This window comes from Pelobates fuscus, chromosome 4 (assembly GCF_036172605.1).
Source record: "Pelobates fuscus isolate aPelFus1 chromosome 4, aPelFus1.pri, whole genome shotgun sequence".
Classification (NCBI taxonomy): Eukaryota; Metazoa; Chordata; class Amphibia; order Anura; family Pelobatidae; genus Pelobates; species Pelobates fuscus.
This window is the reverse complement of record NC_086320.1, coordinates 326,858,938-328,012,370: the sequence shown is the minus strand read 5'-3', so window position 1 is coordinate 328,012,370 and position 1,153,433 is coordinate 326,858,938. Positions and strand designations below refer to the sequence as shown.

At 40.8% G+C, this 1,153,433-nt stretch overlaps 2 protein-coding genes across 3 annotated transcripts; one reads left to right on the top strand and one right to left on the bottom strand.

Annotated features, from left to right (window-relative positions):
- Nucleotides 1-49,336: 49,336 nt before the first annotated feature.
- On the bottom strand, nt 49,337-181,389 carry SNX13 (sorting nexin 13). 2 transcript variants are annotated; one of them, XM_063452396.1, is made up of 26 exons: nt 181,179-181,389; nt 139,119-139,231; nt 119,640-119,742; nt 117,028-117,117; nt 114,968-115,089; nt 114,585-114,706; nt 109,684-109,785; nt 108,681-108,769; nt 102,843-102,926; nt 101,145-101,283; nt 99,686-99,774; nt 96,968-97,067; nt 94,723-94,916; nt 90,996-91,100; nt 90,366-90,498; nt 87,554-87,591; nt 75,448-75,517; nt 68,924-69,066; nt 64,265-64,372; nt 63,549-63,659; nt 61,928-62,089; nt 59,237-59,305; nt 55,587-55,732; nt 54,917-54,985; nt 53,228-53,340; nt 49,337-52,493 (listed from the first exon to the last, which is right to left on the bottom strand). In XM_063452396.1, the coding sequence occupies exons 1-26, from the start codon at nt 181,206-181,208 to the stop codon at nt 52,246-52,248; spliced, it is 2,892 nt and encodes a 963-aa protein (XP_063308466.1). In that variant the 5' UTR covers nt 181,209-181,389; the 3' UTR covers nt 49,337-52,245. The 2 variants fall into 2 exon arrangements, with proteins under 2 accessions (XP_063308466.1, XP_063308465.1); XM_063452395.1 differs by lacking the exon at nt 181,179-181,389 and adding an exon at nt 164,571-164,665.
- A 124,429-nt stretch (nt 181,390-305,818) lies between these two features.
- HDAC9 (histone deacetylase 9) lies at nt 305,819-887,527 on the top strand. Its single transcript, XM_063452394.1, has 14 exons — nt 305,819-306,038; nt 352,450-352,521; nt 416,215-416,253; nt 690,717-690,955; nt 699,527-699,686; nt 702,435-702,561; nt 710,873-710,994; nt 740,687-740,821; nt 746,709-746,824; nt 765,469-765,597; nt 767,212-767,413; nt 769,262-769,479; nt 787,763-788,011; nt 886,979-887,527. The coding sequence occupies exons 2-14, from the start codon at nt 352,509-352,511 to the stop codon at nt 887,168-887,170; spliced, it is 1,941 nt and encodes a 646-aa protein (XP_063308464.1). The 5' UTR covers nt 305,819-306,038; nt 352,450-352,508; the 3' UTR covers nt 887,171-887,527.
- Nucleotides 887,528-1,153,433: the final 265,906 nt, after the last annotated feature.

Sequence of the window (1,153,433 nt, the reverse complement as noted above, 5' to 3'; positions counted from 1 at the left end):
TGACTACCCTACCTCACCCCCCACACTCTCGGCCCACCCCCAACCTCACCTTACCCCCCCAAACCCCCAAATGGGAACGATAAGAACCCAAAGTCAACACCACTCACCAATCAAACGAAAAAGCCAATAACCACCAGACAACACACACCCTGAGCCTACCCGCAACCAATACATCAGAACAGACACACACCTCCACGCAAACACTTGGGAAATAGCACGCTCACAAACAACTAAGCAGATCATTGAACTATAAAAGATTATACCACCTGCCTCTAAATGCCTCAGTTTAATATGCAAAATTGTATTCAAACTATGTTCCCACCTACCCCCCCTACATCAGTACCCCCACACTAACAACACTAAAATAACCTAGAACATAAGATGGAAAGAAACTGTTATATGAACAGGACAATGCAAGAACAACACTAAGAAAATAGCAATGTTATCACAGCATTGGACAACTGTCATAATTTTACTTGCTGGACCAACAACTACATTTAAGGTGAATGACTGTTATAACAGGAAATGTATGTTGTGTTATGTAACCACTGTACCACAAACTATCTTCCAATCTTCTTTTCTGTACCCCCACCCCAAAAAACAAAAACGTTCCAAAATAAAGAATTTATAAAAAAAAAGAATGATCTGTGAAACAAGTAATCTGTGCATAGAGTTTTCTTGTTGCCTCCTCACAACTCAACTCTGTTCCACCTTTGTGACTATGGTAAGCCACTCACAGCTAGGTATATGTCACCCTCACGTCCTTTGTGTCCCTCTTCTGTCTCTTGTATGTCATTTCTTTTTATACACCTACGTACGTCTTCTTTCACTCCTTTATGTTAGTTTGTTCACCCTGTGCATCATTATTATCTTCCTTTAGATCAGTGTTCCCCAACCCCCGGGCCGCGGACCGGTACCGGTCCGTGGATCAAACGGTACCGGGCCGCCCAGGGGTGTGCGAGCCTGCCGGCTAGTGCAGGGCTGGCATTGCCCAAGTGCCAGCCCTGCAATGTGCCTGCGGACCGGAGGGGAGATCAGAGATCTCCCTCCCCGGTCTGCAGGCACTGTGCTGACAGCCGGCAGGGGAGGGAGTGAGAGAGGACCCGGGAGCTCTTACCTGCAGCTCCTCCGGGTCCTCCTCTCGCGAGATTTGGAGCGTTGCCGCGGTAACCACGGCAACACTCCAAATCTCGCGAGAGTGAACTCTAGCCCTGTAACTGGGCTAGAGTTCATCTCACCACCGCTGGGACCACCAGGGATTCCCCACCGGACCACCAGGGACTAAGAAATGCCCCCCCTCCTCCCAGTAAAGGTAAGAAGGGAGGGGGGACATCAATATATTATATTTAATTAAATAAAAAATATATAAAAAAGCCTCCCTACCCTCCTTACCCCCCATACACACACTACACACATTGCCCCACAAACACTGCCCCCATGCACACACTACACACACTGCCCCATACACACACTACACACACTGCCCCACAAACACTGCCCCCATGCACACACTACACACACTGCCCCACAAACACTGCCCCCATGCACACACTACACACACTGCCCCACAAACACTGCCCCATGCACACACTACACACATTGCCCCACAAACACTGCCCCCATGCACACACTACACACACTGCCCCATACACACACTACACACACTGCCCCACAAACACTGCCCCCATGCACACACTACACACACTGCCCCACAAACACTGCCCCATGTACACACTACACACATTGCCCCACAAACACTGCCCCCATACACACTACACACACTGCCCCACAAACACTGCCCCCTCATACACACCTGCCCCACAAACACTGCCCCCATAAACACACTACACACCTGCCCCACAAACACTGCCCCCATGCACACACTACTGGCGCCATAACAGAGGGCAGAGGAGACTTGTGATCGGGCACCAGAGAGAAGGGGCACTGCATGGAAGCAGAGGCAGCTTGGGACAAGGTAGGTAGGAGACTGAAATACAGCCTTGAGTTCCCAGCCACAGAAACTCCCCCAGTCTGTGACTGGGAAAGAAGCTGCTGAGTATAGGTGGTGTTACATCAGCATTAGTCTGCTGGTGTAACACTACCTACCTATCCTGTCTGTCACATACCCTCATATGTACCCCATTTTTATTAACTCTCACATGAACATGCTATATACATTCAGTCTGAGTATGTGTGGGACCCTGAACCAACAATTTTGAGTCTATGTCTTTATGTGACTGTGTTTGTAATTTTCTCACTATGTATGTGTCTGTGTGTTTTTTTTAATATATGTGCTCTTTTTTTTTTTGTCTTATTAAATCAAAACAAGCGGGCCACGGAAAAATTATCAAACGTTTACCGGTCCGCGGCGATAAAAAGGTTGGGGAGCACTGCTTTAGATCATTCCTTGCTCTGTGTATCAGGCCTGGTTAAAGGAAGTTCTGTTGAAAGAGAAGAGAGACACTGTGTACTTTGTCAGCATATAGGTATTTTCTATTGTGAGGGAAATATGGGTTAAGTGGGAAAGATTTAAAAAGAGGGGTTCCTTCACAATTAATAACTGAAATAAAATATTGACTATATTATAATAATACATAAATGTTAAAGTGAAATGTAGATATCAGTTTTAAAACAGAGGAAACAGAAATAAATAAAAATGAAGAAGAAAAGTTTAACACCACAATGGATACTGATGTGAAAACGGAAAATACATTTTTTTAGTATTTGTGGAAGGGTAAGTATATTCATAAACGATTACATAACAAAATGGACCAATTGTGGAAGAAAAAAAATAAAAATCTACAGTATCTACAGTTTCCTAATACTCTATGTCTTAAATAAATACAGACTATAGAGATAAAAAGCGCACTGTATACAAATGGCGTTGTCGACATACACTTCCCCAATCACTGCTAAATTGTCATCCAACCTAATATGCATGCTGTACGCTAAAATGTACATAACTTAATGGTAGTGAAATCATAAAGCTGAAATAATGGTATACAGTGTAAGACAGTGCTAAGATGCTGCAACTGGACATTGTGAATCTTGCGTTTAGCATATTACACGACATACACACTGATATGCAACACCAATTTAAACTCATTATGCCACTATCAAATCGTTTGTAGGAAGCCAACAAATGGCATCAAACTATCAAAAAATAGAACTTAGGGGGCGGGGCCAGACAGCAAACCGGAGCAGACGCAAGTTGCAGCAGCTCCTGCATCTTCACGATAATTCTACCGAATTTTCATAGAGCAGAGTCTGCAAACCGGCACAATATGAGCTACTCACGAACGGGACTTTCTGCACTCCAAGCTGATACCACACATGTGGACTTCCTTGTTGGCTCCGAGCAGATGAATCTTGCGGCTTAGCAGCATGGTCGACCCGCTCTCCCACCACCACAAGTCGCTGCAGACTCCAGATTGCTCTCCTGTCCCTCCCCCCCCCCTCCCGCATGGACCGGCGGGGGTTATACTGTGATTGGGCAGCCACAAAAAAATGGGAGGGGTTAGAAGGGGAGAGCTTGCAAAGGCTGCAGACAAGACATCTGTAGGTTTAGCAAGCTGTCTCTAGATATACCCCCAATGACAAAATGCATAATTAAAGGTATTAATGCTTTCAGTATAGGTATATCTACTATATAGTGATTTTTATTTATTTTGTATTTAGGTAGTGGAGTATTCCTTGAACATGGAGATTCGCAGAAATTTCCACCTTCTTCGTACTGCGTTGTACTTACAGATTTAAAGAAAGGTGAAGTAACAGAGAGTTACAGCCCCAAATCCATAACTTATACAAGAACCCAGCCAAGTGACCAGAGAGCTGGGACACAAAACAGCTTAGTCAATGTTATCAGTGAATATGGATTGGGTCACCTGGGGATAGACTTCATGAGCCAACAAAGTCAGGCGAAAAAAAAATAATAATTTAATTTTCAGTATCCTGCCTATAGAGTAAAGTCACTCTCTTTAAAGGTTTAAGTACATTCTCACTGAATCACTATATCTGGAAGCAGGACCAACTATTACTGTATTAAATGACTATTTAATTATACCTGCTTTTAGCATTCACAATTTTGTTTTTAGTTGCTATCAAAAATCCGTCATCAATTGAACAAAAATAAATCTTCAAATAAGAATTTGGTGTATTAGTTACATATAAGGACCTCTGGAAATAAAGAACACGGTTAATGAGTTAATGCAAAGTGTGTTCTTGAGCTGTAACCAACACTTTATCTTTGGCGCGTTGTTTTACATATAAATACGTAATTGAAATATGACCATATTAACTGGCACAATTCCTTTTACTGCAGCCTGAGTGATCAGCCAATGCCTAAAGTATACATTATTTGCAGTCCTTTTTCAGATATGTAATGATGTGTCAACAAATATTAAAAGCCCAAATAAATCCCAAAGATTAAAGTTTTGTTTTTTGGGAAGGAGATATTTTCCTTTCTATTTGTTTTTTTCTTTCTTTCTTTTTTTTTTTTTTTTTTTTAGATCACCTGATTGTGACTTGCAACAGCTGGAGATCCGAGTGCAGGGGGAAAACGACTGGCTTTTGTTTAGGAAAAAAATGTAAGGTTTGGCAGAGCACATAAAAAAAATGATAATCTAAAATTACAACCTGACAAAAATAGGTTTAACTTGGCCGATTTACCCTGCCAAGTCCTTTGTTTTACCATTGTCAACCTCTCCTTTCAGCAGTAAAGTTAATCTACAGCAAAACTATGGATTCATCCAAAATCCCAGAATATGTCTGCATGCAATAACAAATATGATAAATTCGCTCGAGTTTTTATGGAACTCAAAACCATTAACCCTACTGCAACTTTATAAAATAAATTAAATGTTAAAGCCTCTTAGCAAATGCTGGTTTACTGTTGTAAAGTGTTATAAGGGGACAGGAACGCAATTCCATTAACCGTCCAAAAATATTGAGAAAAAAAGGCAAATCTCGTTGCACTCAAGGTAAAGGTGTATACATTGTGCTCTGAAAATCACATAAATTACTTAAAAAAATAAATATTCAACAATATCAAGCAGCAAGTGTTAAAATAGAATACACATACTTATTCAGCAATATTTGATTTTTATCTTTGAAGGATGCTGGAATTGACCCCCCTTTTTTAAAAAAAAATATATAGATAATGCACTTAAAAGATATGTTAAAAAAATAAATAAAAAAAATGTATAAAAATATTCCCTTTCAAAGTTCTTGCTGTTTCAGTCAATACAATGCAAGCAGAAGTAGCTGACAGACTCCTCCCAAACCAGCATTAGAATAGACTCCACCTTCAGAAGCATCTCGTTCTTACCTGTGGGAGTACTTACTTATACTATAAACTCTTACTCAGTAAAGTGTATTTAATTGTACATTAGGGTTTGGAATACTGTGCGTGCTACTTTTTAAAATTATTTTTGTTTCTATATCAGGGCTGAGAACCACACAGGAGTAGTGGGAGTATGATAGCAGGCCTAATATATATGGAGTGTGTACCTGGAGGTGGGCTAGTAGCTTCAATTTGTTTTTGTTTTTAAATCACTGCAATTATAATCTCCTCCGGGTAGAAAGTCACAGTGCAAAGTTACTTAAAATGACCTGGAAAAATGGACTCTTAATTTCACCATTGTCAACAAAAAAATTGGGTACATGAAGCATAACATATGTGTTAATTTGTTAAAATTATACTTGGATTTTATAAATGCATAATGCTATCTCTATTCCCCCACAAATCTACAATACAGGTAATAAACAAATAAGAGAGATTTTAAATCATATAACATGAACTAAAATGAGAAGTGAAGTTGACTTGGAGAGGTAAATTGCCACAATTACGTTGTGTTACTATAATAATAAAGAACATCATCATCAGTATAAACGTTTACATGGTACCAGCAAAGTATGTTGGGAGAGGCCTTCTGTATTATATGAAGATATTGACTAAGCACGGAACAAAATAGTGGAACTGCAAATTGTATGCCAAAATATTGGTGTAGTTCAGATATGTTGTCCTCAAATTGTCCACAAATTCTGATTTAGTAAAAAATACACATTAATATAATATTTTTTAGGACATAACTACTAAGCCCTCAAAATTTCACAAATGAGACTCCTCCGTTTACAGGATCGTTATCGAAATTGTGTGGTCCAAATATGAAATTTGCTTTATTATGAATCCATAAAGTTACAATAATAATAATTGTACCTCAGGCTGGCAAACAGCCCGTCACCTCCTCACTTGTATCTTGTGGAGTATCCACACTTAATCGTAGGAAACCCAGTAAGGAAACAACATACTTGTTTAAAGATGCGTAGCCTTGCTTCCATTCTGTGAAATAATAATCCTAATTAAAGTGGAAAAAAACACTAAACACTGCATTCCATTCTAAAGCAATGTTTTTTTTTGTCTAGTAGGCAAGAACTAAGCCATGTTCTGTAAAATAAATATTTCAGATTGGCATCTGTAGAACAATCACTTAAAAATCTTGACCATCTAAAGCATGGGTCGTCAACCTGGTCCCTACCGCCCACTTGTGGGCGTTTCAGGATTCCAGGTGGGTGGTAGGGATTTCGGCGGCTAAATCCTCTTTTTGAGAGAATTTTTCTTTTTAGAGTGGGCGGGCGTGAGTGGCTTGGGGGCGCAAGATTTCAGTGACCGGCAGAAGGGAAGCGCTCCCTCCTGCCAGGCCACCTTCTGGACCCCTCGGAGCGGCAGAGTTCTAATCCGAGGCGGCGAGGGAGCTCTAACCTCTCTGCTCTGCTTCCTCGCGCGATGTTTGCTGATGCCGGGGGAGCCGGAATATGATGTCATATTCCTGCTCCTGGCATCAGTAGACAGCCCGCGAGGGAGCAGAGCAGAGAGGTTAGAGCCCCCTAGCCGCCTCGGATTAGAACTCTGCCGCCTGCCGAAGTAAAGCCCCACTGGACCCCAGGTACAGATCCACACCAGCTCTCCAGGTAGGGAGGCTGGGTGGACATTTAATATTAATAATTTGTGTGTCTGTAAGTGTATGTGTGAGTGTGTATGTAAGTATATGTGTGTGTGTCTGTAAGTGTATGTGTGAGTGTGTGTGTGTGTGTGTATGTTTGTCTGTGTGTATGTGTTTCTCTGTGAGTGTGTGTGTCTGTAAGTGTATGTGTAAGTGTGTTTGTCTGTGAGTGTGTGTGTCTGTGAGTGTATGTGTGAGTGTGTTTGTCTGTGAGTGTGTGTGTCTGTAAGTGTATGTGTGGGTGTTTGTCTGTGAGTGGGTGTGTCTGTAAGTGTATGTGTGAGTGTGTGTATGTGTTTGTCTGTGAGCAGAGTACTTGTAGAATAGAAGAAAGAAGGAACAGAGTATTTGTAGAATAGGAGAAAGAAAGAGCAGAGTACTTGTAAAAAGGAGAAAGAAGGAGCAGAGTACTTGTAGAATACGAGAAAGAAGGAGCAGAGTACTTGTAAAAAGGAGAAAGAAAGAGTAGAGTACTTGTAAAAAAGGAGAAAGAAGGAAAAGGAAAAGGAGAGAATTGTTGTTGGCTAATAATAATTAGTCGGCTACCTAGCTCAGCCTTCCTACTGGGCATTGCTAGAAGGAAGGTAAAAAATAGAAAAAAGGGTGAAAAAAAGGTGAGGAGGGGAATTGAGGAGGGAGAGGAGGGGAGCTGATGAACAGATGAGAAATCATATTATGCACAAACAGAGAAGTCGTCTGAATATCACCGAAAGAGGATACCTTAGTTTGTTCCTTATGAAAATCGAACCAGATATCAAATATTTAGTCTTGCAGCATTAACCTCAAGGATCTCATTAATCACCAGTAAAGGTAATTTCAATTTACTTTATTGTTTTCTCATTAAACTTCATAAAGTTAAAAACATTATAAACATGCATTAATTAGAAATAAAAAGATAAATGTACGTACATTTATTTTTTTTAAAATACCCTCCTTTCTAAAATATATTCTGCACTTGCGCGACAACTGGTGGGCGGTAAGGAAATTTTTCCATCAAGAAAGATGCATTGAAATGTCAATAGTAAAATGACTTCATTGGTCTGTTGGCATATTTAACCCCTTAAGGACACATGACATGTCATGATTCCCTTTTATTCCAGAAGTTTGGTCCTTAAACACTGCATAAGGGTAATTTCCTCTTAAAACTTGGAGTTATGACTGTACACATTGCTTGCCACATACTCAGCTGACATATGACCTAGTGATGCCACAATATTTAAAAACTCATGATTATGATAAGTAGTGAAAAATACAAAAAAATGTTTTGTATTGTCTGTTGTTTTTTTTTGTCCTACACAACCTATAGTATTGGTTGATACTTTATCCTATTTTTAATAAGGGTTAAATAAGAACGTCAAGCAGCAAAACCACAGAAGTTGCCCTATTGATTATGTTGCCATTGCCGTGGCATCCCTTTAGAATAAGTAAAATAAAGCCACCTTCCCTGTTGTTATTGCATGGAGCTTCCAGATAAGCTCCACAGAGTTAAACGGACACTATAGTCACCAGAACAACTACAGCTTAATGTAGTTGTTCTGGTGAGTATAATCATTGTCTTCATGCATTTTCATGTAAACACTGCCATTTCAGAGAAAAAGCAGTGTTTACATGCCTCTAGAGACACCTCCAAGAGGCCACTCCTCACATGGCCACTGGAGGTGCTTCCTGGATCAGTGCTGCACAGTAGGCAGCACTGCCATTCAGCGTCTCCATGCTCTGCATGGGGACACTGAATTTTCCTCATTGAGATGCATCTCTATGAGGAGGTACTGACTGGCCAAAACAGTGTTTGGCCCCGCCCCCTTGCTGATTTTATCTAATCTAATGCGTTCCCCATGGGAAAGCATTGGATTGGCTAAAAAGCGGCAATTCTGATGATGGGGACGGAGCCAGCACCGGAAGACCCACACGGCGCTGGAAATAAGGAGAGTTTTAATTCCTTTTAAGGGGGCTGAGGAGTGCAGGGGGGAAGGTGGAGCCACCTAAATGGTGGGTTTTGCACTATAGGGTCAGGAATACATGGTTGTGTTCCTGACCGTATAGTGTTCCTTTAAACCTGAGTGCCTGGGGCCCACACATTGGCTGAGAGTGTTAGCAAGCTTTCTTGGTCAATGAGAACGCCTCTGCACCGCCATGCTTAGTTCAGCAGCAGGGGCTTTCTGCAGCAAGAAAGGTGACTATGATTGGTGCCCAATAGGACCCTTTTGTCAAAACGTTTTTTAAATGGCTTGACTACTTACTATGGGAGGACATCAAGGCACTCCTGGCATCAAAACCACTACAGTGGGCTGAAATAGTTAAGGTGCTGGTAGTGTTTCTGTACCATGGTCCTTCCATGACCTTTTTCATGGAAAAGCTTATCTCTGGAGTCATCAGCTCTCCATTGTAAAAGGATTTCACAACTTGCACTGCAGGCATCAGTCACTGTGGTGGAGAGGAGAATATAATTGAGTTCTTAGATACATTTTTCAATAAAAAAAATAATCTAATTTTAGTTTTAAGCTCAATGCCATGTTGAAAGTAATGTATAGTTGAGTTTTTGGGTTATATCAAAAGAAGTCCAAGGTGTTGAATGACAAAGGACTGCGTCTACTTTGTGAAGTTGTCGTTAAGATTCTATAACATTTCTTTGTCAGAATTTATATAACTGCACTTCCCTTGACATACAGTACTTGAATTGAAGTTCAAAGGATATCCTGCTTAGTGTTCTCAGCTATAACCAGGGACTGTTCCGTGAAATAGAAAGCAAAACGGTTCTTTAGAGGGTGACGGAATGAAATGGAACCGAAGTGACAAAGAACTGGCAGAACAGCTGTGCAGTGTAATGGTCCTAACACTTAGCTCATTCCTGCGATCCACTCCAAGTTCTAGTGTGGTCCATGAACATAAAACTGTTTGGAATGATCGCAATATAAACATATGCAGGTTTACAGGAATCTGTTGCAGTGCAGTCTATTTTACCCAAAGAATGAAAAGGTCAGAATGTCATGAACCGGGCAAGCGAAGGTGACATCTGTGAGACACAGTGGACCATCTGAATTTAAAGCAGCATTCAGAAAAATAGCTATCAAAATTTTTTTATTGTGTTTATTCCATAAATGACAAAAAAGGCATTAAACAGACATGAAGACTCATATAAAGGAGTTAACCTTTTGACTGCTAGAGGGATAACAAAATACGCACCCATTCTTGATATATACTGACCCAATCTATAGTGATACATTGTTACTATTTGCAGAGGTGTATCTAGTGCAGGGGTGCCCAAAAGGTAGATCCCCAGATGGTGTAGAACTACAACTCCCATGATTCTTTGCCTGCCTTTAGAATGCCTTTAGAATTACAAAGCATCATGGAAGCTATAGTTTTAAAACATCTGGGGATCTGCCTTTTTGGCACCCCTGATCTAGAGTATTTGTAAGGTAGGTTTGTAAGTTAGCAAATATTAAAAACGTGACCACTTTATAATTTGACACTACCGTTACCTTAGCCAGTGGTGTATTTTGGATTTGTGCTGCCCTTGGCAGGACAAAACTCAGGCACCCCTCCTAATTAAAATTCCTGTCACCCCTTCCTGTCAAGGCCGCACACACTTTGAATGACACACACCCGTGAAAGATGCAGTCATTGGCACGCACACTCAGGGCCGGCCTTAGGCATTTGGCCGCCCTGTGCGAAAAATCTTCACAGCGCCCCCCCTTCCTGTCCCCCACTCCTTCCCCCTTCCCACACACCCTGTCACACACAGGCAGACAGCCATACACACACACACACACAAACACACGCAGGCAGTCATACACCGACAGCCACACACAAACACACACACACAGACATAGAATGTGACGGCAGATAAGAACCATCTAGTCTGCCCAGACAGTCAAACATAGACAGTCACACACACACACACACACAGAGGCAGACAGCCACACACACACACACAAACACACACAGGCAGAAAGCCACACACAGGCAGGCAGTCACACACACACAGACAGCCACACACAAACACACAGGCAGACAGTCAAACACACAGAGGCAAACAGCCACACACACACACAGTCACACACACACACACACAGACAGTCACACACACAGACAGACAGTCAAACACACACTGGCAGACAGCCACACACACACAGGCAGACAGCCACACACAGTCACACACACACACACACACACGCAGACAGTCACACCCACACACAAACACACACACATAGGCAAAAAGTCACACACACACAGGCAGACAGCCACACACAGACAGTCACACACACACAGGCAGACAGCCACACACACAGGCAGGCAGCCACACACACACAGTCACACACACAGACAGTCACACACACACGCAGGCAGACAGTCACACACACACACACACACAGGCAGACAGTCACACACACACACAGTCACACACACATACAGTCAAATACACACCCAGTCACACACACACAGACAGTCACACACACAGGCAGACAGTCACACACACGCACACACACACACAGGCAGACAGTCACACACACAGAGTCAAACACACAGTCACACACACAGACACACACACAGTCACATACACAGACACACAGTCACACACACAAGCAGACAATCACATAGTTACCTCTGTTCCTTGTGGAGGCAGTGCAGGTCCTGGATTCTGGTTGTTGGGGGAAGCAGGGACTCCTTCCTGCTTCCCCTGCAGCAGTTACACTGCATTTTAGCTCCGCCCCCGCCGCACAGTAAGCCCCGCCCCGCCGCACGGTAAGCCCCGCCGCAATTATTATTATTTTTTTTTTAAATCCCGGCCGGCCCGTGTGAGCTGTGCGCCCGCAGGGCGCCCCCTGCTCCATGGCGCCCTGTGCAGCCGCACAGCTCGCACACCCCTAAGGCCGGCCCTGCACACACTGTTTAACTAACACACACTTTCACTGACAGAAACACACTGACACACGCACACTCACTGACAGGCACTCATTCTCAGATACACTGACAAAATTACATACACACACTCACTGATTTGACACACTCTGACAGACATACATTTTTACTCAGATACAACACTGACAGACATACGCACCCACACATTATCTGACAGACACACACTCATACACATTTCCCCCAACACTCACAAATTATTTTAAATTCTCCCAGTCTCCCTGGGAGAGCAGGAGTGGACTCCTTACCTGGGGTCCAGTGGGGCTGCTTGGCTGGCTGTTGGGGCTGCTGGGGAGTTGTGCGAGCAGACAGGGGGCGGACAGGCAAAGTAGGCGGCGAGGGAGCTCTGATCTTCCTGCTCAGCTCACTCGCGTGGTGCTTAGTGATACCGGGAGCCGGACTGACTTCATATACCTGCTCCTCGCATCACTAAATGGCGTGAGCAGGAAGAACTCAATATCAGCGCTCCCTCGCCGCATGCCGGCAATACCAGCAGCCGCCTGCCTCGGTGGCCAACTGGCTAGCTCTTGAACCCCCAGGACTACAAGGCATCCACCGGGCGTTTGGGGGAGGCGGCTTTTTTTTGTCGCCCTCTGCAAAGTGCCCCCCAAGGCAAATGCCTTGTTAGCCTTGCAGTACATACATCACTAACCTTAGCTCTAAAGAGTTTTGTAATAGTGAAGGTGCAAGAAGTCTAAGGGTGATGTCCCTCTAGTTTCACTAGCACCCACACCCAAGCCTATTGGTGTGTGAAGGCAGGGGTGTGTGTGTGTGTATTCTGAGACTGTGTGTGTGTGTGAACTCAGGGGTGTATATGAGCAGTGTATAAGTGTGTGTGTGATTGTAGCAGTCTGCCCCCTCTTTGCATATCCCTGACTATTTATAAGAAGACTCAATTACATGAAGCAATATATGGACAAAAGCTAATTCTTGGCTTCAAATGAGCAATCAGAGTTGCACTTGAAAACAGTTATGGATAACAGCAATATCAAGCTATCAATAATGTACAGTTGCAATCTCACTGTACAATTAATAATGTACAATTGGAATGTACAATAAAACAATGTAAATAAAATAGAATCTTTATTTTAGTACTAAACTGGAATTGCAACGAAATGTCAATGCAATCAGAAGATATATAATAATAGGAAGTGAAAATACTTTGCCTCATATACAACCTAATTGTTGGTGAATGTGACAATTTATACAATGCAAAGGTTATATAAAAAAAAAAGTCTGTTTTCTTCAGTATTGTTCTCACAAGCGTCATCAAAAATTTGGGCCCATCAAAATATACTCTTCTGTTTATTCTTGTGATCCAACCTGTAATCAGAAAACACAGTAATAGTAAATAGTGTTTAAATACCACGGAAAATAATTGTATTAGCAAGTAAAACAAGCCAGTCAGCAATGGTGTTATCATCAATGGTGATATCAGCGATGGTGGTATCAGCAATGGTGGTATCATCAATGGTGGTATCAGCAATGATGGTATCAGTTATGGTGGTATCAGCAATGGTGGTATCATCAATGGTGGTATGATCAATGGTGGTATCAGCAATCATGGTATCAGCGATGGTGGTATCAGCAATGGTGGTATGATCAATGGTGGTATCATCAATGGTGGTATCAGCGATGGTGGTATCATCAATGGTGGTATGATCAATGGTGGTATCATCAATGGTGGTATCATCAATGGTGGTATCAGCAATGGTGGTATCATCAATGGTGGTATGATCAATAGTGGTATCAGCAATCATGGTATCAGCGATGGTGGTATCATCAATGGTGGTATGATCAATGGTGGTATGATCAATGGTGGTATCAGCAATGGTGGTATCATCAATGGTGGTATGATCAATAGTGGTATCAGCAATCATGGTATCAGCAATGGTGGTATCATCAATGGTGGTATCAGCAATGATGGTATCAGTTATGGTGGTATCAGCAATGGTGGTATCATCAATGGTGGTATGATCAATGGTGGTATCAGCAATCATGGTATCAGCGATGGTGGTATCAGCAATGGTGGTATGATCAATGGTGGTATGATCAATGGTGGTATCAGCGATGGTGGTATCATCAATGGTGGTATGATCAATGGTGGTATCATCAATGGTGGTATCATCAATGGTGGTATCAGCAATGGTGGTATCAGCGATGGTGGTATGATCAATGGTGGTATCAGCAATGGTGGTATCAGCAATGGTGGTATCAGCAATGGTGGTATCAGCAATGGAATCCTCATGTTTAGTTGAATCTCATAAAACAACTTCTCCAGCACTCCACTAAAACAGGACACTTGCCTTGTGTTTGACAAATATTAATAAAAGTTTTTTGAAAAAATGATAATTGTATCTATCCAAAAGTCTTGAATAGAGAGGTATACTCTGACAATTTGGAGATTGTACTTTGACGGCCAATGAGGTATCATTGTTGTGTTTTGCATTTGTAAGATGCTGCAATAGTCTTAGCTTCTGCAGCTGCACAATAGAAAGAAGGGCTCCAATAACTGCCCAGTACCAGGGGGAGGAGATCATGCAAGCCCCTCTTTAATTCCAACACCCAATGTGTGGCGGATTTAATAAAGAAGCAAATACCCCATAAACATATGAAACACAATGAACAGGAAATAAATGAGACAAATGTGATTTGCAGTAACAAATAGCTAGAGGGGAACAAAAATCTGCCGCTAGGCTGAATTAAACCAAATTTTAAGTCTGTTTGCTTCACATCAATTTAGTGAGTAGACCCTAAAATATCAAAAATATAATAACAGATATAGAGCAGTATGTGCTGTGTCATACAGAAATAACACAACTTAAAGTATAAAACTAAAGCCTGGTATAAGGATAAAATATGTTACCATCATTAGTGGAAAGAGCTCCCTGTTACGATTACACTGATTATTTTAACTTAGTGCAATAAACTTGGGGTTTTTCAGCATTTTCTACCTTGGCAGTCGTGATTTGGATAGCATGCACTTTGTATATATTTGCAGATTTTACAGACTGACAAACCCAAGGAGGAAAGAGAATGACACAAACCCTGCTAACTATGGCAAAACGTTTAATAAAGATAACAAGAACGAAGAAAAGCAGAAGATACATTGTTTTTATGAGCCAAAATTGTATGGTAATCATGTGTAAAACAAGTGGAGAGAAGAGCTCAGCTAGCTGGAAATGTGTCATTGAAATCCTGTGCAAAACTTAAAGGGACACTATAGGCACCCAGACAACTTCAGCTCATTGAATTGGTCTGGGTGCAGTGTCCCTTTTGCATTTAGTGCTGCAATGTAAAACGTTTACATTGCAGCACTAAGTCAGCCTCTAGTGAGTGCCTACCAGACAGCCACTAGAGGGCTTCCTGAATCGAAACAGACCTTTGGCCCGGTATCTGACGCTGGATGTCCTCACACTCTGCATGAGGACACCCAGCGTCAGATTTTTCACCATAGGAAAGCATTGATTCAATGTTTTGCTACGGGGAGGTCTATTGCGTGCGTGACAATTGCTGAGCATGCACATTAGCGCCCACTCATCGCAGGATATCGGAGGGGGCAGGATATCGGAGGGGGCGGGGATATGGTAAGTAAAGGGTTTTTAACCCTCTTTTTTACTGGGCAGGAGGGGGCACCAGGGAAGAGGGAGGCAGGGGGAGGGATAGTGCCAGGAATACAGCTTTGTATTCCTGGCACTATGGTATCCCTTTCAGAGTAATACTTACCCTCATCATTATTAATCATTAGTGATGTCCCGAACGGTTCGCTGGTGAATAGTTCCTGGCGAACATCACATGTTCGCGTTAACCACGGACGGCGAACATATGCGATGTTCGGTCCGCCCCTATTCGTCATCATTGAGTAAACTTTGACCCTGTACCTCACAGTCAGCATACACATTCCATCCAATCAGCAGCAGACCCTCCCTGCCAGACCCTCCGACCTCCAAGACAGCATACAATTTAGATTAATTCTGAAGCTGCATTATTTTTTTGTTTTGTTTTCTTGTTTATTATACATTATCCTCCATAGCCAGTAACCTGTGTTTATTATACATTATCCCCCATAGCCAGTAACCTGTGTTTATTATACATTATCCCCCCATAGCCAGTAACCTGTGTTTATTATACATTATCCCCCCGTAGCCAGTAACCTGTGTTTATTATACATTATCCCCCCGTAGCCAGTAACCTGTGTTTATTATACATTATCCCCCCGTAGCCAGTAACCTGTGTTTATTATACATTATCCCCCCGTAGCCAGTAACCTGTGTTTATTATACATTATCCCCCCATAGCCAGTAACCTGTGTTTATTATACATTATCCTCCCATAGCCAGTAACCTGTGTTTATTATACATTATCCTCCCCATAGCCAATAACCTGTGTTTATTATACATTATCCTCCCGCAACCAGTAACCTGTGTTTATTATTCATTATCCCCCCACAACCAGTAACCTGCGTTTATTATACATTATCCCCCCCACAGCCAGTAAACTGTGTTTATTATACATTATCCTCCCATAGCCAGTAACCTGTGTTTATTATACATTATTCCTCCATAGCCAGTAACCTGTGTTTATTATACATTATCCCCCCATAGCCAGTAACCTGTGTTTATTATACATTATCCTCCCATAGCCAGTAACCTGTGTGTATTATACATTATCCCTCCATAGCCAGTAACCTGTGTTTATTATACATTATCCCCCCACAACCAGTAACCTGTGTTTATTATACATTATCCCCCCACAACCAGTAACCTGTGTTTATTATACATTATCCCCCATAGCCAGTAACCTGTGTTTATTATACATTATCCCTCCATAGCCAGTAACCTGTCTTTATTATACATTATCCCCCCACAACCAGTAACCTGTGTTTATTATACATTATCCCCCCCACAACCAGTAACCTGTGTTTATTATACATTATCCTCCCCATAGCCAGTAACCTGTGTTTATTATACATTATCCTCCCATAGCCAGTAACCTGTGTTTATTATACATTATCCCTCCATAGCCAGTAACCTGTGTTTATTATACATTATCCTCCCATAGCCAGTAACCTGTGTTTATTATACATTATCCCTCCCATAGCCAGTAACCTGTGTTTATTATACATTATCCCTCCCATAGCCAGTAACCTGTGCTTATTATACATTACCCCCCCCCCCCCTCCATAGCCAGTAACCTGTGTTTATTATAAATTATCTGGTGTAACAGTAGTGTACATTTAAAAAGAAAAAAATACAGGGGGCTTGTTTCCCTTTCGGGGACCCTTGGTGTTGTACGTGGCTGGGTGGAGGAAGAGACCTTCAATGACATCAGTGAGGACAAGGAACGGGACATGGCTAGCTTGGTATCCAACCTTGTGCAAATGGGGAGTTTACAGTTGTGCAAATGGACTGTTTGCGGTTGTTTGCGGTGCGTTAAACGGGGAGTTTGGTCTGCCACTGTGAAGCGGGCGTAACCCTTACACTATCTGATCGATACAACATCAAACCTGATGTTTTAAAGCACGTTATTCCAAACAATTTAGGAATGTTAGGTGATTTATGCCCTTTATGGATTAAAACCAGACTCTGCATCAACTATGTAATTTTCCATGGGAGTCTTGCCATGGATCCCCCTCCGGCATGCCACAGTCCAGGTGTTAGTCCCCTTGAAACAACTTTTCCATCACTATTGTAGCCAGAAAGAGTCCCTGTGGGTTTTAAAATTCGCCTGCCTATTGAAGTCTGTGGTGGTTCGCCCGTTTGCGAACATTTGTGGAAGTTTTCGTTCGCCGTTCGCGAACGGAAAATTTCATGTTCGCGACATCACTATTAATCATCATTACTTAGCATTTAATATAGCTTGTCTATGTTTGCCCTACCCCATTTTGCAGTTCTTGGTTCTTTTTGTTTACCCCCAGTGTGGTTCTTTATGCTACCCATATGTCTGGCTCGTTTTGCACATCTTATTTGGCTGTTAATGTGCCCCAACCTTTGTATAGACTATATTTTTTGGACTAATAAGTGTATTTTTTAACTATTGTGTTTTTTATATTATATATATATTTTTTTTAATTCTTTATTTTTGTAGTGCTTTGCAAAACTTACAGGTTTACAGAGACATTGCAATTGGCATCAGAAAAGATTATCCAGCAGCATATATTACATGTCAGATGTACAGCACTCTTTTTTGTTTTTATAAAGGTTATAGTTTAACATTAGAATAACATCAGAATGATCATGCTGGTAGGGCGTATGGTCATGTTAGGTAAGATTAATCGAGGAATGACAAAGTGGTGCAACATGGCAGATGTAAACATTATATGACCAAAGCTGTGTGATTAAGTACACGTTAAACTGCTTAGCAATGTGGTGAAACATACACTAGGCATAGTGTATGTGATTGCATGTTGTGCTAAACTTACTCTAGATAGTTAGTAGCTGGGAGGCAAAGGTAATAAAACAGAGGAAACATTAGCATTTAAGATTTCCCTGTTGCTTTTCCACCCTAAGTGGAGTCCATGTCGGTGAGGTGATGTTCAACGGTTGCATATTTAGAGACCCTTCTTTGGACGTGAGGGAGTTTTAAATTTGGCAAGGGGTCTGGAGGCTGTTATGTTGATTCTAGTCCCATTAAGTGTCAATGTAGTATGGTGGTAGTCCTTTTATGGTTGACCTGTGGTCTAGTCGGGTGCCTGTCTTAGGCGGGAGACCAGTCCTAGTAGCCGTGCCTTTCGTTGGATTTGCAGTATGTCGGCTGTTTGTTGCAGATCCTTGTGTTTCTGCCCCCATGTGGTGATCTGGGTGGTATGGCAGGTAAGGCCAGAGCGCTGTGGCAGTATCCCACTCCGTGGTTTGCGGCTTTGGGTTTGCTCGATTTAGCTCCAGCTTTGCTTGGCTTGTGGGATTATGGCTTGAACGTGCTTGTTTACTTTCAGCCCACATCTGTAGTGCGCCCATGTAAAGTCAGGAGAGGTGGGTGTTCCATTCAGCCCTCGATTGTGGATAGCTTGGCATACAGGCTCCGCCATTTTGGATGTGGCCTCTGTGCACTGTGTCCGTTTTGCTGGTGCTTTGAGTGCTGGTGTTGCGGCACTCCGATGGGCTTTGGGGTGGGGGCTGGGATCACCCCCGCTGGTCCAAAGGGGGGGATACGGGGCCAGGTCAGCCTAGCCTCGTGCTTCTGCCTTGCCGCTGGTGGGCCGGATAGCTGGGCAGCGGCCATCCGCCCTCTCACCGACTGAGCAGTCCCCATGTGGATGGCAGGGATCGCCCCTCCGGGGGACTAAAACCTTTCAGCAAGCCTCATCTCGGGACCAGTGTGGCTTCATGCACCGGACCAAAGCTGCGAGTCGTCGGGTGAGTGTGAAAGTAGCTTTTAATCGTCAAAACTGTTGAGTATCTCGGGAGCTACTCCATTGTGTGTCCGTTGAGCATGGCGGTCGGCCTCGCCCCCTATAATATATGTTTTTTAAGAGTCAGAAAGTATATACTTTTCATACACTTATGGCACTATTTTTTCCTGCTATTATAAAGAAGGAATGTAGTTCTTAACCACATATGTGACTTGATTTGAGCCTATTGGAAGGCTCTGGGTTTGTGAGTACCAAATTGCACTTTACTATTACCCATATATAAATCAACAATATCACACTCTATATGTTTTCTTTATGCCAATCACCTAGGACAGAATCCTAAGAATATTTGGACGAAAAGGAGGGATAGGGTCGCTTTAACAGACCCTAAAGTGCAAGAACTTGAGTTAAGTTTTTTAACTCAGAAAATTGTGAGTTGTTACTTGGCCCTATACCTCACATTTAAATAGTATTGTACAGTTTGCACTATGATTTGTATCTTTATGTTTTCTATTTAAAGGGACTATACAGAAATATTGACATCTCTTAAACGAGAAAACTATTTTACAGGTATATCCTTTTATCCTGGGCAATTTGCAATATCACCAGCATGTAGAACTGTGTAACACAGGAGACTAATAGGTAACGTATACCGGGCCTTAGAATGGCTTGACTAACGTACCAAAGAATAGTCAGGAATAGCCGAGGTCAGGGGACACAGAAAGGGACACAATGATAAGGAAAATCCAGGGGTCAGGGATATCAGAAAACAGGGAAGTCAATAACAATGTCAAAGTCAAATAACCAGAATAACCAGAATACGGAACGCGCTCTTGGACAACCACTAGGGAAACCACAACAGGGCAAAGAGGGAAGGTATTCTATGGCTTAAATACCTGCTTTACTATTCCGATCGGCTAAAATTGCTCTTTGCCCCCAAAACGTGTGTGCGCGGCGCGTGCGTGACGTCACATGCATGCCGACATCGTCAATCATGTGAGCGGACGTGGGGATATATTTTGCCGTGGATCCGCAGTGGCCGGCATCCATTAACATGCCGCTAGTGTCAGTCATGCAGACGCATGGCCGCTGGGTGCAGAGACTGCAAGGTTAGGAAGAATATGTTACAATATTGGGAGATCAGGGCATCACAATGTCAAGCAGTAGAGTGCATGCAGTATGGATTTTTATATACGTAGTCATGTAACAACGATAAGTACCAAAACATTGGTAAAGTTAGTGATCCCTATATGGGCATGTAGTTAGGTTCTAGCTTGTACTTACAGTGGGACTGTGCCCATCAAGGGAGTCACCCCCCACCAGGAGACAAAGGATTGTCAGCTATTCTTCAGACAGAAAACTGTCAAAAAGGGGGGGGGGAAGATGGTTGATGTCTGAGTGGTATAGGTGTGCAGTGTGAAGTATTGTAAATTCAGTGAGTGGCTGTGCAGTTACAGTAATTAGTAGCATTAGGAGTGTGTTGCAGTGTTAGTGTGCACACAAGAGTTGGTAACAGACAAAAAGACAAAAATAAAAAATCGAACATAAAGAAAATAAAAACATTGGTGGATAGGCAAACTTCTATTAATATCTAGATGTATTCACTATGGTGGAATGCGGGGTCCCCTTAGAAGGACCGGCTACTTTTTTCAGGGCACAGTCCCTCAGGTCGTTATTCTAGCAGACCCGGCACACTGGAACGCTTGGGGAGTGAACTCTGGGCCGAAGGGTCTAGCCGTGACATACCCGCACTCTCCATTGTTTGGGAATCCAGGAGATTCAGGGTGTGCAGGTGTGTTTCCAGCTCTTGTGAGCTTCATGCTGTAAACATGGACCCATTGTGGGTGGAGCGGAGTACCCGTGGAGTCCCCCATTTAAAGGGAATGGTCTTGGTGCAGACAGGGTTTGCAGTAGTGGTTGTATGGTTCTTCTCCAAGTGAGAGTACCGTGTGTTGATTCCCTTTATGTATAGAAACATAGAATGTGACGGCAGATAAGAACCATTCGGCCCATCTAGTCTGCCCAGTTTTCTAAATACTTTCATTAGTCCCTGGCATTATCTTATAGTTAGGATAGCCTTATGCCTATCCCACGCATGCTTAAACTCCTTTACTGTGTTAACCTCTACCACTTCAGCTGGAAGGCTATTCCATGCATCCACTACCCTCTCAGTAAAGTAATACTTCCTGATATTATTTTTAAACCTTTGTCCCTCTAATTTTAGACTATGTCCTCTGGTTGTGGTAGTTTTTCTTCTTTTAAATATAGTCTCCTCCTTTACTGTGTCTCCTCCTTTACTTCTTCTTTGTGAGATCTGGGAATATCATTATTGTGTGTGCCTTCAAATACTAACAGGGCCTTTTCCTGAAGGGACTGGTATCGGAGAATTAAGTCCGCAGTTGCTGATTATACTGGAGCATTTGCCGGTTTTGTTAAGCGAAACATACCATCCAATCTTATAGCTTTCACCTGTTTCGGTGGTAGCAGGGCAGCAAACAGGCGGCGGATGAAGTGGGGTAAGTCGGTGCGACCCACTGACTCAGGAATACCCCTCACTTTTAGATTATACCTCCGGCGCTGATCCTCGATGGCATCAATTCTCTCTGTGGTAGCGACTTGTTGGCATTGCAGGTGTGACGAAAGCACCTTCGTCACTGGGATTTGGAGAGGCCTGCTTGCCAGCCTCTTGCCCCAGGATTATGGGCCCTGCAAAAACACATGTTAAAAAGTGTCTTCCATGGAATAACCACTGAACCGATCTGGGTGATTTTTGGATATGTTGGTCAACCGGATCCGAGGATGTGACTCTTGTGGGGTTTCCAAGGATCTTGGGGGTACTTTTGGGGTGTTTGTAAATTGTGTGTTTTTCTGTACCTGGAGATAATTGAGTTTGTACAGTTTCTGACTCAATTATCTCTCAGAGTGTATTGCTTATCTGTGCCTCTTCCCCTCCCTCTTTTTCCTGTCCTATTGTTTCCCCAGCAGGGGGATGTCCCAGGGACACTGCCAGAAGACAGCGAGACCCCAATCAAGCTGCGGCAGTTCGTGGGGTCTGCGGTGGTTATGGCATCTAGTGTAGTGCTTGGAGCCCTCGGGAAGCACTAGGAGCATCCGTCAATGGAGGTACCCAGTCGGGGTGCCAGGCGATCCGTTACAGCAGGTCAACCACCTTTGTTCAACAGCTGTTATCCTGGCGTTGTGGGTGCTAGAGGAGGCCTCAAGCAGAGTAATCTTGGTTGTGGCACCTTCGATGGCTGTTTTATAATAGGCCATACAGCAGCTATGTTCTTTCGCAGGTCTTCCAGCATGCTCTGAAGCAGATCCGCTGTGACCGGGTCCACGGTATTTGAGGGTTTGGAGTTGCGCTCTCGTGGTAGGGCAAACGATGCTCCTTCGGCCAGTTCAGTAAAAGCTTCCTCCAAGGAGTAAGAAGACATTTCATCTCCCATTGCCATCTTGGCCTATGCGGCCTGTTGAGAGCTCCGTATCAGGTCACCAATATATATGCTTGTCTGTGCCTCTTCCCCTCCCTCTTTTTCCTGTCCTATTGTTTCCCCAGCAGGGGGATGTCCCAGGGACACTGCCAGACCAGTTTAAACTAGCTGCTTTGTCACTCCTCAATCTCCCATCAGCCCTTGCTATTGTCTGACCCCACCCTTCCTGGTACTATAGTAATCTATGTAACCTATTGTATGTAAATTAGGCTACTGGGGGTTCAAATGTATATATAACTTGTAAGTGCTGGCTTGCATTCAAAATACTTGTTCTACCCTTCATGAAGTCTTGGTTCATGTTTGGGGGATTGGAGAACTACCGCCACTCTGGGGATTGCTATAATCACCATACTCCCCAGAGTACAATCACTAAGCTCTTGTAAGAGCTTGTTTCTGTTCCTGCTCTCTGGATTAAGAGAGGTCTACCTACTGGAAGCTGGATCCTGGTCTTGGGTCCAGAGTGGGTGGAAGACAGCGAGACCCCAATCAAGCTGCGGCAGTTCGTGGGGTCTGCGGTGGTTATGGCATCTAGTGGAGTGCTTGGAGCCCTCGGGAAGCACTAGGAGCATCCGTCAATGGAGGTACCCAGTCGGGGTGCCAGGCGATCCGTTACAGCAGGTCAACCACCTTTTGTTCAACAGCTGTTATCCTGGCGTTGTGGGTGCTAGAGGAGGCCTCAAGCAGAGTAATCTTGGTTGTGGCACCTTCGATGGCTGTTTTATAATAGGCCATACAGCAGCTATGTTCTTTCGCAGGTCTTCCAGCATGCTCTGAAGCAGATCGACCGGGTCACCGGTATTTGAGTGTTCTGAGTTTTGCTCTTATGGTAGGTCAAACGATGCTCCTTCGGCCAGTTCAGTAAAAGCTTCCTCCGAGGAGTAAGAAGACATTTCATCTCCCATTGCCATCTTGGCCCATGCGGCCTGTTGAGAGCTCCGTATCAGGTCACCAATATCTATGCTTGTAGGGCCTGTATCGCCTCAGTTTTTTTAATTTTTTGTCCCTTTATTCACTCCTGTATCGGTTGCAAGTTGTGGTAACATTTTTGGCCGGGAATCGACCGGTATTTCACATTCTGTGCCTATTTGGTCTCAGAGCTCGGTGCAGTGCGTCCACTCTGTTCCCTTGCGAGCTTCGCCCCCCGCCCCTTCGATTTGTCCCAGGGTTGCTGTTTACTCCCAGTCCATCCTCAAGCTTTTGCATATTTGTTTAAGTAAGTTCATTAGAACTAGTGTATTACATAAGAATAAGACATTCTGAAAAATTGTATTCATAAAATCTCATGTCTGTTAACCTCTTCCTTCCTATCGTACTCACTCATAAGGAATGCAATGCAAACCTAAATTTAGACCACAAGGCCAAAATTATCTTCCTTTTTGCTCTAGGGATAGAGAGGAATACATTTATTTTCCATGATTCCATTTGGTGCTTAGCATCTTAGCTGAGGGACTGAATAGGAGCTCTATCCTCTTATTGGGAAACATCGTTTGTAAGTCAAACTTGATGGCTGCATCATAACAGACAGGCAGGCATACCCACTACACATTAGCAATTTAGTGAATGTTTCAGTAGCAGCCTACCTTGATTTATATGGTGCTGGTGGTATATGATATAACTGTACATTTTGTATGTGGGCCTTTATTTTACATTCTACTAACATTTTTTCCTTTATTCTACTACCTTGGGAATCTGGTGTTTGATTCCGGTAAAGTTAAAGCACCCTGGCTCAGACTGATGGGAGTGAGTGCAGTTCCCTACACACTCTACAAGGATTTATTATTTTTTAAGACATCAGAAAATCAGTACTAAAAAAATGTTTCCTAAAAGTATAGGATTTTAAAAAAAAAATGTAAATGCCCAGATGACATTTAACCCCTTCAGGACGGAGTCAATAGTGCACGTTCTGATCAAAACAAAACGTAAACAAAAACTAGAATTTGCGCTATATGTCTGTTCCCCCGTAGTTCCCCTCTTTCAAATTATATGCACCCACACTTATTATGTATCATTTTGTTCAGGAGAAACAGGGCTTTAATTTATCATTAACTATTTATATATGGAACATAATTTATTATGAATAAAATGTTTTAAAAAATGTGAGAAAATAAGATTTTTTTTAAATTTGCATTTCCGTCTGACATTTTAACTGTGAATGTCATAATACTGTTAGGTTTTACTGCAAAAAAATGCACATATTTGTAATCAGCGATGTGTCAAGAGTACAACAGTACCCCCCATTAACAGGTTTTATGTTGTTTTGGAAAGTTACAGGGTCAAATATAGAACATTCAATTTTCAAATTTAAATTTTCCAGATTAGTAATGTTACCTTTGAGACGGTGTGGTAGCCAGGAATGAGAATCACCCCCATAATGGCATAGCATTTGAAAAAGTAGACAAGCCAAGGTATTGAAAGTGGGGTATGTTTAGTCTTTTTTAGTAGCCACTTAGTCACAAACACTGGCCAAAGTTAGCGTTCGTATTTGTTTTTGTGTGAAAAAAGCAAAAAACGAATATTTGGCCAGTGTTTGTGACTAAGTGGCTACTAAGAAAGACTGGACATACCCCACTTGCAATACCTCGGGTTGTCTACTTTTGCAAATGGTATGCCATCATGGGGGTAATTCTCATTCCTGGGCTACCATACGCTCTCAAAGGCAACATAACCAATCTGGCAAATTTCAATGTGAAAAAAATGAAATGCAAGCCTTATATGTGACTCTCTAACTTTCCAAAACACAATAAAACCTGTACATGGGGGGTACTATTATTCTCGGGAGACTTCACTAAACACAAATATTAGTGTTTTAAAACAGTAAAACATATTACAACAATAATATAGACCATAAAAGTGCCGTTCGCTTGTAAAAAATGCGAAAAACTTCACTTTTACTTAAAATATCATTGTTGTAATATAATTTACCAGTTTGAAACACAGTTTGAAACCCCGGGGGCCTCATTTGCCGGAGGGGGCCTGCCTGGGCTCTCAGGCAGCCCCCCAGAAGAGGATCGCGGCGGAGGTGAGTACACCTCTCCTCCTGGGTGCTTAAGCCGTTACGACGTACCATGCCGCCGCAACGTCTTTAAAGCCCTTTTAATGCGGGACGGCATGGTACATCGTAACGGCGTTAAGGGGTTAACCAGGATCCAGGAAAACAAGGTGCAAAATCAGTTTGCATTCCATTCATCAGAAAGCTTTTAAATGAGCCTATCTATTGACTATTAAGCCACTTGTAATCCAAAAACAACATGGTTAGAACAAGCAGAACTTTTTGGCAGTGTTCAAAGTATGAGGAGGTTGTTCTGAACCACAGAATCAGGTTACGTTCACAAAGTGAGTTCAGGCAGTGATAGCTCTGAGACAACAGCCGTATACATGACCTTTGTAATTCTTTTGGCTCAAAAGGCTAGGCAGGCCCTAAGCCCTTGATAACACCAGCTGGAAAGCCTGCTCTCTGGCACTAGACAGCTGGGGGAGGAGGGGAGGTAAGGAACGGTGACAAATTAAATTAAAAGGTGTAAAATGCAGTGAGAAGAAAAACAAATTGTGGTGGCGAAAACAGGTGCCAAATGACTTTGCTGCGTCCTTGGTCACACTTCCTTTTTATTATTATTATTTTTTTTTTAATATGTGATTAGCAGTTCAGCTGAATTAGGGCACATTTCATGCTTCTGTGACCTCTTGGATTCTTTGAAGAGAAGAACAGGAAAACACCTGCAGCTGGAATGTTTCCCAAAGGGACACGCTTGCCTTGCCGTTGGAGAAGAAATTTGATACAGTCTAAATCTGCCCAATAAACAAAAACTCTTTAAAATAGTTGTCTTCCAAAACGATCTCCAATCATTTAAGGTCATGCATGCTCGGTCACACTAATCCATATTATAGGGACAGTCCAGGCTTGTAAACTGAAACTATTGATGTAACTGTAGGCAAGATTCCGCAAGAACCTTCGGCCTGGCCAGAAGCTCTGCATCTCTTTCAGTCCCTCTGTTAGACTAATTTGTTTGCCCTCAGCAGCGTAGACCTCTTTTCCTCATCTACCCTACAAAAACAGTAGATGTTCCTTTCATGCTAGGTAGATGTTATGACGTGATATCCCTGTGCCTTTGTCTGGGGCATGCATCACACATGGAGCAATCAAAAAGTTTCTACCAAACAGGCTAGCGAGTAAAGTACTCCCATCCTTTCACTGATGACTGAGAGTAGACAGGAAAAGCAGAAAAACTGCACGTTAACAGCAAAATTAGGGAATGGTTTATAATAGAGTCACATTACATTTAATTAGATCCAGGCAAAAATGCACACCTACTCTTATTTTATTTTATTTGCACCTTCAGTAGCAGCGTATACATATTCAAATGACTTGACGTCTTACAGGAGAGGTTTGCATACTTCTACCCAAATTGACTTCTTAGTAAAAATCAATTTCCAGAAGGAAAACAAACTTTCAATGCACCTTTAAAAACAAACAAACAAACAAACATTTTAATGCACAATGCATAGGGACTGCAGTCAGCCTATTAGAGCCTTGAAATCAATGGGTTTGTAGCACACTTTGAGATGTGTTAAAAACTGATGTCTCACAGCAATATTCAATACCCCTGATTTATTTGCATAGGTAAGTCCAAGAAGAGTATCAGGAGTGCCCAGGTGCAGGGCTAGTGCAAGGATTTTTGGCTACACAGATGCATTTTGCTGGCCTTCACCCTATCAACAAAATGCATCTACGCGTGTTCCTTGTCCCCGCCTTTTGAATTTCTTAACCGATTTTAAAATAGTGTTTCTTACACCCCATCTAGTGTATTTTATCCCCTGTTTTGTGTGCCTGGATTAACATAGGGGCTGATGGAGCTCGAGCTCCAGGACCCGGTCCATGAAATAGGCCCATATTTTTTTTTTTTTTTTTTTTACTACCCTTCACATGCTCTTGCTTAAGTATGGAAACTTGAGAGGGATGTAGGGGAACAAAACATGTGTGGACTGGCTGACTATAATTAGTTACGGTAAATCTGACTTTGGGCGAGTGCTAGGGGAGAGTCCTTAGAAAGCGTGGAGCGAGCGCATCATTAGATGTATTTATGCCAAGCTCAGGGTGCTGTCTGCATAGTATGTCCTTTGTTGGTCAGCCTGTATGATTGACAGGCAGCCTGACATGCATTAAATCCAGGCTGATCCAGGTCCCCTTTTTGGGCATGTTTAGCGGTTCTGGTTACGTGATTCATGTTAGTGGAGTGGCCCAACCTTTAACCCTGCCCACCGACATCCTGCTTCACCGGACAGGTTATGCAGGGGTTATGGATTTACTTGAGAGATGAAAGTGAGAGATTAACATAGGATATGTTTTTTTATAGCTATATCCTATGAGTTCCCTACCAGCACTACCTCCACCAGATACATGACGCTTGGAAGGTATAACTATTTTAGTGTTTTCTGTACATAAGATTCTGTAATTAGGCCCATCATAATTGTCAGCACCAGGCCCAATGGGCTCTTAATCTGACCCTGCATACAGCATGCAGTTCTGCGTTCCAATGCAGTAGCCCAGGCCCAAGCCCCATCACTAGGTGCCAGCTGCATGGTGTGCTACACAGGGAGCAAGGATGACATGTTTCATACCCCTCTACCTCTCCACACCACATATGGTGTGCACAGATCCGAAGGCTAGATTTGACAAAGGTGTGCACCAAAATAGAATGAGCTCTACACACATATGTTTGATTGTCCGTGATGTAATTTTTATGGTATTTAAAAATTATTTAATAAGTCATAATATATGTGAAAGGTTTCTAAAGGGAGAGATATATAAAGGGGTAAAGACATTTTAAAAGAGTTTTGCAAAGATTGCAAAGGTCTTTACGTGGATAAAACATTGAACCCTCCAGTCTGGGGGCCTCTATTATGGGCAGTACAGGTACATGCACATGCATTTTCTAGTCTGCCCAAGAATAGTGGAAGTTACATTTCCAAGACACATAAAGTGTCAGCTGAACAGCTGACACACGCATTTCCAGCTTCCACTAATCTTGGGCAGCACTGAGACTTGTTTGTCCCAGTGCTGCCTTTACCATAAAATCATCCCCATTAACCCCCACACTACCTTAACGCTTGTACACACACTAACTCTAATCTGGGCTCTTAAGGTGAATTCCGATTTATGAGCTAGAGTCTTGGAGGAACTGACTTAACCAAGCCTGCACTGGTTTTTCCCCACACTGAACAATGGTCAGTGATTGCTGAACGCTGGACGTGTTGGGAAGCCATTTTTCTTGTCAGAGTGAATGGGTAAGAGGGTTGTTAGTTGACAACATTTAAATATGTTTTTCAAAAAAGTAGTTACATGGATATTACTTTTAGAAATTAAATCTTCCAAGCTTTTATACCATTTCCCTCTGAATTGCCTTACATTCAGAGTAAAACCTACAATGTAGTATAACAAAAAGGACAGGGTTAGAAATGGAGGGGAGTTGGTATCAATAAGAGATACATAGGCATAGGACAGAAGACAGGAGTATTTCTCTCGGTGAGATCTTTGTCCTGCACAAATCCCATGTCTGTGACCTTGTTCATAATCTACTATCTAGTATCTGCTATCTTCCCAGGGCTGCCATATTTTGTTAAATAATTTGTCGCACCTGAACAGTAAGTTTGCCCATTAAATAAGAGTCTTTCATTTTATCTATTACCATTTTCACGGGTGCAGCTTTCTCCTTCCTCCAATGTTGAGCTAATGCTCGTCTAGCTGCTAAAGTTAAAGGGAATCTCCAGTGCCAGGAAAACAATCAGTTTTCCTGGTACTGGAGGTACCCTCTCCCTCCCACCCCCCAATCCCCGGTTACTGAAGGGGTGAAAACCCCTTCAGTCACTTACCTGAGGCAGCGACGATGTCCTTCGTTGCTGTCTCCTCCTCCACGCCGCTCCTCCTACTGTCTCCGTTGGCCGGTGGGCGAGACTGATCCCGCCCACCGGCCGAGGAGACCTAATGTGCATACGCGGCAATCTGACGTACTTCAGATATTACATCTCAAACTTGTTCCCAGTATGATTTCAGCCTAGGACACATCTACCACATATGTAAGTACAACCCCTTTTCCCCACAACCTCAGTCATAAGTGATATGTAGCCCTTCCTATGCGGAACAATTTAGTTGGAGTTATGTACCATGTAAACATGGCTTTATAGACCTGCTCTTGGAGAGTCACGTTTTGAAACTTTGGGTGCACCCTCCCAGATTTGCTCCCACTCACCTTCCTCCGGTTCTTGGTGTATGTTCCTCTCCCATTGCTCCGTATATTTTAGGACCTCCCTAGGTGTTTAAGTTATCATAAATGCGGTTATAGAGGTTTGAAATAAGACCTTTGTGAGCAACCTCCCCCTATCAGATGAGTTTAAGCTGCTTTAACCCCTTAAGGACACATGACATGTGTGACATGTCATGATTCCCTTTTATTCCAGAAGTTTGGTCCTTAAGGGGTTAAGGACCTATTTCCTGTCTGCATATCTGCATCACTCAGGCACCTGGGAAGGTCATGTTTTTAAGGGGTTGCCGTTTCACTGCAACTGAGTTCTTCATCAAACAAACTAACTGGTGTGTTGTCACAGGCAGAGACCCTATCATTGCTCCCAGTTCATTCCAGTATTGGGGGTCAGGATGGTTAGGAACGTAGACACTAACCTAGTGAAATACGTTAGTTCTCAGTAAGCTCATAGTACAAACTTGCCCTCCTCATTTGTAGCTGCTACTTGTAGATTGCATATTTTATGAATTAAAATGTATACACCATTACACTTGTTGAGTCTCTGGAGGAGTAGGAGCTGTTCAATATGTGATCAGTTACTTTAATTTTGAACATCATGGGGAGGTGGGTTTCTTGAATGAATGCAATGTCAGTATTTTTCTCGTTTAGTTCCCATAGCCCCACCCCCTTCTATTATTGGGAGTATTTAACCTATTAAGATATATGATTTTTAAACCCAGGATAACCTGTCATGATGACCGAATTTTAGTGTGTCACCCATAATGGTCAAGCTTGGACCCCGTGTTCTTCCAGAGCACTCAATTCCAATGATAGAGATAGGAGGGAGGTGGGGGAGAGAGAGAGGGAGGGGGATAACAACAAAACATGTTAACCAAACAGAAATGTCTAGACTTATAAAATACAGATCTGTGGGTTGGAGGTATTTCCACATGTAGCAAAAATTACCATCCGCAGTCAGGGAACAGGCCCCAGAACTTCCACCTCTTGAGCCACCTCCATTAAGTTGTGTAGAGTTAACATAAAATAGCATACATGTGCATCCGTGTCTTTTGTCTGTTCAAAACTTGCGTAGTTCCCAAGCAATTATGGATGTTAAGCAATGCCTATCTCACTATTACTTGTATATCTTGAGAGCTAGTATCTAACCATGTAGTTTTAGTGTGATTGTGTAAACGTGTGATATCCTAAATGGATCCATATGCCTTTATTGTTTGTGGTATGTCATGCTTTTAAAATAGTAGTCTAGGGCTGAACTTTATGTTCTTTTCTGGTTTTTATTTTTGAGTTTGTATCTATCTTTTTTTTTTTTTACTTTTAAAACAAAATATTTGATTGGTATTTTTGTTATCAGGTGTTGCTGTCCCGTAATGTTCCCAGACTCAGGCACACCCTGGTATATTTGTCCTGAAACTTTCTAACACCCCACACTCGCAATATTATTTGTGTTTTGGTAGAGTATGTTACTCTGAGCAAAGTGTGAAAAGATTATAAAATTTAAACATAACTTAAAGGGACACTGTAGGCACCCAGACCACTTCTGCCCATTGGAGTGGTCTGGGTGCCGACTCCCACTACCCTTAACCCTGCAAGTGTAATTATTGCAGTTTTTTATAAACTGCAATAATTACCTTGCAGGGTTAAGTCCTCCCCTAGTGGCTGTCTATTAGACAGCCACTAGAGGGAGCTTCCTGCTCTATAGCACAGGTTTTCTGTGCTAGAGCGTCGCTGGACGTCCTCACGCTGTGTGAGGACCTCCAGCGTTGCTCAATTCCCCATAGGAAAACATTGTAAATCATGCGCTAATGCGCATCACATTAGGTCTCCTCGGCCGGTGGGCGGGATCAGTCTCGCCCACCAGCCGACGTAGGCAGAAGGTGGAGCGGCGGGGGAGGAGCAGGCAGCGACGTGGGACATGTCGCTGCCTCAGGTAAGTCACTGAAAGGGTTTTCACCCCTTCAGCAACTGGGGATTGGGGGGTGGGAGGGAGAGGAATCCTGCAGTGCCAGGAAAACTGATTGTTTTCCTGGCACTGGAGATTCCCTTTAATATACACACAACGTAATGAAAAATTATATATGAATAAAAAGCAGTGAACTTGGCTCTCGCAAAGGATATGTCTCTGAGGATGTAGGGATGCTGCTGCACCTTTCAATGAAGGTGAGCCTTTTGTTAAAGGTGGGGAGTCCCTCTGTATATTGCCTCAGGTCCCCTCCTCTATAGCCACATGTAACTCCTTAGGAATCAGCTCCAGGGGTCAAAGAGATCTTTGGGCTGCCCGAAAGTCTCTATTCCTAGGCTCCTCAGGAACTCTGTTGAGCTAACTCCTTGCGTGAACACCATAATTTTTCCTACCTTAAAGATAAGGACTTTTAAGCAGATCTGTTATCTGCCTCCAGTCCTTCTTTACAAGCATTTGGAGATCTTCTCCTTGATTTTGAAAAGGATCTGCTCTCCTGCTCTTAAGGATATCTTCCTCTGTTTGGTAGAATTAAAATTTTAATATTATCTTCCTGGGTTATGCTAGGTTTGTGCTTCAGACTCATGGTTCCATGCACCCTTTCCACATACCACTGCTGCTCCGAGAGGTCAATTTGCCTGGGTTAGAAGATGCCCCGTAGGAAGTCAATCAGGAATTCCCCTTCAGCGCCCTCTAAAGTGAAGGTTTTGGCATCTACACTGATTTGAGAGATCCTCCACTGTCTCCTCCAACTACTACACTCTGTGTAATATATGATTAGTGTGCATAATGGTACCATTATGTGGCCACCTGTTCCAGGCATTCCTCTAGGGTGGTAGTTCTGTTACCAGTGCCTGAATTTCGGCCTTCACTATGAGTGCGGTCAGACTTCAGCTCAGTTCTAGTGGTGTTGAGTCTATTCTCCAGTAATTGTTTGCTTTTGATTCCCAGGTCAACAGCAGAGCTAAAGCATCCATCTTGCTCCAATGTCAAGCCAAACCCTAAGCGACAACATTTATGGATAAATAAATAAATACATTTTCAAGTCCCCAAAAAATGCCTGAAATTGCACAGCCATTAGGTCAGGAAATATTGTAGCTATTTTTGCAGTCACCTTTTTACTTTCTAAATTACTTTCTCAGTATCTTTTTTACCTAGCCAAATAGTGTCAAATTAAATTCTGGCTGATTTTTTATTTTTTTTTGCCCTGTCTAGCCTAAAAAACAAAAACAAAAAAAACATAAAAATCAAGTTATTGAAAAGATATTTAAAGGCAAACTTTGTTTTGGGAAAAATAATGACATCTCAAGGTTCTAAAGACATTTATATGTTTTACATTTTCCTGGGTCTTAAAATAATAAAAAAGAAAATAAAATTGCAAGCCCTGAAACTAATCTAAACAAAGATGCAATATATACTTATACTGAGACTTGATACATAAACAGTAGCATTTATTAGGAGAGAATACAGCCCTCCTAGAATTTTAAATATTTTCGGAAACTTTCAGAACCCCGAGATTACCATTATACCTTCTATCTATCCCGCTCTAAATCACATATTATGGTAAAATAGTGCTGGGATATAACAAACCAAAAATCTGATATGTATCTTAATGATAAAAAAATTATTAGTGCTAGCATAACTGTACTGCTATGGTTAGGTCAGGTGTTAGGACTAGGATTCTGTAAACAATAGCAGTTATAATGTGTTTTATTCCCTAACTCCTATAGACTCTAAACTCGTAAAACGCTGCGGAATCTGTTGGCGCTGTATAAATGGCAATAATAATAATGAATATCTCACAATTTTTTACCAATAAGCTTACTTGAACGTCTGCTTTGGCACACCTCCATCAACTTACATCACCATCTGTGCCATGGCCTATGTCCCTGACCACATATATACATACATACACAAAACCGCAGTCTTGCTTCTTATACTTCCCTCATTCAGATTTTAAAAATAGGTTTGTGCGGCCCAGTAAAGGTTTTTATTTATTGGGTGCATTTGAACGCCTCTCTCCCACTGTATATAATGCTTTGGTATTATCTATATGTTAATTCTGTGTCAGGGTGGTAGTCCGGTGCCCGGAACCCAGACACAGTGTCCAGGTGGCGGGGCATGGACCGGGACCCATAATGCCTGATGAAGTGGGAGTCTTCAGCGTGGAGGTGGATTAGCAGGGTCTGGTGCAGGGTAACCGCACGCCCCCTGGTGTTGAGCACCAGCGTTTGTGCAGCCACAACCAGAACCCTGATTCAGCTTTTGCGGATCCAAGGAACTAGGAGCTAGGAAATAAGCAGACTTCCCAGGAGCTGTATAGGGAGGCTCTGCAGCAAGGGTGTATCCAGTACTAGAAACAAGACAAAGCTAGAACAGGCACCAAACATGAAAACAAGACATAACTAGTATAACCCAGAACCAGAGAAGGATAGGAAGCTAAACCCAGAACATGACACAATACATAAGGGAACATTAACTAAACATGGGCATGACGGGACAGGGCTGAACATGGACAGGTATATACAAACTAAGACACGACAAGATAACATAGGCAAAACAAGAGGAGAAATAACTAAGTACTACATATGGAAATCATGGGGGTTTAGTCACACTATATGATCATACATTGCATAAGCCTGCCAACAACGCCAATGTACCCCATATCTGGCAGGTCCTACACTGCCTAATGTATGCTAAAACAACCACAGATTAAGAACACATATATAGCACTTACCTGCAAGAAAGGACAGAAGCTTTGAGCCGCTGCCTGCAGGAACTCCAACACATAATGAAAGCTGGAAACATAAGGGTGTGGCACATAAAACAAACATTTAAAGGAAACCTGGAGACTGGGAAATCCAGGGACGAACTATAGGAATGAACCCAGAAATCCCAGCATAAAGAAAACCAGACACAGAATAGAAAACCAAAAACCAAGAAATATTAAACAAGAATAGCAAAAGGAGTACTGGATACCAGAAGCCATTACCAGAATGATCCGCAACCAGGAACAGAACGTGACATTCTGCCATTATTGAGACGGTTTCATATTTACCAATATTCTCTTTTCCTGATCATTAACCATGACAACATTCCATTCCCACCCATCTCTGAGAGTTGTGAAGCTAATTACAAAGTCTGCCTGATGGGGAGGAGGAGGATCAATTTATACCAATTTCAGATTTCTATTACCTGTTCTTTCTGCTGTGAGGGGCGGAGGTAACCCATGGGCTAATGCAGGGATAGGCAACCTTCGGCTCTGCAGATGTTTTGGACTACACCTCCCATGATGCTTTGCCAGCATTATGTGTGTAAGAGCATTATGGGGGATGTAGTCCACAACATCTGGAGAGCCGAAGGTTGCCTATCCCTGGGCTAATGCTACCATACTTAATAATCAGGAAAAGAACAATTTTGTTAAATATATGTAGCAATTCCATAGTTATTTATAAACAAAAAGCACGCTATCACGTTAGATCCACAATGACCTAAAACATAACTTTTAGAAGAATTACATCTTTGATTGTATATACTGCTCTAAAGACTATTTATTTTTACTGATGTGACTTCAAGCAGGGATTTGCCAAGGACAATCACTCAATAACCCGTATTACTAGGCAACATGCCAAATTTTAATTATGCATATAAAAAAAATAAGGCACAGTTGTGTAAATTGCCAGCAGTTTTTCTTACAATCACTAAAAATAATGATTTGTGCTGATACTGGCAAAGCAGTTAACAAGCTATAGTAATTGGAAGAAAATGGAAAATTGCCTTCTATAAATAATACAGAGCGTATATATATATATATATATATATATATATATATATATATATATATAGGACCTCAACTTAAAACACTTCAGCAAATCACTTTTTTAATTAATATTAAACCAAAAAAAAAAACTGATTTGGGCTGCCATGTGTTATAATGAAAGATCCCGAATTATGGTCTTCAGTACAATTTTTAGAATATCTATGACTGGTGGGTCCTTTTAACACTTCATAACTTCATATATATTAAATATAATGAGTCACAGGCAGTAAGGGTGTTTTATAAGGTTTCCCTGTTTGAAATGCGACCAAAGGCTCTCTAATATGGAGATAGCGTAGCACACTTAGCTTCAAAAGGCATCTGATCTGAGCGCACATCATTAGCATTCACCACAATTAAACAGAAACCAACAACTAAACAGGTATAAATTCAAGCTTCCTTTGAACCGTGAATTTATGAAGTGTAAAGTTGTATTCTATTTCATATGTGTTCATTTATGGCATTTACGTCTGCTGAATCCTTGAATACAGATCTCCAGATTGGTGAATTAAAAGTTATATTGTAAGCACGTACAGGGTTATTCACGAAGATCCAAATGTTAGCGAATTAAATATTGACATCATAACAGTGAAAAATAGCCAAGGTGTAGCTATGACTGTTGGAAGATTTTTCCGACTAGCTACTTTTGCCTTGGTCTTTCCTTCCAGATTTAATTCATAAAAGTTCAGAGTTTAGACAAAGCAAGCAATTAAGTAATAATCAACTTCTGCATTTACAAAGAAGAAAAAAAAAAAAAAAAAACACACACAAACCCAAAATTTGGAAGTCTGGTGTAGGTGCTTGTGCGCTACCGGTAAAACCACACTGATGTCAATAAGATCTACATATCAGCGGGGAAGAGTAAACAAGACTGCTGAATTTTCTCTAATTTTTGGTTATTTCAAATTTAAGGCCAGAGTAGCCACATAGAAATCCGAGCTGACTTAGAGAAATTTTTTTAGTACAGCTATTTTGACCTTGAATTTAAAACGCACTTCTAATTCTCCCTTTAGTAAATAAATAGCCCTGTGTACGTTTAAATTTGAGGTTATAAATGGAGGCATTCACGGGAATTCCCTAGCTCAGCTGATGACTTGACTGTTGGACTGATTTCCCTCAATCTTTTTCTATTTCCTTGTTGGTCAAATCTTTTTCATTATCTTGGTCTTTATCTTTTAGTAGAATAGTATGCCGGTGTGGTCCTTGGTCTTTTTTTTTTTTTAGCTCTGTTTTTGTTGCAGCTTATATATTTTTTATTTATTTTTAAGAGGAAAACAACTCGTTTTAGAGGAAAAATATACATTTTAAAAAATGGATCAGTTAGGAAATCTGAAATGAGCATTTTAAGCACCATAACTACTACAGCATGCTGTACTGGTTTGGTGCCAACAGTCCGCTCCCCACCTTTTAAGTAGTCAAACCATTTTAGAGCATTTTGACTTTTTTGTTGGGCCACTGTGCTCTGCTCCATACTGCCAAGACTTAGCTACTATTACTAGCCTGGTGGTGGAGGGCTTAGCTCATTGGTCCAAGAGCGATTATATGACGCTCTGAGGAAATGACGTGGGCTTTCTTGACAGAGCTTAGCTCAGGAGAACTAATGAAAGCTCCTGCTTAGAAGCTTCCAGCTCTTCGACTTGGGTAGTGGAGATAAGGACTCTTGGTAAGAAGTCAAACAATTCTAAAATGGTTTAACTGCTTACAATGAAGGGGGAACAGTGGCACCACTAGCACCATAGCCACTACAATGCACTGTAGTGGTTAAGGTGTTTGGATTGTTCCCTTAAAGCTGTGGATGCTGTCATCTGAGTTGCACGCACTATGGCTTAAGGAAACCGTATTGGTTTGATCAGCAGTCCTGACTCCAGGAAGGAAAAAAAAATGAATAAATCAGTCCGCTCACAAACCACCATTTGCCTTGATAAACTGGGATTTTGAGTAACAATGTTTAACAAAATCATGTCAAACAATTTTATAAGAAATGGTTAGGTAGACGACAGAAACAGCTGCATTGAAAATAAATCCAGGGAAATTATAAATAAGAATGAATGTTCTAATCCAGGGACTAAAGGTGACCAAACTAGAGAAAAGGCTGCAATATGTGTTCCTATTGTTCATTTATTTACTGCAGGTGCAAAAATAAACTATGGAGGTTTATTTATATAAAAAATGAATTAAAAAAAATACACATTGCAAAACAACTTCTCCAAAGGGAATTCAAGCAGCAGAGATTCTGCAAAATGTGTTCGACTGATACCAATATTTTAAAATAATACAATTCCTATTAGCTAGAGTGAATGCACATTCTATGACTGGTGGTCACTATAACAGGGCTTGACACATTTGCTTAGAATCTAGGAGCCAGAGAAATCAAGCCACAATACAATTCTTAAAGGGACACTATAGGCACCAAAAACACTACAGCTTAATGTAGTTGTTCTGAAGTCTGTATCCTGTTCCTGAAAGCTTTTGTCCGAAAAGTCAATGCTTACATTGCTGTCTGGTTACACCTCTAGCGATAGTCACCCAGACGGCCTTTAGAGGTGCTTCCTAGGTCAGTGCTTTACACTGTGCAGCACCTACATTAATGTTCCCTACACGGATGCATTGATTCAATGCATCTTCATGAGAAGTTAAATTGACACAGTGGCATTTTGCCGTGCATACGCAATAGTCTCCCAATGCTTTCCTATAGGAAAGCATTGGATTGGCTCAGATCGTCAAGATTGACACCTTTCCCATGTGATTGGAGGGAACTCAAACTCACTGACCGACACACACACTCACAAATAATTACTTTTTAAAATGTAATTTAAATCTACCCAACCCCCTTACCTTTGGAGAGCTGGAGTGGATAGGCTTTCTCTGGGGTCCAGTGAGGCTGCTGTCATCTCCCTGCTCAGCTCCCTCTCGCGCACAGTTTAGTGAGCCAGGCGCCGGAGCGATGTCATATTCTGGTCCCTGGCATCACTGCAAGGCGAGCGAAGGAGCAGAGCAGGGAGAAAACAGCTCCCTCGCCGCGGCACTGTCAGTTGCCCGACTCCCTCAGCTCTCCATGAGCCGGCCCAGCCCCCTGCCACAGCTCTCCATGAGCCAGCCTACCCCCTCTCTCAGCTCTCCATGGGCCGTCCTCCAGCAATAAATGAGCCGGCCGCCCCTGCTCAGCCACCTGCCTGCCTCATCCCTTAGTGATCCGGCTGCCTGCCTCTGCTATCACCTCAGCTGGTCAATTCAGGGGCTGAATAGGCTCACAAATCCCAGGACAAATTCCCTGGTCGCCATGGCGACCTGGCATCTGATTTGTCGAGCACTGCACTAGAATATAAGTTCAGGGACTTCTGACAACAATTCTATACACAACTCAGTAGACTTGAAGGGACACTTACTTCAGGTAACTAAACTATTCGGTGCAATGGAAAAGTTTGGTTACATTTAGTGAGATTGAAAAATGTATTAAAAAAACAAAACAAAAAAAACTTTTTTATTGTTAATAATAATCAGTTTTCCCCCAAAAGCTCACCTATCCTGCCTGGTTGATGAAACGGTCAATGTGAATTCTTAACCCCTTAAGGACCGGACTTTTTTTGCGATGTTGTACATTTGCGACCAGGCATCTTTTTGACACTTTTGTGGTGTTTGTGTTTAGCTGTAATTTTCCGCTCTCATTTACTGTTCCCATACAAATTATATATTGTTTTTTTCAGGACAAAAGGGGCTTTCTTTACATACCATTATTTATATAATCTCATGTAATTTTTTAAATTCTTTATTTTTCTGTGCAAATTAAATACAGATATATGCGAAGTGCCACAAAAGCACGCATAGAGTAATCAACAAACATTCAATTTGGCACTTGGAATCTGCACATTTTTCATTTTCCTCCTGTTGGATCAAGCTAGATACAATTTTTAGGTATATAGCAAGGAAATGATACGTTTTTTTTTTTTTTTTTGTAAATATATTTTTATTGTCATTTTTATGTTCAATGTGAGACTCGCAGGTCTCAATCGCTGTAAACAACATACAAATCGAGACTCGCAGGTCTCCTTAAGATTGGCAAAAACAGAGCACAACATGTGCTAGAAAATGTAGGTAGGAAGTGGAGCACGCAGGCCCCCCAACAGTGGTGGACACGCAGGTCCTAATAAAGGTGAACCTTGGTTAAGTTTCTGTTAAAACATTCGTGCGTCCCTCTGGGTTTAACTTCATATGAGGTTGCCACTGGTAATTGTCATGGTGTTTAGATACAAAATGGATGTGGCTGCGGTTCATCGGATAAGGGGGTTGGGTAACCAAGTGTTCCAGACATCTCTAAGTCACCGTAGGTGAGCATTGTGTGTCTACGTGGTCGCCTGGGCCTTCGTGCAGTAATCATACGTGTCTCCATGCTGTCGGGGTATTTGCCTACGGCCTTAATGGGGGATGTGGGAAATATTAGTGGGGGGGGGGAATGAGGGGGTGAGGGGGGATTCTGAAGATGGAGGGGGTAGGAGCTCTGAGGTAGGTTGGGTAGGTGGGGTGGTGGGGTCAGTTCGTCGCGTCGTGTGAGTCTCCCGTCTCCAAGTGAGTGGTGAAGTCTGTCTGTATGGTGGATACTATCCAATGTGTCCAGGTCTCCATATATTTCACAGTGGTATTGGTGGCTCCTGAGTGGAGTTCTTCTATAGCCCTGAGGTCCTCCATTTGGTTGAACCAGGCTCTTAGGGGAGGGGGTCTGTCCTGTCTCCAATATTGAGGGATGATCTGCTTTGCTACGTTGAGGATCCTGATTGTCAGGGATTTTTTATATCTAGATCTGGGTGTTGTCGTGTGGTGTAACAGCATCGCCGCTGGGTCCAGCGGTGGTGGTGCATCTGACAGCCGCGACAAGATATCGTGGATAGACTTCCAGAAAGGTGTTATCTTGCGACAGTCCCACCATAGATGTAGTGTGGTGCCTGTAGCCTCTCCACATCTCCAACACAGGTCGGAGTGTGAGGGGTCTATGGCATGCAGTCTGTGTGGGGTGCGGTACCAGTGGCTCAGTAGTTTAAATGCCGTCTCTTGCGTCTTTGAAAAGGTGGAGCAGTGGTGTGTTAGATAGCAAATTTTGTCCCATTCTGTCTCTGTAAATGTTCTCCCCAGGATCGTTTCCCATGTTCCCTTAAAGGCCGGGGTCTCTGTGGGGGTCTCCCTCTGTAGCAGTGAGTACAGGAAAATGCTGTGGGGAAGGGGGTCTGGTTGGATACAGTAGTCCTCGAAGGTGGTCGGTTCCCTAGCGTAGTTCTGTCCTCCGGGCAGTGAGTCAATGTAGTTCGAAAGTTGTTTGTATTTGAAAGTTTGCATGAATGTGGGGTGTGTACATTCCGTCAGTTGTGTGAGTGTTTTCCGTCCGTTATGTGTGTGTATGTGGTGTAGTCTAGGGATGGGGTGGTGTATGAGGTCTCTGAAAGCCTTTGGATCCAGCCCGGGTGGGAAGTCTCGGTCATAGATGAGTGGTAGTAAGGGTGAGGCCATGTACCCGGGACGCTCTGTGCCATACCCGTAGGGTGTGTTGTGCCAGAGAGGAGCATCCCCGGCCCAGGCCCCCTCCGGAGCACCATGGTAGGGTCGACACCGGCCCTGCTGTCTCCGTCTCTTCCACCGTTTTCCATTGTTTGTGGACATTTGTCTTGGTCCAATCTAGGACCCTCCGTAGGTGTCCTGCTGTGTAATATAGATAGAAGTCGGGGATGGCCAACCCCCCCCTCTCCTTAGGTACAGTGAGGGTCTGGTACTTGAGACGTGGTCTTTTCCCGTTCCATATATATGTGCTAGTCAGCGTGCGTAAGGCAGTGAAGAATCTTTTAGGGATTGTTATAGGGAGTGTCTGGAATAAGTAGAGTAATCGTGGGAGAAGGTTCATTTTAATTACCTGAACCCTTCCCACGATATATGTGGGTGGGACCATTCGGCTAGTTCCCTTTTGAAAGTGTTCAGCATAGGGGAGAAGTTTTCTCTGTATATGTCTTCTTTCTGTCTAGTTAGCCATGTACCTAGGTACCGTATTTTATGTTCTGCCCATTGGAATGGGAAGCTAGGGCGGATGGGGGTAGTCCTGTTGTCAGGTAAGTCCACGTTCAGTATGTGGGATTTGGAGTAATTTATTTTAAGGTTGGAGATGTGTCCGAATGTCTTGAAGGTTTGCAGAATGTTGGGGAGAGAGATCTCTGGTTTCGTGACGTAAAAGAGGAGGTCATCCGCGTATGCGGCCACCTTGTGGTGTGTGTCTCTTGTGCGTATGCCCGTTATGTCGTGGTGCTCCCTGATGGCTATCATAAAGGGTTCAAGGGCAAGGACGAAGAGCAGCGGGGAAAGTGGGCAACCCTGACGGGTGCCGTTGTGTATCGGAAATTCGTCCGTCAGAGCCCCGTTTACTATGACGTGAGCCGTGGGCCCATCATACATGGCCGTGATCCAGCCCTGCATGTGGGGTCCCAGTCCTATTTGACCCAGGATCTGGAATAGGTACTCCCATCCCACTCTGTCGAATGCCTTCTCCGCGTCCGTGGACAGAAGGAGAAGGCCTCCGGCATCACAGGTCTTGTTGTGCATAAGGGCAAGGGTTCTGATGGTATTGTCTCGCGCTTCACGGTCTGTGACAAATCCAACTTGGTCGGGGTGCACCAGTGCGGGAATGCGTGGTTGCAGGCGACCGGCAAGCATCTTCGCCATCAACTTAATGTCGCAGTTGATGAGGGAGATGGGCCTGTAGTTCCCGCAGTGCTCTGCGTCCTTGCCCTCCTTTGGAATGATAGTAATGTGTGCTGTCAACGCCTGTTTGGGGAAACGGTGACCTTCTCTAATCGCGTTAAAGGAGGCCAGCATAGGTTGGTACAATTTATCCGCGAAGTGCTTGTAGTAGCAGAGAGGCAGGCCGTCGGGGCCCGGACTCTTGCCAGGTTTAGTTCCTTTAATCGCCCTCGACAGCTCCTCAATTGAGAAGGGTTCATCAAGCTGGTCAGCCACCTGTTGATCTAGTGTGGGTAGTTTATGGGTCAGCAAATATTGTCGGATGGAGTCTTTTAAGTGGGCGGCCGCTATCTCCGACTTCGGTCGGGGAAGCGAGTAGAGTTCTGAGTAGTAGGTTCTTATCGTTTGCATGATTTCGGACGGTAGGCGGCGCGTCACTCCCTGTTTGTCTCATATTTTATCGATGTATGTCATTTGGCGTCGTTTCGCCAGCATCCTGGCTAAGAGCTTGCCGCTCTTATTGCCGTGTAGGGAAAAAAAGGCCCTATGTCTAAGGGCTTCTCTATGATGTTTGGACTGGATCAGGGAGGTCAGGTCTCGTCGCAGTTGTTGGAGTTGTGTGTGATGGGTTGGGGATTGTTTTTGTTTGTGAAGCGTGTCATGTTTGTCACCTTTGTGTATGTCAGTTATGAGTTCTGTGATTCGGGCTTCCCGTTGTTTCTTGAGTTCTGCACCCTTTTGTATGAAGTGTCCCCGTATGACGCTTTTGTGTGCTTCCCATCTGATTGTCGGTGAGGTGTCCTCTGGTGCGTTGTCCTGGAAGTATTCGGTCAAAACTCTGTCAAAGTGTGTGGTCATGTCTTGGCGTGACAGCAGGTATTCGTTCAGTCTCCATTTGGCTATTGCGGGTCTAAGAAGCGGGGATCGGAGGGTGATAAGGACTGGGGCGTGGTCCGACCAAGTCGCTACTCCTATCTTTGCGTCTCGTATTAAGGAGAGGTGATAGTGTGTGGTGAGAAAGTAGTCTATGCGAGTGTATGTCCGGTGGGGATGGGAGTAGAATGTGTAATCCCGTTCGTCTGGGTGATGTGCCCTCCAGCAGTCAATTAGTCTGTGTCTATTCAGTAAGGAGGTTATTGCTCTAAGGTGTTGTCTGGGAAGGTGGGAGGTGCCCGTGGAGCTGTCCCAGGTTGGGTCCATGGCAACGTTTAAGTCGCCCCCTATTATGAGGACCCCCTCAGTGAAAGCGTGAAGTTTCCGCAGAGTGCTATTAAGGTAGCGGTGGTGTTTGTAGTTCGGTGCGTACAAAGTAGCAAAGGTGTAAAGGTGGTCGGATATTGTGCCTTTTACAAAGATCTCCCTTCCCTGTCGGTCATGCTTGCCTTCTCCACAAACGGTATTTTCTTGCTAAACAGTATCGCCACCCCCCTGGATTTCCCCTCGTGGAAGTCACTGTAGTACCCTGTTGGGAAGTGATGGTTGGTCAGCTTGGGCCTGTCCCCATCTCTAAAGTGGGTCTCCTGTATCATTACTACGGATGCTTTCTGCGAGTGAAAGTCTCTCAGTGCTCCTGACCTTTTCTCCGGTTTGTTAAGCCCTTTGGCATTTATGGAGAGGACAGTGAGGTCGTATGGTAGTAGTGAGCCGTCGGTCATCGCGGGGCGTGTGCACTTGTCTGTGTCGGGTCCGGTCCGTGCGTGTCGTGGGTCGGTCGGGTCGTCCGGTAGAGGAGGGAAAGGAGGGAGGGGGAAAGGGGGGGGGGGAGGACAGGTCGGGGCAGGAAGGGGAAGGGAAACTAGGAGGGGAACTATGTACAGTGAACCAAGCAGCCACTCGGTGGTGGCTGATTAAAGGTCGAGCGTCAGGGGACAAGGAGTGGTGGGGTCCAAGTCCCGTCCACCTATCTGTGGGCGCTCTATTCCTATTGGGGAAAGCGGAGGAGGTCGAGGGTCTCCGTGCGAGTCCCGCCCGGGATTCCCGGGGTTGTGTGGCCTCCCGTGCCCTCACACCCCTGGCTCTCGTGTGTCGGGTCTCGCCTGGAACCTCCAACTCCCCTGCGGCTTCAAATGTGGGTGGTGGTTGAGTGATTGTTTGTTTCATCCTCGTCCTAAACTCGTGTCGGCCTGAGGCTCTTAGTGGGTAGGGTTTGTTTCGTTGGGCGTTTGGTTTTGGTATGGCGTGTGGCCCGGTGGGCAATTTGGTGTGCATCAACAAATAATAACAGGTGAAATGAACACATTAAGCAAGTATAACAGTTTAAATGAACATATTAAACAGGCATATTGAGCATTTGTCTACCTTAGAAAAAGTCCCGCTTCCCCATTCCTCAGGATTGGTTTCGGCTTTTCCATGCTACTCTACGGTTATAAGTTCTATTCTGTTCCCTGATTTTGTGTGGAGGTTAGGACAGTATGCGACTCTCATGGTGTGGGTGGGGGGGGTACCCCGTCCGTGATTTTAGCGGTTGCCGGGGGTGGGTTCAGATTTCAAGTTTGCATTCCTTAGTGTCTTGCACCCATCCCTAGGTCGAGGTAGGCCCTATACTCGTCCTCCGTTCTCTGGATTTAGTGTCGGATTAACTCCCCTATTGCTATCAAACAGGGGGGTCGTGCCCCGGGTGAACCGCACCAGCATCGGCCCCCGCTTCTGCTCCCCCACCGGTTCCTCACAGGGCGGTATCACCTCCGCGGTACGGTCCAGCCAGGGACGCCCCCCTCGCCCCTCCGCCAGGGGGGGGTTCGCTAAAGTCGACTTAGGTCTTGTGTCTGGACTAGGGGGTAGTGATGGTGGGCCGGGTAGGATGTGCTCGGATGTGAGCTACCTGTCTCTCACGGTGTTGTACCTCTAGCGGGGTCCCAGGCTGCCTCAGGGCATGTAGCTTCCCTCCCCCCATCCCCCCCCGCCCCTGGGTCTCAGGGCCCTGTGTGCCCGCACGAATTCGATGTGCGTGGTTTCAGGCCGTCCGAGGAGCCTGTTAAATAGTCCCGTGAGTGTTACGCGGATCGGAGTGGTCTGATCCAATTCTTCCGGAATCCCCCTAATCCGGATATTTTGTCTGCGTCCCCTATTGTCCAGGTCTTCGAGGTGCAAGGCCATCTGGCGTAGTTGTGCCTCATGTACCTTCAGGGTATTTGTAGTGGCGTTTTGTGTGGCAGTCAGATGGTCACTGTCCGCTTCCAGCTGGGATACCTTTTGGTGCAGGCCCTGCAGTTCTTCTCGGAGGGAGTGGAGCTCTGCCGTGATGGAGTTTCGGAGCTCAGAGTTCGCCTCCTTGAGGTCTGCCTTGGTGGGTAGTGCCCGGATTAAGGTCACCCAGTCCGGTGTGGGCTCTGGGTGGGGGTTGAAGTCGGGGGTTTCCGTGCATGGTTCTGTGTTTGGGGAATGAGGGCGCGAGGCCCACGAGGTCCCGGAATCCGTCGAGGCCTGTGAAGCCAGGTCCGCCGGGGTTTTCAGGTATTTGTGTAATGTGGACGCCGGGGTGCCCTTGCTTGTGTCTGCGGGCTTACCAGCTTGTGATGAGCGGTGTGTTTTGCCCATTTTGTAGTTGTAGGGAGTGGATGGACGAGGATTCTAGATAAGCCTGCGGGGAGCTCTCAGGTTAAGCTGCCATTCCTCTCGGCCTCCAAGCCACGCCCCGGAAATGATCAATCTCATGTAATTTAATTTTTAAAAAAATGAAAAAATATGATGAAAAATTGAAAAAAATACATGTTTTTTGAATTTTATGTGAAAAATCTTTTACTCATCTACAAAAGCGAATGAAAAAAACTGCTAAATAGATTCAAAATGTTGTCCTGAGTTCAAAAATACCCAGTGTTTACATGCTTTTTGCTATTTTTTTGCATGTTATAGGGCTATAAGTACAAGTAGGATATTGCGGTTTCAAAACATACATTTTTAAAATGTATCAATAGTGACATTGTAACACTATTATCTGTCATAAATTGCTAAATAACACCCCACATGTACATATTTTTTTTAAAAGTAGACAACCCAGGGTATTCAATATGGGGTATTGTCCAGACTTTTTTAGTAGCCACTTAGTCGCAAACACTGGCCAAAGTTAGCGTTCATATTTGTTTGTGTGTGAAAAAAGTAAAAAACTAAATTGAACGCTAATTTTGGCCAGTGTTTGTGACTAAGTGGTTACTAAAAAAGACTGGACATACCCCATTTGCAATACCTTGGGTTGTCTTCTTTTGCAAATGGTATGCCATCATGGGGGTAATTCTCATTCCTGGGCTACCATACGCTCTCAAAGGCAACGTAACCAACCTGGCCATTTTCAATGTAAAAATATTTGACCCTGTAACTTTCAAAAACGCTATAAAACCTGTACATGGGGGGTCCTGTTCTACTCAGGAGACTTTGCTGAACACAAATATTAGTGTTTCAAAACTGGAAAATGTATCACAACAATTATATCATCAGTAAAAGTGCTGTTTGTGTGTGAAAAATGCAAAAAAAGTCACTTTCACTGACAATATCATCGCTGTGATATGTTTTACTGTTTTGAATCATATTTGTGTTCAGCGAAGTCTCCAGAGTAAAACAGTACCCCCCATGTACAGGTTTTAGGGTGTCGTAGAACGTTACAGGGTAAAATACAGTGATAGCAAATTAAATTCTCTGTACTTTCGGCCTGGGTTGGCAGGCAGGTCCCTTAAATTGCAATCAATAAAATAACTTAATTATGTAAAAATATTACATAAATACGCACGTAGAATTTAAATATATATGCATATTTATATATTTGAAGTCTACGTGTATATTTATATAATTATGTAATTTTGTATATGGACATATGAATAGTTTGCATTCTTTTTATTTATTTATATATACATAGATATATATACAATTTCATTCTAAGTGTATTTTGATATAAATATATATATATTAATATCAAAATACAGTTAGAATAAAATTTCGTATAGATATATAATTTTTTTTTAATTTTTTTAATTTAATTTAAATTATTTATTATTCGTATTTTATAATAATATATATATACAATATATATAGTTATTATATATATTATATATATATACACGTGTGTAAATTAATTATAAGTGTAATTTTATATTAATATATGTACATATTAATATAAAAATACACTTAGCATGACATTATATATGATATATAGACATATTATATAGGTATAATATATGTCTATATATCATATATAATAATATTTTTTTTTATTAACTATAACTTTACATTTTTTTTTGATTTTACACTGATTTTACAGTTGCAGGGAGACTGCCTGTCAGCACAGACAGTCCCCCTGCAGGCAGAGACTAGGACACCTATTGTGACCATGTGGTCGCCCTGTTGGCGATCACATGGCCACAGGGGTCCTAAACCGCCATGGGGAGACTATCTGGGCTGCAGGCAGTCTCCCCACACCGGGAGCACCGCCGAGGGAACGACGGCGATCGGGTAAGTACATTGGACGGTTAGGACGGTTCAGGACCGTCACCGGTCGGCAACGCAAAAATGCCGATAACGGTCCTGAACCGTCCTCCGTCCGTAAGGGGTTAATAGTAGTGGATTGAACAAATATTTAGATCCAGCTTCATTTTCATTTGTAGTGCAATATACCCTAAATATAAGCAACAGAATTGACACAGCTGATCATTACACTAACAGGAACTTTTATGGCATTGCGATTTTGGAGTGTTTCTGTGGGAAATTTTGCCCATTCACCCAGTAGAGAAATTGTGAGGTGCACTGAGGCACAGTCCTGCTGGAATAGAGAATAGCCTTCACTAAACTGATCCCACAAAGTTAGCACAATGCAGTCAGATTGGTATTGTTCTCCTGGCATATGTCAAACCCAGACTAGATACACAAAGCCAATGTACTCACAAGAGCAGGCATTAGGCTGCTAGGGTAGGACCAACCCAAAATTCATTGACGTTGTGGCAGGCTTAAGCAATGTATAATCATATACAGTACTGTAACTAAATCTCCATTATATATATATATATATATATAAATATATATATATATATATATATATATATATATAATTTTTTTTAAAGATACCTATTACATTCTGTGAGCTTTGGAACTGCTGTTTACTGAATGAGTGAATGTTCTGGACTGTGTATGTTTTATGTTCAGTGGTTTTATATAGTCCACAATATCATGTATTGTTGCTTTTTTATATTGATCAGCCTAGCATGGTTACTTAATCTACTAAAATATGTAGTGGACAAATAAACAGTACATTTGTTTGTTAATACTTTATTAGTGTAATCATTATTCCAGCTTTTCAGTTGGAGAAAACATATTGCAAACAGTAAATAAAAATGTTCTTCTCAACCCATAAAATGCATTGTAACATTCAAATTTGTTCTTGGTTTGAAAGAAAAAAATATATATTGACAGGTGGAAACAGCACTGATAGAAGAGTTAGGCACATATAGCTACGGTATTATGAACTGTACAATGATATGTATGCACCATTTTGGCTATACTCATAGGATATTTAAATAGTTTGGGAGACACTCAAATGATTCTCTTTCAATGCAAAACAATTAGGAATATGGAGTGACAAACAAGACTTTTAAAACAAGTCTTTAAATAAAGAGGTGCATCAAAAAAGGAATGTTAGATGTTGAAGACAGAACATAATTCAATCTCTATTTCCACCCTTTGAAATATAAAAAACCCAAACAAAAAAAAAACATTTTACAGTCATTGTAATACCCATGCATTAAAGCAGCAGTTTGACTTCTGGGTAACTTTTAGTTATGTTGCAGATAGAGTGAGATTTCCTGTGCACATGACACAGTAGAAAACACATCACAATATATACAAAACCGGAAGGTAAATTTTTTTTCTGCAAAACTTCTTAAATTTCAGCGTACATAACTAAAAGTTTGTGGTGAAGGGCAACTGCGGATATGAATGAAATATTACACACAGATTTAAACTTTTGGCCAGTAAAAGTCTTGTATTTTAGTTTAAAAGTGTACACACGTTTCATAAATGCCAGCAGCGCAAGCTTGGAAATTAGCTGACCAAACATTTAATCCTTTCTACATTATTTTATTTTTTTAACTTTTATTTTGGGAACGATTAAGGTTAAAACAAGTGCTTTTAGTCTGGACAATGGTAGAAGAATTTTCAGCAACACAACAAAGCACCTGTATGCCGACTGATACTGCCGTACATGCCAGTGCCGTTAAAAGATCTGATTCAATCACATTGTACAGTGGTTTGTTGGCAGGGATACCAACAATTTCACAGTCTGGAACATCACCGGCTGCACTGAGCCAGATTTAGTTAATAAGGAAGGTTTTAGTTAAATATGATAAAATTATTTTTTATTAAAATGAGTTTACATGATCTCCACTTTGTGACAATTTGTTTAAGCCTGAATACACTCACAGAGGGGGGGGGGGGGGGGGGGGGTAATGAGAATATAACAAAATGCCATAGTCACACATACAACAAAATATGGCTATTATGATTACCGTATACTATGTATGTAAAGTTGAAGTATGACAAAAAAAAAGCCAATAGAGCAGAGCAGACAACTTGCCACCATCTTGGTTTTGCTATACTGCAATTACTATTTCAATCCTAAATATACCATCTACTGAGAAAAATGGCAGCATAGAATGAAAACACGGGTCTGCCCATAATCCTCTCTGCTTGCAACAGGATGTAGGAAAATGCAGTTGAACAACAAGATCTCTTGGACTACATCACTGTAAATGTTGGAGTGTAGCAAGTCAAAGATCAGCGCTGCACTCAAAAAAAACAAACAAACAAACAAACAAACAAAAACTTAAAAACCTGAGGCAAGAAAATTAAGTGATCATGAATATTTCTATCACACAATTTCCTAGTAAGATTGTAATTCACGTGGGATGATACAGCACTGAGAACTATGTAGATGTAGACTTTCCTTTAGGACAATAATCTCTGATCTACAACTATCCAAATACCTCAAATACATCTCAAATCTCTTCAACTAAAAATGGAGCCTCTGAAATCAAGTACAATCATACAATAGAATGAATGTGGGTGTCAAAAGACAAGTAATATCCAAGCATATGGGCTTATATATTGAATCATGATTTGTGGGGAATTAAAAATTGTATTGCACAGTTTTTTGGCCACGATACAAGAGTTGGAAATAGTTTTTTTTTTTTTTACAACATTATTTTGCCTATAATTTAAATTTAATGTTTAGCAAATCAATTCCTTTAAACAATGCATGTAAGTGTAAACTAAACCAAAGTAGCAGCCATCTATACAGTTTAAACCTGGGTTGCAAAGCCATGATTTCATAGAATACAGACATACTTATCCAGAATCCAAGTAAAGAATTATTAAACTACTGTCCAATAACTACATGAATGTTATACCACCTACCCGGTACATTACTTTTGAAGTAGAATATTAAAAAATGACTGCAAATTGTTCTCTCCATAATTTTCAATTACAGTGGAATCATTTCAAGATTAACAAGTATTTTTGCAAGTGCAAGTCTGCCAAAGATTTCTTTACTTAGTAAAGACAAACAACACCACAGTGCTCACAAAGCTTCCCAATTGCCAGTTCAAAAATCATATTGCGGTGTTTTAAAAGTATATTTAAAAAAAATCTAGACAATATGTATAACCACATTAAATAGCTCAAAACTCATTTTAAAAGGTTATTTAGCTCATCCAGACAACGCTCGCTAAGGATTAAGGTGGAATCAGAATACAAAGTCGTACAGGCCAAAAAGTCACAGTTTTTTTTTTTGTTGTGTCCTGCGAGCACCAATAAACTTAATTATTGAGCACCTACATTGTGTAGCCCATGGATTGTATTCTGATTCTATTGTGGGGGACCACAGATTTTACAGAGCTCCCCCAGGGGTGCTGGAGATCCGAGATCAGCTATTACCAAGAGTGTCACACCACCTATTTTATTAGGATTAAGGTGGTCTCTTCTCTGAAATAAAGAAAAAAGAAGATTTAAAAAAGGAGGGGAAAGCAAAAGAGAAAATCCCACCATGAAAGCAAATATACAGAAAACCTACATTATGCTTCAATGTCAAGGATAACAGATGACCCAAAATGAGTCAATTTTGACAGTCATATAAGGTTGTTTTTGAACATAGATGATGGGAAGAAAACGTGAGACTCTGGTTTTGGAGTGTTTTCTCACTACTGAACTCTCTGGAACGTCACTGTGCAAATTCAATTAGTGCACAGGAAAATTGACCCAGACCTACAAGGTCTTTATGTAAGCGCAACAATTATGAGTTGATTACAGTTACATTGCACAATCTCCCAGCATCAACACAATCTAGCTTGATTCTTCAACTTACTACTGCATTTGTGCTTGAATTTTATATAGAAAAATACAATCTGGCATGTCTTCATCACTGGAAACCATAGCTTACTTCCGTCATTCCCATTTGTCAGAAACCGAGAGATCCTGACCATAGATGATTAAAATTACTTGATCAGCTACAGTATCTTCTCAGTGTTGTAAGATGCACCAAAACATTTTAAGATATACAAACCAAGGTGACTGTCTTACAGCAGGTAAGAATGAGAAGAGTTAACACGTTTTATGGATGCGTTAGTAGTATATATGACACTAAATGACTGGTGCAAAAACATCTCTAGGTGTTCTTCGGCTCCAGAAAGAAGTCCAAGCCACTGATGAGGAACTTCTGGATAAAACACTACAAGTCTTTCGAGCACCTCTTGGCTGTCTGGAGTGTCACCTTTTCTGTAAAGAAGGCGCTTGAGAAGATTGTAGTCTCTGTTTATATTTCTGCATTCGTTCTGATCTGGAGTGCAGTTTATTGAATAGCTCGTGGAACTTATATTGTGAAAATAAGGTTTCCAAGAAGCCCTCTAAAAAAACATAGACAAGTCTCCTATTCAGCTGGTTGTGCTGAAACATTTCAAAGACCCTTAGGATCCCTTTTCGGGTTGTTTCTGCGCCAATTATGTGCTTCAGTTCATCTAAGGAACAAAACGTTGCAATCAATATGGTGGTATGGTAGTACAGATAGTCTTATGGCTATAAAATTAAAACAATATAAAATCAGTAAACATTCTAAAACCAAACCTAGCTTGAAGATGGCTGTGAGAAAAGAACCGGCTTATTTTAAAGCTCTGAAACATTCTTCATTGCAATTATTTTTCTGAATGTAAAGCCCTGCTACGTTCTCGAAGGCTTTTCTCCAAGTCTTTAAAAGCAGAATATAACAAATACCTTCCCTAATTTACACATGTCGTTATTAGAGAAGACCATAGGTACTAATTATGTGTATATATATATATATATATATATATATATATATATATATATATATATATATATATATATAACATTCAATTTCAGATCCATATACTGGTGGGCCAACCAAACCTTAGTAAAATTCTGATGCAACATAATAAAATGTAAATGGAACTCTAAGTAGAAGACCTGTATGATTGTAGCGCAAGTCTTGCATTTAAATTAAATCAGTCCAACATTAGGCTGTAGCCTCATTAGGGTTTATTGTATTACATAAGTGTTTAACTAAGCTCCAGTTACTCTTCATAAAAATATTAGAGGCCTATAACCCAACCCCTTTAAAAATTCTGCAGCCTTACCATATTCCTACGACCGGTATAAATAGATTTGTACTTTGAATAAGGCAATGTTATGCTTAAATATTTTTATTTTTTTTTACGGACAAAACCGAAATTACCTGGCATAATTTCCAGCAACTTGGTTTTCCCGGCTACTCTTGTCCGCATACGAATGCTCCTGTCTCTCCGAGGGGTTGTCTCTGCTAATATTCCATTTGGCCAAAATGAATCTCTGTAGAAGAATGAAGTGTTCATTTAATTTATTTATTTTAATTCTTTATTCATGTGACAGGAAAAGACACATCATATTACATATTTGCAACACAAAAAAAATGATGTACAAAAATTCCCGATTTTTAAAATAAGGTAATAACTGAAAAGTGTTAACAAAAGCAAAACAAAAGGGGAAATTGTGCTTTACAACCCAGACAGGCCCTGTTAAGATTTAAAATGTTCTTACACATTTTGAAGTTGGAGGCAGCCTTGCAACAGTAAATCGAAAAATACTGAACGAAAGAAATAGGTGTAAAAGGAGGGGGATGGGTAATCCAGGGATGCCAAATCTGCCCAACCATATTCTCCATCTCCTAACTTATTTTATGGAAGATTCACAAACTCATCCCACTTATCTCAGATTTAATGCAATGTAGCTGCATTGCCCCTCACCATAGCGGTGAGATAATCCATTAGCTTACTGTGTTCTACTATGGACTTAATCAGGAAGAGCCATCTTTTAGAGAGGTTAAGTCAGTTGGACGACAGCAACCACCTGGCAGGTGAAGTGATTTAAAGTTTTTGCCCCGTGCCTGGTCGGACCCTCTTCTACAAAGGAGAAAGGACCAAGGCAACACCTTCTAATGGTCTCTGGAACACTTCGTCTAGTAATTATTTAATTTGTTGCCAAAACCAGCAAAAGTTAGGACATTGCCACTATATATGGACATGGAATCCTTTGTATTCACATCTTCTCCAACCACTTTTCTCTTTACTGTGACAGAGATAAACAGCAGTGTTTTAACATAGCAGGGACAACTGCCTCTTTACACCTCGTTTTAATGGCCTTGTTTATCACTCCTTAACCACAATTAGCTTCACTCTAATGGCCATCTAATTCAGTCAGTAAGCAAGCAAAAAAGGTATATGTAAGGCAGCATGTCTTACCATGTAGGAGAGGAATTTTAAATATTTGCATTCAAAGGGCATGTCTCATCACCACATACTCAGTTTCTCTTTCTATATGTATTTTTGAATGGTATAAAATAAAACCAATTAGGAAAAAAAAGTATGGTTAACCTACACAGCAAAACTGCATATGCTCCAAACATCAACATCCCGTGAAGCAGGTTGCCAGTGGGTGTGGATAAGAGTAGGTAGGCACAGGTCCACCAGAATGAGAGTGTCAGCCTGATATGCCAGTCAAGTAGGCCAGACCACAGAGGGCAGGCCATGCAGGAAGCAAGTACTGTTTACGTGCTCTTTACTGGGTCCTAATGCCCAGAGTGTAGCATGAGGCATTCTAATGATGTGCTCCCACAGTGCTTTTTGGAGACAGTTCAGCACAGGGACAGGACAGAATAAATAAATAAAATCTGGACTGTCCTGACAATATCAGGAGTGCTGGAAGGCCTGTAAATGTAAATGGCCATGTATGTTGAATATATAGCAGGTAGCACATCACAATTAATCTCTTGAGTGTTGACACTACAACATGTGTCAGGCGAGGTTTCTATCCAAATAAATTTCAAAATGGAAGCACCATAATTAATATAAAATTAGACTGGACTCCTAGCAAACTATAACGTTTATACCTGAAATGCTTCACATAATCTGCTACTTGGTCCGGGGATGTCATTGACTCCACATGATCAACAATTTTTCTGAAAGAAAATAAAATATATTTATTTCAACATACAAAAAAACATTATAGCTTTTTTAGGATGTCACTATATTGTTTAAAGACTATTAAGGACACCTATGGTAGGTTACAGATTTATTAAGCAACAAATCATTTATACATTGTTCACCAATTCATGTTACTAATTTAAGAGCATTACAATTTAATACTCAAAGTAGAACTGTCACTTCTTTTGAAAATAAGTTATTGAATAAAACATTTAAAATCAACTAGTGGTAACATTTATATTTTTCATGTGATGCTTTTATTTGATTTAAAATGTGAATTAAAGTTTTCGTCACAATCCAATGAGAGATAAGGGCACATTTTAGAATGATGACTGACAAGACAGAGGCCCCTAGTTTCAGGATACATTTGTGACTGTCTACATTTCAAACCTCACAAAAACAGAACTGCTAAATATAGGGAATAAATAAACAAGGACATTCTGGTGACAGTTCCCCATTAAATAGGGATTCAATGGCACATTTTACATACACAGACAAACAAACAAGAGCACTTATTATAACGGTTTCTTTTACAATACGTTATGTTATTTCCCATAACCTTCACCATCCTTTTACCTATTAATTGTGTCTCCATATGTTGCTCTAATAAGCTGCTGGAGAAGACTTGTAATTTGCCTTCTTAACCATTGATTTCGTTCTTTGAGGTCAAAAACTTCATCCATAAGAAGGAGCATCACTCGAAGAGGAATATTATCATCAACCTAATTAACAAAATAAAACAAAAATAAAAGAGAAAGTAATCTTTTACTTAGTCTTTATATTCTTTATAAAAGTGTTATTCATTTTTAGAAATTATTTTTCTCTCAGTTACTACAGTACTAAACATGTATTTGACAATATTGTTCATTTTTGATGGGATTAAAAAAAAATAGATGCACATTGTTTACACTTTTTACTCTGTTCCAGGCTGCCAAATGTCAATTCTGTGCATATTTTAGGTCGTCCGGCCCAGCTGCCCGCACAGCACACTGGCAACAGCCGTAAAAACATTCTCCTTGCAGCCAAAGCTTTGCCAGGTGCTGGATTAAGGTAAGCTTTTAAAATCTTTTTGCATGGTTTGGGGAGCTAGAAATAACATTAATGCCCTACAGTGCATTGTCAATGTCAAAAATATAGTCTTGAAAAGGGTTTGCAAAACCCTTCAAGGATCATCAGCAGGGATATCCTTACTCATGGTTAAAAATATCAAAAATACTTTAGACACTTGGGTATAAGTAATTTAAGTATTTAAATGAGCAGACTAGGAAAATTATTAAAAGTTATTATGAAAAGAAAGGAGGGTGGATACTAGCAAAAAACATACCTGAGCCCCTTTTTACTTTACAGCCATGACCAATATTTCAAGCTAGTTTAATAAAAAGGCATTTGTCAGTGTGATGGCAAAATGGACTAAGACATACAAAGACCAAACGGAATGCTTTGATGTGACATATAAAAATGTATAGTAGAGGACAGGTGCAGATTTATTACGATGACCAATACGCATATAATCACCAATAATGCTTACGGCTGCAAATGCTTGTTGAAGATAAAAGATTTCCTACTGTCAATATCTCTTTCAACGCACTGGGAAAACACAACTTCTTCTGAAGTCATCAAGAGCATTTCTTAACGGTTTCTAAAATGCATTACTAACATTTATGGATAGTGTTGGAAAAAAATTATCTATTTACATGGTATAACTTTTAAACAAATTAAAAACTTTATTTTCAATCACGACATACCTTCAACAACACATCTTGGTAAAGGGTGGTTCAGAGAGTCCACACAGAATGATTTTATATAGTTTATTTTAACTTTAAACTACTGTACATTATGTTTTATCAATACTGTTACCACAGCCTATTGACTAATGGGCAGTTAGAAAAAAAAATATAGCATTAATCTTTTAAAACAGAAAAATTATTGGAAAAAGCCTTTAATGTTGCAGTCTTACGCCAAATTATTTTATTTATTACTATATTAAGCAACTCTTTTTTTTTGTTTGTTTTTTAAAGGGGGAGGGGGAGTTGCAGCACATGTGCACTAGCCTCCAAATGCTTTCCTATGGGAAAAAATCGGATTGGCTGACATTATCAAGTTCAATGATCTCAGCCAAGGATGCAGGACCGGACACGACAGTGCAGCGAGGGAAACTTATAACCCTTTGTATGAAGGAGGGCCTGGTCACCTACATGGTGACTAGGGCTCTATAGCACTATGAATACACATTTGTATTCCTAAAGCTATAATGTTCTTTTAAATATTAAATTCACTGTGAATTCTCACTTTAGAAAATAACCCCATAAAACTACAAACAAACCTGAATGTAATAACATGTAACAAGAATCTCTTATATTTTTCAAACAATATTACATCCTTAAGATTCCACAGCTATTGTGTGATATATATTTGTTAAACTGTACCACAACATCAGTTTTAGTTGATAAATACCATATTATGTTGAAGCTTTATAAATATTAATAAAAATAAGGAAACATTGTAGCGTTAGGAATACAAACCTTCTTTTTTAAAGGACCACTATAGTGCCAGGAAAACATAATCGTTTTCCTGGCACTACAGTGCCCTGAGGGTGCCCCCAACCTCAGGGACCCCCTCCCGCCGGGCTGGATGGAGAGGAAGGGGTTAAACTTACCTCTTTCTCCAGCGCCGGGCGGGGAGCTCTCCTCCTCCTCTTCGGCCACTAGAGATGAATTTAAAGAAACACTAAATACAAACCTGTATTCCTACCGCTATAGTGTCCCTCTCCTCCCTATCCTCTGTGAGGAGCATGGAATTGGACCATAACAGAGGAGGCCATGCCTCCTCAATGATTTCATGGAAGGTAGTGAGCAGCGCTAAGGGAGCCTTGAAGACACTATGAAAGCATTGCATTCACTGGCTATCAAGGAGACCGCAATTATTGGTGGATTTAAGACTGCAATTTTAACAGTGCAGTTTCTAAAAATAAAAAAATAAAAACAAGAAAAAAACAAAACAAAGTTTTTACACAGAAGGATTACAATGACAGGACAATTGCATCCTGATCAATTTCATTTTAACTCTTCCCCATATATCTTTTCTCCATGTTGACTGCCAAAAACAGAGCTTGCAAAAATGACTGACAGGGAGCCAAGATGGAGGTTTCCAATTGTAGGGCAGACACAGCAGGCCAGAGAGCACAACACACTACAGGCTACTGACACTCAGCAAACACCAACTTACCCTTGAGTCATATCGGGGAGCAGGTCTCCCAAGCAAGGTACCGCACTGTACTCCTGAACTGCCATACAACACCTCACAGCCAGCCCCGACAAGAGCACGACGCATAAAGACAGCCAACCTGGACCACACTAAGCTTAATGAGGACATCGGCAAAGCAGAGACTCGAGCGGAATATTTACCACAATACCACTGACCTCCTACCGGCTCTACGCCCCACAGAGATATAGACTCCACCAAAGCCGTTATGCGGTGTGGGCTGACAGCCTTTACAGGACTCCACGCACATGGGCACAACACAGGTCCCTTATCCCTTGTCTGCTCCGGCACCTCTACTGATGCCATCAGCAGAACACGACCATACATGTTGTTTAGCACATAAAAGTTGTCCAGCATATAAATATTGTCTAGCATACGAGAGACATCCAGCATATAGGTGTTGTTTAGCACATAAACCATTTTTTTAACGTGCTTAATGGCGGGGGCTGCGGGGATCTATAATTAATAATGCTTCATCTTGATCTTGGGCAGTGAAGTGCTATGCCTGCTTGTCTGGGTCCGGGGCTAAATATTTAACTAAATGATTAACTACTGAACCAATCCATACAACTTAACGCAATCTCGCTGCATAGGCTCTGACATACTTACAGATTTACTTATTGTTTGCTAGCCTAGTACAGACAGGAACACTAAATCTGTTTACGTTGATCTATAAAAATAGTGCTGATTTTATCACATGCTGACCAAATGTTAACCTATGTTTGATCATATACTTGTCAATGCTGTTGGGGCATGACGAGCCCACTTGTTACACTTTCATGCACTCCAAAAATAAAGAATTTCAAACAATTGTAGGGTAGAAATGTGGATTTCTGCGTTTCATTTTATATTCACACCCAACAAATATAAATATGTTTAATATAAAGATAAGTAAACATAAAAAATCCTGGCAAGTGACAGTTCTCCTTTAGAATAAACGATGAAAATATAAATCATAAACTTACATTGTCGTCTAATTGTGCAGATACTCGACAGTGTTCGGGATCATCAGGTTTTGGTACAATTATAGGAGCCTAAAAAAAGAAGAAAAAAAATAAGTCCGTGCATTTATTGAAAGGCATATAAACAGCAAACAAAACACCGACAGACACCATATCTCTAAACAAACATAGATAAATATACATACATACTTGTATCTTTTTTGAAATTGTGTTATGCTTTCCTCTCTAAATTTGTGTCTAAAGCTATGTTGAAACAATCTATGTTTACACATGTATCAAGGTTTCTAATTTAAGAGACATCTAAGCACTATAACCACTTAATTCCATTGCAAGGCTCATGGTGATTAGCACACCGTGAGCCCACTCATGCCTAAGAGTTATAGTGGCACTGATCTGTAAAAAACACGGTCTCTATATGATAGCCTCTGGAACACTTAAATTCTGGATTGCCAGCATCAATTTTGTCTCTGTTGTAAATGTAACACACACGATAAGAAACCTCTCTTCTTCCATGGCATTACAACACAGCCTGGGACATTAACAGTGAACTGGGCTATATGCAAAATTGTTAGCAGCCGTGGTACAGCTGCTATACAGTGATTTAGCATTTCCAATCATCATGAGATGATTGGAACAATTCTTTACGGATAAACACCGTATCCCATAATCTTCTGCTAAACAGTTTATCATGGGATAAGATAAGTCACCAGAAATAATAATGCAGATGACTATAGTGTCTCATCATGGCGTGGGAGGGGTATGCAGACCCCCTAAGCAGTGCACCAAGGGACATTTAAAAAGTCATTTTATTTTTTGGCAACATTTTTGTTATTGCATTATCTATATACATATTGCACTACTGGATATACCAATTTTTGTCTTCACATATTCGAGACACAGATAAAGTCTACCACCACTGTAGCTGAAAATATATCCGGTGACGGGGATTGTACCATCTACGTCCTACACAGCAGAGCTCTTTGTAGTTTTATAAATTGTAAATGTGAGTTTTTGCTATAGCACTCTACTTCACTATGTTAAAGACATACTGCACTATTATTGTCTCTCTTTTTCCTTTTTCTTTGAGAAACCATGCACTGTATAACAGCCAAAGACTTCATAGACTTAACAAAAAAGTATGTACATATGATTTATATTTGACTTCATTTTTGTACATTACTGTGTTTTAAGGTGTGGTTATCTATTTTTTGTATTTGTCTTCTGTCTCTATGCCTACAAGGTTTTGGGGAATCCTTATAAGATGTACTGCTGCCTTAACCCCTTAAGGACACATGACATGTGTGACATGTCATGATTCCCTTTTATTCCAGAGGTTTGGTGGTACTTAAGCGGTTAAAGTATATAGTGAGCACCTAATTTTTGTGTTTTTTATAATTGCATTATCTATATCAGGGCTCAAAATCTCCCCTCACCCAGTTGCAAGTTGAAATTCAGTCCTCTATGAGAGATTGTTGGAATTTCACTGAAATCAAAATATATCATAAGAAAGTATTTTTCCTAGGCTGAGATACCACAGTCCAGATTTGTCACTTGTTGCTTTGTCACTAGTGACGGATGAGGGGGAAAAGGCTTGGTCTATGGAGGACCACCGTTTCATGGGATCCTCCATAAACATCAGTTTCATTCTTTCTTCACAACAACCGGCAGTCACCATCGGGGAAGAGGGGGTACTTTGCCAAATATGCATAACGTGTACATTGAGAACAAACACTATCTTAATAGTCTGCCATGTGGATGATTCATCTCCAATGTTACCTTACATATGCCATTAATGGAACTAAATCTATCTACTAAAACGGTGACTAACCACAGGTCAAACTGTTGAGCTTTTGTCAGTTCTTTAGGTTGACAGCTTTTTGATTTTAGCCTAGATCAGAAACATAAAATATAGCCCCTTCTTTATAAATAAATTTAAAAAAAAGTGTAATATTCCTCTTGAATGAAAAAGAAACAAAGCGGGACTGTCAACTCTCCCCTCTGCAAAATAAATATTTCATAAAAGTATAATATTTATGAAATACTCCTATTGATAAGGTTGGAATAGAGTAGGGACTACTTTTTCTCAGTATTTCTTCAACACCTGACACTTCTTGACAGAGAGGAGCTACTGCCATCAAACCTTGTCATTTCTCCCAGCTGTCACCAGTGGTGGCTGCAGGGAAATTAGTGCACTGTATACAGGATCCAGAGGTCTCCATACATACACCTTGCATACACGAGAGTAAAGCGCTAATGTCTGCACCTGGCAGTTAAAGCACCAGCAGTGCTAACAAGGGACAGATTATAATAAGTAAAAAAAAAAACTAATCTTTGCCAGTCCGCACTAGACCCCCAGGGGCAATGTCACCATTGTGGGACTTTGCAAACCTCGCAAAGTCCCCAGACGTCGACAGATCTGGTTTAAATAAGGAGCATCAAGGAAATATGCAAATCACTGTACACAATTAAGTTATAGAACCTGCACATATTCACCAGTTCCTTCACTACACAGGTAGATTTAAAATGCTATCACCATACACACTAATGGCTTACCATTAACATTATTTTACAGTTAATAGGAGAAGCATCTCCATTTTTTAAAACATTAATTCAGATTTGGTTTAGAATGGAATGTCTTGTAAAATAATTCTACAATTTAAGTTTTGTATCGCAATAGTACTTCAAATTCATTACCTTAAATAATGACTGCTTTAAATCTTGTCCAATTTTTTCTGACATTTTACCCACGTTATCAGACATTTTATTCATTCCTTCTGCCAAGCTATCAGGGATTGACTTAACTGCATTGGAAACATTCCTCATAGAGTTGCGTAGGGGGTTTACAAATGTGTCCATCTAAAAGAAAAATAAAACAAATGACATAAGTTCTAAAATGAAGCATATTGCAAGAAAATAAATATGTGCTGCCATTAAATAAAATAGAAGAACTGCACAAATTCTGTGCAACATATGCAAGAAAGTTTGTCAAACAAGCTCACAAAAGAAACATAATTTGAAGTTTAATAAAATGTATATGGTTTAAAAATGTTGCTTTTTTTTTTTTTTACACACAGCTTGAGTTTAATTTAACTTTACTCCCTTTACATTATGGCTGTGCGTACCCCAGAAAAAAAATTCCTTGCAGGATTGTCTTTTTGGTATTCGGACTCTGCTTTTCCTTTTCATACTGTGTCTTCCATTCTCTTACAGGGTTATTCGCTAAAATGAGAATTGTATGGAACTCAAAGTGAACTTAAAATGTAAGGTCAAAATAGGTGAATAAGGTGAATAATACTTTGGCCTTCAATTTAAGATTAACTTTGCATTCCCTGCAATTTTACATTTAATGCATCACATTGTTAGACCACAGCCTGTTCAGAACTATCTCACCAGCTTGTAGCATGACTATTTCTCATTACTGTAAGAACAGTTTCAAGCCGAGCCACCTCAAAGTTTGGTTATACTATACTGTCCTACTTTCCTATTCTCTACTAGAATAGTAAAGGAATTCAAATACTGTTGTTGCGTCACCTCGACTCTTTGACACTTATGTATTTGAATCAATGTGGCCCTATTAGGCACCCCAAATAAACTATTCAAACATAGTATAAAACAATATTTGTATTTGCACACAACATATTTGGAAAATGTACTGCCTCTACATTCACCAGGGATAAATGATCAGTTTGCTATAAATTGTGAGTTAAATGTGATTTTTGATGCAGCTACATGGCTGTATTTTAATTGGTTTTACTTTTAAATTATTTTCAAGCTTTATCTAGACGTATAATTACAGACCTGTCAATTCAGCAACTGTCATTGGGTTCTGTTCTACAGACAAAAGCCACATGTCAGCAAAATAAAATATCTTTATTTTCAAGGATACCTATTTCAGTATGAAAGAGCAACAACAATAGCATAGGTGTCATTTCCAAATGCCAAGAAAATAAAATGTATAATATGAACATTTAAATCAAGTTGAACCCCTGTTGTGCTATATGGCTGGATGTTGTTTGACACTATGAATACCAGGGGACATTTTCATCTGTATAGGAAAGAAATTATGGGCACACACATTTTTGCACCCAATCTACTTTGCACACAGGCTTTTGGGAGCAAAATGAAGACTCCAAGACTCCTAAGAAGATATTAAGGGGTCATCCTTATTATTTAATCAATTAATATTTCTCTTGCTTTCATGACTACAAAGTATTGTGATGACCTTATTTAACAAATGGAGGACAAATGATATATGCAAGATAGGACTCTTGTAATTCAAAAGCAGTACAATTAAATTAAAAGTTTGAAGTAATACCTTGCGTGCAAAGTCTCCTTTTCCTTTGTTATAGGCTTTGTTCTCCAGAAAGTCCATGATGAAATGGGCAAGTGGTGGGCATGCTTTGATAAGTTCAGGATTTAGTAATAACTATAGAAAAAAAAAATACAATAAAAGGCACATGATATGAATTAGACCAAAAACCCAACATTCTTCACTTATTACACATAGAAAAGCATTAGGTATGGCACTAAAAAGAAATCTTTTTAAAACGTAAAACATCTTACAGAGAATCATACAAGACAGAGAATAGAAAATATATAATCAGAATATAAAAAAAAATCATGTGCCAAAAAGCTCAATATTTTTGCTCTTCACTTCCAAAATTTACGAGATGACTATTATAAAATATAAAACCGAATTGTGCTTTTAAGATACATGCGCAGCAGTTTCACACAGATAAATGAGATTTTCTCAAACAGTAGAGATGTGAGCAGTTTTTATTCTCCCCACTTTTGGCAATGGAACAGAATCAATATATTGCTGTATGAATCATCATACGACTCTATTAAGCTAGTCTGAGCAGCCATCTTCCAGAACAGATTTAAGATCAGAACCTGAGAACTTCTGCAAATCTTGAAACATTTTTTTTTTTTTATGCATTATGCAGATGATATGTAAAATGGACTGGCAAAACTCACTACAAAATGTATAATCCTCAGTAAAAACCAATAAGACGTGTGTCGCATTATTACCTGTAAATATGCATTCAGGTCATTTTTCCTCTTTTCCAGAAATTCTTTATCCATATTGTTAAATGTTTTTTTTCCTGGTAGTTTCAAAAGTCCAGCGAGGTTTTCAAACTAAAAAGTTAAAGAAAAAGTTTTAAAAATTTAATTTTGAATGAATCCATAATGATACCAATTGGTAGATATAAGCAAAATGAGGTTATTGAACTGGAATTTCACACAGAAATAGACACAATCTGTATTAAGTAGACTGCGGACACAAAGCAAGGCTGAATTGAGTGGACTATATTTAATGTACTTCTATAAAGTGGTCTTATGTTGTTGAAAACAATATGGTCGGTGCATTTTCTTGGGATATAGTGGCTTGAACGACCAATACAGTAGTAGAACATTCTTAAAATAGAGGCTCAGACCTTGTTCACGATCTGTCAGCAAAACCCATTACCCTTACAGAAATTTACATTATATTTATAGGATCTTTCTCAACTTGGGTTACTGACTGGTAAAAAGTAAGGCTATACTGGTGTGTACAATCAACAATCTCGGGAAATGGAGCTTTAACACACCCATTGTGAAGGTGCACAAAAACAGATGAAGGACTGAAAGGGATCATCAGACCAAATGCTCCACTCCCTGAGCTATCAGTGGTCAGGCACCTATCCCGGTCAAGGCGCTGAAATATTAATAAAAAAAAATCCTTTAGATATCTGTGAAAGACTAGAAATCTAGAAATGAAAATATGGTGAGTAAATTAAATATACAAAATAGTGGTTAGTCATAGCTGAATAACGAATAGTAGGGAAATGGAATCAAATGAATCTCGGTGGGAAATACTGGCACCGATTAGTGTAGGAAGATATTTTATGAAATTCAAAACTGTCGTCTGATTTGTGGCTAGTAGGAATGTGAACATAACAAGTGTATAATTTTATGACCATTTAATTAAAAAGAAAAAGAAACAAAAAAAGGAAAATACAGAAATGAGCATCTTTGCCAAGAGCAATAATTTTACACCTAACCTTTGGGCACCTGAGAATATGATAGCATAACAGGTGAATGTTTATTTAAACACACGTCTGTGAAGCAGCAGAAGCATATTTTAGGTGTTTTTAGTGTATGTTATAGTGCTAGAAAAGACATTGAAGCCAGTGGGTGGGAACTCCGGCTAAGCCTTGGGATCAGGCGTTTATAGACAGCTGGAAGTAGAGTTCACATTGCCTCATCAGCTAGAACAATGGCCTCACACAAGTCATTTTGGGTTCATGTAGAGTCTTTATAAAGTCACTATTTTGTACAATAAAAAATATGAAATTAGAGATCAGCACCAGGGAATCAAAATTAGAACACTGAGCAGATTAGTTCTATGCAACGCCTGGCTTATGTATGCAATACAAAATAATCTAAAGAGAAAATACATTAAAACTAATTGCATCATTGTATTTTAAGAATGTTACATGGTGTAAAATGTAAATGACTTTTCTTGGCTATATTTACAGGCAATATCCTAAGGCAGGGTTTGAAGATCAGGATTCTCTAGACAGCAACTTATTCTACAGACAGGTTTGTTTGCCCACATACTTTGATGAACTAGAGGTATAACCAAGGATAATGAACATCTACATAGGGATTAAATAGCTGCCTGTCTGTATAAAACATCAAGCTTGTCTGTTTTGTTCATAAGATGTACGATTAGAGTGCTGAAGGATACAATAACAACACATGGACACTCACAAATGCTTTAAGTCATAATTTTATTCACTGGATTTAGGAATTCAAGACCTCAGGTTAAAGGACCACTATAGGCACCCAGACCACTTCAGCTTAATGAAGTGGTCTGGGTGCCAGGTCCATCTAGGGTTAACCCTGCCTGCTGTAAACATAGCAGTTTCAGAGAACCCAGCCTCTAGTGGCTGGCTCATTGACAGCCGCTAGAGGCGCTTCTCACTGTGAAAATCACAGTGAGAAGACGCTGGACGTCTATAGGAAAGCATTGAGAATGCTTTCGTATGGACTGACTGAATGCGTGCGGCTCTTGCATTCAGCGGAAGAGGGAGGAGAGTCCCTGGCGCTGGAAAAAGGCAAGATATTAACCCCTTCCTCCCCCTAGAGCCCGGCAGGAGGGGGGCCATGAGTGTGGGGGGACCTATTAATAATATAGTGCCAGGAAAACAAGTTTGTTGTCCTGGCACTATAGTGGTCCTTTAACTGGTCAGAGAACAATTAACACTTTGTTTATCATTACTCGTATACCACTACCATAGACTCTATTCAGAAATCTATTCCATTCATTAAACTTTGGACTCTATATAGCTCAGCAATAATTAACTATGTAGATCAGGGGTTCCCAACTTAGTCCTCAAGTACCAGCACATGATTTAGGGATTACTCTGTCGTGTGTAAAGTGTTTTTTTTCCCTTTTACTAAAAACACCTTAGGCACAACTGAAAACAAAGCCATTTTGCAGCCACTAGAGGTGGTTCTTCGTTTTCGCTCAAATGACTAATTCTATGCATTTATGTGTAAATCGCGTATCCTTTTATTTTCTTCTTCATTTTACAAAAGGTGTGAATTCTATAGAAATTGGCACTTTTATAATTTAACCTTGTTACACCACACAGTCAATCAGACAACGGGTCCTGTTACTTCCTGGTATTTTAGCTCAGTTGAGCTAAACTTAAAAAGCAGACAATTTCCCAAAGCACATATGTGCCTTGCAAATACTTCACATTGAGCTGCATTGGGGAGTATGTGATTGGACAACCACAGAAAGTCTGGGCTGGGGAAGAAGGGGTGGGCTTGCAAAGGCTGCAGACAAAAGCTTTTGCAGGCTATTTTTAGATATACTACCAATGAAAAAAGCATAATTAAATGCATGCATGTTTAAATTGTGGGTATATCCACTAAACAGTAATTTTTTTTGTATTTGAGATAGTGGAGTGTACCTTTAACCCTTCATATACTAAAATAAAAACCAATATGTGCACACACAAATATGGACAAACTGAAATAACTTATAGAAACAACACATATCAAATATTATGGTCCATAAACAAAATAGCTTTGGACTTTAAACACACACATTTATAGCGTCCGCTGTTGGCAGCCATCAGCTAATAACATTTACAATGTGGATACATTTGCTGTTCCCTAAATGGCAGACAATTGACCTGTTAATGTCTTATGTGAGGCTATGCACATGCACTGTTTTTTCCCTTACAAGCTAGAAATATTTCCATTGACTTCATTGCTGCTTGGTTTTACTATGCATTCATACAACGGTCACCAGATTTTAGTTTGTGCAATAGCTGGATGCCTTTGTAAAAAAATCAAAATCCATAAAAACGTTAACTGAAGTTTTAGAGCAAAAAAGGTAGAAATAGGAACGGTCACTTCTCTGTAAGTAAAAGTTCATTGTTTCTTCACAGCAGCAAACACTACTGAACCGGAGGTGAACAATGAAGTCAAAGTAAGGAGAAAAAAAAAAAAACATTTACTTCTGTATTCATGATGACTTTACTACCCAATGATGGTTTCTATAAGGAAATGCAATACAAGTGTATCCACGCTTCAGTGTTTCTTAATCACGGCTGTGCCTGCATGAATGCCGCTGCAGTGGTTGTGGTTAAAGGGACATTCTTCTTCCTAAAGCACTGCATAATCCCTTGACAATTCATAAAAGGGACAATTTAAGGGAAACAGGCAGTTGTACTAATGTATTTAGGAACATTCCCCCAGCAGTCAAGCAGACAGATAGGAGGGTTAGCTATTTGTCTGGTTCCATGAAGCAAAGAGCTTCCTTATGTAAGCATTAGACAATGTGTTCCTGTGAGATGAATTTTAGTGGGTGATCGCCACATATAGTAATATGATTAGCGCATTTGGGGCAATTGCCACAAAAGTGCAAACTGTTTATCGGACAGGAAGGGGAGACTGTCAGTTTTACCAGTGGAGTGACCCTTTAATTCAATTTGCATGAAAAAACTAACTAAACCTACTCGTCCTCTTGGCCCATCCCTCAATATAACTTTACAGACAAAAGTAAGCCTAGTTTGTATGTACAGGAGCAGCAAACACACGTGAAGATGGATTCCTGATACATAACATCTCATTTGATAGATCTGCTTTAACAGAAACCTATGCAGTTATGCAGACTTATTGAGAAATGTCACGTATGCCAGTTTTGGATTAAGTTTGGATTTTAAAGGAACGGAATATAGCAATATATGCAAACCAATAAAAGTTAGATTTCTGGTGGCACAGACATACCGACAGCTGTCTGGAGCTCAGACCTCACAGATCTATAAGCTTTTACCAAAAGCCTATATTCTCAATTCCCAAGCTCAGTTTTTCCTTCCTAAGCTCTGTGACCAATACAACAAATGATCTACGCCACTGTTACACACCCATTATTCTGTTATTCTCAACATTTGTCTACACTCCTGCTCTAATAAACGACCAAAGGACTAATGTTACAAGATAAATATAATTGCACACTGGCACAAAGCTTTATGATATATTATTGCCAAATTCCATAAGTGTTACTTCACAAGAAAAAACATATGAAAATGTATATTTGACATGTTGTGAAATGTTTTTTTAATATGGGAGTACTGGTCGAAAAAATTCCATATTTAATGAAACCACAGTAAAAAAATATGGTATTACCTGATCTGTGATGCGCATGTGAAAATCATGAAAGTCACTGTAGCGTCGATAAGTTTTCCACATGTCCTCCACTGCTTCCAAGGTTCTCCGTTGGACAGTAATGGCATAGAGTGCATAGGTTTTGCCGTGCTCGTTACAAACTCCTGTCAAAATATTGTAGTTACATTAAGAATGGACTAATAAACATTGAACTGAAAAAAAACAATAGTTTATAACAATAGTTATAACAGAAAGGACAAAAAAAAAAAATATATTTTTCATATATACATATATATACACACACATATATATATATACACACACACATATATATATATATAATTAAATGGTTATGATTTCACTATAAAATCGACACAAAAACCAAAAGAGGTTTAGGTAATTTTAAGGGACACTATATGCATTAAAACAACTTTTATCTTAATTAATTGGTTTTCGTGTATATAGAATGCTTCTGCAGTCCAGCTGCTCAATTATCTGCCATTTAGGAGTTTATCACTTCATGCAACCCTAATCACACATCCCCTGCATGTGACCTACATAACATCCCTACACATTTCCAGTAAAGAGATCTAATTTTTAATTATCATTTGCTGTGTAAATAGCTGTGTAAATTGCAATATCACTTTTTTTCTTCTAAGAATTCTGTATCTCCTGCAATAGCCTGCTGTGTGTGATTAAAGTTCAATTTACAGCACAAGAGATAAAAAAAATTCTAAAGTAAACGCACTGTGCTTAGACATCTGATTAAAAATTAAACAATTTTTTTTATGTAGGATGAGAGTCACATCCAGGGGAGGTGTAGCTAGGGCTGGATAAAAGGAAACAAAACTGATTTAACTCCTACGTGGCAGAGAATCAAGCAGTGAGACTGCAGGAGCATGATCCATATACCCACACTGCTTAACCCCTTCAGGACGGAGTCAATAGTGCACGTTCTGATCAAAACAAAACGTAAACAAAAACTGGAATTTGCGCTATGTGTCTGTTCACCCGTAAGTCCCCTCTTTCAAATTATATGCACCCACACTTATTATATATCATTTTGTTCAGGAGAAACAGGGCTTTAATCTATCATTAACTATTCATATATGGAACATCATTTATTATGAATAAAAGTAAAAAAAATGTGAGAAAATAAGATTTTTTTTTAAATTTGCATTTCCGTCTGACATTTTAACTGTGAATGTCATAATACTGTTAGGTTTTACTGCAAAAAAAATGCACATATTTGTAATCAGCGATGTCTCACGAGTACAACAGTACCCCCCATTAACAGGTTTTATGTTGTTTTGGAAAGTTACAGGGTCAAATATAGAACATTACATTTTCAAATTGAAATTTGCCTGATTGGTAATGTTACCTTTGAGACGGTGTGGTAGCCCAGGAATGAGAATTACCCCCATAATGGCATACCATTTGAAAAAGTAGACAAGCCAAGGTATTGAAAGTGGGGTATGTTTAGTCTTTTTTAGTAGCCACTTAGTCACAAACACTGGCCAAAGTTAGCGTTCATATTTGTTTTTGTGTGAAAAAAGCAAAAAACTAATATTTGGCCAGTGTTTGTGACTAAGTGGCTACTAAGAAAGACTGGACATACCCCACTTGCAATACCTCGGGTTGTCTACTTTTGCAAATGGTATGCCATCATGGGGGTAATTCTCATTCCTGGGCTACCATACGCTCTCAAAGGCAACATAACCAATCTGGCAAATTTCAATGTGAAAAAAATGAAATGCAAGCCTTATATGTGACTCTCTAACGTTCCAAAACACCATAAAACCTGTACATGGGGGGTACTGTTATTCTCGGGAGACTTCACTAAACACAAATATTAGTGTTTTAAAACAGTAAAACATATTACAACAATAATATAGACCATAAAAGTGCAGTTCGCTTGTAAAAAATGCAAAAAACGTCACTTTTACTTAAAATATCATCGTTGTAATACAATTTACCAGTTTGAAACACGAATATTTGAGTTCAGCGAAGTCTCCCGGGTAAAACAGTACCCCCTATGTACAGGTTTTATGGTGTCTTGGAGAGTTACAGGGTCAAATATAGTGCTTGCAAATTAAATTCTCTGCACTTTCTCCCTGTGTTGTCATGCATGTCAATCACATTTTAATTAATCAAATCACATAATTACGTTAAAAGATTATTTAAATATACATGTAGAATTTTAATATATATGCATTTATAGGTATTTAAATTCTACGTGTATACTGATGTAATCTTTTATGTAATTATATGTATTTATCTATATATATATATTTGCGGTTATTTGCATTTTATATATAGATAGATATATATAGAATGTCATTCTAAGTGTATTTTGTTACCGATATATATATATTAATAACAAAATACAGTTAGAATGAAATTACATATGCATATATAATTTATATTACATTTTGTTTCAATATTTTATTTATTTATTTTATTATTTAATTTATTTATTATTTTAATTATACGTATTTATATATAATATATATGTACATCTATTATATATATAATATATATACATATTATATATATATATATGTAATGTCATTCTAAGTGTATTTTAATATTAATATATATACTTATATTAATATTAAAATACACTTTGTATGACGTTACATATATATAATATGTATATATATTATATATATAATATATATACATATTATATATATATATATAAAAATGCATTTATTTTATTTTTACACATGTCTAATTATTTTTTTTAATTCTTCCCACCAGCAGGGGGACTGTCTGATATTTCAAACAGTCCCCCTGCTGGCATATCCACAGCCAGCTATAGAGGGCCATGTGATCGCTCTTTGAGAGCGATCACATGGCCCCCGGGGGCCTGATTTGCCGTGGGAGGGCTGCCTGGGCTGTGAGGCAGTCCTCCCGAAGCGGATCGCGGCGGAGGTAAGTACATCTTACCTCCTGGGGCTGCAAGCCGTTACGGCATGCTATGCCGTCATAACGGCGTTAAAGCCCACTTAACCCGTGACGGCATAGCACGCCGTAACGGCGTTAAGGGGTTAATTGAGGAGTTAAATCACTTTGTTTCTGTTTATGCAGCCCTAGCCACACCTCCCCTGGCTATGATTGACAGAGCCTGCATAAAAAAAAAAACTGGTTTCACTTTCAAACAGATGTAATTTACCTTAAATAATTGTATCTCAATCTCTAAATTGAACTTTAATTACATACAGGAGGCTCTTGTATGGTCTAGCAAGCTATTAACATAGCAGGGGATAAGAAAATCTTAATTAAACAGAACTTGCAATAAAGAAAGCCTAAATAGGGCTCTCTATACAGGAAGTGTTTATGGAAGGCTGTGCAAGTCACATGCAGGGAGGTGTGACTAGGGTTCATAAACAAAGGGATTTATCTCCTAAATGGCAGAGGATTGAGCAGTGAGGCTGCAGGGGCATGTTCTATACATCAAAACTGCTTCATTAAGCTGAAGTTGTTCAGGTGACTATAGTGTCCCTTTAACCCCTTAAGGACACATGACGTGTGTGACATGTCATGATTCCCTTTTATTCCAGAAGTTTGGTCCTTAAGGGGTTAAAGGATCCATCTAAATAAAAAAATTTTAAAAATGGTTTACGCATACGAGCAATTCCTATATTTTTTTTTAGAAAGGAATGCTCTTCACCGGCACCTGATTCTCTACTACTGCTACTTTTTGAGGCATATTGTTTAATAGAAAAATACCACAACCACTTTAAATGCATACAAGTCAGGGACTACATACAAAACAAAGGTTCTAACCACAAACAGAAAGCATTTGTTTAGTTCCGCAGTTCCATTCTTTAATTTCTAAAACATCAAGTTAAGGATAATTCTGTTATTTGTTCCATTAAAATGCTGCATTTTTCTACATCCTTTTCTTACGGCAATTCCCACAGTAAGATAATTTACACTATGAGATGAATATATTGATGGATGAGTTCCATTCAAATCAACTCACATTATGACAATTTGACATAAATGATCTTAGTAATTAATTAGTAGGCTGCCATTGTAGCCTAATTTGAGTCAAGTCTAGGATCAATCTGAGGTCAACAAATAATCAGGTTACACATATTGAGTTGGAAGGAGTTAAGCTAATATCCAGATAATTTTTATGTTAAATGGTCACTCTAATCGTTTTAAGTAAATGAAGAGATTCAACTGTATTTTAAAATTTGCGTCAAATAAGACAAAAATAAAAACAACTCTAGTAATATTTTGATACTAAAAAACAAATACGCTTTAAAGTACATTTAGAAGCATTGTATGACAAACATATACACACCCACAGAATTATAAATTATATTTTTTCATAGCATTTCTGAAATATCTATATGTACTGATCTCCAAACAAATTTAGCTCAAGCCCAAGAATGTGTTGGCTTTTGATCTAGTCTGTCACTGAACACATATTTCACGTGGAGCTGTTGGTTTAATCTTTCATATGGTATTTGACTTGCCTATTAAAAGATTTATGGTTCAGGGAAAAACATTTAACACTGTCAGGAAATCATACCATAGCTCGGCTAGTGTGAAGAACATATACATTTATTTCATACAATTTACCGGAATGATACAAATAGATAAACCTGTGTGCACACAATTAAAATCCGCAAACTGAATCTGTATCAAAATAAAGCAAGGGTAAAGACCAAATCTAGCCCAGCGAAGAGTACACACATGTCTGTGATCCAACAAATAATGGGTTAAAGGAAATGTTTCTGCTCTTAGTCCTATTACTGTGTTCGGTGTTTTTCGACTGACATAATAGTCCGGTTTCACAATCTTTTTTGGAGGGGAGTTTTGAAAGTATTATTGTGTCAATTTCACTTTTGCAGTGTTTAAAGTTTAATATTATGGAATATATTCATCCCTTTCTTCCTCTTCTGGGTTATTTTGATCCCTATTGAGCTTTTTTCAATTTTTAGGGGCCCGGCCTATTCAAGGGCTTATACCAGAGGGACATGGAGTAGTTTTTTGCTTTTCTCCTATTTCATTCTCTTCATTGCTTTTTTAAAAGCATCTCTATTTTGGATTTTTCCACATTTAACCCATTACTTGGGGTATGTTGTAACCTCTGCACTAGTCAAAGCTTTTGTCTTTTATGTTAAAACATTTAATTAATGATAAATAAATGACAATGAAAATGTAAGGAATAGGAGCATGCTTTTTTCTCTCCTTATGCTCGTAGGAAAGGTGTATTTTATTTACACTTACCAATAGATTACTTTTATTTATATTTTTACTGCAATCCTATAAGAACCTTTTATTGGCTCGTGCGTGGATAACTGTAAATATCTGAGCATGTTATATTCAGCACCCTTTGCATTGTGACCTGCATAGTAAAGTTAACGGTACACAGTAAGCACCATAACCACTATAGATATTGCAGTGGTTATGTTGCAAGAAAGTGGTGGTGGTTAAAGTGTTTCTATTGTTCTGTGACAAAATGTGGGGCACTCTGGTGGTGATGAAAAGAGTAGGATAACACTTGTCTAAATCAGAGTAATGAAGGGATACTTTAAGCAACATAACAACAGACCATGATCATGCTATCTGTAAGTTAAATAATCTTTGTTTATGGTTTTGTACTCCTTGCCACACCTCCACAGACTGAACCAAACAGTGAACATGAAAACAAGGTTTTAATTTTCATTCACGTTACAGAAAAGCATGTTTAATTTGGACGTTCTACTCTCTTGCTCAGTTAATTGAACTCTAATAAAACTTAGGAAGCTGCAACAGCTCCTGGAAGACCGTTATCTGAGCAGGAGATAAGAAATTCTAAATTAAAGACACTGTGCAAAAAGGGAAGATGAAAATGTAGACTCCTAGCGTGTAGTTCGATTGTGTGAATCTCAGCCAGAGGAAGTGAGGCTGCATAAACAAAGTGATTAAACTCCTAAGTGGCAGGTAATTGAGCAGTGAGACTGCAGAGGCATGATCTATACACAAAACTGCTTCATTGATTAAGCTAAAGATGTTTGGGTGCTTAAAGTGTCTCTTCAATGATATTAATTTTAGTTATTAATGTGTAAAATGTGATATATGAAAGCTTTAGATCACAACACAACCTATGGTCAACAACAGTTCAGCCACTATCTGAAAAGGTTTACCAAAACAGTAGTTAAACAATGTCTAGGTTGATTATTTAACTCTCTGAATGCGGACTATTAGAAGTTACCAAGTCTTAATTTAGTGGGGTAGGTAAAAACTAGAAGAGGCTGAGGTCGCAGATAGCCATGACAAGTGCACTTTAAACCCACTGAGAATTCTAAATCACTATTAGTGTAGAAAACTCTACCGGAGATCTAAATTAACAAATTAAAATACAGAAACAGGTCTCTTGATTAGAGAATGCTTAGGAAATGAGGCTTATATCCATGCATTAGATTAATAGATTAAAGGAAATGCAAATTATGAGAGTACAGTTTATAATACAATGGAAAGTTAATAAAAAACAAAATAACCTATATAGGAACAGAATACAATTAATGCCAACAAAAACTTACCAGTGTCAGATATATAAGCGCCAATTTGCACCAAGTCATCGGAGCTGACAACGGACAGGTCATCAAGAGACTGTAAGGAGATACAAATGAGGACAATGTAACATTTAGATTTATATCACAACATTCATTCAGTTCATGTACACAGGCTAGTAAAAAGTGCAGTTGTCAAAAATATGAAAAGAAAATAAATCACAACAATGTAGCAAATATGAGAACAAAATTAACTAGATTCGTAATTGTATTTTTTTTTAAATATCTACTAGAAAATATGCTTTATGAGTTAAGTTTTGCAGTAATATTCAGAATAATGGATTAATATGCCTTTATATTTCATTGCTGTGTGACAAATTGAGCAATCTACTATTATTGTTTCAAGCACTTGCAAAACATGTAAGAAAGAGCACATGATTTGTGACATTTTTTCAGGGCAGAGATGGCCACAAGCTAGACATCTGCTTTTGCAGACCTATAAGCCCATGGAGCTATGATTGTGATGAAATTAATGTATAACAAATATATAGAACAATAAGCAAACAGATTCTAATCCTCGTGTTTTCAATGTATTCAATAGTTTATGCTCTGTGAGTGCAATCGATGAATCAGTACTCCGTTAACTATTATTTAAACTATAATTATTAAATACAAACTAATTATGTCCTTTTTAAATGGCTAACAGGAAAACTATGGATTTATTAAAATGTACCTTTAAAAAAGAACGTTGCAGTTCCTTTAAATGCGTTGACCTTCAGAATGCCCTTTCCCCCCTATTCATAGGCTGTTCTGTTTATTGTAACTGAGTGACACAGGGGAGCTGTATTATTTGAGTAGGCATTTACTCCAGACATGGATCCAAGCCAGAAACAACTAATCTGCTAGTGTTCAAACACCTGCACAAGCACTGCAGTCCCAGAATAGCACTAAACATTACAAACTAAGGGAAAGTAAAAAGTTCCTTCATATATACACACTATTGTTTCCCAGACCTCATACCAACACCAATGTTTCCTTCACACTCTGTGAAATGATCCTTTTGACTTGTAAGGCACAAAAAGTGCCATTCAAAAGGACAACTTGACACTTTACTTTCCGAGAATATTCTTACAACAAATAGGATCAGAAGGGGTAGATTTTATTGCCTATGCACAGGAGGCCGGTTGGATATAAAAAGAGATGGATTTTAAATAGAAATAGCACTACCTGCTTTAAGCAAGAACTCCTAAAACATAGTTTGCCGTGTTAAGTGCAGAAAAATCAGTATATACCGAATGAAGGCCCAGTGAAGAGGCTTTGAAATCAAAACTAACTTTCAAATGCAATCCTAAACCAGTTTGTTCACAATTCTATTTAAAGAGGTTAACTTGCTGCATTGAAACTGAACCTTTAAATTATTATCCTTATGTACCCATTTACCCCCATTTCATTTCTGTATCCCCCTTGTTCACTCTTTATTGTATCATGTTATACAAAATAAAAAAAAAAATACGAATTATAAAAAAAATATATATTATCCTTGGGTTATATGACCCACTTTGTGAATTGGAAAATGCAGTTCTTTTTGCATCTATTTTGTAAAATAGCATAGTTACACGTGTTAAAATTATCATTTTACTTGAGATTACATGGGCAACAAAACAAACATATTTAGAAATAAAAAAAATGGGCCTACAATTTTATCAAAAGTTACATAACCAGCATTGAGGACTGGCATATAGTACCAACATATATATTTGAATATAAAGTAAAGTAATCAGCCATCACATTGGCATCGTATGAAGGGTGCACATCGTCAATGGTTTTCAGTTTCAGATAAACATACTTAACATAAACAACAATTAAAACTATGCTGCTTGGTATGTCTGTCCCCGTACACTAGGCGGGCCCCCTGACGTGTCATCTGTGTCATATTGTTCCCACAGATGTAGAAGGTTTTAGAGGAGTTGTGGACCATTGAGGTCAGCCTATCCATTAGGCAATTGTCCCTGATATTGTTTTTTGTCACATCTATTTTTATGCTAGGACTCTGCGGGCAGCTAAATAGATCATAAGTCAGGCCGTCCGTGGGTCTGGACAAGAGACAGGCAGGCTCCCGTCTCTAAGATTTTGGTGCTCAATTCTACCACTCCTTTCCAGAACTCGCTGACCCTGGGGCAGTGCCACCACATGTGGATGTGAATTCCTCTGTCTCCACACTGGCGCCAGCATATGTCCGTAGGGCTGAGTTTCATGTGGTATTGTTTTACCGAAGTGGCATACCACCTGAAGAGTGTTTTAAAAGATTATGCGCAAGCCTCCCATATATCTTCCCACTCCACACCTTCCAGCACCTCTCCCAGGTCGGCTTCCCATATGTCTGCATACCTCTGCCCTCTTATATCTGTCCCGGTCGAGTTTAGATGGTGGTACATTGTCGATATTAGCCCCTTTGGAGGCGACTCTTTAAAGCACCTCCTCTCAAAGAAGGTCATGGGGTGTTCGCAGCTGCCCTAATTTTTTTCTTTTGTGCGGAAACCCTGATTTGGTCTGTATATTGTAGCCCGTGCTATTCTGGGTCATCTGTTCTGCCAAATGAACTTGTCTATAGTGTGTTGCAGGCCTGCCAAATTGCCCTGTGTCATCTTCACCGGCAGAGTCTGAAACAAGAAGCACTTTCATTTTTATGGAGTGCAATCTGCCTATCCAAGAGATAGGCTTGTCCATTCAGTGTTCAATGTCATGTGTGAGGGTTCAGATCACTGGAAGATAGTTCTTGTCATACATTTGGGTGTGATCTGAATTTAGGCAGACACCCAGGTATGTTAGGGCTGTGTTAGCTATTTGTAGCTTAAAAGCACTTTGCAGTCATGCAGTGTCCGGGGCAGAGAGGTTAAATTGCATGACCATAGATTTTTGAAGCTTAACTCTGTAACCCGAGAGATTGCCATAGCGGGTTAGCAGCGTTGTTAGGTGTTCCATAGATCTTATGGGATCTGAAAGGGTGAGTAGAACATCTTCGGCGTATGACGCTACTTTATATTGTTTGTCTGCTATCGTTACTCCCTGGATCTGTGGGTGGGCTCTGATGGCACAGAGCAGCGGTTCCAATGTGATTGCAAAGAGTAAAGGGTATAGCGGGCAGCCCTGTCTCATGCCATTCCCCAACGGGAACGGGGATGGTTGTGCCCCAGTAATGATGGTTTGTGTCTGAATGTTTGCTTAAAGGGCCCTTATCGCTGTAATAAATGGTTCAGGAAAACCGATGGTTCAGGAAACTTCGGACCTCCGAAGGTCCGGAGTACCCCGAACAGATACGGTCATTGCACCCTGTCAAAGGCCTTCTCGGCGTCCAAAGAGATCGCCAGAGAAGGTCTCCCAGTCACCGCCAAACGCCAGGTCAACACGGCCCCTCGACGGGTGTTTTCATATAGTTGTCTATCTGGCATGAAGCCTGATTCATCTGATTCAGGTGGACCAGACACATTAGGAGAGGCGTTAGTCTAACCGCCAGTACTTTAGCGAATATCTTCATGTCAGAGTTAATGAGGGAGATGGGCCTGTATTTTGGTGTGTGTGTGTGTGTGTGTGTCATCCCTACCTGGTTTGGGTATGAGGATTATGTTGGCTAGTGCCATGTCCGCGTCGGGAATACCCCTCTGCAGAAAATGGTTGCATAAGTTAGTGAGATGGTGGGGGTGAGTACTTTACGGAATGTTTTGTAATATCTGAAATCGTACCTGTCAGGTCCCGGGGCTTTAATCCCCTTAAGTGCTGTAATAGCCACGTCTACTTCAGTTTGTGTTAAGGGTGCCTTAAGGCCTTCTGCATCTTCCCCAGTCACCCCCGAAAAGATCAAGTTTTTTACGAAGTCATGCACTTCCGTGACATAGTGTACATTGTCGCTATTCAGGTGGGGGGAGTGATTATATTGGACTGTGTAAAATTCCTTAAACACTTTGTTGATATGTTGTGGTGTGTTGGCTAGTTCGCCACACGAGGTGCAAATTTTCGTGATTGGCTTGTAGCCTAAGAGTTCTGGCTAATAGGGTGTCCATTTTATTCGACTTCTCGTAGAACAAACGTTTGGACCATGTGAGGGAGCGAGCAACTCCCTCCAGTGCTAGTTCTTTAATAGAATGTCTCAATGCATTTATTTCAGTGAGTTTTGAGTGTGTGGGATTAGATTTGTGTTCTACATAGAGCAGTTTGTAGATTTGTCAAGAGTTCTGTTTTTCACTTTTTCTGGTTTGTGATAAAGTGCCCTCGCACCACTGTTTTATGGGCTTCCCATACTGTTGGGCTCACCTCTGGTGTGTCATTTAGTGTGAAGTAATCCTTGATAAGTAAGTCAGTCTTGCGGCTAATTTCTTTGTCGTCAAGTAGGATGGTGTTCAGTTTCCACAACCAGTTTGTCAAGTATTTGAGCCCACCGAGAGTGACGGAGATGTCGGCGTGGTCTGACCACGTTATGCTATTAATGTCCGACTGTAGGACATTGGTCATCCCATGCCCATTTAGCAGTAAATGGTCTATCCTGGAGTATGTGTCATGTGGTGCAGAGCAGAATGTATAATCCCGCATGTCCGGGTGCTGGAGCCGCCACGCGTGCAAGTGTATCTTATGCGCCCTTGCCCTGGGATCTGGGTACCCCTCGTTTCGCACTCCTGTCAGCTGCCAGACACAGCACTGTGTTGAAGTCTCCCCCCACCACAACCACTCCCCCTCCTGCATTTTGGGTCAAGGTGGTAAGAGTGTCCCCAGTATGGTGTGTCTGGGTAGTTTAGTGCGTAAACATTTGTTATGTGAATCTTAGTGGTGTATAAGGTGCCTGTCAGGGACACATACCTACCCTCCGGGTCAACCTGTGTGCCGGTTACCTGTAGCGGGCACTGTCTATGGACAAGGATGGCCACCCCTGCTCTCTTTCTCAGTGCACGTGCTTCATAAGTCCTAGTGTATGTCCTGTTTTGTAATCTAACCAGAACCAACCTCAGCTTTGAGCTCCCTCAGCAATAAGCGGCGCTTATTTGGTGTATTACGGCCCTTAACATTCATAGATTTTACCTTCAGAGCAATGGGGTTGTGCCTAAACTTGTTGGTAATGCTTCGTGGGTGTGGACTATGGTGTGTTTGTTATTCAAGGCCCCCCAGTACCGCGGGGACATAGCAATGCATGAACCTAGTAAACAGTACATATACAAAATAACATAACTCAAAACAAATAAAGTCTGGTCTTACACCTTGGCAGAGCAGTCCGGGGGTGCAACCCCCCCTCCCTCAACGAATCCAAGGTCCTCGCCAAGGGAGGTGGCTCCCAGCCCCAGTCCCTGCCTGTGTGTTAAGGTGCAGTACCTATGATCGTCATTCAGTTCACATTCCCGTTACAACCAGGTAGTATAGTAACCCTCCACCCCCCAGCATCAGATCCCCCCGGATTGTGCTATCATGACCTTTGTAAGTGGTCCTCTAACCAGGTTATATGGGGCCCTTCTCTTCACCGGAATACCCTCACCCCATGTCACCTCTGGGGCCGTAGCTAGGGTACCCTATCAGGGCTAGTGCGCTTAGTGTAAAGGTGTGTGTGTTGTCATGGTGGGTGCTAGTGTGGGTTGAGTGGAGCACCCACTCCGTTTAGCTCTGACTTCAGTGAGTCCCATTCTGGGATCATCCTCCCTCAGAACATAAGCTTAAGTTAACTATGTACATATGATATAATAGATAGATAGATCCTGGGATATAGAGATTTCCACATCCTTGTACTGTAATATATTGTCCATGCTATATTTCACAATAGATTCCTTGGCTACGTAGTAGTGAAAGCAGATAATGACGTCTCAGGGAGCGGCTCCTTCAGCTCTCCTGGCCCTTAGCGCTCTGTGGGCCCTATCCATCCACCCCACTTTCATCAGGTATGTCGTGTTTAAAATAGTCCTGCATTGCCTGTGCCAGGGGCTCCTGACTGAGGGTATCGGGGAGGCCTCTCACCCACAGGTTGTTGCGTCTTGAGCAGTTGGATAAATCCTCCATCATTTTGAGGCTGTCTATTTGGCGTGCCATTGCTTCAGAGTGGATCACCACTCCGTTATGCGCCTCCACTGTGGTTCCCACACACTGTTCCAGATCTGCCGTCCGGGCCCCCAAGATTTGTATCTCCGATTTTACCTCTTGGGTATTTCGTGTCATCTCCCCTGCCAGGTAAGTTTTGACTTCAGTGAGTTTCTGGAGGATTTGTGCTGCAACCTCATGCTGCAGATCTGCATCTTATCTCCCTCTGCCACTGATACTGGGGAAAGTGAGCTGCGTGGGCTTGCATGGCGGCCATCTTGCGTGAGACGCGAGGGATGTGCAGCCGCAAACAGCTCCATGACCGACAGCGCTGATTCCCCTCGCTCCCCACGCTTTCTCCCTGGCTGTTTCACTCCTGAGCCCGTACTGGACATTTCTAGGTGTGTCCTGGTGCTGCTGGCAATTGCTATTTTCGTAGCGGATGAGCGGGAGCTCTGAGACTAAGCGGTCATTAAGGTCCACGTCTAAACCATGCCTCCCGACATTCTGTGTTTTTAATTACTATAACTTAAAAGTACGTAGTGTAGCGGGAACTGCAAATTAACCAAGTTATATTAATATTGTTTACTAACTTAACAGTTTACAATCATTATCCAGCCATCCAACCAGAGTTCATCCATAAAAGACTGTTAAAACAAGTTGCTTGAATCAAAATCGTTCAAGTCACCATCAGCAAATCAATGCTCTTCTTAACCTAAGTAGCAAATTTAAGTTGCTACCCTCACTTTACAAAACTTTCATCTGTTACCTTTACTATATGTGCTAAAAACTACTGCAAAGCACTATAAAATACCCATGTACTTTTCCAGCAAAAAACAGTAATTTTACTTACCGTAAATTCCTTTTTTCTTAGTATAGTGGCAGTACTTACAAGTGGGATGTTCCTTAGGATTCTGGACAAGAAGCTCCCCCTTCTTTAGAATTTAAATGCTGTGCTCCGCCTGCTGCCTCCATATAAGCTGTAACTCAGAGACACTCACCAGTAATACAAAAGAACCAAAACGGAGACCGAATGATGCATAGAATTTTATCTATTTGAAAGCGGAGGGAAAGCCAGTACTGCCACTATACTAAGAAAAAAGGAATTTACGGTAAGTAAAATTACTGTTTTTCCCTTCGTATAGTGGCAGTACTTACAAGTGGGATATAGCAAGACCCCTGCAAACAACAAAGGGTGGGAACTCAGCAGGCCACAGCATGTAGCACCTTACGCCCAAAGCAGCTTCAGATGATGAGAATACGTCCAGCCTACAATGCTTGATAAAAGTATGTAAGGAAGACCAAGCAGCAGTTTTGCAGATGTCTTCAGGTGAGGCGGCTGCTCTTTCAGCCCAGGAGGTCGTCATAGCTCTAGAGGCACGAGCCTTGAAAGGGAAACTAAGGGGAATCCCTTTGGATTGATAAGCCAACCTGATTGTATACGTTAGCCATCAGGCCAAAGAGGGTCCTGAGACAGCACAACCCCTGTTAGCGCCATGAAAGAATACACATAGATCTAAGGATCTAATCCCTGAGTCATCTGAAGACAGATTTTCAGGGATCTTCCAACATCTAGGAGATGTCACATTCTTTCCAGATCCGACGTAGGAAAATGATAAAACCCCGGTAGGACAATAGGTTGGTAATTGCAGCACCAGAAGAAACCTTTAGGCAAAAAAGAAGGCTTGGTGTGCAGGACCACCTAGTCGCGATGAAAAAGGTGAATTCCGGAGAGAAAGAGAGAGCTCGGATCACACCTACTCAACCAGCAGAGGCGATAGGCACCCGGAAAACCGTCTTGAAGGTAAGAAACTTGATATGAACCTCCAGTAAATGTTCAAATGGTGGTTCACAAAGGGCTCGAAGCACCAGACAGATCCCAAGTAGGGAAAGGTACTACTTAGGAGGCCTCTTAAGCCTTATGGACTTAAGAAATCTTAGAAAAAGCAGGTTTGAGGCAAAGCCACGAACCAGGAAGTGATTTAGAGCTGAAATCTGGCCTTTGAGCGAAAACTCCCAGGCCGGCTTCAAACCCATCTTGCAAAAAAGAAAGACTTTCCGGGATAGAGGCTTTGGCCGGATCCAACCTCGAAGTGAACACCAGGTTCTGAACTTCATCCAAACTCTGAAATAGATTTACGAAGTGGACCAGCGGACAGAAGACAGCAACACATCACATAAAGGTCAGAGAGACCATGGCCTTGAAGGATCACCCTTGCAGCAACCATGCAGTCAGGTGAAAAATATCCAGAGTTTCCACGGGGAGAGTCACATTCTCCAATATTTGAGAAGAGACTGGAGATGCTAATGTGAGATTGTCAAGTTTTCCACTTCCGAAAACCAACTCCTGTTCGGCCAGAAGGGCAGGACTGCCAATTACTTGCCTTCTTCATCTTACTTATGAACAATCCGTGGTATAAGAGCGACAGGAGGGAAAACATAAGCCATGTCGAAGGTCCAAGGTATCGATAGACCGTCTAGGACAACTGGGTACTCTCCTGAATGGAGAGAAGCAAAACATTGAACTTTCCTGTATCTCCTTGTGGCAAACAGGTCTATCTCCGGCCTGCCGAAGCGTGAACCCAGCGCCCAAAAAATTTAGCTTGACAGTGCCCAGTCTGCCTGAGACCAAAGTCTACGGCTGAGGCCGTCTGAACTAACTTTAGAGACCCTCTGACATGGATAGCTGATATAGCGAGAAGATTCGCTTGAGCCCAAGACATATGAGATAGCAGAGCTCTTGAAGAGCTTTTACCTTCGTGCCACCCTGGCGAAAAAAACCACTGTAGTGGCGTCGTCCGACTGAATCCTCATAGCCTGATTTGTGATGGCTGAACGGAAGGAAACCAGTGCCTTCCAAACAGCATTAAACCCTGAAACTTCAGGAAGCGCCTGACTCCACTCCGTTCCAAGACCCTGACGGAACTGAGAAGCTAGATGGGCGCCCCAACCCATCTGGGAGGCATATGTGGATATCATAAACTATTGTTTCTGAGCAAACGATAGGCCCTTTGAGATTTTGCTTCTGTGTTTCCACCAGTTCAGGAGTCCTTTCACCCTTTTGGATAGGTGGAAGGAGAGTCTAGATCTTCCTGTTTTCGTGTCCATTGGGAAAGGATGTCCCATTGCAATGGTTTTGCTTCTGCCTTTGCCCAGGCCACTGCTGGGATTGCAGAAGCGAGGAGGCCTAGAACCTCATAGCATCTCTGATTGAACTTAGGTTTTATGCAGCTTTGATACGGCTTTAAAAATCCTCATTTGTTTCACTAATGGTAGAAAAAGAGAGAGGGACTGTGAATTTCCTCTAAGACCCAAGAACTCTAGACTTCGTGACGCAGTCAGCTTGGATTTTTCCAGGTTCAGGATCCAACCGTGATCTCTTAAAATCTTCATTGTAATCGTGAGATGAAGATTTAGCAGTTGTCTTTATTGGGCCTTCAGGAACCAAACGTCCAGGTATGGAACAATCGAGATACCTTTCAGACGTAAAACCACTGCTATGGATGCCAGGATTTCCGTAAAAGCTCGAAGAGCTGAGGACAGGCCAAAGGGAAGAGTTTAAATGTAAATGGAGAATCCTTCGCTTTCTTGAAACAAGAATGCTTGGGCACTTCCGGATTTGAACCCGGGACCTCTCGCACCTGAAGCGAGAATCATACCACTAGACCAACAAGCCAGTGTTGCTAGAACCGCAAACCTGAGAACTTCCGGTTAGATTCTGAAACCGGTACATGGAGATAAGCATATTTAAACCAACTCCGCCATGTAATCTCCCTTTGTAAAAATGTGTGTCAAAAGACAAAATACGTTCCATACGGAACTTCTGTCATGTAAGCAGGTGTTTACTAGATTCCATCTGGTATTTGAACCAGAAAAAAAGGCGTGAGTAAACTCCCTGAAATACTCAACGTTTGGGTACCTCTCTACCACATTTCTTAAAGAAGAAGAGAATTTGTTTACTCTTGATGGATAGCTTGACCGTAGGAAGGATGGACGTGGTTTCGATGAAACTTAATTCTGTAACCTTCTGAAATGGTTCTTGTAATTCACCTATGAAGCACTCTTTCCTAGTCTTGGGTGAAGAACCGAAGGCGTCCTCCCATCTTATGGCGTCAAAACTTCCCCTATTGTCATGCCTGTTGATTCCTGTCAAGACCACTGGCTGTTTAATTAAGGTACATAGTTGGACTCCCATACAAGTACTAACCAGGCCCGAGTCTGGATGGCTTCTGAGATCTGACGAGATCAGGGATTTTCAGGCTGGTATGGCCATAGGCCATCATGCTTTTGAAACCTGCAAAACCGCCCTGGTAACGAAAGGACCTCTGACCCTTGTACTGAAAACTTTAATATCCCTGGGTTCTTTAATCCAGAGGCAGGGCTTTCTTCGTATCAGACATCTGTCTAACAATGTCTTCCAAAGGAGTGCCCCAAAAAAATGTTTGTTCCTTTCAAAGGGTAATGCACATAAGGGTGCTTTAGACGCAGAGTCAGCTGTCCATGTTCGTAGCCAAAGAGCTCTTCTGGCTACTGACGACAAACCCATAATCCTCGCTGATAAACAAAGAAAACTCATCTTTCAGTAGGAACAAGAGATGGGAAGGATCTGTATCAGATTTCCCATAATGTAATCTTCCAGGGCTTGTAGCCAAACGCTCTGAGCTCTGAGAACCGCTGAACCTGCAAATTCAGCTCTGCACTGATATCCTGCGGCCTGGAATATTCTACTACACGAAGTTTCGGCCCGTTCGTCCATTGGGTCTTTAAGCCATGAGACTTCGCCAATGGGTATAGTGGTTTTCTTTGATAGCTGGTCAATCTGAACATCCATTTAGGAAGATCTTCCCATTTTTCTCCAGACTGTAGCTTGACTTGAACGTACGTCTTTCAAGATTCTTTCATTCTCTATGATGGAGATCCAAGATTTAAGGAGACATTGGGAAACCTTTAACCTTACCCTTGGTAGGTTCAGTTTCTTGTACCGCCGTCGTCACTTCCTTAATAAATTTCTTCAGCTCTTCTGGTGGAAACCCCTCCTCCACACTTGAAGTCAGGCTGGAAATATCCAAAGGCGAAGAGACGTCAGACACAGAAGGAGATCTATTCCTCCTACGCTGTGTGGGCAGTTTCTCCCGAATAGCTTCAAATGTCTGGGACAAATATTCCTGAAACCAGCCCAGGAAGGATGCCATATCAGTCTGCTCGGCTTTTACTAGCCGATCCGTTGCGCACTGATTGCATGTATTTTTGCGACATCCGTCAGGTAGAGGTAATGCACATTCCAGACAACATAAGTGCTTAGATTTACTTGTGGTGTTTGGAACAGAAGTTGACATCTTGTCTATATCTGTCTTATCTGGAGACATAGGACTTATTCTAGAAGCATGCATAAAAACAAAAGGTGAAAAAAAGGAGAGTTCAATAGTTAAACCTCACCTTAAATCACCTAAGATCCGTGTAGGAGGGCAGGTGACACGGAGAACCAGAACTGTACACCCACCCTTGGGGTCAGGAAGGTCCTGCACAGCCATGTATCCAAATTTTTAATTTGGCGCCAAACACCGTTTCGCGCATGCTCAGTAGCGTGATTCTGTGTTTGGTGGAACGCAAAGCCTCCCGGGCGTGCGTTCCACCGCTGTGCGCATGCGTAATGAGCAATGAAGGAGAACCGCCTGGGAACTCCGTCAGAAAAAAACACAAAAGACAGTACCCGGTCACGTTCCGTAACGCGAACCCGGAAGTACTGTTGCCGCTCAGTTCCCGCCCGGGAAACTATCGGGCACTCACCTCCCGGTCAGCAACCTGTGCTGAACGCACCAAATCTCCACCTGCACTGTGGGGGAACCTGTCCGTCCCGTTGCCGGGACAAGAAGAACTGGGGAGTGTCTCTGAGTTACAGCTTATATGGAGGCAGCAGGCGGAGCACAGCATTTAAATTCTAAAGAAGGGGGAGCTTCTTGTCCAGAATCCTAAGGAACATCCCACTTGTAAGTACTGCCACTATACGAAGGGAAAATATCTATTTAAAATTTACAAATAATGTGTGCGTATATTATATTATATATATATATAAAAATCCTTAACTTACCAGATTTATACTACCGGTTGGTGACCCATTAAACGATTCTAGAGCAAAAAACAAACAAAACAAAAACAGAATTCATTAGATGCTTTAAACAAAAAAAAAAAAAAAAAAAAAAACTATTGAGGTAAATGCTCACTTTACCAAGAATCAAATCACGTCAGTTGAAAACACAACAAACATTTTTTACAAGAATATTTAACAATTTATGGCACACACCCAATATCTGAATCTCTAAATCCCAAAGGTTTACAACCAAAACATCTCAATGAAAATGCATGTGCACCTGCAACAAGCAAAGAACAGAGCATTCATAAAACAGAGAGTGCTTCATGTGTTTAAGACTCCGGTTTCAGATAAGGTTGTCTCATGTTACAATCACAAAGAAAACATACAAGAACTAGTATTACTTCTACTTTGAACAGGGCAATATTTTAAAAAATGTCCAGAAAAATACGAAGAAAACTAATATCACAAGCTATTGCATAAACAAGTTATTATTTGAATGTACATTTAACTGATTAAATTAAAGAATGAAAATATTGTTTACAGAAGTTGTTAAAATTATCACCATACAACAGTGTTTCCTTACTTTTTTTAAACTCATACATACAAGTATAACATTTAAATACTTATATATCCAGTATGGAAATTTTCCAAAACCGGTTTGGTTACAATCTGTGAAAAACAAATCTGCACTATTAAGTGTGCTTTGTTTTTCACAGATTGTAACCAAACCGGTTTTGGAAAATTTTAATATTGGATATATAAGTGTTTAAATTTATACTTGTATGTATACGAGTTTAAAAAAAACAAAAAAAAAAACAACAACATTGCACAAAACTATTGTATGGCACTTAGTTATGGTCACTTTATTTGGGAATTGCGAGTTTTGTAGCACTTTATGTATATTATCTGGTTAAAAAGTAACCCTGTAAAAAACACCAATAAAACGAAATACACACCCCACATTAGAGGTTTTCCTGTGTTCCTTTAATACATTGCAAATATATATATTTAAATATGAAACAAGAATTTAAAAAAAAAACGCAATTAAACTTTTATTTCGGCACAAAGATAGACTCCTCCGACTGATATCCTCTTTTGCTTAAAGGACAACTGTTACTTCAAAACAATTTTTTTAATTCAATATCATTTTAATCAAGTTTTGAAAGGGAATATATTTTGTACATCCCTATCTTTAGCACATGACCGGATCCCTCAGCCATATACATACACCAGTGATATCGGTGACGTTTGTCCAATCAAATGCTTATTACACAAAAATAACACTATTTTCATTTGCAAGGCTGTAGGGATAACATCTATGCCACAAAATCACCTTATTAAGATGCAGTGATTTTTGTGCTGTTTAGACTAGAGTATCTCTTTAAGATAAAAAGCAGACTTTTCCACTAGAGGGCAATAACACACAAGCCAACAGCATGTTCCAGATTGATTTAACGGGTTCCCTGCACATAAATGTAGTAAAACATTTGCAACTCACTTAAATCGACATTTCAGTACTCCCAGAGTCATGTTCTAAGGATTAAGCAATAATCCTTTAGGTTTACCATGCACTCTACGGTGGTTTTATTTGCAGTTGTTGTTGTGACTCCCATTGCTAGATTTCAAATATGTAATGTCATTTATCTAACTAATTTCTTTCATTGAAGCAAATAGCTTACCAACTATACAAATTTAAATAACAGTGAAAAATATCTTAGAAGTATGCATTGGAATACATGTTTTCTTTCCATACTGTAATTAGTGACTCTCATTCGGTTTATTTCTCATTGGTTGATAAATTCTCTCGGGTTCACTTTTTTTCACTATCAACTCAGCTGAAACCACACTGAGCAGAGTGTAACACACCAATCAAAACACACATTATTGCTTTTGAAAATGTAATATTTATAGATACCATACCAGAGTAACCTTATATAAAATAATAATGTATGTCCTGTACAGTACATAGGAAGAAGACAATGGGTAAATAAGACACATTTGTGGACTTTTATTTAAATTATAGCTTTTTACCGATTGAACATAAGAAAAATAACAGAAAAAATTATAGAAATAAGTATTTCTATGAGAACAATCTTTTTTGATGGCTGACGGAGGCACACTAGCCACCTCTGGAAAATGATTGCACATGCCCAGGAAGATCTTGGAAATCTTCTGGAGACATGACATCTGCTTTTGTGTATGCGTGCATGTGTGAGAATGTAACCAACAATAGAGGCTGGCAGGTGCTTTGAGGAGAATATGTATTCCATTTAATTTCGTCAGGGTAAGTATACCAATCATTCAACTATCAGGGTTACTCACTTAAGCGAGAATTCAAAGTAGGCATACTGGAAGTATAGCTGACAGAATTTTAGCAATTAGGCTATTTGGCCTTCAATTTGAAAGCCACTTGGGTGAATTCTCGCTTTAATGAATCACCCTGTCTGTATACAAGATTTTGTCCTGTATTCAAAGTTAGCCGTGTCTATTTTTAAGAATGACAGAACCACTTCTAGCATCCATATTGCTACAAAGTGCATTCTGAGATGCTAGGAGAGAACACAAAATAAGGATCTCTGTATAGAGTTTGGGTTTTAAGGGAGAGGCTGTGCCTTTATCTAATCATTTATTCCCTGCATATGCGGACTTCTTAGAAGAAGCCTTCAGGCATTATGAATGTGAGTAAAAATAGGGTTTTAAAAACTACCAGTTAACCAAATTAATTTTCAATTAATATTACAAATTCTATCAGCACTGTATCTAAGAACATAGGATTTCTCTGCAACATGCAATTTTTTTTAATGATTACCTCCATCTCCATCGTCGGATCCTTTAAAACTAGGTTCCTTTAACATGTCTAACTCCGCGAGCATTCGGATATAAAGAGCATTGTAACGGAAAGAGGGATAAAACCTTTCATCTCGCAGCATCATGTCATATACCTAAATTTAAACAGGAATAATGCACATTAAAATTAGAAAACAACTGTAAATTGTGCTGGAATGTGATTTTAATATAAATAAATCACCGTTTTACTGCAGTAATTGCAAAGTTACAAGAGTTAAGTTGGTCCCATTTCTTTCCAATTAGTGATTTTCTGGAGAATTGTAGAACAATAAAAGCCTAGTTAGGCCACAGTTATTCAGTCCAAATGTGTTTCACTTAAACAAAGGAAAGGGATGCAGAATATTAACATAATCAGGTTTTTTCAATTGCAGAGTCATAGAATTACATTTATACCAGTGAAACTATTCTAGTGATATGGAAGAGGAAAGAGATTCTATAGAAAAGAGATACAAAGCCTTGTCGATTCCCTTGACAAACTTGATATGTCAAGCTCAAATACAATATATTTCAAAATATACATTAACATATTTGGTACAGACACATCTTTGACGTTAAACTTTATTTAAAAAAATAAATAAAAATAAAACTTTACCTTTCTCTGTATATCGTCAAAAATCTCAGGTGTTGGGTCCTCACTGCTCAGAACATTCTCCAGCTTTGTTAGTAAGTAGTCATCAATATGGACTCTGGGTGATGCCTGTCACAGATATCAAGGAGTGGGTAAATATTAATGTGTTTGTTCATAAAAAAATAAGTCTTGCTATGTTAGGGCTAGAGAAATCCTGTCATCCAGTGGCCAGGCATTTAAAATTGGGCCCCTGTTTTAGCACAAACATTTCTTCTTAGCCACATAAGCTACACATCTGCTGCCAAGACTGAACTGCAGGACACTCATTTCTATAGCCAAGGAGTTCACCAGCCAATACCACTCAAGTTATTAAGTGCTACCTGCTAATATGACAAGTTATTAAGGTAAAAGGGACTAAAATTAAGAAGAAGATTCCTCCTGAGCCTCGGGGCCACACAGGGGACCAATTCCTACACTTTAGGGCAAATCCCTTTACACATACTCTGTCAAAGACCTTTGATCTTTTAAATTATACATTCCTAGATAACCATGAATTGGGCATTCCTTGATTGACAGACTTGAACCTTGTATGGTTAAGTTACTGAGCATTGCCTTAAACTACAGCTCTGAGTTGTAGGAAATTGAGTAGGATTGGAAAGTAGTTTTTATAGAAAATTACTGTGAAATATATGCAAATTTTCCAAAGCAATTTGTTTTACTCAAAATCCCCTGAAAATATGCAGAAAATGCTGCTTTAGCATTTCTAACACAAACACAAAAACAGGGTAAGAGTGGCTACATTTTTTTTTGACGTGCTTATTGCTACTAAAAGTAAATTGGCCTGTTAACTTGGGAACTGCATTCTGCAAGAAGTCCAGCTAAGCCATCCCCTTTATGTGTTCTTTTTTTTTACTACTACACTATTGTTATTTAATGCGGTCTTTCCTGTTTAAATTAAACTTAAAGTAAATCACGGTCACAGAACGTATACAGTGCAGCATCATGCAAATTGTGGCTGAATTCTTCATTGTTGCAGATAGCACAACATTGGTTTGCTAATTTAAATAAACTCTCTCACAAACAGTGTGATTACCCATTATTACGTAGAGGGAGATTTTAATTTCAATATTTTCAGGGTTACACAGTAATTATGTCAAACATGCGTCCGACAGTGAATATATTTGCGGCACGCCTGTCCTGGGGTCGCTTTGTGCTGTGGCTGCGACCACAGCCACAAGATGACAGAGTGCTTGTATGTCTGAGAGCAGGCCAGCCACTATCCCTTCCCTCCTGCCCGCAGTGTCAGAGAAGCGTGTGGCCTGCCTGTGCAGAGCTAGAACTGGTGGACGGGTGGCTCATCTGAAGGTAGGGGAAGAGGGGCTTGGGGGATTTTCCTGTGCTGTGTGTTAAATTGGGGAAGGGGCAGTGAATTCATTTGGGGGAGGGAGGGGGGCAGTGAATTCATTTGGGGGAGGGAGGGGGCAGTGTATTCATTTGGGGGAGGAAGGGGGCAGTGTATTCATCTGAGGGAGGGAAGAGGCAGTATATTAATTTGGGGGGGACGGGGAGAGGGGCCAGTGTATAAAATTGGGGGAGGAAGTGGGGCCGTGTATAAGAGTGGTGGTGGTGGGGGGCAATGTATTAATTTGGGGAGGGAGGGAGGGAGGCAGTGTATTAAATTGGGGGAGGGAGTGGGGCAGTGTATTAGAGTGGTGATGGGCGGCAGTGTATTAGAGTGGTGGGAGGGGACAGTGTGTTAAATTGGGGGTAGGGCAGTGTATTAAATTAGAGTGGTGTGAGTGGGGCAGTGTATTCAATTAGAGTGGAGGGAGGAGGGGCAGTGTATTAGATTGGGTGAAGGGGGAAGTGTATTAGAGTGGGAGGCAGGGAGGAGGGGCAGTGTATTGGATTTGTGGGCAGTTTATTAGAATGAGGAAGGGGGCAGTGTATTAGATTGGGTCGGCATGGAGGCGCAGACCGCTCCCCATGGAGATGCTGATTGGCCGTGCAGCTTTTAACACCGTTTTCTTCTCTTCCTTTCTGCATGTGAGTTTGAATAACTATTTCCCAATCAGACATGGCCTATAAACCGAACAGAAGAGGATCAGGATAGTCCTCCTGAGTCAGATAAGCATTGAGATATTCATTGTTCAGTTAGTTTTCCTTATACTATACCAATCCATACTTTGTAAGTTTGTATTTATATGGCTGTTCTGTTTTTTATCATTTCGCAATAAAAACTTTGCTAAGGAAGGGTCTACTTTATGAAATATGGTCCTTCTTTCAATAGATCAGCTAAGGTCAAGAAGGTTTATTAATTGGTTTTCCTGTACAAAATCCTTTATTTCTCACACACTGTATACATTCACTTTTGGGTGTTGTTTACACTAAATCCAGTCATTAAATGAAACGTGGAAAATAAATCAATATTCTAAAACTTTCAATAGGAGAAATGTAAGGTAAACAAACATTTTAATGGCAAAAAAGTGTCTATATTTACATTACTTATTGTAGTTTAAAATTAGACATCTTATGAGCAAAGTATCAATGAAATCATAAACCAAAAACATATTGTAATTCATTTTATGCTAAAAACAAAAACATGGGAGTTGCTTTAAATGAAGAAACTACAGAATTATATGGAAAAAAAAATTATATACAAAATACGAAAAAAATGAAAAAAATTCCAAGGTTATTCACTAGTGAGAATTCAAAGTGAATTTCAAATTTAAAGGGACTCAATAGTCACCAGAACAACTACAGCTTATTGCATTTGTTCTGGTGAGTAGAATAATTATCTTCAGGCTTTTTGCTGGAAAAATTGTCTTTTCAGAGAAAATGCAGTGTTTATATTACAGCCTAGTGATAACTCCACTGGCCACTCCTCAGATGGCTGATAGAGATCCTTCCTGGGTCATGGCTGCCTAAAATGCATCCAAACATTCAGTGTTTCCACCCTCTGCATGCAGCCACTGAACTTCTCATAGAGATTCATTGATTCAATTCATCTCTATGAGGAGATGCTGATTGGCCAGGGCTGTGTTTGAATTGTGCTGGCTCTGCCCCTGATCTGCCTCTTTGTCAGTCTCAGCTAATCCTATGGGGAAGCATTGTGATTGGATCAGGCTACCACTTCTGCTGATGTCAGCAAGCAGTGGGCAGGTCTAAAGGAAACGTGCATGCAGCTGCAGACATGAATACAAGTAAGATTTTACTATTTTTAGGGAGGCATGAGGGGGACAGGGGGTGGTGGTTTTAACCCTATAGGGTCAGGAATACATGTTTGTGTTCCTGACCCTATAGTGCACCTTTAAGGTTAAAACAGCTGAACTGTAAACATTCTCTAGGTCAGCTATGCTTTCAGTTCATCTTTTCTGACCTTATATGGGAAATTCACTCTGAATGGCCACTTTAGTGAATAACTCTGCTTCCCTGCTTAATTACTCAACTGTTATACCTGGGTGTTTTTTTGTTTTTGTTTTAATATCATTGAGGTAAACAGCTTCTATTTATGTATTCATAATGTCTCCACGAACAGGATTGATTTTGATCTGATGAGCAACAAGTACAATATTAAAGTAATTTATAATTTAATTTACTTATGAAAGAAAGTTTTCTACATGTTGTTAAAATTAATTTGAAACTGTAAAAGCAAATTTTAGAAATAGGACATTAAAAAGCACTAGCAATCGTTGTCTGATATAATGAGCATCAACTCCAACTGGATTCACATTTGACATATGTTACATACCTTCTCAGATAAATACTGTTCATATATCCCAACAGCAGCTGCTCTTAAAAGGTCCTTTGTTTGGTTGGTCTGATGCTTCCCATCCCGTTGTCGACTACGCAACACCTCTAGCTGCTGCTGTGCTGTAACCCGGTATCCCTCCACTGTAAGCCAGAAGAAGAGATGTGCTTGCCCACCGGTCTGCTGCATAAAATCTATGGCAACACAAGATATGCATGTCAGACTATATGTAAACTCACTGTGCATGTAGCATTTAAAAGTTGGATTCTGTTTTTCTCTATGTCTGTTAACATGGTTAGTTGATCTGAATAATATCGCATTCATTTGTGATTTCTGGGGCATGGATTTCAGTACAGAATGTGTTGTATTCTTATTGACAGAGTGTGCTATACAAGTGTTCGAAATAGAGATTGTCCCAAGATAGCGCCTGCATTGACTGAATAAATCTCCCCCAAATTTTTGCAGCTTTGCTTTTATAATTCAATTTCGAAGAAATATGTCCCTCTTACATGATGCAAGCATTTCAATAATACAAATAAATGTACCATTTATAAAAACACAGAAGTCCCATTACCAGCACATCTTGTGTTATGCTTTTTTTTTATTAAATGCCAATAAAGTTTTTAAAATTTACTGAAATATTTAGGCCTACTAAAGACTAAACTCAAATTTGTGTTGCTGTCTGGAGATGGACCAATTATGTATGTCCATCCATCATACCTAGTTTTCTGAGTGTTTATATTATTGATGAACATGCATTCAGTAAGGCTGAACTGCAAGGAAAACTGTAAAAAGTTGTGTATATATATATATTTTGCAGATATTTTCACAGAGCTATGCACAATTATCTGAAATGTTCATTTTAAAACAGTAATCTACTTATATCAAGACCTGCCTAGTATGACTGATGTGTGTCATCAACTATTCTGCTCTCTACTGCATCTGTAGCGAGTACCATATCGGCCACAAGAACCACAAGAACTCTTAATGTTGCAAAAGAAAATCTATATTGTATGGATTAAATGACCAGGCCATGAAGACTTTAACATTAAGTCCAGGAGCTTGAATACTCATGCTATAGTAAACATCCATAATATCCTAGGACACTGCACATATACCCAGTGGGTTGTTGTGGTTATGATACTTAGAGCGCCCTTTTAACTAATTTCAGCAAACAGTATATGAGTAAATGGATCAGCCATCAGAGTGGAAATGAGACAGACATGATCTGATCAAGTGTTAGTGTCTATCAGAGAACATCCATCTAAGCTTGCTTATAAAGCACCTACAAATGCCACAGTGCTCTACAGTGTGCAAACATGCATTAAGGTGGTATTTTGAAGGTTACAATAAACAGCAACAAAAGGTGAGGAGACTACCGTTCCAAATAGCTTACACACAGATTGTTAATTAAATGGTTGCTGCAAGTATCATAACCACTACAGCCCGATGTAATGGTTATGATCTCAGGGGTATTCTGGCCCCATTTTGTGGTAATGAGACAAACAGGTTTACATTGGTTTGCCATCTTACCTCTTGGCAGGCGCCGAACGTCCTCCAGTAGCAAGTGATGACATTCGGCATCTGCAGAGCTGCAGAAGCTGTAAGTAGATCCCGCCAGACATTCACTGGCCGATTGAGCCAGCTAAATGCTCTCAGCCAATGAATGCAACTCTGTGCATAGAAATATAAAACTGATCCAGTCCACAGCAAGTAATGATGATTTCAGGATGCTGCTGGGGGTGAAGTTACACCTCCAACAGCAAAGGGGATAAATTCCATATGTGCAGCACTTCAAAGCGAATAAGCTGAATATACACACTGCAAACCCCATAACCACTTCAACACACAAGTGTGCTAGTAGTTTTAAGTATGATCCAAAATATATACAGATTTAACACCTATTTTTTTTCCCCACTGAAAAATGGTGTTTGACAGATTACATTTCAGTCTGAAAAACCTTGCTAAATGGCCAAGAAAATGAAAAAAATAAATCCCAAATCAGGAAACTAAACATACATGTATGGTGAAATGCCATCCAGTTCATGCCACCAGCATGTTCTATAAGTGTTTAAAGACAGACTATGATAAATGAGGATCTAAAATAGGAAATGCCATGTGTGCAAATAGGGGTCCTATCAATAAATAGCTAAGAAGCAGTACTCTAAGTGATGCACTTTATAAAACCTGCACTTAGCAAAATAGTTTCTCTGGGAGATTTATATAGAGATTAGGTTTTACTTACCCATAAAAAACTGCAGTGCAACATTATCTACAAGAATTTTGTCCAAGGGAACTGTGCAAAGTTTTCCAAAGTTTGCAGCCAATTTAACAGCATCAATTTCCTGCAGGAGAAAAAAAAAACACATTAAAATGCTTGTTTTTGCTTAATTTTCACACTTACCTTTTCATTTTCTAGACTAAAAAGGAGCAGTATATCATTTGCATGTAAAAAAATAAATAGGAAAAAAAAAATAAACTAAATATAAAAAATAAAAATAAAAATAAGCTCAAAAGGTAGACTAATGGTATTGCATTAACTAAACTGCAATAAATGCAGTTACAAAAACTACATAAAAACAAAAGCTTATATGAATTATTATCTACAGCTTTCTTTCTTTCATTTTTTTTTTTTTTTTTTTTTTTAACTTGTAGGAAACACTATAACAGTATATATGTATTGCATGGTTTAAATTCAGGTTTAAATGAAGGAAGAAGTCTCAATATCCTACCTGCTTGAAAGACTAATACTGTAGTTAACCCAGTGGTTCTCAAACACTTCAAAGCACCCTTAATATTTCAATATTTTTCCCAAGGCATCCCAAGTCAAAATTTCAAGGTTGCGTATCTGTACATTGCTGCGGCATTTACTGGCGCTATAGTGTAATATAAAGTGTTGGTGTTTGAAGGGGTGCTTGTGTCTGTATGTAATGTTCACTTTTAAATGTGGATGTACATTTGTGTGAAGTATTTGTGTTTGAGTGAAGGCGTGTTTGTATATTTTGTTTGAATGCAGGGGTGTGTATGTAATATTTGAGTTAGATTGCAGGAGTGTGCTTGTATGTTGTGCTGGTGTTTGACTGCTTGGATATATGCACATACACTACCACATACATACATACACACACACACAGATGGATATAAATTCACAGACACATTCATATAGACACCGACACAGACGCCAACATTATATATAAACACATCCCTGCATTCAAACACCAACACTACATACAAACACACCCCTACATTCACTCGCACATACTCCATACAAAAATATGCTTACATTGAAACACACAAACACTGCTCAGTGCTAAATACAACCCTGCAAATGACAGATCTCCAACTGGCAAAGCATTGTGGGAGTTGAGGGCCCAAAAAATCCTTGTACCAGGTTGCTCTCTTTGTTAGTTCAGCCCAGGAGATCTGATAACCAAGCTATCCAGTGCCAAAAAGGGACTACTGTAATAACTTGAACCTGGTCTGTTCTTATCTTCTTCAGTATTCTTGGAATTAGAAAAAATGGAGGAAAAAAACATATGCAAGAAATGCAATAGTATCGAGAAAGCATACTGGATTTTCTAGTCTGCAGAGGGTACGGAAGTATCTTGTTTTCCGATGCCATCAGGTCTATTTCAGGTGTAAAAAACAATTAATTACTTCCTTTAAAATTTCAAATGACAGTGGTTTTAGTTTGAAACTGCTATGGTGTTTTCTATAACTTTGATGAGTATTGCCTGTTTACCTAGACGAAGCTGTTCTGCCCAGGTGATAATTCTGGAACATAGCTTCTGAAAGTAGTCTGACCTTGCTCCCCCTGCTTGTTGATGTAAGTTACTGAGGTTGAATTGTCTGTGAGTATCAGTATGACATGGTTATGCAGATCCTTCTGAACACCCCACTGCAGTTTTGGAGATGTTATAAACCAGTAATCTAGCCACCACTATTTGGCCCTTGGCAAAGTCACTCAGATGTTTTCGCTTGATCATTTTTTATGCTTATAACACATGTAATTCAAGAATTGACTTTTCACTTGTTGCCTAATGTATCATACCCCTCCTTGACAGGAACCATTGTGATGGTATAATCAATGTTATTGACTTCACCTGTCAGTGTTTTTAATGTTGGGGCTGATCCATATACTTATATAAGTATCCCTTACCGAAACATTCGGACGGAAACTCATATGCTTCCAATTTTAAATTGATCCTTAAGTGAAGTTGTCATGGTGCCTGAAGTCTGTATAGGCAGTGGTTTGCTAGGATACCATCACCAGTTTGGGCTTTAAATATTCTTATGGTGGTTTCACTATCACATTGCGTACGTGCGCGCACTCTGAGGTTGTCTTCCGGGTGTGTGTTTCACATTTATAAGCCCTTCTGGCATGCAGTCATACTCCTCCTTTTTCACCACCTGGCAGGCATGTGGAAGACATTGGAAAGGGAACAGTTTTGGCGCCTGACACGCGTTTTATTTTAACTGAGGTTAAAACACTATAAAACTATGTGCTGAATTTAGAAATATAGTATACACGTGTTAAAAAAATAAATAAAAAAACACTGTAGACAACATAACTCTTAAACGGATTGAAGTGTTATGGTGTCTGTACTCTGTGGGCACCAGGTTCTAGATCTCTACTAAACAGTTTACTCACCCCAGATCAAGAGCATCGGGCATATCTGCTAAACACTTTCAGCCAATCACTCCCCAAACTCTGGCATGGTGCGAGGTGGAAGAATACCTCTGACTGCACCATACCGTAATCATTGGCCAGGCTTCGAGCTGAAGGGTGCAGAGAATCCTTACTAAACAGCAAGTATGCAGTTTAGTAGTGATGCAGGACCCAGTGCCAAAGGATGCAAAGTACCATAACCACTTAAATCTGGAGAAGTGATCACAGTGACAACAGTGTTCCTTTAAGCAAATTTAACAATTGAAGCTAGCAAGGTTAAAAGCCATGACTTACTTTTCCAGACTGCAATCTTTGTATTCTTGTTTCACAAACTTTCTTTACAAATAGTAAGCTGTTTATTTGATTTTTTATCATGTTTATATCTGGGGAAACAAAGTAGAAATTATAGGCATTTCTAATACTATTTCTCAGCTACTTCAAATACTTTAAATATTCCAAAATAAATTAATGTTATGTCACTCATTATAAGCTTTATTAATGGCAGGGGCCATAAAGTCAATTTTACTACTTCCAGTGTTCAATGGATTAAGCACAAGCAACAAGAGACGGTCAGCAACAAGTTGCCAAATCCAATTTACAAGTTACAAGTTAAAGCCAATTCAAGCAATTCATAAAATTGCATTTTGTTGCAATTAGAAACTTGGGAATAAAGGGCACAGTGAAATTAGAACCACGTATCTTTTTTAAAATCCACTTTCCATTTAGTAGAGGAAATTACGACATTAAACCAAATGTTGAGCCATTTTAATATTTCTGCTCCACAAAAAGAGTAAAGTTTCTCAATAGTTAGTTTCTCCATATGAGCATCGAATTGAACAGGTCATTTAGTTACTGGCCATTAAAAGATTAGGACAGATCATGACAAAATGTACACCAGCAGCTATAGCTTAATGTTCATATAACCTCCTGAAAGCATATCAACATCACCACAATTCTTATGAAATGGGTAAGTATGCAGAATAAACCTATGATACAACTTAAAGGAACAAACCAAGCACCATAATGATGCCCGGGATGACCTTGTGCTCTTCCAATATAAGCAGTTAAACCATTTAAGAACAATTTACATGGGTTCCTCTAGGAGCCCATGTGGTCACAGACCTACTTTCAGATACACCTTCAAGGTTATTCATGTTTGTTCTACTTCGCTAAACAGGACTATGGAGAGCTTCTCTTACTGGCTGAGAGTCAGTTGATGCACCTTTCAGCTTGTCTGCTAACCTATAACAATGAATCAGTACATCAGCAATAATATGGAGAGACTTACAGTTGATACTCCTGGGAACCTTCACTTTAAAGTCTGTCCCCATCTCTTTGAAGACTGAACACCTAGTTTAATCATCACAGAGACAAGGGACAAGCAAGAGTTTGCAGCCGACCAACAGCTGCATGCTTCTCTCACCCAACTTACTGACAGACCTTTAAAGCGCTTTGTCTGCAGTTTGGCAAATAGGTTAAAACATATAATTGCAGGGTCTGTATTCTGGCAGCCTAACCACTTCAATAAGCTGAAGTGGTTATGGTGCCTACAGCTTCCCTTTGAAAATGGAGCTTAATGTTTAAGGAAAAAGCAGGCTATGTTTTCTGACCTTTTTCTGTCTGTGAGATCAACAAAAATAACAACAACCGTCTCATGTAATTTGGTGAAGGTGAAAGTTTTAGAAATCAAAAGACATTAAGATAAACTATGAATAATACTGAAAATTAACCAATACAATTTTTTTGTGCATACCATCTCCCACAGTGTCCAATGATCGACGATATTGTAATTCTTCTGCAGCTCTGTCTCTCACAGCTTCCAGTTCCCCTATATTGTCACTTAATTTAATAACATTCATGAAGGCCTCATAGTTGCAATTTGAATCATGAATCTGAAAATGCAATTAATATTACAATGATGGAAACCGGATTGTTACTGGGGGAGCAATTGCGGTAAGCACAAAGATTAACCAAACAGAATGACAGACAAACACTAAGGTGTTTATACAATGTGTACAGAATTGTAGTGAACTTTAAACTTAACTGGAAAATGTAGGCAAAAATAGCAGATTTGGAAACAAAAATTCCATCTGCCTATACTTCGGAGGTTTTAACTCACTACAAGTCAATGTTTAGTGAATAAATCCTTAAGTCTTAAAACGTAACCCTCAAAACTGATCCCCCAAAGCTATTGCTTAGATTATACAGCATTTTTCAGGCTCCAGCAAGCGGTCCAAAATAAACAGCTAAAGCATCACAGGCAGCAATACATTATTTACTGTGGCCTCACTGCCTTTATGCAGCTTAGAATCAAGAACAGTGGAGACCAAGACATTTTCTGCTTTAATTTTACTGTGAACATTTTGATACTTTTAGGACCTTCAAGACTTTCAGGTTTGAGCAGATTAAAGGACCACTATAGGCACCCAGACCCTAGTTTTAACCCTGCAGCTGAAAAAATACTGAGGGTTAATCCAGCCTCTAGAGGCTGTCTCCCTGACAGCCACTAGAGGCGCTTTCGCGATTTACACTGAGTAAATCGCACTTATTGGTTTCTGGACTTCCTTGCGGAGTCCAGTGTCAAAAAAGATCCCGATAGGAAAGCATTATTGGCAGGTTTGAATGCGCGCACTCCTCTGGCTGCGCATTCAGCTCCACTCGGGAGCTGACGTCTATGGAGGAGGAGAGGTCAAGGTCAAGGTCAGCAAATAAATGGTTAATTTTATATATTTGTATTTCTAATGCTCTAGTGTTCCTTTATAGGGAAACTACTGCTAAACCAAGAAGGTCTTTGTAGTGTGGCATAAATAATAGCATTGTGTTATGAGTGAGTGCTTGCATTAACATGAAATCCATTTTACATTAATCTCTGGAATATAATTCGGACAGGATTTTTCTAATAAAACTGCAGTTTGATTTCATTCCTATGGAATCCCCTTAAAAATTGTGTAAAGGGATTGTACCATACTTTTAGCAACACAAAGTTTTTTGTTTAGGAGTATGAGAGAAAGGAAAATCTAAAACAGAGCAATGTGTACAAAACCAATTCAAACAATAGATAATTACATGAAATCTGGCATCAATATTGCTTTGGAAATTCTTTGCTGCAAACCTTGACAAATTACGTTGACATTTTATTTACAAAAGGAGTGGAATGTCAAGGTCAGCTGTGGATAACGGATATTATTCGTACAACATTTCAACAGATATGTTTTTTTCAGCTTTACCAATGGTAAAAGCAAAGGCTAAAAATGAGATTTAGCACTACAAATGTATTTATACACTTAATAGTCACTGCCATACAAAATATAGATACAATTTTGCATTACAGATAAAATTATTTTAGCGTGACATGTCCACTTTACATTTAAACAGAATGATACAAATCCCCCTGTCCCATATTCATTTAACAAGCCTTTTTTTTTATCTGATGGACATTTACTTTACTCACCATCCAAATGATATATTGATTAATATAATCAGGATCACTGAGTTGATTTATTAAAGGAAGAAGAATTCCTCGTGAAAGGATTTCCTGTGGAAAATGAAGAAACAGGTATTTTGGAAGATTAAAACTGCTGTCACGGTTTAAACTGGTAATGTGCAGAAAGCAGACCAGTCACATGAAGAATACACTTATTTTCTTCTTTCTCAAAAGGCTCAGAGGTTTTATATATAAAGCAACAGCTTTTCTAATGGGAAAAACATTCTGCTAGGACAATATAAACAGCATATGTTTTTTTTTTCACACTCTGTGTAACAAAGTTCAAATATATGAATTCAATATGAACAAGTATGATTATGCTTACATGACTTAAAGTACAATTTTCTGCAATTTAGGAGTTAAGTCACTTTGTTTATGCAGCCTTAGTCACCTCCCTACATGTGACTTACACAGCCTTCCTAAACAGATCCTGTAAAGAGTCATCTAATGTTTGCACTTCCTTTATTGCAAATTCTGTTTAATGAAGAATTTCTTAACTAGTGCTGTGTTAATAGCTTGCTAGACCCTGCAGGAGATCCTTGTATGTAATGAAAGGTCAATTTACAGAGCAGGATATTTTAAAGTAAGCAAGGTCTGATTGATAATTATATAATTTAGTTTTCATGCAAGCTGTGTCAGGAGAGGTATGACTATTGCTGCATAAACAGAAAGAAATGTGATTTAACTCCTAAATAGCAGTAAATTGTGCAGTAAAACTTCAGAGGCGTGATCTATACAATAAAACTACTTCATTAAGCAGACGTTATTTTGGTGACTATAGTGTCCGTTTAAGTTTTTAGTGTAGGGGATATGAAACATCACAAATGTAATTAGCAATTACAAACTACTGAATCATTTTCAAAGTTTAGTCACTGTATGCAGTTTACTTAAATGTTTTAACAAAACAGAGTGAAGACTACATTCATCTCTAAAGACTTTTTTTTTTAATATTACCGGTTATTTTACATAATATGGCGGCAACATGTCTGAAAAATATAAAAAGTTACCCAGATACCAACCAATCTAAAGTGATAAATTGCAGTATGGACGAAGACTATAAATAAATTATTACTACTAGTAATATTTGGTGAGAAAAAAAAAATATTTAGAAACAAAATTGAGCAACTCCATGAAAATCATAGAAGAGGAAATGCAGGAGAGCTTGGGAAAAATAGAACCACTCATGATTTGCTGAAGTGAGACTGTCCATGTGACATAAAGAAGGGATTGTCACGAACGCACCCTACTTCAAGAGTGTGTGTGACGTAATTGTTGTGGTGAAAGGGTTAAAGTACACTATTTGTCTGCGCTACACCGGAAAAAATGATAAAATACCTCTTAACACCACCCACTCTTAAGCATAATAATATAAATATTACTATTTTATTTCTTCCACCACCAAGACAATTCATAAATGGGGTGCCTTGGTCCTTAACTTCCTAAAAGCAACCTATGCCACACCGATAGGCCACCTACCTACAAACCCTAAGACTGAATCAACAGATCGCAGGTCTAACTATCCGAGGAGAGGAATACAAAGTCTCAGCATACGCTGACGACATACTCGACACTAAAAGTCCGAAGCATCATTTAAGACCTTCATTGAGGTCAGCCACACTTATGTGCAAATTTCGGGCTATCAACTCAATACCTCTAAATCAGAGCTCCTGCCAATTAACCTCCCCTTCAAGACCTTGCCTCATTACGCACCGCATTCCCACTTAAAATTTGTCGCACAGAACATCCCTAGGCATCCGACTCACTAACTACTTGGTAACCCTATATGAAGCGAATTACACAATCCTCTTCCGCAAAGCCCATACAGACTTAAATACAGCAAGGAGACCCTTGAAACAAGGGGATCCCAGAGGAAGTAGCTCTGAACACAGAAAAAGGCACATGTATAGTACCAGATAATAAAAGGAAAAAAGGACGGAAGAGAGAGGGGAGTCACATATAAATGGGTAAACGGGTGGAAAGGGTGGAAGCGAGTGAACACAGAGAAACCCTTTCTCCACCCTATACTTCCCACAGCTTCCTAAATAAAAACTAAATAGGAGCTGATAACCCAAAATAAAAATGTGAAGAATCCCTACTATCATAAGGCAGACTGGAAATCCTGTAGACAAATGGGTTAAGCAGACTCAGAATAAATAGCCCTATATAAGTCCAAAAACACCACACAAAGGACTAACGCTGCCTACCTAAAAATCCTGATCCAGATTGTTAAGGATTTTTAGGTCTTTTCTGTGTTCAGAGCTACTTCCTCTGGGATCCCCTTGTTTCAAGGGTCTCCTTGCTGTATCTATTTTTGTTTGGGTTACACCCTATTTTGTAGCTCTGAGGTAGGCTATTATAAGATAGATTCTACAACTTCACATGTTACTGTGACGTTGTGGCTCTACCTTGTATCTCTTTTTTCACTTTCCATACAGACTTAAATCGCTGGAAACCGCTCAGGTTTAGGCAGGGTATCATCAATAAAAATAAACCTACTCCCCCGGTTCCTGTACATGTTCCAAGCCCTCCCAATCCCTTGCAAACCATCAGATACCCGTACTCTTAACCGCGATCGACACCTTCACATGGAACGACCGCAAACCAAGAATGCGCAGATCCACCCTATATATACCCAAAAGATCCTGTGGGCTGGGACTCCCCAACATTACTCTCTACCAACAAGCATCCCACTTAGCACAGATCCAGCATTGGCACGTCCCTCCAGGGAAAAAGAGATGGGTAGATATAGAACACACTATCTTTGGCTATGACCACCCCTTCCTCTACATATGGCTACCGAGATAGCACAGACCATTGCTTACCCAGACATCCCGCACCATTACATACTCGGTAGACCTGTGGGACAAGCTCCGAGACAAATTCAACCTCTCGACTGGACTATCACCACTCACTCCCATCTTGCGTAACAAACTCTTCCCTACCCAGCCTTACACCTTAACACTATGCAAAATTCTAAACCGTGATATCATTCGCTTGGGCCACCTATGCACAGCCAGCAAACTTATTGAATACTTATCGGAAGCCAAAAAAAACATACAATATTTGATCAATTTAGCTTCATACAGCTGAAAAGCTTTGCCTCCACCCCAGCAATCTGACAAGCAGCTACATCGGCCATGATCCCTTTGAACGAGACTGCTTTAGGGCACCCGCCCGAAAAGGACAAATATCAGACATCTACATAACCCTACATCAAAGCCTGGGAATGAGACCTTGGCCCTTCCGACGAACCCACTGACTGGGCCGACATATGGACCTCCCTAACCTCACTTACAATATGCGTTACACACCAAGAGCAAGCCTATAAAATTATATTTCGCTGGTACTACACTCCACATTGCTTAGCAGCAATGCAAGGAGCCAGCTCCTACTTATGCTGGAAACAATGCGGAAAAGTCAGCACCTTTCTCCACTGCTGATGGTAGTGCCCTACAATACAGCATAGCTGGAACAGCATCATAACCCTCCTCACCCGACTCCTACAAAGTCCATTCCTTAAAGACCCAAGAAAGAAAGAAAAACTCGTAGCTAGAATTGCCCTGGCGACCCGAAGAGCAATGGCAGAGCTATGGGCTACCCCGCACATTCCACACCCCCAGATCATACTAAAAAAAATACAAGAAGGCATCCAGATGGACAGACTCACTTCACAAATACAAGATGACCCCCACATCGTTCCACAAAATATGGGACATATGGATCGAGGGAGACACTTCACTACCAGGGTAACCCCCCCCTCCTTCCTCCTCCTCATCCCCTTCACCAACCTGCCCATGGGTAGATGGGGGGCGGTGAGTGGCCACGGGTGCCCAACTTCCCCCTTCCCTCCAGAAGTGGGGGACCACCCAGGGCCATAACCCAGGGAACAGGACGGACCCGGGGACCACCCTATTCCCCAATACCCCCCCATCAATTAAACGGAAGAGACTTTTATACATAACCTGACCCCGCCATACCAGCCTCACCAAGAACACTCCCAACAGCCTAAAAAAACGTAAGGCACTCACAAAGGTGACCATTAGCCTAGCGCTGAGCTCATGACCCAGACCAGGCCAGGCCTCAAGTCCACGAAGGAGCCTAGGGCTCATGGGACCTATCCCCTCTGAACCGAGGGACAAAGCACTACACTTCACGACCCAATACAGGTGACGGTTGAACTATGGACAAGGGTCATCATACAACTACAATACTAAGGTAAAAACCAAGATACATAATTATTGATGCACTGTCCCCTATTCTTATGGTCCTCTTAATGTTGTTATTGCAATTTTGTTATTGTAAATTTTGTCATTGTAATTTTGTTATTGCATCTGTGAACACTGATGCAAACGTTAAGCAAACTTTAAGAAAATAGTAATGTAAAACTACAAATCAAGAATAAAAAAAAAAAATAAAAAAAAAAGGATGAAGGAGTCAGTCTAAACTTCATCCCTCAATGTACAGTTCTATGAAAGTCTTCCAGGATGCTGATTGACTAAACAAATATCAGCTGGGGAAGATACTCACCCCCAGAATCCACGCCCCTGATTGGATGAAGACGAGCACACGGACCAATTGAAGAAGAGGGAGCCCTTTTTAAGAAAATCAGCAGGCAAGCAGGATACACCGATTGAGAAAGGGTTAAACGCATATCGGAGGAGGAACAAGGACAATTTGTTTGTATTCTTGGCAGCTAGCTTTTTATTTTTGCTACTTTTGTTTTAATTGTTATGTTTATGAAATAATATAGTCCTATAAATCACTCCTGCCTGCTTGCTTGAAAAGGAGGGTGTGCCCCCTCAGAGGCACAGAGCGCTATCAACTTGAGCCAGGCATTAGGGGCTCTGGAATAAGTAAGCAAGATCTTTTTTGTATATCTGTTTTATCATACCTTACATACTACACCAGAATTCTACTGGTTTCCCCACTTCTTTTTCTTTTTATATACCATATTTAAGCAGACAGAAGAGGGGATTGTGTCACCTAGTACACTTCTGCCTATACTACCTGAGTTGGTCCTGGAAGGCTCATTCCCATGTGAGTTGGACCATTGGACACCTACAGTCCACTTATACCCCTGACGTTATTATACTATTAGTCCCTTTTTTCCCCTCCATTTTACAGCTTAATCCCTACGTCCCAACAAAGGGTAGATATATCCTACAGTACACCTTACACGCTCCACTTCTCTGGTTGGTGTATTGTAACACCTTCTGTTTTTGATTGTTGATTCTCTAAACTTAACTCCCTTAATAAAAGATTAGGTAAAGTCCAAAATATTATAATCTCATTAAAACTGTCATTTTCTGCTCACAAATAAATAAAAAATAAATAAAAATATTATGATTTTATATATTTCCTTTTAAAGTGCTGTGGGTGATGGGGATTAGACAATTTTTACAAGGTGAAAAGATCCATTCATTGTCTACATTTACATTTGATAAAAGCTCTCTGTGAGTCTTATCAGACTATCCAAGGTCAATATGAAGCTAATTTAATACAAACAATATGGAAAAAATAAAAAAAAAATGAGGGTTGCAATCTTGCAATTAATAATCACCAACATTTTGGCACATTTTATTTACTGGGCATTTACATGCATAGAGCGGTATAAATCAGTATATTTAATTTTATTTCATTTACAGGACAGCATTCCTGATGATCAAAATGGACGAAACAATTTCACAACAATCTTCCAGCTTGCATGAGAGCTTAAACGGATTTGTGCGTATTACATCACTTTGTGCTTGTCACCAAGAGGAATTGCTGCCCACAATTACTCTGCCAACTTTGAAATAGTCTTACCCTTATAAAGTATCGCATGATCTTATTCTGGAAGTCTCCAGGAGGTAGCAATAGGTACAGTAAAACTTCACACAAATCCTTTAAGAACCCTACAACAAGAAAAATAAATACATTTAAAAATTGTGTAACTTATACACAGGGAAAAAAGTAAACAACCCACAAAAAACTATGAAATAAATACAGTGTATCAAAACACTTTGTAATTTGAAAATGGTGCATTATTAAAGAAGCCCTCCAAGAACCGTAACCAGGATAGGCTGCTGTAGTGGTTATGGTGGCAGGAGTGCAATGACGCCATATCACTGTAAGTAGTACATGTGTTTTACTATGGTTTGACAACTTACCAGGGTCTTGAAAGCACCCCAGGCCATGACTCCTGCTTCCAGCATTTTACTGCAGGAGAATCAAGTTGGTTCTAGAGAATTCAATAGGGTCAGGCTCATTGGCTGATAGAGTTAGCTGAGTGGTCCATGTGACTCATAATGTGGAGTAAACACTTATGAATTATGAATGGAATCACAGAGAAACAATTGGCTGACAGTAGTGTGGTCAGTTTAGCCTATCATTGACATCCTGTAAGAGGAAATTGACATTGAAAAGGTGGACATTTTAATTCCACACAATGAATGTGAATGGGGGGTTAGGGGTGGAGGGAGAGAAGTTGGGGGTTCCCACGTGTGGGTTGTTGTGGTTCTGTGGCATGGAGGGCCCCTTTTTAGTGACATGCAAGCTAGAGTACTTGTGTAGCACAACAGACACTGCACTAACTCCATAGAAATGCAACAATTAGCAAATGATGGTTAAACATGTGACAGAGAAAGTTCTCCCATATGTCAACAGCATTTCTTCCCTTATTTATCCTTTTACAGAAAGAGTGTAATTAATAGGGTTTTTGCTTTTGTTTTTTGAAAATACATTTAAACTATGGACAAACAATACAGGCATGCAAAAAATAAACTAAAACATTTAACTAAATTTAAAAAAAGTTAATTATTTACACAACCTTCTTCATCAATGGAAGAAGTGCAGACAAGGTCCCGGCAGACAAATTTTTCCATTTCAACTTCAACCTCAAAAAACATATCTACCAGGTCATCAGCCACATCTGCACACAAGAAATAATCAGAGGAAAACAAATTAGGAGACAGCAAGGCATAATAGCAATCTATATACTTTACAACACTTATAATTTCAACTCCTACATAATTAGACAGAACTTAAAAGTTGAATTTCTACTCCCTAGGGCTCAGTTTTTACTCGCTAATGGTTAATTTGGAGGCCTGCTTACAATCCCCATTTGCATATTCATTTATTAAATTTGAACTAAGGGTTGCAAGTTTTCAAAGAATCATGGAGATAATGCATATAAAATAAATAACAGTAAACAGATAATTGCCTCTGAATGTTCCAATAAGCATCAGTGATATCTACAAAAAACAAGAAATGGCTGAGACCCCTCAGCCAATACTTGTTCCATACTGGAGTACTACTAAGCAGGAGGATATAGGATACATATACAGCACTAGAAAATAAAAAAGTCACACTAGTCAAATAAGTATAGAAATGTTCATTTTCCTGAACCGACTGAAAGGCTGCTTAACATGAAAATCAAAATAATGAGAACCACTAGTGCAAGTTAAAGAAAGCTTCTTTTTCCTCATACAAATATTTGGTATCCCCATTTTCCTGCACTGTTAAAGGACCAATATAGTGTCAGGAAGACCACCTCGTTTTCCTGGCACTATAGGGTCTTTAAGGTCCCCCCCACCCCCCACCCCCCACCCTCAGGGTCCCACTCCCGCTGGGCTGAAGGGGTTAAACACTTACCTTTCTCCAGCGCCGGGGCACCCTCGGCGTTGGGGAGCTCTCCTCCCTCTGCCGACGTCAGTGCCGAATGCGCAGGCGCAGGCGCAGCAAGAGACACTCACGTATTCAAACGGTCCATAGGAAAGCATTTCTCAATGCTTTTCTATGGACGTCCAGCGTCTTCTTACTGTGATTTTCACAGTAAGAAGTGCGGAAGCGCCTCTAGCGGCTGTCATTGAGACAGCCACTAGAGGCTGGATTAACCCTAGTGTAAACATAGCAGTTTCTCTGAAACTGCTATGTTTTCAGCTGCAGGGTTAACTCTTGATGGACCTGGCACCCAGACAACTTTATTGAGCTGAAGTGGTATGGGTGCCTATAGTGGTCCTTTAAGAATCAGATCATCTTCAAAATGAACAAGTGCATTGCCACTGAAAAACAGGATTGAGCACAGATGGCATAATCAGGTGCCAAACAGAATGCTATAAAAGGAAAAAATAATAGATCTAATCAGGGCCGGCGCGTCCATAAGGCAATCTGCTGGGAAGTCTGGGAGAAGAGCAGTGGAAGTCACGCCCCCTCCTCCTGACATCATCAGGAGAGGCCGGCCGACTTACCTGGCTGCAGGCTTCTGCTCCAGGCTCCTGTCCACCCCTCCCTGGCTTAAAGCCATTTTTTTTGTCTGCCAATGCCATGTTCCCCTTTCTATAGCCCCTGTGTTCCCTTTTACAACCCCTACGGGCCCCTTTTACAGCCCCTGTGCCCCCCCCCACCACAGCCCATGCTTCCTCTCATAGCCCTGTTCCCCTCTCAGCCACCCCCCTACATCCCCTGTGTCCTCCCCCCTCTACAACCCGTGTGTGTGTGTGTGTCCCCCTCTACAACCCGTGTGTGTGTGTGTGTGCCCCCCTCTACAACCCGTGTGTGTGTGTGTGTGTCCCCCTCTACAACCCGTGTGCGTGTGTGTGTCCCCCTCTACAACCCGTGTGCGTGTGTGTGTCCCCCTCTACAACCCGTGTGCGTGTGTGTGTCCCCCTCTACAACCCGTGTGCGTGTGTGTGTCCCCCTCTACAACCCGTGTGTGTGTGTGTGTGTGTGTGTCCCTCTACAACCCGTGTGTGTGTGTGTGTGTCCCTCTACAACCCGTGTGTGTGTGTGTGTGTCCCTCTACAACCCGTGTGTGTGTGTGTGTGTCCCTCTACAACCCGTGTGTGTGTGTGTGTGTCCCCCTCTACAACCCGTGTGTGTGTGTGTGTGTGTGTCCCCCTCTACAACCCGTGTGTGTGTGTGTCCCCCTCTACAACCCGTGTGTGTGTGTCCGTCCCCCTCTACAACCCGTGTGTGTGTGTCCGTCCCCCTCTACAACCCGTGTGTGTGTGTCCGTCCCCTCTACAACCCGTGTGTGTGTGTCCGTCCCCTCTACAACCCGTGTGTGTGTGTGTGTCCGTCCCCTCTACAACCCGTGTGTGTGTGTGTCCGTCCCCTCTACAACCCGTGTGTGTGTGTGTGTCCGTCCCCTCTACAACCCGTGTGTGTGTGTGTGTCCGTCCCCTCTACAACCAGTGTGTGTGTGTGTGTCCGTCCCCTCTACAACCAGTGTGTGTGTGTGTGTCCGTCCCCTCTACAACCCGTGTGTGTGTGTGTGTCCGTCCCCTCTACAACCCGTGTGTGTGTGTCCGTCCCCTCTACAACCCATGTGTGTCCGTCCCCTCTACAACCCATGTGTGTCCCCCCCTCTACAACCCATGTGTGTCCCCCCCTCTACAACCCATGTGTGTCCCCCCCTCTACAACCCATGTGTGTCCCCCCCTCTACAACCCATGTGTGTCCCCCCCTCTACAACCCATGTGTGTCCCCCCCTCTACAACCCATGTGTGTCCCCCCCTCTACAACCCATGTGTGTCCCCCCCTCTACAACCCATGTGTGTCCCCCCCTCTACAACCCATGTGTGTCCCCCCCTCTACAACCCATGTGTGTCCCCCCCTCTACAACCCATGTGTGTCCCCCCCTCTACAACCCATGTGTGTCCCCCCCTCTACAACCCATGTGTGTCCCCCCCTCTACAACCCATGTGTGTCCCCCCCTCTACAACCCATGTGTGTCCCCCCCTCTACAACCCATGTGTGTCCCCCCCTCTACAACCCATGTGTGTCCCCCCCTCTACAACCCATGTGTGTCCCCCCCTCTACAACCCATGTGTGTCCCCCCCTCTACAACCCATGTGTGTCCCCCCCTCTACAACCCATGTGTGCCCCCCTCTACAACCCATGTGTGCCCCCCCTCTACAACCCATGTGTGCCCCCCCTCTACAACCCATGTGTGCCCCCCCCTCTACAACCCATGTGTGCCCCCCCCTCTACAACCCATGTGTGCCCCCCCCTCTACAACCCATGTGTGCCCCCCCTCTACAACCCATGTGTGCCCCCCCTCTACAACCCATGTGTGCCCCCCCCTCTACAACCCATGTGTGCCCCCCCTCTACAACCCATGTGTGCCCCCCCTCTACAACCCATGTGTGTCCCCCCCTCTTCAACCCATGTGTGTGTCCCCCTCTACAACCCATGTGTGTCCCCCCTCTACAACCCGTGTGTGTGTGTCCGTCCCCTCTACAACCCGTGTGTGTGTGTGTCCCCTCTACAACCTGTGTGTGTGTGTGTGTCCCCTCTACAACCCGTGTGTGTGTGTGTGTGTGTGTGTGTGTGTGTGTGTGTGTGTGTCCCCTCTACAACCCGTGTGTGTGTGTGTCCCCTCTACAACCCGTGTGTGTGTGTGTCCCCTCTACAACCCGTGTGTGTGTGTGTGTGTGTGTGTGTGTGTCCCCTCTACAACCCGTGTGTGTGTGTGTGTGTGTGTCCCCTCTACAACCCGTGTGTGTGTGTGTCCCCTCTCTACAACCCGTGTGTGTGTGTGTCCCCTCTACAACCCGTGTGTGTGTGTGTCCCCTCTACAACCCGTGCGTGTGTGTGTCCCCTCTACAACCCGTGTGTGTGTGTGTCCCCTCTACAACCCGTGCGTGTGTGTGTCCCCTCTACAACCCGTGCGTGTGTGTGTCCCCTCTACAACCCGTGTGTGTGTCCCCTCTACAATCCGTGTGTGTGTCCCCTCTACAACCCGTGTGTGTGTCCCCTCTACAACCCGTGTGTGTGTCCCCTCTACAACCCGTGTGTGTGTCCCCTCTACAACCCGTGTGTGTGTCCCCTCTACAACCCGTGTGTGTGTCCCCTCTACAACCCGTGTGTGTGTCCCCTCTACAACCCGTGTGTGTGTCCCCTCTACAACCCGTGTGTGTGTCCCCTCTACAACCCGTGTGTGTGTCCCCTCTACAACCCGTGTGTGTGTCCCCTCTACAACCCGTGTGTGTGTCCCCTCTACAACCCGTGTGTGTGTCCCCTCTACAACCCGTGTGTGTGTCCCCTCTACAACCCGTGTGTGTGTGTGTCCTCTACAACCCGTGTGTGTGTGTGTGTCCTCTACAACCCGTGTGTGTGTGTGTGTCCTCTACAACCCTTGTGTGTGTGTGTGTGTGTCCCCTCTACAACCCGTGTGTGTGTGTGTCCCCTCTACAACCCGTGTGTGTGTGTGTGTGTCCCCTCTACAACCCGTGTGTGTGTGTGTGTGTGTCCCCTCTACAACCCGTGTGTGTGTGTGTGTGTGTGTGTGTGTGTGTGTACCCTCTACAACCCGTGTGTGTGTGTGTGTACCCTCTACAACCCGTGTGTGTGTGTGTCCTCTACAACCCGTGTGTGGTCTCAACCTCTGCGATTTGTTTTTCTTGGAGGGGGAGGAGGGCGGCACAATGCTAGTTTGCCTGAGTAGCTAAAAATCCTTGCTCCGGCCCTGGATCTAATCAGATCTACACACTTAACTAGCCCAAATGGCTGTAAACCTTGAGACACAAATGTATTGTTTATTGAAGTTTCTGTGCATCAGCTAAAAAGTACAAATTAAACTTATGGTTGTACAGAGAGTATAACTATACTCCTTTACTTGGAATACAATCCACAATTTCACAAGAACAAATAATACACTGCAAATAAAGCACAGCTGTAGTAAATACTACCAAGGTTTGGTTGCTAAACATGTACATAGCTGCTTACCTTTCTTCTGCTCTTCCTTTTCGGTTATCCTTTGTTGAGCTTTTCTGAATACTCGAAGATGTGTGGCAAAATCATCCACTAACCGTGTTGTAAAATAAGGCTGCCAGTCTATTTCTTTTGACCTAAAATTTAAATAAAATAGATCGTAAATATTATTTTGACATGCCACATTAGGTAAAGCTACACAAAACCATTAATGCATGGACTAAACAATAAATAAATGTATAAAAATAATTTACAAAAGACAGTTTGTAATAAACAGTAATATCAATAATATTCAATGATGTCTGTCACTATATATTTATTTTGAAAGCACCTACACCAACACCTTAAAAAAAACATTGAACATTTTCTGTAAAAAGCAATACTGTGAATTATCTTACCGTGTGGAAAACTGGACAAGTGCATTTTGAATCATCTGCCTGATTTCCAGGAGAAACGATTCATCCTCACTTAGTGTGTAATACCAGTACTGGACATAGTCTCTCAAGGAGAACTGTATCACCTAGAACCATATGCATAAATATTACTTTTGCAACAATAAACACGTTATTATTATTATTTATAAAGTGCCAAATTCGGCAGCACTGTACAATGGGTGGACTAACTTACACATAATTGTAACGAGACAAGTTGGATGCACAGGATAACTCCACTCGCCACGCCACAGATGGCTGCTAGAGGTGCCTCATGAGCAAGTGGTGCACATTCAGCAGCACTGCCATTCAGTGTCTCCACACTCTGCATGGAGACACTGAACTTTCCTCATAGATATGCATTGATTCAATGCATCTCGATGAGTAGATGCTGATTGGGCAGGGCTGTGTTTGACTTGTGCTGGCTCTGCCCCTGATTTGCCACCTTGACAGTCTCAGCCAATCCTACAGGGAAGCAATGTGATTGGCTCAGACAACCACATCTGACGATGTCAGCATAACAAGCAGTCCAGGGACAGAGGCAGCAGCTGCAGAGTTGAATACAGTTAAGATTTTACTATATTTAGGGAGGCAAGGGGGCTAGATGGTGGTTTCAGCACTATAGGGTCAGGAATGCATGCTTGGGTTCCTGATCCTATAGTCTTCTTTTAACAGTGTAAAATGTCAAAATCAGGAATATAATTTTTATGGATATGTATACTTAATGCTCTATGTAAATTGGAAAAGCTGCAGAGCCAGATTTTAAATGTACCTTAACACATCAGTATATTAAAGCGGCACGGTCATGCCAAACTTATCTTTCACCAATCGATTCTTTTTTTCTCCCTCTGTCAGGATCTGTTCATTTCTTCCTGTCTGCTCTAATTTTCTTTAAAACATAAAAAATGGGTGAGGGCCCTTAATGAAAATGGGGGGCAGGAAACAAATTGTCCTTCCCTCAGCCCCCATCCATGAGCGGCGGGTGGGAGCCCTAAAGTACAATAAGGGGGGGACACCTATTGACCTCCCCATGGCACCCACCCATGAGCGGCGGCCCTAGATGAAAACCTTTTGTTTTCCCCCCCGGACCACACCCATGAGCGGCGGATTTGTCTCCCCCCCCCCCTTTCATTTAGGGCCCCTACCGGCCACTCATGGGTTGGGGGAGGACAATAGGTCCCCCCGCTTTTTGTAGTACTTTAGGGCCCCCACCCACCGCTCATGTGTGGAGGCCGGGGAGGACAATAGGTCCGTCCCCCCATTTTCATTTAGGGCCCCCCCTCCCGCTGCTCATGGCTGGGGGCCGTGGGGAGGACAATAAGTGTCTCTTCCCCCCCCAATTTTCATTTAGGACCCCTACCCGCCGCTCATGTCCCCCCCCTTTTAGTTTATTACTCCCCACTAACGCACTGTTTACTAGACATGCCCCTTCTCACGATTTAGCGAGAAGGGGCAGAATTTGCTAATACTAAGTAATCTTTTACTTAGTATTAGTACATTTGGCTAAAAGACCAGTTTAGGTCTTTCAGCCTTTTGGTAGATGGCTCCCCTAATACCGTGGCAAGATGCTGCCGCGGAACGAATCGGATCGGAATTTCATTAATTTTAATAAAATTCTGATCCGGACAAAGTCCCGAATTTACGAATGGAGAAACTGTTCTCATTCTGTTAGGATGAAATTCTGTAGTTTCGCCAGCGTTCTGTCTAAATGACAGGACATTCGGGAATACTGACCGGAAGCATCGCAAGATCACGGAGGAAAGGTAAGAATTGTGGGAAAATTACTCTGACCTCGAGAAACGGAGCACACTTTGTCCCTACTTTGTCTTATGTTTTAAAGAAAACTAGAGGAGACAGGAAGAAATGAAGAACAGATCCTGATAAAGGGAGAGAAGAGGAACCGATTGGGGAAAGGTAAGTTTGGCATGACAGTGCCGCTTTAATGTTTTAGAACATTTTTGTGAATGTTCACTCAAGACATGACATCAAATCACAAAAAATGTATCTGACAGAACGAAAACACTCACTTGTTGCAGGGGCTCATCAATCATATTAGAACCTGTAACTCTTCGGTCAATTTTAATAGTTCTAGCTTCACGTTTCATTTCCTCTAGACACTGGGGAAAGAAAAAAAAAATCAATATGAAATTTGAGACATTAAAGACCAACATCACATCAAAATGTGATGCTAAAGAAAAAGCAAAAAAAAAAAAGAAAATCAACTACCAATGTTTAGTACTGCCCCAGCTATGTAAAGATAATGCATGCAGAAATAGCAAATAATTAATTCACAATCCTAGCAAACCTCACCTTACTGATCTATTACCCTGATTGCATTACCTCTTACAAGGAATTTCAACAATGTTGGTTCTCAGGATATTCCAACACGAGGAATTAGAAGGCACTAACCAAGATTATGCTTGTGCAATAAAATCCAGAAAACTATTGGGAAGTGATTTAATTGAATAATGAACCACAAATATAGAACACCTACAGAGCACTCTCCCAATCCTGATACAAATTATGGTCTACTAAAGGAACACTATAGTTTCAGGAATAAAAAAAAAAAAAAAAAAAAAAGTGTATTCCAGACACTACAGTGTTAAAGGGCCGCACTCCCCACGCCTGTTAAAAAGGGCAAAAACGTACCTTTATTACAGCGACATGCAGCTGGGTACTTTGCCAAGATTATCAAAACAGACAGACAATCTCAGCCAATCCAAAGCTGTCCCATAGAAAAGCATTGGAAGGCTATTGCGCATCAAAATCAGCATCTGCTCATAGAGATGCACTGAATCAATGCATCTGTATGAGGAACGTTCAGTGTCTCCATGTAGCCTGTGGAGATGCTGAACGTCAAAACTGAACTGACCCAAGAAGCACCTCTAGTGACCATCTGAGTGATGGCCACTGGAGGGGTTACTAGGCAGCAATGTAAACACTGCATTTTCCCTGAAAAGGCAGTGTTGGGACGTACTATACAGACCAGAACAACTACATTGAGGTGAAGTTATTCTCGTGACTATAGTGTCCCTTCAATTAAAAGAACAGATGAGAATTGTGCATTCTAATAGTAGCACAGTATGATATTGTTTTTATTAAATAAATAAAATGGCAACTGCAGTAACTGTAATAGACAACATCAATTTAATATGAAATAAAAATAAAGTAATTTTCACTAAAATAAAAGTAAGGAAATTAAAAAAATATTGCATGTGTAAGAAAAGATCTTAAAACTGAAAGATTAAATTAGGGCTCGACAAACCGTGACTAAGTATTTTGTCTCAGTGTCTGGGTTTTTGTCAACCCATTCAGCACCGACCACATCATGGCCCTTCCGAGGCGTGCGGATGCGAGGTTGTGGTCATCTTCCTGCTCAGCTCCCTCGTGTGCCCTACTATGATGCCGGGAGCCGGTATATGACGTCACTCCGGCCCTTGCATTACTAAACAGCACGCAATGGAGCATATCAAGAAGAGCAGGAAGATAAACGCAGCCACACTGGACCCCAGGGAAAGAATCCAGCTCTCCCAAAGGTAGGGAGGCTGGGTGGATGTAAAGTAAAACAAATAATTTGTGAGTGTGTGAGAGAATGTGTGTCTGTCAGTGTATGTCAAATCAGTAAGTGTGTATGTCATCCATATGTTTAGATTTAAAGGAACACTATAGTGTCAGGAATAAAAATGTGTATTCCTGACACTATAGTGTTAAACTATTTAAGTGACCTGCCTCCCTCTGAATAAATGCCAGTCTCACTGAGGCTGGCCCTGCCTGGCTCCTTCTCCATGGCTCAGATCAATCTTAATGATCTCAGCCAATCCCACGCTTTACAAAAGGGAAATCCCTGGGAGGCTATTGAACATGCACAGCAAAACAGCACGCTTCGCCAATCAGCATTTCCTCATAGCGATGCATTAAATCAATGCATCTCTATTGGGAAGTTCAGCGCCTCCATGTTGTAGGAATAATTTCTCGAAGCCATCTGAGTGACTGCCACCAGAAGTGTTACTATGCAGAAATGTAAACATTGCCTTTCCTTTTAAAAGCCTGCAGGGACAGGCTATAGACACCAGGACCATTACATTGAGCTGTAGTGGTTCTGGCGTTGATAGTCCATTTAAGATCTGTCATTTTTTGTTGTGGTTAGAAATAAAGCTTTGTTAGTTTTTAAAAAAAAAAAAAAAGAAAAAAAAAAAAAGAAAGGTTTCATATCAACACTTCTATGTATTCAACATTTATATATAGACTACAATGAGGCTGGTCAGTGAGATGTGTACGCACCTGTTTGCTTCCATTAAGGCATGTGACTCAATTCCAAGAAGCTATGCATTATGCAGATAGGACTGAGGTAGGATGTGTGTGGGTGAATGTGTGCCCAGCTGTACAAGCTAGTACATCTATAAATTCATCTTTATATTGGAGTGGTTTTTCTAATTACATAGATTACACGGAACTACTATCTGATGTATCACCCACACATCCTTTGCTGAGTCTACATAGTCTGCTACCCAAATGGGTGATAAACAAAGAGAGAGAGAGAGGGGGGGGGGGGGGAAAGGTACCATGTTTTTTAGGAACTAGCAGTGTACCTAAAACTGTAGGAGGTTTGTTATGAACATTTTCCACTTTTCAAACCTACCCTTGGGATCCCTGGAGATGTTGGAGGAAGAAAAGAGTGTTCACAACTCTCCAGGTACCTTTCAGAGTTCGTCTTTCCAAACAGAAAAGCAACTAGAAAACCGCTGTATCAATAAAAAAAACAAAAACATTTTGTTTAGAATTTAATCAGAGCATTCATTCTAAAAGGTACAGATAGCCTTTGCACCACAGATGTAATTGAGCTATATTCTCGACCAGGCAAAAGGCCCAATAACAAGACATTTAAAAAATAAAAAAAATAAAAAAAGATCTGTGATTGGCATATGTCACTGCATGCACACTGGCAATTCTAACATATACATATAGTGTTATAGACATATTCAAATGAAAGCTGTAAATTCACCAATTCCACATTCCCATCACTATGGCAAAGGAGGATTCCCTGGCAAGGCAATGTTACACTGTGTCAGACTACTGAATTTTAATTATTTTAATAGTAAGTTAGAATATTTACAATTTATTGGGCAGTAGTTTACATCAAGATCTGTCTAGGCATTTTTCATGATTAGGTATTAGTTCATTCTTTACCCAATTTCCTCAGTTGTACACTCATGTAGGTAATCGTGAGAATGTAATACAGAGATTGTATGTACGTTTATATCTCAACTCTGTTTCATGTTATGTATCCGTTGAATATTGTTGAAACGGTTTGCTTTTATTATTAATGTTGTTGGACGGGAAGACTGCAGCGCTATCCATCATGTTAGTGGAATAGTGTGTTACCCTTGTGTGACAGCTTTATCTGACCCCCTTCCATGTCATCCAACCGACAGCAGCTGGAGGAAGTGACATTTCCCAGAATGCTATATGTGTTTACATAATTTGTGATTTCAAAGGTAGTTGGAAAAGCATTATCTGCCACTACATCATGCAGAGACATTCAATGCAAAGGGGAGTTCTGCTCACCTCACATCTTGTGTTTATCCACATGTATTGTTGTGTGTGTGTGTGTTATACGTGAGTTACCTGCCTTTTATGTATGTATAGACATACACACATAAATAAAAACCCACTACTTTTTTTTGTATATTTGAGAGTTGGTAGTTTGGTACAGTTATAATCAAAATTATTCAATCAAACAGCTCAACACAATGAATGCTTCAAGTGGTTTCCCCATATTCAAAATGCAACTTCTAATGACTTCTCCAGTCTCAAAAAATATTTAACCACATGAATAGAATCCTTCAGTCTCAAGCACACCTGATGCAACTAAATCAGGGCTTTATTAGCTGCACCAGGTGTGCTTGAGCTGGAACACTTGAAATACCTGAACTGGCTGAGGGTTTGTTGAGTGTCACATTATACTGCATTTTAGAAATATGGCTTGGTCAAAAGAATGGTCCACATCGCTCTTCACAAACAAGGAACAGGATACAAAAAGATAGCAAAGGCACCGAATGTTCCTTGAGACACCGTTGGAAACACAGTTTGCAAGTTCAAAGTTGAAGGAACAGTGGTTACACTACCTGGATGGGGCAGAAAATTAAAGCCATCAATGGCTGCAACCAGATTTCTGAGAAGGCAGGTTGTGAAAAACGATTGAGTGACTGCAAAGGACCTGCAGCAAGACTTGCTGGCAACATGCACCGAGGTTTGAGAGAATACAGAGGAGCGTACTAAACGCAAAAGGTTTCCATTCAGAACTCCAAAATGTGCACCACTACTGACCCAAATGTACAAGAAAAGTCAGCTCCAATATTCTCAAAATCATATAAATAAGCCAAGAACTTTTGATATTTTGTTCTGTGCAGCGATGAAACAAAACTGGAACTTTACGGTCGAATGGATCAGCGGTGAGTCTGGAGGAAGAAGAATAAAGCATACGTTGAAAAGAGCAATCTGTCTACAGTTAAGCATGGTGGCGGCTTGGTGATGCTCAAGACTGCTCTACATCCTCTGGCATTGGAAACCTGTAGGGTGTGGAAGACAAGATGGATTCATTGAAGTATCAGGAAATCCTATGAGAAGTAGTCATGCCGTCTGTGAAGAAGCTGAAGCTTGGGAGTCATTGGACCTTCCAACAAAACAATGATCCCAAGCATACCTCAAATTACACCAAGGCTTGCTTGCAGAAGTAGTCCTTGAAAATGCTACAGTGACCATCACAGTCACGTGACTTGAACTCCATAGAAAATCTCTGGATTTGAAGAAGGCGGTTGCAGAATGCAAACCCAAGAATATTATTGAACTGGAGGCCATTGCTTATGAGCAATGGGCTAAGATTCCTCAGTAACGCTGCCAGAAGCTGATGTCTGGCTATACATATTGTTACCAGCAACAGTAAAAGATCTCTACTAAGCACTAAAGATGCTTGCCAGGAAGTGGTTAAATAATTATGAGACTGGAGAAGTCATTATAAGCTGCATTTTCAGTTGAATTTTGGGAAACCGCTTGAAGCATTCATTGTGTTGAGCTATTCCAATTGTTTTTGTTTAATTTGTTTATTGCAAACAGCTTTGATATTAAACCTGATTTTCAATGGAGTTTGAATAATTTTGATTACAGCTGTATTTGTATGTCTGATATGATACATAAGTGAATTTATTGGGTGTGTGAAAAAGTGAACTGATTGTGTGAAAATATGGCTATTTGTGCATTGCTAATCTAGGTGTGTATCTGGCTAATTAAATTTTTCCAAGTTCCATACTTTTGACCCACGTTCCTAAATTCTACGTACATTTTTCAAGCCTTGTATACCATTTCTATTCTTTATGACACTCTAAAATTAGATAGGGCACTCACTGTTGTGTACACATACCGGGTGTCAATATTTTCGCTTATTAACCCACTGCAGTGAGAGAACGTGGAAGCAAAGACAAGAAAGATATTGCTTTTCTTGCTCCATACCAATGGCAATTGATTCAAACCAAACTAAAATCACGGACCAGGAACATAAAACATATCCACTGGCTCTTTCATTCACAATCTATGCTTTAAAGCACTAGATTTCACAGCTGGGATGAGGCCATGGAAATGACTAAGAAACTAGAACTAGGGTGTGTGCGTTTGATATAGTAACTAATAACTTTTACCAGACTAGATGTAAAATGATACCTGCATTTCATACACAATGCTTGTTAGACTTGTTATTTTATCCCTATGACTTCAGAAACTGTAAAAAAAAAGTTTATTAATATGCCTTACAAAAGAGCTCAAAACACCAAGTAGTATCGTTTTTTTAATCTTAGAAAAACCTAACCAGCAAGGCAGTTTATATATCTGTTACAGCACAGCCGATAAAACCTGTACTGTATTCTACTTTGTGATGTTTTGCCATGTCTTGTTTCAAGAAGTGCAGTATTCATTCATCATTCTCTCAAAAGCAATTATTGATGTAACAAAAGTGCTAGGAGGCACAAAAATATCTGTTCTCATTGTTATTCTTCCCCCTCCCCCCCCCCCCCCCCCCCCCCACTTGTCTATTTATGGGAATACATTTATATATTTTTAGGGATATCTGTTCACAACTGCCTTCAAATAGAAGAGAAAAGCTTCCAAGCACATTAACCTCTACGGTTTGTTCTAGCGCTTGGTGTCCTTTGAAGTTATAGGTCAAGCAGTTTGACATAAAACAGAGGACACCCAAATCACCCCATCAGCTTTTGACATCATCACAATGTGGAAATTTCACTTCTTTTGCACTTGCATTGCAACCACACCAAAAGGGCTGAAATGAATGGCATAGCCAAATAATCCTGGGCTCAATAACTGAAGCTTTCTTTCCCCATTTTACAAAACAGATCTATCACAAACATGTATTCCTGACCCTATAGTGTTAAAACCACCATCTAGCCCTCCTGGCAACCCCTTGACCCCTAAATATAGCAATATCTTAACTTTATTGCAGTCCCTGATCTGCCTGCATGGCTGACATCAGAAGTGGTGTTCTGAGCCAATCACAATGCTTTACATAGAAACAGATTTTACTGCAAAAAGGTCTAAAGGGGATGATTATACTCACCAGAACAAATACAGTACGCTGTAGTTGTTCTGGTTACTCTAGTGTCCCTTTAATATATATGTTATTTTCAATTTTAATTATTATAAAAAAAGATTTCCTCAAACAAAACATTTTCAGTAGTTTGATGATTTTTTTTTAAAGACACTGACTAAATAGAACTGTTAACAGCCCTGTAATAATTGCTTTTAACAGCACAATCTACCAAAAAGATAGATAAAACAGATATAAATCATTGCGCGCACACACACACACAATGTAAATTTTGTATAATCAGGCATATGCTTACAAATATGCGTACTTTGCTATTCAAGAAACGTGCTCTTTTAGATAATGCTAGTTTGCAATGTTATCAAAAGTAAATACGTTCCTGAAAGAACAGAACATTCTGAAAGAAACTAACATAATATTTAAAGTAAGAGATGGTAAGATACACTTTACAAACACATAGCGGAAGTATAGTTTCAAGATATACTTAGGATAAAATGGATTTTGTTTTCAGGGCAAACTACTTTGTAAATAAATAAAATAAATGCAGCATATTTATATATAAAATCTTGGTATCCATTTTCAAATTCCAAAATAGGTCCTTTTTTTTTTTTTTTTTAAATTAAAATAAAGGTGTTTAGATGTTCCTCCAGGGACAGGAGTTTGTAAATACATTAAGGTTTTCTATTCAAATATATGGATTTCTAATTAATACAGAACATATTGTTGTATTTTTTTTTTATGGTTCTTAAATTGAACAACTTACTGTTGACATTTGTTAAAGTTCTTGTTAAAAGATGTTCTGATTTCTACCACTACAATTCCATAAGAAACAATTTGTGTTTCCTATTACCAATGTTAAAAGGTTACTATAGGCACCAAAACAACTTTAGCTTAAAGGAACACAATAGGCAACTAGACCACTTTAGCTCATTGATGTAGTCTGGGTGCAGTGTCCCTGTCAGTTAACCCAGCAATTGTATTCTTGCAGTTATTGAAAACCTGAAATAATTACCTTTCAGGGTTAACTCCACCTCTAGTCAGTGCTATATTTAGCGCAAGGCTGACAAGGCTGACATGCGCTGATAATTGAGGCGGGCAACGAAGGAGCACTCTCCCCTGAGCTCTCCCTGTTAGAGTGTGTGTCTGTCGGTGAGTGTTAGTGAGTGTGTGTGTCTGTCGGTGTGTGTTAGTGAGTGTGTGTGTGTCTGTCAGTGTGAGAGAGTGTGTCTGTGAGTTGTGGGGATATTTATGGGATAATAATAGTCAACAGTTGAGAATTGCCCACTATTTCAATTCTCAGATCCCAAAGATCGTTATCGTGTAAGTGAAATGTATTCCATATAAATAAAATCACAATTTGTTATAAAAATAGATACAATTTAAATAATAATATGTAACATGCGTGATAATAATCAATGAATATTCAGTATAAAATGAGTATGCAATACAAATGGCAATACATTTTCCAATGGTTGACAATGATTTATGATAGTACTTCACAGAGAAACAAAAGTGAAACTTACACACAGACACAGAGCTTGCAGCTTAAGGCCATAAAACTTTAGCTGACAGTTAGAATAACCCTTTCAATGCTGGCTAGACCTCCTAGGTAATTAAGACCTATTCTCATGTGATTTTAAATAAAATAACATTTATACCAGCTCATTGGTCATTTCCTGGAACCATCCAATAAGAGTAATCTACCATGTTCTATAAGCAGAATCTTAACTTGCCTAAACAGATATTTTATCTTATTTTAGGGCAAATCAATACACCTGGATAAATATCACGATATGCTAACATGTGATGTCACATTAATATATATATATATATATATATATAATTATGCCTTTCCATCTGCAGAATAGAATATTATAACTATATATTCTATAGTAACTAAGATTTCTAAATATCGAAATCTGATCGTGATTTATCCAGTCATATATCATGCTATTAGAACATTTTAATTAATTTAGATTAATTAAATGAAACCAGTATAATTACCAGTTGAGTAGATATTTTCATCAGATTAGTAGGTAGTCTCAGGAACTGAATGGATGTGTGATTGGTGTGTAAGAAATTCTGAGTGCCCTGGAGTGGATATCTGTCATGGATTTCTCTGCATTGCCCCCGACTGCTCACCTCTTTGCTTCTTTGCTTCCTTTTGCATCCTCTCTCTTCCCTTTGTCTTAACTTTTTAAAGGGAAAATTCACTAGGTAATAGACCAATAGAAAACTGGAGGTGTGGTTACCTTCCAGATAGCAATTAAAGTATTTGGTCTATAGAGGGCAGTCTCGTCCCACTAAACATACCTATCCAGGAAAGAGTTAACTTTTCCTGGTGGCTATTTTGACGTCATTTAGCTTATCTTTATGGTTATTTATAATGTCAGTTTTCTGTCAGTTCAAAGAGTTCTTTGGGCTTTCTTCAGACTATGTGTCTGGCAAATTCTGTTATAATTTCTAATATCACAGTTATAACCAATTATGACCCCTAAACTTACAATGGGACGTTATACAATATCGAAAATAAAATTAAATTATTTAATCTTCTCTGTCACAAATGTCTGGGTTTAGAATTAATTATATTCCATTAGCATTTAGACAGTCTGTCCATCCCCCGTTCTCATTTCTTATCAATTTGGTTTGTACTAAGCATTCCTTTAGCTCTGGCAAAGTGGTTAGTTTTACAGAAGGGATAGAAATCCTGTGTCTTTTGTTAACTTGAGAATAACAAAATGGAGTCTGCTCTGTTCAGAGTGACTCTGACAATATACATTTTAATTTCTATCATAGCACAAAATGTCTGCCGATATAAATACCCTGACAGAGTGTGCGTCTGTAAGTGAGTGTGTGCGTCTGTAAGTGAGTGTGTGTGTCAGTGAGTGTGTGTGTGTGTCAGTGAGTGTGTGTGTGTGTGTCAGTGAGTGTGTGTGTGTGTGTCAGTGAGTGTGTGTGTGTCAGTGAGTGTGTGTGTGTGTGTGTCAGTGAGTGTGTGTGTGTCAGTGAGTGTGTGTGTGTGTGTGTCAGTGAGTGTGTGTGTGTCAGTGAGTGTGTGTGTGTGTGTGTCAGTGAGTGTGTGTGTGTGTGTGTCAGTGAGTGTGTGTGTGTGTGTGTCAGTGAGTGTGTGTGTGTGTGTGTCAGTGAGTGTGTGTGTGTGTGTCAGTCAGTCAGTCAGTCAGTCAGTGTGTGTGTGTGTGTCAGTCAGTCAGTCAGTCAGTGTGTGTGTGTGTCAGTCAGTCAGTGTGTGTGTGTGTCAGTCAGTCAGTGTGTGTGTGTGTGTGTGTGAGTCAGTCAGTCAGTCAGTCAGTGTGTGTGTGTGTGTCAGTCAGTCAGTGTGTGTGTGTGTGTGTCAGTCAGTCAGTGTGTGTGTGTGTGTCAGTCAGTCAGTCAGTGTGTGTGTGTGTGTCAGTCAGTGTGTGTGTGTGTCAGTCAGTCAGTGTGTGTGTGTGTCAGTCAGTCAGTGTGTGTGTGTGTGTCAGTCAGTCAGTGTGTGTGTGTGTGTCAGTCAGTCAGTGTGTGTGTGTGTCAGTCAGTCAGTGTGTGTGTGTGTGTGTCAGTCAGTCAGTGTGTGTGTGTGTGTGTCAGTCAGTGTGTGTGTGTGTGTGTGTGTGTCAGTCAGTGTGTGTGTGTGTGTGTGTGTGTCAGTCAGTGTGTGTGTGTGTGTGTGTGTGTCAGTCAGTGTGTGTGTGTGTGTGTGTGTGTCAGTCAGTGTGTGTGTGTGTGTGTGTGTGTCAGTCAGTCAGTCAGTGTGTGTGTGTGTCAGTCAGTCAGTGTGTGTGTGTGTCAGTCAGTCAGTGTGTGTGTGTGTGTCAGTCAGTCAGTGTGTGTGTGTCAGTCAGTCAGTGTGTGTGTGTGTGTCAGTCAGTCAGTCAGTGTGTGTGTGTGTCAGTCAGTCAGTCAGTGTGTGTGTGTGTCAGTCAGTCAGTGTGTGTGTGTGTGTGTCAGTCAGTGTGTGTGTGTGTGTGTGTGTGTGTCAGTCAGTGTGTGTGTGTGTGTGTGTGTGTGTCAGTCAGTGTGTGTGTGTGTGTGTGTGTGTCAGTCAGTGTGTGTGTGTGTGTGTGTGTGTCAGTCAGTGTGTGTGTGTGTGTGTGTGTGTGTCAGTCAGTGTGTGTGTGTGTGTGTGTGTGTCAGTCAGTGTGTGTGTGTGTGTGTCAGTCAGTCAGTCAGTGTGTGTGTGTGTGTGTGTGTGTGTGTGTGTGTGTCAGTGTGTGTGTGTCAGTCAGTGTGTGTGTGTCAGTCAGTGTGTGTGTGTCAGTCAGTGTGTGTGTGTCAGTCAGTGTGTGTGTGTCAGTCAGTGTGTGTGTGTCAGTCAGTGTGTGTGTGTCAGTCAGTGTGTGTGTGTCAGTCAGTGTGTCAGTCAGTGTGTCAGTCAGTGTGTCAGTCAGTGTGTCAGTCAGTGTGTCAGTCAGTGTGTCAGTCAGTGTGTCAGTCAGTGTGTCAGTCAGTGTGTCAGTCAGTGTGTCAGTCAGTGTGTCAGTCAGTGTGTCAGTCAGTGTGTCAGTCAGTGTGTCAGTCAGTGTGTCAGTCAGTGTGTCAGTCAGTGTGTCAGTCAGTGTGTCAGTCAGTGTGTCAGTCAGTGTGTCAGTCAGTGTGTCAGTCAGTGTGTCAGTCAGTGTGTCAGTCAGTGTGTCAGTCAGTGTGTCAGTCAGTGTGTCAGTCAGTGTGTCAGTCAGTGTGTCAGTCAGTGTGTCAGTCAGTGTGTCAGTCAGTGTGTCAGTCAGTGTGTCAGTCAGTGTGTCAGTCAGTGTGTCAGTCAGTGTGTCAGTCAGTGTGTCAGTCAGTGTGTCAGTCAGTGTGTCAGTCAGTGTGTCAGTCAGTGTGTCAGTCAGTGTGTCAGTCAGTGTGTCAGTCAGTGTGTCAGTCAGTGTGTCAGTCAGTGTGTCAGTCAGTGTGTCAGTCAGTGTGTCAGTCAGTGTGTCAGTCAGTGTGTCTGTCAGTGTGTCAGTCAGTGTGTCAGTCAGTGTGTCAGTCAGTGTGTCAGTCAGTGTGTCAGTCAGTGTGTCAGTCAGTGTGTCTGTCAGTGTGTCTGTCAGTGTGTCTGTCAGTGTGTCTGTCAGTGTGTCTGTCAGTGTGTCTGTCAGTGTGTCTGTCAGTGTGTCTGTCAGTGTGTCTGTCAGTGTGTCTGTCAGTGTGTCTGTCAGTGTGTCTGTCAGTGTGTCTGTCAGTGTGTCAGTCAGTGTGTCAGTCAGTGTGTCTGTCAGTGTGTCTGTCAGTGTGTCTGTCAGTGTGTCTGTCAGTGTGTCTGTCAGTGTGTCTGTCAGTGTGTCTGTCAGTGTGTCTGTCAGTGTGTCTGTCAGTGTGTCTGTCAGTGTGTCTGTCAGTGTGTCTGTCAGTGTGTCTGTCAGTGTGTCTGTCAGTGTGTCTGTCAGTGTGTCTGTCAGTGTGTCTGTCAGTGTGTCTGTCAGTGTGTCTGTCAGTGTGTCTGTCAGTGTGTCTGTCAGTGTGTCTGTCAGTGTGTCTGTCAGTGTGTCTGTCAGTGTGTCTGTCAGTGTGTCTGTCAGTGTGTGTATGCATGTATGTCACAGAGTATGTTTGTCAGTAAATGTGAGCGTCTGACAGTGTATATATGTGTCAGTGAGTGTGTACGTGTGTATCTGTCATTGAGTATATGTGTGTGACACTAAGTGAGTGTGCATCTGTCAGTGTATATATGTGTGTGTGTAACTGAATGAGTGTGTATGTCTGTGAATGTGTATGTTTCAGTGAAAGTGTGTGTTGGTTAAACAGTGTGTGTGACAATGAATGTATCTGTAAGTGAGTGTTTGTCCGTGCATGCATCAGTGAGGGTGTGTGTCTGTCAGGAAGAGAAATTTGGAGGGGGGGAAGGAGGTACCCGAGGATTCTCATGCCTAGGGCAGCACAAAACCAGAATACACCACTGCCTCTAGTGGCTGTCTATCAGACAGTCACTAGAGGCACTTCCAGGCTGCTAGGCGACTTTTGGCTGCCTAACTGACTTCTTCACGCTCTGCATGAGGATATCAGTTAAAACTCAAAAGAAAGCATTGATTCAATGCTTTCCGATGGGCTTGTCCTCATGCGACTGAGGTGCTCACCACGCACAGGCATTAGGTCCCCGACATTGGCTGAAGAAGGAAGGAGGAGCAGAGGCAAAGCCTGACCCACTGCTGAGGGACATCAGTGCAAGAATCAGGTAAGTGAATTAGGGTTTTTAACCATTTCTGCGCTGCAGAGGGAGGGGAGTGAAGGGACGGGACACTATTGTGCTAGGAATAAAATGTTGTATTGCTAGCACATTAGTTTCCCTTTAACAGCACTACTTTCTCCTGGGAAGTGGAATTTCCGGGAAATAGATGCAAGTTCACATTTGGAAGCAATGCCAACAAAAAACATTTGTTTCAAGGAGAGGACATGCTGTAAATTGCTGTCTGCCAGCAGTGGAGAGATAATAAATCATGTACTATGGTTACTTTCAAACATTCTAAGATCTGCTCACAGCAGAGCATGGAAACCCCCAAATAAAATGCATTAAGTGTTAGTAACAGACATCTGTCCAGTACATGTTGGCTGTATGAGCCCGGACCTTCAATGTGTGGCAGAGATCGTCAACATAGCAACATAGCTCCCCTCAGTGAATGAAGAAGGTTTATTTTAGTATACAGTGATGGACCAAGTAATGTAAATGGATGTAGGGAATTAACACCATCACTACTGGGTAGATAGCAAGTGCGTTATTTTGTGACTAACCATTTCTATGCAGGTATGTAATCCGTGCATGGTACCAACCTGGTCACTGTTGGGTGGATAATCAAAGCATCACTGTGGGACATAAACCCTTTGGTTGCTGGGAGGTTTTTGATGGATAAATGGTGCAAAATACTTTAAATAAGCAGCTAATCTGTGCAGTGCAAAACAATTCCATGGTATTATGTTGCCATGGCGACACAAAAATAGTACCTAGCATTGGTAATTTGGAAGGGAAGATCAAAAGATCTCCACAGATAGGCCCTATATGCTGCAAGTTGTCTCTACATCCTTTAGTGGCAGAGATGGCATGACTGAATTGCTTCCACTTGACATCATGACTTTTAGAGTTTGGAGAAAGTTATACGATGTCTTATCCACTTAACGAAAAACTGTCATTCAACATGTTTTAATAATGATAAATCTTTCGTGAAAAACTGTTGTTTTTTTTTTTCAAAGCATCAGACAATGTTCAACTATTTTAAAACTTATGATAAAATAACTTGCTATTCTGGATACTTGACAAAGGGCTGTGACATGACTCCTGGCAAGCAAAAGTACCAAAGAGTGCAAAGTAAAAATCAACGTAATACCAACAATACGTGGTTCACATTGTAGCAATGCCATTTTGCGGTATTTAAAATCCCAAATGTTCGATCAATCCAGGTGATGACGGAGCGCGACGTGACGTGAGCGTGCGCACCAGGAGGTGGAGCTCAACGGGGGTAACAGAACGGGAGGAAGGTGCAGCCACGAGGGAACGGCGTCTACACGGCATCTACCGCGAACATGGAAATGTCGAGCAGATGAGGCCATGAGGAGATGGGTTATACCCGAATTTAACTTACAAAAGCTCTGTGGATCTATAACTGGATATCCGGCCGACTATCTGACTATCAGCTGGTAAATAACTATATGGATTTTTGTTTGGACAATTTTGATGCGGTGGTTGATACCCCTTAAATATAACTGTTTGAACTGCAAGTATATAGTGCTGAATTTAAACGTCTGATTTTCCTGACCTGTATTACTGGACCCCCTGCAAATAAATGATTATATAAATTTGGATGGGAAGAATAGCAGTAATGTAAAAATGCAATAAGGGGTTTAATACTCCAAAAAGGATATGATCACAAGAATTAATCGTTCAGGAAAGAGAGAGAAGAGGAGAAATTTTAAGGGAGAAGGAGAAAGGAATCAAACTGATAAAAACTGTCTAGATAATTTGAGGAGAAAGAAAAGATAGAAGGAAACAGTTTAATAAAAACAGGCTCCTGAATTCTCTCTATACTGTTTTCTGAGATAACACTAAGTAAAGATGGCTATGCCAAAGATCTCTAAAAAAAAAACAAGGGGATCAAAAAAGACAATAAAAAATTAAAAACCTGTCTCAATCTTTTTCTCACCACATAATAAGCAAAGTGAGGAATTATCTTTTCTAGACGAATCAGCACTGGAAGACAAAAGAGGTTCAATAACTAACTTCCAAGACTTTATAAAGACAAGTCTAGATAACCAAACTGAATTTTTTAAGAAAGAATTGGAAAATAGTACTGCCCAAATGACAAAACTAATGGAAGAAATCAACAGAAAGATAGTTAAAGTTGAAGAAAGTCAAGAACAAATAGCTAATCATTATAATTTAATCACAGAAGAACAAACCAAGATGAAGGTGGAAATAAAAAAATTAGAAGATCGATTAAATATGATGGAAGAAAGAATGAGAGCTAAAAATATAAGGATAAAAAATATTCCAGAAGATATTTCTCACGATAAAATTAAAGACTATTTGAGTGGTCTGTTTGCAGCATTAAAGCTACAATTTCAAGTTTCGGCTGTGTGTATGGAAAACATATACAGAATTAAAAAACCCCAAGGAATCCAGAATGCATTTCCCAGAGATCCGATTGTTACTCTTCATTCCCTGATTGTTAAGCAGCAAATAATTAATGCAATAAGAAACAAAAAATTCTCAGAAGATGATAAATTCAAAGATATTCAAATTTATCAAGACTTATCCAGAGCAGTAAGAATGGAGAGAAAAAACTATTTTGAAAAGTTGAAACCACTGAAAGAAAGAAATATTGGATATCGCTGGGGACCAGGCAAGGCTATCACAATAAATTGGAATGACACAAGAAAAGTATTTTTGAACCCAAAAGAATTAGAAGAATGGACATCTCAGCAACTTAAATAATAAAATATAAGGAGAGAAAATGCAAGAGTTCTAACGAGAAAGGGAAAGAAGAGTAGAGAAAGTGATAGGAAAAAGGAGAAAGAAAAGAAATTATTTTTTTATTTTTTTTTTTTAAAAGGTTTTTTTTTTATTATTTCCTCTCTTCCTTCTTAATGTGAGGATGTAATTGGTTTAATAATTATGCATGGGGGGGGGGATGTTGGTAAAATAACTCTTTATATGAGTGGGATCACTGGTAAAATAATATGATAAATTAATTAATAAGGGAGAAAAAATATATTTTTAATAAGTGAAATGAGAGATGTTATATGTGGTGCACGGAGGATTTTGATAAAGAAAGTAGAAATACACAAGATGTAAAATAAATAAGTAGATTGGATATTAATCTGTGTGCACAAATTGGAAAAGAAAAGGAAGAGGGGGAAGGGGAAGGGGGAAGGGGAAAGAAAAGGAGATGAATTATAAAGTTTATAACATATTTCTATACAATTTTGGTTTATAAGTTATATGGATCGCAGAAAAGTTTTAGACTATGAAATAACAATTCACAATTTTTTTTTTCTCTCTCACATATATCTCCCTCTCTTCCTCCTTAATGTGAGGACTTAGTATGGCTTAAAGATGGTTAATTATGACAATAATACATGAGGGGGTAATGATAATGATGGTAAAATAATTGTTTAAATGGGTCAACAAGAGTTTGAATGTTATATTTGATATGAAATAATTGATAAGTTAAAATGTGATATTTTCTAAATATAAATACACTAGGTGGAGTTTGAAAGGGGATATATAATTGAACACGATATAATAATAATTTGTATGGATAATGTGGAATAGGGGATTAATGGCAAAATAATATGATAACTTAAGTAACAAGGGAGAATACTATAGTTTCACTAATGGATTTGTGAGATATTATAAGTGGTTTATGGAGGATTTTTGATAAAGAAAGTAGATGTACACAAGAGGTAATATAATTAAATAGATTGGATATAATGTTATGTGCACAAATTGGAAAAAAAGGGAAAGGGAAGAAGAGAGAAGGGGAAAAAAAGGAAAAAAAGGAGGGGGGGAGGAAGGGAAAGAAAGGGAGATTGTTTTTATTTGTTTGTTTTATTGTTTCCCCTCTCTCTGTCTGGGTTTAAAGAGAAGGAAGGAAAAAGAATGGCTACATAAATAAACATATAAAATAGCTCTGATTACCCCTAATGAGCTTCCACTTTAAGGTCAGAGACAGACCTTAGCCCTAGACATTATACGAGATATTGCCTAGGCTTACAGGTTGAAGAGATATTTATTATCTCTTATAACAACAAGTAAGAATGAATGTGAATGGGCCTCTCTGTATTATGAGAGCTCAGATGTGTGTGATTGATGTGGGAGGGATGGCAGCAGGAATAGGAGTCACTTGAAAAAGAACAAGGCATGAAGTGTATTTCAGTAAATGTACAGGGGCTAAATACCCCATATAAAAGAGCTATGATGAGAGAATTGCTAAAAAAAAAAAAAAGGAATAGATTTAGCGATGTTGCAAGAGACACATTGGAAAAGTGAAGATAGGATTAGGTGGACCTATGAAGGATATGAGATAATCTCACAAGCCTCCTTGAATAAGAAAAAGAAAAGAGGAGTGGCCATAATCCTTTCGAAAAGAATAAATAGAGAAATCATATATGAAGAAGTAGACATAGAAGGACGGTATCAGATACTAATATGTAAGTTGGAGGAGAAAGTCTATACTTTAGTAAACTTAAACTTCCCAAACGTACTACCAACTTAATATCTCAAAGAGATTATGGAAAAAGTAGATAAAGTCAAAACAGGATTATTAGTAATTTCGGGAGATTTCAACTGTGTGTTAGATATAGATTTAGACAAAAAAAAAACAAAAATAATAACCCCATAACTAAATATTTGACAAACCAAGCTAGGATTTTGAGAAATACACTGCTAGAAAATAACTTACTGGATATATGGAGAGTATTTAGTTCAGAGGAAAGAGAATATACGCATGTTTCAAAAGTACATTCCTCACTTTCCAGAATAGACCTTGTGTTGGGGGAAGCTAATTTAGTAGAACAAAAAAAAGCCATATATATATATATAGAAGAGAATGTTTGGTCAGACCATAGTTATATTATTTTTACTATAAATGATGTAAAAAAATATAGACCTAATACGACCTGGCGTCTAGATGATAGTATTCTGAATAATAATAAAGATCAATTACAAATTAGAGAACTGATCCAATTGTAATTTCAGAAGAACTCCCGATAACCACTATATGGTGTGCATTTAAAGCGGTGGTACGGGGTTATCTGAGTAAACTCAAAAAAAGGATCCAAAGAGATAGAGGTCAGACTAGAGAAACATTATATATAGAATACTATCTGTTGGCCAGAAGAAATAAAAGATTATTAAATAATGAGTCATCTAAACAACTCTCTGAGATTAAAATGAAAATAGAAAAAATGGAGAAAGAACGAATAGAGAAAAATCTAGAAAGGATGAAAATAAATTTCTATTATGATAATAACAAGATTAACAAATGGCTAACCAAAAAACTTAAAAACATAACAAACGGTAAAAATAGGATCAGTAGCATTAGAAATGATTCAATAATAGAAAACCAGAAATTATAGCAAAGGCGTTTCAAATATATTATGAAAAGTTGTATAATTTACCTAATCAATCAAAAGAAGAGGCTATAAATGATTATTTGAGGGAAATTAATTTTCCCAGGATTTCTGAGGATCAAAAAACAATGCTTAATGCCCCTCTACAAATTACGGAATTTATAGGTGCCATTAAAAAACTTGTGAATTATAAGACTCCTGGTCCAGACGGCCTGACCAATAGATTCTATTAAATATATGGAGATATTTTAGCAGAGTATTTGACTAGAACATATAATGAAATCTCTTTGAAAGGTATAGGTCCTAAAGAATTATTACAAGCAAATATAATCCCTATACATAAAAAAAAGATAAGGATCCTCAAGAACTAAAGAACTATCGCCCGATTTCACTTATCAACGTCGACTCCAAATTATTCTCATCTATACTGGCAGATAGGTTGAAAAAAATAATCATGGAAGTGGTAGATAGAGATCAGATAGGGTTTGTCCCTTCTAGACAGGCTAGTACTAACATGAGAAGAATGATTAATGTTCTGGATTGGAGCGATAGAACTCGAATCCCTCTCCTGACCCTGTCATTGGATGCAGAAAGGGCCTTTGACAGGGTCGGGTGGGGATATATGATGGGGGTGCTGAGGGCAATGGGTATAGATGGCTGGATGTTGTCTGCGATAGGCTCTATTTATCAAAACCCAATGGTGAGGGTAGTGGGCATAGATTTATGCTCAGATTGGTTCCCATTGAAAAATGGCACCTGGCAAGGGTGCCCACTTTCACCTATTTTATATATTCTCTCAATGGAACCTTTTGCAATTAGAATAAGAGAAAATCCAGACATCCGGGGAGTGCCAACCCTTGATAGAGAATTAAAAATAAGCATGTATGCTGACGATACTATTTTGACTCTCACAGACCCAATTAAATCAATTGATAACTTGATAAAGGAAATAGAAGTATTTAGTATTATCTCAAACTACAAAATAAATACAGATAAAACAATTTTGTTATTTAAGAACTGCAGCAAAGAGTGGAAAAATGAATTTCTGAAGACATATTGTTTTACGGATGCGAATGGTAGTTTTGAATATTTAGGGGTAACATTATTGGATAAGTTGGATAAAATGGTGGAGATTCATTTTACTAGGCTTCTGAAGTCTACTGGGATGTCGTTACAAAAATGGAATCCCTTGTTTTTTAGTTGGTTGGGAAGGATAAACATAATAAACGCGTATATAGTACCTAGATGGACATACTTCTTTAGAATGGTTCCTCTAAAAATCCCACTGCCATGGTTGGAGATAATACAGAGGCTTATTAAAAACTTTATTTGGAAGGGGAAAAAACCTCGAATTAGCTTAGAACAATTAACGCATACTATAGGGCATGGAGGGGTAAACTTTCCGAATATAATAAGCCATTATGAAGCCTCTATTATATTCCATACCCAATTACTAACTAAAAAAGAAAATTGGGAATGAAGTTAGTAATGTAATTCTAAGACATCGATTGAATGATTGGAACATGATTAGAAAAAAACGAAAAATCTTGGGAAATATTTGTGGGTTCATGAAGATAGAAATATTAGAAGCTCTAATGCCAGATTTAAAAATAGATTCTTGGAAGGATATGAAAACTGAAAATGTGGATGACATAATAATAAGAGACAAAATTAAAGATTTTTTAACTCTGTTTAATGAATTTGGCCTCCCTCAGGCAGAGGCTTTTCGGTATTTAAGAATAAAATCCTTCATAGGCAAATCGCTTGCCAAGAGTAATATAATTAGTAGTATCCTGATAAAACAGATTTTGGGAAATAATAGCTCTAGGAAAAATTGTTATGCCCTGATAAGATCGATCCCCAAAAATATAAGGTCCAAACAAATAAAAAGCTGGGGAAAAGAATGTAATTTAAAAATAGACCCTACAAAATGGGGAAATATGTTGACACAGTTGAAAAGGAATGTTCATAATATCACCTTGTTTGAGACACACTATAAAATTTGCTATCGTTGGTATTTAGTGCCAAACAGATTAAATAGAATTGATCACAATGAATCTAAAGTATGTTGGAGATGTGGAAGTAACTTAGGAAGTTTTATTCATATTTGGTGGAGTTGCAGATTAATTAAGAAATTATGGGATGAGGTCTTCAGAAAACTGTATGTTTGGGACAAAATTCTGATGGAACATTCTCCAATAACGGCCCTCCTACATCTTCAATGGCCTGATCTATCATTATACCAACAATTTTTGGTCTGTCATTCTTTTATGGCAGTAAAGATCTTGATAGCAAGAGGATGGAAAAATTCTAAGGCAATTGAGGGTAAACATTGGGAGAAACAATTAGCAGTTCAGATTAAAAATGAGATAGGGCTTTTTAAGAGGAAGGGTACTGTACAGAAATATGAAATGGGGAAAAATTTATAAAATTCTTAGAAAATAATGAGCAATATCATTAACTAATTTTGATGTATACACTGAAATGTCGAAGAAAAAAATTGGATAGAGATATATATATATATATATATATATATATATATATATATATATATATATATATATATATATATAATTTGTATCCTATGTATGCTGTGGCCTTTTCCCATTCTGTATGATGTTATGAATGAATTATGATAGAATCTATATGGTATAGTTTGAATGGTTTGATGTTATTACTATTGTAGTAACTGTTTTTATTTTTTTTCTATGTATGACTTATGTGTATTGATATTTATTGTTCAAAATCAAACAAAATCAAATAAAATCAAATAAAGATTTAATTGGAAAAAAAAAAAAGAAAAATGCCATTTTGCATAAACTGAAGAGAAAAAAAAAAAAAAAACTACAAAAGTGATAGGTCCATTTGAATACAAACGAATACAAAATCTTTTTTGCACAGCTCTAACTGCCTAGGGTCTGATGTCAATAACCCACTAGCAGTTCTATTAAAAAACAATGACAATATTATAAAAATGCAATAGAAGCTATCAAATTGATTCATATTTTTCATGAAAAGGATACACAGAAACAGATATACATAAATGCTGAGCTGGTTCTCATTAAAAGCAACAAGAGAGTTGCTTTTACATATACATGTTACTAAGGAGTTAAATGTTGTGCACTTATTGTATAGGTTATTAGGTCGGGGGCTTCAGACAGACAAGAGAGACATGGTAAGACATAGCTGTGCTACTATGAATATAATGATAGGAAAGAGAATCAAAGAGCAATAACTTTGGGAGCTACGGTACTTAAAGTGCCTATTTAAACATCTTGAGCTTATTTAATTTTGGAAATACAGCAAGCTAGCCTGGAAAACAGTTTGGAACAGTTACAGAACTCCTGTAATAGAGCTTAAAGGCTTATTCCAATCACCATGACCACTTCCTCTTTTAGAAGTGATCATGGTGGTAGGAGTATATATGTGCAGTGTTGAAACTTTTCACGCTGAAACTTGACCAGGCTTGCTCGCCAAGTCGATAGTACTGCCCACAAGACAGAGGTGAATGGTTTCCGTTTATGGAGATTAGCGGAATATTTTCTGATTGCACACATTTTGCAGAAGCAATAAAAATACCAATAGCAAACTGGTGGAAAAGCTTTATATAATGTTTATTTTATATCCACAGAGTGACTAAAAAAACAGTTATGCGCTTACAAAAAAATGCCAATTGAAAAGCCATTAATAAACAATTTTGGTTAATAGTTTGATTTACCAATCTGAAAAGGATGAAAAAAAAAAAAAAAAAAAAAAAAACATTAGATTACATTTTTAAATAATAAAAAAATACAGGCAATACAAATAAGCATAAATTAACCGTACACAAGAAAAACGAAATATTACAATATTATATATGTAACTTTGTACAATTTACACTTCTGTTTGCCTTTTGTTAACCAAATTGTGTTTTGTTCTTTTAATAAGTTGCAAACACTACATAAAACATAAAAAAACAAAACTTACCCAACCACAAAGCAGAGGACGTAAAATGCATAATAAAATAAATTAAAAGGTCCGATTCCTATCAAAAGCAGCACAACTGAGAGGACTACCCATCCCCATCTGGAACGGCTGACCTGCAAGTATGCAAAGATAAGAGAAATAGACAATGGTTATTCATATGAATTTAGTACACGTACTTAAAAACCGTTACAAAACTGTTACAGAGTAAAAGTTCTATAAATCGATCATTCTACTTTGCCATTGAGATAAGGTGAGAGCAGAAAAATCTCAAGTAGTCCGGACTTATCGAAAAATTGCAATATTAGTAATATAGGAACACTAACTCAACTGGCAAGGTCTCATGTGTCATGCCGCACCCTTCAAGAGTGCTTACGACTTACTTCCACAGGGTAAAAGGGTTAATAATCAATTGTTTTGAACTAGACCAAAAATAATGATAAAAAATACAAAAATCCTGCTTAACAGCATCCACACTTAAAGAGATACTGCACAAATACAAACAATAGAAATCACTGTTTAATAGATATACCCAAAATGAAAACATGTATGCATTTAATTAAGCATTTTTTTTCCTGTCTGAGTTATAAAAAAAAAAAAAAAGCTTGCAAAAACTACAGTTCTCTTGTGTGCTGCCTTTGCAAGCCCTCCTCTTAATTTTGTACAGACTTTATGTGACTGTCCAATCACAGACTCTCAATGCAGCTCAATTAGAAGTCATTGCAAGACAGGTGCTCTGGGCAATTGCTGCATCTTTCATTCAGTGCAATAAAGTAGGGATCGACCGATGTTATCGGCCGATATTCTGTATTTTCATCAATATCGGTATCGACCAATAAAGATACCGATATTGCCGATAATGCAGACCAGGACCGCCGTCAGGGTCCTGGGGGGCCCAGCACACTCTTACTTAGCTTCCCTTCAGCTCCCCTGTCTAACTCTCGTGAGTTCCGCGGCTGTCAGAGCATTGCCACGGGTTACCATGGCAACAGGCCGCAAGAGTCAGACAAGGGAATGTCATATCCCCCCCCTCCCTAGCCAGGTAAGAAGCTGGGAGGGGGGACTAAAACAAAATGTTACAACAATAAATAAAAATAAATTTAAAAAAAAAAGAGTAAAAATAAAAATGCCCCCCCCAACCCCATTTTACACACTTAACATACCTACACAAACACTCGCTGCACAAACACACTCTGCATTCATTATTTACACACACACACACACACACTGCATCCACTATACACACACTGCACTGCGTTCACTAATCAAATACTCTCACTGCATCCACTACACACACATATATTCTGGAAAACATAAAAAAATTCTGACTGGAATGTGTATTTTGTGCATTTACCAAAAAAAAAAAAATGTTCAAAGATTATCGGTATCGGCTCTAAAAAAAATCAACATCGGTCGATCCCTACTTACCACCCACACTTAACCATAATAATATAAAATATTACTATTTTAATGCTGGCACCACCAAGACAATTTATAAATGTGGTGCCTTAGTCCCCCAGATAACTTAATAATAAAAACCCACCAAATTAGTCTCCTCAGGTAACATGATTTTTAACCAGTCTGTAAAGGCACCCCCAGGCATAACAGGGGTTAACAGCCGTTTAGGAGATATTCCCTTCCAGATCTACAGGCAGCTACTGTAGACACCAATCCACCGAACTGGAGAAGCATACGAATGCTCTCAAACATATGATTGCCGTAAACACCCGAACAGGAAAAACCATACAAAAGGTTTACACACCTAGCAGTCGAACTGGAACAGCATACAATAAACCCCCCCTCCCACCCCAAGAACGAGACAAGGCTCCGTGTTGGGGGTCTAACAGGAACAGACAGAGCTGTGGGTTTATTGTTCTTATATACACATTCTTAAACATTAGTACAACCCACAGGGTTTTGTAAAACAACCAATAAACCCGTAATACACAGTAAAACACTCCCATTCATTCTAGCAGAATCCTCCCCTCTGCAGGCAGGAAAATACACAGTTTTACACGATATTCAAAACTTTAAAAGTATACATCACATTCACATAAAACGTACATTTGTAGAATCAGCATACTCCAAATACAAACATACGTCAAGATCATACAAATTGGTCCAGTGGGTCAAAAGTTAGTGGGAAGTCCCTTTGTGACCGACTGCAAGCATGGCTTGGGTGTGGTAAGCCAATTATCTCCAGCATACAGAAAATAGCTCTATTCACAACAACAGTAAAAACACATAAAAATACAGAATTCCTATCATACTGAACAGAACCCCCACATTCAACCTATCCCTAGATGGCTTGGATCTGAGCGCTTAGTATATCCAAACAGCACTCAGATCCCACAAACACAGTCAAATCGCCATGGGGTTTAAGTCTAGCATGGGCTGATGAGAGGGGCCATAGTCATGAGGCAGGAGGCTGGCAATCAGGCTTCTCCATAACCCAGTGGCGAGGTTAGTTTTGCCACACAGTCAAAGTCAGAACTTAATAAAAGAATATTATGAGCAAAAAATAGTCACAGTGCATACAAAAATATAGATGACAATCAAATTAGTTACACCAACTGTATCTTCTCTGTCAAGGAAGATGGTGATTCACTCAAAATTAGATTTTGGCACCAAGCAAGTCTACTACACACTTCAGTAACATTAGATATATAATCTTTAATAATATTATGAAGTGAATAGTGATATCACTTAATAATAAAGTGCATACATAGATTCATAGCATAGTGAATATAAAGTGAATCACAGAAAAATATCTGAAATTGCACTGTGAAATCTAACATAATAAAGTGCACTGTAGAAACAACCACGAGAAAAGTGCAAAAATCAGTGAAAAATAGCTGCTTAAAAACGGTGTCTGTATAAGAACACTATATACATACTCTTATCATCAAGGAGTAATCAAGGTGTAGAGCAGAGAAGCCTGCTCTAGCTGTAAAGGCTCTTCAACATAACCAGAGTAACAACCGTGATGTAGTAAAATACTATATTCAGCTTTATTTAAAAGAACATGCAGGCTGGCAGGTAAGACCTCTTGTTGCGTATAGCTAATCCTCACTGAGCTTGGCCGTGAGAACAGGTCCATTGCTGGCTACTACGGAACTCCGAAAACTGGGTACTGTGTACTCTGCTCTTCCGGCAGGAAGGGCTTCCGACCAGCGTGAATATATGTATGGACTTTATTATTAGGTGATATCACTATTCACTTTGCAATATTTTTAAAGATACAGCACACTTTATTTATATATATATTTTTTGTCTAGTTATGTGTACTTTTACACATTATAAGGTGCAGCTATTCTATTATTTTCTAATTTTATCCAAAGAAATTTTTAGCGCCATACTTTACTTGTTTTTTTCTTTTAATACGAGAGGATAGATTTGGAGGTCCCAAAATGTGCCACAGCTACAAAACAAGACTGCTATATACACGTGATTGTAATGTTTATCCTTAAAAGTCCTTGTGGTCTGTTGTATGTGGAGGACACTACATTAAAAATGAAAGACTGACCAAATCGAAGTCTACCATTAGGACCAAAAACATTGAGCTTCAAATCCCCAACACTTTGTGGTATACAAAAGTAATAAAGCCCAATTGAGGTTCCAATAACTAACCATGTCACCCTTTTAGAACAGGTGGTGACAGAGAAACATTATTAGCTACTATGGATCCACATTTTAGATACATTGTAGATTATATATATATATATATATATATATATCTTATTATGTGTCATACTTCTATCTAGCATAGCTTTACCTCTCTGCTACATGTCTGTATCTGTCTAGCCATATTTTCTCTATGACCTGTAAATGAGATTACTCATTAGGAACCTACTTTTGTTTTAGAACTTTTATGTTCACTATGTTAGTGTTTTGACTGTTAACTATTTATAATGTATATAGTGCACAGTTTCTTCGTGGCTTGTTGGCTCCCAATAGAATTCTCTATTTTACTGAAACACCAGCTTGTGTAGCCTTTTGCTTATTTATGCCAGTGGTCGTGTCACTTTTGTATCCTTGCTCATGCCTCAGAGTAAGAAAAGTGGAGTACTGTGAGATATCTCACAGTTCCAAGTGGGACTGCACACGCACTTACGTATTTTATAAAGCATACGATGACTTTCCCATCTCTATAAACAGGTCATGCAGCATCACTTAAGCACCAACACCCACACTGTTTAATTTAGTAAGCTGCACACTCCTTAGAAAGGTTATCTGGATAAGAAAATTCACATCTTCAAAAGGCTTAGCTCAGACACAGGCCAAAATCAAGACACTATTTGTCTGAAGAAGTAAAGGTGGGGGGGCACCACCACATCTCTCTAAAACAGTTTGACTACTTAAAATAGGGGGAGCCACAGCATGGCTAAAATCATAGTGCCTGGAGTGTTTGCTCCTTTAAGTTGGCATTTCAGAATTTTTAAATAGCATAAAAAACGTGCATACCCTAGGGAAAAGCATGTTTTATATTAGAACAATGTGGTTTTTTTTTTTTACACTAATTATTCAAAAGATGTCATGGCTTCACACACTGACTCATTTTATGCCAAACCACAAAAACCTCCAGAGATTTTAAAAAGAGAAATCAGTACAATTTCTGTTCCTCTATTTAGGCTGATATCTGATAATAGCTCTAGCTTACAATTTAAGAATCTGTAATAGCCTGTTTCTGGAAAACTGGAGTTTATATTTGTGACTTTCTTGGGTACGAATAATTTATAGAAACATAGAAACTTAGAATGTGACGGCAGATAACATTTGGCCCATCCAGTCTGCCCAATTTTCCAAATACTTTCATTAGCCCTTGGCCTTATCTTTTAGCTAGGATAGCCTTATGCCTATCCCACGCCGGCTTAAACCCCTTCAATGTGTTAACATCTACCACTTCAGCTGGAAGGCTTTTCCATGCATCCACTACCCTCTCAGTAAAGTAATACTTCCTGATATTATTTTTAAACCTTTGCCCCTCTAATTTAAGACTATGCCCTCTTGTTGTGATAGTTTTTCTGCTTTTATTTACTCTCCTCCTTGACTGTGCTGATTCCCTTTATGTATTTAAATGTTTCTATCATATCCCCCCTGTCTCGTCTTTCCTCCAAGCTATACATGTTAAGATCCTTTAAGCATTCCTTGTAAGTTTTATCCTGCAATCCATGAACCAGTTTAGTAGCCCTCCTTTGAACTCTCTCTAAGGTATCAATATCCTTCTGGAGATATGGTCTCCTGTACTGCATACAATACTCCAAGTGAGGTTTCACCAGTATTCAGTACAATGGCATGAGCACTTACCTCTTTCTACTACTAATACCTCTCCCTATACAACCAAGCATTCTGCTAGCATGTCCTGCTGCTCTATTACATTGTCTGCCAACTTTAAGTCATCTGAAATAATTACTCCTAAATCCCTTTCTTCAGATGTTGAGGTTAGGACTCTATCCAATATTCTGTACTCTGCCCTTGGGTTTTTACGTCCAAGAGGCATTATCTTGCACTTATCCACATTAAAGGATCACTATAGGGTCAGGAACACAAACATGTATATTCCTGACCCTATAGTGTTAACACCACCATGTAGCCCCCCTGGGCCCCTCATGCCTCAATAAATATAGTAATAATCTTACTGTATTCAAGTCTGAAGCTGTAACTCTGCATGCTGTTAGACTCAGAAAAACAAACAGTTTGCTGACATCATTAGAAGTGGTAGCCTGAAGCGCCCCTGCAGGGAAAAACTTGGCCTCTAGCAGCACCCAAGTTTGTGGCGCCATGATGCAGGCCCCGCACGGAGCCCGGGACAAAAGGGAGACCCAGCCGCCCTTACTCCTCTCCCGCACTCTAAGTACTCCTAAACCACCTAGACCTATGCTGAGACCACATTCCCTCACCGGCAGCGGACACAGACGAACTCAGTCACGCAGAGCAGGGCAAGAGAGCCCGGCTCAGAGACAGCCACGACAGCGGCAAGCCCAGACCGGAAAGCGTACTTCACAGACAGTTTCAAGGGGACCCCACACAGTAACAGTTCGTACCTGCAGATCCTCAGCACATCAGGTCAACCTACGACGCCCAGCCGGGCTATGGGACTCTGTATGCCCGCGGAGAGGAATCGGGTAAGCTCCCCTCAACACGAGGACTTTTCGGCCACCAACCCTACCCGCCGAAATCTGGGGGAATTGGCAAAACAAACACGAAAAAGTGGACACTACCTTACCTCTTACGTTCTATATCATTTCTACAGGTTATTTGATTGACTTTGTTCCAACTGAAACACCGAAGATATATGTTGTACCTGACATTAATATAGCCTAGAGTAACCTGACAAGTTAGCTTAAATGTATGGTATGCTACTGGGTGCAAAGGCAGCTTATATAGTTTACACATGACGAAGCTCCAGGCAGAGTGTGTCTACTTTAGCTGTCAGGCCTGCCTACTGTATTGCCTTGTCCTGCATGACACTTATCACATATTGTTATACATACTTATTTCCAATCGGGATAAACTCTGGCTATGTACTCACCAGGTCTGCTATAAATAATGTCTCTATGCATGCTTTCTATATGGGCACAAGCATCTGTGTTCTCCTAAATCCATACTGTACAGTTGTACTCAGTTTAAGTTAACTACTAGCTAGTTGCGAAGAGACCCGATCTCTAAACTCTGTTTACTTGTGTTGAGCAAATCCTAGGCCTTTGACCGTACTAGATGGAGCCCATGGTTACATGACTACAGACGGAAAGGGAACTAACTCAGACAAACGCAGCATTAACACGTTGCACCCCACAGCGACACCGATCAGCCTGATATCTTCATGACACTCTCTCCTGTTAAGTGTGACACGAGTCCTACGCAAATCGCCATAAGCGAAGAGAATTTACACATGATTGGCAGTTATACGCATACCTGTACCGCTGGTGAGCATACTCTGCTCTTACCTCGAGCACCAGTCGAAAACAAACATGACTAGCTGGACCGTCATAATGTCTACCCATACTCCACCGAATAGCAGGCCATAACACTCTAGCATGTAACCAATTGGACTTTATGCTTCATAGCATGTATTAAAGCTTGATAACACGACGTCTATTACTGTTCACCTGTTCTAACAACTTATTGTCGTTATGCATGTTCATATAATATAAAATGAGGCTGATTCTTCTAGGAGATTTTGTAATTTGTCATGACGCTTCTAAACTGTATAATCCCTGCAAATCTCCCTCTCTTCATTCTGTACCACCATAACCACTTGCCTCATTAAAATAAAGATTGACAAAAAAGAAGTGGTAGCCTCATCCAATCACAATGCTTTCACATAGGATTGGCTCAGACTGCAAAGAGGCAGATCGGGGCAGAGCCAGCATGATTCAAACACCTGGCCAATCAGCATCTCCTCATAGAGATGAATTGAATCAATGAATCTCTATGAGGAAAGTTCAGTGTCTGCATGCAGAGGGTGGAGACCAGGGCCGGACTGGGAAAAAAATTAGGCCCGGGCATTTTTCAATCAGAGCGGCCCCCTAAGAAGGGGGCGGGGCCGGAGAGGGTGTGTTTTGTCATCACTAATGACAAGCACGCCCCCCTCAAAGTGAGCATGTTGGTTCAATGCGCAGAGCAAATTTAATAACATGCTTGCACTGAGTTGGCTTTTAAATTGTCTCTGGTATCTCCACAAGTGGGATACCAGAGGACAAAAGGGCCAGGAAAGTGTATGGTGCATGTGTTTGGAGCCTGCTTGTGGGATTGCGTGTGTGTAGAGTGTGGTGTGGTATTGCGTAAATAGGTCAATTTAATTTGTGTTTGTGGTGTAATATGTGTGGCTAGGGGCTGTACAGAGTGTGTGTATATGGGGCATAGTGTTATAGGGGATGTAGCGAGTGTGTGCATACGGGCTGTAGTGTGTGTGTATAGGTGACAGTGTGTGTAGGGGTTGTAGAGAGGGTGTGTTTAGAGAATGTAGTATGTGTTTGCTGACAAGGAATGTAGTGTGTGTTTAGGTGGTGCAGTGTGTGTGTGTGTAGGAGATTTAGTGTGTAAAGGACCCAAAGTGTGTATAGGAGATTGTGTGTGTGTGTGTGTGTATAGAGGATTAAGAGTGCATATAGGGTAAGGGATCTAGCGTGTATCTGGAGTGTAATGTATGTAGTTGTGCTGTGTGAGGGGTGCTGTAGTGTGTGTGTGTGTGTGTGTGTGTGTGTGTGTATATATATATATATTTATATGGGAGTGTTGTATGTGTGAGGGGCGCAGTGTGTGTGTATGTAAGAGGGGTGCTGTGTGTGAGGGTGTTTTTATCTGCCGTCACATTCTAGGTTTCTAATTTTCTTTTAACTCACTGAGGGTTATTTTATATATATATATATATATATATATATATATATATATATATGTGTGTCTGTGTGTGTGTGCGAGGGTGCTGTCTGTCTGAAGGTGCTGTGTGTGAGTGACTGTGCGCTGTGGGTCTGGGGGCGCTGTGTGGGTCTGGGGGCGCTGTGTGGGTCTGGGGGCGCTGTGTGGGTCTGGGGGCGCTGTGTGGGTCTGGGGGCGCTGTGTGGGTCTGGGGGCGCTGTGTGGGTCTGGGGGCGCTGTGTGGGTCTGGGGGCGCTGTGTGGGTCTGGGGGCGCTGTGTGGGTCTGGGGGCGCTGTGTGGGTCTGGGGGCGCTGTGTGGGTCTGGGGGCGCTGTGTGGGTCTGGGGGCGCTGTGTGGGTCTGGGGGCGCTGTGTGGGTCTGGGGGCGCTGTGTGGGTCTGGGGGCGCTGTGTGGGTCTGGGGGCGCTGTGTGGGTCTGGGGGCGCTGTGTGGGTCTGGGGGCGCTGTGTGGGTCTGGGGGCGCTGTGTGGGTCTGGGGGCGCTGTGTGTGTCTGGGGGCGCTGTGTGTGTCTGGGGGCGCTGTGTGTGTCTGGGGGCGCTGTGTGTGTCTGGGGGCGCTGTGTGTGTCTGGGGGCGCTGTGTGTGTCTGGGGGCGCTGTGTGTTGTGTGTCTGGGGGCGCTGTGTGTTGTGTGTCTGGGGGCGCTGTGTGTGTCTGGGGGCGCTGTGTGTGTCTGAGGGCGCTGTGTGTGTCTGGGGGCGCTGTGTGTGTCTGGGAGCTGCTGGCTAGAGCTCCGCCGGTCCTCTCCTCCCTCCCACGCCGGCGGCCGCATCTTAGTGTCTCTGGGCCGGTGAGGGAGATCTTTGATCTCCCCACCGGCCCCCCATGGAGGCACTATGCACTGATAGACACTGATAGCGCTGGCCCTGCAGGGGCTGGCAGGGGAGATTCTGTGATCTCCCCTGCCGGCCTCGGCCCCACGGCCATCGCGGCCCACCGGGCATTTGCCCGGTATGCCCGATGGCCAGTCCAGGCCTGGTGGAGACACTGAATGTTTGGATGCAATTTAGGCAGCCATGGCCCAGGAAGGATCGCTAACAGCTACCTGAGGAGTGGCCAGTGAAGTTATCACTAAGATGTAATGTAAACACTGCTTTTTCTCTGAAAAGACAGTGTTTACAGCAAAAAAAAAAACCTGAAGATAATGATTCTACTCACCAGAACAAATTCAATACGCTGCAGTTGTTCTGGTGACTATAGTGTCCCTTTAAATGTCAGCTGCCACAACTCACATTTTGCCACATTTTTCTAGTTTACCTAAATCATTTGCCATTTGGCTTATCCCTCCTGGATCATCAACCCTGTTACATATCTTAGTATCATCAGCAAAAATACATACCTTACCATCAAGACCTTCTGCAATATCACTAATAAAAATATTAAAGAAAATGGGTCCAAGTACAGATCCCTGAGGTACCCCACTTGTGACAAGACCATGCTTTGAATATACTCCATTGACTACAACCCTCTATTGCCTGTCACTCAGCCACTGCCTTACCCATTCAACAATATTGGAATTCAAACTTAAATATTGCAGTTTATTGATAAGTCTTCTATGTGCAACAGTGTCAAAATCTTTATTGAAATCTAGGTAATCAATGTCTACTGCACCACCCTGATCTATTATTTTAGTTACCCAATCAAAAATATCAATAAGATTAGTTTGTCATGATCTCCTTGAAGTAAACCCATGCTGTCTCATCTTGAAATCCATGTGTTTTTAAATGTTCAACAATCCTAACCTTTAACATGATTTCCATTACTTTCCCCACTACTGAAGTAAGGCTGCCCTATAGTTGCCCAACTCCTCCCTAGTACCTTTCTTGTGAATAGGCACATTTGCCAACTTCCAATCTTCTGGGACTACTCCTCTTAACAATGATTGGTTAAATAAATCTGTTAATGGTTTTGCTAGTACACCACTAAGCTCTTTTAATAACTTTGGGTGTATTCCATCAGGTCCCATTGATGTATTTGTCTTTACTTTTGACAGTTAAAATAGAACCTCTTCCTCTGTAAACTCACATGTAACAAATGACTCATTTGTCTTTTTTCCTAACTGAGTCCCCTTTCCTTCATTTTCATCTGTAAATACTAAAACAAAAATATTAATTGAGGCAGTCAGACAGAATGTTTAATAATTTTGTTTTATGATAATTTCAGTATTACAAGACAGCACTGCTTGTCTGGTCTCAAAAAACAAACGTGATATTAGTCATGGGATATATGCTTAACGTAAGCAAATTCAAAGGCAATCATAGTCTTGTAAGTCTTTCTTTATTTTAACACATCAACATTTGAAGTACTTTTAAAGCACTATCATAAAGGAACACTATAGTCACATAAATGACTTTAGCTAAATAAAGCAGTTTTAGTGTATAGATCATTCCCCTGCAATTTCACTGCTCAATTCACTGTCATTTAGGAGTTAAATCACTTTGTTTCTGTTTATGCAGCCCTAGCCACACCTCCCCTGGCTATGATTGACAGAGCCTGCATGAAAAAAAAAATTGGTTTCACTTTCAAACAGATGAAATTTACTTTAAATAATTGTATCTCAATCTCTAAACTTTAATCACATACAGGAGGCTCTTGCAGGGTCTAGCAAGCTATTAATATAGCAGGTGATAAGAAAATCTCAATTAAACAGAACTTGCAATAAAGAAAGCCTAAATAGGGCTCTCTTTACAGGAAGTGTTTATGGAAGGCTGTGCAAGTCACATGCAGGGAGGTGTGACTAGGGTTCATAAACAACGGGATTTAACTCCTAAATGGCAGAGGATTGAGCAGTGAGGCTGCAGGGGCATGTTCTATACATCAAAACTGCTTCATTAAGCTAAAGTTGTTCAGGTGACTATAGTGTCCCTTTAAGGCTTCAAAGCTGTAACCAAGTAGATTTGCCAGGTAACTTTATAAATTATATTTATAAAGCAGTGGCTACCTCCATTAAGAGTATCTTGCATTAGCATTAGTTTACATTTTCCTTTTTTTTGGCTGATAGATGGCGCATATGTGTGATGGTACATATTTGTCAAGCCAGTCAGCTGTGTTTACCCAGGAATGATCCGATACCAAAAGTGGTAATTCATCTACTAGTTCTCCTTAAATTTGTGATAAAAAGAATAAATAATGGCTCCAAAGATTACTCAATTGAGTAATGGCCATGATGGTAAGCACTCTAGAATTCTCTCTTTTGAAAAGAAGTTCAAAGTGATACAAAGGATGAGTTGTGTATAAATGAATCCATGGGTCAAGGTCTTATTCAATCACAACCAATTATTGATATTCTTCTCTTATCACTCTAGATAATTCTGTCCCATTGTTCATCAGATCAATTAACATGTTTTTTAAGTCTATTATAATCACTTCCTTTGTTGTTTTGGATATAGAGAATTTTTTTTCATTGGAATTCTACAATTTAAATCTTTGAGTCTGTGTCTAACAGTCCAAACACTTATCTTCAAGCCACATAGATCGATTCACATTATTTTACTTTTTCCTCTGTCACTTAAGCACGTGAAATTCTTTCTAAGTGACCAATCAACTCTGTAAAATGCAGATTTTTGTCATCTTTCTAAGTATCAAGAAATGGAAAAAAATCTATGACCAACAAAACAGTAAACAACAATGAGGTTCCAAAATGGATCCTGCATGGCGTGGGACTTCCAACACACAGCAGCAGCACAGCACCAACGACAGAGCCTGGAGCTGGAGTAATAACCAAAACCCAGTTATCTTGTGTTAGGTGCTGTTCCCTTCTATCCTTACCAAGCTGTCACCTGAACTGGCCGGACGGTTATCCCTGGAATATGTAAACACCAAATCAGTGGGGAAGTTACCATAATACCAGGGAGCAGGGCCCCGCTAGCAGGTTTCTTCTTAGGAGACCTTAAAGAGGGGTATTAGCTGGGTGAGAGGAATTGACTCCAATGCCATGAGGAGCAAGGTGGAATCTGGGGAGGGTGAACTGGCAACATATTTTGGGCAGGGAACAGGATGGGATTTGATTCCATGCTCCTGCTGGTAACATTTTTCCAATCACTGAACCAGGGATTTATTGGCTGGGGATGAGAAGATTGGTTAACGCATTGGGTGGGTAAAGGGAAATAGGTTACAGCTTTGGCACCAATTCTTGAGATAATTCAGTATGAATATAGTTTTTTTTTAAGTATGTGGGCACCCCACAAATGACCCTCCAAAATCAATGTAGACCAAATTTCTGTATCTGCTTATACCCATCACAAGTAATTAGAAGACCAGAGCCCAAGTCAAACAAAAATGGGTTAGTCTGTTAAAGAATTAATGGCCCTTTTCCCCTGTAACCACATCTACATAGGGTTTTCCATCACATGTAGCCTGTTGACCTTAACCTATTTAATTTGTCTACTGAGGAGAGTGTGAGAGAGAAGCTAGTCTCACATTAGGGTGACGGTTGCACCAGGGTGTAGCAGGGAAATGGTTTATGTGCTCACTCACAAGCCTCTTGAGCTACTTCGGTAGGGGAGAGGGGGACAACAACAGAGGACCGGATGTGTGGACTCCTGCTGAATGTACACCATAAGCCTCTGACCATGTAAATATTTATGCAGTTATATCACTTAAAGAAATGCAACAATCAGACTCCTTCACCTCTGCCCTTCTCAGCCATACAGTTATGATCCATAAGAAGCTTTACTTCATATGCAATTCTCAAGCGTGGGCCTCTGACTGGGTTTAATTACATCTCTATGTACCATCCTCCCCAGTAGGCATGCGACCCCAGTTAGAGTGCACCAGGGTAATTCCTCACTTTAAACCACAGACTTTTTTTTTCTTTTGAATGGTTAGGTGCACCTTTTTTGTGCAAACTTCTGTTTTCTCACTTACTGAGACCACCCACTGTACATATTTTTTTAGATTTTTTTCCCCATGTTCTCACTCTTATTTCATTACTTAGCATTATTTAAAACTAGCACTATTGAATTTGTCTCCCACATTGGAATTAGTGTATGATGGCGGTCTTGGCGGCAGCCTAAGGCCTCGTGGCCACCTAAACCGCCTCAGGGCAGACTGTGTCAAGTCCGAGGAACAGACACCAGGGGGGGGCCTGGCGGCTTACAGGATATGCCCCCAGGTGCGAGGCCCCTCCATGCGGTCTGCCCGGGAGGAGAGCGCCCATCGCAGACACCAGTCTGCAGCTCCGCAGTGTGCAGAGCTGCAGACCATGTGTCTCACAAATTCTAACCAGAGTGTTGCCGCGGGTTACCACGGCAACGTTCTGACTGGATCTCGCGAGATACATAGTCTGCAGCTCTGCATACTGCGGAGCTGCAGACCGGCGGCCATGGGCACAGGATACCCAGGGAGCCCACAGGACTACCAGGGAGCCTAAAAAGGTATTTAATTACCCCCTCCCTGCCAGTATTCCCCCCATCCCAGCATTAACGCTCTCCCTCACAGTATCCCCCCCTTTGCATTAACCCTCTCCCTCCCAGTATCCCCACCCTTTGCATTAACCCTCTCCCTCCCAGTATCCCTCCCTTTGCATTAACCCTCTCCCTCCCAGTATTCCCCCCCCTTTGCATTAACCCTCTCCCTCCCAGTATTCCCCCCACAGCATTAACCCTCTCCCTCCCAGTATTCCCCCCCACAGCATTAACCCTCTCCCTCCCAGTATTCCCCCCCCACAGCATTAACCCTCTCCCTCCCAGTATTCCCCCCCCACAGCATTAACCCTCTCCCTCCCAGTATTCCCCCCCACAGCATTAACCCTCTCCCTCCCAGTATCCCCCCCCCACAGCATTAACCCTCTCCCTCCCAGTATCCCCCCCCCCACAGCATTAACCCTCTCCCTCCCAGTATTCCCCCACAGCATCAACCCTCTCCCTCCCAGTATTCCCCCACAGCATTAACCCTCTCCCTCCCAGTATTCCCCCGCAGCATTAACCCTCTCCCTCTCAGTATTCCCCCATATCATTAACCCTCTCCCTTCGAGTATTCCCCCCCACAGCATTAACTCTCTCCCTCCCACTATCCTGCACACAGTATTACCCATTCCCTCACAGTATCTCCCCACAATATTCCCACCTCACAGTATCAACCCACTGTCCACATTAATGCCTCTAATCCGGCCACATAAAATGCAACCCTATAATTTTTTTAAATTTTTTTACTTTTGGTGTTAGTGGGCCCTTATGTTTGAGTTTTGCCTCAGGCCTCATAATGTCTAGAACCGCCTCTGCCCACCGATATTGGGGTACTGTGAAGTAGTGGTGGGCTTAACAGAGTATGGTGATTTTATGTGTGCACTGTTCCTTCATCTGTATTGTGTCTTTTTTCATTATGGTCACCTCTTCACTTCCCCCTTTTTCCCCTCAGAGTATTCAGAGGCACCCCATTTGAGAGGAGGAGCTGGAACAGGCTGCAAAACTCTCTCATAATGGCAAGGCTTCTGGACAAGACGGTTTTCCACTAGGTTAATATAAGTCCTTCGGCAACATGTTATTTCCTTCAGTGGTCAATGCATTTAATTCCATATTACAGCAGGAACAATTGGAAAAAGAATCACTTTCTGCTTGTAACGGAGCTCCCTGTACCCCTGGCTGGGTACCTCTGCCAAGGACCGCTTTCTAACAGGAACAGGGAACAAAACAAAGCACTTGTGCCCACAGTCACCGTGGCTTGACTGGGGTCCTGGAACCGCTGCCTCCTGGAGCTGAATGGGGAACTCGCTCTATCCACCCCCAGTCACTGGACGACACTCAGTGCTGGGAGCTCTACTCCTAACAAGGTCTTTAACCGTTGAATCCTCCACACTGGAACAGTGATTAGCCCTTTCCCCTCCCAGTAACCAGACGACACATAGTTCTGGGAGTACAAACTGGAATACGTTTAATGGCAGCCACAACTGGCCTTATATGCAGGTCCCCATGCAAGGGGCACTCCCCACTGGACCTGAGAGTAGACTACAGTAAAAACATACACACAATTACATTGGCTCTCAGGTCCAGGACACTCCTATAAAAAAAAAAACAAGATAATCCCTCCCCTGTGTCTGGGAGATAATTGAGTCAAGCACTGTATTAAATTCAATTATCACCAAGCACAAAAAACACACATTTCCCAAACACCCCAAATGTACCTTAAAAATACATAAAACCCCATAAAGGTTACATCCCATGATAGCCCCAATCTGGGTGACCAACATATCCAAAAATCCACAAAAATCCAAAAATCCACACTCGTCCAGGAGTCCATGGCAAACGTCTGTGGAAAGCGCCGTTTGTCACATTGCTTATATTACAGTGCTACCAAAGAAGAAAAAGACCCAACACTGTGCAATAGTTACAGAGCAATTTATTTATTGAATTGCAATTTGAAACGTCTCGCAAAAGGTCATTGCCCTTCACATGTGCCGACTCCTGCCAGTGCTGATACAGGTCAATCAGGTTTTGTCCCAGGCAAGAAGCAAGAGACAACACCATTAAGGGGCTTACCATAATACACTTGGCAAAGATCAATAACAGACCCTGTTGCCTTTAACGAATGACGGTGAACAAGCATCTGACAGGATTGGTTGGGGCTTTAAGGTGGCAGTCCAGTGATGAATGGGATTTGGATCTAATTTCCGAAAATCATAGGAGCCATCTACTCCTCCCCTATGGCAAGCATTCAAGTAAATAGGGCATTAACAGCAGCAGTGGCAATAAAAGATGGAACGAAGCAAAGGTGCCCACTGACCCCCTGTATTCAATATGTTTCAATTAACTGAACAAGTCAGGACACATATACCAAATATACTGTGACGCAGCTCGTGTACTGCGACCGAGTACCTCCATCCAATCCTAGCTGTTGGGGAGGGAGCCTGGAACTCTTCAGCCCCAGTTGCCGAAGCTTGACTGGGATCTCTCTGGAGCTTTTCCACCCGACCAGGCTGCAGCTCTCCTTTCAGACTGGTTTTGCCCCCTTCTGTTCCTATTTCGCTACAGCTCTTCTTGCAGGCAGGTATTGTCCTCTCTGCCTATTCCTGTGCATCTTTCATTCCAGGCAGGTCTATTCCACTGCAACCCTTTTTCCAAGCAGGAATCCACCTCTACCTACAATGTGATTTATGTTGCCTTTACAAGGGCACTTATGGCTCTCAGGCCTAGCTTTCTAGATTTATCCCAGGGCTAGAGGGATTGTGCAGCCAACTAACAGGTCCGAAGACTCTGTTACTGGTATCTGTAAAAATCCAAAAGGAACTAACATGCAATCTTTATTTTTTCTTTAAGCCTCTTCAAAAGGCAATGGCATGGGAGTTTCTGTCACTATACAACATAGGGGGTTGAGGGCCCTGTTTAATGAGCTTACATGCTAGAGGGAGTGGGGTATAGTGACACAAAGGGTTAGAAGTAGGGGAATTAAATAGTTTGTTAGAGAAGGTTTTATTGAGTGCTTGGTAGGTCATTTTTGACAGTTGCAGGAAAGGAGTCATGGGGTGGAGGATGAGAAGCCTGCTGACAGTTTAATTGATACGCTTTAATGAAGAAGTGAGTTTTCAAAGATTTTTTGAAGGAGTGGAGGCTGGGTGAAAGTCTGATTGAGGAGGGAAGGGAGTTCCACAGAATAGGTGCAGCCCTAGAGAAGTCTTGAAGGCGAGCGTCAGAGGTGGGGATCCGGGCAGAGGATAGGCGTAGGTCTTGGGATGAGCGCAGGGGTCTCGACGGGACATACTTGTGTATGAGGGAGGATAGGTATGTTGGAGCAGCATTATGTAGGGATTTGTAAGCAAGCGCCAGAATTTTGAATTGTGCCCTATATCTAACTGGAAGCCAATGCAGGGACTGACAGAGCGTGGAGGCGTGGGAGGTGCGACCAGACAGGAAAATAAGCCTCGCAGCCGCATTCATTATAGATTGCAGCGGTGCAAGCTGGGAACATGTTATACCGGTGAGAAGAGGATTGCTAGGACTCTTTGAGGATGATTGTGAAGCATTTTACAGTACCTATACACCGTTGTGTCAATCTTTTACAAATAGAAATCTGCAAATAAAAATATAAAAACAAAGTTATAATTACACCGTGCCAACCATCATTTCTGAATAAGAGTATAAAACAAAATACTAAACACATAGTATACTATTTTGAAGATATATTTTTTTAAAAAGCAGTCACACAGGCACTTGTTAACAGGAATGATTAGCAAGGTAACTTGGGACATAACCCAATGACCTTTTTTAGGCAACTGTGAAAAATAATTACTGTGTGAACCTGATTTACAATGATTAGATAAAAATTATTTAAAAAGATTGGGGGGGGGGGGGGGCGGAACCAAGCTGCAGAAGCAACCGGCTGCATGTTTACTGAGCTCCAAGCCATACAGCCCTTCAAAGCTCATATTTCACCGGAAAACTTACCTTGACTGAATCTGTGGGAACCCATTAGCTATCGCAGACCCAATGGGGCGCAAAACGAAGAAACCTAAGCCGGACAAGCCCCGGTCAGGGCTAACAATCAGGGATTTGTGGCGGCAGGCCCAGGGCGCGCATGGTCCCAAGATTGTGTCCCTCGCAGGAGATTGCTCCAATTTCTCAGATGACCTGTCTTGCGACACTGAAGTGCGCACTATACCTGCTCTAATACCGCACCTGCCAAACCCAGAATTTGCACCAGTGACCACAGCAGTCCTGTGAGAACTCCTGGCAAATCTGCATAAAAAATTATCGTCAGACGTGTCGGCACTGTGCAGAGGCCTGCAAGGCCTAACGGGCAGAATAAGCAAACTGGAGCATACCTCCCACACAGGAACACAGCAGATAACTTCACTCCAGCAGGCAGTGAAAGAACTGCAACAGCAGAACCAAATCCTACGAGCACCGCTTTGCGGCCCAAGAAGATACCAAGCAGCTAAATAAATCAAACTCAGCGGAGTCTCAGAGACCATACAGGAACCCGAACTGCTAAATTTTATTAGGCGGCTACTGGTGGCCCTGCTGACACCGAGGATCGCCAAAATTACAGCACTTGCCGTCATGCTTCGTGTGCCCCGACCCACCAGAGCTCCAGCCACAGCGTCAAGAGACCTGGTTCTCCAATTTCAAAACGTCAAAGACAAAGCAGCGGTAATGTCTGCCGTTAAGGGACAGTCACCCTTTCACTTTGAAGTGATGGACTTAACCTTCTACATAGACCTCTCCGGCAGCACTCTGGCATGGAGATGCTCCTTTCGTCCTCTCACCACCCTCCTGCAACATCACCACATCCGCTATCAGTGGCACCCATCCCGAGCCATAGCAGTCTTCCACAGGGATACAACATACACAATCCAGGACCTCCACGAGAGCAAAACGCTCCTGCAGAGTCTGGGACTACCAGCTGACTTTCTGAGCCAACATGATCAGAATGCAACTCCCAAGCAACGACACCTGTGGAACCTGGCAGGAGCCCCCAAGTTTGTTCCAAGAATGTCCACACCAGACTTTTAGCCACAACCTGAACGATGGCCAGACTTCACAGAGAATAGTTTGCCTTATGTTTTTCACAGTTCCTTAGTTCAGAATTGAAAGTAAAAAGAGAAGTAGACTTCTCTGTACCAGGGCAATAACCCATATACACCCAGACCAGTTGATTCCTAATCACATACCTTCTCCCCCCTTGACACCGGAGGGTGATACAGGTAGGGGTGTGCTACATCCATAGTTTCGAAATGACCCAAGTAAAGGGTACTTATGTAAGCATGCAACATACACACCCCATTAGCTTGCATTAGCCTATCAACGATCAATTTCACTCACTTACTTTATAAGTAAACTCACACATAGGCTTATTAGAGTTCTGTTTTCAGCCTCATGTGCATCCCGTAAGACGTTAGCAACACGCAGGTAGACATATAAGACAACACTACACTTATGCTATATGACATTAAGTATTAAGTTCAACAGTTCTTTTACTATGTGTTTTATAACTTTCTTTTTTTTGTTGCTACCTGCCATTTGACACCACTTCTGACTATACATATTGTCTAGTGCGCCATCACAGTCAGCCAAGCCTTCCCTGTGCCTCTAGAATTGGTGGTATAACAGATTAGAATGCCAGCCTTACCAAGCATATCGTAACATTCATTATATCACACGTCTAACTTTTTTGGGCTCATTATCTCCACTCTGATAACGTTGAGACAGACACGCCAACCTAGCTTGTTTAATCATAAAATGAACATAAAAATGTGCAGTTTTATCCATGCCAAGTCAATATCTGTGTCCCGTAATTGTGTGCTGTTGTGGCACTTCCACTGTGATGGTCATTTCTATTGCACAGAAAAATAAAGAATTTATAATAAAATGAAAAAAAAAACACTGATTGTGTATATATTCACAGAAACTACTTGCTGAGCTTGCAAATTTAATAAAAAGAAACATAAAAAAATAGTGGACTACATTATCCATTACAGACACAGTCTCAACTGTGTGTTAGTGGGAAGGAAGAAGGTGCAAATTCAGACTGTCTAAATTAAGAAAATGGTCTTCTATGCGTCTTTAGAAATCAAGTGACAAACCAGCTTCTAAAAATATCTGATTGCACGGCTTTCTAAACTATACACAAAATCTTGTGAAATGCAAGTAGCTCAACTAAGCTCAGTCGATCATTTAAATGTTTTTCATTGTTTAAAAGTGTTTATAACAATGTTTGACCTTTCAGGTACTAGAAGCATATTAATGGTTTGAGAGGATGAGTATAAGCTAATTACTCTGGCTGTGCCTAATTAATTCTACACATACAAATGAATTTGATACTAGCTTACGGTTTCGGTAATCCAAAGCTAGTTCTGTTTAATGTTTTCTGGGGTCAAATTTCACAGAAACGAACTAATAAACACACATTACAAGTAAGTGAAACGTCTCCACTTTCACCATAAATGGAACACTGTAGCATTCAAAAGTGTAACAATGCACCAGAAATATCACCTTATGATGGGAAATTCACTAATCCCGTTGCAATAAAATAAACACATGCAAGCCAATTGCACCATGCTTGCCTCCCACTTCCAAGAGGTATAGAATAGCAATTACGTAAAGACACACAACTGTAGGCCATTGCCCATTCACTTGAACATATCGTTTCCATTTTTTAAATGCTTTTTAATAAGTTAATAAGATAATAAGTTATGTAGCAGGATATATATATGGCCATCATTCACTTCAATGAGTAATCCTAAACGCAGGTAATGCCTTGCAAGTATGCGTGAGCCAAAAAATAAAGTTTGTAAACTTCTCAGTTTCATCATCTTTGTCAATCTGTTTACTCACATCATCCTGCACCATGCACACCCACAATGTGTATCCTAAGGCAAGGTTAGCCAAACTTTGGCACTCCAGATGTTGTGGGCAACATCCTATCTCATGTTTTGCCAGTATTATGTCTGTAAGAGCATTAAAGGAGTTGGATTTTGGATCGTTTAAGGCTAGATCTTGAATAAAGCTTTGAGAGTAATATTGTCGCCAGCACCACTAATACTTCTACTACTAAACACACACTGCCCCCCAATACATACACACTACTGTCCCTATTCCCCGAGATGGCACCATAACCAATACAGAGAGCTGGATTGTTTCTTTAAATAATCTACCAGTGCCCCTCCCGAGAATAAGTTCTGGATCCGCCCTTGCTCGCCAATAGGGTGCTCAGGTGTCCTGGATCGCCCGGGACAGTCCCACATTTTGAGAGTCTGTCCCGGGTACCCTCATTCCGGGACAATGTAGTGTCCCAGAATGAGCTGAGCTGCACCGCCGCCGTCACCACAGTGGCAGATCTGGGGAGGGGGTGAAAGAAAATAGTGCAGCTCCCATAGGGGAACTACCTCATTAGAAGCAAGGTCGGGTGCTGCAGCCCTTTGGCAGACTGGGCCCCTTTATTGTTGCAGAGAGTGCTGGGAGGAAGTGACTGTTTTTTCCTCCCAGCACACAGACCGTGCGGGCTGACAGGAGACTGAAGAAGCAACAGAGAGGAACAGGATGCAGGAGAGAGCTCTGCAGCTTCTCCTTCAGACTCCCATCATCATCAGCCAGCCCCCGGAATTAACCTACCTACAAACAAAAGGTAGGAGAGCAGAGGATGGTTAACAAATGTAAATTGTAATTTGTGTGTTTGCCCATGTGTATGTTTCGGTATGTGTATATCTGTGTGTGTCAGTGAGTATCTGTGAGTGTATATATGTGTGTATCTGTCTAAGTAGCCAGTTAATGTTAAAAAAAAAACAAAAAAAAAAACAGTTTGTATAATTGAACACTCTGTTCTTTTAAAAGAAAAGATGTTAATCGGACAACTGTATGAGTTGCTTTTTCTAAACTTAAACCTCAGTATTCAGGTTTATTGGTGTGTTGGCACTTTGAGATAAAAAAAAAAAGTTGGTTTGTATTGCGGTTTGGGCACTAGGGCTCAAAAATGTTCAACATCATTGTCATAGGGTGTTCTAACAATACAATAATTTTCCCAATAGATTTTAAGTCTCCTCAGTATTACCAGCTAGAGTGCTCAAAGTACAGACTAGGCCAGGATTTGATTTTGGTGTTTAAGAGCAAACTATGTCTTTACACAAACCTTCTCTATAGGTGTGACTAATTTAGCATGTAAATGCATTTTATTGCTTACAACTATTAAAGATAGCCTTTTTTACTTACCGTATATAAGAATTTGTGCAATACAGCAATGTGATATAAAACACTGCAGTTTTGTAAAATATTTTTACATTGCAGGGTTAAACAAACCTCTTTAAAGGCGCTTCTGCTGCAACAACCAAGTGGAACATGGTCATGTGACCAAAGCTGCTCATAGGAAAGCATTCAATTAAATTATTTCCTATAAGGTGCAGTGGATTGGACATCCATCATAGTAGCCACAACTCCAAAAAGACATCGCATGAGGTGAAGGAAGCAACAGCACCAAGGGAGTCTAGGTGCTAGAGAAAGGGTAAGTTAAAATCTTTTATTCTCTTTTCTATTGTTAACTTTGCAAAAGGGGAAGCCCTAAATCTAAATAGGGACTTAGGCACTATAGTGCTCCTTTAAACCTCTACAGCAGCGTTTCCCAATTGGTGTTCTGTGGAACCCCAGAGACCAATTGGGGTTCCACCAAAAGATAAAAAAAATAAAATGCCCACCGGCGGCGAGAGAGCAGTGAGCTCCTAGCAGAGCTCCCTCGCGCGCGCAAAACAGTGATGCTGGAGCCGGAATATGACGTCACTCCGGCTCCACTAAGAGGCGCGTGAGGGAGCTGAGCAGGGAGATCACTGCTCACTCGCCACCCGCAGGCCACGTGCTCAGCAGCCCCACTGGACCCCAGGGACTCCTAAAGGTAGGGGGGCTGGGTGGAGCAAAATTTAAAAAATAAAAAATAAAAAATTGTATGTGTGTCTTTTAGGGAGTTTGCATGTGTTTGTGTGTCTGTCAAAGAGTACATATGTGTTTGTATGTGTGTGTCAGTGAGAGTGTATGTTACATAGTTGAAAAGAGACTTGCGTCCATCAAGTTCAGCCTTCCTCACATTTGTTTTTTGCTGTTGATCCAAAAGAAGGCAGAAAAAAAAAATTGGAAGCACTTTCAATTTTGCAACAAGCTAGGAAAAAAATTCCTTTGTGACCCCAGAATGGCAGTCAGATTTATCCTTGGATCAAGCAGTTATTACCCTACATTGAAAGATTATATCCTCGAATATTCTGTGTTTGAAAGTATGCATCTAGTAGCTGTTTGAACATCTGTATGGACTCTGATAGAACCACTTCTTCAGGTATGTGTCTGTCAAAGAGTGTATGCGTGTCTGTCAAAGAGTGTATGCGTGTCTGTCAAAGAGTGTATGCGTGTCTGTCAAAGAGTGTATGCGTGTCTGTCAAAGAGTGTATGCGTGTCTGTCAAAGAGTATGCGTGTCTGTCAAAGAGTATGCGTGTCTGTCAAAGAGTATGCGTGTCTGTCAAAGAGTATGCGTGTATGCGTTTCACGATGTTGAAACACTATGTCAAAAGGTTCTACAGAAAAATGTATTGGGTATCCCTGCAGGATTGAACAACTATTACAAATTATGTTTAAAGGGACATTTGGCATCACTTGGCAATTATGTTTTAAAACAGAAAGCAAAAAAACTTTGAAAAGTATGTAATAAACCTTTATAAACCAAGAATAAACTTGGTAAGATTGTATTTTTGGGCATACCTCTCAACTAGGGGAGCTTCGTCTGCTTCCCCCCTATCCCTTTTACAGACCCATCTCAGGTTCAGACCAGTCCATTAATGACAGAAACAGGGCATCTTTGCGCAGCAGTTGGAGAGAGAAACTCAGCACAGGAGCCTGCTCTGCATGACCACACTGATCAAACTCCCTTTCTCCCCACCATGTCCAACTGCGCATGTGTAAATCTGTCAGGAATGCCAATGCACTTTTCTAGCATTCCTAAGGATAGGACACTGATTGGCTAGGTCAGGGTCCCTTCAGGAGTGGGTATGGAAAGCAAAAGAAAGATTCAGAAGGCAAAAAATGAATAAATTGGGGTGGAGCTTGACTACTAGGGGGACAAACTAGGATTAATCCCGGGCCTATCGTGCCATACGACCGCTCACGGCCTACACGAGAACGAGCTGTGGAGAGGTGGACGTTCTTCCAGTTCTCTGGAGCACACAGCGACACTCGCACACAGCTTTCCTTCACACCCCCCTCTGGACCGGTGGGCGCTATCTGGGTCCCCGCTGGCCTAATCACCATCCCTCAGCTGACCTCAGGCAGCTACTCCAATGCTTAACCGAGTGACAGCAGCAGTTCACAAGATGGCAGATAGGCAGCCACATCCAGTACTCAGACCGTCACTCGTGGTACAGCAGAGCAAATGCTGACACGCCTGAATGAGCTTTTTGATAGCTTCTGGGCAAAAATAGAAGCTTGCTCTGCGGCAATGCCAGCACCAGACCAGAATCATGAGAGGAGAAAAGATCAGCGCAGAGTGAGCGGGTGCCCCAAGGACGCAGCCTCCCCACAAGCAACTAAGTCTCAGAAGTCTAGCCCACCTGGGCTGAAGGACGGCAGGGACAAGTTTTCACTGCATCGAACACAGAGGCGGAAGATCCATCACTGCAGGCGGCAAAAGTCTATCAGGAGCTTCAGCCGTCCCTCCATAGGGAAAGATTTGGACTCATTGATGAGGACCCGAGTCTATAGGTCTAGGATGCAGACCTTCGCATCGGCCTGGGGCGGGGGGTCCTCTGCACTCAGCTCCTGCCTCATATCACCTCATACATGCCTCCCTCTACCATGTAAACAAAGCATCGGTTGAGAACAGACTTACCACCACCACCTTGGGCTGTGTGACACGAACCATGCATCTGACTACCTAACGAGCTTCCCAACTGCCTCATGCCCAATAGCCGGTGGCTAGATCACCTTGAGCCTGTTCTGCAGCATTTATATTAAGCCAATGGCAATGTTGTTACCCTGCTCAAGACATATTAACCTGTTTTCTCCTACTATAAAAGTGGCTTCTATACTTACCTTATTTGAATATCCAATATGCTCTTAATTACATTTATATGTCTTCACTGTCACGTTATGATCTATGATGAAAATGTCACGAATGTCCTATCATTATATGTATAATCTATGCCACAATAAAAACAGCAACAGAGATCGACAACAAAAAAATGCCTATGCATATGAAAGTGTTCTTTTTTTGTCCTAATTACACAGAAAGAAAAAAAAAAGAAAAAAAAATAATTGTGCTGACCATACATAACCTAAAGCGGGTGATTTTATGTTAAAGGTTGTCCTTTTGTAACAGAAAGGGGAAATTTAGACATGAATTGACCTTTTTTTTTTTTTTTTTTAAAGAACTGCATGATTTAACATTTTTTTTAAATTAATCAATGCAAAAAAAGTGGAAGTAGTAGTTCAGTTATTAGATTTTTATGAAAGCAGTAATCTTAACTATAGCTTTTAAAATAGATATTCCACACATTGACAAATTAAAGTGAAATTGTCACCGTTTGTTGAGTTTGCATAATAAGCAAAGAACCCCTAAATGTGAAATCGCTGCTTGAGGTCTGGTGGCTGGGGGGGGCAGGCAAAGCAGAGTTTTACTTACCTGAGCCTGTTCCTTGCGGGCGCCCCCATCCCCTTCATGATGCTCTTCTTCTGCTCCTGGCATTGCAGCTGCCAAGAGCCGATGCCACTGCTGTACTCATGCGCGAGAGTACAGCATTAAGGTCTATGGAAGAAAAAGAGAGCTAAATTCCATGCAGTCGTCACGGGTGACAGCTAGGCAAGGCTGAAATGACAAGGCTTGATGGCGGTGGCTCCCCCTAGTGTAAAACTTTGTCAGGCGTAACAAAAACACTTAACGTAGTCCATAGTTTAAGTATATCTTTTGACTGGGTTGGAAATTCAGTGAAATTCCAACACGGTTAATATGGGTATTTCATAAAGATTCCATCTTTATGTAGTAGATAAAAGAAGGATATAAGAAATTCAAAGCTGAATAGACATTTCAATAAAGGAAGTTTAAACATTAGTTCTCTTTTTACATGAAATGTGTAGGGAGAACGTGTAGGTCACCGAGGTGTGACTAGGGCTGTTTAATCAAAGTAATAAATTCCTAAATGATAGGGAATTGAGCAGATAGGTTGCAGGGACCAAAACCACACCATCAAACTAAAGTTAGCATGTGTACTGTAAAATGTACTTTAGTTCTCTTTAGCATGGTAAATGATCACTACTTCACATCACCTGGCAAGTGTACCTTCTTTAAATAGACTTAATCTGCCAGATGCAGATAAGAAAACACTGAAATAGGTTGTCCTAGTTTCCCTGAATAGGATGGAATTTCCTAGCATCACTTCATGGAAAATATCATGTAACAGTTTGCAGAATGTGCATTGTGAACAGTTTTGAGGTTTACTGAAAGCATGGAGCCACACTCTCACAGCAAACCATACAGGAAAGACCATCAGGCATGCACGCTTATCAGATTAAAATCAGTAGATCATATCTCTTGTAAAGATTTTAAAAAATAAAAAAGGGCATGCTACAAACCATGAGAATTAAAAAAAAATTGTTATCAAGCAGATATATCCAGACAGATAAAGATATATATATACACATAGGGCTCCAGTATAAATTCCTCCCAGCCATATTATGGCTCAGAGTGGCCTGGCTTGAACCACATGACGTTAATACAAAGCACAGAACTGCATGCACTACCCAGTAAATAGTCTAGAAATTGCAATGTCCCTGTGGACTAGTCTCTAGCAGCAAAACATTTTCTTAGGGACAGAATCAGGGGACACTGATCCTCGATTCGGACTGCTGTCAGACAACTGGATGCATCGGCTTTGGTGGTCAGACATTTCATTTCATCATGTTCCTCCCTTTATCCATGGGGGCGATAGGGATATAGAACTATTAAGGTCTTCCTGGATTTTCACTCTAACACCGTAAGGCCCAGGGCTTCAATGAAAAGAACCCCCTATATTGTTTGACAGAAGGATATAATATCTAGTGATGGATTTGAAATAAAACCGCATGGTTCCTTTTAGACATCATATATTCTTCCTAGTTATTCAGTAAGCCCATAGTATGCTGCATGCAATAGCTGCATGAATACGAGGTTTGTATACTATGTTGCAATTCCTCACTCTCTGAGATAACTTTTTGTTACATTGTCGCTTCTGAATGTTAACTTCCAACATTTGTAAAGCTGTAGGTTGCTACTACCTGGGTAAATGGGTATCATTGTTTATATTTTTGTTTTAAAAATTGAGTCTGCAGGTTCATTAATTTTCTTAACATATCCACTCTCTCTTATTTTTGCACATCAAGGTGCTACGCTCATCATTTGGTGTTTGTGAGCTTGCATTCACTATCCTCAGCAAGCTAACATTTCACTTCTCAATTTTTACATGTAGCACGAAGCAGTAGGTGTTTATGTACTTATTTAAAGGGGTACTATAGGCACCATAACCACTTCATCTATATGAGGTGGTCTGGGAACCATGTCCATCTTGTTTTAACCCTGCAGTGTAAAAAAAAAAAAAAAAAAATGCCGTTCTGCTGGAATGGCAATGTTTACATTGCAGAGTTAAAATGCCACTAGTTTTTGTCGCACTAACATCCACTAGAGGCACTTCAGACGAACTAGCCAAGTAAAACTCAAATAATTCTATCAGATGGTGAGTAAACTACTTTTCACCTTCAGGAATGGTGTCACCTAAATTGTAATTCCCAACACTATAGTGTTCCTTTAACATCTGTATGCATTCATGATGCCTCTTTCCCATTTTCAATCTCTTTTTTGTTTTTGGGAGGTTATTTATATATGGTAATGGCAAAGCAAAAAACAGATTTTAGAAAACATTGCACATTTATAAAACATATTAAAACTTGAAATAGCACACTGACATAAGCATGTTCTTGCCTTTCAAATGACACTTGAAAACTAGCTCAGATGCATTCCATTTTTCTGGATCATTTTTGAGGTGTTTCTACACTTCGATTGGAGTCCAAATTCAATTGATTGACTTGGAAAGGCACACACCTGTCTATGTAGGGTATCACAGCTGTAAATATATATATCAGAGCAAAAAACAAGTAACAATGTCAAATTAACTGCCTGTCGAACTCACAGACAGGATTACAGAGCTCTGAAGAAGGCAAAAAAAAATGGCTGCATTAAAGGTTCCCAAGTGCACAGTGGACTTCAAAATTCTTAAATGGAATAAGGCTGAAACAACCAGGATTTTTCCTAGAGCTTACTATCAGCCAAACTAAGTAACTGGAGGAAAAATACATTAATAATAGAACTGTCCATGAACCCAGTGGTGACTCTTGGAGAGCTCCAGAGATCATATGTGGAGATAGGTGGAAAAATGGAGGACAACCATTACTGTAACATTCCACAGATCCAGCATTTGTGTCAGACTGGCCAGACAGAGGCTTCTCATCGCTACATGACACACAAAAGCCAACTTGGAATTGGGGGTGCACCTAAAGGACACTGAAACTGTGAAAAACAAGACTCTGTTCTGATAAATCAAAGATTAAACGGTTTTGGAATAAAATGAAAGCATCATGTCGGAAGGAAACAAGGTACCTTTCACAATACCATCCTAATGGTGAAGCATTTTTGTGGAAGCATCAAGTATTGGGGGTGATTTTCAGAGACAGGAACTGGGGGTGGACGGCGAATATACGATTTTACCAGGTGTCCTGCTAGCTTGCTAGTTCTCTGTGTGGCCGCAGCACAGGGAAAAAGTTATTATAGATCACTTCCTCCCGGTACACCTGCGCACAGAAAGCTATTCGGGGATTGAAATAGGAGGAGGAGCAGTGAATGAGCTGACTGATCCCAGGTGCCTGGGCAAAATTCTTAGTCGCCATGGCGACCTAGTGCCTGGGATTTGTCGAGCCCTGATCTACAATGAACCAACTTTTTACTTACCCACTTGCAAGTAATTTGGCGAGTACAATGGTTACATCTTATAATATAATGCATTGAGAAATGGTTCCTAAAGTAGATCTGTCACTTTTGGGGATCTCTGCATCTTACCGATTAGCCTGAACAGTGACACATCAATCATTAAGTGCCAAAGTAATAAGAACTGTATATAGTTTCTCACAAAGGAGAACACTGATACAATTCTAAAAATAATTAATATTACTATGCACACTGAAGTGCTTGCACATATGTTGCACACATGTAGTAAATACCCTTTATTTCACTCCAAGTGCCACACAAGCATGTTTAACTGTATGCCAGTAGAGTAGTAACCAGTTTACAAATAGAGAGGCCACATGTCCTTCCCAAGTGACAACTGAATCCTAGCCTGTGGAAGATTGCATCTTCTGATTTAATGTTTATAAACTTTACAATTTAAAGCATGCATATTAAGTAAGCAAACTGTTAAGTGTTAATATGCATGAAAGTTGGCAGGTGTTTTGAGAGTCCCGTTAATTTGTAAAAGAAAAATTAAAGAAATTAGATAGGTAGATAGATAGATAGATATACATTCATACAAATGATCCTTCACAGAATCCTAAGATAAGAACAAGTCACTTACAGGAGGTAAGAACATCCTGTGTCCACACAGGGGGTATATGTTGGTGGAATAAGGAGCTTATAACTGAATTCTGCAACAGACTGAAGCTATAAGCAATTGTGTACACTCAGGCAGTAGACCTTTTTGTACCATTCAAATACAATAGTTTACAAGGACACATAGCATGTACCTTTAAACAAAAGAACTGTCAATTTAAAAGAAAACATTATATATATGTTAACCCAATATAAATCTGAAAAACTAAAACATTTTCCGTTGGTGACAATATGTATGGAGCTTTTCAAGCACACATAAAAACAATGTTTAAAAGGCGACTCAGCAAAACATCTCTTACAAAAACAAAATGAATAATAAATCATATAGTCTTCAGGGCAAAGTAACAAGTACGATAATAACTCTACACAGTACTCAAGAACATTGTGAGTGTAGGCTATTAGCTTGTATCACTTGATTATTTTGAGCAAAATCGATAAAGCTCTCATGTTATTCCTGGCAGCACACACTGAGGAGGGGAGGGTGGGAGGGCAATAAATACATTTACAATTACATACATCATGCATAAAAGCAGTAACACAAACAATAAACACGCTGGAGAACGACACGGCTTTTCTGAACTCAATAAAAAATATTGGTTTACCCACACAGGAGCAATGACATATCTTGACAATCAAAATAACTAAAAACATTTATCTAGCTCTGGTTTTGAGAAATATTTAAAATAGAAACTAAGCGCCAGAGGCACTAAATGTGAATGTAATGGTTCTCGTGCAAAGAGCCTGTCCCTGTACCCTACTTTTTCTGTGAAAAACAAGTGTTTACATTACTCCCTAAGAATACCTCTAGTGGATGTCATGCAAGTGTTCACAGTTTATAGTCCTGAAATGTTTGCATGCCAAACACCCACAACAAACATTGGCTGGCCACTGACCTAGAGCGTCAGCAGGCCACTTTCAACCTATCAAAGAAGCCACTGCCGGGATGATTTGGTATGGTTAGAAGGAAGTGTGTACCTTCTACCTTACCACATCTCCAGATGCAGGGCCAGATTAACATAGAGGCTGATGGAGCTGCAGCTCCAGGCGCATGCCCATTGAATAGGCCCATTGATTAAAAAAAAAAAAAAGTTTTAAAAAAGAATTTTTATTTTTTACACACTACTCTTAGGGTTGCCACCTGGCCGGTATTTATTTGAGGCTGCCTGGACGGTGCTGATATCGCAGATAATACAAATGCCGGTATTGTTCTCAATATAAACAGAGATTACTCTACACTACCAGCCAGTAAGGGTCCTGTGTGTGTGGAGAGGGGCAGGGATAGGAAGTTACAGTATATACCTGCATATCTCTACTCACTGATCCACAGGGGAGCAGCTACACAGCACAGAGTCCAGACAGCAGCTTCCAGCCTGCAGAGACAGCTCAGGGAAGTCAGGGAAGGCAGCAGGGAGACATGGGGACACAGAGACCTCTAGGGACGCTGAGACACGGGGGGGTGGGGGAACACGTGGATACTGAGACATGGTGACACAGACACACATTCATAAAATATTTTACCAGGAAAGATACATTAAAGGGACACTATAGTCACCAGAACAACTACAGCTTAATGTAGTTTTTCTGCTGAGTATAATAGCTCCCTTCATGCATTTTCATGTAAACACTGCCTTTTCAGAGAAAAGGCAGTGTTTACATTGCCCCTAGGGACACCTCCAAGTGGCCACTCCTCAGATGGCCACTTGAGGAGGGCTTCCTGGCTCAGGGCAGCACAGTAGGCAGCCCTGCCGTTCAGCGTCTGCACGCTCTGAATGGAGATGCAGAATTTTCCTCATAGTGATGCACTGATTCAATGCATCTCTATGAGGAGGTGCTGATTGGTCAAAACAGCCTTTGGCCCAGCCCCCTTGCCGATTTTAGCCAATCCAATTCTTCCCATGGGAAAGCATTGGATTAGCTAAAAAAACAGCAATTTTGAGGATGTCACCAAGGGGGTGGGGCCAGCGCCAGCGGACCTGTGGAGAGCTGGAAATAAGGTAAGTTTTAACCCATTCTGACGGGGCTAAGAGGGAGGCAAGCCACCTAAATGGTGGGTTTTCACTATAGGGTACTATGCATGTTTGTGTTCCTGACCCTATAGTGATCCTTTAAGATTTCTCTAGTTTTCAAGTATGTCCTGGGGACACAGGCAATAGGGACACAATGTGCCCAAGTGTATCCATGTCTCCCAGACAAGTGTCCCTGGTGTCTCAGTCTCCCGGTGTCCCTAGTGTCAGTGTCCTTTAATGACATGGGGACACAGACATATGGGAACGCTGGGCAACATGGGGCACTGTGATACATTGTGATACATAGTCTCAGTGTCCCCCAGTGTCTCACAGTGCCCCATAGTAACATGAGTACACTGACAGACATGGGGACACAGACACTAGGGAACACTGGGTGACATTGGGACACTGGGAGACAAGGAGACACTGGGAGCAATTCATCTATACAGCAGAATCAAACTAAGTCGTTTTTGGTGATTTTAACGAATCTTCTCTTATGTCACTCCTTGTGATTTACATCATGTGATGTCACGCATATATAATTAGTTAAGAAAATTAGTAAGGCTTGTATTTTTTTCCAAGAAAAGTGGCAACCCTAACTACTCTTCACATGCTCTTGCTTAAGTATCGAAACCTAAGAGGGATATATGGAAACAAAACTTGTGTGGACTAGCTGAAATGAAATTAGTTAAGGTACTGCTGACTTTGGTCTCTCTAACACTGTGACATGTTCCCTATCTTCTACACTCACTACATACACATTTTCTCTGTCTCAGACTGTATACCAGGAGCTTCTGCCTGCTAGTAAGAAGGTAAGGAGACAAGTGGACATGTGAGTGCTATGGGACAGTCCTAGCATGAAGCAAACGCATCATTAGACGCATTTATGCCAAGCTAAGGATGCTGTTGGCCAGCATTCATGATTGGCAGGCAGCCCGACATGCATTCATGCCAGGCTAGCCTTCCAATTCTTTAGGCAGACAGGTCTCCTTTTTGGGCATGTTCGTCCCTTTCGGGAGTTCTGGTTACATGATCCGCATCAGTGGCCCACCCTTTCACCCCGCCCATATACTGCTTCACTGGACACTGCTGTTAGGGGGTATGGATTTACTTGAAATATAAAAGCATGAATTAGAGAGAGATTAGCATATTTTAAGAGAATCTGAGTTTTCTCAAGAATATCAACTATCCCCAGAACCCTTTGCTTGAAAAAGCAGTAAAGAGCAGGTTAAACCAAAGATTATAGTGTTATGTCCTTTATATCACTTATCTTTTTTGTAACAGTCATACTTATAGGCATCATTGTAATATGTAATAACAAATAGGCACTCCGTAGTTTACACAGAACTAGTGAAAAATTGCATTCACTGCATGACAAAAATAAAACTAGATTTAAATATGCGCAACGATAAAAAAGTTAAAAACAAACAAAAACAACGAAATTAAAACAGTAACAGCCCCAATATTTGTGCAAACAGAAGTCTTGACTAACAAAGGATTAGCAAACAAAAGTGTCCATGTAAGATTCAGTGTGATAGATTTGAAGTCATGGGGTCGGATGCAATTTTAGGTTTCTGGAGTTGGAGGTACAATAAATTGAGGAATTGGATTCAAAGGTTTTGTGTACCGACTTAACAGCCCTGGTGAAATATCCACTAGAACCAGCACCATTGCGCTTCCCAATCACAGAGATCTGTACCAGCTCTTCCTCATGACATCTCATTAGGAAATGATTTTTTAAGCACCACTCATGAGACTTCTTTCTTTGAATATTAAGGGTTACTACTATCATCATGCCCACTATGCTGATTTGAAGTGGGCATGGTGCTTGGAGTCTGTAAGTGCAGATTTTCAGTTTGAAACATACCACATACAGTGATAAGCCAATCCTCCCAGATACTCCTACCACTGCAATGAGAACTTGACTTTGGGCGTGGGATCACAGGTAAGTTTTTTTACTTTGCTTTCTTAATTTATTCATACTTTTGTAATTGGATAGGGTTGGAGGCGGCACACCAGTAAGGAATACTCAAACCAAATGCAGTGTTAATAAAACACTGTGGAGATTTTTGGTGGTCGGAGTAATTCTTTAAGGTGATTGGCATCTTTATGTGCAATATTTCTTGTTGAAATGCAACCATTACACAGGTATGTTATTTGCTGGGGTATAACTTTTCCAGCAGCTGGAATCAGTTAGCACGGGACCAGAGTTCTAGGCTGGCTGTGCAGAATTTGTGCAAATGTATTATTAATTTAGACTTGCAGACACTGCACTGTGTGTTCCTGCTAGTGAAGGCTGTACAGGCTCAAGCACACATACAACCTAATCCTCCCCCATAGCTGGACTTTAACTCACTCAATTTGACATCCAAAGCTTCTCAAGGATGCCCATGCCTGGCAGGAAAGGGGAGGATCAACTTAGGTGAAGAAATCAGATATGGTGCTATTGCGTAAGGATTCTGCAATTAGAAAAGCCTTCCTTGCCACTACTTAGCTCTCCACCCCCCAGTGATTTAAAAAAGGAGGCATGGCCTCCTTTGTCGATGTCCGATCCATTGCTCCTCAGAGAAGAGCAATGGGACCTAAAACACACGAGCAGTGAGCCCCACGCACACATTCAAAATTCCCCATACATAAGAATTAGTCAACTGACATCCACTAATGGAGAACTTAAACCTGCATATTTTACATTGTTACCATGGTGATTACTCCACTTCCAGTACTTTTTCCCAGAGCAGGTCCTTACTTATAAATATCCATTAGCTTTTAATAGCAGACAGAACCCACCATGTGAGAGTTCTTTAGCATTTATATTCCTAGAACTAATTATGTGATAAGACCACAGCACTGTTTAACACAGCAAGGGAGGGGGTAAGGGGTGTTGAAAAGGTTTATATAACTTATTTCTAAACCTTCAATATATTTTTGCATAGAGCCATGCATCAATATATCTAATGCATTTACATACATAAACAAAAAAGGAACTGCAACTTTATTTCAGTTTCACTTTAAATGCAAAAACGTTTACGCATTTTATAGATTTTGTATTTTAAATGGGGAAAGGAATAGGAACTCAGAGTGTCCTCACCCTTGAAGAGCCGCCTTACCGGCAAAACGCGCGTCGGGGCTCTGCACTATACTCTATCACGATTACTTCAGGACATTTGTTTTTTTCATTAGATCTTAGACATGATGTCCTCTGCAAGAGAGATGGGCAGGGCATTTGCATGACTTTTTTCCCATATTTGTGCTTACCTTAGACTAGCAGACAGATTAGGTGCCCTTGAAGGCACAGTTTAGCAACTCAGAGTATGATCGGTGAACAGGTTTAGGTTTAATCCAGCCTCTAGTGGCTGTCTCATTGACAGCCGGTAGAGGCGCTTCTGACTGTGATTTTCAAAGTGAGAAGATGCCAGCATCCATAGGAAAGCATTGAGAATGCTTTCCTATGGACTGACTGAATGCGCGCAGCTCTTGCTGCGCATGCGCATTCAGCCGATGACATCAGAAGAGGGAGGAGAGTCCCGAGCGCCAAGGGAGCCCGGCGCTGGAGAAAGGTTAGTGTTTAACCCCCTTCCTCTAACTTCAGCCCGGCGGGAGTGGGACCCTGAGGATGGGGGCACCCTCAGGGCACTATAGTGCCAGGAAAACGAGTTTGGTCCTTTAAGTCCTTGAATTTTCAAAAATGTTCTCATTTGGCCTCATCATGCACAATATAGTTATATATATATATACAGTACATTAGTGGAGCACAGCAACTGCCACTTATGCGCCATAGTTCCGCATTTCTTCATGATTGCTGCTATTTGTCTTAAAATTTCTTCTTCTAAAAGAGTGAGCAAAGTTTGAAAAGTCAGTGTGACATACAGTTATCATCAAATCTTCTTCAGAAGCCATGGATTAGACCAGAGAAAATGAACAATGATAGCGAGTAGTGTGTCTGAATGCTGGATTACAGGAGGAAATATATATATATATATATATATTTATTTTATTTTTTTACACACACACAAGGGGGAGTCGGAACGCCATCTAAACTAAATAAAGGAACTACTCTAACTTAAAGGGACACTATAGTCACCAGTACAACTACAGCTCAATGTTATTAGAAGAGTAAGTCCCTTGCAGGTTTTTTGCAGTAAACACTGTTTGTTTCAGAGAAAATGCAGTGTTTATATTACAGCCTAGGTATAACTCCACTGGCCACTCCTCATATGCCTTAAAAGAGGTGCTTCCTGGGGCAGTGCTGCCTAGTGTGCAGCGCTGCCATTCAGTGTCTCCACCCTCTGCATGCAGACACTGAACTTTCCTCATAGAAATGCTTGATTCAAGGAGGAGATGCTTATTTGTGTTGTGTTGAGCTGTGTTTGACTTGTGCTGGCTCTGACCCTGATCTGTCTCTTTGTCAGTCTCAGCCAATCCTATGGAAAAGCACTATGATTGGCTCTCAGAATCAATTCTGATGATGGCAACAGACCGGTCAGAGACAGAGGCCACATCTGCAGACTTGAAGTAAAATGTTACTATATTAAGGGAAGCAAAATGAGGAAAATATGTATGAACAGCGTTTTAAGCAGAGGCGCTGAATATACATATTTCTTCTTCCTTGGCCAATTCAAAAAGCAGAAGTTTTCATTAAGGTTGGAGAAGCCATTTAAGCATGGCAGGTTTGTGTTTTTGTTTTTTACAAAATAACTCTTAATCATGAAAACATAACTGCAAAGATCACTTATGACATTACTTCTAGGAAACATTCTAGAAAAGTATTGTTCTTAGACTAGATGTATAAAGTCTAATATTGTTTTATATGGAGGCAACGTCTGCCCAAGCCCTGCAATTATTAAATTGATGCTCTTCACAGTTGAGGTCATGGTCAAGCACAATTAACATCTATTCACATGTTTTCTTCAATTATCAAATATATATATATATATAAAAATTTAAAAACGGCTTTTGGTTTATCATTATGAAGGAGGGTTGTTTTAACTACTCTGCAGATATCAGTACTTAAAGCAGTTTATGAAACCCGTGACTGAAATTAGACATTTCCCCCCTACAGGTAAACAACTTCAACGTCATGGAACTGGCTCTGCTCCACTAGCAAATCATACGCAAATTGCACAGTCCTTGTTCATTTTCAAAGGAGGAGTGATGAGAAGTGTGCACGCTCATTAATTTGTAATGTAAGTATACAGACAATTGCAGTGTTTTCTTCATCATTTAAATACCTGTTATTCTATTAAACTCCAATTGCTGCAAAATGAATAAAACAAAACAAAAAAAAAAATAGAGTATAAAATAGCTAATCAATAAAAATGATTCACCTCCACTGTAGTCAGAGTTTGGATATGTTTGTCTGCAGGGATTTTTATTTATCTATGGAGTATCCAGCAGTCTTACAAGATCCTCCACCCACCTCAATGCTGCACTCTTGCGTAATTGCGAGAGTATAGCAGTGACGTGTGCATCTTGTGCTTTAGAAGAGGACCAGACGGAAGAAGATGGTGGAGCCTGCAAGGGACAAGTTCAGGTAAGTTAAAGCCACCATTGCCTGCCCCCCCTCCCGGCCTCCAAACTCCAAGTGGCGATATCACCGTCGGGGGTCTTTGCAAATTCTGCAAAGTCCTCAGATGGTGAAAGTCCTGCTTTAGTTTCCTAAATTTCAAAGTTAAGCAAATAGTTGGGTAACTAATACCAGTGCAAATGCCAGATTACAAAAGGACACTATACGCACCCACAACACGTCAATTCAATAAAGTGGTCTGTGTTCCATGTACCTGTCATTTTAACCCTGCAACAAAAAATAATAATTGCCACTTGATTGGTACTGCGCTGCATTTTTCCTTGCATGCTCACTAGCTTGCCAATATTGCCCTATAGGGGAAACATTGGACTGGCTGAGATCCTCTATATGCAGGGCCGCCATTAGAACTTTTGTGGCCCCGAACACAGCTCAATGTCTGGGCCCCCGGGTGCCTTCCTCCAAGCCCCCTCCCACAGACACACACAGAAATGTTTACATTGCTTCCTAGTGACAGTCACTCAGACGGTCATTAGAGGTGCTTCCTGTATCGGTGCTGCACAGAGTGCAGCACCAACATTCAGGGCCTCCATGCATGGGGGGCTGAACACTCCCTATAGAGATACACTGATTCAATGCATCTCTAGGGGGAGATGCTGATTGGTGCAGCGATTTGCTGCTAATCCTATGGCAAAGCATTGGATTGGCTGAGATCAGCAAGTTTGTCGAGGGGAGCCCAGCATGGCGTAAAAAAAAAAAAAAACAACAACTATTTTTAAACACACACACACACACCATGACAGACACACCTTGACATACACAGACACCATGACAAAGACAGACACACACACACCTTATTTTTACCTTGTGCGATCAGCCACGGGGTTGTGCAGGGCAGACAGCTGTCTGTGCTGGCGGCCGCAGGGGGAAGCTCTGACGGCGGCCGCAGGGGGAAGCTGTGCTGTCACTGCTCTGCTCCCCAGCGCGCAGCTTAATGAGACCGGGGCAGGAATATGATGTCATATTCCGGCCCCGGTCTCATTAAGTAGTGCGCAATGGCGGGGGAGCAGAGACAGCACAGCTCCCCCTGCGGCCGCCATCAGAGCTCCCCTTGCGGCCGCCAGCACAGACAGCTGTCTGCCCGGCCCAAGGTGCCGACGACCCACCGGGAAATTTCCCGGATCCCAGTAGGCCAGTCCGGCCCTGCATTTGGGGTATATTTACTAAACAGTGATTTGTATTTATTTTGTATTCTGACAGTGGAGTGTCCCTTTAACAAATAAATCTCTAGCTTTAGTGGTTGCATAAATTCTTCCTTTGCAACAAAAAATATTCAATCTGTCGTACATAACATATATAGCACATAGCTTTCACTTATTTTGTTTTATTTTTGGTCTGAGTAGATCAGTTTGTTCTCCACTCTTCACGTTCACACATTTTTTTCCCCATTTTACAAAGCCATACATTGGTATAGTAAGTGTGAAGTCGAATACAGTCTGATTATAGAGATAACATTCTTGTGAAAAATCATCATATGAATGGGTGAGAAACAGGGGTATTGGTTCAGTAAGCATCATTGATAGTAAGTGATGTACAATGTTGATAGGATGTGCTGACAAGTTTTGACTGAAGTAACCATGAAAACAAAACCAAAATAGACAATGAAAGATGTTAGTAGAGACAGCTGCTAGGAATTAACAGTTTAACGTTGACAGTGGAAGCTCTCTAATTTGTCTTATAATATGCTTTGATTGTGTCCTTAGCAGGTCCTCTTTTTTTTTGTTATTGTTTACTCAGCAGCCACAAGAAAGTAGCTGAACATTTTCCAACCAATCAGTGCTCTCTGTTAGAAATGTACGGAAGCAGCTTTGAACACATGCATGAGTGATCTCATGCTAATTAAACTCATGAACTCAGACGTATTGTGCATCACATTTCAATGCTTTCCTAAGCTGCATTTATAAGAAAGGTGCAGTTAGTGGTACCTAGTAAAAATTTAAAAAAAGAAAGTTTAAGGAATAGTCTGCAAACAACCCAAAAATTCTAAAAAAAAAAAAAAAAGTCCAATAAAGATGTTAGTCTTTTTGGTCATTTTTACTCATTTGTAGCAATCAACTAAAGACATTAGAGAGAAAGATGTGTGTGCATGAATGTATTCCTTTTGCAAACATTTTTGTTTCATTCGTGTTTCACTTCATGAAAAAAGGGCCATATTTTCATACAATACAGCTGTGGCATCAGAAACATCAAAAAGTCTCCCCACTGCATTTTTACTAGTAACTAATAAGCACGATTTAGTTTTATGCATGTAAAAGGCTGCATAGAAGGACAAGGGAATCACGTGCCTCTCAATCCTGTTCTCTGGTAAATGGAAACAGGACATGAACATCATACATCCTCTCATGTGCACTCCGTTCAAGTTAATCCTTTCTTCAGTTAATAAGCACTTGTGAACCAGAAAAAAATAAAGTAAATAATACTACTTTTGCAGACTTTACACCAGCTTCAACAACAAATAAAACTGCGTTTGCCATTATAAAACTAAGAATACAGAATTGATACAGGGTTGCAAACAATAACCCATAAATTCACCCCCTGCAACAGAGCAATCAATAACTTGCTGCCAGGAGATTTGGAAAGATTTACCGTAGTTTTAGAAAAAAACAAAACAAAAAAAGACATTTTACTAGAAATTCACACATAGTAAATTCACTATATTGTTATTGCAGAAAAATTGTAAAATATTTGTTATTACAAATTGTTTAAGTGTTTAGATTTATGTTTAATAGGTACATCAAACAGGTGCTCACAATATACCATAATAGGTTCACCCTTCTTCCCAAGTGTGTATTGCTATATTGATCATACAAAAACCCACACAGCGTCCTAGCGACAATGAGAACTTATTTTACTAAGCACACTAAGATGGCTTAGGTAAAGCAATGAATAAATGACTCTCTGTTCTAAAACACTAGAGGTATTCACAAGCAAGTATGTAATTACTAGATATGGCCAACAGAGCCACTACTGTAATATTTTCCATTATTTCAATTGTGAAAGATAATAGTGCAAATTAGGGCCCTATATTTTTAGCTGGACTACAAATCACCACATTCTCAGCCATTAAGATGTTAACAGGTGAGACTAGTGCAGTTCAATTACAAAGATATTTGAAAACCAGTTCACAATAACAGAGCAGCAGTTGAAAGCAATTGTACCAAATTACATTTGAGAGACAATAGCTATAACTATAGTATAACATACAAAAGATGGCAAAACTAAACAAATGTAATAGAAAAACCAATCCAACAAGAATATTCAGAGAAACATCACAACTATATGACATATCATTAGTTTGACTTTCATTTTGCAAAATCACTAGTTTGTAAATTCAAAGATGTACCTGCTAAAGTTAGTTATTTGTTGATGATACACACACAAAAAAAAACAAAAAAAACAAAAAACGGGAGTATTTACAAATGAAGCAACATATGCAAAATGTCCATAGCATAACATGCAACATTCTAAGATCTGGCATAAATGGCAATTCTTATCCAACACCTGTAACTGAAGAGCTAAAAGGTGCAGTAATAGATGTATAAATAGCATAAAGGGTCCCACTTTTTCCTGAATTGTAAATGGCACATCATTTGTAAATATGCTAAAATAAAATGAATAATAAGAATGTGAGTGTTTTACAAAAGTCAAACATAGTGTAATATGTTTAATGCTGTGCTGCAGTATATGCTATTAATAAAAAGACTACAGCACTCTGTAATTCTGAACATACAAGGAATTAATAGTAAGAAAATTCCCCCATAATTCTAAATAACAAAACAAATCTGCTAATAACATAATAGCATATACTGTGGGTTAAAACAGTGCACACTACACTGCACAAAAGTTATTTGTCTTTTTTTTTTATCTGCAAAATATCATACAAATCAAAACATATATTGTGATAAAAAGAAAAAAAAAAAAAAAAAGGAAAGAAAGAAAGAAAGATAGATCATAAAATAGGTGTGCCGAGTCTGCTGACATAATATCACCTTTCTGACTGGTGACTGTCACCTCCCAGGCCCGCCTGCATCTTCAACTAACCAGAATCACAATGATGGTCATTAGACTTTCACACAGACTTGCACTACTTTCCCATAGTGCTCAATGAGTTCACAGTCAGCCCAGAGCTGCCCTGGAGAGTAAGCTGATTGGCCTTTAAATGTCAGTTCCACCTATAAGCCACCAAGCATCACTCATGCATGTTTTTTGCAGCAAAGCAATACCTACTTAATGTTATTTTAGACCTAAATACCGTTCATTCTCTGACTCTCCAGCCTACTGGTGACAAACCTCTGAACTTCACATCCAATAAAGCTCAGCTAGCTGAATGGCTGCCTGAGCTTCACAGGGACTGGAAACCACATTGACAAAAAAGCTTTGACAGCTGACCTGCTGTGAAGCCAAAGCAGCCAACAGGACTGTCTAAGGGTCATGGGATGTGGCTCACCATTGGGATTCCAGCAGCTGTGGACTTCACAACCCATAATGCTCAGACACCTGAATGACTGCCTGAGCGTCACTTAGCCTGCCCTGAAGCAGCTAAAGGGGTTGGCTGAGGATTATGGGAGCTGGCTTGGCACTGGCATTCCAGCAGCTGTGGGCTCCACACCAGCCAGATGAGTGGCTGAGCATGTTGGGAGCTGGCTCGCCACTGGCATTCCAGCAGATGTGGACTCCACACCAGCCAGATGAGTGGCTGAGCATGTTGGGAGCTGGCTCGCCACTGGCATTCCAGCAGCTGTGGGCTCCACACCAGCCAGATGAGTGGCTAAGCATGTTGGGAGCTGGCTCGCCACTGGCAATCCAGCAGCTGTGGACTCCACACCAGCCAGATGAGTGGCTGAGCATGTTGGGAGCACCAGCCAGATGAGTGGCTGAGCATGTTGGGAGCTGGCTCAGCACTGGAGCTGTGTTCTGCCAGGTCTGCGCTGTGTGTGTGTGTGTGTGTGTGTGTGTGTGTGTGTGTGTGTGGGCAGCTGTCTCCTGTGACGGTCTCTCCCCTGTTATTTCCGTCACCTGTCTCTTCTCCTCTCTCATGTCTGTCATCCCGGTGGCTGACTCTCTGGCTCTCCCTCGGGATCCGATTCTAGCCGCACACCATTATAGAGCCGGGCCAGGGCACGGCTTCTCTTCCCAGCTTGCCGTACTGGTCCGGACCGGGTCTGTTCTCGTATATCCGTGGCCTCCGGTCCCTTCACAGTCTGACCCGCCCCTGCCCTCCGGCCGCCTCCGGAAGAGCCGCCATGTTGGGGGGGACGAGAAGTGTACACACCAGTGACGTTCCGCGCTCGTCCCGATTGGTGGCGTGTGGGCCGTGACGTCACGGTTGGGGCGGGGCCTGTGAGATAGTTTGCCTGTCTCCATAGAGCTATGTGAGGGCGGCTTGTGGTGGCTGTGTGTACTCAGACAGCTGTCACAGTCATATTGTGAATACACTGCTATAACACACTGATATTACTAGGCACTCATAATAAAAGAACACACTGCTATAACACACTGATATTACTAGGCACTCATAATAAAATAACACACTGCTATAACACACTGATATTACTAGGCACTCATAATAAAATAACACACTGCTATAACACACTGATATTACTAGGCACTCATAATAAAATAACACACTGATATTACTAGGCACTCATAAAACAACACACTGATATTACTAGTCACTCATAATAAAATAACACACTGATATTACTAGGCACTCATAATAAAATAACACACTGATATTACTAGGCACTCATAATAAAATAACACACTGATATTACTAGGCACTCATAAAACAACACACTGATATTACTAGGCACTCATAATAAAATAACACTTTATAGCATGCTTTCTTCATGCAACCATTTTACCACCAATCTATGCTAAATGTAAAAAAAAAAAAAAAAATTGGTGATTTTTTGGACACACAGCAATTTAAGAATACATGTTCTGGGGACTGTAAGGGTTTCTGCCAAAGAACACCGCAATATATCCTGAGTACAGTGATACCCCCCATGTATAGGTGCGTCGGGTTCTCTGAGGGCTAAAATACCTTATTTGGAGGGTGCGCATTCCAGTTTTCCAACTTGTAATTTTCACAGCTGGTCATCATGCACCCATGTCCTATTTGGGATATTTTTGAAACCAGCCAATGTAATTTACCCCCCATCAAACTATATATTTTTGAGAAGTAGACACCCTAGGGTATTTCAAATGGTGGTATTCTAACACTTTCCATGCACTAATTCTACCACTAGTCTTTGTCAAACATTTGGGTAGTCATTTTTTTGTGTTATTTTTGTCTGACATTGTACTTTAGGCATGGATTCTCAGTTCCTGTTATGTGTTACTGACAAAGAACACCCCAATATGTGTTCAGCAAAATCTCCTGAGTACAAAGTGCCCCCAATGTACAGGTGTTATGGGTTTTTGCAAAACTTACAGGGGTCAAATGTAGGGCTTTCCCCTTTTCCATGTTTGCACATTGAGATTTGCCAGATTGGTTTGCTGGGCTGATGTTGCCTTTGAGACTGTATAGCAGCCCAGGAATGCCCCTTTATAGCAGCCCAGGGGGGAGACGGCCGCTCTCCTCGCCCCTACACCGGAGGCACTAAACTACTGAATACCTGTCCCCCCCCCCCTCGGGACCAGTGGGGGTGATCCCGGTCCAACCCCCCAAGGCAGCGGAGCTAATTCATTCACTGAAAGGTGAACCTCTCAGACAGCCCTACACTACATGGGCCCACAAAATGTCGGACGCCACATATCCCCATAATAGCCAAACGGAAAGGCAAAACATACACAACCAGCTTGATGCCCTATTCGAAGCCTTTTGGGCGAAACTGGCTAGCAGAGGCAGACAGGCTGAAGAACCAGGGCACTCACCCAACAGAGAACCCGCACACATCCACCAGAACCGCACGGGCCCCCGTCCGACGAGACCCACAAGATGGCGCCGGAGAAGGAGACCTCTCCCGCCTGCATATAAACAAGCAAGACCACACCGCGCAAGGAGGCCTGCCCGAAATAGCCCACAAGCCACCTACAGACCTGGCAGGAGCCAGAGACTCACAACACAATCAGTGACTAGCAAGCACCCCACAGAGCTCAGAATCTGCTTGAAACCACAGAGGGCCCCAGAGTATCATAGGGGAACACCACTCACCTGCGTCACCAGAACAGGCCTTCACTGCAACGAGCAGACAAACCAACAGCTGGAACCAACGACGCTGCACCTTGCTGTGACCAAGTGCGACTCTAACATCTCACCTACAACCTTCCCATTGTTGGGTATCGGCTGATAGTGGACTCACAAGATGGGAACCACAAAGGTACACATCCCAAACCTTTGTTATAACAGATGCTGGACAGACCACATTAAAGCCTCCTAAATAGAGACTCATCAACAATGCAAAACCTTACAGAAATGTTTAATGCTTGACCACTCTAATCCAGCTAGCATCTCACAGTACACCTTACATAGATATATACCGCTGTACTACACACACCAAACATGCTCTCAAGCAGCCTATCACCCAATCACTTAGAGAAGCTGAGCCCGACTGCCTGGTACTCATGGAATACTCTATCTTTACACGCGCAACTTACACGCATGCATCAAATCTACGTTTAACGGCAAAGCATACACACTGTGTCCTAATCATTAATATTTAGAAAGTTACAGGGTCAATATAGGGCTTGTCCAATTTAGTTTGCCAGATTCGTTTGCTGGGTCTGTGTTTCATTTTGAGACCATATGGTAGCCCAGGAATGTGAAATAACCCCATCATGGCATACCATTTTCAAATGTAGGTAGCAGGAGAGAGAGAAAAAAGGACTGAGCTGCTGCTCACACACACATCAGCCTCAAACAGCAGGACCCCAAGCAAGCCACCCTCCTGCAGACATAAGGTATGCTAACTGCAAGGTGGCTGCAAATATAAAAATTATGACATGTATGTATGTGTGTGTGTACATATCAGTGTGTGTGTATATGTGTATATGCAAGTGTGTGTTTCTCAGTGTATGTATGTGTATGTGTCAGTGTGTTTATCTGAGTGTGTCCATGTATATCTGTTTGTCAAGGTGCATGTATTTATCAGTGTGTGCATGTGCCAGTGTGCCAGTGTGTGTATCTGTGTGTGTGTGTGTGTGTATGTTTATCTGTGTGTCAAAGTGTGTATATGTGTCATTGTGTGTAAGTGTACAGTACATACAAATATGCCACTACATGTACACACATACTCTATACAAACATGCTTAGATTCAAAAGCACAAACACTGCTCACAATACAACCCTGCAAGGATGGGCAAATGGTAGATCCCCAGCTGGCATAGCATCGTGGGAGTTGGGGACCTACCTCTTGCGCTAGAGGTGGGCTTAGAAGACATTTTGCACCAGGGCCCTCTCTACACTTGTTCCTCAAATGCTTGAAAGTCCATTTGATGTGTTTAATCTGATTCAGTAGCGCCTTGACTATAGGGGCCCTTGGGACAGTACCTCAATGGTTGCAATAAACAAATACATAGAAAACAAACGCTACTATAAATACCTAACTCATTCAGAAGTAATCACATTTCACAACCACATTCAGAAAAGTGTGTTCGGATCGCAGTGTGGCTCTATAACCAAATGGAAATGATGGCAATAAAATGTTGAACAGAATAGCTTTAGTAATCCAGTACAATGACCTGAGTATAGAAATCTCACACATCCTTTGTAAACATGCCCTAGTGCTGCAGGGCTTCCTCTATATTCTGAGAAATGTGGAGGAAATTCTAGTTAAAGTGAATATAAACTCTTGGCAGTCTAGATTATAGCATATTTTCATGCTTACATTTGGGTAATATGACACAATCATTAAAGGCGACATGTTTAGCGATCTGAGAATAGGCCACAGATATAAGATTAAGGATTACTATATGATTATGCATGTGACCACTTTTTTCTATTAAATATTGGTGAGACTATTAAGTGTATAAAGAGTCATCAATCTAAACACAAAAAAACCTGATTGTCCAGTAACTGAACATTTTGTAACCGATTACCATACTGATTCTCTGTATTATCAGACTATGGGTCAAATTCCTTTGCTAAGGGTGTGTTTCTTTGACTGTCCCAGGTCCCTCCTCCCTCTATTGTTTATGGGACATACTCCAGTAGTTCCTAAAAGCAATTTTACCCCCTCTGACTCACCCATTTATACATCGTTAATGCAGCCCCATGGAGATGCATAGGCGGAGAAGGGCCTTGACAGTTTTTACTGAGCAAGGCAGTAGCTATTGGTAGAGAGGGTGAGGGGGTGGGGCGTTAGGAGGATGTAGGGTATATAGAGGCTGAGGAGTATTACACGGCAGCCATTTAATGGGTAAATCTGTCCATCTATCTCTTTTGATCTGTTCCGCTTATAGTAATCTGTCCAGCTATCTCTGGGTACCTATCTTCTTGATTCCTTTCTGTTTCTCTTCCTCATGATTCCTTTCTGTTTCTCTTCCTCTTGGGCTTTCTTTTGGGTCTCTTTGTTCTCTCTCTCCCCCTTTGTCCTCCCCTTTGTCCTCTCTCCCACCCCCCCCCCCCTTTTCTCTGTAGGTGTTCTTTGTCCCCTCATTGTGTAGCTCTTGTCCTCTCTGCCCCCCCCTTTTTGTCTTGCTTGTAGTGGCCGCATGGAGACAGCGGAGGATCCGGTCGTGGTAAGGCTGTTGGGAGAGAACCACACGGCAAAATGTCGCTGTCTGGGCCAAGCAACACCTTGGGCCCATCATGGCAGAGCTGGGACCGGCGGGAAGGCCAGTGGTGCAGCCGGTGAGGAGGACGAGGCCTCCCAAGAAACTCAGCCTGGAGGATCCAGCGGCCGCAGGCAGCCAGTCTGAAGAGGCAGGGAGCAGAGGAGGCCGGGTGCAGGATCCGGTATGGCTGCTGGAGGTCTTCACAGCTGGGCGGATAGCGAGGTCCCCAATGTCCAAGGCCCACTGAAGGGAGCAGCGCTGGCCACCGGGGTGGAGATCAGGAGGAGAGCCAGCAGGAGGAGTGCGGTCATCCAACCACCGGAGGCAGTGGCGAGCAGCAAGAGTGCTGCGTTCTGGCCACTGGATGCAGCAGGGAGCAGCAGGAGTGCTGGGTTTCAGCCACTGGAGGCAGCAGTGAGCAGGCCTGAAGGGAGAAGTGCCATTGATCCATGATCCGGTTCGGGTGACAGTCTGGGACCTGCGAATAGCACCAGAGTGGCATGGAGGGCAGTGCTGTCTGGAGTATCTGAGGGTGATCAAGTTGGGGACGTCATTGGCGGATCTGGAAGTGAGGCAGCGGAGGCCATGCAGGTGGAGTTCCAGGAGGACAGGAGCGTCAGGAACCCGGAGGCAGATGTTGAAGGCAGTTCACGAGGGGTTTCTTCGTTTGGAGGGGCAGCTGCAACGACTGGCAGTTGCGGCTGGGTGCCGGCAACACCGCGGTCTAAGAGGATTCGACTCACCCAGGCAAAGTTAGGAGGTGAGTACCTGGGGGGGGAGGGGTGGTCCTTGACATGATGTAGTGGTTCCTTCCAGACCAGAGTCCCAGGGCCCTAGGGGTGGTGGGCTTCAGTTTAGGGGTTCCCCAGGGAAGGGTGAGTGTACGGGGATTCAGAGGGGGAGTCTGCATCCAGATTATAGGGGCTCCCTGCAGAGGGATGCAGCATGGGTCTGGCAGGCAGGGGTGAGCTCAGACAGTGGTAGCAGCTCTGGGGGGTTCCTCGGAGGGAGATAGGTTTCAATAGGTCCCAAGCAGGGACCCAGGTGGGGTGTTAAGTAAGCAGTAAGCGCGACAGGCATGAGAGGCAGGGCAGGTGTTCAGAGGCAGTACTCCCCAGATCTATTTCTCCTTCCAGGATATCGGAGCCCTACGGCCAGCAGCAAGGTCAAGGGCACTTGGACATGGCCGCAGTCAAGCTGCCGGTTCATGGCATGCAAGACCCTGGAATGGCAAGTTGGAAGTCTTCAGAAGCAGCCGGTTTGGTGCGTCAAGGTGAACAGGAACCTGGCGTTCCACATCAGGAGTCCCCATCAGATGGAGTCAACAATGGTGAAGGCAACTCTATTCCTGGCACGGCACTCACAGGGAGGAAAGGGCACACTGAAAGGGGGACTGGCTTACTGGCAGGCTACTGGCCTTTTTACAGTCCTGGGGCCACTGGGGCCAAGGACCCACAGACTGTGTTGGGGGCATGGGGGCGCTATGCTAGACACGTGGGGGGGACTGATTCTGCACTGGTGCCTGATGACACAGCTGAGATGGGAGGGCACGGCGAAGAAGTGTTAGAAGAGTTGCCAGACGCAGCTCACCTCAATTTTTATGTCTCTTTCTCTTGCCCCCTAGTGGTCCATTTGAAGGCAGACATCAAGCAGTTCATCTGGAAGGGCGAGTACCTAGAGATGTTCTTGTTGCTTCCTCTGGAAAAATCGGTGGACCTAAAAGAGGACAAGAAAAAAAGAGGATGAGGGCAAGAAGGAGGAAGAGAAGAGGAAGAAAAGATATAGGAAGTTGCCAAAGACCTTTTGGAACTGGCTGGGTTTCTGTATCTTGGCCAGCATAATTGGTGAAAATGCGCAGAACAAGTGTTCATGGGCATTACTCTGTGGCTTAAGCTCATGATGACCCAGAAGGCATTGCCCTTTCCCGGGGGGCCAGAGCGGGTGCAGGCGCCTCCTTGTTGGCCTCAGGGAGGTAGGAATGTTGCTGGCTGTTTAATGACAGCCAGTGTAAGTGGGAAACCTACTGCAGGATCCGGCATGAATGTTCAGGATGCGGGGGTTCCCATAGCCTATCTAAGTGCTTCAAGCGGGAAAGGCAAGCGGGCCAGTGGAGCAGTTGGGGACAAAAGGGGAGAACGCTAATGATCAGTGAAAAGATGCTGCTGTGGTAGGAAGGGTGACGCAGAGTTTCTGGATCAGGGTTTGGGGGGGGCTTAGGATTCCATTAATTCCGCGAGAGTCGGTGGTTTCCTTAAAAAACCTTCAGTCGGTGGCTACATTTCCAGGACAAGTTGAAGAGGGAGGTGATTTTGGGGCACATGGCAGGGCTTTTTGCTAAGAGTTTTGCCGTGGGGGATAGTCCCAAAGAAGGAAAGGGGCAAGTTTCGCCTGATAGGACAACACCTGTCCTACCCCAAGGGTCTTTCAGTTAATACGGACATTGATCGGGAGCTTTGCTCTGTCTTCTACAAGTCTTTTAATAGGGTGGTGGATGTGGTTAGGGAGGCAGGGCCTGGGACACATATTGTGTCAACTTTTCAGTTGCTTCTGGTCTATCCGGAGGGCCACCACCTCCTCGGGTGCTGGTTTGAAGGGGAGTTCTATATTGATCTGTGTTTCCTGATGGGATACTCCATATCCTGCACCTATTTGGAGAAGTTCAGCACTTTTCTGGAATGGGTGGTGAGGGTAGAGTCTGGGTGCAACTCTCTGATACAATACCTGGACAATTTCTTGTGTGTGGAATTTTTTCCCTTAGTGGCTGTGCGCTCACTGTGGGGTCGGGACATGAGGAATCACTGCATGCTCTTCTTTTCAGACAACCTGGTGGTCGTGCACTCAGTCAACAACCTTTCCGCCGCATCATCTGGCGGTGGTGCAGCTGTGGCATTATTTCATCTTATTGTGTATGGAGCTTAACATCTCGTTTCGGGAACTACATGTTCCAGGTTATCTCAATGTAATAGCGGATTCTCTCTCTCGCCTACAGTGGGAGCGGTTTCGTTTGGCAGCACCAGAGGCAGTTGCAGAAGAGTATCCCTGCCCGGAGATTGGGTGGCGGCTTGGGACTGATTGTTACATGGATTGGTGAGGTCATTGATGGCCCCCTCTACCTGGCTAAAGTACACCAAGGGTGGGCAGAATGGGACGGCCTGGTGGAGTGGTCGAGGGAGATGGGAGCAGCGACTCAATGTTTTATTGTGGTTCTTCGTTAGCTTGGCTTCGCGGGGAGCTTCTCCACCTCTGTTAAATAGCAAAATGGCAGCCGTATTGTTTAAATGGCAGGGGGTGACGAATATCACTAAACGATTTAGTACACCAAGCACTAAGGGGCATCCGGCGAGGTTGCACGGTGCCTGATGGGAGGTGCCCTTTGGCCGTGGGGACATCGCAGGCACTGATGGGGGTATTGGACGGCATTTGTTTTTTGGCAAACGAGGCAGCTCTTTTTTTTTTATAAATTCTTTATTTTTAATTTTTCAGTAGTATTGGGGTCCTCTCTGTGGGCACGCGGCCATAGGTTCACCATCAATGCAGAATAGGCACCTGCCTGCCCAAAACGGCAGGCGCCTACTCTGCTTCCGGGTCGGGAGGCAGGGGGAGGGATCTGTGATGCAGCTTCCCTGTCCTCCCGCGCGATGCTGTGTGGAGCGTTGCCGAGCGTTACCATGGCAACGCTCCACACAGCATCGCGGGACGACAGGGGAGCTTATTCACAGATCCCTTCCCCTGCAGTGCTTACCACCACCGGACCACCAGGGATGGCTGTGCCGCCCCCCCACCCCCTACTTCATTAAAGGTAAGAAGGAGGGGGGGGGGGGATACTGACACACAGCACCCGCACCCCTAACCCCCCCAGCAGTACCCCTACCCCCCCAAGCACCCCTATCCCCCGGCAGTACCCCTACCACCCCCAGCAGTACCCCTTCCCCCCCCACAGCAGTACCCCTACTCCCCCCCAGCAGTACCCCTACCCCCCCAGCAGTACCCCTACCCACCAGCAGTACCCCTACCCCCCACACACAGTACCCCTACACCCCTACAGAACCCCTACCCCCCACACACAGTACCCCTACCCCCCACACAGTACCCCTACCCCCCACACAGTACCCCTGCCCCCCACACAGTACCCCTACCACCCCCAGCAGTTCCCCTACCCCCCCCCAGCATAACCCCTACCCCCCCACAGGAGTACCCCTACCCCCCACAGCAGTACCCCAACCCCCCCAGCAGTACCCCTACCACCCCCAGCAGTACCTCTACCCCCCAGCAGTACCCCTACCTCCCCACAGCAGTACCCCTACCCCCCACAGCGGTCCCTGTCCTCCCGCGCGATGCTGTGTGGAGCGTTGCCGAGCGTTACCATGGCAACGCTCCACACAGCATCGCGGGACGACAGGGGAGCTTATTCACAGATCCCTTCCCCTGCAGTGCTTACCACCACCGGACCACCAGGGATGGCTGTGCCGCCCCCCCACCCCCTACTTCATTAAAGGTAAGAAGGAGGGAGGGGGGGGGGGGATACTGACACACAGCACCCGCACCCCTAACCCCCCCAGCAGTACCCCTACCCCCCCAAGCACCCCTATCCCCCGGCAGTACCCCTACCACCCCCAGCAGTACCCCTTCCCCCCCACAGCAGTACCCCTACTCCCCCCCAGCAGTACCCCTACCCCCCCAGCAGTACCCCTACCCACCAGCAGTACCCCTACCCCCACACACAGTACCCCTACACCCCTACAGAACCCCTACCCCCACACACAGTACCCCTACCCCCCACACAGTACCCCTACCCCCCACACAGTACCCCTGCCCCCCACACAGTACCCCTACCACCCCCAGCAGTTCCCCTACCCCCCCCCCCAGCATAACCCCTACCCCCCACAGGAGTACCCCTACCCCCCACAGCAGTACCCCAACCCCCCAGCAGTACCCCTACCACCCCCAGCAGTACCCCTACCCCCAGCAGTACCTCTACCCCCCAGCAGTACCCCTACCTCCCCACAGCAGTACCCCTACCCCCCACAGCGGTACCCCTACCCCCCACAACAGTACCCCTACCACCCCCAGCAGTACCCCTACCACCCCCAGCAGTATCCCTACCCCCCAGCAGTACCCCTACCCCCAGCAGTACCCCTACCCCACACACACAGCACCCCCACCCCCCACACAGTACCCCTACCCCCCACACACTGCACCACTACCCCCCACACACTGCACCCCTATCCCCCCACACAGTACCCCTATCCCCCCAGCAGTACCCCTACCCCCCACAGCACCCCTATCCACCACACAGCACCCCTATCCCCCACACAGCACCCCTGCCCCCACACAGTACCCCTACCACCCCCAGCAGTTCCCCTACCCCCCAGCATAACCCCTACCCCCCACAGCAGTACCCCTACCCCCACAGCAGTACCCCTACCCCCCACAGCAGTACCCCTACCCCCCCAGCAGTACCTCTACCCCCCAGCAGTACCCCTACCCCCCCACAGCAGTACCTCTACCCCCCACAGCAGTACCCCTACCCCCCACAACAGTACCCCTACCACCGCCAGCAGTACCCCTACCCCCCAGCAGTACCCCTACCCCCCCACACAGTACCCCTACCCCCCCCATACTGCACCCCTACCCCCCACACAGTACCCCTATCCCCCCAGCAGTACCCCTACCCCCCAGCAGTACCCCTACCCCCCCACAGCACCCCTACCCCCCACAGCACCCTTACCCCCACCCAGCACCCCTATCCCCCACACAGCACCCCTACCCCCCACACAGCACCCCTCTCACACACACATTACCCCTCATACACACACACATACAGCACCCCTCTCACAAACACACACACACAGCACCCCCCCACACACACACACAGCACCCCCCACACACACACAGCACCCACACACACACAGCACCCCCCCACACACACAGCACCCCCCTCACACTTACACAGCACCCCCCACACACTTACACAGCACCCCTCATACACACACACACACAACACCCCCCCACACACACACACAGCACCCCCACAAACACATGCCCCCCACCACACACACGCAATTGCCGTGTTGGCACTTTAAGGGAAAAAAAGTTGCCATGTATTGCGGTTTGGGCACTCGGGCTCAAAAAGGTTCGCCATCACTGTTTTAGGGGAAGGGTTCTAAAACGTAATTATAGAGGGGGGTAACATTGTTTTGCAAAATATCGGTTTGTAACAACAATAACGAGGTTACTGTTGGTTTGCATGTTGTGTTGTTGTGTTCATAGTGTGTCATTTTTCTTGGTGTTTGGTCGGTGAGTCTCCCTTTGGGGAGAGTTTGGGGTACCAGAAGGGGTGGGAACGGGAAGTAAGGGAATGGGGGGGGGGAGGGGGTAGTCTGGTAGGAGTACTGGTTCTGTTGGAGGCAGCTCTTTTTAAGGCAGCATTTTCCTTGACCTTTTTCAGGTTTCACAGCTAGTTGGCACAAATCGGTTGCAGAAAGGGGGTTTGCAGCTGAGGGACATCACCTGTGAGGTGGGCCGGCTCACTATTTTGTTATGATCATCCAAGACGGACATGTTGGTAAGAGGCGTGCACATCATGCTTTACGGTGTCCCGGGCAACACTACCTCTGGATTTATGGCAGGGCGCCCGGCAGGGGGAGAGTCCCTGCTGGTCCACGAGGATGGTTTGTCTCTCTCCAGGTTTCAGTTCTTGCGGGTGCTCTGAAAAGGTTTGGCTGCATTGGGGTTGGCGACCGCGGAATTCGGTATGCATTCCTTCCGTATTGGGGCCACGGCTGAGGCGGCGTGGCTGGGTCTGGGGGACAGGGTGCTGCAACGCATAGGGGCTGGGAAACCAATAGATTCCAAACATATGTACACCCCCCCCCACGCTTGCTCTGCACGGGCCGGAACACATGGCGGCGGGCACCTGGTCGCAGGGGTTGCAGGGCTGCGACCCCTGCGACCGCGGTATGTATGCCAGTGCATGCACACACACTTAAAGGACCACTACAGACACCCAGATCACATCAGCTCAATGAAGTGGTCTGGGTGCCAGGTCCCTCTAGTTTTAACCCTGCAGCTGAAAAAAGTTTCAGAGAAACTGCTATGTTTTACTGAGGGTTAATCCAGCCTCTAGTGGCTGTCTCATTGACAACCGCTAGAGGAGCTTCCGTGATTCTCACTGTGAAAATCACAGTGAGAAGAAACTGAACGTCCATAGGAAAGCATTGAGTCACTAACAGACATCAAACAGACTCACTAACAAACACACACAAACACACTGTCACGTTCACAGTAAATGATGTGGAACACAACTGCAGATTTCTTAGGACTTTGATCTTTTATTAAGACACTTAGATGGAACTGAAACTTCAGTTCCAGAATTACAGTTACTGTTTCTTTAAATAATAAACGGTTTGTTTCATTTAGCATTGACAAGGTTCAGAATTCATTAGAGTCCGTTATTCTTGTTAACAGTTCAAATTATAAGAGATTATATACATTGGAATTATCAGTAGCAAGAATGGTGCAGCAAAACTTAAATAGTACTTGTTTTGAGGGAGGCTGTAGCAGGCTTGCTGGACAACTTGATAGCAGACTTTAGTATGAAGAAATAAGATTATCTGTAGCAAGACAGGTACAGCTAACTTGAATAATACTTGATGTGAGGAAAGCTGTAGCAGGCTTGCTGGAGAACTTGATAGCAGACTTTAGTATGAAGAAATAAGATTATCTGTAGCAAGACAGGTACAGCTGAACTTGAATAATATTTGATTTGAGGAAAGCTGTAGCAGGCTTGCTGGAGAACTTGATAGCAGACTTTAGTAAGTTGAAATAAAGCTTTAGCATTATTAGCTCTTAACTCAGAGACTGTAAGTTACTTAACTTCTAGAAGTAGAGGGATTGTGTCCCCAGCTCTCCTCCGCGGCGGTTGCTTCAGTGAATGGTTGCCGAGAGTGCTGTTATCTGTCTGTGATGAGGAGAGATGTTGGGGACTTGAATATTCCTCCAGTCCGGTCTAGTAGCGAGTGGTCGTCTCAGCGAGGTATGTGAGCCGGTGAGTTTGGCGCGGTACGTGTTTCAATAATCCAGCGTCTATCAGCTGGTGCGGTCGCATTAAATAACAGACCGCGGCAATGGGGGTGTGGCTAAGCTCCGTCAAACCCGGAAGCATGAGGAGACATCGGGAGGCTTAAGGCCTGACAGTACCCCCACCTTAATGAGCAACCTCAGGGTGCTATCTCAACATGGTTTAGAAGGGTAGCGTCTATGAAAAGCATAAATCAATTTATCAGCATGGATTCCAGAGGAGTTTTCCCAAGTATCTTCATCAATTCCATATCCCTTCCATCTAATGAGGTATTGTAAAGAGCCACGATGAATCCTTGAATCAAGAATTTTCTGAATCTCGTATTCTTCTTCACCCTGGACTAAAACAGGATCAGGAGGAGTAGTTACATCTCTACGGAAGGGGTCAGGATGATGAGGTTTAAGCAAGGACACATGGAAAACAGGATGAATTTTCAAAGTAGATGGAAGCTTCAATTCAACAACATTATAGTTGATTATTGACTTAATTGGAAATGGACCATGAAAAAGGGAACTTAACTTCTTAGATGGCCAATTTATGAAAATGTCCTTTGAGGAAAACCAGACAAGATCCCCAATCCCATAATCGGGGGAAGAGTTTTCTTTAATATCAAATTTTTTTCTTTGAGTGGATGATGCAAATTCTAAAAGTTCATGTAAAAATTTGAATAAGGATGACATGTGAGAGATTTGATTCGAAACAGAAGAGTTAGACGAAAGATTTGTTTGAGCAGGAAACAAGGAGGGATGAAATCCATAGTTGGAGAAAAATGGAGTCATCTTGCTATTAGTATGATAGGAGTTGTTGTATATGAATTCTGCCATGGGCAACCAGGTTATCCAATCATCTTGTAAGTGAGAACAATAACATCGTAGATATTGCTCTAAGCATTGGTTGACTCCTTCAGTTTGTCCATCAGTTTGGGGATGATATGCGGATGTCAGTTTACGTTGGATATGAAGAGAAGCACATAATGCGTTCCAGAATTTGGAGGTAAACTGAGTCCCTCGGTCTGAAATGATTTCGTCAGGCAGTCCATGAAGTTTTACAATATTGTCAAGAAATAATTTTGAAAGTTCAGAGGATGAGGGTAACATCTTTAAAGGGATAAAATGGGACATTTTCGTGAAGCGGTCCACTACCACTAGAATGGTGGTATGCTGTTGAGAAGGGGGAAGATCCACCAAGAAGTGCATAGAAATGGATTGCCAAGGTTTTCCGAGAATCGGTAGGTTCAATAATTGACTACTTAGGTACTGATGTCCTTGTTTGGATCTTTGGCAGATTGAACAAGTTTTAACATATGATTCAACGGTTTTGTCTTGATGAGGCCACCAATAATATCTCTTGGACAATTCAAGGGTCTTTTTTATACCTGGATGATCTGCCAGGTTAGAATCATGAATAAAATTGAGCACTTGATTTCTGAAAGCAGGAGGTACATAAATTCGGTCCTTGAAATAGTAGAGACCGTCTTTCTTCGATAGTTTAACTGATGTAGGAAGATTAAGAGTATCTTTACTGAGTCCTTTTATGTCGTCGAGAAGGGAAGATAAAGTCCCAATGACTGTATGAGGAGGAGGTTCCAGTTCGGTGTCCGAATAACAAGAGGTTATAGCTGGTTCTTTAGTAGGCTGAAGGATTGGAATATGTTGCAAGCATGTTTCCTTGCAATAATCGGAGTTAAAAGTAAGAGAAAAGGGGGACCAAGAGATTTGTGGGTTGTGGTTCCATAACCAGTTGATCCCTAGTATAATAGGAAAAAAAGGTGATGGTATAACAACAATTATAAGATTTTCAGTATGAGTATGATTGGTGGTTACTTTTAGAGGGATGGTTTCATGAAGTATTGGTCCCGATGAGATGAGGGACCCGTCAATCACTCTAACAGGAACAGAAGTTCTTTTACGAATACAAGGAATTTTATTCTTTGTTACAAAGGCTGAGTCGATGAACACTCCATTTGCACCGGAATCGATGACAGCCTTGGTCATAATTCTTTTATTGTCCCACTGTAATATGAGAATGATAGGGGACATTTGAGTATTTGCTGTAGAGGGGAGTGCACTTAGGATGGAAGAGGCATGAATCTGCCTACTGCCCTTTATCCGTTTCAATAAAGGGCAATCAGAGACCAAATGAACTTGAGAGGCACAATACATGCAGAGGTTTAATATACGTCTTCGATTTTTCTCTTCAGAAGTGAGGGGACTTCTTATTATCCCTATTTCCATAGGTTCGGTTGGTAAGGATGAGTTGTCAGAAGGCTTTGGAGGATGAAATGATTTTTTCCCGGTTGAAGTTGAGAGAGCCTTTTCGGCCTTTCTTTCTCTAAGCCTTCTGTCAATGCTGATCGATAGATGAATCAGAGCATTGAAAGTAGTAGGGAGTTCTATTCTAGATAGTTCATCCTTTACAGCTTCAGATAAGCCGATTCGAAATTGGTTGAGCAATGCGATGTCATTCCATTGCGTTTCTACTGCCCATCTTTTAAACTCAGCGATATAATCTTCAACGGGTCTATGTTTTTGCAGCAAGGTTCTAATGGTTAATTCAGCAGTATTTTGTTTGTATGGATCTTCATAGAGAAGAGACATGGCTTTAAAGAATTCCTCCAGTGAATCTAAGATGGGGTCATCATTGTCCAAAAAGGAATGGGCCCAGGACATAGGTTCACCTCTCAGAAATGAGATAACTGAAAAAACCTTAGATCTTTCTGTGGGATAAGATCTAGGTTTTAAAGCAATCAATAATTTGCAGGAATTAAAAAACTCCCTATATTTGGAACGATCACCATAAAATTTTTCAGGGTTACATACAGCAGGATCGCTAATTGAGTGCAGAACAGTATGAGGAGAATGCGTTTGTAAGTCTCTGACATAAGTGAGAATTCTTTCATTTGTAACCTGCAGGTCTTGCACACCTTGGTTAAGTGAATCGACTCGTTGATTCAGCAACAATACTTTAGAATCGAAATCTGCTGGTTCCATTACAAAGGCTGGATTATTCTGTCACGTTCACAGTAAATGATGTGGAACACAACTGCAGATTGCTTAGGACTTTGATCTTTTATTAAGAGACTTAGATGGAACTGCGACTTCAGTTCCAGAATTACAGTTACTGTTTCTTTAAATAATAAACGGTTTGTTTCATTTAGCATTGACAAGGTTCAGAATTCATTAGAGTCCGTTATTCTTGTTAACAGTTCAAATTATAAGAGATTATATACATTGGAATTATCAGTAGCAAGAATGGTGCAGCAAAACTTAAATAGTACTTGTTTTGAGGGAGGCTGTAGCAGGCTTGCTGGACAACTTGATAGCAGACTTTAGTATGAAGAAATAAGATTATCTGTAGCAAGACAGGTACAGCTGAACTTGAATAATACTTGATTTGAGGAAAGCTGTAGCAGGCTTGGTGGACAACTTGATAGCAGACTTTAGTATGAAGAAATAAGATTATCTGTAGCAAGACAGGTACAGCTAACTTGAATAATACTTGATGTGAGGAAAGCTGTAGCAGGCTTGCTGGAGAACTTGATAGCAGACTTTAGTATGAAGAAATAAGATTATCTGTAGCAAGACAGGTGCAGCTGAACTTGAATAATATTTGATTTGAGGAAAGCAGGCTTGCTGGAGAACTTGATAGCAGACTTTAGTAAGTTGAAATAAAGCTTTAGCATTATTAGCTCTTAACTCAGAGACTGTAAGTTACTTAACTTCTAGAAGTAGAGGGATTGTGTCCCCAGCTCTCCTCCGCGGCGGTTGCTTCAGTGAATGGTTGCCGAGAGTGCTGTTATCTGTCTGTGATGAGGAGAGATGTTGGGGACTTGAATATTCCTCCAGTCCGGTCTAGTAGCGAGTGGTCGTCTCAGCGAGGTATGTGAGCCGGTGAGTTTGGCGCGGTACGCGTTTCAATAATCCAGCGTCTATCAGCTGGTGCGGTCGCATTAAATAGCAGACCGCGGCAATGGGGGTGCGGCATCGCCCAATGGAGGGTGACAGGGCCGGCCTCGATGCTGCAGATAAGGTACACTTGTTGGGTCTTTGTTGGGACCTGTTTTCGCTCGGTTTACAGGAATGGGTAGAAAAGGCCTTGTTTTTGAGGGGTTGGGGAGCCTGAACGGAGTAAGGGGTTATCCGCTAGGGCAGTGGCGGTAACTTGCGGATGCTTGATGGCCTCACAATGAGGATTTGGTGATAGCCTAATAGAGGCTTGTTGAAAGGTTGTGAGCCAGATGAGGGGCTCACAACCTAATTGTGGCTGGGCAGGCGGTTCTGTCCCAGCAGTTGAAGCGGTTCCAACATGGGGGATCCCTGGGAGCAAGCTGGGTGCTGGAAAAGGTTAAATTGTTATGTTAATTATGGTATGCAAGTTATTCATGGTTATGTTAACTCTGTGTTTGTCATTGCCTAGGTAATTAAAGGTTCAATTTCTATGTAATGTTATTGGGGCAATGACCACATTTTGCAAAATAAATAAATAAATAAAATGGCTGTGGCCTTCTCTACCCACTATGTCTGTGCCATGTGATTTGATTTATGGTAGATACAGCCTGGTAGTCGAGGCTACAACAGTCAAGCACTGTCAAGGCCAAAACATTGCTGTAAATGTGTACACTTTAAAGGGACACTATAGTCACTAGAACAACTACACCTTAATGTAGTTGTTCTGGTGAGTATATTCAGTCTCTGCAAGCTTTTTCCAGTAAACACTGTCTTTCCAGAGAAAATGCATCGTTTACATTACAGTCTAAGAACACTTCCACTGGCCACTCCTCAGATGGCTACTAGAGGTGCTTCCTGGGGCAGTGCTGCACAGTGGGTAGCACATACCTTCAGTGTCTCCTGATTGGCCAGGGTGGTGTTTGGCTCCCTATCAGCCTCCTTGGTTAAGATCATCTGAATTGACAATCTCAGCCAATCCATTGGTTGAGATCATCACTTCAGATGATATCAGCCATGGAGGCAGATCAGGGGCTACGCCAGCACCAGCAGACTGGAATAAAGGTAAGATTTTATTATATTCAGGAGCAAGAGGGAGCCAGGGGGGCTAGATAGTGTTTTTAACAGAATAGGTTCAGAAATACATGTTTGTGTTCCTGACCCTATAGTGTTCCTTTAATATTTTTGCCATCCGCACCCAGCCTGTTTCTTTGGACATTCTTAGGTATTAAAGGATGACCACCAGTTTCCCTGGGATGTTACTCCTTTGAGAGCGGCTATCTGCAATCTCCCTTGTTTGTGTGTTCTGTATAACTCAACATACTTTTTCTGTGAATAAGGCTGATAGTAAACTGATAGCAGCAGTTGGTCATACTTCATGATGAATGTAATGTCTGCCAAGTTAATTAGGTATCTCCTAAAATACTGCCTACGAGGAGTTTATAGGATATATTTACATTAATTAAAAGTAATGGGAGCAACCTGACTGGCTGGGTCAGTTACTGGTCTGGACTAATCTCAGCACAAGTACTGTAGATTTTTTTAAATTTTGTTTCAAATTATTATCTGTATAAAATACAAAAAATAGGGGTCTGTTTCCAAGTTATTTCCAATTTGAGAAACAACATCTCAGGTGTCATGTAGCTGTTGTGGGAACAACCTACTTTATAACAAGAGGAGTGAAAATTAGAATGCTGTTGGGTACCATTGCATCTCATTGGCCAAGGCACATTTAATGCTCTATAATAAAAATAAATAAATCGCACACTCATTGTCCATTGGAAAAGTTAGAATCTCTCTCTAAATGTTCAGACACACCTTACTAGCGGCAATTCAAGGGAGATCAAAAGGTTCGGAATAGTACAAGACATAACAAAAATAAAACAGCGAACAATTAAGAAAATGAATTAAGAGTCACACCACAGATATTTACATAACTATATAGTGTTATTGTAAAATATGTTATTGGAGTAATAATACTACTAATAATACTACTAATACAATATTAAAATAATATTAACTCCTTCCCACTGAACCCTACACGCACACATGCACATGGATTGAAATTGTTTTTTTCTCCTTTTTTATTTTTCTTTCTCTAGAAAGATGTGCCTATCTATACTGTTAGATTTCTTGTTATGTTTTCATATTTTTAACTGTTTATTTTTTAAAGTGTTCCTGGTGATGTTTGTTTATAAACTTCAATCGCAGGTACTCTCTTGTAAAAATTATCAAGTTTATACATTTGTCATGTATTTCTTTATATCTGTTTATTTTGCTTTCATGTAATAACAAAATGTGAAAACAAAGATGGTAAATAATGATAATAATTATTATACATATAATTTTTGTTTCTTCTCTAACAAAATCTAGAGAATAACTAGCCTTCACTTTTGCTCCAGTGCTACAGCGCTGGCCTTCACCCAGTGCCTACACGCATCTCCCTCGGGCTGTAAGGCTTAAATAATATTGTGGTTCTGATGACCTCCATGCTTTGGAGCTACTGTTCTGCAGTCCCCTATCATCTCCTCACCCTGAACTGACTTTTACCAACCAGGATGTAGTTTTGGGATCTAGATCCTGTTTTTTCCCATCATATATTGGGATGCGAGTTTATTGTATGAAGCTGATGGGTACAATAAGGTTAGGTTTGCAAAGCCAGAGTCTCAACAACATGGCTTGGTGATTTTGTTCTATATGGTTATTGATCATTATGGTAATAGTAATGGAGCTAAATAATAAAAATTCAGTAATTCTAGCATTAAGAAAATTATATAGATATTGCACATTTTTCATTTTTATGAAGGAAGATCTATGGATCAAGACAGTGAGTCCTGGTTAGAACAAAGCCCAATATATAGGTTAATAAGATAAACAAATATCAGACGGGGCTTTGACGCACTTTTAATGATGCTCAGTTTGTCACTGTCCCAGGAGGCTGTCATTAATACCCTTATGGATTTTAGGAGACACTCCTATACACAACAAAAGCTAATGATGTTGAGATTTCGGAACTAATGTAGAGAGGGGCCTGGTGCCAGAACTTTTTTCGAGCACCCTTGTAGCATAAGAGTGGCCAAAAGGTAAATCCCTATCTGTTGTGCAATACCCACAATACTATGCCAGCTGTTTATCTACCATTTGCTTATGTGGGAGGGGTTTATTTGTATGTACCGTTGCCATTGGACTGCAGTGGTGTAATGTTTGCATTTGAATGCAGTGGTGTGTTTTTATGTAGTGTTAGTTTTTAAAGTTTTTAAAATACTTTTGGGTGTAGTATTGGTGTTTGAATGTAGTGGTGTTTTTGTATATAATTTTAAAGTTTGACTGTAGAGGTGTGTTTGTATGTAATATTTGTGTTTGATTTCAAGGATGTGTTTGCATGTTGTGTTGGTGTTTGATTGCTGGGATGTATGCACATATACATATACACTGCCACATACATACATGCTTACACACACTCAGATAAACACTGACACATACTGACAGATACACATACTGAAACACATATAGATACACACACACAGATACACACCCTGACATATACACACACAATCAGGTACACACTGACACACACATTTACACTCATTGATACATACACACACACGGAGAAACACATAGATACACTCACTGACACACAGATACACACACTTGCCATGTAAACAGACACTGACAAATACACACAGACAGACACACACTGACAAACACATTGATAAATACACCTACATGTAATAATGTCTATATTTTTAGCCACCCTACTGTTATCATACTTTTTATGTGGCCTGCTGGCTGAGGCTGATGGTATTGTGGGACTTGCTGGAGCAGGTTCACTCCTTGCTTCTTTCTCCCTTATGTGCCACCTCTCTGCCTCCATGCATTATGCATGTATGTGGGAGGAACTGATCTGATTTCCTCCCGGAAACTGCAGATACTACAGAGGCCAGAACGTGCTATTAAAGGGCCACAATGCTTTACTGTTCACCAAAACCCAAAGTGCATGAACAACAATAGGCCCCCTGAGCGTGCGAGCCCCGGTGCAGCTGGGCGATAGTTCAGGCGCTGGTGACAACCACACGAGTTCTTTACAGAAGAAGGGACCACTTGACAGCTGTAAACCTAATATCTTTCTGGATTGGAAAGTAACCATTATCGCCAGCTTCACTAACACTATCATGTAAATAATTTTTCTGTGGATTTAACACCGTCTAGGACGGTCATAATTGGCAAATACCACTACTTGATACCGGAGTATATTTCTAAATAAATAGTTTGGAAAGACTTGGAAATTGCAGCCTGGTGGGAAGGGTTTTAAACCTTCCTTATACTAATATGGGGGACATATTGACCCCTTATTGACATATTGACCTCCTTTTATATAATTCTCTTTTTAATGACTAATAGATTTAGTTATGGCTTTTATTTTAATGTTACATTTTTTTTTATATATATATATCAAATAGCTGACCTGTTTATTGGGTTTGGCTGCTAAAATTCCAGCTGAAATTTAATCCAGTCAGGATTGGATAATAAAATTTTTGAAGACCGTCGATATGTATCAACTGTTTTCCGATTAAATTATTGAATAGAAGCCATAGACACATATGAACCTATTAAATTCAATCCAACAGCAAAGGTTTTGGGAGTATTTAAAGCTGCAATACCCCATTGCTTATGAAGCTGTTTTTCATTGGAAATTGAAAAAAACATTCTGTTACAAGAACATCCAAAAATTCCAATGCTGTATACCATCCCAAAATTACCACCTTATCCACCAAAAGTCCACCTTGTAGTCCCATTGTATCTGCATAAAGAGGTCTGAAAGAACATAAGTGAATTGATTTTTTTCTTTAAAAAGAAAAAATACACATGGAGTCATTTCTATGGGACATTTGTTCACTTATTGATAAACTTAAACAAATCAAACTACCAGAGGGAGATGTAACCCTGGCCACTATGGATCACGTTTATACACGGTTATTTCCCATGAATTGGGTATTAATGCAACTAGGAAACTATTGGTTCAATATTCTTACTATCATGGCCTCAATATTGAATACTTCCCTGAGATTATACGACTTGCTCACACCTTGAATTATTTCCGATATGAAAATACTTTTTATGTACAGAAGACTGGGACATGAATATCTATGGCACCTTTATACACAAATTAGATCATGTATTATTCTGAACAATCATTTCTAGACAATGTATGACTACATTAAAGTGTATAAGCTCTTCATGGATGACTACGATCTGGTGTGGTTACCACACTTCTTTGCAACCAACAATGGAGGCTACCAACCTCAATTAGAGTGACATATTAATGCTGCTGTGAAAAGTTTAACTTGTCAGATTGGACTTTTATGTGGATAGTTGCTTGGATACATGTGATCTAAAAAGGAAACTATTCTGCATAGGAGAAACTTTCATCAAGCTTATGTATTTAAAGCTATACAATATTATCAGAATGCTCAAAATAAGGGTTAACCTCATGTTGTTCAGTGATTGTGATTGTTCATGATTGAATGCTTAATTGACTCAGGTTGAGATAATGAATTATTGCCTATTTAAATATTGCTCTTGCCTTGTTTAATGGCTTATTGAGTTATTTGGCTTGTCTTGCTGTGTGTAACTTCATTGCCTTGTAGCCTCAGTTCCTGTGAGCCAAAAGTAACCTATCCGGAAGCTCCATTCATCATTGGAATCAGACTTCAAGTTCGTGTTTCTTGACTACTTTCTTAGATGTTCCTGTCCTTTATTGTTGACTCGTGACTCTGACTCTCGTTCTTGACTACTCTCTCAGATGCCTCCTTCCTGCCTGCTGCCTGCCTGGCATCAGACCTTGGCCTCCACAACCTAACTACTCTCTCAGATTATCCTTGAGACTAATTCCAACACCAGTATCAGACACCAGCTCGCGAGACACTAACAAGCTCTTGGATCATCCATTGAACTAAGGATCTTGGTCATGCTCTAGTAATCTCTGGCATTGGCGATTATAATTCTCTCCTTATTGGTCTTCCCAGAAGTTGTACTGGCCTGTTACAATCTGCAATGATTGCTGCCTTCAGACTGATTTTCCTCTCTAGTCACTCCTCTCATACCTCACGCCTATGTCAGTCCTTACATTGGCTTCATGTATCCTATAGGAGTCAATTCATAATACTAACCCTTACCTATAAAGCACTGAACAACTGTAGCCACTGTTATATCACTTCACTGATTCATAGGAATCTCAGCTCTGCAAAGACCTTCTCCTCGCACCCACAAGGTTAATTTGCGCTTGCAGGACTACTCGTGGGTGGCTCCTTTCCTTTGGAACAGCTTGCCTACCCCCATCAGACTCTCACCTAGTCTTCAATTGTTTAAGAAGTTCCTCAAAACACATCTCTTTAGATGTAACCTCTGTCTCACATACCTGTCGCTTGCTCTCTCCTGAAGGGAAGCACTCTACTTTCTCCTCCAGTTCTGCTTCACGCCTACCTTGTTTGACTGCTATTCTCCTGTCCTTTTGTGTTTTATACCCCACCTCCTAAAGACTGTAAGCTCATTTGAGCATGGTCCTCGTCAATCTATTGTTCCTGTAACACTTTGTACTTGTCTCTTTTATTGTTAAATTTCCCAGTCTTATAATATTGTAAAGTGCTACGGAATATAGTCTTATTCATACCTCGACCCCAATTCTCCATCCAACTACTGCCCTATTTTGCTACTGCTGTTTGCCTCCGAGATTCTTGAGAGAGTTGTGTATGCAAGTTTGACAGACTTCCTCGAACACAACTCTTATGCTTGACCCGCTTCAGTCTGGATTCCGTGCTCGTCACTCTTTTGAAACAGCTGTGACTAAAGTATCCAATGATTTAATCGCTCCTAAATCTCGCGGCCATTACTCTATCCTAATTCTCCTTGATCTTTCTGCTGCCTTTGACACTGTTGAACATCAACAGCTTCTTCTCATTCTCCATAATCCCGGTCTACGAGATACTGCTCTCTCCCAGTGCTTTTTCAGTGGTTCTTTCTCTGGATCTGCCTCTTTTCCTCAACCCCTCTCTGTTGGTGTCCCCCAAGGTTCAGTCATTGGTCCCCTACTGTTCTCCATCTATACTGCCTCCCTTGGTAAACTCATCAGCTCCTTTGTCTTCCATTATTATTTATATGCAGATGACATGCAAAACTACCTGTCCTCTCCTGATCTCTCTCCACCCTACTTGACTCGTGTTTCAAATTGGATAGCTGCTCACTTTCTTAAACTCAACCTGTCCAAAACAGAACTCCTGATCTTTCCTCCCTCAAGGGTTGCTACTCCTGTGTCTGTCTCCATCCAAGTCAACGGCGCCACCATTACTTCTACCTTGCATGCTCGCTGCCTAGGTGTTCTATTTGACTCCAACGTCTCCTTCACCCCTCATGTACAGTCGATCGCCAAATCCTGCTGCTTCCATCTCAAAAACATAGCTCGCATCTCCCCCATTTAACACCAGACGCAGCTAAGGTGCTGGTCCATGCCGTTGTTCTTTATCGTCTTGACTACTGCAATCGCCTTCTCAGTGGTCTTACGTGTTCCCAGATTGCACTGCTGCAATCTATTATGAACGCAGCGGCAAGGCTCATTTTCCTGTTCGCCCGCACCTCCCACGCCTCCCCCTCTGTCAGTGCCTACTTTGGCTTCCAGTTAGATATAGGGCTCAATTTAAGATTCTGGTGCTTGCATACAAGTCCCTACATATTGCTGCTCCAACCTACCTATCCTCCCTAATACACAAGTATGTCCCGTCGAGGCCCCTGCGCTCTGCCGAAGACCTACGTCTATCCTCTGTCTGTACTCCCACATCTGATGCTCACCTCCAAGACTTCTCCAGGGCTGCACCTTTACTGTGGTACTCCCTTCCCTTCTCTGTTAGAGTTTCACCCAGTCTCCACTCCTTCAAAAAATCTTTGAAAGTACACTTCTTCTTTAGATAATTTAAACTGTTCGCGGATTTTCATTCCCTCTCCCCCCCATGACTCCTCTCCTGCAACTGTCAAAAATAACCTACTAAGTTCCCAGTGAATACTTTTCTAGCAACCTATTTTATTACCCCTACTTATACACTTTGTGTCACTATACCCCACTCCCTCTAGCATGTAAGCTCATTGAGCAGGGCCCTCAACCCCTCTGTTCCTGTGCATCCATTTGTCTGGTTACAATTAAGTGTCTGTTAGTCCACGCATTGTACAGCACTACAGAATTTTGCTGGCGCTATATAAATAATAAAATAATAATAATAATAATAATATGGACTTTATTTCCAAGTGCTTAACTCAAGGTAAACTTGCAGCTTCATTACTATAATAGTTTAATCCAAAGACACTGTTCTTACTCATGAGCTTTACCTCCATTGTTCTTCCATATTAAACCTCTCAACTACTTTGTTTGCCATTTACCAAAGACTCTCTGCTGACACTATTGTTCCCCGACTGACATTAGCTGCTCAAGTCCGTTTCCATATGACCTTAGATCTATACAAAGTAGGTCTTCTGGCTATCCTAACTAAACAGTTATCTGTTACCAAGCCATGCCAAATCTATATAAGAATATTTGACCTGTTATTGGTTCTGTGCCAAATACTTCAATACTAAAGTAGGTCCTAGATTAAAAATATTATATATATCTGCCATTATTGCTCTGTTATAATCTTTCTATGAAATTGTTCGTTGCGTGTTAACGCCATAGTGTGTGGGTTCAAATGTCACAGTCAACGCCAAGAATGATGAGTAAAGTAATTTAATTTACTGCTTAAACTATTGTCTCCTGCATTTATTGCACAATATTATACCATCAGTACCAGGAATCAGGTATGCACAGTTCCTTTGTGTACTCCGGAACAACTAAAGTACAGCTTTGGCTGAGGTTCAGCTCAAATAAATGTTTAATAGTTTTCTAAACAGAGGTTATACAGTATCTTTGCCGCTAGCACAAATGGAAAACACAAAACAATTATGATACAGACTATAAACCGTTTAAGATAAACAGAACAAGCAGGAGAGTGAAATGAACTTTAAACTTGTTTGTTAAAAGTAAGAAAATCACAGTCTCTAGGTTTGATGCTAATTCCACAAAACAAATTGGAACATTCACTCGACTGACAAAACGCTGCAAGACACTTCCATCCACAAATCTTCCATCGTTCACTTGTTCCCATTGAAAGAGCATAAGGGGCAGCACAGCTATAAAAAAAAAAAAAATTGGTTACAAGGAGCTACTGTGAAAACTGGCTGTTATCAATGTACAGGCTGTATGACCGGCTGTCATATGATTCAAACCAAATATTTTTCTCATTTTCATAAAAGTAAAGAATACAAAACAAATGATCGTATTGCTGTTTTTTCCGAGCTAGTTGTGTATAAGATAACTTGTCCCTGTGGGAAACCGAACTTACAATGAGACCATTTATACTTGGCTATAGATTTGCAGTCAATATGGCCTTTAGAAATGGTGTCACTGCAAAAACAGTGGTTAGACACTTTCTACAGATCGGGCACCTTTTGATGTCCCTAAATTTTGTTGCCATAGATATGGTACCACCTCTGAGAATGGGAGGGGACAGGACTCGCTTACTTATACAGCGAGAAATGGTTTGTATAAATACACTTAACACATTATCACCATATGGTTTGCTTGAAAATGTGTTGTTTTCCCATTTCTTGAATTCTACTAAAGGTTTAGGATATAAATAAATTCAACTATAATTTGTATAATTATGTACATTGCCAGTTAAGTTTATTATTACCTGTGGCTTTTATGCCTAAGGTGAATAATGCTTAATTTGAGAGACATTTGAAATAACTTAAGCATGTAAGCACGGGCTGAACTTCCTACTATTCTCTTTTCCATTCCAGCTCAAAGTTACTTTTTTTCTGAATATACTTTACCTTTTAAAGTATAATGGATATGATGTGTTATTGGTGCTTATTTGCATTATTGCACATGAAGCTTGTTGATTTATATGGTTACACTTATGCTTCTCTCTGTGAACTATTGTACTTTTTAGCAGTTTCTATAGGGACAGTATTAAGGATCACTTCTTTCTTGGTGTTTTTATGTTCTTCTTGTTCTGGTACTTTTGGTATCTGGAGAGTATGGAGGTGTAGAGTAAGTAATGTGATTCATAAATTTGTTTATAATTGATTACATTACATATATTATATATATTGGGGGCAGTATTTATCTTGAGAGAGGACTAAGTGAGATCTGAAACGTAGACATTCCAGCTGTTTGATATGGAATAAACACTTAGGTATCACTGATGTGGGATTATTTAAAAATCCTTATTGTACTCGTATTGAATTATTGCACTAACCCCATTTTAACCTCATACTGTGAATCCTCCATTTTGTCCTCCTAACCTGACTTCTTCATTCCTCCATTTTGTCCTCATAACCTAACTTGTTCATTTTAAAAACTACATTACTTGACAGAATTTCCCAGCACATCTAATACAATAGACAAAGACTGTATTTTCTATAAAGACATGATTAACTCAGGAACTGCTGACTTTCCCTTAACTTGCAACATAGTATAATTTGAAGGCCATGAGAACACAGTAGTAATGAAATGTTCTATTCATAAGAGACCTTGCACCTGGCCACGAGGCCTGAGATCACCGACCGTGTAAAATGACGCTCAAGACCCCCTTGTCCCCACCCGTGTCCAGAACAATCCCACCTCTCGGTGGGTGGGCACGGGACTAACCACTTAGTTTTTGAGCCAATTAATAATATTGATAGGTGGACACTAATCCCGACACTTAACAATTAATCCTATTAATGATGTTTATTTGCTGATATTCTAATAATCAATGATGACGCAAAATGCCTCTTAAAAGGGCCTGCGCGCCCGCTTTTTAATCACTTGCCAATAAATTTTCTCGAAGTTATTTTAACCTGAACCTTGTGTGTCAGACTTAATTACTTCAGCGTATATAAGCAATTCAATTTTATTAATTTGGACAGGAACAGATAGACATTTAACATTTTGGTTTACTGCTCAAAAGTACCATAACAACTTGGCGCCCAACGTGGGGCATCGGGCTATGTCCGGCCGGTGAGCCGTCCTAAGGAAGACAAGGGTGGACGGAGGAATCCAGGGGGAAGGAAAGGAGATTGATCACCTCCAGGTACACGGTAGAGACTTCTGCAGAGCCACCGGTATGTTCCGGCCCCTTTGATTGACCCGTCCACGTGTCTGTGACTGCTTCCCGGGAGGACATCAAAGACAGGTAATATCTTGCCCGGTGTCTCGTTACTCACTTGTTTACCTGCATTTTAGTCTATCTGTTGCCTGGGTGTGTTTGAATTGTTTGCCTGTTTCCCCATTTTGAGATAAAGGGGGGTGGACCTGCAGGGGATTTGCCTGGGGTTCTCTGTTTTGCTTGTTTTCCCCTTTTTGGGATAAAGGGGGGTGGACCTGAGGGGACTTGCCTGGGTCTTCGGTTTGTCTGTCTATCTGTTTGTATTTTACCCCTTTTGGGATAAAGGGGGGTGGACCTGAGGGGATTTGCCTGGGTCTTCTGTTGCCTGTTTCACCCCTTTTAGGAACCACGGTGCTGTGGTTGTAAGGAAAAAGGGGGGTTGACCTGTGGATGTGTTCCTGGGGGTCATCTTTTCCTGTTTAACTCTTTTAGGAGCCTCGTGGCTGGGGCTGTAGGGAAAAAGAGGTGTGATGGATCTGTGGAGATTGTGTAGACTCATAGTTTCCTGGGGATCCTTCTTGTGTCACTTTGATAGCCTAGCTAGCTTCTCTGTGCACGTTACTCTGCTTGCAGAGTGGTGGTACCCTCCAGCTTTGAGCGCTGAGCTGGAGCCATTCCAATTTTTATTTTGTGGTGTGTGAATTCGGGCAGGCATTGCTGTCTTCATCACCACGGAGTAGTGAGACTTATAAAGTGGGTTTTTATAGGGGCACTACAAGAGTGAGGGTAGCGCAGACACTATTAGTGGGCTGCTGTGACGAGGGAGGCATATGGATTTCGGACCGGTGTTAGCTGTTATCCTTGGCCGCTGGTAGTAAGATACTACGGGATTGAGGGAGGTGACTTTGGAGTAAGCACACGAGTAAAGGAAAGGGATCACTGTTGATTTTATTTGAACTGTGATGCATGCACTGTATTTCAACTGTATTGTTGTCTTGTTTGTTTAATAGGAGTCTCATGAACTCCGGTGTCTGTCTCTAAGGATTTTTTTCCTTGCCTTTTCTACACTTTCTATTATTATACTATCCACTCCCATTTCTCTTAAAAGGGAAGTGATTGGTCACACACTTCTCACCTCGCTCCAATCCGTGTCTACCACCCCGGGTAGGCGGATTCAGTGACTAGTCTACGTTTTGGGAAGACGCACCTGAGAAGGTCCCACGGTTCTCAGGTGGCAGTCGAGCATTGTAGACGTTCCTGTTCAGTTTTCCTTCTCTCTCCCTATATCTAGGACGCTGGTATAGGGGAAAAGGGATTATGGGGCAGGATTTAAGCAGGCCCAGTAAGGGCTGGTTAGCATGTGATTTAGTTGAAGACAGAGAGGGTGAGGAAATGGTTAAAGGTGTTGAAAAGATTGCAAAAGTATGTAAAATTGCTGTACCGACATGTGGAAGATTGCAACCAGAAAGTTGGCGTAGGTTACTGACAGAAAAGAAAGGCAAGCTTACAGATAATGGTTTATTAAAGACTGCTGAAGCATGGTACAGAGTAGCGAAGGCTATTCAGCTAGAAGGTTGGGTTGAGATAGAAATAAATCAAAAAGGTGTGAAATTGTTTGTGTATCATAATAATTGTGTTGCTGGGGTTTACCCTCAGCCAGCGCCCCAAAATGGCGCCCAGGGAATGTCTATCCCCAAGGTTCAGTCAGCAATAGGTGATAGCCAGCTGACTATGTTCCCCACTCCCAATCCTCCCGAAACCCATCCCATCACCTCCCCTGTCTGCCCGGTCCTGAATTCTGATGGATCTTTCTTTTCCCCTTCCCCGTCTCTAACATTCCCATCATCCTCATCCATCCCTACGCTACCTGCTGTACCTACTCCTAACATTTCATCTGCCATTCCTTCCCTGCATTCTCTCTCCGTTAATGATCCCCTCCTTTCTTCATCCGCCCAGCTAACCACCTCCTCCACCCTTGCTCCGGCTCCTCCCTCTGCACCCACCTCTAACTATCCCTCCCCGTCCCCTCCCGTAGCTGTCTCCACCCCAGTCCAATACCCTACCTCCTTAAATGTAAATACCCACCCCACTCTCCTGCCCTCCCCGGCCTGGCCCTACCCCTTCCCATATCCCATGGCCCTGCCCTATCCCGGCTACCCACAACCCCTTCCCCAAGCCACTCCCCAGGTTCCGGTCATGCCCAGTCCGGCACAGTCTGCCCCGGATGTGCCCACATCCAACATGGCCGCCACTTCTTCCCTTAATCCTAATGCAGTTCCCTTTCCGGCCACCAATATGGCGGCCCCCAGTACAACCCTGATGCCGGTAATTCCCGGTGACTACCTATCTGGTTATGACCCGCTAACCACCCCTGCATCTGGGACCCCCTCTCATCCCCCGATCCTGTCACCTCACCCGGGCCCTGCACGCAAGAGAGCCCAGATCATAGAAATAGATGAGGAAGAGGAGGATAGGGTATCCCAGGACTCATCGGAGGCTGCAGGAGCCGCTGCAGGAGCCCCAGCTCATCGTTCTATCGATGATCCCTTTGGACACAAGGGTCGGGGAGAACGGGCCCCTCCTAAGTATGTTGCTTTTAACCCCACTCAAGCTAGTGCATTAATGAAATCGCTCCCTGACCCAGAAAAACAGCCTATGCCTTTTTACCGAGGGATAGTTCAAATTCAAAAGACTTATTCCGCTGCATGGCGTGATCTACTGAGCATTTGTGCTATTAAAGCAGGGGATGCATATTGGCCAAGCATGGCCCGTCACCTCAGTACAGATCTGCTTTCCAGTGATGTTGATTACCCCTCCGGGGTAACCTTTTGCAACCAATTAAGAGAATGGGCTAAGGACAAACTTGCAGATCAGGCTGCTGGCCTTACTGATGTTATTCAAGATAAAGGAGAATCAGTGGAAAGGTTTCATGCAAGACTGTATCAAATGTTTACAGATTTGGGGTTTGATCTTACTGACAAGATTCATTCACAAATGCTGTCCGGTGCGTTTGTCCAAGGTGTTAAAGACTCTATACGCAAGGGAATTATTGCTGCCCGCCCTGAATATAAGGTTGTCCCCCTGGATACTTTACTCCTGGTTGCTAGGGGCCTAGAATCTGCCCAGACCCCCAGAAGGCCAAGCTCTGCTCCTCTTATGGTGTCACGCACTACCCCTGTTCCCAAGGGCACCAGACCAGAGGATGGTTTCTGCTTTAATTGCAAGGCTAAAGGGCATTTTAAAAGTGATTGCCCGGAACCCAGGAGAGAGCCAAGAAAGCCATCCAGGCCTGCCCCGGCCTCTAAGGCCGAGAAAGAGGTTCCAATAGTTGAGGAACCCGATGAATAGGAAATTGGCAAGCCTGTGTCTGTAACCCCTGTCATGGCAGTGTCTACAGGGGATAAGGGGGGGCCACTTGCCACAGTGACTTTGCCCATTGAAGGCCACCCTACCACATTTCTTGTTGACACAGGTGCAGCCCGTAGTGTTCTGCGAGAACAAGACCTGCCAGACCCATCTTTCCTGTCAAATATTGATGTCTCTTGTGTTGGAGTGGATGGCCAGCCAAGACATAGCCCTTTAACAACTCCACTACGAGTTGGTTCTAGCCTGCTTGCTCGCTTTGTGGTATCCTCCACATGCCCAATTAACCTGTTAGGTGCTGATGTTCTCTCACGCCTGCAAGCATCCATCACCTTCACCCCAGACGGGCAGGTAGAAATGTCTACACCTCTATCTGAATCAGACACCTCAGCCTTGTGCTCCTTGCCTCTGATGCTGCACCTAGAAAAGCCCTGTGAGGATGCAGCAGAATTAAGGTCCAATTTCCCAGAGATATTAAAAACACAGGTGCCCGCCAAATTATGGTCCTCAGGCCCAGAGGACATAGGTCACCTAAATGTTCCCCCTGTGGTGGTAAAGCTTATTCCAGGAGCTAAGTTACCAAGAAAGCCACAATATCCATTAAAACCAGCACAGGCTGCAGCCATTTCTACCCAAATCAAGGCACTCTTGGAGAAGGGTGCCCTGGTAAAATGTAAATCTGAGTGCAACACCCCATTATTTCCTGTGAAAAAGAAAACTCTAAAAGGTGAGCCAGAGAAGTACAGGATGGTTCAGGATCTCCGTGCTGTCAATGAAGCTACTGTCCTGGACACCCCTCTTGTACCAAATCCCCATACTCTGTCCCGCCATCTGCAAAATTTTTCACGGTCATTGACCTGGCCAATGCCTTTTTCAGTGTCCCACTGGACCCATCCTGTCAATACCTGTTTGCTTTCACCCATGAGATGCAACAGTATACCTGGACTGTCATGCCCCAAGGGGCACAAAATTCTCCGAGTCAATTTGCAAAGGCCATGGGTACCATCCTTGACCCATGGCAAGCTGAGCACCCAGAAGTTGTTTTGCTCCAGTATGTGGATGATTTACTGCTCTGTGGAGATGATATACCCACTACTGAAAAGTGTTCAATTAGTCTTCTCTCCTATTTGGCAGAACAAGGATGCAAAGCTTCACTCATCAAGCTGCAATTCTGCCAATCTTCAGTAATTTTCCTTGGACATTGCCTATCTCAAGGTACCAGACATCTTACTCGGGACCGGGTAAGAGCTGTGCTGGATATTCCACCTCCAAGGACTTCAAAATCTCTTCATGCCTTCCTAGGCCTCATTTCCTACTGCAGAGCATGGATCCCAGAAGCCTCTCTGCTTATGCAACCTCTCTATGATGCACTCAAGTCTGACCCATTCTGTCTGACCAATGAAGCTCTGGACAATTTCAATGCTCTCAAACGAGCCATTGCTTCTGCTCCTGCCTTGGGCCTACCTGACTACACCAAACCTTTCAAATTATTTGTCTCTGAAAGACAAGGCCATGCAACAGGAGTTCTCACCCAAACTAATGACTTAAGAGGCCGCCAGAGGCCTATTGGATATTTCTCATGTCAACTGGACATTGTGGCCAGAGGGACCCCTTCCTGTCTCAGGGCTGTTTTTGCTGCAAGAGAGCTCATAGAAAGAACTTCAGACCTGGTCCTTGGCCACCCCCTGGTTGTTTTGGCCCCTCATGACATTTCTGCCATTATCAACCAAGTCCAGCTCAAGCACGTGTCTCCAGCCAGACACCTGCGCCTACAATGTCACCTTCTTCTGCCTGACAACATTTCCATCCAGAGATGTCAAGTGCTTAACCCATCCACTCTTCTTCCACTCCCTGAGGGGGGTATCTACTATGGATTCATCACGGATGAGACCTACATTTACCTGCTCTGTGGATGTATCAAGAAGACCATGCATCCACAGTTGACATTTCAAGAAGATGAGAATCCTCTCTGTGAAGGCCCGGATTACGCCTTCTGTACCATGTGGTACAAACCAAACATTACTCCTGAACCTTGCTATGAAGATGAGCTTTACCACTGGACTGATGTGAAGCTCACTGCTCAAGATTTCTATTGTGACTCTGAAGGCAATAGCATGGTCTTGGTCCAACTACCTCAACAACTTAACTACCTCTACCGCCATTGGGATACCGCTATCCCACATATTCCTGTTACCAAGTTGAAGACAAGGTCATGGAATGATCTTGGGCCCATGGCAAAGCTATGGGCCACCATGGATGAAGAACAGCTACAGGAAAATGGTATTGCCAAATACCCAACAACTGACCTCCTGGAAGCATGGCCACGCCATTTCCTGGAAAAGGAATTTCAAGATCTGGTCATAAAGAATGATTATGACCCAGAAACACCTCATGACTGTTTCGAACAGATGAAAATGGAAACAGTGCACTTACCAACTGTACATGAGAATCCATTACCAGATCCAGATTTTACCCTGTTTGTGGACGGTTCAAGATATGCTGATGAAGAAGGAAGATACCATACAGGATATGCCGTAACCACAACAGATGAAGTTATCAAATCATCATCTTTACCACCAGCAATGTCTGCGCAAGAAGCTGAATTACAGGCTCTGACTTCAGCATGCAAAATTTCCGAAGGAAAACGTGCCAACATCTATACAGATTCAAGATATGCTCTGGGTGTGGCACATGACTTCGGCCTAATTTGGAAGACAAGAGGGTTTCTTACCACCGCCGGTACACCAGTCAAACACAGCACTGCAATCAAGGAGCTAATGGATGCCCTCCTACTCCCTAAAGAAGTGGCCGTTTTGAAAGTCAAGGCCCATGGGAAATTGGATACAGATGAAGCAAAGGGCAACCATTTAGCTGATCAGGCTGCTAAGCTAGCGGCCAGGGATCTGCAGGAAGTGGATGAAGAAGTGTCCGGACAAGAAGAAGAAGACGTTCCTATTTTTGCTCTGCAAACTCTTCCTACTGATTTGCGAATTTTGCGAGAACAGCAAGCTGCAGTCACTCCTGAAAAAATCCAGAAATGGAAAAGGAAAGGAGCTGTCCAAAAGGACGGAATATATTACAACAACTTCAAGTTTTGTCTTCCCAGAAATTTATATCCAGCAGTTGTCCAATGGGCACATGGGCCTGCACACCTGTCAAAAGAATTGATGGCCGCCCTCATACAGAAGTATTATGAAGCAACTGGAATTACAACCTTGATCAATAGTTTCTGCAAGGCCTGTGTCATTTGTGCAAAATGCAATCCAGGAAAACCAATCAAGGTGCCTGCAAAACACCTGGCAAAGCCCATGTACCCCTTCCAAAGAATTCAAATTGACCACATCCAAATGCCCAAGAGTGGGCCCCATGAATATGCACTAGTCATAGTGGACATGTTCTCAGGATGGCCAGAGGCCTACCCAGTGACCAATATCACTGCAAAAACAACCGCAAGACGCCTACTTACAGAGATAGTATGTAGGTTCGGACTCCCAGAAGTCATTGAAAGTGATCAAGGCCCAGCTTTTACAGCAACAGTGACTAAAGAAATTTGGACTGCTCTAGGGGTGACTCTAGCCTTCCACACCCCTTACCACCCACAAAGTAGTGGTAAAGTAGAGCGCATGAATGGCACTCTAAAAGCCAGAATGTTAAAAATGTCACAAGAAACAAAAATGCCCTGGCCAGAAAGCCTGTCAATAGCTTTATTTAGTGTTAGGCACACACCTAGAGGGAAGCATTCACTGTCCCCATATGAGATTCTATTTGGGACAGCACCCAGACTAGGCTGTTATTATCCGCAGCAGTTACAGCTCCAATCAGATGTTTTAGTAGACTATGTAACTGAACTTGCAAGTGCCTTAAACAAAATACATGCCCAAGTTTTCTCTTCAATTCCAGATCCCGATTTGGATACAGGTACCCATAACCTGCTTCCCGGAGATTGGGTTCTGGTCAAGAAGTTTGTGCGGAAAAATACCCTGGAACCAAGATTTGACGGTCCATTCCAAGTTCTCCTGATTACCGCAACCTCCGTCAAACTGGCCGGTCGGCCAAATTGGATCCACGCTTCCCACTGCAAGAAGTCCCCTGCCCCAGAGGAAGCAGATACCGCACAAGCATGTACCTCTGGTACACCTTCTCCTTAATTAGCCTCATAAAGGCCCAGCAAGTAGCCATCACCAAAGATGTTAGTGGGTACACCTTCTGGTACAATTCATCGTGCACCCATGTGGCTACTTATACCTTTGATTACTGTGATATTGTAGAATGCCCATTTCCCACATCACAAATCCAGAGTATCTATAGAGATATCCCTCACTCAAAAGACCCATATGTTTGTGTAGTTGACAAGCAATGGGGGCACAATTGTGACCATTGGGGGGCGGCGGGATGGAATGCCGGGCCTGCCTGGGGTTACAAACCAAAAAGTGCCTTATCTAAAGTAGATGATCATGGTAGATCCCTTCTCCAGAGAATGACTTTGAGAAAGCCTGGGGGGGGTACACCAATGAAATTAATCCTTAACATTGAGCATCCAAGCCCCACGGATGCAGACCAGTATGTGATGGGAATGTATTGGAAAAAGGGTTCCTACCGTAAATTAGGGCATTTCTACCTCAAAGATATGTGCAACTCTTCTGAGTGGCAAGGGGCCATCCATATGGTCCCTAACCCATTAAAACCTCATATCCAGACCTTTCAAGACATGATGGCCATTGCTAACCCCACCTTTAAAGATACCATGGCCGCTGAAACAGGTTTTAATGATGTTAACCTATGGTTAGAATGGATGAAATACAATGCTAATAAGCATAACAAGACCGCATGCTATGTGTGTGGCGGTGCCCGGCCTCACCTGGGTACTGTGCCTTTAATCCTGCCAGTAGATATAGAAGAATGTGTTTTAAGCCTATTTGCCTATCACTATGATTTGAACAGGTCCATATGTATAGCATGGACAAAGGAGTATCCTCTCCTAACCAAGGATGTCAAACCCCCAGATGGTATTACCGTGTATAAAGGTAATTACACTTGTTATGCTAATTATGATGGAATTGGTAGATTCTTGGGTAACTTCTCTAAGGGGTATTGTGCTACCTACAGAAATGTCTCTATGAACTTGTTGCAATTTCACACCAGGTCATTAGGGGATATTTACTGGTTGTGTGGGGATTTACAGCTAAGATCCAGAATGGACAAAGAGTGGTGGGGGGAGTGTACTCTGGCTAAAGCCATTATGCCTATACATATCATCTCTGACACACACCTCGTCACCCATGAGTCCAGGCACACTAAGGTTAAGCGTGACGCCCCAGTGAAAGGAAGTTTTGATCCTCATGTTTATATTGATGCCATTGGAGTGCCTAGGGGGGTGCCCAATGAGTTTAAAGCAAGAGATGAAGTTGCTGCAGGATTTGAATCACTTTTTGCCATAGTTACCACAAACAAGAATTTAAATTGGATAAATTACATTTATTATAATCAACAACGTTTTGTTAATTATACCAGAGACGCCCTCCAGGGGTTGGCCGAACAGTTGCAGGCCACATCCCAAATGGCTTTCCAGAATAGAATGGCCTTAGATATGATCTTAGCCGAAAAAGGAGGGGTTTGTAAAATTTTGCCCGACACCATGACATGTTGTACCTATATCCCAGAAAACACAGGCCCTAATGGTAAAGTTACATTATCCATAGAAAAATTAAATGACCTGTCTGAAGAGTTAAAAAGGAATTCTGGGATAAAAGATCCCTGGGAAAGATGGTTTGGTTGGATGACAGGATGGCAAAAGGCTTTAATGCATATTGGTATGGCAATACTAATTTTTCTTTTTCTCTTTGCTCTTCTCTTTTGTTGTATCCTCCCATGTCTGAGAAAATCCCTCATGAAGACTGTTGACCAAGCGGCACCCACTTTCACTCATCTCGAAGTTGATGACCAAGATTTACAAGACATCAACTCACCCTGTATACCGCTGCAAACAATCCCTTTTGTTGATAAAGTGCAGGAATTCTAGGAAGGGACCAGCTTAGGGACAGCATCTGTCAGTGAATGGTAAAGGCCCCGTGTGGAGAAGTGGTGGGTTAGCTGCCATGGGACACCCATGGGTGTGAAGTGTTCGAGAGCCATGCTGACGGATGAGTTAGCCTATCAGGGTCAGATCTAGGGACAGTCTTGCACTTTGCATTAACACCTAGCTAGCGGCCACGGGGTTTCTGTGCCTTTGGGTTAACACGTCTTCCTGGTACTAACTCAATAAAGTTTTATCTCTTAGAATCTAACATTTCATAGGGGGGACTGATGTGGGATTATTTAAAAATCCTTATTGTACTCGTATTGAATTATTGCACTAACCCCATTTTAACCTCATACTGTGAATCCTCCATTTTGTCCTCCTAACCTGACTTCTTCATTCCTCCATTTTGTCCTCATAACCTAACTTGTTCATTTTAAAAACTACATTACTTGACAGAATTTCCCAGCACATCTAATACAATAGACAAAGACTGTATTTTCTATAAAGACATGATTAACTCAGGAACTGCTGACTTTCCCTTAACTTGCAACATAGTATAATTTGAAGGCCATGAGAACACAGTAGTAATGAAATGTTCTATTCATAAGAGACCTTGCACCTGGCCACGAGGCCTGAGATCACCGACCGTGTAAAATGACGCTCAAGACCCCCTTGTCCCCACCCGTGTCCAGAACAATCCCACCTCTCGGTGGGTGGGCACGGGACTAACCACTTAGTTTTTGAGCCAATTAATAATATTGATAGGTGGACACTAATCCCGACACTTAACAATTAATCCAATTAATGATGTTTATTTGCTGATATTCTAATAATCAATGATGACGCAAAATGCCTCTTAAAAGGGCCTGCGCGCCCGCTTTTTAATCACTTGCCAATAAATTTTCGCGAAGTTATTTTAACCTGAACCTTGTGTGTCAGACTTAATTACTTCAGCGTATATACGCAATTCAATTTTATTAATTTGGACAGGAACAGATAGACATTTAAACATTTTGGTTTACTGCTCAAAAGTACCATAACATCACAAGGGCCCATACTTCTTCAATATATTGAATTATTTGTGACTTGTGATTTTGAAAGCCTTAATATTTCATAGTTATATTGAAAACTCTCTTCTTCAGGAAAGTATATCAATTAAACTGTTAATAGCATTTCCTCCTCACACCTCGTTCCTCTTCACCAACTTTCATCCCCCCAAAAAACTTTGAGGGATAGAATTAATTGCCATAGATCAGCTATCTCTATAGCAGGGGTCCTCAAACTCCGGCTACCCAGATGTTGCTGAACTACAACTCCCATGATTCTTTGAATTACATAGATAGCCAGAGAATCATGGGAGTTGTAGTTCAGCAACATCTGGGGGGGCGGAGTTTGAGGACCCCTGCTCTATGGCATTCCCAGATGGAAGAACAGAAAAACCAGTGACCAAGCATTTCCTAGCTTATCAAGACCACAGACTCCCTATGTTAAAGTTTATTTCAACTGATCATGTCCCCCCTTTGTGACTATCACAAAGAAAAACATTCTGGAATTAAACTTGGGAACAAAATGTCCCCGAAGAATTAAATGAATATGCTCAATTTACCCCATTTCTATATACATGTAAATTCAGTGGTTTCCATCATTATTATATGGTTACACTTTTTACTTTTCCATTTTACCTTATTTCCTTTCTTCTGTTTCTTCCTATATTTAACCCCTTAAGGACACATGATGGAAACTGAGAAATATTTTTATGCCTCATTTTACACTCACCGTACACACTCCACCTATTTTCTCATTCTTAACACACAGTGTCTCTAACATTCCCTTTTTATTCATACACCTGTTTAGTTTTTCTCTCTCCTTTGTGGGTCCGTAAGTTTAGTATTTATCAGGGAATAGGTTTAATGAATCTCTTTTGTTGCTCTCATATTACTAATTTGTATCTGGTTTTGCTTTATCTGCAGTAACATTTAATTTGATATATCTGAATCTCATTCTGTCACCATGGTAACAACACGCTAGGTCACACATACATGATCATACATGTGATTTCTGAGTTTTCTCACTTGCCACAACACACACAGGTGGTCACACTAATTTGTTTACCTATAAATATTTGTTTTGGAAGTGTTATATTTGATCTTCAGTTTAAATATAACACCATAACCCCGAGATAGAAGGTGGTGGTGTGTGGGGTGGTGGGATATTAGGGCTGTAGTGTACATGTATGTGTGTCGCACCACTTGTATTGCTCCTTCTAGTAAAGCATTGCCATGGTAAGCCATTGTAACACGAGAAAGCAATCCATGTAGACCTCAAGCTCCAAGATCCCCACACATCATAAGAATGGGCTGACCGTTGAGGGAGATCTTTGTGATTGGTGAAGGAGACCATATACTGTCTTCCTAACCGAGGCCTGAGTGGTACTGTGGGAAATCTTGCAATGTATGATAGTACTGCGCCATCAAATTCCGCAGCGCTTTACGATGGGTGGACGAACAAACATGTAGTTGTAACCAGACAAGTTGGACACACAGGAACAGAGGGGTTGAGGGCCCTGCTCACATGAGCTTACATGCTAGAGGGAGTGGGGTAAAGTGACACAAAAGGTAAGGATAGTATTAGACTAACGACAGTTGCAGAAGAGGAATCTATTAACAGTTTAATTGATTCGCTTTTATGAAGAAGTGGGTTTTTAATGATTTATTGAAGGAGTGGAGACTGGGTGAGCATCTAACGGAGGAGGGAAGTGAGTTCCACAGGAACGGTGAATGTTCCTGTGGAACATGAATGTGCAGTAGATGTAGAGGCTATTCTATGGCATATTATTCTAGAGACAACCTGATACTATACCATGGAGTTAATTCTGAAGCAGATTACATTTTTAAAGTTTGGAATAGATTAAGTATATGGGATTTTCAGCATTTCCAGATAAATGCTCTTTGTTTTTAGTGTTTTATAAACGGTTCACTCTAAATTATTTGGCAAGTTTGTCTTTAAATAATTTATTTGAGGGGGAAATGGACTTTATCAACTTGTGAAGAATTGTTTTATGTACTTTAATAGTGGTTATGGTGTGTTTCGATTTCCTTTTAGAATTTTTTTAATTTTGCCCTCCTTTAACACTAGGTGGCAGTTTATGCCAAATAATGTATTAATAAAGAGATTTGTATTAACATTACATTATTAAAGCAGTCACTCCATAATGGTGACAATTTGTTGTCTGTTGTGTTGGCACCTAGCTGATATTGTGCTAGCAAGCTGGTGAAATGTTGCTTAATTACACGTACATAATATTAATTCTGCTGTGCTTTATATTATGAAAGCTGGCAACCTTTTCAGACTATAAACCAGTGGTCCCCAACCCAGTCCTCATGGACCACCAAACAGTCCAGGATTTATGTATTTCCTTTTTTATTTAAATTAAGATACTGACAAAACCTTGGCTATTGGTGGCCCAAAAGGCTTCGGTTGTGGACCACTACTCTAAACTACTTAGGGAACCAGACTCAGAATATGTGACAGGAGTTCATCCTAACACCAAATGTCCCATTACCAAAAATATGTATAGCCATGGACTTCAAACCCTAAGAATAAAAGTGAAATTGTGTTTTGTAAAATCCTGATTGTGACGGACCCTCCATCAATCGATGCTCCTAGTGCTTTCCAAGGACCATCAGCACTGCAGACCCCACGAACCGCCGCAGCTTGGTTGAGGACTCGCCGTCTCCTACCCACCCTGGTCCTACGACAAGGCTCCAGGCTCCAGTGGGGGAACCTCTCTTCCTTCAGAGAGTGAAGCAGGAACAGCTCTTAGAAAAGCTAGTGATTATTCAAGGGAGTATGATGAGCATAGCAAACCCTTGTAGTAGTTTCCCCCAATAAGAGACAGAACTCAGTATTGAGGGTGAAGTAGAACAGAAGGTTTATTAAACACACTGGCCTTTTATACAGTTTTCACAGCAAAGGTGACGCCCAGGTGGACTTAGTTGGGCACCGAATAGAAAACATACAGAGCAAAAACAGAGGTTTACATTCAGACACTCCCCATACAGTGTACACAATCCCTCCCCTCTACCTGTGATACAATTAACGAAGACAATGGGCTAACTCAATTAACGCTGAGCAGAAAAAACATAAATTTTTAAAGTCTGGAAAACACCCCAAAACACCACATATCCCCTGTTAGCACTGATCTGGGTGAACAACATATCCAAAAATCACCCAGATCAGAGCAGGGGTTCAGAAATTTTATGGAAGTCTCTTTTTGACCCACCGTGCACATGGTCCCATGCCCAAAACAGTTCCAGAGAATGAGGGCTAATGGTCGGTCTCTCTGTCTAGAGTACAAAGTACATACTTCACATGAGAACAGAGCCTTTTAAAGTGCATTGGGCAAAGTATATTGCAGGGCCCATAGTCCTGATTCAAGAGGCTGGCCAGCAGGCCCCTCCAAGAACCAGTGGCGAAGTTGCTTTCGTCACAATGATGTTTTCACATATAAATGTATAGTTGTCTACAATAGTTTGTGAACCCTGACCAGGTAACATATTTTGTTTATTTTCTAAGTGAAAAGAAATAAACAACCTCTGCAGTGAAGTAACCTAAATTCAACATACAGTACTTTGAGTGCCTGGTACAAGTATTCAGACCCTTTGAAAAACAATTTTAGGATTTCACATGAGACTCACAAATGCTCAAACTATATTTTATTGCAAACTCCTAAGCTCTAAGAACACATTTTATAGACACAATTAGTTATTGTGGAGTTTATATCAACTTTTACTGACACCTCATCATACAGATAAACAATATATTCAATGCAAAAGGTATTTAACTCTCTATTCAGCACTAGAAAATACAAACTAAAGTTTGTAATAGCTTAAAAAAAATATACACTGCTCAAAAAAATAAAAGGGAACACAAAAATAACACATCGTAGATCTAAATGAATTAAATATTCTTCAAGAAATACTTTGTTATTTACATAGTTGAATGTGCTGACAACAAAATCACACAACATTTTAAAAATGGAAATCAAATTTTTCAACCCATGGAGGTCAAGATTTGGAGTCACACTCAAAATTAAAGTGGAAAAACACACTACAGGCTGATCCAACTTTGATGTAATGTCCTTAGAACAAGTCAAAATGAGGCTCAGTAGTGTGTGTGTGTGGCCTCCACGTGCCTGTATGACCTCCCTGTGCATGCTCCTGATGAGGTGGCGGATGGTCTCCTGAGGGATCTCCTCCCAGACCTGGACTAAAGCATCTGCCAACTCCTGGACAGTCTGTGGTGCAACCTGATGTTGGTGGATGGAGCGAGACATGATGTCCCAGATGTGCTCAATTGGATTCAGGTCTAGGGAACGGGCGGGCCAGTCCATAGAATAAATGCCTTCGTCTTGCAGGAACTGCTGACACACTCAAGCCACATGAGGTCTAGCATTGTCTTGCATTAGGAGGAACCCAGGTCAAACTGCACCAGCATATGGACTCACAAGGGGTCTGAGGATCTCATCTCGGTACCTAATAGCAGTCAGGCTACCTCTGGCGAGCACATGGAGGGCTGTGCGGCCCCCAAAGAAATGCCACCCCACACCATTACTGACCCACTGCCAAACCGGTCATGCTGGAGGATGTTGAAGGCAGCAGTACGTTCTCCACGGCGTCTCCAGACTCGGTCACGTCTGTCACATGTGCTCAGTGTGAACCTGCTTTCATCTGTGAAGAGCACAGGGTGCCAGTGGCGAATTTTCCAATCTTGGTGTCCTCTGGCAAATGCCAAACGTCCTGCACGGTGTTGGGCTGTAAGCACAACCCCCACCTGTGGACATCGGGCCCTCATACCACCCTCATGGAGTCTGTTTCTGACCGTTTGAGCAGACACATGCACATTTGTGGCCTGCTGGAGGTCATTTTGCAGGACTCTGCCAGTGCTCCTCCTGTTCCTCCTTGCACAAAGGCGGAGGTAGTGATCCTGCTGCTGGGTTGTTGCCCTCCTACGGCCTCCTCCCCATCTCCTGATGTACTGGCCTGTCTCATGGTAGCGCCTCCATGCTCTGAACACTACGCTGACAGACACAGCAAAACCTTCTTGCCACAGCTCGCATTGATGTGCCATCCTGGATGAGCTGCACTACCTGAGCCACTTGTGTGGGTTGTAGACTCCGTCTCATGGTACCACTAGAGTGAAAGCACAGCCAGCATTCAAAAGTGACCAAAACATCAGCCAGGAAGTATAGGAACGGAGAAGTGGTCTGTGGTCACACCTGCAGAACCACTTCTTTATTGGAGGTGTCTATCCCATTTGCACAACAGCATGTGAAATTGATTGTCACTCAGTGTTGCTTCCTAAGTGGACAGTTTGATTTTACAGAAGTGTGATTGACTTGGAGTTACATTGTGTTGTTTAAGTGTTCCCTTTATTTTTTTGAGCAGTGTATATAAACGAATGTCATGGATTGTACGACTTGGATACGCTTTATCAAACAAATTTAGTTAATCTTAATAGTCAAAAATGTAGTAGTAACAACACTTCCTAGCACATTAAAATTGTGTCTGCATAGGCAAATGAAAACATCCTGCTGGAGCATTAATTGTGTGCATTCATCGGTTAGGTCATAGTACAAAGCATGAGAGACGTACAGCTCGGTAAAAGCTTCAAAGTATAAACAGAGTGTTAAGTGAAATTATTTAGCAGTGTGAGATACATACGTAAGATGTCATTAGCTCTCTATTCAACACTACAACATGCAAACTACAGCTTGGTAGTAATAGCTAAAAAAAAAAAAAAACCACATATAAACCGTCATGGATTGTATACATTGAATAAGGTTTATCACATAAATTTAGTGAACCTTAATAGTCAAAAATGTAAAGAAGAAAATAAATAAATGAATAAATAAAAAAACTACACCCTTATGGTGTCATAGAAAAACACCAAAAAAAACTGAAAAACCACACAGAAATTCTTAACGTAATTCCCCCTTTTTAACCCCCTAACCCCCTGGAGGCAGCACATCGCAATGGTGCAGGACATGTATGTAATTGCATTAGGGCTGTCCATACAAAATTATTTTAAAAAGCATAAAGCCCCCAGAGGGCGCTGAAACCCCCCGGGCAACCCCAAATCAGTCCCTGCTTTCCATCAGTGCAGTCCATGGCACATAGCACACTTGGAGCCTAACACATTCCACCGTACTCCTCCCAAGAATCCGCAGTTTAGTAAATTACCCTGTGGGACCTGTAGTGACCTGACCAGGGAGGTGGCCTTAATTTAATACACTTTCCAAATGATGCAATACTGTTAGAAACATTTTCCAAACGATTTATCTACAGAATTCTCCATTTAAGTCTATGAGATTTTTTTGTAGCTAAATTATTTTAAAAGTTTTTCTAACAGTTGAAATATTTGGAAAGCTCATTAAATCAAGGCCTTCATTGTGTCTCCCAACCATCCAGATTTTGACAGCACAGCCCCAATTTATTTATTTTTATGTGCTGCCCAACAATCCTGACTGTGTTCCCTGATGTTTTGCTTTTTGGGACACCAGGGAACTGCACCCAACAAACATGCGAGCACACCATGGTGCTATGCTTAGGAACCTACAGAGAGCACTAAAACGTGTTCCTTGCATGGTCTACCATTGGTGGGACGGCCTACTTAATTGCCATGCACACCAGGCTAACCTGTCAATTCTATGGGCAGACGCGTCCCCTTTTTGGATGAAGCCTCTTATAGCCCTCCCACTGGCGTCCTGCTTCAAATGTTGTCAAAGTTGGGAAGTATGCTATATTAGTGTCAGTATATGTTTAATTTACAAATTGTTATGGTATTATTGTGTTTTATTTGTGTTCGTCATGTTATTTTAAAAGTTTATAGAAGATCATAAAAGTTGGGGTGGCATGATAACTTGATTTGGTGTCAAAAAAAGGTAATTAATTTATACATGGCCTCTTAAGTCAAAAGTAATGAGCATAACAAGGAAATGTCAAGAACACCCTTTATAACCCAATGCATCATGCAGATTATTTGATAATTATTTGAATAGTTTGTGCCTCACGGTTCAACTTTATTTTTAATAATTTTAATGTATTATACATAACAACATCTATCTACGCCATAACAAAAGAACAGTAAATTATTCTTCATTGTTCTGCAGCGTGTTCAATGACCACATTAGCAGTGCAATATTTTATCGTAATTGATATTCTGCATCTAAAGAGAGAACTTTCATTTTCAGGGTCATTGATAAAATGATTATGATGTTATTATTGTAAGATGGTAAATTGTTTTAATAAATCAATTCATTAATAAATCAATTTATTAGCAAATGAATGCATAAAAAAAAAATCAAAATAACAAGTGCCTACCTATTTCATGCAGATTTGCAGGAATTCACAGTGAGTTCTGAAATTTAAAATTAGCTGAATTGAAGTTTTTTTTTTTAATTTGCTATTGTGGTTTAAAATTTAAAATTCGCTTAGAATTTACTGTCAATTTCTGACAATTCACACTTAAGTGAACACTACACACAAAACAAAGAATGAGGGCATCGCTGTCAAATGCAAAGTCCATAGTGTGGACTGTAAAAATTGTAAATGGAAGATAAAAACAAATTTCCCACTCACAATAATGAGAGCTAAACGAAAATAGCTAAATTCAAGCGCTTTGAGGGTCCGTGAAGGCGACCCTTTCCCTTCTTTTTTAAGCCTTCACGGACCCTCAAAGTGCTTGAATTGAGCTATTTTCATTTAGCCCTCATTATTGTGAGTGGGAAATTTGTTTTTATCTTTCCATTTACAATTTTTACAGTCCACACTATGTTTTGATCTCTGTCTCTTTTTTGTTTTTAAGGTGTCATACTGATCATAACGATTTTGATAAAAGAAAAATATATAATGTATTATTACCTATCTTCACGGCACTGTATATTTCTATTACTATCCATATTTAATATAGCGCTTCACCTCCACATATTTTCTATACTTTGGTTATAAGATAAGACTTTGGTGATACAACAGCTAATTATCAATTGGGCTAAATTTGCCACTATCCACACGTTTCTCATATTAGCGCTGGTACTTCCCCTTTTTTGTAAGAAGAAAACATTGGCCTACAAGAAGGGAATGCAAACATAACTTACCAGGAATAGAGTGTAGCTTCAATTCCCAACAGGAGTTAGCAAAGTGGTGGCTGGTGAGATTTAAAATAAATCTAATGGGACTCTAGACCATACTTCCCAACACTTCCTTGGGGCGAATCGGGATGGGTAGGTAGGGCCAAGAGGGGGCACCGCCAGCGTCATGACACAGCAAGTATTTCTGGCATGAGGAGTGTGGCTATGGAGTCAGGATTATGGGGTAGCATTCTGCAAAATATATTGCATCCAAAACTGGGACTGGAGTGGGACACCCCACTCTTGTCCCTTGGGGATCCTTTAAAAGAAATAGCAAAACATTGGAATAGAGACCCCAAAAATAAAGTCTACAAGATGACCAAAGGAGATAGGATACTTGCAGGGGTAGACAGAGTAATTGATACAGAGATTGGGACAGAGATGTTGGGGCAGGCTCTATCGATGTTTATGTAAGGGAGTCCACAATTTAGGATTGCTGTTTTCTACTTTTAACACTTAAATAAAAGGAAACTGGCACTTGATGATGTGTTGGATATTTTTTCCATTATTATAAGATTTCTGATGACATCTCTGACTGTTCATGCTACTGGGTTATTCTATGTTTTCCCCTCAATTAATTTGTTTAAGTTTTCTATATCATACTTTATACTTTTTTTCATTTTTTATTTTAATGAAAAGTAATTCATTTAATAAAAATAACTGATAAAAATAATGAAGCACTGGAAAATGATCTTATAACCTTTGTTTGTGCTACTAGGATTTGTTAATAAGTGTTAATTATTTTACTGAAAAAAAAAATGCAGGCACCTGTTGTAATTGTAGAGAATATTTAACTTTGGACTACATTGTACAGGGTTACATTACTGTGACATATAGTATACCGAAATGATTAACTGTACTATGTGAGATACCCCTTACACCATCAGATTAAAATGAAACCACAAGGATCTATTTTGACAGGTAGAGCACATTCCATATTTGTGAGAATTCTGAAATGTTCAGAGTTTCTTGAATTATATTTTTCCTGACAGAAGACTTTTCTGAGCCAACAGTAAAAGTAGTGTAAAAATAATTTAAAATACATATCTCTTTGTAATTACAAATGACATGTTTTGTGGGCCAGAGAAAGATTGCAAGTTTACTAGTACTGGATGGAACTCAGTACTAAAATTGTGCCACACTAATAGAAATGGTTGCAAACTGGAATGGATTGTGGTGTTAATATGGGTTAATGGCCCCAGACTGACAGATGATCTGTATGCAGCGCTCAAAGTGACCGCTGCACACAGTCCTTCAAATCCATTTAAAGTCCTGTGGCTTGAGCAATCACACTCTTCACTGTCCAAGGGAGATCCCCAGTTTTTGAAAATCCCCCCCCTGCCAATTGTGATCAGTGCTGGGCTTTTCCAGCTGCCCAGGACCGATCGCAGTGTGATCGCAGAGGCAGCATGCCAGAGCTTCAGCATTACATGGAGATCCACCTTTCGTGCTAATAAAAATAGCCAGTAGAATCTGGTTACAGACTGCTCTCCACTGTTTTAGCTTGGAATTTCTTCTGCTGATAGTACTGATATTCACAGAGGTAATTGACTAGGCTTAGGGATGGGTTTGGTAAAGTGTAGGATTAGTGTAGTGTTAGGTAAGGGGTACGATAAGGAAAGTATATGGTAAGAGTTAGTGTACGCATAGGGTAAGGCTAGAGTTAGCATACTGTTGGAGGTGAGGAGGTTGGTATTGGGTAAGCGTTAACAGCCAAAATTTAATTTACATCCTAGACATATGAAGTGTTTAACAGTCAGGACTGATATAGTTACATAGTAAACTTGTTTGAAAAAAAAAGACTTAAGTCCATCAATTTCAACCTTTAAAACCAATTCCTTTGTGCTGTTGATCCAAAAGAAAGGAAGTTCCCTTAATTGTAGTGTTTTCCAATTATGCCACAAAAAAAGAGAAACATTTCCTCTTGTCTAGATGACCTTGTCTGTTGTATATTTTCATAATGAACAGGTTAGTACATAGCAGTTTGTTCTAACTATATATATATATATATATATATATATATATATATATATATATATATATATATATATATATATATATATATATATATACACAGAGATAGATATAGATATACATATAGATATAGATATAGAGACAGAGACATGACTTTGCATTGATCTGTATTGAATCGCAATCTACAAACACTGACACATGACATCCAACGTGTACTTCAAGATCATTTATAAAATGATTACATTGGACACAGAACAGTGTTCAGGGGAAGTTAAGGGACACTCCAGACCCCTATAGCACTTTAGCTTGCTGAAAGGCTTTATGTGTAAAGAGTGTGTCCTCTTTTTTTCATTTGACAAAAAGTGCATATTTCAATAGAAATTTACACTTTTATGAATTCACCTGGTTTCACCCTCCTGCTTACACACAATATGTCCTGTTACTTCCTGCTCTGATTAGCTTAGTGGAGCTAGACTCTAGAGGTAGCAATTGCCCAGAGCACCTGCCATGCAAAGACTTCTCATTGAGTTGCATTGGAAAGTCTGTGATTGGACATCCACAGAAAGTCTGGACATGGTTAGAAGGGGATGACTTGCAAAGTCAGCAGACAAAAGATCTGCAGATTTTTGCAAGCTGTTTTTATATATACACCCAATGAAAAATGCATAATTAAATACATACAAGTTTTTAATTGATGTATATCAACCAACCAGTGATTTTTATTTATTTTGTATGTGGGCACTGGAGTGTCCCTTTAAGCTTACATGTCTGTAGGTTGAGCTTTTGAACCTTTTTAAATATAGGTACCACATCTGCTTTTCTCCAATCCTCTGGTACAATTCTTAAAAGAAAATAATCCTGAAAGTGTAAAAAGAGTGGTATGTATATTTCTAAACTAAACTACCTAAGCACTCATGGGTGAATATCATCTGGCCCTAGGGGCTTTGTTTATATTATCTTTATTTAATTGCTGTAGCAGTTTATCATGTGTTACCCAATCATTAGTTTGCTGTAAGACTTTTGTAACAGAGATTTGTACATCTACAGCCATAGATTATTCTTGTTATATTCTTGTTATATACTAAAGAAAGTTTTTTTTTTTCTGCCTTGTTCTTGATTAACACACACATCATAGATTCCAATTAACCAATACTTTCACTCTTAACTCTTTTTTGCATTGATTTAGTTAAAAAAAAATATCTTCCACCATGATTTACAATATATAATCAAGATACCGTATATACTCGAGTATAAGATGAGTTTTTCAGCACATTTATTGTGCTGAAAACCCCCCACTCGTCTTATACTCGAGTGAGTGTCTGTATTATGGCAATTTACATTGCCATAATACAGACCAGGGCCTTCGGGCTCATTACAAGCCCGGCGGTCCTGTTGGGGGCTGGCAGCTGTAACTTACCTTCACAGCAGCTCCTGTCAGCTCCCTTCTCCTCCGCGCCGGTCCGTGCAACTCCTCTGTCAGCTCCACTGTAAGTCTTGCGAGAGCCGCGAGAGACCGCGAGACTTACAGTGGGAGCTGACAGGGGAGCTGACCGGACCGGCGCGGAGGAGAAGAGAGCTGACAGGGGAGCTGCAGGAGAGGTAAGTAAGAGCTTCCTGCCAGCCCCCCTCCTACAGCCCATCCACTGGACCACCAGGGAATGAGAGCCCCCCTCCCTGGCCTAACAAGCAGGGAGGGGGGACGAAAAATACAAATCGAAAGAAAATTTAAATTAAATATTAATAATATAAAAAATAATAATATTAAACTAACAATGATATAAAAAAAAAATAATACAAATGATATAAAAAAAAAAAAAAAAATGCCCACCCCCCACCAAGGCTCTGCATCACACACACAAACACACACTGCATCACACACACAGACTGCATTCATACACACACACACTGCATTCATACACACACACTGCATTCATACACAAACACACTGCATTATATACACACACACACACACACTGCACTCTGTAGCGGAGAGCTGATTTCTCACAGCTTAACTCCACCCGTATATCCAGAGGATGCAGGAACAAGTAATAAATCCAACAAGGTAACCAGCACAATCAGCAATATATTCCAAGGATATTCCATCACCTTTCCCAATCACTGGACGACACACATTATCAGGAGTAGAACTGAGGTTTATTTACACCATGCCTGCTTTTATGAGATTCTCCCATGCAAGGGAGGGACTCACCATAATTAGTACAGTAGCCAATCCCATAGACGTAACCTCCCACACATCTCCTCCCCTTAGATTAACACTTAAGATAATTATACAGTGTACACTTTTCTCCAATTCCTGGATGTACCCCAAATATGTGAGGTACCCCTTTAAATAAAAATCACCCAGATCAGACCAGGGGTTCGGGAGTTATGGGGAGGTAAAGATTTGACCGACCGCATGGGCAAGGTATCCGAAAATAGTTCCATATATTCTGGCCCTGCGGTCGGTCACAGACAAGGGAACAAAACACACAAATTACCCGGGTTATGGAGCCTGGGGAGGATTCGAATGAATCCCCTTGTTCTTGGGGTTATTTCTACCTAACGGCGGGCCATTCGGTAGTTTATACACAAATTGCTGAAAGTCTGGAGGTCTCAGCGGTGTTTGCCTAGTCGAGTGTCCGATTTTAGTTCCAGACACTCGACGGCAAAACACCGCTGTTCAGGAGGTAAAGATGACCGCCGCCACGTGTTTGTTTCCCGAATGGCGGCCACCCAGAGGACAAAACCCACATTACATGAATTGCCAATTACCAGTTTGCAACATTGTTGCAAACGGTAATTGGAGGCACACTTATTCCTGGGTGGTCTGGTTGTTCGGTATTTTCATTCAATATAATGAATGGAGTGATTCTACCGAACAATCAGACGAATGCTGCATACACAGAAACATACATACTATAAAAGACATCCTTACTGTAATCTGCTGCAAAGTCTTAAAGGGGTATTGTTCCCAAAAAGTCACAGAAGGTCCCTGGCTGGTTCTTAAAGGGCCAGTAAGGTCATACACAATCCATTATGTCCAGTCACGGGGTTTAAAGGGTCCCATCTTCCCGGGACCATAATCACTGGGCAGGAGGCGAGTAAGCAGTCCCCTCCAGGAAACTGGGGCAGACTCTGGTACAGGGTCCAGTCCGCTACACACTCATACACACACACACACACAGACACAGACTGCATTCATACACACACACACTGCATTCATACACACACACTGCATTCATACACAAACACACTGCATTATATATACACACACACTGCACTCATACACACACACTCTACATTCATACACACACACAGCAATCATACACACACACACACACACACCGCATTCATACAAACACACTGCATTATACACACACACACACACACTGCATTCATTATATACACACACTGTAAATAAATATTCAATTAATATAATTTGGGGGGGATATAATTTTATTTAGAAATTTACCAGTAGCTGCTACATTTCCCACCCTAGTCCTATACTCGAGTCAATAAGTTTTCCCAGTTTTTTGGGGTAAAATTAGGGGTCTCGACTTATATTCGGGTCGACTTATACTCGAGTATATACGGTAATGGCACATATTTCCTCATACATTACGTTGAGCTAGAACAATATTCTGTTAGAACAAATAAGTATTCTACTAGACTTACATTTACCCAAATAATTGCTACAATATTTTCAAACCCTTTTTGACTATTTATTATGTTGGTCATCTTTTGCATGTTTTTGGGAACAGTTTCCAAATGTTTGCCCATGCCTAATGAAAATGTTCTCTGAGATATACACATTGGGGCATTTTTTCTTAAAAATTCAAATGCCGTTAGTGCCGTTAGAGTTTATTATAAGTGCTAAACTTAAAACATACATTAGATTTTTTTTAGTTGCCTTGGAGACAAAACAAATCTACACTTGCAAGCTTTTAGAATAATTGAGATTGATTGAATTTTTTTTAGTACAAATGCATTTTTACTAATAACAATCCAAGTATTACCGAAAATATGCTACATTCAACTAACATACATAAACAAAATCACTCAAACGTATTGTATTTAAGTCCAATTTTGAGATTGTACATATTTTTATGGACATTATTTTTCCATAATGATTAAACCTGTCTGGTGATTACAGAGATTACAACTTGATTCATGCATGGTCCCCCTCCCAAGGCAATTTTTACTAACCTGAGCTACAGAGCAGTTAGGTAATAGTAACAGTTGTATGTAATAGCATCCCCCACCATTTGGCAACATGTCAGTTTGAATGAAGTAACCCACTGAAGCTGTCATGTGCATTTAATCAAGCGAGGAACTCTCATTGGTTCAGTTTATAATAAATTCAGATGACAATCAGTTTCAGAAGGAAAGTTGGTGATTACCGCTAGATATTATCCACCAACTTGGACTATGAGGTGGAGTGCAATAATATATATGAGAGGCCAAGTGGCCTTTTGCCCCTATCTCACACTTATTTTATTAATTTCCTTATAGTTATGTTTTTTTGGTTTTTTTTGGTGGGCGGAGTAGGTTTTTCTATGAGTAGATGAGGATTCAAAGATTTCTTTTAAGGACAATATGTTACATGGTAAGTACTGGAGGCTTGGGGACTCATAGGTTCCATATTAATATATTTCCACTCCACCCAAAGCCTTGGGTTGGAATTTAAGACTTTACCTATTTTTTTGATTAATCTCCAATGCCTTACAAGGCCTTAGAAAAAAGGGACACAGCTATTTGTTAAGAACCCCTGGCTAATAGAACAAGGCAGTTACCTTTTATTGTGGAATAACCACTACGATAACAGGGCTGACCTGTTTCATTGGGCTGCATTTTCGCATAATAATGCTACTTATGAGTCTTTTGGACATAGTCTTTGTTACATAATATATGTTCGGCATCCTGTTGTTCTCCTGTCTACTTTCCCTTCACGGGGAGTGCCAATTCTGGATAAACACCTGGCTGGTAAACATAGGACTTGGGAGCAGGTTCAGCATCTCTTGGTGGCTTTGTCTTCTTGGCAGGCACTGTCGCACAGCTCCTTCTTATGTGGTGGAGAGCAGGTCTGGCTCTCCACTCATGAGATCCATCTCTGAGTACCCTCTATGAAACTGGCTGACCAACTTTCATTTCTGATACTGTGTAAGATAAATCCTGTAAAGTATGCCTTAGACTGACCTTGGAACATGCATATACCTAATGTTTTTCACACCTTCTAGTTGAAGCATCTTATGTGTAACAAATATACTAGACCTGGTATTCCTCCTTCTTCTATTTCTGTCAAAGGTCAGGAAGAGTATGAGATTGTTGCTATGCTTGATTCCCATCTTTTTTGAGGTCTCTCCAGTTTTTGGTCAATTGGAATAGGGTATGGGCTTGAGGAAGCCCATGGATGTTCATGCTCCTCGTCTTGTGTGTGCATTGTATTCCCAATTTCTTACCAAGCCTGGTCTGCCACAGAAGGCATATCCTCAGGGGGATACTGGGGTACTACTTACCCAGTGATCTGATATTCCCCAATTTAAATCTTACAAATAATGTTTAAAGGAGCAAAATGTTCACCGCGCCACTTCTGGTTTAATGTAGGCCATGTCGCTCCAGTGTCCCCATTCACACACATTTTGGGGTCGCAGGTGTGACATGGACCAATCAAATCAAACCTAACACTATTTATAATTATTTGGCCTATTTACTGTGCCCTATCGTGGTTTCTGGTCTTGGCACCCATTTAGTTTGTTCCTTGTTCCTGTCTGTTATTACTGATATTGACCTTGGCTAGTTCTTGAGAATTCAATAATCTTACCTGGTTAGTTCATATATCTTCCTGTTATTCAGTTTTCCTGACCCCGGCTAGTTTTCAATTATTCTGTCTCTCTGTTATCCTGATCTTGACTTGTATTTGATTACGAATACTCTTTTGTACATTAAGCCCAGCCACTCTAAGAACATGTAATATGCCTGTTCTATTTAGTCAGTGGTTGTTATCCTAAACTCTGCGTGTTAGGGTATAGAATGTGACAGTAAGTAGTTAAACTGTTTTGGAATGGTTTAACTTCACACCTGGGGTCAGCCAGGTGTTGTTCCTAGCCTTTATTATTAAGGCCAAGAGCCAGAAGTTCCTAAACAGGAACTTTAGATAGCTCTGACGAGTTAAGCCTGACAGTGCAGTGCCTAGCTCATTAGCTGACAGTGGTCAGCTGACAAACTATTTATATAGGTTGTTTTTGGTAATCTAAGGTTTGAGAAATGTATTGTAAAGATTGAAATAGCTGTGGTGATGTAATGATCTATTTCGGGATATATATATATATATATATATATATATTGCAAACAAAAAAACAAAGGTGTTTCTATATGGGCACGCTAATTAGACAACCCCACACTCAGAGACAAAATTGACTTAAAACGTAACTTTCATTATATACATATAAAATAGAACAAAGAACAAAACTAAACACAAATACTGTAAAGAAAAGTAAAATGAGGCATTGCCTAAAGTCGTATACATTCTAATCAAATTATGCCTGTTAATCCATGATATAAAGGGAGGGACAATACCAATCAAATCAAGGATTCACACTCAAAGGACCACTATAGTGCCAGGAAAACAAACTTGTTTTCCTGGCACTATAGTGTTAATAGGTGCCCCCCTCCCGCCGGGCTGAAGTGGGAGGAAGGGGTTAATCCTCCTCCTCCTTCTGACGTCATCGGCTGAATGCGCATGCACGGCAAGAGCATTCAGTCAGTCCATAGGAAAGCATTTCTCACTGAAAATCACAGTGAGAAGCGCGAAAGCGCCTCTAGCGGCTGTCAATGAGACAGCCACTAGAGGCTGGATTAACCCATATGTAAACATAACTAAATGTGTATTCTAGCCACTACAGAGGTAAAATGAGGACAAAGGCCACAATCCTTTCAACTAGAATTGGAATAGGAAAAGAGCATATGAAGAAAGTGACTTCCAACAATTAGTTAAAAAGTTGGAGAAAATATACTGTTTTTAAAAACAAGTTAAAAAGTTAATAGGTTGTCTTAAAAAACGTAGAAAAAAATTATATACGTGACAAAATACCATCTTTGTGTAGATACTAGGTGCAGTACACTATCATTTCCAGCAGGTGTCTCCAGATAGAAGAGATAAAACAGTCATTACACATTTTGGGAAAACAAATCTACTTCAGATATTTATACATACCCTTAACTTTACTTACCTGCACCCTTTGCCCTTACTAGACAACTTTAAGTTCTGTAATGAAAAAAGATATCCCAAATTAACATGTGACCATATTTTTGTTATACACTATTAATTTAATGGTTTTGCAATTAGGTTTTCCAATAAACCATTGGAACCATATAGAGATGTCGCGAACATACAATTTTCCGTTCGCGAACGGCGAACGCGAATTTCCATTAATGTTCGCGAACGGGCGAACCGGGCGAACCGCCATAGACTTCAATAGGCAGGCGAAATTTAAAACCCACATGGACTCTTTCGGCCACAATAGTGATGGAAAAGTTGTTTCAAGGGGACTCCCATGGAAAATTACATAGTTGATGCAGACTCTGGTTTTAATCCACAAAGGGCATAAATCACCTAACATTCCTAAATTGTTTGGAATAACGTGCTTTAAAACATCAGGTATGATGTTGTATCGATCAGGTAGTGTAAGGGTTACGCCCGCTTCAGTGACAGACCAAACTCCCCGTTTAACGCACCGCAAACAACCGCAAACAGTCCATTTGCACAACCGCAAACTCCCCATTTGCACAAGGTTGGATACCAAGCTAGCCATGTCCCGTTCCTTGTCCTTACTGATGTCATTGAAGGTCTCTTCCTCCACCCAGCCACGTACAACACCAAGGGTCCCCGAAAGGTGACAACAAGCCCCCTGTATTTTTTTTTTTAAATGTACACTACTGTTACACCAGATATGAGTTGCACTGGTGTGACACTGTGCCCTGGCAGGCCCTGAAACGCACACGTGTGAAGGAAACTGACTGCTATTATATTACAGTCAAAAAAAGTTTTGTTTTTTTTAAATGCAAGTTATTGTGACACCAGATATGAGTGGTGGCACTGGGCAAGTGGGCACAGTATACGTTGTGAGCCTGATACACACGCTGGCAGGCAGGCAACTGCAATTAGATTGCACAGAAAAAAGCAGACTGATGTTCTAGCCCTAAAAAGGGCTTTTTGGGGTGCTGTCCTTACAGCAGAGATCAGATGAGTCCTTCAGGACTGTAGTGGACAATGAATACACTAGCCTAGCTATCGATTTCCCTATTAAAACAGCAGTGGCATCTCCAGCATTCATATTGGGGGGCACATGGGGGGCCAGTGACAAAAGTAGGGGGGCCGTTATAAAATGTGTGTGTGTATATGTATATATATATATATATATATATATATATATATATATATATATATATATATATACATATACATTGACACTTAAATGAACCTTTACCACATGGAATAAAAAATGTATTGGAAAAAATGTATTTCTTGTTTTCATTCTCTTCTTCAGCACCCACATTATTGCATAAATTGGACTTGCTCTTGCACCCACACTGCTCAGACAGGACTTGCACCTGCACACTGCACCATTATTATTTCTGAATAGGAACATTGTATTTTAAACAGAATTGAGAAATACACTGTTCATATCCTGGAAACACATACAAAAAAAAAGACATAGGGCTTGACAGGTGTATAGTCGCCATATGGGCAGTCGTAACCTAGGACAAAAAAACCCACATCCCTAACCCAATAATACGCTGACACTAGGGTATATGGGTAAAATTGTCCACAGCTTTTATTAACCATTATAACCATTTATTTAATAAGTTATCATCAATAATAACACTCATAAATATAATAATAATTTAACATATAAATATGGGTCATTGCCCCCATACTCCGCCCTCGCAACCGCATCCTTCTTTTAATATAACGGGCAATGACCCCCAACATTAAAAAGGTACCAAAAGACAAGTAAAAATGGCGCTAAAATTAATGTGTACAGTACAATATAAAAATAAAGCAGCACTATATATCGTGAAAAAGCTCCTCTCACATAAAATGCAAAAAAACAAAAATAAAGTGCGCTGTGCCTTTAAGACCAATATTAGTGAATAATTCACACAAATATTAAATAACAATAATGACTTTTCAAAGGTTATTTAACGTGCACTGTGCTTAAACACTATAAATCAAATTAAGTGATATGAATATCACATACATATGTGATATCTTAAAAGTGCATTAGTGTCAAAACACATAAGTGCTAATTGAAAAATAAACTCACTTTTAAAAGTTTTGTAGTTGCTTCTGTTGACAATTCAGTGATATACTCAAAGAAAACAGAAAAAAAACAGAAAAAAAAAGAAAAAAAAAAAAAGAAAAAAACTCATAGGGCAATATGCATATTGCCCTATGAGTTTTTTTCTGTTTTCTTTGAGTATATCACTGAATTGTCAACAGAAGCAACTACAAAACTTTTAAAAGTGAGTTTATTTTTCAATTAGCACTCATGTGTTTTGACACTAATGCACTTTTAAGATATCACATATGTATGTGATATTCATATCACTTAATTTGATTTATAGTGTTTAAGCACAGTGCACGTTAAATAACCTTTGAAAAGTCATTATTGTTATTTAATATTTGTGTGAATTATTCACTAATATTGGTCTTAAAGGCACAGCGCACTTTATTTTTTTTTTATTTTTTTTTTTTTAATGACCCCCAACATACCAACACATAAATATATCTTTAACAATTTTCAACCTTATTCCAACATAACCATTTAAGTGCCAACCATAAATAACCACGGTAGGGGTATACCCGGATACCCCTACCCCACCAGGTTCTGAGCCACCTCCAGGACTCGAAACCTACCAACCACCAGTGACCACAATTTCCATGTCCGTGACGTTCCTCATGGGAGCCTATTTCCTCCTCCTCGGCTCCCTAACCCGCCGCTGTGACAAAACGGGAAACCATTAGTGATCTTAAAAACCCAAGGGAGGGTGGGCGGGACAAACTCGGCTAGGTAAGAAATTAAATGTGCTCTGACTAAAATGGCTGCCTATTTAAGTAGACCAGCCCTATTACCCACAACCACCCAGTCCTGGCCGGCTCCTCCTAAGCCCGCCTCCTAACCCCTGTCAAGGCCCTCCTCCGCTAAGCTGCGCTTTGGCTCTTTGGGGCTACATGACAGGTGTATAGTCGCCATATGGGCAGTCGTAACCTAGGACAAAAAACCCCACATCCCTAACCCAATAATACGCTGACACTAGGGTATATGGGTAAAATTGTACACAGCTTTTATTAACCATTATAACCATTTATTTAATAAGTTATCATCAATAATAACACTCATAAATATAATAATAATTTAACATATAAATATGGGTCATTGCCCCCATACTCCGCCCTCGCAACCGCATCCTTCTTTTAATATAACGGGCAATGACCCCCAACATACCAACACATAAATATATCTTTAACAATTTTCAACCTTATTCCAACATAACCATTTAAGTGCCAACCATAAATAACCACGGTAGGGGTATACCCGGATACCCCTACCCCACCAGGTTCTGAGCCACCTCCAGGACTCGAAACCTACCAACCACCAGTGACCACAATTTCCATGTCCGTGATGTTCCTCATGGGAGCCTATTTCCTCCTCCTCGGCTCCCTAACCCGCCACGGGCTCAGACCTTGACCCCTTAAGCTGTCTGAGCTCCCCCACCCGGGAGAAAGAGTGCCCTTTGCATCCCCTCCTCCAGCCCCAGGTTCAGCAGGTCCCAGCCCACAGCTGACAGGTGAACGCCGTCCGGGCGATAGTACCCTGGCAAACCACCTTCCAGTTCCACGTGTCTCACCACTACTCCCCCCAACTTCCTCACGAAGCTAGCCATCAAATTATTAACCTTGCCCCTGCATCTATCCAAAGCCGCGTAGTCCCGGGCGTGCCTCCAGCGCAGCCGCGGGACCATTTCCGACCATACCAACATGACCCCGGGAAGCAGATCAACCAGCCTGTTAAGGTCCTGCTTCATCCACTTTACTAGCCTCCGTTGCGGAATGAGGCCCAAGTCGTCGCCCCCCCGCATGCAGTACCAACATGTCGGGCCTTACCCCGCTTGCCACCTTCCGCAACACCACCCCGCATATATCCCTCCAGCAATATCCCCTGTACCCAAGCCATTGTATTGCCAACTGGTCCTTTGGAAAGCCCAGCTGCTGGCCTTTCGCTCGAGCTGCAGCCCTCCTGGCGGCCCAGAAGACGAAGGAATGGCCCACGATCCATGCAACACGACCTGGGGAAGGAGGAAAAGAACAGAGTATAAATACCCCCCGGGCCCAACAGAGTGCCCCCTCCCCCCACTTGCGCCCTAGCTAGCACTCCAATAAACCCAAACGAATATAAGAGCGAAACCTGACAGACTCCCATCTCCCGATCCTCTTGACCAGTTCGTCCCCCAACCCCAGGCGCGCAGCCTCTGTGGCTGCTCCGATGCGAAATTAGTGGGTGCCGTAGGCGCTCGCACTCAACCCCAGCCGTACTAAGCCCTTCCGGAAAACTTTAGTGAATTGGAAGCGGAATAGCGACGAGCCGTCCACATGCACCAAGAACGACCCGTCCACTATCGACCTCCGCTCCAAGTAGTGCACCACCGCAGCCACTGGACACAAGGTCGAACCCGGCAGGGGGCCCAGGGTCACGTCCCTTCCTGCCCCTTTGACGTCAGCCTTAGACCTGGCCAGGTGCACCACCAACTTTCCTTCAAGTATGCGAACCCCCGATGCCTGTATGCCTCCTGAGGCCGACCGTGCGGCACTCACCAACTCACCAATCCTGAAGGCCCCGAAAAAGGCCAGGAGGAATGCCGCCTTAAACAGAGCCACTTCAAACCCATCGAAGCAGATGTCAGGCAAGGCCCGAATCAGACCCCCCAGCACCCGTACCGACACCGGGCGCCTAGCGTCCGGCACCCTAGTCCCCTCCGGTAGCCCTTAAGAGCCTGCCGTATAACAAAAGTTTTTGTAAGGTCCTCCCCCCGCGGAGCTTGAACCAAAAGGCCATTGCCGCCATGGTCCTGTCCACTACCGCCGGAGACGCACCGCTTGCCAACAAATGGAAGATGAACCACAGGAAGGCGTCCAGCGGTGGCTCCCCTGACGCTCGCCTCCCCAGCCCGTCCCAGGAATGCTCCCATGCACCCCAGACCTTACTGTTGGCGGCCCAGGTGGCCGGTGCGAGCGACGCTTTCACAAGTCCTCCAAGCATGACGCTCCTAACTGCCACATCTCGTCCGGGCACTCCAGGCCCACGTCCAGCGCCTCCGGGGCCACCGTCCGGAACCTGGACCACTGAAAACGAGACAGAGCATCAGCCACCTCGTTCAAGTACCCTGGTAAATGTCGCGCGCGAAAGACCACATTAAGGGACATGCACAGCAAGACAAATCGCCGCAACAACGCCACCACTGGCCGAGATGCTGCGGACAGGTTGTTAACTGCATGCACCACGGACATGTTGTCCGAGAAAAAGACCACTTTTTGGTCCCGCAAGCTATCCCCCCACAAGGCCAATGCCACCACCAACGGGAACAGTTCCAGAAAGGCCAAGTTACGCATGAGGGGGCTCTGCCCCCACGCCACCGGCCACTTTTCTGCGCACCATTGTCCACCGAAGTAGGCCCCAAACCCCACGCTGCCTGACGCGTCAGTGAACAGCTCTAGCTCGGCTGTCGACACGCCTTCCCGTCGGAAGAACACCGTCCCGTTGAAATCCCTCAAGAAGGTGTCCCACACGACCAAGTCAGCCCGCATAGACGAGGATAGTCGTATGAAATGGTGTGGAGACCGGGCCCCAGCCGTAGCCGCTGACAAGCTGCGGCTAAACACCCTACCCATCGGGATCACCCGGCAGGCGAAGTTGAGCATCCCTATGAACGACTGCAGTTGCCGGAGCGTCACCTTACGCGCCTGCCTCACCGCACCCACTTTGGACCGTAGCGCCTCCAATTTGGACAGCGGCAGATGGCATTCCCCAAGCTCAGAATCGATCTCCAAACCCAAGAAGCTAAGGCACCCGGTCGGGCCCTCCGTCTTCTCCGCCGCTAGCGGCACCCCAAATCGGCCTGCCACCCATTCAATGGTCCTCAGCAGGTGCAGGCAAGCCGGGGAGCCAGCTGGCCCCACACAGAAAAAATCATCCAAGTAATGTACCACTGCCCTGTCCCCCGCCTCAACCCGCACCACCCATTCAAGAAAAGAACTAAACTTTTCGAAATAGGAGCAAGAAATGGAGCATCCCATTGGGAGGCACAAATCCACATAGTAGCCCCCTTCGAAAAGACACCCCAGCAGGTGATGACACGCCGGGTGGACAGGGAGCAGCCGAAAAGCCGCTTCAATGTCAACCTTTGCCATAAGAGCCCCACGCCCAGCCTTCTTCACCAGCTCGACCGCCTGGTCGAATGATGCATAAGAGACCGAGCACAGCTCCTTATCAATGTCATCGTTAACCGACCCGCCCTTAGGGTACGACAGGTGGTGAATGAGCCAAAACTTCCCGGGCTCCTTCTTAGGGACCACTCCAAGAGGGGAAACCCGAAGGCCCTCTATCGGCGGTACCGGAAACGGCCCAGCCATCCTACCCAACATAACTTCCTTACCCAGCTTGTCCCGTACCACCCCTGGAATTCCGCCACTGATTTTAGATTACGCGGGTGCCCCATGCTCTCTCTAGCCTGGAACGGGATAAAGAAACCCTGCCCGAACCCGGCCCTGAGGAGCTCGTCGTCCGCCCTATTACCGTAGCGGCTTAGCCAGGGTTCCATCGCGTCTAGCCTCACCGGGGTGAGTCCCCTGGGCAGCGGAAGCCCCTCCACCGCCAACCGCGGACCCGGCTCCCGATCCCCCAGACTTACCTTTCTTGAAGCAGCGCTGTAGCCCATGTGCCCCCCCAGAAGCCGGAGCATTCATGCTTAAATCGGCAGGAAGCACCCCATTTGCATTGGCCTTCATTGAACAGCCAGCAGAGTCCCTTTTGCGAGGCGGCCGACGAGGCGGACTGTCCTTTTGCGCCAGCCGCATGCTGAAAGGGCTGCGCCTTCTGCGCCATCATCAGCTTCATCCAGAGAGGCAGGTCCATCTGGTCCCACCTCATACCGGCATTAGCCGCCAACCGCTGTCGGAACTGCTCGTCATACCGCCACCATGCCAGCCCGCCATAGGTGAGGTATGCCTCCCAAATCCCGTCCAAGTAGCAGAACAAGGAAGAGCAGACGCCCAGTGACTTTTCCCCTATCACGCTGGCCAAGACACAAAACGCCCTCAACCAGTTCCCAAAGGATTTCGGTATCTTGGGATACTTCTTCCGCTTCTCCTCCTCCTCCTTCTTCTCATCTTTTTTATCTTCCTCCTTGAGGTCAATAAATTCCTCCAAGGGAAGGAGGGAGAAGATCTCTAAGTACTCCCCCTTTCAGATCTTGTCTTTCACCTCCTGTTTAAGGTGGACCCCGAGCGGGCCAGCAAACGATACGTATGCGTGTTGCCTTGCCGCATCCGACTACCCCCCAGTCAGTTCCGCCCGCTCGTTCCCGGCATCTCCTGCGCTGGGTGCAGCCCCTGCCTCTACACTGCTTGCCGGCGCCGCCGGGGTCCCCACCCCGGGCCCACTAGCCGCTACCCCCTGCGCCCACACCTGCCCAACGCTCACCCCTGAACCACCCCCCGCCCCCAATGAGTGGATGTCAGGGTACCTGTTGTCTCTACCTCAGAGGAGGTGAGACACTTAGAATTCCGTCCTCTCAGAGGGACTGACTCACTCGTTCCTCGCGGTCCTCTCGGCCGTTTACACGCCGGACGCCTCTGATCCGCCTCCTTTTATGACGCGGCTCTAGTAGCCGACGTCATGACGACTACCCGTTCTGACCTGTCAATCAAGTCCTGAGCACGAATCAAGACTCGTCGGGGGCGTGATCATCTATTTAGAACCAGGGTATATAATAAGGTTTTGTGTATTGGTTCATTGCCCTGTCGTGGTTCTAGCTAGTCTAGTCACTCAGCGCTCTTATTTCTATTTGTCTCTTTGGTTCTGATCCGGCTTGTATTATTCTACTCTGCTTACCTCTATTACCCTTTTGACCCGGCTTGTCTCTCGTTTACCTGCTCTCTCGTTCCCTCGACCTCGGCTTGTCTCTAGACCATTCTTTGCTTACTCCTTACGTTAGTCCGGCCATTCTAAGGTCCGGTATACGTAACTTCTCCTGTTTGTACTCTGCGTGTTGGATCCCTGTCCCGATCCTGACATTACGACAGGGCCAATGGATCCTGCAGGTACAAACACTCAGGTCGGTTCTCCTGACTCTAGATTTGAGGCCATGGATCATAGAATGGACCAGATGGCTCTAGCGTTGCAAGCCTTACTATCTCGTTCTAGTAACCAACCAGAAGAGATGCGTACTGCTTCCATCTCTCCTGTAAGTTCAGGCCTAGAGGTAGCCACAGTAGGTGCTTCATCCCGTATAACTCCCCCTGTACGTTATGGTGGCTCTCCGGATACGTGTCGAGGTTTTTTAAACCAGATAGGTATTCATTTCGAATTACAACCCCGCTCCTATCCTACAGATAGGGCGAAGGTTGGATTCATAATCACACTACTCATTGATAAAGCTTTGAGATGGGCTAATCCTTTGTGGGAGAATGATAATCCGTTAGTCTATAACTATAATGCATTTGTCACTGCTTTCAGAAGGACTTTTGATCCTCCAGGTAGAAAGGTTAATGCTGCTAGACTACTGTTACGTCTTAGACAACATAACCGAACCCTTGTTGATTATGCCTTAGAGTTCAGATCCTTGGCAGCAGAAGTCAAGTGGAATGAACAGGCTTATATGGACGTATTTCTAAACGGACTATCAGACGAAATTCTAGATGAGGTTGCCACAAGAGAGCTTCCTGAAAATTTGGAGGATTTAATTTCTTTTATTTCTCGAATTGATGAACGTTTAAGACAGAGACAGAACACTCGAGATAGAACCCGTAGACCTTCCTTTAGACTAGCTCCCTCATTCCAAAGTCCTGAATCTACAACTTTAGCGCTTCCAGAACCTATGCAGATAGGCAATACTTGTCTCTCAGAAGAGGAGAGACAGTACAGGAGAAGGGAGGGGTTGTGCATGTATTGTGGAGCAAGAGGTCACCTACGCCTAAACTGTCCTAACCGCCCGGGAAACGCTCGCACCTAAGTTCCTCTAGAGGACAGGCCTTGGGTGTTTCTATCTTGTCCTCTATACATGACTATAAAGATCATAGGCTTCTACTACCTGTTTCTTTAGTTTGGGAGAAGGGAGTATTAAATACCATGGCGTTGATAGATTCCGGAGCTGCTGAAAGCTTTATTGACCGAGTCTTCGTCACTAAACACTCTATCCCATCCCAGCTAAGGGACACACCCTTGGCCGTTGAGGCCATAGATGGTAGACCATTATCTGAACCTGTTATTTTTCATGAGACCTTACCTGTTAACTTAACTGTTGGTATCTTCCACGAGGAAGGTATATCTTTTATGCTCATTTCATCTCCTTCTGTTCCAATAGTCTTGGGGTATCCTTGGCTTAAGAAACATAACCCCATTATCGATTGGGAATTGGGTGAAATAATCTCTTGGGGTCAGGGTTGCCAAAGCAGGTGCTTACAGAAGGTCTCACCGGTTTGCGGAGCTGACACACTGGTTAATTCTACCCAATCTACAGACTTACAAATACCACCCCTATACCTGGATTTAAAGGCAGTCTTTGACAAGAAGAATGCTGACACTCTACCTTCACACAGGTCCTTTGACTGCAAGATCAGACTCTTGCCCGGTACCATGCCTCCGAGGGGCACGGTATATCCTTTATCTACTAAGGAGAACCTAGTCTTAGAGGAGTATATTCGTGAGAACCTGGACAAGGGATTCATTAGGAGATCCTCCTCTCCTGCCGGGGCCGGGTTATTTTTTGTAAATAAGAAAGATGGTACTTTAAGGCCTTGTATTGATTATCGGGGATTAAATAAAATAACTATTAGAAATGCCTACCCGATTCCTTTGATTACTGAGCTCTTTGATCGTTTAAAAGGCTCCAAAATTTTCACCAAGTTAGATCTCAGAGGGGCGTATAACTTGGTGAGAATTCAACAGGGAGACGAATGGAAAACAGCTTTTAATACCCGTTACGGGCACTATGAGTACACGGTAATGCCTTTTGGTCTCTGTAATGCACCAGCAGTATTTCAGGACCTGATTAATGAAGTTCTTAGGGAATTTCAACATGATTGCGTTATTGTATATCTGGATGATATACTTATACACTCTAGTGAGATTGAGACTCATCACAGACAAGTCAGAAGGGTATTGCGCAAACTTCTACAACATGGATTGTACTGCAAATTGGAGAAATGTAGTTTTGACCAGTCTCAGATAAACTTCCTTGGGTACGTTATTTCTGGGGACGGGTTTAAGATGGATCCGGTTAAACTCCAGTCTATTTTAGATTGGCCATTGCCCAGGGGACTCAAGGCCATTCAGAGGTTTATTGGATTCTCCAATTATTATAGACGCTTCATTAAAGGATACACGTCTATTATTGCGCCTATTACCAATATGACTAGACAGGGGGCTGACACTAAGACTTGGTCTACTGAAGCTCTCGTTGCTTTCAAAACACTCAAGGATCTTTTTGCTTCAGCACCGATTTTAGTTCATCCTGATACGTCTTTGCCTTTTCTACTCGAGGTAGACGCCTCGGAGACAGGTATAGGTGCTATCTTGTCTCAAAGATTAGGTGTGGATAAACCGTTACATCCATGTGGGTTTTTTTCCAAGAAATTGTCTGGGCCTGAAAGCAGATATGACATTGGTGACAGGGAACTATTAGCGGTTATTATGGCTTTAAAGGAGTGGAGACATTTATTGGAAGGGACCTTGCACCCTGTTACTATTTTGACAGATCACAAGAACTTGTCCTATATTGGGGAAGCCAAGCGCTTGTCCGCCAGGCAAGCTCGTTGGTCCTTATTTCTCACTCATTTCAATTATGTGCTCACTTATAGACCTGGTTCTAAGAACTCTAAGGCCGATGCTTTGTCTCGCCAACATGAACCCTCTACTATATCTGATGCGGTTTTGTCATCTGTAGTTCCCAAGTGCAATATTATCGCCAACACGAATCTCAGGATACACTCTCCGTTGCTTGCCGAGATCATGAAGGTTCAGCATCTGGCTCCCAGACAGGCTCCCGGGGCACGGCACTTCGTTCCTCCTGAACTCCAACTGGAACTGTTGCAGTGCTTTCACAACAGCAAGGTGGCTGGGCATCCTGGCATACGCAAGACGTGTTCCTTGATTTCTAAAGATTTCTGGTGGCCTTCATTACGTAAGGATATTAAGGATTTCGTCGGGGCATGTGAGGTCTGTATGAAGACTAAGCAACCTCATACGCTTCCTTGTGGGCTCTTGCACCCCTTGGAAATTCCCGAGAGACCATGGTCCTGTTTGGCTATGGATTTCATTGTCGATTTACCTATTTCTAAAAAACAGACTGTTATTCTCACGGTGGTTGACAGGTTTACTAAGATGGCTCATTTCGTGCCCTTACCTAAACTTCCGTCTTCTCCCGAATTGGCTGAGATATTCGCGAGAGAAATTTTTCGTTTACATGGTATACCCTCCGAAATTGTCTCTGATAGAGGTTCCCAATTTGTTTCCCGTTTTTGGAAATCCTTTTGTTCTCAATTGGGTATCAAATTGAATTTCTCTACTGCATATCATCCCCAGTCTAACGGAGCTGCTGAACGCACCAACCAAAAGATTGAACAATATTTGCGTTGTTTTGTTTCCGAACACCAGGACGATTGGGTCGGTCTGATTCCTTGGGCGGAGTTTGCACACAACAATCTTGTTTGCGATTCGACTCGTTCTAGCCCCTTTTTCATGAATTATGGCTTTCATCCTCCTATTCTTCCCTCGGTTTCCCCTTCCCAAGGGGTACCGTCGGTTGATGTCCATGTTGCCAATTTGAGGAAGTTGTGGGATCAGACTCGACAAATTCTCCTTCATAATTCCACGTTGTTCAAACAACACGCAGACAAGCGTAGAAGGGCGGCTCCGTTTTTTGTTCCAGGGGATAGGGTATGGTTGAGTACCAGAAACATTCGCTTGAAGGTTCCCTCTATGAAATTTGCGCCTCGTTTCATTGGTCCTTACAAGGTTCTGACTCGAATTAATCCTGTTGCGTATCGCCTTGTCCTTCCACCTGGCTTGCGCATCCCTAACTCCTTTCATGGTTCCTTGTTGAAGCCTCTAGTTTGTAACAGGTTTTCCTCCGCTGCACCCTCCCCTCGCTCTGTTCAGGTTGAGGGTCAGGAGGAGTATGAGATCAACTCCATCCTCGATTCTCGAATTTCTCGGGGGAGGTTACAATATCTTGTGGACTGGAAAGGATATGGTCCTGAGGAGAGGTCTTGGGTGGTCCAGGAGGAGGTGCATGCTCCTCGCCTCCGCAGGGCTTTTCATTCCCGGTTTCCGTCTCGTCCCGGTTCCTTCCGCCCGGTGGGCGTTTCTGAGAGGGGGGGGTACTGTCAGGGTACCTGTTGTCTCTACCTCAGAAGAGGTAAGACACTTAGAATTCCGTCCTCTCAGAGGGACTGACTCACTCGTTCCTCGCGGTCCTCTCGGCCGTTTACACGCCGGACGCCTCTGATCCGCCTCCTTTTATGACGCGGCTCTAGTAGCCGACGTCATGACGACTACCCGTTCCGACCTGTCAATCAAGTCCTGAGCACGAATCAGGACTCGTCGGGGGCGTGATCATCTATTTAGAACCAGGGTATATAATAAGGTTTTGTGTATTGGTTCATTGCCCTGTCGTGGTTCTAGCTAGTCTAGTCACTCAGCGCTCTTATTTCTATTTGTCTCTTTGGTTCTGATCAGGCTTGTATTATTCTACTCTGCTTCCCTCTATTACCCTTTTGACCCGGCTTGTCTCTCGTTTACCTGCTCTCTCGTTCCCTCGACCTCGGCTTGTCTCTAGACCATTCTTTGCTTACTCCTTACGTTAGTCCGGCCATTCTAAGGTCCGGTATACGTAACTTCTCCTGTTTGTACTCTGCGTGTTGGATCCCTGTCCCGATCCTGACAGTGGAGCAGTGATTGTAGTGTTTGTATTAGCGTGTCTGAGTGCAATGATCCGTTGGACTCACCGGCCAAGCCCCCAGAACCGGAAGCGCCCGGGGCTGCGATGGGAACTGCTGTGCCTCCACGAAGGGCAACGTCCACTGAAGTCCCGCCAACCGGGGAGCTCACCCGGTGCCTCCCGAACACTGATGAGGAGCGGCTCCGCGACCTGAAACGAGGAGAAGAAGTCCTGGGCAGGGTGTACTGTTCCCCAGCAGCCCTCCCGTCCCGACCCAGGGAGCGCCTGCCGACCACCAAGGCCTCTCGGCACCCGCTGTCCTGTCGCTGCTTTCCAGGGGCCACACCCCGCGGGCTACGACTCCTACCGACACCACCTAAAACCTGCCCCCGTCGACCATGCCTGGGGGACCCCCCCCTACCTCCCGCGGACCCACTAGATGAAGATCGACGTCGCCGCCTCTCGAAATGCCTACCGGCCCTAGCGCACCTAACTGGGGAGGGACTCCCACTGCTAGACCTAGAACCCGACCTAACACCGGGCCGACCCCGCCTACGCCCCCCCCTCTCAGCCCCCGAACTACTAAGGGCCCCACCCTCCTCACCCCCACTGCGCCCTGAAAAACTGCCCCTACGCTTCCCCCCCCTAACCTCCGCTACCCCCTGCCCAGCCCTCCTCGCCAAACCCCCCTACCTCCCCTTCTCCGGCCTCCTTACCACTGGACCCCTGTGCCACTACAGCCCGACCACCTCCTGCCCCCTTCCGCCCTCGACTAACCGGCCCCCCCTCCCCCACTACCAGTCTCTAAGGGGAAGCCCGACCCCCCCTCCCCCCTACAGCCTGGGCCCTGTCCCTCAAACGAGCACCCTTAGCACTGGACACATCATGGGGGGCCCCTTGAGGATCCCCAGCACTTGCCTGCTGCTTCCGGCTCGCCAGGGGCCCTCTCCGGGCCGTCCTGCCCTGGGCCCGTCCTTCCCGGCCTCCAGTGGAGTGGGTTCCCTCCCGGGCTGCATCCCAGACGGGCCTGGCCCTGTAGAGGGCCGTTTATCAGCCGCACGCCTCCTCACGCCAGGTGCCACCCCACCTGGTCCGGGGTGCGCACCGCCAGCCTCTTCAGCCGCCACCCGCCGGGAAGCACCTCGCCTAGGCCCGGGCCGCGCCGCGGGAGGCGGGGCCTCAACCACGGGGTCCGCGGGCCTGCTAACGTGCCGCTTCCGCCCGCGGCCTCCATTCCGCCGTCACCTCCATCCTCCAGTCACGATCCAGGACTTAGACGCCGCGGAGGCCTCCTGGCCCGTTGTGGCCTCTCTCCGCCGCCATCCCTCTCCGCCGCCGCCGTTAGGATCTGGTCTAGTTGGGCCCGAACCCAGCCCGCGTCCTGTCGCCGCGCCGCCGTCCGGATTCCAGCAAGTAACCTCTCCACTTCGTCCATGGCCCTGCAGAGGAGACAAAAAGGAAAAAACCCTACCCAGCAAAGCAGTGAACACGAAGTGCACACAAACTCTGCTAGGTAAGAAATTAAATGTGCTCTGACTAAAATGGCTGCCTATTTAAGTAGACCAGCCCTATTACCCACAACCACCCAGTCCTGGCCGGCTCCTCCTAAGCCCGCCTCCTAACCCCTGTCAAGGCCCTCCTCCGCTAAGCTGCGCTTTGGCTCCTTGGGGCTACATTATATTTGCTCCTCATGCATAACCTGCCTGCTGTTTGGGGACAGAGAAGGCACCGCCACACCGGCAAGCTGTTTGGGGACATAGATAGCACCGGCAAACTGAGGACAGAGATGACACAGGACTAAAAGTCTCTCAGTTCCATTTGCATTCCCCACATCAATTAGGGTAGTGTGGTCTGCATGGGGGAACACAGTAATGTGAATAAATGACTTGAAGTGTTTAAAAATGGATGACGATGGGCATTTTCAAAACATAAATCTCATCTCCATGTTTTTTTTTTTTTTTAATAATGCTCATCATCCATTTTTTAACTCTCCAAGTCATTCAGTCATACTAGCATTATTCACCCCAACACTTTCAGCCCACACTCACTTCAACAATTGAATTGAGAAATTTTTCGTTTACATGGTATACCCTCCGAAATTGTCTCTGATAGAGGTTCCCAATTTGTTTCCCGTTTTTGGAAATCCTTTTGTTCTCAATTGGGTATCAAATTTAATTTCTCTACTGCATATCATCCCCAGTCTAACGGAGCTGCTGAACGCACCAACCAAAAGATTGAACAATATTTGCGTTGTTTTGTTTCCGAACACCAGGACGATTGGGTCGGTCTGATTCCTTGGGCGGAGTTTGCACACAACAATCTTGTTTGCGATTCGACTCGTTCTAGCCCCTTTTTCATGAATTATGGCTTTCATCCTCCTATTCTTCCCTCGGTTTCCCCTTCCCAAGGGGTACCGTCGGTTGATGTCCATGTTGCCAATTTGAGGAAGTTGTGGGATCAGACTTGACAAATTCTCCTTCATAATTCCACGTTGTTCAAACAACACGCAGACAAGCGTAGAAGGGCGGCTCCGGTTTTTGTTCCAGGGGATAGGGTATGGTTGAGTACCAGAAACATTCGCTTGAAGGTTCCCTCTATGAAATTTGCGCCTCGTTTCATTGGTCCTTACAAGGTTCTGACTCGAATTAATCCTGTTGCGTATCGCCTTGTCCTTCCACCTGGCTTGCGCATCCCTAACTCCTTTCATGTTTCCTTGTTGAAGCCTCTAGTTTGTAACAGGTTTTCCTCCGCTGCACCCTCCCCTCGCTCTGTTCAGGTTGAGGGTCAGGAGGAGTATGAGATCAACTCCATCCTCGATTCTCGAATTTCTCGGGGGAGGTTACAATATCTTGTGGACTGGAAAGGATATGGTCCTGAGGAGAGGTCTTGGGTGGTCCAGGAGGAGGTGCATGCTCCTCGCCTCCGCAGGGCTTTTCATTCCCGGTTTCCGTCTCGTCCCGGTTCCTTCCGCCCGGTGGGCGTTTCTGAGAGGGGGGGGTACTGTCAGGGTACCTGTTGTCTCTACCTCAGAAGAGGTAAGACACTTAGAATTCCGTCCTCTCAGAGGGACTGACTCACTCGTTCCTCGCGGTCCTCTCGGCCGTTTACACGCCGGACGCCTCTGATCCGCCTCCTTTTATGACGCGGCTCTAGTAGCCGACGTCATGACGACTACCCGTTCCGACCTGTCAATCAAGTCCTGAGCACGAATCAGGACTCGTCGGGGGCGTGATCATCTATTTAGAACCAGGGTATATAATAAGGTTTTGTGTATTGGTTCATTGCCCTGTCGTGGTTCTAGCTAGTCTAGTCACTCAGCGCTCTTATTTCTATTTGTCTCTTTGGTTCTGATCCGGCTTGTATTATTCTACTCTGCTTACCTCTATTACCCTTTTGACCCGGCTTGTCTCTCGTTTACCTGCTCTCTCGTTCCCTCGACCTCGGCTTGTCTCTAGACCATTCTTTGCTTACTCCTTACGTTAGTCCGGCCATTCTAAGGTCCGGTATACGTAACTTCTCCTGTTTGTACTCTGCGTGTTGGATCCCTGTCCCGATCCTGACAGTGGAGCAGTGATTGTAGTGTTTGTATTAGCGTGTCTGAGTGCAATGATCCGTTGGACTCACCGGCCAAGCCCCCAGAACCGGAAGCGCCCGGGGCTGCGATGGGAACTGCTGTGCCTCCACGAAGGGCAACGTCCACTGAAGTCCCGCCAACCGGGGAGCTCACCCGGTGCCTCCCGAACACTGATGAGGAGCGGCTCCGCGACCTGAAACGAGGAGAAGAAGTCCTGGGCAGGGTGTACTGTTCCCCAGCAGCCCTCCCGTCCCGACCCAGGGAGCGCCTGCCGACCACCAAGGCCTCTCGGCACCCGCTGTCCTGTCGCTGCTTTCCAGGGGCCACACCCCGCGGGCTACGACTCCTACCGACACCACCTAAAACCTGCCCCCGTCGACCATGCCTGGGGGACCCCCCCCTACCTCCCGCGGACCCACTAGATGAAGATCGACGTCGCCGCCTCTCGAAATGCCTACCGGCCCTAGCGCACCTAACTGGGGAGGGACTCCCACTGCTAGACCTAGAACCCGACCTAACACCGGGCCGACCCTGCCTACGCCCCCCCCTCTCAGCCCCCGAACTACTAAGGGCCCCACCCTCCTCACCCCCACTGCACTCTGAAAAACTGCCCCTATGCTTCCCCCCCCTAACCTCCGCTACCCCCTGCCCAGCCCTCCTCGCCAAACCCCCTGACCTACCAGAGGGAAGAGCCCGCTGCCTGCCCTCCCCCCCTACCTCCCCTTCTCCGGCCTCCTTACCACTGGACCCCTGTGCCACTACAGCCCGACCACCTCCTGCCCCCTTCCGCCCTCGACTAACCGGCCCCCCCTCCCCCACTACCAGTCTCTAAGGGGAAGCCCGACCCCCCCTCCCCCCTACAGCCTGGGCCCTGTCCCTCAAACGAGCACCCTTAGCACTGGACACATCATGGGGGGCCCCTTGAGGATCCCCAGCACTTGCCTGCTGCTTCCGGCTCGCCAGGGGCCCTCTCCGGGCCGTCCTGCCCTGGGCCCCGTCCTTCCCGGCCTCCAGTGGAGTGGGTTCCCTCCCGGGCTGCATCCCAGACGGGCTTGGCCCTGGAGAGGGCCGTTCATCAGCCGCACGCCTCCTCACGCCAGGTGCCACCCCCCTCGGTCCGGGGTGCGCACCGCCAGCCTCTTCAGCTGCCACCCGCCGGGAAGCACCTCGCCTAGGCCAGGGCCGCGCCGCGGGAGGCGGGGCCTCAACCACGGGGTCCGCGGGCCTGCTAACGTGCCGCTTCCGCCCGCGGCCTCCATTCCGCCGTCACCTCCATCCTCCAGTCCCGATCCAGGACTTAGACGCCGCGGAGGCCTCCTGGCCCGTTGTGGCCTCTCTCCGCCGCCATCCCTCTCCGCCGCCGCCGTTAGGATCTGGTCTAGTTGGGCCCGAACCCAGCCCGCGTCCTGTCGCCGCGCCGCCGTCCGGATTCCAGCAAGTAACCTCTCCACTTCGTCCATGGCCCTGCAGAGGAGACAAAAAGGAAAAATCCCTACCCAGCAAAGCAGTGAACACGAAGTGCACACAAACTCTGCTAGGTAAGAAATTAAATGTGCTCTGACTAAAATGGCTGCCTATTTAAGTAGACCAGCCCTATTACCCTCAACCACCCAGTCCTGGCCGGCTCCTCCTAAGCCCGCCTCCTAACCCCTGTCAAGGCCCTCCTCCGCTAAGCTGCGCTTTGGCTCCTTGGGCTACATTATATTTGCTCCTCATGCATAACCTGCCTGCTGTTTGGGGACAGAGAAGGCACCGCCACACCGGCAAGCTGTTTGGGGACATAGATAGCACCGGCAAACTGAGGACAGAGATGACACAGGACTAAAAGTCTCTCAGTTCCATTTGCATTCCCCACATCAATTAGGGTAGTGTGGTCTGCATGGGGGAACACAGTAATGTGAATAAATGACTTGAAGTGTTTAAAAATGGATGACGATGGGCGTTTTCAAAACATAAATCTCATCTCCATGTTTTTTTTTTTTTAATAATGCTCATCATCCATTTTTTAACTCTCCAAGTCATTCAGTCATACTAGCATTATTCACCCCAACACTTTCAGCCCACACTCACTTCAACAATTGAATTGAGAAATTTTTCGTTTACATGGTATACCCTCCGAAATTGTCTCTGATAGAGGTTCCCAATTTGTTTCCCGTTTTTGGAAATCCTTTTGTTCTCAATTGGGTATCAAATTAAATTTCTCTACTGCATATCATCCCCAGTCTAACGGAGCTGCTGAACGCACCAACCAAAAGATTGAACAATATTTGCGTTGTTTTGTTTCCGAACACCAGGACGATTGGGTCGGTCTGATTCCTTGGGCGGAGTTTGCACACAACAATCTTGTTTGCGATTCGACTCGTTCTAGCCCCTTTTTCATGAATTATGGCTTTCATCCTCCTATTCTTCCCTCGGTTTCCCCTTCCCAAGGGGTACCGTCGGTTGATGTCCATGTTGCCAATTTGAGGAAGTTGTGGGATCAGACTCGACAAATTCTCCTTCATAATTCCACGTTGTTCAAACAACACGCAGACAAGCGTAGAAGGGCGGCTCCGGTTTTTGTTCCAGGGGATAGGGTATGGTTGAGTACCAGAAACATTCGCTTGAAGGTTCCCTCTATGAAATTTGCGCCTCGTTTCATTGGTCCTTACAAGGTTCTGACTCGAATTAATCCTGTTGCGTATCGCCTTGTCCTTCCACCTGGCTTGCGCATCCCTAACTCCTTTCATGTTTCCTTGTTGAAGCCTCTAGTTTGTAACAGGTTTTCCTCCGCTGCACCCTCCCCTCGCTCTGTTCAGGTTGAGGGTCAGGAGGAGTATGAGATCAACTCCATCCTCGATTCTCGAATTTCTCGGGGGAGGTTACAATATCTTGTGGACTAGAAAGGATATGGTCCTGAGGAGAGGTCTTGGGTGGTCCAGGAGGAGGTGCATGCTCCTCGCCTCCGCAGGGCTTTTCATTCCCGGTTTCCGTCTCGTCCCGGTTCCTTCCGCCCGGTGGGATTTTCTGAGAGGGGGGGTACTGTCAGGGTACCTGTTGTCTCTACCTCAGAGGAGGTGAGACACTTAGAATTCCGTCCTCTCAGAGGGACTGACTCACTCGTTACTCGCGGTCCTCTCGGCCGTTTACACGCCGGACGCCTCTGATCCGCCTCCTTTTATGACGCGGCTCTAGTAGCCGACGTCATGACGACTACCCGTTCCGACCTGTCAATCAAGTCCTGAGCACGAATCAGGACTCGTCGGGGGCGTGATCATCTATTTAGAACCAGGGTATATAATAAGGTTTTGTGTATTGGTTCATTGCCCTGTCGTGGTTCTAGCTAGTCTAGTCACTCAGCGCTCTTATTTCTATTTGTCTCTTTGGTTCTGATCCGGCTTGTATTATTCTACTTTGCTTACCTCTATTACCCTTTTGACCCGGCTTGTCTCTCGTTTACCTGCTCTCTCGTTCCCTCGACCTCGGCTTGTCTCTAGACCATTCTTTGCTTACTCCTTACGTTAGTCCGGCCATTCTAAGGTCCGGTATACGTAACTTCTCCTGTTTGTACTCTGCGTGTTGGATCCCTGTCCCGATCCTGACAGTGGAGCAGTGATTGTAGTGTTTGTATTAGCGTGTCTGAGTGCAATGATCCGTTGGACTCACCGGCCAAGCCCCCAGAACCGGAAGCGCCCGAGGCTGCGATGGGAACTGCTGTGCCTCCACGAAGGGCAACGTCCACTGAAGTCCCGCCAACCGGGGAGCTCACCCGGTGCCTCCCGAACACTGATGAGGAGCGGCTCCGCGACCTGAAACGAGGAGAAGAAGTCCTGGGCAGGGTGTACTGTTCCCCAGCAGCCCTCCCGTCCCGACCCAGGGAGCGCCTGCCGACCACCAAGGCCTCTCGGCACCCGCTGTCCTGTCGCTGCTTTCCAGGGGCCACACCCCGCGGGCTACGACTCCTACCGACACCACCTAAAACCTGCCCCCGTCGACCATGCCTGGGGGACCCCCCCCTACCTCCCGCGGACCCACTAGATGAAGATCGACGTCGCCGCCTCTCGAAATGCCTACCGGCCCTAGCGCACCTAACTGGGGAGGGACTCCCACTGCTAGACCTAGAACCCGACCTAACACCGGGCCGACCCCGCCTACGCCCCCCCCTCTCAGCCCCCGAACTACTAAGGGCCCCACCCTCCTCACACCCACTGCGCCCTGAAAAACTGCCCCTACGCTTCCCCCCCCTAACCTCCGCTACCCCCTGCCCAGCCCTCCTCGCCAAACCCCCTGACCTACCAGAGGGAAGAGCCCGCTGCCTGCCCTCCCCCCCTACCTCCCCTTCTCCGGCCTCCTTACCACTGGACCCCTGTGCCACTACAGCCCGACCACCTCCTGCCCCCTTCCGCCCTCGACTAACCGGCCCCCCCTCTCCCACTACCAGTCTCTAAGGGGAAGCCCGACCCCCCCTCCCCCCTACAGCCTGGGCCCTGTCCCTCAAACAAGCACCCTTAGCACTGGACACATCATGGGGGCCCCTTGAGGATCCCCAGCACTTGCCTGCTGCTTCCGGCTCGCCAGGGGCCCTCTCCGGGCCGTCCTGCCCTGGGCCCCGTCCTTCCCGGCCTCCAGTGGAGTGGGTGCCCTCCCGGGCTGCATCCCAGACGGGCCTGGCCCTGGAGAGGGCCGTTCATCAGCCGCACGCCTCCTCACGCCAGGTGCCACCCCACCCGGTCCGGGGTGCGCACCGCCAGCCTCTTCAGCCGCCACCCGCCGGGAAGCACCTCGCCTAGGCCCGGGCCGCGCCGCGGGAGGCGGGGCCTCAACCACGGGGTCCGCGGGCCTGCTAACGTGCCGCTTCCGCCCGCGGCCTCCATTCCGCCGTCACCTCCATCCTCCAGTCCCGATCCAGGACTTAGACGCCGCGGAGGCCTCCTGGCCCGTTGTGGCCTCTCTCCGCCGCCATCCCTCTCCGCCGCCGCCGTTAGGATCTGGTCTAGTTGGGCCCGAACCCAGCCCGCGTCCTGTCGCCGCGCCGCCGTCCGGATTCCAGCAAGTAACCTCTCCACTTCGTCCATGGCCCTGCAGAGGAGACAAAAAGGAAAAAACCCTACCCAGCAAAGCAGTGAACACGAAGTGCACACAAACTCTGCTAGGTAAGAAATTAAATGTGCTCTGACTAAAATGGCTGCCTATTTAAGTAGACCAGCCCTATTACCCACAACCACCCAGTCCTGGCCGGCTCCTCCTAAGCCCGCCTCCTAACCCCTGTCAAGGCCCTCCTCCGCTAAGCTGCGCTTTGGCTCCTTGGGGCTACATTATATTTGCTCCTCATGCATAACCTGCCTGCTGTTTGGGGACAGAGAAGGCACCGCCACACCGGCAAGCTGTTTGGGGACATAGATAGCACCGGCAAACTGAGGACAGAGATGACACAGGACTAAAAGTCTCTCAGTCCCATTTGCATTCCCCACATCAATTAGGGTAGTGTGGTCTGCATGGGGGAACACAGTAATGTGAATAAATGACTTGAAGTGTTTAAAAATGGATGACGATGGGCATTTTCAAAACATAAATCTCATCTCCATGTTTTTTGTTTTTTTTTAATAATGCTCATCATCCATTTTTTAACTCTCCAAGTCATTCAGTCATACTAGCATTATTCACCCCAACCCTTTCAGCCCACACTCACTTCAACAATTGAATTGAGAAATTTTTCGTTTACATGGTATACCCTCCGAATTTGTCTCTGATAGAGGTTCCCAATTTGTTTCCCGTTTTTGGAAATCCTTTTGTTCTCAATTGGGTATCAAATTGAATTTCTCTACTGCATATCATCCCCAGTCTAACGGAGCTGCTGAACGCACCAACCAAAAGATTGAACAATATTTGCGTTGTTTTGTTTCCGAACACCAGGACGATTGGGTCGGTCTGATTCCTTGGTCGGAGTTTGCACACAACAATCTTGTTTGCGATTCGACTCGTTCTAGCCCCTTTTTCATGAATTATGGCTTTCATCCTCCTATTCTTCCCTCGGTTTCCCCTTCCCAAGGGGTACCGTCGGTTGATGTCCATGTTGCCAATTTGAGGAAGTTGTGGGATCAGACTCGACAAATTCTCCTTCATAATTCCACGTTGTTCAAACAACACGCAGACAAGCGTAGAAGGGCGGCTCCGGTTTTTGTTCCAGGGGATAGGGTATGGTTGAGTACCAGAAACATTCGCTTGAAGGTTCCCTCTATGAAATTTGCGCCTCGTTTCATTGGTCCTTACAAGGTTCTGACTCGAATTAATCCTGTTGCGTATCGCCTTGTCCTTCCACCTGGCTTGCGCATCCCTAACTCCTTTCATGTTTCCTTGTTGAAGCCTCTAGTTTGTAACAGGTTTTCCTCCGCTGCACCCTCCCCTCGCTCTGTTCAGGTTGAGGGTCAGGAGGAGTATGAGATCAACTCCATCCTCGATTCTCGAATTTCTCGGGGGAGGTTACAATATCTTGTGGACTGGAAAGGATATGGTCCTGAGGAGAGGTCTTGGGTGGTCCAGGAGGAGGTGCATGCTCCTCGCCTCCGCAGGGCTTTTCATTCCCGGTTTCCGTCTCGTCCCGGTTCCTTCCGCCCGGTGGGCGTTTCTGAGAGGGGGGGGGTACTGTCAGGGTACCTGTTGTCTCTACCTCAGAGGAGGTGAGACACTTAGAATTCCGTCCTCTCAGAGGGACTGACTCACTCGTTCCTCGCGGTCCTCTCGGCCGTTTACACGCCGGACGCCTCTGATCCGCCTCCTTTTATGACGCGGCTCTAGTAGCCGACGTCATGACGACTACCCGTTCCGACCTGTCAATCAAGTCCTGAGCACGAATCAGGACTCGTCGGGGGCGTGATCATCTATTTAGAACCAGGGTATATAATAAGGTTTTGTGTATTGGTTCATTGCCCTGTCGTGGTTCTAGCTAGTCTAGTCACTCAGCGCTCTTATTTCTATTTGTCTCTTTGGTTCTGATCCGGCTTGTATTATTCTACTCTGCTTCCGGCTCGCCAGGGGCCCTCTCCGGGCCGTCCTGCCCTGGGCCCCGTCCTTCCCGGCCTCCAGTGGAGTGCGTGCCCTCCCGGGCTGCATCCCAGACGGGCCTGGCCCTGGAGAGGGCCGTTCATCAGCCGCACGCCTCCTCACGCCAGGTGCCACCCCACCCGGTCCGGGGTGCGCACCGCCAGCCTCTTCAGCCGCCACCCGCCGGGAAGCACCTCGCCTAGGCCCGGGCCGCGCCGCGGGAGGCGGGGCCTCAACCACGGGGTCCGCGGGCCTGCTAACGTGCCGCTTCCGCCCGCGGCCTCCATTCCGCCGTCACCTCCATCCTCCAGTCCCGATCCAGGACTTAGACGCCGCGGAGGCCTCCTGGCCCGTTGTGGCCTCTCTCCGCCGCCATCCCTCTCCGCCGCCGCCGTTAGGATCTGGTCTAGTTGGGCCCAAACCCAGCCCGCGTCCTGTCGCCGCGCCGCCGTCCGGATTCCAGCAAGTAACCTCTCCACTTCGTCCATGGCCCTGCAGAGGAGACAAAAAGGAAAAAACCCTACCCAGCAAAGCAGTGAACACGAAGTGCACACAAACTCTGCTAGGTAAGAAATTAAATGTGCTCTGACTAAAATGGCTGCCTATTTAAGTAGACCAGCCCTATTACCCACAACCACCCAGTCCTGGCCGGCTCCTCCTAAGCCCGCCTCCTAACCCCTGTCAAGGCCCTCCTCCGCTAAGCTGCGCTTTGGCTCCTTGGGGCTACATTATATTTGCTCCTCATGCATAACCTGCCTGCTGTTTGGGGACAGAGAAGGCACCGCCACACCGGCAAGCTGTTTGGGGACATAGATAGCACCGGCAAACTGAGGACAGAGATGACACAGGACTAAAAGTCTCTCAGTCCCATTTGCATTCCCCACATCAATTAGGGTAGTGTGGTCTGCATGGGGGCAGAGGCGGCTCTAGACTTTATGAGGCCTTAGGCGAAACGCAAACATGAGGCCCCACTAACAAAAAAGTGTCACATATACACATTGACGCACTGTCTACCTGTGTATGTGCCTGAGAGTGTGTCTGACAGAGAGTATCCTTGTGTGTGCGAATGTATGTCTCTGTGAGCATGTTTGTGTTTTTGTCTGAGACCCTATGTGTATGGGGTAGCTGATGGTGAGAGGGAGCGGGGGGTGTGATGGTGAGAGGGAGTGGACGGTGATGGTGAAAGGGAGCGGGGGGTTGATGGTAATGTGAAAGGGAGCAGGGGGTGATAGTAATGTGAGAGTGAGAGGGGGTAATGTGAGAGTGAGGGGGTTAATGTGAGAGTGAGGGGGTTAATGTGAGAGTGAGAGGGGGTTATGTGAGAGTGAGGGGGGTTAATGTGAGAGTGAGAGGGGGTAATGTGAGAGTGAGAGGGGGTAATGTGAGAGTGAGAGGGGGGTAATGTGAGAGTGAGAGGGGGGTAATGTGAGAGTGAGGTAATGTGAGAGTGAGGTAATGTGAGAGTGAGAGGGGGGTAATGTGAGAGTGAGGTAATGTGAGAGTGAGAGGGGGGTAATGTGAGAGTGAGAGGGGGTAAAGTGAGAGTGAGAGGGGGTAATGTGAGAGTGAGAGGGGGGTAATGTGAGAGTGAGAGGGGGGTAATGTGAGAGTGAGAGGGGGGTAATGTGAGAGTGAGAGGGGGTAATGTGAGAGTGAGAGGGGGTAATGTGAGAGTGAGAGGGGGTAATGTGAGAGTGGGGCGGTAATGTGAGAGTGGGGGGGTAATGTGAGAGTGGGGGGGTAATGTGAGAGTGGGGGGGCTAATGTGAGAGTGAGAGGGGGTAATGTGAGAGTGAGAAGGGGGTGATGTGAGAAGGAGGGGGTGATGGTGAGTGGGGGGAAGCTGAGGGTGGTGACGGAGGGTTATGCTGAGGGTGGTGGGGGTGAGGCTGAGGGTGGTGGGGGTGAGGCTGAGGGTGGGCAGGGGTGAAGCTGAGGGTGGGCAGGGGTGAAGCTGAGGGTGGTGGGGGGTGAAGCTGAGGGTGGTGGGGGGTGATGGTGGTGGGGGGTGATGGTGATGGTGGTGGTGGGTGTAGCTGAGGGTGGTGGGGGTGAGGCTGAGGGTGGTGGGGGTGAGGCTGAGGGTGGTGGGGGTGATGGTGGGGAGGGGTGATGGTGGTGGGGGGTGATGGTGGTGGGGGTTAAGCTGAGGGTGGTGGGGGGTGAGGCTGAGGGTGGTGATGGTGGGTGATGGTGGTGGGGAATGAGGCTGAGGTTGGTGGGGGGTGATGGTGGTGGGGGGGTGAAGCTGATGGTGGTGGTGGGTGTAGCTGAGGGTGGTGGGGGTGAGGCTGAGGGTGGTGGGGGTGTTGGTGGGGAGGGGTGATGGTGAGGGTGGTGGGGGTGATGGAGGTGGGTGGTGAGGCTGAGGGTGGTGGGGGGTGAGGCTGAGGGTGGGGAGATGGTGGTGGGGTGAGGCTGAGGGTGGTGGGGGTGATGGTGGTGGGGGGTGATGGTGGTGGGGGTTAAGCTGAGGGTGGTGGGGGGTGAGGCTGAGGGTGGTGATGGTGGGTGATGGTGGTGGGGAATGAGGCTGAGGTTGGTGGGGGGTGATGGTGACGGTGGTGGGGGGGTGAAGCTGATGGTGGTGGTGGGTGTAGCTGAGGGTGGTGGGGTGATGGTGAGGGTGGTGGGGGTGATGGTGGTGAGGGTGGTGGGGGTGATGGTGGTGAGGGTGGTGGGGGTGATGGTGGTGGGTGGTGAGGCTGAGGGTGGTGGGGGGTGAGGCTGAGGGTGGGGAGATGGTGGTGGGGGTGAGGCTGAGGGTGGGGTGATGGTGGTGGGGTGAGGCTGAGGGTGGTGGGGGTGATGGTGGTGGGGGGTTAAGCTGAGGGTTAAGCTGAGGGTGGTGGGGGGTGAGGCTGAGGGTGGTGATGGTGGGTGATGGTGGTGGGGAATGAGGCTGAGGTTGGTGGGGGGTGATGGTGACGGTGGTGGGGGGGTGAAGCTGATGGTGGTGGTGGGTGTAGCTGAGGGTGGTGGGGGTGAGGCTGAGGGTGGTGGGGGGTGAGGCCGAGGGTGGGGAGATGGTGGTGGGGTGAGGCTGAGGGTGGGGTGATGGTGGTGGGGTGAGGCTGAGGGTGGTGGGGGTGATGGTGGTGGGGGGTGAAGCGGAGGGTGGTGCGGGGTGATGGTGGTGGTGGGGGGTGAGGCTGAGGGTGGTGGGGGTGAGGCTGAGGGTGGTGGGGGTGATGGTGGTGGGTGGTGAAACTGAGGGTGGTGGGGGGTGATGGTGGTGGGGGGTGAGGCTGAGGGTGGTGGGGGGTGATGGTGAGGGTGGGGGGTGAGGCTGAGGGTGGTGGGGGGTGATGGTGAGGGGTGAGGCTGAGGGTGGTGGGGGTGATGGTGAGGGTGGGGGTGAGGCTGAGGGTGGTGGGGTTGATGGTGGTGGGGGGTGTAGCTGAGGGTGGTGGGGGTGATGGTGGTGGGGGTGAGGCTGAGGGTGGTGGGGGTGATGGTGGTGGGGGGTGAAGCTGAGGGTGGTGGGGGGTGATGGTGGTGGGGGTGAGGCTGAGGGTGGTGGGGGGTGATGGTGGTGGGGGTGAGGCTGAGGGTGGTGGGGGTGATGGTGGTGGGGGTTGAAGCTGAGGGTGGTGGGGGTGATGGGGGGTGAAGCTGAGGGTGGTGGGGGGTGATGGTGAGGGTGGGGGGTGAGGCTGAGGGTGGTGGGGTTGATGGTGGTGGGGGGTGACGCTGAGGGTGGTGGGGGTGATGGTGGTGGGGGTGAGGCTGAGGGTGGTGGGGTTGATGGTGGTGGGGGGTGACGCTGAGGGTGGTGGGGGTGATGGTGGAGGGGGTGAGGCTGAGGGTGGTGGGGGGTGATGGTGGTGGGGGGTGAAGCTAAGGGTGGTGGGGGTGAGGCTAAGGGTGGTGGTGGGTGGTGATGGTGGTCGGGGGTGAGCCTGAGTTTGGTGGGGGGTGATGGGGAGGGAGAGCCTACCTTTCCCTGGTAGTCCAGTGGGCTCCCTGGTGGTCCGGTGGCCCCTGCTCCCGGTCAGCAGCTCCACAGAGCTGCAGGCCGTGTAATCTCGCGAGATTCAGAGCGTTGCCGTGGTAACCCGCGGCAACGCTCTGATTGGCCAATTCTCGCGAGTCACATGGTCTGCAGCTCTGCACACTGCGGAGCTGCAGACCAGTGTCTGCGGTGGCCGGCCTGGCAGCAAGGAGGGGCCTCGCACCCGGCGGCATACCGGGCAAGCCGCCGGGCCCCCTCCTGGTGTCAGGTCCCCGGTCACTGACCGAGGACCTGACACACTCTGCCAACAGGCGGTTTAGGCGGCCGCGAGGCCCCAGCCAGCGCGAGGCCTTAGGCGGCCGCCTAAACCGCCTAATTAGAGAGCCGCCTCTGCATGGGGGAACACAGTAATGTGAATAAATGACTTGAAGTGTTTAAAAATGGATGACGATGGGCATTTTCAAAACATAAATCTCATCTCCATGGTCTTTTTTTTAATAATGCTCATCATCCATTTTTTAACTCTCCAAGTCATTCAGTCATACTAGCATTATTCACCCCAACCCTTTCAGCCCACACTCACTTCAACAATTGATGTGGGTGGGGGACAATTTTAATGTGACTGAATGACTTGGAGAGTTAAAAATGGATGATGGTCATTATTATAAAAACCTGTCACTGAACCTGTCAGTTTAAACCTGTCATTATTCAATACCCCAGATATTTTTGGTTTGGAACTGTTCACACCAATAAAGAAAATGGCTACAATCCCATTATCCTAACAAAGTAAATGGCTGCTGGGCAAGCTGCACTAGACTGCCATGACAATGTAAAATACATTATATGCAGTCTACCATGACAATATAAAACTCACCTCTTCGTGGATGAATTAGTTACATTAATAATATGAAGAAATGCGTTTTATATTGTCATAGCAGACTGCATGTTATGAATTTTACATTGTCATGTCATGGATTTCTAATGCAACTTTGCAACATACATTGTGCACAGTAGCCATTTTCTTTATTGACGTGAACCAGGCCCGGACTGGCCATCGGGCACACCGGGCAAATGCCCGGTGGGCCGCGATGGCCGTGGGGCCGAGGCCGGCAGGGAGATCACAGGATCTCCCCTGCCGGTCTATGCAGGGCCGGCACTATCCGAGCGCCGGCCCCGCTGTTTTCAATGATGGGCCGGTGGGAAGATCAAAGATCTCCCTCACCGGCCCACATAGAGAATATTCCGGCCGCCAGCGGGGAGAGAGGGAGGGAGCCAGGAGAGGACCCGGCGGAGCTCTATCTTGCAGCTCCGCCGGGTTCCTCTCGCGAGATCCAGAGCGTTGCCATGGCAACGACCGGATCTCGCGAGAGTGAACTCTAGCCCGCAGGCTAGAGTTCACTCACCCACTGGACCACCAGGGATAGTGCCTGAACCCCCCTCCCAGATACCACCATGCCGGTCCCCCCCCTCCCTCCCAGGCTAAAGGTAAGAAGGGAGGGGGGGACATAATGCCTACTTTTTTTTGTTTTTATCTACCCCCCAAACACACACAATCCCTTCTAACAGGTATACACAGCACTCTCACACACAGCACTCTCACACACACATCACACACAGAACTCTCACACACAGCACTCTCATACACAGCACTCACACATAGGGCACTCTCACACACACATCACACTCACACACACATCACACACAGCACTCTCACACACACATCACACACAGCACTCTCACACAGGGCACTCTCACACACACATCACACTCACACACACATCACACTCACACAGCACTCTCACACACATCACACTCAGCACTCTCACACACACACATCACACACAGCACTCTCTCACACACAGCACTCTCACACAAACAGCACTCACACACATCATACACAGCACTCTAGCACACATCATACACAGCACCCACACACATCATACACAGCACCCACACACACATCACACAGCACCCTCACACAAATCAATCACACACAGCACCCACACACACAGCACCCACCGCACCCTCACACACATCACACCTCACACACACATACTGCACCCCTCACATACACACAGAACCCCCCGGACACACTGCACCACACACATACACAATACTTCCAAACATATTTGTATAATATATATATATATATATATATATATATATATAATATTCACACACACACACTATAGCCTGTATGCACACTTTTGCTACATCCCCTATACACACATTCTCTACAGCCCCTAGCCACATATGCATTACATTACACCACAAACAAAACACGACTAAAACCGACCTTATAACACAATACCCCACCACAATCAGCTCACTCTGCACACACACAATGGCAGGCTCCAAACACATGCACAATACTCTTTCCTGGCATTTTAGTCTCCTGGTATCCATTTATAGAGACACCAGAGACTAGTTGCAAGGAAACACAGTGCAAGCATGTTATTAAATTTGCTTGCGCTGTGCAGAACAAATACAGGGCTTTTTTCTCATGCTAGAGCTCTTCAGCAGAGCTCTGCGCATGGTCTGCCCTGGAAGAGCATTGAACCAACATGCTCACTTTGAGAGGGGGCATGTTTGTCATTAATGATGACAAAACACACTCTCTCTGCCCCGCCCCGCCCCCTTCTTAGTGGGCCGCTGTGATAAAAAAATGCCCGGCCCAAATTTTTTTCCCAGTCCGGCCCTGACGTGAACAGTTTCAAATCAGAAATACCTAGGTTATTAAATAATTAATAATAAAAGCCCCTGGACTTTTTGCCTCCAAGCAACGCCCCAGTAAGAGCTAAAAATCTTTAAAGTAAACAACTATACTATAAAAATGAAACCTCTTTTGAGGCTGTGTGTGTCACGGCAAGGGGTGATGTGGCAAGAGCTGCAAAAACAAAGTGTTTTAACTCCTAAACTGCAGGGGCATGATTTACACACCAGAACTTCTTCAGTAAACTTAAAGGACCACTATAGGCACCCAGACCACTTCAGCTCAATGAAGTGGTCTGAGTGCCAGGTCCCCCTAGTTTTAACCCTGCAGCTGAAAACGTAGCAGTTTCAGAGAATCTGCTATGTTTACACTGAGGGTTAATCCAGCCTTTAGTGGCTGTCTCACTGACAGCCACTAGAGGCCGCTTCTGTGATTTACACAAAGTAAATCATACTTATTTGATGCTGGACGACCTCACTCCAAGAGCCTATAGTGCCAGGGTTTGTTTTCTTGGCACTATAGGATCCCTTAAAATGTGTGCCCTGACCTGCCTATGACCTGTATAAAAGTTGGTGAATCCATTACCAACACAAACTAAAACGACTTGTTTCATTGTTATATGCACAATGAACCACAACGGTCTACAGTCTCCGGTAAGTAAGGCTCCTCTCTGCCTGCTTGCTCTGCTCCCCTCTACTTGCTCTGCTCCCCCTTAATTCAAGTTACTTGCTGTGCTCCCCTCTACTTGCTGTGCTCCCCCGTACTTGCACTGCTCTCCCGTACTTGCACTGCTCCCCCGTACTTGCACTGCTCTCTGCTCTGCCTTACTTGCTCAGCCCCCCCCTTACTTACTATGCTCCGCTTTACTTACTCAGCCCCCCGTTATTTGCTCACCCCCCTTATATACTCAGATGCCCACCCCCTTACTTGCTCACCCCACCCATATTTTCTCAGCCCCCCCATTAAATACTCAGTTGCCCACCCCCCTTATTTGCTTAGCCTCCCCCTTACTTGCTCCCCCCCCCTTATATGCTCAGCCTCAGGCCTCCCTTACTTGCTCAGCATCAGGCGCCACTTACTTGATCAGCCCCCCCCCTCCCTTATATGTTCAGCCTCCTCTACTCCTTAAATGCTTAGACTCCCCCCATCCTTATATGCTCAGCCTCCCCCTCCCTTATATGCTCAGCCTCTCCCCCCTTATATGCTCAGCCTCCCCTTTTATATGCTCAGCCTCCCCCCTTATATGCTCAGCCTCCCCCTCCCTTATATGCTCAGCCTCCCCCTCCCTTATATGTTCAGCCTCCCCCTCACCCTCCCTTATATGCTCAGCCTCCCCCCTCCCTTATATGCTCAGCCTCCCCCTCCCCCTCCCTTATATGCTCAGCCTCCCCCCTCCCTTATATGCTCAGCCTCCCCCTCCCTTATATGCTCAGCCTCTCCCTCCCTTATATGCTCACTCTCCCCCCTTCCTTTATATGCTCAGCCTCCCCCTTTATATGCTCAGCCTCCCCCGTATATGCTCAGCCTCCCCCTCCCTTTTATGCTCAGCCTCCCCCTCCCTTATATGCTCAGCCTCCTCCCCCCCCTTATATGCTCAGCCTCCCCCCTTATATGCTCATCCTCCACCCTCCCTTATATGCTCAGCCCCCCCCCTCCCTTATATGCTCAGCCTCCCCCTCATGCTCAGCCTCCCCCTCCCTTATATGCTCAGCCTCCCCCACCTCCCCCTCCCTTATTTGCTCAGCCCCCCCTTCCTTATATGCTCAGCCTCCCCCTCCCTTATATGCTCAGCCTCACCCCCCTCCCTTATATGCTCAGCCTCCCCCTCCCTTATATGCTCAGCCTCCCCCTCCCTTATATGCTCAACCTCCCCCTCCCTTATATGCTCAGCCTCCCCCCTTATATGCTCAGCCTCCCCCTTATATGCTCAGCCTCCCCTCCCTTATATGCTCAGCCTCCCTCCTTTATATGCTCAACCTCCCCCTCCCTTATATGCTCAGCCTCCCCCACCTCCCCCTCCCTTATTTGCTCAGCCCCCCCTTCCTTATATGCTCAGCCTCCCCCTCCCTTATATGCTCAGCCTCACCCCCTCCCTTATATGCTCAGCCTCCCCCTCCCTTATATGCTCAGCCTCCCCCTCCCTTATATGCTCAACCTCCCCCTCCCTTATATGCTCAGCCTCCCCCCTTATATGCTCAGCCTCCCCCTTATATGCTCAGCCTCCCCTCCCTTATATGCTCAGCCTCCCTCCTTTATATGCTCAACCTCCCCCCTCCCTTATATGCTCAGCCTCCCCCTCCCTTATATGCTCACTCTCCCCCTTCCTTTATATGCTCAGCCTCCCCCTTTATATGCTCAGCCTCCCCCGTATATGCTCAGCCTCCCCCTCCCTTTTATGCTCAGCCTCCCCCTCCCTTATATGCTCAGCCTCCTCCCCTCCCTTATATGATCAGCCTCCCCCCCTTATATGCTCAGCCTCCCCCTCCCTTATATGCTCAGCCCCCCCCTCCCTAATATGCTCAGCCTCCCCCTCATGCTCAACCTCCCCCTCCCTTATATGCTCAGCCTCACCCCCCCTCCCTTATATGCTCAGCCTCCCCCCTTATATGCTCAGCCTCCCCCTCCCTTATATGCTCAGCCTCCTCCCCTCATTTATATGCTCAGCCTCCCCCTTATATGCTCAGCCTCCCCCTTATATGCTCAGCCTCCCCTCCCTTATATGCTCAGCCTCCCCCCTTTATATGCTCAACCTCGCCCCTCCCTTATATGCTCAGCCTCCCCCTTATATGCTCAGCCTCCCCCTCCCTTATATGCTCAGCCTCCCCCTTCCTTATATGCTCAGCCTCCCCCTCCCCCTCCCTGATATGCTCAGCCTCCCCCTCCCCTTCCCTTATATGCTCAGCCTCCACCCTCCCTTATATGCTCAGCCTCCCCCTTCCTTATATGCTCAGCCTCCCCCTTCCTTATATGCTCAGCCTCCCCCTCCCCCTCCCTTATATGCTCAGCCTCCCCCTCCCCCTCCCTTATATGCTCAGCCTCCCCTCCCTTATATGATCAGCCTCCCCCTCCCTTATATGCTCACTCTCCCCCCTTCCTTTATATGCTCAGCCTCCCCCTTTATATGCTCAGCCTCCCCCGTATATGCTCAGCCTCCCCTCCCTTATATGCTCAGCCTCCCCCTCCCTTATATGCTCAGCCTCCTCCCCTCCCTTATATGATCAGCCTCCCCCTTATATGCTCAGCCTCCCCCTCCCTTATATGCTCAGCCCCCCTCCCTTATATGCTCAGCCTCCCCCACCCTTATATGCTCAGCCTCCCCCACCTCCCCCTCCCTTATATGCTCAGCCTCCTCCTTCCTTATATGCTCAGCCTCCCCCTCCCTTATATGCTCAGCCTCACCCCTTATATGCTCAGCCTCACCCCTTATATGCTCAGCCTCACCCCTTATATGCTCAGCCTCCCCCCTCCCTTATATGCTCAGCCTCCTCCCCTCCCTTATATGCTCAGCCTCCCCCCTTATATGCTCAGCCTCCCCCTTATATGCTCAGCCTCCCCTCCCTTATATGCTCAGCCTCCCCCTTTATATGCTCAACCGCCCCCTCCCTTATATGCTCATCCTCCCCCCTTTTATGCTCAGCCTCCCCCTCCCTTATATGCTCAGCCTCCCCCTTCCTTATATGCTCAGCCTCCCCCCTTCCTTATATGCTCAGCCTCCCCCTCCCCCTCCCTTATATGCTCAGCCTCCCCCTCCCCTTCCCTTATATGCTCAGCCTCCACCCTCCCTTATATGCTCAGCCTCCCCCTCCCTTATATGCTCAGCCTCCCCCTTCCTTATATGCTCAGCCTCCCCCATTCCTTATATGCTCAGCCTCCCCCTTCCTTATATGCTCAGCCTCCCCCTCCCCCTCCCTTATATGCTCAGCCTCCACCCTCCCTTATATGCTCAGCCTTCCCCCCTCCCTTATATGCTCAGCCTTCCCCCCTCCCCCTCCCTTACATGCTCAGCCTTCCCCTTCCTTATATGCTCAGCCTCCCCCCTCCCCCTCCCTTATATGCTCAGACTCCCCCCTCCCCTTATATGCTCAGCCTCCCCCCTCCCCCTCCCTTATATGCTCAGACTCCCCCTCCCCCTCCCTTATATGCTCAGCCTCCCCCTCCCCCTCCCTTATATGCTCAGACTCCCCCCTCCTTTATATGCTTAGCCTCCCCCCTTCCCTTATATGCTCAGACTCCCCCTCCCTCTCCCTTATATGCTCAGCCTCCCCCTCCCCCTCCCTCATATGCTCAGCCTCCCCCTCTCTTATATGCTCAGCCTCCCCCCTTCCTTATATGCTCAGCCTCCCCCTCCCTTATATGCTCAGCCTCCCCCCTTATATGCTCAACCTCCCCCTCCCTTATATGCTCAGCTTCCCCCTCCCTTATATGCTCAGCCTCCCCCTTCCTTATATGCTCAGCCTCCCCCCTTTCTTATATGCTCAGCCTCCCCCTCCACCTCCCTTATATGCTCAGCCTCCCCCTCCCCTTCCCTTATATGCTCAGCCTCCACCCTCCCTTATATGCTCAGCCTCCCCCCTCCCTTATATGCTCAGCCTCCCCTTCCTTATATGCTCAGCCTCCCCCATTCCTTATATGCTCAGCCTCCCCCCTTTCTTATATGCTCAGCCTCCCCTCCCCTCCCTTATATGCTCAGCCTCCCCCTCCCCCTCCCTTATATGCTCAGCCTCCACCCTCCCTTATATGCTCAGCCTTCCTCCTCCCCCTCCCTTACATGCTCAGCCTCCCCCTTCCTTATATGCTCAGCCTCCCCCTCCCCCTCCCTTATATGCTCAGACTCCCCCCTCCCCTTATATGCTCAGCCTCCCCCCTCCCCCTCCCTTATATGCTCAGACTCCCCCTCCCTTATATGCTCAGCCTCCCCCTTCCTTATATGCTCAGACTCCCCCCTCCCTTATATGCTTAGCCTCCCCTTCCCTTATATGCTCAGACTCCCCCTCCCTCTCCCTTATATGCTCAGCCTCCCCCTCCCCCTCCCTCATATGCTCAGCCTCCCCCTCTCTTATATGCTCAGCCTCCCCCCTTCCTTATATGCTCAGCCTCCCCCTCCCTTATATGCTCAGCCTCACCCCTCCCTTATATGCTCAGCCTCCCCCTCCCTTATATGCTCAGCCTCCCCCTTCCTTATATGCTCAGCCTCCCCCCCTCCCCCTCCCTTATATGCTCAGACTCCCCCCTCCCTTATATGCTCAGCCTCCCCCTCCCCCTCCCTTATATGCTCAGCCTCCCCCTGCCTCATATGCTCAGCCTCCCCCTCCCCTCCCTTCCTTATATGCTCAGCCTCCCCCTCCCCCTCCCTTATATGCTCAGACTCCCCCCCTCCCTTATATGCTCAGCCTCCCCCATCCCTTATATGCTCAGCCTCCCCCCTCCCTCTCCCTTATATGCTCAGCCTCCCCCTCCCTTATATGCTCAGCCTCCCCCTCCCCCTCTCTTATATGCTCAGCCTCCCCCCCCTTATATGCTCAGCCTCCCCCCTCCCTTACATGCTCAGCCTCCCCCCTCCCCTTCCTTATATGCTCAGCCTCCCCCCTTATATGCTCGGCCTCCCCCCTCCCCCTCCCTTATATGCTCAGCCTCCCCCCCTTATATGCTCAGCCTCCCCCTCTCCCCCTCCCTTATATGCTCAGCCTCCCCCCCCTCCCTCTCTCCCTTATATGCTCAGTCTCCCCCCTCTCCCCCTTCCTTATATGCTCAGCCTCCCTCCCCCTCCCTTATATGCTCAGCCTCAGGCCCTTTCTTACCTGCTGTGCTTTCCTCTCCTCTTCTGCTCTTCTCCTCAGTGCTCACTGCTTCCCTGCTTAGTTCTCTGCTGCTTGCTCTGACTTTCAGCCTTTCAGGGTCTTCTTTTTTCGTCCTTCTCAATCTTCTTGCTCTGCACAGTGCGGCTGCAATGTCTGCTCCTGCGCCGCTACCTCCCTCTCTATGGTTGTTCGCCTAAAGGTCACATGGTGGCGCCAGTCTGGCGGACAGCCGAGCCGCCGGAATTACAGAAACTACATCATCAGTGAAGTTCTGACAGAGAGGTGAGACTCTCCCTCGCGGCTGTCGCGGCCTGGCAATTATTTTATTTCCACTAACTCCACATGATACATAACTTTGATTTAAATTGGGGGGGTAAGAGGGGGGGGGGGGGCACAGCCTGACCTAGGGGGGGCCATGGCGCCCTCTGGCCCCCCCCCCTAGCGACGCCACTGTAAATCAGCAGCAGCTACACTGTCCCTCCTCTCACTAAGAATGCAGCTTCCGGGGGGCGGGGTCTAGCTGTCATGGAGGAAAGACGCACTTCGTGTGAGCTCCCTCAATATCTCACTTTAAGCAGCTATGAACAAGCGAATTTCACCCCAGAAGGGGATGACCCAGCAATGTTGCTCCTACCTGACCGACCCGACATGCTTAATGTAGTGTTTATGCAAACTGCAAACCATTAAATCCCTTGTCCTTACTTGATTTTTAGCTGCATGCAAGCTGATCTCTAATAGGGAAGCAGTGGCATGTATCAAAAAGAGAATTGTAAGTGAGCCTGCTACTTTTTGAATATGCAGCAAACAATGATTGTGGTTTTTATGTAATGCTACATCTGTCAGTGGCATCACTAGAGGTGGGCCAAAGGGGGCCATGTGTGGTTCAGTCACTGTGTGTGAGTCAGTGTGTGTGGGTCAGTCTCTGTGTGTGAGTCAGTGTGTATGGGTCAGTCTCTGTGTATGAGTCAGTGTGTATGGGTCAGTCTCTGTGTGTGTGGGGGAGGTGTCAGTCTGTGTGTGTATGTGTCAGTCTGTGTGTAGGGGTGGTCCATCTGTGTGTGTGTGTGTGTGTGTGTATGGGTCAGTCTGTGTGTGGGGTGGGGGTTCAGTCTGTTTGTGTGGGGGTCAGTCTGTGTATGTGTGGGGGGTCAGTCAATGTGTGTGTTTGTGTATTGGTCAGTCTGTGTGTGTGGGTGGGTCAGTTTGTGTGTGTGTATGGGTTAGTCTGTGTTTGGGGTGGGTCAGTCTGTGTGTTTGTGGGGCTGGTTAGTCTATGTGTGTGGGGGGAGTCAGTTTGTATGTGGGGGGGTCTCCATCTGTGTGTGTGTGTGGGGCTCGGTTGTAGGTGCGAACGTTCAGAATAATTGGTGTGAACATTCTAATGGGGTACCGGGGTGGCCCGTGTTCGGGAGGTGAAGGGCTCCGTTCCCACGAGTGCTCCTGAATGGTCAACAGGGAAAAATACACAACATTCATGCAAATACATGGGGAAACACAGAATGCAAAGGGGGAACCTGAAGAATAAACAGTGGGAACACAAAATACAAGGGGCAAAATATACGAATACTCAGTGGGCATGGTACTTAGTGGTCTAACGCAAATAATGCATTTCACCTGCCAGTGGGTTTCTTTACAGGACATCCAATTGTTTTTTAGGCTTTATATATTACATTTGCCATTTCTATGTGTATGAGTCAGTGTGTATGGGTCAGTCTTTGTGTGTGTGGGGGAGGTGTCAGTCTGTGTGTGTATGTGTCAGTCTGTGTGTAGGGGTGGTCCATCTGTGTGTGTGTGTGTGTGTGTGTATGGGTCAGTCTGTGTGTGGGGTGGGGGTTCAGTCTGTTTGTGTGGGGGTCAGTCTGTGTATGTGTGGGGGGTCAGTCAATGTGTGTGTTTGTGTATTGGTCAGTCTGTGTGTGTGGGTGGGTCAGTTTGTGTGTGTGTATGGGTTAGTCTGTGTTTGGGGTGGGTCAGTCTGTGTGTTTGTGGGGCTGGTTAGTCTATGTGTGTGGGGGGAGTCAGTTTGTATGTGGGGGGGTCTCCATCTGTGTGTGTGTGTGGGGCTCGGTTGTAGGTGCGAACGTTCAGAATAATTGGTGTGAACATTCTAATGGGGTACCGGGGTGGCCCGTGTTCGGGAGGTGAAGGGCTCCGTTCCCACGAGTGCTCCTGAATGGTCAACAGGGAAAAATACACAACATTCATGCAAATACATGGGGAAACACAGAATGCAAAGGGGGAACCTGAAGAATAAACAGTGGGAACACAAAATACAAGGGGCAAAATATACGAATACTCAGTGGGCATGGTACTTAGTGGTCTAACGCAAATAATGCATTTCACCTGCCAGTGGGTTTCTTTACAGGACATCCAATTGTTTTTTAGGCTTTATATATTACATTTGCCATTTCTATGTCTGCATCCTACAGTGAGTATATTAACTGCTTAACAGTTAAAAATAGATTTTCCTACTCAACTTCAAGCTTACACTGGCCATTAATTAGAGTGGTCTTTAGCTATTTACCATTGCTGAGCACATCAGTGCCTTTTAGCAGGAATGTACTTCGCAGGTTTTGCAATGCCTCCCATCATTTCATAAAACATTTCACTCTTACGTTGGCCTGGTGTTTACACATATCTTTCCTCCTAGAGTAGAGATCACCCACAACTTTTGTACTCCTTGTTAAAGTTCTTGTGCCTGAGCTGGTGATAGAATATGACTCATCAGACCAAGTAACACCTAAGCAAAATGATTATGATGCACCAGAAAGGGCATTTCAATCAGGTATTTAAAGTCAGTTGGAAAACGAGTTCTGTTTTAGACTCGGTAGTATCTGTTTTGGTTTGAGAGTTTGCTGTCTCTTTAAATAGACATTAACTGAAATGTTTCTACACATTCAGATGTATATATCACATAGCATAGTAAATTTTATTTACGGCTCCGTTGAACTATATGCAACTTACAAGCAAATTCCCTCTCCTGGCTCCAATTAGGGGAACATTGATTTTCACAAATGGTAAAAGTATTTGAATCACTTGTTATGATTTCTAATATATATAACAACCCCCGTAGCACTTACAAGCTGAGATAATTTGCTTAACACTATTACTCATAATCAGTTATAAATAAATTACACAAAGCAGTTTAAGATGGATTAAAAACAAGGTATTTCATAAATTGTGATTTCTATGACAAAAACAAAGACATTATTGTAAGTAACACACAAAAACCACTACAAATTGAAATTGAATTTCTAGTTTAATTACAGTGGTCACCCACTCATCCAAAATCAACGCTGGCTCTTATTATTGCAAATAAATGCCGTGATACCATGGTTGCAAGTCATTGTATTCCTCTAGAAAAAAACGTATTTAATTTCATTTTAGTTATTTTTTTATTTTTTTTAAACAAACATTTAAATAAAGCATACTTTCTTTAAAAATGCATAACATAAATTAAAAGTATTTTCACGGCAGGAATTGTGACATTCTTTTCCTGGCTAGGAAGGGCAGCATCGCTAAATGGTATAGTTCGCCCTGTGGTAACCAATGTTTGAAGTGGTGGTGGTGGTAGGAGTCTGTGTGTACAGAGTTTCTGCTTGAAATGCTGCACATCCGGAGACATTTGCACTTGTGTGTCGGAAACATAGCTACACCCTTGGCGCACGTGTCTTTGGCAGCCCAGAACTCAACAGATTGCTGGCAACAGACATAATTAGCTTACCCTTTGCAAGCTGATCTCTCCTTCCTCTCTCTCCACCTCTCTCTATAGCTTATATTTCTTACAAATTTTAATTTACATTTTTTTATTAAAAAAACAATAAAAAAATAATCCCGTCCCTCCCCTCACCAATCCTATGAGAAGCCTTTTATAGAACCACGCAAGGCCGTTGGTTAAGTCAGAGAGGAAGTAAAGATCAGCTCCAGGAGTTTTGCCCAGTGCTGGATTACTGGTAAATTTTTAAGTTTTTTTTTTCTTCCAATTATTAAAGGAGGGGGTGGGGGGATACATAGCTAGGATTATGCATTGTACAGGGAGTGCAGAATTATTAGGCAAATTAGTATTTTGACCACATTATCCTCTTTATGCATGTTGTCTTACTCCAAGCTGTATAGGCTCGAAAGCCTACTACCAATTAAGCATATTAGGTGATGTGCATCTCTGTAATGAGAAGGGGTGTGGTCTAATGACATCAACACCCTATATCAGGTGTGCATAATTATTAGGCAACTTCCTTTCCTTTGGCAAAATGGGTCAAAAGAAGGACTTGACAGGCTCAGAAAAGTCAAAAATAGTGAGATATCTTGCAGAGGGATGCAGCACTCTTAAAATTGCAAAGCTTCTGAAGCGTGATCATCGAACAATCAAGCATTTCATTCAAAATAGTCAACAGGGTCGCAAGAAGCGTGTGGAAACACCAAGGCGCAAAATAACTGCCCATGAACTGAGAAAAGTCAAGCGTGCAGCTGCCAAGATGCCACTTGCCACCAGTTTGGCCATATTTCAGAGCTGCAACATCACTGGAGTGCCCAAAAGCACAAGGTGTGCAATACTCAGAGACATGGCCAAGGTAAGAAAGGCTGAAAGACGACCACCACTGAACAAGACACACAAGCTGAAACGTCAAGACTGGGCCAAGAAATATCTCAAGACTGATTTTTCTAAGGTTTTATGGACTGATGAAATGAGAGTGAGTCTTGATGGGCCAGATGGATGGGCCCGTGGCTGGATTGGTAAAGGGCAGAGAGCTCCAGTCCGACTCAGACGCCAGCAAGGTGGAGGTGGAGTACTGGTTTGGGCTGGTATCATCAAAGATGAGCTTGTGGGGCCTTTTCGGGTTGAGGATGGAGTCAAGCTCAACTCCCAGTCCTACTGCCAGTTTCTGGAAGACACCTTCTTCAAGCAGTGGTACAGGAAGAAGTCTGCATCCTTCAAGAAAAACATGATTTTCATGCAGGACAATGCTCCATCACACACGTCCAAGTACTCCACAGCGTGGCTGGCAAGAAAGGGTATAAAAGAAGAAAATCTAATGACATGGCCTCCTTGTTCACCTGATCTGAACCCCTTTGAGAACCTGTGGTCCATCATCAAATGTGAGATTTACAAGGAGGGAAAACAGTACACCTCTCTGAACAGTGTCTGGGAGGCTGTGGTTGCTTCTGCACGCAATGTTGATGGTGAACAGATCAAAACACTGACAGAATCCATGGATGGCAGGCTTTTGAGTGTCCTTGCAAAGAAAGGTGGCTATATTGGTCACTGATTTGTTTTTGTTTTGTTTTTGAATGTCAGAAATGTATATTTGTGAATGTTGAGATGTTATATTGGTTTCACTGGTAAAAATAAATAATTGAAATGGGTATATATTTGTTTTTTGTTAAGTTGCCTAATAATTATGCACAGTAATAGTAACCTGCACACACAGATATCCCCCTAAAATAGCTAAAACTAAAAACAAACTAAAAACTACTTCCAAAAATATTCAGCTTTGATATTAATGAGTTTTTTGGGTTCATTGAGAACATGGTTGTTGTTCAATAATAAAATTAATCCTCAAAAATACAACTTGCCTAATAATTCTGCACTCCCTGTAGATTAAAGAGAGAGGATTTTAAAAGGGTTAAGGTAACCTTTTAAGCGTGATTAAAGCCAATAAAATGACCCGTCCCTGCCTGGTTCTGCAGTATTCTTTTTAGGCAAGGATTTTCTGTGTTTGTAAATTTGACCTTGTCAAATTATTTCTTTGTGCTGTACTGTGTTCCCAATGTGGCTGGTGGAGGATTGCTGTTTGGATAATAGGTCTTTTCTGTGTTAGCCTTCACTTTTGGAGATAGCAAAGACTAATGCATGTGCAGTAACATGCAATCATTTAAGAAGTCAGATTTGTTTAAAGGGACACTATTGTCACCAGAACAACTACAACTTAATGTAGTTGTTCTGGTCAGTAAAATCATTGTCTTTAGGCATTTTTATTTTTAACGTGCTAAGAAATTTCAGAACACTAATCTAATTTTTGTCTGACACAGATATAGATTTTATTGAAATCTTGTCAAAAAACATGACTGTTCCAATATCACCTTGAAGGTTCTTGGAGCTCCACTCTTGAGGTGCGGAAGAGTAATCAAAAGCTAACTTGTGCGGACTCTTGTTCCAAGGTGAACTTCTGTTTGGCAAGGTTCCTGATGAAGGAATACAGAGGACCATAAAGGCAAAAAATACCTTCCTACCACAAGAACAAAGGTGTCAATTTGTATCTTCATGGAAAGATAAGAGATAAAGGCTTGCACCTTTCAAGACCTCAGAATATACAGGATTGGCACATAATTCAAATTAAATAAACTACAGCATTGAGATCAGGGCTATCTTCCTCTAGATCTACCAGAGGTAGAGGATTTAGAAATACCAGCAAATCCTTCTGTATGTGTGCAGACTCCGATAGTAGCAAGTTATTGGATTCCTGGGTTCTGAAAATTCTGAGACATGGTTACAAAATAAAATTGAAAGTGCATTCAAACCTTACCAGATTCAGAAAATTACATGTAGCTATGGAAATAAATAAATGCTGCTCTTGTGTCTCAGCTTACTATTCAAACAAAAGTCATAGAAAATGTTGTATCATCAAACCTCTAAAGAGGATTCTATTTAATAACTTTTTACACTTCAAAACACTTATAGGAAGTGGAGAATCATATTGAATTCAAAGGACATAAACATATAACTCATTGAATTGTCTTCCAAAATGGAATTAGAATAGTATCATACCTTCATTAAGAAGGTGGATTGTCTCACCTCATTGGACCTCAAGGATGCATATTACCAAACCAAATTCCCATCAATCCAGAACATTGGAAACATCTGTAGTTCAGTATCTTGGAACACTTTTTCTAGTTTTGAGGTCTTCCTTTTGGACTGTGGTCCCATGAACATTTCTAAAGATTCTAATAATGCAAGTTTTGCTTTTGATACAGCAGAAACTGTACATCTTAATCTATCTGGACGACTTCTTTATTGTGGCTGTTTCAACCTAGATGGCAAAGTGACACACAAAATAGGTTACAGAGTGTCTCCAGAACCATGAGTGGATGCAAAATCAGAAAAATAGTGTTTTAGAACTGTTACACAAGGCACTTCTTCTCAATGTTCTTGGTACATTTTTAGCTATACTGAGGTGGTTTCTCCCCATAATTCTAACTGTTACTGTGAAATTCATGCATGTTCACACCCTAATGCCACAATCATGCTATTAATGATTTACATTGTATGTCAGACTGTATAACTCAAAGTGAATTCCAAATGAATTTCAAATTTCAGGTGAAGATAGCTGAACTGGAGATAATATCTATGTCAGCCATGCTTTAAGTTCATCTACTCTGGTATTAAATTTGAAATTTATTTTAAATTCTCACTTTTACCCTGCGTGCCTCATCAGTGTGGCGTGTAATTTAAATTAAAATCAAGAAACAACATTTAGCATTTAAAAAATAAATAAAAGCAGTAGTGTCGAACATGACTTACATTTAATTTGCTACTAAATCAAAAACCGTACAAGAGAGTGTGTTTCTAAGCAGTTCTCTTGCATCTCATTATAAAAAAAAAGAAAGAAAGATATTAATAATACTTGCAATGCTCAATCTTCTGAACTATCCCTGGTTGAACGTTATAAGAGGAAGTGAATATATATTTTATTCTTATGTTCTATGACTCACCTTGATTTATAAATAAATGCACCCAATGGTTTGAATATATTTGCATGGGAACCATTTGAAGCATTAGGAGCCGTGTAAAGAATGACTGATGGTGTCTGGATTTTATTATATAAAACTTTAGCTATAATTATACTTAATATTTTGCACTTAAATGCACTTTGTATTGGTTAAACTGATTCTTATATGGTCCTCAAATGAACATCTTAGAATGGTCTATTGTTTATTATTCAGGAAATTGCCATACTCATATTAAATCCCATGCAATATTAATTTGTTTATTGTAATCATGATATTACTGTGATCCTTCAGTTTTCCAGAACAAATGTGTTTGTAGCTAGAAGGTTTTCAGACGTTAAATGTTTTTTGCAAAGTGCTCTGAGTGTACAATTACATTTACTCTCAGAAGTTTAACCATTAAGTTAATTCTTGATCTTATAATCAAACCAAAACGAATGTTAGGTTGCTGTATTTTAAAAAATGTTTTATGCAAGAGTTTTACATGTAGATTCTTTGCTGCTATCTGGAGGAAAAAAAGTCAGCAAGATTTTTTTGTGGGGGTTTTGGTAGGAGTGGTGGGTGGGGGGAGTTGTAAGTCTGCACATTAGTCAGTAGTTTTCTGGCCTTATTAAAGAGTCACTCCAGACCTCTAAAGCATGAGGGTATGCCTAATAAAGAAGTTACCATGTTTTTAGAACATGTTAATGTTTCTTATCCCATTCATAATGTTAGAACATTCTATGCCGTCCTCCACAGAGTTGACTTTAACCCCTTAAGGACACATGACGTGTGACATGTCATGATTCCCTTTTATTCCAGAAGTTTGGTCCTTAAGGGGTTAAAGGACCACTAAAGTGCCAGGAAAACATACTCGTACATACACCCCCTCCCGCCGGGCTCTGGGGAGAGGAAAAGGGTTAAAACTTACCTTTCTCCAGCGCCGGGCGGGGAGCTCTTCTCCTCCTCTCCTCCTCCTCTCCTCCCATTCGGCTGAATGCGCATGCGCGGCAAGAGCTGCGCGCACATTCAGCCGGTCTCATAGGAAAGCATTAATGCTTTCCTATAGACGCTTGCGTGCTCTCACTGTGATTTTCACAGTGAGAATCACGCAAGCGCCTCTAGCGGCTGTCAATGAGACAGCCACTAGAGGATTTGGGGGAAGGCTTAACCCATTAATAAACATAGCAGTTTCTCTGAAACTGCTATGTTTATAAAAAAAATGGGTTAACCCTAGCTGGACTTGGCACCCAGACCACTTCATTAAGCTGAAGTGGTCTGGGTGCCTAGAGTGGTCCTTTAATGCAGTTAGGACAGCATGGAACTCTCCTAACATTTTTGTGTGAGGAGGGTTAAATAAATTTCTGCTCACAAAAGGGGTCACATGTATAAATCTAAAGGGAACTGGAGGCACTTCCAGCACATGAACTTCTCACCATTGCATGTTCTGGGTATGCCCCCTCCAATTCTCTTTTCTCTGTGTATATTTGGAATCCAAGACAGATTTATCTTGAGTTGAGCACACCGGGGGGCGGAGCCAAGCAGCCGAGCTGAACAGTCGCATGTCAAAAGAGCTCCCGCATCTTCGGGCCAAAAATCACCCTTTACATATGATTGCACCCGTTTTGGGCTCCTCTCGAGGTCCAGCGGCGACAACGTAACACGATGGGGCGCAAGAGCAAGAAAATAAAACCTGAAAAACCGAGGCAGGGACCTACGATTGCGGATCTCCTGCAACAGACACACGAGGCCCGTAGGCCCAAGATGGCCGCCTATCCGGAAAACTATTCCGACTTATCTGATGACTTCTCCTCAGGGGAAGATGCAGCAGACTTCACACCCTTGCAGAGACCTAACCCAACCGTCCAAAAGGCGGATACCTCACCGGTAACAACAGAGGTACTGAAGGCGCTTCTCGCAGACCTCCAAGGGAACATCCACGCGGATGTAGCCTCACTCCGCAACGACATACAGGGCCTGACAGGCCGCATGGGAGCATTAGAGACTGCCTCCACTCTCTGCTCGGACCAACTAACCTCTCTACAGCAGGAGGTTATAAGCTTACAGAAAAAGAATGCCGAACATGAACAACGTTTCTCGTCGTTAGAGGATATACGCCGAGCCAACAACATAAAAATACGGGGCATACCGGAGACTACCCCACAGGCCGAACTACCACACCTCCTCAGGCGTTTGCTGGTGGCCCTACTGTCACAACGTCAGGCAAAAGCACTTACCATAGACGGCTTCTTTCGAGCACCGACCTCGGCCCCAGCGGCAGCACCAAGGGACCTGATTGTCCGGTTCCAGCAAAGCTCAGCTAAAACTGCTGTCCTGGCGGCAGCTAGAAATCATTCCCCCTACAAATTTGAATCCATGGAACTATCTATGTACGCAGATCTCACTGGGGGCACCTTGGCCTGGAGAAGGCTGCTCAGACCACTCACGACACTCCTGCAGAACCGTGGATTAAAATATAAATGGCACCAGACCCGCAAATTGATGATACTGCATGGAGATTCCACATACGAAGTACGAGACCTCCAGGAAGCTGCAACGCTACTCCCCACACTGGGACTCCCCCAGGACGCTCTGACTAACACCCTGGCACAAGCCACATCCAAACAGGCACACAGGTGGAATCCTGACAGAGTGACACCCTTCATCCCCCGCGGTCCCACGAATGGCCAGATCGAGACAGTGACTACCTGAGCCGAGATATGCGGGACTTAATTGTTTTATAATTGTTTTATAATTGTTTTATATTTATATGTTTTACAGCCGCAGTTAAGCTAGTAGGCTGCTACAGATATTGGCATGTTAGCCACACTCCTTTTAATAAGAAGGTCTACCGACCACTTTGCCTCCCCCCCCCCACCCGTCTACAGCCCAGTACTCCCATAGATCACGAGTCTGTCATTAACGGGCGTAATTAACACAAGAGATAGACATGATAACCCATACAAGAAATCACTGGTAACATTTCAATGGCGAATAAAAGCCAGTAATACTCGTAGAGATACCCACACCATCCAGGTTGAGGAATCAGATTACCTGTCTATCCCCAGTAGTGCCTTGGAACCTCACCACTTTATTATACCTTGTTATTTTATTTTATGTATATCTTACTCCACCAGGGAAAAGTAAACGCATTTCTGTAATTTGCATACATAAACGTCTGTACCCTTGCGCAATATTGCACGGAATATAGCAGCAAACGTTCCCTATGAGCATGCTAGTGGGACATTTTTCTGACCAATGTATGAGACAAAGCTAGCCTAGACCAGAATAATGTTACTAACTTTCTTTAAAAAAAAAAAATGTGCCTAGCCTCTAATACCACATGTTTACAATCCTTTACTTTATGCTCTGTGTACGACAACCGTTGTGGTTACGCACACATGTTTGTTATACTCATGCACAACTTAAATAAAGAATAAAAAAAAAATAAAAAAAAAATAAAAGAGTTGAGCACACCGCTCCTCCACTACGGGTGCCCCTTTGGAGGTGACCTCAGGAAGCATACATTTGCGGACAGTCACTGGAAGCAAGAAATAGGGGGAAGGGCTGCGCCACAAAACGTCAGTGTATAAATAGTCCAAGTAAAAAAAGGAAAGAAAGTCTTATCTGGAACAGGTCCAATAGGGGACGTAGGGTCTATAGATGTTGGTCCGGAGCGGATATCCTCTTTCTCCTCCTTCTTAGGGATTCACTCAGATATAGGGAAAAATAGAGAAAAAAAAAAGTAGTGCAATACGTCTGATAAAGAGATACAACAGTCTAAAAGCTGGTATAGAACTCACATGTGGAGGAGCTGTAACTCGCTCTAGTATGAAAGGCGTGCAGCTGTACAATCCCCGCTTATGGGATATATGGGAGGTTCCTCCGTCAGTGGTCAAATATATAAAAAAAAGGAGACAACAAATAGTGCTCACTGGGTAAAATCCACGGATAAAAGAGAAATAAAAATAATACTCACAAGAATGGAGCAGACCAACTGCTCCTTGATGATAGCGTTGGTGGTATTATCCCCACCTAGGGATTGCTTGGGGTCCAAAATGATGCCAGGTAACAAACAGGTATAAAACAGTGCTCAGTGTATTAAAAAGATAGATGGTACCAGTAAAAAAAGTGACCAAATAATCTTTAATATAAATAAAATACACAGTAAAATTCCACATACGCGTTTCGCCAATACGGCTTTATCAATATGGAAAAAGAACCTGATACATGGCAAGGTAAAGTTTAAATAGCAATTCAGATAATTAAAATTGGCGCCAAAAATTAGGAATAGCCAATCAAAATTAAAATAATGTGCAGTAATAAAATAACATATTAAAATAAACTGATTGTATACAGCATACATTGCAATAGGCTCTATGAGCCTTATAAAATATCAATATTAGAAAAACGGAGGTTAAATAGAATAAAAGTACATTTTGTAATACGGTCATGTGACCGGCAAGCGGCCGCAAGGGATTCTGGGGCTTGGAGTTTATGGACGTCGGCAAGCACTGCGCAGCTGCCGGCGTCTGTGTAGGGAGGTTGGAATTAGACGTCGGCTCGCATGCAGTTGCGGCCGGCGTCTGACGAATCGAAACACACTATGGTGTGACGACAGCTCGCGTGTAGCTGCGGCCGTCGTCAAGGAGACCTGAATAAATAGTAAAACCGACGGCTGGCACAAAGCTGCAGCCGTCGTCTTGGAAACCAGTAAAACTTCACGATCACAGGGAAATGTGATCGGTAAAACGGGGAGAAGGCTATGTGTCTGATATACTGAAAAGTATCATCAGACATTAGCCCAATATAATTAAACAATAAAATGAATATATAAATAACCACATAACGAAATATAATGAATAAATGCACCACAGAAATGACCAGTTAAATAAACAGTATAAAATATTGGTACAATCATATTGGGAAAATATGGTAAAACCTGCAAAGCTTTATAAGCAGAAATAGTAAAAGGCAGAATAAAAGGCATAAGATTACAAGAAATTATATAAATCGAAATCAACATTTAAACCATGAGGTGTGAGAGTTTGGAGTGTGTACACCCACTCCATTTCGGTTTTTCCTAGGATGTTTTTAATATTCCCACCTCTCCATGGAATAGTAAATTTTTTTATTCCAATACACTTTAATAATCTAGGGTCTCTATTATGTTTAATGAAGTGTTTGGATACTGAATGATTTAATTATCCATTTTTAATGTTTCTGCAATGTTCGCTTAATCGCGTTTTCAGGCACCTTGTGGTCATTCCAACATATTGGAGGCCACAAGGGCACTCGAGCAGATAGATAACATTTTTAGTTGCACAATTAATAAAATCATTAATTTTGTAAACATGATTTGTCATTTTGGAAGTAAATTGGGTGACTTTATTGGGAACTGTGGGGTCCGTGCTTCTACACACTATACACATTTTGCATTTGCAAAAACCTTTGATCTGTGGAAAAAAAGAGGGTGCATGTGTTGCTTCTCTCGTAAAATTCTTAGTTAGTATTGATTTAAAGTTTGGAGCTCCCCTAAAAACTATATTCGGACGTTCTGGTAAAATCTTTTGAAGAGTTTCATCCTGTTTTAAAATATGCCAGTGTTTCTTAATGATTTTTTTTATATTATTACTTTTATTGTTATAATTAAAAATGATAGGCAGGGGCATAGGATTATCTGTATTTTTTAACTTATATTGTAAAAGTTCATTTCTATCTTTATTCTGGATATTTTCAATGGTATCCATAAGCTCTGTTTCAGAATAATTTTTCTCAATGAATTTGTCTTTTAGAAGATTTGCTTGCATATTAAAATCACTTATTTCAGAGCAGTTCCTTCGGAGTCTTAATATTTGGCTCTTGGGGGCACTATCGAGCCAGGGTTGGTAGTGCCAACTGGTTTTGTCTATGGCAGTGTTGACACAGACTTTTTTAAAAAATGTTTTCGTATGTATTTTACCATTTTTTATAAAAATATTCAGATCTAAAAAATTAATATGTTCCCTACTATACTCATAGGTTAAAATAATACCTCTGTTATTAATGTTAAGATTATCCATAAAAGAGTTAAGATCATCCTCAGAACCTTCCCAAATAAAAAAGAGGTCTTTGACAACACAAATACGAATACTGGCATTTTTAACCTCTCACAAAAAATTTTAACTAGTGCACAGATATCAGTTTTAACTAAAGGTTTTAAATTTGCCCCAACCAATTCTTTTAAACCTTTCGAAGCCTTTCTTGACGTTAATAAATTTGTCCGGAAAGCGACTCTTAAAAGATTTTTTATAGAAAAAAATGAAGAGAATTCTATTTTAAATACGACCCCATTCCCTTCCACATCACCACAGCCTAATTCAATAATCAACACACAACTTAGAGAAAAATCCACTTTTTATCCTGCCCATTTTAAATCTGCTCCCCTCACCATGTTTGAGAAATTAGTGGTAAAGGACTTAGAAAAAATTAAGAATAATAAATATGATCCCCAAAATCTCACTCATTCTGAAAAACTGGCAATAAGGGAACTTCAAGAAGATAAAGATATCGTGATCAAGCCAGCTGACAAAGGAGGTGGGATTGTCATATTATCCAGTCAAATGTATATTGAAGAGGCACACAGACAACTAAATGATACTAATGTGTACGAAAAACTTTTGTCAGACCCAACTGCTCAAACACAAATTATTTTAACTCAATTTTTAAACAAAGGCTTAAATTTAGGGATTTTAAATAAACACGAATTTAATTTTTTAAACAAAAAATTCCCGGTAATACCTGTTATATACTTTCTCCCTAAAATTCATAAAAACGAAACCTCCCCACCAGGGAGACCTATTGTGTCCGGCATAGGCTCCCTCCTATGAAATCTGTCACAATATATAGACACCCTTTTACAACCATCCGTTAAACTTATGAGATCGTATCTTCAAGACTCTATGGCTCTTTTAAAGTTCCTAAATAATTTTATATGGAAACCCAGTTTTATACTAGTTACATGTGATGTGCAGTCATTGTATACCATTATACCTCATGAGATAGGTTGTGAAGCCATCAAAGATATCTTAACAAAAGAAGGTAAAATTGCTGGTACACAAATTGATTTTATATTAGAAGGTATTAACATCATTTTAAAAAATAATAATTTCTGGTTTTTAAATTCCTTTTATTTACAAAAAAGAGGGACTACAATGGGTACTAGGTTCGCTCCCAGCTATGCTAACTTATTTATGGCCAACTGGGAGTCTGAAGCTATTTTTAGTGATCATGCCTGGAGAGCGAACCTGGTCTCATTTTTTAGATATATTGATGACCTCTTTTTTATTTGGGAAGGTTCTGAGGATGATCTTAACTCTTTTATGGATAATCTTAACATTAATAACAGAGGTATTATTTTAACCTATGAGTATAGTAGGGAACATATTAATTTTTTAGATCTGAATATTTTTATAAAAAATGGTAAAATACATACGAAAACATTTTTTAAAAAAGTCTGTGTCAACACTGCCATAGACAAAACCAGTTGCCACTACCAACCCTGGCTCGATAGTGCCCCCAAGAGCCAAATATTAAGACTCCGAAGGAACTGCTCTGAAATAAGTGATTTTAATATGCAAGCAAATCTTCTAAAAGACAAATTCATTGAGAAAAATTATTCTGAAACAGAGCTTATGGATACCATTGAAAATATCCAGAATAAAGATAGAAATGAACTTTTACAATATAAGTTAAAAAATACAGATAATCCTATGCCCATGCCTATCATTTTTAATTATAACAATAAAAGTAATAATATAAAAAAAATCATTAAGAAACACTGGCATATTTTAAAACAGGCTGAAACTCTTCAAAAGATTTTACCAGAACGTCCGAATATAGTTTTTAGGGGAGCTCCAAACTTTAAATCAATACTAACTAAGAATTTTACGAGAGAAGCAACACATGAACCCTCTTTTTTTCCACAGATCAAAGGTTTTTGCAAATGCAAAATGTGTATAGTGTGTAGAAGCACGGACCCCACAGTTCCCAATAAATCACCCAATTTACTTCCAAAATGACAAATCATGTTTACTAAATTAATGATTTTATTAATTGTGCAACTAAAAATGTTATCTATCTGCTCGAGTGCCCTTGTGGCCTCCAATATGTTGGAATGACCACAAGGTGCCTGAAAACGCGACTTAAGCGAACATTGCAGAAACATTAAAAATGGATACTTAAATCATTCAGTATCCAAACACTTCATTAAACATAATAGAGACCCTAGATTATTAAAGTGTATTGGAATAAAAAAATGTACTATTCCATGGAGAGGTGGGAATATTAAAAACATGCTAGGAAAAACCGAAATGGAGTGGGTGTACACACTCCAAACTCTCACACCTCATGGTTTAAATGTTGATTTCGATTTATATAATTTCTTGTAATCTTATGCCTTTTATTCTGCCTTTTACTATTTCTGCTTATATAGCTTTGCAGGTTTTACCATATTTTCCCAATATGATTGTACCAATATTTTATACTGTTTATTTAACTGGTCATTTCTGTGGTGCAATTATTCATTATATTTCGTTATGTGGTTATTTATATATTCATTTTATTGTTTAATTATATTGGGCTAATGTCTGATGATACTTTTCAGTATATCAGACACATAGCCTTCTCCCCGTTTTACCGATCACATTTCCCTGTGATCGTGAAGTTTTACTGGTTTCCTAGACGACGGCTGCAGCTTTGTGCCAGCCGTCGGTTTTACTATTTATTCAGGTCTCCTTGACGACGGCCGCAGCTACACGCGAGCCGTCGTCACACCATAGTGTGTTTCGATTCGTCAGACGCCGGCCGCAACTGCATGCGAGCCGACGTCTAATTCCAACCTCCCTACACAGACGCCGGCAGCTGCGCAGTGCTTGCCGACGTCCATAAACTCCAAGCCCCAGAATCACTTGCGGCCGCTTGCCGGTCACATGACCGTATTACAAAATGTACTTTTATTCTATTTAACCTCCGTTTTTCTAATATTGATATTTTATAAGGCTCATAGAGCCTATTGCAATGTATGCTGTATACAATCAGTTTATTTTAATATGTTATTTTATTACTGCACATTATTTTAATTTTGATTGGCTATTCCTAATTTTTGGCGCCAATTTTAATTATCTGAATTGCTATTTAAACTTTACCTTGCCAGGTATCAGGTTCTTTTTCCATATTGATAAAGCCGTATTGGCGAAACGCGTAAGTGGAATTTTACTGTGTATTTTATTATATTAAAGATTATTTGGTCACTTTTTTTACTGGTACCATCTATCTTTTTAATACACTGAGCACTGTTTTATACCTGTTTGTTACCTGGCATCATTTTGGACCCCAAGCAATCCCTAGGTGGGGATAATACCACCAACGCTATCATCAAGGAGCAGTTGGTCTGCTCCATTCTTGTGAGTATTATTTTTATTTCTCTTTTATCCGTGGATTTTACCCAGTGAGCACTATTTGTTGTCTCCTTTTTTTTATATATATTTGACCACTGACGGAGGAACCTCCCATATATCCCATAAGCGGGGATTGTACCGCTGCACGCCTTTCATACTAGAGCGAGTTACAGCTCCTCCACATGTGAGTTCTATACCAGCTTTTAGACTGTTGTATCTCTTTATCAGACGTATTGCACTACTTTTTTTTTTCTCTATTTTTCCCTATATCTGAGTGAATCCCTAAGAAGGAGGAGAAAGAGGATATCCGCTCCGGACCAACATCTATAGACCCTACGTCCCCTATTGGACCTGTTCCAGATAAGACTTTCTTTCCTTTTTTTACTTGGACTATTTATACACTGACGTTTTGTGGCGCAGCCCTTCCCCCTATTTCTTGTATCCGCCATCTGTTTAAGGTTTTTTTTGAGAGATCCCCTTATAGGGTTGCTGCCTTTTGGGTATTTAGCGCTTACTCTTATTTTCTGTAGTCACTGGAAGCAGTTTGAGCAGTAACTATTGCAGTTAGCAAGTTTATCTCTCAAGCTAAAATAAGTGTAGGACTCACCAATATTGGGGTACTGTGACATAGTAGTGGGCTTTAAATGATATGGCCCTATGGCGTAATGGAATCACCATATTTGTTTACAAGTAGTTTTGTAAAAGTAAAAACGGTATTTGTTTGTGTGCACACTGTTCCTTAATCTGTATTTAGGGTTACATGTTGGTTAATGCTGGTTAAGGGCTAATGTTTTAGGTGCAATGGATGTGTAAAAAAAATAATTATAAGCAAAAATGTGAAATTTATTTTTTACCTATTCTTAACATTGTTTTCACACTTATTGTTGTGTCTAGGTATACATATAGGATATCAAAAGAAAGGCATTTCTGTCCTTTAAAAACAATCTATAATGGGGCGGAACTAAACCACAGAGTCGAATGAACGTCATTCACCACGGCTCCCAAAACTTGATGGACGATCCGTAGAAAATCGGAGGTGCATCGACCTGTGAAATAGAGAGCCACGGCAACCGGGCACATAGGGCTACCCACCGATGCCCTTTCTGTACACACAAACAGGTAAAAAAGCATGCCACATATCCCAGGCCTACCTCGACCTCCCTCCCGTACCCCACTTACCAGTGGTGTTCTTTCTGGGTCTTGAAGACTGGTCCTGACAGCCGGCAGACCCACAGCAACCCCATGGCACCAACATGGAGAGACGCTCACAGAAGCCACAGGCTGGTACACCCAGGGATTCCCGAGATATAGGGGCCCTGCTGCACATGCTCGGACCAGCAGTCAGACGGACACAGGGCAGAGCGGAGATCCAAGTCACCCAGCAACCAGCAAGCAGAAGGGGAAGACTCGGCTCCATCCCCAGCCACGAAAAAGGATATCAGGCAATTACTGCAGGAAATTAAGCAGTTGTTTGATGCTGTAATAAACCTGGCAAGAACAGAAACGCAAGCAGTGACAGCATGGGTGCAGGCCTCTGAAAAGGACATTTTAGACCTCATACAAGAAGTGAAAAGCATGGGGGAAACCCTGAGACACTTACAATCTGAAAACACAGTCTTTCAATAAACACTAGATGCCATGGAAGACAGCAGTAGGTGTACGAACATCAGAATTCGTGGAATCCCAGACATAATTGAGCCAACCAAATTGCCACAGTTCCTAAGACGGCTCACAGCCGTACTGCTGCCACACACGCAAGTCAAGAAGCTTGAGTTTGAAAGGCATTTTCGTATAAACTAGGTCAAACGGGCACCCACAACGGCACCAACAGACCTCATAGTCCGCTGACATTCCACGTCTGACAAACGCCGCATTTCAGGCAGCAGTAAGGGGCAAGAAACCATTAGACTTTGAATCATCACAACTCACCTTTTTCCAAGACATCACCCGGAACACTCTACTCTGGAGAAAGTCCTTGGGAGAAGTGACTGCACGACTGAGAGCGAATGTGGAGTACAAATGGCTACTACCAATACCCTTGGCAGTTATCCAAGGAGACAATGTCCTGAAACTCTCCACTGCGTCAGAGGCCTCGACCTTCCTCCAAAAACTTGGACTATCACTGAGCACCCCAACACCGGAGATACCATCAACCTCCCATGGATGGGATTCAGAAATAACTGTTCCATTCATCCCCAGGAGTAGTAGGAGACAGGAGGCAGTGACCTGAAAATGCCACATAATGCATACTATCTGTTTCCATGTTCTTATGTTCTCCTCTCTAAGCTAACCCTGCTGTTCTCTTTACTCCAAGTTTGGCTACTTTTTCCCCTTAACTTGCTGCTAAGTGCTAAGACCTCTTAAATGGGCCATGATGAACCCCCCATGACCACCTTAGGTTAGGGGTCGACAATACAACCTCTGCTAACGCTCTATCAAGGACTCTAGGCCTCAAAAGTGGCATGAAAGCCATCTTCTAACGGGACGACCTACAAAGCCTACCTACCACTCTAAGCCCTCCCCCCCCCCAATCATCAGAGGGGTGTGACACCCAACAACCCACAGGAACACAAAATCAAACACACACTTGCCTTACTCATTACAACCCTAATCCACCCATGGGCACCCATATCACGGGCAGACTCGCCTTGCTTGAAAAAGAAAAAAAGTGCACACACACTCCCCCTGTTTTATCCTCGACTGTAATATTACATGCGGTTTCTTTCTGACATAGAGCATTCATCCTAGCAGCTGGACAATAATACTATGCTTGTTACCGATTACTTATCTCTACGCTTTATTAACATGTACAATGTGTGAACAAGTCATGACATGTGCTACTGTAAATGCCTTTGATCATCCAGACTACTATGTTGTAGCATCCTAAGTTTGCATGTGCCAACCTAAATGTACTGAAAAATAAAGAATTTAATTTAAAAAAACAAAACAATCTATAATATATATGGGTGCACTTAAAGTGAAAAAAAACTAAATTACAGTGGAGCAAGCACAAATATTGTTTTTTTTTTTTTATTCAGAACTTGGATGGTTGATTCCAAACAGAATATTAACTTTTGATATTCATAAGCTTTGAGATGCCAAGTGATTATGAAACCCTTGGTGATATAAGGGGCGATGCTACACTGGAAATATGAAGCTCTGTTGGCAACTTACATACTTTGACTCTGCTTTAGTAATTCCAACTGTTACCAGTGCTTGGTGGCTGTGATAGGCTCAGAGAGTTGAGCTGATGAAGCATAAGACTGACTGGGCGGCAGAGAGGGTCTAGACATATGGATTCCTGTGGATCATTATTCAGTTTTAAAACATTTAATAATGGTTCATTCTGAAGAGCAGGATGGCATTAGTTGACCAGTTTTGTATCATATTGTGTATCAGGCTGAATCATGCATGGTCAGGGCTGGATTTTCCATTCGGCAGAGTAGACACTCTAGTAATGATGATAATTATATAAAGACTTTTTTATGCCTGAAATATGTTTAATATATTCATTAATGTCACTGTAACAGAGAAATAATAATTAGAGTTACATTTACAGTAAGGTTAGGAAATCCATAATTACAAAATGTAGGGTTAGTATTAGAGGTATTGATAAATAGAACTAATTCCATAGATAACTATTAATATAATAAAATAATTTGCATTGTAACTCTAACTCCTATATCTATGGTTGTTTTATGTCAGTCCCTAAGCCTAGTAAAATTAGTATTACTACAATAAATTAATACATATAACATTATTATATTATCTTAATTGTCCCAAGATTACTCTTCCTAAAGCAGCACCACTGTTCTTGGGTTATTGCATTTCACAATATGAGATAAATCATTTGCATCACTGTATGCAAAGCTTAGAATTGTGCTCAATTATGTCTAACTAAAAATATAGTCATCCTATTTTTTGCTGATCTCGGTAATACAAACTATAGTATGTTTGCAATGGAAAACTTGAATAACGTAACATTTTAATGTAAGTCTTTTGAATCTGCTATATGGTTTGTGTCACAGCAGGTGAGGACTGTGGTACGTAAAACTCAAACCCAGATAGGAACAGAAGACAAAACAAACCGTAGAGTGGTCAGGCTCAAGCGGAAGAATACTCAGAATACAAGCCAAAGGGCAGGAGAAGCCAAAATAAACAGAATAATCAACAGGTAACAAGGTTCAACACCCAAAGGTAATGGCAAAAGCGTAACTAGAAATCAATGGGCACCGGTGCGAAAATTGCCCCAGGCCCTCCCCCATGTGTCTCAATCCTTCCCACATGTATCTTTTCACCCCAGCCCTTCCACGTGTCTTATTCCTCCCCTAACCCTTCCATGTGTCTCATTCTCCCCCCCTCCAGCCCCTTAATGTGTCTCATTCTCACCCAAGTCTCAACAATAGTGACACAGCAAAGATCATGCAAACATCTTCAGATTTTAATAATGATGCAGATTAAGGCAACCCAAATTCGTGTTCATACGGGTATAGAGTTCTTCATCAAAATTGACACCGCTCAAAAGGGAGTGATCTGTCCACCTCTCATTATTTAATTATTTTAAAGTCCTTTATCTGATGCCCATGGGAGGGGAATGGGCGGAAGTTCCCCCAGTTTTTTAGCAGGCCCCATGGGATGGGGACTTTCTCGTGACTGCCCAGTCACTAGTTTTTACGCTTACTAGACGTGCCTCCACTTGTCGCATGGCAGGTGGGGGCATAAGGGAGGTCTTCAACCTCCATTATATTATTAATGGTTACAAGCGATGGGAAACTGCCACATGGTTAATGTTGTCAACTCTCTTAACACTAAGGGATATACAATTATTAGCCGCTGGCAGGCCTGGCACAGAGAATAACGGTCGTCTGAAATTCAATGATCTAGCCAAAACAAATAGTCATGTGTGTGAAAGTTGGTCAACATAAAATAAATTTTTTTGATTCGACCACATGACCAAAAACACTAATTTTAACTCTGCATATGTCTATTAATTTTCCTTGCATTGACTAGATAGTCGACATGATGTAGTTGTAGTTTTGTTTGTTTTTTAGTTGGATATTATCACATTTAGTGGACTTGTGGACAATAGGAATTGCTGCAAGGTAAACATCATTTTGTTTTGTTGCACTTTGGGCACTTCAATTACTGTGTAATTGAAACATAATATTGTAATTCTTAAATTAAGTTTCATGTTTGTTGTGGTTAGGATGAGGATATAACATTAACGCTATAACGTTAGCAACGTTTTTATAAAATGCATTTGTAAAAAGCAGCCAGAATCACGAATAAAAAAAAAATAGAGATCAGCGTAGTTCATTCATGAACGTCTAGACAAATATTTCACATCTGTGTAATGAAATATAATACACTTGTTTGTTATTCACTCAGTTTATAATTATTTGGAATTACATACCCATTCGGATTCCCACAGGATTTTACTTAACTTTCATGTATTCAAAAAATTTACAATATTTTTCATTTCATTGACTAACCAGTGAAATAGAAAATCAAAATTGAAAATGAATATCAAGTTATAAGGCTTAGTTCAAAATAACTATTAGAACCATTTATTTTGGCACATGTTCACAATTTGGCTTTGAGGTCACAATTATCACTGTTTAGTACATTTGTTTTGTTGACACATAAATATCCTGTTCAGATGAATATCATTTTTTTTTATGTATAACTAATAATCTTACATGTATAAAATATACTAAATAATGCATATCAAGTAAGAGGTTTCATCACAAAAATCACAATTTAAAAGTGAATAAAAAACTTCTATAAGTATAATGAAAGGTGAGTGTACTCAGTACCCACCGTAAAACCAATAAGATCTAGAAATAAAAGGTCTGTCTGGAAACATATAAAAGGTATCAAATACATAAAAACAAATTAAAAGTTTCAAAGATTTAATCGTTTGCCACTAAAAAAAAATAAGTATCAATCCAGCAGTCCAGTTGGGGCCACTACAGTATTACATAACATGAAGCAGCATATAGTAGCTTCAATCTGGCTGTAATCGGGAAAAAAACAAAGCTTAAATACTAAACATGAAGAACACTACATGCGTAGAATAGACACACATATAGAATTAAAAATGATAGTAAATTAAACAACAAAAGGAAACCAATATAAAAAATGAAAAGTAGCATAAAATAAAAAAAATAATCTTTTAGCAAAAATAAATACAGAGAATGCTGTCCCCAAAGTACCTGACCATGGGGGTGGGGGTGGGGTGGTGGGGCAATATATATATATATATAGGAATGTTATGTATTTATCTAGTCAAACACATGATTTGATGTCTTCCTTTTTGCTTCTGTGGGAATTATTTGGAATTACTGGAGATTTGTATGCCATTAATATGTCCTCTATTGTTCATTTGAGGGTTTTATGCGTAGCTTTCTGTTTTTGTGTTGGCTGTGTCGTTACGTTGGTTGATGTTTTTGTTACAATACTGCAATCTTTGAGGAATCCCCACTGTGTCACTGCACACAAAAGACCCAATAATAGCTTATGGATTCACAATGGATAAAAGGGGGAGGATAAAATATTCATTAAACAATACAAGGAAGCATCAAGTCCTGAAAAGCATCTAACTGGTAATGATTTTTCTAACAAATTTTTAATGACAAGCTGTAACGGACCGTTTCACTTACAAGAGGATAAAACCCAGTTTAGGCGATAATCCCCTTTCCAGATGCACAGGCAGCTACTGCAAACACCATTCTCCCGACTGGAGACACACGAACACTGAATGCGAGAAACCTTTTAAATTCTCCCAAGCATATGAATGCTGTAGACCATTGAATAGGAACCATACGAATAGGCTTGTACTCCTAGCAGTCAACTGGAACAGCATGCAATAAATCCTTCCCCCCAATAATGAGACGACACATCACTTTGAGGGTAAAACAGGAACTCTGGACTGGCTCATCCAGCCTGGCTTTTATTTCCATTTCACACATACAGGCCACACCCAGGGGGAGGCATAAAATAACCAATCCGAGATATGGTACAACCCACACATGCCCTCCCCTTAGCCTGAGAGATAATCCACTTATTATACAGTTTAAAACATAACTTTTACACAATATCTATAACTTCAAAACCATACATCACATTCACATACAAATCACATATTCAGACTCAGCATACTTTAAACATAAACACTTCCAAAATTCAGGCAAATCCCTCCAGTGGATCAAAAGTTACACGGAAGTCCTTTTATGACCGACCGCAAGCACATTTTCTTGCCCAAAACAGTTCCATAGATTTGGGCTGTGCGGTCGGTCAATTCCTGGCATAAAAAAGTCCCATTCGAAGTGTGCCTGTACTTCGACTTTAGTCGAAGTGTCGAAGTGGAGTTGATGTTAAGGGTCGGCAGTGTTCGAAGTTAAAATGGCCGCCACCACGTGGTCCTTTGTCCGATACCGGCCACTTCGACAACTTCGGTAACTTCGACCGCTTCGACAGCTTCGACCGCTTCGACCGCTTCGACAGCTTCGACAGCTTCGACAGCTTCGACAGCTTCGAATGTGTCCAAAGTGCCATATACAAAAGTACCAATCTGTCCCCAAAGTATTTAAAGAGCTAGGGACAGTATAATACAATCCACCTGCCCAAAAGTAGTTCTTAAAGGGTCAGTACATTATGGTAGCAGTCCATAAGCCCCAATTCAGTCCCTTAAAGGGCAATATCTCCCAGGGACCATAATCACTGGGCAGGAGGCTAGCAACCAGGCTTCTCCAGTTCTCAGTGGCGAGGTTGGTTCTGCCACACAAGCCAAAGTGTTTTAATCTATTCTCTCTCACAAGAAGACTTTGTTTAAAATTTATATATGTTCTATGTGTTCAGTGTGTCTAAAAATATATTAGTTATTCTATATGTTGTGTTAAATTGTATAAATTAACTCTAATTGCAGTAATAGACTCCCCGATTTCAGCCTATGTATAAATTCAAGAATTCCCTACAATTTCACAAGAATATGTGACATCTTACTCGTCTCTAGAATTCATGAAATGTGCTGTGAGACCTTGACTTCAGGGCTATAACAGGTTGAATGTAGACTTTAAAATGTGAGTTTTTTAAGATAAGGTTCAGCATTAAAATTTGGATTCCCATGTGACTGTTAATTTGACTAGAGGTCTGCATATTGCTCTAGATCTGATATTTCCAAGCTTCTGATAAAGGTAAAAAAGGAAAAACAAGGTATTCCTCTGATTTTTTTTCTCCCAAAATATCATGAGCAAAAATGTTTGGATCCACTGAGGTTGAGACATTTTAGCTCATAACCAGCGATTTAAATTTTTGATCAGCTTTCAAAAAGACAATCAGATACGCTGTGATTCAACGGAACGCCAACACAGTTTTTTGCAGCTTTTTGTTTTATTTTTCTTTCAGCTCCAGAGAAAACAGACAATTCCATCATGCTGATCTTTACTTTTGCCGTGGTACCAAACTAATAAAGGTGTGCAAGTTAGACTTGGATTTAGTTTTTTCACGATTTGGGTTTCGTCCATATGACATGTTAGTTCTGGAAGACAATCTGGTCCAAAAATGCTCCCATCAGTGTACTGCAAAATATATACATGATATAAATATTATTTTTTTTATTTTTTTTTGCACTACATTTTCACGCTATTTGGATCACAGCTCAAGTGAGAAGAAGTAATCAATAGATAGAAAAAAGTAAACGCAATACAATATATATATTTTCTTGTATTATATATTATATATTATTATTATTTTTAATTATTATTGGTCACTTCTTACTTCAACTATGAATACAATCAACAGCTGTTTGCTGTGCTCTAAGCAGGGATAGTGTAGGGTTAAGAATGATGTAAGTTTAGGTTTAGTGTTAGGGCTTGGGCTGTAGAGGTTATGGGGCTTTGATTATTCCTTTCCTATTTTTAATATTTTATTCAGATTTAATGGTTTGTTGTGCATGCATATAGTTCATCAGAAGAAAGCCCTGTCTATCCTTTGAAAAAAATATATGTAATATGTATTGATACACTTAAACTGAAAGCATTAAATTGTGGTGAAATTTACCAAAACGGCCATTGTCACTAATGCGCAAAACAGTCTTAGTTCTTAAAAGGTTATTATGAGCATAGTAAAATCAAGAAGAGAAAAAAAAAATATACACAAGAAATACAAATGCACCTAACCAACTCAATGGTCGGAATATGCAGAGGTACTTAACTGAGTGTAAGATGGATACAGCTTCCCAAGAGGTTTCCCCCAAACGAACCTCAAATACAGATATGTGAATGAACAAAAATGGGATACAGCTGAATAACTAAAAAACAAAAGAATACATAGCACATAGTGAAGTACAATAACAGTAATTGGATTTAACCCACAATGATTGCACTCACGAAATAGTGTAGAGTAATGCGCCTTTAAGCCCACAAGGGGCTGAAGTAGCGTTCGCCTTCCACGGATAGGTTACTCTGTCTTTCCAAGAAATGGGAGTATGCCAGTTGAAATGTAAAAAAAAAAAATTATTTAAAGGCAATAAAAAGCCTTAATCAAAAATCAATAGATAAAATTTAAAATTAACTGCAATCTAACTAATGTGCTCTATTCTAATGTGCTGAGACCGGACTACATGCCTGATTTAAACGTGTCTACCCTATACTAGTTCAGGATATTTACTAGTCTATTGCGAAATATTTTATTTCGCACCTATATATTTATTTGCAGGTGTCTGAAAACTTCTGAACAGGACCTGTGTATGCTTTAGACTCCGTGGATTGCTGCACTTAGTTTTAGCTAAGCATACCTAGTGAAGGGTTCTGCAAATGTTCCATTAGAAACCTTCCTTACATTATGTATATACCTTAGTTCTTCTTTATTTTTTTTATTTTTTTAGGTATCTGTAAATTTACAACAGAACCCAGTTATTCCTGTATCAATTATTTATTCTTCAATACAGGAAATTTTTCACATATTTTCCTATTTAGATGGACACTTATTAGAGTGTATGTAAAATTTCAATATATTTTTCTTGATTATGGATATTCATATTAGTTTTTATTAATACTATTAAAGGTTCCATTTTATATTCACTTAGGACACTCATCTCTCTTTTCTTTTTGTTAATAAACTGGTTCCAGTTTTAGCAAATATCTAAAAACAAGGTCATCGCTAGAGAGGGAAGGAGAGATTGCATTAAACAATAGAAAAAAGGTTCTTTACAGTAAAGGCAGTAAAAAAAAAAAAAAGATAGTAAAAACATGGAATTTACTGCCTACAGAGGTTGTGTTGGCAGGTTCAGTAAATCCTTTCAGGAAAGCAGGCTATCCAGTTATAACAATTAAAGGACACTCAAAGGTGGATTTGCCGTCCATTTGGAATACATTGTAAATAATTAGATAATGCATTAAAAAGCATAAAAAAAATACTCACCTCTGAATGTCACCTTTTTGCAGCTACTTTCCAACCTCTAATCAGTCTTCAGTTAAATCAACTTCAAAAAGAAAGTAGGTGAGACTTCTCAACTAATTCTGGCCGCGCACACCTATAACCTAAACATATCGCAAAAAAACTAAGATTGCACAAAAGGTGCACTTTTCTCAGAACCACAAATCTTGCAAAAGTAGTGCAAATCCCGCAGTCTCCTACAGGTTTGAATTATAGTGATATTGGAGGACTGTACAGTCTGTCATTGGTGGTCAGTGCCTTCAAAAGTCACACTATTCAGGTTTAATTTAAACTCTTAATTTGTAAGAGAATCCACTTCTCATACCATTCAGTTCAGGGTCACACCTGAGTGTGCCGTGTTTTACAAATGATAGCTAGACATGTTCATTTAACCCCTTAAGGACCAAACTTCTGGAATAAAAGGGAATCATGACATGTCACACATGCCATGTGTCCTTAAGGGGTTAACTGCCTTTAAAAGCTGTTTTATTAAATTTACTCTCCTCCATATTGCAGCTATTCTGAACGTGGATATGTATGCTTGATCTACAAGCTCACATTTTGAGCAAATCTCCCTTAACTTCTGATTCTAGACTGGCCAACGTTAGTAAGTAAAAAAAAAAAAAAATTAACACTGGGGAACCAAGGACTTTACTCTAACAATGACATAGACTGCTGTGAGCACTTACCATTTGATGACTAGTTTAAGGATATTGGTGAGTTAGAACGAGTTAAAATTCTCAACAACTTCATTAGCCCTACCCTCCAAAAAGTAATATTTTAATGAGTAGAAGGCTTGGAAGGGCTTCTTCTAGCCTTTCCTCCAACCACTCTGGGTATAAGAACAGGGACTGTCACTACCTGACTTTCATACCAAGATATTGTGACGTCACATGAACATGCACAGTGTTTATCTATGGCAGAATCATAGATGGATCACGGAGAGTGCCACACATTTGCCTACGGTCCCCAATGATCTTCTATGAGGAGCATTGAACTGTTCCATCATCCTGGAGACACTCCTCCAGGACTGGTGCAAGACTATTTTGCGCACTAGGCAAGGCCAGCTACTTGCACCCCTCTCCCCCCAAAAAACTCACAAAAATAAACAACTTTGTGTGTCTTTTTCTTCTTGCAGCCCCTTTGTGTATCTCTTTCTCTCCCAACCCCTTTTCTGTGTCTTTTTTCCCTTCCTCAGCCCCTCTTTGTGTCTTTATGCCATGCCCAGCTCCTCTGTGTGTCTCTTTGCCCACCATCAGCCTTCTGTGCGACTCTCCCCTCTCAGCCCTCTGTGTGCATCTCTTCCCCGGCCCTTCTGTGAACCTTTTTGCCTCCCCCCTGAGCCCTCTGTGCACCTCTTCCCCCCTCAATCTTCTGTGTCCCCCCCCTCAGCCCTATGTGTCCCTCTATCCTCCCCAGCTCTCTTTGTGCCTCTTCCACCACCTTAGCTCTGCGTGCCTCCCCCCCACTAATCCCTCTGTGTGCATCCCTCCCTTTCATCCCTCTGTATGAATCATCCCCCCTCCCCCACCCCAGGACTGACAGGAAGCAGTTCAGCATTCTCAGTGAGAACCTTCCTCTCAGACCGTGTAGAGGGAATCAAGCTCCTCTACTCTGGTCCAGGTGCAATGACCAACAGGAGTGGAGCGCAGTGGTGGGTGTTCCCCTAATGTCGGACACCTGGATCCTGCGCCCCCAGGCCAGTGTGCCCTAGCGGATGACATCATCCAAGGAGGAGGTCGCAAGAGAGAACCTGAATAATTTAATTTGATTTATTTCACTTTTGTTAACTTTGTAACAAACACAGTGGGAGAAATATGAAGGAGCTTCAAAATAGATATATATTCCTATTGCTACAGTGTTCCTTTAAAGGCTTTTTCGAAACAAAAACAATGTTTAAGTAAAACAATGGTTATGGTTATAACAATGGTTATGGTTGGTATTACCCTTGCTGGAATGGTCCCCCATTTAAAAAAATGGATGCATATGCATCCCTCACCAGGCATACACACAGACAGACACATACACATACAGACAGATACAGACAGACAGACAGACACACACACACACACACACACCCAACAGACACATACATTCATACAGACACACACATACATACACACAGACACACATACAGACAGACAGACACATATAGACAGACACATACACCCCCGACAGGCATACACAGACACACACATACATACACACACATACATACACACACATACAGAGACACAGACACACATACAGATACATACATACAGAGACACACATACATACAGACAGACACACATACACACACCCCCAACAGACATACACACAGACACATACATACAGAGACACAAACACACATACACACACACACACATACAGAGACACAAAACACACACATACAGACTCATATATACAGACACATACATACACACACACATACACACACACACATACACACAGACACATACATACAGAGACACATACACACACACATACATACAGACACATACATACAAATGTTTCCTGTTTCCTACCTTTTGCAGAAGGGTAACTTTCCCTGGGGTCCAGTGGGGGCTCAGCCTGATGGGAGTCAGAGTTTCCACTCTGACTCCCTCCTCCTTCCTCCCGCTGATAGCTAGGAGGAGTGACGGGCAGTCACTCCTCCCACCTCTGTCTGACATTATCACAGGGGGCCCTCTTGCGCTGTTAAAGCACCCAGTGCTGACCGCGCCCCCTGGAAACCCTTACAGCATGGGCCACCCGATGGACCCCTTGAACGGCGGCCCCGGCGGTTTGCCGCATGGGCCGGGCCCGCAAAAAATGGCTGCTGGTCCCCTGTCGCGCCCTGGAGTGATGGGCCCAGTCGCAGCTGCGACCCCTGCGACCGGGGTATGTATGCCAGTGCATGTACATCAGGTCCCTAATGCTTCTTTATGAAGAGCATTGGATTGGGCCACACCGGAGGATGCCATGCCTCCTGCATGACATTGTGGGAAGAGGAGAAATAAACAATGCTGAGGAAAGCCGAGGCACTGGAAAATGTAAGTAAATCTTTCATTTTCTGAAATTTTTACTGCACACGGAGGTGTTGGGGGAACCTGGATATACTTAGGGATATACAGGTGCACTAAAGCATAAGGAATTCAGGTTTGTATTGTTAATGCTTTAATGTACCTTTTACAGTTTTTTTAATATATAAAAATGTGACAAAACAAGGCTACAATTATGACCAAGAGCCAAATACTTTTTAAAGTTTTGTTTAGCAATGTGTTACAACATTTTAGCTATCCAGTTTCTAATGATGATGTTTTGGGTGAGCCAGCATGGTTTTCATATAGGAAAGCCTTGGTTACTTATTCAGAAATCCCTATTGAAATGCATTGAGTCGATGGTGCCACTTTGGTGGCAGTTTTTAATCAAAATTGTGGTTTGGTTCACGCTAAATATTATTGTATGACACAGAGGGGTCCCCAGTGTATGGAAATCAATGCCAACATGGCGAAGATGGATATAGTTTAGATGGCATTGATGTGAAGGTGGCATCTTGATGCCCCCTTTAAGTGACACATGTATTATTTATTTATTTTAGAGGCGGAGGATACTATGTACTACTTTACAGAAACAGGAGTCAATTTGAATGAGCCAATTTAATTTATGTAGCTAATAAGATTGATTATTCTTTTTATTGGTTTTTATTATTTATTATTTCAGAAATGTGTAGAAATATAGCTTGCATATGAATACTGTATTAATCAATTAATAATTATATTGCACAGTTCATAATATTTACATACATTTTGAATTAATAAAAAAGTTGGATGACTAAGAAGCTATCTTCTATCACTGAACAAGAAGCTCACTGAATAAGAAGCTATCTTCAGCCTGCGAATAAGAAGCTGGCCGAAAAAGAAGCTAACTTCAGCCTGCGAATAAGAAGCTGGCCGAATAAGAAGCTAACTTCAGCCTGCGAATAAGAAGCTGGCCGACTAAGAAGCTAACTTCAGCCTGCGAATAAGAAGCTGGCCGAATAAGAAGCTAACTTCAGCCTGCGAATAAGAAGCTCACCGAATAAGAAGCTAACTTCAGCCTGCGAATAAGAAGCTGGCCGAATAAGAAGCTAACTTCAGCCTGCGAATAAGAAGCTGGCCGAATAAGAAGCTAACTTCAGCCTGCGAATAAGAAGCTGGCCGAATAAGAAGCTAACTTCAGCCTGCGAATAAGAAGCTGGCCGAATAAGAAGCTAACTTCAGCCTGCGAATAAGAAGCTGGCCGAATAAGAAGCTAACTTCAGCCTGCGAATAAGAAGCTGGCCGAATAAGAAGCTAACTTCAGCCTGCGAATAAGAAGCTGGCCGAATAAGAAGCTAACTTCAGCCTGCGAATAAGAAGCTCACCGAATAAGAAGCTAACTTAAGCCTGCGAATAAAAAGCTGATTGAATAAGAAGCTAACTTCAACATTGTTTTCTAATGTTACACTAGAAATGAATGCTAACCATAGCATGTTCATATAATCATAAGACTATTTCCATTTAATAATGTAATTTAAAATTTTCTTATTAGAATGCAAATGGCACTGTACCACATGCTGTACTGATACAATAAGTAATAAATAAATAAGTATTTGATAAATGATCAGTTGAAACAGTGTGTGTGTATATGTGTGTATGTGTGTGTGTGTGTTTATGTTTGTGTGTCTGTTGTGCAGGTTTATATAGATATATATCATCTATGTCTTAGCGAACATGTGCCTAGGTAAATAAATACAAATATAACAGTTATATAGAAGAGAGAGAGGCTGAGGGAGAGGCTGAGAGAGAGAGTGAGATACAGCCAGAAAGAGAGATGGGAGAGGTAAGATTTATTCTATAACATTCTTACATGATATAAATAGACACAGAGTGCAATAGGCACACCTACACAGAGCTGGGGTCTATAAAATTATTTTTCTAAGTAAACGCATTAATGATTATTCTAAGCCCCTGTGTGGTGGAAAGCATCAGAGGTGTTGATTAATCTGTAGAGCTGCAGCAAAAAACAAAAACAAAAAAAAAATGAAATTAAAAAATACACGAGAAGAAAGCAATGGGTGCAGGCAGTAAGCCAGGTGCTATGCTGAGTCAAGGCTTCCCTTGGTGTGCCCTGTGCCCACTGTGAGATGCCCAAAGCCTTGACACTCTTGATACTGATAGTGAAAGGGATCCTGGGTTGTTGGCTCAGGCAGCCTCTCCCTCTCTATTGAGATGCTATTTTTAGCAAATCCTACTCGTGTCGCCACGGGCTCTGATCACATCTTTCTCATTGCCTCTCTCTCTCTCCCTCCCTCTCCTGTGCTTTGCCTCTACCTCTGTCTGCAGATTTCAAAACATCCCTGTGACTGCTCTCCATCCCTCCGCTCACTGCCCTGGAAATTGGATCAACAGCAGCAGCACTTATCTCAGGCAGAGCCAAGCAACTTTTTCTTATGCTCCCTTGCTGATCTTTTTCAAGCCCCCTTTTTTTTACCCTCTTTGACAATGGCACATACGGACTAGATTGGAACTTCACAGAACAGCTGGTAAATAATTGAGAGGTAAGTGGCAGTACCCACCAACCAGCTGATGATCCCTTTTGGGGGCAGATCTGTCAGTTTGGGGAAGGAATACCCTGTACAAGCCTTTTTATTACTGCATTGTGATTTATTGGCAGACAGCTAGCATTAGTGCTGCAATCCTGCAATTATTCTATATACGTACAAAAAAAGAAATAAAAAAATAACAATAAAATTAAAGAATGTCCATGGTAATTAAAATACAGCTGATATTGTTTTATCTATACACTCAGTAACGACCCTCATGTCTCATTGTGCTGGCAGTTTGTGTTAATTAAAGATTAATTAAACAGTATTTATTTAGTATTTTACAGATTTTTCTATGTTGTCTCAAAGTAGCATTCTAAGTTACATGGTTAACCCTGCTGTAGTGTTTAGAGGATGGATTGCTAGTTGCAAAGCCAGTGACATTTTTCTAATGCTCTATAGCTTATAGAAAAACAAGTCAATGTTCTGGGAAGGAAAGCAATAAGTGACAAGCTGGTATGTGTAATTAAAGCTTCAATGGGGTGTCACATTGGGACATGCAGGTAGGAAACAGGTGGTTCAGTTTTCCCATTCAAGAAACATTTCTGTTCTGCTCTGTTTTACATAAAGTAATCAGATTCTGGGGAGGTACTGTAGATAGACTTGTGGAATAATGCTAGCAGTTAAAAAAAAAAATTATAAACAATGTATGTTAGAAAATAAATTATTATTAATATGAGTTTCTTACACCTTTCTAATGTCAGAAAATTAAAAAAGATATGTATGTCTAACATAATTCACTATGCTTTTACATTAGGATCAATCAGGTGTAATGCCCATCAATCTCAGCCAGCTGAACTGTCTAAAACAGGCTTCCCCAAACTCTGGCCCTCCAGATGTTGCTGAACTACAACTCCCATGAATCTATGAATGAAATAGATAGGCTGAGAATCATGGGAGTTGTAGTTCGGCAACATCTGGAGGGCCGGAGTTTGGGGAAGCCTGGTCTAAAAGGTTCATGTCTGTGCTGTGTGTATGCTGTATGGGTGTGCAGGTAATGAGTCACACTGCTGGTAATTTTAGAGCTGATAATACAATGTATTAACTGGTAAAGAAAAGATTGTGTTTAGCATTGAGTGTTAAGGCAGAGGTTTTATCAAAGGTATTCTTCCTATTAAAGTAGAATTTGCTGAATATATGTCAGAATGAAGTGTTAGAGTGAGTTCCCTGATTATTGTTAAATATTATTGGGAACATAACTGATATTATTAAATGTATTATTGGTGATTGCGACATACAACTGTAAAAGTAAATTAACCCTTTGATTTATTAATACTATCCAGTGACGCACTTAACTGTGTTCACATAGAAAACATGGGGTTTATTCACTAACAAATTTATTTAGAAAATTTTTAATTGTTGGAAATTAAAAGTGAATTTTAAAATTTGAGGCCAAAATAGCTGGATTAGAAAATTCCCCCAAGTTAGGTAGGCTTTCAGTTTGGTTATTAAGACAGTAAATGTTAATTTGACTTTGAATTCACTTCTTAACAATTCTCACTTCTGTAAATAACCCTGTTAATTCAAATGGCATGATAATTATTCCGAATTAATAGTGAATATGCAAAATATTTTTCCGGTTTAGCTTTTTTTTAACCTAAAATTTTCAATTCTTGTGTTTGTTTACCATGATTCTTATTTTCATAGAAAAAAAAAACCAAAGTGTAGATAATTGCTAAACCAGAGTTGTGGTTTGCTTAACCTTGTCAAGTGTGAAAACATTAATAATGGAATTGCTTATTCATGTTTAATAAAGGTAATCTGTTCATTAAATAGTGAATTGTAACGATGAAAGCAAACTATTAACATTTGTGCTTAAATAGCAGTTGAAAGAAATTAATTTTAGATTTTTTTTTTTTAAACTCGTCTCATTGCTTTAAGAAAACGCAAGTTGATTTTGAAGGCGCTGTTTTATCACTGGACACCATAACAAAGTATAGCATTTGGGTTTGTAACACACCTTACAAAACTGCATATTCCTCTTTTGCTTGTTTTCAGAATATTTAGTGTAGAATTTGTTCACCTGGGGCCTAATAGTTGTTGTAGGAAAGCAATTCCTATTGTTCGCACTTATACAGAGACATTCAGCGCCTGATTGCTTCATACAGAGTGCTTATTACACCTGTTTACTGACTAGGATGTCTTTGAAGAACCTGAAAATCAGAACATTTTAGCTGCTGTTTTACTTTAACTCCCATCTCGGTAATTGGTTTCTGGTAGAGGTCTAACCGATATGCTGCAGCTTGTTATGTTTTACACCCAATTAAGCTAAAATTACATTTTATTTGTCAGAATTGAAACTTGTTTTCCTGTTTGAACTGATTTCATACCACTGCTGCTACAGAATCCAAATAGCAAAATTTAGATTGTTATAAATTGGTTGAGTTTTGTAGATACCAGTATTAAACCAACATTGATGATCAAATCTATTGAGGCAATTTTCAGACTTTTATTTGACATAGCTTCTCAGTTTGACATGCACTTGTTTTGGCATTAAAATAATCTCTACCTAAAAAGAGAGCAGCATCCATTAATCCAGGGGTCCTCAAACTCCGGCCCCCCAGATGTTGCTGAACTACAACTCCCATGATTCTCTGGCTATCTATTTAATTCAAATAATCTTGGGAGTTGTAGTTCAGCAACATCTGGGGGGCCGGAGTTTGAGGACCCCTGCATTAATCCACCCAACCAACAAGCCAACCATCCATCCATACATCAACACAGGAAAGGAGTCAATAAGTCTCCGTATAATGTGGAACCACCTTCCTAATTCAGTGTAGAACAGCAACAACAGTACAACACTGGTTACTTACAAAATTGCAGTTCTGCAACTACTGGTACATTTATTATAAAGTTATATAATAATGGCTGTTAATCGGGTGTGCCCATCTTTCTTTTGTTAATACGCATTATTATAAAGATCGGCAAACAGTGCAAGAAACAAAATAGTTCCATAAAGAGAACAGTATCTGCAAGCAAAGACTGCGTAAAGTTTTTAATGCAACTATATCCCTTACTCATGAGCTTATGAATAAGGGCAATTTAATACAATGCATTAGGCAGTCTTTCCCTTTGATGCTTGCTGATTACTTCAAATAAAGGCGACAGTAGTGGCAATATTGGGTGTAGTCAGTGATCTTTTTGGATTGTTTGAGAATAGACTGTGATGCAGATGTAATATAATACTGTACTGCAGTATCTTGTAATATATATGTATAAATACTCACATATTGCATGAAATGCCATTTCTGGCAAACTAGTGTGTGATCTGCCCAGGCAGATTAAATATTCAGTGCACAGATTGACTGGCACTGTGGAGTCTTGCCTGAGCTTGGTAGCATACGCCGCCCTTAAGACCTCCCACAGTAATGATATTGTGGTAAAGGAGTGAAAGAGATAGAAACACAATGATTGTGGTTGTGTCTCTCCTCTCTTCATATATCATTATAAGGAGAGGGCTTAACTAATGGCAATAACTGTCAGACTACTACAACCACTAACTACAACCAACTTCAAGTATACTGGCTGCCATAAACCAAGATTTACAAAAAGTCATAATAATATAATACAAATTCATGACTTATAATTTCAAGTTCTATGCTACCAGATTGGCCTAAAATATATTCAACACTCAACAATTCTGAACAATTCCATGACACACTCACTAGTGGTAAATTTGTACTCGGCAAGGCTGAATTTTCACTAGTCAATGGCTAGTGGGCAAGTGGTTAGCTTGACCCCTTTAAATATAATATAATATAAAAAATATATAAATGCTGTAATAAAAAAAAATTATATCTTGGGGTTTTGAATGCATACGTAGTCATCTGCTTTAGTATTTAACTTTTTGGTGATATATTGGTTGAACTGTGCATTTATGCGCATTAAGATAATGAAATACATTTGAATTCTGTTCTAACGTGAGTAGACAAAAACTATTTTATTTTTTAGATCTAAACATCAATCTCTCTTTCAGATGTACAGAACACAAACTGTGTTTCTGCGGTAATGGTTTAATAATATAAGATAAGTTTGTATTTTCTAAGCGTGAATTTTTACAACAGTACAAGTTCCAACTTTGATGGTAATATAGAAAATAAGCAATCAGGACAAATGATTTATATTTAGACTATGAGGGTGAAATTAACCCTTTCAATGATGATGGGTGAGAAACATACGTTTCTATATCTACAACCTAATAATACAATGTTATTGGACTGAAGGATTATGGGAAAAATAAATGAAATGCTCAGATTGTACCTTTGCATTAATCAGTTATGATTCTGATGATCCATTGGATGCTGTTTTCTATTCACAAAGAGTCAGCAAAATTATGCACTTTATCACTCGGTGGGGTTTTTGAATACCAATCTCCAGGGCCGGACTGGGAACTAAAAGCAGCCCTGGAAAAAAAATTCTATACCAGCCCCATAATGCATCGCGCCAGCATAGTGTGCAGATAGGAAAGCCGGAGAAAAAAACCTTAAAACTGAAAACTATCACTCAAACGTGAAAGAAAGCAGTCATATGACTTCAAAATAAACATTGCATCAATGCATCTCTATGGGGAGCGTTCAGCGCCTCCATGCAGAGCATAGAGATGCTCAACATAGGTGCTGCATACTGTACAGCACTGGACTAGGAAGCAGCTCTAGTGGCCGTCTGAGTGACTGTCACTAGAGATGTTCCTAGGCAGCAATGTAAACACTGCCTTTTCTCTGAATATATTTCAGACTATAGACACCAGAACCACTACATTAAACTGTAGTAGTTCTAGTGACTATATTGTCTCTTTAATACAAAGTCTTTCTACATTAAACTGTAGTAGTTCTAGTGACTATATTGTCTCTTTAATACGAAGTCTTCCTGTGTGTGTCTCATTCTCCCCTTCCCCAGTCCCTCTGTGTTTCTTTTGTTCATCTTTCTCAGCCGCTCTGTCTCTTTCTTCCCAGGCCCCTCCTGCCGGTTACTGTGTAATTACACTGTGTGACCCACGTGCCGGTGCGCACTGGGTGGTCGCGCACCGGCCCAATAGTATGCCAGCCCACCGAGAAATTTCCCAGTATCCCGGTGGGCCAGTCCGGCCCTGCCCCTTTGTGTCTTTTTTCTCCACAGACTCTCCATGTGTCTTTTTACTCCCCTGCCCCGCAATGTGTCTCATTACCCCCAGCCCCTCCATGTGCCTTATTAGCCCCCCACATGTCTCATTAGCCCCCCAGCCCCTCCATGCATCTCATTAGCCCTCCATTTGTCCCATTAGCTCCCTCCCAGCCTTGTATGTGTCTCATTAGCCCTCCCACGTGTTTTAGTAGCCCCCATGTGTCCCATTAGCCCCCCAGCCCTCCATGTGTCCTATTAGCCCTCCCTCCCAGTCCTCCATGCATCCCATGAGCCCCCTCCCAGCCCTGTATGTCTTATTAGCAGGGCTCGAGTCCTGCAGGAACGCGTGGAAACGGCATTCCTGCACTTTTTTCACAGGAGGAACGCCGTTCCCCCTGCAGGCACTCAGGGGGCGGCAAAAAATGCCGCCCCCAAATGCCCTGTGTTCCCCCTGTCATGGGGGGGGGCACCTGATTGCCCCCCCCCGGCGAGCTGCTCTCTCCCTGTCATGCTCTCTCCCTGTCACACGCAGCGAGGGAGCTGTGTCCTCTCTGCTCCCTCTCGCCGCGCGCCGTTTTCTGATGCAGGGAGCCGGAATATGACGTCATATTCCGGCTCCCTGCATCAGAAGACAACCCACGCGGCGAGAGGGAGCAGAGAGGACACAGCTCCCTCGCCGCGTGTGACAGGGAGAGAGCAGCCCGCCGGGGGGGCAATCAGGTGCCCCCCCCCATGACAGGGAGAGAGCAGCCCGCCTCACTGCAGCCCCACTGGACCCCAGGGACCCATCCATGCCAGCTTTCCTAAAAGGTAGGGAGGCTGGGTGGGTGGGCAATGTTAATTTTAAGAATTTGTATATGTATGTCTGTTAGTGTATGTCTGTTAGTCTATGTATGTGTGTGTATGTCTGTTAGTGTGTGTGTATGTCTGCTAGTGTATGTGTGTGTGTATGTCTGTTAGTGTATGTGTGTATGTCTGTTAGTGTATGTGTGTATGTCTGTTAGTTTATGTCTGTTAGTTTATGTGTGTATGTCTGTTAGTCTATGTATGTGTGTGTATGTTAGTTTATGTCTGTTAGTGTATGTGTGTGTTTGTGTCAGAGTGTGTGTGTATGAGTGTATTTACGTGTTAGCATATGTACGTGTGTGTGTATGAGTGTATGTGCTTCTGGTACTGTATGCATGTTTGCGTGTATGTGCTTCTGTTAGTGTATGCACGTGTGTGTGCGTATGAGTGTATGTGCTTCTGTTAGTGTATGCACATGTTTGCGTGTATGTGCTTCTGTTAGTGTATGTTTGTAAGTGTCTGTCAAATCGGTGAGAGTCTGTTTGTCATTTAGTGTGTGTGTGACTATTAGTGTGTGTCTGTCAGTGTGTTTGTGTGTGTCAATGAATGAGTGTGTGTCAGTGAATGTGTGTGTGTGTCAAATCAGTGACGTCTGTGTGTTTGTCACTGAGTGTGTGTGTTACTGTCAGTGTGTATCTGCCAGTGTGGGTGTCTGTCAGAGAGTGTGCTTAGAGGGACACTATAGGCACCCAGGCAACTTCAGCTCATTGAAGTGGTCTGGGTGCAGTGTCCCAGTCCCCTTAAACCTGCAAGTGTAATTATTGCGGTTTCTCAGAAACTGCAATAATTACCTTGAGGGGTAACTCCACCTCTAGTGGCTGTCTACCAGACAGCCACTTGAGGGACTTTCGGGTGGTTAGGTGACCAAAAGTCGCCTAACTGATGCTGGACGTCCTCAACCTGTGCATGAGGACATCCAGCATCTGCTAAATACCCATAGTATTTTAACCCCATCAGTGTCGAGTGGGGTAGGGGAGGACATGAGGGAGGGGGGGCACTATAGGGAATTATAGTGCCAGGAAAACAGCTTTGTTTTCCTGGCACTATAGTATTTCTTTAAAAGGAGCAGGAAAAGGTGGAGTCTAAAGAGGATGGGGTGGGTTCTTAATCAGGAAGCGGTGTGCCCTTGACAGGAAGGGGTGGTAAATTTAGATTAGGGGGTGCTCAGGTATAGTCATGCTTAGGGCAGCACAAAATTAAAATACACCACTGTGTGAGTATCTGAGTATGTGTGTCTGTGAGTGTCTGAGTGCATGTGTGTGTCTGTGAGTGTATGTGTGTGCACGCGTTTATATATGCATACGAGTGGGGTTTTTTTTTGGCGGGGGGGGAGTTCCCACACTTTTTTCCCCAGGACTTGACCCCTGCTTATTAGCTCTCCAATGTGTCTCAGCAGCATCCCTACATGTGTCCTATGAGCCCTCCCAATGTGTCCCATTAGCACCCAGCCCTCCATGTGTCCTATTAGCCCTCTCTCCCAGCCCTCCACATGTCCCACTAGCCCTCCTCCCAGCCCTTCATGTGTCCCTATACCCCCCTCACAGCCCTTCATGTGTCCCTATACCCCCTCTAGCCCTTCATGTGTCCCTATTGCCCCCCCAGCCCTCCATGTGTCCCTATAACTCCTCCCAGCCCTTCACGTGTCCCTATAGCCTCCTCCCCAGCCCTCATGTGTCCCTATAGCCCCCCCCCAGCCCCATGTGTTCATATAGTACCCCCATGTGTTCCATTATAGCCTCCTCCCCACCCTCCATGTGTTCCTATAGCCCCCACCCCCCATGTGTCCAATTATAGCCCCCTCTCCAGCCCCTATGTGTCCCTATAGCCCCCCAGACTCCATGTGTCCCATTATATCCCCCTCCCCAACCCCCATGTGTCCCATTATAGGCCCCCCTCCCAGACAAAGATAGACAAAAAAGAGGGGTGCATAAAACAGACAATCACTCATACACAAGCTGTAAAATATACCTGTTCCAAGGCCCCCAGTCACCGCTCCAACAGGGAGATAGAGGCAACGGTTTGCTCGTGTACGCCTCTTTATGTTCTGTTACAACGACTTTTCAATGGCGCGACACCTAGCAACCATTCGGCAGTTCTCTCTTAAATTCTCTAAGATTACATCAAACAATTACAGCTAATCATGGACTACATATTTTCCAGTCTTTTTACTTCAAATCACCCTGTTGTGGTTCTTGTATAGCCCATCCTATTATGCGTTATCTTGTTGCTGACCATGGCTTGTTTATCATTTATTTTACTCTCCATGTTCCGGATTTTTAGCTTGTCTACTATTTTCCTGTTTTCTCCTTCCCTTGATTCTGCCATCACTTTTACTTTTCTGTACGTTAAGTTTGGCCACTCTAAGGCCCGGTAATATGGCCTCTATACCTATGTTGTATATTAGGCACTGTGTGCAGGTTCCCTTACACATATCGTGACACAACCTTAGAAACAGCTCCCTCACCCAGTAACACAGGCAGTCCACATCATACAGACAAGTACTACAAGCAACCCACATACCCAGACAAGTACTACAAGCAACCCACATACCCATATTTAACATATAATAGCCAACACATACACATAACACAACAGGCAGACCACATAAACACAAACACTACTACAAACATCTCAGATACACACAACACCAAAAACAGCCTCCACTACACACACAGATAGTAAAATCAACCCACATATACACATTTGACATCATAGACAGCCCACACACATTCATAGCATGAACAGTCCATATGCATACACATATCACCACATATAGCCCCACATACATAAATACCACAAACAATGCATACACATACATAGCACAACAGGCAGCTCATAAAGACACATACAGTACCACAAACGGCTCCCACACACAAACATCCCACACACATGCATGAAATGCTGCAATCCCCTCCATAGACACAACGTCACCATAAACACACATAACACCTGTCACGATTCTAGGAACCAAAACACGCTAACACACACACAGAACAGGTGCAGTACCGGACCTTAGAGTGGCCGGGCTAAGCACACAAAGAATAATCAGGAGACAAGCCGAGTAAGTGGAACCAGAAGACAGAATAACGAGAGACAAGCCGAGGTCAAAGGGTAGGAGAAAGTCACAAGGTCGGATAAACAAGCCAGAGAGTACGTAACCAGAGAGAAACACAAGCAGAACAGCAATACTAGAAAGCAAAGACCACAACAGGGCAGAGAGAGAGACAGGAAAGGTAAGTATTTAAACCCATTGCTTAACTCTGATTGGATAATTTCCAATCAGAGTTAACAATCACACGTGGGAGATATCTATACCTCCCACTGTGATTGAGGCACTGTGCCTTTAACGCCGGGTCAGGTGGCTGACCCCGGCGTTTACAAAACTGGGCGGTCTCCCAGCGTGCAGCGTCATGCATGCTGCCGCTGGGGGACGAAGAGAAAGACGCGAGCGGCATCCGAGGCTGGGAGGATGCCGCTCGCCGAGCGCACGAGGAGAAGGGGACCGCGGACAGCTGGAGGGTGAGTGCCGCGAGCGGACTGCAGCCTCCCCTCGCAGCCGCCCGCAGGGTTCCTGACAACAACACATACATTCCACACACATGCCTAATGCACAAAGACAATGGATACAACACCAGGCACAGCACGCGTATGCACACATAAAACTTTACAAAGCAGCTGCTGCACCCATATATAACACACGCAGAACAAGCATAAATGTTGCCTTTAAAAAATTGGTCTGAAACCTAAAGCTTTACATTGGCATAATGTTTCCTAATGGTTGCCAACCCCTGTAGTTGAGAATCATGGGAAGAATATATGTGTTTGCATGAAGATTTTCTTTATACTTTGTAAAGGCAGAATGTCGTTTTAGAATTGACCAAGAGAGCCATATGGCCATATGTATACAGTACATGTGAGCATTAGTCACTTCTAATGACTGAATTCATAAATAGTCTTATCTCATGCCTAAATGTTCCTCTCTAATTTGTGTTTTCTGTGATCAAAAATATTATTTTAGCTGTATGAGATGTTAGTATATGCGCATTCTAATTAAAGATGTTGATGTGGGAATACATGAAACGTTGGAAAATTAAAATGGGTAGATTTTCATAATATTCTCCATTGTAATCTAGTTAAAGCTATAACAGAAGGCCGTCTCATCATTTTTTACACTCCCTTTCTCTTGCTTTGGAGAGTTTTGTCTGCACAACAATTGTGATGTTGTTTTAGTTTTCCATCTATCAATGTATAATATTATAATATGTTGTAAAGATAATATATCCACAACCCTTTTTTGAATTCAGAGCACTAGACAATTTAAATCCATCTGACACTACATATTATGAAATCCACATTCTCCCCACACTGTTAGTAGGTTTAAATTCCCCTTAATTGATGTTTTTTTTTTTTTTTATAGATCCAATCCAAAGAAATCAACACATTTAAAAAAAAAAAAGAAAAAAACTAAATATTTAACTAGGATAACATTTTGTCAGTCAGCAGAAAATATTTATCAGAGTAAAGAAGAAATACCAATCTCACATACATATTCCAACTTTTTGTTTTTCATATCCTGAACGTTGGTTTCAACATTCGACCTATCTAACCCTTGTTTCCACCTTGCGCCCTTGACATCTGGTACATCTTGCTTTATCAGTATCACAGTCTGTTAGTGGGTATCAATATAAAAAAAAATGAGGGTAATTATTCATGAAGAATAAAACCTGTTTCACAAAGGCGGAAATAGGGGAGATTTTGCATGAAATATACTGTTACATATCCATAGGTACTTACTGGCAATGAAAGTGTTGATGTCCCCTGGACTTGTGAACTTTCTGTGTAATCGACAGTTTGGAAACTGAAGATGATAGAGTCAAAGGTTACAGGACAGCTTGGAAGAGGAATTTTAAATTTACATTTACGTACAATTTATGGAATAGGCTATTTGGATAAATTGAAGATTAACGTGTAGAAGTTGGTACTTTTCAGGGATGATTGAAGCATGTCAATAGTGAGTAGGAGATAAGTGCAAGTTTTTCTGAGCGGATGAGTTTCCAAAGAGTGGAAATTGGAAAACATCTGACAGTAAATTGTTCCAAAGTACAAGTGAAGCATAGGAGCAAATACTGGAGCCTCAAGCCAAAATTACAATAGAAGAGTTGTGTACATTATAGGTGGGATGATGAGTGTGTTTGGGAGGTTATTTGAAAAACAAGGAAGGAAGAGATTAAATATTTTTTTTTAGTTGACAATTTAGTTTTAATCCCTTTATTACTGGCTAACCAGAAAAAAAGATCATTTAGGTTTCATGGTGTAGCGGAAATAAACACTAATTAAATTGATTTAAAGAATTAATGTAATAAAAAAGAGAAAATAAAATCATCTTATATTTCTTGTTTCACATTATTTGTTAATCTCTTAAAAATAATCAAAGAGGTTTAAAAATAGCCCATGTCCACAAATCTTCCAACAAGCTCAGAATAATTAAGATCAAATATACAGTATTGAATATGTCACAATTGTGACTGTAAAAAAAACCAAAAAACAATAAAATGCAGAATTATCCTGCTCACTTGTGTGGAAGATTGAGATTCTAGCATGTGTTGGGCCTAACAAGAGTCATTTAATATAATTTTTTCTTTCCTCTGGTTTTCTCTGTGAATAAACCTTAGCTACAAGTCAATGTTTTGTATAGGTCATTGGGGCATTTTAACAGGTTTCACTTAACACTTAAACTGCCAGTAATTTCAATGACAGCTAAGCAATGGACTAATATAACCAGTTCTTCTCTTCGATGCAATGCATCCAAATCTTTCTTTTTGTAGGTATGTACTTTTCACAACTCATAGAGCCACACATTGCCAACATATGTTAGTTGATAATTAGTCCAATAAGTTTTTGAAGTGTGCTTTATAAACTGGAAAAGAAGACAAAGTAAGACTATGGGTGAAACGCGTCTGCACAACACTTTCCGAACAAGGAGCTAGACAGCACACAGACAGATCATGCAGGGACACATTCTTTTTCATTTGCTTTGAATTTTTTTTTTTTTTTTTTTAAAGATTTAATGCAGGCTATATTCCACCTGCAGTTTACATAGGACATTGTAATTTGTTCTTTGTATTTCAACATTCATTGTTAGTTGAGAAACCCATTTCCCCAACACTGCAGGACCACACGAATTCAATAATGCTAAACCTTATTGGCTCACCACACACATTTAAAACTATAAAATGCTCTTCTATAGTATATATTCCATTATGTGGTTTGAAAAATGATCTGCCATACTGGAATACATGTGGATCATTATTTTCACATTTTACTTGACATTATTTTACATTTTGAATGTTTTATTGCAATCTAAGTCATTGTTACATAGGCAAGATGTGTATCATGTTGCATATTACACAGTAGAAATTTTTGTTAATAGTCACATATCTAAAGCATGTAAAAAGAAAGCACTATGACAAAAACATGGAGAATTCTTAAAAAGCACAATTTGTAAAGGTAACTCAAGTAATCAGTCGAAATTATTAAAATGACCCGAGAATTATATGAAAAATGGCAGTGAAAAATAATAAATTTAAACCAAATAAAAGTGGATGTAAAAAAACTTGTTGAAACCTAAATATTGGAGGAGTGGATTTGCATGACAAGCAAAGCCTTTCTGTTATTATTATTTATAAAGCGCCAACAAATTCAGCAGCGCTGTACAATGTACTGTTAAGCCCAAGGTACTCTAAATAATGCAATTTTCGCCAAGTAGCCCAAGTATTAGAATCCATCCTGTACTTACACTTTCTTTAGGTTTTAAATGGTAGCTGTTTAATTGGTTGACAGTTTCTTTTTCAACATTTAAAATATATACATTTTTATTGTTGATAATTTATAAAAGTTATTATAATTTATAATAAATATATTAATTGAAATAGTGACAAAAGCGCATCACATTTTTAGTCTTATAAATTGAAGGCTAGTTTGGGCAGGTCCTTCTTTACTTCTTGTTTCTATAAATATTCTGTATGTCAATCACATGTCACATATCTCCATTCTATAATTGTAAAGTGCTGCGGTACATGCTGGCACTATAATAATAATAATAATAATAATAATAATAATAATAAATAGTCTCTGCAGCAATAACAGAAACATCTTCATTGGCCTTTCTATGTTACTGTGGCATTCTTTAAACTATTAATGCAATAAAAAACCATTACCGTTAATGTATGGTGATACAGTAACCTGTATAGGATTTGAGATGGCAAGAGGCCAGGACGTGGAGAGATATCCTCTTATCGTTTCCCCCCCCCCCTTTTTCTCCCACCCCCAAGTTGAGTTTTTGTTTTCTTCCCTTTTTTTTTTTTTATAAAACTGTTTTTTAGGCCTCAAACTCACTAGAGTTCAGGTGCATCACCTAATTGAATGCAAGTCTGTGCTTGATATTTAAACTATTTATTTAATCCATGTTTACCTACATGGATCTAGGGTCGGCATTTTCATTTACAATGTCTAGATGACTCTAACACTTTTTAGCTCCTTGAAGTGCTATGTTTAATCAACATGTGTCTCATGTTCCATTGTATGTCAATGCAATTTTATGGATCTTGGAGTTTTATGTAATTATTTATTTTCTGTTTCGTCGTGACCTTGTGTCCCTTACTGCTGTGAGTGTGACTTTGGTCTGCATATCTGGCCCTTTCTTGTAAGATTCAGACCTCTGATAAGTATTACATGCTATGAGTGCTCCCTGAACATCACACTTTGTGAGTTGGGCCTCTGATGGGTGCAAATCACTTTCAGTGCTCCTTCCCAGTTTGGCATTTCTTTTTAAGTCAGATCACTTATTTATACAAATTTTATGTATAAATCAGACAATTTAAAAAGTGCTATTGCAATATTAATCTCTCTGGATTGCTAATATGATGTTAACAGTGAAATGTTAGAACTCATTTACTCTTCCTTCCTTCCTAAATGTAGGAATGGTGTAACCCATTATAACTTACTTTACTGTCTGTAGATTGTCATTTTCAGCACACTTGCAGGTATTAAATGAGTAACTAGCGTTTTCGGGCACAGATATTCATTCCTCTAAAGACCGCTAACCATCCCTTTTGTATGAATGCGGGTGAGTGAAACTTTACAGACTAACCTTTGTTTCAAAAATAAAAAAATCATGAAAAGCAAAAAGGACTTATATGCCTTAAAATGCTCTTGAATAAATTTAGAGCAACATCCGAGGCTGCATTCCTGTAACTCCACTCCTATACGCACATCAACATAAAGAGGTATCAACAGGTAAGGAATAGGTGCTGATGGTGTATGAAATATATTGCCACTTTAGATTAAAATGGGAAGGCTCCGTACAATCTGCATATGAAAACCTTATATTGCTTGGTATCAATACATGCGAGACAAGCAGAATTTTTGTTTTTTTTTTATCTCGCTTAGAACACAGTATTTACTCATTTGATCCTTTTTGTGCTAGTTGTTCAGACTTGTACCTAGAACTGTGTACACTCTCAGTTTGTGGTTAATTGAGTTTAAAACGTGTGATAGCAGTATGGGATGAACTGGTACCCTGCTCGGGATTCTGAAAAGCTATCATCAGGCTCTTAGCTGGCTATTGGGAAAATCTAACAAGTTACAGAGGAAGATTTGATAGATTTTATTTTTTTATTTAGGCCACTGCTTGCCTCTTACTGTTGAACAAGTTTCTTCTTTCCAAAATAAATAGGAAGAGGGCGATGAAGCTTTAAAAGCAAGAAGGGCTTCCTCATGGCTCTCCCCTAACCTTCATCACACACAAAAAGCACCACCCACAGTCCGACAACTCCCATCATGCACATTCAGCTTCTTGGCATATGCACAAAGCTCCCATTACATAAATTTAGTCACACACAGATGTGGAATCTACATTCATTTCTTGCAAACACACACATGTAGTCACACACAAATATGAACACACATTTGCAGCCCTCCAAACATTATCATATAGTCAGCTTTACCAAGATGCAAGAAAAGGACTGAGAGGGAGAGAAATGGTAGGGAGAGAAAAGTCATCTCCAGAGAAGAAGGAGAGGGCCAGCTTCACCCAACACTCTCATCAGCCTCAGCCAGCAACTGGACCCCAAGGAAGCCACCCTCCTGCACACAATAGATATGTTAATAGAATGGTGGTTATAAATATAAGAATTCTGACAATTATATTTATTTATTTATTACTGGTATTTTTAAAGCGCCAACATATTCCGCAGCACTGTACAATTGGGGAAAATGCCAATGCAATAAGAACAGACCGTACAGAACAGACCAGCAGGTAGAGGGCCCTGCTCTTGAGCTTACAATCTAAGGGTGTGTATGCATGTGTTAGTGTATGTGTATCTGTGTGTCAAGATGTGTGAATGTGTTAGTGTGTATGTGTCAGCTTGTGTGTGTCATTGTCAGGGCCGGCGCTACCATAAGGCGGCCCAGGCGGCCGCCTTAGGGCGCACCAGCCCTGGGGGCGCAAAATCAGGCTGATCGGAAGGAGGGAAGCGCACTGCGCTCCCCTCCAACCGACGACCTAATGTAGCGTGGCCGAGCGCCCGGTTCTGCGGGCGCGCGAGGGAGCACTCTCCCATGTGTGCTTCCTCTTCAGCTCCCTCGCGCGCCGCATACTGATACCAGAGCCGGTAGATGACGTCATCTTCCGGCGCCGGCATCCCTACGCGGTGCGCGAGGGAGCTGAAGAGGAAGCACACATGGGAGAGTGCTCCCTCGCTCGCGCGTGCCCGCCAGCCAGCCTGCCTACCCGCCCGCCAGCCTGCCTACCCGCCCGCCTACCCGCCCGCCCAGGAGCCCAGCAGCACCACTGGACCCCAGGGAATCCCTTCAGCACTCCAAAAGGTAAGGAGCATGTGTTAGTGTGAGTGTTAGTGTGTGTGTGTGTCTGCTAGTGTCAGTGTGTGTGTCTGCTAGTGTCATTGTGTGTGTCTGCTAGTGTCAGTGTGTGTGTGTCTGCTAGTGAGTGTCAGTGTGTGTCTGCTAGTATCAGTGAGTGTGTCTGCTAGTGAGTGTCAGTGAGTGTGCCTGCTAGTGTCAGTGTGTGTGTGTCTGCTAGTGAGTGTCAGTGTGTGTCTGCTAGTGTGTCAGTGTGTGTGTCTGCTAGTGAGTGTCAGTGAGTGTGTCTGCTAGTATCAGTGAGTGTGTCTGCTAGTGTCAGTGAGTATGTCTGCTAGTGTCAGTGTGTGTGTGTCTGCTAGTGTGTCAGTGAGTGTGTCTGCTAGTGAGTGTCAGTGAGTGTGTTACTGTGTGTCTCTTACGGAGTGTGTTTGTGTGTGTATTAGTGAGTCTGTTTGATGTCTGTTAGTGAGTATGTGTTTGTCAGTGAGAGTGTATGTTTTGTAAGTGAGTGTGTATGTCTGTCTGTCGCTGAGTGTGTCTGTCAGTAAATGTGTGTGTCTGTTAGCTGGTGTGTATGCATCTGTTCGTGAGAGTGTGTGTGTGTCTTCAGCACTTACCTTTCTCTAGCGCCGGACTCCCTTGGCGCTGGGGATCCCTCCGCCTCTCAGCTCCGAATGCTCTTGCCGCGCACGCATTCAAACCGCCCATAGGAAAGCATTACTCAATGCTTTCCTATGGACGTTCAGTGTTTTAGAATAACAGAAGCTCCTCTAGCGGCTGTCAGTGAGACATCCACTAGAGGCTGGATTAACCCTCCGTGAAACATAGCAGTTTCTCTGAAACTGCTATGTTTTCAGCTGCAGGGTTAAAACTAGAGGGACCTGACACCCAGACCACTTCATTGAGCTGATGTGATCTGGGTGTCTGTAGTGGTCCTTTAAGTGTGTGTGCATCTGCATGCACTGGCGTACATACCGCGGTCGCAGGGATCACAGCCCTGCAACCCCTGTGACCAGGTGCCCGTAGCCATGTGTTGGAGGGGGCGAGGATATGAATGACATCATATCCCTGCTCCCTGTGTACCACACAGCGCAGCTGGCGCCCTGTGATGGGGCTGGGCTGCAGGACAGGACTCCAAGGAGCCAGACAGCATGCATCCAGGGGACAAGAATGAACTGATGTAAGTATGTAATTGTGTATGTCTCTGTATGTATGTATGTATGTCTCTGTATGTATGTATGTATGTATGTAGGTCTCTGTATGCCTGTATGTCTTTGTATGTATGTTTCTGTATGCCTGTATGTCTCTGTATGCCTGTATGTCTCTGTACAAAATGTATGTGTCTGTATGTTTCTGTATGCCTGTATGTCTCTGTATGTACAAATGTATGTGTCTGTATGCCTGTATGTCTCTGTATGTACAAATGTATGTGTCTGTATGCCTCTATATATGTATGTGTCTGTATGACGGTATGTCTCTGTATGAGTGTATGTCTTTGTATGCCTGTATGTATGTATGTGTCTGTATGCCTGGATGTCTCTGTATGTCTATGTATGTATGTATGTATGTGTCTGTATGACGGTATGCCTCTGTATGTATGTCTTTATATGCCTGCATGTCTCTGTATGCATGTATGTCTCTGTCTGTGTCTGTATGTCTCTGTATGATTATTTCTGTGTTTGTATGAACCTTATTTTAAACGAGGGTGGGGGGCACCAAAATGCATCTTCGCCTGTGTAACTAAAAATCCTAGCACCGGTCCTGGTCATGGTGTGCTTATGTGTCAAAGTGTGTGTGTCAGAATGATTGTTAGGGTGTGTGTATGTGTCAGTGTGTCGTGTGTGTGTCTGTCAGACGTTTCCATGTGTCAGAATGTGTGTCTGTGTTAGGGTCTGTATCTGTCTGTCAGTGTGTTTGTATGTGTCATTGTGTGTCATGGTGCATGTATGTGTGTGTGTATCTGAGTTTGTGTGTATGTTTTAGTGTGTGTGTGTATCTGAATGTATGTATGTGTCAGTGTGTTTATATGTGTGTATCTGTGTGTGTGCTAATGTGTATGTAAATCTGTGTAACTATGTATTTATGTATGTGGCAGTGTATGTGTGCATGTGCATAAATTCAAGCAACCAAACACCAACACTACATGTAAACACATCCCAGCAATTAAATGCAACCATTACATACAGACACACCCCTATATTAAAATGTCCAAATTATCTAGAAACACCAACACTACACACAAAAGCACACCTGCATTTAAAAGCCAACATTGCACACAAGAACACCCATGCATTCAAGCACAGACACCACACACATGAAAATCACTGTCAACCAATGGCAACAGCACATGTAAATATACCCTTTCATGCACACGCATACTCCATACAAAAACATACTTACATTCAAGCGCACAAACACTGCTACAAATACAGCCCAGCAAGAATGGGAACATTTTAGACCAAAACTGACATAGCATTGTGGGAGTTATTTGTGTGATTTGGATCTACGTTTTGGCCTTCCTTGTGCTATAAGGTGCCCCTCCTCCATTTTTATTTAACCAGTGCCCTCTCTACAATAGTTCCGCCATGTATCTACTTATTTGTGAGGTTTGACACATAAAATTAAATGTTGAAATCCACTATAAACCTCTATAAAGATCTGTTCTATATATCTGGCAGTCAGCACAGAGAATGCATAAAGGAGAAATTAAATAATATTTATATTTTACCTCATTTGCAATGCTTGTCCTGACTTTGCTTTGCCTGAACTGGTTTGTGATATAATTTTCTAAATATTTCATATAAACTTTAACCAAAAACCTACATCATGAGATAAAGGTGAATCAGGTTATAGGAACTTTTTAATATAAGTGACAGTTCCCCTTTAATATATGCAAACATAATGCAAGTTCACAAGAGTACAGAATAGACACTAGCAAAATAAAATAATGTAAAACTCTTAAAGGAAGTTCATCGATTCAAAGTACACATATACAATCAATAAAGTGTTGTTACTTCTTCTATAACCTTTGTCTCCACAGTGCATCGTTGTGCTGTTTATTTACCAGAAGCGTTTGTTGTATTCATTTGCTTGGAGGAGGGGGGATTATATCAATTATGCTGTTTTGCTTATTTTTTATTTTTTTATTTCTAGAGAGTAAAATCTGATGAATTTTCTCTGCTGATTCATTTTCTACAAAAAATCTCAACTGCATGTATAAGATGGTGATTAAGTTGTTATCGCTAATTATTATGTCACAAGAACTGCTTCAATGTAAAATTCCTTTTGATTCTACAATGTAGCCATATAATTACTCTGTCTAAAATTTGGATATGAATCAATGGGGAATGGTACAAGTAATGAGAACACCAGTTTTGCCTCCTGTGTTAGAGTTCTAACTACTTCGATGTCGATGAGAGGCATAATGTTCTTAAAAAAATATCTACATTTATTTCCTGTACGGGTGAGATGGTTTCTGGGAAAATGTTATAGTATAGGTTTTCAGAGAAGTAAATGCTCATTGACCATCTACATTTGATAATTGATATGTTTTTAAACAAGTAAGAATTTATTTATTAATTTATTTTTGTTATTAATTTATTTATTTCAGAATATGGTAGTTAGAACTCAGCAGAGATTTAAGGATCAACTATATCTATCCATCTTTATTTTGGTAAATTACAGTTTAAAAGAGATATCAAATTAAATTACGCCTTTCAGATATTTACAGTGTTCAATCTAAGCATTATTTTGTGAGCAGCTCAACACAAAACAGTTAAGAAACCAGTCTTTATCATACACCTCAATAACTTAATCAATGAATGTATATATGTTGCATGTTGTTTTAGTTTTGGAGACCCATCTAGTGACTGCTGAAACTCAACATTCCTAAAGGGAATAGTTGTTAGCTGCCTATATACTGAAACAGAATATAATAGATGTGTAGCCCCTTAAGGACGAAGGCAATTGTCCAAGTAATTTTAAGTAATTGTCCAAGTTCTGATCAAAACAAAATATTTATTATGTATCATTTTGTCCAGGAGAAACAGGGCTTTCACTACACATAACAAATTTGATATGAAAAATAATTTAATAGAAATATATTATAAAAAAGTGTGAGAAATAAAGCAATGTTATTTCCTTAGTTCTGCATGGCATTTTACCTGTGAATGTCATAATATTATTAGCTTTTACTTCAATAAAATACACATATTTGTGTTCAGCGATGTCTAACAAGTACAACAGTATCCCCCATGTAGAGGTTTTATGGAGTTTTGGAAAATTACAGATCACATTTTATGACCAATTTGTGCAGAAATCCATATCATTCCAAAGGGTTCACATACTTTTTCTTGCAACTGTATATATATATATATATATATATATATATATATATATATATATATATATATATATATATATATATATATATGGCTGATTCTATCATCCAGTTTAAGACTGCATGGCAACCATAGATTTCGTAGATTAACTCTATATTGAGAGACATCTCTACTGCATTATGGGGGAAGCAAAAAAATCATAGAAAGGTTTTGGACCTCAAGAAGTGGAAGAGAAGGCCCCTGGTGGAGTTGGCAAATTAACTTTAGTTCAGAGGTATTTCTAGAATCCTTGTATGTTTGTAATGGATGCTACTGGACAAGGACCGTAACTATTACCTAAGCAAAATACATACAAGGGCCTCATATAGACCGTAGTGCTACTTTGTGTCCATTTAAACACTTAAGGACCAAACTTCTGGAATAAAAGGGAATCATGACATGTCACACATGTCATGTGTCCTTAAGGGGTTAAGGGGTTAAACACTTCTATTATATGCCTAGGGTTCACTACATTATTTAATGGTTCTATTTATGTTTTTTTCTCAAGATTATACAGGTGATACCCGAAAAATTAGAATATCGTGCAAAAGTTCATTTATTTCAGTAATGCAACGTAAAAGGGGAAACTAATATATGAGATAGACGCATTACATGCAAAGCAAGATAGTTCAAGCCGTGATTTGTCATAAGTGCGATGATTATGGCTTACAGCTCATGAAAACCCCAAATCCACAATCTCAGTAAATTAGAATATTGTGAAATGGTGCAATATTCTAGGCTCACATTGTCCCACTCTAATCAGCTAAGTAAGCCATAACACCTGCAAAGGGTTTAAGATCCTTTAAATGGTCTCTCAGTCTGGTTCAGTAGGGACCACAATCATGGGGAAGACTGCTGACCTGACAGTTGTGCAGAAAACCATCATTGACACCCTCCATAGGGAGGGAAAGCCTCAAAAGGTAATTGTGAAGGAAGTTGGATGCTGTATCAAAGCACATTAATAGAAAGTTATGTGGAAGGGAAAAGTGTGGAAGAAAATGGTGCACAAGCAGCAGGGATGACCACAGCCTGGAGAGGATTGTCAAGAAAAGGCCATTCAAATGTGTTGAGGACCTTCACAAGGAGTGAACTGAGGCTGAAGTCAGTGCATCAAGAGCCACCACACACAGACGGATCCTGGACATGGGCTTCAGATGTCGTATTCCTCTTGTCAAGCCGCTCCTGAACAACAAACAACGTCAGAAGCGTCTTACCTGGGCTAAAGAAAAACAGACCTGGTCTGTTGCTCAGTGGTCCAGAGTCCTCTTTTCTGATGAGAGCAACTTTTGCATCTCATTTGGAAACCAAAGACCCAGAGTCTGTAGGAAGAGTGGAGAGGCACACACTGCAAGATGCTTGAAGTCCAGTGTGAAGTTTCCACAGTCTGTGTTGATTTGGGGAGCCATGTCATCTGCTGGTGTTGGTCCACTGTGCTTCATTAAGTCCAGGGTCAACGCAGCAGTCTACCCGGAGGTTTTGGAGCACTTCATGCTTCCTTCCACAAACGAGCTTTATGGGGATGCTCACTTCATTTTCCAGCAGGACTTGACTCCTGCCAACACTGCCAAAGGCACCGAAGCCTGGTTCAATGACCGTGGGATTACTGTGCTTGATTGGCCAGCAAACCTGCCTGACCTGAAACCCATAGAGAATATATGGGGCATTGCCAAGAGAAAGATTAGAGACATGAAACCGAACAATGCAAAAGAGCTAAAGGCCACTATTGAAGCATGCTGGTCTTCCATAACACCTCAGTAGTGCCACAGGCTGATAGTTTCCATGCCACGCCACATTGAGGCAGTAATTGCTGCAAAAGGGGCCCAAACCAAGTACTGAGTCCATATGCATGCTTATACTTTTCAGAGGTCCGATATTGTTCTATGTACACTCCTTGTTTTATTGATTGCATGTAATATATTATATATAGTATATATTCTAATTTTCCGAGTATCACCTGTATATCGAACAAAAACACTGTAACTTTCGTACTTCACAAAAGTGCTATGTTTATTGGTACATACATGAGGTAAAGTAACAAACATTTTACCAGTGTGCAAAAGAAACATATTTACAGATCAAAACATTAGAAAACAGATTGATTCAAAAGAGATTTAAAGTTATTAAAAAGTCAGAAATATTAAGAAAAAATTGCTTGAACAGAGACCTGAAGACTTTGCGTAAAATATCTCTGTGAAGGACAGTAAGTAAGAAAAGTGATAGTAGTTTAAATCTGGAAAGAACAGCTGTCAAATATCATAGTTTTACATTATCTAATGCAGTCTAACAGATATTACGTGCATTCACAATCTCTGGTTATAAGCAACATCTTCAAATGGTTGGGTCTCAACATATGGTCAACATACATTTCACATTCTGCTGGGTTCCTGTATGCTTTGGCAGTAATGGTGCCCAGATGGGTTTTGCTGAGTTGGAGTAGTGATTATTTTCTCCACTTTATTGGATATCAATCATCTCCTCATTGTCCTGTTTCTGGAACTTGGGTTCTGTACTTAAAACTACTGTTAACAAAAGAAGGTATGTTAATGGCCTTTGAGAAATAGATTTGAAAAATGACAACATAGTACGTCGTGTATAGATAAGAATTTCCTAATATATAACTTTACATTTCCTTTACACCTGATAATTGAAAGCTCTTTTCTATATTATTGTTTACAAAAATAAATACATATTTTTTCTATCCGTGCATTATTTTGTTGCTGTATCGTATACTACCTGCTTGGCATTCTTCTTATATTGGCAAAGACACTGCAAATACCTGTAACCGAGGCTGAGATGCAAAAATATCCAAAACTCTACTAACCTCGTGTAAAAGTCAGTGCTTGGGGGGCAATTAAGCAAAGTCCATCAGCTAACTCATTGTTCACAGAGTTGCTGCAGGATCTGTCAGATAATTCTCATTTGAGTTCCCACCAAAATTAAATGAAGGATTGATTGTCTAGTTGAAAGGAAAGACAATCTGCTCACATGGCTGTCAAACTCTGTGCAGCTGAACCTGGCAGGGTTGTTGGTGTCAAGGGATCTCATTGAATTCAGCTGGCAAGTTGGTGCAAGCTTCAACAGAGTTAAATTTAGTAAACACCTAAGGTAATAATTCTGAGTCAAGTACCTGAGAATTCTCATCTCAGTAGTGCAGCTGAAACAACTTGAGACTAAGTGCATAGAGACCTAGATACAAACTTGGTATCAATGGAGAGGAGTTGGTTTTATTCTGTCATTTATGGTGATTTAATGTAACCATGTTGTAACTGCTAGGCTACAATAGCAGAAATTGAGTTTGCAATTATGGTTCAAAATCTGAAACCAGGTCAGCTTTTCACAAGTCAGTGTTTAGTGCATAAACCAATGCGCTCATACTTAAAGGGACAGTTTAGCACCACAAGGCACCGTAACAACTTAATATAAATGAAGGAGGTCCACAGGTGCACTCTTACTTTTATGGGTTCAACTGTTTTTGAACGGTTTAACCCCAAAGTTGTCTCCAGAGCCGCTTTCAGCTCCCCCAAACTGCATCGTTTTTTTCATGGAGGCTGTGTGAGACACAGCCAGTGGAGGTGTGGCTACCACTGCATGAACAATATGACTTAACTCATAAATTGCAGAGAATTGAGCAGTGAAACTGCAGGGACATGATCTATACACCCAAATTACTAATTTCTGTTGTTGGGGGGTGCTATGCTGTGCGCAAGAGAAGGGCTTTAAAGACATTAGAGCGGCATAGCAAGGGTGACCACATTTCCTAACTGCCATTCAGGGACACTTACTTTCACGAGTGCATTTCATCAAATGTATACTTGTCACGTCACGTGACCCCAGCCGTGAGACGTCTAGTGTTTACGCGGTCACGCTACTCAATGCATCAGGGCAGGGGAGGAGCTACACACAGTGCCATCTTGACAGAAAATGGGCCCCGTGCAAAGCAGTGCACTGGGGCCCTGCCTACACAACAGCTCAGAGGAATAAAATCGTAAATTATCTATAAAATTAAGCTTATATTTATTGGTACCTTCAGCAAATGCAATTCATACATACACACACACACAGACTGTTGAATACATACAGACTGCTGAATACACACACATATACTGCTAAATACACACAGGCTACTGAATAAATTCACACACTGCTGAATACACACACAGACAGACTGCTGAGTAAACACATACAGACTGCTGAATTCAGACACATACACACACACTGCTGAATACACACATACACACACACACACACAGACCACTGAATACACACACAGAGACTGCTAAATAGACACATACTGCTGAATATACCCAGACTGCAGTGAGGGTGCTGTGTATGTGTGTAGGGGTGCTGTGTGTTTGAGGGGTGCTGTGTGTTTGTGAGGGGTGCTGTGTATGTGTGTGAGAGAGGGGTGCTTCTTCTTACCTTTGGGGAAGGTGGGGGGGGACCTGCCAGCCCTGGTGGGCCGGTGGTGAGTAGTAATCTATAGCATGCAGCACCTCTGGCTGCAGGCTGTCTTCACTCTCGTGAGCAGAATGCTGTGTGGAGCGTTGCCGTAGCAACATGCGGCAACGTTACATACAGCATGCTCGCAGGAGGAGCAATCTTCCTCCCAGATCGCTCCCCCTGCCCTCTCTCTCCCACTAACGAAGGACCATTAGGCCGGTGAGAGAGATCTTTGATCTCTCCACCGGCTCGAGAGGGCAAATGGAAAGAAAACGAGGCTGCAGGGGAGATCAAAAGATCTCCCCTGTCGGCGGCGGTGCAGCTCAGCTCATTCCGGGTCACTACATTGGGCGATCAGGGACACGTGGGCACCCTAGGCATAGCATATCCTAAGAATCTGTCCACCTTCTCATCCAGTATGCCAATCGTGGTCTGGGGGTCTGACCGTCCCCCTGCAGCCAATGCCAGCAATTCATGTCATGTGACGTAGTGACAGCCTGTACATTGTACACTATTCTCTGGCTCTCTGTTTCCTCACTTTCTTCTTAAGTGAGAGAGCACTGATCACTGTTACAATGTCCCAAAACTGTTAAAAACAAGTGTTTAAAGAAAAAAATAATACTTTTTTAAGCATTTCAGTGCTGATAACTTAATATCTCACACTTTTTTTGTAATTTTTTTTTTACACATAGTTATTTTAGATTTAGCATGTACAATTATGTATATTGTGATTTGAAGGAATACTCTAAGCACCAAAACAGTTTTAGTTTAACCATGTAAAGACATATGGAAATGTCTAGGTTCTGAACCAAAGCAAAACCTAGATTTTGAGCTATATGTTTGTGCATCTTTTATAATATGCGCACCCACAATTATATCTGAAGCTGAACATAAGCCCCAGAAAATTGTAAGTGAAATATTTCTTATTTTACCTCACCACCTATAGAATATGCTACACTGTATTCTGTTTTCTGTCTTCATATTTTCCATACTGACTCACCACCATAGAAGGTGATGCTTCCCTGTACCCTTTCCCGACCTATACCTAGTTACTGTAAGATAGAAAGGACTGGGGACTTGGGAAGTACCAGCTGCCATACCCGGGTCTAACAAGCGCTAGGAACCTCGCCATCGCACGTATTTGTATGTCATTGTTTGTTTCTGGGCATCAGTGTGTTCTTGTGTACCATGTTGTTAAAATGGCACCTGCCAAGAGGTGGGATATATAAGGAAGCAAGTGAAATTTTTAAATAAAAAACAATTCTCGGTATGTAACACTGAATAAATGAGAATTCGCTGTGAATTCAAAGTGAATTTAGAATGTAGCCGAACTTAAAAGATTATCCAAGTCAGTTATGCTTCCAGTTTGACTATTTTGGTGTAAAATGTCAAATTCACTTTGATTTCACTTTGACTTCCCCACAATTCTCACTTTACTAAATAACCCTGTAAGTCTTAAACGTACATGTGTGCATAACATCACACATGCATAATTACAAGGCTGTAAAGCATTCAGGCATACTCATTCCAGAAAATTTAAATACAAATAGTTTAGAATTTATCTTGCTTTCAGCAGTCAATTTCCTGCTGGGAACTGAGGATGCAGGATGAGCAAATTGCTGTTTTGCCTGTAAATGTATTTTTATTCTGTAAAACCTGGCAATGCAGATAGAGTAGGGTAAGTGGCGTTAACTTGAGATAGTACAAACATACCCAGGGCATGAAGTATCCCTTTAATCTTCCTTTTTTATTTAAAGAAGTATATTTTAAACCGTATCTTTGCTAAACTAAAAGAGAATTTGGATCCAGGTCAAAAACAGCTGTATCTTCCTATCTGACTCATCATATAGGAAGTAGGATGCTGGGACTGCATTACTGTCATTCGAGCAGCTGGTGAATATAATGATAAAATAAACCCTTCCGTGTATCGTCAACAGTGGCATAAAAATTATTATTTTCTATATATTTTGTTTGTGGAAACCCTGGAATATTGAGTAAACTAAACCCAGTTCTATACGTAGCATTTTAAAAGTAGCAGAATTATCTACTGAAGGTCGTTGAAAGCACAATCACAACTTAATTGCAAGGCTACTCTTACATAGAGTCTACTCTCCGCTCTGAAGAATGAGAACTGTCAATCAAGCAGCAAGAAAGCTGGCCTTTTTAGGACTCCACATTCCACCAGGCATCTTCCAAATACCGCTAAGAAGAACACTTGACGTAGCATTTCTACCTAAAGATCCTATAGTGCCAGGAAAACTAGTTTGTTTTCCTGGCTCTATAGTGGTTCTTTAAGGTACAGCGCACACATAAAAATACAATTTTACAATAAGCCCTCCATTGCATCACAATACCCCAAATGTTGGTGGGTTGTACACTAATTTTAGCATGGGAGATAAACATGCTACCTGCAATACTAACTGCTTAGACTGCTTCCAGAGACTGTCCTCACATTTATACTTTCCTATGGTCACCTCCAAAGGGGAACCTATAGTGGAAGGGCAGTTAAACCAAAAAGGAATCTGGTCAGGATTACAAATATATGCCACAGCAGACAGCTATATACCACAGCTTGACAAAGACCTCATAGTGAGGTCAAAATGTTGTGTTCTCACTATGATCCAATAAATACTGATATGTTTGGAACTACTGTGTGCCTGGACATATAGAGCTATCTACTGAAAACAAAAACAGTCAAACTGTCAGTGAAATCATTTGTCTCATGAAAAAGAAGGAAAATAACGAGAAAGCACTATTTTAATCACAGTTCTTTGCCTTCTCGCATTAAACATCATTTGCCAAAATAACACAGATGATATATTTTTATGTTGTTCTATTTCTTATACATTTGTGCCAAACAAAGAAACATAGAAACATAGAATGTGACGGCAGATAAGAACCATTCGGCCCATCTAGTCTGCCCAATTTTCTAAATACTTTCATTAGTCCCGGGCCTTATCTTATAGTTAGGATAGCCTTATGCCTATCCCATGCATGCTTAAAGTCCTTTACTGTATTAACCTCTACCACTTCAGCTGGAAGGCTATTCCATGCATCCACTACCCTCTCAGTAAAGTAGTACTTCCTGGTATTATTTTTAAACCTTTGTCCCTCTAATTTAAGACTATGTCCTCTTGTTGTGGTAGTTTTTCTTCTTTTAAATATAGTCTCCTCCTTTACTGTGTTTATTCCCTTTATGAATTTAAATGTTTCTATCATATCCCCCCTGTCTCGTCTTTCCTCCAAGTTATACATGTTAAGATCCTTTAACCTTTCCTGGTAAGTTTTATCCTGCAATCCATGAACTAGTTTAGTAGCCCTTCTCTGAACTCTCTCTAAGGTATCAATATCCTTCTGAAGATACGGTCTCCAGTACTGCGTACAATACTCCAAGTGAGGTCTCACCAGTGTTCTGTACAATGGCATGAGCACTTCCCTCTTTCTACTGCTAATACCTCTCCCTATACAACCAAGCATTCTGCTAGCATTTCCTGCTGCTCTGTTACATTGTCTGCCTACCTTTAAGTCATCAGAAATAATCACCCCTAAATCCCTTTCCTCAGATGTTGAGGTTAGGACTCTATCAAATATTCTGTACTCTGCCCTTGGGTTTTTACGTCCAAGATGCATTATCTTGCACTTATCCACATTAAATGTCAGTTGCCACAACTCTGACCATTTTTCTAGTTTACCTAAATCATTAGCCATTTGCTTATTCCTCCTGGAACATCAACCCTGTTACATATCTTAGTATCATCAGCAAAAAGACATACCTTACCATCGAGACCTTCTGCAATGTCACTAATAAAAATAATAAAGAGAATGGGTCCAAGTACAGATCCCTGAGGTACCCCACTGGTGACAAGCCCAAGCTTTGAATATACTCCATTGACTACAACCCTCTGTTGCCTGTCACTCAGCCACTGCCTCACCCATTCAACAGTATTGGAATCCAAACTTAAAGATTGCAGTTTATTGATAAGCCTTCTATGTGCAACAGTGTCAAAAGCCTTACTGAAATCTAGGTAAGCAATGTCTACTGCACCACCCTGATCTATAATTTTAGTTACCCAATCAAAAAAATCAATACAATTAGTTTGGCATGATCTCCCTGAAGTAAACCCATGTTGTCTCTGATCTTGAAATCCATGTGTTTTTAGTTGTTCAACAATCCTATCCTTTAACATGGTTTCCATCACTTTCCCCACTACTGAAGTAAGGCTTACTGGCCTATAGTTGCCCGACTCCTCCCTATTACCTTTCTTGTGAATGGGCAAAACATTCGCCAACTTCCAATCTTCTGGGACTACTCCTGTTATCACTGATTGGTTAAATAAATCTGTTAATGGTTTTGCTAGTACACCACTAGGCTCTTTTAATAGCTTTGGGTGTATTCCATCAGGTCCCATTGACTTGTTTGTCTTTACTTTTGACACTTGAAATAGAACCTCTTCCTCTGTAAACTCACGTGTAATAAATAACTCATTTATCCTTTTTCTTAACTGAGGTCCCTCTCCTTCATTTTCATCTGTAAATACCGAACAAAAATATTAATTGAGGCAGTCAGCTAGACCTTTATCCTCTTCTACATACCTTCCTTCTTTTGTTTTTAATCTAACTAATCCTTGTTTTACTTTTCTTTTCTCATTTATGTATCTAAAAAAAGTGTTGTCCCCCTTTTTTACTGACTGTGCTATTTTCTCTTCTGTGTGTGATTTGGAAGCTCTTATAACTTGCTTAGCCTCTTTCTGCCTAATCTTATAGATCATTCTGTCTTCCTCACTCTGTTTTTTTTATAATTGATAAATGCTAACTTTTTGTTTTTTTACTATTTTGGCCACATCTGCGGAGTACCACAGTGGTTTCTTGAATTTTTTGCTTTTACTGACAAGCCTAATGCAATTTTCTGTTGCCTTCAGTAGTGCAACTTTTAAATAATCCCATTTCTCTTGGACGCCATTTAAATTGCTCCAGTCAGTTAATGACTCCTTTACACATATTCTAATTTTAGAAAAGTCTGTTTTTCTAAAGTCTAAAACTTTTGTTTGTGTGTGGTGTGACTCAAGCACTGTTCTTATATTAAACCACACTGACTGATGATCAATGGATCCTAAACTTTCACCTACAGTAATATCGGATACCACATCTCCATTTGTTAACACTAAATCTAGTATGGCCTCTTTACGAGTTGGCTCCTCAACGACTTGTTTTAGAGACAATCCCAGTAGGGAGTTTAGAATATGTGTGCTCCTGGCACAAGCAGCTATTTTTTGTTTTCCAATTAACATCAGGAAGATTAAAGTCACCCATGATGATAACTTCCCCCTTCATTGTCATTTTAGCTATTTCCTCAACTAGTAGATTATCTAACTCTTCAATTTGTCCTGGGGGCCTATAAATCACACCTACACGAATTACAAACTTCCTCATTAAGAACATGTGGTTTCTAACGCTTTCAACCCAGACAGCCATATATTTGCAAGCTACTTTAGTAGGAACTAGAAACTGAATTACTATAGTTTTGTAAGTAATGGAATATAATTGCTGTCTACAAGTCAAATAGAGAGAAGCAGTGATGTGAGCACAAGGGTTTTTGGAACATGAAAAAGTAATGAACCATTGAGAGAGTACAGAAACGTACTCTCTGCAGACTTACAAAAGTATATTACATTATAGCACCAACCATCTGTGCTAAAGTCTTTTGTTTAAAAAAGAACGTCAATAATGGCTTTCCGCAACTAAGAACATTATGATTTATACATTTTTTTTGGAAAGTGACATTATTAGATTCGTAATGAATATTTCATATTCAGAAAGCAAGCAAGACTTCGGAGGAAGTGTTTATTATATGTTTGTAGTAAATAATCTGGAAGTATATAAACGGCTGCATGAAAAAGCTAATGGAACTTATTTACTTTAATGTTACTGAAATAGCTTCGAAGTGTTTTTAGTCAATAGATTTAAGAACTGAAACCCCGAAGGAGGCAAAGAACACCTTTATGCCTCTCGTGTTTTTCGTGTATGTTGTCTTAATTCTACTTCATAATAATTCGCTATTATTATGCATAATTTTTTTTATTCCATTCCGTAAAAAGTGGAAGTTAATGTGTCATGCTGTGCTAAAAGAATGTTTAAGGATCGTTCAGAAATATCTGTATTTTTTCATTATACCGATCTAAAATGTTTCATCTGATCTTTTTTATTAATCTTAAAAATAGATCAAGGGAATCCAATTAAAAAAAAGTCTTCTTTGAAATCAGTGATATTGTATTATATATGTCTCTGTCACAAAAATACGGAGAAAAATGGCTTCAAGCTATTGTTTCTTAAACGTGAACAGTTGTACAGTTTGGTTTGCTTTTGCTTTTGTCCTTTCTTCTTTTGTAATAAGTAGTTTTATTGATATATTTTCCATGTTAACCAGAAAATGGGTTATAATAGGCATATTCTTTACAAACACAAGATTATGCATTTCTACTTAACGTGCTTCAAGACAGGGATATTTTTGGAATCTGATAGAACACAAGATAGCTCAACAAGTGCACTTGAAAAAAGACAGTAAATAAAAACTAATTACAGATATTCTTGCTGAGGGTCCCTCTGTTGCTAAATAACCAGCAGCCATTTATTTGCTACATGTTATAATGCTGTGAACAATTCCAGAATGAGCAGATCCATTTTATCATGTTGATCTAACCCCCACCCCAAAAAGAAATTAAACCCAGCAACATGAATGACTAAGATCCAAAACATTTTGCAAAAGCTGCAGAGCTTCTTGTCTGAATCCTCTTCCTGCCCTCTCCTTCCAACCTCGGACAGACTTTCTGTGGCTGTCCAATCATAGACTTCCCAATGCAGCTCAATGAGAAGTCTTTGCAAGGCAGGTGCGCTGGGCAATTGCTACCTCTTGAGTTTAGCTCCATTGAGCTAACCAAACCAGGATGTAACAGGACCAGTTGTCTGATTGACAATCAGGGGTGTAACAAGCAGTCTTTATAAAAAATATTTTTTAGAGAGCTAAAGTGCTTTAGGGAACTGGAATATCACTACAAATCTTTGTGGAGGATCACCCACTGAAGTAAATAGAACACACTGTTACTTTGTACACTGTATCACTTCTGGTTTCAAATATCCACCTACACTTCAATTTCTTATGATGACAGACACCCAGCACGGTTCACTCAGAAAACATTTGTATTTGTACACAGATGGACCCTCTATAAACCCAATGAATACTTTCTTACCTCTTAATACGAACTGTCTATACAATGGATTATTGGTTCCACATTATTTTATTCAGTGCAAAAACAGAGGTGATATTGCAGTGAGTGTTTTGGGGAATGTTACATGTTTTATTTAGTTTTTGTTTTGCTGTTATTATTTATGCCACTTATAGGGCTTCTTTGGAATCAGTCAGCATGGATACAGCTCCTACTTAATGCTAACACTTCATCCACTTCACACTGATAGAGACAGAAGGTAGAGCTCCCTCCTATATATTAGGAGATACAGAGTGTTCCTCCAGTGTACTATTATCCTTTATTTCACTGCACATAGAGTGTTGGAGAATGGGGAGATTATGTGTAATGACTCCCCACTATTATCTAACACCAATACTAACACCTATTATAAATAATAACATAATAACACCTCATTTGGTGTTTGATAAATCAGTGAGTATTAATGAGTGGACCAGTGATAAGGTTGGACCATACCACTAGCCTCTCCAATTTGAAGGATGCCAGGTGGTAACCCACTGAAATAACTAACATACAATAACAAATAGTATGATCATCATAACACAAATATATTTGCTGTTCACTACAATATTCAGCCGATCTATGTATTTGTCTGACCTCACTAAAGATAGATATGTGTGTAGAACATTGTGAATTGTAGAAATTTCACTATAAAGGATTTTTTTTTAATGTTAAATGACTCCCAGGGGCAAGCTGCAACTTGCAAAACACATATAATGAATTTAGTGCATTGGTATTGATGATAAGTTGCATTTCCTACTGCTGGAAATGAGGGCACATTAGCATAAAAGCTTCCTACTTCATCAAGAATCTTACCCTCCCTACTTCTCAACCATGTCTATAATATCATTCTGTAGATAAAACATTCTATCTGTCTGTCTGTCTATATATCTATCTCTCTTTATCTATCTCTGTCTGTCAAATTTTCTTCCTTGCGATGAGCAATTTTCTCCCTTGCATTGGAAAGGCAAAAGCCAGAAAGAAGCATCCTTTTCAAGCTCAGTCCAATGTTTTTATAGCTGGCCATCTGAATTCCAGGAGTCCAGGAAGACATCCAACATAATCTACCAAAACGGCGATGGCTTTATCGATAAAGAAGATCTACATAACATGGGTGCTTCTCTTGATGCCGAATTAAAGGATCACTATAGGATCAGGAAAACAAACATGTATTGATGACCCTATAGTGCTAAACCCACCATATAGGTGGCTTGCCCCTTCTTATCCCCCCTATAAAAGTTTAAAACTCACCTTATTTCCAGCGCCGCGCAGGTCCGCCCCCTTTGTGAAATCATCAAAATGGCTGCTTTTTAGCCAATCCAATGCTTCACAAAGGGAAAGCATTGGATAAGGAAAGCATTGGATTGGCTAAAATCGGCACAGGGGCGGGGCCAAATGCCATTTTACCCAATCAGGACCTTCTCATAGAGATGCATTGAATCAATGCATCTCTATGAGAAAAATTTGGCGTCTCCATGCAGAGCGTGGGGACGCTGAATGGCATGGCTGCTTACTGTGCAGCCCTGAGCCAGGAAGCACCACCAGTGGCCATCTAAGGAGTGGCCACTTGGAGGTGTCCCTAGGGGCAATGTAAACACTGCCTTTTCTCTGAAATGGCAGTGTTTACATGAAAATGCCTGAAGGGAGCTATTATACTCACCATTAAGCTGTAGTTGTTCTGGTGACTATAGTGTCCCTTTAACTTTACCATGTTCCTTCTCATGACTCATTAGAAACTAAACTGCAGAAATGCAAATTATGTAATCAGTAATGCACTAACATGTTTTGATGAAGAAACAACAAGCTGCATCCAAGAGGAAAAACTGCAAGAACAGCTGACCACTTGGGTAATCAACTCACAGAGGAGGATGCGGACGAGCCATTCATCGAGTTTGCCGCTATCTTGATATGCAGAGCTAAAGACACGGATGAACAGCAGATCTTTCAAGACCCACAAATACATTATCATGCTTTGCTCCATCAATGGATGTCTTCTCCTTGCATGTGTCTCGACATCTTTCTTTTTATTAATAGAATTGTTCCAGGCTATTATGATAAATACCTCTGTAACCAAACTTGAAACAAAAGATGTAACCGTATCATTTTGTGTCATGTTAGATCAACATATTTTGTTTTTGGACCTCCGGGATCGACCGAGACATCGAGACAGGACCTCACATAGAGATCAATAGAGAGAGGCCGCATACAATTCCACAGCTTGAGCGCACTCGGCTCTGACGGCATCTCGCAAAGGAAGACCCCCGACATACTACAGGTAGCCAGAGAGGGGAGCATATCACTCCAGCGCTGCACCAGACTACTCAGAGTTATCCCTGGTACAAGGCAAAAGGATCTATACCCATACCGTTAAAGCGAAAACGGCTGGTGTCTGCATACTTAAACACCAGAAGGTTTTTTCCAAGTAATCCATTGGGCTTTCCACTTACATACCTACAGGAAGACCTAGGATTAATAAGAACAGAGAACAGAGCTCTCCCCTTCATTATCAGGTTGGACTTAAAACTTCATTCTTGGTTTTTATATTTTTCTATATTTTTATTGTCAGTTTTTATTCTACCTTTTTTATACTTGTATTTTTATATTTACATTTTTTCTATATACAATCTCTTTTTTGGTTTTTATTGCTGTACCTGCAATAAGTGTGCACACTAAATCTAGTACTACTAGGTACCATTTCAACACAATTGTATCGCAGCATAGAAATCAGTACATGCAGATTTATTAATATTTTATGTTTAAATAAGACAAATACAATGTTTTATTTTATATGTGAAAAGTTTGTAAGATGTTTGCGCTTCTTTAGACACTTCTACTGGTTTATATTGTATAGAGAAAGCGTAGGGAAACTTTCTATAAAAAGAAGCTGCATCTCTAACATAACCCTTACATATTTTAACAGACATACCCTGGATTAAGTGGATCTTTCCTTCTATCATCAAAATAAACACCTTATACTAAATATTATATCCCATCATTGGGAGTATATTTGTTTGCGCAGTTTATATTATTACTTGAGAAGGTACTCTTCTCTAGTTATTTACTGTATCTTAACTGGATTTTTGTAATGGAGTGATACAGTATGAATAAAGAAAGGTCACTTAAAATATAATAATATAATGTGACAGTGAAGGTGTATTGTGTGTCACCTTAATGGCATTGTAATTGGTCAAAAGTGTCAGCTGAAATAAAACTACTCTAGCCGTTACTGTGAATGTAAAGTTAAAGTATACCAGAGTTCCTGTCAAATGAGTGCACCTGCTAACGGTTAAACTCATGTGGCTGCATGCTGTCTATAAAGTAATTGGTTTCATCTCCTTGAAGTATTTCGTAAGAACGTTACAATCTTATAAAAATGCCTCCTAGCCTGAAGAGACCTAATCATTTCATATCATAATCATATTTTCATATCTAATAGTCTACAATATTTTATAAAATTATCAAAATTATTGTTAATTGTTTTTGTCCTAAAAAATATTTTTGTCATATATTTTTTTTTTTCTACTATATTGTTTCTTAAATGTAGTAAACATTTCTGGAGTTTATTAGGTCCACACTGGGTATATAATGAGTTGAAAGGAAAGTAGCTATTATGGAAGTAGCAACTATATAGAGCAGGCTTCCCCAAACGCTAGCCCTCCAGATGTTGCTGAACTACAACTCCCATGAGTCTCTGCCTATCTGTTTCATTCATAGAATCATGGGAGTTGTAGTTCAGCAACATCTGGAGGGCTGGATTTTGGAGAAGCCTGACATAGTGTGCTTGTAAACTGCACCATCATTGATGGTCATACCAAAACTCCCAGTACCTCCACAATCAGCCACAGTAAGGATATGGTCACTCTTATGTGACTAGCTTTGTTAAGATCCATTTGGCACAAGTTTATAAATGAGTTGTAAGTGCTCCTTTCAGTCCTGTAACTAGCCTTAACTTTAGCTTGCAAGCTATTATCCTCGATTGATAAGTGCAGTGATTGCTGAAAATGCCAGAACATTCAGGCGTTCTTTGTCCTTGCTAGTGGCTTTCTATTTTTACTTTTTGCTTCTGATTTTACTGGATTTGTGTTTCATAAGAAGAGAATATTGAATCTTCGCCTGTATAACATATGAAAGCAATTAATGCAATACGAGTTCTTGAAAGAAATTAAGTTATTTCGGGCAGTATTGAGGCAATAAACTCTGACATCTGCTATGACAATTGTCTGAGGTCACAATATCCTTACTTTCAATAGTAGCAGACAATTAAGATGGTCTTAGGCATGCATAGTTATTGAGATATTGAGACACTGAAATAAAGTGCATGATGTGCATTAATGACAGAAGGTCAAATGGTAAGATAGGAACACTTAGTAACAAACAGATTTTTTTTTACAAACAAAGACAAGACATACAATGGAAACCGGTTATACCCTTAACCTTTAATTGCAGTCTCTATTACTACAGTAATGTGGATGAGCCTATCTTTCCTGGATAGTCAAACACTAATATGTCACAAATAGCAAAAAAGAATCAATTATAGATCTTATGTATTGAATGCAACAGACTAAATAATAAAGTCCAATTTTGGTCTGTGCAAATTTCTTTATCCCAGGTATTCTCTTCGGTAGTAACACTCCACAGTAGAGTTGAATATATGAAAAAAGTATGTAGAGAAAAAAATATAATTAGTAAAACTCTGTATTATTGTAATGCTTAAGAAGTAGTCAGAATTAATTTAAAAATAAAACTTGCTTTATTTAGCTCTTTGCTGAAATCGATATATAAAAGCTCAAGTAAAATAATGACAGAAAAAAACTTCATTGGCATATGTCTATCGGCTGATTTGCAAAGTGCATGTTAGGTGCAGACCTTGTATTGCTCACGGCGTCCCGGATCAGCAGCTTGATGTTACCTTGCTGGATACAATAGGTAAGTGTGCCCTAGATGCTGGCTTGCAGTGATCAGCCCTCAGTCCTTCCAGACGTGTTTCTCCGGCACAGCGGCTTTTTCAATGGATCCATTTTGCATTCAATACATAAGATCTATAATTGATTCTTTTTTGGTATTTGTGACATATGTTTGACTATCCAGGAAAGATAGGCTCATCCACATTACTGTAGTAATAGAGACTGCAGTTAAAGGTTAAGGGTATAACCTGTTTCCATTGTATGTTATATATTTTTCTAATAGGTTGTTAGGTTCCCTATTTGTATACCCTTTCTTTCCAATCAATAATTCAGCGCTCCACTTCAACATTTTGAAAGACAACACATATTTGAGCAAACCCAGATTTATAGACATGACATTGATTATATTTGTACTATATCTTTAGGTCATTGTGGAGATTAATGATTTTTTTTTTACGCCTGTTAAAAAATTGGTTTCATATGGAAGAGAAAAGGGGTCTGCATAATTCATAAACATCTGATAAATTCAGATTTTATCTTTGTGGATGTTGCTAAAAATAACAAAAAAGAACCCAGTGATACTCCCTGAGAGATAAATTACGCATGCTATCCAGAATGCAGGAAAGTATGCTGACCTTGATGATGGGATCAGAAAGAAAATATGGCAATAATATTCATAGACTTCACAGCCTAGAATTATTCAAACAGTGACACTGCCCAGTGAGAATACGGCTATTTATAAGAACACATTTTGAATTCTGACAGCAACTTCTTTAGCAAGAGTAAGTTACTTTATCTTGATATATTTTTAGCTTGCCGTCATAAACCATAAACCTTATTACAGTAAGCGTGAGCTTAGTCCTTTTTACAGATAACCTATAATTCAAAATAACTTTGTAAATTATCTGCTTTTTTTTGTTTTTTTACTTATTTGGAGATATCATTTCCACTGACAAGTGTTTTTCAGAGACAAAAAAACAATATAAACCGCATTTTTTTGGGGGGTACCTAGTGAGCAATGGTAAAGTCCCACCTTATTTTATGCACATAACATAACAGATTTCCAATTTAAAAAGACTCCTGAATGCTTTACTTTGGATAAGAAGCAATATTTAAGTATATAATTGTTATTATGGGGATAGTAGCTTGCTGATACAATGAGAAATTGGATAGCTATTCTGCTATTAAGGTTGTTTTTGTTCAAATTTAGTCCTTCAAATTGGATTTTGTGCCCTCTTTGGATCAATAGCAGAAACAGAAATGTGTGAAAACATGAATCTTTTATCAGTCTTTATTTGTACCTAACTATGTGAAGATCATCAACCATCTCACCTCCGCGCTTGTAGAAATCTGTACAATGTGGATCCTCTCCAGCTCCTCCCACATAATTCTGACATAACCTTCCCTGATTTCGCAACAGCCCATTACAACAAAACTATTTCCTCTGTACTAGACATGATTGCTCATCCACGATTGCGCAAAATCCTACGCCGTCAGTTACAGCCCTGGCACTTCCAACAAACTTGCAAAAATGGACATGAGAAAATCCTGCTCTGATGCTGATTTCATCCACCACATATTGATTTTCCATTCATATTATTCTATCCTCCAAGCCAGACAAAAATACTTCTCTACTCTTTCCTCCAACCCTAAACAGCATTTTACCTACCTACCTTCAGCTCTATCCTCTACTCACCTGCAGCACCTTGATAGTCTGACTTCAGTGCTAAAAACCTTGCAGACTACTTGTAAAAAAGTATGTATATAGGTTTCAGCGCTAAGTAGATAATCCCCTTAGAATTAAAAAAGGTGCATTTGTATGCCAAAATAGGAAAGTCATATAACAAAGTGTCCAAATATATAAAAAATATATGTACAGTTCTGTAACAAAGTCCTGAAAAAAAGGAAGTCCAGATAACATAGTAATATGTAGGAGCTCAGAGAAATGTAGAAATACCATTGAAGAAAAGAAACAGAGAAAGATACATAGCGTAATTCTGTATCGACATTTATTATCCAAGAGACAGGAACAAATAAGGTCCCCCCCCCCAACTTAAAACTCTTACACTAAAAAAATCTTGAACTCATCGTAATAGATGATGCAAGAAAAAATAGCACCCTATCAACGCGTTTCGCCCTTCTGCCGAGGGCTTTTTCCTGATCTTGAAAAAGCCCGCGGCAGAAGGGCGAAACGCGTTGATAGGGTGCTATTTTTTCTTTTACAACATCTATCTGCAGCAGAAGTGCTTAGCAGAAGTCGGACTTACAGCCAGCGTTTTGCCACTAAGATCATCTATTACGATGAGTACAAGATTTTTTTAGTGTAAGAGTTTTAAGTTGGGGGGGACCTTATTTGTTCCTGTCTCTTGGATAATAAATTTTGATACAGAATTACGCTATGTATCTTTCTCAGTTTCTTTTCTTCAAAAGTATTTCTACATTTCTCTGAGCTCCTACATATTACTACGTTATCTGGACTTCCTTTTTTACAGAACTGTACATATATTTTTTATATATTTGGACAATTTGTTATATGACTTTCCTATTTTGGCATACAAATGCACCTTTTTTAATTCTAAGGGGATTATCCACTTAGCGCTGAAACCTATATACATACTTGTTTTTTAGAATTGGGAAAATTCTTTTTCTGTTTTAGCAGCTATTATTGTGTGAGTACCTGCGGACTGCGGTACTACATTTACTGTATTATCTTGATTGTTTATCGACTTTTTACGTCGGTCTTTTATTTTCAACTTGCGCTCTCTTTTCAACTATTTTTTACTTGTAAAAAAAACTATTACTATATGAAGCAACATCTCAACATAAACGTACAATGTTCAGCCTCCTCCCCCACCCACCATCACTGAGACTCAACCAATATGCAGAATATAGCATTGTAAATAAAGTACAGACCAGGGCAATCCAGAAGGTGATGCAGGTCAGGAACAAGGTTAATCCCAGCAGCAAATGTTCAGAGGTGAGTAAACTTAGACAAGGATCAATAATTGGGAAGCACATCTTACACGTAAAACAATCCTCATATGTACCAGCTCAACGGTCTTAGAACAATTGATCTGACAAAAACAGGTATCAGGTAGAAACAATAATTTATTCCAGTATAAAACTACTTTATTGTAAAGGAAGGACCTTATACATGTGTCTGGACCACCACCAACTCTAACGTTTTGAACGCAAGCCCGTACTTAAGTTAGAGTCCTTTAATATTGTGACAAAAGGGAATCTGATATATCACACGGCACAAGAGGCAGAGCCTCTTCCCTCCAGTTGGGACCAAACAGAGTTTGTGATACAGACTGTCATGCTGATATATCTGCTAGGCCGATCTAAATACTTGTTTGTTGTCAGGGTGGATGTGCACAAAGTGGGAACTGTAACAAATAATACAGTTGTATATTGTGTGCTGATTTTTTAAAAACCCTGGTTCCTGTAAAAGAAAGTCAGTTGCTGTTTGCACCAAGAAGAAGCGTGTTTTGTCTCTTTCTTGAGGTGTCACAGGTATATTGCTTTGCATTGTCCTCTATAGAGTAGTTTTTCATAGAGCATTGCCAGAGGACTAGATAGATAGAATATCCTGTAGTAACTGGAGATATCAGGGCAGTGTACCCTGCATTGCCAGTGGATAAAGTGGATAAAGCTCGAGTCATAGCACTTAGTATAGCAATCAGCTGTGCAAGTTAACGCAAGTACCAACAGATGAAATGAACTGTTGCACCTTCGGTAACAGGAACACCAGGGCTTTATTGTCACAAATGTCTCTTACTCATGACTGCCATAGCATGTTAGCACCAGTAGACCTTGTCTTCTATAGCACAAGCCTGCTGCCAGTGCTTTTTCTCAGTGCTGACTATTAGTGGAGCCAATTGATTGAGAGAGAGGATGTAATGTTGCATCTCCTTCTCACTTATGACCAGGCTCTTCATACAAACAGATATGCAAGGAAAGTATAGACTCCAACCAAGTTCCAAGGAAAGAAGGGACTGCTGTTGGCACCATGTTATCATGGATAAAAAAATATCTACTAGGGGAAGAGGGAGACCTAGAAAAATTTAAGCAAGGTTAGATAAAATTGACATAGGTAAAGTGGAAGTGTTAATTTGCATTATCAATGTGGTTGAGATGTTTTTATTTTCTCTATCGTCCAGGAACAACCCCAGTTTAGATCACATTGTTCATAAACACTTGGTGAGCAGAAGGAAAGACTCATCAAATCAGGCAAAGACTGATGACTTCATGGCAGTGTCCACAGGATGATTAGTGTGGACTCCATCACCACCAGTCTATTTAGCAGCCTTTTTATGTTCGCTTAGATTAAACTTCTGCTTAGTGATACCATCAATAGAGGTAGTGAGTCAAAGTACGTTGCCCTACATTGGGCGTTTGAGGGTGATGTCTCAGTACCCTGGCAGTGTTTACATGGACAAAAGTGGTGATGGAATAGGCCAACTGATATGCAAGATTGCCAGACTTTGTTGGCCTACAGTATTTTTTTCTCTCGACGAGTGATATAAGATAATTTTCGGGCCCAGAAAGCTGTCGATTGAGGAGAATTTTTATGGTGGATCATTTAATGTTTGTAGCTGGGTTGCTGATAATTAACATACTTGGAGCTTGATGAACACCCATTTCCAGGTGACATCGTTTGCACAAGCAGACTATGACCCATCATAGCCCTCATTTTATGTTGTCTATGGTGTACCTTCCATAATTGTTTCTCCTAAAGAAATATATTTTAACTAGATCAATCTAGCAGAGTGAAACTATAATCATCCGATCTTCATCTTCTGCATATTATAATAGGAGTCCCATAAAATAAAATTCCCTTGTGATACACATAAAACAGAACTTAAGAAAACTAAAGAAGGAATTCATTTTCTTAGCACAAAGGCTGTATCAGTAATAATATTACCACTTAAATTCCGGAGACATCCCTGCTGCATAGCTGCAAAGCCAATTAGAAAGATTTGCAATATAACAGAACATACGCAAAGGATTTTATGATTGAAGAGCAGCAAGGAATATATAAAAGACAGAGGTTACTATGTAGCACTGTCAATCGGTTCGAGTGTGTAAAGGGGCTCGTCTTTAAATTAAAAGTCAAAATGATTAAATTGTGTTACTTCAATATAGCGTGTGTGCGCAAGCTAAACTTGCTCTGCTGTGAACAGAAATGACGTGCTTTGAATATTGTGTTTCTGTTATTTATAGTAGTCCCAAGAGAACGTAAAGGAAAATGCAGGGATTTTTCTGTTTCACGACTGTCCAGGAAACATATTGAAGAGGGTCTGAGTGATCCAGTCTATGAGTGGGACTCGTGGGAATCAATTTCACCTCAAATGATTCCTCCATTAGAGGCCCCAGCAAATTAAAAATTAAGTTTAAAAGGATATTATTTTCCATATACCATTGCTAAGATGGTTTGCCGGGGATGGAAAAATCCATTGATATTGCTCAAGTTGTAAAGGAAATGTGGCTTGCTTGGAAAATGTCCTAAGTAAAAGAAACATAAATCATATCATTTTAATTCTTTTTTTAAAATAAGGGTTATTCGCTAAATTTGGAATTCTGGAGAATTGCACATTTTAAGCCAAAATAGTAATACTGAAAATGTCTTCAGCAATTTTCTTTTTTTTAACATGGTTAGTTAGCTTGACCTAAAATTGCAATTTACAGCCATTCTTTTTTTTTATTATTTAGCTAAATCAATAATAATAACTTGATATGAAAACATAGATTTAAACATAATGTAATTTTAGTGCACGAATAAAAGATTTGCAAGATTCGTGGGACAATTCTCAAATGTGCTATAGTCTGGCTATTTTAGTCTATTTTTTTCTCCCATTCAGTATAATTTATTGTTAAGTTACCAAACCTTACCAGTGCTCAAAGTATACCGGCTTCAGAATGTGTGATAATTAGGTCAAGCATAGATTTTTTTTTTTTATTACTTCAATATTATTTATAATGTAAATTGAAAAAGAAATGACAAAATATTGTTTGCAAGATATAATGGGCAGTAGAATTAATAAAAGCACGTTTCTGGCAACCACTGGCATGCAGACAGGTATTAGTTCTTCTCATTCATGACCTAATGCAGTCATGGAAGGGAGACAAATCAAAGGGAGGAAAGTGACAGCAGTACTGCCACAATCAATGCAGCTTCCAGCTTCCATTCTGCCCGGGACATATAGGGTGAACTCCTGCAGTTTGTCCTGATACTCACATAGAAGCATTCACCTGGCGCAGAGACTATTATTAGCATTTGTATAGGGACAAAATGTTCTGCAGTGCTTTACAATGATAGGAAACTGATATGAAGGAGAACTTGCTCAAATGAGCTTGCAGTCTCGGAGGAATCGATGTAGGTGTCTTGCCCATGGACACTTACTGGAATTCAAACCTGGGTTTTCCAGTTATAAGACAATACTGTTACCACCAGCATGATACAAACTTTCTACAGTCGACATAGTATGCTACTGCTAAACCCAAGGGAAGTGTGCTCTGAAAATGAGTTTGTATAATTGTGAAATATTGAGATTGAATGTCAGTGTGTCTGCGTGTGTCCTTGTGTTATTGAAAGTGTTAGTGTGCGTTTTATGCAGAGCTCAAAATTTTAACTCGCCCATTAGCTGTTGGCAAGTGAAATATTCACAACTAGAGATAGGTACAGACTTTTTTTGTTGGGAACTATTGCGCATACAGACCTACCAGTTATGGACACATTGCAACTTTGTATTTTTTTGGCTTTAGTCATACAAAGGGAAGTTCTATTTCCTGAATATAGTTGGCAGCATCTGATATTTGGATTTCAATTCAAGGAATTGTTTGTTCCTATCTATACACGCGAAAATATGGTTTTGTAACCATATAACAAAGTCTGGTTGAGGAAGCAACTCGAATTATAAATAAAAAGTAGTGGTAAGGTGAGGGATGAAAGGTCTGAAGAACAGTTATAGAATATGGAACACAGTAAAATTTAAATTCAGAAGTAGTTATTAAAAAATAAACAAACTGGTGGTCTCTCGACACTCTTACTTTTTGGAAAATAAATTTGTAGCATCAGTATGACTTATAAACAAACCGGTGGTCTCTCGACACTCTTACTTTTTGGAAAATAAATTTGTAGCATCAGTATGACTTAACTTTTTTTTTAAATGAAAAATAAGTTGCAAAAATCTTTAGTTAATAATAAAGCCCACTAGCATGGACACACATTGCTGTAACCCAACCTAATGTATCACATGTATAATGACATGTTTTCAGAACTTCAGAAATATGATGTCAATTAAAGGGACATACAGTTCACCTATTATCTCCTAATGGATAGAACAAAAGATGCATTTAAGAATATATACAAAACCCATAAAATATAAAAGTAATAAATATTAAAAAATATACTAACATTTTAAGTGCCTGTCTATTACACTTATAATTAGGGCCTCTGCAAGGAAATATTCCCAGACAAGGAAGTGACTCAGCCAATCATGAGGCTTGCTTAACTCTGTAAACAGTGCTGAGTTTATACCATAAGTCTCAGGACATCAAATATTTTGGAAGTTCAATTGTCACCTTTCTACCATAGAAATTAATTGCTGCAATTAGGGAGTGAAAGACAGAAACACTGTGTTTGTGGAATAAAACTGTATTCAAATGATTATGAAAATGAAACATAGCATAACTAAACCTAATACTTAGTACCTAACATGTAGGTTGCCTGTAGGGTCTCCTTAATTCATATTTAAGGAATTTATCTATTGACTGTTAATGGTACACTGCTTGTATTGTACATGCTTCTCAACGGGAACCAAAACCATTCTCATGCCTGGTGTAACTGAAACAGGAACAGATAAAAAATGTCATAATGTAAAACTGTTTCTGAAAATACATTTCTATGGAAATACAGAATTTCAGTTTAGCTTGTAAAGTGTTTTAAAGATCAGATTTTGAATGACAAGTACATGAAAATTGTTAATATCTCCCAAGTTTATTTGTTTTGTTTGTGCGCAGAGAGTGTATAGCTTTTAATTTCTGTATATGTATCATTATGTGATAAATACAGTCAGTAGTGGACAAAATTGTTTAAATAGCACATACAGGTTATGTAGTGGTTTTCAGAGTACTTCAGCCAATGGAGATACAAAGTACTAGATGGTACTACACTGTGAAGATAGAATTTTTATCATGATGTTTGAAGTGGACAGAAATGTTTTAACTAGGTAGATATGTTTGAATTGGGAAGAGGGTGCTGATATATCCTGTAACATTTTATCTGAATTTGATATATAGAGATCTGTTGGTTTCGGAAACACCGCCACTTCCTAAGCCCCCCCCCCCCCCCCATGTTCTCCCTCACTCTATGGGGTTCAATATGACCCACATATTAGCATAATGGAGATTAAAATCTCCCGAATGCCCTTACTCGCTATACCGCGAGTAGGAGGATGTCTACTAAACAGTGAGCAGCTTGTGGCTGTTCACTTTTCTAAAAAAACAAGCTCCCCACATCCAGAATCAATTAATGTGGGACCTAGTACAGGGGAGAACCTGTACTGGGGGCTAAACAAAGGAAAGGGCCCCCTCCGGGGCCCCCACCCATGAGTGGGGAAGTGAGGGCCGCAATAACAAAAGGGGAGGGGCATACTGCCTCCCCTCAGTCCCCACCTATGAGCGGCGGGTGGGAGCCCTAAGTAACAAAAGGGGGGGGTGAGGGCGTATTATCAAATGTATTCTGCCCTGGGACACCCATTTACCCATCTCTACCATTGCATGTTGATGTATTGGAGTCATATATGGCTCCTTTTATGGGAAAGCTGTGTAGTTGATCTTTCTTTGTCCCTGCCTTGATAGATCTATGTGTCCTCAAGTACAACTTTCACCGTGCTCCTTTCTAAACCTTGCTTTGTTTTTGGTCCTTCTAAACTGCATTCCAACTGGTAAAGTGTTTCTCTTGACCTTTGGCAAGGAGTGTTAGTAGTCTTAGTCTTATACTGTATCTGTGTCAAAAGTGTAGAACTTTTGTTCTACACTTTTGACATGTTTTGATCTTGTTTCCCTGTTTGTCATCAGTATAGTATTATTATACACACTGGACGTTAGCAAATTGATGAGTCACTCAAACTCTGAAGCCAAATTTAAACCACAGGGTTGGCTGATGTTCCATTCAGACACCATGGCTTGACCTTTGGTAGCAGGTACCTCTGCTGCCATTCCACACAATAATTTGTGGTATCTTATTGGATTAAAATACACAGATGTGACACGGTGCAGAATACCAGAGATGCAGCTCTTCGTTAAGGTACCATTTACATTTCCTGGGAATATTTCTCTTTGCATTCCATGACAATCTGTCAGAACTTTTCCAGATTCAAGTTAAGCATTAGCTCTGTCAACAAGATCAGCAGCTGATGAGAGCCATAAATAATGTACATTTTGAATCCAAAATAATGAAGAAAGAGAACATATATACACAAGTAACATTTGATAAGTGACATCTGCATGTGTTAAAAACATAGCTTAAACGTTTCTTCCTCATTTTTAGGTTTGCTCTTGAAACTGATCATTTAAAGATCTCCATACTACAGCAAACTCTGTCATTTGATGTCCATCAAAGGTGAGTAACATGTCTTCTCCAACAATGAGCTCCACTGCACAGCCAGGTTAGCCAATCTTTAATGATTTTTTAGTGTCATAACAGACTTTATCAAGTAGCCTATCTGTCTGTTGATTATTATTATTATTGGTATTTATATAGCGCCAACTGATTTCACAGTGCTTTACAATATTATGAAAGGGGGGGAAATTTACAATAAATGAGACATTTACACATTGACATAGAAATAGGTAAATGAGGACCATGCTCAAATGAGCTTACAGTCTGGAGGAGGTGGGATACAAATACACAACAGGGCAGCAAGGGTGACAGCCACCAAACAAGGTGGAAAAGTATCAGAGCTGGAGGTAAGAGTGGAGTATGGCTCTTTAGGAGGGCAAGAGACAGATTTGGATAAGTATAGATTGTGACAAACTTCCCTTCCCACGTGAGTTTGCCACAAGCTCCTGGAGGAGCCTGCTTGCTAGCTTCCTGCCCACAGACTATGGGCTCTGCAGGGAAACCTGTAAAATACTGTTTAACTGGCTCCACTGACACCCTCCCAGCAGAAGAGCTGGCATCAGGTCAGAGCGCAGCTGGCCTCTGCCCTACCTGTCCATTGGTTCCGGGGCTTGATGAAAAACAGGCCAACCCAGCTGAAACGCTGGCTATGAGCACCACTGGCCTCTGCCCACCAAGCAGGATGGCTCCATAAATGAGGTCCAGGGAGAGGAGATTGTCAGTCCCACTCCCCAGCGGCAGTATAGTTTAAAGGGAGAAAGGACAACAGGTCCCTCTCCCCAGCTGCTGGAGTTACCCCCTAGAGCGGGAATTGCCTACGTCCCCAGCAACAACTTGGTCCACAGGGAGGAAGTGCAGCCGGGTTATTTCCCAGCAGGACCCTGGATTTTCAAATGAGAGCTTGTGGCCGGAGTGTAGCGGTACTTACCTTATCCGGGGGCCGGCCGAGGTCCTCAGTTCCCACCGCCTGCGGGATGCGGTCATGTGTCCCGTCTAGCTCCAAGAGCACGTCTCGGGCACTCTCTTAAAGGGGAAGTGGGAGCCGTAAATTAAAACGGTCTCCCATTGGCCCCTGTCATCCCACATTCCCCATACACTCACATTTTGGGGACGTGGATATGACAGGGGCCAATCAAATTAAATGTTAGGGTATTTATACTTACCTCTCCCTTAACTCCCTGCCCTATCGTGGTTTCTGTTTCAGTTCCCTTTAGCGCTTGTTGTGTTTAGTTGTGATTTTTCGTACTTGACCTTGGCTTTGTATTTGACTCCGTCTATCTCTTTATCCCTGTTTTGTACTGTTTGCCGGCTTGCTGATTACTGTGTACCAGACCTTGGCTAGTTCTTGTTTTTCACTGTCTCTTTGTACCCTTGACCTCAGATCGTTCCTGACTCTGTATTTCTCTCCTCTACGTCTAGTCCGGCCATTCTAAGGTCCGGTAAGACGTATCTCTGCTTTATATTGTCAATTGTTGGACTAAATCTTCCGAGTTGGGGTAAACTACCGTGACATTACGATAGGGCCTTGGAACCCGCAGATTTAGCTCAGCAAATGGCTTCTCATTAGGCTAGATTTGTAGAGCAGGATCACCGTATGGATAGATATCTAGAACTACTCCGGTAACCGTACCAGATCCTTATGCACCAACTTACTGATAAAGCACTTGAGTGGGCAAATCCTATTTGGGAGGCTAATGGACCTATGGTGCATGATTTCAATAGCTTCCTTACGGCTTTTCGTAGAACCTTTGACACAACTAAAAGGTTGAAGAATGCCGCCAGAGCATTAATGAGAATCAAACAGGGATCTAGGTCTGTTGCTGACTATGCTATTCAGTTTCGTACCCTTGCTTCACAGGTAGATTGGACCAACAATGGGCTAACTACTGCATTTACGGAAGGTTTATCTGACACTATATTGGATGAGGTAGCGGCTAGGGATCTTCCTATCCCATTAGAGGACATTATCGACTATCTCATTGATATAGACAATAGGATTCGCGACAGACTCTATACTAAGAATAGGAATAAACGTTTTGTTACTTTAAATACTCCTAGAGTTACTAATCCTGAGAGTTTCAAGGTATCAGAGGAGGAACCCATGCAATTAGGGGTTGCCAAAATCTCTGATGCTGAAATATTTTATAGGAGAAAGGAGGGACTTTGCCTGTATTGTGGTAGGAAGGGCCATATGCTAAAAGAATGTCCTGTGCTTCCGGAAAACTATAGCACCTAAGACCATATAGGGGACTGGCCTTGGGTGTGATATCTAAGTCCCCAAAATTGCCTCTTAACCGATTACTTCTCCCTGTTTCTCTACATATGGAAAATAATTGCATAGCTGGGAACATACTAGCCCTGGTCGATTCAGGGGCAGCTGAGAATTTCATAGATTCTGGTTTTGTTAGGGAGAACAATATACCCATTAGAGAGATGAAGACACCCTTGGCCCTTGAGGCCATAGATGGTAGACCATTATGCTCCCCAATTATTACTCATGAAACTGAACCGTTGCATATGTATACAGGGATTTTACACTTGGAAACCATTCGGTTTCAGGTCATTACCTCTCCTTCCTCTCACATCGTGTTAGGGTATCCATGGTTACGTTCTGACAATCTCATTTTTGACTGGGAGTCAGGACAAATAGTATCTTGGAATGATGCATGCCAAGAGTCTTGTATCGTTAAAATCACCCCTTTAAATTCTATTAATGTTCCTACTACTCCTCCTTTGTCTACTGCTATACCTCCTCAGTACTTATCTCTCAAGACTGTCTTCGATAAAAGGGAGGCTGACAAATTACCGCCTCATAGACCCTACGATTGCGCTATCGATTTATTGCCTGGCACTATACCTCCTAAAGGTAGGGTGTATCCTTTATCTCCTCAAGAAAACCGTTTCATGGAGGAATATATTAAAGAATCTCTACAAAAGGAGTTTATAAGGAGATCCTCTTCTTCGGCTGGGGCTGGGTTCTTCTTTGTGTCGAAAAAGGAGGGCGATTTGAGACCTTGTATCGATTATAGGGGTCTAAATAAAATCACCATAAAAAATGCTTACCCTATACCTTTAATCACAGAATTATTTGACAGGCTCAAACACGCAACTGTGTTTACTAAACTGGACCTTAGAGGTGCATACAATCTAATACGTATAAAGAAGGACCATGAATGGAAAACTGCATTCAATACTAACACTGGTCATTACGAATACACTGTGATGCCATTTGGTCTTTGTAATGCCCCAGCAGTGTTTCAAGAATTTATTAATGACGTCTTAGGGGAGTTTATTCACACATTTGTAATAGTGTAGTTGGACGACATATTAATATATTCAACGGATTTGCATACTCATCATATGCATGTTTAAACAGTTTTGAAATGTATATAGGATATAGAATGCACACCATAACAATCTCAAAAAAATATTTAAATTTTATTATGTACAAAAAAGTACCAGAATGTAAACATATAAGAAAAAATAAATATAAACAAAGTAACAGAAGTAAAGGCAGATACAATAAAATAATAGTAATAAATTACCACAAAAATCCTTACAAGCCTCAGACAGAAACACGAGTCACCAAACCCCCCCAACGTTTCGGCACCAACTGGCTGCCTTTATCAAGGGTACCTGTGATAATCCCAGGTACCCTTGATAAAGGCAGCCAGTTGGTGCCGAAACGTTGGGGGGGTTTGGTGACTCGTGTTTCTGTCTGAGGCTTGTAAGGATTTTTGTGGTAATTTATTACTATTATTTTATTGTATCTGCCTTTACTTCTGTTACTTTGTTTATATTTATTTTTTCTTATATGTTTACATTCTGGTACTTTTTTGTACATAATAAAATTTAAATATTTTTTTGAGATTGTTATGGTGTGCATTCTATATCCTATATACATTTGAATATTTAAAGCACTTGAGGGAGTGCTTATATGGTTTGCACCTGGCTGTTTTTATATTGTTTTGTCTCTCCATGTGCTGTTGATTTGTAAACAGTTTTGAAAACCCTTCTTGTAAACTAGAAAAACCCTTTATTGTAAACTAGAAAAATGCTTATTTGATCAATCCGAAATCCAGTTTTTGGGGTATTTAATTTCTGCTAAGGGTTTTCTTGTGGATCCCCAGAAGCTTTCTGCTGTCATAGAATGGCCTCTACCTCAAGGTTTGAGAGCCATTCAGCGTTTTCTTGGGTCTTCTAACTATTATAGACGCTTTATTAAAGGTTTTTCTTCTTTTGTAGCGCCCATAACCCGTATGACTAAAAAGGATGGTAATACTCGTGTCTGGTCCCCAGAGGCACTTGAGGCTTTTGAATTTCTTAAGACTATGTTCGCCTCTGCTCCTATTTTACAGCATCCTGTCCCTTCTTTGCCTTATATTCTTGAAGTTGATGCTTCTGATATTGAGGTAGGTGCTGTCTTATCTCAAAGAGAATCACCTGAAAAGCCATTACATCCTGGTGGCTTCTTTTCCAAACAGATGTCCAAAGCCGAAAGGAATTATGACATAGGCAATCGAGAACTCCTTGCTATTATTTTAGCACTTAAGGAGTGGAGACATCTATTAGAGGGTACTAAGGATCCCATCCTAATTTTTACGGATCACAAAAACCTTTCCTACCTTAGTGAAGCCAAAACATTGTCTTCTAGGCAGGCCAGGTGGTCACTGTTTTTATCTCATTTCAATTATATCATCACCTACAGACCAGGTGATCATAACACTAAAGCCGACGCTCTGTCCAGGCAATTCGAAACTACCGACAAACAAGAGTTTGATGATACCCCTGTCATTCCCCCGGACAGAATAATAGCTACTACGGTTCTGTCTATTTCTTCTTCACTATTGCAAGTTATACAGGCTAAACAAAACTTGGCACCTAGAGAGAGAACTGCTGATAAACTGTTCGTTGATGTCCCCGAAAGACAGGACAATATGTCATTATATCATGACACCAAAACTGCTGGACAGCCTGGTATTTCTAAAACCTTATCAGCAGTTTCTAGATACTTTTGGTGGGCTTCCTTACGCAAGGACGTCACCAATTACGTACAGGCATGTACTACTTGTGCCAGTATGAAGTCTTCTCATAGAGTTCATTGAGGGCTGTTGCACCCGTTGCCCATACCCGAGAGGCCTTGGTCCAATCTATCCATGGATTTTATTGTTGAATTGCCTCCTTTGAATGGTAAAATAGTCATCCTGATGATAGTGGATCAGTTTTCTAAGATGGCTCATTTTGTGTCTCTTGTCAAATTGCCCTCTTCCGAGGAACTTGCTTCTATCTTCGCCAGGGAGGTGTTTCGGTTGCATGGTATTCCTAAATCGATTGTATCCGATAGGGGTAGCCAATTTATTTCCAGGTTCTGGAAAGCCTTTTGTTCAGAGATTGGTACTTCTCTCTCATTTTCCTCTGCTTAAAACCCCCAGTCTAATGGAGCTGCTGAACGTGCCAACCAATCCCTAGAGCAGTATCTTCATTGTTTCGTATCCCACCATCAGAACAATTGGGCTGACCTTCTTCCTTGGGCTGAGTTTGCTCGTAATGACGCGGCTCATGAATCTTCCAGTAAAAGCCCTTTTTATGTTGTTTATGACCGGCATCCTGATGTTCTTCCGGCTGCATTCTCCTTACAGGGCATGCCAGTTCTATATGAGCATTTGGCTGGTTTACGTACTACTTGGGAGCAGGTTGAGCGTTCTTTGGTGGACTCTGCTGCTCGCCAAAAGGTTCAAGCTGACAAGCATCGCAGGGCGGCTCCATCCTATGTCGTGGGGGAGAGGGTTTGGCTTTCCACTCGCAATATTCGCCTTCGTGTGCCTTCTATGAAGTTGGCTCCTCGTTTTATCGGTCCTTTTCGAATCTTACATAGTTAATCCTGTTTCGTATGCCTTGGATCTTTCTAGGAACCTACGTATTCCGAACGTCTTTCACACCTCCTTGTTGAAACCCCTCCTGTGTAACCGTTATATCCGGCATGTTCCCCCTCCCCCTCCTGTTTCTGTGGAGGATCATGAGGAGTTCAAAGTAGCTGCTGTGCTTGACTCTAGTTTTCTCAGGGGTCGCCTCCAGTACCTGGTGCATTGGAGGGGCTATGGGCCTGAGGAACGCAGTTGGATTTCCGCTGACACTGTTCATGCTCCTCGCCTTGTGTGTTCCTTCCATTCTCATTTTCCTGCCACCGAAGTTGACTGACCGCTAGTCCTGATTTCATGAAACTGTTTTGGGCATAGGACCATGTGTGTGGTCTGTCAAATAATTGACTTTCATGGAAAAGTCGAACCCCTGAACCTATCTGGGTGACTTTTGGACATGTTGGTCACCCAGATAGGGGCTATCAGGGGATGTAACTTTTGTGGGGTTTTCATTTGCTTTGAAGGTACTTTTGGGGTGTTTGTAAATTGTATGTTTTTCTGTGCCTGGAGATAATTGTGTTTGTACAGTTCCTGACTCAATTATCTCCCAGGCACAGGGAAGGGATTACCCTGTTTTGTGTGGGAGATTCATGGACGTATTTTCTGTATCCTTGTACTGCATAAAAGCAGGTCATTGGGCCTGGATTAAACAGATCATTTTACCCCTTTATGCAGTCTAGGCTCGAGTTTGGGGGATTGGGAGCTATTTTCACACTCATAATCACTGTTTCACTTGGGATCTGGGAGAACGACAGCGGATATACTCAGTCGGAGTATAGGGGATCCGGCAGAAGTCCTTTCAGCGCAAGTTAGCAGTAAGGGTGCGAGCAGCGGACAGGAAAAGGTCATGGACAGAGCCAAGAGCCAGAGAAAGGGCATATCTATGAATCAGGGAAGAAAAGTAAGAATGGCTAGAGTTGGTTAGAGGTTTTTAGGTAAGGGTTAGTATTTTGAATTGACACCTATAGGATACAGGAAGCCAGTGTAAGGATTGACAGAGTGGCGAGGTATGGGAGGAGCGACGGGTGAGAAAGATCAGCCTGCCGGCAGCATTCATTACTGATTGTAGCGGGGCAGTTGGCTTTTGGTGAGACCAACTAGGAGAGAATAACATTAATCCATGCGAGAGATTACTAGAGCATGAACAAGCTCTTTGGCAGCATCTTGCGTGAGAAAGGGGCGGATGCGGGCAATGTTTTTAAGGTGGAAACGACAGGTTTTAGCAACATACTGGATATGTGGGGCATACACAGGAAACGTTTGGCTGAAGTTATTGCTGCCAAAGGAGATTCAACCAGTTATTAAATCCAAGGGTTCACATACTTTTTCCACCTGCACTGTGAATGTTTACATGGTGTGTTCAATACAAATATGGCAACATTTCATTTTTTGTGTGTTATTAATTTAAGCAGACTGTGATTGTCTATTGTTGTGACTTAGATGATGATCAGATCACATTTTAAGACCAATTTGTGCAAAAATCCATATCATGCCAAAGGGTTCACATACTTTTTCTTGCAACTGTATGTATAAAACCATAAGTTATAGCCTTCTAAGTTATTATATCAAACAGGACCATTTCTTCTCAACCAAGTAACTGTGTCTAAAACAGAAATCATGTTGCCTTCACCTGTCTCCCAGATGCATGGTCAATCTGTTCTTTCACACTATCAGAATAACACTAGTGGATCCCCTTCCATCTAGTCTTGGAATGCTCATATCACATAGAGGCAATCTAACATACACCTGAATATTATGTCACAAATGTATCCTCTACTAGTCCATGAATTCCTCATTACGCATTCCTACTAGTCCATAAATTCCTCATCTTATAAGGATCTTATATTTTAACAGCCACAGTGTAGCCAGTCCCAATGTATCATTATGAGGTGTTCAGTCCTTTAAATATGCTTGGATTTTTGAATTGCAGCATCACTTTAACTACTAACTACTATTAGATCGAGCCACTTTATTGTTGTATGGGTCTTGACTAGTCTATGCTCTTTAGACCTTAGTCCATGTATACACATGCCAACTTCAGATCCCGATCCTGTATGTACCAATCATGACCATCTTGCATTGTCCTCACTTTGTACTATCAAAGTTTCAGCATTCACAAGAATCTCAAGTCAGAAAACTTCAGTTGACACCAACTTTTAAGGTGAAGACACCATTTACACATCTACGCAGACAGATTTCAGTTCTTTATTACATAATAAATTATTTTCTAGAAGATGACTATATCGGCTCCAATCAAACTAACAGAAAGAGACAATAGCCTTGCTTTCATCCCATCTGTTCTCAATGGATCATAAATTAGACTTACTGACTACTCTGGTCAATAATCTCTTTGCCATTCAGTATTTGACCATGCCTCCTCACTACAGACAAGACCTTGATTAATTGGACTATATGAAAGCCACAATTGATTTAAAAAACATAATCCCTAACCCTTTCCATTTATTCTTACTGAAGTTAGTGTTAGTAATATATCATATTTCCATTAAATTAAAGGCATGTTTTATTCTTTACTTTAGTTAAATAATCAAACTTTTTTTTTTAGCATTCATTTTAGAAATAGCTCACTTTTTTTTACAGGTTCAAGACTTTATTTTTAGAGGAAATGGTCCGTATAACTGTAAATGAAGATATATGTAAACAGAATTATATTATCATATGATTCTCTACATAGAATATCCTTTATTTTCATAGATTTTGCATGTCTTTAGAATGATAAATATATGTTTGTTTCTTTTCGTTGGAGGCATGCAAAACATTTAACTGAAGTATTAAAACAGCAATTTTGCTTTACACAGAAAATAAAACAAGCCTTTAATTAGAGTTTTTTTAGTTGGGTTCCAGCTAATACAGATTTGAATTACCATTCAGCTGGGATTCCTGACTATAATTTGGAATTCAGATCCCCTGCTAAATAAAAAGTGGCATTAACTGTTTTTGTGAATTGATGTAATTAGTCTTGGTTAACAATTTACAAATCAACTATATAGATTTCGGCATTATTTTATAAATGGATATAACTTTACATCATAATATTCTATGTGCATGTATGTTTATATAGCTCCAAACGATTACTGCCGCTCTTTCAGAAGTATAAAATAAAATGTAGGTACAATTTAATCCAGTTATAATAAATTTGACGAGAGGAAATATGTTAACACCAAGCTGATGTTACCATTTTAATGTTTTATTTAATAGGTATTAACTATATCATAAAAAGGATGATGTATCTTCAGAAATGTACTTCATTGTTCCACATCATTAATGCAGTGATGTCATCCCTGTGAATTACAGGGTTTATAAACTTAATTCTGTCAATAACAATGTATACGTTACCAAAGAGCGATGGGACACTACCATTTAACAAACATACTCCTGATACCACTGGTCCAAACACCATGTCCAAATTCCAACAAGAGCGGCCATGAGAGACCAATAGAAGGAGCAGCTCTGTAACTACTGTAAAGTCCTTTTCAATCCTCTTCCACCCGGTCTTTTATCACATGCAAGAAAATAAAGATCCTTAGTGTTGACTGAGCTAGATTCTCCTTTTTATGGAGATGTTGACTTTGGGATGGTTTTGGTGTGCGTATGAGTCTCAATAAGGCAACCAGAAGCAAGAGCCAGCCCCCTCACCCCCCCATCAGAATGCAATGTGAGCCTTTTTGTTTGTTAACATTGTCCATGAATGTCTGTGTTTAATACAACTAAAGGCTGCATGATTGTATAGGAATTGTTGGAATCCTATTGGCATTCTTGCAATTTTAAGGTTTCTAAAATATAGTAGGTTAGAGGTTACTATTGTATGGATGGACGTAAAGCCCAGATTTGATTAGATTTATTTTGGGGCACTGTATGGGCATTGACATTTTCCAATAACAAAATGTTTATTTTTTAGGCAACTTTTCATATGTATGATTGTTTTCCAGAATCCTTTCAATATGATGCCAAATAACGACACTTGCATTATAGGACATCTACCAAACACTTAAGGGATCCTTTCTGTGTTTCTTGTTTTAGTTATAATTTTGTGTTCATTATAGTAATATTACTACTAATAATTGCTATCATTGTAAAGACCAGCAGCTCAACCTGCACAACACATTTGTTTGTAATGATATATTTAGATAAACAGAACCAAAAGGAATTAAGGGTCCTGTTCAAATAAACATGCAGAGAACTGATGGCTAAGCTTTGGACCCCAGATATTTGCTATATACATTTCCCATGATGCCAAGATGTACGTTCAGGAAGAAGATTGATAATATTACTTCTTAAGATACTTTTCCTTTGAAAAGCCAATATTTTTGGATATCCAATTTCAGAAATATTTTTGTTGTCTCCAGCCTCCCATTTTCTGGTCAATAGCCTTCGTACTCCCCCATGTCCATCCCCCACCTACTTTCTATTCTTCCAGAGTTGCTCTCTCTTTTTTCCCAGACCAATACGAGTATTCTTTACAGACCCATTTCCCTTGCTATTGCGTTGGTGGTCTACTTGTTCACTTTCTTCTTTGACCCTTTTATAGCTATTAGAATCAGTTTCTTCGGCCTTTTAATTATGAGTTGTAGAGCTCACCCTAATACACCTATTAAATGACAATAATTTAAGCTAAAGAGTGAATACCATTAATTAACTAGAACAGTTGATCTAATGCCTTATTTTTCAATGCATAATGCTTTTGGGCATTTAATACCAATAGTACTTTCCTTTTTTATATAAGGAGTTTAACATATTGTGACAAGTTAAAATGACACAATGGTTAATTGTCAAGTAAAAATTTAGAAAAAAAAGGATTAAATTGCTAAAATAATAGATGCCGTCTGCCACTGTATTGTTCTTTTAGGTATTATATTAGTATCATAATTATGCTGTTCTGATTGCTGCAAATGTATCATCCTCCATAATATAATGACCTTATAAAAATTAACCTCGATCAGCAGCATAATGCATGTACATTGTCTGCAAGTTAAAACAGCACATGTTGCAGAAGAGAAATGACTGCTATATTTTATAAAAAGCCTTTCAGTTTAAATATTTCTCTACTTTTACTATAGTTGCTGTACTGTGAATTTAGACTATAAAACACATCTTCGACAAGGATGTCTCCCCGCCGTACGTCAACTGCAGAGAGATTGATAGAAGATTTACAGTGATGCATCTATTGCTTTGGGGGAAAAAACTTATCCAAAGGGCATATTTCTTTTTTAGTGCATTTGTGGGTATGAAGTGTAAGAGATGGGGCTCTATATCCAAATTATTCATATAGGTTCTCTAATATTTTATATTCTAAAATAGCTGTACCTGTTTAATCACTGCTGGGCTCTGTGGACCTGTTAACAGAGACTGCAATTTTAGGCTTATAATCCCCTGATGATCATGCCCTAGAGTTTAATGTATTATCAGACCCATACTTTACTGCTTTGCAGGAAATAATGCTTCTGGGTGTCTCAGTTGTTTTTGCATTTTTTTTTCCGGCATATTTTAATTAATTTTATTTTTATTGTGCCACATATACAATGGAATGGCAAGTCAACAAGTCAGCGAAAAGAGAAACAACAATGCGTTTCTGATCATCAGACTACTAATCACATATAGGAAGAGCAGTCAACATAGCATTTTGCTGAGGAAACAAAGCAAGAAATGCAAAATGATTAACAAAGATGGCCAAAAGAGTTCAGAGAGAACGCCAGTTAAATGTTATCAGCAGTGGTGGTTAGACATGGACACTCAAGGCTATCAGGTTTAGAAAACTGATAGGTCAGTCCAGGAAGACAGGCATTGTGCAAAAACAGTTCTTGGAACCATCTCTCTACCACCAAAGCTTAGATTCAGTCAGATCTAGACAAACTAATAATTTAATAGGTCGGCTAAGAATCTCGGTAGAGAGAACCTCAAGAAGGAGTAATGTCCAAGAGAGGAACCTACTGCTCCTTGGTGAAGTGCAGCAGATAGTGTTGTATATGGTCCCATGTGAAACAAGTCATACAGTCTTTATATATAATAGTACTACTGTTGCTGTAGTTAATATGTATAGCTGCCTAACAACCTTGAAAGATTATTTAACACATTGTGTTGCAATTAGTAATGACCCGAACGGTTCGCTGGCGAATAGTTCCTGGCGAACATAGCTTGTTCGCGTTCGCCACAGCGGGCGAACATATGCGATGTTCGGTCCGCCCCCTATTCATCATCATTGAGTAAACTTTGACCCTTTACCTCACAGTCAGCAGACACATTCCAGCAAATCAGCAGCAGATCCTCCCTCCCAGACCCTCCCACCTCCTGGACAGCATCCATTTTAGATTCATTCTGAAGCTTCATTCTTAGTGAGAGGAGGGACAGTGTGCTGCTGCTGATTTAATAGGGAAATTGATAGCTAGGCTAGTGTATTCAGTGTCCACTACAGTCCTGAAGGACTCATCTGATCTCTGCTGTAATAACAGCACCCCAAAAAGCCCTTTTTAGGGCTAGAACATCAGTCTGCTTTTTTTTTTTCCTGTGTAATCTAATTAGTTAGTTGTCTGCAAGCGTGTGTGTCAGGCTCACATATCTGGTGTCACAATAGCTTGCATTTAAAAAACAACACAAAACTTTTTTGACTGTAATATAATAGCAGTCAGTTTCCTTCATACGTGTGCGTTTCAGGGCCTGCCAGGGCACAGTGTCACACCAGTTCAACTCATATCTGGTGTAACAGTAGTGTACAATTAAAAAAAAAAAAAAAGAATAAAATTTTGACTGTAATAGATTGAATAGCAGTTAGTTGTCTGCAAGCATGTGTGTCAGGCTCACAGCGTATACTGTGCCCACTTGCCCAGTGCCACCACTCATATCTAGTGTCACAATAGCTTGCATTTAACAAAAAAAAATTTTTTTGACTGTAATATAATAGCAGTCAGTTTCCTTCACACGTGTGCATTTCAGGGCCTGCCAGGGCACAGTGTCACACCAGTGCAACTCATATCTGGTGTAAAAGTAGTGTACATTTAAAAAAAAAAATACAATTTTGACTGTAATAGATTGAATAGCAGTTAGTTGTCTGCCAGCGTGTGTGTCAGGCTCACAGCGTATACTGTGCCCACTTGCCCAGTGCCACCATTCATATCTGGTGTCACAATAGCTTGCATTTAACAAAAAAAAACTTTTTTGACTGTACTTTAATAGCAGTCAGTTTCCTTCACACGTGTGCGTTTCAGGGCCTGCCAGGGCACAGTGTCACACCAGTGCAACTCATATCTGGTGTAACAGTAGTGTACATTTAAAAAAAGAATACAATTTTACTGTAATAGATTGAATAGCAGTTAGTTGTCTGCAAGCATGTGTGTCAGGCCTACAGCGTCTACTCTGCCAACTTCTGCCAGTGCACAGTGCCACTCATATCTGCTGTCACAGTAGCTTGCACGCATAGTACCACTAATCAAAAAAAAAGGACAGGCAGAGGCAGGCCACCCCACAGGGGCCTTCGTGGTTGTGGTGCTGTGATTCCCTTTGGCCCTAGAATAATGCCCAGTGTTCAGAGGCCATGACCCTGAACTCGAAAAGTTCTGAGGACATAGTTGACTGGCTAACACATGACACCCAATCTTCTACAGCTTCCGCTCGGAACCTTGACGCACCATCCTACTCCAGCTTAGCATCGGGCACCTCTCAAGTTACCACTCGCCCGCCTGCCGCCACCACCAACACTAGCACCACAGCCGCTTAACTTGATATGTCAGAGGAATTATTTACACATTAGTTGGTAGAAATGAGTGATGCGCAAGCATTATTGCCAGAGGATGTAGGTAACAGGGATATGTCTCAGTCAGGCAGCATTACACACATGGACGTACGGTGTGATGATGATGATGTTGTACCCGCTGCTGCTTCCTTTGCTGAGTTGTCAGATACAAGTGAAGCGGTTGATGATGACGATGCGTCCGTGGATGTCACGTGGGTGCCCGCTAGAAGAGAAGAAGAACAGGGGGAAAGTTCAGATTGGGAGACAGAGAGGAGGAGGAGACAAGTTGGAAGCAGGGGAGGTCGTCGCAAGGAGCTAGTGGCACAGTCAGACAGCATGCATCGGCACCCGGGGTCAGCCAGACAGCACGCCAATCAACGCATGCTGTTGCCACCACCAGAATGCCGTTATTGCAGAGCTCAGCAGTGTGGCATTTTTTGTGTGTGTCTGCCTCTGACAACAGCGATGCCATTTGCAACCTGTGCCAAAAGAAACTGACTCGTGGGAAGTCCAACACCCACCTAGGTACAACTGTTTTGCGAAGGCACACGATCGCACATCACAAACGCCTATGGGATCAACACATGAGTACAAGCAGCACACAAACTCAAAGCCGCCATCCTCCTCCTGGTCCAGCATCTTCAGCCACGTCAACCACTGCTGTCCGCCTTGCCCCCTCTCAACCATCCGCCACTCCGTCTCTCGCCTTGAGCAGTTCCTGCTCATCTGCAGAGCTCAGCAGTGTGGCATTTTTTGTGTGTGTCTGCCTCTGACAACAGCGATGCCATTTGCAACCTGTGCCAAAAGAAACTGACTCGTGGGAAGTCCAACACCCACCTAGGTACAACTGTTTTGCGAAGGCACACGATCGCACATCACAAACGCCTATGGGATCAACACATGAGTACAAGCAGCACACAAACTCAAAGCCGCCATCCTCCTCCTGGTCCAGCATCTTCAGCCACGTCAACCACTGCTGTCCGCCTTGCCCCCTCTCAACCATCCGCCACTCCGTCTCTCGCCTTGAGCAGTTCCTGCTCATCTGCCCACAGTCTGGTGTCTGTCAAGGACATGTTTGAGCGTAAGAAGCCAATGTCACCAAGTCACCCCCTTGCCCAGCGTCTGACAGCTGGCTTGTCTGAACTCTTAGCCTGCCAGCTTTTACCATACAAGCTGGTGGAGTCTGAGGCGTTCAAAAAATTCGTAGCTATTGGGACACCGCAGTGGAAGATACGCGGCCAAAATTTCTTTGCACAAAAGGCAATCCCCAACCTGTACTCGATTGTGCAAAAGGAAGTAATGGCATGTCTGGCACACAGTGTTGGGGCAAGGGTCCATCTGACCACTGATACCTGGTCTGCAAAGCATGGTCAGGGCAGGTATATCACCTACACTGCACATTGGGTAAACCTGCTGACGGCTGCCAAGCATGGAATGCGTGGCTCTGCAGAGGAGTTGGTGACACCGCCACGACTTGCAGGCAGGCCTGCTGCCACCTCCTTTACTCTTCCTACTCCATCCTCTTCCATAACCTCCTCGGCTGAGTCCTCTTCTGCTGCTGCGTCTTGCTCCACATCAACGGCATCCCCCCAGCTCCCCAGGTACTATTCCACATCCCGGATACGGCAGTGTCACGCCGTCTTGGGGTTGACTTGCCTGAAAGCAGAGAGTCACACCGGATCAGCACTCATGTCCGCCTTGAACGCACAGGTGGATCAGTGGCTGACTCCGCACCAACTGGAGATCGGCAAAGTGGTTTGTGACAACAGAAGAAATTTGTTGGCGGCATTGAATTTGGGCAAGTTGACACATGTGCCGTGCATGGCACATGTGTGTAATCTGATTGTACAATGCTTTGTGCTTAAGTACCCAGGCTTACAGGACGTCCTGAAGCAGGCCAGGAAGGTGTGTGGCCATTTCAGGCATTCCTACATGGCCATGGTGCACTTTTCAGATATCCAGCGGCGAAACAACATGCAAGTGAGGCGCTTGATTTGCGACAGTCCGACACGTTGGAATTCAACACTCCTAATGTTCGACCGCCTGCTCCAACAAGAAAAAGCCGTTAACGAGTATTTGTATGACCGGGGTGCTAGGGCAGCCTCTGCGGAGCTGGGAATGTTTTTGCCACGTTACTGGACGCTCATGCGCAATGCCTGTAGGCTCATGCGTCCTTTTGAGGAGGTGACAAACCTAGTCAGTCGCACCGAAGGCACCATCAGCGACATCATACCATTTGTTTTCTTCCTGGAGCGTGCCCTGCGAAGAGTGCTGGATAGAATATTTAAACAAGCACACAGTTAAGAAGACTAATTATGTTTATTATGTTTATTACCTGCTGACTGTCTGCTATATTCTGGCACTGAGACCATTCTAATTTGAGGAAGTTCTTGTTTTGTCTTTTGGCCTTTCCCTTAATGCTCTGTATCACAAACACCCAGTTAACTTATAACATAATGGGAGATCTTTGCATGAAGCTAGTGATGATCGTGTTCCCTGATGTTGGGACAGTTTAAGAAGTGTCATACTTGAATGGTATGACGGGGTAAGGGTAAATTAGGTAAGGGTAAAACAAAAATATAACTAAAATTTTCAAAAGCTTGTTCCATGTTGGGTCGACCTTGAGTGTAAACAAGTAAAATATCTAAATCTCCACCACCTAAATGTCCACCAAGACAACCTAAGACTTTACTTATACTGTGCTAATACATTCTGGAACACCTGTACAAGTTCACTCCTGGAATGCAGTCTACTGGGGAATACTCCAGAACAGCTTTCTGGGGAGAATGGAAGTATGTGGAGTGAGTAGAAAGCATATCAATTAAACTGATAGCAGGTTTTTATCCCCCACCCTCCATGACTCCTCTCCTGCTACTGTCAAAAACGATCTACTCACAACCTACTTCGTACCACTACTTTTACCATTCGTGTCACCATACCCCACTCCCTCTAGAATGTAAGTTCATTGAGCAGTGCCCTCCACCCTCTCTGTTCCTGTACGTCCAGTTGTCTGGCTACAATTACATGTCTGTTAGTCCACCCATTGTACAGCGCTATGGAATCTGATGGCGCTATATAAATATTAATATAATAATAATAATAGAACAGAACAAAAAAATTAAATGAAAAAAGGTGTGAACTATAACTGCTTCAGTGCATAGTTGTAGATTTTTTTTGTCATAGGGTATGTGGGAATCTGAAAAGACTGTTTTGTGGTTATGCTTGTTTTGAAGTTCAAGGCAGGTAGCAAAACTGCAACAAATCAAGAGAGAAACAGTCAATAGCAGGGTAAGTAGATAAGAGTAACCAGGTTGTAGGAAGGGTCAAACAAGATATCTTCTTGGATGCTGGTCTTCAGACACTTGGGCTCCAGGTTTCCTATTTTCTGTAGTTTCCCTTTGAAATGTATAAGGTTGATCTTGGATATAATTTAAGCTCCACATTTTAAACAATATTGGGCAATATTACTCTGTTATTAATTTCTACAGGTTACTTGGTGAGCTTGTAGCACTTTGTACATGTGCATTACATTGGTACGGTATTTAAATTCAGGATTGCCCTCATAAATCTGCAAGCAAAATCTCAGCAGCTGAATGAGCCAGTACTGTATAGGTATGTTTCGTCTTTCAGCATTCTATAAATGTATGTTAAATGTTTCCTTAGAATAAATGATGCAAAATGTGGCCCTCCTGTGTAGTTACTTTGTTGTACTTCCAGCAAAACATATTCATTTAAAAACAACGCGTTTCTCCACTGAGAATTGGGTTTGCTAAACGAGTTGGTAATTCCCACAGCAAAATCGTTAATGCAAGTATCACCTAGGGAAAAATGGTAAGGGGCTTTGTTTGGCTCATTATGTCTGTGAGATCATTAAGGAAATGTTTACATCCTGTTAATGTCACATGTTTTGGTATGCAGGGCAAGTGAATATTAGTCATGTTTCAATATTCGTACGATCTTTTTACTTCCAAAGGGAAACCCAATATCATAGCAGCCAAAGAGTTAGCTAAAGAGGAAACGTTACATCAGTGGGAAAGTTGCAATCTAAGAGCTAACTACAAATTCCTAACTTTTGTGTTCGTGTAACACTTTTGTATTGTGCACAATACAAACCTAAAATATCCTGTGATATCATGCATGTAAAGGCACCTGTGGTGTAAGGTAATTATGGAAAAATTACATCTGGCACCGAAACATGCACTGAGCATTCTGGGAACGTACAGCTGCAGAAAGCCCGGAACCTCCACCAGAGATAATTTTTTTTGGCTTGCTTCTGCCGCATGCCTCACTCCAATAAATGGCTTCAAAAGCAATTAGTGAAGAGAGGAAAAAGGGACAGTGAAAGGCAAGTGGTAGGCCCTCTTTATGTGCAAATTTCATAATTTTTTGGTAAATTCTGCTAAATAAACTTGGAAGTTGTGCAAGAAAATTGTCAAAGAAAGTTGAGGCTCAGTTAATATGCAAATGAAAAATGAAATGCAATAGCCGTGCTTGGAAAACTCATATAAGGACTACATAAGATTACAGCTAGTCGATAGCTGTTGCCTTGAAGCAGGGGTTCCCAATAAGTAGATCCCCAGATATTGTAGAACTACATCTCCAACAATGCCTTGAATGCCTCTAGAATTTATTTAGAATGACAAAGCATCATGTAGGTTTAAAACATCTGGCGATCTACTTTTTGGGCACCCCTGCCTTAAAGTATGTCTAAAAGAAGTAGGTTATAATGTGCCATTTGATGACAGAAACCCTTACTTGTATTTACCTATTGTGTGTTATAATATCTGCACAGGAAGTGACTGTAATAGGTCACATAATCGTTTGGAAATACATTATCTCATTTTACTATTTCTGTGTGGTGTCTGGTATACAGTTTTTCTTCTTAAAGTCTGTTTGTATTTGAACGTCTTCCTGCTGAATAATAGATTCAATATTATTTATGATTCTACACGGCAAGTCATTTAGACAGCTGGGTTTGGGCCTTTGATGATATTTGAGATAGACGTGCAATAGTGAGACAGCCTTGTCAAATTTTACATAACTTTAACTTTTTAAATAGATAAAGAAATTGCAATGCCATAACACGCATCAAACCCCAGTTTCCCTTTGTATGTTGGCTTCTAAAATTTGAGGTTACTAGTCCTATTAATTTGCCAAGTACCCATAAATCTCCAGATGGCTTTACTGATATAATTTTTTTTGCTAATAACATAGTTTCCCATATTATTAAATTATTAAACTTTTGCATGTTTAATTAGATTGTTCTAAGGGTAATTTCTATCGGATTTGTTCCATGTCTACATTATTACTATCACTAAGTCAGATAAGGACAATGTAGCATGCTTGGATTGCTATCAAAATCCATAAAACCAGTTTAAAACTGATATTTGGTTACAAGCAGATGTATCTGCTGCAAAACGTAATAACATTTTTATAATTTTGATATTTAATGACTTGGTGGATTTAGGATTGCCACCTTTGTTGGAAAAAAATACCAGATATGTTAGTTTGCATAATGAGTTTATATGTATGACATCACAGGACGCGATGTCACCTGATGCTTTGTAAAATCTCAGGGAGTAACATAAAAGAAAAAAAAAACACTTGGAAAGGGGAAAATTTCCTAAATCACTCATAAACCAATTACAATGTGTGTACTTTGTCTAATTGTGTGTGTAGCGTTGTGCATGTGTAGCAGTGTGTGTAGCAGTGTGTGTATGCTGTCTGAATGAGTGTGTATAGTAGTGTGTAATTTGTGTATAACAGTGTGTGCATACTGCTGTCTGAAATTGTTGCCTGTGTGTGTCATTGTCTGTATACTTTGTCTAAGTGTATGTATAACAGTGCATGCACACTGTGTATGTGTGTCTGTCTCAATGTCTTTGTAAAGTGAGTGTGTGTGGAAGTGTGTGTTTGCTGTGTCTTTGTGTGTTAGTCTGTGTTTATAGCAATGTTTGGACATGACATGTATAACAGAGACAGTTAGTCTGGCTATACTTTAACCACTCTCCCAGAGTCCCTTCAAAGTAAAACACCGGCCTTGGCATTGCTGGTATTTTTGCAATACCGGCATTGGCCATACAGCCTCAAATACCAGCTGTGTGAAAGCTGTGGCTACACTACACTGCTATTACTTTCCCATAATGGATTGGCCCAAGTTAAGGCTTTACCTTTAAGTTGGTTCATCAAGTAACCAATCTTAGCTCTATCCGCCTCAAAGTGGTATTCAGTCTGATTGAGAAATCCCCGGCATTCTTGGATATACCCATCAAAATGTGGGGGAGGAGATAGGGAGATAGTAGGTGCCCTATATACTATAGGTGGAGGTCCAGTAGGCAGAGGTGACATCAGGGTGGAAATGAGCCGTCCGAGTAAAAAGCGTACTGAAGGCCTGAGCAAATTGATCCATATGGTGATCATTCTCCTCTAGCTTTCTCTCGCAAGCTGCTATGTGCTGACACAATTCTGCAGGTTCTAGGGCCCTGTTGTAATGTCAGGATTACTGTTGATCCAGCACCCAGACATAGTATCACACCTAGGACTAAGGATAACGTATAACCAGACCTTAGAATGGCCGGACTTAACGTAACCAAGAATAGTCAAAATACTTGCCGAGGTCAGGGATACAGAGTGAGACACAACGATGAGGGAAAGCCAAAAGTCAAGGATACCAGAAATCAGGGAAGTCAAATGAAGCCAAAGTCATATACCAGAAATACAAAGATCAGGAACACTCTCTCGGATAACCAGCTAAGGAAAACCATGACAGGGCACTGATCAAAAGGTAATTTGGGTTTAAATAACCCTCCTTAAGCTGTAATTGGCTATATGTGACCTACGTGCCTGCATGTCTAGGACGTGATGTCGCACTCATGTAAGCACCATTTTTTATATGGGCAAAGGCTATTTCTTTATTTAAAACGGAATCGCAGTGGCTGGCATCTCTGTTAACGGCGCACATGGAAGGGGAACGGGATGGAAAGAGGTCGGGTTTTGATCTGCCGTGGGTAAGATGAGTATTTGTTATTTCTGTCAGCCGTGACAAAGGTCCCCCGGGTTCCGACAGTAAGGGAGGGGATTGGTGGTGGCGTTGAAGCTACTGGGTTAGGTCTCTATGGTAAGCAAGTCTATTTTACAGGTCCTTATCGGCCCTTGGGCCGTGTTACAGGTTCAGAAGTCTTCCAGTACATGGTGGGGGGGGGGGGGGGGGGGAGAGAATTGCATAGTTCATGCAGTGATCAGCTGCTCTCCAGGAAAGGCGTCCTGTCAGGCAATGTGAGTATTTGCTGCTGCTCCGTCAGACCTCTGGGGCAAATTTTTCTTCTTGGGAGGGCGAGGAGAAAATGGTCTTTATTGAGCTTCTTCTCTGTTTCTCAGGATGGTTGGTATATCTAGTAGTTGTATTCCCACGGAGTCCACGTCACATCTCTAAAGCGCTGGAGAGGATGTGAGTTTGTCAGTTTTTCTTCACGATGAGTTTGAAGGGGAATCCCCACATGTATTTCAGCCCATGTTGGTGAAGGGCTAGCATAAGAGGTTTGAGGTCCCTTCTTTTCTTGAGCGTGGTTGGGGCTAAGTCCTGAAAGAAGGTCAGCGGGAGTCCTGGTAACGCGGTAGGTGATCTCTAGCGAGTGATAGTAGCTTTTCTTTCACATGAAAATAGTGGATGCATATGATCGCGTCTCTTGGGCTCGTGGTGTTGATAGCCGGAGGACGTAGTGCCCTTTGAGCTCTATCCATTTCCATGTCTCTGGTGGAGAGCTCAGGGGCCATAGATTTGAAGATGTCCCTGAGCGTGGGGTTAAGTAACTCAGGAGTAACAGTCTCTGGGAGGCCTCTGATGTGGATATGATTGCGTCTAGATCTGTTATTGAGGTCCTCCAGTTCATCTTCAATCGTGGATAGTCGTCCGTGGAAGTAGGTGATGTCTTGACTCTGGGCAGAGGTGGTATTGGAGAGTTTTCAGATCCGGGCCTCTATTTGGTTTGTGCACAAGGCCAAGGCCTCCAAGTCTTCCTTAAGGCCTGCAATCTGTTTACCCAACTCCGTGGCCACGTGGGCCTTGATATTCGTTGTGGCATCCCGTAACATGCTTCGGAGGACTCCTATGGTGAGGGGAGCCGCTGGGTCAGGCTCAGGGTCGTTCCCTTTTTACTCTGATCCCAAGTCTTCTATGCGTTGAGAGTTGGTAGGCTTCCGCGTGTCTCCCGGAATAGTGAGGCGACTGATGGTGTGTGGTCTTTCCTCTTTTTTCCGCCGCCCATCATTGTGGGGTTTGCAGTGGGCTCTGGGAGGTACGTGGGGTTCGGAATTTGTAGTTAGTAGTCGTAGGTATCGCTGATGGTAGCGGAGTGCGTTAGGGAGATGGAGCCCTGGATTCAAGCGTCCATCTTTCTCGAAGGCTAGGCTCCCCAATTGTACCTCTCTTAACATGTCTCTTGCTAATGTATCCCTGAGCCGGGTGAAATACTTGAAAACATTTCCAAAAGGGGCAGTATTGCTAGCAATACTCAGTGGTAGGGTATAGTAATAATAATGATGATATGCAAAGGGGAAACAAATGATGGTGGCACAAAACTATTATTGACAGTAGTAATAAAAATAGATATTTCTTATAATAAACAAGAGGTCAAAAATTCACCATTACACTGTGTAGCCTGTCCATATGCACTATCTACTCATCACACATACATCTTCTAATACAAAAAAACAAATTGTAGTGAGTGCATTATGGGAATTTACAAATAAAACAAAGTAAAGGACAAAAATCCATGAAGATGGAAAAAGTGAGGAGACCTCAGCTGGCAGTGTAAGCACACTCTCAGCCCACATAGCAGCACTCTTTGTTTTACCATAATACAAAGTGAATTAAACGAAAAGGTTTATCCATTACACTCTAAATCATATCACTGTTTAGTACATTTGTTTGATGAAAGAATAAATATTGAGTTCAGATTGTATTTATTTATTAAACTTATTAATAGTCTTATGTACATAACATTCCCTAAATGCATTAATTCGCAGAACAAAGAATTGTAGTAAAATAAAAACTGTAAAAGCAAATTTAGTTTAGTTATGGTGCTTGAGTGTTCTTTTAACTGTCTTTTATTTTGTTCGTTTCTGGTACGGATTAGGATCAAGGAGAACTTGGGTGAGGCGTTTTGGCTGTTTTATGCTTTTATTTTGGGATTTAAAAAGCAAATTTAGCAATTTTAAATCAGTGAGCAAACTTCCCTAATTATTTTTATTTTGTGATAAATGTTCAAAAATATTATACTTACAGGGCTCTTCACTAAAGTGAGAATTCACAGTGAATTTCATATTAAAAGCCAAGGAGGCCAAACTGAAAGCAGTTCAGCAACTTTGACCTTAAATCTGAAATTCACTTTGAATTCAATTTGAATTCCCTGTAATTCTCACTTTAGTGTATACCCCTGCATACTGTTTGTGTGTATATAAGTAAACTACATTGATAGTTTACATTAAGGCACCAACACACCTAAACTGAGAGGCTACGCAATCATGGCTCCAAGAATGGATGGCTCCAAGAATTTTATTATGAAGATGAGTCTGTCTTCCCTTTACCTGTATTCTTCAAGTGGTTTATACAGCAGTAATTCTGACTGTACCCCGGGAGTTTGTAATTGTAGAGTAGATGGTGTCACAAACTATGCTATATATACAATTACACAAAGCACATCTTATTAGTAACTTATTAAAATTAAGAGACACACACAAAGCACATTACACACACATGGTACACACTATAAATACAAATACATACACAAAGTGAACATAAATTACACTTACATAGTGCGTAATACAAAATACACATGTAACATCCTGTCACATTCTACACATACATAATATTGATACATACATGCATGCAGATACTTACATGTTCAGCAGCATTCATTCCACGTACATGGGCATTCAGATACATTCCACAGGTACATGCTGACAGATGGAAGTTTAGATGAAGGGGGAGCTTTGAATGTAAAATCTGTACAGTAATACACAAATACATTATTGTACATGCAGACTCTGCGTGCTTGTATTCCTTTGTTGCATGCGTGATTTTCTATGCAGACGGAATTAAAAAAACTAACAAATACTTTGAAGCTTTATATTTGGACTTATTATTACTAATTATATTTATAGATGTTTTATAAATAATACATGGAAACAGTCTGATAAATGCAAATAGATTATCCCCCCAAAAATGTTTTTTTTTCATAGTCATACAGGAAACATAATGTAGTTCATTAGTCCAATAACGGCATGTGTTATTGTTACCTGAACTGACTTTGTTCTAGTACTGACTGTTCAATCAAACTGATGTTTTGTGTTTGGCATTTGGATACAGACGTAATAGTCATTTCCTCTAAAATGGATTTACTGAATACATTTATACATAAAGTACTCTTGCCACATGTTCTCTCCAGCCCTGCACAAGAAGGAAATTAAAGTTAAAACAAAAATATATTAATATCATGTGTATGCATGCTGACTTTAACGTTGGAGTAAATTACAATCCAGCATCGGCATTTGATAGATTTTTTTTTTTTTTTTTTATTTGACTGGCATTGCATCAGTGTATTCAAGGTGCTAACAACCCAAACATTTTACAAACTGTTTTTGAAGTTAAAGGGTAGTTAAGTTAAATCTTGACAGTGCCACTCTGAAATTGAGTGGCTCCTGACAAACTACATGGATCCAGAATTGATCTGGCCTGCTTATTTTACCTTCTTCATAGTACATTACTGATGATGATCGTAGGTGAGATATATTGTCATTATACTGTTGTGTTCTAAATCAATAGTGATATGCATGCATCCTTAACCCCTTAAGGACACAACTTCTGGAATAAAAGGGAATCATGATGGAATATTTCCGTCATGTGTCCTTAAGGGGTAAAAGGAACACTACAGCATCAGGAATACAAACATGTATTCCTAACGCTATAGCATTCTACCACGGCTTAGATTTATGGCTCCACTAATCAAATTAAAAACATATTTGGGGGAAAAAAAGGCTTTTATTTGCCCTTTTCTTAGCTGCTACTCATTCTGAACAGCCTGCTCTACTTCCAGTGATGTATTCCTTCAGGCTGTCTCCTGTTTGTCTTCTCGTACAATCCAATGCGTCATATAGAGAAGCTTTGGGGACGAGAAGTACATGCGTGCTGAGTGCCGCATTAGTCCAATCAAATGCTTCTCATAGGGAAGCATTGAATCCAATGCTTTCCTATGATTACCATTTGATGAGGTTTGACATTGAATGTCACATAACCGGGTCACGGTCGGTTATTGCAGAATAAACACACTCTAGTAGCTCTCAGGAAGACAGCCACTAGATATTTGTTCAGCCTTGCAATGTAAACATTGATGTATCTTCAAAACAGCATTGTTTTATATTGTAGGACAACAATTATGGGACTTCTGCACTCAGACCACTTCATTGAAATAAAGTATTCTGAGTACGTTTAGTGGTCCTTCAAGCATATACAAACTGGGCATTTTTCTTATAGAGTACATTTTTATTTGTTGTATTTTCATTCTTACAATGTTTTTTTGCTGTTATGATGCATATTTGTCCTTTGTTTTGTTTGAATAACAAGAAATAGAATTTTCGTGACTTACCTTGCAAATGTCATTAACTCAGGGTAAATGTTTGTAGTTAAATTGTTAGTTGTTAGAAAAGTGTTTTCTCAGGTTTAACAAATCCTATTGGTATTAAATTTGCTAAATGTCTTATGGCTCAATTAATGTGCCAATAACTCTTCTTCAGAAGAAATGTGATCACTAACTGTTTATGCTTACTTATCAACCAATAAAGGTAAACATGTTGTCAAAACGTAACAGAATGGTGTGATTGTGTTCTCTTTAACACAGTTTATGGCTCATCATGATAATTATCAAAAAATAGCTTGCAATGTAGTCCTTAGTGTCTGATGATTAAAGGTCAAAATACAAAGGGTTTTTAACCCACTTTCACAAATCAAGTAAAGCAGCTGCCTTGAGGAAAATTATCCAATATTCTGTATATTCAGTGTTTGTTGCAAATTCACTCAATAAAATTGACTCACAGGTTATCTTAGCCATAGTCATCTTTGCTTAAAAACTATGCCAGCATGGAACTTATAGCAATATAGGTAGTCGTTTACATTGAAGTTGCTGTTGACTTCACCGTTAGGAATAGACATTAAGATTAAATGTGAGTTACTCAAAAATGTCTTACCCATGGCAGTATAGTTGTCAGAGTTAAAAAATATAAATTAAAATATATCATATATTGACAGTCATGATTGTAGATCTTAATTCCTCCCCTACACGTCACATGATGGGTGAATTGAGTTGCAAGTAAAATTCAAAAGGGTCCCCTGAACCCATTATTAATCAGGGGTAACATATCAAATGGCCTCTGATATACAACTGAGAAGGGCCATCTGCTCTTTACCCACCACTTGAGCTTTGGGTGGCTTATTACAATAAAAATCAAAGCTCACCAGACCCATTTTTTATCCAAAGGGGAACTGTGCTCCCTCTTTTTTCCTCATAAGGAGTAGTAAAGTATTAATTTGAGTCCAAAATTGGATGTAGAAGTATACGTTTCACCTGAACTGTGAGAAGATACACTCAGATACTCAGAATTGATCAGTGTGGGTGCTCAATACCCTCACACTGGCCCATATTGTACCCCTCCAATCCCGTAGTAGGATTCACCTTTCTGACCCTGGCACATAATATAAAAATCTACCAAGGTACTTTTAGTCCACTAGTCCGCATTATATTCATATAGCAGGTGGATGTACATTCCCCTAGTTTTCCTCAACAAGCTTTTCTAAATAATAGTGTCAAATCTTCTTTCATCCCTAAATTGTTTAGATGCAAATAAGCACCCTTTGTAGCTTTTACCTATTTAAACAACTCTGTGTAAAATAAAATGTTATGTTTAATTAATCAAGCTTTTTTAACTAATGCCAGGAGTATTTATATTATGTGCATGGTAAGAGTTTCTTGCATTTTAAAATAAACAAACAATTAATGTATAGGTGCAATTTGAAATCCATCAGAAAAACACAGAAAAAAAAAATAACAATCATTTTCAGCATCATTCTTATTGAAGCCAATGTGATTTTGAATGAAGTAGAACAAGGATAGACAAACTTCCGCACTCCAGGTGTTGTGGACTACAACACCCATCATGCTCTTACAGCCATAATGCTGCTAGAGCATCATGGGAGACATAGTCCACAACATCTGCAGTGCCGAAGGTTGCCTGCTTCTGATGTAGTACAATCAACTTAAAGGGTCAGTTAAATCTTTTAGTTAATTAAACATGTTTAAACAATTTATAAAATGCACACTGTGTAATCTAAGCACCAGAACCACTACAGCTATATGTAGTGGTTGTGGTGCAAACATCCTGTCCAATCACTCTCTGTAAAAAGGCAGTGTTCACAATTTGTCCCTATGAGCACCATTAGTGGCTCTCACTTTCATGCTGATTAGTGATTATTGTGCCAGGAGTGGCCTGGTGCGGCACATGTACGTTATTGAAAGATTTTAGAGGTTAAACTGTTTTAGAGTGGGTTGACCACTTCTGACTAGTAAGGGCCAAGGCACTTCTGGCACCATAACTACTATAGCACACTGTTATGGTTATGGTGTTCGGAGTGTTCCTGAAATTTTGTCCACGGTACTATACAGCATATATCCCTTTCAATCACTTATTTCTAAATATCATCAGGTTGACAATCTATGTTCCTTTCTCTTTAATGGTTCTTTACTTAAAGGATACAGTAAGGATATCAAGCTTGTCCATATTCTTATTTATGTGTCATTATTGCCTTATCTCTATACACTTTGCCTCTACTTAGGCTGATTGAACTGACTTTAAATGTCTGCTGATAATATATTTTAAAGATGTCAAATTGAAAATTAAAAATGTTTGTCCATAAATATTCTAATTATTTGCAACTATACTATAATGGCCTCATTTATTGTTCAATTTCCCTCTTGTATAATATTGCAAAGCGCTGTGGAATATGATGGCACAATATATATAACAATAATAATAATAGGGCAAATTAAAAAAATGTTTTTACATAGACAACCCAGATTTGTATGCCTTAAAATGTATTTTATATTGGTTTTATGCTTTTTATAAAAAAATGTAAATAACGTATTTTCAAAGTTATTTGCCATGCAATGACAAAAGAGAGATTCTCGCAAACATTTAGAGCAATGAATGAGAGCTCAGTGGGGACATCAGGGATACAATTTAATAATTTGACATTTATATTACTGTTTAAACAAATTCCAGCACTATCTGCACTTACTATAAAATTGCTAATTTTTGAGACATGTAAAGTTGGAATAGAGAATCTTTTTTACTATTCACAAATAAAATGTTAAAAGGACAGTAAGGGGGCGTGGTCTGCAGCCGAGCGAGCTGGACGTGTCTGGCTAGAGCTCTGCTGTAACCACAGTGCCAACGGCAAACAAAAGCTGAAATTCGATACTACTCGATACTATTTTGACTTACCAGCACGGGGGACCGGGATGGATAAACGGACCCAAAGAAAACAGGTGAAAAAACCCTCAGAATCGGTGACATCGGTCCCCGATATGTTTGCGGCCACACGCGCCGCGAGGCTGTCCACCCAAGATGGCGGTCGGGACGGCATGGGAACGCCTCGCTCTCCTGCGAGCCCTGGAAGTGGTGTCGCTGCAGGGACGTTGGACACGGATGCCAGCCAAATATTGGCCAAGCTGTCAGAGGTACGCACTTACCTGGCCACAGAAATCGTCCGTACTACAACGGAAGTGAAGGCCGAGATCCAGGCCCTGGGTACGAGGACGGCGGCACTCGAACAAAGGATGGAGTCTACGGTGCAGGCCCATAATGAGTCGGCTGCTCAAATAAACACCCTGACATCCCAACTACAGATGGCTGCGGCGGCGATCGATGACCTGGGTAACAGGTCGCGACGGAACAATATCCGTCTCCGTGGCCTTCCGGAGCAGGAGGGGGAAGGGTCCCTGGTGGAGGTGGTCTCGAGGATCTTTAAACCGCTTCTCCCCGACGTGCCGGAACATCTATGGCACATCGAGCGGGCTCACTGTGCGCTTCGAGCCAGGAGGGCGGACGATAAGAGACCGAGAGACGTCATTATTAAGTTCCTGTCCTTCCAGACAAAGGAGGCCTTAATGAAGCGAGGCAGAGAAGGCCCAATTACTTATAAAGGGACTGACCTCGCCTTATATCAGGACTTAACCCCTGCTACCCTACGGAAAAGACGAGAATGGCGTCCTGTAACAGAAATATTACAACAGGAATCCATTAAGTATGCATGGGGTCACCCTTTTCGACTACTGGCCTTCAAAGATGGCCGCACGAAAGTTCTGCATGCTGATGGCGATCCGGCGATTTTCCTGTCGGAGCTCGGGATTCGTATACCGGAGGGCTTCGCAGTCCTGAGGTCGTCGGCGGAGGTCCTTCCTGCCCTGCCTTGTGAGTGGTACGCGGCGGGCGAATGATATCGGACCCTCTAACGCGGCACTGGGTGAGCGGTCGGCAGCCCAGAGCGGTGAGCTTTTCCGGGTGGGCCCTTGTTGATTGGGAGTAGGGATCGCGGGGATTCCTTATCCTCCCCATTTTTGTTTTCACCCGGGTTCCAGGGGTCCCTTTTGGGGTCGCCCCGAAGCGGGTTTTTTCTTTTTCTTCTTTTTGTCGGGGGGGGGCTACTATGTTTGGGGTGGGCTAGGGATTTCCCCCACTCCTATATGTACATTGTCACACCCCCATACCGTTCCTTCTACTTTGGCCCTTAACCTATTTGCGCCTTTGTGACCCCGGGAAGGGGGGTGATCAAAGGTATGGCGGCGGACGGCTCTCCCTGATTAACCCTTGCAAACTTATGGCGGCAATGGGCGTACTCGTTACTTTTGATGGTTAATATTTGTTATGTAATGAACTGTTGTTTTGTACGCGGGGTACCTTGACTCTTGTTCAAGGGGTGGGGGGGGGTCGACTGTTTTAGATTTTGCACTTAAATTTTGCACCGAGTGATAATTATACCGGGACTTCCCTATCGTATGTACCATGTTTATGGCGCTCTGGGGGGTTGGAACCGGGACGCGAAGGGGTATCACGGCCTATCTCTCGGCCTCTTGTTGGCCGACCAATGCAGTAATACAGTCCCTATGGCCGGCACTTCCCTCCCCCCTCCCCCCGTTGTATGTATTGCACCCCGTCCTCCATTTTGGGTTCTCGGCTCTGTGCCCACTTGAATCTGTTCCCACCTGGATATGTACGCGGGGGGCGGTACTCCCTCGGGGTGGCGGGAGGGCTTGAATTTTTTTTTTCTTCTCCTTGGGCTGGTAGACGCCCCAGGCCTACTACCTCATATCATTTTTCATTATAGTATGCTACGTGTTATGCCCTGATTCTGATCCACTAGCAGTTTCGGGACCGGCTCCCCCCCCCTCACCATGCACCCCTCATCCTCGAGATCATCCATCCCGCACCGAGATGCATTTTCTTAACTGTTCCTCCCCCCCCCCAACCCACTGATTAATTTCGGTGGGGGTAATCCCTTCTGGGAACGGGGGAGGGGGGGAACACAGGGTCTTTCACGGAGGTGGGCTGGCGGAACGGGGTTGGGGGCTTCTCTGCCGGACCGGGCTAGTCTTGGCGTGATCGTGATACATTTCGTTTATTGTTGTATCGTTTTTCCTACATAAGTTAATCGTATAGGCACCTTATGGGTGCCCGTTCTTTGTTGGTCTATGTCTTGGCGACTCTGGAGCCTCTTATGGACTTCGGAGGAGCTTCTACATATTCCCCTTTTGACCCTGGCTACGAATAAGACCAGGATTTTGTTATATATGTTGTTCTTTATCTCTGTTTCTGCTTTTCTCTTTCCCTTTCCCTCTCACCCTTTCTACCCTCCCCCCCTTTCCCCACCTTCTTTTCTGGTATTCCCACTGGGAGGGGATGTTGGTACAGTTTGCGGTGGCTCGATGCTTGGCCATGGCACAGGTGGCATGGACAGAGGCTCTAAGGCAATACTCTGTCTATCACCCGTCTATCACCGGTATTTGGTGCAAATGGCTAGTAGGATAAGCCTTTCCCTTGATCACTATCAATGCCCTTGAAACTATTATCCCTGAACGTTAAGGGCCTAAACGCGATCGATGACCTGGGTAACAGGTCGCGACGGAACAATATCCGTCTCCGTGGCCTTCCGGAGCAGGAGGGGGAAGGGTCCCTGGTGGAGGTGGTCTCGAGGATCTTTAAACCGCTTCTCCCCGACGTGCCGGAACATCTATGGCACATCGAGCGGGCTCACCGTGCGCTTCGAGCCAGGAGGGCGGACGATAAGAGACCGAGAGACGTCATTATTAAGTTCCTGTCCTTCCAGACAAAGGAGGCCTTAATGAAGCGAGGCAGAGAAGGCCCAATTACTTATAAAGGGACTGACCTCGCCTTATATCAGGACTTAACCCCTGCTACCCTACGGAAAAGACGAGAATGGCGTCCTGTAACAGAAATATTACAACAGGAATCCATTAAGTATGCATGGGGTCACCCTTTTCGACTACTGGCCTTCAAAGATGGCCGCACGAAAGTTCTGCATGCTGATGGCGATCCGGCGATTTTCCTGTCGGAGCTCGGGATTCGTATACCGGAGGGCTTCGCAGTCCTGAGGTCGTCGGCGGAGGTCCTTCCTGCCCTGCCTTGTGAGTGGTACGCGGCGGGCGAATGATATCGGACCCTCTAACGCGGCACTGGGTGAGCGGTCGGCAGCCCAGAGCGGTGAGCTTTTCCGGGTGGGCCCTTGTTGATTGGGAGTAGGGATCGCGGGGATTCCTTATCCTCCCCATTTTTGTTTTCACCCGGGTTCCAGGGGTCCCTTTTGGGGTCGCCCCGAAGCGGGTTTTTTCTTTTTCTTCTTTTTGTCGGGGGGGGGGCTACTATGTTTGGGGTGGGCTAGGGATTTCCCCCACTCCTATATGTACATTGTCACACCCCCATACCGTTCCTTCTACTTTGGCCCTTAACCTATTTGCGCCTTTGTGACCCCGGGAAGGGGGGTGATCAAAGGTATGGCGGCGGACGGCTCTCCCTGATTAACCCTTGCAAACTTATGGCGGCAATGGGCGTACTCGTTACTTTTGATGGTTAATATTTGTTATGTAATGAACTGTTGTTTTGTACGCGGGGTACCTTGACTCTTGTTCAAGGGGTGGGGGGGGGGTCGACTGTTTTAGATTTTGCACTTAAATTTTGCACCGAGTGATAATTATACCGGGACTTCCCTATCGTATGTACCATGTTTATGGCGCTCTGGGGGGTTGGAACCGGGACGCGAAGGGGTATCACGGCCTATCTCTCGGCCTCTTGTTGGCCGACCAATGCAGTAATACAGTCCCTATGGCCGGCACTTCCCTCCCCCCTCCCCCCGTTGTATGTATTGCACCCCGTCCTCCATTTTGGGTTCTCGGCTCTGTGCCCACTTGAATCTGTTCCCACCTGGATATGTACGCGGGGGGCGGTACTCCCTCGGGGTGGCGGGAGGGCTTGAATTTTTTTTTTCTTCTCCTTGGGCTGGTAGACGCCCCAGGCCTACTACCTCATATCATTTTTCATTATAGTATGCTACGTGTTATGCCCTGATTCTGATCCACTAGCAGTTTCGGGACCGGCTCCCCCCCCCTCACCATGCACCCCTCATCCTCGAGATCATCCATCCCGCACCGAGATGCATTTTCTTAACTGTTCCTCCCCCCCCCCAACCCACTGATTAATTTCGGTGGGGGTAATCCCTTCTGGGAACGGGGGAGGGGGGGAACACAGGGTCTTTCACGGAGGTGGGCTGGCGGAACGGGGTTGGGGGCTTCTCTGCCGGACCGGGCTAGTCTTGGCGTGATCGTGATACATTTCGTTTATTGTTGTATCGTTTTTCCTACATAAGTTAATCGTATAGGCACCTTATGGGTGCCCGTTCTTTGTTGGTCTATGTCTTGGCGACTCTGGAGCCTCTTATGGACTTCGGAGGAGCTTCTACATATTCCCCTTTTGACCTTGGCTACGAATAAGACCAGGATTTTGTTATATATGTTGTTCTTTATCTCTGTTTCTGCTTTTCTCTTTCCCTTTCCCTCTCACCCTTTCTACCCTCCCCCCCTTTCCCCACCTTCTTTTCTGGTATTCCCACTGGGAGGGGATGTTGGTACAGTTTGCGGTGGCTCGATGCTTGGCCATGGCACAGGTGGCATGGACAGAGGCTCTAAGGCAATACTCTGTCTATCACCCGTCTATCACCGGTATTTGGTGCAAATGGCTAGTAGGATAAGCCTTTCCCTTGATCACTATCAATGCCCTTGAAACTATTATCCCTGAACGTTAAGGGCCTAAACGCACCAAATAAACGTCGCCTTATGTTTAGGGAACTTAAACGCTTAAATCCGGACATAGCACTCCTGCAGGAGACACATATACCGAATTCAGCGAAGTTCACTCTCAGGGACCATACTTTTCGGACTACCCACGAAGCAAGGGCATTAAACAAGAGGAATGGGGTGGCGGTGCTTATACCCCATAGATGCCCGCTTCGGGTGGGGACTGTCACAGCGGACCCGAGTGGGCGTTTTATATTAATATCTGGAACTCTGTACTCTCACACCATCCATATTTTGAATATTTACGCCCCTAACGATCCCTCTGTGGACTTCTGGGACAACATGACCCAGGTGGTGAACGGTTTGCCTCACGGCATGGTAATCGTGGGGGGCGACCTTAACGCTACCCCGTGCCCTGCGGCAGACAGGAGCCTACGAGACGGAATCCCGAGGTCACACGGGAGTGGTCGCCAGGACAAATTGCTTCGCACCTTTCTACACCGCACAGGCCTCATAGACATCTGGAGAGCACATCACCCTGACGGTTGAGATTATACCTTTTACTCAACACCTCACAAAACTTACTCTAGGATAGACTCATTCCTGGTTAACTCCTGTTCCGCGTCCAGGGTTTCAGGCACTACGATCGGCTCTATCACATGGTCAGACCACGGGGAGGTCACGCTGACTTTGGATAGGTTGTGTGCGGCCTCCCCGTGGTCTTGGAAATTAAACACTTCTTTACTACAGGACCCGATCGTAGTGGAGACTGTTCGCAAGGAATTGCTCGAATATTTCGCAAGAAACGCGTGTGTTGGCGTTCGACCGGCTACGGTGTGGGCCGCACACAAAGCGGTCATTAGGGGTATATTGATTCGCGAGGCCACTATGAAGAAAAAACGTAAAACACAATTGCTCTCTTCGCAATTGGAGGCATTGGGGAAAGCTGAAGAAAAACATAAGGCTCTCCCGTCACACTGGCGGACGTTCGGAACTTAAGATCCTCGGTCCGCGACACACTCATAGATGATACCGCCAGGGCCGTAACATGGTCCAGAAGGACCTTTTACGAGAAATCCAACAAAATGGATACTCTGTTGGCCAGGTCTCTCCGCCCGAGACAGGGACACTCGCATATCACGAGAATTAAAGACGCCTCGGGTAAATTCTGTACGGACCCCACTGAGATTGCCAGGGTCTTCACGGAGTATTATACCAACTTATACAACCATTCCAACGGAACTGCTTCGGACCCTCGACGAGAAGCGGACGATACCCATACCTTTCTGTCCCGCCTCGCTCTGCCAAAATTGCAGGCCGGCGAATCAGCGGCTCTCGGAGCGTGCATAACCGCTGAAGAGATAGACGTTGCAATTTCAATGCTGAAGGGCAACAAAGCTCCGGGTCCGGACGGTTTCGAGGGCAGTTATTACAAGGCTTTCCGTGAGGAGCTGGTACCTTACTTGGAGTCGTGGTTTAACGACCTCATGAGGGGTGGCGTCCCGGACCGGGACATGTCGTTGGCGGATGTGGTATTACTACCTAAACCGGGCAAGGATGATCTCGTCCCGGGCAATTTTCGCCCGATCTCGCTGATCAACCACGACTCCAAGATCCTGGCGAAGGTCTTGGCTAACCGACTAAACCCCTGATTGACAAAGTTGATACACCCTGATCAGGTGGGTTTTGTACCTGGCCGGCAACTTTTTGAAAATACCCGGCGGAATATTGACCTCGTTTGGAGACAAACGAATAGGAAAATCCCGACATTGTTATTGTCCCTTGACGCTGAGAAGGCCTTTGATAGGGTTAAATGGCCCTATCTTTTCGAAGTCCTTCGACACTTTGGCCTGCCGGACACATTTATAACTGCGGTGCAGGCAATGTATACGGATGTTAAGGCACGGGTTCGTATATCGGGGGCGAAGGTGACACCCTTTGGCCTGGGGAACGGTACCAGACAGGGGTGCCCTTTGTCTCCTTTGCTGTTCATCCTCTCCTTAGAACCTCTTCTGCAGGAGATACGAAACAGCCCGGACATCCATGGGATCTCGGTGGGGGGCCATCGGTACGTTGTGTCGGGTTTCGCCGACGACATATTACTGACCCTGACTGACCCGCTTCCGTCAATGAAGGCGCTAGCGGGTGTCCTAGCTGATTACGGTAGACTGGCGGGATACAAGGTAAACATGCCTAAATCTAGCGCAATGCCTATCTGCATGACTGAACCTGACATAGCCTCCATAGACACCACATATCAGATTCGCATAGCGAGGGATCATGTCAAATACTTAGGGGTGTGGTTAACAGCGGATCCTGCTTGAACATACACACAAAATTATACGCCTCTGATCCGCACCCTAATGACGGATATGGAGAAATGGCTAGATAAACCGATCGCTTGGATCGGCAGAATCCACTCGGTGAAGATGAACATTCTCCCCAGGATTTTGTTCTTGTTCCAGGCCCTCCCAGTTAAAGTGACCAACTGTGATCTAGGCGCACTCCAACAGGCGATAGGGAAATTCATCTGGCAAAACAGAAGACACAGGATCTCTCGAAACGTTCTCTATAGGGCTAAGACGAGAGGAGGCCTGGGCCTCCCTAATCTGTACTTTTACCACCAAGCAGCGCAACTATCACAAATAGCTTTATGGCATTCCCCTCCAGAGGAGAGGCGGTGGGTAGACTTGGAATCGTCCCTCACAGGGCCAGACTTGCCCCAATTTCTGATGTGGGTCCCTAGGGACCATAGACCATCGACACACATCGAATGCCCGGCCATTGCGAACTCTTTGAGAATTTGGGACGCCACCTCAACCAAATATGGTTTGTCACCCCCCCCCTAGCTCCCTTTTTGAGAAACACAGCATTTCCACCGGGACTAAACGCTAGGGATTTTAGGGGTATTGAAGGCACAGGGGTACAACGTCTCTGTCACCTATATGAAGGCAGCTCTGTTATTTCATTCGAAGAACTTAAATCCAGGGCTACCTTGCGCCCCGCTGACTTTTTTCGCTACCTCCAGGTGAGGGACTTCGCTCAGGCCCCTCTGATTAAAACCAGTGCACTGAGGCAGCCAACCTTCTTTGAATCTATGTGCCTCAAAGAACGGTTCCCTAGGAGCCTCATTTCCATCCTGTATACTCACTTGAGTACCCATACGACGGAATGGGGGGACCTCACCTACATATATCAGTGGGAACCTGACCTGGGCGAGGAACTGGAGGGTGTCGACTGGCAGGAAATCTGGGAGGCAGCAGCCACTTCGTCTATATGTGTCTCCATGCAGGAACAAGCATATAAAACCATCTTTCGGTGGTATACCACCCCGGTGAAGTTATATAAAATGCATAAAATGCCCACGGATCTATGCTGGAGAGGCTGTGGTCAGAAGGGGTCTTACATACACATGTGGTGGGAATGTCCTGAAGCACAGAAATTTTGGAAACGGGTGGTGGGACTTTTGAAGGATATCTTCGATAGAGAGCTTAATTTAGACCCCTGGGTGTTCCTCCTGGCCAGACCTCATGATGACTGGCCCAGAGGGGAACAAAACCTACTACACAAAGTGAACTTAGCAGCCAGAAGAGCCCTGGCCCAGGTGTGGCTCCAGAGCGAGACCCCCCAATCGATGTAGTCGTACAAAAGATCAAAGATGCTTTCCTTATGGATAAGCTGACGGCGCGAGTCAGGGGCACCATTAAAAAGTTTGACAGGGTTTGGGCCCCGTGGATAAATAGCGGATTGGGGGACTAGGGGAGGAGAGGAGGGGATCTATCCCGGAGCCCCCACCTGTGATATCATATCATCTCCTTTGCTACACACCACCCTCTCGTTTGGGCCTCCTGCTGGAGCCTCGCAGAGCCCCACTAGGTGGGTTTTGGCTTGAGGCTTGCGCCTGAGGCACCCTGATCTCCACCATGGCCCACTACCTTACTTTATCGAGTTTAGTTCGTGGAACTTACTCATAGTGATCGCGTGTTGCTACAGATTGTACCTACCCCTCCCATCTTTCCCCCCTTTTCCTTCCCCACAGTCTCCCCCTCTTCTCTCTAAGTTCCTTCATCCTATTTTTTCTAACCTCTTTACGTTCATCTCCATGTGCACCAAGATAAGTCATCACTACTTTCCCTACTTGGAAGACGCTGCCCAATGAATGCTCTGGACGGTATACCACATATGTATCGATCCATTGACTTGGGCGGCGCCCACAAATGATACGAAGTCAAAGGTATCACATAAGCTAAATGGTCTTATATACAGAACTGGGGTTAATAGGCTTTTTGGGCGAGAGCCTAAGCCCGATACTCTAATAAGCAAGGGATGTATATAGGCCTAAGAGGTGTGCAGGGGATGTCCGATATTTTCTTTTATTACTAAAATAAAATCCAACAAGGTGTAACTCCATACATTTTCACGCATTTATAGCAACGAAACACTTACGAGTTATGAAATCCATGGACTGATTATTGTTTCCACTCTCCTTAACATAAATGTTTTCAATGCTATTATGTGTTAATGTTTCAAGTGTTCATATATATGATACTGTATTACCGCACTTTGTATTACCTTTTATTATTTTCACATGCTTGTGGTTACACACCTTGTAATAAATAAAGAATTTAAAAAAAAAAAAAAAAAAAAAGGACAGTAAAACATTTTCTAATGTAACTTTATATAACAAAACTAATTAAGAGTGATAGTCTACTTTTCAATTTCTACTTAATATTTTTACACCATTTGTTTCATAGATCAAGTGAAGAAGTGGCCAATTGGGGGGAAAGGAGGCATAGTAAAAAAAAAAAACAATATTTTTATTCATTTGATATATGTTATATTGAATATTTATATTGAATATATAAATATATATATTTTTTCCTCTCTATTGTTCACTTTCCCCTCTATTGGTTACACTTAATCTGTAAATAAAATCAACATTTGGTGGCTGTCCCCAAACCATCAATCCTCTTTTTTTTGGTGAGGGGGGAGGTGGGAGACAGGGAGGGGGAGATCACAGGCAGAGATTCAGAGTCATGAAATTTGGCTGAATCTCCAACTGCCCAAAATTCCGACGAATTGTTATTCATTTGAAAATCAAATACTGAAGTCTAATGATTATGGACTATTGATTTTTTTCTCTCTTTTCTTATGTGTTTTGGTTCAGCCATCCTTTAAACCACATACAACAAGATAGTGGTGATCTTTCAAACCAGTTATGACACACCAGTAATCCACTCCACAATTTATTTCACATTGCAAGTTTAGTAATTGTCATTTGTTTTTGTATATGCTCAATTCACCTTGACAACTAGTCTATGTTTATGCAAGATATAGAATACACAAGGGGTTACCTGTACACATTCACACTGTACAAGCTATAAATCTTTTAAACCTACGTAAAAATACCTTTCTACATTTTGTGGTCACACCTTATGACCATGTCATGTTTAGCCAACTATTTATATTTTAAATATAAGCTCTTTTTGACTGTGTTGGAATTTATTTCAAATTCTAACGTAATCCAAGTATGTACGCAAGACAAAACAAAGACTATTTTGTCAATCTTTTCACAATTTTCTTAATTCTCATTTGAATAGATATAATCGTACACAATGAGTAATCGATGGCTATGGTAACTCATTGAGCATGTGCAAGAATAGCAATGGAAGATCTTGAGAGATCCTTCATACAACCCATTTTGTACTCCCAGGATTACATGTCCAAGAAATGTAATTTCAAGAAGATGGAGGCAACGTTGTTGCTTTATGTCTGTATTTCCTTCTTTCCGTTTGCCTTTTAAAGCTGTATGTTATGTAAGCTTGTAAGGATATACAATTACGTAATTCACAGCACTCACACTTCTAATTAAAGCTTCTCCCTAACACATTAGTATTCATCTGATACCAGGTGCTTTTCCCACATGTTACAAAATGTTCTGCTGCCCTTACAGGTAGGAATCAACTGTGAGACTACCCTGGTATGTAAAGTATACTTATTAACCTAGAACACATTTTTATGCCATTACATTCACATGCTATGAAACAGGAGTAGGCAACCTCCGGCACTCCTGGCTTTGCCAGCATCATGGCAGGAGATGTAGTCCACAATATCCAGAGTGTTGAAGGTTGCCAACTGATGTAATATGGTATACCTGGTAACTTTGTAGGTATTCTTGTACTCGCCCCTCCCATTCTATGGACAAAGGGAAATGGAGGTTGTGGGTGACAATGGATAGAAAATCATAGCACTGCCCAGGGCCGGACTGGGAAGAAAATTCGGCCCGGGCATTTTTTAATTACAGCGGCCCACTAAAAAGGGGGCGGGGCCAGATAGGGTGTGTTTTGTCATCACCAATGACAAGCACGCCCCATCACAAAGTGAGCATGTTGGTTCAATGCTCTTCCAGGGTAGATCATGCGCAGAGCTCTGCTGAAGAGCTCTGGCATGAGAAAAAGACCCTGTATTTGTTCTGCACAGCGCAAGCAAATTTAATAACATGCTTGCACTGTGTTTGTTTGAAATTTGTCTCTGGTGTCTCCATAGTTGGGATACCAGGAGACAAAAATGCTAGGAAAGCATATTGTGCAGTGTGTGTGAGGGTGTGTGTAATGGGTGCAGTGTGTGTGTGAGGGGTGTAGTGTGTGAGTGATGGGTGCTGTGTTTACGTGAGGGTGCTATGTGGGTAAGGGTGCTGTGTGTGTGATGGGTGCAGTGTGTGTGTGCTGTGTGTGAGCAGGTGCTGTGTTTGCATCAGGGTGCTATGTGTGTGTGTGCTGTGTGTGAGCGGGTGCTGTGTTTTCATCAGGGTGCTATGTGTGTGTGTGCTGTGTGTGAGCGGGTGCTGTGTTTTCATCAGGGTGCTGTGTGTGAGGGTGCAGTGTGAGCATGTGAGGGTGCTGTGAGTTTCAGGGGTGCAGTGCGTGTCAGGGGTGCAGTGTGTGTGTGTGCTGTGAGTGTTAGGGGTGCAGTGTGTGTGTGCTGTGAGTGTTAGGGGTGCAGTGTGTGTGTGCTGTGAGTGTGCTGTGAGTGTTAGGGGTGCAGTGTGAGTGTCAGGGATGCTGTGAGTGTGAGGGGTGCAGTGTGAGTGTCAGGGATGCTGTGAGTGTGCTGTGAGTGTTAGGGGTGCTGTGAGGCTGCTGTGATCTGTATGATTATTTCCCCCCTCCCTGCTTACCTTATGCCTGGGAGGGGGGATCCTGCTGCCGCCATCCATCCCTGGTGGTCCAGTGGTGAGTGAACTCTAGCCTGTGGGGCTAGAGTTCACTCTCGCGAGACCCGGAGCATTGCCATGGCAATGCTCCGAATCTCGCGAGAGGAACCGGGCGGAGCTGCAAGTTAGAGCTCCGCCGGGTTCCTCTCCTGGCAAGCTGGCTCCCTCACTCCCCGCCGGCGGACGCAATATCCTGCATGTGGGCCGGTGGGGAGATCTCTGATCTCCCCACCGGCCCGCCATGGACTACTGCAGGGCCGGCGCTCGGATAGTGCCGGCCCTGCATAGACCGGCAGGGGAGATCCTGTGATCTCCCTGCCGGCCTCGACCCATGGCCGCCGCGGCCCACCGGGCATTTGCCCGGTGTGCCCGATGGCCAGTCCGGGCCTGGCACTGCCTACGCAGATCATAGTTAGTGTGGAGTGCTAAAAGAAGTAGAGTTCCACAGGCATCACAATGTAGGGTGAAGGCAATTTTTTTTTTTTTGGAGGTCAAAAAGGACAAAAAAAGATACAATGTTTGGGCCTAGAGGCCTTAGTCATGTAGGCCTCTAGGCCAAAACATTGTATATTTTTGTGTCCTTTTTGATCTCCAATAAATATTTTTTTTGCCTTCACCCTACATTGGGACGCCTGTGAAACTTGTTGTTCCTGGTGGGCTGCGGAACCCCCTCCACAGAGCTCCTACATAAACTTACTTTGACTTTATAGTGTGGCGTGCTGCTATTGACGCTGTTTGGCAGGGAGCAGTTTAATCGAATAGCCATTCTCCATTTACAGTTGGTGTTTCCTGGTCTGCTCTGGAGGCCCAGTAATCAATTGGTCAGATGTCATACCTGACGGCCCTGCGCTAGATCTGGCAAGCTACCAGAAATTACAGTTACCAGCCCAACATGTTTTCCTGTACACATTTCTGTTGGAGAGCATATAAAAGCACTGTCTTGAAGTGTGTCGCTTTTTTTAGCCCAAGGGAATTACAATGATTAATTAAATTGAATTCTCTCAGCAGCATATGAATGCTCCATACCATAGGGCTGCGTACCTGTTGTGCCATCTATTAATATAAAAAAGCAATATGTGTGCAGGAACAGATCATGGGTCCAATAAACCTACCAGGTATGCTCGATTGTTTGATAAACGTATTTGATAAATTCCAGCATGACATTTTTATTAATGTGTTAAACAATTTAGACACAATAAAGATTACATTAACTTTCAAATATATATTTTTAGATGATATCGGGATCTTCCTATCATTTAAGCCGTAATGCAAATAAATTCTACTTACAGAACTGTGCTTTTTCTTTGTTTGTGTTCTTTTGAAATGGTAATACACCATACCATAATTTTTTGCTAATTGGGAATATCTGCTCTCGTCAAAAATGTTTAGCAAACAGTATGACTTGTTAAATACATTTCTGCAGCTGTAGCTTTTATCTAATTTATTTGCCGTTTCAAGAAGGGCAAAAGCCATCTGGATTATATAATTTACAGTTTTCAAGACCGCTACAGCTGGTTCAGATTAAACACAGTCTTAAAACTATCAAAGATCTATTTTATTTTTACTTCTGTGCGTTTATTTTTCAGAAATCACACATTTCAAGCATATTGTATTTACATGAACAAATAAAATATGGTTTACAGCTCAGAGAAGCTTGTGTGATATTAAATGTGTTCTATAATTAAACCTATTTACATTTAAGCACAGTGTAAAAATGGGAGGAAAGATTATACAATCCCATACCTTAACAGTCATCTAGAAATAGATTTTTTCATGTTGGAGAATATAGAATTCTTCATTTTCTTTGACTCTTACATTTCAGTTAAAGGGACACGACAGGCGCCCAGACCTCTTCATCTTTGAAGTAGTCTGGGTGCAATTTCCCTGTCACCCTTAGCACTGCAGTGTAAAACATTACCAGTCTAGAAAACTGGTTTAAAATATAAGAATAAAAAGGTATAAACAATATACCAGCAAGTGGAGCGCTATAATGAATATTAATATAAATAATGAGGGGGTATACTCACCCCTCCAACATAGTGATACAATGTGTCCAAATGTACATACAAAGTAAAACAACAAAAAGAGAGAATATAGTGCAGATGGTTTACAAAAATAAAAAATGAATAATAGTAGCAATTGGTTGAAACCACTCACGTGGGTTGGAGCCTATAAGCTATTGGCTCCGTAAGTGACTCCTTTTTGCTCTTGAGGCAGCAACACACCCCTTTATCCCAAACGATGTTCTCCCGAAGATATGGAACACGCAGAGAGAGAGAACCTCATAGGTGGTATTGTACAGATAGTGTATACAAAATAGTGAGATAGTAATTGTTATGCTCACCTTAGACAGAGCCTTGAATTCCTGGCTCTGAGGTTTGTTGGCAATATGCTAATTTATTGGGATAGCATTCCCCACATAGTGTTCCTGGAGGCTAGAAAGGACTATATGGACTGATATAAAAAAATAACGATTTATTGTAGAGATAAAAAATAATAAAAACAATATTAAGACTTCTCAAAAGCATATAAGCTAAAAGGTAGAAAGTCCAAGTATAAAAGTCCAAAACTCCAGCTAGCTAGCTGGAGTTTTGGACTTTTATACTTGGACTTTCTACCTTTTAGCTTATATGCTTTTGAGAAGTCTTAATATTGTTTTTATTATTTTTTATCTCTACAATAAATCGTTATTTTTTTATATCAGTCCATATAGTCCTTTCTAGCCTCCAGGAACACTATGTGGGGAATGCTATCCCAATAAATTAGCATATTGCCAACAAACCTCAGAGCCAGGAATTCAAGGCTCTGTCTAAGGTGAGCATAACAATTACTATCTCACTATTTTGTATACACTATCTGTACAATACCACCTATGAGGTTCTCTCTCTCTGCGTGTTCCATATCTTCGGGAGAACATCGTTTGGGATAAAGGGGTGTGTTGCTGCCTCAAGAGCAAAAAGGAGTCACTTACGGAGCCAATAGCTTATAGGCTCCAACCCACGTGAGTGGTTTCAACCAATTGCTACTATTATTCATTTTTTATTTTTGTAAACCATCTGCACTATATTCTCTCTTTTTGTTGTTTTACTTTGTATGTACATTTGGACACATTGTATCACTATGTTGGAGGGGTGAGTATACCCCCTCATTATTTATATTAATATTCATTATAGCGCTCCACTTGCTGGTATATTGTTTATACCTTTTTATTCTTATATTTTGCACTTTATTGTGGATTAAGGTATTCCACTTTTTGTGTTGAGCTGCTTTTATTCAGGCACTTTAGTATATCACTCACTATCTCAGTAAGGGATAGTTATTGTTTTCTCTGTAGAAAACTGGTTTACCTTGCCTTTTGTTTCAGAAAATGTGATTAACAATAAGTGTTGAAAACATTGCACTCTAGTAGTTACAAACGTACCAAATGTTAAAATGACAAAAAAAGGGATGTTTTGGTTAAAGGTTTGTGCAATCTGAGAGCAGGTCTGTGTAGACATGTTTTTTTTGTTATATTAAAAAAGGATTGACGGGGCAGAGTCTAGTAACCAAGCGGAGCTGACGCCATTAAGCTCTTGCTCCCGCTCACATTCGACTATTTGTCTGGTTATATGGCTTTTCGGAGGGGCAAACTGTTAACACCATACACAGCACAGCTCCGGAATACTCGGAGCACTTACCCGATGCTGTTACTCTTTCCCTCGATGGGCAAAAGGGTAAAAAGCAAATCCGGGGCTCACTCAGGTCTCAGCTGACCGGTGTGGTACTCTTAGCCACTCATGCCTCTCTGGAAGCATTGAACACAGGTGTGTGGTGACAGCTGGGCAACTGAATGGCACACCATGGGGAGAAGATCCCTGAAACAGCAAGCTGGCACATCTAGAGATAGAGGGACTCTGCTGCAGCACCCTGTGGCCCGCAAGCTGGTTACCCAAACAGAACAAGAGGCCTACTCCTCAGGCTCTGAATTTATTTACTGCTGATGATCAAACCATGGATACACAGATCCAAGTATCCCCTGCAGTTGCACTGGAAAAAGGGGTTGACCTCCCTCTGGACGTGGACGTGCAACAAGAGGTGAAAGGCCTTCGAGGAACCCTGAGCCATATGCAGTCTACTCAATCTGCGTTACAAATGAAACTGGACATCATGGAAGACCATGGCCGTGTAACGATATCAAAATTTGGGGGATCCCAGAAATAATTGACTTGACCAAACTGCCACATTACCTCCATCAACTCCTCACTAAGCTATTGCCACATGCCCAGGCAAAAAATATGTAATTTGACTGCCACTTCTGAATCAATACATTCAAAAAGGCACCCTCCACAGCCCCATGGGACGTGACCGTCTGATGCCATTCTATGCTAAAAAATAAAACAATTTATGGCAGCAGTGAGGGGCAAAGCCCCTTTCTACTTTGAGTCCTCCCAGCATACCATTTTCAAGGACTTGACAAGGAGCACACTGCAATGGAAGAAGTGTCTGGGTTCGGTAACTGACCAGCTGCAAGAAGCTAAAGTGGAGTACAGATTGGTACTGCCACAAGCCTTGGTGGTTCTCCTAGATGGCCCTGTAAGGAAACTTACCTTCTTTGGCTGAGGCACTAATGCACCCTCGAATTCCCACACATGAGACCCAGAAAGATCTGTCATGTTCGTCTTCGAGGTGGAGTGAGAGGGGAAACATTGACCTGAACCACCTCTGAATTCTAGTCATCATCTAATGTTATTTTCTTTTCAAGTTTATTCCTTGTTTTACTCACCTGTCTCACCTGTGTTTATATAGACTAGGCTCCATTTTTCTTGCAACTTGCTTTAGGGCACCCTATCCGGTCCCAAGGGGGCTACGTGCTCTCATTTTCTAATATACACCTCCCCAACCCCACAATCTCATTGGTTAGGGGTTGTAACTCAACTACTATTTTACAAATAAGTTCTTTCATATAAAGTCTCGATCAGGGCCGGCCTTAGGCATTTAGACGCCCTGTGCGAAAAATCTTCACAGCGCCCCCCCCCCCGTCATCCATGTATGCTGTTATGTTTGTGTTGTCTGTGTATGTAATAGTACGTGTGATGACTGTGTGTGATATGTATGCTATGTGTGATATTTGTAATGGGTATATTAACAGTGTGTGATATGCGTGTATTGGTTGTATGTGACACACACACACACAGAGTCAGACGGCCATACACACACAGGAAGACATCCACACACACACAAGCAGACAGTCATACACACACACACAGGCAGACAGTCTCACACACACACACACACACAGACACACACAGGCAGACAGTCACACACACACACAGGCAGACAGTCACACACACACACACAGGCAGACAGTCAGTCATACACACAGACACACACAGACAGTAATACACACAGACACACACAGAGGCAGACAGTTATACACACAGACACACACACAGAGGCAGACAGTCATATACACACAGACACACACACACGCAGACAGTCATACACACACACACACAGACACACACAGGCAGATAGTCATACACACAGAGGCAGACAGTCATACACACAGACACACACACAGAGGCAGACAGTAATACACACAGACACAGTGGCAGACAGTCATATACACACACACACACAGTCACACACACACACACACACACACAGGCAGACAGTCATACATACACACACACACACAGAGACACACACAGGCAGACAGTCATACACAGGCAGACAGTCATACACACAGACACACAGAGGCAGACAGTCATACACACAGACACAAAGAGGCAGACAGTCATACACACAGGCAGAGAGTCACACTCACCTGACAATCACACAGTTACCTGTGGAGTTCATTGTTGAGGCAGTGCAGCTCCTGGTGACTGTTTGGTGGGGAAGCAGGGACTCCTTCCTGCTTCCCCTGCAGCCGTTTTCCGGCGCTTTTAGCTCCGCCCCGCCACACGGTAAGCTCCGCCCCCGCTGCAAATTTAAAAAAAAAAAAAAATTTTTTTTTTTTTTGTTAAATCAGCTGTGCGGCCGCACGGCGCCCCCTGCTCCATGGCGCCCTGTGCGGCCGCACAGCTCGCACACCCCTAAGGCCGGCCCTGGTCTCGATTCATACTTTAGTTGAAGAATGGGATGGGGAACCACCTCTGAATTCTAGTCATCATCTAATGTTATTTTCTTTTCAAGTTTATTCCTTGTTTTACTCACCTGTCTCACCTGTGTTTATATAGACTAGGCTCCATTTTTCTTGCAACTTGCTTTAGGGCACCCTATCCGGTCCCAAGGGGGCTACGTGCTCTCATTTTCTAATATACACCTCCCCAACCCCACAATCTCATTGGTTAGGGGTTGTAACTCAACTACTATTTTACAAATAAGTTCTTTCATATAAAGTCTCGATCAGGGCCGGCCTTAGGCATTTAGACGCCCTGTGCGAAAAATCTTCACAGCGCCCCCCCCCCCCGTCATCCATGTATGCTGTTATGTTTGTGTTGTCTGTGTATGTAATAGTACGTGTGATGACTGTGTGTGATATGTATGCTATGTGTGATATTTGTAATGGGTATATTAACAGTGTGTGATATGCGTGTATTGGTTGTATGTGACACACACACACACAGAGTCAGACGGCCATACACACACAGGAAGACATCCACACACACACAAGCAGACAGTCATACACACACACACAGGCAGACAGTCTCACACACACACACACACACAGACACACACAGGCAGACAGTCACACACACACACACAGGCAGACAGTCCCACACACACACACAGGCAGACAGTCAGTCATACACACAGACACACACAGACAGTAATACACACAGACACACACAGAGGCAGACAGTTATACACACAGACACACACACAGAGGCAGACAGTCATATACACACAGACACACACACACGCAGACAGTCATACACACACACACACAGACACACACAGGCAGATAGTCATACACACAGAGGCAGACAGTCATACACACAGACACACACACAGAGGCAGACAGTAATACACACAGACACAGTGGCAGACAGTCATATACACACACACACACAGTCACACACACACACACACACACACACACAGGCAGACAGTCATACATACACACACACACACACACAGAGACACACACAGGCAGACAGTCATACACAGGCAGACAGTCATACACACAGACACACAGAGGCAGACAGTCATACACACAGACACAAAGAGGCAGACAGTCATACACACAGGCAGAGAGTCACACTCACCTGACAATCACACAGTTACCTGTGGAGTTCATTGTTGAGGCAGTGCAGCTCCTGGTGACTGTTTGGTGGGGAAGCAGGGACTCCTTCCTGCTTCCCCTGCAGCCGTTTTCCGGCGCTTTTAGCTCCGCCCCGCCACACGGTAAGCTCCGCCCCCGCTGCAAATTTAAAAAAAAAAAAAATTTTTTTTTTTTTTGTTAAATCAGCTGTGCGGCCGCACGGCGCCCCCTGCTCCATGGCGCCCTGTGCGGCCGCACAGCTCGCACACCCCTAAGGCCGGCCCTGGTCTCGATTCATACTTTAGTTGAAGAATGGGATGGGGAACCACCTCTGAATTCTAGTCATCATCTAATGTTATTTTCTTTTCAAGTTTATTCCTTGTTTTACTCACCTGTCTCACCTGTGTTTATATAGACTAGGCTCCATTTTTCTTGCAACTTGCTTTAGGGCACCCTATCCGGTCCCAAGGGGGCTACGTGCTCTCATTTTCTAATATACACCTCCCCAACCCCACAATCTCATTGGTTAGGGGTTGTAACTCAACTACTATTTTACAAATAAGTTCTTTCATATAAAGTCTCGATCAGGGCCGGCCTTAGGCATTTAGACGCCCTGTGCGAAAAATCTTCACAGCGCCCCCCCCCCCCGTCATCCATGTATGCTGTTATGTTTGTGTTGTCTGTGTATGTAATAGTACGTGTGATGACTGTGTGTGATATGTATGCTATGTGTGATATTTGTAATGGGTATATTAACAGTGTGTGATATGCGTGTATTGGTTGTATGTGACACACACACACACACACAGAGTCAGACGGCCATACACACACAGGAAGACATCCACACACACACAAGCAGACAGTCATACACACACACACAGGCAGACAGTCTCACACACACACACACACACAGACACACACAGGCAGACAGTCACACACACACACAGGCAGACAGTCACACACACACACAGGCAGACAGTCAGTCATACACACAGACACACACAGACAGTAATACACACAGACACACACAGAGGCAGACAGTAATACACACAGACACACACACAGAGGCAGACAGTCATATACACACAGACACACACACACGCAGACAGTCATACACACACACACACAGACACACACAGGCAGATAGTCATACACACGGAGGCAGACAGTCATACACACAGACACACACACAGAGGCAGACAGTAATACACACAGACACAGTGGCAGACAGTCATATACACACACACACACACACAGTCACACACACACACACACACACACACACACACACACACACACACAGGCAGACAGTCATACATACACACACACACACAGAGACACACACAGGCAGACAGTCATACACAGGCAGACAGTCATACACACACACACACACACACACACACAGAGGCAGACAGTCATACACACAGACACACAGAGGCAGACAGTCATACACACAGACACAAAGAGGCAGACAGTCATACACACAGGCAGAGAGTCACACTCACCTGACAATCACACAGTTACCTGTGGAGTTCATTGTTGAGGCAGTGCAGCTCCTGGTGACTGTTTGGTGGGGAAGCAGGGACTCCTTCCTGCTTCCCCTGCAGCCGTTTTCTGGCGCTTTTAGCTCCGCCCCGCCACACGGTAAGCTCCGCCCCCGCTGCAAATTTAAAAAAAAAAAAAAAATTTTTTTTTTTTTTGTTAAATCGGCTGTGCGGCCGCACGGCGCCCCCTGCTCCATGGCGCCCTGTGCGGCCGCACAGCTCGCACACCCCTAAGGCCGGCCCTGGTCTCGATTCATACTTTAGTTGAAGAATGGGATGTATATATACCGGGCATGTTGCCTTTATTTACAACTGTTTTGGCACAATTAGTCTAACCATCATAAGGCATTCCTGGCTCCTCCTAAGCTTCTCAAGTCTATCTCTCCCTAACCCCCATCATCCCCCCACTTTTTCTATAAGACTTTGTTAAATAAAAATGAGGTATGGAATTATGATCTCTTTTAACATAATCACTCATCCACTTGTTGTGTTTTGTTCTGCCATATACTATGTGTCTTGATATTCAACCTCATTAAAAAAAAAAAAAGAGCAGAAAAAAAAAAGGAAACCCAATGCAGAAACCCGATTGAGATATCTAAAATGAATGGATGACATTTCTTGAAAGTTTGAACACTCCACCCACCTAAATCACTTTAACTTGCTGAGATGATTTGTGTGTGAAGAGTGTGTCCTGTTTTTTCATTTTACAAACCGTGCAAATTTTTATAGAAATTGTCTGTGACGGAGCCCAGTCTGAATACCTCCATCTGTAGTCTCTTTAAGCTGGAGAAAGTTGCTTTTCAGTGATTATAACCCTTCCCAAATACTAGATGACTCATAGTGTAGGGTACAACAACAACAACAGTGTATTGTCACCAGGCAGCCATATTTTATAGGCACAGTAACAACAGGTGGTCTTCAACTGGGACAATAGGTTACACACTGGTGCCTCAGGGGACTAGTTCAATTAAATATTGCTGACTTTATTCGATCCCCAGACTTCAGGGCACTGAAATAATAAAACATACAATATCAAAAGTTAAATATAATGTCTACACACATATTACACCTCCTTGGACATGTCTCTTTCACACAAACAAAGTGTCCAAAAAGCACCCAGATTGGATGTGCCTAGCCCAAGAAATTGTTGAGTGAAGTTTGATTGGGCTGAGGCTACAACAAATCCGGCACAGAGCTCCAGGCTGCCATGGCTAAGTGCCAGTCAGTGAAATTGTCTGCTTTCTGTTTGGAAAAGGGGGTTTCCCCCTGTTTTTGTGAGCAATTCCTGGCAGCCATATTCCCTATCTCCCCTCCAAAATGTTGAATTGTGGGAACAAGAGTGACCGTTAGTTGCACCGGGCAGTCACACTAGACCAAGCTGACTTAGAGCTCCATGAAGTTAGCACCTGGTCCCGCTGGAATGGTTGCGGCTGTCCAGATATCCTAGCACAGTTTTCCAGCCTGGGAATGGGGCACTGAGCACTGCAAGGGTTTGGAGATAATAGGGGAAAGCCAGGGAATGATCTCTTGTAGCTGTTGTAGTTTAGAAGTCCTGCACCAGTTAATTCACAAGCATGGTGCTGGATCCACCACATTGGCACCTTTATAAATTATCCTTTTTACACCCCCTGACTGTCAATCAGACAACTGGCCATGTTACTTCCTGGTTTGAGTAGCTCAGTGGAACTAAACTCAAGAGGCAGCGATTGCCACGAACACCTGACTCGCAAAGACTTCTGAAAGTGGGGAAATTACAACAGAAACCTACGGAACCAGTAGGAATATTTAATCAATGACTAGTTTAAATTTTGAACCACCTTTCAGAATATTTTGATAAATCTTATGCAGCATTTCGGTTTCTTCACCTCCAGTATAAAGCATGCCATGGCTATGCCAGGAATAAACTGGATTGTGATGTCAGATGATAAATAGTTTAAATGATATGAATTTAAAAGAAAACAGAGCATTACGTAAAGGTTAACACATGGTGTTTTTAAATATTTTTTTAGAATGGAGTTTTTCTAGATAAGGGAACATTTCAATTTAATTCAGACAAACATAGATGATGCAAAACAATTGAGGATTATGCTAGCTTTAGTGTACTAATAATCTTAACTTTAATAAGGACAGGAGGCGAGTATTTTGCATTAACTCTCTTTACTAAACTCCATAGCAGTAAAGAAAAACGTAAAGAGTAACAATAAATCAATGGGCAGCATAGTGTATATAAGGGTCATGCTGCCTGTACACTTACTCTTTCTTTAAGCGACATCCAAGTCCTGACTGAACTCGAAAATAACCAGAAACCCAAACGAAACCAATGGAAGCATCCTCCGTGGAGCGCTGAACTTGAGGAGACTCCTGACAGTGAAACCAGGACCAAGAAGCAAACAAAGTCCTCAGCCAATTAAGCGGAGTCGTGAGGGATCCCGAAACGGTATCCAGTGGAGGTCCTGAAGAGGATTACACTGAAAGGAGAGTATAAAATAGGTTAGGTACTGAGCCATAACTGGTCAAGCAGATGAGCCTTTATCAGTATGCTTTCAAGAAGAAATTAATACAGAGTAGATGACAAATATTAGTATACAATAAAACATGCTCCTGAAACTTATAATGTCAGGTCCCTAAGATGAGAGTCAAGTGTTGACCAGAATAGACCACTACATGATAGGTCGGAAACACAGCAACTTTAAACCAGAAATTAATATCCGTCACCTCGAGATCCACAGGGGAGGGAACAAAAGGGAGGGAAAATACTCGCCTCCTGTCCTTATTAAAATTAAGATTATTAGTACACTAAAGCTAGCATAATCTTCAATTTTATTACATGACAGAAGGCTTCCTATTTTGCACTTTTAACGCTGAAGTAGAGATATCCCAGCAGAAGGAGGAGAGCGGAAGTAGAACGTGCGAAAGGTAGATTCCCTAGACCAATCTGCCGCCCGAAGGATATCCGACAAGGACACCCCTGCTAGGAAGGCTGAGGAGGCAGCCGCCCCGCGTACGGAATGAGAACCGAAAGAGGGGTCTATACCGGTGAGAGAGAGGATCCAGCGAATCCATCGAGCTAGCATGGTGGTAGAGACCGGAGCGTGGGGGCCAACGTAGGACACCAAAAGTTGACCCGATGCTGAGTTACAAAGCGGAGAGGTAACCGTGACGTATCTGTGAAGGGTAGATACCACACAAAGCTGCGGGTCGTCTGGAAAAAAAGGGTAAAAAAACGAGGTCGAATCAGACTTGGTACGACGTGAAATACGGAATGTAACCCCATCGGGGGCAACATTGAAAGCATCGACATTGAAGGCTCGTACGTCCGACACTCGACAGAAAGACACCAGGCAAAGCAGGAAGGCGAATTTAGCTGACAATTGTCGGAGGGACAATTGTTCGTTAGGGTGCCAATCCCGGAAAAAACGGCGAACCAGCCCGACGTCCCAGAGGTGAGTGTACTTGGGGGCCACAGGGCGGCGCAGCTGCATACCGCGGAGAAGGGGACAGACCAGAGGGTCTTTGCCAACCGGGAGGTCCCCGATGGGGGTGTGGGCCGCTGAAATCGCCAAATGAACGAGGTTAACGGAGCGGTAAGAGCGACCCATCGAAAACAAAGACGAAAGAAAGTTGAGAATCATGGGAATAGGTGCTGTAAATGGATCGGAGTCCTGTTCCACGCACCAAGTAGACCATGAGGCCCAAGCTGAAAGGTAGCAGCGTCTAGTTCCGGGGGCCCAGGAGTCCCATAAAAGGTCCCTAGTAGCCTGCGATAGTCCGCTGACTTGCCAGGAACCCCTGAAAGAGTCCAAGCCACAAGGGGCAGACGGTCTTCCAAGAGGAGTGGGTGAAGATTCCCTTTGGGATCCGTAAGCAGGTCCGGGAAGGACAGTAGGAGCAGAGGGTCCTTGCATGAGGAGGCCAGGAGATCCGGGAACCAAGGTTGGCTCTGCCACAAGGGCGTTATGAGGGTCAGTGTCACTTGTTGCATCTGGATTTGGTGCAGTGTTCTCGCAATCATGGAGAATGGGGGAAAAGCGTAGGCCCTGGTGGTCAGCCAACGTTGGAGAAATGCGTCCATCGCCTTGCTCTCCGGGTCCGGGAGCCAGCTGAAGAACTCCGGGGTTTGGTGGTTGTTGCGGGAGGCAAACAGGTCCAGGTGAAAAGGACCTCTCCGGGCTGCGATGGCCCGGAATACTCTCGTGCCCAGGTTTCAGTCGCTGAAGTCCCTCCAATGACGGGAGAACCAGTCCGCCGTGAGATTGATCTCTCTGGGGAGGTATTCGGCCTGGAGTGCGATGTTGCGGGGGAGACAAAAGTCGAAGATGTCTTTCGTGATGTCCAACAGAAGGCGGGAGCGTGCACCCCCCAGGCGATTGATATATCGGACTGCGGAGATATTGTCCATGTGAAGGAGGATGCAGCAGTTGGACTTCTCCCGAGCCAGGCTGCGGATCGCGATGGACCCCGCCAGGAGTTCTAGGCAATTTATGTGCATGGAGAGCACCTGTGACGTCCATGTTCCCCCGTGGAAGTGGTCCCACTGGTAGCGCCCCAACCCCACAAGCTGGCGTTGGACTCCAGTAAAAAATCCGGGGAATCTCCGAATATGGCCCTGCCGTTCCAGGCCTGCATGCTGTCCAGCCACCATGATAGTTCTTCGCGAACCTCCGCCGTCACTGGGACGGGTTGATCGTATGTGGGCCTGCGGCGCAGGAATCTTGCTTTGAGGCGTTGCATGGCCCTGTAATGGAGGGGGCCCAGGAATATGGCCTGAATGGAGGCGAAGAGGAGTCCCACGATCCTGGCTAAGTTGCGTAACGGGATGGAGTCGCAACAAAGTACTCTGCGGATTTTCTTGCGAATTGACGAGATCTTTGAGGATGGCAGTCTCAGAGTGCATGATGTGGAGCCGATCTCGAAGCCCAGGAATTGTATCGTCTCAGAGGGAGTCAATTCCGACTTCTGGCGGTTCACCACGAAACCCAGGGAATCCAGCAGTGTCACCGCGAGACGAGTGTGTTGACGTAGCCTGAACTTCTCGGAGCAGAAGAGTAGGATGTCGTCCAAGTAAATGATGCACCGGATGCCCCTGGACCGCAGATGGGCTACCACTGGTTTCAGGAGTTTGGTGAAACACCATGGGGCCGAGCTGAGCCCGAAAGGGAGGCAGGTGAATTGCCAAGGACGGTTGTGCCAAAGGAATCGGATAAGGGGTCGGCAGTCCGGATGTACTGGGACAGACAGGTATGCGTCCTTTAGGTCAAGCCTGGTAAACCAATCGTTGTTCCGCAGGAGATCTCGTAGAAGATGGATGCCCTCCATCTTGAAGTGGCGGTACACCACGTATGCGTTGAGGTCGCGCAGGTTGATGACAGGGCGGAATTCTCCTGTCTTTTTGCGGACCAGAAAGATATTGCTGAAAAAGCCTCCAAAGCCGTGGGCCGGTTGCATGGCTCCCTTGTCCCGCAGTTAGCGCAGTTCCGTATTGACGAGATCGTGGTCGTGAGATGACAGATAGATGGGGTGCGGGGGGCACGCCTGAACGGGAGTTCCTACCAGGTCTATGATGTAGCCCTGTACTGTTTGTAGAATCCACATGTCTGACGACAGGGCGGCCCAGTTCTGGAAAGAAAGGGAAATACGGCCCGCAGTGCGGGTGCATGGTAAGAGAGGAGGAATAAGATTGCCTACCTGTAGCAAATGGAGAACGTCTGCGACCACGTGGTCCACGGCCTCTGTCCGAGCCTCTGGAGTAGGCGGGTGGTTGCCTGTAATCCCTGGTAGGGTAGAACGGTGTCGGCTGGGTGCGGGGGCCTGAAGGCCAGAACCGGCTGGCGGCACGGCCCCGTTGCCGACCAGCCCTTCCAAGAAACCCTCTCATGGGGTTGCCTCTGAAAACTCGGCGCATAGAGGACTGCGCTTTATTAAGTGAAGTAAACACGTTTACGTGTTTGTTGAGTTCTTTGACGAACGGATCGCCAAACAGTTTCCCTTGTGCCTGGGGCCCAATCTCCTTTGTGCCAAGCTCTGCCAATTTACCGTTAATACGGTATAGCGCTGCTTTTCATCTCTTAGAAGAGAGCGTAACATTTGTGTTTCCAATGAAAAAAAAGCATCGTTGTGCCCACTCAAGAATGTCATGTGCCCATTCCCTGACATTGTCGGCAGAAAAGGAATCGGCCTTGGCATAGGCGTCGTCCGCCAAGTACATGATGCAGGAAAGGGGGCCAATGGAATCCAGCAGGTTGTCTTGAGCTCCCCACAGTCCTTTTTCTTGAATAGCTCAAGAAACCCCCAGGGACGCTATATGTAGGCTTCACTATTATGCAGAATTAATGCCCCTTTTTGTACATCACAAAACCTTATTAGAAAGGTATGTGCCATTGGGTAATAAATACAAAAGAAACAAATAAAAAAATGTGGCTTAGTAGAGAAGTAAAACAAGAGATTAAAAATAAGAAAAGGGCATTTAAAGCATTTAAATCAGACAAATCAGATGCATCTTATAAAAGATATAAGGAAGCCAATAATGCATGCAAAAAGGTGATTAGATTTGCTAAACTTCAAAATGAAAAAATGATAGCTAAAGAGCGCAAAATCAACCCCAAAGCATTTTTTAAGTACAAAAAAAATGAAAGTGTAAGTACACTAAAAACTGAAATGGGGATGTTAGTTAATGAAGACTAGGAAAAGGCAGGAATTTTAAATAACTATTTCTCCTCCGTATATATTAAGGAAGAACCCTTGGCAATAGATGTGCAAATGATTGCTACTAAAAACTTGCAGAATAATTGTAATTGGTTAACTCAAGACAAGGTGCTGCAGCAACTAAAGAAAGGGAAAGTTAATATAAACAAAGCTCCAGGGCCTGACGCTATCCATCCACGAGTGCTTAAGGAACTAAGTGTAGAAATAAGTGAACCTCTGTTTGTATTCTTTCAAGATTCTTTTCTTTCAGGAAGTGTTCCGGAGGATTGACGAAGGCATATATGGTTCCTATATTCAAAAAGGATTCAAAATCCTTGCCTGAAAACTATAGACCTGTGAGCTTAACTTCTATGGCTGGGAAAATATTTAAAAAGGTTATTAAGGGATAATATTCAAGAATTCCTTGAGAAGAACATGGTTATCAGCAAAAATCAGCACGGTTTTATGAACACAGGTCATGTCAAACTAACTTGATTGCGTTCTACGAAGAAGTGAGTAGAAGTATAGATCAGAGTGTTGCAGTGGATGTGATCTATTTGGATTTTGTCAAGGCATTTGATACAGTTCCACACAATAGATTAGTGTTCAAACTCAAGGAAATTGGTCTAGATGAAAATGCTTGTTCTTGGGTAGAACATTGGCTTAAAAATAGAGTAGAAAGAGTTGTCATTAATGGTAAATTTTCAAGTTGGACAGAGGTGGCAAGAGGTGTCCCTCAGGGGTCTGTTCTGGTACCCCTTCTATTTAACATGTTTATAAATGATCTTGAAGAAAGCATTGAAAGTCATGTTTCAGTCTTAATACTGTACAAATAATACAAATAATACAATGTGAGCAAGATATTACTTTGCTGCCGAGGGATTTAGATAGACTGGGGGACTGGGCACTCAAATGGCAGATGAAATGTAATGTTGAAAAATGCAAAGTTATGCACTTCAGCGTAAAGAATACACAAGCAACGTATACCCTTAATGGAAGCGAACTAGGGATAACAACACACGCAAAGGACTTGGGAATTGTTATAGACAACAAACTATGCAACAATGTGCAATCAATCAGCAGTGGCCAAGGCCAGTAAGGTATTGTCATGCATGAAAAAGGCCATTCATTTTCGGGACGAGAATATAATTTTGCCTCTTTATAAATCACTGGTAACACCACATATTGAATATGCTGTGAAATGTTGGGCACCTGTTCTAAAGAAGGATATTATGGCACTAGAAAAAGTGCAGAGGCGGGCTACAAAATTAATAAAAGGAATGGAACATATCAGCTATGAAGAAAGATTAACAAATTTAAATTTATTTAGTTTAGAAAAACGTTGCCTGAGAGGCGATATGATAACATTATACAAATATATTCGGGGCCAATACAAACCATTGTGTGGAACAAACCGGACTTTACCAAACCGGACTTTACATAGGACACAAGGTCATGCGTTTAGACTGGAAGAAAGAAGATTTTGTCTAAGGCAAAGGAAAGGTTTTTTTTACTGTAAGAACAATAAGGATGTGGAATTCTCTGCCAGAAGAAGTGGTTTTATCAGACTCCATACAGATGTTCAAACAGCTACTAGATGCATACTTGCAAAAACAGAGTATTCAAGGATATAATCTTTCAATGTCGGGTGATAGCTGCTTGATCCAAGGATAAATCTGACTGCCATTCTGGGGTCAAGAAGGATTTTTTTTCCTAGCTTGTTGCAAAATTGGAAGTGCTTCGGACTGTTTTTTTTCCTTCTTTTGGATCAACGGCAAAAAACGGATGTGGGAAAGGCTGAACTTTATGGACGCAAGTCTCTTTTCATCTATGTAACTATGTAACTGCTGATTGACATTGCACATTGTTGCTTAGTTTGTAGTCTATAACAATTCCCAGGTTGTTTTCATATGTTGTTATCCTTAAATCACTACAGTTTAGAATGATAGTTTTTTGCTTGTGCATTCCTTACCCCGAAGGGCATATCTTTGCATTAAATTTAATCTGACATTTGAGTGCCCAGCCCCCAATCTATCTAAATCCATCTGCACCAAAGTAATATCCTGTTCATGTTGTATTACTTTACATAGTTTTGTGTCATCAAGATAATTTATAAATATGTTAAATAAAATCGGTCCCAGAAAAGAACCCTGAGGAAAACCATTTTTGTTCAGCTTGAATATTTACCATTGGTGACAATTCACTGTACTGTATCTTTAAGCAAATGTTCTACCCAAGAACAAGATTTTTTTCTAAACTAATGTCTTGTAGCTTGAACACTAACCTATTGTTTGGAACCGTATCGAAAGCCTTGGCAAAAAACAAGCAGATCACATCCACTGCAACACCCTGATCTATACTTCTACTTACCTCTTCGTGTGAATGCAATTAAGTTAGTTTGATGTGACCTATGTTTCATAAAACCATGCTGATTTTTGCTAACAATATTCTTCCAATTAATTCTTGAATATTATCCTTTAATAATCCACAAATACTTTCCCAGTCACAGAAGTTAAGCTTACAGGTTTACAGTTCCAAGGCAAATATGTTGTGCCCTTTTTATCTGCCTTCCTCTAATTCTCTAGTACAATTCCTGAAAGAAAAGAATCCTGAAAAATTAAAAACAGAGGTTTACTTATGTAAACACTTAGCTCCTTAAGTACTCATTGGTGAATAACGTAAGGCCCCGGAGCTTTGTTTACATTCACTTTCTTTAGTTCCTGCAGCCTATTGTCTTGAGTAAGACACACTAATATTCATATTTTCTGCCACATAATGTCTGACATAACCCCTTCTGCATACACCTATTCTGTGGGAAGCACAAATTTTATTCGTTCTTGGGTAATTGTCTCCTTTATTGTAACTTATTTATAAATTTATTGTAACTTTCCCCCATCTTTTATAATATTGTCAAGCGCTGTGGAATTAGTTGGCACTAAATAAATATCAATAATAATAATAATAATTCCCAAAACAGGTTAAAAGTCCCATACATTTATGTTGGCTTTATGGGATTTAAATAAAATAAAAATAAAACATGTGTGTGCTTTTTCTTTCCATTCCCAGGTTTCCTGTCCAAAGTTCCTGCAATAAATTATTTTGACTCTTTCTCCGGTTTTGCTTTCCCATTGGCTGAAGGCATGCGGCAGGGACAACTAGAGGAGGGTTTTCCTGATAACATACATGCAAAGCACATCACTCTTTTCTCTGTGCCAGTCGAACACGACTAAATTGACTGACAGGAGAGGCAAAAGGCTGTGTTTTAATATCTGATTTTAAAAATATCAAGACATTCGCTAACAATTCTACTAGCACAATTTACAGTTGAAAAGTGATTATCGATAATTTAAAATCAAACTTTATTTGTTGTGGCAGGTACCATTTCAACATTAAACTATGTCTGTTTTATGAGAGAACAAAAATAAAACTATGAATTTATGATATTTTAAGCCACTTACATTGCTGTTAGATCATTGTTGATGTTACAATTTATGCATGGAATTTATGAAAAGAGTGTAGTTTATTGGTAAATTATAACTGGAAAAGGAACAATTACTTAGCAGTTGTGGTTGAGCACTATGGCAAGATGATAGAAATACCAATACATTGGGTATGTGGAAAGGGACATATAGGGAAGCAGAACCTTCAATAATGTCCTCAAATCCAAAAAAAGTATAGGATGATATGAAATGATAAGAAGACAATAAAATGGAATCTAGTGCAGTATTTTCGTTGCCATTGATATTGAATAAAAAATAAAGACGTACACTTACAATTTTCTGGAGCTCAAAATCAGCTCCAGATATATTCACATGGACGGTACGATCCCCATCTATGGACATGCTAATATAGGTCCTGGTTCTCTGTTGGGAGATATCCTCAGGCTTGTCAGCGGTGGGCAGCAATTACCAGTTGCTGGAGATGTTTTCTTTCAGTGCGTTGTATTTCAGCAGTACGAGTACACCAGCAGAGAAATATAAAAACAGAAAATAGTGTTCTCTATATACATAAATAGGAAATAAAAAGGATAAAAAGGAGATATACTCACAAGTTTTGCTCAATCCTATAAAGCTTAGGTGGTATTTTTCCCACCCAGGAAATTGAAGTATTGTGAAATTGAAGTATTGTATTAAATCGTGTACAAATTGGATTGTCCTGGCTTACATCCACTGACTTTATAGCTGTTATGTTACCTTATGCCAGGGGTAGGAAACCTTCGGCACTTCAGTGGACTACAACTCTCCTAACACTCTTGCAGCCTTCATGCTGGCAAAGCATCAGGGTAATGTAGTTCACAACACCCTGAGTGCCAAAGGTTGCCAATTCCTTCCTTAAGCACAATAATTGTTCAGTTTATATCACATTATCTGTTTCATAATATTCACTATGTTGTACTGCAAATGCTATATTTTATAAATAAAAAATGTTAAAAAAAATTAGATAGACAGACAGACAAATTATACCTTGCATAGAAAAAAAAATACTTTGCAGAGTTATTAAGAAAATGATATATGAAATAAATGCCCGTAACTCACACTTTTATGAATGACAAGATCCCTTTAAATAAAATGATCAACTGTGAACAAACAAGAAAAGTAGAATTTAGCTAATGTTACTTTTTTCATACCCAGATTCTTCAAAGTTTCTGGTAAGATGTGTTGAACGAAGGGAAGGTGTTTGTTGAACAGAGACTGCTTGAGATACACAAGAATAGAAATAGCGTGATATTTGTAAATGAGGTGTGAGAAAGCATTATTTTCACATTTATTAAACATAAAATGAAACTGTTTTTTTTTTTTAACACTTTCATGCATAAGAAACCTATGGTACACTGACAGTAAATTTAAATATTTTCCAAATATTTTTTTAAATTTCCATTTCGTTTTTAAGTCAAAAAAGGGGGGGTTCCAACCACTAAAAGACAGCCAACGGCAAACCTACTAAACAGTGCGCCCTCTATAGACACCAAACCAATAACATAAATACAAATAAGAAGTAGGGATGCACAATAAGAGAAAAGCACTTCTAAGGTGTAAATATAAAAATATATGCATACAACCTTGTTATAACGAAGTGGGCGATATCTATGAGAGAATATATAAATCGCACATAGTGTATTACATAACAATAATATGAGACACGCAGGATGATTATATAGAACTCACAGGATAACAGTGAAAAACAGGCCCATCATCCTCAGCCAGAGGGAGAGAATCTTCAGGATATATGGAACAGGGACTCTTCTTATGAACTTGCGGCGGTCCTCCAGCCGGTGCCCTGCTCGGACAGACAGAGACCCTCTGTGCGGTGCAGACAGGAAGCCCTCCCTGTGCCCAGGCGATTTATATATTCTCTCATAGATATCGCCCACTTCGTTATAACAAGGTTGTATACATATATTTTTATATTTACACCTTAGAAGTGCTTTTCTCTTATTGTGCATCCCTACTTCTTATTTGTATTTATGTCATTTTTAAGTCATACAGCTAAAAAGCAGTAGCTAAAAAGCAGTCTTCAAACAAATTTACATTTTAAAAACCCACTAATTTCTTTATTATTTTAGATTAATCTGTGGCAAAGGGTCTCTTGGTCTTTCCACTGACTATACATACTTATAGCCTTACTGACAGAACAGGTCCTGTAAATAAAGTAGGCAGACTTGCACCGTGTGAACAGTGTGTTACCGTTGTACATGTATTTGAACCACTGAACAGGAAAGTAGCACTTCCTCATATATCATCATTGGATAAAAGGGTAGAGTTTTGGCAGCACAGATTAAAATGAAAATAAAGAACATGACAATATTTTGAAAGGTAAATTTGCTAAATTGTTCAACAATTTTATGGAAATTTGTTTAAATCTTCATATATTGAGTGCGAATGTCTTCTAACTCCTACAGTTTTTATTATTTTTAAAATAGGAAATATTTTTCATTTTCCAATCATGCTTTAGTATTTCTGGGTTTTTTCAACGTCTTGGCTGTAGGTGCTGGGACCACTGTGCTCTTCCCTCAGAGATTCCATGTACAACCACTACTGCTGCTCTGCCAGGATATGATGTCATATGCACACTTCTGGGAGCACAAGGGAGCTGTGCAGGGACACCGCAGTTAGAAAAGACGCCAACTGCGCATTTTAGTTAGTTGCTGCCGCACTGGAGCTCTAGGAGTGGGGGTTGGGGAGGGCATACAGGAGGGCAACGAACAATAGGCGAGTATTCAGCTGACGTTTTCAGTCAGTGACCACAGTCCGGCCAGGCCCTGCTTATCTCTACAGAGATAACCGGATTCTACTGCAGAAAACGAGATGCCACGGACATTAAGCATTGTGGCATCATATGAAGTAGTTATGGTTCATAGGTAATTTTAGGTTGAGGTCAGGTAGCTTGGCAGATTAGCCCTATCTCTAGGCAGTTCTGAGTAATCAAGTACAAGTGTGTGTCTGAGGTAATTAAGAAGTTGATTGGCTGTCACCTGGTTAAGGGTTGATAGTGTCAGGAAGTTGGTGATATAATATTAAATTTTAAACGATGATTGTAGAGAGACGGGAGCGAGCACCTGAATCTTTCCGTGATATGAAACAGTTGTTGTATCAGGTGGAGATACAAGGACGTGACGACTGGCGACCACTTGCAATTTGGTTATTAACGCAGCTTATTCTATGACTATTCCGACCTCTGGAATCCCTGACTATGGCCCAGTTTACGTGTTCTCCCAATTATCTGCACTCTTTGACTTTGGCCTGTCCCTGTTTACTCTTTTCTGCTTGCAGACAGTATTCTTTACTTTTATACGTTAATCCTTGCCACACAAAGGACTAGTATAGGTAGTCTAGAATAGTATAGTATAGACTAGTATAGGTAGTCTAGTATAGTATAGCATAGTCTAGACTAGTATAGACAGTATAGTATAGCATAGTATAGTCTAGACTAGTATAGTTAGTCTAGTATAGTATAGTATAGCATAGTATAGACTAGTATAGATAGTATAGTATAGACTAGTATAGGTAGTATAGTATAGTATAGTATAGACTAGTATAGGTAGTCTAGTATAGTATAGAGTAGAATAGGATAGTATAGTATAGATCATGGGAATTTAAATGCAGCACAGTATGAGGGGGTTAGCTAGTTGGGGGTTGTGTTGTGTCATCACCAATGGTAGGCCTGCCCCCCTCAAAGTGAGCATGACAGTTTGGTGCCTCTTCAGGACCACACGTGTGTAGAGCCCTGTTAAAGAGCTCTTGCAAAGGGATAATGCCCTATGGGAACATGATCACTTTTTGTCCCAATCTGGCCCTTTCTGCTTCCTTTAAACTATATGTTTGAGCAAGGCCTTTATACCTTCTTGTTTACATGTGATGAATGTCCTCTGCTACAGCTACTTTTACATTTAGTTTACCTATCATACAGCGCTGCAGAATATGGTACCACTTTTTAAATAAAAATGATAATAGCCTGTGTGATGCTATTATCTTCTATAAATAGAAGATTTTGTACCATCTGAATAGCTACAATAGTTAATAATAAGAGAAATATAAAGAACAAAGGAATTCTAAGTGACATATTGTGTCGCACAATATGGTGTCATGCCAATGTAATGTAGTAATGTACTATAATTATTATATTTATGTTTTGGTACAATTACCATAATAACTTATAGGTAAAGATTTTTTTGAATTGCGGTGTGTTTTTGCAATGTATTTATTTTGTATTTCATATGGTCTGAAAAGGTCTAGAATGGGGAAAACTTGCCCCGCTTGGTAATGTATTTAGTTTCGAGTTGTTTAGCAACAAATAAATTTACTTATAGTTTAATTGTACTTGATTTTGACTGTTTTAATAAAATAATTTACCAAGATCCGTAAACTGGCTTCCCTGTTGATTTGATTGATTCTATTGTGTATTAATATATTACTTTATTTCTCTTTTGTATCTCTGTAGGAAGCAGATTACGACACACTTCTCTTGACGAAGACCTGGGTAAGTTCCGAAATCCATTGATTCCTATAGCTTTTCTTGACGATATAAACCGTATTAAATCATTTCCATGCTGAGAAACTCATTATTATGTTATTCTGTGATTGGTAATCTCATAAGAAACATGGTGAGTACTCTTCCAGCAGGAATCGACTTCTGTGCGTTTTCATGAATATTGATACTGTGTGATTTCTTGAAATTGTTGCTCATTTCCTTTTTAATATCCAGTTTCCTCTTTAATTACAATAACACTGTGATATATGTACCTAATTAAGCATAGTTTAGCACTTGGCATGTGTAGTTAATACAACATGAACAAAGCATGGAATAAAAGAATTAGGAATTTCTGATGCTTAACTATTTCTTGATATTTTTGCCCAACAATATTGATGTCTATATCAAGATATTAAAAGTGTGCTGGTGTTTGTGTTTACAGGGCATATCCTCTGTGACAAACAGACAGATGTCAGCTATCTATACAGAACAGTGTTGACTTTCTCTGCAGGGGGTCCTCCATGCAAAACAATGCACAGTACAATTGTCCCTCCCCAGCGCCATTCTTTCTAGGGATTTAATTACATTATTTCCAGCTAACTCAATCGGGTTCCTGTATCCTGACAGTACTAGAGGCACAGCACACAAAATGGCTGCCAGAACTCACTTTTCCTGGACGCACCCCCACACAATAATTATTTCTGGAATGCTCGTCCTTTGGAGAGCCCTCGCTGTCCAAACCATGACAAGTTACTGATTGTTAAAAGTTTTATCAGGTCACGGCTATTCTCTGATCCGGTGAGGAGTTCCAGGTGTGTGGTGGCTTAGTCCTGGTTTCCTTTGAGGAGGGGGATCCTCTGTTGACTCCTGCCTCCCTGTACTCCCCTCCAAATAGTGCTCTGTCTGGAGGTTGGGAAACCGAGCGATACCTCTGAAAGATAGACCGGTCCTCGGCACAGTCCTAGTCCGAGGAACAGTTCCAGAGTGTTTCAGGGCATGTCACGATCAGATGCTCGATGTGTAGTAGATAGATAGCTAGATAGATAGATTCCTAACATGATGATTGCAAGTTATAACAAAGTAAAGCCAGTGACTTAACACTCAAAGCTCACACCCAAACAGCCTGATTTAGATATTGTTGTAAAAAGCAACACATTTGCATCTTGTTAATCTTGCATCTCTGTCTGTGTGCAATTTGTGGCCCTTACCTGTGATGTACACTTTGTTGTACTGCATTTATATGCAAAATTGGAATCATTGCAGTGGTACATTTAAGAACGGTGATGGTTTTTAACTTTTGTGACAAAATTGTCGTAATTTTACTCACCTTGGCAAAGTAGCATTGTTGCTATGCTTTGTGGGTTGTGGTTGCTATAGTACATTTGCTTAGCACATTGGGCTATGAGCACACTTGTTGGGCACAGTGGTTATTACGTTCCTGCTATGCCTTCCTGTGCACACTTTATAAGCACATTGGCTTCTTTGGCAAAATAAACAATAACATTATGTGCGCTATAGGATATTGCATCAAGCTTTGTTCTATGTTGTGTGTTTTTTTGCAACAGAAAGACATCTCAGAGGTCATCTATGATTTTCTGAGCAATCTGTATAATTTGTTTTGTAGAAAATCCTTACAAATGTGTTGAATAAATTGCAGTTGCACTTTTTTATCTTATTCTACATCGTAGACTCATAACCAACTGGCTCTGAGTCCCACATATCATGCAATATGTACACAGTCAACATTTGCACACTTTTTGTATACAGAGCTGGCCATGTGCTTTCAGTGATCTGTCCATCCCTCCATATCTGTTTCTTTACATGCCTTGTTTATGCTTTTCATGCCCCTATGTCTGACTTCTTCATGCCTCGGCATAAACTATTTGTGTTTTCTCCTCTCCATGCGATGCTGTAACATGGCCAAGCTGCATGCCGCCAGTCTCAATCTGTCCCATGTTTTACAACCTATAGACATTAAGAAGGATTTGAGACTCATACTAGAGAGGGGAGTGTCACCTGTCCATCAGTGACAGTAGTGCATCTCACTGCTGCACTACCTGTGATCTGGCAGGGCAGTGCTGTAGCTCCGCTCTCTCGATGTGCATCATGCAGTTGCACGTCTCACACTCCTAAGGCCAAGTCTGTTCACGCACTCAGTGATTTTTGAGACAGACTTTAAACTAGGCTGAATGTCATTTTATCTTGGGAGAGTTCTCTTCAGTAGAGCTACAAAAGTTAGTTTGTTATTGATCTACTAAAACCAATCTTAAATCCAATCATCATTATAATCACATGATATTAAGATTGATACTTGTGAGGTTAATGGCAAACAAAATGGAGGCACCTTGGAAAAATCTGACCTGCCTGTTTGACCCTTTTTATAGCACAGTGGTGATGATAATAGGGGACATGTCATTAACCTGTGGTCTAGATAAGGAGTAGGCTACCTTCGCAACTCCAAAGTTATGGACTACATCTCCCGTGTTGCTTTGCCAGCTTTATGGGAGATGTTGTCCATATCTGGAGTTCTAAAGGTTGCCTACCTCTGGTCTAGATCATCATTAAAAAGTGCGTATGCTTCTTTAAGCATGTTTAAATTGAAAGTTGTGAATATAGTGTATGTGTGTTTGTCGTGATATACATGTCGCTGTATTATTTTGCTGTTATGGTGCTTATTTGTCCTATTTGCTTTGACTGATTAAATTAGTTTGTTTGGTGACTTTGGTATCACCAACTCAAGGAAGGTGTATATGCTCTTAGTTCTGCTCATGTGCAAACAGTTTGACAATTTTCAGGGTATTTAATTAATTCTTAGAAACCTGCTGCCAGTGGTCTATTATGTTCCTTTATTTGTGTCTGAAGGGACCATTAATGTGTCAATAGCTCTTTATTGGGGAGATTGTGATCACATAAGCCCAGTTGTTTAAATGTAATATTGATGCTACGTTAACAAAACATTTGAATGAAAATTTATCTACAGGTGAGATCCTGATATATTCTGATGGCGGCAAGTTTCTCAGTGTCGCATTGGCAGCTGTTAACATGTGTAAAGTTTTAAATGATCCTAAATTTTATCCCATTTTAATTCACGGTTAAATAGTCAATTGATCATCAAGCATTTTCCTTTTCCAAAAAATGTCAAAAACAAAAGAAAAGTTAAGTAGAAAAAAAAAAACAATTTGAATTTCAAAAAGTGAGAACAAAACATATTGACTTTATCATTTACATAGCAATATAATCTGAAAAAAAGACTCAAGTCCATCAGCTTCATTTTTTTTCTCATATCTGTATTACTGCCGCTGGTCTGTAAGAAGGCAAATACAAAAACAAAACACACCATTTAAAGAATTTTCTAATCTTTCTTGACTTCTTGAAACTGGCAGTCAGACTTCTGTTTGTACTGGATCTATCTATATTTGTATAATTCTATAATCACTCTGAATTGACTTTTTCTAAAGAAAAAAGAAAACAAAACTTTTTTTATCTTATTTCACAACTATTTACAATTCCTCTAATTAATTGTGTAGCCACTCTTTCTAGTTGTAAAATACTTATTTAAAGCAGGTTCTGAAAAAATGCATATTCAAGGTAAGGGGTCTTACAATTGATTGTTAAAGAGGCAAGTTTATATTTATGTCCTGCCAATAATGCACATTTTTATGTATAACAATACTGGCCTGAGTTTGCACATGGTTGCTTGATGTGTTGTCTATAACTATTCCCTTCTTATTTATTTTTCCTAAGTAACTTTCATTTCATTCACGGTATAAGCTGCTCATGAATTCCTGACCCAAAATGCATAACTTTACATTTATCTTTACTGAATTTTATCTGGCATTTGACTGCCAGTTCTATAATGTGTCTAAAACCCTCAGCAGTGAACTTTGGAAATGAAAAACAATTATCAAAAAGTTACTATTATTTTTATAAATTGTATTTTTTTTTCTTAAAAATGCTCCCAAACTTGTTTCATATTTATCTCTTGAATGCTATGGTGACAGATTGAAATCTGAGTTAATTACTTAGAGTTTGTCACAAACATTTTGAAACATTGCTGTTGCTCAGTTTGAAGTCTTCTTCTGATAAAGTTGCGGGAGCTAATCTGTGTATTTTAAGCAGGCACTTAGACTAGCCCCACCTGAGAAAGGTTACTGGCTGGCGCGTATGTACCCCAGAGACGCAGAATACTGAAGACCCTAGGTTGTCCATTTTGAGACTTTAAGGCTTTCAGGGCATTATTTGTGCTTTGTCTGTGTTATTCTTAGCACTTTTCAAGTTGCTCTCCGACTTATTATTATCATTCTTAATTGAGCCATGAAGCTCTGTTTGTGATAAAAGCTTAATACAACTAAGGTTTAAAACATATATTCCTATGTACATTTACGTTTTCTGTCGTAAATCAGGTGATGATCAACATCTGTAAGGCACTGGTAAATATGCTATTAGTGTATTGTCTTTCCTTGTCTCAAGGGTTCTGAATATCAAGCACCATGCTGGATCAGCCAGTATGTTAGGGGAAAAAAGCAGATTGCTGCATTTTAGAGTACGACTTTAGCAAGAAAAACGTGTTAAAAGGTTGTCTTTTTTGGCATCTCCTTTAAAATAGCTCATTGCTAGTTTTTTTTTTTTTTTTTTTGTGACCTTGTACTCTCCTAAAATCTTCCCTGTATAAAATGTATTGCACAGCAACATTAAAACACAAAATGTGCTGTCTTGGTTTCCTGGAAACAGCATGAATACACCCTGTGAAAATAAATATCATATAAGCTTCTTGGTAGACTGAGAATAACCCAGATAAAAGTTCTGACTGACTTATTCTAACATTAGTCTGTGGCTTCAGTAATTGCTTAAGCTAAAGAGCAAATAGTATTCTTATCTCCTTTTCATGTTCATCTATTTAAAGGAAAACTCTAAGATCCATAACCACTGCAGCTGTAGTGGTTGTGATGCCAGGAGTTCCATGGCCCCTCTCCAGCGTAAGGAATAAGACCATTTAGTAACGGACTGACTTGTTAGCTGGGGTCCACAAATTACCACTTAGCAACTCCTCTCTGCTGGAAGGAGAGCCAGAAACACCTGCTTAGGAGCTTCCATTTGCTTTCCTGGGCTGAGCCCTGCAGTGCATTGGCTGAAATCACTAAGACCTAAGATCAGCACCGCAGAGAGGAGGTGTGGAGTAGCATTTCAGTGGACCACAGACAGGTCAGTCAGATTTTCTACAGTCGCATGTCCTCTAGGTCGGGTCTGTCCTCAGTGCTTATAATGAACCTTTTTGGATTCAAGTGAGCTGTTGGGCAGAGATAATACCATGAGCCTTGGCCAGTTTCTCCTGTGTCCAGTCCTACAGCCGCATGTCCCCTAGATCGGGTATGTTGTCTTTGCCTGTAATGGGTCTTTTTGGAGTTTAAGTGGGCAGAAATAGTACCACAAGCCTTGACCAGCTTTTCCTGTGCTTGATAGCAGTGTTACAGCTTAGAACCCAATTAGAACAATTCTGTTATTGGCAGCATGAGACATGAGATACACTTTGACTAAAGCAGAATATGGCAACTCTTACACAATCTGAGGACAATGCACCATGTCCTTATAATCTGTGCGGACCTTCAGCAAATTTCCCAATCAAGTACAAGATTTGCCAGAAGGCAAATACAGTGCTTCATGTCCTGGGATCTCATTATTTCCTCTCATCTGTCCAGTGTATTCAAGGTACTTTCTTTATTTCTGATTTATGATGATTTATTTTGAGGTTAATATTTAGAATTTTACTTGCCGAAGAAATATATACATTTGAAACTATCAAAAGAACAGTGCCGTGAAAAATGGCATTATCTTTAATTCTGATTGACACCGGTCCACAGAAATAAAAAGTTAAAGATGTTTGGAATTGGTCCCTGCTAAAGGGATCCCCAGTTTGGTGCCCAGTCTAGTGCCATGAATGGGAGACTACATTGTTAAGAACCCAAATAAGAAGGAACAGCTTAAGGTGACAAAAGGCTTCTTATCACCTGTAAAAAATAGCGCATTTGATATGTAAGTGAGAAAGATACATAACATTTTATATATTATGTACTTGCTGTGTTCTATGTACTTTAGCTTTCAGAGTTATATTCTATTTCATTGTTATTGATTAGCTATAACATATCAGCTTTAATTATTTAGGTTAAGCTTTTAGTTAATGATTGACTATTCAAAGGGCACTGCAGTCCTCTCTAATTAATGTTAATAATAATGCTATTAGTGAATTTCTGAGAAACTTGTTGAAAATTCTACAATATTTTTTGAAAATATCCAGTATGGGGTGTTACCAACTCTTTGAACATTTGAACACACCATGTTGAATTTGATTTTTTACATTTTAGTTTAGATATAAATGTCATGTTATTCAAGTGAAAAATAGTTTTTTTCATTTGTTTTGTGAAGAATGTTTTGTGAAGAATGTTGCCACACCATCGCATAATTTTATTTCCTTGAAGGAAAGGAATATTAAGCTATTAACTTTTGAAGGTACAACAATGACTACAATTGTGCTTATACTATAGTGATAGTGCTCACATGGATTGTGAGCTGCACTCAGGGTCGCCATCAGGGCATGACAACCGTGACAATTGTCACGGGCCCGGCGGCCCTGGGGGGCCCGGCCGCCCGGGCCCCACGTGTATTAGCTTAACTGCCGCCGGTGCATCTTCACCGGGGCCCACACGCTGATGGGGCCCATCAGGTGGCCCAAGCATTTAGGGCCACCCAATGGGCCCTATTATCTTCAGGGGCCCGGTCAGCGCTGTAATAGCGCGACCGGGCCCCTTTAAAAAGAAAATGCAGCCGGAAAGCAAGTGCTGCTGGGAGGGAGTGACGTCCGGTCACTTCCCCCTGTTTACTCCGCGCGGGGGAAGGAGAAGAGAAAGGCCGTGAGGAGAGGCAGCCGATGCACATCATCCCCAGCCACCCTCCTGCGAAGAAATGGTAAGGAAGAGAGGAGGGTGGCTGAAAATGAGGTGTGTGTATGTATGCCAGTGTGCCAGTGTATGTATGTATGTATGCCAGTGTGCCAGTGTATGTATGCCAGTGTGCCAGTGTATGTATGTGTGTATGCCAGCGTGTGTATGCCAGTGTGCCAGTGTATGTATGTGTGTATGCCAGTGTATGTATGCCAGTGTGCCAGTGTATGTATGCCAGTGTGCCAGTGTATGTATGTGTGTATGCCAGTGTATGCCAGTGTGCCAGTGTATGTATGTGTGTATGCCAGTGTATGCCAGTGTATGTATGTCAGTGTGCCAGTGTATGTATGTGTGTATGCCAGTGTATGCCAGTGTATGTATGCCAGTGTGCCAGTGTATGTATGTGTGTATGCCAGTGTATGTATGTGTGTATGCCAGTGTATGCCAGTGTATGTATGTATGTATGTATGCCAGTGTACGTATGCCAGTGTATGTATGTATGTATGTATGCCAGTGTACGTATGCCAGTGTATGTATGTATGTATGTATGCCAGTGTATGTATGTGTGTATGCCAGTGTGCCAGTGTATGTATGTGTGTATGCCAGTGTATGTATGTGTGTATGCCAGTGTGCCAGTGTATGTATGTGTGTATGCCAGTGTATGTATGCCAGTGTGTCAGTGTATGTATGTGTGTATGCCAGTGTATGTATGTGTGTATGCCAGTGTGCCAGTGTATGTATGCCAGTGTGCCAGTGTATGTATGTGTGTATGCCAGTGTATGTCAGTGTATGTATGTGTGTATGCCAGTGTGCCAGTGTATGAATGTGTGTATGCCAGTGTATGCCAGTGTGCCAGTGTATGTATGCCAGTGTATGCCAGTGTATGTATGTGTGCCAGTGTATGTATGTATGTATGTATGCCAGTGTTTGTATGTGTGTATGCCAGTGTATGTATGCCTGTGTATGTATGCCAGCGTGTGTATGCCAGTGTGTGTATGTATGCCACAGTGTGTGTGTGTGTGTGTATGCCACAGTGTGTGTGTGTGTGTATGCCACAGTGTGTGTATGTATGCCACAGTGTGTGTGTATGTATGCCAGTGTGTGTGTATGTATGTATATATCAGTATGCCGTATGTGTATGTATATGTATGTCTGTTTCAGTATTTGTATATGTTAGTGTATGTGTATTCCTGTGGGCGGGATTTGGAGGCGGGCCCTGTGCGCGGGCTTGAAGGGGGGCCCAGACCTTGAGCTGTGTTAGGGGCCCCAAAATTTCTGATAGCGGCCCTGGCTGCACTTAGTGTGTTGCTACCGCTACCTGCTTTACTCCATTCCATTGCTGTGATATTGTGGTACGTTGATCATGTTACCTTGGCCAGCCACTGACTACGAGCCTCTGATGCCAGGACTGACCACAGATTAGCCTGACTTTGTCCATTGCATTGGCCTTCAGATTTCACGCTTGGAGTTATTTTATAAAAATAGAAGATGCTAAACGCCTGTTTAAAAGGAGAAAAAAATTCAAAAGGAGAAAAAAATGGGTAAAACTGTCTCCTTAAAGAATGAATATAACGATATACACAATCTATATATTTAAAAAAGTGTTCTAAAAATATATCCAATAATGCAGCTACACACTTAAGTGCTAGTGCCCCCAAAGGTGATTAGCACAAACACGTCCAAACGCAAAACAAGGGTAAAATCCTCTGCATATTGATTTGTTCAAAATCACTCACATATTGAACAAATCAATATGCAGAGAATGTTCGCTAAATTTATACAGAAAATTAGCATATAATACCCAGCAAATAATTATTAGAAGAGAACAAACCAAGAGGGGCATACCTATTCTGCGAATCTTCCACTGGAAGCCTGTAATCTGACTGAGCCATTTGCCTACCAAGGAGTAGGCAATTAAGTTGCTGAACCCTATACCTCCAGACCTACATGGTTACAACACTGGTGGATATCCACCTTCACTTGGCTATTTGCCATCTTGGCTTTTGTGAGTAGCGGTGTCTCTTAAACCGCATATGCTCACTTATTTACATCTTGTAAGCGGCCATTTAGTTGTTGTTTTTATTTATTTTTCTTTTGTATTAATAAACTGTTATAACACTTTTTAATCATTTGTATATTTGTCATCCAGACTACACTATTATTTGTGGTTTGCTCTCTCTTACATATGAATCCACATGCAAACCTGCTTGAGCAATACTACTGTAAGTATCTATATGTATACTTACACCTGTGATGTACATACAGGTGTGGTAGGGGTCGCAGCTGCGACTGGGCCCGTCACTCCAGAGGGCCCGGACATCCTGCAACCCCTGCGACCGGGTGCCCGCCGCCATGTGTTGCAGGTCCGGCCCGCGCAGTAAAACCACACATAACCGCACGTTATGCTGTTAGGGCCACCCAACGGCTATGGATTCCCAGGGGGCCCGTTCAGCGCTACGGCGCTTTAACAGCGCGACCGGGTCCCCTGAGATGACATCAGACGCTGGGAGGAAGTGACTGCCCCAGTCACTCCTCCCAGCTATCAGACAGAGCCACGCAGGAGGAAGAGAGGAGGGAGTCAGAGTGGGGAGTCAGGCTGAGTGAGGCTGAGCCACCACTGGACTACCCTCCTGCATCTAAAAGGTAGGAAACAGGAGGATGACTAAAATATTTTGTATATGTGTGTGTTTGTATGTTTGTGTGTCTGTATATATGTGTTTGTGTGTGTGTATGTATGTGTCTGTATGTATGTGTGCTTGTATGTATGTGTGCTTGTATGTATGTGTGCTTGTATGTATTTGTGCTTGTATGTATGTGTGTGTGTATATGTGTCTCCGTGTGTGTGTGTGTGTATGTATGTGTCTGTTTGTATGTATGCTTGTTTGTATGTATGTGTGTCTCTGTGTGTGTTTGGATGTATGTGTGCGTGTATGTACAGTGGCGCACATACAGGGATCGCAGCTGTGACCAGGCCCATCACTCCAAAGGGCCCGGACGCCCTGCAGACCCCTACAACCTGGTGCCCGTTGCTATTTGTTGCGGCCCGGCCCGCGCGGTGTAATGGATCAGTTTTCGCACCGGGGCCCCATAGATTGTGTGTATGCCACTGACTTACACTGTGTTTGCACAATGGGCTTGTGACTTCTTTTGCACTCCACTTATACCCTTGTTTTGCTTGGAGTTATTTTACTTTTAACCAACCCGCTGGTCATTATCAAACTTTACCTATTTGCTGCAATCACCTGCATATTGAGCCCCATAATACACAAATGTAACATTTAGTGCCCAGTGAACCGCTATCTATAAAATAAATAGACTGCATTATGTTTGCCTGCATGTCGCAGCATAGCTGATCCTATAGTCATTCCCTTTTTAATAACGTCAAGAAAAATTTTAGTAATTAAATGTAATGCCAATGAAAAAGTGAGATATAGTTAATTTAGTTATCAGTTATTATATAAAGTTAAAAATAATCGCAATCCATCTAAAGGCTCTATTGGTCCACCAAAAGGCATGTATCTAAGTTTTCTTAGTGTAACGTGATATCTATATATGTACAGAAGGTAATCTATATAGGGGCCCAGTGCTACATTAAAGTATCCAATGAAAAAGCTCCTTCTGTAAGCATCTGCAAGCAGTTTCTTTTATAAATCTTGGCAAAGTATCCCAGATGGGCTTTGTTTGGAAGTTTGCCTGTAGCCAGAATAACACTTGGGACCCTTATTTCACCTTTTAATAAACATTGCTTTTCCCTTCTGTTGTGTTTTAATACCCTATAATCTACAAGAGATATTTTAAAGATGTTTCTTCACTTGGAGAGTTGAAATAAAATCCCAGTAGATGTCACTCAATATAACCGGTTTGTCCTTAAATGCCTTTCTTGTATGGATGCTTTTGAAATCTTTTTTTTGTGTTTGTGTAAGTTTCCAATAATTTATTGTGGGTTTTCTGCATTGTTTACGTTTTTACTATGTATGATAAGCATTTTTTTAATCAGTGTTTTATCCATGTTTTTTTTCAGAATGTACAGTATGCTTGGGTTCAGCCTCTGCCCTGATTGGTCATTGGGCAAAGACAGAAAAAAAAAAAGGTAGAAAACGGGGAGGAGAAAAATGGGGAGGGGACTGGGAGAAATAGGATAAGACAGAAAAAGGGAATGGGGTGTGGAAAGTGAAAGGACATTATAGCGGAAGAAATATAGCTTGTTGCAGAGTGGAAATAACAGTCTACTTTGTCACCACCGGTGAAATAAGAAATAGTTACTATAAACTCAGGGGTAGTGTTAATCTACTTCCTGACAGCAATGAGAATGTTTTGTACCAATGGTATGGCAAAATTATATACTATACATAATACAAGGGGAAGGGAATACATTTAATCTGACATTAAGAATACATTAAGCGTACTATACATAATAAAAGAGGAAGGGAATACATTTAATCTGACATTAAGAACACTTGGCAACTGATACTCGTCTCTTAAATTCCCATCACTGCATCCCATGCACTCTACATATACCTTTCCAGCCTATCTCTACCAACTCCTCTCAAATCCTCTACATACATAGCCTCCTACTCCCACCTTCACCTACTTTCTATCCTTTTGCTCCTAGCAGCTGGTGATGTCTCTCCAAACCCCGGTCCCATCTCGGAAAACTCACCACATACAAACCCAAGGACCCATACTAATCTCATACCCATCTCATGTTCCTCTAAATCCTCCTTCAATACAGCCCTCTGGAATGCACGCTCTGTTGGCAATATTACAAAATCCACTGCTGTCCATGACTTCTTCATCTCTCGTTCAATAGATTTACTAGCCTTAACAGAAACCTGGCTCTCCCCCTCTGACTCTGCTACCCCTGCATCTTTGTCCTTTGGTGGTCTTCAACTTACCCACAACTCTTTTTAACCTCTACCCACCCCCCTTCCCTCTCTTTCCCATCATTTGAAATACATTCAATTTGCCTTTTCAAACTCTTCTCTGCTAACATTTCCGTTATTTATCATCCCCCATGTTCCCCTCGCCTCTTCCTTGACCACTTTGCCGCCTGGCTACCCTTTTTCCTCTCTTCTAATATTCCATCCCTAATTCTCGGGGACTTCAATATTCCCATTAACCCACCTTTGACCTCAGCAGCCTTCAGACTACTTTCAATTACTTCCTCCCTCGGGCTATCGCAGTGGGTGAATTCTCCCACTCATGTAGCTGGCAATACCCTTGACCAAATCTTCTCTTATGCATGTACAGTATCTAATATCTGCAACACTCCATTTCCTCTCTCTGATCACCACCTCCTATTGTTTGTTTTTGTGTACCCCCTCACCCAACAACCTCAGCCTAATCCCCCTCAACTCAGGAGGAACCTTAATTCTCTTGATCTCTAGCAGCTGTCAACTGATATTGATTCACAACTGCTATCCAGCCCTTCCCTCTCCTGTCCTTCACTGGCCATCTCCGCATATAACACTACCCTCACCTCTGCCTTGAACACTGTAGCACCGCTCCAAACAAGCACCCAACCGTGGCATACTAAATCAACACGCTACCTGCAAAGATGCTCCCGTTGTGCTGAACGCTCCTGGAAGAAGTCTTGCACCCAGCAGACTTTCTCCATTACAGATTTATATTGTGTTCATACTGCGCAGCCCTTGCCCTCGCCAAACAGTCCTACTTGTCCTCTCTCATGATTTCATGCTCCCGCAATCCCAGACGTCTCTTTGACACCTTTAATTCTCTTCTTCGCCCTGCTGTGGCCACCCCCCAAACTAACCTTACTGCCGATAGCTTTGCATGTTACTTTAACGACAAGATTGAACAGCTAAGGAAAGAATTCTCCCCTCCTTGCCATTCTCTTTCTCAACCACACATAGATCATGCCTTTCCTACCCTTCAGATGTTCTCCCCGGCTACTGACCAAGAGGTGGCTGCTCTTTTCTTTCCTCTCGCCCCACCACTTGCCCGCTCGATCCAGTCCCATCTCACCTTATCAGATCTCTCTCCACTTGTCTCGTGCCTACCTTAATGCACATCTTCTACTGCTCTCTCTCTTCTGGCATTGTCCCTGCTGACCTTAAACATGCCACTGTAGTACCTATCCTGAAAAAAACATCTCTTGACCCGTCCTCCCCCTCTAACTATTTTCCTATATCCCTGCTCCCTTTTTCCTCAAAGCTTCTGGATAGACTTGTCTTTACCCGTGTGTCTCATTTCCTCAATTCCAACTCTCTCCTTGACCCTCTTCAATCTGGCTTCCGCCCTCTCCACTCTATTGAGACTGCACTTATCAAAGTTACTAATGACCTAATCACAGCTAAATCCAAAGGCCACTACTCCATACTAATTCTTCTTGACCTCTCTGCTGCCTTTGACACCATTGATCATGCAAGTCACTGGGAGCCACGTGGGGTCGCCAGGGCCCACTGGGGTGACGGATCCCACAGACGGACCCCTCCGAGCAGCAGAATGGTCGGCGTGGAGCCGGCCCTAACCCCTGGATTTGGTGGTGGTCCAGGGAGGCCTACCCCAAACTCTGTGAGCCCTATGGCGTCGGGGTAGGCAGGACCCCCGGCAGACCGGTGGCTGTGGGACAAACACTGGCGACATGCAAAAGGCCGGAGAAAGGTGAGGCCTACCGGGGCTGGAGCTCCAAGGGGGAACTGCAGGGGTTGGGGAGGTGCAGGGGACGGGGGTCTCAGGACTTTTTTTTGGGGGGGGGGGAGTCTGCCGGACTACTGATGTCCCTGAGTGCCCACAGCACTGTGGAACCCTAGACTGGCCGGCCGGAGCAGGCCAGGAGGGGAACAGAGGGGATTGGTTGCACCAGGGGAGCTGGAGAGACCCTGCAATAAACGACCACCCTTGGCATAAGCCTGCAAGAGGCCACGTAGAGGGAAGCCCGCTCAGATACCTCACAGGAGGCCATTAACCTCACGCTGGACATTTCTTCTCACCAGGCATTACAACGCCATCTCCAGTGGAGAGACTCACATATTATTGTTTCACAGATCCAGATCAGGATATACCCTGTTGCTGAAATAATTATTTTTAATATCAATACACTTGATTCATGACATGCCTATTTCACAATTAACTAGACGCTGCTATAATGTTAAAGATATAATGTATCATTGCCACACGATGCTTGACTAATGTACTATTTCTGCCATATATGTGTACCGCACCATTCGTTTAGGCGGTTATTTGAGCTGAACATGTACAGTGCTTAATATCAACGCCTTTGACATATCTAACTTTGTGAAGCCCATGCAAACTTGCTTTCGGTCATTGCGTGATCACTCCGACTGTTACGCCTTTGCGCAGGCAACCATATGTTACTTTGATAATAATTCGTATGACTTCAGATATGATTTTAGTACAACGCACCATTTAAAGCCTCTCATGCCGCATAACTGCGCAGTACAACTATTAGTCATAAGCATTTTAATGCGTTAAACATGTATAATCCTGCAAAATATATGCATAATTACATTGTATTGTTGGGCACTCACTTTGATTTATATGCATCTGCGTAGGCAACCACATGCTATTATATTGCACTGTACTTCATCATCAAAATATTTTTTTTTTTTTTTAAATAAATAAAAAAATAGTTATAGTAGGCGAGTTGTGCGTTAGTTGGTATTCCAGCTGAACCCTGCATGCCCAGTCTAGAGATATAGAGACTCACTATCTGAAGAAAATAGTACGCATCCAGGAGTACTGGCAGAAATTGTATGACACAGACTTTATAATTCCAATGGAGGTTCAATTTATCTTCTGCATTCAGAGCAGGTAACATAAAAAGCAGTGAACATTTCCAGATTATCCGTGACAGTCTGTGGCATTCCAGAATCTATGCTGTTCTCCTGCATTGTCAGTCAAAAAATACAAGTAGCACCTTCTCTCTGCCATACGTTTGAAACAGTTGATAAGGAATAACTAACCGCGCTTTCTGCTTCTACAAAATTTTACCCTTTCTGCCAAGTAAAATGGGAAAATAAATCTAATTTTTAAATCAGTGTATTAAAGAAAATCTAAATTTTGACCCTCTTAGGACTTTATCAAGATCTTAATGAAGACAGAGGAGGGTCAAAACGTAGATTTTATTTAATACACTGCTTTAAAAATCCCAGAGAGTGCTCCGGTATCTTTTTTCCTGTGTATTGGTGCTGGGAAGCACCCGGGTGGTTACTCGTTCATTTTGGATTGATGAATTACGTATTAATGGTGAGTGCCAGAGCTTGGACATATGTGTGTGTGTGTATATAAAATGTATACATATACATACTCACATACATACATTCATTTAATGGTGACTGTAACAAACTCAGAAATAGGAGAGCAAATAAGGCACATCGGGTTGTTCTTAAAGTGGCAGTGTAATCCATTGTATTCTATTGTTCGCTATATAATACTTTCAATGCTATTATTAAGCCCATTATTGATAAATAGGCATTTATTTAAATAGGTAATTTAAGTATTTGAATACTTTAATTTAAAGTGTTTTGTTTCAGTCTATAGTTCATGTATTACTATATGATTTATTTTCTCAAAAACAGTTTATAGTCTACTTAATAAAAGGTTGGGTTACATTGATTTTCAAACAGAGAAGAAGCTGTGATTGTCTTGCACACTTTATGGAATACCAGCAAGACAAAAAGGTGGAATCTCTTAGTACTCCTCTAAACTCCTACTCTCCCCTCCATGTATGTAGGGCTCATGTTGTAAGTTTTGGTATGTTGTTCTTTTTTACAATATGGTTTTCAAAATCTTTGGATAGTGCATTGTGAACAAAGACAAGTAACCCAGTACAAACTTTGAAAAATAGTGATCCTTTATTAAAGGACCACTAAAGGCACCCAGACCACTTCAGCTTAATGAAGTGGTCTGGGTGCCAGGTCCACCCAGGAGTAACCCTTTCTGCTGTTAACATAGCAGTTTCAGAGAAACTGCTATGTTTACTTCAGGGTTAATCCAGCCTCTAGTGGCTGTCTCATTGACAGCCGCTAGAGGTGCTTCCGCACTTCTCACTGTGATTTTCACAGTGAGAAGATGCCAGCGTCCATAGGAAAGCATTGAGAATGCTTTCTTATGAGACTGGCTGAATGCGCGCGAGGCTCTTGCCACGCATGCTCATTCAGCCGATGACGGGGAAAGGAGGAGGAGAGTCTACAGCACCGAGGGAGCCCGGCACTGGAGAAAGGTAAGTGTTTAACCCCTTCCTCTCCATCCAGCCCGGCGGGAGTGGGACCCTGATGGTGGGGGCACTATAGTGGTCATGGCACTATAGTGGTCCTTTAAGGTTCCAACTACATGGGTGACATTTTGACCCCTCAATGTTTTTTTCAAACCTAAGACTCAAGTATAAGTCTGAGAATAAATGTTAACTCTATAGGCGTCACCCTCAATAATAAGATGTGCAAAAATTAAAGTGATATCACATGTGAAAACAGTCAAGTAATGCGAGGGCTGCAATGACTTAAAGTGGTTCTGGGGAAAAAAGTGCGGTAACTAAGGGTTCCACCTCCCAAAGATGGGTAAAATGTCCTGTGTTTGTTTTGCACAGTGCTTGTTGTAAAATTTTAACAGGGGACTTTTCAAAAGTATTATTGTAATTCTTTTAAAAATTATAATCGGGGACCTTTCAACATTATTATAGTAATTCCATTAATTTTGGAGCTAGAGGAGTTAAAATAGGGTCCTTTAAAATAATACACCCTATGGAAAATAGGAACCATCTGTTTGCCAACCCCAAGGCAGATTTCAACATTCACATTATACTTAGTAGATACCCAGTAAATATTACATAGTTACATAGTTACATAGCTACATAGCTGAAAAGAGACTTGCGTCCATCAAGTTCAGCCTTCCTCACATATGTTTTTGCTATTGTTCCAAAAGAAGACAAAAAAACCCAGTCTGAGGTGCATCCAATTTTGAAGCAACTACGAAAAAAATCCTTATTGACCCCAAAAACAGCTGTTACCCCACTAATTAGAAATTATATCCCTGTATATTATGTTTTTGCAAGTATTTTCCAATTGCTGTTTAAACATCTGTATGGATTCTGATAAAACCACTTCTTCAGACACAGAATTCCACATCCTTATAGTTCTTACTGTAATACAAATGTTTATTTGCCTTTAATTGTATTTGTACCTCTTTAGTTGATTACTCAGTTGTGCTCCAGCAATGATCTCCATAAAAGATTAACAACTGATGGTCTGCTACACCAATTTGCAAAGATATGTATTTCTTATTATAGAAAGAAATATTATTCTTATTATAGAATCCCAATAAAATATTTCCAATAATGATAAATTCAAATATTAGGACACTCCGAGCTTTAGTGTCTGAATATTTTAATGCATTATGCAAATAAATTCACTAAAAATTTACAAAATAACAAAATTATAAACAATATAATAATCTCTAAGCTTTTGAAGGCAATATACAGTGAAGCTTATTTTGTCAGCAGAAATTAAATTTCTGAAACAATTCAGCCATAGAGTGTCTCCCCGTGTGAATGTATGGGAGTAGCATGAACTTGTGTGTTTGCTTTAAGAACATTATATCAAAATGATTTCCTCTAGAAAGCGTGTACTTATGTGCATGGGCGTCCTCAGAAATTTTTCTAGGGGGAGGGGGGGGGGTATAATTATAATGACATCCATGCTTGGCCCCTTTTTTGACAGTTTCATGAAGGGAAGGAGCATAGTCATTATCATATAAAGCCAGGGTGAATAGCGTTTTCACAACTATGGTGTCAGGAATACATGTATGTATTTAATCAAATGAAAGGAATATTCTGGTCACCATAACAACTTCATCTAAAGGAAATTGCTATGATGCCAGGAGGCCCCTGGGTGCTCTCTTTCCTTTAAGGGGTTAAACCTCTCTCAAATGGTTTAACCCCAAAGACTTCCTCTAGCTCCAGATCTCCAGGTCGCTCAGTGGTATTCGGCCTCTGAAACGGAGTGTCACGAAGTGCAGATTGACGTCAGGCATGGGTGCTACTAATTGGCTAGAGTCAGCTGAGGCTCTAAGCTAATCACTAGTTCCTGGTTCCTAAAAATGTTTTACTTTTTTATGAATGGGGAGCTACTGATTGGCTTAGAGTGCCGGCTGATCACTCTTGCCAACAGCAACACCCCTACCCAATGGCACTCTGTGCTTCCTGACACTCAGTAAATAAAAGACACAGTAACACTGATATTTTTTTACCTGGGGAGATGAGAAGGTCCAAAGTTTTCCTGCCAGGCCCAGGTACCAAAGCCTTATGATGTGATGTCCAGAATTAAGTGGATGGATCACTTCACTTGTCCTTCTTGCTCCAATCTCCTTTTCTTCTTCTTCATTTGACACTGTCTTCTCTCCTCCTTGGCTTCTTCTGCTCCTTTACCTTTCTGCTACTTTCTGCTTCTTTTGTGCCCTTCTACTCCTTTCTCCTTCTGATCCCTTTCTGCTTCTCGCAGACCCTTTCTGCTTCTTCTCCTACTTTACCTTTGTGCTCCTTCTGCCCCTTCCAACGCCTTGCTGCCTCTTTCTGCTCCTTGCTGTCCCTTTCTGCTCATTTCTGTTCCTTCTCCTTCCTGCTCCTTCTCCTATTTTACCTTCATGCTCCTTGCTGCTATTTCTGCTCCTTGCTGTTCCTTTGTGCTCCTTCTCCTACTTTAACCTCCAATGTCTTGACCTAGAGCATTTCTCCACTAATCTCCAAACTCGCCTTTTACCTATCTCAAACCTCACCTTTCCTAGTTCTGCAACCTCCTTCTACAATTCCACCATCTCCTCTCAACTAGACATCATGGCACCTTCTACATTTAAACACCGCAGGAACCCCCAACAACAACCCTGGCACACCAAGCTCACTCAATACCTCAAAAAATGCTCTAGAACTGCTGAACGCTGCTGGAGAAAGTCTCACTGTGCGTCTGACTTTCTCCACTTTAAATTTATGCTGAGCTCATACAGCTTGGCTCTTTCCTCTGCAAAAGTAAATTACTTCAATACCCTCATAACCACACTCTCCCTCAAACCCAAACAACTATTTCTCACATTTAACTCTCTTCTTCGCCCTGTTGTTCCTCCTCCACCTACTAACTTGACCGCCTCAGACTTTGCAACTCACTTTACTGACAAGATCTCTACAATCAGGGAAGAGATTTCTCACCTTTCTTCTTCCCCTAACTCCACTCCCTCTGCTATTATATGTTCATTCACACCCGCTACATTGGAAGAGGTTTCTGCTCTGCTTCAGTCCTCCTGCCCCACCACCTGCTCCCTAGATCCATTTCCCTTGCATCTCATCCGTACTCTGTCTTCTTCTCTTTCTCCACCTCTCACTAAAATTCTTTATCTCTCTCTCTCCTCTGGTATATTTCCATCGCCCTTCAAACATGCAACTGTAACCCCAATTCTAAAGAAGCGCAACCTTGACCCTAACTACCCATCCAACTACAGTCCTATCTCGCTACTGCCTTTTGCATCCAAGATCCTTGAAAGAATTGTGTATGCGAGATTGACAGACTTCCTTGAGTCCAACTCTCTGCTAGACCTGCTTCAGTCTGGTTTCCGCGCTAAGCACTCTGTGGAACCGGCACTGACCAAAGTATCCAATGATCAACTCGCTGCAAAATCTCGTGGTCACTACTTTATCCTAATTCTCCTTGACCTGTCTGCGGCTTTTGACACTGTTGATCATCAACAGCTTCTTCTCATCCTCCGCAATATCGGTCTACAAGATATTGCTCTCTCCTGGTGCTCCTCCTACCTCTCCCGGCGCTCTTTCAGTGTTTCTTTCTCTGGCTCTGCTTCTTCTCCCCAACTCCTCTCTGTTGGTGTCCCCCAAGGCTCAGTCCTTGGTCCCCCACTGTTCTCCATCTATACGGCCTCCCTTTGTAAACTCATTAGCTCCTTTGGCTTCCAATATAATTTCTATGCAGATGACACGCAAATCTACCTGTCCTCTCCTGATCTCTCCCCGTCCCTCTTGACTAGTGTCTCTGACTGCCTCTCTGCTATTTCTAACTGGATGGCTGCCCACTTCCTTAAACTAAACTTGACCAAAACTGAAATTCTGGTCTTTCCTCCCTCAAGTGTTATTACTCCTGTGTCTGTCTCCCTCCAAATCAACGGTGCTACCATCAGCTCCACCACGCAGGCTCGTTGCCTAGGTGTTCACTTTGACTCCGACCTCTCCTTCAAGCCTCATGTTCAGTCTATCACCAAATCCTGTCATTTCCATCTCAAAAACATTGCGCACATCCGCCTCTACTTAACGCCAGCGACTAAGGTGCTGGTCCATTCCACTGTACTTCCTGCTCCTTGCAGTCCCTTCCTGCTCCTTGCAGCCCATTCCTGCTCCTTGCTGACTCTTTCTGCTCTTTGAAGACTCTTCCTGCTCCTTGGAGACTCTTCCTGCGCCTTGCAGACCCTTTCTTCTCCTTGCAGACCCTTCCTTCTCCTTGCTGCCTCTTCCTGCTCACTTCTGCCCCTTCCTGCCCCTTGTAGACTGTCCCTGCCTTTTCCTGCTCCTTGCTGTCCCTTCCTGCTCATTTCTGTTCCTTTCTGCTCCTTTATGTCCCTTCCTGCTAATTTCTGTTCCTTCTCCTTTCTGCTCCTTCTACTACTTTACCTTCCTGCTCCTTGCTGACCCTTCCTGTATGCTGCCTCCCATCTCTCACTTACCTTATCTGTAGGCTGCCCCCCCATGCCTCACTTACCTGACCTGTATGCTGCCCCCCATGCTTCACTTACCTGATCTGTAGGCTGCCCCCCCATCCCTCACGTACCTGATCTGTAGGCTGCCCCCCTATCCCTCAATTACCTAATCTGTAGGCTGCCCCCATGCCTCACTTAACTGATCTGTAGGCTGCCCCCCCATACCTCACTTACCTAATCTGTAGGCTGTCCCCTCCCCGCCATCCCCCCATCTCTCACTTACCTGATCTGTAGGCTGTCTCTGCAGTCTGGGAGTTGCTGGCTGCATGTGCTGCTCCCCTGTGGATTCAGTCGGGAGAGAGAATCAGGGATAAGATGTAGCTTCCTATCCCTGCCTTTCTCCACACACAGCGCAACCTACTGGCCAGCGCCAGTATTATAGTGAATTATCACTCTCAAAAGAAAAATACCGGCACAAGCTGAAAAATCGGGGGGGAGGGGAAGGGGGTCTATTAGCCTTAGATGTGTATAGGGAAAAGATGGGTGGAGGATATAGGTCACTATAATGGCAGGGAACTTATATTTAAAAAACAAAAAAGAGATTTTTTGGGGGGACTGTAGCTTCCCTGCAACACATATAAAGGTTCATTGTAATGTCCCTTTAAATTTAGTACTGCAGTGAAAAAAAAATATTTTAACTTGCACATTTCATTTTAATTAATTTAATCCTATTATGAATAAATCTATTTCTATCTCTTTTATAGTCAATATGAATATTTAGAGCATAAGCTTTAATTTGTTCCTTGCAATCGAACCCTTTCTATTAATTATATTTTCTTCTTACCACCTCCTTCAATTACAGCCTATTTTCTCCCATAATCATATATTTTATGTTTTCTTGGTTCCTAGTTAAGACTTTTATTCTTTCTCTACTTGTTTGTTTTCACATCTGTAAACTTTAATTAATTACAGGGAAATTAAATGCTAAAAATAAGCCGCACTTGTTTACCATGTTACAGTTGGTACTGGTGTCTGGAGACATGTTTATTTAGAACTTTACGTAATCTTCTCATACTTCTGACCAACATCTTAAAAAGCTGTGCAGTGGGGATATACTTATCAGTCTCTCAACATAGTTGCATATACCCTACATACCAAGATGTTTTTTTTTCCTCTGTAGGTTTTATTGTTGCTTTTCATCTTTCTGCCTGGAGTGCATTTATATGGATGCGGTATTTTTTTTTATCAGCTGAGCACTTGAAATATTTTGAAACATTTAAACCTTTTTTCACTATAAACATCCTACCATCAGTGGTGCCGGAGTCAGTTAATTCTGGTTTCCATGTGTACACATTTTACCAAAGATTAGGGAGCCAGAGCCTATCAGGTTGGATTTCTCGTTAGTCAATCGAGGTCCTGTCTAAAGCATGACAGGTTGATATTTTCCTGAAAATACATGGGAGAGCTAACATATGTTCAGTTTTGGTCAGTCTTTAGTTGAACCTAGAATAGTGGAGTTATATCTCCATTTTTAAAAGAGACATGTATAACTTGTCCATGCCTCCCAACAGTCCTGATTTGGGCCAGCCAGTCCTGATCTACTGTTTCCTGGTCTCTTGCTTTTGAATACATTATACATACCCATTGTACAACGCTACGGAATCTGATGGCGCTATATAAATAATAAAATAATAATAATAATAATAGAAACATAGAATGTGACGGCAGATAATAACCCTTCGGCCCATCTAGTCTGCCCAATTTTCTAAATACTTGAATTAGTCCCTGGCCTTATCTTATTACTAGGATAGCCTAGTGCCTATCCCACGCATGCTTAAACTCCTTCACTGTGTTAACCTCTACCACTTCAGCTGGAAGGCTATTCCATGCATCCCTATACCCGCTCTGTAAAGTAATACTTCCTGAAATTATTTTTAAACCTTTGCCCCTCTAATTTAAGACTATGTCCTCTTGTTGTGATATTTTTTCTTCTTTTAAATATAGTCTCCTCCTTTACTGTGTTGGTTCCCTTTATGTATTTAAATGTTTCTATCATATCCCCCTGTATCGTCTTTCCTCCAAGCTATACATGTTAAGCTCCTTTAACCTTTCCTTGTAAGCTTTATCCTGCATTATAATAAGCTATGACCCCAAAATTGCATTATTTTCCCATAATACATTTGGACATCATGTATGTTTTATAATCCAACTCTTGCAACTTTGTATTTGGTGTTGGGTTAGAATTAGGATTAGACTAGAGTTATTTTATATGTTATGTATAACATCACTAATCTTACTGCGATTTAGGCCCTATGTTCATCACCAGTGGTATCAAGGATACATACAGGGAACCTTGTATTAAGTGAAAATAATGTCATGTGATTCTGTAGATATCATATTATGTCACGAATTGCAAGATGTTACAATTAGATAGATTTATTTATTTAGACTGTTACTTTTAATTTAACCCCTACTATATTTCCAATATCAAATAAGCTATCCAAAACCCTATAAATGTGTGGTGTAGATTTTCTAGATGATACATATTTGTTGTGTTAGTTGAACACATTTTCCAGTTCTATTTTTATTTTATATCTCCACTTTCCCTTTTCACTCACTGTTGAACCATTTCACTTTGGCATATTGATTTTTTACACAGTAACATGTTAAGACCGTTTGTGGCTCCAATATGTCTGTCTCACCAAAGCTGTGCATGGACAATGCTAAGTGACCAGCCTGTACTTTGAATATCAAACTCTTATTTGTATTTGCAGTTAAAAGTGTATTTTTTTTAAACATATTGCTCTTTAAACTCCCAAGTATCATGGTTTTTTTTTAAATTTTTTTTTATAAATCTACATCCTGACTGCTTAGTTGGAAACCTCTTTAATTGGTTCAATAAATAGACTGTACGTTGCACTTGTATAAACACTGCAGAAATTAAAAAAAATTAAAACAAAACATTATTCAAAAAGTACTGGATAAATGCTAAGCCCATTGGAAATCCCTTCGTGGAAATATTCTTCATAAACTAACAATGTCAGTATTTACAGTCGCTCCTGACTGGGATCAATTTGAAACATGGCATTCATCCCCTATCCAGACTTACCCTGCACCAGGCCTTTCAACCTCCCGAACTGTCCTTAAAGGAGCACTATAGGGTCATATAATACAGTGGCTTAGTGAACTTGTTCAGCCGTGGTATTTCTTTCACTGCCCCAAAGTGGTTTGGGTGCCTGTAGTGTCCCTTTAAGGGGTTAAACTACTCTAATTCTGTGTTCAGTACCAGATATGGAACAAAATAATAATGATTGTCTAATGAAATTTGAAGACAAGTTTAAGGCTAGGGTTACGTTTAGAGCTTGGACTAAGGGTTGATTTTAGAGTTAAGATTGGGACTAGGGTTTAGAGATAGGATTGGGATTTAGTATTAAGGTTAGTGCAAGGACTAGGGCTAGAGTCATAGTTATTGTTGGAACCAAGATTAAGACCGATGTTTGGGTTTAAGTATGGAGCTAGAGTCAGGACTAGTACTAAGCCCCTATTCTCCGTATACAGTCATGGTTGCCTGCAGTCGCTGTAAAGATAATATAAGCATACACAGTAAACACAATATAGTATAAAATGCAGGATGGGCACACAACGGGCACACCTTTTGTAGGGGCGGCATACCCCACCTAGCACCCTCCTATAGTAGTGACATTGGTTGTGCTTATGGTTATGCATGATTCATTTTGAGCTAATGATGTTGGTATGTATTTGCAATGAATGCAGGACAAAGCTACACAGTAGGATTTAGAAAGATATATGCAGTTGGCCATAGCAGTTCTTTAAAACGTGGATTTTGTACACAATAAAAATGGCAGAATTGACCCAAGCAGTACTGATAATAGACCCTGTACTGTAAAATGTAACACTATGCCTGTAAGTCTTTCCTAAACGGCTCACAGCATTGACTGATTTTTCTTCTCACTGACAGCAAACTATGTATAAAATAGCAGACTGACAGAAACGTGGGAAGGAAATCCAAAAGTAAAATTGTGTTGATTTGCATATTGTGCATGGTATTCATGGGAAATTTAGTAAATTCACTTACCTAGAGCTACCGATTGGGACTCCTGTTTTAAAAAGGCCTACTGAGGAACAGGGATGGAGATTGTAAATAAAGGTGTAATGAAACTGTGTTAGAATTAGTGTAGAAAAGTAGAGACCACGCAAATTCATACGTATTAAATGGTAACTGGCAGAAAAGCACCGGGGGGCCAACCGGACAAAATCCAAAAAAGATCTAATTATTGTTTGAGAGTTTTGTCGCAGTCCTCTTTCATTCTGTATCTGGTGTACTGAGTGCTGTATAAGTAAGAATGTGAACAAATACAATAAAATAGGAATAGAAAATAAGAAGATATAAAATATTTTCCCGAGATTGTAGAAGTGAAAATAGTACAATTTCTGTTATATGCTAACTCATTATCATTCAAATACAACAACTTTAAACACCCCACTACAAGGGTAAGGAAAAACAAGTGTTCTCATCACTTTAAGAGAGCCCCTGGAACAAAAGCCAACCCAATCTAATATTTTATAAGTATTACAGGTATTTAAAAACCGAAACTCTTGCCATGCCTGCCAAAAATCTCCTAGGGATAAGGGATGTTCTGGCCCTATAACAGCTTATCCATCATAAACTGTCATCCAACGATGTAACAGCTTCATTTTATATGCACAACTGCAGACCTTTCAAGTTATGAATCACTCCTTTCCATGTGCATTAGTGTTGCTATAACAATAGTTACAGTAAGCGTAGTAGGAAAAACTCTCAGTATGTTTTAAAGATAATGTCGTACTCCCAGAACATTTTTCCTTCTTAATAATTCTTTCTAAAAGGTATTTAAAACATCGAACGTTTTCACTGCATAAATTAACACTGTAAGCTTACTAGAACCCAGCTTTAATGTTAACCCATTTTCATATTGCCCACTGTTTATGTAAAATGTTTCATCTTTGAAATGTAACACCTGAAGGACACAATATGCAAATTACCAGTAGAAAGTTGGTAATGGCAGAAATCTCATATTAATAATATTTGTTAGAGTAGGAATTTTTTTTTTTTTTTTTATCAACAGAAAGCCTTCATCAAGAGATATATAATTCACTCTTGATGCAATTTTTGGATGGGATTTTGCGCTTATATAGTACTTCTCCACAAGTACACTAGGGAATATTAAAGGAACTCTCCAATAGAAAAAAACTATATATATATATAATTTTTTTTATTATTATTATCTTAATTTTTTATTTAGTATACTCCTAATGAAAACATGCATGCATTTAATTGTGCATTTTTTCATTGGGGTTATATAAAGAATCAGCTTGCAAAAGCAAGCCTTCCCCTTTTTCCCTGCCCAGACTTTCTTTGGCTGTCCAATCACAGAGTTCACAATGCAGCTCAATGAGAAGTCTTTGCAAGGCAGGTGCTCTGGGCGACTGCTGCCATTTGAGTTTGGCTCCTCTGAGCTAAACAACAATGAAGTAACTGGACCGGTTGTCCGATTTATAGACAGAGGGGTGTAACAAGGTTAATTTATAAAAATGATAATTTCTATTGAAATCTGCAAGTTTTGTTGAATGGGAAAAAAAGAGGACACATTCTTCATACATAGAGCACTTCAACTAACAAAGTCCATTAGATGTATGGATTGTCTCCTTAAGCAGGTATATGTAGAGCTTTTGTAAGATGATAAATCACAGTTGATCATTCATCTTAAATCACTAGTAATAAGCAGGAGAACACTAGCATGGTTAGAATTCAAAGCAAATTTTAAATTGAAGGCCACAGTAATCAAAATGGAAGCATAGCTGATTAGATAATTTTCAGTTTTTACTAATTTGGTCCTAAATTTGAAATTCATGTTGCATTCTCTTAGAAATTTCACTATAGGAAATAACCCTTACAGAATTCAGCAATAGCTGTGCATCAAAGCTTTTGGTACACAGAAACAGATTGCTAAAAAAAACAAAACCCGCCATGTATATCAAAACAGGTGAGTCCTGCTGTATTTCCACTTCTTCTTATGACCATATTGCTCATCAGAATCTTCCTCCCACTTCTGTAATGAAACCATAATATGTCCTGCACTACTAGACTACTTTTTGTGGTCAATTAATTTAACTCCCTTGCTTAATGTCAGGTTAAAGAGCCATCTTGCAGGGAAATCTCGGTCAGAGTTAAATTATTCACCAAAGCGAGATTCCAAAGTGAATTCAAAGTTAATTTCAAATTTATGGCCAGATTAGCTAAACTGAAAGCCTAGCTGATTTAGAGATTTTTTCTAATTTATGTAATTTGACCTTAAATTTGAAATTCACTTGGAATTCTAACTTTAGTGAATAATCCTTGTATATCTCCAGCGAACATAAATCAGTTACATTGTCCTACTATTATGAAGCACAGGTTGCTGAAAATGAGTCAGGTTAGTCTCTCAAGTCACGTATTCCTGATTCACTCGCTTGAACAATTGTAGAGTAAGCAAGATGACAGGCGTATGCCTACTTAATGTGCCTACTTTACCAGATGCTACCCCTGTCCTGAAGATCACACTATTAACAGTGAAACTAATGTGCTGCCCATAGTTAGTTAGAACACAAAATAATAACATAGAGGCCGACATACATTTTTGGTTTAAGAATGGACCTTCTTTAAGGAAAACACAAGTTTTATTATCTGGTTTTCTCACCCGCTGTGGGCAGCCCATTACTATCACTGTAAATAGTTTGCTCCTCAGGATAGGGGAAGCAGCATCTGGTAAAGTTGGCACATGGAGAGCATGCTATCACGTGTCGAGGTATGCAGGGTTAGCTGTGATTGATGATATATTTCTAAGTTGTAGTACAGGGGATATATTGCAGCACTTTGAAGTTTTATGAGACAGATTTTAGAACATAGTCTGAGTGGCTTGTTTAATGGGATGGCTACGCTGAATCTCACCAATTACATAGTATTCTGTAGCTTAGTTTGTAACTCCCTCTATAGTCAGCCAGAGAAAATCAGCAGACCTTTGTCAACTCTAGGAAAATGAACCTATTTCTTCAGCAGGTGTTTTGAGCACTTAACAGTATGTAGGCATCACAGTATTTGGCATGAGGAAGTACATTATATTTATTATATCCTCTCCCTCCTAGCATACCTCTACTTCTCCTCTAACTTACCTCTAAAGGGTTACTCCAATCAAACAACAGTGTTTTAATAAAATATGATTTTTGGTTAGAGTACCATTTGCTATTCGTGCTATCACCACTCCCAATTTAAAACAGAAACCTTTAATTAAATTAAAACGTACCTCCATTCTAGTGCCAAAGTGAAGTTCTCCCCAAGCCTCCTCCACTGATGCCACTTTCCATCACTTGAGGGAGAGTAATGTCTGTAATGGCAGGCTTGATAGGGGGCATGGCAGCACCGAGGGGGAGAGTGTCACTATTGGATGCCTGTTACCAACATTCAGACCTTTCAAGTTATGAACGTCAGACATCCAATATGCCACTCAAAACTCTTATTCTGCGCTGGCTCATGATGTACCAATGATGTTGCCAGAGGTGGATTCACACCTCCGGCAGCAAAGTAAAAAAAAAAATGAGCAGCATTTCATAGTGGAAATCTACACATACATGAACACATGAAGTCACTGAAGTGATCTTGGAGAAACTCTTTAAATAAGGGTGCTATGCACTATTTTACAGACTTGGGTGGAAAGTTTGGTATCTGCAGATATACTTTCTTATAAGTCATCATAGGAAACTAGGATCTATGGTTCTTTATTGACTATTTTAGTCTGGAAAATCTAAATTATGGTTTTCCAGATTAACCTAATTGACCCTCTGTTTAATGCTTGTGAATAGGCCGCTACCCTATCTTTTGGTTATATTTTGTGTAGTGTTTTCCCTCAACGGGGTTCTGTTTTTACATAGTTTATTTCTCCTTGATTTTATGTGACTAACAATAAGATTTCAATCGTTTTAGTATTTTATCTTCTGTGACAAATGCTCCTTACCCAGGACGTTTGCCACAAACTCCTGGAGGAGCTTGCTAGCTAGCCTCCTGCCCCAGGACTGTGGGCCACATACAAAGACCCTGTTCGGGAGTTAAATCTACCCAGCCGCCATTAGCAGCTTTCCCTGGGTGCCCCTGGTTCAGCACTTTCCCTTCATTTGAATGGAACCGAACACTTGCTCCTTGGCGCCGTTCGCATGAAGAAATTCACGAAATGTCCTCAGCTGTACTTAGCCGCGATCGTTATGGAACTAAATTCGGCATGAGGACTTGGGAGAATTACAGAGGATATCCTCAGTCGGAATCCTCATTCTACCTTTATACCTAATCCATAAACCAGATTGGAAAATGGCTGAGATTTTGCATTGTTAGTTTTGTCAAAGGGTTAACCCTATCTATTTAGGAGAACAAGGCGACCTGGTTCTGATAACCCACCCACTCCCACATTGGTGTGATAGGTTGTTGTGTGTTCTTTTGTACTTATATGAAATCAATACCCATCCAATTAGAATATCCCAGTGGTCTTAAAGCAGCAGTGTAACACTTTTTTTGTTGCTTGTTAAAAGGTAAATTTTTCTTTCCCCCATCGGCATCCCTAGTTTTTATTTTTGGAAAATAATGACAAATTAAAAATGTATGCATAATTAAAAATAGGTTATACATTTACTAATGCAGAACCTGTAGGTTTACAATAGTTGACAAATGGTAGAGCTTTAGTCAAGCTGAAGGTCCTTTGTCAACTTTGTAATTGGCTGTCAAGTTTTTAATCACCTCCTTCCAGCATCTAGTCACTTCCTGTAGTGTTGCATCATCGTCTCTCTGTGTTGACACTTGAGATATTGAGATTCATCACAGTGCAATGGAAAGTCCAACACACATGCCCTAGGAAGGGTAGAGATGGAGACTCCAGAGGCGTGGCATATTGAAGACACACAGTTTGCAGTACCATGAAAAAAGGCATGGAGGGACCAACAGGTCTTGAAAAATGTAACACTGGTTTTGGGGTCATTCGCAAGCAGCGAGCTAAGGGGATGAAGAGAAAGGCTGGTGGGCACCGAGGTGGGAAATTGACAGAGCTACTTTAAGTAGGTACATAAAAATACAATGGTGATGTATTAGTGGTGGGATTCCTGACACACCAGCTGCAATTGGTAATGTTGGCATGATTCTTCCATGTGTGTAGACATCACAACACTGATGAAGGGGTATTAAAAGTGGCACCAGCATCATAATGTTAACAGTTGACATAATTTGTCAGATTGGAAATGTTTCTTGATTCATTTGTTCACATGTACTTCTACAACTTTAAGATGTGCCAGCTCTCTGGTCAGTGATAGATGTTGGTGACTGAATGATGTCCTTCTATATAACTATGTTTCTTCTGGTGAAATGGTAAAAGATATGTCAATATTTTAAAGTGAATATCTCAGGAGGGCTAGGATAGGGGCTTTTATGGGTAACTGTTAAAGATGCTCAGCACACTGTAGACAGTTCATCAAGGACTGAACTGGAATACTATACAACCCATATGGCTAAACACTCAGCAATGGGTGTTTTCTCTTGTGAATTCAGGATTGGAAGGGGTACCCAACAAGATTGTCCTTTACTATTCACCTTATACATTAAGCCATTAGAGTGTACAATGAGTGAGAATATGTGCATATCAGGCATCAGATGTCGGGATGTTGACATAAAATAAACCTTTTCGCTGACAATGTGCTTTTGTCTATTATGAATTGTCAGGTTACCTTGCCTTCACTATATCAGCCTTATTAATAATCTACAGTTTCTTGGGGTAAAATTAAATTAATCAAAGTGTACTTTTGCACTATGTATTTTTGGACCTATTCATGGTCTTTTGTTTAAGAAGTAACTAGGACCAAAGAAGCTTGTTGCACACTAAAGATTTTCTCGATGTGCTTATGTGCTTGTTGTTTGAGAACTCAAAAATCTCTCATGACCAGTTGAACTTCATGCGATATTTCACTCATTGGGCATATATATTCACTAAAAAGGTTGATTCTACACAAGATGCTTTATTTATTTAGATTGCTGTTGATTGTGGTTCCTGTAGACATGCTTTTGCAGCTGAGGGATTATGTGCTAAAATGTTTGTGTGCAGGAATGAGAGCATGTCTATCCACTTCTATTATTTTACACCCTAGGAGCAGGGATTATTGTCCTGTCTTATTCTACAGATACACCCAATATGCAGAGATTCCTAAATGGATGTCTCCTCTTCACAATGTCTGCTAGGTGGATATCGATGAAACAAGGTATTACCCATGGCGAATATCAACTATAATTTGGACTGGCTTGCGTAGAGACATCCACAATAGTTTGTTACCAGCTACTGCTAGTTTCTACTGTATATGGCGTGAACATGCATATAGCACTGGCCTGTCATCTCGAAGTTCGGCGATGACCCTGATTGTTTTAAATTTTACAGACATTGCGATAAAGGGCCTAAAGCTGTTTATGGTTCTCATACAGCATCAACTCTAAGGGTGCAGTTGATTACGGTTGAGTCCCTTTGGGAGCTTCTATGTTTGCCACCATTTTAGAAGGAAGTATCAATGCAATGGTTAATTATCTGAACAATACTCATGTTACATCATTAACTCCTTTTGACTTACTAAAGTTTGTAAGTTCAATAAAGGGTGCAAATTTGGCAAAATTATGTATGCTTAGATAAAAAAAAAATATATATATATATATCAAATTCTCTTGATGATTTATGCTTGGTGATTAATGCAGATGAATGTAAAAAAAATCTTTGATAATTCTTATGGCTTATTGATCTGCACAACTGTAGGTTACAAATCATTATCTTCATGTTTTCTATGTTCTATTTTTCTAATATTGCTCTTTCTGCTCTATTTCTTTATTTTATTAAGTTTAACTTTTTTCACTTAGAGGAATTAATTAGAATTCATATAACCTTTTGCATTTTAATGGTACCAGAGTTAGAAACGCAAAAAACAGCCGGAAAAAGGCACCAAAAATAAGAAATAAAAGGGGAGATCACCGAGAATGGATATTCTAAACCACTTTTGATAAAGGCAAACAGCCGAAACGCGTCAAGTGGAGGTGGATGATTTATTCCTTTTGGGAGGTCTGATTTTATTTACCAATTTTGTTTCAATAAATGTGATTTTCTTTTCCACCTATATCCTGTATCCTGGATTTCATTTGGTGAACTAACTGCAAAGCAGAGTTGGGGAATGCAATATACAGATCCTAAAGATTATCCATTATATCCTTCAATCCAAGCTTTTAGTCTGAGCTAGCTAATCGAATGGCTCAGAAGCATGTGAGTGGGACCAATAGTGTATACTATTATTGTAGCGGACTGGACCCTGCACCAGAGTCTGCCCCAGTTTCCTGGAGGGGACTGCTTGCTCGCCTCCTGCCCTGTGATTATGGTCCCTGGGAGATATGGCCCTTCAGGTACAATATTTGGGCATAATGGATTATGTATGACCTTACTGGCCCTTTAAGAACCATCTGGGGACATAATGTGGAGTTACTGGGTGACCACCATTTCATGTATCAGAGGCCCATGGTGAGAACAATGGATGAAGCACATGGTGAGAACAATGGATGGCGGACATTTTAACTCACAGACATTGTTGTGACTTTTCTACACGGTGTCATCTCACCGGTATTTGGCACACAAAGACATTGTGCAGTAGTTTTAAACTATACAACAGGGGACACATTATACAGTAATTATTTTTTATATAATCTGTATATGTTCTGCGGAATCTGCATTAAACTGTATCTTCCAAACTACTGAATGGATCTGGGTGAGTTTTGGATATGTGGTTCACCCAGATCCCCTGGTTCTGAGGATATACTTTATATGGGGTTATTGCATGTTTTGGGGTCCCTGTGATATTTTTTTATAAAACTGTATTCCTCTGCCTGTGATAATGAGATTACCCATTGTGTTCAGTAATCCTATTACAGGCAGAGGGGAGGATTTTGTGTGGGAGTGTCTGTGTGTATTGTACCGATTGATTGGTTGTTTTGTCCCTCCCTGTGGGCGGACCTGTATTCTCAACAACTGTAATAAAAACCAGGCTGGGAGTGCCAGTCTGAGTTCCTGCTTAACCCTCAAAGTGAAGTGTCGTCTCATTATTGGGGGAGGATTTATTGTATGCTGTTCCAGTTTGACTGCTAGGAGTGTAAACCTATTCGTATGGTTTCCTATTCAACTGTCTACAGCATTCATATGCTTGAGAGGATTTATACGCTTCTCTGATTCGGTGGTTGTGGTGTCTGCTGCAGTGCTTGGAGTCCTCAGGAAACGCTAGGAGCATCCTTCAACGGAGGTACCCAGGCGGGGTGCCAGGCGATCCGTTACAATTATATAGCTACTTACGTGTCACTCTATGGTCTTTTCTCTTGTTGCTTAATCTACAGGTTCTATTCTTGTATGTACAGATTGTGGTAATATTTGTATATGTTTTGTGCTCTCACTGACTTTGTAGCTAGTCCCAAAGTAAACTGAGGTTAGCTATGTTGCATGCACTACACTGAACAAAATTATAAACGCAACACTTTTGTCTTTGCCACCATTTTTCATGAGCTGAACTCAAAGATCTAAGACTTTTTCTATGTACACAAAAGGCCTATTTCTATCAAATATTGTTCACAAATCTGTCTAAATCTGTGTTAGTGAGCACTTCTCCTTTGCCGATATAATCCATCTACCTCACAGGTGTGGCATATCAAGATGCTGATTAGACAGCATGATTTATTGCAAAGAATAAGAAAGGAAGGGGAGGGTGTAAATCTCCCCTAGTGAGGGTGCTAATCACTACTGACAAATGAACAGATATATAATAAAAATCCAAAAATGTATTCTACATTAAAATAAAAGACAATATAGAAACAGTACAATTATGAGACCAGGGGAAAAAAAAAACAGCACCAACCACTAGCTCACAAATGCAGAGATGTAACAAACAGCTCTAGGTCGCGACTCATAGGGCTGAAAATACTTGCAGCTCTTAGTGCAATAGTGGTGGTGAAGTGAAAGGTCTCTGGACTGCTGTCTTAGATATCTCGAGATTTTAACTGTATAACAGTTTAACTGTATTGGGTTGGTCCGGGGGGGGGGGGGGGGGGTCCGAAAACCAGTCATTATCTGGTGTGACCACCATTTTCCTCACGCAGTGCAACACATCTCCTTCGCACAGAGTTGATCAGGTTGTTGATTGTGGCCTGTGGAATGTTGGTCCACTCGTCTTCAAAGGCTGTGCAAAGTTGCTGGATACTGGCAGGACCTGGAACACGCTGTTGTATACGCTTATCCAGAGCATCCCAAACATGCTCAATGGGTGACATGTCCGGTGAGTATGCTGGCCATTCAAGACCTGGGATGTTTCAAGCTTCCAAGGATTGTGTACAGATGCATTATCATGCTGCAACATGAGGTGATGGTCGTGGATGAATGGCACAACAATGGGCTTCAGGATCTCGTCACAGTATCTCTGTGCATATAAAATGCACCTGTGTTCGTTGTCCATAACCTACGCCTGCCCATACCATAACCCTACCGCCACCATGAGCCACTCGATCCACAATGTTGACATCAGCAAACCGCTCACCCACACAATGCCATACATGCTGTCTGCCTTCTGCCCTGTACTGTGAAAACCGGGATTCATCCATGAAGAGAACACCTCTCCAAAGTGCCAGTGCCATTGAATGTGAGCATTTGCTCACCCAAGTCGATTACGACTGTCACAAACACACCCTACTTCAAGAGAGTGTGTGACATAGTTGTGGTGGTGAGAGGGTTAAAGTTCACTATTTGTCTGCACTAGACCAGAAATAATTATAAAATCCTCTTTAACACCACCCACACTTAAGCATAATAATATAACTATTACTATTTTAATGCTGCCACCACCAGGACAATTTATAAATGGGGTCCCTTGGTCTCCCAGGTAACTTAATAATCAAAATCCCCCAAATGTAACTTAGCACATGTAATTGCAAAATACTAATTCTCTTCTCTTCAGGTAACGTGATTCTTTACCAGACTAAGGCAGAACTTAGTAAAGGAATATTTATATTGAGCAAAAAATAGTCACAGTGCATACAAAAATATAGCTGACAATCAAATTAGTTACATCAACAACAGATAAAAACAAAAGGGATAAAATAACAGGAGTCCTAATTACGTACTCAAGTTCACAAAGTACAACTTCTTTCCCCAGGGGGTCTCTGGTAAGAAAGATGGTGACTCACTTAGAATTAGATTCTGGCCCCTCAAGCAAGTACAAAGACACATTTCATAATCATTAGACATATACCCTGTGGATTATCAAGTGCCACCAAGAGGTGGAGATAAGGCGTACCTATAGTAACTATAAGTCATCCCCCCCTTTGTGTTCCAGACCAACATCAATCCAAATGGAAACATTTGGGTCTATCTCCTCTTATGTACTTGCCACAGAAATAATAATTGCATCTATGAATTGGTTACCATTTCTCCATTCCATAGATATGTCATTCTTCTTACTTGTGACCCAATATATTGAACATCACAATCCCTTCCCCTATGGTTAAGTTACGCAACTCATGTTTGGGCTTGATTAGAAGATTGTGCTGGTCACATTCCAAATATAACAAAAATGAGGCTTAATTATTATTCTGTGGGTAATTATTAATGTTTCTTTCTTTTGGAAATGATACTGGAACACAATGCTTGTTTTTTTCCACTCATCAGTTAAAAGGTAGATGCCATATGGCTGAAGTCAGCAAGTTTACATCGGAGCTAGACTTCCAGGCCACTTATGTGTGACTTCTCACACCTTACAGAGCTTTTGATTAATCAAAGGATCAATGCATATGGTAAACAATCTGCTCCCTTTCACATTCCTATGCAATTCACACTCCTCTTCTGTCATCTGATCTTTACCAAGTGATCAATTCATATATGCACTACACAAATTACATTAATATTCTATTGTGCAGCAATGAATTATGCACCATTGGCGTGACAATGACGATGAACTGCAGTCAGGTCGAGACCCTGATGAGGACAGCGAGCATGCAGATGAGCTTCCCTGAGATGGTTTAAGACAGTTTGTGCAGAAATTATTTGGTTATGCAAACCAATTGTTGCAGCAACTGTCTGGGTGGCTGGTCTCAGACGATCTTCGAGGTGAAGGTTGCTGGATGTGGAGGTCCTGGGCTGGTGTGGTTATGCGTGGTCTGCAGTACTGCCAAATTCTCTGAAATGCCTTTTGAGACGGCTTATGGTAGATAAATGAACATTCCATTCATAGGCAACAGCTCTGGTGGACATTCCTGCAGTCAGCATGCCAATTGCACGCTCCCTCAAAACTTGCGACATCTGTGGCATTGTGCTGTGAGATAAAACTGCACATTTTAGAGTGGCCTTTTATTGTAGCCAGTCTAAGGCACACCTTTGCAATAATCATGCTGTCTAATTAGCATCTTGATATGCCTCACCTGTGAGGTGGATGGACTATCTCGGCAAAGGAGAAGTGCTCACTAACACAGATTTAGACAGATTATTAGATCTTTGAGTTCAGTTTATGAAAAATGGGGGCAAAAAAAAGTGTAAAGTTTATAATTTAGTTCAGTGTATATTGATTGAATATTATCTTTGACTCTTTGCTTCAACAAAAATATTTAAAACAATAACCAAATAGTAATAATAGTCTGTAATATTGTCTTTAGCTATGTACAAAAACACATATTGTGTAAAAATTAAGCCTAAACTCTATCTGTCATATAGCACACCTCTTAACTAACATATAAGCAGTCTTTAAAATAGGCTAGAAGGGAAATGTAGACACACTCATTAAAGGAGAGCATTCTCTCCCCTGGATTTTTAATTTGTTAACTCTATATTTAACAAATATGTATTTGTGAGGTATAAAAATAAAAGTTAATTTAACAATCTACACCTCTTTAATCTGAATCTGGGCGCCTTGTTCTTAGCTCCATGTCAAAGCTCTGTCCTTTGCACCTGGCAGTCAGCTTAAGATAAAGCATACAGAGATGAGTGGAGTAATAAGAAGTGTTCTGTTCTGAAAAGTGGTGCAAAGATGTAAAAGTTTTGAAGTCACCAATGAAAGGTGTCTGCTTAATCACCAGTCAGTAAAAAAAACACCTACAAAATCAACAATTAAATAAAACCCCATACATTTCTGTTTTATGGGATTAAAATGTTCTAATATTTAAATTTAGTAAGGAAACAGATGCTATTATACTATAATGTGCATTGTGTGTCTGAAATATCTAGCATTATTGAGTGCTCCATTACAAATGCCCTGAATTATAGTAAGATACAGCATTTGCTGTCAATTTAAGCAAAATTTACATTAAAGGACCACTATAGTGCCAGGAAAACATACTCGTTTTCCTGGCACTATAGTGCCCTGAGGGTGCCCCAACCCTCAGGGTCCCCCTCCCGCCGGGCTGGATGGAGAGGAAGGGGTTAAACTTACCTCTTTCTCCAGCGCCGGGCAGGGAGCTCTCCTCCTCCTCTCCGCCTCCTCTCCTCCTCTTCGGCTATAGTGGTCCTTTAAAAATAAGCACCGAATGGCTAGTATACGTTTAAGATCAACTTCCTGGTAAACTTAATTAGGGTGCGATGTATTGTTATAGTACATTATTTAAAGCACCATAACTACTATAGCTCACTCTAGTGGTTATGGTGCCAGGAGTGACATGGACCCCCTTATTGTAAGGAGTCAGTATGATTTTGAATGGGTTAACTTTTTAACTGGGGTCCACTGGGCACTGCTGCTTGACAGGTTTTCCTAAGCAGAGACACTGCACTGCATAGCTTAGCTCAGGAAAGCTAACAGTTTGACTCCTTACAATGCCAGAGCATTTTGGCACCATAACCACTACAACATGCTGTAGTAGTTATGGTGGTTGTAGCTTCGCTTTAAATCGTGAATGGCAAAAGGCACCCCTCATATAACTATCCCATGATTCTTTGCAAGCCTTAAATAGCAGTCATTATGATGATAAAGGGATTTATTCAGCAAACACTGGAAAGAGAATTACAACATTCAAGCTAAAGTAGTTAAACTGTTAATATAACAAAATATATTTTCCAAATCAGCTATGTTTGCCTAAATTTTACAATTTGCTTTCTTCATTCATTAAAATTTGATGTTTAGTAAATAATCCCCATAGATTTTCAAAATATACTCCGGATCATATAGGTCTGCTTTAGAAACTTAGAAATGCACGTGTATATATTTTAGCTTGGTTATAAGGATTTACACTCTGTCACAATACATCAAATCTTCAATTTGAACAATGTAATCACATCCAGCTCTAAAGAGCTACTGCTTTTAGAAAGATATTGATTCAGCTTATTTCGTTTAATTCCCATTTCCCTTTTAATGGACACGCAGAAAATATTAAAGCACACAATACTTCACACTTAGCTCGCAAGAGAAGGTATTATCAGGTAGCAATTTATATTGCACATTTTTTTGCAAAATGTTCTTGTTAGAATGCTGCGTTTATAGAACCTATTTTGAGTAAATTTGTCAGTTAGCAAGTTTTAAATATGTTAGGCAGCAAGACAAACAAGACAAGCTTAGAGATAATAATCTGCTTGATAAAAAATATTAAATGCAGTAATTTCTCTGAAGGTCTGGGTTACGATCATATTGTTCTGATTGCTATATTTAACCACTTAAGGACCAAACTTCTGGAATAAAAGGGAATCATGACATGTCACACATGTCATGTGTCCTTAAGGGGTTAAGGGTGTAGTGGTTATGGTGACAGGATTGCCCTGGCACGCTCTCACAGTAGGCCAAAATGTTTAAGAACAGTTTGACAACTTACCTGCAGTTTGCTGGAATTGTTGCTGCCTTTGCTGCAGCTGAAATCACCTGCAGTGAACTAAGCGCAGTAGTGCAGGGCCACACTCGGTGCTCAGATATTGCAGCAGGAGCACTCAGCCAACGAGCCAGCTTAGCATGACATGGCTTAGCAGAGTGATGGAAACAAATGCTACTTGTAGAAGCATCCGGCGCCATGGCTATGGCAACAGGCAGCCAGGAGACCCATGGTAAGTTGTCAAACTGTTGTCAAACTTGGTCATTTATTTTTGGGGGGAATAATGAATTGTGCTGTTTGATTGAAAGCCGGGGGGGAGGAGGGGAGGGTATTAATTTAATATTATTTCAGTTAATTCATTAACCACGCTGCACACTGTCATACAGTCCTAGATATACTGTGACAATCCAGATTTTGGAGTCCTGTCTTGCCTTTCTGAGTTATTTCCCTGCATTTCCATCCCGCACAATGTGATGCATTTATTAGACGATCTTTGCATAGTCTGCTCTGAGTAGGGCCTCTCGGGGAGGCTGTCGGTCAGCCTTGTTCACACCAGACTAAAAAGTGTCTACTTTTGGCCTTAGTTTCCTTCCTTTCGTGGCAAGACCAGCCATTTTAGGCATTGCCAGTTGCACAAGTGGCACACCCGTTTACGTCATGTTTCCATTTTAATGGACATGCTGAAAATATTAAAGCACACAAGAGAAGGTATTATCAGGTAGCCATTTACTTTGCACATTTCCCGATTACGTATTTCCCAGTGTTGGAGAGTATAACGTTGTCTTTATCTCATTCAAACATTTACATATTTGAATGTCATGACATGTGTATATATAAATATATAAAATCCTAGTTCCCCGCACTCAATTTAACCGGTCTTGTTTTTTTGCCTCGGTGCAAAACTCCAGCCACTCTATATAATCCACAAAGAGTGCACCCAAAGGACTTAGATTCAATTCAAATAAGTGATTTATTTGGCAAATAAATGCAGATCAAGTCGACGTTTCAGTCCAGACGGACTTTTATCAAGACATATATATATATATATTTAAATGAGTTACGCTCAAAATGTATTATGGGTAAAAGTGAATTCAGGACCATAGGAAAAATGGGTACAGGCAATTACTCGTAAATCACTGCGGCAGTGTATGCCTTTAAACATGCAAATATGCAAATAGGAATGGCCAAGGGAAAATTCACGCGAATATTCATGTTTTAAGTGAGTGTCAGATATAAATACTACAAAAAAAAAAAACTAGATAAGAACCCACATCCTCTTGCTAGATGTTGGCTTCCCTATTTATATACAATAACACCAAACTACTCTGTGTATACAAACCACTTCATAGGAGAACTGTCTGTGAAAGAGATACAATACAATGCAGTACAACAAAAGTAAGTGTGTATAAGTAAGTGTATATTGTTTATTAATAATAATAGTAATAAGAAAAATAATCAAACATTTGGATAGTTTGTTTAATAAGAAGGCTTTTGTAGGCTATTTACAGTGTTTATTGATTTTTTTTTGTCATTTTTGGGTTAATTCATGGAAATCCGCAAACACTCTAAATCAGCTACCTGGAAGAGATTATTTTGTCTGAATTTTGGATCACTTTCAATTCACCATTGACTATTAGCAACTGAATTATTTATGGCTGATTACCTTACACTTAAATGGACACTCCACTGCCAAAATGGTAAAAAAAAGGTCCAAGTCACTGAGTTGTAGCTATACCTCCAATGCATACTTGCATGCATTTTTCATGCATGATTAATTAGCGGTATATCTTAAAAGAGCTTGCGAAAATGGCAGTTCTTATGAGCTGCAGCCTTTGCAAGTTCCCCCAGAAGATACTAACATTCTGTTTAGAGGGGAAATAGCCTATCAAAGGCTTCTTATTGAGAACCGTCTGAACTTTTCTCCGTGTGCATGCGCCCCCCTTTACATGTGTGTAAAACGCTAGTCTGTTCTGAGCTCCGAGAGCTAAATTGGTTTGCAAGGAGGAGGCAGGCACACTCAAGCTCAGGGGAGATAAAAGCAGGAAGAAACCTCCTTGGCTGTTTGGTTGAAAGCCAAACTTTAAGCCATACTTTATTATTATAAATTACAAAAGTGCTCATTTCTCACAGAAAGAGGCACTTTATCAAGTGACTTCGAAATGGGAGGCTCCTTAACCCCTTAAGGACCAAACTTCTGGAATAAAAGGGAATCATGACATGTCACACATGTCATGTGTCCTTAAGGGATTAATACAAAAGCACTTCAGCAAGCTGTGGAGTGTGGAGTGGTCCTTTGAAGATTTTTAACATACCTGTTTTTTTTTTTTAAATGATGGTATGGTATGATCCCAATCTCTGTTTCTTTATATCTAAATTCTGAGAAAACCACCTTGGCATATCATGGGTTATGGGAATGCATGGCTCTGTTCTTAAACTCTTTATTTTAAATTGGTATTAGATTGATTAATCTCCCAAATGTATATTACATATTTGCTTTAAATATAAAAAAAATATTTATTTTAAAAATAATTGAATCTGAAATATTATTGTAAGAAACAATTAGTTAAGATGAAGTAATTGTAAAAAAATTCTCACCGTCAGACACCTAGTGCCAAAATATAAATTTTGACTCTTCGGATTCACCATGCACATTCATACTCTCAACAGTCCCTATAGTCTACACCTTGAGAATATCATTACTCACGAAAAAGGGTCATAAGACCATAGCTTTATTTTACCTTGCAAATCTACTGCATGTCTTGTGTGTTCCTCTAATTTACATTTTTTAGACTTAAATCCACCAAAATATTGTCAGATTCATATTGTTTATTAATCACTTTTGAAATGCTATAAACTTTGCTCTTTTTATAAAAGCTTCGGCATTAACGTTGAAATAATATTTTCACCAAGCAATACAGCTATGGTTATTAAACAAGTTCCAAACGTTATTAAAACAGAAGTTACGAGTTTATGTTAGAACACCTGCAGCTTCGTAACTGCGCATTTTTAAGTGAGAGGTTTAGCTTACTGCTTAGACAAGATTTTTTATTTTGTAATGATGATTAGCACCTTTGCTTCTCGGTAGCCATATTTTTTCCAGCTTAACACTGAATATACTATCAAAATCTTTTTATAACAAATTTGACCTACTTAGAAAAAAGTTCTGATTAGCACTACAATTTAACATATGTGTGTTTTTCTACTTTTGCAAATTAAAGAAAACTAATTTTCCCAGCGGGCCCTTTTGTAACAGAAATTCCATCTGTGCTTGTGTTCCTCTGCACTGATGTGAAAACTCAGATTTTCCTTTTTATGATAAATAACCTTATTATTTGTTTTAATGAATAAATGAATGCTGGGAAAATTATGTACATTTTAATTATATGTTGTTATTACTGGACCCCTCATCTATTGTCCTGGAATCCTAACTATTGTGAATTAGACAAGTGGGCATCGTAGAACTATCAAGCTATTAATGTATTCTCTGGTTGCACTATACCTTTTGATTTATTGACACAAACTATTGTCAGTACCATCACGGTAATCTAAACATAATAAAGACACTACATTTTCATTGCACTTTCTATATATATTCATAGCTTCAGACAGGGCCACCATCAGAAATTTTGGGGCCCCTAACACTGCTCAAGGTCTGAGTCCCCAGGGGCCAGCCTCTAAGCCCGCTCGCCCACCCCCAAATACTGCCCCAAAGCCTGCCTCCAAATCTGTCCCACAGGAATACGTACTGATTCAAAAAGGACACAGATACACACACACAAAGATACAAACATACTGACACACACACACATACATACTAACAGACACACTGAAACAGACATACAGGCATACATACTGACACACACATACTGTAAAAGATGTACAGACATATACAGACACACAGACATAGTGACACACCGACACACGCTAACATACATACAGACACACAAACATAAGGACATACATACACACATACATACATACATACTGACAAACACACACATACATACTGACATACGTACTTACATACATACAGACACATGCATGCATACTGACATACATACAGACACATACATATACATACTGACTTAAATACATACTGACAGACATACTTGCATACATGCATACATACACGCATACATACTGATACACATACACAGAGACATATACATACACATACTGACATACATACATACTAAAAACATACATACATACATATTCATACATACTGACATACATACACACAGACAGACAAACAAACAGACAGACATGCATACTAACATAAAAACACACATACATACACATACTGACATACATACATACATACTGGCTTACATACACATACATACACATACATACTGGCATACATACACACTGACATATATACATACATACATACATACAGTTACATACATACATACATACATATATACATATACATACATACTGACATACACACAGATAGATACATACATGCACATACATACATATATACATAGATACATACTGACATACATAAAGATATATACATACTGACATACATACATACATGCAGATAGATAGGTAGATAGATACATACATACATACTGACATTCATACATACATACTGACATGTATTCAGATAGATACTTACATACTGACATACATGCATACATTCATACATACATTCAGATACATGCATACTGACATACATACACACAGCCAGACAAACAAACATACATACATACTAACATAAATACACACATACATACATATGCATACACATACTGACATACATACATACTGGCACAAATACATACATGCATACATATACATACATACTGACATATATACATACATACATACATACATACAGATACATACTGACATACATACATACACATATGCATACATATATACATATACATACATATACATACATACACATATACATGCATACATATACATGCAGATAGATACATACATACATACTGACATACATACTGATAGATACATACACATACATACATATATACATATTGACATACATACATACTGACATGTATACAGATACATACTGACATACATACAGATATTTACAGATACATACATACATACATACATACATACACACATACATTAAATTTTTCAGCCACCCTCCTGTGTCTTACCTTTTCGTTGCAGGAGGGTGGCTGGGGCTGATGGGAGTTGGCTGCCTCTCCCCTCCTCGCGGCCTGTCTCTCTTTTTCTCTTGCGCGGAGGGAGCTGGTCACTACGTGTGACTGCATTTTGTTTTTAAAGGGGCCCAGTCGCGCTATTACACGGCCACAGCGCTGATCGAGCCTCTTAAGATATAGGGCCCATCGAGTGGCCCTAAATGCTTGGCCACCCGATGGGCCCTCTCAGCGTGCGGGCCCCAGTGCAGCTGCACCGGTGGTGGTTCCGCCGCTACATGTGGGGCCCGGGCGGCCGGGCACCCAGGGCTGCAAGGCCCATGACAACCGTCATGGTTGTCACCGCCTGATGGCGGCCCTGGCTTCAGAACTGATAAAGGCCTTGTTGGGCTGAAACATCACCCATTCACTTGGCACCTTGAATACACAATATAGGCACTCAGACCACTGATGAAAAGAAGAACCTTGATGAAAAGAAGAATAAGAAAAAACATATCTCAAAAATCTCTTCTTCTATGAACAGATACAGTTTAGCAATGTTGCATTGTGCTATAACTTTTCTTTCTGGTTTCCTCCAGTCTGCGAAGAACAGTCATTTCAGGTCTTCAAGTAGTTTTTTCTTTAGCTCAAGAAATATATTGGATATACTTACTCCTCCCCAGGAGAGTTCTTCCAGCTTTGGGCTATGTCTTAATGCTTTGATTAGCTTTTCCACAATATAACAACCCATTCTTTATTCTTCTGCATTTTATTTATTTCAAACGTTTTTCATTATTGTTTTTTTTCAGGTTCTTTCTGAGTCATTTTAGGTTTAGGATGGTGTGATCTGCCTGGCTGAAATCGTGTCATACAGATATATTATTTTTATTTTCTGTGGTTTTTGATAGAATGTCTGTGTAGCTTTAGCAAGGGTTCTGAAAGTATCATCCTCTATGTATATAACATTTGCAGATGTTCACGAATATCAATATATAAATAAACAGGTATTTTTTTCCCATGCTGTCTGATAATACTTTGGACCATACATAAAGCTTTGCGAAAGGGCCAATGTCAGAGATTTGCTGGTCAAGATTCAAAGTAAACCACAGTACGAATTCTTCCACACCTGAGCTCAGGTTACTATCGCTGTTTGAGCTGTGTAACCTGCTAACGTGTGATCCCATGGATGATTTTCTGAGGTGACAGAGTTTTGTAACTGTTGGGGAGGGATGTAATACGTGCGTGCGTGATTCTTATTGAAATACTTTTAATTGCAATCCTTTATTCTGTTGCATGCATAAAAAATAACCTTGCATGCTACCTCTAATGGATAACAAATTCACATAAATGAGACCTTTCCAGTTCTGTATGAATCGATTCACCATATCAGGATGCATGCTCAAGTCATAGTGTGTTAAAGTTTACCATAACAATATTGTTACAATATGACAATTCTAATGGTGAATTCTATCTATCTATCTATCTATCTATCTATTTATCTATCTATCTATCTATCTATCTATATATCCATCTATCCATCTATCTATCTAATCCATCTAATCCATCTATCCATCGATCTATCTATCTAATCCATCTATCAATCTATCTAATCCATCTATCCATCTATCTATCTATCTATCTATCTATCTAACTATCTATCTATCTATCTATCTATCTTTTAACACACTACTGTAAAGGTCAATCTCCCTAACACGCAAACTAATGGGCTCAATGGATACACAAAGCCAGATGTATTACCAGGCCTTAGAATAGCCACACTTAACGTATGATTAAGTACAGAGAGAAACATAGAATAGTCAGACAAGCCAAGGTCAGGATTGGAGACAGAAGGATAAATATTGAACAAAGCCAAGGGTCAAGGATACCAGAAGAACAGATAAATGGGAAACAAGTCAGATACCAGAAAAAACACACAAAAGAAACACACTCTCGGGCTACAAAAGACCACGACAGGACCTCTCTGATAAAAGAGGGAGGTATAAATGGGGCTAAGAGAGAGTTGATAGGCTAGAGAACCAATTAGGGTAATAATTAAGCAGATATGAATTAAATGCTAGCCCAGATCTAAATTATGTTACTTCCCCTTTAAGGGGCCAAAGACAAGAAAGACGCACACCCTTAGCTTGTCACTGCATGCGCGCATGCACCTGCGATGTCGGACAAATGTCGGCACACCGCGGGAGAGTATTTGCTTTATATATATATACATATATATATATATATAAAAAAAAAGTAAACAATAATTATATTACAAAAAATATAAATAATTTTTTATGTATTTTAAGACTTTCATAAGACCTTTAATCTTTCTTCTACATTGATCTATCATCCCAGGTTTCAAAGCATTCTTAATTAAGGACTAACATTTTTGCTCTTAGTGCAGAAAATACTGATGTGGTGTGCTTGAGATGTATTTTTAGTTGTCCTCATCAAGGACAGTGAATTGTTTAATTCATTATTATAAAAAAAGCTGAGGAACAAAGTCAAGTAAAAGAAACCAGTACAAAAAAAAAAAAAAAGTGACACTTCCCAAAAATGTCACTGGGTGAGGTGAGGAGCGAGGGGGGAATGGTATCTGGTGAAAAAACTCAAAATATTAAGAAGGATAGTTATTTAAAACATAGGAATTCAGGAAAAGACACACCAAACACTTTAACTATTGCTGTTTAAAAACAGAACCAACATGGAAGGAAGATGCTATTGAAAAATATTAGAAAATACAAACAAAATATAAGTACTCCGGGACCCCACAGAACTAAACAAAACCTGTGATAAGGCTCTCCCTTTTATCTCAAGCTCATCCAGTTAACTTATGAGGTTTGTATTTAAGGGTGACTATTGCACCAAGCAACTTAGCCCACCAATGAAAGGCCTATAGTATGTCTAACCAACTCCTGTCTATATACACTCTAGAGACAGGGATCTGAAAGCCTTTAGCCCCTATATCATATATGATGCAACATTCCACGTTACTAGTGAAGCTCTCAAATACTAATTTTTCATTCATGGATAAAAAATACAGTTTACATCCAGTAGGAAAAAATATCCTGACCCTCCAGGTAGATGACCGGATGGTCTAAGAGTGGAATGTTTTGGGAAAAGCTACAGTGTTTATATGTCCCTGATGGGACAATTTGTTTCTATATTTTTTGTTAGCTCATTTTTTATTGTTTTCATGCAACAGAGATGCTGGTTTTGTCTCTTTAGACTGCAATACGAGGAGATGGAGAACCCATAGGGCCCTAAGCAAGTTACCAGTTTCGGGCCCCCGCTCCATTCTTCACATATAGAGGGCCAAGCAAATTCAGGGTTTAGAGGCCCCTTGGGCAGGACTAGATTTAGACTTTATTGGGCCTGGTGCTGATAAGTATGATGGGCGTAATTGCAGAATATTATAGATGGAAAAAAATGAAAATAGTTATACCTCCCAACTTCCCAAGTGTCTTGTATCTGGCGAAGGTGGTGCTGGAGGGAAACTCACAGGATGCTTTTAAAAGAACACACTTGCTCTGCTAATCATTCTCTTTAATCTCTCAAGCAAGTCTATCTGCTTTACCAGCCCCACAGCTCTCAACTCCTGTGTTTGACTAATTCTAAACCCTGAATCCTCTCTCCTCAGCATTCACTTGTCAACTCCTCTCTTTCCCTTCCAGCTAGCAAACAGAAGCTCTTGGTATGCAGGTGACGTAGTGTTTGTAGCAGAAAGTGGACATGACACACGGTTAGAGAGGCAGACAACAAGAGCATCTTGCGTGTGTGAAGTCAGTTTTACAGTCAGCCAGACCACACATGTTTTGTTCTTATGCCCCCCTCATAGGTTTCCATATGTAATGACCTCTGTGCAACATTATAGACCATGTGAAGAATAGTAAAGTCTAGTAAAAACAAAGAAAAATATGATGTATGTATATGTAAATATTGTATATATTTACTCCTATTCTATGGATGAGGGCCTGGAGCTTCTGCTTTATTAGCCCCTATGTCAATTCAGTTCTGCCTTTGGGCTGTAGGTAGCCACCTAAAGGTCACCAAAAGTTAATCTTGTTCTGATTCTTAGCTAATTTACTCATAGGCGTGCGCACGGGGTGTGCCGGGTGTGCCTGGGCACACCCTAATCCCCGCGGCACGCCTATGTATTGAGACCGGCAGGGGAGATCTCAGGATCCCCCCTGTCGGTCCATGCAGAGCCGGCGCTATCCGAGCGCCGGCTCTGCTCTCAGCCTCTCTCCCCACCAGCCCACAGGCAGGGAGGGAGGCAGGAGAGGACCCGGGGAGCTATTGCCAGCAGCTCCGCTGGGTCCCTCTCGCGAGATCTGAGCGTTGCCGCGGCACTTGCCGAGTTCACTCTCCACTGGACCACCAGGGATGGATGGCAGCAGCAGGATCCCCCCTCCCAGGCATAAGGTAAGAAGGGAGGGGGGATATTAACTGATCTGCCCCCACCTCCACTGGACCACCAGGGAAGGCAGCAAGGAAGGGTCCCCCCTCCCTACATAAAGTAAGAAGGGAGGGGGGATATTAAGTAATGTACCCCCACCTCCACCCCCCACAATCACACACACACACATACACACACATACACAGCACCAACACACATACAGCACCCACACACATACACAGCACCTACATACATACACAGCACCTACACACATACACAGCACCCACAGACATACACAGCACCTACACACATACAGCACTCACAGACACATACAGCACCCACAGACACATACAGCACCCACAGACACACAGCACCCACACACATACAGCATCCACACACATACAGCACCCACAGACATTCACAGCACCCACAGACATACACAGCACCCACACACATACACAGCACCCACACACAGCACACACACACACAGCACCCTCACAAACACATAACACCCTCACACACATTACACAAACAGCACCCTCACACTCACACAGCACACTAACAGTACCCTCACAAACACAAACAGGACCCTAACAAACACACACACAGCACACTACCAGTACCCTCACATGCAAACAGCACCCTCACACACAGTACATTTACAGCACCCTCACAAGTTCACACACAAACAGCACCCTGACACACAGTACATTCACAGCACCCTCACAAGCACGCACACACAAACACCCTCACCCACATAGTACACTACCAGCACCCTCACATACACATCACACTAACAGCACCCTCACACAGCACACACAGCAGTGTGTGTGTGTGTGTGTATATATGTGTATATATGTGTATATGTATATAGATATATATATATATACATATATATATACACATACATACATACATATATATACGCGGCGTGTGCTTGTGCTTTAGGGTGCACACCCTAATGCAATAGGCTGCGCACGCCTATGAATTTACTGCTTCTCTAATTTATCTACGCATATAGTGGAATTAGATACGGGAAAAATGGGCTTGCTTTTTTCATTAGCTACTTTAGCTGTTGCGGTTTGCAGTTTCTTTTTTTTATATTTTTTATTTCTTCAAAAGTTTTTTTCATATTACAATTATCAAAATACATACAATTCTTCTAAAACCGATCTATACATCAATAGATATGTTTCCATTCAGAAAAACAACATTACCAATATAAACCAGATTCTGATAGCCATATCCATAAGTAACATAAAACCTGATTCAAACCATACACACACACACACACACCGTCCGGAAGAACCAAGCCTGTACTATCCAGTTATTCCTATTCTTCATTAATAGGTACAGTATTGCTGGTGTTCTTCCAGAGTCAAACACACTGCGGGGCAGCCCAGACACTCTATATTATAAAATGTTGTTATTAACAATAAAGTTGTCAACTATTATTTCCCATTTGCTAGATTTCTTCAGACCAACAGAGTTACCTTGGATTATTCTCATTTCCATTTTACATTGGTATATTGCTTGTTTTTTAATTTCATTCCACTCTAGTGCTTTATTACTTTTCCAATATCTGGCTAAAACTATCTTAACTGCCATTAAAATATGTATTATCAGCATACATTTCTCAGTAGGCATAGAAGGCCATCCCAGATGTAACAGGAAACTTTGTGGTGTAAAGGGTATATATATCTGACACGTATTATGAATCTGCTGGTATACCTTTTTCCATATATTACTTAAAAATTTACAATGCCACCAGATATGGAGATAATCTCCTTTCCCTTCCTCACATCGCCAGCAAACAGGATTCTGATCTTTATACATTTTGGCCAATTTTTCTGGGACCATATACCAGCTGTTTAGGAGTTTATAGAAATTCTCTACTATATTCAAGCAATGAACCGATTTATTAACTTTAACTATCGCATTTGCTCAGAGATCGCGATATGTAAATCTTTTTCCCACTTAATCTTAGATTTCCAGACAGAAAGCTTCTGAGAATCCTTTAAAAATTCATAACATCTGGAAATATGACCTTTAATTCTATATGTTCCCATAATCTTTTTACGATTACTAATATTTTTATTAAGCTGGATATACAGGAATTTCGCCAGATAAAACTTAATTCTTAAATATGTAAATATCTCCTTACTATCAATCCCAAACTCTGATTGTAACTGGTTAAATGGCTTAATTTAACCTGCTCAATAATCTGTTGAATATACATAATTCCCTTTTGTGTCCATCCACTGATATTAATATAGTCAATATTGCTTTTAATCACCTCTATAGGTAGAAATGGAAATAATCTGTATTCTTTTTTAAAAATTTTCTTAATTTTATTCCAAAATCTCCAAATACTATCAATAATTATCGAATTTTCTGGACGTACTGGATTATTTTTATTTTTCTTCCTCCTTGTTGTCCAGAACAGAGCAGCTGTTTGTCTCTACTAGTGATTGCTCTATTTGATACCAGACTTGATCTTTTTGATCTATACTTAAAGTGTTAACAGTATGTGCCAGCATACATGCTTTATGATATTCTATTATATTTGGGGCAGCAAGACCCCCGTCTTTTCTTTTCTTAGATAATAGCTGTAAGCTTATTCTTGTTTTTTTCCCCTTCCAAATAAATTTAGAAAAAGCTGCCTGTATCATTTTTAACCAGGGATTTGGAACTTGTATAGGTAACATTCTAAAAAGATAATTCCATTTAGGAAAAATATATGAGCGAATGGTATTTATACGCCCTATCCAAGAAATCTCTCTACTAACCCATTCTTTTAAGATGTTATTTGTATTTTTTATAAGAGGGAGAAAATTAACCTCAATGGCTTTATTTATGTTTCTTGGTATTTTGATGCCAAGAAACAAAATATGTCCCTTAGCCCAGACAAAGTCGTAAGATGTTTTAATAAAGTCCTTATCTTCACTAGATAAATTAGTTGTCATTATTGTAGTCTTATTATATTGGTGTTTATTTTATAGTTTGAAAATTCACTATATTGGCCTAATAGTCTTATCAATTCCGGCAGCGATGATCTGGGATTCTGCAACATAAGCATAACGTCATCAGCGTATAGATTGATCTTGTGTTCTAAATTATTAAACCAAAAACCCTTAATCTTCCCATTTTGCCTTATATCTTCTGCAAAAGGCTCGATGGTTAAAACATAAAGTAACGGGGAAAAGGGGCAACCCTGCCTGGTGCCATTCTTAATATTAAACCAATCTGCCTCTATTCCTGGGCCTATTGTCCTAGCCGAGGGAGCAGTGTATAACGTCATAATGGCGTCATAGACTGCTCCCACTATACCATACGACTTCAGTGCATTTGCAGTTTCTTTTTTGAGTTATATAGAGAGGTCTAGTTGGAAAGATGTCAAAGTAATCATAATGCATGTTTATTTTGAGTTAAAATATTTTCATTTTGCTTATAATGTAATTTAAAATACCTAATAAATTGCAATTTAGATTTTTGTTAATTTTTTTTATATTTTTTATTAAACAAGATGTCTGTATTTATTTACATAGATCATTGAAATGTCTTTTTTTTGCATATTTATTTCTTAGGGACTAATACTAGCTGTTCGTGGTATTATTTCTAAAGTTAGATTATACTTCCTGTCTGTGGATTGTAGCTGGCGTGAGATCATGCTGTCAGATACTTGCTTTTGTCTAACTTGGAGCTACTTCTACATAGATACTTGCTCACAGTTCCAACTGCTAGAATCTGTGAAAGCTTCTATATTTAGCCTTTAATAAACATTTGGTTCCATTTGTGCATGGGAGGAAAGGCTGATATACAGTAAAAAAAAATAAAAAAATAAAGAAAAATACAGTATAAATGAGAATGCTTTAGGCATTCTATTTTTGAGTAAAAATAATTATAATTAAAAAAATATTAAAATGTCAATGCAAACTGTATTTTTAATAAATTTTGTGTGATAAAAGCCCTGGCTATAAAGATATATAAAAACACAGTTACATATACGTACGTTATTGTGAGACATATATTATGGGAAAACAATGCAATCCAGGTTTTCTGGAGATCAAAGTTGAAGTGGTTAAGAAATATATCCAGAATCCTGGATGGTATTATTTCCACTTAATACTCGCTTCATCATTAAGTATATTTTATATTTTATGAATTAAAGTCCTTCTGTTAGGTTAACGGGGTTATTCACTAAATATTGAACTTAAGCAAATTAAATTTGATTGGCAAAATTGAGGCTACAATTGATGATTTGGAAACATTGTAGAATTTGGCTAAAGTTACAGCTTGGCTATTTTAGCGTTTTTTTTATTTTTGCCTTTCAAGTTAAATCTGCTGAAATCTAGTGTTTTGTGTTATGGCTAGAAATATGGTTAGTGTAAGGGCTACTGTTAAGTGATCTCAGAACACCCTGAATGATTTGTGGCATAGGTTCAACAAGATACTGAAAAGATTCCTTATTGATTCTGTTATGGTCCATGGTAGTATACATGATAATATCACAGAATTGCTGCAGGTTTGTCTTCTGCGCCTTCTTAATTTGGTTTCCACCACATCCAAGAAGTGCTTTATTGAAATGCTATAAGGTGAATGTGGGGGCTATTGGAGTACATGCTCACGTTCCTGGAAAAAGCTTTAGGTGACGTGGGATTTGTGATACACTTCAAGTGCCCACAGGGTTATTCTTGAAGCTCCAGATTAAACAATGAATAAAAAAATAAAAAAACACTCCCTCCAAAAAAGCATTCAAACCGAGATCTGATCAAAATCTAATTTGGGTATATTTACTAAATCCAGTTCAGGGGCATGTTCATGCATTGTACCGAATGTGCTTATTTTATTCTTCATTCGATGCGAAAACATAGTGGTGGAATTGTCCAGAATTTATAGGTAAAATAACAGAACTCCACAATATTTGCTTGCACAACCAGCAGGCTAAAGATAAGATAAATTATTAAAAGCAAAGAATTAGGGCTACCATGGCACTCCAGTTAACATGAGATCCAGTAATATGATCCCTACTTATCCCTTGTACAATAGGTGGTATTAATGGACAAATGGGGGTTAATGAACAAGCGGCTCAACATACTTAAAATGTCCTCCACTGAGCTGCAATTTTAGGGGGGTTACCATTTGTTAGATAATTTTACCATTCTCTATTGATAAGATGAATCTAGTTCTGGTGCTTTGAATCTTGGATTCCATACAAACAACAACCAGGCCCGTCGCTACCCGACAGGCAAACCAAGCAACTGCTTGGGGCCCCGAGCTGGCCCGGGGCCCCAAGCAGAGCTGGTGCTTCCTATAAGGCTGCAGCCGCCTGAGCGCTCTATAGAGAGCCTCAGGCAGCTGCAGCACTCCTCGTCATCACCTCCCCTTCAGCTCCTCTTCCTCCTCACTGTCAGTCCGGCCGGGTACCGCGCGGTACAGGAGATTCAGTTTCCTGTTCCCGGCCGGACTGACAGGAAGTGCACACTGAGTGCTCACTTCCTTTCAGTCCGGCCAGGAACAGGAAACTGAATCTCCTGTACCGCGCGGTACCCGGCCGGACTGACAGGAGGAAGAGGAGCTCGGCCACAGCCAGAGAAGGGGAGGTGAGAAGAAGATGGGGGTGGGGGGTGGGGGGGAGGAGGGATGCCCGCTGTCCATAAAAAAAATAATTTTCCCCATGGGCCCGCCGGTGCAGCAGCTGCATTGGGAGCCCACATACTAAGAGGGCCCGGTCGGGCGCTGTGGCCCTTTAACAGCACGACCGGGCCCCCTTGTTTTACTGCAGCAGGCTGGGAGGAAGTGACTGCCGTGAGTCACTTCCTCCCAGATGGAATGAAGCCGCGTGGGATGGAGGAGGAGGAGGCCGTCAGGAAGGAGATGGAGTGCAGGAGCCTCACACTCCCAACTTCCTCAGCCTGCCACTGCACCCCAGGGAACCCATAAGGTAGGCTGGAGGGTTAGATCACAGATTTTTACCCATCCTGGTTAAAGTTATAAAGTGTAAATGCTAAGTAGTTTGGAGGTTGTGAAGACTTGGGCTACAAAATTCATATTGCAATGTATTGATATTGTTTTTTTGTTTTTTTATACAGTGATCTGCTTTTCTGTGTGTTTGTTACATACAGTGCATTGCATATGCATGTGATAATGGCTTTACATATGGCTTTAATGACCAATTGTTATACATATTTATAGATCGTTTACAAATGTCCAATGTCCATTTTATGTTTGCATAAGGTTTTATAGATGCTCCAATAGCTTCATGATGTAATTATTTTGCATTGCCTTCCAATGACATTATGTATTTTTATGTTATGGGTGAAATTACTGTCATTAAAACCTCCAGCTATATTTCAGCACTGCCCTGTGCCCCATTATATCTATTCCTCATTTTACACAGCTGGACTGTCTGTCAGGGTTTCTGTGTGTGTATGTCACTATTTCTGTGTGTATGTCTGTCAGTGTGTCAGTATGTCTGTCAGTGTGTCTGTGTGTGAGTATGTCTGTCAAGGTGTCTGTCTGTGTGTGAGTATGTCTGTCAGGGTGTCAGTATGTCTGTCAAGGTGTCTGTCTGTGTGTGAGTATGTCTGTCAGGGTGTCAGTATGTCTGTCAAGTTGTCTGTGTGCGTGTGACAGGGTGTCTGTGTGTGTGTCTTAGTATGTATGTCTGTGTGTATCAGTATATCTGTGTGTGTCAGTATGTGTGTCTTAGTATGTGTGTCAGTATGTCTGTCAGGGTGTTTGTGTGTGTCACTATGTCTGTGTGTCAGTATGTCTGTGTATGTGTCAGTATGTCTGTCAGGGCTATGCTGTGGTTCCTGTAGGCTTTGCGTGCGTGTGGGGGGTGGGGAGTTGGGGGTGGAGGGGGGCCTCCATGTCCATTTTGCTTGGGGCCCCCAAATTCCTTCAAACGGCCCTGACAACAACACAACCTTTTGAACATGATAAAATAATTACATATCCCACCCTTGGAATCCTCTGTACTGGGCTTCATCTGAGTAAAGAATGTAGACTGGGCAAAACTATCAGAACGGAAAGTCAATGGTGGTGGTTGATTTTGTATGTTATGTGGATTAAGAGTATAAGTGACGGGATGGAAATTGACAGGATGGGTTAAAGAAAGGGCAGAGTTTCATAGACATGATTTTAAAAGAGCATTGTTTTTAGAGGGAATCCTTCATACGTTTTATAATCCTACTTCATGATCCAGGTCCCACAAAACACAACACTGTCCAAAACCGCTAAACCCAAGTATATATTTGTAGGAAGTACATTCCTCAGGATATTAAATTAAGAGTATTTTGACACTTTTAATCCTGCTTTTAAACCAACCCATAATCCAACTCTTAACCCAACCAATAATCCAATCTATAACTCTACCCCTAATCTAACCACTAATTCTACCACTCTGTGAGCTCTCGGTACTGCGTGATTCCAGCATGAGAGAACCCTCTCTTATATTGCAGTCCCTGAAGCTAAGATCAGTGCTGGGCATCTGGCAATGCCCAGCACTGATCACTGGACAGAGGGACGTGTAGGGAGACCTAACCTGGATCACCTAGATACCCTAGGATCTCACTTACCGGGGGGCAGACTCTTAATTACCAGGGTCGAGCGTTGATTTAAAGGGATTTAAAGTGCTATATGCTCACTTTGAGTGCTGCACATATCTCACCTGACAGTCTGTGGCCTCTAATTGTAAACCCCAGTTGACAAGGACTCCTAAATATCAAAAGATACCTGGGACTCCCAGTTTTAAGCTGGGGACAGACTCAGAATTGACTGCTCCTTCTTTTAGTCACTTCTCACTTGATCTCTGAATTAAATCAACATTTAGTGGCTGTCCCGTAGCTATCAATCATCATTTTGCCCATCAATCTATTTTTTAAGCTTAAAGGGAAAAATGTCAAATAAATACTCACAAATAGAGTTTTATATTATTGACATAATGTATGCCTTGATTTAATAACCTTTACAAATGATTCAATACTGTTAGAAAAAAAACTTTCCAAACTATTTAATTATTTAATCTAAAAATATTCCCTTAAGCTTTATTGGTTATTTCTGTAGATAAAACATTTGGAAACACTTTATAACAGTATTGAATCATTTGTAAAGCTCATTAAATCGAGACCATATTTCCTGTAAACATTTTCTATTCTAAGCACAGTGTGCCTAAAGGTTTGGCTGTTTGTGCCAAATATTTTCCTTAAACTTTGGATTATGTACCAACTTTTCAAAAAGATTAAAACTACTCAAGAAGTTGTATAGTAAAGGAACACCATTCTGGGGATTGTTGCATATCCATCTGTTCAAGGTAAAGAGAGGTAATAAGTGTACTGATTTACCTGTGTTTTTAAGGCAGGGGTGCCTAAAAGCTAGATCACCAGATGTTGTAGAACTACAGCTTCCATGATGCTTTGCATGCATTTGAAATTCCTTTAGAATTAAAAGGAACCATGGGAGCTGCAGTTTCAAAATATCTGGAAATATACCTTTTGGCACCCCTGTTCTAAAGGAACACTCCAAGCACCAAGACCACCACAGCGCCTCCCCCAATCGCAAGGAGTCAATCCATTTTTTGATTGTCTGTCTTCTTACCTGGGATCCCCTGGACACTGTCTGGCAATGGTAGTGGAGGCAAGGAGCAGCCAGAACTTGTGTTTGCTCTTCTGAGCATAATCCTGCAGTGCAGGTCATTGCTCAATGGCTGAGAGCATCATCAGTGCTTTGAGTCTCACAGGGAGAAAAAAGCTATAAAAATGGCAAATTATTATTATAATTATATGATTAGTATCATTTGAATTGGAAAACATCCACCATGTCTGCAATTTGTTTGAACTATTTTGATCTAAAATTTGCAATTCAGTTTTCAGTGTGACACATCACACTCTATAGTAAATAACCTCCAAGGTATGGCATGGTGAGCTATGGTGGCTTGAGAGCCATCTTATAAAATAATTGTGATGGAACTAAATAACAGTTTCTTGTCTGGGGATTATTTTCAGCTATCTCATACATTTTTCAGGTAAGTTCCCAAGGTTACTTAACTCATTCCGAGTAATATATATTCCTTCGTGGTTCACCGATACATACTAACAGGGTTATTCACTAAAACTTTCAAATGTAAGGTTAACATAGCTGAACTATGCTTTCAGATCAGCTATTCTGGCCTTAAGTTTGCAATTCACTTTGAATTCTCACATTAGTAGAGTTATTTACTGTTATTACTGCAGTCAGTGTCTGCAATTTCACCAATAATGAGTTCCATCTCACTGTTTCTTTAGAAGAGTTTAGCAAATTAATTTTGATACATATATTTCCTTTTAAAAAGTATTAGATCTAACTAAGTCTATTGTGTGTTTAATTATTCAGCTATAACACAGTAACAAAGTCGCATTGTGTAGAATTTAAACTTCGGCTTACTTCGTGATTTTTATTTTAAACCCGCTTTTCAGTCGAGTCCAAATATAGCATAATTACCAAACTCTCCCAAGGAAGTAGAAATAGAACATAAATGTAATTAGTTTCTGCATGGCTTTTTAAGAGGAACCTATAACACGTTACTAGTCTATCTTCCTACTTCTTTAATATATTTTTAGCGCAGTGGCCTTTTCCCACTTCTTTATTTGGTAATGCATTGTAACTGGACTTCAATAGATTTCTTGATACTGATGGTTAAAAATACATGGGCCTTATAATAAGGTGGACAATAAAAGTAACAATAAATTTCTTATTTTGTATTATTCATTTCAGACTGCAGATTCTTTTTAACTAGTTCGGCATCAATTTTTTCGCAGGCTATGCGCACATGGTTCATGAAAAAGTACAGAAAAACTAAGACAGGTTTACTATAAGTGAAATACAAAGGGCCAATGGGTGAAAGACCGATTTCAACCAATTGTTCTCAGTAATAAACAACACAATCCAGTTTGGTGCCATTGAAAATAATGTGCAAAATGTATTTTTTTTTTATGAGAGAATGTATAGCTAGATGTGAAATAAAGACAAAATAGCAATTTTCTACAAAGTCTTTTGTCCAAAGGCAATTAAAATAATTAGGTGCCCAAATGATTGCCCAAATGATATTAACATCTTGTTTTAGACCTAGTATTGTGTCTGCTCTTACATTTAACTCCCACAATTTCACACCAGAATAAAGAAATCATAGTTACGTAGGCTGAAAATAGACATGCGACCATCAAGTTAAGCATTTCTCACATTTGTTTTGCTGTTGAACCAAAAGAAGGCAAAAAGCCCAGTTTGATGTACTTTCCATTTTTGCAACAAACTGGGAAAAATGTCTTCACTACCCCAGAATGGCAGTCAGATCTTTTTTCATAACTAAAATGCCCAACTCCTTTCACACTGATCAGCTACAACATGAAAACTATGCACTGACAGATGAATTGAATAACAGATCATATTGTTACAATGGCATCTGTCAAGGGGTAGGATACATCGGGCAGCAAGTGAACAATCAATTCTTGAATTTCAAGTGTTTGAAGCAAGAAAGATGAGCAAGTGAAAAGATCTGTGGGACTGGGTCAGAGCATTTCTACAATGGCAAGTCTTGCGTGGTGTTCCTGGTATGCAGTGGTTAATACCTACCAAAAGTCTTGCAAAGAAGTACAACCATCAGGGTCGTGTGTGCCGAAGGCTCATTGATGCACAAGGGGAGTGAAGGCTGGCCGTTTGGTCAGATCACACAGAAGAGCTACTGTAGCTCAGATTGCTGAAATACTTAATGCTGGTCACGATAGAAAGGTGTCAGGACAGTGCATCACAGTTTGCTATGTTTCGGGCAGCAAAGTCACAGATCAGTCAAAGTGCCCATGATGACCACTCTCCACCAACAAAAGCACCATTATTGAGGACATGAGTAGCAGCACTGGACTATGGAGCAGTGGAAGAAGGCTGCCTTGACTGATGAATCACGTTTTCTTTTAGATTTGGCAGGTGGCCATGTGTGTGTAATCGTTTACCTGGGTAAGTGATGGCAGCAGGATGCACTATGAGAAGAAGAAGAAGTAGTGTTATGCTCTGGTCAGTGTTCTGGTGGGAAACCTGGAGTTCTGGCATACATGTTGATGTTACTTTGACAAATTCAATTTACCTAAAGATTGTTGCAGACAACATAGACACCTTTATGGCAATGCTGTTTCCTGATGGCTGCTAATGTCTTGGTGTCAGATACCACAGGACATGTTCAGATGCCTTGCATCAGAGCTGTTTTGGCAGCAGGAGTGGGATCTACTCTATATTATGCAGGTGGTTTTAATGTTTTAGATAATCAGTGTATTTATTTTGTATCCAGTCTCTGCACATTTTTTTAGTGCCATAATATACTTCTCTAGAACAGGTGCAAAATGGGGGGGCGTGGCTAACCGCCGAGCAAGATGGACGTCTGAATCTCTGCTCCGGCACGAGGGCTCCGCTAAATTGCGATATTCAATGAGCTGAAACCTATACCTTGATCAAAACCTGATGGCATCATCTAAAGCGAGGAAAGCTGCACTCAAGGCAGAAAAACTGAACTTTTTCGGACACAAAACCGCCTCTACAGCAGAGACTATGCGGACGGCGGAACACGAGGGCGCGGAGGACACCACTCCCAGCCCGACACCGACAAGGCCGGAGACTCCTAAGTCTGTGGACTATTTAACGCAAAGCAAATTCGAGCAGGCAATGGAAGCAATGGCAACAAGACTGATCTCCACATGGCAGACGACGGCTGACCAGATAAAGAAGGAGGTGAGGGACCTCACAACTAGAACCTCCGTAGTTGAAAAACAATGCCAGGAGCTAGCCTCCACACAATCCGAAGTTTCGCAGCACCTACAGGAGTTAAGCTGCAAAATGGAAATAATTGAAATGCGCATGGCGGACCACGAGGATAGAGCTCGAAGAAACAATCTACGGCTCCGGGGAGTGCCCGAATCAGTCCTCCCAGACGATCTGCAAGCACACGCACGAGGCCTCATGAAGGCCTATGCCCCGGAAATACCTGCGGACATGCTCCTGATAGACAGAATACACAGGGTGGCGAAACCTAAAAATTTACCTGACTCAATCCCACGCGACGTCCTCCTAAGAGCTCACTATTTCCACATTAAGGAGCTGATCCTCCGTTCATATCGTAGCAGGGACGCTCCGCACGAAGATTTCCCATCGGTGCGCCTCATGGCGGATATCTCATCGGCTACTCTACGCCGGAGAAAAGACTACACCCAGATCACCACTATACTCCGCAACAAAGGCATACGTTACAGGTGGGGCTTCCCCACGAAGCTGATCCTGTCAAGACAAGGGAAAACGTTTGCCATATCATCCCCAGAGGAAGGCACGCAATTCCTGGAAAAGTGGGGTCTACTGAGGGAGCCCCCTGAGGAAACCCTTTCCACCGACCGCAGTTTCCACCGACCAACGAACATGAACTGACATAATTATCAGGAAGCGCTGAAGGCGCTTACCGCAAGTATCATTAACTAACCACATGTGTTCCTTTGCAAATAGGTTGCTATTTAAATGTATATGCATACTGTTTATATGCCACGTATATAGCATGTCCTCCCTACTAATGTATACTTACCGCTTGCCTGGCGCCCCTGCGAGCATCCGAAACCCATCAGACTCTCATGGGTTAGGCCCGGTGCTGCAGGGGGGCCGGCTAGGCAGCATACCAGCGATAGATTGAGCTGCCCACTCCAGAGTATTCCCTAGGCCCGAGGTAACTGTATTGCAAACTACCGCTGTAAGTAGGGTGTGCGGGGGCATGTAATGAGGGGAATGCCAAGCCTAGAAATCCGGGACAGACGAATATCTGCTTTATAAGTACTGCGAAAGGCACACTCTTATCGCTAAAACACCTAGCTTACTTACTAATCACGATAACAGGAGCCCGGGGCTCAGTAAAGAGGTCCCAAATGGAGGATGCCTATGCACTGATTACCATACCATATTGACAGGCATGTACCCCGCCCTCAGTTACAACGCTACACCCTCGGGCACGAGAAGATCAATGGCCCCTATGTTCTTGACACCCCATGATGACAAGGGATGCCCGCAGGTCAGCAGGCCGTCACTAAGGTTTGGGAAGCTGGGTATACTTACGATACTCAAAAGAATAGGACACGCAAGATTTGAATTAACCTATAATGTTGAAGGACATACTGCTGTTTATTTACCTCCTTGCAAGGTTATTTACTGTTATATTCTAATGTTATTATGTTATACTATCAGGTTTATATTACCATTTTATTACACATGGTTTCAGCTCCGCATCAAAACACATATTGGAGCCCGTTAGCCACGTACTTGGAAGCTCTAGCTCCTTAACCCCACGGCGCGAATAGCGTGCCAGACCATACGGTCTCTGTACATAGCACCCGTGTTACTTTAACACCCCAACCCCGCCCACACCACCACCACCACCACCCCCCATCACCACAATCACCCGCAAGAGCCAGTCAACACTACTGAACTTACAGACAAAACCCCCACACGCCACAACAAATACCACCAAACATGATAATCTACTCACATAACACCAAAGGCCTTAACACGCCACATAAACGACGTATGCTACTAGATGATATAACAAGAATCAAAGCAGATGTGGTTTGCGTCCAAGAAACGCACTTCGTAACAAATAGGGTCCCTAACTTTGCCCGCAGAGAATACCCTAAGCAATACTATGCAACTCACACCTCTAAATCCAGAGGAGTTTCTATACTATTCCATAACTCACTAACAGTAGAAACCCTACGAATTAAGAAGGATACCCAAGGACGATACCTTATCTTACACTGTAGAATCAATGACCACCCATACATCCTAGCATGCTTGTACAGCCCCAACGACCACCAACGCAACTTTCTCCACAAGGTCCTCAATAAACTACCAAATGACACGAACGACCCCCAAATCCTATGTGGGGACTATAACCATACGATGGATACCCGTTTGGACTCGACAACCCCAAGCACTTCGGACAAGCACTTTAAACTAGGCCTGAACAATAAGGCATTTGCGAAACTCATCCATGAAAACAGTTTATATGACGTCTGGAGAACAACACACCCCACGGACAGAAACTACACATTCTTCTCACAAGTGCACAAAACATACTCAAGAATAGATCATATACTAACCTCTGGCAACATGCTTCCCCGTATAGAAGATTGCTCTATAGGCAACATAGTATGGTCTGACCATGCCCCACTGACAATGACACTAAACAACAATTACCTGCACCGAGGTAAACCACCATGGCGCCTCAATGAATCCCTCCTCCTTGACAAAGACTTCACAGCATCGATGGCGTCTGAGTTGGAAAACTTCTTCGAGACCAATGACAACACGGAGACCTCAATATTCTCAATATGGCAGGCCCATAAAACAGTCATGAGAGGCCATCTCATCAGTCGGGCATCGTACCTAAAACGTAAACGTGAAAAGGAACACTTGGAACTACTAAGGAAACTGAGGGATACCACTTCTGCACACATGCTGAATCCTACTGAGGCTCAAGCTAAAGACATAGCGGACATCACCAATCAAATCAACACATTGACATTCCAAAAAACGTCCCATACCATAGCAAAACTGAAATTGAGAACGTACACACAAGGCAACAGGGCAGGGAAACTTTTAGCCAACCTACTTAAAAAACAACAGACTAACTCTAAAATACCACATCTGATCACAGCTGCAGGAGACAAAATACATAACCCGCAAGACATTAATGACTGTATGGCAGACTACTACCACTCCCTCTACAACCTCAAACTAGACCCCAACCTGCACCAACCGACTCCCAGGGAAATAGAGGACTTTCTCCAAACGGTAGAACTCCCAACACTTTCCACCACCCAAAAAGACGACATACAACACCAGATCACTATACAAGAAATCATAGACACTATCACCTCACTCCCACCAGGGAAATCCCCTGGCCCAGACGGAATGACCAATGCTTATTACAAGCAATTCGCACCAATCTTAGCACCCTACCTGCAAAAGGTTTACCACCACGCCATACAAATAGGGCAACTACCACAAGAGATGCTGTTGGCCCATGTTGCCACTCTTCCCAAGCCAGGGAAACCCCCGAACAGGAGCCAAAACCTCCGCCCTATCTCCCTACTAAATACGGACATTAACATTATAGCAAAAATCTTCTCCAACAGGCTAGCACAAATTATACCCTCACTAATTCGGGAGGACCAGGTGGGGTTTGTCGGGGGCAGACAGGGAACAGACGGCACTAGGAAAACCCTAGACTTGCTCTATGCGATACAAGAGAGCAGAAACCCTAGTGTCCTGCTGTCCCTCGATGCGGAAAAAGCCTTCGATAGGCTCCACTGGCCCTTCCTGAATGCGGTACTTCGAAAATTCGAATTCCCACCACAGTTCCTAGCCACCATTCAAGCACTATACTCCACACCAACAGCCAGGGTAGTCAATGGTGGGTTTGCCTCAAAACCATTTACCATTTCCAACGGATCTAGACACGGTTGCCCACTCTCCCCAATACTATACATACTGGCGCTTGAACCCCTCACACAACTAATCAGAAACGACCCGAATATACATGGGATAAAATCCAAAGGCCAAGAATACAAGATGTCACTTTTTGCGGATGATATCCTGCTTACATTGGAGCAGCCGCACATATCTTTGCCCAACTTTCACAACATCCTATCCCGCTTCAGTGCATGTTCATACTACAAGCTAAATGTCTCCAAAACCCTAGCTCTAGGCATTCATATCCCGAAACCAGCCCTGACGGTTCTTCAGGAGAACTTTAAATATGACTGGAGACATGACCATGTTAAATTCCTTGGAATTTACTTCACCCCATCGACCAATACCCTATTCAAAGCAAACTATACCAAACTACACAAAGAAATTAAGGTTCTGCTGCACAGTTGGAAGGGGAAATATATATCGTGGACAGGCAGGATAGCCTCAGTAAAAATGGTGATCATGCCAAAAATCCAATACTTATTCCGCTCGCTCCCACTCAAACTTACCAAAACCTACTTAAAGGACCTGCAACGTAGTATAAACAGGTATATATGGGACTACAAGAAGCCAAGAGTGGCTATGACCACGATGTACAAGCCCCATGATCAGGGCGGAATGGGTCTACCGGATATAGAGAAATACTACAGAGCAGCCAACATAACTCCACTTATTGCAGCGTCACACCGACAAACCCCTTTGACTTGGGAAGAAATGGAGAAATATCATGCCAAAGGGATCTCCCTTCCAGCACTAGCATGGCTCCCGAACAGCCTCAGACCGAAACCATCAGATTTATTGCCTCCCACCAAACTAACCCTCTCAGTGTGGGATGACTATTGCCGAAAGAAAGGAATAACACTGCCCTTCTCACCAGCAACCCCGATTGAAACAATACGACAACTTATTCCGGACTTTAATCACAAACTCTGGCAGAGACATGGCATATACACACTATCACAAATACTACAAGGAAACCACCTTAAACCCCTCTCGGATCTCTGCGAAGAATACAAGTTAACCAATACAGCGATCTTCTCCTATATCCAGCTGCAATCATGGATTAATCTCAACAGGCCACAACATATCACAACACCAACGGACCCACAATGGGCCAAATTAGTACAAATATGCACCAAAGCCAAGCCGGCAACGAAACTCATCTCACAGATCTATGCTTCCACAACCTCCGAAACTCTGGTGGCTCAGACCTCCTTCCAAAAATCATGGGAAAGGGACATTGGCCATAAATTCACACAAGATCAATGGAGAACCATATTTCACGCTAACAAAAAACTTACCCTCTGCACAACACACATGGAACTCTCCCGCAAAATACTATATAGATGGTACCTAGTCCCAACAATACTCAAACACAGCTACCCGAAGGCAAAAGATGTATGCTGGCGATGTCAAAAAGACCGAGGTACCTTTCTGCATATCTGGTGGCAATGCCCGTCATTGCTGCAATTTTGGACACAAGTCCTAGAATTAATATCGAACTGTACCAAACTACGTGTCTCCCTCACGCCAGAAACATTCCTACTATTACTATTACCTCCAACGCAGCACATACACACTAAATATCTACTATACCACATCTGCATAGCGGCCCTTGCCACTATTAGTAGACATTGGAAACAATCTAAAGCCCCAACGATCACTCAATGCATCACAGCTGTAGAAACATCCAAAACGTATGAAATAATGGCACGGAAATCCAGCAGAACGAATCCCTATTGGATTGAAGCATGGAATCTTTGGGACCGAAACAAGCCACCAGACCCTCATTGAAACACTGACAACGGAACCCTCTCCAATGAAAAGCCTCCCCGATAGGAGGCAACCTAGCAATGTACATACTGGCTCGTACACACACACACCACACGCACGCATCACACCCACATAGCACCTACACTGATACTACACACATTGATATGACTCAACAAAACACTATAACCACACAACCACTGACTCCACGCGCTTCATACTTAACTCCCTCACAACCCGACCTTATGAACCCCTACATGTCCACCACCGATAATGAAGACTGCCCTACACCCATAATCCACACCAGCCCGAACCACAAAGAAGACACAGCACACAGAAACACGGGATGGCTTACTTTACTAAGAAATTAATTACGACCAATGACAGCCCCAGAACGAACTAATAGACAATATTCGTAAACACCTGGGCAGGAAGTTCCCTTTATGGGGAAATGTTGAACATGGATATGTGAATAACCCCCTTGTCTCCCTCTTGCCTTCTGTACCCTCCTACCCTTACGTATAACTTTATTGAAATATTGAGTATGAATATACACTGAACCCTGTCCCGTCTTGCCTTCTGTATCCCTTACCCTTGACTGCAAAATAAAAATTGTCAAATTCAAAAAAAAAAGAACAGGTGCAAAATGATTGCACAGCATATTTGAGGTGAATATGAAAATTACTTACAGTTCACACTTTAAAAGATAACCCTACTAATGTTGAATGAACTATTACAAACTAATGGCTTATTCCAACTCATACAATGAAAAGTTGGAAATGAAAAGATTGGCACATTTTGTCAGATATTTTGTCACTCATCTTAGCACGAGACTGTTTTAAACAGTTGTTAAAACTTTTTTTTATAATTGTTTGGATGAAAAAAAAAATCCTTCTAGTGAAGGATTTATGTCCCAATATATTTTAATAATAAAAACAAACTCACCATCATTATTGTCCAATACTAGTCCAAGACAAAACTGGGGAGGGTAGGAAAAGAGGTCCTCTTCCATAATCCACCATCAGCAGTATCGCCATGGCTTCAGACAATGCCATGGCTTCCGAATGAGTGTTGCGGTGCCTGTTACCACTGCAGACGTAGTTTGGAGAAGCTGATAGGATACTGTTTTTTCCACACTGAAGAATAGTCCCTTCTTCTTCTAGGGAATAAGTAATTGGGCAATGGGTCAATAGACCATCCACTCTGTACTGGAAGTGACTGTCCTTCAGTCTGGAAAATAACATTGACCTATCAGTTTATGCCGACTGCATATGTGGAGTTAGTAGGCATAATCACACTGCAAGAATCAGCTAGATAAGACAAAAAAAACTACAATTAAAGGTATTTTAGGGAAGGGGGTGTAATTTAATTAAATGTTTTAAATTTAATTTAAAACATGGGGATTTAAAAGAAAATATAAAATTAAGGAAAATGTTAATGGGCAATTGATGACCCACTCACCCATTCCATTTTTTCCCAACAATGCAAGCTCAGTCCACTTCCCTTGTATTATTATTTGAAGGGGCACTATAGTCATCAGAACAACTACAGCTTAATGTAGTTGTTCTGGTGAGTATAATAGCTCCCTTCAGGTATTTTCATGTAAACACTGCCTTTTCAGAGAAAAGGCAGTGTTTACATTGCCCCTAGGGACACCTCCTGGCTCAGTGCTGCACAGTAAGCAGTCCTGCCGTTCAGTGTCCCTAACGGCATTAGGCCCCACCCCCTTGTCGATTGTAGCCAATCCATGCTTTCCGTATAGGAAAGCATGGATTGGCTAAAAATAGGCAATTTTGATGATGTCACCAAGGGGGCGGGGCCAGCGCCAGTGGACCCGTGGAGAGTTGGAAATAAGGTGAGTTTTAACCCATTCTGAGAGGGTTAAGGGGGGGGGCAAGCCACCTAAATGGTGGGCTTTCACTATAGTATCAGGAATACATGTTTGTGTTCCTGACCCTATAATAATCCTTTAAAGCCCCACCTACTGCACATGGTTGGGGACTAGAGTGGGGGGGGAGGGGGCACTAGGGTTCCCACCTTGTAATATTATTTAAAGCTTCCACCTGCCGCCAATGGGTGAGGGCCGGGTAAGGATGGGTGAGGACATAAGATCCCCATGTTATTTTAAAATAGTACCCACCAGCTGCACATGGGTGGAGGCTGTGCAGGGATACTAGGTACACCCTAGTATGAAATTAGTATTTAATTTAATAGCCTTCACATGTTGGTAATTATTTAATTTAAAGTGCCCCACCCGATTCCCATTTTTGGGGCATGGGGGGACTTTGTCCTCTCTGTTTGACCAAATTCTAACCATATTTGTTTGAAGCAAATATGAGAATTTCCATTGGAGCTCTCATTTTCACTGGATTTTGTCCCTCTGGACAATTTTGGCTTGTGACGAAAGCAACTTCACCACTGCTTTTTGGAGGGGCCTGTTTGCCAGCCTCCTACCCTGGGACTATGGGCCCTGTGATAGCCCATGTTCAAAAGTACTGTTTCTGCCCCTTGGACTTTTAACTGGAACAGATTCAAACATGTGGCGGCAGCCATCTTAAATTGTCCAGCAGTGTTTTGTCGTTGAGTGTATGGAACTGTTTTGGGCATGGGACCATGTGCACGGTGGGACAAAAATAAGATCTCCAGGAAATTCCTGAACCGGGTGATTTTTGGATATGTTGTTCACCGAGGACGGGGCTATCAGGGGATGTGACTTTTGTGGGTATATTTTGTATTTGGGGGGACTTTTTGGGGTTTGTAAAAATGTATGTTTTTCTGCTTAGAGTTTATTGAGTTAGTCCATTGTCTTCGTTAATTATATCACAGGCAGAGGGGAGGGATTGTGTACACTGTATGAGAGTGACTGAATGTAAAACCATGTTTTTATTGGCTTATTGTTCCTGTGTCCCTGTGCCCAACAAGGTCCACCTGGTTGGTAAACTTGTGGGGAAAACTGTATAAAAGACCAAGCTGTTCAATAAACCCTCAGTTCCTGTTTTACCCTCAACATAGAGCCTTGCCTCATGTGTGGGGGGAAAGGCTGCATCTACCCTGGCGATTGCTATATCACTATACTCCCAAGGGATTATAATCACTAAGCTCTTTTAAGAGCTTGTTCCTGCTACTCTCTCTTGGAGGAGAGGTTCACCCACTGGAACCTGGAGCCTTGTCAAGGGTCCAGGGTGGGTAGAGGATGGCGAGTTCCCAGCCAAGCTGTAACGCTGGATGTGGGGACTGTGGTGCTGATGGTGTCTGGTGGAGGGCTTGGAGTCCTCGGTGAGCACTAGGAGCATCCGTCGGCAGAGGTACCCAACCACGGTACAGGAAGCTCTGTTACATGGTTGTTTAGTATATAACCCAATATATACCCCAAAAGAAACCATGCAAAACAAATTACATGCATACTTTCTTTAGGAGTGTAGTATTTTCTAATTTATTAATTTTTTTTTAGTGGAGTGTTCATTGACAGCCAGATGTAAGTGCCATGGTCCTTAAAACCTGATACCTATGTTAGTGTGTGTACCGCATGCATGTATGTCATATGTAACAAGACTAATAACCACACCAGTACCAGTGATTTAAGCACTACTTAGCACATGGGCGCCCAAAGGGTAGATCCCCAGATGTTATAGAACAATGGCTCACATGGTGCTTTGAATGCCTTTAGAATGACATAGCATCATGGAAGCTGTAGTTTTAAAGCATCTGGGAATCTACCTTCTGGACACCGTTGACTTAGCAGTACACTGGTTACCCATGGCATAAAAAGGTTATGTCAACTTTCCCAGCTGGCTAATGAAAGAGACATTGAATGTCATTATACTATTGAGCGTAATTAATTACTTTCAACCCATATGGTATTTTTTTAATTATGCATCCTTTAAAATTTGGTTTTGGAATTTTAACATTGTCTATATTGTTTCCAAGCCAAAGAACATTCTGTTCATTAAAAGGGTAAAAAAAAACAAAAAAAAACTGTGTTAGCATTTAGAATGACAATGCATTTGTATGCTATCCTTGTATGAGGACATAAAGTGGCACTTTCTACAAGGTAAAATGTAATTTTACAATAAATCTCTTCAGTACTGTGAAGTCCTTGATTACTTTCATGTTGGTTTGAGCTCCTCCTGCTGGTGTTTCAATGCAACGTTGCACTCAAAATTCAGACTGAATAGACATTCTTGGGTACTGGTCACAAGGACAGAGATAAATATACAAATAAATAAGTTGTGTAAAAATGTCTTTGACTTGCTTTGTAAATTTGATACTCTGTAGTATAATGTTTATGAAAATATATATAGAACGTTTTGCGTAAAATAGATTGTGTTGCAAATTACTGAATTTCGGCACAACATATTAGAACTGAAATAAGGGTGTAGTGTTATCTAAAAACAACTATAGTGTGGTCGACCAAGATTAGACAAATGATTTAACAGTTACCAAATAAAAAGGCGAAACCTGCATAGATTTGTCACTGTGGAGGCTTTAAGTTGTGAAAACACAGCTGTTCTCATCATTAAGATAATATCCACCCAATGGTTTACAAGTCAAACAAACCGTTTTTATTTAGAGCCAAACTTGATTGTGGCATTTTCTACAGAACATTGTTTTTCTCCCTTGAATATGTAGCATTTATTATACGCAGCGTAATACTAAATTTTGAAACAAACACGGTTGGAAATAATATCCAGTTTTGCTGAAACTGACTTTTTTTTGCTAACTCCACTCTTTTACACTACATTTTGCAAATTGGTTGTCATCTCGCTGCTACTCGCTGGTTAGAGAATAGTCCCCTAAGGAGCAAAGTCCCTACTTCTGTTATGGGGTCAAGGAAGTAGATCATATATTTTGTCTTGTGGAGTGAAAGATTAGTGAGGCCGGTTGCCATAAAGATAAACTGCAGGCTTCAAGGTCAAAGGACATTCAGAACTATTTATTTGCTTTTAAAGCTGAGGTTGGAATATGATTAATGCAGGATATTAGCTTATAACTTTGCAGGTGCTGTCATGGGAGCTTGACCCCAATCTAATCCCCAGTAGTACAGTGAGCACAGAGACAGACACTTTGTTGTTGCTGAAATGCTCAGTTATAAGATTTACAATTCCCACATCTGACTCGTATGTAGTTTCTGGGTATATACTGTTTTTACCCTTATAAGCCAAATTTAACTTGCTCTTTCCCAGAAAGCAGAATGATTTAGTACCCGCAGTGCGACAGAATTCGTTGAAAATGTATCAGTAAATTATAATAACAATCGAATGCTATCACAATGTCCCTGTTGTGCATTATAATTTTTTTATGTTTGAATTATATTAAGTTGCTGCAAGCGAGCCATACACTAACAGAAAAGATTAACTAATAAAATAATAAAGAATAACTGCATTTAAAGAGCAATATTTATGAAGGTTGTTGTATCTGGCATTGCTTAAAAGTATTTGACTGACTGGGTGTTGGATTTGAAATGTTTGATTGTAAATGTAAAAATCGCCGCCAAGTGATCATCGCCACATTCATATTTCTGTTTATATTAAATCTCCCATCTGATAAAATTGTTGCACGTAAAAACTTACAGGATACATTAGGAAAAAATTGAGATGTTTGGTGCCTTTATATTACCAACTTTTACAAGGTTATTTATCAGAGTGTTGAAGTAGAGATTGTAGTCGTAAAGATGTAAAATAACAGCTAAAATTAATCCCCCGAAAGATTGTCATTCCAAAATTATATTAGTCCAATAAAAAGGGTATTACAATGTACTCTTCTTGTCTGTTATTTTAGATCAAGGTTAGTCACTAAAGTGAGAATTCAAAGTGAATTTCAAATTAAAGGCCAGAGTAGCCAAACCGAAAGCATAGCTGACTTAATTCTTTTCAGTTTGATTATTTTGATCTTAAATTTATTTATTCATTTTGAATATCTCTGTTAAAAATGCATGCTCAAAAAAGGCTCCTGTTCTCCAACTCCAAGTTCAATCCCTCACACGTCCGGCTACTTTAATTTATCAGTAGAAACTTTTTGAGAAGTGTGAGTGAATAAAAGTATTGCAAATATATGCAAATTGGAAGCATAACTTTGAGTTCTATTCATTAACAGCAAGTGGAGAACTGACTTGCAAAATCTAGAAAAAAAAACTTTACTAGTTATTAGTGATTAGTTAAAAAAAAAATCTCCAATTATTGAGAATTGATTTATTTGTCCCAGTTAAGATTATTTTGGCCTTTTTTTTTAATGAAATCCTCAAACTGCAGTTTTACCTAATTAATTAAAACTATTGAAACTATTGTATTATTTATTAAAATTCCTCAACATGTTTTTTATTGTCGCAGGTAGAAATGTCCACATTTGTATATGTTTATATTAACTTCTATAGTATACAAAGGACTTAACAAGTATTGGAACAATTCCCTCTGTACTGATGGGTTAAATTTTTTTCCGAGAATTGGAATGTTCTCATAAGAATAATTAGTTTCTTGGGAGAGAGTGATGTAAAATTCCTGACTGTACAGCAGGTCTGATAGGTGGAATGCAAGGCACTGGATTCAGCTGTCATTACATAGTTTGCTTCTTGCTTTACACTGGATGAAATCGTGCTGCGAGAAGTCACCATATAAAAGCATATGGTGTTGTGGACACATATTGTAAATGAACTGCATTGTGCTGTCAGTCCAAAGAGCGAAGCACCTGCTCTTAGCTAACAGACTGTCTTCGTGAAAGTTTATGTGTGAGCAGATATAATGATTACACACCATATTTTGTCACATTCACTTGCTCTGGAAAGACACAGCAACAGTAGACAGTTCTGTGTCCCTTTTCTAAAATCCCTAAAATGTTCAATGGCAAATTAGCATGACGTGGATAGGGATGTTGTATTAACCCTTCTGAGGCTCATGAATAATGCTGATGTAATATTTTGGTTTGTACATGTGCCAGTTTGTCAAAGACAAAAAAAAGTATGAGAATGCAAGCTTCCTTTAATCAGGCAGGAAAACTAACAAACTCCAGCTCATTTTCATCTCTTGACATGTGAATTGTTGAGTGTTCCCCAGCAAAGACAATATGAGGGTAGTTTTAAAATATTTTTCGGCATTTTGGTCAGTTCATAATTGCCTTCAAAAGTAAAATGTAAATCTCAGAATGCAATCCTGGAAGTTTTCGCACCAAGGCCCCGTGGTTTCTGGTTAAGCCTCTGTCTGAAGGTCTATACTTTGCAAAGAATGTGGACATTTTCTGTTTTCTTTGTTTTATTTTGTTGTTTTTTCCTTAAATGCTTTATTTGTATATGTTTTTTATTGCATTACAATCAATATTTGGTAACAAATGTTGGTTATTAGATCTTGTATCATTAGAATAATCAGATCCATTGACATTTCTGTTTGTAGCAGACATCTTGTTGTGCAAAATTGCATTAGCACATTTGGGGTTCCTCCGAAACACATTTAGGGATGTCAGATTTGTGATATATTCCTGTATTTTGAAACAAATTTGGAATTTAGGGATTTATAAATAAATATGCGATCATAATTGACACAGTCTAAACACAAACAGGGTTACTCACTAAAGTGAGAATTGAAAGGAATTCAAAGCAAATTTCAAAATTTAGGCCAAAATAGCAGAATTAGGAAAATTCTCCAAGACAATTTTGTTTAAAGTTTGTTAGGTTTGGCTTTCAGTTTGTAATGCACTTTATATTCACTTTAAATACATGACATATCATTTTTATGCATTTGTGGTGTTGGTCATTTACATGAACCTACAGTTGTGAAGAGTTGAAAACGGAATTGCAAGTTTTAGTTTTTGTTTGTTTTTTCATATTCACTTTGCAATTCCTTTATAATTCTCGGGGCAGTGAGAAACATCTATCAGTATTTCCTTAACGTTATATTAGAATATGGTAATTCAGCAAGAAAAAAGTAAGTATGAACTGAATTGCATTCTCAGTAAATGTTTTATACCTTTTCTTGTTACAGTAAATGTGACGTTTTATATCTTACATTTTAGGTGAAATGTTAAATCTTGCTTTGCATTTTACCTATATTTTTTCCTTTAATAAAATTTAGATTTTGCTAAGTGTGGACTCTAGAGGGCGATCTTGTAATGTTGTAAGATATCCGTAACTAATACTTTTTGTTGTAAACAGTGAATGGATGAACTCTGTGGCTATTATATTTAGAACCTATACAATTCTAAAGTCTAGAAATCAGGGCATTTTTCTGAAAATATGCAGTAAAGCATGCTCTGGTACCTAAAATACTGATTATATTTTGTTATTAACAATTAATAGAGAATGGAGAATTTAAGGGAAATTCATATACTAGTTATTTTTGTGAGAAAACCAAAATGCCTTTGTATAGAAAATACAGTATTTTGTGGAAACCGTAAGACTGTCAGTAAAGATTTGTTTAAATTGTACATTTATTTGATCACACCAGTTTGCCTTGATGTCCATTCATTGGTTCGATGAGGGCATGATCTTGCACAACATCTTGTTTTGATTGGGAGAGAGGTGGTCATATTTGTATATTTATACCAGAGAAATTTACACATGTACAATTTGACCGGTCATTATTGGACCCCGGGGCAGTGCCACTCTAGATAAGTCCACCCACTCAGCTTCAGCATTGCGTAATGAATGAAGAAGAGGGAATAGAGCAAGAGTAAGTAATTTTTAGAACTCTAGTTGTTGTGGACCACATCTCCCCTGATGCCTTCCCAGAATTAAGGCTGTAAGAGCATTATGGGGGGGTTCACAACATCTGGAGTGCTGAAGGTTTGCGTACCCTGGACTACAGCATGGTTCCAATAAATGCTTATGTATTTTTAATTCAGTTACATAACATTTATATATCTCTAAAATCCAAAATATTCAGTGAAGATAAATAAAGTTATCTCACAAGCCCCAAGAGATAAGGCCGAGTTTTAATTGCATATTCGAGTAAAAGACGTATAGAATTCCTGTAATTTTTCTTTCCTACAAACAGTTACCTCTGCAGCTTTCACCATACCCATATAATTCTTGGCAAGTACAGCACAACATCTGGGTATCTAGCTTCCGACTCTCACACTGATCAATCACAATGTGAAACCTGAGACAGGTTTTAGAGAGTTAATTCACTGTATGAGTTTGGCTTCCTATCATTGTAGCTAATATTTGGTTCGGATGAGTTCAATTCAGGTGCCTTTGGCTGGAAGCTCTCAGCAGCAGATTTACGGACGCATGCGAATCTCAGAGCTTTACAAACCTGAGTCCCTGTTGACTTCATTATAGACTCAGATCAGGAGATACATTCACAGAAAAGTTAGCAACACATTTCCCTTAAGTTTGTAGCTGTCATTTCACTTTGTATTGATGTCAATAAAGACTAAGGCCAAGAATGACCCAGCCTAAACAGAACACAATTAACATAGGGGCAGGGCCGGTGCAAGGATTTTTGGGTACATAGGCGAAGATTTATTTTTCCGCTCCCCCCCCCAAAAATAACATCTTCACCTATGTGCCTCTTAACCAGACCCTCTCCCCGTCCATTATTGGTCCCCTCCCTTCCCTGTCCCTTAGTGTTCTTCTGACAGTCACACACACTCAATGACAAACACAGAGACTCACTGATCTGACACACACACACTGATTGACACTGATTGACAGACACACTGATAGTCACACACAGACTCAATGACAAAGATACACGCTCACTGATTTGACAGACACTCACAAACACACACTGACAGACACACACATACACTGACACACTCACATGCAACACTCATACAATCACTCACAGACACACATACACTCACTCACGCACTCACAGTCACTCACAGACACGCACACACTCACACACACACAGTCACTCACAGTAACACATACACTCACTCATGCACACACACAGACACATTCTCACAGACACTCACACTCACACACAGACACTCACACACAGACACTCACACACAGACACTCACACACAGACACTCACTCACAGACACACACTCACAGACACACACTCACAGACACTCACTCACTCACTCACACAGAGACACATACACACTCACAGACACACAGACACTCATTCATACGCAGACACTCACACACACAGACACTCACACACACAGACACTCACTCACAGACACTCACTCACAGACACACACTCACAGACACACACTCACAGACACACACTCACAGACACACAGACACTCTCACACAGATACACATACTCACTCACAGACACATACACACAGACACTCACTCACACACACACACACTCACACAGACACTCACACAGACACACACTCAGACACACACACACACACACACTCTCACACACAGACACATCACATACATTCACAAATTATTTTAATAAATAAATAATATCCACCCAGCCTCCCTACCTGGAGAGCTGGTGTGGATCATTCCCTGGGGTCCAGTGGGGCTGCTGGGCGGCGTGCGGCAGGGCTGCGATCAGGCGCTGCGAGGGAGCTCTAACCTCTCTGCTCTGCTCCCTCGCGGGCTGTCTGCTGATGCCGCGGGAGCCGGAATATGACGTCATATTCCGGCTCCCGCGGCATCACTAGACAGCGCGCGAGGGAGCAGAGCAGAGAGGTTAGAGCTCCCTCGCAGCGCCTGATCGCAGCCCTGCCGCACTGGGGGCGGAGATGGTGGCCGGCAGGAGGGAGAGCTTCCCTCCTGCCGGTCACTGAAATCTTGCGCCCCCGGAGCCGGTGCGCCCTAAGGCGGCCGCCTGTGCCGCCTTATGGACGCGCCGGCCCTGCATAGGGGCTTGGGAGATGAAGCTCCATGTCCACTCCACCCAAAAGAGTCAGTCTGTTCAAAGATCATTCTTTTTATTAAAAAAGTGTTGTAGTTTTCTGTCCTTTTGTGCTTCGAGGCTGGTAGCAGCTAGAAGCAGTATAATGTTCTTCTGCTCCATTGCCAATTCAATATCCCTAGCAAGTTCCCAGGGAAACAAATTGTATCATTACAAATTGCAGTCTTGCACACACTCATAATGTCATAAATTAGAACCCCGTGTTTTGTTGGTAGACAATCAGAGCTTGTACACATTCCTGCTTCCTATTTCATTTCCAAACTGCCAGTTGGAATAGAGAGTGGATCTCTTTTACTTCCAACATTGTTACCTTACAGGCAGGGGCGGGATGGGCCGGGGGGCATGGAGGCAATTGCCCCCCAGGCCGCCCTAAATCCTTTTAAGACCGGCCGCGGTGGGCCGGCCCTTTAAATGCTGCAGGCGCCTGAGCACTCTGTAAAGAGCCTCAGGCGGCTGCAGGACAGATTCTCCCCTCCCCTCCTCTGTAGCGTGGCCGAGCTGCTCTCCGGTCCGCGGTGCCCGGCCGGAGTGATGGGAAGGTGCACGCTCAGTGTGCACTTCCTTTCAGTCCGGCCGGTTACAGGAAACAGAAACTCCTGTTCCGCGCGGAGTTTCTGTTTCCTGTAACCGGCCGGACTGACAGGAAGTGCACACTGAGCGTGCACCTTCCCATCACTCTGGCCAGGCACCGCGGACCGGAGAGCAGCTCGGCCACACTACAGGGGAGGGGGTAAGAAGAAGGGGAGGGAGAGGGTAAGAAGAGGGGAGGGGGGAGTAAGAAGGGAGGGGGGTAAGAAGAGGGGAGGGGATTAAGAAGAGGGAAGGGGGGAGTAAGAAGAGGGGGGAGTAAGAGGAGGGGGGAGTAAGAAGAAGGTGGGAGTAAGAAGAGGGGGAGTAAGAAGAGGGGAGGGGGGGAGTAAGAAGAGGGAAGGGGGGGAATAAGAAGAGGGGAGGGGGGAGTAAGAAGAGGGGAGGGGAGGGAGTAAGAAGAGGGGAGGGGGGAGTAAGAGGGGAGGGGGGAGTAAGAGGGGAAAGTAAGAGGAGGGGGAAGTAAGAAGAGTGGGGGAGTAAGAAGAAGGGGGGAGTAAGAAGAGGGGAGGGAGGGAGTAATAAGAGGGGAGGGGGGATAATAAGAGGGGGGAGTAAGGGTAGGGGCGGAGTAAGATGAGGGGAGGGGGGGTGTAAGAAGGAGGGGAGAAAAGAAAAAGAGGGGGAAGAAGAGGGGGAGGGGAGTAAGAAGAGGAAGAGGGGGAATAAAGAGAGGGGGAATAAGAAGAGGGGGAGGGGGGAGTAAGAAGGAGGGGAGATAAGAAAAAGAGAGGGGTAAGAAAAAGAAGGGTAGTAAGAAGAAGAAGAGGAGGGAGTAAGAAAAAGAAGGGGGAGTAAGAAGAAGAAGAGTGGGGAGTAAGACGAAGAAGGAGTAAGAAGAAGAAGGGGGAGTAAGAAGAAGAAGGGGGATAAGAAGAAGAAGGGGGGTGTAAGAAGAAGAAGGGGGTAAGAAGAAGAATGGGGTAAGAAGAAGAAGGGGGTAAGAAGAAGAAGAGGGGGTAAGAAGAAGGGGGGAGTAAGAAGAAGAAGAGGGGGTAAGAAGAAGGGGGTAAGAAGAAGGGGGGAGTAATAAGAAGAAGGGGGTAAGAAGAACAAGGGGGGAGTAAGAAGAACAAGGGGGAAATAAGAAGAACAGAGGGAGGAGGGGGGGTAAGAAGAACACAGGGGGTGAGGAGAACATACAGAGGGAGGAGCGAGAAGAACACAGGGAGGGTGGAGGGGGATGAGAAGAGCACAGGGAGGGTGGGGTGAGTGTGAGAAGAGACCGCTAGGGGAGGGGAGGGGAGAGGAGAGGCCACTAAGGGGCAGGGGAGAGCTCTAAGGGACAGAAGGGACAGCTCTATAGGACAGGGGGCAAGACAGGGAGCTCTTTCACACTACGCGCACACACACACACACACAATGCATCCCTATACATACACAGAAACACACAATGCATCCCTATACATACACAGAAACACAACATGCTTCCCTTACACACATAGAAACACACAATGCATCCATTACACACACACACAATGCAACCCTTACACACAAAGACAATGCATCATTTGCACACATACACAGAAACATACAATGCAAACCCTTACACACACATGCAAACATACACACTGTTTTTCTTACATACACACAGAAACACAATTCATCTCTTACACTCAATGCACACACATACAGACACACACCTTGCATCCCTTATGCATACAAACACAGATTCACACAATGCATCCCTTACACACAACCAGAAACACATAATACATCCCTTATACACAAATACACACTGCTTCCACTACACACAAACACACTGCATCATCTGCACAAACTGGTATCCCTATACACTACATACCATAAGCACACATATTAGATCCTCTACAATAACACATAACACATCCCCTTCACACTCCACTCCCTGTGAGCAAACTCATGGGTGGGTGGAACATATAAGTGGACTTATGAGTGGGCCTTATGGGCATACTCACCGCCAGGCCCTGGGCCCAGACCTTGAGCTGTGTAAGAGGCCCCAAAAAAATGGAGCTGCTTCCAATTCTCCCAGAACATTGAATTTTGTGACCACAGTTGCAAACAGCTTCCAGAGATCCTGTTCTACACGAGACCCGTGGAGCCAAACTGCAGCCCATCATCATCCTCATCTAATTGTAAGTAGGCAATCTAGTATATTATTAGTGACACTAATCTATAATTTACCTCACATTAAAGGGACACTATAGCTTAATGAAGTGGTTCTGGTGTCTATAGCTGGTCCCTGCAGGCTTTTTAATGTAAACACACACTGTGTGCAGCACTGGCGTTAGTTCATATGGCAGATCATATGGGTGGGGCATTGTGATGTCACATGGGGGGGCGGCAAATTTTTATTTTGTCTAGGGCGGCAAAAATCCTTGCACCGGCTCTGATCCTGGGCAGGTGCACCAGTCTAGTGCCATGACAACAGAGGCACCCGGCGGCCAACATAGCTCACAAGTTGGGTACACCAGCATATTTAATTTAAACGATTCGCTGGTGGTCCACTGGTGCGCACCAGCAGTAGGTGCAGTCAGATCATATCCTCTCCCTCGTGGTTCCGGCGCTCAGTTAGTGAGTCAGAGCACAGGCTCAGAGATTCTCAGCCTGTGCTCTGACAACATTGAAAGTCAGAGCCGTGAAGGAGCGGGTATGGCAAAGAGCTACTGATTAGCATAACATCAATATCCGTTATAAAACCAGGAAAAGGTGGGCATGGATGGTGAACTGATTTGGTGGCGCAATGAGCCACTTGACTGGTTTTGTCCCCCTGGCCTAAGGCTGCCAGCCCTCCCCTGCTTACAGGGAAGGAATAAGTGGAGAGAGGATTGTTGGTTGCTTGATTGTTGGTTAGAGGAATGTATGCTAGTATTTAAATGACTGGGATATGAAGTAAGAAGATCAGTGTAGAACGGCAATGTGTAAAGGAAATGAGAACATGCAGTATGGTTCTTGCAGAGGAAGAGAAGTGAAATGGTCAGGAGTCAGAATGGACTTGGAAAGTAGACTAGAAAAGAGAAACAGACATTTTAGTGACTAAGGATGAAGAGGAAGGAAAAGGGGCAAAAGTGATCAGTAACTAGGAAGGCAGAAGAGGAAGGGAGCAGACGTCATGAGTAATGGGTAACTAGGAAGGCAGAGGAGGGAAGGGAGCAGATGTTATGACTGATGGGTAACTAGGAAGGTAGAGGAGTAAACGGAGCAGATGTTATGAGTCATGGGTAACTAAGAAGGCAGAGGAAGAAGGGAACAGACATCATGAGTGACGGGTAACTAGTAAGGCAGAGGAGGAAGGGAGCAGATTTTATGAGTGATGGGTAACTAGACGACTGACACGCCGAAACACGCATCGAGCTACTCATTTATTTATTTTTTTCCACTACACTTGGCAGCACTTTATTTTTGTTTATGCCATGATGCTTGAGTTATAGTTTAATTTTTCTTTTTTGACTAAGACTAAGTTAGGGGGAGCGGTTTAGGTAAGCACTAGTGGGTTATCCACGGTGCTGAGGTATTCATAGGGTAAGATTTACAGAGAGTCAGATGGATATAAGTCTGACTTTAGACCCTTCAACCTCATCTTTCCTTGTTTTACCTCGTCCTTACCCTTTTGCTCTAAGGTTTATTTTTGTTCAGGTTTGCAATTCTGAGGTTCCTGTAGTTATTCAGACATTTGATACTGAATGTGCTCCTACCGTGGGACATCTTTGCTTTTTACCTCTGAGCATTAGTTTGTCTGTCCCCTTGTAGTCTATATTAGTCACTTTATTCCCTAGAATGATTAAAGGTAGGGCTTCCTCACTATGTTTTTTGGTTGTTCTCCTATTTAGGTCCCCCTCTTATTGAGGGTTCCCTATCATTGTATATTTGTACTTATTTAAGGGTTATTCCCTCCTTCCAGGAGTTCGACTGTATGGGCACCATTTAGAGAATATCCACTAGCCCACTCTTGCGGGCTTCTGGATTATTTTCTTACTTTGGATCCTTTTCTCCTTATCCTTCTATCTTAGTATACCCTAGAGAGTAAGTTAAAATGCAATAAAGAAAGGGCAGATAGTTTATAATAGTACTGCACATGACATTGTGTTGTTAACACTATACAGAGTTATAAAAAAATAATTTAAAAAAAAATATATATATACATCTATAAATATGTATATATCTGTTAGTGCCTCGTTGAACTGTCACTGTGTTGTACAAAATGTTTTTCCCTTAGGATCCAAAACACTGATGGTTATTGTATTTGTCACAGTAGATAAGATTTCTTTTATGATCACATCATTGTGACCTTCACATGCTATTATATTACAAAACCAACTCGTTTAGATAATCAAATCAGAGTAAAATGCTTAATTATCTATAAAGAGTGCACTTTAAAGTTATGCAATAGCTTGTGTACTTTTTCTGTTTGCACTTAAAATCTTGTTATTTTAACTCATGTGATTCTGAAAGTTTGGTTCAGTTTCAGGCTTCTTAATGAGTGAATACAGCATGTTTAAAACAAAATGGTCACAAACAAGCAACATTGTTAATTTTTATCAACAGTAGGATGATAAAATAGAATTTAAAAAAGGAAAATCTAAGTGTGTTTTCTTTTGATTTACTCGCCATATAAAGATGTATAAAATATTTATAACTTTGCCCTGATGAAAGTTTTATTATGAAACTGAAACTTGAATCAATGTTATAAAAACCTGTATTTTTTTCCAAGTAGACACATAGTGCTATCCATTTCTTTTGATTTTGTAATACTAAAACTGATGGATTTGAGTTATGCCATGAGTGCAAGTTTATTGGATGTGATATTAGCGTGGAATTGCACCAGGGCATATAGTTGGCTTATATTTAAAAGGGTGAGTGCCATTATGTGTGTGTGTGGTGTGTGTGTGTGTGGTGTGTGTGTGGTGTGTGTGTGTGCGTGTATATATATATATATATTTATTTATTTATATATATCACATCCAATTTATAATATATACATACAGTCATGGGGGGAAAAAAAGGACTCTGAATTCTATGGTTTTACATAACAAGACATAATCACAATCATCTGATCCTTATCAGGTCTTAAAATTAGGTAAATAGAACCTCAGACAACAACACATGACATATTACACTGTGTCGTGATTTATTTGCAAATTAAAGCCAAAATGGAAAAGCCATGTGTGAAAAACTAAGTACCCACTTACTGCTTCCTTAGGAGTTAAGAGACTAAGTAGCAGACGGGTACTGCTAATCAAATGCCATTGATTAATTGATCATCAGCAAGTGTGACAACCTTTGTCAAATTTAAAGCTCTAGCAGTTTGGATCATATAGTTGTATGTTAATTAACACAATGTAAGGAGGAAAGACATCAGCAATGACCTTAGAGAAGCAATTGTTGCTGCCCATCAAACTGAGAAAGGTTATAAGGCCATTTCCAAAAGTCCATCATTCTACAGTGAGAAAGAATATTCAAAAGTGGAAAACATTCAAGATAGCGGCCAATCTTCGCAAGAGTAGACGTCCCAGCAAATTCACCCCATGCTCAGACTGTGCAATGCTCAAATAAATTGCAAAAAAAAACAAAGAGTTACATCTCAGACTCTACAGGTTTCAGTTAGCATGTAAAATGTTAACGTTCACGACACTACAATTAGAAAAAGACTGAACAAGTATAGTTTATTTGGAAGGGTTACCATTATAAAGCCTCTTCTCTCTAAAGAGAACATGGAAGCATGGCTTATGTTTCAAAAATTGCATCTGAACAACCACAAGACTTCTGGAACAATGTCCTTTGTGAAAGACCAAAGTGAAAATGTTTGGCCGTAATGCACAATGCCACGTTTGGCAAATTCCAAACACCGCATATCAATTGTGGTGGGGTGATGATTTGGGCTATTCTTGCAGCCACAGAACCTGGGAACCTTGTAGTCATTGAGTCGAATGTGAAACCATCTGTACGACAGCTAAAACTTGGCCAAAATTAGGTCATGCAACAGGACAATGATCCCAATCAAATCAGTAATCTACAACAGAATGTCTGAAAAAGAAAATAATCAATGTGTTGCAATGGCCTAGTCAAAGTCCAGACCTCAACCTGATTGAAATGCTTAAAGGGAAACTCCAGTGCCAGGAAAACAATCAGTTTTCCTGGCACTGGAGGGTCCCTCTTCCTCCCACCCACCAATCCCCGGTTACTGAAGGGGTGAAAACCCCTTCAGTCACTTACCTGAGGCAGCGGCGATGTCCCTCGCCGCTGTCTCCTCCTCCGCGACGCTCCTCCTTGTGATTGCGTCGGCCGGTGGGCGAGACTGATCTCGCCCACCGGCTGAGGAGACCTAATGCGCATGCGCGGAAATGCCGCGCATGCGCATTACGTCTCCCCATAGGAAAGCATTGAAAAATCTTTTCAATGCTTTCCTATGGGGTTTTGAGCGACGCTGGAGGTCCTCACACAGCGTGAGGACGTCCAGCGACGCTCTAGCACAGGTTTCCTGTGCTAGAAACTAGGAAGTGACCTCTAGTGGCTGTCTAGTAGACAGCCACTATAGGTAGAGTTAACCCTGTAATGTAATTATTGCAGTTTATGAAAAAGTTAAGGGTAGTGGGAGTTGGCACCCAGACCACTCCAATGAGCAGAAGTGGTCTGGGTGCCTGGAGTGTCCCTTTAAGAGAGGTGTGCATAAACAAATGCCAGGAAACGAGCGGCCAAAATTCTTCCATGGCGACAACAGTGAGAGACTGGTAAACTCTTACAGAAAATGATTACTTCAAGTTATTGCTGCTAAAGATGGTTCTACAAGCTGCTGAATAATGAGGTGTACTTAGTTTTTCACATATACCTATATATATATATATAAATATACCTTGACTCAATCCAATTTTGAAAAAACATTATATATATAGTGTTGAAGATAAAATTAATAAAGTAAACAGTGATAATGTAGCAGGAATTGATGGACACAGTATGATATGTTCAACATACAAAGCATCCAGAAAGACTAAGATACGACACTGTGTGGGAAGAGGGGTTCACAGCTGTCAACCTATGTCCAGATAAAAAAATAATCTGCTAGGTTTGCAAATGCAGACAGAGGACTATTTTAAAAGGAGGAGATAAACTAAATGGAGAGAGTGAGTAGAACTCCTAACCAAGGAGGTAAAAATAACAGTGGTGAGATCTAAACAGTGGCAGCAGAAGTAGTCTAAGAGAGAAGAATGTGTACGAAAGAAATAAAGAGTATAGTAAGTAAAGAAAAAACAAGAAATAATAAACAGTGAAGAAAATATACACTGCAGCCAATCTCTTTCCCAAACCCAAGCAGGCAGAGACTCAGGAGTAATTGGAGGAAAAGATCTGTTGGATAGGAGAAGATGGAAACACCAAGGGTAATAAATATTATAGAATTAACTAAGGGTAATGAAGCACAAAGCTGTCAGTCTATCCATTTCCATAGATTCATTTATTTTCCAATAATTTTTTTTGATGGTCACTAAATGTGGGGATTTCCATAATCGTAGAATTATTGAAGGGCTGTCCTAGAGGGCAGTTTTTTTTTGCTTTTTGTCAAAATATCTAAGGGTTTAACCCCTTAAGGACCAAACTTCTGGAATAAAAGGGAATCTTGACATGTCACACATGTCATATGTCCTTAAGGGGTTAAACAAGAGAAGGGCCCATGGGGAAAGGTTTATCAAGCATGATTATAACTTTTTCCAGCGTTTCTGGAGTGTAAGACAGGAATGCCAGAGATGCAGGTATATCCGATTTTTAGTTTCAAACTTGTTTTATTGTCATGAGTGATTGTGTCATGTTAAGCAAGATACACACAAATATTGCTTCATAGATAGCAAGTTGGAGACTGTGTACTTTACATCTTGCATGGCTTTACTATTGATAAGACAGGTAAAGAGGAAGAAAAATAAATAAAAACAAATAACGCATTGTAACCTAAAACAATGGGTATTTGAGTGCGAATTTAACTCAATGTCGGGGGCAACAAGCGTGCGGTGTCTTGTATTGGGACATTTGTATTTATGGCGCTATGGGAGGTCAAGTACCGGCCTGTAAATTCAAAACTAAATTTAATTGCATTAAGTAACTCTATCTAATGAGTTAATATAGGGTTACCAGATGAGAAAAACATTTATGTTAGGGTGCTTTTATTTAATGAGGTTTCAACCCAATCCTTATGGTATATGAATATCCATATGGAATATTTTCATGTGAAGTAATAATGAGGAGGGGGAGGGGGCAGATCCAATGATGATGCAAATTTTACTATACTTTTACCTGCTAATTTTAGAATGTGGCTTGAGTTTTCTTTTGTTATTTACCTCCAATGTTGCCAATAATGGATAAATATAAAAATATCTATTAATTGTGTTTTAGAATGTTCAACTTATTTCCAGAATCCCATGTTTAATGCTGTATATATGTAAAATATACAAAAAATATGAAATGTGCAAAAAATGATACATACAGTAAAAAGAAATATAGTAACATTTGAATTTCCTGATTTTGCAACAAATTTCCCTGGTTTGCAACTTCCTGCAGCATGCTCTGCCTAGATCAGTAATCTGCTGAGACCGTTCAGCCGATCTTAGTTTTACCATTATTTTATGGCAGAGTTTGCACTTGTTGTCTGGTTAAGCAGATGCCATTGTGGCTATATGCTACCTCAGGTGTCCTAAGGTGACCAGGCAGCCACATCCTCGACCCCCTGTGACAGGCGGAATGCAGAGGTTCCGGCCACACTTGTGACCTCAGCAAACCCTGAAGTTCCACCACTCATATCAGGCATTTAACCTAGCTCCCTCTGGATGCTCGAGGTTCCTGGGGACCTCTTCATATTTTTGTTAGCCTTCCTCTACTTTCTGCCTATTGGGTAAGCCTCCCTCCAGACAGCCTATTTATAGATTGAGAATTGACCTCACACAATTGTGTTGACTTCAATTTAGCAATCTGGTTTTCAGTTTCTCACAATTCACAATGTGGTAAAAAAACAAACAAAAGTTGAGCCAAATAAACCTAAACTGTCATAACTTACATTAATGTGTGAGTATTGTTATTTCAGAAGTTTACTAAAACCAACCTCTATTCTTCAGAAGCTCACCAAAGCTAACTAAAGGTGATCCCTGCCCTTTAAAAGCTCAATAAAACAATCTCAGCAATACACTTTGACACCTCAGACCTTTTAAGTCTTCTAGTGCTTAAATGTGCAAATGTGACAATATAATTTAAGAAGCCAACAAAGAGTATCTCACGGTGCTTTAGGAAGTGGATTTAGAATTTTGAGAACACATCATTTCCATTTCAGAATGACTGTTTCCTTTCAATTAAAGAAAATATTGACTTTATCATGACATGAGCAGCTCTGAGTTTTCTATAGTCATGTGATACAAACTGCAAACAGGATTATGTGTACTTATACTTTTATAAATAAGTATTCAAGTTCCATTTAGCAATCTGGCTAGTATGTCTCTTGTTGTACACTGGTCTTTTTTTCTTCTAGGCAGACCTCATACACCAAGTATCCGGTGTTGCCTAGTCATTGCTACTATTATACAGGGTACACAGGCTTGGCAAATGATTAAAGGACCACTTCAAATCCATAAAGCACTTCTATGAGAAATCAGCACTTTTTAAAATAAATGATGGAACACTCCCCTTGCTGTCAATCATACAGCCAGGGAGATTTGCTGCCTCCCTCCGTTAATTTCCCATAGCTAATGGATGTGACAGGTGTGCTCTACTTAAAGGAAAGCAATAGTGTCAGGAATACAAACAACTATAGCGGAAAAACATATTTTAACTTACCGGACCCTGTGTTAAACAGTGAAAGTTATTTTACTCGCCTTTATTCAAATTCCGCGCGATTCCTGTTGTGGCTGGCTCTGCTCCTGTTCCACCTCCTTGGCTGAGATTATCAAAATTGATGATCTCAGCCAATCCAATGCTTTCACATGGGAAAGCATTGGGAGACAATTACACATGTGCAGAAAAACACCATGATGCACAACTCAGCATCTTCTCATAGTTCTCTATGGAGAATGTTCAGAGAGAATGAGAAGCCTCTTATTGGGTTTTTCCTCACAAAAAACTGTTAGTCTCTTCCACAGACACAAACTGGTCTGGGAGACCAAGCCGGAGGGGTCGCTCCACCATTTTATTCCCTTTTTTCTAAGTACAACTACTTTTCTGTCTTACTTTTATTTATTCTCACTTCATTATTCTCTAACACGATATTAACAAATTTGAACTAAATGTATTTATTTATAAAATATATTACCAGGAAAGATGACCTAAGGAGGCTGTAGGTTATGGGTTAAAGGCAATTTTTGTAAATGAAAGCTCTTTGGCCATTTCACTTTTATACTTTATTATATTCTTATCCCCTTCACATTGATGTTTACTTCATGTTCAAAAATAAAAAGAAAGTTTAAAAAAAAATCTTTTAAATGTTGGGAGTATTGAAGATAGCTTGTTTGAGAAAAAAAATATATAATGGCTTTGGGACCATATTCTCAGACCATTTCACAACTTTTTGCAATGGCTGAGTATTCTCTTTGTGCACGTAAATTGCTGACAAACCTAAATTGGCCTATCTGATTCTTACTGTGTAGAGCAGATTCTACCTTCAATGTTTGTTTTAAAAGTGTAGAAATATACAAAGCTAATATTCTGCAGTACAAATCTGACAGATGCATCAGTTATCTAAAGAAGAAAAAAATATTTGTGCCCAGTTAGACTCTGGTATGTCATATCTTTTGATTTATATTCTTCTAATATAACATTTTTAAAGGTGTTGCTCAACTTCCTGTCAACTATGCTTTAAAAGTTATTTCCCTTATTGCACAACACACCACATGAGAGCCTCTCTCTGTTCGACATGGGCCTAATTTCAAATAATTTAGCCTGTGACACATTGATTAATTTAGTGTTCAGTTGTACGTCAGCAGCTTTACTCCACAAATTATTTTACCCTTCCTTCCCATCCCCCACAAAAAAAGAAAAAACGTATCGTAGTTCTCTGCCTAGATTTTTTTGTATCCCCCGTTACACTTCACATGTAAGTTATCATAAAGCAGCCTTGAATTAATGATGAAGTTTATAGGTTAAAGGTAAAAATTACACAACAATTTAAATATGCGGCCAATTATTTATTACACACAGAAAAAAGTTACAGTGGAAAACTATTGTTTTTTTTATGCAATTGCTGACTTAAATGCAATGTATTAAATATATTTATTTTAAGAGGTCAGATTATTTTACTGAGAAGTCCAGTGTATTAGGTAGACAATACATGATCTATTTATTTGTGTGTGTTATATATCTCGATGATGGTCTTATTTATGTACAGCATCTCCAGACTATTAATTACACTAAATAACATTGAACTTCTAACAATTGTCTACAATACCACTTAGTGATGTGTCCTTGTATATTTTCACAGAATGGATTTTGGTAGCAATATACAAAGAACAGTTTTGAAACCAAGTTCCACTCACTGTAAACATCAATGGAATGTTTCTGTCAATAGCTACATTTTAATGCAGATATGCCACTGTCTGGGGACTTTGTATAATTTGCAAAGCCATCATCAATGGGGTCCGACGGCCAGGAGAGCAGGCATTAATGAGATTTACTTACGTGAACCTGTCTTTCGCAGGCCATCATCTTCTGTCCAGTCTTCATCTGCTCCTGGCACTTCATCTGGCCATGCATAGCATGAGGATGTCCAGCCTCAATTAGGTGACCAGAATTCCCTCTAGTGGCTTTCTAGGAGACAGCCACTAGAGGTGGAGCTAACCCTGGCAGGTAATTATTGCAGTATATTAAAAACTGCAATAATTACCACTGCAGGGTTAAAGGACCTGGGACACTGTACCCACACCACTTCAATGAGTGGAAGTGGTCTGGGTGACTATAGTGTCCCTTTAATAAAAACCTTTTTATCGGAAATTGAGCAGCATATCAATAAAAATAAGGATGTCACATTGACATATAAAACCCCAGATGACCGATTCCATTTAAATTATATTAAAGCATTGTACATTGTGTGTATCGTATGGTGTAGCCTATATCAGGACAACACCAAAAAACAAGTTGCTATTAACAAACAATTAACAACAACATGCCACTTCAAGAGAGAACCAAATGTCAGGCTGATTTGGTTCCATACTACAAGTGCAGGAATAATATTTTGTAACTAAGATTAAAGGAGTAAGATGATGTTCCCATCAGGACCCACATCCAATTGCATCATCCCTCCCCAACATCTGGGTCACGAATTGTTATACTTATATTTAAAAGCCAGGTATTTTCCAAGCTCTTATATGTTACTGAGAAGTGAGAGTTAGTTCTAATAGGTGACTCTGAATCTTACTTTATTTTAGTGCACAGTCAACTTGATGGCAACTCTTAATCCTGCACTAAATAGTGTGCAAGTCTACCGTAAAACTGTACGCACTATACCATAGGAGGATGCACCCACAGTACTTTAAACAGGGCAGATCCCATAAACTCATAGTCCGACACTACTGAATATTTTGCATTTTCACTGTTTTGACATTTTCTGGGATTCATGATAAAATAAATAAAATAGTCCCATTTTTTTCTTTGTGTGAGTATTTTATGACTGTCTTAAAATTTTATTGACATTCTTACGTTATTGATAATTAATAGTAAAAGTTTGGGTTTTGTTGTTAAAGGATCACTATAGTGTCAGGAAAACAAACTTGTTTTCCTGACACTATATCATCCTTAACACTATATCATCCTATATCATCCCCCCACCCTCATTGTCCCCCTCCCTTGGCGCTGAAGGGATTAAACCCCCTTCAGTTACTTACTTTAATCCAGCGCCGGGCTCCCTTGGCACTGGTGACCTCTCCTCCCCCGCCGACGTCAGCTCCTGAGTGGAGCCATAGAAACATAGAAACATAGAATGTGACGGCAGATAAGAACCATTCGGCGCATCTAGTCTGCCCAATTTTCTAAATACTTTCATTAGTCCCTGGCCTTATCTTATAGTTAGGATAGCCTTATGCCTATCCCACGCATGCTTAAACTCCTTTACTGTGTTAACCTCTACCACTTCAGCTGGAAGGCTATTCCATGCATCCACTACCCTCTCAGTAAAGTAATAATTCCTGATATTATTTTTAAACCTTTGTCCCTCTAATTTAAGACTATGCACATTGCGCGGCAAGAGGCACGCGTGCATTCAAACAATCCATAGGAAAGCATTTCTCAATCATTTCCTATGGACGTTCTGCACGCTGGATGCGAATTTCGCATCCAACGCCACAGAAGCGCCTCTAGCGGCTGTCGGAAAGACAGCCACTAGATGTTGGATTAACCCTGCTATGTAAACATAGTTTCTCTGAAACTGCTATGTTTACATCTGAAGGGTTAAAACCTGGGGGACCTGGCACCCAGACCACTTCATTGAGCTGAAGTGGCCTGGGTGACTATAGTGTCCCTTTAACCCCTTAAGGACCAAACTTCTGGAATAAAAGGGAATGATGACGTGTCACACACGTCATGTGTCCTTAAGGGGTTAAAGCGAACTAGGGTGCAAGGTTAAATTTGGAGAACAAAGGCAATACAAAGATACTGAGATTCAAGCAACAAGCTTTTCAGTATACAAGTATGGAGGATAAATTAAATAATAATATATTATTATCATTATTATTGCGATTTTCCAAGGCAATGTTATGTTCACAGCGATGCCTTTGGTGATCAGACACTAAGACGAACTCAAATAATTCATGTCAATGTAGGAATCTACAACTGGAGCTCACTCATTTCCCGGAGGAATCATTCTACATCTGGTTAACTACAGTTAGCACGGAACAGTTTGATTTGTAAAACTGCTCACCCGTTATAAACCCAGGGGTCTCTATTCTGTACCAAAAACCTTGTAAAGGACACAGACCGTATAACTGCCCTGCCCACCTTTTGTAAACGTACAATCACCAAGAGACTAAAAATATTTATTATACAAGCCTTTCAATAAATTAGTCATTTAATACGTATGCTGAATGATATCTTTGGTTTGCTGACAGGTGAAACGAATGGCTGCATTATTATGAGCAATGGGATTTCTTTTGTGTAGTGGAATGTCAGCACTGTGAGTCCACACATATTCATATCTGCTAGTTCTGGTTAGTCCAGCCTAGGTCAGGAATGTTTAATGATTCCCCTTCTGAATGTAGACAAATAAAATAACAGCTTGTATTCCTCACTAGTGAAATAAAAGCTGTATCATGTTCACTGTCAACTAAACAAATACATTTTAATAAACAGCTTAATTTTACAATCTGTGAGTGTTTCTGGAATATAACTGGTGAAGTAGGTTGGAGCCTGAGAATTGGGAGCTATACTTTTGATGCTTTTCTTTCATGCACAAACTTTATTATTAAGTGTGTGTCCTTGTGCAGTCAGCAGTGAGTCTATCCCAAGCTTTATCCTTTCTTCTTTAACCTTTACCAGACCTACTGGAACTCAATAACATGCAACTACCATGTCACATTTTATTTTCTTATCTTGTAATTGAATTATTTGCCTTCAGTGACAGATCATGTCCTAGCTTTTCTTCTTTTTTGTACTTTGTTTTTGACATCTCTTTAGCACTAATGTAGGATGTAACCCTGTGGCTGCTCTCACATAAGATTTGGTCAAGTTGAAATCCAACCTACGATCCATAGAGTGTGTGCAGGGCCGGTGCAAGGATTTTTGCCGCCCTAGGCAAAAAAAAATTTGCCGCCCCCCCATATGTCCAGCCCACCATGTGACATCACAATGCCCCGCCCATATGCTCTGCCATATGGGCCAACGCCAGTCTTCACAAAGTGTCTTATCTGAAAAGACAGTGTGTTTACATTAAAAAGCCTACAGGCACAGGCTATAGACACCAGAACCACTACATTATGCTGTAGGGCTTCTGGTGACTATAGTATCCATTTAATGTGAGGTAAATTAGAGATTAGTGCCACTAATAATATATTGGATTCCCTACTTACCCCCAGATGAGGACAAGAGGCTGATGATGGGCTCAGTCTGGCTCCACAGGTCTGGTGTAGAAGAGGCTCTCTGGAGACTGTTTTTAACAGTGCTCACAACAATTAACGAACAGGAAGCAGCTCCATTTTTTAGGGCCCCTTACACAGCTCAAGGTCTGGGCCCCCAGGGGGCATACGCCTACAATGCCCACCCATAAATCCACCTACATGGCCCATCCATGAGTTGGGGATGTTTTACGTGTGCAATTTGTGTAAGGGATGTAGTGTGTTTATAGGGGATGTAGTGTGTATTTGCGTGTAAGGAATGCATTGTATGTTTCTGGGTGTGTGTGTGTGTGTGTGTGTAAGGGGTGCAAGGTTTGTTTCTGTGTATGTAATTGAATGCAGTGTGTGTCTGTAAGGGGTGCATTAATTATGTAAGAGAACGTAAGGGATGAATTGTGTGTTTCGGTTGTGTCTGTGTGTGAGTAGGAATGCATTGTATGTTTCTGTGTGTGTGTGGGGGAGATGCATTGTGTATGTGTGTAGTGTAAAAGAGAGGGTTTGTGGGGTAGGATAGGGACTAGGAGGGGAACAGCTCTTTCTTTTTAAAAAAAAAAATCATAGTGCTCTCCCCTCAATTATTGATTTCCCCTTCCCTTCTGTCCCTCCGTGTTCTCCCCTTCTGTCACTTAGTGCTCTCCCTTGGCCCCCTGTCCCTCTGCAGTCTCCCTTGGTGGTCTTCTCACTCCCCCCTCCCCCCTTAGTGGTCCTCCCTCTCCCAAACCCCTTAGTAGACCTTCCCCTACTCCACCCACCCCCTTAGTGGTAATCACCCTCCTCCCCTCTCCTTAGTAGTCCTCCCTCCTTACCCCCCTTTGGTGGTCCTTCCCCCCTTAGTGGTCCTTATCCCCCCTCCCTCCCCTAGTGGTCCTTATCCCCCTCCCCTAGTGGTCCTTATCCCCCCCCAACCTCCCATAGTGGTCCTTATCCCCCCTCCCTCCCTCCCTCCCCTAGTGGTCCTTATCCCCCCCCAACCTCCCATAGTGGTCCTTATCCCCCCCTCCCTCCCATAGTGGTCCTTATCCCCCCTCCCTCCCATAGTGGTCCTTATCCCCCCTCCCTCCCATAGTGGTCCTTATCCCCCCCTCCCTCCCAAAGTGGTCCTTATCCCCCCTCCCTCCCATAGTGGTCCTTATCCCCCCCTCCCTCCCATAGTGGTCCTTATCCCCCCCTCCCTCCCTCCCATAGTGGTCCTTATCCCCCCATCCCTCCCCTAGTGGTCCTTATACCCCCCCCTTCCCTTTGTGGTCCTTATACCCCCCCTCCCTTCCTTAGTGGTCCTTATACCCCCCTCCCTTAGTGGTCCTTATAGCCCCCTCTCCCTTAGTGGTCCTCCATGCAGCAGTGCTGCGCCGCCTGGGGCTTGTTAAAGCGCTCAGGCGGCGCAGCATGAGGAGGCGCAGCGGGGACAGGGATCCGGCGCCCCCTGGTAAGTTGCGCCCTAGGCGGCTGCCTAGGTCGCCTTACAGGTGGCGCCGGCCCTGAGTGTGTGAGATAAAGTAGTGTGCTTGGTCAGCCTGACCACACCACATCCACATTGAAAACTGAATCATGTGAAGCCACCTCTGAATTAATTTAACTAAGCAATCCTGCCTTGGGCTGGATTTTCTCTGTTTTAGCACTTTCTTCCATTATCAGATCAGATGGTATCGTGAACAGGAAATGGGGTTCCTTTTTTCTTGAAATCTAAAAATAGGGGTTTTGAGGGGGGTTTTCCTTCATGGATTCCTTCAAATTTAAGGATATGCATGCTCTGGATATCAGATGGCCAATGCTAGCTGGTTGAAGAGTCTCTGGGGGCAAGTCCATCGATTCATCAGATAAGAGCTACCCTGATCAGTCCTGATGCTCAGCATATTTCTGCCTTTTGTATGTCTTACTGGCATCTTTAAAGTGATTCTATAGTGTTAAGAATACTAGGTTAGAGGGACGGAACCTGACACCTCAATGGAGCAGAAGTGCTTTACTCGAGCTCCTGAGCCACCTATTTTAATCTGCACAAATCGGAGGCTTCATGCAGTATTCACCTTCAGAGTATCCCGCTGATACCGCTGATGCCATTTTTTGTGACACTGAGCTCCAAAATTTTACGCCGAGGCAGCAAGGCCTACCGCACGGGTGGACCACAGTGAGATATAGCCAGAGGACTTTGGCCGTGGAACACACTCGGCTTTGAAGACTTGCAATCCAGCCCGTAAACCACAGGTGAGATGGGACACAGGTCTCAAAAAGCACTCCCACACACCCTGAAGCCACAGCGCGACATCAGCCAAATGTTACAGTCACCTGGTGCAGTGCGGTCCCCGACTGCGATGCGTCCTTACTGCCCTTTGAGGAAGGGGAGCCACTTAACAGCCGTCCACCAAGCCCCCAACACCCTTAGCCCACTCGGGAAACTGAGGACTGCACCCTCGCCTTAAAAAGAGAGATACAGGCCAGGCTGACAGGCCTGTAACAAAATCTCAGGCAGATTTGGGAAGCAGACCTGGCGGTGCTCAAAACCGAAGTGCAAGCAGTGACAACGTGCACCCAGGTGACCGAAGGTGTAAATGCCAAACTAAAACAGGGCCCTCATGCACTGGGGGAGAAGGTACACCACCTACACTCCACACAAGCTACCCTGTCCAGACAAGTCAACCTACTGGATGACACGAGATGGCGTAAAAACATCAAGATCAGAGGGGTCCAGTAGTCAGTACCACTGGAGGAATTACCCCACTTCATCAGGCGCCTGACGGCTGCAGTACTACCAGCGAGACAAACCAAAACGTTCCTGTTTGATGGAGTATGAAGAATCGCTAAATCCTGCAAGCACCCAACGCAGCTCAGCAAGACATCATCCTACGATGCCAAACAATGTCAGACAAATTGGGGCTGCTGGCAGCACTCCAGGGAAAGAGTCCCTTTGACTTTGAGGCATGTCGACTTTTTTCAAGACTTAAGTAGGGCTACACTATTCTGGTGCAAAATTATGCAGCCATTCACTAAACAACTTAAGGCAGCTGGCATTACCTACAGGTGGTCGATAGTGATGTCGCGAACATAAAATTTCGCGAACTTCCGCAAATGTTCACGAACGTGTGAACCGGGCGAACCACCATAGACTTCAATAGGCAGGCGAACTTTCTGCCCACAATAGTGATGGAAAAGTTGTTTCAAGGGGACTAACACCTGGACTGTGGCATGCCGGAGGGGGATCCATGGCAAAACTCCCATGGAAAATTACATAGTTGATGCAGAGTCTGGTTTTAATCCATAAAGGGCATAAATCACCTAACATTACTAAATTGTTTGGAATAACGTGCTTTAAAACATCAGGTATGATGTTGTATCGATCAGGTAGTATAAGGGTTACGCCCGTTTCACAGTGACAGACCAAACTCCCCGTTTAACGCACCGCAAACAACCGCAAACAGTCTATTTGCACAACCGCAAACTCCCCATTTGCACAAGGTTGGATACCAAGCTAGCCATGTCCCGTTCCTTGTCCTCACTGATGTCATTGAAGGTCTCTTCCTCCACCCAGCCACGTACAACACCAAGGGTCCCCGAAAGGTGACAACAAGCCCCCTGTATTTTTTTTTTAAATGTACACTACTGTTACACCAGATAATGTATACATTTTTTTTAAAATGTACACCAGTAACACAGGTTACTGGCTATGGGGGGGATAATGTATAATAAACACAGGTTACTGGCTATGGGAGGGATAATATAATAAACACAGGTTACTGGCTATGGGAGGATAATGTATAATAAACACAGGTTACTGGCTATGGGGGGATAATGTATAATAAACACAGGTTACTGGTTATGGGGGATAATGTATAATAAACACAGGTTACTGGCTACGGGGGATAATGTATAATAAACACAGGTTACTGGCTATGGGAGGATAATGTATAATAAACACAGGTTACTGGCTATGGGAGGATAGTGTATAATAAACACAGGTTACTGGCTATGGGGGATAATGTATAATAAACACAGGCTACTGGTTATGGGGGGATAATGTATAATAAACACAGGTTACTGGATATGGGGGGATAATGTATAATAAACACAGGTTACTGGCTATGGGGGATAATGTATAATAAACACAGGTTACTGGCTATGGAGGATAATGTATAATAAACACAGGTTACTGGCTATGGGGGGATAATGTATAATAAACACAGGTTACTGGCTATGGGAGGATAATGTATAATAAACACAGGTTACTGGCTATGGGAGGATAATGTATAATAAACACAGGTTACTGGCTATGGGAGGATAATGTATAATAAACACAGGTTACTGGCTATGGGGAGGATAATGTATAATAAACACAGGTTACTGGCTATGGGGGTAATGTATAATAAACACAGGTTACTGGCTATGGGAGGATAATGTATAATAAACACAGGTTACTGGCTATGGGGGATAATGTATAATAAACACAGGTTACTGGCTATGGGGGGATAATGTATAATAAACACAGGTTACTGGCTATGGGGGATAATGTATAATAAACACAGGTTACTGGCTATGGGGGATAATGTATAATAAACACAGGTTACTGGCTATGGAGGATAATGTATAAGAAACACAAACACACAAAAAAAAAAGAATGCAGCTTCAGAATTAATCTAAATTGTATGCTGTCTAGGAGGTGGGAGGGTCTGGGAGGGAGGGTCTGCTGCTGATTGGCTGGAATGTGTCTGCTGACTGTGAGGTACAGGGTCAAAGTTTACTCAATGATGATGAATAGGGGGCGGACCGAACATCGCATATGTTCGCCATCCGTGGTGAACGCGAACAAGCTATGTTCGCCAGGAACTATTCGCTGGCGAACCGTTCGGGACATCACTAGTGGTCGACCCCAGGGACCCTCTGGGTGACAAAAGAAGGCAAGCACTACAAGGCCACAGATCCTAAACAAGGCCCAGCATTAATGGCGGCACTGGGACTCCCTAACCACGATGAAGCCTCAATGACACAGCTGTGCCCCCAACCTTAGAATGCGGACACTGCAAGGGTCTTCATGCCCAGAGAGAGAAAAGGCACCAAGACCTGACTTAACCTTCACTACCTGCAGCCTTATACCTGTATATTTGTCTATTAGGTTTTTTTAGGGTAACCTACTATGCAAATGTTTTTGTTTTTTTAACAGTTAAACTTTATCAAGCAAGCAGTCCATAAGACGCTTTGGGTAACGGTATAAATAGTGATGAAGGTCCCTACCCCTGACTCTCACCAAGCACTAAGGCAACTGTGACATAACTAGAATTATACCCTCACTTTGGCTGTATAATAATACCACAGCTCCTACCCAACTTGACTCAAACTAGCAATGATCATGAGACATGTCATGACTACCCATAGCTGTTACCATTATTATGACATATCCCTTTGCGCATAGTGCAATTCAATAAAGAGCGTATGCCACTTGGCTACAGCTGATAAACATCACAGGCTCTGACCTTTTTAATGTACGTGACCCTCTAAAAGAAGGCCACATTAAAACACCAGACAAATACTGTCCATAAATATGGTGCCTTAAAACGCACTCTCAACCTCTAGCCCTTGAAACAGAGCTAGGACTCCACTATCATATTAGGACATCCTAACCAACTCTAGATACCTCACCCATCTTTTGGCACTAAGATACTTTCACTGTTCCACATAGCTGGGTGTCCCATACCCCCATAGTTTTATTTGTTAACTCTCTCGTTATAACATATCTGTTCTTAATAACTACAAATTCCTGTGAAATCTACCTCTACCATGCCTTGTAAGTACTATGTAATGATTTTGAAATGCATGTGTCTGCTGTTGTGGTAATACATGTATAATTGTTCAGTGATTGCACGAAAAGAAAGAATTACAAAAAAAATAACAATAATACTAGGTTGTATGCCTGTAACACTATTGAGACATCTGGTCACCCCCTCCTTTGAAGCCCCTTGCAGCAAATAAAGGGTTAATTTGCCCTTTATTTACTCACCTGATTCCAGCGTCGATGTCCCTTGGCGCTGGGGCGGCGATCCAACGTCATCCGACGGGGGGGGGGGCTAACGAGCGTATTGGGCCCTCTCCATAGGAAATGATTGAATCAATGCTTTATTATGGGGATTTAACTGATGCTGGATGTGCTAATGGATAGCATGAGGATGTCCAGCGTCAGTTAGGTAAAATAATGTCTGGTAAAATCCTGGAAGCGCCTCTAGTGGCTGTCTGGTCGAAAGAAAACCACATGTTTATGTTTATACCTTTTTTTTTTTTTTTTTTAAATATCATATGTCCCAACATTTCAAATTGACAAAGAGGGAGTGGGGGTGTGGACAGGGGCGGGGCTTTTCTGATAAATTTTAGGAAACCTAATAATAACAATTTATGGAACTAAAATTTAATTTAGAACAAGAACAATGTATCTTATTTACACATACTGATTTCTAAACACATTTATTGTATTTTATTTATTAAAGACACATTACTGGGAGTGTTATTGCTGTGGAGCTCTGTTATACACTCAGATACACCAACAATATGAAGGTCCTAGAAAAGAGGAACATTGGAACAGAAAACATTCATGTATTTTTTTCAAATAACAAATGTTGTCTTGACCCCTAATGGAACACTTTAGTGTTAGGAGTACAAAGCTGTATTTCTAACACTGAAGCGTTCCTCTGCCCCCCTGCAACACCCAAAGGATTAAATAACCCTCAAATTCAACTTTATTCCAGATCTGAGGTCCCTCGGAACCTAAAGCGCATTTGCAGCAAGCGCTGCTCGCATTATGCCTTCCCCATAGAAAATCAATGCTTTCCTATCGGAGATTTGAAGATGGTGAGCATCCTCATGTACATAGTGAGGACATCCAGCGTTGTTTGATGGAGTTAAACTCTGTGAAACTGCAGGAAGCTCCTCTAGTGGCTGGTGGTCCCCTTTAAGTTAGGCAAGCTATTTATAAGAGTCAACACAAAAACAGCCATTCATAAATGCTTACGGAGCCATCCTATCTTAAATTGAATTTATCTTTTAAATCCCAAGTAAAATAAAAGATTTATTGTCTTAATGTCTTTTGCAGAAGCTTGCATAGTGTTTACAAAGTGTAGTGTAGCATTTGCTGTCATTGGTGTAATGTGTTTTCATGCAGCACTGATTTCAAAACTTCCCAGGAAAGAAATGTTGTTTATGAGTTCCATGAACACAGTGCCTCCTCAAGCTGTTATGCTTTGATTGTCAAGACATATATTCATCAGTTTAATCATAATAAAAAAGTCCATATGTTTTAGCAATTTTTAACTTGAATAATATGTAAGTTATTAGTTCAGGGAATTATTAGTTTATTCATTAGTTTTGAATCTCAGTCAGATCACATCACCAGTAAGTGTCTCTGGACAAATCACCTTATTATATACCCGGCTCACTACAATAATCTGAGAGTAACACAAACCAGCAGAGGGAGCCAATCGCAGGACCGACGGTAAGTATTAGCTATTCACAAAAGTGTTGCGTTTATAATTTTGTTCAGTGTATATCACACAGGAGAAAATATATGCAGGGGGAGAGCAAGATTAATCAATCACAGGTGACTGCATAGGGCCATGGATAGACAGGTCCCCCAGTACCATGAGTTCATGACATTGTTTGGCCCCATTTACCAACCCTGTGTGAAGAATAGACAGAGAGAGGGGGGAGGCAGAGAGAGAGAGAGAGAAAGCAGGATTAACCATAGGGTGACATGGTTAGACAGGTTCCCAAGATCCATGATATATAAGAAAACTGTATATGCTCTGCATACTTAATAATGACAAACAATTTCAACTTTGACCATGACCAAACTCCAATACAGTAATAGTTAACATTGGTCTGGAGTCTGGCTAAGCATTATGGGAAATATAGTTTACAAACATACACATTGCCAAGTTTAGTATTCAGCTGGCTAATAGAATATCCTAAATCACATTAAAGAGTATAATAAATGATGTGCATGTACTAGCTGTGACATAAAAAAAGAGCAAGAGAGCAGACAGGCCACAATATGCCATTAATATTGCTTTATACTCGTGAGCACGGGACATTTTTGTGGATGCAGAGGAATTTCCCTGTGTCTCCTAAAGCACTGTATTTATACATGTGCAGCTTTTAAATCATAGGCTGCAGTCATTTATTCCCACGAGACGTGCAATTATTTACAGGGTTTTTTTTCTGCACAATTGGTCATTCCTACATTACTTTATTGGTCTCTTTTCTTTGTTCCACTCACTTTAGTTTATATGTTTCAACTTTATGCTTTTTTTTTTTTCATTAAAATATTCTATATTTGATTGAGTGCTATAGCACAGATATCTGGAAACAAAATATTTCAATGTTAAAGGAACACTGTCAGCATTTTAAATTGTTTTTTTTTTTTTTAAATAAAAGATTGCATATATAACAGCCTCTATATCTGTTTTTTTTTTTCATGGTCTATGTAGTGTCTTATTCCTCTATGGGGCAGCCATATTTAATTAGTTTTTAGCCAGAAATACAGCTTATTCAATCAAATAAGGTTCAGGTAATCAAGAGCTGGTGGACTTTCAAATATCTTGACATCATGCTCAAGTCCCAGTTAATTTAAAAATGCACAATCTGTTGGTTTAATATCTTAAAATTTCAAGCAGATGTGAAGATTCCCACCAAAGAGGAATAAATATGGCTGCCTGCACCGAGCAAAGGTAAACTAGGAGAACCACTGAAAATGTATTAGCTCATATATTCAACAAAATAATACACAATTTGATATTTAGATAATACATTTTTTATTTGTAAAAATCTAAAAAAAATAATAATAGCTTTCCTCTAAGGGACTAGTACAATTAAACAAATATTCTAAAATGTATTAATTCATGTAAATGTATTTGTGAGTTGTGTCAATTGCTCGTAGTGCATTTCTGGTGCGTTTCTGGTTGCTCTCGTCTCATTGTATGGCATCAAAATAGGTGATCATGGATTTATAATGTGCATCAGTGATCTCATGTACAACCACAATTCCTTTACTAATAGGTCAGACCTTTGAGGACAGACCCAGTTGTCATTATTCTTCCTATAATTCAATTGGTATGACACATGGGAAAAAAAAATATTTTGGTGATATTGAAAGCTAAACTAATACTAAATGCACAATCATATAGAAACATAGAATGTGACGGCAGATAAGAACCATTCGGCCCATCTAGTCTGCCCAATTTTCAAAATACTCTCATTAGTCCATCGCCTTATCGTATAGCTATAATAGCCGTATGCCTATCCCAAGCATGCTTAAACTCCTTCACTGTGTTATCCTCTGCCACTTCCGCTGGAAGGCTCTTCCATGCATCCACTACCCTCTCAGTAAAGTAATACTTCTTGATATCATTTTAAAACCTTTGCCCCTCTAATTTAAGACTATGTTCTCTTGTTGTGGTCGTTTTTCTTGTTTTAAATATAGTCTCCTCCTTTACTGTGTTGATTCCCTTTATGTATTTAAATGTTTCTATCATATCCCCCCTGTCTCGTCTTTCCTCCAAGCTATACATGTTAAGATCCTTTAACCTTTCCTGGTTAGTTTTATCCTGCAATCCATGAACCAGTTTAGTAGGCCTTCTCTGAACTCTCTCCAAGGTATCAATATTCTTCTGGAGATACGGTCTCCAGTACTGCGTACAATACTCCAAGTGAGGTCTCACCAGTGTTCTGTACAATGGCATGAGCACTACATCTTTTTTACTGCTAATACTTCTCCCTATATAATTCCCAAAAGATTCAGTCACACAGCCAGGGTTATTTACTAAAGTGAGTATTGCGTGGAAGTCAACATGCATTCAAGAGTGATTTCTAAAGTTAAGGCTAAAGTTGGCAAAATGGAATCACTGGTGAATTGAAGAATTTTTCCAGTTTGGAGAATTTTAACTTTAATTTCATTTTGAATTAACTTCAAATCCCCCAAAACTTTCACGTTAGTAAATGAACACGACTTCTTAAATACACTGAAAACAATTATTAAAAACAACAGTTTGAATGCATCACACACATCTATCAGAAATGCCTAAAACGTTTATAGCTCAAACATTTTGTAGGGGACTGATTAATAATGAACAATTTCAGACCTTTCCCAATCTACTCACTTAGAGTTTTTTCTTCCATTATGCAATCTATAAAGTGTTCTTTAATTGATCCAATGAAGTATGTTGTGTAATAGCCTTTTGTAAGAAACCATACTATATTTTTACTGATCATTAATACACTTATTATGTCTCCAGGCATTTCGCTAATGCCCCATTATATACCCCAGGTGCTATGCCGAAGGACTTGTGGTCAGAACCTAATGAAAACAATAAAAGTTTTTGTTTTAGGCATGCTGATTATTTAATCTTTAGTATTCCAGTTTTGGCTTATTACAAACATTAACCATTTTTAGAGGTCTGCTTTGATCATTTTGCACCATTTTATTGTGTAGCAATCAGCATTCCAGTGAACTCGACTGAAAAGTTCAGTGTTTGGAAATCTATTTTTGTGGATACCACACGCCTCTATTTAAGTGTGAGTTCTATGACTTAGTGAATTGTTTTATGTTGTTCAAGCGTAGTGTCATTTTGGCAAAACTAAAATAACTGTATAATGGAGAAAATATTTGGAAATATAATATATCCTGTATTTCACCTTTTATTGCAATCAATTATATGTGTTTGCATGAAAAATTTACTTTTATGTTGTATAAACTAATATGTGTTAGTGGTATCCACCCCCGTAGTGCAGCCATCATGTTTTTTTTTTTTTTGTTTTTTTTTTTTTTGTTTATTGGGTTTAATCTTTTTATACCCCATTACAAGTTTAAAATGTTACAAAATGTACACAGATGAAATCACATTGAGATAAAGTCAACTTGTGAGTAGAATTTGACAAGTGTAAAATTACAACGCATGCAATTTAAGACAAATAAATTGGTATATTTCTCTCCAAGCAATATTTGTTCTTTAGCTAGAGGCATATAAAAACATACTAAAAAAACGTATACATAAAGAAATGTGATATAGTTACTGCTGCAACAAAGTTAAGTGTGTTACAAATAATTAAGGAAAGACAATGTGATGAGCAAGTGTTCTATATGCAGCCTGGCAATATGTTTTTACTATTTTTTTTACCGCTGCGTTTTGCAGTTATAGAATGGGGATATTTGAAAACGAGTAATTGACAAAATGTGAAGAAGGCCCTTCTCAGAAGAGCTTACAATCTAGTAGATATGCTTAGAATATCGATGTATGTTTGCTAAATGAAGCATGTTTCTTGACTAAAAACTAATTTCAGTCACTCACCGCATGTCTACTCAATGAGTATTTGGTATTGTTGTGCTTGATGTGAAGGTGGGTGGATGTAGTGTGAAGACTGATACCACGTATTCATTTTTTTAGTTATCAGGTGGTTTGTCATGATGTAGTTTTATAATCAAGGAAAACAAAACATATTCTTTGACATAGTGGATCATGGATAGAAGTAACAAGATCAGATCCAGTGACTCCTTTACTCACTGAGGTGTAGTTTAATTTCCTAATGTGACACTGCAGATTTCACAAAATGAGTCCCTGGCTTCTCGCATTTTACCTCCTCCTCAGTAACCATGAGTTGTTGAGAAATCTAGACAGTAAGCCCAACTGGTTGTGTGGTGTGTACTATCATGGCCCAATAGAGAAAGCCGGAACACAGTGTATGGTTCTTACTCAAATGGTTCCAAGGCAGGCGTGGATTCTCTCCGGTGTTGGTATATTAAAGCCATGTTGAGTACAATACTTGACAGTAAGTGATGACTGATTCACATTAGTATTGCCTAGCATATACATGGCACATAGCCAACACAGCTATAAACAAATGGTCTCTTTCACACTGTTGGTGCTCCATCGGTCAGAGATCCACAAACCTTTAGTAGACTGTAGGAGAACAGAGATTCCATTACCATGTAGTATCAGTGGGAACCCACATTTATTAGGGAATAGACAGCCTCAGAAAAAAAAAGAGTAACATATTCACATGTATTGTTTGATGCTAACAATCAAAAACAGAAAGGTGTACAATACACCAACCAGAGAAGTGGAGTGTGTAAGGTGTACTATAGGATACATCTACTCTTTGTTGGGACGTAGGGATTAAGCTGTAAAATGGAGAAAGAAAAGGGACTAATAGTATAATAACATCAGAGATATGAGGGCTGTAAGTGACCAATGGTCCAACTTACATGGGAACAAGCTTCCAGGACTGACTTTAGATCATATAGGCAGAAGTGTACAAGGTGACACAATCCCCTCTTCTGTCTGCTCAAATATGGTATATGAAAGAAGTGGGGAAACCAGTAGACTTCTGGTGTAGTATGTAAGGTATGATAAAACTGGTCTAGGGAGACCAATTGGGAGGGAATACAGTAGTGCATGCAAGAGAATACTAGAGCATGAACAAGCCCCTTGGCAGCATTTTGCGTAAGAAAGGGGCATATGCGGGCAATGTTTTTAAGCTGGAATCGACAGGTTTAAGCAACAGACTGGACATGAGGCGCAAAGGTGAGGCCAGGATCAAAAATGACACCAAGTCAGCGAGCTTGAAAGGATGGGGTGAGGCAGGTACCATCAACCTGCAGGGAGAGTGAAGGAGGAGGATCAGTATTATGAGGAGGAAAAATAAGAAACTCAGTTTTAGAAAGATTCAGTTTCAGAAAGAGGGAGGACATCAAATCAGAGATAGAAAAGAGGCAATTGGTGACACTTTGCAGGACAGCAGGGGAGAGGTGGTAGTGGAATCCATATGAATTAATGAGTTTGCCAAGAGAGGCAGTATAGAGAGAGAACAAAAGGGGACCAAGAACTGAACCTTAAGGGACTCCGACTGAGATGGGGCGAGGAGAGGAGGTGTCGTTGGAAAAAGAGACACTGAAGGAACGTTGGGAGAAATAGGAGGAGAACCATGAGAGGGCTGTGTCACAGAGACCAAGAAAAAATGAAGAGTTAGGAGAAGGAGGCCATGATCAACAGTGTCAAAGGCAGCAGAGAGTCAAGAAGAATTAGTATAGATTAGTATAGATTAGTGGCCTTGTGATTTAGGTCATTTGCAACTTTAATAAGAGCAGTCTCAGAGAGGAGAGGGCGAAAGCCAGATTGAAGAGGATCGAGGAGGGAGTTGGAATTTAGGAAGTGAGTCATACGAGTAAAGACAAGTCTTTCTAAAAGTTTTGAGGAAAAATGAAGCAGGGATATGGACCAATAGTTGGAATGTGAAGAAGGGTCTAGGGTTCGCTTTTTAAGGATGGGTATGACAGAAGCATGCTTAAGGAGAGCCGGAACAACATCAGATGAAAGAGAGCAATTTAGGATGTGTGTTAAGGATGGCACAATACAAGTGGAGAGAAATCTGATAAAGTGGGAAGGTACTGGATCAAGCGGACAGGTGGTGGGACGAGAGGAAAAGCAAATACACCTCCTGTTCTGTATTTGGGGAGAAGGCCTGTAAGGTAGGGAAGGTATGGTTGATGTGTAGTTGCGAAAGGGAAGAGCATAGGTGGGAGAAATATTTCCTTAACTGTTCAATCTTGTCGGTAAAGTAGCATGCAAGGCTATCTGCCAAAAAGGTCAGTTTGAAGGGTGACTTGAGGTGGGCGACGGAGAGAGTTGAAGGTATTAAGGAGATGCCTGGGATTGCGTGAGCATGAACTAACAAGAGATGAAAAGTAGGATTGTTTAGCAAGGGTGAGGGCTGTGCTATATGAAGACAAAATGTATTTATAATGGAGGATGTATGACAAGGTGCGGGGCTTACTCCAGCAGACAAGGTGTGTTGGTGGGTCTGGGGGTCTTTACAAGTCACTCAAAACATGGTGAAAGACCACAGCATAACCAGAATATGGTCAAAGCAGACTGCAAGCTGTGTCATTATGATACAGGTACATGTCAATAATCCTCTTTCAGCTTGCTTGTGTACTGGCTTGGCTAGTAAGTAAACATAGCACCCTTGGTCATTTGAATGCCAACATCTATTTATATTTTTAGTGAGTAAAAATAGCAATCTCAATGGAGATAGGATGGAGATGGAGCAGGATAACTGCCTGTTACAAGGTTCTCCTGCTCTCCCTTCCAGTTAGTTCTTGAATATAGCAATCCATATTCTATATATATTAAGTGATATATAGCGATCTGACAAATTGACTGACAGATTGGAAGGGGACAGTTTTCCAATAAGTTTTTCTCCAATTCTATACATTTGATAGCAATTTTGCTAGCACAGCATATAGATGGAATTTAAGATGAAATTTAATTTAGTATTAAATTATATAAATTAAATGTGTGGACATTTGGCATGTACACTTTAATACTATACTGAAATGAACTGATTACTGCCAAAGTGAATGTGCATATGTTTCTATGTGTATCTCTGCCTGTGGATGAGAGTGTCCTGTCTGTATATGAGTGTCTGTATATGTCTGTATATGAGTGTCTGTATATGTCTGTATATGAGTGTCTGTATGTTCCCCTATTTATGTAAAAAGGCTTCTAAGCATAACTCTGTCTGTGCAGGAGTTTGTGACTATTCATATCTATGAATGTGGTAAAGTGCATTTACATCCTATGCTCTGGTAGTGCCAGGACAAAATGGCATATTGTATAAGTCAAATAAAAACATGTATTATTGGCTTTTGCAAAACTCCACTTTTCACAGATCCTTTTTAAACTGGATTTGTTGTGCCATATCAAGGATTGCAGTGAGGCAGTATTCCTTAATTTTGGTTTACATCTATTTAAAAGTTTCCCTAGTGTGTAGTGGGTACTTAGCAAGTTTAACAACTGAAGAAAGCACTTCACTTTCCTGGCAGCTGGCCTGGGAGAAAAGCAGCTGAATAGTGTTGTTAAAAGTATAATTTGCCAGCTTCCCTTCATGAACACCCTTGAACTTCCTATATCGTACCAAGGATGTATTAACTCTTTCGGTTAGCAGTTTGCACCTGGCTCAAAGCAACTTTCAGTTATTCCAAGACTACAACTAAGTATCACAACTGATTTACAATTTAGATCACTAGGCGGTATGACTGCTATTGGGCCTCTAAAAGCCAATTGCTCTCAGGTACAGAACTCTGCAGTCACAACTTTTCCTTGAATTCTATCTGAGGAAGGAAGAGTTCTAAATCTCCTGGATTTCACTCTGATGTTAAAGGATCACTGTCACCTCAAATATACTTTTACATAAGGGTCATTTCATCAAGTAAAAAAACTAAAAATGTCACCTCGGCCTTTAGTATATGACAGTATCCTTCAGTCATATACATGCAACTTGGGTCAGACAGTGTTTGGAAACTGACAGTTGGTCTCTGTCGTCTACCCTGCTTCAGTACATGCACAGAAGTCTAAAGGCATAGGTTATAATGGTCAATATAGTAAAGGCTGGCTGGAAAAGTTGTTAAAACTACACTATAGTCACCAGAACAACTACATTTTAATACAGTTGTTCGGGTGTCTATAGCCTGTCCATGCAGGCTTTTTAATGTAAATACAGACTTTCCAGAGGGCCACCAGAGGTGCTTCCTGTGTCAGTGCTGCACAATGTGTTTTTATTTTATGTATTGGGACTGATGTGTACTATAGTCATTGCTGCCGCTGAGAAGTAGTGGGAGCTCGAGTGCAGGACTTAATTTCAGATATTAGGTTTGCCCATGTGCCCATGCAGAATGTACAGAAGGGCTCTTGTATGGGCACAAATGTCCTTGAATAATTTAACATAAATGACTGATAACATTTAATTATTCATTTTCACTGCTCAGCATGGGAACTTTTCTCAGTGTCAGGATATCAAAATAAATTGTAGGACAATTGGTGGGGACCCACAATTGGCACTATCTGAGCAGAATTGGGGTAATTGGCAGGTGGGTCACAGAGAAAGATTAAAGAGAATACTGGAAGATTGAAATTAATGGTACATTTTCACCACATACTGTTAATGTATTATAATGCTTTAAAAATATTCACTAAAAATGTAATTGAAAAATGTTAAAAATATATATATATGTGATGGTTAGAGCCTATGTGTTGTGCCATATGGGATCAAGTCCCTCTGAAGTGGAAGAGGTAGGAAGGTACCCAAGGCATCAGCATGATCCTCCCCATCTAGCTTCTTCTCCAAAAATAGTTTTTGCAGCACAGCTGTTTTAAAAGCATACATTTTGCAATATTGTTTAATGAATAAACACGACGGTGCTCTATAAAAAAATAAAAAAAAATACATATATATATATATATATGTTAACCTTTTTAAGTCCCCAGGCAAATCACTTCTTAATGAGACTACATGCAGCTACAAGCAGACCACTCAAACACCAGTATGATATGCTCCAATCAGAAATCTCTAATTTGTAAATAGTTATTTTCCTAAACACCAGTTCAAGTCATTTCATAACATCATAGATCATCACATAGGGTGATCTAAATTGCTATTTAAACATATAGTATCTATGCTGTGACCAGAGGAGTAACTAGAAGCGACTGGGCCCTGGTGCAACAATTGTCCCGGGCCCCCACACATGTGTTTCATTCCCTCCCCCAGCTCCTTCATGTGTCTAATTTCCTTCCCACGCCCCCTCCATGTGTCTCCTTCCCTCCCCGCAGACCCTCCACAAGTCTCATTCTCTCCCTCTCAGCTACTCCATGGCTCATTTCCCCACTCCTCCCCCAGCCCCTACATTTGTCTAATTTCTCGAACCTCTCACCCCCTTCACCCCCACCCACCCCTCATTAACCCCCCTCACTTCCCATCCAGCCCTCATTAACACCCCTTACCCCCCCATCCAGCACTCAATCCCTCTGTCCCCACTCTTCCCCTGTACCTTATGTCTATGTGTAGCATGGCCAAGCGGTACCCAGTCTGACAGGAAGTGCTCTCTCAGTGAGACCGGCAGGAGGGGAGAACCCAGCACAGCGCTACCCTCCTGCCAGTCACCCAGCGACCAGGGGGTGGGGGCCGGTACTGCAGTGCACTGGCCCTGAAGTTGTGGTGGCCCATGGTCGCATGGGTCGCACTTGCGGCCGGGCCCCCTGGAGTGATGTGAAAGCTGCGACCCCTTGGACCATGATAGGTACACCACTGGCTGTGACTCATTTTGTACACAGCCATGGAAAGGGAGAGATAGCTGACCCTGTTGTGTGTTCTGTACACAATATGGAAAAATGTGATTTGAGCAGCTCATAACTAAGTGTTCCTGGCTGCTTGATTAACAGCCCTTTTACATTGCTTCCTGTATAGATCATGCCCCTGTAGTCTCACTGCACAATTCTCTGCCATGTAGGAGTTAAAACACTTTGTTTATGCATCCCTAGTCACACCTCCCTACATGTGTCTTACACAGCCTTTCTAAACACTTCTCGTAAAGAGTCATCTAATGTTTACACTTCCTTTATTGCAAATGCTGTTTAATTAGACTTTCTTACATCCTGCTCCTTAAATAGTTTGCTAGACCGTGCCGCTTGCTAGAAGCCTCCTGTATGTAATTAATGTTTAATTTCCATGTTTTTCCATGTAGGCCTTGTCAGTGACAGCCAAGGCAGGTGTGGCTAGGGCTGCATAAACAGAAAGTAAAAGTGATTTAACTCCTAAATTGAGCTTAGAAATTTCAGAGGTATGATCTATATACCAACACTGCTTCATTAAGCTAAAGTAGTTTTGGTGACTATAGTGTCCCTTTAATAAATAGCACATTTCACTTTTAATAAGAGACATTTTCAGCGAGATTAAAGAAATATATCTGTTTCTTTAATACCCTCTACTAAAGGTCTTCTATTAAAAGCTAGCACAATAATTGATTCAGACACAGATGGATTATTTTTACCAATGACCTAAAATACCAGAGCACAGAATAAAGGGTACATCATTTGTATTTAACTTTACAGACACATAGGGTTATGCATGGTACAAAGGGCAATTCTAGTTAAAAGTTAGCAAAGTGATTCAATCAACAGGAACATTTAAATGGTCCCCGTGATTGCTCCACCTTTAGATCTGTCTGCTCTTTATACAATGTGCTGGTAGATTTTATTCACCTTTGCTTGCAACTACCATTATATTTTAAGTAAGATGAAATGCCACTATTGGCTGCATAGAATTTTGGATTTTATTTTTTGAAGTAACTTCTGAGGAATTGATAAAACTATTGTGATATACGGATACGTGCCTCCATTTTACCTTGATCTTTGTAACTTCATTTTTTTATTTTTTTATTTTTTTTAATATCGGATTTGCTCATTAAAATGGGAATTTTTTGGAATTACCCAGGGAGCTACACATTTTAGATCTAAATACCCAAGTTGTAAAAAAGAGGTGAGCTGGACTAGGTTTCTATTTTGACCCGTGGCTTTAACAACTGCATCTCTTGTACAGGGGAAGCTGGTTTATATTTCTGTCGTATGTCTTCATGTCTGAAGCACTAGTTAGATGCTCATTGCATGACTCAACAAGTCAAGTAACCAAAAAAGAACAAAAACAAAAGGGAAAGGGTGGACGTGTGATCAAGGGGCTGCCCTTTTGCGAGCATTTTAGATAACTTACTGAGTCATTTATTTAATAGAAAATATAATATAGTTGTTTATTTGGTGTACGTTTTAGTGCACGTTTTATGGTTTCAAACCTCTCTACACTCTGACACCAACAATTTAAACTTTTAGACTAAAGCAAAGAAACATTTGTACCTAATATGTAATTGGCATACGTATAACCAATATATTAATATTCAGGATAGTTTAGACTTTTCTGGTTATTTTTAATTACCATACTTGGAGCGTCAACCAACCTCTTTATTACTTGTGATTTTACTCATACACAAGTTGTTGCACCTTAAATGATGAAACATTGTATGAACATTGGACCGTTTACAGATTTAGCAAACACATCGGAAAAATGAACCAAACAAGAGAGAGCCAAAAAGTTGTGGGATGGGGATGGGTGTCAAGTTAGAGAAGGCAGTAAAGAAGGAAAGGCGTTTAAGACATGTACATTAGTAATCACATGTATGAATTTAATTTAAAAAAAAACTGCTAAAAAAAATACATTAGTGCTGACTGTGTGGGGAGTCCCCTGAGGAAGAAGTGATAGAGTCCATCCATTGAGATCATATTGGTCTTTGTGACGTAAGTAACCTCATCACTGGTTCTTGGAGGGGCCTACTAGCCAGCCTGTTGCCTCAGGACTATGGGCCCTGCAATATACCTTGCCCAATGCACTTTAAAAGGCTCTGTTCATGTGAAGTATGTACTTTTGTACTCCAGACAGAGAGACCGACCGTTAGCACTAATTCTCTGGAACTGTTTTGGGCATGGGACCATGTGCAGGGTCGGTCAAAAATAAGACTTCCAGAAAATTCCTGAACCTCTGATCTGATCTGGGTGATTTTTGTATATGTTGTTAACCCAGATTAGGGCTATCAGGAGCTATTTATGGGGATATGTTGTGTTTTGGGGTACTTTTGGGTATTTGTAAAATATGTGTTTTTTCTGCCTGGAGATAATTGGGCTAATACAGTATCTGACTCAATTATCTCACAGGCAGAGGGGAGGGATTGTATGTTTGTTATGGGAGTGCCATACATTTAATTACTGTTCTGATTGGTTTGTAAGCTTTGTGTCCCTGTCCCAACAAGGTCCATGTATGCGTACAACTTGCTTGGGGACTTGCATAAAAAGACAGCTGTGGCTTCCATTAAACAGAATGCTTTACCCCTTAATTAAGTCTTGGCTCATGTTTGGGGGATTGGAGAACTACATACACTCTGGGGATTGCTATATCACAATGCTCCCCTGAGTATAATCACTAGCTCTTCTAAGAGCTGTTCCTGCTATGCTCTCTGGACTAGGAGAGGTCTACCCACAGGAAGCTGGATCCTGGTCTTGGGCCCAGGGTGGGTGGAGGACGGAGGGACCCCAACCAAGCTGTGGTGGTTTGTGGGGTTTACGGTGGTTATGGTGTTCCAGTGCAGGGCTGATGGTACTCGCAAGTACTAGGAAGCAGCAATTGACGGAGATACCCGGTCGGGGTGCAAGGCGGTCCATCACAGTCTTAAACCAACCAAACGTTTCCACCCAGTTCTACTCATAATAAATGTATCAACTTAAAGCACTACTGACAGATATCCATGTATGGAACGTTCCCCATTTCTCCTAGATGGGGGGCATTATTATCTTAAAAAATTAATGCCTTACCTTTTTTTCTTCCAGCTCTGCCTGTTCAAGTTCCTTGATCCTTTTTTGCCTCACTCCACATAGCATTCTCAGAATGTATTTAGCTGCATGTCTTATATTTTGTGAAGTGCATTTATTTTGGGTACCGTATATACTCGAGTATAAGCCGAGTTTTTCAGCACATTTTTTGTGCTGAAAAACCCCAACTCGGCTTATACTCGAGTCAATAGTCTGTATTATGGCAATTTGCATTGCCATAATACAGACAGGGGCTGTGGGGGCTGTCAGAGCTGTAACTTACCTCTCCTGCAGCTCCTGTCAGCTCTCTCCTCCTCAGCGGCGTCCGTTCAGCACCTCGGTCAGTTCCCAGTTCCCACGGCCACGGCTCTCGCGAGACTTACAGTGGGAGCTGACAGAAGAGCTGACCGGACGACGTGGAGGAGGAGGGAGCTGACAGGAGCTGCAGGAGAGGTAAGTTACAGCTCTGACAGCCCCCCTCTCCCCCCCACTGAACTGCCAATGCCACTGGACCACCAGGGAAGGAGAGCCCCCCTCCCTGCCATATATCAAGCATGGAGGGGGACGAACAAAAAATATATAATAATAATAAAATAATAATAATTAAATTAAAAATAATAATATAAAAAAATTTAAATAATTAAAAAAATAATAAAATTGCCCACCCCCACCAAGGCTCTGCAACACACACACACACACACACACACACTGCACTCATACACATACACACACTGCACTCATACACATACACACACTGCACTCACACACACACTGCATTCATACACACACTGCACACATACACACACTGCACACATACACAGACTGCACTCATACACACACTGCACACATACACACACTGCACTCATACACACACACTGCACTCATACACACACTGCACTCATACACACACTGCACTCATACACACTGCATTCATACACACACTGCACTCATACACACACTGCACTCATACACACTGCATTCATACACACACTGCACTCATACACACACACTGCATTCATACACACACTGCACTCATACACACACACTGCACTCATACACACACACTGCATTCATACACACACGCTGCACTCATACGCACACGCTGCATTCATACACACACACTGCATTCATACACACACTGCACACATACACACACTGCACTCATACACATACACACACTACACTCATACTCACACTGCACTCATACACACTGCATTCATACACACACTGCACTCATACACATACACACACTGCACTCATACACATACACACACTGCACTCACACACACACTGCATTCATACACACACTGCACACATACACACACTGCACTCATACACACACTGCATTCATACACACACTGCACACATACACACACTGCACTCATACACACACACTGCACTCATACACACACTGCATTCATACACACACTGCACTCATACACACACTGCACTCATACACACTGCATTCATACACACACTGCACTCATACACACTGCATTCATACACACACTGCACTCATACACACACACTGCATTCATACACACACTGCACTCATACACACACACTGCACTCATACACACACACTGCATTCATACACACACGCTGCACTCATATGCACATGCTGCATTCATACACACACACTGCATTCATACACACACTGCACACATACACATACACACACTGCACTCATACACATACACACACTGCACTCACACACACACTGCATTCATACACACACTGCACACATACACACACTGCACTCATACACACACTGCATTCATACACACACTGCACACATACACACACTGCACTCATACACACACACTGCACTCATACACACACTGCATTCATACACACACTGCACTCATACACACACTGCACTCATACACACTGCATTCATACACACACTGCACTCATACACACACTGCACTCATACACACTGCATTCATACACACACTGCACTCATACACACACACTGCATTCATACACACACTGCACTCATACACACACACTGCACTCATACACACACACTGCATTCATACACACACGCTGCACTCATACGCACATGCTGCATTCATACACACACACTGCATTCATACACACACTGCACACATACACACACTGCACTCATACACATACACACACTGCACTCATACACACACTGCACTCACACACACTGCATTCATACACACACTGCACTCATACACATACACACAGTGCACTCATACACACACTGCACTCATACACATACTGCACTCATACACATACACACACTGCACTCACACACACACTGCATTCATACACACACTGCACACATACACACACTGCACTCATACACATGCACACATTGCACTCATACACACACTGCACTCATACACACTGCATTCATACACACACTGCACTCATACACATACACACACTGCACTCATACACACTGCATTCATACACACACTGCACTCATACACATACACACACTGCACTCATACACATACACACACTGCACTCATACACACACTGCATTCATACACACACTGCACTCATACACACACACTGCATTCATACACACACTGCATTCATACACACACTGCACTCATACACACACACTGCACTCATACACACACTGCATTCATACACACATGCTGCACTCATACGCACACGCTGAATTCATACACACACACTGCATTCATACACACACACTGCATTCATTATACACACACTGTAAATAAATATTCAATTAATATATTTTTTTTAGGATCTCATTTTATTTAGAAATTTACCAGTAGCTGCTGCATTTCCCACCCTAGTCTTATACTCGAGTCAATACGTTTTCCCAGTTTTTTGGAGTAAAATTAGGGGCCTCGGCTTATATTCGGGTCGGCTTATACTCGAGTATATACGGTATATATTATTAAGAGACAAAATCAAACCAATATGTGAGCGCTATAGAAACCCGTACAGATATTATGGCAGCACTTAAAATACAATACACAAAAAATGTGCAAAGAATAGACAATAGCTACCAAAACAGCGCGCTAAAATAATCTGCAAATATAAAACACAAATAATAGTGCAGACTGTCTGAATACACTCCTATATACTTAGAGAAATCTTAGGGGAAAAAAACTCACATGTCCCAGAGCCCTATCACCCCTGGCTCTGGGTTTGTAAGGCTCTTTTGGAGAGGGGATATCCCCACACTGCTGAATTCTCCAAAGGATATGTTCACTGCCGATCCCTGTTGTGCTGTGTGTAAAAACAGAAGGGAAGGACCTCCAATTGAATAGTATCTTAGGTAAGTTTATTACATAAAAAAATTAAAACCCTTACTTGGGATGTGGTGGGTATGAACTCACAGAGTCACCCACATAAAAGCATGAACAAATATTGTAAAAACGCTTCCTGATTGCAGTCCGATCAGTCCGATCACGTGACCGCTTCCGGGTCCGCCCCTCCAGTGACGTTCGTGTGACGCGTTTCGCCCGCCTCCACAGGCTTCCTCCGACCGACAATATTTGTTCATGCTTTTATGTGGGTGACTCTGTGAGTTCATACCCACCACATCCCAAGTAAGGGTTTTAATTTTTTTATGTAATAAACTTACCTAAGATACTATTCAATTGGAGGTCCTCCCCTTCTGTTTTTACACACAGCACAACAGGGATCGGCAGTGAAAATATCCTTTGGAGAATTCAGCAGTGTGGGGATATCCCCTCTCCAAAAGAGCCTTACAAACCCAGAGCCAGGGGTGATAGGGCTCTGGGACATGTGAGTTTTTTTCCCTAAGATTTCTCTAAGTATATAGGAGTGTATTCAGACAGTCTGCACTATTATTTGTGTTTTATATTATTAAGAGGTTAGCCATAGTAGAGCATAAATGTCTATATCATTAGTTTAATGTCTAAAGATGAATTCCGGGGCAAAGTTCTCCAAAATGCAGCAATCGTTATTCAAACCAACATAATGTAAATAAAAAAATTAAAAAAGTTAAATAGAAGCTAATTAAAAATATACATTAGTAGACCTTATTATTTTAGATAGAACATCTACAGCATGGAACATTACATATGAAGTCATAACAACAATATACAAGCCAATATTATATCATTTTGTTCAATAATTCTGCTTGTATTAAATACTTTGTATTTGGCATAACATAACTATTTATATTTTACTCTATCTAATGGCATTACGATTTAGTTGTTGTCAGACATCTCACAACTCCATTTCACCTCTTTGTTATATTTTGTTTTACATTACAAAATGTATGCTTGTATCTGTTTCTAGTTACTCATAAACAAGCACCTGCAAACCTGTTTTCAGGGGAGATTTCAGCAGTCGCCCTTCTCTCTAAAGAATTATATAGGTGTTTCCAGCTGTATATTGACAATCTCTTTTTTTCTCTTTAAAATCAGTTCAGTTGGAGTCATTATTTGTTGGAATCTCATAAATCAAAGTTATTATTAATTACATATTCTTTTATGCTAGCTTTGAAAACACCCTCTGTTTTATTTGAGTTTTTCTATGCCTTAAAATTGCAATTAGGGTTTACAATTTTGTTGAAAGCATTCATTTGAGTCATAAGCTGTAGCCTGCCAACTCATGCAGAAAAAAAAGTTAAACTATGGTTTGTCTTTTTTTTTTCTTTCCCAAAGCTTGAAGGTTGAAACAAGAACTGCGATTTAATTTTCTGTTTATATTTTCAGAATCTTGTTTAATTTAGTCAGCATAGCATTGTGTACTTGAGTATCAGTCAGTGTATCGTAAACATAGAACAGCTAAGTGAATGAACTATGTAGAAAAAAAATAAGCCATTATGAATCATTTATCCTTTAGCAGCAGTTGATTATACACGAATGTATCCAGTTTTCATCTTAGACTAAGAGCAAAAATGTGGATTCTTATATACTTAGACAAATCTGCGTTGAATACACCATTTTCTTAAAATGAGTGTTTGGCCATTGCCTTTTAGAAACTGTAATTGGTGGTATGGTAACACAGGACCCCACCTTCGAACCTGCGGGATTTCCCTTGCTTTTCCATGTACGCTGTACATCAATCGGACTTTCACCACATCACATCGTTCTGATACAACATCTTCACATTTTTCGATCAATAAAGCCAGCCTTGAAACACTGCACATACTGAATTATTGGCATTCGTGTCCCGGGAGCAAGCTGCATCTCTGCACACGTGACTTAGGCAGCTTGGAACTCTGTTCTGGACTGCCTAGTGTAAATTCGGTACATATAAACATCTATTGTCAGCATGCACTTAGAATGTCTCGTTCTCCACTGCCCCCCCCCCCCTTCATTTAATAAGAACTCCCTGCTTCCCCGCATTTCGTTTTTCGCAGCATTTTACAACATAATTATAATGCTCATTAGGGTATTTTAAATACAATTTAAAAAAAACTTATTTGTTGAAGGGTTACAGTAACTATTTAAATAAGGTATATTTTACTTAGAAAGGTGTAGTTTTTGGAAGGTCTGCCATAGTATAAAAAACTTTCATAATTGGGAATGAGTGTAACTGTTAATACCTGCCTGAATATATTACATCCACATTCATGTTACTCTTCCTCTAAAATAAAATCTAAATAATTTATCCACTATAAACAGCAATATAGCAATAGTCATAGCAAATAATAATATATACATCTCAAAACTATCTAAAAAATCCATATTGTCAAGCAAACATGTTTAGCTGTCCGATTACTATACCAATCTAATTCCTTTTTTAATATTCTGGTTTTTTTCCTGTTTTAATGGAATAACTGATCATGGATGTGACTTTGATACCTTCCTTGAATTCACATTTTGTGCTTTTGCATTTACATTTATATCTTGTTTCCTGGTTGTTCTAAATGAATGCCCGTTAACCTGTTATATCCACTCTGGTGCCTTTTTTTGTCCTGGCATGTGGTCACACCAACTTAAAACTCAACTTTAGGTGATCTATTTAACCTTTTTCTATCTGTTACAAAATGACTTCAGTTCCAAGGCCCATGTAATGCTGCAATTATGGTTGCTGGAAGGATTTACAAGATGTGCATATTGTTTTTATGATTAGTTTATAGTGTAATGAGGATTATTTTTTTAATGCATTATAAGTCTTTATTTACCTTATCGTTGATCTGGAAGAAACTCCAAAACAAGACTAAAATGTTGAAGTAGCTTTACTTTCCTTTGCATAGAATGGTTTACATTTTGCGTGCTTAAGTATTTTTTGGGGGTTTTTTTTTGATCAAGCAAAACTGAAGAAAGGACAAATTAAGGACTCATCAATTATATGTATATATAGTTTTTTAAAAAAAAATAATTATTTCTTATTTCTCCTCTTAATAATTATTAGGAAAATTGGAAAAAAATACTTCCATAAGGAACATTGTACTCTCTTCTTCCAATAGCTTCTAATTAAATATCATGTTTTTCTAATGATTCACCACATGATTAACTATATTGAGTCAGATCTGCAATAACAGTTGACATCTGTGCTCTTCCGTGATAAAACTGTTTCATTGTAAATTGCTAATGATGCCATGATTACCAAACTCCACATGTACATCTAATTACTCCTCGGGTCCTACGCAGTAGAGAATTAGTGATATTTTAGTGCATGGGTACACAAAGATTTACAGCACAAGCAAGTGACTTGTATACCTTAATAGATACTAGTGATGCTAGGTTATGACGAATTACATATTTGAAACAATGAAACAATGAAACAACGCTTGGACTTTTATTGTAAATGGGCAACATATAGGCGGTGGATTGTTCAAGCCATAATTACATAAACAGAGCAACTTCAGCAAGCCAGGTGTCATTGTCAGTTTTCAGTTAATCTATTCATCCTCTCGATTTCTCGGTTTATGATGGAATTCCATTTTGTCAGATACTTTGATCATCTGAATGTCCATCATGAGAGAAATGTCTGCTTTTGACAAGGCATGATCATGCAAAGAAAATCTGTTTTGAAGTTTTCTTCAGATCAATTATAAATTATGTATTATTAACCTATTACATTATGCACTGAATATAACTTTATTGTGTTGTAGTTTCAAGAAACTCTATTTCCCTCTGAAATTCTCTCACTTTTATCTTAAATATGTTCACAATTACACTTACCACCTGACCCTTTTTTCGCCAAATCTGGCCATGACTTCTGGTATAATTTGTATAAACTATTAGTAATATACAATTCTAAGGTTCATTTGTGGAATATATATTTTTATATACCCCCTTTAATAAACAGTTTCTACATAAATGCCACATCATGCTACAATCTTTATATTACTAGAATTATAACAAATAATCGTTTGTTTAGTCAGATGGGAAAAAAAATGCTAAATAATGGACTTTAAATGTAATAATTAACAGAAAAAAAAACTAGGTTAATGTAATAGCAATATGGGTCACATTTGTTTATTCTTTTCTACATATTGCTGGAAGTCCTGCAGTTAAATGTACACATTTATAAACAGAAGGCGTAGAATTGAACCTGTTTCTTTGAATGCTACAAACAGTTTGTTATAGTTCTAATCACTCTGCTCACATCTAGTCCATTCCTTAATGACAATTTAATATGTAAATGTGGATAACCAAATGTTGAAAGGTGAATATATGTTTTCAAGGTGGCAAAAGAAAACAATTGGTAAATGTCTTTCAAAAACAGGAATCTTTGCGATATGACGCATAAATAGATTTTCTTTTTCTAGCTGGGTATATTTGAAGAAGAAAGCGAAACATGACAAATAGTGTAATATTTATTTAGATGCTGATCATCTTATCGGTTTTCTAAAGAGCTAATTCATCCAGGACCCTCTTTTATTTTATTGTTCACTTATGTTCTAAGATTAAAAGCTGGTCGATTAGTGTATGCATTTTTTTTTTGTTTCTTTTCTAACTTTAAATTGTTGTGTTGATATCATGGTTTGCACACCTGTCTATCACTTCTCCATCTCTTTCCTATCTACGTATCTTTTACTCTTCCTATCTAGCCCATTTCATTCTATCTTCCTTTTTCTACCTTTTTAAAAATAAATTGACCTCCAAAAATAGCATAAATAGAATTATTGCTTTCTTGATTTACGAGTTAACAGAGCACCCTTGCAGTCTTATTTTATAAATTTCAATAAGAATTGGCACTTTCATAATACCCTCTGCTCTGGTAGCATTTTCCAACTGTCATACAGAAAGCTATGGAAATTCCCTTCCTCTTTTGCCTTTAGTGCTCTCTTGAGGCAGGACTTTATATAGTCTTTAGTGTGGACTTGTTGTAGAGAAGTACTGGGTTTAATGCATTTCTATGAGAAGCATCGCTGGTGAAGCAAGTTGATTGCCTCATATGCACTCTACCTCCGAATACTTCTTTATGAGAAGAACTGAATTGGCTAGGTGATCATCACTAGTGATGATCTCCTAGAGGTGGAGCAGAGCTGCAGCTAGGACAATCTAGGTGCCGGAATAGAGGTAAGTAACTTTTTTTTTTTTTTTAAAGGAGTTGGGATGCCCACCAATACAAACCATCAGATCAACACTCTATCATAAAATAATGGTATTTATTATAACATTGGATTATTCCTTTAAACACTGATGAATCAACTATCCGTGTAGCCCTGGAATGAATTCTAGGCAGGGATTAACTATTATACACATTAAACCATTGATGATTGTACTTGGTTGTGAATTCGAGAATTCTGGATATATATTTTTTCTTTTTTTAATTAAATTTTGATCTTATGTCAGAAAGGTGTACGTGAATATTTCATGGTGTTAGCAAAATTGGTATGAATAGAAAAAAGTGTAGACCCTAAATATGATGAATTATTCCCCTTGGCAGTTTCCGCACTTCTAAAGATATTTGTCACGAGATGTATATTTATTTTGCAGTGGCATTGTTGCCAGTATCTTGGCAGCAAACATACAGGTAGACTTATATGTTCTGTAAATGTTTGTAAATTGGCTTTTAATGGTATTTTAGTGATGATCCTTTGGTGGTCATATTGTCATATTTGTTGAGCAATATTTTAATGTCTGCAATAAATTGTTTAGTATAACAAAACTTTCTTTCCCTTTAAGATCGAGACCTTATTGGCTATGGGAAGAATCTAGTGATATCTAGAAGATATTGAGCTGAATTTTTTTGCGATATACATGCATCTATAAATGTGACTGTAGTCCCTCTGTAGGAGACCTCTAGAGACGTTCTAAGTATGTTGCTCCTGTAATATTTACTGACACATCCTAGTCCAATGAAGAAAAGCCTACTAAAAAGCTGCACAGAAGCTTGCCTAAAGGAACACTGTAGTCACCATGTCTGCTTCATCTCATTGAGTCTGGAGTCCCCTGCTACCTGGTCATTTCATTCAGCATTAAACCATTTTTAATGTTGTTATGTTTTAATGCTAAACAAGTGTTCCCAGAAGCCCATCGTCTCTGTGCTGCTTTGGCTAATGAGAAAAGATTAGCTTGAGCAGCAATTGGCTGAGAGTGTCAGCTGACTGCTTTTAGCCTATCAGAGCTCCAACTAACGTATGAATGGGTGTGACAAGAAGGAAGTATTTAATCTCTACCTTAGCCACACCTCCAGAAGAGGCCAGACTTTGGATGGCCAGTGACCCTTATTTAGTGTTAAACTGCTCTAAAATTGTTTAACAGTCACTGAGGGAAAAGTGTCAGGGCAGTCCGGGCAATATAACCAATTCAAAGAGATGAAATGGTTATAGTGACTACAGTGTCCCTTTAATTGTTCTGTATTACTTCCTGTTCTTCAAATATTAGCCACCTCAACAACAACATACCATAAAGAAGAAAATGAAGAAATTTGAATGAACATATGTCAGTAGAATGCTACTGAAATAGCCAAATTATATGTAATACACAGAGTAATTAAGACATCTATATAAAATGATATAAGGAGCCATGTATTATTATGCAAAATATCTATATAAAACACCTATATAGAATGAATGATTGCGTCTTATATACATATTGTCCTAAAAATGCCAATTATAAGAAGTTGTGTTCTTTGATTTACAGATTACATCAAACTAGCCAACTTCTGTCAGGCCATGATCTAATTAAACTAGGTAGTTAAATCAATTTAGCTTAGATCCTCTTGGAATTAAATATTTGATAATCTATTCCATTATACTTACAGTGCTCCTTTGATACCAAAAAGTACCTCTTTATTTGGTGAAGAAGTCTGAAACCCCATTGGTTGACCAGAACCATGCATATCAGTTTATTATATTTCTGTTTTTGTCAATCATTGATCTCGGAATTCTCATTTAGAAATTTCTCCATACAAAAAAATGGGAGTCTGAGTTAATCACTCTTGAGTATGGTGAGATGGAGCACATTGACACATAAATACTGTCCTTAGCTTCCACAACTTTGAAATTGTCACAGAAACAGTCACTTATTACCTTGTGTTGTCTTTCAATATTTGACATAAATAAATAATTTTTCTATTTTTGGCAGAATGTGAAAACACAGGCTGTTATTCTGAGCTAGATATGCATGCACATTGTAATTATCCCACATTAAACATGTGAAGGGGTTTTAAGAGCCAAGACAGGATCATTTATTTGATTTTTTGCTTCTGTTAGGACGACTATAATTGACAGTAGTGAAGAAATGTTTATAGCACAATTATTTTTCTGTCATTCTATTCTCTTTTAAATCGTGCCCCATATTGTTTTAAATTTGCATTCTGCTCTACAAACATATATATAAATGGGATGGATGGATACATGGATACATGAATGGCTGGATGGATGGATTAGATGGATGGATGAATTAGATGGATGGATGGATTAGATATATAGATTGATGGATGGATTGGAAGAATGGATGGATTAGATATATGGATGGATGATGGATACATGGATGGATGGATTAGATAGATGGATGGATGGATTAGATGGATGGATGGATTAGATATATAGATTGGTGGATGGATTGGAAGAATGGATGGATTAGATATATGGATGGATGGATGGATACATGGATGGATGGATTAGATAGATGGATGGATGAGATAGACAGACTAAATATATACATTTTAATTACCTGTAGGTTACCTGTTTTGTTTACTTATATTATTATGTTATTTATTTCCAATATAAATAGTATGATCACTAGGCACGGGAAGTTAGAAAATGTCAACATAATATTCCATGGCTGTGGGATGATTTTGTTGTAAACCTTTCTAATTGTATTTTGTTGCTAAGGCTTGAGTAAAGTTAATTTACTAACGTGTTAGCAATGTGCTTGACTCAATGTAAATTTGAGATGAGAAAAATAGCAGGATAGCAGGCAGGTGACTAATAATCTTGAAAGTCTTTTGGAGAAAGATTGACAGCCAGTGTTATGAATGAAAACAAAGACTTCCTTGTTGCTAAAAAGCACGGAAAAATGGAAAACCACAGGTTTCTACAACATTCCTGACATTGTAGATTAGGTTCGAATTGGTTACACACTCACATACATCCACTTGAGTCGCATTCACATATATCCACCCAAATGCATGGGCAAAAAAATAAAACAAAGTCAATAGAGAGCAATAAACAGAATCCGAGACTTGAAAAAGGAATACACTTCATTAAAAAAGTGTTTAACAGTTTCAATCTACATAACAGCCAGTGATGAATGTTGCAATATAGAGCAGGCTAAAACAATAAAGGGGAGCTAGTACTTCCCAGGATTTTTATATGATGTGATTTATCCCTATTTTAAACAAATATGTATATGTAAAGTGTGAAAAATAAAATAAAATGTAGAAATCCAAATCTTTTTATCCTGCAACTGGGTGCCTCCATTTTGCACCTGGCAGTAAGCATAGAGAAAGCATATAGGGAAGAGGAGAAATTAAACAACGTTCATATTCACAATGTTTACCCTAGCATTGCTTTATCTGAACTGGATTATGATATTATTTATCAAATCTTGAATATTAAAGGAACAGTCTAAGCACCATTAACACTACAGATTGTCAGGTTTGCACTAGCCCTATCCCATTGTAAGAAGTGAATAATTTTTGATTGGCTGGACTTCTTCCCTGGGGTCCTCTGAATGCCAATCCTCACCTCCACTATCATCACGGAGTGCTAAAAGTTCCTAAGCAAGAATTTGTAAGATCTCCTGAGATAAGCTCTGCTAAAGAACTTTTCGTTCTCTCACAATGGGACTGTAGGGAGAATGTTGCAAGGTGTGTTCCAGGTAAGTAGTCAGCTGTAGTTGATATGGTACATAGAGTACCAAGTAAAAAGGAGCATCTTATAAAGAAGTTAACTTGGTGTCACTACTGCTAGTGTGGTCCAGCACACAGAACTCTGTAACATCTACATAGACAGAACAGAAAAGGATAGAACGTAAACCGGTCCTTAAAATGGCTGGACTAATACGTCAAAGACAGAGAATGGTCAAGAGATAGCCAAGGTCAAGGAAGCCTGAAATACACAATATCGTTTAACAAGCCAAGTCAGGGAAACCAGAAATCAGAATAGTCAGGAATAGCCAACGTCAAAATACTGGGAATATCAAAAACAGGGCAAGAAAACACACTCTCAGGAACCAGGAATGGAAACCAAGACAGGGCAATGAACCAGGGAACTTTAGGGATTTAAATATCCCTACTTTGGCTGTGATTGGTCATAGAGTGACTTCTGACCCTAGAACGTGAGTGTGCATCGGCACCATATTGATTAAGGCGGCCAGGAGGATCTGGCAGAGCAGTTCCCGACTCGCCGCTGAGCAGGTAAACTCAGTTCATCACACCTTGCGGTGAGCCGGGGGTCATGACAGTATGATGCCTGGAAAGCCAGACTCTGTACCCTATTTGATAGACAGGACCTCTGACCCCAGAATGTGAGTGTGCGACGGCGTTCCATGCACGGATGCGTGAGCCTGGGAGCGGGGTCGACACCATATTGATTAAGGGCTGGCGGCAAGGAGGATCTGGCAGAGAGGTTCCCGACTCGCCGCGAAGCAGGTAAGCTCAGTTCGTTGGCACGGCAGCACCGGTCAGGTGCGACCGCACTTCGCGGGGAGCCGGGGGCAGTGACACATGGGTTATAGATGATTTTCAATGTTTTATTCAACAGGGAAGATTCCAGATAAGTGACAGTTCCTCTTTAAACTTTTGGTGCCTAGTCCCTCTGAGTCCACACCAATGATTGTGGGTTCTATATTTTGTGTCCTCTCTTTCTCCCCATTTAATTATGTTAGTGTTGTTAAATAGGCATATTTATTGTATCAGTCTTATAGAAAACATATATTTTTTTTATATTTTTGTCATATGTTGCCTCTCTATAACATCAGAACAAGTACTCTTGTGTTTCAATTGATTTTTACATATATTTGCAGAATTTCAGTTTGTTTCCTCCTATGTTCAAAGTATGAGTCTAAAATAAAGCAAAGCCTGAAATAGCAAATTAGAAAAACTACCATATTCATAAAGAGGGAAATACAAATTCTTCATAATGTTCCATAAGTTTGAGGTTAACTGTTCTTTTAAATAAAAGTGTGATTTGTTTAAAGGATCACTATAGGGTCAGGAACACAAACATGTATTCCTGACCCTATAGTGAAAACCCAACATTTAGGTGGCTCGCCCAACCTTAGAATGGGTTAATACTCACCTTATTTTCAGCTCTCCACGGGTCCGCCGGCGCTGGCCCCACCCCCTTGGTGACATCATCAAAATTGCACTTCCTCAGAGACCTAATCTCAGGGCCTGCCCCCTGGCACAATGGCATACCTCCCAATGTTAGGAAGTATGAGACAGCATAGTTATGTAAGTTCATCAAAAATCGATATGGAATTTATCTGGATTGCATCCTTCCTGTAGTGTTTTGCAGGTGACCTTTTATCATCTAAAGAGTTAGCTGATCCATAACACTATATGTAGTGATTTTTTTACTACATATAATTCATTTTTTTTATAGCAGTTACTAAGACTTTTTGGGGCGTTGCTATAATAGGTGATTTGATTTTCACACAGGCACGCTACTACTCTTTTAAAATCTATATTCATAAATAAAATGAACTATTTTACATCGATATGACTTCTTTAATTATGTGTCTGATCATTGGGTACCAGTTCTGTCTAGACTAAGGTACTGACAGATTTAGTTAGTTAAAAAAAAATCCAAACCTAATCCAGGCAAAAAATAATGGGAGTTTATTTACATTATATGATCATACTTTGCATAAGCCTGCCACAACATCAATGTAATTTTTATTGTATAAATTGACTCCCAGTAGCACCCTATTTATGCATATTCAGGTGAGTGCAGCCAGACCCCTGTTTTCTCATATATATATTGGGAGTCTAGCCAACTCCTTGGCTTTGCACCCCTCCCTGTCACAGGTGCCTCATCCCAGGAACCCTTTAGCGTTGTACTGAGTAAGAGAACTCTAGATGGAATTGTTTCCCCCAAGTAAGTTGCTCATGAAGCAGACACTAGGCTGGAAGTGTTGGACCTGCCAAAGATGGGGTACATTGATGTTGTGGCAGTCTTATGCAATGTATGATCATATAATGTAACTAAACCCCATTATTTTTGCCTGGATTAGGTGTTTTTTTTTTTAACAAAAAAAACTAAAAAAAAAAACTAACTAAATATGTCAGCACTGATGTTGCTGTTTAGGGGATAATGGAGTGCGATGAATTTTCTTATTTTTTTTTTTCAGTATAGACAAGATACCTGGCCCACCTAATAATTAAATTATTTATTTAGTTAAAGTAGAAAAATTAGCAGTGATTAAAGGAAGCCTTTTTTGCTCCAGATGAATTATCCAATGTAGAAATTAATCTACTTTACCCATGATTTCTGGGGTAAGACTTGACCTCTGTCCTTTAAGTGTCTGTGCTTCTATAACGAGTACCCTTTCATGTCTGCCTCAAAAAAATTACGTGCCATAATATGTTTACCAAGCTGATTTTTTAAATTGTATTTTGCATAATTATTTTCTCTACTTGTGTATAAATAAAATAATATTATAAATTATTTTTATTTTTTTTTCTAAAGAAAATTTCAACAAACTATCAGTGAGCAGATTTTTCCTTGATTGACTGCCAAAGGTCTGGAAAAGTAATTTTTGTTTGCAGAAATACCAACTCCCGTTTTAGTCATTTACTGATAAAAAAAAACCAGTGTAAAGTTCCAAATGAGTCACAATCAAATTATTAAAATGTATTAAAAACTGCATTTTCCATGTATTGACCTAAACGTTCCTCTGGAACATGAAAGGTGCTAATTTTTTACAAAGAATTGTATCCACTAATATTAATTTAAAATAAGATGCTCAATTTAATTTTTACATGCAAGCATATTAGAAACATGAAACCGATGTAACAATTATATGTCAAATAATAATTGAATTAAATATAATAAATTATTCTTTACTTTCCAATTATAGTTTTGCTAATTCTTATATATTTATTTATATAAAATATATCAGTATCTTGATTTTATTTTGGTGCATGTACAATTTTGTTATCAAAGTGAGATTGCACATATCTTTTATTGTCCGTTATTTGTACACTTTAATTTTATTATTTGTATTTTCAACCAATCACGAGCTTCATTAATTCAAGCACTTTATCTACCACAGCATAAATAATATTATTCTTTTGATATATGGACCTCTGCCCCTTAGAGACTCAAACTTTTTGACACAACTCATTGGGCTAATGATGCAGTTCACAGTGGGAAGTTTTTTCCACAGGTGTTCTGGCTCTGAATAAACCCTCTGTTACCACAGAAAGAGGGGAGAACACTTTTCTTTTTAGCCGTCATACATTACATTAAAATATTTAAATCGTTTGTGTTACAGTAGATATGTTTAAGATTTGCTCTCGTTTATATAAGTTTACCTGATGGCTGGCATATTTTTTAACCACAAATAAAATGGTTGTACGGCAAAATAGTAATTTTGATGGCAATGCTATGCCGTTTGGAAGAGGAAGAAAGGGGCCTCAAAGAAAGCAAGAAGAATTGGTGTGCTGTGTCACCGGGGATTTGGCTGGGATGTGGAATAGTTGTAATAACTTGAACAAGGAGCAAGACCTTTGACTTTTAACCTCAATACCTTAAAATCGGAGGTGAACAGGAAGGTAAGGTTAGGTATGCTTTTAAAATTTATAACTAAGCTTTCCTACAAGGTAACACATAAATGTTCAAAGTGACATTCATGTTGCTGACCTAAGGATTAGCAAGGTGAAAAGACACAGAACACAAGTATACATTCCTGTTAGCTGGGGAAACTGTATTATGTCGTTACAACATTAAATGTAATTTTACAATGGCAAACAAAACTGCAAGTGTTACGTACTTACATGTAAATTACAAAGTTCACTTTGAGAATGTTGCTTCCCTTGTTTTGCCTTGATAATTGAGAGTGGTTTTTGAGACGTGAGACAAAGTACTTTGAAAAGGAGTAAGAATATCAAATTACATTTAAATTGCACGAGAAACAATGGGGTTTATTCACTAAGGGCTACTTTGATGCTTGACGCAATGAGTTACCAGCAAGTTGGTAATTGTTAAAAAATACTCATTGTTAGTGGTAGCCAGTTGTTTTAACATCACAAAACATAAGGTTTAATGGCTGTTTTCCTAAAAAGATTTAACATCTCTTTAAAGAGTAAAATGAGAAAAAAAACAAAAAAACCCTGACAACAGGTTTGCATGCTAGATTGTAAAAATTACAACTTGTTCGTGTCAGACTAAACATTACACCTGTTGCAAAGAGGGAAAAGTAAGGTAATAACTGTAAAATATCAATACAGGCAAAATAAAAAAAATACACTTATTCTCTATTGAAGTACATTTAACGACTAAAGCCTATATATATTATGGTGTATGTTTTCAATAAATATCAGTGAAATTTAGTAAACAAGATGTGTGCAAACACTAAGGGCAACTTGCTCAGGCAATTGCAGATCGATTAAAGAGTTCATTTTGTAGTGTCCTGGTAGAGGTATTGCTAAATTGTGGTTGGATTTAACAAACTTAGACAGGAATAATTTGCAGACGTTAAACGCAGCGGTGGACCAAAAATATCTACAGTCTTCTACCATCTGTTAGCAACAATGTTTAAATGGGAACAGTCACTTTTCTGGATTTTTAATATTATGCTTACCTATTTCTTACTTGTAACAAATATGCATTTGTGTGGTCTGAAAAATAAAATTACCGGTAAAAATCCACACCTCTTTATCCTGTAACTTGGAGCCTCCATCTGAACTAATTGTTATTACAATGATTATTATCAGAGGTGTAACTAAAAACCAAAGGCCCTGGTACGAAAACTGCCCTGGGGCCCCCCCCATACGTGTACCCCCCGCCACCTCCCCATAAGTCTACCCTTCCCCTCCCCTACATTGCTCCCCCCCCACACATGCAGAAAAACAGATACACATAGACACACACACACATTCATTCATACAAGCACACACAAATACATACATACAGACACATATACAGACACACAGGCAGGCAAATACACACACAGAGACAAACACACACACACATACAGACACACATACAGACACACAGATATACACACATCCAGAGAAACATTCATACAGTCACACAAACACACACACATATATACATACAAACACACACACACACACATACATACAAACAAACACACATATACAAAATGTTTTAGTCACCCTCCTGTTTCCCACCTTTTAGGTACTTTTTAGGACTTCCCTGTGGTCCAGTGGTGGCTCAGCCTAAGGGGAGTCAGAGTTATTCTCTGACTCCCTCCTCTTCCTCCTTCGCGGCTCCCGGTGTAAGATGAGAGGAGTGACCGGGGCAGTCACTTCCTCCGAGCTGTGATGTCATGTCAGGGGATCCAGTCACGCTGTTAAAGCGCTACAGCACTGACCAGGCTGCCTGGAAATAAATTTCCATCAGCTGGCCCTAAGAGCATGGGCCACCCGATGGACCCGTAATGGTGGTTCTACCGCGTGTCCCAGGGCCACAACACATGGTGTCGCAGCTGCGACTGGGCCCGCCACTCCAGGGACATACAAAATATTAGCAAAGACAAGAAGTGGAGACCATAAATTCCATAGGAATGGGGCAACCATTAAACATTCTGCAGATGAGAGTTAACAGTGTGGGAATGAGCAAATGTCAGGAGAAGGTCGTTTGCAGAGCAAAGTTAACGAGAAGGGATGTCTTTTTTGAGTCAAGAGGAAATATAGTAAGGAGTGGTACTATTCAGGGCTTTGCAAGTTAGTGTTGGCAGCTTGAATGGATCCTGAAGGGTACAAAAGAGTGTGGGAGTAGGGATTAATCAGGAAGACGAGCCTGGGGGATATTTTCAATTTAGACTGAAGAGGGGCAATGTGGCTATTTAAAAGGTGCAGGTGATTTGCAATAGTCTAGTCAGGAAATGAGGAGTACATGAACAAGTGCTTTAGTTGGATAATGAGTAAGAAAATGGCAAACGCAGGCAATATTTTTATGGTGGAAGTTAACACTGTTTGGAGGAGAAAAGGTAAGACCTGAGTCAAAAGTAACCCCAAGGTAATCAACTGTGTAAAAAGCAGTGAGGTCGGGGAGAATTCAGAGCGAGGAAAAACCTTTAGATTTAGCAGAGAATAAGTCATTGGTCACTTTACTAAGGGTAGTTTGCAAAAATGGAGGGAGCGGAAGCTGGATTAACCCCTTCAGGACACATGACGTGTGACATGTCATGATTCCCTTTTATTCCAGAAGTTTGGTCCTTAAGGGGTTAAAGAGGTTCACTGTGGGATCTGTCCTTTGTTCTTTTCACCTGGTAGAGCATAGAGGAAGCATGCAGAGAAGAGTAGAAAAAAAACAACGTTCCGTTTCCCTCCTTGTTTCCCATGTTTGCTAAGAACTTGCTTTGTCTAAACAGATCTGATGTAATTTGGTAACACTTTAATGTAAATTTAAAAGAAAATGGTGTATCTCATGAAACAATGTCAACACAGGTTATAGGGGACTGTTAGTGTTTTATTCGGTGGGGTAAATTCCAAGTAAACCGCAGTTTCCCTGGAAAACCTGATTTTTGATGACATGCATGGAAACGTCCTTAAACAGGGAGTTTATGGATCGCTGACCAAAGAATTGCAAAACGTAATCCAAAAGCACTTAATTTTATTTGCAGATTTTTCCCAAAAACATGTTTCCCATGTCAATCTTCCACAATTCTCACTTTATTGAAGAAATACTCATATTGCACATAAAGTATGAAATGGCTGAAGGGGTAGGCAATCTTTGGCACTCCAGATGTTGTGGACTATCTCCCCTAATGCTTTGCCAACATTATCGCTGTAAGAGAATCATGGGAGATGCAGTCCACAACATCTGGAGGGGGATGACTTTCCCTGATTTAGACTACATCAGTACCCACACCACTCTTCTACATACCTGCAGCTCACAGATCTCTAAACATATGTGAAATGTCGTTATCAACCATAAACCTTATCAAACCATAATCATCTCTAAAGCTCGTTTTAATCGTAACACATATACATTTAAATTCTATAAATCTCTAGGTTTATAATTAATGTGTGATATTTGCATGAATAAATACCTGCCTTGAAACTATGCACTTATGGTCAGAATTAATACCATAAAACCAAACCAAACAAAACATAATGCATTTATTTTTGACTTACAGCTCATTTATAAGTATCCTATAATCCATATATATTTTTTCTGTTTATGAGCCCATATATATTAATGTATGTAATTTATAATCTGTCCTACATTGTTTGCAAATCTTAATAACTATAAAATGTCAATGGAAATGTCTAAATTAGCCTTTGGCACTAAAATACAGGCTGTTAGTCAACACCTATATAGTTTCTCAAGATGAAGCACTAAGTCGTATGTGAAAATGGCTACATAAACATTTGGCCTCCTTAGCGAGGCAGTCAGTGTATCAGATTGCTTTGCTAAAACCCCCAAACCATTTCCTTTTGAGCTTTTCACTATAGTATGCTTATATTACAATATTTAAGTGAGGGGAGGCACGGAGGAAGGGCTTTAATCATGCTGCCTGCAATTAAAAGACTTCTTTTATTATTTACTTTTTACAAATCATTTTGCTCATCAGTCTTTTTTTCACTTCCCCACATACATATATGTTTATATACGATTGTAGCGTTTTTGATTTTTGGTTTTAGAACAATAGACGTGTGGGTTATGACATTTGTGATCTTATTTTTTAATTTCCAGAAATGTATATAAATGTGTATTTAAGTAAATATTACACCATGTTTCATGGGGAAAATGCCACCAAAGGTTCTGCAGATTTCTTAATAAACCACAAGACCAAAGGAAGGGATTAATATTTAGTGTTTAGTGTAATGTAGGGGCTTATGTTTAGTGTAGAGTAGGGGTTAATGTTTAGTAACAGTAAATGCGTAGATAGGGGTTAATGTTTAGTGATAGTGTAGTTTAGGGATTAATGTTTAGAGTTGTGCAGGGGTTCATCTTAATTGTTAGTGTGGATGATAATGTTTAGTGACACTGTAATGTTTAGTGACACTGTAATGTGGTGGAGGTGTTCAAATTTAGTGTAATGTGTTGGGTAGGTGAAGGGGTTAGGAGTTAAACTTTACTGTTAATTAGTGCATTAAAGAATTAGTGAGAGTTACAATCTACAGAAACACTCATCTATTTCATTTGTCATATTTAGATTATTTATTTTTTTATTCTAAGAAAAAGCCACGGTTAAAAACAAAATGTACAAACAACATGTTTTCTATAAATATTATCTCCAATTGACTATTGTAATTTATACATATTTGGTACACATAACACCCAGAGTTAATTTTGGCAGAAGTTTTCAATTTAGTTTTAGTTATAGTCTTTTGACCAAAAAGCCATCTTTTTTTAAATCTCAAAAATCTTAGTCGACTAAAATTTGGCTAAAATTGTTAGTCGACAAAATTAACACTGCTAACACCATCTGATTTTTTATCTTTGATCGACATATATTTAGAATATTATAGCATATGGATTATAATGAACTAGAGATCGAACCAGAAATTTGCTTTGGATATGACCTGGGTATGACACATTAACAAGTTTCCAACCAGGAGTAAGCTGAAATGTGTCAGAGATGGAGTAAAGATTTAAAGAATGAGAATAGAGGTGTGTGAAAATGTAAAAAAAACCATAAAGCAGATGTCTATAGATGTGTAGGATACAAAAGGCATGGGGTACTGTTGGCATATAGAGGCAGGGCGGGTATGTTTTGGGGGCAGGTCAATATGTGTTTTTAAGGGTGAAAAGGTTTTACTGGTGTATGGAGATTCTTTGTGTATTTTGATGTTGGCAGAATTGGAGTTAAAAAGAATATGCATGTCTAAGAAAGCACATTAATTTGTACTAGCATACCAATGGTCTGCGTGGGTAGAGCTAGTTATATAAAAGCCAATGGAATGTTTCCAGTGATTGCTCCAAATTTAGCACTTTGCACCTGCAACAATTCAGCTTTGCTGGTATAAATTTGATCCATTCACTAATTTTGGGTATCACTCTGAAACTAGACCATCTGGTTTGGCTCACATTTGAAACATTTGAATTTTATTCTCAGTCATTTGGGTCCTGACTGAGTAGGATAATAGTACGATTATGGTTCCCTTACCTAAGCAGTCATTTGTGTCAAGATGGCCTGACTTACAAAATTTAAAAACAATTTTCCAATTTTTTTTATTTTTTTTTCCCAGCTTCAATATTTTGATTTCGATTTTGCACCAGAACACAGTTTAGTTGATAAACTTCAAAATCAACTATCTTCCTCCCAGTATATCAGACATTAGACATTAAAATTAGATTTGTATTTCTAATTACTAATTAAGCTTGGAAATTCCCGGCATATAATAAATAATTAGATAATATTGTATAAATATCTATTAGCATTGCATTACATTTTGATTATTATTAATTAGTTTATTTGTTGCATTATTCATGTGCCACGTTGACTGAAATATATCTATATTAAACAACTTGTTTTATAATTCCACAGATTAGATAATTTGTTTTCATTCTTTACTCTGATTTGTAATTATGATTGCTCTCGAAGGAAGATAAATTCATTGCTGAACCAGCATTTCTATGCATTCTTTCCTCAGTAAAAAATAACTTCAGACAGTCAATTTCTACCACAATCTCTTTGAAACTCTTGGCGGTTTCTCGTCAGTGGTATTACACTTAATTTTTTTTCATGGCCTCACATGTAGCAAACTTTTTTCGGAGGTAGTTTTTCCAGGCAGGCAAACAAAGCCTAATAGTGATACATGCTGGGAACATTCTTCTTGAAGAAGAAAATTAACAGTAATACTGTTGGGCTCTGTGTGATGGAACCTCTGGCAGATGACTTTGTTTCCTGTGTATAACCGTGTGGGTTTAAAAAAAAAAAAAATGCATTTAACTGATGAAGAAAAAAAAATGCTTACAAAATCTTGGAGAGTGAAACGCGTTAGAATTTCTCATTGGCAAAGAGTTTTCAGGATCTCCCTATGCTGTGGGCAAGACGGGTCGTAGTTATTTCATTACTTTAGCTAGTTATTGTAAATATTTGTTGCTTGTGGAAAAGTGTGTATCGGAGTTTGCTCACAGCAAAGCTAGTTTACGGTTATTCATAATTAATATCTGAAGACACAGCAAATGTTTTTGCATGATCACTAGGGTTATAAAAAAAAGCATTTACATTTTGGCTAAAAATTACATTTCTCTCAATGTAGATATCCTTACATCGGTTTTACTTTGGTGAAAGTTGTTTCAAAATGCACCTTACCATGTTTCAAAACCGTTTCAGCTGCTGTTTTACATTATGATATATTACTATAATGACAGTTTTGAGGCTATTAGCTGTTCTCCGCAGAGTTTTTCTACAGTAAATGAAAGCAATTTTAGTTGCATTGCTGGATTCTGGTTGCATGAAGTATACATTTACCATAACAGATGTACCAAGGTAGATATTTAAGACATGTAACTATTTACCCCTTTTGCCTATTGCGGACAGCACTGGTGATTGAGTCATCTGCTTGTTTTTTAACTGTAGCACTCTGCACTTATTATTGGCTGGGAAATATATGCTTACTTACAGCAGGATTTTTTTTGCATTTACATATTCATAGAAATGTAATTATATTGTACAAATGCAATTCAGCACTAAACCAGTTGACACATAACAATATAAAATGAGTGGAGACAATATTCTAACACTCACAAAGTTAAAAATAAGTAAATTTCACTTAACATACAGAAAAGAGAGAAAAACGTCTTTGGTCTACGGTATGCAATACCACATCATTTAGGGCTCACAGGGCTATCCCAAATATATATATAAGGTTTAAAAAATTACATTTTATTTATAGGATTGCATTTACATCTCAGTATCCTGCTGGGATCTCTGTTGCAGCCAAGTACTTTTTCCAAGAATGGTTCAATGTTAATTGACCTTGGTGACAGACTTGCATGTGCCTGTTACCAGCTCCAGTGCTGTCTGCCAACGAAGGAGGAAGGGAGCCGGAGGAACCACAGTGCCAACTGGGGCAGGAGGAATCACACTCCTCATGAGACATCCAGGGACTCATAGTGCTGGTCCCTTACTCCAGCATACTTCCCTTGGAGGACTGGATCATCTGGCGGTGTTCTGGTCATCTTAAGGGGGCAAGGATCGAGCCTGCAGATTAATGCATTTTTGACCACACTGAGTAAAGCACCAATCCCATCTCATTCTGGGAGATGGGGGCAGTATGGGAAGGCCCGTGGGAGGTGTGGCCGGAATAGGCGCTTCAAAAGCATAGAGCAACCTGAGCAAGTTGTTCAGTCATTCTGAACTAACTTTGACCTTGCCTTCGGATTTGCCTCTTATTTCCCAGTATCCTGCATTGAGGGCTCCCATCTAAACCCACATGTCATGTGCATTGCAAATGGCCAAGCATCACATGAAAGTAGCCACAAGTAATGGAGAAACAAATACTTTGTTAAGGGAATCCCAGTCACCCTCCCTACAGAGGGGGCGTATCTTGGGAATGAGCCCAATAAAAGTAGATAAGTAGCCAAATGAAGGAGCGGTAGTTCTTTCCTACCCCTAGATTTTTTCATGTCCATTCCATCTTTAATATGGATACTTCTGTACAGCTCCTGTCCCCTCCTTACATCCATTCACGTTTTAATAGACTCACCAAGTTATTTAAGCAACAGATCAATATAGGCTAGGAAGTATCCAACCTTGAGAGGTATATCTTGAGGAAGATTATACCTAGAGGGTTGAGAGTACAGGTCTCGCCAGCGAGACAAATAGATTATGATGAGTTCTACCAGGAATGGGAGGAGGAGGCAGCTGCCAAATGCTCGCACACGTTTATGAGCACCATTTGTAAATATGAATCGATGAGGTTAAACACAGTCCAACAAGAACTTGACAAAAAGTCAGAAGTGCAGAAATTTTAAAACTGAAGCTCAGTTTGAGAGCTTAAAAATCAAACTAAAAACTAACTTAGACAAATTCTCTCACCAGATAAAGATCATAAAACACCAGAAGTTTCTTTGGGACGTTTCAGACTTTGAGAGGGGCACAATATACTGTCCTTTTAAGAAGGAATAGGGTCGATACAGATCAATTCAGTACATCTGAATATGACTCCACTGACATGGATATGGAAAATCCTACCACCACTCAAACAACCATCAAGGTCAATCCACCAAAGAGTATCCTAAAAAAGGGGGTGGATTTTTTAGGCCTGAGACAGGCAGAGATATCCGAGTGTCCGAGAATAAAGACCGGGGTCAGAGGAGACGCATGTAGCTACAAATGTCTCTCTAAGAGTGATTAACCTGTCTAGTGTGACCCTTTCTAGTATTTAACTAGAGGTTTTATCAAAAGGTCTCTCATTTTTTCCCGTTCCACCATGTAACAAGTTTAACAATGCAACAAAAGATGTATTATCTGAATATCACCATTTTTCATGCCCCAAAATATCGCCATACCACATCACATGTTAAATATTATTTCGTGTCATTTACACTACGGTTGAAAAAGCAGATAAAAATAAGAGCTTGAAGCTAAGCCTCAACATGGTCAACTCCACACAGTATGTTAACCACTACAGCATAGGGACACAGAGAATGCTACTAATTTTCTTTATATGTGTGTCATGTACCAAACACCCTGATTTATCTATTGCCATACCTACTGTTAAAAGGGCAAGACACTATGCATGGGCGAACTGTGACGCACCATCACTGATAATGAATTACTGTAGCTCTGACTAAGGAGAGGGCAACATCTTGGTGGGTGGGGGATAAACAGAAGGGATTTAACTCCTAAATGACAGATAATTGAGCAGTGAAACTGCAGGGGCATGAACTATAAACTAAAAATGCGTCATTAAACTAAAGTTGTTTTAAATATAAATAGACAGCAAAACAAATCAGCTAAGAAAAATAAGGTATGCTAGTTGGAGAGGACCAATGGGAGAGGAGATAACCCCATGTTAGAAATCCACTTAAGCATATCAATGACCCTCACCTACCACAATCTTGTAAAGACGTAAAATTACCAGCTACCTAACAGACTTTTAGAGATGGGGAAAAGCCAAGCACACCTTGGGAGATGGTAAAAGTATGAAGAAATAATCAACAAAAGAGAAATAAAAGAAATGTAAAAATAACATGCAAATTGGTAAACCTAGGTGATGTAATGAAGCCGGCAGAAAATTGTAAGAACATTCCTGGACCTTTTCTCGCCACCAACCATGCTTAGTAGCCAGTTCCACCCACCTGAGAGGTTGGGCTATTGTTTCCCCTTTTCTCAAGGAAAACTCCCAGATAATGGTATTTTGAATGGTCCAGGTAAAGTTGTAGAATATTGGTGTTTCACAGCAAGAAAGACTATGGCTGGCACATAACATATTTGGCAGTCTGTGCTGTCTTGGAAAATCATGGAAGACATTTTGCCAAATTCACAGGGCTTTGTGAATTGGCTGTTAACAAGTGACATAAAGGTTCTTGCTAATAAAATAACAATTATTTTTGGCCTATTTGGGTAAAAACCTAAAGCTTTATTCCATAACCACAAATTAAATGTTATAACCCAAGTAATTGGGTTTTCTGAAAGTGGTCGACAGTCTTGGTTTTGAATAGATATGTATTCAATCTTTTTAGAAAATTGAGTCACAATGTGAGAATGCAGTTCTTTTTGCTAATCATTAGTAATAAAGAAAAATGATTACTTCTTATTTTGACTTCAAATTTCTCTACAACGCCCTCAAAGATGAAGGATTGCTGGAAAGGGTAATATCTAAATAAACGAGCCAAGGGTTTTTCTAATGTTTGATCTTCTCCAACTGGTTTCCGGTGTAACATAATACATTGAAAATTAGTGTTCCAAAGCATTTATCATGATGTGGAATTTAGGTAAAAATACATTCTTTTAAGTTTCATTGCTAGGAAATCATTTTTATGCATTGAATAATAATGATAATAAAAAGTATCAGTCACAAAAAAACGTATGCATTGGTACAGGTTATAAAACCGTTGCTACTTTGTAAATTGATATCTTGATTCCATTTTAATAAAATAGTCTCTTGACTAAGTGTTAAAGCAAAAGGTTTAACTTGTAAAAAAATAAATCTCCCTTTATGCTGAAAATAGACCCAAGTATTTGTTTTTGCTTTATAATATATTTGTGCTAAACATGCATTATACCATAGGCCTGATATAGATCAGATATTGATTTAAATCACGAAATCTATGAATAAATAGTTATCTTAACAAAACAGATATATGTAATGCATGTTTGGTGAGATTGCCCCTTATCCTTTCAATGAGCTTGTTTGAGCAGAGTCCTCAGCTCATTCTGTTCCTGTATGTCAAAAAAATGGTCTCGCTGCAACTAATTGTTAGTTTGTCCTCCTATTGTACAGCTCTACAGAAACAGCTGGTGCACTTAGATCCCACGAGCCAAAACGCCACCGTGTGGAAGTTCTAACCGGCCGCACACATGGTCCTATGCCCAAAACAGTTCCAAGGCGTTTTGTGCTTTTGGCCAGTCAACTTTCCATGTGAAAGAAATACTGATCGCACACTCTGGCTTCTTGGTAGCGTTTGTATGAACCATACGAACAAATCTCCTGACGTGTGTGGTGAAAGAGCAGGTGTTTGTCCAAGTTCAGCAGGGTTCGAGAGTTTCAGTGTCTGATTTTAGTTCCACGCGATCTACACCAAAACACCGCTGCCTGCATTCTCGCGAGCAAGATGGCCACCACACAGTTCCCACGCATTAGTGCATACGAACGGCGGCCACCCAGCCGTGCAATTAGAACCCACACTGATAGAACTGTCAGGAGAGGTTAACAATAAGCTCAGAGGTGGTCCGCAGTTCGTTGGTTGGGTTCCTGAACAGTACAAGGGAATCCCACAACTCCAGTCTTTCAGTAGCATTTTAGCATGGCTCATAGTCCTGAGGCAAGAGGCTAGCAAGCAGGCTCCTCCAGGAGCTTGTGGCAAGGTCAAGTTCACCACACTTACTAAAATACAAGTCAGAAAATTCATTATTTCATATTTCCTAAATATAATATTTTTGGTTCTGCCTTCTTAAAGGGAGAGTTATGTAAATAAAGAAGCATTATAAAATAGACGTGTGCATGATGAGACATTTCGATTTGACCACCATTTGGTTGTTCGGTTCTGCAGAATTTTGGCGACAAAATAATACAAATCAAAAGGTTGCAAAGATGGGCCAATCACTGATAGTCACATTTCCTGCCATTAGTTTTACAGATTAAGAAAAATAGAAAAAGTATCCAATAGAGGGAAAAAGAGGAGTAAGAAGTGAACAATGTGTATTTATGCAAATGTGTGTATTATATATTTAGTAAATAATATCTTAATGTATATTTGTCACCTTTCACTTGATCTGTGAATAAAATCAACATTTAGTGACTGACCTCTATCCATCCATTATCTTTGTTTCCATCAATCATCTCTTCTTTTGGTGCCATGGGCGGAATTCAGAATTATGGATCAAAACAAACATGATTGGCCATTGAACGTTCCATTTGGCTTGTAGTTTGACTACATTTTTGGCTAGGAGTTCAGAAATTCAAATGATCACCCGATCTCCCCCCGAATTCAGACGTAATTGCAGTTTGGAACAAAATTAATCTTCAACTCTGTTATATAAACATTTTCATTATTTGTATCACCCATAAGTGAACCGTTCTTTAAATCCAGAATACTTCTATATTTTGATAATATAGCCAAGTTAACTCATCTCACCCATTCATAACTTTGAAAATTAGCAATGATGGCCCCGAGCTACATAAATACTTTTACTTTCAGTATCTCCCCTCTGCCTATCCTAATGTCATCCTCCCTTCTTCTGCCTACTCCAGCATCACAATCTATCCCTCCCAAGTGACACCACCTTCCCAAAACTACCATAATGTATCCATACCCATACCAAAGCCTCCCCGTTTCTTTCCTCACTCCAGTGTTACTATCTGCCTCATCTTGCTCCTGCTTCTGGTTTAACCCTTGAATCCTTCATCGGGTCCAAATATTTTCTATAAAAGCACTAGGTGAATAATATTTCATTTTAAATGTAAGTAAATACCTGCTTAGATGTTGTTGTGTTTTTTTTTTTTTGTTTTTTTTATTAATAAAGATTTGCTAATTTTGTATAAAGCCAATGTTAAAAAAAAATAAAATAAATGTAACTCAGGGTCTTTCAGTTTAATTACCTTTACGAGATCATATATAAGTGCTGCTTCTTAAAAGCAATCAAAATATAGGAGTTTGTATGCTTACATGGGTATTAATTGGCAGGTTACCTTTTTTATTAGTTTCTGGTATCCTGATTCATAGCTATTCAAAATTGCAGGTGGTATTATGAAGTGATGGTGGAGGGGAGTAAAAAAGTTACAATGTAGTCACTAAATTATAAAACAACCATTTACATCCGTCAGTAGTGTAAATGCACGGTTTAATACTCAATGATATCATCTGAATAAGGAAATATGAGTTTCATTACCTTAAAAAACAGAAAAGGATTTAAATGGTTATTCAGAAAATAGTAATTATCAAGAAAACATAATTGAAGATTGTTAACCCTTTTGGCGTTATAAAAAAAGGTTAGCTTGAAAGTGATATATTTAAAAAGGTCATAGCTATTTAATGTGCATGATGTTTAAGTGACAACAATTTAATTTGCTCTAATAAATGACATTGTCTGCAGCTTGAGCAGTAGAAGAGTAGTCTACTTTTTGCGTGACCTGCTAAGTTACCTTACAATAAAAACTGGGCTGATACCAAACATAAAGTTATTTTTACTCTAACAGACTATAAGTATACAACTTTTTTAGTTTGAAGTTGATGTACTAACAACAACTTCAGTGAGTATGCATTCTTCTGGTTTTTCATGTGTCGTGGTTAAAGGACCATTATAGGCACCCAGACCACTTTAGCTCAATGAAGTAGTCTGGGTGCCAAGTCCCTCTAGTTTTAACCCTGCAGCTGAAAACATAGCAGTTTCAGAGAAGGTTAATCCAGCCTCTAGTGGCTGTCTCACTGACAGCCGCTAGAGGCGCTTCCGCGATTCTCACTGTGAAAATCACAATGAGAAGACGCTGGACGTCCATAGGAAAGCATTGAGTAATGCTTTCATATGGGCTGTTTGAATGTGCGCGCGGCTCATGCAGCGCACACGCATTTGAATCAGACATCGGCAGGGGGTGGAGAGCAAAGAGGGAGCCTGGCGCTGGAGAAAGGTAAGTGGCTGAAGAGGTTTTAACCCCTTCAGCCCAGCGGGAGGGGAGCCCTGAGGGTGTGGGGGGGGGGGGAGGGGGGACCTAATGACCCTATAGTTTGTTTTCCTGGTTCTATAGTGCTCCTTTAATGTTTGGTAATTTTATTTTATATACTGGGACAATTAATTCACAATCTAATAAATTAATCACAATACAAATATATATATATATATTTTTGAATCACTATTGCTGTACTGGAAGAGCCATTGGTTGTGCGCTTATTCTGCTTCTCCAGAAGCTTGTAGCTAGCAAATTGTATTTTATATAAATGGAGTGTTTTGCCATCCCTCTCAATATACTTTAATATAACCGACATTTAAAAAAAAAAGTTTTACTTATTTTTAGTTAGCAGGCATTGTGCTGGTAGGTCAGTAAAGGTTCTTCAGCTATTTCAGGAGCCCTGCTCATTGTTACATACATACATTTATTCACTCACTACTACAACATTTAACATTTTGTACAGATATTTTTGAAAAAAAATAAAAATATGAAATAAACACATAGATTTTACACTCGTATAGTGAAGACAATTCATCTGCCAAGCTTTTTTTGAAAAAAAATGTAATGTTCCAATACTTTTAAAAAATGAATAGAGAAAGTAAAATCTCACATCTGATGATAAACCGGTGACAATGAGGATGAGATCGAAATCCTCTCCCTGTTGAACTATAGACACAAGTTAAATAGGTAACCTATTAGCATTGTTAATGGACTCAGCTAATCTGTGATCGTCGTTAACTTTGCAATATTGCTTTATTGAACTTGATGTTGCAAGAGTAATAATGAAATCATGGTTTAGGCCTGGGCATTGGCGTGCGCACGGGGTGTGCCGGGTGTGCCTGGGCACACCCTAATCCCCGCGGCACGCCTATGGATTGAGTCCTGCAGGAACGGAGTTCCTGCACTTTTTTTGTGCAGGAACGCCGTTCCTGCAGGCACTCAGCGCCCCCTTCCTCCCCCCATGTCCCCCCTGTCATGGATGGGAGGGAGGGGGGGGGAGGCAAGATGTTATGGACCCCCCCCCCCCCGGTCGGCTCTCTCAATATCAGCCTCGGCGAGGGAGCTTTCTGCTCCCTCTCGCCGCGCACTGCTTGCTGATGCTGGGAGCCGGAATATGACGTCATATTCCGGCTCCCAGCTACAGCAGACAGCCCACGCGGCGAGAGGGAGCAGAGAGCTCACAGCTCCTTCGCCGCGGCTGATATTGAGAGAGCCGCCCGACCCACTGGACCCCAGGGACAAGTCCACGCCAGCACTCCAGGTAGGGAGGCTGGGTGGACATTGTTTTAATTAAAAAAAATAATCATTTGTGTGTGTGTGAATGTGTGTGTGTGTCTGTTTGTGTGTGTGTGTGTCTGTTTGTGTGTGTGTGTGTGTGTCTTTGACTGTGTATGTGTGTGTGTCTGTGTGTGTGTCTGTGAATGTGTGTGTGAATGTGTGTGTGTGTCTGTGAATGTGTGTGTGTATGTGTATGTGTGTGTGTATGTGAATATGTGTGTGTCTGTGAATGTGTGTGTGTGTGTGTCTGTGAATGTGTGTATGTGTATCTGTGAATGTGTGTCTGTGAATGTGTATGTGTGTCAGTGTATGTGAATATGTGTGTCTGTGAATGTATGAGTGTGTCTGTGAATGTGTGTGTCTATGAATGTATGAGTGTGTGTGTGTCTGTGAGTGTATGTGTGTGTGTTTGAGTATGCGTGTCAGTGTGTGTATATATATATATATATATATATATACACACACACACACATATACATACACACACTGGAGTGTATATTATTTTTGGGGGGGGGTGGGAATCTTGGTTCCCACACTTTATTCCCCAGGACATTATTCTCCCCTGTCGGCTCACGCAGAACCGGCGCTGAGTGTCGGCTCTGCTCTAAGCCTCCATGGGCCGGCGGGGAGATCAAAGATCTACCTCACCGGCCCACAGCAGCATGAAGGGAGGCAGGAGAGGACCCGGGGAGCTCTAGACAGCAGCTCCGCCAGGTTCCTCTGGCGAGATCTGAGCGTTGCCGCGGCAACGCTAAGATCTCACAAGAGTTAACTCTAGCCCCGCAGGCTAGAGTTCACTCTCCACTGGACCACCAGGGATGGCACATGGCAGCAAGGATCCCCCCTCCCTACATAAGGTAAGAAGGGAGGGGGGATATTTACTAATCTGCCCCCACCTCCACAATCTGTCCAAACATACAGCACACACACACAAAAATCACCTACAGACATACAGCACTCTCACACAAACAGCACACACACAGCACCCTCACACACACAGCACCCAAATAGCACCCACACACATACAGTACACATACAGCACCCTCACACACACAGTACACTAACCGCACCCTCACAAACACACACAGCACCTTTACAAACACACAACACCCTCACACACAGCACACTAACAACACCCTCGCAAACACACACACACAAACAGCACCCTCAGAAATACACGACACCCACACACATCACACAAACAGCACCATCACACACACATCACACAAACAGCACCCTCACACACACAGCACCCTCACACAGCACACTAACAGGACCCTAACACACACACACAAACACCCTCACACACAAACAGCACCCTCACACACACACACACACACACAAACACCCTCACCCACATAGCACACTACCAGCACCCTCACACATACACACACACAGCAGCACCCTTACACACACCACCCTCACACAGCACACTAACAGCACACACACACACACACAGCAGTGTATGTATATATGTGTGTGTGTGTATATATATATATATATATATATAAATATATATATATATATATATATACATATACATGCGGCGTGTGTTTGTGCTTTAGGGTGCACACCCTAATGCAATAGGCTGCGCACGCCTATGGGCCTGGGTTTAAGATAATGTTTATTAAATTAATTTGTGTTATTGCCACACAATAAGTCTGATAACTGTTACCTGTTAATAATGAATGATTTTCAGAAAATTGTCTAATGGGGTACATTATTTTCAAATTATTTTAGTGTATAATTTTTAGAAAATATACTTTTATCAATATGAAACAAATATATATGGGTACATTGTAATTAAACTTTTGATCATTATTGGCAAATTAATGCTTACTGTTTTTTACCATTTTCGGCTCATTCAAAAAGAGCCCTATACCTTTCACTAAACGCAAAGTTTTAAGTGATAACATTCCTTCTTTCCAAGCAGTATATCACAATATGGGAGGTGTGTACTAATTTAATACAAAAACCTACTTGTTACGGTTATTCTAAGCCTCAAGCCCACTTTATCTTAACCCCTTAAGGACTGCGGATGTACTAGGTACATCCGCCAAAAAAATGGTACTTAAGGACCGTGAACGTACCTAGTACATCCGCGGCAAATATGAGCGCTGGAAGCTCTAAGGGTATTGCAGCGATTCAACCACCACAGAGATTTTGGGAGAAAATCCCCATAACACTGTATTGACCAACACCAAATTACGAGTATCTAAGCCTTGACTACTATTGGAAACTCACACCGCAGGCACACCCGAAAGACATAACCATTCATGCATTGAAAGACATAGATTATGATATCGTTACTTTACTGTTGTTTCTCATTCTTTGAGCGAAATAACTTGTTCCATCATCAGCAATGTAGGCCTAACTTTCACACCTTCGCCTAAAACAGAGTGCTCAGGGTAAGATGTTTAGTTGTTACTCAATTATATTTTATGTCTTAGACCTGTACTCAAGCAATATCAATGCCTAGGTAATGCAATGGCTTTAGCATAACCTCTTTCACTATCACCCCTATGCAAGGTATATGTTTTTCATCGTTATTGTTCCTGTTTTTTTTTTTGGTTTTGTTTTTTAAATGAGTGCTGTATCTCTGTCATTTTACAACAATCCTGCTTTTAACCTCATGGTCTTTTTTCATGTAAACTTGTCAATGTAAGCCTGCTAACTAACCTAAGCACTGCAAAAATAAAGAATTATTATTATTAGCGATCGTGGTCACTTCCAGCCACTCTAAGGGTATTGCAGCAATGCCTCGATGTCGAGGCATCCTGCAATACCTCTCCTGACTGCCAGGCCGACCGAGTGATTGATCCCTAGGAGCAATCACTTCCGGGTTGTCCAATGTGGAGCTCTGCAGTGTAGCAGAGCATCGGAAGCCATCAGGCAGGCTTCCGATGCTCTGCCTGTGTGCTGAGTGCCTTGGGGGGTCGAGGCACTCAGTGAAGACTTTAAAAAAAATATATATATATGAAATTGTAATTATTTTTTTAGAAAAAAAAAAAAAAAGATGCAAGGTCGTTTAGCCCACAGCGAACCCAATACACCTATACATGGGTGGTATCACTGTACTCAGGAGATGATGCTGAACACATATTGGGGTGTTCTTTGGCAGTAACTCATAAAGTTCTCAGCACATGTGATAAAGTAAAACAGAATGGTGAGAGCACTCAAAATAAAAGAGATATTACCCACTTTGAAGATAACACTGCAAAGAAAAACAGAGATAATATAGGGTAATAACGTTCAGCACATGTATTCTTAAATTGTTATGTGTGTCTAAGAAATCACCAATTTTTTTTTTTTTTAATTTGGCATAGATTGGTGGTAAAAGGGTTGTATGAAAAGAGGAGGCATGCAAATACCCCAAGTGTAATACCTTAGGTTGTCTTCTTTAAAAAAAATGTATACATGTGAAGGGTTATTCAGGGATTCCTGACAGATATCAGTGTTACAATGTAACTTTTGTTAATTTTGAAAAAAAAAATGGTTTGGAAATAGCAAAGTGCTACTTGTACTTATTGCCCTATAACTTGCAAAAAAAGCTAAGAACATGTTAACATTGGGTATTTCTAAACGCAGGACAAAATTTCGAAACTATTTACCACAGGTGTTTTTTGGCGGTTGTAGATGCATAACAGATTTTGGGGGTCAAAGTTGGAAAAAGTGTGTTTTTTAAAATCTTTTCATCAAAATTTTTATAGTAAGGTATGTGATATGAACTGTATATAATATGTATAATTTGTGTGGGTACAGTAAATGAGTAAGAGGAAAATTACAGCTAAACACAAACACCGCAGAAATGTGAAAACAGACCTGGTCATTAACGGTAAGAAAATTGAAAAATGGTCTGGTCACTAAGGGGTTAATGCTTTTTCTGCATAGTTTTGGCATATAGATCATGACCCTGCAGTCTCTCTGTTCAATTCTCTGCATTTAGGATTTAAAGGGATACTATAGGCATCCAAACAAATTTAATGAACCACTTTTAGTGTACAGATTATGGACAATTTAGAAGTTAAAACACTTTGTTTCTGCTCATTCAGCCCTAGCCACACTTTTCGTGGCTATGACTGACACAGCCTGCATGAAAAAATGGTTTAATTTCAATCAGATGCTAATTTACTTTATACGTTTTTATTTCCTGCTCTATAAATTGAACTTTAATCCCATACAGAAAGCTACTGCAGGGTTTAGTAAGCTATTAATAGAGCAGGAGATAAGAAATTCTAAATTAAACATAATGCGCAATGAAGGAAGTTGAACATTTGATGACTCTTTACGGAAGTGTTTAGGAAGGCTGTGCAAGTCACATGCAGTGATGTGTGCCTAGGACTGCCTAAATAAAGTAATCTAACTCCTAAATGGCAGAGGTTTGGGCAGTAAAACTGCACAGGGCATGTTCTATACACAGCAACTGATTCATTTGTTTCCTACAGCATCTCATTAAATTACTTTTCTACAGCCCTAGCCACAACTCTCCTTGCTGTAACACATACAGTCTCCCTTCAAACGTCCTGAAAAAAATTGATGAATTTTAACCCTAACGTTCAGTATTTACTTTATGATTTGCAGAAGGAGGGCTGGGGGTTCTCCTTATATCCCTACTTCATAATTTAGTTAATTGCCTGTGAATTTCAGCACTAAGCATTGCCTCAGCCAGCTGTTTCCTTCTAGCCAGGCTTTAAAAGTTACGTGCCACTGCAAGCCTTGAGTGTCAATGGTACCCTCACCAGGGATGAATTTCTACTTGCCATGTTAAATTTTCCCTCACCGGTGGCTAGTGTCGAGGGGAGATTTTAAGCACTTACATACATATAAATGATTTTTCTCATCCTTCCTGGGTCGTATATTTATTCATCATTCTTGGTCTTCTACCAGAGGCCTGGGAGTCTCCTAACTGCTCTTAGCTGTTCCTAGAACTGCACTCTTCTGGACAACGATCTTAGATGTCCAACCTGGAATCTGTTGAAGCCACTTCCCCAGCTTGGGAGTTACAGCCCTGTGCGCTCCTATCACAACTGGGACTACTACTGCCTTCACTTCCCACTTCCTTTTTAGTCCTTGATATTAGTCCACCTTCTCATGTTCCTTCTTCCTGATGTTATAGTCACTGAGTATTGCCGCGTACACCACAACTACAGAAAACACTATATATATATATATATATATATATATATATATATATATATATATATATATAATGCTTTCTACATATATTTATAATTGTTCATGTAAGTTTTCCTGGCTTCCAAAAGTGTTTAGCGTACATTCATTAAATTCATTAAACTATTATTTCAATACTTATTCAGATATGGAATCTCTGGAGTTTTTGAGAAAAACATGAAAGATGCTTGGCATAATTTTTCCCTTTAGAATGAATATCCTTATTTAATTTTTCGTAATGTTTCTTCTAGTTGTGCGTTTCTATTCTAGCCTACTTTTGCATTTATTTACTCACTGGTGCATATACAACCGCTTAAGGATAAATAAGCATGTCCAAGGTTGATTTGAGGAACCACTGTTCCTCTAGGGATTAAGAATGGTTTTAATATTAGCTCATATCAAATAGACAATCTTTGATTTAGTTACAAAAGCAAAAATATATATGGGCACGATCAGAGAGTTTGTAAATTGACAAAACTTGTAAGTACTTGAAAATTTGGACCACTCATATTTAATTAAAATGACATTGTGGGAAATATCGAAAAGGGCTGAGATGAGTGATGTGTGGCAATAGTGTGGGATTCATTTTGGACTTTTGTTCAAAATATGCAGATGTCCACTGTTAAAATATGATGTGTTTAGTGAAGATAAACATACCACGGTGAATCCTTCATCGTTTTATCACATGTGTTTTCATCCATTGGTGACTGCTATTCATTTTATAACAATTCGTGCTAAGGAAAACAATACAATTGCATTTTTTTTACTTGGATACAGAAGTTGTTTAGAAACTGGCATATAATAACATCAAGGAAATATTTTTATATTTCAGTGCGTCAGGAAACATTTAATGAAAGTTTCGTTCATTTTCTTACCTAGTCACAGTCTTATATACCAAAAAAAATTTAATTAGCTTTTTACTGCAAAATGGTTAAAATGTTACCCTATGAGTGTTATCACATTGTACATTCGCCGATTCTCTAATTTTATATTTCACAACTATCCATATTAAGTCAATACAATTTACTGCCACAGATTCTGTGTATTAGAAGTGTATTTACACTTCCTTCAAATTTTAGATTTAAGAAAATATGTTTTCCACAATTTCTACAAATATTAACATGGTATACTTTTAATATGTCCCTCTAAAATGAGCAACAATGGCTGGAAAATAAATGTCAATATTCCAGGCAACAAATAGTCAACAAATATCCAACTTTTCTACCAAATTTTTAAAGAAAACTGCTTGGAAATAAAAAAAAATCAGAAAGGTAATTTCAAGCTCAGTGCTGCTTTAAAGGCATCTTAAAGCTGAATGGCATGCTAATTTAATCACGCATATGTAGAAAGGAAACACCTTTTCTTCTTATGTTTGAATGGTAAAAGATAAATGGTCAGTGCAAAGGTTTCATGCACTCAGAAATGGACCAAAAATTGACTTTACAGAAGCTTCTTATAAATGTAATTTGAATTCTAACCATCAATGTGTAGCCAAACAAATCTGTTTGACACATTTAGTTTTTTCTATCTTTTTAAATTTAGAGGAAATGCATAGAAAATAGTTGATATCAAATTTGTGGAGGATATAAATAGCAAAAACAAAGTTTTGCTAATTGTTGATATTTTATACATATTGACCGTCTTTATAGAATTAAATTGTTCATTTGATTTATAATTTCCTTGTTTTATAAAAACACATTACCTTAGTTTGTTGGAAAATGTAGCATTACTGATAGACTGAAGACTATTTTATTTATGTATTTGTGTATGTGACCCTTCCAAGATTTAGTCAATACGAAAAATATTGTGAAGTGGTATCCTATAAATGTTTATTGTATTTGGTCACTTAACTCTTGTAAACTTTGCCACCTATGTTAATTATACCAGTGCTCCTCAAGCCTCTCCTCAAGGCTCACCAAACAGTCCAGGATTTAGGGATTACCCGAGTGTGTCATGCATTATACCGAGTGGTATAATGCATACCCGGTGTGTCTAAGGTGTTTCGAAAAAAAAGAAACACCTTACAGTCTAAGGCAGGGATAGGCAACCTTCTGAACTATAGATGTTGTAGACTCCATCCCCCATAATGCTCCTACACACATAATGCTGGCAAAGCATCATGGGAGGTGAAGTCCAAAACATCTGTAGAGCCGAAGGTTTCCTATGCCTGGTCTAAGATATTTTTATTAGTTTTATTTCTAAACACCTTAGACACACCCGGGTAATCCCTAAATCCTGGACTGGTAGGTGTGCCTTGAGGAGTACTGGATTATACTTTAGTAGAAGAGGACAATCAGATATTCTGTCTAGATTTTCCTGCTCTCATATAAATCGTTGTCACTGGTACAATTTGATCCTTTGTTACTATTTGCCTTTCATTCCACGGTCTCAATATTTATAATGCACGATGCCGACTGCTAACTATTCCCTTTTCTAACATCTGCGTCCCAGTGTATACAATGATTATCATAGACAATTATAACTGTTAAATCAAAGCTTCTGGCAAGACACCAGCAATCTCTTCCAGTTAATGGTAATCATTTGATTGTTGCATTTTGTCTGCACACCAAGAGATAATGTCCATCTCTGGTAGCCGGCACATTTCATTTCATATATTGCTTAAAGGGTTTTTGTATTTTCGATACAAAGTGTCCACGATCACCATCTCTGTAAATTGCTATTACATGTTGCATATTTTTCCTTTTTGTGCTTTGTAGTTTTTTAAAATTGGGTCATTTTCTATCCAAATGGGCACTAAGTCACTTGTACTTTTGCATAATGCTGACCTGCAAATCCTAGACTACATTGTTATTCACACTTCCTCCTTATATTGATACACTACAAACTAAGCTTACATCCTTATGCTTGGCGAAATGCTCACATATTTACCATTTAGGATCACTTTATAGAGAAATGTATTTGCCTTTATATGTTCTTGAATTGGTGTCTCTTATGTCTTTATGATTTATTTTTCATGCAACCATGTCTAAATAGTTTTATTTGCGCTTACCAATTTCATTTACAGGCAAATGTTATTTGATCTTTGTTGCACAAAATATGAGTAATTTAATTTTTAAGTAAAGTTTTGTTTAAAATGGAACTGTCACCAGAATTTTTAATAGTATACTTATATATCCCTATATTTAAGAAATATGTATTTCAGAGGTGTGGAAAATAAAATCAAAAGTAGAAATCAGCACCTCTTTATCCTGCAACTGGGTGCCTCAATCAACCCTGTCCTTTCAATACGGAAATCAGCATAGAGAAAATATCCAGAGAATACAAATTTTTAAAATGCTGCTATTTCTTTTTCTCATTTGAACCAGATTGTTATGTCTGTTGCTAATTTGTTACTATAACATTAGAGGAAAAAAGAGAATCACATGAAAAAAGTTAGAACACGTTATGAGAGATTTTCAGTGTTCAGTTGTGTGATTTCCATGCTGTCTGTGGGCCATGTTAACAATTAAACAGAGCTTTTATCACCTCTTCAGCACTAGACTAATTGTGTTCACGATGACGTTATCATTGACAGAAACTATTTTGCTTTGCACTGAAAAACAAATTGATCTATACACTGTGTTGGTCAATCGACAGTAAAATGTATAGATCAAAGAACATTTTGATAATTCTGCATCTGCACAAAGGATATTTCTATGTGAATATTTGAGACTGCATGTGTGACATTGGAGTTGTGTGTGTGAGAGGCTGCATTGGTGTGATGTGAATGTGTGCATTGTCTAGATCAGGTGTGCCCAAAAGGTAGATCCCCAGATGGCTTAAAGAAGCACTATAGGGTCAGGAGCACAAACATATATTTCTGACCATATAGTGTTAAAACCACCATTTATTCTCCCTGGCCCCATCTTGCCTCCCTAAATAAAGTAAAATCTTACTTGTATTCAAGCCAGAAGCTGTTGGCTTTGTCCCTGTTTGCCTCAGAACAGCAAGCGGCCTGCTGACATCACCAGAAGTGTTGTTCTGAGCCAATCACAATGCTTCTCCATAGGATTGACTGAGACTGTCAAGGAGGCAAATCAGGGGCAGAGCCAGCACAAGTCAAACACAGCCCTGGCCAACCAGCATCTCCTCGTATAGATGTATTTAATCAATGAATCTCTATGAGGAAAGTTCAGTGTCTGCACGCAGAGGGAGGAGATACTGAATGATGTGATTCAAACTAGGCATGACTGAGATAGGAAGCAGCTCTAGCAGCCATCGAAGGAGTTGTCAGTGAAGTTATCACTAGGCTGTAATGTAAACACTGCATTTTCTCTGAAAAGACAGTGTTTACAGCAAAAAGATTGAAGTGAATGATTTTACTTACCAGAACAAATGCAATAAGCTATAGTGTCCTTTTAAAACTACAACGTCCATGCTGCTTTGTCATTCTACAGGCATGCAAAGCATTATGGGACTTTTAGTTCTACAACATCTGGGGATCTACCTTTTGGGCATCCTGGTTTAGATGGTACCCTTGTGAATTGTACTCTAATCTGCAAGATGTAGCAGATTTAAACTTGTTCATAACACAGAAGAATATGAGAAAGTAAATCAGGAACCTGTGGCTGGTAGCTTATGATATATACAAATAGGACAAATTAAAAACAATACTAGATTTTACTAAGACAGGGAACAACTTTGTTTTGTTCAATAGATGCCATCTTTATTATGCACATGTTGAGAACACATTTTTTAATCGGCTAATTAATCTCAAGTAATGCATTTTAGGTTTAATTTGAGTTACTCTAGAGCTTAAAAGAAATCTAATCTAGCCTTTTAAGGATCATGTCAAGTATAATATCCTGTAACCGTGCTTCAGTATGACCAATTCACTCGTCCTTTTTTTTTTTTTTTTTACATTTTAATGTTCTTGTGTCTGTCGTGCTGGTAAGCTGTCTAGTACATGGAGCTGAAGATATTGAACGTTGATGGCCATGTGATATACAGTTATTGCTTTTCTGTTATTTTTTTTTATTATCCACCCCTTGTTTTCATTTTGAGTTCTGTTGTATACTTTATGATTCCACAAGCTATTGCCTTTATTGAAAGGTTTGTGTGTTACTCAAGATGACTTTTAAAGCTTAGTCAATCTTCCCGACTAAAAGAACAGGAAATACCAAAGAACACTAAACTCAGTAAACCTATAAAATTTCCGAAAGTAGACCATTATTTCAAGTGACTTCTCACTGAACACATTGGGAAGTACTGACTAATTAGTTGTTGGCTTTCACAATAACAGTTTCAGGGTCTTTTTTATAGCTTTCATATTAGGTTAAAGAGGTGGAATGGATCTGAAAGATGAAATATTGGCAGCGTATACATTTACCTCTCGGTGGGGGCCCTGCTCTTTGATCTGTGCTGCAATTATTTTGTTGCCCAATTTTTATTGCCATTCCAGAGAGTTAATAGGCAGAGGGCTTTAGACACGACAGACACATGCATTAAGGTAAATTGATTACTTGAGAATAATGGATCATATTTCCTCATCTTACAAATATTTTATCTTTGAGGCTTCTTCCTTAAAAAGAAATGAAAAATAGGTATAGACACACTCGGTTAACATAATCGGTCACTCGTCACAGGATATACATATATTCTTTTTAATGTAAGGGCAACAATGCATCATGTTATGCATCCCGAGAGAGAGAGACAGAAAGGCTTGAGAGGAATTAGAGAGATAGCACATCTTAAGTCATGCAGAAACTATTCAAGGAAGCTTACGTTTCTAGGTTCATGCTTTGATTTACAAGTGAGTAAAATGTTTTGTTAGTTCTAAAAAAGAGAAAAAAAATACTTTGGAATTAATGTATTATAACAGGAGTATAAATATACAATACACAGTTAGGACCACGATGCTGAACTATTTATAAAAAACATTATGTGTTGGGATTTGGGGACCATTAGCATTAATTCTTAGCATAACAATAATCATTTAAAGGAACAGTCCAAGCACTAAAACCATGACAGACCATTGTAGTAGTTAGGACATCAGGAATCCCCTGGCACTTTACCAGAGTAAATAGTCATATCGTTTAACCCCTTAAGGACGGAGGCAATTGTGCAAGTTCTGAAAAAATAATATATCTAGAATGTGAGCTATGTGTCTGTTATACTATAATTTCAATCTTTCATTTTAAGTGCACCCACACGTATTAAATATCATTTTGTTCAGGGGAAATAGGGTGTTTTCATTTCACATCAAATGTTTATGTATGAAACACAATTTAATATGAGTAAAACCTAAAAATTTTGGGAAAGGAAGACGTTATTATCTTCCAAGTTCTGCATGGCATTTTAACTGCGAACATCATAATAAAACACACATATTTGTATGCTGCAATGTCCCACTAGTACAATATTGTCCCCCTATGTACAGGTTTCATGGTGTTTTGGAAAGTTACAGGGTAAAATATACAGATTACACATTGCAATTTGTCAGATTGGTTTGCTTAGCCTATGTTGCCTTTGAGACCGTATGCCAGCCCAGGAATGAGAATTATCCCATCTTGGCATACCATTTTCAAAAGTGAATAACTCAGGGCATTCGAATTGGGGTATGTCCAGTCTATTTTAGTAGCTGCTTGATCACAAACCCTGGCCAAAGCTAGTGTTCATATTTATTTTTTTCATTTTTCACACAACAGCTGCCGTATCACTGATGATATTATAATTGTTATAAGTTTTACTGCTCTAAGACACTCATATTTGTGTTCAAGAATGTCTCATGAGTACAACAGTATACCCCATGTACAGGGTTTATGGGGTTTTGGAAAGTTACAAGGTCAAATATAGGGCTTGTAAAAAAAATTCTCTGGTGTTTCTGCCTGGGTTGTCATAATATAAATTCAGTATATAAATACATTATATATATAAATATATATATATATATATATATATATAATTTTTTTTTTTTAAATGTATGTTATATATTATTTTTGTATAATTGTTATTCGTTATATGTTGGATGATCTGCCTGGTGATCAAGCACTTTGTCAGTCCCAGTGATCCAAGTCATCTAATCACGGTATCACCGCAATCACATGTCTTGTACCGGCAGGATTGGCTGTAGAGGACCTGCCTCGGTTGTTAGGCAGTTCAAGCTGATCTGATCAGATGAGGGGGGTGAGTATTGGGCTGCAGGGAGGGCCTGATCGTTAAAGTGTACTATGCAGCCATAACAGCAGCATAGCCCTCCTTTTGTAGACATAGGACACCCTAACATTGGGAAAGGGTTAAGAATGATTTGACAACTTACTTGTAGTCTGCTTAAGCCTGCATTTTGTTAACCAAGATCAAATGCAACACTTTCTTTTCTATTATGATCTATATTATCAATGTGTTTTCTTAAGAAAGAATTTAGCTTCTTAAGTAAAGTTCACTGAAGAGAAAAATTTGGAGGTTTTACAAAAAAATATATATAACAAAAAGTGTTACTTTTTATTGGATTTGTTGAAAGAAAAATAAGGTAATAGCTTCCCAAGTAATGATAAATAGTATTAAATTGCATGGAAAACAAACATACAAACAAATGCTGAATTATAGCCACTAGGTGTCCTCATTATCACAGGGCCCTGCGGTAATGAGGACCCATAGTGACTAGAATAGGGCATAACACATCTAATACACGTTACATTTTGATGCTTCTCGTGTGAAGGTTTTGTTTTCCACACAATTTAATATTGATCAATACCTGGATGGCTATTATAGACTTTTTTGAACATATCCAATAAAACATAATACTTTCTATTTTATACATATGTAAAAAAATAAAAAAAGTATTACGTTTTATTAGACAATTTTGGATGTTTACAAAATGTATATATATATATATTTTTTTTTTTTTTTGTACATCCAAAATTCTAAAAGAAACCCTTTGGTTTATTGGGCACCCAAACTAGACTATAGGAACTCTTTTTTTTCTGTTAATGTAGCTTTCTAAGTAGTTTTATCCGTGAAAACACTTACTACTAGTGAACTGTATGTTCTATAAATGTTTGTAGAGCATATATGTGAGATATTGCCCCCAGATATTGCTCACATTGAAAACACAACCAGGATTATTTGTATCCTATCATCTATTTCTCATGTGAATCATGCCATACATAAGTAACAGTTACATTAAAGGAACACTATAGTCACCTAAATTACTTTAGCTAAATAAAGCAGTTTTATTGTATAGATCATTCTACTGCAATTTCACTGCTCAATTCACTGTCATTTAGGAGTTAAATCACTTTGTTTCTGTTTATGCAGCCCTAGCCACACCTCCCCTGGCTATGATTGACAGAGCCTGCATGAAAAAAACAACTGGTTTCACTTTCAAACAGATGAAATTTACCTTAAATAATTGTATCTCAATCTCTAAATTGAACTTTAATCACATACAGGAGGTTCTTGCAGGGTCTAGCAAGCGATTAACATAGCAAGGGATAAGAAAATCTTAATTAAACAGAACTTGCAATAAAGAAAGCCCAAATAGGGCTCTCTTTACAGGAAGTGTTTATGGAAGGCTGTGCAAGTCACATGCAGGGAGGTGTGACTAGGGTTCATAAACAAAGGGGATTTAACTCCTAAATGGCAGAGGATTGAGCAGTGAGGCTGCAGGGGCATGTTCTATACACCAAAACTGCTTCATTAAGCTAAAGTTGTTCAGGTGACGATAGTGTCCCTTTAACCCCATTAAGGACCAAAGTTCTGGAATAAAAGGGAATCATGACATGTCCTTAAGGGGTTAAATATACTGTACAGCACAATGCACAATTACAGAGAATCATATAGATAAACTGACCAGTACAATCCATTGTTAGTGGAAGTGATTGTGGGATTGACAGCTGATGTTCAATACAGAAATTACTGGTAACACGAAGATAATTCATTGCTGTTGCTGCAAAATCTCATTATCAAGGTTCAAAGAGAAAGCAGCATGGGATGGTTCCAGCTGATCAGAAATGGCACTGTAGTCTTGTGTTCATTGCTTCCATAAAAAAAAAAAAAAAAACATCTAATCAGAATTACTGAGTTTATGGAATAATCAAACCAATGAGAAGATAATTCTGTTTCCTTTGTTTTATGATTTAAAGTATAGAGACTTTAATGGGGTGCATTCACTAAACTGGAAGTTGTGGACCGTTGAGAGAATTGTTAATTATAGGCTTGAAAGTATTGCTAAAATTGGAGCATTAAAATCTTCTCCAACAGTTCTGCTGTTATGACTTAAAATGAGCCCATTCTTAATAATTCAAGGTTTACTGAATAAACTAATGCAGGGGGTGTAATGGTAATCAGGAAGCAGCATGATAATATTTATTTATTTTAAACGGGTTTCACGAGGAACGATGTAATGAGATTTCTCTTGTTTACACGATTGTCCTTTATTTATAAAGCACCAACATGACTTGTAGCGCAGTAAAATGGACAAACACAAATAACAAGTTATAAGAACTGAAACAAAAGTGGAGTCGATTACTAAAATCCAAACGCTTGTAGATCACAAGTTTTTAATTGTTACGGATTTAAGAACATGTTGGGAAACGTACCCTGTCGAGTGATAGAATGGTAAACTGTATAATATGTTTCCTAGCATTTTGTACACAAAATAAAGTGGTCTGGGTGCAATGGCCATACAGTTTTAACCCTGCAATGTCAAACATTGTAGTTTTATTTTTTTCCATTAAAAGGTTAAACATACCTCTACTGTCTGTCTTAAAGACAACCACTAGAGGAACTTTCTTAACAACACAGTAATTTGAAACAGTCATGTGCTTGTTGAATGTAGCAGTTTCCTATGAAAAGCATTTTGATTCAATGCATGCACTGCACTCGCTGTCAGGGCCGGATTAACATAGGGGCTGATGGAGCTGCAGCTCCAGGCCCAGGCCCATGGAATAGGCCCATTGGTTTAAAAAACAAAAAAAAATATTTTTTTTTTACTTTTTTTTTTTACACACTACTCTTAGGGTTGCCAGATATTTCTCATGTATTTCTTAGGGTTTCCAGGTATTTCTCAGAAGTATTTCTCAGGTATTTGAGGCTGCCTAGCTGGTGCCGGTATTGCAGTAATACCGGCAACACAAATGTCTGTCTCCGTATAAACATAGATTATTCTGCAATACCAGCGCCGGCCAGTAGGGGTCGCTGTTTGTGTGGAGAGAGGCAGTGATAAGAAGTTACGGCATCTCCCTCCCTGCCTCTCTCTACTCACTGATCCGCGGGGGAGCAGCTCTGCACAGAGTGTCCAGACAGCAGCTCCGAGACATGGGTACGCTGATACATTGGGACACTGGGGAACATGGGGACCCTGAGCATGGACGTCCGCAGGAATTTTTCCGTGGGGTGGGGGGGGGGCATAATTGTAATGACATCCGTGCTTGGCCCCTTTTTGACAGTGTCATGAAAGGGAAGGAGCATAGTCATTTTCACATAAAGCAAGGATGAATAGCGTTTTCACAACTATGGTGTCAGGAATATATGTTTGTATTCCTGACACTATAGTGTTCCTTTCATCAAATTACAGGAACATTCTGGTCACCATAACAACTTTATCTAAATGAAAATGCTGTGATGCAAAGAGGCCCCTGCGTGCTCTTTCTTTGAAGGGGTGACACTGCTCTCAAATGGTTTACCCCCAAAGGCTTCCTTCAGCTCCAGATCTCCAGGTCGCTCAGTGGTATTCGACTTCTGAAACAGAGTGTCAGGAAGTGCAGATTGACGTTGGGCATGGGTGCCGCTGATTGGCTAGAGTGGTCAGCTGACACTCTAAGCCAATCGCTAGTTCCCGATTCATAAAAATGTTTTAGCCAACAATGTTTTAGCCAATCAGCGGCACCCCTGCCCAGCGGCCCTCTGTGTTTCCTGACACTCAGTAAATAAAAGTGAACACATTAACACTGATATTGTTTCCTGTTCCCTCTTCCTACTCCTTGCTGCCTCTTCCTACTCCTTGCTGCCCCTTCCTACTCCTTGCTGCCCCTTCCTGCTCCATGCTGCTCTTCCTACTCCTTGCTGCCTCTTCCTACTCCTTGCTGCCTCTTCCTACTCCTTGCTGCCTCTTCCTACTCCTTGGTGACCCCTCCTGCTCCTTGCAGACTGTCCCTACCCCTTCCTGCATCCCCTTCCTATTCCTTGCTGACCCCTCCTGCCTCTTGCAGACCCTTTCTACTCCTTGCTGACCCCTCCTGCTCCTTGCTGACCCCTCCTGCTCCTTGCTGCTCCTTCTACTTTACCCTCCTGCTCCATGAAAACCTTTCGACCCCTTATTGCTTCTTGCTGCCCCTTTCTATTCCTTGCTGACCCCTCCTGCCCCTTGCAGAACCTTTCTGCTCCTTCTACTTTACCTTCCTCTATGCGGTCTCCCCCACCCCCCCATCCCTCACTTACCTGCTCTGTAGGCTGCCTTTGTGCTGCTCCCCTGCGGTTTCAGTCATGAGAGAGAGGCAGGGATTAGCTGTAGCTTTCTGCCTTTCTCAATTCACAGCGCCACCTACTGGCCAGCGCTGGTATTGCACTGTATTCTCACACTAAAATGAAAAATAGCAGCACAAGCTGAAAAATCCGGGGGGGGGCAAGTACCCCCCTTTACCCCCCCCCCCATTCGAACGCCCATGACCCTGAGACACTAGGGACACAGTGGCCCCATGTCTCCCAGTGGCCCCTAGTCTGTGTCCCCATGTCTCCCAGCCACTGTCCCTAGTGGCTCAGTGGCCCCATGTCTCTCAGTGTCCCCATGTCTCTAAGTGTCCCCTAGTGTCCTAGTGACATCAGGACACTGGGAGACATGAGGACACAGACTCTAAGGGACACTGGGAGACATGGGGATACAAACACTAGGGGACACTGGGCGACATGGGGACACTGAAAGGCATGGAGACACAGGGAGACATGGGGACACTGGGCGACTTTGAGACATAGGAGACATGGCAGTGTCCCCATGTCTCCCAGCCAGTGTCCCTAGTATCTCAGTATCCCCATGTGTCCCTGGTGTCTCTCAGTGTCTGTAGTGTGCCAGTGTCCCTAGTGTCTCAGTGTTCCCTAGACTCCCAAAGTCCCCTAGTCTCCCAATGTCTCTGTGTCCCCATGTCTCCTAGTGTCTCAGTGTCCCCTAGTATAAAAGAAAAAATCTCAGGCACTCACTGTGATAGATTTAGGCAGGTTTATTGGACACCGCAACGTTTCGACCTGTACCCAGGTCTTTATCAAGTCTCCAATGTCCCCTATGTATCAGTGTCCCCTATGTCAGTGTCTCAGTGCCCCATGTCTCTATGTGCCCGTAGTGTCTCTGGGCCCGTAGTGTCTCTGTGCCCATAGTGTCTCTGTGCCTGTAGTGTCTCTGTGCCTGTAGTGTCTCTGTGCCCGTAGTGTCTCTGTGCCCGTAGTGTCTGTGTCCCCTAGTATAAAAGAAAAAAATCTCAGGCACTCACTGTGATAGCTTTAAGCAGGTTTATTGGACACCGCAACATTTTGACCTGTACCCAGGTTTTTATCAAGTCTCCAGTGTCCCCTATATATAACAGTGGCTCAGTGCCCCATGTCTCCCCGTGTCCCCTCGTGTCTGTCACCCAGTGTCCCCAAGAGTCTCAGATTTCCCAGGTCTCCCAGTGTTCCCTAGTGTCTGTGTCCCCATGTCTCCCAGTGTCCCAATGTCTCTCAATGTCCCCTAGTGACACTGGGAGACACCGAGGACACAAACACTAAGGGACTGGGAGACATAGGGACACAGACATTCCCCCTTTTTGTGTATGTTCGCCCTTTCAGCCGTTCTGGTTAGGTGATTTGTGTCAGTAGCCCACCATTTTACCACATCCATAGACTTCCTGCTTTACTGGACACTGCTGTTAGGGGGTATGGGTTTACTTGAAAGATGAAAGCATGAGATTAGCAAAGGGTATGTGTTTTCTCATAGTTGCATCCTATGAGTTTCCCTACAGCATCATCTCCATCAGATACATGACGCTTAGGAGGTAGGACTGTTTTAGTGTTTTTGGTCAATAAGATTTTGTAATTAGGCCCATCATAATTATCAGCACCAGGCCCACTGGGCTCTTAATCCGGCCCTGCTCGCTGTGCATGTTCATAAGTCCCTCTATGAGAAGCATTGGATTGGACCAAGAGAATGATGCTTTCTGGATGACATTGTGGGAAGTGGAGTGGCCACAGCAGCAAGGGAGTCTCACCCACACCTTTCGCTGCCATTCACATATTCCTTTCCCAAAGTAGATCTCTATCAGTCACAATTTACTTGCCTGGTCTGTAAAAATTTTCACCCTCCTTTGCAACATAAACACAGAGACACAATCACACAGAACATATTAACACACATTAATACAGACACCACACTTGCATTCGTTTACATTCCTACAGATCTGCCATTACAACAAATAGTCACCATTGCACACATACATGGTCAAAAAGATATGCTTTCATTCACATGTGGGACTTGGAGGTAGTTAGAGGGTAGAAAAAGGCTGTCTGCTGCAGGGGCCATATTTCCTGTAAAATGTTAAAAGCAGAGAAAGTCCCAACCGTGATTATGATCACAGTCACATAATAATGAAGGTTTTAAAGGTTTTAAGGTGCCCTTCTCATCTGTCATCTTTATAGCTCGTGGGCTCCCCTCTGGATTGACCAGTGAATGCACTGTATTAAAATGATAACATTTACATAACAATTGCTGATTTGTGAAAAATATCATCTCATCCTTAAAATCGTTATTTTTTTTCACAGCTTAGTTATTTCTAACTTAACTTTGAAATTACTTTGTATTTCTGAAATGAATGCCAAATCTCTGCTGTGGTCTACTTGGCCATGCTACAAATCCGTGCTATTGATAGGTCGGTGGGATAAATGGCATGGGCAGACAGAGGAAGGAGGAGCATTAAAGCATACCGTCCATCAGTGAGATAGGAGGGTAGGGATGAGACAAGAAGACACAATGGCTAGGTAAGTGGTTGGAGACACAAAAGGTAGGTGGGTGACTAGAGAGACACACAAAGTGTCAGGGGGGCTTGAGATAAATGCATTGGAAGCAATAGGTATAAAAAGGGGTTTGGAGAAACATACAAGGGATAGGAATTTGGTCAGAGAGACATATAAAGGAACGAGAGGACTGGTGAAGAGGGGACTGGGTTCCATTTAGCGTAGGACCACCTCTGGCTAAGACAGAAGTTTTCTCATTTCACTGCAGTAGCAAAGTAGCTCAGTGGTCTGCCATACCATTATATATAGAAACCCCTCAACCTTCAATAACCTGTTGTTTGAATGAGTGCACTTGTTGTCTCCATAATACAATGTACCAACTTTTGTGCAACAAATTGAGTTTCCTAAGAGACAGTGACAATCAAACAATACTACTTCCAAAGCCATTATCAATGGGTGTTTGCAAATCAATTAAATTGCAAAACATTATCATGTTACATCATGGTTGAAATTATATTGCTTGGAATATATATTTTATATACCTAGATTATTTTTTTATTTTTTTAGATGCGAGTTGGGAGAAAAACAATATTTCTTATACTAGTCAACATCTTACATAATCCTGCCATCATAATTTTATGATTTTATGATTATTTATTTTTAATTGCAGAACTTCTAATCATGTTAAATCCATCACTGAATAGTGGGAAAATGCTACCAAGTCATACTATAGTTCTATTTTCTTCATTGGAATTTTTGGGTATCCTGCCAACATCTTGTCAAGCATTCAGGCTTTCTGTTAGGTATACCTAGTCCTTGAAATCGAATGACTTCTTACTTTATTCTCTTGCAGTGCTCACAGCAGATTAGAATGATTAGGATGCTACCACTGGTATCTTCTGTTAAAGCTACTTCAAGTGACTTGACAGCACAGCTTAAAATTGAAAGCATTCTTATTTTAAGAAAGACCACAAATTTCCTTATCATGCACAGAACTATTTACTCATTTATTTTGGCTAAATAGTTTCACTGTTCTCACCTTAAAATAGAAATGTATTGTTCTAGGAAAACACTTTGTCTTCAATAGAAATGTGGAAAAAGTTAGAAATTGCTTTTGCGAGTTGTTATGATTCAGCAGACTTTTTCCGCGTTTTATGATATACATTACATTATTGACAATCTGACAGTCCTAACGCATCACTGACCGATAATTAACCAGTGTGAAATAGCGAATGGTCTTAAAAGTACTTACAAGATCATGCAACAATTTAGATAGCAGCATATTGATTGATGCAATATCAAAGTAGATCGTTTTACTTTATTGGGCAGTTTTTTTTTGTATTTTCAATATTTTTATTAGTGTTATTGGTTTTCACTAGTGATGTCGCGAACATAAAATTTTCGGTTCGCGAACCGCGAATGCGAATTTCTGCAAATGTTCGCGAACCGGGCGAACCGGGCGAACCGCCATAGACTTCAATAGGCAGGCAAATTTTAAAAACCACAGGGACTCTTTCTGGCCACAATAGTGATTGAAGGGGGGGGGGACCTACTCTCCTTTCCCCCCCGACCGGTGGCGGCCGTAAAGATAATGAGGGGGAGGGACCTACTGTCCTCCCCCCAGGCCTCCACCCCTGTGCGGCGGGTGGGGGCCATAAAGATAATGAGGGGGGGGACCTACTGTCCTCCCCCCGGCCCCCAACCCTGGGCGGTGGGTGGGGGCCATAAAGATAATGGGGGGACCTACTGTCCTCCCCCTCTCCGGCCCCCACCCGTGGGTGGCGGGTGGGGGCCATAAAGATAATGAGGGGGGGACCTACTGTCCTCCCCCTCTCCGGCCCCCACCCCTGGGCGGCGGGTGGGGGCCATAATGATAATGAGGGTGGGGGACCTACTGTCCTCCCTCCCCCGGCCCCCCGCCCTGGGTGGCGGGTGTGGGCCATAAAGATAATGAGGGGGGGACCTACTGTCCTCCCCCTCTCCGGCCCCCACCCCTGTGCGGTGGGTACGGGCCCTAAAAAAAACAATAAGGGGGACCTACTGTCCCCCCCGGCCCCCACCCCTGAGCGGTGGGTGGGGGCCCTAAATACTAATAAGGGGGGGACCTAATGTCCTCCCCCTTGGCCCCCACCCCTGGGGGCCCTAAATACAAATGGGGGACCCTAGTCACCCCCTCCCCCCCAAAAAAAAATGATTGCCCTACCTACCCCCCTCACCCTAAAAATAATGAGGGGGGACCTTTAACTAAGAACCCTTAAAAAAAATTAAAAACCATAATAACCGACGCAATAAAAAAAAAAAAAAAATAAAAAAATTATCCATCTTCACCCATGGAGGGCTCCGCGCAGACTGAGCTCTGCAGGGCGGGGGAAGGCTTGTAAAGCCTTGCCACGCCCTGCTATTAGGCTAAGAACACTCTGATTGGCTGGTTTCTGATTGACTAAATGCAAAACATTGTTATATTGGGGAATATTCACTAAATAGGGGAATATAACAATGTTTGGCATTTAGTGAATATTCCCCTATATAACAATGTTTGGCATTTAGTGAATATTCCCCTATATAACAATGTTTGGCATTTAGTGAATATTCCCCTATATACCAATGTTTGGCATTTAGTGAATATTCCCCTATATAACTGTGGCGAAACCGACCTCGCCACTATGAGCTGGAGAAGCCTGGTTGCTCGCCTGCTTCCTTTGGACTATGGACCAGACTTTAAAAAGCTTATGTTACCTGCAGAAAGGCATACAAGGTCCTAATCATACAAGGTTAACCGAACACCGGAATTCGGTATTTCTATGTGAACTGTGGTAACCCAGATAGCTATGCCATGGAGCCTATTCGTGTGATTAAAGACTTTGGCTCCATGGCGATTGAACTGTATTCGTGTTGTCTGGGTGCCATTCACCTAATAATGTGCACCCAGACCTGAGCTATCTGGGGATATGTTACATGTCTGTGTGTAATGGCTTAAAAGTAACTTTATATATTTTAAAGCATAATACTGTATTTAGGTTCCCACATGTGTAATGGAGTCTGGTCTCTGGCCTGGGAGATAATTGGATTACTTCTCCAATTATCTCCAGGGCTGAAGGGAGGAAACCAGGATGCATTGTGGGAATGTTTACTGCTGTGTGTCTGTAATTGGTTTATGTCTGTCCTTTGTTACAGTCTTCCATTTGGTCCCCTAGGGGAGTGTCCACCAGGTGGGAGACCTGCATAAATACTGGGCAGGTAGCCCTGAGTAAATGAGTTCCTGCTTAACCCTGAAGCTGAAGTGGTGTCTCATTCTTGGGGGGAATTTGACTGTATGCCGACTGCCAGGAGTGTAAGCTATTCGTATTGCTTTTCCTGTTCGGCTGCTTCCAGGGTTCGTGTGTCTGCTGTTCGAGAGTTGGTGAATCCGTGCAGTTTGGGAGTTCGGGAAATTGGTGCTTATAGTAGCTGCTGGTCTATCTAAAGGGGATTATCGCCTAAACTGGGTTTTATCCCTTTTTGAGCAAAACGATCCGTTACAATAACAATGTTTGGCATTTAGTGAATATTCCCCTATATACCAATGTTTGGAATTTAGTGAATATTCCCCCATATACCAATGTTTTGCATTTAGAATAACAAATAGAAATAATAATAATAATAAAAAAATAAAAAATAAATGATTGCAGCTTCTGAATGAATCTAAATTGTATGCTGTCCAGTAGGTGGGAGGGTCTGCTAGGGAGGGTCTGCTGCTGATTGGCTGTAATGTGTCTGCTGACTGTGAGGTACAGGGTCAAAGTTTACTCAATGATGACGAATAGGGGGCGGACCGAACATCGCGTGTGTTCGCCCGCGGGGGCGAACGCAAACATGCTATGTTCGCCAGGAACTATTCGCCAGCGAATAGTTCGGGACATCACTAGTTTTCACACTTTTTCATTATATTAAGGGCATTCATAAACATTGTTTTTTTAAAGGACCACTATAGGCACCCAGACCACTTCAGCTTAATGAAGTGGTCTGGGTGCCAGGTCCATCTAGGGTTAACCCTGCAGCTGTAAACATAGCAGTTTCAGAGAAACTGCTATGCTTACAATAGGGTTAATCGAGCCTCTAGCGGCTGTCTCATTGACAGCCGCTAGAGGCACTTCCGCGCTTCTCACTGTGATTTTCACAGTGAGAAGGCGCCAGCGTCCATAGGACTAACTGAATGCGTGCGCGGCTCTTGACGCGCATGTGCATTCAGCGGATGATGTCGGAAGAGGGAGGAGAGTCCCCAGCGCCAAGGGAGCCCAGCACTGGAGAAAGGTAAGAATTTAACCCCTTCCTCCCCCTAGAGCCCGGCGGAGGCTGTAGGCTTTATGGGATATGCACAGTGTTCATTGTGAAAGTAATCAAGATTGGCTGGAAAATCTCATCAATTTCCTGGTCTTTAAAGATTTTAGCATTTGCTACTAAGGGGGGTCCTCTGGGCTAGCTTATTTTAGTGATTGTTTTTTTTTTTTTTTTTAGCTTTCTTACTGTATGCATTATCTCTCTAATCCACTAAAACCAAGATCAAATACTATCTATTCTCCAAGTCCTGGATACAGGCTTTCATGGATGGGAAAAGTTATGGGCAAACCAACCTCGTAAGTCCCTGGAGTTTAAAGGGCAACTAGCACAGAAATGAAATCCAGTCACAGTTTGCATTGCAGGTGAGCTACTGTTTGACAAAGATTAGTGAAACTAAACTCAGCCTTTCAGGGTTTCCACTTGTGAAAATGTTCTGATGATTTTACATGACATACTAGACAAAGAGACAGACCAACAAACATGCAAACAGACAGAGATACGATCAGTCAATCACCCATTAAAAACGGTTTGTAAATTGCTTTCTTGTTATAGAAATGTTACTCACACACAAATCTGTAGATTCCCTTCAACATAAGCATATCTATCACGTACTGACTCCTTATTACTTAATATTTCTGTTTATTTCCTGAGCTAGAACTGTATTCACTGCCTTCAATACACAACACCAAGAGCGTAGTTATTATTTGTTATCACTCGAATGGTGAAAATTATGCTTTTATTGGGTGTCCATTATCTCCTATTTTTTCTATCTTAACTTTTTAATAAACAAATAATGATAAAAAAAAAAAAAATACAAGTGTATCAAACCCGGTGCTTGAAAACAGTCTGGAAAAAAAAGAAAATAGAAAAACAATTCAACTCAAACTAGTTATCTGGTATGAACAGGCTCCATATCTAAATTGCATTAATTTTCAAAGTCAACTGAGATGGATTTGGGATTATTGTAAACACATTCGGGCAGTGCCCTCTACACCTATCGTTTCTGTATGTCAAACATGTTTTGTTAGAATTATATCTTTGTCTTGTTAGCTTATTGTACAGTACTATGAACCTTGTTGATGCCAAATTAATAACTATTATTATTATTAGCTGAAGCAGGAGTATCAACAAGCTGCAGAATTAAAGGTGCAGTATATCTCTAAAAAAAATACAAGTGTATCAAGCCCGGTGCTTGAAAACAGTCTGGAAAAAAAAGAAAATAGAAAAACAATTCAACTCAAACTAGTTATCTGGTATGAACAGGCTCCAGATCTAAATTGCATTAATTTTCAAAGTCAACTGAGATGGATTTGGGGTTATTGTAAACACATTCGGGCAGTGCCCTCTACACCTATCGTTTCTGTATGTCAAACATGTTTTGTTAGAATTATATCTTTGTCTTGTTAGCTTATTGTACAGCACTATGAACCTTGTTGATGCCAAATTAATAACTATTATTATTATTAGCTGAAGCAGGAGTATCAACAAGCTGCAGAATTAAAGGTGCAGTATATCTCTGAATTATTCTACGAGATAAATTTTTTTTGAGCTTGGCAAAGATAATCAATTTTGTCACCAGAAGGTCAACCACAGACCAAACATTTTAGATTTTTATCCCACACATATTAGAAGCACTTTAATAATTCTCCTCTATTTTGTGATTTCGAGTAATGCTGTTATACACCCTCCATTGCATTCTATGTAATAGCTAATGATATCACTTGTGAATGAAATGTAATAGTTCTTACCAGTGATTAAGATAATTTTTCTGGCTTCCCTGCAGGGAGATATATTAATGAACACGCATGCTGTTTAAAGAATACACGTCTGTCTAAATAATAATAAAACTTTATTTATGTTAATTGGTTTCATAGTTCTTTAATTCCTGCCTTGTGGCGAGCAAAAGTATTGGAATAGTCATAAGCTTTTTAATTACCTTATCAACTGAATCAATAAAAATGATACATCATTTCTATGGAAAAGGACTGGGAACTCTTTTCTATTCCACTTAAATAATTCTAAGAAAGCAGAAAAAAATAAATAAGCTTAATTTCTTATGGGTGAGGTAAAGGATTTGGATGTATATGAAATTATTTATTTGGATAGCTGTAAAATGTTTTACATGGCCATTTGTTTTATACTCCCTGCAAGTACCAATCACAATGTGTACTTATTAAGTCCATCAATTTTCTCATTCCATTCCTAGTCACTAGGATTAAATTTCTTTGCTTTAGCTAATGGGAACAGCAGGCTCTCAATGGTAGTTTACTCTAAAGATTCCAAAGGCTATCCAGCTGGGAAGCATACAACCAGCTTTGAATGAAATGCTTTTAAATACATAGGAAATACATTGACACGTGTTTCATTTTTTTTCACCTGGTTCGGAAAACAGTAATAAATCACTGGATTTTTCATTAAGATCGGCAAAAAGTTATCCTTTAGAACAGCCTCTGGGCAATTAAAGTCAGATAGAGGTTGAATTAACTAGAGAGTAAAAGTATACTTTTTATTTTGTTGATGTTATTGTTTTTACTTTCTGCTAAAAAGAACATAGAGTTTTGGGTTAATGAAGACATCTGTCTTGATAACACCTAGAGATCATTCACTGGAATAGTAGATGTTAGATCTGTTACAAGTTCTCTGCTGCAAGTAGGAGTATCCAAGATCTAACATTGATATAATAAATACTTAGGATTGGAAGCATGTCATATTAACAAAGCTGGGTATAGGTTTGATCATACCAAGAGTAAATTGCATATGCTGAGCTCTAACATGTGTCAGAAGAATTTTTTAAAACAAATATTGTGTCATTTAAATCCAGTTTTAATAGCATTGCCTCCAAATGAGCTCTTAACCTTAGGTGAACTTGGGGTTAAGAATATAATTTGTTGGAAATCATTTATACATCAGATGCAAGACATTTCCCCAAGACGTGTAAGTCTGGGGATCTGTCAATGGGTATTCATTGGCTTCGACAGTATTTAAGAGCCAAATGGCAGCACTGAGAGATATGGTCAAGGTTAGCATCTGATAAAAGACATGCATGCAAGGTATAACCTCACCAAAGAAATGTACTAGATAAATGGCCAAATCAGTGTTTTCCGAACCAGCTCAGAACACATTACCACATTCTATAAAAATCTAACTCATTTTAATAACTTTTTACTTTTAGTACTGTAGGCTAGCTTTTTAGGCACTGTCAGAGCAAAATAAGTTTTTTAAAGAATATATGGTAGACTCTCTAAGAATGAAGTAATACAAGTTGAAATTATTAAGAGAATTGCTTGGAAATCAATATGTAATTTTTTTTAGGGTCTACTATAATTTATTTACACGTGTTGATTGGATTACAGTCAAGCAGGTGAGAATTGTACTCACACTGTGGCGTGACCTATTGGTATTTGTCCTAAAAGGTGCCATGGGCAATACATGCTCAGGGCTCAGTTAGAGTATCCAAAATGGATACAGTGACTGTTCTGGGTGCAGTTCTTGGTCCTGTTCCCAAAAAAGGTATGTGGAAATTGTATCTCACTGTATGCCATTTACATCAGTGTACTCTGCTTGTCCCAGTCAGTGCTTTGCCATTCTCCTGTTTCTATATGACTACATTCAATGACACGATCCTGTGGACATACATTTCGGCATTCTGCATGTTTCTCATCCATAAAGATTTTGCACATCTGGTTTTTCCTGTTGATCTGAAAGAAGACAAAAAAAAAAACACTTTTACATTTTGCAGAAAACTAGGAAAAAAATCCTTCTTAACCCCAGAATGACAATTTGAATTCTCCTTGGCTCAAGAAGCTTTTTCCCCACAAATTAAACATTATATAGTTGAATATTATATTTTTGCAAGTATTCATACATATTCTGTCCATACATATTATGTCCAAATGCTGATAAAACCACCTTTACAAGCAGAGAATCCCACATTCTTATTGTTCTTACTGTAAAAAAAACCCTTTCTTTGCCTTATACTAAATCTCATTTTTTCCACTCTAAATGTATGATCTTGTGTCCTATGTATATTCCTGTTTATGTCCTACTACTTCTGATCAACAGTATCTTGTAAAAATGCTGTCCTCTGTGGGTATTAATAACACAGCCATTGCTGTTCCTTTGGTTTCCTTTAGAACTAATAGTCTTCTCACTACATGCTCTGTACTAATAAAATTGTACAATAACCAGCTAAAAAAGAACAATCTCTAGATACTTCCCCCACCTTACACATGCTGTCCCTTACATCAATCTCAATAGTATTGGTGAAATCCAGCCGTGTCTAGATCAAAATATGGCCAAATCTGTAATCTATTGCCTCAACAGCTTATTCTACTTGTTCCTCATCTTACCATCTACTCATCAGCCTTCCTGACAACTTGCTAGCTTATCTCCAGACTAAAGATAATGCAGCCTCCCACCTAATCATCCTCACATATTATTCATCTTCTGCTGCTTCAGACAGAAAACCTCTGTCTTCACTGGCTTCCTATCTCCTATCTCACCAATTAGACTCTTCCTATCTTTTGCTTTAACTTCTTTTGTGGGTGCCAAATATACCTGGATTTTGCTAACAAGTGAACCATACTTCTCATCCTTGAAAAAACCTCTATAGTGTTAGGAATACAAACATGTATTCTTAATGCTATAGTGTCCTAGAAACTAGTTCGTTTACTGGGCTGTCCCTAAACGAAGTAAGTAAAGTGATTTACTTACCTGTACTTCAATGCTGTGCCATCCTGCCTCCGTGGCTGAGATCTGACTGACTGATTGTGGGGGTGACTGTTTGTGTAGGGAGGGTTTAGTACCTTTTTTTTTCTTTTAAAGTAATTAATTCCTTGTTGGTCCAATGTGGGCTCCCTGGTGGTCCAGTGTGGGATCCCTGGTGGTCCGATGGTATCATACAATCAGTCTGCCTGAGAGGAGAGTGCCTCAGATCTGCAGCTCTGCAATGTGCAGAGCTGCAGAACATGTGCTTGTTAGCTCCGGTCAGAGCGTTGCCATGGTAACCTGCAGCAACGCTCTAATTGGTCAGAGCTCTTGAGCACATGGTCTGCAGCTCTGCAAATTGCGGAGCTGCCGACCTGTGGCACTCTCCTCCCAGGCAGGCTGACTGGAGGGGCCTCGCACCCGGCAGCATACAGAGCAAGCCGCTGGGCCCCCTCCCAGTGTCGGGTCTTTGGTCATTGACCGAGGACCTGACATGTCAGTCTGCTAAGGTGATTTAGGCGGCCGTGAGGCCCCAAAAAGCGTGAGGCCTTAGACGGACGCCTAAATCGCCTAATTAGAGCGTCACCACTGCTTACATGGTTATTTAACAGGGGCACCTCTAGTGGCTGTCCAGAAGACCAAGAGATAATGTGTATTAAAGGAACACTGTAACATTAGGGATATGTCTATATTCCTAACGTTACAGCCCTGATGCCCTCTATCATTTGAAAACAAATGACTTACCTTTTCTCTGGTGCCAAGTCTTCCTTGCCGCTACCGTGACCTCCTCCTCAAATGATGTCATCCTGGAAGTGCCGTGACCCCTGTGATCAATGTTATCCTCCTCGAGGGATGTCATCCTGGAGGTGTCCATGAGTGCCTCCAGGATGACAGGTCAATCCAATGCTCATCAGAGAGGAGCACTGGGCACCTTAGGCTATAGCCGTATGCGCCTAAGATTCTGCCATAGAGAACAATTGAATACATACATATACATACACCTAAATATTGTAAACACCTTGGGAGAGAAAACATGTAAACAACTGAAAGAAAATGCATTTTAAACAGATCAATCTAAACGCCACAAAGAAAATCAGTGTAATAAGATAACAACCTCAAGCATAAAAAGGAATGTAAACACCCTAACAGTAATCTACATAAAAGTAACAAACATTATAAAGAAACTTAACCAAATCATTACAACCACCTATAAGTCATATGTCATTAATCTAGTGAATTGGTATGTACATTTTCATCCACTTTTATCTCTTTATTAATCTATAAAAATGAGTGACTAAGTCAGTTTACCATTTTCTCACCAAGTATGATGAACTAAAAAATGGAAAAAATCGTATAGTTGAAGGAAAGTCAATTTTGTTTTAGATATTTTGGATTCTATGAATTTCATACGAATATGTTGAGTAATGTTATGGAGCTGGGTGATACATAAGTATTTTAGCCCTCTACATAAAGAGTATTCAGTACAGTTATTAAGGCAGGAGCATAACTGTATACCCCATTTGGTTTTAATAGTATTTGTTTATTGAACTCTCTCTGTTCTGTTTTATTATTTTAAAGTGGCTCTGCCACCCCCACCTCCACCCCCTCCCAAATAAAATCTTTATGAAAGACTGATAAAAACTGTGTTGGAATTTCACTGAATATGTGGGAGCTTCCTGCACAAACCCCTGATGTGTTATCATGGGAGCGTGTTTCTGTGGTATCACAAGGCTTTATATCGAACACCGGAAGTGAATAATCTCTATAACTTCCACATGTCATGGCCTTGATAGGGAAATGAAAGAAAATGTAGCAATACCAGAATCCACTAGATTACCAGTGAAACTTAGCGGGGGAACGAGGAGTCCAGACTGGATAATGGTTGACCAAGTGAAAATTGTGCATGGGCTGGTTTTACGTTTTAGGGTGGTCTCGTTTATTGCAAGAGAGAGGACAGGCTTATAAATTGTAATATATCTCCTTCCATCACTATATGGATGGAAGATGATTATATATATATATATATAAATAATCTTGCACTCCAAATGATCCAGATTCCGGCCCGGTGCATGCCAGGCAAGATACAAACAACAAACATAGGATAGCACTCTCGGGACTTGTAAATATAAAACAGAACTTTTATTGCCTTAAAAAAGGTCAATGGGTCGACGTCTCAGTGTGGTGTCCCCAAACTTTCATTAGGTGTTTCACATAAATAAACTCTAGTTGTTGTGGTCCTAAGAGTGTCCCTATACGCTCAATGAACTTGTTATGGGTGGAATTTGGGAAAATGGATCATCTACAACTACTAATGTGAACTTTGCAAACACAAAATACATGAACTAGGCGATAACCAATTAAATACAATTTAACATGCGGGAAGATAAGAGAAAGTAAATGTGAACATAGGGAGACTAGAAACTGGAATGAATAATGTTAATCAAGTCATATAGAGGGATGTTTTTTTTGTTTCAAGAGAATCAAAATGCTTAGCAGGTAATCCTGGGCAAACTGAACAATCATCTAGTAGTTGGAACTATTACACATTATTATTAGGCTTTGCCATTCATATTATTCAACATAGATATTTTAGTACGGATACTTTTTGTAGTTTAAAAAATGTCTTGAGCCTGAGTCTTTACAACAATTTTTTTTACAACTGATTACGAATAAAGACTGACATCCCCTTGAGCTCTCCATAGGAACTCAAATCATGTAGGCATATCCTGGTAAATAATAGCATTGTAATCAAGACGACGAAAAGGTGCATATTTGACCCATGAGATTAATTCAGATCAAATTTCTTCTTCTTACTAGTTAGAATTATTTTTTTGTTTGTTTATTATCAATTGGAACATGTTATGAAGATGTTACTTAATATTAACAGTATATATTACATCATTTTCTTCATTCAGACTGTTATTCTTTGTTGTTTTAGGATGATAAAATGTAAAAGAAACAGGGATTCCGAGTTTAGACTTTAAACATTCTAAGTTATCTCATTTCAAAGGCAATCAAGAATGACTATGTCCATATACAATTATAAATAATCCCATAGACTGTTTTCAGACTAAAGTTCAGGTCAAGCTCAAATCTGCTTCCTTAGAAGTTGATTAGTTTTGATTAGTTGCAGGTAAATTTTTACGCTCTTTGTTCACCTTTAAAATGTCAACCAAATTGATTTGATTAAAATATACAGTACAACTAAAGTTTCCTTTTCGTTTTTTAGTCAGCTGACAATTTCCTAAAGATTTAAAGGCATCAAATGATGGTTAATAATCAAATAATACAATTGTGCGGTATTGTTAGAATTTAAATTATATTATTTATTTATTAATAATTATTTATATTTATTTATTTTTAATTATTTCAAATATGTTAGAATTCAATTTTTTTCATGTAATGCATAAATTCATCTTTAGCTATCTCATTGCTCATATCTTTAAATATACCGTAGTTAAATGCTAAAAATATAAAATGCAAGTGTTCTGTTTTTATCATGAAAAAGGGATGTTTGAAAAGGCGTTTGCATATTTTAACATATTACAATGTGAGTATATAATATTAATTTAATTTTTAAATTAATATCAGTTATATGTTCAGCACCTTCATACAATTTTAAAATGTATGGTAAGGCTTAATATGGTATTACACATGAAAACTATTTTATACCAATGCCTTAATTTTATTTCATTTTTTTGCTGCACACAATATTTTCTGGGAAAAATATTTCAGAAAGTGAAAGTTTCAAAAATAAACAAAGCCCTTAACATGTTGAACAAAACACTCTTAAATAAACACGACAATTTTATAAAGAAATACGTGTGATTCCAACCTTTTCAGAGTACGTTTAAAGGACCACTCTAGGCACCCAGACCACTTCAGCTTAATGAGGTGGTCTGGGTGCCAGGTCCTTCTAGGGTTAACCCATTTTTTCATAAACATAGCAGTTTCAGAGAAACTGCTATGTTTGTGAATGGGTTAAGCCTTCCCACTATGTCCTCTAGTGGCTGTCTCATTGACAGCAGCTAGAGGCGCTTGCGTGCTTCTCACTGTGATTTTCACAGTGAGAGCACGCCAGCGTCCATAGGAAAGCATTGAGAATGCTTTCCTATGTGACCGGCTGAATGCGCGCGCAGCTCTTGCCACGCGTGCGCATTCAGCCGACGGGGAGGAGAAGAGGCGGATCGGAGGAGGAGAGCAGGAGGAGATCTCTCCGCCCAGCGCTGGAAAAAGGTAAGTTTTTACCCCTTTCCCCTTTCCAGAGCCGGGCGGGAGTGGGTCCCTGAGGGTGGGGGCACCCTCAGGGCACTCTAGTGCCAGGAAAACGAGTATGTTTTCCTGGCACTAGAGTGGTCCTTTAAGTGAATGCCCCCAGTCACAAAAACTATCACTTACCTCTAATCCAGAAGTGAAAGGGTATATCTTGCTGCTACTTTGACTCTTCTCCATGAGCTCATCAATAGTAATGATCTACTGGACAGAAAAGCAATGGGATGCAGGGTGCAAGCAGGACTAGAGCCACTCAGAGTGTTTAGAAAGACAGCTAACTCGTGAGTTATAAAAGTACCAATTTCACATGAAATCTGAATATTCACAAAATAAGACAAAAGACACATCCAGTTAAACAGCAAGTGAAGTGTTACTTAAAACTAAATTAATATTCTCTTCAATGTATGACAATATTAATATATAATATGAAAAAAGACCCTTTAAATTTGTGTAAAATTTAATAGAGCTCAAACCTATTTTGTTATGTGGAACTGTCATAATTGACCTATATTTAACAAATATTTATTGTATTTGTGGAGTGTGAACGTTAAAACGAAAGAATTACTCAATGCACCATAACCACTTCAATGCCCTTTTTCCCTTAGTCCTTTTTTGCCCGAGGTATAACTTCACCAGTTGTGTCATTAAAGGGACACTATAGTCACCAAAACAACTTTGGCTTAATGAAGTAGTATTGGTGTATACATCATGACCCTGCAGTCTTACTGTTCAATTATCTGCCATTTAGGAGTTAAATCACTTTGTTTATTCAGCCCTGGTCACACCTTTCTACATGTGACTTACACTGCCTTCCTAAACATTTCCTGTAAAAAGTTATATAATGTTTACACTTCCTTTATTACAATTTATTTTTAGTTTAGTATTTCTTATCTCCTGCTCTGCTAATAGCTTGCTAGACCCTGCAGGAGCCTCCAGTATGCAATTAAAGTTCAATTTACAGAGCAGGAGATAAAAACTTTAAGTAAGTAAGTTACATCTGATTGAAAACAAAACCATTTTTTTTCTTGCAGGCTGTGCCATTCACAGCCAGGGGAGGTGTGGCTAGAGCTTTATAAACAAAAACAAAAGTGATTATACTCCTAAATTGCAGATAATTGAGCAGGGAGACAATAGGGGCATGAACTATACAGTAAGACTGATTCATTAAGCTACAGTTGTAATGGTGACTATAGTGTTCCTTTAAAGTATAATTTGCCAGTCCAGGGCAAGATTTCTGGGCTGGCTTATGTCAATTCTGTGCAGATAGGGAGTCTGACGCCAGCGTGTTCATTTTTATAATGCAAAACAAACGTTAGCCAGTGAATAAATGTTATTAGTTATGAAAGTTGTAAAACATTGGCTCAATTTAGCTACATTTCTACAGAAATTCTACGTAACTGAAAATAGAACTTTATCTTCATATATCCGTGCTCAGATATACTTATCTGAATTATTCCGGTCAGATTAGTGATTCACATCTAATGTTTTTAAGTATGATTTTCTTTTTTAATGCACGTTTTATTATTGAGTATAAGAAGTATAATATTATAGCGCCTGTAAAGAACTTTTTTTTTTAACTCTGAAAATAATATGCAGGAAGACCTATTAAAAGCATGACATTTAATTTATGGTCTGCATGAGACATAGAGACAATTCCAGTCTTAAAAAGACGTTTAAAAGAGTAACATCACTTCTCTAGAAATTATGTAATTGAATAAAATATTGAAATGTATCTTTAACTTGTGTTAACCTTTCTCATGAATGCCCCATTTCCTTTTCAATTTCTGTTGAACATTTAGCAAATGATATTACAATGCAGTTCAGTCCATGCATAGACAAATAGAAATACAAGACAAATGAGGAGGGAAAATAGAAACACTGTTTAATTTATTTTGTATCTGTATGCTTTCTCTATGCTGACTACCAGGTGCAAACAACATATAGTTAAAAGAAACAGTGGTGTTGATTCATACAGGTAAATGGGTACTCCAACCAAAAACAGTGTTATAATAAAAACTTCTCAAATCTGTAAAAATAAAGAATAAAGCTAAAACCTCTGATACCACTACTCCAGCTTATTTATGTTTCGGTGGACTACAATTCCCCCACACTCCCAGACTCAACTGTAAAGGTTGCGGTGTAGGCATCCTTCTCTCCCCTCAATGTACCTTTCAGCCTATCCTACCTGCCCCTGCACTATCCTTTATTTCCTTTGAAGTTCACACTGTCCGCATATTTAAGCCCACTCCTTTAAAAATTGCCATCATCTATCGCCCCCTCCCCCTGCTCTCCGGTCATCCTAGGCTATTCATTGAACACTTCTCTTCCTGGTTACCCCACTTTCTCTCCTCTAGCACTCCTTCCATCATACTTGGAGACTTTAACATTCCAATCAACAACCTAAACTGCCCTGCTGCCTCCCGTCTGCTCTCTGTAACCTCCTCCTTTGGCCTCACACAGCGGTGAACTTCAGAAAATCATACAGCAGGAAACACTCTTGACCTCATCTTCACCAATCTCTGTACCACCTCTAATCTCTCCATTGTTCCATTTATCTGACCACCATGTGCTGAACTTTGACATCGGCATATCCCATACCCAAATCTCACCACCCTCAACTCTCCAATCTCGCAGAAACCTCCACAGCCTTGATCTCCAGCATTTCTCCACCAAACGCCAAACTCTCCTTTTACCCATCTCAAATCTCACTTGCCCTAACTCTGCAACCTCACTCTACAACCCCACTCTCTACTCTAAACTAGACTTCATGGCACCTCCTACATTTAAACGCAGCAAGCGTTCCCAATTACCACCATGGCACACCAAGCTGTCCCGATATCTCCAAAAATGTTCCAGAACTGCTGAACACTGTTTGAGAATGTCTCATTCTGCAACTGACTGTAAATTTATGCTGCACTCCTACACTCTGGCTCTTTCCTCTGCAAAAGTAAATTACTTCAACACCCTCATAAGCACACTGTCCCGCCAACCCAAATGCCTTTTTCACACTTTTAATGCTCTTTTTCGCCCTGTTGCCCCCCCCCTCCTCCTACCACCCTGTCTGCCTCAAACTTTGCAACTCACTTCACTGAGAAGATTTCTACAATCAGGGAAGAGAGCTCTAATCTCTCTCCCTCCCCTTCCAATACACCTTCCAATACATCACCCAACCCCACTCACTCAACTGTTCTATGCTCATTCGCACCTATTACAACATAAGAGGTTTCCGCTCTACTCCGGTCCTCTCACCCCACCACCTGTTCCCTTGATCCTATTCCCTCATATCTCATCTGCACTCTGTCTCCATCTCTTGCTCTTCCTCTCACTAAAGTTTTCAATCTCTCCCTTTCCTCCGGCACATTTCCTTCACCCTTCAAGCATGCAACCATAACTGAAATTCTGAAAAAGCCCAACCTTAACCCCAACTCCCGATTTAACTACCGCCCTATATCGCTACTGCCGTCTGCCTCCAAGATACCTTTTTCGGGGGTGTGACTACCCTGGGGTCCAGTGTGGTGCTTGAGGCTGATGGGAGTGAGAAGCCCCCTCATCACTGCCTCCTTCTCCTCCCTCCTACGTGGCTCCTGCTGCCCTCTCCTGCACAACTCATCACTTTATGGGAGGAAGTGACTTGAGGCTGTCACTTCCTCCCAGACGGCTGCAGAAAAGCAAAGAGCCCGGTCGTGCTGTTTAAGGGCCATAGCGTGCGGGCCCCTGCTAAAAACAAGCCCACCGGGTGGCCCTAAGTGCATGGGCAACCCGGTGGGCCTACTTAGTGTGTGGGACCCCGGCTGGCGGTAATGGAGGGAGAAAACATTCTTGACCGCAGCGGGGCCAACGGGGCAGCTGCTTTGGGCCCCCTAAAGTCACTGGGCCCAGGGAAGCTTCCCCGTTTGCCCCACGTTAAAGACGGCCCTGCATGATAGATACGATGCCAAGCAAGTAATCAGTAAAATGTCCTTTAAAGGGACACTATAGTCACCAAAACTATTTAGCTTAATGAAGCCCTTTTGGTGTATAAATCATGCCCCTACAGTCTCACTGCTCAATTCAATGCCATTTAGGAGTTAAATAACTTTTGTTTCTGTTTATGCAGCCCTAGCTTCTCCTCCTCTGGCTGTGACTGACACAGCCTGCATGAAAAAAACTGGTTTCACTTTCAATTAGATGCTACTTACTTTAGATGTTTTTATCTCCTGCTCAGTAAATCGAACTTTAATCACACACAGGAGGCTCCTGCGGGGCCTAGCAAGCTATTAACAGTGCAGAAGATAAGAAATTCTAAATAAACAGAATATGCAATAAAGGAAGTGTAAACATTAGATCTCACTTTACAGCAAGTGTTTAGGAAGGTTGTGCAAGTCACGTGCAGGGAGGTGGTGCTAGCATAAACAGAGTCATTTAACTTATAAATGCAGGTACACGATCTTTACATCAAAACTGTTTGATTAAGCCAAAGCTGTTTTGGTGACTAGTGTCCCTTTAACAATGGATAAAATGTCTGGCTAATATAACACTATATGTATATAGGGTAGAGAAGAATCACATAATATGGTTTATGTTTTTTTTGGGACACCTAATTTATTTAGATTATGTATATATTTAGTGCAGGAACTGCATGTGTAGATGTCTGTGTGTTAAAATGTGCAGGGGGTAGAAAAGTAAAGCCTATGACATTACATTTTTATACCTCCCTTGGACAGGACATAGCACAGATGTAATAATTAGCGGTGGGGGACTCCTTCAAAACATGCAATATCCCAATAAATCTTTGTAGGGTGCATTGTGACAGGTTGCACTCCTGACCACAATATATGAAACCAATAGAGAATACTCTGCACAGACATATGACACATGACAGACGCTTGGCACAGCACACAAACATTACAGAGAGCAGACACCTGAGACAGCACAGACACATTACAGGTCAGAAATGACACAGCATGTACTTGTGACATAGCACAGACACATAATTAGCAGCATACGAAACACTATTCACCCACTTACAGAGTTCATACACAGCAAGTGGCACAGAGATGTCGCACAATGCCCGTGTCAAAGAACATACACCACTATAAAAGGCTAATTTAGTAAACTGCGGACAGTGACAAACTGAGAATCAGATTGCTGCATTCAGGCTGATATAGCCAACCTCAGTACTCTCTTGTACCTTGCTTTCCCTAAGTTTAAAGGGTAATCCACAAGTGAACCCCTTGCTTACGGTGCCCAGAGAGGTATTAGCTATACCACACTGATGATGCCTAACAAGACTGGAATGATCATCTGTGTTTGCTGTATCTCTAGTGCAGAGAGAGCTGGCATGCAAGGGACCACCCTTTAGGGTGGTATTAGTCTGATATGCAAATGTTCCTGGTTCTTTTTGTAATGGCCGAAGATGAGCTAAAACTAGCTTGAGATCTGAGCGGGGACCCACCAAAGGGCAGGCTATTTGAGCTGTTGTCTGTTCTCAGTACCCTCTTGCACCTCGCCTTGTTTTTTTGCTCTCCCAATAATGTGCCTTGAAGATTTAATTTTTCCTTTCCATTTCCCTACTCCAGACATTTTTATTTCTTCGATGCTCCTTTGAGCAGCCAGTCTTTGACAAATGTCCCCTTTTCACTGTGGATTTCAAGCAGCTAAAATTCACAGTAAATTCATTTGCAGATGACATAATAAACATTGTTTGGATTAATTCTGAGTACATGTGGGTTAGCCTGATCTTTCGATAAAGTACATAGTTTACAATGTAGATTTCCAAATGACTACCTGCAGACAACGTGTGCTTTGCTCAATACTGAATGAAGGGCAGCCTTTAGCATGCCATCTAAAGTGGACAAGTAACATGTATTGAGAAATGATGCTTTCCACAAAAAGCAAAGTTATGTAACAAGCAATTACTTCATTACTCAGGAGATGAAGTCACTTCATTTCAAATTAATTATTTACTATAAGAGAAAGAAAAGTAGTTTAGTAAGAAAGTCTAAAAATAATGGTTAACAAAAAAAATATCAGTTGCGGAGTTCAGAAAGAATTAAAGAAAAAGTATAAAGGTTATACCCAATGTAAAGGTCACTAGTTGTAACAGTATGTGACGTTGAAAGCATTGATATATAATTTCTGCAATGTGTAATCTTGAATACACATCCACAGAATACAAATTCAGACGTTCGGTTACGATAGACAAAATGATAACTGGGATTATTGGACTTGCAGCTTTGTGATGTTTGGAGAGATAACACCCTTATAAATATAATATACCTACATTTCTATATGAAAACATTATACTATTGCACTATTTATAAAATGCACGTTTTGCAAGATGTCATATAATTATAAAAATATTTTATTTATGTGTGCAAGGTGCTAAAAATCAAGAGAAAAATACCATCGCTAACCAATAACAGTATCTTTTTGTTTTAGCTCTTAAACATTTGGAAAATAGAGGCTTAGCCAGGGAACTTGCAAAAATAGAATGGACAAATACAAGGAGAAGATTCCCATAAACAATCATTTATTTAGAATGTAATTGTTTCAGATCAACATCCAATAAAGCTACTGGTTCCAAATTTAAGGTCACAAGAAAGGATCCACAAAACCAGTGTTTTGTTTATTGGAATACGCAAGAGAATAGATATTTTTGATGACAAAAAAATCAATCTCTTGTATGTATATAAATACATACATATTATTTGAGCATTTCCAAGTAAAATTACACTCTAAGTCCCAAAAGAACTTTAGCTTAATGAAGTGGTTTTGGTGTATAGATCACACCCTGGCAGCCTCTCTGCTTAATTCTCCATTGCTTAGGAATTAAATCAATGTGTTTATGCAGCCCTAGTCATGCCTTCCCTGGTTACTTACACAGTGACTTACGCAGCCTCCATTAACCACTTCACTGTCAGAAATAGGGGAACACTTTGGTCACCATAATAACTTCTTATAAATGAAGTTGTTATGGTGCCACAAGGCCCCTGGGCGCTTTCTTACCTTAAAGGGGTTAAAATATATATATATATATCATACCAGCAATTATGTATATATATATGCCAGCTACTCATTTCTTTGCAATATGTTTACTTTAGTAGTTCTTATCTGCTGCTCTGTTTATTGAAATTTAGCTGCACATAGGAGGCCGTTGCAGGCTTTAGCATGCAATTAACAGAGCAGGAGATACAAATTCTAAATAAAATACTTTGTGCTATAATAAAAGTCAAACATTGTAAGCCCATTTCAGGAAGTGTGCAGGGTGGCTGTGTGGGTCACAGCCAGGGCGGCGTGACAGGACAGCATAAGAAAAGTGATTCACCTCTTAAATTGGAAAGAATTGAGCAATGAACTGTATTATACACCAAAACTGCTTCATTAAGCTATAGTTGTTCTTGTGCTTAGTGTGTAGCTTTAAGCTAATATAGCATTTGTTTTTATATTACATCTTAATCCCCTAGTTAGTTTCTTAAATTCAAAGGGGGCTTGTCCATATGGGCACTATCAGGAATGCCCCACTTGTTTTATGTGAAAGAAAATTTGTATTTACAGAGACAATATACTTTGTGGGAATCCCAGTATTTCAGCTCTGTGTAATCCATCACAGTAATCCTGGCTGTGTAGGATAGTTATAGGTATCTCTTTATTGTGTCCAGCTCTGTGTTTTGTATCTCTGGTCTACCTGTTGTAATGCTATGGCTGTAGTCAACCCTTCTCTGTGTATTTTAGGACTATCTTTATGATGTGTTTTGAGCTCTGCGTTTTGTATCTCTGGTCTGTCTGTTGTATTGCTATGGCTGTAGTCAACCCTTCTCTGTGTAAGTTATGAGTATCTTTATGTTGTGTCGAGCTCTGTGTTGAGCTCAGTGTGTTGTATAGCTATTGCATAGATTTTTTCTGTTCTATGTTCAGTCCCATGTATTGTATTGATATCTCCTTATTTTACTTGGTTATTTCTATTTTATGGATATCTCTGTATTTTACTCAGTTCTGTATATTGTATAGGTATCTCTGTATTGTACCTAGCCGTGAGTGTCAGAAATCTCTATATTACACCTAGCTCTGAGTATTGTATGGGCAACTCTCTGTGCATTGCATGGGGACTACCATTAGGGTTTGAGTACATGAGGCGAATCTGACAGATGCCACTTGCTAGAAAATGGTGGCTAGAGATTTAATGGATGGTGTCAAATTCCTAGGGAGGCGTCCCCACCATCTGAAAACTTAAAAAACTGAATGCAAAAAATTAAAACAATAAAGCCTGCAAGTACAAATATATTTTTTTCTGTCCTGCTAACCGTGATTATCAAATTTGACTCTCAGTGTCTTTTGGAGAGCTATCCAACATGTATTTTCTTGACATCTAATTGATTGTTATGTGCACTTAGCTTTCTGTATGGTCATCATTATGCTTTTACAATGGCAAATAGGGAGTTTAATAGTAAGGGCAGTAAATACCAGTAAAGAGTACACAATTTATATAACATTGCTATTTAAAGAACCCGCTTTCAGCAAAGAACTAACTTTCTAAACAATTATATTGTCAGTTTCTGCCTGAAGGTGGGAAAATAAAGGTATAATTGTAATGAATATTTATTTTATTGTTTTATTGCTATGGAACCTTTGCAGAAAATTATTTAGCTGAAATTCGTTTAAGCAGTGACTACATTCAGCATCTAAGTAAATCCTCTGAGACCTCTTTTACTCTATTTTTTAACGTTACAAGCCTAAGGCAAGTTCCTACAAGTTATAAGAAGTTTGAAATGAATTCTCGATTAGAAAAAAACTGACATGCTAAGAAAAGTTATTCTTGTAATTACTTTTGTTTTTGTTTTGCAGTATATATATATATATATATGTATGGACTAATACGGCTAATCCAATCTACACTATATATATATATATATATTTATATAGGCCCGGTCTGCCCATTGGGCTAACTGGGCTAATGTCCAGTGGGCCGCAATGGTCATGGCCTGTGATCGAAAGGGGAGATCAAGGGATTAAAGATTAGGAATGGGATGTGCATGGGAAAAAAAAATTTGGACTTCGGCATTTCGGGACTTCGGCATTTCGGGACTTTGGCATTTCGGCAATTCGGCACTTCAGTAATTCAGTTCGGTTCAGCACTTCCAAAATTCGACACTTCAGCAATTCAGTAATTCAGCAATTCAGGACTTCGGTAATTCGGAAGCATCCGAATGTTTGAATTGCCGAAATTCATCCAAATTTACATTCGGAACGTAACGAATTGTGCATGTCTATTAAAGATCTTCCTCACCAGCCAGCCCACCTTCGTCTCACTCCTTCTACTGTATCAGGGCATTGGTGTGGGTAACCTCAGCCATACGCTACTGTTGCTATGCCCCCACACACTACAGTCTCTCTCCTACACACTAGAGTTATAACTGGCCCAACATACACTACAGTTCCTCCAGCCTTAAGGACCATGCAGAGAGTGCTACTGAAACACTCCTTGCATGTTCCTAGTGCCCGCTGCACATTGCAAGCACATCTAATTATGCGTTCACAATGTACTGCCTGGGAACAGTTCATTGGTGTCCCCAGATGCCGGACACCAGGGAACTAAATGGGTACAGGATCCACCAAAATATCGGGGCTATCTTGTCAAAAGCGATACTGTTTGGGAGACCTGAATTAAGATTGATTCAAAAATGGAATCTATTTTACGTCCTACATTAGGCATCCAGAATATGCTGACACCGGACACTGGACACAACATGCTTCTCTTCAACAAGCAATGCTTTTCATAGATAAGCATTATACAGGCAGATTGTGCCAATTTCTTTGTATGCTCCATGTGTCCCCCGTACGTCTCTATGAAAGGTATATGATTGAAGAAAAGAAATCCAACTTAATGATGGGTTCAGTGAGGGAGGATCAGGCTGTAGTAAGAGTTATTTTTTTAATGAGGGGTGCATTATTCGAAAGTTTTAAAGGAATTCCTTAACAATTCTAATTTTATTATTATTAGAGAGTACCTTTTTATATAACAGATATAATTAATGGAACACTATAGCGTTGGGATACAAAACTGTATTCATAACACTATAGTGTCCCTCTGAATATGCTTCCATTGCGCCCTATGGTTAAAACCTTTTCATTCTAATACCTGATAACAGCACCGAGATCCATCTGCACTGGACTGGGATCCTCCTCTAACAACGTTATGACGATGTGGGAACCTAATGCACATGTGCGGCTTCGTATAGGAAAGCATTGAATCAGTGTTTACCTATGAGGATTTTCAAGACTCTGGATGTCCTCCTCAAGACTAAGGACGTCCAGTGTCGTTTTACAGAGTTAAATTCCCTGGAAGACAGCCACTAGAGGCATAAAATAATGTAAGCATTGCAGCTTTTCTGAAATATTACATTGCATGGCTTAGGGGACAGTGTCACTGCACCCAGACCTTTTCAATGAGATGAAATGGTCTGGGTACCTATAGTGTTCCTTAAATGTCAATATAGTGTTTCCTATTCAGAATCCTGCACATATTTGGTTACCTTTTTTGACTCATATCCTGTTACAGCAAGTTTTAAGGGCTGACTGTTCTTTTATTCATATTCTAATCAATATAAAAAAAATAAATAAAAAAAGTAAAAGATAAAAAATATATTAAAAAATAAAATAAATACAAAATTCAACCACCACAAATGCTATCAGCTTACTGACAGCTCTCTTCAACTTTTTTTATTGGATCTATAAAATAAATTAAGCAAATAAGTCTCAGGCTCTTTCAGTATAAGCTGTAAAGCAGGGGTAGACAACGTTCAGCACTCCATATTTTGTGGACTACATCTCCCTTGATGCTTTGCCAGCATTATGGCTATAAGAGCATTATGGGAGATGTAGTCCACAACATCTGGAATGCCTAAGGTTGCCTACCCCTGCTGTAAATGTTGCTATTGATATAGATGGAGGCTTCTAAAGCATATGCTCCCACGTAACACTTGCATGCCATACAAGTAATAGGACATCTGTCACTGAGGGGGTGGACTTATAGTTGCAGGGATTTCTATAAAGGTTGGCAGTTATTAGCAAGTGTGTACAGAGTCTTTAAAGGAACATTTAAAACACATAACTGCTACAGCATGCTGTAGTGGTTATGGTGCCTGAAATACCCAGAAACCCACCCCGCTAAGTTAAGTTGTCAAACCATTTGCCAACAGCTTGACAATTTACCTTCACTGCTGTATTGGTTATGGTGCTTGGAGTGTTTAACATTTAGTAATATTTTATCTCAATCCATCATTATGTGTTTTTGACATGAAATAATTGTTTAAATCTTTATAAATATGAATACTCTGGCCATTAAATCAGCCAAATCCCAGTGGTTTAAATAATAACTCCAGATTGAAGATTTATATTTCCCATGCACAGAAAATGTCATGCCTCGGGGATTTGGCTGTTTAAAAATTGAATTAATTTATCAGAAGAAATGGAGAATCAAGCAGAACAGCTCAGTGTCAGAACAGATGTAGCACATTTCAGTTATTTGGTTTAGATTGTTAAAGATGCAAATTCCATCAAAAGTCAGAGATATGTGCCTGCCTGACGAACAAATATGGAAAGATATATTCCGTATCATTCTACGCATTCGTTCTAAAATAGCAATATATAGGGGGACTGTTCAATAACCCAATTCACTTCCATAGAAGTTACAAAAAATACGTCAGAATATTGTGTAAATATTTAAATATGTTTTTCACATTAGTATTCAAAGATAGCACAGTTTGAAAAGCAACAACAAAGTTATTTATGGACAGGAACAAATCTCAAAAATCAGATATTGCATAATAACTGCAAATAGTATTACTATTAAAAACAATATTTTACATGCGGTGGACTCTAATTGAAGGCAGTGGATATAACCAGGGGAGGGTGATACAACAACTTGATATTTCCCAACACAAATCTCCGTGATTCCATTGCGCGACCAACTTCATACCTATTACAGCTCGCATGTAAAGCCATCACAAAAAAACAATATTTTAAACCAATAACATGTAATCATGTAATGTGCCATTGTTATTCTTATTGTGTGTAATGTGTTCTGCAGTCATCTCCATGTGACACATTTCACCCCAATCAATTATTTAGTGCTGTAGTTACTCCAGATTACCCTCGCGATTCATATATTGCGTTTTGCCTTTATACCATGTGAGTTTGTGAGTGCATTAGATAGATAAGCCCTTTTGGTGTCAGTGTGTACTACACTATTGTGACTGTATTTTTTGCAGATTATTTATCTTTATATTTTGTTCATTAAGAAGAAATTGAGGAATCTTCTATATAACCTGCATATTTTATGGTAAACGTTTCTTGCCTATTTCCACAGGTGTTAATTCCAAGGGTTATTGTGTATTATCACCCTCACGTGTTGTCACATTGTATATATATATACATTGGAACAAAGGACTTGAACATGTTGCTTTAATGTAATAAATCCATGTTATAGTCAATAAAGATTGACGTTTCGACCCATCCGACTGTTTTTCAAAATCGCTTTAAAGGAACACTGTAGCGTTAGGAATATGTATATGTATCCCTGGTGTCCCTAATCAATTAGGTCCCCACCTTGTGTAAAAAAAAATGAAATAAAAAAAAAATTACCCACCTTTTCTACTGCGCCAACTCTCCCTTGGCGCTTCCGCTACCGCCTCCTTGGCCCACTCTAATGCTCCTCATAAAAGAGCATTGAGGACCTTGGGCGCATTTTCTGTGCTTGCCGTGTTGCGCTCGCTGTGTTGCGCCTAAGACTCTGCAACAGAGAATACAATTCTCTATGGCCCACCATAAGTGTACTGCGCATGCATGCATGATGTCACTGTATATTATGGTAAGGAAACCGGGAAGTAAGATTGGAGACGTGTCATTATCTGTTTATGAACACCAGTAATGAAACACTGCATGAAGGAGTGCTGGAATATTATTTTATTTTCACAGTATTACTGACTTTAGCAAAACCAAGGTCCGGGTGTGTATCTTCCTTACAGGAAATTCTGCAAAGGTGGAGGGGTGTACTTCGGAGTACAGCTGTTTAATTAGTGATCACTTCTCCACTAGGTCTGGTTCTCAAAAGCAACAGTGGATTGTAGAAAGTTATGTGGCATGGCAACAATTTCTTCTGTACACTATACACAGATGAGTTAAATGATACAGTTTATTTGCTTTGTAGGAAACTCTAAGATTATTATTTTATGCCATGGTTGTGGTAGGCTCTGACTTACTCTGTGTAAGGTTGAAGCCTTAATGTTAAGCAGGCATTTACTCACTTAATGCTGTTCATAGGTAGAGAGTAAGGGATGCATCTAACAGTTGTATAGGTCTTCATGTTCTCTCTAGGGCTGAAGATCCAGGTGTTTCTGGAACTTAGTAATGTCCCTGATATATTTAATTTTGGTTAAATTAATTTAAATGCTGTGGGTGTGTTTTCTGAACTTTAAACAAAGTTGTTCTGCAAGATCATACCAGGCTTCCCAGTGGCACACCATTTGACATTTCACCTTAACTGGTTACTATGCATGTATCTTCTTTTTTTTTTTTGGTGTATTTATATATTACCTTTTTTATTTCTTCTTTCTTGTGGATTTAGGAAGCGCTGGAGAACCAAGACAATATTGTTGAAACGTTTTGGGGTTTTATTTTGGCGAGGGGTATTAGTATTTTTTTTAATGAATTAATTCAATCATATTTAAGTGTCTCAGTCATCTATAAGTCCATAGTTCACAAGGTCCTTTAAAACTGAGGAATTCAATTTCACCTATATGTTTTGCTAATCAAATCATCAGCACATGCACAGATACAATTCTATTATATGTCCCTTTCATACAAGTGAAATACACAAAATATGCATTTATTTTGCACTAGACTTGATCCAACAAAGCAAATAGATTCTCTAAATTAGAAGTTTCAGCCAAACGTATATCTTACTCTGTAAGATGCGACTATTTCATTGTTTCGTGACTAGTACACTTCAATATCGAATGCCAAGGACATTTTTTTAAGCCTGGTTGTGAAAAATTCTTATGGGTCAACAAAATAGCAAATTACTTATATTTCAAGCATTTCTTTTCTCAAGACCTTGCGTAATTAAACCAATCAATAGCAGTTGAACAAAAATAATTATTCAACTTGTTTTCAGCCTATCCGCATCATTTTTGTTAAATATTCTTTTTGTACAACATTTAATCTTTTATACACTTTAATTTAGAAGTATTTCACCAAGCAATGAAATGCAATGTTCTTCTAATCCATGCATGTGTTTTTCTACCGCTATATTTATAGAATAATATTATAATCCTAACTTTTCATTCGTTCTTGTGGATTCATTTAACCTTTGCCACACTATGGTTTTCTTATATTTGCATTTATGTATTACACGTGTGCAGTAAAAAGTCTGTAATATGACATTTTATTCTTCCAGGAAACATTAAACAAATCTATTTATTTCTTCCTAAAAGTCCATTTTGCTTGTTAGAACTTTGAGTTAAATATGTCACACATGGAACGTAGTTTAGCCTATGATGGGCATTAAGCGTATGTTTTCAGCAATGTAATTTTTGTTTAACTATTATATATTTTTACAAAAACAAAATATATTATTCTGTGTATAGCAACTCTAGCATCCCAATGCACACTATGTATGACAACGTTTAACAGTGCACTATTTTTAAAGAGTTTTTTAACCCCTTAAGGACACATGACGTGTGTGACACGTCATGATTCCCTTTTATTCCAGAAGTTTGGTCCTTAAGGGGTTAAAGTGGCCACTTTATTAGGTACATATATGCAGCTGCTGGTAGAAATTTATCCTACATCTAAAACGTCATAAATCAGTTAGTTATGGTTCCAGGAATGTACTTTAACCATTCCATGGTGATTTGGTCTTTGTTGATTCAATAACATTAATTATTTCCTATAGATGTTTCAACCACAGACCCACCATGCCAAACCATTGAACAGGCCATTTTGGATTCATGGTTTCACCTTATTTACATCAAATGATGACTCTATGATCAAGAGGTAGTAGCAAATATTAAGGATTGTCAGACCAGTTTTCTACCTTTAATTGTCCAATTTTTCTGATCACGCAAACACTGAAACTTCATCTTCACTTTCTTTTTAAGAGTGAAATATAAGTAAAGTACTGCTGCTGTGGCCTGTTTGGTTCATGGTTCCTCACACTACCCATAGTACTCTGTCCATCTCCATGTTTTTGTTATAAATAGACTGTTTGTGGCATTTCTGTAAATGTGAAGCAGTGTTGACATTTTGGTTCACACTCTTTCATTAAGAAGGTGTTTTCAGTCCCTGGATGTTTTCTCGTTGATTACAATCTGTGGTAAGCCCAGGAGGTCTGTTGTTCGTTGAGGTGTTGGTACTGCCAAGACTTGTAGCAACAGCCATTACCGTGCAATTTTTAATTTTTTTTTTTTTTATCTGGGTCTTCAACATGCATTGAATACTGAGATTTGCAAACTTCACCACTTGACCAGAATGGAAAAAATAATAAGTAATAATTACACTAGTAATGTAAATAATATAGATATGTAATTATATGCTTTTACTAGGACACTAAGTCATGTTAGGCATGGTTCCTGTATTGTCACCTCAGATATGGTCCCCAATAGGCCACTAATATATATATGCAACTGGTGTGTGCAGGCCCGTCGCTACCGGACAGGCAAACCAAGCAACTGCTTGGGGCCCCGAGCTGGTCCGGGGCCCCAAGCAGAGCCGGTACTTACTATAAGGCTGCAGCCGCCTGAGCGCTCTATAGAGAGCCTCAGGCGGCTGCAGCAGTCCTCGTCATCACCTCCCCTTCTCTGGCTGTAGCGTGGCCGAGCTCCTCTTCCTCCTGTCAGTCCGGCCGGGTACCGCGTGGTAACAGGAGATTCAGTTTCCTGTTCCCAGACGGACTGACAGGAAGTGAGCACTCAGTGTGCACTTCCTGTCAGTCCGGCTGGGAACAGGAAACTGAATCTCCTGTTACCACGCAGTACCCGGCCGGACTGACAGGAGGAAGAGGAGCTCCGCAATGCTACAACCAGAGAAGGGGAGGTGAGAAGAACATAGGGAGGGAGGGGGTGGGAGTAAAAAGAACATAGGGAGGGGGAGGGAGGGTGGGGGGAGTAAAAAGAACATAGGGAGGGGGAGGGAGGGTGGGGGGAGTAAAAAGAACATAGGGAGGGGGAGGGAGGGGGTGGGAGTAAAAAGAACATAGGGAGGGGGAGGCGGGGGGGGAGTAAAAAGAACATAGGGAGGGGAGTATGAAGGACACAGGGAGGGGGAGTAAGAAGGACACAGGGAGGGGGGAGGGGAGTATGAAGGACACATGGAGGGGGAGGGGGAAGTAAGAAGGACACATGGAGGGGGAGGAGGGAGTAAGAAGGACACAGGGAGGGGGAGTAAGAAGGACACAGGGAGGAGAGAGGGGAGTATGAAGGACACAGGGAGGGGGAGGAGGGAGTAAGAAGGATGCAGGGAAGGGGAGGGGAGTAAGAAGGACACATGGAGGGGGAGGGGGAAGTAAGAAGGACACAGGGAGGAGGAGGAGGGAGTAAGAAGGACACATGGAGGGGGAGGAGGGAGTAAGAAGGACACATGGAGGGGAGGAGGGAGTAAGAAGGACACATGGAGGGGGATGGGGAAGTAAGAAGGACACAGGGAGGAGGAGGAGGGAGTAAGAAGGACACAGGGAGGGGGAGGGGAGTAAGAAGGATACAGGGAGGGGAGTAAGAAGGATACAGGGAGGGGGAGTATGAAGGACACAGGGAGGGTAGGAGGGGAGTAAGAAGAACATAGGGGGAGGAGTAAGAAGAACACAGGGTGAGGAGATGAGGAAAACACAGGGAAGGGGGAGGTGAGCAGAAGCAGAGATGAGGAGAACACAAGGAGGGGGGTGAGGTGAAGCGGAGATGAGGAGAACACAGGGAGGGCGGGGTGAGGAGAATATGGGGGGCGTGAGAAGAGACTGGTAGGGGAGGGTGGGGGGAGATGAAAGACCACTAAGGGGCAGTGCAGAGCTCTAAGCAGTATTTGCACTGTAAAAAATGTTTATTGATACAAAGTGTGGGTGAACTTAAACTGTATGGCTATGTTGTGGTTCCTGTAGGCCTTGCGTGCATGTGGGGGGTGGGGGGGTTGGAGTTTGGAGGGGCCTCCATGTCCGTTTTGCTTGGGGCCCCCAAATTCCTTCAAACGGCCCTTGGTGTGTGTAATAAAGTGAGCTTGAGACAAAACCCATTTTGCATATTTGTGCTGTTGTGAGGAATTCTATTCATGGGGTTGAATAATTTAGAAACTGGAGAATTCATTATAAGTTGCATTTTCAGTTGACTTTGGGGAAACCACTTGAAGCATTTGTGGTGTTGGGCTTTTTCAATTGCATTGTTTTTATTTGTTCATTGCAAACAGCTGAAACTCTGTCAATTTTCTCAATAAACCTGATTTTTCAATGGGGGTTTAATAGTTTTGACTAAAACTGTATTTAGTAGATGAAGCCCTCAGCACACGGTACGATGGTATAATGGTGATTATATTCTGCCATTAAAAATAGGTGTTACAATGTTTTGACACATGCACAGTTATTCACAGAAGGGAGAAACCAAAGTTAATTCAAAGTGAATTACAAATGTAAACCAGAGTAGATGAATGGAAAGCACAGGTGTCTTAAATACGTTTTCCAGTTCAGCTATTGTGACCCAAAATTTGAAATTCACTTTGAATTCTCACTGTAGTAAATAACCCTGAAAGTGTAAAGTGCCTTTTTCAAGCAAGTTATATTATATATTCCATATATAATATAAATATCCATATATGCATGTATCCATTATGCAATGGATTTTCTATGTGTATGTATATATATAAACATACAAAATCCATTGCACTCATTCACTAAAGAGCAATTTTAACGTTCACAGAATGTAATAGTTTTTTTGTTTGTTTGTTTGTTTTTTTGTTTATTTTTTTTTTAAATACCTGACCTAGACAAAATATATGATCATACATTACATTTTCAAGACTTTCACAATGCCAATGTACCATATTTATGGCAGGCCCTATACTAGCAACCTAATGCCTGCTCTTTTAAGATGAATGCACTTACTTGGTGAATTCTTAATCCAAGGAATTTTCTGCAGTACAAGGATAAATAGTGCCCCGAAATAAGGCACCTATGATATTATATTTAGATATGAAACCAAGAGGTCTGCACTTACCTGAACATGCATTAAAAGGGTGTTGCTTGGGCCAATTTATACAACATACACAATCCAGTGTACTCACTTATTCACTAAACAGCAACTTCAAAGCTCACGGAATGTAATCGTTTCTTTCAAATACACCTAACCTAGGCAAAAAATAATGGGGGTTTAGTTACAGTATCTGATTATGCATCACATGAGCCTGCAATAATGCCAATGTACCCCATTTTTGACAAAGACACTTTGTATGTGTATATACATTTATTTTATTTTATTTTCAAAAAACGTAATCGCAAAACACAATTTTTGCACCATATAAATATTCCATCCAACAGTTTTTGTAAAATCTGAAATTTATTTATTTTGTTAAACAGGAAAGGAGAATGCCAGTGCATTTTATCATCCAGAAACATTCAAATATGTATTATAGTCTATTCGTCCAAACAGGCGGATTAATGCAAGCATTTTATCTTCATCAGAAAGAAATATATTTTCAAACAATCGTTCTCTTTTATTTTCCATTTGGTTAAATACAATGGCACGTGGAAAGCTGCTTTGAATAAAACCGAAATAATCTGTGCTCTTGTGGCAGCATGAAACAAATTGCTGTTTAGATTTGAGGGTTTCCTGACAAACCATTTCAAATGCATTTAAATGACATAAAAATAATAGCTGATACTTATCGAAGACGAATCGGTTCGCCTATATTTTTGCGGGTTAGCGTTTTGACAAAACTCACACCGTACACATATATTTATTGCAATTAAGTGTCATCAGCCTCTGCGTGCCAATGGTGGAGTCATTTTTGCACCTGATCAAAGTAGAGTAAAACTACAATAAATCTCTTTTCATCCAGTTTTTTTTTACTCCTTATTAGCTATTCTGTATCAATCTATAAAACAAGCAAGCAAATTACTACATCTGTCAAATGAGCAGGACTGAGCATGTTTTAGTGCAAGTCATTTTTTTTTATACAAAAGCGACAGCTTTTCAATCCTGGTGGTGATACAATCCCATGATTGTATTATAGTTCTCTAAACAAATGATATTGACTTTTGCATCTTGTCAGGAAGCAGAAGGTCACCGCAGACGTCATCTAGTCAGGTTTGGCAAACAAAAGAGATAGACTATGTGTTGTGAATGGCAATGTATGATATTACCATATGATAGACTTCTCACAGGAAGCATGTATTAGAGCTGCATTGCAACTTATAATATTGTATGTGTAATTGCTGTATATGCAGAACACTGTATGCTGGCATGTTGGGATAAAGAATTGGCGTATTTTACCCATGATGCCAAGTATATGGCCAAGTGTTTGTCCATGCAACCTCTTTTGTTTCCAGCACCTGTTTGTGCCAGAAAGGTCTTTCTAAACTATTATTTTTGTTAAAAAGAGAAAAAGTGTTTAAGCATAAATGGCTTCAAACAGTCGGCCGTTATAGCTGTCTAGGAGAATAAAGGATCTCTTGTGAATGAAGCACTGTTATAACGTTGCTAAATATTGTACTTTGTCCTTTTTTATTTTATATTTTATGTAATAGCTGCCTAGGAGAAAACATTTGCTTTTTTGAATGAAGCACGGTTATAAGGATACTAAATGCTGTACTTTATAGTTAACTTTTGAATTTTTTGGTTTAGTCTAAAATTGATACAAAAGGGCACAGATACATACACACAAAAATACACCATACTGAAACAGACATACACAAATATAGGCATACATAATGACACACACATACTGAAACAGACATACATACATATACAGACACAAAAATACATAGTGACACACAGACACATACATACAGACATACACACAAACACACACATGGCTAAGGATATACAGACACATACATACATACAGACATACATACAAACAGACAGACATACAAACAGACAGACATACAAACAGACAGACATACATACATACAGACATACATACATACAGACATACATACATACTGACATACATACATACAGGCATGCATACTGACATACACACATATTGACATATACACATACTGACATACATGCATACTAACATACTGACATACATACTGTCATGCACACACATACACAGCTAATTTTTTAGCCACCCGCCTGTTTCCTACCTTTTCATTGCAGGAGGGTGGCTTGGGCAAATGGGAGTTGGTGTGGGCTTTCCCTCTTCATGGCATCCATGCTGACTCTCCTCCCGCGTGGAGTGAGCTGGGAGGAAGTGACCGGCTGTTACTTCCTCCCAAGCACTACTTGCGGTGCGGCTGCAATTTTTTAAAAAGGGCCCAATTGCGCTGCTACACGGCTGCAGCGCTGACTAGGCCCCTGAAGATAAAGGGCCCACTGAATGGGCCCCATCGGCGTGCGGGCCCTGGTGCAACTGCACCGGCGGCAGTTCTGGCACTACACATGGGGCCCGTGCCGGCCTGGTCCCCCAGGGCCGCCGAGCCCGTGACAACATGGTTGTCACCCCCTGATGGCGGCCCTTTAGGCATAATTCAACAATCTAGAACCATGCTATATCAAGGTAACGATTAGGGCAGTCACTGATTGTGATGTTTTTTTAAATAACATACATCAAAATCCGGATGCAGTCTGTGTAAGTCACCTTTTTAAAATAAATACCTGGATGAAATACTTATGGTTGTGTTGCCTGATAGTATATTGTTCATGATATTGTTCATGAATTAAAAAAAAATTAAAAAAATTAGCGCATGGGATAAATGGTCCTTGCATTTCTTGCACTTTAGTACCATTCGCAAGGGCACATATAATTTTCTTTTTCTTTCACAAAACATTGCCAAAACAAGTGTCTGAACTGTGCCATACATACCCCTGTAAAAGGTTGGTCCAACCCTCCAACTTGATAATAAATGTTAATACTATTATGATAAATAATGATAATAGTATATGATTTTAGGTATAGAAGACAAATCATAATGATGCGGATTGTTGTAGATAGGGTTTAATTCTTCAGTATTTCGTTTAATATAAAGGACGTTTAATTGCTCTGTCTTTAAATGAAATATTATTTTTTCTTATCTCAGTGAGCGATGTTATTTATTAAATTTTTCTGTGAATTTCTGACTCATACACTATTTTAAGTAATGTGCCATTAGTCTTACTAGCAACTCTTTAGGAAATTGTGTTATGACTACAACTCCAATTGGTAAATTTATAATTTAAACTGAGAGAACAGTGTTTATTTTTCTTCTTTAAGAAATACTTATATATGTAAACCAACACATAGATTCTGCGTGTCTATTATATTTGTTTGTCCATGTGCAAGTCGCACTAATCCTTATGGGAACAAAGCTAAAGGAGGTTTTTATTAATGTTTATTCATGAGATGATCTGTTCCCGTGGCAGTTTTAATTTATTTAATGGATGTAATCGTACAGCTTAATGAATTATTTTCTAGGATAAATCATCTTGCGTATTTTATTATTGCAATATTTTTTTTGTGTGTGAAAATCTAAAAAATTACACATATTTTTAAATATGGTATTGATCAGTTATAAGCTTAGTGTTAATTCGGTTCAGTAAATCAAAAATATTAAAGTAAATGTTTTCATATATGAGTTGTATAATCTTTTATTAACTGGTTTGGTTTGCTGGTTCATAATATACATACCTTTATTGAGCATAGCCTGCCTTGTGCCTAACAGTTACATGGGGATGACTTTGACAGAAGTTCCTGTCATTGCGTTCGGTGTAAATCTGATTTGACTCCTATTTCTTTTTTCTGGGACCTACATTTCAATGCTTCAATAAAAGAAAAGATTGACAAAAAATCTACATATATACATGGTCGGCCCATCCATTGGCCCCAGTGAGAGGAGAGGAGGTGATTCTGCTGGAGGTGGAAATAGACTCCCTGGCCAACCCTTAACAATACAGCATGCTCTGCCCTCACACACACACACTCAATACCACAAACAGACACTACATGCACTTCACACATTCTACATACATACACTACACACATAAAATGCATCCACTACACACATTGCATACAATACACAAACACAGACATTGCATCCACTATACACACACACACAATGCATTTACTACCCACACTGAATTTACTACACACACACACTAAATCCACTATATACTCTGCATCCACTATACACACGCACACAATGCATTCACTACAAACACTGCATCCCCTACACAAACATAGACACTGTATTCACTATACACACTGCATAACATAATGGATGTTTGCATGTTTTGGTGGTCATTACCGTATTTTCATGAATTCAAGAACTTAAAGGGATACAAAGCTGCATTCCTGGCACTAATGCTCTCCCTGCCTCCCCCCTCTCTTGTGTCTGGTAGACAGTCACTGGAGGCAGACTTAGAGCTGCAAAGTAAACATCACAGTTTCTATGAAACTGCAATGTTTTACAGTGCAGCACTAAGTGCAAAAGGGACAGTGCACACAGACCACTTCAATTAGCTAAAATGGGGGTTTTTAGTCCAGCGTACTAACAGCCAGCTATGCCAGACAGCTAACCAGGGATGACTCAGTGCAGACCACTGTGATAGTAATGGTGCATAGACACACATTATGTGCAATTGCCACATTCAGTCTCATGCTCATTTAAGTATGTGCTGGCAACATGCTTTTAGGGACCATATGACCCCAGAAGGAAGAAACCAGAGAAAAGGAAGCAGGTAAATTCATTAAAAGTTGAGCTGATCTGCTAGTTCTTGTATTGTCAGGAAAAGTGTTTAATCTCAACTAAATTTAGAACTCATTACTCTCAAGGTCTACTGCTTGATAGTCATAATATATATCGCTATTGACTTTGCTGTATAATTAAAGATTCAGTATAAAATAACCTTAATTTATGTTCTCATCCCATCCATATGACTAACTCTCATTTGTAGGACTTTGCATGACTGCCTTATTCTTATGGAATCCCCTACTATGCTCATCAGTTTTTCTGTACTGTCCTTTTAGTTGGCCATAAAAGGATAGTATATTAACTTAGCAAATAAACTTGTTCCCTACAGTTGGCAAGCCATGGGTCACCTTATTCATCATATTTACCTACCCCTTCATCTAATCTTTTATATCCTTCTAACTCAATAATAGCTATCGGATGTCATAACTTACATACACAATGTATGTGGACGTCATAACTGGCATAAACAATGTATCTAAAGATATAATATATAGTTATGTTGTTATAGCTATCATTAATTTTTCAATATATAAAAATGCAACAGTCGTCTGAATTGTCTGTAGCTATACTTATCATCATCTACCATTTAAAGCCTTATTATACCTTACCTCTGTTCACCTATATTTGTCATTATTGAATTTTATGTTTGCTTTTCATCTACTTAGTGTTGTGACATATCAATGAAAATATTTTATCTTCACATGATATTACTTACTATGTCTTGTGTTTGCATCTTTCTTTAAAACAAAACTTTGAGAACAGTTTCAGTTTTTACCTGGCTAGACCAGGCACCATTTACCCTCCCGAGCCTGCCCTATACAGCAATGAACATCTCAGTGGAGCTAATGGAAACTCCTTGCAGGAGCTACCAGCTCCACAGGAACAGGTGACTAATAACCTCTGGTTGGCTCCAGCTAAGTTGTCAAACTGTTCTCAAACTCTTTGACTACTTACCCCATGAGGGCGCCAGGGCAGCAGTGGTAATGATGCTTTGAGTTTTCCATTAATCTGTGGTCAATATGCATATATAAGGGAATTGCAACGGAAGACACAAGTCTATGGTTAAGTACAACTGAGACAAAATACATAAGGAAAATTGAATACTAGCACTCCCAAACCTGATAGAGACAGTTTTATAACATTTAGTGTTATAATACCAGAGTAACATTTTACTGCAGCTCACAATAAACGTTTCAGTTTATTTATCATTAGATTTGTTTGTGTCTTTCTCTCTAGATCGATTGCAGTTAAATACAGCCAAAGAAAATATGGGGGAAAAAAATAACATATTTTTACCAAAATCAATGTTGGTCTGGTAGCTTTGCTGTCATTTTTCCTTTATATGATGAATATGATTTGATGGCATTTTTGTCAGCTGCTTAAAAAAAAAAAAAAAAAAAAAAAAGTACACCGGGAAGTAAAACAAGCTAACAGCACCCCATTCTGCATTTTAATGTGTGATTTAGCCTACAATTGAACAAAAACAAAGAAACCACACAAAAGCAACTTAATGATACTTTTAATGCATGCTTTAAAAGATGATTGATCAGTGCTTGACAATGGCAAATACAAATCTAAAGAAACCAAAGCAGAACAAAAAAAACAACAAAAAAAAATTAGAAAAAATCTTTGCGTAAAATTAATAGACTTTCATCAAATCTCACATTTCAGATATTTTTGTGGTTTAGATTTGTGCTTTTCTCAGAAGCGTCTAACACCACTCATTATCCGTTATCTGTATCATACTGTATTCATACAATTCCTGGTTTAAATAATTAACTCAAGTGAGATGTATTGTACTGTGCAGTTTGAGAATAGACTTACCATCTTACCCGTTACGTATATAAGTTATATATATGTCTGAGAATGTGTTATATTGCATATGGCATAGTGTAGAAAAGATTATGCTACAGCTGATACAAATTTGACAGAGGAGGAAGACAGTAACAGACAGTAACATATTTGATTTTGCAGGCTATATAAAATACCAGAATATAAGGAATTTGTTTTATAATAATATATATATATTTTTTTTTAAATGGATGTGCAAAATGTAGGCTAAAATAGCCGTGTTGGAACAGTAACAGAATTGGAGAGGCTTTCCGTTTAATCTATTTTGCAAGTTGGTTGTCACTTTATATTATTTCACATTTTAAATTTTTTTTTTAGTAAATTTATTTTCCTTTCTTTATTTCGTTCTTTCTCTCTCTCTCTCTCTCTTTCTATCTATCTTTCTTTCTCTTTCCACTTTCCTTGTTTCTTTTATTCTTACTCATTATGGTACGACATTTAATATTTTGTAACTTAATTAAAAGTAGTCGTGAGATGTGCATAAGTAAATGAGTAATAGCCCGAATGACATTAAAATGACGCTCACTGAACCATAAAAAAGTACTCCTAAAAACCATAATTTAGACCCCGAACGTGGTCCTCCATTCTGTATTGTTCCGTCAAAGCAGACATTTCCAATTAATTTCCATGACCTCATCCACAATTATAGCATATAATTTTCAATGCAATAATAATTGCATAGTAAAAACAGCAGAAACAACAGCAGTAGTCTATTCTCAGCCACGGTTAAAAACTGAAACTGCAAGACATCAAGCATACATCGCATCAGCCAACTTCAGTGTAGCCAGAGAAACAAGCAACAAAAATAGAACACCGGGTTGGCAGTGCGTGGGCGAGGCAGAAACCACATTATGAGTAAAAGCTTCTAGTGATATTTTAGACCTGACATGAATGACAGCTCGCTTTTTTTTTTTTTCTATTTACTATTCTTGTCTTAGAAGAATGTAAATGTTAAAAAAACGTCAACAACTAAATTCGGTTTTACATACAAACAGTTTCGCCCCTGAGAAACTTTTTAACATACAAAATGTTTGCAGATGTTTTTATTAAAAAAGTTTATTGAAGCACGTGTATTATTAGGTAGAAATGTCTTGCTTTGGAAGATAGAGTTTGGAGGAATGACATTTTATGTAAAAAAACAAACAAATTTTTATGCTGCATAAGGTCATATAGATACGTCAGTGGCATGGTTAGGAGGGGGCCTGGAGGACTAAATGAACATTATAGTGTCAGGAATACAAACATGCACTAATGACTCTTCTCTCTCCAGAGATCAAAGGTGATTTCTCTCCCCTTTTCTCCCACGATGCACCAGTCTTGCCACGGCTAACCCCGCCTCCATGACTGAGATCCCTTAACCTTGACAATCTCAACCAATCCAATGCTTTCCCAATCTCAACCAATCCAAGGCTATTGCACATGCACAGCAAAACTCCACGCTGAGCCAATAATCATGTCCTCATACAGATGCATTGAATACATTCAGCGCCTCTATGTAGGGTGTGGAGACGCTGAACACCAGTGCTACACACTATGCAGCACTGACTCAAGAAGCACCCATAGTGGCTGTCTGAGTGATTGCCACTAGAGGTGTTCCTACACAGTAATGTAAACACTGACTTTTTTCAGAAAAAAGGCAGGGTTCACATTAAAAAGCCTGCAGGGACAGTCTATAGGCACCAGAACCACTACATTAAGCTTTAGTGACTATAGTGTCCCTTTAGTACTTCAGTGCTGATAGACCAAACTTACAAAAAACCCTTACTTTTCGTGAATATGGTCTTTCAGACAAGTGTAATCCCAATGAAATGAAGTGGTCAGGGTGCCTCTAGTGTCCCTTTAACTCTGCGCACACTGTGTTCTGAGAGCTAATAGTTAGAGTTAGTTACTAGAGTTCGGAGTAACCGACATGTTTGGAGTCTATCAGTATCTTGATGCTTTAACCATACGCACAATGTGTGCTGAGAGAGAGCTAATGGATAAGCTGACATGTGTCATAACAGCAGCAATATTTAATAGAAAGCTAAAGTTATCATACCAGGAGGACTACTGAAGATGAGATCATGTAAGAGAATGCTAAGAGCGAGCTAGGAAGATATACACTTGTGCTCAAAAGTTTGCATACCATTGGAGAATTGGTAATATATATACCATTTTTAAACAAAACACGAGTGAGCAGGCATATTCATCTGTAGGTTATAACAGAATGGCACAATCATAAAACAAAACATGACAAAAAAAGATTACGATGAAATGACTCCTGTTCAAACGTCTGCATACCCTTAGTTCTAAATACTGTGTATTGCCCCATTAAGCATCAATGTCAGCATGCAGTCTTTTGTAATAGTTGTTTATGAGGCATCAAATTATTGCAGTTGGTATAGCTTCCCATTCGTCTTGGCACAATGCCTCCAGGTCATGCAAAGTCTTTGGTCATCTTGCATGAACCACACATTTGAGATCTCCCAATGGCCACTCCAGAACCTTCACCCTTTTCTGCTATAACCACTGGAGGATCAACTTGGCCTTGTGCTTGGGGTCATTGTCATGCTGGAAAGTCCAAGACCATCCCATGCGCACTTTCGTGCAGAAGAATGCAAATTGCCTGCCAGTACTTTCTGATAACATGCTGCATTCATTTTGCCAATTTCACAAGATTCCCTGTGTCTTTAGAGCTCATACACCCCCAAACGATCAGTGAGCCAACCCCATGCCTCATAGAGGGGATGATATTCTTTTCACTATAGGCCTTGTTGATCCCTCTCTAAACATAGAACTTATGGTTGTGACCATAAAGCTCTATTTTGGTCTTGTCACTTCAAATTACAGTGTGCCAGAAGCTGTGAGGCGCATCAAGGTGTTGTCAGGCATATTGTACCTCGGATTTTTTGTGGCATTGGCGCAGTAAAGGCTTCTTTATGGCAACTCGACCATGCAGCTAATTTTTGTTCCTGCATCGTTGTATTCTGCTCCTTGAAACAACCACACCATCTTTTTCCAGAGCATTTCTCTTAAGGTTACCTGTGGGTTTTTCTTTATATCCCAAACAATTCTTCTGGCAGTTGTGGCTGAAATCTTTCTTGGTCTACCTGACCTTGGCTTGGAATCCAGAGTTCCTGGAATTTTCCACTTCTTAATAAGTGATTGAATAGTACTGAGTGGCATTTGCAAGGCTTTGGATATCTTTTTATTTACTTTTCCATCTTTATAAAGTTCCATTACCTTGTTTTGAAAGTTATTCTATGCTCCCCATGGCTCAGTATCTAGCCTGCTCAGTGCATCCACGTGAGAGCTCACAAACTCATTGACTATTTATACACAGACACGAATTGCAATTTAAAAAGCCACAGGTGTGGAAAATTAACCTTTAATTGGCATTTTAACCTGTGTGTGTCATCTAGTGTGTCTGTAACAAGGCCAAACATTCAAGGGTATGTAAACTTTTGATCACGGCCATTTGGGTTATTTCTGTAATCATTATGATTTTAAAAGGAGCCAAACAACTATGTGATAATAAATGGCTTCACATGGTCACTATACTTCAGTAAAAGACATTTCTTTGCATGATTAGTTATATTTTCAAAATCAATGCCAACATTTCACAATTTCTGCCAGGGTATGAATCAATGCATCTCTATGTGGAAAATAAAAGGGATCGTATAGTGCCAGGAAAACAAAGGTGTTTTCCTGGCACTAAAGATTTCAAGCGTGTCAGGAAAACAAAGGTGTTTTCCTGGCACTAAAGATTTCAAGCGTGCCCCCCTCCCTCGGCACTGAATCGGTTAAAACACCTTACCTGGGTTAGGCTCCGCCCATGCTTCTCCCCTGCCGACGTCAGCCGGCAGGGGAGACCTAATACGCATGCGCGTCAATGACCGCGCTTGCACTAGGATTTCCCCATAGGAAAGCAAAAATGAATGAATGAGATCTCTGAGTAAAAAAAAATGAGAGTAAACTCAATAGCTTGCCCTTCGCTACATCCCCGCTCAGGTCCTAAAATTGTTTTTGCTCACTTGTGCCATTACAGAGAGGATAAATCTGAAGCATATCAGACAGGTCTCACCTGTACGAGCAGTCCAGATCTGAAATGCCAGCAAGTTCCCTCTGCACGAGAGATACAGCAACCCCAGACGATCGTCAGCCTTCTTTAAGGCCTCCTTAGTGAGGTGTAGCTGGCATCCCTCTAGGCACAGTGAGCACGGGGTCCGCGTCTGGATTACCCTTTTAACTTGGGGTGAGCCAGGTTAATGCATGAAAGCAAAAAAAGAAAGAATGAGAACTCTGAGAACGGACAAAAGCTTAGAGTAAACTCAATGCTTTGCCGTGGGGAAATATCTGTCGCTGGAGGTCCTCATGCAGGGCACAAGGATGTGCAGCGTCACATAACGGACCAAAGGTCTGTTTGGATTCCCGAATCCCTCTAGTGGCTGTCTGGTAGACAGCCACTGAGAGCAGACTTAGATCTTCAATGTAAACATTGCAATTCTCTGGACATTGCAGCACTAAGTGCAAAAGGGACACAGCACTCAGATCACTGAAATGAGCTGATGTGGTCTAGGTGCCTAGAGTGTCCCTTTAAGTGTCTCCATGCAGAGGAAGCACCCTTAGTAATCATCTGAGGAGTGGTCAGTGAAGTTATCACTAGGCTGTAATGTAAACACTGCATTTTCTCTGAAAAGACAGTGTTTACTGCAAAAAGCCTGAAGGGAATGATTCTGCTCAAAGAACAAATACAATAAGCTGTAGTTGTTCTGGTGACTATAGTGTCCCTTTAACAATCCTTATGTACCCAGCTTGTATTGTTGTAAGAGGATCTCTGTATTATGCTCAGCTCTCTGTATTGTACGAGTATCTCTGTACTGTATATAGAGGATAAAAAAATCTGGCGAGTGGTTTGGTGCCCCACCATCTTAAAACTATACCAGCTACCGCTGGTTACAAGTCTATTCTTGTTTGCTTGCATAGCAAGTCAGGTAACTGATCTGTTCAGTGTACATTATTTGCACTGTCTTCACAACTGACTTGCTTTCAACGCGACCATTGTGTTCCTTTAATCAGCCATTTTTCTTGAAAATTATCCACATTAGTTGCAAAGCAAATGCAATTTGACCTTCATTGGATAAACCCCAAGGCATAGCAAGTTACGCAGTTGAAGAAGAAAAAAATCTGTTGTGTCCTTCATTTTGATCATATTACTGTCACCCTTGTCCACTAAATATACAGTGAATAAATATCTATTGCATTGCGTACATTCTGAGTAATTTGATATTGACCTAAATAAAAAAAATCAAGTTTATGCATATGATGAGCATATATGATTGAAATTCTGTAATAAAGCATTTATTCTGTAATGTTTTGTCTAGTTCTGAGGATTTGTAACGCTTATGTTTAGATTTTATTTTGGGAGAGGGGAGAATACCAAATCTGCAGTAGTTTTTCAGACAGTCATCTAGTTATTATTATGACTGCAGTGAAACGTTTGTTTGTAAATGTTGAATAATAAGATGTCGCATTACTAACATTTATAAGAAATTGTTCTTGTGAGTTTAGAATAATTTAGTGATATTCCAAAGAAACACAACCTATAATATATCAATTATTTTAATTTATAGGAAGGAATCTGTGACTGGTCTGACTGTCAGGGCCGGATCAACATAGGAGCTAATGGAGCTGCAGCTCCAGGCCCAGGCCCAGGCCCATGGAATAGGCCCATTGATTTAAAAAAAAAAAAAAAATATATATATATATACATATATTTTTTTTACATTTTTTTTTTCACACACTACTCTTAGGGATTCCACCTTTCTTTTATTTTATTGGCACAGCCAGTATTTGAGGCTGCCTGGCTGGTGCCAATATTGCAGTGATACTGGCAATACAAATGCTGGTATTTTTCTCAGTATAAACAAGAGATTACTATGCAATACCAGCACTGGCCAGTAGGGGTCCAGCATATCCCTCCCTGTCTATCTATACTCACTGATCTGCAGGGGTGCTGCTACAGAGAGTCCAGACAGCAACTCCCACCCTGCAGAGACAGCCTACAGCTCAGGGAAGTAGGGATGGGGGGAAAGGCTGCAAGGAGACATACACTGAGACACTAAGGGACATTGGGAGACATTATGACACAGACACATGGGGACACAGGGTCCCCTAGTCTCCCAGTGACCCCTAGTCTCCAAGTGACCCCAGTCTGCCAGTGTCTCACTGTCCCCATGTCTCCTAGTGCCTCCATGTCTCTCAGGGCCTCAAGTGTCACAATGTCCCCATGTCTCCAAGCTAGTGTCCCTTGTGTCTGTGGCCCTGGTGTCTCAGTGTCCCCATGTCTCCCAGTGCCCCATGTCTCAATGTCCCCCAGCCAGTGTCTCTAGTGTCTGTGTCCCCATGTCTTTAAGTGTCCCCTATTTTCCCAGTGTCCCCATGTGTCCCAGCCAGAGTCCCCTCGTCTCCCAGTGTCACTGGTGTCTCCGTGTCCCTAGGTCTCCCCGTGTCCCCACGTCTCCCCGTCTTCCTAGTGTCCTAGTGACATGGGGACCCTGGGATACATGGGGACACAGGGAGACATGGGGCATTGAGACACTGTGATACAAAGGATCACTGGGAGACCTGGGGACACGACACTAGGGGACACTGGGAGACATGGGGCACTGAGACACTGATACATATGAACACTGAGACCTGGAGTAATTGGCACACGGGGGCACTGAGTCATGAGGGCACTGGGAGACATGGGGGCACTGGGAGGAAACCAAATATACAGCAGAATCAAACTAAGTAGTTTTTTTGGTGATTTTACAGCATTTTCTCTTATGTCACTCCTTGTGATTTACATCATGTGATGTCACCCATACATATTTAATTATGCAAATTAGTAAGGCCGGTATGTTTTTCCAAGAAAGGTGGCAACCCTAACTACTTTTCAAATACTCTTGCTTAAGTATGGAAACTTAAGAGGGATGTATGGGAAGAAAACTTGTGTGGACTGGCTGACAATTAATATAGTTAAAGGGACACTATAAGGGTCACAAGAACAACTACAGCTTATTGAATTTTTTCTGGTGAGTAGAATCATTGCCATCAGGCTTTTTGCTGTAAACACTGTTTTTTCAGAGAAAATGCAGTCTTTACATTACAGCCTAGTGATAACTTCACTGGCCACTCCTTAGATGGCTGTTAGAGATCCTTCCTGGGTCATGGCTGCCGAAAATGCATCCAAACATTCAGTATCTCCTCCCTTTGCATGCAGACACTGAACTTTCCTCATAGAGATTCATTAATTCAATTCATCTCTATAAGGAGATGCTGATTGGCCAGGGCTGTGTTTGAATCATGCTGGCTCTGACCCTGATCTGCCTCTTTGTCAGTCTCAGCCAATCCCAGACTATATACCAGGAGATTCTGCCTGCTAGTAAGAAGGTAAGGAGACAAGTGGACCAGCGAGTGCTAGGGGACAGTCTTTAGAAAGCATTGAGCGAGCGCATCATTAGATGCATTTATGCCAAGCTCAGGGTGCTGTCTGCATAGTATGCCCTTAGTTGGCCAGCTGCATGATTGGCAGGCAGCCTGACACGCATTCATGCCAGGCTGACCTTTTTTATTCTTTGGGCAGACATGTCCTCTTTTTGGGCATGTTCGCTTCTTTTGGCAGGTTACGTGATTTGTGTCAGTGGCACAGCCTTTTACCATGCCCATTGACTTCCTGCTTGACTGGACACTGCTGTTAGGGGTTATGGATTTACTTGAAAGATTAAAACATAAATTAGTGAGAGATTAGCATAGGATATGTGTTTTCTTATAGCTGCTGTTTTCTTTCTCTCCGGCACCATCTCCATCAGATACATGACGCTTGGGAGTGTTTTACTGTTTTTGGTCGATATGATTCTGTAATTAGGCCCGTCATAATTGTCAGCACCAGGCCCACTGGGCTCTTAATCTGGCCCTGCTGACTATGCTCACCATACAGCCCTGCAAGGATTAATTAATTTAAAAAACTATTCAAAAATGGCTTGACTTATTACCTGGATTTCAGAAATGGGAACTGTGTCCCACCACCTCTCAGCAGTAAGTGAATCTTTCATTAGCTCCCTGAGCTAAGCCTTGCAGTACAGGGCCAGCTCATTTGCTGAGAGCATCTGCTGATCACTCTCAACCAATGAGCTATGTCCTGTACTGGCAAGCTTACCTCAGGCGCAGTGAGACATATCTGGCGGACCTCAGTGACCAATATAGGCACCCAGACCACTTCAGCTTAATGAAGTGGTCTATGCCAGGTCCATTTAGGATTAACCCTGCCTGCTGTAAACATAGCAGTTTCAGAGAAACTGTTAACATTAGGGTTAATCCAGCCTCTAGTGGCTGTCTCATTGACAGCCGCTAGAGGCGCTTCCGCGCTTCTAACTGTGAAACGAGTATGTTTTCCTGGCACTATAACGGTCCTTTAAGAGGTCAAACAGAATTCAAACAGCTTGACTACTTACATTAGGAGGGGCAGCAGATAACTCCTGGCACCATAAACTTCTGTGCTCTGTAGTGGTTTTGGTCCTTGGAGTTTTCCTTTAAACAGTGATACATTGGAGATTAAACACCAAATAAAAAAGTTACTTGCACATTATCCCAAATGCCTACGCACATTCAAGTAACTAGAGGTTATCCAATGCCCATTAAAGGGTAAGCTCACCTACATTGGAGTAACACTAAAAAAACTCCAGTTATTTAAATGTGTATAGGGACTGGGGATAGTGCACAAGAGGCGTTTTATTTGTTTTTTATTGTATGTACTGTAGGGCTGATGTGTACTGTAGTCGTTGCTGCTGCCCAGGAGTAATGGGAGTTTGAGGGCTCTTTTTTTTTTGTATGTTTATACATTGGAGATTGACTGATAGTTTGTGGTACAGTTAATTGTGAATGTTTTTTTAAAAAAAACTTTTCATTTATTAGTAATATTTAATAAAACATTAGTACAAGAATTAATTTTAGCTACTCCCTTTTGATTATTGTTGAATTTAGTTGTAGATACAGGTGATTGCCATTTTTATTTATAATTATCTATTTATTACATGTTTAGTGTTGAATTTTGACAGCTCCCACATTTATTTCATTGTGAAATGTATATAGGAAAGCTACTATAAATCAGATCAAGTGACTGGTGATTCTCCCTGTAACTCACCAGGTCTACTTTGTTGCCAGAATAACACAGAATTTTCAATACATTAAACTTTGCAAGGATGGCAAGGAGTTCCAGATGGACTTTCTGACTTCTGTTTTACAATGGATAGAGCTTTCTTCCTTTTCGTTATAGTGTTACTTTAAACACCATCATCACTTCAGAAAGTCTGTATTTGCAACATTTCAGTTTGAAACCTTCACATCCACAGGGTTATTCACTGAAGTGAGAATTTAAGATAAAAATAGCCAAACTGAAAATATTCCAGTCTTCCGGTTTTCCATCTTTGGCATTACAATTTAAATTAACTTTGAATTCTCATTTTAGTAAATAACCTTGATAGAGTTAAAGGGACACTGTAGGCACGCAGACCATTTCAGCTCATTGGTTTATTCAATGCTTTCCTATGGGGAGGTCTAATGCGCGTGTGGCATTTGCCACGCATGCGCATTTTTTTCCCACTCGTCACAGGATGGAGGAGGGAGTGAAGCTTCGACCCATCCGCGCTGGGATAAGGTAAGTAAATAATGAGGTTTTTAAACCTTTATTTAAGGGTAGGAAGTGGCACATGGGAGAGGGGAGGCATTGAATTCCTGGAATTATAGTATCCCTCTAAAGCCCTTCCTTTGTTGCTGAAGTTGTAGCGCCACCTCCATTAGCATCACTAGCCTGTTCAGAACACATTTAATCGTTTTTATTATATGGTAACTGTGAAGAAAATGGACTTTATTTCAACATTTTCTTCTGTATTCGTTTGTTTTCTCCATTTGGTGTATAAATATTGGTTATTAGTTTGGCAGTTTGAAACTACCGAACACCGACCACCCTCCTGGCTTGTTAAGTTCAAAAGCACCGTCGATTAAGTGTTCCCTGGGTGGCCGCTGTTCGTATAGCCGAAAGCCACGTGGAAAAGAAAACGGCGGCCATCTTGTTCGCACGAGGGGAGTCAGCGGGACTTGGTCGTCGAGTGTCTGGAACTAAAATCGGACACTCGACCTCATGAACTACCGCTGAAACTACCGAACACCAGCTTCTTCCACTTACCTAACAGCCAGAAGAGCGGCATTCGGTAGTTATGTTCGTGCAGACAAGGGGAACAATCGCTGCTATGAACCAGGAGGATCTATTCGGTATTTTGCTCGCTTTTCACCTTTTTCCTCATTGACCGACCGCACACGCTGAATTTGTGGAACTGTTTTGGGCAGGAGCCTCGTGTGTGGTCGGTAAAACATGACTTCCACACTTTCCAAGAACCCCTGAACCGATCTGGGTGAAATTTGGATATGTTTGTCCCCCAGATTGGGGCTATCAGGGGATATGTATTTTGTGGGGATACCTTGTGGGGAAAGGGGTGTTCTAACTTTTGGGGAAATTGTGTGCCCTTTGCCTGGAGATAAATGATTTATTCCCTAACTTATCTCAATATCTCCCAGGCAGAGGGAAGGAGTGTATTAGTGAAATACTGTATAATGATTGGTTAATGTATTTGTTTGCTATGGGAGGTCCTCTTGCAGGAGGATTTCTCATAAAAGCCAGCCTGTTTTCAATAAAGATCATTCCTGTTACACCCTTCATGAAGTCTAGGCTCATGTTTGGGGGATATTCTATTTGCTGGGAAGAATCGTCTTGGAAGCTGTATTCATCTCTACTATTCCTCTACTCCCTGCTGCAGCTATAATCACTTATGCTCAGCTGTTGGGAAAGGAATAGAAGGCTGCAGTACCATAACCACTGCAGGTCTTAACAGTAACCATATGCGGGAGTGATGCAATACTCAGTCCATTGCTATAACAATATGTCCTCCAACCTCTGAAGGAAGAGAAACCAATATATTCACAGGTGTTCATTCACTGCCTTCATAGTGAGGTAACCAGCCAGCTTTTTACTATTCAAAGCAAGGAATGATTACAAAAAAAGATTCACATTTCAACACTCCTCTGGATCCTTTGTAGATCTGCAGTTTTATTTGTTGTTGTTTTTTTTTTTTTGCTTTGCAAAGAAAGATAACAACACGCGTGAGGTACCCCAACAGCATTCCTCACACTGATTTTCATTCTTTTAAACAATGGAGTATTTAGAATTACATGCACATTTTTGTTATTTAAGGAAATCACGTTTAAGCATATCGATAGGAATTTAAGTAGTATATGTTTCCAGCTTAGCTTAGTAGTTTCTGCACTTTCTCCTAAACTATATTGTCTAGATGGTTATCTATATTTGTAGATTGTTATACACAGGCTAGACAATCTGAAAGGAGTTAGCGTAACATGCTCACTACCAACACAGAGCTAGAGATTAAAATGGAGTTAGACTATTAGTGAAATAACATAATAGGTCGACTTTTAAGTAAGTTTGTTGTTGAGACTTAGAGAAAAAACATGCATAAAATGACAATGACACAATATTTCTATCAAGTGCAGTGCTTATAACATTGCCTCGTTGGGTGTGTAACTACTCGGTGCATCTGGTGTGGTGTGGGCCTGTAAGCCTGTGTTATGAGGTTGTGGTTGCCACTGTAGCTATCACGAGGTACAATGCTGCAAATATAATGTGGAAATAATCTTAAACAAATTGAAGCAATCGGTTTCCTACAGTCACTGGTGAAGACATTATGAGAAATATTGCTATTAACTCATCTTTTAGTAGCAGGTGTTCCGTTCATCCAACACCTTCCTGGTGTATGCTACAGTCCCGTTTAGGCTCTTCTGTGAGCCCTGATCTCAGTTGTTGCTTGTACTTGGGATGTGTCTTGTTATGTGACCGTGTGTATTCATCGGTTGGGCTTGGTGCTGCCGCCGGTGTAGACCCCGTTGCTCGTCGGACCTGAACCAGTCTCAATGTGAGAGCTCTTCGTTTGGGTAAGTAGCTACGTACTGGGTTGTGACCGGTCCTGCCTGTCCGGGTCGGGCGGGTTTGGCGTGGACTTCTCCTGCCTGAGTTGCAGCTTGACTGGGTAATGCCAGAGCAGTTCGGAGTTGGGGGTCTCCTACGGCCCCGGAGCCGTGGGAGAGCTGGTGTCTGTAGGCCATGACCTTGGGAGCTGTCTTGGCCCGGGTTCAACACCTGCGGGGTAATGCGGGGAGTCTTGCCTTGTTGCTTGGGAGGTCTCTGTGCTGTATTCCGCCAGTGTGGCCTGCACCGTTGGGGTGCGCCCCTGTCTGCTCTCGGCCTGGGAGGGTCCCGATTGTGTGGGTCAGTCGCGTGTGTCGTAGGGTGGCCCTGAGGCGGACCTCCGTGCCTCCGCTTACCCCTGGCTTCAGCCCTCACAGGGGGATATCGGTGGGGTTTTTCAGGCTGTAGGAGTGTCTGCAGTTTGACCCAGAACCGCTCAAAGATTGCTGCGATGGGGTCTCTAGGTTGGCGTTCGTTTGCTGCACCTGGGTGGTGTCCTCTCTTGTCTGGCTCTATTGTGTCCGCTTGATCCGCCATTTTGGACGTCCCCGTCTCCCTTTTGTTTGTGGAGATTATTTTGCCTGTTAGTAGATGTGTGGTTCGGGGTAATCCGCCCGGCGGGGACCGGGATAACCCCCACCGGTCCATGGGGAGGGGTTGCTTGGTTTGCACTCGTGTTGTGTGGATGGCGTTCGGCGGGAAGACGGCCGTCCCTCCCCCGTGCCTCCACTAGGCCTCAGCTCGCTGCCGCCTTTCCCGGTCGGGTCGGATGACATGTGTGGTATCATTGCGACCGTGGCGGTTTCCTCTTGCCCGTGGGCTGATTTGTGAGTGGATCACTTCGGTAGATTCCGAGGATCCGCCAGATTTGGGTCTGCGCTGCAGGAGCTCGGATAGCATGCGTCTTGTCAGGTACTCGGCTCGGCTCCGCCCCTTGTTGTTGTTTTTATAAACAGGGACATCCATAATTAAACAGTTGTTGTGGGATCCCCTCTGGGTGTTAATTCCCACATCCTACAAGACCGTGCGATGCGCTTCTCCTTTATCTACTGCATGAACACTTGGTTTAAAAGCCGTTTGCGGCTGAGAATGATAATCCTGTAGCTAGGGAGGCCTGTACTAACACTAAAAGGTCCAAGTACTGATGGATCAGCCTGTTATATTTTCTTATCATGTGGTTAAGTCTTCATCTTAGACACACTGAAATACAATGTGATATTAGTTGACCATGCACTTGCTAATGATATAATATTCATTTAACGTACATATTATCTGAATACTAGGCTGAGATACGGGACAGAGTCTACCCTTTATTAGTTTAGCTGATGTAGACTCATTCACAGTGCTTAGTCTAATGGCTGAAAGTATATTATTGTCCACAATAACCAGTACTCCAAATGCGCCATTACTGTTGTAGATAATGTTAACATGTTTGCCTTTTTTAACCCCTTTATACCATGACAACTTTAGTATTTATTAATACATTGTATCACTTTTATTTTCTCAGGAAATGTCACCATTGTTTGAAGCACGGAAAGTCAGCTATACTTGATGTTAAACTTTTTTCATGATGAGATGCTTTTTTTAAATTTTAAATATATATTAAATATTTAGCAGTTCCAAATTGTATTATTTGCTATATTTTGAGACCGCACATTTGTTTCATTTAGCAGTGTTTAGCTTTGAAAACTCAAGTATCAACTGACTAATTATCAGAGCCTATTTTGCTGGCACATGGGTAACTGGCAACTGACCTGTTATAACTCACCCTTGCACAGGGTCAGATTTGTAAGTAGCCTGTGGGTATTCTTCATTAGGGGACAAGTTTTTGCGCCTTAAAAGTGCATTTTTATATAGCTTTGATGGTGGCATTGCCACTTGCGACGGCCTAGGGGTGCAGATGAGGATCAGATGTACTTACCTGATGTTCGCCCCCATTGGTGCCTCCACTGTCAGTATTTCAACCACCAGGAGCTGATGTCAGTACTGTACTCTATGAACAAGAATACAACATTGATGAGTATACTTAAGCATTCTTCTATTGCACATCGGAAAGCATTGCCCTGGTCAAGGCACTTTTACGCCCAACCATTTATGCCCTCACACAAATACACCATTGTATTTTCACACATATTTTCACACTACAAACAAAAATACACATGCCCATTCATATACTATTTGTATAAATATTTACATGCTTTCATTCAGGAATGTAGCAGACATGCCCATACTTAAAACGGCACTGTCACCGTCCGTGGATCTTGCAGAATTTGACATCGCCACTGGAAGACCGGTGGCCAGACGGGGAAGGCAGGTAAAGGTGAGTTCTACTTACTTGAACCAGTCCCTCGCAGGTGCCACTATCTTCTCCCAGCGGGTCCTCTACGACTCCTGGCAGTTTCCTCTCGGGCGCCGCCATCTTCATCCGGCAAGTCCTCTATGGCTCCTGTGTGAGAGTACAGCATTTAGGTCTATGGAGGATCTTGCGAGACCTATATAGACAGATACAATTCCCTGCAGCCATCACTGGTGATGCTGGAGGATTTACACTTCTAGGCAGCGGTAGCTCCACCCAGAGTCTAAGAAAATCAGTTGTGTTTTTATTTAGAAATAGATGAAAAAAGAAAGACAGAGTGTAGGAAAGAGGAAGAGAAGAGTAAGCAATTGGGAAAAGGTATGGCGTGACTTTGCTGCTTTAATACCCCTACATATATATATTTTTACTTTGTTTTTGGACATATTTTTGATGTGGGTTAGAGGAGCATCTGAGAAATTCTGTACCTATAGACCACAGAGCTGTAAATCCAGCCATTACTTTGCTGCTGCATATGTAATGGTGATTTGGTTTCTTCTTTTTGTCTCATTCTGTGTTTCGTTTTTTTTTTTTTGTCCACGTATAATCTTCTACGATGTGTTGTGGTCCATCTCAGAACCCTATATTCCAAAGCAGCGTTATTTCTATTAAGTGAACATCACTCCTCCTATATTTTCTCTTCTTTTCATTTGTCTCTTCTATTTGTATTTCTGTAATGATGCAAGACACCTGTGTGCGTCATCACTCCCATCTCCTGCATCGTTTTATTGTGAGCTCTGCTGTCCAGTCACTGCCCTGCTACTCTTATGTCCTGCTGCTAAAGCCGCTACCACTGCATAACACGCATGCCATAGAGGTCTGCTGCCAGGAAGCATTATAGAGCTGGTTGGGTGATCAACCTGCATTTTACCCCATTGTCTGCATCTGTAGCTGGAAACTACGAGAGAAAAATAGGGAAGTTCTGCTGGACAGGAATATGTTCAGTTACAGATTTTGCTTCCCACATAATTGACACATAATTAAAATGTACCTAGATAAAATCTAGACCTTTTACTCTGCCACAAAGTCAGAACCTCCATGTCATTACTGATATTTTGGATCAGCTGCAGGTGCAACAAGTAATATTTTTTTTTTTTTAAAAGTAGTGTAAGCTAAGGGTCAGTAGGGGGCAGTGTGTTCAGTCCATGATTGGCTTATACCATGTGATCCTTTTGCATTAACCCCTTAAGGACACATGACATGTGTGACATGTCATGATTCCATTTTATTCCAGAAGTTTGGTCCTTAAGGGGTTAAAGTCCATGCTTTGGTTTAAAATCTGTGTTTAATCTTTGTTTCTGTGCCTTATTGCCAAGGGTGCCTGTAGAATTGCAGAATGAAATCTGAAACAGTATAGCTGTCATTGCTTATTTGAATGTCAGGCTGGGAATTATGGGACGAAAATTGCGGGAACATGATTTATCAGAATTACTGAGCCACAGGTAGATTTTTCCCAACGTCCTACTTAAGATTAAAGCTAAAGCACAACACTAATAATTTAATTTTCATGAATCTGACTAGTTCTTTAGTACTTAGATACAATGGGGCAGGTGCGTTTCGAGATAGTGTGCTATAATTATCTTTCACCACAATACATATGTCATGTTTATTTATATATTCAACTACAAACAAGAAAACTGTATTTACGGATTCCATCCACAATCTTTTAGGAGTTTGTTGCAACTTGCAATTAATTGAAAACCGTGTCGCAAAAACGTCTCTAAGTTATTATTATTATTATTATTATTATTATTATTGCCATTTATACAGCGCCAACAGATGCCATAGCGCTTTACAATATTATGAGAGGGGGGATGTAACTATAAATAGGACAACTACAAGAAAACTTAAAGTAACAATAGGTTGAAGAGGACCCTGCTCAAACGAGCTCCATTATCTTAGCCTAATTTTTGCAATGCAGGTTTCGATTCACAAGCATTCTGTATTTAGCGAATAAACCCCATTTAAGGTCTGCATCCAGTGTTCATGAGCTGTACTGTACAGCACGCAGAATTATTTAATACGGTGCAAATTATTACGAATTCACAGTATATTCAAAGTGATTGCACCTAAAAATACAAAGTATCCTAGCACTGCTGTGTGGAAGTGAAAGTGTTAATTAAGGGTATCTAGCAATTCATTCTGTAACATTTTTTTTTGTTGTTGTTTCAAGGTCCCTATACAAAATAATAACAATGAATCCAATGTGGTTTTTAAAATTTATAATAAAAACAACCCACAAAGGATGAGCAAGCGTATGTTCTAAACATTATTATTTATTTTTTTTTCTCAAAAGGTTAATGATTGCTAGCTTGCTTTGACAAGTGACAGCATTTATTTCAAGACATATACTGGACAGCTGTGTTTGCTGTGATATTTTTAAATACATTAATGCAGGCTCCCTGCTTGACCTATTTTTGGCAGGGGCCGGCCATTGTTCTATTTCTGTAGCCTCTAGGCCACGTTGTTGTTGATTCACATGCAAATGAGTTGTCACCAGCTTTAGCCAACTTTAGAGAGAGAGAGAGAGAGAGAGGAGGCAGCAGTACAGAGAGATTGCATGGAAGCACAGGCAGGCTGCTGGAAGGACGTTTGGACAGACAAAACATCTGCTGCAGCATGTGAAGCCTCTAAACCTTGAATATTTCTTACACCTATAATTACTGTTCTGCTTTATTGGCCATTTTTTTTTTGGCTCTGCCTTTCCAAAAAGCCTGACTCACTATTGTTGTTGTTGCACCTGCTCTTTGCTTCCTGGGCAATACACAGGCTTTTCACACAGCTCCCTGTGTTGGTGTGCAGACAGCACCCATTCCACGCTGATTTTGATTTCTTTTCTTTAATATTCATGAATACTTTGCACAGGCAATATGTGCAGAAACATGGAATAATTGGCAATAAGTGTCTCATTGCCTCCTCCCACTGTGGAGGAGTTAAGACTGTTGAAGGGTCTCTTCTGTACAGAGAGCAGTGATGATGAAGCTTTCTTGTTATTGAAGTGTAAAGAGTGATTTGGGATATGCTGCAGACAATTTATGAGAGCGAATCCTGCTTTTCCTCAGATGGGGTATCTGGACGTGAGAACCTCCTGGCTCAGCAAAGGCTGCACAGCATGATCAGCTCAGGTAAGAGGTGACAAGGGGGGGCATTACACAGCCCCCCGCCCCCACTTAACTTTAGTAATCCCAGTCCTTTTACTTTGGGGTTTGATCACTATGTCTTCCTGGGTTGTAATGGGTTTGAGTAAAAATATCATGAAACCCCATGGTAGTATATGGATTCACATTTTTTTTCACACAATTTATTTTTTATGATAAAACCATTAAGGTTTGTTCTATGACCTCATAAAATCAGATTGCTACAAACTGAACGTTCTGTCTGTCTGTCAATCACCTGTGGTGGTGGTGGTGGTTGTTGTTTTTGTGTGTGTGCTTATTCAGTGAAAACGTGTTGGTTCATATAACAGAGCAGAATCTTGCTAGAAAATTTGTAAATAAAATCGAGATTACATGTTAAGCAGTAGCATGCCACCCTGCTGTGCTTTTTCACTTTGTGTTCACTGCAGTTCCATCTCCAATAGATTGCTCTGCATGCTACAAGTTCTGATCCCCCCATTGAGGATGTACAGCAGAGTCTACATTACTGGCAATCACAGTTATTACACTTGCATGCTCCTCTCCATTTTCACTGGTTTTGGCAAATGATTCCTCAATTATCACTATACACATATCTGCACAGACCTGGCAAATTACCCAGTACCTTAATAAGTTCTATTGCACCTTCATACAAATTGTTTAGCTCTTTTGAAGATTAGTTCATTTATTTTAGTGTTGAACTGTGAGACATCACAGGGTGTCAGTTTATACAATTTTACCTAGTGGGCATTAATTATATCACTACCAAAAGCAGTGTGAATTGTGTTGATCACCTGTTTATGATCGCAAGAAGCTTGCGTGCTACATTCTGTTTTATTTGAATTCAGTGTTTTTTTATTAGTCTTTAAATGACAGACCTAATCCCAAGTGAAAATAAAAACAGATTTAATATTTATTAAAAATATTTGTAGTCCACAATGTCAACCTGACACTGACACAGCATATGGTCCTGATCACTAAGCATTGTACTCCAAATATTGTGGACTACACATTCCATAGATCATGGGTAATGTAGGCCACTACAAACAGAGTTTGTAATCAAATTCACTATCATTGGTTTAGGATAAAATATTAGATGACAGAAACAAAAAATACTGGTAGAAGTGAGATTGACTGAACTTGGCACCTCCGATTTTTGGGGGAATTACATTTGCCATGATGCACAGCTGGTCCTTAGGCTGGCTAAGGATCAAATGAAATATAGTTTTCGAACATCTGGACTACCTAGGCTCCACAATACGGTGTACCACTTTAATCATTAGGAGACAAAACACAAGACTAGTCATTTTTGAAGCATCAAATCAAATTATTACTTTAGGACAGCCTGCGCAAATTATTTTACATTTACATTTACTTATACTGTACAGATCATGTTTTAAAACAGAACTGGCGTTTATCAATGAGAGCTGCTCTCCTATTGCAAGGTGTCCATGGTGATATCTGTTAATCTGAATTGGGTCTTTTTTTTTAGGATTTCTTTCTTAAATCGGTAATTGTATTCGTCAGATTTATGACATAATTTTAGTTATCTCCTTGTTTTCTCCAAGAGTCCAAAACATTGTTCTTCAGCTGTTAACCTTTCTGTGCCAAAGAGATGAGAAATTAATTGCTTTCCAAAGATATGTTCAACCATTTAGTTAAAAAAAGAGCATTTACTGCATCAGTGAAATTCTATGGCATAATTAAGCTGGGTTCTACTTTTTTTTTTTTTTAACCAGATTGGTAGTTTAACAAGGAGTAATTTTTAGCAGGCATACAGCTGTAACATAATATAGTAACGACTTTACGCTCATTGTGAATGCTGGATAATTATTCATAGATAATTATTCATGCATATGTGGTGATCTTTAAAATATAACGACTTATCTCAATTTTATATTTTCATACAGAAAGTCTAAACACACCTCATAATAAAATGCACCAGATTTTTTTTTTTTAAATGAAACCTGTTGCTCATTTGCCTGTTTTTGGGTGAAAAACATTCAACATTTTGTGCGACTTTTCATATCAATATCTTATTTTATTTATATTCCATGAAATACAGTAGGATTTTTTTTTTTTTTTTTTTTTTTATCGTTTCTAATCACACCTTCAAGATGAACAGTCACTTCTTCAGTAGTCTCAATTCATCACTATTAAAGCACATAATGGGCGAGGAGGGCAGCGAAGGTATGTATAAAAATATTTACTTCCGCAGTACTTTCAGACCTAGGGTGATGCCATCATCCCATGATGCTCTAGGTGAGTTTGTGGCACATTCCTGCATCAGATTAGAAACTGCAGTACCAGCGAGTGCTCGATCATTCAACATGTGCAAAGTTATTTTCCAAAATATGTGCATGTGTCACAGGTGCTGAATACAGAGACCATGAAGTTTCAATGTAATTCACTAATTCACAATGCATGATCTTGCTGTGTCAAGACAGCCAGGTTTACAATGTAAATTTTAAAAAAAATCTATCGTTTTGAGTAAAAAAAAAATAGCATGGCCCTTAGCGAACTTTACATTTAACTGTTTGGAAGTTTCCAAAAAACTGCTGAAAAATACAACCCCCTCCCCAAAATAAAGCAAAACAACCAGGGCCGGTGCAAGACTATTTTGCACCCTTGGCAAGAACAGCTTCTTGCACCCCATCTCCCCCCAAATTAAAACAGTCAACTTTGTGTGTCTCTTTCTTCCCCCAGCCCCTTTGTGTGCTACTTTTCCCCCAACTTGAGCCTCTCTGGGTCTCTTTGCCCGCCCCTCAACCCTTTGTGTGTCTCTTTGTCATCCTCCCAGACCCTCCATGTGATTTGTCTCTTTGTCGTCCCCCAGGACCCGCTGTGTGTCTCTTTGTTGTCCCCCCAGACCCTCTGTGTGTCTTCCCTCCCCTCCCAAATCCCAGGTGTATGTCTTTGCCCTCCTTAGACCCTCTCTGTGTCCCCCCAGACCCTCTGTGTATTTGTGCCCCCCCCCCCAGCAACCTCTGTGTCTTTGTCGTCGTCCCCAGCCCCACTGTTTGTACATTTGTCCAACCCCAGCCACACTGTGTGTGCCTTTGTCCATCCCCAGCCACACTGTGTGTGCCTTTGTCCATCCCCAGCCACACTGTGTGTGCCTTTGTCCAACCCCAGACCCACTGTGTCTCTCTTTGTAGTCCCCCAGCCCCTATGTGTGTCTCTTTGGCCCTAGGCAAGATTCTACTGATGGGTCTCTCCGTAAGCCACTTGTTGCGGGTAAGAGATGAAGAGGCATAGGTTGGCAGTAGCAAGTAAGAGATGAAGAGGCACTGGCTAGCAGCAACAGGAAAGAAATTATGTGGTACAGGCTACCAGCAGCAGGAAATAAATTATGTGGCATAATATGGCAGCAGCAGGTGAGAGATGGATTGGCACTGCAAACGTGTGTGTGTTGGGATAAGGGCTGTGTTGTGTGTGTGTGTGTGGGGGGGGGGGATGGGAGGGTGAGAGAAAAAGTTACTTATTTCAACGTTGGATGCCCAGTACATTAACCCCTTTCACTGACATAATTTCATGGCAGTAGCAGTCAGGAGGATATTATCCTTGCCTGCTGATTTAGAGATGCAACTCTTACCACCCTCAGTCATTCACACCAAATAGGAGTTGCACGGAAAGAAAATCTGTATATAACAAACCTCTGTGATTCTCGTTTTCTGAACACATGGCTTCCCTGTCTGCTGTGCCAATGGGGACCCTTTCTCACATTGCCCATTACCCAGCCACCATCAGCCTACTGGTTTTGCAGCCAGCCTCCACAAACACTGAACTGCTGTCCCTATTTCTTCCAGCCATTTTATTGTTAAAATAATGTCTGATCAAATACTTGTATCTACAAATTAGGAGCAGATGAGACTGATTCACAATTCACAATATAACACAGGCCCCTAATAAAATAATGTAATTATCACCTTACATGCATGGTACATACATTCTCTTATATTTCTCAAATTTAAAGCAGCACTGTCATGATTTTTTTTGTATTTTTTTTTGCAGTGATCTGCTGTGGCCCCCTGAGTTGCTTAGTTTTTGTTCCAGCTAAAAATTACATTGTTTTATAAAGTAGGGACTACTTTTCCTTTGTAGAAACCCCAGGTTGACAGAAGTCGACAAAAGGTGGAGCTTTAGTCGATCATTTGTCAAGTTTGTCATTGGCTGCCATTTCTTACTCGCCTCCCTGCAGCATTGCCTCCTCCTTTCCATGACACTCACACCTGGGCACTTACGTGCGTTTACACGCACACCCTATGGATGGCAGAGACGTTTGGCACGCTGCCATACTGGATGTACCAAGATGGCTTCGTACATAAAGACCTGGCGGTATCGTCAGGACAAAAAAGATTGAGAAGTAGTATTAGATACCGGGGTCGTCACAAAGCATCAGTCAGGTTTGGTAGGCTAGGGGTATGCCAAGAAAGGCTAGGGCAGCGGCAGAGAATAATGTGACAGAGCTGCTTTAAGTCTCTTTTCAACTTCCTGTAATGAGTAAATGTTTGTATTTACTTCCACCCTTCATGTTTGTTTATTTATTATGTTTATATATGACTCTTCTTATCTGGGAATGTTCTTCTAAAGTGGCACTGCTTGTAAGTATATAAGTGTGTCAAACGTACTAATGTCACTTTAAGTGCCACTGAATCGTAAAGGTGTTTTTTTTGTTTTTTTTTAAAGATAGCTAATTAAGGCTACAGCAGAACACAGCAGGAATCTATGTCAGTTTCCAAAATAAACGTAGTGTAGCTTATTTTTAGAGGTAGTCTAATGGGGAAGCTTGGCTAAGTGCGTGCCTAGTCACATTTAAAGTTGCATATGAACAGATAAGTATCATAGCCATGGATATATTGAACCTTGTCACGGGTTCTTGGAGATGCCTGCTTGCCAGCCTCCTGCCAAAAGACTATGGGCCCTTTAAAAACTATGTGAACAAACTTGGTTTGTGGGATTTTATATTTGGTTCAGGAACCGAACAGGCGCACTAACAAAAGACCACCCGGGAGCTTGTTAAGCCTAATTGACAGTTTGTAACACTTTCCACCGCAGTGTTCTAAGTGTTCGTCTGGGTGGCCGCTGTTTGCATGAACGACCACGAGGTGGCAGCCATCTTGTTCCTGTAAACGCAGGCAGCGAATTCATGCAACTGTTTTCGGACACTGAAACTCCATGGAAATCCCGAACCCTTGAAACGATCTGGGTGATTCTTCGATATTTTGGTCCCCCAGATCGGGGATATCACTTTTGTGTGGTTTCCATGTGTTTTGGGGGTACATTTGGGGTATTGTAAAATGCGTGTTTTCTGTGCTGGAGATAATTGAGTTTAGTACAGTTTCTTACTCCATTATTTCCCAGGCACAGAGGAGGTATTATCTTGTTTTATGTGGGACTGTCCTGGACCTGAGAGCCAATGTAATCATGTGTATGTTTTTGCTGTAGTCTACTCTCAGGTCCAATAGGGAATGCCCCTGGAATATGTAACCGGAAACCCCTTGCATGGGGACCTGCATATAAGGCCAGTTGTGGCTGCCATTAAACAGATTTGTTTTACCCTTCATGAAGTCTAGGCTCATGTTTGCGGGATTGGAGAGCTATATTCACTCTAGGGATTGCTATAATCACTATACTCCCTTGGATTACAACGATTGCTCTTGTAAGAGCAGCCTGCTTTGCTCTCTGGCTGCTCTTGGAAGCTGGATATGCATATTTTAATGTAGAGCTAAACCTCTAGGTTAGTTCATCAACAAGTTTATATATGTTTGGGGTCTCGTGGGAGATTGTACCAGTCTCTTAATTAGAGTTCGAGTGAAACACAATATTGAGGAAATGTTTTTGAATTATTTTTTAATTGTGCATTATGAGGTTTATTCACAGAGGTAGTGAATAGTAATTTTAACCAACTTTAATAGGAAGGTCAGTTGAGGTTGATTCAAAACGTATGTTTTAAATGAGCATACTCTTGGTGCCACTCACAAAGAGCCAAGTTTGGTAAAAGAGAGACTTAAAAAACACTTAATTTGACTGCAGTAAAAGCAACTTGCCTAATGCTAACTGATGCTAAGTGTGGGATCTTGTGGAAAACATCTCAAATTTGTCTAAATTTTACGGACTTAATATTGCATATCCAAAGATGTTGATATGTCTTGGCTGTAAACATTTACATCTTAAAACAGTGGGCATGTAATATCATGTCAGGGCTTTACGAACCCACAGCAACAGGTTGCCATGGTGACATAGAAACAAATTGTTCACTAAAGTGGAGCAGGCTGTCTATGATTGCACCTAGGCCAGAGGCAGCTTCAGGGCTGCTTTTCACTCTTGATAGAATCTTGTCTTAAAGCACTGGGAGGACACGAATGAAATGTGCAGAGGTAGAATGCAGTTAGTCGTGTAGGGGAACCATAAAGCTGTCTCTGTGTTCAGAGCATGTAGAGACAGCCTTTTTAGTGCTGCTCGCACAGCTATCAGAGGTTAGCAGCATCAGGTCAAAGTATGTTTGTATTTATGTGAGTGGCTAGTTGTGAATGTATGTGTGGGTGGGTAGTTTTACAAACACACATATATATGTATGTATGAGTTTGTTGCTAGTTTGGTGTTACATGTGAATGGCTAGTTGTGTATGCATGTGTGTAGTGAGCAGCTGATTAGGTATACTTGAGATTCTGGGTAATTGTCTGTGGTTTTTACAAATGAGATTTACATATTTTTTTTTATCCTGCTTCAAATTTTGGACCTGGATTCTAGATTCCAGGTCGATTTGTCAATTTCTGGTTGATCTCCTTCACCTGCGTCTATGGGAGGAGATATAATTGTGGCTTTTCATTTTCTTGCTGAGACCATTTGAGAGTGATGGATGATCTAATAATTTTTTAATCAGAGGAATTCGTAAAATTCTTCGCATTTACAATTAGTTATATAGTGCCAACATATTCAACAGCACTGAACAATAGGTAAAAAAAGACAAACATTCAACTCTAGCAAAACATGTATGACATAAGGGAACAGTAGGCGAAGTAGACCCTGCCCAAATGAGCTTACAATTTAAAGGGATGATGGACAAATACAGAAAGCGAAGTGAGAGAATCAGGTGATCTCAATGTACCCGAGCATAGGAGGGCTGTTTGTGAAAAGGAAGCACAGTAGGTGCGAGATTGCAGAGGAAGGTTGTTGAGGATGATGAGTTAAGGGCTTCTCCAAAGAAGTTATGTTTTCAGGTACTTTTTTGAAGGACTGGAGTGATGAGAGAATCGGATGTCCCACAGTAGGGCATTCGATAATGAAGAGGACCACTAGAATAGTCCTGCAGTCAAAGCTACTGGGGTGCAGGTGTGAAAATGGAACATTAAAGGGAAACTCCAGTGCCAGGAAAACAATCCGTTTTCCTGGCACTGGAGGGTCCCTCTCCCTCCCACCCACCAATCCCCACTTACTGAAGGGGTGAAAACCCCTTCAGTCACTTACCTGAGGCAGCGGCGATGTCCCTCGCCGCTGTCTCCTCCTCCGCGCCGCTCCTCCTACTGGCTCCGTCGGCCGGCAGGCGAGACTGATCCCACCCACCAGCCGAGGAGACGTAATGCGCATGCGCGGCAATTCCGCGCATGCACATTAGGGCTCCCCATAGGAAAGCATTGAAAACGAATTTCAATGCTTTCCTATGGGGATTTGAGCGACGCTGGAGGTCCTCACACAGCGTGAGGACATCCAGCGACACTCTAGCACAGGTTTCCTGTGCTATGGACCAGGAAGAGACCTCTAGTGGCTGTCTAGTAGACAGCCACTAGAGGTGGAGTTAACCCTGCAAGGTAATTATTGCAGTTTATAAAAAACTGCAATAATTACACTTACAGGGTTAGGAGTAGTGGGAGTTGACACCCAGACCACTCCAATGAGCAGAAGTGGTCTGGGTGCCTACAGTGTCCCTTTAACTGGAGTGAAGTAAATGGAGTGAAGAGGCCACTGCCGCATATCTACTAAGGAGGGAGGGTACGTAAGCAGGTGCATGGTTATGTAGGGCTTTGTCATTAAGCACAAGAACTTTGAACTGAACCCTAAAGGAAACCGGAAGCCATTGTAGAGACTGCCAAAGGGGAGAGGTGTGAGAGTTGCTGGATGCAAGGTAGGTCAGTCTGGCAGAGACAATCATTATGGAGTTTAGAGGGGCAATCTGGGCACTTCTCGATGCGACAAGCAGAGGATTAATAAAACGAAGGCGGGAAACCTATTTTGTACATACATGCTTTTCTATTCTGTTTAACTATTTTGCGATGTGTAGCTATAAAACATGTTTCTGTTGCACTATTAACTAATCTGATTTAACATTTAAGATATTAATATTAAGTTATTTGTAAGATCACTTTTATTGAAATACACATGATTTTTGTAAGGGTTATTACTATAATTCCCATTGTGCTTTGTTGTCTTAAGGCAGGCAAAGCATCATGGGAGTTGTAATTTTTCAATGAACTTTTAGTAGTACTGTGATAGTCACCGCATCTGCATTTTTATGGCATACTTTACATTCTAAGGATTACCACAGAGGAAATGTTCATCATTTCCTATGTCTATTTCTGTAAGTTAAACATATTCCCCATTTCTGTAAGTTAACATTCATATTCCCCAATGAAAGACATATCTTTTTTTTTTTTCATATGTTTTGCAAAACCTCCCTTAATATTCTGTGAATACAAAGAGTTTCCGGTCATACGATTGTGTAGCTTGTTATGCTAGTTAGAGAAAGTCCTAAACACTTCTTATTCATGTAAATCAAGTTTGTATTATCCACTCATTGTACGGTGCCATGGAATATGTTAGTGCTTTATAAATAACAATATTAATAATAGAATGACTAATAATAGAATGTCATGGATAGGCAGGCAACCTATGAAGCTCCAGCTTTAGATGCCTACATCTTCAATGTTCCATAAGCAGCCATTAACCAGTTGTAGCTCACATTTAAATTGTATCCACACACTTACAGAACTTTTTAAAATTATTCAGTGAGGGAGGTGTAAAGAGATTAAATTATCTATTTGGTTCAATTTTAAAAAAATATTTAAGAATAACTTTTTATTGGGGGTTGTGTCTTATGATAAGAAAGTTATCTTTAAAAAAAAAACTTGCTTGCACAAGACTTAAAGTGGCTTAGTCACAATCGTGGGTCTTTGTATAATTTGAGAGGAGTAGAGAGATGAGAGTTCATTACCTGAACCTCTTCCTTGCGGGAACCGCCATCTTGATCCTCTTCAGCTTCTGGCTTCTAGAACTTCTGCTGCCAGGAGCTGATGTCAACATTTTACTCTCGCGCATGCGTGTGAGTACAGAACTGAGGTCTATAGAGCAGTGTTTCCCAACCCAGTCCTCAAGGCACACCTACCAGTCCAGGATTTAAGGATTACCCAGTTTTGTCTAAGGTGTTTTTAGAAAAAAAAAGGAAAAAACACCTGAGACAAAACTGGGTAATCCTTAAATCCTGGACTGGTAGGTGTGCCTTGAGGACTGGGTTGGGAAACACTGCTATAGAGGATCCCACGTAAGCGCGGGATCCTCCATAGAGACATCTTTTTTCCCTACAGCCGTCACTGAGGGAAATGACAAGCTTGCCAAAAAAGTTAACTTGTCCTTTGTCAAGCGTAGGAAAAATACTATTGCTTGACTGAGTTGGAATCTCAATGGAATTCCAACAAAGTCAATATGAGTATTTCATAAAGATTCTATCTATATGAACGACTCATTTTGGAGGGCGTGAGGAGAGTTGAAAGAACGTGGTCATGCAAATAGGACATGAGGGAATTTTATTGAAACCATCAGTCTGCAGACATTTTTGTTGTTTCTGCACCAACATATTGAGCTTCATTAACTAAACAGTGAATGATAATGAATTGAAAGCAATATTTACAATTCTAGGCAAAATAAGTTGATGTGGAAAGAAATCTCCAACTTGGCTATAATCACGGCTCAACTTTTTTAGCCTAAATTTTGCAATTCAGTTTTTACTCCCATACAATTCACTGTTTGGGTGAATTCATCATTTAAACTTTTCAGTTAAAAAACAACTAAGAATAAACAATTCAGGCTGTAAGATTTGATTTTGGGATACGTTTACGGATAATAAACTGTTAACTATTTGTAAATTACAACCCTTTCTTAACACGGTCCCGCAATCATTATAGTGGACACAATTGTATTGGACAAATGAACATAATTTTAAACAAAGTTAACATATATGGTCCTCAGTTTACAAATTCTGTAAATTCTACAACTTCCTAATGCAGAGGTGTCAAAGTACAGCCTTGCAGCTGTTGCAGGACTACAAGGCCCTGAATCTTGGAACAGCTGGGAATCCACAGTTGACACCCCGGGTCTAAAGTCTGCATCCTGTCTACATAACGAGATACTGGTATCTTTTCTGATGATGTTCTACCAAGCCTGTACTGTAAATACCCTCAGCCTCCAGTCTGAACGTCATACTCAGATTTCATTTAAAATCCAGCGTGCTTGAGTACAGAACTAAAACACAGAAAACGTGACACCGTCCCCTAAGTTATGAATGGCACTATATGTTACATTCTATTCTTTGCTGAAGATTCAAACTTCTATTGAAACACATGAACCCACTTTGTGGTCCAATCCCTGATTATTATAGTTTATTCTAACAGAAGTTATTTTTTTTTTTTAATGATAAAGTATTTTTAACAAGTCTCCATAGGGCCAGATGCTGAGCACAGTTATGACCAGTCTTCTAGACAACTGGCATTCCTGATGTGATATATGTACAGCCTGAGATAGCTTGACTGTTAGTAAGGGAGAGTAGAGACAACACCCCTTACCTTTCTGGTCTCTGTAAATATTTCACAGCTGGCTGCTTCTGTATATAGTACCAGCAACTGTTGCTGAAAGAGAAACTGTTTTGATAAAAATATTGTAACCTAAAAATGGTTTTAAATCGTATTATTTTTTTTTTTATTATTTATTTTTTTTTATAAAGAAATACTGTGTTTTTTCATTGTAGTGAACTTAAAACTGAATTGCAAAGCTTAGGCAATCTGTGACAGTAATTGAGTTGGGAAATAAGCACTTTTTGCCTAAATTTTGTAGTTTAGTTTTCAACCATTCCAATTAGATTTTTAGTAAATAAACCCTGCCATGTTCCTTGTATGTTATAATAGTTTCATAGCCAGTTTATTGTATTTGTTTTATTTTTCATGCTTCAGAATTCTTATTTCCACCACTGTTAAACAGACAACACTGTTCCCAGAAATAAATCACTGTTTAGTAGATATACCCCAAACATATTCATGCATATACTCATGGCTTAGCGTATTTTTTTTTCCACTGGGAAATAACTAACAGCTTGCAAAAGCTGCAGCTCTCTTGCACTTCAGCAAGCTGTTTTCAAATACGCCCCCAATAAAAAAAATTCAGTAATAAATGCACGGGTGTTTAAATTGGGGATATATTTACTAAATTGTTTAAGCAAAAACAAAACATTGGAGTATTCCTTTAACTACATTGAGGAAACGCATACAAAAACATAGTAATGTATTTCCAATAAGTAAATAACAGTCCAGTGCCAATCAATGATTTAGCGAGTAAATTAAACAATAACAATTCATGCAGTTATTTATCACTATAAAGATCAATTGTCTCCGATCTTTTGCTTATGCCCCCGCCAACCTCATCTGGCCAGTTCAACTTGCTATTTTAAAGTTGTGCCGGCCTTGCAGGGAAGGTGCCCGAAAAATCAAATCTTCTGCTTTGAAAATGCGTGAAATGACGCACATAACCAGACAATCCAGCGGCTTCCACTTACCTCAGCGTTGACTATCTCCATTTTTGAGGGAGGTGAGTATGGAAGAAAATGACTAATAAAAAAGTTGACAAAAGCAATGGAATGTTGAATTTGGAGGACTTCTGTTTCCTAAATTTCACTACAATTTGGAATTTAGTGAATAAACATAAACTAACCACAACTTGCTGTTTAGTAAATAACACCCATCAATGTTTTAAAGAAATTAGAAAATATTGTAATAAAATGAATAATCGAACCAAAAAAATGTCTTTCTGAAGCTGTTACTGCAAGAAAAAGGCATAAGAAAAGGTATTATCAAAGCAGTTTGGGTGTTTATGCTTTTAACAATGAAAAGCTTCCAAACACCCATGAATCTTACATTTTTGTCATGCAAATCAGTACTTTCCTAAAGCTATTCCCATAATTACTGCTTTGCCTTCTTCAATTTTTCGTGAAAAGCCTTTTCTCTTGAATGGTGTGATTCTGATATGCACCAATCAGAGTGTTATATAATTAGCGGCACCTACACATCAAATCCAGGCTTAGTATTGAGACGGAAATTCACTAGAATATTAAGTACATTAAAAAGACTGGCGCATATATCTTTTTTTTATTGCACTGTACAAAGCTTGTGTCAGGATTTGGATTGCTAGCAAAAAGAGTGACTAATTTCTAGTACACAATACTGCAGAACATGTCTAAATCATCTGACAAAGAAACATTTGGGGTTATTCACTAAGCAGTGACTTTCTATGGTTATTAGTTTAAAATATTTTCACAGAGGACGTAGTGCAATCTCCGAACGGTTGAATTGTAGCCCTTTTAGACAGTGGTGGCAAGATATGTAATTATTATGCAGTTACTCTCTTCTTTTTGTGAATTTCAACCAAATTGGAGATTCCTTTCTATGTTATGACCCAAAAGTTGCATCTAATGTCAGTCCACCAAAACATCCTGTTTAGTAAGTTAGCCTCCATCCTGTAGGCATAGATGGACTACATCAAGCATGTCAAACTCAACGTCTAGCACGGGCCACATAAACAAGGTTTAAGTTTCTGTGGGCCCAAAAAAACATACCCTTAAATTTTCATAGAAACGTAGGTTTATATTGAAAATTACAGTATTAAAAAACCACCAGCATCCCCCTCTACTAAACCACAGCACCCCCTCTACTAAATCCCAGTCGTTGTCCCCCCCACCCCCCCACATACTAAATCCCAGCACCTCCATCTAGCCAACAAGCAGACTCCACTCACATTGCCGCTGCCAGTATACGACTCCGGAGTCCAGCCTCTGGTATACCCCAAATGGCGCCGTCCGCACCCTGTGCCAAATCTGATCCTCCCGCTACTTCTTGAAACCCTGTGAAGGTGGAGCACATTGATGTCACGTCAGAATGTGACATGGCGTTGCATGCCTCCATGCACCTCCAGGTACTCCACTGTCCAGTCGCAGCCAATGCAACACTGACCCACACACACACACTCACTGACCCACACACACACACTCACTGACTCACACACACACACACACACTCACTGACCCACACACACACACACTCACTGACCCACACACACTCACTGACAGACACACACACTCACTGACATACACACTCACTGACATACACACTCACTGACACACAGACACACTCACTGACACACACTCACATACACACACACACTCACAGACACTCACAGACACACAGACTCACTGACAGACACACTCACTGACAGACACACAGACACACACACTGACAGACACACACACTCACTGACAGACACACACTCACACCTTCTTGCACACACAAACTTTACTTTATTGCTCCCTACCTTTTGGAGCTGATGTGGGGCATCTCTTTGGGGTCCTTCTATCTGTTTCTCGCTGCTTCCTCGCGCGGTTTAGTGATACAGGCTGCACTGCGAGGGAGCAGTGAGGAGCAGGAACACTGAGCTCCCTTGCTGGCTGTCCTCCCCCGCCGGGTAAGTGTTAGCAGAGTAGGCACCTGCAATGTGGGGTGTCTACTCTGCTATAACACCGAGCATGTCCCTTGTGGGCCTCGAGTCTGACATGCTTGGACTACATGAATCCTAGTGCAATCTATGGTGTGAGGTGTGTGTGTGTGTGAATGTATGTGTATATATATATATATATATATTTAACCCTTTTAGTGCCAGGGCAATTTTTATTTTATTTGTTTTTCATCACAGGAGGCCAGACAGATTCCCTTTCACTTACTTAACATTGTTTGTTTTGTTTTGTTTTTTAAAACAACTCATCTATTGCTTTTTAGAGGATGGATAAAACTTTCTTTTGATACCATACTTATATAGTCAGAATACAATTTAGTGTATATAACTATATATATATATATATATATATATATATATATATATATATATATATATATATATATATATATATATAATCATTTATTTTATTTATTTTTTAAATTAATTAATGTATTTATTTTTGTTTTACCAAATTATAGTACCACAGGTGCAACTTAAGGTCAACCCAAGCTAAACCAACACTTACATTACCCTTAACCCTAGGGTTTGGGTTAGCTAACCCTAATACTAATACTAACAGTGACACTAATTATTTTCTGCTGATAAAAGAAAATGTGTGCTATTTCTAAACCCTGGTCTGTATTTTGAGAAACTGCAGAACTTTGAGCAAGTATATTAACCCAAATATATAATTGTATCATGGGCTATATAATGTGAAGGGGTCTGCCATAGCTAGAAGGGTGATTTTGACATTAACATAACTGAACAATATATAGTTTGAATTATGATCTTTATAATGTCATGTGTGTTGTGCACATATTTTGCAGATGGCATGTTCCAGGCTATGTGCCAAAGGAAGAACAAAATATCTAAGGAGTTATAAAATAATAAAATGTGATTCCAGTCTTGTAGTTTTGACTTTGCAGTCATTAGACATTTGAGGCCAATGTCCGCCCCCCTCGAGGATCCTAAAGTGGAATGTGGGACCAGAAGCATGGTTATTCAGTTAGAAACAACAACTAAAAATATTAATTTTTTTGTTTTTGTTTGAGAAAACCTTCACCTATAATAGGTTGCGGTTTTCTAGATACACACATTACATTATATTACAGATCAGAGTGATGGTTTAGTTTTATGTGGCTTTCATCATATTTAAATGGATTTGATCAGTGTAGTACGCGGTTTTCTCTTTGTGATTGCCAAATATGTTGTTCAGCTATAATCCTGCTTCCCTACTCATCTTTCGCTCCCATTTTTAATGGAGGACATTTGTTGCTCACTCTGTGATTCTGATAGGACTGTTGGCCCCAGCATTACATTTGATCTCATTACTCGAAAATTCAAATCCTATCACTCTCTTGGAACTTGTCCTTTGAAATTCCACACTGCTCATTATTACCTGTATTCCCTGCCAACCAGAAGAAATGTGGTACTCTTGTTCTCATCTACATCCAATATGTAGTCTATATGATTCTCAGGAAAAATGCATCCATGAAAAAATGTTTTAAATAAGTTTGTAATTGTTCTTATAAAATATTTGACCTATTGCAACTCATTGGCGCCAAGAAGATGTTTCATTCTGATCAAGTAGAGACAGCAGGAGTCCTGATTTAACCAGCAGGCCCATTATGTCAACGTAAACATTGTATAAGTGTAACATTTGATCTGTACATTTCCTAGCTTTTCATTAGCACAAATTGTATGTTTCGATTTTGCAACTTGCCAAAGTTAATTTCTTTCACATACATTTACGTGTGACGGGTTAATTTTATGTAAATTGGTACGTTTGTCAGTACTCTTGTGTTATATTAAAATATTAAATGTATTCTTTGTTGTTGAAGAAAAATGATAAGAACATAGTTTCCCTTGGGAGATAATCGTATATTTGAACATATTACCGCAATGAAGGATTACAAAAAATTATTTTTCAGTCTTATTATTTTTCTCTTCCGTCTCATACTGCCAACACTTCTATGTGCTAAGGGGATAATCTTGAATGAGCTTGCAGATGTATATTCAGAGGAAATCAGTTCAACCATGTAGTGACTGTGGTGTGGAGAACACACAGTGTGATGGGCAGAATTCTGGTACTCAAAGGGTTAATGCTGCATGTCAGACATTATACAAGAGTATACAGGTTGGGAGATCTGCTGAGCACACGTTGGACCAGTAGAATGTGACAGTACACACAGGAAGCAATAAATAGCTGTTTGCTCAGCCATACATGGACAAAAATAACTAGCTATGTTGTAATAGCTGTCCATTTGCAACACCATGATAGGTATATAAAGATGGAAATCATTATTCTGAGTGACTGCTCTATATATATATATATATATATATATATATATATATATATGTATATATATATATATATATATATATATATATATATATATATATATATATATATAGTGTATGTGGCTGGCTAGAGGTTATTAGATTTGCAGTTTAATGATTTTGAATATATAGTGATTATTCTGTGGTTCTTGTATTGGCATCAATAGGCATGAATAAGACGGAGGGTTTCTGAACAGGTTGCCTACAGGGGTTTGGGATAGATAAAAACTGACAGCTCTGTCTGGCCTTATTTGCATATTTTACATGGCATTGTGGGAGAGATGTGAAAACACAGTCATTAAGAACGACAGTGCCTTGTCGGTTTTTAATATTCCTGTACAGCAGTATAACAATTATGTGAGCAGTTGTGATTTTCAGTCAAACAATTATGTTAGCGTTTCTCAGAAAACACAACATTTTATTTATTGTATTAAAAGCGAATAAAATGAACACATTCTAAAGTTCAGTAATGTAGTAATAAAATCAAGGGATGGCTTTTCTAGTCCCTTTGTGTTTGAAAACATCCCTTACAAGGTATTGCGTTAATTAAATATCGTAACCGCATGTTACATGGTTGTTACATTGTGCAACATTTGTAATGCTGCTGTCAGAGAAGAGAAAATGGATATAATAAATCAATATTAATCGTTAAATAGAAGATGGCAAATTCTTTTAAAGGAAAGCTGGCTAAAGATTATTCTTAAATAAATTAAAACGCAAGCTGCTTAAAGCCCTGGATATCTTTAGCCTGCTCGCTCCCCTGGGGCCTCTATTCTTAGACAATTATTTTCATCTCATGCCATAGCATGTCTAAGATTAGATTCTTAGGTATTATCATGCCATCCGAGTTACCGCCTAATATAACTCTACACCGGAATAATTATTTATAGCAGACAGCTATTCTGTCATATTTGGTTTATTTGTGGCAGTTATAATGAAAACCACAAATTCCTTCCTGAGTCCAAAACAGTTCTGATAAGATGAACTAAGGGGTCATAATATATTATTTTTTAAAATGTAATCAAGAAAAGACAGAAATGCCTTCAATTTCACAAGTCACAGTGAGAAGATGACCCCAGGGCAACTCTGAGTCGTCTTCTTCAAAGGACTAAGTCATGTACCATGTCACATAAGATACACATACTTGGTTGACATTAACAGGAACAGACAACAAGATTCTATTTTTAGATAATTCGATTCAATGCACGAACATCACATAGAAATAAATAGGCAAGCCTGTTTACCAATACCCAAGGTGTTTCTTTTGCTCTCTGTTGGCTATCACAATGACAAAGTCTGTAAACTGGTTCTAGCAGGGTCCTCATTAAACTCTTATTCCTGTTAACATTTGTTAAATAGTTTGTCTTATTTGCTGTGTATTCCCCTTTTTAAAATTGTGAAGAGCTGTGGAATAAGTCGGAATAAGTTCCTATAATAATAATTATAAATTGTATATTTTTAATTAACACATTTCAGATTAAATTGTTGCATAAGCACACCAGAAATGTTACCACTGTTTACAAGCACAAACTCACATGTGTAAAGGTAAGGGTTAAAGAAGACTGCAGTATATATTATATTGTGTCCGTGCAAGTTATTATCCAGAAGTAGAGCTCACACCAGGTTTTAAACAGGCAATAAGTAACTCCAAATATGCTTTAGCTAATAATTAACTAATAATTAAAAGAAATGACAGAGTATGTTAAACGCGTTAACTAAGAATACATAACTTCAGATCATGACAGCAGTACAGTAGTTAAAATAAATTCGATCCAGGCACTCAGGATGGCTGCAGGAAGGCAGGTTTATTGTAACAAAAACTGCCATGTTTCGACCTACACAGAGGCCTTTATCAAACTTGATAAAGGCCTCTGTGTAGTCTACATTTGACCATCCTTGTTAATAGTTTATATTGCCATGCTGTGTCTATACTGCCACATACAGGTTTGATGCTATTGTCTCATTTTACATATTTTCATTAGCTAAGAAACAGTAATACTGTCTATATTATTTCTCCATGATATTTCCATGCTCCAATAAATGCAGTGTTTATTACATATGTACGATGTGTGTGTGTGTTTATATATACTTGTTTGGATGCATAATGATCAGAACAAGTGATTGGCTTTATGTAAGAAGATATGTAAGCCTATAAAACTGAAGTTGTGTTTTGAAGTGTTGACATATCCAAAGCTCAGAATAAAGTTGTTTCCTGCTTTAGCCATTACCAAGACCTAAAATAGACAGATGTCTATTGCATAGAAAGTAGAGGAACTAAACCATTTTCCTAATAAAGACATTATGTCACATTGTGTGTCCTCGTCACTTGAAGGGCTCCTGATATAATCATTCCACTCCAGTAATAGTAATGGAACCCAAGTTTGCTGAGCATGACTAATATATAAATTACATTTTACATGATCCGTTAACAAATATATTAAAGACCCATCAGCATCTGCAATTGACTAACATCAGCACAAATGTAGTTTGACACCTAGTTGTTTCAGGGCTCAGTCACACTGAGATCTTTAGAGATCTATTGCTTTCCTATACACTCTGCAATATTTTACGGAGTCTATTGATTACTACAAAGAAAAGACAAAACAAATATAGAAACAAAAAGTAAATGCTGTAAAAGCAGAACAGAACCAATTCTAGGCTGTGAAATTACAGAATTTTTCGTTTTGTATTCATTGTATTCAATTTTCAAGCTAGACAGAGGTGGCAAGTGGTGTCCCTAAGGGTTCTGTTCTGGGACCCCTTCAATTTAACATGTTTATAAATGATCTTGAAGAAAGCATTGAAAGTCATGTTTCAGTGTTTGCAGATGACACTAAACTCTGTAAAATAATACAATGTGAGCAAGATATTACTTTGCTGCAGAGGGATTTAGATAGACTGGGGGACTGGGCACTCAAATGGCAGATGAAATTTAATGTTGAAAAATGCAAAGTTATGCACTTCGGCGTAAAGAATACACAAGCAACGTATACCCTTAATGGAAGCGAATAAGGGATAACAACACACGAAAAGGACTTGGGAATTGTTATAGACAACAAACTATGCAACAATGTACAATGACAATCAGCAGTGGCAAAGACCAGTAAGGTATTGTCATGCATGAAAAAGGACATGCATTCTTGAGACGAGAATATAATTGTGCCTCTTTATAAATCACTGGTAAGACCACATATTGAATATGCTGGTCAATTTTGGGCACCTGTTCTAAAGAAGGATATTATGGCACTAGAAAAAGTGCAGAAGTGGGCTACATAATTAATAAAAGGAATGGAACATATCAGCTATGAAGAAAGGTTAACAAATTTAAACCTATTTAGTTAAGAAAAACATCGCCTGAGAGGGGATATGATATTGAAGAATGGGATTGCCTGTTTCAGAACAGCACTGTCCTTTGTGTCTTTTCTTGCATCAGTTGGCTCTATACCTTAGCACATGGGTGCCCAAAAGGTAGATCCCCAGATGTTTGAAAACTACAGCTTCCATGATGCTTTGTCATTCTAAAGCATTCTTAAAGCATGCAAAGCATCAAGGGAGTTGTAGTTCTACAACACCTGGGGATATACTTTTTATGCGCCCATAACTTAGTACCAGAAGTGTAAAAGAAGGATCACTGTGGACATAGTAATTTCTAAAGAGCCAGGCCTTGGATATCAGGGAAAGCCCTATTTCTAGACAAGCTATTCAAAAACTGAGGGCAACCTCGTGCACGACACCCAAAACTGTAGTAGTTATGGTGCCTAGTGAGTCCCTTAAACACATTTATGCTATAGATCTTATCACAGTAACCTAATTTGTAATGGCACACCGTGTTTGCTTGAAACCACACTGTGAAAGTAAGCTCTTATTCCTATGTGTCAGCATTCAAAACTATCTATTAATCAAAATATAAACTTACATTACCACCTTTAAATTCTCCCTATTCTCCCCATATCTTGCTTAGACCTTTAGATTGTCAAATATGATTTTGTACTCCTTGATCATTGATTTTGTAAGACTTAATAAGACGGCACATTTTTATATCTGAAATGACTGCAGCTTTATTTATTCACCGTATAGTGCAAATATTGATGACACAGCTGAATAAACAATAACTACATAATTGATCTGAATTGCTTTACAAATTAAGCCAGAAACTTCAAAGTTAACGGAGGATACAAAAATATATAATTCTGAACCTGCAAACATGACGGAAGGATAAATGCAGTAGGTGGTCCGTACAGCCTGCCTGTAAAATAACAGGGATGACAAACTCAAGGAGAATATTTCTAGAAAATTATACTGTTTACCACTCAAATCTAAAGGCTTCTGGAAACTAGCAGTGGTAATTGCCTTACTGATGGAATAAAGCTGTATCTACCGTTACCATATCGTGTGCATTTTTTTTAATAGTCTCTAGTTTGTGGCCAACCTGGTGATTTAATGTTATTTTTGAAATTGGACAGTGCTAGCTAGTAACGGCCACCTGCGAAAAGGTCCTTTAGATATACGTTATCATTTATAAATATGTATATATATCTATATATACGCATACACCATATATAGTGAGACGGGGACAGAAAGTACTGATAACTTGGACGTTAATGTGCTTGGCTATAACAGCTAGTTTTCTTTAAGGGTCCACTTGTTCTTAAAGTGTACCTGACCAAATATCAAGCACCATAACTACTCCAGCTCTGGGTGTCATGCTCGAGGTTGCCCTCTGTTTTTGAATAGCTTGTCAAGAGATGGGATCTATACATCATTCTGGAAAACTGTTTAGTGGATATTTACACTCGGTGATAAGTTTATTAGACATGCCTTTCTGATGTTAATGCCCACTATACTTTCAGAACATCCTGAATTATTTGGGGCTGGGGCATATGGCTGGAAACGATTCTTTGAGAGTCTGGTCCATATTGACATGATGGAATGAAACACTTGCTGACAATTTGTCATGCGTGCATTTATGCTGTGAATCTCCCATTCCACCGCATCCAAAGGGTGCTCTACTGGAATGAGATGTGGTGACTGTTGAGGTTTTGGGAACATGTATGCGCATAATGCTGTTAAAGTTCAGTGTTTTGAGGCAACTAGGACTTGTTTACAGACGGCAGTGTTAAGACATCTCACCTGTGATTGTATTCACTGTGGAATATAACATTCTCTGTAGTCTTTTATATAATCTGCATAGAAATTAATAATTTGTTGATAATGTTTTGTGCATACTCTTTTGTAGAGTTCCCTGTATCACCATAACAAAGAGGTCTCCTCAATATTCAAACCTTCCAGGCATAGGTGCTAATCTAGCTAAGCGTTTTGTCTCTAGCAGTCTGTGAGCAGGCTCTTATTGAGATCGTGTGGGAGGTCACATACAGTTGCAAGAAAAAGTATGTGAACCCTTTGGAATGATATGGATTTCTGCGCAAATTGGTCATACAATGTGATCTGATCATCATCTAAGTAACAACAATAGACAATCACAGTCTCCTTAAACTAATAACACACAAAGAATGAAATGTCGCCATGTTTTTATTGAACACACCATGTAAATATTCACAGTGCAGGTGGAAAAAGTATGTGAAGCCTTGGATTTAATAACTGGTTGAACCTCCTTTTGGCAGCAATAACTTCAACCAAACGTTTCCTGTAGTTGCAGATCAGACGTGCACAACGGTCAGGAGTAATTCTTGACCATTCCTCTTTACAGAACTGGCAACATTTCATTCTTTGTGTGTTATTAGTTTAAACAGATTGTGATTGTCTATTGTTGTGACTTAGATGATGATCAGATCACATTTTATGACCAATTTGTGCAGAAATCCATATTATTTCAAAGGGTTCACATACTTTTTCTTGCAACTGTACCTATGCTAGTTCCATTGAAGCCCCCTCACACAGAGATATCTATAGCAGCAATTAATTTTGTGATACACTTTCAACTCATTTTACTGGTACTCATTACACTGGTGGCACCTAAGTCAGACAAAGATGTTGCTCCTTTGGTTTCTTCTTCTGGTTCTGTATTGTATATTGCATGTTCAATATGCATAATAAAATTTGAGATGTATCCTATTTTTTTATATTATCCTGAGATCAAGTTGGAACTCACGCTTAAAGGATTATTAGCAGGTTAAACAATAATTGTGTTTTAAAACACACAGGCAGAGTCATTGGAATAAAAGCAATGTTTTCTGAAATGAGCAGTCTAAGCACCATAACAACGACAGCATGGTGTATGTGGTTATGGTACCAGAATTGCTAACTACTTACCACATCAACACACTGTATGGTCTTTGAGTGTTCCTTTAATTTAAAGTGAAACTGTAGTCCATTTTAAAACTGTAGTTAAATGAAATTAATTAAATGAATACTTAGCAGAGCTTTGTCTGTTTTTTAAGGATAAACTGTTCCAGTGTTGCCATGAGCTAAACTTCATAGACATGAATTATCCCTTTGGCTCTGCCTCTATGGGAAAACCTCGGAAGGCTTTCCTAATGCCTGGCACGCTCTTTTTCTGACGTTATGTGTTGGCTGGTAGCTGTGACGGAATGCATGAAGCCGGGACATCACAATGCTGTAGGCAGGCTAAACCGCAGACCGACATCGGTAGTGATTAATGCCAATATTCTGTCTGCATAATACAGATTAAGGAACAGCGAACACATAAATATGCAGTTTTACACTTTTAAAAACTAGGTAAATTCACCTATCTCGGCTAACAAATATGGGGATTCAGTTCCACGATATTGCCATATTGTGTAAATCTCACCACTACTTCACAGTACCCCATTATCGGTAGTTTCTACACTAATTCCAATGTGGGAGACAAATTAAATAGTACTAGTGCAAAATAAGTTAAAGTGTCAGAGCATTGTGTGTGTGTGTGTGTATATATATATATATATATATGTGTATATATATATATATATATATATATTCCTCATTTAGCGACCTACCTGTTTTACAACGTAAGGTGTAAGATTAAGCCTTTGTGGGGATTCCCTGCTCTGGTGCGCATGTCAATGTTCGGGAAACTTCCCCGAACATAGACAAACGCACAAAAGCAGGGAATCCCTCTAATCTATGTTCGTGGAAATTCCCTGCTCTGGTGTGTTCGTCTATGTTTGGGTAAGTTTCCCCGAACATAGAAAAGCGCACCAGAGCAGGGAATCCCTCAAATCTATGTTCGGAGATATTTCCCCGAGCATAGATTAGAGGGGTTCTCTGTTCTGGTGCGTTCGTCTATGTTCGGGAAAGTTTCCCCGAAAATATACGAACACAACAGAGCAGGGAATCCCTTAACTCCTCAACTACCGACCAATTCGGTCTACGACCTGGTCATAGGAACGGAACCCGGTCGGTAAGTGAGGAGTGTCTGTAATGCAAAATTAATGTGATAAACGCAATTCAAAAAAGTGTTAAAACTAAACAATTGGGGGCACACGCAGAACATGCAGATCTCAGAAATGGTGCTGCCGTAAAGGCCAAAATGTATACAAAATGCAGATTAAGGAACAGTGCACACACAAAAATACAGTTTAACATTTTTTAAAACTACTTAAAGGGACACTCCAGGCACCCAGACCACTTCTGCCCATTGGAGTGGTCTGGGTGCCAACTCCCAATACCCTTAACCCTGCAACTGTAATTATTGCAGTTTTCATAACCTACAATAATTAACTTGCAGGGTTAAGTCCTCCCCTAGTGGCTGTCTACTAGACAGCCACTAGAGGGAACTTCCTGGTCTATAGCACAGGTTTGTGAGGACCTCCAGCGTCGCTAAAATCCCAGTAGGAAAGCATTTTGCCGCGCATGCGCATTAGGTCTCCTCAGCCGGCGGGCATGATCAGTCTCTCCCGCTGGCTGACGTGATGAAGGGGAGGAGTGGTGGCGGAGGAAGAAGCAGTGACGAGGGACATCGTCGCTGCCTTTGGTAAGTGACTGAAGGGGTTTTCACCCCTTCAGCAACCCGGGGATGGGAGGTGGGAGGAAGAGGTGACCTGCAGTGCCAGGAAAACTGATTGTTTTCCTGGCACTGGAGAGTCCCTTTAAAATCAATATTATGGTGGAACTAAATCCCCATATTTGTTTGCCGAGTTAGGGGATTTCAAGTAACTTATAAAAAGCTGTATTTTTATGTATGCGCTGTTCCTTAATCTGTATATTGTATTCATTTTGGTCATGCGGCAGCACCATTGCTGATAAATGCAATGCCGAGTGTGCCCCCCAATTCCATATTTTTCTTTAATACATAATTTATATCATCATTTTGCATGGAAATTTAAAACTATGATTTTTTTATGTAATTATTTATACATATAACATAACTCAAACGTTTAATTTCTCTATCTCTTTGTATAACAAAGAGGCAGAAAATGATATGGTGTAACATTTTAATAACATTGACTTTGCCATTTGATTGTGATCACATTGGACGTAATATGTAAGTCTTAAAGGGACACTATAGTCACAAGAATAACTACAGCTTATTGAATTTGTTCTGGTGAGTAGAATCATTCCCTTCAGGCTTTTTGCTGTAATGACTGTCTTTTCAGAGAAAATGCAGTGTTTACATTACAGCCTAGTGATAACTTCACTGGCCAGTCCTTAGATGGCTGCTAGAGCTGCTTCCTATCTCAGTGCTGCAGAGTAAGCAGCACTGCCATTCAGTGTCTCCACCCTCTGCATGCAGACATTGAACTTCAATGCATCTCTACGAGGAGATGCTGATTGGCCAGGGCTGTGTTTGACTTGTGCTGGCTCTGCCCCTGATCTGCCTCCTTGATAGTCTCAGCTAATCCTATGGGGAAGTATTGTGATTGATTGGCTCAGGCCACCACTTCTGCTGATGTCCGCAGACAGAGGCTGAGGCAGCAGCTACAGATTTGAATACAAGTAAGATTTTACTATATTCAGATGGGAAAGGTGTGGACCAGGGGGTCTAGATAGTGGTTTTAACACTATAGGGTCAGGAAAACATGTTTGTGTTTACAGTAATTTAATGACTTGTGTGCATATTGTTTAATTGCTGTCCTTTTGAATTCCATTAGTTACAACACTTTTTTTGTGCATCTTTTAAAGTATTTACATCTCAGCAAAGGAAAAGTGCACAAAGATTATATTCTCCCATCTTTATTGCACACATTTCAGTGTAATTTTCTATTAGATGACCGTTTCATCATGAACTGCAGTGTGTGTAGATATGTGTTTTAGTTAACCCTTTAAGATCGAAGGGCGTACAATTACGTCCTTTTTTAAGCGGCTCTAAACGCCGCCGAGCGTAATTGTACGCCCTCCGTTTTTTTTTTACTTACCCGGTCGCCGGCGATCCCACGCCGGCGATCGTGGTTGGGGGGACCCCCAGGGAGCCCCCCGGGGCACGTCCGCCCTCCAGCAGCCCCCCCGGCCATGTGAGAGTGAGGTCCTTGCGAGGACCTCACAATCACATGGCCGGGTTAGCTGGCTTAAGCAGTTAGTCCCCCTGCCTGTAATGACAGTTAGTCCCCCTGCTGGCTGAAATAAAAAAAAAAAAGTAAAATCAGTGTAAAAAAAAATTATGATATACTTAGATCAAATATATATTATATATATATATGATCTAAGTATATATATACACATATACATACACACACATACACCGTCTAGGTGTATTTTACTATTAATATATATATAATTATATATTAATATCAAATTACACGTAGACTGATACTGATTAAATATATATATAATTATTGTTATATATATATATATATATATATATATTTATATATAATATGAAAAAAAATATGTAAATACCTAAAAAAATAAAATTAAAAAAATAATTAAAAAATATATAGATGTGTTATTTCGTTCTAACTGTATTGTGATATTAATATATATATATATATATATATATATATTTATATCAAAATAGACAAAGAACGAAATAATATATATATCTATATACATAAATATATACATATATATCACTATATATATATATTCCTATATATAAATAAAATATTTTTAAAAAATTATATATATATATATATATATATATATACATATATATATTCCACACATATATTTATGTAATATTTTTACATAATTAGGTATCCTAATTAATTACAATTAGCAGGACCTGCCTGACAACCCATGCCGAAAGGGAATATATAGGGAATTTAATTTGCTAGCACTATATTTAACCCTATAACTTTCCAAGACACCATAAAACTTGTACATGGGGGGTACTGCTGTTTTACTCGGGAGACTTTGCTGAACCCAAATATTATGTTATATATATTAAATATATGTTTCAAAACAGTAAAATGTATTACAACGATGATATCGCCAGTAAAATTGCATTTTTTGCATTTTTCACGCACAAACAGCACTTACACGGACAATATTATTGCTGCAATACTTTTTACTGCTTTGAAACACAAATATTTGTATTCAGCGAAGTCTCCCGAGTACAACAGTACCCCTCATGTACAGGTTTTATGGTGTTTTCAAAAGTTACAGCGTCAAATATAAGGCTTGTGTTTCATTTTTTTCACATTAAAATTCGCCAGGTTGCTTACGTTGCCTTTGGGACCCTATGGTAGCCCAAGAATGAAAATTACCCCTATGATGGCATACCATTTGCAATAGTAGACAACCCAAGGTATTGCAAATGGGGTATGTCCAGTCTTTTTTAGTAGCCACTTAGTCACAAACACTGGCCAAAATTGGTGTTTTTTGAATTTTTCACACACAAACAAAAACTAACGCTAACTTTGGCCAGTGTTTGTGACCAAATGGCTACTAAAAAAGACTGGACATACCCCATTTGCAATACCTTGGGTTGTCTACTATTGCAAATGGTATGCCATGATGGGTGTAAATTTAATTCCTGGGCTACTATACAGTCTCAAATGCAATGTAACCAATCTGGCGAATTTCAATTTCAAATGTAACATGCTATATTTGACCCTGTAACTTCCCAAAACACCATAAAACCTGTACATAGGGGGTACTGCTTTACACGTGAGACTTTGCTGAATACAAATATGTGTATTTTATTGCAGTAAAAGCAAACAGTATTATGACATTGACAGTTAAAATGTCATGTAGAACTAAAGAAATAACACAATTTCTTATTTTCTCCCATTATTTTCATATTAAATTATGTTTCATAGCTAAATATTTGATATTAAAAGAAAGCCCTGTTTACCCTGAATAAAATGATATATAATAAGGGGGGGTGCATTTAATATGAAAGAGGTGAATTACGGTTGGACAGACCTATAGCGCAAATGCCAGGTTTTGTTTACGTTTTGTTTTGTTCACAACTTGTACCAGGGCCGGACTGGGATAAAAATTCGGCCCGGGCATTTTTTTATCACAGCGGCCCACTAAGAAGGGGCGGTGCAGAGAGGGTGTGTTTTGTCGTCACTAACGACAAACACACCCCCTTCTCAAAGTGCAGGCCAGGGCAGACCATGTGCAGAGCTCTGCTAAAGAGCTCTAGCATGAGAAAAAAGCCCTGTATTTGTTCTGCACAGTGCAAGCAAATTTAATAACATGCTTGCACTGTGTTTCCTTGCAACTTGTCTCTGGTGTCTCTATAAATGGATACCAGGAGACAAAAATGCCAGGAAAGAGTATCGTGCTGTGTTTGGAGCCTGCTTGTGGGATTGTGTGTGTGTGTGTATAGAGTGAGCTGATTGTGGTGTGGTATTGTGTAATAAGGTCGGTTTTAGTCGTGTTGTGTTTGTGGTGTAATGTGATGCATATGTGGCTAGGGTCTGTAAAGAATGTGTGTATAGGGGATGTAGCAAGTGTGTGCATACAGGCTATAGTGTGTGTGTGTGTATATGTGATGTAGTGTTTGTAGAGAGTGTGTGTTTAGGGGTGTAGTATGTGTTTGCTTACAAGGAATCTAGTGTGTGTGTATAGGGTATCCAGAGTGTGTATGTCGGGAATGTAGTGTGTGTGTGCGCGTATATATTTGTGTACGGCACATTCCGAGGACGTAAGGAAAACAGGGTTTAAAAATAAGTAGTTCCTTAATAGCAAGTCAGTTGAGGTGTGCCGAAACTGACGTAAGGTTAGGCCTGTAAAAGAGGGCCCACCTAGGAAAATGATAAAATTGAGGGTGCGGTGGGAGGGGCACTTCCGAGATCGTCGAAGACAGGTAAGCAGGGGCTCACTGGGTTTAAATAGGGAATTTAAGTGCCTCCCACAATTACAGGCCAAGCCTTCTATTTGTGTACGGCACATTCCGAGGACGTAAGGAAAACAGGGTTTAAAAATAAGTAGTTCCTTAATAGCAAGTCAGTTGAGGTGTGCCGAAACTGACGTAAGGTTAGGCCTGTAAAAGAGGGCAAAAATAATAACCATTAAAACAAAATGCGTTTATTAAGCGGTACATCATTTAGTCATATCACAGAAAGCCAGCCTTATCTCTTTCTCTGGATTGGGAATGTATCTGTTGTATGCGGATGATTTCCACCTCCCCATGTTTTTAATTATGTGTGTCGGTACATGATTACCTGAGGCAGCTGTGGCTGCTCCAATGCGAAAAGAATGGCCCGAGAATGAACGTGGGTTTTGTCCCAAGCGGAGTAAAAGGGTGCGTATGTAAAGCATGAAGATTTTTGTGGTCAGGGGTTTCCCTAGTATAGCTAGAAGTGGGCTATCAGGAGCGGAATTAGCTTGGGCTGCTACTTGCTTATCCGATACACGGACGGGACACCATTTGGTTGAAGTGGGATAAAAGTTAATTTCCACTGGTGGGCCTGTTTGGCTTGTTTTGGTACGGGTAACGGACAAAGTGTAGTGATCTAGATTTTTAATTAAGTGTTTCTTTTGGAGGCACGAGCTGAAATCAGAAGCTCTCTCTACAGTGAACTCTTTGGGTCTCAAGAAACCATAAAAGGCTAGATAAGCCGCTGATTTGATAACGAGGTTTGTGATATGTTCGAAAGGGGACGTGTCGAGTACATCGGACAAATTCTTAAACAGCTTACTATCTATGGGAAGGCGTTTAGTGGGTATGTGTACTGACAAGTTATGAATGCCTTTGAGGACACTTTTAAGAGGGTAGGAAGATAGGAAAGGAGACTTGTTGGGAAAGGAGGTTAACATGTAGTGTTGGATTCCCGTTAAGTAGAGTTTGATTGTGTTGTAAGCTAGATTAAGAGAAAAGTGGCAAAAAGTTGTGAAAGCAACCATGGTTTCAACAGAAAAAACATTTATTACACAGTAATTACGAACGAAACACATAAACAGTTCATATGCTCTGTAATAGGCTTTCCTCGTGTTAAGGGATAGACCCGCCTGAGCAAGCGTGCCGCTTAGTTGTAAGAGAGAGCTTAACGCATTACCAGGTCTTCGAATTTTGGAGGTACCCTGGGTTGCTGGGAAGCTGTAGGATGTAGTCTGAAGAACTCCTGCAAATTGAAGCGTGACAGAGCATCAGCGGCAGTATTTTGTATACCTGGGACGTGAACACAGGATATGCAGAACTGGAGATTAGCTGCTAGCCAAGTGAGTCACCTGACTAGGTTCATGATCGTGAGGGACTGAGAGCGGCCCTTGTTGATGATGTTACAGGTAGCTAAGTTGTCACAAAAACACCTGACAGACTGCCCCCTCCACTCTACCCCCCACGTGTAAGCTGCTGCTACGATAGGGTAGATCTCAAAAAGAGAGGAGGTGGTACTGAAACTCTCGAGTGACGTGGTTTCGACCGGCCAGGAGCCGTACAGCCACTCGTCTCCAAATATGGCTGCATAGCCTAAGGTACCTGAAGCGTCAGTCCAGAGTACTGGGGAATCGTCGGAAACGGGGGGAACAAACAGTGACCTGCCATTCCACGAGGAAAGGAACAGCTGCCACATTCTCAGGTCAGCTGTAGCTGACTCGTCTAAGGGTGTAGTGGAGTCATCGTCAGGGAGACCGTGCAAAAGTGAAAGGATTCTGGAAATGAAAGACCTACCCTGTGGAATTATTCTCATGGCGAAATTAAGTGAGCCTAAAAGTGACTGTAGCTGTTTCCTGGTGCAAGTGCCTAGTGACATGCAGGTGCTAATGTAAGACAGAATTCGGTCTACTTTCTCCTGGGGCAGGCTGGCGTGCATGGTGACAGAATTGAGTGTAATCCCCAGAAAAGTAATTTCGGTTTTGGGACCTTCAGTTTTGTCCTGGGCTACGGGGACACCTAAATCTTTGAAGAGCGTGAGCAAGTGATTAAGGCTGCGTGGAGTGCAGTGGTGAGGTTCAATGGTGAGAAAGTCATCTAAATAATGAATGACAACTGGGCATCTGCAGAAGTTCAGGAGAAGCCATGTTAAGGTTTCGGCGAACAGGTCGAATAACTTGGGGCTACTTTTGGAGCCGAAAGTAAGCCTGGTAGCGAAATAGTAGTTGTCTTGCCACTTCACTCCATGCAGATGCCAGAGTGATTGATGAATGGGAAGTAACTTAAAGGCGTTAGTAATATCTGACTTACTTAACCAGGCTGCCTTCCCGGAGTTAATAATCGCTTGAATGGCATCATCGATTCTAGCGTACTGAAGAGAAAAATCTTCTGACGGGATTAGTGCATTCAGGCTAGGTGTGGGAGAGGCGTGTGGTGCAGAAAAGTCAATAATAAGTCTCTTTTTGTTGTTAAACTTCCCAGTGGCGATACCTAGAGGGTTAGTTCTCCATGAGGAGAAAGGAGGAGTAGTGAAAGGGCCTATCATGAAGCCGTTATCTACTTCTTTCTGTAAGAGTACTTGTAGGGTGTCGGGGTCTGTGAGAGCTGACTGAAGGTTGGGGCACTCCAAGATGCCTGAGGGGAGAGAGACAAAGCCTGTGTGAAACCCGTGAGTGAACCCTGACGTGAGAAATTCCACCAGATGTAAAGAAGGATGATTAGCCAGGTAACGTTGCAAACTCGGTATGTTTATTGGAGTGGATGCCTTTTTAGGGTACAATTTGTTAGGGCACATTGTCTTGGCATGTGCCCTGAAACAAAGCGAGCACACATGCAGCAGTCTACAAGCACTGTAACTACAACCCCCAGCATTAAAATTAATGCAGACCTGAGCTTTGCCCAAGAACACTATTGGCCTGCCTAATTTGTCTCTTATTTCCTTCTGGTTGGAAGTTGACTGAAAATCGGAGTTGGCGTTACTGGTAGAGGGGATAGCTACATTTTCAGGACAGAAATTAATGGAGTGAGCTGCAGACGAGCATATGGCACAGGAAGGGGTTTTGAGACCTGCAAAATGCATAAGAAACAATTCTGTGTCTAGCTGACCCCAGTCCGTGACCGCATTATATTGAGACAATGAAGCGGCTGACCTAGAGGAGAATGACTTGTGATAGTCGTAAAAGGCAAAGCCCCCGTACTTATAAGCTAGCTCTATCACCTTGTGTAGGTACAAATTTAGCTCCTCTCTGCGGAGGGGAAAAGCAGTACAGATAACGTCTCTGTATAGGCCAAATGCCAAGACAAACTCAGGAATGTTAAGTTTCCTATTCAACCTAGGGTCTCTGGCCCTCATTACTACTGATAGATCCTCAAACGTGTACGCCCTGTTTTCTACCACGTCTTGAGCCGCTATCAGTAGCGAGGCCAAGTTAACATCCTTTCCCTCTATGATGTCACGTCTGAGAGACTGCGGTATTAGGTGAATAGGATTAATAACGTTAGTAACTTTCCTAGCCGGTGGAGGGTTACTGTTACCTCCTAGGGCGGGCGTGGGTTGGACAACCGGCCCGGGAATCTCGGGGACTGTAGGAACATTATTAGCTTCCAGGTTATCCAATCTGTTATTGATAGTGGCAACTGAGGACACTAGGGAGGCCATCATGGCGTGTAATTCAGCCAGGCTATTAAGTACATTAACCTGCGAACTAGGGCCAGGCCTTTCGTTATCCTCAGTAGAGTTTAATAAACGAAAAAGTTCATTCTTCCTAGCTGAAGCCGGATAAGGGATATTCCTCTATTTTAAGTTCAGCGGTAATCTTAGGGATAGTCCAGGAGCGATAGCTGGAAGCTGGACTTGGAGGGGTTGGTTGCCTTCTCTGCGTGCCTGACCTGAGAGGGGTGCTGGTAACCGACAGATTGTCTTCTAACACCGAAGCGTTGGACATTCTAAGGGGGGCAGAGAGGGTGAGTTTAGTACTGAAAAATAAATAGCTGGAGGGACCCCACTTACTAGGCTAGTGCCCATAGGCGAAATTGTATTAGCTTAGCTTTCGTTGGTGGCAGATGAGGCCCTAACTACTTGCCAAGTGGCTATGAGAGGCACTAACTATGATTTGGCTCGTGGGGCCTTGGTGCCACTGAGGTGGGTGGCGGGGTGTTGGCCTCTCGGTGACATGAAAAAGAAGTAAAACGTTTGGCCGTGACTGGTGAGGCCCTAACTAAGTTTTGAAGCAAGGCTATAGCTATGCGTTGGGACGATTGGCCTGAACCTCCGAACGTAAGGGCTGACCTATGCCTTGCGGGACCTCTAAACTTATAGGCAAAGAGGCCTATGGGAACATACCTAAGTTGGCGGGAGAATTACAACTAGTCCTCGAACCCCCCCCCCCCCCCCAGGACACACCAATAACATACCTGCAGAGGAAGGAAAACTTTAACTTGACCTAATAAAGGAGTATTATCCTGAAGGGAACCAACGGAACTAAAGGAAAAGAAACGTGACCTATTTATGAAACGTACTATTTAACTACAATATACACACAAATGAACTGGGTGACACAGAGGCCTACCTCTTTAACAAAGCTGCGAACACGTATACCCGCGAAGGGCCACTTGCGAGAAGTGTCAGTACTAGTAAGGACTACAACAAAAAATAGGACATGAACAGCCATTTAAAACAATGGAACAACATACCCCCTATTATTCTACTCAGAGTGTGCCGCCGGACCGGCCACCCGGCGGCACCGACATGCGGCCGGTGGCCGCGATATTATTAAAATATAGGGAGCAGGGCTCCCTCTCCATCTACAGCCCCCCAGGTGCCGCGGCCCACCGGGAAATTTCCCGGTATCCCGGTGGGCCAGTCCGGCCCTGACTTAATCTATATGGCTCTTTCAATTTCTTTGAATGTTTTACTATAGCACTAATGAGTCCAATAATGCTTTGACTCCTAATTATGTTTATATATTTATATATAACCAAAATACCAAAATATTTGTCAAACCAAAATAACACATTTAGAGGAACTCTTCAAACACCATAGCTACTTAAGTCAGCTGCAGTGGTTCCAGAAGTGCCCTGGTGCTTTCAGTATAATTTGAGAAAGCATTTAGAATGTTTTGACAACTTACTGCCAGGCGACAGTGGCAGCAGTCCCTCGTTAGCTCCACTGAGCAAAGCAGGGCCATACAGGGCTATGTTCACTGGCAGAGGGCGTCAGCTGAGCGCTGTCCTGCATCAGTAGTTCTATCCACAGGGTTGTTTTTAATTGAATTAGTCACACTAACTGAACATAGACTGTGGATAAAACAAGTGCCTGTAATAAATCAGTGTCTTGTCTCTTGTGTTCCAATGCTAACCCTGGCAGTAATTATTATAAAGCCTGCCGAACATTTATAGAGAAGTCCCTGTAGCATTTTAACACCGAAATCTCATCATTGCAGCTTTAAACTTTGCAGTACAGAAATCCAGTTGTTTCTGTGAGAAGAAATTAGCATTTTTCCAACAGACCAATAGATGGAAAATGCTTATGTCTGAAAACTAAAATAGCTAGGAAACCTCTTGACTTGAAATTCGCAGCCAAACCATTAAGAACACACTGTGCTAAAATTACAGGTATATAAAAGCATTAATCATTGTACTTAGCTGCTGATGCAGTGTGGGCTGCTACCTTTGCTCTTTGGAGATGGTGGTTTAAATCCGTGATGTTCTTTGTTGGTAAAGAATTTGAGCCACAGTAATCTAGCAAAAACTATACTTGCTACGGTGTTATAAAGCTTGTATAATTTTTCTCATGGGTAGAAAACCACAAAGGCAGAATTATCATTCTTTTAAAATGTGCAGACTAATGGAGAAGTAACAGCAAAGAGCCAGCAGATTAGATGTTTCAAACATACATAGTAGAATCTAGAGATAGTTGCTAAGTGCTATATTTATCAAGGCGAAACAGGTACTATTCTGGGCCATTTCTTAACTGTTAAGCATTCTATTGGTTTCCATGATGATTGTTCTTTATATAGCACAGTGGCTCGGAATAGCAATTCTGTTTATCTAATCATTGCAATAAAATCTTTATTCCGTGCAATTTCTGTAGCGTCACCTATTTACTTTTTGAAATTGTTATTTCAAGCTCAATGTACTGGACTACAAAGACAAAAAATGAAAACCAACAAAACCTTTTATCAGTTTCCAATTATTATTATCGGAATGCACAGTTTACGTTGGGTTAGTGTAAGTGTAATTAGGCATTTGCCTGAATCGTGCTGCTTTGAGGGCGTATAGATATACAAGCTGGTAGGGAGATCAAAAGATCCTTCATGTTCAGTCATTCACCCCTCACTATAATGGGAGAGAGCATGTGGTCTACACCTCCTGCAGGGCCAGATCATAGCTCGATCATGCTCATTCCTGGTACTTAATGAAATAATTATACATGCCCGGGCTGCAGCAATATTTTCAATGGACTGCACCTGCCAGAAGGGCAGACCACAAGTTCCACTCTCCTGGATCATCACAATCCACCAATTGGATTACAAGGGAGTAACCTCCTTTCTACCATTTTTTTTTTTCATTTGACAATTTTTATTCTTTTGGGGTACAGAAAAGAAAAAGGGGATAGGGGGACATCAGTACATCACAGTTTTCCTTTTACCATTTTTAAGTGCTTTTGATTAAAAAAAAAAAAAAAAAAAAAGGTTCAGTAATATGAAGTATGTTTAATGAAACAAATTACTGAATACATTTGGAAATGAATCCGATTTAAACGCGTGGTTGCCAGTTTGCCATATTTCTGTTGTGCATGAGCAGATCTGTGAGCCAAATACATTTATGCATTATGGTTTAATAATTGTCAAATACACAGTAAATTCATATTAAAATATATCCGTGTATGTGTCAGTAAATTGGTAATTGATATGTGTTGGGACAAGCCATTTCCTGTGCTCATTTTCATGATTCTAAATATTTTATTGTGAATTCTAGTAAAAAAAAATGCCTTTGTGTTTATTTTCTTACCGTATATCAGTTTGAACTGCTAGAAAATGCACTCTCGCTGTGATTTTTCAATCTAGATAGTTAAGCTTGAGCAGTCAGTGCTGGTTTCAGATATGAAAACTTGTTTCTTTTTTTTTTTTATATATATATATACATATATAATATGTGAAATAAAAGATAAAGATTTTTTTTTTTTTAAAGCGATGTACTCAAGGGTATTCAGGGTAATTGATGTTGTATGTGGTCATTGAACATGTTTATGAGAGATATTTGGAGATAGTTTGGAGATTAGGCCGTGGTCCTATGCATAGTAAAATGGCATTACTGTCAGTATATGTATCCAGGTGTAGATGTAATAAACAATGCTGAGCTTTCAGAGACTTGCACTATATGTATTAAGGCTTTTACCTCTAATTGTGGGATGGGCATGATTTCCTTACTTATCTTCCTTATCTTTCTCCACACCGTTCTTGTTCTAGTGATTTGCATGTCCCTCTACTCAATCATAACCTCTTTTTCTTCTCTTTTTAACCTTGGGTGGGCCCTCTTTATTTTACAGGCCTACCAGCATCATCAGTTCTGGCACACCTCAACCGACTTTTTCCATTCTGTATTACGTTTTTTCTTATATTGCTCTCTATCACTTTATACGGCTTTTTTGCCCCTAACACAAATATATTTATACACACATTTACTTGAATCTAATGCGCATCTCAATTTTGGAAACCTGGAAGCTGAAAAATGTTTTTGCTGGTGAATGTAATGCACATTTATACTACTATACACCATTGTGCTACAATGAAAATGTTTATTGCCATATACCATAGTAACATTGATGATATTTCAATTGTAGTGTTACATGTTAAGTCTATTCTTCCTTAAGCTCTCTTTCAGGAATGAAATTTGCCAGAAAATGTTGAATTTTACTCCGAACGTAATTCCCCACCAAATCTAATGCTCATTCAAATTTTTTAAACTTCATTTCCCCAAAAAATGCGCAGTAGATTTGAGTAAATATGGTATATATATCCATATACTATATACATTAAACTGTAGTTGTTCTGGTGACCCCATAGAACATAGAATGTATAAAATATTAAACACATTTCCAACTTTATTGACAGTCCACGTTTTATCTTGTAAACATGTAGACTTGGAGATTACATTTTCAAAGAATTTGGGTCGACTAGGTGTTTGTCGGAATTCCTGAACTCTTAGACGAAACGTAGTCTAATCATCAACCAAACGATTCGCACAATGGATGAGAGTACTTGTTTTCATTCATAATTCAATTAACTCTTAGCCGAAACGTAGTCTAATCATCAACCAAACGATTCGCACAATGGATGAGAGTACTTGTTTTCATTCATAATTCAGAAATTGATAATTGAATACTAAGGGGCAGTCTTCAAATGTTCATTTTGTTCACAGGCCAAATGAGAAGTGACCAATTGAAAGAAAAAAGGAGAATCAGTCAAACAAATAATCTATATTTATATAATATATTTAATAGGTATATAATATAGAAATATAGTTTTTTTTTTTTTTGTTACTACTCTTACTCTTGTTCCCTCTGTTGGATCATCTTTTTCTCATTTGATCTGTGAACCACATTGTGTGAAAATGCACCTAGCGGTGTACTGTAAAATAGATACATACTATATGTTTATAGTACAGTGATTGGCCCATTTTTATTTGGTTATTTTTTCTGAATCTTTTTTTGTTAACAAAATTTAGACGCGTCAACATTTTTTCGATTGAAATAAATGTTTTCACTGCGCACGAGTCTAAACACTTTTCCTGTAGTTTGAAAATCAGTAAATGTGTTGATCTAATTTTCTTTTTCTGGGAGATGAATGAATGATCATATGTGTTCTTCGGCAAAGCTAATTCTTCCTGTTTACATCACAGACTATAAAACCAATTTCATATTTTCACACTTTGACTTTAAAAACACAATGGAATAAACTGCATGCAATTTGTTTAATTGTATGAAAGGCAAAACACACAGCTACAATATTCTTGGAAGATATTTAGTTAAAATGATTGCACATTGGTTTATAGTCTAGTTTTAGAGTGTTCAGAGTGCATTGCCATATCGGTTGGCAGCAAAATGTATTTTCTCTTTCCTACCAAGCTACATGTTATTGCTATATAGTGCTACATTAGGCAGTGATGTGTTGCAACTTGAGGATCCCATGGAGTGGATCTCTTTCTCATTACATGAAAGGATTAGTCCAAGCACAATGTTTTGAAGTGTTCATGGTGCTTGGGAGTATGTATGTGCAGCGTTTCAGTAAGCTTTCATGAGCATGGGTTCCATTAGGCCAATGGAGCAATGCCAGGGTGGACTCTATGTGTTGGGTAAGACCTTTTGTTCCTTAAAGGAACACTGTAGTGCCAGGCAAACAACCCTGTTTTCCTGGCGCTATAGGGTTATTAGGTCCACCCTCCTTTGGGGGGCCCCCCTCACTCTGGGCTGAAGGGGTTAAAACCCCTTCAGCCACTTATCTTAATCCAGCCCTGGTCTCCCTCAGCGCTGCTGACCTCTCCTCCCCATGCCGAAGTCAGATCACAAGTGGAGCAGAATGTGCATGCGCGGCCGTTCAAACCGCCCATAGGAAAGCATTACTCAATGCTTTCCTGTGGGGATCTGAACTCACACTGTGTGAGTTCAATGCAATTTTCTTACTGAGAATTGCGGAAGCGCCTCTAGTAGCTGTCAAGGAGACAGCAACTAGAGGCTGGACTAACCCTGCAATGTCTGTTAGTCCACCCATTGTACAGCGCTATGGAATTTTGCTGGCGCTATATAAATAATAATAATAATAATTTAAACATACCAGTTTCTCTGAAACTGCTATGTTTTCAGCTGCAAGGTTAAAACTAGGGGGACCTGGCACTCAGACCACTTCAAGGAGCTGAAGTGGTCTGGTTGCTTATAGTGCTCCTTTAACTACCGTATTTTTCGCTCCATAAGACGCACCTCACCATAAGACGCACCTAGTTTTTAGAGGAAGAAACACAGAAAAAAAATATTCTGAACAAACTGTCCCATAGTGTTTCTTACTATGGGACAGTTTGTACAGAATATTTTTTTTCTCCCCTGTCCCATAGTTTCTTCCCCTCCCATAGTCTTCTCCTCTCTCCCATAGTCTACACTCACCCCCTCCCCATAGTCTTCATCCACCCCCTCCCCATAGTCTTCATCCCCCCATCCCCATAGTCTTCATCCACCCCCTCCCCATAGACCTTATCTCCCCCCCTCCCCATAGTCTTCATCCACCCCCTCCCCATAGACTTCATCCACCCCCTCCCCATAGACCTCATCCCCCCCTCCATAGACTTCATCCCCCCCCATAGACTTCATCCCCCCCCATAGACTTCATCCCCCCCATAGACTTCATCCCCCCCCATAGACTTCATCCCCCCCATAGACTTCATCCCCCCCCATAGACTTCATCCCCCCCCATAGACTTCATCCCCCCCCATAGACTTCATCCCCCCCATAGACTTCATCCCCCCCATAGACTTCATCCCCCCCCATAGACTTCATCCCCCCCCCCATAGACTTCATCACCCCCCTTACTGTCCCCCTCCCCTTGTCCCATAATTACTTACCTGTCTTGTAGCGTTGGCCGGCAGCACAGGGCGCACCGCGGTAGTGGAACTTGAATTTCATGTTCCAGTTTCCGGCGGGACTGAAAGGAAGTGCGCACTCAGCTTGTGCACACTTCCTTTCAGTCCTGCCGGAAACCGGAACATGAAATTCAAGTTCCACTACCGCGGTGCGCCCTGTGCTGCCGGCCAACGCTGCAAGACAGGTAAGTAAAGCTTCATATTCGCTCCATAAGATGCACAGACATTTCCCCTCACTTTTGAGGGGAAAAAAAGTGCGTCTTATGGAGCGAAAAATACGGTATATGTCATTAGTACTGCAATAGGGGAATATTGAATTCTGGGAAAGTTCTGTGGATGCTCAAATTTGTAACATTTGTTGGCATCATTTTGAGAATGTGTTTGTGAGTGAAGTTTTTTGAGAAAGGAAACAATGAAATTGACAAATGTTAGTACAATTGAAATAAAACTGAAAGCTGGTATTTTTTTTTCTTTTATACTAATTCTCACTACACTATACTATATCCTCAAATTCAGTAAAGTACAATTAAATGTGAAGTAAAAAGGTTTTCTTGAAGGTAGATAATAGATATCCTGTCATCTGCGTAACAAGTCATTTTTTTATGTACTAGTGTAGCAATCAAATATTTTACTATTGAGTGAATACTATAAAATCTTTTAGATGCTGACGTGCCTGGAATATTATGTGTCAAACACGAAATGATTAAAGAACAATACCATTTCTCAGTTTCTATGTCAATGCTAATGGATTTGCATGTGCCTTAGTTTCACAGGAAGAGGGACCAATCACACACATTCTTTTTTTTTTATCACCTTATTAAAATTCTTGGTAGAATAAAAATTTATGTAGAAATGAATTTATTAAATATTGAGGGGGTGAGAAGCACAAGTTGCTTTGTGCTATCAGACTTGACTACTTATTATTAAAAGGTTATGCTAAGCTCCATAGCATCTTTCCATTATTATATGGTCAATGATGCAGATATTTCCTTGCACCTACTCTCACAATAAAGGGTGAATTATAACTACAGTGATCTGTAAAAATCATGCCAGTTATAAGACGCTCAACTTGGACTTGAGCTGTTTCACCCCTGGAGAAAGGCCAAGTCAGTGATCCAGCTTGTATGATGAGTCATGATATCCATCATTTCTGCTCTATTCACATTTCGGGGTAGTACACATTGTGATGTCTTCCGTCATGCTGTTGTCCTAGCTTCTCCTCCAAGACTAATCCACCAGCCTTAAATCTTTCCAGTAATAACGGAACTTCTAGCACCACTCAATGGACACTAGATAATAGGATCTTCTTGTCCTGTATTTAAACCCAGACCAGAGCCGGCGCTTCCTATAGGCGACATAGGTAGTCGCCTAGGGCGCAGCTTTGAAGGGGGGCCCTGCACTGCCAGCACAGTGCTCTTCATGATGTTGCTGCCTTCAGGCGGCACAGCCAGGGCCGTCGCCTTCCTCTGGGGGTGCAAAATACGAGTGACCTTGCAGGAGGGAAGTGCACAGCGCTCCCTCCTACCTGTTACTCAGTGTAGCGTGGCCAGGCAGCACGGTCTGCGGTACAGGAGCTTCCTGTACCCGGCCAGACTTACAGGAAGTGCTCTCTCAGTGAGCACTTCCTGTCATTTCGGCCGGGTACAGGAAACGGAAGCTACTGTACCTCGGTCTGGTCCGCCTGGCCACGCTACACTGGGAGGTAGGAGAGACCACCAGGGCAGTGGGGGAGAGAGGGAGAGACCAACAATGGAGGGGGGAGAGAGGGAGAGACCACAAGGGGAAGGGGGAAAGAGAGCGAGAGACCACAAGGAGAAGGGGGGAGAGAGGGCGAGACCACAAGGGGAGGAGGAGCAGGGGGAAGAGTGAGAGAACACCAGGAGGGGGAGAGAGACCACCAGGAGAGGGTGAAGGGGGAAAAAGACCATCAAGGGAAATTGAAGGGGGAGAAAGAGAGCACCAGGGGAAGAGGGTAAAACTCTATAGGAAAGGGAGGGGAGATCACTAAGGAACAGGAGGGGATAGGAGAGTTTTCAGGGACAGGATGAGAGACCACTAAGGGACGGTGGGGGGGAGAGGGAGTAAAAGAGATCACTAAGGGAAGGATAGAGTGTAAGACACAGCGAGAGGCTGAGGAATGAGTGAAAGAGAAGAGAAAAAATATACAAAAACAATTATATTAGCAAAATAAATACAATAATAAAAATAAAGAGCTGTTCTTCTCTCAGCCCCTATCCTACCCCCCCCACAAACCTTCTCTTTCACACTACACACAATCCTTACATATACACAGAAACACACAATGCATCCCGTTCTCAGAATACTCTTGCGACCCGTTTTTTGCTCTGCATCCCTACACACACACTGAAACATACAGTGAATCCTACACACACAGAACCACACCATGCTTCACTTACACATTCACACTTACACACAATCCATCCCTCACACACAACCACAACCACAATGCAGCCCTTGCACACACAATACATCCCTTACATACAAAAACACATACTGCTTCTCTTTCTAATGTAAACATACTGCCTTTTCAGAGAAAAGACATTGTGTGCAGCACTGGCGTTGGCTCATATGGCAGATCATATGGGTGGGGCATTGTGATGTCACATGGTGGGCAGAGCATATGCGGGGCGGCAAAGTTTTGTTTGCCTAGGGTGGCAAAGATTCTTGCACCGGCCCTGACCTGACCACTCTCTAACCGGTGTCCTGTCATTGTCTTTAGTCACCTAGGAGTATATTGTTTGTGTTTTTTCCGGATTCTAATTCTTGGCTTGGCTCTGATGATTTCTGTTATCCTGAATTTGGCCAGTTCTCTCATTATGTTGATTCTTTTCTCCTTTTGACATTGGCCTGTCCTAGAATAGTCTTGCCTTTAACAGGTATTTCGCTCTCTCATTTTTTGCGTTCTGCCTCATTTTTTGAGTCCCTCTAAAAGTGCCTGAAAGATCTTTATTTTTGCTGAATTTGGTTCGTATGTTTTGATCACTAGCATTGAAGGAGCCATGGTTTAAACAGTTTTTACCTGGGGCAACACCAGGTCACTCATGACACCAAATCAGTGGGATGCAGTCTTATGATGCTTGGAATGTTCCTTTAAAGGAACGCTATAGGGTCAGAAATAAAAACGTGCATTCCTGACCCAACAGTGTTAAAAACACATTTTAAGCAGCTGCCCTCCGTCCTCTTAAAAAGGGTGAAATCTAACTTTATTCTCTGAAAAGCAGTGTTTACATTAAAATGCCTGCAGATACAGGCTTTAGCCACCAAAACAACTGCATTAAGTTGTAGTTGTTCTGGTGACTAGTGTCCCTTTAAGAAAGGGATAAAATATTGATGGAAAAATAAGGCAATAATAGCTTGAAAAAGTTCTTCTCAAGGTGCAAAACTCTTTTCGTAAAGTGTTTAATGCATTAATTATATAATATATCATATAATTTAAAAAGTCGAGGTCATTTTTAAAACCGTTTCCCTTTAATAATTCTAAAAAAAATGTCATCCAATTCTGATAAATTTTAAACTATTGCACAGCAATTATAGGACCCAGTCTCCATCATTTTATAATGTAACACATCTGTATATTTTCCAGCTCAACAGCACTGTGGACTTTATATGGCCCTTTTTAAAACATAACATTGTGTAATAATTACATATGACAGATTTACACAGTAACCACACCATAGCATTACTGAGTAACTGCATTTACCTAATGCCATAGTATTGTTTTTCTCATCATAATTTTACTTTAAAAAATTTCCAATTTTTTTTATTGTTTAAAATTTTGTAAGTTAAGGCCAAAATGCACAGTACATCACCTAATGAGGATAAAATGGCATTTCAAGGATGATATAGATCCAAATATTGATCTTTGTTATATTCAGAGGAAGCCCAAATTAATATTACAAGTGCACTTAGAGAAGCGTGAATTAGACACCAGACGCACGTTGGTTATCAAAATAAGTCTCTGGCGTTTATTCTTCAGTTGGGTTTTTATACATTAAAAAGTAAGTGTTTACGTGCAAATAATCAATGGTCATTTGAAAATCTGACTGCCATTTTGGCATAAGGAAGGATCCCCCTCCCCAATTTGTGGCAAAATAGGAAATTACTTCAAATACGGGGATAGGGGTTGCCTTCTTTTGGGTCAATAGCAACAAAACAGATCTGTAGACTTGAGTCCTTTTTTGAAGAAGGCTGCAGAAAGTGAAAGTATTTTTTCCTGTAGTGAGTGGCTCCTTTTTGAAGCATTTCTTACTATTATTGCAATGGATTTTCACCTGGCAAAGCTGCCTCATTAATCACAGCTGACCGTCACCATAGCTTGGCTGGTGTGTACCCTCATGGTAATAGTGCGTGCTCGCAGTCTGATCAGCTTTTCAGAAATTAGTCAGACATATATGTCTATTTTTCTTGTGCATTGTCAAAAACAGTGAATTAACTTTCACTCTTCTATGCTTAGTAATTCAGATTTAAACGTGTTTTCTGTGGGATCCCCACTGATGGTACAAAGTGTTTACAAGCTTTTTGATGTAGTTAAAGGGTAACCCTAAACATTTGTATAAAATGGGTGTATTTAATTTAAAACTCCTTATTAGATAGCCCAAAGTCCTAAGAAAAATAAAAATAAAGATTAACCGTATGAAGCTCCCCATGCTGGTTTCCACACCTCCCGTGACATCACTGCTTTCCTTGTGAAGTCCAATCAAATGCTGCATTTGGTTAGACTTTTCTACTGGCTCGGAGTGCATTGATGTGGGGGAGGGGGGGGGAGGGGAGGGGTGAAGGGGTGGACAAGGTAGGGAGGGAATTAAAAAAAAAATCTAATTTCAACGGACATTAATGCAGGGAGGGAGTGCACAGAGGGTGGTGATTGCAAACACCTTTTGCGCACATTACGTAGAGTTCTAGTCTCGCTGGGGACAACAATAGCCACTGGCACAAAAGTGCAATATCTCAGTATGTGCAGTGTTTCAGACTTAAACGCGATAATCTTAAACAACCTGGCTCCTTTATATTTCCTATTTTGTAGTTTCGGAGCAAAAAATGTTGTGCCTACAGGCATCTGAGATGTAAATCTGACCTTGTCTACTGTACATGTAAATACAATTTAAGCTATATACCATGCCCATCAGGTTTTCAATTATCTTGAAGAAAATATGACCCTGACTCACTTGTACTATATAATCCACCCAATGGAGTAAAGATATTTTGCATTTACAGTGCTAACAGATGCCGATTAATGTAAATCACATAGTATATAGGCATACATTTTTTTTGGTTTAAGAACATAAACAGAAAATCTGACAAAGGTTGAGTAAATGGGCATTGAAACACAGGTAGATGGTTCTCCCATGATTAATTTAAAGGCTGTTGTGTTAATTATTGTAATTAAGTTGTGTTTGAAATGCATTGCCCCTTCTGATTTGGCAACGTGACACATCATGCAAACAAAAGAAACATACAATGGTATTGAGTTACTGTTACTCGTCTTTGCCAAGCTTATTATCCTGTCATAGTAGATGTAAGAAAATCTATCTCTCACTTCAAAATGATAAGGTTTTGTCACTTGCAACACAATTATTGTTAAAAATAGAAAGACGCACTCAGTATGATTGTAACTTCCACGGAGTGTACCATTGTCCGAATTGCTGTGACTCATCCAGGGGCAATAGGTAGCCTACACGTAGCTGTCACTCTAGTGATTGCTATCATTCCCGTCTTCTTTTTTTTTTCCTTCTCAGTCTCTCTTCCTTTGATTAAATATTCATGCCTTTGCTCTGCTCTCTGCAAGCACTATTGATTTCTTGTGTAAACGCTGCTATATTTAGTCTAGACAAATGGAATGTGGATTAGTGCTGAATAAATTGGATTGAGGGCTGGGTTTTTTGCCTGCTTCTAGAGTCCAATCCACGGCTATTATTTATAATCAAGAGTCGTTTTTGTGAGCTAAAAGTGATTTTTCACTATTTAATGATTAGTCTGGAAACCAAACCAAACATTTTAAGTCCGATCATTACAGGAGAATGATGAATAGAAGCAAAAAAAAAAATCTTGCTTTTTTTATAACAGAAAAAAATTGATTCTTTTTAGATCACATTTGGTTTTCTATAATTTTCATAAAATGTATACTACTAATAGTATATTATATATATGTGTGTATATAATTTTTTTTTTTTATAGAAAATCTTCCAAATAAGTCAGTTTTGTTTTAAACAATAACCACAAAAAGTGCAGTTATGGTTCCTCATTGTTTAAACTTAAACTTAAAGCGGCACTGTCATGGCCGAATCCCTTTGCTTTTTTTAACCCCCCCTTCTGAATCCACTACATATAATTGTCCCCCTAGTTACTCACAAATGCCCCTAAGCCACCCCATCTTACCTATTTTTTTATATTTATTTTCAATATGACCCCCATAATGGCATAAGGGAGATTAAAATCCTGTGGCTGCTCACTGTTGATAAAAGCCCCCTAGCGCCCCCCATCCGTGCCGTGTGAGTGGGGTCAATTAAACTGAAGGGGGGACCTAGCATCCCCCCCCGGCCCCACCTATGAGTGGCGGATGGGGGACCTAAATGAAAATGAGAGGGGGACCTATTGTCATCCCCAGGCCCCAACCAGGTAGCTGCGGGTGGGGGCCCTGAATGTAAATGAGGGGTGGACCTATTGTCCTCCCCCCCACCCATGAGCGGCAGGTGCGGGCCCTGAATTACAATAAGGGGGGGACCTATTGTCCTCCCCCGGCCCCCACCCATGAGCGGCGGGTGGGGGCCCTAAATTACAATAAGGGGAGGGACCTATTGCCCTTTCCCCGGCCCCACCCATGAGAGGCGGGTGGGGGCCCTAAATGAAAATAGGGGGTGGACCTATTGTCCTTCCCCCACCGGTCTCCACCCATGGGCGGCGGTTGGGGGCTAAATGTAACCGCCCAGGTGACTAAAGCGACCTAGTCACCCCCCCCCCACCTAAAAAAATTAAATAAATTCCTACCTAAAAAAACTGAGGGGGGATGGGGGGCAATAAAACAAAATACCTGTAAATAAAACAAACTTACCATTTGATGTCTACTTCTTTCTAAAAACCTTATTTTTTCAGCCCCCAAAAAAGGCCAAATAAAAATCCATAATACAAGTTGAACTTTGAAAATAAAATAAAGTGCAAAAAAAAAAAAAATGATGATGATGAAAAAAATAATCCATCTGCACCCATGGAGGGCACGGCGCAGACTGAAGTCTATGCAGGGCGGCAAAAGGCTTATAAAGCCTTCCCAGTCCCTGCAATTAGACTAAAAGCACTCTGGTTGTTTTAAGGCAACCAATCAGAGTGCTCTGACAGATAAATGAAGAGACTAACAGGTAAGTCTCTACATTTACCTGTCACAGCAGGTGTTGACTCTGCTGGTCAGAGATGGTCAGGTGTAGGAAACCTCTATAAGACTAAATAGTCCCTACTTTGTCTTAAGTTTTAAAGAAAACTAGAGCAGACAGGAAGAAATTAAAAACAGATCCTGACAGAGTGAGAGAAGAGGAATCGATTGGGAAAAGGTAAGTTTGGCATGACAGTGCCGCTTTAATAAATTATTTTAGTGAATTGTAGTACAAGGACAACTGGAGTGTTAAGGTTGGGCACCCTGTGTGATAACATGTCCACAGGGGTAAAAAAAGATAAACTGTAAAACTCAAATAAGAAGGAAAATACCTGGATCATGCTTGAGCCCCAAACCAATAATATATTAACTTTTCAGTGCATTCAGAATGGATGATCGAATACGTGTCACACAACGGCAATGAGGTAAAACAGTTTTTCAAGACCTGGCAAGCCTACATCAAATACTTGGACACGAACACATGGTAAACACCGAAAGAACTCTTTGAAAATTAATACCGACATCTGCAAAGAACTCTGCAAGGCAAACCCACTTATTACTTTGTAACCCAGGGGTTCCCAAACTTTTTAGGTTCAAGGTGCCCTTAATATTTCAATATTTTTTTCAAGGCGCCCAAGTAAAAAATAATTCTAGCTTGTATACATGTACAGTGCTGCGGCATATACTGGGCCCCTGTTCAGGAGAAATGTTTCCCTGTCTGGGGCGGATGCAGAACCTAATCTCGGGAGGGCCACTGGTAAATTATTTTAAAAATATATATATTTTAAAGAAACAATATATTTTCATGGGGAAAAAAGGGTTTTATAATAATTTTAATTAACTGTAAGATTATATAAACTGGAACAGTTTTTTTTCTTACTGAGAATACAGATTGTAGAATACAGATTGTGGCATTATACTTGCTAAGACTAGCTAATTAAACGTATTGTGTGAAAATTAAAAGTATCTTGCCAATATCATGAGTCATATATTGGCCAAGTTCAAAATGAAGAAAGAGAAATATCAAATGTGGATATATATATATACATACATACATACAGTAGTGGGAAAAATAAAGTACACCCTCTTTGAATTATATGGCTTTAAATATCAGGACATAATAACAATCATCCATATAGCTCAGGGGCTAATGCATCATCCGTAGAATCTGTTTAAAGGACCACTATAGTGCCAGGAAAACATACTAGTTTTCCTGGCACTAGAGTGCCCTGAGGGTGCCCCCACCTTCAGGGTCCCCCTCCCGCCCGGCTCTGGAAAGGGGAAAAGGGGTAAAACTTACCTTTTTCCAGTGCTGGGCGGGGAGCTCTCTGCCTCCGATCCTCCTCCGTTCCGCCCCGTCGGCTGAATGCGCACGCGCGGCAAGAGCTGCGCGCGCATTCAGCCGGTCGCATAGGAAAGCATTATCAATGCTTTCCTATGGACGCTTGCGTGCTCTCACTGTGATTTTCACAGTGAGAATCACGCAAGCGCCTCTAGCGGCTGTCAATGAAACAGCCGCTAGAGGCTTTGGGGGAAGGCTTAACCCATTTATAAACATAGCAGTTTCTCTGAAACTGCTATGTTTATAAAAAAAATGGGTTAACCCTAGCTGGACCTGGCACCTAGACCACTTCATTAAGCTGAAGTGGTCTGGGTGCCTAGAGTGGTCCTTTAACCGTTGGGGTATAACACGGTAGGGTTGACTCAGCCCTTAATCGTTCCGAGGTAGATATAACTTGTACCATTACATTGGGTAATAGTAACATCCCCTGGATCTACATTTCCTGGTTAAATACTTTGTTATTATTATTATCTGTGTCTTAGCAGGTCTTAACATAAGGTTAACCCGCTAATGCCGTTACGGTGTTCCATGCCGTCCCGCATTTAGTGGGCTTTAAAGCCGTTGCGGCGGCATGGAACGCCGTAACGGCTTTGAGCCCTGGAGCGCCCGGGATACTCAACTACCCGGCGCTCTGCTTCGTGAGGACTGCCTGACAGCCCAGGCAGCCCCCCCATGGCAAATCAGGCCCCTGGGGGCCATGTGGTCGCTCTCAAAGAGCGATCACATGGCCCCCTATAGCTGGCTATGGATCTGCCAGCAGGGGGACTGTCTAAAATATTACAGTCCCCCTGCTGGTAGGTAGTGTAAAAAAAAAAAAAAAATATTAAATATAAAATAAATATATATATTATATATATTATATATATTTAATGTCATACATAGTGTATTTTAATACTAATATAAGTACATATATTAGTATTAAAATACACTTAGAATGACGTTACATATATATAATATGTATATATATTATATATATAATAGATCTACATATATATATATATATATATATATTATAAATATACGTATAATTACAATAATAAATAAATAAAATAATAAAATTAATAAATAAAATATTGAAACAAAATTTTATATAAATTATATATGCATATGTTATTTCATTCTAACTGTATTTTGTTATTAATATATATATATTGGTAACAAAATACACTTAGAATGACATTCTATATATATCTATCTATATATAAAATGCAAATAACCGCAAATATATATATATATAGATAAATACATATGATTACATTAGTATACACTTAGAATTTAAATACCTATAAATGCATATATTTTAAAATTCTACATGTATATTTAAGTAACCTTTTAACATAATTAGGTGATTTGATTAATTAACATATGATTGACATACCTGACAACACAGGGAGAAAGTGCAGAGAATTTAATTTGCAAGCACTATATTTGACCCTGTAACTCTCCAAGACACCATAAAACTTGTACATGGGGGGTACTGTTTTACTCGGGAGACTTCGCTGAACTCAAATATTAGTGTTTCAAACTGGTAAATTGTATTACAACGATGATATGTTAAGTAAAAGTGAAGTTTTTTGCATTTTTTACAAACGAACTGCACTTTTATGGACTATATTATTGTTGTAATATGTTTTACTGTTTTAAAACACGAATATTTGTGTTTAGTGAAGTCTCCCGAGAATAACAGTACCCCCCATGTACAGGTTTCATGGTGTTTTGGAAAGTTAGAGAGTCACATACAAGGCTTGCATTTCATTTTTTTGACATTGAAATTTGCCAGATTGGTTATGTTGCCTTTGAGAGCGTATGGTAGCCCAGGAATGAGAATTACCCCCATGATGGCATAGCATTTGCAAAAGTAGACAACCCAAGGTATTGCAAGTGGGGTATGTCCAGTCTTTCTTAGTAGCCACTTAGTCACAAACACTGGCCAAATATTTGTTTCGGCTTTTTTCACACAAAAACAAATATGAACGCTAACTTTGGCCAGTGTTTGTGACTAAGTGGCTACTAAAAAAGACTAAACATACCCCACTTTCAATACCTTTGGTTGTCTACTTTTTCAAATGGTATGCCATTATGGGGGTAATTCTCATTCCTGGGCTACCATACTGTCTCAAAGGTAATATTACCAATCTGGCAAATTTCTATTTGAAAATGGAACGTTCTATATTTGACCCTGTAACTTTCCAAAACACCATAAAACATGTTAATGGGGGGTACTGTTGTACTCGTGAGACATCGCTGATTACAAATATGTGCATTTTTGGGCAGTAAAACCGAACAGTATTATGACATTCACAGCTAAAATGTCAGACGGAAATACAAATTTTAAAAAAAATCGTATTTTTCATTTTTTTTTTTACATTTTATTCATAACGAATTATGTTCCATATATGAATTAAAGCCCTGTTTCTCCTGAACAAAATGATATATAATAAGTGTGGGTGCATATAATATGAAAGAGGGGAACTACGGGTGAACAGACATATAGCGCAAATTCTAGTTTTTGTTTACGTTTTGTTTTGATCAGAACGTGCACTATTGATTCTGTCCTGAACGGGTTAATACAACTTCAGATGAACAACAACACATGATATATTACATTGTGTCATAACAAAAATAAAGCTAAAATGGAGAAGCCATGTGTGAAAAACAGATTATTGTTATGTCTTGTTATGTAAAACCATTAACCAAAATGAAAGTTATTTTTAACATTATTCAACCCCCATTGAAAATCACATTTATTGTCAAAATGTACAACTGTTTTCAGGGAATTAATCAAACGAAAGCAATTGAAATAGCTTGACACAACGAATGCTCAAACTGGTTTCCCAATTTAAACTGCAAATAAATCTTATGAGTTCTCCAGTCTGATTTTCAATGTGGGTTGAATAATTTTGATCACACGACTGTATGTGGTTGTGTGTATGTATATCTATATATACATACATACATGTACACACACATACACACAACCACATACAGTCGTGTGATCAAAATTATTCAACCCACATTGAAAATCAGACTGGAGAACTCGTAAGATTTATTTGCAGTGATATATAATGTCCAATAGGTACCCTGCCATGCATTCAGATTTGTTTGGTCTTAAATTCTCATTATTTTTCATGCGGGCTCTGTAGTTAGCACACAGCTGCGGATCTATAGGTTGCTTCTCCTTGTATTCATCAGGAAATAGAAAACAAGAGATTACCTTTTTCTTTCATTTCCAATATTTGGCGAGTAACAGACTATCTAGTAATTCACAATGCTATTACATTTTTCTATGACTTTGAAAGTAAATTGAATGTTTTGCATGAACTGATCATTTACAAGGACACTATGGTCACCAAAACCACACTCTGGCATCCATAGAATGTCCTTACAGCCTTAGCACTGTAAACACACTTTACGTTGGTGGATAATTACCGTATATACTCGAGTATAAGCCGACCCGAATATAAGCCGAGGCCCCTAATTTTACCCCAAAAAACTGGGAAAACTTATTGACTCGAGTATAAGACTAGGGTGGGAAATGCAGCCGCTACTGGTAAATCTCTAAATAAAATTAGATCCTAAAAAAATTATATTAATTGAATATTTATTTGCAGTGTGTGTATGAATGCAGTGTGTGTGTGTATGAATGCAGTGTGTGTGTATGAATGCAGTGTGTGTGTGTATGAATGCAGTGTGTGTGTGTATGAATGCAATGTATGTGTGTATGAATGCAGTGTGTGTGTGTATGAGTGCAGTGTGTGTATATATGAGTGCAGTGTGTGTGTGTATATATGAGTGCAGTGTGTGTGTATATGAGTGTAGTGTGTGTATATGAGTGTAGTGTGTGTGTAAGAGTGCAGTGTGTGTGTAAGAGTGCAGTGTGTATGAGTGCAGTGTGTATGAGTGCAGTGTGTATGAGTGCAGTGTATGAGTGCAGTGTGTGTGTGTGTGTATGAATGCAGTGTGTATGAATGCAGTGTGTATGAATGCAGTGTGTATGAGTGCAGTGTGTATGAGTGCAGTGTGTGTGTATGAGTGCAGTGTGCTTGTGTGTATTAGTGCAGTGTGTATGAATGCAGTGTTTGAGTGTGTGATGCAGAGCCTTGGTGGGGGTGGGCATTTTTTTTTTTTTTTTTTATTATTTTAATACTAATTGGTTTTTTTGTTATATTATTTTTTTTTAAATTATTATTATTTTTTTATTATTTTTTAATATTTTGTTCATTATTATTAATACTTTTATTAAATTTTTATTATTATTATTAATATCTCTATTATTATTTTCGTCCCCCCTCCCTGCTTGCTAGCTGGCCAGGGAGGGGGGCTCCTTCCCTGGTGGTCTAGTGGCATTGGCAGTTCAGTGGGGGGGGGGAGAGGGGGCTGTCAGAGCTGTAACTTACCTTTCCTGCAGCTCCTGTCAGCTCTCTCCTCCTCCGCGCCGTCCGTGCAGCTCCCTCTGTCAGCTCACAGTGTAAGTCTCGCGAGAGCCGCGGCTCTCGCGAGATTTACACTGGGAGCTGACCGAGGTGCTGAACGGACGGCGCGGAGGAGGAGAGAGCTGACAGGAGCTGCAGGAAAGGTAAGTTACAGCTCTGACAGCCCCCTCTCCCCCAGTCTGTATTATGGCAATGCAAATTGCCATAATACAAACTATTGACTCGAGTATAAGCCGAGTTCCGGTTTTTCAGCACAAAAAATGTGCTGAAAAACTTGGCTTATACTCGAGTATATACGGTACACCGTTAGTCGCAGTCACTCAGACGGTTACTAGAGGTGCTTTCTGAGCCAGTGTTGCATAGTGTGCTGTATAGTTTGCAGCACATAATGTTTAGTGTCTCCACGCTCTGAGGCGCTAAAAGTTCTCCATAGAGATTAATTGATTGTGCATCTCTAAGAGGAGATGCTGAATTGTGAAGCATGGTATCATGCCACATATACACAGTAGTGTCCCAATGCCTTCCTATGAAAATATTGTTGATCTCCGTCATAGAGGTGGGTCCAGGCTGCACCAGCCACTGTCGAAACTGACGTGGTGTGGGTGAAAAGGTGAGTAAAATCACCTTTAATCTCTGGAGAGGGGGGAGCATTCCAGCACTATAGTGTCATACCATAATGGCTGCATTCCTGACACTATAGTGTTCATTTAACTAATCATTTAGCAAAGTTATTTATTTGTTACTTTGACTTTATAACCAAGTCAATTTCACTTTTACTAAATAAATCCCATCTGTATTCTTAAACAAACTCTTTGACAGTGTGAATCATTATACAGGACTGTACAACACAGATAACAAGATGTCTATCTAATTTTGTGTGAAATTGTAACCATGACATGTTTGACATTGATCTCTGTGGAACACTTTTAACTGCTGAGACAATTAGAGCCTTGAAAATTGTAAATCTTGTATATCAAAGCTCTTTTATGATGAATCACCGCTATTGGTTGGGAAACCAGTTCTCTTGGAATCTCAGACATGTGAATAATCAAGATTTCCATATCGCACATAAAAATATCTGTATTCAAGCAGGAATTTTGGTAATGACACACCCATAAAAAAATTGTTATAGGATAACGCAATTCTGTACATTTAAACAACCCTTAGTTAAACCGTATTTATCATTAGACCAGGCAGGGTAATACTTATTCTTAAATCAAAACATCATAAAAACTCACACCATTTCCTATAATACAGATCAACATGCACTTGATGTCTTCTCCAAATTGGTCACTCAAAGGAAGACTCCAAGCACCATGTGACAGTATTCACCATCACTGGGGATGTAAGACAGACACGATGTGTGGGTTTACAGATTCTTCTTGTGTTTTGGCCACCCTGTGCCCAGTATTGGTGCAGGGTATGTTGAATGTAGTAATTGTCTGTGCCTTTCCCCCTCCCTCTTTTTCCTGTCCTATTGTTTCCCCAGCAGGGCGTTGTCCCATTATCCTAGGGATACTGCCAGACCAGTTCAAACTAGATGCCCTGTCCCTTCTCAATCTCCCATTTGGTTGTCAGCCCTTGCTTTTGTCTGGCCCTTCCTTGTACTATAGTGCTCTATACACCCTATTGTATGTAAATTAGGTTGTTGGGGGCATAAATATGTGTTATGTATATTAAAGTTAGTTCCTGTTTTAATCTTCACCAAGTGTCTTCTGGTGTTTGGTAACAGGGATATAATCTGCTGATGAAAAGTGTGTCCAGGGCTATAAGCACAGTAGCCTGGTCCAGGGTGGAAAACGCCCTCGGTGATCCCAGTCAAGCCTCGGAGACTGGGTCCAAAGTGCCTCAGGGTCCCTGATAGCTACGAGAAAGCAGACTTGCCGGAAGTACTCGGTTGAAGTACTGGAGCTCTGTCACACACACCATAACCGCAACAGTGTGCAGTAGTGGTTATGGTGCCAAGAGTGCCCTCGGTCTCCCTAATCTAGCAAGTCGAACTATTCTAGAACAGTTTGACTTCTTATCTGAAGTTCACCAGGCACCACTCACTATCTCCACAGCAGTCTCCTCTCTAGTTGAAAGCTCTTGTCTAAGCTGCCTGAGGTAAACCTGGTAGTGCAGGGATAAGGTCATTGGCTTAGAACCATCAGCTGAAGCTCTTAGCCAATGAGGTAACCATGTACTACAGGCTTAGCTCATGAGAGATAACGGAAGCTCCTATGTTGGACTTCTGGCTCTCGTATAGCTCTATGGGAGGCAAGGAGCAGTGCCCAGCAGACCTCACGTAAGAAGTCAAGCCATTCTAACACTGTTATAATTATGCTGTACATATTGTTGTTGTATTATTATAGAATCTGTAATTCAGCATTTACCCAAGGATATGTTTGATTGGCACTCTAGAGTGAAGACGGACTTTTGTCCTCTGTTCAAGTGAACATGACTGGAAATGTAATCACTTTTTCTGCCTCCATTTGGATCAACAGCAGGCACTTGGATCAGTAAAAGGTTGAACTAGATGGCCTAGATTGTTTATCTGTTTTGGCATTAGGAGTAATAGAGGGGGAAGATTGGGTAACAATCCGTGTTGGAGCAATAAAAGATATATTGAGGTAAAGAGAGAATGAGCCGGCAAGATTTCTTTCACAAGGTTTATTAAAAAATTTTCCTTTTTGGGTAAAATGTGAAACAAAATGCGCAGAAAATAAATCACAATGTTTTTGCTCATTATAGAACCAATAAAATATGCTTTACATGCATGCAAAAATATTTTTATAGCTTGTAAAATCCATTGTGTTTGGCCACTGTTAAATTCCCATTTGTGTCCAATTTTCATATTTTATTCAGAGTACATTTGATTTTCCCGTATTTTTATTTTTAAACCCTTTTACAATCCCATCTGGTATCAAATGATTTATTCCAATTAGAGTTGGAGAAAATAACATGCCTTTACGATTTGTTTACTAGAAGAGAAGATTAATTTACAGTTAGCTTCTTATAATATATTCAGAGGAATGTGTAATGAAAGGGAAAGTATGATGTAATTCACAGGCACAAACACTTAACATATATATACTGTGTGATATGTGTGTATAATATAAATAAATATATATAGATATATATATATATATATATATATATATGTATATATATATATATATATATATATATATATATATATATATATATATATACATACATATACACACACAAATGATGGGTAGGTAGGCAGGAAGTCATACAGATAGACAGACGTATATACATAGGACGGACATATGTACTACATGATCTGCCCATTTTTTCAGCATGCAGATCATGCCTGTTACCAAACCACATACTAGTGAGTGGCATCATCCCTGCATTATTCCCTGTACTGCACTGTTTGACTGCCACGACCCTGGTGGTGTGCCTAATCTTATAGAAGGTGCTGAAGCATACCTGTAGCAATCTGGCTGAAATTAGTGAGAGTTAACTCTGTCAGCTACTCTATGCAGCTACTGTATACTGCATTTAATATGGAGCTCCGTCAAGCTGAATTAAAGTGACACTATAGGTACTCTGTGTGCAGTGCCACAAACATTTTGCTACTGCATTGTATAACATTGTCATTTTAGAGATATGGGGCTAAACACACCTTTAATGGCTGTTACACTTACAACCACTAGATGGTGCTTCTGCTGTGAGAACTGACTCAGACTCGGTTCTTGACGTTCAAGTCCTCACACATTGTATTGATTGAAGGAGCCTGGCTCCTATTCTGTAAAGGCTCCTGCATGATCTAGAAGGCTATTAACAGGCAAAAATATACATTATAAATTAAATGGAATTTGTAGTAAAGGAAGTCTAAACATTAGATTTCTTTTTACAGGAAGTGTTTAGAAAGGTTGTGCAAGGCATATGCAAGCAGGTGTGGCTAGGGCTGCATAATAAAGTGATTTAACTCCGAAATGGCAGAGAATTGAACTGTAATACTGCATGGGCATTATCTGTACACGGAAACCGCTTCATTAAGCTAAAGGTGTATAGTGTCCCTTTAATATATCTTCCTTAGATGAAAATAATATTAATCTATGTGTTATTATGTTAAGACTGGTTTATGGAAATACATTTTTAGACAATAGTGCCACTTTAAGTTAACCTTTATCATGTTGGCTTAGCATATTTTTCCCATATTCTGCTATTCCTAAAAACAAGCAAGTCAGAAGTCATTTAACCGACTTTCCTTCAGAAGTCAGGGGGAAGTCAGAAATTGGTGGTCAGACTCCAATATCTTATTGCATAATTACAGGGTTATTCACCACAGTGAAAATTCGAACTGCATTTTAAATTTAAGGTGAAAATAGCTAAACTGGAAAAATTCTATAATTCAGCTCTGCTTTCAGTTTGGCAACTGTGGCTTTACATTTAAAATTCACGTTGAATTCCTGATGATTTTCTCTCTAGCAAATAACCCAGTTAGTAATTTTTCCTACTGTACACAAAATACTATCTTACCCCCTTTAGGATGACGGACATATTACGTCATGATTGCCTTTTATTTCTGAAGCTGTGTCCTTTTTAACATTTAAACAAATTTTATATGACTGGCTCCTTTTTTTTTCAACAGATGTAAAGTCTGAGGTTCCTGTAGGGATGGACCCCATAACACCTCTCGACTTAAGAACAGATCTCAAGACGGTGATGCCCATGATTGATCCTGTGATGCGAGAGAAACAGCTACAGCAAGAACTATTACTAATTCAGCAGCAACAGCAAATTCAGAAACAACTTTTAATTGCTGAGTTTCAAAAGCAACATGAGAACCTTACAAGACAACACCAAGCCCAGCTACAGGAGCACCTAAAGGTAATTCAGCATTGTCGACATTAAAAAAACCAAAAAAAAAACATACCTCCTAACATTGGGAAATATCAGGATGAGAAGGGTGAACCCCAAGAGGGTGGCATGCCAATCTGGCAGAATTGATGCTCTGTCATATTGGTAAAATGCCCCGAGTTAGCTTGGCTCCAAATAGTTTTTAATGGGGAACTGTCACTTCACAGAGTATTTAATATTAGGTTTACTTTTTCTCTATTTTTAACAATCTATGGAAACAATTCTATCCCTTTAGTTAATATTTATCTTTATTTTCTTTTTTTTTTGGCTTGTGTGACAAATATATTTAAATGTGAAAATCCACACCTTTTTGTCCTATAACATGGACTGTTTAAATTGAGAAATCAAACAATGTTTCTATTTTTTTATTATTTGAAATGTTTGCCAGGCTATGCCTTGACTGAACTAGATTATTTGCAACATCTTTAAAAATACATTTAAAAAGAAAACAGAGAAAAAGGGTAACCGTAGTTAAGGATGATTTTCAACATTTTATTCAATGCTGTAAATTCCAGTGAAGTGACAGTTTGTGACAGAGAGTACCAATCCAGGAGAATGGGACAGGGCCCACAAGCTATTTTATTGAATAATATAATTGAGGGATATGTAAAAGATTTAACTACCCTGTCCTGTTACTCCAGATTAACTGACACAATTGCAAGGTTTGATCCCTCTCCCTAAAGCCTACAGTTTGAGAATGAACTTTGAACAGTGGCATGTTTCATCAGTACATGTCAATAATCTATTTTATAGAAAATGCGTGGCTTAAAGGGACACTGCAAGTACTGTAACTGCTTTATTTAATGGAAGTGGTTAAATTGTCTGTAGTCTTTTGATGCCATTATCCGATACAGTGTTAAACTATTTTTTAAAATTTTAATGTTAAACGAGAGTCCCCAGCATCTCATCCGCTATGTGCTGCTTGGGATAATGAGGACACATTAGCCTGAGCAGCAATGGGCAGCTGCGATTGCTTGAGAATGTCAACTGACCTCGTTCAGCCTATCAGAGCATCGGTTGCTGGTATGATTTGGTACAGCTAGAAGGAAGTCTGTAATCTCTGCCTTTGCCATGCCTCAAAAGTGGGCTGGGCTGCGTGTGGCCAAGAACCCTCATTCAGTGTTAAACTGCTTGAAAAAGGTTTAACACTAAATGGAGGGACAGTGCCAGAGGACTTCAGGCTCTATAACCAACTCTATGAGATGAAATTATTAAAGTGCCTGGAATGTCTCTTTAAAAACTGTCTGTCTAAAAATCCTATACTTACCTTGGCGGTCTGCCGATCGGCTGTTCCACCGATCGAGCGGACTGCCTCCTTCAGCCTTCCTACCCGATCTGATAGTGTCCCGGACGCAGTGTGCATGCCCCTTTTTATGACGCGGTGCACGCGTGCCGACGTCAGACTAAGGGCAGTACTATGGGCTGCATTTACAAACGCCCTTTTACGTTTTGGGGGTGTGACTATATTAATCACTTCCCCAAACATATAAAAGCTCACTTAACAAAGGTTTCAGTGCCATGTTGTGGTTCCTAGCTTGCTAGTGTCCCAAGAGTGCGTTTGTATTTGGTTTAGTGTTTATCTGGTTTTTACTCTGCTTCTTCCCTGATTATTCTGATTTCTGGTTCCCTTGACCTGGCTCTGTCATTTCGTATTTGCTGTTTTCTGGTTCCCTTTGACTTTGGCCTGTTTTGACTATTCTCTTTATTCTTACCTTCAGTCCGGCCAATATAAAGTCCGGTTTAGGTAATTGTCCTTTTACCTATCGGAGGGTTAATATTCCCTGTGTTGGGTCACTCCATATCTGTGACAGTTAGCCTATGATATCTTGATCAGTAGAAACCACAACAGAGGTAAATAATAATGAAAGGAAAAAAAAATAATTCAAATGTTTACATATAGTGCTAACAAAATACAATCAAGTGTAACACAAATGTACTTACATTTTAAGTTTATTCAGTAACATGAGAAGATAGTTGAATTTTTGCAAATCAACTTTTTTTGTTCTATAATTTGCAGTTTACTTTTGTCACTTTGAATTACAACAATTACCACTTTGGTAAATAACCTTGTAAAACAATTGCTAGTGTAGCTAACCTTTATTGAAGAAGCCAGTTATGATGTATATAACGGCTTTTACTTTACTATATAACTGCTTTTCTCAGGATACATCAGTATAGTAGAGTACAAATAAAAATTAGGTGCATTGTAACAGTATTCACACGAACGAATGCATGGAAAGATTTAAACATTTGAGATCTCATTGCCAGCCATTATTTATGTAGTGAAATAATGCCTTTGAGTGGTCAGGGAATAGATCTAAGCGCTATGCAGCAGTCGTTAGGAATCTGTGAGAGGGGAGCCAGTGCTATTCCAAGAGGGAAAGGAAATACCGTGAACATCTGTCCAAAGTTGCAACATAAAGAGGAGCTGTGTGGTCTTAATTGATAGTAAAAGAAATTTGTAATTAAATCATTAACTGGATTAATGTAGTAAGTTACTGGTCTTTATAAGAAAGTACAGACGCTTAAAATTATAATGAACTTGATAATGACTTTTTTAACCACAAAAAAAACAAAAAACTAAACTATATTTATTGTGATGCCTTATTATTATTATTTTTAGGAAAGATAGACCCCAAAAAAGGTGTGCTTTTCTTTTGTTGTAAAAATAACTTTTTTTTGTGTTGAAGAAAGTAACACATTGGGTTTGTTGAGCGGTGAAAATATGTGATATATTTAATGAACAATAGCTTTATTTGTGTAAATGCCTTTTTACACTTTTATTTTAAATAATTATTTATTTTGTTTTAATCTTATATGTGAAAGTCTAGACTCGTTATTATTTAGTTTTTTTTTTCATGTGTACTAATAATTAATCTAGATATTATAGGCTCTTATAGTCTATTGAGTGAGTTGATATGTATAGATGGATCGGGAGTGAAATACTACTCCTCTCTTATTATTGGTTTTTACTTACGACACTTCTGTGGGCTTGGAAAGGGGAACTAGGTGCAACAATAATGCATTGGGTGCACACCAGCACACTCTGACATCTAATGAGAAATACCCTACACACTCATGCATGCTTGGCATTTTTTTGAAACTGTGTCGTACATCCGGACGGGCTGTGCCAAAGACAAATAGAGAATTAAAAAATAATTTTAGCACCACCTATATACTTTGTTTTTAGTTAGCTGTTAGTTTCTGCTAAAATTGAATAAAATGTATTTCTTCTAAAATGTTGAGAATGATTTTGAGTGATGCTGAAATGGCTTTCAATTCAAAGATCCCATTGTAACAACACCATTCATAACGTCTCAATTTTAAAAATGGCTACTTGGTTTAAACAGTGTTTACAACAAGGATAGGAAGGCTTACCGTTATTGCTGGGCAAACTTAAGGAATGCTTAAGAATAATGTTTAAGACTAATTAGGATGCAAGATCTCTGTATCAAGATGCTGTAATTTGAACAGGTTCACCAGAGTGAGAGTACCAGTCCCCATTGTCTATGTGACTTTGGCAGAACACAGGTGTACCTTGACATACTTATAGACACTAGAGGTGCTTTTCTGCACTGATCAGGTAAAACTAGCTCATGTTACTTTTCAGCTCATAGGATTGCGTTGGGTTCAATACTTTCCTATGAGAAGCATGTATGTGCAAGTGGAACTCCCCACGCATGCACATCATGTCCCTAATTCTCCTCTATGAGCGCCAGAGGGCGGCAGTGAGACCAGCAATGATGAGGGAGTCTCGACGCTGGAAAGAGGTTAGTAAAAACCTTTATTTTTAATATTTTTATGGCAAAGGGGAGGGCACTAATCTAGATAGGGACAGCGTCATTATAGTGTTAGGAGTAGAGGTTTGTATTCCCAACGCTATAGTGTTCTATTGCACTTACATGCTAATGCAGCTGCATTACTCTGCCACTTGATATGTGAACAGAGAATGAACAGCAGACCTCACATGACATACTGCGATATGCTAGATGCAAACTTGTCAAATGTTACAATAACGCAGTTTACATCACAGGGCATGATTTATGTCTTTACTTCTTAAAGGTTAACATTGTTTTTTATTTTCTCCAAATTGTCCTAAGGCCCTCACCCTACACAAGCAATGGGGCAGCAAATTTCTTTAATTCGGCAAATCCATTTCCTGCATGGTTAAGTACGCTTTTCATATTAACAGGGCTCCTATTGTCATTCCTCTTGTTCGTTATCCAAAGAGGAAAAGAGTGACTAGGAATGTTTCTCTTATGAACATTTACAACTGACTGCGAATGGTTCCCCGGGGCATTGCTTCCATTAAGTTCTTTAGAAAGAATTCGATTTCCAAGAAAGTTTAGGATTTACAAACTAAGCCTCCTGAAATGTGTGTGTGACCCAATCTACAGTACATTGCAAGACCCCATGGTAGCAATCAGGTTCATTTTTATAGTTTAACTCATATGCAGAATTGGGAATGTGTTTATTTTTATTATTGGTATCATTAATATTGCATTGACACATCATAATGGGGATATAAAATTGCAAATAAATTACGAAAAAAAAATATGTGAACAGATACAAGAAGTGAAGAATAAGCAAATAATTAGATTACTACTACCATTGATAGTAGATGATAGTATGTGAAAATAAATATACAGTTTTAATATTTGGGGTGTTTCATAACCCCTTTATACCTGACAACCCCTCATAAATGTAGAAATCAAATGAGATCGAAAAATAAAATCCTTTACCTATGCCTCCAGTGGCAAGCTTTATCTTCCTACTGCTTCTCTTCACTCCCTGGAGACTATCACTGATGACAAGCTCTCATCCTCTTAAGCCAAGATTGGGGTTAATGTAGCAATTGCTACAAATGCACCAATCAAAAGCAGGGTGATCACAAAGTAAAATGCATCTCATAGGAAATCATTAAAATAATGCATTACTGTGGAAACTCTGCTAGGCTGTCTGTTTGATGGCTTGATTCATCTTGGAAAGAGATCACTTAGGACTCATTACCTCTTTCAAATAAATTTGTTGTGCCCCCGGTTGTTGTGCCCTGGTGATTGATACATTAAGCCATTGAATGTTGAAAATACATGTATGCTCTTTTGTGATCATGGACCTGTTACATATCCTGCCTCATGACCCAATACCTAGTGGGCAAGGCATTTTGGGGTACTCCTGACACTGTTCAGTTGTGAGAGTTTCCAAACCTCAAGTCCATACTTAACCTGCCTATGTCTTACACCTCAGGGCATGGTGTGTGGGCTAGGCTTGGAGATTTGTTTCATTCGAACTGCAATTTGTCTGAATTTGGGCAGATCAGGCGATTACTTGAATTCCAGAATTCTGACTTGAAATGTACCCGAATCACAAGCCAAGTGAAAGACACCATGGCTGAGCATGGTCGTTTTGAATTGTGATTATGCATTCTATCCATGGTGCCAAAAAAAAAAGAATTAATTGATGGGAATATAAGCTGATTGATGGCAAGGGGACAGTCACTAAATGCTGATTTTATTCACAGGTCAGTGTACTAAAATATATATATATATATATATATATATATATATATATATATATATATATATATATAAATAATATATTATTATACTATTTACAGTACACTGATAGGCCATTTTTTGTACCCTTTTGGTTAGTTGGGTTCATTTCAGTTTTTCGGTACTGAAATTCTGCAGGGCATAACCGACATATTGCTGAAATTTGTACATCCCCCCCAAATGTATTTTCTGTAAAGAATGGTACAGCTGCCCCTAACTTTATTCAAAATGCACAAGTCTAGTATGTGGAGTATGGAGGCTTGGGTATTTTTCCAGCCATCAATCAATTTATACATCAAGGGAAACTATACAAAGGGTCTAAGATCCAAATATTTAAATCTCTTAAGTAAAAGTCTGAAAGAAAAAGCAAATGAAGTTGGCTTCATATGGGCTCTTGAATCTGGCCCATAATACCACTTCTGATGAAGAGTAAGTTTGGACTAGTCATCAGCAGGAACGTTTAATTGGTTTCCATTATGACTGATCCACTTTTAGAGCTTGATTCCAGAATTGCACTATTCTAAATAACATCTTCTCCTAATCACTATATATGATATATATATATATATATATATATATATATATCTATATCTCTATATCTATATATATACCGTATATACTTGAGTATAAGCCGACCCGAATATAAGCCGAGGCCCCTAATTTTACCCCAAAAAACTGGGAAAACGTGACTTGAGTATAAGACTAGGGTGCGAAATGCAGCAGCTACTGGTAAATTTCTAAATAAAATTAGATCCTAAAAAAATTATATTAATTGAATATTTATTTACAGTGTGTGTATATAATGAATGCAGCGTGTGTGTATGAGTGCAGTGTGTGTATGAGTGCAACGTGTGTGTATGAGTGCAGCGTGTGTGTATGAGTGCAGCGTGTGTGTATGAGTGCAGCGTGTGTGTATGAGTGCAGCGTGTGTGTATGAGTGCAGCGTGTGTGTATGAGTGCAGTGTGTGTGTATGAGTGCAGTGTGTGTGTATGAGTGCAGTGTGTGTATGAATGCAGTGTGTGTGTATGAATGCAGTGTGTGTGTATGAATGCAGTGTGTGTGTATGATTACAATGTGTGTGTGTGTGTGTGTGTGTTGCAGAGCCTTGGTGGGGGGTGGGCAATTTTATTATTATTATTATTTTTTAATTATTTAATAATTATTTTTTATTGTTATTTTTTACTTTAATTAATTATTATTATTATTATTTTTATTAATATTTTATTATTATTTATATTTATATTTTTCCGTCCCCCCTCCCTGCTTGATACATGACAGGGAGGGGGCTCTCCTTCCCTGGTGGTCCAGTGGCATTGGTTCAGTGGGGGGGAGAGGGGGGCTGGCAGAGCTGTTACTTACCTCTGCTGCAGCTCCTGTCAGCTCCCTTCTCCTCCGCGCCGGTCCGGTCAGCTCCCTCTGTCAGCTCACACTGTAAGTCTCGCGAGAGCCGCACTATGACCCCGCGGCTCTCGCGGGATTTACACTGGGAGCTGACCGAGGTGCTGAACGGACCGCCGCGGAAGAGAAGGGAGCTGCAGGAGAGGTAAGTAAGATCTCTGCAGCCCCCACCGCCCCCAGTCTGTATTATGGCAATGTAAATTGCCATAATAAAGACATTGACTCGAGTATAAGCCGAGTTAGGGTTTTTCAGCACAAAAAATGTGCTGAAAAACTCGGCTTATACTCGAGTATATACGGTAATCCACGATCCTGCACTCACATTTGTAGTATAAGTGCCATGGTGCTCTTTCAGCCAAATCAACATAAATCTCCATGAAAAAAAAATGTTTCCTGATGAAAGTCCTATGATGGACTGAAACGTCGATTTGCTGTAACCCGTGAGTTATGAATAAAGACAAATAATTTTCTTCAAAAAGCTCAGCGTGTGCCTTTCTTTGTGGAGATACATGTGTGTGTGTGTGTGTGTGTGTATATGTTCAAGTAGAGATTGTAGCTGTATTAGTCCAGTGATGTAGCTGAGGTATTACAAGATATATATATATACACAAATAAACACACCAGTCAAGCCATAAGACTTTTCCTACATAAATCTCACTTTAACAGTGCTCTCACTACTGCAAGGGATTCTGGATAGACGTATGCAAATAAGCTCAACAAAGAACCACAGTTTTGCTCATAATTCCACTTTATACATGGATTCCTTGGAGCATGTGTCTGCTGTATACAACAGCTTTGAAACACAACTCAGGAAGAGGAGCAAAGCCAGTGAACCACTCATGGACAGCTGTTTCTTTGTTAATGCAACTTATCAGCATGAGGTTGGTTACTGGCTTGCTATGGAGGCTTGGCGTTACTTGTAAAGTACAAACCAACAGAGTTGAGGTGGGGAAAAAAGTGTGGATAAAGACCTCTTCCACTTAAAGGACCACTATAGGCACCCAGACCACTTCAGCTTAATGAAGTGGTCTGGGTGCCAGGTCCAGCTAGGGTTAACCCATTTTTTTTTATAAACATAGCAGTTTCAGAGAGGGGGCACCCTCAGGGTGGGGGCACCCTCAGGGCACTATAGTGCCAGGAAAACGAGTATGTTTTCCTGGCACTATAGTGGTCCTTTAAGTAAGTGGGAGCACTGTTAAAGTGAGATTTATAGCACATACCTACAGATCATATTCCAATGTAAGTCTGACTATTGTGGATATACATATCTTCTTTTATACCTTGAGGCATCAACACTAAAACAATAAAACTGTGTAAAACTGTGAACAGTTGATTGGGAAAGCTCAGGCTAAAGAAGCCAAACTTGCAAAAATTCTCCAACTCAAATAGTTTTCCATGTGTGATATTGTGGTCTAGGGTTTGTAGTTTCCACGCCATTCCTTGTTTAGTGAATAAATCACTGTGTATTTTAGGTGACTTGAATTTTCATGGGCCATTTATCTGCTTGAAACCTGTCTGTAGTATCTCTAGAGGAAAAAAAAATGCCTCCTTTAAAATGCCTCCTGTTTTACTTTTGCCATCACCAAGTTACAACAAGAACTTCTTGCAATGAAACAGCAACAGGAACTGCTTGAGAGAGAGAAGGAGCACAAAATGGAGCAGCAGAGACAGGAACAGGAAGTAGAAAGACATCGTCGGGAGCAGCAACAGCTTTCACACTCTCGAATCAAAGACAGAGGGAAAGAAAGTAAGTCTCGACTGGCATGTCTTAATAAATAATAAAAATGTATGCCGACCCATAAATTGTGAGATAATTAATCGAATAATAATACTTTTCCCACCATGATGTAGAAGCTCTATTATTACAAAAAAAATAAATGAAAGGACAGAGACATACATTCTACTTCAAATAAAAAAAAAAAAACTAAATTTTTCATTACATTGTCTTATTGTACTGATTTCCCCCCTCCCCCCTTTCTTTTATTGTGTAGGAAATAAATATCTTGTATCTTATATTATCTACTTATCTCACACAGATGTTATAATTTACAGATTTGTGGGTAATAAATCGGTTTTAAAAATAAAACTGAAAGAAAAAATGATGTCAGCCGCGTTCCCCCCCAAACAATCTGATTGATAATATATTTGTTCACTAGAGGGAGACAAATGCATGCAGTTTGTATTGAAAAGTAATGTTTTCCTTTTAGATTCAAAGATCTGAATTCCTTTGAGAGATCAACATAACGGCTGTTTCATCAACACAAAATAGTTGTAATGATATATTTACTTCAAAGCAACAAGCTCTTTAAAAAAAAAATTTATATTGATTTAAAAAAGATATGTGTGTACCAAGAAGATATGTTAAATGCAACTCTCATTTTTCAAATGTTTACGTTAAATTTATGACTTAAAATGTTGACTCAGTTCTAGTAAAATTTCATATATCAATAATCAGTTACCATAATTATTCTTCACACACTAATTGGTGAGAATCCCTACATATTTCTTTATCGCTTCATAATTTCACTGACAATTCTTTTTCTTAATTTTTCATAAACACAATTCTTAAAGGGACACTCCAGACCACTAAAGCATCTCAGCCAGCGTCCGTCATAATACAGGTGTACATGACGTAGTTGTTTAGTGTTATACGTCAATCTATATTCTGTATTATTCACACTTCATTTTGAATAAAGAAGGAGTCATATAAAGGACAATTCTGAATACCTAAAGCACTTTAACTTGCTCAAGTGCTTTAAGTGTGCCCTCTATTTTTCATTTTAAAAACATGCAGATTTCAATAGAGATTATAATTTTTACACCCCCCGGCTGTCAATTAGATAGCCATTCCTATTACTTCCTGGTTTGTTCAGCTCAGTGGAGCTAAACTCAAGACTGAGGCAATTGCCCAGAGCACCTGCCTTGCAAAGACTTCTCATTGAGCTGCATTGAAAAATCTGTGATTGGACAATCACAGAAAGTCTAAGCGAGGTTAGAAGGGGAGGACTTGGAAAGGCTTTAGACAAGAGATCTGTAGGTTTTGCAAGCTGTTTTCAGATATACCCTTGTAACACATTGCATAATTGAATGCTTCTTTTCATTCAGGGTTATGTCTACTATACAGTGATTTTTTTTTTGGGGGGGGGGGGGGGTGGGTGGTCAGGAGGGGGGGGGGGGGGGGGGCTATGATTGACAGAGCCTGCATGAAAAACAAACTGGTTTCACTTTCAAACAGATGTAATTTACCTTAAATAATTGTATCTGAATCTCTAAATTAAACTTTAATCACATACAGGAGGCCCTTGCAGGGTCTAGCAAGCTTTTAACATAGCAGGGGATAAGAAGATCTTAATTAAACAGAACTTGCAATAAAGAAAGCCTAAATAGGGCTCTCTTTACAGGAAGTGTTTATGGAAGGCTGTGCAAGTCACATGCAGGGAGGTGTGACTAGGGTTCATAACCAAAGGGATTTAACTCCTAAATGGCAGAGGATTGAGCAGTGAGGCTGCAGGGGCATGTTCTATACACCAAAACTGCTTCATTAAGCTATAGTTGTTCAGGTGACTATAGTGTCCCTTTAACAATTTTTGCAAGTAGAATGTTATTTAGGAAAAGAACAAGGTTTCTTATTTACACAGACTGATTCCATCCTAAACACAGTTATTGGAGTTTAAAGACATATTACTCTGTATTATTATGGCGTATTGAGTATTATTGTGGTGGAGCTCTGTTATACACTCAGACACACCAACAATATGGAGCTCTTAGAAAATGGGGACATTAAGATAGAAAAAAGTTAGAGTAAGTTGGACTGTCCCTCCTAAACAGGGACACTTGAGAGTTAAGATGGAGTGATGTCACAGTGGTCTCAAATTAAGACTCCCTCTCTGGATGTGAGACTGTTGGGTGCTATGCCATTAGAATGATGATTGGAAGGCAATAGTCACAGCAAGGAAAATACAGAGATTGAGTGCATTACACAAAAACTCATCTCCCCAGGTTACAGCACATTCCGTTTCAGTCTGCTTTTAGACAGCCACCTAGTTGCAGCAGGTTTTTCATTTAACAGTCAATAAGCACAATCTGTGATTTAATTGACCTTTAGGGAGAGAATTGAATCCATTTTCCAACAGTACGTGAAATGTATTTTATGCTTTCCGAATCACAATATTAATTTGCGATGCTGGCAGTAAGTAATTTCACGACTACCCTATGGGTAAACAAATAGTGTGGGAAACTAAATTAAATTGTCATTTTATAAGACTTTCCCCCAGCTGATTGTATACGATATGAACCTGTTACCTAGAAACAAGTAATATGAAGTCACACGCTCTAAATCACGTTTAACCCCTTCTTTGCCTGTGGGACATGGTGTGACATCACAAGTTATTTTTAGTGTTCGGTTTCTGGCAAGCCATATGGAGTTGTCTGTTTATTTCCAGTAAACTGTTTTGCTCTGTTCAACATAATCTTTAAAGAATTACTTGAATTTCAGGAGCCGTGGCCAGCACAGAAGTAAAACAGAAACTCCAAGAGTTCCTCTTAAGTAAATCTGCGACAAAAGAATCCTTCACAAACGGAACCAATCATTCCATGGGACGCCATCCCAAACTTTGGTACACGTATGTGATCATTTACTGTTTCTTTTTTTTTTTTTTTTTTTACATTTAATTTTTCATTGTATTTATTTTTATCCTGCATTTATTTTAATATTTTTACCCAGTATTACACTTTAAAAGAAATTTAGATGGCACACAAAAAGCATGTTTATATAACCTGATAAATATTATGGCTTAGAAAAATCGTATATGTTCATATCAACATAATCAGTGTAGGTTGTATAAATAATAAACAACCCCTTGAAGTGCAGCATGTAATAATTGCTCTCATGTATGGGCAGGAACACTTGGAAGGATACTGTCAATGCAAAATTAGATTGTGCATATCAGTGTGTGTGATATTCATTATATTGTATCAGATATGCAATAGGTGCCGTTTACACGCCACAAGTTTAAACAAGGATGCTAATAAACAATGCACATTCCAGGGCTGGAATCTGAACCAAAGACATCAGTCAGCTGTCTCAATTTTGTCCAGTTGTGAAGCTTGTATTGCCATTATTAATACAATAATGTAATCCTTGTTATCATGGAAGGATCCCCGTTGCCTTTTAAAAAGATAATAATTCCTCAAGTGCTGGTAAAGGAAAGAAAATAGGTGGAGATTTTAAAGTGCTTTATTAATCTAGAACAGGGGTGCTCAAAAGGTTGATCCCCAGGTTTTTTAAAACTACAGCGTCAATGATGCCATGTCATTCTAAAGACATGCAAAGCATCATGGGAGTTGTAGTTTTACAACATCTGGCGATCTACCTCTTGGGCAGCCTTGATCTAGAAAATGTGTTAAATATCTTTTAAATCACGGGTTGGAAATGTTTTTAACTGGGTGGCAGGACTATCAGTACAGCATATTAAATTTATATCACATGTAGTTGTAGAAAAGCAAAGCACCTATTCAGTGCAGTGATATTTTATTCAGAATGCCATTGATGCGTTTTAAGTTGCTTTTGGCTATAAACTTGTATGTTTGCTTAAAATCTTTTAAAAATGGACTGATTTGAGATTTTTTCCGTTTTGCCTCTTTCAGTTTAAATTTTGCAGATCACCGCAACTAATTGCTTAGCAATTATATCACTGGTGTTGCTTTTCCTTAAGTGAGACTACCTACTACTCAAAACTCACATTGAATATTTATGTCTCTTCTTTTATGTACTACAAACTACATTTCAATATTGTTATCAAAAATGCCTATATATTTGGATATTTTTTTTTTTATTAATGCTACAGAGATCAAAAAAGGTTAGGTCATAGAAACATAGGTATACATAGGTATTCCAGATCTAACCTTTAGTAAGGGCAACCCTTGTAAACTAATCTCTATTAAAACATAACTTTTAATAAAACTTAACTAAAAGTACTGTATACACATGTTCAGTAGAAGAGGAGACGGGATCAGCGCTAGTGGCAGTGGTGTATCCTGGTTTTGTGCTGCCCTAGGCAGGACAAAACTCAGGCGCCCCCCCCCCCCTGCGCGCGACGTCATCTTCCGGCTCCCAGCCTCACTCTGCGGCGCGCGAGGGAGCTGAGCAGAGAGCTCAGAGGAAGAGCTCCCTCGCCAGCCGCCCGCCCAGCAACCAGCCCAGAAGCCCGACCGGCAGCCCAGTTAGCCGCAAGGCTAACAAGGCATTTGCCCTGGGCATTTGGGGGCGGCGTTTTTTGCCGCCCCCTGGAAAATGCCGCCCAAGGCAAATGCCTTGTTTGCCTCGCGGCTAATACGCCCCTGGCTAGTGGGTACTTGCTGAAGTAGTTATAGTACCTACAGCATGGGGGTAGTCATAGTAAGGTAGTCTAAAATCCAAAGAACCAAATTAGAAAAATAAATAAGTTAACTTCCATCACCCAGTGCCAAAATAGCGTTAACACCCTTTCCCCTAATGCTAGAAGTATAGCCGAAGCTAGTTAAATGCTAGCTACATATCCATTCTAGATACGGTGGATAAAAACAATAGCAAGGTGGCTAATCTAGGAGAGAGTTAAGCTGCAGCATCGTCCCCATTTATGATTCTATGACCTAACCCTTTTTGTTCTCTTCTGCATCAATGTTTCATGCAGGGGTTACCCCCCACTAATTAATGGCAACCTGACGCACTCTCCCTTCCTTTATCTTTATCTATTTTTTTTTTATTAGTACACTATGTAAAATGCACGAGCATGTCAAAAATGACAACTAATAAAATCTCAAATAATAATCAGATAACATGAAAGATAAAATGCAGGACTGTCTTGATTAAGGGGATTTTCTTATCTCCTGCTATGTTAATAGCTTGCTAGACCCTGCAAGAGCCTCCTGTATGTGATTAAAGTTCAATTTAGAGATTGAGATACAATTATTTAAAGTAAATTACATCTGTTTGAAAGTGAAACCAGGTTTTTTTTTTCATGCAGGCTCTGTCAATCATAGCCAGGGGAGGTGTGGCTAGGGCTGCATAAACAGAAACAAAGTGATTTAACTCCTAAATGACAGTGAATTGAGCAGTGAAATTGCAGGGGAATGATCTATACACTAAAACTGCTTTATTTAGCTAAAGTAATTTAGGTGACTATAGTGTTCCTTTAATTTCACTTCTTCTCTGTATGCTTTCTCTATGCTGCCTGCCAGGTGACAAAGACAGAGCTTATAACAATGATCTCCTCTAATTTGCTCTTAAAATTATTAGTGATTTAATTGCGTAGACTCTGTGCATTAATGGGAGATATCTTAAACTGTCATGAAACAAAAGCAGTCTGCGCCAAAGATACCCAATTGGTAGATTGTCAAATGTTGTAAAAGGTCAGCTCCCATGATGCTTTGCTTGCCTTTAGAATGTTGCAATTATCTAACATGTTGGGATTTACCGTTATTTATTTATATATATATATATATAATGGTATGTTACTATATTGTTTGTACAGTGTGTAGCTTAATTGTTTAAGAGATCAAAATAAAACATGTTTGCATTAGACTGGCTCAGGCACCAAGTGTAGTGGTGTTGTGGAGACAGGCTCAGGCACCGAGGGTAGTGGTGTTGTGGAGACAGGCTCAGGCACCGAGGGTAGTGGTGTTGTGGAGACAGGCTCAGGCACCGAGGGTAGTGGTGTTGTGGAGACAGGCTCAGGCACCGAGGGTAGTGGTGTTGTGGAGACAGGCTCAGGCACCGAGGGTAGTGGTGTTGTGGAGACAGGCTCAGGCACCGAGGGTAGTGGTGTTGTGGAGACAGGCTTGCAGACTATGGTGAGGCCTAATAGAAAGCAGTTGTTGTTGGGGGATTATAAGATTATTTAGTAATTATAAAAAAAGAACAGAGTGAGCACTGGCGGCTCTAGACTTTGTGAGGCCTTAGGCGAAACTCAAACATGAGGCCCCCACTAACACCTCAAGTTAAAAATAGGGGTTGCATTGTGTGTATACGGTGCTGTTGTTTTATTTAAGGACAAGCTTGCAGCGCCGGATACAGAGAGCTAGTCTCTGGATTCATTGTTCAGAGGCTTGCTGTGTTGCGGCTCCCTGTGCCGCTGCATTATGATCTCTCTTTGTGACTGTAGTTATGGCATAATATGCAAACTAACTTAATTTGCAATAAACAAATTTAATTAGCAATTATGCCAATCGTTTATACATGACTGAAGGGTATGGTTACATAGCCTTGCAGTCGTGTATACATAAGTGCCGGTGTATGTATATATGAGTGTATCTGGCATTGTCTACCTATGTGTAACAGGGTTTGGGGTGAGTGTTGCACAGTTGGAGTACAAGATTGTAAGGGTTTATGTAATAAGGTGAGTGTGGCCGGTGAAGGGGGTGAGTGGGACAGACTGATAGAGGATGAGTGACAGGGTTGGGAGATAAGTGTGACAGTGCAAGAGAAGGTGAGTCTGACAGGGTTGATGGGGGGTTAATGCGATAGGGTAGGTGTGGCAAAAGCAAGGATTTTGGTATGGTTGCAGTGGGTGAGAGTGATAGGATTAGGAGGGGTTATGTGAGTTTGGGCTGGGTTTAGAGGCGACAGTGTGTGGGGACTGAAAGTGTTTGGGAATGGTGATAGTGACAGGGTAGTGGGGTGGTAGGGTGGCTGTGACAGGGTATGGGGTGGTAGGGGGCAGAGGGTGGTAGGGTGACTGTGACAGGGGGTGGCAGGAGGGCAGTGACAGGGTACGGGGTGGTAGGGAGCAGAAGGTGGTAGGGTGGCTGTGACAGGCCAGGGGATGGTAAGGGGCATAGGATGGTAGGAGGGCAGAGGGTGGCTGGGGCAGAGGGTGGTAGGAGGACAGAGACAGGGTAGTGGGGTGGTAGGAGGGCAGAGGGTGGTAGGGTGGCTGTGGCAGAGGGTGGCTGGGGCAGGGGTGGTATGGTGGCTGTGGCAGAGGGTGGTGGGGTGGCTGGGGCAGTAGGGTGGCTGTGGCAGAGGGTGGTGGGGTGGCTGGGGCAGAGGGTGGCTGGGGCAGGGGTGGTAGGTTGGCTGGGGCAGAGGGTGGCTGGGGCAGGGGTGGTAGGTTGGCTGGGGCAGAGGGTGGCTGGGGCAGGGGTGGTAGGTTGGCTGGGGCAGAGGGTGGTATGGTGGCTGGTGCAGAGGGTAGCTGTGTCAGAGGGTGGTGGGGTGGCTGGGGCAGTAGGGTGGTAGGGTGGCTGTGGCAGTAGGGTGGCTGGGGTAGGGGTTGTAAGGTGGCTGGGGCAGTAGGGTGGTGGGGTGGCTGGGGCAGTAGGGTGGTTGGGGCAGGAGGGTGGTGGGGTGGCTGGGGCAGTAGGGTGGCTGGGGCAAAGTGTGGTGGGGTGGCTGGGGCAAAGTGTGGTGGGGTGGCTGGGGTATTAGGGTGGTGGGGTCGCTGGGGCAGTAGGGTGGCTGGGGCAAAGGGTGGTGGGGTGGCTCGGGCAGTAGGGTGGTGGGGTGGCTGAGGCAGGAGGGTGGTGAGGTGGCTGGGGCAGTAGGGTGGCTGGAGCAGTAGGGTGGTGGGGTGGCTGGGGCAGAGGGTGGTGGGGTGGCTGGGGCAGAAGGATGGTGGGGTGGCTGAGGCAGGAGGGTGGTGGGGTGGCTGGGGCAAAGGGTGGTGGGGTGGCTGGGGCAAAGGGTGGTGGGGTGGCTGAGGCAGGAGGGTGGTGGGGTGGCTGAGGCAGGAGGGTGGTGGGGTGGCTGAGGCAGGAGAGTGGCTGTGGCAGAGGGTGGTGGGGTGGCTGGGGCAGTAGAGTGGTGGAGTCCTGGGGCAGTAGGGTGGTGGGGTGGCTGGGGCAGTAGGGTGGCTGGGGCAGAGGGTGGTGGGGTGGCTGGGGCAGGGGTTTTACAGTGGCTGGGGCAGTGTGGTGGGTGGCTGGGGTAGTAGGGTGGTGGGGTGGCTGGGGCAGGAGGGTGGCTGGGGCAGGAGGGTGGTGGGGTGGCTGAGGCAGGAGGGTGGTGGGGTGGTTGAGGCAGGAGAGTGGTGGGGTGGCTGAGGCAGGAGAGTGGTGGGGTGGCTGGGGCAGTAGGGTGGCTGGGGCAGTAGGGTGGCTGGGGCATAGGGTGGTGGGGTGGCTGAGGCAGGAGGGTGGTGGGGTGGCTGAGGCATGAGGGTAGTGGGGTGGCTGGGGCAGGAGGGTGGTGGGGTGGCTGGAGCAGGAGGGTGGTGGGGTGGCTGGGGCAGTAGGGTGGCTGGGGCAGAGGGTGGTAGGAAGGCAGGGTAGGGAGATTAAACAAAAATACCTTTTGATGAACTGTTTCCCTGGTGGTCCAGTGGGCGGTAAAGGCTTTATCCCTGGTGGTCCGGTGGGCTCCCTTTACGGTCTGCAGCTCCGCCGGGTGCAGAGCTGCAGACCACGTGGTGAGTTTAGTCTCGCGATCTCAGTCAGTCAGAGCGTTGCCGTGGTAACCCGCGGCAACGCTCTGATTGGGTGAGATCGCGAGACCCACTCAGTCTGCAGCTCTGCACTCGGCGGAGCTGCAGACAGGCTGGCTCTCTCCCGGGCAGGCACAGGAGGGGCCTCGCACCCGGCGGCATTAAGGGCAAGCCGCCGGGCCCCCTCCTGTGTCCGAGGACCCGATCTGTCACACTGCCCTAAGGCGATTTAGGCGGCCGCGAGGCCCCCATCAGCGCGAGGCCTTAGGCGGCCGCCTAAATCGCCTAATTAGAGAGCCGCCTCTGAGAGTGAGGAAGATAGACAGATCTGGAAGATTAGACAGAAAAAGGCCAAGCAAGTTATAAGAGCATCCAAATCACACACAGAAGAGAAAATAGCACAGTCAGTAAAAAAAAGGGACAAAACTTTTTAGATACATAAATGAGAAAAGGAAAGTAAAACAAGGATTAGTTAGATTAAAAACAAAAGAAGGAAGATATGTAGAAAAGGATAAAGGTCTAGCTGACTGCCTCAATGAATATTTTTGTTCAGTATTTACAGATGAAAATGAAGGAAAGGGGCCTAAGTTAGGAAAAAGCTCAAATGAGTCATTTGTTACATGTGAGTTTACTGAGGAAGAGGTTCTATTTCAACTGTCAAAAGTAAAGACAAATAAGTCGATGGGACCTGATGGAATACACCCAAAGTTATTAAAAGAGCTTAGTGGTGTACTAGCAAAACCATTAACAGATTTATTTAACCAATCACTGTTAACAGGAGTAGTCCCAAAAGATTGGAAATTAGCGAATGTTGTGCCCATTCACAAGAAAGGTAGTAGGGAGAAGTCGAGCAACTATAGGCCAGTAAGCCTTACTTCAGTAGTGAGGAAAGTAATGGAAATCCTGTTAAAGGATAGGATTGTTGAACATCTAAAATCACATGGATTTCAATATCAGAGACAACATGGGTTTATTTCAGGGAGATCATGACAAACTAATCTTATTGATTTTTTTTGATTGGGTAACTAAAATAATATATCAGGGTGGTGCAGTAGACATTGCTTACCTAGATTTCAGTAAGGCTTTTGACACTGTTGCACATAGAATGCTTATCCATAAACTACAATCTTTAAGTTTGGATTCCAATATTGTTGAATGGGTAAGGCAATGACAGGCAACAGAGGGTTGTAGTCAATGGAGTATATTCGAAGCAAGTGGGGTACCTCAGGGATCTGTACTTGGACCCATTCTCTTTAATATTTGTATTAGTGATATTGCAGAAGGTCTTGATGGTAAGGTATGTCTTTTTGCTGATGATACTAAAATATGTAACAGGGTTGATGTTGCAGGAGCGATAAGCCAAATGGCAAATGATTTAGGTAAACTACAAAAATGGTCAGAGTTGATGCAACTGGCATTTAATGTGGACAAGTGCAAGATAATGCATCTTAGACTCAAAAACTCAAGGGCAGAGTACAGAATATTTGATGGAGTCCTAACCTCAACATCTGAGGAAAGCGGTAATTATTTCAGATGACTTAAAGGTAGGCAGGCAATGTAATAGTGCAGCAGGAAAAGCTAGCAGAATGCTTGGTTGTATAGGGAGAGGTATTAGCAGTAGAAAGAGGGAAGTGCTCATGCCATTGTACAGAACACTGGTGAGATCTCACTTGGAGTATTGTACACAGTACTGGAGACCATATCTTCAGAAGGATATTGATACTTTAGAGAGAGTTCAGAGAAGGGCTACTAAACTGGTTCATGGATTGCAAGATAAAACTTAAGGAAAGGAAAGGTTAAAGGATCTTAACATGTATAGCTTGGAGGAAAGAAGAGACAGGGGGGATATGATAGAAACATTTAAATACATAAAGGGAATCAACACAGTAAAGGAGGAGACTATATTTAAACAAAGAAAAACTACCACAACAAGAGGACACTGTCTTAAATTAGAGGGACAAAGGTTTAAAAATAATATCAGGAAGTATTACTTTACTGAGAGGGTAGTGGATGCATGGAATAGCCTTCCAGCTGAAGTGGTAGAGGTTAACACAGTAAAGGAGTTTAAGCATGCGTGGGATAGGCATACGGCTATCCTAATTATAAGATAAGGCCAGGGACTAATGAAAGTATTTAGAAAACTGGGCAGACTAGATGGGCTGAATGGTTCATATCTGCCATCACATTCTATGTCTCTATTAAAAAGAGGAAACAAAAGAATATTTTCAGCAACTACCAAAATAACCTAAAATATATTTTTCTAAATATGGAACTATTAGTATATTTTACATAAATGTAGACATGTTTACTTTGACTTTGTTCATGTATGAGAAGGTAATTGAAGATGTTCACAACAGTAACTATGTGCGATTTATTTTCACAAAGTGTGATGGTATTTAATAAAGGTGCCAAAAAAATCACTGCAAAGAAAAAAAAAATGTCTACATCACGTATTGTAATACTGGACTCCTTAGTATATACATGATTGATGATTCAGATCACATTACATACCTATTGCTTTTTCTTCCTCCAGGGCAGCACATCATACTTCTCTGGATCAAAGCTCCCCACCTCTAAGTGGGACATCTCCATCATACAAATACCCTTTACCAGGCTCTCAAGATTATAAAGATGATTTCCCTTTAAGAAAAACAGGTAGGTCCATGCAAACATGTAACCTTAACTTAAATTACTACACAATACAAAAAAAAAATCTATTTGTAGCAATTTGACAACTTGGTAACATCCAATGTGTTTCTGATTACTGTTACACTTGTTTTATTTACATTTTTTAAAACTGCTCTATATAAAAAAACATGTAAATGCTCTCTGGTATATTAACCTTGTTCATTATCAAGCACTAAACCCGAGTTATCTGATGTTCTGGAAGGTCAATTATAACATTTACTTTAAACCCTGGATGAAAAGCTACCATAAAATAAGGAAAAGGCTATTATGTGCATAGGTTGCTTTTCGGGGGTGCTTGAATCAAACATATTTATTGACTTATTAATGTTATTTTTTATTTATTATATTTTGTAGAAGTACCACACTATAAAATTATTAGAAATTGTACAATCCCTTATTTTGCAATCCGTTTTGATATATTCAAATATTTAGCTTATTTAGCATAGAGATATAAGTTATACAACTCTTACAAATTTAGTGTGGCAACTTTTTTTTTCTATTTAAATTAAATTCTCTTTATTTAGTATTGGTATATGCAAGGAATCTTGTTAGGGTGCATTTAGAGAATTCTAAAAGAATGTCAGCAATTGCAATGTGCCTAATGGATACGTCATATAACAAATGCTTTAGTGCTGTTTTTTCAGATGGGCCAAATTAGGAAGTCGTCCTGGGCCAAAACTCATCCATGGTTTTACAATGGAAATAAAAGAGAAAAAGACAGTCAACATAGTATTTCATTAGTTTATAGTACTCTTCAACCGAGGACCAAAATTAAAATGGGCACGCGAAATAGCAAGTGAATAATTCAAAGCTGGAATATGACTGCTGTCACTTATGTAGCTTATAGCAAACAAAAAAAAAAGATAATAGTAGAGGAATACTGAATTTCCAATAATGTTCAGTTTATTTAAAAAAAAAAAAAAAAATAGAGCAAAATCGGTTAAATAAATCAATCTAAAACAAGAAAATAGAAAATGACATACAGTGCCATACATATGATGTGGAAGTTGAACTCCAGTGAGCTTGAAGTCCCAGGATCTCTGGTGTGTGTGTAGATGAAGGGAATCATTTTAATAACCCCTTAAAGGAACACTAGGTGTTAGGAATACAAACCTGTATTCCTAATGCTTTAATGTCTCTTTCCCTGGTTATATACAGGTGTCCCCTCCCACTGTGTGCCATAATAATTAATAAAATGATGGTTTCAGTTACCTTTTTTCAGGGCAGAGGCTCCCTCAGCGCTCACCTCTCTGCCCTTTCATGACATCATAGAGGACTATTATGCAGCCTATGGGCTATGGCTTCCACTAATGGCATATGACATTTGGATTTTACAATGCAATGTACACATTGCCGTTTCTCTGAGATGAAGTGCACTGGGTGACTAGTGTATCCCTTTAATTGCACTCATCATTTTTTTTTTTTTCCTAGTTATCCCAACAGGGAGTCAGTCACCGAACCAAAATCCTACTGCTCTGAAACAATAATATTCACAGCCAATTATGGCCCATCACCTTTACATGGGGCAGAGCCCAATCTAATACTAATTTCACAAACTCCTCTTGTATCAATCAAGTCACTAATACAGAACACAGCCTCACTCTCTTCATTCCTCAACTGCTAGATACCCCTTTAGGTTTAACCTCCAGAGGGCATCTTTAAACCATACAACACTACAATTCCCTATATAGAAAGACTATTGATACTCATAGCAGTGGAGGCCTTGCTGGAGGTCCACTAATCCTTTTCAGAAGACACTTACAAATAATTAATCCCCATGGTCTATGCTAGCCTATTTGTCGTGCTTCTACTTAACAAATATCCCCTCGTAAAAACTTATCAGAGATACATAAAATCAGGCAATGAATTACTTCAGTAAACCATAATGTATATTGCATTCTGTTCTAATAAGCAGATAGTACAAGAATTAATGTGATCATATAACACTTTTTAAGATTAATTAGTATACTTTATTGTATTTGACTATACTAAGGAAAAAAAGAATATTTGGCGATTACATTATATGAGTGACAAGCGCTTTACTAATTTGTTCACAATATAACTTACAAAGCCCTGATTTTCAAAGACCAAAGAGGCAATAAAACTGGAGTAAAAATTGGGATGATATAAGGGCAATATTGGGTAATAAGGGTAATATTGTTGGGGTCCACTCTGCGGTAAGCCTTTCCATACTAATGCAAAGTAGGAGCTTCAGTTCTCGTTAAGAGATTCTGATCTTGGTCTCCTTAAAAGTTATTAAGAACTTTTCTCAGGAAAACTAAAAGATTTTTGTCAAATCATGAAATCATTGACTCCATCTACCTGAGCAAAAACTAGATGAATTCATGTTGTACTCATCTAAAGCTTTGCTCACATCATGGTTTAACGCCTTAATCGATAGAAGGGCTGTGAAAAGAAAAGGGCACTTAAACTGCTCATGTTAGTATGCGTAACCTTAAGTTCATGGTCTATGCTAACACGTGTTTTGTAGTATTTTATTATTTGTTTAATCAGTTGAAAACCGATTATTGTGGTGGACGGACAGCCAAATTATGAAGCAAAGTTATAAAACATTGAAATTTGTCTGTTTTATTTTTCGGGACTTTCTAAGTACCATAACCACCTTTGTATTTTTTAGTCCAACCATTTGGGACTTTGACTAAAAATGGAGCTCTCTCAGCATTACTACTGCCACTGAGTCTGTGTGTAAATACGAATCCACCCATGTTTGGACAATATCATAGACTTAGAGTGCTGGACTAAGTGCCCCATACTCCTTGTATTACTATAAGCTCCTGCATCGTTTATCTTACTTATACAGAGTTATTCACTAAGGTGAGAATTCAAAGTGAATTTCAAATTTAAGGTAACAATAGCCAAACTAAAAACATTCTCTAAGTAAGGTTGACTGCTTTGGCGTTATGTTTAAAATGCACTTTGAATTCTCACGGTAGTGAATAACCCTGATAGTGTCTATTTAAATCTTGAGCTATGATCTTTCATTTCATTGCAATTCCCTTTTAAGTGAATAAGCCCCTGTTTAGATCGATATTTTTTGGGGGGGTTTATGTTTTGGAGTGTATATTAAAAGAGAATACAATATCGTGTGACAGACTTAGTATTCACATCATGTCAGGCGTTTTGAAATCCCTGCTGTGAACATGAATAGGTTTAGAAATATCAGTGCGTTGAAAAATAAGTAAACAGCTATATTTGATGTATAATGAAAGTGACATTTGAAACGAATACATGTCCCAAATGAAAACCTATCAGAATCTAAGGCTTGAAATTTCGGCTTTCAAGTTTGCCCTGCGTCCATTTCTATTATCTGTAAATTGTGTGATATCTTAAACAGATGAATAAAGATAGACATCGCAAATTAATCTTGACGGATTCTTACGTGCATAGTTTTTATGATTCAGGTTGAATATGTGGGTAAGGAAAACCTTTTCTGTCCAGATACCAGATTGATTATGTCATAAATGCAAAGACTGACAATCGTGAGATCTCTTCTGTTTTTTCTTACCATAACTCTTTAAATTGGGATGAATACACTTGGCAAAACAATGCAGTGCCCCTACTCCTCTCTTGTACTTCATTTTCAGTATTTCATTTTCATATACTGATGCATGTCGGTTCTCACATTTCATATTCGACCCATATAAAGCTATGATTTTGATTTATGCATAGATTCTCATACAACGATATGAAATGTTCTCACCTTCCATGTTGATCATTGCCATTGGAAGAGGAATTTGCGCTCCATCACCGGTTATACAGTGGACTTAGTATCTATAAAGTATATTGATGACAAGGTCAACTGCATGTAGATATTCACACCTGATGCATATATTGTTGTAAGTAAATCTCCAGCAAATATATCTAAAATATATTCATTTACTTACCTGAAGCAGCTGATCTTCTCTGCCTGAACAAATGTGGCTTCTGTGATCTGAGTGGTAGGCTGATGTAGGCTCTGTTAGTTTTTGGAAGCCCATCTTGCTTTGCTAAAACAGTGCTTTTCAATTCTATCCATATGATGAATCTCAAGTATGCTATATGTATCGTAGTAGCAGTTTTTAAACTATTTTTACTTATGTTTTTGTTTTTTTCTTTTCAATATTAAACTAACTAGAAGACTTGGAAGCATGGATTCTTAGTTCCCAACACTCATACTATGATGTCATATGCGCATGTGCAGTGAGTGCGGTCACGGCTGGCCTTAGAGAATCATTGAACGCAATGATTCTCTATGGAAGAATCATAGGCACATTGTCATGAGCACCACACACACGCCTATGTTTCCCTCCTCTGTGAGGAACATTGGATTGGTCCACCTCCAGGATAATGCAACCTGAGGAGGGGGCCACTGAAGCACCGAGGGAGACTTGGCAGTGGGTAAAAGGTGAGTTATTTATTTTATTCAGTTTATTTTTCCGTTTGTTTTATTTTACAGAGGGGGGACCTAACTTATAAGGGGCATCAGGGCCGTAGCGTTAAGAATACAGATGTGTATTCCTAACGCTAAATTGTTCCTTTAAGGCTCCTGTATGCGCTAGCAAGTAAAGAAAAGGCCTGTAATTCACTTTACACTGATACTTGCTTTACGACAGCGACCTGGAACATAACTCGTTATATTAACAAGGATACCTGTACATACACATACATAGAGAGAGACATAAAATGAATCCTATACATAACATATGCTAGCAATTTGTCAAACAAAATATGAAGATGAAATAGATTTTTCTATAACGCATTATCATACCATTTTCATACATGTTCACTTTATACACACAAGCAAAAGCGTATATTGTTTATTTATTTGTTTTTATAGTTGCATGACCACAACATAAAGAAACAAAGCAACATTCATAATGTCCCTTCCCTGTTTTAAATATTGCTGATGAAAACCGTTTTGTTGTTTTTATTTTATTTACCTATGCATGCAATATTTTGTGAAAGATGTATAATAAGATAGATAGCATACCATTAATTATGCTGACAGTTTAACAACTTGCAGAAATACCCTGTTTACCTATTAAATCACAATAAGCACAATAGAGTTAATGCTAGCCTTTGGCTACATTACCCTTGTGTTTTTATGCTGTGTTACCAGGAAAAGAAACAGGAACCTCGACACGAGTCAAATGACCCTTTGCTCATCAATATAGCCACAAGGCTAGGTTTAAGGCACAGGGGACAATGTGGAGACTGTATCACTATTTTGTGGTTAGGACAGACAATAATGTCTCAAGAAGGTCTACAGTGATGGACAGGCAGAAATTGGTAACCTTTGGCTTTAAGGTTGAGCCTCTTTCCTGTGCCTATGGGCAACAATTGCTTTTTTTAACATCCAGAATTTTAACATTCATGGAAAGGGAATTCCTCGTACTTTAGTTATTTTTGTTAATAGAGGTGTTTCAGAACTATATTCTCGTACCCAGCTTTATCTAATTTTAAATCTTCTGAAAATTATAAGCTCTCCACATGGATATAATACCTACGTTGTTCACACTAAAATTATATAAAATACATCATTAATCTCACACTTACCCTGATATACCACATCTAGTTACCAAGTACTCGCATGGCACCCACATCCATAACTCATATGGTACCTAAGTTATGTTCAGCACCCACATTATCAACTGCTCACATCCCACGACTCACGTATCACACCTACTTTAGATTTGTATACGAAATAAAGATGATCTGCCCTCCATTTGTCACGGCGCAGCTGCAATAGCTCTCTGAATAGACATAAATGCCAGCTGATGCTGGCATCAAAGAACATGTATGAGATGAGCAGCAATGTCTCCTGTCTTGACTTCTTTCTACATGCATTATGTGGATATTGGTCAGCATAATATAGGACTAATTGAGCAGTATATATTCAGAAACCAGTCTTGACACAAGGAGGACAATTCTGAGCATGACTACGACCTGCTGCGTGTTGTGAGTCAAGTCATGTCTTGAATGTTATCTAGATGTGGTTTGTAAGTAAAGTTCTTCTGCATTAGAAAAGACCATTCAATCTTCTAGTCTTCCAACTCATAAAATTGACAACCACACCAGACCCTTTTTGTGTAAGGTATCTTGTGAAAACAGATTCAGCAGCATATACACGAATGTAGAAAAACAGATGAAGGCTCACCTTGGGGGGAAAAGATGGGCTGGACTTACATCAAATTAATAATTACAAAGACAACAGCTGCTTCTTACTTCACGTAAACCTTAAACGGATTGTAAAAGTTACATCAATTTATTTGTGAGCTGGCAGGGGCTGAGCATGAGGTTGGCTACTTGATTTTCCAGTTCTTCAAAAAATGTTTCTAATGTGAAAACCATTCCTATTCCTTGAGTTGTTTTAGGTACCAAAAGTTGGGCACTACTCAGAGGTTAAGCAGAGATATACATCTGGCAGTTTGTACGCCCACACTCTACTTCTAGAGAACTATTAAGGTCATATTTTACTATCCTGTGTTATTTTTGGGGTTTGTTCTTTCATTCATATGTTCTCTCTGTAACCTTTCATTCTAGATTTCAGAAAAGATTTGCCTGTGCCCCTGACAGCTGTGAGCGTTCCATGAATATTTCTATAGATTTTCAGAACACTAGCTCAAATGGTTTATTTTGTGACATTCATTTCAAGTTACACCTATTTATTTTTCTGCGTTTTAAGGTAATTTCTCATGCTATGGTCCTATCTAAACATCTGGTTCATTTCCTTTTTTTTTTTTTTCCCCTCCAATTATTCCACTTAATCTTAGTAAACAACAGAAAACCAACAGGGCTGTCAAGTGTAGACTAACCTTCGGTAAAACAGCTTTTGTGGAATAAATCAAGCTGGCAGAGCATCATGTAAAATGTGGTCTTCAAGTTGTGCTTCAGTAAGAGTTATCCACCTTTTGACCAGAGATCGGCATTTAATTTTGTAGACATCAGTGTCCATATATTAAGCTGTTTAATTCTAGCTATTTCCTGTCTTACCTGGATAAGTGAATACAAGTCTGCTGCATCTTTTCCACTTGTTAGTTTTATTTGTTTTTTGTGACATGCCTTTTTGAGGCCAGGCATTTATAACTTTTACTTTTTATAACTTTTGCATACTGTACTCTTATGTTCCATTTAAACAGCAGAAGATGAAACAGAACTAGCAAACTAGAAACCTATACAGAAAGTCCCCAAATAATGTATGGTCTTCACTCATAGTTCCTTCAGATTCTCATTTTCCTTGTAAATTGCTGTAGAAGAAGATAAAGTTAAGATCTTTCTTCTCCATAATATCTAAGCTTAAATAGGACAAAACGTCTACTAAGACTGACATTTTGGATGATCTTTTAAGCTAAGTTTTGTGTTAGGAATTATGCATTACAAAATGATGCAAGATTAACAGCTCCTACATACTAGATGTTCCTTGTATACAGTTGTAAACAGTTGGTTGTTGTTATTCTCCTCCTCACCACTAAATTAAGTAATTAATAGTAATTGGACAATCTTTACAAACCAGGCTATAAGGTCACACCTCTGTGTCGATGCCTGAGGGGATATTAACCCAGGCAAATAAGAATGATTGGATACAGCTCTACTAGTAAGCTTGTTAACCTTCCAAAATATATGCAGATATTTTTTAGATATAATACTTTTTTATCAGACATAGGGAAACCTAAACATTTACATATATCTTACCCATTGGCATAGTAATCTAAGAATATCTGGAGGGTGGCAGCCTTTTATAATAATATCACAAATTAATTAGTGATAATAATTATCACTAAGGAGTCTATGAGGAAAATGGGGTAGCCAGTTCTTTCATCATATTTTTCTTATTCTTTTATCATATTATTCTTAAAACAGTGAAACACATTATGTTAAAATCTACACCTGATTTTCTGGGAGGATTCATCCCCCTCCCCCTGATTCCTATACCCATGACTTATATGCCTTATACCCATGAACCTAAAGGTGGTGGAAAGACATTGGTAGTGCAGATGGGTTCAGCTCTGACCTACAGTAATCCAAAGGTACATTTAATGGGTCTCTAATGTCAGTGTTATTCTGAATAGGACAAATATAACTTTCTGACTTAAGCATGCCAGTTGTGGTGTTCTTTGCTAGAGCTGTGCAACGTCCTGGTTTTAATTTTAATTCAGACTGTAAAATGAGATTATTACCATGAATGTTTCCTCTAAACAACACTGTCTGTTCTCACCACAAAATCAGAAGGCACGAACAGAGATAAATAATGCTTTAATTGTAACAAAACACAAAGTACCAAATCTCTTCCTCTCCACATCTTTACATTTCTCCCAAACATCTCCAGTAATGAGAAAGGCAGGAAATTTTGTCAAAAATGAACACATGCATATTACAACACGAAGACCATGTAATTGATTACGGTTGAGTGATTTGTTGAATAAACAGTGAAAATACTAGTCCTTGCCATTTCATTTAAACAACCTCTAATTATTTTCTACCCTCCCCACCAACCAATTTGAATCTATGGGAACATGTATGTCCTATTGTTTGTGAATATTATACACATATATTTTAATTGAATTGCCTGTAGGAGACACGTCCATAAGACAATAAAAAAAACATCAATCAGTTTCAGCACAACAATTTTTACAACCATTACAGTGTTTAATCTAAATAATATAAAGAGCTATTTGCCAGGGCCACGCAATGAGGTTGATTAACTGCTTCACCCAACACCTTGAACCAGTCTGATGGGACTTAAAGTCCATTAACATTTAGGTGCCAATAGGTACACAACCCTGAGTGTTCTTCTAACGACAGGCGGTCCCAATGCCAAAAGCTTGCTAATGTGTCTTCTTTGAAGAATTTGCCGTGCAATAACAGGTCTAGCCATGCTATGTTGGAGACCAGTGCGATTGTTTTATATTCATTTAGCCCATCTCATTAAGAACATTTCTGGAATTTGTGTATGGCTTCTAAAAGCAACCTTTCAGTAAATTGCAGCAGTGGGCGTGAGAAGAGAATAACTTTAAGTGTAAAATGTTCTTTGCTTTTTCATGTGGAAATATCCCAGTCTGTACTCTGCAGGAACGCTAGCCTGCAAAGTAACATTATACCATAAGACTATTTTGCTTTGTCTCTCTAGGGAGTGCCAATGAAAGCACCAGTCCCACATATTTGACAATTTTATTAACTTCCCATATAGCTTGAATGGGTAAAGTCGGTTTGAATGAGTTTAAAATATTATTTTGCTCTGGATTCAGTTCGTAACAAGCAATCTATAGGTGAATGCTAAATTATTTGATCACGGTACTTTTCCTCTTGCACATTCCAAAAGTAGGTTTTACATTGCAATTCTAAGTACAGAACATGTAATCTACATACCAGTACACTGTTTTGTACACACTTGTGAATAGGCTTCAGGCATAAATAGAATTCTAAAAAAATCTATATTTCTCAAGATGTGATTTTTTTTCATTGAATATATGTGAATATATTTTTTCATTGGAAATATGTGCGAAATCTCATCAGTTTTATGGAAATTTAAGATTCACAAAAAATAACAAAGATCTTGCAACATTAATAATGAATCCCGAGGCACAAACCTTCACAGGATTATTTACTAAAGTGAACACAAAATGAAATCAGATTTAAGTAGCTGAACTGAAAACAGATCAGACTTACAAAATTCTTTCAGTTCCGGAATTTTCACCTTAGATTTACTATTTAAAATTCACTTTGGATTTACCTTGAATTCTCATTTTAGTGATTATTAACCCTGTATAGCTTGGAGGAAAGACGAGACAGGGGGGATATGATAGAAACATTTAAATACATAAAGGGAATCAACACAGTAAAGGAAGAGACTATATTTAAAAGAAGAAAAACTACCACAATTAGAGGGGCAAAGGTTTAAAAATAATATCAGGAAGTATTACTTTACTGAGAGGGTAGTGGATGCATGGAATAGCCTTCCAGCTGAAGTGGTAGAGGTTAACACAGTAAAGGAGTTTAAGCATGCGTGGGATAGGCATAAGGCTATCCTAACTATAAGATAAGGCCAGGGACTAATGAAAGTATTTAGAAAATTGGGCAGACTAGATGGGCCGAATGGTTCTTATCTGCCGTCACATTCTATGTTTCTAAATTTGAAATTGACTTTAAATTCACTGGAAGACTTTATAATACTAACAATATGCCATCCAGTTAAAATAGCCCGACAACCAACTTATGACCTACAAATTATTATAGTTGTAGTGTTTACATTTAGAGTCTGGTGTAGGTGTCTCTGTTGTTGATTTTTCTTACTATAAGGAGACCAAGACATGCCCATATCAGACAACATCAAGATTTACAGTGAAATGCAAACCACTAGAGAGCTTTAAGAACAGAATGGTCATCAGTTTTTGGAAATGATATTTACATTTTCAAACATTTGGATAGTTGGCAAAACATGTATATATTTAACCCATGTCATGTGTCCTTAAGGGGTTAAAGAGTGTAATATTGATATATAGGTACATATTATACATTGAAGAGGCAATCCAAGCAACACAATCACATTACACTACACTCATAGGCTGCTATATAAACTGATACCGGAGAAACTGACGGAAGCCAAGCACAGAGAGATGGACACAGTTTTCTTCAGGAAGGAAGAGATTCTTTATTCGATTCACCGAATGGGACTCAGAGGGACTAATGTCACCAAAATACAACAAGATCTGAGCCCCGGACAATAGTGTAGGCTCCTTATATAGGCATGTAACTCCTCCCATAATAAGCTCCACCCACACATACTCTTACCCAATCAATCGAACAAGAACTAACTTCCTGTTTGACCGCATGGCTTGCCCAGCACAATGGAGGAGGGGAATACTACATCCGGTATTCTCGCACATGCGCTGTACACTACTGATCGTATCTTTGCCACGTGCAACCAACCGACCGATATACCAGTATATGCACGTACACATGCCACGTGGTAATCTCGGCCTACTAAATTTATTTTTTTACCGAGATTCCACCACAAAACCTCTCTCTGTCCCTGTCTACTTTCTTCCTATTCATTAGAAGCGCTACAAATTTCTATATATGTACAGGAAGCCATTCAAGCAAATCTACTGAAACTCCTGTCTGCTATTACATTGCCAAGTCATTCGATTCATGTGTTTTCATGAACAAATGTACTCACGGCAGCTTAACTAAATATGTTATAAACCAATAGGATAGGCACAGCACTCCCATTGAAAACCATGAGAAGACTAGGATTGACTGTAAAAACGCAGCCCTTTCCTGATTTCTGTAGATCCTGGAGATTAGCAGCATTTTTTTCATTTGTGTGTTGGTTTTTTTTTTTTTATAATTGTAAGCATTATCTTTATAATGCATTAAAAATAGGGTACTATTCAACCTGGAATGTCCCTTTAACACAATCAGCAATATACTACAATCAATTTGCAATTCTCTAAATTCCCTTGTAACAGTTTTTCATGAAAATTATTCCTAAACTTCAAGTCTAGTTAACACTTTTAGACATAAAATGTTATTTTCTGCCCAAAGCAAACTATTCAAGTTGTTCATGAAAAATTGCACAAACCTTTAACTTTACAGTGGATTTTCTCATGGGAAAGTCATATAAATGAGAGTGATACCTCCCTGTTGGTTTTAGTTGTTAGAAATGCAAAGCACGCTGAAATTGTACATAATTCTCTTGCAAAGGAAAGGAAATAACATTTCAATGGTTTTCCTCTGTGCCTCATTGAGTTATGGTGGTGCACAATTATTTCTGTTAAATTACTCTTCCAGATGGAAAGTCGCATTGTATATTTAGCTAATTAAGTTGTAAGTGGCTGGAATAATAGCCCCACACATAATGAACATATCAGAAGGTAACGTGTATAATTAGCATTGTTTGGGATATACATGTCCGATTTATATATAAAAAAAAAAATAATAATAATCTTACTCCAAACAGGTGTTCTTCATAATTTGATTAACACAATAAATCAAATGCCTGACTTGTGAAACTCTGCATTAAAATTAATTAGAATGCAATCCACATATTGCTTTTTAAAGACGGTGAGAGGGGTGGGGGGGGGGGGTGGAGGGGTGGAGGGGAGGGAGAATGCATGCGCTTGCCATACTTTGTAAATGCCTTTACTTATTCGTAAAAAGTGTGAGTTCAACCAGTTTACTGATTTACTGGTTCCGTAATGAAATCTCAGTTGGTATATTTCTTAATCTGTCCAATATAAACAAATCTGCCTGAAGCAGTGCACTAGAAAGTCTTACAACTGAGATAAACCTAGCAATATGTTTGCAGTAGCAGTATTATTTGCCTACATGCTAAGTATAATGAAATGAATATGCTTTCATGGACACGCTTTTTAAAAAAAAAAAAAAAAATGTATTTGCTAAAATGACTTTATTCTTTAAAGTGGCACTGTAACCCCACCCCCAATTAATATTTCATGAAGATAGAATCACCTAAATTCCAATGCAATCAAGAGATAATTTAAGACAAAGTAGGGACGAAGGTCGATACAAGCCCGCGGTAGCTCTATCAAGCTCCACTAAGCTAAACAACCAGGAAGTAGCATAACTGTTTGATTGACAGCCAGAGGGTTGTAACGAGGTTCATTTATAAAAGTGCCAATTTCTTTTTAAATCTGCACTTCTTGTAAAAGGAAAAATAGAGGTCACACACTTCACACATAAAGCCCTTCAGCAAGCCAAAGTGCTTTAGGGGTGTGGAGTGTCCCTTTAAACTCGTGCTTCTTTATTCAGAATGAAGCGTGAATAATGCAGAATATAGAATGCAGTGTAACACTAAAACAACCACGTCATATACACACCTACATTATGATGGACACATGAAGAGAAGCCCAATTTTGTGAGCATGAAATATGCTGGGAGATTTCTGCCTCTGAATATACAGACAGCATTGGAGTCCATTTATCAAGTTCCCTAAATTATCTATTGGACATTTGAAACATTCACAGTATTCTGTAGAACTAGCCTATAGGGAATGGGCACATTATAAATGGCTGTAACTAGAAGAAGAAGAGGACAAATTCCAGAAGTAGAAAATGTTTTAAAATTTGTTAAGACTCCTCATTGACATATGCATTTTTATGTAAATGTTTAAGCTACACTTGCCCTTGAATAATAGGTTATATAATAATTTTTCGGAATTAATGAAAACAAAACTAAGTTCCTGTTAATGTAGAGGATTTGTCTATTTTGTGACTAAAACTATAATCCTATTAACTAAAGCTCGTTATTTGCTTAGCTGTGTTTCTTACACGGAAATAGATCTAAATATGGAACGTTACATAACAATTCTCATACTGGAAGTCTCAAAATGGAAATGCGTTAGAAATGGGACTGAAATGGAATTAATAAAGGAATTGCAGATTGAATGATGTATACATATAAAAAGAGGCCATTAACTTATTTTCCAGGATACAATTAACTGTTGTACAATAACTAAAGCGGCACTGTCATGCCGAACTTACCTTTCTTTAATCAATTCCTCTTCTCTCCCTCTGTCAGGATCTGTTCTTAATTTCTTCCTGTCTGCTCTAGTTTTCTTTAAAACATAAGCCAAAGTAGGGACTACACCCCCCTCCATTGTAATTTAGGTCCCCCAAACGCTGTTTAGATGAGGGGAGTGGGGGAGGGGGACAATTGGTGTCCCCCTATTTTCATTTAGGACCAAGGGGGACCCTATGTCCCCAGTTTACATTTATAGCCCCCACTCGCGGGGCACGGGTGGGGGTTGGGGGGGACACTATGTCCCCCCTGCTAGTTAATAAATGGGGGCATTTGTTGGGGGGAGGGGCTTTTTTCTTTTTTACATCAGTGAGCAACCACTGGCTGCTCACTGTTTAGTAGACATGCCCCTACTAGCGGCATAGCGAGTAGGGGCATTCGGGAGATTTTAATCTCCCGTATGCTATTATGGAGGTCATAATGACCCCCATATCGTAAGGGAGGACATGGGGGGGTTAGTGTCATGCCCCAACTACCGGTAATTCCTTGTCTCTTCCGGGTTGACGGAGTTTAGCCACACCCCCTCTCTGACGCGGTCTCGCCACGCTACATAATGCGACCGCGCCAGATACAAGACGCTGGATTATTGAACAGCGTTACCGCGATATCAAACCGGCTAAAAGTTTCTCTGCAAACCTACCTGTGTACCGAACCGGACTGGAACTCGAACTAACCTCCTTCTCCTCTCCTCGACCACGGCTAGTATCTGGACTTCTCTCATCCTGTCTCAGAAAGAACCTCCCCGGAGGAGAACTCCGGGAACCTGATTTTTCACCCTCTGGAAGCTAAGTCAATTGTTTCATCTGTGATAAGAGCTTACCCTCTCTCAAGCCTGCTGAGCATTCCTTCCATAGTCTGCTCTCAAGTTTTCCAAGCATTTCTGCTACAGCCTGCTCTCAAGTCCGTTAAGCATTCAGGCACCAGCTGCTCCCTGGCCTGTTATCGCTAACCCCAAAATGAATCTCTCTTGTTACAACTTCAATTATACATTTCCCTAAAACTTGCAAACACCAATGTGCTAGATTGCATGTATATAGGAAGCTGCTTACTCCAATTAAACCAACAGCGAAGTGATTAAAGATACAGTACCTGTATTTTCCTATATTAAAAAAATACAATTCCTATATTATTCTCTAATTTTCCTAATCATCAATTTAAGTCCTAAGAAATCTGCAGTTGCGCTCCGTATCAATCTATGTAAACGTGACAGTTAGGAAGTGGTGGGGAGCACTGCTCCCTGCCCCTTCTATTTTAATATATTACAAGGAGGGAGTTGCGCGCCGATAGCTCCCTGCTTGTAATAAACCGAACGAAGTAGAGTTCTTCATTCATTCGTTTGCAATTTCTATTCATTTATTCATATTCCAGCACTATCTAGTGTGGGCAGATGACGTGTCCCACAGGGACTTCATCTACCCACACAAAGATGGCGGCGCCCAGAACCTAGGTCCGGGCAGAAAATAAAGATGCAAAAATAGGTAATATGGGGGGGCTTAGGGGTATTTGTGGGTGACTAAGGGGATAATTATATGTAGTGGAGTCGGGAGGGGGCTTAAAAAAACAAACTGGATTCGGCCATGACAGTGCCGCTTTAAGTCAGAGTCTACAGGTGAGAGAAGTTTCCTTAAGCTTGTAATCAATGCTCTTATATATGTTTTATCACATCTAGAACACTAGCATCTACTGTTTACAACTCTTGACATTCTTGGTATAAGTTGACTTAGTATGGGAATTCCAATGTCATAGGTTACTAGGACCTGCTTCATTCTACCTATGTTTTCAGATGCTTTCTGTTTTTTCTTTATCTTTTTTTTTTTCAATTTAGGGTTCTCCAGTTTCTTGTGAGTTCATTTCTATAATTTCTGTGGTTCTCCTTTACCAATTATGGCATAGCCTTGTTCAACTGCCCTTCCATGTGTGGCTACTTCTCTGTCTGTTCTGAACCATTACCTTGCTAAACCTTTGCAAAATATTTCCATCTCACAGCGTTATTCACTAAAGTGAAAATTGGCAGGAATTCAAACTGATTTCAATATGAATTTTAAATTTAAGGTCAACAAAGCGAATTGTAAGCTTTCCTCGAGTCTGCTATGCCAGATTGGCCTTAAATTTGAAATTCACTTTGAATCCACTTTGAAATCTCTACAAATACCTATGTATTCTCAATTTACCCCAGGCGAATTCCAGCCTCATCCCCAGAGAGTCAGCCATATTATGCTTCTTTTCTGATAATCTTCTATCCCCTTTCTCCATGAAACTATTCATGGAGGCTAGAGTCAGTGTTGAGCTGATGTCACACGGAGCAGGTGAACTCAGTGTCCTTTATGCTGCTATAATGAACCCTGCTAGTTACCTCCAACTCCTTTACAATGGCATGTTTGGAATGAAATGCCCCAATAGTTTGGGAACATTTACATATGTATATATTTAAATAATTCATATCAAGACAAACCAAAAATAAATGTAAAAAAAATTATGTAGTGTAGCATAAATATGATAGAGAATGCTCAACTAGTGGGAAGCAAAGAAATATAGGAACAGGAAAAGTGCAACAAAGATTAACAATATCGTCAGTATAACTATTAGTAATCTGGTGCCCAGTCACTCCACTGAACACAGCAAAACCAGTGAACATAACAAAAAACAAAAAAAAAGACACACACAACTTACCTACTAGATAATTTACCCTCTTGTTATACATATATCAAATATTTAGAAATAGTAGAAAACAAAACTCTCATAGCAAACTATATTGAAGTAAATACTGAATTTGGAATGTGGAGTCAAACTCACATGTTGTGGAGCCACTTTAAAGCAGACTCAGACTATAACAGCTCTGGATAATTAGAACTCCTTGGGCTCTCAAGTCACACTACCATTCACCTCACTCTCCAAACGGGAAAATGCATGGGTTTTTTTTTCTGGAAAAGGTTAACTTATAGTCAAAATGATGTCGTTGGGTGCATTGTTTTGGATGGTTGAATACATTTCTCATTATGTAATGAGATGCAGATTTTGTTTTTTATATTACGAAAAGGAAAAAATATAAATAAAGCCAAAAAATACATAACTGCCCTGGCATATGTTTTATTAGGGCTAATTGTATGCTTGTATAATATATTTTATATATCAAAACATAAGAGGGACAAGTGACATTACAAAATTTGTAAACAAAAATAAATAAATATTTGTTTATTTATATTTAATTTCCCTTAACACAAGTTGATTTGAATTCAAATTTTAAACGGTGTATGTGAAATGATAAATCTGTAAATCTCCTTCAAGCATTGGCCACAACATCAAACAAGTGGCTTATAATGCATTTTATTAAAAAAAAAACTTTAGTTTTGTGCTATGAGCCTTAAGGTTTCTCTTTCTAATAAAGAAAGCAACGTTTAAGAAGTTAAAGGCCATTAAATCTCATCATTCAATCTGGTCTAATAATTTACTAGTTCCCAATTATATATTATTTAATAAAATGATGTACAATTTGTAGTTTTTTTTTTTTTTTTTTTTTTACTCTTACCAGAATATTTCACTTGAAATCCATTAGCTGTTGGTCTAAAAACATGACTCTAAGACCTGGACTCCATAAACCTGAGGTTATACTGGGTTAACTGCCATTGACTTGTATAGCAGTTAAGGTTAGAATTCATCATTAAACCTTAGTGAATATCCTCCATAAAATCAGTTTAAACCTCCATTTTGCTGTTGTTGTTAAAGACGGGGCCCATTAAACAGGAAAGATGAGACAGCCAGTATATTTTGGGAGAGTAACCGTAACCATGCTGTCGCCATGATCATTTACATGCATTAAGACTAAAACAATTTGGCAAGTCAGTAGACACTGAGATAATGGTTAAAAATATACATGTAAAAACAAAAGGAATTTGTTTTTGTTGAGGCAGAGCACATCTGGAGTTCTTGTCATTGTGTACTCACCACAGCTGTGACTTAATCACTATTGACTCATATGTACAAAGTGATTATAAAACTATACTTTATCGTCTTAGACATTGATATATAGAAGCATTTTTTGCATGGTGAAATCAATAGCAATACTAAAATGTGCATCTTCTTTTCATAGGGCCACCTTATAGAATTTTTTGTGTGCAAGAAATGTTATTGGCTTGTTGACCATACAGACCTAGTAATCTGTGAATTTCCCTTGGTAAGAGAAGGAGCAGTATTAAAAATCTATATAATATAGCTATTTTTACTGCTCTCAGTTTTTCCTCCTATTAATTACATTTCACTTGATCACTGAATAAAATCAACATTTATTGTCTATGACCTAGCCATCAATGATCTTTGTTCCTATCAATCATGTCTTTTTTTTTTGTGCCATGGGCAGAACTCCAAATCCTGAAGCAAATGAACATGCATCCATCATGCTACTCATGAGCTTGGTTATACATCCGTATACTGCTTCAGAAATGCGGAATTCGTCAAACTGCAGATCAGCTGAAATTTGAAAGAATTGCAAGTCGGCCAAAACCAAATGCATAAGTCTAGTATTTAGCTAATATAGACTAACTCTGTGTCTGATGGCAAAGGTTGATTTACTGGTACCCATTAGGATATCATTTACTAAATCATGCAGACTGGATTTTAGAAGGTTTTTGGATCTATCTGTGTGTGAAACCTTTGTATATGGTCATCATGTTGGGGCTATAAAACAAATCAAGATAAAAGCCAAAGTAATGCAGCATTGTTGCTCCAATGTTCTATTATAATGGTCAAATGTTTCTGCTTGAAAAAGTTATGTTTAATATATACTATATTACAATAATTTTCCTTATGCAGTTTTATATCAATTTGTTTATACTGCGATTGAACAGTTTATGGTAACTTCTATATATATATACCTGTTTCTGTCAAATTTTGTTTTTTTTTCTTTCGTTTTTTTGTTATAAAATAAATTTTTAGTATGCATTCAGGACAGTGTAGATAGATTGTGCAAGATATACCGTATATACTCGAGTATAAGACGAGTTTTTCAGCACATTTTTTGTGCTGAAAAATCCCCATGCGTCTTATACTCGAGTTAATATCTGTATTATGGAAACTTACATTGCCATAATACAGACCAGGACCGCCGGGCTCATTATTAACCCGGCGGTCCTGTTGGGGGCTGGCAGAGAACTGTAACTTACCTTTCCTGCAGCTCCTGTCAGCTCCCTTCTCTCACCTCCGGTTCGGTCAGCTCCCCATTGCAAGTCTCGCAAGAGCTGCGGGGTCAGAGTGTTGCCACAGGTTGCCGTGGCAACGCTCCGCACGGTACTCGGACCACGAGTCTTGCTGACAGGGGAGCTGACCGGACCACAGGTGAGAGAAGGGAGCTGACAGGAGCTGCGGGAAAGGTAAGTTACAGCTTTCTGCCAGCCCCCTCCTACACAGCCCATCCACTGGACCACCAGGGAATGAGAGCCCCCCTCCCTGGCCAGCTAACAAGCAGGGAGGGGGGGCGAAAATAAATCAATACAATTTAATAATAAAATAAAAATAATATATTAATAATATTTAAAAAAAAATTATAATAATATAAAAATAAAATATAATATATATATAAAAAATGTAATATTCAAATAATAATAAAATAAAAAATGCCCACCCCCCACCAAGGCTCTGCATCACACACACAAACACACTCTGCATCACACACACACTCTGCATTCATACACACACACACTGCATTCATTCACACATTGCATTCATACACACACTGCATTATATACACACACACTACACACTGCATTCATACACACACACTACACACTGCATTCATAAACACACACACTGCACTAATACACACACACACTGCACTAATACACACACACACTGCATTCATACTCACACACAGTGCACACACACACACACCCACACCGCATTCATACAAACACACTGCATTATATACACACACACACACACACACTGCGTTCATTATATACACACACTGTAAATAAATATTCAATTAAAATAATTTTGGGGGGTTATAATTTTATTTAGAAATTTACCAGTAGCTGCTGCATTTCCCACCCTAGTCTTATACTCGAGTCAATACGTTTTCCCAGTTTTTTGGGGTAAAATTAGGGGTCTCGACTTATATTCGGGTCGACTTATACTCGAGTATATATGGTACTTAGGTTTATTCACTGGTCTTTCGCTAATTTGAAACCCAAAAATCAACATTTTGGCAAAATTGTTATGTAGAAATAGCTGATCTGGAAAATTCTCCAGCTCAGCCATAGCCACAACCTGGCTATTTGAGCCATAATCTTGCTGTTCTGATATCTGTTCGCCAACATAACCTAAGAAGTAAACTTCAATTTTAGACCAAAGCAGCAAAACTGAAAACTCGACTGGCTGTTTTTTGTAATTTTATTTTACTGCAATAAAACACTTTTTTTTTAGCTTCTAACCAAACAGCCAAAGCCAGCTTTAGTTTGTCCACAGGGGATTTGGAGCAACTTGGTTTCCAGAAAATTGGAGGAGGAACCTTGGAGCTAATTCATGCTTTTAATCTTTGGAGTGCAAGTGTTCAATTGTTCAAGTGATATAACCCCATTTTATGTTTTATTTGTATTTTAAAGATTAGCTGTATCCCCACCCAGTCGTATATGATAAACTGAAAACATAGCAGACTTGCAAAATCTCTCTGATTAAGCTTTCCGAGCCTAATATTTTAATTGTACCTTGAATTCCAAACAATCCACATATTGGTAAATGAGGAATTGTTGAAAATCCCTGGTCAGTTCTTCACAATTTCCACTCTAGTGAATAATCCCAATAGAGTAAGGAGTCTAGTTCTTACATTTCAGGCAGTGAAGTCAGACCAGTTAAATTATGTAGAATAAAAAGTACTAAGATACTCTTTTTATTTAGTTTAGCATGCCCATCTTTTTCTATGATATCTAAATTCTATGACATGGAATTTATACATACATAAAATAACAGTCTTGTAAAGTTGATCCCACTGGATAAACACTTTGAACAGTCCGCCATGAAATGGACACTAGTGGGTTCACCCAGTTACACATCCTGAATTAACAATAGTATTGTGATCACCTTCATATTTACATATTATCAATGCGGTCAACTTAGTTTTAGTGATCATATAATAGTATTGTAAAAAACCTGCACAATTTCTATTTTTTATAACAGAAACTAATATGTTATTTTCTATATCAATATTTCCTTGATTGGATTCCATTGGGAAGAGATTCTTTCTAAACCAATGATTGTACATTTTTGGAAGTATGGTAAATATCTTAACACATTCATGCCAATCACCAAAGGAGACTTCAATAAACCGATCAATGTATTTACTTTTAGAACTCATTTTAACTAAGAGCACAGCTGTTTTTATGCGGTTCTTTTTAAACCCACCTTACCAAAGGCAACTCCTCTATATTCATCTATCCTACTTTCAAAGCGCTTGTTTCCTGAATCTCAGGTTACCTATGTATAGTTAAAACTCTATAAAAGGTCCTGTTTTCTCCCCGACCCCCACTTCCTGTCTTTTTTCATTAAAACCTGATTTGCAGTAGGCACACATCGTACTGATACAAAGGTTTGAGTTGTTCTGTTTCCCCAGACCATCAGAAATGCTATGTCATCTACACACAACAGAACAACTAACCACAAATGCTGTTTAACTGAAATGAAGATCTTCAAATTACTAAAAGAACAAAGCAGTCAAGTTATTTATGACTGCATATTTTTCCAGTGAATGCTAATTTAAGAACATTTTGAAAGAGAAAAAAAAAATAAAAAAAAATAAATACAATATTTAAGTGGTTTTGATTGAAGATTAGCTTGTTAAAAGTACTAAAATATCTTCCTCAGTTTTTTCTTCTTCTATATTTTCTAACCAAAATAAATGGGCATAGAAAGTAAATGAAGAGAGAAAGATACCCCTTCAAGATTTTAATGAGTCCACCATGTTGCTTGAGCTATAAAATGCTATGAAACCATCTCATGGACTATTCATCCTTCTGTTGTCAAGGCTTCGAACTTCAGGCAATGCTGAGAAGAATCTGATTAAACACCTTTTGGAATAATGCATGGAAGCATAGTACGTTACTATACCTACCAAGTGTTCTTATTTGTGAGGGACAGTCACGTTTTTAGGTCCAAATCCATCTGTCGCTATTTTTATGTCTTCATTTCCCTCCTGTCTAGGAGCTCTAAATTGCTGGTGTATCTGTATGTATAACAGAGCAACACAGCAATATTTAAACTATTATATATGTTTAGAAACCAGTCTGTGTGAATAAGATACATTGTTCTTGTTCTAAATTACATAAATTATTAGTAAGTCACCTGAAGTCTTTCAGTACAGCCACACCCGTACTCACACTGCTAACTTTAAAGCCTCTTTCTTGGTATATTTGAAATTTTAGGAGGTATGCGTTACTGAATAAATAATATGTGCTATGAAAATTGGGACAGCAAGCGTCCTAATGTTTTCTTTTCTTTAATATTTTTTACAGTCATTTTTTTTATGAGAGCATGATGTATAGATATTTACATTTGTTCTTCTAAACCTTCATTTTGCCTAATATGTCGTTCATTTTTCATTCTCTGCCATGTTTTTAATTCTAAATCCTTGAGCCCACAAACTCCTTCTTATACCTGTGGCTAGAGCAGGGAGTTCGAACCCGAGCAGCAAACCCCACATTTAAAGTTGTGCGTAAAGTTGTGTAGGTACTGCAGCCGCTGTGACTGGTCATAGCTCTTGCATGGTAACTCAGCTAGTCCTATTTGCTGTTTTATCGTAGAGTATTATCTCTACATCTTAGATGGCACATATAAATATAAATGTATTCTACAAGAATGGACTTCTAAATGTATTCGGTCAAAAATGAACTTGTTCAGCCTTTTTGATATATTGAAGATGAGGTTACGTATTGGCTACATTTTTATTCCATTATGCCCATCATATAAAGAAATGGAGGGATAGCTGTATTCTGGTTTTCCCTATTCAAGCGATTTTGAATTCCTATATAACTAGTAAACGATGTAGAATAAGAATAAATCACTATATTTTCATAAGCTATTTTCTAAACGGATTTACTACAGTTTAGAGGCACATTTTCTAAGTTTTATTGAGACTTATTCACATACATTGTGATTCGTTTGCATCCATCCATCAGTCTGTAGAAAAAAGGGACAACAGGTTTGTAAAGGAGAGCAGTGCGTTGCTGTATATTTGGTTATATATTTTTATAAACAGTGTGTTCTGAAATCCTACAAACACAGTGCAACAGGTTAGAAAACATTTGGATGCTTTGCACCCATGGATAACATATATATGAGTGCATTGTTCCATATTAATTCCTTGCAAAGCGCAGATCAGTTACCCAAATTCTGTCCCTATGCACCTGACCAAGAACATCTTTATTCTCACTTACATCCTGACATATGTTCTCCTTTACATCTGAAAGTGCTCACATATTTTTTCGATAAAATTCTCTATCTTAGTCTTTCCTTTCATTTGTTGTGTATGTATGTACTGAAATTAGTATCCCCTGAAGCAAACTAGGGTCACTTAGCTCCAATAAAAACCTTCTGTTGCAGAGACTTTTGCCTCCCTTGATACATTTAAATAAACATATTTCTCAAGCCTTTGACACTTTTGAAATTGCATTGGTTTTGTACTTAGAAAGGCATGCACTAACTAGCTTCAATTAAAAAATGTAATTATGAATAAAGGCTGTGTGGAAGTTAAAATAATAAAAAAATGAACATTCCATCTAATTCTTCTGATTTGAATTTTCTCATAAGTTAATATAGGGAAAATAGTTGCAATATTAAAAATGAGCAGATATGTACCCAAAATAAGTCAAATTCCATAACATTCACTTTTGGTAGCAATTACCTATAGTTTCCATGCTTCAAAATATTACATTTAACAACAGGTATGAGTGGTTTCCGAAATGCCCATTAGAGACTAAAAGACGTTACTTAATCATTACCTTCCAACTGTCCCTGTTTAGGAGGGGCAGTCCCTATTTTTGGCCTAATTCTCTGTCCCTCATTTCTCTCCTAATGTCCCTCTTTTCTACGAGCTCTGTACTGTTGGTGTGTCTGAGTGTATAACACAGTTTTACAGCAATATGCTTCATACTAGCACAATTGTGTTTCGAAAGCAGTCTATGTAAATAAGATCTTTTTTTTTTTTTTGAAATTACATGTAATTGTATAAATAATTATTAGTAAGTCACCTTTAATTTCTAAACAGCCCCACCCTTGATCACACCCCCAGTCATACCCCTAAAACTAAATTGTCCGTTACCATTTGAAATGTTGGTATGCTAAGTAGCACCTGGTTTCTGTGCTCGATGCTTTAATTCGTCTACATCTAGTGAGTGCATACATTGCTGCGCATAATTTTATACTGTTACAGTATTACACTATTTTGTGTTTTATGTCCCTTTTATGTAGATTTATACAGCCGTATCCCGAATTGTTTTTCTCTGGTATCTTTCTATATCTGGCATAGGTCGTTTTTGGGTAACGACCTTGGGAGGCTGTTTTTTCTGTTACCCAAAGCTAAGTGATATTTTTTATATTTCACTGTTTAGATTTTTTTTTTAGCTTTGGTGTTATATCTGTTAGTTACTTGTTTAAGATACACGTTGAGGTATTTGCTGAATGTTGTGTATTTAAAAAGGAGAAACACACCATATCTAAACAAAGAATATTAACAATGGGTTTGGGTAAATAAATACACAATGTATTATTTTACTTGTTGATTTCAAGCCATATGTATTACTATTTTTTCTTTATCCCATTGATTTAATTTTAGAACAAAGGCTCCGAATCTTTCTTCATGTGTTTGTTCTGTTTTCATTTCAGCACAAACATTTCAACGATGCATTTATTTGTTACACAGAGTTAAACTCTCAGTGCGCATACAACTTCTTAGGCATGAACTGACAAAATATTCCTTCCGCTGATGTTATTGTAATACAAAAAGGGAATATGTTTAATGAAAATAGTAAGTCAATCTGTGCTATGGAGCAGGAAACATATTGATGTACTACATTAACATCACTCCAGTGAGTATATAACTGCTTTTCATGATTGGCCCAAGGGAAATCATGTCCTGATAGTAATTACTCAGCGCTTTCATAAATCTGCTTTCAAATTAGTATTTGCAAAAATATTAAAAGAACACTATAGTGTTAGAAATACAAAACTGGTATTTCGAACACTATAGTGTTCCTCTTCCCACAGCGCCCCTCCCCCAGCAACAACGAAAGGGATAAACCCTTTTTTCACTTGCCTTATTCCAGCGACAAGGTCCCTCGGCGCTGGCTCCGTCTCCTCTGACATCATCACGAGGGGGAACCTAATGCACAAGCATGGTTTAGTTGGCTTCATCGCCACCTCCTCTGATGTCATTACGAGGGAGTACCTAATGCGCGGTGATCATCACATGTGCATTAGGCCTTCCCCATAGGAAAGCATTAAATGCTTTTGAAAATGCTGGACTGCCTCATGCAAAGCTTGTGGACTTCCAGCATCTTTTCACGGAGCAGCAAGAAGTGTCTCTAAAGGCAGTCTTAACACTGCAATGTAAACATTATAAACATTGCAGTTTTTCTACATTTACATTGCAGGATTCAGGAGACCGGGACACTGCACCGAGACTGCTTTACTGAGATGAAGTGGTCTTGGTGCCTATAGTGTTCCTTTAACCCCTTAAGGACACGTGACATGTCATGATTCCCTTTTATTCCAGAAGTTTGGTCCTTAAGGGTGTAAAAGAAATTGATGCTACAGCACAAAAAAACTCTCGTAATATATAGAAATGGACCAATTGAATCAGGTCTTCAGTAGCACATACTTCTCTTGTTGTTTAATAACAGTTGCATCATGATTCAAAATTGTTAAAATTGCTTAAAAAGTTCCAAATATGTCCTTCAGTGGATCCATGGCCCCTTCATATGGACTAGGAGATTGCTTCTTTAATTTTCCAACCAATGGGCCCAGTGAAGATAGTGTGGATTGGAAAGGAAGTCAGAGGAACCAAAAGAGGAGACATGTTTCTAAAAGTTAGGGGACTGTTCCAAAGGGAGCAGAGATTCAAGAAATGGGGATGAAATTGGGGAACAAAAAAGTCACCTTTCCTTGCCTAGGGTTAGGCAATCATCTGATATATGTGGAGTCTTCTGGAGCAGAATATTTGACCCAGTTGATTCTCCTCCAATATGCAGTGCTTTAAGTCTTGCTTTTAGGACTAGGCTTATAAGTTGCTTTGCATTCCCCATACAGCTACACTAACATCAACATCCATATTAACTCTAAGATCTAAGTGGTTCTCGAACATGTTTTTTACTGTAACACTCACACATTTGGCTGTGATAGTAAATGTTAGTGATTGGTTCAGAGACACAGTAACTGTTTAAAATATGTTATTCGCATTTACTTCCAGTTTTTAATCAATTCTCCCTTTAATTCTACATACACCTTACCATTTAAGTGTGGTTAGGAGATACATTAAGAGTTTAAACACAAAACGTGCAATATACCATTTTTCAGTAAATTAGTAAGTTGCTGTGAGCACTCTTCATATACCATTGGGGTTATTTGCTAAACTGGGAGTCCTGGCAAGGGAAATGTTAGGTGAAAATAACTGCAACTGGAAAAATTCTCCATCTAAGCCAAATATCCGGTGTGGGTATTGTGGTTTAAACTATGCAATTCCCTTTTCAATTCTCCACAATCTCTAGTGTAGTGAATAATAACCCCAGATGTATTAAAATGGTATAAATGAACTCTATTTTGATTCCAGCATACTTGCACACGCCAGCAGCTCTATGTACACAGCTGTACTGCGTGTAATTAGCATAGTCCAGATGCAAGTTAAAAAAAATCAATAAATTGATCAAAAAAAAATCTTGATTTCTATTGACTTTGAAGAAGGTTGCCAGACTCGCCACCTGTAACCGTGCATTCCTTAAGTAATTGTATCGAAACATTACAATAATTGCACTGCCATTAAATTACTAATACTATGACAAATTCCTCTTCTGTTTCAATCTGTGTGCACTGTACGGAAACCCACTATTAAACAATTGTTGGAGATTTTTCCAGAATTTAATATATTTTTTTTTTTAAAGTTGATTTTATGCTCTAATTTTTTTAATACTCTATACTAGTATGCATACAAGAGTAACAAAAATGCTTCATTCTTGTAATCAAATCTGTATTTTTTGTAATTGATTTTGCTTAAGGCTTTCCCAGGCTTTCTCTAATAGTACACAGTGGCTATATTAAATTTAGATACTTGGTATTAAAGGGACACACCAGACATACTCATTACCATTATTCAGTATTGACATGCAGACATATTGTTTCATATGCATTCCAATACTGGAATGCTAGTAATGATGTGTGTGTGTGTGTGTGTGTCTATCTATCTATATATATATATATATATATATATATATATATATATATATATATATATATATATATATATATATATATATATATATATATATATATATATATAATTACTAGCACACAAACCAGTATATACCATGAATATGAATATATATATATATATATATATTTTAATATTGTTACCCCACCTCTGTCTCTCATGTCAGAGATTAGTGAGCATTTTAGTGCTTGTTTTCTACTGAGTGCCCCCACATTGGGTTTCACTTACTTCCAGAGAAGTATGCTTTATACGTGTTCTTAATTTAAAGGACACTATGGCACATATATAGGAAGGTAGTAGTGGGACTAAGCTCTGTTATCTGTGCTTTCACTCACACAAGCTTGCACAGAAAAGGAGGGTTGCAGCCCACAACTAGCAGCCTATTACTCAATGCATCACTGTCTACAGCCGTCAATTTGAATTGATCATTTCAGACGTGTTGGCTCAGCAGACGTGTTGGCTTTATAGGGCTCAGCAGAGATTTCACATAGAACGGGTGTATTGCTCATCTCTCAGGCATGAGAAATGTTAAATGGGATTTATCATTTATGTGACATTAATCCAGCATAGGAGGGAACATTTTTAAACAGCCCTCTGTTAAAAATAAAAATGTTTGTTTCTTGCCTGTACTGCATTGTATGCTAGCATTATTATTATTATTATTATGATTATTATTTTATTTATATAACGCCATCAGATTCCGTAGCACTGTACAATGGGATACACTGAAACCACAAGAGCAGCTACTGCTTCAACAATTTTATAAAAGCATTATTGCCTTTGCTACAGATACAATATAAGCATCTGCCTATTCTGATCAGCATGATATAAAGCTTAGAAAAATGCACTAAACAAATGCTATGACTTGAGTTACTCTTGTCTTCTATTCTTAATTTTAAAAAAGGGATTTTTTTCCCCCCCTTCTTTTTCGTATTGTTTGCTTGATAACTTTATATGTGGTTTATTCTCCTGTGTATGTACGATATCCATGCTATGTCACTGCACATCAAAAATAAAGAATTACAAAAAAAATGCACTAATGGCCGCAATATTCTGCGATATTGTTTTTCAAACCTGCAGTACCACATGCTGCCACCAGGTTGTTTAAAACAATCATGTCGATTGATATATGGTTTCTACGGTGCTTTCCTTGGTTTTATAGAACTCCCTTCAACAACCATGTTGGAGTGTTAGAGATTAGTTTACTTGCTGCAACAAGATTTTATTAAACCATGTTCCTGTGAAGGAACTTGCCTCTGCCACAGAGTATTCATTATGTTAGTTTTTGTATTCTGTGTTACAAATAAACATGTTTATTTATTTTATAGGGTGGAGTTGGTGCATGAAGGGAGGGGGAATCCAGAGACCTCTGTGCCTGTATATATCTATGATCTAATTCAAACCTTTAAAATCCAGTGTCCTTCTTCTGTCTACTGTCCACACACGTACTGCTAACTCACACTTCCAGAACGTCTCACAAGGAGCTCTGTTCTTATGGAACAGTCTGCCTCCACAGTCAGACTCTCCCCTACTCTTCAATCCTTTAAGTAGTCTCTACAAACTCAGCTCTTGAGAATAGCCTATGGACTCCCAGGGTAACTGTCATCACTCTTAAAACTGTATTAATGGATCCACTCTCTACTTCACTCTCACCTTCCAATTCTGCTACTTTTCCACCCTGTCACTTGGTTCCTATACCCCACACTGCCCTTCCTAGACTGTTTGAGCAGGGTCTTCGTCAATCTGTCGTTCGTGTTAAAATATGTTGTCTCTATAGAATTGCCAATATTAATAATAAACTCAGACTTTCACCTATACTATATACACAGACAGGCAAGGCGTATAGAGATGTATCACAAACGAATCTCTCCCTCAGTCATAAGAAGTGGGGCATGTCAAAATCCTGGAAAATTCCTACAAGTTATGGATTGCTTACATGTCTTACATGGGGAAATTATCACACATACCAACTGGAGATGACATTCTCTTTTAATGATCTCAATACTATGGAGGCATAGAGGTTACCCTGGACCAGTGACCTGTCACAGAAAGAAATCAGCATTTAAAATCACAACTGGAAGAAGGGAAAAGGAATTTACTCAGTGGCTTCCTCATGTAATAGTTACGTAGGGCCGGATTCTCTAAGCAGAGTTGGGTTTACTGTACTTACTGAATAACAGTTCCTCCACTGAAATCAATGGAGAAATTGAACTCATAATATATAGACATCTCGGAGGCTGTTGTAATTCCTGTGCTTCCATCCTGGATTTTCCTCTTTCGCGTGCCTGGATTACCATGCTCATGGATTGACCTCCGAGCAAATCAATATAACACCTACATAAATAAGAAAGATAGCAGAGATTAGAAAGCACAAAGCTGAATGTGGAAAATATCTGTAAACAAGATAGGAAATAAATAAAATAACCTTTCGGGATGGCAGCTGCTTAGGCAAGTTACATTCCATATCCCTCTCATGATCTAATACATGTAATAAATTGACCTGCATCATGGCAAGCATAATAAAGCGTTTTGCAGATGTTCTTTCAGGCTGTTGGAATGATAGATGTTATATCGTTGTGGAATGTATATTGAGTTTCTTTTGCTTAAGGTATCCAAGGAGATAGCCAGGTCGACTGATTTATCTTTTTACCTTCTTTCTAGCCTCCGAGCCCAACCTGAAAGTTCGCTCCCGTTTAAAACAAAAAGTGGCGGAACGAAGAAGCAGCCCTTTACTAAGAAGGAAAGAAGGAAATGTACCCTGTAGCACCTACAAGAAGAGAATATTTGAAATGCCAGGTAAATAATTTAAGAATGAGTGAAGAATCAGGAACAACATGAAGGCCTGAAAGATACTTCGTGTTAGATTGATCTCATTATTATGTAAGAGAATACTGGGTGCAATTATCATGTATGTGAATTAGCCTTTCCTCCTTAATATTGGCAAATGATGACATAAAAGCATGACAAGTATAGGGTGTTATTGTTCTATAACGTAAAGATGTTTCTATGCTTTCTGTTAATAGTTAGAGTTTTACTTGTGTTTTTTTTTTATAACTCTCACAATTACGACATTTCTAATGCACAATGGCATTCCAGAACGAGCCGTGCTGTGCTGGTGGTGTGTTAAAAATATACGTCCAGGGACTGTGAAATTAAACGACGTGCTCAGTTTCAGTTACTTGTAATAAACAACACCATTGACATGTCAGTTACTAAAATTATCATATAACCCAGTGAAATCATGGAATCATGGAAAGTACAGTGGACAAATATCTACAGTCACAAGGATTGATGTCACTGCACTAGACTTGAGTTGATATGTTTTATATATATATATATATATATATAATCGTTTATTTATATTGTAAATTGGTTTGAGCAGGGCAGTGTTCACCTTTTGTACCATCAGTTGGTTATATTTTAGCATACCTCCCAACATTTCAAATGAACAAAGAGGGTTACTTTAATTTTAAGGGTGTGACTGGGGGTGTGGCCAGGGGCCAGGTAGGTCTGAGAACTTTTGTTACTTAATGATAACAGTTTATGTAGCTAAAATGTAATTTAGAAGAAGAACAATGGATCTTATTTGCACAGACTGATTTCTAAAAACATTTCTTGCAGTTTAAAGACATTACTGTGAGTATTTTTGCTGTTAAACACTCAGACACACTAACAATATCAAGCTCCTAGAAGAGAGGGACATTGGGATGGAAAACGGGACAGAGGGATTTGGGCCCAAAATAGGGACTGTCTCTACTAATAGGGGCACTTGGGTGGTATGCCACTGTATCATCCGAAAGTTCTGCAGAGCATGTTGGCGCTATACAACTGCTGCTACTAAAAAAATTATAAAACTTTTGTGGTTTACTAAAATTACAATTTCCTAAAAATCTTAATATGAAAGGTGGATTCTAAAAAGAGATGAGGGTTATTCAGTAAAATTAGAATCCTAGGTGAATTCACAGTGAATTTCAATGTTAAGGTCAAAGTAGCCTGACTGGAAAATCTAAATCCGCGATGCTTTCAGCTACCTTTGCTTTATATTTGAAAATCGTTTAGAATTTTCTTTGAATTCTTCTGAATAACCCTGTTAGAATATAGTGCAGAATACTTGTTATGCTAACAATATATTCCAAATTGGTTTTTTTTTGTTTTTTTTTATATTATAGTTAGGTTCAGTTATCCTGAGCTGCTTATGTATAGAAATTGATCTCTATGTTCAAAGTACATTTAATATTTCATATCCACTTCACTGTTTGAAATAGTTATTGAACCATTTGTTTTCTGTTTTACTTTGTTTATTTGTTGAATAACCAAGTGCATATTGTTTTTCCCTGCAAACATTACAAATGAGTGCGCAGTGAAGGAGTAGATGATTGACTTTGTGCTAAGATGCATGACTTTGAATTGTGAGAACTCAATGTGACAGACCGTTTCCTTTTTCAATATAACCTTTGGCATGAAACTTTCTGATTACTCACAAAGGAGACATCGATGAATAGTTAACACCAATTTAGTTTTTTGTTACCATAATAAACCATTTTGAATAAATCCTTTTATCACACTGTGTCAAGATGGAATTGTTTTGTGGCAGTGGGAGAACATTTAATATTCGAACTATAGTTTTCTGGTAATGTAAGAAATCGCTTGCACATACGCGGAGTTCTAAATTCGGAAACTCTAAGCAGTCTTGAGTACCTTGCTAATAATTAAATAAAATCTACATTGTCTGTGTATTTGTGATGCGGCCATGATCAAGGGAAACTATAGTAAAAACAAAGTGTTTTCCTGGCACTATAGCTCTCAGTAGTGCCCCTATCCGTCGCCTCCCTCCCATCTGTTATTTACCTAAGTCCAGCTCTGATGTCCCTCGGCGCTGGTTAGGGCTCCACCTCCGATATCAGCTGGTGGGGGAGACCTAATGCGCAATAATGGCTGCGCTCGCATTAGTGTTTACCCCATAGGAAAGCAGGTATAACGGTTTTCTATGGAGTTTTACATGACACTGGGTGTACGCATGCATCGCCTAACGGAAGTCTCTCTAGTGGCTGTCTGGTAGACATCCATTAGAGGTGGATTTAACCCTCAAAGGTAAATATTGCAGTTTATTAAAATTTGCAATAATTACCTTTGTATGGTTAAGGAACCTGGGACTAGGCACCCCGATCACTTTAATGAGCTGAAGTGGCCTGGGTGCCTATAGTGTCACTTTAAGCTACAAAGCTAAAAAAGCCTTTTTGTTAAAAAAAAAAAAGAGAGAATTGTTGGGAAATTAAAGAGAATTAAAAGTGAATTTCAAATTTAGGGCCAAAGTCGATGGACTGGAAGCACAGTTAACTTTTTCCAGTTAGGCTACTTTGGCCCTAAATTTGGAATTCCACTTAGAAATCCTCACTTTGATAACCCTGAATGATAGTTAGATAATGCCATCTTTTGGATAACAAAATGCATTTATTAATAATGAAATGCAGGTTAAAATATTCCATGTGCATTATGTATTAAATACTTTAAAAAGTCTAAAGCTTTCAAACGTCTAAATATGGAATATTGACTGTAGCAAGTCCTTCTAAAATATATACCGTATATACTTGAGTATAAGCCGAGTTTTTCAGCACATTTTTTGTGCAGAAAAACGCCAACTCGGCTTATACTCGAGTCACTGTCTGTATTATGGCAATTTACATTGCCATAATACAGACTGGGGGCTGGCAGCGAGCGCTTACCTCTCCTGCAGCTCCTGTCAGCTCCCTCCTTCTCCGCGCCGGTCCGTTCAGCACCTCTGTCAGCTCCCACTGTAAGTCTCGCGAGAGCCGCGGGGTCATAGTGCGGCTCTCGCGAGACTTACAGTGGAGCTGACAGAGGTGCTGACCGGACCGGCGCGGAGGAGAAGGGAGCTGACAGGAGCTGCAGGAGAGGTAAATGCTCTCTGCCAGCCCCCCTCCACTGAACGGTCGGCTTATACTCGAGTATATACGGTAGTTATTATATAAGATGTGTGACAAGTGGATAGTTTTATATGAGTCACAAATGAGCACATTTGAAAATATTTGTTTCTGAATGCACAGGTTTGTGTAATAACCTTTTATGGATGCAGACTTTTCCATGTTCATTGTGTTCTGCATACATAACTCATCACCACCATCAATCACCCTTTCTTAAAGCTCAGCTTTGAACAATTTGTAGAGGAGATTTTTTTTGCTTCCATTGAAGATACACCAGTGTAATATGACTTTCAGTTTAGGTTTCTAATGAAATATTTATCCTACGTGAGACAGTGAGACTAGATTTTCTTAGCTTCCCAGGAGTTATAGGTTTGAGAGTCCTCCTGAGTCTCGCCATGTCCCTCGTACACTCTGGTATCATGCTTTACCTGGACACATGTAAAAATTGATTAACGTGATTGTAAAGTCTTATGTACAAATGTATGTTGCAACCTTTAATGGACCAGTGGTAATCTATGCCTTCATAGCAATCTTGTCTTTAAATATCTTGCTCCAATATGGAATATCCCTTGTGTTTAACCACATCAAAGATGTATGGATCTGGTGATGCAGTATAATCAGGCCATATCATGCTGACAATTACAATTATTTATTTACAACTTAAAATGCTGTACAATAGGAAAAAATATAAACATTTAATTCTAACAAAACATGTTTGCCTTACTGGAACAGCAGCTGCAGAAAACCCTACCCAAACAAGCTCACAATCTACAGACTTCTTTAGGGACCAAACTCTGATGTCTACTATAAATATTATTGGACTTTAAGGTGTTAAAGGGTTACTCCAACCAAAAACCATTGTTTCCATTCGTGAGGTGGTCTGCTTTACAATTTTTTTTATTTATTTTTTAAATCTCTTACTACTGTTCCATAAAGGAGTCCAAGTTCTCCCTGCAGCACAATCTTCCTTGCCTGATGTCTCCCTTCTGCTAGAGGGGTTGGTTTGGCAGTGAGGACAGACTAAGAGAAGAACAGGTGTGGCACGGAGTGGGGGGGCCATGCTGCCTCTGGCTATCTTGTGCAGTATGCTCTGGCATGAGACTCCAATTTTGTTCAGAGTTGACATTAGCCAGCCTGGAGCCAGTCCATACTCCCATATACACACACTATTATGCATATACATTCAATGTTACACATCTACACACTCAAACACTCACAGATACACACAGACTGGTACACATGTTCATAGATACACAAACCCTGTTACACATATGCACACAGATTACACATGTACATATTCAAACACTCCAGGCTAATAATAATAAGTGGCAAAGTTTTGACCCAGGGCTTTTATTGAGGCCCACTTGGAGCTCTAGCCCAAGTCATGCCCTCCCCCTCTCCCCCACCTCCAGCAGCTAAAGGGTTCATCTCTGTTTGTGCAGCAGTACAGATAGCTACATGCACACTTCAGGGGTCAAATCACTGAAGTGGTCATCATACTCTGAATAGCCCTATAATTAATGATTATGCCATGCACGTGGGGAGTGGTGTATTTTGGATCTCTGCTGCCCTAGGCATGACTGAACACGGGCACCCCCTAATTTAAATTTGCCCCACCCCTTCCTGTCAATGCCACATCTCTTCCTGTTAAAGACTAACACACACTTTGACAGACACACACTCTCAGATGCACTGACATACACACAGTGTGTGTGTCTGGCAGATTGTGTCAAATCACTATCACTGACAAACACGCACACACTCATTGACATACACACACAATGACGCAGACACACCCACACTCACTGTCCCACCTACACCCACTCACAGACACACACACTGACAGGCATACACAATCACACAGACACACACACTCACACACTGACAGACACACACAGTCACTCAGACAGACAGGCTTACTCACAGACACACACTGACAGACAGACATATACACACACACACACTCTCACTCACATACACAATCACTCAGACACACACAATCACTCAGACACACACACTGACAGCCAGTCACACACACACACACACACACACTGACAACCTGTCACACACACACACACACTGACAGCCAGCCCAACACCCACAGATTATTTTTACATTTTAATTTAAATCCACCCAGCCTCCCTACCTTTGGGAGAGCTGGGTAGATTTTTTACCTGGGGTCCAGTGGGGCTGCTCTTCGGACTGTTTGGGTAGGGAGGGAGGCAGGCGTGCAGGCATTAACAAACCAATATAAATGTATTTTTCAGTTTGGTTTCCATTTCTTTGTATGTCTTGTTTTGAGTCACTATTATTAACCATGCCAAGTTATACTTCAAACTTGCAAATGTGAAATGTAAATTAATATTAATAAGTCTGATTTTTCTGGGCAAGGCGTTTTATATAAATAATCACCTTTCTCTTCACCCTTCACTTTGCAGTGTTTCATTGTTTCTCTTCTATTCATTACGGCCCTCATAAAATAGCATGAAAAGAAAGAATATTCAATAATTCATCAATTTTTTACTTTCTTTTTTTAACAGGATTTTTTTTTGTTTACACTAATCATCAGATCATCCCTCTTCTATTGTGTCGCTACCTGTAATCCTAACTAAAACCCATAAATTCTTCATATCGCCAAATAAGGGATCTTCATAAAAATATTAAGTAGATATAACTGTACAATGATCCCTATATGTTTATTTGCTAATTATAGGCATTACTTTTTTTTTAATGTTTTTTAGAGTCGTCGGTGAGCAGCAGTTCTCCAGTATCTGGACCAAGCTCACCAAACACTGTATCAGTTGTCATGAATGTTGAAAAGGAAACCTCTGTCTTGTCTTCAAACTCACTCACTGAGGTAAGAAAGTTGAATGTGATCTCCCATGTGCTATGATAAGGTAGGATTTGGATCTCAAGTGCCCCAAGACCCTGGTACCTTCCGGATAAAAAGTCATGTGGTCAGCTCTGCGGATTATAGAGATGTGTATTTCAGCACTGTATATCTGGCTAAATCCATAGAATAGGAGTCACTTACTGAGATTGAAGCATTATAAACTACTGTATTGATTTTGGGTATTTGTTTTAAAATTCTAATTAATTAAATGATTAAACTGACTGGTATGCAAATTACATTGTGGCAGCCCAGTCTCCAAATATAAATCCATCAGAACTGGTATAGCATTACAGTTTAGATACTGAGGTTTGTTGACTAAACTCTGAATTGTAGCCATTGTCACTTCCACGATGGATGATTAATCCCGTGCTCCTCATAGAAGAGAATTGGGGGTGAGATGCACATGCACAGCATGTCAAATGCTTCTAATAAGGCTTAATTTGGTCACGTGACTTGGTTGTTCCAAAGGAACCCTCTCTAGACTCAAGCAACTAGCGCCTCTAGCGACAAACACTAGATTTGTGTCTAACCCTGAAATGTAAACCATGCCCTTTCTAAAAATGTTTTACAATGCAGGGTTAAAACTACAGGGCCGCTACACTCAGACCACATCATTGTGGTGGAATAGTCTGGGTACATTTAGTGCCCCTTTATCTTTCCAACTTGAATATCTCCTTTTTGGGGGTTGTTGTGATTACCAACTTTTGTAGTCATTAATTCCCCCATAGGGATTAACAGTTTAAAGATAGTTGAACTAATGCCGGTTAAATTTAAAATGACCGACTGAACCGGAACCAAATGAAATTAAAATGCTTTTCGTGCACATCTCTATTGCTGAATAAATCAATCTGTAGCTTTGGTGTAGGGTTACATTTGTATTTATTTAAAAATAATAAATTGTGAATTAAGTGAGCCGTAACAAGGCATGATATAACACCAGATTTGTTCAGTTTTCTTTAAAGTATTGTGGAATCTACAACCATTTAAAAAAATGTGTGTGCATTTGTATGAATATGTATTTGTATATTCATGTAAAAGTGCGTATAATAAATTGAAAAAGTAAAACTGCTAGAGTAAGCTATTTTTTAGGTCACCAACAGGACATCCACTCCAGAAGCCGCAGACACCCTTCTACTTCCAGTCTTTCCATTCATAATAAATTAATTGTTTTGTGAACTGTGACCCTGGGGGCAGGTGTTTGACCCTTGCCCACTGATTAGCTGCCTCCCTGTGGACCCTGGAAGAGCAAATAATGCTAGTCTGATGGTTAACATGTGGCAATACCTTGTAATGCTTTGTACTAAAAATCATCAAATTGCACTGAGAGAAAAGAGTCTTCATTAGTCTACAATTAGCAAGACAATAATGAAATGCTCTGTGATAGAGATTCAACAGTTTATGACACGGTAATCCTATTGTGAGCTGATCTTTCTGTATTCGAAACTATTACTAGTAGCACTTTTGTAATCAAAAATAGTTTTATCCTTTGATTTATCCGATTTCAGTCTCATAGGAAGTTGGAGCTTGTGGTTTTAAGATTTCCATTAGTTTGGGTGAAAATTCATTATAGTTTTACTGCCAACGAGATGTTAAATATCTTTCAGCTTCATGCGAGGAGGAGCCAATAGTTGTGTCTGAATCATGGAACAACTTTGTGTTAGTGGTTTGGATAAGTAAAGAGTAATTTGGAAGCAGATATGAAGTAGATCTGTGCTGATATCAACTGCATATCCACTAGAATTCTGAAGCCACGTAAAATGATTAAACTAGAAAATACAGACCCACCCAAAGTCATTCATTCCCACCTAGCAGAATAGTTTAAATCAGATGGTCTCTTTATAACTGGAGATAAGAGCATAGAAATAAGACATTTTCAACAAAAGTTAAAACATTTCTACTACAATAAATTTGCTGATTCTCATGGAGAGTAAAATACTAGTGAAAAATTAAGTCTGTTATAAGAACGAATAACACATGGAGGAATTGAGACATTGAAAATGTTTGGGCCTATTGGGATGTTGGAGTGGATGGTAGACATTGAGCCTTTGGTGAAGGGGTGACACTGAAGAAACAGAGTTGCAAATTCAGAAAATGAAAAAAGGGGTTCAGTCATTGTGGGAATATTCGAGACTGTGAGGATGTCATTGAGACGATTAAAGGGACACTCTAAGCACCAAAACAACTTTAGCTTAATGCAGCTGTTTTGGTGTACAGATTTTGACCCTGCAGTCGTGCTGCTCAAATTATTGCCAATTAGAAATTGTATAATGTTTGTTTCTGTATACGCAGCCCTGGCCACACCTTACCTTGCTTTGACTCACACAGTCAACATTAAAAAAATTTTTCATTTTCAATCAGATTTGACAGCACAGTGTCTACTCTAGAAGTACTTATCTCCTGCTGCTCTGTTAATTGCACTTTAATCATGCACACCAGGCTCCTGCAGGCTCCAGCGGGTAATTAACATGCAGGAGATACAGAATTCTACATTAAACACACTTTTTTGGAAATTTACTAATTAGATATCTCTTTACAGGAAGTGTGTAGGGAAGCTCTGTTAGTCATAGCCAGTGGAGACGTGGCTAGGGCTGTACAAACAAATTCATTTGACTCCAAAATGGCAGAGAATTAAACAGTAAGACTGCAGTGGTATAATATAAAAACCAAAAACACTTAGTTATGTTGTTTTGTTTCTTAGAGTACCCCATGGAGGGGGTGGACAGACATTGAAAGGAATGTAAGACTTGCAGATTTTACAGTGAATATGAGGAATTTGATATCACTTATATATACTGTTGAGCAGTTCATGGTTGTGATCAGCCATTGAGTGAAATTAATTTATATCAATTAATCAAAGGAATTGTCTTGATTCATGAACTCGTACAGCATATAAATTCACATATTGCCAGAAAATCCTTTCATAAATTTGGTGACAGCATACAGAAATGATGTGCATTCTGCAAGAAATAAATGTTTAAATTAATAATAAAAGGAAAATGACAGTATGAGGAAATCAGGGGTGCAAACTTCCCAGAGGAGTAGATTCTGTTATAACAGCTAATTAGTGATACATTCCTACAGTCCTTGAATATGGAACACCTTCTAAATGTAGAAGTTTAAATGAATATTTGTTCGGAACGTTCTTCTGTTCTTTAAACGAGTCATAATGTCCATGAGTACCATTTGAAGAGTTATTTTTATGCACATAAGGTACACTCATCTTTGTTGGACTAAAGTTGACATTTCCTGGCTTAATACTTTTTTAATACTATTTTTACAGATCCTTCTATTTTCTGTTCAGAAATATTTATATATACTTACCCACCCACGCATAATTTGAAGAATACGAATTTTTATTCTTTTAATGTGCTTTTTTTTTTCTTCATAACATTCTTTATTGTGTGAGTAATTTGAAACTGGCATTGATGATAAGTGAGGACTTCCACGGATGGCATGAGAACTAGGATAACAAGATGTTAAAACAGTACCGACTCCGAGTGCTGTGCAGTTAAAATAGCAGCAAGTAAGAGCAGATACATCAAAAAAGTTGCAGGGTGATCAATAGAACAGAAATGTAACATTAAATGTATTTCGTAAATGTGTGATTTTATGAAAGGCAAGAGGACAAATCCCAGAAAACCTAAGGGAAAAAGAAATGTAAATATAGATTTAGTTTACATTTGTAGTTTCAGAAGAGAAAAAAAAAATATTAAACCATATAAAATTTACCATTATTGAATTCCACATTAAAAGTGTTGGTGCTAAACTTATCTTTACCACATACGCTGAACTCCCACAGTAAATCCTTCAGGGTCAGGAGTATCTGTGACTTTAGCTTCCAGTATCTGACTAGGAAATAGATTGCAAGCAGTGCAGGGGTCAGCTTATATATGGTATGTATTTTTTATTTTTTTTTAAATGTTTAAATGCCTTTAAAACTTAGGGGATAATATCTAAAAGTGGGCAGTTGTAAGACTGAAAACTAAAAAAAAGGCTACTCACTCCCTTGTTACTCTGTACTTATACTAGATTATTAAATGTATAAGCACTGCGGAATTAGTCGGCGCTATATAAATACCAATAATAATAATAATTTACAATTTTATGTGGTCTAGAGGAACTACTAGAGCTAATGTTTTACTTTAAACATAACACCTTTTCGCAAATATATGTATACATGTTTTAAGGCTACATGCACTTTAAACAGCTTAATAATAATAATAGTGATCTAATTGTTTAAAAATAGCACCTTAAATAGGTTAATTCATATAATAAATTGTTGCATTACTTGAATAATGTACAGAAGCAATAACGTATTAATATATATGTCCATTGCATATGCAACTGAACATTTAGAGAAAAAAAAAAATGTATGCTAAGAATATCAGATTACATTCTTATTTTTCATCTACAGATTTCTGGTCATTGACAGAGTTTTCAGTTCCATCTGTTTTATAATCTGTATTCTGATTGGCTCCCTGGTGTGTTCCCCTCATAAAAATAAAATGTCAAATGGTTTGAATAGTTATTGTATGCAACCTTTCAATAAAGTACAAAACATGCTGTAGTAACATGCAGAATGTGAACTGCACTGTGTTATTTCATATTAAATTCATTTTTAATAAGAGATTACTGGCCTTTTAATAGATTTAGCAAAAATCGAAATTGCCATATTCATAATTTTTTTTATAGAAAAATAATACAGTCATAGTAAAACCTTACTGGAATCTACAAAATCAAACTTAAACTATTCATTTTATTTTATTGAAAATAGCAAAACGATTCCTGGGAAAACTGAGCTTGGGGAAGCAGGGAAAGGGGATTTCATATTTCACATGGACCAACGCATATAATCTCTTGTTAATTATGTTCCTCTGTTTTAATATATTTTTATTTTAAACATATAACAAGTGTAAATATATATATTTTTTTTCTCAATACAAGTTTGAGGATGTTTCCCACATCTTGATCATACGTGAAAAAAATCACAACACCATTAAGGCTTGTGAATCTTATTTTTTTATTTTTTATTTTTTTTGCATCCTGATTAAAATGATTTGCCAACCAAGACTAATAAAAAGGTTAATGGTTACCATCCATCCTACTGGGGAGGTTGTTTAATGACATATAACAATGAATGACTATTTTCTCTATGTACTATAAATACAGTCATTTAACACCCTTTACTACTGTGCAACAATTTTGTGTTTATCATTCCACCCTTGGGTACACACAAATGTCAGAGAGAAATTACTCATCCCTCCTCATCTGGCAATCCCTCACTTTGGACCAGGTTATGAGCTGCATCCAAAAACAAGACTCTACCAAGAAGGTTCTATTTTTGCATAACATCCTGTATTTTTTTTGTGTAGCTCGGCTGTCCACTGACAGTAGTGCATTAGCACAATTTATTTTCCTAAGTTAATTGATATCCCAGGTTTATCCATTACGAAACCTATAGCCTTTCCAACCTCTCCATGCTTGACAAGTTGTTATATTTACATAGCCAGAGTCCTCTGTGTGCAGTATCTTACTTGGTGGTGGTCTATTATCACAGACCCAGATGCTTTTTGTTTGCGAAGTAAGCAGTCCTTGTTGTCCCACTGTTACAGAGAGTATTCTTTTTCAACCATGTGATTCCCATGGGGGGAATATCATGCCAAAGCTCCTAATTTTAATGAAGCTTATGTGTCTGTTATTATGTAGCAGTGTTGAACGGAGAAGGGGGTTGGAAGAAGCAAAAGAAAAAAAAAAGGAAAGTGTAATTCAAGGAAGATTGTTTTAGACCACATGTTGAAAACATGTATTTTATGACCAATGCAGAAAGACTGTGTCGTTTAGGGGAAGTGTCAAGTGATTCGAATGGACTAGATGATGAAATGGTGAAGAAAGACTGGAGACTTGGTTAATTTGGATGGTTTTAATACCATTTATGAAATTAAAATATTTTGTGATCAATTGATGTTTTACAATTTCCTACTTATTGACATTACGGAAACATAATTTTTCATAGGATAGTATGCTAGAGACCCCCTCCCCCCCCCAATTTTTTTTTTTTAAATGACTACATATTTGATGTCACTTTAAGTATGTTGGTGTCTGGCTCTTTTTAACATCTTTAGTGGTTATTACAACTCTATCAATGATAACATCTCTATTATGGAAGTGAAATCCCAGCACTGTTACAATTGTTTCTCTGCCGTTCTGTTTCACGTTTTAAAATGAATTGTACATTGTATTACAACATTAAGAACAAAATAGACCAGCTGTGACTATAGCCAAATTGGAGAATGTTTACAAATCAGCATTTTATTTTTGCTTAAAGTTTGCGATTTGGGTTTCATTTCACTACACTTGTGTTTTATAAATGACGCCTTGTATGATTTAACGGTGCAGTTCCATTTGTAATAAAGTGCTTGTCATTGGATTCCAGCTGGTTTGTCATGGTAGCACTATTTATTAAAGGGTCACTATAGACACCCAGAACACTTCAGCTCATTGAAGTGGTCTGGGTGCAGTGTCCCTGTCCCAATAGTCCCACAATGTAAAACATTGCAGTTTTTAGTTTTTGAGAAACAACAATGTTTACAATGCAGTACTAAGACTGACTCTAGTGATTCTAGTGGACTCTGAGTCTCTTAAATAACGCTAGACATCCTTACACTTTGCATGTGGACATCCAGTGTCAGTGAAACCCGCAAAGGAAAACATTAATCTAATGCTTTCCTATCGGAAGTCCTAATGCTTGTGCGGCACTCGCCACGCATGCGCATTAGGTCCCCCCATCGGATGACGTCAGAGGAGGCGTAGTGCCGACCCAGCGTAGAGGGAAATCTGTGCTTGAATTGGATGAGTAAATAAAGGGTTTTTAACCCTTTATGTGCCGGGGGCACAAGGCTGGGGCAACCAGAAGGCAACTTTTGTATTCCTAACACTATAGATTCCCTTTAACAGAATTCAGCGAAGTTCCCCTCTTCACTAAACAAGTTTTTAGTGAATACACATTTTATGCCAAAATAGCATTGGAAACAAAAAAAATCCAGCTCAGCTGTAATGCAAACACAGGCTGTATTTACTAAATGCAGAAAGGCAACTGAATGGCAGCCGAATGCTGTTCAGTTGTCACAATACAGCTGTTTTAACCCATCTGGCTATTCATAAAAAACAAATATAGTTATTTCAACAGAATTTGCACTTCCATTCGGTTGCAGTTCAGTTGTTTATTGAAATTGGTCAAATCCCCACATTAGGGATTTGGCCATTCACAAAAAATAATTGAAACCTAATTTCCTTCATTTGGTAGTTTCACTTGCCATGTTGCAGATCAGGGGAATTGTATCTAGAATTCTAAGTCATTACACCCAATCTGTCCCTAACCCTAGAATGATACTTTAAGCATATCCTCCAAGCCTTTTCAAGAATTTAGTCGCTATTTGAAAACAGCAGAAATTAATTTCGCTCAATTCGTTCAGCATTATTTATTCAATGAAAACAGAGGACTCTAGAGAAATCTTAACAATTAAACGTGCCAAATCAAAACAAGTCAATTTGCGTTGGCATATGTGGGCCTCACTTTAATATTTTTGGATAAGCTTTTCAAATGACTTCATATTTTTGGGTAAGCTATCAAAATGATTTAATATTTTAATAATATTTTGATACTTTCTGATAAATTGGTGTATTTTTTTTTTCCATTTGATATATTGTTATATTTTAATATTCTGAAACAAAATGTAAATGTTTATCCAAAAATATTCAATAATTTGCTAAGCTTAGCCAAAAATATAAAATGTAGGCCTCGGTGCTTCGTGAATAGAATCCAGTTGTTTCGGTTTAAAATTTGCAATCCCCTTGCCATTTATGCACAAAACTCATTTTAGTGAATTAAAACTCTATATTTGTCATCACTCCCCTCAATTAAGTCACTCCGCTTCACACGTTACAAGTACTGTTATATTAAAAGTGTAATACATTTTATTGTTTTACATAAATGTGTGAAATACATCGGGGATATTAAGTTTGTCTGCAGTCACAATATATTGCTCCAATGTCTGTATTCAGAATTAAAACCAAGACACCACACTGGCCAATGCTCATGATCTGTTATACAAGTTTTAGAGTCTATGACTCAGTGATGGCTAACCTTGATACCATAAATAGTTTCTGGACTACATTTCCCTAGATGCTTGGCTAGCTTTTAGAACCTAAAAGCTAGCCGAGCATCATGGGAAATATAGTCCAGAAACTATTTATGGTGTCAAGGTTAGCCATCACTGGGTGCACAAAAAGTAGATCCCCAAATGTTATAGAACTACAACACCCATGATGCTTTACATTACTTTAGAATACCTTTAGAATGACAAAGCATCATGGAATGTGTAGTTTTAAAACATCTAGGTATCTACCTTTTTTAGGCTCCCCTGGCCTATGTCATGGAATGCTGAAAACCTTGAATTCCTTTGCCATGTGAGCCTTCTCATGTACTTCTGCTGGAAACCAATCCACAGTATCTAGTACCCGCTAACCTTTCTGTAAAGTAGCATGTAAAGCTAGGACCCAGAATGCACATCTTATTGTTTATTATGTATAGCAAAATCCCATTGAAAGAAAGATTGGCAGGGCTTTTCACTAAATGGTGAATTGTATGATATTCTCCAGGGAACTGCATATGTAAAGCCATAATACTGGAACTAGAAGCCATTTGGAAATTGGTTTTGGCACCTTTATTGTTTATTTTTTATTTTGGCTCTTTTTGGTGTCAAACTGGAAATTTCATGGTGAATTCTTGACCGGTGTATAGTCGCCATATGGGCTGGCGGAACCTTGGACAAAAACCCCCCACATACCTAACCCAATAACACACTGACACCTGGTATATGGGAAAATTTGTCCACAGCTTTATTAAATAATTTATAATATATATAACGATAATATTGCTTTAAATAAGTTAACATATAAACATGGGTCATTGCCCCCACCTTCCGCCCCTCTCATCCGTATCCTTCTTTTTAATAGAGGGCAATGACCCCCAACATAACAAATACAAATATGTAACGACATTTTCCAACCTCGCCAACTTGAACCGAACAAGTGCCAACCATAAGTAACCATGGCAGGGGTATACCCGGATACCCCTGCCCCACCAGGTTCTGAGCCACCTCCAGGACTCGAAACCACCATTGACCATAATTCCACTTTTTTCCATGTTCCTCACGTTCCTCATAGGGAGCCTATGTCCTCTCTCTCAGCTCCCTATCCCGCCGCTGTGAAAAAACGGGAAACCCATATCTAAACATAAATATATAGGGAGGGTGGGCGGGACAAACTGAACCGGGTAGGAAATTAGAAGTGAACCTTACAAAATGGCTCCTCCCTTAAATAGCCAAACCCACATATCCCATAACCCACCTGTCCTGTCTGTTCCTCCTGGGCCCGCCTCCTAACCCCTGTCAAGGCCCTGTTCCGCTTAAGCTGCGCTTTGGCTACATGGGGCTACATGACCGGTGTATAGTCGCCATATGGGCTGGCGGAACCTTGGACAAAAACCCCCCACATACCTAACCCAATAACACACTGACACCTGGTATATGGGAAAATTTGTCCACAGCTTTATTAAATAATTTATAATATATATAACGATAATATTGCTTTAAATAAGTTAACATATAAACATGGGTCATTGCCCCCACCTTCCGCCCCTCTCATCCGTATCCTTCTTTTTAATAGAGGGCAATGACCCCCAACATAACAAATACAAATATGTAACGACATTTTCCAACCTCGCCAACTTGAACCGAACAAGTGCCAACCATAAGTAACCATGGCAGGGGTATACCCGGATACCCCTGCCCCACCAGGTTCTGAGCCACCTCCAGGACTCGAAACCACCATTGACCATAATTCCACTTTTTTCCATGTTCCTCACGTTCCTCATAGGGAGCCTATGTCCTCTCTCTCAGCTCCCTATCCCGCCACAAGCTCAGACCTTGACCCCTTAAGCTGTCTGAGCTCCGCCACCCCGAAGAAGGAACGCCCTCCGCATCCCTTCCTGCAGACCCAAGTTCAGCAGGTCGTAACCCACTGCCGAAAGGTGTACACCGTCCGAGCGGTAATACCCATCCAACCCCTCCTCCAGTTCCTGGTGCCTTACCACCACTCCCCCCAGTTTCCTGACAAAACTTGCCATCAGGCTGTTCACCTTACCCCTGCATCTATCAATGGCTACCGGGTCCCGGGCGTAACGCCACCGCTGCCTCGGAACAATCTCCGACCATACCAGCATCACCCCGGGAAGCAGATCAACCAACCGGTTAAGATCCTGCTTCATCCATTTTACCAGCCTCCGCTGCGGGGTGAGGCCCAGGTCATTACCGCCTGCATGTAAAACTAGCATATCCGGCCGCGCCCCGCCTGCGACCATACCAAATATTGCCCTGCAGACGTCCCCCCAGCAGAAGCCCCGATACCCCCACCAGCGCACTACGAGCTGGTCCTCCGGAAAGCCCAGCTGCTGGCCTTGAGCTCGAGCTGCAGCCCTCCGTCCGGCCCAGAAAATGAAGGAATGACCCACGATCCAAGCGACCCGGCCTGGGGAAGAAAGAAAACACAGGATAAAACCACCCGTACCCCCCAGGCCGCCCCAATGTCCCTTAGTGTTCCAACAAACCCAAGCGTACATATGAGCGGAACCTAACAGATTCCCATCTCCCAATCCGCTTGACTACCTCATCCCCCAAACCTAGACGTGTGGCCTCCGTGGCCGCCCCAATACGAAAGGAGTGGGTGCCGTATGTGCCGGCATCCAGTCCCATCCGACCCAGACCCAGACTGAAAACTTTCTGAAATTGGAAGCGAGAGAGCGACGAGCCATCCGCATGGACCAACAGGGACCCGCCAACCGCGGGCCTCTGACCCAAATACTCCGACACCGCAGCTACTGGGCACAATGCCGAGCCCGGCAGGGCCCCCAGCGTAACGTCCCGGCCCTTACCTTCCACATCCGTCTTGGACCTAGCCAAGTGTACCACCAGCTTCCCATCCAGTATACGTACCCCAGACACCTGTAGGCCCCCCGTGGCCGCCCGGGTGTTGCTCACCAACTCCCCGACGCGGAACGCCCCAAAGAAAGCCAAAAGAAATGCCACACGGAATAGCGACACCTCAAATGCATTGAAACAAATGGAGGGCAGCGCCTGAACAAGCCCTCCCAGCACATGCACCGACACCGGGCGCCTAGCGTCGGGGGCCCTCCGAGCCCTCCGATACCCTTTGAGTGCTTGCCGGACAATAAACGCCTTGGTAAGATCCGCTCCACCATGGAGCTTGAACCAGAACGCCATTGCAGCCATATTCCTGTCAATCACCGCCGGGGAGGCGCCCCCCGCCAGTAATTGAAAGGTAAACCACAAGAAGGCATCCAGAGGCGGCTCCCCTCGTACCCCTCGGCCCAGCCCGCCCCAGGAACGTTCCCATGAACTCCAGACCTTACTGTATGCGGCCCATGTGGCCGGTGCCAGCGAAGCCTTCACGAGTCCGCCAAGCAGGACGCTCCTAGCTGCCACATCTCGATCGGGCACGGCTGACCCCTGTCCTGGGCCTCCGGGGCCATCGTTCGAAACCGGGACCACTGAAAACGAGACAGAGCGTCAGCCACCTCGTTCAAGTACCCAGGCACATGGCGCGCACGAAAAACCACATTCAGGGACATGCACAACAAAACAAAGCGCCGCAGCAGAGTTACCACCGGCCTCGATGCTGCAGACTGATTATTAACCGCGTGCACCACGGACATGTTGTCCGAGAAGAAAACCACTTTCCTGTCCCTCAACCGGTCCCCCCACAGCGCCAGCGCCACCACCAGTGGGAACAGCTCCAGAAACGCCAGGTTACGCATGAGGGGGCTCTGCCCCCATGCCTCCGGCCATTTTTCTGCACACCAGCTCCCGCTGAAGTAGGCCCCAAAACCCACGCTACCCGACGCGTCGGTGTACAGCTCCCGCTCAGCTGTCGACACGCCCCCTTGCCGAAAGAACACCGTCCCGTTAAAGTCCCTGAGGAAGGTATCCCACACCCCCAAGTCCGCCCGCATGGACGAAGATACCCGGATGAAATGGTGAGGGGACCTAATCCCCGCGGTAGCCGCCGATAAGCTGCGGCTAAACACCCTACCCATGGGTATCACCCTACAGGCGAAATTGAGCATTCCGACCAATGACTGCAGTCGGCGCAGGGTCACTTTCCGTGCCCGACGCACCTCTGCCACCACGCCGCGCAAACCTTCCAGCTTTGCCAGCGGCAGCCGACATTCCCCCCGCACTGAATCTATCTCCAGACCCAGGAAACTAAGGCACTCAGTCGGGCCCTCAGTTTTATCCGCCGCCAGCGGCACCCCAAAGCAGCCCGCCACCCATTGAATGGTACCTAACAAGTGCTGGCACGCGGGAGATCCGGCCGGCCCCACACACAGGAAATCATCCAGATAGTGCACCACCGCTTTATCTCCCGCTTCCGTCCGCACCACCCACTCGAGAAATGAACTAAACTTCTCAAAGTAAGAGCACGAAATGGAGCACCCCATGGGAAGGCACAAATCCACAAAGTAGCCCCCCTCAAAGAAGCACCCTAACAGGTGGTGACACGCCGGGTGCACCGGAAGCAACCTAAAAGCAGCCTCGATGTCCACCTTGGCCATCAACGCACCACGCCCGGCTCTCTTCACCAGCTCGACCGCCTGGTCAAATGATGCGTAAGAGACCGAGCATAGGTCCCTGTCAATGTCGTCGTTCACCGACTCCCCTTTAGGATAGGAAAGATGGTGAATGAGCCGAAACTTCCCTGTTTCTTTCTTGGGGACCACCCCGAGGGGAGAGACCCGAAGGCCCTCCAGTGGCGGGGCCACAAAAGGCCCCGCCATCCTACCCAACCGCACCTCCTTGTCCAACTTCTCCCGAACCACCTCTGGGAACTCCACCACGGACTTGAGATTATGAGGGCAAGCAGTGCCACCCCTCTCCCGAAACGGAATGACAAACCCTTGCCCAAACCCCGCTCTAAGCAGCTCCGCGTCTGCCCTGTTACCGTAGCGGTTTAGCCAGGGCTCCATCGCGTCTAATTTCACTGGGGTTAGCCCCCGAGGTAGTGGGAGACCCTCCGCCGCCAACCGCGGCAGAGGCTCCCGTCCCCCCGGACTTCCCTTTCTTGAAACAACGTTGGAGCCCATGAGCCCCACCGCAGCCCGAGCACTCGTGCTTGAAGCGGCAGGCTGCGCCCCACTTGCACTGGCCCTCATTAAAGAGCCAGCATAAGCCCTTCTGCGAGGCGGCCGACGAGGAGGACTGACCCTTAGCGCCAGCCGCGTGCTGAAAGGGCTGCGCCTTCTGCGCCATCATGAGCTTCATCCAGAGAGGCAGGTCCATCTGGTCCCACCGCATGCCCGGATTCGCCGCCAGCCGCTGCCGGAACTGCTCATCATACCGCCACCATGCCAATCCGCCATAGGTGCGGTATGCCTCCCATATGCCGTCCAAGTAGCAAAACAGGGACGAGCAGGAGCCCGGCGATTTTTCCCCGATCACGCTGGCTAGGATACAGAATGCCCTTAGCCAGTTACCAAAAGACTTCGGTATCTTGCGATACCTCCGCCGTTTCTCCTCCTCCTCTTTCTTTTCGTCCTTTTTGTCCTCCTCCTTGAGGTCAAGAAAGTCCTCCAAGGGAAGAAGCGAGAAGATCTCGCAAAATTCCCCCTTCCAGATTTTATCTTTCACCTCCTGCTTGAGGTGCACCCCCAGCGGGCCCGCGAAGGACACATACGCATGTTGCCTCGCTGCTTCCGTCACCCCCCCCGTCAACTCCGCCCGTTCGCTTCCCGCCTCGCCCACGCTGGAAGCCGACACAGCTTCCCCGCCCGCAACTGCCGCCGGGGTCCCTAGACCGGGCCCCGCCTCCCCTCCCCCTTGCGTCCACACCTGCCCTACGCTACCTTGTGTGCCACCCCCCGCCCCCAGTGAGTGGAGTAGTGACTGCAGTGTTTGTACTAGTGCACTGGACTGTAGCGATTCAATAGACTCACCGGCCAAGCCCCTGGGGCCGATGACACCCGGGGCTGCGCAGTCCGTCACTGCTCGTCCAGGATGAACGCCATCCGCCGATGTCCCGCCAACCAGGGATCCCACCCGGTGCCTGGAAAATTCAGATGAGGAGCGACTCCGGGACCTGGAAAGAGGAGAAGAAGTCCTGGGCAAGGCGTACTGTTCCCCCACCACCTTCCCGTCCCGAACCGGGGAGCGCCTGCTAACCGCCAAAGCCTCCCGCCGGGTATCCTCCCGCCGTCGCGCCCCAAAGGCCCTGAGAGCCCTGCCACGTGGACTACGACTCCTACCGTCGCCTTTGGATGCCAACCCCCGTTGAGGCAACCTGGGGGACCCGGACCCTGCCGAACTCCCTGACATTGCGCGCCTGCGCCGGGGCCTCCGTCTGCGTGTCCTGGGGGCCCTAACCGGCGAGGGGCTAGCACTACCCGACTCCGAACTAGGCCCACCCTCCCCGCTTCCCGCCCCGCGCCCCAACCCCGCTGCAGCCCGACCTACCACTACACCTACGGAACCCGGACCAGGGGCACCTCCCCCGGGGCCCTCCACGGACGCGGATGGTGACACCCCGCTCCCCGAGACAGTTATCCCCGACCGACCGGACCTCGGAGCCTTTCCTTTCCCCTTACCCTCTACCACCCTCCTAACATCCATCGAACCCGCAGGCACTACCTTCCGCCCCGCAAGAGAACTACCGAGGGACCCCCCATCCTCTCCCACGGAAGCCCGCCCAGTCTGCACTCCGCGGGACCCCTTCGCAGCATCCCGCACCCCCCCCAGGGGCCTTCCGCCCGACCCCTGCTCCCCTTGGGCCGCTCGCCTACCCGCCCCCCCGTCCGCCCGCTCCCTGGAATCGGGCCTCACTCCCCGCCTGCCCACCACGCCAAGGGGACCCCCGGAAGGGGCCCCTGCACTTGCCTGCTGTACGTTGGGCCCGTCGTGGACCGTCCCAGTCCGCGTGCTGCAGTCCACCGCCAAGACCGATGGGGGTGCCCTCCTGGGCCGAGACCCCGCCCCGCCAGGCCCCGCACTAGGCCGTCCGGCCGCCATCTTGGATCCTGCTCCGCGCACGGCCCCATCCGTGTTAGGGGTTGGTGCATCGATGTCCAGGGCAGCCGCCCGTCTCGACTCACCACGCCGAAGCCCCGGCCGCACACTGGGAGGCAGAGCCTCAACCAGGCAGCTCCTGGGCCTGCTACGACTTCCACTGGCTGTCTCCTGCACTCCCGTGCCACCGACCTCCGGTTCTCCTCCCGGGCTCAAACGCCTCGGGGGCCTCCTGGCCCTCGCCGGGCGTGAGTCTCCGGCCTCCTGTCCTGCCGCCGCAGCAAGGACCGGGCCCAGCTGGGCCTGCACCCAATCCGCTCCTTGTTGCCGCGCCGCTGTCCTGATCCCCTCCAGAAGCTTCTCCACGATATCCATGGCCCTGCAGAGGAGACAAAAGAGAAACCCTACCCAGAAAGTATAGAGAGCACCGGGATGCACACAAACTGAACCGGGTAGGAAATTAGAAGTGAACCTTACAAAATGGCTCCTCCCTTAAATAGCCAAACCCACATATCCCATAACCCACCTGTCCTGTCTGTTCCTCCTGGGCCCGCCTCCTAACCCCTGTCAAGGCCCTGTTCCGCTTAAGCTGCGCTTTGGCTACATGGGGCTACATGAAAACTAGTGATATACCCAGCAGCCAGCCTGGAATTTAAGATGTGTTTGAGATAATCAATAATCAATGAATACCATTTTTTTTAGTAAGGTTATTTACTAAAGTGAGAAATTAAGGTGAATTTAAAGTGAATTTCAAATTTAAGGCCAGAGTAGCAGAATGGAAAGTGTAGATAACTTAGAGAATATTTCCAGTTTTACCAGCTTGGCCCTAAATTTGAAATTCACTCCAAATTCACCTTGTATTTACACTTTAATGTCTAACCCTGATAATGCCTGTATTTAGCTATTTTTTTCTGATCATTATTTATAAAGCGCCAGCAGGTTCCGTAGCATTGTACAATGGATGTCCGCACTCTATCCTACTTTCTTGCATAGGATGCTGTACTAATTAGCTAGTTATTGCGGAATGCATGGGTGTCACATTAAAAAGTCGTATACATACTCATACATCCTCCTGACTCACTGTGCTCATTCACCATGTGCATAGCGTCAGCAAAAAAAACATGGAACGAGAGAGAGAAGAGAAAGAAGCAAATATTTACTGCATCTTTAACTGCAGAACAGCGATATTTTAATTTATTTAAACCGAGCTCGTAGAAGCCTTTGGTCACTAAATATTTACACACAAAGCACTTGTCGAACTCTGTGGTATGAACCACACTTGAACCTTGCTATGAAGGGTTTCATTCTTTAACAGCCATTCATTAACATTTAATTGCTCTGTAGCCTATGCTAGTAAAGTCTGAATGTTGCTTTGAATAAAAGTAATGTGTATATGCTTAATGTAATCTCTCATCTATCCCCATCTGACAATTTTAAGCCTGCTGCAATGAAGGTCTGTGTGTTTCTTGGTGAACGTCCAGCACACAGTATTTTAAAATGTGGGTCTTAGTGCATTGCGCTGATCTCTACTTTGCTTGGGAATGCGAAAACGAAAACACCCAAGTTGAGTTCTTGCTGATTACAGTGAAGGTTCTCTGGGGGTAAACTCACTGTATTACTGGCCGTGATATAATAATAAAGGGTGCATCTCCAGCCTTGCCCTCCCAGACATGTCCAAACTCCATGGGTTAATGATAGTGTGCGTGGTTTGCTGCCAGTATCACATGCCCTTGGCATAATAACAAGAGATGCATCTAAGTCTATTCCCCTTGCTGTCCTACAGTATTATTCTTTACAACAAAAATGTATATATAGATTAACAGGGCGCCACAGTCACTAAATAGGTATAAGTGGGGGAAAGAACCATATAATAAATATACTGGTAAAAATAGTAATTTATTGGTACAGAAGTAGATAAAAATATAAATAAATAGCACAATCACAAGTGCTCAAAACATATAAGACAGGAACCCATAGGTATAGCAGCTCACTAATACATAATGCTGACCTGGGCAAATAAGGTGCAGATAGTAAAAGTGCAAAATGCAGTGCTAGTATAAGGTGCAAAACACTAGTACCAAAAATGCACCAAGTCCATAATATGTAGCCCAAGAAAGAGAAAAAATCAGCATATATAAACAATAAAACCGCTGATACCACGATGCAGGGTCCCAAGCAGTCGTCAATGTTTGCAATGCTCAACGCGTTTCGTCGTCAGACTTCCTCAGGAAGCTCCTGAGGAAGTCTGACGACGAAACGCGTTGAGCATTGCAAACATTGACGACCCCTTGGGACCCTGCATCGTGGTATCAGCGGTTTTATTGTTTATATATGCTGATTTTTTCTCTTTCTTGGGCTACATATTATGGACTTGGTGCATTTTTGGTACTAGTGTTTTGCACCTTATACTAGCACTGCATTTTGCACTTTTACTATCTGCACCTTATTTGCCCAGGTCAGCATTATGTATTAGTGAGCTGCTATACCTATGGGTTCCTGTCTTATATGTTTTGAGCACTTGTGATTGTGCTATTTATTTATATTTTTATCTACTTCTGTACCAATAAATTACTATTTTTACCAGTATATTTATTATATGGTTCTTTCCCCCACTTATACCTATTTAGTGACTGTGGCGCCCTGTTAATCTATATATACATTTTTCTTGGTATTGGATTTGGAGTGTCCAATTTACAGAGGCTAGCCTGCACTTGGTTTATATTGAAATTCCTTTCCCACTCACCCACCTTCTCTTTCCTTATTCTTTACAACATAATGAGCTTGGGCTCTCAAGCAAGTCCATCACCTGCAAGGCAGGTATCCGGTTACAATAATTCTGCAAGGAGACATATAGAATGGCTGGCATGGTTGTACAAAGTTTAAAGGGATACTGTAGTGCCAAGAATACAAAGCTGTATTCCTGGCACTACCGATCCCTCTGCCTTACCGCTCCCTCGCGCCCCTTCCAGTTCCAGTTCTCTGGAACTGCAATGCTTTACATTGCAGCACTAGGTGCAAAAGGGTCACAGCACCCAGAACACTTCAACGAGTTAAAGTGGTCTGGGTGTCTACATTGTCCCTTTAATGTTCCAGGTGTTTTGAAAGTGTTTTGTTTGGTATGTACTTGGGCCTCCTTAATTAACAGTGACCTATAGTAAGATCCACGGGATTATTTACTAATGTGAGAATTGTCAGGATTTCAGCTACTTTGAGCTTAAATTCCTGATAATTCTCACTTGAGTAAATAATCCTGTAAGTCTTTATTACTGCACAGTTTTATGTTAATGTTCTACTTTCCAGCCTATACTTGTTGCAGTAAATACACGGGAGTTCTGTTAATTCTCTGCATTCTGTCAATTATATTATATAAGAAATTTGAAGGGGAAGTTATATATTTTTCTTTTGTTTTTTTTAATCTAAACATGCTTTATTTGTAAGTAAATGTATTCAAGATTTATTATTTTTCTTTTCCAGCATTTGGTGTCTCACCATCAACATTTAGTGCATCCTGAAAAGTCAATAAATCTACTAAACCTATACACGTCTCCTTCTTTACCCAACATCACCTTAGGACTTGCAGCAGCCGCCGCTTCACAGCTCAATGTAAGTCATTTTTAGAAATGAGTACAAAGGTAATGCTCTTAAAAAAAAAAAAAAAAAAAAAAAAAATAGATTTGGGCTTTGTTTTAAAAATAGAGTTCCCAAAATTCAACATGTCACTGTGTGTCTGGTGTATGAAACACATTCCAGAGTGCGTACAAGTCTGTTACTGCACTCATTGATTTCTGCAGTATTTAATATTTATTTTAAATGTTGTTTTAATTTTTTATTTTAATACCTTCTCACTCAAGCAAACCACTGTTCCTTTAGGGCAGTAGTTTCCAAAACCTTCCACAAGGCACCCCTACAAGTTCAAGATGTAGGGATTACCCAGTTGTGTCTAAGGTATTTTTAGAAGAACGAAAAACAACAAAACACCTTACCCACAACTGGGTAATCCCTAAATCCTGGAATGGTAGGGGTGCCTTGAGGACTGGTTTGGAAACCACTGCTGTAGAGCCTCACTCATCGCACCTTTGCCAAGTATTACACTGGATTTAAGTAGTTTTTCCAAGAGATACACTGCAGTGTTGGGATAGCTCTTTAGCTGAGAGTGATCACATGACAGGGAGAATCAGTCTCTCTGTTGTTAGTAGTGGAGGCAGGGAGTGGTGTCTGGCAGACTTTAGGTACTATTTACTTTGTGAGGGTGCCAGGGCACTGCTGGCACCATAACCACTACACCGCTCAAGCGGCAGTTTTGCCTGTGGCTGTCTCAAATATATTGTCGATCTCTAGGTCATCAGTATGTATATTCCAGTTTGAATAAATAGCTATACAAATTTTATTGAGAAAGTTAGAAGAAGTGGTGTTGTACAAAATGTGGCCAGACTACATCCCTAATGAATATCTATTGCCAAAAAAATGTTCCTTGTGCTTTTTTTTTCTTGGCTTTTTATGCCCTTTTTCTAGAAACTTGTTTGTATATAATTTTGCCCCCAGTCACTGTGTGTTTTAAAACGGTCCATTAATAGAACCGCACCGTTGCAGCGACTTTGTAACTATGAATGAATTGTATATTTTTAATTTTGGAGTAAGACCTGTGTTAAACATTTACACACACATATGTATGTATACTATGAAGAAATTATTATTCAACACATCTACACGCTGACAGCTTGCATTCTCTCCTTTGATGTTTTGGCTTCATGACAAACAAAGAATAACAACTAAGGTATTTATTGCTTTTCACAAAACAAGCATTTTTATGCTAATCTGTTCAATTTCTTCCAGATTTGGACCCACAAAGCTTTTATGTGGGCACTGGTTGCTAATGTCTAAAAGTACTTTGTTCCTGGCAGAGCGAATACAAAAAGCAGATTGTCTGATTAATTCCATTCTAATACTGTCAAAGATGTTCTATTGGAATTTCCACAATGATGAGTTCAAACTATAAAGTTGTTGTTTTTTATCTGAATTGGTCAGTAACTGTCGCACAGAGTCTTCAATTGTTATGTACTCCCGATTCAATATACTTTGAATACAACAATTAATTCCACCATTTAAAAGGATTATCTGGGACAAGATCATTAATTCATTGACACTTAAAATACAAAGCCATGTTTTAATGTGCATGTAATGGGATTAGAATACATTTCTTTTCATTGTATTTCTCAGGTCTCATCTTCATTTAAGGAAAAACAGAAGTACGACCCTGAGGCGCTAAGGCAGGGGGTCTCACTGCCTGGACAATATGGTGGAAGTCTCAATGCATCCTCGGCCCATGTTTCTCTAGAAGGAAAATCTAACAGTAGCCATCAGGCTTTGCTGCAACACTTAATGCTGAAAGAACAAATGCGTCAAAAGCTTTTAACTACAGGTAATTACTGATGGCAGTCCTGAAATCAGATTGTTAACACTTTACGCTCATTAGAACAAGATGTTCTTACAGCTAGTAGCACTAATTTGATTATATACTGCTATTCAGTAAAGTGTTTAATTCACCAATAGCCTGGTTGAAGAGTGATAACAATAACTGCTTTGGAAAGTTCTATATTAATAGACCATTTAAAGTAACACTCTGGGCACCAACACAACCTAAATGCATTTAACAGGTTTTGGCTGTGTACTCATGCTGTGTTTTTCACCACATTTAAATCCTTATAGTTTTATTAAACATTGTTTTACTGCTTTCTGCAGCAAAACGTTGTCCCCTTAAGCGTGCCTCCCATTTTTGGAAACGGTCTTTCTGAAGGTACACCATGAGCCAATGAGAGATGAGTGGGAGCTGAGCTGCAGACTTGACTCCTCTCCACAACAAAGCTCACGCTATGTAACATATAATTATATTGACGTTTGCGGCAGAATTCATGCATTCAAGTTGGCAGTTTCTGGCTGTGCTATAACTGTGTCCCACCCCCATTCCAACATCAGCACCCAGTTAAGCGGGGCACCAGTGGGCGAGGCAAAGTGCGTAGGCCACTGCCACGTAGGTCACTGCAAAAATTGGCTCGCTCTACACTTTTTAAGACAGATTCTTGGTGTCCTCAAAAGAGGGTCATTTGGGAGCAAAGTTGGGATGGCAGAATGTTGTTGTTGTTTTTTTTTTTAATCAGTACTGTCCTGCGAGAATCGGGATAATTGGGTGGCATGTACAAGAGATGGAGAGAGTTGCCCTTCTGGAACTGGCCTACATAGAACTCATAACTACTTATCTAATATCAAGTTAAAGGGGTATGTGTATCGGACATTAAGGATTATTTACTAAGCTGAGAATGTTTGTGAAGTAAATCCGAATGAACAAAATAGGCAAAAATAACTGATCTGGAAAAATTCTCCAACTCAGCCATAGTCACAAGTTGGCTACTTTCTCATAAGTTATACCATTCAAATTTAATTCACGAAAATTCACTGTATGTCTATGCATAATCACAAAGCATTTTAGTACTGATACTACCTTCAGAGTCCGTATGGTAAGCATTTTAGCACTGATACTACCTTCAGAGTTATTCAGTAAAATGTAAATATTTGGGAAATTAAAGTGAATTTTAAAGTTAAGGCAGTAGTACCAAAAAAGAAAAAAAAAAAGAAAAAGAAAAGGAACACTTCAAGCACCATAACCACTGTAGCATGCTACAGGAGTGCCCTGGTGCCCCCACGTGTTAGCAGCCTAACCATTTTAAAATGTACCACAAATCTATTGCTGAGGATTCAAAAATTGCAGTAGAATGCCAAAATGTTTCGTCTGCATGACCAAACTGCCAGATATCCGTATGTTATTTACAGCCCGAACCTATTACAGCTTGGATAAATGAAAATAGTATTAATCTGTTGGAAATGTTGTTTTAAACTGATTTATTTCAATTATATAGTGACAATCCTGCTTTATGCTGCCAACACATAAAACCAAAGCTGAATGCTATCAATGTGCAGTAAATGTCTGTGTAAATGTAAAGTCTCGGAGGGTTCTATTTACTAAACAGGAATTTAGGAGAAGAATTGGTGCATATTAGGTCAAAATAGCTGACCTGGAAATCAGCCGAGTGGCGGAATCTTTGTAATTAAACTATTTTGACCTAAAACACCTAAAAAAAATTCTTTCAGCTGTTGTATGTCTGTGTATGTTGTTTTCTGAAAGTCTAAAGTACAGTTGCATTCTTGATTTTTATATTCATTTATTCATTCATACCGCTAATTTAATATTGTATTTCTCTTTTGCTTTGGTCAGGGGGGACACCACTTCTTCAGCAATCCTCACTAGCGACTAAAGACAGAGTTTCACCCTCTGGAAGAGCTGTCCATAAACTGCCACGCCACAGGCCGCTGCACAGAACGCAGTCTGCTCCACTTCCACAGAACACACTGGCTCAGCTGGTCATACAGCAGCAACACCAGCAATTCTTGGAGAAACAGAAACAGTATCAGCAGCAGATCCAGATGAACAAAGTGAGTTTAATCCAAACGTACGTTATATGAAACCAATTAAAATTCCACACGGTGCAAATAGAAAAATTACCATTGTGCATCACCTGCATATCTAAAGCTCGTAGACACAGAGATACCCACATAACTATCCCAGAGTTCCCAGCATAACATGCAAATGAGCTCAGATAGCACATTGTGTTTCAGACTTCATACTGTATTTCTGCAGAGTGCAGATACTCTTAGGAATGGACGGTGTTTAAACACAACATTTTTTTGAAACCATAGCATGGGCCGTTGGTTTCTGGTCACTGGTCCTTGTGCATCACAACCCATGGTATGGTTTTTAAATAAGAGATGTCTTTAATACAGGATACATTGCCATGTGCCCATTCAGAAATGCAGGGTGAAGTTTGGAACATTATTGGGACAGTTGTGGAAACATCATTTGTCAAGTTTCTTTGCCCAAAGGGGACTTTCCAAAATCCAAGTTGAGAAATATAGGTGATGCTCAAAAGATTAAGACAGGAATTCGTTACGGTGTGCATGTCAAAATCCATCTAAAATAGTTTTTAAGCCCTGTTTATGATATGAATCTTTTTATAATGTCCTTTAGTATTCATTGATAGTGGACACATTTCACTGTACAAAGGCCATCATGATGGCACTAATTTTTTGTAACTTAACTGTGCATGACAGCATTTTTTTTTTTACTGTACAATGTCTGTGATGGCACTCTTTTTCTTGTTTTAACGTACCTTTGTACAGTAGAATAAGAAAAAGAAGGTAATAACTACCAGAAAAAGCACGTGTACTTGAGTTAACAAGGTCATCTATCTAAGCAGAGAGAAAAACATTACTATTTCTTTAATTACCGGTAACATGGAACTCAGCCTGGACACACTGTTAAGACTGCATGATTTACCATTTTAGCAAGATTTAAAAAAACAAAACATATTTTTGTAAGCGATTGGTTATGCTGACCAGATAGATTATAAACACTGACATTTCAGCAAAGAAATGCAAAATAGTTTCAGGAGAAAAAGTAAATATATATGGCATATATTTTTGTTGGCTATTTGTATACATTTTGGCAACAGGACACCTCTTTTTATAAGAAAATTTGACGTTTATTTACGTATCATTGTTGAGAAACCTGAAGTCCATATTTTTAATTTAGAAAATTATATTTAAAGAGGAACTATTATTTGACATAATTTCCAATACTCTTTTTATTTATAAGCAAAGAAAATATACGGTATAATAAATATATATATACCAAATAGTGGAGCGCTATACAAATAGAACTTGTGCAGGGGTTTACTTACCCAATCAATTTATTGTAACAACAAACTTAAAGGTACATATAAAAAAGAAGAAACAGAAAAAAATATATAGTGTAGATGGTCTTAGGAATGATAATCAATGGTAAATAAATAACCAGAACCACTCACATGTGGCCAGCCTAAGGCACACCTGTGTAATAATGATGCTGTCTAACCAGCATCTTGATATCATATGCCACACCTGTGAGGTGGATGGATTGTCTCGGCAAAGTAGTGCTCACCAACACAGATTTAGACAAATTTGTGAAGAATATTTGAGAGAAATAGGCCTTTTGTGTACATAGAAAAAGTCTTAGATCTTTGAGTCCAGCTCATGAAAAATGGGGGCAAAAACAAAAGTGTTACATGTATAATTTTGTTCAGTGTTTATTATACCATATATTTTCTTTGCTTTTAAGATTTATTGTGGATATAAGGGTATTCCACATTATGTGTGGAGCTGCGCATTATTTAGGCACTATATTGTATCACACACTACCTCCTAGTAGAGGTAGATTCTAGTTTTATTCTCTGTTTATTTATACGTATTTTTTTTTTATGTTTTATGAACCATGTTTTTTTTTTTTTTTTAATTCTTTATTTTTGTTGTGCATGGTATAACAATAGGCTTGTTCAGCCACAATAGCAGTCACAATCAGTAATGTAACGAACAGTTAAAACATAATATTTATACGTATTTTTAACAAAACAAAAAAATTGTGAAGTGTGCAAAATAAAATGAAATGTAGAAAATCACACTTCTTTATCATGCAACTATGTGCTTCCATCTTGGAGCCCTCTTAATCGTTTTAAGCTATGTCCAGACACCATACAATCTGCCTACAGAATGCATACAGAAAAAAGGAGAAATTAAATGATGTTGCAGTTTTTGCCCTGGTTTTCCCTTGTCTGAACTAGATTGTGTTATTTGCTAAATCTTTTATAAAAATCTTAAAGAAAACCAAGCATCTCACGAAAAATGGTTAAAGGTGATATTTTGCTCAAATCTTAAAAATTAAACAATGTCTAATGTCATATTCATTAAAATACAACTTTGGAATAATTCACAATAAGAATTATTATAGGATATAGCCGACTTTCAATGTATTATTCACGGCAGGCATACGATGGAATACTTCTGATTTATATGAAGTTGATAAGAAGAGGGTTAAAATACTGATAGGACTGAATTCAGATTCTGGAAATGTTTCAAATATCTTAAATTATTAAGATTACCTGGAACCCAGCCTCCTGAGTGCAGAAGTAAAAATAATTTCCTTTATCTGCTTATGAGATTAGCAGTCGATTTTGTTTTGAAATGTAACCCGTAGTCTCAGAAAGTGATCGCACAGTCTCTCGAATTTGAGACTTTGGAAAGTTTTTAGCAAAACTTTAGCCATTTTTAATAGCTCGTTCCTATATTTATTTTCAGTACTCACTTGTCAGTGTGTCACTTTTTACATTGTGTAAATGCCAGGCATATAGTTTTACCTATGGGTTTGACTGTGTAAAACACCTTGAAAATTGGACTTGGAATGCAAATTGGGACATTCCATCCGAGTGTGGGAGGAAATGCTTTGCCTTTACTTTTGAAATATTAATGTTTAGAAATCTGACCTATTCTTTTCGATTTGGAAAGCAGACTCCTGTCAGATTTAATTCACTTCTGTGCAGGGGACAGCTGGCTTCCTATTGCAGTGCTTTGATCACTGTTTCAGAATTTGATTTGCCCCTCTACAACCTGGCTGCCTAAGAACCCCAACGGACTTAATTTTGTGTCATTTAAGAAGAGAGACTCTCAGCTCTTTAAATTGCACACATAATAGCCAACTTACTTTTTTTTAAATAGATGTTCAATGTTTAGAAAACACGTTTGTTACATTTGATATCTCCCACATATTCATTATGCTTGATATGTCTACGCCACCGCTGGCCTGCTGAGTTTTTTTTAATGCATGTTCAATGTGATACGATCAATACTTGGTGATTGAGGCACACAAACAGAGCAGTTGATGACCTTTTGAATGATGTAAAAAGATGAAATGTGAGAGGAGCCGCCAGCTGAAAAAAGAACTTCGGTAGCAAATTTACTGTCAGTTTTGTTATTTAAAATGGCTCTGTCACCTCAAACTTGCCCTTTTCCTATTGTTTTATTTTCTATTTTTTTTAAATTAATTTAGTTTTGTTTTAAATGTCATTTTCTTTCTGATCTATTTCTCTTTACAACATAGGACAAAGTCGGGACTACTTTGTCTTATGTATTTTGTCTATGCTTCAAGGGCTACTCCAACCATTGTGCTAAGAGTCACTATGTAAGACAAAAGTAGAAAAAGTCCAATGGTGGAGTATATTTTGGTATTTGGTTAAATAAATGTGGAAATCCATTTACATTTAATTGAGCTTGAGAATAGCTCTGGATTTTAGGCTTGGGTGGAGCAATTCCCGCCTTAGGATATATGGGTGTCTTTAGTTTCTTTAACAGGTATGGATCTGAAATATATGGAATATAGAACGAAGCATAGTAGCAATATATAGTGTAGTATGAAATAGAAATATAGGTAGTTATATATAGTCTATGCACTCACATGATTAAGAGCCTCGTATGGCTCCAATAAAGCAGCATGAAGTGGTGTAATCCCCATTCTAGAATAGTGTTTAGTCAGGTGTTTTCAGCAGTATCATGTAAGGTAAAAGTAAAAGATAGTGCTCTCTTTAAAAAAAAAAAAAAAAAAAAAAAATGTGATAAAGAAGAACCAATCCTACTTTCATATTTCTGAGCAATATGCTTTGTTCAATCCATAAGGCTTGGGTGAACACAATCCTCACCACTCTGAGCCGGTGAAATGGTCCAATCACAGGTTTCCCTTTGAGAAGCCTGTGATTGGACCACATGCGCTCCCTGTAATGCCATTCTACCACTCATTCCACACATTAATTGGCGCAGTGTGATCGGATGGTATAAGGCACACATACATGGATAGCAGGCTTCATAGCCCACATACTAAGCCTGTCTCTGCAAGTCATGACTCTGTTATTACCTTCTGGTCCAATAAATAACCTCTTTGGTCCTACATGTGTCTTAACTATGAGTGACAAAACAGGGACAATATAAGGGTTTGGTCTACGAGGAGGAATACTAGTGATGCATGATGAGTAAATGCTCACCACAACTGTTATTGACCATACAACCAAGGCTATGTCTGTGTTAGAAAAAGTCCTCATTGAGTTAAAACTTGGGGAATATTATACAAACATTTCTATTCTTTTTGTTATTTGACATTTAATTCTAAATTTGTTTGTTTATAAACTCTAAAATATGCATCGGAGTCATTCCGTAAGAGCAAATACCATCCATAAATCTCTTGAAAATACATGTTTCCTAAATAGTGGGTTAGCTACGTGTCGTTGTTTTCTCATTAAGTAGTTAAAAGGCCTGCTTCCTTTGGGATAATAGATGTCTGTATTAACTTTCTCTGTATATGCATGTATGTGCGTTACAAAAAAATTAAATCTATATTTTATCATCTAATGCGTTGTTATTAAATGACAATTCTAGATTGTTTTTTTTTTTTTTTTTTACAAATCTTATTTTTTAATCTTGCCTTTTTTCATATTTCAAATTAGTTCCAGTTGAGATTGGTTTTAAAGATCTTTATCTTTACTTTTCTCAGTTTTTAAGTTAAGTAGAGGTTTTACTATGTAATTTTAGGAATATGTCCAATTTTGCAAAATTCAGATACTGTAAACCTTTATAAAGGAAAGTTTGAAGAGGGAAGAACTGACCACATCTCATGTTGTACCAAGTATCAAGGAGTGTGAGCATCTAAAATAAATAAATCTGTGATAATTTAAAGGGGACGTCTAAGCATTATATCCACTACATGCAGATGTAGTGTTTACATTGTGCTCACCTTTTCGTGAGCTTCTACAACAAACCCAGTTAATGATATTGCAAGTAACCTCAGTATTATTTAATAAAGTAAAATTCACGGAATAATTATATGGGAGGTAGAAAAATCAACGGTAATCTAAATCATATAAAAATTTATACTGCCATTATTTTGTGAAATGACCTAAAACAAAATTTTATAGTAATACAATAAATGTGTAATGATGTAACGGGGCAATCTAAGCACCATAATCACTACATTCCGATCTAATGTTTTCACTATTAGGTTGCATTTGCCATACCGTTTCTATATCTACCCAATTTTTTGAGCATTTTGACAAAATCCAGGGATTTCCGCGGCACCAGTGGCCCACCCCCCTGCTTTACCCATTCTTAATGTGGTCCTTCCACTTCCGTCTTATAAATATCAATTCCATCCATATTTAGATAGCATTGATTGGATGAATGGGTGTGATGATGCACTCAGCCAATCAAAGCCATCCAAATATGGATAAAATTGACATTCCTACTGCAGAATTATACCTGCCTTTGAAAAAGACAATAAACACAGAAGCTTTACCAAAAATAGCTGAGATTTTAAACCTGTACATGGGGAATAAATCCTTTTTTTTTTTTTTTTTTATAGGAATGCTCGTCAAGTGTATAACTGACTGACTGTCATTATTATGTTTCTTGCAAATAGAATAGACCATTCTGTTACAGCAACAGAGGCTGTGAACATGCTATTCATACCACTCCCATACCGGGAATAATGGCCATCAGAAAAGTTGCATACACACACACATATATAATATATGTACTGGGTAGTTCGGGGTATCTTGCTTTAATCAACTGAATGATCCATACGGTTTTAGAATGTCAAAATGAAAACGGTTCACCCACAAACCACACTTTTTCTTTCCTCACTTCAATGTTAACTTCAAAGCTGGTTGTCTGAGAAATGAGCAGATAACCCCAAGGAGCATGTCTGCTTTCTATTAAGGGATTTTTTTTTTTTTTTTTTAGTATTTTTTTTTCTTTTTTCTTTTTTAAGCACAAAGCCCCCTAAACTATTTTGTTAACACATTCACTGCCTGGCTCTCTTTTAGCAATTGCCTCATTATATAAATCAGTGAATATATACAAATATATAGGGGAATGGGTTGTCATTTTTATTTTGTGCATTTCTGATTTTTAAGCAGGATTTTATGGTATTCATTGGATTTATTTAATTTCCTTTATGTATACTTGATTCTGTGAAACAGAATGCAGTCTACCACAAAAGATCAATTATCATATGTTAATAATTAGACAATTCTGGGATGAGTGCCTGTCTACCTATCTATCTATAAGACACTGTGAATATGCTAAATGAGCTGTCTATCTGTCTATACCTAGTGATGTATTGGAGGGGGTGGTAGTTTTAGTTAGATCGTCATTAGACACAGTTGCTGTGCACAAATGCCACAAGGAAGTATCTGGTATAAGAAATCATCAAAGAATTGCTTGCAAGGTTCTGCCTGCATTGAGAATATTAGACAATATTTTTGATTTAACAATGGTATGCCGTATGCCCGACACCCTGAAAGCTAGTAGAAAGAGGATGTAAAATCTTCTGTCTTACGACTTTAGTTAATCCGTTTAATTAATATTATCAGGAAGTATTACTTTACTGAGAGGGTAGTGGATGCATGGAATAGCCTTCCAGCTGAAGTGGTAGAGGTTAACACAGTAAAGGAGTTTAAGCATGCGTGGGATAGGCATAAGGCTATCCTAACTATAAGATAAGGCCAGGGACTAATCAAAGTATTTAGAAAATTGGGCAGACTAGATGGGCCGAATGGTTCTTATCTGCCGTCACATTCTATGTTTCTATGTTTAATGATACTTCAAGTAACACCGGTAATTTTTAATAAAGTAAGATTCGCTTAATAATTATATGGGAGGTTGAAACAAGCTACAGTGATCTGAGTCAGGGAGAATGTATATTGCTATTACTGTGTGTAATAACCAAAAGCAAAGTTCAAGAACGAGCTGATCTTAAAAATCGGTGCTTTCTGTACATGGAACTTTGAACTCGGTAACATCTCCAGATTCACATTAGAAGTTAAGAGATTGAGTACAACAGATCTCTTTACCCAATCAGGCATGAGAATTACTGAAGAGATCAGTCTCCCAGCAGGAACTAGGCTTCTTAGTGTGAGAGGTTTAACCAGAGGCAGTACCAGAGCTCGATCTGAGAAGTGGCACAAACATATTATTATTATTATTATGGTATTTATATAGAGCCATCAAATTCCGCAGCGCTTTACAGTGGGTGGACGAACAGGCATGTAGTTGTAACCAGACAAGTTGGACACACAGGAACAGAGGGGTTGAGGGTCCTGCTCAATGAGCTTACATGCTAGAGGGTGTGGGGTAAAATGACACATAAAGGTAAGTATAGTATTAGACTAGTGACAGTTGCAGAAGAGGAATTAGTCAGGAGCCATTAACAGTTTAATTGATACGCTTTTATGAATAAGTGATTTTTTGAAGGAGTGGAGACTGGGTGAGCATCTAATGTAGGAGGGCAGCGAGTTCCACAGGAACGGTGCAGCCCTTGAGAAATAAATAAATAATATTATCTGTCTTACATTTATATACACTGTTTATGATAGTGGAGCACTGTAATACTTAAACACATTTCATTACTGTGGAGCTCTAAAACATTTATAAACACCGCACATTACTGTAGAAGCACACTGTGTAACAGGAAGGTCTTCAGAAAGTATCGCCACTGAAGTCCTACTCTGTTTTCATTGTTGTAAGAATATTTAGGTTAGAGAACATGCAGGGTACTCGTCACATCATAACAACTGCCTATTGTGGTTATGATGCTTACAATAAACCTTAAAGGATCCAAACAAGTGAGTTCTAGACCCAATTCTTTTGAAAAAGGCGACAGTTACATTGAGTCAACTACAAATATTTTTTACCGATGGAAAAATAAAACTAGTGTGCTGCTAATGTCTCTAGCTTCCCCTAAATCTTTAGAGACTTCTATTACCAAAATAATGAACACTTATGGCCATCCTGCTGTTACTACCCCCGACATCACACAGGTGTTCCAACCTTTATAAAGTGGATCAAGATGACCTTCAGGGAGCTGGTCAGCAGGGGAAGCAAATCTCTCTTTCCTCAACCAGCTGGTGTGAATTGTCTTGGCACTGAATACTATAATGTTGAAACCTCTACTTCTTCTATTTTCTTCCATTATACTACATAAAACCAAAGTCAATGTGTGATTCCAAAAACATAATATATTGCATTTTTTTTTTTTAAATATAATGTATAAATTAGTTTTGCTCACACAAGATTACTAGACTTTTAATGTTATTTCATGAAACTTATGTGACAATGAGTATGTATGTAAGTGTGTGTCAGTGTCCTCTGTGTGTAAATACGTGTGTATGTCAGTGTCCACTTCGTGTTAGTGTGTGCATCAATGTCCTCTGTGTAAATACGTGTGTGTGTCAGTGTCCACTTTGTGTTAGTGTGTGCATCAATGTCCTCTGTGTAAATACGTGTGTGTGTCAGTGTCCACTTTGTGTTAGTGTGTGCATCAGTGTCTTCTTTGTGTAAATACATGTGTGTGCGTCAGTGTCCTCTATGTGTAAATGTGTGCGTCAGTGTCCTCTGTGTGTAAATGTGTGCAGGGCCGTCATCAGGGGGTGACAACCATAACGGTTGTCACGGGCCCGGCGGCCCTGGGGAGCCCGGCCGCCCGGGCCCCACGTGTAGCAGTGGAACTGCCGCCAGTGCTCATTCACCGGCGCCCGCACGCTGATGGGGCCCATCGGGTGGCCCGCGCAATTAGGGCCACCCGATGAGCCCTATATCTGCAGGGGCCCGGTCAGCGCTGTGTCCGTGGTATAGCGCGACCGGGCCCCTTTAAAAAAAAAATTAAAATGCCGCCGCAGCGCGGCAGTGAAGAGGGAGGAGCACGCGCCCGGCAGTGAAGAGGGAGAGCCAGCCGACTCCCAGTCTCATCAGCCCCAGCCACCCTCCTGCAAAGAAAAGGTAAGAGACAGGAGGGTGGCTGGAGAATGTGCTGTGTGTGTGTGTATGTATGTATGTATGCATGTCTGTATGTATGCATGTCTGTATGTCTGTCTGCATGTATGTATGTCTGTATGCATGTATGTCTGTAGGAGGCAGTCTCTGTGGGCGGTTTTGGAGGCGGGCCCCCGGGGACCCAGACCCTGAGCTCAGTTAGGGGCCCCAAAATGTCTGGTGTCGGCCCTGAATGTGTGTGTCAGTGTCCTCTGTGTGTGTCAGTCAGTGAGTGTCAATCAATAAGTGTGTCCTCTGTTTGTAAGTGTATTTCAGTGTCCTCTGTGTGTAAATGTTTCTGTGGCAGTGTCCTCTGTGTGTAAATGTGTGTGTCAGTGTCCTCTGTGTGTAACTATTATGTGTGTTTTAGTTTTTCATTTTGTGACTTTTATACAGAATAATAGTTCATACACTCCTCCTTACATATACAATATGCATATTATTTCATATTTATAAAAGTATTCTTTACTACCTTTAATCAGGTCTGTTCTACAATTTGGAATTAACTTAAGTATCTGTGTCTAAACGTTTCATTTGGAGTATAAATCAATAGAAATTACTCTCGAGACAGAGAAAAAAACCTGCTTGGGTACTTCTGCGTAAAAAGTTGAGAAACACTGCTTTAAGCTACTTGATACCAAGACTAATAGCATGAATAATATAATATTTTGGCTATACAGTATGCATGGAGATAGAGTAAACAATCATAGGTAATCTTTTATATGGAAGTCATCCAGGTCTGCAAAACGAATTTGTCCGATTTAAGCCATCTAAAATGTAAATATTTCCAAAATATATAACTAAGGAGATAGGAAAAAAATGGTATGCTTTTCCAAGAAGTATTCAGGACGTTTGTGTATTTCAAAACATGAAATTAGCGCGTTTCATATTAAAGAGACACTGCAGACCCCTTTAGTCCTTAATGTATGAAGAGTGTGTCCTCTTTTTTCCATTTTACAAAAAGATGTCAATAGAAATTGACACTTCAACCTTGATACACCCCCTGGCTGTCAATCAAACAATCAGTCCTGTTGTTCCTGGTTTGTTTAACTGCGTGGAGTTAACCTGAAGAGCCCAGTAATTGCCCAGAGCATCTTCCTTGCAATGACTTCTCATTGAGCTGCTTTCGGAAGTTTGTGATTGGACAGCCACAGAAAGTATGAGTTGGTTTAGAAAGGGTGGGCTCGTAACTACTGCAGACAAAAGATCTGCAGGTTTTGCAAACTGTTTCTAGACATACACCAAATAAAAAAAAAAAAAAAAAAAAAAAGTATAATGAACGACATGTCTCCTTGAGGATATTTCTTCTAAACAGTGATTTAAAAAAACTATTTTGGCAGTGGGGTTTCCCTTTAATATTTTTTAATTTTGATAATAGTTTAAATATACTTGACATATGCACCGTCGTTATTCGGCAGGTGCTACTTTTAGTTTTACCTTAACCCCTTAATGACACAACTTCTGGAATAAAAGGGAATCATGACGGAATATATCCGTCGTCTGTCCTTAAGGGGTTAAATAAAACGCTGACACCAAATTTATCTGTTGGATTATAACGTCCACGCTTTATTAATTATTAAAATATATAAATAAATAAATTAACAATTTAGGGTCATTGTCCAGCTAACATTATATTACTATCCCCCCGCACAATACCCCTGACAATGACCCTATCTTTTGAACAATAATTGACATTCACTTAACATATAACTAGTAACACACGGCCTACCAGAGAGGCCCCAAAACCATACTGTTAACTGTAGGGGTGTAGCCAGACACCCCTACCCCCTAGGTTCGTAGCCACCGAAGAGCTTGAACCTACCAACACTCTAATCCATGTGGCCTACTCCAGCCTAGGCCTTGGCCTGTCCATTCCCAATTCCAGCTAACTCCTGCCTTTAACACGCCCTGTTCCGCCATAGCACATGACTTGATCCCTTAAGGACATGTGCGCCCCCCACCACACTGAAACAGGGCCAAGCTAATCCCTTCCTGAAAACCCAGATTGAGCAAGTCACAACCCACGTCTGACAAGTGCACCCCGTCTCTCCTAAAATATCCCGGCAACATGTCTTCCAGTTCCCGATGCCGAACTACAATGCCCCCCACTCGCCGAATAAAGCTCGCCATTGCCCTGTTAACCTTGCCCCTACATCGAGCCACTGCAGCCGGGTCCCTGGCGTGCCGCCACGTGAAACGGGGGACCATTTCTGACCATACCACCACCACGCCAGGGACCAGATTCAACAGCCGACCGACGTCTCTCTTCATCCGTCTAACCAACTCCCTTTGCGGAATCAGTCCCAAATCATTTCCTCCCCCGTATACTAAAACTATGTCTGGTGATGACCCTTCGGCCAACCTGTGAAACAACGTGCTACTAAGGCTTTGCCAGCTAAACCCCCTAAAGCCGAACCATGAAATCGACACTTCTCCCCGAAGAAAACCCAGTTGTGCTCCACTTCTCCGAACAGCAGCCCTCTTCTGAGCCCAATAGACATACGAGTGCCCCCAGATCCACACCTTCCATCCTGCAAAGAAAAGATACGTTAATACCAAATTAGACGGATTTCCCGTCCTTCACAGCATAACACTGCCCCTCTCACACCAACCTATCCGGTCTAACGTATGATCGGAAACGCAAGGATTCCCACCTCCCAATGCGTTTAATCCTCTCGTCCCCCAGTCCCAACCGCGCGGCCTCGGTCGCCGCCCCAATTCTAAAGGAGTGAGTCCCAAATTGCCCAGGCTCCAGGCCAAGCTTCTTCACTCCCATCCGAAACACCCTCGCGAACTGGAAACGCGACAGGGCCGAGCCGTCCTCGTGCAGAAAGAAGCAACCGTCACCCACCGGGCGCAACGCCCGGTACTCCGCCCCCCCCCCACCACTGGGCACACTCCTGAACCCGGCAACCCAAACAGCACAACTGAGCAACCTTTACCAAAAATGTCCGTCTTCAAGCGGCGCAACTGAAGCTGCACCCTGTCCCCACGGACCTCCACGTCCGCGAGCTGAAGCCCCCCAACACCTATCTTGTTCGCGCTGACCAACTCCCCGATCCGAAATGCTCAGAAAAAAGCCCAGACAAATGCCACTGTGAACAACGTTACCTCGAATGTGGAGCTGCAAATTCCCGGAAGAACACCCACCAGCTCACGCAACAAATCAAAGGACACCGGCCTGCGCGTGTCCACAGTTTTCTTCCCCCTCTTGAATCCTTTCACTGCTTGATGGACCAGGAAGTGTTTGGTATCATCAACCCAGCCATTGAACTTAAACGGGAAAGCCAAGGCAGATAGGTGTCTGTCCACCATGGCAGGCGACGCCTGAGCTGCAAACAATCGACAAAGCAACCATAAAAGTGCATCCAAGCGTTGCCCCTCCGTAGGGCCGCTACCCACCTGAGCCACCGTCTCGTCCCACAGCTTCCAAACCTTCACGTAAGACGCCCATGTGCTCGGTGCCAGTGACCTCCTCACGCAGTCTCCAAGCAGGCCGTCCCGAGTCGCCACATCACACCCGGGCACTCCTGCCCTTGGGCCTGCGCGTCCGGCGCTGCCACCCGAAAGCGCTCCCACTGAAAACGAGACAGTGAGTCAGCCACCACATTCTGGAGCCCCGGGATGTGCCTAGCCCTGAACATTATGTTGAATGACATACAACCAAGCATTAACTGTCGCAGCAAGCGTACTACCGGAGGCGACGATGCGGTCAAGCTATTAATCGCTTGCACTACCGCCATGTTATCGGAGTAGAATACCACCTTTTTGTTAGCTAGCTCCGTACCCCAGAGTACCACCGCGACAACGATGGGAAACAACTCCAAGAATGCCATGTTCTTCATCAGAGGACTCACCTTCCACGGCTCCGGCCACGCCTCCGCACACCACTTACCTGCCAAGTAAGCTCCAAAACCAATGCTGCCGGAGGCGTCTGTAAACAACTTCATCGCGGCCGACGACACCGACGGTTCCCGAAAGAACACTTTCCCGTTAAAGTTGACCAAAAACTGTTCCCAAACCCCCAAATCGTCTTTCATCTCGGCTGACACCCGAATGTAGTGAGACGGCCGCCGCACTCCACTGGTTGCTTGTGCCAACCTCCGACAAAAAATCCTCCCCATGGGGATCACCCTGCACGCAAAATTAAGGCTCCCCACGAGGGACTGGATCCCCCGCAAGGTCACTTTCCTCGCCCCCTTGACCATTTCCACTAGCTGTCGCAGATGCCGCAGCTTGTCACTAGGCAACCTGCATTCCCCGAGCTCAGAATCAATTTCGAGTCCCAAGAAGCTAAGGCACGTGGTGGGGCCCCCACGTCTTGTCCTCAGCCAACGGCACCCCGAAGGTATGTGCCACCCGCTGGAACACCCTCAGTACCTGAGCACACCGCTCAGAGTTCCGTGGGCCGACACACAGAAAATCGTCCAAGTAGTGCACTATGGCACCCCCCGCCGATTCCATGCGCACCACCCATTCCAAGAAGGTACTAAACCTCTCGAAGTAGGCACAAGAGATGGAACAACCCATAGGCAGACACAAGTCCACAAAGATTTCTCCCTCAAAGTGACACCCCAGCAGGTGGTGACAGTCCGGGTGTATGGGCAGCAGCCGAAAAGCCGTCTCCACGTCCACCTTGGCCATCAGCACCCCGCGCCCCGCTCTTCTAACCAGCTCGACGGCTTTGCCGAATGATGTGTAGGAGACCGAGCATAGGCCGGCGTCGATGTCATCATTCACCGAAGACCCCTTCGGGTGCGATAAATGATGAATCAAACGGATCTTGCCCTCTTCCTTCTTAGGGACCACCCCCAATGGTGACAACCTCAAGTTCGCCAAGGGCGGGGCCGGAAATGGCCCCGCCATCCTCCCTAATTGGAGTTCCTTGGCCAATTTCTCCCGCACAATCCCCGGGTGTTCCCTGACCGATCTGAGGTTATCACAAGGCGCACCCGGCCCCGTAGCTTTGAAGGGGATTTTAAAAACCCCGGCAAAGCCAGCCCGAAGGAATTCTGCTATCGCTTGATCAGCGTATTGCCTTAGCCAAGGCAACATCGCGCCTACCTTCACTGGAGACACCCCCAGCGGGAGCTGAGGGAGCGATTGCCCCCGTTGCTCCTCCCCCTGCGGCCGACTTACCCTTCTTGAAACACCTGTTGACCCCGTGGTTCCCGCCGCACCCTGAGCATTCATGCCGGAATCTACAAGCGGTTCCCCACTTACACTGTCCCTCGTTGTAAGCCAAGCAGCTTCCTTTCGTTTGACCTGCCGCCACTGCCCCCCCGGTAGCGGTGCCGGCAGTGCCTGGAAAGGGCGCATTCTTCTGCGCCATCATTAACCGCATCCACAGCGCATGGAGGGGTTGGCCGCCAGTCGCTGACGGAACTGCTCATCATACCTCCACCATGCCAACCCCCCATAGGTGCGGTATGCGTCCCCAATTCCGTCAAGGTAACAAAACAACTGCGAGCAGCACTCCGGCCGCTTCTCCCCAATAACACTAGCCAATATACAAAAGGCCCGCAGCCAATTGCCGAAGGTCTTCGGTATCTTCCGATACCTCCGCCTTTTCTCCTCCTCCTCCTTTTTGGCATCCTTCTTGTCTTCCTCTTTTAAATCTAAAAATTCCTCCAGGGGAAGAAGGGAAAATATTTCCACGAATTCCCCTTTCGCAATCTTTTCCTTAACCTCCCCTTTCAAATGGCAACCTAACGGCCCCGCAAAGGACACATGTACATTTTGACGCGCGGCTTCCGCAATGTCCCCACCCGTCACGTCAAGTACCCCTTCCCCCGCTGACGATCCATCGGGCTTAGCCATGTTCCTTGTCTCCTCCCCACTACCACCTGTCACTCCTGAGGTCACCCTCTCTAACCCAGGCCCGCTGTCGTCCCCCGCTGACCAAACCCTATCGAACCTAAGCGGTTCCCCTTCCCCCGTCCATGAATCTATGAATGACTTCAAACAGTGTATGAATGTCCCAGGGTGTGGTGTAGATGAAGACTCACCGCTGATGCCCCTGGCCGCCGCAGGCCGCGGGGTTGCTGTCCCTCCATCCGCCATTTCAGACACTGGAGCTTCCAATAGTCGCCGACTCCTGCCCGCCTGGTCCCGCCTCGGAACCGCTGGTGAGTTACTCCGCGACCTGTAAGGAGAAGACAACCTGGGTAGTCTGCCCGAGTAGCTCCCTACCCGCCCTTCCTCCCTACGCTCTTCTCCGACTGCCCGGGTTCCTCTCCTCTGCTCCATCCGACTTCCCTTGCTGTGTCCTCCCCGCCGCTGCTCCCTGAAGCTCCTCTCGGAAGATCCTGATGCACTTCGCCTCCTGCTCTTCCTCCCTTCCTCTGGCCTGGACCTCCTCCTCCTCTCCCTGCCACTGAACCTTGACTCGCTGCGGCCTAGCCCTGAATGGCTCCTGTCCCTGCTCTCCTGTCTTCCCGACAGGCCCCTGTCACTGCTGCACCTGGCGCCGCTAGTGCGCCGCTCGCCGCCATGGCCCCTCACTGCCGCTTCCCTGTCGCTTGGCCGTACCTGGGGGCAGCCGGATGGGCCCCCCCGCTCTATACTGCCACCCCTTGCTTCCCTGTATCGCGCCGAACCCACTGGCTCTCTTACAGCCGCAGCGCCTGGCCTCTCTCTGGCCGCCCTGTCTGACTCCGCCACAACCCCCGGGGTTAGGCCGCCTGTCGCCTTCCTAGCTCCAGAAACTCTCTGAGCTGTCTGACCCGCTCCGCTGCCCTCTCCTCCCATTCCACTGTGCTCCGCTCTGGCCTTCCCTCCGGCCGCCCCTTCGGATCCCCTGCTGACCTTCCCCCCTCAATGCCTGGCGGACCGCTTGTGCTGAGGGAGCCCCGTTAGCGTTCCCCTTTTGCCCCTCAGTGATACCCCTGGAGGTTGACTCACCGGGACGCTCTGTCTGTTGCCCACTGGCCGCGTGGGTGATGACATCCGCAGCCGCATGGTCCGCTGGTGTTGCAGCATTTCCTCTTCCTGCTGTCCCGCCGGCCGCCATTACACGGGGCGCCTTCTGACCTCGTGGCCTCCGCTTCGTGCCCGCTGTCGCCTGCCCGGCGGGTCCGCCCGATGGCACCTGCCGCACTCCTTCCTCTGCTGCTGTACTCGGTCCGGCAGCCGACCCGCCGACCCCAGAAGGGCTCCTCTGCCGCCGGGCCGCAGGGGCCTCCCCCGGGCTCAACCTCTGCGGCGGCCTGGTCCTCCGCGCCGACCTCCTCTCCGGTCCCTCCGCATGGGTGGCAGCTGCCCCGATCTGCTCATGTAGCCACGCCAGTCCCCTGTCACGAACCGCCGCCCGAACTCCGTCCAGAATCTCCTTCAGGGACGCCATTACCTGCAGAGGGAGAAAAAGAAAAAGAACTCCGCCGACCAGCCACAAGTAACAGGTCAGTGAAATTCAGATTAACTGGCCCCTCACTTAAGATGGCCGCCTATTTAAACTACCTGACTCCTCCCCTTCTTAGCCCTGCCCTAAACCCATCCCATAATTTTCCACCTGCCCACTTCCTGGCCTTGTCAAGGCCCACTCCCCTGTTTCACTGTTCCATGGGCTTCATTAATGTTTGTTTTTTGTTCCGTCAGGTTTAGAGGCAATGTCATAGTAAATTAGGGCAAACTATAAACCACAAGTGTTATCTTGATTATTGTCAAGGTCCAGAGCTGTTCAAAACAAAGGTCTGCAGACTTGATTAGGATTTCAACTCAAGAAACATGCCTACTGCTTTAAGGGAAGATCTGTATTAAAAAAAAAAAAGGCTTGTTGCTTTAATGCTGAGGATTTATTAGCCCTGAGACAGCATATGATCAATATAGTTTGCACGCCTATTAATTTGCCATTGATGATTATTATTCTATAGTATATGATTATAATATTATTTTAGAAGTTTAGCAATTTTAAAGATATTTTACCTACAGTTCATGTCTCCTATACAGAGGATATATTTCCCAGCATGCACATTTGCTTCCATCCCTATCTTTAAAGGGACACTATAGGCACCCAGACCACTGCAGCTCATTGAAGAGGAACTGCAATGTTCCAGAGGAACTGTAATGTTTACATTGCAGCACTAAGTCTGTTTCCAGGCGCTTCATGCTTACAAACGGACCTTTGGTCCTGTAGCTGACACTGGACGTCCTCACGCTCTGCATGACGACATCAAGTGTTAGATTTTCCATTCAATGATTTCCTATGGGGAAGTTGAATGCGTGCGGCATTAGTCGCGCATGTGCATTAGCGCCTGCTCATCGCGGGACGTCAAAGGAGTGTAAACCGCGACCCAGCGCTGAGGGACATTGGAGCTTGGATCAGTTAAGTAAACAAAGGGTTTTTAATCCTTTATTTACTATTGCAGGAAGGAACAGGGTGCAAGGGAGGGGGGGAGACAGAGGGAGCTATAGTGACAGGAAAACAGTTTTGTATTCCTTGCACTTATAGTATCCCTTTAATTTATAACTGTTTAAAGGAACACTCAAAACATCTAAAGCACTTTTGAAGGGGAGTGCTTGAAAAGGCTGCATACAAGCTTTTTTAAGATATAACCTCAATAAAAAAGGCAACATTAAATATGTGCATTTTTTTCATTGGGGCTCTATGTACTAATTAGTGATTTAAGGGAGGAGACAGTGGAGAGTCCTTTAAATATTTTGACTTGTTTTGTGACTGCTACAGTAACCAGGAAACATGCACAGGCTAATCAAAATGTCCAAATGCATTTCACAACTGGCAGATTAACATTTATTTTGATATATCTGAAAGTATTCCAAACCATTAAAAAGACAGTTTATAATTACCTTGCTGATAACTGTAAAGGTTTTCCAAGAGGAAATTAACTCCAAAGGACAATATTATAGCCAACTGTTATATTTATTTATGGTAAATATCATCTGTTTGTGTGTGTGCTTATGTTGTGTCTGTGCGTGTGTGTGGGCGCTTGTCTACATTTGTTAAATGCTAAAATTATTGAATCCTGTTTACATTTTCTAGATACTGTCTAATTCAATTGAGCAACTACGACAACCTGGAAGACATCTAGATGAAGCTGAAGAAGAACACGGGGATTATTTGATGCAAGAAGAAAAAGTTTCCACAACTGGTAACTCGAGAAGCTACAGCAGTTTGGATATCAGGACTGAACACCTGGGAACTGTGAAAGTAAAGGAGGAACCACCAGATAGTGAGGATGAAACTCAACCACATCATGAATCTGAGCAGAAAACAGCTTTTGTACAACAGGTAATAGGCAAAGATTTAGCTCCTGGATTTGTTATTAAAGTTGTTCTTTGAACTTTTTGACCAGCGCTCATTTAAAAAACAAACAAACAAACAAGCAAACAAACAAATCACAAGCAAATTGTTTTTTTTTTTAATAGACTTTCTTTTTTTTGTATTTTTTTTAGATTAAAAAAAATATATTTTATTGAACATCACTGCTGTACCTAAAATGTTCATATTTATTTGTGACGATATAGGTGCAAAGAAACAGATTTCTGAGGTTGTTATTTTTTTCTGGTTTCAGGTCGAAATGCTTGCAGATTCGGTGATAGCGTTCTATTCATGAGTTTATATTTCATTTTAAAATAATTTATCTTTTTAAATGTTTTAAAGGAGGAAATGGTTTGATTTTGTGTTCACTGTGATGCTTTATATGGGTATGAATAAGCGTTCGTTTTTTCGCCATTTTAATTTGCAATTTGTAAGTGGCACAAAGCTGAAGAAGTTATTTACAACTTTACATTTACACTAGACTTGTGCAAAAATTAGTTCCAGGCACTTAGTCCACATCAAATTCTTTTTAATCTACAACAAATTAATTAATGTGCCAGGAATTTACCTGTGGAGTCTCGTTTATTGCATAAAACTCCCCAGGTAAATCACGAACAGATCAATTAGTTTTAACAAATTTTTGCACACGTCTAATTTACACAAAGCAATATCCTATTGTTGAAGACACAGGATATTTCTTTTCCTAATACTGATAGCGAATGTATATAAGGTGTTCATTAAATTATGCAATGCCCGTAATTGTGAAAAAATATGCTATGTAATGAAAATGTTTCTTTAGTGAGTATCATACTATACCAGAAACAGTAGAAAAAACACAATAGACAATAACATAAACACTAACCTTTTGCCCTGATGTTCTCATTGAGCAGCAAAAAAAACATTCACTTGTCACCATAGCCCTCTATTCCTATCCCAATCTGTACCATACTTAGTGGTCATCGAGATGCAACATCAAATGATCTTATCAAATGGTAGAGAGCAGAGATAGGCAGTATGATCATGAATTATGCAGTCACAGGTACAGATCTTCTGCTTTGTTTATTGACAACAGCAAAAAGGGACAACATGGTGGGTTTTAGGATCCCTGAAAAATGTATGGTCATGGGGTCTACCTCTACTATCTTACTTGAGTAGAAAACACAGTGATTGTCAGATCGAACCAGTGGTGGAAGTGATAAACAGAAGAAGGCCCTGGTTAAAGAACTATTTCAGATTCTATTTTGCTACAATTGGGAGTTTAAGGAACAAACCAAAATAAATTAAAGCAGTCTAATTGTTGGTAACAATCTACTTAAATTCTGTGCTGATAAATTGCTAAAGCAAAATAATAGTAAAGGACTAGTTAAAGATTATTTCAAATCTTTTAACTGTTTTGACTAAACTTTCACAGCACACCTCACCCCACTTTTTTCTTCAAAAATGATCGTGAGAAGATTGAGCAAAATTAGTTTTCAGAGACTTAATTTCCTTAAGTGGGTGTGCTTTAGAGTTTGTGGACACTTAAATATTCTTGTTTTACATAAAAAATGCTTAAAATTCAGTATGCTTGTTTAATATGTAATTGCAATATCTAATATCTCATACATGTTTGTAATTTTAATTAAATGTATATCTTTATTATGGGAGAGCTGAACAGAGTACTGCATTATTTAGGATGGAATTTACTGGGCTTAAGGACCAACAGTAGTTTAATAAAACAGTATTTAGGGTACTTGTTTCCTTAAACGGACACTCCAAGTACTTTGCTTGGCTGAGAGTGTCCGCTGATCACACTGCTAGGCTTAGCCCAGAAGAGCTAACGGAAACTCCGGCTTAGGAGCTTCCAGCTCTCTAGCATTAGTAATTGAGGTACCCGGTGGACCCAGGTGAGAAGTCAAACCGTTCAAAAACAGTTTCACTCTAAGCACCATAGCCAGTATACCAAGCTGTAGTGTTTATGGTGCTTAGAGTATTCCTCCAATTAAGGCAGTATAGTGTGCAGATTTAAATGTTACAAGGAAGAATTTATTTCACAAAATAAAGCATTTTACACTTCGCAAGAAAATTTAAGTCTGTTATATAAAACGGGAGGGCTTGAGTCTTAAAGGGACACCCTATCACCAAAACTGTTATAGTTTACTGTAGTGGTTATAATGCTAGGATTCTATATGCTGGGTCTCTTTGGTTTTTGTCGAATCATTTTCAAGCAGTTTGAGAAACTGCACTCAAAGCCAAACCCCATATTTAGCAAAGTCAGAACAATGACATTTTATTTCCTTATTCCCCAAGTATAGTATTAGTATTCCATTTAGTATTTGAATTAAAATACTCAATGTGTTCGAAAGATAGGGACACACTTAAATGGCGATCTCAATGGGATTATGTTCATGTGCAACCAATACGAAACATTCTATTTTCAAATTTATCTGACCAAGTGTTTTTTTTTAATTTGTCACAGGCAGCAATTTAAACAGTTATATTATACAGGACACTTTCCACATCTAAAATATTACTTATATTAATCCCATATTTGATTTAGCCAAAGAAATTCTATATCTGCTTGTGATTTTTAGACTTTCTTTCTTTCAGTGCCTAAGTGGCATTATTATCATATAACTGACTCTTGAAATATTTAGATTTATTTCAATAAATAATAACTTGTAAAGCCTATTTACAATAACAACTAATTTGGAGAAGACTGATGTTATCTGAATACATATTTCTAGCATTAACTTTTTTTTTTTTAAAGAACTTTTATTAATCTTGACTTTTTTAACCTGTTGTGTAAGGTTTTTACCATTACAGTTGAAATCTGATTTTCTGTTTCTTTAACCCCTTAAGGACACATGACATGTGTGACACGTCATGATTCCCTTTTATTCCAGAAGTTTGGTCCTTAAGGGGTTAAAAGAATTTACAGTAAAAGCCAACACATCCTCTGACTGTTTCACTGCTCACAAAATGCTGTTCTTTTATTTTTTTTTATTTTTTTTTTACTTTTTAAAAATAGTTTTTGCTACTGAAGTAGACCTCGATTTTTATTTGTTTGAATTAGCATCAGAAAGGATTTTTATCTGAAAAAAAACATTTCAAATCATTTATCTCCAGAAACTACCATTAAAGTATATAGGGATTTTTGTAGATAAATTATTTATAGATAAATCATTTTTCTAACAGATTAGAATATTTTCTGGTGTTGATTCAAACAAATTAAATTGAGGCCATAGTGTAAAATGTTGGCTGAGTCTATTTTTTTCAGCTATCTACCAACTTGTTGAATAATAGTAACTAAATTTGACATTCATACTAAACATTTATCTGGAATAAATATTATTTCATCGCTTTTTTGGGGTGAAATTCGATCTTATACACTGGTAATCCGTACAGTTCTATAGCTGTGCGTGTAAACAAATATTTCTATAAATTGATACTTCAACATATGCTGTAATTATTTACATGTAACTACTTTAAAGTGTGTTTGTGTATGTGAGAGTGGTATATACATATATTTATACATATATGTGTATGGAATGTGTGTGAATATGTAAACAAGTTTATACTCAACAACACAAGCACACGTGTAAATATTATTTAAAATAAGTGCAGGTGAACATAATATGATGTACATTATAGCGTGAAGTAAATGACACCTGCAATTATAAATATATATTTTTACCATGCCATGCTCGTGAAATATTTTGAATTTAAATCCAAATATATGGAAACCACTGGAGTTAACACAGTGGTCATGTCATTTTAAGTATTTTATTTCTGTTGGTACAAACGTTTGTTACATTTAAAGCTACTATATTTATTTTCGCCCAAGAGTGGTGATTCTGTTGTTTTGTGTTGTAAATAGACTGTTTCTATTGTTATTTTTATCTTATGTTTTAAGTTTATTCTTTTCACAAATAAAGTTGTTTTTTTCTTTTTTTTAAACAAGTCTGTGTTCTTTAACGCTTGTTTTGTTTATGTGTACAATGTGCTCATATTTTTGTTTATCTCAAACAATAATTGACTTACAAAACAGATCATTTTAAATGTAAGAATCCATATTTATCTCTAAAATACAAGAAATCATAGCACAATATTACTGTAATGTTCCACTAATAAGAAAAATGCTTTATATACTTACTGTAATAAACTGTTGGGAAGATCCACCTATTCACGGGAAAAAGGACAATAACTAAAAATGTTAGTATTAGAAAGTCTTAGTAGCTAACTCCCTTACTCCATAAAAAAGAAGATTTGGAATTTAACCCTCCCAGGGTGATTGATCAGGAACAGAAAATAAGGTAAGTGTGTACTGGGTGTAGACCCCCCACACCCTCCGCTCCCCCCGAAAACCTGGTGTAATTTTTAAAAAATCATACATTACACTGTTTAAGAACGATAGGAAATACAAAACTTGTGTTAAAATAGTCAGTTATATCATTCTAATATTATACAGTGATAATATATAATTTTATATTTTGGAAACTGCAGAAAATGGTATCAATCATCATGGCAACATTAACTAATGAATAATAACAAATCTATATCAGAAGTAGGAGGAACCGATACATAGAAATAAATTTTGAAGTAAAATAAAAAACAACCAAACAAAAAATGTACTCTATGAGTTTAGGGAAACCTTCATAAATTAAATCAATAATGCTATTCTCACAGAGCGAGTACTTCAACTTTGACAGAAGAAAACACTGCACCTACATTAACATTGGACCTAACATTCAATTATACAGATAATTCTGGTAGCCCAACAAAAATGTCTAGTTAACAAGAAAACCTCACCCATTCAGAAGTTTGTGAGGCCACTGCAGAAGGTACCCAACAAATTAGCACACTAAGAAAGAAAGAATGAACGTAAAACAATGCAGACACCAAATACAAAATAACAACTATGAAACCTTAATTAGTTGATTACAGTTCAAATGTATTTTGGTCTTTCAAAATATGGTGGTAAGGACAAGAGAACTGACCCTTTAACCAGAAGAAAATATTCTAAAAAGTATCCAAAAAAAATGGAACCTGCTTGTTAAGTTCATAGAACAACCACAACCATAGAACAAACACATGGATAGATTCAAGTCTTGTATCACCTGAGACAAGCTTGAAAAAGGCTATGAAATAAGTAGATCTACGGGTTTATGAAAGTTCAAGCACTGTTTGGACTGCCACATTAACAGTTTAGTAAATATGTTTCATTCAGCCTTCTATAGAAAAATCCAACCCAAATCTATATTTGCATAGTATGAGGAGACCTCTGTAGGGAATTAGAATGTCAGTCTGAATACTGTCGAATGCTTTGTGGTTCACAATACGTTAATGTATGAGTTGGTTTTACAATCTCTAGAAATTTCCACCTTTGATTCATTACATGTAAACCCTGTGGGCACATACAATATCACATAGAAGGTTTGGTGCTACCCAAAAAGGCCACTAAGGTAGGCTAGTGGAGCAGGACATGATTATATGGTAAATACGCTATATTATAGTTTTGTGTTTTATTTTGTTTATATGTTAAGGGGTCACCTGTGAACAATATCACACGTACAATAGCGCATTGACTGCAGCCTCCTAATACACGTATGATCCATGTATACTAGTGAATATATTTAATTCTCTTTTTAATAACCTTTTTAATTGTAGCAAAACTTTTTTTTTGTTTCCAATTCAATCCATCCAATTTTGCAATTGTCAAATGAATATATCATAACTAAAATGAATAGATGTTAACCTATCTGGAACATTTGATGGATAGTGATAATGCAGAATGTGTTTTTTTTTTTTTTCATTAAAAAATTATGCTACATTATTATATTTTTTAAAAAATATATATTTATTTATAAAAAAAAAACCTTTTTATTTATGAAATATTTTACCAGGAAATATGCATTGAGATTTATATATATATATATATATATATATATATATATATATATATATAATATAATATAAAAAAATAACAACTATACCTTGCACTCAGACTCCAATTTCCAAATATCCAAATGGCTGTAATAGAAGGCTGCACTCACGGATTCCCATAAAATATAACTTTTAATAAGTCTTTTTAAAAGGATCAACGTTTCAGTCCTACTTGAGGATCCTGATGACGGATTTTATGGGAATCCGTGACTGAGTGCAGCCTTCTATTACAGCCATTTATTTATATATATATATATATATATATTTATTTTTTTCAAAGTTTGTTAATAGACTGAAAATTATTTTACTATTTTTTGATTCAACATAAAAATAATAATTTTGTTAATTATACACATTTAACTAGAAAGTAAAAGTGCTACCATTGTACAGCGCTACTGAATTTGCTGGCGCTATATAAATAATAAAATAATTATTACAATGAACTTATGTTAAGAGGTAAGATAATATTCCAGTGACTCCCTTCCAAAAAAACTCATTGTCCTCATCTTGGATTAATTTTCTCAATATAAATACCTACAGCAGAAATCGTAGCAATAAACTTGCCAAATAGGTTTACTCCAAATGATGCAACTTTCAATGTAAATTTCTACTAGTACTTGAATTATTGATGGCTCGAGAAGTCCTCAAGTGGTTTAATTTAATAAACCCAAAGGGTATTAGCATATTAAAACTGCATGTAATTTAGATAGACTTGTGCAATATCAAGAAGTCAGCATAGTCACGGCATTTTATATGCACTGTTTAAAAACAAACTTTGGCACATTTCTTAAGCCAGGGACTCCTCTCCGGACCAATTTAACATAAAAGATTTACTGTTACAGTTTGTGTGTGGCCAGGGAATGGCATATGGAAAACATGTTTCCTGTTGTTTAATTTAATTACTAAAATCACGTGCCAGCCCGAGGCATGTCATTCTGGGGTTGTAAAGCTCTTTGTCTGACAACGAGATGGACAATATCTTGGCTTTGTTTAGTTGCTCCGAATGGTTCACGCAGCCCCTGAAATTTGGGCTGTTTATTTTACCAAAAGTGTAAATGTTCCACGACTTCTCTTTGAATTTTTTTTTCCCATAGCAATCATGCGAGTAGCAAAATAAAAATATTTTGAATGTCAGGAATATAATTTTAAGATGTTTAAACGGAAGTATATAATTTATATAAACATGGTGGGAAAGACAGCCAAAGGGCATCAATTAGACTGTACCCACTTCAATTACAAATGTAACCCTTTTAGTGCTAAGGAGTAGGTGATATATTGCTTTACACTATGTTATACACCCCTCAGCAGTAAAATAGTTAACTCTGTAGTCAAATTAGGTTATTATTAAAAAGAGATGGCCAAGTACACCCATCATGATTAAAGAGGTAATGTTAATTACTTGATTAAGCAGTGACTAACGTGTTTCATAGTGCATTCTCATTATGTATAATTACTTTTGGGATCTTACCCCTCCAATTTAACATATTATTAAATGGCAAACAATGTCAGAGAAAGACTCAATGGTACAAAACATCAGATTGTTACAAACTACTATTTTTTTATCCTTATTAAATGAATTCTCCAGGCACCATAACCATTACAGACTGCAGTAGTGGTTAAGGTGGCAGGAGTGCCCTGGCTGGTGCCCTCCCAGGGTAAGCAGACAAAACGTTTGCAAACATTTTAACAACTGGGGACAGTTGGTGGCACCTCCACCTATGGGTCTGTAGGTGACAGGTGCCCAGAGGAAAAAAGGCAAGTTCACAAACAGTTCACTACTTACTCTGGGAGGCAGCCAGGGCACCCCACATTAGTTCCTTTAACTGACACAGAACAATATTAGCAAAATAAATCCTGATCTCAGTTTCACAATGGAAACACATGAAAAAAACATTGCACATTTTAGAAAGAAACATATAAGTATAGCCTTCCAATTTCAGCCTCCACCACAAACAAAACCTCAATTGTCCTACTTTAAAATAATACTACCCGCTGCGTCAACTTATGTTTCACCAGAATTTTAAACAATGGCTGGTTCACGTAGTTATTTCATTGTTGCCTGTCTCACAACTGCACACATGATGCTAAGAGCCAAACATGCAATATAAATGGGACAGAGGACAATATAGTTTAATTATGTTACATATCAATTTCAGGTAAAGTAGCTGTTTTTGGTCTCTCTGGGTCATACATTGTTAACATTGCTCAAAAATCAGAATTAAGTTCAAATATTGATGATGCATGAGATGAGTGGGATGTTTCACTTTCTGAAAATGGTACGGAACCAATCCAACAGTCATCAAAAAAGACCTTGATGCAGTCATCTTCATATGGATTTTATTGTTTGGGATTATTGCCAAGCTGAATCTGAAAATTGCTATTCCCCAAACCGAAACTTTCTTTAACCAGCTCTGGCTTAACGTGGACTAATACCTTCAGTGTCTCATCCAAAGTGACAAAGGATGGAATATTTTTATCCTTGAATATTGCACAGTTGCGTGGCTCTTTCTCAAAGTATTTTATGTCCATTAAGAGAGAGTCTTAAATAGACTGACACTTGGAAATACATCAGCAGGGCTTTTCCCAGATGTTCTTCAGATCCACAAAAGTCACATCTAAATTTGCACTAAGAATCTCTAGTTATTCTAGGTAATAGAACCAACAATTAGTTCCAAAAGACAATGATTTGAATTGATTCTTGGTAAAAAAATAAAAGTAAAAAAATGCCCTTTGTGTATTCATTAGTTCCATGGAATTTTTTATAATGCAAACTATTTACTCAATGAGGCCATTATTTCTTCATCCCTTTATAGCGGCTCTGTCTATTCTGGGACGTTGAATATTTTCCAAAGATCACAAATGGGATCTTCAAAACCGCCACATGTAAGAAAAATGGGGGCGGGGCTAAATGGCAGCAGAGGCTAAGCAAAACCGGCAGCAGGGCGGAGCTAAACATGGCCTCCACCCGCTGCTGTTATTGCTGCACATCGAGGGGGAAGCAAGGAGTTCCTGCTTCCCCAACAGACTCCAGGGACTGAATCCACTCCTCCTCCAGCCCAAGCTGATTGTAAGTAATAGAGAGAGAGCCTGTGTGTGTGTGTGTGTGTGTGTGTGTGTGTGTGTGACACTGTCTGCCAGCAACTGTGTCTGTGTGACTGCCTGTGAATGTGTGTGCATGTGACTGCCTGTCTGTAACTATCTATATTACTGCCTGTAAATCTGTGTGTGTGTGTGTGAGAGAGAGAGACTGTCTGCCTGTAACTGTGTATGTGTGACTGCCTGTGAATCTGTGTGTGTGTGTGTGACTGTCTGCCCTTGTAACTGTGTGTGTGTCTGTCTGCCTGTGAGTTTGTGTGACTGTCTGCCTGTGAGTTTGTGTGTGTGACAATGTGTGTGTGAATGCCTGCCTGTAAATGTGTGTGTGACTGTCTTCCTGTGACTGTGTGCTTGTGTGACTGTCCGCCTGTAACTGTGTGTGTGATTGCATGTGACTGTTTGAGTGCGTGACTGTCCGCCTGTGACTCTGTGTGACTGTCTTCCTGTGACTGTGTGCTTGTGTGACTGTCCGCCTTTAACTGTGTGTGTGATTGTCTGCCTGTGACTGTGTGTGTGTGTGACTGTCTGCGTGTTCTGTGTGCATGTGACTGTCTGCCTGTAATTGTATGTGTGACTGTCTAACTGTTTTTTGTGACTGTCTGCCTGTAACTGTGTGTGTGACTGTGTGCGAGTGACTATGTGCCTGGGACTGGACTCTGAAGACTGTTGCTAATATTGTTCTGTGAAAAAATATGAATTCTATTGTAAGGGGCTTAACAGGGGCTTTGGAGAGAGAGGCAGGTTTTTGGGGGGCAATGGGGGTGCTGGAGTTTTATGGAAGGGGGGTGCAGGGGTTTGTAGAAGGGGACAGGGATTTTGTATAACGGGGACTGAACAGGGGATTTGTGGAAGGGGGGTGCAGGGGTTTTGTAGAACTGGGGCAGGACATGCGTTTTATAGAACGGCGGGCAGGAGAGGGGTTTTGTAGAAGGGGGCAGGACATTTAAAAATATTGTGGGTGTTTTTCACATTTTAAAGTGCGTGGGGGGGAGGGGGGAGGTGTGCCAAAGACAGGATCCGCCCCGGGTGCCAAATGCTGTAGATACGCCCATGCTGCTGTTTGCAGTGAGGTGGCTGCAGCGTGCAGTAAAATGTGAGTTGTCCCTCACATCTGCTGCCATCTTCTTCTCTGGGGCCAAACAGGGAACTGCACTCATCCATATATAAAGACTTGGGTGCAACCGAACCAAAGGCCAGCACCAAGGCCAAGAAATAGTTTGTAATCAAAAAAGAAGAAAGGTCCAAGTAATCTTTACTTACTTTGCCTTATGATATCTTTTGACTGGGTTGGAATTTCAGTTTTCCTGAGCATTTCATACAGATTTGTTCTTTTTGAAATGCTCATTTTATGTTGCTGGGTGTCAGAGGCGGCTCTCTAAATAGGCGGTTAAGGTGGCCATCTAGGGCCTTGCGCTGGCTGTGACCTCGCGGCCGCCTAAGTCGCCTTAGGGCAGACTGTGTCATGTCCACGGTCAGTGACCGAGGACCCGACACCAGGAGGGGGCCCAATGGCTTGCCTGATATGCCGCCGGGTGTGAGGCCTCTTCAGGCTGCCTGGACGGATAGCGCCTGCAGCCGCTGGTCTGCAGCTCCATGCAGAGTGCAGAGCTGCAGACTATGTGTCTCGCGAGATCTGACCAATCAGAGCATTGCCAAGGGTTACCATGGCAACGCTCTTACTGGGTCTCGTGAGGCACACTGCGTGGAGCTGTAGACCAGACATCACCACCGGACCACCGGGGGAGGAAGTACACTGTACCACCAGGGAATTAAACAAGGTAACAAGGTAGTCCCCCCTCCCACAACACCATTACCCCCTCCCTCCCAGTATCCCACTTCACTATCACCCCCTACCAGTATACCCCCCACCATCATCCCCCTCCCAGTATACCGCTCACAATCATCCTGCTCCCAGTATACCCCACCACCATCATCCTCCTCCCAGTATACCGCTCACCATCATCTCCCTCCCAGTATAACCCCACCATCATCCCCATCCCAGTATACCTCCCACCATCATCCTGCTCCCATTATACCCCCACCATCATCCTGCTCCCATTATACCCCCACCATCATCCTGCTCCCAGTATACCCCACGACCATCATCCTCCTCCCAGTATACCCCCTCACCATCATCCTCCTCACAGTATACTCCCCACCATCATCCTCCTCCCAGTATACCCCATCACCATCATCCTCCTCCCAGTATACCCCCCACCATCATCCTCCTCACATATACCCCCACCATCATCCTCCTCCCAGTATACCCCCTCACCATCATCCTCCTCACAGTATACCCCCCACCATCATCCTCCTCCTATTATACCCCCTCACCATCATCCTGCTCCCAGTATAACCCCCCACCATCATCCTCCCAGTATACCCCTCACCATCATCCCCCTCCCAGTATACCCCCCACCATCATCCTCCTCCCAGTATAAACCCCCCACCATCATCCTCCCAGTATACCCCTCACCATCATCCCCCTCCCAGTATACCCCCCACCATCATCCTCCTCACAGTATACCACCTCACTATCACCCCCCTCCCAGTATACCCCCTTACCATCATCCCCCTCCCAGTATACCCCCTCACTATCATTCCCCTCCAAGTATACCCCTCACTATCATCCCCCTCCCAGTATACACCCTCACCATCATCCCCCTCCCAGTATACACCCTCACCATCATCCCCCTCCCAGTATACCCCCTCACTATCATGCCCCTCCCAGTATACCCCTCACTATCATCCCCTCCCAGTATATACCCTCACCATCATCCCCCTCCCAGTATACCCCCTCACTATCATCCCCCTCCCAGTATACCCCTCACTATCATCCCCCTCCCAGTATACCCCCTCACTATCATCCCTCTCTCAGCATACCCTCTCCCTCACACCATTATCCCCTTCCTCCCAGTAACCCCCTTCACTATCACCCCCTCCCTTACACCATTACCCCCCCCCTTCCAGTATCCCCCCCCATCATAATTTCAAATATATAAAAAAAAAAACCACTGTCCCCCCTTCTATGAGGGAGACCCTAGGGAGGGAATACATGTTTGTATTCCTGACACTACAGTCTTCCTTTAAATTTGCAGCAGGTTACTGCACTGGGATAGGCATCATTGAGGAGTAAGGGTACAGTGAGAAATTGAGAAATGTATTCTGTTAGCGGGATTAAGGGTTTATTTTACTAACAGGACTCACATTACTTTCCATTGCAGTAAGTGTTGCTAGTTGTGTTAACAAAACTTTGTATTCATTATACTGCGATTTAAGGCGAATTGAAACTTTGGGCTAGATTCCAGCACCAGAGTAAGAGTTTGCACTACTTACGGAATAGCAATTTCCCCTTTCAGGCTTATTTACTAAAATTCTAAGTAAATCCAAAGTGAATTTCAAATTTAAGGCCAGAGTAGTTGAATGCAAAGCATAGCTGACTTAGAGAATTTTTCCAGTTTGGCTATTTTGATCTGAAACTTGAAATCCATTTTGCATTAATCTTGAATTCTTACCTCAGCGAATAAACCCAATAGACGTTTTAACCCTAACTCTGCTAAGAGGATCCAGCCCTTAGGTGGAAATAGCAAAATCTTTTTTTTTTCTTTTCTCATTATATTTTCCATTCAATAAAATGTATTATTTGGTGTATAAAATACTATTTAACCCCTTAAGGACCAAACTTCTGGAATAAAAGGGAATCATGACGTGTCACACATGTCATGTGTCCTTAAGGGGTTAATAGTTTGTAAAAAAAAAAAAAAAAAGTTAAGAAAAGTAGACCAGTATCTAATCTATGGTAGATTGTTCCTTTTCATGACAGGATAAATTAAGAATGAATTATTTCTTTAGCCTGCAACAAATGGTGTAGAGGGAGGTAGGAATTAGCCTGTGAGGAGGAATATGTATACCTAGCGTAGGTCAATGATGCAGCTGTGCTTAAAGGCATTTCAGTGGGAGTTTAAACAGGATGTCAGAAGTCAGGGCCTTGTGAGTGACATACCAAAGAAACATTGTTTATTTCTAGAAAAAAAAAGAAAAGAAAAAGAAAACTAAAAATGTTGATTGGTTTTAAAAAAGATGATTTTTTGAAAAAAATACAATATTTAAAAAAAAATAGACTAGTAAAAAACAAAAAACTAATTCTAAAAAGAACTATGTAGGCAATACTCCTACTAAAAATATATTTTTAAATGTGAAATTCCTTTTTGATGCAGTGATAGGTGATGTTGCATACAGGAGGATACTACTATAGTAATTTTTATAAGAGGAAAAAAAAAGGATTTATTTAGTTTTCCATCTCTTAATCTCTATATCCAAACGATGCAAGTACTCAAATGGTTACAGCTGCATTGAGAGAGATACATCACATATTTAATATCTCATATTATTGTTTTATTATGTTTATTAAATTAGTGTTAATTACTAAGCTTATTAAAGTCCGAGATGTCTTACTAATGGCATTATAAAGCACGGTGCCTTTGAAGCACATATATGAAGTAATGCATTTTGAAATGCAGTGAAAATATTTAGACCTCATGCAGTTTCTTAGCAATCCACTAGATGGAGCTGTCGTTGACCTGGCTTTTACTTATTGTTTTAGATGAATGTTAGCTAATGCAAAAAGACAAGAAATAGAAACAGAACAGTCTCTAATTGAACTCAATGAAAAAATTCTATATTTTGTTTGCAATATATATTTATATATGTGATAATATTAACATCTGGAAATATATATGTGGAGTTCAATGACTGCTGGTGTTTTTTTGTTCTTTTTTTAAACTACTAGGAGAAGTAGTCCCCATACCTGTCATCTATATCTTAGCATAGTTTGGTACTAAATGACATTTTTTTTTAATTTGTAACAAGTCATTTGGAGCAATTTACACCAATTTAGAGACAAAACCTGACAGGGTTATTCACTCAAGTTAGAAATCAAAGAGAATCCAAAAGGAATTTCAAATGTAAGGCCAAAATTGTTGAACTGAAAAAATACTCTAAGTCAGCTATGCCTCCAGTTTGATAACTTTAGCGTTTCATTCAAAATGTACTTTGAATTCTCACTTCAGTGAATAACCCTGTGAGCAATTCACAGAAAGTATAATCCTTTGATTGAAAGGTAAATTGGAAAATATATTAACTATTAATTAACAATTCTCCTAATTACCCCAAAAAGTGTCAGGAAATAATTGTACCTGTTTCACACAGATTTCTAAATGAGAAACTAGTGATAGATTGAAAACAGCCTTTTCCCCCTTGAGTGCTGTCCATGTATTGGCTTTTTGACTCGATATGGAACCTCCTCTAGATCACTAGACTTCTCAAGTTGGAAGATCTGCTCGGCAAGCGAGCCATTAACGTCTCTGGTAACAAGGTACCAAAATCTGATGGTGCTGGTATTGGGTCTCCAGGTATTTTATATGTTGAGGTCTTGCTCAAATCTCCCTATCCTGAGGAGACTGGTCTTGAGGCCTAGGCTCAGTGGTACGAACTGTATGAAGGCACCTTGAGCAAATCTTCCTATAATAATCATTGTTCAGAAAATTGAGTGTTTACATTAGATGTGGACTGGGTTGGGATGACATTACGCCTCTCAGGAGGTGAATATGTTTGGCTGTGCATCTGCGTTGACAGTCTTTCTAATGGTGATCATAATGGACACCTCATTGCTACAAGTCCGAACGTCTCCTGGAATCACTTGTAGCAAAGTTAATAATTAGGCTTTAAGTTTGTGTCTACGATGTTCCTCAGGGCAGGCACAAAGATAATCTTTAAAATAATCCAGCCCATTGTCTTTAATTCACTGGTTAATTTACTCAGAGAATAAACTGTGTTATTCTATGAAAAATCTTCTTTTTTCTTAACTGTCTACATTTGACTAGTTGTTCTCTTTCATCTGATATACTGATTTTTATACCGACTGATATAGCAAACATAAAAAGTTAATTAAGTGACAGGCATAATAGAACTCTGGTTTACCTGTTTTAATTTTGTGCAGCTTGTGTTTGTGGCATGTGGATCATGCGTGTACAACTTGGCATCTCTCTAATCTGTGAATCCTTGCTGGATAGCTGTTCATGGCAGGAAGAAAAGACCCCATAGACAAGAATGAGACTCTCTAGATTAAAACATTTATAATTGGCATAGGCAGGCATACCCACCAAACAGTGTGTTCCAGGAAACTTTGAAGGTATGTATCCTTTTTATTATTAGGTGATTTTAAAAATCATTTAAAAGTATTATCTATATAATGCATTAAAATAATATGAGGTCAATTTCACCCCATTGTTTCCCTTTAAATACAGGGATAAAAAAGTAGTAATAAACCAGCAGTATTGAACAGAAATGCTAGAATGAGTTTAAAGCAAGCCATAATATAAACAAATTTGAAGCTATACATAGGAACATAAAAAAAGCAGATTATGAGCATAAAAGCATTCAACAATCATAAGGACAAACTCAGAGTACATGGTCAAGAATTATCAGAACAAGGTAGCCAGCCAAAGGTTCTTTTTTTTTTTTTTCAATGTATTTTATTTTTGGTCACACGAAAGTGTGTGTATAGAAGGAAGGGGTACAGAAGAGAAAGGGGGAAAACATGAGGGGGGGGGACAATAGTACATAATACACCATACATCACATATCACATAGGTTACATAGGTCCCAACAGCCATATGTACATAACCAAACAATTGTACATAAATCAGTTAGTAACAGGCAGTTGCGGTCTCTTGTCCGTCTGGGCTCGAAGCAGGGACCAACAATTTGTGTACCCTGGTACTATTTAGTGACACCATCCCTCTGGCATTAAAACAAAGCTAATTTTTGGGGTAATGGAAAGTGTAGGGAAGGGGGGCAGCAGTTGGTGTAACTTGGGCAAGGTAGCTGTAGGCCTCCTATATTATCTTAGAAGAGTCGAGGTTTCCTTTTTTTTTTTTTTTTTTATCATGCTATTATTCCTCCTTCTTATATTCCACCCATCTGTGCCATCTTATCTCATGTTTGTGTTGGTTGCCGTTTAGTCGGCTTGCCATAGTTTCGTAGGTGTGCGCTGACTCTATTCTATCAAGGATTTCATTCATTGTGGGCGCTGGCTCGGGCTTCCATCTATGGGCTATAGCGGTTTTGGTCACCATAAGGCAATGGATCAATATGTAAATCTCGTCTACAGGAAGGGGGTACGGGAAAATATGTAGTAAAAAACATTCTGGTCTCATTGGGACCGAGATCCCCATTTTGTTATTCAGGAATTGCGCTAAGGTCTGCCACACTACAACGATCTTGGGGCACGTCCAAAAGATATGGTAAAGGGTCCCTATTTGCGTGAGACATCTCCAGCATAAGTTGTTCGACCCCGGATAGATGTGGGCTAGCCTGGACGGGACCAAATACCAACGCATAGTTAGTTTACAGAATGCTTCCCACTGGGAAAGACTGTGGGATGCCTGTTTTGTCTTTTTTTGAGCCTGATACCAAGCGGTTACTGGGAACTGCATCCCCATGTCCATTTCCCATTTTAGCATATATGAGAGTTTAGACGCTATATCTTGGAGTGAGAGTGTGGTATAGCATAGAGACAGTGCTTTTACTTTTGGTAGTTTCCCATACCAGATTATGGATTTTGAGTATGGACACTAGCCTCCCAACAATTACAGGCTGCCAATATGATATCCAAAAATTGCTTGGATTGCGCCGAGCTACAGAGCCGCCGTTTAGGCGCCCCGCCAGTTTTTGGGCTCCACAGCTTCCCTCCCTATCTGTATTCCCCCATGGCAGGGGAGGAGGGGCGACGCCATTCCTCCCTGGTCAGCGCCAGCACCCCCCCCAAAACCCAAGGGAGTCAGTGACGGTCACGGTCAACGTTTCACATTATTTACCATGGTGGAAGTATATACATCAGTCATCCCCCCCCACAACAAATAAACATCAACAAATTCAGGAGAGATAGATACCACTCCTACCGGAATTTAAGCTATGTGCTGGGTAAGGTCATCCCTTTACCAGGTAATATTAACAGATAATAACATAAATTGGGGTCCTCCATCAACGCGTGGAGGGTATTCTGGGGGGTGGGAAGAGACACACTTATAGTAAGCTTTGGCCACCATATGAACCATTTGCCAAATCGCGAACATCGAAGTTGGGTATATTACTATGCGTTTTTTTTTTTTGTTTTTTTGTTTTTTCCGATTGTCGGTTTGTTGTTTTTTTTTTTATTTTTTTTCTTTGTCTCTTATTTATAGATAATTTTTTCTTTTTTTTTTTTTTTTGTTCCCATATTAACTATTTACATTGGCATATTGTCATACTAATACCACGTCGTCGACCGTCGGCACCAGTCACCAGCGTTCTGGGAGAGTCTTGAGGAAAGCAGGGTTTCTATAGACGTCAGTCCTTGCGGAGCAGGTAATGTCCCAATTGCAGCAGAGCGTTCAGTTGAGAATATATCTTGTAGCCTATTATATTACGTTGCTAGATAAATTCAGAAGGCCAATGTCCCTCTCTGCCTTTTAGCGAGGTGAGGGGCCTACCATCTGCCACTCTGGCCGGATATTACTCGTGGCGGCCGCCTTTTCTGGGGGAGTAGAGACATCTCCATGCGCGTTCCAAAGGCCCCAGTTCTTCAACGTTGCCAAGCCACCTGCCGGGTCATCCATAACGTGCTGTTTGTTGTTTCGCCATATGAGGAGCTTCGTGGGGAAACCCCATCTGTAGGCTTGCCCGTGGTTCCGCAGAGTTTTGGTCACCGAAGAGAACTCCTTTCTTCTGGCTATAGTTAGGGCTGATAGGTCGGCATATATCGATGTCTTATCGTATGGTTCAGGTAGTTTCGGGGCGGACCTGGCTGCCTTCAGGAGCGCTTCTTTGGCCCTGAAATAGTGAAAACGGACCAGAATATCTCGTGGCACCTCTGTGGCGAATCTGGGTGGTTTGGGCGTTCGATGGGCCCTGTCCAGTTCCCACATATCAGCGGTTAGGTCGGGCACTAGTTTAGAGCACAGGGCTGTAATATATGAAGGGATTTGATCTGCACTCACCGACTCCGCCACTCCCCGAAATCTCACATTATTCCGGCGGGAGCGGTCCTCCATGTCCGCCATTTTGTGCCAGAGTTTAATGTTGTCGTCTTCCAGTTTTCGTAATTTGTCCGCCATAGTGTTGTGGGCAGAGCTTAGATCCTCCGTCCGGCGTTCGATCTGGTCCGTGCGGTCTCCCAATTCCGCCAATTCTTGGTGAATACCAGATATAATAGACGTGAAATCTTCCTTTAATGTAGTTCTCAGGTCCATGAGCATTGCTCTTAGGTGCTCTTTAGTCACTTGGCCATCGTCCGATGGAAGTGATGCGGGCGGCTCGTTGGCATCATGCACAGGGGACTGCGCCCTGCTATCGGCGCCATCTTGGGCCTGTTTCTGCCGGTCTTTTTTGTTTTGGCGGACCGTGTCCGTTAATTTAGTCTGTTTTGACGGTGACATGGCTGTCTAGTAGTCCTCGTAGTCTCCCCCTCCGGTAGCAGGGTGTGGATTCGGGAATGCAGCTTTTTAAATTGGTATTCTGGCCCGGGTGTGTGCGGAGCTCCTACTCCATGAGACCGTCCGTGCCGGAAGTTAGACACGCCCCCCCCAGCCAAAGGTTCTATTACTGGTGTAGAACTCTCTCCCTTGATGCTTTACCATTTGGACAATTATCTATTGGACTTGTATGTCTCGGTTATCTCATGGAAGAAGAGATTGCAGTTTGTAATGATTAAAATATAAACTATAAATGAGTAGTTTTGTGCATATATGACAAATATCAATAGAAGCTGTGATAAATCAATCATATGTTTGGACAAAGTGCATATTTTTACATTTTGTTTTAAATAAAATGACACAGTGATGTTTAGCTATCTTCTTGAAAGGCACAGACAAGGCATTGCATGCAAAGTGATTTAATATTCTTTTTAAATTGTGTACATCATGCCTGGATTGGAGTCAAGGAAGGACCCAGACTGACAAATGTGCTAAAAATGCTCTCTGACCATTAGAAGCTGGGGGATTGATACTTCTTGATATCGGTAGCTTTGCATTGGAAAATTACTTGAGACAAAATAGTCCCTACTTTGACAGTGGCACTTTAATATATATCCACTGAAATGACTAGACAACGCATTTTATCTGAGTCAGACCTGCTGAAACGCGACACAATACAAATTACAGAACTTTTTATTACAACATTGAAAAGAGGCAAGTTTTTCTGAGTATAAAGAGCTTTTAGTATCTCCAGTATAAATTTGGCTGATGGCGCTGAACACATCATACCAGCACCATAACATTGTTTTGTTTTTTTATCCCAAGATCTTTGCTCCTCATATTAGTGTGTTAGATCTTTGTCTATGTTGTTGAGAATCGCACAAAATTCTGTTTGACACTTCACAATACATTTGCCATAAAAACAAGGGTGACTGCTATAAAATATTTGCTCTCCATTTACTAGAGATAATAAAATATACCTAAATGTGACCCATAACTCAATCTCATTAGATTCCATCTCTTAAAGAGTCCTGACAATCTATGAACGAGTTCTAACCATCACATTCCACTATCTGATATAAACTTGTATTATCCTCTTCCCTTTCCCATTGCATTGACTAAACCACTTAATATATCATTTTATTTTTCTGTTAAGCAGAATCTTGTAATATCTTGTAAGTTTTGTGATTAATATAAGCGTTATATAACAAATATATAAAAAACAATGCAGTACATTTTTGATTGGATTACGGTAATTATTTTTCTGTGCTTTAAAGTATTCTATTACATTTTGCCACAGTTTTATGCTGCTTAGGTGACAGTTCATCAATGTTCATTCATCACATATAATATTCCAGATAGACTTGATTTGTTAAACTTGCTGACCAACTAAAACTATATTTAATCATTTCATTGATATAGTGAGATAATTATCCACCAGGGATTTATACAATAATTGCTAAAAACAAAATAAAAACCAAACAACTGTTAACAGGTGCATATCAAATTTCTGAAACCTGCAATGCTGTTTAATCTTAAAGTGGATCGTGCAATTTCTCTAGTGTTTCCATATTTCGAAAAGTCCATCGAAACAGACAGATCTGATGGGGTGTCCAGTAGTCGTGGGGTGCAGGGAGGGGAGTTTTACTTACCTCTGACTGTCCCTCACAGCCGCCATGTTAATGCTGTAGGTCTTTTCGGCTCCTGGCACTTCAGTTGCTAGGAGACATGTCAGTGCTATACTCTCGCACATGCACAAGAGCACAACACAGAGGTCAATGGAGGAGACTGTGGGGCCCTCCATAGACAAAGCCTAAATCCCACAGCCGTCATTTGTGACAACTGCTGGGATTGGTCAAAACGTTGACAGAGGAGCTCCTCCTTTTGTCAACCTCATGCTTTGCCATAAAACAAAGTAGTCCCTACTCTGTCTTATAGTGACTTTTGACTGCATTGGAATTCCAATGACATTTCAACTCTGTCTTAATCGGTTTTATATATTTATGATATATGGAAAAGTGACAGACGCACTTTAAACTTAAACTATGAAGAATTGTGCCTTGCATCTTTTGTAACAAGTCATTTTGCAACACGATATATATTTTTTTAAATCATACACGTTTGGCATTGTGTAAGATAATCTACATTAAAACATGGAGGTTCCAGAATTGACTCTGAAACAGACAGAAATATCGTATTTCTCCCTCCTACATTCTAAAAAGCATGTCATGTATTAAGATCGCCAATTACTGGTTGTTTTATTTTACAAGATAAATGACATAAATCACATGAGGCATTTTGGTTTTCATCATTTAAAAGTTTTTATTGTAATGTAGTGATATCTAAAATGTTACAGCAATACTACAGCATCCTTTTCGAGGATGACTGATGTATTTTATAGCCACAAGGATTCTTATTATGCATGTATTGATTACATTTTTATTCTGCATTGTTTCAGCATAGAACTATATATGTCATCAAATTAACTGTTATAAGAATTGCACAGATCAAAAAAAAATTGAAAAAGCAAAAAGTCCAGACACATGCAAGCAAAAACAATATAGATTTCTTTATGTGCTGATAAAATGTCCCAATGACTAGTCTGAGTTTCCATGTGGAGGTATGTAAGAGAGTATTGAATTGTGATTTTTTTTTTTATAAAAAGATAAAGGGATATGCCGGGGGGCGTGGCCTAACTGTTCATGGAGACGGTCGCACACTAGGCGAGCTCCTAGGCCTGAACCGCCATAATTAGCACTACACCCTCATTTAACAAAGATGGTGCGGACAAAGAAGCACAATGGAGCTGGGAGCACAATACCAGGCTCACCAAGGAGATGCACGGGCACGCTGGACGACTTTATCAGCACCCCAGCGGGATCCCGAAACAGCCCGCCGTCAGACATCATGGCGGCAGTCTCGCCCAGCGCAACAAGCGGAGGAGACTCCATTCCGGACTGTGGACCAGACGATGCCCTCCGTTCTATCAGGGCGGAACTCTCCCGAATCGGGAGCAACATGCTGACCAAGACAGACACTGGGGCACTCGTGAAGGAAATACGAGAGGCGGTCCGGGAGGACCTACAGGGCCTCCGCTCAGACCTCACCGCGCTGGAAACAAGAGTAGAAGCGGTTGAAGCAGAGGCGCGGCTCAGCTGCCAGCAACACCGAGCGGCAGAGACAGCGGCCACCCGTCAAGGCAACATGCTACTCACCCTACGGCGCCAGGTCGAGGACTTGGAGAACCGGAGCAGAAGACACAATATCAGGATCCGGGGCCTGCCAGAACCGGACACCGAACCCCTGGCGGACTCCCTGGTAAAACTCTTTCGCCAGATCCTGGGCCCAGATGCACCATCTACGTGGCACACGATTAAGATGTGGGAACTACGTGGCACACGATTAAGATGCCGGATGACACCGCACGATTTCTCCGTGCACTCCACCTGCCGCACACATGGATCCGCAACTGGCTCCGGGAGGAACCAGTGGGCCACAGAAGAGGCGAAGATGTGGGACTACAGCCTTCCGCCACCAGCCTGAGCCGCATGTCGCCGCCGCGCCGCTGGGGAGGACCAGCGGGGGCGGAGGAGTAAACAGTGACTCTGACCTGTGCCTCCACGACCTCACCGCATGATTGAAGGTACCCCCCCACCCCCCCATCCTGGCCCTTGCTGTCTCTGGGTACACCGATAACCGGCAAGAAGTTCTGACACCATGGAGACACAAGACTGCCTACGTTGAGGCCTAGCTCCTAAACGCCTATATCTGGTCCACCTCCAAGGTACTGTCATCGTTTGATTTTGGGACCGTGAAGGGACACCTGTTTACACTTTTACACTAATACTTCAATAGCCTACATTGTTTACAGACCGTAACACCGCTCTACAGCCATACCGGTGTAATTGGAGGAAGGCAACTACCTATCGCTAGTGTGGACTTTAAGCCAATGTATAGCACGATATATATCAAGCCTGCTGGCTCCACCTGCATGTTTCTGCAACCATTGCAAACTAGTCCATATACTCACACTTAGCTAGTAACCACACACTAACCATTGCCTCAGCATGAGAATTGCATGCCTAGACAGCAAGACGTAGATTATACCAATGTTGATATGTTTATATGTTTAATATGTTTAACCCCTTAAGGACCAAACTTCTGGAATAAAAGGGAATCATGACATGTCACACATGTCATGTGTCCTTAAGGGGTTAATATGTTATAGCTGGGGGCGAAAGGAAAGAAAAGGGAAAGAAAAGGGGAAAGGGAGAAAAAAAAAAACTGGAATCTCACTAACTTAACTAGCTGAGAACCATTCATAGACATGATTGCCTATCCAGATCATAATAATTTAAAAATAGGGTGTTGCCTACATACCATAGTTATTTCAAACTGCACTATAGACACACGCTAACTATGATGAATAACCGTTAGGTTGAATGGCTGGAACCCGCTTAAATGCACTGATATGACACGATGTATAGCCTATGGGTAAAACTATAACTTGCTAGATGTTCTGACACCATGGCGGCACAAACCTATCTCGCCGCTAAACGCCTGTGTCTGGTCAACCTCCATGGTACTATCACCGTTTGCTTCTGGAACTGTGAGGGGTAGTTTGGGTTAGGTTTCCATGTTTACACTCAGGTTTATGTAGCCTAAAACGTTGATGAGCTGTGTCGCTACTATACGGCCATGCCGGCAGGATTGGATGTAGGCACCTATCGCCAGTTTGGAATCTAAGTAAATGTGTAGCATGACTTACCCCAAGCCTGCAGGCTTTATTTAGGTATTTACGCATATCTGCAAACACCGCAAACTTATCCTTATACTTACACTTAGTCCGCACCCACACACTAACCCTTGACCCACCAGGAGAATGTCATACCTAGATTGCAAAGCGGAGATTGTGCCAATGTTTAAGTGTTTAACTCCTACATGTCATGTTGTATACGGGAATAATAGCATCATAATCAACTTAACCGGCTGAGAACCATACATAGACAGGTTAGCCTATCTTGGTCACAATATCTTTAAAATGTGCTGGTACCTACAAGTCTTAGCTATTTCAAGTTGTGTGGGACCTGAGTGCTTATGTGCCGCCGTGGCACGGCCCGATGTTTTATTACCGCAGGCACAACGAAACCCCCCCCCCCCCCTGGGTACTGGAGATGAAGGACCTGCATATCACTTGGGTGGCGTGACACATGAATACAGGGCCGCCTGGCCTTCTCCCCCCCTATGAGTCCGGCCCATAGAACAACCACCATGGCGATGCATAGAGGCGGGAGGTACACTAGGGACACGGAGTACCTACTGGCATCTTTCTCTGGATCATACAAGCTAAACGCACTACAATAGGCTACATAGGAGGGTAGTAAGCACTCTCGAGAGACGGTGACGGTTGAAGGATGCGGACGACACACCGACTGGAATACACTAACACACCAGACCACACTAGGTACACAGTGTGACGGTTTCTGGGCGGTGACCACGCCCTAATAACAGACGCACACCTACATAGGTACACACGGCAGGATCTAGGGGCGCCCGGCACTCGCTGGATTTGCGGCCCCTAGGTCTGCCCAGTGCGTTGAGTTCTACACTCGACACCTCCCGAATCGGGAGAATCACACGGACCGGAGGGGTAGTGAGAGGTAGGAGGACTTACGGGACAGGCTGGACCGCGTAACCCAGACTTTATTCGGGTCGGGCGCCTCGCCGGGCTCCTCTCGCTCCCCTTCCCTTCCTCCCCCTAAAACTTCCCCCCCCCCCCCTTAAATTTTTTTTTTTTTTTTTTCTCTCTCTCTTCCCTCTCTCTTCTCTTCCTCTCCGTCTCTTCTCCTTCCCACCTCGGACTTCCGGTAACATGGCCGGCAACTTTGCACCGGCGGAGCTCAGCCTCTGGTCCCACAATGCCAGAGGTCTGAATATGCCGGAAAGGCGCTCTCATCTTTTACGCACGCTCTGGTCCACACGTACATCAATAGCATTTATTCAGGAAACACACTTCCAGGGACATAACGCTCCGGCATTGCGAGACTCTCGCTTCCCTACCGGGTACTTTGCTAACCATCCACACGCGAAAAAGGCAGGGGTGGCGGTCCTCATTGCCCACACGATACCCTTCCAGAGCCAGGCTGAGATGGCAGACCCGGAAGGCCGATATATATTTGTGAAGGGCACGATCGCTGGACAACTTTACACCCTGGCATGCGTTTACGCACCTAACACGGCGCAACATAAATTCCTGGTACGCACGCTGCGCACCCTGGAACGCTTTAGGGAGGGCATATTAATACTAGCAGGTGATCTTAACCTAGCACTAGATCCACGACTTGACACATCCCTAGGATCTAGCTCGCTCCCGGCATCTTACCAACGTAAAGCCCTAGCGGCGCTCAGGAGCTCAGGACTGGCGGACTCGTGGAGAGTAGCCCACCCAGCAGAAAGGGACTACTCGTATTACTCAACTATCCACAACCGTTATAGCAGATTGGACTACATTTTCCTTCCTGTAGAGTTCCTCTCGCTTCTGCTATCCAGCGAGATCCAGACGGCCACCTGGTCCGACCATGCGCCGGTCCGGACTAACATCGCCTCTCCGCTCTATAAGCCCCGGGAGAGACAGTGGAGACTCAATGAACAAGTCTTGGAAGAACTAGCGACGACCATGGAGATGAGAGACGCACTGCAGAAGTACTTCGAGGAGAATACCACCCCAGACGTAGCACCCCAGACGGTATGGGAGGCACACAAGTGCTTGATCCGAGGCTTCCTGGTGCGTCACGGCACTCACCGTAAGAAGGCCATGCGACAAGAGACCACGCAACTGGCGCTGCAAGTAGCATCCCTGGAAGCTCTCCATAAGACCACGCTGTCGAAAGACACATATAAAGAACTCCTGGAGGCGGAATGCTGATCTGAAACTGTTCACTAAGGTATGTGCGTTGAGGGTTGGACGGGTGCTGCCGGATCTGGTGCACCCGGATCAGGTGGGATTTGTCCCTGGGAGAGAGGCGCGTGATAATACAATCCGAGCCCTCAATGTGATCCACATGGCAGGGGACGACCGGAGGGGGATCCTGCTCCTCTCGACCGACGCCGAAAAGGCGTTTGATCGGGTGGACTGGTGATTCATGCTGGCGACACTCCGTGCTGTGGGATTTGGACCGCACATGTTAACTTGGATTGCCTCCCTCTATACAACTCCCACGGCCCGTTTGCGCATCAACGGCGCCTTATCACAACCGTTCAACATCCGCAATGGCACGAGGCAGGGGTGTCCTCTATCCCCCCTCCTGTTTGCCCTCTCCCTGGAACCCTTCCTGGGGGCGGTCAGACGGGATGGGGGAGTGACGGGCCTCAACTGCCATGGCATGGAACAGAGGGTGGCGGCCTACGCGGATGACCTCCTCTTCTTCCTGGCCAACCCACTCGTCTCACTCCCGAACCTCCTCGCTAGGTTCCGAGAGTATGGAACCCTGTCCAATCTAAAGCTCAATACTGATAAATCAGAAGCATGCCCACTCCATCTACCCACCTCGGACACAGCCCACATTCAAACGCAGTACCCCTTTAGATGGTGCGCGGACAAGATCAAATATTTAGGGATCTGGCTCACCAGAGACACGACTCGCCTTTATCAAGAAAATTTCATACCTATCCTCCGCACACTGCAAAAAGATATGACGACCTGGGGTAGCCTATGTATCTCCTGGTTCGGGAGAATCAATGCACTGAAGTTAAACCTGCTCCCGAGACTCCTCTATCTATTTCAAGCGATCCCGATCATGATACCCAGAGCCTTCTTTCGGACGCTCAACAACGAGATAATACGATTTGTATGGAAAACGAGTAGGCCCAGGGTTAGCGGGACGCTCCTGTCCCTACCCAAACGAATGGGGGGACTGGGTCTCCCATCCATAATACACTACTATAGAGCAACCCATCTACTACGTCTAGTGGACTGGCACGTCCCAACATCTGACAAAATTTGGCGGAAACTAGAAGACGACCAAACGAACCATAAACTACCGTCCGCGGTGTGGACGAGATACCCTCTAAAATGCCTCGCCACGACCCGAAACCCGTTTATCCGGGCCACGATGCAGATATGGATCACCACCCGACTGACAGACAGGCTTACCACGACGCCGGGCCCCCTGACGGCTATCACCCATAACCCGGAAATCGCTGACGGCCTGCGACCAGCAGACGTGACGGGTCTCGGGGGCGTGGACTGGACTTACATGAGACACCTATGCTCCGCGACAGGGCTGAAGCCACTCAGGGAGCTGGGACCGGAAGGCACCCCCTCATTAATGGACAGATTCCGATACCTCCAGATACAACATTACTACCGAGCCACGGCAGGCAAACACCTGTTTCACAGAGAGCTCACCGCTTTCGAACATATGTGCGCAGCCAGAGAGAGACCGCTGAAGGGGATCACCCTCCTCTACACCATGATGATCACGACCGCACCACGGGCGCCACCGAAATACATGTCCCACTGGGAGCGAGTCACGGAACAGTCGATAACGGAGCAACAGTGGGAGAAGATTCATGTCCTCGCACACCAAGGCACAGTATGCTCAAAACTCCAGGAGCTTAATTATAAAATTATGGTCAACTGGTACAGGACCCCTGCAAGACTACACCGCATGAATAGCGAGCTCCCAGACACCTGCTGGCGATGTGGAGCCGAAGGGGGGACAGACATCCACATCTGGTGGTCGTGTCCCAAAATTCAGCAGTACTGGAAACAAATCCACTCCAAAATCACGAACATAGCAGAGCCGGAACTCCCGTTGCAGCCTCTGCCAATGTTACTCCACCACACCACACGCCCCATTGCCACCTATAAACGCTCCCTCACCAAACATCTGCTTAATGCAGCCAAGTCTCTCATCCCACTTAAATGGCGCTCGACGGAGTCGCCGACAGTGGAACAGTGGATAACCAGGGTAGAAGATATATATAGTATGGAATCCCTTACGGCATCGCTACACGGAACAGGAGACAAATGCGCCATCACGTGGCTCCCCTGGTGTACCTTCATGGCCCAGAGGCAGAACATGGCCGCAGGGACGGCTACCGCCTAGACGTCAAGATCTAGGGAGACACCGTATTTTTCTTCCTCTTTTTCCTCCTTTCCCCCCCCCCTTTTTTTTTTTTCCTCTGTGGCCCCGATCACCCACCCCACTTCCCAGCCCCCCCCCCCCACGATTGGAGGGATAGGGGCCCGGTGGAGCCGAGACGGAGATATGGAGCGAGGGGGGAGCTCATGACCTGAGCAGACGTGAAAATGAGATCCGTGCGGTGGGGACAGGGTGCACCCGGTGGGGACACCTGGGATGGACAACTGGGACGAGCGACAGTAACTTATCGGGTAATCGCCCTGGACCTAACACGCACATAGCCCTGTAGTGACACGCACCAGGAGACGGCCTTGGCACGTCCCAGTCGTCACCCACATACACCTGACAACGCTCCTCACCTGTGGCACGCTCGGGTCGTGGCGAGATCTCTCATCATGGGTGCACTCTTGCCAGAACAGACGGAGGAGCGGCATCCCCTCCCCCCCTCCCCCCCAAGAGGGGGGGGGAGGGGAGGGGAGGGGTTGGATCACGGGGAGGAACACTAGTCCTACACACAAGCTGCTCACTAATCACCTGAACGCAAAATCTACCCCTGCACACGCGGCCTCGGTCACTACCACGCATGAACGCATTACTCCACAGGGACGGCACTTTCTAGGGAGAGGGGGAATGGAGGAGGAAGGAGCTGAGAGGGGGAGTGGATACGGGAGGGGAATGGGGGGGAGGGGAGAGAGGTGGGAATGGGAGGAGAGGGGAGGGAAAGACACTAACATAGGAAAACATAAAAGAAAAAAGAAAGAACCTAGGATAACGAACAGCTAAATGAGCCCTCAACCGAGAGATCGGCCGAACTCAATATTAAGACATATTACTGCGTTTTAGCTCCAAATGTTTATTGCATTATATGATCTATGAGAGACTGGGGTTGATATGCAATGTACTAGACTACACCTGCTATGTATAATCTGTACTGTATCCCAATCTTCTTTCTGTAACCCATGCGATTCTGTACATCAATAAAAAATGATTGACAAAAAAAAAAAAAAAAAAGATAAAGGGATATGCCAATTTGTTTTCTTTTATATATATATATATATATATTGCTTTCGTTGGTTCTAGTGCTTGTTGTTAAAGGTTTTCTATTTTTTTTACGAGGCAGATTCCTTGGCTCAGATTGATTCACACATGTTCTCTAAAATATCTCTACAGCATAGATGAAATAAACACATTTTTGACACACATGCAGCAATGTGAGGTCTGGTATGTAGAAATTTCCAATATGCAAATCTGACTATATTTGCATTAAGCAATTTGGGATCTGGTTCTATTTCTGAAGCAGTCAATAGAAAAGTGTTGACTTACATGATAATTGCTCTGTAAACATATGGTTACCCAACTCCCTCTAGAATGTAAGCTCGTTTGAGCAGGGCCCTCTGTTCCTGTGCGTCCAGCTTGTTTTGTTGCAAATACATATCTGTTAGTAAACCTATTGTACAGCACTATGGAATTTGCTGGTGCTTTATAAATAATAATAATAATAATAAGTGCCTACAGTGTTCATGATGTATATGTAACAGAATGTCCAATGCCACCGGTATCTTGGCATTTCGTCCAAAAAAATACAAAAAAATCAATAATGGAATAATATACAATCCAGCATTAGTGATTAGTAGACAACCTTTCTGACTTCTGTTGAGTCAGATCACACAAGTTAGATCACACTGGGCCTAACGTTAGTCTACATCTTTAATCACGCAATCTCATCATTACTACTCCAAGATGGAGAGTTTAATGGATCTGTCTTGGAACGATCTCACCTGCCAATTTAATCCATTTCATAGTGCAGTTGTGATGGTAGCAGGGGTATGGCCACCATGAACATGTTATTGTCAGAAACAACAGTGATATGCATGTATGTTTACACTTGTTTAAATTTGACATTTTAGGTTTAATCAACTAACAAATAATTGTTAAATTTAAGGGACACTCTTAGTATTTTTAAATTTTTTTATTATTATGTGGATTATTATAAGCACTTTGTTTTTATTGTATTGTAATACAAATGTGCTTAGTTTGATAGAAATATGCAAAAATATACACTGTTATTTAAATATATTTACATTTGCACAAAGCATTGAAAATTTTACGTAGTTATTCATTCGATTCAAATAACATAACTGTGTAAAAGACAGAGCGCATACAACGACATTCACTAATGTGAGAATTGGTGGCAATTTAAAGTGAAATCCGGGAATTTCAAATTTAAGGCCAAAATAACTGAACTAGAAAAAAAATATCCAAGTCAGCGATGCTTCCAGTTTGGCTACTTTGGCCTTAAATTTGAAATGTACTTTGAATTAATTTTAAAATAGGTGAATGTCCCTGTATGTCTTTTGTCTTTTATATTGTTATGCTATTTGGATCGAATTAATAACTACATAACATTTTTAGTGTTTTGTGCAAAAAAAAAAAAAATTTATTGAATTCATTGTTTTTTTTATTGTATTTTATTTTTCATGCATGTTTCATCTGTGGTAGTGTATTAAAATAAAATAATACCGAAAGACCCTTTGAAGATATTTTGATTTGAAACACTGTTGCCCGCCCTGTTTGTGGCTAACCACCACACAGCCCCCGAAAGGTTAGCCAGAACATGTCTGAGCCACAGAAGACAAATAGTGATACCTAGAGATTAATTGTTTCAGCAAGAGTTTAAGCGGGAGTTGTCTTTTAAATGAAAAGACAGAAAACAGAAAGATATATGCTTCTAAGAGAGGCAGCTTGTTCCTGTTTTTTTCCCAGTACACTCTCTCAATGTACCGTATTTCCCAGTACACCCCTCACATTTTTGTAAATATTTTATTATTTATTTTCATGTGACAACACTGATGAAATGACACTCTGCTACAATGTAAAGTAGTAAGTGTACATCCTGTATAACTGTGTAAATTTGCTGTACCCTCAAAATAACTCAACATACAACCATTAATGTCTAAACCATTGGCAACAAAAGTGAGTACACCCCTAAGTGGAAATGTCCAAATTGGGCCCATTTAGCCATTTCCCTCCCCGGTGTCATGTGACTCGTTAGTGTTACAAGGTCTCAGGAGTGAATGGGGATCAGGGGTGTTAAATTTGGTGTTATTGCTCTCATACTATCTTATACTGGTCACTGGAAGTTCAACATGGCACCTCATGGCAAAGAACTCTCCGAGGATCTGAAAAAAAGAATTGTTGCTCTACATAAAGATGGCCTAGGCTATAAGAAGTTTGCCAAGACCCAGAAACTGAGCTTCAGCACGGTGGGCAAGACCATACAGCAGTTTCACAGGACAGGTTCAACTTATAACAAGCCTCGTTGAGTGCACATGCTCAGCGTCATATTCAGAGGTTGTCTTTGGGAAATAGACATATGAGTGCTGCCAGCATTGCTGCAGAGGTTGAAGTGGTGGTGGGGGGGGGTCAACCTGTCAGTGCTCAGACCATACGCCGCACACTGCATCACATTGGTCCGCATGGCTGTCGTCCTAGAAGGAAGCCTCTTCTAAAGATGATGCTCAAGAAAGCCCGCAAACGGTTTGCTGAAGACAAGCAGACTGTAACGAAAATATACCCCAACACGCAGGATTCAGCTAAACAGAAGACAACACAGAGGGAAGATACGTCTACCGGACCTTAGAGTGCCCGGACGTAAATAGGAGAAGAACAGAGTCAGGAACGATCCAAGGTCAAAGGGCACAAAGAGACAACGAAAACTAGGACTAGCTGGGGTCTGGTACACAGTAAACAGTAAGCCGGCAAACAAAACAGATAAGGATAAAGAGTTAACGTAGTCAGAAAACAAAGCCAAGGTCAAGTATGAAGTAACACAACTGAACACAACAAGCTCTAAAGGGAACTGAAACAGAAACCACGATAGGGCAAGGAACCAAGGGAAAAAGGTGAGTTTAAATAGCTAAACAACTTTTTTGATTGGTCCCTGTCATCTCCACGCCCCCAAAAGGTAAGTGTATGGGGAGTGTGGCATGACAGGGACCAATGGGAGGCCTTTTCCAATTTAGGCTCCCACTGTCCCTTTAAGAGCGCGCCCGAGACCCGCAGCGCACTCTTAGAGTCAGGTGGGACACGTGACCGCTTCTTGCGGTCACTGCCCGCCTGTCAGGGACCAGGAACCAGACAGAGACGGAACTAGATGCAAACACACCTTTATTGATAAATAACAAATAAATAACAAAAGCAAAGTCCAGGAATCAAGCAGGGGTCAGTCACCAGAGCGGGTAGTCAGACAAGCCAGGGATCAGGAGCACGGAGAGCAGCGGAGTCAGGAACAAGGCCGGAGTCAGGAACCAGGAACAAACAGGAAACACAGGAACAAGGAGACTTCTGGGAAACAGGAAACCACGCAAGGGCAAGGAGGTTCTGGGCTTAGCTGCTTAAATAGGCAGAACTGATTAGCAGCAGGGTTGATTACTACTCACAGGTGAGTAACCGTGGCAACAAGCAGAAGCAGCTCATAGTAATTGCAGCTGAAAACTCAATCACTAAAACAGAAAGGGTTGCTGTTTAAAACAGCAAAGAAACCCTGACAGTACCTCCCCCTCAACGACTCCCCCCATTTCTGCTGGTGGGTCCGGGCTTCATGGGGAAGCGGGCATGATAGGAACGAAGGAGGGATGGTGCATGGACATCAGAGGCTGGAACCCAGGAGCGTTCCTCTGGACCGTATCCTTTCCAGTGCACCAAGTATTGGATCTGTCCTCTGAAGACCCGTGAGTCAATGATGCTGCGTATTTCATATTCCTCATGATTGTCAATCAGAACAGGACGTGGACGTGGCACTGAGGTGGTGTAGCGATTACAAACCAACGGTTTCAAGAGGGAAACATGGAAAACATTTGAGATGCGCATGTTAGCAGGAAGGTCAAGTCCGTAAGCTACAGGGTTAACCCTTCGAAGTATACGAAATGGCCCAACGTATCGAGGTGCCAGTTTTTGTGAGGGAACACAGAGGCGTAGGTTACGGGAAGACAGCCAGACCCTCTCTCCCACCTGATAGGTAGGTGCAGGAAGGCGTATGCGGTTGGCCTGGAGTTTGTAGTTCTGCATTGCGCGTTGCAAAGAATTCTGAACCTGCACCCAAGTGGAACGGAGTTCCCTGAGATGTTCCTCCAATGCCGGTATCCCCTGTGGCAAGAGCGTATCAGGCAACATGGACAGTTGAAACCCATAGTTTGCCAACAATGGGGATAGCCGGGAGGAGGCATTAATCGCACTATTGTGGGCAAACTCCGCCCAGGGTAGCAGATCAGACCAGTTGTTCTGGTGGTCAGAAATGTAGCAACGCAGAAACTGTTCCAGTGTTTGGTTAGCTCGTTCCGCTGCACCATTGGATTGCGGGTGGTAGGCCGAGGAGAAGGAAAGCTGAATTCCCATTTGCGTACAAAAAGCTCTCCAAAATCTGGACACGAACTGGCTACCCCTATCTGAGACTATCACTTTGGGTAACCCATGCAAACGAAAGACCTCCCGACAAAAATTGTTGCAAGTTCCTGGGAAGTTGGTAGTTTTTTCAAGGGAATGCAATGCGACATCTTCGAGAATCGGTCAACAACCATGAGAACGACTGTATTGCCACGGGAGACCGGAAGATCTACGATAAAATCCATGGACAAGTGGGTCCAGGGTCATTCACCATTAGGTATGGTTTGCAGGAGACCCACTGGAGGGCGTCGTGGGGTTTTATTTTGAGCGCACACAGGACAGGCAGCTACAAAAGCGGTGACATCCGAACGGAGACTAGGCCACCAAAATTGCCGGGAGACGGACCATATTAACTGGTTTTTGCCTGGATGTCCAGCTGCTTTGGGGTCGTGGTATGTACTCAATAGTTTCGTACGGAGGTTAATAGGTACAAAACAACGGCCATTAGGTTTCTCTGGAGGAGCATTACTTTGTGCAGCCAGAATCTCCTCGCCTAGGGGTGAGGTGAGGTTAGTACGGATGGTTGCCAGTATATGGTCCGGAGGAATCACAGGAGTAGGGGTTATCTCCTCTCTAGATGGAGGGGAGAACTGTCGAGACAAGGCATCAGCCCGAATGTTTTTAGTACCGGGCAAGTAAGAAACCACATAATTGAATCTTGATAGGAAGAGAGCCCATCTAGCTTGCCGGGGGGAAAGCCGCTTAGCTTCGGAAAGATATGTAAGGTTCTTGTGGTCTGTGAGGATGAGGATTGGCACTGAAGTACCCTCAAGAAGGTGCCTCCATTCTTTGAGAGCCAAAATTATGGCTAGAAGTTCTCTATCACCAATCTGGTAATTGCATTCCGCCGGGTTCAATTTCCTCGAGAAATACCCGCACGGATGCCTGGAGCTCTCAGGGTTAGGACGTTGAGACAGGAGGGCGCCTACTCCTGTCTCAGACGCATCGACTTCAAGAATGAATGGTAAGGCAGGGTTAGGGTGTGCCAGTATAGGAGCAGCAGCAAAGGCGACTTTGAGAGACTCAAAGGCAGTAATGGCTTCTTGTGACCAATGCTGCGGATCAGCATCTCTCCTGGTCATGTCCGTGAGAGGTTTAACCAAGGAAGAAAAGTTGCGTATGAACTTCCGATAATAATTGGCGAAGCCCAGAAAACGTTGTATAGAGCGAAGACCCGTAGGTCGAGGCCATTTTAGTACAGCCGAAAGTTTCTCAGGATCCATAGAGAATCCAGCATCTGAGATAACATATCCCAAGAATGTGACCTGTTTGCAGTTAAACTCACATTTTTCCAATTTGCAGAACAGATTATTTTCTCTAAGTCTCTGTAGAACACGAGAAACGTCTGCGTGATGGTTCTCGAGAGATGTGGAATGGATAAGAATATCATCAAGATAAACCACCACACATTGCTGCAGCATATCTCGCAGGACGTCATTTATAAATTCTTGGAAAACCGCCGGAGCGTTGCAAAGACCAAAGGGCATTACTAGGTATTCGTAATGGCCGCTCCTGGTGTGGTACGGACGGTGTGGTGGCAGAATGCTGGCTTGACCTTTGTCGAATACATCTTGGAATTCTTGGTACTCAGCGGGTAAGGAAGAGGCAGAACATGCGCCCAAAACTTTGACCGGTTTCTGGAGACAGGAAAATGTGCATTGCTGGGACCATGATAATATCTCAGCTTTGCGCCAATCAATTGTGGGGTTATGCTTCTGTAACCAAGGGTATCCCAAAACAACCTGGTAATATGGAGAGGAAATTACCTGGAATTGGATCGTCTCATGATGTAGAGCCCCTACAGCCAGAGATATGGGCACGGTTTCTTGGGTCACGTGGGTTGGCTGTATTGGTCTGCCATCGATGGCTTCGAAGGCTAGTGGAAAGTTGCGAGACTGTAAGGGTATAGAGTGCTTTGATGCAAATGCACAATCTATAAACAAGCCTGCGGCCCCAGAATCAAGAAATGCCCGGGTTTTAATGGATGAATCAGGCCAGGAGAGGATAACAGGCACCAAGGGTTTGCGCACACATATCTCTGGGTCTGCAGAAAGACCACCCAAGATCTGCCCCTGACAGTATCTTGGGTGCGGGCCCTTTGCCGGACGAATCGGGCAAAACTTTAACACGTGACCGTGGTGTCCGCAGTATAGGCACAGACCCTCCCTCCTCCTAAAGGCTCTCTCCTCGACCGAGAGGCGTGATAAGCCTAACCACCTTGGCTCCACACAGACAGAGGACTCAGGACCAGGAGGCATGGGAGGTGAGGGAGGTTCGGGTGGGCAAGAAAAGCTCGGTGCCAAATTTACAAGAGGCCTCCGCAGGCGCTCCTTGGATGAGGATCTCTCTCGGAGTCTGATGTCAATGAGGGTGACAAATGATATCAGTTCCTCGAGATCTTTAGGTAATTCTCTGGCTGCAATCTCATTTTTAAACACATCGGAGAGACCCTGTGCAAAGGCAGCCACGAGAGTCTCGTTGTTCCAGCCACCTTCTGCTGCCATGGTACGGAATTCACTGGCATACTCGACAATAGTTTTTGTGCCCTGAGCATTAGACATGAGTAGTTCGGCAGTAGGGGTGGAGCGAGCTGGAATATCAAAAACCCTTTTGAAGGATGCAACAAATTCAGGGTAATTGTAAATAATAGGCTTCTCTGCCTCCCAGAGAGGTTTTGCCCAAGCTAGGGCCTTTTCAGACAGCAAAGAAATCATGAAGTGAACTTTGTCACTGTCTGTAGGAAATGCCTGGGGCAGGTTTTCAAGGTATCCTTTAACCTGATTTATAAATTCTCTGCACTGTGCTGGGTTGCCCCCAAAATACGGAGGGAGCGGGACAGACCCAGTCATTTCTCTAGCCGCTACATGTTTGGAGGCTACAACCGGTGCTAGAACAGGAAGTGAGGCAGAGGCGTCCGCAATCGCAGGCTGGCCGGGTACTGGATCCAGATGGGCCTACGGGTCCAAATGGTGGTTCTGCTGGTCCCACCGGGTAAGTAGGTTAGGTATAGGTGTCTTGCCTGTACCATCTGTATTCATGGCCCTTGCGTAATGTCAGGGACCAGGAACCAGACAGAGACGGAACTAGATGCAAACACACCTTTATTGATAAATAACAAATAAATAACAAAAGCAAAGTCCAGGAATCAAGCAGGGGTCAGTCACCAGAGCGGGTAGTCAGACAAGCCAGGGATCAGGAGCACAGAGAAGCAGCGGAGTCAGGAACAAGGCCGGAGTCAGGAACCAGGAACAAACAGGAAACACAGGAACAAGGAGACTTCTGGGAAACAGGAAACCACGCAAGGGCAAGGAGGTTCTGGGCTTAGCTGCTTAAATAGGCAGAACTGATTAGCAGCAGGGATGATTACTACTCACAGGTGAGTAACCGTGGCAACAAGCAGAAGCAGCTCATAGTAATTGCAGCTGAAAACTCAATCACTGAAACAGAAAGGGTTGCTGTTTAAAACAGCAAAGAAACCCTGACACCGCCTTCCTGTTCCTGCCTTCGGATGAGCCGCAGGACAGCGCGCGGCTCGAACAGAGGACCCCAGCCGGCCCCTGGAAAGGGTAAGAACCACTACACAGACTAAGTACTTGGATTACTAGAACCATGTCCTGTGGTCCAATGAGACCAAGATAAATGTATTTGGTTCAGATGGTTTCAAGCGTGTGTGGCGGCAACCAGGTGAGGAGTACAAAGACAAGGGTGTCTTGCCTACCGTCAAGCATGGTGGTGGGAGTGTCATGGTCGGGACCTGCATTAGTGCTGCTTGCATTGGGGTGCTACAGTTCATTGAGGGAACCATGAATGCCAACATGTCCTGTGACATACTGAAGCAGAGCCTGATCCCCTCCCTTCAGAGACTGGGCCGCAGAACAGTATTTCAACTTTATAACGATCCTAAATACACCTCCAAGAAGACCACTGCCTTGCTAAAGAAGCTGAAGGTAAAGGTGATGGACTGGCCTTGCATGTCTCCAGACCTAACCCCTATTGAGCATCTGTGGGGCATCCTCAAATGGCGAGTATTATGCTTTTCTTTCTTTAATTTTCCCTCAGCAGCGAAGAGAGAAATGAGTAAAAAGAGAAAAAACATATCATTAACATATATACATATTCAACATATTCAACAGTGCTACATAAGGGAACCTCCCCCTTCCAGTATATAAGGTGTAGCACTCTCTTCCTCTTCCTCTTTCCGTAGCGATCCGAAGACCAGTCAACCGAACAAGAACTTTGAACTTTAACTGTAATCTTGGGAAGTTGAACATCTCTTCCTAGGGAAATGCGGAGTCAACCTTGAAGCTCTTGTTAGTTCCATTGGCTTGTGGAATCATGCTAAAAAGGAGAGGAGAAATATGGTAAAATCTCAACTGACAACTGGTTGTAACATATTCCAGTATTTCTTGTAACCTTCACTTCTGAAAGGAAATATACACGTCATATTATACTGACATAATATTAGATATGCAACAGTTATAACCAAAATTCAAACTAATGTCAACTATGTTTGAAAGAAAAAATGTCACAGCGTCTACAGAAAAAACAACGTCAACTAGGTTAAGCGTAACGTAATAAACTTGGGCCAGGAAGACCCGTCCTGAAAGTATGAGGGTAAGTCGTGAGTCAGTCTAGACTAACAGGCTGTGAAAGAAACATTCCACCACTTCCAACCCAGGGAGGGAGGGAGGGAATAATACTCGCCTCCGTGTCATTAATAAAATCATGACTTTACGTCATGTTACTAGTAAAATCTAGGAATTTTATTAAAGACACGGAGGCTCCTATTATGCTTTTTTTAAAGCTGAGCTATAATCTTATCTGAAAAATGTTGTATCGGTCTAAAGTAAAAATTCCTGAAGGTGGATTCCGTAGACCAATCTGCAGCCTTCAGAATGTCTTCCAAGCGGCATCCGGCTGCTGATGCTTTAGAGGCCATGGCGCCTCTAACAGAATGCGATGAGAAAGCCGAGACAACGATCCCGGCCGTAGCTAGCAGCCATTTGATCCATCGTGCCAGTGTCGGTGTGGATACAGGTAGATGAGGTTTCTTCAGGGAGATGAACAGGGGGCCGTCATTGGACGGGCGTAGTGTAGAGGTGCGAGACTCGTACTCCTTTAGGCATGCTATTGGGCATAAGTTTGGCAAGCACGATATTCGTGGATAGAAAACCTGCTTGGTGGCCGACTTCGTTCTCCGTGAGATATCGAACGACACCACCTCCGGGGTGAATGTGCGGGCTCGCCAGTCCAAGGCTCTTACGTCCGAGACCCGTTTACAGGATAGTAGGCAGAGCAGCATAAGTAGTTTTGACGATATTTGCTTAAGTGATAGTTCCACGTTCGTGGGCCAGCCATCTAGGAGTCTGAACACACAGTTGACGTCCCAGAAGGATCCATATCTGGATGTGGGGGGACGTGAGAAGCGGACTCCCTTGAGCAGGCGACAAATTAGAGGATTTTGCCCCAGTGGGAGGCCGTCCACTTGGTCATGTCCGGCTGATATGACCGAGCGGAATACATTGACCGTGCGGAAGGCCTTGCCTGACTCGAACAGGTATGTAAGGAAGTCTAGTACCAACTTCACAGGGGCTGATACCGGATCCATGATCGTCCCAGGCACCAATTGGCCCACTGTCTCCATGCCGCAGCATATGCTTGCCGTGTACCAGGTGCCCATGCGTTTACCAGGAGTTGCATAGTTGTGCTCGAAACATCCGTGATTTCCCAGGGTCCCCGGAAAGGAGCCATGCCATGAGGCGGAGAAGGCCCTGTTCCACTAGGGAGTGGTTCTCCCCGTCTGGGTTGGTCAGCAGAGATGGATGGTCCGGTAGTAGCCTTGGGTGGTCTATCGCCATCTCCAGTAGGTGTGGGAACCAAGGTTGAGATCTCCAGCACGGGGTTATCAGGACCAACGAGCTCTTGAAGCGTTGGAGGTGCGCTAGACAACGAGCTATTAGATTGAAAGGTGGGAAGGCGTAAGCCCTGCCCTCGGCCCATTCTTGGAGGAAAGCGTCTGTCGCTATGGCCTCCGGGTCCGGTCGCCAGCTGCAGAACCTCGGTAGTTGTGTGTTGAGTCTGGATGCGAACAGGTCCGTGCTCAAAGGTCCCCATAGGGATGCGATCCTGCGGAATATGCTCGGTAGCATTCTCCAATCTCCCGAGTCCCTCAAGTAGCGGGCGTTCCAGTCCGCGGTGTAGTTGTCCAGGCCTGGGATGTGTTCCGCGGTAACGGACACACTGTTCTGTAAGCAGTAATTCCAGAAGTCTCTGGCCAAAACCGCTAGGATGCGGGACCTGGTTCCCCCTAGATGGTTTATGTATCGCACCGCTGAGACATTGTCCAGCTTGAGCAGAATCGAGCATGAGATGCCTTTGGGTGATAGACTGCAAATGGCGAACGAGGACGCCAGCAGTTCCAGAGAGTTTATGTGTAAGAAGGACTCTTCTGTGGACCATCTGCCTCCTGTGGATATATTGCCGCAGCGTGCGCCCCAACCATGTAAGCTGGCGTCCGATCACTAGATCTGGAGTGGACCCGAAGATCGCCCGGCCGTTCCATGCCTCCATGTGGGTTAGCCACTAGTCCAGTTCCTCCCTCGATTCCATGTCCAGGGAAATGTGGGATTCGTACGAGTGGCCACTTCGTAGGCAGGCCGCTTTCAGTCGCTGTAACGCTCTGTAGTGTAGCGGGCCTGGGAAAATCGCCTGGATAGAGGCTGCCAACAGACCGATGACCCGTGCCAGTTGGCGAAGAGATATGTCCGGCCGTAGCATACGTTTCTTTATTTCCTTCTTGATGTTGGACATCTTTTCCGCCGGGAGGCAGAGGACTTGTAGTACTGAGTCGATTCGGAATCCGATGAATTCCATTTGTTGAGAGGGAATCAGAACCGATTTCTTCCAGTTTACAAGGATCTGTATGAGGTGTAGGGCCCACCCTAAGTGTTCTAGTAAGAGGGATCGAGTCCCGGAGAGTATGAGAATGTCATCCAGGTAGATGATAAGGCGGACCCCGTGTAATCTGAGGAAGGCCACCACCGGTTTCAGTACTTTTGTGAAGCACCATGGGGCGGAGGACAGACCGAAGGGTAGGCATGTGAAGCGCCACTTCTTGCCTCCCCTGCAGAACTGGAGTAGGTTCCTGTGTATCAAGGCTACGGGGATGGTCAGGTAAGCATCTTGCAAGTCTAGTTTGACCATCCAGTCTCCGGGTAGGAGCAGGTCTCTGAGGCAATGAATGCCTTCCATCTTGAAATGCCGGTATTGTATGAAGGCATTCAGGGGCCGTAGGTTGATAACCGGGTGGACCCCGCCTCCCTTTTTGGGCACTAGAAAAAGATTGCTTACGAAACCTGGTGTGTCTAGAGGGACCTCCTCTATGGCCCTCTTTGTCTGTAATTCTCTGATCTGCAGAGATGAGGTCTATGTGTGCAGTCGGCATGTGAATCGCCCGTGGGGGAGAGGTCTGAATGGGCGGAGCAGTCAACTCTAGGTGGTAACCCTCTATCGTCTGTAACACCCAACTGTCTGACGTGATCAGAGTCCAGGCCTGAGCGAACAGGGCCAGTCTGCCCCCTACCCGTATATGGGAAGAAAGGGGAAACATGGTACTCACCATAAGGGCGTTTTCCCATGCCGACTGCCGCGGGTATGCCAAGCCCGTCCTCGTGAGGGGAAGAACGGGGTGAAGGACCATTCCTGGGTCGGTCTTTGTTGGTTGAAGGAGCCTCTACCCGATCTGGAGAAACCCCGGGGGTTGCGGCCGGGTAGACGGCTCCTACCTCTACCGGGCCCGCCAAAAACCTTCGGGTTAAATACCCGCTTGATGGAGGATTGGGCTTTGTCCAAAGCCGTGAAGGTCTTGACGTAAGACCCTAGGTCCTTTACGAAGGACTCTCCAAATAGAAGGCCTTTTGCGGAGGCACCGGGCTCATTGGAGGCCATGCTCGCGAGCTTGGGCTCAATTTTAAGCAGGATGGCTTTCCTGCGTTCGGTCGACATAGCCGTATTGGCGTTGCCTATCATGCATATTAGGCGTTGGAGCCATCCGAACGCTACATCAAAGTCTATTGGAGCCCCACTAGACTGAGCCGTTTCTAGCAGCTCATACAGCTTGGTGACTGGGCCCAGGGTGTCAAGGAATTTGTCCTGACAGTTGTGCATGGAGTAATCCAGGCCCTTTTTGGGTTTCCAACCCGTCTTGCCCAGGAACTGTATAATCTGGGGGTCTACCTCAGGGTTCTTAGCCACCGCATTGGGTATGATCGGGCGGGGGCATTCCACCCTCAGTTTGTTCCGACCCTCTTGTGAGAGGGATTTACGGACCCTAAGGGCCAGGTACCGGGCTATGTGGTCCGAAGGTTCCCATTCAGCGGAGCGAGGGTGCCTGAGGTTGTCTGGGTCAAACGCCAGGTCATCTTTAGCGTCAGAGGTTAGCTCTGCATCATGGGCCCCTGAAAGGGCTTTGGTCTGGGTCGGCTTGGAAGGGAATTGTGTCCCCGGGAGGTCATCATCCCCTGAAATCTCGTCCCTGTAGGGGTCCGAGAACTGATCATCTGACCCATAATCCCCATCCTCGTCTGAATCAGACAATAAATCATGGGCACGTGCCCGTTTCCATTCTCTGGCCGCCGTAGCCCGGCCAGTAGCTCTACTGCGCGGTTGTTGCGCGCCATCATCGACAGCCTGAGGCGTGTTATTCAAACCAGTCTTTACCTGGGTATGGGGGTGGTCAGCAGTGTGTTTACGCTTGCCAGGTGCCTTGCGCCCTGGGGTAGTCCCTTCCGGGGAGATGGGATAGAGTCCTGGCCCAGACTGGGCAGGGAGGGCCTGCCTAAGGGCCTGGGAGATGGACAGGGAGATGCTAGAGGACATAGCTCCCATGGCCGAGGAGATGGCCTTGTTAATGGAGGTGGACATAGTGGTGTCCAGGAGGCTTTGGAACTCCTCAGAGCCTATAAGGTTAGAGTCAGCCTGGGAGTCAGAACCTGTGGTACCCCTAGGGGGAACAGGGTGAGGAATTAAATCACCGCAGGCAGACTGCATGATTATAGATAATATAATGCAAATATCTGAGATTATAGGACAGAGATAGGTGCTGGATTGCTTAACCCACGCACAAAGGACAGAGCAGGAGAGAAAATACCCGGTATAGGAGCAGGAGCAGGGAGCATGCAGCCTCCACGGAGCAATGAAGCAAAAAACGCAGAGTAATGGGGCTTTAAAATGGCCGCCGGCACTACCGGCGACAGGAAACCAACAAAATGGCCGCCGCGCGTGTTCCGCGCATGTGCAGAACGTGCTCGCGGCGGAACCGGAGAAGAGAGAAAACCACTGGGGTAAGCCGCCGGCGGGAGTCTAAGGGTGGCGAAAACGGCTACGGTGGGGGGAATGCCAGGGGCACTCGAAGAGCCCAGGGACCCGGGCGAAAACGGGCCGGGTCAAAACAGCCCAGGGAGAAAGAGGGGCCTGAGCCCACCCCAAAGGATAGAATAAACACAGTAGTGAAATATATGATAGGAATAAATGAATCAGAAACAAGCCCTGCAGAAAAACAAGGACCGTCAATGAAGATACAAATGACAATAATATTAAATAGTCTTAGAAGGTACTTAGCTGGTCTGAGGGAACAGCGAAGAAAGAGGAAGAGGAAGAGAGTGCTACACCTTATATACTGGAAGGGGGAGGTTCCCTTATGTAGCACTGTTGAATATGTTGAATATGTATATATGTTAATGATATGTTTTTTCTCTTTTTACTCATTTCTCTCTTCGCTGCTGAGGGAAAATTAAAGAAAGAGAAGCATAATAGGAGCCTCCGTGTCTTTAATAAAATTGCTGTGTGTTGAGGTTTTTTGAAGTGACTGCAAACTTACACTGTTATACAGGCTGTACACTTACTACTTTACATTGTAGCCGAGTGTCATTTCTTCAGTGTTGTCACATGAAAAGATATAATAAAATATTTACAAAAATGTGAGGGGTGTACACACTTTTGTGAGATACTATAAATAAAAATACTGTATTAAACTGGTATTAACAACTAATATATATAGAAGAGGGAGACGTGGCTTTCTAGAGCACACAATGACAATCTAGTTTAGATGTTGGAAAATATGATTTTGTTTATAATCTGCAGGCTGATTAATAGCCACAGTGTCAATAAGGTTGAGAGCTGCAGGTAAATCCTGATGGGAATACATTAGAAAGAGAATTCTCTTGGTTACAGGAACACTATTGCATTAGGAATACAAGTGTGTACTCCTAACGCTATAGCCTCCTATTTGTTTAGGTGATCGCCCACACTGCAAGGGTTAAAAAGTAGTTTCACTTACATTTTATCTCATGCCGCGATGCTCTCTACTAGTGATGTCGCGAACATAACATTTTCGGTTTGCGAACGGCGAACGCAAACTTCCGCAAACGTTTGCGAACCGGCGAACCTGGCGAACCGCCATAGACTTCAATGGGCAGGCGAATTTCTGGCCACAATAGTGATGTAAACGTTGTTTCAAGGGGATTAACACCTGGACTGTGGCATGCCGGAGGGGGATCCATGGCAAAACTCCCATGGAAAATTACACAGTTGATGCAGAGTCTGGTTTTAATCCATAAAGGGCATACATCACCTAACATTCCTAAATCGCAATGGATATGGATTGACACCTGATAAATGACATATTGACACCTTGACATATGGATTGACACCTGTCCTCAGAGACCCTGATACACACTGACACAGAGCAGAATAGGGACTGTTCCCCCTACATAGGGTCACTTGGCATATATGGATTGACACCTGTCCTCAGAGACCCTGATACACACTGACACAGAGCAGAATAGGGACTGTTCCCCCTACATAGGGTCACTTGGCAGATATGGACTGACACCTATCCTAATGATCCCTGATACACACTGACACAGAGCAGAATAGGGACTGTTCCCCCTACATAGGGTCACTTGGCAGATATGGATTGACACCTGTCCTCAGAGACCCTGATACACACTGACACAGAGCAGAATAGGGACTGTTCCCCCTACATAGGGTCACTTGGCAGATATGGACTGACACCTATCCTAATGATCCCTGATACACACTGACACAGAGCAGAATAGGGACTGTTCCCCCTACATAGGGTCACTTGGCAGATATGGATTGACACCTATCCTAATGATCCCTGATACACACTGACACAGAGCAGAATAGGGACTGTTCCCCCTACATAGGGTCACTTGGCAGATATGGATTGACACCTGTCCTCAGGGACCCTGATACACACTGACACAGAGCAGAATAGGGACTGTTCCTCCTACATTGGGTCACTTGGCAGATATGGATTGACACCTGTCCTCAGGGAACCTGATACACACTGACACAGAGCAGAATAGGGACTGTTCCCCCTACATAGGGTCACTTGGCAGATATGGATTGACACCTATCCTAATGATCCCTGATACACACTGACACAGAGCAGAATAGGGACTGTTCCCCCTACATAGGGTCACTTGGCAGATAAGGATTGACACCTATCCTATTGATCCCTGATACACACTGACACAGAGCAGAATAGGGACTGTTCCCCCTACATAGGGTCACTTGGCAGATATGGATTGACACCTGTCCTCAGGGACCCTGATACACACTGACACAGAGCAGAATAGGGACTGTTCCTCCTACGTAGGGTCACTTGGCAGATATGGATTGACACCTGTCCTCAGGGACCCTGATACACACTGACGCAGAGCAGAATAGGGACTGTTCCCCCTACATAGGGTCACTTGGAAGATATGGATTGACACCTGTCCTCAGAGACCCTGATACACACTGACACAGAGCAGAATAGGGACTGTTCCCCCTACATAGTGTCACTTGGCAGATATGGATTGACACCTGTCCTCAGAGACCCTGATACACACTGACACAGAGCAGAATAGGGACTGTTCCCCCTACATAGGGTCACTTGGCAGATATGGATTGACACCTGTCCTCAGAGACCCTGATACACACTGACACAGAGCAGAATAGGGACTGTTCCCCCTACATAGGGTCACTTGGCAGATATGGATTGACACCTATCCTCAGAGACCCTGATACACACTGACACAGAGCAGAATAGGGACTGTTCCTCCTACATAGGGTCACCATTTTTAGCCCAAGGCAGCTCATCTCATCAGGCCTTTTTTAGTCAAATGTATCGCCCACTGTCAGTCCCTTCGGGATCCATCCCTCATTCATCTTAATAAAGGTGAGGTAATCTAGACTTTTTTGACCTAGGCGACTTCTCTTGTCAGTGACAATACCTCCTGCTGCACTGAAGGTCCTTTCTGACAGGACACTTGAAGCGGGGCAGGCTTGAAGTTCTATCGCAAATTGGGATAGCTCAGGCCACAGGTCAAGCCTGCACACCCAGTAGTCAAGGGGTTCATCGCTCCTCAGAGTGTCGATATCTGCAGTTAAGGAGAGGTAGTCTGCTACCTGTCGGTCGAGTCGTTCTCTGAGGGTGGATCCCGAAGGGCTGTGGCGATGCGTAGGAATTAAAAAGCTTGGCATGTCCTCCATCAACAACACATCTTTAAAGCGTCTTGTCCTTGCCAGCGTGGTCGTGGGAGGATTACTTTCAACTCTTCCCCTGTTAGATTCCCGTTGTGCTGTGACATCACCCTTATACGCTGTGTAAAGCATACTTTTTAATTTATTTAGCAAATGCTGCATCCTTTCCGACTTGTTGTAATTTGGTAACATTTCAGCCACTTTCTGCTTATACCGTGGGTCTAGTAGTGTGGACACCCAGTACAGGTCGTTCTCCTTCAGCCATTTTATACGAGGGTCCCTCAACAGGCACAACAGCATGAAAGACCCCATTTGCACAAGGTTGGATGCCGAGCTACTCATTTCCCGTTCCTCCTCCTCAGTGATCTCAATGAGGGTATGTTCTTCTCCCCAGCCACGTACAACACCACGGGTACCAGATAGGTGACAACGAGCACCCTGGGATGCCTGTTGTGGTTGGTCTTCCTCCTCCTCCTCAAAGCCACATTCCTCCTCTGACTCCTCTTCCTCACAATCCTCTTCCAGCATTGCCGCAGGTCCAGTAAGCAATGCTGATAAGGCTGTTTCTGGTGGTGACCACAACTCTTCCTCTTCCTCTTCACGCTCATCTACGGCCTGATCCAGCACTCTTCGCAGGGCATGCTCCAGGAAGAAAACAAATGGTATGATGTCGCTGATGGTGCCTTCGGTGCAACTGACTAGGTTTGTCACTTCCTCAAAAGGACGCATGAGCCTACAAGCATTGCGCATGAGCGTCCAGTAACGTGGCAAAAAAATTCCCAGCTCCCCAGAGGCTGTCCTAGCACCCCGGTCATACAAATATTCATTAACGGCTTTTTCTTGTTGGAGCAGGCAGTCGAACATTAGGAGTGTTGAATTCCAACATGTCGGGCTGTCGCAAATCAAGCGCCTCACCGGCATGTTGTTTCGCCGCTGGATATCTGCAAAGTGCGCCATGGCCGTGTAGGAACGCCTGAAATGGCCACACACCTTCCTGGCCTGCTTCAGGACGTCCTGTAAGCCTGTGTACTTATGCACAAAACGTTGTACGATCAGATTACACACATGTGCCATGCACGGCACATGTGTCAACTTGCGCAACTTCAATGCCGCCAACAAATTTGTTCCGTTGTCACAAACCACTTTGCCGATATCCAGTTGCTGCGGAGTCAGCCACTTTTCCACCTGTGCGTTCAGGGCGGACAGGAGTGCTTGTCCAGTGTAACTCTCTGCTTTCAAGCAAGTCAAACCCAAGACGGCGTGACACTGACGTATCCGGGATGTGGAATAGTACCTGGGGAGCTGGGGGGGTGCCGTTGATGTGGAGCAAGACGCAGCAGCAGAAGAGGACTCAGCCGAGGAGGTTATGGAAGAGGATGGAGTAGGAGGAGTAGAGGAGGTGGCAGCAGGTCTGCCTGCAAGTCGTGGCGGTGTCATAACTCCTCTGCAGAGCCACGCATTCCATGCTTGGCAGCCGTCAGCAGGTTTACCCAATGCGCAGTGTAGGTGATATACCTGCCCTCACCATGCTTTGCAGACCAGGTATCAGTGGTCAGATGGACTCTTGCCCCAACACTGTGTGCCAGAAATGCCATTACTTCCTTTTGCACAATCGAGTACAGGTTGGGGATTGCCTTTTGTGCAAAGAAATTTAGTCCGGGTACCTTCCACTGCGGTATCCCAATAGCCACACATTTTTTGAACGCCTCACACTCCACCAGCTTGTATGGTAAAAGCTGGCGGGCTAATAGTTCAGACAAGCCAGCTGTCAGACGCTGGGCAAGGGGGTGACTTTCTGACATTGGCTTCTTATGCTCAAACATGTCCTTGACAGACACCTGACTGTGGGCAGATGAGCGAGAACTGCTCAAGGCGAGAGACGGAGTGGCGGATGGTTGAGAGGGGGCAAGGAGGACAGCAGTGGTTGACGTGGCTGAAGATGCTGGACCAGGAGGAGGATGGCGGCTTTGAGTTTGTGTGCTGCTTGTACTCATGTGTTGATCCCATAGGCGTTTGTGATGTGCGATCGTGTGCCTACGCAAAGCAGTTGTACCTAGGTGGGTGTTGGACTTCCCACGAGTCAGTTTCTTTTGGCACAGGTTGCAAATGGCATCGCTGTTGTCAGAGGCAGACACACACAAAAAATGCCACACTGCTGAGCTCTGCAATGACGGCATTCTGGTGGTGGACACAGCATGCATTGATTAGCGTGCTGTCGGGCTGACCCCGAGTGCCGATGCATGCTGTCTGACTGTGCCACTAGCTCCTTGCGACGACCTCCCCCTGCTTTCAACTCGTCTCCTCCTCCTCTCTGTCTCCCCATCTGAACTTTCGCCCTGTTCTTCTTGCCGAGCGGGCACCCATGTGACATCCATGGACGCATCGTCATCATCAACTGCTTCACTTGTATCTGACAACTCAGCAAAGGAAGCAGCAGCGGGTACAACATCATCATCATCACACCGTACGTCCATGTGTGTAATGCTGCCTGACTGAGACATATCCCTGTTATCTACATCCTCTGGCAATAATGGTTGCGCATCACTCATTCCTTCAAACGGATGTGTAAATAACTCCTCTGACAGATAAAGTGAAGCGGCTGTGGTGCTAGTGTTGGTGGTGGCGGCAGGCGGGTGAGTGGTATCTTGAGAGGTGCCCGAAGCTAAGCTGGAGGAGGATGGTGCGTCAAGGTTCCGAGCGGAAGCTGTAGAAGATTGGGTGTCCTGTGTTAGCCAGTCAACTATGTCCTCAGAACTTTTCAAGTTCAGGGTACATGGCCTCTGAAAATTGGGCATTATTCTAGGGCAAAAGGGAATCACAGCACCACGACGGCCCTTGTGGGGTGGCCTGCCTCTCCCTGTCATTTTTTTTTGGATTAGTACTATGTGTGCAAGCTACTGTGAGACCAGATATGAGTGGCAATGTGCACTTGCAGAGGCTGGCAGAGTACACGCTGTAGGCCTGAGACACCCGCTTGAAGACAAGTAACTGCTATTCAATCTATAAAAGTGAAAAAAGTTTTTTGGTTTTAAATGCACGCTATTGTGACACCAGATATGAGTGGCAATGTGCACTTGCAGAGGTTGGCAGAGTACACGCTGTAGGCCTGACACACCCGCTTGAAGACAACTAGCTGCTATTCAATCTATAACAGTGAAAAAAAGTTTTTTTGTTTTTAAATGCACGCTATTGTGACACTAGATATGAGTGGCAATGTGCACTTGCAGAGGTTGGCAGAGTGCACTCTGTAGGCCTGACACACCCGCTTGAAGACAACTAACTGCTATTCAATCTATAACAGTGAGAAAAAAGTTTTGGGGTTTTTAAATGCTCGCTATTGTGCCACCAGATATGAGTGGCAATGTGCACTTGCAGAGGTTGACAGAGTACACGCTGTAGGCCTGACACACCCGTTGGAAGACAACTAACTGCTATTCAATCTATAACAGTGAAAAAAAGTTTTTTGTTTTTAAATGCACGCTATTGTGACACTAGATATGAGTGGCAATGTGCACTTGCAGAGGTTGGCAGAGTGCACTCTGTAGGCCTGACACACCCGCTTGAAGACAACTAACTGCTAATCAATCTATAACAGTGAGAAAAAAGTTTTGGGGTTTTTAAATGCACGCTATTGTGCCACCAGATATGAGTGGCACTGTGCACTGGCAGAGTACACGCTGTTGGCCTGACACACAGACGCTTGCAGACAACTAACTGCTAATTAATCTATTACAGTGAAAACATTTTTTTTGTTTTTAAATGCAAGCTATTGTGCCACCAGATATGAGTGGCACTGTGCACTGGCAGAGTACACGCTGTTGGCCTGACACACAGACGCTTGCAGACAACTAACTGCTAATTAATCTATTTCAGTGAAAAACATTTTTGTTTTTAAATGCAAGCTATTGTGACACCAGATATGAGTGGTGGCACTGGGCAAGTGGGCACAGTATCCACTGTGAGCCTGACACACAGACACTTGCAGACAACTAACTGCTATTCAATCTATTACAGTGAAAAAAAAGTTTTGGGGGTTTTAAATGCACGCTATTGTGCCACCAGATATGAGTGGCACTGTGCACTGGCAGAGTACATGCTGTTGGCCTGACACACAGACGCTTGCAGACAACTAACTGCTAATTAATCTATTACAGTGAAAAAAAATTTTTTGTTTTTAAATGCAAGCTATTGTGACACCAGATATGAGTGGTGGCACTGGGCAAGTGGGCACAGTATCCACTGTGAGCCTGACACACAGACACTTGCAGACAACTAACTGCTATTCAATCTATTACAGTGAAAAAAAAGTTTTGGGGTTTTTAAATGCACGCTATTGTGCCACCAGATATGAGTGGCACTGTGCACTGGCAGAGTACACGCTGTTGGCCTGACACACAGACGCTTGCAGACAACTAACTGCTAATTAATCTATTACAGTGAAAACATTTTTTTTGTTTTTAAATGCAAGCTATTGTGCCACCAGATATGAGTGGCACTGTGCACTGGCAGAGTACACGCTGTTGGCCTGACACACAGACGCTTGCAGACAACTAACTGCTAATTAATCTATTTCAGTGAAAAACATTTTTGTTTTTAAATGCAAGCTATTGTGACACCAGATATGAGTGGTGGCACTGGGCAAGTGGGCACAGTATCCACTGTGAGCCTGACACACAGACACTTGCAGACAACTAACTGTTATTCAATCTATTACAGTGAAAAAAAAGTTTTGGGGGTTTTAAATGCACACTATTGTGCCACCAGATATGAGTGGCACTGTGCACTGGCAGAGTACACGCTGTTGGCCTGACACACAGACGCTTGCAGACAACTAACTGCTAATTAATCTATTACAGTGAAAAAAAATTTTGTTTTTAAATGCAAGCTATTGTGACACCAGATATGAGTGGTGGCACTGGGCAAGTGGGCACAGTATCCACTGTGAGCCTGACACACAGACACTTGCAGACAACTAACTGCTATTCAATCTATTACAGTGAAAAAAAGTTTTGTGGTTTTTAAATGCACACTATTGTGCCACCAGATATGAGTGGCACTGTGCACTGGCAGAGTACACGCTGTTGGCCTGACACACAGACGCTTGCAGACAACTAACTGCTAATTAATCTATTACAGTGAAAAAAAATTTTTGTTTTTTAAATGCAAGCTATTGTGACACCAGATATGAGTGGTGGCACTGGGCAAGTGGGCACAGTATCCACTGTGAGCCTGACACACAGACGCTTGCAGACAACTAACTGCTATTCAATCTATTACAGTGAAAAAAAGTTTTGGGGTTTTTAAATGCACGCTATTGTGCCACCAGATATGAGTGGCACTGTGCACTGGCAGAGTACACGCTGTTGGCCTGACACACAGACGCTTGCAGACAACTAACTGCTAATTAATCTATTACAGTGAAAAAAGTTTTGGGGTTTTTAAATGCACGCTATTGTGACACCAGATATGAGTGGTGGCACTGGGCAAGTGGGCACAGTATCCACTGTGAGCCTGACACAGAAGCTGGCAGGAAGGCAACTGCAATTAGATTACACACACACAAAAAAAAAGCAGACTGATGTTCTAGCCCTAAAAAGGGCTTTTTGGGGTGCTGTCCTTACAGCAGAGATCAGATGAGTCCTTCAGGACTGTAGTGGAAATGAGCAGCAGCTACACTTTCCCTCCTCTATCTAAGAATGCAGCTTCAGAATGAATCTAAAATGGATGCTGTACAGGAGGTGGGAGGGTCTGCTGCTGATTGGCTGGAATGTGTCTACTGACTGTGAGGCACAGGGTCAAAGTTTAGTCAATGATGACGAATAGGGGGCGGATCGAACCGCTTGTGTTCGCCCGCCGTGGCGAACGCGAACACGCTATGTTCGCCGGGAATTATTGGCCAGCGAACAGTTCGGTACATCACTACTCTCTACGTGGCTGGACACCTGGCCCATTGGGAGTTTCACTCCACTATTTCTGCAGAAATGCCTCTAGTGCTTGTCAGAGTAACAGCCACAAGAGGCACTTAAACCCCTGCAATTAAAATGTTCCTGCAGAACATCAATGTTCACTTGCAGGATTAAAGCTAGAGGGACACTGCATTGAGTGGTCCTGCCGCCCTTTAAATTCTGGCCAAGAATCACAGAAATTGCTTTAATACACTCTCCAAAAGTTATATCATGATGTCCAAACAAGTCATCACAAAGAAGGTCCTCATTTAATCCCAGGTTGAGATAGTCAGCACACAAGGTTACGACATACTTCAAGGTCTTGAAGAATCCTGATAAAGTTACATCAGGTTTGGATAAGGACATTGCCAGATGACATTAAATCCATGTGACAAAAGGCAAGTGTATGAGACTAAACACTGACGTTACATTTCACATTGATACTTCTGGCATCTACCAAGATCCCATCTGCTACTCTAACATAGCATACAGACACCAGCAACTATCTCTTTGATAACATTTTTATTAATTTTGGACTTATAGCATGCAGTATATCACACGAAATGCAACTAAATAAAATTACATCAAAAACTCCTATATAACGCAATGAATATCTATAAGCACACCGAGTGATATTTATACAGAGTAAAACTGTACTTACAAGCAGATTGTTAGTTAAGTGGGGATGTGTCAGTATGTGTGTTATTTGTGATATATTTTGCCTGTTTTTAATGTGTGGTATATTGCATGTGTGACATTAATTATTTTTCTCTCTCACACACACACACACACACACACACATATATATATATAAAGTACATACCAAGTGAGTTGTGATGGGGAAAAAAGTGTGGATGAAAACCCCTTCCACCTGAAGTAAGTGGATAGTTAATACATTATTAGCTACCAACTAATTTCAGATGGAAGGGGTTTTTATCCACACTTTTTTCCCCACAACAACTCTCTTGATATGTACTTTACAAGTAACGCCAAGCGAGTAACCAACCTCATGATGATGAGTTGCATTAACAACGAAACAGCTGTCCATGAGTGGTTCACTGACTTTGCTCCTCTTCCTGAGTTGTGTTTCAAAGCTGTTGTATTCAGCAGTATGAAGTGGAATTATTGCAGTAGTTAAAGTGAGATTTCTGTGGGAAAAGCAAGAAAGCAAGTCTTATGGCTTGACTGGTGTATATATATATATATATATATATATATATATATATATATATATATATATATAGTCTATTCCATTACTAAATGGTATTCGGCATAGTTGGCAAACATAATGCCATGTATCTTGCATTTGGTGATACCCTCCTCCAAATCATGCAATATATGAATTGTCTCTTTCATGGTCTTAAGCCTGATCTAATTTTTTTAGTAATGGACAAGGAACATTCATTGGCTATTTTTAATGATCAATCAGATATCAAGAAACTGACATCAATCCTTCCTACACATGTAATCAGGCACATGTTATAAATTGCGGAGAGCATCTATGATTTTTTTTTGTGAGCAATATACATGAATTACATGAGAAACCCATGAAAAGTGCACAGAATAATTCTAAGATGCACTTTTGTTTGACTTTCCATGGCACAAAAAGCCCGACTCTAATGTTGGAAATTCAAAATCAGGAAATTATTAATTTTGCAATGGAGGCTCTGAACAAGCCTGAAGTAGATCTGGATTTCAAATGGCTTTTCAATATAATCTCCATATTACTATAAGGGAGGTTTTAAACCAGGCTTCCCAAGCACCGGCCCTCCAGATGTTGCTGAAATACAACTCCCATGATTCTCAGCCTATCTATTTAATTCATAGAATCATGGGGGTTTTAATTCTGCAACATCTGGAGGGCTGGAGTTTGGGGAAGCCTGTTTTAAACCTTCTTGTGCTGCCACCTGCCCCCACCTCATGGGATGGAACATTTCTAGTGATTGAGTAGCAATATTTAATATGTATGCCCCCACCTGCCAAATGGAAAACACAGATTTTATCTGCACAGTTAATGCATCTGTGTGATTGCTGCCAGATTTTGCATTGGTAAATATAAGAATTGCCAATCCGGTTGGAATTTGGACATTTTCACCGGATTTTGTGCATCCAGAAAATATCCGATGTTTTCAGTGAATAACCCTGTAAATAAAATTTTGCATTCACACAGCCTGTGAATTTTACTTATTAAAATTAAACTGAGCTGCCTGTTTTTGATCTTTGTAATGTGATCCTTTCTGCGGAAGAACATATATGTTTAAATTTGTTAAAGATATTACAACATGCAAATAGTATCAGAAAATAACGTTTTAAAAAGTTTAATACAATCACCCTTAATCTGTGCAGAACAGTAGCACAATTTATTATGTTAACTGTCTTATGTTTAAGTCTGTAAGTAGAACAGAGACTAAAGCCAAATTGTACCTTTGTTTTGGTGGGTAATTAATGTCTCCTGTGGCTACAGTTCACTGAAAACGTAGCTTTTGATGGAGTAGCCAACTTTGAGGTAAGGGAAGCATTAAACGACCCACTGTAACAGTGAGAGTCTAGAGTTTAGTACTTACATAAGAGGAAAATTAGACTAAATTTTTCATGATGAAGTGAAAAATATCAATTCGAGGGCAAATTTTGAGGTTTGTCACCTCAAAAAAAAATTAGATTTACTGACAAAAAATTGTGGTTATTTTTGTGTTTAGGTTAGGTTTTTGGAGGGGAGGAAAAAAGAACGTTTGCTTAAAACCATGGTTTTGGCTGCAAAAATATTTGGTCTGGCTTGTTATACTATATTGTTGCTTATTTCCAAATCTTTTCAACGAGAAGATTTTCTTCTTACACAAAGTGCAGCAGGTAAAACCTCTATCTATCTATCTATCTATCTATCTATCTATCTATCTATATATCTCGTTCTCTATCTATCTCTCTATCTGTCTGTCTGGAACAATCCTGTTATTCTGTATTCATAGCAGCAATCGATGCATTCAGTGATCTATACATCCTTTAAGATACCTGCTTTTTACATAAAACTGAAATCAAAAGAAATTATGTCAGATGAGAACCTTCTGTTATTTTGTTAGCTACAACATATTATAAAAAGTGAAACAGCTCTCGTCTTGCTTTCCCCTCCCTCTCTCTTCCTTTTCCCCTCCCCTCCCCTCGCCGGCTCAGGGCGCACATGCATACACTTTGAGACGGTTAATTTAGGGGAGACCTAAAGAATAAACCTAATAAGGCATTATTCATTCAAAAAAATATGCATTATTAGGGATGGACTAACCCTTTAGCCATCTTGATTTATTTTGTAATACATTTCTTAATACACGTATTTAACCAGAACTCTTTGTGTATTACCAAGCAATAATATTTACTATGCTGTACCTCTAAATCCTAAATTCAACCACTGCAGAAAGGAGATAACAATGCTAAGAAAGAAGGTGCTATAGACAATGATGCTATGGAATCCTATCTGCTGTTGACAGAGTCCAGATAATTGCATACTGCAGTAGATGGTTTGTATTTGACTATAGATCAGCAATTCTTCACTTCGCAGTAAAATACTGTCCGTCAACAGCTGTGGCTGCTGGAAAAAATAGAACAACCATTGGTTAGAGGGCAAGGAGAAACCCAGTAATAATAAAACCTCAGTTCTTCCTTTTTTTCAATCACACATATCATTAGACAGTTAAATGGCTAATGATTAAAGCAGAGAAATATTTATTTTCATAGGAGGCACATTCTTCAAATCGGAAGAATATAGCTATTGCATGTGGGCAGCTTTCTATGGTACAGCTAGGGACGAATTTATATCAATGGCACCTGTAGACAGATAATTCTCAACCTGCCCCCCTCCACACACACAAACTAAATAAATATATAAAAAATAAATAAAAACCCTTGATTATTTGAAATATGATTAAAAAAAATGTTGCATTCACACACAGACATATACAGCATATATGTCTGCCTGACTGAGTATGCATATGTATGTTTCTATGCAGACAATGTGTGTAGTAGTCTGTGTGTGTAGCAGTGTGTGTTTGTGTCTGTGTAAGTGCATATGTCTTTGTGTATGTATATGTCTATGTGTGTAGCAATGTGTGTGTTTGTAACAGTACGGTGCAGCTGTGTGTGTGTAACAGTGTTTGTGTGTGTAGCTGTGTGTGTGTAACAGTGTTCGTGTGTGTAGCAGTGTGTGTATGTGTCTGTATGAGTGCATATTTCTTTGTGTATGTATATGACTGTGTGTGTAGCAATGTGCGAGTTTGTAGCAGTATGGTGTAGAGCTGTGTGTGTGCAACAGTGTTTGTGTAGGTAGCAGTGTGTGTGTGGTGCACATGTATGACTTTGGTTGGCCATACTGGTTCCAGTCCTCTGCTGCAGATCGCTGATTTACATCTTTGGATGCACAGCCATACAAGAGTTCCTTTATTGGACGGAAGCCAAATAACCAATGGCCTCTGCTTCCAAATTGTGGGAAGGATCTTTATTAATGAGAACTAGCTTCCCTAGTATAAAAAGAGCTTTAATGGCTAGGTCTCAGTTCATAAGCAGGACTCTTTTATGTATTGGTTTGAGTACATTCTTTTCTTTCTACACTCTGTCTTTTTCCCTAATTGTACAGCACTGCAGAATTTATTGGCACTTTATAAATGCTAGTAAGAATAATAATAATGAGATTTATTTTATTTTATTTTTTTAAAAGGGCTAATATGCACATAATATTTAAGATGCCTGCTAAAGATTGTATCTCCTGGGGCACTTTAATAATTGCTTGTATCTAAAAAGAAATATTTATCCTGGAATAATGCTTTTTGACCAGACACATTCCCACACCTAACCCAAGAACATTGAAAACATCGGATTCACAGCTGGGCATTGGCTCCAGGATGATCTTCTCACGAGGGGGCAAATATTTCCCTTCCTTGGAAAGGATGAAGAGAGTTACCTTGTTTCTATATATATGTGGTCTACATGCCCTTCTCGTAAGCTTTCCTGCATGAACAGAATGAGTGAGTGCAATTGGAGCAGTCTGTAGCCTGGAAGCCATTGTGGCAGTGGCATCACCAAGGGGTGTGGACTGGAGAAGGAGTGTCTCCCAATAAGGTTCCTCTAGCCTCACTGGCAGGCAAGAGTCCAGAATAGCTAGCTCTGTTCTAGTGTCTCTGCCCCATCTGTTCCATGAGTTTCGTCTGGGAGCCACCAAGACTTAAAGAGCATAGTGAAGAAAAATAGGGAATTGGGGGCACACATGGACTTAAGGAGCAGACTGGCCAGAGAGAGCACCACAGAGCTGTGAGGGGGTGAAGTGAGCTTTAGCGCTCACCCTCTTATAAGTGGCAACTTGATGTATGACTCCCATGAGCTCTGGGCAGCTCAGAGTGTATCCATGGGTTGCCAGAGCTTGCAAGAGCCTGTAAAACAGGTCTCTACCAGGTGTGCACCAGAAGATCTCCACATTAGACCAACAGTGTTAGGCCATGTCCCCACCTCCCTGACCAAACATAAAAAGAGGTAATTGGGAATAAACTTTATTTTTGTTTTAAAGCCAAAAGAAGTATACTAGTAATCCAAATAGGGGAGAGAGAGAGATAGAAAATATCTCAACAAGCCTCCCCAACTGGTGCTAGTACATAAGTAGCAACCCTAAGTGATACATGTAAACTGTAATAAATATAGCTTTTAATAGAAAAGTTAAAATAATAACAAAATGTAATTTATGAAAAATAGCAAAAGAACTAAAGGCTGAGAGGTAGAGCACATCAAAATAAATATGGATAGACTTAGTTGCCCTTGTCTGGTGGCAACATCCGTGGGTAAGATACAGGGTAAAGTTAGAAAGACCCTGTTGCAGGTTTCAAATAGTAGACCCTCCAACTCCCAACTCTCTAAGTCATCTGTAAGTCAATTATGTCTAATCCTCTCAGCGGTAAAAAACGTCGGCAGCCGAACTATCAGCCGGCTATCTAGTAACACATCTAGAAATAATCTAAGCTAGGTGGTAAACTGGAGAAATAAAGTATTTAAGCTGCAGTCTTGTCCCCTGTCAAACTCCACAACCCACTAGCTAGTTAGTTAGTGCCCCTAAGTCCCAGCTTAAATAAGTTTTTTACCGCTGAGAGGATTAGACATAATTGACTTACAGGTGACTTCGAGAGTTGGGAGTTGGAGGGTCTACTATTTGAAACCTCAGATATTACCTGCAACAGGGTCTTTCTAACTTTACCCTGTATCTTACCCACGGATGTTGCCACCCGACAAGGGCAACAAAGTCAATATATATTTATTTTGATGTGCTCTACCTCTCAGCCTTTAGTTCTTTTGCTATTTTTCATAAATTAAATTTTGTTATTATTTTAACTTTTCTCTCAAAAGCTATATTTTATTACAGTTTACATGTATCACTTAGGGTTGCTACTTATGTACTAGCACCAGTTGGGGAGGCTTGTATGAGATATTTTCTATCTCTCTCTCCCCCCTACTTGGATTACTAGTATACTTCTTTTGGCTTTATTTAATATTAGGGGTTACCCCCCAGTTCCTATTCAGCAACCTGACACTTTCTCTCTACTCCTTCTCTACTTGATTTCTTATTTTTGTTTTAATAATAATATTTTTTTATAGTAATAATAAAATAAAAAAATTCCCACAATTTAAAGCCCTTTCTCATCCCTTACCACAAACAGACAGTTCCTATCCCACACTACAATTACAATTATTTATATAGCGCCAACATATTATGCAGCAGTGTAACAAGATAAACATTTATTAACTACATTGGCTACACATACATACTGCATCCCCAACATGAACACACACTTCATCACCTTTAAACACACTCACGTGCACACACTCTATCCCCTAAGCACAGCATTCCCCCTACATACACAAACACACACTGCACCCCCTGCATACACATACACACACAAACAAAATATAATCTGTAAATGCAGTGAGATACAGGAATTAGACATGTGCAATTTGTTTCGGTCCGAATTAAAATTCGGATGAATTTCGGACATTCGGAATGCCGATTTTCCAAAGTGCCAAATTTCAGACGTGCTGAACCAAATGAATTGCCGAAGTGCTGAATTTCGGAAGTGCTGAACTGAACTGAATTGCCAAAGTGCCGAATTTTGGAAGTGCCGAAGTGCTTCGGATTTCTGAAAAGTGGCAAAATAGGAGAGGGAGGGAAAATTAAGGGAATGATGACAGGAATCTAGCCCTACTCCTACCCCTAACCCTAACCTTACCCTAACCTTACCCTGAACCCTATCCCTACCCCTAACCCTGACTAGGGATTGACCGATTATCGGTCTGGCTGATATTCTGTATTTTCAGCAATATCAGTATCGGCCAATAAAGATACCGATATTGCCGATAATGCAGACCGGGGCCGCCATTATGGTGGGGCCCGCGTGTTAGGGTTAGTGTTAGGGTTAGGTTTAGGGGAAGGGTTAGGGTTATGGTTAGAGGTAGGGTTAGGGATAAGGTTAGGGGTAGTGGTAGGGTTAGGGTTATGGGTAGAGTTAGGGGTAGAGAAAGGTTAGGGTTAGGGGTAGGGTTAGGGGTAGTGGTAGTGTTAGGGTTATGGGTACGGTAAGGGGTAGGGTTAGGGTTAGGGAATTGCTGAAGTCCCGAACTCCCGAATTTCAGATGTGCCGAACCGAACTGAATTGCCGAATTCCCGAATTTCGGAAGTGCCAAACCAAGGTGCCGAAGTCCCGAATTGCCGAAGTGCCGAACTGAACTGAATTTTTTGCCCATGCACATCCCTAACAGGAATTACTTCAAAAACATTACTAAGGATTCTATATGATCTTGTGCTGGTGAAGGTTCATGGGGGTTTAATCATGACTTACTGCACTGGGTGGCATCTGCATTTTGAACCACTTACATTAATCCTGAGACAGTATAAAGTGAACATAGTGTTTGCTAAGTGCAAATATTTTGAGGGTATTTTAAATATTGATTATGTTTTCTTTGTTGGTTGTGGTTTATTGGTGTCTACAGTAAATGGTTAGGCAGTAGGTACAGTACATTGTATATGTTCTGTCTGAAGCTTGTGGTTGCAAGTGAATTCTTTTGGCAGTCATGTAAGTGCACTGTCTCAGGATTAAACCCAAATTATTTTTTTTCCAAATCAGCTATTTTTGCCACAGTGTTTACTTTTGGATTTAATTTGTGAAAATTTTGAGTTTAGTAAATCATTTTTAACCTTTATGTGTGTATGCATGTCTGATGCATGCATAGTGTGACGTGTGGTTATGGGCAGATAATCTGTGTGGTATTGATTTTTATTCTCCTTCATGAGAGTATACATGCACAAAGTCAACAAATTCAACATTAGGGTTCATGCATTGAGTTCATTGCTATGTTTTAAACATAGAAACCTAGAATGTGACGGCAGATAAGAACCATTCGGCCCATCTAGTCTGCCCAATTTTCTAAATACTTTCATTAGTCTCTGGCCTTATCTTATAGTTAAGATAGCCTTATGCCCATCCCACGCATGCTTAAACTCCTTTACTGTGTTAACCTCTACCACTTCAGCTGGAAGGCTATTCCATGCATCCACTACCCTCTCAGTAAAGTAATACTTCCTGATATTATTTTTAAACCTTTGTCCCTCTAATTTAAGACTATGTCCTCTTGTTGTGGTAGTTTTTCTTCTTTTAAATATAGTCTCCTCCTTTACTGTGTTGATTCCCTTTTCCCTGATCGTTAAAGGGAAACAAAGCTATATTCCTGGCACTTTAGCTTCCTCTTCCTCCCCCCTCCCTTGCACCCCCCACCATGGTAAATAAAGAGTTAAAAACCCTTTATTTATTTACCTTATCCCAGCACTAATGTACTTCGGTGTTGGGATGAGGTACGCCTCCTTTTCCGATCGGGCAATAGAGCATTGAGTCAATGCTTTCCTATTGGGAAAAATCTGACACTGGATCTTCTCATGCAGAATGTGTGGACATCCAGCATCAGATACTGGACTAAAGGTCCGTTTGGATTCTGGAAGCACCCCCAGTCAGCCACTGGAGGCAGACTTAGTGCTGCAATGTAAACATTGCAGTTTCTCTGTAACTGTACAATAGGGACAGATATGTACAATAGGGACAGAGTACCCAGACCACTTCAATTAGCTGAAGTGGTCTGAGTGCCTATAGTTTCCCTTTAAGCATATGTGTTTTGTTTTTTGTAAATAACTTTTTATTATGAAGAAATTTACACATAATATACGATAGGGCTCGCAAGTCTCTATTATCCTGAGATGGTCAAAGAGACACGCAGGTCTCTATAAAGATAAACATGAACAGTACTGTCAGCATGCCCATTCAGCATTAACCCATGCAAACATCATGCTCTCTCCTCTGTGGGTATGAACCACGCATCGAAAAGGGGGCGATTTGCTCCAACTATAAGTCCATAAACCTAAATGCTCAGTAGCAAGCACTCCGTATCTGTGGGATTGGTTGAACAGCTGTCAACGAAGTCACAATGACACCTTGCTGTAGCGGTTATGAAGCAAAAAGTCTGTGGGTTGTGTCAAGTTGTCTTCCTGGTTTGTGTCAAACTGTTTTTGTGCAGTTTGGTAAAAATTATGCTGTTCTGCAGCCTACAGAAAATGGTTTGATTCAATCAATAGGGTGGCACTCACAGGCTCTTTGGACCATAATAACTACAATGAGCCCTTTAACAGTTGATTACCCACAAATTAACATTATCTTAAAGGAATGGTGGATCTGCAGAGCAGTATATGTGCTTCTTCACAGATATTGGAGCTCTTTGTCTTTCACAAGTCTTAGGTATGACAAATACCTTTTCTTCTGTATATAAATGTGCTGGATACCAGTTGGTTAGAATTCACTTTCAACTCGACTGAAACTTTTCTCTTGTCTGCATGTACGAATAGCTAAGTGGTAGCTACAAAATTTGCTCTAAACTTTTGAACTTTTTGCATTTTGTTTTTATTATATGTTGAATATTTTTTTTTGTATGTTCTTGTTCCACTTGAATGTAAATGTAAAACATCTATTATAATTCATATTAAAAGGCTATTGGTTGTTGTAGATACAATCTCACATTTCGTGGGTGATCACAAAGGCATAAATTAAGAGGAATTTACATTAGCTAAAAACCTACATTGAATATTACTGCTATCAGCCAACTGCACAATTGTTTATTTATTGATTTCTTTAACTATTGAATTATTTTCACCTCTATTTGTTTCCTGAGTTGGATTTGGAGTATAGAGCAGTCTTCGTGTATAGATCATGCCCTGTAGTCTCACTGCTCAATTCTCTGTCATTTAGGACTTACACATTTTTTGTTTTCGTTTATGCAGCTCTAGCCACACCTCCCCTGGCTATGACTCACAGAGTCTGCATGAAAACAAAATGGTTTCATTTTCAATCAGATGTAAGTGACTTTAAAAGTTTTATTTCCTTCTCTGTAAATTGAACTTTAATTACATACAGGAGGCTCCTGTAGTGTCTAACAAGCTACAAACAGAGCAGGAGATACAAAATTCTAAATTAAACAGAAGTTGCAATAAAGGAAATGTAAACATTAGATGACTCTTTAGAGGAATTGTTTAGGAAGGCTGTGCAAGTCACATGTAGGTGGGTGTGACTCGGGCTGCATAAGCAAATTGATTCATCCTAAATGGTAGATAATGGAGCAGTGAGACTTCAGGGACATGATCTGTACACCAATACTGCTTTATTAAGCTAAAGTTGTTTTGGTGACCATAGAGTCCCTTTAATAATAACTGGATTGGATACTTCATAGAAGAAAGATTGAATGGAGAAATTCTTGGTTTGGAAAATCTAATATTGTTTGTGTTTGTTTTCAGAAAGGTATAAAGACAAACTTGTCAGAAGTTTGTTTATATAATAATGTTTATATAATAATTCATGCAAATTAAGAAATTACTTTTTCTTAATACTATTTATCTATCTCATTATGGACTAATATGTGCTATTTTGCTTTTTTTGGCTACAGTCAAATGTTTATGCCAACAATACAGTGAATGAAAAATGAAAGTAAACATTTGATTTAGTCACTAACATTTTAACAGCTTTGCAAAAAAAAAAAATATATATTTTTTTTTAAACCATACATTTACTTACCAAAAAGAACACACAACTGCTTCTTAAAACAAAATCAAAGTGTTGTGAAACTGTTTTAAGCACAGATTTAGAGAATGAAATTGAGGGTAATAAACTAGTAGCCAATGAAATTGCAATGTCCTGGAATGTTGCTAACCAATTCCTTGCAAATGATCCAAACATAACATCTAGAATAGATGTTACTGTAATAAATTATAGTGTGCACTGTTGCATTTTGCAAGGAAAAACAACTAAATAGTCAATCTGGTTAAATGAGATAAAATTATGACATTTTAAATTGCTTGATGTGTTAGGAAATGTAGGATTTGTCACAGTCAATGACATTATATAAACACAGTTAAAAAAAATGGTTTGTGTAGCTCGGTAAGGACAAGACTGGGCAGAAAGTCACACATGGGGCAAACAGGGCGGGTATTTTTGATATTTTTGGATTGTAACTACACACACTCTTACAAGGAAAAGATCCAAGATTGAAATACCAAAACACATTTAATAGACCTAAGCATAAAAAACACCTTAATTTAGTTTTCATTGGATGACTGTCTATGCATATGAATCTCTATGTTTCTTCGTGTGATGAGAACATTTTTAAGAAAAATGTATACATAAAAACTAAATATATAAATGCAGCAAAATTGTGGGTCTAGCGGTGTTTCTATCATCCAAGGCCTTTTAAAAAAACTCTCCAACCGAGGTTGCACAGGATTAAAAGTTGATTTTTTATAGCTACAGTTAGGTTTCATAACAATGAACTGTGCATTATGGGAATGTGAAGACATTGGCGGGATAAGGTTAAATCATGATAAACCACAAGGACAGTACTGCCTGAGATTAGTGGGAAGTACAGATCCACATAGAACTGATTTCAGATATTGCCATTAATTCAGCCATGGGGTGAGATGGATTACAGTGGTGGCTGCTGTCATTTGGGAGTTAAATCCCCACTATTCTAGCATAGGTTAGGATATGTGTTCGATTCTAACATAACTCCAACATGTTCAACTCTGAATTAGAAAGAGTCAATCAACTTCATCACTCCCTGACAGTGATAAACTCTCACAGTTAAAAAATAAATAACCAAATATTAAATGAAAAGTGGGATTCCCTGTGACCCAATCATATTAGGAGAGAGAGACTAGTGAGTGGCCCCACTACTTCCTTCATTTCATGGGTATGGGATGGAGAGCGGTAATGAGTATGTAAGACAAGCAGCTGACTAGTGTCCTGGTGTACTAAATTTGCTATATGTGGGGAGTTAAACCATTAAGTATTGATGAAGGGCCATAAGGTGCACAATCTCATGGTTACCAGTGGGGTGGGCCTCGTAAATCCCCTTAATGTTGATGGGGTGCTAGAAGTCTCTGGACTTCCCAAGGAGTTAATGCCTGAATTATTAACCTTCTCCCTATGTGGCTAGGGGCCTACAAGCTCCTAGCCAGCCTCCAATAAATGACCCTACCTCCTGCCCTTCAAACCCAGAAGAGATCCAGACCAGCAGAACTTCTCATTGAGAAGCCTCTGAAGTTCTCACTCTGTGCATGCATGGGCATCTGCATCTGCTCATGCTTACGCATACTGCACAGCATTCTTATCTGAGGTCTAAGAAGGAAGTATGCAGAGGGAGGTAGGTGTGCTCAAGAAGAAGCAGGAAGGAACCTCCCTGGCTATCTGATTGACAGCCGGGAGGGGCGGGGGGGTGTTTAATTAATTAATTATAAAAGTGCCGATATCTCATAGAAATCGGAACCTTTATAAAGTGTCTTTGAAATTGGATACCCCTCACCCATAAAGCACTTAGGCATCTTGAAGTGCTTTATGGATGTGGAGTGGTCCTTTAAATAATTACATTATTTGTAATTACATAACAGAGATGTAGAATGGGTTATTGGACAATTTGCAAATGGATGTTATTATACTGAGAGAGAAATAACAACAGCAGATTTTCGGGAGACTCCAGGCTAACAGTTAACGTTACATTTCTTAACGTAAGAGACAATAAGTAATTGCCAAATATCAGAACTAATTAGCACATTGGCTGACAACACATTAAAAATTCAAGCCACTTTATTAATTTAGCATTCTATTTATTGCAAGTGGTATTTAATGTGTGCTTTGTTCAATATTTATCCCAGTACTGAAATTGTATTTGCCATAGTGATGTTTGGCTACCAAATACAAATAATTAAAAGCAGACAGAATGTTCTTGATTGCAACTTTTTTTCACACGCCATTCATTTGTGTGATTATTTTTTAAGTTGGGTCTGGTTAGTGCATTCTCCCTCAAATTGCGCAGCCTGTGGCTGTTTGTATAAAGGATTGCACTTCCTAATAGAGATAATGATGGATTTTCTAAGGAGGCAGTCCCCTACTCCTCCTGGATCACTAGTGCTTGTATCTATATTACTATGTAGTTCCTTTTTTTTTGGGGGGGGGGGGGGGAGGACTTCATTTGTCTTTTAAACTTTAATTAGATAAAATACTGAAGAGAAAGGTGCTCCTAGAGCTTACGAGGTCAAGAACTGGTCAAGAGCTGGTTTATATCAAACCCTGATGTTTCTGCTTGATAAGATGTGTTAAGAGGCAAATGACAGAACCTCTTAAAGAAAGAGTAAGCAAGAACTTCACCTCCCTAAACAGGAGAGGTAAAAGTAAATCTCCCTGGTAAGATATATACAGGATGCTGGATATGGGTTGCAAAGGGTGATTTATGTTAACGACTGTCCTGTAGTTCATCTGCTATTATAGACTCCCTTGATCTTAACATACATAAATTAATTAAAAGAAAAAGTAATAGAGGAAACTACATTAGAAAGGCCCTTGCAGTGTGCATAAACTGGGATTGCCCTTCAAAGGCACGCTATCTTTTTAATAATAAAGATAAATGACTTTGGATTAGTGGCAAATCTGTATTGTGTGTAGTTGTGTTTAACGATGATAGCCCCGTGTCAGTCTCTATTCTGTGTTGTCGCTGGACTTTTTTAAAGGCTACGTTTCTGTTTCATCAAAGCTCTGCACGAAGAACAAAATATATGCCATATATGCAGGGTAATTTAATTAATCCTTGCTTTTTTTTTTTATTTGGAAAATGTAATAGAAAGACCGGTCCTAAGCTTTTCAAAAAACTATTAAGCATGATTGCATTAAGCATCACAGCTAAAATCATAAAAACAATACAATTATAAACAAAGTAGGACAATGTATACTTTTGCATTTTATATTTTTATTTCATAATCAACCTTATCATAGTGGTCCTATAAATGAAGAATTTATAATTATGTCACCTTTGGTATATTATTGTGTCCATAAATGTATATGTTATTTTATTATATTCTCCTTACTTTATCAACATAAATATAAACATGACATAAGAACTATCTGGTCCTCTGCAAAAAGGGGGAGGGTTACCGCACCAAAGGTAGATTGGACTGCCGTGGGGACATAACCTCGATGTGGAATCTATGGTGGATGATGCCTTTATTTCTGAAGTATGTTTGTATTATTGCTGTAAGTTTGATAATCTTGTATCAGCGCTAAACGGCCCAGCTCAGGAGATATATATATCACCTCTAGCTGGACAAGGCTAAAGGGTTCGCTATGCCTTCTGGATTTGAGTCTTGGTGGACCCCTTAACAGTATGTATTAACACCTATTTCTCTCCTATGCAACAGCACCGTGAGGAAGTGATGTCAGATTACTTCCAGTGTGAGAAAGTAGCCAACTCACTGCCCTACTGGGTGGCTAACACAGAGCTCCGTTAGGTATAAAATACCATGTACATATAGATGAGGTCTGTCAGGAAAAAGTTCAGCCATTGTTAACATAACATGAACGTTTGCGCAACATCGATGTAACCTAGCAGCCAAAGAGAGTGGACTGGATGCGCATGCATGAACTATGAGAACTTCATTGTACTAGTCAGTGTGGGTGCTAGATGCCGGTGAGAGCTTCGAAGATGGTCGAAAATCATTTGAAAGATTTGGTGCCCTGCGACTGCTGGCTTTTCCTAAAACTAAAATAACCTTTAAAAAAGAAAGATTTCAGATTGTCGATGAGATTCAGGTAAATACGAGGCAGCTGATGGTGACTCTAACAAAAGAGTCTGCAGAGTATTTTGAACAGTGGACACTGAGAGAACTGTGTGAGGTTCGAAGGTGCCTACTTTGAAGGGGAATGATGTACAATGTACAATGTTTCTTGAATCTTGTATCTTTTTCAACAAATATCTAAATTTTCCATACTACATTGCAGGATACTTTCCAGATAGACCTCTTATATACAGATACTGACAATATATGCAGTGAGGGAAAACAGTATTTGATCCTCTGCTGATTTTGAACTTTTGCCCACGGACAAAGAGATGATCAGTCTATAATTTCAATGGTAGGTGTATTTTAACCGAGAGACAGAATAACAAAAAAATAATACAGAAAAACGCATGTCAAAAAAGTTATAAATAGATTTGCATGTCAATGAGTGAAATAAGTATTTGACCCCTTCGACTTAGTACTTGGTGGCAAAACCCCTGTTGGCAATCACAGAGGTCAGACGTTTCTTATAGTTGGCCACCAGGTTTGCACACATCTCAGGAGGGATTTTGTCCCTCTTCTCTTTGCAGATCTTCTCCAAGTCATTAAAGTTTCGAGGCTGATGTTTGGCAACTCAAACCTTCCGCTCCCTCCACAGATTTTCTATGGAATTAAGGTCTGGAGACTGGCTAGGCAACTAAAGGACCTTAATGTGCTTCTTGAGCCACTCCTTTGTTGCCTTGACTGTGTGTTTTGGGTCATTGTTATGCTAAATTACCCACCCACAATCTATTTTCAATGCCCTGGCAGAGGGAAAGAGGTTCTCACCCAAGATTTGACGGTACATGGCCCCGTCCATCGTCCCTTTGATGCGGTGTAGTTATCCTGTCCCCTTAGCAGAAAAAATACCCCTGATGCATAATGTTTCCACCTCCATGTTTGACGATGGGGATGGTGTTCTTGGGGTCATAGGCAGCATTCCTCCTCCTCCAAACACTGTGAGTTGAGTTGATGCCAAAGAGCTCAATTTTGGTTTCATCTGACCACAACACTTTCACCCAATTCTCCTCTTAATCATGCAAATGTTCATTGGCAAACTTCAGACGGGCCTGTACATGTGCTTTCTTGAGCAGGGGGACCTGCAGGATTTCAGTACTTCACGGCATAGTGTTTTACCAATTGTTTTCTTGGTGACTATGATCCCAGCTGCCTTGAGATCATTAACAAGAACCTCCCATGTAGTTCTGGGCTGATTTCTCACCATTCTCATGACCATTGGAACTCCACGGATCTTGCATGGAGCCCCAGACCGAGGGAGACTGGCAGTTATTTTGTGTTTCTTCCATTTGCGAATAATCACACCAACTGTTGTCACCTTCTCACCAAGCTGTTTGGCGATGGTCTTGTAGCCCATTCCAGCCTTGTGTAGGTCTACAATCTTGTCCCTGACATCCTTGGACAGAGCTTTAGTCTTGGTGGAGAGTTTGAAATCTGATTGATTGATTGCTTCTGTTGCCAGGTGTCTTTTATACAGGTAACGAGCTGAGATAAACACTTGGGAGGCAGAAATCTTGCTGATTGATAGGGGATCAAATACTTATTTCACTCATTGACATGTAAATCAATTTATAACTTTTTTGACATGCGTTTTTCTTGATTTTTTTTTGTTATTCTGTCTCTTACTGTTAAGATACACCTACCATTAAAATTATAGACTGATCATGTTCAAAATCAGCAGAGGATCAAATACTTTGTTCCCCTCACTGTAATATATACATATATTGTCAGTATCTGTGTGCCAGTTCATATGTGGCAGTATGTGTCTGTGTGTTTCTCAGTGTCAGTATGTATGTGTATATATCTGTGTGGCAGTATGTATGTTTGTGTATATGTGTGACCATGTGTGTTTATGGCAGTGTTTATCTGTATGTACAAAGTGTGTAACTGTGTATGTGAGAGTGGGAATGCACATCTGTGTATGTTTGTAAGCATGTATCTGAGTAAATGTGTGTGTGCGCACATTCATGTCTGCAAGTGTACATTGTGGGCAATGATTTTGTAAGGGGCCCCAAGAATCTTGATGGCAGCCCTGCTCTGATCAAAACCTATGGTTCCCAACCAAGTCTTCAAGAGTCCAGCAGGTACTTCCCAATCCTGTACATTTTGTGCATGCTTTCGAAGAGTTAAAGAAACTGGCATTTCTAGAATTGCAAAGTAAACCTTAATGACAATCATTTTTCTTTAATACAAAAATTCCGACACATCATTATTTCAAGGTATTTTATAAACGTAGTAACTGAGCCAAACCACCATTTTCATTTTTCAGGAAACACCTACTTTACAGCATCCAGTTCCAAGTCACTGGCATTGAGGGGAATGAGAACAAATTGCTGCAGTTAAATGAATCATATTTAGTCACTGATTCGTGTGTATTGGTGAAGTAGCCACTATACTACCTGATTCTTTCGTTTAGTTTCATGTTATGCCATGTTTCATAACATGTTACTTTAAAAAAACATCTGGCGAGTGAGCTTAATGGAATCCTGAATATTTTTTTGCAAATGTTCCTTTAAAAGAATTATGTATAATGGCACAGTTATGAGATGGCATTGTTAAATTATTTACAAAAAACCCCTTAGCTGAGAGGATACATAATGGAATATGTTCTGTAAGCCTTAATGAAGATGGTAAACGCATAGTTCATTCTGCAGAGTTGGTCCAGACCCAGTCTACCCGCGATGAGCTTCTCTGGGATGTTGTAAATTTTTTTTTTCCATTTTCAATTTATCTGTAAAATTCGCTTTATAAAAAAATAGAGTTAATGCCTACTAGCTATCCTCTTGCTATTACCCACCAGAGTAAATACAAAAGCTTACAATCTATCCCAACCCCATCGACACAGTGGTCACAACAATGTATGCCAACTAAAAATCTGACTTTTTAAAATGTCGTTTAAAGCAGAGTTTGACATTTTACAACTGTGCTGTTTTGTACAAACATTTGTGAATTGCTTCTTAATCTCAAGTCAATACAAAAGTTTTATTAGTGAAAACATAATGTGGATGCTGGCATGAAGGGCAGAATAAGGCATAATTTTAGTTTACACATACAGAAATTCCAATTGTCACACGTTTGATGTGACAGTGGCTATTTTAGGGTCCTGTCACATTTTTGTTACCTAACATGCTATATCCGGGGACACCAGGGAACGGTCTCCAAGCTGCACGGCGCAAGTGCATTGTTAGATTGAATTGTGCTGTGCAGCGGGCACATGGACCATGCAGAGAGCACTTTAGCAGCACTCTCTGCTTGATCAGTAGCCTGTTGTCATCCTGGTGGTCATGGTGCCAGGGTGACATTTCTGGGCAGAAGCTTACAGATGGGCCCTCCCATTATGGGTGTCACCAGTGATGCTGTTTGTGTCATTTGTGACAACCTCTTGGAGGACCGCTCACCTATTCTGATTCCAAACCCCCCAATGTTGGGAGGTATGCAGACACAAAGTACATGTATTATGACCATCAAAGGAATTCTTAGCTTTTACTTTACATCACTTTCATACTGTATAGAAAGGTGAATGAATTTCAAGATATAGATGATTATTAACCCAACCCCACCATCTATTCACACTAACCCAGAGGATCAATTTTATATTCTCCCTTTACCTTTTTAAAAAATTACTTATAAAGAAAGCCGCTGTTCGTGTCTGTGTGGGTATTAAATAGACTGGTGATAATGGTACACAGTTTCTTGGTGGCTTTGAAAGAAAGTATAAGAGTGCTTCTATCCAGGCAAATGTTATACAGTTTCAAAGATGTTTTGATATCCTCTACTTACCCTGTATGCGCTGTTCAAAGAGTTCCATATATACAGAATGAGGTCAGTGGAAAGCACCGTCCCATTCCACTATCTCCCAAAGCTTCCTAAACCAATTGCAAGTCCATGTTCACCCCTTACGGTAATTTAAAAGTGCCCAATAACATAAAACGGGGGACGGTGACCAAGGTCATCCCAATCCTCTGGTTACTTAATATTTATAATAATGAATTCAGCCTGGTCTTTGCCAAACAGTATACTACTGCATTATACAGGTAAGCTAAAAACAGCACACAACATTTTTTTTTTTTTTTTATCCTTTTGTAAAATCTTATACATGTTATGCAACCTTTTGAGTAATATATTTCCTGTTAAACACAACCTGTCAAAGGAACACAATGCAATCCCTGTGTAAATGGCATGCCTATTAGGAGCTGCCATCGTAAACAGCCTGTTTTGTTTTGTCTGAATATCCATGACCCTTGTTGGAAGTTTGAAGAGAAAATATGGCATAATACTTTTGTGAACTTTTGTATATATAGACAAGGAGGAAGTCCTCAGCTTGGTGTTCTGGAAAAGGAGATGCCCTACTAATAGCCATGACTGGCATCCTGCTGATGAGTCTGTCAAAGCTATCCTTTTATCAATACTGAGATGATTAATAATGGATTTACTATGTACTTAATTATACACATAAAGGAAAATACCCCTGCTCACCCAGTTAGCAGTTTCTTTAATTGCCTGTTCGGCAAATCTTACCCAAGACCCCGTGCAGTCGTCCCATAACATGCCAAGAAACAGTCAGTGTATATATTCACTGACAATTTCCCAATCCAGTTCTATCTTCAAAGCTATCGGAAAAAAAAAAAAAAAACACAATAAAATACTGTCTCCCGCCACATTTCTGATTTTTTTTAAAATTGATGACCGTTTTTAAATTAGTCTTTTTTTGTTTGTTTTCTATGTTAAAGACTACTTTCATTCTGTTATTTTGATGTTTCTAACCCTCAATAAAAATAATTTTGAAGATAAAACAACGTAGATAAAATATTTTACTACGCAATGCAATATTTTACTACACAATGCAATATGCTTTACCATATGGGAAAATGGTTGACTGCATAAAACATCATGGATAATTTGACTTGTTGTGAGCTAGGAATATAAAGAAAAATACATAAATTAGAAAGGTTTCGGAGCACATAACCAAAGCTGCAGAAAATTAGAAAATTAAGGGAGATAGGAACAGGTACCATCATTTATAAGAAAACTCCAATTAGCACTTTATGGCCTACAACTAAGCTCAATAATTAGCATTTTCATTCATGTTGATTACAGTTTAAAGTCCTTCTCTACACCACGGAACTGAGAGGGCGAAAACAAAAACAAAAATGGTTTCAGGCGTCTGTGCACTCTACAGTACTCACATACTCTAAAATAAAAAAATCCTTAGACTGTCATGAAGCTTCTTCTGCCCAGAAATAACCCGTCCTTATTCTTTTCATTGGGCCCTCCTAGACAATCTTCCCTTATGTTTTAGACCTTACCTACACTATTATTCTCGTGTTTTTTCCCTAATTTTCCATTCCTATTTATCTTTGACACTAATATATATTTATACACCTTATCTTAGAAGCCATCACTCAACAGTATCTGAGTGTACAGGGACCCACATAGTGACAATAACTCCAGAAGAACAGAAAGAATATTCAACACTCCGCTTTCCTCTTTGTCAAAGGCTCAACCAAAACCAAAATATCACTGTGTGAGGTCACACTAATAAAATAATTGTAATACACTAAAAAGAGGAGTGCTGGACTTTACTTCTTCTGTCTTTATATATGTATGTCTTTTTCTAGACCATATAATGCCTGTGTTCATGGTTACTATATAACATGTATATTGTTTTCAACTGCGTTTGTACTTTATTGCAAAACGTTCAATACATGCTCAATTTACAAAACAAAAATAAATAAATACCATCCTTATTATTTCTAGTAATCATATCTATTTTTATTTTTTATTTTACCTGTCTTAGGGAGTATACTTATCTTAATTTCTCTAAAATAAACACACCTGTAAAATAATTGCTCTGCAATGCCAACATATACTCTTTCCTATTGTGAAAATATCATCCCTTTACAAAAAAGAAAAGAAAACTTAAAGGGCCACTATAGGCACCCAGACCACTTCAGCTCAATGAAGTGGTCTGGGTGCCAGGTCCATCTAGGATTAACCCTTTCTGCTGCAAACATAGCAGTTTCATAGGAACTGCTATGTTTACAATAGGGTTAATCCAGCCTCTAGTGACTGTCTCACTGACAGCCGCTAGAAGCGCTTCCGCGATTCTAACTGTGAAAATCACAGTGAGAAGACGCTGACGTCCATAGGAAAGCATTAAGAAATGCTTTCCTATGGACCGATTGAATGCGCGTGCGGCTCTTGCTGCGCATGCGCATTCAGCGCTGACGTCGGAAGAGGGAGGAGAGTTCCCCAGCGCTGGAGAAAGGTAAGAGTTTAGCCCCTTCCTCCCCCTTCAGCCCGGCGAGAGTGGGACTCTGAGGGGGGGGGGGGGGGAGGGAGGCTATTAACACTATAGTGCCAGGAAAACGAGTTTGTTTTCCTGGCACTATAGTGGTCCTTTAAGGCCAAACGTATTTTAAAAGACAAAGCATAAAGAGCAAATGTCACAACAATAAAACTTACATAAGGAATAAACTTTAAGTTTATTGTGATGATTTTCTCATGTGGTCTGCAGTGCAATCTCTTTGATATTAAGGCAGTTGCAACCGTTCACAAAATGGTAACATTTTAAAGAAAAACAAACAATTGTGCCTGATAATATCTGATATAAGATAATTTACTCACTCGTTGTCAGCTGTTCGACAGTGCTGGTTTCTTTGTTCTACAATTTTCTAACGAAAGTAAGATATTTTCACCGTACTCATCTGGTATCCAATAAAGTTCCACAAGGAAACTCCATGAAAAATATTAATTTATTCAGAAATAGATGTATACATAGCAGATATTCAACCAGTAAAGTACGAGCACAGTACGTATGAAATTATAAATACAAAATGTTGCACTCCTGGAAAACTGAAAATGGCGAGTAGGGGGGTTAGTTTTTATTTTTTGCATCCCCTCCCTCCATTCCCCAATTTTAATTTTTCCAGGAGTGCAAATCATTTTGTAATTGTGCTTGCACTTTAGTGGTCCACTACCTGCCATATATCCATATGTATCTTAATAAATTAACATTTTTCATGTAGTTTCCTTGTGTCACTTTATTGGGTACCAGATGAATGAGGTGAAAATATCTAGCATTATTGGCAGTTGCAACATTATATTTGATGTGCATTTTCAATCTGACAGCTCTGCTTTCCAAGTGGTAGATATATGTTCTCTACAAAAATCAGAGGAGCTGCAGCTCTTTTAAAAAAAATAAAAAATATAATATTTTTCAGCATACAGAAAAATACATGTTTTTATTTGTTTTATTTGTCAACTCAATATGAATCACCTTGTATTCTGCAAAATCTATATTTTATAGCTTTCCTAATATATAACTTAAACTTTGATATCATTGCATGAAATGAATCAGACATTTGCACAGACATAACAAACACACATAATAATACAATTATAAAGGCTTAAACTAAGTAAAAGTAGAGAGATGAGATTTCTGTCTAGTTACAACCTTTAGCTAAGTTGAACCCTCATGAACTGAATGCAAGATATCTCGAATAACTTCAAATTCATATCGACAAAACCCTTCTGTAAACCAGATAATAGTCTGATTTTTTTTTTAAGTTGAAAGAAGCTTTGCAAAATCTCTCTATTCTTAATTCCTCAAAAATGCATGGGATAATTAAATTAAATTACACCATTTTTTATCTTTGCAAAATCAGAACCGTTTCCTTTTCCTTTGTGTTTACTTTCCTGCAGTAGCTGACATCAAAATGTTTTCTGGAATGCTTAGGCTAAATAAGTTATACTTAACTCAATATCTAATATAAATAGCCCTGGGGAGCTTCAGCCATACAATGATAAAAGCTAGGGTTTCTGTTAGAAGCTTGCCACACTTTACTGATATAGTATTTCTCTAATCACCAATCTTTATGTGCCTTCCTGACCCGGAGCTCTCTGGCCAAATGACTATGTATTGGTATCAAAGGCCTGTGTCATAGGAAGAGTGAATGGCTTTTTTTTTTCTTGCAAAACTGCTGGTTCTAGCCATCTGTAAAGAATTAGTCCAAACATTTTTTTACTGCCTCCCGGTCAGTACCCTATGCATTAGAAGTTGCTAAATTTTATTTAGTGAGGTCATTGTGGTCATAATTAGCTGGACATGGTAGTTTGGGTGAATTTTGAACTGTTATCTTAAATTAGCACACTTTTAAACCTGGTTTCTGAAAATTAACAAATTGTCACAACTGTGTTGCTTTTTTGGCAATTGTTTGTTATTTAAAAAGTGCACACTGTGTGGGCCGGGGGCCACAGCACATGGCGGCGGTCACCTGGTTGCAGGGGTCCACAGGGTGGCCGGGCCCCCTGGAGTGACAGGCCCGGTCGCAGCTGTGACCCCTGCGTTTCATGCATGTGCGCCACTGTAAACACACACATAAATACATACAGACACATACATACAAACACACATACACACACACACACAGAGACACATATATACAGACACACACATACATATAAACACACACACATACATACAAACGTACATACATACAAACACACACACACACACACACACACGCAGAGACACATATATACAGGCATACACATACATACAAACAGACAAATACACATACATACATACATACATACACACACACACAGACAGACACACAGACACGTACATACACACACACATACAGACACACATACAGAGATACATTCATACATTCATACAGACACACATACATACATACAAACAAACACACACATATACAAAATATTTTAGTCACCCTCCTGTTTCCTACCTTTTAGATGCAGGAGGGTGACTTCCCTGGGATCCAGAGTTCCAACTCTGACTCCCTCCTCTCTGCGGCTCACTTCCTCCCAGCTGTGATGTCATCAAAGGGGGCCCGGTCATGCTGTTAAAGCCCCCTGGAAATCTATAGCCATAGGGTGGCCCTAACAGCACGATGGGCCCCTTAACGTGTGGTTATACCGTGCGGGCCAGGGCCACAACACATGGCTGCGGGCACCCGGTCACAGGGGTCCACAGGGCAGCCAGGCCCCCTGGAGTGACGGGCCTGGTCGCAGCCTGGACCTCTGCAACCGCGGTATGTACAACACTGGGTTTCAAACTTCTATATGAATAGATTATTCCATTATTACAAAGTAAATAAGTCAGTAATATACTGTGTTACTCATTACTATACCGTACTAATGCACACTCTTCCTTTAATATTAATGATATACAAATAGTCTTTTTTCAAGGCAAATTAATATTAAAGCTTTCTGAAGTGCTTTATGTGTGAAGAGTATGTGTTCTTTCATTTTGGAATTTTTCAACAGAAATTGGCACAATTTTAAATTAACCTTTTTGACAACCTCCAGGTTATCAATTAGACAACCGGTCCTGTTACCTCCTGGCCGTTTGGCTAAACAACCCAAAGCACTTTGCAAACAATTATATTCAAATTATTTTTATAATATATTTAATATTTTTTATGTTTTTTTGAACATTTATATTATAACATAATATAGTATAACACAATAAACATTATTAGACAAATACTTAATAATCTATAATGAAAAGAAAAGGGCAAAGAAAGGGATAAAAGGGAAAAAAAACATCTGGAAAGTCTTCTCATTAAGCTGCATTATGAAACCTGTGATTGGACAGTCACAGAAAGTCTTGGCTGGGGAAGAAGGAGAGGGCTGGTAAAGGCTGCAGATAAGAGCTCTGCAGGTTGTGCAAGCTATTTGTAGGTATACCCCAATGAAAAAAATACATAATTAAATGCATGTATGTTTTCATCACTGGTATATCTACTAAATTGTTTACAAAATAAAATAAAATTGTTTTCATTGGACTGTACCTTTAAGTTTATTTACAAGTCAGTGCTTACATTATATCATAATATTAAGAAATACAATGATACTTAGACACAAACCCGCGGGAGCTTTTGGATAATCCTGCCCTCAATCCACTCTGTAACTGTCGTGACTCAAACTTCACATCCTAGGAAGAAGAGCAATGTCATTGGTGCTGTAGGTTTTTGGACCCTTTAGAGTGTGCTCCTCAACCCTCTCCTCAAGGCACACGTAACAGTCCAGGAATTAGGGGTTACCAAGGTGTGTCGAAGATGTTTTTTTTTTGTTTTATTTTTTTAAACACCTTAGACAAACCAGGGTAATCCCTAAATCCTGGACTGTTAGATGTGCCTTGATGAGAGGGTTGAGGAACACTGCTTTAGAGGACAGGAAAAGAACAGGAATAAAGCAAAAACAGCCTTTTCAAAACCAGATCTCCCCATACCCCTTGCTGTTGGTTCTCTCTTTCTGGAGGAGGCTGCTCTGTTAGTGTTGACTTTAGGCATTGCTATGGAGTGTAAATCATGGCAAGAAAGCCAAAAGATCATATACTATAATGGGCGCTAGATAGATAGATAGATAGATAGATAGATTTGTGTAAAGTACATTTCTATCTTGAACTATCGTGTAATAGTGTAATTATGGTACCCTTGGTAAATATTAGCAAAGAAGGCTGCGAAAATGTGCCTTTATTGTTTAACCTTTTGTTAAAAAAAATCCACCATAAATACTCTGCCTACATGGATATCAAACAATGGCATACACAACACAGGCTTATAAAAAATAAATATATATATGTGGCACAATTATTGGCACCCTTTTAACCCCTTAAGGACACATGACATGTGTGACATGTCATGATTCCCTTTTATTCCAGAAGTTTGGTCCTTAAGGGGTTAATCAATACTTTGTGCCATCTCGCGTTGCCAAGATAACAGCTCTGAGTCTACTCCTATAACGCCTGATGATGTTAGAGCAAGGGACCATTCCTCCATATAGAATATCTCCAGATTCTTCAAATTTCTAGGTTGACATTGGTGGACTTTCTGCTTCAGTTCACCTCCCAGGTTTTCTATGGTGATCAAGTCAGAGGACTGGAATGGCCATGGCAGCACCTTGATTTTGTGCTCAGTAAACCAATTTTTCTGTTGATTTTGGATCATTGTCATGCTGGAAAATCCAACCACGGCCATTTCTGGTAGAGGTAGGTGATCGTTAATATATGTTGATATTTGATAGATGCTATAATGCATGTATCGTAACAAAATGTCTAGGTCCTCTGGCAGAAATACATCCCCAAAACATTAAAGATCAACCACCATATTTAACTGTGGGCATAAGACACTTTTTCATATGGCTACCTTTCTGTTGCGCCAAACCCATCTCTGGTGTTTATTGGCAAAAAGTTCTATTTTGGTTTCATCTGACCATAAAACCCAATCCCATTTGAAGTTCCAGTAGTGTCTTGCAAACTATAGACGCTTTTTGGATGAGTGTGGAGGCCTTGTTCTTGAAACCCTTCCAAACAACTTGTGGCGATGTAGGTGATATTGGATTGCAATTTTGGAGACTTTCAGACCCCCAGAGCCAACTAACTTCTGCAATTCTCCAGCTGGGATCCTTTTTTTTTTTTTGGTTACTTGGACCACCCTCTTCACAATATAAACACATTCCTCTTCCAGGTTGATTCATAACATTTTTAAGTTGATTTTGAACTTCTGAAATATTACCCTGATGGTAGAAATGGGCATTTTCAATGTTTATTATTTTTATTTTCGTATAGCCACTTCCAGTGGCGTACACATGACCCATGGGGCCCCGGTGCGAAAATTGATCCGTGGGCTCCCCCCCCCCCTCGCGCTTACTCTGCGCGGGCCGGGGCAGCAACACATGGCGGCGGGCACCTGGTCGCAGGGGTTGCAGGGCTGCGACGGCGGTATGTACGCCAGTGCATGCAGATGCACACACACTTAAAGGACCACTACAGACACCCAGATCACATCAGCTTGATGAAGTGGTCTGGGTGTCAGGTCCCTCTAGTTTTAACCCTGCAGCTGAAAGCATAGCAGTTTCAGAGAAACTGCTATGTTTCACTGACAGCTGCTAGAGGCGCTTCCGCCATTTTAAGACACTGAACGTCCATAGGAAAGCATTGAGTAATGCTTTCCTATGGGCGGTTTGAATGCGTGCACGGCTCTTGCCGTGCATGCGCATTCGGAGCTGAGAGGCGGAGGGATCCCCAGCGCCATGGGAGTCCGGCGCTGGAGGAAGGTAAGTGCTGAAGACACACACACTCTCACGAACAAATGCATACACACTAGCTAACAGACACACACATTTACTGACAGAGACACACTCAGCGGCAGACATACATACACACTCACTTACAAAACATACACTCTCACTGACAAACACACACTCACTAACAGACATCAAACAGACTCACTAACACACACACACACACACACACACAAGCACACTCAGTAACACACTCACTGACACTCACTAGCAGACACACACACTCTAACACAAACACCAATACTCACACACACACTAACACTCACACACACTCACTCACACGAACACTCACACACTCACTCACACACTCACACTAACACTCACACACACACACTAACACACACACTCACTCAGACTAACACTCACACACACACAAACACTCACACACACTAACACACACACACTAACACTCACACACACTAACACTCACTAACACTAACACACACACTAACACTCACTCACTCACACACTCACTCACACACACTTACACTCACACTTACACTCACACACACTTACACTCACACACACACTCACACACACTTACACTCACACACACTTACACTCACACACACACTAACACACACTAACACTCACACACACACTAACACTCACACACACTAACACACACACACTAACACTCACACACACACCAACACTCACACACACACCAACACTCACACACACACTCACTCACACACACACTCACTCACACACACACACTCTTACACTCACACACACTAACACTCACACACACTAACACTCACACACACTTACACACTCACTCACACACACTTACACTCACACACACTAACACTCACACACACTCCCACACACACTCCCACACACACACTTACACTCACACACACTTACACCCACTTACACTCACACCCACTTACACCCACTTACACTCACACCCACTTACACACACACACCAACACTCACACACACTCACTCACACACACTTACACTCACACACACTAACACTCACACTCACTTACACTCACACACTTTCACTCACACACACTTTCACACACACACACACACTAACACTCACACACACACTAACACACACTAACACTCACACACACACTAACACTCACACACACACACACACACACACACACACACACACCAACACTCACACACTCACTCACACACACTTACACTCACACACACTAACACTCACACTCACTTACACTCACACACTTACACTCACACACTTACACTCACACACACTTACACTCACACACACACACACACACACACACACACACACACACACTAACACTCACACACACACTAACACACACTAACACTCACACACACACACACACACACACACACACACACTCACTCACACACTCTTACACTCACACACACTAACACTCACACACACTTACACTCACACACACTTACACACTCACTCACACACACTTACACTCACACACTTACACACACACATTTTTTTTTTTATTTAATCCCCCCAGCCTCCCTACCTTTGGGAGTGCTGAGGGGATTCCCTGGGGTCCAGTGGTGCTGCTGTGCTCCTAGGCGGCCGGTCAGGCTGGTGCGCGAGGGAGCACTCTCCCCTCAGTGCTTCCTCTTCAGCTCCCTCGCGCGCCGCGTTGGGATGCCGGCGCCGGAAGATGACGTCATCTTCCGGTTCCGGTATCAGTGCGGTGCGCGAGGGAGCTGAAGAGGAAGCACTCAGGGGAGAGTGCTCCCTTGCGCACCAGCCTGACCGGCCACCGGGTGTAAGCAGGGCCAGCCTCATGGGGGCCCGGAGGTGGCCGGCTCCTGGGGCCCCCAGGAGAAGAGGCTGGCCCAGTGGCGTACATACAGGGTCGCAGGGGCGGCCGGGCCCCCTGGTGGGCCGGGCCCGGTCGCAGCCGCGACCCCTGCGACCCTGGTATGTACACCACTGGCCACTTCCCATTTTGTGAAGCTCAACAACCTTTTGAGGTACAGCACAGTTTTATTCCTTGGTCTTACCTATTGTGATGAATGACAAAGGGAACTTGGCCAGTGTGTTAACTCATATGTATGTCCCTCATGGTTGCACAATCTCATGTTCCTAATCACCCAGGTGTACTAAGAAACGTAAAATATCAATGGAAATATTCTTCTAATATGTATTTCTCATTTTAATTCATAGTGGTGCTAATAATTGTGCCACACATGTCTCTAACAAAGATTTTATTTTTAAACCTGTGTTGTGTTTGCATTTGTTTGATATCCACAAAAGGAGAGAATTTGTAAGTATTTTTTTGAACCAAATATCAAAGGGTTAAACAATAAATAACATTTTTACGGCCTTCTTTGCTTTGTTGGCGCTATATAAATATAATAATAATATTAATATTTAGATGTTTCTGAACTACAACTCCAATAATTTTCTGGTCATCTATAGCTTTCAAAGAATTCTTGAAGTTGTATGCCATCAACAGGTGTGGGACCACCATTTGAGATTTCTGGTTTGCAGTGTAATATGGCAGTGGATCTGACGTCGAAGACTTCCGGGGGTATGTGACTGATGCGGCAGATATGGCTTGGCAGGCACTTTTAGAAAGTGTCTATAGTACAAATAAAATGAGAAGGTGAATAGTTTTTTGATAGTACTAGAATTTCTCAAGTGATAATTTTTTTTTTTTTTTTTATTCTTTATTTTATTTGTGCATAGTGAGAACAAACATGTTTGCACTGCCACAACAGCTGGTGCAAGAAAATACGTAAACATAGTATTATAACGTTGGTATGGCATCGAAAGACATGGCCCATTTTTGTGTGATAATTATAGTATGTAACAAGTCGTTCGTTAAACGTTGAATAAGCTTAGTACAGGCTAGCTTAGCATATCTGCTGTGGGGGGTCACGATGGGGTCTTTAAACGTATTACAGTACGCATACAATGGTTCTAACGTGTATACTAATGATTAAAGACTATTAAACACTGCCTAACTAGTTAAAGACAACTGTTAACGCCACTGCAGCTTAAGTAGATAAGGCATCATCTCGGTAATCTTTCGGCATGACATTAAAGTAGCGGCTCATTTTGTTAACAATGTAGGCAATTAAACATAAAAGTTATAAACAGGCTTCCTTGCACATTTTTAAGGTTAAGCAAAGATAGCACTTTAGAGATTAGCCAGACACATGAGTTACCCGTGTAGCTGACAGCTGGGGAAACCCCCATACACTGTGGTTACTGGGTGCGTTATTTATATATATATATATATATGTAAATATCTATTTGTCTTAGCGCAAGAGTAATAATCAACAAATATAAGTAGTAAGGGGTATAATATAATTCATGTAGGGCTTGCTAGGTTTGGTATCCGCTGGTACACGGTTTAGTAATTATGGCATGGTGAGTTATTAGATTAAGATGGTGTCCAACAATACCATGGCGGGCTCAGAGTTAAGGGATATAGCGTGGATGCGTTGCTGCCTGGAGTAAACTGTGTAATGTTGGGCATAATAGTAATGCGGTAACCGAATGAACCAAATCATAGTGAACCAATACGATACTATAGTCCACTGGGGTAAGTGATAATATTTTGTTACTAAAATTAACCCAATATATTTTTCTGATTTCTTGATAATTTCAAGTATTTTTCAGAATCAAATTCAAAATGGTATGTTTTAACAGCTATATATAAAAGGTCAGCTTGGAATATTCTGATTTGTAGCAGACAGCAAGCACAATGCAATCTTATATTGTTCTTCTATCCTACAGCTCGGAATCCTGCTACAGTGTTTTGGTAAAGAGAAGAATTAGCCCAGTTTCTTATATCACTTAATCAACCCTTTTTATGGTAAAAAGGAAGCAGGGTTAAAGGGAAACTCCAGTGCCAGGAAAACAATCCGTTTTCCTGGCACTGGAGGGTCCCTCTCCCTCCCACCCCCCAATCCCCAGTTGCTGAAGGGGTGAAAACCCCTTCAGTCACTTACCAGGGGCAGCGACAGGTCCCACGTCGCTGCTTCCTCCTCCCCCGCCGCTCCTCCTTCTGGTTACGTCGGCCGGTGGGCGAGACTGATCTCGCCCGCCGGCCGAGGAGACCTAATGCGCATGCGCGGCAATGCCGCGCATGCGCATTAGCGCACCCCATAGGAAAGCATTGAAAATGAATTTCAATGCTTCCCTATGGGGAATAGAGCGACGCTGGAGGTCCTCACACAGCGTGAGGACGTCCAGCGACGCTCTAGCACAGAAAACCTGTGCTATGAAGCAGGAAGTGTCCTCTAGTGGCTGTCTAATAGACAGCCACTAGGGGAGGACTTAACCCTGCAAGGTAAATATTGCAGTTTTAAAAAAACTGCAATAATTACACTTGCAGGGTTAAGGGTAGTGGGAGTTGGCACCCAGACCACTCCAATGAGCTGAAGTGGTCTGGGTGCCTGGAGTGTCCCTTTAATGTTTCAGTGAACACCCTTAATCCCAGGGAATAACTGGATTGAAACAACATAACTGCAAAAATGAAACATCATCTACTCTAAAATAGTCCATCTCAGGCAAATGAAAACCCATACATACAGAATAATACATGAAGATTTTAGCTCATGGGAGCCTGCATTTTCGTTCACTATGAGAAATCAAATTTCTGGATTTTTTTTTTTTATAATTAAATAAGTGGAACGGTTTCTGAATCATGCTGTTGTCTTTCACTTCTGGTTGCATCATAGCTCTAACTAGTAACCAGATACGGTTAAACCAGACCATAGAGTTTACTGTTCGTTAAATAAATCAATGGAAATCTAACTGGATCCTTTCAAAGTGCAAGTTGCTATTTTTCAACTTAACAACAATAAAAAATACAAATCAGAAATACACCAAAAATTACAGAATATACTGACAGTGTTTATATACATATATACAAAATCAGTCAGTGTTAAAGGGACACACCAGACCTCTAAAGCACCTTAGCTTGCTGAAAAGCTTTACATGTGAAGAGTATGTCCTCTTTTTTCATTTTGCAAAAGTGCAGATTTCAATAGAAATTGACACATTTCTAAATTAACCTGGTTACATCCCTCTGGCTTTTCAAGCAAACAACAGGTCCTGTTACTATCTGGTTTGGTAAGTTTAGTGGAGCTAAACTCAAGAGGCAGCAAATTCTCAGAGCACCTGCTTTGCAAATACTTTTCATTCAGCTGCATTGGGAAGTCTGTGATTGGACAGCCACAGGAAGTCTGTGCAGGGCTAGAAGGGAAGGGCTTGCAGACGAGAGATATGCAGGTTTTGCAAGCGTTTTTAGAAACACCTAATCAATAAATGTGTAATTAAAAGCATGTGTGCAGTCTTTTGTGGAATATCGACTAAACAGTGATTGTTATTCATTTTGTATTTGGGCAAACCCTTTAACTGTTTACTGAGCATGCCTTGGACTGGTCTTCTTTTTACTACAATGGAACTTTTCGCTAGTCATCAAGCAATAAATCCAATTTGCCTGGAACCCCCACAATTTTCATTTTACATGTTCTTGTTGACGGGATTCTAAAACATGATCTGTCACTTAAATAAAGTATATACCTTGTGGCGAAACCAGCTTCGCCACTGTGAACTGGAGAGGCCTGGCTGCTAGCCTCCTGCCCTGCGACTACGGCCCATGGACATATTGCTCTATAAACACTATATTTGGGCATGTAATAATTTATATTGCTGCTACTGGCCCTTTAAAATCAGCGATGGACATATTGGGACTTTTGGGACTAATGTCCCTTTAAGACTTTGTAACATATCACAGTAATACTGTCTTAAATATTATGTAGGTATTTATGTGTTCAGTTAACTGGGGATATGTAGAAATGTGTGTTTTCTGTGTTAAATGTATCAGTATGTAATTTTATGTCTTTTACTGTCTTTTTGCAACCATGTGGTTAATGGAGTCTGACTCTAGTCCCAGATAATTGGATTACTTCTCCAATTATCTCCAGGGCAGAAGGGAGGAAGCCGGGATGCATTGTGGGGGATGTTTTACTTCTGTTTGGGCCAGATTGTGCCATGCTGCAAGCAAAGGCCCAAAAGATACTTTTAGTAACTTTTAAACCCCTGGTCGGATCCATGCCATTTTTTAATATGTTGTTCCCCTGAATGGATTGATTGTGGATATGTATTTTTATGTGAATGTGATGTATGGTTTTAAAGTTATGAAAGTTGTGTAAAAGTATATTTTACTCTGTATGCATAATGGGATTATGTGTCACACTAAGGGGAGGGGATGTGTGGGAGGTAACATCTATGTCATTGGTTCTTTTATGCCTCCCCCTGGGTGTGGCCTGTATGTGTGAGTTGGAAATAAAAGCCAGACTGGGTTTCCCAGTCTAGAGTTCTTGCTTAACCCTCAAAAGCGATGTGTCGTCTCGGTCTTTGGGGGAATGGGATTGTATGCTGACTGCCAAGAGTGTAAGCCGATGTCTGCTTTTCTTGTTCAGCTGTTCCAGTGTTCGTGTGGTTCCAGTCGGGAGAATGGTGTTTGCAGTAGCTGCCTGTGCATCTGGAAAGGGGATTATCGCCTAAACTGGGTTTTATCCTCTTGTAAGTGAAACGGTCCGTTACAATTGGTGGCAAGCGGCGGGATCGTTCCTACAACCAGAGGGACAGCTACAGACAACACCATTTCTGGATTACAAATTGAGGGCAACGCTAGTATCCGTACAGCGACCCTATCTACAAAGGAAATCAGGAAAATGGAAGGAGACAGAGTCGCAGCTGCTGCAGCACCTCCGAGGGAGGAGGAGGAATCCGAGTTTGCCAGGGAATATAGGAGCAGGATGGCTCTATTCTCACCAGCCCGAGCGGAGCGGATGGCAGACCGGGTCTACAACGATGTACAGGCGTACCTCATGCTGCGAACGACGCAGAGGAACCAACAAGCTGCGGGATTGTTCCCACAGCCAGAAGGACAGCTACAGAACACCAATTCCTTGGAGTTACAAATTGAGGGCAACGTTAGCACTCGTGCAGCGCCCCTGGCAGCAGAGGTATCCAGCGACTTGGAGCAGACAAGTATGGAAGGCTCTGACGCTGAAGATGATTTTATGGCCAAGGTGAGGCAGCAAGTGGCCCAGTATGGGGGTTATATATCCATGGACACATTCCAGGGGATCTGGAACCAGGTCATGGCTGAGCAAAACTCAAAGATGGACGAAGAGTATGATGAGCAGGAAGAGTGGTACAGCAGCAGAGTAGAGGCTGCATCCGAGGAGGTTAGCCGCCCCCCCCTGAGGCGGCAGGAAGAACCCGAAGTAGGGGTCCTCATAGATTGGTCCTGTGAGGAACCACAACAGGCAGGTGGAGATGGGACCGAGGTCTCTCTACCAGCCCTACAGGGATGCTGGGCAGTCGGCCCAGATCCCCAGCGGCAGTGTGTAACCCAGGGAGCTGATGGTGTCGTCCATCCTCCCCAGCGGCAGAGTAAGTCCCAGGGAGCTAAAGGTGTCGTCCTTCCTCCCCAGCGGCAGATTATATCACAGGGAGCTGAAGGTGTCGTCCTTCCTCCCCAGCGGCAGGCTGAGTTACAGGGGGCAGAGGTTGTTGTTCCTGCCCCCCAGCAGAAAAGTGATATGCCAGGAAGGCAGTGTGAAGTAAAGGGAGAGGAGAGCAGCGTCCTCCCTCCCCAGCGGCAGTGTGTGTCTCCGGGAGCTGATGGTGTCGTCCATCCTCCCCAGCGGCAGGCTGAGTTACAGGGGGCAGAGGTTGTTGTTCCTGCCCCCCAGCAGCAAAGTGATGTGCCAGGAAGGCAGTGTGAAGTGAAGGGAGAGGAGAGCAGCGTCCTCCCTCCCCAGCGGCAGTGTGTACCCCAGGGAGATGAAGGTGTCGTCCTTCCTCCCCAGCAGCAAAGTGATGTGCCAGGAAGGCAGTGTGAAGCGAAGGGAGAGGAGAGCAGCGTCCTCCCTCCCCAGCGGCAGTGTGTACCCCAGGGAGATGAAGGTGTCATCCTTCCTCCCCAGCGGCAGTGGGTACCCCAGGGAGCAGAAGGTGCCATCCTTTCTCCCCAGCGGCAGTTTGCCATCCAGAGAGAGGAGCTTGTTACACCCTCTCTCCCACGGCAACCTAACCCACCAAGGGGAGCTGTTAAGCCCCACAGCTGTGCAGATGGGACCGTAGTCTCTACACTTACAGCACAAGGGATAGGGACGGTCGGTCCTGTTCCCCAGCCTCAGTGTGATGTATCCAAAGGGGAGACAGTCGGTCTCCCCTTCCGGCAGTCGAGCTGTGCACCTAAAGTGGAGACAGCCAGTCTCCAGCAACCAGGCGCCCACCAGACTACTCCCGTGGTAGTGCTGGCAACAGGACAGAGTACCGCTGGTCTCTGCCCCCTCAGCAACCCACCAAGGCAGCCTACCCGTCTCCCACCCAGCAGTGGTGAAACAACAGAACTTGGACAAAATCCTTCCTCACCCAGATGTAGTAACCGGTTAGTGTGGGTGGGCTGCTCTGTTATTTCTGTTTCGTGGGTGGGTTGCTGGACTAACCAGGGCACTGACCGGCAGAAAGTCAGGTACCCTGTTAGTCTAATTGGCAAAGGGGAGAAATGTGGCGAAACCAGCTTCGCCACTGTGAACTGGAGAGGCCTGGCTGCTAGCCTCCTGCCCTGCGACTACGGCCCATGGACATATTGCTCTATAAACACTATATTTGGGCATGTAATAATTTATATTGCTGCTACTGGCCCTTTAAAATCAGCGATGGACATATTGGGACTTTTGGGACTAATGTCCCTTTAAGACTTTGTAACATATCACAGTAATACTGTCTTAAATATTATGTAGGTATTTATGTGTTCAGTTAACTGGGGATATGTAGAAATGTGTGTTTTCTGTGTTAAATGTATCAGTATGTAATTTTATGTCTTTTACTGTCTTTTTGCAACCATGTGGTTAATGGAGTCTGACTCTAGTCCCAGATAATTGGATTACTTCTCCAATTATCTCCAGGGCAGAAGGGAGGAAGCCGGGATGCATTGTGGGGGATGTTTTACTTCTGTTTGGGCCAGATTGTGCCATGCTGCAAGCCAAGGCCCAAAAGATACTTTTAGTAACTTTTAAACCCCTGGTCGGATCCATGCCATTTTTTAATATGTTGTTCCCCTGAATGGATTGTTTGTGGATATGTATTTTTATGTGAATGTGATGTATGGTTTTAAAGTTATGAAAGTTGTGTAAAAGTATATTTTACTCTGTATGCATAATGGGATTATGTGTCACACTAAGGGGAGGGGATGTGTGGGAGGTAACATCTATGTCATTGGTTCTTTTATGCCTCCCCCTGGGTGTGGCCTGTATGTGTGAGTTGGAAATAAAAGCCAGACTGGGTTTCCCAGTCTAGAGTTCTTGCTTAACCCTCAAAAGCGATGTGTCGTCTCGGTCTTTGGGGGAATGGGATTGTATGCTGACTGCCAAGAGTGTAAGCCGATGTCTGCTTTTCTTGTTCAGCTGTTCCAGTGTTCGTGTGGTTCCAGTCGGGAGAATGGTGTTTGCAGTAGCTGCCTGTGCATCTGGAAAGGGGATTATCGCCTAAACTGGGTTTTATCCTCTTGTAAGTGAAACGGTCCGTTACATACCTAATATGCAGAAATTGAAAAGAGATGCACTCTCAGGTCTTTTATACAAAAAATATTATTTTAATCCAGATGTTAGTTCACATCTAACTTCAGCAACGTTTTGACCCGTTCAGGTCTTTCTCAAGATCTTGAGAAAGACCCGAACGGGTCGAAACGTCGATCAAGTTAGATGTGAACTAACATCTGGATTAAATTAATATTTTTTGTATAAAAGACCTGAGAGTGCATCTCTTTTTAATTTCTGCATATTAGGTATATACTTTATTTAAGTGACAGATCATGTTTTAGAATCCCGTCAACAAGAACATGTAAAATGAAAATTGTGTAAAAGACCCGAGAGTGCATCTCTTTTCAATTTCTGCATTTATTTATTAATGTGGGATTGCACCAGGGCACCATTACCACACAGGAGGAGAAAGGGTGAGTGCCAAGCTATTTACACAATATTATATTTATATATTAAGTGGCAGGTCATGTTTTAGAGTCCCGTCAACAAGAACCTGTGAAATAAAAATTGTGATATATGATATATTCAAGCAGAACAGGAAAGCTTACCTAAACATGCATACCATATAACGGTGCTGATGGCGACAAGTAGATACAACATACAAAATCTGCTGGTCCCAGCAGCACCATTATAACAAATGTTTAGGTAAATGCAGACTTTCTGGTCTTAGTATAATATTGAAGCCCTGACCAAAAACTCTGAGTTTTGTAACCTTCCTTGTCACGGGTGCCTCATTGAAGGCCCTTTATAATCCCTGAAATGCAGAGGATTAATAAGTGGGTTAATATCATAAGTATTTTCACCTTCGTCAGTTGAGTTGAAGTTTGTATATCTAATATCCAATCTAAGTTATAAGTTATTTTATAGAAGGACTATATATTGACTGAAATATAAACTAGGCATTACAGTCACATTTGTCCACAGGTTTTAAATAATGCACTTAAAACACAGACCTGTATTGTGCAATGATATTATTCTTTGCCTTGATAATTTATGTTATTTTCTCAATACTCCGCATGACTTGTCAGCTGGCTAAAAGAAGAAATGATTGAATAATGTATAGGATAAGCTCAGGAGAATAGACATTTGGCCAGTGTAAAAATTAAAGAGTTGTGATAATGGCAAATTCATCTGCTCAGCGTCACAGACTCAAGTCCTCACATGGGATGGCAGAAAGGAAATCTGTGTCTTAGTAAGCTTGTTGGGAGCAGGGACATCACTTTAACTGAGTGAATTCATGCTGTCTGCTTCGTTGATTGTTTTTCTTTCTTTATTTGCCGTTGGTTTACATCATTTTAATAGAGGATTCTCACAGCAATGGAGAGCAAAATTATATTATAAAATCAACAATTTAGTAATGCAAAACCAAGAAAGTGCTTATTCCCAAAACTGCAAACAGGTTGAGCAAACTTTAAAATACTTTTAACAGCTACATTTTAAAACTTTATTTAAAAAAATGCAAATCTTAAAATAAGAATTAATATTTGCTATTTAGACTTGTGCACAAATCCCATGTGCTGAACGAATCAAAGTTAATCGCTAGATTAACCAATCTCTTTATTTGGCAAATCCCAAATGAATCAGTTTGTCCAGTGATCACCAGATTTGCTGAACAGGATTTGTGTAATCTACTGCTATTGTCTTAATCTGATTGCAAATTAGTGATTGTTTAGTATGCAATAGTTATTAACCTTGCCACCAATGGGGTACATTGGCATTGAGGAAGGCTTATGCAATGTATAACCATATACTGTCATATATTGCCACTGTCCACCCACCCACCCAAAAGCGTGCACTTGTTCATCTCCCTTAATAGCCCTCCTCACGCAGTGGCTAGGAGTTTCCAAGCCCTAAGCCACCCCCAGGAATAAACATAATTCTACCTGCCTCCCTTATCATAATAACAGTGAGTGGGGGCAATACTTCTAATACCTGCAAATAAAGATGCCAAATAAGAGGTATCCTGTATTTGGCCAGAATAGAGATACTATGGATTGGGTTGTTGAGCTGCCTCCCCTATTTCACCGACACAGTCGAAGCACTAAACCATCACACAATCAGATTATAGTAAATCGCTTGCCACTGTTCTTTAGATTGACCACACTATTTATTTATGTTGATGATCTATTCTAAACTATTACGTGTTATATTTAATCTTTCATATATGTACTGGAAATTTTGAACGCACATGTTATTGCAGTCAGGAATACACAGAAACGGATACACACTGTCAGATATTTTCAGTCATAAATATATTTATCCAGATAGACACTGTAAGACGCACAGTGTGACAGTATGTCTGCATCGGCCAATGTGTCATTGTGTGGTATTAAATCTCTGCACATATGTGTTTGTGTATCAGTGTGTGTGTGGGCATGTATTTGTGTGTGTGTGTCCATCCAACGAAGCTGCAACTGCAATGTGAGGGTAAGATTTATATATAAGCAAAAAAAAAGGTTATGGTGGAAAAAACCTGTGACTGAAAACCCCTTCCACCGGAAGTCTGTGGATAGTTAAAACAATGTTAAACAAAAATCTGCACACAAGTCAAGCCAATATAGTTGTTTTCCCCACAGAATCTGGGTGAACATATGTAAATTAGTTTACCAAAGAATCACATTTTTGCCTCATTCCATTTTAAATATGGATTAACTTGAGTCTGTGTTTGCTGTACACAACAGCTTTTAAACACAATTTAGGAAAAGATGCAAAGCCAGGGAACCACTCATTTCATTCAGCTATTTAATTGTTAATGCAAATCATCAGTATGAGGTTGGTTACTGGTTTGCTATTGAGGCTTGGTAGTGCTTGGGAAGCAAAAACCTAATAGGTTATGGTGGGGAAAGAATTATGACTTAAACCCCCTTCCACCTGAAGTTTGTGAAGAGTTAATACAATGTTGCATATGCACACCCATAATCCTTTGTGGTAGTAACATCACTGCAAATGTTAGATTTCTGTGGGGAAAAAGTAAGTGTTATGGTTTGATAGGTGTGCAGAGTTGTGTTTAACATTGTATTAACTATATATATATGTATATATATATATATATATATATATATATATATATATATACATATACAGTGTGTATGTAATAATGTCTATTTACAAAACTGTTTTATTATCTTTGTTATTTAGTAAATTCTTTTTAAAACATTTTTTTCTGTCCAACCAAAATATTTTTTTTTTGTTTCTAACAAATGTACTATTCATGCATACTTAGTTGAAAAATACATTAGTTTCTAGGACACCCAAAATACTCAGATAATTTTTTTTCTTTTATTTTTTTTGGCAAACTGGTTTGTAAATACTCATGTCTACTATACTATACTATATTTATTGTAAACATCCTCTAAGAACACACACTGATATCAGTTTTGATTTGAAACACAACAGATTATTATCACAGACATCATCAATAGTCATCACTACTGTAATGTAATCATAAAGTACATTTTCATTTGTCATTGAGCTCACAAGCTTGGCATACCTACAAGATTGTGTCAAAGAGCTGCCATTTTGCCTTAAAGACACCCAGGATCTTCTAGACCAACTTAGAGAACTAGGTCAGAATATTCCAAGTGAATTTCTGTTTGCAACTTTAGACGTTCAGAATTTATATACAGCAATATCACAAGCAGACGGTATTGAAGCTGTCCGCATTAACTTGTCCAAATGTACATCATACAAAGGCCCCCCCATCGAGTTTATTTTGGAATTACTTACTATCGCACTCTCTTGCAACTATTTCAAATTCGAGGGTAATTTTTATTTGCAAACGTCTGGGACCGCTATGGGGGCGGCCATGGCTCCATCATATGCCAACATCTTCATGTCATGGTTTGAACAGCAATATATTTTTTCCACATATGCAAATAAAATACTAAAGTATTTTAGATTTGTGGATGACATCCTTCTCCTATGGACCACTACACATCAGGAACTGGAAGAGATGGTACAACATCTGAATACGTTACCTACTACTATAAAATTTACTCTTAATCACCATTGTGACCAAATCCATTTTTTGGATGTTCTATTGTACAAAAAAACTGGTAAAATTGGCTACACTTTATACCGCAAAGACACAGACAGAAATACCATTCTATCAGCCACCAGTTTTCACCCTCAACATTTAAAAGACTCTTTACCCATTTCTCAGTTCCTCAGAGTCCTACGTTACAATAGTGATACTTCTAACATGAACATCCAGCTGGCAGAAATGAAACAACGTTTTATCGACAGAGGCTATGCCCCCCGCACATTGGAGATTGCTGAACAAAGAGCCAGAGTACGCCTAGATTCCAGTGCCAACACCAAAACCATGAAAACACAATTGTTTCTCCCTATGACCTACCATACAGCAACTACAAAAATAAGAAACACGATATACAGACACTGGGACGTGATACAAGCTGATAAGAATCTCCCTTCAATCTTCCAACAACGTCCCTTGATTAGCTACAAGAGAAACCGTAATCTGAGGGACCTACTAGTTCGCAATGACCCCATTCAATGTTATACTAAGAAAACATGGATCAAAAAGAAGGGCTGTTTTAAGTGCACTGGTTGTGTAACATGCAGCCATATGCTGACCAGCACTTCATTTGCCCATCCACACACGGGCAAACGGATACCGATCAAGCATTACATCACTTGCACGACAGACCATGTCATCTACATGGTGACCTGTCCATGTGGACTATCGTATGTCGGGAAGACAGACCTCACATTACGTGATAGGATGCGGGGTCATCGATCCGGAATAATGACGGCATATAGGGACCAGACCACAGAAAAACCTGTGGCTAAACATTTTTTGGCTATGCAGCACCATCTTCCCACACTTAAATTTATCGGAATTGATCATGTACCTCCTCTTGTCCGTGGTGGTGATCGTTCTAAAATCCTTCTACAGAGAGAATCCTATTGGATCCACTACTTGGACACAGTTACACCCAAGGGACTAAATGAAAACAATGTATATTCAATGTTCCTGTGAGCCTTGTAGTATTAAGATTCCTTCATTTCCATTTTTTCTGTTATATTTTTCATATACTCTTCATTTATTATTTTTTTCATGGGTTTTATTTTTTTTTTTTTATTTCTTTTCACCAGTGGCTTTATGTCAATGATTGGCGGAAGCATGGAGTTTCCTTTTGCTCAGCTCAGGCAGATATTACCGCTACATTCCAGAATTGATGTAGGTAGCAATAATATGCTTCCAGCTTGTTTAGTATATTAACAAATGTTTTTCCTAAAGGCCACTGATTATGGTTTAGATAATCAGGAGTGTCGCGTATGGTTAATCCCTGTGTTTTTATTTACTTTTGGCATTTTGATATGTATAAAGCAAACATACGTTACAATTACTGGCGTAAGCCTGTAACACAGTTTCTTTTTGTTTAAGCTCAGGCGGATACTACTGTCACATACCTGAACTGATGTAGGTAGTAATGATATGCTTATAGCATGTTTAGTATATTAACAAATGATTTCCCTAAAGGCCTCCTATCATGGTTCAGAGAATCAGGAGTGTTGCGTATGGTTAGTCCCTGTGTTTTCATTCACTTGTGGCATTTTGATATGTATACAGCAAACACATGCTATAATTATGATTTTTTGAGGCATCAATCCTTTTGAGGATAATATCTAGAGACAGGTGTCTTTTTAGTTTGTGGCTGGAGTCTAGCTTTCATAAACATTAGACCCATGTTTTTTCTGTTGTTTTTTATATATTACAAGTTTTTCCTTCTGTATACAGCAATCACATGCTATAAGCATGCTATAATTATGATTTTTTGAGGAATCAATCCTTTTGAGGATAATATTTAGAGACAGGTGTCTTTTTAGTTTGTGGCTGGAGTCTAGCTTTCATATACATTAGACCCATGTTGTACTGTTGTTTCTTTATATACTACAAGTTTTTCCTTCTGTATACAGCAATCACATGCTTTTCAGTTCATCGTGTGTCTATATCAGGTACTATGCTAAATTTTCCTACTTGTGGCTTCCAGTCATCTATTTTATTTACTTCTCTTTTCTTTTTCTTTTTTCTGTCTACATGGAATTTCAGATTATTCTATTTGTGGGTAGTTAGATATTTAGTAGGTCGTCCTTCTGATCATCCTAGTCCTCTAGAAAGGAAATATACTCAGATAGTACATGTATACAGTTGAACAAGTCAGTGTCATCTGTGCAGTCCAGTACATACTCATTAGTACTAACATTTTATTAGTACATCTTATAATATGCTTTAGTGCATAGAACATGCAAGATCCAGTACCCTTGCACAAATCTTACATATACAGCAATGTATGAATATATGTTGTTCTCTGCTCTTGATTTTATTTTATTTCATTTTATTTAGGATGTCATGTATATATATTTTCTCACTACTTTGCATTCACTTGGTGGCTACACTTTATCACTTGTGTGTTTTTTTACACCACGCACAGTATTGCACAGCACTGGTTATTGTCTACCAGTGCTCTTTTCTGGCATCAGGGTTAAGTAGACCCTTCAGCAGTTTTCACTTAGTCCTCCCTAATGCTTCACTTGTGCCCGGCATGTAATCATGTTCTGTGTATATTGTTGCCTCGGCAACCACTTTGACTCCGCCCGACGTCCCGATCACGTGACGTCCTATACGGCTTCCAATCACTTCCGGGTTGTAACGGACAGACTCACTCCTCCTCACTTCACCATTGGGTAAGTGCACTTTCTTTTAGATTTGTATTTGATATATAAACACAGTACTGTCATGTACTCTATGATCTTGAAAAAGACCCGGCAGGGTCGAAACGACGATTGATTTTTGTACACTTTTTTTGATGACCAAATAAAGCACCAATTTGTCCACTAATTTGAAGACCTGTGAGTGCATTTTGATTTTTTTCATTTAGGTATATATATATATATATATATATATATATATATATATATACATATACAGTGTGTATGTAATAATGTCTATTTACAAAACTGTTTTATTATCTTTGTTATTTAGTAAATTCTTTTTAAAACATTTTTTTCTGTCCAACCAAAATATTTTTTTTTTGTTTCTAACAAATGTACTATTCATGCATACTTAGTTGAAAAATACATTAGTTTCTAGGACACCCAAAATACTCAGATAATTTTTTTCTTTTATTTTTTTTGGCAAACTGGTTTGTAAATACTCATGTCTACTATACTATACTATATTTATTGTAAACATCCTCTAAGAACACACACTGATATCAGTTTTGATTTGAAACACAACAGATTATTATCACAGACATCATCAATAGTCATCACTACTGTAATGTAATCATAAAGTACATTTTCATTTGTCATTGAGCTCACAAGCTTGGCATATGGGTTTAGAAATTAACGATGATTGGTGATTAAAAATGACAAAAATTAAGTACAATTTTAAGTTTACAATGATTTCTAACTTTTGCAACATTACTGACAGAAAATAATTAAGACATTTTTGAATTGTGATCATGTTAAAAACACACATGTCATACTATATGAAGGTTTGAAAACATTCAAGAGACTCTGCCATCCTAAAATTACCTTACTTCAATCTGTTCCTCTTCTCTTCTCTTCCTCACTCCTAATCTGTTCTTCTTTTCTTCTTTTTGATCATTTTCTCTTAAAATACATAAGGCAAAGAAGGGACTACTTTGCCTTTTTTTTTTTCTACCACTTGACAAAACTTGACAAAGCCTACCTCATTGCAAGACAATAATTATGGAGGCTCTCGCAGTCTTACAGGATGCTCCCTGGGCATCAGTGCTTTACTCTTGTGCATGCAGGAGAATAGAGCATTGGCATGGGTTCCTGGCAGATGAGGTGCCATGAGCTAAAGAAAGAACAAAATCAGTTAGCTATATCTACCCTCCGGTGCACCCTTGGGCCACTGCACACAAAGCAGCAATGTCACTATTTGGGTTTTCTGCAAAAACTCCAAAAGGTGACATAGCCACTTTAACAAATGAAAACAAGTGTTTGATTATGATCGAGGAGGATATCTCAGTAGACTGCTGATTATGTTTTTGGTCACTCACACTACTGCTAGTAGGATGTCTCAACATTCTTGGCTATCCAGACTTCTGTGTGCCATCACTGTCTCTATTTATATTAAACTGTTTGCCTGTTCGCAACGTACTTCTGCCAAAAGCCTTTTTTTTTCTGTTAGCAGTCTTTTGCTTAAAGATGACAGCTAACTTTTTAAAATCAACAGTCAAATAGCTATACTTAACAGTTAATCACATCAAGAGGACTGTAAGGGTGTTGACATTGCATGAGCCAACGTTTTAATGAGAGATGAAGTCTGGATACTCCCCTATACATTTCTCGCTTTTGATTTAGGCTAACTTCAAGCACCCATCTTGAACTGACCTCATCTGAATTGTTTTTTTCAAGTTACTTTTTAAACTCAATTGAAAAAACAGAACCTTGCAAGCAAACCCCATAATAATATGCACAACAGTCATCCTCATCTTCTTAACGAGAAACCAAAGTGCTCTGAACACTGTGCAATATAAATAGATTTCTCCTGCCTGAGAAAATGTTCTTGAAATAACTTAAGTAGTACTTAAGGTATGGAAACAATACATACATCTATGAAGATTAATATTCATTAAACTTTAATGCACATTAAAGAATTTTCCGCCCATTATAAATGAATCAAAAGACTAAATTATACATTCAAATTGGCATAACACGTTTAGAAAAGGAAGACAGAAACTTCATAAATGAGAAAAGATTTATTGGCTAAACTACGAAGATTGATATTTATATGTTTTTAATGAACTGATTTTAGTTCAATTTTCATTTTTTGTTTCTAAAACACAAATAGCAAAAAAAAAATAGAAAAAAAAATAATAAAGATAACTAGTTTAGCTGCACAATTTATGCTGCCCTTCAATATAGTATTGTTCTTATTAATTGCAAATAAGAACACAAATTGTGTAGTTTATTATATTAAATTGATTGTTATATGCATTTATGTATTATGGTGTGCATTGCATTTTTAATTTAGATATAGATCATTTGTTACATGAAACTGCTTCAGTTATAACAAACACTATATATTCGGAAACGTTGAAAATGTTATATTAACAAACCAAAAAAAATAATCTTTAAAACAATGCTACAATAAGGAAAATATTTTCTTAACTTTGCTTGTTGATAGATGTGTGCCTATGAAGGCTTAAGAGTTGACAAATGACTACAGAATAATGGTATCATTGAGAAACTGGAAAACAAATCTCCAGCTTTAGTGACTAGATCTCTTACAAATCATATATATACAAAACAAATTTCATTAAATGTTTTTCCTAATGGATTTTGTCATGATGTCACTTTTTCACCTCACTCCCTTTTCCCTAATAAATTATGGATACACCCAGTATGGTGTGATCTTCTGGCAAAATATCAAGTTATTTTTACAGATGAATCTTTTTTTATCATGAGTAAGCAAAGCACCTGGCCAGAGCTGATTATGATTGATAGGGCAAAAATTCTAGTAGTTCTAGTGTCAACAGACAAGATGATGTCATAGTGATGAACAAAAATACTCTTTTGCAAAAAGTAATACGTTATTTTAGATACAGACAATGACTTGCCAGTGTAAAAATAGATTAAGACGACTATTGTTTAATGTATCACTTTTAACTCTTAACTCTCAAGTCTCAGGTACCAGACTGTTGTTTTCGTGTATTGATTTGTCAAAATAAAAAAAATACAGCAATTGTTAGCTGGTTATTCAAAGTGTGTTTTGACAATTATATAGAGTCTTTTTATTACTATTTTGTTATTTTTCAAAGGTTAATGGTTTGATTTATTCTGTATTTTTTTTTAGGTTTTAACTCATAATTGATGAAAATATAGCTGAACAAAAGATTTTTCTGATTTGACTACTGTATCCTAAAATTTGTAATTCCCTTACCAATATTGCACAATTCCCAGTTAAGTAATTAAAACTCATTCATAACAGAATCTGTAGCCAAATATGTACTTAAAAAATAATTAAATGCTTTACAGTATCCATTGTGGAAGAATCCTTCCATATATTGTGACTATTATCATTGTTTTTTTTTTAATTATTATTATCTTATCAATGTAAAAAAAAGTACTAAACAACATTATAAATGTTTTATGGCAGAGGTCAAATCAAAGTTCTCTTTAAGACTGTGAGAATTGAGCGGCTTCCTGCCATCACCTACTATTTAGCAATAGCAATGATTCTCCTGTGTCAATGTAAAAACATCTGTTAAATGAATTCATTGAGTCAGTCTTAAGCTTTATTATTTTTTTTTTACACCGTCTATAACAGGCCTGACCTAATGAACTTAATTTGTTGACATGTTTCCCTCTGTGTCTTAGTTGATCCCCTTCTCATGTTTCCTTCTACTGTGCTGTTTTCTTGCCAACAGCAGTTCCTGGTGAACCAGCGTATCAACCCATTTCAAATCTTCCAGGCTCAGATGGACACAGTTGGCATGGCAGGATTAGAGAAACATCAGCCTGTTTCAAGAGCTCAGTCTTTTCCTGCTGCTACCACGTTACCTCACCCAGCTTCAGACCAGCCCATCGAGCATGTCTATAAGACTGGTAGGACTCCCTAAAGACCTGGTTTAATAGGCAGGATAAATTCACAGTTCACGTAGGATCAACTGATTTAAATGCCTAGAATACCTCTAGTAGCTGAACAATCATTTTACCCTCACTTTTTCTGGATGTCTCGAGGTTGTGTCGGCATTGTGACAGCCGTTGTAGCTGATAAATCAGAAATTCCGTATTCACAAACTCATAAATTTCTATCATTGAAGGGCTTTGCCAAAATATTAACAGGTGCACTTGTGGGTATTTATAGTCATTTTTGTTTGGCATTCACTTCCCACAGTTCTGTGTTATATACATCTTATTCTACATTACCTATGCAGAAAAAGTAAAAAAAAAAGTAAAAAAAAATATAAATAATCATTTTAAATATAGATAATTTTAAATAAACATGCCAAAATTGATTAACACAGTTTTGCTCAAAGGGAGTAAAATACTAATGATACAATTATTTTCTGCTGGTTTGAAAGGATTCTTTTAGAAAAATAAATTGTTGTTAATTTCAGTAACTGTATAAACCGGTTTAATTGTATAGAATTTTTTTTTTTACAATTGGAAGGTTTTTGATTAAATCTGACTGCTCTTTTTTTTAGCCATTTTTTTTCTGATTGACAGCAAGATGATTTTCCAAGTCAGAACTCTTGTATTTATTATAAATACAAAAGAAAATTGCTTTTTTTAATGACTACTCATATCAAAGTTGTATAAAAAAAAAAAGCACGACTGGGTTTGGTATGACTAAGATAAAAGTGTCTAATTTGGGAAAACAAATTAATAAAAAGAGCTGACACAACCAATTTATCTGCTAAGTCAATGTATTGTTAGTATAACATGGAGAGAATGGGGGCAGTTATTAAAGACAATTTCGTGATGTTCTTTTTCTAATTAATTGGAACAGATGAAACATATGATAGGTGTGATAAAACAAAGTACGCTATTAAATTTCATAGTGTTGCAGAAGTAATAAAATGTTACATACTACAATATTACAACTGTGCTTTGGTGACAGTTCTGATGACAGTGGCTATTTCTTACTGGTAAAAAAAAAATAATAATACAGATACGCAAGCCAGTATTTACTCAACTATTTTATTTATTCATTTGTTTAATTATGTATTTATTTACTAAGACCCAGTCAAATTATATTTAAGTTAGTTTATCAGTTTATGATTTGCAGACTCAGTTATGAATTTAAGCATCATAAAATATAGTCCTCAACCAATTGAATAATATATAATTTTTTGTATGTTCATCTCTTTTACTAAATTGTATAACAATTTTTTTAGACATTGAATTGTTCCATTACCAGTTTTCCTGCATTCAACTTCTTGTGACTTGTATAGTACTAAAAACATGAATTTTATGTCTAGAACATGATTGAAACCTACGATAAGTATATATGTAAAAATATTCTTTATTTTATAGTGCACCTTAATTACACAAATACATTTGCTGTAAATATAATATCTCAATACAGTTATTTTTTTGTTCGTTTTTTTTTAAACGTTTTTTCTTATATGTATTTTACATTCAGTACCTACTTACAAAAAATAATAAAATATTCTATTAAGAATAAATAATTTCAACAATCTGTTTTGCTCGATGCTGACTACGTCTTTATCTACCTTTGTGTACTCAAACCACGGAACAAGGTTATTCACATTTATCATTATTAACGTAATATGTGTAAGATTTAAATAGAAATTAAAAATCATTAAAAATACAAAGAACAGTTGGGACATTAATGATGACGTGTCTTCATTTATTTAGGGTATTCACTAAAATGTGAGTTGTTGGGAGTGGACAACTAACTTGAAAAATCGAGTCTTATATAGTTTTTTATTTTTATTCTTTTTTTGGTAGTGCAGGTGGTAGTTTACAGGCTATGCATGTCATAACGTGGAAATTCAAACATGAAGTGAAACATAACTAGAGTACACATTCCAGTCACATATTGGAAAACAATAATACCCTGCACCATTTATTTTTAAGTCACTTCTTTCTATTCTATGGGTAGGCCATATGGTGTTGTTATCTGGGTTTGCTTTGTGGTAGGGAGCAAGCATACCATGATCATTAACTGTACTGCACCCGAACCTGGATCAGTTTGCTTAGGCACGGTTATATTCGGGGGCTAGGAGATTACTGTCGTACCTCTGAATGGGGTCCCCTATGTGTGTTGTGATTTTCTGGCTTTAGAGGTGGAGGTGTCAGGGTAATAGTAGTCTTAACTGGGTAAAGTCGAGAGTCAAACCCTAACCTGACAGGGTCATGCGGAGAGGTTTCTAGCCATATACGAATTACGTATAACTGAGAAATGCTAAACTGTTCTCATAAATTTAGTAAGGCATAATATGTGGGTCCCTTTCAACTTAAAGTCTAACGAAATAATAACGAAAGCAACAGAACAAAGCAGAAGAACAAAACGTAATAATCATAACATTGGCTGACATATATGCATTAGATATGATGTTATTAGTAATAACAATTGAGCCCGATGGCTCTGCATCATTGCTGCTCAGGTCACCGCTGTTTTCTTTTAGCCGCCTCTGGGAGTAAATGGGACTGTTGTCTCTGGGTCCCGTATATGGCTGTGGAGGTGGTAGGTGTCTCTTGAGCTCCAGTATCTGGCCCAGATCCCACAAAAAAGCTACAGCTTCTGAGATGGAGGTGAGCTTTAGGGTAGTGTCCTGGTGGATCACCGCTAGGGTTCTTGGCATCAGCCATCGATAGTCCACTTTTGCTTGTTGGAGTTGTGTGGTTACGGGGCTCAGTGACTTTCTCCATTGCAGCGTGTTCCTTGTGATGTCTTGAAAAAAGGTGAGTCTGAGGCTGCTAAAGTTCACTATCTCCACCAGAGCTTCCCCACTGGACCACCAGGGATTGCAGGAAATGTCCCCCTTCCAGGCAAAGGTAAGCAGGGAGGGGGGATATAATTTTTAGTTTTAATAAAAAAATAATAATGAGTATATATTTATTAATTTGCCATCCTACCCCCACAGACCCCACACCACACAAAAACTCTTCCCATACACACACACTGCCCCCCCCATACACACACTACCCCCATACACACACATTGCCCCCCACACAGACACACTACCCCCATATACACACACACTTTACCCCTCCCACACACTGCACCCCCACACACTGCCCCATATACAAACACTACCCCATGCACATAATTACCCCCATACACACAATTACCCCATACACACGCACTGCCCCCACACAGACACACTGCCCCCATACACACACACACTGTATCACTCCCACACACTGCACCCCCACACACACTGCACCCCTCATACACACATACAAACTACATCCTTCACAAACACAATGCACCCCTGTACACACACTGCACCCCTCACACGCACACACACACACTGCACCCCTGTACACACACACACACACACACACACACACACATACACACCCCTCTCACACACACACACACACATGCACACTGCAACCCTCACACACACATATTGCACCCCTCACACACACGCACACACACTACAGCCCCTATTCTGGCAGACCCCAGGTAAGTTGTCAAACTGTTCTTAAAGAGTTTGACTACTTACCTGGGAGGCAATACGGCACTACTGGCACCATAGCCACTACACTGTAATGTAGTGGTTATTGTGCCTGGATTGTTTCTTTAAATAATCTACCAGTGCCACTCCCCAGATTAGGGGCCCAGTATATGCTGAAGCTCTGTGCATATATACAACCTAGTAAATTGTTTTGACTTGGGGTGCCTTGGAAAAATATTGAAATATAAAGGGCGCTTTAAACCTTAAAAGTTTGGGAACCACTGTGCTACCTTAACAGTTAATATTATAATTTCTTTATCATGAATTTGGCTTAATGTTCAACATCAGATAGCTTAGAAATATTTTTTTTCTTATACACCATAGAGTTCTAGAGTTTAAAGGCTGATGAGTAAGGATTGATTAGTATTCCAAACATTCTACATTTTTCAATGTACTTGACTGACCAAAACTTACCATCCCCATGCTGCAAATGAAAGCAAAAAAAGAGTGCAATACACAATTTAATACAACAGAGCAAGAGGGGGAAATATAAATTAGCCAGATAGAGGAAACAGCACTGCACGGGAACATGGTTGACTAAACCAATTTAGGCCCCTCCCACTGATATAAAGCAACCAATCACATTTACTTTTCACATAGTCAAAAAATGTTCCTTGGAATTGCTCCTAGTTGTCAATAAGCCACCACAATTAACTGTTTTGTGACTAACTTCCAGAGCATTGTTAGTCTGAAAATCGTTTATATTTTTTTTTATTTGTGGAATATGAAACCATTACAACTTTTAACACATCTATTCATGCATCCCAGCAGCCCTTATATCTTAAAGCTTTCCACAGTAAGCATGTAATTGCAGTGCACTTAAGGATTTTGGGAGTCAGATGCGAATTGGCTGCCTTTGCCTTTCTGTATTCATTTTCTATATGAGAAACCTTTCATCATCTTTTCATAACAACTTCTAATCATGGCTAATATTAAAGGTACAGTGCTAGGAACCCAGTTGGGTATCTTTGAAAACCTAATATCCTTAACACCATCCAGAAACCATAGCGGATAGAAACATTTAAATACATAAAGGGAATCAACACAGTAAAGAAGGAGACTATATTTAAAAGAACAAAAACTACCACAACAAGAGGACACAGTCTTAAATTAGAGGGGCAAATGTTTTAAAATATCAGGAAGTATTACTTTACTGAGAGGGTAGTGGATGCATGGAATAGCCTTCCAACTGAAGTGGTAGAGGTTAACACAGTGAAGGAGTTTAAGCATGCGTGGGATAGGCATAAGGCTTTCCTAACTATAAGATAAGGCCAGGGACTAATGAAAGTATTTAGAAAATTGGGCAGACTAGATGGGCCGAATGGTTCTTATCTGCCGTCACATTCTATGTTTCTATGTTTCTATGTAAGAAAATATGTTGGAGAACCAGATTACTGGGATTCAGAGATGTGTTAATCTATGCTTTGTGACCTTTATTTATTTATTTATTTATTAATTATGAGTTACTAACTAATGTCTTTTTCTGTTATGGAGGGTCCATGTTTCCTGTTATGGAGCGTCCATTTTTTTCAATGAAAAATAGTTTTACAATGAATCCACTAGAATAAGGTTTTTATCTGGTACATTCCTTCTGAGTCTGAATCATAACATGTTTTATTTACTAAACTTAGAATTGTAGTGAATTCAAATCTGATTCACAAAACATTGGCAAAAATAGCCATTTCTTTTAGCTACTATTCCGAGTTTAGTGTCTAATCCCACATATATACTCAGCACTCTAAGACTTTTCAGTTAGTGTGGTCTAGGGATTTGAAATGGCTCCTTTATACGTTGTTGCCTGGTTTATATGGATAAGCAATCTTTTAATTTGAACTGATGTTTAGCACACAATAAAACTTATTTTATTTAAATTAAGCCAGAAATTATTTTTACACCCAATAAATCTGTATTTGCTGTCTATTAGATGGTGTTTTCATTAAAAAGTAAGCTGCGGTAACTGGAAAATCATTATGAAAAATTTAGCCAAAAAGAGCAAATAAGGCAAAAATCACCACTCAGCCTGCTTAGTAATTATTCTCATTTTTTGCTCAGTAATCAATGCAAACAATAAGGTCAAAGTATATAATGCAGACACAATACACAAAATAATGAATCAACCAATAATGGTAAAGACCAGTCCTTAAGGAGCAGCTCCAGTCATTTACTACATTAGCTGTAAGAGTTGAAAGAAGCACATAATTATATACATTGAATATTTACTGATTTTATTATACCCTTATTTATTCACTTTTTAAAAAATATTTCTTTACAGCATTTATTTAATGTTTTTATATATACCTCTAAGATGTTATCATTGATGCACCTTCCATCTATTCATTCAACACAGAAATTATAATGGTCTTTCTAAAATCTGCACAGATGTTCTTTTTAACTCTTATTTAAAAGGAAAATATTTCTCCGTCTTACATTAATCTTTATTCACAGAATGTTTGAATGCACAGAATGCCTTGACTCCGTGTGTCAACATTACTAAAATGACTTATTCTACTGCATGTCTTCTTTTTCTACAGACATTTACTATTGTATCATATTTTGCTAAGTAGTGAGATGTGATTTTACAGTAGACTCGCAAAATTTAGGCCAAGAGAAACAAGTGGACATTAGTCTAAAATGCAGTCTAATTGTAGATTTTAACCACTTGAGCTATTTTGCAAGTCAGTGCAGTATAAATAACAGTTTGCCAAAAAAAAACCCACAAATAATCTGTTTATAATAATCTGCTAATGCACAAAATTACATTTAAGACTTTCTTTTTTTATTTCATCTTTATTTTTTATTCTGGACCATTCCAAATCAACATGCTGTCACTATAATTGACTTTGTTTGAAAATAAAACAGAAAAGGAATCAGAAATAAAAAGTGGCTTACAGTAGATTCATTTTTAGAAACACAGAAATCATTCATTTTTTCCTTTTAACATATATTTTGTTTTGGTTAATATCGGTTTCCACTGTGTCTTAGATTGTAAGCTCTTTGTAGCAGGGATTCCATGTATTCCTTGTATTATGACAGTTCCTTCTTTTGTAATGATTTTATACTGTATTAGGATCTATTCTATATTTCTACTGTAAGGAACTTCATATTTGCCACAGCTATGTAAAAATAAAAGCACATAGAAATAAACACACTTTCTGTTTGTTAGTCCCTTTTGTGAATATATTTGTGCCAATAATGAGAATAAATAAATGCAAAAAGCCTGTGGAATGTATGTTTTGTCATGTAAATAATATATGATGATATAAATCATGAAATAAATATTTCAGATCTAATCACAATTATCATTCACATTTTCTATGGCAACACCATTCTACTTACTATAATCAAATTTGACAAGTAACAAAAACATAAAAAAAGTGTAAAATGTATTAAATATGTATGCTTAATACCAAAATCAGTAATAGATTATTATTATTTATATAAAGCCAACATATCCCTGCCTGTGTCAACATAAACTAGTCAAATTGGTGTGTGAAAGTATTGTACAATGGAAGAAGGGGGAGTGAGCAGGGCTACGAAGACGATGGAACTGAGGAGGACAATTGTAATGAGAGAAGCATCACCCAGGAAGATGGAAGGATTTGCTAAAGAGGAATACTTTTAGTGGCTTCTTGATGGACTGGAGGATAGGGGGAGGTCTGATTACACAGTTTAGGGAATTCCATAAGAATGGGGTAGCCCTTGAAAATTCTACAGTTGAGAGTTGGCAATGCAGGGGTGAGCAGATGTCAAAAAATGGTCACTCACAGAAGGAAGGGGACAAGAAGGGGTGTATTTGTTGAGTGAAGGGGATATATAGTGAGGAATTAATTCCATTCATAGTTACTATGTGACTATGTAACTATGAATGGAATTAATGATGGCTTTACAGCAAAATGTTAGCCGCTTAAATTGGATCCTGAAGGATACAGGAAGATAATGTAATGATCGGTAAAAAGGTGAGGTGTGGGAGTAGCAGTCAGTCAAGAATATTAGCCTGGCAGCAACATTCATTGCAGACTAAAAGTGGACAATGTAAGTATTTTGAAGGTGCAGGTGAGTTGCAATAAACAAGTTGGTAAATGATGAGTGCATGAGCAAGTGTGATGGTAATATATAAACCAATACACAGTATATGAACTCACGAGAGGGACAGAGTAAAATAGGCATGTATACTGGTCCTTAAAGTGACAGGGCCGAATGAGCGCAACAGCATACCAGATAGGAAAGTCAAAGCAAGCCAAGCTCAAGGGAAGCCAGAAATCGAGTATACGAGAGATAAAGTCAGGTCATGGGAATCAGAAAACAGAATAGTCAGGGTAAAGCTGTGTCAAATACAAGAATAGGCAAGAGAATACTATATAAGTGCACTATTGGGGCACTAAGGAATTACAACAGGGCACTTTGCACTTGACAAAACACACTTTTATAGGCTGGGGTGTTATTGCGATAACCATACCCCCAAAATGTTACAGGGTGGTGAAAGCAAGGGAAATTGGTGTCAATGAGGGCATGACGCTGGCATGTGTGCGTCATGTCATTAAAAGTGTTTGCCGGATAATGGCATTACGTGATTGGTGGTCCACTAAGATTAGTATCTGCTTGTGGACAACAAGTGCTTTAGTTGTTTCTTGAATTATAAAAGGGTGATTGTGGGCAATATTTTTAAGGTGGTAGTTATAAGATTTGGAGACGAACTGGATGTGAGGAGAAAATGTAAGATGCGAGTGGAAGCTAACTCCAAGGCACCATGCTTGAGAATATTGTGCAATAGGTGTCCCAATGACGCACAGGGAGATTATGGAGAAAGACTATTAGAAAAAAAACTGTTAGAAAGAAGAACGATGAGAAGTTCAATCATAGAAAGATTACATTTTAGATAATGGGAAGACATCCAGTTAGCAATGAAAGAGAGGCAGGTTGTAACATGTTCCAGGAGGGCAGTGAAGAGGTCGAGGAGGAGAGGTAAATCTGAGTATCATCAGTACATAGGTGGTCTTTAAATCCGAATTAATTAATAAGGTTACTGAAAGAGGCAGTGTATATGGAGAATAGAAGAGGACTAAGAACAGTGGTGGCACGAGAGAAGTAGACATTAAATAAGTGTTCAGAAAGATAGAAAGATAGAAAGATAGAATAAGTACAGTGTGACAGAGTTTAAGGTTGCGGAGAGTATGAAGAAGAAGAGAGTGGTCAATAGTATCAATGGCAGCAGGGAGGTTAAGGAGAATTAAGAAAGTTTAATGACCTTTAGAATTAGAAGAGATGAAGTCATCACTCACTTTTGTAGGGACAGTTTCAGTAGAGTGGAGGAAGAGGAAGCCAGATTGAAGAGAATCAAGTAGGGAGTTAGTAGGAAGTGAAGGAGGTTCACAATATGTCACAGTAGTTATAGGGAGAAGTGAGGTCAAGAGAGGGCTTTTTTAGGATGGGATTGATTATCACATGTTTGAGGAAAGAGGGGAAGATGCCATTAGGCAGAGAGAGGTTGACTATATAAACTAGGGATGGGACCAGACTAGAGGAAAGAGATTGGATAAGGTGAGAAAGGGGGAGATCAGTTAATGGTGGGGTTTCAGCCCTTATCCCCCTACTATAGCCCCTATCATACAAATTTCAGTCCATATTCCCCACATTACAGCCCTTTTCTCCAATTGCAGCCATCTTCCCAATTATGCCCCTAAACACCCTACTACAACCCCTGTCCCCCACTAGATTTACTGACCCAGAAATTACAGCCCATGCCCTCCACTACAGCCCATAACTCCTCAATTACAGCCCTATCACTACACTACAGTCCAATACCAGTGTCCCTCCCAAGATTAAGTTCTGGTTCTATTCCTGGCACTGATAAACTATGTGGGCACAAACATGGCACTAATAAGCTATTTGGGTATAAATATGCCACTGATTAGATATTTTGGGACACAGATGGCACTGAGTAGCTGTATGGGGACAGGGATGGCACTAGGATGCTGCGCACAAAGATGGCACGGATAAGCTTTTTGGGGCAAAAATAGTACTGTAGGATGTGGGTGAGATGCTACCTGGTGAAGTTGGGGGCCCAAAGAATTGGGGTGGCTTCCACAGAAAATGGGTGTGGTTAAAAGGCTTATATTTGTAAAGGGGAAGAGTTAGTGATATAGCCACATCCACCAGGGATGCTAAACATATTATTGCATCCAGGGGTCAATGACCCTAGGATCCGCTCTGGGCTTGTGCTTAGAGTGAGCTTTAATAGATGCAGCAGTAGATAGCAGTAGACAGAATAATAGTATTAGGTAGCTTAACAGGGACAGGAGAGAGTTGAGAGAGTGGAGACTGGACAGAGAGAAGTAACATTATACAAATGACACTCCAAGCAGGGAATGGAAGAAAGGTTTGTAGATGTTTTTTTAATAGAAGAGGAGATGTATAGTCAATAAAAATGGCACTCGAAGCTACGGTCTTTGGAAAAAGAATGACTCTTTGGATTCTATGGTTTTACATGTCAGGACATTTAATAACAACATTAATAATCAGCTGTTCCTTAGAAGGTCTTAAAAATAGGTAAATACAACCTCAGAGCAACAACAACACATTATATAGCACACTGTGTCATGATTCATTTTACAAAAATAAAGTCAAAATGGAGAAGCCATGTATGAAAAACTAAGTACCATGCAACACCTACAAGTGACAGCCTCCCCCTATCTTTCCTGGCTTTTCTGCCATGCTCAGCCAAGACTTTAGGATGACTGAGAATCATAGGAATTGCAGGTTACAAATGTCTTAAGGTGGAAATAAGGAAAGGTTTGGGCACTCAACCACTGGTAATGTGCAGCTCTATTCTGTCAGTGAGTGTTTCAGTCTTACAATCAGACATATTTCAAATTACCATCATACACAACCAGGTCTGTGAGCATCATGAGAAGTGTAGATCGCAATCATTAGTAAACACACAAAACCAGTGCTGCATTTAGTAAGAGGTGGTATCCTACTCTCAAACCCCGTGGAGCTTTGTCTTCTCAAGGGCTACCTTCCCGCTCAATACAATATTCAACAAAAAAAGTTGGGCATCACATCCAAGGTAATCCATAGCAAAAGTGTCTTTATTATAGCCTCATAAGGCTGGTATCCACATTAAAAATTACATATGGCGTTTTGGCTGTGTCTGCCTTAATCATATAAAAAACAGATAACATGAGATTTATGAGAACTGGCAAAAGTTTAGGAAACCATACATAACTTGCCCATTTGTTAGTTCTGCTCAGGTCTCAAAAACATGTTTGCTCACTTGTGCCATTACAAAGAGAACCTATATCATTTGCATATATAACTGATCCCACCCATAAGAGCAGTCTAGATCCAAAATATTACCAGGTTTTCTCTGCATGAGAGATACTGAAACCCCAGATGATTGGTTGTGCCTTCTTATAATGCCACATCTGCCTATGCAGAGGCATAATAAGTCAAAAGATAAAACGTGGGAACATTTGCAGAGGTCTTAGGTGAAAGGATTAGTTTGTAATTATGCTGATAAATATACCTTCAAAGAATTGCTACTCAATTTACTGCTTTTTATGAGGTAAGCCACTTTATTTCCACAGCTTTCGCCACACCTACTCTGACAGTGGCTCTCACAGCCTCCCTACAAACTTTCTGAAAATGAGGCAACTGTTTATTTGTCCCGTATGTTAGTCAGTACACACAGTGTATTAACTTTACAAGTTTGTATCTCCTGCTTTATTACTTGCCTGTTAGTGTCTTCAAATAGCACTGCCAGCAGCCTCCTGTGTGAGATAAGATGACAAAATGAAAGTTTCACAGGAAGAAACAAGAATCAATGAAGTGAATTATTTGACCTATTCCAGCACAATATGCATGTTTTACTTTATTCATAAAAAAATATTGAAATCAAGTAGTTAATTATCTAACAATGATAATATTTTATTTTACTAATATTTGTTTTCATGTAAGATGTTATAGTTTCTAAATGTGCTCATTGTCCACAGTTCTTCTCTATGGGTGTGGCTGTTAAACAAAAGGTCCTTTTTCACAGGAGAGATAATAATTGTAAATGCATTGTCAAAAGAATTGGAACAGTGAGATTGTAATTGCATTAACATTGTTAATGGGTCCCTGGCACCTGTTAACATATCTATAAGTATTAAACGATATATTGTATTTTATACGTGTTATATACTACATAGTTATTACAGCATATTTATTGTTTTTGTGGTATTTCATTATTCTTTTGTAAATTTTAGAGATATTTATGTGCTTCTGACAATATATCAAATTGTAGCATTAACCTTTATTATACACATATTTTTAGGATTTATGTGTATAAACTAACATGAAAGGGGAACTAAGTTGAGACAAATTAACCAAAATACAGGATACAGGTGAATGAAATTGGATTCAACTTTATGATGATGCTTCATAGCATACCATTATCACACATTTTACTAGTTAACCCCTTCAGGACGGAGTCAATAGTGCACGTTCTGATCAAAACAAAACATAAACAAAAACTGGAATTTGCGCTATATGTCTGTTCACCCGTAGTTCCCCTCTTTCATATTATATGCACCCACACTTATTATATATCATTTTGTTCAGGAGAAACAGGGCTTTAATTTATCATTAACTATTCATATATGGAACATAATTCATTATGAATAAAATAAAATAAAATGTGAGAAAATAAGATTTTTTTTTAAAATTTGTATTTCCGTCTGACATTTTAGCTGTGAATGTCATAATACTGTTAGGTTTTACTGCACAAAAATGCACATATTTGTAATCAGCGATGTCTCACGAGTACAACAGTATCCCCCATTAACAGGTTTTATGGCGTTTTGGAAAGTTACAGGGTCAAATATAGAACGTTCCATTTTCAAATAGAAATTTGCCAGATTGGTAATGTTACCTTTGAGACGGTGTGGTAGCCCAGGATTGAGAATTACCCCCATAATGGCATACCATTTGAAAAAGTAGACAACCAAAGGTATTGCAAGTGGGGTATGTCCAGTCTTTTTTAGTAGCCACTTAGTCACAAACACTGGCCAAAGTTAGCGTTCATATTTGTTTTTGTGTTAAAAAAGCAAAAAACGAATATTTGGCCAGTGTTTGTGACTAAGTGGCTACTAAGAAAGACTGGACATACCCCACTTGCAATACCTTGGGTTGTCTACTTTTGCAAATGGTATGCCATCATGGGGGTAATTCTCATTCCTGGGCTACCATACGCTCTCAAAGGCAACATAACCAATCTGGCAAATTTCAATGTCAAAAAAATGAAATGCAAGCCTTATATGTGACTCTCTAACTTTCCAAAACACCATGAAACCTGTACATGTGGGGTACTGTTATTCTCGGGAGACTTCACTAAACACAAATATTAGTGTTTTAAAACAGTAAAACATATTACAACAATAATATAGTCAATAAAAGTGCAGTTCGTTTGTAAAAAAATGCAAAAAACTTCACTTTTACTTAAAATATCATCGTTGTAATACAATTTACCAATTTGAAACACTAATATGTGAGTTCAGCAAAGTCTCCCGAGTAAAACAGTACCCCCCATGTACAGGTTTTATGTTGTCTTGGAGAGTTACAGGGTCAAATATAGTGCATGCGAATTAAATTCTCTGCACTTTCTCCCTGTGTTGTCAGGTATGTCAATCAAATTTTAATTAATCAAATCACCTAATTATGTTAAAAGATTACTATTAATTAAATTATTACTATTAATATTTTAGACAGTCCCCCTGCTGGCAGATCCACAGCCAGCTAGAGGGGGCCATGTGATCGCTCTTTGAGAGCGATCACATGGCCCCCGGGGGCCTGATTTGCTGTGGGGGGGGCTGCCTGGGCTGTGAGGCAGTCTTCCCGAAGCGGAGTGCTGGGAAGGTAAGTATCCCGGGCGCTCCAGGGCTTAAAGCCATTACGGCGTTCTATGCCGTCGCAACGGCTTTAAAGCCCACTAAATGCGTGACGGCATAGAACGTCGTAACGGCGGGAAGGGGTTAAAAAACACAGGGTTTGTTTCTTTTCACTAACGCATACATGTTTAATTAAATCAGCTTTAGCTATTTTTGGACAATCTGAACCTTATTGAATTTTTGGCAGTCACACTTGGCTTTCTAAAGAAATCCTTCACAAAGAACTTAAAAAATGGCATAATACAAATGTATGTGTAGACAAAAACAAAATCTATCTAAACTCTTTAATAAACATAGTCCATTAAATAACTTTATTAATTTAGAAAACCCTACATATTTACAGTGTTATACTGTGCTTTTTTAACTGATGTAAAGAAACGAGGCCATAAGGGTATTTTGAGTATTACATATTAACTGAGTACGTTTACTAAGTGCCTTACATGAATCTTAAATCTTAGGAGCTAGGCCAAGCTAATACACCCCAATAGGCCCCTTTGAAAATCTTCTAGACTAGAGTCTGTGAGGTCCAAGAAAAGCTTTTTCCACAGAAAATATAGTCAGTGGTGCTTGGACAGCAAAATATTCTGTGGAAAGTGTTTATTTAAAAAAAAAAAAATTGCTAATTAAACTATAATTTATATATAATAAAGACCTTGGTATATATCATTACACTATGTAGTAGCACAAAAACAAAACAATATTTTTGTCATAAAGTGTTCTGACCAAAATAGATAAATAAAATGATAAAATAGCCATATTCTGGGCATACATAAGGATCCTGATCATGTTTCTGGAAATTGAGCTTTCTAAAATGCCACGAAGATATAAACTTAATGTCTGTATTTAGAGGTCTACATGAAGTAAGTACAGTTGCACAAACGAACTGTACTATATAGAGAATTTTTGCAAAATGCCTTTCCTGCCTGAAAAAAATCCCAGACTTAATTTACAATTTTTTCACAGCCCTTTCTCTTGCCCACTGTCAGGGTTTCTTTGCTGTTTTAAACAGCAACCCTTCCTTTTTCAGTGTCTGAGTTTTCAGCTGATATTAACGATCAGCTCCTTCACTATGTTGCCACGGTTACTCACATGATACTAGTAACTAGCCCTGCTGCTAATCAGTGCAGCATATTTAAGCAGCAAATCCCAGTACCTCCTTGCCCTTGCGTGATTGCCTGTTCCCCAGAAGTCTCCTTGTTCCTGTGTTTCCTGTTTGTTCCTGGTTCCTGACTCTGGCCTTGTTCCTGACTTCGCTGCTCTCTGTTCTCCTGATCCTGGCTCGTCTGACTACCCGCTCTGGTGACTGACCCCTGCTTGCCTCCTGGACCTTGCTTTTGGTTATTTCTTTATTTGTTATTTATTAATAAAGGTGTTTTTGCATCTAGTTCTGTCTCTGTCTGGTTCCTGGTCCCTAACACCCACTCCATGGCTGCTAGGATGCAAGCTTCAAGTTTAACCTACAAAGGTTGCTCATCTGAGGGAGGAGTGAAGCTGCATGCGTGATATGCACATGGGTAAAATAGAACCTAAGCAGATAAGTGTTTCTCTATAGGGAAATAATTAGTTATGCAACTGTAAATGGTGAGGCTACATGGTTAATATCGACCCAATTTAATTATGCATTGTAGATGGTACACATTTTAGAAAGGGCATATGTTAATATATGCATTTGGATTATGGGGTATGTGAATATGGAATTATTTTCACTAAAATATTGGGACAAGTAAACATAAGATGGGTTAATTTGCTGATAAATTATCTTGTTTGACTTCAATTATCTTTCCTTGATTGCCTCTGAGCTGCCGAACTACAAATATCCAAACTACAAATATAATTGGAGAATGCTGAACATTCCTGAGGTGAATACAAAAATAAAAGGACACTTAAACATTAAAAATAAATATATTTATTTTTAAGTTGAATATGTTCCTTTTTTAGATTATGCCCTCCCATTTGTTATAAAACGTACCTGTAATCCAGCACCGACACATACTCTGCTTTTCAGCCTTATCTGCCCATGGTGAGATCATCAATCATGATGATCTTTGGTCCAATCAGATTCTTCTTGCCAGCAATTGTGGCAATTGTCATGAACTATGAGAAGCGTTAACTATGTTCGCTATCATTATGTTATATGAGATGACACCCAATGCAAATCCTTAGATAATCGAAGATGTAAGGAGATAGCAGCTTTGTCTGTCTGACAACCACAAGAGGTATGCTTTTTTTATTTCCCTGAAATGGCAAGGTTTTATACATTGTAAGAGAAAAGAGCACCTATGTTCCAAAACTTCTTTATTAGGATATAGAAGTTTTAGTGTTTAGAGTCCCTTTAAGGGAGATGTCATGGCAAAGATGTTTCCTCTGTAATTGCTACTGAGTTAGTCAATCATGGCTTAATCTGGAATCATTATAAATGAGCTGCAAACATATTTATATGCATTTATGATTTAATATATCCTCAAAGTGGTCATACTCAAACCAAAATACGGCTGTAATAGTTGCATGTAACTTAAAATTCCCAACAGAGAGTTTGCTAGAATATAGATTTTCATATGCACAGATATTATTATATGTTAGTGAATTTGAAACTGTAGAATAATTTTATGTTCACATTCAAATGGCAAAAGACAAATTCAAAGCCATAAAGACATGTCTACTTAATAATAGTATCATGTAACATATTTGACAGGCCTTGCAAATCTTCCCTACATTCTTTTCAAATATTTTTTGAATGAAAAAATATTTTGGAACATTATCTTAGCATATTATATTATTTCAGAGTAGTGGAATGGGCCTTTCCTATTAGAGTAACTATAACTACAGCATGCACATGCTTCATACCAGAGGGGTTATGCTGCAGTTAAGGAGACATGTAGCCATGCAAAGGAGCTGGTGAAATAGGTAACTTGTGTGTCTGCCAGTTTTTGAATTACATAATAAATCAATGGGAGTGGGCAGCAAAGCTTCCTCATTCTGAGAATTTATTATGGTGGTCTTAATGCCTGTGCTCTGTCAGGATGTACCCAGTAAGCAAGCAAATTTATACACTGCAAAAATAAATTGCATATCATCAAGCTTAGTTGTCTTGTGACTTTACTTCTACTGAAGAAGTGATAGCTAACCTCGTTACTATACGTGTATGTGAACTGTATACACACCTGCCAAGTGTCCTTATTTAGTAGGGACAGTCCCTATTTTGGGCTCAAATCTCTCTGTTCCTCTTTTTTGTCCTAATGTCCCTCTTTTCTAGGAGATCCAAGTTGTTGGTGTGTCTGCGTGTATAGCATTGCTCCATGGCAATAATATGCACAGTAATGTTTCTTTAAACTATAATAAATGGTTTTAAAAATCTGTCTCTAAATAAGATACATTGTTCTTGTTCTACCGACATTGTAGTTGTATAAATGGTTATTCGTAAATCACCTAACATTTCTCAGAATAGTCCTCTCCCTGGTCACATCCCACCCAAAATGAAAGTGTCCTTCTTTGTCCATTTCAAATGTTGGGAGATATGTGTACATCCCATGACCTTGTCCGGGTATTTTTTACAATCTATATTGGGTATATGCATTACTTTTCAAGTCAGATAATAAGCATTCTCCTCACAAACAAAACATTCTTTTGACAGTAGTGTTAATTTTGGCTAGTTGTTTTCTGGCTATGTCTGTCTTTGAAAGTATAAATGTAGTTGAACATTCAAATATATCCTGTCCATCCATGAAAGACCTAATTCAATTTTTGCCAGATAAACAAAATGCCTCATTAATATACAGACTTTGTAAATTTGAACAGTGATCAGATGTTATATTCCATCAGCAGCACAAATTAAGCAGACACAGGCTTTGCCAAAAATGTTAGACAGCCAAATATGTCCATTGGGGTTTTTTTTTTTTGTTCTTATGTATAAAAGCGAAGAGAAGCAAATATTTAAAAATAAATGAGTCTATACAGTTTATTTTGCATGGCTGTACATTGTAAATAAATAGCCTTTATTTAATGAGTAGTGTTGTCGCGAACCCGAAATTTTCGGTTCGCGAACGGCGAACGCGAACTTCCGCAAATGTTCGCAAACGGGCGAACCGGGCGAACCGCCATAGACTTCAATGGACAGGCGAATTTTAAAACACACAGGGACTCTTTCTGGCCACAATAGTGATGGAAAAGTTGTTTCAAGGGGACTAACACCTGGACTGTGGCATGCCGGAGGGGGATCCATGGCAAAACTCCCATTGAAAATTACATAGTTGATGCAGAGTCTGGTTTTAATCCATAAAGGGCAGAAATCACCTAACATTCCTAAATTGTTTGGAATAACGTGCTTTAAAACATCAGGTATGATGTTGTATCGATCAGGTAGTGTAAGGGTTACGCCCGCTTCACAGTGACAGACCAAACTCCCCGTTTAACGCACCGCAAACAGTCCTCTATATACAGAGTAAACATGGCTCCCTCTATATACAAAGTAACATGGCTCCCTCTGTATACTGTGTAAACATGGCTCCCCTCTATATACAGTGTAAACATGGCTCCCTCTATATACAGAGTAACATGGCTCCCTCTATATACAGTGTAACATGGCTCCCCTCTATATACAGAGTAACATGGCTCCCCTCTATATACAGTGTAAACATGGCTCCTCTCTATATACAGAGTAACATGGCTCCCCTCTATATACAGAGTAACATGGCTCCCCTCTATATACAGTGTAAACATGGCTCCTCTCTATATACAGAGTAACATGGCTCCCCTCTATATACAGAGTAACATGGCTCCCCTCTATATACAGTGTAAACATGGTTCCCTCTATATACAGTGTAAACATGGCTCCTCTCTATATACAGAGTAACATGGCTTCCCTCTATATACCGTGTAAACATGGCTCTCTCTATATACAGAATAACATGGCTTCCCTCTATATACCGTGTAAACATGGCTCCCCTCTGTATATAGAGGGAGCCATGTTACTCTGTATATAGAGGGAGCCATGTTTCCACTGTATATAGTGTAACATGGCTCCCCTCTATATACAGAGTAACATGACTCCCCTCTATATACAGTGTAAACATGGCTCCTCTCTATATACAGAGTAACATGGCTCCCCTCTATACAGGGGCGTACCTGGAGCATTTGGCACCCGGGGCGGATCCTTTATTTGGCACCCCCCTCCCCAACTTTGAAATGTAAAAAACAGCTGCAATTTTTTTTTAAATGTATGTTTATGCAGTGTGTGTATAGTGTGTAAAGTGTGTGTATATTGTGTGTATAGTGAGTGTGTATAGTGTGTACAGTGTGTGTATATTGTGTGTATAGTGAGTGTGTATAGTGTATGTGTATAGTGTGTATAGTGTGTGTATAGTGTGTATGCAGTGTGTGTATAGTGTGTGCAGTGTGTGTATAGTTAGTGCAGTGTGTGTATAGTGTATGCAGTGTGTGCAGTGTGTATGCAGTGTGTGTAGAGTGTGTATAGTGTATCAGTGTGTGTAGTGTGTGTATGCAGTGTGTGTAGTGTGTGTGTGCATAGTGTGTACAGTGTGTGTATAGTGTGTACAGTGTGTGTGTATATTGTGTGTATAGTGTGTGTAGTGTGTGTATAGTGTGTATAGTGTGTGCAGTGTGTGTATAGTGTGTATGCAGTGTGTGTATAGTGTGTATGCAGTGTGTGTATAGTGTATGCAGTGTGTGTATAGTGTGTATGCAGTGTGTGTCCCCAAGCCCCTAGTCACACAACCAAATAAAAAAGCCCCTACCTACCCCCCTCACACTAAAAAATAGTGAAGGGGGAATAAAATTACTACCCTGTAAAGTAAAATTCAACTTACTATTCAACGTCTTCTTCTTCTAAAATTTTCACATGACTGACAGAACCCCAGCTTAAACAGTTACCACTGACTGTTCCCACGGATATTCGGGCAGGACCCCATGTGGCTACAAGTCACTGCTGCGGTAACATCCATTTTTTTAGCCCCAAAAAAGGGCAAATAAAAAGCCATCATACCCGTCGAACTTAAAAATAAAATAAAAGGGGGCGGGGCCGGGCCGCCGAGCTGAGCGGTCGCAGGCCAGCTCGGCTCCTGCAAATGGAGGCACAAACAGCCTACTAATCGTGACTATGGGAGAATTTACCGGCGAAATCTGCGACCCCCGGTGACGACGGGCTGCCTGAGCTGAGGAGAGGCTTGCTGGCGACAGCTTTAGTCCCTCGGAGGATGGGACCCGCTGCAACAGGCGGGACCTATGCTGGCGGTGAGTGCAGCGGACGGCCGCCGCAGCGCTATCCTGCCTGACGGAGCCCAACAAGCGTGGAAAACCTGCAGACCCGGCCCTGTTCCCCCCCCTGTGGGCCGGGGGGTGATCCCGGTCCAATTCAAGCCACGCTTACCAGTTACCAGCTCTCTGCACAAGCATCGCCATGCCGCCCGAGACCCGCACACAAGATGGCGGAGACCACGTGCACAAGACCTGCACTTTCAGACGCAGGACGATCTGCAACCGCCATCCACTCTGGCACACAGGGCACTACCAAGTACGGGTCCGGACACCCGGAGATACTCCTGTCACATGGAGCTCAACGCACATGGATATTGCATTGCCGAGAGGCCCGCACACGCTTCATCTGAGCTGGGTGCTCACCGGGAGGAATCCCCCCCACAGCCTGCCATACACCCAGGGAGAAGCTAAGGGCCCGGCGGAACCCTGGGCCCACGGACCTGATGATGGGTCCAATGGCACAAGGGCGCGAGTGCCCATCAAGGCCTCAGGCAGAAGACGAGTGGCCCTCAGAAGCAGCACAGCCACAACGGAGACCCCGGTCAGCGGCCTAAAGGCATCAGATGCAAGTGGGACTTCGGGACCAGATTTGGCCCCCTGTCGCTGGACAGCTTAAGGACTAACCTAAGTAGCAGACCGGTGGTGGTATTTGCCCCTCTCTATGAACAAATGCACCCCAACTTAACCCTATTAGCCTAATTATCCCCACTTAGCAGACGCTGGGGTAGACAAGCTGGTTTAGCCTATTGGTAACCTCTCTAATCTTAGTACCACACACAGCATGATGTCTTAACCGATCCTCACACTATACTAGCTAGACTAACTAAACCTGCTACTCCATAATCAGTGCTTATGGTTCTACCATTAACGTCATCTCTATGCATGTCACTCTGCAGTCTCTTAATCTGTTACAATCTTGGGCTCGGGCAGTTATTTCACTGTTGATCCTCGAGCTATGCTTGTTGTTGAGCCTGGCGCAAATTCTCAGCGTGTTTAAACTCATGTTGCAGTATAACAATTAATCGCCTGTTATTGATATACGCTGTCAAGCCATGTGTATCTTACATACTGTATTCTGAACCCTCTAAGTTAAGCTTGTCTATATAATATAAAAACGAGGCTGTTAATCCGAGGAGATAATGCAATGTACAATGATGTCTATAACCTGTATAACCCCTGCAAGTCTCCCTCTCTTTATTCTGTTCCTCCATAATCTCATGCCTCAATAAAAGAAAGATTGACAAAAAAAAAAAAAACCCGAGCACAAAAAAAAATTAATCCATCTTCACCCATGGAGGGCTCCGTGTCAGTGTTTATCAGGGATCCTTAGGATAGGTGTCAATCCATATCTGCCAAGTGACCCTATGTAGGGGGAACAGTCCCTATTCTGCTCTGTGTCAGTGTCTGGAGGGAGTATCTGCAGTAACACAGAGTGTCTGGGGGGAGTATCTGCAGTAACACAGGGTGTCTGGAGGGAGTATCTGCAGTAACACAGAGTGTCTGGGGGGAGTATCTGCAGTAACACAGGGTGTCTGGAGGGAGTATCTGCAGTAACACAGAGTGTCTGGGGGTAGTATCTACTTGTAACATTTATATGCACTAAAAAAAAAAAAATAATAAATTGAAAAAAAAAAAAAAAATGGTTGCAGCTTCCGAATTAATCTAAAATGGATGCTGTCCAGTAGGTGGGAGGGTCTGCTAGGGAGGGTGTGCTGCTGATTGGCTGTAATGTGTCTGCTGACTGTGAGGTACAGGGTCAAAGTTTACTCAATGATGATGAATAGGGGGCGGACCGAACACCGCATGTGTTCGCCCGCGGTGGCGGACGCGAACATGCTATGTTCGCCAGGAACTATTCGCCGGCGAACAGTTCGGTACATCACTATTAATGAGTAGTAACTGACTGGACAATCATTTATTTTTTACTGTTCTCATGTTAATAAATAATGCCCTCTGGCTAGCCTGAGCACTGCAGATCCTTAAACTACATTACCCATGATCAGGGATGTATTTACCACAAGGCAAACAAGGCATTTGCCTAGGGCGGCACTTTCAGGGGGGGTGCCAAAAAATGCCACCCCAAGTTCCCAGACAAATGCCTTGTTTGCCTTGTGTTCTGGGGCTGTCCACCTTACTGTGAGTGAGTGAGTGAGTGTAGCTGTCAGTGTGTGTCTGTGAGTGAGAATGGGAGTGCCCGTGAGTGTGTGTATGTCATTATATGTGTATCTGAGAGTGTGTGCCTGTCAGTGAGTGGGTGTGTCAGTGTGTATCTGTCAGTGAAATTGTGTGTTGGTTAAACAGTGTGTGCCAATGACTGTGTATCTGTCAGTGAGTGTATATCAGTGCATGTATCAATGAGGGCATGTGTCTGTCAGTCAAAAAAATGGCCTTGACACGAATTGGGGGCGCAAATTTAGATTTTGGGGGTGCCCAAATTTAGTCATGCCTAGGGCAGCACAAATCCAAAATACACCACTGCCCATGATGCTTATACATGCTAAATGTCGACTAAGCTTCCTAGTCTGCCAAATCATATAGGCGAAAGAGACACTCATGGGATCTAGCTGCAAAATACACAGTGTGGCACCTGGTGGTCTAGTGCACACCTACACAGGACAAAGGAGTACATGTTTTTACCTGGAGTAATTTTTATGAAATTAGTAATCAATTCATCTTTTTTACTCTTTCTGTCCCAACCCCATGCAAATTTAGGGGGAAAGAAAATTGTCATTATATCAGTTGTCTACTATGAACCAGATTGTAGCAATGCAGCAGAAACTCTTCAGGTAGTTAGAAACTTGACACGCACTTTTTCATTGTAATAGATAAAAGTACTGCCACATTCCAGAGTCAGCATACCTGGTTTAAAATTTCTCATGGGTTCTCACTGCCCAGACTCCTCCAATTGTTAGAAAAATATGGAGGAACACACTGTTAATATAGTGGAGCCTATATATCAGTGAATATCGGGGAGGATTATAGTCTATATAGAGAATTTCACAGAGTGAGACCACAGAGAGCGCTGTATTCACCAACTGCCATTCACAGTGAGGTCAGAGAGAGTGCTGTATTCACCAACTGCCATTCACAGAGTGAGACCACAGAGAGAGCTGTATTCACTAACTGCCATTAACAGAGTCAGGTCACAGAGAGCGCTGTATTCACCAACTGCCATTAACAGAGTCAGGTCACAGAGAGCGCTGTATTCACCAACTGCCATTCACAGAGTGAGGTCACAGAGAGCGCTGTATTCACCAACTGCCATTCACAGAGTGAGACCACAGAGAGTGCTGTATTCACCAACTGCCATTCAAGGATTGAGGTCACAGAGAGCGATATATACACGAATTGTCATTCCCAGAGTGAGGTCACAGAGAGCACTGTATTCACCAACTGCATTTACAGAGTCAGGTCACAGAGAGCGCTGTATTCACCAACTGCCATTCAAGGATTGAGGTCACAGAAAGTGATGTATTCACCAACTGCCATTCACAGAGTGAGACCACAGAGAGTGCTGTATTCACCAACTGCCATTCACAGAGTGAGGTCACAGAGAGCGCTGTATTCACCAACTGCCATTCACAGAGTGAGGCCACAGAGAGAGCTGTATTCACCAACTGCCATTCACAGAGTCAGGTCACAGAGAGCGCTGTATTCACCAACTGCCATTCAAGGATTGAGGTCACAGAAAGTGATGTATTCACCAACTGCCATTCACAGAGTGAGACCACAGAGAGTGCTGAATTCACCAACTGCCATTCACAGAGTGAGGTCACAGAGAGCGCTGTATTCACCAACTGCCATTCACAGAGTGAGGCCACAGAGAGAGCTGTATTCACCAACTGCCATTCACAGAGTGAGGTCACAGAGAGCACTGTATTCACCAACTGCATTTACAGAGTCAGGTCACAGAGAGCGCTGTATTCACCAACTGCCATTCAAGGATTGAGGTCACAGAAAGTGATGTATTCACCAACTGCCTTCACAGAGTGAGGTCACAGAGAGAGCTGTATTCACCAACTGCCATTCACAGAGTGAGGTCACAGAGAGAGCTGTATTCACTAACTGCAATTCACAGAGTGAGACCACAGAGAGCACTGTTTTCAACAACTGCCATACACAGAGACAGGTCCCAGAGAGCACTGTATTCACCAACTGCCATTTAAGGATTGAGGTCACAGAGAGCGATATATTCACCAATTGCTTCATCAATTGCTATTCACAGAGTGAGACCACAGAGAGCGCTGTATTCACCAACTGCTATTCACAGAGTGAGGTCACAGAGAGCGCTGTATTCACCAACTGCCATTAACAGAGTCAGGTCACAGAGAGCGCTGTATTCACCAACTGCCATTCACAGAGTGAGGTCACAGAGAGCGCTGTATTCATCAATTGCTATTCACAGAGTGAGGTCACAGAGAGCGCTGTATTCACCAACTGCCATTCACAGAGTGAGACCACAGAGAGTGCTGTATTCACCAACTGCCTTCGCAGAGTGAGACCACAGAGAGTGCTGTATTCACCAACTGCCATTCACAGAGTGAGGTCACAGAGAGCGCTGTATTCACCAACTGCCATTAACAGAGTCAGGTCACAGAGAGCGCTGTATTCACCAACTGCCATTCACAGAGTGAGGTCACAGAGAGCGCTGTATTCACCAATTGCTATTCACAGAGTGAGGTCACAGAGAGCACTGTATTCACCAACTGCCTTCGCAGAGTGAGACCACAGAGAGCACTGTATTCACCAACTGCCTTCGCAGAGTGAGACCACAGAGAGCACTGTATTCACCAACTGCCTTCGCAGAGTGAGGTCACAGAGAGCGCTGTATTCACTGTACAACATGAACTGCCTGAGAGTGAGAGTCTCTATTTCAATCTATACACCTGACTTTAAACATATGTATGTATGCTTAAAGTCAGGTGTATGATTGTATATATATATATAGTAACAAAGGGGAAAATCTGTACTGCACCAACAAGTGACCGTACAGATTAAAGGTCACCCCTTTAAACCCCTTTAATCTGTACGGTCACTTGTTGGTGCAGTACAGATTTTCCCCTTTGTTACTATAAATTGGGTGTATGTGAGGTACACTTTTGGGTGTTTAGCATTGCTCTTTGGTTCTTTTGGGATAAAATACAGTACATTTCCTTTTTTTTTTTTATATATATATATATATATATATGTGTGTCCCTCACTGGCTATTTCCTCATATAACGCTACCCTCACCTCTGCCCTGGATGCTGCAGCCCCACTCCAAACATGCACCTTGAGGAGGACACGCCCCCAAAAGTGGAACAAATAACGCGCTACCTGCAGAAATGATCCCGTTCTCCTGAACGCTGCTATATCAGTAGATATAGGGGAGGACTATAGCCTATATATCAGGGGATATAGAGAAAGACTATAGTCTGTGTATCAGTGTATATAGGGAAGGACTATAGTCTGTGTGTCAGTGTATATATGGGATAACTATAGTCTATGTATTAATGTATATAGGGAAGGACTATAGTCTATATATCAGTGGATACAGAGAATGACTATAGTATGTGTATCAGTGTATATAAGGGAAGTACTGTAGTCTGTGTACCAGTGTATATAGGAGAGGACTATAGTCTTTGTATCAGTGTATATAAGGGAAGGACTATAGTCTATGTATCAGTGTATATAGGGGAGGACTATAGTCTATGTATCAGTGTATATAAGGGAAGGACTGTAGTGCGTGTATCAGTGTATATAGGAGAGGACTATAGTCTGTGTATCAGTGTATATAAGGGAAGGGCTGTAGTCTGTGTATTAGTGTATATAGGAGAGGACTATAGTCTATGTATCAGTGTATATAGGGGAGGACTATAGTCTATGTATCAATGTATATAGGGGAGGACTATAGTCTATATATCAGTGGATATAGAGAAAGACTATAGTCTGTGTATCAGTGTATATAGGGAAGGACTATAGTATGTATATCAGTGTATATAGGGGAGGAGTATATTATGTGTATCAGTGTATATAGGGGAGGAGTATATTATGTGTATCAGTGTATATATGGGATAACTATAGTCTATGTATCAGTGTATATAGGGGAGGACTATAGTCTATATATCAGTGGATATAGAGAATGACTATAGTATGTGTATCAGTGTATATAAGGGAAGTACTGTAGTCTGTGTACCAGTGTATATAGGAGAGGACTATAGTCTGTGTATCAGTGTATATAAGGGAAGGACTATAGTCTATGTATCAGTGTATATAGGGGAGGACTATAGTCTATGTATCAGTGTATATAAGGGAAGGGCTGTAGTCCGTGTATCAGTGTATATAGGAGAGGACTATAGTCTGTGTATCAGTGTATATAAGGGAAGGGCTGTAGTCTGTGTATTAGTGTATATAGGAGAGGACTATAGTCTATGTATCAGTGTATATAGGGGAGGACTATAGTCTATGTATCAATGTATATAGGGGAGGACTATAGTCTTTATATCAGTGGATATAGAGAAAGACTATAGTCTGTGTATCAGTGTATATAGGGAAGGACTATAGTATGTGTATCGGTGTATATAGGGGAGGAGTATATTATGTGTATCAGTGTATATATGGGATAACTATAGTCTATGTATCAGTGTATATAGGGGAGGACTATAGTCTATATATCAGTGGATATAGAGAATGACTATAGTATGAGTATCAGTGTATATAAGGGAAGTACTGTAGTCTGTGTACCAGTGTATATAGGAGAGGACTATAGTCTGTGTATCAGTGTATATAAGGGAAGGACTATAGTCTATGTATCAGTGTATATAAGGGAAGGGCTGTAGTCTGTGTATCAGTGTATATAGGAGAGGACTATAGTTTGTGTATCAGTGTATATAAGGGAAGGGCTGTAGTCTGTGTATTAGTGTATATAGGAGAGGACTATAGTCTATGCATCAGTGTATATAGGGGAGGACTATAGTCTATATATCAATGGATATAGAGAAAGACTATAGTCTGTGTATCAGTGTATATAGGGAAGGACTATAGTCTGTGTATCAGTGTATATAGGGGAGGACTATAGTCTATGTATCAGTGTATATAAGGGAAGGGCTGTAGTCCGTGTATCAGTGTATATAGGAGAGGACTATAGTCTGTGTATCAGTGTATATAAGGGAAGGGCTGTAGTCTGTGTATTAGTGTATATAGAGGAGGACTATAGTCTATGTATCAGTGTATATAGGGGAGGACTATAGTCTATATATCAGTGGATATAGAGAAAGACTATAGTCTGTGTATCAGTGTATATAGGGAAGGACTATAGTCTGTGTATCAGTGTATATAGGGAAGGACTATAGTCTGTGTATCAGTGTATATAGGAGAGGACTATAGTCTGTGTATCAGTGTATATAAGGGAAGGACTATAGTCTATGTATCAGTGTATATAAGGGAAGTACTGTAGTCTGTGTACCAGTGTATATAGGAGAGGACTATAGTCTGTGTATCAGTGTATATAAGGGAAGGACTATAGTCTATGTATTAGTGTATATAGGGGAGGACTATAGTCTATGTATCAGTGTATATAGGGGAGGACTATAGTCTATATATCAATGGATATAGAGAAAGACTATAGTCTGTGTATCAGTGTATATAGGGAAGGACTATAGTCTGTGTACCAGTGTATATAGGAGAGGACTATAGTCTGTGTATCAGTGTATATAAGGGAAGGACTATAGTCTATGTATTAGTGTATATAGGGGAGGACTATAGTCTATGTATCAGTGTATATAGGGGAGGACTATAGTCTATATATCAATGGATATAGAGAAAGACTATAGTCTGTGTATCAGTGTATATAGGGAAGGACTATAGTCTGTGTATCAGTGTATATAGGGGAGGACTATAGTCTATGTATCAGTGTATATAAGGGAAGGGCTGTAGTCCGTGTATCAGTGTATATAGGAGAGGACTATAGTCTGTGTATCAGCGTATATAAGGGAAGGGCTGTAGTCTGTGTATTAGTGTATATAGAGGAGGACTATAGTCTATGTATCAGTGTATATAGGGGAGGACTATAGTCTATATATCAGTGGATATAGAGAAAGACTATAGTCTGTGTATCAGTGTATATAGGGAAGGACTATAGTCTGTGTATCAGTGTATATAGGGGAGGACTATAGTCTATGTATCAGTGTATATAAGGGAAGGGCTGTAGTCCGTGTATCAGTGTATATAGGAGAGGACTATAGTCTGTGTATCAGTGTATATAAGGGAAGGGCTGTAGTCTGTGTATTAGTGTATATAGAGGAGGACTATAGTCTATGTATCAGTGTATATAGGGGAGGACTATAGTCTATATATCAGTGGATATAGAGAAAGACTATAGTCTGTGTATCAGTGTATATAGGGAAGGACTATAGTCTGTGTATCAGTGTATATAGGGAAGGACTATAGTCTGTGTATCAGTGTATATAGGAGAGGACTATAGTCTGTGTATCAGTGTATATAAGGGAAGGACTATAGTCTATGTATCAGTGTATATAAGGGAAGTACTGTAGTCTGTGTACCAGTGTATATAGGAGAGGACTATAGTCTGTGTATCAGTGTATATAAGGGAAGGACTATAGTCTATGTATTAGTGTATATAGGGGAGGACTATAGTCTATGTATCAGTGTATATAGGGGAGGACTATAGTCTATATATCAATGGATATAGAGAAAGACTATAGTCTGTGTATCAGTGTATATAGGGAAGGACTATAGTCTGTGTATCAGTGTATATAGGGGAGGACTATAGTCTATGTATCAGTGTATATAAGGGAAGGGCTGTAGTCCGTGTATCAGTGTATATAGGAGAGGACTATAGTCTGTGTATCAGTGTATATAAGGGAAGGGCTGTAGTCTGTGTATTAGTGTATATAGAGGAGGACTATAGTCTATGTATCAGTGTATATAGGGGAGGACTATAGTCTATATATCAGTGGATATAGAGAAAGACTATAGTCTGTGTATCAGTGTATATAGGGAAGGACTATAGTCTGTGTATCAGTGTATATAGGGGAGGACTATAGTCTATGTATCAGTGTATATAAGGGAAGGGCTGTAGTCCGTGTATCAGTGTATATAGGAGAGGACTATAGTCTGTGTATCAGTGTATATAAGGGAAGGGCTGTAGTCTGTGTATTAGTGTATATAGAGGAGGACTATAGTCTATGTATCAGTGTATATAGGGGAGGACTATAGTCTATATATCAGTGGATATAGAGAAAGACTATAGTCTGTGTATCAGTGTATATAGGGAAGGACTATAGTCTGTGTATCAGTGTATATAGGGAAGGACTATAGTCTGTGTATCAGTGTATATAGGAGAGGACTATAGTCTGTGTATCAGTGTATATAAGGGAAGGACTATAGTCTATGTATCAGTGTATATAAGGGAAGTACTGTAGTCTGTGTACCAGTGTATATAGGAGAGGACTATAGTCTGTGTATCAGTGTATATAAGGGAAGGACTATAGTCTATGTATTAGTGTATATAGGGGAGGACTATAGTCTATGTATCAGTGTATATAGAGGAGGACTATAGCCTATATATCAGGGGATATAGAGAAAGACTATAGTCTGTGTATCAGTGTATATAGGGGAGGAGTATATTATGTGTATCAGTGTATATATGGGATAACTATAGTCTATGTATCAGTGTATATGGGGGAGGACTATAGCCTATATATCAGTGTATATAGGGGAGGACTATAGTCTATGTATCAGTGTATATAAGGGAAGGGCTGGAGTCTTTATATCAGTGTATATAGGAGAGGACTATAGTCTTTGTATCAGTGTATATAAGGGGAGGACTATAGTCTATGTATCAGTGTATATAGGGGAGGACTATAGTCTATGTATCAGTGTATATAAGGGAAGGGCTGTAGTCCGTGTATCAGTGTATATAGGAGAGGACTATAGTCTGTGTATCAGTGTATATAAGGGAAGGACTGTAGTCTGTGTATTAGTGTATATAGAGGAGGACTATAGTCTATGTATCAGTGTATATAGGGGAGGACTATATTCTATGTATCAGTGGGTAGTTCATGGAGAAATATCAGCTCCAATTGCATAAGAAGAAGTAAAATATCAATTAGGGATTTGATGAAAGTTTTTTTTATATAATTTAATGAATGTGGGAAATGCATCTTCATGGTTAGAATTTTGTCCTTTACCCAAGGCAGGATCATATCTCAGAACAGAATTGCATGCGCATTAAAAGCTATTTTAATTACGGTACTAATTTTAAGTGCTGTAATTGTTTAAAAGTTCTACTGTGTTCGAACTAGGTACATTAGGTGAATGAATTGCCTTAGTAATCAACTTGTACAAAGCTGTAAAATACACATATGATACACTTCTATAAAAGAACCCTAAGATCAACATTTGACCCATTTTTTTGTGGTGGACTACATACTATGTTCTGGCCATTATACATGTCATGAAATGTCTCTTAAAGTGCAGATCTTGCCAGTAGAGGTAATAACTGGTGATTGTTGGATTCCATACTGGTGAGGCAGTCGAGCAATAGCAGCTGCCCCAAGAGCCTAAATAACCATCATGCCAAAGCCTTGGAAATCATTCACCATGTTCGTGGTATGTAGCTGGGTATTGGTAAATGCTTCTAGTATGGGGCTTCTATGCTGTAAATGCTGACAAATTTAAGCTTGCTCCTTCTCAACATGTCTGACAGGTAACACTTACATGCAAGTTTGATTGATAAAATATTAGTAAGCAGATCCCAAGCACTCAAAGGCAATGGGTGGGTGTGCCTAAAATAATTAACACTAAAAGCAAATGTGTCCGTTTGTAAGCAAATAATACAAATAAATAGCAAACTAACCACAAACGGAATATGTATCCAGTTTAAGATATCATTTCCAACTCAGTGCTCAAATGGCTACTCCATCCCTTAAAAATCTTTTTGGACATTGTTCTTTTGGTACACCCCACTCACGATCACTCTAAAAATAGTTTTTATAGAAGTTTTACTTACCTTTATTCCCCTCCAGATGTTACGCCCCTCCAGATGTTACGGCAGCAACGAGTGGTCCAAACAAAGGCTTCTGATAGAAAAACCTTGGGTTGGACCATTTAGCTGGCTTAAGGCGTTTGCACGCACTCTGTTCTGGCAAAGGGAGGTGAGAAATAGTAGGATGGATGGAGTTAAAAAAACTACACAGAAGGGATAGTTAGGAAGGTTGTAGGGAGAGAAGCTAGGGCACACACAAGACTCCCCTTGTAGGCTGTGTCTGCAAGGGAGAATCACATTACGTGCACGCTGACGACCGACATAAAATATGCACAGAATTGACATTAACAACCGGAACAGAGTTCTGGACTGCACATCCAGACTTATTATTATTATTTATTATTATTATTATTATTATTATTATTATGATATTTATAGAGCGCCATCAAATTCCGCAGCGCTTTACAATGGGTGGACGAACAGACATGTAGTTGTAACCAGACAAGTTGGACACACAGGAACAGAGGGGTTGAGAGCCCTGCTCAATGAGCTTACATGCTAGAGGGAGTGGGGTAAAATGACACAAAAAGGTAAAGATAGTGTTAGACTAGTGACAGTTGCAGAAGAGGAATCAGTTGGGAGCTATTAACAGTTTAATTGATACGCTTTTATGAAGTGGGTTTTTAACAATTTTTTGAAGGAGTGGAGACTGGGTGAGCATCTAACGGAGGAGGGAAGCGAGTTCAACAGGAATGGTGCAGCCCTCGAGAAATCTTGAAGGCGAGCATCAGAGGTGGGAGTACAGACAGAAGATAGACGTAAGTCTTCAGCAGATTGTAAGGGCCTAGATGGTACATACTTGTGTATAAGGGAGGATAGATAGATGGGCGCAGAATTATGTAGAGATTTGAAAGCAAGAACCATCATTTTAAATGGAGCTCTATATTTTATAGGAAGCCAATGTAGGGACTGACAGAAGGGTGAGGCATGGGAGGTGTGGGCGGACAGGAAGATGAGCCTCGACGCCGCATTCATTATGGACTGTAACGGCGCAAGTTGGGAGCACGTAATACCACTGAGAAGCGGATTACAGTAGTCAAGGCGAGAAAGGACAGTGGAATGGACCAACACCTTAGTCGCATCTGGCGTTAAGTAGGGGCGGATGTGCGCAATGTTTTTGAGATGGAAATGACAGGATTTGGTGATAGATTGAACACGAGGCTTGAAGGAGAGGTCGGAGTCAAAGAGAACACCTAGGCAGCGAGCCTGCATGGAGGAGCTGATGGTAGCACCGTTGACTTAAAGGGAGACAGACACAGGAGTAACAACACTTGAGGGAGGAAAGACCAGAATTTCAGTTTTGGTCAAGTTTAGTTTAAGGAAGTGGGCAGCCATCCAGTTAGAAATAGCAGAGAGGCAGTCAGAAACACTAGTCAAGAGGGACGGGGAGAGATCAGGAGAGGACAGGTAGATTTGCGTGTCATCTGCATTGAAATGATATTGGAAGCCAAAGGAGCTAATGAGTTTACCAAGGGAGGCAGTATAGATGGAGAACAGTAGGGGACCAAGGACTGAACCTTGGGGGACACCAACAGAGAGGACCAACAGAGACTTCTGCCACCATGACCACTTCAAAAAGCAGAAGTGCCCGTGATGGTTGGCGTAATTCTTTACCAACTAAATAGCTATTTCATCTTATTTAAAAAAAAAAAAATGATATAAGATATGTTAAGCACAGAAGTTGGAAAAGCCAATTTAAGAATTACCCAAATGTTCATTCTATGCATTTGGATGTTATTTTGTTTCTCTAGTAATACATGTAAATGATAAATGTTCAGCATTTAATCACCAGCCAAAATCACAAAATATAATACCACATATCATCACTGTGATCTCTGAGTACATTTAGAGGTAAATAATATTTAGACAGGGCAGGCTTGCATTCACAGTGGTTATGAAGTATCTAAAGGCTTAGATAATTATCTAAGGTTTACTGGTTTAAAATTAAGTAAAGTATGGGTTCATCTTTCATTCTGACAGTCTTTAGTTATAGAAAGTCAAGTAGAAGCAAACTTGAAAAGGCATGATACAGAACAGTGCTTCCAAAGAAAGTAAAGAAAAGAAAAAATCAAATATCAAAACAATACAATAGTAAGCATGGCGGCCATGAAAACAAAAAGAAGTGTAAAGAATAATATCAATATGTATATTGTATGAATAGACACACACTGGACCAGTCAAAGAGAACCTCACAAGAAGCATATACACTTTACATACTAAACATACTAAAAGCAACCAGCGGATTAAACCACATAAGGAAAGCCATAACTAGATTCACTGTAACTGCTAAAAGTCCTATACAAAGACAGCGAAAATCTACAAATCCCTTGCCCCAGATGATAACCACATAAAACTATATTCCTCAGATTCCAGAAATCTGTCCTAAAGGCCCCAAAGTCACAGCAAATTGTCCAATTTGTTTGTGTAACGAGGCCAACAACCACTTTAGTTATTTCAGATACTTTAACCAGCCACTTCTCTACAGTGGGGGGAGTAGATTGCTGCCAGTGTTAGGATATAAGAACTTTAGCTGAATTTAGCAAATGGTGAATCAAAGAGTGCTTGTAAAAATAGAGATCACTATGACCAGCACCATTGCAAACCCTAGTTGAATGCTCTCAATGGATAGGACTCCAGAAGGGTTTATTAACTTCAGAAGATAATAAATGAAAAAAATAAATAAATTGAGTTGGATAATAAAACCTACTCCACAAGATATTCTTGCAGAGTATTATATCCCAAATGCACCTCCCATTGTAAAATACTTTGACATTATTATTATTATCATCATCAGACATCAAGGAAAGTTTAGGAGAGTGTTTCTGGAGTTTGACTGAGCTATTACTTGTTTTCTTATCTAGAGCCAATGTCCCTGGCCTGCTGTCATTTCCATTATTTACTCATTTGTTCCAAATACATGTTCAGATATTTTATTGTCTATTTCATTTTAATATTTTTTCTTTAGGATGGAATTAATAATTAATTTACAGTGTTTGAGCTTAAGCTATTATTTCATGCTGCATTAATTTACTCAATCTTCTTGAAAATATTACCATCATAACTTTGAATTGATTATGAACTATAGGGTATATCCGCCTGATACTTTATGAAGGAATAGACAACCGCATCAGCATTTTAATGATATGGTATATACACAAGCCAACATGTTTTGGCAGCAGGAAAAATAACATGCATGCAGCTGTGATTCCTGCTGAGAGAATCTAATTGTGGATGCCAAATTATTGTCATGATTTGGTTATAGAGCAGGAGGTGTATAGAAGTGGTAGCCAGGATGTTCCCGTTTTTGTACTACACTATGCAACTGTGTGGATGGTCTAAAATTTTGGGACATGTTCTCACGGGTTTGCAATGAGTCATTAGTTAAGCTTCACATTGTACATTTAGAATTATATAAAGATACAATTGGCTCCAGAAAATTATTGTGGGTCGAGATTGACTTGCATTGTGAGCATCCTCATGTTTTAGTAGCTCTGATTGTGGCATTCATGAATTGAGAAAAATCTCATCTTTAGAAAGTGTTCTGAGGTAGAGGGGTTTGGGGGTCTCAGGAGAATGTCAATTTATTGTGCAGGTCTGAGTCCTGGAATGCACTTGGATAATTCCAGTTGTGGTGGCCATTCATGCATCCAGAGAGTGTGCAATCGCACTTATGAAAATGATGAACTCATTATATCAGGTCCATGTGTTTTTGTGTTAATTAACTTTTGGAATTATGATTTTCTTTTCTTTTTCTTTTTTTTTATTTCTGCAAGTTTAGGTATATCATCCGAAGTGGAAAAGAGTTTACTAATTGACATAGTGGACAACATCTGTTACCCTATTTTCTTCATTATTTTCCTATTCCTTCTTACTTATTCTGAGACCCCAATACTTGCCCCACTTTCTTTGTCATTATACTTCATTTGAGAGTATAGTAACATTAGATATATGTCATAAGTTACCATTAGAGTTTGTCACCTCATCCATGTTAGCTGAGGACATCTGATAACATTTATGAATGGGCCACAATATTCTTCCTATGGGCCACTTTTTGGATTCATAGGCACCCCTCCCCAAAAGCTAGAAAATCCTCTGTCTTTATATTATACTTAAGTTTGCTTACCCATTTTTGTGCTGAGCACTGCAGGTGATTACTAACATATTTACTTTATCTATGATCCTAAAATGCATACATTTGATGGATCCAATAATGCTTCCTATAGAGTAATATTATCATGTTATTGAGTTACATATTTTTTATCTGTTTGCACCATTATATTTTTTGCCTAACTTGTTCCACAGTATTGATGCTTTCAACTCCTCTCTCTCTCTCTTTCTTTTCTGTATCCCTTTACATTTTTTTGTAATAATTAATAATAAGACATTAAAATACAGATAAAGTAAAAATAAACCAAAAAAAACCAATGAGCGTATTAGGAAATAGAGCGCACTAGGAACAGAGCAGTATTTTTTCAAAATAAAATCAATTCCCAAATCAAAATAAAATCAGTTCCTAAGTGAAATGTGTCCTTTCCTGCGAACTTTTAATAGAAAAAAAAATCTATCTTCTCTACTTTTTAAAAAAGGAAAATTAATATAAATGAATGCGTACTACTATTCTGTTGGGTTATCAAGATGTGAACAATGGTGAGCCATTTGGAAGCCTAAAGACACAAAATAACACCATTGACAAATTGTATATATCCAACCTTGTGTAAAATAAATAATAACCTTTGATTAATTGATATTTAAATGTTTCAGAATGTGCAGACCCTAGATTACAGCCAAAACGTAAAGGTTCTCTAAGGGTGACTCTTTTGTTCTATATTGTCAAGTTGACAACTTGGTCAGTTGTTTATTAAAGGAACCAGAGCCAGCATTGCAAAACCTAGCAGCTATCACATTAACACATTTTATTACAATTTAGATAAATAAATCATAGGCATTTTGAACTCCCAAAAACAAAATGTTTTAAAAGTAGACAATTTCTCACGAGGAAAAGATAACTAAGATGAAAAATCGGGAAGAAGACTCAACTACTAGGAAGTTTGTACTTGTTATTGAAGCGCATATTAATTGAGCTTTGTTCACCCCTTAGACAAGGCTTCCTCAAACTCCGGTCCTCCGGATGTTGCTGAACTACAACTCCCATGATTCTTTGAATGAAATAGATAGGCTGAGAATCAAGGGAGTTGTAGTTCAGCAACATCTGGAGGGCCGGAGTTTGAGGAAGCCTGCCTTAGACCTTACTCATGATTCTTACTCAATAGTGATCAACATTTAAATACATTTTATTTCATGACAGGAAGTTACACAATAGGTTTTAAACCATGGTGACTTTTTTTTTTTACCATCATCACAGTTATAATATTAGCCCATTATTGAAAAGTGTCCCTGTTTAGGAGGGACAGTCCATATTTTGAGCCAAAGTCCCTCTGTCCTTCTTTTCTCTCCTAATGTCTTTTCTATGAGTTCTATGAGAATATTGTTAGTGTGTTAGAGTGTATAACAGATAATCTCCACAAAAATAATACTCACAGCAATGTGTCTGTAAACTACAATAAATGTGTTAAAAAATCAGTCTGTGTAAATAAGATATAACTACATTTTAATTGTGTGAATTGTTATTAGTAAGCCACCCAAAATTACTTAGAACAGCCCAGCCCCTACCCACACCCCTACAATTAAAATATCCCTCTTTGTACATTTGAAATGTTGGGATTTATGTAGACATTTACAAAATATTCAAACAATGTACATAATATGTGATACAAGTGATTTTTTTTAACTGTGTGGGGTCTCCATAGATTAAATAGTTATATAGTTACATAGTTAAAAAGGGAAATGCGTCCAGCTATTCAAAAGAAGGAAAAAAAAAACACTCTTTTTCCTGAAATGTAACTTTTATTAACATTTAACCATAATAAAAGTTCCTGGGAATTGAGAAATGTTGAACTATTCTCTCCCCAAACATGATCCGATTTTATGACATGCACTTGTTTTTTTCTGGCACAATGATGGGATCCTTTGTGACCAACGACAATTTGTACTTTTGTTTGTGGTGGAAGAGAAAACATGATACTGATAGGAGACAAGGATATCACTCAATAGAGCCCACATTTCAGAATTAGCAGGAGAGCTATAACATTGATTCTATACACATGTTCTCCTTTGTTTCAGTTTTTGAAAACTCAAATCACTTATGATTTAATTTTGATGTGTGGCAAACTTCATCAGCTGTCAAAAATCCAATTTCAACTGTCACAAACAATACCTCAACTCCAACTCGCTCCAATCCTTTTCCAGCTTTGCAGTAGAATTAAGCAAGACCATTTGTGCCATTTACGTGAAAACAAATTGATTGTGGACATCTTATCTGAATTCTGCATTTTTATCAATGAAAGAACAGACATGTGGTCATTGTGGATCCAGTTGTATTCTGGAACATCTTATTCATTTCTATAACCCTGACATTATATTAATTAATATAACCCTGACATATCCCTGTCTCCTCTCTGTGATCCTTAAGCCCTAACCTCAACCTTAACTTCCAACTCTACCTCTCACCTTAACCTCGTTCCCTAACCTCCATCTCTATTCCCCAACTTACTTTCAAGTTTCCATATGGTGGCATTTAATTTTGCATTTGGCAGTTACGAATTGTTGAAAATAATTGCATTGAAATTAGCAACAACCCTCCTCAAACCCTACTAGAGAACATAGTTACATCATTACATAGGCTAAAAAGAGACGTGTCCAAAAAGTTCAGCATTTCAAAGAAGTGTCAGTTCCTTGTTGCTCCTTCCCCCCATTAAACACTACTGCAGCATTTACTGGAGTGATTAATGGGTGTAAGAGGTAAGTAGAAAAACGCACTTACCTGTGCATTGTGGCAACCAATGATCTAACAGAGAAATGCCGAATACCAGAATCTGCACTCAGCATTTTCTCCAGGAGTACCGTCTGCTTTCATGGCACTTCAAGAGTTAACTAATTCATATAAATTGGCATAGCTTTGTCTGGGAAAACATGAAGAAAAAAATAAAAGAAAAAATAGCTCAATCAATAGGTCACGTCTAGCTGCACCTTTTTTTTACCTACAATATGCCACGTGGCTTACACTGAATCCCCTAAACACCATGAACTTGACAAGATGCCACGACTGATTTTATATCAAAATTGTTTCAGCTGTAAGAGCTGGGTGATCTGAAAGATATTTTACTTACCTTACCCCTGCTATCTTAGTTCAAGATTATATTTAGAGCATTAAACAGGCTTTTTAATTTCTGACTAGCTATGGTATCCAACTAAATATCAATATGGTGATATCTTGATGCCAGACTGGATATTTTTCTCTTTACATAAAGGCTAACCTTTAAAAAGTTTAATTTACCCTCCAGTTTATCTTGGCTACTGAAAGCAAACATTTCCACCTTCATGGATTGTAACATATTAAAGCAAAGATATTTGAACATATACTTTTTCCCTGAACCTGGAAAATTAGCTTTGTTTGCCAATTTACAGAAACCTTAAACTACTCTTACTATAGCCGCCATGGTTAACCAAAAATATGCAATCAGGAGTAGAAAAATGTGTCAGAAATCTCCATGTTCAAAAAATGTGCACTGAAGGACAGAAAATGGATGTAGGTTACAGAAACAATACAGGACACTGTAGTGGTTATGGTGTCAGAAGTGACACCATAACCACTACATAGGTAGTCACCCCCAACATAGGTAGTCAAATTTTTATGTTTTATAAGGCATTGGGTGGTCGTAATGTGAGGGGGGACAGCGGCCAGCAGGTCTATGTCTGCCCTGTAAGGCTGCACCCCTTGTGAGATCTGGCATTTACAGTATCCGTGCATTGCTATTGGAACCAGTGGCCACGCTCTGACAATGAATAGGTGCCAGGCTCTAAGATAGCTACAGGACAGATATAGACCTCCTGATTCCCTTCTTGCACCCTGTGGACTACCAGGGATTTGATTCGATCCCTTCAAGGTAAGAACATGGAGGGGGAAACAAATTTCTTTCAAATATCACAATAAATATAAAGCCCTTATCCTACTCCCCACACACAAACATTAAAACTCCCACATATACAGTAAACTCCACACAGAGTACACCTTACACACACACAGTGCACCCCTCACACACACAGCATAGTGGAGCTCCAATACTCTAGTGAGTATCTCCGCTAAAGTATCCCTCAGGCTAGAAGAAAGGTCACTGTAGTGATTACAGCCCACCTCTCTAAGAACTAGACAACACTTAGAGAATAACAGACTTTATTTTTACCAAGGCAGGCTTATATAGGCATCACATCAGTAGGAGGTCACACACAAGAACAAGGGTTACCTCCATAGGGTCAACAATAGGTTCCCAAAAGAAAAGTGTCCAAAGAGCTCCCGGATCCGATGTGCTAGCCCGAGAAATTGCAGAATGAAGTTTGACAGGGCTAAGGCTACTTCACAATCCGGCACGGAGCTCCAGGTTGCCACGGCTAGTTACTGAAATTAGCTGTTTGAGGCATGGAGAAGGGGTCTACCCCTGACTCTTAAGTAGCAATTCGGCGCCTCTCTCTTATACCTCACCTTCAAAAAGACCCCAAAGCTCTAATTTCACATTGTAAGATCTTATTTCACTTTGTAAGATCGGCAGTTAGTTTCACTGACCAGCCACGTAGGACCAGGCTGACTTGGAGTTCCATGAAATTAGTGCCTGGTCCCATTGAGCATTGTATGGCTGTCCCGGCCTACTGAAAAAGTTTTACATGTTGGTCTTAGAGCACTCGATGTTGTGGAGACTAGGAGAGGGGTAGAATGGGGTGATTTAGCTCTTATTGTAGATGGTGTATAATGTAGTCCTTCACCAGTTGCCCTTGTGAATTTGCAGGCTCCGACAAACACAGACTACACTCCCATACACAGTACACCAAACACACACAGTACACCCCGACACATAATTCACTCTCTCCCCCACAAACAGGACACCCCTACACACAGTACACCGCACACACACAGTGCAACACCCACACAGTGCATCCACCCCATACAGCCCCCCACACAGTGTACACCCCACCCACACATACCGAACAAGCACATAATAATGCAGTAAACAGTAAACAGAAAACAAAACAGAACTAATTAAGGTACATACATATGAGTTTTGTTTTTTTCATTGAAGGTAAAGGTGTGTGGCAACAAGTGCTCACCATCTTCAGTCTTGTGTGCAAAGTGTCCCATACCAAGACAAGCTGCTATGTAGAAATATGTCTAGTTTATGGCAGCCCTGCACCTTCAGGGTTCAAAGTGCCAAACACAAGGTTTGAATTCATAGCAGACGCCTTCCTCCACTACTCCAGCTATGCCTCAGTATGGCACCACCTTGTAAGGTAAAATCTCTATGACTTAGCCTTACTCTGGCATTTTAAATGTCAGGGCAAATATAGCCTAAATAAAAAAGAAAATGCACTAAAACATAAAAAAATAGTATATGATTAAAATAGTGACATCCTATTTTGCACTTTCCCAACTGTTCAATAAGTATAGATTGTACTTGTAAAAGGCTGTTTTTATTCTTCTCTTTATGTAAACTGGTATTATTTTTATATAAGGAGGAAACAAACAGTTTTTTAGCACCTGCAGAATCTCATGTTCAGAGGACACGTATAAGAAAACAAACCATGTGGTTACTTTAATAGTACTAGACATGCAAATCTGTGTATTGTGAAATTAGAACCCATTTTTATGTATGTTTCTATTTTTATTCTATCTTTCATCTTTTTTTAATTCTCAATGCACATAGGTCAGTGTATGTTTTCTGCATTGTAGTGTGAGTTAGTATAGAAGTAGATACATTTTAATTGGTTTCTCTAATAATTCTTCTTGGCTTAGTAAGAGGGTGTGTGAACCGATATTCATACTGCAGAGGCTGAACAGTTTCCTCTTTTTATAAAGGTCACTCACTTTTCATTTCCTTAATTTTTACCATCCTTATTCGTCACTTAATAAAACTGCATGGCTGATCACCACATTTCCGAATTAAGTTGTGACGAATTAGTAATTTACCAGTCAGTCTTGTTATTGCCTGTTTTGCTAACAGTACAAGTCACACGATACAGGAGCTTAGAAATAATAATGTAGGCTATCCTTTTGTTTTTAGGAATCAGTATATTGCAAATCATATATTATTACTATCAAAGTGACACTACAAGCACCATGACAAGCTAGGCCCATTGCATAGATGACAATGTAAGGAGGTCCCCTGTTCTATTTTCTTAGCACTTGGTTGCTTATATAGCCGTGCAATGAGTGTGTGTCCGATCAGTGGTGTACACACGATCCATGGGACCCCGGTGAGAAAATTGATCCGTGCTCCCCCGCGCTTACTCTGCAACACATGGCGGTGGGCACCTGGTCGCAGGGCTGCGACCCGTGCAACCGCGGTATGCACGCCACTGCATGCAGATACTTAAAGGATCACTATAGGCACTCAGATCACTTCAGCTCAATGAAGTGGTCTGGGTGCCAGGTCCCTCTAGTTTTAACCCTGCAGCTGAAAATATAGCAGTTTCAGAGAAACTTATGTGGGGAGAGATGCTGAATTCCTCTGCTTGCTTGATTTCCATATGCCGATGGGAAAGGAGGCCTGCTCCCTCTACCGCCACTCGCTGGGTTTTCATCTGATGCTTGGGAGGAAGGCTGCATACATCTACCTCCTCTCTTTGAGTTTCCATCTGCTGCTGGGGAGGGAGGCCGAATACCTTCACTCCATTGGTTGCACTCTGCTTCTGAGGAAGGAGGCCAACTGCCTCTACCTCCACTCATTGAGTTTAAATCAACCATTGGGGAGGAAGGCTTGCTACTCCTACCTCTGCTTGCTGGGTTTCCATCGGGGTTTCCATCTGCCACTGGGGAGGGAAACTGGCTACCGCTACCTCCTCACACTGTGCTTAAATTGGCCACTGCTGAGGGAGGCAGACTATCTCCACATCCTGGGTGGGTTGCACTCTGTCGACGTGGAGGGAGGCCTGTTACCTCTACCTCCTCTCGCAGTGTTTACACCTGCTACTGTGGAGGGAGACCGGCTACCTCTACCTCCTGTCGCTGTGTTGAAATCGGCCACTGGGGAGGGAGGCCAACTATCTCCACACTCTGGGTTTCACACTGTCGATGTGGAGGGATGCCTGCTACCTTTATCTCCACTCGCTGGATTTCCAACTGCTACTGTGGAGGGAGACCGGCTACCTCTACCTCCTGTCGCAGGGTTGGAATCAGTGACTATGGAGGGAGGCTGACTAACTTTACTCCCTAGGTTGTCATCTGCCGCTGGGGAGGGTGGCTGACTTTCACTACCTCCGCTCGCTGGGTTTCCATCTGCTCCTGGGAAGTGGGCAAACTGCCTCTACCTCTGCTTCCTGGGTTTCCAGTAAAGGGAGGCCTGCTACCTCTACCACCTCTTGTTGGGTTGAAATCAGCCGCTAGGGATGGAGGCCAAGTATCTCCACTCGTTGGGTTTCCATCTGCTGCTGGAGAAGGAGGCCTACTGCCTCTACCTCCACTCGCTGGGTTTCCATCTGCCAATGGAGAGGAAGGGGGAAATCGGCTGCTGTGGAGGGAGGCCGACTACCTCTACCTCATCTCACTGGGTTTAAATTGGCTGCCGTGGAGTTTGGCCAACTACCTGTAACTCCTTTTGCTGGGCTGAAATAGTCCGCTGGGAAGGGAGACTGTCTGCCGCTGTGTTTCCATCTGCCGCTGGTGAGGAAGTTTGTCTGCCTCTACCTCCACTCGCTGGGTTTCTATCTGCCGCTGTGGAGGGAGGCCAGCTACCTCTACCTCCTCTCATTGGGTTGAAATCAGCCACAGAAGAGGGAGGGCGACTACCTCTACTCTGTGGGTTTCAATCTGCCACTGTTGAGAGAGGCTGACTGCCTCTATCTATGCTCACTGGGTTTTCATCTGCCACTAGGGAGGGAGGCCAGATACTTGTACTTCCTCTTGCTGGGTTGAAATCCACCACAACCTCCCATCGACACTGAAGGGGTTTAAATCCTATGGGTATTTAGCAGATGTTGGATGTCCTCATGCACAGGGTGAGGACATCTAGCATCAGTTAGGCGACTTTTGGTCACCTAACCACCCGAAAGTCCCTCTAGTGGCTGTCTGGTAGACGGCTACTAGAGGTGGAGTTACCCCTCAAGGTAATTATTGCAGTTTCTGAGAAACTGTAATAATTACACTTGCAAGTTTAAGGGGACTGGGACACTGCACCCAGACCACTTCAATAAGCTGAAGTTGTCTGGGTGCCTATAGTGTCCCTTTAAGCACACTCTCTGACAGACACACATGCATTCAATGACACACACTGGCAGATACACACGGACAGTAACACACACACGTCACTGACACACACTCTTTCATCGACTGAGAGACTCACACAAACACACTGACACACACTAATAGTCACACACACACTAAATGACAAAGACTCTCACTAATTTGACAGACACTCACAAACATACACTAACAGAAGCACATAATTAACATTTCCCACCCACCCAGCCTCCCTACCTTTTAGGAAAGCTGGCATGGATGGGTCCCTCGGGTCCAGTGGGTCTGCAGTAAGGCAGACGGCTGTCTCCCTGTTACACGCGGCGAGGCAGCTGTGTTCTCTCTGCTCCCTCTCGCTGCGCGGGCTGTCTGCTGATGCCAGGAGCCGGAATATGACATCATATTCCGTCTCCCGGCATCAGCAAACAGCGCATGCGGCGAGAGGGAGCAGAGAGAACACAGCTCCCTTGCCGCGTGTGACAGGGAGAGAGCCGCCTGCCGGGAGGGTTCAGCAGGTGGCCCCCCCACGACAGGGGGAACACAGGGCATTTGGGCGCAGCATTTTTGGTTAGTGCCTGCAGGGGGAACAGCGTTCCTGCTGTGAACAAAGTGCAGGAACGCCGTTCCCATGCGTTCTTGCAGGAGCCCTGAAAGAGTATAATATCAAACAGAATAAATGGCATCGCCAACATTACAATCAGTCATGCTCTGCATGGCTTTAATGCGTGATGTCATAGAACACTAGTCACTTTTCCTTTAGTTAAACTTTATTAAAGGGAGGATTTTAAAGGCTTCACCTCTCAGTATATTTTTCTAGGTTTTTAACTATCTAGTTTCTGTCTGCCAATCTCTCCCTTTTCACTGTCTTTCTACCAAACTCTTAATTTGTGTGTCTCTGTTTTGCAACTTTTGTCTACTTTTGCTGTTTTTCTCCCTTTATTTCTTTCTTCTTCGTTGTGTTAATTTTACAAGCATTTCCACTCTCTTTCCACCAGTCTCTGAGCCTTGAAGGTTGCAATTGGATACTGCTGCCTATACTGATGTAAGTTTGGGAAGGTTTGCATGTTGGGAAGATGTGTGTGGGGGGCTTGTTGGGGGCTGTGTATGTTTTGTGTACGATGGAGACTGGATACATGCTGATTTTGAGCAAGAGACAGACAGACAAACAGATAATTGGACAAACAGATCTATCTATATGCAGTTTAACATTTCTCTTGAAAATGGAATTTACAGGAACACTACAGTCACCTAAATAACTTTAGCTTAATGAAGCAGTTTTAGTGTATAGATCATGCCTATCAAGTTACACTGCATCACTACATCACTTTGTTTCTGTTTATACAGCCCTTGCCACACCTGCCCTGGCTATGATTGACACAACCTGCATGAAAAAAAACTGGTTTCTCTTTCAATCAGATGTAATTTACCTTAAATATTTTTTTCTCTTGCTCTGTAAATTGAACTTTAATTACATACAGGAGGCTCGAGCAAGCTATTACCATAGCAGGGAATAAGAAAATATAAATTAAACATAACTTACAATTATGGAAGGACAAACTTTAGATGACTCTTTACAGGAAGTGTTTAGGGTGGCTGTGTAAGTCACATGCAGGGAGGTGTGTCTAGGGTTCATAAACAAAGTGATTTAACTCCTAAATGGCAGAGAATTGAGCAGTGAGACTGCAGGGGCATGATCTATACACCAAAACTGCTTCATTAAGCTAAAGTTGTTCAGGTGACTATAGTGTCCCTTTAATAACAAAATAAATCAAATACAATATAGTGACTTTATAATCTCTATTATTCACATATTAAACTTAGCTTAATAATGTTAGAAAAGAAAATTGCCTCCAGCAACTGTCTTCATTGTTACCATTAGCAAAATAAATCCAGTCACACAGAAGTCACTTACCACAACCCTTCACATCAACCTAATCAATTACTATTTGACTGCTTCACATTATTTAACTGCAGATGTGGTTTGTTGCACAGAACCCTTTTTATTTATTTTACTTGAATTTACATTGTTTTCCATATTCATTGTTAAAACAAATCAATCAAATTCCTGCGTGATGCAATTTTAATTCAGGTTATTAATCATTTTCCTCATTATAGATACTTAAGCAGGACTTTCTATTTCTCTTGATATTTTCAGTGGAAACTATGGTATTTAACTGTTTTCTTTCAGTATTTTCAGGGTCAAAAAGGCAGTCTTCAAGAAATTCAGCTGGGTTACTTAAAACATCACCGAATGCTTGTACGGCACCGGCCCCCTAGGCAGACAAAAAATGGACCCCCTGAAACTTCAAGGTCAGTGCAGGATGTAGTCCACAGAGAACATTAAATTCCAAAACAGTTATTATTCATATCTAGTGTTAGCTAACCAGTTGGAACACACTGTAACCAATAATCAAATTTCTAGTTTAATGTATATCAATATACTGTATATATAATATGTATGTACATTATCGCTAAAATAAGTTTAATAAACAAGAAATCTTAAGTTCGAAACAATTAAAAATGTGTGATGTTTTTTGGAATGTCAATCATTTTCTTTTTTTGTGAGATATTTTCCATTTTTTCCTCTTTTTCTTTGTGAAGCAGACCACAATCACCTAAGTAGTTGGGTTTGCTTGTTGGATTTCCCAGTAAAGCTGCCCAATAATCAGCACTGATTGATTAACTTATTGCTGTTATCGCTGTTAAATGGCATAAGACTTCTCCCAAGAATTAAACCTGAGGATATTTCTACCACATATGTAAAGATATTGCACTTTAGAAAGGAAAAGGTATCGGGACAGCTTCACAGTTCGCTATTTCTTTCCCCTCTGTTGTTTTAATCCTACAAGCATTTCCACTCTCTTAATAGGTAGTTACTTAATGTATAAAGTATTTTTAAGTCGTCGCCTGGGGAAGAACAGGGAGGAATTTTATCCAAAAAACTCTGCAACTTTTCCAGTGAAACGGAGGTCCCTAAATCCCTCTCCCATGCCTCCATGTAGAAATATAGATCTGAAGCACTGTAGACATGCAATGTTGTATAATATATATTTAAGACATACAAGATCGAGTGCAATCACTCATGCACTAAACAGCAAATTCAAAGCTCACAGAATGCAATAGTTTTTTTTTTGTTTTTTTTAAACAACTTACCTAGGCAAATGTAATATGGGTTTATTTACTGTATATGATACATTGCATAAGCCTGCCACAACAACAATGGACCCCATTCTTGGCAGGTCCTACTCTAGTCACCTAATGCCTGCTCTTATGAGATTATTCCACTTACTTGGAAAATATTTTCTCCTGGGATTCTCTTCAGTACTAGCTTAAATAGGGCCCTGGAATGAGGCACTTGTTACAGGGAGGGGAGTTGTTCTGGACTCACAAATATAACTATATATAAAAGACAGCTGTCACATCTGTATACACTGTACACACTGAAAAAAAATTATAAATGCAACACTTTTGTTTTTGCCCCCATTTTTCATGAGCTCTTCTATCATGGGCTGACATGATCCTCAAACTCCACATCTGCAATTATAAATGCTTGTGCAAGAGATTGCATAATAGAAGAGGACATCACCACCATGGCGAAGGCCAGAGTGTCATTGGTAGATTTCTACATAGCTGAGTCCAACAAGGCTTGAAAATCCTCTGATGCCAAATGGGTCATCTCATAGCTCAAGCAAGAATGGGGAACTAGAGGGGCCCTCATGATGAGATTGCATAGCAACAGAACAAAAACTAAGCTATGTATTAAACAAAATAAATTATACTCCTGTTATATAAGAAAAAAAAAAAAAAGAGGATAGCACCCACCAGATGTGACACAAATAACAGGAATATGAAGTCACAGACAGGGACAACATAAATAGCCAGTCACAACCGGTCACAGCAAAAAGCACAATACTGGGAAAGAAAAGGGTGAGGAAGGAGGTGCACTCAAATGGCATAGTAATGATAAACTGCATGAACTATAACAGTTTTATCCATGAATAAATACAATCTAGATATGAAAACAGGAAAAATACCTATACATAGAGAAGCCACAAGAGAATACTCAGCTGGTCTAATGGACCAGCAATGAAAGAGGAACGACTATGATGATTTCAAGCCTTTATAGACCAGACCTGTTTGTGATTGGTTGATTGATGTTGCTTCTATGAAGTTTTGTTCTATACTACATTAATTCTCTCATATTTTTATTTATACAATGAATATAACTGAATATAGCATTCATATGCTTTCCGATGCACTTTTTTCTTTAGAGTAAACAAATAATATTCAGAAGACCTCTATGGACAATGATTTGGGAGTTTATTGTGATTATCAATTTCAATCTCAGGCAGCAAGCACATATCTCTTGTTAAAAGGGAATAAGTATAAATTATAAATATATCATTATTTATTTAGACCCCATGCAAATATTTTCATCGTTTTGCAAAATTAGGACTTATTAACATACCAAGAATAATGAACAGTATTTTTCATGAAAAAAGCAAGAAATTTAGATTTTTTTTTGTTAGTACCACAGCTGAAATTTTTTCATATCTATAATTCATTTTGCTTCCCGGTGGAATTCCATAATGAATTTCTAAATACCTGGTGTCCAATACAGTTCTGCAAATTGAAGGCAAAATCTTGTTAATGATTTATTAAGAGACAATATTACATTCTTATCCTCTGCACTTATTCCTTCTTTAATAATGACTTCTTCCCTGTTCTGCCCGGGATTGCTCACAGCTGGAAAGTCTATCATCAACCAATACTCCCAGATCCTTCTCCGTAGAGGATTTCCCCAATATACAACCATGGTGTGTATAATCAGCATGCTTATTTTCCTTTCCCAAATGCATGCTTTTAACGTTGAGACACACTAGCAAGGGAATATAATGAACAGATGCTTATACAAATGTAATCACTATGGTTTGCACACAAACAATTAGTATTTTTGGCATCAGTTATAATAAAGTATTTCACAATTAGCATTACTTATAGAATTTAAAAAAAAGGATATTTCAATATACACAATCCCCAATTACTAATTTACATGGGTGGGCAAATAAGTATTTTAAGTTAATCTTCTTTCATGGTGTCAACTTTTGTGGCTAGTCCTTTATACAAGTTGGTCTTTCTAAGAAGGAATCTCCTTGGTGTATTTTATGATGCTCTTAGACACTCAGGTGGCTATTTTATGAAATTAATAATTTTTTTCATTATTTATTAAGGCTTAGAAGTTATAACATATGCTCTAGTGCAAAATTGACATTGTAAGTACAATTTAAATATATTCATGGGAAGTTTTTATTATACAGTGGTACCTCGGTTTACGAATTTAATGTGTTCTCCGGAACATTTCGTATTGAGAAAAAATTATAAACCGAATATGCATTGGAAACCAATTAATCCGTCCCGGAGGTCAGAAAAAAAGTTAAAAAAAAGTATTTTATCTGTTCAAAACTCTCTATAAAGTGCACTTTAAAGGCACAAATACTGTACAGGGACATGATTAATCAAGCAATAACATTTCAAACATCACACATCAAATTTAAAAACATTGCAAACTTTTCAAACATGGTACAGCACACCTCAACTCTACAAAAATTACACTTCAACAGGGAAAATATGGCAAACTTCAACTGTTCAACATTTAAAAAACTTTTCAAAGCAATTCCAACACTTTTTGGAAGAGGAGGAGGAGAAGGAGGGCAACTGGGCAGCACTAACACAAGCATATTCTTGTTCCTGTCTAAGCTGTTTTAGTAGGAACCGTACTATTGTTTGCTGCTTCTGGCGCCTTAAGCATTCCTTGGAAAGACATGATGTCGGTGTCCAAACTGTTCACAAGTCTCTGGGCTAGAGCCTTATCTGGATGGTGCTGCTGTACAAAAGTCTGTAGGTTTACCCACATTTGGCATAACTCCATGAGTTCCCTGAAAGAAAGCTGTTTCTCGCTCGTTTCCTCCTCCACAAATGAGATCCACTCCCTCATCGCCTCCTTCTGCAGTTCCACCAGGTCCTCGCTTACAGTTAGCTTACAGTCGTGTCCCTCAACCAGCTTGCAGACATCCTCCTCAGTCACCTCCAGCCCCATGGTCCTCCCCAAGGAAACAATCTCCTCCAACACTGTTGACTATGGTGCAGGTGCATCAGAGTCAGGTTTCACAACACAGTCTGGCCACAGATTGCTCCAAGCAGAATTTAGTTTTCTCTGGCTGACCCTGGTCCAGGCAATGGTGATAATCTGCAGACATTTTACAATGTCAAAATGGTCTCTCCAAAATTCATGGAGCGTGAGGTTTGATCGATCTGTCATCTCAAAGCATCGTAGGAAAAGCTCCCTTGTGTAGAGTTGTTTAAAATTATAGATGACCTACTGGTCTATTGGCGGGAGTAGTGGGTTGGTGTTAGGTGGAAGGTACATGACCGTGATGAAGTTAAAGACCTCCAGCAATCTTCCTCGAGGCCTGGAGGATAAAAAGGAGCATTGTCCATAAGCTGCATGGCCTTGAGTGGCAGGTTATTGTCCACAAGGTACTGCTTGACAGCAGGACCAAAAACCAGATTGACCCACTGCACAAACAAGAGGCTTGTGACCCAAGCCTTTGGGTTGGACCGCCACAAAATGCTCAACTACTCCTTCTTCATCTTGTGTTTCTTGAAGACCCTGAAGGGAAGTTTTTAGTTTTCAAAGAATCCATACAACTATCTCAAAACTGATCATACAGGAGATGGTCACCCCATTTCCAAACCTTCAGCGTTTATATAATGTACCCTCTAAAATTAATTTTATATGTCTGCGAATGAAAAGTCGGATGGTTAAAAAAAGTACACTTGGCCTAATTGTCAAAGGAAATATCCATGACGAAAGGTCCTCACTGGTCTTATTGATCAAAGAAGTGTGTATTTATTTGACACAATTAGGTTAAATCACATTGTTTCAGTCCATACCCTGAGCCTCATGAAAGTCTGGGTACAGACTGAAACGTTGATATGATTTAACCTATTCTTGTTAAATAAAGACACACTTCTTAGATTAATTAGACCAGCGAGTGCGTTTCTCTGTGATGAATATATATCAAGTGCAACATATAGAGGAATACTCACACAGGTGCAAAAATGTTAAAGATGTTTTAATAACATGCTTGATCTTTTGCCAATGACAAAGTACAGTGAACATTAAAGCAACTAGTGCCACCAACTGGTTATTATTTTGAACAGATTTTATCTTAAAAAAAAATATTAAACTGCATTTGATATGGGGATTTCCTGAAACGTGACATGAAGTTTAGATCAATTAGTATATTTGTAAAGATGATGTGTTAATAGCACAATAGATAGATACCATGTTGCAACACAGAAAATGGGCTTCACGTTGCTAACAAAAGCAAACAGAACTGTGCTTAATAAATCGGAGATCACTCTGGGAGAACATAATGTGAAATCATTCTTGCAATTTTCTTTCAAAGCTTCATATAGAATGGATTCAGTGGCAGAAATCAGATCAAATACTGAGAAATAGAGAGAAACAACATACAGTGGGAGGCGTTGGCTTATAATTATAATATTTTCTGTTTTTCTGACTTTGTTTTTTTTCTGGTGGGAATTTTGGCAATCTATTCCACTAGTTATTACTTTTGTAAATTTCCAGCATTTTTTTCCTTTTATTTTCTGTTACTTTCTTTGTAGCTTATTCAATTTAATCATATTCCTACCAATGTTTTGGAACAGAAAAGTACTCCATTATCTTGCGTTAAAATTACACCCCTTTTATCTCGAGGTTGAAAGCAAGGAGGGATATTCTCAAAAAATGTGCACAGCATCCTTAGAGGGACATGATTGTGGAGGCACAACAATCTGTTGGAATAAACCAAAAATAACGGTGGAACTATTTGGACTACTTTAAAAACATTTTAATAAACTGGAACAATTTGTGAACAACCCAAGCTGTCCTCTCCTCTCCCTCCCCCCCCAAAAAAGGCACTTTACACAACACTTTGAAAAATCTCCCCCATTATGTTACTTTGTTACCAGGAAATACAAATGAGCGCTCCTACATATGATTTTTTAAAAGCTAGCTTTATTACTTTGGATTGTAACTATTGTTTTTGGAGCTCAATTTTTGTATAGTTCTGTATTGTGACTAATAATAGCCACATGTGTAACTCTATACTGTTCTATATTTATAAAAACAAAACAAAGTAAGTTTAACTAAAAAACATATTTTCTTCAGAAGGCATATGATTGCGTTATAATTTTACTGTTGTTTCTCTCTATTTCCAGAATTTTGTGGTTCATTTTTGTTATTTCTTTCGTACAGATTCTTCAGTGCTGATTAGAATAAGCATGTTTACATAACGTTTAGGATGTGTAAATTGTTCAATTTTTGTTTTATAAAATACTATATCAACTGACGTTTCATTAAACTGAGCAATTCTTCAAAATATACAATGTTTGCCATTCAGATAAATTGTCACTTAGGGACAAATTAGCTAATTTGTTTGTAAATCTTACTCTAAAGAGTTTTTTAAAGATACACAAAAAGTTAAGTATGACCATGAGACATTGTGTCAACGTAAAGAATCAGGTCTATGAACAATAGACAGTAGACAGCTGATATATCTAAAGGCATAGGTGATACACAAATAGTCTATCTAATATCCTCTGTTGTGGTAAATATGCATCTGAAAGTCTCAGGTAAGTTAGTAGATGAGGTGTAGTGAATAGGAGTATCAAAAAGAAGAGGGTGGAATAAGGGTAGAGAAAGGGAGGGGAAGGAAAGAAAAGAAAGAGAGAAAACAAACAAACTTAATCAGGACTACATTTGAAATAGGCTAGGATAGGTCAGTATCACATGCCTTCTTGGTTGAGGGTGAGATGGAATGATCAGGATCCAAGAGGACCATGTCACAAGATATTTTTTGAGGTGCCACTGAGTAAACCCATGAGGATATTAACTAATTGTTATGATCATCTCACTCACTTTCTCAATCTAAATAGTTTCTTAGCATGGGTGATGGCACTGCTAGGTAACCAAATTAGGATCAGATGTCACTTGACCCACAGTATTGGGTTCAGGAATGTGCTTACAACTATTTGAATTGCCTCAAGACCATCTAGAATAGCAATACACCAAAAAGGTGCTAAACAAGCCAATATAGATGTAAATTGAAATAAGACAGCACATGGGAACAGTTAACCAATATAAGAATGCAATAAAATATCATTCATTAAGAGGTTGGGAAAGTCAGGAACACTTAGACACCAACATGGAAAATGTTGTACCTGCAGCAATCATAATATTCAAATATAATCAAATACATGCAAATATGCTAATTAGACTGTTTAAGCATTCAAAAAATTGCAGCCAACATTCTCAGAACAATGCTAAAAAAGAAAGACTTCAATGTCGGTGACTGTTAGGAGTAATCTCATTGCAGTAGGGTTAAGGGTAGTTGGGTTTAGGGTTAGCTAAGGCTAGGGATAGATTGAATGAATTACATATAACAAGTAGCTTTGGTAGAGGTTCTTGGTAAAATGGTTAAATTAAATGTTCCTAAAAACTCTCAGTAGGGTTAAGGGCAGTTGGATTTAGGGTTAGCTAGGGCGAGGGTTTGATTGAATTAATTGCATAACAGCTTTGGTAGAGGTCCTTGGTAAAACTGTTACATGTAATGTGCCTAAATGCTCTTTAATTTGGGTCTAAATGTTGTTAGTTGCATACTTACTTTCTGCAAATATGCAGTTTTGTGATTGCTATTAAAGTTATAGTCTTGGCATATCAAATTTTGCAAATGTTTACCTTTAATCTGCAATTTCGACATATTATATATTTGTCCTGTAACTTTAAAAACATTAACTGAAATCCTGGCTGTATTGGGCATTTTAGCAATCAGGACTAATAGGTCATTCTAATTTGAGTTTATTTTTTTTGTTTCACTAGTTGTGTATGAATTAGACTTTGCATTCAGTTTTGGATGAATCGTGTTTATTCCGAATTGTGGGAAATTCAGTGTTTCGTCCAAAAGTGTTTCTTTCAAAACAGTTCAAAACACCATATGGATAAATTACAAAAAAAAAATGAACTAGGCAATGGACGAGCGGTTTAATTTGATTCATGATTTGTATGTGGCAGCTAGAAAGCCAACTCATTATACTGTTAAAATGATAATGTTTAAAATATGACCCTGATATTAGTATAATAGTACAGTGGCTGCTTATTGTAATTAAATTGAGCAACTGGGACTCAACCCAACCCCACCCTGGAGCAATGGGAGCTCTAAAATTCAATTGGGGGCACACTAAATAATCCCACCAGTCCTGACCCATAGGGTGGAGACTACACTCTAATAACAAGAACGGTGTATCCCATTGTCTCCCCTAGTCTCACCCATGGGCGGTGGGTGGAGGATTAGTAAACATTGGGAAGGGGGTGGAAATACTAGTACATGCTATGACTCCCCCACTTACCAAAGATTTATGCTGGGGTATTAAAATTTGGGGGGGAGGGTGAGTGATGAATCGATTCTGATGAACCAATTTTTTTTGCTGTGCACAAGCCTAGTAGAAGTTAGACTTGTGCATTTGGTTTCAAATAAATTGTGATTCATCTGAATTTTGGCCGATCAGCAACTCACCCAAATTCTGTAGCTCTAAATTGTATTATGATTGAATTATGAAAAAAAAAATCAACCAATGAATGAACAAGCTGTTTATTTGTTTCATAGTTTATAGTTCCATTCTTGGTGCAAAAAACAAAAGATGGGAAAAAAAGATGATACATAGGGGATAGGCATAAAATATAAATTTTATTCACAGATCAAGTGAAGTGAAAAGTAGGGGGGGGGGGGGGAATGGAGAAACAGTGAAATAAAATCTGTATATTAAAACTCAGTCACAAATGCATTAAATTGTTTAAAAACGAATATATAAATGATTCAGTGATAAGCCACAACATTAAAACCACCTGCCTAATATCATGTAGGTCCTCATCATGCTGTCAAAACAGGTTGTCGATGCATGGACTCTACAAGACCTCTAAATTTATCCTGTGGTATCTGGCATCAAGACATTAGCAGCTGATCCTTTACCTCATGGCAAAGTAACACCCACATGAATGGCAGGACCGAAGGTTTCCCAGCAGAACATTGTCTAGAGCTTAACACTGCCACCACTGGCCTACCTTCTTCCCATTGTGCATCCTGCTGCCTTCTCTTCCAGAGTTAAAGGGCACACACGCACTCAGCCATCCACCTTATCTAATTCTTCCATTGCTCCATGGTCCAGTTCTGACATTCATGTCCTCATTGAATGTTCTCTAGGTGGTGGATAGGGATCATCATAGGGATTCTTACTGGTCTGCAGCTAGGCAGCCCCATATTTGGCAATATTTCACTTCCCATGTGCATCAATGAGCTTGATGGTGCCCATAATCCTGGTTCTGGTTCACCGGTTATCTTTTCTTGTATCACTTTTGGTAGGTATTAACCACTGTTTATTGGAAACAACATTTTATGAGACTTGCCGTTTGGGCATGCTCTGACCTGGTTGTTTAGCCATCTTTATTTGGCCCTTGTCAATGTCACTCAGATCTTTTCACTTGCCCATTTTTCCTGCTTCCAAAACAAGAAATTCAAGAACTGACTGTTCACTTGCTGCCTAATATATTCCACCCCTTGACAGGTGCCATTATAACAATATAATCAATGTTATTCACGTTACCTGTCAGTGGTTTTAATGTTGTGGCTATTCAGTAGCCAAAGAAACAAAATGTCAATACATGTGTTTATTCTTCTTGTATGGCAAATTAATTAATTAAGTAAAGAGAATAATATAGACGATTTTTCTGATGTTTGTATTGAAAATATGAATTTACACTATTGCTACAGGTAAAGATCCATTTTATTGTATCACACCCTAATATCACAACTACCGGACCTTCTCTTTGTTTAAATAAGGACTCTGCCTGTCAAGCTTCTCTCTGTTACATTGCAGAGGATTGATATTTCTATTCCATGTCTTTGATGACTAAACCATAAGTTAGATCAAAATGCAAATATACAGTGCTTTTATTCTGTCTTCGCTAGTACACACACATTGCACAGATGCAGAGCTCAGCTATAGTAAAAGAATGCTATAAATAGTTTAGAATGAAAAACATGCCAAAATAAATAGTGTTGGAAAAAAAAAATCAGCAGAGTCAGGTTTTTGGCTACCCAAAGCTATATAACACATTAGTAGAATAGGTATTCTGACATATAATATAGATATTTTTTCACATAAAACTGACTTTCACCGAGAAAAGGTTGTACCAAGCCTGTATTTTTTATTCACCTCCATTCCAGCGAACATAGTATTAAAATAAAACATTTGGATGCATTCATTCTCTTGAGGATAGCAGAGTGGTTCTCATGATTTACTTACAGGGAAGAGCTTGGGTCTAATGGTTTACAGGGACATTTTTGGGGTCCAACGCCTTTTTTTTTTAAAGTGGTCCCCAGACACAAATGACAATTTATTAATGTATGCAAAATCCAGTATAAGCGAGAGATAGGTTTACTCTTGTATTCTTTTAAAAGATTGAGGAGACTTTTTTTCAAAGAAATAGCCTTACTATTACCAGGAAAGGTTAAAGGATCTTAACATGTACAGCGTGGAGGAAAGACGAGATGCGGGGATATGATAACATTTAAATACATAAAGGGAATCAACACAGTAAAGGAGGAGACTATATTTAAAAGAAGAAAAACTACCACAACAAGAGGACATAGTCTTAAATTAGAGGGGCAAAGGTTCAAAAATAATATCAAGAAAAATTACTTTACTGAGAGGGTAGTGGATGCATGGAATAGCCTTCCAGCTGAAGTGGTAAAGGTTAACACAGTGAAGGCGTTTAAGCATGCGTGGGATAGGCATAAGGCTATCCTAGCTATAAGATAAGGAGAGGGACCTAATGAGAGTATCGAGAAAATTGGGCAGACTAGATGGGCCGAATGGTTCTTATCTGCCGTCACATTCTATGTTTCTATATTTCTATTGCAAAGTAAAGTAAATGTAAAGCTCAAGTGTATTAGATATCCTGACGTAAAGCCTTCAAAATGGCAGCAATACTAGAGTATGTTTAGCAAAGGAAAAAAGATAATTTGCCATCGCTCCAGATAAACAGTGAGATTACACATGTATTATCAATTAATCCATCTGGAGACAAAAATACCAGTCGATTAGTTGATCACATAGAGAATAATGGGAGCTGTTAGTGGCTGGCTAGTAGTGGCCACTGAAAGTAGTAGTGACACGTATAGGATATACTTTAAAATGAGAGAAATCTCAATGTATCCCTCCTCTTAAAATATTTTATAAATAAATAAAAAATGTATGAAGATACACGCGCCTTAAAGGATCACTATAGTGTCAGGAAAACAAAGCGGTTTTCCTGACACTATAGTGCCCTGAGGGTGCCCCCACCCTCAGGGGCCCCCTCCCATGGCACTGAAGGGGTTAAAACCCCATCAGCAGCTTACCTTATTCCAGAGCCAGGGCCCCTCGGCGCTGGTGACCTCTCCTCCCCCGCCGACGTCAGCTCCCGAGTGGAGCGGAATGCGCATGTGCGGCATTCAAACATTCCATAGGAAAGCATTTCTCAATGCTTTCCTATGGACACTCTGCACGATGGATGCAAAATTTGCATCCAGCATCGCAGATGCGCCTCTAGCAGCTGTCCGGAAGATAGCCACTAGAGGTTGGCTTAACCCCCAATGTAAACATAGCAGTTTCTCTGAAACTGCTATGTTTACATCTGAAGGGTTAAAACCTGAGGGACCTAGCACCCAGACCACTTAATTGAGCTGAAGTGGTCTGGGTGACTATAGTGTCCCTTTAATACAATATCTGCTGTAAATTTACAAAATTTCTGCACATAAGTTGCATTGTATAATAAATCTCATTCCTTTACCTGATATCTGTGTTTCTTTGTGGGAGTTTTTATACATGCTCTGAGAGTTTACGCCAATGTCCTGATTAGATACAGACACAAGAAAATGCCATTTTTGCTCAACGTTTACCTGGTGAAAGAAACTTTTATCATCAGCCTGCAATAAATCTAATAAAAATGGGTAAATGTTCGAGAACCACTAATACTCTTTACTGGACTGTTCTGATATATGACATCCTAGGTGTAAGACCAGGGATTTGCTAAACCGCTCTTACCACCACCCCATTACTTTTTCACCCCACCTACACCCCCCCCTTCCCCACAGGGACTTCAACTCTCCCCCACCTCCTCTCCCTCTCCCTACTCACTCCCCCCCATCCCCTCCCAGCTCCTACTCCCCCACGCATTTCCTACCACTCCCATCCTCCCACACCACTATGAACGTTGCCGGAGCCGGGTCCCCAAAGTGAAATCAAAAGACTAGTCCCACTATAAAGTACAGACAGGCACCTACACGACCGCCACTGAACATGCCAACTACTCTCAAATGTATATCCATTAATTGTAAGGGCCTAAATAATCCCTCAAAACGCCACAAGCTCCTACGCTGGGCCAACAGGACATGTGCTGACATCATCCTCCTGCAGGAAACTCACTTCGCACACAACAGACCATTTCCACTAAAAACCATCACTTCCATAACTACTACCTTGCAAACTCCCCGGAGGGCAAGGTCAGTGGAGATGCAATCATGACCCGTAAATCTTGCCCCGTGTCTATAGACTGCATAGTGAACGACCCCCAAGGGAGATACATCACAGCCTCTGGAAGGGCTGGAGCACACAAATATGCCTTCACATCTGTATATGTGCCTAATGTCCCATCCGGTAGTTTCTGGCAAACCCTGTGGGCCCATCGCTCACTCTTGTTACGCTACTAGGGGTGATTTGGGTTGGAACTTAACTGTAGCTTGTAAACTCCCTAATTACAATAGTAATTAAGTGGAGAATCCTTAAGTATCAATACTGTAGCTTTAAGAAAAGAGAGAATCACTGGTAACTTGATTCAACTGAAGTTTTAATAAGAGTTAAACTTAAATGAATTGCATTTAGGTAATAATCCAATAACAAGAATTGCAAGTAATTCAACAACACAAAGTTCAGTATTAAGTATTTCTTCAGAGATGCATTAAATAACTTTAGTTCATAGAGATGCATTAAGTAACATTAGTTCATGAGAATAATCTTCAATAGGCACAACAATCAATTAGCTGAGAATAGTTGCAAAGCAAGAACAGTTCATAGTGAATTAGCATGATGGGAGTTGTCCTTCATGAGATTAGCAACTTGTAGCAATGAATATTTTTGCAGAGCAAGAAACAGTTCATAGTGAATAAGCATGATGGGAGTTGTCCTTCATGAGATTAGTAACTTGTAGCAATGAATATATTTGCAGAGCAAGAAACAGTTCATAGTGAATAAGCATGATGGGAGTTGTCCTTCATGAGATTAGTAACTTGTAGCAATGGAAGTATTTGCAATGCAAGAAACAGTTCATAGAATAAATGATTTTGTAATCAATTATCTGAAAGATATACTTAAGATTTATATGGGTAGTCCTCCAATAGTCCAGACATATTGTCCACTTGTAAAGTAGCAAAGTTTCCTTTCTCCAGTAATCCTTTATGGCTTCCAGCTATCCTTGAATTTGCTCAAAGGCTGGAAGGGTTTGTCTGGTCCTAGTTTCCCAGTAGCTGAACCTATGGAGCTCCAGGAAGGAGCTCACACGTTAGCTCAAACAATCAATCACCAAGCACCCTCCCTCTGGCTCAGTCTCCCTAAATACTGTCAGAGCTGTGTCAGAGGGGGGTGGAGTCAGGCTCCTCACTGCTGAGAACTTAACCCGAAGTGTTACTCCATGACAACTCTTCCCCGCACACCATCTGCTCTTAGGGGGTGACATAAATGCCAGCCTCCTACCAAATATGGACAGACAAAGGGCCAGGCCACACTCCCACAATCAACCCCCGACAGCCCAAGCAGACAAACTGCTCCAATCACTCACGTCACAACAACACCTAATAGACGTTTGGAGGACACAACACCCGACGACCCTTGACTTAACTTTCTACTCCCACGCCCACCAATCACACTCCCGCATTGACTTATTTCTAGTCTCTCCCTCCCTCATGGATTTGGTTATCACAACTGCCATAGGCTCCATCACTTGGTCTGACCACGCAGACATATCCCTCACAATTACAATTCCCAATACAGTATGCCTCTTGGCGTCTCAACTCCACACTCCTACATAACCCCTCCATCAAGGAAAACATCCAAACTGCAATCAAAGATTACTTTACTCTCAACACGGACTCAGTCACCTCCAAAAGCACACTGGGTGGCACATAAAACCGTCATAAGGGGCACACTCATCAGCCTTGCGTCCGCTCACAAAAAACAACAACTGGCCACCCTAGAACAAACACTCACACCCTAGAAGACAAACGCAAACACAACCCTACCACAGAAATACTCACACAAATTTCACAATGTCAACAATCCATTAAAGACTTCATGAACAGAGACTCGGCCAAAGCCCTCCAGTGGACCAAACAACTTTTCTACGAAAAGTCAAACAAAGCAGACACCCTCCTGGCTCGCCGACTAATACAACGAACTGCCCAAAAATGCATTGATAGGATCACAGGCCCCGACGGACAACCCCAGGACTCTCCAGACCAAATAGCCAAAATATTTCAGGATTAATTTTCCGCCCTATAGGACCACAACCTACAAGCCCTACAAAACCCCACCACAATCACGAGCTCACAGGCCAATATTTAAAATCAATCACTCTACCCACACTATCTCCCAACGCAGCACAAAGCATACCTGCACAAGTGACTATTGAGGCTATACTATACTTGACTCTGCTTCCACCATTTTGCAACTCATTCAACTCAATACTCCAGGGAGACCCAATACCACAGGATATGCTCAAAGCTAACATGCTACCGAAACCAAACAAATCCCACACGGAGCCCAGTCATTACAGACCTATCTCACTACTAAATGTGGACATAAAACTATTTACTAAACTCCTTGCAGACATACTGAATCCATTCCTACCAAAACTGATTTATCCAGACCGCTTCGGCTTCATCCCCTCCAGACAAGCAACTGACAAAACCAGACGCACATACGACCTCCTATGGACATCCACACATAAACACATCCCAACACTATTTATGTCCCTTGACACCAAAAAGGCATTTGACAGACTATTTTGGCCCCTTTTATTCACGACTTTCCACAAATTCGGCTTTCCACAGACCTTAATCGACGCCATAAAAAACACTATACATGAACCCCATAGCAAACCTACTCCTCCCCCTAACCAACCCCCCTCATTTCTCATTTGGAATGGCACGTGACAGGGTTGCCCTCTCTTCCCCATCCTCTTCGACCTTATCCCTAGAACCCCTCCTGCAGTTGCTGCGAGGCAACCAAGCAGTCCAAGACATACAAATCAGGGGTGAAACATACAAAACAGCAGCATACGCGGACAATCTCCTACTTACCATTACAGACCCCCTAACAGTCCCTGCCAAACCTACTTTCAGCATTGGAGGGATACGCTTGCATATCCGGCTATACGCTAAACATAGACAAGACAGAAGTTCAAATAACCATTCAAATTCCAATTCAATAGCATTCACTACGTCGGCACACACCTACCGGCCAACCTCACTCATACATACAAACTTAACCACTTACCTCTCATGCAATAAATATCCACCACTGACTTCAAACAATTGCAAACACAAATAGATTTATATGGGCCAATAAGAGAGCCTGAATCAAGCAATCAACTCCCTATGTCCTGAACAGACAAGTGGGGCTAGACCTACCGCACCTTGCCCACTATTTCTACGCAGCGCAACTAATCCACATTCAAAACCCACATGCACCAGCGGGAAACAAATGATGGCTGGATCTTGAACATGATATCCTAGGCAGAGACCTCCCCTCACTATATATATGGGTACCATAACAGGCACGACCGCCTCTCCCCCCTACCTCCCCTGCTATACTTTTATTTATTAAAGTTTGGGATAAGATGGCCTCCAAATGTGCCCTCATGTCTAACCCATCCCCTTTAATGCTAATACTATGCAACACCCTATTCACCACAGGCATGACATCCACTGACTTCGCGAGATTCGAACACAACAAACTGTTCAGACTCCACCACTTCTACCAAGACCGACAGGTAATACCATTCAATGACCTACCCAGAACCACCCCGCTCACGACATTCGACTACTTTCGATATCTACAAATCCAAAGGACAAATTTAAATGATAGGCTCACACATCACCCAGACCTTCATTGAAGGAGCACTATCTTATCAAACAGCATGGGAAAGAGACCTAGGTCTCCCCAACAACACAAAAGACTGGGGAGACATCTGGGAGGCCACGGCCAAGGTCTCCATTTGTGTCAACCATAAGGAACAAGCATACAAAACAATAATGAGATGGTACCATACCCCCTCAGACTAAAACAAATGGGCAGATTGGGCTCTGACCTCTGCTGGAAAGGATGCGGGACTAAGGCACACCTATGGTGGGAATGCACCCACATACAACAACTATGGCTCCAAATCTCTCAATTAGTGTCCTGAATCCTACATACAACTATCCCCATTGACCCCTGGATATTGCTTCTTTCCAAACCACACAAAGACACCCCTAGGTCTCAAAACAAATTAATAGCCAAGATAGCACTAGCAATCAGACAAGCGATAGCAGAGAAATGGGGCTGCTTAGATATCCCCTCTATAACTATTAAAAGAAAACTCAAGGACACAATGAAAATGGATAAACTTTCAGCTCTAATCCATGAAACCACAAAACACTTCAATAAAATATGGGACCCTTGGATCTTTGAGCACCCAACAACCTCCTAAGGGGGACTCCGGCGACCCACGACACTTGATCCCCAACCCGTCCCCCTCCTCCCGAACCATTCCTCTGAGCCCCTCCTCAACAATCCCCCCCCTGTAACCTGCCTCTACCCCCCCGCACCTCCACCCAAACAGAAATCACCACAAATATATCCCTATCCTTGGGTCACAACACCAAACTTGATGATAAATGGACAAGGGACAAATCTAGACCGCCAATTCACAGGGGTACGTAAACACCCTACAGACTCTAAAACACTGCACTAAAATCCCTCTGCACAGAGCCCCCAAGAGATGTACTCTATAACAACCGAAACCCAAAGGACACAAATCACCTTATCAACCACCCATCACCAGGGCCAGACTGGCCCACCGGGATACCGGGAAATTTCCCGGTGGGCCGCATTAAGCTGGGGCCGGGTTGACAGCCCTAATGATTATTATAATAAATCCTCCCCTTGGACTGTGCCAGCCTGTCAGTCCGAGGGGAGGGAGGAGGGAGGAGCTGGAGGCTGGTGTGGCTGCCAGCAGCTGCAGGGAGACCTGTCAGTCTCCCTGCACAGTCTCCAATCATTTTGGCCGCATGCCCCGCCCCCAAATGGAAGCTCCGCCTCCTGCCCACAAGCTCCGCCCCCACGCATGGTGCTGGGACACTGCCCACCGGACCAACAGGAAACTAAAGGTATTTTCCGTTTTACAGCCCCATACCCACCATTCAGGCCCCCTCACCCACCATACAGCCCCCCACCTCACAGACAGTCCCCCTACCCACCTCACAGCCCCCCTACCCACTATACAGTCCCCATACCCACCTCACAGCCCCCCTACCCACATCACAGCCCCCCACATACTATACAGCCCCCTACTCACTATACTGCCCCCCTACCCACCTCACAGCCCCCCTACCCACTCTACTGCCCCCTTCCCACCTCAAAGCCCCCCTACCCACTATACTGTCCCCCTACCCACATCACAGCCCCCCTACCCACTATACAGCCCTCCTACCCACCTCACAGCCCCCCTTCCCACTATACTGCCCCCCTACCCACTATACTGCCCCATCCACATCACAGCCCCCTACCCCCATCACAGCCCCCTACACATTATACTGCCCCTGTACCCACATAACAGTCCCCCTACCCACTATGCAGCCCCCTACCCACTATACTGCCCCTACCCACCTCACAGCCCCCTACCCACTATACTGCCCCATCCACATCATAGCCCCCCTACCTACCTCACAGCCCCCCTACCCACCTCACAGCCCCCCTACTCACCTCACAGTCCCCTACCCACCTCACAGCCCCCTACTCACCTCACAGCCCCCCTACCCACACCACAGCCCCCCTACCCACCCCACAGCCTCCTTACCCACTATACAGCCCCCTACCCACAATACAGCCCCCCTAACCACTATACAGCCCCCCTACCCACCTCACAGCCCCCCTACCCACTATACTGCCCCCGTACCCACCTCATAGCCCCCTACCCACCTCACAGCCCCCCTACCCACACCACAGCCCCCTACCCACACCACAGCCCCCCTACCCACCTCACAGCCTCCCTACCCACTATACAGCCCCCTACCCACTATACAGACCCCCTACCCACCTCACAGCCCCCCTACCCACTATACTGCCCCCGTACCCACCTCACAACCCCCTACCCACTATACAGCCCCCTACTCACTATACAGCCCTCTACCCACCTCACAGCCCCCTAACCCACTATACAGCCCCCTACCCACCTCACAGCCTCCCTACCCACTATACAGCCCCCCTACCCACTATACAGCCCCCCTACCCACCTCACAGCCCCCCTACCCACTATACTGCTCCCGTACCCACCTCACAACCCCCTACCCACTATACAGCCCCCTACTCACTATACAGCCCCCTACCCACCTCACAGCCCCCCTAACCCACTATACAGCCCCCCTACCCACCTCACAGTCCCTCCACCCACCTCACAGTCCCCCTACCCACCTCAAGGTCTCCCTACCCACCATACAGCCCCTCTACCCACTCACAGTTCCCCTACCCACCTCACAGTCCCCCCACCCAGCTTACAGGATGCCTACCCACCTCACAGTCCCCCCATCCACCTCACAGTCCTCCATCCCCACCATATTATATATATATATATATATATATATATATATATATACACACACACACACACGCATGTCTTGCCACCCCAGATGATTGAGTAATATACACACATAAAATATATATATTACTCAATCATCTAGGGTGGCAACACATAGCCATACGTATTACATGTGACAATACATGGCGTAGTTACTTATGGGGCTCGCAGTGATTTTTTTTCCAGGGCTGCTTTGTATCCCCAGTCCGGCCCTGCCCATCACCCACTTACAAGCCCCAGGGATACAAATGACCCCCTCCTCCCCCCTCCAACCCAACCCACGTTATCAATGTTAATACTTGTACTGTGTCTCCAATGTACGAAAAGATCAAAATACTACTATAACCATAATACAGGCGAAATGTAAGAGCATTTATTGACACAAACACTGTTGAAGTTTCTGTTACTTCTCTTAATCCTTTAATTTTTGTTACCACCTGTATAATTTACCTGACACCTCATTAAACTGCAAAATGTCTTTATAATTACAACAATCTAAAAAAAAGAATAAAACAAAAAGAACACTACAAGCACCATAACCATTGCAGCGTACTGTAGTGATTATGCTCCCAAGAGTACCCTAGTACTTCCCACTGTAAGCAGTCAAACTGTTTTAGTATGGTTTAACTTTGATTAACCTGATGAGGACCTTCTGTTACCTCTCTTGAGCTTGCACTCACTCACTGGCTGAGAACGTCGGCCAGTTGTATTTGTACAATACTAAATACATAGTTAAAATCATGTTATAGAGTAAGCTAGTTATGTTTGCATAGCCACATGCTGTTTTTTCTCAGTAGAATGTATTGTGTTTCAATTTCACCTCCTCAACACAGACCTGGATTGTAAATCTTAAAGAAAGATCCAATCAGCAAATATATGAGGGTCTAACGCATGAGAAAAAGAACGACAGAGGGAGAAGAGTGATTCTTTATGTATTTAACATATATCAATGCCTATTTGTTTTACTGTTTCCATAGTAATTGTGCCGTATGTTTCTTCACATTTGTCTTTGGGAAAAAGGAGAGATTCACAGGAGGAAGAATTCAGATCAGAGATAGAAACACTCATTGATTATTAAAATGAAAAATACCTTGGAAAATAGCACGCATAGCATTTTACGTCCGTCATACAATGTACCAACAAAATATGTGGTTACCTGCATTGAAATAAACTGATGGGATACAGAAACAATAATGCGAAATGCAATAATATTTTAGAATTCCCATAATAAAACTGAATGCAGTTACATCCCAGAAAGGATGTAAATCGGGGGATGTTACCTCCCTAGTTATATAGGTCTCCAAACTACTCCCCATGCGAGTGTCACCCATCCCATTCCCCTCTTTAAACCCTGTCTATCAAAGGCTCACTGCTCAGATGTTTTGTGAGCTCCTAAAGTGCTGCAAGTGTTTGTTGCCATTTTGCTTACTCTGTGTATTGACATTTAGTCTGTATCCTGATTCTGAATCTACGCTGCCTAACCTTGCCTTTGGATGTCCCTTACCTGTTTTGATGTATTTGAATTTTAAAGACTCTTTAACCCCTTAAAAAGACTCTTTAACCCCTTAAGGACACATGACATGTCGGACACGTCACGATTCCCTTTTATTCCTGAAGTTTGGTCCTTAAGGGGTTAAACCTTTTTGCATGTTGAGCCCATTTATCACAAATCGTTACAGGTTCTCACCTTATTTGGTCGTATTTTTTATTTTTTGTCTTGGTATATGTATATAGATGTTTTGTATTCTTTTGGTATGATTTCTATAATTATGTATGATATGATTTACTATAAATTCAATAAAGATTATTTTTTTTAGTGGGTGCTTCTCTGTATTCCAATTTTTGAATGATTAGAATGATGTTCTAGATGCTTTTACTTCACCTATCATGGGTGATGCTACTGCCCTTCTGAGCAAATTTTTTTAAATTGTTCACAAAAGGCTTGAAAGGGCTGAAGTAAGACCTAGATTGAGTGGAGATAAAGGTACCTTTAACACCCTTCAAGTGGCTGGTCCTCCTTTTGAAGAGACACGCTTACTCAGGTCTGTATGTTACAACTCACTTGAGTTCAGAATTCTCTCTTCTGGCCCTCCAACTGACTAGAGGATCCTTTTCCATCTTGTCCTAATGGCTGTATGAAGACAAGTAGACATTGGGGGCTGCTACCCATACTCAGTTATTGTTGATAGGAATGCAATGTAGTTTGGTGTTGCCTTAATAATAAAGAGACTGCTTCGTTGCAATGTCCATAATGTATATATATATGTGTATTGTTGTTGATGTGTATTCTATGTAAAACAAACTATTTGCTAAAAATAGACTTAAAAATAGGCAAAAACAAAAATAAACTGGAGGTGTTCTTTTATTCATAAGGTAGACTTGGATAGGACTTCTTATAGTTGCTTGGATTGGTAAGTATACATGAAATAAAACAAAAGGCAGAAGAAATTCCAATAATTCAGTAAGTCTAAAATGGGATACATTCGATACTCAAAGTAGGGTAACAAACTCACATGGAATGGAGCTATGACCAGCTCCTGTTAAACCAGCATGTAGTGGTATACATTTTTACTTTCGAATACATGGTATATCAGCTTTCATCCTTACTTACAGGATGGTGGTAATGAAGATTATATAATAAAATAAAAGTGCAAAATAGTATTTACTATATAGGGAAGTGGGAAGTTGTAATATAAAACCTTACTCACATTTTCCAGAGCAGTTCCAACTGCTCTTTATGGTCAGCCTTGGTGGTATAATCCTATAAACCTAGGATTTTTATATGGAAAGTATAGAATATCTGGAATGGTGAATAAAGCTAGACAGTTGCTTCTCAGCAAATAGGTAAGCACTTCTAGTCATCCTATCATACAGTCACACAGGGGTTAATACTTTGTCGGTAGACACATTGTCTGTAAAGCATCATGGATATGCCTATCTGCTCGTCATGCTCCCACCCCACCTTCTTCTCCCAATATCAGACCTGTTGAAGTTGGTAGTTCTGTCCTGCAACGTCCAAAAATGTATCAACATCATTGACACATGGTGCATAAGTTAACCTATTTACATTTTTTTGGCTTTGATCATGATGTTGAAATTATCATAAGAAAACTGTAAAAAAGTTTTTTTGTTTTTTTATTTTGTTAATGTTCCCATATAGTTTAATATTTTTTTATACTTGATGTGTTGTGGGTAAATGTAGGGTTTTCAAAGAAAGCTCTATCTTCCTTTTCAAAAATGATATAACATCTGTATGGATACACGTATAGAGAAAGGGTTAATTTATGATGAAACAAACACATAGCAAAAATACCAAATAGGCCTCGGTCACAAATGCATGGAATTTTGGAAACGACTCAGTCACAAACAGGTTAAAGGCAAGCTTTTAAAGATAAAAAAATAGAAAGTTTCCAAAAGAAACTGACATGGACAAAATAAACACAGTAAAAACCACAAGCAAACAAAATACTGCTGAGGTTCCATCTCCTGCAAAGTTCTGAGGTATAATGTCAATTTAATTACCCCAGATTTCCACAGCATGGAATATGCCAGAATGTTTAACTCAGCTTAAGCTCTGTCAGTCTGAAGATAACAATTAATAAAAACCCAATGAAATCATGACAAAATGTGGATTCCAGAATTACACACTATTGACATCAGCTCAAACTATGAACGTTTTGAAAAAGAAAAAATATTGTAGCTGTTTGAAGATTATGCATGTTTTTTTTTTTTGTAATGTATGTGTTATAAATTAAAAGACCAATCAAGAACAAGGTTCAAGTGTTGATGCATTAGCCCACTGAGCTATCACAATATGTGATATGATCCAATATTTAAAAATGAAAATCCAGCGCACTCCCTTATCTACTTAACAGCTACTTTGGTGCTGACAGATTTTGCTAGTTTTATTAAAAACACCTAATCTAAGCAAAAAAATAATGGGGGTTTAGTTACATTATATGATCATACATTGTATTATAGGCCCCCAGCAGCACCCCATTTAAGCATGTTCAGGTGAGTGCAGCCAGCCCCTTGTTTTCCCTTACGTTCCAATATTTATGCTTTAAGAAAATCAAGTACTCTAAGGGTTAAAGTGACAATGCTATTATCTCATCTCCAAAAATAATAAAGAAACAAGAATGGTCCATAATATTTATTACTTTAGGTGTCTGTAATAAGAATAAGATTTTCCACGGCTTTCTGACTTTGCCATGTGAAAAAAAACAAAAAACACATTCCTTCAGTTTTCCTTTTTTCTCTGTTTAATAAGCTCCAAAAAGGTCCATGTCTATCACAGCAATATCATCACCAGCGTCAGGCTTCAAACATTTTTGCGGCTTTTGCGTTGTCATTCATAACTTGGATCTGATTTGACCCACAATTCCCTGGGTAACGCTGGAGAAATTGATAACAGATTGAGCTTCTTTTATGACTTAGAGGAGGCAACTCCAATCACCTCAGCATTGGCAGTCAATATTATTTCTTGACATGGTTGTAAAAGTATAAAGGGACTTATGGCATTTGTTTAGATGAGAAATGGGTTCTCAAACTGTGCACAGCACTAGAGAAGAAAGAAACCAAGGGAATATATTTGCAAACAGGATATGGCTCAACATAAGTCTGAATTGCATGCTCTGCTCCCAAGAGTATGTTTTGCAGACAGCAGAGAATTTTACTTTTATCAGAAAAGAATATGGCGATCTTCCAATGCCAGGTTTCTCAAAAAACAACTGCCTATGTATGCTAAGTTAAACCTTTACATTATAAAAGGAGGAGTTGTGGAGGAGTCAAAACAACACTCAGCGTGAAACAAGGCACGCACAGTATAAATCTCTAAGTTTTGGCTATCTTAGGAGAGAAGGCATATCCTAAATTCAGTACGTAGTCTGGCTTTCATTAAAATATATTTTCTTTCTCTCATTTATCATGGGAGAATATATGTGAGTTATTAACAAGATTGCAAACTGTATCAAAGTTTGTAGAACATTGGAACTATTTTACGGCTATTTGAAGATTTGTGATTTAATTTTTCTGAAAAAAAAAAAGAACAAACTTTGACTCTCTTATGAATAATTTTGAACACTATATACACCATGTTTTTATGCTGCATATTTGTTTATAGTGATAAGAAGAGCATTTTTGCTTTAATTATTAGTGCTCTCTAATTTAGCTATTTGGGCCTTAAATTTGAAATGTACTTTCAATTCACTTTGAATTCTTACTTTAGTGAATTGCCCTATAATTGCTTGATTAAGAGATTTTTGGGCCTGAACATTCCTTTGCCACAATTCATAAATGTGTCTATTCAGGGCCGGCCTTAGGGGTGTGCGAGCTGTGCGACCGCACAGGGCGCCATGGAACAGGGGGCACCATGTGGCCGACACAGCTCACACATGGCCGGCCGGAATAAAAAAAAATAAAAAATTGTGGCGGGGCGGAGCTTTCCGTGCGGTGGGGCGGAGCAAGACTGACGGCGGGGGCGGAGCTAAAAGTGCTGGATAACTGCTGCAGGGGAAGCGGGAAGGAGTCCCTGCTTCCCCAACACACAGTCTCCAGGAGCTGCACTGCCTGTCTACCTCCACAAGGAACAGAGGTAACTATGTGTGATTGTCAGTGTGAGTGTGACTGTCTGTGTGTGTGTGTATGACTGTCTGCCTGTGTGTGTGTCTGTGTCTGTGTGTGTGACTGTCTGCCTGTGTGTGTGTCTGTGTGTGTTTGTGACTGTCTGCCTGTGTGTCTGTGTGTGTGTATGACTGTCTGTCTGTGTGTGACTGTCTGCCTGTGTGTCTGTGTGCGTGTGTATGACTGTCTGCCTGTGTGTGACTGTCTGCGCGTCTGTGTCTGTGTGTGTGTATGTGTGTGTGACTGTCTGCCTGTGTGTGTCTGTGTGACTGGCAGCCTGTGTGTCTGTGTGACTGTCTGCCTGTGTTTGTGTGTGTGTGTGTGTGTGTGACTGTCTGCCTGTGTGTGTGTGAGTGACTGTCTGCCTGTGTGTGTTTGTGTGGCTGTCTGTCTGTGTGTGTTTGTGAGGCTGTCTGCCTCTGTGAATGTGTGCATGTCTTCCTGTGTGTGTATGGCCGTCTGCCTCAGTGTATGTGTTTGGCTTTCTGTCTGCGTGTGTGTGTGTGTGAGTGTCTGCATGTAAGTATGTGTGTGTAAGACTGTATGTGTGGCTGTGTGTGTGTGTGTGTGTAAAACTGTATGTCTGGCTGTGTGTGTGTGGCTGTCTGCCTGTAATTTTGTGTGAGTGTGTTTATCTACCTGTAACTGTGTATGTGTGTTACTGCCTGTACCTGTGTGTATCTGCCTGCGACTATGTGCATGTGGTGGATTTGACAGTGTATATGTATAACTGTGTGCATCTGACTGTGGGATTCTGTGCACATAACTCTGCAAAAATATACAGCTGCATTCACACACAGGCCTAAATGCATGTTTTTATCTGAATTAAATAACCATCACACACAGCCAATAAACCCAGCACAAATATCACATACAACCAATACACGCATATCACACACTGTTAATATACGCATTACAAATATCACACACAGCCAACACATAGCATACATATCACACACAGTCATCACACCTATCACATACACAGACAACACAAACATTACATCATACATGGATGATGGGGGGCGTGGCTGTGAAGATTTTTCGCACAGGGCGTCTAAAGGCCTAAGGCCAGCCCTGTGTCTATTTGAAGTGGAATTGCACTTTTATGAATTGATTTAGGACCAGATAGCCAAATGCCACAGTAAATTCAATAAAAACAAACAAATACAAAAATGTAACCCCTTAAAGACACAGCTTCAAAAAACTGCAATTTGCATTTTACTATTTTATTGCACCAACACATATTTTATACCGTTTTTTAAAGGACAAAAAGGGCTTTAAATTGATGTAACATATACAAATATAAATGCTTATTTATTATAAAAAGATACAAAAAACGCCTAAATTTTTAAAAAATATTGTTGTTGTTTTTTACAGTTTTTGCAATAATAACATGTGCATAATTAGTGCAGGTTAAGGAAAGCAATTAAAAATAAACACATTTTGTTGTTCTGATTTACAGACTATATAATGTGTCTGGGATTTTAAGTTTTTTTTGGTAGTTACAGGTAACAAAACACAAGGAGTAAAATAATCTTTTAATGTGGAGCGATTTAGAATTTGGTATGTTTGTCTTGTAAGCTTAATAGTCATCAGAGAAAACAAAATGGCCACACAAAAGTATATATTTATATAAAGTAGACATCACAGGCTATTTAACTAAGGTTATTTTGACACTTTAATTACAGTAAAATGTAATTTATTTATTTTTTTGACACACAAACTTATAACAAAGAAATTCTCGTGTATTTCGTAAAGTTGGTGTGTGCTATTCCTGTACAAAACCTCATTTTGTGTTCAGCTACATCTGCTACAACTATACCCCCATTGGATGTCTTTGGCACTATTTTGTGAAGCTACAATGCCATATAGAAGACCTGTCCATTTCAGTATTCACAGTAGAATTTTGAGAGACAGATTTGATGGGCCTATGTTTCAATTCGGGATATTATAGCAGTTTGACTGTACAAAAAACCCCACAAAGGCCTACCATTTGTAAAAGTAGACACTCTAGGGTTTCTCATATCATGCATATTGTGCCTTAACATACCCCTATTTTTTCATCAATGTATGTCAAAGTTTGTGGAAAAAATAATTTGGGGCATTTTTTACATACATATTAAATTTTTGCTGGGCATTTTGTATGTTTGATATGTGCCACTATGATCAAAGCCCCAAAATTATGCTCAGCTAAGTCTTCTGAGTAAAACGATACCCCCAATGAATGTCTTTGGCACTATTTTGTGAAGCTACAATGCCATATAGGAGACCTGTCCATTTCAGTATTTACAGTAGAATTTGGAGAGACGGATTTGATGGACCTATGTTTCAATTTGGGGCATTATTGCAGTTTGACTGTTCGAAAAACCCCACAAAGGCCTACCATTTGTAAAAGTAGATGCCCCAGGGTATTTGGCATACAAATATCATATTTTAAACTTAAGCGCAGGATCCAGGGCCGCCATCAGGCGGCCATAACGGTTGTCACGGGCCTGGCGGCCCTGGGGGGCGCGGCCACCCGAGCCCCACGTGTAGTGCACGCTGATGGGGCCCATCGGGTGGCCCACTCACTTAGGGCCACCCAATGGGCCCTGTATCTTCAGGGGCCCGGTCAGTGCGGCGGCCATGCAATAGCGCGACCGGGCCCCTTTAAAAAAAATCTCAGCCGCAAAGTACTGCTGGGAGGAAGTGGCCGTCACTTCCTCCCAGCTCCCTCCCCTCATCGCCGCGCGGGAGGGAAGAAACACCGTCCGCTAGAGCCACGCCGACTCCCATCAGCCACAGCCTTCCACCTGCAAAAAAAGGTATGAAAAATTAGCTGTATTTGTGTATGTTAGTATGTATCTATGTCAGAATGTCAGTATGTCTGTGTGTATGTCAGAATGTCTGTGTGTATGTCAGTATGTCTGTATGTATGTCTGTATGTATGTCAGAATGTCTGTGTGTATGTCAGAATGTCTGTATGTATGTCAGAATGTCTGTGTGTATGTCAGAATGTCTGTATGAATGTCTGTGTGTATGTCAGAATGTCTGTGTGTATGTCAGTATGTCTGTGTGTATGTCAGAATGTCGGTGTGTATGTCAGAATGTCGGTGTGTATGTCAGTATGTCTGTATGTATGTATGTATGTATATATGTATGTATGCCAGTATGAATGAATGTATGTCTGTGTGTATGTATGTAATGTCGGTGTATGTATGTGTAAGTCCTCATGCATATGTGTCTGTATGTATGTTAGTATGTGTCTATCTGTCACTATGTATGCCTGTGTGTCTGTATATGTGTGTATGTCTCGGTATGTGTGTGTCAGTACGTATGCCTATATGCGTGTATGTCTGTTTCAGTATGTGTGTCTGTTAGTATGTATCTTTGTGTGTGTGTGTGTGTGTGTGTGTCTGTGTCCTTTTGTATCAGTGTGTGTTTTTCTGTCTGTGTGTGTATTCCTGTGGGCGGGATTTGGAGGCGGACCCTGTGGGCGGGATTGGAGGCAGGCCCCAGGGGACCCAGACCCTTAGCTGAGTTAGGGGACCCAAAATTTCTGGTGGCGGCCCTGGCAGGATCTTTTTTTGCTAGTTTGTACCAAGTCTAGTAGCAATTGACATTTTTTTCTGCCTGTTTGACACACACTTGGAGATGTTACTATATATTTTGCATTCCTTATGTGTGCTATGGCAGTATAACACCTAATATGTTGCTCAGCTATGTTATCTTAGTACAACAATACCCCCATGTGTACCTATTTCAGGGAAATGTGGATGTTGAAGGGGCACATTTGAGACCAAGCCATTTCAGGGTTTTTTTTCCAACTTTGAATTTTGACGCTGGGTCTATGTGCAATTTCCGAGCATCTTAGCAGGCTGATAATTCAAACTACCCCACAAAGGCCTACCATTTCTTAAAGAAGACACCCCAGGGTATTTCAAAAGGTATATTCTAAACCCTAGTATAGGATCATTTTTTTGTTAGTTTGTACCAAGTCTATTTGCAATTAGCATTTTTTCTGCCTTTTTGACACACACTTGGAGATGTTACTGTATATTTTGCTATCCTTATGTGTGCTACGGCAGTATAACACCTAATATGTTGCTCAGCTATGTCATCTTAGTACAACAATACCCCCATGTGTACCCTTTTCAGGGATATGTGGATGTTGAAGGGGCACATTAGAGACCAAGCCATATCAGTTTTTTTCAAACTTTGAATTTTGACGCTAGGTCCATGTGCAATTTTAGGAGACACTTGGAGATGTTACTGTATATTTTGCAATCCTTATGTGTGCTATGGCAGTATAACACCTGATATGTTGTTCAGCTACATCAAGGGTCCTTAACGCAAGGACAAGCTTAACAGGACATTTCCGTCTTTGGTCGGGAAGGGGTTAAAGTCTATGTGGGTCTTTACATAGTTATAAAATCTAAAATCGATCTTATGCCCCCACCCATGACATGCCACAGGTGAGGATATGTTTACTAAACAGTGATCGGCTGAAGATACTGTTGCTCATTTGCTAACAAATGCCCAACCTTGATACAGGTTCCCACCTTGCCCCACCTGATGGCCGAGGTGTCAGAAATTAAATAAAGGTGGATGAACAGATAACTGTCCATCCCTCTCACCTGTGGCATGCAGGTGGAGCCTCTGTGAATTAAATAAAAAGTGGGATGTGGGTGCATCCTAGTGTTCCACCTAGACATGACCCATGATCGGTGGGTGATGACTATTCATTAAATTAAGGTGACTGATGGGGGCTATACGTAAATAAAGTGGAGGACATCCAAAGCCCCCCCCCCCCCAGCACCCACCCAAGTGCAAGTGGTGGGGGCTATATTAATATTAATAAAAAGATGTGGACATACTATTATCCACCCCCTTACAACAAAAGGGGGTGGGCATGCTACTGTCCACCCCTCCATCCCACCCACCCATGAGCCATTCCCAGTAGCTAGTGTCCAAAAGTCCCTAGTTGTCCCCAATAATAGACATTATTCCTACTCCCCTCACCCTAATGATAGTATGCGGGCAGGGGGGAGGGGGGCAACACATCTAATACTGGTAAAAGAAAATTATGCATATTTTGTTTTTTTTTCTGAAATGTTCTTTTTCAGTTCCACAAAAGGCCAAATAAAAATCCATAGTACTCAACATGATTATTAAATGTAAAAAAGTCCTGATTCACAAAAAACAAACAAAAAAAAAACAGTGACAAAATTATAATCACAACGCGCAAAAAATAATCCATCTTCACCCATGGAGGGCTCTATACAGAATAAGCTTGCTAGTTGGGGGAAATACCTTAAAAGGGCTTTTCCATGCTATACAAGTTCAGTCAGCTAGCCACCACATGTTTAATCCATGTTGTTAAAAAACAAAACGGCTTGGCTATTGTTTCTTTCATTTGCTACACCCAATCTGCACCCAACCACGCACAACAACAATTCAGTTTCAGCACAGAGACCCAACAGCAGTGGGCTGTGATGATCATGGTGCTTAGAGTGTTCCTTTAATAAACATATACCTTCTATAAAATACAATAAAAAAAAGAAGGGATAGAATTCCTGCGTGTACACCTTAATGAAATGTGCTGAACACTGCTATGGTCATTACGATTACCCTTTCAATGTTCCAGTAACACTGAGACACCCAGTAACACTGAGACACCGAAATAGAAAAAAAAAGTAATACACAATAAATACATTTTTTTAAAAAGGCATAAAACACATGGGCTCCTCATTAAGAGACACTCTAAGCACCAGAACTGTTACAGCCTTATGTAGTGGTTCTAAGGCAAAAAGACTGCCAATGCATTCTTAAAAAAGGGTGTGTTTTCTCACTCATTTTACCACACATGTGCATTAGTCCCCCTAATGCGACCTGTGGGGAACCATTGGATTAGCTGAAATCATCAATATTGATGATCTCAGACATGGAGAGACTGTTGGTGGGATCTAAAGGAAAGTTAAGATCTTAATTTTATGACTATGGGTGGGGTGGGAGGTCTTAAAATAAATAGCCCCTAAATCTCTCTAAAATTGTGAATGCATGTTTGTCTTCCCAAGGCTAGAGTGCTTCTTTTAACACTGGGCCAGTGGAGTGGTGATACTATCCCACCAGCAATCTTTCAGGAGAAAGGCGATTCTAGATAGATAGATAGATTCTAATTCTAGATCTAAAGGGTTAAAAGGGCCAGTAAATGCCCCGTTTCATGACTCTGATACAGTTGACTCTAGGAGTTTTTATCTCCCAGAAGTACGAATAAGGCCAGAAAATGCTCTAAGAGAGATGACCATCTGTTAAATTCCCTAAATTGGTATTGTGTTAAAAGTGTAAGTCCTAGATTGTCCTTGTTTCTTTCACTGTGTACACCCACTGTGCACTTAAGATGAGTTCATCCATTCTATTTCAAAACACTTCTGAAAAGGGCTGCTAACGTAAGATGCTGTTATAATGAATTAGTTGACTAGCCGGCATACCAATACGATGTAGTTAAAACTTATGTTGATTCTACCAAAATTGGCTTATGACATGTATTTTTCATAGATTCACAGATTCATCTTCAATTAAATGTCAATAATTTGGCATATTTGGCAAACAGTAATACATGTTGTTTTTTATAAACTATAAATAAACTAAATTTACTATATGCAAAATGCCATTTTAGAATTTATGGTGAGCTTCATCAAACTATCACTGTTAGCTTCCTTTAGTTTCCATAGTGATTGGCAAACATTTAGGCCTTTGCATTATATTAAGATCAAGACAGTTTGATAGCCCCCTAGAGTCTTCTGGTACTATGTAGGACCTTGAGAACATGAGGCTTAAATTATATTCAGTTGAATTATATTTCTGAATGTGGTTGAATATTTGAGCAATATTTATCACAATGGAATTCATAGACACACATATAACACATCAAAGACTTCACTCCCAAAAGCACCCCTAGCAAGGACTACATTTTTAAGACATCAGTTTAAAGACTATTTGGATCTATCTGAATATGTCAAAATTTAAGAAGAATATACATGTCTATTTACAAATGAATAGTTTCTTCCAGTGGATTGTGTTTGGTTTCAGCAAATTTTGATATTACATAATAATAAAAATGTTAGACTTGGAGATTCATTTCTGTCGGAGCTCCAGTTCATTCAAATGTGGGCCAATGGTGATCGATCAAATTCCAGAACTCTGGGCTAAAATGTAGCTGTATCACGTACCAACTGAAACAAGCAATGAACAAGCATGTTTGTTTTTTATGTGACTTTGAATTCCACGGTGCCAAAAAAACACATGATGTTGATTTCATTCTCAGATCACGTTAGAAGTGACCAATAGAGATTAAAAAAAAGAGAAACTGTAAAACAAAAACAAAAAATCTATGTTTACATATTTTATATTACATATTTAATAAATATATATCAATTGGCAAATAAAGGTGTTTTTTTTTTTTATTTTTTTTTTACTGCTACTTCTATTTTTCCTTCCCCTGGCTATTTTTCTCATTTGATCTGTGAATCAAATAGAAGAGAAATGCAGAAAAATATATACAAAATATTTATTTCTGATTAATTTCAGGAATCGGTTTTTCGGTACAGAAATTCTGCCAAGCTGAGCCAAAATATAACCAAAATTCGTCCATCTTGAAATAAAAAATACTTTTGGGAAAAAATAGTTTAGCTGTACCACATTTTCTCACCCTGCACAAGTCTATAAAATAAACAGAGTAAAATATTTTTATATATATAAAATATACAATATTTATGCTTAAATTACTACCCCTAGTGGAGTCACTTGGAATGCAATTTTTACGTATTTACATAGAAATAAGCCATGATGTTTATTATAATTAATTCACATGCTCAATTATGATTTAAACTGAATATAAACATATTGCAGCTTAATAAATGAAGTATTTCATAAAGTATTTTAGTGATTATTGTGATTTTAATTGTATTTCTTTTTTTTATATTTAATGTGGGTAGCTTGATATTATTGTGTTATTTTCAGGGTGAGAGCTTTGTGATTTTTGCTTTGCTGAATTAATCCTCACAAAAGATGTTGGAGTCGCCCTTAATGGTGCAGACAGGATATGTGTAGGAGGAATATAGTCATCAGCCAAAGAACTACATAGGAAAATCCAAAAGAAATAACAATGTTATTGAAGGGGTCCCAGTAAAATATTGAAAAGTAGCAGCTTAAAATTAACTATCTGTTGTCTTCTGAACATTGTTGCTTACTCCATAACATATATATTGAACATTTTGATCAACATTGGATGTGAATTCACATTTAATTCCCTTTAACACTAACATTGACAGTAAAAAAAGTTACTAAGCTCCATTTAACAGGAGTGGCTAAAAAAAATACCCATTCAAACACGAATGTCGAAAAAAGTATTTTTTTACCTTCAAGTCCAGTGCATGAGCAAAGTACATATATGCATATATTAAATATTTTATTCTTCTGCATATATGAAATATTTTGGATATGCAGGTGCACATTCCAAGTATATGTCTGCATCATTATATTTAGAGTGAAACTAGTGAATTCTTGAAATAAAATTTTTGTTCATGCAATGAACAAATGAAATAGTTGTTGTTCACTTATGCAGAAAACACTGTAATAAAATGGACAGCAAATTTCTGTGATAAAATTGGCAAATTGTTAAAACTGTGTTGTGTAGTGAAATGCCCTGAAACTAACACTATTCAATTGCACATTTCTGAGTCTTTCCACAAGGTTGCAGTGCTAGGTGGGATTGCTGTATAACTGATCTTCTTGTTTAATTATTAAAAAGATTAATAATCTAAAAAGATTAGCTTGACTTTCATTTAAAATACCACAGAGCTAAATTTTAGTGACATTTGGTACTAGTTACTAGCAAAATAATTTGAATTTTCTAATCAATCCATCAATTTGGTCTGAACACTATGTACCCTCCAGGTCTCTTTACACCGACAGCACAAACAACAACTTTCTCCTACACATACTCGTGTACCATAGTCCCGTGGCAAGAGTGAAGAAAATATAAACCTGATGGGTGGAGACAATGACAACACCGCCTTCTCTACAGCTTCACCTGCAACACCTGTCATTAAGATGAAGGAGACTATCACCTGGACATTTGTTTCATAAGCTTGTATCACCTGAATATGATGAGATTCCAGATACCTGTCTCAATTACATAACAACGAGGGATAAAACTGAGATAGATATATACTGATAGCCCTTGATAAACTAACATCTTAAGGGAAATGACTAGACTTGGAGATTAAATTAGGTCCAAATTGCAATTTGTCCTAATTTGGATTCATTTGGTGATCAGTCAAATTCCCGGACTCCAAGTTAAAATGTAGTAAAATCACAATCTAAACAAACCATTCAATGACCAAACCTGTTAGTTTTGTTTTTTGGTTCTGAATTCTACCCTCAGTACCAAAAAAAGAGATGATTTGTTGAGGTAGTTTAATTTTACATGATGGACAAGAGGTCTGCCCAATCATGCGTGCTGTGTCTCATGTCCAATCAAGAGGTGGAAAGCAAAAACTGATCGGTGGTTAGTGGATAGTTACTAAATATTAATTTTATCCGATAGATAGAGATGGAAAAGTCTAAAACATGGACAAACTGGGAAAAAGCTGTTTTTGTTTTTGTTTTGTTCTTTAGGAAAAATGTAAAAAATATGGAGTGTGGAATATGTTCAATGACAAACAGTATGACATGTATTCAAACTCTATAAAATGAAAACCTCCAAATCATTGCAGGTTCTCACACCTGAAGAATTCAAATACTGAAATTTCTCAAATAAGAGTAATCTTTTATTTTTTGTCTATAGGGGCACTACATGGAAAAAGGATTCAGTTTAGTTTGGTTGTGTTACAACATGATTTTCAATTTATTATATTTTTTCTCTTTTCCGGAAATTTCATTTTTTTTCTGGAAAATAACATTAATTTTTTTTCAATGGCTTAAAAATTTCAAGTTTTACATCTCCATTCATAGATCAATTGAGATGTGACCAAATAATACAAAAAAATCACTATATACTTATATATTCTATTATTAATAAATATATCATGTATAAATATAGATTTGCTTTTGTTTTACTGCTCATGTGTTGGTCACTTTTTTCAACTGATCTGTGAACCAAATGGTGGACGAATACTCCTATCAGTGTACTGTAAAATATACTCAGAATATTATATGATGTAAATATTTTGCAGTACACTTATTGACCCATTTTCCCTACCATTTGGTTTGTCTGATTTTTTTCCACATTGGTTTTTCGGTATAGAAATTCTGCCAAACCAACTTATTACTAAAGTTTGAGGTCACCGAAAAAAATAAATGTATTTTTAAGCTTCCTGTCCTTTCTCACAGCTCTTATTCTCTGTTTTTTGTCTCACATTAGAATCAATGACCAAAAGCTTGGCAAGATGAGTTTATTTTTTATTTTTTGCTGAACCTCCCCCAAAAATTGATTTTCTTTCTACAAATGTTAAAAAACACGCAAAACCTTCAACAACTGTCTGTTTCACAATATCACACAGTTAAAGTGCTTAAATGAAGAAAAGTGCATATGTGTAAAATTGTACTAATTCTCCTAATATAATAAAGTGCTTAAGTGAGCTAAAGTGCATTTATTTAAACACTCAACTTCCCTTCGAGCAAATGGAGTTACCCGAAGATCTCCTCCAATCTTCAATCAGTACAAATGCAATATATATCCAGCAAGTCTCCCCTAGCTGGATAAACCCTATATATTGCATTTGTTGGCAACCTAGTCTACCTCTACGATCAATGACAAAATAGCATACTCCTTTCTTGTTTTAAGTTCCTTGATAGTAGTTAGCTATATAGATACACCAACAATCCAAACCTAGTCTCACACTAGGATCAATGACAAAGGCTCCAATTTATCTTCCATCAGGCAAAACAAGGATAAAACACACTGTATTACTGCTGGTCTGTCTCCATTAGTAGCCGCAATCAAAGTGTCTGGACAATTCCTGCCTGGAAACATAGATTGTTTTACTGCTCCTCCTTTTTCCCTTTTTAAGTCAGTTGTTACTTAAAATGTAAATAAAATCAGCATTTACTGGTAATGCCCTTACCATCAAAATCTCTTAATTTCCACCTCTTTATCGGCAGGAGATACAGCCCATGTAATCAGACAGACATCTTGTCATCATCATGGCAAATTAAGCTAGGCCACCCGCAACAACAAAAAATATTAATCAGCAACCTCTTCCTTATTCCATTCTTCTTTCTTTTGGTGTTAGGAATGGCAACTTGAATTAAGAACCAAAGCAATTCTAACTTAATCGGCCTTGAAAGAAATCGTAAAGTCTTTTTTTGGGGTGGGAGATACATTTTCTAAGTAAGGTTATGTAAGACACACCATATATGTAAGACAGCATATATTTAGCACTTAGAATTATGTAAATCATCACCACTACAATTGAGCAGTGGGGACCTGCAACAAAGCCCAGCTCCGGTCGCAATAGACGAAGAGACCCTACAGGTGATGACACTACTTCTGCCACTAGGCGGGACATCCAAACTATGCTTGCTGATCTACAACAAAACCTACAACAAATCTTAGCGGCCAACCCAGTGGTGATCAAAACAGAGATGAAGGCCATGACAGAGCTCATCCAAGCTACCAAGGAAGATGTAATTTATTTGCGACAAGTCCTGACAGTGCTTGGCAAACAGTGCAACAAATGCAATCAACACAAGTTGACCTACGTGATGACAGAAGTAGGATAAATAACATAAAGATTATGGGGGTTCAGGAGACAGTGCCTCTAGAAGAACTTCAACACTTTATTAGATGCCTGGTGTCCTCCATTTACCGACAAGACAGGCAAAACACGTCTCCGTTGATGGTGTATGTAGAATAACCAAATCACCACAGTCACATAACACAGCTCCCCATAACATTATAATAAGATGCCAAACTCTAGCCGACAAGCTAGGCCTGATAACTGTGCTTAAAGGAAAGACAACCTATGAATTCAAGTATAGTCATATATCCTTCTTCTTGATCGGGATCTGATCTTATCAGGACTTGATCAAATCACACTACATTGGTGCAAAAATATGTACCGATGGACCACTCCCAGGACCCTAGGAAGGGGTCTTCTAGGAAGGGAAATCATATAAGTACACTCCTATGAAAAGTTAGGCATTATTAGCAACCTTGGGCTTCTCCAACCAAGACACAGCTTTAACGAGTCTACCTCACATCCATTCCTGGAATGCTGATAGAGTATACATTTGAGCCCAGAGGAGGAGAGAGGCACAGTAACTTAACTCTACATTTTGCATACTTGTATAGTATTGCTTTGTTTTATATGTTATGCCTTTAATCCAAGCATGTCAAACTTAAAGGCTTACATGGGCTAAATAAACAAGGTTTAAGTTTATGTGGGCCTCAAACCCCCCCCCTCCCAACTTACGTTTTCATAGAAACCTAGGTTTGTTTTGAAAAGTACAATACAAAAAAGCATCTCCCTCTACTAAACTCCAGCCCCCTCTACTAAACCCCAGCCCCCTCTACTAGACCCCAGTCCCCCTCTCTGTACTAAACCCCCAGCACCCCCTCTGCACTAAATCTCAGCCCCCCATACTAATTCCCAGTCTGCCCCGCCTCTATACTAAATCCCTGCCCCCCCTTGTAAATCCCAGCACCCCCACACACACTCACTCTCTGACAGACACACACAAACACACACACACACACACACTCACTGACTGACAGACAGACACACACACACACAGACAGACATGCACTCACTGATAGACACACTCACTGACAGGCATGCACACTCACTCACTGACAGACACACACACTGACAGACACACACACTCACTCTCTGACAGATACACACGTACACACACTCAGTAACTGACAGACACACACACTGACAGACAGACACACACACACTCACTCTTTGACAGACAGATACACACATACACTTACTCACTGACTGACAGACACACACTAAGAAGTGACTGCCCCGGTCACTCCTCCCAGTTATCAGACAAAGCCGCGCGGGAAGAAGAGAGGAGGGAGTCAAAGTAGGAACTCTGACTCCCATCATGCTGAGCCACCACTGGATCCCAGGTCAACCTCTTGTATCTAAAAGGTAGGAAACAGGAGGGTAACAAAAATATTTTGTATATGTGTGTGTTTCTTTGTTTGTATGTATGTTTGTGTGTCTGTATGAATGTTTCTCTGTCTGTGTGTACGTATGTGTGTGTGTCTGTCTGTGTGTATGTCTGTGCATGTGTGTGTTTGTATGTATGTGTGTATCTGTATGTATTTGTGTGTGTGTGTTTGCATGTATGAGTGTGCCTGTATATATGTGTCTTTGTGTGTGTGTTTGTATGTATGTGTCTGTATGTATGTGTGTGTGTGTGTCTGTACAGTGGCGTACATACAGGGGTCGCAGCTGCGACCGGGCCAGTCACTCCAGGGGGCCCGGCCGGCCTGAGAACCCCTGTGATGGGTTCTCGCCGCCATGTGTTGCGGCTCGCAGTGTAACCACCAGGGGGGCCCACGGATCAGTTTTCGCACCAGGACCCCATGGATCGTGTGTATGCCACTGCTGTATGTTATTCATTTTATGCTCAGATGTGCTTGCCTAGATTGCTTATTTTAAAAAAGGAGGCTGATTTCATCAAGAGTTTACTTCAGTGTGCATTTATACTGCAATGTTGATTTGTGTATATCAGCTATAACTCCTTTTTCTTTTTTCTGTATCGTATTTTTCACTGCCTCAATAAAAGAAAGATTGACAAAACTAAATAAATTATCATGTATTGCTGCCCGCATAAAAAAACTAATTGTATCAAATCATGAAGATTTTCCTTTTCACTCTTCTTCACTATAAAAATAAAGATTTTGCAACAAATATTATTTATTATTTCCAGGTGCGCTCAGCCCCTGTTACACACCATGTTACCTTCATGTAATCTAGGTATATGTGAATTGTATAATACTGTGGTAGTAGCACTGAACTCATGATTTTACCACATGACAGGAGGCTTCATATTTGCATATCTTTCTTTACTGAAAAACTCCAGCAGCATAGAAACATAACAACCAATCAGAAAAAAGATATGGTGCCCATAAAAGGCCCTGTCTATGACATCACTTCCTCTTTCTTTGCTGCTCCAGCCTACAACAGGTCAGAGTAATTTTACCTCTCTAGTTTATGTATATGTTTTACTCGTATTATTGTGTTTTATTTCATCCCTGACTACCTATACCTGTCCCCTTCTTTCCCTTACTCAGTGTATCCCCTGTTACCCGCTGTATTTACTGTCTGTACTACCTTATCATTGGTCTGGCGGTCCGCGGGCGTCACGGCTGTCCGTGCCGCGCACGCCGCGCGGACCTACCCTTCTACACACAGGGGGCTGGATGGGGACGGGTGGAGGGTAGCCGGGGTTAATATTGTGTTTTGCCGCATCTTTTTCCCGTCTCGCTCGCGGCCGCAAGCGAGAAGCCCTTACACACGCGGCCGGCGGCCCTTTTGGATCTCGCGGCTCGCGAGACCCACGACGGCCGCCTTCCCTACACACGGCGGTTCGAGAATCACCCGATTGCCACAACGAACTTGTGGATTACCCTTAGGGTTTCCCCCCCTCTCAGTTCACCTATATTACAGGGTATAAAACCCTTCCTCCAAACGGACACAGGATGACTTGCACTGAATGACTGCTAATAGAGAGAGGGGTGGACAAAAGCATGCACAATCTGTGAATATTTTAGGAAGGCTGTAATATATCACAGTTATACATATACTGTTCCTATAACTGAACATACTACCTCTCTGGTCCCTGCAGGGACATATGCAAGGGATTTGATATTACTATACCCTTCACGGGGAATATTATATTAAGTTACCCTAAACAGGGTCATATTACATTACTGTACCCAGGGGTGCAAATTTATGTGGGTGTCCTCTGGGTATTTTTTCATGGCACACCACCTGGGGTGACCCCCCAGATACGCATGCAAGGGCGCTGACGGCCCATTTCAGTTGATGTGGGTGTCCTCTGGTTACCACGGCACACCACCCGGGGTGAACAACGATGATATGCACAAGGGCTTACACCATAGTGTCCGAGATACACACATATAGCCCTGTTTTCACTACTTGCGTGCATACAAAGCCTTCTACACACATTTCTCCAACTGGGCGCCCCCCGGTTGTACCAAGAGTCTATCTCTATATGTAAATGACTCTCCCCCCACAACCCTTCCACTGAATTTTGTTTTTGTAAGGGCTGGTTGACAACGGAACCGTGCCACCAGCCAATTTTGGGCCTCAGGTTCCAGATCGTTCCCACAAACTCAGAATTTCTTCCTGTCTACGACACAAAGACCCTCATTGTTCCGAGGGGCGGGGAGAACCAGAGGTTTCAGAGGCCGAGGACGCGCCCACTTCTCCAATGGTGAGTCCACCTACATACCTAAATGTACCAAAATTTATATCAGGCAACCTGTCCTTTTTCTTCCAGAACTGGGAGCTGATTACCAAAGACGCCTGGGTCCTCCAGACGGTACGCGGTTTTGTCATAGACTTCTCCGCGCAACCCATGCAAACCACCCCCCCTCACCCGATCCACATGTCAACAGAACAAAGTCACCTGGTGGACGAAGAGATCCACGCACTCTTCGAGAAAGGTGCGATACAATACGCGCCAGACGGGGGAGGCTTTATAAGCAACATATTCCTGGTCAAGAAGAAGATGGGCGATTACAGGCCGGTTATCAATCTCCAGCAGCTAAACTCCTTCGTAATCTACAGACATGTCAAGATGGAAGAAATCCATCTTCTTCAAGACCTACTCGTCAAGAACGACTGGTTTACGCGTCTGGATCTCAAAGACGCTTATCTGACTGTCCCAGTGGACGTACACTGTCGACAATTCCTCCGCTTCCGGTGGAGAGGACGGATATGCCAGTTTACATGTCTGCCGTTCGGCCTCAGCTCAGCTCCGTGGTGCTTCACGAAGCTACTGAGACCAGTGATGGCTCACATCCGAACAAGGGGCATACGATGTCTCGTATACTTGGACGACTTACTGATCTTTTGCGAATCCGCGTCCAGGCTACGATCGCAGACGAAATTTGTCCTTCACTTACTAGAATCTCTAGGGTTCATGGTGAACAGACAGAAGTCGTCTCTCTCTCCCTCCCAGTCTGTTCAATTCCTAGGCTTCGACATCGATTTGAAGGAATGCATACTACGCCTCCCCTCGAAAAAGATAGCCTCGATAAGGAAATAAGGAGTTCTGAGGATGGACACAATACCGCTCAGGATGCTTGCTCGGATCGTAGGACTCCTTTCCCTTATCCATACAAGCAATATTCCTGGCCCTTTACACTAGAGGGCCATGCAACGTCTGAAGGCGGGATACCTGTGCACCGGACACTCTTACGACCACTGGATCCCACTCTCATCGGAGGTGAGGTCGGAACTGCGATGGTGGTTACTACATATACAAGCCTGGAACGGCAAGGCGATCTTCGGCCCTTCCCCGGACTTCATCGTGGAATCGGACGACAGCCTGTGGGGATGGGGCGCTCATTGCTCGGAAGAAGAGGAGACCAACCTACACATCAACTGCCTGGAATTGATCGCGGGATCCTTCGCCATCCGCAGCCTGGCCAAGGACAGGTCGAATTGCTGTATTCTGCTCCGCATGGGCAACATCTCGGCGGTGCAATACATCAACCGCCTGGGCTGAGCGAGGTCGAAAGATTTGACGGAAGCCACAAAGAACATCTACAGTTTCTGCCTAGGGAGGAACATCACGCTGCAGGCGGAATACCTGCCAGGAATCTCCAACCTGACGGCGGACTGGTTCTCCCGCCACTGGAGAGACACCAGCAACTGGAATCTCAACAGGGAGATATTCCAGACACTACGACAGTGGATAGGTCCACTAATGATAGACTTATTCGCCTCCAGGACCAACCACCAACTACCAAGATACTACAGTTGGCTTCCGGACCCGATTGGTGAAGCGGCGGACGCATTTCTTCAGGACTGGCCCTCTCAAGGGGCTTACACATTCCCACCATTCTCAATGATCCCACGGGTACTGCGATACACTCACACTCACAGGATATTGCTCCTGCTCATAGCCCCCCTTTGGCAGAGCCAACCGTGGTTTCCGGACTTCCTGGAGATGTCCCACGACCACCCTATTCGGCTCCCGACCTCCCCACTTCTCCTGTCGGGACCTCGAGGGTAACCTCATCCCCTCGTCCTGGAAGGACAACTGGAACTGGTGGCCTGGACGATTTCAGGGGCTCCTGGTCGGTCCACGGCCTATCACAATCTACTAAAGACCTCCTATGGGACTCATGGGCTCCTGGCACCAGGAGATGTTACATATCCGCCTGGTCAGCCTGGAGTGATTGGTGTATGGAAAGGGATTCCGATCCCTTTACTGCCTCTGTCCCACTGATCCTCAACTATCTCACTCATCTGTTCTCGACGGGACGATCGTATCGATCCCTTAACGTGATCAGATCTGCTATTTCGGCGGCGCACGTCCCAGTACAAGGCAGACCAGTGGGTCAAGATCCTCTGGTATGTCGTCTACTGCGGGGTGCCAAACTTACGAGACCCCCAGCACCCAAATACTCCAGCCTCTGGCAAGTGAATGGGGTGCTGGACTTCCTTTGGGGCTGGCCGGACAACCCTTTTCTGTCGCTGAAACAGCTTTCAGACAAACTGGCCCTTTTATTATGCCTCGTCTCATTCCGACGGGTGTCAGACATTAGGGTGTTTGATGTGGACGGTTTCTCTCTCACTCCGGAGGGAGTCACCTTTTCCATTTCAAGACGGACTAAATCAGATTCGTCCTCAGTGTCTTATCCAAACTATGCGTTGTCAGGACACTAATAAGGTATACGGAAATCACAGCCACCCTTCGACATACCCCGATGGGTCAACTACTGATTTCTTACGTAAGGCCTCACGGACCGGTGTCTACGACAACCCTGGCCAGATGGGTTCGCTGGTTAAAGTTAGCAGGAGTCGAATCTAGCTTTGGAGCGCATTCGGTCAGAGGGGCGGCAGCATCCCAAGCGTTTTTGGCAGGCGCCTCCCTAACTGACATTATGCGTTGCGCAGACTGGACACGGGAGAGTACGTTTAGGACGTTTTATTTCCGCCAATCCTCTCATGCTTCTTTCACACTGGTCAAGTCTAAGCTTTAAAAATGCAAATATTAAGCCTCCTGTCATGTGGTAAAATTGAAGATTATATTAGCTTTAGTGTATTAATAATCTTAATTTTAGTAATGACAGGAGGCGAATATTTCCCACCCTATAGGATCCCTCCCATGTTATCTCATGTTATACAAATTATGTCTTTGTGTTCAGGAAGGCAAGCATGTTATGATTGCATATTACTACTTAGACATATAGCTTGAAAGTCATGTATAGGTTGTATAACTGGTCATGTTCCTTGAATTATGTTGTGCTTTTACTTCTTACACGTCTTTGCTTTCGAAGTTACATACATATCAATAGGTTACACATCCTAATATCCATTGGTGTTTCAGGTTCTTAATGTTTATTGTATGCGGACATGTTACCACACCAGAGACCTTTCACCTTTTTCTTTTTCTTTCAGCGTGAACGTCTTCTCTTCGGGACAAAGACTCACCTTCCATACCGCTACGTCATGGAACTACCGGAGTTAATTTCCCTACTATGTTTTTGAACTGTTAACGGAATTTGGTTATGTTTTTGTTGTAATTTATCGTCCGCTTCAAAGAAAGAGGAAGTGATGTCATAGACAGGGCCTTTTATGGGCACCATATCTTTTTTCTGATTGGTTGTTATGTTTCTATGCTGCTGGAGTTTTTCAGTAAAGAAAGATATGCAAATATTCGCCTCCTGTCATTACTAAAATTAAGATTATTAATACACTAAAGCTAATATAATCTTCAATTATCAATGGTGTTTTTGATCAATCTTAGTCCTACATAATTTAAAATGCAAGAATTGTACACTTAACTTCAAGAGTACTAAATCTGAAAGGCAAAACTGTTATTTAATGTCAAGCAGAGTACATTATTAACTTTATAAACAGCATACCAATGAGTATGAGCAGTTATTATTTTGTTGAGCAATATGCCAATGTGTCAGTATATCAGTTTGGCTGCCCGAAAATACTCTATAATTTATTTGCGGAACTGCCAGCTAAATCAAAAGACAACCATGGTTTATGAATATTCTCTGTTGCATAATGGTTACCTGCTGTGATATACGAGCAAGAGAAGGAAAGGGACTCCTAGCAGCTGAGACCTGTGGATGTAAGTTTTGCCAAAACTAGTCATTGGCACTGTCTCCATTAAATTGGGAGGAGTCAGACTTGGAGCGAACCTCTGTCTCTCTCAAAGTATATTGGCTACGTATGTGAGTCCTGTCAAGGGAAACCTGGACACCACAAATTTTCTGTAATAAAGTTTAAGAAATGCAAAAAATGTATCTTGCAAATATAATAAAATGCATGTTTACATTAATATCAAAATGAAAATAGGAAAGTAGGAAATTAGTTAATACCATCATGTTGAGTGATTTAGTCTTACATCCAAAAAAAGAAATGTTCTTTCATTTGAATTTACACTTACTCTTAATAATCTCCACCACATGGATATAAGTTGTTCTCAGATTCTTCAACCACAACAATATACACATGTGATGAAAAGTAAATACAATATACCTCTCTCTGATCTGGTAAATATATACAAAATAATGGAACTGTACTCACAATTGGTTGAGCGGCTAAATATGCTCAAAGTATTCAGTGTAGGTGGTATAATAGTAATAGAGTTCTTCACACAAAGTGCCAGAATGAACAGGAAAAAAACAAGAACAAAAAAACACATAAATAATAAAAACAACTAAAAAGTATACAACCGAATACAGTGTGGGTATAAACCAAAAATACTATACTAGATGGCAGCAAAAAAACAAGTCAATTAATCCAGAAAAATAATCCACAATATGTTTCACTTCAATACAAGACTTTATCACGTGAATTATAAAGCCTTGTGTTAAGGTGAAATGCGTTGTGGATTATTTTACTAGATTATTTTACTTGGAGCTCTTTAATGAGTTTTGTGAGTGTGGAGATAGATGGAGAGAGAATGGAAGTAAATAATGTAAATTCTAGAGATATCATTAGTGTGAGTACTTATTGCTAAGGACACTGACAAGATGGGAGCAAAGTTATTTGATCACTAAATTACATTGTACATCCTGTGGGATATAAATGGCCAGTTAGTAGCTATGTAGAATGGAAAAGCATAAAATAAATGTAGTATGGCAGGGGTGGGCAATCTGCAGCCCTCCAGATGTTTTGGACTACATGTCCCTTGATGCTTTGCTAGCATTATGGCCCTAAGAGCATTATTGGAGATGTAGTCCAAAACATCTGGAGGGCGGCAGATTGCCCACCCCTGTAGTATGGAGATGAACCAGTTGTAAACTTTCTGTAAAGTTTACAATTTTGAAATTACCATTTTTACCAAGAACAGTAGACATAGACAGATTATCCCTGATATTTTAGCCTTTGTTATCTACATTATATTTTACCTGTTTACTGAATGCATAAATGTAACTTATACTTAAAACACTCAAACATACCTATATGTCTTTAGATTTATAAGGATTATTTCAAATTATTTATTTCAGTTTCATAATTATTTACTTTTTTTCACACAAGGAAATTCCAATCTGATTCCACTTAAAACCATTTTAATAGCTGAGGTGTGTGTATTGAACTCTATAGTAAACACACCTTGTCCTCAAGTAACCTATTGCTAGATAGAACCGAGAAGAACTTAGAACTGCCAAGTCCCAGATGTTGCAACTATTACTTTATCAGTGTCTTTTAAATATATATTTGCAATTAACTTTCACTTAAGCTCATAGTTGTAAGTGGAAATTTGAAAATCAATAAAAATATGTAAATAAACATGAAAAGTTTCATCATCTGCTATTAATCAAATGATCTAGGAATATAAATTGCCAGCGTTCATAAGTTTAAAAGGAAATTATAAATATCCTTAGCTCCTTGGTGACTGTGATTTGTACCCAGGTCTTCTATGTTATTGACTGATTCATTTTGGCATTTTTGTTATGTGTTTGTTCCACCACAATTTCATAGATAAATGCACTAATATATAATATTTACATTTTAAAAGACAGATAAAGCTTTTTAAAAAAACAATATATATATATATATTTATATATAAAATATTAAAATTAAATATGATTAGACTTGTGCACAGCAAAAAAATTGTGTTTGTCCAAATAAATTAATTTGAAAACATAATAGTTTTGAGCTATTCAGGTTTTATTCATGGGCATTATTTCAGTTAATTTCATCAATGCAATTGTTTTGGGAAAAACTATTTGGATGAACCAGATTGGTGTTAAAATGTGCCTAATTTTAAACTGCAAAATATAATATGAGACGAAGTAACCCATAAAGGGAAAAAAAGAGAATTAGTAAAAAATATCTATATTTATATATTACATACTTCTTAAAATATAATATGTAAATACAGTTGTTCTCAAAAGTTTGCATACCCTTGGAGAATTGGTAAATATATGTACGATTTTTAAAGAAAACGTGAGTGAGCAGGCAAAGCGCATTTCTTTTATTTCTTATGGGATTCATATTTAACTATTCAACATAAACAAACATGGCAACAAAGAAAAAAAGTCTGCATACCCTTAGTTCTTATTACTATGTATTGCCCCCTTTAGCATCAATTACAGCGTGCAGTCTATTGTAATAGTTGTCTATGAGGCCCATAATTCTTGCAGGTGGTATAGCTTATCATTTGCCTTGGCAAAATGCCTCCAAGTCTTTGGTTGTTTTGCATGAACCGCACTTTTGAGATCTCCACAGAGTGGCTCGATGATATTAAGGTCAGGATACTGTGATTGCCACTCCAGAACCTTCACCTTTTTCTGCTGGAAACTCTGGAGGGTGAACTTGTGCTTAGGGTCATTGTCATGCTGGAAAGTCCAAGAGCGTCCCATGCGCAGCCTTTGTGTAGAAGAATGCAAATTGCCTGCCAGTATTTTCTGATAACATTTTGCAATTATCTTGCCATCAATATTCAGATTCCTCGTGCCTTTAGAACTCACTCCATCAGTTATCTCTTTTTTTTTTGGACAATCAAAAATTTGGACAAAATTCCAAATCACAGAACAAAAGAAATGGCTCATTCAGTGTGTGTTTTGTTTGTTTCACTATTTGGTCATATGGCAATTCAGACTTATGGAATTGGGACAGATTGCTGATCACTCAAAATTCGGACAAATGAGATCACAATTCATTTGAAACCAATGCTCAGGACTAATTCGGAATACAATATTTAAAAATGGGAAAAAATGAAAAACAAAAAACAAACACACAGCAATTTTACAAAGATTTCGCTTCAAAGAACTTCTATATAACTAATGTGATTAAAAATATACTTTCATTATGGGTTTATTAGTTTTATTAAGGCTGATGGATCAATCTACTTTAACACTCCCTGTTTTTGCATTTAGGTTCATATTTTTAGTACACCATTATTCCACATTCATAAAAATGCCTAAATTTTAACTCAGTGATTAACTGGTAAAATCCTAATGTCCTCCAGGGGGTGTGGTATGGTTGGCTTATTTTGAAGGAGGTTTGGTGACTGAACTTGAATAAGACTATTTCCTACATCAATTATTTAGACATGTGTGACTGTTGGGGATTCACTATGCTCCCTGTAACAGTAAACACACCCTCACTTTGGACAGTGGTCAGTGGACATGACAATAGCCACATGACAGGCTACAAACTCTTCTTCTCATCTGAAAACAAAACAAAACAGCCTCTTCCAACTTTTTCCTGGTGTCAGGAATGGCACTCCAAAATCACAAATTAAAACAAGCATGTTTTTGTGTTGCACAAATTATTTGTTACAAGATTCTGGCATTGATCCTAATAATGGCCTCAATACTACTTGTAACCCTAGCCCTAGCTAGATTGTAAACCCTAACTCTGCTATAGCTCTGCTTTTATCACTGATCCTAAAATGAACCTTATCATTAACCCTACTCTGATGCTTACTATAAATATTGATCCTACCAAACCCTTGATAGCCCTAATTCTAAATTCTAAACCTAACACTAATCCAGCATGCTAACAAACACAAACTGTAATCCTAACCCTAATTTTAACTCTAACTCTAAAGCTAACCATACTCCTAACCCTCGCTGTTACACTGCCTTAACCCTACTTCAAAACTAACCTTATCCCTATCCTAAAAATTAGGCCTAACCTTAAATCTAACCCTTATTCTATTCATAGTTCTTAAATGAACATTCATGGTGATCCTATGCCTAATTTTTACACCAAGTCCAACACTAATATTAATGATAGCCCTAACCATCGATTTTCAACCTAATCTTACATTTTAACCATTAGCTACAGCATTGTGATTACTGTGTTTGGCTCCTACATTGATCAAGGAGACCTGGATTCAATAGAGGTATATTGTTTTATTGTCTTATTTGCGAGGCATCTAGCATACTAGGTGAATGGTGAAAAATGTGTTAACCCCTTAACACCGCAGCCAAATGTACAAGTTGTGAACGAAACAAAACGTAAACAAAACCTGGCATTTGCGCTATATGTCTGTCCAACCGTAATTCACCTCTTTCATATTAAATGCACCCCCCCTTATTATATATCATTTTATTCAGGGGAAAAAGGGCTTTCATTTAATATCAAATATTTAGCTATGAACATAATTTAATATGAAAAAAATGGGAGAAAATAAGATTTTTTTGATTTTTTTTTGTTCTACATGACATTTTAACTGTCAATGTCATAATACTGTTTGCTTTTACTGCAATAAAATACACATATTTGTATTCAGCAAAGTCTTACGTGTAAAACAGTACCCCCTATGTACAGGTTTTATGGTGTTTTGGGAAGTTACAGGGTCAAATATAGCGTGTTACATTTGAAATTGAAATTCGCCAGATTGGTTACGTTGCCTTTGAGACTGTATAGTAGCCCAGGAAATAAATTTACACCCATAATGGCATACCATTTGCAATAGTAGACGACCCAAGGTATTGCAAATAAGGGATGTCCAGTCTTTTTTAGTAGCCATTTGGTCACAAACACTGGCCAAAGTTAGCGTTAGTATTTGTTTGTGTGTGAAAAATGCAAAAATCGCCAATTTTGGCCAGTGTTTGTGACTAAGTGGCTACTAAAAAAGACTGGACATACCCCATTTGCAATACCTTTGGTTGTCTACTATTGCAAATGGTATGCCATCATAGGGGTAATTTTCATTCTTGGGCTACCATAGGGTCATAAAGGCAACGTAAGCAATCTGGCGAATTTTAATGTGAAAAAAATGAAACACAAGCCTTATATTTGACGCTGTAATTTTTGAAAACACCATAAAACCTGTACATGAGGGGTACTGTTGTATTCGGGAGACTTCGCTGAACACAAATATTTGTGTTTCAAAACAGTAAAAAGTATTGCAGCAATAATATCGTCCGTGTAAGTGCTGTTTGTGCGTGAAAAATGCAAAAAAACGTCACTTTTACTGGAGATATCATGGTTGTAATACATTTTACTGTTTTGAAACACTAATATTTGTGTTCAGCGAAGTCTCCCGAGTAAAACAGTACCCCCCATGTACAGGTTTTATGGTGTCTTGGGAAGTTATAGGGTTAAATATAGTGCTAGCAAATTAAATTCCCTATACTTTCGGCATGGGTGGTCAGGCAGGTCCCGCTAATTGTAATTAATTAGGATACCTAATTATGTAAAATTATTACATAAATATATGTGTAGAATTAATACCATCAACACCCTATATCAGGTGTGCATAATTATTAGGCAACTTCCTTTCCTTTGGCAAAATGGGTCAAAAGAAGGACTTGACAGGCTCAGAAAAGTCAAAAATAGTGAGATATCTTGCAGAGGAATGCAGCACTCTTAAAATTGCAAAGCTTCTGAAGCGTGATCATCGAACAATCAAGCGTTTCATTCAAAATAGTCAACAGGGTCGCAAGAAGCGTGTGGAGAAACCAAGGCGCAAAATAACTGCCCATGAACTGAGAAAAGTCAAGCGTGCAGCTGCCAAGATGCCACTTGCCACCAGTTTGGCCACTTGCCACCAGTTTGCAACATCACTGGAGTGCCCAAAAGCACAAGGTGTGCAATACTCAGAGACATGGCCAAGGTAAGAAAGGCTGAAAGACGACCACCACTGAACAAGACACACAAGCTGAAACGTCAAGACTGGGCCAAGAAATATCTCAAGACTGATTTTTCTAAGGTTTTATGGACTGATGAAATGAGAGTGAGTCTTGATGGGCCAGATGGATGGGCCCGTGGCTGAATTGGTAAAGGGCAGAGAGCTCCAGTCCGACTCAGACGCCAGCAAGGTGGAGGTGGAGTACTGGTTTGGGCTGGTATCATCAAAGATGAGCTTGTGGGGCCTTTTCGGGTTGAGGATGGAGTGAAGCTCAACTCCCAGTCCTACTGCCAGTTTCTGGAAGACACCTTCTACAAGCCATTGGCGGATCCAGGGGGGGGGGCAACGGGGCAATTGCCCCCCCCGAGATTCTCCCCTGCCAGCTAGTGCAGGGCTGACATTGCCCAAGTGCCAGCCCTGCATTGTGCCTGCAGACAGGGAGGGAGATCAGTGATCAGTGATCTCCCTCCCCGGTCCGCAGGCACATTACTGACAGCCGACCGGCAGGGGAGGGAGAGAGGACCCGGGAGCTGTTACCAGCAGCTCCTCCGGGTCCTCCTCTCGCGAGATTTGGAGCGTTGCCGCGGTTACCACGGCAACGCTCCAAATCTCGCGAGAGTGAACTCTAGCCCTGGAGCGCGGGCTAGAGTTCACTGGAACCACTGGACCACCAGGGATTCCCCACTGGGACCACCAGGGATCCAGAAATGTCCCCCCTCCTCCTCAATAAAGGTAAGAAGGGAGGGGGGACATAATATATTTTATTAAATACATTTTTTTTTTATTTTTTTATTAAAAAGCCTCCCTTCCCTCCTCCCCTCCCCCATACACACTGCCCCCATACACACTGCCCAACATACACTGCCCCCATACACACACTGACCCCATACACACTGCCCCACATACACTGCCCCCATACACACTGCCCCCATACACACTGCCCCCATACACACTGCCCAACATACACTGCCCCCATACACACACTGTCCCCATACACACACTGTCCCCATATACACACTGTCCCCATATACACACTGTCCCCATACACACACTGTCCCCATATAAACACTGACCCCATACACACACTACACACACTGACCCCATACACACACTGACCCCATACACACACTACACACACTGACCCCATACACACACTGACCCCATACACACACCATACACACACTACACACACTGACCCCATACACACACTGACCCCATACACACACTGACCCCATACACACACTACACACACTGACCCCATACATACACACACTGCCCCCATACACACAAACACTGCCCCCATACACACAAACACTGCCCCATACACACAAACACTGTCCCCATACACACACTGTCCCCATACACACACTGTCCCCATACACACACTGTCCCCATATACACACTGTCCCCATACACACTACACACACTGACCCCATACACACACTGACCCCATACACATACTACACACATTGACCCCATACACACACTGACCCCATACACACACTGACCCCATACACACACTGACCCCATACACACACTGACCCCATACACACACTACACACACTGACCCCACACACACTGCCCCCATACACACAAACACTGCCCCCATACACACAAACACTGCCCCCATACACACAAACACTGCCCCCATACACACACTGCCCCCATACACACACTGCCCCCATATACACACTGTCCCCATATACACACTGTCCCCATACACACACTGTCCCCATACACACACTGTCCCCATATACACACTGTCCCCATATACACACTGTCCCCATACACACACTGCCCCACACACACACTACACACACTGACCCCATACACACACTGACCCACAAACACTGCCCCACATACAAACACTATACACACTGACCCCATACACACACTGCCCCCACAAACACTGCCTCCATACACACACTGCCCCACAAACACTGTCCCCATACAACACTGTCCCACAAACACTGTCCCCATACACACTGCCCCACAAACACTGCCCCATACACATACTGCCCCGCACACACTGCACACCTATACACACACAGTGCCCTACACACCCTGCTGCCCCCCCATACACACATTGCCCCAAACACACACACACGACCCCCCCATACACACAGTGCCCCCCATACACACACTGCCCCACACAGACATACAGTGCCCCCCCATACACACACTGCCCCACACAGACATACAGTGCCCCCATACACACACTGCCCCCTAACACACACACTGCCACCCTTACGCACTCACACTCACTTCACCGCTCACACACACACACTGCACCTTTCACACACACTTCACCCCTAACACACACCACTTCTCCTATGCCCTATATCCCAGCAGACCCCAGGTAAGTTGTCAAACTGTTCTTAAACGGTATGACTACTTACTCCGGGGTGGGATCCTGGCACTACTGGCACCATAACTACTACACTGAGCTGTAGTGGTTATTGTGCTAGGATTATTTTTTTTAAATAATCTACAAGTGCCCCTCCCGAGATCAGGCTCTGGATCCGCCACTGCTACAAGCAGTGGTACAGGAAGAAGTCTGCATCCTTCAAGAAAAACATGATTTTCATGCAGGACAATGCTTCATCACACACGTCCAAGTACTCCACAGCGTGGCTGGCAAGAAAGGGTATAAAAGAAGAAAATCTAATGACATGGCCTCCTTGTTCACCTGATCTGAACCCCATTGAGAACCTGTGGTCCATCATCAAATGTGAGATTTACAAGGAGGGAAAACAGTACACCTCTCTGAACAGTGTCTGGGAGGCTGTGGTTGCTGCTGCACGCAATGTTGATGGTGAACAGATCAAAACACTGACAGAATCCATGGATGGCCGGCTTTTGAGTGTCCTTGCAAAGAAAGGTGGCTATATTGGTCACTGATTTGTTTTTGTTATGTTTTTGAATGTCAGAAATGTATATTTGTGAATGTTGAGATGTTATATTGGTTTCACTGGTAAAAATAAATAATTGAAATGGGTATATATTTGTTTTTTGTTAAGTTGCCTAATAATTATGCACAGTAATAGTCACCTGCATACACAGATATCCCCCTAAAATAGCTATAACTAAAAACAAACTAAAAACTACTTCCAAAAATATTCAGCTTTGATATTAATGAGTTTTTTGGGTTCATTGAGAACATGGTTGTTGTTCAATAATAAAATTAATCCTCAAAAATACAACTTGCCTAATAATTCTGCACTCCCTGAATGATCTAAGTATATATTTTTTTTTTTACACTTTTAACATTATTTGAATTTGATTTTCAGCCAGCAAGGGGACCAACTGTCATTACAGTTAGTCCCCCTGCTGGCATTGCACCAGTCAGCTATACCGGCCATGTGATTGTGAGGTCCTCGCAAGGACCTCACTCTCACATGACCGGGAAGGACCGGAGGAGGAAGATCTGCCGCGGGGGGGCTCCCTGGGAGTCCCCCCAACCGCGATCGCCGGCGTGGGACCGCCGGCGACCGGGTAAGTTACTAAAAACCGGAGGGCGTACTATTACGCCCTGCAGCGTTTAGAGCCGCTTTTAAAAGGACGTAATAGTACGCCCTCCCGTCATAAGGGGTTAATTCACAATGTTTTTTGTTTGTTTTTAATGGCAAAGGACATTTGACAGTTGTGAAAAGATGCATCAGCAACTGGATACACTACGTGGCTGTTTTTGGAAATCCTTACTCATGAGGTAATAAAGGTCTTGGAAACATCACAAACACTTTGGCTTGTGCAGCCTAAATTTGGGGATTAACTTTGTTTAATTGGCCATAATCAGGCTTATTTGCTACAGTGAGAAATTAAAGTATATTCAACATGAATTTCAAATTTAAGGCCAAAGTAGCCAAACTAGATTTCTCAGCAACTACTCAAAAATGGTTTCCAACTTTCACACGGAGGCCTAGACATTGCAGGGCGCATGCACTGCTGTTCTTATGCTGCAATTGTATTTCTCACTCTACTCTAGATTAGTCTTTTATAGATCACAAGTTCCAATATAATTTTGAAAATATAAATTAAGTCACAAATAAGAAAAATATATGTTTGAGGTTTTTTTTCTGGGGGTGTGGCATGGGGTTAGTGATTGATACACAAATGATTTAATTTACTCTAATTTCATATATTTGCTTCCAATTAGTGATGTCGCGAACATGAAATTTTCCGTTCACGAACGGCGAACGCGAACTTCCGCAAATGTTCACGAACGGGCGAACCGGGCGAACCGCCATAGACTTCAATAGGCAGGCGAATTTTAAAACCCACAGGGACTCTTTCTGGCCACAATAGTGATGGAAAAGTTGTTTCAAGGGGACTAACACCTGGACTGTGGCATGCCGGAGGGGGATCCATGGCAAAACTCCCATGGAAAATTGCATAGTTGATGCAGAGTCTGGTTTTAATCCATAAAGAGCATAAATCACCTAAAAATCCTAAATTGTTTGGAATAACGTGCTTTAAAACATCAGGTATGATGTTGTATCGATCAGGTAGTGTAAGGGTTACGCCCGCTTCACAGTGACAGACCAATCTCCCCGTTTAACACACCGCAAACAACCGCAAACATTCCATTTGCACAACTGCAAACTCCCCATTTGCACAAGGTTGGATACCAAGCTAGCCATGTCCTGTTCCTTGTCCTCACTGATGTCATTGAAGGTCTCTTCCTCCACCCAGCCACGTACAACACCAAGGGTCCCCGAAAGGTGACAACAAGCCCCCTGTATTTTTTTTTTAAATGTACACTACTGTTACACCAGATAATGTATAATAAACACAGGTTACTGGCTATGGGGGGGATAATGTATAATAAACACAGGTTACTGGCTATGGGGGGATAATGTATAATAAACACAGGTTACTGGTTGTGGGGGGGATAATGTATAATAAACACAGGTTACTGGCTATGGGGGAGATAATGTATTATAAACACAGGTTACTGGCTATGGGGGGTAATGTATAATAAACACAGGTTACTGGCTATGGGGGAGATAATGTATTATAAACACAGGTTACTGGCTATGGGGGGTAATGTATAATAAACACAGGTTACTGGCTATGGGAGGATAATGTATAATAAACACAGGTTACTGGCTATGGGAGGGATACTGTATAATAAACACAGGTTACTGGCTATGGGGGGATAATGTATAATAAACACAGGTTACTGGCTATGGGGAGGATAATGTATAATAAACACAGGTTACTGGCTATGGGGGGATAATGTATAATACACACAGGTTACTGGTTGTGGGGGGATAATGTATAATAAACACAGGTTACTGGCTATGGGGGGATAATGTATAATAAACACAGGTTACTGGCTATGGGGGGTAATGTATAATAAACACAGGTTACTGGCTATGGGGGGATAATGTATAATAAACACAGGTTACTGGCTATGGGGGGATAATGTATAATAAACACAGGTTACTGGCTATGGGGGGATAATGTATAATAAACACAGGTTACTGGCTATGGGGAGGATAATGTATAATAAACACAGGTTACTGGCTATGGGGGGTAATGTATAATAAACACAGGTTACTGGCTATGGAGGATAATGTATAATAAACACAGGTTACTGGCTATGGGGGGGATAATGTATAATAAACACAGGTTACTGGCTATGGGGGGATAATGTATAATAAACACAGGTTACTGGCTATGGGGGAGATAATGTATAATAAACACAGGTTACTGGCTATGGGGAGGATAATGTATAATAAACACAGGTTACTGGCTATGGGGGGATAATGTATAATAAACACAGGTTACTGGCTATGGGGAGGATAATGTATAATAAACACAGGTTACTGGCTATGGGGGGATAATGTATAATAAACACAGGTTACTGAAGGACTTTACCATAAAGTAGGCATCTCAAACTCTGTCCCTCAGATGTTGTTGAACAACAACTCCTATGAGTCTTTGGCCATCCATTGCATTCAAAGATTTATGGGAATTGTAGGCTCTCGTTATCCGGAGAGCCAGAGCTTGAGATCCCTAAATTAAAACTTTGATCTCTGATATAAAGGAACTCTATAATGTTAGGAGTACAAATGTGCATTCCTAAAACTATAGTGCCTTTACTTAGTCACCATTTAGGTGAGCACCACCCATCCTTCCAAGGTTTAAACACGTATAACGTATCTTTTGTCCCATGCCATGCTGCTATCGCTGCAGGTTGCCCCTTCTGCTTACCTGAGATGATCAAGATTCCACGAGAAAGCATCAGATGAGCCCATCTAATTAAAGTATCCATGTTTTACTTGGCTGTTTTGATGGAAGCTCTTCTAGTGGCTTTCAGTGTGATAGGCACTAGAGGCATTTAAACCATGCAATGTAATGTTTAAGCAGAAAAGCAGTGTTTTCAGCGACAGGATTAAAACAAGTAGGACATGGCACCAAGACCACTGCATCTCAATTAAGTGGTCTGGGTGCCATGAAGAAGAATGGCTGGTTATTTCATGACAGTATTAAACGTGTAAATTCTTTATTAGATGGTTGGGTTATTTTATGCACGTCATCTATGTTCTAAATATCTTCATCCACTTAAGAGACACTCAAGTCTTATTTTAAGAATTTGTTCCCTATTCCTATTTGCAGATTGTGTTATTATTTTTACAGACAAATTCTTATTAATTCATTACCTTAACCTTTCCTGGAACTTAGGGTTCGTATATATTTTATATATTAGGTCCCTCTGCTGATCTAAAAAAATGCATTTATCAACAACCAGTTTTTGATTATTTTCTGATTAGACAAGTTTTAGCTTATTTGAAACTAAATGTACTCAATGATTAATCACGGCTTATTAAAATAAATTTTCATTCTTCTGGAATAGGGTTTTAGTGTCAGACTTTGAGAAGTACATTATTTTATACTTTAGATAAAAAAATTCAACCGATTTTAATTTATTAAGATCCGATCCATCAAAGCTTCTTGTAGAAAATACTGATATTTGAGAAAAAAAAGGGAATGGATTTGGCTTACTGAGAATTTTACATTTCTTGAGGGCATAGTTTAATTTTTTTGTAATTATTATTGTTTGATTTTGTCCTGGAACATTCAAGTCCAGATTACAATTCTAATTCATGCTGAACATTGGCCCTATTATTGTGGGCTTGCCTCTGATGGGCCTGTGTGTGTGCCAGGTCTGGCCTATGTAATGGTATTTGTAATGAGAAATATAAACAGTCAATAGCAGTGAGGCATGACTGGAATGTGTTTCCATTGGAGAAGTCTGTGTAAAGAAAAAGTATAAGCAAAGATATGTCCAGAAGGGTCTTTCAGCTGGCCAAGTCGGAAGACTAATGTTATTGTACATTGGCTGTCATTCTGCCAGCCCTCCCTCACAGATTTGTTTTCTCTTATGCTTTCTTTCTTACTCTCTCTCTTTTTTTTTCTTTGCTCTCTGTTTGCTCAGGTGGACAGTGACACCATTTGGAGTGAACTGCATTCGTCCAAAGCTGCACGCATGGCCGTTGGCTGTGTCAGTAAACTGGTTTCCAAAGTGGCCTCAGGAGAGCTGAAGGTGAGGTCTGTGTTACATTGTATGTGGGAAAATAAGGAAAGAAATTAAGAGTATGATACTGTTATTCTTGGGCTAGAAGGTCTTGAAAGGGTCATAGTGTGGGAAGATGGTGAGTGCGGTAATCCGAAAGAAAAAAAGATCACTGCGTTATTTGCAAATATTGTTTAAAGGAGAGCCCTCAGCAAATTGTGATAATTTTTCATTAAACACATTTAGACAAGATTTTCAACCAAACCTAACTTTCAAATCCAATAATGGTAAACAAGACTAAAAGATGTGTTGGTTTGGAGAAGGATATTGCTGATTATAGACATAATAACCTAAAATGTAATTTTCCATACAAACCCTTAAAATACATAATAGTCTTCTTCATGTCTTCTGTTTTTATCTCGACTGCAGGATCTGTAAAGGTTAATGTATATGACCAGAGTACTCCCAGTCTAAACAGTTTATAGAAGCAGTAGACCTTAGAAAATTGACATTTTACTTGGTATGTTAACTAGACTACGTTATACACGTATTCAGTACATCTAAGGAATTACAGAATCTATAATATCAACTTAGGGTTTACTATAATACATATGCTACACTCAACTGATTTGCGATTACTAAAGCAGCTTAACTTCATTAATGTTAATACATTGTCAATAATATTTAATTTGTTTTCGCCATTTATTCTGTGTACTTTTTTCCTGCAATCTTGCAGTCTTGAAATATGCTTCGAGCGTGAAACATGAATTTATTATACATTATTTTACAAGTATGTTATTTATAATATTATCTATTCATATAAAAAAGTTTATTACATATTTCACAACAACTGTGGGATAAGAGTTTTATTGAGGCATGACTTCCTCCAATAAATGTATTAAAGCAAATCATTCAATAATTCAAGCAAAAGATTAAATAAAACATATTTGACAAACCAAGATAAAGTCATACCTTGCAGATTTTTTTTTTCATTTGAATAATTTCACATACATTATTGCAAGTAAATATACCTCAAATGTGCTGATTTTCTTTTTCAGAATAGTGTGAATGATGATGTTTATTAACTCCTGTAGAAACCAAATAATATCAACATAATCATATTATTTGATTGGATCACACATTAATATATATGCAGTCTAAGAAAAGTAGGATATGCCATATTCAGTGAAATAATTCTGTCCCTTCAGACATTTTTTAAACTAAAGAACAGTTTTTACTTGCTACTATGGAAACAACAATGCACAGATACACAGATAATGTGGGATGGATGTTGATTGAAGGGAATACTTTTAAAGTGTTTATGAGATAAAAAAGGAATTTGATGGGATCATGAATGATGGAGCTGTTCACAAATATTCTGCAGTTTGTACATCTGCGATCTGGGTTAAGGCAGAGCTTGACTCATTGCACACCTGCCGGCATTATATACAAACATATTTAAATAAATAGATGTTATTAAAAGGGACACTCCAGGCACCCAGACCACTGTAGCTCATTGGAGTGAACTGGGTGCCTTGCCCCTCTCCCTTTAGCCCTGTTAGTCAAAACACTGCGGTTTTGGACAAACTGAGGTGTTTTGATTAAAGGCCTAATCCCACCTCTAGCAGCTGTCTTTTAGACAGCCGCTAGATGGTGCTTCCGGCTTCTTAAAAACACGAAAAGTGTTTTAAATGACGCTGGACGTCCTCACGCTATGCATACGGACCTCCAGCGTCACCGGAATCCCCATAGGAAAGCATTGAATAATGCTTTCCTAAGGGGAGGTCTAATATGCGCGTGCGGCCAGTGGCGTGCATTGGACCCTGCTTGTTCCGGGACAGAGAAGGGGGCGAAGCTTCAACCCAGTGCCCAGGGACATCGGCGCTGGGATCAGGTAAGTAAATAAAGGGTTTTTAACCCTTTATTTACCCAGGGGGGGAGGAGAAGGAGCGAGAGAGGGAGGAGGCAGAGGGATCAGTAGTGCCAGGAACACAGCTTTATATTCCTGGCACTACAATATCCCTTTAATAACTCCAATAGCCATTCGATGTAAGCCTACCTGCCACGTCAAGGCAAACCTCTTAGGTAGGTCCTAAACTAACAATTCACGTTTCTTCCTTCAGCTTCAGGCATAACAATATCTAATGAGACAGAGAGGTGTATTTTTCTAAACCCCTACATGCTTATTAACCCTTAATAGGAAACACATGGGATGGGTGGCAGCATTGTAACATAGTTGTGTGATACAAAACTGAATACAAATACACAGGTGGCAGGTGGACTTACATCTAATGGCCTATTGGAGTTTTTTTTTATTATTGTTTTTTATTGTATGTATTGGGGCTGATGTGTGCTTTGGTTGTTGCTGACGCCCAAGAGTAGTGGGAGTTTGAGCGCAGGATTTATTTTTGTATAATTATATATAAACAGTCTCTTAAACTGGTGCAGGCATTGGCCTACGTAATGTTATTTTGAAATATCTATTTTAAGTTAGCCTTTTAGCACCATTCACAAATGCAGGAAATGCAATGAAAACCCCCCAATTTATATAAAACCAGAAAAACAACCCATTTCAGTCGATTGCTCTTAAATTATATCATAGTTGCCATCACTGATACCGGCTGAAATCCCTGTGTATTACGACACGTGTTATATTGTATTAATTTTATTATTATTAATATTATTATTGCCATTTATATAGAACCAACAGATTCCGTAGCGCTTTACAAAATTACGTTGTAATGTCATATCCTGTCATTGTGTTCTCCCAGCAGACCATGTAGCAAAACATTGATAGATCTAAGCATGCATCGTCCAATTGTAAAATTGTCCATGCAATTGTGATTGTTAAACTGCCCAAAAATAGCATTAACATTGAATGAAGGGACAGTGCCAAGGTATTCCATAACCAATTCAATTAGATGAAATGATAACATATTATATTGGAGAATCATTCCAGTTTTGTTTTTTTTGTTTTGTTAATTATGCAAGTAATTGCTCTCATTATTGTGTTATAAAGTTAGTTTTTCCCGTTGGCACCTGCTTGCTTTCAGGGATGCTTCCACAATATTGGTTAAACATACTTAAAATGGATCAAGAGATTATGTACATTATTGTGCTTTTGGACAAGCTGTGAACATGCTACTATGATTTACTCGTTTTGTAGGATCATAGATACCATAGTTACCACATGGAGTGGTAAGCAGTAAGAATTGTAAACTGTCTTGTGTACTATCTGCATTAAACTGCTGACTTGAGACTTTTTAATACATGCCATGGTATTCCTCTGCAACTGAATGTGTGTTTGGAAACTGCTCATAAAATATTTTGAATGGGCAATTTTGAGGTGGGATTTTAAGAGTATGGATGCACTGGGACACATTACAATGTTGAATGCAGGCAGTCTAACATATTATTATTGCATAAATTCACAACTGAATGATGGATAGACACCAACAAAATGGTAGAATGTCCCTCTAAAGTTAGATGTCAAGATTGGATATGACTACCATAACCACTGTATCACTTGTAAAAAATAACCACCACCAGGGGTTAAACGGTATAAAAATATAAGAAACTTATTGAAATAAATCAATAACATATACAGGATTCAGTGGAAATGAGGATGCGCAGAGCACATCAAATGAAATGAAATTTAAATGGTTAATCTCTCTCTCTTTAAAATGTATCAGCTAGTCCGGTCATTACCTCCTATCAAATAAGGTAGGTAGAATCCGTGGGCTGCTGAGATAATAATCTGGTATAGGTTTAGATAGAGTACAAAACCAATATACAAAACCAATATACAAAATATAGGATCCCTCAAAGTGTTAAAATACAGTGCAACAGACAGGTACTATTTAAAATTTATTAGTACAAAAAAACTGTCCACAAATAGGCACATACTGTGATAAAAATATATAAAACTACAAATTGAACAGTCCCAAAAGGAGTAGCAAATAGAAATAGCACCTGTACCAGGTATGATAGACTTCGAGTCCAAAGATGTTGAAATCACTTGCCGGCCGGACAGAAGTGAATAAGGACTTCCTTGTGTTGTGTATCAATGGATTCTGGCCGCCTGCGTTCCACTGCGGCTCAGGATGCATTTCAAAAGTGCTTGCTCTCAGGAACCGATGTTTGTCGAAATGAAGATGCCGCCTCTTCGTATCTGTTGATCCAAAAGAAGGCTTTCTTGTAAGGAAACTATATCTACATTTCTTTTGAGCATAACATTCATTTAGCATAAGTTGTTTTTTTAGGGGAGTTAAGCCCTTGAATATTGAGAGCAATGATTTTTATTGTATTAAACTATTATGATGGATAATTTTTCCTGTTAGGAATCTGGATCCATACAAAAAACAAAAAAACAAAAAAACACAACTATCCTTTTTCCATAATATCTCCTTACTCTCTCCTTAATGTGTAATAGACAATAGATCTAAATACAAACCCTCCTAGAAAAAATCCTTGGCTTTTAGCAGGTGTAAAAATATCTCTAAAAAATAAAAAAGGAGGGGTATTAAACTGGGCATAAGAAAAGATGGAGAAGAAAATATTGAAATATTTAAAAATCTTCACTTATGCAGTATATCTAACCAAATCCATCTTATTAATGTCCGAATTGCCCGAAATTCGTCTGAATTTACATTTGGAATGAAACAAATTGCACATGTCTACGAGGAATGGTGTCAACTTTGGGCTTTTGTAGTTGGAGGTGAAAATTAACATTTATATATTGTCAAAGAACCCTTTTGACCCTTTTGTCCCTTTTTCCTCAAAGCTTCTGGAAAGAATTGAGAAGTCTCACTTCCTCAATTCCAACTATCTCCTTGACCCACTTCAATCTGGCTTCCTCCCCCTCCACTCTACTGAGACTGCTCTCCTCAAAGTTACTAATGACTTAGTCGCGGCTTAATACAAAGGCCACTACTCCATACTAATACTCCTTGACCTCTCTACTGCCTTGGACACCATTGATCATGCTCTCGTTCTTTAAACTCTTCAATCACTCGGTCTCTGTAACACTGTCCTCTCTTGGTTTTCATCCTATCTCTCCCAACGCTCATTCAGTGTCTCCTTTCTAATGATACCTCCTCCATTCATCCTGTCTCTGTTAGAGTCCCCCAAGTCCTTGGTCTCCTTCTATTTTCTCTTTATACTGCCTCTCTTGGCAAACGTATTGCCTCATTTGGATTCCACTACCACCTGTACACTAATAACACCCAGCTATATCTCTCCTCCCCAGACCTCTCCCCTGCCGTCCTGAAATGTGTCATTGCTTGCCTTTCCTCCATCTCAACTGGATGTCCTCCCGCTTTCTAAAACTAAATCTCTCTAAAACTGAATTCCTTGTCTTTTCTCCTCCTAATACTGATCCTCTTCTTTCGCTCTCCCTTCAAGTCAGTGGTATCCACATCAGTCCATCCTTGTAAGTGCGCTGTCTTGGTGTCATATTTGATTCTAGCCTCACCTTTGAGCCTCACATCCAGCATGTTACCAAATTCTGTAGATTCCATCATAAAAACATAGCTCGCATCCGCCCCTTTACATAGTATTACATAGTTGCATAGCTGAAAAGAGACTTGCGTCCATCAAGTTCAGCCTTCCTCACATTTGTTTTTTGCTGTTGATCCTTTCTTACGCAAGATGCTACCAAAGAGCTTGTCCATGCTCTAATAATTTCCCGCATGGATTATTGTAACCCTCTCCTAATTGACCTTCCCAAAAACTGTATTGCCCCACTACAGTCTGTAATGAATGCTGCCACCAGACTGATTTTCCTCTCTAGTCAGTCCTCTCACATCTCGCCCCTCTGTGAGTCCTTACATTGGCTTCCTGTATCCTATAGGAGTCAATTCAAAATGCTAACCCATACCTATAAAGCATTGACCAATTCTAGCCTCTCTTATATCTCTTCACAGATCCATAGGTATGCCCCTTCTCAGTCTCTCCGCTCTGCCCGTGACCTTCTCATGTCCACTACTCGCACCCGTACAGACAACTCACGCTTGCAGGACTTCTCGCGGGCGGCTCTGTTCCTATGGAACAGCGTGCCTACCACCATCAGACTTTTCCCTAGTCTTCAATCATTTAAGAAGTGCCTTAAAACCCATCTTTTTAGGAAAGCTTATGGTCTCCTAGAGTAACCTCTACCTCACATACCTGTCTCCTGTTCTCTCCTAAAGGGCAGCACTCTACTCTCTCATCCAGCTCTGCTTCACTCCCACCTATTTTAATTGCTGTTCCCTGTCCTATTGTGTTTTACACCCCACCTCCTATAGACTCTAAGCTGGTTTGAGCAGGGTCCTCTTTAACCTATCGTTCCTGTAAATTTTCTTGTAATTGTCCTATTTATAGCCAAATCCCCTCTCTTATAATATTGTAAAGCGCTACGGAATCTGTATGGCAATAATAATTATAATAATAATAGTTTTCTATGCCAATTTTCTGTAATTTTTTCATATAAATATCCTGTGCAGAAAAGACTACTAAATTTAGAGTGATGGAAAAAAAGTGAAGTGAAATAGAACACTTTTCTAGTGAAAAACATTGATGGATGCTTAGAGACCAAAAGAAGCAACAGATGAAAATAAGCCAAATATAACAACTCCCCACCTCCCAAAAATAGCCACAGATAATGGCAAAAAAGGTGCAAAAATCTTCAACACTTTGATATATCTCCCCCATTGATCTTTCCATTACTTTTTTTCAGCAGAATATTTTTGATGTTTAATTATGCTATGTTATAAAATACCTCTTGAGAGGATATAGTTCCCACAACATTTACAAGGTTTGAAAGCACATGTAATCATTATGTCTGTTTCTGATTTATGCCTTCTTTTTACATCAACCTTCAAAGATGAGAAGACCTTCCATTACATGACATCTGGATAAGAGCTATATGAGCAGTGTAAAATAAATAAATATAACTATTGAATTAAACTGAATTTTAATGAAAGTCCAACACAACAAACGAGCACTGTTTAATAACGAAATCATCTTCATCAAAAAAATTAATTATGTAAAAGTAAAAAAAAGTATTATGTAAAAGTAAAAAAAAAGCACAATTACTAACTCTGAACACTTTTTGCTTATATATGCATTTATAACATGAATCTGTTTCCATAACATCTGTGTCATTAATAAATCCTCCCCTGAGAAGGATATTTTGCTGAAACATTGGTGGGGTAATTTTTCGGTTTGCGTTTGCTTTCCAGTCCATGCTCTGTAAGTCAGAAGATTCAAGTATGTAAAACCTCATTGCCTTTATGTTACTGGAATTGAATATGTTGGGCTAGATCAGGGGTGCTCAAAAGGTAGATCCCCAGATGTTGAAGAACTACAACTTCCATGATGCTTTGCATGATTTTAGAATGACAAGGCAACATGGACGCTGTAGTTTAAAAACATTCGGAGATCTACCTTTTGGGCACCTCTGGGCTAGTTTATTCTATGAATATATTTTGCAAATTTATATACTGCATTTTTGTATTGATGTGATGTCTTGTGGGTAGAGATGTCCCGAACAGTTCGCCGGGAACTATTCGCCGGCGAACATAGCTTGTTCGCGGTCGCCGCGGCGGGCGAACATATGCGATGTTCGGTCCGCCCCCTATTCGTCATCATTGAGTAAACTTTGATCCTGTACCTCACAGTCAGCAGACACATTCCAGCCAATCAGCAGCAGACCCTCCCTCCCAGACTCTCCCACCTCCATGACGAATAGGGGGCGGACCGAACATCGCATATGTTCGCCCGCCGCGGCGACCGCGAACAAGCTATGTTCGCCGGCGAATAATTCCTGGCGAACTGTTAGGGACATCTCTACTTGTGGGTCGTTTGATATTTATGTTCAGCATTTGTATTTTTTTTTAATTATTTTGCACAATTTGTTTTTAATCTTTTTAACTTATGTGGTGTGCTCCTCTGCCAAGTAGGATTCATGATTTAATTGACCAGATAATTGATAATTTTACATCAAATCGAGTTGGACAATTTCTCCAAATGAACAGTTTTTTACAGCTGCAATTTTGGATAAGCTTTTCAAATGATCACAATCTGTTAGAAAAACTTTACAAATGATTTATCTACAAACATTCCCATGGACTTTAATGGTGATGTTGTAGATAAATTACAAATACAATTACAGTGATTTATATAGCGCCAACATATTCTGCAGCCCCTTACTATAGATAAACCAAAATAAATAATTTTACAATTAATTCTAAAAAAAAAAAGTAAACTTCTCATTCCAGAAAAGTGTACATATGAAGAGAGAGAGATAGCGAGTGCACAGGAATTTTACATTAAATTTATTTCTAACAGTTTTTTTTCACTTTTTTTTTTAAACTTGTGCACTTACTCGTTGCTGTATTATAATAGCTAACATTTTCTATTTCAGTGGGTTTTATGCTTCCTCTGACTCCTTTACTCCATGTCCCCATTTGGAAAGCTCAAACATTACCTCTACAATTTGCCCATCATGATGGCTCTATTGCCTGTAAAGCAATGTCTGTGCTAGTGACCTTACCCCTGAAGTCTCTAATTTGTTCAAAGACCATTTTCAATGTCAATAATGAACACATTTGTGATCAAGACTATATTCTTTTCTTGCTTCTTCTCTTGAGGAAAGTTGACTACTTCTTTACAATTGTTAAAAAACAAAACAACCCCCTCCCCAAAAAAATAACCAGTAAGCACATCACTAAAAGAGTAATCCAAGGAGCGATTAAGGGTGGGGAAATATAGCATATGGCCACATATACACTATATTTTAACATAATGACACACAAGAGATCCTTAGAGAGGAGTGTTCTCCTACAAATAGGAATTCTGAACAATGTTTGTATATTGCAGGGAATGATTTTTAAGTCAATAGTATTTGTTTTTTTACAGTTCTGGTTTTAGCACTATCTATACATTAGCTAATAAGTCTACTTGCATGTAAATGAGCATTTGTTTTTCTTGTGGCATGTGTACTTTAAATATAGTAATGGGGCATTAGTTATTTTAGAACCCTTAAAAACTTTTGAAAATATAACCCCATGACCCCACTAATTAAGAATCCTGCTTTGGGTGATTGTCATTGGAATTTTTGTGAATTTGGAAAACATGTTTATTTGGTTAAACAACAATAAATCATTGCGTACTGTGGCAGTGATTGTCACGAGCAGCACTAAAATGAGTGAAGATAACAGGTATACTGTACTGTACAGAGGAATACCACCAGAGCTAGCCCAAGATGAAGATGAAAAAAGCAGAACACATGGAAGTCTAAAAAAGTTAATTCTAGTTGATAGGTATTGACTGTCTTTAATGACAGATCAATTTATGTTTCAAGAAGCTTCCAACTAGTCTGGACTGGTGAAAGGAGGGACCAGGGATGTTATTACACCATACAGTGAGACAAGATAGAATGCTCCTGCAATGCAAGAACCAGAAACAAAGTAATGGTCAAAAATTTGAGAAGGTAATTGGAATGCTTAGAAAAAGGGGATTACCAGTTCTAGAAAAGCTATCTGTAAAATAAGGTGGTCATCCCAGAATTAGATAGTATAGACTAGGATGAGAAATATTCTCTATATGTCCTCATATGACATGAAAAATATGAAACTTCATTAGATTTCAAACAAAATGCATTTTGTTTGAATTTTGAAAGTTTGGCAGGTCGTCCAAATTCTGTACCTCCAAAGTGCCATATGAACTGAATAATATAACAACCAAAATGAGGAAATGCCAGTTTGTTTGTGCCTTTCTGAATCTTTCACGTTTCCTTTCTGAATCTTTCATGTAAACACTTTGTTGACAGAATCTGGTCATCCGCATTAGAAATTGTTTACATAGTTGCGGAAACACACCTACCCTCATATGTGGTGGCAGTGTCCACATATTCAAATATTTTCTAAGAGTGGACATGCTGTAGGTAAATATACTCTTCCCTCTGTAGAGAGTTTATCACCAGAATTGTGTCTATTCAAGATAATTCCTGGTGATTTTACTAAAGTTAATACTTGTAGACCATGTTTTAATTGCAGCTAAAATGGTTGTACCTGGATATTGGAAATTGACTACGATTCCAGTTATTAAATAAGTTTTATCCCTGGTTCTGGAACATAAAAGGTATGAGTTGAATCTTTGTTTACTATCTAGCCTTACTGATTCACTCAAGTACCATTGGAACATTTGGGAGGAAACTATCAGACGCAAATATTCTATATAATTTAATTCCGTTTGTTTTCTAGTTCTTGTTAAGTTTCCTCACCCACATGAATCTTCATTTGCAGGACATTATATTAATTGCCAACCCATGCAAACTGTTTTGTTTTACAATATTTTGACACACCTTGATTGTACTGGTATATTGCTTATTATAATGATGCCATTGCCAATCCCGTAATGGGCGGATGTTTTTCCCTTGTTCTTCTTCTTATTTTATTTATTTTATTTTAATTTTTTCTTAATAAGTGTTATCATTAATTTGTGTTATCATGATAAATGTTGATTATTATTATTGTTTCCTTTGTCAAAGTTCCAAAACAATTTTTTTCATTATTATAGTTTTTTAGATTCGTCTAAACTGAAATTTTCCACCATTAACAAGTTTAAATAAATATGTATATATAGAATGTGCTAAAAAAAGTGTCAAAAAGATAAACAAAAATACAAACCTCCAGAATATAGACATCTTATACATTTTAGTAAAAAAAACAATGGGCAATACTGGTAACAGAAGCATTCTATTGTAAAAAATATATATCTTTGTATATGCAAGTAAGTCAAAATAATGTGTATAACAATATAGAGAATAACTAATATAAAAAAGTTATCCTAAGTGTAATGGAAGTGTAATGGAACCTCGTTGACTAGGTCAAAAAGGCTTATTACTTATTTGTGACATTTTTGTTTTGTAAATATCATGTTGTAGATCTATACAGGAGTAAAACAAATACTATCACATCTGAAGTAGATATTTTGTAAAAGCTGTGCTACTTTAAGTCTAGGGAGGTATTGAATTGTTAGACAGCTCAGTAGTCATCTAAACCACAAATATATGCAATCATTAACATACTAAAATGTCGTACATACTAGGCATGTTGAAAAAAATATTGTTCCATGTTTATCAACTTTTCACTACTTTTTTAATAGGATAAGTAACACCTAATGTCCATTTCATTCTGAGAAGAGATTGGAGTAGATTTAAATCCCACAGCTTTTGATCTAAAATGTTAGAAAATTATGGATAATCAACCAATAGCAGTCCTAATCAGCCAGACATTTTAAAGAGGAGCTTATGCAAACAGTTAATACATCGAGTGGAAATGTGGCTTTTCTGACTGATACACGGATGAAGACGCAACACCCACGCTGAATACATTAGCTGTTTTCATAAATTATTTCGCGTTTGAAAGGTTAAATACAAATATATCCATCATGACCAAAACTGGTGTGGGTTGATTGTCCATAATTCTTTTACCGATCAGACCAAAAGCTTTGTGCCTACTCCAATCAGATTCCTGAAATGCCTTTTATTGCCGACCATCCTGATTCTTTCAATAACCAAACTAAAAGTGTTTCTGCATGTTTTGCAGGCAATTAAGATGGATTTCAATCCAGATTGAAACCCCATGGTATTTTGTGCATTCTTAAGCTAATAATCCTACAGCTATGAGTACGTCTCTTGTACTTATTACATACATTTGGTTGCCAAAATGTTGTACTCTACCACTAAATACTACAAATAACCCTATCCACCCCTCCTAAGTCTGTTACCTGCATCTCAGAATTCTTTTAATTTCCTTGTATTTCCAGATTCACCATACTGATTCCCTCAGCAACCAAACTAAAAGTTTTACAATCACTAATGTCAACATGGTTTTATGAAATACAGGTCATTTCCAACGAACTTAATTGCGTTATATATCAAAGTTTATAGAAATATATATCATGGCATTCATGTGATCTAGAATCAACTAGTTAAACTAGGAACAAGTGTTTGAAAAAAAAATACTTCTGTGCCATGAAGATCTCATTGATGAAGTAGAGAACCAATGGTAGAGAACAAGAAAGAGCAAAAATAGACAGTTGACTAGCCCCCACATTGAAATCTCTGGATGTTGCGTATAGCATTATATAGACTATGTGGCAGAACAAGTTACCCTTCCTCCCACATATTACATTTAGACAGTATGTGGTAGAATTGATTTAAGGTCATATTCTATCACCTTCTTTCTTACTGTCTAATAGGCAGAATGCCGAGAGAAAACTAGATGGAAGGTTTTAATGCCTGTGCTTCCAACAATACGCTCCCTCCTATATTGATCTAAATCCTGAGGTCAAAACCATGTTTAAATGTATATTACTTTATGAAAGACTGTTTTAATGCAGACTAGTAGAACAAAACTCCCAGTTTGAGATAGTTTTCAATGTTATGTAGTTGCACCAAAACCGCACAGGAGAAATTAAGCAACCACTCCTTAATTTAACTGAAGCAGTAAATTCACTTGGAAAAATGTGACTTGAAATATGTTTAAGTAATAACAGCTTACGGTAGGTAAAACTGAAATAAAAACTATAATTCACAATTAGTTAAAATACAGGACATAACATAATATATTTTGTTCAGAGCCAGCAGCAAAAATTCCCAGTGAGCAATCTCTAAGAGTTAGCTCTGTAGGATTTATTGGTGCGCACAAAGCCACACGGGTGAAATTAAGAAACCGCTCCTTTAATTAACTCAACAGAAAAGGTAAAAATGAACACAGGAAAAAAGTATATTGAAATTCTATTCAAGTAAAAGCAGCTTACACCAGGTGAAACTGAAATGCAAAAAAAAAAACAATTCACAATTAGCTGAAACAGATGCAAAACTGTACGATATTTTCATCTACACCAAGAAGGAAACGCCCAGTTAACAGATGTATGTTATTATTTTTATATAATGACTGGCCAGCACAGTGTTGGGCTCTGCCACAACCCCACCTCCTTGGCATAGATCATCAGAATTGACAATGTCAGCCATGGAGGTGGATCGGGGCAGAGCCATCAGTGTTTCTATTTCCCTTCTTCATTTTATACGTTTTCCTTGACTTTACCTTGTCTATACTGAATCACAATATAAATTGCCAAACACAAGTTATACATGGCTTTCAATGTTTTATTCAGTAGTGTAGCTTCCACAGAAATGACAGCTACCCTTTAGGAAGTATGCCTTGACAGAGTACTACTGACCAGTTGGAATCAAGAGGACTGTTGGGGTGGATTCAAGATGGCTTACGATAGATTAAATTAAGATGTGTTAAACCAATATGTTTTTATACTCATCTACTTGTGAACAGGGGCGTCGCTAAGGGGGGCCAAAGGGGCCCATGGCCTTTCTACATCATGCAGTGCCCCCCCAATTGAAAAAGAAGTCAGGAATCTCAGGAGCACTGAGTCTCCCTTCACAGGCTGCAGCAGCAGTGCTGTCAGTTCCCACAATTGCCTGATGGGCCTTCCGGACTGCCGGCAGTGCACAGAGGTGAGTATAGAATCCTAGGTGGAAGTTCCCACGTGCGGCCAAAGGGTGTGGGGGTAATGAGGCATCCAGACAGCTGCTAGTAAGTGTGTTTAAATCAGTCTTTGTGTGTGTGTGTGTGGGGGGGGGGGGGAGGGGTCAGTCTGTCTGTGTGTGGGTCAGTCTGTGCATGTGTGGGGGGTTAGTCTGTGTGTGTGTTTTGGGGTCAGTCTGTGTGTGTGGGTGTCAGTCTGTGTTTGGGGAGGTCAGTCTGTGTTTGGGGGGGTTAGTCTGTGTGTGTTTGGCTCAGTGTGTGTGTGTTTGTATGAGTCAGTCCGTGTGTGTGTATAGGCCAGTCTGTGTGTGTGGGGGGGAGGGGTCAGCCTGTGTGTGTATTGGTCAGTCTGTGTGTGTGTGTGGGTGGGGGGTCAGTCTGTTGATGTATGGGTTAGTCTGTGTGTGGGGGGGCAGTCTCTGTGTGAGTGCGTGTGTGTGTATGGGCGAGTCTGTGTGTGGGACAGTGTGTGTGTATGGGTCAGTCTGTGTGGGGGGGAGGAGGGGCAGTCTGTGTATATGTATATGGGCCAGTCTGTGTATGGGGGGGTCAATCTGTGTGTGTGGGGGTCAGTCTGTGTGTATGGATCAGTCTATGTGTGTGTGTATGGGTCAGTTGGTGTGTGTGTGTATGGGTCAGTCTGTGTGTGTGTATGTGTAAGTATGGGTAAGTCTGTGTGGGGGGGCAGCGTGTGTGTGTATGGATCAGTCTGTGTGGGGGCAGTCTGTGTATGTGTGTATGGGTCAGTATGTGTGGGGGGACAGTCTGTGTGTGTGTGTGTGTATGGGTTAATGTGTGTGTGCGTGTGTATGGGTCAGTCTTTGTATGTGTGGTGGGGGTCAGTCTGTGTGTGTGTTTGTGTATGGGTCAGTCTGTGTGTGGGGGGATCAGTCTGTGTGTGTGTGTATGGGTCAGTCTCTGTGTTTGTGGGAGGTCAGTCTGTGTGTGTATGAGTCAGTGTGTTGGGGGCCAGTCTGTGTGTGGGGCTGTATGTGTGTGTGTGTGTGAGTCAGTCTGAGTCAGTCTGTGTGTTGGGGGCAGTCTGTGTGTTGGGGTGCAGTCTGTGTGTGTGTGTGTATGGGTCAGTCTGTGTTGGGGACCAGTCTGTGTGTGTATGGGTCAGTCTGTGAGGGAGTCAGTCTGTGGGTATGTATGGGTCAGTCTGTGTAAGTGCTTGAGCTCCAAGAGAGATACCTCTCATCTTGTGACCTCCCCTGTACTCGAGCTTGTCTGTAGTGAGCTTGTGTGTGTCAGTGAACTTGTCTGTAGTGAGCTTGTGTGTGTGTCAGTGAGCTTTTCTGTAGTGAGCATGTGTGTGTCAGTAAGCTTGTCTGTAGTGAGTTTGTGTGTGTATCAGTGAGCTTGTCTTGTCATTGATAAACTCAGCCATTGAGGCGGGTCCAGCCACAACGAAACTGGCACGGCGTCAGAAAAAAGGTTTGTAAAAACACCTTTCTCATGCCATCAGAGGAGGTAGGTACCTAAACATACACTCACTGACAGGCATACAATCTCTGACTGAGGCACACACATTCTGACAGACATACACTGACAGGCACACACTCTCTGACTGAGACACACACACTCGCAGACACACACATTTTCTTGTACACACACAAATTGCTATTTTTACTTTACTTTAAATCCACCCAGCCTCTCTACCTTTGGGAGATCCAGTGGGGCTCCTCTAATCTTCCTGCAGTTTCTCTCTGCTCCCCTGCGCGCACTCTGTAGAGCCAAGGCCGGAGTGACATCATGTCACTAAACAGCACGTGAGGGAGCAGAGAGGAACTGCAGTAAGGTTACTGCTCCCCGCAGCGGCCAGCTTCAATGTTTCCTGCACAGCTTAGCAAAGGGCTGACAAATCTCATGCACCAGGGAGAAATTTCTTGACGCCATGGCGACTTGACGCCTGGAATTTGTCGATGCCCTGTGTATGTATGTGTGTGTACATACATATATACACATTTTATAACTGTCCCCCTACTTTTGTCCTTGGCCTCTCATGTGTCCCCCCTAAATATGAATCCGGGAGACACCATTGCTTGTGAATAGCTTGAGTAATGGCAAGTTTTAGGCACTTGTCTAACGACCTAAAACAAATGTATGTTTACTTGAAAAGTCTGTAAAAAAGTTGAAGGTTAATGGAAAGACACCATTCTTTTTGAACAGTTATTCAATAAAAACAATGCTGAAATCTTTCCTGTCATCCAATTTACACTAATTTGTGAGCCTACATTTTTAGTTAATGAGGCATAAGATGACAGCATTAACATACTGTGGAACAATTGAGAAATGGGCACCATATTTGTTTTTAGCTATAATGGCTATTATCGTAATGGCCAACTATCACACTTAAGATAACATTTGCTAATTTTCTTGAGTAATTTGTACCAGCACTTCATTATGTTCTCACGCTCACACTAAATTTCTGCGCAAAACATGAAAAAGGATGCTTCCTGTAATCTTCTCCTCATCCAACATGGTTTTACTTTGAAGTTTATTCTGATGCTTAAATACAGTTGACATACATCCTGTTAAATTGAAAAATGTTCGGTGTTTAGCACAACATAAACATAGGAAACATTTGCTGTTTCACAATTGGTTTAGCTTTTTCTACATAAATTTATTTTCAAACAGGAATATTCATGTTACTTAAAATTAGAATACTCGTATTGTATTTTTTATTATAACGGTCATTAAATAACATGGAAAATTGGAATCATTAATAAAAGTAAAAGATCCAATGAAAAATCTAAATTTATCACAAGTATCCTATTTTTCACTGTAAAAAAAAAATCTATATATTTATCTCTTAAATACTATCATTTTCTAAAAATGATCATAGTTTGAGTTATTAAGCTTACGGTATTTGGCCCATTTAATAAGAATGAGTAATAGGATGTAGCAACTAATTAACTAGAAGAGATTAATGGTTTTGTTTTTAATTGTGTTCTTCATTAATTGTTTATCACTAGAAAGTATTTTTTTTTCTCACTGTTACATCCTGACATATATTATAAAAAAATAGCATGTATCCATTTGTTTTTGTAATAAATGCTTGAAAATGTACCGGCTAGGTGAATACAATAGCTTAAGATGTTTTTCAGTTACTGTACAGGTTCTTGATTTCTATTTACATATTCCTTGCACCCACATGAAATAATTGAGGAATGTATTGTCCATCCCTTTGGTGCAAAAAGTATGTAATCATGTAAAAATACCGCTCAGGTGTTTTATGATATTTGTAAAATGTGTTTGTATTTGACTTTCCATTCTTTTATTTATCAACAATAACACAGGTGCAATACATATAAATTAGAGAGTGTGGATATTTAAAGGGACACTATAGGCATCAAAACAACTTTAGCTTAAGCAGTTTTAGTGTATAGATGATGCGCCCGCAGCCTCACTGCTCAATGCTCTGCCATTTAGGAGTTAAATCACTTTTGCTTTTGTTTATGCAGCTAGAGCCACACCTGTCTGTGACTGACACAGCCTGCATGACTTTTTTTTTTTGGAATAAGATGTTAACTTGCTTTAGAAGTTTAGGAAGGTTATGTAAGTCACATGTAGTGATGTGGAACTAGGGCTGTATAAAACTGATTTAACTCCTTAATGGCAGAGAACTGAGCAGTGAGCATGTAGGGGCATGTTATATGTACCCAAACTGCTTCAATAATCTAAAGTTGTTTTGGTGACTATAGTGTCCCTTTAAACATACAGTTCAGAAGAAGGCTATTTTGGAAGAAATTAGCAAATTATATTTATTAATACCAGTATAACAATATTACATTTAAACATTTAAAATACAAAATGTATATTTCACTCTTAGTGCACAATCCATGTTTGTTATAATTTTCTCTGCTGGATTAATTTCTGTTTGTGTTTTACAGATCACTTTCACCAATGCTCATGATGTAAATGTGCTCCTTATTGCTTTGTTTGGTTTAAAAGCCACATGTTTGTTCATCAAAGCCGGTAGAAAAATCTGAAGCTATCAAAGTACTTTTTTCACTGCTGTCATCATTCCCGATCCTCAGATGGTTCCTTAGAGAGTTAAATGTGTAGCTGTGGATGGAGTTGGTTGTGTGATCATTCAGAAGTCAGACTCCTATCTTCACACGTTTGCTTTCATAACCTTTAATGAAAATCATATGGGTGAGAATCAGATGGATAGAACTGTATCCCTTCTTGTGCAATACTGATTAGTGATATAAATGTCCCTATGTTAAAATATAAATATACAAAACTTTTTATACTGACATCTTTGCAAAGTGTAAGCAATATATAGTGATATTAACTGACATTTAGCTGCATGCCATTAAGAAATATGTCACAGCGATTTATTCACTAATTGCAACTATTTGGTCCTTCTTGCTTACTCTATAATTGTGAAGTACATAAATACAGGAAACTAGATACTTTTGAAATCATGTTTTAAGTAATTTGGTAATGTACAGTGGACACTAAAACACACTATATCAGAGTTGATCTCTGTCCATTACTGAGTTTAAAGTGTAGAAAATGTAATATGAACTGGTTTGATAAATGATTTCCTTCTGAGTAACCTCTATGTATACTATAGTATGTATTATAGTTCTTGATTCATCAAGATTTTTTTTAAATTAATGTTTTACATGATATATTTTTATATAGCATATGTTTCAGGGTATATTTAACTTTTTTCTGACACATGATATTATTTAGATTTTCTGTCAAGTGAGGTATATTTAATTTTAAAAATAAAACTTTTTTTTAAATCCTGAATAGTCCAATACTATGCAATTTTTTTTTACACTTAAAAGACCACTATAGGCACCCAGACCACTTTAGCTCAATGAAGTGGTCTGGGTGCCATGTCCATCTAGGGTTAACCCTGCCAGCTGTAAACATAGCAGTTTCAGAGAAACTGCTATGTTTACATTAGGGTTAATCCAGCCTCTAGTGGCTGTCTTATTGACAGCCGCTAGAGGCACTTTCGCGCTTCTCACTGTGATTTTCAAAGTGAGAAGACGCCAGCGGCCGTAGGAAAGCATTGTGAAATGCTTTCCTATAGACTGACTGAATGTGCGCGCAGCTCTTGTCGTGCATGTGCATTCAGCAAATGACGTCGGAAGAGGGAGGAGAGTCCCCAGCGCCGAGGGATCCCGGCGCTGGAGAAAGGTAAGTGTTTAACCCCTTCCTCCCCCTAGAGCCCAGCGGGAGGGGGACCCTGAGGGTGGGGGGGACCTAAAGACCCTATAGTGCCAGGAAAATTAGTTTGTTTTTCTGGCACTATAGTGGTCCTTTAACCCCTTCAGGACGGAGTCAATAGTGCACGTTCTGATCAAAACAAAACGTAAACAAAAACTGGAATTTGCGCTATGTGTCTGTTCACCCGTAGTTCCCCTCTTTCAAATTATATGCACCCACACTTATTATATATCATTTTGTTCAGGAGAAACAGGGCTTTAATCTATCATTAACTATTCATATATGGAACATAATTTATTATGAATAAAAGTAAAAAAAATGTGAGAAAATAAGATTTTTTTTTAAATTTGCATTTCCGTCTGACATTTTAACTGTGAATGTCATAATACTGTTAGGTTTTACTGCAAAAAAAATGCACATATTTGTAATCAGCGATGTCTCACGAGTACAACAGTACCCCCCATTAACAGGTTTTATGTTGTTTTGGAAAGTTACAGGGTCAAATATAGAACATTACATTTTCAAATAGAAATTTGCCAGATTGGTAATGTTACCTTTGAGACGGTGTGGTAGCCCAGGAATGAGAATTACCCCCATAATGGCATACCATTTGAAAAAGTAGACAAGCCAAGGTATTGAAAGTGGGGTATGTTTAGTCTTTTTTAGTAGCCACTTAGTCACAAACACTGGCCAAAGTTAGCGTTCATATTTGTTTTTGTGTGAAAAAAGCAAAAAACGAATATTTGGCCAGTGTTTGTGACTAAGTGGCTACTAAGAAAGACTGGACATACCCCACTTGCAATACCTCGGGTTGTCTACTTTTGCAAATGGTATGCCATCATGGGGGTAATTCACATTCCTGGGCTACCATACGCTCTCAAAGGCAACATAACCAATCTGGCAAATTTCAATGTGAAAAAAATGAAATGCAAGCCTTATATGTGACTCTCTAACGTTCCAAAACACCATAAAACCTGTACATGGGGGGTACTGTTATTCTCGGGAGACTTCACTAAACACAAATATTAGTGTTTTAAAACAGTAAAACATATTACAACAATAATATAGACCATAAAAGTGCAGTTCGCTTGTAAAAAATGCAAAAACCGTCACTTTTACTTAAAATATCATCGTTGTAATACAATTTACCAGTTTGAAACACGAATATTTGAGTTCAGCGAAGTCTCCCGGGTAAAACAGTACCCCCTATGTACAGGTTTTATGGTGTCTTGGAGAGTTACAGGGTCAAATATAGTGCTTGCAAATTAAATTCTCTGCACTTTCTCCCTGTGTTGTCAGGCATGTCAATCAAATTTTAATTAATCAAATCACATAATTACGTTAAAAGATTATTTAAATATACATGTAGAATTTTAATATATATGCATTTATAGGTATTTAAATTCTACGTGTATACTGATGTAATCTTTTATGTAATTATATGTATTTATCTATATATATATATTTGCGGTTATTTGCATTTTATATATAGATAGATATATATAGAATGTCATTCTAAGTGTATTTTGTTACCGATATATATATTAATAACAAAATACAGTTAGAATGAAATTACATATGCATATATAATTTATATTAAATTTTGTTTCAATATTTTATTTATTTATTTTATTATTTAATTTATTTATTATTTTAATTCTACGTATTTATATATAATATATATATGTACATCTATTATATATATAATATATATACATATTATATATATGTAATGTCATTCTAAGTGTATTTTAATATTAATATATATACTTATATTAATATTAAAATACACTTTGTATGACGTTACATATATATAATATGTATATATATTATATATATAATATATATACATATTATATATATATAAAAATGCATTTATTTTATTTTTACACATTTCTAATTATTTTTTTTAATTCTTCCCACCAGCAGGGGGACTGTCTGATATTTCAAACAGTCCCCCTGCTGGCATATCCACAGCCAGCTATAGGGGGCCATGTGATCGCTCTTTGAGAGCGATCACATGGCCCCCGGGGGCCTCATTTGCCGTGGGAGGGCTGCCTGGGCTGTGAGGCAGTCCTCCCGAAGCGGATAGCGGCGGAGGTAAGTATAACTTACCTCCTGGGGCTGCAAGCCGTTACGGCGTGCTATGCCGTCATAACGGCGTTAAAGCCCACTTAACCCGTGACGGCATAGCACGCCGTAACGGCGTTAAGGGGTTAATGTTGTGCTGATCAGAGACACCAAATGTCCTAGTGTTGCAGGTGGTTCTTTTCTTCTCTTTCTGAACAAATATAGATCTCAAAATATTCATATTCATAGAGTCAAAATATTCAGAAACATCAAACTTGCAAGCTAAATAAACATTTCTTATAAAGCAGAACGTCTAGACAATTGAAAACAGTCTAACGTGTCTTTCTACTCATTGTTTTTTGGTCAAGAAGTCAGGCTAAACAATGTGGTTTTAGAAATTAGAGGAATCTATAGTCCCAAAAATAACCCTTGTTATTTGGGGACTGTAGGCTCCTTCCTGTTGACCCCCCTTTGCCCTGTAAATATTAGGTAAAATAAGTATTTTTACAAAACTGCAATATTTATATTGCAGGGTTAAAATGACAGGACCACTAACCCCATACTAGGACTATTACACCATACTAGAACCACTATACCCATACTATGTCATTGAGATGAAGTGGTCTGGGTGACTATAGTGTTCCTTTAAATACCAGAAATGTTCACAAATGTAATATAGAGTTTATAACATTTACAAGTCAAATTAATCGATAAATAGTGCATATTTCTATGTATGTGATTACCAAAGTCTACAACTTGGTTAAAACAATTCACTGGATATTATAGGCCAAGATTTCTGAAGAAAACTTACCACATAACATCAAAGAAACCTCTAAGGAAGCACAATATTTGTTAAAATGTAATGCCAAATAATATAAAATCAACTGGTTATACACAGAATTACCTAGACATAAGTTATTATTTCAACTTTTTAAATATGAGCACTCAAACCACAATATTGTACACTACATTTGGAATAATAAAGTCGAAAATGAATGTCCCATATTCCCACAGTTCTTTTCTTCCAAAAACACAAATATTTTTTTTTCATTATTTTTACAACTTTTCTTTCATTATTAATATTTACTTGAGAAGACATTATAATTGTGTCACCTATCAAGCAATTTTATAACTTAAAATGTAAATGTCAGTGCAGATATCAACATTATTCAAAAAATATTAGCTTGATAATAAAGATCTGAAGTTTATGAACATCTCCTTGTAAATGCTTTCTACAGTACAGTATTGGGCATCAGTTCACAAAAGTATACATAACAGAATTGGAAAATGTTAACATCGGTAAATTCGATTTTTAAAGAAAGGTATTAAACATAGTGAAAAAATGTCAAAAATCATTTTGCTTAGTTTGGATAAAAGCTTCCTAGAAAGGAATATTACAAATCTGGTCTGGCTAGAACGCTGCAAGGTGTTTCTCAAGGAGGATTTGCAGCAATCGTTTGTGAAAATCTCTCACTAGAATTAAATAAATAACTAGAACATTTTAGAATCCATTAAAACTCTAGAATAAACATGGTTATTACAAATTTTAGGCCAAACTAGAACTATTTGAAACATTTTTAGATTCTATTTTCTTTTCAAAATCACATTTTTTTGTATAGAATTTGCAGTTTCTTTGTCAATTCTCATACTTCTTATTTATTGAGCAAACATCAGTGAATTGCACAGACAGACACATTTCTGTTTAATTTTAAGGCTAAAATAGATGAATTGAAAGAACTGTTGGCTGGGACAAGTTTTGCAGTTCAAATGGCCTTAAATTTAAAATTCACTTTGCATTCCATATCACTTTGCTAAGTAACCCTGATAGACTTAATGGGTGTTCTTAATTTTTCTTTGAATATTACCTTTTTGGAATTATTCTTTAAGTCTCCACCCAAAAAATACTCTAATAGCATTTAAGAAGAACCTATTACTTACGTAATCAAGCGCCGAGCGAAGGTTCAGGCGGCTGTTCGGCCTGCCCCTCATCTGACATTACAGGACCCACACGGCTTCATAGAGAAGCTTTTGGTTGAAATATTTAACCAGCTCAGAGCGCAAGTGTGTGCTATGAGTTGGAAAGAGGAGGTATGAAGGGAGGGAGGAGAGAAGGAGGAGGAAGGGTGGAGATAAAAGAATTACTGAATGGGATAGGCAGGCAGGGAGGGCTGGAGACAAGAAGAGACAGGAGGCTGAGCCTGCAAGGAAGAAGCAGTTTACGTTGGCGCCAGCCTGCATTGTGCACTGACGTCAGATGTAAACAATGCACAGAGTTCACAATAGGCAGACTCTTACTTCTTCTAAAAGCACAAGTAAACATGGTGATTGGAGTAATCCTTTAATGAGATAAAGACTGGCTAGCAATAAATTATCTGCAATTTGAAATGTCAATAGGCACATCTAAACCATTTATATATACATATATATATATATATATATATATATATATATATATATATATATAGCATAGCAATATGATTAGCAATATGATTAGCAATATTTGCATTTCACACATATATATATATATATATATATATATATATACACATATATATATATATATCTTATTTGGGTTAAACATGCATATGTATCGTATATACTCGTGTATAAGTCAAGAAATAAGTCAAGAAATTTTTTGGTTGTAAAATTCATTTTAAAATGCAGAGTCGACTTATCCATGGGTCAGTGCTAGTTTCGATAGAATTTTGTACTTTGAATGTGGGCCAATTTCGACCCCCGAACGCCATTCGACTCCTTAATGCCGTTTTCCTAGCTGGTCGGGAAGTCAAACGGGCAGGGGTACAAGCTTCAGTGGGGCTCGCAGGCTTGCGTAGCCGACTCAGATCCATGCCGTCGACGACCATGTACAGCTGCCTGCGTTCGGGAGACAAGATGGTGCATTCGTATATACAAATGACGGCCACCCAGGGAATGTTTGTTTGTGGTTAACAGTCAGGGTTGGTCGATGATTACGAGGTGTTAACAAGGGGGACCACCCAGAGTCTGTTCAGTAAACGGACAGAAGGGGAACATTTCCATTGGAATGCAGGGGAATATCAGACGAAACAAGGTACAAATAAGGGAACACATACCCTCGACTTATCCACGAGTCATAGCATATTTCACAATTGTTGGTCAAAACACTGCACTCGACTTATACACGTGATCAACTTATAGACGATTATATATGTTATATAATTTAAAAACTACTGGTTTCCTTTACTAGAATCTACTAGATTATGGTAGATACTATTTTAAAGTGTTATTTTTTCTTTCTTTCGTATATAAAAACTCCATGATTCATCTCATTTATGAGATTTTAAGCATTACAACTTTCAATTATTACTAGTAAATACTTTTAACAAGACCATTATGAATTATTTGCAAAAGCCTAGATTGGGATGTCTGCATATGGACATTTTCTGTGAGGTTCCCTAAAATAGTGCATTTTTTTACCCAGAGGGATAGTGGAAGTATTTCCAAAGTAAGCTACTGTTCAGGATTGTGCTCATCTACTCATAATATTAATTTCCTCTCTATGCTTTCCTCAACTTCCTCCTTTCGTAATCTGGCTCATAGAACCTAAACAGGCTTTTATGTGGCATTTAATAACAGTGTGTGAGAGAAGTACAAAGTACAATGTAATTACAGGATCCACCATTGTGACATGCTAAAAGAACTAAACTAGATGCACCCTTCTTCTTTCCAGCCTTGTGTTTAAGAGCTTTTTTGGGAACCTCCCGCCCTACCTGAGAAGAATGCTCTCCTCGGCTGTTCCCACCTCCTATAGCCTCCGATCCAGTACTAGCACTTTATTTAGTCTACCTCAATACAAAATGAAAGCAGCCCGATCCTCCTTTTCCTACAGAGCGCCACAATTATGGAACGATCTCCCGCACACTTTAAAATCTTCCCCAAGCCTAAAGTCCTTTGAGAGATCCCTCTCTACACACCTCAAAACAGAATGCACCTGTTATGGTTGATTATATATTTCCTACCTGTTCTATGTTACATTTTGTATATATTGTATATTAATATTGTTTTTGTATTTTATTGTACCCTAATGTATCAATGCAATGTTTTATGGACCCAGGACATACTTGAAAAATAAATCTCAATGTATCTTTCCTGGTAAAATATTTTATAAATAAATAAATACATTTTAGTGTGAGTGCTTATACCAGCTGAGTGTTTACACCATTCTTTATGGGACCTGTGGCATAACAGAGAGAATTGTAGGATGTGTGGCGCAACATGACATTAAAGGTGATTGTCTCAAATTTATAGTACAATATTAGGCATTGTGAGTGAAATCATTTATGTGGTGTAATTATGATGATGGGTCAATGATGGACAGTGGGTGTCACTGGGTGCTGTGTTAATCAATGATGCCTGTGTTACACCACATAAATAGAATGTTAGTGAGTGAGGAGTTTCACATGATGTAATCTGCTATAAATATCAGAACGTTTTCACTGGGTAAATAAAAATGTTTTTTTCAAAGTAATATATGTATACAGATATCTATTATTTGTGATTAAATGTGTATACAAAAAATAAATTATATAAAAATTCCAGATTATAAATGTTATATACTAAAGTAAAATTCTCCAAGTCAGACAAATCAGCTAGGTTTTCAATTCTCACTTTACTGAATTATACATATAATTAGTTGCCAAGGACAGGTCATGTTTCAGAATCCCTTATTGCACGGGATGGCTATGTGCATGTAATTATTGCCGATTATGAATGGGTAGTGATGCACAAAACTCTTCTGTGCAGTTTAGGGGCCTACTTTTGGTCACTTTGACTAACAGTGAAATACAGTGACTTTTTTTGAAAATTGTCAGAAAATCACAGTGAATTCAAAGTGAATTTCAGATTTAAGGCCAACATGATCAAGTTAGTTAGGCTATTTTGGTCAGTGAATAACCCTGTAAGTGTCAATATATAATGTGTATTTTGTATATATTGGTTTTTTTTTCCAATAAAACAACACATGAATAAATGTAATCCATTCTAATTTTACATTATATTTAAATGTTGGAATCTTTATGTGCATGCAAGAAAAAATGTTTTTCAAACATAATAAATTTTGTTTAATGCTCAAAACTTGAAAGGGACATTATCCACAACATCTTTTATTGGTTTAGAATTGTGCGCTTGGACCGTGAGTGACTGCCGTCTGTGTTATCAGTGATGAGGAAGCATTGAATCGCTTTTACAGGAAGGATATATAAAAATAGTTTTATAGATAGATTCCTTCATTGAAGACTATGGAAAAATTGCTACTCAGTAAGCAGAGTAAACCCTTACTCTACTAAGCACAACTAGCCTGTTAAAGGGACACTATAGTCCCCTGAACAACTTTAGCTTAATGAAGCAGTTTTGGTGTATAGAACATGCTCCTGCAGTCTCACTGCTCAATCCTCTGTCATTTAGTAGTTAAATCCCTTTGTTTATGAACCCTAGTCACACCTCCCTGCATGTGACTTGCACAGCCTTCCATAAACACTTCCTGTAAAGAGAGCCCTATTTAGTCTTTCTTTATTGCAAGTTCTGTTTAATTAAGATTTTCTTATCCCCTGCTATGTTAATAGCGTGCTAGACCCTACAAGAGCCTCCTGTATGTGATTAAAGTTCAATTTAGAGATTGAGATACAATTATTTAAGGTAAATTACATCTGTTTGAAAGTAAAACCAGTTTTTTTTTCATGCAGGCTCTGTCAATCATAGCCAGGGGAGGTGTGGCTAGGGCTGCATAAACAGAAACAAAGTGATTTAACTCCTAAATGGCAGTGAATTGAGCAGTGAAATTGCAGGGGAATAATCTGTACACTAAAACTGCTTTATTAAGCTAAAGTAATTTAGGTGACTATAGTGTTCCTTTAAGTTTTAATAACTTAGAAAGAATATTTTGTCAAGTTAGTTGTGTATGTTAAAAAATAGTGTGAAAAGCAAACTTTGCTTTGCTAAGGAGTAAATTATCACTTGATTAATCTAAGACAAGTCTATTTAATGGAACACCATAACCACTACAACACACTGTATTGTTTATGGTGCTATAAGTCCCCCAGCACCCTCCCAATGTAAGTAGTCAAAGTATTTGAAAATCATTTGAGGACTTACCTCCCCTGGATACTTGCCACTACTTCCTCTTTTGATGAACATTCCAAGAAAGAGCACCTGTTAGTTCCTCTGAGCAGATCCCTGCAGGGCCAGCTGATTGGTTGAAAGCATCTGCTGAGCATTGCTCAGCCAATGAACATGTACGCCAAGACTTAGCTTGACGCAGGCACTTCCATTTCTGCTTTTTTTCCATTTATGGCTTTAAATGACTTCTCTGCATTATTTAACGTAAATGATAGCAGAATAAATATATATATATATGTGTATAATCTCCCAGAATGATGAACATGTATTGGATACTATATATAATATCCGTGTATTGCAATGTGTATAAGAATAATTTTAAAAGATTTTATCAGAAGGTGTGTAATAAAAAATAATCTGTTTACAATAAAATCTACAATTTTTCAATGTTGAATTGTTCATTTGAGCATGCATACTTCTAATTACACTGCGCTCTCAGTACAACATTGCAAAATAGATTGAAATATCATTCAAACTTTTAATACTAAAATTACACTGATATTTAAAAAATAAAGGAGGTTTTTCATCACATTGCCTAGTATATGTACTAACGTATGGGCTTATTCACTAAGATCTGAAGCGTAGCTAATCGATAATATAAATGGCAAAATCTAGGTTTAACTTTGAAAATAAATCCAAATTAGCTTGAAACTTACAACTAGTTTGACTATGTTAGCCCTAATTTTAGCCTTATTCTGAGTTTTGCGAATAACTTTGATATAAAAAGCACCCTTTAAAAATATAATTTCCTTTAACATGTATTCATTTTTCAATGTCACAATCTTTCCTTTAGTAGGATATTCAGCTGTACAATGTTTATTAAATGATGGGAATACTGAAATAGTGTTATAATAATTTTGAGTAGGATACAATTTGGCATGCATCCACGGTAGATGTTGCGTGATACTTTTAGCATTATTTGACCTGAGCAAAATAACATACTGATTATGAGTCATGACAATTTGTATGCATTGGATTTCTTAACTTGGGTTCACCATGGGAAAATTGTTATGTGAAATGCTTGCCAAAGATTGATCAGAGAAGTTGTATCCCTTGATGAGAATTGTCACTTTTAGTTAATCAAAAGTTTGCCATTTTCTGGTAATTCAAGATACCATATCTGATTGGTTTCCTATCTTTTATAACTCTGACAATAAACAGACTATTGAGACATGTACCAAAAAGGTAAAATGTCAATTAAGCAGGTCAAACAAACTGGACTAACAGAAGATCATTGTGTATGTAGATATCATTTCTGGTGGTAATATAATGGTAGGGGAAGTTATGATTAGTCAAACAAGCTATTTGTCTTTATAGAGGGGGAACAAGGCCAGGGTTCCAAGGAATATGATACTAAATAGGTTTGATAAAACGTTCAGACAAACATGGTGCTTCTTTCATTATTTTGACAAAAAAATGACAAATAATGTTTATCTAAAAACGAATCAGGTATAGACCATAGCATTGTAAAATCAGAGCTTAATCATAAAATTAAATCACATGCTGATCTTTGCAAAACACATTTTTTTCAAAATATTAAAAAAGGAAATTGCATTTTTTTCTACACAAAAAATAAAATCAAGAAGGGGATGAATTAGATAAGGTTTGACATAAATTTAATGTGGATAAGTGCAAGATAATGCATCTTGGACGTAGAAACCCAAGGGCAGAGTACAGAATATTTGATAGAGTCCTAACCTCAACATTTGAGGAAAAGGATTTAGGGGTGATTATTTCTGATGACTTAAAGGTAGGCAGACAATGTAATAGAGCAGCAGGAAATGCTAGCAGAATGCTTGGTTGTATAGGGAGAGGTATCAGCAGTAGAACTCATGCCGTTGTACAGAACACTGGTGAGACCTCACTTGGAGTATTGTACGCAGTACTGGAGACCGTATCTTCAGAAGGATATTGATACTTTAGAGAGAGTTCAGAGAAGGGCTACTAAACTGGTTCATGGATTGCAGGATAAAACTTACCAGGAAAGATTAAAGGACCTTAACATGTATAGCATGGAGGAAAGACGAGACAGGGGGGATATGATAGAAACATTTAAATACATAAAGGGAATCAACACAGTAAAGGAGGAGACCATATTTAAAAGAAGACAAACAACCACAACAAGAGGATATAGTCTTAAATTAGAGGAGCAAAGGTTTAAAAATATTATCAGAAAGTATTACTTTACTGAGAGGGTAGTGGATGCATGGAATAGCCTTCCAGCTGAAGTGGTAGAGGTTAACACAGTAAAGGAGTTTAAGCATGCGTGGGATAGGCATAAGGCTATCCTAACTATTAGATAAGGTCAAGGACTAATGAAAGTATTTAGAGAATTGGGCAGACTACTGTAGATGGGCCGAATGGTTCTAATCTGCCGTCACATTCTATGTCTCTATGTTTCTATGTAAGACAACGGAAAATGAAGCAAACGTGGCTTTAACAGGACATTATAGGCATTCATACCACTTTATCTCATTGAAGTGGTCTGGGTGCAATGTCCCTGTCCCAATGCAGTGTTTACATTACAGTACTAAGACAACCTATAATTGCTGTCTACTAGACAGTCACTAGAAGCGCCCCTGGGAGTTTACCAGACTCTTGGTCCCTTAAATAACTCTGGATATCCTCACACTCTGCATGAGGAGATCACATCCAGCGTCAGTGAAGTCCTCATAGAAAAGCATTGAGTCAGCGGTCGATGCACATGTGCATTTGATACCCTTATCGGAAGACGTCAAAGGAGGCTGAGTGTTGAATTAGCCCTGAATTAGTCAAAGGAGGCTGAGTGCTGAATCTCTTTAAGTATAGGTTAAAATACAGAGGACAAGAAAAGTATCTAAAAGAAGTCCATTGTGGAAGAAAAGTGTGAAAATTAGATATTTAGTGTTCTCAAGGTTGAAAGAACAATGAATGGGATGTATTTAGAAAGTGATCAGTGCAGAAAAAAATGAAGGATTAATATAAATGAAGAAGCAGGAAGACAGTTTGGGGAACAAAAAAAAATATAGATTGAAAATGACCTGCTAATTGAAATGTAGAGGAGGGAGAGAAATGCATCATCTAGATGAACAAAAGGACAGATGAAAGTAAAATAAAGGTAATTTAAAAGTAATTTTTTTAAAGAAACACTATAGTATTAGGAATACAAACCTGTACTCCTAACGCTATTGTGCCCCTGCTCATAGCTTTACACAGGTCCCTCACCGTGCCTTAAAAATTCATAAAATGAAAATGTGGTGCTATTTACCTGGTTAGTGTGATAAGGGAATCTTTTAAGCAAACAAAGAAGTTTGAATGACTATCTGTTCCTGTCCAAATTAGAGATGTTTAAATTGCGTATACGCAGAAGTAAATTCACACTGACACACGGAGTTCAGGTTAAAAGCACTTCAGGAAATTTATTAGCATCTGGTTAAAAGCAGGCTTGCAAGCCCTTTTTAAAGGTAAAATTACATCATTGCAAAATATCAAGATATAAGCAAATAGACATTGTCAATTGGCTTAGAGAAGAAGGGGTTAGTTAAATGCCCTCCCTGTTGGGTGTTACGTCTTACATCATAACTGACGTCATAAAGTTCTCCTCCAGATTTCAGCGCCATCTTGCTAGCACGAGGAGTTCTCTCGATGGGAGGGGGCATTTTGGCAGCTATCCATAAAGAGTAGCTGGTACCTTTAGTCTTTCAAGGTTAGTATCCTCAGTATTCTCAAGGCCTCTTTGGCAATTATACACTCTATCAATACTATCTGCTACAGTGTGTTCTTTGAATCAGAAGATTCTAGCATTTTCTGCTGACATGCTGTTTCTACGAACAAAGGAATCTTGTAAAGTTTAAACTACGAGGCATGAGAGCTGAATATGAGAATATAGTATTAAAAGGGGCCCAGTAAGGATTATATCGTTTATAAGGGGCCTAATAATGGATATAAGTTATAAGGGGTTAATAATTCTACAACAAGTGCAACATTCTGATAATACTATGTGGGCCTTGCACGCCGATCTGGTAAACCACGTGCACAACCTGGATTTAATGCTATTTCAGTCAGAGCGCATTCTTAAAGGCATTAAGGGGGCACAGTGTCACTTGTATGTGTTCCATGTCACTCCAGAGTTCCCATTCATGCACAATCTGGGGTTGGAAGTGTGACGTGGACCAATCAAATCATTCCCAGCACTATTTATAGTTCTTTGGCCCCATTTATTGTGCCCTCTCGTGGTTTTGGCTCCTAGTACCCGTTTAGTGCATTCTATCTTCCGGTTTTATTTTTTGTATTAATCTTGGCTAGATCTTGACTTTGAGTATTACTCTAACTGTAACTTGGCTAGTTTATTTGTCTTCTTGTTATACCGGTTTCCTGAACCTGGATAGTTATTTGGTTATTCTATCTCTCTGTTATCCTGACCTAGACTCGATTTCTCTCTTTTGTACATTGTAATGTCGTAATACATCTGTTCTATTTAGTTAGTAGTTGTTATCCTAAGCACTGCATGTAAGGGTACAGCATCGTGACATTAAAATTATACTTACCTTTTTCCAGCACCAAAGCTCCCTAACCTCTTCTCACCTCTCCACCCTCCACAATGCCATAGAGGAGACATGGCTAGCTCCATGATTGATCAATCCAGTGCTCCTCATAAAAGACCTTATGTACATGCACGGCAACTGTGGTGATTTAATTCAATCCCTCTTTATGGGCTATCTCTTCATGTGGCTGAGTTTTACTCAGCCAATGCAGATGAGGCACCTTTAGTGGCTCTCAGTATGACAGCCACTAAAGGTAGAATTAACCTTACAATGTAAGCATTGTACTTTCTAAAAAAACAATGTTTTACATTCAGAGTTTAAATGGCAAGGCCACTGCACCCAAACCACTTCAATGAGATGAAGTGGTCTGGCTGACTATTGTGTCCCTTTAAGTGATGACAGAGGTTGACAAAAGAGAGAGTAGTTCTAGGACAGTAAATCTTTAAGCTCCTTTGGAATCTGATATCTTACACTGAGATCAATCTCTTCTTGAATGGTATATATCTATTTTGGAGAAATTTACAAATCAGCCTGAGCTTTCTCTAACATAACGAGCAGCTCAGCAAGAGAGAGGAAAATATGTTGATGATATGTGAAAAAAAGCAAGTGAAAAAATTACATTTGAAGGACATGGAGAGGTGGCAGGGTAAATGAGAAAATCAAAGAAAAGGAAATAGAAAAAGTAAAAATATCATAATAAAATAAACAGATTTTGCTTCCAGTAGTGCATGATTTAACTGAATTTAGTTTGTAATCAAATAAATTAAGAAATATTTTTTTATGGAATGGTTATACTATTGCAAATCCTGTGGGGCATTGTACCGAGGAATAAATAAAAAACAACTATGAATGTAAGTATCCCCAAGTATTGCCCCTCTCGAAGAAGGGTTGCTGGCAATCACCTGCACAATGCATATCCCTGAAGCAAATCATTTTAATTATTTGCAGATGTCTGCAGATTTTCAAGGTATTCCCAGAAGCAGATTCATAGCTTCAAAGATCATGTAGCATAAAAAATTCTCTGAACATTATTTATGACTATTTTCCTTACTGATTTGCTTTCTTATGTTAATGTTCTTTGTTCCACAGGGGATTCTACTCTTTTTATATCTGTAGCAATTACTGGCAAATACTTAAAAAAAGAAGCTAAATTTAAGAAAGATATTGATTGTAGACGTGCTACGTGTCAGTGACCATATCCACTTTTATGGTATGCAAACTAACTGTATTTATTATCCTACTACATGATTTTTATGAAAAATTAATGGGCCCACCAGTTGCCATTTATGCAAATACAGATTTTCACCTACAAGAAGTTCTGAAACTATTTAAGGTGGATTTCCTGTAGGAGGTAAAATGTGTTATTTTGAACCTATTATGTTAAATCAGTTGTCTTTTTTTGTGAATTTCAGATGTCTTTTTGGAAAAAAAGACATTACAATTTTTTCACTTTCTCTTTTGGTCAAAGAGCTTTTGACCACTTTCAAAAGAGGAGAAAAGGAGCAGACAGAAAATATTCAGAACGGAAAATATAATCACAGAGTTAGATATAGAGAATGGTCAAAATGGTAACATCTTTCAAAGAGAAGCATGTACAGTATAGAAAATTTAAAGTACAAATTATTGGGCAGACTAGATTGGCAGAATGGTTCTTATCTGCCATCAAATTCTATGTTTCAAAGGAACATTGCTTTGTCTTCTTGTTTTTTTTTTTTTAAATATCAGATGAAATAACACAGGTCTTATAATACAGCAAAATCAAACTGTACACCGCACTCAGGGATTAATAATAGTTAATGTGCCCCGGAGCTTCATTCTAGGGTGAGCCATAATCTCCTGTTGCCAAACCAACAGGAAAACAGAATGGGCTGCACAGAGGAGTGTAGTAGTAAAAAAAAAGTCGTCTGAAGTGCCATGTGACCAAACCCCAAAATAACCAAAACAGGCAATGGACAAGACAGTTAGTTTTTTTCATGATGGAGGATTGATGGTTAGGGGACATCCACTTAAACGAATAAGTGAAGCAAATAAATCCAATATATGAAAATAAGAAGTAAACAAGGGATCAGCTGGACAAGAATGCTTAAAATATACAAGGGAATTTGAATGGTGAAAACCTATTATTTTGTTTGGTAAGAATTTGTTAAAAATTTGGTGGACTGAATTTTGACAGAAATTAGCTTCAGTAAAATGGCCCAAAAATTACCTTATTACTGCAAAAAATAAATAAATAAATAAATAAATAAATATATATATATATATATATATATATATATATATATATATACACACACACACACACACACATATATACACATACATCTAAATATTGAAGTTGTGCATAGATTATTTTCAGCTGGATGGATCAAATTCCCTTTAATCTACATCCATATAAATTGATCTGCCAGATTTTACCTGTGAAGTCTTATATATTGAATCAATTTATTTGGGGATGGAGTAAAAGGAATTTGTTTCATTCATAGCATCTCGAAAGCATGAATGTGCAAGTCTTACAAATGTTATGTATATATCTTGAGTGAGTTATAGGCTAATTTTCACACCTTTTTGGATGGTCCATCCCAAATCATTTGCATGGACAAAATTAGGACAAGACTATATGTAATGGGGATGAAATTTGATCGTCAAATGTAATTTATTTTATTCTTGCTGAATCAATTTGGCTGAACCCAATTTTTATGCCATTCACACAACTAAAGAAAATTATCTTGTCTGTTGATGTCTAAAATTCTGTATTGTCAGGGTGGCGGTCCGGTGCCCGGGACCCAGACACAATCCGGGCGGCAGTGCGTGGACCGGGACCAAGTATGCCTGATGTTCAGAGTAGGAGTCACAGTGTGGAGGTGGATTAGCAGGGTCTGGTGCAGGGTAACCGCACGCCCCCTCGTGTTGAGCACCAGCATTTGTGCAGCCACATACCAAGACCCTGAATCAGCTTCAGCGGATCTCAGGAACTAGGAGCAGGAAATAAGCAGACCTCCCAGGAGCTGAATAGGGAGGCTCTGCAGCAAGAGTGTATCCAGTACTAGAAACAAGGCAAGACTAGAGATAGGCACCAAACATGAAAACAAGACAGAACTAATAGAACCCAGAACCAGAGAAGGATATGAAGCTAAACCCAGAACATGTACACAAGACATGAGGAAAACATGAACATAACATGGGTATGACTGAACAGGACTGTACATGGACTGGGTATACAAACTAAAACAAGACAAGATAACATAGGCAAAGCAAGAGGAGAAATAACTAAGTACTACATATGAAAATAATGGGGATTTAGTCACATTATATGATCATACATTGCATAAGCCTGCCAAACAACGCCAATGTACCCCATATCTGGCAGGTCCTACTCTGCCTAATGTATGCTAAAACAACCAAAGAAGGCATATATAGCACTTACCTGCAAGAAAGGGCAGAAGCCTTCAGCATCTCTTCAGAACAGAGCAGGATGTGACACGTATATTTTCCTCTAAAATCTTTCAGATTTTCTGCTCTAACAAAACAAATAAATACTGAATATCTAAATGCAAAATTTACTGTACAGGATTCTATATTGATATTTTTATTAAATTCAAAGATATCATTCCACTTTGGTCTTATGTAATGCTACTGTACAACATTAAAATAAACATAAGGAAACCAAATTCCAAAGACAAATATGTACAGTAGATTCCATAGGTTTCTACTGGCATTTGACAAGTTTAGCTATACCGCATTCCTTCGTAGTAAAGAAATCACATATACCACATAAGGAGGTTTGTGCCAACCACTGGTTTTCACTAGTTATTTTTGTTCAAAATATTTTTTTGTTTTAGAAAATAATAATTTGTCCTACAAATGTTTTATTTGGATTCCGATGGCATTTGGCATGTTGTCTATACAGATTTCATGAATAATGAATGTGTGTTTCGCCTTGAGTAAAAGGGTCACTACAATGCACGGCCTGAGGAAAGCTAAACGTTGATTTATGAGATCCATTTATGTTTTGCCTTCAGTTCACGAAAGGTATAATAGGTTGTCTGACAAAAGCATAGACAGGAAATGAACCCTGGCATCAAAACCTAACCTGTTACATCTGCTCTTAATTAATTTTTGCAGGTGATAAAAGATTTAAAGACAAACTATGTTAAATGTTTTTCTTGTTTTAAGCACATAGCATCAAGTTTTAAATCATGTATGATTTAGAACCTTTAATGAAAGCTCATTTTAATCTTACAACCTTCCTATTTCATAGACTTGTCCAATCAAATTTGATATTAGGAACTAACATTATGGTATGTTTCATCCAAAAAATAGTTTAGGACATGTACCTCTTAAATAAGCTGGCATTTGCTTCTGTACATACATCTCTCTGTTGCACTATTATCTATATATTTTATTTTTTACTTTGTATTCTAAAGAAACTATAATGTTTATTTTCCCTACCCAAAAGATTGAGGTATTATAATAATAATAATTATAATTTTTTTAATATAATGGGAAGTGATAAGATATGCCATAAATCCAACATTTTATGTGATTAACTAATAAAAACAATATTATTCAGGGGGGCGGAGCCAAGCAACCGACCTGAATGGCCACACGCCGAAAGAGCTCTCCAGCAAAACAGCATAGTGGGCCTGATAACGAGGACCCAGCTGCACAAAACCGGCATTACACTGACCCACAGACTACCACTAACGACATGGGTCGTAAAACTAAAAAACCGAAGCCCGACAACTCGCGGCAACATCAAAGTATTGGAGACATGTGGAAACACGTACTGGGCGCCCAAGGCCCAAATATGGCCGCTTACGATGGCTACAGCTCGGAAGTATCCGACGACTTTACCACAGAGGCAGAAATGGTGACTCCACATACGGGGATGCCACCCCGCCAGTCACCTCCGAGACCCGACTCCTCACCGGTGACCGTCTCGGTCATGAAATGCCTCCTGGCGGAGCTCCAAATAACGATTCAGGCTGACATGGCCCAACTGCGCACAGACCTGCAGGGCCTGACAGGCCATCTAAACACATTGGAGGCAGACTCCCAAGGCTCCAAGCAACATGCCCAACGCTTGCAGCAAACAGTCCAAACTCTCACACAACAGCACCTTACCTACGAACAACGTTTAGCAACGCTGGAAGATCAGAGCCGCAATCGGAATATTAAAGTCCGAGGAATCGGAGAGGACATACCGGAGTCTGAGCTCTCTCATACACTGAGGAGACTGATACACTCGCTCCTACCTCCCAAACAAGCCAGACAGGTGCCCATTGAACACATGTTTCGCTTGCCGAGGGCAGCTAAGGACCCAACAACGGCCCCACGAGACCTTATAGTCCGCTTCCAGAACCAAGGCGACAAACGGGCGGTGATGCAAGCCACACGAAACCACTCACCATACCCGTTCGAAAACATGCAGCTTTCCTTCTATGCGGACCTGTCAGGGTCCACTCTGGCATGGCGACGCACACTACAACCCTTCACAGCCCTCCTGCGCCAGCATAATATCATTAACCACTGGAGAGGTTCGCGCTCTCTGCTTATCACCCATGGAACTGTAACCCACACCGTCCGAGACCTGCAAGGGGCAGATGAACTGCTGCCGACGCTGGGTATACCCTTGACCCCTCATCTCCCATCAGGGTCCAGCACTATGCCGGCCAACGGCTCCACCTGGAACCCCGCGACCCCTTTCATCCCCAGAGGAGCAGGGTCGGCAACCAAATCAGCAGCCAAAACCTGAGGCGGCTCCGAAATCACCGGGTTTCCCGACCACCATACCTCTGCAGCACCACTTGCTGCATCTGCTGGACTCATAACTCTACCATGTCGTTGACAGTTTGTTTTTGCTTGTGTTCTCCTTCTCTTTTTCTTTTGGATTGTTGTTTTTAATGTTGCTTTTAATTTTGCTTTTATTTTTGACATAGAGTGCTAGCAACTGTAGCCATGGATACCCTATGGCGACTCACATAAAGCTCCTTTTGAGTATCAACCCCCCCCCCCCCCAGGGGTAACTGGGGTCCCATAGAATATAGCAGATGGGCACATTAGACCACCCGCAACAGCTCAACATCAGGGGATAGAAGCTAGAACCAGAACCGGCACAGTAGGCCATCAAACCCCAGACCTGCAGACTAACACACCAATGCTCGGGCCGACCCCTAGTACCCCCCACACCAGCGATATTCCCGCTGCCCTACAGCTCCATATCATGAGAATCTTTCGCTTTAAATGTTTTATGGTGATGTACCAAACAGTTACCAGTTAATTTGATATTTCTACTCCAACCAGCTTATCTTAAACCTGCAAACTAAAAAAGTGCTTCTCCCAGTAATGTCACTGTGATAACCCTGATGCTTACATGATTAGTGCTGTTGTGGCACCTGTGACATGCTTGTAACCACCTATGCACAGAAAAGTTAAGAATTTAAAAAACAAAACAAAAAAAAAACAATATTATTCAGAATTCCAAATTATTATGCAAATTCTATTTAAGCGTCACAAAGATTAACCCCTTAAGGACACATGACATGTTACATGTCATGATTCCCTTTTATTCCAGAAGTTTGGCCCTTAAGGGGTTAAATATTTTGTTTTTCAGTTTAACTCATGGATGGCATTGTGTCTCAGGGCTCTTTTGATCACTGAAAACCATCTTGGACACCTGTGATAATTAGATTGGCAGGTGAGCCCAATTTAAGGAAAAACTACTAAATGAGGGTATTCCACATTATTAAGCAGAGCACCATTTTCAGGCAATATGGGGAAGAAAAGGGATCTCTCTGCTGCCGAAAAGAGTGAAATAATTCAATGCCTTGGACGAGATATGAAAACATTAGATATTTCACGAAAACGTTAGCGTGATCATTGCACTATTAAGAGATTTGTGGCTGATTCAGAGCACAGATGGCAGATAAAGGCACATTGAGGAAGATTTCTGCCAGATCCATGCATCGGATCAAGAGAGCAGCTGCTAAAATACCATTACATAGTGTTATGGTACTTTTTGAAAGTAAACCAAAATGTTCAAAGTCTATCTGTTCCTGTCCAAATCAATAAAATTAAATTGCGTATATACGCTGAAGTAATTAAGTCTGACACACGAGGTTCAGGTTAAAATAACTTCGAGAAAGTTTATTGGCAAGTGCAGTAAAAGCGGGCGCGCAGGCCCTTTTAAGAGGCATTTTGCGTCATCATTGATTATTAGAATATCAGCAAATAAACATCATCAATTGGATTAATTGTTAAGTGACGGAGTTAGTGTCTTACCTATTGGTTAGTAAAATTAAGAGGTTTGTCCCGTGCCCACCCATCAGAGGTGGGATTATTCTGGACACGGGTGGGGGACAAGGGGGTCCTAAGCGTCATTTTACACGGTCAGTGATATCAGGCTTATGTCCAGGTGCAAGGTCTCTTATGAATAGAACATTTCATTACTACTGTGTTCTGTGGCCTTCAAACTGTACTATCTTACAAGCTCTTAAGGAGTAGTCAGCAAGTCTTAAGGAGTAGCCAGCACCTCCTGGTACTTGTCCTTGAAGGAAACACGGTCTTTGTCTACTGTATTAATTGGGTTGAGAAGTTCAGTCACGTAATGTAGTTTTAAAATGAACAAGTTAAGTCATGAGGACAAAATGGAGGATTGAAGAAGTCAGGTTAGGAGGACAAAATGGAGGACGAAGTCACAGTATAAAGTTAAAATGGAGTTAGTACAATAATTCAATACAAGTACAATAAAGATTTTTAATAATTCCACATCAGTCCCCCCTATGAAATGTTAGATTCTAAGAGATAAAACTTTATTATGTTAGTATCAGAAGACGTGTTAACCCAAAGGCACAGAAACCCCGTGGCCGCTAGCTAGATGTTAATGCAAAGTGCAAGGCTGTCCCTAGATCTGACCCTAATAGGCTAACCATCCGTCAGTATGGCTCTCGAACGCTTCACACCCAAGGGTATCCCATGGCAGCTAACCCACCACTTCTCCACATGGGGCCTTTACCATTCACTGACAGATGCTGTCCCTGATCTAGTCCCTTCCTAGAATTCCTGCACTTTATCAACAAAAGGGAATGTTTGCAGCGGCAGACAGGGTGAGTTGATGTCTTGGAATTCTTGGTCATCAACTTCGAGATGGGTCAAAGTGGGTGCTGCTTGGTCAACAGTCTTCATGAGGGATTTTCTCAGACATGGGAGGACACAACAAAAGAGAAGAGCAAAAATAAAAAGAAAAATTAGTATAGCCATACCAATCTGCATTAAAGCCTTTTGCCATCCTGTCATCCAACCAAACCATCTTTCCCAGGGATCTTTTATCCCAGAATTCCTTTTTAACTCTTCAGACAGGTCATTTAATTTTTCTATAGCTAGTGTGACTTTACCATTAGGGCCTGTGTTTTCTGGGATGTAGGTACAACATGTCATAGTGTCGGGCAAAATCTTACAAACCCCTCCTTTTTCGGCTAAGATCATATCTAGGGCCATTCTATTCTGGAAAGTCATTTGGGATGTGGCCTGCAACTGTTCGGCCAACCCCTGGAGGGCGTCTCTGGTGTAATTAACAAAGCGCTGTTGATTATAATAAATGTAATTTATCCAATTTAGATTCTTGTTTGCGGTAACTATGGTAAAAATTGATTCAAATCCTGCAGCAACCTCATCTCTTGCTTTAAACTCATTGGGCACCCCCCTGGGCACTCCAATGGCATCAATATATACATGAGGATCAAAACTTCCTTTCACTGGGGCGTCACGTTTAACCTTAGTGTGGCTGAACTCATGGGTGTTGAGGTGTGTGTCAGAAATAATATGTATAGGCATAATGGCCTTAGTCAAAGTACACTCTCCCCACCATTCTGTGTCCATTCTGGATCTTAGCTGTAAATCCCCACACAACCAATAAATGTCTCCTAGTGACCTAGTGTGATGTTGCAGCAAACGTACAGGGACAGTTCTGTATGTAGCACAATAGCCTTTGGAAAAGTTACCTACAAATTTACCAATACCATCGTACATGGCATAGCAAGTGTAATTACCTTTATATACGGTAATACCATCAGGGGGTTTGACGTCTTTGGCTAGAAGAGGATACTCCTTTGTCCATGCAATACATATGGACCTGTTAAAATTATAGTGATAGGCAAAAAGGCTTAAAACACATTCTTCTATATCTACGGGTAGGATTAAAGGTACAGTACCCAGGTGAGGCCGGGCACCTCCACACACATAACATGCGGTTCTATTATGCTTATTAGCATTATATTTCATCCATTCTAACCATAAATTTACATAATTAAAACCTGTTTCAGCGGCCATGGTATCTTCAAAAGTGGGGTTAGCAATGGCCATCATGTCCTGAAAGGTCTGGATATGGGGTTTTAATGGGTTAGGGACCATATGGGTGGCCCCTTGCCACTCAGAAGAGTTGCACATATCTTTGAGGTAGAAATGCCCTAATTTCTGGTAGGAACCCTTTTTCCAGTACATTCCCATCACATACTGGTCTGCATCTGTTGGGCTTGGGCGCTCAATGTTAAGGATTAATTTCATTGGTGTGCTCCCCCCAGGCTTTCTCAAAGTCATTCTCTGGAGAAGCGATCTACCATGATCATCTACTTTAGCTACGGCACTTTTTGGTTTGTAACCCCAGGCAGGCCCGGCATTCCATCCCGCCGCCCCCCAGTGATCACAATTGTGCCCCCATTGTTTGTCAACTACACAAACATATGGGTCTTTCGAATGAGGGATATCTCTATAGATGCTCTGGATTTGTGGTGTGGGAAATGGGCATTCTACAATATCACAGTAGTCAAAGGTATAAGTAGCCACCTGGGTGCATGATGAATTATACCAGAAGGTGTACCCACTAATGTCTTTGGTAATGGCTACTTGCTGGGCCTTCATAAGGCTAATTAAGGAGAAGATGTACCAGAGATACATGTTTGTGCGATATTCGCTTCCTCTGGGGCAGGAGATTTCTTGCAGTGGGAAGCGTGGATCCAATTTGGCCTACCGGCCAATTTGACGGAGGTTGCGGTAATCAGGAGAACTTGGAATGGACCGTCAAATCTTGGTTCCAGGGTATTTTTCCGCACAAACTTCTTGACCAGGACCCAATCTCCGGGAAGTAGGTTATGGGAACCTGTATCCAATTCGGGATCTGGAATTGAAGAGAAAACTTGGGCATGTATTTTGTTTAGGACATTTGCAAGTTCAGTTACATAGTCTACTAAAACATCTGATTGGAGTTGCAACTGCTGCGGATAATAACAACCTAGTCTGGGTGCTGTCCCAAATAGAACCTCATATGGGGACAGTGAATGCTTCCCTCTAGGTGTGTGCCTAACACTAAATAGAGCTATCGGTAGGCTTTCTGGCCAGGGCATCTTTGTTTCTTGTGACATTTTTAACATTCTAGTTTTTAGGGTGCCATTCATGCGCTCCACTTTACCACTACTTTGTGGGTGGTAAGGGGTGTGGAAGGCTAGAGTCACCCCTAGAGCAGTCCAAATTTCTTTAGTCACAGTTGCTGTAAAGGCTGGGCCTTGATCACTCTCAATAACTTCTGGGAGTCCGAATCTACATACAATATCTGTAAGTAGGCGCTTTGCGGTTGTTTTTGCAGTGATATTGGCCACTGGGTAGGCTTCTGGCCAGCCTGAGAACATGTCCACTATTACTAGTGCATATTCATGGGGCCCACTCTTGGGCATTTGGATGTGGTCAATTTGAATCCGCTGGAAGGGGTACATGGGCTTTGCCAGGTGTTTCGCAGGTACTTTAACCGGTCTTCCTGGATTGCATTTTGCACAAATGACACAGGCCTTGCAGAAGCTATTGATCAATGTTGTGATTCCAGGTGCTTCATAATACTTCTGTATGAGGGCGGCCATCAATTCTTTTGACAGGTGTGCAGGCCCATGTGCCCATTGGACAACTGCTGGATACAAATTTCTGGGAAGACAAAATTTGAAGTTGTTGTAATATATTCCGTCCTTTTGGACAGCTCCTTTCTTTTTCCATTTCTGGACTTCTTCAGGAGTGACTGCAGCTTGCTGTTCTTGTAAAATTCGCAAATCAGTAGGAAGAGTTTGCAGGGCAAAAATAGGGACTTCTTCTTCTTGTCCGGACACTTCTTCATCCACTTCCTGCAAATCCCTGGCCGCTAACTTAGCAGCCTGATCAGCCAAATGGTTGCCCTTTGCTTCATCTGTATCCAATTTCCCATGGGCCTTTACTTTCAAAACGGCCACTTCTTTGGGGAGTAGGAGGGCATCCATTAGCTCCTTGATTGCAGTGCTGTGTTTGACTGGTGTACCGGCGATGGTAAGAAATCCTCTAGTCTTCCAAATTAGGCCGAAGTCATGTGCCACGCCTAGAGCATATCTTGAATCTGTATAGATGTTGGCACGTTTTCCTTCGGAAATTTTGCAGGCTGAAGTCAGAGCCTGTAATTCAGCTTCTTGTGCAGACATTGCTGGTGGTAAGGATGATGATTTAATAACTTCATCTGTTGTGGTTACGGCATATCCTGTATGATATGTTCCTCCTTCATCGGCATATCTCGATCCGTCCACAAACAGGGTAAAATCCGGATCTGGTAATGGGTTCTCATGCACAGTTGGTAAGTGCACTGTTTCCATTTTCATCTGTTCAAAACAGTCATGAGGTGTTTCTGGGTCATAATCATTCTTTATGACCAGATCTTGAAATTCCTTTTCCAGGAAATGGCGTGGCCATGCTTCTAGAAGGTCAGTTGTTGGGTATTTGACAATACCATTTTCCTGTAGCTGTTCTTCAGTCATGGTGGCCCATAGTTTTGCCATGGGCCCAAGATCATTCCATGACCTTGTCTTCAACTTGGTAACAGGAATATGTGGGATAGCAGTATCCCAATGGCGGTAAAGGTAGTTAAGTTGTTGAGGTAGCTGGATCAAGACCATACTATTGCCGTCAGAGTCACAATAGAAGTCTTGTGCAGTAAGCTTTACATCGGTCCGGTGGTAAAGCTCATCTTCATAGCAAGGTTCAGGGGTAATGTTTGGTTTATACCACGTGGTGCAGAAGGCGTGATCTGGGCCTTCACAGAGAGGTTTTTCACCTTCATAAAATGTCAAATGTGGATGCATGACTTTCTTAATACATCCACAGAGCAGGTGAATGTAGGTTTCATCCGTGATAAATCCATAATAGATACCCCCCTCAGGGAGTGGAAGAAGAGTGGACGGATTAAGCACCTGACATCTTTGGATGGAAATGTTGTCAGGCAAAAGAAGATGACACTGTAAGCGCAGGTGTCTGGCTGGAGACACGTGCTTGAGCTGGACTTGGTTGATGATGGCAGAGATGTCATGAGGGGCCAAAACAACCAGAGGGTGGCCAAGGACCAGGTCTGAGGTCTTCTCTATGAGTTCTCTCGCAGCAAAAACAGCCCTGAGACAGGAAGGAGTCCCTCTGGCCACAATGTCCAGTTGACATGAGAAATATCCAATAGGCCTCTGGCGGCCTCTTAAGTCATTAGTTTGGGTGAGCACTCCTGTTGCGTGGCCTTGTCTTTCAGAGACAAACAATTTGAAAGTTTTGGAGTAGTCAGGGAGGCCCAAGGCAGGAGCAGAAGCAATGGCTCGTTTGAGAGCAGTAAAATTGTCCATAGCTTCTTTAGTTAAACAGAAAGGGTCAGACTTAAGTGCGTCATAGAGAGGTTGCATGAGCAGAGAGGCTTCTGGGATCCATGCTCTGCAATAGGAAATGAGGCCTAGGAAGGCATGAAGAGACTTAGAAGTCCTTGGAGGCGGAATATCCAGCACAGCTCTTACCCGGTCCCGAGTAAGATGTCTGGTACCTTGAGATAGGCAGTGTCCAAGGAAAATTACTGAAGGTTGGCAGAACTGTAGCTTGATGAGCGAAGCTTTGCATCCTTGTTCTGCCAAATAACAAAGCAGACTAATTGAGCACTCTTCGGTAGTGGGTATGTCATCTCCACAGAGCAGCAAATCATCCACATACTGAAGCAGAACAACTTCTGGGTGCTCGGCTTGCCATGGGTCAAGGATGGTGGCCATGGCCTTTGCAAATTGACTTGGTGAATTTTGTGCCCCTTGGGGCATGACAGTCCAGGTATACTGTTGCATCTCATGAGTGAAAGCAAACAGATATTGGCAGGATGGGTCCAGTGGGACACTGAAAAAAGCATTTGCTAGGTCAATAACTGTGAAGAATTTTGCAGATGGTGGGACTCCAGAAAGCAGAGTATGAGGATTTGGTACAAGAGGGGTGTCCAGGACTGTAGCTTCATTAACAGCACGGAGATCCTGAACCATCCTGTACTTCTCTGGCTCACCCTTCGGAGTTTTCTTCTTCACAGGAAATAACGGGGTGTTGCATTCAGATTTACATTTGACAAGGGCACCCTTCTCCAAGAGTGCCTTAATGTGGACAGAAATTGCAGCTGACTGTGCTGGTTTTAATGGATATTGTGGTTTTCTTGGTAACTTAGCTCCTGGAATAAGCTTTACCACCACAGGGGGAACATTTAGGTGACCTATGTCCTCTGGGCCTGAGGACCATAACTTTGCGGGCACCTGTGTTTTTAATTCCTCTGGGAAATTGGACCTTAATTCTGCTGTCTCCTCACGGGGCTTTTCTAAATGCAGCATCAGAGGCAAAGAGCATAGGGCTGAAGTGTCTGATACAGACAGGGGTGTAAACATTTCTACCTGCCCATCCGGGGTAAAAGTGATGGATGCTTGCAGGCGTGAGAGGACATCAGCACCTAACAGGTTAATGGGGCATGTGGAGGATACTACAAAGCGAGCGAGCAGGCTAGAGCCAACTCGTAGCGGGGTTGTTAGAGGGCTATGTCTCGGCTGGCCATCCACTCCAACACAAGAGACATCAATGTTGGACAGGAAAGATGGGTCTGGCAAGTCTCGTTCTCGTAGAACACTACGGGCTGCACCTGTGTCAACAAGAAATGTGGTAGGGTGGCCTTCGATGGGCAAAGTTACTGTAGCAAGTGGCCCCCCCTTGTCCCCTGTAGACACTGCCATAACAGGGGTTAATGACACAGGCTTGCCAATTTCCTAGTCATCTGGTTCCTCAATTATTGGAACCTCCTTCTCAGTCTTAGGGGCCGGGGCAGGCCTGTGTGGCTTTCTGGGCTCTCTTTTGGGTTCCGGGCAGTCACTTTTAAAATGCCCTTTGACCTTACAATTAAAACAAACACCTTCCTCTGGTCTGGTACCCTTGGGAATAGGGGTAGTGCGTGCCACCATGAGGGGAGCAGAATTTGGCCTTCTAAGGGTCTGGGCAGACTCTAGGCCCCTAGCAACTAGGAGTAAAGTATCTAGGGGAACAACCTTATATTCGGGGCGTGCAGCAATGATTCCCTTGCGTATTGGGTCTTTAACACCTTGGACGAACGCACCGGACAACATTTGTGAATGAATCTTGTCAGTGAGATCAAACCCCAAATCTGTAAACATTTGGTACAGTCTTGCATGAAACCTTTCCACTGATTCTCCTTTTTCTTGAATAACATCAGTAAGGCCAGCAGCCTGATCCGCAAGTTTGTCCTTAGCCCATTCTCTTAGTTGGGTGCAAAAAGTTACTCCAGAGGGGTAATCAACATCACTGTTGAGTAGATTAGTACTGAGGTGTCGGGCCATGCTCGGCCAATATGCATCCCCTGCTTTAATAGCACAAATACTCAGTAGATCACGCCATGCGGCGGAATAAGTCTTTTGAATTTGAACAACCCCTCGGTAGAAGGGCATAGGCTGTTTTTCTGGGTCAGGGAGTGATTTCATTAGAGCACTAGCTTGAGTGGGATTGAAAGCAACATATTTAGGAGGGGCCTGTTCTCCCCGACCCTTGTGGCCAAAGGGGTCATCGATAGAACGATGAGTTGGGGCTCCCGCGGCAAGCTCTGATGAGACATGGGACACCCTGTCCATCTCGTCATCATCGAATTCTATGATATTGGCTCTTTTTCGTGGTGCAGGGCCCGAATGAGGTGAAAGGATCGGTGGTTGGGAACGAGCCCCAGATGCAGGGGTGGCTAGCGAGTCATAACCTGGGGATAAGTAGTCACCGGGGATTACCGGCATTAGGGCCGAACTGGGGGCCGCCATATTGGTGGCCGGAGAAGGTACTACATTAGGGTTAAGGGAAGAAGCGGCGGCCATGTTGGAAGAGGGCACGTCTGGGGCAGACTGTGCCGGACTGGGCATGACCGGAACCTGGGGAGTGGCTTGGGGAGTGGGTAGTGGATATCCGGGATAGGGCAGGGTCATGGGATATGGGAAGGGGTAGGGCCAGGCTGGGGAGGGGAAGGAGGTGGGGTATTGAGCTGGGGTGGAGATGGGAGGGAACGGAGAGGGATTGGTAGGGGTGGGTGTAGAGGGAGGAGCCGGGGCAAGGGTGGAGGAGGTGGTTAGTTGGGCGGAGGAAGAGGGGAGGGGATCATCAACGGAGAGAGAGTGTAGGGAAGGAATGGCAGATGAAATATTAGGGGGGGGTACAGCAGGTAACGTAGGGATGGATGAGGATGATGGGAATGTTAGAGACGGGGAGGGGGAAAAGAAAGATCCATCAGAATTCAGGACTGGGCAGACAGGGGAGGTGACGGGATGGGCGTTAGGAGGATTGGGAGTGGGGAACATAGTCAGCTGGCTATCACCTACTGCTGACTGAACCTTGGGGATAGACGTCCCCTGGGCGCCACTTTGGGGCGCTGGCTGAGGGTAAACTCCAGCAACACAATTATTATGATACACAAACAATTTCACACCTTTGTGATTTATCTCTTCCTCAACCCAACCTTCTAGTTGAATAGCCTTCGCTACCCTATACCATGCTTCAGCAGTCTTTAATAAACCATTATCCGTAAGTTTGCCTTTCTTTTCTGTCAGTAACCTACGCCAACTTTCTGGTTGCAATCTTCCACATGTCGGCACAGCAATTCTACATACTTTCGCAATCTTTTCAACACCTTTAATCATTTCCTCACCCTCTCTGTCTTCGACTAAATCACATGCTAACCAGCCCTTACTGGGCTTGCCTAAATCCTGTCCCATAATCCCTTTACCCCTATACCAGCGTCCTAGATATAGGGAGAGAGAGAAGGAAAACTGGACAAGAACGTCTACAATGCTCGACTGCCACCCGAGAATCGTGGGATTTTCTCAGGTGCGTCTTCCCAAAACGTAGACTAGTCACTGAATCCGCCTACCCGGGGTGGTAGACACGGATTGGAGCGAGGTGAGAAGTGTGTGACCAATCACTTCTCTTTTAAGAGGAATGGGAGTGGATAGTATAATAATATAGGAAGTATAGGAAAGATGAAAGACAAGGAAAATCCTTAGAGACAGACACAGGAGTTCATGAGACTCCTAATTAGACAAACAAGACAACAATACAATTGAAATACAGTACATGCATCACAATTCAATTGAAATTAACAATAATCCCTTTCCTTTACTCGTGTGCTTATTCCAAAGTCACCTCCCTCAACCCCGTAATGTCTCCGCTCGGAGAACGACTTTCGTAAGTCTCACTACCAGCGGCCACGGAAAACAAGCAATGCCTACTTGAATCCCCCCAGGAAACAGAGCCCCCCTCACAAATAAAACAGAAAACTGGAATTTCACAAGCCCCAGCGCTCAGGGTTGTGGTTACCAAAGAAAAACCGGACTCCCCTCAGCCGGAGCTGTGGGTTACCAAAACCGGACTCCCCTCAGCCGGAGCTGTGGGTTACCAAAACCGGACTCCCCTCAGCCGGAGCTGTGGGTTACCAAAACCGGACTCCCCTCAGCCGGAGCTGTGGGTTACCAAAACCGGACTCCCCTCAGCCGGAGCTGTGGGTTACCAAAACCGGACTCCCCTCAGCCGGAGCTGTGGGTTACCAAAACCGGACTCCCCTCAGCCGGAGCTGTGGGTTACCAAAACGCTAGCTAGACTGTAAAACAGGCAACAGAAGACCCCCAGGAACACATCCACAGGTCCACCCCCCCCTTTTATCCCAAAAGGGGCAAAATACAAACAGATAAGCAGACAAACCGAAGACCCAGGCAAATTCCCTCAGGTCCACCCCCCTTTATCCCAAAAAGGGGAAAACAAGCAAGACAGAACCCCAGGCAAATCCCCTGCAGGTCCACCCCCCTTTTATCTCAAAATGGGGAAACAGGCAAACAATTCAAACACACCCAGGCAACAGATAGACTAAAATGCAGGTAAACAAGTGAGTAACGAGGCACCGGGCAAGATATTACCTGTCTTTGATGTCCTCCCGGGAAGCAGTCACAGACACGTGGACGGGTCAATCAAAGGGGCTGGAACGTACCGGTGGCTCTGCAGAAGTCTCTACCGTGTATCTGGAGGTGATCAATCTCCCTTCCTTCCCCCTGGATTCCTCCGTCCACCCTTGTCTTCCTTAGGACGGCTCACCGGCCAGACATAGCCCGGTGCCCCACGTTGGGCGCCAAGTTGTTATGGTACTTTTTGAAAGTAAACCAAAATGTTCAAAGTCTATCTGTTCCTGTCCAAATCAATAAAATTAAATTGCGTATATACGCTGAAGTAATTAAGTCTGACACACGAGGTTCAGGTTAAAATAACTTCGAGAAAGTTTATTGGCAAGTGCAGTAAAAGCGGGCGCGCAGGCCCTTTTAAGAGGCATTTTGCGTCATCATTGATTATTAGAATATCAGCAAATAAACATCATCAATTGGATTAATTGTTAAGTGACGGAGTTAGTGTCTTACCTATTGGTTAGTAAAATTAAGAGGTTTGTCCCGTGCCCACCCATCAGAGGTGGGATTATTCTGGACACGGGTGGGGGACAAGGGGGTCCTAAGCGTCATTTTACACGGTCAGTGATATCAGGCTTATGTCCAGGTGCAAGGTCTCTTATGAATAGAACATTTCATTACTACTGTGTTCTGTGGCCTTCAAACTGTACTATCTTACAAGCTCTTAAGGAGTAGTCAGCAAGTCTTAAGGAGTAGCCAGCACCTCCTGGTACTTGTCCTTGAAGGAAACACGGTCTTTGTCTACTGTATTAATTGGGTTGAGAAGTTCAGTCACGTAATGTAGTTTTAAAATGAACAAGTTAAGTCATGAGGACAAAATGGAGGATTGAAGAAGTCAGGTTAGGAGGACAAAATGGAGGACGAAGTCACAGTATAAAGTTAAAATGGAGTTAGTACAATAATTCAATACAAGTACAATAAAGATTTTTAATAATTCCACATCAATAGCAGCAAACAGATATTTGAAGCTGCTGGTGCATCTGGAGTCCCACGGACATCAAGATGTAGAGTCCTCCAGAGTCTTGCAACTGTGCATAAACCTTCTATTCGCCCACCACGAACCAATGCTCACAAGCAGAAACGGCTGCATTGGGCAGAAAAATACATGAAGACAAATTTTCAAACAGTCCTGTTCACTGATGAGTGCCGTGCAACCCTGGATGGTCCAGATGGATGGAGTAGTGGATGGTTGGTGGACGGCCACTCTGTTTCAACAAGGCTGTGACGTCAGCAAGGCGGTGGTGGAGTCATGTTTTGGGCCGGAATTATGGGGAGAGAGATGGTCGGCCCCTTTAGGGTCCCCGAAGGTGTAAAGATGACAAAGTATGTGGAGTTTCTGACTGACCACTTTTTTCCCTGGTACAGAAGGAAGAACTATGCTTTCCGTAATAAAATCATCTTCATGCATGACAATGCACCATCTCATGCTGCAAAGAATACCTCTGCATCAATGGCTGCTATGGGGATAAAATTCTTAAAACCAATATCACCAACAGCAGCTTCATTAAGTAACACTAGTCTGCTAGTCAAATATGGACGCACGTTCTATCATCTCCCTCAGTTTAAGCAGTTCAACTTTTGTTATCATTAGCTCTGTGTTTCTTTGGTAAACTTGTACTTTTTGTGTTGCTCTCTTTTCTCTCTTTGGAAATAAGGTGAACATTTAAGAGCAGATTAACTTTAAATATATCAAAATTCAAATTTGTATTACAAAATTCACAGATAAAGAGAGTGACACTGCAACGATGCTGAGTTCATAAAACCACAGCATCATATGTGAGCCACAACAAATACAACATTTGAAACATTAAAGCATGGTGCACTCCATGCTATAGGTTTAGGAGAACACACGTTAAAGGAACACTATAGTGTTAGGAATACAAGCCAAACGTGTGCCCTGGCCCTAACTTACTAGACCCTTCCCCCACTTCTGCTCTTGATAGGGTTAAAAACCATTTATTATAATTATCTCTTTCCAGTGCTGAGGCTCCCTTCGATGATGGCTTTATCTCCTCCTCCCACAATATTATGGTGATGGAGACCCTAATTTGCAAGCACGGTGAGTGCATTAAAGTTTTCCCATAGGAAATCATTGAATCAATTATTTCCTACATGGTATTTGAAGACATTAGACATCCCCATGCAAAGCGTGAGGATGTCCAATGTCATTTCATGGAGTAAAATTCCATGAGAATGCAGAAAGCACCTCTAATGGCTGTCTGAAGGCTGCCACTAAAGGTTGTCTTATCCCTATAGTGTAAGCATTGCAGTTTCTCTGAAGCCGCACATTTTACACTTGCAGTATTAAGGGAACAGGGGCACTGCACTCAGATCACTTCAATGAGATGACGTTGTGTGGATGACTATAGTGCCCTTTAACCCCTTAAGGACCAAACGTCTGGAATAAAAGGGAATCATGACATGTCACACATGTCATGTGTCCTTAAGGGGTTAAAGAAAGATACGTTTATGGCACAGTTATTGTTTTTTTTTTTTTGTAAATCTGTTTATTAAGGCATAGTAAATAATACAGAGTTGGCTCGCAGGCCAGATAAACGAGCAAAATTTTCAAGGCATTAGCAAGACATGTATACAAAGTTGTAATATCTAGTAAATTGTGATATAAACAGGAGCAATACGATTAACCTATATCGGGTCAGGAGATCCGAGCTTCCTCTTGTGGGTCAGTAGCAGGTCCCCAGCTGTCAGGTTCAGATATGTAAATGAGCAGTACCTCAGAACATTCCCAAGGTATTTACATGGGTGCACCAGTGACTATTCTAGGTGTGACGTTGCTTTAGGTTAGGCAGAGATAGTTGGCATGATCTATCCCATGAGAGCAGAGTTAGGAAAATTGGGTCAACCGTTAGCAACGTAGAGGTTTAGAATTCTGGGTCTGTGAAGACGATATAGAGTGCTGCCTCATCACTTCACATGCATAACCCCTTTATCTAGTGTATCCCCAGATAAGGCCAATATTCAGGCTCTAAGACTCTGCGGTGGTGGGAGATCATCCCTCCAGACAGTGTGCCACAGCGGAGCTCGAGATATATCCACCGGCTAGTACACCCAACAAACCACTAAACCATTTAAAAAGGGGGTCAGTTGATCGCCCATGTCAAAGGTCACGAGTTCTCAATGCGTAAGTACGTATGGGCACCATCCCGGAGCATTGAGGGGGTGGACCAGAGCGGTAGTCGCCCAAATTTAGTAAGTGTCCAGCGTGACCTAGGTCTCCAGGGTCTCCGAGGGCATCCCCGGAGATCATGGTTTACCATCCGCCATCAAGTCTGAACACCGGAAAATCGTCAGTCGGTAGTCAGGTCAGTCATGTACCGTGAGATGTCAATTATCCGTCCTGTGTATGGTCTAGCCAGTCCCGAGCCCAGATCCCCCGTGGCCCAGAGATCAGAGAGAAGAGAGTAGGAAAAGAGGTTAGGGAGGGGGGGGCATTGGAGGTTGCGCTGCGCGCCCCTGATAGTCCCCGTGCTGTCGGCAGCTGGCGATATAGAAGAACCATGGTGCCCACATTTCAGTGTGTCTGGCTACCCGGCCCATGATGGTAGCATGGGCTTCTTCTGCCCCCTGAATATCTTCCACTCTTTTAATCCACTCACTTCTGGTCGGTACTATATCCGTCTTCCAGTGTGCCGGAATGTTAGCTTTTGCGGCGTTAAGTAGGTGTCGTAGTATTGATTTCTTGTACACTGGTATGGGTAGAGCAGAGATGTGTAATAAAGCCAGTTCTGCACCCCACGTTGGTAGATCTCTTAGGATGAGCCGAACCGCCTCTCTAATCATATCCCAGTAGGGAATGATAAGCCTGCACTCCCACCAGATATGTATCACTGTACCGAGCTCCTCCTGACATCTCCAGCACGTCGGAGGAGTAGAAGGGAAGATGCGGTGGAGCAGCACCGGTGTCCTATACCATAGGGAGATCAGTTTATAATTTAGCTCCTGATAATAAGAGCTCATAGAGCTCTTATGTTGCCAAAGTAGCGCGGATTCCCATTGTTGGGTGGTGAGATCCTTCCCTAGTTGTCCTTCCCATTGCCGTTTGAATGCCATCCGTGTGGAGGCGCCTCCGGTGAGCAGGTGTAAGTATAGAGATGAAATTGCGTGGTCTAGGGTGGTACCTTGATCACAAAGCTGCTCAAACCACGTAAGTTCCCTGTGGAGTCGTGCATTGTGTGGTATGGAGGCCAGAAAATGTTTCAGTTGTAGGTGGCGGAAGTGTGAAAGAAAGGTAGGAGGTCTATCCCCTAGGAGCGATGAGAGATCCCGCAATCGTCCACCACTAAGAACCGTGTATATGGGTACAAATGTACGTTCACTCTCGATAGGCCATGCCTCAGTCGGGAGCCCCCCTCCAACTTCTTCATTGTGAGTAATCGGTAGCAGTGGGCTAGGTGTCGGTGACACCTGTTCTTGTTCCCTCAGGGATTGCCATCCAAGCAGGGTCTGCGAGACCAACCCCTCGCTAGGCGTCAGGGTGGGCCGTCTCCTGGGGGATCCCCATACCCTCGCCTCCAGCGTCGGGCCTATGAGACCTCTATCGAGGGCCACCCATTGTTTAGGTGTCGACGTTGAGTGCCAGTCCAGAACGCGCTGTAGAATAGCAGCTTGATAATACCTTTTGAAATCGGGGAGCGCTAGGCCACCTTGTGTCCTCGGCCGGCATAAGAGGTCATGGCGAAGCCGAGGGCGGCCTCCATGCCAAATATATTTGAGCACTCCTGTTTTTAGGGCCGCAAAGAAGCTCACCGGAATGGCCAGGGGTATAGTCTGTAGGAGGTAGAGAACCCTCGGAAGGATGTTCATCTTAAGCACTGCCACTCTACCGTGCCACGTAACGTGTGGATAGGACCATTTGGAAAGGTCCGTTAGGATATTTTTAAGGAGGGGTGAAAAATTGCAGTCGTAAACTTCTTCCGGATTCGTGGTCACCCATACCCCTAAGTATTTCATTTTACTAGATAGCCAATTGAACGCAAACTGTGGTTCCAGAGATCGGTATTCCTCCGGGGGGAGCGTGATGTTTAGCGCCTCACATTTGGAGATGTTAAGTTTAAATCCGGACAATTGTCCGAATTTATCAAGTTCCGAAAGGAGGCAAGGTAGCGTAATCCTGGGATTGCGGACAAAAAAGAGAAGGTCATCAGCATAGGCCGCTACTTTGTGGTGAGTGCCATGCCATTCATAACCCTGGATGTCTGGATTCCGTCTGATCGCTCGGAGAAGTGGCTCTAGGTGGAGTGCGAATAACAGAGGTGAGAGCGGGCATCCCTGTCTGGTACCGTTTCGGATAGCGAAGTCGGCAGTCGTGGCCCCATTGACCCGTACCGTTGCTCGAGGATCAGCGTACAAGGCAGAGATCCACGCGAGGAACCTCTCTCCGCACCCCTGCCATTGTAGCATTTCAAGCAGGTATGACCAGTTGACCCGGTCAAATGCCTTCTCCGCATCCGTGGAAAGAAGCATCAGCCGGGTCCCCTGTCTCCGAGCATGGTGTTGAATGGCAAATAGTCTTAGGGTGCTGTCCCTGGCTTCCCTACCCGGGATGAATCCCGTCTGATCAGCATGAACCAGTCCGGGTAGAAGGTGTTTGAGGCGATTCGCCAGCACCTTTGTGAATAGCTTGGAATCCACATTAATCAGGGATATCGGGCGGTAACTGCCGCAATGTAGCGGGTCCTTCCCGGGCTTCAGGAGTACAGTGATGGTAGCGGCAACTGACTCCCGGCCCAGAGGACCCCTGTCTCCTATCGCGTTGATGGCGTTGGTGAGCCGAGGTACAAGCAATCCCGAAAACTTTTTATAATATCCTACAGAGAAGCCATCCGGGCCTGGGGCCTTCCCAGTCTTGGACGATTTCAAGGCCATGGCTATTTCATCCACACTAATTGGGGTATTAAGGAGCCCCGTGGAGTCTCGGTCCAGCTTATCCACGTCCACGTCTGACAGATAGGTGCGGATTTTCTCGCGGTGTCTCATGGCTTCGCTCTCCCCGATCGGTGCTTGTAGATTATAAAGTTTCTCATAGTAGAGTCGGAATTCTTCTGCTATCAGCTCCGGGAAGGGAGACACTTCCCCTGAGGTCAGTTTTAGCTGGCGAATTTGTCTGGGCGGCATGGGGCCTTTTAGTAGCCGGGCGAGGTATTTACCACCTTTATTGGCGTGGGCATAATAGAAGCCTTTGGTTCGCTGCACCGCCCTGAGGTGTCGTTTCAGGAGGAGTGCTTTAAGCCGTCTCCGATGCTCCATCAGTTCTCCATAGACAGCATTTAGCTGAGAACGTTTATGACTGCGCTCAAGTGTGGAGATAGAGCGATGTAGTTCGGTCATTTCTGCCATGAACGTTTTTCGTTTTTGCGAGGCGATGCGAATAAAGATGCCGCGGATCACGCTTTTATGCGCTTCCCACAGAGAAATCGGGGATATGTCCGGGGTATCATTTTCCCTGAAGTATTGCTCCAACTCCCGGTGCAGCTGATCTTGGACATCCCGATCCAGTAGTAAGGCTTCATTAAGTCTCCAGGTCCAACCAGTCGGCTTGTAGAGAGGGGAGGCCAGTTCCATCTCAACTGATCCATGGTCCGACCAGGTGGCCGGAAGAATGTTGGCTCCCATCAGGCGAGAGAGTCCTTCTTGGGTGACAAAAAGGTAATCTATCCGCGAATATCGGTTGTGAAGTGCAGAAAAATAGGTGTAATCTTTCACCGTAGGATTCAGCACCCGCCAGCTGTCCACCAATCTCAGAGAGTCCAGCGATTGTCGGATGGACCTGATGTGTCGTTGTGGGATACAACTATGACCTGTGGAGGAGTCCAGCATAGGATCCAGCGGGGTATTAAAGTCGCCACCAACAATCAGGGTCCCATCCGAGAAGTCCTCCAATTGTTGAAGTGCATTGCGGAGAAACGGTGCCTGTCTCTTATTAGGAACATATATAGAGGCTATCGTGTAGATCTTATCAGCAATGACTCCTTTAAGGAAGAGGTATCTCCCCAGTGAGTCCTGTGCTCTATCTAGTTCTTCGAATCCCAAGTGAGCTGACAGTAGGATAGCCACACCAGTTTTGTGAGCGGAAGGGTGGTTGCAGAAGTAGTTAGTAGGGAAGTGTCGATCGCGTAACTTGGGGTGAGACTCTCCCCTAAAATGAGTTTCCTGTAGCAGTGCGATCGCAACTTGTTTTCTTTTCAATTCCCTTAATAGGTGCGATCTACGTTCAGGAATGTTGAGTCCTCTGCAGTTCTGCGAGATAACCTTTAGGGGTGCTTTGCGGTAAGCCATGATGCGTAGTGTCACTACGAACAAGGGCTGCCTTGGTGCCGTGTAGAACTCTCAGGGAACGCGACAGTCAGTCCAAAGCTAGGTGAAGAAAAGGGGAGGGGGGGATAGCGAGTGGTGGGGAGGGGGGGAGGGGAAGATGAGAGAGAAGTTAGAGATAAGAGTAGTGGGTGTAAGGTGGGTCAGCCACAGGAGACCGGGGACCAGGGCCAGGTGTCTGTTAAGAAGTTAAAAGGAGGTATGTATCCTTATCGTCGATACCCTCACAGAATTTGGGGGTAACCCAAATCTACGCCCCCCGCCCGAATGGAGGGGGGTATTCCCGTGCAGTGACCGACACTAGAGGTGCTTCGTTCCGGTACCAGCCCAGGAAACCCAAGCACTCTCTATGTGGCCACGACTACAGCACGAGTGTAAGAAAGTGGAGGCACAGCTCGAGCTCCGCCTGGAAACTATCTCTCCGAAAGACAATCGGCAACCGCTCCCAACCGTTCCCCCGGGCTACTGTAAAAGGGCTATGGAAATTCCCCGGAGAATGACAGCGGGGTCAAGGCTTATGAATGGTAATAGCAAAACAAAAGGGAAAGTAAATACAGAGGAGTCGTACCAGTACGTAACTACCAGAGACAACTGGCAGACCCCGGGCATTATCCCACAGCAGGGCACTCTATCGGAATCCCATACCCGCCCCTCCCTTAGAGTCTCGTACGGACAGCATCCTATCTCGTGGCGTAACAGCGGGTGATGTGTACTTATCCTGCCCCCCAGTACCGGAAGGCCCGTGGAACCCCTAAGCCCCATCTCCCCTAAAGGGTTACATTTATCAATACCTATACCTCCACATAAATTCAAACAGATAGGTGAACACTAATAACGGCACAAACATTTTCTACCATCGAATCCTGCAGTCATACTTGCATCATAGTTAGGAGGCACACTCCTCTTGGGATGGGCAAGCACGGGCGAGGGAGGGGAAGGGGAGAGGAGAGGAGGCGGCATGATGGGGGGGGGAGGGGGGGGGGGGGGGGGGGGGGGAAGGGTGGACCTCATGTAGAGCAGTACCTATATCAATAGTGAGCTCGTTGAGATTGTCTACATAAAAGCATATGTTCTCTATCTAAAAATGCACAGATGATTGCCATCCTCGAGGACCCCACCTTTGAATGAAATATGTGAACACAGCGAACTGGGCGGCGGGTTGCAACGAAAAGGGTTAGAATGGTCGTAACCCGGCATATAATCGCTTGTCAAAAAGTGATTGCATAGTACAGTGGAGAGGTTTACACGGCGCAACGTGCCGCACGTGCAAGTAACCAAGCAAGGCCCTCGGAGGGTGGCAATGAAACACACAATACTATACAGTATACCGGGCATCAACATCCGTAAATAGCAATAACAATGTGTAGGTGTACTTCCCCAAGATCCCCCCCCCCCCCCAATCCCGATCCCCCCACCCAAAGCCCCAGCAGAGGGTCCAATGCTCAATCAAATGTCCCAGAACATGGAGAGTTCCGTTGCCAGAGGACAACCCAACTGAAGCGTAGACATTCGCCCCCCCCCCCAACCCCCCCGCCCAAACCCCAAAAACTTGCATATGCAGCCTGTTCTTAGCTGAGACATCGAGGAAATTATAGTAGTACATAAAGCAGGTATGGTGAATTTAAGCGTAGGAGTCCCCAAGGAAACCCGACTGGGCCCAATATCCCCCTCCCAAGAGCCAAAAACAGCCCCACAGTACCTTAGAGTATGCAGTGTAGTACGTGCGTCTCACATAGTGGTCGGGGTGAGTCAGACATCTGAAGCGGAGTTCCGTGGCCCAGATCCTGCGGAGGTGCAGCATCAATCATGAGAGATGGGGTGGTTATTCCTCTGGTGAGGTCGGATCCCGATATCTTCCCGTACGGGGGGCAGAGGGAGCTCTGGATTGTCGCTGCCTGGGTTCCCTCTGAGCTCTCGGCGGTGGACCCAGCGGGCCTAGAATCCAATTAGTAATAGGCTGCGACGGGAGACCCAACTCTCCCATGAAACGTGGGACTTCCTCCGGCCATCGCATAGTGATCCAGCGATTCTGATGTCTTGCCATCAGGGCAAATGGAAAACCCCATTTGTAGACCACATTATGATCCCGTAGCGCAGTCGTGACAGGGCGGAGAGCTCGTCTGGCTTCCAGAGTGATGGGGGACAAATCATTAAAGAGTGTTACTTGGGCTCCTCTGAAGGGCCAAGATTGCCGCTCCCGGGCTTTCGTCATGATGGCATTCTTCACCGGGAATGAGCTGAGGCAGCAAACAAGATCTCTTGGACCATCATCCGCATTCCTGGGCCGTAGTGCCCTATGTGCCCTCTCAAAGTGGATCTGTGGAGGCGGGGATGATTGCATAATAAGTTGGAAGAGCTCCAAGAGGGTGTCCGCCGCCACCTCGGGGCCCTCAGTTTCTGGGACCCCGCGTACACGTATGTTGCATCGTCTACCCCTATTATCCACATCCTCCAGATGACGGCGCATAGCCAGGATCAGTTCACCCTGTCTCGAAACTGCGGTGTCCGTGGACGCCATGCGGGTGGACAGGGCCGCGCCTGCTTCTTCAAGCGTAGTGATGCGGCCTGTATGCGCTGTGATCTCGGCGCGAAGTCCTGCCACTTCATTCCTCATAGCTTCCTGAATATTAGCCTCCATGACCTGTAGATCAGTTTTAGTGGCCATGGCAGCAGTCAGGTCCCTGAGGGTGTTTTCAATTCGTTCCAGAGCGGTGAGCGCTGGGCCCTGCTCCGGCGCAGGCGCCATCTTGGGAGTAGCCGGGTCGCCGCTCGCGCTGGGCTGTTGCTGCAGGTAATTGTCCAGGGGACCCTGCTGGGGATTCCCCGGGGTCTGGGGATGCTCCGGGCGTTTAGTGCGCCCCATTAAGTATGCTTAGCCGCTCTTAATAGCTGTAATCGGGGGACGGTGGAGCGGAGCTCTGTCTTCAAGCGGCCATCTTGGACGGAGCCGGAACCACGCCCCCCGGCACAGTTATTGTTGGGGAACTTAGGGTTAGGGGATGCGTTTATTCATCATTTAATATTTTGTGGGCTGTAATGCCAGTGACCCTCAACCTAGCTGCATAGGAGTTACAGTACACAGTAGACTTGTGCATATTTGGGTCCGATCATCATATTCCACTGTGTACCACTGTGTTTATGTTGTCCATTTAACCGTTGGGAACCTAACTGGAGTAAAACTAGGGCCATATAAATCCAATTACAAAATACGGGAACTGAAAAAAGACAACTGCACATACTATTGCTAATTGTACAAACTACAGTGTCAGCAGTGTATTGGACACAGTTCTATCACCATGTGCTGTCCCCTTGGGATTCCTAGTTCACTAGTAAGGTCACAGTGGGTTTGTTTTGCAGCTTTCCCATAGTTGACCAATGGAGTAAATTAAGTAGCATTCAACATCTGTGTTATTCATATGACATTAAAATAAATAAATAAAAAGCCCTACACTAAATCACCAACACAGATGATAAAATAGCATTCTCTATGGTTTAGACTGACCATGTGTTCCTCAAGGTCGATAGTAGTGAGCGTCACAGGTGTATAATTAACAAGTTAGAACTGATAAAGATATTTCTAACTATTACAGTGAGTGTCCCTGACTGCTGGAGGTGTGCAATATGTGTGCAGTACAAAGCATTCAAAACCAATTTAAATGTAATTTAACCTTTTAGGCAAAATGAATCAAATGAAAATATAGTTGGCTTTCAGATTTCTTTCTAATTCAGCTATTTTGGCCTAACATTTGAAATTTACTTTGACTTGTCTTTGAATTTGTTGTGACTTAACGATTACAGAGTAGAAGCTCGGATAATATTTAATTATGATATTTCCAGAGTTTCCCTAGCCAATCACAAACTTATAAACCACACTAAAAAGAAAGTGACTCTAGCTCTTCAACTCAACTTACCGCCTTCAAAATCGAGGAAAAAATGTCTTACTGCTAACAGGAAAACATATTTTTTATTTTTACCCTTGGTATGTAAAGTGATTCTGCGGTAATATCCAACTCCGGGCAATGGCTATGGGAATGTAAAATAGGCATCTGAGCCACAAACCAATGTCAATATATCTAACTATACTTTGCCATGATTACAAGTCCCATCATTTTATATCAAAAGAGTAAAACGGATTAACTTTCCCACTTTTCTTTATCTTTCTTCCATGTTTAGAACCACTTCTCTCAAAAACCGTGTGCGCTCACTCCAATTTCACATACCCATTATATTTAGCACTCTATCTAGCACTTTAATTTCAGTTCCACTTCCCAATAAAATGGGTTGTGGAGAACTCCTGTATAAAACTCAGTATACCTGTATATGAATTAGTATTACAGAAAACATCATCATGCATGATATCATTTTTAAAACCTTACCTTTCTACAATACAATCAAACCAAACCTGTGATAACTGCTAATGCTTGTGCCATTTTTTTTAAATCTATGCACAAATACATGTATGTATGTATGAGTGAACAAGGGAATCTGATCTGAAATTTCACATTTGAAGATTTTACCTGGCTTGTCATTTTCCGAATAGTCCCTTAGTGTATAACCATCTTACCTACCCAACTGAATTGTAACTAACTATGCTACTGTGAGTCTGACCAATTCATGTACCGTTGGTGAGCATCCTACTGAGACTTCCTAACTACAGCTGTTTTCACACAGAATTATGCAACATGTTTGCAATGTCATATAACTGACCTTTCCGTGGATAGACTCCAAAGGAGTTTTTTTTTTTTTTAAAGTACATACAGTTTGTAATATACATTTAAACATGCACATTTGATGGTAGCCTAGAATGTGTCATACAGGGAGTATATTCTACTTGGGTTTAAACATTTATCATTGTTTCCTTAACTCCCAGTAATGGGATAAACCAGATATAGTATTTCACAAGCACTATACATCATTATGAAATGTTATACACAACTTTTTTTTTCTAAGTAGAGACCTTTGGAGAAAGGTAGTCCTTTTAGAATATGTTGAATGATACCAAACTGTATTAAACATCCCTTGTGTTCTATTGTATTTCATTATTAATTTAACAGTGCCTGCCCTCCTCCACACAGTATGCACATATGAATGGTTTGTGTCTCTAATATTAAATAGTTAGACAACATGTGAATAAAATATCGCACACAGGCCTTGATTTCCTATTGTTGGATAAGCTTTCCAAAAGACAAAAAAAAAGTAAAAATATAAATATAAAAGGTTATCACATATATCATAAACAATATAAAAATATCAGAAATTAAAAAAAAAATATTATAATATAACATAATTGTAAATGTTTGTCTAAAAATATTAAATAATTTGGAAACTTTATGCAACAATATTAAATTGATCCCTTAATTATTTAACAATTTAATTTTTATTAATGATAAATCCAAATTTAGCCATCTATGGTTACATAATCTGGAACTAACTCTAGTTCTTTAGTCTTTAGTCTTTGTGCTAAAGCCCACATTGGTATCACTGTATTGTTATTAGCAACAAATTCTTGTCTGCTCTGTGTCTGGTATGAATTCATCACTATAATGAAAATATAATAGGCAATTATCTGCTTGGTTGATTGATCAAGTAAACCATGGTAAGAATCTGAGAGCGTTAGGATCTGGCAAAGATCAACAGGAAACATTGGAAGAACATTGTTTGTGTCATGTTATCAGGCTCAGTCCGATGCAATATCAAAAGGAAGTAGAGTATTAAACTTACATAAAACTAACTAATTTTTAGCATAAGCTAAGCGTAATTGTGGAAAGTTTGCAATGATAAAAATACTTTCGATACAACAAAGTTAAGAGACAGAACTAGGAAGTATTACCCAGAGAGCAGTGGTAAGGAGTGGGGGATTAACAATCTTTCCTTGCAATTCACATAAATCCCTCAGGAAATTAATTCAACTAAACTCAAAGAAGAAGTCGCTCAGTTCAATCACAGTGGTCCAAGAATGAAAGAAAATCAACCAAACAAGATAATAAACATTATATAGAACAAATAAATATTATTCTTAAGAGTAGTCAAAGTCAAGTCCAACATTGAGAAAGAGAGGGAGACACTTGATGGCATATTCTTTGATGTTTTCATACAAACTAATGTTTAGACAACAAGAAAATATTTAGAGTACAAAGATACAACTTTTAGTCCACGTCATTCACTTAAAAAGCTATCAGAAGCATAGCAATCCAAGCGCAATAGAAGTAAAATAATGTTAATTGTTCAAGCAATGTTTTTAAACCAGAAATCAAACCCAGCATCAAAAGTAGACAAAAGACCTTAACTTGTTGAAATGTTGCTAAGACCATTTATCGAACAATGACATATAGCATCCCTTTTATATCTACGCCTGGTGTTGTAGCTCTTTCTTCTGTTGACTAATGACTTAATATTGATCCTAGGAGATCTCTTACACACTTACGTCCAAGAAACAAGGAAAACATGGAAATGTGAGATCCTATTTTTATTCAAAGTTAGCAGTCAGTTACAAAGAAGCAAATTATATATCCATGGTTTGGTAATAGACAATTTTCTGGTACCTGGAGGAGATGAAGGCAACTTGCAAACAGAAGACCCTGATTTGAATACCCTGTTAAAGTTTTAACATTAATATTGCAATGACCAACCAGTATGACATGTCTTAACGTGATGACATGTCTAAATATTTAATTCAGACTTATAAAGATCTCCAACACGCCGAGCCAAATCCAAGACACAAGGACAACATGGAATTATGACTCATGAATATGGCAATAGAAACTCAACTTCATTAAACTCAAGCTTTGAACAACTGGTCTGAGTTCTAGAAGAGTAACACAATACAATATAAGTAGTACAACTCTTTTCACATTTATTATTCCAACAACTCCATGTAATCCCAACTTAAAACCAGTCTGTCCTTTCTAATAAAACTTTATCATAAATAATTATTATACCTTCAAACCAGGAATACATTTTTCTCAGAATAAATGCATTATAACTACTTGCACAGAAGAATAATGAATATTTTTTATAGACAAAATTCAGCAATTTAAGAAAAAAACCCAATACATTCCTACATCATACAAACTAAAAAGTCGAATGCTGTAAAATATATAACACAAACCACAGTAGCCAGTTCTAAGATACTACAATGAATTAAGTATTTTATTAGATTTTCTTTTCAATCAATCTCGCATTTCAGTGGTTGTATTACAAGCCTTTCACATAATACAACGTGCCCATATGGCTCAAATTCAGCCTTCTGCCTTTGATTGTGGAAATAATGAAAATATCTGTATTCTAGGGCAGAGTTGGCATTCTAATGAGATCATACTGTACTTAAATGTCTTCAACATTTGCCGTCATGATTTAGCAAAAAAAGTATGAAGTTAGTTTTGCATCTGGAGCGTCTTTTGATGTCAGCCTTGGTGCTGTGGGACTTCTAACTGCACTGAATGCTTTAAGAAGGCCAATTTACTCAGCTGGTTGTGAAGCCTTTGGCCTTAATAATAGAGCTTGGCAAATCAATGAATACATTTATGCTTACAATTCCGTCAATAACTGGGAAAGGGCTCTGTGTCTTTTAGTTCCACATCTTCTCTCTCTTTTTCTCTCAGTTTTCCCCCTCTTTTGTTTGATATACAATATTCCAGTCTATAGTATAAACATTATTCTTTCTTCAGAGGCCAATAAGGCTAGTTAATTAAACCGGAGAGGTTATGAACTGTTGGCAGTTAATAAGTCATAAAATTCCTCTATAAAACAGGATGCACGATGCCATCATTGCGACAAAAAGTACAAAGAGCTGGTGTTTGAATTTCTAATTGTTCAAAAGGACTGGGATTTCTCAATGACTGCTCATCAGAAGTCTCCCGGGCATGCTTGCATTAGTTTCCTGATTTTAAGAAGCTGGTCTAAAAAACACAAGTGCGTTACACAGTGATTTGCTTTGAAACTCTGGAAGGGTAAAAAGAAGAATTTGAAAAAACAGAAGAATAAACCTCAGACTAAGAAAATGTTGAAATAAAAAAAAATCTGAAGAGTGATGCTTCATGCATTTGGATGTGAGCAGTGGTGTTTACTGCATCTTCTAAAATGAACATTCCTGAAAGTCATGTGTTTTTCTTCACCTTTAGGATGTTAACCATGGCAACTGTACTCACAAAGCTTTTCATGTTGACCCCAGCATCCTGCATACTTCCATTCACCGTTATGGCGAAGACAACTTCATCCCTTGCAGTGGAGCCCCAGATGAGGTTAGGTTTATTTCTTAAAGCCCCTTTTTTGTTTTGTGACTTTCAGGTCTAATTGCATTGCATGATTACCCATAATTTTCTCATCCTTCCCTGGTTCTTTAAATTGCACGAGATTACCAAATTGTCCACTGGGACAGAGCAACACAAAGCTGTCAAACAAAGCCGAACTGACTTGACATGGTGTTTGATGTTCTCAGAAGCACATAGTTTGTATATTTTCCTATGATAATTTATTTTTTTATGTTTTGCTTTTCCTGTTTTGAGGTTTGAATTGATAGCAGTGAAGGATTTAATGTAAATATTGCTTGGACAGGTGGCCTGGATTCTCTCATGGGAGCTTTGGAATATGTTACTGCATTCAGGTGGGTGATGAGGAATTCCATCATCTTTTAAATTATACTATTAGCAAAGAAATATAGCATTATTAATATTGAAACGAAGGATAAAATTAAATATTGAAAATAAAGAAATATAATGTGTTACTTTGGATAAACATGGCAGTATAATGCTGCTATGATTTTAATTAGAATATTAATAGATTTTTATTATTATTTCTAAAAATCAATCAATGGTAATTTATCTACAGTAAGAGGTATGATACAGAACACTTTTGGTTGTGTTAGTAGTTATTTTTTATATTTTATATATAATTACTGTATTTAAATATATGTTTTGACGATTACAAATATTTATTGAATTAAATTTTACTCAGCCCATGACCTGCTAGTTCAGTTTAGCTAGCAGAAGTTCCTTTTGAGAACACAGATAAATAGACTCGTAATTTTTCTGCCTATTTTAATGCACAACTGTAATTTGCTTGTTAACTTTAATTGATAGAAAAACAAAATCTAATTTTAGTACAGTCAATGATCTGGTTCCTTTAGATCAGCTTATAGAGTTAAAGGTGTTTATATATTTCTGTAATATGTTCAGTCTTTGAAAAACTTCAAATGTGACGTGTAGGTTTGGCCAGCCTTTCAGTGGATCTATTAGTACAAATTTTCTTTGTATGGTCTCAGAACCTTTATTGTCTAAATTTATTTGTTAGCAGAGCCGGATTACAGTTGCCCAGGTCCATAGGCAGGAATAATGATAGGCATCCTGTCTTAGAGCCCTGGGCAATGTTCTGTTAGTATTATGTTTGTATGGTGGCTGAGAGTTGTGTCTGTGTGTGGGAAGTTGAGTGTTGTATGTGTAGTGGTTAAATATTGCGTGAGTAGAGGAGACCAAGAGATGTACGTGGGGGGAGGTTGAGAATGTGCTGATTTAATGTTGTGTATGAGGTTGCTCAGTTGTGAAGGAACCTAACTGTTGTGTAAGTGTGTGTGAATCTGAATGTGTCAAAGTGTTGTGTGGGTGTATTATGTGAATGTGTGGAAGTTACTTTTTTGCCCCCCTCCTGCTTACCTTAGGGGGTTTAATCCCTGGTGGTCCAGTGGGAGGAGCATTGTGGTTTGCACCTTTATCAGGTGCAGATCACTTTAAAAGCTCCCTTGAGCACTTCATTAACCCCTTAAGGATCAAACTTCTGGAATAAAGGGAATCATGACATGTCAGACATGTCATGTGTCCTTAAGGGGTTAAGCTAAATTTGTTTTAGTGCATAGTGTCCTCTTATTGATAATGCACCAGATACAGCTTAAATGAAATCATTATATAATACAATAGAACTTAAACATCAGCAAAATAGATAAGATTCTTAACAGGTCAAAGGTGTAGCATAAAGGAGTAGCATCGACTTCCTTAATGCTACACCTTTATGCAAAATTAATCCAAAATGGAAAAAAAATATTTTTGTGGCTCAGTATAATCAGCAAACAAGGAGATGATCATTTCTATCACTCAATGTGTGTAGTTTTAGCTCTGTGCACTTATCATACCCTGCAGAAGCCAGATTATGGTGTAGTGATTGATAGTCAACAGGTGCAAATTGAGAGGAGGGTTAAGTTTTGCCTGGTGTTCTGAACCAAGGTGTTAATATAGTGATAAAACCACACACAAACATACATACACACACACACACACACACACACATACACACAGAGATATATGTATATAATTTAATAACAAATAAAAAAAAGAAAATGTAATTATTTGATTCATCATCCTGAGGAAATGTGAAATAATAGTCATAATAATTAAATTGTTTTGCTAGGAATGATATACTGAGATTTAAAAGTTTGTCCTGGACTATAGTTATTATTATTATTACTCCACATAATTTTGATCATATTTAAAGAGACAAAATGCTGAAACACAGTCATGGTGGTTAAAGAGGTCTACATTCAAGTCTTGACAGATGCATAGACATGCTTTAACTGTTAATGTTAAAGAATAAATAGACTGATTTAGGGATTTATTTACTAAACACTGCACAGCTGTGAATTGAAAACTGAATTGCAATTTTAGGCTCTGATACCGTAGGTGTGATTGTACATGACCTGAATAACTTTTCAAGTCACCAGTTATTGCTAAAGTTTACTAACTCATAACAATTTGTTATTTAGTTAATAACCCCCTGGTGTCTATTAAGCCCCTTTTTTTGCACTTTTGCTGTGTGTTTGTTCCACTTTAATTTTACTCTTTCTTTTTAAAGGACTACCACTTCCCAAGGTCTGGTTTCCTTTGGCTAGCAGATTATCAGTGATCAATGATACTTAGTTTTTTGGCTTTAATTTAAAGCAGGGTTGCTCGAAAGGTAGATCCCAGATGTTGAAGAACTACAACTCCCATGATACTTTGCATGCCTTTGGAATTCATTTAGAATGGCAAAGCATTATGGAAGCCGTAGTTTAAAAACATCTGGGGATCTACTCATGAGCACCTCTGGTTTATAGGTGTAAAGTTTTCTTTATCAATCTAATGCATTTAAGAATTCCTTGATTTAGTTTGCTGCTTATATTTTAGTTTTTTAGAGTTTTTAGTTTTTGGCTGTGACAAAAGTACTTTAGCATGTGACAGGTTTTCCAGACTATTAGTCTATAGTCATAGGTAAAACTTTCATTAATGGTTGGTGGACATAGAGATCACTGGGAACACAGGACCCCAAAACTGCTTGCCTTGGTGAACATCCACATCAATATTTCTATGATGCTTCAATAGCGAGGCCTGAAATAGCCTGATCTCCTTTTTCGCTTTACACTGTACAGTATCGATCCTGAAATTCCTAAGTAATAAGACCTGCATGTACCCTGTATGGTGGCTGTGACTTACATTCACCCAAACGTGACATTTTTAAATAACTCAATAATCTGACCAATTTGTTTTTATTTTTAAATATTTCTTTAAATATCAATAGTACAAAATTCACTTAATTACTTGGTTTTGAGAGAGTTTAAATTCATTATCAAATCTCCTTTCATCAAGTCTCTCTGGATAATATTTCTTTGTCACCGGATAGCTAATTATTCACCCTGTACATATATGTAAAATGGTACAATGGTCCTTATAGGTTTTTTCACATGTCAACTATTGCAATATATCTATTTTTGCTTTCGTAACTAGAATCTTCTACTCCTTGTATTCATTTTGTAATCTGTTGTTTCACTTTAACAAAGACCTTATCTGGTCAAAATGTTAAAGGACCACTCCAAACCCTTGGATTCAGATTTCAATAGAAATTGGCACTTTTATAAATTAACCTTGTTACACCCCCTGGCTTCAAGCAGACAGCAGATCCTGTTACTTCCTGGTTTGCTTAGCTCAGTGGAGCTAAACTCAAAAGGCAGACAACTGCGCAAAGCAGCTACTTTGAAATTACCTTTCATTGAGCTGCATTGGGAAGTCTGTGATTGGAAAGCCGCAGAATGTCTGGACTGGGTTATAAAGGGAGAGCTTGCACAGGCTTTAGATCCAAGACCTGCAACTTTTGCAAACTGTTATTAGATATAGCACAATGTTAAAATGCATTATTAAATGCATGCATGCTTTCATTTGGGTATACCTAGTAAACAGTGATTTTTGTTTTGTATTTGGGCAGTGGAATGTCCCTTTTTTATTATGAGAATGTTATAATGGCACAGATCAGCACTGGTCTTTAAAATATTTGTTTTTCAAGAAATACTGTTAGTGTGTCTACATGTGAAATTGCCGAGTTAGAAAAAAGAATCCCTTCTTACAATAGCACCATAATTCAATTTAAGAAATATAGGGAGGCAAACATAATTAGCAGTAAAATGTAACTAGTACATAACAGATCTCATCATGCTCAGCTAGTCAGATAATAGACTTGACATTTGGTTTCAGACACAGCATAATAAGTCTGAATTTTGGGCCACTGTCTGAAATCTGCAACTCAGGAATATCATATAGACATAACACAAAATAAATGTAACGACCAATGGATGAGTCATTTCATTTATTTTGTGATTCAGAGTTAAAAACCCAATTAATTGGGGGCGGAGCCGAGCAGGCGAACCAACAAGTCGCACACACCATGAGCTCCGGCCGTGGGGGCTTAACTGAGCCAGTAACTCAGGACACGAAGATGAAACTTACCCGAAACCAAGCCCACTGGAAAGCTGCAGCGTCGGTGCACCCGGAGACACCCAAATCGGGACCCGGCATGTCCGAAAACCGCCGTGGCCGGCTCGGGCCTACCGGAGGAGGTGAGGGGGACGGACGGCCGCCTTCCCGCCCGACTCAGCGACCCACAAGCGTATGGCAAAAGCTTCCCCACCCCCCCTGTGGACCGGTGGGGGATATCCCGGTCCCCGCCAGAAGGGAGATCTCGCACGCCCCACCAAGCAATGGCCCCTACAAGACCCTCATGTAAAGTGGCGGCGACGGCCTCCAAGATGGCGGCGCAGAACGACCCAGCTACACGAAAGATGGCCTCCCAGCAAGGGAGAAGGACAAAGAACACAGACGGCTACAAGCCCTCCCGCTCCCTGGAGGCCCTAGACCGGCTATGCCTGAGCCTCTGCATGACACTGCGGAGCAAGGGAGTACCTTACCGGCAAGCAGCTCTACAGGTGGCCGCATGGCTTCGACCTATAACCCGCCGCCGCTACTACGATCTCCCATCCCGGGCATTCCAGGCGGCAACCCGACCACACAGAAACCGAAAGCCGGCTTTGCGAGCAATAAAGCCACATGACCTGGGCCCACACACCCGCTATTATCCTCAGGAATGCGAGACAGCCGGGCAGACCCCAAGCACTCCAACCAAACATACATCACTACAAACGAGCAACCCATCTGACCTGCACACTCGAGCCCTGAGCAGCGCGGCACCACGCTCCCAAACAGCAGCGACGAACCAAGAGACCACACGGGAGAAAGTACCGCGACACCCCACAGGCCTAAACAGCATGCCCATGGGCCTCAACCCACCACCGAACGGCCAACCCTCACCTCTGCAGGAGGAACCGGGCCAAAGAATGGACTATCTGTTCAAGCATACTAACGGCATCGGGTGACGATGGGCAGCAGCAAGGACTCTTAAGTGCAGCTGAACTCCGTTTGCATTTAATATATTCATTATATTCATTTTTCATTTACTGATTTGCTTTTCCCTACTACTGTTTCAACACTGCAGTCTTACAGTATATACATGGCCAGCCCGTAATGTGTTCACTGATCATTTGTCTTATTATTGCATTGCTCAATATTTGCTATCGGTATTTAGCCACCTTAGCTTAAGCTAACAGGTATCCGGACGCCATACCCCGATTACTCACCTCAGCTAGTCACACACATGCTATCAGTTAGTTTAGCCTGTAAAGATATTGTTGATTATTGTCTACTGACAAATGCTTTTTATACCCTTTTTGCTAAGCGTCGCTTTTTTTTTTGTTTTTTTCTTTATCTTTACTTTTACATTGATGCTCTAACCACGTAGTCAAGCTTATCTTTTTCGCAATGTACTGCTAAACTAGGATATAAGCCTAACATAGTTAACTCATGTACTTACTGGTAACGTCGAGACCTAGGGGTCACTTCACCTTTACTTCCCCTCTATTTCACTATATGTCTTTGATTAAGCTTGTTATTAATGGGGGCAATCCGTATCAGTGCCTACGATATGTACTCACTATAACGAATCTAGTTTTCTAATTACTCATGTGCACTGTATAGTTTCCGTCATTGTTCTTTCATGTTTAAAAAAAAAAAAAAAAAAAAAGTGCTGTACTGCTGACATTCCACAACCAACTTAACCTCATTGTATTGGAAAAACTTCTCACCTGAAAATGTCACTGTGTACTTGTTAACTAAACCATGCACTACAAAAATAAAGAATTTAAAAAAACAAACAAACAATTAATTGGCTGCTGGCAGCACTAGCAGCCAACCAGCAAATAAGTGAAAAAATAAATAAATTGGCATAAGGGTTAATGATGGGATGGCTGTTAAAGTGGCAGTTGCTGGATGTTCACTGTTTAGTAGCCTAGTAGACATACCTGTAACTGAGGCATGTCAGGTGGGGATATAAGAGAGGAGGCATTATACCTGCCTTGTACTAATATGGGAGTCATATGGGCCAACATAAAAAAAAATTTATTTTAAAGTCGTGGCTGCCTAGGTTTTTGTTCCACTACATTGTTTTGCATGGACAAAATTTGTCTCAACAGAAACTCCACATGGCCAATATTTGTTCTGTTCGAACCAAAGTTTTAGGGGGAATAAATTGATTTGGGCAAATTGTTTTCTTTTGCCATGGACAAGTCTACCAGATACAGTAGATGGAGTGTCACGATTTATACATTTGCATTGTAAGGAAATGGACTTAGGAAAGTAGTGTATTCCCTATGTTATCAGAATCGTTTTCATGAAGTTCTCAAGAAGATAAGGGCAAATTATAAATGCATTAATGTATTATATAATAATACAGATTATACAGATTATTATGAATATCAAAAGATTGTCAGTTAAATAACCACTTATTAATTCTAAAGGACGTATTACAAAGGATATACATATGTATATATACTTTTTCAATAGTTAACCTTTAAAGGTTGGGTTAGGGTAAATTATTAAAGGTCTGCATTGACAAGGGTAGACATTCAAGATAATATTTCTCAGGTTAAAAGCAATATCAAAGCAAGAATTTTACTAAATTGATAGCATTGGATTCTAAAATGCAACACAAATGAAAATCTACTTTTCTAAATATTGGGAACTTGCTTCATCCAATTACACCTGCGAAGCTGGATTCTCATTAAATGTTTTAGATTAAAGTAAAATTAATATTCTAGAAATGTTAGTGAAACTTGGTGGAGACTAAATTCATGGCACCGATTCCCATCAGTCTTACTGAATGTATTCTTGTAAGGCATTGGGGTATACCACAGTCATTAATAAAAACCTTTTTAGTAATGTGACCTTGAATAAACCATTGTATCACCATCGAAACACACCAATTAGTATGCATTCTAGTTTGTCTCTATATTCTAGTACTTAATTTTCATCAAATATCTCAGAATATGGAAAGTTCCATAAAAGCAATTTACAGAAAAAGTACACATGTAGTCAGTAGTTTGTTTGTTTCCTGAGAACCCTGAGCTGACAATGAAGCTGGACAGAGATACAGGTTAACAGCAGGAGAGAGAGACTGTGAGCAGATATTTAGGGAAATAAAGAGACTTCCCAATATAAACACACATATGAAGTACATACATCCATACACACTACCTAAAACATACATTCACACACTATCCAATACATGCATCCATACACGAACGCTGACTAATACATACAAGGATATACTTGAAAACAAGAGAAATCTCAATGTATCTTTCCTGGTGAAATATTTTATAGATAATACAGTCTACCATACACACACACTGCCCATTACATACATGCATGTACATCTACTGCCCAGTACAGGGCCGCCATCAGGGGGTGACAACCGTGACGGTTGTCACGGGCCCGGCGGTCCTGGGGGGCCCGGACTGCTTTGGCAGTCCAGGGTCCCACAATTACTTTCTGCACATATATATAGCGATCATCGCTATATATATGTGCATCCGCGGGCCCCCCGGCTCCCTATACTTGCAGAGGGGGCCCAGCGGACTGCAGGAACACTTTCCAGCATTTCCCTGTCTCTAACTCCCGCGAGACGTGCGGCCGTTAGAGCGTTGCCATGGCAACGCTCCGCACGGCGCGCACACCACATCTCGCGGGAGTGAGAGCAGGAAATGCTGGAAAGTGTTCCTGCAGTCCGCTGGGCCCCCTCTGCAAGTATAGGGAGCCGGGGGGCCCTACAATGGCACCGGACCACCAGGGATCAAATGATCTTCCCCCCTCCCTGAACCAGGTAAGAAACAGGGAGGGGGGAATAACAAAAATAAATTTACATTACTAGTACTACATTTACATGCATACACTACTAAACACATACACACACTGCATTCATTACACTCACACACTGCATTCACTGCATTCATTACACTCACACACACTGCATCCACTGCACTAACACACACACTGCATCCACTGCACTAACACACACACTGCATCCACTGCACTAACACACACACTGCATCCACTGCACTGACACACACACTGCATCCACTGCACTGACACACACACTGCATTCACTACACTGACACACACACTGCATTCACTACACTGACACACACTGCACTAACACACACACACTGCATCAACTGCACTAACACACACTCTGCATTCACTACACTGACACACTGCACTAACACACACACACTACATTAATTGCACTGACACGCACACTGCATTCACTACACTGACACACACACACACTGCATTCACTACACTGACACACACTGCACTAACACACACACTGCATCCACTGCACTAACACACACTGCATCCACTGCACTAACACACACACTGCATTCACTACACTGACACACACTCTGCATTCACTACACTGACACACACTGCACTAACACTCACACACACTGCATCCACTGCACTAACATACACACTGCATTCACTACACTGACACACACTCTGCATTCACTACACTGACACACACTGCACTAACACACACTGCATTCACTACACTGACACACTCTGCATTCACTACACTGACACACACTGCACTAACACACACACACACTGCATCCACTGCACTAACATACACACTGCATTCACTACACTGACACACACTCTGCATTCACTACACTGACACACACACTGCATTCACTGCACTAGCACTCACTGCACTAACACACACTGCATTCACTGCACTAACACACACTGCATTCACTGCACTAACACACGCTGCATTCACTGCACTAACACATGCTGCATTCATTACACTGCACTAACACACACTGCATTCATTGCACTAACACACACACTGCATTCATTGCACTAACACACACACACTGCATTCTCTACACTGACACACACACTGCATTCACTGCACTAACACACACTCTTCATCCACTACACTAACACACATACTGCATTCATTGGGGGGGGGGGGGCAGGCCGGGGGGGGCCCAGACCTTGTGCTTTGTCAGGGGCCCCAAAATTTCTGGTGGCGGCCCTGGCCCAGTACATACATCCATAAGCACATTTTACATTGAACACAGGTGAAACTATTCACTTCTAGGACGGGGAAGGTATCAACAAAGAAAGGGGGTGGGTAAAGTGCGTCAAATTTACAATTGTTTTTCACAAACCAAATTCTGTCTCTTAAAATATTAATAACTACATGTACAGTAAATGCTGGTCACACGCAACCACTGGAAATAAATTCAATGAGTTTAATGAAAAGTTGTTAAAGTGGTAAGTTAAGGTAAGGTAGTTCCGACATGCTCACTCTGTTTTCTTTATAAATTCAAGCAAGAATATGGCTGTATTACAAGTCTGTTTGAAGTTACATATTCTGAAAAATATCATGGCACACAATGAGAAATGTTTATTTAAATGTCTCCATAAAATATATTTTAAGCATTACTGGTTACTTAAAAAAATGTATAGCAGCACAATAATAAAGATTGATACTTCCGTAGATATTATAGATTTTATATAGTTGTACTGTATTTTTTTTTTATATACTTTCAAAAATTCTTTGCTAGCCAAATTCTAAATACATGTATTTAGTAAGCACTTCAGAGGATGTCAAATGCAACGTGTCACAGAGACATCATTTATCTGGTTATCTAACCGAGTTCAAGCCAAACACAGAGAAGCAGTACACCAGATTTCAGATGACATCAAAAACAGCTGTGCAGCCTTAAAATCACAACTGAGAAAAAAAAAAAAAGTCGAACAGCTGTATCTGGATGTGACATTACAAGTTCATTCAACAATTTCATACGCAAATCATGTTTTATAAACACAGGCTTATAGTGAGATGAAAAATAGAAGGGAAAGCAGACTGCCTGCATAGAGAGTGCGGGTTTATGTTTATGTATTAGCCAAATTGTATTATTTTCTTAAACCACATACAGAGATACATTACATTCATTAAGTGATATATTTGGTACATTGTGAGTTCTGGTAAGTTCACAACTGACAAGCAAATTCAGGCCACAATAACTGATTTGGACCAAAATCAGACTTTCTACAAGTCTGACACTTAATCCAAAAGTTTGCAAAATCAGTTGTGAACGCACTACAAATACTTTTTATATTAATTCATAAACTTCTAAAATACCTGAGCTACACTGCAAGTAAATATTTTGTATTATAACACCGGTTTACATAATCAGTAAAAAAATATGTAATATGCCCAAAATATATTTTGTTGTATTATTTAAATATTTATCTATTTACTGACAGATACTTGATATTTAATCCCTTCTTGACCAATGATGCATATGGACAAGTAATTGTCCCGTCATATCATTCCATGCAAGTCTACACCCATCTAAAAAAAATAGAGAGAGAGGCTTAGAGGAAAGTAGAGAAACTACAATCAACCTCCTTGTGTCAACAACATATTCCTTTAACAACCTATTCCTTATACTTAATGTATAAAAATAAAGCACCAAGTGTTCCTGGAACAGCACATGATATGCTTATGTAAAAATTGAATAGAAATTTTTATTGGCATATTCTTTATTGAAATATAAGAGAAAAATATGTTAGTGGTGGTGGCGGTGGGAGGGGGGGAGCTGAATTCATTATGCTTTTTAAATTTTTACTTTTTTAATGCATTTATGCTTTGCTATGCCTTTGCTATGCCAATTTAACCTTACTATATCCTTCACATGCAATCTCAACCTATCTAGATAAACAGCAGTGTCCTGAAGCCTCAGAATCAAGTTTATTCATGTCAGTTCTGCATATTAGTAATAAATTTGCCCATGAAAACCAGTGGGAGAAAATTAGATAGATAGATAGATAGATAGATAGGTAGATAGATAGATAGATAGATAGATAGGTAGATAGGTAGATAGATAGATAGATAGATAGATAGATAGATAGATAGATAGATAGATAGATAGGTAGATAGATAGATAGATAGATAGATAGATAGATAGATAGATAGATAGATAGATAGATAGATAGATAGGTAGATAGATAGATAGATAGATAGATAGATAGATAGGTAGATAGATAGATAGAGATAGATAGATAGATAGATAGATAGATAGGTAGATAGATAGATAGATAGATAGATAGATAGATAGGTAGATAGATAGATAGATAGATAGATAGATAGGTAGATAGATAGATAGATAGATAGATAGATAGATAGATAGAGATAGATAGATAGATAGATAGATAGATAGATAGATAGATAGATAGATAGATAGATAGATATTGTAGATTGGTCAATGAAAGGTAGATGAATATTTTCTGAATACCATATATTTATTTTTATGTATATTTACTTGAAAAATGAAAACCATATGTTTGTGAGAACAGACACATGCGGGTCATTTATTTTAAAGTCACCAGGCTTTAAAAGGGGTACAAGAAAATTATAAACACACTGTTTCATAAAGAATGTCATAAATTACCTATATCCGATTTAAACCCTTAGCTCAAATATCAATAATTCATTGTTTCAGTACCATTTTACCATTACATAAGACATAAAAAGAAAACTTAAATGCGAATTTATATTTATTGACTGTGAACAATCTGTAGAAATTTAATGTAGACTGATAATAACCCAGTAGAAAAACAAATGCTTTTATCAAAAGAATTGGCAAAAGAAACGACTTGTTAAATTTGGGAAATGATGTTGTTTTTTTTTAACTATAATAAGATACATTTTAGTTCTTAATAATATATATTTAGATTTTGTGTAATCATGGTGAGAAAATTCAGTTTGTCAGAAGAAAAAATTCTGAAAATAACAAATTTTTTGGGACGCTGGAAAACTGATTCGGAAAACAGACAGATCAAAATTTCCCAAAAATGGATGTACTGTAATCAGTGTACTGTAATTGGGTGTACTGTATATTGCAGGCACTTAAAGGTACATTTTACAACCATTCACAGACCAAGTGAGAAAAAGTAATGGTAGAGGTAGGCTTATGGTAGAGATTTTGTTCAGTGTATATAATAAACAGCAATATATATATATCACTCCTCCCTTTTTTCCTCTGTTACTCACTTCTCACTTGGGTCTCAATTTAATAAACTTGCCAAATAATTCAATACTTCTAAATAAACTTCCAAAATTATTTATCTACAAAAAATACCATACATTTAATGGTGAATCCTTTAGATAAATCAAATAAATAAATATTTAGTGACTATTCCCTAGCCCTCAAATATCATTTTATCTTATCAATTGTCTCTTTTTCTGATACCACAGAGGGGGGTGGGGTTCCAGAATCGTGAAATCATGAATCAAAATAAATATTCTTGGCTACTTCTCGTTATTCAGATTTTTTTTCAGTTTGAAGTTCAACCTATCACCCAACTGGCCCAAATTCAGATGAAATGCAATTCAGACCAAATTGAATTCAAGTCTAGTTTGAACCAATTGAAGAGACTGCTTCATTAAAAACATGTGCAATATTATTATGGTAAAAACAGTGTCAACAGTACCAAATTACTCCCAGAAACACAAAAAACAGGTTACATCTTCATTACCACTCAGGTTTCTTCTCCAGTCATGTTTCAGTCAGTAAAATCAGTGAACTACTTACAATGCACCTAAGGGTGTTTGTATGTTTTTCTATTTTAATTGTGTCCCTGAGGAATTCCACCAGAGTGGAAGAAACATATTTTTTATTTTGGTGATATTTGTTATTCTAACTTTGTGATAGTATAACAAATTATGTGCACAGTGTGGAAAGGAGTAAATAAGAAGCTCTGTATACCCCAAAGTGGTGTCCCCTGTACCACTTTAAAATCAACAATATACGTACATAAACAAGATGGAGCTTCTTAAAATAGCAATTCCGCAGATGTTCTGTAAAATAAAGTATATACCATAGTGCAATACAATAATGCAAATAAAGTAAGGGATATACACAAAATTGATATCACTCACAAGCCTGGAGTCATAACCTCATATGACTCGGATGGTGTGCGCTCTTGGACCATTACAGAATGTCCAAATCCTTCTTTCATGCAGGACTCTGCTTATTACCACCATCAACCGGCTCACAAACGTAAAATGCCAGGTCAGCGGAGTTATTTCCAAAAGGAGGGTGCTTAATAACCAGTTTGTTTGACATGAGGACAAATAATCGAATTGTAAGACCTTGTGAGGGCAGCAGCAGTCCAGCTCCTTTCCATGAAAGATAAGCAGAGTCCTGTATAAAAGAAGGATTTTGACATCCTGTAATGGTCCAAGAGCACACACCATCCGAGTCACATGAGGTTATGACTCCAGGCTTGTGAGTGATATCAATTTTGTGTATATCCCTTACTTTATTTGCATTACTGTATTGCACTATGGTATATACTTTATTTTACAGAACATCTGTTGAATTGCTATTTTAAGAAGCTCCATCTTGTTTATGTACGTAAATAAGGTGATAGCCCCGCAGCCTAAACCAGGGGAGGCACCCCAAGGCGTCAGCGCTCTATATATTCTGTGAGTGCAGTCCATATTTTCTAACTGTACTTCACTATATATGGTTAATTTTGTATTATTAAATATAAATTATGCACAGCTGAACCCAAACATTGTATATATTTTGCGGTATAGTACACTGACTGTGACAGTGGTATAGGTATATGAGTAGGTTAGCTGATTTGCCAGCTGATGAGTAGGCTAGCTAAATGGAGTGTTGCTGATATAGTAGACTGACTGTGGTATAGTTATATGATTAGGCTAGCTGATTTGACCTTTCTTGTATTTTTGATCAGGATATGACCATCCATCAGCTTTTATGTTGTTTGTTGGCCACTTGAAATATAGTTAATAGGACTACGGGGAAATGTTCTTAAATTGTCAATCTCAATGCAAGGTTTCTTGAAGTTGTTTTAATTAAAATTTCTTAGCTAACTGAAAAGTTCACATATGGATGATACCTACATCTAGTGGCTCAGTTCCCATGATGAGACTTTATATCTGCAGGATGTTCATTTTTTTGTGTGAATGTTGGTGGTCCCCTTTATCCGATTTTCTGTAATCCTGGCATTCTAACACTGGTTTATAATTTCTATCTTGGTATTTTCTGGCTGTTTTAAGCGCTGTCTGTGGTATCATAAAGATGCAGTTTGATAACCTGACTGTATACATAAAGGTAATCAACACAGTAAAGGAGCAGACTATATTTAACCCCTTAAGGACGTAGGACGGTTCAGGACTGTCATCGGCATTTTTTCATTGCCGGCCGACGACGGTCCTGAACCGTCCTAAATTTAAAATGTACTTACCCGATCGCCGTCGTTCCCCCGGCGGCGATCGGCGGTGCTCCCGTTGTGGGGAGACTGCCTGCAGCCCAGACAGTCTCCCAATGGCGAATTTGGACCCCTGTGGCCATGTGATCGCCCAACAGGGCGACCACATGGTCACAATAGGTGTCCTAGTGTCTGCCTGCAGGGGGACTGTCTGTGCTGACAGGCAGTCTCCCTGCAACTGTAAAATAAAAAAAAAATTAAAGTTATAGTTAATAAAAAAAAATATTATTATATATGTGTATATATATATATATGCTATATAGACATATATTATACATATATAATATATGTCTATATATCATATATATAATGTCATGCCAAGTGTATTTTTATATTAATATGTACATATATTAATATAAAAATACACTTATAATTAAATTCCACACATATATATATATATATATATATAATATATATAATATATATATTGTATATATATATTATTATAAAATACAAATAATAAGTAATTTTAATTAAATTAAACATGTAAAAATAATAATAAAAATTAAAAAAAATTATATATCTATACGAAATTTTATTCTAACTGTATTTTGATATTAATATATATATTTATATCAAAATACACTTAGAATGAAATTGTATATATATATCTATGTATATATAAATAAATAAAAAGAATACGAACTATTCATATGTCCATATACAAAATTACATAAATAATTATATAAATATACACGTAGACTTCAAATATATAAATATGCATATATATTTAAATTCTACGTGCGTATTTATGTAATATTTTTACATAATTAAGTTATTTTATTGATTGCAATTTAAGGGACCTGCTTGCCAACCCAGGCTGAAAGTCCAGAGAATTTAATTTGCTATCACTGTATTTTACCCTGTAACGTTCTACGACACCCTAAAACCTGTACATGGGGGGTACTGTTTTACTCGGGAGACTTCGCTGAACACAAATATTAGTGATTCAAACCAGTAAAACATATCACAGCGATGATATTGTCAGTGAAAGTGACTTTTTTTGCATTTTTCACACACAAACAGCACTTTTACTGATGATATAATTGTTGTGATACATTTTCCAGTTTTGAAACACTAATATTTGTGTTCAGCAAAGTCTCCTGAGTATAACAGTACCCCCCATGTACATGTTTTATAGCGTTTTTGAAAGTTACAGGGTCAAATATATGGGTCAAATATTTTTACATTGAAAATGGCCAGGTTGGTTACGTTGCCTTTGAGAGCGTATGGTAGCCCAGGAATGATAATTACCCCCATGATGGCATACCATTTGCAAAAGAAGACAACCCAAGGTATTGCAAATGGGGTATGTCCAGTCTTTTTTAGTAACCACTTAGTCACAAACACTGGCCAAAATTAGCGTTCAATTTAGTGTTTTACTTTTTTCACACACAAACAAATATGAACGCTAACTTTGGCCAGTGTTTGCGACTAACTGGCTACTAAAAAAGTCTGGACATACCCCATATTGAATACCCTGGGTTGTCTACTTTAAAAAAAATATGTACATGTGGGGTGTTATTCAGCGATTTATGACAGATAATAGTGTTACAATGTCACTATTGATACATTTTAAAAATGTATGTTTTGAAACCGCAATATCCTACTTGTACTTATAGCCCTATAACATGCAAAAAAATTGCAAAAAGCATGTAAACACTGGGTATTTTTAAACTCAGGACAAAATTTTTAATCTATTTAGCAGTTTTTTTCATTCGCTTTTGTAGATGAGTAAAAGATTTTTCACATAAAAGTAAAAAAACATGTATTTTTTTCAATTTTTCATCATATTTTTTCATTTTAAAAAAATTAAATTACATGAGATTATATAAATAATGGTATGTAAAGAAAGCCCCTTTTGTCCTGAAAAAAACAACATATAATTTGTATGGGAACAGTAAATGAGAGAGCGGAAAATTACAGCTAAACACAAACACCACAAAAGTGTAAAAAGATGCCTGGTCGCAAATGTACAACATCGCAAAAACAGTCCGGTCCTTAAGGGGTTAAAGAAGAAAAACTATCACAACAAGAGGACATAGTCTTAAATTAGAGAAGCAAACGTTTAAAAATAATATCAGGAAGTATTACTTTACTGAGAGGGTTGTGGGTGCATGGAATAGCCTTCCAGCTGAAGTGGTAGAGATTAACACAGTGAAGGAGTTTAAACATGCGTGGGATATGCATAAGGCTATCCTAGCTATAAGATATGGCCAGAGACTAATGAAAGTATTTAGAGAATTGGGCAGACTAAATGGGCCGAATGGTTCTTATCTGCTGTCACATTCTATGTTTCTATGTTTCAATGCTGTACTATTACACATGAGGTCTATGTAGAATCCCGCAAGATGGCGAAATCCTCTGTAGATAAAGCCAATTCCCCGCAGTCAATGACTTGGAGGATTGACACTTTTGAATGGATAGCTCCACCCAGTGTCTAGAAGTGTCAGGTGTATTAAATATACTAAGAGAATATTGTTTTCTGTATTTCTTTTGAATTGGTTGAAATTTCAGTAAAATTCCAACACAGTCAAAATTAGTATTTCATAAAGATTATGTATTTGACAGGGTGAGAGTGTTGCTTTAAAACCATTCTTCCTTTATCCCCTACGTATGGATTCAAATCAGCAGTCTACGCATTTCGTTCTTGTTCAGCACTTTAGCTACACTGTTAAAAGTGCTGAACAAATTTGAAACGCGTAGACTGCTGTGATGTTACCTTTTTATTTTTTGTATTACCGTATATACTCGAGTATAAGCCGACTTTATCAGCACATTTTGTATGCTGAAAAAGCCCCCCTCGGCTTAAACTCGAGTGAGGGCGATGAGATCATGTGAACATGGCGCCGGGCGGATGGAAATCCTAATGGCAGTCTCCAGAGAGTCTTCTATCTGTACCATTGTAGGTGCCTGCGCTGCCGGGGCTGGGGCTGGGGCTGGCTGTGTACTCCGCTCACACCGTGCTGCACACTGGGGACACGGACAGCTTCCGGGCAGGGTGCTCTGACTGTGGCTTCTCTGTGCAGGAAAGGCAGGGGATGCGCCTTTCTTTTAAGGGTGATCCAAATCCCTCTTTTTTTGGTGGTCTGGATGCCTGGATGTGCAGAGCGATTGGATAATTATTTCAACTCTACTATTATAGCCTTGATATCTAAGTTTGGTTTTCAATTCACTCCTCATGGAATGATATCTTTTGTTTTTGTTAATGCAACCTCAGCAAAAAAAGGATAGCCTTAAAGTGATACTTTAGGCACAACACGCAGGAAAGAGGAGAATACCACAAAAGGATTTCCTGCTGTTTACGGCTGGGAGGAGACTACTACAGAATATCCAGACCAAGTATCCAGATCAGGGATCCAGGCATCCAGACCACCAACAGAGGGATTTGGATCACCCTTAAAAGATCCTAAGGTCATCCACACCAGAGCCAGGTTTAATATATGGCTCCACCCTTGTGAGTGCATCATTATATATGTAATATTTCCATATATGATTTTGAGGTATCTGCACTACTGTATACCTCTCTGTCTTTGCGGCATTGCTGGACTGATCCAAAGAGAGGAAAGTATACAATTTGCTCCACCTATTGTGTCTGTATTATATGTATGTATGTCTCTGTATGTATGTATGTATGTATGTATGTATGTATGTATGTCTCTGTATGTATGTCTCTGTATCCATGTATGTATCTACCAGTAGCTGCTGCATTTCAGGAGCCTCGGCTAATATTCGGGTCGGTTTATATTCGAGTATATACGGTATATATTATAGTGTCCCCACTACATGAGTGCCCTATTGATAATTATTTAGCTTAGTGGAGTTCATAGAAATCCCTCTTTCTGTCTCATAAGAGAATTTGCGATTTAGCTGAAAGCTACATTTCTGAATAGCATAAGAATCTACCAGGGAAGAACTAGGGTAAATGAAAGAGGATCCACTGCTAAGGAACACCTGCTCTCCCTAGGTGTTCAGAGAAGCAGATACCACCAAACACTATAGCTGTCACTGACCTGGCATGAATGATGAACATTCCAAGCCTGTAGCAGGTGTCCACCACCTTAGAAGCTAAAGAGTTGGGTGCCTTGCTTACTTTAGATCAGGGGTGCCCAAAAGGTAGATGCCCAGATGTTGTAGAACTACAACTCCTGTGATGCTTTGCAATCTTTAAAATGCTTTTAGAATGACAAAGCATCATGGAAGCTGCAGTTTTAAAACATTTGGGGATCTACCTTTTGGACACCCCTGCTTTAGGTCTTCTCTGGCTATTCTGCTATTGAGTAAGTAGACTGTTTTTGATGCCCAGATATCCACGTATTGCCAAAATGTTAAGGAAATTTCAGTTCCCCGTCATCAGGAAAGCTACTATTTGCCTACTCTTTGATTAGATGGGACGTATGCAACGAGCACCAAATCTCAAAAAATATAGCAGATATATAGTGTTCTTTCATTATTTTTTCCCATTTTTTCCCATTATTGTGAATCCTAAGCCAAGCTTCCTTATTTAAAAAGTCATAAATCCTATCAATTCCGTCTTACAGTACTTACAGTTTTAATTTTAAAGGAAAGCTCCAAGTTTCATGTTCAAATTATTGGAATTTTTTATTTATTTTTTATTAATATGGCCAAGATTACAGGATATATAAATCAGGACTAGGTCACTGTGTCTTGGCTGCTGAGAGCCATGCGGTCATCCTGCTTATTAAAGAACTAAGTGCTTGTTATTCACAGCCTTGTCATTAATAATAAATTTTACTGTTTTGTTCTTATATTAGCCGGCATTGTATCTGATACACACTAGGACAATAGCTAAAGAAATACGATTTTATATAAACCATAGCATGTCTTAAAAAAATCACATCTAAAGACATGGCTAAGAAAAATAATTTACTCAAACATCTGCGGAATTACTATAATGTGATTACATTATAGTATATCATTATAGATTTCTATTATTATTAAATTTATGATGCCTGGATATTATTGGAATGTCAAATATTTTTCTATCTTTGCATCTTTGCTCACGGTGCCTAGGGAGATGATGATGCCTAACAAGGCTGAAACGATCGTCTGGGGTTGCTGTGTTTCTCGTGCAGAGGGAACTTGCTGGCGTTTCGGATCTGGACTGCCCGTATGGGTGGGACCAGTCTGATATGTTTCAGAGATGTTCTCTCTGTAATGGCACAAGATGAGCAAAAACCAGCTTGAGATCTGAGCGGGGACCCACCGAAGGGCAGGCTATTTCAGCTGCTGCCCGTTCTCAGTATTCTCTTGCGACCCATTTTTTGCTCTGTATTTAAAAAAAAAAAAAAACTTTTTATTTAATGCTTATGGAGTACTAAAAGCACTGTGATTCTTCTGGAACACAATGTGGTGCAAATATTACTGCCCTGAAAGAGTTAATAAACATTTTTCCAACAAAATGCTTGTTCGTATTTTTGTTTTTATAGAGATAATCTTATTTCAATATGTGATCACTTCCTATTGTAATTTTAATATTTTTTTTCATACCCTCAGCAAACAATATTTTATTTTCACCTTTGTGATGCCCATAACATTCGTATTTTGAAAGCTATACCAGAAATACGTTTTTAAAGGCTACGGTTCAAAAATGTGGCACTTGGGAGAGTAACCACTAATGTGTACCTTCAACAGCTGTCAAGACTGTAATTTTACAAGGTAAAGCTAGAATATACAATTTGAAAGCAGCAGTATAAAGCAAATAAGCCACAAGGTATGTTAACCAACTTCTTTTTGTTACACCATTGGGTGGTCCTTGTAGGAACTGTATAAATAAATTGTAGCATTTAGCCATAACACACCTGAAGCCTTTAAACATGCACGAGGAAATGGGGGAAAATCAGGAAGAATGGTGTATTTTATAAAGCAGAGCTAGTACAAACATTTTATGTTTCTCTTGCATATTCTTCTGCTTGCAATTCGTCATGCAATGTATGAATTTATTTTAACAGTATGGTGAAACTAACCATCTTTTTCTTTTATATGCTATTTTGCGTAAACATGTCTTAAGAAGAAATATCAAAATCCACACAGCGGAATTTTGTTTTCCACTCTTTGTTGCTTTATAAAGTTTAGGGCAAAAGGTCAGTTGCATTTTATTTTTGAATAACAGTAGTTTGCGGCTTTTAGGAATAATTGCAGAGGGTAATTGTTTTTGGAAATTCTCTTAAACAATGATAAATTCACTTTTGATCCTAAAGAATGTTGGTCTCTGCCCTCATCGTCTTGGGTGAATTTGCATTTTAGAGGAATATAATTTTCCCGATGTTTTTTTTTTTCATCAGAAAGAATTACCCAACTCCGTGTGCCTCATTTTATAAAAATAGTACATACTGTATAACAATGAGTAAAACAAGTAGGGGTTTAAAGTCACCTAATAGTCTGTACATGCCTCCAGCAATGTCAAGCAGGTCCAGCAATATAGAGGCAAATTAATATAGGTCCTCAGAAGGAATTTTAAGTCAGTACATTTCCCCTCTATTCATATATCCCAATGCGCAGTGTGTCTCCACCATGTAAAGGTCGGTTTATCCTTCCATACAATTTTATTAACCATTCCTGACTGCACAGCCAGCTTTGTATTCAGCTTTGGTGAGTGGAAGGTTGCGTTGGTAATTTTTTTTCCAGCTCCCTACATCCCCACATGAAGCGTGGGGGTGTGGAGAAAACTTAATAGCAGTATCCCTTATTATCTTGGGTCAAAGGGATTCGACCTGTTTTCTTTATGTTTCACATTCTTTTTTTTTCTAGTGCAGATTTATACATACAGGGAGTGCAGAATTATTAGGTAAATTAGTATTTTGACCACATCATCCTCTTTATGCATGTTGTCTTACTCCAAGCTGTATAGGCTCGAAAGCCTACTACCAATTAAGCATATTAGGTGATGTGCATCTCTGTAATGAGAAGGGGTGTGGTCTAATGACATCAACACCCTATATCAGGTGTGCATAATTATTAGGCAACTTCCTTTCCTTTGGCAAAATGGGTCAAAAGAAGGACTTGACAGGCTCAGAAAAGTCAAAATTAGTGAGATATCTTGCAGAGGGATGCAGCACTCTTAAAATTGCAAAGCTTCTGAAGCGTGATCATCGAACAATCAAGCGTTTCATTCAAAATAGTGAACAGGGTCGCAAGAAGCGTGTGGAAAAACCAAGGCGCAAAATAACTGCCCATGAACTGAGAAAAGTCAAGCGTGCAGCTGCCAAGATGCCACTTGCCACCAGTTTGGCCATATTTCAGAGCTGCAACATCACTGGAGTGCCCAAAAGCACAAGGTGTGCAATACTCAGAGACATGGCCAAGGTAAGAAAGGCTGAAAGACGACCACCACTGAACAAGACACACAAGCTGAAACGTCAAGACTGGGCCAAGAAATATCTCAAGACTGATTTTTCTAAGGTTTTATGGACTGATGAAATGAGAGTGAGTCTTGATGGGCCAGATGGATGGGCCCGTGGCTGGATTGGTAAAGGGCAGAGAGCTCCAGTCCGACTCAGACGTCAGCAAGGTGGAGGTGGAGTACTGGTTTGGGCTGGTATCATCAAAGATGAGCTTGTGGGGCCTTTTCAGGTTGAGGATGGAGTCAAGCTCAACTCCCAGTCCTACTGCCAGTTTCTGGAAGACACCTTCTTCAAGCAGTGGTACAGGAAGAAGTCTGCATCCTTCAAGAAAAACATGATTTTCATGCAGGACAATGCTCCATCACACGCGTCCAAGTACTCCACAGCGTGGCTGGCAAGAAAGGGTATAAAAGAAGAAAATCTAATGACATGGCCTCCTTGTTCACCTGATCTGAACCCCATTGAGAACCTGTGGTCCATCATCAAATGTGAGATTTACAAGGAGGGAAAACAGTACACCTCTCTGAACAGTGTCTGGGAGGCTGTGGTTGCTTCTGCACGCAATGTTGATGGTGAACAGATCAAAACACTGACAGAATCCATGGATGGCAGGATTTTGAGTGTCCTTGCAAAGAAAGGTGGCTATATTGGTCACTGATTTGTTTTTGTTTTGTTTTTGAATGTCAGAAATGTATATTTGTGAATGTTGAGATGTTATATTGGTTTCACTGGTTAAAATTAATAATTGAAATGGGTATATATTTGTTTTTTGTTAAGTTGCCTAATAATTATGCACAGTAATAGTCACCTGCACACACAGATATCCCCCTAAAATAGCTAAAATTAAAAACAAACTAAAAACTACTTCCAAAAATATTCAGCTTTGATATTAATGAGTTTTTTGGCTTCATTGAGAACATGGTTGTTGTTCAATAATAAAATTAATCCTCAAAAATACAACTTGCCTAATAATTCTGCACTCCCTGTAGAGGCTAGTAGTGACATAATAGTAAAACAATACTGAACATTAAGGTCGATCAGCTTATTTCAGAGATACCGCACCTTTTTTTAAAGCAAAACTGTACTAATTGCAGAACAAATTATGAAACCACCATGAGGCTCCTAGAGTAGTCATAGTGTGAGTGAGTGCCCTGCGGAATTAGTGCAGAAAATAGTAAGAGAGGCATGAAGCAGCAATTAAAATAATAGTAAAACCAGTAAACAAGACAGGTGCTCAATAGGCAACAGTGTGAAGGGCATACATGGGCGGCACAATGCCAATGAGAGTCCTGGTCTCCCTGTTTAGATCATCAGATGCCTTCCGATGGCAGAGTCCCACAATGGAAAGACCTACGACGGCCACAATTGCCCACGTGTAAGTAGATGCAGGATCACATTGTGGTGACAAGATGTGTCGGGTGATAGTGACAGAGTCCCCCAAGTAACTTCCAATTCTGACCTGTTTTCTTTACTTTGATATATGTATAAATATTTGCAAGAATAAGCTCCATTGTATCTGTGGATTTTTATTGTGCTATTGTTGAACTTAAATTATCAGGAGCAGCTGATCTGTTACTGATAGCTTCTAACCTGGGTCAATTTTGTATGTTTTTGATAGATGACTTCTTATATCTGTGAACAAATCCATTATATCCTATTCTTTTCAATATACCTTACTACCTACATACTGGACAGTAGTAGTGTGTACATGAAAAACATTGTGTATTTTTTATTCCTACCCTATCCCCCCTAGATTACAATTGATTATTAATGAAATATTTCAATTAATGAATTTTTTTTTTCATAGTTCATAATTTTGTATGGATTATGGTAATAAAATATTATAATTAACATCATTATTATTACTAACAATCATGACACAGATAGTGGCAATAATGTTCTTTGTAAAATACAGTAGGTATGTCTCCTTTTTGTATATCATTATCTCACGCTTGATGGACAATCTGACTGCTATAACCTTATGGGATCATGAGATTTGCATATCATTGAATAAGCTGAATCAATCGAGTCTCTGTGTTGAGGTATTATGAAATCTCAGAATTGGATGCTTTGGCCAGGTCCATTTGCTGCAATCAAAGAAAAACGAAATGAGGAGAAGAATGGGGGAAATAACTATATAATTAGATAAAATTACCATCTGGGACTGAAGCAAACAAAACTAGAGATATAACCTGTATTACCCTATTGAGACTTGCAGTTTTGCTTTTATTTATAGTCATAAAATGGAAATAAGCATGCCTCTTAGACAAAATGACACTTGACTCTACACATTACATGTTATTACAATATATCTGATGTTGCACTCAGCCTAACACTGGCCATCCATTGACAGAAATACTATGTGCGATTTCTCTGATTGAGTGACCAGTAATAGGCTAAGTGTGTCACTAGACACTCTCAGCTTATCGTCAAACACCTTCAAAACCTAGCTCATACTGCAGTGGAGAGAGGAAAACAGCCAGGGGGTTGTGGTGTTAGGCACCAGGTCACCAATTTCAGAGTTAAAGGAACACTATAGCATTCCTAATGCTGCAGTGTGTCTGTCACCAGCTCTACATAGGTCTCCCCGCCCAACCGTTTGTCATAAAAATAAAAAAAATATGAATTTTACTTAACCTCTTCCAGTGCCGAGGATCCCTCAGCCCTGTACACATCTACATCTTTATGACATCACTGCCTGCTCCGTGATAGTCCAATCCAAGGCTTCTCATGGACCTAATGCGCATGTGCGGCTTACGCTACTCGCTCATTCAACAGCCTCAAGATAAGGCATTGAGTCAATGCTTTTCTATGGGGCTTCTGCATAACATGACCAAGTTTTGCTCGGTCAATACAGTGTAAGCACCTCTAGTGGCTGTTATTGCAGTCTAAAAACTGTAGTGTTTTACACTGCGCCCATTGAAATGAAGTTGTCTGGGTGACTATAGTGTCCTTTGAAAGTGTTGTAAAGCAGTTTAATACCTGAAGGTAAGATGGCACGTGGATACTCCTTCCCCCATAAGAACCTCTTATAGGGTGGGAGTGTTCCTTTTAACAGACACTATAGTCACCAAAACAACTTTAGCTTAATGAAGCTGTTTTTGTGTATAGATTTTGCCTCTGCAGTCTCACTGCTCAATTCTCTGACATTTTGAAGTTAAAGCACGTTTGTTTCTGCCCATGCAGAACTAGCCACACCTTCCCTGTTTCCTGTTGTGACTCATACAGCCTATATTGAAAAAAAATGCTTCACTGTCAGTCAGATGTTGACTTACTTTAGAAATTTTCATCTCCTGTACTGTAAATTGAACTTTAACTAGAACTGCATAAACAACGTGATTTAACGCCACAATGGCAGATAATTTAGCAGTGAGACTGCAGGGACGTGATCTATACAGCAAAACTGCTTCATTAAGCTGGAGTTGTTTTGCTGACAATAATGTCCCTTAAACAGTTCTTTTTTTTTTTTTCCCCCCTTACCTAGCTATTTAGCCCAAAATACCATCTGTTTGTTGATGCAAGTACGCCCTGCTTAAATCTTGCCTTGGAGCTCTGAGTGTTGCACATGTATGCATTTTGAGGATGACAATGTGCTTGATGAAAGCAAATGCATATTTACTCAACATATTTACGCGTTAAAAGATATAACTGGCACATCACTTAACTCAAACAGGTCTTGGTGTTTTGTCCTGATTTAAGCGTTAATTCATATCGCAAAATTATACTTTTACTTGTGTTCAGTGGTAAGAACTATCTTGTATGCCATTTGGATACATAATTGAGAATACCTAGACCTACAGTGAAATCCTAAACGTCAAAGGATTTTAGACTTAGCATATCATTGCTGGGCATTTGATGTTATGTATTTTAATCAGTTAAAAAAGCCAAGAACTAAACCAGGGATTCTCTTTTGAAGACTTCATCTGACTGAAAGGAATTAACAAAGAAAAACTAAGTGGAGGAACCACTATTAAGGGACACCAGGGAAAGTTGACAACTGCATGGATTTAAATGTAAACTGCTCATCTTTGATAGGTTTTAACTAAATGACCCACGATATAACTGCATTAAACTCAAAGCAAAATGTATAGAGTATATTTTATGTGCCCCAATCTTTCTCCTTAAAGGGGAACGATGGTACCTTATTGGTTGAAATTTTACTGCTACATTAATACAAAACAAATTAGAAAGTTCAAGTTAGAAAGACCTATGGAAAATAAAGCCAGATAATAAGGATGATGTATCACGAGCACAGATAATTTTTATCTGAAGTCTGTAGACTCAAGAACATTCTGCTAGAAGGATAAGCTTTCATTGAATGAGATTTTTTTTTATCTTAACTCTGACTGTTGGCTATCCATCTTGTTAATATTACCCTCTCTATGACAAACTGTAGTGTTTGCTTTGATCATTAGGAGAAGATATATGAAGCAGTTAGCTCCAGAGGTACCTCTAAGAATTCAGCTGAAACCAATTTTGAAGATTTCTTTCTCAAGAAAAGTTGTTCTGAAGAATTGACATTGCACGCATTGCACAATTTATAATTTCAGTCCTAGCGATAAATATTACGTTTATAAATGTCACATGTTGGATTTACTGTTAACACTGACAAAGGCATATGAGCCATGTTTTGAAGATATCTTACATAAAAGTGACCTTTTGAGTAGGCAAAATAACATTCTTATATATCAAATATATTTTTTTAAAGTGTAGTTCAAAGTGTTTTCATGGCCAAATCAGAAAGTAATAAAGACAAAAATGCGAATGAGCCCAGTAAACCTGTGATAACCATAACACAAGCATTTTTAAGCTAATTTTAAGAAAAAAATACAAACTTTCCACAAAGCTTAGCCAATTGTATTTTGTGAAAACATTGAAAAAAATGGCATTCAGTAACTATCAAGTACACTATAAGACAGTCTTCCCCAAACTCTGGCCCTCCAGATGTTGCTGAACTACAGTTCCCATGATTCTGTGAATGAAATAGATAGGCTGAGAATCATGGGAGTTGTAGTTCAGCAACATCTGGAGGGCCGGAGTTTGGGGAAGCATGCTATAAGATTTTGTTGTTTAAAAAGTTTACTCTTGTTTGCTAATTTTATCCCATTTTCAATATCAAGATATGTGCATTTATTATAAATTATTGTGCAATTACAATAACAGCAGACCTTCACTTAATTAGTGATTTAATATATTTATTGTATTCAGTTTGTTTTGTGTAAAGCTTAATATTATGTTTGCACTGTGTCATAGGTCAATTAACTAATAACATTAAGATGAACCAAACAATATTGAGAAGGAACAGAGGTATTAAGATATTTAAAGAAATGCAATTAATGCTCTATCCAGCTCAGAGCTCTCTTAAGTGTTACAGCTTTCTCTAAATACATATTCAAATCCCAAAAAGGAAAAAAAAGCACTCTATTTTAGCAAACTCATTCAACTTTGCTCTTAAGCAAAAGTGTTTTAAAAAGTAATTGGATGTGCACTGTTACATTACCTCACTAGCCTTCAGAGTTGTATGCAAACCTCGCGTACTTCAAACAGCTGTAGCCCATTAGATCACAGTTGTATGTTAAACCATATTTTTTCCCTTTTTTTTTTAGCCTGAACTTCCTCACAATTTGCAATTTAAAGATTAAAAATTGGTTCAATGGGTCTGCCTATTCCCAGTCTAAATATTTCAGACAAAGATTACGTCAGTACATATATAATATGACTGTCAGGTTTTGGGGTTTTTTTTTGGTACAATTTCTTTTTATCATTTCAAACAATACTGATTGACTTTACAGATTAATAAATAAAAAAAAACACCTGAATGGCACCCAATGATAACTGGATAACTCTAGAATTATGCACAAATCAAGCAATAAATAGAAAATAGTACTTCTAGAAAAATCAGCAAAATTTACAGTTATTTAAATTCTAGTAATTTAGTGTTTCTACCAGAGTGGTCAATCTTATGACTGAGCCTGCTCTTTTATAATTGTTGAAATTAGTGGAAATGAGGATTTACACCTGGCGACCTCAGGTAAGAAGTCAAGCTGTTCTAAAACTTGACTACAGCACACTGTAGTACAGGCATAGGCAACATTCGGCACTGCAGATGTTTTGGACTACACCTTCCATGCTGCTTTGCCAGCATTATGGGTGTAAGAGCATTATGGGGGATGTAGTCCACAACATCTGGAGTGCCAAAGGTTGCCTATCCCTGCGTAGTGTTTATAGTGCTTGGGTTGTTCAAGACAAGTATAATGACTATGAATAACCTCATCTGTCTTAACTACTACCCCCAGTTACTCCCTTAATTTAATATTGACTGCATCACAAATGGAAAAAAAAACCCAATACGAGTGGCCGTAGCAGCCCAACAGAGTTTATCAGAAATTATAATTGAGGTCTATTCGTGAAACTCTATGCTTTCCAAATATGAGACTTAATGGAAATAAAGGTATTATTTACCAATTTATTTACTGCACATTAAGTCTTCACAGATCAACACCTCAAGCAAAATTGAACTAAAAGGATTTTGGACTATGATTTCTCTCAAAAAATCACATCAGACAGATCTGTGGTACCTTAAGATTACCTGTTTCAGATTGTAGCAATTTATTTTCTAATTAGTCAATTGATGTGCTGTAATAGTGTTTCATTTGTTAATTAAATGGATTTTTAAAAAAAATAAATTTTGCCTGGAGATATTAGGGAATCAACGTTTTACCTAGAAAGATTTTTGTTTAGTTTGGTGGGGGTTCTACCATGTATAGTTCATTAGCATAGCTGCGGAAGGACAAAATGGGGTCCTATCAGAGAAGTTAAATAAAATAATTATTATTAATATTACCGGCATGTGTAAAGCACCAACATAACACAGCAGTGTACAATTGAGGAAAATAGACAGTGTAGCATAGACAAATCAATACAAAATAAATCGAGGACCCTGCCCAGAGCTGAGATCTAGCATTTAAAGCCCTTTTATACAAAGCATTAAGCTAAATGGCCCATGAGCTTACAATATACAGATTATGAAGGGGACTTGAGACCCGAGGGAGCAGGGGTAGCTTTCAGGTAATGGACTAGTAGCCTTAGAGCAATTTGATCAGACTGCTAACATGTGATTGAGGAGGTAATTGGGGAATATGCCAAACACCTCTAAAGTCATGCTGAAATAAAAGATACTAGGGTGAAATAAAAGCTAACATGATTATACACATATGTATGTCAAGGGAAGGAATTGGTATAATTATATATTTTGTATTCATTAGCCCTATACCAAGTATTATTTGGTTGTAATGATTCTTTCAGATCTGTCATATGTGTAAACAAGCGGTTGAATTCTATTAGCATTCATTCTGCAAATTATCTTTCAAAAATTGATACGGGACAATGGAGTTGGATAGGTAGTGACCGACACAAGATGATGTGGTGGAAGACACATCGAGAGACAAGGAGTAGATGAACATGGGATCATTACACAGGGGAGACTAAAATACAAAGGGATTACTTAGTTTGTTAAGGTAAGATATGTAGATGGGGAAGAGCAAAAACAAGTTAACAACAAAACCTTGAGATACCCCCAAAGAGAGAGGAAGCAGAGAGGAACACAATGAGAGGAACTGTTGGAATAATTATCTAAGATATGATCTGAGCCATGGAAGCACAGGGCTGCAGAAGCCAGAGGAGTAAAACATTTGCAAAGGAAGGGTTGGAACAGAACAATCTAGGAGTTTGAGTTGGAAATAAAGTAGAATTTGTGACAAAGTCACTTGTTATTATGATTGATGATCAGGTGTTTGGGATGGAAGGCAGATTTAATGAAGTCAAGAAGGGTGTTATGTGAGAGAAAGTAAGAGTAATCTTGAAACTAGGATGTTTTTGGGATGGTGATGAGGGGAGGTTGTTCTGTATAGTTAAGATTTAAGATGGTGTGCCAGGCTTTGTGTTGTGGAGCTGGTGGGCAGGAGATGTGCCTGGGGATAGAGCAGAAGAGGTATATGTGAGTATGAGATAGTGTATATCAGGAATGTTAAGTGAGTTGTAGAGAAGAGATGTATGACTAAAGTATGGACTTATACTTGATAATTGCTTATGAACGTAATTTTCATAATACAGTATAAAATATAAATTTGCATAGTAACAACACTGTTTTTAATATTTTGCTCATTACATAGAGGTGTGAAGTACAAGCATGATTCCTTTATTGAAAGCTTCATATAGTGCTATGTGCTGTAGCACACTATGTATAGGGAGGTATAACATTCTAGATATTATGGGAATGCACCAATCTATAAACAGACATCTTCTTACAAAAGCACAATATTCAAGGATATCATATTTAATATATAGTTTAACAGCTTCTTCATCCAAGTAGAGATCTGACTGTCAGTATGGCGTCAAGGAGGGATGTTTTCCTAGTTTGTTTCAAAATTGGAAAGAGCTTCAATCTGGATTTTTGCCTTCTTTTGGATTAACAGCAATAGATGTGAAAAGGACTGAACTTGTTGGACGATGTAACAATGTATAAATTAAATGTGATCACTTACTGGACAACCAGCTCTCCAATCTACACATTTAGGTTAAGATGTCAGTTATATTGTTTGTTTTTGTGAGTATGTATTTTAAACCTTTGTGTGTCCTACATACTTTCAGGACAAATAATATAACCTGTAGTCATCCATATGCTTGAGTTGCAATGCTTACATTAGTTAACTCCAACCACAATGTTTTCATTTTGCTCCCAAAATGTGATAAAAACAGTCATATGATGATTTGGGTTTGTGGGTATTTTAGTCCAGCTCTTTCAGCTGAAAGCTGACAATCTAACTAAATGCCAAGAAAGCCTTCTACGGCCTAAAGAGCAAAGTTTAAGGGATATGCTCAGCAGAGTTAATGAATGTTAAATGAACAGTGACTTCTTAGTTTATGCTGTCTCTGTAATCTTCGAAGAAAAACAAATGAATGTCGGCACAGGAGAAAAATTATAAGCCAACACAACTATGATTTTTTTTGTATTTGTATTCACTTTTGCTCTCATGACCATTGGGGCAAATAAATAACCTCCATTTGTTTAAATATGCATAGGGATTTGGGAAGAGCGCAGGTAACTTTTTTCTTTGGTTTTTACAATTATGATTGCGCCTACAAACCTAATTACACTTTTGGCTACTGTGAGTGGCTCACAGAGAAAATGTCTCTCAAGATCTAATACAACCACTCAGTAAACATGAATTTTATAACATGACAGGAGGCTTCGTATTTGCTTAAGTCTCTATTTACTAGAACTCCACCGCAGCATAGAAAAACAACCAATCAGAAAAAAGTTAGGTACTATAAAACTCCCTTCCCCATGCATCATTCCCTCTTTCTTTGCTGCTCCGCAGACAGTACAGGTCAGAGTACCACTGCCTCCTGCTTATAGTGGGTGGCTTTGGGATTTTAATTATATTTTCAGTGTTTCACTTCTTTTTTATTTGGGGACTTGTTTGTGTGTTTCACTTTATGCACCTCTGCCTATTGCTCTTGGGTTTGTGGGGAGTTTAGGTTTCTTGGTCATCTGTTCATCTCCCCTGGGGATTCTTTCCCCTCTCTGTCCCCTTAAATTTTCCTCCTCTGTCCCACTTCATTCCTCCAGTCGCAGGGTTCTGTGTTAATGCTCACACCCACGGACCGGAGGCTTTACACGTGGCCGCCTGCCGTGGCCCGCTTTATTCACGGACCACAGGAGGAGGGAGCATTAACGCTGCCCCACTATGATACCACCGACCGGAGTCTCAGCACGTAGCTGCCTACCGCGGCTGGCTCAATCCACGGACCACATGTGTCTGCCGGGGGAGGACAGAGCAGTTACGCCGCTCGCCCCCCGACCCCTCTCCTTACCTCACTTCAGGATTCCCCGGCGGATTGCTTCAGTTTGGCCATGTTTTTTTCTTCAGGGGTGACTATTAGTTTTCTTTCAGTATATTTCTCACAGCTTACTGTGCCTTATGTCTTTTTACCTGTCAGATTTCTGTGACATGTGTTATTGGCATATTTTGTCTAAGATTGCTGTGTGTTTAATTGGCATATATACCTAAGGTTGCTATGGATTTTGCTGACAGTGTGTATCACAGTTTCCTGTGTGTTTTACTGACAGTGTGTATCACAGATTCCTGTGTGTTTTACTGACAGCGTGTACCACAGATTCCTGTGTGTTTTACTGACCGTGTGTATCACAGATTCCTGTGTGTTTTACTGACAGTGTGTACCACAGATTGCTGTGTGTTTGACTGACAGTGTATATCGCAGTTTGCTGTGTGTTTGACTTACAGTGTATATCGCAGTTTGCTGTGTATTTGACTGACAGTGTATATCGCAGTTTGATGTGTGTTTGACTGACAGTGTATATCGCAGTTTGCTGTGTGTTTGACTGACAGTGTATACCGCAGTTTTCTGTGTGTTTGACTGACAGTGTATATCGCATTTTGATGTGTGTTTGATTGACAGGGTATATCACAGGTTGCTGTGAGTTTTGCTGGCGGTGTACATCTCAGATCGCTGAGAGTTTTGCATTCTAGTGTCAGGGTGTATCACAGATTACTGTGAGCTACAGGTATTTATGAACTCGGTTATTCAGGCTCTGTACATGGGTATACAGTGACGATTAACTCTAGGATTCATATGCTTCTCAGTATAGATTCTTTCTGGTCCAGCTATGAGGTCTCAGATGGGACTACTCTGGTATGAATTCTCTGTCCATGGCATATATATAGCTATCAGACCTGGCTCTGTCTCAAACTGGTATGGGAGACCAGTCTACGCTGATACGATACCATTTTATCAGGTTCTTGGGGGAATTCCTTGAGTTGGCTATGTTTAGCCCTGCTCCTCGAGGGTTCGTGATTACGATACCCTACAGGTGGTATGATGATGGTAATCTATAATAATGCTACGGTATTTCAAACAGATCTGTGTGAGCATGTGCATACCTATCCTCAGTTCAAGGACAGTATCGCTCAGCGTATCTTACATTCATGGTCATGTTGATCAAGCCAAGAGCCTAAGTACTAGCCGAGAGCCAAAGTACGAGCCGAGAGCAAAAGTATGATCCGAGTGCAAAAGTGCTAGCCATGAGCCGGAGTACTAGCCATGAGCCGAGGTACTTGCCAAGCTATGGTACTAGTCAAAGCCATGAGCCAATGTGCTAGCCAAGGACCAGAGTACTAGCTAAGAGCAAAAGTACAAGTCAAGAGCTGAAGTACTAACCGAGCTGGAGTACTACCAAAAGCCAAAGTACTAGCCAAGAGCAAAAGTACAAGACTGGAATACTTCCGCTTATACCCAATACAGCTGGAATACCACTATTTGCCTGCTGGGCACTTAGGGACTGCCAGTCCCGGTTCAGGTTTATTCTCACGGCATTACGCTGTCTAAAAGGGTTGGTGTCTAGGGGTCCTATGTCACAGGATGCTCTGAAGATTGGCTATTTTTAGGGACCTCTACCCAACTCAGAGGTCCCCATTGCTCATTCAATACCCATTGTAACGAACTACGAAATTGGATGGCGCTATATAAATACATGTTATAATAATATAACAATAATACAGAACCCAGGATTGGCCTGCTATGTCTGTGCCCCATTGATTGGCCTGCTATGTCTGTGCCCCATTGATTGGCCTGCTATGTCTGTGCCCCTATGATTGGCCTGCTATGTCTGTGCCCATTAGAACGGCCTGCTATGTCTGTGCCCATTAGAACGGCCTGCTATGTCTGTGCCCATCAGAACGGCCTGCTATGTCTGTGCCCATCAGAATGGCCTGCTATGTCTGTGCCCATTTAAACAGCCTGCTATGTCTGTGCCTATTTGCTTGGTCAACTATTCTGTGTCCATTCGTTTGGCCTGCGGGGCCTGTGCCCTACTCATGGGCCTGCACGATTGGTGCCAAACCCTATTTTGGCCGCTGACCTGGGGGAATATAACTGAGGAACACCCAGTGCCCACCAGTGACATGGAGATAGGCAGGTGTCCAGACAAGTACCATTGCCATACTATCCAAGAAGACGCCAGTATACGGCCATCTGAATATGGTGGGAAGGGTGAAGGCCCTAAACCTCATGCCTGAAGGGCTAGGTTTCTTATGAAGACACGGACACGTCCACGGTTTACACCAAACCGGCAACGGCACATCTCCAAGGAGAACTTCGCACAGGCAAGGACCGGTACTCAGACACCTACAGGAGTACGCGGTGCTTTTCCTTGTCTTTAATATCTGCTTTTTGCCTTCTATCTGAGATAGAATTGGCATATTTTCTCTTATCTACGTTATTGTTGCCTTTTTGTTTTCATTACTTATTTTTCCTTTCGCTCGGGTCGTCGAGAGGCCTGACTAGACCTCCCCGGCCTCCCGGGCACTCGTGGATTGCGGAGTACATCTCCAGCTTTCCTCAGACTACCAACGGTCTTCCTGGACCCCTCACGCGCGCACGGGATCCGGACAGTCAGTTGATAGTTTTTTCCATCGTTGTTTCCGACGATTGCCCTCAGCCTTATGCTGACACCAATAATTGGTGTGCCCTGCGATTGACCACCCTGAGTCTTTAGGGACTCTAGTTTGTATCACAGGAGGGTGCGACCCTCCATCAACTCGATCCGAGTATATTTATTTGCAGAAGCAGAGGGCGAACCCCTCTCATATACAGTACAGGGTGCTGATTTGTTATTAGAGGGCGCAGCCCCTCCCTCGACCTCAACCAGATTCTGGGCTGAATGCGGAGGACATGTTTGGAGGACACATTCTCGTAGAGAGAACCGGCTACGGAGGTAGACTCTGCTGTTGGTATTTAACGGGTGCGGCCCGCTCAGGCTAGCAGCTGGACGCTATTACAGTATGTGATCACATTGGTAGAGTGCGCGGCTCTCTCATACACTTGCCGCTCTACAGTGCCGGCCATTTGTTCATCACGCAGGCTTATACCTGTGCAAGACATTGATGACTACATAGAGGGGCGTCTCTCCTGCATTCATTTAGATCTGACATCCATGCTACTGATTTCGTTATAGAGGACTGCCTGGTCATGCAAGATATACGTACATATTTAGACTGGATCCCTCTATTCTATCTCCGGTAGTGGATCTACAGGATCCGGACCGCTGTATCACACGCGAGATATACCTTCAGAGGTAGGACGGGGGGTGACTTCCACTTATTTACACAGCCTCCTGGAGATGGTACGGCTAATGGATGGTCCTCCGGTTTTACGGGAGTGCAGGTTTTGGTATATTCTGCACCATTTACCGCAGTGTCTTGCTTTATATTTGGATATCCAGACCATTATGGACAAACTGCGCAGACAGTTTCTCCCATGTCAAGATGACAGGAGATACGGAGACCTTCATGGAGCAAACGGACACTGCCTTGTTCGGGTAACAAGATTAAGGAAGGCCTATTACCCGGTCTGAAGATACACCGTGCGCACGGATCACATGGTGAGACCAGAAACCCCGGTTGTCTTGAATTCCCCGGTCATTACGACCTTGGGATAAGATGGCAGGACTGCCCCATCGCCTCGGAGCGCATAACTGGTGAACAGGGTTCGGAGATGGTGGGCCATCTGTCTATATTCTATATATCCCTCACGGGAGCCGTTTTGTTGGATTCGCACAAACCTACCTTTCAACTACCGTCAAGGAGACCTACGAGACTTTATGGAGGTACCTGGTGTGCCCGGATTCCTACACAGACATCTTTCACTCTTAGACGAGGACATATCCCGATGGAAATCTGCACTCCGGTTTGTGTTTCCCGTCCCTTTGAATATTTCTGGGATTCGCTATTCCCTGAATAGTTGACCACCGTTCCTCCACACAGGTTCGGTTCAGAACCCTGAATGGACGCCCTTTGAGGTCTTTTCTCTACCACGTCCGAGGATTACACAATCCATTTGGAATATTTGAATCACTTAGGATACGGCTAGTTTGATCACACTCTTGCCTGCATTATAATTTATTCTCGGATGAGACATTTCACTGGGTAGGCCAGGAGGGAACAAAAGATCCTACTCGGTTCTATTGCAATTTGGTGGTGGACTTAGGTACATTTCTTGAGATTGGAGATCTACCTGCAAGGCCACATCACCGGATGACCCTGGCACGATCGGAGGAGTCACCTTACAGATCAGGAGTTGAGACATGATGGCAGTTTCTTCTCGCGGCCCTACATCCGCACACGGCCTTCGATATTTTACAACTACAGGAAAATAGCTGATAGGTCAGCTTGCCAGCTCAGGGACTGACGGCTGGGGAACAGGTCGCAACACCACGTACGATGGTTCTATCAGCGGATAGTGTTTATTTCCGTGTTGAGATGCATCGTCGGTTGGCATCTTCATTAATCCGTCTACTATCGTTTATCGCAGTTGGAGAGTCCAATTAGGATTACTCTGAGAGCTCCTGGAATAGGTACCAGCGACACAAACAGCGTTGGATTGGTGATCTGAGAGTTGAAACAGCAAATACGAAGCCTCCTGTCATGTTATAAAATTGTAGATTATGCTAGCTTTAGTGTACCTATAATCTTAATTTTATTAATGACAGGAGGTGAGTATTTCCCACCCATTCTTATCCCCCCCTTGTTTAATTTTATAGTTTAGATTAATCAGGTGCGTATCCAACTCTGCTTGTTGTCTCTGCTACCTGTCGCTTGTTTCTTATGTCTGTTTTTCATAGTAGTTGTTGGGATATCTACATGTTAAGATTATTTTGGTTGCTATATTGGGTGCCTACATGTTTATTCAGAGTACATTTCATTGGATAATCAACCTGTTCGATTCTGTTTTTTCTCTCGTTTCAGTTTACAGTCCATCAGCGCTATCTTCGCAAATACGAAGCCTCCTGTCATGTTATAAAATTGTAGAGTATGCTAGCTTTAGTGTACCTATAATCTTAATTGTATTAATGACAGGAGGCGAGTATTTCCCACCCATTCTTATCCCTCCCTTGTTTAACCCCTTAAGGACCAAACTTCTGGAATAAAGGGGAATCATGACATGCCATATGTCCTTAAGGGGTTAATTTTATAGTTTAGATTAATCAGGTGCGTATGCAACTCTGCTTGTTGTCTCTGCTACCTGTTGCTTGTTTCTTATGTCTGTTTTTCATAGTAGGGGTTGGGATATCTACATGTTAAGATGATTTTGGTTGCTATATTGGGTGCCTACATGTTTATTCAGAGTACATTTCATTGGATAATCAACCTGTTCGATTCTGTTTTTTCTCTCGTTTCAGTTTACAGTCCATCAACGCTATCTGGTTTGACAGCTCTTCTCAGAAGGTGGACATCGTTGTATTCATCGTATCTAGGACTTCGTTCTCTTCCCCATTATTTTTCTGCCACTTGTTCTGTTTTGTCGCAGCTTGAAAGAGGAAATGATGCATGGGGAGGGGAGTTTTATAGTACCTAACTTTTTTCTGATTGGTTGTTTTCGTATGCTGCTGTGGAGTTCTAGTAAAGAGAGACTAGTAAAGCAAATACTCGCCTCATGTCATTAATAAAATTAAGATTATAGGTACACTAAAGCTAGCATAATCTACAATTTACATTGATGGTGTAATAGAAAAATATATATATATATATATCTATATATATATATATATATATATATTGTTTTGAAATTTAAAATGTATGGATTTATGAGAGAAACAAAAATGCTGAGAACAATTATTGACAGCAGGAAAGAATTCCCACCTGCAGGGTTAATTTTACTGTTTATCATTAAGATAAATCCTACATTTTACTGCCATAGAAAATGTTAATTAAGTACTTACCTTCTCTCCATTTTAGTAGCTGCTACCATTATCATGCTTTTGTGGGTATCACACTAATATAGCACCCAACCCCTGGACATTTAACATCTGCCTTTACCAGGGGTGCCCAAAAGGTAGATCCCCAGATGTTTTAAAACTACAGCTTCCACGATGCTTTGTCATTGTAAAGGCATTCTAAAGCCACACAAACCATCATGGGAGTTGTCATTCTACAACATATGGGGATCTATCTTTTGGGCACCCCTGGCCTACACTACTGGCTCTGCTTAGGAATGCTTCTCGGAACAGAGGGTGCATTTCCTATTTGAAGTCGACATTCCGTCTTTATTGTCTGCTCAATGTCATCTAAACAGAGTAATACCATTCTCAATATGTTCATCAGAGATATAATATACAAAGCTCATATCCTTTGGTTTCTGTGATGAAGTTTATAGGACCCAGTTGTAAGATGATTCTTCAGCTCTCCATTGTCAGTTAATGGTAAAGTCTAGTGATTGACAAGTGAGAAAAGATACTTTATCTTTTTTAGATTTCTTTATAAAAATCTATACATTTACTAATAATTCTAGCAGAATCTATCGATTACATTATCCCACTTATCTTTTCAAATAAAGTGTCAGGAATATTTTTTTCTTATGCAACACCGTTAAAATTGTGAGTTAATTTATAACTTTACTTTTCCCAAAGACTTCCTACAGGTGTTTGTTGCAGCTGTAAGGCTTGTTGCACTAGATATTGGACTGTCTAATTCAGAGGCGGCTCTCTAATTAGGCGATTTAGGCGGCCGCCTAAGGCCTTGCGCTTATGGGGGCCTCGCGGCCGCCTAAATCGCCTTAGGGCAGTGTGACAGGTCTGACCGAGGACCCGACACAGGAGGGTGCCCGGCGGCTTGCCCTTAATGCCGCCGGGTACGAGGCCCCTCCTATGCCTGCCCGGGAGAGCCAGCCTGTCTGCAGCTCCGCCGAGCGCAGAGCTGCAGACTGAGCGGCTCTTGCGATCTCAGCCAATCAGAGCGTTGCCGCGGGTTACCACGGCAACGCTCTGACTGGCTGAGATCGCGAGACTAAACTTACCACGTGGTCTGCAGCTCTGCACCCGGCGGAGCTGCAGACCGTAAAGGGAGCCCACCGGACCACCAGGGAAACAGCCTGGCCGCCCACTGGACCACCAGGGATCCTAAGGTATGCCTCCGCTCCCCACCCTGCCCTCCTACCACCCTCTGTCCCAGCCACCCCACCACCATTGCCCCAGCCACCCCACCACCACTGCCCCAGCCACCCCACCACCATTGCCCCAGCCACCCTCTGCCCCAGCAAGCCCACCACCACTGCCACCCCACCACCACTGCCCCAGCCACCCACTGCCCCAGCCACCCCACCACCACTGCCCCAGCCACCCCACCACCACTGCCCCAGCCACCCCACCACCACTGCCCCAGCCACCCTCTGCCCCAGCCACCCGACCACCAATGACCCAGCCACCCCATCACCACTGCCCCAGCCACCCCACCACCACTGCCCCAGCCACCCTCTGACCCAGCCAGCCCACCACCACTGCCACCCCACCACCACTGCCCCAGCCACCCCGCCACCCTCTGCCCCAGCCACCCCACCACCCTCTGCCCCAGCCACCCCACCACCCTCTGCCCCAGCCACCCTCAGCCACCCTACCACCACTGCCCCAGCCACCCCACCACTACCCTGTCACTGTCCTCCTACCATCCCCTGCCCTGTCATAGTCCCACCTACCGCCCCAGCCACCCTCTGCCCTCTTACCACCCCAGCCCCCCCACCACCCTCTGCCCCAGCCACCCTCTGCCCCAGCCACCCCAGCCACCCACTGCCCCAGCCACCCCAGCCACCCACTGCCCCAGCCACCCCACCACCACTGCCCCAGCCACCCTCTGCCCTCCTACTACCCTGTCACTGTCCTCCTAGCACCCCCTGCCCTGTCATAGCCCCCCTACCATCCCAGCCACCCTCTGTCCTCCTACCAACCCCTGGCCCAGCCACCCTCTGCCCTCTTACCACCCCCTGCCCCAGCCACCCTACCACCCTCTGCCGTCCTACTATCCTATGCCCCCTACCATCCCCTGCCCTGTCACAGCCACCATACCAACCTCTGCTCCCTACTACCTGTACCCTGTCACTGCCCTCCTACCACCCCCTGCCCAAGCCACCCTCTGCCCTCCTACCTCCCCACTACCCTGTCACTGTCCTCCTACCACCCTCTGCCCCAGCCACCCTCTGCCCTCCTACCACCCCACTACCCTGTCACTGTACTCCTACCACCCTATGCCCCCTACCATCCCCTGCCCTGTCACAGCCACCCTACCACCTTCTGCTCCCTACCACCCCGTACCCTGTCTCACTGCCCTCCTGCAACCCCCTGTCACAGCCACCCTACCACCCCGTACCCTGTCACTGCCGTCCTACCACCCCGTGCTTTGTCATAACCCTCCTGCCCCAGGGGAACCCTACCACCCTCTGCCCCAGCCACCCTCTGCCCTCCTACTGTCCTCCTACCACCTCACTACCTTGTCACAGCCCCCCTACCACCACCTGCCCCACCACCCCCTGCTCCAGCCCCCCCACTACCCCTTGTCCTGTCAAAGTCTCCTACCCTCTCACAGCTCCTCTACCCTGTCACCCCACACCCACCCGATCACAGCCTTCCCACACACACGCACTGTCACAACTTTCCACCGCACACCTTGTCATTCCCCAACCGGACCCTATCATTACCACACACACTGACATCCCCTTCACATACACTTTCACCATTCCCAAACAGTTCAGACCCCACACACTGCCGCCCCCTACACCCAGCCAAACTTACATAACCCCTCCTAATCCTGTCACTCTCACCCACTGCAACCATACAATACTCCTTGCTTTACCACACCTACCCTATTGCATTAACCCCCCCCATCAACCCTGTCAGACTCACCTTCTCTTGCACTGTCACACTCACCCCCCGACCCTGTCACTCATCCTCTATCAGTCTGTCCCACTCACCCCCTTCACCCTGCCACACTCACCCTATTACATAAACCCTTACAATCCTGTACTCCAACTGTGCAACACTCACCCCAAACCCTGTCACACATAGGTAGACAATGCCAGATACACTCATATATACATATTCCGGCACTTATGTATACACAACTGCAAGGCTATGTAACCATACCCCTCAGTCATGTATAAACGATTGGCATAATTGCTAATTAAATTTGTTTATTGCAAATTAAGTTAGTTTGCATATTATGCCATAACTACAGTCAGAGAGATCATAATGCGGCGGCACAGGGAGCCGCTACACTGCAAGCCTCTGAACGATGAATACAGAGACTAGCTCTCTGTATCCAGCGCTGCAAGCTCGTCCTTAAATACAACAACAGCTCCGTATACACACAATGCAACCCCTATTTTTAACTTTAGGTGTTAGTGGGGGCCTCAAGTTTGAGTTTCGCCTAAGGCCTCACAAAGTCTAGAGCCGCCACTGGTCTAATTATTTAATCTTTCTTTTTATTTTATGTTTTTATTTTTCATTTTAATTTCCATCTGGTATCTTTCTTCTAGATAATTAAATTGATCTTTATTTGTTAAGCTCTACATGTTTAAGCTCCTTCAGGATATTTAACATCTGTACATTCACTACTAACGAATTCTTCAAGCACCTCCTTGGGTAGCTGACATCACTGATTCCTTAAACACTATATTTCTCTTCATTTCAACCTTTTAGATGTGTCTATTGTAATTTCAAATCTCACTGTCTACATGGTTACTTTTGGCTGCCCACGCAGAAACAGGGATAATAACTTAATAATAACAGCTATAAGATCAATATAATCTAGAATGATGTGTTCATATGCTATTATTTTATACATTTACAATAAACTGCTACATTTCTGTATGTTTACTGAAAATATGCAATTTTCTAGTAATCAATATGAAAAAGAATATTGAGATCTAATTAATAATAATAAATAACATCTTTGAGAATATAAAACCTGCACCCAGTGCAACCAGACTGAAGTAACCGTTATTATCAACATCCATCAATCTTAATTTGCTGTATATGTCCAATGTATTTGTAACAGTGTATCTCAAATTGTACTGTATTATATGTGTAACATTGTTTATGTCTGTGCGTTTTTGGACATACTTTAACCCCTTAAGGACCAAACTTCTGGAATAAAAAGTATTATCATGGTAAAATATTATTTAAAAAAAGAGTTTATAAATATATTAGTCAATTGTAATATTTTTGTGAGCCAGAATGAGTGTTGATATTGTTCCCGATCTACATGTTTATTTTCATTGTTCATAAAATATTTCTGGGATAAATCATCAATTACATGTAAGCAGAATCATAAGATGTTCATAAAGAATCTGTTATTAACCAAATATTTTTTGGAACGTACAATTTACATGACCTGCATCATACAACGTTCATTTTTTTAAATGCTTTTGCCCCAGGGCTGCAGAAAAATATGCAGCCCAGCCTTTAAAACGATGTAATAAATACAAATAACAATGCACACAAATTGTTGACAGGATGGAAAGCAATAAAAAAATGTTGAACACATGTAAGAAAATATTTCTGCTAGCGGTACACATTAAAAAGAAAGCGTTGCATTCATAATGTGCTGCTATTTTAAAGATGGGGAGGTTCTGGAATTTAATATCCTGTTATTGTGAGAAATCTATACAGCGTCTGTGCCCAGAGCAGAAAAGCAAAACTACAAAGTAGAAAAGTACAAAGTCGAAGTAGAACACTTTGTTACTGAAATTGAACAGATCTGCTTCGGCCCTGCCAGAGAAGCTCAGAAAAATGTCCCATGATCCTTAAATCTCCGCACTCCATTCAGACTTTAGTTTTCGTCCAGGTTTTATTTTCCTTTGATGTTAGTACAGTGGAAATGCAAAGGTAATGATTAATCCATATACTAAGCCAATCATGGTATCTGCCTTCGATGACCAAAAAAACGAGCCCCAAAATGGTCAAAATGCATAGGATATAATGCAACTAGTTTTTCAACACGTTTTGAAAGTCTCATAAGCGTATGCCTCAGGCAAGACTTTTTTCAAAAAAAATAACATTTTAAGGAATGAAACAAGAAAAATGAGCTTGTTCCTTGGCACTAGAACACATTATACCTTATAAAACTAAAGAAAAAAGGCAATTAAATGTGTTCAATTTACATTATACTTTAAGAGGAATTACATCTTAATTACTTTTAATCAACATGTAGTTTTTCCTATCCGTATGTTTTTTTTTTTCTTTGGAACCTCAATTTTCTCTCCTGAGGGCAAACAAAGTATGATTCATGGGTAACCAGAATATGATTCATCCCCTCAGAAATTTTGTTTTTCTTGTAACTTTGAGTCATCTAGAATTAAACTGTAAAATACTGCATTGCAACAGATAAGGCTATCATCCAAGCTATTAAAGTCTTGACTGCTGGCCCTATATATCTATGTGTGATATGGCACTAGCCCAATCCAAAAAGTAGTCAAATATCTGTCATAAAGGGGAAATGTAACAACTTTTATTGCAATTACGAACCAGACATTTATTGAACATTGTGGAAGCTCCATAATTTGGTAGATATCCACCTTACATGAATTTTGTAAATTACTTTCTCTCTAATCGAAGACAGAACATGACGGCCTTATACTGGATTGGATGTCTCTCAACTATTTGACCAGCACTGGCTAGGGAAAATATGGCAAGATGTGACAACTCTAAACAAAAATAGTTATATTTTTAAAGAATTATACAACTTTAACTGTTACGTCAACTGGTAATATTGTCCCGCAGACCAAATATTATTTAACAGTCTTATGGTAAATGTTATAAAACAAAAGAAAAACAAAAAAGAGATTCATGGCATAAAGAAAAAAAGATACTGAAAATTAATATAAGACTTAAAAGTCTACAGATGTGGAATTGGGCAATGCTCTTTGATGGGGTTTCTTGGATTTGAAAGATTGTTTAAAACTGGCACCACTGCTTACTGGCTGGTAAGTAGCTCAATACAGTTAATTTTCATGGATGCAAGTTTTCTGGCTCAACACAAACATGTATAATGTGCACATTTGTGTTCCAGTGTTTGTGATATTTTATGAAGATTTGAAAGACAACATGAATTTCGTAATTCATTCTTACACATCACCATGTATACACAGGTATTTTTTGCAGGAAGATCAATAAAATATATCATTAAAAAAAATTTGGGGGGGGGGGGGGGAGAGATTCCTGAACATCATTATACACACAAAATATTTTTGGAGCATATTTTATCAAAATTATTAATACATTGGTTGGAAAATGACTACAACTGTGTAGGAGCCAACTGCAAATTACATCAACTGGAATTGATGTAGAGTCAGATGTTGTTGAAGTATTTTGGTATTCATTTATCTGGTTCCAATATTTTGCTATATATTTGTATATTCCACCAGTCTAAAATCTCTTTGAAGCAATTTTGCGGAAAAGCTTGTAACATGCAATCCTATTTTTTAGATATTCTTGTGGACTTTTAGGTTTAGGTTATTGCTCTATTATTTAGGTGATTACTCTAATATCACGGGTGTTTGGACCCTGTTGATACAAAATTTTATTTCATGCATAATCCTATTTTTTTAAGTACTTTCAGCCACTTTTAACAAAACAAGTGAATTTCACCAAATCAATTAAAACTTTTTAATGAATGGTGCAAAAAAACATAGATTGTGCACCCATAAAAGAAAAAAATAAACAATGGTTGATATGCAAAAGATTTGTATTATATTCACTGATCAGCCAAAAATTTAAAACCACTCGCCTAATGTTGTGTAGGTCCTCATCATCCTGCCAAACAGGTTTGAAGCATCTAGTAGACATGTGCAATTTGTTCCGTTCCGAATGCAAATTCGGATGCATTTCGGAAATTTGGACATTCAGAAGCATCGAAGTGCCGAAGAGCCGAATTGCCACATTTCCGAAGTGCCGAATTTCGGAATGCCGAACCGAATTGCCGAAGTGCCGAATTTCCGAATTTCTGTAGTGCCGAATTTAGAAATGCTGAACCGAATTGCCAAAGTGCCGAAGTGCTTCGGATTTCTGAAAAGTCTCAAAACAGGAGAGGGTTGGGGTTAGGGGTGGGGTTAGGGTTAGAGTTAGGGTTAAGGGTTGGGGTAGGGTTAGGGTTAGTCATTGGAGTAGGGTAAGGGGTAGGGTTAGGGTAACCCTAACCCTATTCCTAACCATACCCCTACCCCTAACCCTACCCCTAACCCTACCCTACCTGTAACCCTACCCTAACCCTAACCTTACCCCTAACCCTACCATAACCCTACTCTTAACCCTAAACCTGCTCCTAACTCAACCCTACCCTAACCCTAACCCTACCACAACCATAACCCTATCCCTACCCCTACCCCTACCCTAACACTACTCTTAACCCAAGCCCTGCTCGTAACTCAACCCAACCCCTAACCCTACCCTAACCCTACCCCTAACCCTACCACTAGCCCTACCCAAACCCTACCCCTAACCCTACTTCTAAACCAACCCTAACCCTACCCTAACCCTACCCTAACCCTACCCTAACCCTAACCGTAATCTAACCCTACCCTAACCCTACCCTTAACCCTACCCTAATCCTACCCTTAACCCTGCCCTAACCCTACCCCTACCCTAACACTACCCTTAACCCTACCCTACCCCTACCCCTACTCCTAAACCAACCCTAACCCTACCCTAACCCTACCCCTAACTTAACCTTACCCTAAACCCTACCCTACCCCTATCCTAACCCTATGCCTAACCCTAACCTAACCCTACCCCTAACTTAACCCTACCCTAAACCCTACCCTACCCCTATCCTAACCCTATGCCTAACCCTACCCTAACCCTTCACCTAACGCTACCCTTACCCCTACCCCTAACCCTACCCTAACACTACACTCACCTAAAGTCCCGAAGTGCCAAAGTCCTGAAGTTCCAAAGTGACGAAACTCCAAAGTTCCTGAAGTGCCAAAGTTCCGAAGTGCCGAAGTTCTGAAGTGTCGAAGTGCCAAAGTTCCGAAGTGCCGAACTGAACCGAAACGAAGTGTAGAAGTCCCGAAGTGCCGAAGTTCTGAACCAAATATTCTTCCCATGCACATCTCTAGTATCTAGGTGTGGACTTCACCTCTGAACGTGCTATATGGTATCTGGAACCAAGACATTAGCAGCAGATCCTTTAAGTCCTGCAAGTTACGAGGTGGGACCTCCATGGATCAGATTTGTTGTTCCAGCACATTCCATATATGCTCAATCTGACTGAGATCAGGGGAATTTGCAGGCCAAGTTAATATCTTGAAATCTTTGTCATGTTCCTAAAACCATTCCTAAACAATTTATGCAGTGTGGCAGGGTACATTAATCTGCTGAAAGAGGCCACTGCAATCAGGGAACACCATAGCCATGAAGGGATGTACGTGGTCTGCACCAATCTCTAGGATGGTGGTACAAGGGAAAGTAGCATCAACATGAATGCCTTTGCTCCCCACATGCATCATTGAGCCTTGGGCACCCATGATCCTGATGCTGGTTCACCGGTTGTCCTTCTTTGCAGGTACTAACCACTGTATACCTGGAACACTCCACATAATTTGCCGCTTTAGAGATGCTAGTACCTGGTCATCTAGATCTCACTATTTTGTCTTTGTCAATGTCACTCAGATCTTTCCGCTTGCCCATTTCTCTTGCACATGAAATTCAATAACTGACTGACTCCTGCCTAATAAATCCCACCCATTGACAGATTACATTGCAGCCATTTATGAGCAAGACCAGACGTTCACTTCCTCCCAGCTTCACACAGAGAGCACCGCGCAGGAGGGTGCCAGTGGCACAGGTGACAACTGGAGGAAAAGAAGCAGGAGTAAGGCTCACACTTTGTGGCATGTGTCAGCATGTGTCTGTGTGAGAGAAAAGTAGCAATACAATAAATATCAGGAGCATAATTAATATATGTTTCTTAGTCCTTAAATTAGGCAGTTATTAGTTTATCACTTACCACTTTGCTTTTGTTTTGTCCCCAAAACCATCTCCAATGAAACTTGTTCATGTAGACCTCCTTTAATATGGAATTAAATATTGTTTTTTCTTGCTCCCAGTTGTGCTGACAGTGGCACATTCTCTTATTTACTTTTAATTGTGGCATACATTGTTTTCTTTTTCTTGCCTCAAACCTGCAATTACATTTTAACCCCTTATGGACTGAGCCAAATGTACATGTTTTGGTCAAAACAAAACGTAAACAAAAACTGGAATTTGACTATATATCTGCAACCGTAATTCACCTCTTTCATATTAAGGGCACCAACACTTATTATATATCATTTTATTCTGGCGAAATAGGGCTTTCATCTAACATAATATATTTAGCTATGAAACATAATTTCATATGAATAAAATATAAAACAATGTGAGAAATTAAGAAATGTTGCTATTTTTGTAGTTCTGCATAATATTTTAAGTGTGAATGTCATAATACTGTTTACTTTTACTGCAATAAAATACACATATTTGTATTCAGCGACGTCTCACGTGTAAAACAGTAACCCATATGTACAGGTTTTATGGTGTTTTGGGAAGTTACAGGGTCAAATATAGCATGTTACATTTTTCATTTTTTTCATATTGAAATTCACCAGATTGGTTACGTTGCCTTTGAGACCTTATGGTAGCCCAGGAATGAGAATTACCTCCATAATGGCATACCATTTGCAATAGTAGACAACCCAAGGTATTACACATGGGGCATGTCCAGTCTTTTTAAGAAGCAACTTAGTCACAAACACTGACCAAAGTTAGCGTTAATATTCGTTTGTGTGTGAAAAATGCAAAAAACAAATTTGAACACCAGTTGCTACTAAAAAAGACTAGACATACCCCATTTGCAATACTTTGGGTTGTCTGCTTTTTGCAAATGGTATGCTGAAAACAAATGTTAGTGTTTCAAAACCGTAAAACGTATCACAACAATTATATAATCAATGTAAGTGCTGTTTGTGTGTGAAAAATGCAAAAAACATCCCTTTCACTGATGCTATCGTCGTTGTAATACATTTTACTGTTTTGAAACACCAATATTTGTGTTCAGCGAAGTCTCCTGAGTAAAACAGTACCTCTTATGTACAGGTTTTATGGTGTCTTGGAAAGTTACAGGGTTAAATATAGTGCTAGCAAATTAAATTCCCTGGACTTTTTGCCTGGGTTATCACACAGGTCCCGCAAATTTTAATTAATAAAATTACTTAATTATGTAAAAATATTACAAAAATATATACGTAGAATTTAAAATATATATATATATATATATATATATATATATATATCTTGAAAAAGACTCTACAGGGGTCGAAACGTTGATCAAAAACTTTGTTTGCACATGTAATTTGCATCACTAAATAAAAGAATCTTCACATCAAGACCTGTGAGTGCAACTTATATCTAATTTTTGTTTATATATACATATATATATATAATTATTTATAATTTTTTTATTTATATATAGGTATATATATATATATATATATATATACCGATATATACATATGTATTTATATATATAGATATATATTATTTAGTTCTAAGTGTATTTTGATATCAATATTTCAATGTTTTAAAGGTATAAAAAAGGTTTGTTGCTACATTAAACCATATCTTATATGAACCAGCAAGAAACATGCCACTTGCAATTAGAGGGAATGCCCACCTGCCACGTCAAGGCAAACCTCTCAGATGGTTCTACACTAACCATTCACCTTGCTTCCTTGAGCTTCTGGCAAAGATATCTCTAATGAGACAGAGAGGGGTATGTTTTATATCCACCCCTACATAAATATTAAACCTTAATAGGGAACACATGGGATGGGCTGCAGCATTATAACCTAGCTGGGTGATACAAAAAGTGAATACAAATACAAAAAAAACAAGTCCTGCGCTCAACTCCCACTACTCTTGGGCGGCAGCAACGACAATAGTACAAATTGCCCCAATACATACAGTAAAAACCAAAGAAAAAAGTTACCTGCGCTCTCTCCCAAATCCCTATGTATATTTAAACAAATGGAGGTTATTTAGTTACTCCAATGGCCACTGAAGGGAATGCCCGCCTGCCACGTCAAGGCACTAACCATTTACTTTGCTTCCTTGAACTTCCGGCAAAGATATCTCTATTTTTTTTTTATATATGTAACATAGTCTACCAATAGTGTATCAGTTTATAGTCTATTAGTTTCAACAAAACATATGTTAGTGTCCTATGCATTTACTAACCATGCTCATTCTATGACATCATCATATTTATAATGTATAAAAATATCTTTACTGTTTTGGTGCATTACATTCCTGATTGTGATGGAGATGGCGATGGTTAGTGACACCTGGATGAGTAAAGTCAAGTAAATATATAAAATAATGTATTCTGTTATATTTTCTTAACTGTCTTCTACTATAAAAATCAGTATGCATATATTATACAAATGAATTAGAATTATTGGTTTCGTTCAGCAGGTTGCAGGTTATAGGCCATGCTTAACTGAACTAAATTTACAAAATGTCTGACTTTTCAGACAACATTTAGATAAATGTTAGTTTGAAAAACAGTGGTACGAGGTTAGCTAATGATATGTTTTTGCAAATAAAGAGTACATTTTGAGTAAACAAGTTCCTTTAGGATCTCCAGCCACTATCCGAAAAAGTATGTTAATGGAAACCTCCCCTTTAAGCCCAGTGGATTGATTGTGTATCTATGGTGACATGGATAAAGGAGTAGCAGAGTAGTTGATTTATTCACTTATGATCAAGGACGTTACATAATTGTGACTGGGGATTGTAGTGATCTCCTCGCACTAGATCAGGGATAGGCAACCTTTGGCACTCCAGATGTTGTGGACTACATCCCCCATAATGCTTTTACACCCATAATGCTGACAAAGCATCATGGGAGGTGTAGTCCAAAATATCTGGAGAGCCGAAGGTTGCCTATGCCTGCTGACTAGGTAATATAAAAGAAGGTAATTTAAGGTGATTTATCCTAGTAATTTAATAAGAGAGCAAAGGGCTTTGGCAATGTCTCGTTCCTCTCAATAAACATATTGTTTTTTCTCCCCCGAGCTTGGGTAGCAGAGGATGTAGCAGGGGTGTACATTGGTCCCCATTTGGTTACTATTGCACTCCACCTTCTGGCACTTGTGGTGAATACATTAGGGGCTACTTTCCAAACATTCCCTGACTTTTGGGACCACTGTTCATTCATCTTAGGGAGCCATTTTAGCAGGCCCTCCCCAGAAGCTAGTGATGTCTTGAGGATAATGCATATTTTTTAGTCATGAAACGGTGTGCTGTTTGTTATGAAACACACACACACACACACACACACATTAATGTATTCAGGTGATATAGTAGGAACGGTGTACATTGCATCATGTCTGTGGAGATAATAAATGTAAGAGAGGGGTTAATAATGTCTGACCATGAATATTAGGCTGTCTTAAATACTTCTGTTTGTTTTTCATTTTTTTTTAAATTAGTGTTTTAGATAAAACTGCAAACGTATTTAATGGAAACCCTTAAAGTGCACCTTGTATTGTACAGTATGTTTTCATGAATAAAGACAGTGTTGAACTTGTTAGAATAACATTTTTTTAAATTAATTTTTCAAATTAATAAAAACACTATATTTTTGTTAAACGGAATGCAACCTGTATCCAAATATGTCCCCGTGGGAATGTTTAATATTATCCAGTTATGATTATGCGGCAAAGCACAGCTGCTGAAAGTAGTGAGCATTTATTTTGTTTGTGATCCATGTAGTATCAATCCCGACATACAGTGTTTTTTTAATTCATTATTCTTTCATAGTATGTTGTTTTGTAGAGTGTATCTGTAACTTTTTATAATTGTAAATATTCTGTTTACCCTATATATAACAAAATAATGCATTTTGAGGTGCGACACTGAGGTGCAACGGGTACCTCAATCGCAAATCCTCATCATCATAACTACCGTAACCTCAATCTCAGCACCCGTCATCATAACTGTAAGCTCTGTCCTTTGCAGCTGGCAGTCAGCATAGAGAAAGCGTACAGAGATGAGGAGACATTAAACAGTTTTCATTTCTAATACTCATTTGCAAAGTTTGCCCTGGCTTTGCCTTGTCTGAACTTGATAATGCTGTAATTTGCTAATTCTTATTATAAATTCATAGAAAATGGAGCATCGCATAAAAAAGGTTAAAGCGAGTTATGGGTGATTTTCAATCATTCATTCAATGGTATTCAGCATATACATTTATTAATATGCACATAGCCTTTGTATGAGTTTAGATTTTGTTTATATAAGTTAAAAAGTTACTCATGGCATTATGAACACTTCAGTTATTTAAAGTGGTCATGGTGCTTGGAGTCTGCATATGTGGTGTTTCATATATAAAATACTTTGCATTCAGGGGTGCAGCAAGGGGGAGTGATGGAACCAAAGGAGAATCTAGTTTCAGGGAGAACCGGACCTCAGTGTGGGATCGCACTCTTTTTCTTTCTTTTTTTTTTTAAATTTGGCGACCATGCCAGCTACGGTAAAACTAATCAAAAACACTACTTTGTTAAAAAAGAAAACAACTTATATTGGTTAAAAGGTTGACCAATTGTTATTTATATGATCAGCATCAATATACATATAACTACTCGCTGCAAAGTGTGGCACACTGTAAGGTTTTCAACGCAATGCTTATAGTTGAACTACATAAATCCAGCACTCCAGTTAAAAAGATTGGCTGACAATTCTCAGTCATTTCCTGGTTTCTAAAGACATAACTGAAGAAAATGGTGATCTTCACATTCTGTTCTTTAAGAGTGAGTTTCAGAGGTAAGTACTTCTTTCTTGTGTATTCATTTTCGCAAGTTTTTAAGAGTTAGCTGGTATATTATTATTTATTACGTTCCACATATATGATGCCACTCTAAACAGTACGTGTAATAAATACAGATTACAAACAACATTACAAACAACATTCAGTATAAAATATAATAACACAATATAAAATATAATTATTGTTTATCCATTGAAATGTATAGGAGATCACTGTATGTAATGCTAAAACCCAGCACATATTCCACACTTATACAAAGGGCTTAATGTGATGGCGTAGCAATGGCATTTTTCAAAATAAAAAATTATATAATGTGCTATTTTTATTTCCGTTTTCCGTTTTCGGTCCATAACATACAGCAGTTTTTCTTATTTTTTTCCCTATACCACATCTCTATATTTCCGTTATGATTATTATTTATTTTATTTTTCCTGTGACGGTGGGGATGATGAAGATGATGGTGATTATTGTTTATAAAGTACCAAAACATTCTACAGAACCATACGATGGTTAAAAAAAAACCAAAGACATCATAGACATACAAGTAATTGCAACAATACAAATGTGACATAAGGGAACAAGATGAAATGAAGCCATTGCTCAGAAGAGATTACCGTTCATAGCGTTATTGAAGACAGTTGATCCTAATTAAATGACTTCGGAATGCAGAGCCTTAGTTAAAATTTTTTTCTAAAAGTTAAAGATTGTTTTGTTCCTGTAGAAAAAAACTCTCAGATCCCTTCTGGAACATATCCAAATTGTAACAGATATACAACGCAGCACCCTGTTGTTTTATGCATTGCATAATTGTTTTCCTTGGTCACTATTTTTATTGTAAGGTCGTTTGTAGAAAATGACCTAATAGCAGCTTTCACAACAGTCTCCGTAATGTGAACCAGGATATATGTGTAAAAGATGTTAGTATTGCAGTGTATCTTTTCTATTTAAACAAGAGTGCAATGCTTATTTTCTTACTCTATTGCACACGTTCTTCCAATACCCTTTTTACTAATGCAAATACATCGTACTTTAGTTTGGAGCTCATCCAGCATGCTATGCGGAAAAACACAAATATTAAGGGCTTAGACTTGATTTAAAAGAAACCAAGGAAAGAATGTACAATTGGCTGCAAGGAGGCACAAGGGTCAAGCTTGATGCTCTGCAGGTTAACAATTTCTAAAGTGCGTAGTGGATATAGATTTAACATAATCTGCAAATTGCGAGCCTTGCGTGTTGCACTTTTGAATGAACAATATAATCAAAACATGATACTACTGGGAACTCAATCAATGCTTTTGGTGGTGATTGAGTAGTTTATAAAAGTACAAGTGAGATGCAGTGTCTGTCTTCATATTTGTATGGAGATGGTGCGTTAGTGTGAATTGTGTCTAGCGTCTGTCATCGTTTTGTAAAACTTTGCTGAAACTCCTCCCCAGCGGTTACTCAGAGAGCTTCTTCCACTTCTGTTAGTTCCACAGACTTAACTGGACCGCCAGACATACTGTACTAGCGCACGTCTGCGTTCTCCCTTCTCAATGAGCCTTTATTACAACTCATTAAGAAGCAAAGGAAAGCGGTGATCCAGTGCGCTTGCCTATGCATTCTGATGGCTATAGTACAAAGACTTTTCAATGAGAAGCATCTCTATGGTGTGTTACCCATCAGTCTGTGCCAGGGAAAGAAGGGAGGCCTTGCCAAGGCTGTGGCTTTTACAAGCTGTTTTTCATAGAAAACATGCAGAAAAAAAGTACAATGTTTTCTTTGGGGTATCTACTAATTTTTTTTAAATAATAATACAATTTTCAATGGAATGTTCTTTTATATAGCTAACTTTAGCTCAGCTAAGTTTGGGTTGTTCGTTCAGCTTCCCGATTTTGTTTTGCGTTTTAAAAATTGTTGCCAGCCCATAAAAGCTTTCTCTATAGGGAATACATTTTAAGTCACAGGGCCTATAAACGGCTCAATAAAAGTCTGAGAATTCTCTGCTGGTAATAAGCATAGTCTTTACGTTATTGAAGTGTTGTGTTTCTTTGTCATTCAGAAATTTTATTTTTGATTATTATTTTTTGATTATTTATTTATTTTACAACTCATTGTCATCTGAGGCTACAAACTCATACATATTCAAAAGATTGCTACCAGAATGGCTCATAATTATAAGTGCATGTGTAACACAGCCACATTCTTAATAGTGTTGTCTTTTGTAGTGTATCATTTCAGTTATAGTTAGGAGTCAGTTAGGGTGATGATAGTCCACAGCATCTCCATCGAAAATTAGGTTTATGGGGTTATATATTGTGCGCACACTCAAACAATTGGGTACAACTATATACCCCACTCAGTAATGACCCACACTTTGATAGAGCTGTGCTCCTACGTATGCAGTTCAGTTGTAATGTTGCCATAATTGCTCTCTATAGTTACTCAATTTTGATTTAAAGTTCAAATTAAAAGAGTAAAGGAAAACAGAGTCAGCATATATGTGCCCAAAATGTATTTTATTCACTGTACATTCAGTATATTAAAGGAACATGTGCTATGCATGACAAGACAAACGTGAGAACTCCGTGGCCACTGGCGTACAGTTCAGCAAGTAAATACTCTTCCAGGGTTATTCACTAGTTAATTCAAGGTGAATTCAAAGTGGATATTAAATTTTGTCAGCTATGCATTCAAGACAGATTCTGTCTGCTATGCTTTTACTTTGGCTAGTCTGGCCTTAAATTTAAAACTCACTTTGAATTTACTTTTAATTCTCACTTTTGTGAATAGCCCTGTAAAACTATAATAAGTATAGCATTAGCAATACAAAATGGTTACATCTGTTGTCATATGTAATTTGGCAAGAATAATGTATGAATTAAAATAAATGTATCATACCTCTACACAACTCGGCCGGCAAGGTAAACATAATTCAAACATAACTTCACTTAATGAAAATGAAGTATAAGAATATAATTTAAACTGCTATTTATTTTTAGTTTCTATAACTTTATTTTAAAATGTGCTTTTAATGGCAATTTATTAAAACAACAAAAAAACAACGTTGGGGACCAATGGATGGATTGATCTTTGTTAGTAGAGCATTTGGCAAACTCTTGCTCGCATCAGCGCATATGGCGTTAACAAATTGCTCATGTTCATGCCGAGTTTTTTTATTATTTATTTATTTTATTGTCTGCATGCTTATAACTTTTTATACATGTTAAATACTATTTATTTACAAAATTATTATGCACCCCAATTGGGAGTACCTTATTTATTTCCTATCTTTTTTATCCTTTCATTTCTACACAGATTGTTATAATTTTTAACTATCAATCTGAAATGTTGTTGGAAACATCATAAAATGTCATGTTTAACTAGTTTTTTTGTGTTATGTTCTTGTTTATATTATTTTAAAGCATGTATATGTTATTTTACAGCATGTTTTAGTGATGTTTACATATTACGTGTTTTTTTTATTAACAGAATAATGTATAATGTTCTAGCAATCTATATTCATTCATAGTTTGAATGGAAGCATGTAACAATTATGTTACATGTGATGTTAATTATGTGTAGTAGATTATTTGCTGTTGATGATACATTCAATTGAATCTGTGCTCATCCAACTATTTAGCTTAAAGTGAATTATATAAACCATAATTCTTTCTTTTTATTTTCTGGTACAGCATAAACCACATATATATATTAATGTACGCATTTATGTAGGTTAAGAGTCACTTAAGGGACCACGAAAAGTACCCAGACACTTCATCTCTCAATGAAGTTGTCTGGGTGCAGTTTCTTTTTAGTTTTAACCCTGCAGTGTAAAACATTGTAGTTTTGTAGAAACTGCATTGCTTCCATTAAAGGATTAAACGCACCTCTAGTGGCTGCCTTTTTTACAGTCACTAGAGGCGCTGCACTGTGAGAACTGAGTCAGACTCGATTCTCAATCAAATTCTGCTTCGAAAGATAACAGTAGAGTCTGACCCAACATGACTGCTTAGCCAGATACAAAAGTGAAATTTTCCTGAAAAAAAAAATATAGTATACATTAATTAAAAACATTGTTGTTTCGTTAAATGTAATAAACTTTAAAAAAAAAATGAAAGGTGAAAATCTGAGAACAATGTCCCTTAAAATCTAATAATTTTACATTTATAGAAAATTGATGGGTAGATTTCGCAAGTGTATATTTGTTCATTTAGATAGCAAACTGTTTAAGTTATAGACAATGACGACTAACTTGATTAGTGTAAGCTCGTAAAAAAATGTCAAGATGTGCTGGAACTGTTGAAGGAACTCTGTAAACAGAACAAGAGTCTGGAATAAATTCGGGCAGCCTTACTGTTAAATCCCTATGCTTTTCATCTACATGTGGTCTAGTTTATCTTCTACCAGTGCTTACCAAAATGAAAGCACTTGTACTCTTATGGAAGGAAATATTTCACAGTTTAAAGATCACAAAAACCTTTTTCATTCCACAGTGAGCTTACACAAGCATATAAGACAACATCTTACAAAAATTAACTCCTAATGGCCTTATTAACGCAGCCTTCAACTGCGTTAACACACTTCTAGACATACACACGTTACACAATGAAAAAAAGACACAACAGTCAAGAAAAGTATTTTGTGTGATATGCACATGATTTTCTGTAAATATTAGTGACTTTTTTTGTTATTTTTCTTATTAAAACGTCATGTTTATAATAAACATTGAAATGGCAACAAAATCTTTCCTGTTTTTTTTATACAGTGAACTAAAATACTATTATGTGTGGGAATTTTCTATAAAAACAATTCTCAAGAATATAATCTAAAAGTAGAACAATCAATATGGATATTGTGCTGGTATCTAAACGGATTGCATTGAATATGTAGGATTATTGAGCACATCCTCAGATTACAGCGGACAGTGCAGGAACCCCAGGTTCTTTGAAACCACGAGAACAAAAACAGTCAATTTCAAATTAAAAAATATTGAAAGATCACCTTTTATTTCTTTCTAATAATTAGTATGACATAAATAGGGACTCCTTTAATTAATTCAGAGGAGTGCTGGGATATTCTTCTGTTCATGCCCCACTTTCAGACACTTCCACGAGAATTGCTGTTAATATGTCAATTCATGATAGTATTATTTAGTAAGCAAGTACTCTGCAAATAATTATCTTAAAAATTAATTTGACCTGTTTGCCTCTCTGTCAGTTGCTGTCTGAGAGTCAGGCCCTACGTTAGAAAGTTTGATCACTCACAGGATCCCCATTTTTTTACGGAAAGTTTCTATGCTACCAGTTAATTCAATTATTAAGTACACTTTTCTCATTCCCCCCGGAAAGGACCTTACCCTGGTTAGTCACCTGTGTATGAAACCATGGCCCAAAAAGAAGACTTATCACAAATATACTAATTGCTTCAAACTCCCTTCTCACTTCTATTAACATGGTACACTAGGTGGTACCCTGTAAGGAAATGCTTGACAATCTCTGTTTAGGCACATAAATAATCTATATACAAAGCAAAACAGGATATTCATTTCAGCTACTACTCTGATGGTATTGAACCCTTGACTTTCTGTATACAATTTTCACTACTTGCCCTATGGAATGCTGGTGATGTCAGGGAGATGAAGGATATTGCTCCATATATGGTGGACATACAGTAAAACCTGCCCCATGAAGTTCTGAGCCATATCAGTCAAATTACCCAAACATTAGCTATGAGGTTGTTACCCTCCATTCTTTTCCATCATACCGCTTATAGTCTCACACTTATAGGAAAACGAGTTATGCCACCTTGTCAATACTGCCAGGGTTACAATTTCCTAATTTTGGATATGTTTGCACTTCCCACTTTAGATGACTTGATACATAAAGCAAAGTATTTCATCCAGACAGCCACTACAGGCGCTTCCTGACTTTTCACAAAGTTCTACTGTCCAATTTGGCGCTGTAATCAGTGAAAGTGAAAGAAAGGGTTATTAACTCTTTCAATACCAAGGGGAGCGGACCTGTAGTTAATTGCGGAGGGACACGATAGCAGTTTTGTATTTCTGACACTAGTGTTCCTTTAAGCCACATTATCCAAGTATGAAACACAGCTGAGCAGTAGGTTTTTGTTTTCCCAGCTCACCTATTTATGTCGTTATTTTGCAAATCAGATTTTCTGTTGGACAGGATTCACTATGTAGTGAGTACACTTGATACTGTAGCAATGTTTGCATTTTTTTTAATACTTTTTTTAGAATGTCTTGTTGCGTTGAATAGGATGTTGCTTTCTCGCTTTAAAATGTAACATCCAGGTATTATTTAGATATATCATAATAGAGTATCATGAAAGGACTTTGAAGGAATGATGGGAGTTGCAATCTATGTTAGCTAGAGTGCCAGATGTTGCCTATCTGTGCATTAGTCAGAGTACAAAAATGGCATTTATTCCCTTTTCCGCTGCCTTTTAAATTTTGATCGCTACAAAAAATGACTCATTGTATCCACCAATATATTCCTTGGCATGCAAGATAAAAAGAATTGCTTGGGTATTTTAGCAGTTTCTCTTGTAAATGTAAACGAGGGTTTTGAAATGTGATTATAATCGCCGTCTAGCTCAAAGTGATTATTAAACATTACTAGCATATCAACAACTTCTATGATCTCATGAAATCTCCAAACCTTAGGTAATCAAGCTATCTCGCAGGCATTCGTTGAAATCTGATTATTATAGCAATATTGTAATTCTGGTAAAGATAGTATAATTTAGAAGAAAAAGAAATAATTAATACTTTACTTAATTGCATCAGAAACAGTACGCATGTTTCAAAACTATTTGCGATAAATATATTTTGAAAGTTTTCAGACCTCTGAATTCTGCTCTTTTTTTTAAACGCGTTTCCCTGACTGGGGGTGGGGAGGGGGGGGGAATGACTGTGTCTACTGGACCTCTGAGTCTCGAGGAAAAGAATGGAAAAATTATTTACGAAAGCTTGAAAATATTTAATCACTAGAAGCAGGGGGGCAACAGTGTTTTAATTAGCAGGTCCTCAGGCGATTGGCTGGCTGCAGGCTTCCTCAAACAACCACACAAAATGCACTGAATAGCTGTTTGCAAGCCTTAGGGTCAGGCTTGAGATGAAACAGATAAGATAATTGATTCTAATGAAATCCAGAAGGCCTGGACTTTCTTGTTTGAGCTTGGATTTGAAATGTGCGTGTGGAAGTATGGTTTAATTCAAACCAGCTCTAAACTAGACCCGTTTCCCAGCGACTTTGATATTGTTTGAAGTTTGAAGAGTGTTTGCCACACTACTAGCATGCTGGGTTGGGCCTCCCCAGTCACCTTAATTACAAATCTTTATTGCTGACTTTACTACACAGGAAAGGAGCCATTATATGTCCCATCAACATCAACCCCTTTCAGATTGGAGGAAAGGGCAGGGTTAAAGGCCATTGTAGGAAGGCAAATACTTCACTTTGAGACAGAAAGATCATTTAACATTTGTTTACGAAGGCATTATTTATTTGCTTAATATTTGAAATGTGAAAAGTTCTAAATCAGGTAAGTACACAATGTGTGACAACATTTGGCTTGTGACATTCCATTTGCAGAATAATGCAATTCTTCAAATAAAAGGAATAATAGAAAATACAAATGATCCGTCTTTTGCAAAGCACATCGGAAAAAGATTGACTGAGCTGTTCTAGATCAGAAAGCATTCCCTCTGGAGACAGAGTGAAAAATATCTCACCGTTTTATGTTATTCTATTCTCAACATGCGTAAAAGTTTTCCCAGCGTGAAAAAGAAGCTCAGTGGAATAATATAAAAGGCAAAGTCGAAATGATCAGAAATGTGCACGAAACTGTGTTCTCCACCTATAGACAGTCTCATTTTTAATATGCTATAAATGATTAAATCTCCATTATAAAAAATAAATAAATGCAAGCAAAACATTAATGTCATTCATCTGGAGACCTGCATGGTTAATTACATATGTGCAGTGTGTAAATCATTAACAGCATTTTTTGCTGGGTGTTTCTAGGTTTCCAATTGGATTTATGGTGACTCATTGATTAGAGACTATCTGTCACCTGAAGAATGCTTGGGCATTACACATCTTCTATGTAGATAATCAGTCATCTATATCGTGCGTGATGACTGTCCACCTTCTACGGATATAGCTTCTACAGTTCACTTTCATACAGATTATTAATATTATTGCTATTTTATTACTTTTACAATCATTTACAGTGTGGACCATAATTCAGAGTATAATTTGACAGGTATATAACTTATATGTTAGTAGTTAAAGTTGCAGGTACATATTATAACTAAGTCTCGAGAGATTCATCATGAGTAATTTCACGATGGAACAAAGAGTAAAAATTGTGGAATTCTATTTTCAAAATGGCAGGTCCATTATTTTGATGCAAATAAAAAATCATCCTGAAATGTGGTTTCAACAGGATAAGGCTATTGCCCATACAGCCAGGGCCACAATGGACCTTCTGAGACAACTGTTCGGTGAGCAGATAATTACCAGATTAATTGGCCGCCACTTTCACCCAACCTTACCGCTCCCGATCACTTCCTGTTGGGATATCTGAAGGAGCGGTTATATGTAAACAAAAAGCATATTCTTGTGCAGCTCATAGAGAATATCCATGCAGAAATTAAAGCAATAGAGCATCAAACATTAACTAATCTTATGAACAATGCAATCAAAAGTGTCTGACTTTGCGAGGTGGCAAATGGAGCTCATTTAAAAAAAATAATCTTCAGTACCTAGTCTAACAAATCCATATCATATGTTAAGCATGCATTTTATGTAATATCATTAAAATTGGTGCATTATAAAATGAAAAAAGTTATTGACTCCTTAAACCCTATTCTGAATTTTGCCCCACCCTGTACAAAGCATCTGCTGTACAATTGGGTGAAAATGCAAGATATATTAGACAGACCAATAAAAAAACAATACAAATGGTTTAGATTGCCCTAGTACAGAACACTTTACAATTGTTGAACAGAACGTTGGTAATTATACAGAATATAGGCAAATCATATACATAGATTGATAGAAGAGGAACAGGTCCCTGGTCGTGCACTTACAAACTAGAGGTAATAGTGGGGAGTTGATGTATGAGGTAGCAGGAGATGTTTGGAGTTGATAGCCTGAGATCTGGGGACATATGGAAATACTGAATAACTCGTGAGGCAATTGAATAGTTGATGAGATGAGAAGATAGTTGAGACTCTGATTGAACGTGTTTTAAAGAAAGGTGGAGTAAGGGTGGGTTAGTGTTAGCAAAATTTTGGAAATGTTTCCTGAGGGAAATCAGGGTGCAGGTATGAATCTGGAGAGAGAAAGGATTGAGAAGACAAATGTTTTTTTGGTAAAAAAAAAATTAGGGAGGAGCAGTAGGTAGAGAAGAGGGATGGGATGAACTTTTGGTGTAAAACGGAAACATTTGGGAAAAAAAGATACTATCAGCATACAAATGAATAACGCAATTGCATTGACAATATGAAAGTATAATTTGCAAGCTATGCAGAAATTATCAGTCACACAGCATTTAATACTCATAGTTGCAGGAATACAGCAGGATATTGAGGAAGATGGGTAAAACAGCATGGAGTTTCTGTCTTGATTGAAGGTAACTTACTTAATGGCTTGCAGAATATTGATGATATTGCAAAATTTTGGAGATGTTAAAAAAAATGATATGTTACACAAGTCTTACTTGCTATTATTAATAGCACACAACCAAACTAAATTAAGCATAATCATTATTTTCTTTATGTATTAAACCAGGGCTGTCCAACCTGCGGCCCCCCAGATGTTGCTGAACTACAACTCCTATGATTCTTTCAATTAAAAAGATAGCCATGGAATCATGGGAGTTGTAGTTCAGCAACATCTGGGGGGCCGCAGGTTGGACAGCCCTGCATTAAACAGTATCCGTGTCAATTTATTATATGAATTATTTATTTCTCATCACCACGACTGGTAATTTGTATTTTTTTCTTTATTTTTGTTTTCACGCTAGTAACATCAGGAAAGCTTCATGCATCGTGAACAATTCATTTAAATAACAGTATATTAAAACTTCCAAATGAAAACTGAAATATGTAAATACTAAAATAAAAAAAAATAAAAAGAAACCCGCTTGGAAGAAAAATCTTAAAATATTCCTATAACGTGGTGGCATTTCATCCCATTAAGCGTGACAGGGTGAATAATGTTGATAGTTGTTATGTTTGTACAGTTAAAATGTTTACAGTAATTATGAGATCATGAAGTATCAATGTCTCAAAGAGAAAGAGAAAGGGGAACATAGTGCACATTTTGAGGAAGATTTTGAGCGCACCAGGACGGACAGGATGATGTTTGTAACTATAAGACTGTTCATCATGTACCTAGATATACATCCACTATTACGTTAGGATGCTTTCATTCCATTTAAGGAAAAGGTTTGAAGGACCATGAGAAAAATATCACTCTTTCTCTGAATTGATGTTCATTATTATTATGTTTAGAGCTGTAACTATAGGATATGTCTGGGGTCAAGGAGCCATATAATTTTTTTAAAAATCCTCAGTTTGGTGCCAGTAATGTAGTAAGCTTTTACCTGAAGCCAATTTCTGGATATTCTCCTGATTGCAAGGTCCACTTATATTGAATTATCTCAAGGACTGAGTTATTTTATGCTGGTCCATTGGAGTTTCTGCATGAAGATGACGGTTTAAAATGTATCTATCATGGTGCACGGAAGTTTTTTTAATAGCAAATTAATATCTATATATGCTGAATAATTAGCAAAAGTAGAGGTTACAAGATTAAACTATTTTAAATAGGTCCCCCCACCAATCAATCAATTCTTCAACACAAAGTCTGCATTCACCTCTATGCAAGGATTGAGTGAGAAGGGAAAACAAGAGAACTCTTCTACAGTCTGTTAACCAACTCTACACTACACAACAAAATAAAGCAGTTGCACTGTGGTTACTCCCTACACGGCACTTCTCACACTGGCTGGAGTAGAATAAGAATGGAGTACCAATAAAGCCACTGTGTCATCATCACAGAGGATAATTTACTTGCTTGGTGAAAATCAAGCCAGAGAGTTGTGAGGAAGAAGGAAGAGTGCTACCATGATTTGACAGCCACCGAGCTGCAGTCATGGCAGTGCTTAATATACGGTAAGTAGTCTATTCTCTAAGCTTACAGTTTAATGAATCAGTATTCATTGGGGAAGGGGTCAGTTAACAAGAACCTCTCATGACAGTTTTAATAGGAGTGTTGGTAGCTTTAATTATCACTATCAGTCCTCTAAGTAAAGCTGACTCTACATTGTCTTTCATTAGTCTTCAATAGACACATATTCTGATGTTCCTTTTCTGCCACCTTGAATTATCTTTGCTTTTATGCACTTCTACTGGCTAGACAAAAATACAACTTATACTGGCTAGAGTTGAACATAGCATAATTAGAATTCAAATCAACAAAACTGATTTGAAATGGACTCATCCACGTGGTGTCCCCACTATGGGCTCTGATGGACAGAGAGAAGATTACGGGAGACCCATTAGAAGAGAATGAATCTGCACTTACCACTACTTCAGCTCAATTCTATGTAGAAGCAGGATGGACATTTGGGTTGTATCCTACTAATGAATGCCAGGTAGGCAACTCTTCTAGAGTTTTGTTTTAGAGCTTTTTTTTTTGACAATCATAGACTTGAATAGTGCAGTATTAATGGATGGGAACTTTGTTATTCACATACCAATATGATTGTTCATCATGATATTTTAAAACATTTTCAATTGAAAAATCTGTAGTATTTCTTGAAGTAACCAGAAACATATTTTTAAATGTAAAAATAACCAAGACCTTTATCAGTTAAGGAATGAAGTAGATTGCTGCAATTATGAACACTGAAAACCAGTGCCATGTTTAGACAATTTGGAGGAAAAGCAGGAGTTGTGGATTACACTCTATTATACTGTCTCTTAAATTTCATTTCTATAATAGACTGTAATCTCGCAGCCCATGTAGAAATTGGGTAACAGAAACTCATTGTATAATCATGCTACTGAACCCAAATGCATGTTTGAGACAAAGGAAACAGATTTGCCCACATTGTCCTTAGAATTCTGCAGACAGTACTCTTAGATGTATTTGAATATGTTATCACTAAACAGAAATTAAGCAGGAACAATTTCTCAGAGCATGCCATGCAGGGGAAATGTGCTGAAGTTGCAAAGTGAAATGTGGAATTTAATCTCCAACAAACTGTCATGTAGAACCCATTCCATTCTTATTCCAGCTGTATTAAATAGCCCCTGTTTAACACATTATTGTGGAGAAATTGTATTCCCTAGCTTGCCTATTCAGAAATGTGTGATGGTGAATAAGTGGTCCATGCTTAGCAAACATAGTGGAGCTTACATTTTTAAATAAACACTTAAAGCAGCATAACTACTACAGTGCACTGGGGGTTGGGACACCAGGGCACTCCTGACGTTATAACTAATACTACACTGTGCTGTAATTGTTAAGGTCCTAGGTATCTAGCACACATAGAACATAATGTTATGAAAAAAAATGTTTATTTGATCAGATCATAAAACCTTTACTGCTGCGTACTCAAAAAGTTCAATTCTTTCAGCATTGTTTTTTGTGAGAACATAAAATTAAAACATTTTAGGAATCTGTCTACTGAAAATGTATTTGTTAGTTTATTCACAAAACTAGAATTTTTCAGGAACTGACAAGTGAATTATTAATGTTCAGCCAAACTGGTTTAAGTGGAAAATATTTGCAACTCAAGTGTTTTAACTTAAAGGGACACTTTGAGTTCCAAAAACACTATGTGTTAATGAAGCGGTTTATGTGCATAGATGCTGTCCTTTTGATCATAAAATGTGAAAAAATAGCTGTTTCTGAGAAAAGGTAATGTTTACATTTGTGTGTACCATCTAGTGGTTTTCAGACTGACACTTCCTCATTAAGACTTTCAAAAATCAAAGTTCTTCAAATTTCAACAACATTATGCCCTAAATGATGACACTGAATGATCTTAACAATCTAATGTTAAAAAAGTGCAAAAATATTTATTTAGAGTGTCTGTTTACCAAACACAATTCACTTTGCAATTCTTATGAATACCTAGTTTATAAAATAACACTGTAAATAATGTGTTTTGGTGAGCCAACGATTGATATAAACATTTTTGGACAAAATGACAGCTTTTGAGAAAATCTAAATCTTGCTGAGATGAAGATTTAATTTCCAGTTTGACAGATTTGTCCTTGATTTTGCAAGTAGGTCATCAAACTCACTCAGCTCACTATTTAGTGAATACATTGCGGTGCTGATTATATTTGATACTAATAAAAATATCTAGTTTGGCCAGACAAATATACATAAGGAATAACATATGATTTAAGTATCCTGCAGCACTATCACATTTTATTTTCATAAAAAACAAGTGTGAAATAGTTAAAAGGTACATGTACTTAATTTAATAATGGGTCAAAGAATTATGTCTTTCAAGGAAAATAGTCCTTGTGTTCTATTACACATCACTGAGCCCAAGGGATCATGAAAAATTGCTAAGGATCATGGTATGTTTAAACAATTTTCTTTCGACTTGGCTTTCCAGAATTACCATTGTAACCTTTGGTTCCTGTGTATGCATTTTCTGTGCGGAGAACTATTATCATAGCCATAAGCATGCACCAGACATGTAGTGAATTATTGAACACTCATTGTCACGAAAGAAGTAAAAATACTGAATCCCTCAACACAGAACTTATAAAAACATATCACACTGCTCTTTAAAGATATATAACATGTCCAATACAAGTGGAAAATGAATTTAAATACCTTGCTTTTTCTAATCCATGCCTGGAAAAAAGGAGGAAAAAATAAAAATCTAATTTTTCCTCTGAAGACCTTGTTGGCAAATGTTGTGCCTGTTCCAACCTTTAGGGTCAGAGGGTCTATGTCAGAAAGGACAACTCAGCATGCCATTCTTTTCTGATTGATAAAGAGTATACCAGTAACATGGGTAATAGTTACATTTATTATCTCGCTGCCAGCTCTAAATCTGGGCGTGTTCTAAGAATTTTGTGTCTCTGCGGGAGGTAAGCTCTTTATTTAATATGTATTGTAAAATACATATTTTAAAATAGTGGATTATTATTCTGATGCTTCTTACATCTTTAAATCTTTTCACAGACATACGCTAGCAGACAATAACTTGCTTTTACAATATTTCTTCTGTAAATTTTAGGATCTATTTTAAAATGTATATGTTTCTAATACGTAGAGTTAGGTTAATATGGAATGAACTGGGGGCAAAGAGGAACAATAGGTTCTCCCCCAGCCCCCACCCTTTGCCGGCTGCTGGGTGCCCTAAGTACTAATGGGGAGGAACCTATAGTTCCCCTCAACCCCCACCGATACGCGGTGTGTGGGTGGAATAAGTAATAATGGGGAGGAACCTATTGTTCCCACCCTGCCCCTACCCATTAGTGGCAGGTGGGGGCCATAAGTAATAAAAGGGGGTATTGGTTAATGAATTAGAGAACATGGAATGTGGTCCATGAATAAATATAGGTTAGCAAAAAAACATGGAACAGACCACCAATAAAGAAGCGCGTTGTCTGCTTTGGTGTTTCTATGGCTCATATAGAAGAGGGGTCGACACTGTTCGAGAGTCAAAAATAGGGGGCACCAATTAATGCCAGGTGGAAAGACTTTCTATTAAAGTGGAAATATAATTTCTCCAGAAATGACAACATTGCATAAAACATTGAAAAACATTTGTAACTACTGCTAACTTTTTCATGTGATGCTCTTCTCTTTTACATTTTTATTAAAGATTTAGCTAATCACCTAACTAAAGCAATCATCAGTGCGTTAGGGAGGAGTTAGGGAGCAAAGATCTGTCCTCTATCGATAGGCTTGTCTAGCTCGACTGCATTGCAGTGTGCATGTTCCGGTTCATCTTCCTGCATAGCCTACAACTTTACTTGTCTCTTTCTTACATATGTGTTTTTTGGTTTGTTTGTGTTTTTCTTTTTTTAATTTACGACTTGTGTAGTTTTTGGGCATCTGTAAAACTCTTTTCTTACTTGGCTGTTGATTGAAAAAAAAAATGGATAATACTTCCGGAAACACAAAAGAATTAGAGTTTCTGTGCTTTAAAACGTTAATCACCGAAAGATGATATTACGCTTTACTGAATCATACATTTTTAGTTCAGTACACTTAATAAACTGGAAACATTTAAACATAAAAAGCCACGTTTTAAATGTCACTACAAAACAGGGTGATGCAATTACGATGTTATAATTAACCAGATAAATGCAATATCATTAAACCACTAAAAAAAAATGCAGGATTAGAAAGGACACAAATAGGGTAAGATTAAGGTTGGGGATGGTTAGGGTTAGTGAGTGGTTTAGGGTTAGGCTAAAGAGGTATTTAGGGATAGGGGGGTGGGGTTTATGCTTTCCATGTGCTGTGGATTACAAGCCTAGTGAATTATAGAGTTATAGTCCACAGTACATTGAAACCATAGTACATTGTACCTTTTAACTCCAAGTCTCCTATGCCTTAGTCCCTTAATCCTAAACTCCCTTTAGCCTGATCTTAAGCCTCTGCCCTGATGCTAACCTTAATTCCCTCTAAACTTACAGACTGGGTAAATATCTGTATCGCAAGTGTTTTTAATGCCCACTTTCTGCATTTTATTGACTATGTGGTCGTTTTAACCCCTTAAGGACACATGACATGTGTGACATGTCATGATTCCCTTTTATTCCTGAAGTTTGGTCCTTAAGGGGTTAAGCTATATTTTTAAGGACAGTCCTGTTAAACATATTCATATGTTTTTACAGATAAAAATATCAAATATTGTTTCTTAAGAACTAACTTACATTTAAGGAACACTAGCGTCATAAAAACATGTATTCCTAATACTAGAATGCTATCTTAGATTATTGTGCCCCAGAACTAATAAAAAATAAGATTTCCTTACCTTTGTTCACCTGGTATGACAGTTTTGCCACACCTCCACTGACTAAGATTGTCAATAATAATGAGTCCATGCATGTCTATGGGAAGTGTTTGACATCTCCATGCAGAGTGTGGAGATGCTGAATGTTGGTCCTCCAATCTTTGCAAAACAGAAGCCAGGAAGTCACTCTAGTGGCTATTTGAGTGACAGCCACTAGAGGTTGCATTAGACAGCAGTGCAAACAAAGACGTTTCTCAGAGAAGACAGTGTTTATACTGGTCAGTCACATTTTATATGATACAAAACTTAGAGGGACACTATAAGCAGAAGAACAACTACACCTTTCTGTAGTTGTTCTGGTACCTGTAGTGTCCTGTACCTGTAGAATTTCACTAGTTTTCCAGCGAAAGTGTATGTCTTCTTTTCCACTGTATTATTGTACATTTATATAGAAAAATAATAATGAAATTAATATGAATCCCAAAAGTTCAGGATAGTTGCATCATTAGATACATTTAAAGGATATAAAAACTACAATAAATAAATCTGAAGCTGCACATAGAAAATATTCTAATAACTACATTTTAATTATGGAATATTATAGCATACAATAATTATTATCTCATAAATATAATGCAATCATGTTGCATATAGATGATTAAGAAACACAGTATATGAAAAATAGTGCTGTGTTGTACAATCGGCTTTAATAAAAATGCAAAGAAACATCACTCACACGTTTTAGAGCTTTCCAATGCTCAAATCAGAAGTCATAAAAAAGTGCATACAGACGTGTGGGAAAGGAGCTCCCAGCGGACGAGCAGAAAATAAGGGGATATCAGCAGCTGTGCAGCCCAAAGACCTACTAAGGTGCTCTACCCATGCCCGGGGAGCTCCAAAGAATCTGGGGATACCCTTTTGGAACCTGTAGGGGCACATAGACCGCAACGCAAATTGAGGCCTGCAAGAGTTGGAGTCAGGGAGAGGTGGCCACTCTCTTCGACACCGGACACCTCAGAAAGCAACACTGACCTCCTAACCCCCCCCCCCCCTGGACCGGTGGGGGATATCCTGGTCCCCACAAGATAAGCAGGCTAACGACGAAAACAAGGGAGACAATCTTGACAACCGGCGACAGCACGAGTCAGCCAGAGTGTGTCCAAGATGGCTGCCCACCGACAACTAAAGAACACAAATGTAAACACCTAGGAGCACCCTCATCCTCTGGTGGCCCTAGACCGACTCTGCTCGGCCTTCTGCAGGATACTGTGCAACAGGGGAGTGCCCTACCTCAGGCGGCACGGGCAGTGGCCTTGTGGATCCGCCCGGAGATCCACCGACGCCGATATGGAGACCCACTGCGGACCTTCGGGATGGAAGTCCGGCCACGCAGGTGTCGACCCACGACAGGGCGGGTACGAACCTCACAGACCCGGGCATACACACCCACCTCCACAAATGGGGCAAGGTGAGGGCTGGGTGCCCCCAAGGCCACGGCAACATGCCAAAGCACAACACCACAGACCAGCAGGCTCCCACGCGGCGACCCAAGGCTGAAACCGAGCAGTGCGCTGCGGCAAGGGTAACAGACGCACCACACAGAGATGCTGCAGAAGCCGTACGGACACTTCAGACGCCAGGCACCTCCCTGCCCAGTATGGGTATCGGCTGACCACCGACTCACCAGACAATAAGGCAAGCTCACAGACGCCTCCAGCAGTGAGCGTCAACACTCACCTGGAACTCTGATCAGACTGCCCATGGAACTACCCACGAGTTAGACCGCAATTGATCATATTATTTTTCCTATTGTTAATATTTCTTACTAGTGGTCTCACATTCTGTTAAATCTTGTTATAGCATAATCACCTAGATATGGCTAGATGTTACTGCGATGACACACTTTGGCAACAGGGTCTAGATATACTCCCTAAACAAGCTAACTTCAATAGCTGCAGGATTAGCCAGTTATTACACTACTAGAAGCTGAATCATATAGGCTTTTCGTGCAAATCTTTCTTTTTTTTTTCTCTAATAATGTAAACTGTGCACTGACTCTCATGTCACACTATTGTTACACAATTAGCATGTACTTAATTGAACAGCCTTGTTTATATTCCAATTGTACAGGTCAGGTTTTTCCTTCTTTGTCACTCCTCTGAAAACTCTTCCCTGACATATGTATCTTGCTAATTCACTTAAACTAAACGAGAACATAAACTGTTAAAATATAGATCTCATTAACTTAAAAATGTGCCTGACTAACGACTGCCACACCCTGTATTGCAAATGTTGCAATTGCAAACTTACCCTGATGTCGCTGTTGTGGCGCACCAAGGCTATTTGTTACTCTTGTGCGCAACAAAAATAAAGAATTAAAAAAAAAAAAAAAGTGCATACTTTACTCTGATTGGCTTTGTTCTTATTTATTTATTTATTTATTTATTTATATTATTGTATTTTTAGAAGTGTACTATTGTCTAATATCTGGTGTATATAACTCTAATCTATGAAAAGTAGAGACAAACATTAGATTTTGTAAGATATTCACAGGACATTAAGGAGTTTTTACATTATACATGAAGTATTGCGAATGGTACAAAACTTTCTAGAAAATTTCCAAAGTTAGAATAAACATGAACATTTTATGCTGTGTTTTGAACCCTATATGTGGGTGTGTGAAATAGATACTAGAAGATAAATTATTATTTCAGCATTTGCAATTAATTTATTATTAGACTTCAACCAACATGTATTTTACTACTGTACGTGACTGATATACATGAGGATAACTCTCTAGGAAGGTTGCTGAAATGCTGATTGATTGAGATGAATAAGCTAGTCTCAATAACTGAAGAAAATATATATTTTAATACCCATAAGAATTTCATGCCTTTCCAAATATTACTTGTTTTTTTGTTTTGTTTTTTAATATTGAATATGTGGTATATTGTGTTACTGACTAAGAGCCCAGTTCTACTGTAAGTGATGTGTGAGGAAAAGTGGACTTGGAGATTTATTTTTGAGCAAACTGCAATTTCGACCGAATATGGGCTGATTGGGTGTTAGGCCGAACTTTCGAATTCCGGACTGGAATATACCCCAATGTCAAGCTAACTGAACAGCAAAAGAGATACTAATGGAGAAAATAGATGTTTGATAGCTATGGGACAGCCACTAAATGTAGATATTATTAACAGATCAAGTGAGAAGTGACTAATTTATGGAAAAAAGGAGGAACATATATAATATATAAATATAGATTTTTTTTTTACTGCTCTATTTTTTCCTCTATTGGTACTGCAAAATTGGTACTGCAAAATGTATACATAATATTTCCAGTGGGCAGAGGTCTATAAGTGCATACATAGAGGGCAGAGGTCTATAAGTGCATACATAGTATATTTTTGGGATACATGATCCTATTATCATACTCCGCGTTTAGCTCCAACGGACAATGACGACTGGTGAAATGTCAACTAGAACATTTTGTTGATTATGCTGGATACACAATCTTACATCAAAGTATAGCAAAGAGTATTAAAATGTCGCTGTGATATTGCTCCCTATACTCTCCTCGATGTTGCTCCCGAATTGCCCTTAGGTTGACCTTACATTCAACATGCTATTGCTCTCTCATTGATTAGCAAGGACACCTATTTTGTATATACATCAGGTTAGGGATAGGGTGAGGGTTAGGATTGTGGGTAGAGTGAGTGTTAGACGTATGGATAAGGTGAGGGTTAGGAACAGAGACAGGGTGAGGTATAAGATTAAGAGTTAATAAATCATGGGGTTAGAGTTTGTGTTAAGTTTTGGATTAGGGAAATAGCTTGACTTGGGGCTTATACAGTGAGGGGGAAAAGTATTTGGTCCCCTGCTGATTTTGAACGTTTGTCCACTGGCAAAGAAATGATCAGGCTATAATTTTAATGGTAGGTGTATTTTAACAGTGAAAGACAGAATAACAAAAAAAATGTCAAAAAAGTTATAAATTGATTTGCACGTTAATGAGCGAAATAGGTATTTGATCCCTTATCAAACAGCAAGATTTCTGGCTCCCATGTATCTATTATACATGTAACAAGCTGAGATTAGGAACACTCTCTTAAGGGAAGTGCTCCTAATCTCAGCTCGTTACCTGTATAAAAGACACCTGTCCGCAGAAGCAATCAATCAGATACCAAACTCTCCACCATGTCCAAGACCAAAGAGCTGTCCAAGGATGTCAGGGACAAGATTGTAGACCTAAACAATGCTGAAATGGGCTACAAGACCATCACCAAGCAGCTTATATTTGCGAATAACGGTGCGATTATTCGCAAATGGAAGAAACACAAAATAACTGTCAGTCTCCCTCGGACTCGTGCTCCATGCAAGATCTCGCCTCATGGAGTTTCAATGATCACGAGAATGGTGAGGAATCAGTCCAGAACTACACAGCAGGATCTTTTTAATGATCTCAAGGCAGCTGGGACCATAGTCACCAAGAAAACAATTGGTAACCCACTACGCCGTGAAGGACTGAAACCCTTCAGTGCCCACAAGGTCCCCCTGCTCAATAAAGCACAAATACAGGCTCATCTGAATGATTAAGAGGAGAACTGGGTGAAAGTGTTGTGGTCAGATGAGACCAAAATCAAGCTTTTTGCCTACGACTTCAAGAACACCATCCCCACCGTTAAACATGGAGGTGGAAACATTATGCTGTGGGGGTGTTTTTCTGCTAAGTACAACTGCACAGCATCAAAGGAACGATGGACGGGGTCATGTACCGTCAAATCTTAGGTGAGAACCTCATTCCCTCAGCGAGGGCACTAAAAATGGGTTGTGGATGGGTATTCCAGTATGACAATAACCCAGAACACACAGCCAAGGCAACAAAGAAGTGGCTCAAGAAGAAGCACATTAAGGTCCTGGAGTGGCCTAGCCAGTCTTCAGACCTTAATCCCATAGAAAATCTGTGGAGGGAGTTGAAGGTTCGAGTTGCCAAACGTTAGCCTTGAAACTTTAATGACTTGGAGAGGATCTGCAAAGAGGAGTGGGACAAAATCCCTCCTGAGATGTGTGCAAACCTGGTGGCCAACTACAAAAAATGTCTGACCTCTGTGATTTCCAACAAGGGTTTTGCCATCAAGTCGAAGGGGTCAAATACTTATTTCACTCAGTGACATGCAAATCAATGTATAACTTTTTTGACATGCATTTTTTCTGGATTTTTCTTTTTTTTTGTTATTCTATTTCTCACTGTTAAAATACACCTACCATTAAAATTATAGACTGATAATTTATTTGTCAGTGGGCAAACATTCAAAATCATCAGGGGATCAAATACTTTTTTCCCCTCACTGTGTAAGATGAAGGTTATCATGCTTAACTAATGCTACATAACATGCGTTTTTACAACAGTTTTGATGCAATCTGCATTTTCTCAATGTGAGGGACATTTGTAATTCACACTTTTGATGCTCAAGATTTTCTCAGCATCATTTCAGCAGTAAACTGTCTTGTTTAGGGTTCTGTCGTCAACAGCTTTTCATCTTAGAAAGCTGTAAACACTACATACACCAATGTGCATTTCTTTATACACATGCTACTTATATAAACATATAAATGTTGATATGTCTTTATATATGTCTTTACATTGTACATAGTGCCTGCGTGGCTGTACATTCATGTAGTTGTCTAATATCACTGGGGGAGAGGGTACTGGTTAAACACCCATCTTCAAACAATCTGCTCTTCAGAAGTCTGTTTGATTAAACGTATAGATTCTTGACAGGGGACCATATGAAACATTTACATTTTCAAGGCTATGTAAAAATAGCTGTTTCCATTTTTTATGAATGTTGTTTTAACATGTCTTAGCAAATTGAACAATTGAGCTCTTTAGTACAAGCTTCTAGAATGTTGCTCCTCGGAGACGCAAAGAGAGTCATATATCTGGAATCTTCCATTTACATACATTTCAGTAATGTAATTGTAATTGATCTCCTGTGCATTTAATGATACTTATTTGCATGTTTATATGGCATCTAATACAGTGAATGCTGAACACCCTGGCCTGTTTGGAAAAAGAAAAGCCCAAGAGAAAAGTTTTGTGGAGACTCGTGATTAAAGATTAAAATATTGACTTTAGGCCAAAACTATTTTAGACCTGCCAAACACTTACAGATAAATGAGGTGCAAGTGTTATTAAGAGACTGGAGAGCAAAATTATTCTCACCACACCATACTTTCTTAAACTACAATCAGAAATACAGAATCACTGTTTCAGAAGGAGCAATTATGTTCACAGGGGCCTATTTTAAAAAGGTTGTTGTGAGTTAGGTTTAACATTATTTTGTAGCATGTAGACCAAAAAAAAAAAAAAAAGATGGACGACTATTCAGTTAAAATGGCTTGAAAAAAATGTGGCTTAAAGGGATAATCTAAACACCAAAACAACTTCAGCTTACTGAAGCAATTTTTGTGTTTGCATCATGCCTCTGCAGTGTCACTGCTTACTTATCTACCATTTAGGAGTTAAATCACTTTGTTTATGCAGCCCTAACCACACATTTCCAGGCTGTGACTCATGCAGGCTCCATGGAAAAAAATGTATTTCTTCTTATAGCACTGTGTGTTTACTTTAGAGGTTTGTATGTCCAGCTCTGTTAATTGAACTTTCATCACACAGGAGGCTGATTTAGGCTCTAGCAGGCAATTCACAGAGCACGAGATAAGACATTCTAAAATATACACACTGTGCAATTAGGGACATTAAAACAGGTAAATTGTTTGTCAAGATGTATGTAGGAAAACTGTGTGAGTTACAGCCAGGGCAAGCCAATAGGGCAGATAAAGGGTATCTATTAGTGTGCTGAAATGCACAATGGTTACAACATGACCTAGCCTAATGGCTAATCCATATCTGGCATTTCTGCAATGCCAATGCTAAACTGTCAAACTTAGATATATATCTGTAAAAAGAAAATGTAAGTCAGAGAACTTTTAAGTTTTATAATGATGACTGATTGTTTTTCCTTTTGGAATCCTGTATTAATAAAAAATGGTGAACAACAGTAGCTGAAGAAAACCCATCATTGAGCAGTTATGCTTTCCACCCTAAGAGAACAAAATTTCCCCACACATTCACTCTGTAGCATAAGTGACCATTCTACACCTAAAAAATAAAAAATAAATAAAACAACAGTGCCCTAGCAGTGGAAGTAATTTAATTAAAGAAAAATAAAAAATAATATAAAAATAATATACCCATTTTATATATATATTCAAATTAAATGGGTTTTTGAAAAATTCTGCTTTAAGATAGTTTGTTCTTGTAAGAAAACCCAGCATTTCCTGAACTTTTTCGAACAATATTTCAACTATTTCCCCAGTTTTAGTTTATTTGTTCGGTAGTTTCAAAACTACCAAACCACCGACCACCCCTGTCACTCATTATCACCAAAGGAAATCATCCATTACGCGCTCTCCCTGTGTGGCCGCTGTTCGTATAATCGAATGCCACGTGTAAGAGAAAATGGCGGCCATCTTGTTTGCACGAAAGGAGGCAGCGGGACTTGGTCGTGGAGTGTCTGGAACTAAAATCTGACACTCAACTTCCTGAACACCGGTCAAACTAAAGAAATGCCTGCTTCCTTTTCCCGAACAGCTAGGAGAGTGCTGTTCGGTAGTTTGGTTCCCACGAACCAGGGGAACAATCGCTACTATGAGCCATGGGGTTTTGTTCGTGAATTGGTCGGTTTTGTGATTTGTCGAAATAGACCGACCGGTCCAAATGGGACTTCCATGAAATTTGAAAACCCCTGAACTGATCTGGGTGATTTTTGGATATGTTGGTCACCCAGATCAGGGCTATCAGGGGATATGACATGGGGATCCTATATGTTTTAGGGTACTTTCTACGTTTTGTGAAAATTATGTTTTTTCTGCCTGGATATAATTAAGTTATTACTTTATCTGACCCAATTTTCTCCAAGTAGAGAGGAGGGAATTACTTGTTTGTATTGGGAGTGTCATTGTTTGTCCCTACACTGTTATTGGCTGTACAAAGTTGTGTCCCTGTCCTCCACAAGGTCCATGGGGGAGTGTCCCTTGCATGGGAAATTGTATAAAAGCCAATGTGGCACCAATAAAGCTTCAGTCTTGTTACACCCTTCATCAAGTTTTGGCTGATGTTTGGGTACCTGTTCACTACCTTGGGCGAATCTGCTGGGAAAGCTGTATCTGATCTGGAGAAAGAGACAAATGGAAACCCGAACTGCGAGCTATAATCACTCATGCTCATAGCAGTTCGAGTGGAAACAGACAAACCGATAGCTACCACATCAGGGTTTGTTACAGTTCTTCTCAGTGAAGATTGGGTGATTAGAACTGCCCTTTAGTTTGGAAAAAACAGTGCCCTATCAGCTTCTACCAAATGTGTCAGCCAGACAGGGTGAGCCACTATAATTAAAGGTATAAAAAATGGAGCCACAGCAGCAGGAGTAATTTTAAATTAAAAAAGGGTATTTTTAAAAACCTGAAAGGGAAAGAGAACTTTTTTTTAAATTAGCTTTTTACATTTTTCACAAGCCTTCACTAGCATTTGGTTGAATAATGCATTGCTCATTGAAAGGATGGTAGTGGTGGTAGTTATGGTGATAGAAGTGGTAGTTTTGGTGGTGGTGGTGAATAGTGTGATAAATAAGTATAGTGGGTAAGCTATGTGTGGCCCTGCTAGCATCTAGTGCTATAGCTGTGTCAATTGGATTGGAGTCAATTCAAAATCAAATAGAGTTGAACTTAGCCAAGGTAGAGAAGATGCAGCAGGATAAGAGGGCATAGTGGCAGGAGAAATACTAATGGAGTGCTCTTTATCCTCTCCAGATGTTTCCCTTGTAAATCCTGTGGCTAATAGTCAACTTCCTCCTGGTCCACAGATAAAATATACCTGCAGTAGTGGGGAAAGCGTGAATTCATCATCAGAGTCATCACCATCACCAGGTTCAGACATTGGGGACACTACTTTGGTAATCTACTGTATCTCTTCAGTAAAGGTTGCCTCTTATGGCACCAACAAGCTATACTCTGCTAATATCTTCCTTGGTTGCTTCTGTGGGGCCTCTATAAGATCTAGTGTTAGTTGTATCAGTCCATCTGCTGCTTCTAAAGGTACTCTCTGCCTCTATTTGTGGATACCCTACATGTTTTACAAATATGCTTCTACAACACCCCAATCTTGAAGATCACACTTGGATCAATCACAACGGATATATCCCTGTCTGCTGGTCTGTCTCCCTCAATAGCTGAAGTCAAAATGACCTGCTTGGAAATATAGTTTTTTTTTTCACCTGATTGGACATAAGATACAGCCCACATCATTGAGTAGAGCCCGTGTCCTTCATAGCAAACTAAGTGCTTATTTGCCCTCTCCCCCAAAAACGTTCCTCTATTTATTTGGTGATATGTCCATATGGAGTTTCAAAGTTATGGAAATCCAAAAGACCCACCAATGGGCCAAAATTCAGACAAATCATACTTCAAGTTGCAGAATTAATTCTAAATGCAATCACATAACATTGACTTGGGTTGTTTGGGGGTGGTGGTGGTGGTGGGGCTTTTAATTAAAATCATAAAGATTATGTAAATTATTAACAAAGATAATAAAAATTCTACAACAATGTAATTACTACATTCAACTGAAAATTACTACCTGCACTGAATGATAACATTTCAGATCACATAACGAAATAAGACATGCAGTATCTGGGAAAGCTGTGGTCTGTAATGAATTATATAAGCGGTTCTTAGCCAAATTAATATCATTACAAGCTTCAAGAGTTCAAACTTTCATTCAGTTTATACCTATTTTATGTCTGTATTAGCGTACAGGAGAGTGAATGGTAACTCACAGAAGCATTGCAATTCCATTTGCTATGGTGTATTAATGGACTAGGACGTTTATGGTCAATTGTATTTTCTTCCCACCAGTTGTGCTTATTTATGTGTAATGTAGCTTATATTTAAACACATTAGAAATCAATGACTTTGATTAAACTTAATTTGTTATAGTCCTGGTAATGCACTTTGACAGCACTACGTTCCACTAGACAAACAATTAAAAAAGCAACCAGGCAATGAAACAAATACTGTGAATACTAGATATTATTACAAACTTATATGATAATAATTGTAATACAAAAGCATAATATACAAAAGAAAATATGGAAATATTAAAAAGGAGATGAAAGAAATTGATTACACAAATATATATTTTGTTTTGGTCAGTGATGGTAGAATGTTTTATTATTATTATTATTATTATTATTATTATTATTATTATTATTATTAGTATTATTATTAAATGTATTAAATGTAGCACCAATATATTTTACAGCTCCAATATAAATATAAATGCTTCCTTTTTAACCACTACGCTAAATTCATTAGGCTTATTATGTGACCCTATAAAAATTTTAATTAACAGAAATTCCAGGTATTCCCCATACCTAGGGGTTGTACCCTTTCCTATTGCATAAATATATGGGAGTTTAAACAAGAATAGGGATACAAGAATTAGAGCAATGGGGTTTTGATTAGGAGACTTAGGGATGTAGGTTATAGGGTAGAAGGTTAGGAGAATTAGGGTTAGGAGGGTTAGCTTTAGGGTGGGAAAATGAAGGCTAGAGTAGACTTGTTTGATTTGTCCAAAATCCTGAATTTCAAAAGGCAATATAAATTATAAACGAAACATTCTAAATGGAAAATGGACAAAACCATTTAGTTTGTTTCATGATTAAGTGTTCCATTTGTGGCGTAAAAAAAAAAATTGATTGAAGGAAATAAAGATTGTTTAGGGGAATGTCACTAATGTTGATTATATTTTGCATGAGGACATCCAGTGTCGGTCAACTCCCCATAGAAAAGCATTGCAGCAATGTTTTCCAAAGGAAGAGCCTAATTGGGTGACGTGCGCATTAGGTGGTCCGCATGGGAGGTGTGGCGCGAGGGAGCTATAGTGCTAGGAATACACCTTTGTATTCCTAATACTATAGTATCCCTTTAAACTGTGTTGTTGTTTTTTGTTTTTTTATTAAACCAAATTTTCTAGCTAGCAGAATTACATTTACAGTGTTATTCACTAAAGTACTGAACATAGCAAAATCATCCGGTACGGGGCCATTCAGACTGCACTCACACTATTTAACAATATCCAAATGTTTCACTGCAGGCTCCAAATGAGCCTAAATTTGAACTGATCTTAAGCCGAGCCGAACACTGCTAGATGGCTGAAATCCAAATCTGCATTTAAAGCTTCTGGACCTGAGTTTTAACAATTTGGGTCCAAATTTCTCCTGCCAGCCACAATGCTAGAAGCCAGTGGGCAAATAGTTAAAAATAAAAACATTGCAATGCGAGGGTTAACAGGTCAGACCTTGCTTTATAGCCCCCTCATTAAATAGTTAAAAAAAAAAAGTTTTTTTTTTAAAAAGTCCATATTACATTTAGCAAGGTTTTTAACTTCACTTATTCGCCCACCTGCCACATGGCATGTTGGGGCATGTCTACTAAATGTTTAAAACTAGTGATGTCCCCGTTTTCTCCTACCCATGGTCAGCAGGTGAAGGCTTCCTATTAAATGGAGGACCTAGTGTCTCCTCCAACCCCTACCTATTGGCATCAGGTGAGGGTTATTGTAATATAATTGGTCAGAGGGACCTCTGTCTATAGGCGGTGTATGGGGGCTCTCATTAAAATATTCAAGGGATGTCTTTTGTCCAAATCTCAGCCCCTACAGATTAGTGGCAGGTGGGGAGTCTAAATATATTAGTCAACAGGAGGGGGTCCTATATTCCCCCAAGTTCCCATATATTAACCCTACCTACCCCTCTCACCCTAATAATAGTAAGGAGGGCATTAAAACTAATATCTGTATCTAAAAATATAATTATCATCTGTCTTTCTTGTAAATCTTTCTTGTAAATCTTCTTTTCTTCCGCCCCCACAAATTCCAAATTAAAATCCATATTACCACAACACAACTATTGAAAATGAAAAAGTGATGAGAAAATAAAAAGCATGACACTATAAAAATAGATCTAGCTTTGCGGGGGCGGGGCCTGACCTGCATGCCGAGCACTTTAACTTTATCATAAAAATGTGCTGACACAGCGAAATGAAATAAAGCAACACTTCTCTTAGATCAATACTTTACATACCGTGAAATTAACATGTTTCTTACATTTGTTGTTGTTACATTGCAGGACGATTTGTTCACTTATGCACAATAAAAATAAAGAATTAAAAAAAAAAAAAAAAATAGATCTAGCTTTGCACCTCAAATGTCCACACAGAATGAGCATCGAGACAGGAAAGGCTTTTATAAGCCTTATTAGAGTACTGATTGGTTGGCTTTTAACCCTGGGAATATTCCCACTACAGCTGGAGTGCGGTGAATTCACTATGGATACCACTAATGGGATAATTTCTCCACACAAGTATTTTTTTTCTTAAATTGCCTTAGCTTGGGCAGGAGAGTGGTGGCTTTTTGCTGCTGACCATCTTGGACCACTTGTTGGCCTTGTTCGGAAGATCCTCTGATCACGACCCACTAATCACTTGTCTAGTTTGCTCAGTGGCCAGTCTAGACTAGTTCGAGAAAGACACATACTTTAAAACTTTGCAAAATAAGAAACATACATGAGCTTTAATTTACTTGTTATCTCTTACTGCGGAACATATTTTGTTTTATTGCTTGCCATTACTACAGCGGGACACTTTTTAAGGCTTACTTTGTCCTGCTATCTGCTTTGAAATATTCTTAATGTGGTTGTTAAAACATACTGTTACACACCATTCTCATAGAACTGAATTATGTTACTGTCATCTAATATGTGAACTCATTGTATGATATATAGTCAGTGGTTTCAGTATTAGAATGTAGATAGGCAATGAGTGAGTGTAAGATAATCTGCTACTCAATAACGTTAGAAATATTGGAAAGAAAGATTAATTTCACTATGAAGCCAAAATGAGTCCATATATTTAATGTTTGAGAAACTCAATTTAAAAAAAATATATATATATTCTGTAATTTTTTTCTGATTTTAACTATTGATAACCAAACACCTACTTCTGTGCCATCATGAATTGACATAACACATATGTTTGTAGTTTAAAGGATCACTATAGTGTCAGGAAAACAAACTCGTTTTCCTGACACTATCTCATTCTTAGGACCGCCCCACCCTCAGGGCACCCCTCCGTTGGTGCTGAAGGGGTTAAAATCCCTTCAATTACTTACCTTAATCCAGCGCCGGGCTCCCTCGGCGCTGGTGACCTCTCCTCTTGACTTCAGCTCCCTAGTGGAGCGGAATGCGTATGTGCGGCAAGAGCCGCGCGCGCATTCAAACAGTCCATGGGAAAGCATTTCTCAATGCTTTCCTATGGACGTTCTGCACGCTGGATGTGATTTTCGCATTCAGCGTCACAGAAGCGTTTCTAGCGGCTGTCAGGAAGACAGCCACTAGAGGTTGGATTAACTTTGCAATGTAAACATAGCAGTTTCTCTGAAACTGCTATGTTTACATCTGAAGGGTTAAAACCTGGGGAACCTGGCACCCAGACCACTTCATTGAGCTGAAGTAGTCTGGGTGACTATAGTGTCCCTTTAACCCCTTATGGACACATGACATGTGTGACATGTCATGATTCCCTTTTATTCCAGAAGTTTGGTCCTTAAGGGGTTAAGATGCATATTTAGAAAACGTTGTAAAAAGTGTATATAAACTGATTGTCTTCCCTAGATACCGAAACAGTTTCTCCTTATTATACATATATTAGTCTGCAATATATCTTTGTATATATCTGAGCTGAGTGAAGCACTAGCAGTGGCATTGTAGTGGTATAACTGAGCAAGTGAGAAGCGGAATGGACGAACATGTTTGTTTTATTTGGTATTCTATTTTATACTTGAATAAATATATACATAATGTATAAATATAGATTGTGTTTACTGTCCTTTCTCTTTTTGCCTCCATTTATTTTTTCTCAATTTATTTTTGATCTCTATTTAATTTTTCTCACTTGATCTCTGAACCAAATAGCTGGAAAATGCAGCTATCGGTGTACAGGTAGTCCTCACTTAGCGACTTACCTGCACAACGACTGCTCGGTCTCATGACCAGCTCTCTAGTGCAGTGATTTGAGGGATTCCCAATATGAGAGAGCTGGTCTATATTCTAGGAATTTCCCCCAAACATAGATTCAAGGTATTCCCTGTGCTAGTGAGTTAGTCTATATTTGGGGGAATTCCCTCGAACATAGACATGCTCTCTAGCGCAATGTCTGTAGCACACACTTGGTCGTAAAGCGAAATGGTCGGTAAGTGAGGATCATCTGTACTGCAAAAGTAAATCAATATTTGTATTATATATACATCTTGCAGTGCATTGATTGCAAAATCAATCTCACCCTTTTTGGAATGCATTTGACTGTTTTTCCAGCTATTTGTTCATGGAAAATTTAAATTTCTGGAAAAATAATTTGGTCTAAACAAACTTTGTCAGTGTGCAAAAGTCTAGTATCTTGGTTGAAATCTTACCCACTATACAAACCACAGATGAACCAATTTCCATTTACCACACCTTATGTATACATAGTGCTATAGTTGTTGTAGGGATATTCACTGGAAATACTGTTAAACATGTTAGACTCTATCATATCTCCATGACTACCAATACTCCCTAGAATCTGGAAAAGTGCTTAAAATCCTAAAATCCTAGTGATGTCCAGAACAGTTCGCCAGGAACCGTTCACTGGTGAACATAGCGTGTTTGCGGTCGCGAACACGCGCGATGTTCGGTCCGCCCCCTATTCATCATCATTGAGTAAACTTTGACCCTGTACCTCACAGTCAGCAGACACATTCCAGCCAATCAGCAGCAGACCCTCCCTCCCAGACCCTCCCACCTCCATGACGAATAGGGGGCGGACCCAACATAGCGCGTGTTCGCCGGCGAACGGTTCCTGGCGAACTGTTCGGGACATCACCAATTATCACCTTTCTGGACTGTTTCTTTTGTCACACACCTTTATAACCATTTATTAATACTTGCAAATGTCAATTAGCACTCCCCTTTAGCACAGGCATTTTTCATCACCCAACTGCAAATTCTCCCAGAAAAATGACTAAAGTCACTGACTATTGTCCAGCGACTTACTCTAATAATCTTCAGCAGATCATTGAAAGTCACCATTTTTAATTTATTCTATGTAATTAATGCATGACAGTGATTTTTGATTAGATACGTATGTAAATTCTAAAGGGGCATTCTAAACACCACAGCCAGTTACTATAGCTCCTTGTAGTAGCTGTGGTGCAAATAGTTTCCAGGTGCCAAAGGTTTGTGTCTAACCTTTTTCCAGTTTTTTGACAAAAACTGCTGCCTAGAGCCCAGATCCTCTACCACAACTTAGTTAGGGCAGAATGTATTTCTACATTAGTTATGCAGATCTAGACTAATTAACCCTCTCCCGGTGCATTCATTCTCTAATTGTTGTCCAAAGATGGACAGATAATGTAGAAGTTTACTTGTGCATTCACTGAGCTCCGAGTCTCTTGCCTTTAGTTGCAGGGAGAGAGTTGATTGCAAATGTTTGACACAATCTAGGAGAATGACACCAAAAGTCTCTTTACACCATCAACACATTCTTTACTGAAATATGGTTTGGGGTGTGCATATTCTAAGAACAATGATAGTACCAAGAACAGGGGATGTGCATGCTTTGTCATTAAAGGGACACTATAGTCATCAGAACAACTACAGCTTATTGTATTTGTTCTGGTGAGTATAATCAGTTCCTTTAGGCGTTTTGCAGTAAACACATTTTTTCAGAGAAAATGCAGTGCTTACATTGCAGCCTAGTGATAACTTCCCTGGCAACTCCTTAGATGACTGCTAGAGGTGCTTCCTGGTGCAGCTCTGTCTAATGTGCAGCACTGCTATTCAGTGTCTCCATCCTCTGCATGCAGACACTGAACTTTCCTCATAGAGAAGCATTGATTCAATTCATCTCTATGGCGAGATGCAGATTGGCCAAGGCTATGTTTGACTTGTGCTGGCTCTGCCCCTGATCTGCCTCCTTGACACTCTCAGCCAGTGGTGTACTATGAGGGGTGGGGGGGAAGGGGTGGTCCGCCCCTTGTGCCACTCACTAGGAGGGTGCCTGGTGTGCACTTTGACAGGGACCGGGCTACTGACAGGAGTCTCAACGCTCGTTTAAGATCCAGCAGCAGCAGCTCCTCTGTTCTCGCGATCTGCGAGAGTGTTACCGCGGGTTGCCACAGCAACCAGATCGTGAGAACAGAGGACCTGCTGCTGCTAGAGGTGAATGGAAGGTGGACACTCTTGGGCCCTTTGCTGTGCCACTGGACCACCAGGGAATATAGTGTGTGTGTCCCTTCCTAGACACAGGTAAGAGTCAGGGAGGGGGGGACAGGTAAGAGTCAGAGAGGGGGGGCAGGTAAGAGACAGGGAGGAGTGGGACAGGTAAGAGGCAAAGAGGGCGGGACAGGTAAGAGACAAGGAGGGGGGCAGGTAAGAAACAGGGGGGCAGGCAAGAGTCATGGAGGGGGAGGAACCCAAACAATACACACTGCTCATATTCCCAGCACTTACCCCACACAACACACACACTGCATACACTATACATGCACACACTCTGCATACACTATACACACACACTGCATACGCTATATAAACATCGCATCCAATAATCAAACACACACATCTACATACACTATACAAAGGCACACTGCATCCACTATACACACACAGACACACACGTATACATGTGTGTCTGTGTATCTGTATGTCTGTGTATCTGTATGTGTATCTGTGTATCTGTTTGTATGTTTGTGTATCTGTTTTTGTATCGGTGTGTCTGTGTTTGTATTGGTGTGTCTGTGTTTGTATCGGTCTGTATGTGTTTGTATCGGTCTGTCTCTGCCTGTGTGTCTGTAGGTGTGTGTGTTTGTATCTATATGTGTGTTTGTATCTGTGTGTCTATCTGTGTGTGTGTCAGTGTTTGTCTGTATCTGTGTATGTATCTGCATGTGTGTACCTATGTGTCTGTGTATCTGAATGTGCACCTATGTGTCTATGTATCTGCATGTGTGCCAGTTTGTGTATATGTGAGTATACATGTTCATATGTGCATGCATCTCAGCATTTGTCTACACTACACACAAATACAACCCTGCATCAAAATGTCAACACTACATAAAAACACATCGCCATATTCAAAAACCACACTACAGAAAAATGCACTCCTGCATTCAAATGCCAACAATACATGCCAAATGCTCCAGGTACACCCCAGCTCTCAGTCAATCCAGTGCTTACCAATGGGAAAGCATTGCGATTGGCTTTAATAAACACTTCTGACGATGTTAAGCAGACTGAAATAAAGGTAAGATTTATACTATATTAAGGGGGGCAATGAGGGCTAGATGTTTTTTTAACACTATAGAGTCAGGAATACATTTGTGTTCCTGACCTTATAGTGTTCCTTTAACACTTACCTCTAGCAGTATTCATGTTACACACCTGCTGTGTGTGTTTAGTGTTTAATTTATATTCCATTGTTTTATAGTTAAACTATAATGTATCACTTGGGATTGGAGGTCACAGAAATATTCACATTAATCAATCCATAAGTTAGCAACATTAACTGAAGGAGAATTGCATGGATATTGGAATTTCTACAAAAATTACTATATTCAAGAATTGTGAGGTTTCTTGAATGTGCAAGGGCCATTGCAATAAAAATGTTTGTGGCACATAACTTTATATTTCCTTTCGGAGTTCCTAACACTATAAGTCACAAGGTTCTAACATTTTTGTAATATAGCATAATCCGAAAAGGTTTGACCTGTGTGGATACTGAGAAAAAGAGGACTATTTTCATTAGATGTATTTTATTATGCAATATTTGGCACAAATACAGAATCGGTAGTAGCTTTAAATAGTGTGTGGTATCTAAAGATTACAGTAGTTTGATGAATATATTTTCCTGTGCAGATGCTTCGTAACAGGGTAAATAGAGAGCAGTGCAAGAAACAAGAATGTTAGATTCTTGTAAAGACTTTCCCTTAGTATCAACACTAACTGTTTCTAATTATGGCCATTTACAGCAGACATATTATATGACCTAGATTTTACTTTACATACTTTGCCGACATCTGTTGTATCTTAAGAAATGTGCTCCTGGCTATGAGGTTGAATGATCCCACTGCTTCTTTAAAATGCATTCAAAAGGAATGTACAAGTGTGATGTTTTGTCCAGTGAGATGTTGCATCATAGATTCATTGCGGGGTTACAAGGCTGTTAAGGTTAAATAGTATTGAAAATTAAATAGTGGATACATAAAATGTTGAATACACAGATGAGAAAAGGATTTACTAGACATGTGCATGGGAAAAAAATTCGGTTCGGTTCGGCATTCCGAAATTCGGGATTTTCACAATTTGGCACTTCAGCTCTTCAGCACTTCGGCACTTCGACACTTCGGAAATTCGGCAACTTCGGAAATTCGGCAACTTCGGAACTTCGGCACTTCAGCACTTCGGAACTTCGGCACTTCGGAACTTTGACACTTCGGCACTTCGGTAACTTCGGCACTTCGGCACTTTGACACTTCGGAACATCGGCATTTCGGAATTTCGGGACTTCGGCACCTCGGGACTTCTCTTGCAGCCGCTTGGTAGATAACTCCCTAATTCCCACGGTATCAGGGAGTTATCTACCAAAAGGCTGAAAGACCTAAATTGGTCTTTCAGCCAAATTTACTAATACTAAGTCAAAATTACTTGGTATTAGTAAATTTTGCCCCTACTCGCTATACCGCGAGTAGGGGCATGTCTAGTAAACAGTGAGCAGCCTGTGACTGCTCACTGTTTAAAAAAAAAAATAGTGCCCCCCCGGCTCCCACCCCTGAGCGGTGGGTGGGGGCCCTAAATACTAATAAGGGGGGACCTAATGTCCTCCCCCATGGCCCCCACCTCTGAGCGGCGGGTGGGGGCCCTAAAAACTAATAAGGGGGGACCTAATGTCCTCCCCCATGGCCCCCACCTCTGAGCGGCGGGTGGGGGCCCTAAAAACTAATAAGGGGGGACCTAATGTCCTCCCCTTGGCCCCCACCCCTGAGCCATGGGTGGGGGCCCTAAATTGTAATAAGGGGGGGACCTAGTGTCCTACCCCCTGGCCGCCACCCCTCAGCGGCGGGTGGTGGCACTAAATACTAATAAGGGGGACCTAAGGTCCTCCCCCCTGGCCCCCACCCCTGAGCGGCGGGTGGGGGCCCTAAAAATATATCCCTCCCAGGTGACTAGGGGTCCCCAAACCCCAAGTCACCCTCCCCCAATAAAACGTATCCCCCTACTTACTCCCCTCACCCTAAAAACTAATGAGGGGGGACCTTTAACTATGTACCTGTAAAAAAATAAATAAAACTTACCACTCGATGTTTTCTTACTTCTAAAATTTTATTTAAAAAAAAAAAAAAGAGCGCCAGAAAAAATAATCCATGTTCACCCATGGAGGGCTCCATGCAGACTAAACTCTGCAGGGCGGGGGAAGGCTTATAAAGCCTTGCCCCACCCTCCAATTAGACTCAGAGCACTCTAATTGGTGGGTTTAAGCCATCCAATCAGAGTGCTCTGACAGGTAAATGAAGAGACTGACAGGTAAGTCTCTACATTTACCTGTCACAGCACTTTGATTGGTTGGTTTGAAATCCACCAGAGTGCTCTGTGTCATTTTACACAGCGTGGGAAAGTTCTTTAGAATTTTCCCACGCTGTGCAATTTGACTCATAACTCTCTGATTGGTTACTTAATCCACCAATCAGAGAGTTATGAGTCAAATTACACAAATTACACATTAAACTGACTGGCCAAGTAACTTACATTTTATATGAATGTATGTTACTTGATTGTTGTAAGTGTTGCAAATGCTTACAGGTGAATCCTGGCTATGTTTGTATACTTTTTATTTAAAATTGTATACAATGTAACATTCTTCTTCTTTCACTGGGTAAGTATATTAGTACTTAGGCAATACTGTGCTTCGAAACTTCGGCACTTTGACACTTCGGAACTTCGGCGACTTCGGAACTTCGGCACTTCAGCACTTCGGAACTTCAACACTTCGGCACTTCGACACTTCGGCACTTCGGTAATTTCAGAACTTTGGGACATTGGCAATTCGGCACTTCGGCACTTCGGACATTCGGAAGTACCCGAATGTCCGAATTGTCCGAAATTCGTCCGAATTCCTATACGGACCGAAACGAATTGCACATGTCTAGGATTTACAGACAGACAAACAGACATCCCAAGTGATGGACAGACAGATACATAAATGGATGGATGCAGGGACGGACAGACAGACAGATAGAAGTGAAAACACTTTAAGACTGATGTGCAATTGAAAACTGCTATTACATTCAAAATAAGTTTCAGGTGATGAATGTGGTTGGTTAGTTTAGAAATGTAACATAAATGTGCCCAATGCTGCCTGTCAGCACATCTTGTAATAGTTGATGTATAACTATTTTCATTTATTGAATAGTTTAGATATTGTTTGCAGTCCATTAAAGATTGCTTTACAAATATTTGGCTCAATACAACTTTTATTGGCAGCCTAGTATAAATGTAATAGAAAACAAAATCTATGCTGGTCGGTATTTTGAAGTGTGTAAAAAAAAAATCACTATGATTCATTTAATAACTAGATTTGGACTTGGTTCCCCGTGTGAATTAAAATAAAGGCATCATATTTAAATTATATATTCAAGCAAACCTACTGAGATTTAAACTGGTAAATGAAGTAAAAATCTAACTATAATGCATTGGAAATATGAGCACATAGTGTGAGAACTACCGCTGCTCTAGCTTTAAAAATATTATGTGCTCCACAAAAATATATTTCCTGTAGGTCGTTGTTAGACTGATAGAATGTCAGTATGTGTCAATAACTCCATACAAGAAAAGGTATATATAACACACGTGCACCCCAGTGGGTAAACAAATATAAAATAAAATTTACCCCAAATAAGATTGTAAGAAGATCCCTTCAGTCTTCTAAGGGAGAAAGTGCCAGGGCAAGAGAGGGAGAGGAAAATAAAGAAAGAAGAGCTGGAATAATAGCGTGAAAATAAAGTAAGACAGAAGAAAGAAAGAAAGAGTGTGAAAGAATCCAGGAAGGAGAGAGAGAGAGGAGGAACGCCCAGTGAATGGAGGCACACTGCCATACTCTGCACTGATTCTACAAGGAGGTTGCCTTTAGAGCTGAACGTCTCTGAGATTTGTGATATGCTGGCATTTTACTTTGTATCTTGTGAGTGGAAATTTGAATAAATTATCTTGTCATCTGTTAGATTGGTGCACTATGTCCTGTGTGTCTCTCCTATATTTAAGGTTTAAAAGAAGATATTGACCTTCATTGAATTCTAAAGAAACCTTTTTCTGTCTGCAATTTATTCCATCCTGTGAGTGCATTATATATTTGCGCACTGTATGGTGTTTCAAACATCCTACACCATCTTTTTGTTATATTGTTTTATAGATTGTATTTGTTTATATGTGTCAATAACTCGCTTGATGGAAATACATTCGTACTAGTGGGTACCACAATCAGCAGATACATTTATACCATTTTGACAGCTTATTGAAAGGATAGTTTAAGTCTGTATTTTAATTTGATATGTTACCTGAAGGAGCTGAGATGCCAGAAATAAAAGTAGCAGAAATGATTTTTTTGTGACAGACAGTATTTGTGACAAAAATAGACAAACTAAAATTGTCAAACACTTTGCTAGTGGGTAAGGCTTAAACTTCCTGCAGTTCCCAACAGAATGTGCAAAGAATGTATTTCTGTGGGCACAACGCCCAAATACGATAAGTTACACCAATCATTTCTACTGTACAGCTCATTGGAGGCTGCTGTTGTAAAGTTCTGAATATCAGGAAAAACTCTGTTGCTATGTTGCATTCCATTGATGAGGTTCGCAAGTGTCAACTGCAAACTTTTAGCTCACATTGAAAGGCATGTGTTGCGGCAGAGGAGGAATGTTTATCTGGCTGTAAGACCATCAACCCTCTATTCAGGAGCACATGTCTGATTTCCCAGTGCAAAGGTTTTTTGAGAATGGTTTTGCTATTCCTATTCATAGGTAATCTTTAAACTCTGCTCTAATGCTTATCAGCTGTGAGAGCAACAAGATATCTTCTTTTCCCTTATTTGGGATTTGGTGAAGGCCTTATCCGGCAGGGTAGAAGAAGATTCACTCTTTGACTGGTATACATTTTGTCCAGTGCAACTTTTTTTCTTTTTACCCCATTCATGTCCACTGCAGTTACAGTTTAGAAGTAACTAGTTTGGTAGAGGGGATATGGGTTTTAGATACTTTTAGTAGCTTTTACCTGGTGAGAACAGTAGCTCTTGATTAGAGTAATTTATGTAATATCTATATCATCCATCTACTTCCACTAATGTAGCAAATTAATCTAAATTGTTATATCGGTTCCAGATACTTTTTTTCTGGACTTCTTTTCAAATGTGTGTGTACTATTTTATCACTTTTGAGGACTGTTGTCATGCCTGTTATGGATTGGATCCTATCTTGTCCTAGTTGCTACTAGTTTTGAAACAACAAAATGATCTTCCTCTTAGCTGTGCCTCACCCAACTACCCAACCAGCCCCAAACAGATGTATATCCCTCCATCTCCCCTCCCACTTATGTTTCTAAGTTCCCCCCATTAATGTGTATTGATATTGATATTTCCAAGAAAGAGACTTGTCTATTTGTGTGGATGGGACATGAATTCAAGGTGACATCATATCTGCAATGATGTAATACACAAAGAGGGGAGTGTGATAGAAAAAGGTATGCCTTGTCATATTTCCTGGTCTAGTGTGGATCATATAAAAGAACATTCATCCAACATCTAATGAATTGCATGGCTGTAGGGGGCAGTCGTAGTGATCATAGTCATGTGAATAGAAGAAAGTAAATAAACAAAACAATTATACTTAAAATTATTTTATAACTGTAAAATACATAAAAATAGAAGAAAAAAAATAAAAAAAATAATTATACTTAAAAATATTTTGTAATTGTGCTATTCTAAATACCTTTTAGATAGGAAATCATATATGACTCTCTTATTAAAAAATATAATCAGAGAGCCTTCAAAATTCTAAAGAATACTTATAATATAAGAAAATAAATAGTGAATGAAACTACGGTATGCTTAAAATGACTGGTTCACTAGGGAATTATGTGAACATATTAAATTTTATAAGATACATGTGGAGTTTGAGCTGCATAAAAATATTTTATTTTCTGATATCAATGACAAATTTGTGAAATTTCAGTTTATTTTCAAAATGTGTTGAATCTGGATAGCGTATATCTCTCCATTAGGAAATGTTTTTTTCTTTAACATTAAATTGTTTCTTCTTGCATACATGGTTTGAAACTCTTGCAGTTTTACTACAAACGCAATACTAACAATATTGTTTTACCTTTAAACCAATTTTTTCCAACCATGTGCATCTATGCGATAACTAAAGATAACAATGAAGCCCACATATCCACACTGGATCCAGTGCCAGCATTCACCCTACAAAGAACCAATTTTCCTTGCTAGGACTCTAGGTTCTAACTCTTCCTTTCTCCCAGAAACAACAGTAGGTTTTGATGTATTGGCTTCTTTCTTCATACAGTGATTGTGACGACCCTGCAGTGTTATTGGACCACAAAAGTGTTGGTTTGCATAACTTTATTATGCAAATTAGTGCAACTGCTAGTACATCGATTGTATAAAGAAACATCCTATGAGTTAGCCTTTTTACATATATTTCAAACCTTTGGTTGCCACTTAAGCTGTTATTAGGAAATCATCCCAAGGGGATTTGTGCACCCAGAGGAGAATGCCGGACAACCAAGAGGAGCTGCTGTGTGAGTTTGCAGCAGCAGAGTCCTTCATGTGTTACAGATAAGCACTTACAGTGAGGGAAAAAAGTATTTGATCCCCTGCTAATTTTGAACATTTGCCCACTGACAAAGAAATGATCAGTCTATAATTTAATGGTAAGTGTATTTTAACAGTGAGAGACAAAAGAACAACATCAAAAATCCCCAAAAATGCATGTCAAAAAAAGTTATAAATTGATTTGCATGTCAATGAGTGAAATAAGTATTTGATCCCTTATCAATCAGCAAGATTTATGGCTCCCAGGTGTCTTTTATACAGATAACGATCTGAAATTAGGAGCACTCTCTTAAAGGGAGTGCACCTAATCTCAGCTTGTTACCTGTATAAAAGACACCTGTCCACAGAAGCAATCAGTCAATCAGATTCCAAACTCACCACCATGGCATAGACTAAAGAGCTGTCCAAGGATACCAGGGACTAGATTGTAGACCTACACAAGACTGGAATAGGCTACAGGACCATCACTAAGCAGCTTGGTGAGAAGGTGACAACAGTTGAGGTGACAACTGCACCGCATCAAAGGGACAATGGATAGGGCCATGTAATGTCAAATCTTGGGTGAGAGCCTCCTTCCCTCAGCCAGGGCATTGAAAATGAGTCGTGGATGGGTATTCCAGCATGACAATGACCCAAAACACACAGCCAAGGCAACAAAGGAGTGGCTCAAAAAGAATCACATTAAGGTCCTGGAGTGGCCTAGCCAGTCTCCAGACCTTAATCCCATAGAAAATCTGTGGAGGCAGCTGAAGGTTTGAGTTGCCATATGTCAGCCTCGAAACCTTAATGACTTGGAGAGGATCTGCAAAGAGGAGTGGGACAAAATCCCTCCCGAGATGTGTGCAAACCTGGTGGCCAACATAAGAAACGTCTGACCTCTGTGATTGCCAACAAGGGTTTTGTCACCAAGTACTAAGTCAAAGGGGTCAAATACTTATTTCCCCATGTGAATTAAAATAAAAGCATCATATTGAAATTAAATAATCAAGCAAACCTACTGAGATTTAAACTGGTAAATGGAGTAAAAGTATATCTATAATGCAATGGAAATATGTGCACATAGTGTGAGAACTACAGTTGCTCTAGCTTTAAAAATATTATGTGCTCCACAAAAATGTATTTCCTGTAGGTCGTTGTTGTTAGACTGTGGTGTGAGCAGGGATTTAACTGCTCACACCAGAACTTTAGGATGTGCTATTATAGCTAACTTTGCCAAAGTCTAGACTTTGTAGGACATAATGGCACATCCCAATGTTGTTAAAGGATTAAACGAAAGCAGCAATCTAAGCCTGGTTATCAAGGAAGAAAAATATAAGACACTTTAGTAGGGCCAAAAAGTAGCAGAGAGAAGTGGGTACCAGAAAAAGGAAATTAGGAAATGACAGTGTCATAAATGCTAGGGTTGTAAAGGGTTTGAAGAAAGGGCCTATGGTCAAGGGTCTTAAAAGCAGAAGATGTTTCAAGAGAAATGGACAGAGAGCATTCAGATTTAGCATTAGTTGGGTTAGTTGAACCAGTTTTATCAACATGCAGAGAGCATAAACCAGAGAATGTTAGTCAAGCTGGTGTAAACAATCCATTAAACCTGTTTTAAAGTAAAAGGAAGTAGTGATAGGAGAAAGTAGTTAGATATATGAGTTAGATTGAGAGTTTTTATAGGGTGTAAGAGAGACAATTACATGGTTTACGGAAGATACCAGGAGAGAGAGAGATTGAAGATGTGACATTAGAAAGGAAAAAGATTAGAGGAAATACTGAATAAGGTGTGAGCGACTGGGATTAAGGGACTTTGGAGGATGGAAGGACGGATGTGCAAAATATTCATGCTCGGTTAATTACTACAAATGTAGTCATACAATTGTAACAGATTAAAATGAGATCATATATAAAATGATCCTTTCAGTAAGGTAATCATTAAGGAGGCATTAAGGCAGGTGGAGGACAGTTAATTGTTTGATAAAGATCTGTAGTGATCATCAGGAACAGGTAAGCAAATGGCAATATACAATCAGTGTCTCCTTTTCTAATGATACCTCTCTGTCTGTCCTTGGTCCCCTTCTATTTTCTCTTTATACTGCCTCTCTTGGCAAACATATGACCTCTTTTGGATTCCACTACCACCTGTACGCTGATGACAACCAGATATATCTCTCCACCCCGGACCTATCCCCTGCCGTCCCCTATGGAATAGCCTGCCTACCGCAATCAGACTCTCACCCATCTCTTTAGGAAAGCTTAAAACCTCCCAGAGTAACCTCTACTTTACATAACTGTCTCTTGCTCTCTCCTAAAGGGCAGCATTTTACTTTCTCCTCAAGCTCTGCTTCACTACCACCTTATTTGATTGCTATTTCCTGTCCTAATGTGTTTTATACCCCACCTCCTACAGACTGTAAGCTCGTTTGAGCAGGGCCCTCTTCAACCTATCGTTCCTGTAAGTTTTCTTGTAATTGTCCTATTTATAGTTAAATCCCCCCTCTCATAATATTGTAAAGCGCTACGGAATCTGTTGGCACTATATATAAATGGCAATAATAATAATAATAATATATATCAAGCAGAAAAGAGCTGATAAATCTCTACAGGCCTGAGACAATTATAAGGACCACCATCCATCATTGAGCACAATCGGGGGAAAAAGGATGTTACGCACCACATTTCTCCTGTGGGAGTCACAGGCTAGCTTAATGTGGTAATTGACAAAACTACATCAACATGATCTAAACACATCACACATTACATACTCCCAACTAGCTTAACACTGCTAAATGCATGAGACGTCTAAAAGGACATAACAGTGAATTCACATAGTAGTTTGCACATTTTTACATTGCAAATTATAGGTTTTACTTAGAGCCCCATGACTATAGAGAGTAACATGATTACTGTGTAAAGAGTATTAATTTTGTATTATCTAGAGCACAGTGGTGGAACAAATGTGGAGAATCCCCCCTCCTACTACCCCCTCCCTCCCTGACATTGCAAGGGTTGTCAAAATGGAGATCTCTAACAGTTGTAGTACAACTTTCACAATGCTTTGCTTGATGTGGATCTACCATTGCTCATCCTTGCATGGTTGTATTTAGCGCTGCAGTGTTTGTGTGTTTTAATGTATGCATTTTTGTATGGTGTATGTGTATGTGTATGTGAATGTTGTGGTGCGTTTGTGTATAGTGTTGGAGTTTGAATGCATGTGTGCATTTGTGTGTAGTGCTGTTTTTTGAAAGCAGTAGTGTGCTTATATATAATATTGGTGTTTTAATACAGAGGTGTGTTTGTATTTAATGTTGATGTTAAAATGTAGGGGTATGTTAGTAAATAGTGTTGAAATTTGAATGAAGGAGTGTATTTGTGTGTAGTGTTGGCATTTGAATTGCTGAGATGTATACACATATACACATACATTGCTAAACACACACATACACACATATACACAGACATCCAGACACACAGAAAAACACACTGACACACATGCAGATACACAGATAGTCACACGACACACATACTGATACACAGACATATATACACCCACACTGTCACACAAGCAGATATACAGACATACAGATACACACGCTGACACACTTACAGATACACAGACACATACATAGATACAGATACACACACAATAACACATACAGATACACAGACACACACACTCAGGGCCGGCGCTACCTGTTAGGCGGACTAGGCAGCCACCTAGGGCGCCCCTTGGGAAGGGGCACAGCCAGCAGCGCCGGCCCCCCTCATGCTGCAGCCGACCGAGCGCTCTGTAGAGAGCCTTAGGCGGCTGCAGCTTTGCCAGGGCTGGTGTGTCCATGAGGGCGCACCGCCCGGGCGCAGCATGAGGAGAGGGGCTTTCACTCCCTCACTGTAGCGTGGCCGAGCCCTGTATGGTCCGCAGGTACAGGGAACATCTGTCTCCTGTACCCGGACGGACTAACAGGAAGTGTGCACTCCCTTTCAGTCCGGCTGGGTACAGGAAACAAAAGCTCCCTGTACCGTGGGACCATACAGAGCTCGGCCACGCTACAACAGAGGTAGGGGAGGGGAAATTGACAGGGAAGGGGGGGGAAGAAATTGACAGGGAAGGGGGGGAAGAAATTGACAGGGAAGAGGGGGTGGGGAAGAAATTGACAGAGAAGGGGGGAGAAATTGACAGGGAAGGGGGGGAGAAATTGACAGGGAAGGGGGGAGAAAGAAATTGACAGGGAAGCGGGGGAGGAAGAAATTGACAGGGAAGTGGGGGAGGAAGAAATTGACAGGGAAGGGGGGAGGAAGAAATTGACAGGGAAGGGGGGAGGAAGAAATTGACAGGGAAAGGGGGGTGGAAGAAATTGACAGGGAAGGGGGGAGAAAGAAATTGACAGGGAAACGGAGGAGGAAGAAATTGACAGGAAGGGGGGGAGAAAGAAATTGACAGGAAGGGGGTTAGAAAGAAATTGACAGGGAAGGAGGGGGGGAGAGAAAGAAATTGACATGCATCACACACACACACAATCACACACAATGCACCCCTTATACACAGAAAAACACACAATGCATTACACACACAATGCATTACACACACAATGCATTACACACAAACACACAAGCAATGCAACCCTTACACACAATGCATCCCTTACACACACAGACACACACAATGCATTCCTTACACACACTCAATGCACCCCTTACACACAATCAATGCACCCCTTACAGACGCACACTGCATCCCGTACATACACAGAAACACACCTGGCAGCCCTTACACATACAAACACAGATTCACACAATGCATTCCTTACACACATATCAGGACATCCCCTACACACTCCACCCCCTGTGAACAAACTCATTGGTGGAACATGAAGGTGGACCGTGGGACCCAGACCTTGAGCTGTGTAAAGGGCCCCCAAAAATGGAGCTGCTTCCCATTCTCCCAGAACATAGATTTTTGTGACCACATTTACAAACAGCCCCCAGAGAGCCTGTTCTACACCAGACCAGTGGAGCCAGACTGCAGCTAGAGCCCATCATCATCCTCATCTAGTTGTAAGTAGGCAATCGAGTATATTATTCGTGGCACTAATCTCTAATTTACCTCACATTAAAGAAACACTATAGTCCCCAGAACCACTTCAGCTTAATGTAGTTCTGGTGTCTATAGCCTGTCCCTGCAGGCCTTTTAATGTAAACACGGCGGCACTGCAGCACTGGCGTTAGTTAACATGGCAGATCATATGGGTGGGGCATTGTGATGTCACATGGGGGGGTGGCAATCTTTACTTTTGCCTAGGGCGGCAAAAATCCTTGCACCTGCCCTGCACACACTGACATAGATATAGACACACGTGCTGGTTAAAATGTACACATGTTACCACCCTTCAGTTTTCCTGCCTTTTGGGTGGCTTCCCTGGGGTCCAGTCTGTTGGCTGAGGCTGTTGGCAGTTAGAGGCTTTCTCTTGAAGTCAGCACTCTTCCAATCTACATTCCCGTCCTCTCCCTCCTGCACTGTTCAGTCTGTTAGCTGGGAGGAAATGACCGGCTCCCACGTCCTTCCCAGCTACTGATATGAAAGGTCATGCTTTTAAGGTGCCACAGTGCATGACTGTGCCCCTGAAGATACATTGCCTTTGAGTGGCTCTTAGTGCGGGAGCCACCCTATGGGCACTCTTAGGGTGCAGGGTGGTAGTTCAGCAGCTGCTGAATCAGCATATTTTGTATACACTGCAGTATTTCTGATTTATGCTGAGTTAGATTTGTGTATAATAGTGAACATGTGTAATGTTTTGTCCATCCTCTATTTTATAAATTATTTTGAGTGGAGTGTTCTTTTAAAAAAGTGGCTTGACCATTGTTATCAATATTGTCCCTTGCTTATAAAGTACTTTATTTGTATTTTGTAGCTATTGATGTATAGACCTATGTAAATTTTGTATTTACTAACTTTTTACTGTATTTACTGATAATCTGAATGTAATTTTGTATTTGTTTATTAGGTAGACTTGGAGATGTGCTTAGTTCAGAACTGCAATTCGTCTGAATTTGGGCTGATCAGGTCGAATCACATACTAAATGATTCTTCTGAATTTGGGCTGACAAGGTGATCATTCGAAATTCCTGAACTCCGAGGTGTAGCCGAATCGTATACTAAACGAAATGGGCAATGGAACATGTTTGTTTTTTATTTGTGATTGGGAATTAACCAAATCAAGAGATAGGATTTTTTTTTTAATGAAAGTAAAGCTACTGTCCCATTATTTTTTGGGGAAATAAAATTTAATTATCATTACTATTTGTCACTCCATGTTATGACACTCTGTTTCCAATATTTGTTGGCTTTTTTTTAATGACATATGGAGTTACATCTTTCCCAGGTCTTCTGACTTGTCTGAGATGATCTCAAACAATTAGTTTCTTTGACTTTCTTTGACAGTAGATGGTTTTCCATCACATTTTACAGCCTGTTTAACTAACATTGAACATGAATAAACTGAAAGTTCTTATATCACTGGCCTATTAAAGAATACTAACTAGATTAACTGGTTCACACTCATTCTTACACCATTTATTCCATGATTTAACACATGTTGTGTCACCACTGTCCTATTCTTCGAGTCTAAAGTATAGAGTTTATTTCAAAACGTTTTTCAGTTGCTTGTAGAAGCATGCACTATTATGGGAGGAGATCTGAATTAGATCTAGAACCTGTTTTTATTTTGTTTGTATATTTAACCACATGGGGTGATGCTTGAGAATTTGTCTCTTCACCCTGACAGCTCATAATATTCACACCCTTACAGGATTAATGCCTGCCTGGTGCCACTGCTAACAGGACTCTTTAAAACTAATAGGAATGTCTGTGTTTGTTTGTCTGTTGTAAACACAGAAGCTGATGAGCTTCCCAGAGTTGCCAGATAAGAGCATAAATCCCGTCAATGGTTCATCGCCTATTTTTACAGTAGTTCAGTGATTTCCATTATAGATCATGCATATATAGTAAAAGTCATTGGATACAGTTTCAGTGCTTGAGTATAAGAAATGAGAATCGACAGTATGAACTATCTTTATTGACATTTATTTTTTAATTCCTGTTATTACAGTGTACTACCTGCATACTGAACATGTTTAAATTTATAAACAGTATAAATTAAATAGTTTTAGGCCGTTCTATATGTTAAACTGCAAAGTTTGTTCTTTAGATGTTGTGCAATGTGTTGATACTTAGTAATTGCTTTTGAAGCAAAATAGATTTAATAAGCTATATAGTTATAGCATGTCAAAGAATATGGAAACTAAACCCATT

Bases quoted from the DNA above. Each gene is read 5' to 3' on its own strand.
- SNX13 (XM_063452395.1), bottom strand. From the start codon at position 164,633: ATGCCAGGAGCAGAAGAAGAGCATCATGAAGGGGATGGGGGCGCCCGC. The intron at 119,743-139,118 runs GTAAGTTTTGTT...TTATTGATACAG, and splicing joins GTCCTCTGCTTTGTGGTTGG to CGGTTTTCTAGTTGCTTTTC. The intron at 109,786-114,584 runs GTAAGCAGCTAT...TCTTGTGTGCAG, and splicing joins AAAGGAAGAGCAGAAGAAAG to ATGTGGCTGATGACCTGGTA.
- HDAC9 (XM_063452394.1), top strand. The intron at 690,956-699,526 runs GTAATTCAGCAT...GCCATCACCAAG, and splicing joins AGCTACAGGAGCACCTAAAG to TTACAACAAGAACTTCTTGC. The intron at 702,562-710,872 runs GTATGTGATCAT...TTCTTCCTCCAG, and splicing joins CATCCCAAACTTTGGTACAC to GGCAGCACATCATACTTCTC.